The sequence below is a fragment of the Mobula hypostoma genome, chromosome 2, assembly GCF_963921235.1.
Source record: "Mobula hypostoma chromosome 2, sMobHyp1.1, whole genome shotgun sequence".
Lineage (NCBI taxonomy): Eukaryota > Metazoa > Chordata > Chondrichthyes > Myliobatiformes > Myliobatidae > Mobula > Mobula hypostoma.
In genome coordinates this window covers 11597034-12750466 of record NC_086098.1, presented here as the reverse complement: position 1 = coordinate 12750466, position 1153433 = coordinate 11597034, and the positions used below count along the sequence as shown (strand labels likewise).

Below are 1153433 nucleotides of genomic sequence, written 5' to 3'. Positions count from 1 at the left end.
CTGGGACAGAGGTGAGCTTTCTTGATGCTCTACAGGCAATAAAGACGCTGTTGCGCCTTTTTGATCAGGATGGAGGAGTTCAGGAACCAGGTGAGATCCTCGGAAATGTGGACACCAAGGAATTTGAAGCTTGATATATGCTCCACTACAGTTCCGTTGATGTAGATGGGGACGTGAGTGTGACTCCTGGCATGCCTGAAGTCCACAATGATCTCCTTGGTCTTCTGGGTGTTAAGGGCCAGGTTGTTGTCAGCACACCACGCGGCCAGGTGCTGGACCTCGTCCCTGTAGGTCGTCTCGTCATCCCCTCTGATCAGGCCAACCACCATGGTGTCGTCTGCGAACTTGATTATGGAGCTAAAACCATGTACAGGAACACAGTCATAGGTGAGAAGGGAGTACAGAAGAGGGCTCAGCACACAGCCTTGAGGCACGCCGGTGTACAGGGTGAGAGTGGAGGAGGAGAGGTTGTCTAACTTAACTGATTGGAGTCTGTTAGTCAGAAAGTTCCAAGGTCCAATTGCAGAGGGATGAGCTAATACCAAGCTGGCGAAGTTTGGCAATGAGCTTGGAGGGGATCACAGTATTGAATGCTGAACTAAAGTCAATGAACAGCATTCTGACGTAAGAGTTGGGGCTGTCCAGGTGGGTCAGGGCAGAGTAAAATGCTGTGGAGATGGCGTCCTCTGTTGACCTGTTGGTGCAATTGGCAAATTGATGGGGGTCCAGGGTACTGGGCAGACAGGATTTCAGATGTGATAGAACCAGTCTCTCAAAGCACTTTGCAATGATGGGGGTGAGTGCAACTGGGTGGAAGTCATTCAGGCCCGTGGCAGTGGAATTCTTCAGCACTGGCACGATGGTGGCGATCTTGAAGCTTGTGGAGACAACTGCCTGGGTCAGGGACAGATTAAAAATGTCCGTGAAGACCCCGGCCAACTGCCCTGCACAGACTCTGAGCACACGGCCAGGTATTCCATCCAGACCAGCTGCCTTCCGTACAGTCATCCTGCTCAGGGTGGCGTAAACACCGGAGGTGGGAAGTGAGAGAGGCGGTTCACCAGGTGGGAAATCCGCTTTAAGGATGACCTCCTTGTTCTCTTGGTCAAAGCGAGCGTAGAAGTAATTGAGCTCATCAGGGAGGGAAGCAGAGCTGGAAGGGGGCACACTACTAGGTGGTTTGAAGTCTGTAATGACCTGTATGCCATGCCACATGTGCCGGGGGTCTGAGGAGTGAAATGCTCCTCGATTCTCTGTTTGTATATGTGTTTAACCTGAGAGATTCTCCTCCTCAGGTTGGCCCTGGCTGAGCTGTAAGCCTCCTGGTCTCCAGACCTGAAGGCTGAATCTCTGGCTTTGAGCAGGAGGCGAACCTCTCTGTTCATCCATGGTTTCTGATTGGGGAAAAGTTTTATTTGTTTTTGTGATGTCACTCTATTTACACACTTGTTGATGTGCTCAAGGACAGAGTTGGTGTATAAATCAATGTTAATCTGAGAGTCTGTGGTGGTATGGGCAGCAAACGCACTCCAGTCTGTGTGTTGGAATTGGTGCTGAAGAGCAGAGTCAGCACCCTCCGGCCAGATCTTAATAGTCTTCATTGTGGGTTTCACATGTTTAATGACCGGGCTATACTTGGGAATCAGAAACAGTGAAAGGTGGTCGGACTGTCCCAGGTGGGCGAGGGTAGTGGCTTTGTAAGCGTCGGCCACATTTGTGTAGACATGATCTAAGGTTTTATTACCTCTGGTGGTGCATGATACATTTTGGTAAAATCTTGGAAGCACGGTATGTAGGTTACAATGATTAAAGTCCCCAATAACAATAAAGGCTCCGTCTGGATGCAATGTCTGCAGCTTGCTAATAGCGGCACTGAGGTCTTTCATGGCTACTTTAGCATTAGCATCCACTGGTACGTAAACTGCGACAGCAATAATGCATGTAAACTCTCATGGTTGATAAAAAGGTTTGCACTTAATAATCAGGTATTCCAGATCAGCAGAGCAATAAGTGTCATTAATGGTAGAGTTAGTGCACCATGATTGATTCACGTAGATGCATAAACCACCTCCTCTACTTTTACCTGTCGCTGTTGCAGCTCTGACAGCCCTGAAGACCGTGCACCCTTCCAGTTCCACCACGCTGTTTGGGACATCACTGTTTAGCCACGTCTCCATAAAAAACATGACATTGCAATCCATAAGCCTTCTTTGTGTGAGGGTCCAAGTCCTTAGTTCATCCAGCTTGTTCGTCAGAGACCGAACATTGGCGAGGAAGATGCTAGGTAGCGCTGGCCGGTGTGGATTTAGCCTTAGCCTAGCACGCAGACCTCCATGCTTCCCCCGTCTTTGTTTACAGTCTTGTTGCCAGCGCCGGGCCCTTCAGTTGGAGTGAGTTGAATGCAGGTCCGCAGTGTCCTTACTAACTCCAGAGGCAGTTGGTCGAAGTTGAATGGATAGTCCAAAACTGTGTTGGTACATCGATAGTTAATGTCCAAAAGTCTCGGCCTGAAACGTCGACTGCGCCTCTTCCTATAGATGCTGCTTGGCCTGCTGCGTTCACCAGCAACTTTGATGTATGTTGCTTGAATTTCCAGCATCTGCAGAATTCCTGTTGTTTGCTGTAAGTGTAGTTCGCATAGCCAAATCGAGCGAACACGCAGGAAAATGGAGTGACGGAAGCCTTCAATAAATAGTGCAGAAGTGGAATCATGGGGTAGTGTTCTGAAATCTGATAGCAGAGGGGATGAAGCTATTCCTAAAATGCTGAGAGTCCTACCCCATCCCCAACTGTCACACCAGTTGATGCTCCTTCAGCAGGGTTCTCTTTGAACCTCTTGCTGTTCATTAAGCTCTCATCTGTATTATTTAATTAGTGATACAGCATGGTAATCAGTCCATCCTGCCCAATGAACTCATGCTGTCCAAATATATCGATGTGACCAATTAACTTGTTAAACTTGAGAGAGGAGTTGGCCAGAATTGATTGGAAAAGAACACTGGCAGGGATGATAGCAGGGCAACAATGCTTGGAATTCCTGGAAGCAATTCACAAGGCACGGGATATATACATCCCAAAGGGGAAGAAGTATTCTTAAGGAAAAGTAACACAACTGTGGCTAACAAGAGAAGTCCAAGCCAAGATAAAAGCCAAAGAGAGTGCATATAATAGAGCAAAAATTAGTGGGAAGTTAGAGGATTGGGAAGCTTTTAAAAACCTACAGAAGGCAATTCAAAAGTCATTAAGAAGGTAAAGATGGAATATGAAAGTAAGCTAGCCAATAGTATTAAAGAGGATACCAAAGGCAAGAGTGACTATCGGACCACTGGACACAATACTGGAGAGATAGTAATGGGGGACAATGAAATGGTGGACAAACTGAGTAAGTATTCTGCATCAATCTTCACTGTGGAAGACACTGGCAGTATGGTGGAAGTTCCAGGTGTCAGGGGTCATGAAGTTTGTGAAGTTACCATAAATAGAACGTTCATGGGAAACAGAAAGGTCTGAAGGTACATAAGTCACTTGGACCAGATAGTGTACTCAGTTCTGAACGACGTGGCTGAAGGTATCATGGAGGCATTAGTAATGATCACTAGATTCTGGAAGACTAGAAAATTGCAAATGACTCTCCACTCTTCAAGAGGGAGAGAGGCAGAAGAAAGGAAACTCAATGGTTGGGAAGATGTTAGTCGATTATTAAGGATGAGATTTCAGGGTCCTTGGAGGCACATGATAAAATAGGTCGTAGTCAGCATGGTTTCCTCATGGGAAAATCTTGTCTGGCAAATCTGTTGGAATTCGCAGTACCAAGCAATATAGACAAAGGAGCATCACTTGATGTTGTTTACCTGGATTTTCAGAAGGCCTTTGACAAGGTGCCACATATGAGACTACTTAACAAGCTAGGAGCCCATGGTATTACAGGAAAGATTCTAGCATGGATAACGCAGTGGCTGGTTGGCAGGAGACAAAGAGTGGTGAATAAAGGTAGCCTTTTCTGGCTGGCTGCCGGTGACTTGTGGTGTTCCACAGGGATCTGTGTTGGGACCAATTCTTTTTGCGTTATATGTCAATGATTTGGATGATGGAATTGATGGCTTTGTTGAAAAGTTTGCAGATGATATGAAGATAGGTGGAGGGGCAGGTAGTTTTGAGGAAGTAGAGAGGCTACAGAAGGACGTAGACAAGTTAGGAGAATCGGCAAAGAAATGGCAGATGGAATACAGTGTTGGGAAGTGTATGGTCATGCACTTTGGTAGAAGTAATGAAAGGATAGACTTTTTTCTAAATGGAGAGAAAATACAAAAAAAACTGAGGTACAAAGGTGCAGGATTTTCTAAAGGTTAAGTCCGTGGTGAGGATAGCAAATGCAATGTTAACATTCATTTCAAGAGGACTAGAATATAAAAGCAAGGATATGGTGTTGAGACTTTATAAAGCATTAGTAAGGCCTTGCTTGGAGTGTTGTGAACAGTTTTGTGCCCTTATCTTAGAAAGGATGTGCTGAAACTGGATTGGGTTCAAAGGTGGTTCACGAAAATGATTCCAGGATTGAATGGCATGTCATAGGAAGAATGTTTGATGGCTCTCGGTCTCTATTCACCTGAATTCAGGTGAATGAGAGGTGATCCCATTGAAACCTATCTAATGGTGAAAGGCCTTGATGTAGATCCACTGTGGACAGGATGTTTCTAAGACCAGAGGACACAGCCTCAGAATAGAGGGGCATCCTTTTAAAATGGAGATGAGAAGGAATTTCTTTAGCCAGAGAGTGGGGAGTCTGTGGAATTCATTGCCACAGGCAGCAGTGGAGGCCAAGTTTTTATGTAAATTTAAGGCAGAGGTTGATAGATTCTCAACTGGTCAGGGCATGAAGGGATACAGGGAGAAGGCAGGAGATTGGGACTGAGAGAAAAATTGGATCAGCCATGTACAAATTCCGTACAGATATCATTTTCACTGGAGGGCTGCGCACGCGCGCGGTGTACTGTCTCTCTCCTCCCGCCTTACTAGGGCCTCTACTCTGAGGTAACTGCACTTTCTGTCATTTCTGTCTCTTTAAAGATATTAAAGATTAGCTTTGTTTCTCACATGTACATTGGAACACTGGGAAATGCATCATTTTATGTGAATAACCAACACAGGCCGGGGATGTGCTGGGGACAGCCCACAAGTGTCACCGTGCTTCTGAGGCCAACATAGCATGCTCACAACTTACTAACCCTAACCCATATGTCTTTGGAATGAGAGCGGAAACCCATGCGATCACAGGGAGAAATGTCCAGTAAGTGTTAGTGAGTTTGCTGATGATACAAAGGCTGAGGGTGCTGTGGATAGTCTGGAGGGTTGTCAGAGGTTACAGCGGGACATCAATAGGATGCAGAATTGGGCTGAGAAGTGGCAGATGGACTTCAACCCAGATAAGTGTGAAGTGGTTCATTTTGGTATTTCAAATTTGAAGACAGAGTATGATATTAACAGTAAGACTCTTGGTAGTGTGGAGGATCGGAGAGATCTTGGGGTCCATGCCTACGGGACACTCAAAGCTGCTGCGCAGGTTGACAGTGTTGTTAACAAGGCGTATGGTGTGATGGCCTTCATCAACCGTGGGATTGAGTTCAAGAGGTGTGAGGTAATGTTACAGCTATATAAGACCTTATTTAGACCCCACTTGGAGTACTGTGTTCAGTTCTAGTTGCCTCACCACAGGAAGGATGTGGATACTATAGAGAGAGTGCAGAGATTTACAAGGATGTTGCCTGGATTGGATGCCTTATAAGAATAGGTTGAGTGAACTTGGCCTTTTCTCCTTTGAGCGATGGAGGATGAAAGGTAACCTAATATAAGAGTATAAGATGATGAGAGGCATTGATCGTGTGGATAACCAAAGGCTTTTTCCCAGGGCTGAAACGTCTAACATGAGAGGGCATAGTTTTAAGGTGCTTGGAAGGAGGTACAAAGGTAAGTTTTCACACAGAGAGTGGTGGGTGCGTGGAATGCACTGTAGAGGTGGATACAATAAAGTGTTTTAAGAGACTCTTGGAAAGGTACATGGAGATTAGAAAAATAGAGGGCTATGCGGTAGGGAAATTCCAGGTAGTTTCTAGAGTAGGTTACATGGTCGGCACAACATTGTGGGCCTGTAATGTGCTACAGATTTCTATGTACTATTTTCTACGTAGAAGCTCCTTACTGGCAGTTTTGGAATCGAACCTGGGTTGCTGCCGCTTTAGTAGTGCTACGTTAACCACTATGCAATTGTGCCACCCCGCACCTTGTCAAGCTCTCTCAGAACCTTGCATGTTTCAGTAAGACCGCCCACCTTCCTTCACAACTTCGATGAGTACAGGTTCAAACTTTCCCCCTATACAAGTCCATTCACTTCATTGTACAATCTGCAATACAGGGATATTCTTCCTTAAGGGGTGTGGTGGTTAGCACGCTTTATAGTACAGATGACCTGGGTTCAATTCCCAGCGCTGTCTGTAAGGAGCTTGTACATTCTTCCCCACAACCGCTTGGGTTTCCTCTGGGTGCTCCGGTTTCCTCCCATGTTCCTAAAAGATGGAACCGATTGGTTGGTTAATTGGTTGTTGTAAATTGTCCTGTCATTAGGCCAGGGTAAAATCAGGAGGTTGCTGAAGAGTGCCAGAATTGCCTATTCTGTGCTGTATCTTAACAAATAAATAGACAAGCAAAAACTGTACACAGTCTTCCAGATGTGATCTTAGCAGCAACCCAAACAGCTTTCAGTTTTAGAATGCCAATCACATTAAAATTATATTTAAAGATACAGTACGGTAACAGACCCTTCTGGCCCAATGAACTCTTTGCTACCCAATTACAGCCATGTGACCTATTAACCTACTAACCCATACATCTTTGGAATGTGGGAGGAAACCAGAGTACCTGGCGGAAACCCACATGGTCATGGGGAGAATTACAGACTGTAACGGGAATTGAAGCTTGGTCGTTAGCACTGTAATTGTGTTACGCTAACATACCACCACAGTTTTCACTGGGACTTCAGCAGGCCTCACACCAAAGAACTTTGATCCCACTGCACAGCATACCACTTTCCCAGCTCAGAATCTATGGCCGGGCTCCTGAAGCTTGCTGGTGCAGAGTTACCGATTATTTTATCAGGCCTGTGGTTACAGAAACAGAAATTTTAGCATGGTAGCAGTAGGAGATGCATTTAAGCACATTATTTTTCTGTGATATATTTTCTGTATAAGGTTGCTCCTGAGCTTTGAATTGGGTTCAAAATGTTATGTGACTCACAGGACTGAGACATAATATACATTGACTTCTTGAAATGTCTGCTCTCAATTGTTACAGTTGCCATACAACACTGACCCCTGTGGTCACCTCCTGATGAATAAAATATATCAGTATACTCCAAGCAGACAACTCCAAAAGACCAAGAATGTAGGAGGAACCATTGCGGTACTGATAATATTTACAGTTCCTGGCTGTTTTGTAACTCCAATAATCAGATACGAATTTTATTAAAACTAAGGGTCATGTACAGACTTCAATTAAAAAGTAATTGGCGAATAGCCAGGATTAAGCGAGGTATTATGGAGCAGAGGAGGTGTCACAAGACACAGCAAGAGAGCTTCAGTGGGCCATGTACATAATTGAAAGCCATAGGCAATATTACCGTCTCAAACACATTCTTTTACTGCCCATATTATGTACAATGGATTGTACAGCATTATTTCTTCCTTACAATTTCATTCTGTGGGTTGTGATCAGCAGTTAATAGTTCTGAAATTCACCCTGCAACACTTTAAGTTTGCAATATAGCCATTGTTAGTGTCTTGACTGATGATTTCAAGTGACTACTGGGGAGAAAAATATGCTCTATAAATATTGCATAGCAATTTAATGAAGCATTTCTATATAGTTAAAGTAGTTAATTGCTTAACATAGAGCAAATCTCAAGAAGCTCTAACAATCAGTGGCCACTTTATTAGGTACACCTCGTTAATACAAATATCTAATCAGCCAATCATGTGACAGCAACTCAATGCATAAAAGCATGTAGACATGGTCAAGAGGTTCAGACCAAATACCAGAATGGGGAAGAAATATGATCTAAGTGTCTTTGACCATGGAATGATTGTTGGTGTCAGACGGGGTGGTTTGAGTATCTCAGAAACTGCTGATGATCTGGGGTTTTCATGCACAACAGTCTCTAGAGTTCACAGAGAATGGTGTGAAAAACATATAAGCTCTCAGTGAGTGGCAGTTCTGTGAATGAAAACCCTTTGTTAATGGGAGAAGTCAGAGGAGAATGGCCAGACTGGTTCAAGCTGACAGTAACTCAAATAACTACAATGGTGTGCAAAAGAGCATTTCTGAACGCACAGCATGTTGAACCTTGAAGTGGATGGGCTACAGCAGCAGAAGATCATGAACATACACTCAGTGACCACTTTATTATTAGGTGCAAAGGGTATCTAATGAAGTGGCCACTGAGTGTATATGGACAGAAATTTGGTAAAAGCAATTTAAGTTAGATAAATCTACGAAATCCATGTACAGTCTAGTAGAGCAATATAAAATTATTCATGAGATAAATATTTCTGTTTGGATGGTAAGAATAGATAATTGTTCCCTTCACATATCTCAAGTCAGGATATTAAAAATTATATTGATTTATGAAATAATGCAACTGGTAAGACGCTGGAGCAGGGATCCAATCACAGACCCACTACTGTGCACACAGTGATATTAATTGAGTAACAAATCCCAAGGTGCAAACAAAGTCAGCTTCAAAGTTCAGGCAGAGATCAAAACATCCAGAGAAATCCAAAGACCAGAAAAACAGGCGGAGTCGGGAAACAGGCGGAGTCGGTATTCAAACAGACAGATTACAGATACAAATGCTGGAAAGGCTCAGGAAAATTCATTGGCACAATCTGGCAACAAACAAGTGAAAACACAGGACTGAAATACACTGAGCAATAAACAGAGAGGCAGATGATAGGTGGATCACAGTGAGACACAGGTGGCAGCAATACAGGTAATAATGAGAAACAGGTGAGAGATGGAGTACTCAGTAATACAGGGGCTGCTCTGGTCGAGTTGGCTGGCAGAGAAATCAGGCTGTTGCGAAGCGAACGAGGAGCTGAGTTGTGACTGGAAAACGGCGGAGAGAGAGAACATCAAGGAAAGAGCCAAGCTGTTGAAGGAAGTTTTTGGCGAGAGTGGAAGTGAACTAGAGATGGAGGTCGGCGGGAAAGAGGAATGAAATGGAAAGAGGAAGAAAAGAAAGCAGAGGTACAGGATATCAAACTCTGAGGAATCGGCAGATGATCAAAACAGGACAGCAAAACAATGGAAAGAAGATGAGATTAAAGCAATTATAAAACTAAGTGAAGACGGGGCATCTTTTGGTGAATGGAACCCAATTCGTTTGACGAAGATGCTCAACCAAATTATAGGCGAGATTAAAGGACCAAAGATTTTATGAAATGGATCGCTATTAGTGATTTGTCAGGATAGTGCTCAGCAAGGCAAAGTGATAAGATTATGTAAGATAGATGGCAAAGAAGTACAATGCTCAATACCCAACAATAGAAAGTGGACTAGAGGAGTTATTTCGGGGATACCAATAAAAGTTACTATGGATGAGATTAAACAGAACATAAAAGGAGCAAAAGTTATTGAGGCCAAACGATTGAAAGTTACAAGAAACAGGAAAACGTGTGATAGTTTACCGGTAATGATTAACTTTGATGAAGAGAAATTGCCAACTAACATTTACTTAGGGTATATGTGTTATGCGGTTAGAACATATATACCACCGCCTTTAAGATGCTATAAATGTCAGAAATTCGGGCACATTGCGGCGGTCTGCAGAGGAAAACAAAGATGTGGGAGATGCCCTGGAGAACGTGAATATGGGAAATGTGAAGCAGGCGCTAGGCTGAAATGCTGCAATTGTGGCCAGGAACACAACGCAGCTTATCGAGGGTGCATTTATAGCAAGAAGGCGGCTGAGATTCAATATGTAAAAGTAACTCAAGGAATCAGTTATGCAGAGGCAGTGAAAGAATTTGATGAAAAAAAGGCTGTCAAGCAAACAAATACAGAAAATAATAAACTGGTGAATTGTGAAAGCTGTAATATGAAAAATAAGGATACACTATTAATGAGTAGAAAGGATTTTGTGCTTTTTGTGGTAAACAAGCAAAAGAACTAAGAGAATTAAAATTATCGTCAAGTCTGCAGAAAAATATCTTGGTATTAAAGGGATTAGGTGGGAAGAAGTCAAAGAAACGCTGAATGGACAGTTCACAGGCAGGGGAGATGGAATCTTAATGGCAGTATATTTATCGCAAATGGTCAAGAATTTAAGAAATGTTTCAGAACTTAAGGAAAATCTTCAGATTTTATGGTTGAAGCCCAGGGTAAATGTGCAGAATTCCATCAACAAATAGAAGTACCTGAGTTGGAAAGAGATTGGAAAATAGAGGAAATTATTACAAGGATACAAAAGGAAAAGGAATTTGTTGCAAAGTGAATTATCTACATTCAGATTATAAAATGAAAACATGGAAGCAAATGAAGAAGAACTCCGAGGTCTCAGTAAACAAATGCAGGCTACGATCCAAGAAAAGGAAAACCTGAAAAAGCAGATAGATTTGGAAAAGCAGCAATTTTAAAAGTATAACGTGCGATAATTACTATTCTTTAACAAGATGATTTTAGTCTTACAAGTGATGTGGATGAAATCAATGCAATTGAGGTAATGCAACTACACAAAAACATGTGACGAAGTTAGGGAAGAATAGCAGTTTGCGGCATTATCTAATGAGCGCATTAAACATTCACGAAGAATTGCAACTACAGAGTGATGCTAATAGAGAACTGCAGGCTGAACTAGATTGTCTAAAGTAGAGAACTCCAGGACATATTTGGTTGGAACACTACAAGTCTAGCAGGTGGTGGTGATGCACTGAAAACTGGTTGCCAACCACCATTAAACAAAAAAGGAGAAGAAGAATACAGGGGCCAGCATAGAGCAGGAGGGGGACAGGAGCACACGGCAATACAAAACCACAGACTGACGGCTCGGGGGAAACACACAAAAAGACAGAGTTCAACTGGGGGTACTGACAGCAGCAAATATGATGTTTTTTAGGTAAACAGCAGTGATTAACCTTTAGGCAGTTAAAGTAATTCAGTATTGCCTTCAAAATTAAGTACAGAAATATAGCTAGCTGCAGAAGTTAATATTCTTCACTATTGTAAAGGGTCCTTCAAACAGTCAGTGTACGTGAGCCTTTAAAACAAGCATATTACCTCATGAAGAAGAAATTAGTTCCTGAAAAAGTAATACGCAAATTGCTATAGAACTTTACCACCAAGGCAATACGCGAAATGCTGGATGAACTCAGCATCTATGGAGGGGAATAAACTGTCGACATTTTGGGCTGACACCCTTCAGTCTGCTGTTTGTGATGTATATAAATGACCTGGATGAAAATGTAGATGGGTGGGTTAGTAAGTTTGCGTATGATACCAAGATTGGTGGAGTTGTGGGTAGTGTAGATGACTGGCAAAGAATACAGCACAATATAGTTCAGTTGCCGATATGGGCAGAGAAATGGCAGATGGAGTTTAACCCAGATAAATATGAGATATTGTACTTCAACAGGGCAAATGCAAGGAGACAGTACACTGTTAAGGGCAAGATCCTTATACAGTATTGCTGAGCAGAGAGATTCATAGTCCAAGTTCATAGCTCCATGAAAGTACCTACACTGGTCAATAGGGTGGTTAAGAAGGCTTATGGAATGCTTGCTTTTATTAGAACATAGAACATAGAAAACCTACAGCACAATATAGGCTCTCGACCCATAAAGCTGTGCTGAACATGTCCACACCTTAGAACTACCTAGGATTTAGCCATAGCCCTCTACTTTTCTAAGCTCGATGTAGTCTCTTAAAAGACCCTATCGTTTCCGCCTCCACCACTGCTGCCAGCAGCCCATTCCACACACTCACCAATCCCTGCATAAAAACTTACCCCTGACATCCTTCTGTACTTACTTCCAAGCACCTTAAAACTATGCCCACTCGTGCTAGCCATTTCAGCCCTGGAGAAAAGCCTCTGACTATCCACACAATCAATGCCTCTCATTATCTTGTACACCTTTATTAGGTCACCTCTCATCCTCCTTCGCTCCAAGGAGAAAAGGCCAAGTTAACTAAACCTATTCTCATAAGGCATGCTCCCCAAACCAGGCAACAACCTTGTAAATCTCCTCTGCACCCTTTCTATGGTTTCCACATCCTTCCTATAGTGAGGCGACCAGAACTAAGCACAGTACTCCAAGTGGGGTCTGACCAGGGTCCTATATAGCTGCAACATTACCTCTCGGCTCTTAAACTCAGTCCCATGGTTGATGAAGGCCAATGGACTGTATGCCTTCTTAACTACAGAGTCAACCTGCGCAGCAGCTTTGAGTGTCCTATGGAATGAAAATGAACCACCTCACACTTATCTGGGTTGAACTACATCTGCCACGTCTCAGCCCAGTTTTGCATCCTATCAATGTCCCGTTGTAACCTCTGACTGCCCTCCACGCTATCCACAGCACCTCCAACGTTTGTGTCTTCATCAAATTTACTAACCCATCCCTCCACTTCCTCATCCAGGTCATTTATAAAAATCATAAAGAGTAGGGGACCCAGAACAGATTCCTAAGGCACCCCACTGGTGACCAACCTCCATGCAGAATATGACCAATTTATGCTCCCAAGTTCCTACCTAATAGCATCATATTTCCCCCTACCCCAATTAAATGTTTTCCCAAATTATCTGTTCCTATCACTCTCCAGCACCATGGTAAAGGAGACAGAGTTGTGATCACTACATCCAAAATGCTCTCCCACCAAGAGATCTGACACCCGACCAGGTTCATTTCCCAATAACAGATCAAGTGCAGCCTTTCTCCTAGTTGGCTTATCTATATATTGCGTCAGGAAACCTTCCTGAACACACCTAACAAACTCCACCCCATCTAAACCCCTTGCTTTAAGGAGATACCAGTCAATATTAAGAAAATTAAATTCTCCCATCACACTAACCCTATTATTATTGCACCATTCCAGAATCTGCCTCCCTATCTGCTCGATATCCCTGTTACTATTGGGGGGCCTATAAAAACACCCAGTAGAGTTATTGCCCCTTTCCTCAGTAGGCAATCTCTCCATGACTTTCTCCTTTTCTGCATCTGCGATACTATCCCCGATTAGCAGTGCCACTCACCCACTTTTGCCTCCCTCCCTGTTCTTTTTGAAACATCTAAAGCCCGGCACACCCAGCAGCCATTCCTGAGTTATCCAAGTCTCTGTAATGGCCACAACATCATAGTTCCACGTATTGATCCACATCTTAAGTTTATCCGCCTTACTCATGATACTCCTTGCATTAAAATATACACATCGCAAACCATCTGGCTGAGTGCTTCTTTGCTCTATCATCTGCCTACCCTTCCTCATAAACTCCCTACGAGCTGTCACAACTTATCCGCCAACTGCCCCCATCCTTTGCTTCTTCACTTCAGTTCTCAAACCCCTGCAAATCTCTTTTAAACCCTCTCTCATAGCATTAGCAAACCTCCCTTCCAGGATATTGGTTCCCCTCCAGTTCAGGTGCAACCCTTCCCATTGGTACAAGTCACCCCTTCCCCAGAAAAGGTTCCGATGATCCAAGAACTTGAAACCCTGCCCCCTGCACCATCTCCTCAGCCACTCATTCATCTGCACTATCTTCCTGTTCTGACCTTCACTAGCTCGTGGCACTGGGAGTAATCGAGAGGTTACCACCTTGGAGATCCAGCTCTTCAGCCTCTTTCCTAACTCCCTAAACTTACTGTTCAGGACATCTACCCCTCTCCTGCGTATGTCATTGGTACCAACATGTACCACGACCTCCGGCTGTTCAAGCTCCCCTTTAAGAATATTCTGCAACAGCTCAGAGACATCCTGGACCCTAGCGCCCAGCAGACAACACACCACCCGGGTGTCCCTTTTGCTGTCGCAGAATCTCCTATCTGTTCCCCTAACTACTGAGTCCCCTATGACTATTGCTCCATCTGATTTCACTCTACCCTTCTGAGGCTCAGAGCTGACCACAGTGATATTGGTTTGGCTGCTGCTTCTTTGCCCAGATAGATCATCCCCCACAGCAATATCTAAAGGGGTATATCTGTTGCCGAGGGGAATGGCCACAGGGGGACCCTACACTGACTTCCTTCTCCCTTTACCTCTCTCGGTGTTCACCCATCTACCCCCTCCCCCCGAATTCTGCACTCTGGGTGTAACCACCTGCTCAAAAGTCTTATCTATCAATTGTTCTGCCTCCCGGATGATCCTTAGTTCATCCAACTCCATCTCCAGCTCCTTAATGAGACCTTTCATGATCTGGAGATGGCTGCACTTCCTGCAGATGTCGTCATCAAGGAGACCATCAGGTTCCATGAATTCCCACATCCTACAGGAGGAACATTCCACTGCCATCTCTGCCATCCTGTCTGCACTGTACAACGGGCAACCAAACCTCTAACCTGTTTCTTGCGCCTCAACCTCTTTTCATCGAAGGCTCCTGAGTCAAAGCCTGACGCTCCTACTCTCACCGCTCGGCTACTCCCAACAATGGCCGCCCCAATTGCCCCATCTGTACTTTTACTTAATTCGTTGTGCTCTGCTCCCAACACTGACTGGTCCTCTGGAATGTCCGAACGCCCGTGAAACTCTCCTTTTATACCAGCTTCGTTGACCTGCGAGCAAACTCTTCAAGGTACTCTGCTCCCAATGCTGATTGGACCTCTGGTTCAGAGAAGGTTCATGAGAATGATTCCAATGAGGAGTCTTTAATCAGTGGAATTTAGAAGAATGAGGGGGATCTCATTAAAAGTTATCAAATGTTGAAAGGCCAAGATAGAGTGGACATGGAGAGAATGTTTCCTTTAGTGGGAGAGTATAGACCAGAGGGCACAGCCTCAGAATAGAGGGTCATCTATTTAGAACTGAGATGAGGAGGGATTTCTTTGCCCAGAGGGTGGTATATCAGTAGAATTCATTGCCACAGGCAATTGTGGGGGTATGTAAGGCAGAGGTTAATATGTTCTTGACGAGTCAAGAGGTGAAAGATTACATGGAGGTAAAGGAAAGGACTAGATAAGGTGGATGTGGAGAGGATGTTTCCTCTGGAGGGAGTATCCAGAACGAGAGGGCACAGGCTCAAAATTGAGGGATGACCTTTTAGAACAGAAGTAAGGAGAAACTTTTTTAGCCATAGAGTTGTGAATCTGTGGAAAGCTTGGACACAGACTGCGGTGGAGATCAAGTCGTGGGTATATTCAAAGCGGAAGTTGATAGATTCCTGATTGGTCAGTGCTTCCAAGGGAAATTGTGAGAGGGCAGGTATATGGGGTTGAATGGGATTTGGGAACAGCCATGATGAAATGATGGAGCAGATTCAATTGGCTGAATGGCCTAATTCTGCTTCTATGTCTTATGGTCTTACGGAGAAGGCAGGAGAATGGGGATGAAAGGGAAATGGATCAGCCATGATGAAATGACAGAGCAGACTCAATGGGCCAAATGGCCTAATTCTGCTCCTATATCATATGGTATTATGATCTTATAGTCTATATCAATGGTGTTCAGATGGACATAGCTGAAAGCTTCATGTTCTGAAGTATACTATAAATATCACCAACAATTTGTCCTGGTCTAGCCATATGGATAAGTCACCTGGACTAGATGAACTACATCTTAAGAGTCCTGAGAGAGGTTGCTGAAGAGATAACAGATGCATTGGTTATGATCTTTCAAGAATCACTTGATTCTGCCATGGTCCCGGAGGACTGGAAGATTACAAATGTCACTCTATTCTTTAAGAAGGGAGGAAGATTAAAGAAAGGAAATTATTGGTCAGTTAGCCTAACCTCAGTGTTTGGGAAAGTGTTGGAGTATATTATTAAGAATGAGGTTTCAGGGTACTTGGAGATTAATGATAAAATAAGTGAAAGTAAGCACGGTTTCTGTAAAGGCAAATCTTGCTTGACAAATCTGTCAGAGTTCTTTGAGGAAGTTCTTCAGGGAGGTGGAGCAAAGTTAAGATAGTGCTATACGGCGACTGTTTTGCTTGCATCTTCGGAAACAGCTCTACTTCCATCTTTAATATCTTTATTTTTCCCTTTCAGGGTTCTTTTGAAGACCCTGACCTGGAGTTTCACACTGACTTTGATTCTTTGCGGGAATGGGATCCAATCTCAGGATATAGGGGCTGGCTGTTGTTCGGCACGCCAAGGGTTTAGCCTGAGTGCCTGGCTCGAATTTGGAAGCCTAAGATCTCGGGGGTCTGGAGATGAGTAGACCGAGGGTCAATGTCACGGCAGAAGACCCGTGTGTCATCGGGGGAGTCAGGATATCTGCTGAGGGCCCGAAGACCCAGGATCTTTGCGATCTTCGGGCACAGAGCTCAAAAAAAGCAACTTAACGGACTTTTTACATTGTAAACCAGTGAGTTGTCTGTTACGTCTCCTCGCTTGCTGGGAAAATGGAGACATCTCTTTCTCCCTTATTAGGGAGAGAGAGAATCTGCAATATGTCGAATGCGAGGTGAAACTTGAAGTCTTTGGGGTAACTGCAAGTCTCTGTCTTTGCTATTGCTTTGCTCACGCTTGAGTGATCGTTGGTGGGGCCGATGCTTGTTTCTATTTTTGCCAGTGGTGAGAGGGGGGGTTGTTGCTCGTGGTCACTTATGCACAGGAGGGAGGGGAGCTGGGGGGGGCACTTTGGGGTTCTTATGTTTATCTGTCGTTCATTCTTTGGGGCACTCCTCTGTTTTCGTGGATGCTTGCCAAAGAAAAGCATTTCAGGATGTATATTTTATACATTTCTCTGACATTATATTGAACCTTTGAAGTAACCAGGTGGACAAAGGAGAGGCAGTGGGTGTCATTTACTTGGATTTCAGAAGTCATTTGATAAAGTGCCACACACGAGGCTGCTTAACAAGATAAAATCCTATGGCGTTACAGGAAAGATATTGGCAGGCAGGAGGCAGCGAGTGGCAATAAAAGGGGTCTTTTCTGGTTGGCTGCCAGTGACTAGTGGTGTTCCTCGGGGGTCAGTATTGGGACCTCTACTTTTCCCATTGTTTGTCAATGATTTGGATAGTGGAATTGATGGCTTTGTGGCAAATTTTGCAGATGATACAAAGATAGGTGGAGGGGTAGGCAGTGCTGAGGAAGCAATGTGATTGCAGCAGAACTTAACATAATCGAAGGATGGTCAAAAAAAGTGGCAGATGGAATACAGTGTTGGGAAATGTATGATAATGCACTTTGATAAAAGGAAAAATAGTACAGACTGCTATCTAAATGGGGAGACGATTCAAACATCAGAGGTATAGAAGACTTAGGAGTTCTTGTTCAAGACTCCCAGAAGGTTAGTTTACAGGTTGAGTCTGTGGTAAAGAAGGCAAATGCAAAGTTGGCATTTATTTCAAGGGGAATAGAACATAAAAGCAAGAAATAATGCTGAGGCTTTATAAGACTCTAGACAGGCTGCACTTGGAGTGCCGTCAACAGTTTTAGGCCCAATTTCTCAGAAAAGAGAGTCCAGAGGAGGTTCACAAGGATGATTCCTGAAATGAAGAGGTTAACATCTGAAGACCGTTTGGCAGCTTTGGGCCTGTACTCACTGGAATTTAGAAGAATGTTGAGGGATCTCATTGAAACCTATCGAATGTTGAAAGGACGAGATAGCGTGGATGTGGAGAGGACATTTCTTATGGTGGGGATATCCAGAACTTGAGGGCACAGCCTCAAAATTGAGGGGCTGTAGCGATGTGCTACACACAGCACTAGAATAACCACACGGAGTCGGTGAGTTGGAGTTGGGATAAAGAGATTTATTCAAACTTCGCGGCCTGCTTTAAAGCCTTCCCGTTCCCGCCCTCCCTGGGGCGGGACTACTGTGGGGAATGCATATTCCCAGACCCTTTCCGCGCGCGGGATTTTCCCCCTGCTGGTGAAGATGGCCTGGCGCCCTTTTTGCTGCTGGCCTTCTGCCTGTGCGCGCTGTTTCGTGAGCCGGTTCGTGGGTGCCAGAAAGTGGGTCGCCACATAACCCCCCCCCCAGAACCGGCGATACCTCCCCCAATGTCCACAGTCTGGATTGGCCTCTGTTTGGGAGGTCTGCCCCTGCGCCGCGGTGCCTGAGCCTGGACCGGTTGCGCCAAGTTCACATGGGCCGGTTTGAGTCGGTCCACCGTGAAAACCTCCTCTCTCCCCCCAATGTCCAGCATGAACGTGGACCCGTTGTTCCTGATCACTTTAAACGGCCCCTCGTAGGGCCGCTGTAGCGGTGCCCGGTATCCGCCCCGTCATACAAAAAGAAACTTACAGTTCTGCAGGTCTTTGGGTACGCAGGTCGGGCTCTGTCCGTGCTGTGAAGTGGGTATGGGGGCCAGGTTACCGAGCCTCTCCCGTAGTCTGTCCAGGACTGCTGTGGGTTCTACCTCTTGCCCCCTTGGGGCTGGTATGAACTCTCCTGGGACGACCAGGGGCGCGCCGTACACCAACTCGGCCGACGAGGTGTGCAGATCCTCCTTGGGCACCGTGCGGATTCCGAGCAGGACCCAGGGAAGTTCGTCCACCCAGTTAGGCCCCTCCAGGCGGGCCATGAGAGCCGATTTCAGGTGACGGTGGAAGCGCTCCACTAGTCCGTTCGACTGTGGGTGGTAGGCAATTGTGTGGCGTAGCTGCGATCCTAAAAGGTTGGCCATAGCTGACCACAGGCTGGAGGTGAACTGGGCGCCCCTGTCGGAGGTAATGTGGGCCGGTACCCCAAAGCGTGCTACCCAGGTTGCGATCAGTGCTCGGGCGCAGGATTCGGAGGTGGTGTCGGTGAGCGGGACTGCCTCTGGCCATCTGGTGAACCGGTCTATCATAGTTAGGAGGTACCGCGCTCCTCGTGACACTGGCAGGGGCCCCACGATATCCTCATGAATGTGGTCGAACCTCCGGCAGGTGGGTTCGAACCGCTGCGGCGGAACCTTGGTGTGCCGCTGCACCTTGGCCGTTTGGCACTGCGTGCACGTTTTGGCCCATTCACTGACCTGTTTACGAAGGCCATGCCACACGAATCTGTTGGAGACCAGCCGGACGGTTGTCCTGATGGAGGGGTGCACTAAGTTGTGAATGGATTCGAAAACCCGCCGGCGCCAGGCTGCTGGGACAACGGGGCGGGGTTGGCCAGTAGCTACGTCACATAGTAGGGTCCTCTCACCTGGGCCTACGGGGAGGTCTTGGAGCTGCAAACCGGAGACTGCAGTCCTGTAACTGGGGATCTCAGCGTCTGCCTGCTGTGCGTCTGCCAGCGCTGCATAGTCCACCCCCTGGGACAGGGCCTGTATGGTAGGTCTGGAAAGTGCGTCTGCCACGACATTGTTCTTTCCAGAGACATGCCGGATGTCCGTCGTGTACTCGGAGATGTAGGACAGATGTCGCTGCTGGCGGGACGACCAGGGGTCGGACACCTTAGTGAACGCAAAGGTAAGCGGTTTGTGGTCTGTGAACGCGGTGAAGGGCCTACCTTCTAAGAAGTACCTGAAATGCCGGATTGCCAGGTATAGTGCCAATAGCTCCCGGTCGAAAGCACTGTATTTGAGTTCGGGTGGTCGTAGGTGTTTGCTGAAGAACGCCAGGGGTTGCCAGCGACCCTCGATGAGTTGTTCCAGCACTCCACCGACCGCTGTGTTAGATGCGTCCACCGTGAGGGCAGTAGGAACGTCCGTTCTGGGGTGCACTAGCATCGCGGCGTTTGCCAAGGCTTCTTTGGTTTTAACGAAAGCGGTTGCGGCCTCTTCGTCCCAGGTAATGTCCTTGCCCTTACCCGACATCAGGGTGAACAAGGGGCGCATGGTTCGGGCTGCTGAGGGGAGGAAACGGTGGTAGAAATTCACCATACCCACGAATTCCTGCAAGCCTTTGATTGTTTTGGGTCGGGGGAAGTGGTGGACCGCGTCTACCTTGGCGGGCAGCGGGGTTGCCCCGTCTTTAGTAATCCTGTGGCCCAGGAAGTCGATGGTGTCGAGTCCGAACTGGCATTTGGCTGGATTGATTGTAAGGCCGAATTCACTCAGGCGGGAGTAGAGCTGGCGGAGGTGGGACAGATGCTCCTGCCGACTACTGCTGGCTATGAGGATGTCGTCCAAATAGATGAATGCAAAGTCCAGGTCGCGTCCCACCGCGTCCATTAGCCGCTGGAAAGTCTGTGCGGCATTCTTTAGACCAAACGGCATTCGGAGGAATTCGAAAAGTCCGAACGGGGTGATAAGTGCTGTTTTGGGGATGTCGTCCGGATGTACGGGGATTTGATGGTATCTCCGGACGAGGTCTACCTTGGAAAAGATCCTTGCGCCGTGTAGGTTTGCTGCGAAGTCTTGAATGTGCGGCACAGGGTAGCCGTCTGGCGTTGTAGCCTCGTTCAGTCTGCGGTAGTCACCGCATGGTCTCCAGCCCCCCGTTGCCTTGGGCACCATGTGAAGGGGGGAGGCCTATGGGCTGTCGGACCGTCGTATGATCCCTAATTCCTCCATCTTCTTGAACTCCTCCTTCGCCAGTCGGAGCTTGTCCGGGGGAAGCCTTCGAGCACGGGCGTGGAGGGGTGGTCCCTGGGTCGGGATGTGGTGCTGTACTCCGTGTCTGGGCATGGCTGCCGTGAACTGCGGTGTCAGTACTGATGGGAAATCCGCCAGGACCCTGGTGAATTCATCGTCGGACAGCGTGATGGAGTCCAGGTGTGGGGTTGGCAACTGTGCTTCACCCAGGGAGAACGTTTGAAAAGTCTTGGCGTGGACTAGCCGCTTCCCTTGCAAGTCGACCAACAGGCTGTGGGCTCGTAGAAAATCTGCCCCCAGCAGTGGTTGGGCCACGGCGGCCAGTGTGAAGTCCCGCGTGAACCGGCTGGAGCTGAACTGTAGCCGCACCGTGCGGGTGCCGTAGGTTCGTATTGTGCTGCCATTAGCGGCCCTCAGGGTGGGTCCCGGTTCTCTGTCGCAGGTGTCGTAACTCGTTGGAGGTAAGACGCTGATCTCCACTCCGGTGTCGACCATAAAGTGGCGTCCCGACTGCTTGTCCCAGACGTACAGGAGGCTGTCCTGATGGCCAGCGCTGTAGCCATCAGCGGCGGCTGGCCCTGGCGTTTCCCGGGAATTTGCAGGGCGGTCTGCAGCGGCGGGCCTCTGTGCCCCACCGCTGGTGGTAGAAACACCATTGTTCGTTGGGCTCCTCACTCCCGTCGCCGGGTTTTGTAGGCTCTGCTGCCGGGCCTGGTCTGGTCTGTCGTTGGGCACCCGGCTTGGTGATCTGTGCGACGGACGCCCCTCTCTCTTTCCTGGCATTCCACAGCACATCTGCCCGGGCCGCCACCTCCCGGGGGTTGCTGAAATCTGCGTCGGACAGCAGCAGGCATATGTCTTCGGGCAGTTGCTCTAGGAACGCCTGCTCAAACATGAGGCAGGGTTTGTGTTCCCTCAGCCAGGGCCAGCATCTCGTTCATTAATGCTGACGGCGGCCTGTCTCCCAAACCATCCAGGTGCATTAAGCGGTGTGCTCGTTCGCGCCGTGAGAGTCCGAAAGTCCTTATGAGCAGGGCTTTGAATGCTGTGTATTTGCCGTCCTCCGGGGGCGACTGTATAAACTCCTCAACTTGTGCAGCAGTCTCCTGGTCAAGGGAGCTCAGCACGTAGTAGTAGCGAGTGGACTCCGAGGTTATCTGCCGAATGTGGAATTGTGCTTCTGCTTGTTCGAACCATAAATGGGATCGCAGCGTCCAGAAGCTTGGCAGTTTTAACGAAACTGCGTGAACAGATGCAGCGTCGGTCATCTCTGGTCCAAATATCGTTTGGGCCGTTGGGGTCACCAATTGTAGCGGTGTGCTACACACAGCGCTAGAATAACCACACGGAGTCGGTGAGTTAGAGTTGCGATGAAAGAGATTTATTCAAACTTCACGGCCCGCTTTAAAGCCTTCCCATTCCCGCCCTCCTTGGGCGGGATTGCTGTGGGGAATGCATATTCCCAGACCCTTTCTGCGTGTGGGATTTTCCCCTTGCTGGTGAAGATGGCCTGGTGCCCTTTTTACTGCTGGCCCCCTGCCTGCGCGCGCTGTTGTGAGCCGGTTCGTGTGTGCCAGAAAGTGGGTCGCCACAGGGCAACCTTTTAGAACAGAAGTAAGGAGAATTTTTTTTTAGCCAGAGAGTGGTGAATCTGTAGAATGCTCTACCACAGACTGTGGTGGAGGCCAAGTCCATGGGTATACTTGAGGCAGAAGTTGATAGTTTCCTGATTAGGGCATCAAAGGATATGGCAAGAAGGCAGGTGTATGGGGTTGAATGGGATCTGGGATGAGCCATTTGGGAATGGTGGAGCCTAATTCTGCTCCGATGTCTTATGGTCTTACGGATGCTTTTACCAAGAACCCACTCTAACACTGCTATTTTCACAGAAGGCTAAGAAAATGTGGCATGTTCACGATGGTTTTCATCAATTTTTTACAGATTCATCGTACAAAGTATCTCATCTGGATGGCTTTCTCCCAGCACTCTAGATACAGCGGTCAAACTGGAGGGCTTCTCGAGTTAACGAATGGACCGAACTGCTGATTCGGAAAAGGCGAAAGGTGTGAGTTTCACGATAAACTCTCGGTGCTCTGATGTTTTGTTGAACTCAAGTACCCCCAACTTTGTACACATAATAGTCAACTGCTGTCCATTCTATTTACTAGGGTGTTCTCATCTGTGATCTTGACCGCAGTTTACATACCACAAGTGGCCGACGAGAATCAAACCCTTGAGGTACTGCAACCACTTACTTACTGTCAGTAAGACCAAGGAGATGATTATTGACTCTACTTCCTCAGGAGTTTACAGAGATTCCGCATGACATCCAAAACTCTGGCAAACTTCTATAGATGTGTTGTGGAGAATATATTGAGTGACTGCATCACAGCCTGATATGGAACCAGCAATACCCTTGAACGGAAAGTCCTACAAAAAAGTAGTGGGTACAGCCCAGTCTATTGCGGGTAATCTTCTCCCCACCATTGAGCACATCTGCATGAAATGCTGCCATAGAATCAGGGACCCCTACCACCAATGTCATGCTCTCTTACTGCTGCCATCAGGAAGAAGGTACAGGAGCCTCAGGACTCACACCACCAGGTTCAGGAACAGTTATTACCCCTCAACCATCAGGCTCTTGAACCAGAGGGGGAAAACTTCACTTGCCCATCATTGAAATGTGCCCACAACCAATGACCTCACTTTCAAGGACTCTTCAACTCATATTTATTGCTTATTTATTTATTATTATTATTTTGTTCTTTTTATATTTGCACAGTTTGGTGTCTTCTGTACTCCGGTTGAACGCCCAAGTTGGTGCAGTCTTTCATTGATTCTATTATGGTTACTATTCGATAGATTTATTGAGTATGCCTGAAAGAAAATAAATCTCGGGGTTGCATATGGTGACATACATGTTTATAATAAATTTCCTTTGAACTTTGCACTTTCTGGTCCTTTGGGAAAGTAGCAGACCAAATCAATGATACCACCAACTCAATTATTCTCCGTTCTCCCCCTCCCATCAAGCAGAAGATACAAAAGTTTGAGGACATGTACAACCAGAATCAAAGACAACTTCATTCTGCTGTTATAAGACTGCTGAATGGACCTCTCATACAATGAAGGTGAACCCTTGATCTCTCAATCTACCACACCACAGTCATTGCACATTATTTTCCAGCTACACGGCACTTTCTCTGTAACTGTAACACCAATTATATCTGGATGGCACGCAAGCAAAAATAAATTTCACTGTACCATTGTACAGGTGACAAAAATAAACCAATTACCTTTAACAAGCATCACTGAGGAATGGAAAAAAAAAACATGTCTTGTTTTGGTGTGAAATAATTGGGCTTGATGTTGGATGACAAGTGAACTATTTAACAACGTGATGCCCCAAAGTTGCTGAAATAGCAAGAGAAACAAAAACTTGAAATGTGTGCACTAGAGAAGTCACTAATCTGAAACTATTTAGCATAATTGTTGTAATTTAAGTAACTTCTGTGGTAAATTCAATATCTTCAGACATACCCACCATTTTCAGACCTTTCAGCCAGAGGCATCGGACCTAATTCCCAAATTTCAGCCTGGAGTTCAGGGTCCCATCGAAGCTCAAAGGTCGATCATTAGTCCAGAAGTCAAAACCCAATAAGAGCAGACTAGAAACTGAAGGCCTGGAGACTGTAGTCTAAGTCTGGAAACTGGAAGACTGGAGACTAGAGTCCGAAGACTGGAGATTGGAGATTGTTAACCTTGGGGAACCGCTTCGCCAAGCACTATGCTCTGTCTTGTTGAACAAGTGCCGTGTCTGCCCCTGCATCTCCTCTCTCATGACCATTCAGGGCCCAAAACAATCCTTCCAGGTGAGGCAACACTTCAGCTGTGAGTCTGTTGAGGTTTTCTACTGTATCCAGTGCTCCCGGTGTGGCCTCCTGTATATCGCTGAGACCTGACATAGATTGCAAGACTGCTTCACCACGCACCTATGCTGCATCCTCCAGAAAAAGCAGGATCACCCGGCCGCCACCCATTTCAATTCTACTTCCCATTCCATGTCAGTCCATGGCCTCCTCTCCTGTCACTATGAGGCCACATTCAGGGTGGAGGAGCAACATCCAATATTCCATCCAACCTGATGGCCTGAACATCGATTTCTTGAACTTCCAGTGTATATCTCCTCCCCCGTCTCCTTTACCATTCCCCATTCCCGTTTCACTCTCTCATCTTACCTGCCCAGCACCTTCCTTGGGTGCTTTTCTCCCTTCCCTTTCTCCCATGGTCTTCCAGCCAACCCTATCAGATTCCCCCTTCTTCAACTTCACAGTTCTTTACTTCTCCCCTTCCCCCTCCCAGTTTTACCTATCACCTGCCACCTTGTACTTCCTCCCCTCCCCCCCACTTTCTTACTCTGACTTTTTATCTTTTTTTCCAGTCCTGATGAAGGGTCTTGGCTTGAAATGTTGACTGTTTAATCTTTTCCATAGATGCTGCCTGGCCTGCTGAGTTCCTCCAGCACTTTGTATGTGCTGCTCGGATTTCAAGCATCTGCAGATACTCTCTTGCTTGTGATTGGACATCCTTATGAGTGTTAGTTCTTGGCGCAAACAACACATTTCCCTGCATGTGATAGATACATCTGAATCAGAATTTGAACTTACATCCTCCAATACTGCCAGAAACAAACTCCCCCCCTTTCACTGCTGCTATGTTTAATTCGGTGAATTATTAGTTCCAGTAGACAGCTAAAGATCAGAATTTGTTCTTTTTTTTCACGTTTTATATTTGATGTTTCCTTTAACAGGTTCCACGGTGTTTCTTTGTTTCATGGCTGCTGTGTGAGGATCAATCTCAGAGTTGTATCTGTGTACGTACTTGGATAGAATATGTACTTGATTTTAGCTTTCACAATATTTCTAAACTTCAGACGCTTGGTGAAAACACCTCGCATTGATTTTTTGAGGGGGGCTCTCTTTGACCTGTTTGCTGTCAAAAAAGAATGTCAGATGCATTTACAAATTTAGAATGAGAAGCACTGAGCTGGCCTGACAATGATGACAGGTTGAAGTAAGAATGCAATGCCTCTGTCTTTTAGTTTGTCTTTATCCTTAACATGCATATTTCAAACATTACTAATAGTGCACACATCTTGTCAGCGTTGGACTGACTCACTGCTGCATCATCTACATTGCAATTTCTATGTCACATTTTGCTATTATTATTTGATAAAGGGAGCATTGCTTCAAAATTCATCCTCAGTACCAATAAATATGCATTATTATAATGTCATCATATTAATTCTGACTAGAAAATTTATACCATCTGGAATGAATGAAAGACACTCCATGGCCGGTTTATTAGGTACAGGAATGGGACCTGGTGTAGTCTTCTGTTGCTGTAGCCTATTCATTTCAAGACTCGACATGTTGTACACTCAGAGATATTCTTCTATCCACCACTGTTGTAATGCGCAGTTATTTGAGTTACTATCGCCATCCTGCCAACTTGAGCTATCTGACCATTCTCCTCTGACCTCTTACATTAACAAGGTGTTTTCACCCACAGAAATGCTGCTCACTGGATGTGTTTTGTTTATCGCACCATTCTCTGTAAACTCTAGATACTGTTCTGCGTGAAAATCCTAGGAGATCAGCAGTTTCTGAGATACTCAAACCACCTCATCTGGCACCAACAATCATTCCACAGTCAAAGTCAATTAGATCACATTTCTTCCCCATTCTGATATTTGGTCTGAACAACAATTGAACCTCCTGACCATGTCTGCAAGTTTTTACATGTTGAGTTGCTGCCATATGATTGGCTGATCAGATATTTAACAAGCAAAGCTGTACCTAATAAGACCATAAGACAAAGACAAAGGAGCAGAAGTAGGCCATTCGGCCCATCGAGTCTGCTCTGCCATTTTATCATGAGCTGATCCATTTTATCCTATTTAGTCCCACTGCCCCGCCTTCTCACCATAACCTTTGATGCCCTGGCTACTCAGATACCTATCAATCTCTGCCTTAAAGACACCCAATGACTTGGCTTCCACTGCTGCCCGTGGCAACAAATTCCATAGATTCACCACCCTCTGACTAAAAAAATTTTTTCGCATTTCTGTTCTGAAAGGGCGCCCTTCAATCCTGAAGTCATGCCCTCTCGTACTAGACTCCCCCATCATGGGAAACAACTTTGCCACATCCACTCTGTCCATGCCTTTTAACATTCAAAATGTTTCTATGAGGTCTCCCCTCATTCTTCTAAACTCCAAGGAATACAGTCCAAGAGCGGACAAACGTTCCTCATATGTTAACCCTCTCATTCCCGGAATCATTCTAGTGAATCTTCTCTGTACCCTCTCCAACGTCAGCACATCCTTTCTTAAATAAGGAGACCAAAACTGCCCACAGTACTCCAAGTGAGGTCTCACCAGCGCCTTATAGAGCCTCAACATCACATCCCTGCTCCTATACTCTATTCCTCTAGAAATGAATGCCAACATTGCATTCACCTTCTTCACTACCGACTCAACCTGGAGGTTAACTTTAAGAGAATCCTGTACGAGGACTCCCAAGTCCTGTTGCATCTCAGAACTTTGAATTCTTTCCCCATTTAAATAATAGTCTGCCCGTTTATTTTTTCTGCCAAAGTGCATAACCATACACTTTCCAACATTGTACTTCATTTGCCACTTCTCTGCCCATTCTTCCAATCTATCCAAGTCTCTCTGCAGACTCTCCGTTTCCTCAGCACTACCGGCCCCTCCACCTATCTTCGTATCGTCAGCAAACTTAGCCACAAAGCCATCTATTCCATAATCCAAATCGTTGATGTACAATGTAAAGAGAAGCGGCCCCAACACTGATCCCTGTGGAAAACCACTGGTAACCGGCAGCCAACCAGAATAGGATCCCTTTATTCCCACTCTCTGTTTCCTGCCAATCAGCCAACGCTCTATCCACGTATGTAACTTTCCTGTAATTCTATGGGCTCTTATCTTGTTAAGCAGCCTCACTGTGGCACCTTGTCAAAGGCCTTCTGAAAATCCAAATATACAACATCCACTGCATCTCCCTTGTCTAGCCTACTGGTAATTTCCTCAAAAAATTGTAATAGGTTTGTAAGGCAGGATTTTCCTTTAAGGAATCCATGCTGAGTTCTGCCTATCTTGTCATATGCTTCCAGGTACTTTGTAACCTCATCCTTGACAATCGACTCCAACAACTTCCCAACCACCGACGTCAAGCTAACAGGTCTATAATTTCCTTTTTGCTTCCTTGCCCCCTTCTTAAGTAGCGGAGTGACATTTGCAATCTTCCAGTCCTCCGGAACCATGCCAGAATCTATCAACTTTTGAAAGATCATCGCTAATGCCTCCGCAATCTCCACAGCTACTTCCTTCAGAACACGAGGGTGCATTCCATCTGGTCCAGGAGATTTATCGACCTTTAGCCTATTCAGCTTCCTGAGTACTTTCTCTGTCATAATTGTGACTGCGCACCCTTCTCTTCCCTGCCACCCTTGAGTGTCCGGTATCCTGCTGTCTTCCTCAGTGAAGACTGATGCAAAATACTTGTTCAGTTCCTCTGCCAGCTCCTTATCTCCCATTACAAATTCTCCAGCATCATTTTCTATCAGTCCTATATCTACTCTCACCTGTCTTTAACTCTTTATATACTTGAAAGAGCTTTTAGTATCCTCTTCGATTATTATTTGCTAGTTTCCTTTCATAGTTAGTCTTTTCTCTCTTAATGACCTTCTTGGTTTCCTTTTGTAAGGTTTTAAAGTTCCCAATCCTATGTCTTCCCACGAATTTTTGCTTCCTTGTATGCCCTCTCCTTAGCTTTAACTTTGGCTTTGACTTCTCTTGTCAACCACGGTTGCATCCTTTTTCCACTCGAAAATTTCTTCTTTTTTGGAATATACCTGTCTTGCACATTCCTCATTTCTCGCATAAACTCCAGCCACTGCTGCTCTGCCATCTTTCCCGCCAGTGTCCCTTTCCAGTCAACTTTGGCCAGTTCCTCTCTCATGCCACTGTAGTTTCCTTTACTCCACTGAAACACCGACACATCAGATTTTGGCTTCTCTTTTTCTAATTTCACAGTGAACTCAATCATGTTATGATCACGGCCTCCTAAGGGTTCCTTCACCTCAATCTCTCCAATCACCTCCGGTTCATTACACAATACCCAATCCAGTACAGCCGATCCCCTAGTGGGCTCAACAACAAGCTGTTCTAAAAAGCCATCTCGCAGACATTCTACAAATTCTCTCTCTTGAGATCCAGTGCCAACCTGATTTTTCCAATCTACTCGCATGTTAAAATCCTCCACAATTATCATAACACTGCCCTTCTGACAAGCCTTTTCTATTTCCAGTGGTAATTTGTAGTCCACATCCCTGCAGCTGTTTGGAGGCCTATAAATAACTGCCATCAGCGTCCTTTTACCCCTGCTATTCCTTAGCTCAACCCATAAAGATTCTGCACCTTCTGATCTTATATCACCTCTTTCTAATGATTTAATATCATTTCTTACCAATAAAGCCACGCCTCCCCCTCTGCCTACCTTCCTATCCTTCCGATACATCGTGTATCCTTGGACATTCAGCTCCCAGAGACATGCATCCTTTAGCCAGGTCTCAGTGATGGCCACAATATCATACCTGCCAATCTGTAGCTGTACAACAAGATCATCCACCTTATTTCTTATGCTGCGTGCATTTAAGTACAACACCTTAAAACCAGTATTTGATACTTTTTGCTTTGATTTCACTGCAACTTTATTGCACTGCAACTCATCCCAATGGCTACACATTTGCCCCATCATCTGCCTGTCTTTCCTGACATCCTTACTGCTCACTATCTTAGATTTAATTCTGTTTTCCCTTTCCTCCGCTCTATCATTCCGGTTCCCATCCCCCTGCCAAATTAGTTTAAACCCTCCCTAACAGCTCTATTAACTTTCCCGCCAGGATATTGGTCCCCTTCGGGTTCAGGTGTAACCTGTTCATTTTGAACAGGTCATACTTCCCCCAGAAGAGATCCCAATTATCCAAGAATCTGAAGCCCTGCCCCCTACACCAGTCTCTCAGCCAGGCATTCATCTGCCTAATCCGACGACTCTTGCCCTCCACTGAGTGTACATTTCGAAGACTGGCACAATCTCGTAAAGTGTTAATTGCCACTAAATAGGGACAAAGTTCTGGCTATTTAATCTTTGGTTAACTTGAACAAACATAGGAAGCCTGCTAGCTCATTTACATAAATATCAAATATTATCAAAAATGCCCACCATCCGCGCACTCTATTCTCACTACTACGATTGGGCAGAAGGTACAGAAGCTTCAGGTCACACACCAGATTCAGGAACAGTTATTACCCCTCAACCATCTGGTTCATGAATTGGCATGAATAACTTCAATCACCACAACTCTGAACTGATTCTACAACCTTTGGACTCACTTTAAAAAATGTTCTTTACAACTCATGTTCTTAGTATTTTATTGTTATTTGCACGGTTTGTCTTTCACTACAGATTGGCTGTTTTTCAGTCATTGTTTTTGTATAGCTTTTCATAGATTCTATTGCATTTCTTTATTTTTCCTGAAAATGATGGCAAGAAAATGAATCTCAAGGTAGGATGTGGTAACATGTAAGTGCTTTGATAATAAATTTACTTTGAACTTTGATACTGTTATATTTTTCATCTCCCTGCATTAACAATATTTAAAATACATTTGGATATACACATGGATGGGAAAGGATTTGAGAACTTGAATTGGAATTGCAATCAAAATGTGCTTATTGTTGTCACGTGTACCAATATACAATGCAGAATAAAGTGTAATAGCTACAGAGAAAGTACAGTGCACATACACAATAAAATTCAAAGTAAATTTATTATCAAAGTGCATATATGTCACCAAACACCACCCTGAGATTCATTTTTTGTGGGCATTCACAATAAATACAAAGAAGCACAATAGAGTCAATGAAAGCACATGCAACAAATGCAAACAACCAATGAGCAAAAGAATACCAACTGCAAATACAAAAAGGAAAAAAGTAGCAATAAATGTACTAAATAAATAAGCAATAAATTTCAAGAACATGAGATGTAGAATTCCTAAAACTGAATTCATACTTTAAGCTCCCGTACCTCCTTTCTGATGGCAGCAAAGAGAAGAGAGCATGATGTGGATGGTGGTGCAGGGTGCAAGGTCATAACGAAGTAGATTGTGAATTCAAGAATCTGTCTGATACTTCAGAACCAGAATCAGAATTTAAAATCAGGTTTATTATCACTTTCATACGTCATGAAATTTGATAATTTGACCATTCAGTCGGCTTGTAACAGTGACCAAATAAGGTTCAAATAGGATTGGCTTATATAGCAACTTGTATAGCATAGATAAGATGGGCCAAAGGGTCTGCTCCCATTCTGTATTACTCTATGACACTATAACTTTCTTGATGGAGCATTTAAGCCACTACAAAGTTCAAAATTCAAAGTAAATTTATTAGCAAAGTAGATATATGTCATCATAACAAGCTTGAGATTTATTTTTTATGGGCAGGCTCAATAAATCCATAATAGAATAATAACCCAACAGAATCAGTGACAGATCACACCAACTGGCCGTTCAACGAGTGTGCAACAGACAATGTGTAAATACAAAGAAAGAGATAATAATAATAAATAAAGCAGTAATAAATATCAAGAACATGAGGTGAAGAGACCTTGAAATTGAGTTCATAGGTTCATTGACTAATGCAAAGCAAATACATTTCTTCCTATTTTGGACAATGGCCATTGGGTCTCTGGCACTGAGCCTGGTTCCGTGGTGCAGAAGGGAAAGAGGAAGATGAGGAATGTGGTAGTCATAGGGGATTCCATAGCGAGGGGAACAGACAGGAGGTTCTGTCAGCCTGATAGAGATACCTGCATGGTGTGTTTCCTCCCAGGTGCCAGGGTACAGGATGTCTCAGATCGGGTGCAGAGTATTCTGGAGGGAGAGGGTGAACAGCCAGAAGTCTTGGTACATGTTGGTGCCAATGACATAGGTAGAAAAAGGGAGGAGGTCCTGAAGAGAGAGTACAGGGAGTTGAGTAGGAAGCTGAAAAGCAGGACCTCCAGGGTAGTAACTCAGGATTGCTGCCTGTGCCACGTGCTAACGAGCGCAAGAATAGCATGATCAGGTATATTAATGCGTGGCTGAGAGACTGGCACAGGGGGCAGAGCTTCAGATTCCTGGATCATTGAGGTGTCTTTTGGGGGAGGTACCACCTGTACAAAAAGAATGGGTTACACCTGAACCCAAAGGGGTCCAATATCCTGGCAGGCAGGTTTGATAGAGCTGTAAGGGAGGGTTTAAACTAATTTGGCAGGGGGATGGGAACCAGAGTGATAGGACTGGGGAACGGGGAAACAGAAATAAATCAAAGATAGCGTGCTACAGAGATGATAGAAAGGACGGGCAGGAGATGAGGCATAATCACAGCCAGTGGGATGAGTTACGGAACAATATACTCGTGGTGCAGTTAAAACAGAAAGCAACAAATACTGGACTGAAAGTGTTATATTTGAATGCACGCAGCATAAGAAATAAAATGCAAGATCTTGAAATTCAGCTACAGAATGGCAAGTATGATGTTGTGGCCATCTCTGAAACTTGGCTAAAGAATGGCTGCCATTGGGAGCTGAACGTCCAAGGATATATGGTGTATCAGAAAGATAGGTTAGTAGGCAGAGAGGGTGGTGTGTCTCTGTGTATAAGAAATAATACTAAATTATTAGAAAGGGATGACGTGGGATTGGAAAGTGTAGAGTCTCTATGGGTTGAGTTAAGAAATGGCAATGGTAAAAGGACCCGAATGGCAGTTGTATCCAGGCCTCCAAACAGCAGCCAGGATGTGGATTACAAATTACAGCAGGAGATAGAAAAGGCGTGTCAGAAGGGCAATGTCATGATAATCATTGGGGATTTTAACATGAAAGTGGATTGGGAAAACCAGGCCAGTACTGGACCTTAAGAGAGAGAATTTGTAGAATTACTAAAAGATGCCTTTTTAGAACTGCTTGTTGTTAAGCCCACTAGGGAATCAGCTATGCTGGATTGGGTATTGTGCAATGATCCGGAGGTGATAAGAGAGCTTAAGTTTAAGAAACCCTTCGGGATCAGAGATCACAACATGATCGAGTTCACTTTGAAATTTGAGAAAAAGAAACATAATTCCAATGTGTCGGTATTTCAGTGGAATAAAGGAAATTACAATGGCATGAGAGGGAAACTGGCCAAAGTTGACTGGAAAGGGACACTAGCAGGAAGGACAGCACAGATTCAGCCTCCAGGTCTGGAGACCGGGAGGCTTACAGCTCAGCCAGGGCCAACCTGAGGAGGGGAATCTCTCAGGCTAAACACATATATAAACAGAGAATCGAGGAGCATTTCACTCCTCAGACCCCCGGCACATGTGGCATGGCATACAGGTCATTATAGACTTCAAACCACCTAGTACTGTGCCCCCTTCCAGCTCTGCTTCCCTCCCTGATGAGCTCAATTACTTCTACACTCACTTTGACCGAGAGTACAAGGAGGTCACCCTCAAAGTGGATCTCCCACCTGGTGAATTGCCTCTCTCACTTTCCACCTCCGATGTTTGTGCCACCCTGAGCAGGGTGAATGTACGGAAGGCAGCTGGTCCAGATGGAATACCTGGTCGTGTGCTCAGAGTCTGTGCAGGGCAGTTGGCCGGGGTCTTCACGGACATTTTTAATCTGTCCCTGACCCAGGCAGTTGTCCCCACAAGCTTCAAGATCGCCACCATCGTGCCAGTGCAGAAGCATTCCACTGCCACAGGCCTGAATGACTTCTGTCCAGTTGCACTCACTCCCATCATTGCAAAGTGCTTTGAGAGCCTGGTTCTATCACATCTGAAATCCCGTCTGCCCATGACTCTGGACCCCCATCAATTTGCCTATCACACCAACAGGTCAACAGAGGATACCATCTCCACGACACTTCACTCTGTCCTGACCCACCTGGACAGCCCCAACTCTTGCGTCAGAATGCTGTTCATTGACTTTAGTTCAGCATTCAATACTGTGATCCCCTCCAAGCTGATCGCCAAACTTCGTTTGCTTGGTATCAGCTCATCCTTCTGCAATTGGACCTTGGACTTTCTGACTAGCAGACCCCAATCAGTTAAATTAGACAACCTCTTCTCCTCCACTCTCACCCTGAACACCGGTGTGCCTCAAGGCTGTGTGCTGAGCCCTCTTCTGTACTCCCTTTTCACCCCTGACTGCATTCCTGTGCATGGTTCTAACTCCATAATCAAGTTCGCAGACGACACTACAGTGGTTGGCCTGATCAGAGGGGATGACAAGACGACCTACAGGGATGAGGTCCAGCACCTGGCCGCGTGGTATGCCGACAACAATCTGGCCCTTAACACCCAGAAGGCGAAGAAGATAATTGTGGACTTCAGGCATGCCAGGAGTCACACTCACGTCCCCATCTACATCAACAGAGCTGTTGTGGAGCGTGTATCAAGCTTCAAATTCCTTGGTGTCCACATATCCGAGGATCTCACCTTGTCCCTGACCTCCTCCATCCTGATCAAAAAGGTGCAAAAGCGCCTTTATTTCTTGCGGACCATCAAGAAGGCACACCTCTGTCCCAGGATACTGACGGACTTTTACCGCTATACCATTGAGAGCATACTCACCAACTGCATCTCAGTGTGGTATGGTAATTGTCCCGTATTGGACCGCAAAGCATTCCAGTGTGTGGTGAAAACTACCCAGCAGATTATTGGCGCCCAATTGCCCACCATTGAGAACTTCTACCATAAACGCTGCCTGGGCAGGGCGAAAAGCATTATCAGGGATGCATCTCACCCTAACCATGGACTTTTTACTCTCCTCCCATCCGGTAGGTGCTACAGGAGCCTCCGCTCCCGCACCAGCAGGCACAGGAAGAGATTCTTCCCTGAGGCTATGACACTGCTGAACCTCACATCACAGCACTAAGCAGTATTGAACCCATATTGTACTGTCTCAGTACTTTTATATTTGTGTGCTGTAGCACTTCTTTTATTCGCAGTTATTTTGTAAATAACACTATTCTTTGCATTTCTGGTCAGGTGCTAAATACATTTCATTGGCTTTGTATCTGTACTCGGCACAATGACAATAAAGTTGATAAAGAGCAGCAATGGCTGGAGTTTCTGTGAAAAATGAGGTGTGAAAAGACAGATATATTCCAAATAAGAAGACATGTTTGAATGGAGGAAGGACGCTACAGTGGCTGATAAGTGAAGTCAGAGCCAAAGTAAAAGCAAAAGAGAGGGCATACAAGGAAGCCAAAGCTAATGGGAAGATAGAGGATTGGGAAGCTTTTAAAAACTTCCAGAAGGAAACTAAGGTCATTAGGAAGGAAAAGATGAATTATGAAAGGAAGCTGGCAACAAATATCAAAGATACTAAAAGCTTTTTAAGTATATAAGGGGTAAAAGAGAGTCGAGGGTAGAAATAGGACCAATAGAAAATGACGCTGGAGATATTGTAATGAGAGACCCAGAGATAGCAGAGGAACTGAATGCGTATTTTGCATCAGTCTTCACAGTGGAAGACATCTGCAGTATACTAGACATTCAAAAGTGTCAGGGAAGTGAATTATGTGCAGTGAAAATTACGACTGAGAAGGTGCTCAGGAAGCTTAATGGTCTGAGGGTGGATAATCTCCTGGACCTGATAGAATGCACCCTTGAGTTCTGAAGGAAGTAGCTGGAGAGATTGCAGAGGCATTAACAGTAATCTTTCAAGAATTGATAGATTCTGGCATTGTACCGGATGACTGGAAAATTGCAAATGTTACTTTGTTATTTAAGAAGGGTGGGAGGCAGCAGAAAGGAAACTATAGACCTGTTAGCCTGACATCAGTGGTTGGGAAGTTGTTGGAATCGATTGTTAGGGATGAGATTACGGAGTACCTGGAGGCACATGACAAGATAGGCCAAAGCCAACATGGTTTCCTGAAAGGAAAATCCTGCCTGACAAACCTACTGCAATTCTTTGAGGAAATTACAAGCAGAGTAGACAAAGGAGATGCAGTGGATGTGGTGTACTTGGATTCTCAGAAGGCCTTTGACAAGGTGCCACACATGAGGCTGCTTAGCAAGATAAGAGCCCATGGAATTACAGGGGAGTTACTAGCATGGGTGGAGCATTGGCTGGTCGGCAGAAAACAGAGAGTGGGAATAAAGGGATCCTATTCTGACTGGCTGCCGGTTACCAGTGGAGTTCCACAGGGTCAGTGTTGGGACCGCTGCTTTTTACAATGTATGTCAATGATTTGGACTGTGGGATTAATGGATTTGTGGCTAAGTGTGCCGCTGATACAAAGACAGGTGGAGGAGCAGGTAGTGTTGAGGAAACAGAGAGCCTGCAGAGAGACTTAGATCATTTAGGGGAATGGGCAAAGAAGTGGCAAATGAAATACATTGTTGGAAAGTGTGTGGTCATGCACTTTGGTGGAGAATTAAACGGGCAGACTATTATTTAGATGGGGAGAGCATTCAAAAAGTAGAGATGCAAAGGGACTTGGGAGTCCTTGTTCAGGATAACCTAAAGGTTAACCTTCAGGTTGAGTTGGTGGTAAAGAAGGCGAATACAATGTTGGCATTCATTTCCAGAGGTATAGAATATAAGAGCAGGGATGTCATGTTGAGGCTCTATAAAACACTCATGAGATCACACTTGGAGTATTGTGTGCAGTTTTGGGCTCCTTATTTCTGAAAGGATATACTGACATTGGAGAGGGTACAGAGAAGATTCACTAGAATGAAAGGGTTACTGTATGAGGAACGTCTGGCAGCTCTTGGGCTGTAAGGGTAAGACGAAGGTACACATACCAATCCTCAAAGAGGGATCAGAAGTGGAGAGAGTGAGCAGTTTCAAGTTCCTGGGTGTCAAGATCTCTGAGGACGTCACCTGGTCCCAACATATTGATGTAGTCATAAAGAAGGCAAGACAGCAGCTATACTTTATTAGGAGTTTGAAGAGATTTGGCATGTCAACAAATACACTCAAAAACTTCTATAGTTTTACCGTGGAGAGCATTCTGACAGACTGCATCACTGTCTGGTATGGAGGGGCTACTGCACAAGACCGAAAGAAGCTGCAGAATGTTGTAAATCTAGTCAGCTCCATCTTGGGTACTAGCCTACAAAGTACCCAGGACATCTTCAGGGAGTGGTGTCTCAGAAAGGCAGCGTCCATTATCAAGGACCTCCAGCACCCAGGGTATGCCCTTTTCTCACCGTTACCATCAGGTAGGAGATACAGAAGCCTGAAGGCACACACTCAGCGATTCAGGAACAGCTTCTTCCCCTCTGTCATCTGATTCCTCAATGGACTTTGAAGCTTTGGACACTACCTCACTTTTTTTAATATACAGTATTTCTGTTTTTGCACATTTTTAAAAAATCTATTCAATATATGTAGTTGATTTACTTGTTTATTTATTATGTTTTATTTTATTTATTATTATTATTCTTTTCTCTCTCTGTTAGATTATGTATTGCATTGAACTGCTGCTGCTAAGTTAACAAATTTCACGTCGCATGCTGGTGATAATAAACCTGATTCTGATTCTGATTCTCTGGAGTTCAGGAGAATGAGGGGCGATTTAATAGAAACATTCCAAATGTTAAAAGGCCTCAACAGATTCGATATGGCAAAGTTATTTCCCATGGTAGGGGAGTCTAAGACAAGATGGCACAACTTCAGGATTGAAGGACTTCCATTTAGAACAGAGATGTGGAGAAATTACTTTAGTCAGAGGGTGGTAAATCTGTGGAATTTTGTTGCCCCGAGTGGCTGTGGAGGGCAAGTCATTGAGTGTATTTAAGACAGAGATAGATAGGTTCTTGATTAGCCAGGGCATCAAAGGGTATGGGAAGAAGGCAGGGCAGTGGGGATGACTGGAAGAATTGGATCAGCCCATGATTGAATGGCGGAGCAGACTCGATGGGCCGAATGGCCTGCTTCTGCTCCTATATCTTATGATCTTAAGAAAGAAATAAGCTTGCTGCTGGGTGTTTTTCACAACCTTAATAATCCTATCAGAAGGAAGATTGGAACTTGAAGGGGGTGAATACTTATGCAATCAATTATTTTGTGTTTTATATTTAGAGCACTTTGTAGAGATCTGTTTTCACTTTGATACAAAGGAGTATTTTTCTGTTGATTAGTGTCAAAAAGGCCAAATTAAATACACTATGATTCAATGTTGTAAAACAATAAAACATGAAAACTTCCAAGGGGGGGTGATTACTTTTTATAAGCACTGTATATCAGGTTCCCATTGCTCAGAGACAGGAGGTGATTAAAGTATAAGTCTCACCTTCAGAGTTAATCAGGACCAGGACCCTTCGTCAGAACATTCAGCATCTGACCTGCAACCTCTCTCTTGGATCTGAAATGTCAACTCTACAGAGTGCATCTGACCTTCTGAGTGTGTCCAACGTTCTCTGTGTCTGCAGGATCCCTTGCCTGTTCAGGCAATGACTTGTGGGATCTCACATGGGGAAATTTGATGGCTCTGTTTCTGTACTTGCTGAAGCTTAGAAGAATAAGGGGGGATCTCATTGAAACCTACTAGACATTGAAAAGTCAAGATGGAGTGGATGTGGAGAGGATGTGCGACCATTGCTAAGGATGCAAAGGAGGTTTCGGAGAACAATCCCAGAAATGAAGGGGTTAATGTATGAGGATGTTTGATAGTCCTGGGCCTATACTTGCTGGAGTTTATATGAATAAGGAAGGAATCTCATTGAAACATATTGAATATTGAAAGGTCTACAGAGAGTGGACATGGAGAGGATGTTTCCAGTAGTAGGGGAGTTTAGGACCAGATAGCACACCTCAGAAAAGAAAGACATCCCTTTAGAACAGAGGTGAGATATCCTTAACCAGTAGATGATGAATCTGGAACTTACTGCCACAGACGACCATGAAAGCAGTCATTGTGTATATTTAAGGTAGAGGTTGATTAGTAAAGGAATCAAAGATTATGGGAAGAAGGCAATGAGAATGGGGTTGGGCGGGATAATAAATCAGCCATGATAGAATGGTGGCGCAGACTCGATGGGCCGAATGGCCTAATCTGCCTCTATGTCTTACGACATGGAATCAGAGTTCTTTGCAGAACTGCAGCTGTTTTGGAGTCACAAAATGGGATAAAATCCAATACTGTTTAAAATGAGGTAAACAGGTGAAAAAAATCTACTCCATTTGAGCCCCATTCAAATGGCGAGGGAGGAATAACTTTTACAAGTAGGTTCAAATATAAATTTTTTAAAAAAACAAAATGAAGCTCATTACACCACCTCAGGCTATCATGTTCAAATTTAAAGATTATATCAGCCAGAGTTCTACTCGTGAGGAGCATCAATTCACAAAAGTTTGGATGGGAATTGGAAAGACAAAGTGGGCAAAAATTGGTCCCATTGTAAAATTGTCTCTACTTGCAACATGGAGGGAAATATTATGCGGTTAGCAGTCAATCACTGACCCTCTTGATTTGACACCAAATAAGTAATGTAGTTTTTATTCTGCTTTCAAAGGATAGGCTTACAGCTCAGCCAGGGCCAACCTGAAGAGGGGAATCTCTCAGGCTAAACACATATATAAACAGAGAATCGAGGAGCATTTCAACTCCTCAGACCCCCGGCACATGTGGCATGGCATACAGGTCATTACAGACTTCAAACCACCTAGTACTGTGCCCCCTTCCAGCTCTGCTTCCCTCCCTGATGAGCTCAATTACTTCTACGTTCACTTTGACCGAGAGAACAAGGAGGTCACCCTCAAAGTGGATCTCCCACCTGGTGAACCGCCTCTTTCACTTCCACCTCCGATGTTTGTGCCACCCTGAGCAGGGTGAATGTACGGAAGGCAGCTGGTCCAGATGGAATACTTTGCCGTGTGCTCAGAGTCTGTGCAGGGCAGTTGGCCGGGGTCTTCACGGACATTTTTAATCTGTCCCTGGCCCAGGCAGTTGTCCCCACAAGCTTCAAGATCGCCGCCATCGTGCCAGTGCAGAAGCATTCCACTGCCACAGGCCTGAATGACTTCTGTCCAGTTGCACTCACTCCCATCATTGCAAAGTGCTTTGAGAGACTGGTTCTATCACATCTGAAATCCTGTTTGCCCACTACCCTGGACCCCCATCAATTTGCCTATCGCACCAACAGGTCAACAGAGGACGCCATCTCCACGGCACTTCACTCTGCCCCGACCAACCTGGACAGCCCCAACTCTTACGTCAGAATACTGTTCATTGACTTTAGTTCAGCATTCAATACTGTGATCCCCTCCAAGATGATCGCCAAACTTCGTCAGCTTGGTATCAGCTCATCCCTCTGCAATTGGACCTTGGACTTTCTGACTAACAGACCCCAATCAGTTAAGTTAGACAACCTCTCCTCCTCCACTCTCACCCTGAACACCAGCGTGCCTCAAGACTGTGTGCTGAGCCCTCTTCTGTACTCCACTTTCACCTATGACTGCGTTCCTGTACATGGTTCTAACTCCATAATCAAGTTCGTAGATGACACCACGATGGTTGGCCTGATCAGAGGGGATGACGAGACGGCCTACAGGGATGAGGTCCAGCACCTGGCCGCATGGTGTGCCGACAACAACCTGGCCCTTAACACCCAGAAGACCAAGGAGATCATTGTGGACTTCAGGCATGCTAGGAGCCACACTCACGTCCCCATCTACATCAACGGAACTGTTGTGGAGCATGTATCAAGCTTCAAGTTCCTTGATGTCCACATTTCTGAGGATCTCACCTGGTCCCTGAACTCCTCCATCCTGATCAAAAAGGTGTAACAGCACCTTTATTTCCTGCGGAGCATGTAGAAAGCTCACCTTTGTCCCAGGATACTGATGGACTTTTACCGCTATACCACTGAGAGCATACTCACCAACTGCATCTCAGTGTGGTATGGCAATTGTCCCGTATCAGACCGCAAATCACTCCAGCGTGTGGTGAAAACTGCCCAGTGGATTATTGGCACCCAATTGCCCACCACTGAGAACATCTACCATAAATGCTGCCTGGGCAGGGCGAAAAGCATTATCAGGGATGCATTTCACTCTAACCATGGACTTTTTACTCTCCTCCCATCCAGTAGGCGCTACAGGAGCCTCCACTCCCACACCAGCAGGCACAGGAAAAGCTTCTTCCCTGAGGGGGTGACACTGCTGAACCTCACATCACAGTGCTAAGCAGTATTGCATCTGTATTGTACTGTCTCAGTACTTCTATATTTGTGTGCTGTAGCACTTTTTTTTATTTGCAGTTATTTTGTAAATAACACTATTCTTTGCATTTCTGGTCAGATGCTAACTGCATTTCATTGGCTTTGTATCTGTACTCAGCACAATGACAATAAAATTGAATCTAATCTGATCTAATCTAATTATTATTTCAAAAAGCTCTAAGGAGATTGGAATTTGTACCTAAATGTTACTTTTTTAAAATTGGTGTTTAATAAGACCATAAGATATAAGATCAGAAGTAGGCCATTTGGCCCATCGAGTCTGCTCCACCCATCCAAACATGGGCTGATCCAAGTCTTCCAGTCATCCCCACTCCCCTGCCTTCTCCCCATACCCTTTGATGCCTTGGCTAATCAAGAACCTATCTATCTCTGCCTTAATGACTTGGCCTCCACAGCCGCTCGTGGCAACAAATTCCACAGGTTTACCACCTTCTGACTAATTTCTCTGCATCTCCCTTCTATATGGATGTCCTTCAATCCTGAAGTCATGCCCTCTTGTCCTAGAATCCCTTACCACGGGAAATAACTTTGCCATATCTAATCTGTTCAGGCCTTCTAACATTCAGAATGTTTCTATGAGATTCCCCTCACTCTCCTGAACTCCAGGGAATACAGCCCAAGAGCTGCCAGACATTCCTCATACAGTAATCCTTTCATTACTGGAATCATTCTCATGAATCTTCTCTGAACCCTCTCCAATGTCAGTATATCCTTTCTAAAATAAGGAGCCCAAAACTGCACACAATACTCCAAGTGTGGTCTCACGAGTGCCTTATAGAGCCTCAACATTGCACCCCTGCTCTTATATTCTACACCTCTAGAAATGAATGCCAACATTGCATTCACCTTCTGCACCACTGCTGCAACCTGGAGGTTAACCTTTAGGGTATCCTGCACAAGGACTCCCAAGTCTCTTTGCATCTCCACATTTTGAATTCTCTCCCCATCTAAATAATAGTCTGCCTGTTTATTTCTTCCACCAAAGTGCATGACCACACACTTTCCAACAGTGTATTTGCCTATTCCCTTGAACTACCTAAGTGAACGGCAGTTCTGTGGGCGAAAATGCTTTGTTAATGCGAGAGATCAGAGGACACTGGCCAAACAGGTTTAAGCTGACAGGAAGGTGACAGTAACTCAAATAGCCACACATTGCAACAGTGGTGTGCAGAAAAGCATCTCTGACTGCAGAATATGTCGAACCTTGAAGTGGGTGGGCTGCAGCAGCAGAATTCAACTCAAATTAAATCAAGTTTGATTATTATCCAAACCATACATAGACACAGCTGAACAAGACTGTTCCCCCGGGGCCAAGGTGCAAAACATTCAAAATAGCAAGTAACATTCAAAATAGTGAATAGCATACTTCAAAATAGTAAGCAAAGAAGCACGTTCACTCAAGAAAAAACATATATGTCCAAGAGCCTGAGCGGCAATGTCTGGCAATCTATTGCCTAGTCTCCCGGCAGTGTGCGGATGGACATAATCCAAAGTCTCTCACCTGCAGCAGCAGCCAAGCCCAAGGCTTGAGGCCTAGTCCAACTTCAATGCTTCTGAGTAGCGGGCAGCGCAGTCTGCACCAATGTCAGCTCCTCTGAATCCACGTTTCGTAAGGAACAAATTTTACAAAGAGAAAAAAAGCACCTTTGGTTGGCCTGCGAGAGGCTGCTGCGTTCACATACACCACCATCTTAAGACCATGAACTTATGCTCAGTGGCACTGAGTGTAGGTTCTTGCTTGTAAATCAGTTGAGAATGTAAGATAGAGTCTGAGGAAGATTGGGTACGTTGATAGATTCATCTACATTCCCTGGCCACAACCTCGCTAGAGAGCAGACTATAAAGTATCACTCAGAACGCGCTGGAGGAACTCAGCAGGTCGGGCAGCATCCGTGGAAAAGATCAGTCGACGTTTCGGACCGGAACCCTTCATCAGGACTGTAGGGGGAAGGAGCAGAGGCCCTATAAAGAAGGTGGGGGGAGGGTGGGAAGGAGAAGGCTGGTAGGTTCCAGGTGAAAAACCAGTAAGGGGAAAGATAAAGGGGTGGGGGAGGGGAAGCAGGGAGGTGATAGGCAGGAAAGGTGAAGAAGGAATAGGGGAAAACACAATGGGTAGTAGAAGGAGGCAGAACCATGAGGGAGGTGATAGGCAGCTGGGGGAGGGGGCAGAGTGACATAAGGATAGGGGAAGGAGGGAAAGGGAATTACTGGATGTTGGAGAATTCTATGTTCATACCAAGAGGCTGGAGACTACCTAGACGGTATTTGAGGTGTTAATCCTCCAGCCTGAGTTTAGCCTCATCATGGCAGTAGAGGAGGCCATGTATGGACATATCTGAATGGGAGTGGGAAGCAGAGTTGAAGTGGGTGGCAACCGGGAGATCCTGTCTGTTGTGGCAGACAGAGCAGAGGTGCTCGACGAAGCGGTCCCCCACTCTGCGTCGGGTTTCACCGATATAGAGGAGGCCACACCGGGAGCACTGGATGCAATAGATGACCCCAACAGACTCACAAGTGAAGTGTTGCCTCACCTGGAAGGACTGTTTGGGGCCCTGAATGGTGGCAAGAGAAGAGATGTAGGGACAGGTGTAGCACTTGTACTTACAGGGATAAGTGCCAGGTGGGAGATCCATGGGGAGGGACATGTGGACCAGGGAGTCGCGGAGGGACTGATCCCTGCGGAAAGCGGAGAGGGGTGGAGAGGGAAAGATGTGCTTGGTGGTGGGGTCCTGTTGAAGGTGGCGGAAGTTGCGGAGGATAATGTGCTGGATCCAGAGGCTGGTGGGGTGGAAGGTGAGGACAAGGGGAACTCTGTCCCTGTTGTGGTGGCGGGAGGACGGGGTGAGAGCCGAATTGTGGGAAATGGAGGAGATGCAGGTGAGGGCATCACTGATGACAGCAGAAGGGAAACCACGATCTTTAAAGAAAAAGGACATTTGAGATGTCCTGGAACGGAAAACCTCATCCTCGGAGCAGATGCGGCGGAGACGAAGGAACTGGGAATAGGAAATGGCATTTTTGTATGTGGTGGGGTGGGAAGAGGTATAGTTGAGGTAGTTATGAGAGTCAGTGGGCTTGTAGAAGATGTCAGTGGACAGTCTGTCTCCAGAGATAGAGACCGAGAGATCGAAAAAGGGGTGAAAAGTGTCCGGGATAGACCAAGTGAATTTGAGGGCTGAGTGGAAGTTAGAAGTAAAGTCGATGAAATTGACGAGCTCAGCATGGGTGCAGGAAGCAGCGCCAATGTAGTCGTCAATATACCGAAGGAAAAGTTGGGGAGCAGTACCAGAATAGGTTTGGAGCACAGACTGTTCCACATAACCAATAAAGAGGCAGGCATAGCTAGGGCCCATGCGAGTTCCCATAGCTATACCCTTGGTCTGAAGAAAGTGGGAAGAGCCAAAAGAGAAGTTATTGAGTGTGAGAACCAGTTCCGTCAACCGGAGGAGGGTAGTGGTGGTGGGGAACTGGTGAGGTCTATTATCCAGAAAGTAGCGGAGGGCTTTGAGGCCTTCTTGATGGGGAATGTATAAGGATTGGACATCCATAGCGAAAATGAAGCAATTGGGACCAGGGAACTGGAAGTTATTGAAGAGGTGGAGGGCATGGGATGTATCCCAGATGTCGGTGGGGAGGGACTATAAAGTATATTAAAGGGGCAAAGATTATTGGGAGTGGTGAGGGTGGAGTGCCATGGGAGGGGTGTGGGATAGGTAGCTGATAAAGAGTACCAGGGGAGGGAAGTGACAGGAATGCAGACATGCCTAGCCCTTAGACACCAGGCAAGGTCATTTGATTACAGACAATTGGTTTATTGATCATTTCAGAATGTCTCTGGCATTTCCCATTCCCTCCCCTCTCCCTTCCCCTTTCCCCAACTACGATTCCTCTCTCCCTGCAGCCTTCCCACTCTCAGTCCACAATACAGACCCATATCAGAATCAGGTTTATCATCACTCACATGTCATGAAATTTGTTTATTGTTTCGCGGCAGCAGTGCAGAGCAATATATAAAATTACTACAGTACTGTGCAAAAGTCTTAGGCACCCTAGCTATATACATGTACCAAAGACTTTTGCTCAGTACTGTACAGTAATGCCACCACACATACATTACAGGCTCTCTTTCAGTGCAGTCATAAAGGCATTACCCCAATGCATAACTATAGGTAGAAGTGAATGACTCACAAAACACAAGATGGGAGCAGAAGTAGGTCACTCAGCCCCCTCAAGCCCATCTCGCCATTCAGTATGATCTTCCCCCAAACTAAAACTTCTCTTTGTTCCTTATAGCCCCAGTCTCTAAGATTTTTGAAACACTTCTCATTTGATTATAGTGAGTGTCCAATGCCATTATTTCATTTTAACGCCCTTCAAAGAGGATTTTGAAAGTCTAGTGTCCTAAAAGTACCTAATTATGTATAGTCAAAATACCCTTTTCTCTTTTTACAAAAAAACATTTTATTATTGACAGAAAATAGAAATACTACAAGATTTCATTTGAAGCATATGTTCATTATTAGCATATGTTATTGTCAGATTTTAAAAATATATTATTAAAAAATAAATCTCCAAAAGCACATGTCATAATACAAAATTCATCGGGACTTCAATTCCAAACAAAAAAATTGAACCTATCATTGCCAAAGATTTTTTAATAAATTGTGAAGCATGATTAAATTGTATCAACATAATTGATCTACACAGCCTATGAATGCTAAACAATGTGTCAGCTAATTGGTTAAAGTGAAAGAAACAGTAAAATTATTAAATAACCGTACCATGAGCTGCTGATCAACATTAATATTCTGAATGTGTTAAAAAGATCTTTCCATTAATCTTGACTCTGTTGTTAAAATGTGGCATATGCTTTTTCAAATTATCTCTGCTATTTATTGGACCGCATTAACCCATTTAAATTACACAACTCCTCTGAAATAGCTGATAAAGGAATTTCAAACTAAGTTTTCATACACTGCAATCCTATACGGTAATCTTGGGGCCTGATAAATTTATGGAGCAGTTCCTTACTTATAATTTGACATGACTAAATTTTGCCATAAGCATTCTGTAGTACAATCAGTGTGCAATATTACTATTTGAATATTCAATCTTACCTGCAAAGAAATATAATTTACTGTTCAATGGATCAAATAGCTAATTTAGCAATTTTCCTCTTACCAAAACTGACAGTATATGAAAAAAGAGACTAATGTATTATTCAAGTAATATTGGACACATGAGAGTACAGTCTTGCTAAACTAATTAGAAGTGGGATATCTGAAGGATAAGTCCGAAGGTCACGGCTATCAATCACCCATCAGATCTTCATGTTGGCAAGTGTATACATATAGAGTTCATTACTGCTACCGTGCCTTAAGGAAGATTATTTTTCAGTTCATATTGCCAAAAGTAATCAAATAAATTTTCACTCAATTCCATAATGTGTATGTATGAATCCACAGCACAGCACATTACAATCTCCATTCCATTCTACTTGTCCTGGGACAATAATTTGGGATTGCACTCAATCGAATTTGAAGTTCAGATGCCAGGAACCTGGAGCCTAAGTATCCTGCTTCAGCAGCTGAGTTTTGACCATAAGACCACAGGACATTAAGAGCAGAGTTAGGCTATTTGGCCCATCGAGTCTGCTCTATCATTTCATCATAGTTCCATGGTCTATTATTTGGCACTCTTACCACTAGAAAGCAGCTAAAGCTGTGAATTAATCAAAATACAAAACAGAAAATCATGACAGCTACATCTTTCCTTTATCATAAAAAATCTAAATTTAAATTAGCATTAACACGCACAAAATGCTGCAGGAACTCAGCAGGTCAGGCAGCACCTATGAGAGGAATAAGGAGCTGACTCTTCGGGCCAAGTCTCTTCATTTGGACTGATGAGTCAAAGAAAGCTAAAGAATTAAAGCATTAAGTTTTATAAGGTGTTCATCAAACCACATTTAAAATATTCTGAGTGGTTTGGGGCCCCATATCTAGGAAAGGATGTGCTGGAATTGGACAGGGTCCAGAGGATGTTCACAAGAATGATCTCAGATATGAAAGGGTTAACGTATGAAAGTGTTTGATGGTCTGGGCCTGTACTCACTGAAGTTTGGAAGAATGAAGAAAGATCTCGTTGAAATTATCCAAATATTAAAAGGCCTAGATAGAGTAGTAGGTGGGCATGTGGCCAAGTGGTTAAGGCATTGGACTAGCGACCGTGAGTTCGAGCCCCAGCCAAGGGAACGTGTTGTGTCCTCGAGCAAGGCCCTTAATCACACATAGCTCTGCAACGACACTGGTGCCAAGCTGCATGGGTCCTAATGCCCTTCCCTTGGACAACATTGGTGTTGTGGAGAGGGGAGACTTGCAGCATGGGCAACTGCCAGTCTTCCATACAACCTTGCCCAGGCCTGCGCCCTGGAGAGTGAAGATTTTCCAGGCGCAGATCCATGGTCTCGCAAGACTAACGGATGCCTTTTAGTTAGAGTAGAAGCAGAGAGGATGTTTCCATTAGTGGGAGAATCTAAGACCATAGAACGCAGTCTCAGAATACAAGGACATTCATGAGGAGGAACTTCTTTAGCCAGTGGGTGGGTTAATCTGCCTAATTCATTGCCACAAAGGGTGTGGAGGCCAAATCAATGTCTATATTTAAACTGTATACATTCTCTGATATTAAATGGAACTATTGAACAATTGAACCATTTTCTTCATCAAGCAATAAACCAGAAATTTTGAATCAGGGGTTGGAGTAGATTTTGATACTAACCCAGAGATTTTAAAATGCAACCTGAAAAAGAGAGGAAGTTTAAATAATTTTCTCATTTAAAACTTATAAGGGATATGATTGCTAGTATCTCAATTTTCATCATATGTTTACCGATATATACATTGCAAATCACACAATAAAAATACACTCATCTGCAAACAATTCTATTATGTAAAATTATATACATTCTTTGGAGGCATTTTAAATACTACACCAATTGTAATAGAATTGGATTCTGTAATTACCTGATCTTGATGTTTTAGTTAAATGACCAGTATTACCAAATGTTTCTGTATTTACATATAGCAAAAAAGAGCACTAATCATTGAAGGAGATATGAATCAAAATCCATTGACAGATAAGCAATGAAGGACGAATCATTATTTTCTCTTCTTCTGATAACTATATATCTAGTTATGATACTCACTAAAATTATGTATGTCATGTTTTCCCCGCAGAAGGTAAAATTTGAGATCATTCAGAGAGAGCCTAATAAAATTTGGCAAAAATTATAGGAATGAAATTGAGCAAGACTGAATAATCGCACCTTAAATATGCATTATATCATAGTAAATGCAAATTGTTTTCATTTTCGCAATAATCTGGTGGGGCAGCAAAAAAAACATTTGTGTATCCGTTATTTGCCCGACCTGATTTTCTTTTCCAATGCAGTCCACGGTGGCATTCCATCGTGTCCAACGATGACAGGATACCTGTGCGGGAGAGTTTTTAAAGTGGAAAACCCGTTGCACTGGGACACTTCCACTCTCACAACTTCAGAGGTCCCGGAGTTATCAGAAGAAGAGAAAATAATGATTCGTCCTTCATTGCTTATCTGTCAATGGATTTTGATTCATATCTCCTTCAATGATTAGTGCTCTTTTTTTTAGTGGTACAAACAAGTGTCACAAACTGGGGGCTTCCTTGGATGCAGTGGATGAGCATGTCATCTTCTGTGCCTTGTCGTGCCCTGAACTGCCTTCCTGGCTGTTGCATCTCACTGTAGGTCTCATCTGCCCTGCCCACTGGAGCCGACTTCACATTTTAGGACTGGTATGAAGAAAATTTATATTCTTCCAGTTCAGATGTTGGTGTCAGAACAGGATTTTTTAAGAATATCTCCAGAAATAACACAGCTAATAACCAATTTGTCTATTATTCCTTCCATATCATTCTGAAACACTGCCCCTCACCCCACTCTCATGGCTAGGGGTTCACTTTCTGGAAAGTGGCCCACAAAATCATTGTCATGTTGAAGAATAGATGGGCTCTTGGAGAAAACACTGCAGCTGGTTCTCACCAAACATCTGAGCATATGCTTTATCTCAGCATGTTTCAAACTGAAATATTTTCCTTCCCAATCCACGGAGTACTGATTGGCCTCTTCATCCATACAGTCCACTTCAGTGACATCAGTCCGGCTACTTATGAAAGCAACAAGGTTTGATATGCTTCCTTCAAAAAAATGACACGGTAGCGTAGTGGTCAGCACAATCACTTTACACTGTCAGCCATAAGGCTGGGGTTCAGTTCCTACCACTGTCTGTAAGGAGTTTGTACGTTCTTCCCGTGACCATGTGGGTTTCCTCTGGGTGCTCTGGTTTCCTCTCACATTCCAAAAGATGGACAGGTTAGTAGTTTAATTGGTCTTTTGAGTGTAATTGGACAATGCGGGCTTTTTGGGCCAGAAGGGCCTGTTAACATGCTGTATCTCTCCCTCTCTTCATAAAACAATGTGCAAATTAAGTTCAATGAGATAGAATTCATTATAGCCTAAAGGCTAGAGCATGTATGACATGTGGTATGACATACACACATACCGGCCTAAATCTAAGCCAATAAACTATATTACAGATGTCAAGATGTGAATGTTAAAAACAATTCGATTCATTGTAAGAAAAGTTACCAGAAAAATTGCCAACACTAACTAACAAAAACATTGGCATCTGTGTACGCTGAAAGATCGGTCTCAAAGAAGTCCTCCAGCTTCCACTGGAGGGTCTCAAACGTTGGTCGTTCATAATCATTCTCTTTCCAGCATTCCAACATGATTTCATATAGTGGTAAAGGGCATTCTGCAGGGCATGGCATTCTGTATCCTTTCCCCAACTCCTGGACAACTTGAAGGTTTGTCATTCCTGCCGGGGGGGGGGGGGAAGCCAACATATAGATATTACAAAATTGTAAAGATAAACATAAATGATAAGCTGGAAATCTCAAAAAGTATTTTCCTTTACAGAAAATTCTTCAAAGGACCACTTGATAGTTCTATCAGATGGATTTATTAAATTCCAAATTAAATCAGACAAGGAATGTTCTTTCCACATCCACTCTACCTTGGCCTATCGACTATTGAAAACCTTAGCCAGAATGGATATGGGAGAGTCTAGGTCCAGAGGGCACAACCTCCGAAAAAAGGGATGTCCCTTTAGAATAGAGATGAGGAGAAATTTCATTAACTAGAAGCTTGTGAATCTGAGGAACTCATTGCCACAAATGGCTGTGGAGATCAAGTCAATGAGTGTATAAAAAGCAGAGGTTTTTGTAGGTACATGTCAAAGGTTATGGGGAGAGGACAAGAGAATGGAGTTGAGTGGGATAATAAATCAGCCGTGATCAAAAGGTGGAACAGACCCAATGGGCCAAATGGCCTACTTCTGCCCCTCCCCCCATGTGTTATGGTCATAGACTTATAAAACACTATGGCACAGGCCTTTCAGCCCATCTAGTACTGTATGTGCTGAACTATTATTCTGCTTATTCCCATCGATCTGCAACCAGATCCTTGACCTTCACCGGGACCAAGGCCATCTATATCCCTCCCACTGATGAACATATACAAATATCTCTGTAAGATTGGTTAAACATGACCTACCACGCACACAGCTATGTTGACTATCCTTAATCAGTCCATGTCTTTCCAAATACTCACATGCCCTGTCCCTTAGAACAGGAATCCCCAACCATTTTTGCAGCGCGGACCGGTTTAATATTGACAATATTCTTGTGAACCAGTTGACCGGGGGTGGGGGGGTGTTCAAGTAGGGTTAAACTCACCACAACATGTCTTTTACAGTTAAGGTTGCCAACTTTCTCACTCCCAAATATGGGACAAAAGTAGCAGTCAAATCCCGGGACACTTTACCCCAGGAAAGACTACCACGACCATGAAGCCTTGTGTGGGCACATGTGTGCGCATGCGTGACGTGCGCATGTGATCTGCGCATGCGTGACGTGCGCATGTGATCTGCACATGCGTGACGTGCGCATGCACGTACGTGCCGATTTTCTTTTCCCCACAAATCAGTTTTGCCTTCATCTTCCCGACTATACTGTACATACATTATTTCTACTTTATATAGGACTGTGTATTTATCATATCATTCCTGCTTTGACTATATGTTAGTGTTATTTATTTTCAGTTTTATGTGTTATTTGGTATGATTTGTTATGTTATTGTTTTAGGTCTGGGAACACTCAAAATTTTTTCCCATCTTAATTAATGGTAATTGCTTCTTCGCTTCATGCCATTTCGGCACGAAAGGTTTCATAGGAATGCTCTACCTTAGCGGGAGAACTACGAGACAAACCAATTTAGCCCAATATACAGGATGTGCCAGCAAATACGGGACAGTTGGCAACCCTATGTTCAAGTTCAACAGTGCACGACAGGGAATGAGGAAAGGTGCAGCTGACTCATATCATTTCCTCACGGCCCGGTACCAGTCCGCGGCCCGGTGGTTGGGGACCGCTGCCTTATAATACCTTCCAATAACTTTCCCACTACTGATATCAGGGTCACCAGCTTATAATTTCCCAACTTATTCTTAGAGTTATTCTTAAACAACAGAACAAGGTTAGCTGTCCTCCAATCCGACAGCATCTCACACGTGGCTAAGGCCATTTGGTTTATGGCCTTATGTTCTGACAAATGAATTTAGTATCCTGAGCAATTTTTGGATTTTTGATGTTGTTCACTTGAGCTACAATAATCCATGCGTACAAACTCTTCCTTATGTGGATTGAGATTTACTCAAACCATTATAGACAGTTTCAGTAAAATTTCAGTGACATACAGTACTGTACAAAAGTCTTAGGCACATACACATCGCTAGAGAGCCTAAGTCTATTGCTAGAGAGTCTTAAGTCTTTAGAGAGACATTCTGTAATGATCAATACATCAGTTGTTTGGTATCAAATGACCTTTGGTATCTCAGGGCTGGCTGTGTATGCATCCGTGCCACCCCGCCATCCCAGCACTCCTTCTCTGCCACCTGTCCTACTGCACTCCACCATCGACTCTCTGTATACACATGACTGTGTGGCTAGGCATAGCTCAAATACCATCTCTAAATTTGCTGACGATACAACCATTGTTGGTAGAACCTCAGGTGGCGACGAGAGGGCATACAGGAGTGAGATATGCCAACTAGTGGAGTGGTGCCACAGCAACAACCTGGCACTCAGTGTCAGTAAGACGAAAGAGCTGATTGTGGACTTCAGGAAAGGTAAGACGAAGGAACACATACCAATCCTCATAGAGGGATCAGAAGTGGAGAGAGTGAGCAGCTTCAAGTTCCTGGGTGTCAAGATCTCTGAGGATCTAACCTGGTCCCAACATATCGATGTAGTTATAAAGAAGGCAAGATAGCGGCTATATTTTATTAGGAGTTTGAAGAGATTTGTCATGTCAACAAATACACTCAAAAACTTCTATAGTTGCACCGTGGAGAGGATTCTGACAGGCTGCATCACTGTCTGGTATGGAGGGGCTACTGCACAGGACCGAAAGAAGCTGCAGAATGTTGTAAATCTAGTCAGTTTCATCTTGGGCACTAGCCTACAAAGTACCCAGGACATCTTCAGGGAGCAGTGTCTCAGTAAGGCAGCGTCCATTATTAAGGACCTCCAGCACCCAGCGCATGCCCTTTTCTAGCAACACACGTCAAAGTTGCTGGTGAACGCAGCAGGCCAGGCAGTATCTGTAGGAAGAGGTGCAGTCGACGTCGACAGTCGACTGCTTGAATTTCCAGCATCTGCAGAATTCCTGTTGTTTGCATGCCCTTTTGTCACTGTTACCATCAGGTAGGAGGTACAGAAGCCTGAAGGCACACACTCAGCGATTCAGGAACAGCTTCTTCCTCTCTGCCATCCGATTCCTAAATGGACATTGAATCTTTGGACACAACCTCACTTTTTTTTAATATTCAGTATTTCTGTTTTTGCATGTTTTTTAAATCTATTCAATATACATAATTGATTTACTTGTTTATTTATTATTATTTTTATTAATTTTCTTTCTCTGCTAGATTATGTATTGCACTGAGCTGCTGCTGCTAAGTTAACAAATTTCCCGTCACATGCTGGTGATAATAAACCTGATTCTGATTCTGATCCTTTGCTCCACACAGATTTTCAAACTCACTCTCTGCTCCATGTTGACAAATACCGTTCTGTGCAAATGTCTTAAACACCCTAGCTATATGTATATACCTTAGACTCATGCACAGTACCGTAGTAACTCTAATTGTGTTCTGAAAAGAAGAGCTAACCTGGGTAAGGTATCTTTCCATAAGTGATAATTTCATACAGCAGTATTCCAAAGGACCAGACATCCGATTTGATGCTGAATTTATTTGAGTGGAGGGCTTCCGGTGCAGTCCACTTTACAGGAAATTTTGCTCCTTCTCTTGCTTCATAAACATTTTCATCATCTCCCTGATAATGTCAAAAAAATGGTCTTAGCAATAATGTATCCAGCAGTTTAAATAATGCACTCAAGATTACACTGGGAAGATAGCAAGATACTCACCTTGTTTTATTCTATTCTTTTATTTAGAGATACAGTAACTGGCCCTTCTTGCTCAACGAGCCCTCACTGCTCAATTACATCCATCACCATTATGTGGCACAGGCAGACATGGTCTTTCCACGGCCATCACACATCAAAGTTGCTGGGGAACGCAGCAGGCCAGGCAGCATCTCTAGGAAGAGGTACAGTCGACGTTTCAGGCCAAGAACCTCCCCCATTTTATTTTTTAATAAAAATGCCATCCCCTTCTTGCAATTCCTCGGTCTCTGCCGCATCTGCTTTCAGGATGAGGCTTTTCATTCCAGGACGAGGGAGATGTCCTTTTTTTAAAGAAAGGGGCTTCCCTTCCTCCACTATCAACTCTGCTCTCAAACGCATCTCCCCCATTTTATTTTTCAATAAAAAGTCCTGACGAAGGGTCCCGGCCCGAAACGTCGACTGCACCTCTTCCTAGAGATGCTGCCTGGCCTGCTGCGTTCACCAGCAACTTTGACGTGTGTTGCTTGAATTCCCAGCATCTGCAGAATTCCTCGTGTTTACCTTTCCACGACCATGATTGTTCTTGGCAATTTTTTCCACAGAAGTGATTTGCCATTGTCTCCTTCTGGGCAGAGTCTTTACAAGACGGGTGACCGTTGCCATTATCAATACCCTTCAGGGATTGTCTGCCTGGCGTCAGTGGTTGTGATATGCACCGACTGCTCAAACAACCATCCACCACCGCCCCCATGGCTTCATGTGACCCCTGACTGGCGGTGGGCAGGGGGAGGGGGGGGTCAAGTAAGCAGGTGCGACTCCTTGCCCAGGGGTGGCCTGCAGGCTAGCGGAGAGAAGGAGCACCTTGCACCTCCTTTAGTAGAGCTGTATCTATATATAGTTATATATTTGCCTTATTTTATTTTAATCTTTTATTCAGAGACACTGCACAGTAGCAGGCCCTTTCAGTCCAATGAGCTCTCACTACCCAGTTTCACCCATGTGACTCATTAATCTACTGACCCGTATGTCCTTGGAATTTGGGAGGAATGCAGAGCAAACCCATGCTGTTCCAAGGAGAACATGTAAGCTCCTTATAGTCCGCTGTAGAACTGAATCTGGGTCGCTGATGCTGTAATAATGTTACTCTAGCTGCGACATTCTATGCTACTGTGCCATTATGTTAGTACCCACTACCCACGCTCAGGGCTCAGAGTCCCCATCGTCCCACACTTAACAGGTAATTCAGTCGATCAATCCACCTTATCCTTCAATGAGCAATGAAATGAAAGGGAAATAATTGTCATCTTACCATAAAAACTCGGGCAAGTCCAAAATCAGCTACCTTGCAGATGTTGTTCTCCCCAACCAGAACATTCCTGGCAGCTAAATCCCGATGGATATAACTTTTAAGTTCCAGATATGCCATTCCTGCAGCTACCTGTGCAGACATTTCCAGTAGGTCAGTTACGGTCAAGCTTGACTTCTGGTTCTCTGTCGAAATTAATACATGGTGAATGTTAGAATTCAGAAAATATTTTCAATTCTCCTTAAAATGTCTTATCTGCTAAAAAGCATGATCTGCTCTGGATGACGGTATTGGTTCTGTGGCCAAATGTGTGGATGATAGGTGATGGGGCGGGTAGTGTTGAGGAAGCAGGGAATCTGCAGGTCATGGACAGAATAGGCAATAAATGGCAGATTGACTTCTGTGCTGGGAAGTGTGTGATTATGCAACTTGATATATAAAAGATAAAGGCACAGACTACTTTAAAAATGGGGAGAAAATTTAGAAACCGGATGTCCAAAGGGACTTGGGACCCTTTCTTAACTTGCAGGTTGAGTCCGTAGTAAGAAAGGCAGATGCAATGTTAACATTCATTTAGAGAGGGCTAGAATATAAAAGCAAGGATGTAATGCTGAGACTTTAAAAGGCATTGTCCAGACTGCATTTGGAGTATTGAGAACAGATTGGGCATTACCATTGGAGAGGATCCAGAGGAGATTTCCGAGAATGGTCCCGGAAATGAAAGGGTTAATGCATGAGGATGTTTTATGGCTCTGAGCCTGTACTTGCTGAGGTTTATAAGAATGAGGGGAGATCTCGTTGAAACCTATGAATATTGATAGGCCTAGATAGAGTGGATGTGCAGAGGATGTTTCCAGTTGAAAGAGAGTCTAGAACCAGAAGACATAGCCTCAGAATAGAAGCATGTCTCTATAGGACAAAGATGAGGGGAATTTCTTTAGCCAGAGGGTGGTGAATCTGTGGAATTGTTTGCTACAGACAGCTCATTGCTACCATTAAGGAGGAGATACAGAATCCTGAAGGCACACAGTCAACAATTCAGGAATTGCTTCCTCAGATTTCTGAATAGACATTGAACCCATGAACACTACCTCACTGCTTTTTTTCCTCTCTTTTTACACGACTTATTTAATTTAATTTTCTTACTATATATATTTCTTACCGTAATTTACAGTTTTTATTTTGTGCTGCAATATACTGCTGTCACATAACAACAAATTTCACAACATATGCCAGTGACATTAAACCTGATTCTAGTTCCCTGGAGGCCTGAAGTTATTGGGTATATTTAAAACAGGGGTTGATAGGTTCTTGATTAGTAATGGCATTGTGAAGGGGAGAAGGCAGGTTGAGAGGGAAAATAAATCAACTCTGATCGAATGGCAAAGCAGACTCGATTTGCCAAACGACATAGTTCTACTCAAATGTCTTAGGGAAATCGAAAGTGAAGCAACCTGAAACCCTGCAGATGCTGAAAATCTAACAGAAAAGTTGCATGCTGGAAACATTCAGCAGGTAAGGCAGCATCCATGGAGAGTGAAACATGGATGCTTCACTAATAAATCAAGCCAATGACCTTTCCACCCGATGAAAAGTCTGGAAAAGATAACCCTGTTTTTTTTTATCTCTAAGCAGGAAAACTTTTTCTTTCCTTTTTAGATACCATCATCTTTATGTGCCATGTCATATGACATAAGCAATCATGGACATTTATCTGTACCCGACCATGACTGTACTTGGCAAATTTTTCCACAGAAGTGCTTTGCCATTACCTTCTTCTGGGCAGTGTCTTTATCAGGCAGGTGACCCCAGCCATTATCAATTGTTCCTTTCCACGCACGCCTTGTGGCACATCAGAAGACTACCATTTCTTTAGCCTGTGTCTGTTTTTTTTTACAATGCTGTGTTGCTAGCATGACTCTCAACCCAGCTCGGATGGAAAGCGTTCAAGGAGTCAGTCAGATTCTAACCCGGGACCACCCACTTTGCAGCCCGGTGCGGATGCCACTACACCTCCAGCCAGCTAGCCATGATCAGTACCCTTCAGAGATTGTCTGCCTGGCGTGAGTGATCGTGTAACCAGGACTTGTGATATGCACCGTCTATGAATGGGTTGGCTGAAAGGTTTATCCAAATCTTCAAGAAGTCCATCAAAGCGATGGACAAGGAGAACATTTCTGTACAGCACAAGCTGGACAACTTTCTTCTTGTATATCAGAACTCTGTCTATGCAATGACAAATCAAACACCTGCAATGTTGTTCATGAACAGGAATCTGAGATCTCGCAAAGACCTCCTGAAACCAGACCTCCGGAGGGAAGTGAAGACTAAACAGTTAAGCCAGTTGCCAAGTGAAGCAGCAAGGAGCTTTGTGATTGGACAGAAATTCCTATCACGTGATTACCAAGAAGACAAGTGGACACCCGGTAGGATAGCTACAAGAACTGGACCACTGCTAATACACAGTGGATGTTGGAGATTGGACATGTGGATCAGAAACTGGATGCTCAACTGAAGAACATACCCTAGTCGATTATACCCAACAAGACGAACACATTACAGTCACTGGACTTATCTCTCAGTGATGATCATGTCACTGACAGCAACATGACATCGGAAACCGAGAACATTATCTTAGACAGGACACCAACCAAACCTGATACCACTTCACAGGTCCAGAGCCGCCATCCTGAAATCTATTTCTTTTAAAGCAAAGACCCTCCCCTCAGCATTATGTATTGATCTGTTGTCTACACATATGCATTATTCTCTCTCTCTCTCTCGCTGCAATATGAATACACGAGTTAAATCCATCTCCCGCGTGCGTGCTTTTATTTAATTGATATGTAGTTGCAAAGACACACTTTTCAGCAAATAGCTTCTAATGAGGCAAAATGCTTTAAATTAATTCTTGCTGAATGATGTTTCAATGTGACTAAGCAGTCCCATCAGGAAGCAGTGGTGTCTGGGACCATTACGTTACCTGTCGTTTTGGAGTGCTGTTTTGCTCTGTAAATATCAGTGCACATTGCTTAATGACCATCCTTGTACATTCAAAAATAAAGTGGTTCCCAGGTGGCCCAGCAGTTAATTGCATCGTGCAGCATCGTATTGCTGGGTACAGACTGGGAAAACACAGGTCCAGTGTTTTACCCTTCTCTATCCCTGTAATCTTCTCACCTGCTCCAAATTTCTGCAAAGTTGGTGTTCCTTTAACCCCATCTCTTCATCCCGCCTTTCATAACTATGCTGTCAAAAGTTGAGGTTGGAAGCTTCCAAATTCTAACCCCACTCATTCTCTGTCTCTTGCCCTCTCTCTCTCTCTCTCACACACACACACACACACACACACACACTCACTCTATCACTCACACGCCCACTCAGTCACAGACCAACTTAGTCATACACTCACTCCCACATTCACTCACTCACACGCTCAACACATGAACTCACATGCACGCAAGCGTGGCAACACACACACACACACACACACACACACAGGATGCACATATGAGGTAAAAAAATGGCTCCTTAATGTCATATATGTTTTCACTATAAAAATATGCAGCGAAGAACCAATGGATCGGATTCCTTTTCTCCCGCCCTTTACCTTTCCCACCCACCTGGTTTCACTTATCACCTTCTAGATTGTGCTCATTCCTCTCCCCACCCCCCCAAACTTATTTGATTCTGGTATCTTCCCCCTTGGTTCCATGAGGTTGTTATAGCCAGAGGTGGAAGTGGGCACAAGCTTCTACTACCTATTAAATGCTCCCAATGATATGCGTCGCAAATAGCCTCCGACAACCAAGTCCAGCTCCTGCCCTTCACATGTGGTTTAGTTACTAAGCCTGGCAGAACCATTTCTACTGGCAGGATAAGGGGTAAGGGTGCTGTACTGGCACCTTAAAACCAGTTAGTTTGGGCAGATGGGGCTCGTCAGCCATGGTTGGCAGCTCTTTTAGGAGAAGGGAAACTCTGACCTCAAACCTCCGGTGCCTTGCGGCAATACTTACTCATGAGGAAGGCTTTGGGAGTAAATCCTGGGGGAAAAATCTGGAGCTGGAAGTCCCTAAGGCAGTCCTATGTTGAGTTCAACGTTGACTGGCAACTCCTGCGAGACCGCTGGTGCCAAGCTGTATCAGTTTCTTCTGTTCCTTTGAATTCATCAGCTGCATGGAGAGGGTGAGCTTGCTACATGGGCAACAGCTTGTTCTCCATATTGGACTGCCGTGGTTTGTGTACTGGCATGCGTATCACATAGGCAGCTGGGGCACAACATTCATGGTCAACACAGGGCCACTGCCCCCTTTCTTTCCAGTCCTGAAGAAGGGTCTTGGCCCTAAATGTCGACTATTTATTCCTCTCCATACTCTCAGTGCCTGACCCACTGAGTTCCTCCAGCATTTTGTGTGTGTTATAATGAATCTGATGTCATCTGAGAGAAATGGAATGAAATGAATATTTTCTTACAGTGGCTCTGAGCAATACCTAGCAATCGGTTTTTCTATCGAGTTCATGAACTGGTTTCTATTAACTTTTGTAATGCATTTTATATCATGTTAGCTTCTGCATGCTTTATGTTTAATATATGTATGTCCATGGCATCTACTTGTTTGAAAATTATTTTAGTCGAGCAAGAAGATCTCTGCATCTTAACTTGCTTCTCAAACTATTTTCTCCATTGTGGATCAGTAGCACCTAATATTGCTGACTGCTAAGCGTTGGTGTCAGTATTGAATCTTACCAAGATTGTCGGCATCTATAATTTTACTGCTATAAGCTGTAAACAAGGAGGTTCAGTGACACGTATTGTTGGGTGTGAGCTGTAGAGCTGCTAATGTTGACCTCATTACAAAGGGTATCATATTTAGTGCAAAGGAAAAGGAAAGGATACCTCAAGGCTCAGTGCTGGGACCCCAGTTGTTTACAATATATATTAATGACTTAGATGAGGGAATTAAATGCAGCATCTCCAAGTTTGCGGATGACACGAAGCTGGGTGGCAGTGTTAGCTGTGAGGAGGATGCTAAGAGGATGCAGGATGACTTGGATAGGTTAGGTGAGTGGGCAAATTCATGGCAGATGCAATTTAATGTGGATAAATGTGAGGTTATCCACTTTGGTGGCAAAAACAGGTGAACAGATTATTATTTGAAAGGTGGCCGATTAGGAAAAGGGGAGGTGCAATGAGACCTGGGTGTCATTGTACACCAGTCATTGAAAGTGGGCATGCAGGTACAGCAGGCGGTGAAAAAGGCGAATGGTATGCTGGCATTCATAGCAAGAGGATTCGAGTACAGGAGCAGGGAGGTGCTACTGCAGTTGTACAAGGCCTTGGTGAGAATACACCTGGAGTATTGTGTGCAGTTTTGGTCCCCTAAACTGAGGAAAGACATTCTTGCGATAGAGGGAGTACAAAGAAGGTTCACCAGATTGATTCCTGGGATGGCAGGACTTTCATATGATGAAAGCCTGGATCGACTAGGCTTATACTCGTTGGAATTTAGAAGATTGAGGGGGGATCTTATTGAAACGTATAAAATCCTAAAGGGATTGGACAGGCTAGATGCAGGAAGATTGTTCCCGATGTTGGGGAAGTCCAGAACGAGGGGTCACAGTTTGAGGATAAAGAGGAAGCATTTTAGGACCGAGATTAGGAAAAACTTCTTCACACAGAGAGTGGTGAATCTGTGGAATTCTCTGCCACAGGAAACAGTTGAGGCCAGTTCATTGGCTATATTTAAGAGGGAGTTAGATATGGCCCTTGTGGCTAAAGGGATCAGGGGGTATGGAGGGAAGGCTGGTACAGGGTTCTGAGTTGGATGATCAGCCATGATCATACTGAATGGCAGTGCAGGCTCAAAGGGCCGAATGGCCTACTCCTGCACCTATTTTCTATGTTTCTATGAAAGGGGAACGTTTTGATAAGGACCACAAAAGCACAAGTAGCAGGCATCACTGGAAATCCCTTTCTGGGATTGAAAATGAACACAAGGGGCTGGTGATCTGTTACCAGCGTAAACCTCTGTCCGCAGAGGTAGTAGTGGAACTTCTTTGTTCCCCATTCTAGACCAAGGGCCTCTTGGTCGATCTATGCATAGTTGCATTCTGCTTTCGTGAGTGATCTTGAAGCAAATGGAATCAGGTCCTCAGATCCATCTTTCATAATGTGTGACAAAACAGCTTCAATGCCATAAGTGGACACATCGCATGCCAGTCTGATAGGCAGGGATGGGTCATAATGAGTGAGCAGTTCATCAGATGCTATTTGTCTCTGTTTCCTTGAATGCTCTTTCACATCTTTCTGACCATTCCCACTTTGCTCCTGTCTGTAACAGTGTGTTCAATGCGTGCAGCACTGTAGCAGGGTTTGGGAGAAACCAATGGCCGTAGTTTACAGGCACAAGTATGAACTGAGTTGTGACACAGTTTCCGGTTTGGCTGCCTGTAGCAATGTTTCCATCTTCTCTGGTGACTTGTGTAAGCCATGCTTGTCAAAGACGTGTCCACAATATGAGAGTTCATTCTTCAAAATCTCACATTTCTCCCTCTTTGCATGCAGACATTACTCACTCCGCCTGGTAAGCACCTTACCAAGGATCTGGAAGTTGTTCTTCATCATTTTTGCCAGTCACAATAATGTCCATAAGACTATAAAACATAGGAGCAAAATTAGGCAATTTGGCCCATCGAGTCTGCTTCGCCATACAATCATGGCTGATCCTTTTTCTTTTCTCCTCAACACCATTTACCAGCCTTCTCCCCGTTACCTTTGATGCCATGTCCAATTAAGAATCTATCAATCTCTGCCTTAAATACACCCAACGACCTGGCCTCCACAGCTGCATGTGGCAACAAATTCCACAAATTCACCACCCTTTGGCTAAAGAAATTTCTCCGCATCTCTGTTTTATACAATTATACTGGGACAGCCCCTTGTGAGTGTTGATTGTGAGGAACTTCCTGCTTGACTTGTCAATCTCCAACTGCGGATAGGCTTGTGACAAGTCAATTTTTGAAAACCTCTCCCTACCCGCCAAAGATGCAAAAATGTCTTCTATTCTTGGCAGGGGATACTGCACAGTACACAGCACCAGGGTGATGCTCACCTTGAAATCCCCAGGCGAATGGCCCCAGTCTTCCCTTTCTTGATTCTGGGACAATGGACATGGCCCAATCGCTCCCCTCAATCTTGGAGAGAATTCCAGACACCTCCAAGCTTTGCAGTTCAGCATCCACTTTAGGACATTCTGCATAAGGCACTGGATGCACTTTATGGAATTTTTGTGTTGCTTTTTCATCTGGTTCAATTCTGGCCTTCATGTCTTTGAGTTTACCAATCCTTTCTCAAACACTTTCTCGTTAGCATTAAGTAGCTGTGCCAGTCTCTGGTTAGTGCTACCATTTGGGCTGCTGTTGCCTGTTTATGTCACACTGAGAGCTTTGACTGAGTGCAATCTAGTCAAATTTTTCACAACCATTCACATCTGAAAAGAGCTGGTCCTTCACTTTTCAATACATAAAGCTCTAACTGTTGTGTTTGGCCTCTATACGTCACATTTATTTTCAGTTTGCCTTTGGGAGACACTTTTTCATCCGTGTAAGCTTCAGCATCACTGAGGTCTTTCCTAATGGAATCTTAGAAAACAGTCTGTCGTAGTCAGCCTCTGGAATGATGGACAAAGCTGGCCCTGTATCCAGCTCCGTTTTCAGTTTTACACCAGACACGTCTATTGTGATCCAGATTGTCTTGTGATCTGCTTCATTTATACTATGCAATTCTAGGCATGACAGTTCACCTTTGTCAGACCCTGTTATCTGATTTTGTTTTACATTTCGTAACTTTATGCATTTGTTTGGTTTTGCGTTTCAGACTTTTCACTCAGCTGCGCTTTTTGTTTGCCTTGCACATTCTCTCTCTGTGACTTTGTCTGTGACACTTTTTACAAACTTTTGCTTTGAACCAACACAGATCTACAGTATGGGAGGATTTACCACATTAATAACATCTTTGGCTCTTTGCACCATTCAGGGACATTTTGTGCATTTCACATTCTAAACTCCATTTTCTCTAGTTCTGCTGCACCCTTTGCTGCAGTCTCTGACAATATTGCAATGATCAATGTCCGTTCTAAGGTTGGGGCTCTTTTGACCATAAGACTGTAAGATCTAGGAGCAGAATTAGGCAATTTGGCCCATCGAGTCTGCTCCACTATTCAATCATGGCTGATCCTTTTCTCCCCCTCCTTAGCCCCACTCCCTGGCCTTCTACAAGTAACCTCTGATGCCGTGGCCAATCAAGAACCTATCAATCTCTGCCTTAAATACACCCAAGGACTTGGACTCCACAGCTGCCATTGGTAACAAATTCCACAAATTCACCACCCTCCAGCTAAAGAAATTTCTCTGTATCTCTGCTTTAAATAGACGCCCCTCTATCCTGAGGCTGTGCCCTCTTGTCCAAGACTTCTCCCGCCATGGGAAATTCCACATCTACTCTGACTAGGCATTTCAACGTTTAAAGGGTTTCAATGAGATTCCCCCCTTATCCTTCTAAATTCCAGCGAGAACAGACCCACAGCCATCAAATGTTCCTCATATGGTAACCCTTTCATTCCTGGAATCAGCCTTGTGAACCTCCTCTGAACCCTCTCCAATGCCAGCATACTTTTTTCTTAGATAAGGAGCCCAAAACTGGTCAGAATACTCACCAGTGCCTCAGCATCTCATCCCTGCTCTTATATTCTAGACCTCTTGAAATGAATGCTAACATTGCATTTGCCTTCCTCACCACCGACTCAACCTGCAAGTTAGCCTTTAAGGTATTCTGCACAAGGACTCCCAAGGCCCTTTGCATCTCAGATTTTTGGATTTTCTCCCCATTTAGAATATAATCTACACATTTATTTCTTCTAGCAAAGTGCATGTCCATGCATTTTCCAACATAGTGTTTTATTTGTCTCTTTCTTGGTCATTTTCCTAATCTGTCTAAGTCCTTCTGCAGCCTTCCTGTTTCCTCAGCAATACCTGCCCCTCCACCAATCTTCGGATTATCTGCAAATTTGGCAAAAAAGCCATTTATCTTCTGGACAGTAGCCTCTTTTGAGTGCTTTGACTATACATGCCACATACAAGCCTGTATATGTTAATGCACCAGAAAGTCCATCTCTAAAGTCACAGTACTGGGAAAGTTTGCACAGTTCTGCAGTGTATACAGAAATGCTTTTATCCTTTGACTGGTTCTTTTTATAACATCTAAGTTTCTCAGTTATTACCAGTAGATTAGGGCTCAAGTAATTTTGTAAAATTATAACAACTTCATCAAACATCTTGCTTACTGGCTTTGCAGGGGTTACTAGGTTGCGTAAGAGACTGCATGTTCTTGCACACATTAAGCTAAGAAGTGTAGGGACTTTATTTTGCTCTTCCACGTTGTTCTTGTTACAATACAATTCCAACCTCTCGATAATGACTCCCAGCCTTCATTAGCGCTATCAAATTTGTCAACTTTCCCGACTGAAGCTATCACCACATTATTTTCACTTTAAATTCAGTGTGTCTTTCACTGTGTATTATGCACTGTACTCACACCTTTGTTAGTATCTGTGCCTCCTAGGGGTTCCTTCACCTCATTCTCTCTAATCACCTCCGGTTCAGTACACAATACCCAATCCAGTACAGCCGATCCCCTAGTGGGCCCAACAACAAACTGTTCTAAAAAGACACCTCACAGACATTCTACAAATTCTCTCTCTTGAGATCCAGTGCTGACCTGATTTTCCAAATCCACTTGCATTTAAGTATAACACCTTAAGACCAGTATTTTAATTTCACTGCAACTTTATTGCACTGCAACTCATCCCAATGGCTACAAATAGTCATAGTCATAGTTATAGTCATAGTCATAGTCATAGTCATACTTTATTGCTCCCAGGGAAAATTGGTTTTCGTTACAGTTGCACCATAAATAATTAAATAGTAATAAAACCATAAATATTTAAATAGTGATATGTAAATTATGCCAGGAAATAAGTCCAGGACCAGCCTATTGGCTCAGGGTGTCTGACCCTCCAAGGGAGGAGTTGTAAAGTTTGATGGCCACAGGCAGGAATGACTTCCTATGATGCTTTGTGTTACATCTCGGTGGAATGATTCTCTGGCTGAATGTACTCCTGTGCCCAACCAGTACATTATGTAGTGGATGGGAGACATTGTCCAAGATGGCATGCAACTTGGACAGCATCCTCTTTTCAGACACCACCATCAGAGAGTCCAGTTCCATCCCCACAACATCACTGGCCTTATGAATGAGTTTGTTGATTCTGTTGGTGTCTGCCACCCTCAGCCTGCTGTTCCAGCACACAACAGCAAACATGATCGCACTGGCCACCACAGACTCGTAGAACATCCTCAGCATCATCCAGCAGATGTTTAAGGACCTCAGTCTCCCCAGGAAATAGAGACAGCTCTGACCCTTCTTGTAGACAGCCTCAGTGTTCTTTGACCAGTCCAGTTTATTGTCAATTCGTATCCCCAGGTATTTGTAATCCTCCACCATGTCCACACTGACCCCCTGGATGGAAACAGGGGTCACCGGTGCCTTAGCTCTCCTCAGGTCTACCACCAGCTCCTTAGTCTTTTTCACATTAAGCTGCAGATAATTCTGCTCACACCATGTGACAAAGTTTCCTACCATAGCCCTGTACTCAGCCTCATCTCCCTTGCTGATGCATTCAACTATGGCAGAGTCATTAGAAAACTTCTGAAGATGACAAGACTCTGTGCAGTAGTTGAAGTCCGAGGTGTAAATGGTGAAGAGAAAGGGAGACAAGACAGTTCCCTGTGGAGCCCCAGTGCTGCTGATCACTCTGTCGGACACACAGTGTTGCAAGCACACGTACTGTGGTCTGCCAGTCAGGTAATCAAGAATCCATGACACCGGGAAAGCATCCACCTGCATCGCTGTCAGCCTCTCCCCCAGCAGAGCAGGGCAGATGGTGTTGAACGCACTGGAGAAGTCAAAAAACATGACCCTCACAGTGCTCGCTGGCTTGTCCAGGTGGGCGTAGACACGGTTTGCCCCATCACCCACCTGTCTTTCCTGACATCTTTACTGCTCACTATCTTAGATATATTTCTGTTTTCCCCTTCCTCCGCTCTATCATTCTGGTTCCCAACCTCCTGCCAAATTAGTTTAAACCCTCCCTAACAGCTCTATTAAACCTTCCCGCCAGGATATTGGTGTCCTTCGGGTTCAGGTGTAACCTGTTCATTTTGAACAGGTCATACTTGCCCCAGAAGAGATCCCAATTATCCAAGTATCTGAAGCCCTGCCCCCTACACCAGTCTCTCAGCCACGCATTCATCTGCCTGATCCTACTATTCTTGCCCTCGCTCGCATGTGGCACAGGTAACAATCACAAGATTACTACCCTAGAGGTCCTGCTTCTCAGCTTCCTTCCTAACTCCTGGAAAACTCTCTTCAGGACCTCCTCTCTTCTCCTATCTATGTCATTGGTACCAACATGTACCAAGACAACTGTCTGCTCGCCCTCTCCCTTCAGAATATTCTGGAGCCGATCCGAGACATCCCGTACCCTGGCACCTGGGAGGCAACACACTAGGCCGGTATCTCTATCAGGCTCACAGAATCTCCTGTCTGCTCCCCTGACTATGGAATCCCCTATGGCTACTGCATTCCTCTTCTCCCTCCTCCCCTCCTGCACAACAGCGCCAGGCTCAGTGCCAGAGACCCGGTCACCATGGGTGTCCCCTGTCAGGTCATCCCCCTCAACAGCATCCAGAACAAGATACTTGTTGCTGAGGGGGACAGCCACAGGGGTGCTCTCCACTATCTGGGCATTTTCCTTCCCTCTCCTAACACTCACCCAGTTTTCCGACCCCTGTAGCCTAGGAATGACTACCCCTCTGTAGCTCCTGTCTATCACCTCTTCACTTTCCCTAATAAACAGTAGGTCATCAAGCTGTAGCTTCAGATCCCTAACACGGTCTCTGAGGAGCTGCATCTCAGTGGCCATCAGGGAGGCTGGAGGTCTCCCAGGATTCCCACATCTGACACCCTGAACAAAGCACTAACCCTGCAGGCATGCTATCTAATTCTACAGGAATGAAACAGGAAAAATAAGTCTACTCACCCACTTACCTCAACAAACAGATGAACTTTTTAAACCTTTAGCTCGTACTGTTAGCTATGAGAGCCCTGCTGTTCCTGTCTGTCCGGGCCGATTCGCCAAGGGGAGAAAAAAAGGAGTTGGCGCTTCGCTCTCGCCTCTTCCCATTTACAGCCGAAGCCCGTTGAAGCCAAAGCCCTACACTCTGCTGCCACTCACTCCGCTGCCCGCTCTGACTGCTGCCCGCTGTATAGGGTGGTCTCCTTTTTAAACTCTCTGCGCTGTCCTGTCTACGTCACGCGCCTGCGCAGTCTCGTCCTTCTTGTACTCGAAGAAGTTTTTTTAAAAGCTGCCTTCCTTCAGAATTCAGCTCCCACGCCACTCTGCTTTTCCCAATCCAGAAGACTATCCACCACTTGCACTGTCGGTTCGTTCCACACTCGCACCACCCTCTGCTCCCTGTAAACATTTCGTCTTTCACCCTTAACCCATGACCTCTAGTTCTAGTCTCACCCAACCTCAGTGGAAAATGCCTACTTGCATTTACCCTATCTATACCCCCATAATTTTGTATACCTCTATCAAATCTCCTCTCATTCTACTATCTCTAGGACTGGTAATACAGTCCTAACCTATTCAACCTTTCTCTATAACACAGGTCTGGCAACATCCTTGTAAATTTCTCTGCATTCATTCAAGCATCTTTCCTGTAGGTAGGTGATGAAAACATAGGAATGTTATGCATATTTTATATATGTCATCATCATCATCATCATCTGCCATGTCGCATCCATTGCCTTCTTCTGGGCAGTGTCCTTACAAAATGGGTGACCCCAACCATTATCAATTCTCTTTAGAGATTGTCTGCCTGGTGTCAGTGGTCGCATAACCAGGACTTGTGATATGCACCAGCTGCTCATACAACCATCCACCACCTGCTCCCATGACTTTATGTGACCCTGATTGGTGGCTAAGTAGGTGCTACACCTTGCCCAAGGGTGACCTGCAGGCTAGCGGAGGGAAGAAGCACCTTTAGTACAAACATATCTCAACCCCGCCACCTAATTGATAGGCATCCATTAGTCTCGTGAGACCATGGATTTGCGCCTTGGAAGATTTCCAGGGTGCAGGCCTGGGCAAGGTTGTATGGAAGACTGGCCATTGCCCATGCTGCAAGTCTCCCCTCTCCTCGCCACTGATGTTGTCCAAGGGAAGGGCACTAGGGCCGATACAGCTTGGCACCAGCTTCGTCGCAGAGCAATGTGTAGTTAAGTGCCTTTCTCAAGGACATAGAACTAGCGACCTTCAGATCACTAGACGAACGCCTTAACCACTTGGCCATGTGCCAACACACATGCCACCTAATTAATATGTATACATATGTATAAAATACACAAAGATACAAAATATACATACAAATTATGTATATGTACATACCTTGATAATAAATTTGACTTTAAACCCTCTTAAAAGGTACAAAAAGTATCAGCCTTTCAGTCACTATAAGTTTAAATGCCTTAGATTACTTTCACAAGCATCAAAAATATAGTTACATTTGCATTACATCTCAATGCGTAAAAGCTTTGTCATCTTTATGATAAGATCTAAATCACCCAGGGATAGGCTCACCATAAAATCAAACAGAAGCCGATTCCTCTTCAGAGGTAACCATCTGGATGAGCACAATCTCAGATTAATTTCACAGGGATCCTTAGCAAATGCTCACTTCCTACATTTCCTTCCCCTTTGGAGTTAATAGCAAAGTATATAACATCGTTTCAGATTGTACCAGCACCTGGTAGGTTCTAAAAAGACACCATACTTACTGTGTAAATGATCAAGCAAGCTCCCATTTTTCATTAATTCAGTGATAATGTAAATTGGCTCTTCGACGGTGCACACAGCATACAGCTGAATTAGCTTGGGATGTCTCAGTGACTTCATTATTTGTGCCTCCCTTAGGAAGTCCTCTTTGGCCATCATTCCTAAAAATGGACACAGCAAACAAATTCTGTTCACTCACTCTTACCCAGCAGGATCCACAATAAAATCTAACAGGGAGATTATCATCCGTACCTAAGTAATTAGTGACATTACTTGGTCAGCCAAAGATTTTCAGTCCCTGTGCATTGATAGTAGGTTCAATCACAGTACTCATCACTATTCCAGGCCGATCATGTTATATTGAACATTGATTCAGGACCATGCTTTCTGGTGGTGTCCTGTTATAAAAACTGAATATTCTGGGATAGAAATTCTGCTTGCAACAAGCAAAATGCTGAACACAAACATCCCACCGAGCCCCTGAACTTCCAGATCATTAATTTCCAATTCTGATCTCTGCTCCTTCTAAAACGATTAAGTCAAGTGGAGATGAAAAGGGATCTCCATGGAAGGAAGGAATAGGTTTGCTTGTGCGTGACGATTTCTAATGACTTACACTATACTGCATGTCTGCTCATCAAGATCCTAATAAATCAGTAAAGTCTCTCCACCTAAGATTGGCTTCCTTTACCGAGTAAACAGTCAATGCTTCGGGCTCTTTATCTTTCCCACCCACCTGACTTCGCCTACACTGTAAAACGGGATATAAATCAAGAAATAATGGGTGTTGGTGAGAAAGTTATTGCAATAGTAATAGGTAATTTTAATTCTCAAATTTACAGAGTTATTTCTTAGAGCCCAAGAACAGATAGGCCTACAAAAAGTGGTGGATACAGCCCGATCTATCACAGGAAAAACCCTCCCCACCATTGAGCACATCTACAGAGAGCGCTGCCACAAGAAAGCAGCATCCATCATTAAAGCCTCCCACATTCCAGGCCGTGCTCTCTTCTTGCTGCTGCCATTGGGCAGGAGGTGGAGGAGCCTTAGGTCCCACACTACCAGGTTCAGGAACAGTTATTACCCTTCAACCATCAGTGTAGATAACTTCACTCACCTCAACTCTGAACTGATCCCACGACCTACTGACTCACTTTCAAGGACTCTACAATTCATGTTCTCTGTATTTACTATCTATTTATTTATGGGTTTTTTTATTTCCGCAGATTGTCTTTTTTGTCATATTGGTTGCTTGTGTAGTCTTTTTGTGCAGTTTTTCATTGATTCTATTGTATTTCTTTATAAATCAAGAAATAATGGGGATTTTTAAGAAAGTTACTCAATAATAGTGTGTGATTATAATTATCCTATTCACAGAGTCTATTCAGAATAATTTCTTAGAGTAAAATGATAGGGAACCACCCAGGGAGCAAGCTATTTTAGATTTGGTAGAATAAGTGAAGACAAGATTAATTAATGCACCTCATATTCTGTCCAAGTAACCTCTAACATGATGGGAAGCATATTATTTTCTCCTTCTGAAATATTTTTGTTCTTTTTCTTTTTTTCTTTTCCCCCTCCCCTTCCCTCTTCTTCTATTCCACACTCTGGCCTCTCACCTATTCTCCACGTCTGCCTACCATCTCCCCCTGGTACCCCTCCTTCTTCCCCTTCTCCCATTGTCCACTCTCCTCTCTTATTAGCATCCTTTGCCAGCCCTTTGCCTTTCCCACCCACCTGGCTTCACCTATCACCTTCTAGCTTGTCCTCCATCCCTCCTCCCCACATTTTAAATCTGGCATCTTCCCCCTTCCTTTTCAGTTCCGATTAAGAGCCTTGGCCTGAAATGTCTACAGTTTATTCATTTCCATAGATGCTGTCTGACCTGCTGAGTTCCTCCAGTGCTTTGTGTGTGTTGTCTGGATTTCCAGATTCTGAAGAACCTCTTGTGTTTATGATTAATGAATGCAAGGTACAAAGTACTTTGCACAAAAGTACAGCTAGGGTGCCTAAGACTTTTTGCACAGTACTGTATTTGTCAACATGGAGTGGAGAGCCTGTTTGTAAACCTGGCGGGAGCAAAGGATGTTGGGAACGGCGAGGTTGGAGCGCCATCAGAGGGGTGTGCGAAAGGTGGCAGAGAAGGAGTGCCAGGGCGGGGGCAGGGGATGGTGCAGGTGCAGGCACACCCAGTCCGGAGATACCAGGCAAGATCATTTGAACCCAAACAATTGGTTTATTGACCATTACAGAATGTCCCTCTGGTGCTTCCCGCTCCCTTCTCTCTCCGTTCCCCTTTCCCAACTATAATTCCCCTCTCCCTGCCCCCTTCCCACTCTCAGTCTACAATAGAGACCTTTATCAGAATCAGGTTTATCATCACTCACATATGTTATGAATTTTTTTGTGGTTGAAGTACAGTGCAATGTATAAAATTACTACAGTACTGTACAAAATTCTCTCTCTCTCTCTCTATCACCATATACACCTATGAAATTTGCACATTGTACTGTATACACTTAGTTCAAAGGTTCAAAGGGTCATTTATTATCATACAACTCTGAAATTCTTCAATTCTCTAGGTAGCTATGAGACCAAGAAAGAAAAGGGAAAAAAAAGGCAGTACAATCATGAATCCCCAAATCCCACCTCCCTGAAAATAAACAAACAATTACAGAGCAGGTACATCAACCACCAAATCCCTCCTCATGCACAAAAACCAAACCAACACAGAATAGGCACACTTTGGAGGTCACTTTATTAAGTACACCTGCTCGTTAATGCAAATATCTAATTAGCCAATCATGTGGCAGCAACTCAATGCCTAAAAACATGTAGACATGGCCAAGAGGCTCAGTCATTGTTCAGACCAACATCAGAATGGGGAAGAAATGTGATCTGAGTGACTTTAATCATGGAATGATTGTTGGTGCCAGATGGGGTGGTTTGAGTATCTCAGAAACTGCTGATCTCCTGGGATTTTCATGCATGACAGGAGTTTACAGAGAATGATGAGAAAGACAGAAGGCATCCAGTGAGTGGCAGTTCTGCAGGCGAGAACGCCTTGCTAATCAGAGAGGTCAGGGAAGGATGGCCAGACTGATTCAAGCTGACAAGAAAGTGACAGTCACTCAAAGAACCACGCGTTACAACACAATGTGCAGAAGAGCATCTCTGAATGCACAACACATCGAACCTTGAAGTGGACGGGCTACAGCAGCAACAGGTTCCATTCCTGTAACTAATTAAGGTGACCTCTGAGTGTGTACTAGTGGAACACACTGAGCATGCACTCCAACTTTATAAATTCAATAGAACATTGATTCAAGGTGCAATTTTGGCATTAATCAAAGGACCACCCTTACCTAATTCACTGTTGAGGATGTTATCCTCAACTTACACCCCCTTCTTAAAGACTTTAATCGTTAATAAACCCCCTCATTCCTCCTTACATTTACTGCCATGTCTACCTCCCTCCACAAGTCTTCTTTTCTCAGCCTGGCTCCTGGTTGATTTCCTCACTGTGCCTTGGGACTCGATTTGATATTTTACGCAAATTTCTCCCCAAAAGTCATCCCCTCAACCTCCTACTATGTCACTTGCATAGCTCCCTCTCAATTCCCCCACCCCACCCTTAAAAAAATCCCCCTTGCAACCATTTGCAAGTGCAAAGCCCATAGGGATGTGGCGTAATGGGAGACAGAACCATACAGCACAGGAACAGCCCCTTCAGCTCACAATGCCAATTTAAACTAAATCTCTTCATCCATATACCCCCATTCCTTGCATATTCTTGCGTCTATCAAATGGCTTCTTAAATGGCTTCCACCACTGCCCCTGACGGTCTATTCAAGGCACCTCGTCTATGTTGAAAAACTCACCCTGCACGTCTCCTTTAAGCTTTTCCCCTCTCCCCTTAAAAGCATGTCCTCTGGTGTTCAATATTTCTAACCTGGGGAAAAGATCCCGACTGTCTACCCTGCTTAATAGACTCTCATCCTTTTTTAAAAGCTCTGTTGGGTCTCCCCTCAACCTGCAATCCTCCAGAAAAAAAAACAAACCATGCTTCTCTGACCTCTCCTGATAGCTCATACCCTCTAATCCAGGCAGCATGTTGCTAAACCACTCCTGTACCCTTCCCAAAGTTTCCATGTCCTTCCGGTAGTGGAATGACCAGAACTGAACACAATATATCAAAAATATCAAAGCCTCTAGAACCCTACCCAGTGCTTTCACATGGAAGCATTTCTAAGCCAATATCTGCTTTAGTAATAATTAGTTTCTGATCAGCCCGCCTTTAAAAACATCACTGACTTACTCTTTACAGACAGCAGCGGGAATGAGTTATCAAATGAGTGATCATACCGGTCTTTAGTGTTTTTATGGCAACTGGGGTTCTGTCATTCCAAACTCCTTGCCACACTTCTCCAAATGTTCCAGCACCCAATTTCTTTACCAGTTTCAGAGAGCTACGAGGGATTTCCCATTGATCCACAGTATCGTAAGACAATCCAACCGTATCTGGTGTTTCTGCCTGATGGTTTAAAAAGAGACATATTTTGAACTTTCAACAGCATACAAGGAGCCAGTGAATAGAATCCTTTAATTTATGAGGATTGTAAATGACACCCACAAGGCTTCATTGTATGAAATCTATGAGAGCAACCTGTCATTAATTTTATTCTTTTTATTTAAAGATACAGCACAGTAACAAGCCCTTCAGGCCCAGTGAACCTGTGCCACCCAATAACACCAATTAACCTACTAAACTGCCGCTGCTACTGTGTGGTAACCAGAATCTCCGGAGCAGAAGGCCCCGAATCCTCGGCTTTGCTTGTTTCAATGGCCGGGGCGAGGTCAAAGGCGCTCGGCAGAGGATGGCGCTCGGAAGGCTGTATCGGAGGGGCTGGTCGGAGGCTCGAAGTTTTCGGACGGACGGACTCAGTGTCGGCTGTGGTCGGCTGCTTCCAAGGCATCGGCAAGTTGACGGTGCCTGGAGGTTTATGGCAGGGAGCTTCTCCCCTTTTGCCGCCTGCTATCGGGGACTCGGGAGTCAATCGACTCGGGGACTTTTGAGACTTTTTTTACCGTGCCCATGGTTTGTTCTTCATCAAATTATGGTATTGCTTTGCACTGCTGTAACTATATGTTATAATTATGTGGTTCTGTCAGTGTTAGTCTTTGGTTTGTCCTATTTTCTGTGATATCACTCCGGAGAAACATTGTATCATTTCTTAATGCATGTATGCATTTCTAAATGACAATAAAAGAGGACTGAGTGTTCTCATAATCTAAAAAAAACTGCATGTTTTGGAATGTGGGAGGAAACTGGAGATCATGGGTTAAGGGTAAAAGGTGAAAAGTTTAAGAGGAACAAGAGGGGAAACTTCTGCACTCTTGGGGTCGTCAGAGTGAGGAATGAGCTACCAGTGCAAGTGGTGCATTCGAGCTCGATTTCAATGTATAGGTACATCAATGGTAGGGTTATGGAGGGCTACGGTCCCAGTGGGAGTAGGCAGTTTAAATGGTTTTGGCATGGACTAGATGGGTTGAAGGGACTGTTTCTCTATGACTCTATGATTCTCTGACACCCAGAGAAAACTCACTCAGTCACGGGGAGAACATAAAAACTCCTTAGAGACAGTGGTGGCAGGACAGCGTAATGCTACTTCAGTGCAGCTGTCACATCAGCTTGTCTCTGCCATGAGCAAACAAAAGCCACATCCTCGAGCTCAGCTCCCGTGATCCCATGCGGTGCGAAGCAACGTTTCATAGGCGCTGGATTCTGTACCATACCACCCAAAGCAGCATGAGCATAATTCATCATTTTCTGAGAAAAACCACACGCCTGGCTGCTGTGCTGAGCAACATGCAGCTGCAATGCAGCGATTCCTGTTCCTGGTTCTTTGCATGCATGTCTCTTAGTCCACATCCTCAGGAATTAACATTACCCACAGGTAGTCAAGGTCATCACATCAAAAGGAGAAATGGAAAATATTTGCATATACATTCATTATTCATAATGCCTGCTACGACTTCACCATTGGAGCACTTTTGGCATCTAGTCAGTATTTTCTGTTGCGAGTTCACAGAAGACTATTGGTGAGGTAGACAGTAATCTATTTCTTTCAGGTGATGCCACCTGGGAGGCAAGAATAGACCAGGTCACTGGGTGAAAGCTGGCAATCATCGTTGAGTGGTGTCACACAAGGCGGTGCTGCCTTTGTTGAACATTCTATACCTCAAAGAAGTCAGCGCCGGAATTGTAGCCTCTCTTTAGCGTGAACTTCATTGTCAGCCTGGATCACAAGTACAAGCCCGAGGAATTCTGCAGATGCTGGAAATTCAAGCAACACACGTCAAAGTTGCTGGTGAGCGCAGCAGGCCAGGCAGCATCTCTAGGAAGAGGTACAGTTGACGTTTCGGGCAGAGACCCTTCGTCAGGACTAACTGAAGGAAGAGCTAGTAAGAGATTTGAAAGTGGGAGGGGGAGGGGGACATCCAAAATGATAGGGGAAGGCAGGAGGGGGAGGGATGGAGCCAAGAGCTGGACAGGTGATTGGCAAAAGGGTTATGAGAGAATCATGGGACAGGAGGCCCAGGGAGAAGGAAAAGGGGGAAGTTACGGAGAATAATATGTTGGACCCGGAGGCTGGTGGGGTGGTAGCTGAGGACCAGGGGAACCCTATTCCTAGTGGGGTGGCGGGAGGATGGAGTGAGAGCAGATGTGCGTGAAATGGGGGAGATGCGTTTGCGAGCAGAGTTGATGGTGAAGGAAGGGAAGCCCCTTTCTTTAAAAAAGGAGGACATCTCCCTCATCCTGGAATGAAAAGCATTATCCTGAGAGCAGATGCGGCGGAGACAGAAGAATTGCGAGAAGGGGATGGCATTTTTGCAAGAGACAGGGTGAGAAGAGGAATAGTCCAGATAGCTGTGAGAGTCTTTTCCTTCTGCCTGGGCCTCCTGCCCCATGATCCTCTCATATCCCTTTTGCCAATCACCTGTCCAGCTCTTGGCTCCATCCCTCCCCCTCCTGTCTTCTCCTATCATTTTGGATCTCCCCCTCCCCCTCCCATTTTCAAATCTCTTACTATCTCTTCTTTCAGTTAGTCCTGATGAAGGGTCTTGGCCCGAAATGTTGACTGTACCTCTTTCTAGAGATGCTGCCTGGCCTGCTGCGTTCACCAGCAACTTTGATGTGTGTTGCACAAGTCCAAGCCCCTGGTTTCCTGGTGGGCTCTTCTCTCTTCCCATATATTGCAGTGGAAAGGATAGTGAGGGCTAGTAACTAATAAATCAGGATGTGGATCGTGCTAATGTGGTCACAGGGAAACGCAGACAAAGCCTCAAAGCAGAGAGATGGAATGCAGCGGCAACGACACCCAAGTTTCAAGAACTTCATTAATAATGCTATAATGTGCGTCATCAATCTTTCTTTGTGTGTAGTTGTTCTTTGATGCTGTTGTACAGTATTTCTTTGGTTTTTTAATTTGTTTTTATTTATTGAGATACAGCACAGAATAGGCCCTTCCAGTTCTTTGAGCCACTTGGCAATCCCCCGATTTAAATCTAGCCCAATCACAGGGCAACTAACCTGCCAACCAGTACATCTTTGGACTGTGGGAGGGAACTGGAGTAACCGGAGGAAACCCAGACGGTCACGGGGAGAACATACAAACTCCTTACAGGCAGTGGCGGGAATTGAACCCTTGTTGCTGGTACTGTAAGGTGCTGTGCTAACCACTACACTATCATGCCATGCCATTTTACTGTCAATGCCTGCAGGAAAATAAATCTCAAGGTAGTACATGGTAACATATACATAGTTTGATAATAATTTTACTTTGAACTTTGCATTGTTGTAATTGAAAATACTGATTTGCTGTTAGAACTGTTGAAATTATTTTATCCTGTAACCAAAGACCTAGTCTGCTTAAGTCTTCCTGTCACCATCATTCTGTTATCAAAAATGTAATTTTATTGGCAATCTCGTCAAATGAAAATGTTAAAGCTGTGCCCAATTTGTGCTCAGGTAGATCAACATTGACTGCTCTGGTGAGTGTCAGATTTGTTTAATAAATCACCCATTATTTCAAACACCGACTCCATGTGGCCTTTTGATTTGCTCCGACACATTTTACAAAGGTGGATGAGTCAAAGATTCAAAGTACACTTCTCATCAAAGTATGTATAAGACCATAAGACCAGAAGATCTAGGAGCAGAATTAGGCCATTTGGCCCATTGAGTCTGCTCTGTCATTTCATCATGGCTGATCCAATTTTCCTCTCAGCCCCAATCGCCTGCTTTCTCCCCATAACCCTTTGTGACCTGATTAATCAAGAAACTATCAACCTCTTCCTTAAATATACATTAAGACTTGGCCTCCACAGCTGCCTATGGCAATGAATTCCACAGATTCACCACTCTCTGGCTAAAGAAACTCCCCGAACTTGGAGGACCACTCTTAGTCTGGCCTCTATCTTTGGCCTGTTTGGCATGGATATCCCTACCAAAAGTCAAAGTACAAGGACCTGACTCCAGTCATAGAGGCACGCAAGCCTCCAAATCCTACAGCAAATTTGTGGTCCTCTTGGAGGTCATTACTATTGAGTTTTGATCATTAAAAATGAATAAATGATTCAATACTTCATTTAGTAAATTTAAACATTTATCTCACCTTCCTGCATGGAGCCTTAAGTTTGGTACACAAGCCGTCTTGGTTCATCATGTAGTTGTTGACCAGCTCAGCCAGCGTTTGAAATGTTGCTCTTCGTGCAATAAAAAAACCTCCCTCGTCCAACTTCCTGATTTTATAATGTTTCACTATGTCCCCATCACGAACTGCAAATTACATATGAAATTGGAAATAAATAAAGCAAAATGCACAATATACTTTATTCATAAACAACAGGAATTCTGCAGATGCTGGAAATTCAAGCAACATACATCAAAGTTGCTGGTGAACGCAGCAGGCCAAGCAGCATCTATAGGAAGAGGCGCAGTCGACGTTTCAGGCCGAGACCCTTCGTCAGGACTAACTGAAGGAAGAGTGAGTAAGGGATTTGAAAGCTGGAGGGGGAGGGGGAGATGCAAAATGATAGGAGAAGACAGGAGGGGGAGGGATGGAGCCGAGAGCTGGACAGGTGATAGGCAGAAGGGGATACGAGAGGATCATGGGACAGGAGGTCCGGGAAGAAAGATGGGGGAGGGTGACCCAGAGGATGGGCAAGAGGTATATTCAGAGGGACAGAGGGAGAAAAAGGAGAGTGAGAGAAAGAATGTGTGCATAAAAATGAGTAACAGATGGGGTACGAGGGGGAGGTGGGGCCTAGCGGAAGTTAGAGAAGTCAATGTTCATGCCATCAGGTTGGAGGCTACCCAGACGGAATATAAGGTGTTGTTCCTCCAACCTGAGTGTGGCTTCATCTTTCTCCCTGGGCCCTCCTGTCCCATGATCCTCTCGTATCCTCTTTTGCCTATCACCTGTCCAGCTCTCGGCTCTATCCCTCCCCCTCCTGTCTTCTCCTATCATTTTGCATCTCCCCCTCCCCCTCCAGCTTTCAAATCCCTTACTCACTCTTCCTTCAGTTAGTCCTGACGAAGGGTCTCGGCCTGAAACGTCGACTGCGCCTCTTCCTATAGATGCTGCTTGGCCTGCTGCGTTCACCAGCAACTTTGATGTATGTTGCATATACTTTATTCAAACGGTTTCCGCAGGCAGATAGTTTGAACAACAACAAAATGAAAGAGATGGAACTACAGCAGATCTAAACTTTCACAGATGAGAAGGTCAACTGCACTCTGCCCGCAATGACCATCACCAGCTTCTAGTTCCTCATCATTCCCAACCCATCACCTTATGGTGAGGTTGAGTGGGTTGAGACCTTCAAGTTCCTGGAAGTGACCATCACCATCAGCCTGTCCTGGTCAAACCACAGAGATGTCACAGCCAAGAAAGCTCACCAATGCCTCCTCTTCCTTCCTGAGGCTAAAGAAATTTGGCACGTCCCCACCAGTCCTTACAATTTTTATTTATGCACCACAGAAAACATCTGGATGCTTAATGGCTTGGTGTGTGTGGCAGCTGCTCTGCCTGTGTTCACAAGAAACTGGAGAGAGTTGTGGACACAGCTCGGCACATCACAGGAACCAGCCTCCCCTCCACGGACTCTGTTTATACTTCTCCCTGCCTCAGTAAAGCAGCCAGCATAATCAAAGACCCTACACACCTCAGGCATTCTTCATTCTCCCTTCTTTCATTGGGCAGAAGATACAAAAGCCTGAAAGAGCATGCCACCAGGTTTAAGGACAACTTCTAACCTGCTGTTATGAGACTATTCAATGATTCTCTAATACAATATGCTGGATTCTTGACCCTGTTATGCTCTCACACTTTTGTTTATCTGCAATCCCTGTAGCTGTTAAACTTTATTCTGCATTATTAATGTATTATAATTAAATATAAATATAAAGGCACCCTTTAGTCTTGCGAGACCATGGATCTGTGCCTGGAAAGTCTTCACTCTCCAGGGCGCAGGCCTGGGCAAAGTTGTTTGGAAGACCAGCAGTTGCCCATGCTGCAAGTCTCCCCTCTCCACGACACCAATGTTGTCCAAGGGAAGGGCATTAGGACCCATACAGCTTGACACCAGTGTCATCGCAGAGCAATGTGTGGTTAAGTGCCTTGCTCAAGGACACAGCACATTGCCTCGGCTGGGGCTCGAACTCACAACCTTCAGGTCGCTAGTCCAATGCCTTAACCACTTGGCCACATGCCCACATGTTGTAATTAGATTACCTTTAATTGTCACACGTACATCAAAGCATGCAGTGAAATATGTCATTTGCGTCAAATCAAATCAGCAAAGGTTGTGCTGGGCAGCTTGTAAGTATCACCACGTTTCCGGCATTAACATAGCATGCTGATAACTTACTAACCCTAACCATGAGAGCTTATTGTGAGAGGAAACCAGAGCACACAGAAGATATCCACATGGGGAGAACATACAAACTGCTTACAGACAGCTGCAGGAATCAAACCCTGATCTTACAGCCAGAGCTGTAAAGCCTTGCATCAACAGCACGTGGCCTTGTTCTACCTCAGGGCACAGTATGCAAGACAAGCTTTTCACTCATTCTTGGTACATTGGACCACTGCAATTCTAATTCTAATTCCAGTCCTCAGCATTCTCCAACCACTGGGTGAAGCCCAACATAAACATAGAACATAGAACATAGCAATATACATCACATTACAGGCCCTTTGGACTACAATGTTGTGCCGACCAAGTAACCCACTCCAGAAACTGCCTAGAATTTCCCTCACCCATAGCCGTCTATTTTTCTAAGCTCTATGTACTTATCTTTGTGGCATCCGTTAGTCTCGCGAGACCACGGATCTGCGCCTGGAAAGTCTTGCTTCAGTCTGTGTTAGAGCAGCATCTGTTGTGGCTGTAGAGGCCCACACGAGAGTGACAGTCTTGGCTGCAGCAGCTGCACTTGAAGGCGCTGTCCTCCAGTGTTGTCTTGGTGCTGTTTTTCCGACGAGTGCGCTTTTCTTCAGCAGCGAACTTCAGCTTCTCTTCTCCTCTCTTGAGACCTCATGTACTTATCAAAGAGCCTCTTAAAAGACCCTATTGTATCCGCCTCTATCACCTTCACTGGCAGTGCCTTCCATACACCTACCACTCTCTGTGTGAAAAACTTACCTCTGACATTCCCCTTGGACCTCCTTCCAATCGCCATAAAACTGTGCCTCCTCATGTTAGCCATTTCAGCCCTGGGAAAAAACCTCTGGCTATCCACACGATCAATGCCTCTCATCATCTTATACACCTCTATCAGGCCACCTCTCGTCCTCTGTCGCTCCAAGGAGAAAAGGCCAAGTTCACTCTCAACTTATTTTCATAAGGCATGCTCTCCAATCCAGGCAACATCCTTGTAAATCTCCTCTGCACTCTTTCTATAGTATCCACATCCTTCCTGTAAGTGGTGTAGAAGGAGTTCAGGGTCTCACCGCTACCATTCAGAAGGAGGTACAGGAGCTTTAGGTCCCATACCACCAGGTTCAGGAACAATTATTATCCTTTGACCACCAGGCTCCTGAACCAAAAGGGTTAACTTCACTCAGCTCAACAATAAACTGGTTCCACAACCAATGAGCTAACTTTCAAGGACTCTACAACTCATGTTCTCAATATTAATTAACTGATTTTTAATTAATTAATTAATATTTGCAAAATTTAATTTCTTTTACATATTCGTTACTTGTCATTCTTTGCTTGTATGTAGTTTTTTGTTGATTATGTTGTATTCCTTTGCTCTACTGTGAATGCCCATAAGATAATGAATCTCAGGGTAGTGTATGGTGATATATACATACTTTGAACTTTTAATGGGTTAAAGCACAATGACCTAGTGAATGAGAACTTGGGCAAAAGGATTATGATTGAGGGGCCAGCCACAGTTCCTGCAGTTCGCTACGATGCCGCACATCAGAGAAAGTACCTCACAAGATAAAGAGTCTAGAGGCCGTGATGCATTTCAGAAAAAGAAATGGGAAGAGATGATTTGAACTAAACGGTTCATTTTCGAAGGGGATGCAGGAACACAGAGACTAGAGAGCGAGCAGACGAAAGTCTTTTGACAATGACAGAAATTGAAAAAGCAGACAGAATCTTTGGCTTTATAAAGAAGAGGGAAAAATAGAAAAGCAAGGAAGATTGCTAACCTTCATACTCCACAAGTTAGAGACTAGTTGGAGAACTGGAGTCAGTTTTGGCCATCGTATTATATTGAAGCAGATCAAGACTCTGCATGGATGTAGAAAAGGTTTACCAGAGTAATCCTGCAGCAAGAGACCTCCAGAAGGTAGAAGGAAGAAAATTAGGTTGTGCCCTGTAGAGCAGAGAAGGTTTTGACTGAGCAATTTAGTCCTGTGAAAGATTCTGAGAGAAAAACTAAAAAAAAGTAAGGAAAAATTGTCTTCAGAGACCATAGATTTACAGCAATTGATAAAATGCAACATAACAGAAGTGTGAACTAGCTTGTAATTATTATCCACAGACTCACTTTCAAGGATTCTGCAATTCATGCTCTCAATATTATTTGCTTTATATTTCCACAGTTAGTCTTCTTTGGCACATCGGTTGTTTGTCAGTCGTTTATCTATAGTTTTTTTTGTAAATTCTATTGTATTTTCTGTAAATGCTTGCAAGAAAATGAATCTCAAGGTTCCCATGATTACCAAAATTCTATTAATCTCTGCTCTGGATGAGCAAAGATTCAAAGTACATTTGTTATCAAAATATGTATGCAGAACACAACCCTGCGATTTGTCTTCCTCACATACAGCCACAAAACATGGAACCTATTCAAAGAGAAACCACAAACTCCCCTTCTTCTTAGTAATGAGAGCCCTCATCTCAGTACTACCATCGGGGGGTGGGGGGAGGTACTGGAGCCTGAAGACCCACATTCAATGCTGTAGGAACAGCTTCTTCCCCTCTACCATCAGATTTCTGAATGGTCCATGAACGCTACCTCACCATTCCTCCTTTGCACTTCTCATTTATTTATCTGAAGAAATTTTTTTTTTTGTGTCTTGCAATGTCCTGCTGTCACAAAACGACCAAGTTCACAACATGCATCAACAATAATAAACCTGATTCTGATTCTGATTCATATTGACAGCCTTCCAGGGTAAAGGAATACAAAGGTTCATCATCCTCTGAGTGAAGATATTTCTTCTTACTTTGGTCTTAAATTGTCTATCCCCTATTATTAAACTGAGCTCCTGGTTCTAGACTCCTCATACTTCTTCCTGGCATACTCCTGACATCTATTTATTTATTCATTGATGTATAGCCACACCAGCCCTTCAAACTGCATCACAGAGCAATCCCCCGATTTAATCCTAGCCTAATCACCGGACAATTTACAATGACCAATTAACCTACCAACCAGTATGTCTTTGGAGCATCTGGAGGAAACCCACACAGTCACAGGGAGAAGGTACGAACTTCTTACAGGCAGTGGTGAGAATTGAATCCGAGTTGTTGGTACTGTAAATCGTTGTGCCACACCAACTAGCCTGTCAAATTTTTTATGTAGGTTTCGATAAGATTTCCCCTTATCTTTCTAAAGTCCACTCAATCTCTCCTCAAAGAGCAAACCTACCAGCATTGAAGCTAGTCTAGTTAATCTTTCCTGCTTTCCTTCTATGCTAAATACACCCTTTCCTAGGCAAAGAGACCGAAACTGAATCTAGTATTCCAGATACAGTCTCACTAAGGCCCTATACAATTTAGGTTCTCCAGTAATTCCTCCTGGGAGGGGGGAGAAGATGGCGGCACAACGGCAGCACGCGCGGCCACTTCGGTGATGCTGTCTGTTATCTGTCAAGTAGGGGACCGTGCACAATTCTGATTTGATGGAGACAGACGTGAGAGTGTGGAGGAACATCTGGAAAACTTCTGAAATGCCTGATGTACTGATTTCTCCTTTGAAATGCATAGTGTATGTGCTTTAACAGACCTGCAATTTGTCCCAAAACTGATTTTGGGTTGCAGCAGACTCCAGCAACAAATAGGAGAACTGCTGTTAGGGAATGCTTCATTACAAATTGAAATCATCAAGGCAAACAACTTCATTCCAGACACCACATGCTGCAGAACATCACTCCATAATGCTCACACCATCCTATACAACCGTAGCTTAGATGTAAATAAGATTTGCTTTACTTGTCATATGTACACCGAAACATCGAAATAATAAATGGCACAGTTTGCACCAGTAACAACACAGACCAAGGTTGTTCCAGAGGCAGCCTGAAGTGTTGCCCTACTTCCGGTGCCAACATAGCATGCTCTCAATTTACTGACCCGCACGTCTTCAGAATGTGGGAGGAAACCCACACAGTCTGAAGATGTACGGGTTACAGTTAGTAAGTTGTGGGCATGCTATAACAGTGAGGTGCCCAGCACTTTTGCACAGGCCTGTATTTGTCAATGTGGAGTGAAGAAAGAGTCTGTAAATCTGGCAGGAGCAAAGGATGTTGGGACTGGCGAGGGTGGAGTGCCACAAGAGGGGTATTGGACAGGTGGCAGAGAAGAAGCAGGGGGTGTGGCACAGGTGCAGACGCACCCAGCCCTGAGACAACAGGCAAGATCATTTGATTCCAAACAATTGGCTTCCCTTCTCCCTTCCCCTTTTGCCAACAAAGATTCCCCTCTCCCTGCACCCTTCCCACTCTCCATCCACAATAGACCATATCAGAATCAGGTTTATCATCGTTCATAGGCCATGAAAACTTGCTGCTTGCAGCAGCAGTACAGTTTAATACCCAAAACCACTACAGTACCATGCAAAAGTCTTAGGCACCCTAGCTATACTATATATATGTGTGTGTGTGTGTGTGTGTGTCTGAGACTTTTGCACAGTACTGTATTTGTCAGTGGAGTGGAGTGGAGATTAGGTTTGTAAATCTGGAGGGATAAAAGGATGTTGGGAATGGTGAGGGGGGAGTGGCGTGGAAAGAGTGTGGGACAGGTGGCAGAGAAGGAGTGCCAGAAGAGGGGGGGGGGGTGGTGTGGGTACAGACACACCTAGCCATGAAACAACAGGCAAGGTTTTATTTCCAAACAATTGGACTTCTACTGCCTATATACAAAAATAGTCCAAGTGAACTGAAGCAACACACATCAAAGGTGCTGGTGAACGCAGCAGGCCAGGCAGCATCTCTAGGAAGAGGTACAGTCGACGTTTCAGGCCGAGACCCTTCGTCAGGACTAACTGAAGGAAGAGTGAGTAAGGGATTTGAAAGTGGGAGGCGGAGGGGGAGATCCAAAATGATAGGAGAAGACAGGAGGGGGAGGGATGGAGCCAAGAGCTGGACAGGTGATTGGCAAAAGGGAAATGAGAGGATCATGGGACAGGAGGTCCGGGAAGAAAGACAAGGTGGGGGGGAGGGAACCCAGAGGATGGGCAAGGGGTATAATCAGAGGGACACAGGGAGAAAAAGGAGAGTGAGAGAAAGAATGTGTGTATATAAATAAATAACGGATGGGGTACGAGGGGGAGGTGGGGCATTAGCGGAAGTTAGAGAAGTCAGTGTTCATGCCACCAGGTTGGAGGCTACCCAGACGGAATATAAGGTGTTGTTCCTCCAACCTGAGTGTGGCTTCATCTTCACAGTAGAGGAGGCCGTGGATAGACATGTCAGAATGGGATGTGGAATTAAAATGTGTAGCCACAGGGAGATTCTGCTTTCTCTGGCGGACAGAGCGTAGGTGTTCAGCAAAGCGGTCTCCCAGTCTGCATTGGGTCTCGCCAATATATAGAAGGCCACATCAGGAGCACCGGACGCAGTATATCACCCCAGTCGACTCACAGGTGAAGTGTTGCCTCACCTGGAAGGACTGTCTGGGGCCCTGAATGGTGGTAAGGGAGGAAGTGTAAGGGCATGTGTAGCACTTGTTCTGCTTACAAGGATAAGTGCCAGGAGGGAGATCAGTGGGGAGGGATGGGGGGGACGAATGGACAAGGGAGTCGCGTAGGAAGCGATCCCTGCGGAAAGCGGAGGGGCGGGGGAGGGAAAGATGTGCTTAGTGGTGGGATCCCGTTGGAGGTGGTGGAAGTTACGGAGAATAATATGTTGGACCCGGAGGCTGGTGGGGTGGTAGGTGAGGACCAGGGGAACCCTATTCCTAGTGGGGTGGCGGGAGGATGGAGTGAGAGCAGATGTGCATGAAATGGGGGAGATGCGTTTGAGAGCAGAGTTGATGGTGGAGGAAGGGAAGCCCCTTTCTTTAAAAAAGGAGGACATCTCCCTCGTCCTAGAATGAAAAGCCTCATCCTGAGAGCAGATGCGGCGGAGACGGAGGAATTGCGAGAAGGGGATGGCATTTTTGCAAGAGACAGGGTGAGAAGAGGAATAGTCCAGATAGCTGTGGAAGTCAGTAGACTTATAGTAGACATCAGTAGATAAGCTGTCTCCAGAGACAGAGACAGAAAGATCTAGAAAGGGGAGGGAGGTGTTGGAAATGGACCAGGTAAACTTGAGGGCAGGGTGAAAGTTGGAGGCAAAGTTAATAAAGTCAACGAGCTCAGCATGCGTGCAGGAAGCAGTGCCAATGCAGTTGTCGATGTAGCGAAGGAAAAGTGGGGGACAGATACCAGAACAGGCACGGAACATAGATTGTCCAAGTGAACTGAAGTCTGGTTACCCTCCAATATGATGGTCGACTGGGTAACCTCCAACTCAATGGCATGAAAATCGATTTCTTCTTCTGGTAAACAAATTCCTCCCCCTTCCTCTGTTCTCCACTCTAACCTCTTACTTCCCACCTGCCTACTATTTCCCCCTTGATCCCCTCCTCATTCCCTTTCTCCTATAGTCCACTCTCCTGTCCTATCAGATTCTTTCTTCTCTAGCCCTTAACCTTTCCCACCCACCTGGCTTCACCTATCACCTTCTAGATAGCTTCTTTCCCCTCCCCCCTCCTTTTTATTCTAGCATCTTCCTCCTTCCTTCTCAATCTTGAAGAAGGGTTTGGCCCAAAATATCGACTGTTTATTCTTTTCCACAGGTGCTGCCTGATCTACTGAGCTCTTCCAGCATTTTGTTTGTGTCAACTGAAGTCGAGTTCATCGTCATGTAGACATGTATGGCGAGGTACAGATACAGGGAAAAACTTGATTCAGCAACATCACAGGTACATAGATACAGACTGCACACAACATAAAATTTTATAGACAGTGAAGAGTGAGAGAAAAATGACCGCACAAGAAACAAGAGTTTACTGTGAACAGACACAATCTGAAACAGGTCCATGATCTTGCAAAAGGTAGTCTGTATTGTTCTGTTACTGAGGTACAGTTAGGGTTGTGGATATACATTCAAAACTTTGAGATTTTTTATCTATTTAACCTTGTAATGTAACAAAATGGAATCTGTATAATCCCAGAGTTCTGTGCTATATGCTGAGAGTGTATGTGACAGAAGGCATGTAATGTTCTGATCATTGTTCATTGTATAACTAAGGGAAGGTTGGTACATTGCGTGGCCTTGAATACTGCAGCTGCTAGGTGGAGGAGCTGACTCCCAGAACAGATAACAACCAAGAAAAGTTGTATTTAAAAAAACTTTGTAAGCTGTAAAACAGCAGTGCCTGCCATCCATTGAGGAATGGAGATGTTTCTCCTTGCAAGTAATAAACATGCTTTTGAACAGATCGATTCTGTGTTTTTTTTGGTTCTTTGTTATGAGACCTAGCGAAAGGTACACGATAGGATCTCGACAAGAACCTGATGGTTGTAGAAAGTAGCTGTTCCTGAACCTGGTGTTCTAGGACTTCAGGCTTCTGTAACCCCTGCCAGCAAACATTAGCATGTCTAAAATGCATGGGAAATACAAACAAAATGCTGGAGGAGCTCAGCAGGTCAGGCAGCATCTATTGAGGGGAATAAACAGTCAATGTTTCAGGCCAAGACCCTTCATCGGGACAGATGATGACTCTCATACCGAAACATCAACTGTTTATTCCCCTTCATAGATGCAGAGTTCCTCCAGCATTTTGTGTGTGCTGCTCTGGATTTCCAGCATCTATGCTGCTGTGCTCTATAACTCTATCACAAGACTCGTTTAGATCCACAAAGGACAAAAATATTTTATAAAGGATAACAATGATACCTGAGAGAGAGTAGTCACCAAGTTTGCTTTCACTCTCTCGGACAAGGAAGGAGCCAGGACTGTTTCCCACCATCATCAGCTGTTTCTCTGCATCAGCACGCTTTATCCCTCCGAAGAACCATCTGTAATGAAATGATAAGAATGCTTAAGTAGGAACTCTGGACTGGTAAGCAACATGACATTGCCAATTTTCTCTTCCTTGTGCTGTCCAGAAAATCAGCTGAGTGACAAACCGCACAGAAAAAGGAGCTTTTACTTCAGTAAAGTTTTCGTCCCAACATTCCTGCCTTCCCTCATTATATTATCAACCAATGAATTATTGTCCCACCTTCTGAGAGGCTAACTGTGAAGTCCTTACTCATCAACTGACAAACGGCCTTTCAATATATCTATTAACCTGGCTTCCACAGATTTACTAACCTCTGGCTCAAGAAATTCCTCTTCATCGCTGTCCAAAAGGGACGTCTTTTCATTCTGATGATGTGCCCTCTAGTCCTAGACTCGCCCGTTATAGAAAACATCCTCTTCACATCCACTCTATCTCGGCCTTTCAACATTCAATAGGTTTCAACGAGATCCACCTTCATTCTCCTAAACTCCAACAAGTACAGGCCCAAAACCATACATTAGCCCTTTCATTCAACGATCATTGTCGTTAACCTCCTCTGGACCCTTTCCAGTGCTGGCACATCCTTTCTTAGATGTGGGGCCTGGAACTGCTGACAATAGTCCAAATGTGGTTTGACCAATTCCTCATTAAATTCTTGCTTTTTATAGGCATATAGCAGCTCATAGGCATAAAGTCGACTTTCATATGCATTCTGTACAACACCATCTCTGTGACCATTCACTACCGAGCTGATATTCTTCTATCTGAGCAAAGTCTTCTTTTCAGTTTAACATAGGCTGCACCAAATCCATTCTGCATTAATTATTGTTTGTATATGTCAGCCCTTCGGGACAATTCTGCCTCCCAGCAAAGCAAATCTATGAGCCCCATTCCCCTTGCTGCTACTTTAATCTTACACAGGCCAAGTAATTCCCCTTGGATCCATTTGCCCCTCACTTACACTATAGGGGATCACCATCACCAATTAATTTCCCAGCATGTCTTTGTGACGTATGGAATGACACAGTTATGTAGCAGTTAGCACAACACTTTGCAGTGCTAACAGTCAGCAATCAGGGCAGAATTCCTGCCACTGTCTATAAGGGCTCACACCACCAGGTTCAGGAACAGTTACTACCCATCAACCATCAGGCTGTTTAATCAAAGGGGATAACTTTACTTGCCCCATCACTGAAATCTTCCCACAAACAAATGACTCACTTTCAAGAACTCTCCATCTCATATTCTCAATATTTGTTGCTTATATATTTTTTATATATAAGCACGTGGCCAAGTGGTTAAGGCATTGGACTAGCGACCTGAAGGTCGTGAGTTCGAGCCCCAGCCGAGGCAGCGTGTTGTGCCCTTGAGCAAGGCACTTAATCGCACATTGCTCTGCGACGACACTGGTGCCAAGCTGTATGGGTCCTAACGCCCTTCCCTTGGACAACATTGGTGTCGTGGAGAGGAGAGACTTGCAGCATGGGCAACTGCTGGTCTTCCATACAACCTTGCCCAGGCCTGCGCCTTGGAAACCTTCCAAGGCGCAAATCCATGGTCTCATGAGACTAATGGATGCCTAAAAAAAAATTCTTCTTTTGTATTTGCACAGTCTGTTGTCTTTTGCACTCTGGTTGCCTAGTTGGGTGGTCTTTCATTGATTCTATTATGATATTGTAAGACTCTTCATCAAGACTGGAAAAAAAGATGAGGTCAGGGAAAGAAGGTTGGGTTAAGAGTGGAGAAATACAGGGTGGTGGGTGAGAGGTGAAACTAGGTGAGGGGGAAGGAGTGAAGTAAAGAGCTGGGAAGTTGATTGGTGAAAGCGATAAAAGGCTGGAGGAGGGGGAATCTGATAGGAAAGGGTAGAAGATCATGGAAGAAAGGATAGGAGAAAGAGCTCCAGAGGGAAGTGTTGGGCAGATAAGGAGATAGGAAAAAGAGATAAACAAGTGTAATGCCCTGGAAAGGTTTCACTGCTAATGTAATGGTTTCTCTGCCGCAGTGGTGTTTGGGTTATGACTAGAGATAACGGGGGCTTTGGAATGTGCGGCGTCCAATGAGGGGAGTGTTTTTTTCTTTCTTGTGTGCCCGAGAGGAGGTAGTCATGATCTTTTCGTCAGCTAGAGATGAAGAGAGAAGACATAAGAAGCGAAAGCTCGTAAACCACAAGACGGAGTGGACTTGAAGTGAGGGTCCAGGAGTCGACGACGCTCAGAGGAAATCGATGGGCAGAAAATAGTGCACATCAGACTGTTTCATTAAAATGGGCCCTTTTTGTTTTCTTTACTAACCCTATAGTCAAATTAAAAATTATAAAGCTCAATCATTTAATTTCATATGGTGTACTGTCTGATATTTTGTGGTGCGGATTTGTAACAGGGTAACACATCATGCAGCATCCACACAAACGAGATTTCACAAGTTTGGTGGGGTTGGAGACTGTCTTCCCCCTAGACTAAAGCCACTGGAATGGGAAGTGGTGAAATGGAGTGGGGCAATTACCAGAAGTTCGAGAAATCGAAGTTCATGCAATCCGATTAGTGGCTACCCAGACGAAATATAAGGTGTTGCTCCTCCAACCTGAGTGTGGCCTCATCGCACAGTGAAGTCAAAGTAAATTTATTATCAAAATACGTATATGTCACCATATATCACCCTGAGATTAATTTCCTTGCAGGTATTTACAGGAAAAAATTTTAAAAACAATAGAATGTATGAAATTATACATAAATTGAACATCGAATTCTCGAAATTCTGGTAATTGCGCTCTCCTTCACCATTCCCCCATTGCCATTTCCCTCTCTCAATTTATCTCCTTACCTGCCCCTCACCTCCCACCTGTACTCCTCCACCCTGCCTTTCTTCCATGATCTTCTACCCTCTATTAGATTCCCCTTCTCCCACCCTTTATTGAAATCAGAATCAGGTTATTATCTCCAGCATGTGCTGAGAAATTTGTTAACTTAGCAGCAGCAGTTCAATGCAATACATGATAATATTCTTCTCTTTCACCAATCAACATTCCAGCTCTTTACTTCACCCTTCCCCCTCCCAGTTTCACCTATCACCTACCGCCTTGTACTTCTTCCCCTCCTCCCCCACCCACCTTCTTAATCTGATTTATCTCTTTTTCCAGTTCTGGTGAAGGGTCTCGGCCCGAAACGTGAACTGTTTACTCTTTTCCATTGATGCTGCCTGGCAGGCTGAGATCCCCCAGCATTTTGTATTTATACATCAATAAAAACTGACCACCAACCAATGTGCAAAAGAAAACAAGATCACAAGACAAAGGAGCAGAAGTAGGCCATTCGGCCCATCGAGTCTGCTCTGCAGCTCCCCCATGAGCTAAACTGTTCACCCATCTAGTTCCAATTTCCGGCTTTTTCCCCATATCCCTTGATACCCTGACTAATTAGATAACTGTCAGTCTCCTCCTTAAACACCCTCAATGATCGGGCCTCCACAGCCATATGTGGCAACGAATTCCACAAATCCATGACCCGCTGGCTAAAAAAATTTCTCCTCATCTCTGTTTTAACTGGGTACCCTCTAATTCTAAGACTATGGCCTCTTGTCCTGGACTCACCCACCAAGGGAAACAATCTTTCCACATCTACTCTGTCCAACCCTTTCAACATTCGAAACGTTTCTATGAGATCCCCTCTCATTCTTCTGTACTCTAATGAATACAATCCAAGAGCCGACAGACGCTCCTCATATGTTAGCCCCTGCATTCCAGGAATCATCCTCGTAAATTGTGCAAATTAAAATAAATAAATAAATAATGCTGAGGTCATGTTATAGAGTTTATGAAATTGAGTCAGTAGGTCATGGAATCAGTTCAGCATTGAGGTGAGTAAAGTTACCCATGCTGATTCAGGAGCCTGATGGTTGAGGGGTAATAACTGTTCTTGATACTGGTGGCGTGAAACTTAAGACTCCTGCCCAACAGCAGCAGCAAGAAGACAGCATGCTCTGGATGGTGGGCATCATCCTTGTGGATAAATGCTTCTTTCTTGTGGCATCGATCCTTGTAGAGGTGCTCTCAGGTGGGGAGGGTTTTGCCTGTGATGGACTGGGCTATGTACACCACCTTCTAGAAGCATTGCCTTTCCTGGCCTTTGGTATTTCCATACCAGGCCACGATGCAACCAGTCAGGATACGCCCCGCTGTGGGTCAATAGAAGTTTGTCAAAGTTTCAGGTGTCCATTGTGGAAACCACATTATTGCCTTTGAAAGGGTAGCAAGTCACACAATAAAACTAATTTCTAATATTAAAATATCAGAAGTTTTCTGATGACTCTGCCATAGTTGGATGCATCAGCAAGGGAGATGAGGCTGAGTACAGGGCTACGGTAGGAAACTTTGTCACATGGTGTGAGCAGAATTATCTACAGCTTAATGTGAAAAAGACTAAGGAGCTGGTAGTAGACCTGAGGAGAGCTAAGGCACCGGTGACCCCTGTTTCCATCCAGGAGGTCAGTGTGGACATGATGGAGGATTACAAATACCTGGGAATACGAATTGACAATAAACTGGACTGGTCAAAGAACACTGAGGCTGTCTACAAGGGTCAGAGCCGACTCTATTTCCTGAAGAGACTGAGGTCCTTTAACATCTGCCGGATGATGCTGAAGATGTTCTACGAGTCTGTGGTGACCAGTGCAATCATGTTTGCTGTTGTGTGCTGGGGCAGCAGGTTGAGGGTAGCAGACACCAACAGAATCAACAAACTCATTCATAAGGCCAGTGATGTTGTGGGGATGGAACTGGACTCTCTCACTGTGGTGTCTGAAAAGGGGAAGCTGTCCAAGTTGCATGCCATCTTGGACAATGTCTCCCATCCACTACATAATGTACTGGTTGGGCACAGGAGTACATTCAGCCAGAGACTCATTCCACCGAGATGCAACACAGAGCGTCATAGAAGTCATTCCTGCCTGTGGCCATCAAACTTTACAACTCCTCCCTTGGAGGGTCAGACACCCTGAGCCAATAGGCTGGTCCTGGACTTATTTCCTGGCATAATTTACATATTACTATTTAACTATTTATGGTTTTATTACTATTTAATTATTTATGGTGCAACTGTAACGAAAACCAGTTTCGCCCGGGATCAATAAAGTATGACTATGACTGTGACTATGACTATTAAAATTTAACATTAAGGGAAAATGTTAAGGAAATACAGTGTTCCTTATGAAATGGAGAGATCTGAATATTTATATGAAATAAGGACACAGCGAATATTTTCACCCTTGTGATCCTGCTGTGGTTTGAATTGTTCAAGCCCACAGCAAAAGCTGATTTAGGAACAAAAACAATTTGTACACGGGTCACCTGTGCAACCTATCTGTGAGAAAGACACAATGTAGATGCCAATATTACTACAGTCAATACAGGAAAACCTGATCTGTACTCTGAGCGAAATGGAGGGGTGTGGACAGTGTGCAGATTGAAGGGGCAACACGCACACAAAATGCTGGAGGAACTGCCTGAGGAAGAATCTCGACCTGAAACGTTGACTGCTCATTTTCCTCCATGAGAAGTGACCTGAACTCCTCCAGCAACTTGTATGCGTTGCCCCATCATGAGAAGCACGACACTATTACAGCTCGGGACATTCCAGCGTTTGGAGTTCAACTCCCACCGCTGCCTGTAAGGAGTTTGTACGCTGTTCCCGTGACCGTGTGGGTTTCCTCCGGGTGCTCCCGCTTCCTCCCACAGTCCAAAGACATACCGCCCAGTAGCTTAACTGGTCACTGTAAACTGTCCTGTGATTAGGCTGGGGTTAAATAGGTGACCCAGCTGGTGGCATAGTGGCATCAGCATCGGACTTCGGGACGAAAGGTCCCCAGTTCGAATCCAGCCGGCTTTCCATCTGTGCTGGGTTACGAGCTGGTGCTTTCTCTTTGGAAACTCACCAAGCAGAAGGCAATGGCAAACGACTGCTGCAACTTGCCTTGTTTGCAGTTCCCCACTACGTCAGAGAGGCGTGGAGGGAAATCAGCCGCTAACCGGAGAAACTCCGGATGTGGCGTACCTTTCCTTAAATAGGTGGGTTGCTGGGTAGAATAACCTGTTCCATGCTGAATCAGTAAATAAATAAATGGAATTTCCAGCATCTGGAGAATCTCTTCTGCAGGTAGAAGGGATTAGTTTAATTAGATGCCATAAGCTTAATTAGTTCAGTGCAGCACTGCAGGCCAGAGGGCCTGTTCCTATGCTGCACTGTTCGATGTTCTACGATCTCAGCAGAGTTGAAGTGACGGTAATTGCAGAACGTTGCTAGGTACTGCAATCCTTCCCCTCATTATGGGAAAACTTCATCATTCATCAGCAACGATGCTATTCTTCACTGAGACTGGTCCCTCTCACAGCTTGACAGTGTTTGAGCCATCCTGGACTGATGGCTGCTCAAAGCAGTCTTGTGGGATTAACAAGATAGCTTCATGTTTGCCAAAACACAATTACATTTTGCTTCCACACCAATCAATCTGCTATTTGGTGGGGCGGGGGGCACTGCAGATTCTCCCAGTCGGATATAAATACAGAAACTGCACAACACACACAATGCTGGAGGAACCAGGCAAGTCGGGCTATGGAGGGGAATGAACAGAAGACAATTCAAGCCGAGACCCTTCACTATATTGGAAAGAAATGGGGAAGAAGCGAGAGTACGAAGGTGGTTGGGGAGGGGAAGGAGTACAAGGAAGGGAAGGATAGGTGAGGTCAGGTGAAGGGGTAGATAGAGTGGTAATGGGCGGAAGAAGAAGGAATCTGATGAGAGATGCGAGTGAACCATGGGAGAAAGGAGAAGAGGAGGGGAACCCGGGGAAGATGATGGGGCAGGTGGGGGGAAGAGAAGGGGTGGGAGGGTAAACTGAATGAGGAATGGAAAATCAGAGAAGGATGAAGTTGGAATCAGTCCTGCTGAAAGATCATCAACCAGAAACATTTAACTTTTTTTCTGACTCACTCTACAGAGACTGCCTGACCCAGTGAGTTTTCGTTTTTACACTCAGTGGCCACTTTATTAGGTACACCCGTACACCTGCTCATTAATACAATTACCTAATCAGCCAATCATGTCGCAGCAAATCAATGCATAAAAGCATGTAGACACAGTCAAGAGGTTCAGTTGTTGTTCAGACCAAACACTTACGTCACTAATGTGACACAAGTGACTTGGGCAATGTTGTTGGTGTCAGCCGGGATGATTTGTGTAGCTCAGAAACTGCTGATCTCCTGGGACTTTCACACACAACAGTCTCCAGAGTTTACAGAGAACGGTGTGAAAAACATCCAGTGAGTGGCAGTTCTGTGGGCAAAAAAGACCCTGGTAACGAGGGAGGTCAGAGGAGAACGGCCAGATTAGTTCAAGTTGACAAGAAGGTGACAGTAACTCAAGTAACCACACATTAGAACAGCGGTGTGCAGTAGAGTATCTCTTAACGCACAACACATCGAACCTTGAAGTGGATGGGCTACAGCAGCAGAAGACCACGAACATACACTCAGTAGCCACTTTATTAGATAAAGGAGATGCATAATAAAATGGCCACTGTGTGTGTTTTAGCACACTATTTAGCTTTGCCAGAAAGATCTTTCGGTAAGATGGCAGCGTGCTCAGATGCAGAGGCTTCTACAGGTCCAATCTAAGGTGTAATTTTCTCCTTTTTATGATCACAAGACACTGTCGGTCATTAAGAACTTGAAGTACTACAGGTCTACCCATTATCGAGTTGCTCATTGGCCGAGGAGCTAAACCTGGTGTGCATGGTGTTGTTGCCTGCTACAGAGTTGGTGCATTAAGGTGGTGAGCACTGTAACAGCGAGTGATTGCCTTATCATTTTTCTAGGACATTGATAATGTGGAACGCTGCGAGTCCTGCTCACTGGTTCATTGGCAGGACTGACGGCGGAGCAACCACTTGGCATTGGCTGTAGCACAGACTAGGCCTCATGCTGCAGTGCCCCCTATTGTAGCCACCCTGTAGAGGTGTCACTGTGGTGTGGCACCATGCTGGTGTTGGTGCTGCCCTCTAGTGTTCACTTGGTGGAAAACAAGCTGGATTGCATTCATCCGCAGACTGCATTAATCTTGCTGACAACATCCAAGGGCTCAGGGACTTGGGCTGTATTATGAATTTTTTTTTCTGTGACTGTTTACTGCAATCCTATCTGTGTTATACGTATCTTGTGCTGGGTATGATTGTTGGGAGTGGGTTTTGTACCTTGGCTCTGGATTAATGCTGTTTCATTTGGCTGTAGTCATGGATATTCATGTATGGCTGAATGACAACTAAACTTGAACTTGAAAGAAAATGCTGATCTGTTGCTCCTTTCGCTTCTAGTTTCCCTGATACAGTATTGGAAGGAAGTGCCGCAGGAAAGACGGGCTCCATGTTACGAGACAGCTGCTTTCAGCATTGTTTTCTGCCATGTTTGAAATATTATTTCAGTTCTTAACGATCAATGAGAATTTTCAAAGCTGATCTGTGCAACCACTTGTACAATGGAACAGACTTTCTATTTTCATTTCTCAAGGGCAGGTTATCTTGCTGATTGCTGCTCAGAATTTGCTTAAAAACTTCACAGCGGGTTGATAGGGTGTCAAGGGCTTTGCAGCATCTGAAGCTATAATCAGAAGGAAGCAAGCTACCTACTGTAAATCTGAGATAAAAGCTGAAAGTTCCAAAAATACTCCAGAGGTCAGGTGATAACTGTGGCAAAGTTTGGATAGCATTTCAGGTCGATGATTCCCCTTTATCGATGCTATCTGACCTGCGGATGGTTTCCAGCACCTTCGGAATGTGTTTCAGAATTTGGGTGGCAAGGTAGAGTAACTAGCATAACACTATTACAGTGCTAGGTTCCATTTGTACTCTCTCTCTGTGATTGTGTGGGCTTTATCAAAGTGCTCCAGTTTCCTCCCACATTCTGCAAACGTACAGATCAGTAGGATAATTGGTCACAATGGTGTAACTGGGTAGCTCTGGGTCTGTTACCATGCTGTGTCTCTCAACAAAATTTTATTTCAATCCATAGATGCTGTCCCCAGCTTTCAGCCTGGTTTGCTCAAAATTTCCAGCATCTGTAGAATTTCTTGTGCTTCAAAGTTTTCCAAAGTGTACAGAAGGTTAAAAAGTGAACAAACAAGAGGAAAACTGCAGATGCTGGAAACCCGAGCAACACACACAAGATGCTGGGGGAGGTCAGCGGGCCGGGCAGCATCGAGAAAAACAGTACAGTCGACATTTCGGGGCAAAACGTTGACTGTGCTCTCTCCCTAGAGGCTGCCTGGCCCGCTGAGTTCCCCCAGCATTTTGTGTGTGTTGCTAGGTTAAGAGTGAATCTGACTCTTTAAGCCTTCTCTGCCATTCACTATTATCCCAGCTGATTGCCCAAAATCAGGTCCCTGTTACAGACTTTCTTCTCATATTTTTTGATCTCCTGCCCCAGAGCAAAAGAAAGTGTCCGACAAATGAAAATGTACAGTTCTGTGCAAACGTCTTAAGCACATATATACAATATATAGCTTGGATGATGAAGACTTCTGCACAGTACCGCATTTGTCAATGTGACACATGAAAACCTATTTACAGACATCCTACCTCTCCCGGAAGTTCCGGGAGTCTCCCACATATTAATAGTGGCTCCTGATGCCTGCAAATTATATACAATATCACGGAAATCAATTTTTTTGAGAGCGAGCGAGCGAGAGAAAGCAAGACAGAGCGCGAGAGCGACCACGAGAGAGCGAGAGCGCGAGAGACAAAGCAAGTGAGAGCGAGAGAGAGAGAGAGAGAGAGAGAGAGGGAGAGAGAGAGCGCGCCATGGCAGAGTGTTCCAAAAAAATATAAAACGTACGTCACCCCCGACTACACTAAAGTGTACCCCTGCCTAATAGGGGTCAAAAATAATGACAGTGTTGCTCGCTGCACTGTTTGCAACAGCGACTTTTCTATTGCCCATGGTGGGTTAAGACTGTAAAAGACATGTTGAGGTGAGTTTAACAGATGTCATTCATTCATTAGCATAGCTAATGTTATTTAAACTAGCCGGCCAGCTGCTAAGGAGCTACTCTATTGCAAATATCCCACCTCTCCCGGGAGTGTCCCGCAAATTGATGGTGCTACCTCCCTGAAATCAGTTTTTGAAGGGTGGGATGTCTGTATTTACAAAGACAAATGTTACAAATGACATGAACATTGACACAAAAGATAGTTTTCTAACTAATTAATAATTTGTTGATTATCTTGTGGAAACTTGAATAAATTCAGAAAGACACAGAATAATTATTTATTTACTGAAATACCGCGTGGAATAGGCCCTTCCACCCCTTCAATCCGTGCTGCCCTGCAATCTTCGATTTAATCCGAGCCTAATCACGGGACAATTTACAATGGCCGACAATTGGTACGTCTTTGAACTGCGCACCCCAGACGAAACCCAAGCAGTTACAGGGAGAACATACAAACTTCTTACAGGCAGCAGCGGGAATTGAACCCGGGTCGTTAGTGCTGCAAAGCGTTGCACTAACCACTACGCTACCGTGCCTTGTTGGTAGTTCAGGTTTTAGTTAATTGTATCTGTGTAGATCAAGGAAGGACCAAGATTTGGGAATTCCCATAAATTGCCCTTTCATTGCCTGGGGAAGCTATATTAAAATTCATTTGACCAGTAACATTAAATAGCCTCAGTATTTCCCACTTGACAAAAAAAAATACTGATCTGTCAGAATGTTTGACTCAGCTCTTTCCACCTTTGATCTGTACTTAACAAAAAAGGGGCAAATTAAAAACAAACAATGGAATCCACTGGCTCGCACTGAATGAATGATTTATGCCTGGTTTAATATAGCTGTATTTCAGGGACACTGTAATAAAGATTAGTTTTATTGTTACATGTACATCAACACATGCAGTGAAATGATTGCACTGGGCGGCCTGCAAGTGTTGCTATGCTTCCAGTGCCAACATAGCATGCTCATAACTCACTGTATGTCTTTGGAATGTGGGAGGAAACACATCCAGAGGAAATTTACACAGTCACAGGGAGAACATACAAACTCCTTAATCTTCAGAGTCTTCAGATGCTGGAAATCCAGAGTAACACACACAAAATACGAGGGGTGATTGATAAGTCTATGGCCAGAGACAGAAGGAGTCAATTTTAGAAAACCTAGCACATTCATTTTTCAACATAGTCCCCTCCTACAAGTACACACTTAGTCCAGCGGTCGTGGAGCATACGGATCCCTTCTTTGTAGAAGTTGTCCACTGCAGGGGTAATTGATAAGTTCGTGGCCTAAGGTGGAAGGAGATGAGTTATACTGCTCTCGTTACATGCACATGCAGTTCAACTCTTTGAGTGAAAATGCAGAAAATTTAAAGTTATTCACTCATCTCCATCTACCTTGGGCCACGAACTTATCAATCACCCCTGCTGTGGACCACTTCTGGAGGCCCAAGACGCTGACTTCTACAAAGAAGGGATCCGTATGCTCCACGACCGCTGGACTAAGTGACCATAAGACAAAGGAGCAGAAGTCGGCCATTCGGCCCATCAAGTCTGCTCTGCCATTTTATCATGAGCTGATCCATTCCCCCATTTAGTCCCACTCCCCCGCCTTCTCACCATAACCTTTGATATCCTGGCTACTCAGATACCTATCACTCTCTGCGTTAAATACACCCAGTGACTTAGCCTCCACTGCTGCCCGTGGCAACAAATTCCATAGATTCACCACCCTCTGACTAAAAAATGTCTTCGCATTTCTATTCTGAATGGGCGCCCTTCAAACCTTAAGTCATGCCCTCTCATACTAGACTCCCCCATCATAGGAAACAACTTTGCCACATCCACTCTGTCCATGCCTTTCAACATTCGAAATGTTTCTATGAGGTCTCCCCTCATTCTTCTAAACTCCAAGGAATACAGTCCAAGAGCAGACAAACGTTCCTCATATGTTAACCCTCTCATTCCCAGAATCATTCTAGTGAATCTTCTCTGTACCCTCTCCGATCTCAGCACATCCTTTCTTAAATAAGGAGACCAAAACTGCCCACAGTACTCCAAGTGAGGTCTCACCAGCACCTTACAGAGCCTCAGCATCACATCCCTGCTCCTATACTCTATTCCTCTGGAAATGAATGCCAACATTGCATTCGCCTTCTTCACTACTGACTCAACCTGGAGGTTAACCTTAAGGGTTTCCTGTACAAGGACTCCCCAGTCCCGTTGCATCTCAGAAATTTGAATTCTTTCCCCATTTAAATAATAGTCTGCCCGTTTATTTCTTCTGCCAAAGTGCATAACCACAAACTTTCCAACATTGTATTTCATTTGCCACTTCTTTGCCCATTCTTCCAATCTATCCAAGTCTCTCTGCAGACTCTCCATTTCCTCAGTACTACCGGCCCCTCCACCTATCTTCGTATCGTCAGTAAACTTAGCCACAAAGCCATCTATTCCATAATCCAAATCGTTGATGTACAATGTGAAAAGATTGGGTACTCTGTAACCTCATCCTTGACAATTAACTCCAACAACTTCCCAACCACCGATGTCAAGCTAACAGGTCTATAATTTCCTTTTTGCTTCCTTGCCCCCTTCTTAAACAGCGGAGTGACATTTGCAATCTTCCAGTCATCTGGAACCATGCCAGAATCTATCGACTTTTGAAAGATCATCGCTAATGCCTCCGCAACCTCCACAGCTACTTCCTTCAGAACACGCGGGTGCATTCCATCTGGTCCGGGAGATTTATCTACCCTTAGACTATTCAGCTTCCTGAGTACTTTCTCTGTCGTAATTGTGACTGCGCACACTTCTCTTCCCTGCCACCCTTGAGTGTCCGGTATACTGCTGATGTCTTCCTTAGTGAAGACTGATTCAAAATACTCATTCAGTTCCTCTGCCATCTCCTTATCTCCCATTACAATTTCTCCAGCATCATTTTCTATCGGTCCTATATCTACTCTCACCTGTCTTTTACTTTTTATATACTTGAAAAAGCTTTTAGTATCCTCTTTGATATTATTTGCTAGCTTCCTTTCATAGTTAATCTTTTCCCTCTTAATGACCTTCTTAGTTTCCTTTTATAAGGTTTTAAAAACTTCCCAATCCTCTGTCTTCCCACTAATTTTTGCTTCCTTGTATGCACCCTCCTTTGCTTTAACTTTGGCTTTGACTTCTCTTGTCAGCCACGGTTGCATCCTTTTTTCATTCGAAAATTTCTTCTTTTTTGGACTATACCTGTCTTGCACCTTCCTCACTTCTCGCATAAACTCCAGCCACTGCTGCTCTGCCGTCTTTCCCACCAGTGTCCCTTTCCAGTCAACTTTGGCCAGTTCCTCTCTCATGCCACTGTAATTTACTTTACTCCGCTGAAATACCGATACATCAGATTTCAGCTTCTCTTTTTCAAATTTCACAGTGAACTCAATCATGTTAAGGGTTCCTTCACCACAATCTCTCTAATCACCTCCGGTTCATTACACAATACCCAATCCAGTACAGCCGATCCCCTAGTGGGCTCAACAATAAGTTGTTCTAAAAAGCCATCTCGCAGACATTCTACAAATTCTCTCTCTTGAGATCCAGTGCTGACCTGATTTTCCCAATCTACTAGCATGTTAAAATCCCCCACAATTATCATAACACTGCCCTTCTGACAGGTGTGTAAATGTAAGGAAAAATAAATGTTCTAGGTTTTCTAAAATTGACTCCTTCTACCTTTGGCCACAAACTTATCAGTCACCCCTCGTACTGGAGGAATTCAGCAGGTCAGGCAGCATCAATGGAAATGAATAAACAGGCGGTCTTTTGGGCTGAGATCCTTTATCAGGGTAATTCCACTGTTTGAAGTAAAGAGAATACAGGGAGCTAATAACTATTGCCTGACGATAATAATTGAAAAGTTGTTGGAATGTATAGAAGATGCGATAGCAAATATTTTGAAGAATTTGGTGCAGAGTCAGTGTGGCTTTACCAGTGTGAAATCATACTTGTCTACTAATGGAGTTCTTCCGAGATCTACACGGAAGTAGATGTGGCGGACTTGGATCATGAAAGGTCTCGGCCCAAAACATGGCTGTTAATTCCTTTCTACAAATGCTGCCTGACCTGCTGAGTTCTGGCATTTTGTGCGTATAACCCTTTATAGACAGCAGTACCAAATCATACCCCAATCTGACTATGGCTGCAGTAAAGCTCTGTGCTAACTGCTACACCAACATGCCACTCTCATATGAGTCTTTCAATGTCACATGCACAGTTAAGTCCATTTTGCTGTGATGATTGTTGCTTATATTCCATTTGGAAAACAGCTGCAGTGGAAGAGCAATGGAGTGCATCACTGCCAAGATGCAAGTCATTGTCTATCAGAATGACAATCTGGTGATAAATATTCCCTTCTCTTCTCATGTTTGCTAAGCTTGTTTTCCAACAGTTTGTTTAGTTTCTGGTTGTAAAGTCTTCAGTTCTTAAAATGTAAATTGAAAGCAGTAATCCGTTTGAAGTTAAAACAAAGTATTGTCTATACAGCAGCTTTGCAAACAAGCTCTGTCGATAGTGTGACGAAAGAGTGGTACAAAAGTACACATAGACTAAGATGTTAACTGTCCTGTGCTAGCACCAGTGGGATCAACAGTTGATCTGCCACCTGTCTTCAAGAGAGAGAGATAAGTAAGACAATGGAGCAGCATTTGGAAATGTTAATGAAGAGATGAGAGAGTTTAACGGAAGGAGACACCGGTCTGAATATTGTCAAGATCGGCTCCTTTTGAACCCTGGGATGAACAGTTGATCTGTGACCTGTCTTCAGGAGAGAGAGATAAGTAAGACAATGGAGCAGCATTTGGAAATGTTAATGAAGAGACAAGAGAGTTTAACGGAAGGAGACACCTGTCTGAGTATTGTCAAGACCGGCTCCTTTTGAACCCTGAACTGTTTGAAGTGTGATGGACAGGCGAAACCCCAGCAGGGGGATAAAAAGGGGCAGGTTCGCTAAGACACCACACACGACACCATGAGGTAACGAGACCCTGGAAGCGGTGCGTCCCCACAAGTCGGTGAGAGTTTTGGAGGTCTGGTCGCAGGACCAGCCATAGACGCACAGGGTGTAAAGATATGGTCGGCGGGAACCTGGTGTGAGTCCGCCCTTGCCTAGGTGCCGGGTTCACCGCTGAAGAACGATTGTGTCTGGAATGGAGGGGTCACAGTCGGTGACCTCAGAAGACATTACAAAGGGCTCGCCCGAAAGCTAACTGCGAGGAATATCGAAGGTCTGTTTGGAATCCAATTTACATATTCATTCCTTCTCTCTCTCTCTCCAACGGCACGACGGCGATTACTGCGAACTGAACTAAACTGAACTCTGTCACTTGTGATTGATCATCTTATCCCTAGACTGCGATAGAGCTTGATTGACCCTATTATCCTAGTTCTGTGTACGTGTGTTTATTCATTGCTAACCTGTTGCATTTATATCCTTACTATTAGGTACTGTGTTGCTTATTTCTTTAATAAAACTTGCTTAGTTCCAGTATTCCAGACTCCAACTGAGTGGTCCATTTCTACTGGTTTGGCAACCCAGTTACGGGGTACGTAACATAAGTGGGGGTTCGTCCGGGAATTTGAACGCTAAATTTGGGACGGGGTAAATTGATTGGGTTAAAATTCCCGAAAGAAAGAAAAGGCAAACAGCAGAAATGGAGATTGAGGAATTTCTAAAGGCGCCGACCTTGGAGGATGCCAGGAAAGCGGAATTGGCAGCTGTGGTTGAACGGTTGAATCTTGTTAAGGAGAAGTCGACAATGAGGAGAGAGGAGGTACACAGAGCTATCGTAGAGCACTATGTATTTAAAGATGTGTTTCCCCAAGGGGAGCTGGAGATGATATCTATTGGAAAACCTGGTGGAAACGCAGTACAGGTGCAGCTTGAAAAACTGAGACTCGAGCACAAGTTCCGGGTACAGCAGCTAGAACACGAAGAGAAGCAGTTAGAACGGCAAGAGAAAGAGAGACAGTTAGAAAGGCGAGAGAGAGAGGGGGACAAACAGTTGGAGCGAGAAGAGAAACAGAGGGAAAGGGAATTCGAGCTGGAGAGGTTAAAGATAAGGGCAGAGCAGGGGCCCATGCCGAACCAAGGTGGAGGGTTCAGGGCGACCCAGGAGGTTAGGCTGGTTCCCCCATTTGACGATACCGATGTGGATCAGTACTTTCTCCATTTCTAAAAAGTTGCTGCAAGTCAGGACTGGCCGAGGGATAAGTGGGCTGTTTTGCTTCAGAGTGTACTAAAAGGGAAAGCCCAACAAGCTTACTCGGCTTTGTCTGCGGAAGATGCCCAGAGGTATGAGGTGGTGAAAGAGGCCATCCTCAGGATTTATGAGTTGGTCCCGGAGGCATACCAGCAGAGGTTCCGGAATGCGAGGAAGCAGTGGGACCGCACGTATTTAGAGTTTGCCCGTTGGATGCAGACATATTGTGAGCGTTGGTGCGCCCTGAAAGGGGTAGATAGGGATTATGACAGACTGCTACAGCTGATCCTGAGTGAGCAGTTTAAAGGTTGTGTCCCTGACGGTATGAGACCCTACCTAGATGAGAAAGAGGCAGCCACGTTAGCCGCAACTGCTAAGTTAGCGGATGAGTACGCGTTGATGCATAAAACGAAGTTTGCCCCGAGTAAAGGCTACCAGAAGGGTAGTCAGGACGGCGGGGAGAGTCCGCCAGAAAAGTGAGAAAATAAGCCAGGGACTAGTGAGAAGGATAAGGTAGACCGGGAGCAGTCTGGTAGGAAGTCCCCTGGGGTCGTATGTTATAATTGTGGGAAAGTCGGACACTTTGCGTCCAGGTGCTTTGCCCCAAAGAAGGAGACGGGAAAAGGAAAGGCGGCATTTCCCACTGGCTGTATTGAGTTGGTAAACAAACCGCTAGGAGAGGAGAGGGCTAGCAAAGTTCAGGAAGGGCGCGAGAGGTTTATCTCGGCCGGATTGGTGTCGGAGAAGGAGGGGTTAAACCCAGTTCCAGTGCAGATCTGGAGAGACACGGGAGCGTGTCAGTCATTGATATTGAAGAGTGTGTTAAGAGTTTAGTTCAGAGACCCAGACTGGGGAGATCAGGGTCAAAGGTATTGGGGAAGGGACAGAAGCAGTACCCTTGCTTGCTCCAGATACACCTAAAAAGCGACTTGGTCTCTGGACAGGTCACGATCGGGGTGAGGCTCGAATTACCAATGAAAGGCATGGAAATCTTACTCGTAATGACCTCGCTGGCGGGGAAGTGTACCCAGCAGTGAGATTGACAGGTCAGCCTGCCAGCATTGAGGCCCCGCCCATGGACTCACAGGTTCATCCTGTTTGTGCAGTGACTCGCTGTATGTCCAGAGAGACTGCTGAGACGTTTCTACCAGCCTTGTACGAGGAGGGGGTAGAAAGTGAAAAGAAGGAGCATAATGAAACAGGAGGAAGTGGGGAAATTAAGGTAGATTTATCATTAGAAAAGAAGGACTTTATACAGGCACAGGACCAAGACAAGGAAACAGCTCTCTGTGAAACAGAATTAGGAAGGGAGCCAGTGAATTATGGTGTGAAGGGGGAGGTGCTAAGGAAGGAAGGGAGACCAAGTACCGCAGATAAGGAATGGGGGGTGGTGCAAAAGAGTTATGGGGCTGAGATTTTTAACCTGGCCCACAAGGTACCCCTTGGTGGACATTTTGAGGTGCTGAAGGAAACAGTCGGCGGAGCCATGAGAGAGTTTTTCTGGCTGCACAGGAGGAAGGACGTTATTGATTATTGCAGACGCGAACTGAGACTGTCACAGGCTTTTGATATGCTAACAAACCTAGTCGGTGTTAGCGCAGAAATCAGTGAAGCTAGGGTGCCACCTGATAAGGGGAAAACCCATTTTGAAAAGATGAGTATGGTACCGACCAGATGGGAAAAGGCTATTGTTTCGGCCAGCTCTGCTGATAAGGTCTCTCCCTTAATCCCCGAACAAAGCGACCCTTTAGGAGAGCTAATTAAACAGCTCGCACACGTGTATTTGATTGTCCCGAGGCGATGCAAAGAACTGAGACGTTGGGTGGTGTTTGTTACGCTAGGTCAGCCTAGTGAGCAACATCCCTATAGAATGAGTAATTCAGTGACGAAAGGGCTAAAGAACACAGAAGTGTATATTGGCGATGTAATACGGCTGTCTGAAGCCAGCTTGATAGTGAACCTTGAAAAAAATGAGTTCGGCCACGCAAAGGTCACTTATCTGGGAATTGTGGTAACACAGGGGCAGCTGGCAGCGATGCAAGCTAAGGTGCGGGCTATCTCTGACATCCCGACAGACAAGAGGGCCCTCAGAAGGCTCTTGGAGATGGTGGGGTACTGTAGGAAGTTTTGCAATAACTTTGCAGTACTACTCCTCCCCCTCCTACTAAGCCCTTGCGAAAGAAAACTAAGTCGGGATGAGATGACCCTTGTTATCGTGGTCCAGGACGAAACCCAATGAGAGGTTACATTGATCACAATTCATCAGTGTTTTCGGCCACTATGAAGTTTGTTAAGTTGGAGCCTGGTTTAGAGGATTATTAAAATAACACGTATAAAAGGGACAGAAAATGTGATTGCTGACTGTCTGTCAAGGTGTTGACAACTTAAAATTCTCTGTAATAGCCAAATAACTGATGAAGATGTATATTTGTGTGTATCTAATAATGTATTCATGCTTATAATTTTTACCCCGGTAAAAATCCTTAAAGGGGAGGGGTGGGACGAAAGAGGGTTACAAAAGTACACATAGACTAAGATGTTAACTGTCCTGTGCTAGCACCAGTGGGATCAACAGTTGATCTGCCACCTGTCTTCAGGAGAGAGAGATAAGTAAGACAATGGAGCAGCATTTGGAAATGTTAATGAAGAGACGAGAGAGTTTAACGGAAGGAGACACCGGTCTGAGTATTGTCAAGACCGGCTCCTTTTGAACCCTGAACTGTTTGAAGTGTGATGGACAGGCGAAACCCCAGCAGGGGGATAAAAAGGGGCAGGTTCGCTAAGACACCACACACGACACCATGAGGTAACGAGACCCTGGAAGCGGTGCGCCCCCACAAGTCGGTGAGAGTTTTGGAGGTCTGGTCGCAGGACCAGCCATAGATGCACAGGGTGTAAAGATATGGTCGGCGGGAACCTGGTGTGAGTCCGCCCTTGCCTGGGTGCCGGGTTCACCGCTGAAGAACGATTGTGTCTGGAATGGAGGGGTCACAGTCGGTGACCTCAGAAGACATTACAAAGGGCTCGCCCGAAAGCTAACTGCGAGGAATATCGAAGGTCTGTTTGGAATCCGATTTACATATTCATTCCTTCTCTCTCTCTCTCCAACGGCACGACGGCGATTACTGCGAACTGAACTAAACTGAACTCTGTCACTTGTGATTGGTCATCTTATCCCTAGACTGCGATAGAGCTTGATTGACCCTATTATCCTAGTTCTGTGTACGTGTGTTTATTCATTGCTAACCTGTTGCATTTATATCCTTACTATTAGAGTACTGTGTTGCTTATTTCTTTAATAAAACTTGCTTAGTTCCAGTAATCCAGACTCCAACTGAGTGGTCCATTTCTGCTGGTTTGGCAACCCAGTTACCGGGTACGTAACACTAGAAGAAGCTCTGTTTATGTAAGGTAACTACACCTGCTCTATTGCTGCTCAGGGATGCGGTATAAGATGATAGTTTGATTAATTTGGATTGTTTTAAACCGACAAGCTGACTCTAAGTTGCTTAGTTCAAGGAAGCTTGCAGATCAGATGGATAACATCATTTAGCATATCAAATAACCTACTGTATGAGTTTATATTTCTTATAATGTATAGCATATTATATGTATTGGACTGTACTGCTGCAAAATATAATATAAATTATAAGAAATATATAGGTAAATCAAATAAGTAGCGCAAACAAAATAGTGGAGTAATGTTCATTGTCCATTCAGAAATCTGTTGGCTAAGGGGAGAAGTGTGTGTCTTCAGGCTCCTGTACTTCCTCTGTGATGGTGCCATGGTTCCGACTGAACAGTGGCAGACATCCGAGTTTCGGCTCTCCAATTCCCTGGAGTATGGTTAGCTGCAGCTGTCCCTTTAAGACTCGGACTGCCAAGTATTGCCTGCTATATTCCTTCACGGAAAGTCTGTACTTAAAGGCCTTGTGCTGAGCACTCAGTGCTCAATCGTAAGAGTTCCGTTTTCGAGTACTACTGCTTGCGATCTTGCCTTTGGATCATCTTGTTTATTTCAAGTATGAATCTGAGTCTGAAGTAATGCTAGACTTTACTCTGCACTTGGTTTAACTAACCACCATCTCATTACAGATGGTAGCAATGAGGAGAGGGCATGTCCTGGGTGATGGTGGCGGGGGGGTGTCTTTCATGATGGATGCCACCTTTTTTGAGGCATGACCTTTTCAAGGTGTCCAGGATGTTGGAGAGGCTAGAACCCATGATGGAGCCGGCTGAGTTTACAACCCTCTGCAGATTTTTCCGATCTGTGCCCCTCCATACCAGACGGTGACGCAACAAATTAGAATGCTCTGCGCAGTAAATCTGTGGAAATTTGCCCTGATTGAGTATTAAGGGCTCAGTAGAGGCTGCGATTCACTGCTCAGAAGTAGAATGGCAATGACATCGACATCAGGGAAATTTGTTTTCCACATTCACACATCCCCAGAGTGCAGCTTGTCTCTTACACTATAAGAGACAAACTCAAAGACAGAAAACAGACATCCATTAGAAACTCATGTAGAAATAATTGGGTGAAATTAACAGCCATTTATTAAAGAGCTTTAACCAAGAGCTGGATTTCTTTCAGTAGCCCATCCTGTGAAGGAGAAAGGCACTCAGCAACATTTAAACCAAGGCCCAGAGCAGGCTTTAGCTTTTGGAATACTTTTGATTTCTAAAGCAACACACACAAAATGCTGGAGGAACTCTGCAAGTCAAACAGCATCTTTGGAAATGAATAGGCGACGTTTCAGGCCAAGACTCTTCTTGATTTCTAAAGTAGCCAGACTGAATCTCTGCAGATTTTGTTTCTCTCTGATGGGGCCATTTTTTAAATAAACCCTCTTCGAAAAGACTGGACAGTTTTTGGATGGGGCTCAGATTAACATGAGGTGATTGCATAAAAACGGATTTGCGGGAGCTAAATTTTCTGAAGCAGACAATGGTTATGATCACATTGGAACTAGCAGTGGTCAAAAAGAAATAAATCAGTATCTTCAGATAGGATTTGGATAAACATTTTAGAGCGCATAATTTACAGGGCTGTGGAGGGAAAAGAGGAAAATGTGACTCACAAGACTGTTTGCCTTAGATCTGACACACACCTGATTAAAGACTGACTTTCTTATGTGCCTTAATTCCATGTTTTTTAAATGTGCTGTACAGAACAGATGGGTGGACAATAGATCCCCAGATTTTTATGCATTACTGAATTTCATAGAACAGGTAATTACGTATCACCAGCTATTTTAAGAACTCCATTTATGCTTTACTTAACATGTTGCAATTGAAAAACAGATCAGTCTTACTAGTTCTACAATAAGAGGCTCCAAATAAAACTAAACTGGTGTTTAATCTGTTGAGGCTTGACAGCAGAACAGGCTAAACAACCTTCTTCAGTTACAGAGTGACTAACTGGGGCAACCTGTTGGAATTTACAAGAAGTCAAAGTGTTCCCCTTGCCTGTGCCAATGCTATGATCAGATTAATTGCATTCCCTTCTTCTTTGCTCACTACCTGGCCAATTATTTTTCTCTTCAATCATTAATCTAGTTATATTTTGAGATTTACGAATGAATCAAGTTCCGGTCACGGTTTCAAGAAGTGCCTTCCAGTTAGTGCTGAATCATGAAGTAAAATTTTATCCCCATGGTCAATTAGTTTCTTTCACCAGTCATTAAAATTTATGATGGCTGGTCACTGATTCCTCCAACAGCAGGATTGGCTCCGTCCACTTCAGAACACAAAGCTGACACCCAGCTATGCTTAAAAAATGTAAGGCGGAACGTGGAGGCGGGGTCCAGGCAATGCGACAATCCCGGGTCTCAGAGCAAGTAACGACCCAATACCAGGCCGGATGGATTGAAAAGGCAGGGTGTGGAGACCAGAGCCGAGGGTCAGGCGGTTTCTGCTCACTGCTCTGTGACGTTTCCTGCACTCTCCGCTGCACTGAGCCTGAGGCTGTGGGGCTTGTGAGCTCCACCACGTTTTGTTCTGCTGTGTGATGAACTGAGGCTGAGGCTGTGGGCCTAGTCTGGCTGCTCCGGGCTTCATGTCTACGGACTCGCCTTTCGTTCTTACTTTTACTTTACTTTATTACTTTATCGTCGCCAAACAATTGATACTAAAGCGTACAATCATCACAGCGATATTTGATTCTGCGCTTCGCACTCTCTGGAGTACAAATCGATAGTAAATATAATGAAAATTTAAATTATAAATCATAAATAGAAAGTAGAAAAGGGAAAGTAAAGAAGTGCAAAAAAAACCGAGAGGCAAGTCCGGATATTTGGAGGGTGTGGCCCAGATCCGGGTCAAGATCCACTCAGCAGTCTTATCACAGTTGGAAAGAAGCTCACGGACTTCTTCATCGAGTTATGGGATTGTTACACTGTTTGTAATTACATGTTATAATTATGTGGTTTTGTCAGTTTTTCAGTCTTGGTTTGTCCTGTGTTTTGTAATATATATATACTTTTTTTGTAATTTATTTTTATTAAAGTTCATCATTAAACAAACATTTCCATAAGATGTATTTCAGATACTGTACATATATATCATATAATCATATTTGTCACAAATCTTCACATAATATCTATCTGAGGTATACACTTATAGAAAGGAGAGGAAAGAAAGAACAATCGAAAGAAGAAAACTATGGGAGTGATCTAATATATATATATATAGTGTAATATATAGTATATTTTATATATATATATATCCATCACATCAAATGACCTTGACTGGTGTCTCAGGTATGGATGTGTCTGCACCCATAACACCCCCGGCACCCAGCACTCCTTCTCTGCCACCAGTCCCATCCTCCCATGGTGCTCCACCCTCACCATTCCGAGCATCATTTGCTCTCAAAGACAGAATGAGGAGGAGGAATCTTCGACTCAGGCCTAAGAGGCCAGCGTCGGGCATTTTCATGCCTTACAAGGCACAGAACGAAAGACTGTGTGATGCGCCACTCCTCACACAGACATAGAGCAATGTGTGGTTAGGTGCCTTGCTCAAGGACACAATACATTGCCTTAGCTAAGGCTCGAACTGGCGACCTCCAGATTACTAGACGAACGCCTTAACCACTTGGCCATGTGCCCACAACAAAGACAGAAGGGACCTCTCAAAGGCAGATGAGTCAAAGATTCAGTTCAAAGATTAAAAATACATTTCTTACTAAAGTATTTATAAGACCATAAGATATAGGAGCAGAATTCGGCCAAATGGCCCATCAAGTCTGCTCTGCTATTTCGTCATGGCTGATTCAGCCCCAGTCTCCTGCCTTCCCCACCCCCACCCCCATATTTCTTCATGCCCTGACCAATCAGGAATCTGTCAACCTCTGACTTAAATGTACTCGATGACTTGGCCTCCACAACTGCCTGTGGCAATGAATTCCACAGGTTCACTACTCTCTAGCTAAAGAAATTCCTCCTCATCTCCGTTCTAAAAGGATGGTCCTCTATCCTGAGGCTGTGTCCACTGGTCTTAGACTCTCCCACCATAGGAAACATGCTCTTCACATCCACTCTGTCAAGGACTTTCAGTAGGTTTGGATGAGATCTCTCCTCATTCTTCTGAATTCCAGTGGGTAGAAGCCCAGAGCCATCAAATGCTCCTCATGTGAGAAGCCTTTCAATCCTGGAATCACTTTTGTAAACCTCCTTTGAACTCTCTCCAATGTCAGCATATCATTTCTTAGATAAGAGGCCCAAAACTGCTCACAATATTCCAAGTGAGGCTGCACCAGTACATTAAAAAGCCAAAGTATTATGTCCCTGCTGTTCATACAGATCATTACACTGTGCAATGAGGTAGAGCAATGTAAAACAATAACAGATGCAGAATAAAGTGTAACAACTACAGAGGAAGTTCAGTGCAGGTAAACAATAAGGTGCAAGATCATAACCTCCAGTCGTGTTTCATAATCTCCTACTTAACCTTCATGGCGATGTTTTTCTCTCTGTCTAACTAAATGTAAAATCACATTTAAAAAAATTCTCCCAATGTTTAATCTTTTTCCTCACTGATCCTGAACCTGACATGCAAATAGTCTCCTGACATGCAAATAGTCTCCTGACGTGTTGGTTGCGAGAAGTTTATCTAGTTATCTGCCAAAACCCACATGAAGTTGAGCCACAACTCATTTGTTTCCCTTCAGCAGTTCGATCAAGCATAAAAAGATTAGCAAAGGAAAGTTCTTCTGACAAGCAAATTCCCTGAGGGATTAAATAGCGTAAGGAAATCCTATTATTTTCAACATTCTACCTCAGCACATGTTGCTATTTGAAAAACCACAAGGGTTATTGAAGTTTTGAGACTTGGAGGATAGTGATAGTGAGTGCTAACCAGATCTTGGAAGTCACAGAGCAATACAGCACAGATACAGACTATTTGGCCCAAGGCCAATGCCAACCTACCCAGCTGGTCCCAATTTCCTACATTTGGTGCAAACCTATGCCCCCCAGTCTTAAACTCCTCTACGCTGGGGGAAAGACTGTTACTGTCTACTTTACCTAGTAAACATTTCTATAAGCTTGCCCTTCATTCTCCTACGAGTCGTTGGTGATGCCGTAGTTGGAGTACTGCATAAGGAATAAAGACCTACCCTGTAACTCAGCTCCTCTAGTCCTGGCAACACCGTTGGAAACCCTTTCTGCACACATTCCGGTTCAGTCCCATAAAAGGCTGACCAAAACTGAATGCAGTACTCTAACTATGGCATCACCAACGACTTGTACAACTCATCACAGTTTCCTGACTCCTTTACACAATGCCCTGGCTGATGAAGGCCAGCATGCTAAATTCCTCTTTCACCCCTTGCCTACCTGCGACTATTCGAAAGCACAGGAATGTGAGAAGCTGCTGAGAGCAGTGGACTGTGCCCAATTCATCACAGCCACTTCCTTCCCCACCACTGGTAGAATCTATAGGATGCACCATCGCAGGAGGGCAAAATGTGTCATCATCTATCCAGTGCTGATGAAGGGTCCTGGCTCACAACATCAACTGTTTATTCATTTCCACAGATGCTGCCTGGTCTGCTGAGTTCATCCAGCATTTTGTGCGTGTTGCTTTGGATTTCCAGCATCTGCAGAATCTCTCGTGTTTACGAGTCCCTCTGTTCCATTACACTCCCTAGTGCCCTAGCTCAGATAGTTAACATTTCAGACAAGCTCAGAGCACACTGGGTGTATAACGATGTATAACACAGGGGTTCCCAACCACTTTATGCCATGGACTGAGGTGTCTGAGCGCCCCAGGTTGGGAACGCCAGGTATAACACAACCCGCTCTGGTTACCACTGATCTGCTGTTTATTTTGTGATTTAATTAAGTGAGCATGCGGTATCCATAGGCAAATGTTTTATGAACCTGAAGTGGGTAATTGACCATATGCAAAATTCCTCACTATATTATGTTACAACCTCAATCGCTTCCATTTGATTTGTAACATCTCCTCACCAGCCACCAATACAGGTGCACCTCAAGGCTGCGCACGTAGCCCTCACTCTAACTTCTAATCATCTGACTGTGTGGCTAAGCACAGCTCCAACAGATTCTTCAAATTTGCCAATCACACTGCTGTTATTCTGGGGAATAACACTGTTGGGAATAGTTACTCTGGTCAAGATGGTGCCAGTGAACAAAGATTTCTCAGGCGACATCTTCCAGATAGTTGATTATTTCACCTTTTCTACGCCTTTCACTTACTCTTTTTATCTTAATTGTGTTTTGGAAACTGTTGGAGCCTGTGACTTCAGTTTGGCATACAACTGAGAGATCTAGCGCTCTGCTGTTGACAAGAAAATTCCAGGAGAGGACCACGAGCTTGAGCTGTCTCAAACAGGATGGGGCACGGGTCCATGGTCGACCCCCTTTCTTGTCGATTGAAGCATCAAGGAAGATTGAGGTGAATGTGGAAGAGGTCTGTGGAGTTTCAATAATCATCGCCTCCACATTGCAAGTAACATAGGCTCATCCATATTACAACTTCTTGCTGCTGAATTGTCATTTAAGACAACTTTTGGTGAGTAACAACCAGGTCTTCATGTTGTATTCATTAATTTAATAAGGCCACTGTTACTGTAGTGTGAGTGTGTAGAGGCGGTCGCTCTGGAGTCAGGCTGGAGTTTGCCCCTCACAGGAAGCCGCTTCTTAGCAGATGAGGGCTCCATGGAAGGACTGAGTTTGAACTGTTGCTCTCATCAGTGCTGATGGAAGATACTTTTGAAATTCCAAGACGTGTGATTATTGGTGTGGACTGCAGTTTATATTGGTCTCCTTCAGGATTTCCATGCGTCAACTGTACCTTTTTTTCCATTATGCTGCTTGGCCTGCTGAGTTCCTCCAGCATTTTGAACATAGAACATAGAATAGTACAGCTCATTACAGGCCCTTCAACCCACAATGTTGTGCCGACCCTCAAACCCTGCCTCCCATATAACCCCCCACCTTAAATTCCTCCATATACCTGTCTAGTAGTATCTTAAACTTCACTAGTGTATCTGCCTCCACCACTGACTCAGGCAGTGCATTCCACGCACCAACCACTGTCTAAAAAACCCTTCCTCTAATATCCCCCTTGAACTTCCCACCCCTTACCTTAAAGCCATGTCCTCTTGTATTGAGCAGTGGTGCCCTGGGGAAGAGGCGCTGGCTATCCACTTTATCTATTCCTCTTATTATCTTGTACACCTCTATCATGTCTCCTCTCATCCTCCTTCTCTCCAGAGAGTAAAGCCCTAGCTCCCTTAATCTCTGATCATAATGCATACTTTCTAAACCAGGCAGCATCCTGGTAAATCTCCTCTGTACCCTTTCCAATGCTTCCACATCCTTCCTATAGTGAGGCGACCAGAACTGGACACATTACTCCAAGTGTGGCCTAACCAGAGTTTTAAAGAGCTTTGTCTGTGTTGCTCGGATTTCCAGCATCTGCATATTTTCTCTTGTTTTCATTTTTTCTGTATTTTCTTTCTTGTTGCCGATTGGCGGGTGGGCGATATGCTACTTTTTTGGGTGAGGGAGGGCGTGGGTGTTTGATGGTATTGTCACTGTTTATGTGTGCGGGAGGAGTTGAGGGTTTGCGGTTTGATGTTTTAGCTGCTGTGTCCGGGAGGACGATCAGTTAGTTTTTGTGCGAGGGAGAGGTTGGGGAGTTTAGGGTTTGTGAGCTTTGTTTCTTTTCCTTTCTCGAGCTACAGTTTAGCAACACTATGATCACTTTGGCCATTTTGCACTAAAATGGACTATTCTTTTGTTTGAGCTCTGTTTTCTTGTAAAAATCGTGCATAAATTAAGTCGAGCACATCACACCAGGTGGCAAAACATTTTAATTCCGATCCCCATTCCGGTTCTGACATATTGGCCCTTGGCCTCTTCTTGTGCCAAGCTAGGGCCACCCTCAGGGTGGAGGAGCAACACCTTATATTCTATCTGGGTAACCTCTATTCTGATGGAATTAATATTGATTTCTACTTCTTGTAATTCCCTCACCCTCCCCTCTTCTTCTAACCCCCACTCTGGCCTTTTACCTCCTCTGACCTGCCTTATCACCTCCCCCTGGGCCCCTTCCTCCTTTCCTTTCTCCCATAGTCCACTCTCTTCTCCTATCAGGTTCCTTTTTCTCCAGCCCTTGACCTTTCCCACCCACCTGGGTTCACCTATCACCTTCCAGCTATCCTCTCCACCGCCCCCCTCCCAACCTTTTTATCCTGGCGTCTTCCCGTTCCACGTCAACTCTAAGGAAGGGTCTTGGCCTGAAACGTTGACTGTTTATTCATTTCCATAGATGCCGCCCGACCTGCTGAGTTCCTCCAGCGTTTTGTGTGTGTTACTTATAATTTATGTTTGTGTTTTCCGTGTGAACGCTGCCTATGCGATGCTATTTGCCTGAGATGCTGCTGCAGCAAGGTCTACATCACACCTGTGCATGCACGTACTTGTACGCATGACAATAAAAACTTGACTTTGACTATTTAGACCAGGAAATGATAAGAAATTGCAGAGGAATGTTAACAGATTCCACGTCATAACAATGTATCATAGAGTAAACACGTGCAATCATTTATTTGCAGATCATTTCTGGGTTTTGAAAATCTTGATCAGCATGAATAAAATGAAAAGGAATTACTACATAGCAGGAAGTCACCTAAAGCTGCAAATAAACACAAATGTCGAGCTGCCTAGGGCACATTCTCGGGACTAAATTCAACAGCCCCATGTTGGGATCTTCCTGCTCATGAAACATGGACTCATAGAACACTACAGCACAGAAATAGACCATTCGGCTCATCTAGTCCATGCTAAACTATTAATCTGCCTGTCCCATCAACCTACACCACAAACCCTCTCATCCTTGTACCGGTCTCTTAAATGTTGAAACCAAACCAATATTCACTACTTCCACTGGCAGCTCATTCCACACTCTCACCTCCTTCTGAGTAAAGAAGCTTCCCCTCATGTTCCCCTTCCACATTTCACTTTTCACCTTTAACCCATGACCTCTAATTCTAGTCTTACCTTAAGTCACCCAGACCAGAGGAACTGAACCCTAGGGTTCTGAAAGAGGTAGAGACTGTGGTGACATTAGAAATGATCTTTCAAAAATCATTGAACTCTGGCATGGTGCCAGAGGATAAGAAAACTGCAAATGTTACTCCACTCTTTAAGAAAGGAGGAAGGCAGCAGAAAGGAAATTATAGACCAGTTAGCCTGTCCTCAGTGGTTGGGAAGATATTGGAGTCAATTGTTAAGAATGAGGTGATGAAGTACTTGGTGACACAGGGCAAGATACTGTAGTGCAAATTCAGCATGGTTTCCTTCAGGGAAAATCCTGCCTGATGAACCTGTTGGAACTCTTTGAGGAGATTACAAGTAGGATAGATAAAGGGGATGCAGTGGATGTTGTATATTTGGACTTTCAGAAGGCCTTTGACAAGGTGCCGCATATGATGCTGCTTACCAAGTTAGGAGCCCATGGTATTACAGGAAAGTTACTAACATGGCTAGAGCATTAGCTGATTGGTAGGAGGCAGTGAGTGGGAGTAAAAGGATCCTTTTCTGGTTGGCTGCCAGTGACTAGTGGTGTTCCACAGGGGTCGGTGTTAGGACCACTTCTTTTTATGTTGTATATCAATGACTTAGGTGATAGAATAGATGGCTTTGTTGCCAAGTTTGCAGATGATACAAAGATTGCTGGAGGGGCAGGTAGTGTTGAGGAAACAGGTAGGATGCAGAAGGACTTAGACAGATTAGGAGAATGGACAAGAAAGTGGCAAATGAAATACAATGTTGGAAAATGCCTGGTCATGCAATTTGGGAGTAGAAATAAATGTGCAGATTATTTTTCAAACAGGAAGAAAATCCAGGAATCTGAGATGCAAAGGGACTTGGGAGTCATTGTGCAGAACACCCTGAAGATTAACTTGCATGTTGAGTCGCAATGCCACGTTAGCATTCATTTCAAGAGATCTAGAATACAAGAGCAAGGATGTGATACTGAGGCTTTATAAGGCACTGGTGAGGCCTCACCTTGAATATTGTGAAGAGTTTTGGGCTCCTCATTTTAGAAACAATGTGCTGGCATTGGAGAGGGTCCAGAGAAGGTTCACAAGGATGATTCCAGAAATGAAAGAGTTATCATACAAGGAATGTTTGATGGTTCTGAGTCTGTACTCACTGGAATTTAAAAGGATGAGGGGGGGACCTCATTGAAATCTTTTGAATGTTGAAAGGCCTAGACAGAGTAGATGTGGAGAGGATGTTTCCTATGGTGGGAGAGTCGAAGACTAGAGGACATAGTCTCAGAATAGAGGGGCACCCTTTCAGAACAGAGATGTGAAGAAATTTCTTTAGCCAAAGGGTGGTGAACTTGTGGAATTTGTTGCTACATGCAGCTGTGGAGGCCAGGTCACTGGGTGTATTTAAGGCAGAGATTGATAGGTTCTTGATTGGACATGGCATCAAAAGTTACGGGGAGAAGGCTGGGAACTGGGGTTGAGGAGGAGATAAAAAAAGGATCAGCCATGATTGAATGGTGGAGCAGACTCGATAGACCAGATTACCTAATTCTGCTTGTATGTCTTATGGTCTTATGGTCTTATAATCTGGAAATGCACTGCCCGTGCGTAAAGCGCTGGATGAAAAAAATCAATAATTCCTACTGTACAAAATATTAAAATAAATATGAGATAATATATGATACAAAGATTGGAGGTGTAGTAGACAGTGAGGAAGGTTTTCAGAGACTGCAGAGGGACTTGGACGAGCTGGAAAAATGGGCTGAAAAATGGCAGATGGAGTTTAATACAGACAAGTGTGAGGTATTACACATTGGAAGGACAAACGAAGGTAGAACATACAAGGTTAATGGTAATGCACTGAGGAGTGCAGTGGAACAGAGGGATCTGGGAATACAGATACAAAATTCCCTAAAAGTAGCGTCACAGGTAGATAGGGTCGTAAAGAGAGCTTTTGGTACATTGGCCTTTATTAATCAAAGTATTGAGTATAAGAGCTGGAATGTTATGATGAGGTTGTATAAGGCATTGGTGAGGCCGAATCTGGAGTATTGTGTTCAGTTTTGGTCACCAAATTACAGGAAGGATATAAATAAGGTTGAAAGAGTGCAGAGAAGGTTTACAAGGATGTTGCCGGGATTTGAGAAACTCAGTTACAGAGAAAGGTTGAATAGGTTAGGACTTTATTCCCTGGAGCATAGAAGAATGAGGGGAGATTTGATAGAGGTATATAAAATTATGATGGGTATAGATAGAGTGAATGCAAGCAGGCTTTTTCCACTGAGGCAAGGGGAGAAAAAAACCAGAGGACATGGGTTAAGGGTGAGGGGGGAAAAGTTTAAAGGGAACATTAGTGGGGGCTTCTTCACACAGAGAGTGGTGGGAGTATGGAATGAGCTGCCAGACGAGGTGGTAAATGCGGGTTCTTTTTTAACATTTAAGAATAAATTGGACAGATACATGGATAGGAGGTGTATGGAGGGATATGGTCCGTGTGCAGGTCAGTGGGACTAGGCAGAAAATGGTTCGGCACAGCCAAGAAGGGCCAAAAGGCCTGGTTCTGTGCTGTAGTTTCTATGGTTTCTATGGTTTCTATTTTGAGTCTATCCTTAACCAAGATGAGTATGAGGATGAATACATAGATGGGACTCTCCCACTTTGACAGAGGAAAGCTCCTAAGTCAATAAATTAGTCATACGTCTCAAAGAACAAACACTGAAACCACACCAAACTAAATATTATCAATATCTGCAAATCTGTAACAAATTCTGAAGCTGATTTTCATACTGTCAATGTGGAAATAAATTTTTAAAATTGAGCTATGTTAATTTAAAATTTTATATTTTGCAAGCCAACTTGTATTCTTATAAGCTGAGTCAAATTGAGTTTATTGTCTTTTAAAATGACAATCAAGTACAATAAAATCTGCACATAGAGTAGATTCAGACAACTAACAAAACTGTGTGTAAATTAAGTTATACAAGACAGTGAAAAAAAACAAGAATAACAAGTTTGAGAGAGACATCAGGCATATAAGGATATGGTAGACACAAGAGATACTATGGAGACTGCAACAAGAACTACATTGTCCAGACAGGACGTGAACTCTCAACTCTTTTATGGGAACACAAACTGGTGGTACGGAGACATGATCCATTGTCACTGATCTCGGTACATGACAAACGAGAAGGACACCACTTTAACTGGGACACCACCAAGGCAAACTTGAAGCAGGCATGAGAATTTTTAGAAGCGTGGTTCTCTTCTGAGGCTCGGTAAACAAACATATCAAAATCAATGCCATCTACGAACCTCCAAGAGCCAAAGAAATGCAAGCCAATACAATTCAAAGGTCAACTGAAGGGGTAGCCAATCAGGACCGAGGCAGGTGAACAGCGGGGGAGGGGGGGCTATGTAAACGGGAGCTCTCCCAGAGAGAAACGCCAACTTCTGCGCACTGAGGATGTCACCTTGATTGGTAATGAAACGTCTACAAGTTAACTGTCAAGCTCAGGGAACACCACTACTTCAAACAAGAGATTCTGCAGATGCTGGAAATCCAGAGCAACACACATAAAATGCTGGAGGAACACAGCAGGTGAGGCAGCATCTGCTGAGAGGAATAAACTGTCGATGTTTCAGGCTGAGACACTTCATCAAGATATAGAACATAGAACATAGAATAGTACAGCACAGTACAGGCCCTTCGGCCCACAATTGTGCCGACCCTCAAACCCTGCCTCTCATATAAGCCCCCACCTTAAATTCCTCCAGATACCTGTCTAATAGTCTCTTAAACTTCACTAGTGTATCTGCCTCCACCACTGACTCAGGCAGTGCATTCCACGCACCAACCACTCTCTGAGTGAAAAACCTTCCTCTAGTATCCCCCTTGAACTTCCCACCCCTTACCTTAAAGCCATGTCCTCTTGTATTGAGCAGTGGTGCCCTGGGGAAGAGGCACTGGCTATCCACTCTATCTATTCCTCTTATTATCTTGTACACCTCTATCATGTCTCCTCTCATCCTCCTTCTCTCCAAAGAGTAAAGCCCTAGCTCCCTTAATCTCTGATCATAACGCACACTTTCTAAACCAGGCAGCATCCTGGTAAATCTCCTCTGTACCCTTTCCAATGCTTCCACATCCTTCCTATACTGAGGTGACCAGAAATGGACACAGTACTCCAAGTGTGGCCTAACCAGAGTTTTATAGAGCTGCATCATTACATCGCGACTCTTAAACTCTATCCCTCGACTTATGAAAGCTAACACCCCATAAGTTTTCTTAACTACCCTATCCACCTGTGAGGCAACTTTCAGGGATCTGTGGACATGTACCCCGAGATCTCTCTGCTCCTCCACACTACCAAGTATCCTGCCATTTACTTTGTACTCTGCCTTGGAGTTTGTCCTTCCAAAGTGTATCACCTCACACTTCTCCGGGTTGAACTCCATCTGCCACTTCTCAACCCACTTCTGCATCCTATCAATGTCTCTCTGCAATCTTTGATAATCCTCTACACTATCTACAACACCACCAACCTTTGTGTCTTCTGCAAACTTGCCAACCCACCCTTCTACCCCCACATACAGGTCGTTAATAAAAATCACGAAAAGTAGAGGTCCCAGAACAGATCCTTGTGGGACACGACTAGTCACAATCCTCCAATCTGAATGTACTCCTCCACCACCACCCTCTGCCTTCTGCAGGCAAGCCAATTCTGAATCCACCTGGCCAAACTTCCCTGGATCCCATGCCTTCTAACTTTCTGAATAAGCCTACCGTGTCGAACCTTGTCAAATGCCTAATGAAAACCCATACAGATCACATCCACTACACCACCCTCATTTATATGCCTGGTCACCTCCTCAAAGAACTCTATCAGGCTTCTTAGACACGATCTGCCCTTCACAAAGCCATGCTGACTGTCCTTGATCAGACCATGATTCTCTAAATGCCTATAGATCCTATCTCTAAGAATCTTTTCCAACAGCTTTCCCACCACGGACGTAAGGCTCACTGGTCTATAATTACCCAGACTATCCCTACTACCTTTTTTTGAACAAGGGGACAACATTCGCCTCCTTCCAATCCTCCGGTACCATTCCCGTGGACAACGAGGACATGAAGATCCTAGCCAGAGGCTCAGCAATCTCTTCTCTCGCCTCGTGGACCAGCCTGGGGAATATTCCGTCAGGCCCCAGGGACTTATCTGTCCTAATGTATTTTAACAACTCCAACACCTCCTCTCCCTTAATATCAACATGCTCCAGAACATCAACCTCACTCATATTGTCCTCACCATCATCAAGTTCCCTCTCACTGGTGAATACCGAAGAGAAGTATTCGTTGAGGACCTCGCTCACTTCCACAGCCTCCAGGCAAATCTTCCCACCTTTATCTCTCATTGGTCCTACTTTCACTCCTGTCATCCTTTTTTTCTTCACATAATTGAAGAATGCCTTGGGGTTTTCCTTACCCTACTCACCAAGGCCTTCTCATGCCCCCTTCTTGCTCTCCTCAGCCCCTGCTTAAGCTCCTTTCTTGCTTCCCTATATTCCTCAATAGACCCATCTGATTCTTGCTTCCTAAACCTCATGTATGCTGCCTTCTTCCACCTGACTAGATTTTCCACCTCACTTGTCACCCATGGTTCCTTCACCCTACCATTCTTTATCTTCCTCACCGGGACAAATTTATTCCTTACATCCCGCAAGAGATCTCTAAACATCGACCACATGTCCATAGTACATTTCCCTGCAAATTCTGCTTTCTACACATCAAGGACAGAGAAACTATTATAGTTTAACTTTTTAGTTCATAGTTCAATAAGGAAAATGTAAAGACAAGAGATTGGGGCTGAGACGGAAATGGGTCGGCTATGATGAAATGATAGAGCAGGCTTGATGGGCCAAATGGCCTAATTCTGCTCCTATATTTTATGGTCTTAGTAAATACAGCTATTGCTACATTTTTCTATAAGCTAGGAAACAGCATTAAATCTACGGGTGAAATTATTAAAAGTGTAAAGTATATTTTATCCTTGTATACCAGATTGCAAAATTTAGTCAAGGCAGTCATGTTCACTTGATAATCAAAAATCACTGCAAATGTTGGAAACTGGATTTATCCATTCACAGAAAGAAGATTTGATAGAGGTACACAAAATTAAGAAGGGTATAGATAGAGTAAATGCAAGCAGGCTTTTCCCATTGAGGTTGGGTGGGACTACCACCAAGGGTCATGGGTTAAGGGTGAAAGGAGAGAAATTTAAGGAGAACTTGAAGGGAAACTTCTTCACTCAGAGAGCTGTGAGAGTGTGAAATGAACTGCTAGCACAAGTGGTGCAGGCAAGCTCAATGTCAACATTTAAGCAAATTTTGGATAGGTATATGGATGGCAGGTCGATGGGAGTAGGCAGTTTAAATGGTTTTGGCAAGGTCTAGATGGGCTGAAGGGCCTGTTTCTGTGCTGTACTTTGCTACGACTCTACAACTCTAGAACCTTGATATTTTGGTACCATTTTGCTGTTTGGGACGACTATAATTTTGCCTTCTTAGTTCTTAGCTAAGAATGAACACCACGAAAATTAAATTTCCCCACGTTTATATTTTGTTGTAAGCCTGGTAGTGTGGGCATGTGGCCAAGTGGTTAAGGCATTGGGCTAGCGACCTGAAGGTTGTGAGTTCGAGTCCCAGCTGAGGGAACGTGTTGTGTCCTTGAGCAAGGAACTTAATCACACATTGCTCTGCGACGACACTGGTGCCAAGCTGTATGGGTCCTAATGCCCTTCCCTTGGACAACATCGGTGTCGTGGAGAGGGGAGACTTGCAGCATGGGCAACTGCTGGTCTTCCATACAACCTTGCCCAGGCCTGCGCCCTGGAGAGTGAAGACTTTCCAGGTGCAGATCCATGGTCTTGCAAGACAAACGGATGCCTTTTTTTTAAGCCTGGTAATAATATTAGATAAGGTAAAAAGAATCTTTTCCCCATGGTAAGGACATCAAAAGCAGGAAGTCACAGTTTTCAGGTGAGAGGCAGGAGACTGAACGGGGATCTTAGGGACTTTTTTTTACATAGAAAATGGCTGATATCTGAAGCCCACTACTGGTGGAGAGTCGAACTGGATATAATCAGTAAGTTTAAGTCCATGGATGGAATTCATTGCCACATTTGGCTATGGAGGCCAAGTCATTGGATATACTGTATTTGAAGCTGAGGTTGATAGATTGTTGATAAGTAAAGGCGTCAAAGATTATGGGGAGAAGACAGGAGAATGGGGGTGAAAGAAAAAAAATCAAAGTTCAAATTTCAAAGTAAATTTATTATCCGAGTACATATATGTCACCATATATAATCCTGAGATTCATTTTCTTGCTGACATTCAGAGTAAGAGTAGAACAAAAAAATACAATAGAATCAATGAAAAACCACACAGGATAACTGGCAAACAACCAATGTGCAAAAGAAGACAAAACGTGAAAATACAAAATTATCAAATATTTGTGGTGTCATCCGTTAGTCTCGCGAGACCATGGACCTGCGTATGGAAAGTCTAGCTTCAGTCTGTGTTAGAGCAGCATCTGTTGTGGCTGTAGAGGCCCACACGAGAGTGACAGTCTCGGCTGCAGCGACTGCACTTGAAGGCGCTGTCCTCCAGTGTTGTCTTGGTGCTGTTTTTCCGATGAGTGCGCTTTTCTTCAGCAGTGAGCCTCAGCTTCTCTTCTTCTCGTTTTAGACCTCTGCGTAGTTCCAGCCTCCAGTGAGAGCGATCGCTTGTGATGTCCTCCCACCTCTCGACGTTCATGTTCAGTGACTTCATGTCTCTCTTGCAGACGTCTTTGAAACAAAGATGGGGCCGCCCTTGTGCTCTCTTGCCGGAGGCCAGTTCCCTGTACAGCAGGTCTTTCGGGATCCTCCCGTCTGACATGCGGTGTATGTGGCCCAGTCAGCGGAGACAGCATTGTTGGAGCAGGGTGAAGAGGCTGGGTATCTGGGCGCGGGCCAGGACCTCATTGTTGGTGACTCGGTCAGTCCACGTGATATCCAGGATGCGTCTCAGGCTGCGAAGGTGGAAGACATTGAGATGCCTCTCTTGTCTGGAGTAGAGGCTCCAGGTCTCGCTGCCATAAAGCAGTGTGCTGAGGATGCAGGCCCTGTAGACTGCAACTTTGGTGTGCGTCGTCAGCTTTCTGTTCTTTCCGACTCTTCAGCCTGGCGAATGTTGAGGCTGCTCGTCCGATCCGTCTGCTGATCTCGGGGTCTAGGGAGAGGCTGTCCGTGATGGTGGAGCCAAGGTATGTAAACTCATGAACTACCTCCAGCTCGTAGTTGTTGATGGTAATGGCAGGGGGGTGCTCAATGCCTTGGCCCAACACGTTGGTCTTCTTCAGGCTGAAGTCCTGGCAGGCTCTTGAGAAGCTGTCCATGAGGCGTTGCAGTTGTTCTTCAGAGTGTGTTGCCAGTGCTGCATCGTCTGCAAACAACATGTCCCTGGTGAGTACTTCACGAACCTTGGTTTTCGCCCTCAGCCGGGACAAATTGAACAGCCTCCTGTCCAATCTGGTGTGGAGGTAGACACCGTAAGTTGATGTTCCAAAGGCCTGCTTCAGCATGACTGCGAAGAAGATGCTGAACAGGGTGGAGGCAAGCACACAGTCCTGCTTCACACCGCTGCCGATATTGAAGGCCTCCGAAAAAGAGCCGTCGAAAATATCAAATGTTAGTAATAATAAATTAATATGAATTATTATTTGATCAGCTCAGATCAAATAGAAGAGCAGACCTGATGGGCCAAATAATCAAATTCTGCTCCTATGTCATACCGTCTTTTGGTCATTTAGTTGGCTGAGACACTGGAGATTCATTCGTTATGTGCCATATCCTAAGACATAGGTGATCATGGTCTTTCCATGATTACAGTTGTTCTTGGCAAATTTTTCTACAGAAGTGTTTTGCCTTTGTCTTCTTCTGGGCAGTGTTTTTACAAGACGGGTGACCCCATTATTAATACTCTTTAGAGATTGTCTGCCTGGCATCAGTGGTCACATAATCAGGACTTGTGATATGCACCAGCTGCTCATACGACCATCCACCACCTGCTCTCCAAAATAAACTTCATAGGCTGTAAATCTAAATTAAAAATGGAAAATGCCAGAAATTTTTGGTGGACAACGCTGCATCTCTTCCCACAGCCGCAGTTGATTTGCTGTCTATTTCCAGTATTGTCTGTTTTCCATTTGGTATAGTTACCGCTCTCTTCGTATGAACAGCCAAACCTCAATGATAGCATTTCCCACAATCTATCAATGCCTATAATTTTGGGATAAAGGTAATGATGAGGTTTATTTGTCACTTGTACATTGAAACACGAAACATACCGTTTGCATCAAATCAAATCAGCGAGGACTTTGTTGGGCAGCTGGCAAGTGTCGTCACAATTCTCACGCCAATATAGCATGCCCGTGACTCACTCACCCTACCCTTATATCTTTGAAATGCAGAAGGAAACCAGAGCACCTGGAGGAAATCCACACGGTCATGGAAAGAACATACAAACTCCTTACAGACAGCAGCAGGAATTGAACCCCAATCTTACAGCCAGTGCTCTAAAGCATTGCACTAATCGCTATGTTACAGTACAGCCCCCACTCTGCTGAGTCAATTTAAAAAGCCTAAATTATTATTTTAATGTATCTAAATTAAAAGTACAGAATGCCTTGGACGTTGCGTAACCAGAGAACAAAATTAAAACTGCACTTTCCTGGTAGGAGCAACTTTAGACAAGTTGAAGAGATTGAGATTTCTGTGAAAATAGGATTCGGTTGCAAATTTGGTGCTGACATGGTTGTCCGGGAGCATTCCTTTATACAACCACTTGACCGGGGTTCACAACCTAGCGTCCAAGGACCCCTTGAGTAGTGATATTTGTCCACGGCATAAAAAAGTTTGGGAGCCCCAGACATAGACTAAATTATGAATTACAGGAAAAGTTTTTTGAGCCATGTTGTACAATTAAGAAGATTGAGTAAGAATAGTTCGATGATGTGATTTTTGCTGAGAGAAAGGTTCTGTTATACTGGAGAATGACAGGCCACTTCAACAGAAATCAGAAGATACCCTCCCTAATCTCAGTAAAATGTAACTTTTCATAAGTCTGTCCAATTTTTACATTTCTTATTGCAATTTATAGTAATTTTGTGCATTTACTCCATAAGTTATAGGTCACATTCTACTTGTGCACCCATCAAACTTGTTCATCAAACAGGTGATATACAATACTGTGCAAAACTCTTTGGCATATATATATTTAGCTAGGGTGCCTAAGACTTTTGTACAGTTCTGTATTTGTCAACATGGAGTAAAGAGCGAGTTTGCAAATCTGGTGGGAGCAAAGAATGTTGGAAAAGGTGAGGATGGAACGCTGTGGGAGGGGTGTGGGGCAGGTGGCAGAGAAGGAGTGCCAACGACAGGGGTGGCACAGGTGCAGACACATCTAGCCCTGAGGCGTTTAATTCCAAACAATTGGTTTATTGATCATTATAGAATGTCTCTCTGATGCTTCTTGCTTCCTGCCCTTTTCCTTCCTCTTTTCCTAACCATGATTCCCCTCTCCCTGCCTCCTTCGCACTCTCAGTCCACGATACAGAGCCATATCAGAATCAGTTTTATCATCACTCACATATCTCATGAAATTTGCTATTTTTGTAACAGCAGTACAGTGAAATACATGAAATTACTACAGTACTGTGCAAAAGTCTCTGGAACCCTTGCTAGCTAGATATATAAGAGTTTTGCACAGTACTCTACCTAGAACATAGAAGAGTACAACACAGGTACAGGCCCTTCGGCCCACAACGTTGTGCTGATCCAATTAAATTAGTAATTAAATGGACAACCTCTGCCTACACAATGTCCATATTGTTCCATTTTGCTCACATTCCTGTGTCTATCTAAATGTCTCTTAAAAGTCTATAATGCATCTAAATTATATTAGCTATAAAACATGGAATGGAATGTACCAAAACAAATGAAAGTTGTGATAACAACATTGCCATCACCACTGGTTACACCATCATCAAATCGAGTACAGAGAGCAGAGAGAGAAGTTCCAATGAAAGAACAAATTGAATGCATTTCATAGACCTGTTTCATGCATAGTCATAAAATATTGCTATGTTCAATTTTGCTTCCATCGTAAACGCATTTCATACACTTGGAAATACCATAGAAACACGAGAAAGTCTGCCGGTACTGGAAATCCAGAGCAACACATACAAAATGCAAACACGAGAAAACTTGCAGATGCTGGAAATTCAAGCAACACACACAAAATGCACGAGAGAATGCACGGTCCTGACGAAGGGTCTCGATCCGAAACGTTGACTGTACTTCTTCCTTTCAATGCTGCCTGGCCTGCTGTGTTCCACCAGCATTTTGTGTGTGTTACATGCAAAATGGCAAAGGAACTCAGCAGGTCAGGCAGCATCTGTGGAAATGAATAAGCAGTCGATGCACCTTAGTTCATAAGGAACGTTGTTTCATTCAGTTATACACATGTGTATTATTTTATGTGCTGAATATGTGCAGTGTTTTGCACCTTGGTCCCCGAGGAACATTGTTTCATTTAGCTGTACGATTGAATGACAGTAAACTTGAACTTGTACTGCTTTTAAAATTGTATCAGTATACAATGATCTTAAATTACGGGTCAAAAGCTAATGGAGAAGAAAACCTGATGCCTCAGGCTGTGTGCTAACTGCAGTCTATTGCAGTCTCTGTCACTCTATTGTCAACATATACAACCCAGAAAATGAATCTCAGGGCTGTATATGGTGACCTATATGTACTTCGCTAGGAAATTTACTTCGAACTTTGTCACTGCACCAGTCCCTCCATCACCCCTGAATCAGCTTCACTATTTGAGCAGTACATCAAGGATTGTTTCTCAATCATGTTATTTGCCTTCTGACCTGATCTCCTTTGCATTACCACTTAATAAACTGCTGACAAATGGGGCATTAGGATTCACAGAAGAGAGAAGAAAGCTGACAAATCAATAAACAATTTTCTGATATACAAGTATTGGAATAAAGTGTAATGGACATTGACGATCGGAGCCACTGCTGCACATTGTCAACAAGTAGTCAAGTGGAATCAATAAACTGCAACAAAAAACTGGAATACAAAAATGCAAGGTAGTTTTGCCCTGAACCCAGCAACCCAAAATCCTTGATCTCAATGTTACATCAGAATCACAATCTGGTTTGACATCACCAACATGTGTCGTGAAATTAGTTGTTTTGCAGCAGCAGAACATTGCAATACATAGTAATTTAAAAACTACAAATTACATTAAGAATGATATTTAAAAAAAGAAAAAATATACATTAAATAAGTCGTGTAAAAAGTGAGGGGAAAAGTAGTGAAGCTGTATACATGGGTCCATTGTCCATTCATAAATCTGAAGGCAAACAGGAGGACGCTATTCCTGAAGTATTGAATGTGTACCTTCAGAATCAGATTTAATATTATTAGCATATGTTATAAAATTATGTTGAAAGGCCTAGAGAGAGTAGACATGGAAAGGATGTTTCCCATGGTGGAAGAGTCTAGGACAAGAGGGCACAGCCTCAGGATAGAGGGGCACCCTTTCAAAACAGAGGTGCAGAGAAATTTCTTCAGCCAAGGTGTGGTGAATTTATGGAATTTGGTGCCACGTGCAGCTGTGAAGGTCAGGTTGTTGGGTGTATTTAAGGCAGAGATTGATAGCTTCTTGATTGGACATGGCATCAAAGGTTACGGGGAGAAGGCCGGGAACTGGGGTTGAGGAGGAGATAGAGAAAAGGATCAGCCATGATTGAATGGCGGAGCAGACTCGATGGGTGAGATGGCCTAATTCTGCTCCTATGTCTTATGGTCTAAGAGGGCACATCCTAGATGAACGGGGTCCTTAAAGATGGATGCGACCATTTATTTCCTGCTGATCCCTTGAGAATCAGCCACCCATTAGTGTTTTCAATCACGGTTTCACAATCATCAAGCTGAATAAGGAAAGATATGCAAGTATACTTTAGTTTGGAGGGTTCCTTTTATTTGCCTTAATTTAGAGAAAAATTTGGAGGAGATTATCTTTATTTCCCACACGTACAATGAAATATTGAAACATAACAGGCTTCATTTGCATTAATGACCAACACAGTCTGAATATAGTGCCCACTCTATTAGGTAATCTATACATTTGCTCATTAATGCAAATATCTAATCAGCCAGTCATGTGACAGCAACTCAATGCATCAACAGCAGACATGGTTAAGAGGTTCAGTTGTTGTTCAGACCAAACATCAGAATGGTTAAGAAGTGTGATCCTAGATTGAGTAAACCTTCATTACAGAAATTAAAAAAGGATGGTGGTATGGCTTTGCCAAATTTTAGAATGTATTTTTGGGCAATTAACATTCGATATATTACTTTTTGGATTCATTACTCAGACATACATGAATGTCCTTCATGGTTGGATTTAGAGGAAAACTCAGTGAAAGGGTTCTCTTTGTCCTCTTTACTGGGAGCTCCTCTTCCATTTTTGTTTTCTAAGATTAGTAGGCAAGACTTCAATCCTATCATTAAACATACTTTAAGAATTTGGTTTCAGTTTCGTAGATTTTTTGAGTTAAATAATTTTGTTCTTTTTAGTAATATCCGTTTTAATTATTTTTTAAACCATCGATCTTGGATCAGACCTTTTTAATTTGGAAAACCAAGGGAATAACAAATTTTTCAGATTTGTTTTTATGGGACTTTTTAATGTCTTTTTCTCAGTTAGTGGATAAATATGGTTTATCTAATGTACATTTCTTCAGGTATTGACAAATTAGGAACTTTTTATGTGGTTTGCTGCCAAATTACCCTTCTGCTTATCCACCTAATATGACAGATGCTTTTTTTCGGCTTAAACCACTTCAAAAGGGGTTGATAGCTGTAAGTTATAAACGGATATTGAATTTACGTATGATATCTAACGATAAAATTAAGCGTGCTTGGGAGTTGGAAGTTTAAGAGTCATTTTCAGATAATCAATGGAGTAAAATTCTTCATTTGGTTAATAACTCATCTATTTGTGCCCATCATTCCTTGATACAGTTCAAGGTAGTGCATTGAGCCATATGTCAAAGGATAAACTAGCACGTATTTTTTCTAACATCAATCCTATTTGTGATAGACGTAATAGTGAGCTGGCCACTTTAACTCATATGTTTTGGTCTTGTATAAAGCTAGACAACTTTTGGAGAGATGTTTTTAAAACATTATCAAAAGTCTTGGATCTGGACCTACAACCTAATTTACTGACGGCAATATTTGGGATTACCGCATCGAAACCAGGAAATATTCCTGTTTCTGCTCAATGTATGATAGCCTTTTCAACTTTATTGGCTAGGAGAGCCATTTTACTGAAGTGGAAGGATTCTAATCCACCTACAGTCTTTTATTGGCTCTCCTCCATTATGTCCTGTTTAAGTTTAGAGAAAATAAGAAGTCAGACATTTGATACATCCTTTAAATTTAAGCAAATCTGGCGACCTTTTATTCAATATTTTCATTTGATTTGATTTATTACTCTTCCTACTTTTTTTCAAAGTTTTAGATTTATCAGAAAGTCTTTCTTTTTCTTTTCTGGTCGTATCTTCAGAACGTACTGTCCAGTCCCTTTTTTTTGTATAGCGTAGTGGGTTTTTTATTCCTTCATTTAAAATTCAAAGCTTTTTCTTTCCTCTTCCATACAACCTGGTATGGAAGTTGTCCTGTCCAAGACCGGAAGAAGCTGCAGAAGATCATGAACACAGCGCAGCACATCACACAAACCAATCTTCCGTTTCGTGGACTCACTTTACACCACACGCTGTCGGAGCAGTGCTGCCAGGATAATCAAGGACACGACCCACCCAGCCAACACACTTTTCGTCCCATTTCCCTCCAGGAGAAGGCTCAGGAGCTTGAAGACTCGTACGGCCAGATTCGGGAACAGCTTCTTTCCAACTGTGATAAGACTGCTGAACGGATCCTGACCCGGATCTGGGCCGTACCCTCCAAATGTCCGGACCTGCCTCTCGGTTTTTTTTTGCACTACCTTACTTTCCATTTTTCTATTTTCTATTTATGATTTATAATTTAAATTTTTAATATTTACTAATTTTAACTATTTTTAATATTTAATATTTGTAATCCAAGGAGTGGAAAGCGCAGAATCAAATATCGCTGTGATGATTGGATGTTCTAGCACCAATTGTTTGGCAACAATAAAGTATAAGGTATAAGTAAAGTATAAGTATGAACTGATAAGAGGAGAATTGCTGTTTTCTTTTTTATTATATATTATATACTAGCTTAATACTATGTATGTTTTGATAATGTCTATTTTAATCTCTGTATGGTTATTGATATTTTTTTGAGATAATTCTCCTCTTGTTTGTATTTATGTTCCTTTTAAATCAAAAAAAAAGATTAATAAAGAAAGAAAGAAGATGAAGTGTGATCTGAGTGACTTTGACTATAAAATGATTGTTGGTACCAGATGGGGTACTTTGGGTATCTAGAGCTTAGTAAACCCAGTCTCTAGAGTCTACAGACAATGGTGCAAAAATACAAATCACATCCAGTGAGCAGCAGTTCTGTGGTCAAAAATGCCTTGTTACTGAGATAGTTCAAGCTGAATGGACAGACTGATTCAACTTGAATAACACTAGACAACAAAGGTATTGCTTCCTGAATACTTTTGGGTATGTCTTACGGATTTTGAGCTGCTGATCATGGAAATTACCAGAAAAATTTCACTATCATGCACCATTTTTTTGAAATTGCCTATTTTTTTTACCTCAATTCATAATTAAAATAAGAATAACTGATGCCATAAATCAACTTGAAGAACTCTAGTGGGACCAGAGAAAATCTCATGGAAGGCGTTCAAGAATTTTGTTGAAAATTTTCTTGGCACCTACAATGCAGCAAATTACATGCAGCTGGTTGACAATGTACCTCAAAACTATAAAACCAGCTTACAGTGGTCTATCATAAACAAAAGAAATTCTGAGGAAACAACACTTCCGAAAAAATGTGCTGTGCAGTACATCGCTGTTGTGTGTGTTGCTTGGATTTCCAGCGGCTGCAGACTTTCTCATGTTTGCAGAAATAAGTTTGCTAAATGTCCAGATGGCTCAATGCAAGGAAAACAAGAGAAGTTAAACATTTTATCTTTAAAACCTTCCCAGATTTTCATGCACAACAGACCCTAGAGTTTACAGAGAATGATGCGAAAAGCAAAAAGACATCCAGTGAGCGAGCAGCAGTTCTGTGGGTGAAAATGCCTTGTTAATGAGAGTGGTCAGGTGAGAATGGCCAGACTGGTTCAAACTGACAGGAAGGCGACCGTAATTCAAATAAGTATAAGACATAGGAATAGAATTAGGCCATTCAGCCCATCAAGTCTGCTCCACCATTCCATCATGGCTGATCCCAGATCCCACTCAATCCTATAAACCTGCCTTCTCGCCATATCCTTTGATGCCCTAACTGATCAGGAAACAATCAACTTCCGTCTTAAATATACACACGAACTTGGCCTCCCCCGCAGTCTGTGGCAGAGCACTCCACAAATTCACTACTCTCTGGCTAAAAAAATTGCTCCTTACCTCTGTTCTAAAGGGTTGCCCCTTAATCTTGAGGCTGTGCCCTCTAGTTCTGAATACCCCCATCATAAGAAACATCTTCCCCACATCTACCTTATCTAGTCCTTTCAACATTCGGTAGGTTTCAATGAAATCTCCTCACATTCTTCTAAATTCCAGTGAGTACAGGCCCTATAACCATGCATTATTTGAGATTCTGTTCTATAGGCATATTCTATAGATGTATTGCGTGTGACCACAAAAAATGAATCTCAGGGTTGTATTCAGTGACATATATGAACTTTGATAATAAAATTTACTTTGAACTTTGTTACAACAGTAGTGTGCAGAAGAGTATCTCTGAATGCAAAGCATGTGGAACCTTGAAGTGGGTTGGCTACAGCTGCAGAGGATAGTGCACATAAACTCATGGCCACTTTATTAGGTACAGTCAATACATAATAAAGTTAAAGTCTGTCCCGAGCCTTGTGGCCCATCAGGCCGGTGTTTATGCCTGTTTCTGTGGCGAGAAGCGACTGAGAATACGAGACTCCCCGCTGGACAGGACACCAGTCTATCACGAGGTTAACCCCCAGCATTTGCCGGGACCCATTTTCAGCTGGGTGGACTGGAGCAGTGTGTGGTTAAGTGCCTTGCTCAAAGACACAACACACTGCCTTGGCCGAGACTCGAACCCATGACCTTCAGACCGTGAGCCCAACGCCCTAACCACTTGGCCATGTGCCAATACATAATGAAGTGGCCATGGAATAGATAAATAACAAAAACTGAAAAACAATTGATGTGTACAGAAACACGCACAAAGTGCTGGAGGAACTCAGCAGGTCAGGCAGCATCTATGGAAAAGAGTAAACAGTCAACGTTTCGGGCCAAGATCCTTCATCAGGACTAATGTGTAAAAGAAGACAGACCATGCAAATAATAATCAAGAAGTAAATCAATAATACTGAGAATATGAGTTGTGGAGTCCTTGAAAGTGAGTCCATAGGTTGTGGAGTCAGCTCAGTGTTGAGTGAAGTTATCCACGCTGCTTTAAAAAACTTGGCCTAGTCCTGATGTCAAGGTCCACATTCCCAGCTGGGAAATGGCCAACATTCCAAGAGGGTAGTTAACAATCACCTGAAATATTCTTCATATAGGCCAAAAGATATCTTCAATATTAATGAAATGAGTTTACTTAATGGATCTGTAGCCATGCAGAACATTGTTAACAAAGAAATTGCTCAGCTGGGGGCGACTGAAGGCAAGCTTAATTATAGTTTGTGCCAGCATAGCTGAGCGCCAGGAAAGAAGAAAATTGCCGATGATTACATTTTTTAGAATGGCCAGTATTATTATCAATTTGAAACCTGCAGAAAAAATTTGAGACTAAAGATCAGCTTTGTACATCAAAGCATCTGGTGAAATGCGATGTTTGCGTCAGCGAACAACACCATCTGAATATGCGCCGGGGGCAGCCCGCAAGCATCAGCACACTTCTGGCATCAACATAGCCCGTCCATAACCTGCTAACACTAACCCTGCCCGTATGCCTTTGGAAACTGGAGCACCCAGAGAAAACCAACACAGTCCAGGGTAGATTGTACAAACACCATACTGACAATGGTGGCAATTGAAACCCAATCGCGAGTTGCTGGTGCTGTAACAATGTTACACTAATCACTACTCTACCCTACCATACAGAAGCAAAATACAGTATCACTGACTGAGGCTCTTTTCTCTTATTTTGAACTCATCATGATTGGCAGAGTTTCTGAAGTGACTGAAGTTTAATGTAACGGAGACCTTATTTTTATCATGTTCACAACCAGGCTAATTCTGCAACCAAAATGAAAGAATAAGAGATGAGTCTCAGGAATTTTGCAGGATCTTAGTGTTCAGGCTTTCCAGTGTGAGTAACAGAAACTACTTTTGGCATGGTACATGTTCTTTCTTCTTCTTCATTTGTCCATTACACTGCTGACGTTTAGGGGAGCAATGGAGGTCCTCCATCTCTGGTGGCATTCACGGTTTCCTCCATCGTGTCAGTAGCTTCCTCTTGATTTACCGTCAGTCACTCAAGTTGCAGGTGAAGACGCAGGAATACCGTCGCACTCAGATGTAGAAGGAATCTTCATTACTGTTTTCATAACAGTTCAGTTTTACCAGTCAGGGTTGTACCCCTTTGCTGAACGCCCCACTGAACCTGGAGGACCAGTGGACCACCCTTAGTCTGACCTCTGCCCTTTGACCTGTTTGGCATGGATGACCCCACCAAGAGCCAAAGCATAAAGCCTGACTCCTGCCAACATTGAGGCATGCAAGCCTCCAAACCATGACAAGACTGTGGTCCTCTTAGGGGATGGTACATATACCCCCAATAAATGTACACATCCCAGCTGAACACACACTAATTTAGCACAACCTTCTCTTTGCAGTTGCCAGCAGACATCTGGTATGAAAACATGACGCACCTAAAACCCAAGTACTGACCTGTCCTCATAGGACAGCATTCCTATTTCAAAGCGAGACATGCATTTTCATGGAGGAACTCAGCAGGTCTGCCATCATCTATAGAGAGGCCCTTCTTCAGGACTGGAAAGGAAAGGGGAAGAAGCCAGAACAAGAAGGTGAGGGGAGGGGAAGGAGTACAAGCTAGCAAGTGATGGTGAGACCAGGTGGATGGGAGTGGGGGAGGGATGGTGAGAAGCTGTGAGGTGATTGGTGGAAATGGGAAAAGACTGAAGAAGAAGGAATCTGAGTGGGCCAAGGAAAGGAGGAGGTACACCAGCAAAGGTGATGGCCAAATAAGGAGAGAAGAGGTAAGAAGTGAGCCAGAGTGGGGAATGGAAGAAGGAGGAGAGGTAGGTGGGGAGAAGTTACCGGAAGTTAGAATAATCGATTTTCATGCCATCAGGTTGGAGGCTACCCAAATGGAAAATGAGGTGTTGCCTCCCAACCTGAAAGTGGTCTCATTGTAGCAGAGGAGGAGGCCATGAAGCGACCTGTTGGAATGGGAGTGGGGATTGGAATTTAAATGGTTGGCCCCCGGGAAATCCTGCTTGTTGTGGATGAATCAAAGGTGCTTGACAAAGGAGTCCCCCGATCTACATCAGATCTCTGTCACCTGCAAATCTGTTGGGGGTCATCAAAAACTTACCCTATATGAACATACTTTTAGCTTTTAAATACCTTTTATAATTTCCACACTCATGCCCAGATCTCTTACACTACACTCTGCTTACCAAATCTATTTCCACTCACTTATCTCATCTATAGTGCATGGTACCTCCATTATGTTTACAGCTTACTTTGTGTCATCCGCAGATTTAGCCACTACATGGTCAATGCTTCCATCTGTCATTTACAGAAATCTGGGTTAGGGTTCAAGCCCTGTCCTCCGTGGTTTACCACTCATTTCCGAGAACCAGCTAGTTAAAGGGCCATTAATGCCGACTGACTCTTTGAACTTCTTCAAGACTTTTCCAAGCAAAAATACCTTCACCGTAATCCATTGTATCTCAATTACTTTAAAAGCCTTGACTTGATCACCACACAAACCTTTAAACACAAGATTAGGAAACAATTTGCAATTATCCTTCCAGTACTCAGTCAGAATTTAATCCTTTAAACCTTGACATCATTACGGATGCGTTTCAACGAAATGCCTCCAGCATTGCTGGAGAAGTACAGTCAGTGGCCACTTTATTAGGTATACCAGTCCATTAATTCCAAATATCTAATCAGTCAATCATGTGGCAGCAACCCTAGGCATAAAAACATGCAGATATGGTCAAGTTGTTCAGCGGTTGTTCTGACCAAACATCAAAACAGGGAAGAAATGTGATCTAAGTGACTTTGACTGCAGGAAAATCGTTGGTGCCAGATGGGGTGGTTAGCCTATCTCAGAAACTGCTGATCTGTTATGATTTTCACATGCACAATCTCTAGAGTTTACAGAGAATGGTGCAAAAAATAAAAAAAAATTCAGTGGGTGGTAGTTCTGTGGATCAAAAGGCCTTCTTAATGAAAGAGGTCAGGGGAGACTGACCAGACTGGTTCAAGCTGATGAGAAGGTGGCAGTAACTTTAACAACCACACATTACAGCAGTGCTGTGCAGAAGAGCATCTCTGAATGCATAACATGTTGAACCTTGAAGTGGATAAGCCACAGAAGCAGAAGACCACGAACACACACTCAGTGGCCATTTTATTAGATACAAGCAAAACCCAATAAAGTAGATTTCTGGTCAACAAGCAGTTATCAAAACAAGAGGAACAATAAAACATATGGGAAAATGTTGCAGAACAGTTTGAGCAACTTTTATGTGTGTTGCTTGAATTTCCAGCATCTGCAGAATTCCTGTTGTTTGCAGAACAGTTTGAATGTTTTTATTATGCATTATACAGCTTCAATATCCCAACCATTCTGCAACTTCAAAATTACATCTTTAAGAATACATTGCTAGTCCTAACATAGAAACATAGAAAATCTACAGCACATTACAAGCCATTTGGCTCACAATGTTGTGCCAACCACATAACCTACTCTAGAAGCTGCCTAGAATTACTCTACTGCATAGCTCTCTATTTTTCTAAGCTCCGTGTACCTATCTGAGAGTCTCTTAAAAGACCCTATCGTAATCATACAAAAGAAGATACAATTTTTTTCCATTCCAACTAAACTTGCAATGGAAGTTCGGAATCAGAGTCAGAATCAGGTTAAGTCACAGACATACATCATGAAATTTACTGTCTTGTGGCAGCAGTACATTGCAATGCCTGATAACACAGAAAAAACAGAATTACAGTAAATAAATATAAATATTAAATAGTTAAATTTAAAATAGTGCAAAAACAGAAATAATATTAAAAACTGAGTTCATGTTCATGGGTTCAATGTCCATTCAGAAATCGGATGGCAGAGCTGTTCCTGAATCATCGAGTGTGTACCTTCAGGCTCCTGTTCCTCCTTTTGATGGCAGAAGAGAGAGGAGGGTACGTTCTGTGTGATCATTCATTCATTCAGGTGCCTTGCCATTCGGCGTGGGCAATCATGTCTCTCCATCCATCACGGTCCCTGACCCTCCCAATTGTAGTTGTTGCCTCCCCTGTTTCTAACCATGATGTTATTCCATCTATCATTTTCATTCTCTGTCTATCTCTGCTTCTTTTTCCTTCCAGCTTTCCAGTTGTAACCAAATGTTCTAATGTCTCTCTTCGCATGATGTGTCCAAAGCGTTTTGATTGCCGTTTTCTGATTTTTTTAAGTAAAGTACGTTTTGTTTTCGTTCTCTGTAGAACTTCTTTGTTGGTTATCCTGTCCGTATATGATATGCGTAGCATTCTTCTGAGGAACCACATCTCTGCTGCATTGATTCTTTTTTCCATTGCATTTGTGATGGTCCGTGACTCGCAGCCGTACATCAATATAGGAAGAACGTAGCAGCTGAGAGTTCTAAGGCGGACGTCAATTGCTATTTTCTTGTTTGTTAGGATGTTTCTCATTTCTGTAAATGCTGTTCTTGCCATTGCTATTCTTGCTTTTATGTCTGTTTCGCATTTGCCGTCAGATGCCCATGATCCAAGGTACTTGAACTTGTGAACTTGTTTCAGGATTTCATTTCCCAATACGATCCTACAGTTTGGGATATCAGGTTTTTTTGATAGGGGTCCTTAATGATGGCTGTCACCTTTTTCAGGCATCACTCCTTGAGGATGTCCTGGATACTATGGAGGCTAGTACCCATGATAGAGCCGACTAATTTTACAACTTTCTACAGCTTACTTTGATCCTATGCAGTAGCCCCCCCCCACCCCCCATACAAGACAGTGATGCTGTTCCTGAGATGTTGAGTGTGTGTCTTCAGGTTCCTGTAACAACTTCCCTATGGTAGCAATGAGAAGAGGACATGTCTTTGTTGGAGAGGCAACCAATCAAAGGTTCAAAGGTCCAATTTAATGTCAGAGAAATGTATACAATATACATCCTGAAATGCTTCTTCTTCGCAAGGGGTGAATTCAGTGCAAGGTGGCAAATTCAAAATGCCACCGAGGTTTAAGTGGTGAATGTTAGCAATATGCCATAATTGAGTTACCATTTGATTCCTGTCATTCATGCAAATAGAGATGGAATTCAGAGACTGCACAGAGAACAACACAGGAGGTTGAGCTTTACCGAGCTCACTGCCTGGGTTGGCCTCCCGTGCTTTTCCCATAGTCACAGCTGATTCGCAGCTCTGCAAAGCCAAGCCTTCCTGCCTAGGCCGTCCCGTGAGGGAGAGGTTGCCACAAGTGGTGATGAGGCATCAGGTGATGAATTGTGAGGCCCTGCTCACAGACCCTTCTGACTGCCATTCTACCGTTCACTACTGTTTCCCGAAGGCTCATATTAAAATACCTCAAGCAGATTTAATGGCATTTAATACCTCAGTAATATTTAAATAACATTGCAAATATATTGTTTGAATAAGCATTCTTTATTTAAATAATTCATTACAGGTTATACATATGTAACACGCTGTAAGGTTCTACAGCTAATGTAATGGCCGCTCTGTAATGTTTCACTGCTAAGGTAATGGCTTCTGTGTAGCAGCAATGTTTGGGTTATGACTAGAGATAACGGGGGCTTTGGAATGTGCGCTATCCAATGAGAGGCAAGTTGTTCTTTCTTGTGGGGCTGGGAGCAGGGATTTCGCGGTCTTTTGTCCGAAGAGCAAAGACATGAATGGAGAGAGTTGGTAGACCGCCAGATGGAGTGGACTTGGAGCGAGGGTCCGAGGGTCGGCTACGCTCGGAGGTCGACGCGGAACAAATGGACGGAACCGTGAGCTCCAATGTTGCACACTAGACTTTTTCATGAGAATGGGCCCTTTTCTTTTTTTGTTTCTTTACTAACCATATAGTCAAATTAAGAATTATAAAGCTCAATCAATTAATCAGATATTGTGTACTTTGTTATTTCGTGGTACTGATTCGTAACAGGGAAACACATCATGCAGCATCCACCCAAACAAGATTTCTTAAGTTTGGCCGGGCCAGGAGCTGTCTTCCCCTGGACTAAGCTGCTAGCTGAACCAAGGATTGCATGTAAAAGTACATAAATGGTATGCATCATGACGTTACCACATCATATACCAACCCCTCACTTAAAGTAAAAGCTAACTAAACACACTATGTCTGGATTCCCATCTTTTTCTTGCAATTAGTTTTTAAGTTTTGGAGTTACAAGACCTGCTGAAAATCCACAGCAACGCACACAAAATGCTGGAGGAACTCAGCAGGTCAGGCAGCATCCATGGGTCTCGGCCTAAAACGTCAATTCTGTATTACAGACATAGATTATATTGTCAATTACATTACAAATGTTGACTATAAACATTGATTCTCCTTCATAGGTGCTGACTGACATGCTGAGTTTCTCTAGTGTTTTGTGTGTGTTGCTCAGGAAGGTTTAATTTGTTTTAAAGAAATACTTAAAGATCATATAAACCAGAAAATTAATTTTAAAAATAAATACGTTCGAGAAGTCAGGCATTGGAGTTTCTGTTTTGGTCCTCATGTTGCAATCCAAATGCATGCAAATCAAAGACAAAGGACAAGGAGAAGGTGATTGACAGTTCTCTTTCCAGTTGAGGTGAGTAGTTTGAAACCATTGTTTTTAAGAAGTCTCCCATATTTGCATGAAGCCTTACTCATCCTTAAGACCTCAGAAGTTTTACAATTATTGTAGCCACTCAGAAATTCCCACTCTCTGGCCAGATCAAAGTGTTATTTTAAAGATTTTCAGAGTGATAAGGGTCTGCCTGCTTCTATGGCATTTTGTTCTACAAGCAGTACATTATACAATTCCAAGTTGTATTTATTTTGAGATAACAAGCCCTTCCAACCTAACCAGTCTATTTAACCACAGACCGATTTACAACCAATATTCCCTCTAAGGCGTGCATGCACACACATCTTTTGCTCCTAGTGCACAACGGAACTTAAACTGCGCACAAAAGGTTGTCGCTTTCTACCTCATTGGAACGTCAAGTATATTTCACGATCATACACGATCACATTTCCTTTTCTGGCTTCTGATGCGGATGGCGCTGACAGCGTGGAGTTTGCGATGTTTTGTCTGAAGATTCTAGAACTGGTTTACCTATACTGCTTTTATTGAAGAAGTTATTCAGTACGCACTTCTGTTGTTGCTGGGCAAAAATGACATGGCACAAGATTTCTGCTACACTGGTCATTACAAATTAGGCAGAACATTGGTTACAATGACCGATTAACGTACTAACTGGTAGATTTTGGAATGTGGGAGGAAACTACAGCACCCAGAGGAAAGCCACATGCTCACGGAGAGAACACACAAACTCCTTGCAAACGGCATTGAAATTGAACTCTGAACTCCCTATGCCCCAGTTGTAACAGTCCCACGCTAACCACTACGCTAAATTGTTGAAATTACCGCTATCGTTTTCCAAAATTAAAGTATATTTGCAGCAGGAAAGTTATGCACATAGAGAATGATTCAAAATTCTGCAATAACAAGTACATCAGTCACTGAAAGCAAGCATGCAAGTACAGCAGGCAGTGAAGAAAGCTAATGGCATGCTTGCCTTCATAACAAGGGGAATTGAGTATAAGAGCAAAGAGGTCCTTCTGCAGCTGTACAGGACCCTGGTGAGACCACAGCTGGAGTACTCTGTGCAGTTTTGGTCTCCAAATTTGAGGAAGGACATTCTTGCTATTGAGGGAGTGCAGTGTAGGTTCACAAGGTTAATTCCCGGGATGGCGGGACTGTCATATGTCGAAAGATTGGAGCGACTGGGCTTGTATACTCTGGAATTTAGAAGGCTGAGAGGGGATCTTATTGAAACATATAAGATTATTAAGGGATTGGACACGCTGGAGGCAGGAAGCATGTTCCCACTGATGGGTGAGTCCAGAACCAGAGGCCACAGTTTAAGAATCAGGGGTAGGCCATTTAGAATGGAGTTGAGGAAAAACTTTTTCACCCAGAGAGTGGTGGATATATGGAATGCTGTGCCCCAGAAGGCTGTGGAGGCCAAGTCTCTGGATGCTTTCAAGAAAAAGATGGATAGAGCTCTTAAAGATAGCGAAATCAAAGGTTATGGGGATCAAAGGCAGGAACTGGATACTGATATTGGATGATCAGCCATGATCACAGTGAATGGCGGTGCTGGCTCGAAGGGCCCAATGGCCTACTCCTGCACCTATTGACTATTGTCTATAACGTCCTGTTATACAAAAGTCACAGAAATTAATACTGAAGAATTTTCCTAAAAAAAAGTGCAACCTTGCAAAAATAATTCACTGCTTAATTTGGGGACTGATTCAAACTTCCACTTGACAGAAATGACACATCACTGAGCACAATATATATCCAGACTAGGTGCTGAAATTCACTTCATTAAAATAAACCAGAAAATGTCATTCCAACCTTCAGTTTATCATCTTCACAGCTGAACTAACAAAATTAGCTGGAATGTGCACTTTACAGAAGATGAGGTTTCATTAAGTATAGTGCCCACTTTCGCTGTGAACGATGCTGCCAAGCCTGATTTGAGCATGGAAGAATATTTGCCAGATAGGTTACCTACAAAGTATTTGAAGATTCAATTATTTTTTAATTTATCAATATTGAATTATCAAAATTCAGCATGCAGTGCTGAAATTATTTAATGAAACTACTTTAGAGAATGGTTTATAGATTTTAATATGAACTGGCATGTAGAAATTTAGTGTCTATTGAACTGTAACCAGTAAAATTGAAGTGCGTTATATTAACTTCAACTCAAATGTAAATTAGATGATCCCTCGGTGGGGTGCTGTGGTTTAGCTGAAAACAAATAAAAATACCTTGAAGCTAGAGTGGATGTGGCAAAGTTGTTTCCCATGATGGGGGAGTCTAGTACGGGAGGGCATGACTTAAGGATTGAAGGGCACCCATTCAGAACAGAAATGCGAAGAAATTTTTTTAGCCAGAGGGTGGTGAATCTATGGAATTTGTTGCCACGGGCGGCAGTGGAGGCCAAGTCATTGGGTGTATTTAAGGCAGAGCTTGTTAGGTATCTGAGTAGACAGGACATCAAAGGTTATGGTGAGAAGGTGGGGGAGTGGGACTAAATGGGAGAATGGATCAGCTCATGATAAAATGGCGGAGCAGACTTGATGGGCCAAATGGCCGTCTTCTGCTCCTTTGCCTTATGATCTTATAATTCTATGGCTGATTTCGGCAACAATTCAAGTAAAAAGCAGTCAGATAATAGCAGGGTAAAGTAAACCCCACTACCCAACTGTCAACTCAACTCCCCACCCCACTGCCCATGCCATGTCCAATATGAATCAGAATCAGGTTTAATATTGCCGGCATATGTCGTGAAATTTGTTGACTTTGCAGCGGTTGTACAATGCAACACGTAAAAACCTGTGAATTACGGTAAGTGTATATACAGTAAATAGTTGAATTTAATAAGTGCAGAAATAAAAAAAAAATAGAATGCAGTGAGGTAGTGCTCATGTGTTCAATGTCCATTCAGAAATCTGCTGGCCGAGAGGAAGAAGCTATTACTGAATTGCTGAGTGTGTGGCTTTAGGCTTCTCTACCTCCTTCCTGATGGTAGCAATGAGAATAAGGAATGACCTGGGTGATGGGGGTACTTAATGATGGATGCCGCCTTTATGGTGGAATCACTCCCTGAAGATGTCCTGGATGCTACGGAAGCTAGTACTCACAAAGGAGCTGACTAAGATTACAACGCTCTGCAACTTACCTCAACGCTAGATATTCCAGGCACACAGGCACTAGGAATTTAATCTCCTTGCTTCCTTGCCACGTCCAATAAGAAATGACTTTAGATATTCCAGCCACATGGGCACAGGGAATTTAATCTCTTTGGTTCAACATAGACTTGTTCACACTTTATATTCAGGAGATCTAGAGAACTAATCGTTTTGTGCTAACAGCAAAGGGGTTTCTACATCGCAGTTAGCACATCTTACAGCGCCAACGACCATCGACCCAGGGCTTCAGATCCTGCCGCTGTCTGTAAGAAGTTTGTATGTTCTCCCTCTGACTGTGTGTAGGTTTCCTCCCTCATTCCAAAGATATATGAGCTAATGTTAGTAAGTTGTGAGCATGCCATCTTTACACAAAAGCATGAAAACCCTTGCAGGCTGCCCCCAGCACTTCCTTGGTTATTGATGACAATGAGGTATTTCACTGTAGGTTTTGAAGTATGTGTAACAAGTAAAGCTAATCTTCAACTTTATCTTCACATCCTCATTCCTTCCAAAGCCGAGCCTCATTTATGCTAATAAAGACTTGTGCTTATACATTATTATCCCTGAACTCAGGATATCCGATTGCGTTTTACAGACAATCAGCGTCTTTCTTTGAAAGGTCACCATTCTTGTAAAGTAGGTAATATAGCAGATAATTCATGAGTCAGAGGTGTGATAATTATGTTTTGTTATATTGTTTATGCGCTACATCTTGGTTGAGACATCTACTTAAAAAAACTGTGGAATCTTTTATGTCAACCTGAAAGAGCCTCAGCTGAACGACAATCTCTGAAAGTGGGTAGACTTCCAGTATTGAAACAGAAGAGATTCTGCAGGAAATCTTGAGTAACACGCACAAAATGTCGGTGTTCAGTACCTTAGGCACAGTCCTGTATTTGTCAACGTGAAGCGGAAAGTGAATTCATAAATCTGGCAGAAGCAAAGGATGTTCGGAACGGCGAGGGTGGAGTGCCGGGTGTTGGGGGGGAGGTGTGGGGCAGGTGGTAGAGAAGGAACACCAGGGACGGGGTTGGCGTGGATGCAGACACACCCAGTCCTGAAACACCAGGCAAGGTCATTTGAATCCAAACAATTTGTTTATTGATCTTTACAGAATGTCTTTCTGATGCTTCCTGCTTTCCCCCCCCCGCCCCATTCTCCTTTTCCCAACCATGATTCCTCTCTCCCTGCCCCCTTCCTACTCTCATCCACAATAGAGACCCATATCAGAATCAGGTTTACCAGCACTCACATGTCATGAATGGATGCTTCCCTGGTGTTATGGATTCTTGATTACCTGACTGGCAGACCACAGTACGTGTGCTTGCAACACTGTGTGTCCGACAGAGTGATCAGCAGCACTGGGGCTCCACAGGGGACTATCTTGTCTCCCTTTCTCTTCACCATTTACACCTGGACTTCAACTACTGCACGGAGTCTTGTCATCTTCAGAAGTTTTTGGATGACTCTGCCATCATTGGATGCATCAGTAAGGGAGATGAGGCTGAGTACAGGGCTATAGTAGGAAACTTTGTCACATGGTGTGAGCAGAATTATCTGCAGCTTAATGTGAAAAAGACTAAGGAGCTGGTGGTAGACCTGAGGAGAGCTAAGGTACCGGTGACCCCTGTTCCCATCCAGGGGGTCAGTGTAGACATGGTGGAGGATTACAAATACCTGGGGATACAAATTGACAATAAACTGGACTGATCAAAGTACACTGAGACTGTCTACAAGGGTCAGAGCCGTCTCTATTTCCTGGGGAGACTGAGGTCCTTTAACATCTGCTGGACGATGCTGAGGATGTTCTGCGAGTCTGTGGTGGCCAGTGCTATCATGTTTGCTGTTGTGTGCTGGGGCAGCAGGCTGAGGGTGGCAGACACCAACAGAATCAACAAACTCATTCGTAAGGCCAGTGATGTTGTGGGGATGGAACTGGACTCTCTGATGGTGGTGTCTGAAAGGAGGATGCTGTCCAAGTTGCATGCCATCTTGGTCAATGTCTCCCATCCACTACATAATGTACTGAGTGGCATAGGAGTACATTCAGCCAGAGACTCATTCCACCGAGATGCAGCACTGAGCGTCATAGGAAGTCATTCCTGCCTGTGGCCATCAAACTTTACAACTCCTCCCTTGGAAGGTCAGACACTCGGAGCCAATAGGCTGGTCCTGGACTTATTTCATAATTTACTGGCATAATTTACATATTACTATTTAACTATTTATGGTTTTATTACTATTTATTTTTATGGAGCAACTGTAAGAAAAACCAATTTTCCCCGGGATTAGTAAAGTATGACTATGACTATGACTATGACTATGAAATCTGTTTTTTTTTACAGCAACAGTACAGTGCTATACATAAAACTACCAGAATACTGCGTAAAAGTCTTAGACAACCTAGCTATATATATATATATATATATATACACAGTATGTGCCTAAGATTATTGCAAAGAATAGTAATTCAGCAGGTCAGGAGAGAAATAAATAGTTGATGTTTCGGGCTGAGAGCTTTCATCAGGACAATAGATCGCCAACATTAGGAACGACAGGATTAATGACTAAGCATCCTGATATTATCACTCAATGACATGGGTGCTACTGAATGAGTCATCAGTGTATGTGCAGTATAAGCAAACCTCCACCCAAAATATGAGGAAATATGATCATTCCTAGGAGCGTAAGACTGGTGCATAAGTATTGGTTGAGCAGACAGAGCATCTGTTATTTCTTTTTAAGTTGCCATGGTGTGCGTAGTATTTTTTGTAACTGAAGTTTTAGGTATTGCCAATATTTATTAGATTATTAGATTAGATTAAATTATTAGATTATGAGGACACGCAGTCCTCTTTTATTGTCATTGAGTAATGCATGCATTAGGAAATGATACAATATTCCTCCGGTGTGATATTACAGAAACACAGGACAGACCAAGACTGAAAAACTAACAAAACCACATAATTATAACATATGGTTACAACAGTGCAACAATACCATAACTTGATGAAGAACAGGCCATGAGCACACTAACAAAGTTCAAGGTCCCTCGAAAGTCCCACATCTCACACAGACGGGGGAAGGAAGAAAACTCTCCCTGCCATGCCCGACCACAGTCCGACTCTGAGTCGTCTGAAAACTTCGAGCTCTGATCAGCCCTCCGACACCGAGTACCGAGCACCATCTCTATCCGAACGCTTCGACCTCAGCCTCGGTCGCCAGCAGCAGGCAAAGCCGGGGATTTTGGGGCCTTTCCTCCGGAGATTCTCGATCACGCAGTAACAACGGCAGCGAACCAGGCATTTCAGAAATTTCTCCAGATGTTCCTCTGCTTCTCACGTCTGTCTTCATCAAGTCAGAATTGTCCAGGGCCCCTATTTAACAGATACGATATAATTTCACCGGAGAGCTGCGCGCGCTGCGTCACGCTGCCATCTTCTCCTCCCTATTTATTTCAACAGATTCAAATTACATTTATGATCAAAGGATATGTGCAGTATGCAACCCTGAAATTCATCTTATTGCAGACAGACTCGTAACCTGTTCAAAGAAAACATCAAACACCCAACGCACAAAAAAAAGAACAAATCGTGCTAACGGCAAAGAACAAGAAAAAAACACACACTATATTAAACATCAAACCGCAGAGTTTTGGAAACAGTCTAGGAATGTTCAGCTTAGTTCAGTTCAGTTCAATTTAGCGCTGTGTCGTTCGTTGACTGCAGGCCGCAGTCAGTCCGCCCCGATTAAAATCACACAAAATTGCAATAAAAAGAGTAACCAGAAACCAGAAACACATATAACATGAGCTGCAGAGTCTAATCTAATCACTATTGTAATAAAATCAACATCCTGTAAGACTTATGCAGTCCTGAAGAAAATTCACCTCTTGTACTTCCTTCTAGTTGCGGGTCAGATATTCAAGAAACAGTCAACAGCAAACTGAAAATCTTTTAAGAACTTTGTGTAATTTTGTAACCAGCACAACAGGTATTCTGGCCTTCAGCCCTGATATCAACTGCTACTCCCAATTGCTCACTGGCTGCCAGGTTTCCTGAGGGTTATTCAGTCGCCTTCAGCGGATTGTTCTTGGTTTGGTTCCTAGTTTCTCTCCCCTGCCAAGATTAGCCTACAGCTGATCACCCCTCCTCACCTTCAGATTGCTGGCTCATGAAACATTCCATCTAAAAATGAAAAATCAGCCTTACAAAGGGCGGAGGCAAGTACAGTTTGTGCCTGTGATGCAAGTTTGAAGCTTATGTTTGGCCGTTGTCACAAATTACTGTTCTAAGACTATAAAACCATAAGACAAAGGCGCAGAATTAAGGAATCTGACTCACTGAGTCTGCTCTGTCATTCATCATGGCTGTTATTATCCTTCTCAATCCCATTCTCCTAATAACCTCTGATGCCCTGCCTAATCAAGACCCTATCTAAGCTTTTATATCCCTACATTTACATTCTGCCCTTCAATAAATTGACAATAAACTGGACTGGTCAAAGTACACTGAGACTGTCTACAAGAAGGGTCAGAGCCGTCTCTATTTCCTGAGGAGACTGAGGTCCTTTATCATCTGTCGGATGATGCTGAAGATGTTCTGCGAGTCTGTGGTGGCCAGTGCGATCATGTTTGCTGTTGTGTGCTGGGGCAGCAGGCTGAGGGTAGCAGACACCAACAGAATCAACAAACTCATTCATAAGCCCAGTGATGTTGTGGGGATGGAACTGGACTCTCTCACAGTGGTGTCTGAAAAGAGGATGCTGTCTAAGTTGCATGCCATCTTGGTCAATGTCTCCCATCCACTACATAATGTACTGGGTGGGCACAGGAGTACATTCAGCCAGAGGCTCATTCCACCGAGATGCAGCACAGAGCGTCATATGAAGTCATTCCTGCCTGTGGCCGTCAAACTTTACAACTCCTCCCTTGGCGGGTCAGACACCCTGAGCCGATAGGCTGGTCCTAGACATTTCATAATTTACTGGCATAATTTACATAATACTATTTAACTATTTATGGTTTTATTACTACTTATTATTTATGGTGCAACTGTAATGAAAACCAATTTCCCCGGGGATCAATAAAGTATGGCTATCACTATGACTATGACAACCTCTGCTTTAAATATACCCAATCACGTGGCCTCCACAACCGTCTGTGACAATGAATTTCACAGATATACCACCAACTGGCTAAAGAAATTCCTCCTCACCTGTGTTCTGGCAGGACGTCCTTCTGTTCTGAGACTGAGCTCTCTGGTCCTAGACTCTCCCACTATATGAATCATACTCTCCACATCCACTCTGTCTAGCCCTTTCAATATTCGACAGGTATCAATGAGATCATAGAAACATAGAAACATAGAAAATAGGTGCAGGAATAGGCCATTCGGCCCTTCGAGCCTGCACCGCCATTTATTATGATCATGGCTGATCATCCAACTCAGAACCCCGCCCCAGACTTCCCTCCATACCCCCTGACCCCCGTAGCCACAAGGGCCATATCTAACTCCCTCTTAAATATAGCCAATGAACTGGCCTCAACTGTTTCCTGTGGCAGAGAATTCCACAGATTCACCACTCTCTGTGTGAAGAAGTTTTTCCTAATCTCGGTCCTAAAAGGCTTCCCCTCTATCCTCAAACTGTGGCCCCTCGTTCTGGACTTCCCCAACATCGGGAACAATCTTCCTGCATCTAGCCTGTCCAATCCCTTTAGGATAGGATCTTATACGTTTCAATCAGATCCCCCCTCAATCTTCTAAATTCCAACGAGTACAAGCCCAGTTCATCCAGTCTTTCTTCATATGAAAGTCCTGCCATCCCAGGAATCAATCTGGTGAACCTTCTTTGTACTCCCTCTAAGGCAAGGATGTCTTTCCTCAGATTAGGGGACCAAAACTGCACACAATACTCCAGGTATGGTCTCACCAAGGCCTTGTACAACTGCAGTAGTACCTCCCTGCTCCTGTACTCAAATCCTCTCGCTATAAATGCCAGCATACCATTCGCCTTTTTCACCGCCTGCTGTACCTGCATGCCCACTTTCAATGACTGGTGTATAATGACACCCAGGTCTCGTTGCACCTCCCCTTTTCCTAATCGGCCACCATTCAGATAATAATCTGTTTTCATATTTTTGCCACCAAAGTGGATAACTTCACATTTATCCACATTAAATTGCATCTGCCATGAATTTGCCCACTCACCCAACCTATCCAAGTCACCCTGCATCCTCTTAGCATCCTCCTCACAGCTGACACTGCCACCCAGCTTCGTGTCATCCGCAAACTTGGAGATGCTGCATTTAATTCCCTCATCCAAGTCATTAATATATATTGTAAACAACTGGGGTCCCAGCACTGAGCCTTGCGGTACCCCACTAGTCACCGCCTGCCATTCTGAAAAGGTCCCGTTTATTCCCACTCTTTGCTTCCTGTCTGCTAACCAATTCTCCACCCACACCAATACCTTACCCCCAATACCGTGTGCTTTAAGTTTGCACACTAATCTCCTGTGTGGGACCTTGTCAAAAGCCTTTTGAAAATCCAAATATACCACATCCACTGGTTCTCCCCTATCTACTCTACTAGTTACATCCTCAAAAAATTCTATGAGATTCGTCAGACATGATTTTCCTTTCACAAATCCATGCTGACTTTGTCCGATCATTTCACCGCTTTCCAAATGTGCTGTTATCACATCCTTGATAACTGACTCCAGATAAATGATCCCCCCTCATTCTTCCATACTCTAGTGAGTACAGACCCAGAGCCGTCAAATGCTCCTCATATATAAACCTTTCATTCCTGGGATCATTCCCATCAACCTCCTTTGGACCCCCTTCAATCCCTGCACTTTCTTTATTAGATAAGGGGCCCAAAACTGCTCACAATACTCCAAGTGCAGTCTGAGAAATGTCTTATAAAGATACAGGATGACATCCTTACTTTTATATTCTAATCCTCTCAAAATGACTAACATTGCATTTGCCTTCCTTACCACCAACTCAACCTGCAATCTAACTTTTAGGGAATCCTACACCAGGACTCCCAAGTTCCTTTGCTCCTCCGGTGTCTGAATTTCTGAGAGTGCATTCCGGTTAATTGAACTATCGGTTAACTGGGGCAACTGCTAATTTTGGACAATCTTAAAGTTCAAAAACTAATCAAGAAAATTGCCGGGATTCACCGCATTTATTTGGGACTCTATGCATTTAATTGGGGCAGCAGAGTATTGCCATATAGGTTCCAACTAGCGGTAGTCACGTGCACTTGTGATGTTTCAGTGTACTTGGAACGATCATCTTTTAAATCGTATCAGTTGCATGTTTTTGTATTAAAGTCATAGAGAAATACAGCACAGAAACAGGCCTTTTGGCCCATCTAGTCCACGACAAAAACATTTAACCCTAATGACCTGCACCAGGACCATTGCCCTCCATATCCCTACCATCTATGTACCTATCCAAACTTCTCTTAAATTTGAAATCAAGCTCCCATGAGCCACTTCTGCTGGCAGCCAGCTGCACACTCTCACGACCTTCTGAGTGAAGAAGTTTCCCCTCATGTTCCCTTTAAACTTCTCTCCTTTCATCCTTAACCTATGACCTCTGGTTGTAGTCTCACCCAACCTCATATCTGTAGCCCTCATAATTTTGTATACCTCTATCAAATCTTCCCTCAGTCTTCTACATTCTAAAGAATATAGTCTTAACCTTTTCAATCCTTACTGATAACTCAGGTCCTCCTGTAAATTTTCTTTGCATTCTTTCAACCTTGTTTACATCTTTCCTGTCGGTAGGTGACCAAAATGCACACAATACTCCAAATTAGGCCATACAATTTCAACAAAACATTCCTTCTTCTGTACTCAATACATTGATTTATGAAGGCCATTGTGCCCAAAGCTATGCCCTACCTACCATGACGCCACTTTCAACAAAATATAGACCCTCATTCCTAGACCCACTTGTTCTACCACACTCCTCAGTGCTTTATCGTTCACTGCGTAAGTCCTACCCTGGTTAGTCCTACCAACGTGCAAAACCTCACACTTGTTTGCATTAAATTCCATCTGCAATTTTTCAGCCCATTTTTCCAGCTGATCCAAATCCCTCTGCAAGCCATGATGGCCTTCCTCACTATCCACTACAACCCCAATCTTGGTGGCATCTGTAAATCTGCTGATCCAGTAAACCATATTATCATCCAGATCATTGATATAGATGACAAACAATAAAAGACCCAGCACTGATCCCTGTGGGACAGCAGTAGGCACAGACCTCCAGCCAGAGAGGCAACCATCTACAATCACTCTCTGGCTTCTCCCACAAAGCCAATGTCTAATCTAATTTATTACCTCATCCAGAACACTGAGCTTTTAAACAAAAAGCAATGATTTTTTTTGTCACTGATAGTTGAGGAGAAATTAGCGGTAAAATAATTCAGGACTGTTTTGCTCACTGTGGATTTAAGCATTCAGGCTTGGCGATACCAGAAAAGCCTGGGAGTGAAAATGAAACAATTTCACCATTTCAGTAAGTTAGGAACTACGAACAATTTGAAGGTATTGACCATCATATTGAATGTTACAATGAAAGTGAAGATTTGGAGGATGCAATTGTCAATAGTATTATAGGAAGGCAGCTCCTGATCTGCACTAGTGTCTGCACTGATTTTGTTCATTTATAGTCAATCAAAACAATGTGGCAGTGGACACTCTGTCGATAACTATTAGGAACTAGTAAATAAATTTCTAGTACTGTAGTACCATTGGTAATGTTCTAATTTGTTCTGTATTTCATTTAAATACGTAATTTGTTACTCACTTTATCTTCTTTATACCTTTTTATCTATTTCCATTGAAACTTCTGCTAATTGGGACAGCCGCTTAATTGGGCCAAAATGTACTGGCCCTGCTGTGTCCCAGTTAACTGGAATCCACTGTACACACAACCTCTAAATTAAGCCGCATGACGTTTTGATTACTGCTTTCTTGCAATTACAAATGAACTGGCAGATCGGATTTGGAGAGTTATGTCCTGCTTTCAGCTGTAAACCCCACGGATAATATGAGAAACCGGCACGTCATTTTTCCATTTCATTCAGTGACAGAGCTGTATCTTGGATTTCCTAATCTTCACTGGAATTCTGTAGGATCATTGTGCGACATGATGATCAAAGAATCACATCTGGGGAGCAGAACCAAAACCTTTATACTGTATCTCGGTCTATGTAACAGCAGTAAACCAATTACGAATCAGACTATGAATGAGACATGTGTTTCCAGCTCATCAAATATGGGACAAATGCCAAGAGCAATATTTGCCTGACAGAAGGGTTATGCTGCAGTCAGCAGGGAAACTTTTAAAAGATAAAGTCAATATTCAATCATTATGGTTTGGCAGCATGGTATGAAGGGCAGTGAGTTACTGGAACCATTCCCAGCTATCAGTGAAGCTAAACAGAAAACTCTTTTTAATATGTTGTTCTCCATCACATAGACAGATGTTCTTTAAGACTTCATATACCAAGCTCTATAAGTTAAGGAGATCAGAATCATGTAGATTATCACTGACATACGTCGTGAAATTTATTGTCCTGCAGCAGCAGTACAGTGCAAGACATAAAGAATAAATGGGCAGACTATTATTTAAATGGGGAAAGAATTCAAAGTTCTGAGATGCAACGGGACTTGGGAGTCCTCGTACAGGATACCCTTAAGGTTAACCTCCAGGTTGAGTCGGTAGTGAAGAAGGTGAATGCAATGTTGGCATTCATTTCTAGAGGAACAGAGTAAAGGAGCAGGGATGTGATGTTGAGGCTCTATAAGGCGCTGGTGAGACCTCACTTGGAGTACTGTGGGCAGTTTTGGTCTCCTTATTTAAGAAAGGATGTGCTGACGTTGGAGAGGGTACAGAGAAGATTCACTAGAATGATTCCGGGAATGAGAGGGTTAACATATGAGGAACGTTTGTCCGCTCTTGGACTGTATTCCTTGGAGTTTAGAAGAATGAGGGGAAACCTCATAGAAACATTTCGAATGTTGAAAGGCATGGACAGAGTGGATGTGGCAAAGTTGGTTCCCATAATGGGGGAGTCTAGTACGAGAGGGCATGACTTAATGATTGAAGGGCGCCCATTCAGAACAGAGATGCGAAGAAATTTTTTTAGTCAGAGGGTGGTGAATCTATGGAATTTGTTGCCACGGGCAGCAGTGGAGGCCAAGTCATTGGGTGTATTTAAGGCAGAGATTGATAGGTATCTGAGTAGCCAGGGCATCAAAGGTTATGGTGAGAAGGCAGGGGAGTGGGACTAAATGGGAGAATGGATCAGCTCATGATAAAATGGCGGAGCAGACTCGATGGGCCGAATGGCCGACTTCTGCTCCTTTCTCTTACGGTCTAATTACGATAAGTCACAATAAGCAATATTTTTCAAATAATGCAAAATGAGAGCAAAAGGTAAGATTCTGTTCACAGGTTCATGAACGTTCAGAAATCTGATGGTGAAGAAGAAGAAGCTGTTTCTGAATCGTTGAGTGTGGGCTCTCAGTCTCCTGTAACCCCTCCTGTTGTGAAGAGGGCATGTCCTGGATGGTGAAGGGCCTAAGTGATGGACGCCACTTTCTTGAGTCATTGCCTATTGAGAATGTTCTCGATGGCGGGGAAGCTGGTGCCCACGATGGAACTGGCTGAGTTTACAACCCTCTGCAGCTTTTTCCAATCCTGTGCATTGGCACCTCTGTACCAAATAGTGATGCAAAGACTAAATTAGAGAAAGCAATGAATAGATTTTCTGTTTCCTGATGACTGTGTCTTAAATGCGGTCATCTACAATAATGTTCAGACGATTTAGCAAGGTTGAATCGATCTAAACGCCAGGTCAGTATTGGGAAATGTATCATAATGCAGTATGGTAAAAGGAACAATAGGGCAGACTATTATCTAAATGAGGAGAAGGTTCAAATATCAGCGATATAGAGGGACCTAGGAGTCCGCAAACACGAGGAAATCTGCAGATGCTGGAATTTCAAGCAACACACATAAAAGTTGCTGGTGAACGCAGCAGGCCAGGCAGCATCTCTAGGAAGAGCTACAGTCGACGTTTCGGGCCGAGACCCTTCTTCAGGACTTAGGAGTCCTTGTGCAAGACTCCCAGGTTGAGTCTGTGGTAAAGAAGGCAAATGTAATGTTGTCATTTATTTCAGGAGGAATAGAATATTAAAGCAAGGAGAGAATGCTGAGACTTTATAAGACACTAGTCAGGCCACACTTGGAGTATTGTCAACAGTTTTGACCCCCATATCTCAGAAAGGATGTGTTCTCATTGGAGAAAGCCCAAAGGAGGTTCACGAGGATGATTCTGGGAATGAAGGGGTTAATATATGAGGAGTGTGTGGCCTATAGTCACTGGGATTTAGAAAATGCAGGGGGATCTCATTGAAACCTACCGAGTGTTGAAAGGACTAGATAAGGTGCATGTGGAGTGGATGTTTCCTGTGGTGAGGGTATCCAGAACTACAGGGCACAGTCACAAAACTGAGGGACAACCTTTTAGAACAGAGGTAAGGAGTAATTTTTTTAGCCAGAGAGTGATGAATCTGTGGAATGCTCTGCCACAGACTGCAGTGGAGGCCAAGACCATGCGTATATTTAAGGCAGAAGATGATTATTTCCTGATCGGTCAGGGTGTCAAAAGATACAGCGAGAAGCAGGTGTATAAGTTGAATGGGATCCAGGATCAGCCATAGTGGAACGGTGGAGCAGACTTGATGGGCCAAATGGCCTAATTCTGCTCCTATGTCTTATGGTCAACTTGGAAAGGTGTGGTATGGGCCAGAACATAGCGGCAGGGTCCAGGCCCAGAGCATATTGATGCAGCAGGGGACGACCTGGTCTTTGGACAAATTAATCACCAAGCCAGATGGACTGAAAAGGTAGGGTGTTGAGACCGGAAGCGAGGATTGGGCCTGTTCTGCTCACTGCTTTGCAATGTTTACTCCGCTCTCCTTGGAGCTGAAGCCTGTGCCCTGTTCCGGCTGCTCTGGGCTTCGCGTCTGCGAGCTTTCAATGGTTTGCCCCATGTGTGATGAATTGAGGCTGAGGCTTCGGGCCTACTCCGGCTGCTCCAGGCTTCGGGCCTATGGACTCAATTTGGTTTTCAATGCTGTTGCTTCTTTTTATTGTTTGCAGGATTTGTTGTTTTGTTCTCTCTCTGCACAATGGCTGTTGGTTTTTTTAATTGGGTTCTTTCAGTTGTTTTGTCATGTGGTTGTCAAGGTTGTGTAATTTATACACATTTTGATAATAAACATAATTTGAACTTCAAAAATTTAGATTCAATGGCTGATAACTACACTTTCCAATCCACATTGAAAAGATGTAGTGATGCATCCAGGAAACAGCCTGCTCCTTGAAACACTTAATTTGATCCAACCATGCTTTAGGGAATGGACAAGTTCTCTTAGGCTGTTTTGTGTGTGTTGCTCCAGATTTCCAGCATCTTTAGAATTTCTCATGTTTTGACATTAAAATTATGCCCACTCGTATTAGCCATTCCTACCCTGAGGAAAAATCTCAGGCTTCCCACTCTCATCATATACAGTAACCGCTCATTCTCCTTTGCTCCAAAGAGAAAAGCCGTACCTCGCTCAAACTCTCCTCATAATTTATTTATATTGTGGAAGTTTAGTTGATTGCCAAGCTTGGCAAAATGTTTGCAGATGTTTTGGCCCTATTGCAGACATCCCACCCTGCAAAAACTCGTTTCAGGGAGGTACCACCCGCCTCCCGGTCGACCTCCGAGGGTGTATGTAATACTTTGTTTAGTGATTTTGTCTAATCTGTAAACCAAGTTGGGTATATACAGAAAATGTGACATTAAAATATGTACTTATATTATACTATATTATCATATTTATTCTATTACAACTTTAAGCAAGTCTACAGAGAGTTTGGCCTCATCACGTAGGACATCAATAGCGTAGCTCCTTAGCAGCTGGCCAGCTAGTTTAAATAGCGTTAGCTATGCTAATGAATGAATGACACCTGTTAAACTCACCTCAACATGTCTTTTACATTTTAACCCACCATGGGCAATAGAAAAGTCACTGTTGCAAACAGTGCAGCGAGCAACACTGTCATTATTTTTGAGGTCGACTGTAAAGCCCGCCCACAGAGAAAACTGATAGGTCTATTTAGCACGAAGAGAGACCAATCAGGATGCTCCCTCTCAAAAAAATGGATTTCCGGGATATTGTATATAATTTCCGGGCATCATGGAGCCGCTATCAATATGCGGGAGACTCCCAGAACTTCCGGGAGAGGTGGGATTGGGAAGCCATCATCTGTGCGCATTTGAGGGATTGTCTCCTCAGAATGCCAGTTTATATACTACTCCAGGGTCCGAATGGGAATTGTTTAAACATCATGATCCGGTTGGCTGGTTCAAACACTGTGAACAGTTTAGCAGTAGAAGATTGTAACTGGCTAGATTCAAGGGAGGCCCACTGGAAATACTTGCTTCACTGTCAGATCCCGATGTTACTGGCGATTCATTGATTGCTGACATGGCTGTTTTTCTTTTCTCGATGGGTTTGTTGATAGATCCCTCTGCAGAGAACCACACTTCGAGAAATTCCCGTTCAGTTCTTGTTCATGCTTGATCAAGACCCTGGCTGTCGTCCAGTTGAAATGGTGACCCCCTTCGTCTTCATGATAGTTTTCTTCCTGTTTGACCAATGTGGTACTTATAAACGACAGCAAGACTGCTTCGGCAACACAACATCACAGTTAACAAAGAACATAGTAATCTACATCATATTACAGGCCCTTCAGCCCACAATGTTGGGCTGACCTTGTAAACTACTCTAGAAACTGCCTAGAATTTTCCTACTGCATAGCCCTCTATTTTTCTAAGCTCCATGTACCTATCTAAGAGCCTCTTAAAAGACCTTATTGTATCCGCCTTCACCACCGTCGCTGGCAGTGCATTCCACGCACCCACCACTCTCCATGTAAAAACTTCCCCTGGCGTCCTCCTGACATCCCCCAACTTCCAAGCACCTTAAAACTGTGCCACCTTGTGTTAGTCATTTCAGCCCTGGGAAAAAGCCTCATACTATGCACATGATCAATGCCTCTCATTATCTTGTACACCTCTATCAGGTCACCTCTCATCCTCTGTCGCTCCAAGGAGAAAAGGCCAAGTTTACTCAACCTATTCTCATAAGGCATGCTCTCTAATCCAAGCAACATCTTTGTAAATCTCCTCTGCACCTTTTCCATGGTTTCCACGTCCTTCCTGTGGTGAGGTGACCAGAACTGAACACAGTACTCAAAGTGGGGACTAACTAAGGTCTTATATAGCTTTAACTTTGCCTCATTAATCCCATGGTTGATGAAGGCCAACACAACATTGTCAACCTGCACAGCAGCTTTGAGTGTCCTATGGACACGGACCCCAAGATCTCTATGATCTTCTACACTGCCAAGAGTCTTACTATTAATATTATATTCCATCTTCAAAATTGACCTACCGAAATAAACCACTTCACACTTAACTGTGTTGAATTCCACCTGCCACTTCTCAGTCCAGTTCTACATCCTATCGATGTCCCACTGTAACCTCTCACAACCCTCCAGACTGTCCGCAACACCCCTAACTTTTGGGTCATCAGCAAACTTACTAACCCACCCTTCTACTTCCTCATCCAGGTCATTTATAAAAATCACAAAGAGGAGGAGTGTGCTGCAGAACACCACTGGTCACCATCCTCCATGCAGAATACGAACCATCTACAACCACCCTTTGCCTTCTGTGGGCAAGCCAATTCTGGATCAACAAAGCAAGGTTTCCTTGGATCCCATGCCTCCTTACTTCCTGAATGAGCCTTGCATGGGGAACCTTATCAAATGCCTTACTGAAATCCATATACGCTAAATCTACTGCTCTATCTTCATCAATGTGTTTTGTTACATCCTCAAAGAATTCAGTCAGGCTCATAAGGCATGACCTGCCCTTGACAAAGCCATGCTGACTATCCCTAATCAGATTATGTCTCTCCAAATGCTCATAAATCCTATCATAAATCGAGTCAGCTCCGCCATTCAATCATGGCTGATCCTTTATTTTTTTCTCCTCCTCAACCCCAGTTCCCGGCCTTCTCCCCGTAACCTCTGATGTCATATCCAATCAAGAACCTATCAATCTCTGCTTTAAATACACCCAACAACCTGGCCTCCACAGCTGCAGGTGGCAATAAATTCCACAAATTCACCACCCTCTGGCTAAAGAAATTTCTCCGCATCTCTGTTCTGAGAGGGTGCCCCTCTATCTTGAGGCTGTGCCCTCTTATCCTAGACTTTCCCACCATGGGAAACATCCTTTCCAACAACTGCTCTGTCCAGGCCTTTCAACATTTGAAAGGTTTCAATGAGATCCCCCCTCATCCTTCTGAATTCCACTGAGTACAGACCCAGAGCCATCAAAAGTTACTTGTATGATAACCCTTTCGTTCCTGGAATCATCCTTGTGAACCTCCTCTAGACCCTGTCCAATCCCAGCACATCTTTTCTAAGATGAGGGGCCCAAAACTGTTCACAATACTCAAGGTGCCTTATGAAGCCTCAGCCTCACATCCTTGCTCTTGATTTCCTGGATTATCTCTACTCCTTTTCTTGAACAAAGAAACAACATCTGAAACCTTCCAATCCTCTGGTACTTCTCCCATCCCTATTGATGACGCAAAGATCATCACCAGAGGCTCAGCAATCTCCTCCCTTGCTTCCCACAGTACCCTGGAATATATCTCGTCCAGTTCTGGTGAATTATCTAACTTAATATCTTTCAAAAGTTCAAACACATCCTCTTTCTTAATGTTTATACGTTCAAGCGATTCAGTCCGCTGTAAGCCATCCCCACAATTGCCAAGGTCCTTTTCCGTAGTGAATGCTGAAGTACAGTATTCATTAAGTAACTCGGCTACCTTCCGACTCTATGCACACATTTCCACTATCACTCCTGATTAGTCCTATTCTCACACGTCTCATCCTCTTGCTCTTCACATACTTGTAGAATGCCTTGGGGTCTTCCTTAAACCTGCTCACCAAGGCCTTCTCATGGCCCTTTCTAGCTCTCCTACTTTCATTCTTGAGCTCCCTCCTGGCAGCATTGTAATTTTCTAGAGCTTTCACAGTACTTAGTTTCTTGAATCTTTCATAAGCTTTTCTTTCTTCTTAACTAGATTTTCTACATCCTTTGTACACCATGGTTCATTTATCCTCCCATCCTTTCCCTGCGTCAATGGAACATACCAATGCAGAATTCCATGCAAATATTCCCTGAACATTTGCCACATTTCTGCTGTGCATTTCCCTGAAAACTATCGACCAGGCTGCACAAGCATCAGCCAGTGTGCAGAACGCACGACCCACTCTTGCTAGTATCAACTCATGAAGATGAACAAGGACACCATTTCAACTAGAGAGAAGGTTCTTGGGAAACTGAAAGGTCTGAAGGTAGATAAGTCACCTGGTGTACACCCCAGAGTACTGAAAGAGGTGGCTGAAGAGATCGTGGCGGCTTTAGTAATGATCTTTCAAGAATCACTAGATTCCGGAATGGTCCTAGAAGACTGGAAACTTGCAAACATCACTCCATCTTTAGAAGAGAGACAGGCAGAAGAAAGGACCCTAAAGGTCAGTTGGTCTGACCTCAGTGGTTGGGAAGATGGTGGAGTCAATTATTAAGGAGTGATGTTAGCATTCATTTCAAGAGGACTAGAATACAAAAGCAAGGATGTACTAGTGAGGCCTTACTTGGAGTATTGTGAACAGTTTTTGGCACCTTACCTTAGAAAGGATGTGGTGAAATTGGACAGGATTCAAAGGAAATTCACAAAAATTATTCCAGGAATGAATGGCTTGTCATATGAAAAGCATTTGATGGCTCTGGGCCTGTATTCACTAGAGTTCGAAAGAATGAGGGGTGGCCTCGTTGAGACCTATCGAATGGTGAGTGGCTTTGATAGAGTCAACGTGAAGAGGAAGTTTCCTACGATGAGAGAGTCTCAGACCAGAGGACACAGAGGGGTGTCTTTTTAGAACCGAGGTGAGAAAGAATTTCTTTAGCCAGAGAATGGTGAATCTGTGGAATTCTTTGCCACAGGCAGCTGTGGAGGCCTAGCCTTTATGTAAATTTAAGGAAGAGGTTGATAGATTCTTGACTGGTCAGGGTCTGAAGAGATAAGGGGAGATAGAAGCTGAGAGGAAAATTGGATCAGCCATGATGAAATGGCAGAGCAGACCTAATGGGGCTAATGGCCTAATGGCCTTTTAACATTCGGAATGTTTCTCTGAGATCACCCCTCATTCTCCTGAACTCCAGGGAATACAGCCCAAGAGCTGCCAGATGTTCCTCATACAGTAACCCTTTCATTCCTGAAATCATTCTTATGAATCTTCTCTGAACCCTCTCCAATGTCAGTATATCCTTTCTAAAATAAGGAGCCCAAAACTACACACAATACTCCAAGTGTGGTCTCACGAGTGCCTCAGAGCCTCAACATCACATCCCTGCTCTTATATTCTATATCTCTAGAAATGAATACCAACATTGCATTCACCTTCTTCACAACCAACTCAACCTAGAGGTTAACCTTTAGGGTATCTTGCACAAGGACTTCCAAGTCCCTTTGCACCTCTGCATTTTGAATTCTCTCCCCGTCTAAATAATAGTTTGCCCATTTATTTCTTCCACCAAAGTGCATGATCATACACTTTCCAACATTGTATTTCATTTGCCACTTCTTTGCCCATTCCCCCGAACTATTTAAGTCTCTCTGCAGGCTCTCAGTTTCCTCAACACTACCCGCTCCTCCACCTATCTCTGTATCGTCGGCAAATTCAGCAACAAATCTTAAACTCTGCCCCTTTGGACTCCTTACTTGGGAAAAAGACTATTACCACCTACCTTATCCATGCCTTTCATAACTTAGTTTCTATACGGTCACCCCTCAGTCTCCTGCATATAAGGAACAAGCTTGGCCAACTCTCCCTGTGACTCAGCCCCTCTAGTCATGATAACATCCTCATAAATCTCATTAATATTTCAGCTGGCAAAGAATTATTACCATAGTGAAGCTACAGGTTATGAGTGGAGATCTGCAGAGACAAAATCAAAATATTCTTGTGTGACAAGAATACACATGGATGTTAGCTGTCCTGTGTGATCAGCAGTTGGTCTGCCACCTGTCTTCGGGAGAGAGAGAGATAAGGAAGACAATGGAACAGCATTTGGAGATGTGTAATGAAGGGACGGGAGAGAGGGAGCTGTCCAGAGCGGCTCCCCCTTTGAACCCTGAACTGTTTGAAGTGATGGACAGGCGATACCCCAGCAGGGGGATAAAAAGGGACAGGTTCGCTAAGGCAGGACACACACGACACCACGAATTAACGAGACCCTGGAAGCGGTGCCACCTCCACCCCCCCCCCGCAAGTCGGCAGGAGTCGTTTTGGAAGGCTGGTTGCAGAACCAAGCTATAGACGCACAGGGTGGAAAGGTACGATCAGCGGGAACCCGGTGTGTGTCCACCCTTGCTTGGGTGCTGGGTTCACTACAGAGGATCGACCGCATCTGGAGGAGGGGTCACAGTCGGTGACCTCAGGTGACATCACAAAGGACCTGCCCAAAAGCTGCTTGTGAGCAATATCGCCGGTCTGTGTGTGGAAGCCGTTTTGAATGATCATTCGTTCTTGTTCTCTCTCTCCTTTCCCCCCACATTGTCCATCGCCATGGCAACGATTACTGCGAACTGAACTAAATTGAACTGGACTTTGTGTCACTTTGAAATTGGTCATTTACCCCTAGACAACGATAGAGCTTGATTGATCCTGTTATCTTAATTCTGTGCACATGTGTGTTTATCATTGCTGAACTGTTGCATTTATTATCCTTTCGATTACTGTGTTGCTTGTTTCTTTAATAAAACTTTCTTAGTTCTAGTAATCCAGACTCCAACTAAGTGATCCATTTCTGCTGGTTTGGCAACCCAGTTACGGGGTACGTAACACTTGCAACATCAGTAGATTGGCTGTTATTATGCAACCCAGAGCAATATGCCTTACACAGCATGGCACAGAGAGTTCAAGGGACAAAGTGCCCGATTTGCCAGTCAGACTTTCTCAGAAACCAAAGCATCAGTGATTTCCCATAACCTTCCGACATATACGCTCAGTGGCCACTGAATACACCTGCTCATTAATGCAAATATCTGATCAGCCAATCATGTGGCAGCAACTCAATACATAAAAGCATGCAGGCTTGGTCAAAAGGTTCAGCTCTTGTTCACACCAAACACCAGAACAAAGAAGAAACGTGGTCAGAGTGGCTTTGACCGTGGAATGATTGTTGGCGCCAGAAGGGGTGGTTTGAGTATCTCAGAAACTGCTGATCTCCTGGAATTTTCACACACAAACCTCTACTGCAGGGATTCCTAACCTGGGGTCTACAGGCCTGTTGATTAATGGCAGTGGTGCATGGCATGAAAATGTTTGGGAACCCCTGCTCCAGAGCTTACAGAGAACGGTATGACAAACAGAAATCATCCAGCGAGCAGCAGCTGTGTGGACAAAAATGCCCTGTTAATGACAGAGGTCCGAGGAGAATGGACCGTAACTCAAATAACTACATGTTATAACAGTGCATACCTGAAGGCATGATTCATCGAACCTTAAAGTGGATGACCTACAGCAACAGAAGATGATGAACATACTCTCAGTGGCCACTTTATTAGGTATGGGAAGCAGAACACCAAATTTCACCACATTTGCCAGTGATTTTAAACCTTATTCTGATTCAATATATTCAATATACACACATTCTTTCTCTCTCTCCTTTTTCTCACTCTGTCCCTCTCACTATACCACTTGCCCATCCTCTGGGTTTTCCCCCCCTCCCCCTTTTCCTTCTCCCTGGGCCTCCTGTCCCATGATCCTCTCGTATCCCTTTTGCCAATCAACTGTCCAGCTCTTGGCTCCATCCCTCCCCCTGCTGTCTTCTCCTATCATTTTGGATCTCCCCCTCCCCCTCCCACTTTTAAATCTAGCTCTTCCTTCAGTTAGTCCAGACGAAGGGTCTCGGCCTGAAATGTCGACTGTACCTCTTCCTAGAGATGCTGCCTGGCCTGCTGTGTTCACCAGCAACTTTGATGTGTGTTGCTCAATATATTCGTAATATTTTCAGAATAAATTCAATATTTAAAATAATCAGAATCACTAAACATATTTTTTTCAATTTAACTTGATTGAACAGACTTTCTCCTGCTGCCTGATTGTCATGTAGTGGTAGGAGTCCATCGTGTCCAACGATGACAGGAAACCTGTGCGGGAGAGTTTTTAAAGTGGAAAAGCCCTTTTCCACTGGGACAGTTCCACTCTCTTGACCTCAGAAATTCGGATCCAGTGGTACAAACAAGCATCACAAACTGGGGGCTTCCTTGGTTGCAGTGGATGACCATGGCATCTTCTGTGCCTTGTCGTGCCCTGCGCTCTCCACGGAGCGTTGCAGAACCGCCTTCCAGGCTCTTGGATCTCACTGTAAATCTCATCCAAGCCCTCCGGAGATGACTTCGCATGCTAGGACAGGCATGCCCTTATCTGACCAGGATGTGAGGCCACTGGCTACCCTCACCTGTCAGGATGTAGCCGCTGTCACACTCAAACAGCTACTTGAAGCCACAGGCGAGAGCTGAGTGTTCAGTGGGGACCAAAGGTGAGTGAGCTGCCCCAGAATGGACATGACAAGCCCCTTCACCAGAGGTACTACCCCGCCCTGGACATCCCATACACCGTTGTACAGTAATGCTGTACAATATCCCTCAAAGCATTTGCCAGCTGTACAGAAGAAGCTCGTTAATGGGAACATTCAGTGTTAGGCAAGATGTTCTCTTTACATGAAACAATCCTTTCAGCAAACAGTGCCTGTGCCATTGTTTGCTTTTACGGGATATTAATCAAACAGTATGCTCTCTGTTCACGCTGAGAGTCCATGGCATTCCATTAATTAGTCATTTTAACACATAGGCTGATAAATCAGAATGAGAAATTTAGCAAAATGGTTATTTTATATTCTTCTAGAAAACTGTTACTAAGCACAGAAAGAACGCAGGAGTCCCGCCGAAGGGTTTCAGCCTGAAACATAGACTGAACTCTTTTCCTAGATGCTGCCTGGCCTGCTGAGTTCCTCCAGCATTTTGTGTGTGTTGCTCGGATTTCCAGCATCTTCAGGTTTTCTCTTGTTTGCAAGTTAAATAGCCACCCTTTGATCTGTCAGCGTCACTGCTCATAAAGGCACAGTATTAAATTATATGAAGACAGACAGAGTCATAGAAAAGTACAGTTACAGAAGCAGGCCCTTTGGCCCATCTAGTCCATGCTGAGCCACTTAAACTACCTACTCCTATAGACATGCACCAGGACCATAGCCCTCCATACCCCTACCATCTATGTACCTGCCCAAACTCCTCTTAAACGTTGAAATCGAGCTCGCATGATCTCTCACGATGGGAAAGATTAAAAGGAAAAGATACTTCTTATCGCAATTGTTCCTCAATAATTCCAACTTGGTGAAGCAAAATGAAGGGGAGGTAAGAAGACTTCATGTGGGCCAGCCGGTGGGTTTCTCTGTACTCCAAGTCACCCGGCTGCAGGATAATTCTGCATAGACTTAGCAGAGCCAAGGGCCTCTTTCTGTTTTGCATGACTCAATGATGAGGGGTTCTTCACTTTGTTCTGTGAGACTTAACCTCAGGCCTGCATATGTGCTTCATCAACTTCACTATATCTCCCACTGAGTGAAGCAACTTCCATTTATGAAGATGGCAAATGCTAATATTTGACCAGTGACAATCATTGCAGCGAGAAGAGAATCCCTACTTGAAACATTTTATCTAGAGACACAGTTACAGGCTCTTCCAGCCCAACCCTTGTGACCAATTACCCAAATAACCCGCACATCTTTAGGTGGTGGGATAAAACCAGAAAACCCAGAGGAAACCTACGCAGTCACAAAGAGAATCCTTACAGACAGCAGAGGAGTTGAACCTGGGTCTCTGGCACTCTCATAGTGTTAGGCTAAACCACTATGCTACTATGCAGCCTGAAAGCTCGCAGGCCTGACTTTAATCGCTGGAAATTCTGAAATAAAACAGAAAATGCTGACAATACTTGGGCAGCAGTTGAGAAGAGCTAACATAATCTCCCTGAAAGGTCTTTGTTTGGGTGTCACTGCCAGTAACCTGGAAACACAGTGTGAGCAGTCCATAGTTCACTTCTACCTTTGCTGCGAATTGTTTGTTGAGGAGGGAGAGAATGCATTCAATTCAAAGGAGAGGAACATACTCAATTACAAAATAAATCAAGTTTTTTAAAATTATTTTTGTTCACTTAAACATTTCAAGTGTTTAAGCAGTACTTTAATAATTTGACAATTGCTACAATCAAGGAGGAAGTACAGCAAGTCTGAAGACACACAGTTTAGGAACAGCTTCTTCCCCTCCACCAACAGCCTCTTGAACAACAGGGGATAACCACACTCATTCTATTTCTGGTGTTTCCACAACCAACGGTCTCACTTTAAGGACTTATTATCTTATTATTTCACGTTATTAATTGCTATTTATTTATATTTGCATTTGCAAAGTTTGTTGTACATTGATCTTGTTTACAGTTACTTTCTATTGATTTGCTAAGTACGCTTGCAGAAAAAGAATCTCGGGTTTGCATGTGGTGACATGTCCGTACTCTGATAATAAATTTTATTTTGAACTTTGAACCATCAGCTTTCTGAATGGTCCATAAACCCATGAACTCTCCTCTCCTATCAGATTCTTTCTTCTCCAGCCCTTTCCCACCCACCCGGTTTCACCCATCACCTTCCTGCTAGCCTCTTTCCCCTCCCCCACCATTTTACTGTGGCATCCTCTTCCCTTCTGCTCAGCCCAGAAGGAGGGTCTCGGCCCAAAACATCACGTGTTTATTCATTTCCATAGACGCTGCCTGACCTGCTGAGTTCCTCCAAAATCAGATCAAATCAAGTTTAATTAGCATTCAAACCATACATAGATACAGCTGAACAAGACAGCATTCCTCTAAGGCCAAGGCACAAAACATTCAAAATAGCAAGCAAACATTCAAAAATAGCAAGTAATGTAATTCAAGATATTGAGCAAAGGAACATGTACTTTTGATTTTATTTATTAATTGAAGGGTATAATGAAATACAGCACAACAAAGAAAATCTTTCACGTTTCATAAACTTTTTCTAGCTGCATCCAATTTCAGCAGTGTGGCATCAAAGTTTATGTGCGTGGGAGCGTGCACCCGCACAGCTCAGAGGAAACAATGCTGAGGACCCACCAATAGACAACCCCTTAGGAGAACATCATGGTCAACTCAAGTGATCACACTATTGCTGTTTTTAAAGTAGATCATGAAACTGCTGCCTCAGTAATTTTGTATAATTAAACTGCAAAAGCACCGATAAATGACCTGCAATTTTCCAAATAGAGTGATTTGCTTTGAGGTAAAATGATTTGTTTATTTTGGGAAAAATACCCAACATGTTCCATACAAATGATCTTCTAGAAGCAGGATTATTACCACTAACTTACATTTTGAACTTTTTTTTGCAGCAGTGCAGTACAAATTAGAATAACCTAATCTGTCAATTCATAGTTCATAGTTTAATTGTTATTTAGCTGTACAACAAAACAGTGCTACTCTGGGGCCAAGGTGCAAATTAAGTACCAATAATCACAGATAGCACATAGCAGGTAGCAAGCACATGTAAGATATCAGTAAAATACAGTCACACAAAAATATACATAGTCCAAGACCCTGAGTCCATGGATATGGCAGAGAGTGCAATCGACCACAACTCGGCTCGTCTTCTGCTGACTTATCTGTGATAACAATATTACTTGGTTTGCGTGACAGAACGCTATTTCATCAGACAGGCATTAGGAGCCTTTGTCTAATATTTCACCTGAAGGACAGCAAAATTTTTGTCAGGATAGTGGCAATTCCTTTGTTTGAATTCCAACTGTGTAATGGGATATCTCTTACATCCACCTGAATCAACAGATTTTACACTTAAGCTTTTGAAATGCATTGTTCATGTTCCAAGAGTTCAAGAGTGAACTTTACCTGAATGCCCAGCTCAAGAGATGGTAATATTCAATCAGGGAAAACATTGTAAAAGTGAAGTATTGTGATATATTACCATGAACTACAGTATCTCATTTCAAAAGATTCAAAGATTCAAAATATTCAGAAAAACTTTATTGTCATTCTAACCATACATCAGCTCTGCAGGGCAGAATGAGACAGCGTTTCCCAGGAACAGTGCAATCATAACATAACAAATGCAACACTAAATAATAAACATAATAATAAATAGTAAAACACAACAGCCATATGTCAGTTAAAATCAAGTTATAAGTGTCCAGTGCAAGTTAAAAGTGTCCAAAGCAGAGTCAGGTGGAGCAGCTATTTAGCAGTCTGACTGCCTGTGGGAGGAAGCTGTTTAGTAGTCTTGTGGTTTTAGTTTTGATGCTCCTGTAATGTTTGCCTGATGGCAGAAGAACAAACTTTCATGGAGAGGGTGTGAGGGGTCTTTAATGATGTACCGTGTCTCCTGGAGGCATCGACTCTGAAAGAGGTCTTGGACAGAAGGTAGAGAGACACCAATAACCTTCTCTGCTCCCCTAACCACCCTCTGCAAGGCTTTTTTGTGGACAGCACTGCAGCTGGAGTACCAGATTGTGATGCAAAAGGTCAGCACACTCTCAACCACGCCTCTGTAGAATGTAGTTAAGATGTTGGTGGGGAGTGATTCTTGTTTAAGCTTCCTCAAAAAGTGCAATCTCTGCTGGGCCCGTTTCACAATCCCAGTGGTGTTCCTGGACCAGGTGAGATTGTCCAAGATCTGCACCCCAAGGAACTTGATGTTTTCCACTCTCCACTCTTCCACTCTTTGACCCTAAGTTGAAGTTTTCTGGTAAAAAATGTAAAATTGCTGAAATCTGAGCAAGCATCTCAGCTGATCTCTCCTAGGCCCACCATATTAATGTAATCGTGGTGAAGGCACACCAGTGGTCATACTACCTTAGGAGTTTGAGGAGATTTGGTACGTCACCAAGGAGTCCAGCATATTTCGACAGATGCACTGTGGAGAGCACCCTGACTGGTTACACCACAGCCTGGTATGGAGTCACCAATGCACAGGTTCGTCCAAGGGTTCAGCATCATCGACTCAGCCAGCTCCATGATGGGCATAATCCTCCCCATTGTTGAGGATATCTTCTGAAGGCGGTGCCTCGGGAGGTGGCACCCACCATTATACTTATACTTTATACTGTATTGTCACCAAACAATTGATACTAGAACGTACAATCATCACAGCAATATTTGATTCTGTGTTTTCCGCTCCCTGGATTACAAATATTAAATATTAAAAATTAGTAAATATTAAAAATTTAAATTCTAAATCATAAATAGAAAATAGAAAAATGGAAAGTAAGGTAGTGCAAAGAAACCGAGAGGCAGGTCCAGATATTTGGAGATTAAAGACAGGTCCGGACATTAAAGACCCACATCATCCAGGACATGCCCTCTTCTCATTAGTACCATCAGGGATGAAGTACAGGAGCCCGAAAAACCATACTCAGCATTTAAGAACATTTTCTTTCCCTTTGTCATCAGATTTCTGAAGACACAATGAATCCATGAACACCACTTCTGTTTCACTACATCTATCTACTGTATCTATCTATTTTTATTGTAACCTGCAGTTGCTTATTACGCCTACCCCGTGCTTCTACCACTAAACAAAAATTCACAACTTTGATTTGAAAAAGTCCATGCTTGTTTAATCTGATTGAATTCTTTTGAAAAAGTAACAGAAAGATGGGAGAAGATGACTAAAGTGGGTGTGATATTTGCCGTGCCATATGATGTAAGTGACTGTGGTCTTTCCATGACCATGATTGTTCTTGGCAAATTTTTCTACAGAAGTGGTTTGCCATTACCTTCTTCTGGGCAGTGTCTTTACAAGACAGGTGACCCCAGCCATTATCAATACTCTTCAGAAATTATCTGGCTGGCATCTGTGGTCACATAACCTTGACTTGTGATATGCATCAACTGCTCATACGACCGTCCACCACCTGCTCCCATGGCTTCGCGCGTCCCTGATCGGGGACTAAGCAAGTGCGATACCTTGCCCAAGGGTGACCTGCAGGCAGTGGGGGAAAGAAGTGCCTTACATGTTTCATAATTTCCATAAAGTAGTTCAGACTCAGGAATTGGAAGTGGCATAATAATATCAATAATATGGATGCTGCCATTTTTGCAGTACAGGTCATCCTGAAGGAACATGAAATAAAATTAATAAATTTAAATGAGACACAGGCACAAAGTGATCTAGGGATACAGGCAGACCAATGAAGGTACAGACATAATGAATGAAAGGATACGCTAAGAAGATTAGAGGCTATTGAATTTTCAAATACTGTATATTAAAGATTAAACATTAGCTTTATTTATGATATGTACATTGAAACATAGAGTGAAATGCATCATTTGTGGCAAATCAATTCAGTGAGGATTGTGCTGGGCAGCCCATAGGCGTTGCCACCCTTTCAGTGCCAACATAGCCTACTCACAACTCACTAATCCTAACCATAGGATTTGGAATGTGGGTGGAATCAGCTTGGCGCCTAGATCGATTGAACATTGCTCCTAGTTTAGGTGGACAGGGTCCAAAACTCCTCCGCATGGGAGAAAGGTCACAAAAATGTAATAGCGGGGTGGGAGGAGATAAGAAGATCACAATCGATTCAATGAACCAAATGTGGCCTCCTGTCCCGTAGCGTAACGCTTTACAGAGCCACTGACCCAGGTTCCATTCTGCCTCAGTCTGTAAGGAGTTGGTACATTCTCCCCGCGACCACTCAGGTTTCCTCCAAGTGCTCCGGTTCTCTCAAATCAAAGATGTACCAGATAGTCGGCTGTGGGTCTGCTACGTTGGCGTTGCAAATATGACCACACTTGAGGGCTGCCCCCAGCTCAATCTTTGGACTTTGTTGGTCATTGACGCAAACAGTGCATTTCCCTGTATGTTTCAATGTACATGTGACAAATAAAGCTAATCCTTCGGCTTCACAACTCTGCCATCACAGTCATGTATCAGTCCACACTAGCGTTGAAGCAGGTTCATTGATTTCTGAAACATGCTGTCTTATACTGGCGGCTTTTAATTTTAGATTCCAAAAAAGCACCAGTCTCCCCTCCATGGACTCTGTCTATATTTCCTGCTGCCTCAGTAAGGCAGCCAGCTTCACCCAAACCAAACATTCTCTCTTCTCCCCTCTCCCATTTGGCAGAGGAAACACTTGACCTCACAGTCTACCTCGTTCTGACTCTGCACCTTATTCTCTACCTATATTGCACCTTCTCTGTAGCTATTTCATTTCTGATATTGTGTTACACTGCACTATCTCAAACAGGTGGCAGGGTGGAGATACGTCTCTACCAAAGGAGGTGTAAGGCACTCCTTCCCTCCACTAGCCTGCAGGTATCCCTTGGACAAGGTGTAGCACCTGCTTAACCCCCCGATCATATGAGCGGATGGTACATATCACAAGTCCTGGTTATGTGATCACTGATGCCAAGCAGACAATCTCTGAAAAGTATTGATAATGGCTGGGGTCACCTGTCTTGTAAAGACACTGCCCAGGGGAAGGCAATGACAAACCACTTCTGTAGAAAAATTTGACAAGAACTATCATGGTCAAGACCACAATCGACCAGGCACATAATGAATGAATGAACCTCAATCATTTGTGTAATGATTTGATCTAGAACATAAAACATACTGTAGGGCATTACAGCACAGTACAGGCTCGTCACCTATGATATTGTGCTGACTCCATGATTGATCCAAGCCTTCCCTCCTCCATATTTCTATCATCAATGTGCCTATCTATGAGTTTCTTACATGAACCTTGGCAGTGTGGAGGATCAGAAGGATCTCGAGGTCCGAGTCCATAGGACACTCAAAGCTGCTGCGCAGGTTGACTCTGTGGTTAAGACGGCATACGGTGCATTGGCCTTCATCAATCATGGGATTGAGTTTAGGAGCTGAGAGGTAATGTTGCAGCTATATAGGACCCTGGTCAGACCATACTTGGAGTACTGTGCTCAGTTCTGGTTGCCTCACTACAGGAAGAACGTGGAAACCATAGAAATGGTGCAGAGGAGATTTACAAGGATGTTGCCTGGATTGGGGAGCATGCCTTCTGAGAATAGGTTGAGTGAACTCGGCCTTTTTACCTTGGAGTGATAGAGGATGAGATGTGACCTGATAGAGGTGTATAAGATAATGAGAGGCATTGATCGTGTGGATAGTCAGAGGCTTTTTCCCAGTGCTGAAACGGCTAGCGTGAGAGGGCATAGTTTTAAGGTGCTTGGAAGCAGGTACAGAGGAGATGTCAGGGGTAAGTTTTTTTATGCAGTGAGTCCTGAGTGCATGGAATGGGCTGCCTGCGATGGTGGTGGAGGCGGATATGATAGGGTCTTTTAAGAGATTCCTGGACAGGTACCTAGAGCTCAGAAAAATAGAGGGCTATGGGTAACCCTAGGTAATTTCTAAGGTAAGGACATATTCGGAACAGCATTGTGGGCCGAAGGGCCTGTATTATGCTGTAGATTTTCTATGTTCTATGATCTATGAACCTAATATATCTACATGAACAGTGGCAATACAAAGTTTCCACTGTTCCTCGGTACATATGACGACAATAAAATAATATTCATTTCAAAAATCTGCATTTTTAAATCAGGTTTGGAAGTAGATTCTAAATGGAAAATTTCTATTTCATAAAACCTGTTTCAATTTTGGCTCATTTTGAAGTTTAACTTTGGCATTGAATTTGTATGTCCAAGTGTTGCTCCCCGAAATCATTTGGGCTTTGCGAAGACAAGAACCTACTCATTGTATAGCTACACACACAAAATGATGAAGGAACTCAGCAGGTCAGGCAGCATCTCTGAGAATGAAAGAACAGTCGACGTTTTGGGCTGAGACCCTTCATCAGGATTGGAAAGGAAGTGGGGAAGAAGCCAGAAAATCAGTACATGGCTTCCCCATGTCACCACCACTGCCTTCAGGAATTTGAACCCACCTTTTGCAAATAAATATTGTCCATGAACAAGAGAATATTTCGTCTCTTTCCATGTTATCATTATCATATAGTCATAGAGAAAAAAAACGGAAACAAGCACTTCAGCCCACTGAGTGTGTGCTGACCATTAACCACCCATTTACACTAACCTTCCACTAGCCTTTTATCCCTTTTCTTTATCCTTTGCACATTCCCATCAATACCAGCTTACACACAGTGGGTAATTTACCCAACTACCTGCAGGATGTAGAGGAAAATGGAACACTCACAACATGCTGGAGGAACTCAGCAGGTTGGGCAGCATCAGTGGAAACGATCAGTCGACGTTTCGGACCGGAACCCTTCATCAGGACTGTAGAGGGAAGGGGCAGAGGCCCTATAAAGAAGGTGGGGGGAGGGTGGGAAGGAGAAGGCTGGTAGGTTCCAGGTGAAAAACCAGTAAGAGGAAAGATAAAGGGGTGGGGGAGGGGAAGCAGGGAGGGGTTAGGCAGGAAAGGTGAAGAAGGAATAGGGGAAAACACAATGGGTAGTAGAAGGAGGCGGAACCATGAGGGAGGTGATAGACAGCTAGGGGAGGGGGCAGAGTGAAATAGGGATAGAGGAAGGGAGGGGGAGGGAATTACTGGAAGTTGGAGAATTCTATGTTCGTACCGAGGGGTTATAAGAGGTATATGAGGTGTTGCTCCTCCAACCTGAGTTTAGCCTCATTATGGCAGTAGACCAGCCTTCCAGCCTACCAACCTACCAGCCTTCTCCTTCCCACCCTTCCCCACCTTCTTTATAGGGCGTCTGCCCCTTCCCTCTACAGTCCTGTCGAAGGGTTCCGGCCCGAAACATCGACTGATCGTTTCCACGGATGCTGCCCGACCTGCTGAGTTCCTCCAGCTTGTTGTGAGTGTTGCTTTGATCCCAGCATCTGCAGATTATTTTGTGTGCAGAGGAAAAAGGGAACAGCCAGAGGAAATCCACACAGCATAGAACAGGAGCTCCTAACCTGGGGTCCACAGACCGCTCGTGAGTCCATGGAATTGGATGGGAAAAAAATTACATCTTCACTTTCAGTAACCTCTAAACGAAATTCAGCATTCTTTCAATTATGAATGCATTACTATATCACAAACGTGTTTTTAACATTTTGATAACTGTATTTCAATATAATTGGTTTCTTTTGTAATCCTATGTACTTTGTTTTATATATTTCAATAGATTATTCTGATTATTCCTTATTTTAAGGTCCCCTTAAACTTATTCTGAGAAGAAGTCCATAGTACTGCCAAAGAGGTCCATGGCATAAAAAGGTTAAGACGCCCTGGGATAGAGCATGCAAACTCCAAACAGGTAACATGTAGTATTAAACTAAAGCAGATCAGCAAATGGTCCATGATGTGTATTTAATATTTCAGTAATATTTGAGTAATATTGTAAATATATTGTTTGATTAAGCATTCCTGTTCATTTAAATAATTAATTATGGGTTATATATAAAAGTATGTGAACGCCATACATCATCACAACACCATGTCATACATGCACGTCTCGCTTAAAGTAAAAACAAAAATAGGGTGTGCATCTCTCGGGCTCCCTTCTTTTTATGTCGATTAATTTACATTTTGGAGTTTAAAAACATAACAGTTCTTAATCCCCCATTCTCTCTTAGAATCACAGAGTCATCGCAAAGTACAACACAGAAACAGATCCTTCAGCCCATCTAGTCCATGGCGAACCATTTAAACTGCCTACTCTCATCGACCTGCACCGGGAACATAGACCTCCATGCCCCTTCTATCCATGTACCTATCCAAACCTCTCTTAAATGTTGAAATCAAGCTCACATGTACCACTTGTGCTGGCAGCTCATTCCACACTGTCATGACCCTCTGAATGAAGAAGCTTCCCCTCGTGGCCCCTTAAACTTTCCACCTTTCACCCTTAACCCATGACCTCTAGTTGTCGTCCCACCCTACCTCACTGGAAAAAGCCTGCTTGCATTTGCTCTATTTATACCCCTCATAATTTTGTATTTCTCCTCTCAATTCTCTACTTTCCAAGGAATAAAATCCTAACTTACTCAATCTTTCCTTATAACTCAGTTCCTCCAGTCCAGCAACAACCTTGTAAATTTTCTCTGTGGTCTTTCAACCTTGTTTACATTTTTCCTTATCAAATTAAATCTGTTGACCATTGCAATAATTTCAATGACCTTTCAACAATAGCTTCTCAGAAAATTAGTTCCAGATTTTCTACTACGGTTCATGACAGAAGCTGCTCCCTAGTTTCATTGCCAAATGGCTTACTCTAACTTTGAAATTTTTACCCATTTGTTCCACATCCCCAGATCAAAGGAAACAGTTTCTCATATTTACTCTATCAAATACCTTTATAATTTAAAGACTTTAATCCTGATAACTTACTCAAAGAAGGAAGAAATACAAGCTGAATTTATGCAACATGACTTCATTGCGCCTTTTAAAACCCATAAGAATTCGATGAATTTCTACTATGTTCCTTAGAAACCTGTTTTCCTTGCCTAAATTAAAACACAAAACAGGTGTAGATCAAATTCTGGTCAACAGATGCATTCAAATTCCAGCTGCTGCTTACGCGTGGGAGAGGGGAGCTGTGGGGTGGGGGGGGGCTTTGGGGTTCTAACATTCAACTGTCATTCATTCTTTAGAGCACTCCTCTGTTTTCATGGATAGTTGTGAAGGAAAGGAATTTCAGGATGTATATTGTACACCTTTCTCTAACATTAAATGTACCTTTGAAACCTTAGAATTAACCCATTAGATGGCTTTTCCTTCCTATGTGTTAACTACCAGAAATGTGTACAGCTGCAGAAAAATCTTTTGCTCCTCCACTTTCACCATTCTTTTTGTCATTAAGAATCTTACTCACCTTTCTTAGATCTAATATGGATCACCTGAAGGCACACACTCAATGTTTGAGGACTAGCTTCTTCCCCTCTGCCTTCAGATTTCTGAATGGACAATGAACCCATGAATGCTACCTCACTATTCCTCTATTTTGCAATACTTATTTATTTATATTTATATATACTTCCTATTGTAATTTATAGTTTTTATTACATGTATTCAATGTCTGTGAGCTCTCCACTGGTTGGGGGTCAACCATGGATATTACGAACCAGCTCTCTGCATGATATGAAAGCCTGGGCAGTACGATATGGAGAGCAAGCTGTTGCCCATGTAGCAAGCTCCCCCTCTCCACGCAGCTGATAAACCCAAAGGAACGACAGAGTCTGATACAGTTTGGCACCAGCGGTGTCCCAGGAGTTGCCAGTCAGTGTTGAACTCAGCCTAGGACTGCCTTAGGGACTCCAGCTCCAGATTTTTCCACGGAGTTTACTCCCAAAGTCTTCCCATCATGGGCATACTGTGTGCCAGTGATATTAAACTTGATTCTGATTCTTGCTCACAATGAATTTCATCTGTCACAGAACTGTCTATTCGTTGATACATTTTCATCACTTTCTGTCCAATTGTGTTACTACTGCAAAGAATCAAGTTTAAGGATTGGGAAGATTTCATATCGTTACCCCCAAAAAAAATGTTTTCTTCATCATTTGATACAGATAATTATCATGCAAGTGTTCTCCACCAAAATAAAATCAACTGGTTTAGATAGGTATTAGGTACTTCTCACAAAACCTGGAAAGGGCGCCACGGTAGCGTAGCAGTTGACATGACGCTATTCCAGCTCAGGGTTCAATTCTGACCTTATCTGAGGGAGTTTGTTTGTTCTCCCAGGAATGTGTGGGTTTCCTCCAGGTGCCCTGGTTTCCTCCCACACTCCAAAGATGTACTGGTTAGCAGGTTAACTGGTCGTTGTAAATTGTCCGGTGATTAGGCTGGAGTTAAGTAGGTGAGCGACTGGACAGCTTGGCTTGTTGGGCCAGAAAGACTTGTTCCACGCTGTTTCTTAGGTCAGGGTCAAATCGGGGTTGTCGGGGACTGCGAGGCCATCCAGCTTGAAGGGCTGTACCTCAAAATAAAATAAAATTAAAACATTTGAATCTGTCTGTCTAGAAGCTGAGTGGAGGTCATAAAATATAGAACAGTATAGCACAAAAACAGGCCCTTTGGCCCACATTGTTGTGCTGAACCAGCTAACATTTAAATCAAAAACACCCAAACACTAATCCCTCTTACCTACACAATGTCCATATCCCTCCATCTTCCTTATATCCATGTGCCTATCCAAACAACTCTTAAAAGCTTCTAATGTCTTTGCCTCCACCACCATACCAGGGAGCGCACTCCAGGCACCCACCCCTCACACCTGGTTTGAACCTACCCCTTCTCACTTTCAATGCATGTCCTCTGGTATTAGACATTTCTACCCTTGGAGAAAGATATTCCCTATCTACTCTATCTACTCATCTCATAATCTTATAAACCGACATCCAATCTGCCCTCAGCCTCCGACACTCCACAGAAAACAACCCAAGTTTGTCCAACCACTTGTTGTAACTCATGTCCACTAAACCAGACAGTATCCCGCTAAGCATCTTCTGCACGCTCTCCAAAAGCCTCAACATCCTTGCTATAGTGGGGTGACCAGAACTGTATGCAACGGTCCAGATGTAGCCTAACCAGAGTTCTATAAATCTGCAACATAACCACTTGACTTCTTAACGCAGATAACCTCTTGAATTTTGAACTAATATCAAAACACTAAAGTTTAGTTGTAGAACTGCTGTTGCTAGGTGATTTTACTTTGGGTCATGACTGGTAGAAACTTTCAGAAAGTAAACTGCCTTTTATTCAAAGTCAAAGGGATTCAGAAATCTTTTATAACTCAGAAATACTCTGCAAGTTTTAAATGTGTGTTAAGAACTATTTCTCTAAATTTAAACGTATCACTAAAAATAAAATAAACTGCCCTTCATTAACTAGAGGTATCTCCACCTTGGTAGGGAGGGGGAGCCCAGCACTCCAGTGGTGGGTATTGGCATCTAGACCTTGCCACAGGCACTGAGCATGGCAGTAAGTTAGTCTGAAAAGAGTAAGTGGATTCAGTATCACCTTCCTATAGCGAGGGTACACGTAGGTACCTATACTGGATAGGGATTAAAACCTTTTGAGTTTTCAGCCTTTGCGGACAGTGAACCCAATACCATCACAGGCACCATGGTAGTGTATCAGTTAGCAGACACTATCACAGCTCGGGACATCGGAAATTGGAGCTTAGTTCCAATGTCATCTGTAAGGAGGTTGTACATCCTCCCATGAAACTGTGGGTTTCCTCCAGGTGCTCCGGTTTCCTCCCACAGTCCAAAGAGGTACCGGTTGCCAGGTTAACTACTCATTGTAAACTGTCCCGTGATTGGGCTAGGATTAAATCGGTGGGTTGCTCTTGGCTTGGCTGAAAGGGATTAATCAGCACTGTATCTCTAAATAAGTAAGCATCTGATTCACCAAATGATTTCTATATTATAATACCTTTAATGTAAATTAAGTCAAGTCAAGTCGTCACTTTTTATTGCCATTTCAACCGTAACTGCTGGTATAGTACACAGTAAAAATGAGACAACGTTTTTCAGGACCCCTAATATTCAATCTCACATTCTTCCCAATGGTTCCTTCATTAATTTCCCAAGAGCTGTACTTACTGTATCTTTGATATTTTACTTTATAGAATGTATCTTATTGCTAGTAATACACCACAATCAAAGTCTGAATCCTTGCCCATGATAACTCAAATGACAAAGTTGTGCAGTTCATCTTGTGACATGGCGTTTCACTGATTAGGAACAACATTCCCTCTTTTCTTTTATGGCTGCATATTTTTACTTGGCCTGAAAAGTGCACGGCGCTTTAATAAAATATTATAAAAAAAGAAAATTCCAACGGCACGGCAACGAGGGCTACGTGCGTGGGAGCAGTTCCGTTGCTGCGTGGCCACATAGAGGGGGCAGTGATTAACAGCACAGTTCCTTCAATCTGAAATAGAAGTCAGCATAACTGCTGTAATTTGTTTCACAATCATTTCCTGGCCAGCTTCAGGACCAAAATGTTCAGTCAAATAAATCACAACTGAACTAACGAGCACAGTAACAAACAAAACAAACTTGCAGATGCAGCCAATGTGCTAATGGCATTTTCAACTGCTCGGGCATTCTTTGATGTGGTCTCCCTACCTTGTTTACTTTATCATAATTAAATCAAAAGGAAAAGGCAAGCACTATTTCTCACAGGTGTAGCCTCATATGGCAATAACTCCACAGAGAGACTATTAGTATTTTGCGACCAGCTGGTGCATGCAGCATATAGAATTGGGAACACATTAATCATTTTTAACAGGCTTGCGCTGAAATCAAAACTGAAGCTATTAGCATTTTCAAATGAAGTTATCTAGGGAAATTGTCTGAAGCATATCATAAACTTAATTTATCAACATTTCATATATATTGCTGTAACTCTTGAAAAATGTATCAGAATCAGGAACCAAAAGCAAATGAAAACTTACAACACAATATTTGATAACTTACAAACATGAGAAAGTCTGCAGATGCAGGAAATCCAAAGCAATACACACAAAATGCTCACACGAGGAAATCTGCAGGTGCTGGAATTTCAAGCAACACACATAAAAGTTGCTGGTGGATGCAGCAGGCCAGGCAGCATCTCTAGGAAGAGGTACAGTCCACGTTTCGGGCCAACACCCTTCGTCAGGACTAACTGAAAGAAGAGATAGTAAGAGATTTGAAAGTGGGAGGGGGAGGGGGAGATCCAAAATGATAGGAGAAGACAGGAGGGGGAGGGATGGAGCCAAGAGCTGGACAGGTGATTGGCAAAGGGGATATGAGAGGATCATGGGACAGGAGGCCCAGGGAGAAAGAAAGGGAGAGGGGAGAAGCCCAGAGGATGGGCAAGGAGTTATAGTGAGAGGGACAGAGGGAGAACAAGGAGAGAGAGAGAGAAAAAAAAATTTAATAAATAAATAAATAAATAAATAAATAATGGGTGGGGTACAAAAGGGGAGGTGGGGCATTAACTTAAGTTTGAGAAGTCAATATTCATGCCATCAGGTTGGAGGCTACCCAGGCGGAATATAAGGAGTTGTTCCTCCAACCTGAGTGTGGCTTCACCTTTACAGCAGGTCAGGCAGCAACTATGGTCATGAATAAATAGTCGACATTTTGGGCCAAGACCCTCCTTCAGGACTGGAAAGGAAGGGGGAAGATGTTAAAAAAATGTGGGGGGGAGGGAAAGAAGCTGGCTGGAAGGTGAGTGGAAAAGGTCAAGGACTGGAGAAGGAGAAATCTGATATAAGAGGAGAGTGGACCACAGGAGAAGGGAAGGAGGAGGGGATCCAGGGGATAGTAATGGGCAGGTGAGCAAAGGCAATAGGGCAGTTTGGGGAACAGCAGAACAGGGGAAGGGGAGAAATTGTTTACTGGAAATTGTTTACCATCAGGTTGGAGGCCATCCAGACGGAATACAAGGTGTTGCTTCTCCAGCCATGAGTCAACACATCGGAACGGGAATGGGGATTGGAATTAAAATGATTGGCCACCAGGAAGTCCCGCATGTGGCGGTTGGTGCAGAGGGGCTCGACAAAGCAGCCTCCCAATTTACAACATTTCTCACCAAAGTAGAGGAGATAACTTAGTTCAATTACTTGATAACTTGGTCTACTTTGAACTCCTAAATCAAGCACCATTTTTTCTTGCATTCCTTCACATCCATAGGTCTGAACACATTGCTAATCACTTTGCTACTCAGTCTCTGCCATTCCTTCGGGTTTATCAGATGCATGGAGAGGGAGAGTTTGCGACAGGGGTAATAGCTTGCTCTGCATATCATATTGTCCAGGCTTGCACACCTTGACAGCTGGAACGCAACGTCCACGGTTGACCATGACTGACGGAGGCCTCACTAAACACATTGCTAATATTTCCCATCTGGCAAATTAAATATATTAACTTTGAGCATTTTCTCTATCACAGTCATATATACTTTTGCCTTCATCTGTCCCAAGTCTCCTCCGTAATTATATCACGAATGTAGGGTCTCCTTTCTGAATAAAACTGTCCCTTACTTTTGGCAGTTTGTATATTGGGACTGTGCAACTACAAATGTAGAATGGTTAGACACTCTGTCTGATTATTCTTATCATGTCATGTCCTACTATATTGAGAAATTGTGCCAATAAAATTCATTAAAATTATTTGTAAAAGGTACGCATGGGGTGGCAGGGTGGAGATACAGCTGTACCAAGACAGGTATGAGGTGATCCTTCCCTCCCCTAGCCTGCAGGTCACCCTTCAGCAAGGTGTAGCATCTGTTCAGTATCCTGATGAGGGTCACGTGAAGCCAATGGATGCAGGTGGTGGGTGGTCGTATGAGCAGCTGGTGCATATCACAAATCCTGGTGATGCAACCACTGACACCAGGTAGGCAACCTCCGAAGAGTATTGATAATGGCTGGGATCACCCATCTTGTAAAGACACTGCCCAGAGGAAGGCAATGGCAAATCACTTCTGCAGAAGAGATTGCTAAAAACAATCATAGTCATTGAAAGACCATGATCGCCCACGTCATACAACATGGCACATCATGATGATGATGATGACACGTTAAATAATTCTGAAGTTCTTGTGTGAAGCTGGTGAGAAGAGGGTGAGGCACTTATCCAGGGTTTCATCAAAGGGAAAATAGAGCCTAGAATTGGAGATGTAATAATTCTATTGTTTAGATAGATAGATATACCTTATTGATCCTGAGGGAAATTGGGTTTCGTTACAGCCACACCAATCAAGAATAGAGCATAAATATAGCAATACAAAAACCACAAACAATCAAACAACAAAATGCAAACTATCCCAGATGGAAAAAAGTCCAGAACCAGTCTATTGGCTCAGGGTGTCTGACCCTCCACGGGAGGAGCTGCAAGTTCGATGGCCACAGGCAGGAACGACCTCCCATGATTGTTGAATCTCGGTGGAGTGTGGCCGAAGTCCAACAGCAAAAAGTTCAATATCTGGTCTACAAACACGTTCCTCGATCGTAATATGACCCAGATTGCACCAACTGTTGTTAGCCAGAACAATAAGCACCCACCTCCTTTACGCTTACCGCTCTCAGTGCACTTCCAGTCAGCCGGAACGGTCTGGAAGCCATCCATGGAGGAGTTTTGATCAGGTATGTCCTTGTGCAGCCCCGTTCTAGTGAAACACATCACACTGCACTCCCGAAATGTTCTCTGACGCCTGGCTAGAGAGGTGAGCTCGTCCATTTTATTACCCACCATTTTAGAAGGAATTGGCAAGATGGAAGAGTGAGTTGTAAATCAAACGTCAGTAAATTATTGGTTTTGTGATAGCATGGGGTGAAATTAATAAGCATTAGAAAAAATGAAAGTTTATCCGACTCATGAAGTGTGTACTTCTGTAAGACATGTTACTGAAGACATGATAGATAGAACAATGTGGTAGTTTTGGTCTGCAATCACCATAAGAACCATTAGACATAGGAGCAAAATTAAGCCATTCGGCTCATTGATTCGTCTTTGCCATTCCATCATGGCTGATTTATTATCCCTCTCAACCCCATTCTCCTGCCTTCTCCCTGTAACATTTGATACCCTTACTAATCAGGAAACTATCAATATAAAAGTTGCTGGTGAATGCGTTCACCGGCTACTTTTATGTGTGTTGCTTGGAATTCCAGCATCTGCAGATTTCCTCGTGTTTGCGAGGAAACTATTAATCTCCACTTTAAATATACCCCATGACTTGGCCTCCACAGCTGTCTGTGGTAATGAATTCGACAGATTCACCACCCTCTGACTAAAAACATTCTTCCTCATCTCTGTTATAAGTGGACATTCCTCTATTTCAGGGGTTCCGAACTTTTTATGCCATGGAACAATACCACTAAGGAAGGGGTCCATGAACTCCAGGTAGGGAACCCTTGCTCTATTCCAAGGCTGTGCCCTCTGATCCTAGACTCTCCAATTCCATCCTCTCCATGTTTACTGAATCCAGTCCTTTCAATATTCAATAGGTTTCAATAAGATCCTCAGAGAACCATAGAATTATCAGCAATGATTTCTCTTCCATGTCCAAGTTCTGATAGCCTCATAGAATTATCTTTGCCCTTCCTATGTCATATTTACATACTTCCCCTCGTTGACAGCATCCAGAATTATTGAGCTATTTTACACAAGTGGATACTATCTGTAGCTCCAAAACATCACCCCTCCCAACCACCCACTGCCTCCTGTGAATGTACATTGTTGGTTTGGTTATCCAGCATTCAAATAAGCAGAAATTTCTCCAAATAGAGACTGGGAAGAGAGAGGTCAGTCTCCTTTACAAACTCTATCTTTCCCTCCTGGCTAAATCCTAGCGTCACAATTTTAATGTCATATTTAATCACAGGAGGAGCTTTGGGTCATGTGTCAATGCCATCAGAATTGTTTCTACCTCAGTAGTATCATCCAACTGCCTTCTTTCATCTCAGGTTAAGATTCACATTCATTTATTTATCTCACGTACATTAAAACATACAGCAAACATACACCACTGAAGGATGTGCTGGGGGCAGGCAGCAAAAGTGTCAGCACACGTTCCAGTGCCAGAGATAGCATGCACATCATCCTCAGCAGAACAATGACAAAGCAAGCCCCTTTCTACCCACCCATTCACACACACAGACACTTCTCCAACTCCAGGACAGGCCAGCCTCCACTGGGCTCATAGACATCACCATCCAACCCAAATATCTGTTGCTGAAACTTTCATCCAATTCCACAGTATTCTGGTTGACCTTCCTTGTTCCATTGAACATCACCTTGAGGTCGTCCATAACCCTAACGTCTGTCTCCTAACTCACACCCAGCCTTATTCACATAGTGCTGTGTGCTTGTGACCATATATCATAAGTAGACCAAACAAGGCTTTGAGTCATAAAAAACGTCAGAATAAAAACAGGGCCTTCGGCCCATCTAGCCCATACTGAACCATTTAAAATGCCTACTCCCATCGACCAGCACCGGGACCAAAGCCCTCCATGCCCCTACCATCCATGTACCTATCCAAACTTCTCTTAAACGTTGAAATCAAACTCGCATGCACCACCTGTGCTGGCAGCTCATTCCACACTCTCACAACCTTCTGAGTGACGAAATTTCCCCTCACGTCTTCCCCAAATTTTTCACTTTTCGTCCTTAACCCATGACCTCTAGTTGTAGTCCCTCTCAAACTCAGTGGAAAAAGCCTGCTTGCATTTACCCTAACTATACCCCTCACAATTTTCTATACCTCGATCAAATCTCCTCTCAGTCTTCTATGTTTTCCCCTTATTTTTCAATCTCTCATAGTTCTACCCCATCTTCTGTAACCTCTTGAGGCTTTAAAGCCCTTGCTGACTTTTGCTGTTAAACTCCATTCTCTTTCACATCCCTGATTTTAAATGCAACCCCACATTTGCCAAACCCACATTTAGCTGCAAAGAACTTACGTTCCTGGATGCATCCCACAATCCTTCTGCCTCACTTTTTCCATTTCTGGTTTAAATATTTCCTGGCGGTCGCCACCCTCATTCCCTTACCCCAGCAAAACCTGGAATGGTCAGACTTTCAGCTGATACCTCCCTTGTGTGGCTTGTGTCCCTTGGTAATGGAGCATCTGTGAATACGTAACAATGTTGAAGGCTCTGCATTGCTATAAATTGCTGTTTCTATTATATGCATCCCCTAATCATTTTACAGTATTTATTTATTGAGATAAAGCATGGAAAAAGCCCTTCCAGCCCTTTGAGCCGTGGTGCCCAGCAACCTCCAGTTTAACAGTCGCCTAATCACAGAATTAGTGTTGGCGCGTGGCCAAGTGGTTAAGGCATTGATCTAGTGATCTGAAGGTCGCTAGTTCGAGCTTCAGCTGAGGCCGCGTGTTGTGTCCTTGAGCAAGGCACTTAACCACACATTGCTCTGCGACGACACTGGTGCCAAGCTGTAAGGGTCCTAATGCCCTTCCCTTGGACAACATCAGTGGCGTGGAGAGGGGAGACTTGCAGCATGGGCAACTGCCGGTCTTCCATACAACCTTGCCCAGGCCTCAGTCAACTTTGAAAGTGATGGACAGCCGAAGAAGAAGAAGAGTCACAGAATAAGTTATAATGACTAATTAACCTACCAACCGGTATGTCTTTGGGAGGCAACTGGAGCACCTGGAAGAAACCCTTTGATAGTAAAGTTAATAGTACATGGTTTCATATTGAGTGTGGCCTTCTAGATAAGGAGATGGCTGGAGGGTAAACAGCAAAGAGGAGAGGTAAAGACATGCCTCTTTTACTGTACAGCTATGATGTTACACCATGATTTGTGTTGTTTCTATTAATAGTTAATGCGAACAATGGTTTCCAGTTTAAGTTGGTGCTGGTGAATCTCAGTGACTTCTGGCTGGTGGCCGATAAAACAAAGAAAACAACTAAGTACTTTGTTAATCACTACTTTTCTGGCAAATGATAATTGCAAGCAATGGCCTGTGACTTCCCTTTGGACTTGGGGCAATTCGATGTGGCAGAACCGAGGTAAGGCGAGGCAGCAAGCCCGGCGCCGAGAGCGAGGAAGACCCGAGGTTTCAAGGTTCAAAGTACATTTATTATCAAAAATCAATAAATTATACAACCTTGAAATTTGTTTACTTACAGGCAGCCACAAAGCAAGAAACCCAAAAGAACCCAACTAAAGAAAAAAGAAACACTAATACCTGAGAAAGCTTTGATCGATTTAAGCACCATGCCAAATCGAGGTAGCGGGGTCCAAGCCCTGAAGCATATCGACGCGGCTGAACCCGTTGGGCCAGATTGAAAAGGACAGGGCGTTGGGGCCTGAGGTGAGGGACAGGCCAGTTCAGTCACTACTCCACTTTGTGCTGAACTAAGGGTCTGGGGGTAGACTCTCTTTGTGGACTTCAGTTCAGAACACTATTTACTGGCGTTTATTGTTTGCTTTCTTCTCTGCACATTGGGTGCTTGATGATCTTTTTTTAATAGGTTCAGTTGGGTTTCTTTGTTTCATGGCTGTCTGCTAGGAGACGAATCTCAAAGTTGCGTAATGTACTCATGAACATTTTTTAAAATCTATTTTGGGGTCCTCTTCATGTATCACATCTACAGTATGATGAGTCCAGAAAGACTGCAGGGATATGATAAACAGGTCTGTGAATAAGGAACAGATAGCAGCAAGTGATATCGAATATCATTTGTTTTCAAGCAATACGAAAGAAAACCTATTGAAAGGTGAAGCATGATTGCAAGAATCAGTCTGATATGAAACACAAATTGTTAGAGATGTCGGCCACAGCATGTGCCAGAGGAGCTAGCTAAAGATGTCCCAATTTGATATAAATATTTGGAGAGCTTTCTAACTGGCTGCATTGCTGTCTGGAATGGGGAATTGGGGAGAATCAAAATAAGCTGCAGAGAGTTGTAAACTTATGAGGGGTGATTGATATGTCCGTGGCCTAAGGTAGAAGGAGTCAATTTTAGGAAACCTAGCACATTTATTTTTCAGCATACTCCCCTCCTACATTTACACACTTAGTCCAGCGGTCATGGAGCATACGGATCCCTTCTTTGCAGAAGTCGGCGTCTTGGACCGCCAGAAAGTGGTCCACAGCAGGGGTGATTGATAAGTTTGTGGCCTGAGGTAGAAGGAGATGAGTTATACAGCTCTCGTTACATGCATGTGCAGTTCAACTCTTTGAGTGATTATGCAGAAAGTTTGAAGTTAACAACTCATCACCTTCTACCTTATAGGAATAGGGTTCCCCTTGTCCTCACCTACCACCACACCAGCCTCCGGGTCCAACATATAATTCTCCGTAACTTCTGCCACCTCCAATGGATCCCACCACTAAGCACATCTTTCCCTCCCCCCCCTTTCTGCTTTCTGCAGGGATCGCTCCCTACGCGACCTCCTTGTCCATTCGTCCCCCCATCCCTTCCCACTGATCCCCCTCCCGGCCCTTATCCTTGTAAGCCGAACAAGTGCTACACATGCCCTTACACTTCCTCCCTTACCACCATTCCGGGCCCCAGACAGTCCTTCCAGGAGAGGCGACACTTCACCTGTGAGTCGGCTGGGGTGATATACTGCGTCCGGTGCTCCCGATGTGGGCTTTTATATATTGGCGAGACCCGACGCAGACTGGGAGACCGCTTTGCTGAACACCTACGCTCTGTCCGCCAGAGAAAGCAGGATCTCCCAGTGGCCACACATTTTAATTCCACGTCCCATTCCCATTCTGATATGTCTATCCACGGCCTCCTCTACTGTCAAGGTGAAGCCACACTCAGGTTGGAGGAACAACACCTTATATTCCGTCTGGATAGCCTCCAACCTGATGGCATGAATATGGACTTCTCTAACTTCCGTTAATGCCCCACCTCCCCTTCGTACCCCATCCGTTATTTATTACTATATTTTTTTCTCTCTCTCTTTTTTCCTCCCTCTGTCCCTCTCACTATACCCCTTGCCCATCCTCTGGGCTCCTCTCCCCCTTTCTTTCTCCCTAGGCCTCCTGTCCCATGATCCTCTCATATCCCTTTTGCCAATCACCTGTCCAGCTCTTGGCTCCATCCCTCCCCCTCCTGTCTTCTCCTATCATTTTGGATCTCCGCCTCCCCCTCCCACTTTCAAATCTCTTACTCACTCTTCCTTCAGTTAGTCCTGACAAAGGGTCTCGGCCTGAAACATCAACTGTACCTCTTCCCATAGATGCTGCCTGGCCTGCTGCATTCACCAGCATTTTTTGGTGTGAAATTGTATTTGTTTTTTTTTAATTTTCCATTAGAACATAATCCTTAATTCATATCCTCTGTGTTACAAACATCTGACTTATGGACTCCTCAAAAGTATGAACAAGTACCTAGGGACCACGATGTTATTAAGCTGATTGCAAAAGGTTATGGAATCAGGTAGTACATCAAGCACAGGACCTGATGTGTCTGTACTTGCCCTTCCCCCTGCCCCAGCACCCCTTCTCTGCCACCTGTCCCAGACCCCTCTCACCATGCTCTACCCTCGCCATTCCCAGCACCCTTTGCTCCCGCCAGATTTACAAACTCGTTCTCTGCTCCACGTTGGTAAATAGAGCGCTGTACAAATGTCTCAGGCACCTAGTTACATATATTCCAGCCAAAGACTGTTGCATGTTACTGTATTTAGAGATACAGAATGGAACAGGCCCTTCCGGCCCGACGAGCCACACCGCCCGGGCCTTGCCTATGTAACACTAGCCTCATCACAGGACAATTTACAATAACTAATTAACCTACTAACTGCACATCTTTGGAATGTGGGAGGAAACCTGGGGAAAACTCAGGCATTCACGAGGAGTACACACAAACCCGTCACAGTGTCGGAGCTGAGCTCCAAACTCTGATGCACTGAGCTCGAACAGCTTTCTCTTCTCTGAGGAAGAGATGTGAGATGATTCCTGGCAATTTTATCAACACATTCTAATTTGCTTTCTGAAGTCATGGAAGTACTTCAAATAGTTTTATAAGCCACTTATGAAAAGGGTTCCAAGCTGCAATAAAGTGAAGACTTTATCCCTCATAGGACATATCTAACGTGAGAGACAAATGACAGGATAAAACAGGACATATTAAAACAGTCCCACTTATATTCATCGCTGGCTGGTGGTGTAGTGGCGTCTGCACCAGACTTCAAGGTGAATTGTCCTGGGTTCGAATACGGTTGGCTTCTTGCCAGACGTACTGGGCTGAGCATCGATCCAGCAACTCAGCCGTGTAAAAAAGGGGGGAAAAATGCTGAAGAAATGGCAAAGTTGCCACCTAACACTCTTAAGGCATGAAGAATTTACACCGCCCTCGTAAAGTGACTACTTTGATTATAGAAATGAAGGGGAGAATAAAGATTTCAGAAGTCATATTCGAGGGTCTATTGCATCATTTTAAACCACAGATAAACAGAAAATCTATCATTACCTGTGCCATCCGCGTATACCAGGCAGAAAATTCAAAACTACTTTCAATCTAGGGAACTCAGATGCCACCAAGGTTCCTCGAAGTTTGTTTTACAACTGTGCAGACCATAAGACCATAAATAAATAAAGGCATCCGTTAGTCTTGCGAGACCATGGATCTGCGCCTGGAAAGTCTTCACTCTCCAGGGCGCAAGCCTGGACAAGGTTGTATGGAAGACCAGCAGTTGCCCATACTGCAAGTCTCCCCTCTCCACGACACTGATGTTGTCCAAGGGAAGGGCATTAGAACCCATACAGCTTGGCACCAGTGTCGTCGCAGAGCAATGTGTGATTAAATGCCTTGCTCAAAGACACAACACACTACCTCGGCTGGGGCTCAAACTCACGACCTTCAGGTCGCTAGTCCAATGCCTTAATCACTTGGCCATGTGCCCAGACATAAGACCATAAGATCATAATATAGAGGAGCAGAATTATGCCATTTGGCCCATTGAGTCTGCTCTGCTATTTCATCATGGCTGATACAATTTTCCTCTCACCCCAATCTCCTGCCTTCTCCTCGTATCCCTTCATGCCCTGACCAATCAAGAATCTATCAACCTCTGCCTTAAATATACATAAAGACTTGGCCTTCACAGATGCCTGTGGAAAGGAATTCCACAGATTCACCACTCTCTGGCTAAAGAAATTCCTCCTTATCTCTGTTCTAAAAGGCCACCCCTCTATTCTAAGGCTGTGTCCTCTGGTCTGAGACTCTCCCACCATAGGAAACATGCTCTCTACATCCACTCTATCAAGACCATTCACCATTCGATGGGTTTCAATGAGGTCACCCCTCATTCTTCTGAATTCAGGTGGATAGAGACCCAGAGTTGTCAAATGCTGTTCACATAACAAGCTTTTCAATCCTGGAATCATTTTCGTGAATCTCCTTTGAACTCTCTCCCGTTTCAGCACATCCTTTCTAAGATAAGGGACCCAAAACTACTCACAATACTCCCAAGTGAGGCCTCACAATTGCTTTATAAAGCCTCAACATTACATCCTAGCTTTAATATTCTAGTTCTCCTAAAACGAACGCTAACATTGCATTTGCCTTCCTCACCACCAACTCAACCTGCAAGTTACCCTTTAGGGAACCCTCCACAAGGACTTCCGAGTAGTCCCTTTGCACCTCAGATTTTTGGATTTTCTTTCCATTTAGAAAATAGTGTACCCCAGTGAAACCTTTCACCATGCTTGTCACTGACGGTGCTAAGGTTTGCAGGGAAGAAGTCTAAACGGGAATGCAAAAAATAAATTTTCAGTGACATGTTGCACTTCATGGTTTTGTATGGCTGAAACATGTTGTCAACCAGCTGCACACAGATTAGTGCTCTGCAGTTAACCTATCATTATTCTGAGCAGGAAATTTTTTTTCTACACGACCTGAAAACTGCACGGCACTTTAGATGTTTTTAAATGTGAGCATACTTTTCCGATTGAATTTAGGTGGGACTACAACTAGAGGTCATGAGTTAAGAGCGAAAAGGCGAAACATTTCTGAGGAACATGGGAAACTTCTTCACTAAGAGGGTTATGAGAGCGTGGAGCGAGCTGCCGACCAAGTGGTGCATGCGAGCTCGATTTCACTGCTTAAGGGAAATTTAGATAGATACATGAATGGCAAGGATATGGAGATCTATGGTCCAGGTGCAGATCGATGGAACTAGGCAGCTTAAATGGTTCGGCAAGGACTAGATGGGCCAAAGGGCCTGTTTCTGTGCTGTATTTTTCTATGACTCTGCGACTCTAGTTTTTGTAATAAGCTTACAATGAATATTTAGAATGGAAACTGAAAAATCACATACTTTGAATTTTATTTACAGATTAAATGGTATATCAAATAAAATCATTTATAAACATTTTCTAGCTATAACCAATTCCAGCTGATCAGCAACAAAGGCTATGTGTGTGGGAGCATTTCAGCTACTGTGCGGCCACACACACGTGCAGCTCAGTGGCTGCTGCATATGATGATTTAGTTTACCGGCAGTTTTGAACCTTGTCAGCAAGGTTGGCATTTGTCACCAATACTAACTATCCTGGGAAAGCTGTTACCTTTCGCTACTGAGGTCCTCCCGATGTTGTTGGGTATGGAGGTCCAAGATTTACACACGATACTCAGTATTATTTTAATGTTGGGCAGCAGAGTAGCATAGTCGTTAGCACAACGCTTTACACTGCAGGTGATCCAGGTTCACTTCCCACCACTACCTGAAAGCAGTTTGTACATTCCCCCTGTGACCATGTGGGTATCCTCCCACAGTCCAAAGTCGTACTGATTGTAGGTTAACTGATTGATGTAAATTGTCCCGGGATTAGGCTTGGACAAAAATCGGGGGATTGCTGGGAGGCGATGCTCATAGGGCCGGAAAGGTCTATTCCACACTATATGGCAATAAAATAAAAATCGTACAGAAGTGTGAATTTTTCTATTTTTAGATTCGGTGACTTAATTAACGCTAGAATTATTTCACAGCTCTGAGCATATAGTCCAAACTTCCTCCTGCTGACAGATTTAAAGTCCATCCTTAGACTGGCTTTGACCTTTGTTCCAGCCTGTTGGTCTCCTCTCACTATGTCATAAAATTACCTAAATGTCATAGACTTCTATGTTTACTTTCCATAGTTATTCTGGGCATTTAAAAAAGAACTATGGTAAACACAAGTGATTGTGCAGGAACACACATTAAAGTTGCTGGTGAATGCAGCAGGCCAGGCAGCATCTCTAGGAAGAGATACAGTCGACGTTTCCTGCCGAGACCCTTCGTCAGGACTAACTGAAGGAAGAGCTAGTAAGAGATTTGAAAGTGGGAGGGGGAGGGGGAGATCCAAAATGATAGGAGAAGACAGGAGGGAGGGGATGGAGCCAAGAGCTGGACAGTTGCCAATCCCTTTTGCCAATAAACTGTCCAGCTCTTGGCTCCATCCCTCCCCCTCCTGTCTTCTCCTATCATTTTGGATCTCCCCCTCCCCCTCCCACTTTCAAATCTCTTACTCACTCTTCCTTCAGTTAGTCCTGACGAAGGGTCTCGGCCCAAAACGTCGACTGTACCTCCTCCTATAGATGTTGCCAGGCCTGCTGCGCTCACCAGCAACTTTTATGTGTGTTGCTTGAAATTCCAGCATCTGCAGATTTCCTCGAGATTGCGCAGGAGCTGGAGATGCAGAACAACACAGTTTATATAGAACACTACAAACCAAAAGCTAAATTTCAATCACATACACTCAGTGGCCAGTTCATTGGGCACATCTGTACACCTGTACATCTGCTCATTAATGCAAATATATGATCCACCAATCATGTGGCAGCACCTCAGGGCATAAAAGCATGCAGACATGGCCAAGAGGTTCAGCTGCTGTTCAGACCAAACATCGGAATGGGGAAGAAATGTGATACAAGTTATTTTGACCGTGGAATGTTTGCTGGTGCCAGACGGGGAGGTTTGAGTATCTCAGAAACGGCTGATCTCCTGGGATTTTCATGCACACAAGTCTCCAGGGTTTACAGTAAATAGTGTGAAAAGCAAAAAAAAAAAATCATCTAGTGAGTGGCAGTTTGGTGGGCAAAAACACCTTGTTAACAAGAGGTCAGAGGAGAATGGCCAGACTGGTTCAAGCTGACAGGAAGGTGACAGTAACTCAGATAATCATGCTTTACAACAGTGGTGTGCAGAAGAGCATCTCTGAACGTACAACATGTCGACCGGTGAAGTGGATGGGATATGGCAGCAGAAGACCATGAACATAAACTCAGTAGTCACTGTATCAGGTACAGGAGGTACCTAATAAAATGGCCACTGAATGTATACCATCTTAATGAGATTACCAGTAAGTGCTTTTATTAAATTAATGTCACCACATTTTTCAAGTGGATATTCTGTAAATCACTTAACATCAGGCTAAGACGACAAAAACAGTAAACAAATCCTCAGCAAACATTAATATATTTGTATATCATTGTTAATTTGAATTTCCCACAAAATATCAGTGGCCTGAAACAATAGTATACAATCCATAAGACCATAAAACATATCAGGAGAATTAGGCCATTCGGCTCTTTGAGTCTGCTCCACCATTCCAACATGGCTGATTTATTACCCGTTCTCCTCCCTTCTCCCAGTAACCTCTGATTCCCTGACTAATCAAGAGCCAAAACTTTGATATGTTTTATCTCCATACAGTGTGTACCTGTTTCCTGGTCTGCAGCATACGGAAACTATTGGTGAAAGATTATCATTTTAATAACTAATGTGTTATTCCAGTATGTGAACCGGTGCATTCAAACTGTACCCGTCATTTCGAAGTCCTTTCCAAAAGCGTCACTCCTTGAAGTGCAAATCAAAAAGCAAAGATACAAACTATGAGAAAAGTGTACAGGTCAAAGCTCTCTGAGGGCATCCCATCGCTTATTCCATGTATGCCTTGCTTTTGATTAGGACAAGGGAGTGAATTTCAACCCCAGGGAGCGCTATAAACTAACACAAGTGAATCAAGTGGGGGCGCCTGGAGCATCCTCAGAATAGCAGGACGTCCCTTTAGGGCAGAGATGAGGAGGGGTTTTGGCGGTGAATCTGCGAAACTCATTGCCACAGACAGTTATGGAGGCCAAGTCACCGAGTATATTTAAAGCGGAGGCTGATAGGTTCTTGATTAGTCAGGGCGTCAAAGGTCACGAGGAGTAGGCAGGAGGATGGGGTAGAGAGGGATAATAAATAAGCCATGATGGAATGGCAGAGATGGGCCGAATGGCCTAATTCTGTTCCTATGTTTTATGGTCACTGATCGGGGTTCAGAAGTCGTCTGGAGTTATCCTATTTCACCCTTTCCAACTGATCACCATTGGTACCGACGACATGGTAGTTTTTACCAGTGTGACAAAGGTCCATTTTACTTTGGTTGGACGGCAGCGAAAAACCGCGGTCTCCGGAAGACTGCCCTCTGAGGCAAACACAGACACCTGTCTAGGGCTGAACATAATAACTCGGTACTCACGGCTCTGCCTCGATGCTGCGGTCGGGCGCCACGTAGTTGCTGGGGATATATCCCTGCCTGCCTCCCCCTCGCTTCAGCGAGCGGGCCAGCCACCAGTTGTCCAGCGACTGATCGATCACCTCCAGCCTTTCGCCCGCCTCGAAGCTCAGGTCCTCGGACGTGCGAGCCGAGTAGTCGTACAGAGCCACGTAGATATTGCGCTTGTTGCCGATCGTCGACGTCTTCTGAGCCGGTTCCATGGGCAGCGGAGAGGGGAGTGTGGCATTGCCGCTGGCCGCCGTTACCGCCAACTCCGACTCGTTGGGCTTGGATTTCTTGAAAACACACGGGCAAATGCACTTCAGCCAAACACAGTGAGTCCGAATGAAATTCCCCATGGTATCGCTGCTTATTTAACCTCCGCGCCAAAAACACATTGGAGAGCAGGCAACTTGCAACAAATCGTCTTTTAAAAAATATATATACATATAAAGTAAAAGTTTTTACAATGTAAAAGAAATAAAGCAAAGAAAGCGGACTCCCTGTGCGCCTTCCATTGCCGTTCTACCGACAACGCTCCCTGCACTTGGATCTCGAACCAGGAAGTGTTTTCGGCAGGAAAAAAAGGTGGTAGGAATCTGCACTGAAACTTTGGCATCAAGTAGACACACCTTACCCGTACCGAACAGCCTGAGTCAGGTAGCGTCCCTCCGCACGATGAAAATCTCTTCACTTCCTGGTCCGGTAAGTGCTGATTTGCCAGTGGAATATTTAAAAGAAAGGGGTGTCCTTCACAATGGAGACATGCCAATGCACTCAAGATTCTAGATCGTTTAATGACATTCCCAGTATACAAGAATGAAATAATTGTTACTCTGGGTCCGATGTAGCACAAAAAAAAACATAATATGATAAAAACACAATAATAAAAAACATAATAAATATAAAAGCATAGAATGTTCGGCAGATGCGAGATGGGCCGAAGGTCCTGTTTCTGTGCTGTACTTTTCTATGTTACTATGTCTCTAAGATACCTCATGTATATAGATTCATTGTATGTCCAAAGGTGACGTTGGGTACTGGAGTGCCTGAACATGAGGTGACTCTGACAGGAGGTGATAAACTCTTGGTGGTGGGTTCGTGACTGGAGGTGTTGATCTTCCGCCAATCTTGACAGCCTGAGGAATTCGGACTAAATTGAGGAGAGATACAAGTGTCAGCCGCAAGAAATGAACTCGAGTTTATGAACTTTAGACAGCCTGCTATATATACCATCTCAAATAAAAAGAGTCTGCCTGTTCTGACGCGCTCCTGCCGAATACATGGCGCAGCTTCCAGCACCCGCCGAGTCTCCAGAAGAGAACTACTCCTCCGCCGTGTGAACTCGGCGTGTCCTTCTTGATTTCAATGCCCGCAGCTGTGGATCGATTATACCCCTTAGGACAATGAATGGGAATCCAAACTTGTAAGGTGTATTGCGTTCTGATCCGAAGCAGAGGTGTTGCTAGGTATGATGATGAGGGAGATGCTGAATGAATCGAGAAGTGCCTAAATCTTGCGGGGTGAAACCATGCAGACAGACCCAGATATTAAATTCCACATGATCGGTGACATACTCGGTTCACCGTGGTTATGACTCTCTGAGCCTCGATTTTTCATGAAACAGATTATTTGTCCAGACTTTTGATCATCGATGTCGAGGAGTCTGGGGAAATATTTATTTATCGACTGGTTGATTGAGATACAGCGCAGAATTGGCCTTTCTGGCCCACCGAGCCACGCCACCCAGTGATCTGTGGAAAAGAGTACAGATGATGTTTGCGTCTCTGCCCGAAATGTTGACTCTACTCTTTTTCACAGATGCTGCCAGACCTGCCGAGTTCCTCCACCATTTTGTGTGTGTGTTGCTCGGACCTCCAGTATATGCGGATTTTCTCTTGTTTGTGATTGGATCACCCAGTAATACCCCGATTTATTCTTAGCCTAATCACAGGACACTGACGAGAATTAAACCCGGGTCGCTGGTACTGTAACGCGCTGTGCTAGCCACTACACTACTGCGCCGTGATAACTTGTTTATTATTGTCACATGTACCCAAGGTGCAATGAGAAACGTTGTCTTGTCTGCCATCCATACAGATCATTTCACCGCATCAGTACATTGAGGTAGTACAAAGAGGGATGCGGAACAGAATGCAGAATAAAGCGTTACAATTACAGAGAAAGTACAGTGCGGGCAGATAAAGTTCAAGGTAAGTTGTGAAATCTAATACTGTATAATGGTCTTATAACAGTGGGATAGAAGATGTCCTTGCAGCTGATGGTAGGTGCTTTTGTATCTTCTGCCCAGTGAGAGAGGGCAAAAGAGGGAATTTTCAGGGTGGGCAGTGTCTTTGTTTATGCTGGCTGCTTTACTGAGACATTGGGAGGTATCTAGTGATTCTTAAAAGATCACTACTAATGCCTTCGTGATCTCTCCAGCCACCTCTTTCAGAACTCTGGGGTGTACACCATCTGGTCCAGGTGACTTGTCTACCTTCAGATCTTTCAGTTTCCCAAGAACCTTCTCCCTTGTTATAGTAACTTCACACACCTCATGATTCTTCACACCTGGAGCTTCCAACATATTGCTAGCGCCTTCCACACTGAAGACTGGTGCAAAATACATATTCAGTTCATCCACCAGTTCATTGTCCCGCAAAACTACCTCCCCAGCATAGTTTTCCAGCAGTCCAATGTCCACTCTTGCCTCTCTTTTACTCTTAGAAACTTCTAGTATCCTCTTTAATATTTTTGGTGAGCTTTCATATTCCATCTTTACCTTCTGAATGACTTTTTCATTGCCTTCTGTTGTTTTTTAAAAGTTTCCCAATCCTCTAACTTCCCACCAATCTTTGCCGTATACATGCCCTCTCTTTGGCTTTTATGTTGGCTTTGACTTCTTTTGCTAGCCACGCTTGTGTCATCTTTCCTTTGGAAAACTTCTTCCTCTCTGGGATGTGCCTTCCAAATAATTTCCAGAAATTCCAGAAATGCTGTGCTGTCATCCCTGCCAGTGTTCTTTTCCAATCTGCTCTGGTCAGCTCCTCTCTCATGCGTCTGTAATTGCCTTCACTCCCCTATAATACTGACTTTAAATCTGACTTTAGCTTCTCAAATTTCAGGATGACTTTTATCATATGATGATCGTTTTCCCATAAGGGTTCTTTTACCTTAAGCTCTCTAATCAATTCTGGTTCATTGCCAAACACCCAATCCCGAACAGCTGATCCCCAAGTGGGCTGAAGCACGAGCTGCTCTAAAAAGCCATTTCATTGGCACTCTAGAAATGCCTCCTCCTGTAATCCAGCACCAACCTGATTTTCCCAATCTACCTGCATATTGAAGTCCCCCATGACTATTGTAACATTGCCCTGTTGGCATGTATTTTCTATCTCCGGTTGTAATTTTTAGGCCACATTCTTACTACTGTTTGGGGATCTGTATACAACTCCCATCAGGATCTTTTTACCCTTGTAGTTCCTTAGCTCTATCCACAATGATTCAACACCTTCTGACCCTATGTCACTTCTTTCCAATGATTTGATTTTCATTTTTTACCAACAGAGCAATGCCCCCCTCTCTGCTTTCTTGCCGATCCTTTCGATACAATGTGTATCCTTAGGCATGAAGTTCCCAGCTGTAATCTTTACATCATACCTACCAATCTGCAACTGTGCTGCAAGTTCATCTACCTTATTCCATGCAATGTGCACATTCAGATACAACATCTTCACTCCTGTATTCACCCTTTTCGATTTTTTCTGCTTTTTACATTGCAACTCATTCTGTTGACTGAAATTTTGCCCTATCAACAGCCTCTCCTCACTACAAAATTGCCTCTGTAAATCAGCTACCTCACCCTTAATACTATCATCCGCCTTTCCTACGATACTTCTTGCATTGAAATATAGGCAGCTCAGGATACTGGTCACACCATACTCAACCTTTAGATTCCTAACTTTGAAGTCTTACCAACATCTGTCTCCTCAACTTCTCCACCAACTGTTCTGGCATTCGGGTTCCCATGCCCCTGCAGCTCTAGTTTAATCCCCACCGTGCAGCATTAACAAACCTTCCCGCCAGGGTATTAGTCCCTCTCCAGTTCAGATGCAAACTGCCCCTTCTGTACAGGTTCCACCTTCCCTGGAAGAGAGCCCAATGATCCAGAAATCTTATGCCCTCCCTCCTACACCAACTCGTTAGCCACGTATTAATCTGTATAAACTTCCTCATTCTGGCCTCACCAGCACCTGCCACAGGTAGCAATCCTCAAGGTCCTGCCCTTCTATTTGCCACCTAACTCCCTGAAATCCCCATGCAAAACCTCATCACTCGCCCTACCCATGTCATTGGTACCTACATGGACCATGACTTTTGGCTGTTCACCCTACCACTTAGAAATGCTTAGATTTGATTATGAGGACACTCAGTCCTCGGTTATTGTCATTTAGAAATGCATGCATGCATTAAGAAATGATACAATTTTCCTCCGGAGTGATATCACAAAAAAACAGGACAAACCAAAGACTAACACTGACAAAACCACATAATTATAACATATAGTTACAGCAGTGCAAAACAATACCATAATTTGATAAAGAGCAGACCATGGGAACGGTAAAAAAAAGTCTCAAAGTTCCGATCGACTCCCGATAGTCCCCGATAGCAAGTGGCAGAAGGGAGAAACTCTCTTTCCCATAAACCTCCAGGTGCCAACAACTGTCGATGCATTGGAAGCACCCGACCACAGCCGACACTGAGTCTGTCCGAAAACTTCGAGCCTCCGGCCAGCCCTTCGACACCGAGCACCGAGCACCATCTCTGCCGAGCGCTTCGACCCCGTCCCAGCCACCGAGCAACAAGCAAAGCCAAGGACTTGGGGTCTTCCCCTCCGGAGATTCAGGATCACACAGTAACAATGGCAGCGAAGCAGGCATTTTGGAAGTTTCTCCAAATGTTCCTCCATTCTCTCACGTCTGCCTCCATCACATCAGGATTGTGCACGGCACCCTACTTGACAGATTACAGATATCATTCACCGGAGTGGCCGTGCAAGCTGCGTCGTGCCGCCATCTTCTCCTCCTGCTGAGGGCTCGATTAGAGATATCCTGTACCCTGGCACCCTGGAGACAACATACTCATCTCATTTTCACCCACAGAACCTCCTGTCAGTTCCCCTAACTAACGATCCCCTGTCACCACAGTGTGCTTCTTCTGCCCCTTCCCTTCTGAGACACAGAGGCAGACTCAGTGCCAGAGACCCAGCCACTGTGATTTCCCTCTGCTGGATTATCCCCCCTGACAGTATCCAAAGTGACATATCTGTTGTTGAGAGGTTGGCTACAGAGTACTCTGCACTCTAGTCCTTTCCCTTCCTGTCACCCAGTTTCCTGCATACTGCACCTTGGGTGTAACTACCTCTCTGTATGTCCTGTCTATTACCCTTACAGCCTCCCAAATGACCTGGAGTTCACCCAGCTCCAGCTCCAACTCTTTAACGCGGTTGGAAGCTGTACCTGGACGCACTTCTCACAACTGTAGTCGTCAGGGACACTGGAGGTCTCCCTGCCTTCCCACAAGAGGACCATTTCACTATCCTTACCTGGCATTTCTGCTGCCCTGGCTGAGCAGATATAAAGAATTGGCGAGACCCAACACAGGCTAGGAGACCGTCTCGCTGAACACCTACGCTCTGTCACCCAGAGAAAGCAGGATCTCCCAGTGGCCACACATTTTAATTCCATGTCCCATTCCCATTCTAATATGTCTATCCACGACCTCCTCTACTGTAAAGATGAAACCACACTCAGGTTGGAGGAACAACACCTTATTTTCTGTTTGGGTAGCCTCCAACCTGATGGCATGAACATTGACTTCTCAAACTTCCGTTAATACCCCTCCTCCCCTTCGTACCCCATCCCTTATTCATTTATTTATTCCTTTCCCTTTTTTTCTCTCTTTTTTCTCCCTCTGTCCTTTTCACTATACTCCTTGCCCATCCTCTGGGTTCCCCCTCTCCCATTTCTTTCTCCCTAGGCCTCCCGTCCTATGATCCTCTCCCTTCTCCAGCCTCGTATCCCTTTTGCCAATCACCTGTCCAGCTCTTAGCTCCATCCCTCCCCCTCCTGTCTTCTCCTATCATTTCAGATCTCCCCCTCCCCCTCCCACTTTCAAATCTCTTACTATCTCTTCTTTCAGTTAGTCCTGACGAAGGGTCTCGGCCCGAAACGTCGACTGTACCTCTTCCTGTAGGTGCTGCCTGGCCTGCTGCGTTCACCAGCATTTTTTGTGTGTGTTGCTTGAGTTTTACTTTCCTTTGCTGTCTCTGAATGAAGCCTCAAAGAGCTAAAGCCTTAAGATCACCACTCTATGTCTACTCAGGCGACAGCCATTGTGCTTGCCCCTGGCTTCCTTCAATTTGCTCTTACTAATTAATCCCAAACACTGACTGGCCACTGGTCAAAACTCTATTACGCTGCCGCCTCCTGCCCCTGCCTTTTATCCTTGGACAGTGGACCTGATTGAAGTCCTCTCCTCTCCACACTTCCAATGTCTGGATTGACCGCTGGTCAAAGCAAAGGTTTTGACTCTTTGCAGAGGGTAGCCCAAGTATGTAGAGATGAACAGAAAGTAATATCAATGCATTTCACGCCTTTGTATATTATGAACAATTTACAAATAATCAATGTTTGATTTCATGGTGGCAAACTAATTTTCTGGGGTTTAGGTGAACATTCTGGCTTATGAAGTGACTGCATGGTCTAATATTGGGCACAGCCAAATCACCAACTAGCCAGGCAAAGCAGAGTTTGAAAATGTAAGCCAGATGTCCAGGGGTGCACCTAGCTTCTGGGTTTTGTGAAGGAGAGGCTGAGAGGTAAGGGAATGTCATTAACTGTACGTAAGTCAGATCATGTCTATGTGCAGATAGACCGTAAAACCAGAAGACAAAGGAGCGGAATTAGTCATATTGGCCCTTCGAGTCTGCTCGGCCTTTTGATCAACTTAATTTCCCTCCCCATCTCATCTTCCTGCCTTTTACCTCTGACTTTTGACCCACTTACTAATCAGGAACCTTTCAACCTCTGCTTTAAAAGGTGCTGGGCAAAGGCCGGCAATGACATAAAGGATCCCACTCACCCTGCTTCTGGGCTGCTTGTCCCACTTCCATCAGGGAAGAGGCAATGAAGCATCCTCGCCAGGACCATTGGGCTCAAAGTCAGTTCCCTGAAGCTGTCAGGCTAATCAACACCTCCGTTCATTAAACCAGCTTATCAGCAACCACACCCCCCGCCCCCCACCATGACATCCACATCCTTTCCACAACCCTTCAGCAGCCACTTTACACTAACAAGTAATGCTACTCCCCCACCTTTCATTCCTCTGCCTCGATCACATCTGAAACATCGGAACCCTGGAATATTAAGCTGCCAGTCCTGCCCCTCCTGTAGCCAAGTTTCACTAATTGCTATAACATCATAATTCCACATGTCAATCCACGCCCTCAACTCATCCACCTTCCCCGCAATACTCCTAGCAATACTAGCAATACTCATCTGCAAACTTGACGACGAAGTCATCTATTCCATCATCTAAATCATTTATATACAGCATAAACAGAAGTGGTCCCCTGTAGAAAACCACTACTCACTGGCAGCCAACCAGAAAAGGATCCTTTTTTTCCCACTCACTGCCTCCTACCAATCAGCCAATTCTCTAACTATTCCCTTGGTGTATGTAATCAGGTGTGTAAGCCTTTCAGCTTATATGTATATAAAATGAGACAAGAACTAGAGGTCAAGATGATATATTTATTTAAGGGAACCCTGATGGGAAAATCAATCAATCAATCAATATCTTTCTCTCTCTCTCTCCCCCCCCCCCCCCAGGATGCTACCTGGTTGGCAGGATACTTGGTAGTGTGGAGGAGCAGAGGGATCTAGGGGTACATGTCTACAGATCCCTGGAAGTTGCCTTACAGGTGAATTGGGTAGTTAAGAAAACTTATGGGGTGTTAGCTTTCATAAGTCGAGGGATAGAGTTTAAGAGTCGTGAGGTAATGATGCAGCTGTATAAAACTCTGGTTAGGCCGCACTTGGAGTACTGTGTCCAGTTCTGGTCGCCTCACTATAGGAAGAATGTGGAAGCATTAGAAAGGGTACAGAGGAGATTTACCAGGATGCTAACAACAGGAATTCTGCAGATGCTGGAAATTCAAGCAACACACATCAAAGTTGCTGGTGAACGCAGCAGGCCAGGCAGCATCTCTAGGAAGAGGTACAGTCGACGTTTCAGGCCGAGACCCTTCGTCAGGACTAACGAAGGGTCTCGGCCTGAAACGTCAACTGTACCTCTTCCTAGAGATGCTGCTTGGCCTGCTGCATTCACCAGCAACTTTGATGTGTGTTTACCAGGATGCTGCCTGGTCTAGAGAGTATGGATTATGATCAGAGATTAAGGGAGCTAGGGCTTTACTCTTTGGAGAGAAGGAAGATGAGAGGAGACATGATTGAGGTATACAAGATATTAAGAGGAATAGATAGAATGGATAGCCAGCGCCTCTTCCCCAGGGCACCACTGCTCAATACAAGAGGACATGGCTTTAAGGTAAGGGGTGGGAAGTTCAAGGGAGATATTAGAGGAAGGTTTTTTACTCAGAGTGTGTGGAATGCACTGCCTGAGTCAGTGGTGGAGGCAGATACACTAGTGAAATTTAAGATACTACTAGACAGGTATATGGAGGAATTTAAGGTGGGGGGGTTATATGGGAGGCAGGGTTTGAGGATCAGCACAACATTGTGGGCTGAAGGGCCTGTACTGTGCTGTACTATTCTATGTTCTATGTTCCATGTTTAGGGGGCATGTGCTATAACAAGACGCTGGCTAAACTTGGGTTGTTTTCTCTGGAAAGCCAGAAGCCGAGAGGAGATCTGATAGAGGTTTATATGATTAGAGAGACGTAGGTAGAGTGGACAGAGAGTATCTGTTTCCCAGGGTTGAAATATTTAATTCCAGAGGGCATGCACTGAAGGTGAGAGGAGGTAGGTTCAAGGGGTAAGTTTTTTCACTCTGAGTTGTGGATGCCTGGAATGCACTGCCTGGTATGGTGGAAGAGGCAAATACATTATAGGCTTTGAAGAGACATTTGGATAAGCACTTAGATGTAAGGAAGATGGAGGGATTTCGACAGGGTGTAGCTAGGAGGGATCAATGTTTGGGTGGTTTTGTTTTGCTTTTTAGCTGATTCAGTACAACATTGTGGGCTGAGTCACCTGTTTCTGGGCTGTACTGTTCTATGTTCTAGGTGTACCCAACAAAGTGAGTGTATGTATAACAAATACCCTTCAATATTTTTAATTGGCTTGCAAACTTTTAAAGTTTAAACTGAAACTTTATGTGAAATATATTACATAGATTCATTCACTGTTTCAGATGTAAAATATTTGTGAGAAATGCACCTAAAAATTGTGCATGCCAAAGAAAAATTTGTATGTTTAATTCACAATGAGCAAAATGATAGTGCACAATTGAAATACAGGTACGCGTCGCTTAACGTCCACGATACGTTCTGTGAAATCGGACGTTATGTGATTTGGACCTTGTGTGAACATCATATTATATATTTAGCAAACCTATATGGAGTACTGCAGTGTACCTGTATTGACTAAATAGCCAAGAGCTTACACTAAAACTGTGTACTGTACACTATAATACATACATATATACACTATAGTTTTTTATTTCATTTTAAACTTTTTAATTTTCTTCACTTTTTAAACTTTTATGTAAACACTTTCTTAGCCTATATTACACACAATTTACCGATATCGTAGTCTAGTCCCGCTTTTTCTTTAAGCATTTCAAACAAGCTCCTTGCCTTAGCAGTGATCGTCAACGTGCTGTGAGGGATTCTCTTTTGTGTTGGGTCCTCAATCCATCTCATTAGCAATTTCTCTATATCCGATATAGTTCCCCCTCGCAGTTTCCTGAGCCTTGCAGTTTTCTGTGAGGCCAATCCTTTAACAGCTTCAAGAATTTTTTCTTTTTTTTTCAGGATCGTCGTGATTGTTGAGTGTGACATGCCTAAATCCCAAGCAATAGCATTCACTGGTTTTCCACTTTCATATTGTTTAATAACCCAAACACGAGGAATTCTGCAGATGTTGGAAATTCAAGCAACACACATCAAAGTTGCTGGTGAACGCAGCAGGCCAGGCAGCATCTCTAGGAAGAGGTACAGTCGACGTTTCGGGCCGAGACCCTTCGTCAGGACTAACTGAAAGAAGAGCTAGTAAGAGATTTGAAAGTGGGAGGGGGAGGGGGAGATCCAAAATGATAGGAGAAGACGGGAGGGGGAGGGATGGAGCCAAGAGCTGGACAGGTGATTGGCAAAAGAGGATCATGGGACAGGAGGCCCAGGGAGAAGGAAAAGGGGGAGGGGGGAAATAAACCCAGAGGATGGGCAAGGGGTATAGTCAGAGGGACAGAGGGAGAAAAAGGAGAGAGAGAGAGAAAGTCTGTGTGTATATAAATAAATAACGATGGGGTACGAGGGGGAGGTGGGTCATTAGCCTTGTCTCCCCCCCCTCTCTGCTTTCCGCAGGGATCGCTCCCTACGCAACTCCCTTGTCCATTCGTCCCCCCCATCCCTCCCCACCAATCTCCGTCCTGGCATTTATCCTTGTAAGCAGAACAAGTGCTACACATGCCCTTACACTTCCTCCCTCACCACCATTCAGGGCCCCAAACAGTCCTTCCAGGTGAGGCGACACTTCACCTGTGAGTCGGCTGGGGTGATATACTGTGTCCGGTGCTCCCAATGTGCCCTTCTATATATTGGCGAGACCCGACGCAGACTGGGAGATCGTTTTGCTGAACACCTACGCTCTGTCCGCCAGAGAAAGCAGGATCTCCCAGTGGCCACACATTTTAATTCCACGTCCCATTCCCATTCTGATATGTCTATCCACGGCCTCCTCTACTGTCAAGATGAAGCCACACTCAGATTGGAGGAACAACACCTTATATTCCGTCTGGGTAGCCTCCAACCTGATGGCATGAACATTGACTTCTCAAACTTCCACTAATGCCCCACCTCCCTCTCATACCCCATCTGTTATTTATTTATATACACACATTCTTTTTCTCTCTCTCCTTTTTCTCCCTCTGTCCCTCTGACTATACCCCTTGCCCATCCTCTGGGTTTTCCCCCCTTCCCCCTTTTCCTTCTCCCTGGGCCTCCTGTCCCATGATCCTCTCATATCCCTTTTGCCTATCACCTGTCCAGCTCTTGGCTCCATCCCTCCCCCTCCTGTCTTCTCCTATCATTTTGGATCTCCCCCTCCCCCTCCCACTTTCAAATCTCTTACTCACTGTTCCTTCAGTTAGTCCTGACGAAGGGTCTCGGCCCGAAACGTCGACTGTACCTCTTCCTAGAGGTGCTGCCTGGCCTGCTGTGTTCACCAGCAACTTTGATGTGTGTTGCTTATTTAATAACCTTTTGTTTCACTTCCAAATCAATACTTTTCCTTTGCCTCTTGCTGCTGCTATCACTAAGAGTGGTTTTGCTGCATTTGGAAGCCATGATGCACTTTACGGTAATATTTTTGAAAGAAAATTAAACAGGGAGATAACGCTACTACACTCAAGAGACACGCGATACACGAGGTTGGTTATCTCCGCTACGTCACGTTCTCCGATCGGGACTATGGACGTATATGCGATTGGATGTTGTCCGAATGGACGTTAAGCAAGAATGAAGGTGCAAGAGACATAATGACATAATGACAATTTATTCATATAACATACGATCTTCAAAATGAATAAAAATCTAAATCTAATTCATGGTGACAACTTTAGATCTTGTGACATAAATCGCAACTGGATACAATAGAGTCTTGCGGATACAAAAGGGTCTTTTGAGAGAATCTTATGTACATGAAGCTTAGAAAGATAGAGGGCTATGCACTAGGGAAATCCTAGGCAGCTCCCAGGGTAGGTTACATGGTCAGCACAACATTGCGGACTGAAGGGCCTGTAACGTGCTGTAGATTTCCTATGTTTCCATGTTTCTATATTATCGGGTCAATATACCACCTAACCCCAAAAAAATAGCAAAAAAAAAAGTTTTATGATCATTTATTGTCTATTCGATGTGGAGAACAACACATCAAAAGTTGGACAATTTTGACACACATTTAAGTCTCCAAAAATGACATCAAAAAACAAGATGGCCGCCGGCAGAAAAACGTCAAAAGTCTGAATGATAACGATCAAATTGCAAGGTTTTTAAACCTAGTGTTTTAATGAATGCTCTTTTCACCAATGTTTTTCAAATAACGTAGTTTTTGGAATGAAAGTTGCATTTGTACTGATGTCATGATGTCATCAATGACGTAATCAAGGGACAACTATGGTATTAAGTACTGACGTCATGACACATAATATGCTACCTTATGGCTTCTCAGATGCAGTCTTGTTCATCATCCTCTTCTATCACTGGCTCATTTGTCATATTGTCATAGCTGCCATCTTTGCAATGCCCACATGCACTGGTGCAATCCAGCCCATGCTTTCTGCAGGTAAACTTTAGCGTATTGCAGCCTCCCGAACAGTTGCAGTGAATCATCTGAATGAGTACCTCTGGAGCTGCCTTTTGTCTGTCATCACTGGAACGAGTTTTTCCCCCTTCTACCCTCCATCCCCACTCAGATGGCTCCATTTCATCACTACAGCCCATCCACTCCATAACCTGGTAGTAAGTCCATGGGGAGTGAAATTTACAGGCTGAGGTGGCTCATGGCAAGACGTGATGAAAGTCTTAGCTCTCACAACTTTCTTGCAGAGCATATTGTATCTGATAGGTGCCAGGGAGTCATTCTGATTTCCATTGAACAATGCCACCATTGCCCTACAGCCATTGGTTTCCACAGCATCCTGACTTTGCTTTGGTGAACAGAACGCTTTCGAACAGTCTCTGATTCCCTTTTCTTTCATGATGATTCTTTGGAACCCCGACTTCTTTCCGATCCCAAATACTCTGGACGTTGAGTCGCATCTGGTAAAGGCGTGGAGAAACAATCGATCATCACAAGTTGCTTCTCCGAGTATCTGCTTAAGGACCTTGATATTATAGGCATTTGATTTTGCCTTGTCCGAGCGGAAATAGAGTTCAATGCAGTTTGTTACCACTACATGATAGAGCAAGAGTCCGAGGAGATCTGTATCTTCTCCAGCGAGGGTGGTAGATTTGAAAGCAGACATTGCGACGGCTGCTTTTGCGATCTCAACGTCGGCATTTCCTTCAGCTTGAATCACTTCGCAGCCTCTCTGTCGCAAACGTTCCATGATGAGCTGGATAATTATCTGCTTGTTTGCCTCATTCAACAAGAAGTCCTCCTTTTTTCCAACAAATTTTGTCGGCATTGTAATGTTCACCTTGTTCGCATTCAAATTTCTACTTCGACGCTGATGAGTATGGTCCTTTATGCTTGGCCCAACCCCATAACCATCAAACACTACAGTGGCTCTGGCGTAGTGTTTGATAGTGAATGAGGTGTAGTCATCTGCACTTGAACTGTAGGTGTACCTCTCCATCCATTTTAAACGGTGCAGAAGTGATCCCCATCTCGAACATAGTGATCTGTCACTGGGACAGTCTGTGTGACAACATTGTCTGATTTGGAGGTGACATAGTTCTTTATCGCTTCTGCTAGTTGTGGCTTATCCGGCTGGCGCAAGATGTTCTATCTTCAAACATAGTCATCGGATATGGACATAGTTCATCACTTCATCTAGCCGGAGATCACCTGTCTGTGACACAACTAGGAACCTCTGGAATAACAATGCTGGATCTGTGGTATGGTCTTCAGCAACTTCGACTGCCCTGCTGGATGCTAGTGTCTTGACCTTTGAACTCCTTTTGTGCGAATATGAGAAAACAGTGTCCATCCATCCTCCTAACTGTGTCATTTCCTATTGCAAACAGGTCATGTACGTTGACATTCTCATTTGCATAAACCCCTGTGATGATGTTGTGCAATGAGTTATCATCTGAAAATGGCATGAAACAGTCCAGTTTTGCTGCGACTTTTTCAAGGTCAGCCTCATTTCTACTCACTCTGGAGGTGGACAACTCCTTATGTTGTTCACCTGTTGTGTAACTATTCGCGGTCAGTTCTTGCATGGCGAGGTTGTCAGAGGATGAGACAGTGGAAGACATAGTCCAGACTGCTCTCTGGTGCTTGACATCCCATTTCCTCGCGTTCGGCCCCCTTGGCTTTTTAGTGAGCTCATTAGTGTCTGTTCTATCACAAGATCAGAGCCAAGGCCAGCCCAGTATTGGCTGCTGTGTATGATTACATGGAACCCAGACTGGAACTTCTGATGAACCTCAGGGTTGTCGTCCTCCAATGCATGTATCTTCTGGAGATAGAGACGAGCCGACTTCAGATAATTTGGATGGCCAGCGGCCGCGAATATCGGCAAGCAAGCTGAGATGGCGCTGAGATGCATCACCCATGACCCCATTTGATTAGCAGCAACAAGTGCCCTAGCAATCCCTACCGTGGGCTGGTAGTTGACCCACAGTGTGCTGCTTTTGGGGGTCCCTGCCAGTTCATCCTTTCTGAGAGTTACAGTTTTGTCAATCCTGCGAATGCAATCTGATTTCAACAACGACTCTAAGTCACTTGCGCCAGTCTCCATCAGCGTGTACAGTCTCTCAATTTCCTCCGCTTGGTCTTGAAAACCAGGGTCGCCCTCCACGATCCTCCATTTTATACCACAATTATGGCACTGCCATTGTTAGAAACAGTGAAATATAGCAAAATAAGACAGATATGGGTCCGATTCTTATCACTGGCAGCCATTTTTTTTAACGTCAGCTTTTTTTTAACTTTCCCATGCTCCGTTTCTGTCGAACTTTTGATATGTTGTTCAGTATGTCTGAAAGTACAAGAAATGACCATAAAACTTTTTTTTTACAATTTTTTTGGGGTAGGGATATTTTGGCACTATATTGACAGCATCAATAAATCAGATGATTAATAGGTGTCCACGCACATTTAAGATTTCAAAGAGAATCCGTTGATTATTCTGTGCTCTTGCTCTAAAGATTTGGATCACTAGATTTATTTTCTGACACATTTGACTTATTAAAGCACGTTGGATGCAGGTATGTGATTGAACTATCATCTGGAACCAAATTCTCAAAACTGACTCAATCAATGTTACAAAGTTGTAATTTACTTTCTTTTTATAATTCTAAATAGTAATAATATTCTTATTGAACTACTGTATATATAAACATTTAATATACATTCAGTGACAACTTAATTACATGCATCTACATACCTGCTCATTAATGCAAAAATCTTATCAGCCAATCATGTGGCAGCAACTTAATGCATAAAAGCATGCAGACGTGGTCAAGAGGTTCAGTTGTTGTCCAGACCAAACATCAGAATGAGGAAGAAATAAGTGACTCTCACTGTGGAATGATTGTTGGTGTCAAATGGTTTGAGTAGCCGAGAACCTGCTGATCCCCTGGGATTTTCATGCATAACAGTCTCCAGCGTTTACAGTGAATGGTGCAAGAAACAAAATGCATCCAGCAAGAGGTATTTCCGTGGCCAAAAACGCCTTGGTAATGAGAGAGGTCAGAGGGGAATGGCAAAACTGGTTCAAGCTGACAGGAAGGTGATAGCAACTCAAATGATGCGTTACAAACAGTGGTGTGCAAAGGAACATCTCTGAATGCTTAACACGTTGAATCAAGATGGAGTACAGCAGCAGAAGACCACAAACATACACTCAGTGACCATTTTATTAGGTACCTCCTTATAATATGTGGTAGAAATGATAAATTGGAAAAGAGCTGAAAATACAATTGAAATACTATTAAGCACTGAAACTGAGGTCTAACTAACAGAAGATATATTTTTATTGTTGGAAATACGTCCAAAGATAAATCAAAATTTATGCATTTTTTTAGGCTTGTTAAAACTTAACTATGTTGAGTCCCACAGACCAGCGGTCCCCAACCACCGGGCCGTGGACCGGTACCGGGCTGCAAAGCATGTGCTACCAGACCGCAAGGAAACGATATGATTTGGCGATATGAGTCAGCTGCACCTTTCCTCATTCCCTGTCACGCCCACTGTTGAGCTTGAACGCACGCGAGGTCATTACGCACGCGTCATCCATGTCAGCACGGGAAGGAGATCAACTCCTCGAGCTTGCAAATGACGGCGGGCTAAAAAGTATGTTTGACATAACATCTCTGCCGGCATTCGATTGCCACAAAAGCACTGAAAACGTTGCTTCCATTTCCAACATATCTCTGCAATGAATGCAACAATAACTAAATTGCGGAATAGACTGGACATAAGGAACTCCCTTCGAGTATCGCTGTCTCCCTTCACCCCTCGATAGGACTGTCTTGTTGCAGGGAAACAAGCCCAGGGCTCCCACTGATTCAGCGATATTGGTGTGTTGCAATGATTTTATATGTTCATACGGGGAAAATATGTGCTGTGTGTTTAATATCCAAACGTTACTTAAAATGTTATGATGCTATTGACTTATAAGTGACTTATAATTGACTTATCACTATATTCATGCAAGGAAAATATGCGCTGTGTGTCTACTATTAAATTCATTAGATAAACCCTTTTAGAAACAATATTTTAGATTATGAAGACATGCAGTCCTCTTTTATTGTCATTTAGTAATGCATGCATTAAGAAATGATACAATATTTCCTCCAGTGTGATATCACAAAACACAGGACAGAGCAAGACTGAAAAAACTGACAAAACCACATAATTATAACATACAGTTACAACAGTGCAACAATACCATAACTTGATGAAGAAGTCCATGAGCACAGTGTATTAGCCACAAATTGAGTGTATTAGCCACTTATCACCTATATTCTGGTCATGATTAACACCCCCCCACCGAACAGAATCGCCAAAAACAATTTGTAGGAAAAAAATTGGCACGTTCGCGCATGTGCACTGGTGCCCGCGTGAGGCTTCATGGTCACTGTAGTCTTTCTTGGGGTAAACACAACATATTTGACTGCTACTCTTGTCTGTTGGCAACCCTACCCCCCCACAACCCTGGTTGGCCGGTCCACAAGAATATTGTCAATATTAAACCGGTCCGCAGTGCCAAAAAGGTTGGGGACCGCTGAACAAGACAATTCATGATAACTCTGCCATGGACGGTCGCAGGCACATCTGTGAAAGGAGGCGGTTTGGACATGGGGCTATGATGATTATGATTATGAGGACACGCACTCCTCTTTTATTGTCATTTAGTAATGCATGCATGAAGAAATGCTAAAACGTTTTTCCAGAATGATATCACGAAAACACATGACAAACCGACTTAAAAACTAACAAAAACCACATAATTATAACATATAGTTACAACAGTGCAAAGCAATACCGTAATTTGATAAGAACAGACCATGGCACAGTAAAAGTCTCAAAATCTCTCTAAAGTCCCATCATCTCACGCAGACGGTGAACCTCCAGCGCCGCCAACTTGCCGATGCAGCATCCTGGAAGCATCCAACCACAGTCCGACTCCGAGTCCGTCCGAAAAAATTTGAGCCTCCAACCACCTCTCCGACACCGAGTACCGGGCACCATCTCTGCCGAGCGCTTCAACCCCAGCCCCAGGCAACAGGCAATAGGCAAAGCCGAGGATTTGGGGCCTTCGTCTCCGGAGATTCTCGATCGCACAGTAGCAGCGGCAGCGAAGCAGGCATTTCAGAACTTACTCCAGATGTTCCTCTGCACTTTCTCACGGCTGTCTCCATCAAATCCGGATTGTGCACGGCCCCTAGTTACACATAATTGATATTCCCATCCCACACTAACCCAGAGCTACAGAATCGCCAACAAAAGCAACAAAGTCCTCATCCCTGGGAGAGGAAGGATGTTCAAAGACGGGTTACTCCTAGGGACAACTTGAAAGTCTGGCGCAGGACAGAGGACCTTGACAAACTGCTGCCAGCGGCCTGTGCCCCATTCGGGTGATGGGCTTAAGAAGAACAACAGCAACAATTCAGGACAAAAGCAGCTTCACATGATGGTGTTAGAAATAGTAAAAGCCTTTTCCATATTTATAATGAAAGAGAATGCAATTCCTTTGTTAAGATTGCAATACAGCTGTGATTATCAACACACAACTCACAAAATGCTGGAGGAACTCAGCAGGCCAGGCAGCATCTCTGGAAAAGAGTAAACAGTCGATGCTTTTGGCTGAGACGCTTCATCAGGGCTAGAAAGAAAGAGAAGTCAGAGAAAGAAGATGGGGGTAGGGGATTGATGAGACAGGAGGTGGGGTGAAGTAAAGAGATGTAGTTGATTGGTGAAGGAGATGAAGGGCTCGAAAAGGGGGATTCTGATAGGAGAGGATGAAAGACCATGGAAGAAAGGGAAGGGGGAGGAACATCAGAGGGAGGTGATGAGCAGGTAAGGGGAGAAGATGAGAGAGGGAAACAGGGATGGGGAATGGTGAAGGGGGGGGCAATTACCAGAAGTTCAAAAAAATCAATGTTCATAGCATCAGGCTGGAGGCTACTCAGACAGAATATAAGGAATATAACTCTGCCTATTACATTGGGTTGGTTCGGTGAATCAGAAATCCTGAGAAGGACGACTGCATTAAACTGGAAGAATACAAACCATCAAACTTTTCTAAAGGCAATTGTAAATATATTTTATCGACTTCTTGAAGCTCGAGTACCACACTCCCTGAGGCATGGTCAATCTTTCTGCCTTTGTAATCATCATACGTGTACAGGATTGGTTTGCCATTCTTATATAATCCAATTTGAACACTTCTGTCTCTGACATGGATGTGATAGGAGAAATAGTAGATGCCAGGTATTTGACATGTAAAAATTCCTGTCTCTGGATCATAGGTATTGGCTTCGTTGTATTGTATTCCGTCAAAAGCTATGGGTGATCCTGCTCTTGGGTACGGGGTAGACAGAGTGGCTTTAAAGCCTTGACCAGTATTACACGCTCCTGAGATCCGCTGCAAATTAGGGTCAGTGTTGGACAATGTATTTGTTTCTCCAGCTGGCCCTGGTGGACCCGGTGGTCCTGGTGGGCCAGAGGGGCCCTGAGGGCCTTGAGGTCCTGGTGATCCCCATATTTCCACACTACCATTTGCTTCCTCCAGCAGAATTCCAAACTGAGAAAGGTTGGGTTGGCCTGAAAGCCCAGGTGGTCCTGCGTCCCCTCGCAATCCTTTTAGCCCTGGAAGACCTCCAGGCCCAAATACACCCCGATCACCAATATTTCCACGAGGTCCCTCCGATCCTCGAGCACCTTGTTGACCTTTAGGCCCTCGAAAACCAGGAAGGCCTTTTATTCCTAACTCGCCAAGAATACCACTGGATCCTTTATCGCCTTGTGGACCAGGTGGTCCTCGTTGTCCCTGTGGGCCTCGGGTACCTTCTTCTCCTCGACTTCCTGCTATCCCAGGATATCCTGATGGTCCTTCCTCACCCGGTAACCCAGGGAGTCCCTGCAGCCCGATTTCCCCAGGATCTCCCGAAAGCCCAGGATAGCCAGTTGGGCCTGGAAGTCCCTGCTCTCCCACTGGACCTATGAGCCCTGGAGCTCCTCTGGGCCCCGCAAAACCAAATAGTCCATCTACTCCTGGATCCCCTTTCTCGCCAGGATTACCGTTCAAGCCCCAAGGGCCAGGATCACCCTTGATACCCAGTAACCCTGGTCCTCCAAGTGCTGGTGACCCAGGTTTACCCCTGACACCCTTTGGACCAGGAGGACCTTTTATCCCAGGAAGCCCAGCAAATGCTTGTCTTCCATTTACTCCTGCTATTGATACTGAGATCCCTGGAGGACCTCGTACTCCTCTTTCACCAGGCAGCCCAGGGATACCGGGTTCACCAGAGTTTCCCACATCACCTTTCTCTCCCACAGTCCCAACAGTGCCAGGGACACCTGGCATCCCTTCAACTCCTTCTCCACGAGGTCCTGAAATCCCCTGTGGCCCCGGGTAACCCTTCTCTCCCTTTCTTCCTGGAAGGCCAATCCCGATGTTCCCTTTTTCTCCACGAGAACCCGGCTGCCCTGGTTCTCCGCTGACTCCGCTTTTTCCTTTGGGTCCTGGAGATCCTGGTGGCCCTTGGGAACCTGATCTGCCACCTTGTGGGAGCGCATTCACACCGGGAGCGCCGAGCGGTCCCTGTTCACCTTCTTCTCCTTGTAATCCCAGAGGACCTACGTCACCCATTTCTCCACAGAGTCCTCCTTCACCTTTTGCTCCTGGACTTCCTGGTATTCCTGGCCTTCCCACATAGGACACCCCCGGTAGTCCCGGGTGACCACCTGATCCAGGCAAACCTGGGGTACCTCTACTCATTGTACCTCTTGGCCCTGGTGGACCTCTTAGTCCAGGCAAGCCCGGCCGACCTCTGATTCCTGTGAAAAGAAATAAGGACGAGTTACAATATGCCAATGAGAATGTGAATCCAGTATCATTTTCCAACAATCCAACACTCCTAAAAAAAGTTTCAAATCTTGATGAAGGATTAGCTGTATTTGTCACATGTACATTGACACATCGAGTGAAATCTGTTGTTTACATCAAATCAAATCAGTGCGGATTGTGCTGGGCTGGGCGGCTCGCAAGTGTCTCCACGCTTCTGGGAACACGATAACACGCCCATAACACGAATCCGTTCGCCTTCGGAATGTGGGAGGGAGCTGTAGCTCCCGAAGGAAACCCTCGTGATCACAGGGAGAGCATACAAACTCCTCAGTGGTGGGAACTGAGCCCCGGTCAGTGATCTCTGGTGCTGTAAATCTGCTACACTAACTACACACAGGGAAGTCCTGAGGCTGATGAAATGTAGTTGCAGTGCCAGGAGTAGTTTGAATATAGAACACACAGTGCTACAGCATGGTACAGGCCCTTCAGCCCGCAATACTGTGCTGACCTTTTAATCTACGACCAATCTAGCCCTTCCCTCCTACATTGCCGTCCATTTTTCTATCTCTGTGCATTCTGAGTTATATTTGTTTAACTTACTTATGGTAATATTTTGTTTTTATGTGCTGCTTTTGATGTATGTTGCGTGGGTGCAATGTGGACTAGAGGAAAGTTGTTTCGTTCGTATGTGCAGTCAGCTGAAAATAAACTGGAACGTGAATTTGAACTTGAACTATCCAAGAGCTTCTTAAGTGTCCCCAGTGTAACTACCACCATCCCTGGTAGTGCAGTCCATGCACTCCCCACTCTCTATGTAAAATATCTCTACGCCCTATACTTTCTTCCAATCACAGTAAAATTATGCCCCCTCATATTAGCCACTTCTACCCTGTGGAAACGTCTTTAGCTGTCCACTCAATCTATACCTTTTATCATATTGTACTCCCTTATCAAGAGTCCTCTCATCCTCCTTTGCACCAATGTATAAAGCTCGAATTCATTCAACCTGTCCTCAAAAGTCATGGTCTCTAATTAGATTAGATTAGATTAGATTCAACTTTATTGTCATAGTGCCGAGTACAGATACAAAGCCAATGAAATGCAGTTAGCATCTAACCAGAAATGCAAAGAATAGTGTTACTTACAAAATAACTGCAAATAAAAAGCAAGTGCTACAGCACACAAATATAAAAGTACTGAGACAGTACAATAAGGATGCAATACTGCTTAGCACTGTGATGTGAGCTGCAGCAGGGTCACAGCCTCAGGGAAGAAGCTCTTCTTGTACCTGCTGGTGCGGGAGCGGAGGCTCCTGTAGCGCCTACCGGATGGGAGGAGACTAAAAAGTCCATGGTTAGGGTGAGATGCATCCTTGATAATGCTTTTCGCCCTGCCCAGGCAGCGTTTATGGTAGATGTTCTCAATGGTGGGCAATTGGGTGCTGATAATCAGCTGGGCAGTCTTCACCACACGTTGGAGTGCTTTGCGGTCCGATACAGGACAATTGCCATACCACACTGAGATGCAGTTGGTGAGTATGCTCTCAATGCTACAGCGGTAAAAGTCCGTCAGTATCCTGGGACAGAGGTGAGCTTTCTTCATGCTCCGCAGGAAATAAAGGCACCGTTGAGCCTTTTTGATCAGGATGGAGGAGTTCAGGGACCAGGTGAGATCCTCGGAAATGTGGACACCAAGGAATTTGAAGCTTGATATACGCCCCACAACAGCTCCGTTGATGTAGATGAGGACGTGAGTGTGGCTCCTAGCATGTCTAGGGCGAGGTTATTGTCTAGACAGCCATGGTAAATTGTTAACAGAAGCTTGCGAAATATGAGAAAGAAGGATGACAAGCTCCTGCCGACAAGATTTTATAACAAACTATAGGAGTGGGTTTCTACGCGGCACAAGTACCACTGTTGTCTGAGTGAACTCTCTGTGGTTTTATGTTGTATGTTGTAACTTTTATGTTGGAACATCTCATAAATGTGAATAATGATTTGTAATGGACAATGCTTCAGCAGCTGAAGCCTTTCACTGGATTTCATGTATCACTAAATCCGAGTTACGCATGGACCTAGGATTTGAGCAAAGTCAAGCTTACAATTTGGTCAGTGGAACATGAACTTACGTGGGAGATAAAAGACGCAGCTAGTTCAATCAAAGCAGTTTTCCCCGATTCACATTCATTTATTTATGGGGCTAAGCCTTCTGTACCAACTGCCTGATGGCCGTAGCAGGAAGTGAGTATGGCCTGCATATTGAGGGTCTTTGATAATGAATGCTGCTTTCCCGCCCTGAATCTAGCCCTGAACACCCATTTCCACCACTCTACCCTTAATCCGTGAGCCACTGTTCAGAGACCTAATCTTCAGATCCCCAGGATTAAGAACAGCAAAAACTCATGACTTTTTAGGAGAAAAAAGTGCCTTCAGAAAATTGAAATATTCATCCATTGTTTCCCTATATCCATTCTACAAGCTCAAAGAGCTTAAGCAAATGACTCCCAAACAACTTTCCATTCATAAAAACCACTGACTGTGTGGTTGTCTTGTAAATTCAGACTCAGATTCTTATCATGTGTACATCAAAACAGACCATTGTAATGTATGGATCTATTTTTTTTAGAGCGACGACCTCCGACCCCCCCCGCCCGCTTGCACTATGTATTGATCTGTAGTCTGCAAATGCACTGTTATCTACACATGTGCATTGTTCTCTCTCTCTCTCTCTCGCTGCAATGTGAATACACCAGTTAAAGCCATCTCTCGCATGCGTGCTTTTATTTAGTCGATATGTAGTTGGGCACAGACACAGCAAATTGGCAACAAGTATGGGATGCACTTAGTCAATCTTTGAAAACCTCTCCCTGCCTGCCAAAGATGCAAAAATGTCTTATACTCATGGCAGGGGGCTCGCAGTACGCAGCACCAGGTTGATGCTCACTTTGTAATCCCCACATGTGCGAACTTATCCCCACGTATGCAGCCTTCCCTTTCTCGATCCCAGGACAATGGACATGGTCCAATCACTCCATTCAACCTTGGAAAGAACTCCAGACACCTCCAAGCTCTGAAGTTCAGCATCCACTTTAGGACGTAATGCGTAAGGCACTGGATACGTTTGGTGTTGCTTTTTCATCCGGTTCAATTCTGACCTTGTAAACTACGACCACTGGTTTCTCTGAAACATTGCTACAGTGCTGCATCTATTGAACACACTGTTACATCTATTGAACACACTGTTACAGACAGGAGCAAAGTGGGAACGGCCAGCAAGATGTGAAAAAGCACTCAAGGAAACAAAGAGACTAACAACGTCTGATGAACTGCTCATGCATGATGACACATCCCTGCCCGTCAGACCGGTGTGTGATGCACCCTGCTATGGCATTGGGGCCATTTTGTCACACACTGTGAAAGATGGATCTGAGTGTCCGATGGTGTTTGCTTCAAGATCACCGACAAGCGCAGAACACAACTACGCACAGATCAACTGAGTTGGTGAATTGGTCAGGTACGTTAATTGGTCATTGCAGATTATCCTGTGATTAGTCTAGGGTTAAATCAGAGGATTTCTGGTGGTGTGGCTCAAAGGGCTCGAAGGGCCTATTCTGCGCTGTGTCTCAATAAATAAATAAATAAATGTGTAATTCTTCAGAGCTCCTCCTGATTTTTACTGATTTTGCCAGTTTATTATATAACTGGGCCTGGTGTAGAGAAATAAGCAATGAACAATTGTTCTTTTTATTTCAAAAAGCACTGAAAAATGAAAAAATTTTTACCCAAGACCAGTTCTGTTCTCCAGAGTGGTATGGTACCCAGAATGTTTCATCCAGTCAATCGATTAAAACCAAGAAATTATCAATCCCTTTCTCTTAATAACAGGCACTCTTTGGAATTGGCTTATTATTTTTCCTTCTAACGCAAGTTGCCATAGAGCACTGTAGCACAAAAAATAGGCCCTACAGCCTATCTAGTCAGTGTCAAATTATTATTCTCCATAATCCCATTGACTCACTGATAATGTTTTTGCTCGTTTTTGCTACCTTGACAGATAGTCACCTGTCTACTAGGTTCAGCTTCATAACTTGAAGCATAGCATTATGTCTACATGATAACAACACTTCCCAAACATATATGCACACATACATACCCACTGATATTGTATACATATTTTTCTGCTGTTCTTTGCTGTAATTCAATTCCTAATCCTAGATCAACAAATGATGTAATTTAACTGTGCTGTTTGCCACCTCCGTAAAAGTTACAACCTCGTGAAATCAATGAATTCAGCTCAATTCACTCGTTGACTATTTTTCACACAGCACATCAAAGTTCAGCTATTCTTCATAATAAACTCACTGAAAGTTTTGCCTGACTTTTGATTTCCCAGTTTTCACAACTTCTGACTCTTCATAGAACATAGAACATAGAATAGTACAGCACAGTACAGGCCCTTCAGCCCACAATGTTGTGCCAACCCTCAAACCCTGCCTCCCATATAAGCCCCCACCTTAAATTCCTCCATATACCTGTCTAGTAGTCTCTTAAACTTCACAGGTGTATCTGCCTCCACCACTGACTCAGGCAGTGCATTCCACGTACCAACCACTCTCTGAGTAAAAAACCTTCCTCTAATATCCCCCTTGAACTTCCCACCCCTTACCTCTTGTATTGAGCAGTGGTGCCCTGGGGAAGAGGCGCTGGCTATCCACTCTATCTATTCCTCTTAATATCTTGCACACCTCTATCATGTCTTCTCTCATCCTCCTTCTCTCCAAAGAGTAAAGCCCTAGCTCCCTTAATCTCTGATCATAATGCACACTCTCTAAACCAGGCAGCATCCTGGTAAATCTCCTCTGTACCCTTTCCAAGACTTCATAGAGTCACAGAAAAGTACAGTACACAAGCAGGTCCTTCGGCCTCTCTAGTCCGTGCTGGACTATTTAAACTGCCTTGTCCCATTGACCTACACCCGGACCATGGTACTCCAGACCCCTACCATCCAGGTACCTATCCAAAATTCTCTTAGAAGTTGAAATCAAAATTGCATCCTCCACTTGCACTGGCAGCTAATTCCCCACACTCACCACCCTTCGAGTGAAAATGTTTCTCCTCATGTTCCCCTTCCTTAAACGTGATCCTCAAGTCCCGGCAACTTCCTTGTAAATTTTCTTTGTATCTTTCAAACTTATTTATATCATTCCTGTTAGGTAGGTGACCAAAGCTGCAGACAATACTCCAAATTAGGCCTCATTAACATCTTATACAACTTCAACATAACGTCCCAACTCCTGTACTCAATACATTGATCTATGACGGCCAATGTGTCAGAAGTTTTCTACCTGTGACACCACTTCAATGAATTTTGAACCTGTATCCCCAGATCCCATTGTCCTACCAAACTACTCAATGCCCCACTGTTGGAGGAGGTGTTGGAGTTGCTAAAATACATTAGGACAGATAAGTCCCCGGGTCCTGACGGAATATTCCCCAGGCTGCTCCACGAGGCGAGAGAAGAGATTGCTGAGCCTCTGGCTAGGATCTTTATGTCTTCGTTGTCCACGGGAATGGTACCGGCGGATTGGAGGGAGGCGAATGTTGTTCCCTTGTTCAAAAAAGGTAGTAGGGATAGTCTGGGTAATTATAGACCAGTGAGCCTTACGTCTGTGGTGGGAAAGCTGTCGGAAAAGATTCTTAGAGATAGGATCTATAGGCATTTAGAGAATCATGGTCTGATCAGGGACAGTCAGCATGGCTTTGTGAAGGGTAGATCGTGTCTAACAAGCCTGATAGAGTTCTTTGAGGAGGTGACCAGGCATATAGATGAGGGTAGTGCAGTGGATGTGATCTATATGGATTTTAGTAAGACATTTGACAAGGTTCCACACGGTAGGCTAATTCAGAAAGTTAGAAGGCATGGGATCCAGGGGAGTTTGGCCAGGAGGATTCAGAATTGGCTTGCCTGCAGAAGGCAGAGGGTGGTGGTGGAGGGAGTACATTCAGATTGGAGGATTGTGACTAGTGGTGTCCCACAAGGATCTGTTCTGGGACCTCTACTTTTCGTGATTTTTATTAACGACCTGCATGTGGGGGTAGAAGGGTGGGTTGGCAAATTTGCAGATGACACAAAGGTTAGTGGTATTGTAGATAGTGTAGAGGATTGTCAAAGATTGCAGAGAGACATTGATAGGATGCAGAAGTGGGCTGAGAAGTGGCAGATGGAGTTCAACCCAGAGAAATGTGAGGTGGTACACTTTGGAAGGACAATCTCCAAGGCAGAGTACAAAGTAAATAGCAGGATACTTGGTAGTGTGGAGGAGCAGAGGGATCTCGGGGTACATGTCCACAGATCCCTGAAAGTTGCCTCACAGGTGGATAGGGTAGTTAAGAAAGCTTATGGGGTGTTAGCTTTCATAAGTCGAGGGATAGAGTTTAAGAGTCGCGATGTAATGATGCAGCTCTATAAAACTCTGGTTAGGCCACACTTGGAGTATTGTGTCCAGTTCTGGTCACCTCACTATAGGAAGGATGTGGAAGCATTGGAAAGGGTACAGAGGAGATTTACCAGGATGCTGTCTGGTTTAGAGAGTATGGATTATGATCAGAGATTAAGGGAGCTAGGGCTTTACTCTTTGGAGAGAAGGAGGATGAGAGGAGACATGATAGAGGTGTACAAGATAATAAGAAGAATAGATAGAGTGGATAGCCAGTGCCTCTTCCCCAGGGCACCACTGCTCAATACAAGAGGACACGGCTTTAAGGTAAGGGGTGGGAAGTTCAAGGGAGTTATTAGAGGAAGGGTTTTTACTCAGAGAGTGGTTGGTGCGTGGAATACACTGCCTGAGTCAGTGGTGGAGGCAGATACACTAGTGAAGTTTAAGAGACTACTAGACAGGTATATGGAGGAATCTAAGGTGGGGGCTTAAATGGGAGGCAGGGTTTGAGGGTCGGCACAACATTGTGGCTATGTTCTATGTTCTATGTTTGTCCACTGAAAGTGCAACATCTCACACTAGATTCCACTTGCCATTTTTCCAGCTGGTCCAGATCTCACTGGAAGCTCTGATAGTCTTCCTCACTGTCCACTACACCCCCAATCTTTCAAAGGTTTCAAAGGTACATTTAATGTCAGAGAAATGTATACAATATACATCCTGAAATGCTTTTTCTTCACAACCATCCACAAAAACAGAGGAGTTCCCCAAAGAAATGAACCGCAGTTAAATGTTAGAACCCAACAGCCCCCCCAGCTCCCCCCACCCACTCATAAGCAGCAGCAAACCAACGACCCCCCCTTCCCCACCAGCAGCAAAAAGCATCGGCACCCCCCACCAAGCGACCCCGCGTGCAGCAAAGACGCAGACTTGCAGTCGCCCAAAGGCTACTCGTTCACCCGGTAATTCAACACACCATACATTCTTTCTCTCCCTAATCAGGGAAAAAGAGATGTTTTGGTTTCACAGAGTCCTGGTCTTATCAGCCAGTTGACCACATTATCATCCAGATATTTGATATAGATGACTATTTGGGATTGAAATGATTATGTAATGGTTGTACAATTTACTAAGCAATTTGCTTTCTACAATTTACTAAGTAATCTAGCATTTACAAGCATAGTCAAGAAAGTTCATCAGTACTTTTTGTAGGATATTCCGTTCAAGGGCATTAGTGTTTCCATACCAGGCTGTGATGCAGACAGCCAAGGTACTCTCCACTACACTTCTATAGAAGTTTGTCAAAGTTTTAGATCTCATGCCAAATTTGTGAACTCCTGTGGAAATAGAGGTGCTGCTGTGTTTTTTTTTTGGAATTGCACTTACGTGCTGGGTCCAGGATATGTCCTCCAAAATAATAACACGGGGGAATTTAAAGTTCCTGACTCTCTCCACCCCAGATCCTTCAATAGATCTGGCTCGTGGATCTCTGCTTTCCTCCTCCTGAAGTCAACAATCAGTCAAAGAAAACATCAAAGCCTGCTTGAAAAAAAACACCATGGTAGGCATTTGGAAACTTTCCCTGTCCCAAGTCTACTCAAATGTATGAGCCAGGAATATCGAGGAACATATTGAGCACCTCAAGTCTCTATAATAAAAAAATCCCAAACAATTTACGGGCCGAGATTCTTTGTCCTGACGAAGGGTCTCGGCCCGAAACGTCGACTGTACCTCTTCCTATAGATGCTGCCTGACCTGCTGCGTTCACCAGCATTTTTTGTGTGTGTTGTTTGAACTTCCAGCATCTGCAGATTTCCTCCTGTTATCCCAAATAATTTGTCCACCAGCCCAACCAAGCAAGCACCTCTTATCCCACGTGTTTCAGAGTCTACTCATATAGTGAACGCCGCACCTTTATGTCACAGAAATGGAACTGATGCAAGTTATTCTCAATCCCAAGACTACTTAGGAGAGAGAAGAAAAGCACAGACAATTAGGCGGAACGGGGAACAGGAACGCCGTCGAAAAGCTGATACGGGAACATCGAATTCCTGTTGTTTACGGGAACATCGAATAGTTTGCGATATCAGCTACTGGCCAGCAGATGGTGCTGTTGTACTGTACAAAAATCTATCGACACTTGCTTTTCACTCACGGTGCAACTGAACTCTTTGAATAAAAATATAGCGATTACTTTTTTTTCTGAAGCTTCCTGCTGCAAAAATAATTAAACCTGTAAAATACTTCGAGCCCAACTCTGTTAGCTGCAGTGATACAGAACCCCTGCTGTTCAAATTAAAGCAAATGCCGGTGTAAATCCGGAAGCCCTTGTCTGAATGTCCCAATGCTGAGATTTCACCCGCTGAAATAGGCTCAGGGCGTCCAACAGCAGCCTTACCCTTCGCTAACAACCCCCAGTATAACGTCGGGGCATCGCCACTCAAATACCATGGCAGGCCAGCCATGAAGCGATTAAAATTACCGAAAGCCCGTTGATTTTAGGGGGATTTGTAGATAATGATTTAGAGAACAACAAGGAAGGTCAATTAATATCTGTGATTTTAGTTAACTCTTATTATTAAGAAAGGGTCATTTTACTTTTTGTTAATTATTTACATCATTGTTAAAAGATTGTTATATGTCTTGAATGTCGAAAATAATTAAAATTAACAAAATTAGTGATAATTTTGACAGAGGAAACATCTTTATCTCCAAAAGTTGCTTTTCATCAAGAATCCTTGAATCTTTGAATTATTTAGTGACTTTATCAAGCTGGCCTGGTGATGGGGAAGGCATCAGGATGTGCTGTTTCATACCTATTGATTATGTCACTCAGTTCATCGGGAACCTGAGGTGGAATGTACATCACTACTAAAAAGATCCCTGAAATCTCCTGTGTCAGGCTAAAATGAAAATATTCGATGTTTTGCATTAGGAAAGACTTCTTCACACAGAGAGTGGTGAATCTGTGGAACTCTCTGCCACAGGAAACAGTTGAGGCCAGTTCATTGGCTATATTTAAGAGGGAGTTAGATATGGCCCTTGTGGCTACGGGGGTCAGGTGGTATGGAGGGAAGGCTGGGGCGGGGTTCTGAGTTGGATGATCAGCCATGATCATAATAAATGGCGGTGCAGGCTCGAAGGGCCGAATGGCCTACTCCTGCACCTATTTTCTATGTTTCTATGTTTCTATTTTCAGTGTTGAGGCTGTCCGTGGTGTGGGCAGCCCGGAGATGATTATATGAAACCTGGTGTGGGCAGCCCAGAGGTGGATTATATGAACTATCAGAGCCTGAAGACACACACATCAATGTTTTAGGAACAGCTGCTTCCCTTTAGCCAACAGATCACCGATTTTAGATATTTCTTATTATAACTTAAAGGAATTTTTTATGCATTATACTGTACTGTCGCTGCAAATCAAATTTCACGACATGTCAGTGATAACAAAGCTGATTCTAATTCTGATTGTGAAGAGAGTCTGAGTGAAGTCAATCGTGAGCTGGAATATTGTCTGATACTGTGGCATACTCCCGATGGTGTAACGTACGGTTCCACCTGGGCTTCCAGTTGCTGATCCAGTTCCCTCTCTCTATAACCGGAGGCTCCAAAGGCATTCATGGAATTCATATGCACAGCTACAGTATCTGAGTAACATACATTTACCGCAACAGAAACTAAATGAGTCACAATCACAACACAGTGCAAAGGTTTGAACCATAGATTCAGAGAAAGTACAGCATAGAAACAGGCCCTTCAGCCCATCTGGTCCATGCCAAACCATTGAAATTGCCTAATCCCATTGAACTGCACCCTGGCCACAGCCCTCCATATCCCTATCATCCATGTACCTATCTTAAATGCTGGAATTGAACTCACATGCACCACCTGCACTGGCAACTCATTCCATACGTTCACTACCCTCTAAGTAAAGAAGGTTCCCCTTAAACTTTTCACCTTTCACGCTTAAGCCCATGACCTCTCATTGTAGCCCCACCCAACCAGAATACCTGAAGAGAGCTTCCAGCCTCTTCTTATGTGTTGCATTCCCAGCTGGATCAATTGTTCTCTTAAAAAAAATCAGAAAATTTCCCATGTCAAATCTGTCACAAAATCATTGTAATTTCCAGGCTATTTTTGTTTTATGAAGGATAAGTAAAAATGTCTGCTTCTCTTCACCACTGTCCCCTCTAAACAGAGTGGGTGTGTGGCTGCACAGTAACTGAAATGCTCCCATGCACATAGCCTTTGTTGCCACGCAGCTTGAATTTTCTTTTATATAATGTTTTATTAAAGTGCCGTTGATGGAGGGGCAGGTAGTGTTGAGGAAACAGGGAGGATGCAGAAGGACTTAGATTAGGGGAATGGGCAAGAGAATGGCAAATGAAATACAATGCTGGAAAATGCATGGTCATGCAACTTTGGTAGTAGAAATTAATGTGCAGACTATTTTCTAAATGGGGAGAAATCCAAAAACCTGTGGGTCCTAAGACTTTTGCATAGTACGGTATTTGTCAACGTGAACTTAGAACATAGAACATAGACATAGAATAGTACAGCACAGTACAGGCCCTTCGGCCCTCAAACCCTGCCTCCCATTTAAGCCCCCACCTTAAATTCCTCCATAAACCTGTCTAGTAGTCTCTTAAACTTCACTAGTGTATCTGCCTCCACCACTGACTCAGGCAGTTCATTCCACGCACCAACCACTCTCTGAGTAAAAAACCTTCCTCTAATATCCCCCTTGAACTTCCCACCCCTAACCTTAAAGCCATGTCCTCTTGTATTGAGCAGTGGTGCCTTGGGGAAGAGGCGCTGGCTATCCACTCTATCTATTCCTCTTATTATCTTGTACACCTCTATCATGTCTCCTCTCATCCTCCTTCTCTCCAAAGAGTAAAGCCCTAGCTCCCTTAATCTCTGATCATAATGCATACTTTCTAAACCAGGCAGCATCCTGGTAAATCTCCTCTGTACCCTTTCCAATGCTTCCACATCCTTCCTATAGTGAGGTGACCAGAACTGGACGAAGTGGAGAGTGTGTTTGTAAATATGCCGGAAGAAAAGGATGTTGAGAATAGAAGGGTGGAGTGCCATGGGAGGGGTCTGGGACAGGTGGCGGAGAAGGAGCGCCAGGGCTGGGGCGTGATACTGGTGCAGACACACCCAAATCCTGAAAACCAGTTAAGATCGCCTGATTCCAAACAACTGGTTTATTGATCATTACAGAATGTCTCTCTGGTACTTCCTGCTCCCTCCCCTCTATATATATGTGCCTAAGACTTGTGCATAGTACGTAGCACAACAGAGATCCATCTCAGAATCAGGTTTATCAACACTCACATATGTCATGAAATCTGTTTTTTTTTTGCAGCAACAGCAGCAGTACAGCACGATACATAAAATTACTACAGTTCTGTGCAAAAGTCTTAGGCACACTAACTATATACTGTACATGTGCCTAACACTTTTTCATAATACTGTAATTCTATAGTCCATAAGACCATAAGATACAAGAACAGAATTAGGCTATTCAGCCCCTCAACTCTGAATCCCCATTTGACCCAGGCTGGTTTATTATCCCTCTCAATGCCATTCGACTGCTCTCTCCCTGTAACCTGTAATCTGAAGATCTACCCTGAGCCCAACATATCGATGCAATTACAAGCAAGACATGGCTGTAGCTATATTTCATTAGCAGTTTGAGGAAACTTGGTATGACACTAAAGACTCTCACAAATTTCCACAGTTGTACCATGGAGAGCATTCTAACTGGCTGCATCACTGTCTGGTATGGAAGGGTGACAGCAGAGGATTGGAAAGAGCTGCAGAAGGTTGTTAACTCAGCCAGCTCCATCATGGGACTACCCTCCCCAGCATCCAGGACACCTTCAAAAGGCAGCATCCATCATTAAGGACCCCCATCACCCAGGACATGCCCTCTATAACGGGCGCACCAATCGTGAGTTGGAGAGCTCGAGAGAGGAGGTGGCGCACAGGTCTGGGAGTGAAGTTTTGGTGGGGAGAGCTTCGTGGGAACTCGGCTACAACTGGAGCACCAGTCGTGAGTTGGAGAGTAGGGAAGGTTCAGGCATTGCCTAGCGGGGCGGTCATCAAAGAAGGGTCATCGATAGAGTGGTCTGAGGCAGGGTGGTAGGACTTTGGCTCATTCGGGCTTCGGCGAGGTAAGTGGGTAAGCGGATTTCGTTTTTTCCTTGCATTTTTTAAAGAATAGAGAGCATGTCTGCAGGGTTAGTACTTTGCTCTGGGTGTCAGATGTGGGAATCCTGGGAATCTTCCAGTCTCCCAGGTGGCCACATCTGTGCCAGATGCACTGAGATGCAACTCCTGAGAGAGCGTGTTAGGGATCTGCAGCTGTGGGTTAATGACTGATAGCTTATTAGGGAAAGTAAGCAGGAGATAGAAAGGAGATACAGGGAGTTAGTCACCTCAAGGCTGCAGGAGTGAGACAAGTAGTTGACTGTCAAGGAAAGGAAAGGAAGAGCTCAGATAGCAGAGAGCATTCCTGTGGCCATTCCCCTCAGTAATCGTTATCTCATTTTGCATGCTGTTGAGGGGGGTGACCTGACAGAGGACGATCACGGTGATTGGGTCTCTGGCACTAAGCCTGGTTCCGTGGTGCAGAAGAGAAAGAGGAAGATGAGGAATGTGGTAGTCATAGGGGATTCCATAGCGAGGGGAACAGACAGGAGGTTTTGTTAGCCTGATGGCGATACCCGCCTGGTGTGTTGCCTCCCAGGTGTCAGGGTACAGAATGTCTCGTATTGGGTGCAGAGTATTCTGAAGGAAGAGGGTGAACAGCCAGAAATCTTGGTACATGTTGGTACCAATGACATAGGTAGAAAAAGAAAGGAGGTCCTGAAGAGAGAATTCAGGGAGTTGGGTAGGAAGCTGAAAAGCAGGACCTCCAGGGTAGTAATCTCAGGATTGCTGCCTGTGCCACGTGCTAACGAGTAGAAGAGTACCATGATCAGGCATATTAATGCGTGGCTGAGAGACTGGTGTAGGGGGCAGGGCTTCGGGTTTCTGGATCATTGGGGTGTCTTCTGGGGGAGGTACGACCTGTACAAAAAGGATGGGTTACACCTGAACCCAAAGGGGTCCAATATCCTAGCAGGCAAGTTTAATACAGCTGTTAGTGAGGGTTTAAACTAATTTGGCAGGGGAATGGGAACTGGAATGAAAGGGCTGAGGAAGGGGAAAACAGAAATAAATCAAAGATAGCTTACAACAGAGATGATAGAAAGGACGGGCAGGAGATGAGGCATAATCACAGCCAGTGGGATGATTTACGGAACAATATACTCGTGGTGCAGTTAAAACAGAAAGCAACAAATACTGGACAGAAAGTGTTATATTTGAATGCACGCAGCATAAGAAATAAAATGGATGATCTTGAAATTCAGCTACAGATTGGCAAGTATGACATTGTGGCCATCTCTGAAACTTGGCTAAAGGATGGCTGCCATTGGGAGCTGAACATCTAAGGATATACGGTATATCAGAAAGATAGGTTAGTACGCAGAGGGGGTGGTGTGCCTCTGTGTATAAGAAATAATATTAAATCATTAGAAAAGGATAACATAGGATCGGAAGGTGTAATGTCTCTATGGGTTGAGTTAAGAAAAGGCAAGGGTAAAAGGACCCTAATGGCAGTTGTATACAGGCCTCCAAACAGCAGCCGGGACGTGGATTACAAATTACAGCAGGAGACAGAAAAGGCATGTCAGAAGGGCAATGTCATGATAATCGTTGGGGATTTTAACATGAAAGTGGATTGGGAAAACCAGCCCAGTACTGGACCTCAAGAGAGCAAATATGTTGACTGCCTAAGGGATGGCTTTTTGAGCCCACTAGGGGATCGGCTGTGCTGGATTGGGTGTTGTGCGGTGATCCGGAGGTGATAAGAGAGCTTAAGGTTAAGGAACCCTTAGGGAACAGTGATCACAATATGATCAAGTTCACCTTTAAAATTTGAGAAGGAGAAGCTAAATTCCAATGTGTTGGTATTTCAGTGGAATAAAGGAAATTACAATGGCATGAGAGGGGAACTGGCCAAAGTTGACTGGAAAGGGACATTAGCAGGAAGGACAGCGGAGCAGCAATGGCTGGAGTTTCTGTGAAAAATAAGGGAAGAGCAAGACAGATATATTCCAAATAAGAAGACATTTTTGAATGGAAAAGGGACACTACCGTGGCTGACAAGTGAAGTCAGATCCAAAGTAAAAGCAAAAGAGAGGGCATACAGGAAACCAAAGCTAGCGGGAAGATAAAGGATTGGGAAGCTTTTTAGAACTTACAGAAGGAAACTAAAAAGCTCATTAGGAAGGAAAAGATGAATTATGAAAGGAAGCTGGCAACTAATATCAAAGAAGATACTAAAAGCTTTTTTAAGTAGCTAAGTATTTTTGTCTAACCTGAAGATATTGCAGGAAGTGTGTATGAGAGAGAGAATATTTGCTAATTAACTCTTCAAAAGTCATCAATCGACCATCACAAAATAAATCTGCAAAAAAAACAGATCTCCTTATTTCTCCATAAGAGAAAAATGGGATCGGTTATTGAAGGTTTAAATAGAAAATTTTGATGTAAAGAGCTAGACAATTTAAAAAGTTGCTTAAATTTGGAATTTTAGCAAGTTGTAAAGGTAATGAAGCTCCTAATAATGAGGTTAAATGAAATTGTTTGATAACTTTTAATTCGAAATCAATCCAAGTTGGATTTTGGCTCTTGTCGAGCCAATATAGCCAAAAGCATAATTGTCGAATATTAACAGCCCAATAATACAATCTTAAATTAGGTGGTGCAAGTCCACCATCTTTTGTAGATTCTGATTTGTTGGATACTCTTTTGAATATGAATCCTTTAGTGAGAGGTTCCATTGGTAGAATTTATAATTTATTTTTACTACAAAAAGATAACCTCTCACGAAAGATGAAACAAGATTGGGAGAGAGAACTTAATATGACCTTTGTTAATGAAGATTGCTTGCGAGTTCTGAAAATGGTCAATTCTTCTTCAATATGTGCCAATCACTGTTTAATTCAATTTAAAATTGTTCACCGTTATTATTTAACAAAGGAGAGGCTATCCAAAATATTTCCTAACATAGATATCTATTGTGATAAGTGTAAAACTGAAGTAGCCACCTTGTCATATATGTTCTGGTCATGTTCTTCGTTAAAATCTTTTTGGAAATCTTTATTTTCTATAATTTCTAAAGCGCTGAAAATTAATTTACAACCTAATACATTGACTGCTCTATTTGGAATAGTTCCGCATTATATTCAGGGTATTTCATCTTCAGACCAACATGTAATTGCATTTGTTACATTGTTGGCAAGAAGGGCTATTTTATTGAAATGGAAAGATACCTCTGTCCCTACATTAATTCAATAGTTTTCCCAAGTAATATTGTGTCTTAGTTTGGAAAAAATTAGAAGTAGAACTTTTGATCCTCGATTCAATTTTGAGAGAAGATGGGGCTTTTTTGCCAAAGATTATCATTTAATTGGAATTAATTTATATAGGTTCCTTCCAATCTTATTTTATATAAACGTGAATTGACGGTTGATGATTTTTCTTCTTTATATATGTAGATGATTGTAAGACGTATTGCTCTGGGAGTTGGTTTCGAATGGGTTTTTCTCTTTTTTTTCTTTTTTCTTTTTCTTTCTCTTGTAGTTAGTGTTTTTTTTCTTTTAGTTAGTTAGGGTTCTCTTTTTTCCTTCTTTTTATAAAAAGTATCTTTTTTTCATTATCATATATTATTCTTTTTTGATAAGTTTTTTTCTTCAGCATTATTAACTGTATATATATCAATTTGTTGAAGTCTTATATCATTTTATAGCTGTAGAAGATTATGTATCAATAAAAAGATTTTTAAAATGAAATTAAAAGCTTTTTTTAAGTATATAGTCAGTAAAAGAGAGTCGAGGGTAGATAAAAGACCAATAGAAAATGATGCTGGAGATATTGTAATGAGAGATGCAGAGATGGCAGAGGAACTGAATGCATATTTTGCATCAGTCTTCACAGTGGAAGACATCCGCAGTATATCGGACATTCAAGTGTGTCAAGGAAGTGAAGTTTGTGCAGTGAAAATTACGACTGAGAAGGTGCTCAGGAAGCTTAATGGTCTGAGGGTGGATAAATCTCCTGGATCTGATGGAATGCACCTTCGGGTTCTGAAGGAAGTAGCTGGAAAGATTGTGGAGGCTTTAACAATGATCTTTCAAGAATCGATAGATTCTGGCATTGTACCGGATGACTGGAAAATTGCAAATGTTACTCCACTATTTAAGAAGGGTGGGAGGCAGCAGAAAGGAAACTATAGACCTGTTAGCCTGACATCAGTGGTTGGGAAGTTGTTGGAATCGATTGTTAAGGATGAGATTACCAAGTACCTGGAGGCACATAAAAAGATAGGCCAAAGCCAGCATGGTTTCCTGAAAGGAAAATCCTGCCTGAGAAACCTACTGTAATTCTTTGACAAAATTACAAGTAGGGTAGACAAAGGAGATGCTGTAGACGTGGTGCACTTGGATTTTCAGAAGACCTTTGACAAGATGATGTGCATGAGGTTGTCTAGCAAGAGAAGAGCCCATGGAATTACAGGGGAGTTACTAGCATGGGTGGAGCATTGGCTGGTTAGCAGAAAACAGAGAGTGGGAATAAAGGGATCCTACTCTAACTGGCTGCCAGTTCCACTGGGTTCGCTGTTGGGACCGCTGCTTTTTACGATGTATGCCAATTATTTGGACAATGGGATTTGTGGCTAAATTTGCCGACAATACAAAGATAGGTGGAAGAGCGGGTAGTGTTGGGGAAACAGAGAGCATGCAGAGAGAGTTAGATAGTTCAGGGGAATGGGCAAAGAGTGGCAAATGTAACACAGTGTTGGAAAGTGTATGGTCATGCACTTTGGTGGAAGAAATAAACGAGCAGACAATTATTTAGATGGGGAGATAATTCAAAATGCAGAGATACAAAGAGACTTGGGAGTCCTTGTGCAAGATACCCTAAAGGTTAACCTCCAGGTTGAGTCGGTGGTGAAGAAGGCAAACACAATTTCTAGAGGTATAGAATATAAGAGCAGGGATGTGATGTTGAGGCTCTATAAGGCACTCGTGAAACCACACTTGGAGTATTGTGTGCAGTTACTGATGTTGGAGAGGGTTCAGAGAAGATTCACAAGAATGATTCCAGGAATCAGAATCAGAATCAGGTTTATTATCACCGGCATGTGACGTGAAATTTGTTATCTTAGCAGCAGCAGTTCAATGCAACATATAATCTAACAGAGAAGAAAAAAATTATAATAATAAATAAAATAAAAATAGTAATAATAATAAACAGGTAAATCAATTACATATATTGAATAGATTTTAAAAACGTGCAAAAACAGAAATATTGTATATTTTAAAAAAGTGAGGTAGTGTCCAAAGATTCAATGTCCATTTAGGAATCGGATGGCAGAGAGGAAGAAGCTGTTCCTGAATCACTGAGTGTGTGCCTTCAGGCTTCTGTACCTCCTACCTGATGGTAACAGTGAGAAAAGGGCATGTCCTGGGTGCTGGAGGTCCTTAATAATGGATGCTGCCTTTCTGAGACACCGCTCCCTGAAGATGTCCTGGGTACTTTGTCGGCTGGTACTCAAGATGGAGCTGACTAGATTTACAACCTTCTGCAGCTCCTTTCGGTCCTGTGCGGTAGCCCCTCAATACCCATCAGTGATGCAGCCTGTCAGAATGCTCTCCACCATACAACTATAGAAGTTTTTGAGTGCATTTCTTGACATGCCAAATCTCTTCAAACTCCTAATAAAGTATAGCCGTTGTCTTGCCTTCTTTATAACCACATCGATATGTTGGGACCAAGTTAGATCCTCAAAGATCTCGACACCCAGGAACTTGAAACTGCTCACTCTCTCCACTTCTGATCCCTCTATGAGGATTGGTATGTGTTCCTTCGTCTGACCCTTCCAGAAGTCCACAATCAGCTCTTTCGTCTTACTGACGTTGAGTGCCAGGTTGTTGCTGCAGCACCACTCCACTAGTTGACATACACACATCAAAGTCGCTGGTGAACGCAGCAGGCCAGGCAGCATCTCTAGAAAGAGGTACAGTCGACGTTTCAGGCCAAGACCCTTCATCAGGACCCTTCGTCTAGTCTTGATGAAGGGTCTCAGCCCGAAATGTCGACTGTACCTCTTCCTAGAGATGCTGCCTGGCCTGCTGCGTTCACCAGCATCTTTGATGTGTGTTGCTTGAATTTCCAGCATCTGCAGAATTCCTCGTGTTTGCGACTAGTTGGCATATCTCACTCCTGTACGCCCTCTCGTCACCATCTGAGATTCTATCAACAATGGTTGTATCGTCAGCAAATTTATAGATGGCATTTGAGCTATGCCTAGCCCATGTTTGAATGGCGGAGCAGACTCAATGGGCCAAATGGCCTACTTCTCCTCCTATATCTTATGGTCTTATGGTCTCTTCTCATTGCTACCATCAGCTGGGAGGTACAGAAGCCTAAAGGCACACACTCAGTGTTTCAAGAATAGCTTCAGATTTCTGAACTGACAATGAACATTACATCACTATTTTTCTGTCATTTTGCTTCATTTATTTACTTTTTTATATGTTTCTTATTGTTATTTACAGGTTTTATTATGTATTGTACTGAACTGCTGCCACAAGACAACAAATTTCACAACATACACCAGTGATATGAAACCAGATTCTGATTCTGATTCTCAGGATTGGTGCTGCTGAGCTGAATCAGTTTGAACAGCAATCCTGAGGCATCATTGTCATCGTTACTCAAGCTAATGTTTGTGCTAGAAGATCAAAGGGCACGGGAAATACACAGCAGGCCCAGCAGCATCCGTGAGGGGAAAATCAGAGGTCCCAGTTCAGGCTTTCATCACAGCTTGGAAAAGTGAGAAAACAAATACATTTTAGGTTGTGGAGACAATATAGGGAATGTCAGTGATTGGATGGAGACCAAGATTGTCTTTAGTGCTGTCTGGGTGAGTAGTTATTAATCACAGCTGATCTGTCTGGAGGAGGAGAAGAAAAAAAATGAGAGACAAATGAGAACAGAGAGGAGAGAGAAGGGGGATTAAAAAACAGAGATGGGCAGAGGTGCAGCACATAACAGTTGCTGGAAATCTGAAGTAAAAGACAATGCTTAGTTCTCAGCAAGATGGTAGCCTCTGAGGGTTGACAAAGAATGAGCTAATACTGGAGGTTAATATTAGGCGTTTGAGGAGATTTGGTATGTCACGTAAAACACTCTTAAATTTCTACAGATGTACTGTGGAGAGCATTCTGACTGGCTGCATCACCGACTAATATTGGGGGTGGCGGGGTGTCTACAGCACAGGATCAAAGTAAGCTGCAGTGAGTTGTAAATTAGTCAGGTCCATCATGGGCACTAGCCTATATAGTAATCAGGACATTTTCAAGGAGAGATATCTCAAAAAGGCGCCTCCATCATTAGGGACCACCATCGCCCAAGACATGCTCTCTTCTCGTTGCTACCATTAGGAAGGAGATACAGAAGCCTGAAGGCACATCATCAACGATTCAGGAACAGCTTCTTCCCCTCTGCCATCTGATCCCTGAATGGACATTGAACCCAAAAACATTACCTCACAATTTTTTAATTTCTATTTTTGTATTATTCATTTATGTGGAGAGGGAGGAGGAGGAGAAGATGGCGGTGCGACCACTCCGGTGGATGATATCTGTAATCTGTCAAGTAGGGGCTGGGCACAATCCTGATTTGATGGAGACAGACGTGAGAGAACGGAGGAACATCTGGAGAAACTTCTGAAATGCCTTTTTCGCTGCCACTATTACTGTGTGATCCAGAATCTCCAGAGGGGAAGGCCCCGAATCTTCGGCTTTAGTCATAGTAGTCATAGTCATAGTCATACTTTATTGATCCCGGGGAAAATTGGTTTTTGTTACAGTTGCACCATAAATAATAAATAGTAATAGAACCATAAATAGTTAAATAGTAATATGTAAATTATGCCAGTAAATTATGAAATAAGTCCAGGACCAGCCTATTGGCTCAGGGTGTCTGACCCTCCAAGGGAGGAGTTGTAAAGTTTGATGGCCACAGGCAGGAATGACTTCCTATGACGCTCTGTGTTGCATCTCGGTGGAATGAGTCTCTGGCTGAATGTACTCCTGTGCCCACCCAGTACTTTATGTAGTGGATGGGAGACATTGACCAAGATGGCATGCAACTTGGAAAGCATCCTCTTTTCAGACACCACCGTCAGAGAGTCCAGTTTTGCTTGTTGCTCGGCGGCTGGGACGGGGTCAAGGTGCTCGGCAGAGATGGTGCTCGGTGTCGGAGGGCTGGTCGGAGGCTCTCAGTTTTTGGATGGACTCAGAGTCAGCTGTGGTCGGGTGCTTCCAATGCATCTGCAGTTGTTGGTGCCTGGAGATTTATGGCAGAGGGAGTTTCTCCCTTCTGCCGCCTGCTATTGGGACTACCGGGAGTCGATTGGAACTTTGAGACTTTTTTTTTACTGTTCCCATGGTCTGCTCCTCATCAAATTATGGTATTGCTTTGCACTGCTGTAACTATATGTTATAATTATGTGGTTCTGTCAGTGTTAGTCTTTGGTTTGTCCTTTTTTTTGTGATATCACTCTGGAGGAACATTGTATCATTTCTTAATGCATGCATTTCTAAATGACAATAAATGAGGACTGAGTTTCTTCATAATCTAACCTAATTTAACTATTTTATATATATTTACTGTAATACACAGATCTATTGTATTGTACTGCTGCCGCATAGCTAACAAATTCCTTGACATACGCCGGCTGTATTAAACCTGTTTCTGATTGTGATTCTGAGTTATATCAGACTGGCTTTGTAAGTTTGAACACAAGATGACGATTATCAGAAACTGTTGAAGTCACTTTGGAGTCCTGAGAGCTGCAAGGTTCTTTGATAGAAAACGAGATTATTCTGGGTTTCTCTAGAATACGTCAAAGATAGAAAGGCAGAGGGAGAGTGAGATGGAAACTCCACTTGAGGCTCAGTATACCTTTGCAGAAGTGATCTGTAAGTCTGTCACTGACTGCAATTTCTTTCTTTACTCAGTTTTGATGAAAATTCAGTAACCTGGCACATTGACTGTATCTCTCTCTCCAGAGAAATATTTTCTGATCTGCCTCCTTCCGGCTTTCCCTGCTTTTATTTCAGATTTCTCATGTCTGTGGTATGTGAGAGTATTTCTTGCCAAGTTATTCACTGAAGATAGTGATAAAATTAGATTTGAATTCCCATGGCTGGTTTATTAACTCAGATCTCCTGACCAGTAACTTTACCGCACCTTATTGTGCGAAATGTTTTATTTCTGGTCTGTGAATGCCTGGTAATAATTTCATTCCACAGTCAACTTGCTAGGTTCAGGTTCACTGAAACGTACCGTGAGCATTAACAACCAACACAACCGAACGATGTGCTGGGAGCAGCCTGCAAGTGTCGTTGCATATTCTGGTGCCAACATAGCGTACCCACAATGCTCGGCAGAACAACACAGACACCACAAAACAGAATTGTCTCATTGAGAAAACTAACTCTGTTCATAGTTCAAAGTAAATTTATTATCAAAGTACATATATGTCACCATATTCAACACTGACATTCATTTTCTTGCGGGCAAACACAGTAAATCCAAAAATTACAACAGAATCAATGAAGAACCAAACCCAACAGGATGGACAAACAACCAATGTGCAAATACAAAAGTGAAAATAAACAAACAAACAAACAAATAAACAAATAGATAAATAATTAAATACATAGATAAATAGATAAGCATGTTCTGACGTCGGCCTCCAAGACAGAGATCACAGGGTCACTAGACGGTGCAGGGATTTGCACAGGTGTAATTTTATTCCCCTTTTCAACGCCTGCATTTTTTTTTACTTTTTATTCTCCTTTTCAAAGCTTCTACAGTAAAGAAGCACCACAGGCCCAGACCTCACATTGGATACACACACCCTCCATCCCAGGAATCCATCTACTGAACCTGTGTTGCATTGCTATTGCCCGATACCCTTCCTTGAGTATGGAGACCAGATATGAGCGTATATAATATAGGACTTCAGTTCCCAGGGTGCAATGCATGCGGTTCACCCCGGAACTGGAAGTGACATTGGTGTGCCAGTTGCAAGCGTTCAGGTTGAACTGAATTCACGAGCTGGTTGCACGTGCTCATGCGGAGCTGAAGCCATTATTGGAGTGTCCTGTGAATAAAATATGCTAGTGTTTTTACTAATGCAAGTTTGCCTTTATTAAGAACAAACATAACAACATATACACGTTATTCCTGGTGAATTTTCACCAGGACCCTTGCAGTAATAGCAAGCCATTTTTAGAAAATCACTTAATTACATTGGAAAACCAACACAGACATCCCACCCTGCAAAAACTCATTTCAGGGAGGTAGCACCACCTCCCCTGCCCCCCCACTACCCCATTTCCCCCTCCCAGTCGACCTCCAAGGGTGTATGTATACAGGACATTTGATTATGGAAGAACACAACAATTTATTTGATCACGTATTGAAACTATTTACACACACACACACATATTGGCAGATTTGAGCATTTTGCTGGAAGTCGCAACCTCATAGCGGTCTGTGTCAATGAATTTGTTAATTTTGCAAGATATCAGATTCACAAGTGTTTTGTGAGATAGCTGACTTCTGAATTCTGTCTTAATGTGATGCACCATGCTGAATCCCCTTTCTACATCACAATTAGAATTTGGCAGCACCAAAAGCAACTTCATCAACTGGCAGAACTCTTTGAATCTCAACTGCCCTGTGCTCACAGATTTTACTTTGGACAGCTTCCCCCAGAACTCATCAACTGGCAAACACATGTAGTTTGGCACCAGTCCTTCAAGGTTAGTTGAGACATAATCCAGGACTTCCAAGTTGAGCTGTTCTCTTGCATCTACCTTGATCACATTTGGAAATCTCCCTGCCAAAGTCAAAATCTGCTTTGGATTCACCTCATCTTGGCTCTCTGTATTGACCACTGACAGAGTTTTCAAGATTTGGTCTCTCGTTGGGAACTTCTCCAAGATTTTTTGAAAGCACCTGACATAGAATGCTCTGGCATCTTTGAAGAACTACTTTGTCTTGTAAGGGGGTTATCGTCACATAGGACATCAATAGAGTATCTCCTGAGCAGCTAGCCAGCTAGTTTAAATAACGTTAGCGATGCTAATGAATGAACGACACCTGTTAAACTCACAACGCGCTGGAGGAACTCAGCAGGTCGGGCAGCACCCGTGGAAATGATCAGTCAACATTTCGGGCCGGAACCCTTCGTCAGGACTGTAGAGGGAAGGGGCAGAGGCCCTATAAAGAAGGTGGGAGGAGGGTGGGAAGGAGAAGGCTGGTAGGTATCAGGTGAAAAACCAGTAAGGGGAAAGATAAAGGGGTGGGGGAGGGGAAGCAGGGAGGTGATAGGCAGGAAAGGTGATGAAGGAATAGGGGAAAACACAATGGGTAGTAGAAGGAGGTGGAACCATGAGGGAGGTGATAGGCAGCTGGGGGAGGGGGCAGAGTGACATAGGGATAGGGGAAGGGAGGGGGAGGGAATTACCGGAAGTTAGAGAATTCAGTGTTCCTACCAAGGGGCTGGAGATGACCTAGACGGTATACCTGAGTGACCGGCTACCTGAGTGTTGCTTTGACCTCAGCATCTGCAGAGTATTTTGTGTTTATGACACCTGTTAAACTCATCTCAACATGTCTTTTACAGTCATTTAACCTATCGTGGGCAATAGAAAAGTCACTGTTGCAAACAGTGCAGCGAGCAACACTGTCATTATTTTTGACCCCTATTAGGCAGGGGTACACTTTAGTGTTGTCTGGGTGAAGTTCATTTTATATTTTCTTTTTTGGAACACTCTGCCATGGCTGCAAGACACTAAACTGAACTGATGGACAATGAAAGAGAGAGAGAGAGAGGTCAAATGTAAAACCCACCCACAGGGAAAACTGATAGGTCTACTTAGCACAAAGGGAAACCAATCAGGATGCTCTCTCTGTCACTCTCTCGCTACGTCTGTCATTCGCTCTCTCTCTCGCTCTCAAAAAAATCAATTTCCAGGATATCGTATAAAATTTACAGGCATCAGGGAGCCGCTATCAATATGCGGGAGACTCCCGGAACTTCCAGGAGAGGTGGGATGTCTGCCAACATGTTACAGCACTGTTTATTACTGAAATTGCAATGGCATTTTGCTGACTACATCTGCATTGTACCAACCAACTCCTGTCAATTACATCATCGGATCCACCCTGCTAAGTCTAATTAGCAACACCTGGCTGACTCCCAACGTTCCTTGTGAAACTGGAAAGGGAATAGCAACATTTTAAAAAATCTTAAAGGGATTTGGAGTAACAACACTGTGGGTCTCCAGGAGGGTGTGGTCGACACCCCACCCCAGCATGCCTAGTAGCAGAGTGCTATTTATTGTTCTTGTTTTAAAATGCTTTCATGGGATTATGGTGGGATGTTTGAAATTCATTTATTGCTACATTTTAGCTCGGATTTTACAGTTATTGGCTTGTGTGTTTGTGGGTCACCCTGACTGTAACCGGAGTGTGTAATAATCACCTCCCTCGTCTGTATGTGACCAAGTGGGTTCCCTGCCCCAGTCATAGTGCCCGGTCTGTTTGTGTGTTTATCACAATAGAACCAACAGTTGAGCTAAATGAGCTTCTCTTGTCTATCATCATGGACCGAATGCTCACCTCATCGGTGTCAGGAGTGGGATTAGAAATTAACAGTAAGATTGAAGATTTACGATGTTAGAAAATGCATAGCCATACACTTTGGTGGTAGAAATAAATGTGCAGACTATTTTCTAAACAGGGAGAAAATCCAGGAATCTGAGATGTAGAGGGACTTGGGAGTCCTTGTGCAGAACACCCTGAAGGTTAACTTGCAGGTTGAGTTGGTGGTGAGGAAGGCAAATGCCATGTTAGCATTCATTTCAATAGGACTAGAATACAAGAGCAAGGATGTGATGCTGAGGGTTTATAAGGCACTGGTGAGGGTTCACCTTGAGTATTGTGAACAGTTTTGGGCCCCTCATCTTAGAAAAGATGTGCTGGCAATGGAGAAGGTCCAGAGGAGGTTCACAAGGATGATTCCAAAAATGAAAGGGTTACCATATGAGGAACATTTGATGGCTCTGGGTCTGTACTCGCTGGAATTTAGAAGGATGAGGGGATCCTATTTAAACCTTTCGAATGTTGAAAGGCCTAGACAGTAGATGTGGAAAGTATGTTTCCCATGGTGGGAGAGTCTAGGACAAGAGGGCACAGCCTCAGGATAGAGGGGCGCCCTTTCAAAACAGAGATGTGGGGAAATTTCTTTAGCCAAAGGGTGGTAAATTTGTGGAATTTGTTACCACATGCAGCTGTGGAGGCCAGCTGTTGGGTGTTTTTAAGGCAGAGATTGATAGGTTCTTGATTGGACATGGCATCAAAGTTTATGGGGAGAAGACCAGGAACTGGGGTTGAGGAGGAGATAGAAAAAAAGGATCAGCCATTATTGAATGGCGGAGCAGACTCGATGGGCCAGATGGCCTAATTCTGCTCCTATGTCTTATGGTCTTATGGTTACAATGTTGGATGGAGAGCCTTAAGGCCCGGGGAATAAGTCAAGCAGTGTGCCTTCCCCACACCCTTGGGCCAGGCTCCCAAACATGGGGCACTGACCCAGAGGGAGGACCTGGGACCGACCATTGCGCCTTCCCAGGGAGCCCCAGTGGGGTGCACTTACCCAGACTCCCCAACCCGGGGGACATGGCAGAGCGCATCACTCGCCTTCATCGTGGCCCGCACCAGGGGACTCAAGATACCACAGCCATGGGAGGACGGGCAACATGGCAGGCTCCACCAACGCCACTAGAACAAGAAGAAATCGAACGGCCTCAGCTGTTCGCGCCGCAAGGGCCAACCGGAAGCTCCCCAGATACAATGGAGCCAGCCACCTGGAGCCTTAGCTGGTGGTGTACCTGGCCCTGGTGCAGGAGGGAGATGCCCTGCGGGCCCTCCTCAGCCTAATGCTGGCTGAACAGCATGACTACAGGGCCCTGGAGCCGCATTTTGAGCAGAGGCCATTAGAGCAAGCAATGAGGGAAGAACTGGGCACCACTGTGTGGGAGAAAGCCTGGGTGTGTTCACAGCAGTTCTCCGCCATTGTGCTCAGCATGGCTACCCCCAGTTCCCTCCCGCGGCCCAGGAAGAGCTGGCCCTCCACGCCTTTGTAAAGGCTCTGATGCCAGAGTGCCTTCGGCAGCGTTCGCCTGACATCGCCATCATCGCTGGCCAAGGCAGAGAGGGCAGAAGCAATTTTAGCCCCCCAAGGTGTTCCAGTTGCCTAGCACACCGTGAGCCCGGGCTTGTGTCACTGAGGCGGAGGAGGAAACTGATGAGGATGAGCCTGTGAGACAGGTCCGACCACCGCTGCACCAGCCCCACCGTGGGCCATAGAGCAACCAGTGTGGCAAAGCAGGCCATCTGCCTCAGGACTACCCCATACCAGCGCCACAGCCCAGCCATCAGGAAATGCCAAGTGGGCAGCACCACCCGAGACCTCCAGCAGAGTCCCTCCAGTGTTGCCCCTTCGGTTGGGCCATTTGGGTGAAGAGCAAGGCTTATACGTGGACTGCGTGGTAGAGGGCATCAGATGCCGTGCGTTGATGGACATGGGGGCAACCATCACTATCATCCATCTGAGTGTCCTCCCCAACACGGACCAGCCATCTTCGCCTGGGTGGACAACGATGGCGTTCCAGCTGGCTACGGTCACCGGTGACTGTGCGTCAATGAGAGAGAAGAGGTGGCTGGGCATCGCAGCAGGGAGAAGCACAGTGGAGCACAAGGTGTGGCTTGCTGACACCTGAGAGTGCTGTATCATTGGCCTGGACCTACACGCTGTCCTGCTGGGCTCCCACATGGATGTGCCGGGGGCGACACTCTACCTCGGCACTGCGGCCGCGGATCTCCGGGAGGGCAGCTCCAGGAAGCGAACACAGCAGGCGCAACAATAACCACCTTCGGTCTGACGGCAGCCCACCGCAGTGCAAGCACAACCCACATTACGGGGTGTGTAACAATCACCTCCCGTCTGCATGTGCCTGATTGGTTTCTCTCCCCGGGTCTTAGTGTTTCTGTGCTTTTGTCTCAATAAAACCGGCAGCTGAGCTAAACGAGCTTCTCTCATCCGTCATCACGGACCAAATGCTCACCACAATACTGTTAGAAATCGCTCAAGGGAACCGCTGATAAATTTTGAGCACAAAAGATTCTGCCGATGCTGAATCTTGAGCAACAAACACAAAATGAAGGAGGAACTCGGCGACTCAGGCAACATCTATGGGGAGGAATAAACTGTTGGCATTTTGGGCTGAGACCCTTCTTCAGGACTGGAAAGGAAGGAGGAAGATGCCAGAACAAGGTGAGAGGGGAAGGGAAGGAGTACAAGCTGGCAGGTGGTAGGTGAGACGAGGTGGGTGGTTTGGGGAGGGGGGTGAAGTGAGGAGCTGGGAGATGATAGGTGGAAGAGGTGAAGAGCTGAAGAAGGAGGGGAGGGCCATGAAAGAAGGGAAAGGAGGAGGTGCACCAGAGGGAGGTGATGGGCAAGTGAGGAGAAGGGAAGGTATGAGATGAGATCCGGAATGGGAAGTAGAAGAAGAGAGAAGGAAAGGAGGGAAGAAAAAGTACAGGAATGTTCATGCATCTGGTTGGAGGCTAATCAGATGGAATATGAAGTCTTGCTCCTCCCAACATGTCAAAATGGGAATGTGAAGCTGAATTGAAATGGATGACCACCCAGAGATCCTACCTCTAAAGGTGGACTAAATTTTGAACTTATGTCTAGATCTATGAAAGACTAACCTACTTTACAGGGTCAAAACCTATCAAAGGAAAACACCCTATCCATGACATCACCACTCCTGTAGAAGTTGACGTCATCGCTCCCAGGATCAATTTGCTTCCATACTCTGAAGACACACTGTCAATTTTAGTTTGCTGCAATGTAAACATACTGTTCACGGGCAGAATTGGCAAATGGTTTTAAAATAATAAATAAAATGGAAGATAGAATTTTCTTCTCTCGGGTAGAATAGAGACTTGAACAAATAGCATATTAAATAGTAACCGGAAACAAGGAAGAAATACAGATGTCAGGGATGAGATTAATTTTCTACATCCATGCTACAGCTAGACCACAACTAAAGGTCATGGGTTAAGGGTGAGAGGTGAAAGGTTTAAGGGGAACATGAAGGGAAACTTCTTCACTCAGAGGTCGATGAGATGGCGACGAGAGAGGACCAGTGGAGTGAGTTCGAGATGGAGGATGGCGGTAAAGAGGAATGGAGTGGAAAGAGTAAGAAAAGAAAACAGAGGTATGAGATATCGAACTGTGAGGAGTCAGAGGATGATCGAAATAGGATAGCAAAACAATGGAAAGAAGATGAGATTAAAGCAATTATAAAACTGAACGAAGACAATTTCGGTGACTGGAACCCAATTCTTTTGACGAAGACAATCAACAAACTTATAGGCGAGGTTAACAGAACAAAAATTTTACGAAATGGATCGCTATTTGCCGGGATAGTGCTCAGCAAGGCAAAGTGATAAGATTAAATAAAATAGACGGCAAGAAAGTACAATGCTCCATACCCCACAACAGAAAGTGGCCTAGAGGAGTTATTTCGGGAATACCAACAGAAGTTACTATGGACAAGATTAAACAGAACATAAAAGGAGCAAAAATTATTGAGGCCAAACGTTTAAAAGCTACAAGAAATGGAAAAAAGTGTGATAGTTTGTCAGTTACGATTAACTTCGATGAAGAGAGATTGCCGACTGAAGTTTATTTAGGACATATGTGTTATGAAGTCAGAATATATATACCACCTCCTTTAAGATGCTTTAAATTCCAGAAATTCGGGCATATGGCAGCGGTCTGCAGAGGGAAACAATGATGTGGGAGATGCGCTGGAGAACATGAATATGGGAAATGTGAAGCGGGAGCTAGGCTGAAATGCTGTAATTGTGGCGAGGAACACAGCGCAGCTTACCGAGGGTGCGTTGATAGTAAGAAAGAAGCTGAGATACAATATGTGAAAGTAACTCAAGGAATCAGTTACGCGGAGGCAGTGAAAGCATTTGCTGGAAAGAAGGCTATCAAGCAAACAAGTACAAGGAATAATAAACCGGTGAACTTTGGGGGCTGTAATAAGATAAATAAGGATACACTAACAATGAGTAGAAAGGATTTCATACTGTTTATGGTAGATGCCATTAACTGTTCAGCGCAAACAGACAAAAGAACTGAAAAAATTAAAATTATAGTCAAGTCTGCAGAAAAATATCTTGGGATTACAGGGTTTAGGTGGGAAGCAGTCAAAGAAACGCTGAATGGAGGATCAAACAGTTGACAGGCAGGAGAGGCGGGATATTAATGGCAGTATATATATTACAAGGGGATGCAAGGAGTCTTATTGCAAATGGTCAAGAATTTACAAAATGTGTATCAGAACTTAAAGGAAAACTTCAGATTTTATGTATACAAGAAACATGGTTGAAACCCAAGGTAAAGGTGCAGAACTCCAACAACAAATAGAAGTACTCAAAAAGAACAACTGAGAGTTGGAAAAGAGATTGGATGAAACAGTACTGCATTTAAAGGAGACGGTTTCTGAAAAGGATGCTTGTTGTCAAAAATTCAGTGACTTGGAAAACAGATTAAGAATGGAGGAAATTAGTCAAAGTTATAAAAGGAAAAAGGAATTGTTGCAAAGTGAATTACTTACATCCGGATTATTAAACGAAAACATGGGAACAAATTTAAAAGTTAAGCATGCAATAAATAATAAGAAGATTTTAGTCTTACAAATGATGCAGATGAAATCAATGTAATTGAGGTGATGCAATTACTTGAAAACCATGTGATAAAAATTAGGGAGAACAGCAGTTTGCAACACTGCTCTCTAACGGGTGCATACAGCATTTGCAAGAGGAATTGCAATTACAGAGTGAAACAAATAGAAATGCAGGTGAAACTAGGTTGTCTAAAGTGGGTTGGAAAGAGATTGAAAATGGAGGAACTTATTACAAAATTACAAAAGGAAAAGGTATTGTGGTAAAGTGAAGTATCTACATTCAGGTTATAAATGAAAACATGGAAGCAAATGAAGAAAAACTGCAAGATCACAGTAAACAACAAGAGATTATGATTCAGGAGAAGGGAAACTTGGAAAAAGCAGATAGACTTGAAAAACAGCAATTTTAAATGTTAAGCATGTGAAAATTAATATTCTTAAACAAGAAGCTTTTAGCTTTACAAATAATGCAGTTGAAATCAATAATGCAATTACTTGAAAACCATGTGACAAAAATGAGGGAAGAAAAGCAGTCTGCGGCACTGCTACTTACTGAGTGCATACAGCACTTGCAAAATTAATTGCAATTACAGAGTGATGTAAATAGAGATCTGCAGGCTGAACTAGATTGTTTAAAGCTGAGGACTCCAGGATGAATTTGGTTGAAGACGGAAGCCTAGTAGGTGGTGGTGATGCACCTTAAAGAAGGTTTGCCAACCGTCATTAAACAAGAAGAAGAAGACGTCTTCACTCAGAGGGTTGAGAGAGTGTGTTGTGAGCTGCTGGATAGATACATGGGTGGTAGGGGTATGGAGGGTTACGGTCACAGTGCAAGTCGATGGGAGTAGGCAGTTTAAACGGTTCAGCACAGACTACATAGGTTGAATGACCTATTTCTGTGCTGTACTTTTCTATAACTCTATGATTCTATGCTGGGTCCCCCAGGAACAGCAAATAGCAGCTAACTGTGCATTTCATAGTGTGTGTTTTGACAGAACTGGTGTGTCAGGCTACTACGATCTCCCACGAAACTGAAAGTGATGTGAATACTTAACAGCTCAGTCAGAATTTTGGCATGAAACACTGTTGGGTCTCCTGAGTATTTTCTGCATTTTCCCTTTTATTTCAGATTTCCACCATCTGTCGTATTTTGCTTTAGGGTAACAGCCTGTAACTATTCTAAACAAGTTATTAATTTGACAGAAAACAATCAAGGGACTTAATTTGTCAGGAAATATGAAGAATAATAAAAAAGTATATGATGTTTATTTTATACTTAACATGAGGATTTATTATGTGACAGTTTGACTTTGCTTCCAGTTTTCAAATTTGCTCTGTCTTTTTTACAATCTGCCTTTTACATTTTATTATTTGCCTTTTGAACCCTATCTTTTACACCATCATTTGTGAAATAGCAGTGTATTTATGTTAAAGGTGTTAGAATTGCATTATAATTATGGAGTGGTCAAGGGATTTTAAAGGTGGGAGAAATCTGACAACATACCATTTTGCAAAAACCACTCCTCTAAGCAGTACACGCCCATATTAGAAGGTCCTTTATAATGACATTATAAATAAAATATTCATTTTTTGTATATAATATTATAAACATGTACTATATTTTTATTTATATTATCAGTTTATAATTAATTAAATGAAACATGTCCAAATAATTTCTTCCCATTCCATGTCATAGAGTCAAACAGCAAAGAAATAGTCTTTCATTCTCCCAAATCTTGAGGCCCTGCATTGGTCAAGGTTGACCATGGATATTGTGTGCTAGCTGTCTCTGCGATGCTCAAGCCAGGGCAGTACGATATGGAGAGCAAGCTGTTGCTCATGCAACAGATGTCATCTCTCCACGCAGCTGATGAATCCAAAGGGACGGCAGAGAACAATACAGTTTTGTCATGTATTTTAAAATTCCAGTAATATTGTAAATATATAGTCTGAGCATTCTTTGTTGTTTACATAATGCATTGCGGGTTATGTGTAAAAGTACATAAATGGCATACGTCATCATGCCACCAAGTGATAAATGCACCCTTTGCTTAAAGTAAGACTCCCATTCCTGATTCCTTTGTTTTCCTTTTGATCAATTTTATGTTTTGGAGTTTCGAAACATAACACCTTTGGCACCAGCAGCATTGCAGGAGTTGCCAGTCAGTATTAAACTCAACGTAGGTCTGCCTTAGGGAGTCTGACCAAATCTATACTGACCTTTTTACACTAACATTATTCTCTCCACATTTCCATCAACTCCTACAGGTTCCAGCACTTGCCTGTATCTTCAGAACAATTCACAGTGACTAATTAATCACCTAACACACGTCTTTGCCATGTGAGAGGAAACTCCACAGAGACAGACAGACTCAACTGTTTTACTGGCTGAATCATTGTGCCATTTAATTTTTTCACTTTGGTTAAGCCTGTACTGCATACCTTTCCTTTGCTTCCAGAGCAGAGGCAGCAAAGAAATAAAATATTTACTTTCAGTTTCCATATCATTTTAAAGTACTTTCTAAAAAAGAAAAAAATCATCAAAAGATCACACATTTTGCAATGTGATTTTATAACAATTAAACCTACCACAATAATTCGTTCCCGAGACGATGATCACAGAAGCCAGCAGTAGAAATGCAACTATTTCTCCTCCTTCCATGTTTACAGACCTAGCTCTCTGAATGATTAAAAAGACACTGTCAGAATACACCTAAAAAAAATCATTTGGATGAAAGGAACACTGCAAACTACACTGAAATTTTAGATAAAGTTAAATAAGTCCCAGGACATTACCTCTGTCAGTGTGAGGTGTCTGCTTTCCAGTTCTGGTAGACAGAGATCAAGCACTATGTTGTATTTATATGAGGCTTATTCATTGAGTAATTTAGCAAAGTAAATCATGAAGAATCCCGACTATATAATTATGTCTGTGCTGAATATGTCACTTTTTTATGAACAAGTCATGGCAGGTAGGAATACATCAAACAAAGTTTATTTACCTTCTCGGTAGTAATTTCCAGGTTATGCAAACTCCAATTTGCGATGTCTGTCTTGATAACAACCATGTCTGGCCGCGCCCTGTCCTGGAGTGAGCAATTGTGTATTGCTCAAGATTACATTAATTCATGGGTGACTTGATAGAGGTATACAACGGCCTAGATCAAGTGACTGGCCAGATGCTTTATCCCAGTGCAGAAATAATTAATGTTAGACGGTATAATTTTAAGGAGACTGTTAGAAGTGTAACTCCTGCTTCAGCTAGTGGCTTAATATAGGGGGTGATAGCCCCCGGCCCGGCCAAACTTAAGAAAATTCATTTGGGTGGATGTGGCATGATCAGCACCCTGAAATAACAAACAGTACACAATATGCGATTAACGATTAAGCTTTATAATTCTTACTTTAACTATATCGTTAGTAAAGAAAACAAAAGAGAAAAAGGGCCCGTTCTCATGAAACAGTCTATTGCACAATGTTGGAGTTCACTGACAAGGCCGCTCGTCCACCATCGACCTCCTCTTATCGTCGCTGACCTTCAGACCCTCGCCCCAAGTCCAGTCCGTCCAGTGGTCTAGCAACTCTCTCTATTCGCGTCTTCTCTCCTCATCTCTCCCCGGCAAAAGACCCACAAATTCCCGGCTCCCAGACACACGAGAAAGAACAACAACCTGCTCATTGGCTAGCATGCCCCGTTATCTCTAGTCTTAACCGAAACATTGCTGCTACAGAGAAACCATTACCTCAGCAGTGGAACATTACAGAGAAGCCATTACATTAGCAGTGAAACCTTACAGCGTGTTACAAAAGGTATTGAAAGAATGTGAGAGGTAGGTTCTTTACACAGAGAGTGGTGAGTGCATGTGATGGTGGTAGACATAGATACATTCGGAACATTTTAAAAACTCGTAGGTAGGTACATGGAGTATCTATCTCTCAAAAAGTGGTGGATACGGCCCAGTCCGTCACAGGTGAAGTGGTGGACACGGCCCAGTCCATCACAGGTGAAGTGGTGGACACGGCCCAGTCCGTCACAGGTAAAGCCCTCCCAGTTGAGCACATCAACATGAAACGCTGTCTCAGGAAAGCAACATCCATCATCAGGGACCTCCACCACCCAGGACATGCTCCCTTCTCATCTCTGCCATCAGAAAAAAGGTACAAAAACTTCAGGACTCACATAACCTAGTTCAGGAACAGTTACTATCCCTCACCCATCAGGCTTTTGAACCAAAAGGGGTAATTTCACTTGCCGCATCATTGAAATGTTCCCACAATCAATGGACTCACTTTCAAAGATTCTTTGTCTCATGTTCTCAATAAATATTGTTTATACTTTATACTTTATTGTCACCAAATAGTTGATACTAGAATGTACAATCATCACAGCAATATTTGATTCTGTGCTTTCTGCTCCCTGGATTACAAATATTAAATATTAAAAATATTAAAAATAGTAAAAATTAAAAATTTAAATTATAAGCCATAAATAGAAATAAGAAAACGGAAAGTAAGGTAGTGCAAAAGAATCGAGAGGCAGGTCCGGATATTTGGAGGGTACGGCCCAGATCCGGGTCAGGATCCGTTCAGCAGTCTTATCACAGTTGGAAAAAAGCTGTTCCCAAATCTGGCTGTACGAGTCTTCAAGCTCCTGAGCCTTCTCCCGGAGGGAAGAGGGACGAAAAGTGTGTTGTCTGGGTGGGTCGTGTCCTTGATTATCCTGGCAGCACTGCTCCGACAGCGTGCGGTGTAAAATGAGTCCAAGGACGGAAGATTGGTTTGTGTTATGTGCTGCGCCGTGTTCACGATCTTCTGCAGCTTCTTTCGGTCTTGAACAGGACAACTTCCATACCAGGTTGTGATGCACCCTAGAAGAATGCTTTCTACGGGCATCTATAAAAATTAGTGAGGGTTTTAGGGAAATTTCTTTAGTTTTCTCAGGAGGTAAAGGCGCTGGTGGGCCTTCTTGGCAGTGAACTCTACTTATTTATTTATTATCATTATTTCTTCTTTTTCTATTTCTGGTGTAGTGGTCAGTGATGACTAAGACATTCACCGTGTTGCTGGCATCAAGTTCTATGGACAGGAAATCCATACACACCAGGTCCAGAGGCCCCGCAATCTGCAAGTGGGACAAGGGAGCTGCCCGCATAGACAGTGTCTTCCGCCGTATGCATCAAATGCATGACTTGCAGTATTCTTCGACCTCCAACTTCATCTGGGGCTGGTAAAACCAGTTTCTGAGCAATCCATAGGTCTTTTCCACCCAGAATCATCATGAAGTGACTTCAACGCAATCCTCCAATACTTCTCGGGCAGAACCAGCTGCAACGCTGAGGTTGGTTTGGGGGTGACATGACCCGGTATAAGATCTGGTTTTTCAACTCTAACCTAGGCCATTCTCACAACAGTAATGGAGGCACCGACGAATGTTTTGTCTTCTCCGCCTCAGCCATGTCTCCCTTTTCGACTGCTGACCAAATGGAACCGATGCCCGGATTATCTCGCTGAGCAGCTGCAACTTCCCCAGAACTCAATTCCGGCAGCTGATTTGTCTTCAGAGCAGTCAGGTTACTGTAAACTTGGGGTATGGCGTCATCAAAAGCACCCAATTGATCCATCACTCGATCCTGCCCCTCCTTTCCCTCTGCCTTCATGGTGATGGCAAACTGACACATGGCCTTCACCCCCGGGGTCCTCACCTCAAACTTGGCCCCATAGAAGTAGTCACTCAGCTTATCCACCACCGCCCATTTCAATGCCAGGAATTCCAACTTGTGCGTGGGATAGTTTTTCTTGGAGGGCAACAGACTCTGGCTGACAAATGCAACAGGCCTCAACCCAGTGCCCTGATCTGATACAGGATGCACCCTAAACCCTCTCGGCTGGCATCCGTGTGCAGTACAGATGGCAATCGGGGGTCCGCAAAAGCCAGCACTGGCGCCTGAGTCAGCAGCTTCTTCAGGACTGAAAGGCCTCCTCACATTTTACATCCCACTTCTGTCCAAAGGGCTCCGATGGGTTAAGATACTCTCCACCCTCCTGTCCTTTTATCCCCCTCCATTTTTTCCCCAAGGGAGGGTAACCATACAGAAGCTGATTCAACGGGTGACTCACTTTCGCGTTGCACTTCATGAACCTCTGATAGTAACCACAGAACCCAAGGAACAAGCGCAGAGCACTCACAGTCTGGGGTCTTGGCCAAGTGGTCACTGCCTCGATCTTAGCTGGGTCTGTACCTACCCCATCCCATGAGACTATGTGCCCACCATAGCTAACAGACATTTGGCAGAACTGGCACTTCTGGACGTTTTAACCCTTCAGCTTTCAGGCAGCCCAGCACCTTCAGCAGCCTCGCTTCATGTTCTTCCAAGGTGGATCCAAATACTATGAGGTCATCCAAATATACCAATACCTCAAGCAAGTTCATATCCCCCACTGTCTTCTACATGACCCGCCGGAAGGTTGCAGGAGCTCCCGAGATGCCCTGGGGCATCCTTTCGAACTGGAAAAATCCCAGAGGACATAAAATGCCGTTTTCTCTTTGTCTGCCTCACTTATGGGGATCTGGTAATAGCTACTCCTCAAGTCCAGCACACTGAACCACTTCGCACCACTCAGGCAGGCCAGCGCATCTTCAATCCTCGGTACAGTAGGTCAGGGACGGTGCGCCTGTTCAGAGTCCAATAGTCCACACATATCCGTACCATACCATTCTTCTTTCGCTCCACTACTATTGGGGACGCATAGTGGATTTGGGACTCAGTGAAGATCCCAGCTTCTTTCAACTTACACAAATGCTGTAAAACGTCCTCCAGCGCTGCAGGGACCAGACAACGCGACTTCTCTCTGAACGGATATTGTGACACGTGCTCTTGGAACAAACCACATAAAACTTGTCAGTGGAAAAGACACTTCCCAGCTTCAACATCTTCCATACCAACCTCCTCTTCTAACCCGCAGGAACTGGACAGTCCCTGAAGTTGAATGACTCAGCGGTCAACTTTCCCCACCTTTCCAACATTATCATTATTTCTTCTTTTTCTATTTTCACACATTGTTGTCTTCTGAACTCTGGTTGAACACTCTAGTTGGGCAGTCCTTCATTGATTTTGTTTTGGTATTATTCTATTATGAATTTATTGAGTAACCCCACAAGAAAATGAATCTGGTCACCTCACTATAGGAAGGATGTGGAAGCATTGGAAAGGGTACAGAGGAGATTTACCAGGATGCTGCCTGGTTTAGAGAGTATGCATTATGATCAGGGATTAAGGGAGCTAGGGCTTTACTCTTTGGAGAGAAGGAGGATGAAAGGAGACATGATAGAGGTGTACAAGATAATAAGAGGAATAGATAGAGTGGATAGCCAGCACCTCTTCCCCAGGGCACCACTGCTCAATACAAGAGGACGTGGCTTTAAGGTAAGGGGTGGGAAGTTCAAGGGGGATATTAAAGGAAGGTTTTTCACTCAGAGAGTGGTTGGTGCGTGGAATGCACTGCCTGAGTCAGTGGTGGAGACAGATACACTCGTGAAATTTAAGAGACTACTAGACAGGTATATGGAGAAATTTAAGGTTGGGGGTGGGTATATGGGAGGCAAGGTTTAAGGGTCGGCACAACATTGTGGGCCGAAGGGCCTGTACTGTGCTGTATGTTCTATGTTCTATGTTTTATGAATATGTACATTGATAATAAATTTTACTTTTGAACTTTTGGATGATAGAAAAATTGAGGCTCTACACCAAAGGAGGGAAGGGTTAGATTGATCTTGGAGCAGGTTTCAAGGTCAGTACAACATTGTGGGCCGAAGGGCCTATACTGTGCTGTTTTATGTTCGATGTTCAATGCAACTTCGGAGCAATGAACATCATGTCACACTTGTCCACCTTAATTGTCTGACGTTCTGGATACTTAGTCCTTTCTGGATATTTGCATTCTTTGAATTTTTGTTTCTTAAAGATTTCTACTCTTCAATTTTGCAAATCAGGCATGGAAAGGCCAGTTCTCATTATGCTATATAATTTGTGAATGATCATGTAGATTTGTTAGTCATTGAGTCATCAAACACTACAGCACAGGAACAATCTGTACTGTACCGTTAATCTGTCTAGTCTCATCGAACTGCACCCGGACCACAGCTCTCCATATCCCTCCCATCCATGTATCTATCCAAATTTCTCTTCAATATTGAAACCGACACTGCATCCATCTTTTCACTGGCAGCTCATTCCACATTCTCACAACACTCCGTGAAGAATTTACCAATCATGTTCCCCTTAAACATTTCACCTTTCACCCTTAACCCATGACTGTTGTGTATTTAATATTTTAGTAATATTTGAGTAATCTTGTATATATATTGTTTGATTAATCATTCTTGTTTGTTTAAGTCATGTATAAATACATTCATTGCGTACATCATCATGCTACTAAGTGATACGTGTACACCTCGCTTAAAGTAAACTTGAAGTCAGGCCTGCAATTCGGACTCTTGTGTCTTCCTTTGAATTAGTTTAATGTTCTGAAGTTATAAAACATAACATACTTTACTTTACACTTTATTGTCGCCAAACAATTGATACTAGAGCGTACAATCATCACAGCGATATTTGATTCTGCTCTTCGTGCTCCCTGGAGTACAAATTGATAGTAAATATTAAAAATTTGAATTATAAATCATAAATAGAAAATAGAAAAGGGAAAGTAAAATAGTGCAAAAAAACCGAGATGCAGGTCCGGATATTTGGAGGGTACGGCCCAGATCCGGGTCAGGATCCGTTCAGCAGTCTTATCACAGTTGGAAAGAAGCTGTTCCCAAATCCGGCCGTATGAGTCTTCAAGCTCCCTAGCCTTCACCCAGAGGGAAGAGGGACAAAAAGTGTGTTGGCTGGGTGGGTCGTGTCCTTGATTATTCTGGCAGCGGCAACAAGGTATTTCTAAAATGAAACCAAGACAGCTGTCAACCTGCTAAAGTACTGCAAGCAACAGTCAATTTCATTAAAACAGTCCAGTTTCAGGAACGGTTGTTACTCCTTAACCAACAGGCTCTTAAACTAGAGGGGATAACATCACTCATCCCAACACTGAACTGAACACAACCTATGGACTCACTTTCAAAGGTTCTTCATTTCATGTTCTTGATATTTATTGCTTATTTTTTATTATTATTATTTTGTATTTGCACAGTTTGTTGTGTTTTGCACAGTGGCTGTTTGACCATCTGTGTGCTGTTTTTCATTGATTCCATTGTGGTTCTTTCTATTTACTGTGAGTGCCACAAGATATGAATATCACAATTGTATATGGTGAGATATATGTACTTTGATAATAAATTTACTTTTTAAACTTTGATTTTTTATTCTACAACCTTTCTGAGCTCATCATCCAGTTTCTCACCTCATGATCGTACTCTTTGTTAATGGCTGACACCATTCTGGTTGAGGTGACTCGACCACTCTTAGTATTTCTATAGGTATCTATCTTTTCTTACTTCTTGTAAGTGTTTTTGGATGGTCCTCACCTGTTCTTTATTAGGGGCACTTATTCAATGGCCTGGATTATGTCATCAGGGCAAAATAACAGCAATTATTGCAGACATCAAAGAAAGATGAGCACAAAGATCCAGCAAATCCTCTGCTGTGGGGCTAATATTTCCTGAGGATGGCTACTGTTCGGTTTCAGATCTTCATCCAGGTGTTGAACAGCCAAGGTGGCCCACCAGCAAATCTGAGAAGAGTTCTGAAATAGCAAAAAAAAATGTACTTTAAAAACTGCAGTCTCTGGTGAATAAAATCGATGATCTCAGAACCAGGGTTCTGAATCAGAGGGACAGTAGGACTGCGTGTATCCTTTGTTTCACCGAATCCTGGTTAACCCTTTCCGCACTGGATGCAGATTGATGGGTTTACTATACACCATCAGGATAGATCTACAGAGTCTCTCAAAAGCAGAGGTGGAGGAGAATGCCTCATGGTCAACTCTTCTTGGTGCACAAATATATCAGTGCTGCCCCAATTCTGTTCGGGACCTGGAATATCTAGCAGTAAAATGCCGTCCCTTTTACTTACCATGGGAGTTCTCTGGGGAAAGACAAAAGAGCTGATTGTGGACTTCCGGAAGGGTAAGACAAAGGAACACACACCAATCATCATGGAGGGATCAGAAGTGGAGAGCTTCAAGTTCCTGGGTGTCAAGATCTCTGAGAATCTAACCTTGTCCTAACATATTGATGTAGTTATAAAGAAGGCAAGACAGCAGCTGTACTTTATTAGGAGTTTGAAGAGATTTGGCATGTCAACAAATACACTCAAAAACTTCTATAGTTGTACCATGGAGAGCATTCTGACAGGCTGCAATAATGTCTGGAATGGAGGGGCTACTGCACAGGACTGAAAGAAGTTGCAGACGGTTATAAATCTAGTCAGCTCCATCTTGGGCACTAGTCTACGAAGTACCCAGAACATCTTTAGGAGGCGGTGTCTCAGAAAGGCAGCATCCATTACTAAGGACCTCCAGCACCCAGGGCATGCCCTTTTCTCACTGTTACCATCAGGTAGGAGGTACAGAAGCCTGAAGGCACACACTCAGTGATTCAGGAACAGCTTCTTCCCCTCTGCCATCTGATTACTAAATGGACATTGAATCTTTGGACATTACCTTGCTTTTTTAAAAATATACAATATTTCTGTTTTTGCATGTTTTTTAAATCAATGCAAAATACGTCATTGATTTACTTGTTTATTATTTTTTTTTCTTCTCTCTGCTAAGATTATGTTTTGCATTGAACTGCTGCTGCTAAGTTAACAAATTTCACGTCACATGCCGGTGATAATAAACATGATTCTGATTCTAATTTTGAAAAGTTTAAAATAAAGAATTTAATATATCCATGTAGTTAATGTGAATTTGAAATATCTGAAAGAAACATCTTTCTTTCATTACAAAGGCAAAATCCAAAAAAGGTATTTATACTTCCTCTTAATCCCCAAGGCAAGGGACAGTCAATACCCAGGTTGAAACAAGCTGTGGAAAGACTTTGGGAAAGTTATCATAAGAAAGTTGATTTTTTAAAATCAGATGGATGAGTATTAAGCCACATAGGACCAAGGGGGTAGAGTATGGGTGTATAAATTCATGAATAAATCACTGAAGGTAAGTTGCTGCGTGAATAATCATTGAAGATGTTGTTGGAACACTAGGGTCTGAGTACATATTTCAAATGGAAACTGGGTAACATTTTAAGCAGTATGCATGATAGAGTCTGGAAGTATACATTGGATAGATTGTTGTGGATTGTTATTCAAAAGATGGTACATGACAGGCTATCGACCCCTTCACTCTATTCTCGGTCAGATTGGATCATACTTACTTGGAGCTCTCACAATATGATCTCAGGAATAAGATCGCTAATGGAATCAGCACTAAAGGTTTTTGAGGAATTACACATGTAGAGATTCTTTACTAACAACATTGACAAGAGTTGTGGACTCAGCTACAAGAAACTGCAGAGTTGTGGATCACAGGAACCAGCCTCCCCTCAGAGGACGCTCTCCACTTTTCTCACTGCCTCAGTAAAGCAGAAAGAGTAAGGCTCCCTTCTCTATACGGCCATAGAAGCAGAATTAGGCTATTCAGCCCATCAAATCTTCTCCGCCTTTGCATCATGGCTAATTTATTATCCCCTCAACCCCATTCTCATGCCTTCTCTCCGTAACTTTTAACACCCTTACTAACCAAGAATTTACCCAATGACTTGGCCTTCTCAGCCATCTGTGGCAATGAATTCCACAGAGTCACCACCCTCTGCCCAAAGAAACTCATCCTTATCTTTGTGAGATCCTTGTATTCTGAGGCTGTATCTGTAGTAGTAGTTAATAGGTTACTCTTGTGCACTCCGTTAGCCACTCCCTCATGGGAGGAGTTCACATATTGTACAAGCAACGTTATCAATAAAGTTCAATTAAAGTTCGATTGCAGGGTATCCTCAAGAGAGAAGGTGATCAGCCAGAGGTGGTGGTGCATGTCAGCACAAATGAGGTCAGGAAGAAGATGAGAGACATTTTGCAGCATGACTTCAGAGAACTCGGAAGAAGGCTGAAAAGCAGGACCTCCAGGGTGGTTATCTCGGGTTTGCTTCAGTTCCCTGTGCTGGAGAGGACATGAACAGGGAGATAGCGAGTATAAGCCTAGTCGATCCAGTCTTTCTTCATATGAAAGTCCTGCCATCCCAGGAATCAATCTGGTGAACCATCTTTGTACCCCCTCTATGGCAAGAATGTCTTTCCTCAGATTAGGGGACCAAATACTCCAGGTGTGATCTCGCCAAGACCTTGTACAACTGCAGTAGTACCTCCCTGCTCCTGTACTCGAATCCTCTTGCTATGAATGCCAGCATACCATTCACCTTTTTCACCACCTGCTGTACCTGCATGCCCACTTTCAATGACTGGTGTATAATGACACCCAGGTCTCGTTGCACCTCCCCTTTTCCTAATCGGCCACCATTCAGATAATAATCTGTTTTCCTGTTCTTGCCACCAAAGTGGATAACCCCACATTTATCCACATTAAATTGCATGGGCCATGAATTTGCCCACTCACCCAACCTATCCAAGTCACCCTGCATCCTCTTAGCATCCTCCTCACTGCCAACACTGCTGCCCAGCTTCGTGTCATCCGCAAACTTGGAGATGCTGCATCTAATTCCCTTGTCTAAGTCATTAATATATATTGTAAACAACTGGGGTCCCAGCACTGAGCCTTGCGGTACCCCACTAGTCACTGCCTGCCATTCTGAAAAGGTCCCGTTTATTCCCACTCTTTGCTTCCTGTCTGCCAACCAATTCTCTATCCACATCAATACCACACCCCCAATACCGTGTGCTTTAAGTTTGCACACTAATCTCCTGTGTGGGACCTTGTCAAAAGCCTTTTGAAAATCCAAATATAGCACATCCACTGGTTCTCCCCTATCCACTCTGCTAGTTACGTCCTCAAAAATTTCTATGAGATTTGTCAGACATGATTTTCCTTTCACAAATCCATGCTGACTTTGTCCAATGATTTCACCGCTTTCCAAATGTGCTGTTATCACATCTTTGATAACTGACTCTAGCATTTTCCCCACCAACGATGTCAGGCTAACCAGTCTATAACTCCCCGGTTTCTCTCTCCCTCCTTTTTTAAAAAGTGGGGTTACATTAGCCACCCTCCAATCCTCAGGAACTAATCCAGAATCTAAAGGGTTTTGAAAAATTATCACTAATGCATCCACTATTTCTTGGGCTACTTCCTTAAGCACTCTGGGATACAGACCATCTGGCCCTGGGGATTTATCTGCCTTTAATCCCTTCAATTTACCTAACACCACTTCCCTACTAACATGTACTTCCCTCAGTTCCTCCATCTCACTAGACCCTCTTTCCCCTACTATTTCTGTTCTTGTTCACATAAATCTATGAAAACTATCCAGAGAGTTATCAGCCTAGTTGCTAAATGCATGCACCATAAGGCCGAGGCTGAGCTGAGAAAATGCCAGGGTTGTCTTCTAGCTAGACCCAAAAGTCTGTACATTGTAGTAATCTGCGGGCCACTAGCCTGGGGAAGTGCACATGAAGACAGACACAGCAGAGAAGTCAGACAAACTCTCAGTGAAAGCAAAGAAGACTTTTGTACTTCAAATAAATAAAATAATAAACAATCAGGAAAATTGAGCAAATGCCCACATCTACTGACCTAATAAACCCCACCCCCCAACCACAAGATATTTGATTTCTCTAAACCAGGTGACTTTGACAGATGGCTCAGATGGTTTGAGAGATTTAGGGTTGAAAACAATCTCACTCAGGCTTCAGAAGAGCATCAAGTATTATACACTGATATACCGTATGGGTGACAAAGCAGATGACATCATGGGTGGATTAGGATTGACAGATGCTCAGAAAAAGGAGTACAAAAGAGAGCAGGACAAATTCAAAGAATACTTCATAGGAAAGCGTATATGAGATGACAAAGTTCAAGTCCAGAAAACAGGAGTCAGCTGAAAGAGTAAATGACTTCATCACAGCATTGTATGCCCTGTCAGACAATAGTGCATATGGAAATCTGAGGGATGAGTTCATTGGAGACAGGAGTGTTGTCGGGCTACTAGACACCAAATTGTCAGAGTGACCTCAGTTGCAGGCAAATCTCACACGAGAGAAACCTATTACTACTGTCAGGCTAAGTGAGAACATTCGTCAGTAACAGACAGAACTCAGGCACAAAAATGATGCTGAGGTAATGCTAGAAGCCGTACAAAAAGAAGGGTACAAACAAGGTGCCCTCAGAAAGACCACAGAAACAGGTGACAGTAGAAATCAGCTCAAACAAAACAGGCAAGTGAAACCAACAGTAGGTAAAATGTCCAACTGCAGGAGATGCAGCAAGTCCCCATTCCACGTCAAAGAGCTCTGTCCAGCAAAAGAAGGGAAATACCACCAATGCAATAGACTTAGCTATTATAAAAGCCAGTGTCACTCAAAAACAGTTCTTTAGGAGGTCAAAGAAGATTTAACTATCCTTCATGTAATCTCCTCCAAAAATTCCAACAGGTTCATCAGGCAAGATTTTCCCTTAAGGAAACCATTCTGACTTCGTCCTATCTTGTCCTGTGTCACCAAATACTCCATAACCTCATCCTTAACAATTGACTCCAACATCTTACCAGCCACTGAGGTCCAGCTAACTGATCCGTAATTTCCTTTCTGCTGCCTTCCCAGTCTCTTAAAGAGGGGAGTGACATTTCCGGCTGAAACCCTTCAGAAGGATCTCTTTTCCATAGATGCTGCCCAGTCGGCTGAGTTCTTCCAGCATGTTCTGTGTGTTGCTTGGATTTCCAGCATCTGCAGAGTTTCTTTTGTTTGTGATTAAATATCTTCTCACTGTGGATTACTACTAATAGAATTTTGAAGTTTCCAAGCTGTCTTCTACATCCTCAGCTGCAGTTATACAGCACCTGAAGGCTGTGTTTAGTCACCATGAAATAACAGGCACTTGTTTCAGACAACAGTCCACAATTCAGCTGCTCAGAATTCAGAGCCTTTGGTAGGGACGATGAGTTCAAAGACCAGACAAGCAGTTCACGGGATCTACAGGCAAATGGAGAAGCGGAAGGAGCAAGGCAAACTGTTAAGCATCTCTGACTGAAGGCAAGACACTTCTACAAAGCACTGTTAGCTTATTGATCCACACCTCTTGGGAATGGCTACTGTCCATCAGAGCTGTCAATGGGCCGGAGACTGAGAACAGGCCTTCCCTTTCTTCCTTCCCTTCTCCAACCTCACTTACAAACTTAGACAAAGTGAGGATTTTTGAGACAACTGCATGTGAAAATGAAGAGTATGCATAGAAACAGAAACATAGAAAAACCTACAACACAATACAGGCCCTTCGGCCCACAAAGCTGTGCCAAACATGTCCTTACCTGAAAAATGACCTAGGGTTACCCCTAGCCCTCTATTTTTCTGAGCTCCATATACCTGTCCAGGAGTCTCTTAAAAGACCCTATCGTATGTATCTGTCTCCACCACCATAGCCGGCAGCCCATTCCACGCGGAGTGAAGCAACCAGAATTGAGCACAGTACTCCAAGTGGGGTCTGACCAGGATCCTATATAGCTGCAACATTACTTCTTGGCTCTTAAACTCAATCCCATGGTTGATGAAAGCCAATGCACCATATGCCTTCTTAACCACAGAGTCAACTTGTGTAGCAGCTTTGAGTGTCCTATGGACTCGGACCCCAAGATCTCTCTGATCCTCCACATTGCCAAGAGTCTTACCATTAATACTATATTCTGCCATCATATTTGACCTACCAAAATAAACCACTTCATACTTATTAGGGTTGAATTCCATCAGCCACTTCTCAGCCCAGTTTTGCATCCTATCAATGTCCCGTTGTAACCTCTGACAGCCCTCCACACTATCTACAACACCCCCAACCTTTGTGTCATCAGCAAATTCACTAACCAATCCCTCCACTTCTTCATCCAGGTCATTTATAAAAATCACGAAGAGTAGGGGGTCACAGAACAGATCCCTGAGGCACACCACTGGTCACCGACCTCCATGCAGAATATGACCCATCTACAACCATTCTTTGCCTTCTGTGGGGAAGCCAGTTCTGGATCCACAAAGCAATGTCCCCTTGGATCCCATGCCTCCTTACTTTCTCAATAAGCCTGGCATGGGGTACCTTATCAAATGCCTTGCTGAAATCCATATACACTACATCTACTGCACTTCCTTCATCAATGTGTTTAGTCACATCCTCAAAAAATTCAATCAGGCTCGTAAGACACGACCTGCCTTTGACAAAGCCATGCTGACTATTCCTAATCATATTATGCCTCTCCAAATGTTCATAAATCCTGCCTCTCAGGATCTTCTCCATCAACTTACCAACCACTGAAGTAAGACTCACTGGTCTATAATTTTCTGGGCTATTTCTACTCCCTTTCTTGAATAAGGGAACAACATCTGCAACCCTCCAATCCTCCAGAACCTCTCCCGTCCTCATTGATGATGCAAAGATCTTTGCCAGAGGCACAGCAATCTCCTCCCTTGCTTCCCACAGTAGCCTGGGGAAAATTCCGTCCGGTCCCGGTGACTTATCCAACTTGATGCTTTCCAAAAGCCCCAGCATATTCTCTTCTTTAATATCCACAAGCTTTTCAGTCCACTGCATGTCATCCCTACAATCACCAAGATCCTTTTCCATAGAGAATACTGAAGTAAAGTATTCACTAAGTATCTCAGCTATCTCATCCGGTTCCATACATACTTTTCCACTGCCACACGATTCTCTCATGTCTTATCCTCTTGCTCTTCACATACTTGTAGAATGCTTTGGGGTTTTCCTTAGTTCTGCCCACCAAAGCCTTCTCATGGCCCCTTCTGTCCCTCCTAATTTCATTTTTAAGCTCCTTCTTGCTAGCCTTGTAATCTTCTAGATCTCTATCATTACCTAGTTTTTTGAACCTTTTGTAAGCTCTTCTTTTCTTCTTGACTGGATTTACAACAGCCTTTTGTACACCACGGTTACTGTACCCTACCATCCTTTCCTTGTCTCATTGGAACGTACCTATGCAGAACCCCACGCAAATATCCCCTGAACATTTGCCACATTTCTTCCATTGTTGCTGTTCCTGCAGCACTGCCTGTGCCCGGCACAAGAGAGAACCTTAGCACTGGGTACGTTGTCTCCCCAGGAGATGCCCAAGATGTGATGATGGCATCTTAAATGGAAGGTGTTCTCTCTTGCTAGGTGTATGTTGTCCAGGTCTTGCTGCTGTACAGCGGTGTGCTAGCGACACAAGTATTGTACACTGCCGTCTTTGTTTTGACGAGAGCTCTCCTGGACTCGTGGTGAGGCGGGCAAGAGTTGTTGCAGCCTTCCTGATGCACACCCTTGGTCCATTTCTGCATCAAAGGAGGGGTTGTCTCTGATAATGAACCTGATGAACAACATCCAGTTTGTAGTTATTAATGGTAATAACTGGAGGTGCCTCTATGTCTCGCCTTTGTTTTTGTAGAGGGTAATAATTGTGGTATCCCTCATATCCTGCGGTACAGCTTCTTCCTGCCAGCACTGACAGAGGACTTCATGCAGTGGGTGCAGTAGGGGAGTCATGCAGTGCTTGATCAGGTCTGGGAGAATCCCGTCATTGCCTGGTGTCAAGTTGCCGATGTCTTTCCTGAGCTCCTTCAGGATCTGCTCTGTATCCCGTTCTTTGCTGGCGGGCACTTGACCGTGTCCAGGGCTGAGGCGATGACAAGTGTTCACCCTGGAGTAGAGGTCAGACTAATACTCTACCCACCTCTCCATCTGTTTGACCCTGTCTGTGATTACTTCCCTATTGACAAGGATCCACAATGAAAAACTTCAGAATTTATACGATTTTGGAAGGTTTTAAACATCGTCTCCACTATCTTGAAAGGCAACTCTTTCAAAAATCAGGCTCTTGGGATGTATCAATTTTTAAGCTTACCACTTTCTCTTGACTAATCTATTACTCTTGCTAGAGTCTAAATTACCCCACTTGGAGAACTTTTCTCAGTTCTGGTCGCCTCACTACAGGAAGGGATTTGGAAACCATAGAAAAGATGCAGAGGAGATTTACAAGGATATCGCCTGGATTGGAGAGCATGCCTTATGAGAATAGGTTGAGTGAACTCGGCCTTTTCTCCTTGGAGCGACGGAGGATGAGAGGTGACCTGATAGAGGTGTATAAGATGATGAGAGGCATTGATCGTGTGGATAGTCAGAGGCTTTTCCCCCAGGGCTGAAATGGCTAGAACGAGAGGGCATAGTTTTAAGGTGCTTGGAAGCAGGTACAGAGGAGATGTCAGGGGTAAGTTTTTTACGCAGAGAGTGGTGAGTGCGTGGAATGGGCTGCTGGCGATGGTGGTGGAAGCAGATATGATAGGGTCTTTTAAAAGACTCCTGAACAGGTACACAGCTCAGAAAAATAGAGGGCTATGGCTAACCTTGGGTAATTTCTAAGGTAAGGACGTGTTCGGCACAGCTTTGTGGGCCAAAAGACCTGTATTGTGCAGTAGGTTTTCTCTGTTTCCATGTTTCTATACTTTCCTGCTGAAGGGTTTCGGCCTGAAATATCAACTGTACTTTTTTCCATAGATGTTGCCTGGCCTATTGAGCTCCTCCAGCATTTTGTGTGTACTGGTTGTGAAAGCTCCCGGTTTCCTTGGCTGTGTAAGTCTCGGGAAGACAACCTCTGGCTCCACTAAACTCGCGAGATTGAGGTGCACTCCCACCCCAAACCCCGGTTTGAGTGGATGCTACCCTGTTACAAATTAGTGCCACGAAATAACAGAGAGCACGCAGAATACAATTAAAAGATTACCTTTATGATTATTAATTTGACTAAAGGGTTAGTAAAGAAAAGAACCCCATTTTAATGAAGCAGTCTAAAATGCACAAGTTGGAGCTCACAGTTTCTCCAAATCACCGATCCTCAATCAATCACACCCCGGGCTTCACTGAATCACGGTCCCGCTCAGGGTCAAATCCTTTGACCTATCTCTCTCACTATTTTGATCTTTTTTTGTCCAACTTACTTAATTTAATATTGTTATAATTTATAGTATTTTTATGTATTACATTGTACTGCTGCAGCAAAGCAACAGATTTCATAATATATTAAACCTGATACTGATCGTCCTTGTCAGTCTTTGATGCACTCTTTCCAGTTTAAAACCATCTTTCCCATAGCAGGGTGACCAAAGCTGAACCAACAGCTCAACTTGATCCAAATTGATTCTAATTCTAATACCAAGATCACTCGCTGCATATGAATTGACCTCAAAGTACACACCTTGCAATTCTCCTGAGTTGCAATGCTTGATAGATCTTTCAGCTTAACAATTTACCCACTTCTATTTTCTAATTAGGTGTGCCAAATTTAGCTCTCAGCCATGTCAAACTGCTGTTAGTTAAAACACTTTGTACTTTTTCTGCATGAGGCATGTCTTTAGCTTTCTGTGGAAATATTAAACTAGTGACCAATTTACCTTGGAGCATATTTCTGTGAGGAAAATCACTTTCTTCGATTCCCTCACTTCAGCCCACTCATCCACAGTATATTTTTTCCCCCACATAAGCATTACCATTGGCCACGAATTTCATCTGCATCCTCAGCACGTGGAATGTGAATAACATGCAAGCCTTGTTACAGGCTGAAAACACTGCTTGTGTTTGAGCCAACTCTCTTTTCCTATAAAAACGGTGCAACAATTTCGAACGAGGTTGGAGGCAACATTGGATGCATTATAATTCTGGCAGGGTTAATGTTCTACAAGGCGAAACCCAATAGCACGAATAGCAGCAATGCTTCACAGATAAACTCAATGCCTTCTACATCCGCTTTGAAAGGGCGAATATAACTACAACTGTGAAAATCTCTGCTGCACCCAGAGACCCTGCGATCTCTGTCTCAGAGGCCGACGTTAGGCTGTCTTTAAAGAAGGTGAACCCTCGGAAGGTGGAAGGCTCCAACAGAGCACCTGGTAAGGCTCTGAAAACTTGTGTCAACCAACTGGCAGGAATATTTAAGAACATTTTCAACCTCTCACTGCTATGGACAGAAGTTCCCACTTGCTTCAAAAAGGCAACAACTATACCAGTGCCTAAGAAGAATAATGTGAGCAACACACATCAAAGTTGCTGGTGAATGCAGCAGGCCAGGCAGCATCTCTAGGAAGAGGTGCAGTCGACGTTTCAGGCCGAGACCCTTCGTCAGGACTAACTGAAGGAAGAGTGAGTAAGAAGAATAATGTGAGTTGCTTTAATGACTATTGTCCAGTAGCAATCAAATCGACAGTGATAAAATGCTTTGAGAGGTTGGTCACGACTAGACTGAACTCTTGGCTCAGCAAGGACCTGGACCCATTGCAATTTGCCTGTCGCCACAATAGATCAATGGCAGACACAATCTCAATGGCTCTTCACACAGCTTTAGACCACCTAGAGGACACAATCACCTACATCAGGATGCTGTTCATCGACTATAGCTCAGCATTTAATACCATCATTCCCACAGTCCTGATTGAGAAGTTGCAGAACCTGGGCCTCTGTACCTCCCTCTGTAATTGGATCCTCAACTTTCTAACCAGAAGACCACAATCTGTGCGGATTGGTGATAACATATCCTCCTCGCTGACAATCAACACTGGCACACCTGAGGGGTGTGTGCTTAACCCACTGCTCTACTCTCTGTATACACATGACTGTGTGGCTAGGCATAGCTCAAATACCATCTATAAATTTGCTGATGATACAACCATTGTTGGTAGAAACTCAGATGGAGATAAGAGGACTTACAGGAGTGAGATATGCCAACTAGTTGAGTGGTATCGCAGCAACAACCTTGCACTCAACATCAGTAAGACCAAAGAACTGATTGTGGACTACAGGCAGAGTAAGATGAAGGAACACATACCAATCCTCATAGAGGGATCCGAAGTGGAAAGAATGAGCAGTTTCAAGTTCCTGGGTGTCAAGATCTCTGAGGACCTAACCTGGTCCCAACATATCAATACAGATATAAAGAAGGCAAGACAGTGACTATACTTTATTAGTAGTTTGAAGAGATTTGGTATATCAACAAAAATGCTCAAAAGGATCTGGAGAGCATTCTGACAGGCTGCATCTCTGTCTGGTATGGGGTGGCTACTGCACAGACGGAAAGAAGCTGCAGAGGGTCATAAATTTAGTTGGCTCCATCTTGGGTAGCCTACAAAGTACCCAGGACACCTTCAAGGAGCGGTGTCTCAGAAAGGCAGTGTCCATTATTAAGGACCCCCAGCACCCAGGACATGCCCTTTTCTCACTGTTACCATCAGGTAGGAGGTACAGAAACCTGAAGGCACACACTCAGCAATTCAGGAACAACTTCTTCCTTTCTGCCATCTGATTACTAAATGGATATTGAACCCATGAACACAAGCTCACTTTTTAATATATATTATTTCTCTTTATGCATGATTTTTAATCTATTCAATATACATATACTGTAAATGATCTACTTATTTATTTATTTTTACCTTTTTTCCCTATATTATGCATTGTATTGAACTGCTGCTGGTAAGTTAACAAATTTCATGACACATGCTGGTGATAACAACCCTGATTCTGATTCAATACATCAGAGTCCTGAGACAAACATGGTCTAAAGTGATGTGTTTCGTGTTCTAACAATATTTTTGAGACTTTTTTCTCCAGCCAGTCCAGACCTGTGTTTAAACTGAACCCTATATCCCCAATGTCTGTGAGTCCGCGGGAGGCCTGGAGGCGGCCTGCCCTGGGGTTGGAGGGGTGTGAGTGGGTGGGTGGGAGGTGCAGAGGTGGGGTAGCTTGTTCTGAAGATAATAATCATATTAACAACTTTATTTATAGAACACTTTTCATACAATGTAGTTCAACATGGTTTACAATGGCTTAAAAGTGTAAACATGAAAATAAAAGACAAAAGGATGTTAGTTAAAAGCAAGGCTAAATAAATAGGTTTTGAAATGACGTTTAAAAGTGTCAACTGATTCTGCATCCCCGTTCCACGGGCTCTGGACAATACTTCTAAATATACCTCTTTCGAATTACTCTCACAGCAATCTGCAGCATGTAATTTCCCTTTAAACGATGTACTTTTAAATCTTGTAATTTACTATTTTTAAATTTATTTTTATTTATTTATTTTCTGTGACGCTGCACAGTCTTTTGTCTTTTGCACACTGCTTGTCTGTCCTTTTGGTGCACTCTTTTATTGATTCTCTTATGGTTATTATTCTATGGGTTTATTGAGTATGCCTGTAAGAAAACGTGATACCTGTAAGAAAATGAATCTCGGAGTTGTATATGGTGACATACAGTATATGTACTTTGATAATAATTTTACTTTGAACCTTATAGCTTTAGGTACAGAATTCCACAGTTTAGGAGCATAGTTCAAAGAAGATAACCTGCTAATTTTATTTTGAGGGAGATTGCTTATTTAAGAAATTGGTGGAAGAAGCAGAATTATAAAATGAAAACTATTTTGTGATATACTCTGGTCCCACACCAGTATGAGCTTTAGAAACAAATAATAGAACTTTAAAATCAATTCTAAAAGATACAGGAAGCCAATGCAGAATAGCTAGGATGGGAGTGGTATTTTCCCTCATCCCAATTTTATGTAAATATCTAGCAGTGTTGTTCTGAATGAGTTGATTTTTGTCAATAGATTGCATTGGAAGGCCAGTAAATTGCAGTAATATAGTCTATTTGATTTAAAGGCATGAATTAGTTTTTCAGCATCATTACATGACAGAAACAGATATTCCTTTGTAATATCTCTTAAGTATAGAAATGCTGCTCTGGTCACTTTCTTCATGTGAGATTTAAAATTCAAATATGAATCAAGAATAACACCCAGGCCCGTTACTTCTGATTTTACAAGGGGAGCCAAGTTCCCAAGTTTATCTCATTTGGCTTTGGGACCAACCAGAAGTATTTCAATTTTATCTTCATTTAGTTTTAGGAATTTATTGCTCATCACTAATCACTAATGGATTACAATCTGTTTTCATGCAAGATAAAATCAAGATAAATATTGCTTTGATTTGGTTCCTTCTGGGATGGAATCACCATTATTCTAGATTTTGCCAACTTAGAATGGTGCTAGCACCAACTTCATAAGAACATCGATTTTCAACAAACATGCAACAGGAAAGACTTCATCAATGTAACAATAGTTTAACTAATTTGTTCTATAGCATCTGTGTTCTAAAATGTTTAGTAAAAGTATATATGATCATGGACACCAGATGAATGGTCGAACACCTTCGCTCCATCCACCACAAATGGTGGTTTTCCCAGTGGCCACCCATTTTAATTCATCTTCCAATTCCCATCCCGGTATGTGATTCCATGGCCTCCTCTACTGTAATGATGAGGCCACTCTTAGGTTAGAGGAGCAACACCTCCTATTCCATCTTGGAAGCCTCTAAGCTGACAGCATGAACATCAATTTCTGTAACTTCCAGTCATTTCTGCCCCTTGCCCTACTCTGTTTTTCCATTCCCTTTTCTAGCCCCCTTCTTACCCTTTCTCTTCGCCTCATCTCCCCATTCTCTTTCTCCTGTGGTCCATTCTCCTCTCCTGTCAAATTCTTTCTTCTTCAGCCCTTTATCTCTTCCACCTATCATCTCCCAGCTTCTCACATCATCCCACCCCTCCCCCTCACCTGGTTTCTCCTATCACCTGCTAGCTGTACTCCCTCTTCTCACCCCACCTTCTTATTTTGGTTTCTTCCCCCTTCCTTTTGAATCCTGATGAACGGTCTCGGCCTGAAACGGCAACTGCTTAATTCCTTTCCTTAGGTACTACCTGACCTGCTGCAATCCTCCAGCATTTCGTGCGTGGCTCTGGATTTCCAGAATCTCAAAGTTCAAGAGTAAAAGTAAAATTTATTATCAGAGTACATACATGTCACCACAAACAGCCCTGATATTCGTTTTCCTGCGGGCATACTTAACAAATCTATGGAACAGTGACGGTAAACAAAATCAATGAATCAGAATGAGAATCGGGTTTATTATCATCGGCATGTGTCGTGAAATTTTTTAACTTAGAGGCAGCAGTTCAATGCAGTACATAATACAGAAGAAAAAATAATAATCATAAATAAATAATCTGCCAATGGAGGCTTACAATCAAACAGCAATGGAAAGATCGCATAGTCATCAGACCAAGGGACACTGAGTTGTTGCCCCAGGTGTTTTCATAAAATATATTTTATACAAAAAACATGCAAAACATTCCAATATCATCAACATGAAGGTGACAAGACCAAAAGACATAGGAGCTTTGACTTACTGAGTCTGTTCCACCGTCTCAGCATGGCTGCCTTTTTATCCCCCTCAACCCCATTTTATCTTTCTTCTCCCTGCCTTCTGCCCTCTCCCTGTGGCATTTGATGTCAGAATCAGGTTTATTATCTCCGGCATGTGACGTGAAATTTGTTAACGTAGTAGCAGCAGTTCAATGCAGTACATAATACAGAAGAAAAAAATAAATAAATCTTATTCAGTGTACTTTGTACAGTATATGTATATTGAATAGATTAAAAATCATGCAAAAAAAGATATAATATACTGTATATTAACAAAAAGTTGGGTACTGTCCAAGAGTCCGTTTAGGAATCAGATGGCAGAAGGGAAGAAGCTGTTCCTGAATCACTGAGTGCGTGCCTTCAGGCTTCTGTACCTCCTACCCGATACTAACAGTGAGAAAAGGACATGCCCTGGGTGCAGTAGGTCCTTAATAATGGAAGCTGCCTTTCTGAGACGCTGCCTTTCTGAGACACTTCTCCCTGAAGATGTCCTGGGTACTTTGTAGGCTAGTACCCAAGATGGTGGAGCTGACTAGATTTACAACCTTCTGCAGCTTCTTTTGGTCCTGTTCAGTAGCCCCGCACACCCGCCCCCCCCCCCCATACCAGACAGTGCTGCAGCCTGTCAGAATGCTCTCACAGTACATCTATAGAAGTTTTTGAGTGTATTTGTTGACATACCAAATCTCTTCAAACTCCTAATAAAGTATAGCCGCTGTCTTGCCTTCTTTATAACTGCATCAATACGTTGCGACCAGGGTTAGATCCTCAGAGATCTTGACACCCAGGAACTTGAAACTGCTCACTCTCTCCACTTCTGATCCCTCTATGAGGATTGGTATGTGTTCCTTCGTCTTACCCTTCCTGAGGTCCACAATCAGCTCTTTCATCTTACTGACGTTGAGTGCCAGGTTGTGTCTGTGGCACCATTCCACTAGTTGGCATATCTCACTCCTGTACGCCCTCTCATCACCACTTGAGATTCTACCAACAATGGTTGTATCATCAGCAAATTTATAAATGGTATTTGAGCTATGCCTAGCCACACAGTCATGGTTATATAGAGAGTAGAGCAGTGGGCTAAGCACACACCCCTGAGGTGCACCAGTGTTGATCGTCAGTGAAGAGGATATATTATCACCAATCCACACAGATTGTGGTCTTCCAACTAGGAAGTCGAGGATCCAATTGCAGAGGGAGGTACAGAGGCCCAGGTTCTGCAACTTCTCAATCAGGATTATGGGAATGATGGTATTAAATGCTGAGCTATAGTCAATGAACAGCATCCTGACATAGGTGTTTGTGTTGTCTAGGTGGTCTAAAACAGCGTGGAGAGCCATTCAGATTGCATCTGCCTGTTGTCCAGGTCCTTGCTGAGGTGGGAGTTCAGTCTAGTCATGACCAACCTCTCTAAGCATTTCATTACTGTTGATGTGAGTGTTACTGGGCGACAGTCATTAAGGCAGCTCACGTTATTCTTCTTAGGCACTGGTATAATTGTCGACTTTTTGAAGCAAGTGGGAGCTTCCGCCCGTAGCAGTAAGAGGTTGAAAATGTCTTTGAATACTCCTGCCAGTTGGTTGGCACAGGTTTTCAGAGCCTTACCAGGTACTCCATTGGGACCTTCCACCTTGAGCGGGTTCACTCTCTTTAAAGGCAGCCTAACATTGGCCTCTGAGACAGAGATCACAAGGTCATCGGGTGCAGCAGGGATCTTCATGGCTGTAGTTGTATTCTCTCTTTCAAAGTGGACATAGAAGGCATTGAATTCATCTGGTAGTGAAGCATCGCTGCCATTCATGATATTGGGGTTTCGCTTTCTAGGAAGTAATGTTTTGCAAGCCCTGCTAGGGTTGCTGTGCATCCGATGTCACCTCCAACCTCATTCAAAGTTGTCTCTTTGCCCTTGAAATAGCCCTCCGCAAATTATACCTAGTTTTCTGGATCACCAGACTTGAATGCCACAGATCTGGCCTTTAGCAGATGATGTACCTCCTGGTTCATCCACGGCTTTTGGTCTGGGAATGTACAGTAAGTCTTTGCAGGCACACACTCATCCGCACAGGTTTTAATGAAGTTGGTAACAACTGCAGCATACACAGTCCTTACTGATCAAGAACCTATCAACTTCCAGTTAAATATTCCCAATAACTTGGTCTCTCAGCCATTTTTGGCAATGATTTCCATAGATACACTGCCCTCTGGCTGAGGAAATTCATCCTCCTCTCTGTTCTAAAGGAATATCCTTGTATTCTTAGGCTGTGCCCTCTGGTCCTAGACTTCGCCACGATTAGAAACAACCTTTCAACGTCCTCTTTATCTGCGTCTTTCAATATTCCAAAGGTGTCATTGAGTTCCCTCCTCATTCTTCGAAATTCCAGCAAGTACACGCCCACTCAGAGCCATCAACTGCTCCTCATTTGTTAACCCTTTCATTCCTGGGATAATTCTTGTGAACCCCTTCTGGACCTTCTTCAATGCCAGCACATCCTTCCTTAGATAAGGGAGCCAAAGCTGCTCACAATAATCCAGATGTAGTCTGACCAATTCCTCATAAAGCCTCATCATTACGTCCCAGGAGCTTTTAGGTCAAATACTGCTGAGAATTTTGAAGAAGTGGCATCAGATTGCCTTAATGGAGACTAATAGTTCACAAGACATCACTATAACCATGGCTGGTTTAGACACTCCAAGGACTGCATGTCAAAACAAAATTCCTTGTTCTCCTTGATGTGAACTGCAAATGTATTGGGTACTGATATGTAAGTACTTACACAACATTGGAATATATCAGTAAAATAATGAGATGAACACGACTAAGCCTGGCTGTGAAAGGAGGGTGGTTGGGTATGGGGTAGCAACCCCATTCTTAAAAACTCACGGCTACAGAAACAACAGCAGAAGCTCCAAAGACCTCATCCCTGGGTGAGGAAGGATCCTAGAAGATGGGCTACACCTGGAGACAACTCGAAAGCCTGGCCCAGGACAGAGGGCTCTGGGTGAGCTGCAGTCAGTGGCCTATGCCTCAATAGGGGTAATGGACTTAAGAGAGAATGCGATGAACCCTTGCTGTACTGGAATGCCAGAAGAATTTAAGACCAACAATGGACCATATTCAGACTTGTTTGAGAATTTTATGCAATTTCATAGTATCAAATATTCATTGTAATTTTCTTTTCATCCTACTTCCAATGTAGGCATTAAAGTAGCCTTCAAGAAGCAAGTGTCCCTATGTTACTTCATAACAAATCATGGATTTTATGACTTTTCCTTCAATTGCCATACAACACGAAATTTTATCACCATTTTTATTTCAAATGTTTCCTTGTCATATTGTCAGGTGAACAGCAGATTTTGTTAGACTGCAGATCATGGTCTCTCTCTCTGGGGCTCTGTTATTGCTTGTTTGCTGGGTGGTGGGCCCTGATGCTTCCTGCTGGAACAAGTGGGGGGTGTAGTGAGGGGGAAAGCTGATGCGTTGCTACTGCTTGTGTGTTGGGGGCGGTGAGTGGGCTTTGGGGTTTTAACGTTTTTCTGTCATTCATTCTTTGGGGCTTTCTTCTGATTCCATGAATGTCTGTGAAGAATAAGAATTTCAGGTTGTATACTGTACACATTCTCTTATTTTAAGTGGAACCATTGAAAGAAACTATTGAACCATTGTCTTTGGACACTAATGAACTTGGTACAGCTCAGTATGAAGGGAAGAGTGGAAGAGCAACAACTGAGGTAAAGCTAATGATTCAAGACAAGTGAAACAATTATGACTAATGCCTCTTTCACCTCATTGGGTGCAATTAAGGCAGAGAGTGATAGGTTCTTGATTGGACATGGCATCAAAGGTTACGGGGAGAGGGCCGAGAACTAGGTTTGAGGAGAACACAGAAAAACAATATCAGCCATGATTGAATGGCGGAGCAGACTCGATGGGTCAGATGGCCTAATTCTGCTCCTGTGTCTTACGAACTAAATGAACAAGTCAGGGTGGATAAATCTGAGACTCAGCAATGGAATTTCGGTGAAGTAGTGAAAGATTGTAATCCAAAACAGCATTTGGTATGAAATGAAAAAATTACCCAAAGCATCTACTTTGTCAAAGACAGGTATTAATGTACATTAATACATCATTGCATATTGAAGTACATGAATATGATATATTTGTGTACATCATACAAGTGTGAAGACAATGAATTGATTCCTGATACAGTGCCTATAAAAAGTATTCACACCCCTTGTAAGTTTTCATGTTTTATTGTTTTATAACATTGAATCACAGTGGATTTAATTTGGCTTGTTTGACACTGACAACAGAAAAAGACTCTTTCGTATCAAAATGAAAACAGATCTCTACAATATGATCTAAATTAACTACAAATATAAAACACAAAATAATTGATTGCTTAAGTACTCACCCCCTTCCAGTCAGTATTTAGTAGATGCACCTGTGGCAGCAGTTACAGCCTTGGGTCTGTGTAGATAGGTCTCGATCAGCTTTGTACATCTGGACACTGCAATCTTTCCCCATTCTCCTTTACAAAACTGATCAAGCCCTGTCAAATTGCGCAGAGATCATGAGTGAACAGCCCTTATCAAGTGGAACTTGGCCACTCCAAGACATTTATTGTTTTAAAGTGTAGCCCCCTGGTAAGCCTCAGGCTCACTCAACTTGCTTTCGTCTAGAGGGAGCAGCCTTCAGCCCTGCCAAACTGGGTAAACAAGTTTGTGTGGATGCTGTGTGATGTACCCCACCCCGCCAAATAACAGACAATACACCATATGCGATTAAATAATTACACTTTATAGATCTTACTGGAACTATGTAATTAATAGAGATAAAATATAAAAGGAAAATAAAAGGTGCCAAACTTATCAAAGTTCAACCACTTCGTGCACAACACTTGGAGCTCAATTAACGGAGTCCTCTTTCCACCATTCAATCCCCTCTGACCCCCTCGACCCGCCACCGGGACCAACCACGGTGGTCGACCAGATGCTCTACACGAGTCTGTCTTTGTCTCCTCTCCTCGCCGAAGACTCTAGGCCTCAGACTCCCGCTCGGGGTCCGTGCTGCCACCCAGCTTACAGCATCACGCCTCCTCTCTCATCACGGCCACTGGGAGATCCTTTCTCTGGCGTTTAGATTGTTTTGCTGAACACCTACGCTCTGTCCGTCAGAGAAAGCAGGATCTCCCAGTGGCCACACATTTCAATTCCACATCCCATTCCCATTCTGACATGTCTATCCACGGCCTCCTCTACTGTAAAGATGAAGCCACACTCAGGTTGGAGGAACAACACCTTCTTATATTCTGTCTGGGTAGCCTCCAACCTGATGGCATGAACATCGACTTCGCTAACTTCGGCTAATGCCCCACCTCCCCCTCGTTCCCCATCCGTTATTCATTTTTATACACACATTCTTTCTCTCACTCTCCTTTTTCTCCCTCTGTCCCTCTTACCATACCCCTTGCCCATCCTCTGGGTTCCCCCCACCCCTTGTCTTTCTCCCCGGACCTCCTGTCCCACGATCCTCTCATATCCCCTTTGCCAATCACCTGTCCAGCTCTTGGCTCCATCCCTCCCCCTCCTGTCTTCTCCTATCATTTTGGATCTCCCCCTCCCCCTCCCACTTTCAAATCTCTTACTAGCTCTTCCTTCAGTTAGTCCTGACAAAGGGTCTCGGCCTGAAACGTCGACTGTACCCCTTCCTAGAGATGCTACCTGGCCTGCTGCGTTCACCAGCAACTTTGATGTGTGTTGCATGTATCCCAATTGGTTCGTTTTCTCTCTTATCAATAATATAACCCAATCAAGCTGCGAAAGAGAAGCACTTTCTCAGCAGCTAACATAACAAAGAAGCCATTTTATTCTAACGTAACAAAGAAGCCATTTTCATTAGCCTTAGCAGTAACAAAAGAAGAAACCCCTTACATAAGCCATTCCTGTGTAGCTTTGGCTTTATGCCTGGGGTCATTGTCTTGCTGGAAAACAAATTTTCTCCCAAGTCACAGTTCTCTTGCAGACTGCATCAGGTCTTCCTTCAGGATTTCCATGTAATTTGCTGAATTTATTTCACCCTCTACCTTCACAAGTCTTCCTTGGCCTGCTGCATTGAAACAACCCCACAGCATGATGCAGTCACCACCATGCTTCACGGTAGGGATGGTGTGTTTTTGATGACATGCAGTGTTTGATCTTTGCCAACATAGCGTTTAGACTGATGGCCAAAAAGATCACTTTTGCTTTCATCAGAGCATAGAACCTTCTTCCAGCTGACTTCAAAGTTTTCCACATGCCTTCTTGCAAACTCTAGCAAAAATTTCATGTGAGTTTTTTTCAACAGTGACTTTCTCTTTCCCACTCTCCCATAAAGCTGTGACTGGTGAAGCACCCGGGTAACAATTGTCGGATGCGCATTCCGTCCCATCTCAACCACTGAAGCTTGTAACTCCTCCAGAGTTGTCACAGGTCTCTTGGTAGCCTCCCTCACTAGTCCCCTTCTTGCACGGTCACTCAGTTTTTGAGGTCGGCCTGCTCTAGGCAGATTTACAGCTGTGCCATATTCTTTCTATTTCTTGTTGATCGACTTAACAGTACTCCAAGGGATGTTCAGTGACTTGGAAATTTTCTTGTATCCATCTCCTGACTTGTGCTTTTTAATAACATTTTTGTGGAGTTGCTTAGAGTGTTTTTTTTGTCTTCATGGTGTAGTTTTTGTCAGGATATTGACTCACCAGCAGTTAGAGCTCCCAGATACAGGTGTATTTTTACTACAGTCAATTGAAACACCTTGACTGCACACAGGTCTCTATTTAAATAACCATGTGACTTCTAAAACCAATTGGCTGGACAAGTGATGATTTGGTGTGTTATATTAAATGAATACTTACGCAATCAATTATTTAGTGTTTTATATTTGTAATTAAATTAGATCACTTTGTAGAGACCTGTTTTCACTTTGACACGAAAGGCAGTTTTTCTGTTGATCAAAAAAGCCAAATTAAATGCACTGTGATTCAATGTCGTAAAACAATAATAAATGAAAACTTCCAATGGGGATGAACACTTTTTGTAGGCACTGTATTTTCTCAGAATCAACCACTGTTGAAAATTCACAGGTTAGTAATAAGCTTGGCTGAGGGGTGCCAGCTCTTCAGTTCAGTGAACAAATATAGGTACGTCGAGTCATAGAGAAGGAGAGCACAGAAACAGGCCCTTCGGCCCATCTACTCTGTGCTGAACCATTTAAACTGCATACTCCCATGAACCTGCACCGAGATCATAGCTTTCCATATCCCTATCATCCATGTATCTATCCAAAACTTCTCTTAAACATTGAAATCGAGCTTACATGCACCACTTGCACATTCTTACCACCCACTGAGTGAAGGGATTTGCCCTCATGTTCTCCTTAAACATTTCACCTTTCACCTTTAACCCATGACCACTGGTTTCCCCTTTATCCTCAAACTGTGACCCCTCGTTCTGGACTTCCCCAACATCAGGAACAGTCTTCCTGCATCTAGCCTGTCCAATCCCTTTAGGATTTTATACGTTTCAATCAGATCACCCCTCAATCTTCTAAATTCCAACGAGTATAAGCCTAGTTCATCCAGTCTTTCATCATATGAAAGTCCTGCCATCCCAGGAATCAATCTGGTGAACCTTCTTTGTACTCCCTCTATGGCAAGGATGTCTTTCCTCAGATTAGGGGACCAAAACTGCACACAATACTCCAGGTGTGGTCTCACCAAGGCCTTTTACAACTGCAGTAGTACCTCCCTGCTCCTGTACTCGAATCCTCTCGCTATAAATGCCAGCATACCATTTGCCTTTTTCACCGCCTGCTGTACCTGCATGCCCACTTTCAATGACTGGTGTATAATGACACCCAGATCTCGTTGCACCTCCCCTTTTCCTAATCGGCCACCATTCAGATAATAATCTGTTTTCCTGTTTTTGCCACCAAAAGTGGATAACTTCACATTTATCCACATTAAATTGCATCTGCCATGAATTTGCCCACTTAACTAACCTATCCAAGTCACCCTGCATCCTCTTAGCATCCTCCTCACAGCTAACACCGCCGCCCAGCTTCGTGTCATCCGCAAACTTGGAGATGCTGCATTTAATTCCCTCATCCAAGTCATTAATATATATTGTAAACAACTGGGGTCCCAGCACTGAGCCTTGTGGTACCCCACTAGTCACTGCCTGCCATTCTGAAAAGGTCCCGTTTATTCCCACTCTTTGCTTCCTGTCTGCCAACCAATTCTCTATCCACATCAAGAAAAGACTTCTAAGTACTACATGTTTTGACTTCAATTGTTTGGAGTCCAACTTTAATCAGAAATGTCTTTAATCTTAGGTGTATAAGATGATGAGAGGCATTGATCGTGTGGATAGTCAGAGGCTTTTTCCCAGGGCTGAAATGGCTTACACGAGAGAGGACAGTTTAAAGGTGCTTGGAATTAGGTACAGAGGGGATGTCAGGGGTAAGCTTTTTACGCAGAGAGTGGTGAGTGCGTGGAATGGGCTGCCGGTGACGGTGGTGGAGGCAGCTACAATAGGGTCTTTTAAGAGACTCCTGGGTAGGTACATGGAGCTTAGAAAAATAGAGGGCTCTGGGTAACCCTAGGTAATTTCTAAAGTAAGTACGCATTCGGTACAGCATTGTGGGCCAAAGAGCCTGTATTGTCCTTTAGGTTTTCTATGTTTCTAGAACAAGGAAACTTTTTTTTGTTACTTTTATTCTTCATCCCACTCAAATTCCAGTCTGTGAGTCTTTGGCCTGCTGTGCTATTTCAATGAATCTTGGTGTAAGATACAGCACCATTATTAAGCATTTTAGAGCATTTTGGAATTAATACTGAAGTCAAAAATTTCAGATAACTAGCACTTCCTGTTTGTGTCATTATGAGTTAGTTCTGTTCTAACGTCATCTACCTTAAACATTAATTTGTTATTTTTCCCTCCAAAAATACTGCTGTGTATTACTACAGCATTGTTTCAGATTTCTGGCAAATTCGATGTTCTGTTTCTGACAACTGCAGCATGTTCTTTGCTTTTTTTCTTTCTTTGCAGGTCAATGGGAGCGAGCAGTTTAAATGATTTTGGCATGGACTAGATGGGTCGAAGGGCCTGTTTCTGTGCTGACTCGTCTACATATTAATTTGAGAATGCTCTTAAAGCATTGGACAATTGGTTACCATCCTTACACTGACATTCACTTTGTTCTTGCCATTTCTTCACCTCTTTGCAACTTAGAACTTTTTCTTTCCATTTTCCATTTCTGATGCAAATAATTGATCTGCAATTTTAATTGTACTTTAATTAAATTTCATAAAGGATGTTGCTGGGACTGGAGGACCTGAGTTTAAGGAAAGATTGATTAGCTTAGAACTTTATTCCCTAGAAATTAGAAGATTGAGGGAAGATTTGATAGAGGTATACAAAATTATGAGGCGTATAGATAGGGTACATTCAAGCAGGTTTTCTCCCCCCCGCCCCACTTCACCATTCCTCATCCCCTTTTCCCTTTCTCAGTTTATCTCCTTGCCTGCCCATCACCTCTCTCAGGTGCTCCTCCTCTTTTTCTTTCTTCCATTGTTCTGTCCTCTCCTATCAGACTCTCGCTTCTCCAGCCCTGTATCTCTTTACCAATTAACTTCCCATCTCTTTACTTCATACCACCCCTCCAGGTTTCACCTATCACCTGGTGGTTCTCTCTCCTCTCCCCCACCTTTATAACCTACTCCTCATCTTTTTTCTCTCACCTCCTGCCGAAGGGTCTCTGCCCGAAACATCAACGGAACTTTTTTTTCCATAGATGCTGCCTGGCCTGCTAAGTTCTTCTAGCATTTTGCGCGTGTTTTTTGTTTACAACTAGAGGTCATGGGTTAAGGGTGAAAGGTGAAAAGTTTAAGGGGAACATGATGGGAAACTTCTTCATTCAAGAGGGCGGTGAGAGTGTGAAATGAGCTACCAGCACAAGTGGTGGATGTGATTTGATTTCAAAGTTTAAAAGAAGTTTTCGATAAGCACATGGATGGGTGGGGTATAGAGGATTATGGTCCAGGTACAGATTGATGGGAGTAGGCAGTTTAAATTGTTTGGCATGGACTAGATGGACTGAAGGGCCTGCTTCTGTGCTGTAGTTCTCTATGACTGTAACAGGGTGTTGTGGTAGTAATAAGTAAAACAAAAACGGAGTGCAGAGTAAAGTGTTAAAGTTACAGATAAACTGCAGTGCGTGGAAACAATAAGGTGTAAGCTCATAACGAGGTAGATTGTGAGGTCCAAGAATCCAGCTATGTTATACTATCCAACAGCCTTATAACAGAGGGATAGCTGTTCTTGAGCCTGTTGGTTCGGGCTTTTGTATCTTCTTTCTGATGGGAGGGAGGAGGAGAGAATGCTCAAAGTGGGTGGGGTCTTTGATTATGCTGGATGCTTTTCCAGGGCAGTGAGAAGTGTGGACAGAATCCACTAAGGGGAAGTTGTTTTCTGTCACCTACAGTGTCAACAATTTTCTGCTGTTTCTCGTGATTGTCATACAAAACCATGATACATCCAGATAGGTCAGGGGTTCCCAGATCTGAGAGAGATCTTTCTTATCACTAAAAATTGGTGGGTGTCTAATTCCTTTAGTTTTCTGAGGAAGTAGAGGAGCTGGTGAGCTTTCTTGGCCATGACAAGCTGTTGCAGATGTTCACTCTGAGGAACTTGAAGCTCACAAACTTTTCAAGCTGAGCACCATTGTTGTAAACAGAAGCATGGGACCAGCCAACTTCCTAAAACTTCTACATGAGGAATTCTGCAGATGCTGGAAATTTAAGCAACGCACATCAAAGTTGCTGGTGAACGCAGCAGACCAAGCAGCATCTCTAGGAAGAGGTACAGTCGACGTTTCAGGCCGAGACCCTTCGTCCTAAAACTTTTGCTGACATTGGGGAAAGGCTGTTGTCAGGACACCATGTCAGTAGGCTCTCAATCTGCATCTCGTACTGTGAATCATCATTATTTGAGATACAGCCCGCTGTGGTGGGGTCATTTGCAAATGGAGCTGGAGGAGAATCTGGCTGCACAGTCATGAGTAGTTAGGGAGTAGAAAGGGCTGAGGACTACTGTTCCCTCTAAGCTACACAGGCACGTGCCCACACAGTAACTGAAATGCTTCCATGCATATAGTCTTTGTTGCTGCACTGCTGGAGTTTTCTTTTGTATATGTTTTATTAAAATGCCGCGCAGTTTTCAGGCCGTGTAAAAATTTCCTGCTCAGAGCAATGGTTGGTCCATGCAGCTGTGAAAAAAAAGGGGGTAGGTTGCTGAGGAGACAGCCTAATGGGGCTGCAGTGCTGAGAATAGTAATGATGGAAGTGTGCTGCCTAACCTTTCTGAATGTGATCTGTTGTGTTTCTCTAAAGCTGCTTTCTGACCTGTTGTGTATTTCCAACAACTTCTATTTTAAGTGGATAGTATTGTGTTTAGAACTTAGGAGCACTCTCATATATACTTTCTTTCTAATGGCATTTACGTGCTGGGCCCAGGTACAAATCCTCTGAAATGGTAATACCAAGAAACTTAATGTTGCTGACCCTCTCCACCTCTGATCCCTGATGAGTACCAGCTTATTGACCTCCAGTTTTCTCCTCTTAAGGTCAATAATCTTCATCTTGCTGATATTTAGTAAGTTGTTGTTGTTGTTGTGGCACCACTCAGCTGGATTTTCAATCTCCCTCCTATTTGCTGTTCTAACGCCACCATGTTCTAACTAAAAACACAGTAAACATCTTTCTGCTTTTGACACTGTCCTACAGGAACTAATTGTCTGAAAAGTGAAAAGCTTGTAAAATTGAAATCTGAAGATTTAACAAAAGAATGTTTTTTGTATCAATGTTTCCATGAAACAGAAAACATTTGAGGTGCTTTTGACTATGTTGGTTTATTTTTGTGCAGTCATTCTGAGCAGTTGTGTTGGTGCTGCTGGTAACCATGGTTATAGTTGATTACAAAACCCACGTTTTATCGCACTGTCCCGTCTTCTCAATCTTTTAATCGGAAAAAAGTGACCCTGTTGGGAAGTTTCATAGAGACAAAAGAAGAGAGAAGCAGCCACATACAAAATGTTGGAACTCAGTAGGTCAGGCAGCATCCATAGAGGGAAATAAATGGTCAACATTTTGGGCTGTAATGCTTCATCAGGACCTGCACTCTGTAATTGTCCTGATGAAGGGCCTTGGCCTAAAATGTCAACCGCTTATCCCCCTAAAATAGATGCTGCCTGACTTGCTGAGTTCCTTCAGCATTTTGTGTATGTTCACTTAGATTTCCATCAACTGCAGAATCTCCTGTGGTGTGAGAAGCAGGTGCTTGCCTTTCAGCTCATCAAACCCATTTTCTCATTCAATATTCTTCTTGTTGGCCATTCTAGTAGAGGCAAGTTGTCTTGATGTTGTCCTTCACTCTGGATGACACTGACAGTATGCCTGATGTTGTAGTGTGTGAAGGAAGAGAAGCGGATGCAGTTACTGTTACAAGAGAGAAGGTGCTCAAAAAGCTGAAAGACCTAAAGGTACACAAGTCACCTGGGCCAGAGGAACTGCACCCAGGGTTCTGAAAGAGGTAGTGTTAGAGATTGTGGTGGCATTAGAAATGATCTTTCAAAAATCTTGGTACCAGAGGACTGGAAAATTGCACATGTTACTCCACTCTTTAAGAAAGGAGAAAGCAGCAGAAAAGAAATTATAGACCATTTAGCCTGACCTGGCCGGCTGGTGGTGCAATTGCATAAGCGCCAGACTCCGGAGCGAAAGTTCCCGAATCCAAGTCGGGCCACCCCTCGAGCACGCTTTCCATCCGTTGTCGGGTTGAGCGTCCAGCTAGCCACTCGGCCTCGTAAAAAAAAATGGGTCGAGTCAGGAATGTTCATATCGTGACCCAGTTAATCCGAAAGGAGACCAATCCTGACACTATGAGCCAGACAAGAATGGCTGACTGTCTGGTGCGACACGATTTTAAAAAAGCCTGACCTCAGTGGTTGGGAAGATATTAGAGTCAATTGTGAAGGATGAGGTAATGGAGTACTTGATGACACAGGACAAGATAGTACAAAGTCAGCATGGTTTCCTTCAGGGAAAATCCAGCCTGACAAACCTGCTGGAATTCTTTGAGGAGATTACAAGTAGGATAGATAAAGGGGATGCAGTGATGTCGTATATTTGGACTTCTATATCCTACCTGTTTCCTCCACTAATCTTCGTATCATCTGCAAACTTGGCAACAAAACCATCTATTCCATCATCTAAATCATTTATATACAGCATAAAAAGAAGTGGTCCCAACACCTGTGGCTGTACATCAAGTTGCTACACATGAGGCTGCATATCAAGATAAGAGCCCATGGTATTACAGGAAAGTTACTAACATGGTTAGAGCATTGGCTGATTGTAGGAGGAGGTAGTGCATGGGAGTAAAAGGATCCTTTTCTGGTTGGCTGTCAGCGACTAGTGGTGTTCCACAGGTGTCGGTGTTGGGATCACTTCTTTTTATGCTGTATATAAATGATTTAGATGATGGAATAGATGGTTTTGTTGCCAAGTTTGCAGATGATACGAAGATTGGTGGAGGAAACAGGTAGGATATAGAAGGGCTTAGACAGATTAGGAGAATGGGCAAGAAAGTGGCAAATGAAATACAATGTTGGGAAATGCACGGTCATGCACTTTGGTAGTAGAAATAAATGTGCAGACTGTTTTCTAAACGGGAAGAAAATCCAGGAATCTGAGATGCAGAGCGACTTGGGAGTCCTTGTGCAGAACACCCTGAAGGTTAACTTGCAGGCAGAGTCAGTGGTGAGGAAGGCAAATGCCATGTTAGCATTCATTTTAAGAGGACAAGAGCATCAGCATTGGTGAGGCCTCACCTTGAGTATTGTCAACAGTTTTGGGCCCGTCATCTTAGAAAAGATGTGCTGGCATTGGAGAGGGTCCAGTGGAGGTTCACAAGGATGATTCCAGGAATGAAAGGGTTATCATATGAGGAACGTTTGATAGTTCTAGGTCTGTACTCGCTGCAATTCAGGAGGAATCTCATTGAAGCCTTTCAAATATTTAAAGGCCTAGACAGTAGATATGGGAAGGATGTTTCCCATGGTGGAAGAATCTAGGACAAGAAGGAAAGTCTCAGGATAGAGGGGCGCCCTTTCAAAACAGAGATGTGGAGAAATTTCTTTAGCCAAAGGATGTGGAATTTGTTGCCACATGCAGCTGTGGAGGCCAGGTTGTTGGGATTATTTAAGGCAGAGATTGATAGTTTCTTGATTGGACATAGCATCAAAGGTTAGCCATGATATAATGATGGAGCAAACTCAATGGGCCAGATGGCCTTTTTCTGCTCCTATGTAAAGGATCTAAAGGGTCAACTTATAGCATCAAGATGTGCATATTGTCAACCATAAGCTTCCACGGGGCAGAATTTCTAACCTACCTTCAACCTCATAAAGTCTGTAGCTGCTGGAAATCCATAGCAACACAAAAAAAAAATAATGGAGGAACTCAGCAGGTCAAGCAGAACCTATGGAAGTTAATAAACAGTCAATGTTTCAGGCCCAGATCCTTCCTTAGGAGGGAGAATTCAGAATAAAAAGGCGGGCGGAGGGCAAGGAGGCTAGCTTGAAGGTGATAGGTGAAGCCAAGTGGGTGGGAAAGGTAAAGGGCTGGAGGGGAAGGAATCTGCATATTTCCTGGAAGGATATGTGGCTGTGGTAGTGGGTCGGATGAGTAAGAGGTCAGCAGAGTTCACAGATGGGAAACAGTGAGAGAGGCAAGTACAACTTCCATATTTATTATCCTTCATTGTTGCTGCCTGAACTGGTAAGTGCCTTATACATTTTGTGTATATGGACATTCTAGCAGTGTTAGAAATGCCTTTGCACGAGAAGACCATAAGGCATAGGAGCAGAATTAGGCCATTTGACCCATTGATTCTGCACATCATTCAATTGTAGTTGATTTATTTTCCCTTTTAATCCCATTCTCCTGCCTTCTCTCTACAACACTTGAAACCCTTAATAATAAAGAACCCTTCAACCTGTACGTAAAGCCTCAATACCACCACCATTTTGTATCATTTGCAGACTCACTAACACCTCCAACATTCATATCCACTGTTCAGGTGTTGTAATTTATGATTCGGAGGCAATGAATCAGAATCAGAATCGTGTTTATTATCACCGGCATGTGACGTGAAATTTGTTAGCTTAGCAGAAGCAGTTCAATGCAAAACATAGTATAAAAATAATAATAATAAATAAATTGCAGTATACATATATTGAATAGATTAAAAACATGCAAAAAACAGAAATAATGTATACTAAAAAAGTGAGGTAATGTTCATGGGTTCAATGTCGATTTAGGAATTAGATGGCAGAGGGGAAGAAACTGTTCCTGAATTGCTGAGTGTGTGCCTTCAGGCTTCTGTACCTCCTACCAGATTGTAACAGTAAGAAAAGGGCATGCCCTGTGTGCTAGAGGTCCTTAGTAATGGACACTACCTTTCTGGGACACTGCTCCCTGAAGATGTCCTGGGTACTTTGTAGGCTAGTACCCAAGATGGTGGAGCTGACTAGATTTACAATCCTCTGCAGCTTCTTTCAGTCCTGTGCAGTAGCCCCCCCCCCCCCCGAATACCAGACAGTGATGCAGCCTATCAGAATGCTATCCATGGTACATCTATAGAAGTTTTTGAGTGTATGTCAACATGCCAAATCTCTTCAAACTCCCAATGAAGTACAGCCGCTGTCCCACCTTCTTTATAACTACATTGATATGTTGGGACCAGGTTAGATCCTCAGATCTTGACACCCAGGAACTTGAAACTGCTCACCCTCTCCACTTCTGATCCCTTTATGAGGACTTGTACAATGTACCTGTGCTTGTTCTTTCATTTGTTCATTCACTCTCTTATTAATGGTAGTAATGTTTTTTCTCACAATGGCATTGAGCTGCGACCTCTGAGTCTTGGCTCAGATTTCAGTCGTTCGTTATGACGTAGGTGATCATTGTCTTTCAGTGATGATTGTTCTTGGCAAATTTTTCTACCCAAGTGGTTTGCCATTGCCTTCTTCTGAGCAGTGTCTTTACAAGATGGGTGACACCAGCCATGATCAATACTCTTCAGAGATTGTCTGCCTGGTGTCAGTGGTCACATAACCAGGACTTGTGATCTGCACCACCTGCTCCCATGACTTCATGATTTTGGGTAGATGGGGATGGGGGGTGCTATAAGCAGCTGCTACACCTTGCCCAAGGGTGACCTGCAGACAAGCGGAGGGAGGGAGCACCTTCCTTTGGTAAAGACGTAACTCTAGCTCACCAAACAACAGGAATTCTGCAGATGCTGGAAATTCAAGCAACATACATCAAAGTTGCTGGTGAATGCAGCAGGCCAAGCAGCATCTATAAGAAGAGACGCAGTCGACGTTTCAGGCCGAGACCCTTCGTCAGGACTAACTGAAGGAAGAGTGAGTAAGGGATTTGAAAGCTGGAGGGGGAGGGATAGAGCCGAGAGCTGGACAGGTGATAGGCAAAAGGGGATACGAGAGGATCATGGGACAGGAGGTCCGGGAAGAAAGACAAGGGGGGGGGTGACCCAGAGGATGGGCAAGAGGTATATTCAGAGGGACAGAGGGAGAAAAAGGAGAGTGAAAGAATGTGTGCATAAAAATGAGTAACAGATGGGGTACGAGGGGGAGGTGGGGCCTTAGCGGAAGTTAGAGAAGTCGATGTTCATGCCATCAGGTTGGAGGCTACCCAGATGGAATATAAGGTGTTGTTCCTCCAACCTGAGTGTGGCTTCATCTTTACAGTAGAGGAGGCTCTAGCTCACCACCCAGGTTTAGTTGTTTTATAATTATATATTTTTTATGTTTGTAGCATCTCATGACGTAATTTTAAAGAGAAGGAGAGGTGTCAGGCCAGATCCTGAAGTCAGGTAGCTCCTCAGGAATGGTCTTTAGTAGATGCAGTGGGCACTTCCCATTTGAACGTACCCTCAGATGCAAAGTACACTTATCCTGGAGGACCTACTCAGTTGTTCATCCAGTACCAAAACACCAAATCCTGTACCCACCAATCTCATAATTTGCTTCCAGACTATCAGATGCAGAGTCCTCAGCCTACAGTATTCAGGCGCTACACTGGATTGTCAGTTAAGACCTTCCCATGGGGGTAAAGACCTTTCCCAAATGAGGATGACACATCAGGTAATGATACTCCCTCTAGTATACCCCTCTCTCATGTTTCTCAGCTGGGTAGCCTTTGATGCAGAGCCCCCTCCACAAGATGCCCTGTCAACACTTTTGTACCCAGAGACACCAGCTATGTGTTGTAATCCCATGCCCATTCACAAATCTTCTGGGCCCTTCTCACTGGAGTCCTTGATCCCAGAAGCAGAGAACTCCTCACTGTACTTGTGCAGTGTGGCAGTAATCTCAACAAGGGTGTGCAAGGGACCACATTTCTGGCGTCCTGTCCTCCCTTCCCCTCGTTGTTCCCCCAGAGCACTCGGGCCTCACCTGCTGTTATGGGTAGAGAGGATCATGTCGGACCCCCGCCTCAGGTGTGAGTGTACAGATCACATCCCCACCCCTCCCGCGGTACTCGGGCCCCTCCCCCCTCTCCTCCTCCCCACGGTGGCGTTGACGCGCGTGCTGCGGCAGTCAAGTCAGTGCGGAGGGCGGGCGGGAAAGAAGGAAGGAGGGAGTTTGCTGTAGGCCGCCGTCGCCATGGCCGAATACTTCTCGCTGGCCGACTGTGATGTGATCGGCTTCGACCTGGACCATACCCTGTGCCGGTACAACGTGACCAGCACCTTTGCGGTGAGTCTGTTGGCGGCGGGGGCGCTGCTCCCCACCTCCGGCCCGGCCTACACTGCGGGTAGCGCATGATGCCGCGGCTGAGGCGCCAAGCCCGGCGGGCTGAGGAAGCGGCAGCGCGGCCCTGCTCGGTACCGCGGGCGGCAGACGGGGGAGATCCAGGCAGCTGCCGCCTGTATCAGCAGCGCGGCAACATGAAGCCGGCTGAACACCTTCGGCGAGGGTCGGCTTGTTTATGTTTTGCAGTCGTTTCCCCCTCGAGATTCCTTCTGATATCAGACCGGAGCATTTACTGAAAGTAACTGAATTTTATTTATAAACGTGACACCCTTCACCACGCCCCCTCCATCTCCCACCCACCCATAGCAATACTGGAATTTTAGCACCGAATCCAACTTTACATCTTGTTACTCGTACGCGGCAGGCCATTCGACTGATTACTCGTCATGTTTTAGATCTCTAACGGCGGGGATGGGGTTGTGGGAGGGGGTAGTAATAAATTTCTAAAAAGCCTTTGAACTATTTCTCTTGTAGTTGCTTTGCCTGCACCTGCACCTGCCCCTGCCCCTGCCCCTGCCCCTGCTGCACGATCTTTTCGCCGAAAGTGGGACGCAAGAATGAATGGTTGTTGGGGCTTAGTTGATCAATCCGGTTCACGTCTCGGAGTAACCACTTATGCAGTAAATTGATTTGTCTTGAAATCCACTCCCGATACAGTAGAAAAGTTACACACTACAAGGTCACACAAACGGTGGTAGGGATTAAAGGTGCATTTTAAACATTTCTTCACGTGGGCAAGTCATTGAGTCCAGAAGAAGAACTGCGGTCCGAAACGTCGACTGTTATTCATTTCCAGGATGCTGCCTGACTTGCTGAGATTCCCCCAGCATTTTGTGTGTGTCGCTTGGATTTCCAGCAACTGTAGAATTTCTCCTGTCATTGATTAGATGTAGAGCTGGAAGCTTCTCCGTTTGCTGATAGTCAACTGTTAAGTCAGTAACTGATAAGATTGGATTTGTCCAGCTTTTTGTGTACAGAATCTTTCTGGTAGTGTTTTATTTTGCTGTGGTACAGTTGCATTTCATTTAGAAGGTTCCAGTGGATGCATTTGGAACAGCCTTTACTTTGTAGTTAGAAGTATGGCTAGTTCTGGTGGATACTGTCCTGTGCTTGGGATATTTCTTATTCTATCAGAATCAGGTTTAATATAATTGGCAAATGTTGTGAAATTTGTTGTTAGGTGGCAGTACATTACCATACATAATAAAAAGCTGATTTACAGTAAATATATAATGTTAAGTAGTGCAAAAGGAGAAAAAAATAAGAAGTAGAGGTGGGTTCAATGTCCATTGAGATGTTGGTTTTCTGTGGGCATACTCAGCAAATCTATAGAATAGCAACAATAACAGGATCAATGAAAGATCAACCGGAGTGCAGACGACAATGAACTGTGCAAATTCAAATATAAATAAATAGCAATGAATAATGAGAACATGAGATAGAGTCCTTAAAGTGAGATCATTGGTTGTGGGAACATCTCAATGGATGAGCAAGTGAGTGTAGTTACCCTCTTTTGTTCAAGAGCCTGATAGTTGAGGGGTAGTAATTGTTCTTGAACCTGTTGGTGCGAGCCCTGAGGCTCTTGTACCTTTTACCTGGTGGCAGCAGCAAGAAAAGAGTATAGCCTGGGTGGTGAGATTCTCCGATTTTGGATGCTGCCTTCCTATGACAGCATTTCATGTAGAACTGCTCAGTCGTTGGGAAGGCTTTTCCTGTGGTGTACTGGGCTGGAAAAAAACCTTTTGTAAGATTTTTCCGTTCAAAGGCATTCGTGTTTCCATACCAGGTAGTGATGCAGCTTGTCAATACACTCTCCACTGCACATAGAAGTTTTCAAAGTTTTTGATGTCACGTTGAATCTCTGCAGCGTCCTAAGGAAGTAGAGGTGCTGCCATGCTTTCTTTGCAATTGCATTTACATGCTGGGTCCAGGAGAGGTCCTCTGAAATAGTAACACCCCGGAATTTAAATTTACTACCCCTTTTCTGCTCTGATCCTCTGATGAGTACTGGCTTATGGACCTCTGGTTTCCCTTTCCTAAAGTCTAGAACCAGTTCCTTGGTCTTGCTGACTTTGAATGAGAAGTTGTTGTTATGGCACCGCTCAGCCACATTTTCAATCTCCCTCCTGTATGCTGATTTATCATCACCTTTGGAGAAGAAGCTGTATGTGATGTGAATGTTGCAGGCAAGGCCAGTGTGTAATGCTCATTCCTCAATATTCTTGAGAAGATGTTGATGAGGCTTTGTAACTTTTCCAGTGAAGGTAACTCCCACATTACATTCAGATGGAAGTTCAAAGATTTAGACCTGGAGATGATGAATGGTTGGCAATACATTCCTAGGTCAAGATGGTCTATGAGTTAGAAAGGAACTAGGCAGGTATTTCATGTGCCTGGTCTCCTTGCTGGTACGGGTCATTGGTCTGGGAGATGATGTTGTGTAAATTTTGATTAATAACTGCAGTTTATGGGGCAAGGGGTTAACCACAATCTGCAACACATGGGTTGCTTTGTCTTGGATCATGTTGGAGCAGCACTTGTTCAGGCAAGTGAAGAGTATTTCCTCATGCATGTGACATGAATTGTAGCTGGTGGAAATGTGGGATCTTTTCATTAAAAAGTCATTTAGCTTCAGATCAGCTTTTACAACTGCTGTATTTATCTAACTGGCCAGTTGAGTTTCATGATAATTCCTCAAATATTGATGTCAATGGATGTGGAAGTGTGTACATGACAGTCTCTGAAGAAAATTCTATTAAAAGTGGTTAGATTCACTCTTCAAGAGGTGGTCAATATATGGAGTTCCAGTGGCATAAATGTTACTTTCCACTCATTAGCCATGCCTGAGCATTTTCTGGGTTTTGTTGCATATCTGGAGTCCAGCAATCTGCAAATGTATAATTTTGATTTCAAGATGGAATAAAAATCATTGATGGTTGGGCTGAGGATATTACCCTGAGGAATTTTTGAAGGCATTTCCTGGGGCTGAGATGATTGAAATCCAAAACAATGGTATGATTCCAACTGTTAGAAGATTTTTCTCCTGATGTCCTTTAGTTTAACTAGAACATCTGATACCACATGGTATCAAATGCCATCTTCAAGAAATAGGCAATGACTTGACACATCATCTCTGGAACACATTGGGACCAAGGCTTTGTCGACCTAAAGAGCCAAGTGGTCTAGGTACTGAGCTATAGAAATGCAGTTAAATTCCATGAAGTGTGATGGGAAAAGAAGCCAATTTTACTGTGATACTGTGATACTGTAATTTCATTTGGGATCAATAAAGTATACTAGACTTAAGTTGACATCCTAAAGAGGCACGCCATTTTATAAAAATCGCTTGTATTTGTTATTTCAATTCATAATTCAAGTCAGAATAACCAATGTCAAGATAAAAGGAGGCATTTTTGTTGGTCCACAAATCAAACAGTTCATCACTGACGGGCAATTCAAAGAACTTCTTGTGGGACCAGAGAAAAGTGCATGGAAGGTATTCAAGGATGATAGAACATAGAAATCTGCAGCACATTACAGGCCCTTCAGCCCACAATGTTGTGCCGACCATGTAACCTACTCTAGAAACTGCCTCAAATTTCCCTACTGCATGTACCTATCTAAGAGTCTCTTAGAAGACCCTGTTGTATCTACCTCTACCATCTTTGCTGACAGTGCATTCCACACACCCACTTCTCTCTGTCTGAAAAACTTACCTATGTAATTACCCTTATACTTACTTCCAAGCACCTTAAAACTATGCCCCCTTGTGTTAGCCATTTCAGCCCTGGTGCTCTCATCCTCTGTCGCTCTAAGGAGAAAAGGCCAAGTTCACTTAACCTATTTTCATAATGTATGCTCTCTAATCCAGGCAACATCTTGTAAATCTCTTCTACACTCTCTCTCTATATAGCCACATCCTTCCTTTAGTGAGGTGACCAGAATTGAACACAGTACGTGTGGGGTGTAACTAAGGTCTTATCTAGTTTTAACATTACCTCACGGCTCTTGAACTTAATCCCACGGTTGGTGAAGGCCATCACACTACATGCCTTCTTAACCACACTGTCAAACTGCCCAGCAGCTTTGAGTATCCTATGGACATGGACCCCAAGATCTTGCTGATTCCTCCACACTGCCTTCCCATTAATATATTCAGTCTTCAAATTTGACCTACCGAAATGAACCACTTCACACTTATCTGGGTTGAACTCCATCTGCCATTTCTCAGTCCAGTTCTGCATCCTATCGACGTCCTGCTGTAACCTCTGACAACCCTCAAGACTATCCACAACATCCCCAACTTCTGTGTCCTCAGCAAACTTACTAGTCCACTCTTTTACTTCCTTATCCAGGTCATTTATAAAAATCATATAGAGGAGGGGTCCCAGAACCCCTGCAGAACACCACTGGTCACCATCCTCCATACAGAGTATGAACCATCTACAACCATCCTTTGCCTTCTGTGGGCAAGCCAATTCTGGATCCACAAAGCAAGGTCTCCTTGAATCTCATGCCTCCTTACTTTCTGAAGGAGTCTTCCATGGGGAACCTTATCAAATGCCTTACTGAAATCCATGTACACTACATCCACTGTTCTACCTTCATCAATGTGTTTTGTTGCACCCTCAAAGAATTCATTCAGGCCCAACCTGCCCTTGATAAAGCCATACTGACTATCCCTAACTAGATCATGTTTCTCCAAATGCTCATAAATCCTGCCTCTCAGGATTTTCTCCAACAACTTGCCACCACTGAGGTAAGACTTACTAGTTTATAATTTCCTGGGTTATCTCTATTCCCTTTCTTGAACAAGGGATCAACATTTGCAACTCTCCAATCCTCCAATACTTCTGTCACTATTGATGATGCAAAGAGGCTCAGCAACCTCCTCCCTTGCTTCCCACGGTAGCCTGAAATACTTCTCATCTGGTCCCAGCAACTTATCTAACTTAATGCCTTTCAAAAGCTCCAGCACATTCTCTCAATGCCTATATGCTCAAGCAAAAAAATTGTTGTCCAATGTTTTCATCTATGCCTGTTGATTTTTCTGGCATCATCTTGTCCACTCATCGACCTGAGATTGGTCCCCTGCCTTTATGATAATATTGGAGTGTATATTTTGTACCATTAGGTCATGCGTTGAATTCCGGCTTTCATAATTTCATATCAGTGAAGCTTGTTTCCAGGCAACAGAGCTTGCACTAATTAACAAGGAGAATGTGAAACTCCTCCAGTTGCTTGCAGTAATTATGAACTGGTGTACTTGAACATATAATTGAAATTTCATAAGTTTCAAGCAAGATGTAAGTGACTAGTCATCCATATTTGAAAATCATTAAGTAGTCAAGTACTCTTATGTACCTGCAGCTCTTTCAATCATAATTTTCAATATCTTCTCAGGGTAATACTTGTTAAGACTGTCACTCAGTAGTGATTTGTCTTGTAAAAGATTTTTATTTAAGATTGTTTGCAGGAAGGCCTTCCCAGAAGACACCGCCACGGGAAAAGTAGAAATTAATTAGTCAGGTTTTTTTTTGTCGAATGCTTATTTCTTGCAAAACTCAACTAATATGTTGAAGTGGGAAAATTTGTTTTAAGGTGGAATTGATCCTTAAGAGCAGGGGTTCCCAAACATGGACCCCTACTATTACCGAGGAGTCTGTGAACCTCAGTTTGGGAACCCCTGCTTTAGAGTTACGCACCAGTAGCATAATTGATAATTGTATCAGCCATTCAGCAAGAATTGTTATGTGGCATCTGAATGGTTTAGTAACTTAGTTTGTTATTGTCATGTGTAGTGAGTTGTAGTGAAAGACTTCTGTTGTGTATGCTATCCGTACAGATAATTTCATTACAACAGTGCGTTGAGGTTGTACCAATATCAGAAAGCAGCATAAAGTGCTACAGTTACAGAGAAAGTGCAGTGCAGGCAGTCAATAAGTTGCAAGACCATAATGAGCTTAAGTGTTCATCTAATCATAAAAAGGACTATTCAATAGTCTTATAAGAGCAGGGCAGAAGCTGTTCTTGAACCCAGTGGTATGTGTTTTCAGGCTTCACCTGATGGGAGGTGAGAAGAGAGATTGTCTGGGGTAGGTACGTTTGTTGCAGACTCTTGTATTGTCCAAACAATTTAAAAGTGGAATTGTAATAGAAGGTGCATGCCTCATATGTGTTGGATACTGACATCATTGTGGCGTATTCATACAATGATACCACAATCGTTCGGCTGTTCTAACTTTCTTGAGTGGGTGCCTTTTAATTAAAAATGAAGGAGATTCATTTTTAAAATGATATAAATAGAAATAAGTATTCTAGATGTAATTATTCAGGTTTTTATATGTAAGATTTTTCTTTTTTAAACTCTTAATCTGTTTATAGCAGAGGGATGCCAATTCTTCCTCCCAAATCATTATCTGAGAGTTGAATGTTTTGCAGTGTAGAGCATGATCCTGTTGTAGTAGTACCATAATAATTAAACCCTCGGAAATATCCTGAATGCAATTAAAATTATCAATTTTATTTTCCTATCTGAATTATTTCAATAATGGTTTAGCACAGACGTTCATTTCAAGCCACTGCAGAGAGGCCAAATTTCATCCAAATGATTTGGACTGATAAATGCAGTTTATAGACGAAACACAAAGAACTTCATAGTGTACAGTTCTATATTTATTTAAAATTCTGAAGCCCTATACAGTATTGGCACAGCTTTAAGGGATGTGGATGCTCTTGTGGAGTAGATTTTTCTGTTGCATCTTGGCTTTGCTAGGGAAAATGTGGATTTGAACTTCAGCATGTTTAGCCATTTGGATGTGCAGTGGTGCTAGAACGTTTGTGAACCCTGCAGGATTTTCTGTATTTCTGCTTAAATAAGACCTAAAATGGGATCAGCTCTTCACACACGTCCTAAAACTAGATAAAGAGAACCCAATTAAATAAATAACACAAAAACATTATACCTGTTTATTTATTTATTGAGAAAAAATGATCTAATAATACATGTATTTGTTGGAAAACATATGTGAACTTCTGGGGTATTGTCTTCTACAAAAGCTATTTGAACGCAGCAGGCCAGGCAGCATCTCTAGGAAGAGGTACAGTCGATGTTTTGGGCTGAGAGCCTTCGTCAGGACCCAATTCCAGCCCCTATTCCAGCATCTGCAGATTTCCTCATGTAAAGCTATTTGAAGACAGGTGTTCCAGTCAATAAGATGAGATTGGAGGTGTGGGTTGTAGAGGTGCCCTGCCCTATCAAAAAGACACACAAAGTCAGGTTACTGACAGAGCTTGCTCTGTTTATGTGCACCATGCCTTGACCAAAATAACTTTCAGAGGACCTTAAAAAAAGAATTGTAGAGATGTATGAAGCTGGATAAGGCTACAAAAGCATTTTTACAGACCTGAGTGTTCAGCAGTCCACAGTAAAAGAAATTGTGTACAAATGGAGGAAACTGTACTGTTGCTGTTCTCCCTAGGAGTGGGCATCCTGCAAGGATCACAGCAAGAGCACAATGTGCAATGCTGAAGGAAGTGAAAAAGTACCTAAGGATAAGAGCAAAAGATCTGCAGAAATCCCTAAAACTTGCTAAAGTCTCTGTTCATGTGTCCACTATAAGAAAAACACTGAACAAGAATGGTCTCTGTGGAAGTACACTGCAGAGGAAACCACTGTTCTCTTAAAATTGCATGTCTCAACTTTGCAAAAGACACCTGGATGTTCTACAATGCTTATGGGACAATGTTTTGTGGACAGATGAGACAAGAATTTAACTTTTTGGCAGAAATGCACATTGCTATGTTTGGAGGTAAAAGGGTACTGCACACCAACACCAAAACCTCATCCCAATTGTGAAGCATGGTAGAAAGAGCATCCTGGTTTGGGGCTGCTTTGCTGCCTCAGGGCCTAGACAGCTTGCAATCGTTGAGGGATCAATTAATTCAAATTTTATCAATACATTTTACAGGAGAATGTCAAAGTAGCAGTCTGTTACCTGAAGCTTCATAGAACTTGGATAATGCAACAAGACAATGATCTGAAAGACAAGAGTAAATTAACAACATAATGGTTTAGACAGAAGAAAATTTGTGTTTGAAAAGGCCGAGTCAAAGTACTGACCTTAATCAATAGAAGATGTTGTGGAAGAACCTGAAGCAAGTAGTTCATGCAAGGGAACCTCCAACATCCCAGAGTTGAAGCAGTTTTGTAAGGAGTAATGGCCTAAAATTCCTCCAAGCTGATGTGCAGGACCGATCAACAGTTTGGCTGAAGTTATTGCTGTACAAGGGGGTCAGACCAGTTAATGAAAACAAAGGTTCATATGCTTTTTCCAACAAATACATGGAATATTGGATAGTTTTTCTCAATAAATAAATGAACAAGTATAATGTTTTTTGTGTCATTTATTTAATTGGATTCTCTTTATCTAGTTTTAGGATGAGTGAAAATCTGATCACATTTTAGGTGATATTTATGCAGAAATAGAGAAAATTCTACCACGTTCACAAACTTTCTAGTACAGTAGTATCTAATTTGTGAGACTGTAAATGTTTTTAAATTTCAAATATTTCAGTGGAGAGGCTCAATTACAATTACAAAACAAACTCTTAAGGTTTGTTGTAAAATGTAAGTATGTTCCTCTTGTTTTAGTTATATATTCCTTATTGATAAGAAATAAAAGAATAATTATTTATATTATTTACTACAAATTGTTACCAAATAGGTGTCTGTTTGCTGTATGAGGTGTGAAATAGCAGTTATTATGTTAAGATTATTCTCAAAATTCCAAACAGCTAAACAAAAACTTCTGAGATCTGAGTCTTGTCTCTGAAAAGTTATCATATATACAAAGTGACAGTATTTCCTGAGGACACAAGTTTGTGATTCCTCTAATTTCTAGTTAGCTCTCTGTTACATCATTGAAGACACATGATATTGCCAGTATTTATTGTAAACTTTGTTTTTATTCCAGCTAATTTATGACAGCTTTGCTCAGTACTTAGTTGAACAGAAAGGCTATGACCAGAAACTTATGACAGTGACTCCAGACTCTTGGGATTTTTGGTAAGTCTTTTTGTTTTCACTATTTATAGGTGCTAAAAAAAGACTACTTGCCTTTACCCTGTATGAAATTACCAAAATTTTGGGTAAGACCAAAATAAGAACAAATTCCAAGTTAAATATTTTCATTTTGATCGTTAGAGTAAAGATTGTTGTGTGAAAGCAATAATATTTAGTTGGGGCAGGAAAGGTGGTAGGGGGAGACAAAGCATTTAACATTATGGCTGCTGAGTGTGCCGGGCTTTAGATGTTTCAAAAACAGAGAGGGAAGCAAAAGAGGTGGGGGCATGGCATTGCAAATTAGGATAGTGTCACCGCTGCAGAAAAGGAGGAAGTCATGGATGGATGGTCTACTGAGTGAGTGTGGGTAGAAGTCAGAAACAGGAAAGGGGCAATAACTCTACTGGGTGTTTTTTTATAGACTCCCAATAGTAACAAAGATATCAAGGAGCAGATAGGGAGGCAGGTTCAGGAACGGTGAAATAATGAAAGGGTTGTTGTGATGGGAGATTTTAACTTCCCTAATATTGATTATCTCCTTAGCGCAAGGGGTTTAGATGGGGTGGAGTTTGTTAGGTGTGTTCAGGAAGGTTTGATAGATAGCTAGATAGATAGATACTTTATTAATACTTTATTAATCCCGAGGGGAAATTTGGTTTCTGATGCAGTATGTAGATAAGCCAACTAGAGGAGAGGCTGTACTTGATCTGGTATTGGGAAATGTACCTGGTCAGGTGTCAGATCTCCTGGGAGGAAAGCATTTTGGAGTTAGTGACCACTAAGGGAGGATGAACCCTGGGTGGCCTCCCAAGACTATGGTCAACGCACTCCTAGAAGACAGCGGCGTGGCTAATGTAGATGAAGTGAACACACTGATGAGGGAGAGGGAGAAGTGGAGAGTCCGTCATCGTGCCTGATGCCGGCCCCCTAGGCCTCAGTAGTAGTAGCAGCAGCAGCAGCTTCTCCACCACAGGGCTGGTGAGGGATAGGAGCAGATAATTTGGGAAACATTTAATTGGGATGGGGGAAATATGATGCTATTAGGCGGAATCTTAGGAGCAGATGTTCTCAGGGAAATGCACAGCAGAAATGTGGCAAATGTTCAGGGCACATTTGCATGGTGTCCTGCAGAGGTACGTTCCATTGAGGCAGGGAAAGGATGGTAGAGTTAAAGAACCATGGTGTACAAAGTATGTAGAAAATCTAGTTAAGAAGAAAAGCAAAGCTTACGAAAGGTTCAGGAAACTAGGTACTGTTAGAGCTCTGGAAAATTACAAGGGTGCCAGGAAGGAGCTTCAGAATGGAATTACGAGAGCCAGAAGGGACTATGAGAAGGCCTTGGTGAGCAGGATTAAGGAAAACCCCAAGGCATTCTATAAGTATTTGAGGAGCAAGAGGATGAGCCATGTGAGAATAGGACCAATCAGGTGTGATAGAGGAAACGTGTGCGTGGAGTCAGAGGAGGTAGCGAAGCTACTTAATGAATACTTTGCTTCAGTATTCACCAGGGAAAAAGACCTTGGCAATTGTGGGGATGACTTGCAGTGGACTGAAATGCTTGAGCACATAGACATTAAGAAAGAGGACGTGCTGGAGCTTTGGAAAAGCATTAAGTTGGATCAGTCACCGGGACCGGATGAGATATACAGGCTACTGTAGGAAGCGAGGGAGGAGATTATTGAACCTCTTGCGATGATCTTTGCATCATCAATAGGGATGGGATAAGTACCGGAAGATTGGAGGGTTGCAAATAAGACCATAAGACAAAGGTGCAGAAGTCGGCCATTCGGCCCATTGAGTCTGCTCCGCCATTTTATCATGAGCTGATCCGTTCTCCCATTTAGTCCCACTCCCCCACCTTCTCACCATAACCTTTGATGCCCTGGCTGCTCAGATACCTATCAATATCTGCCTTAAGTACACCGAATGACTTGGCCTCCACTGCTGCCCATGGCAACAAATTCCATAGATTCACCACCCTCTGACTAAAAAAATTTCTTCACATCTCTGTTCTGAATGGGCGCCCTTCAATCCTTAAGTCATGCCCTCTCATACTAGACTCCCCCATCATGGGAAACAACTTTGCCGCATCCACTCTGTCCATGCCTTTCAACATTCAAAATGTTTCTATGAGGTCACCCCTCATTCTTCAGTCTTCAGTCTTTGAGATGATTCAGTCTTTGAGATGATTCAGTCTTTGGCATGAAGTTAAGAATGTAAGATGTCAATGCAGGATTGTCTAATGTGTCACCTCGAGCCACTTCTGTCATTCAGTAAGACCTTTGCTGATCCTGTATCTTGCGTACTTCATTGTCTAATCTCCATTTTCTGATTCATATATACTCACTGAGCATTTGAAATCATCTGAGGATTTCAAAAACTTATAAATTTTGATGTCAAGACGGTCTTCATTTCCCATTTCTAGGGGGCCAACCTCTATAGAGGGGCACCACAGTAGCATAGCAGTTAGCACGACACTATAGAAGCTCGGGGCACTGGAGTTCAGAGTTCAACTCGACTGTTGTCTTTAAGAAGTTTGTATGTCCTTCCCATGAGCATGTGGGTTTCCTCCCTCAGTTCAAAGACGTATCAGTTAGTAGGTTAATTGTTCATTGTAAATTGTCCTGTGATTAGGCAGATTGCTGGGTGATATACTCGTTGGGCTGGAAGGGCCTGTCCAATACTGTATCTCTAAATAAATAAATAAAATCTTACCCTGAGATTGCTTGCTGATATTTTTTTTTACTCCAACTAGCTGGTTTTTGCACTGTACCTTATCAATTCCAAAGAAACCTATCACAATCAGATCACTTTTCTTTCTTTATGATCTCCAGTGAGCATTGGCAATCTTAATCATTCTCCTTTTGTGGGACATTCCTTTTATTTGAGGAATTAATCTTGTGATCTATGCCATACTAATTCTAAAACTTGCAAAACTGCATGATGTCATCTGCAGGCAAGGTACAGCCCATCCCAATGCATTTCAAATTATAGTTAGTGACTTTAACCAGGCCTCTGCCCAATTATCAGCGGCACGTAATCTATTGCAACAGAGGTCCCAACACTAGACCACTACTACACTACGATGAGGAATGCCTATCATTCCTTTTCTAGAACACATTTTGGCACATCAGATCATTTGGCTGTACTCCTGCTATCTGCATACAGACAGCATAAAAGGCAAGGCTTCAGAGGTCAACACAGCTAAGAGGTGGTCATGGAAGGCAGAGGAACAGTTACAAGATTGCCTTGAGTCAGTGGACTGGGTTGTGTTCAAGCACTTGTCTGAATATCTGAATTACTTCACCAGCATTGTAACAGACTTTATTAGAACAGCGTTCAGCCCAATCAGAAGCCCTGGATGAACCATGAAATCCAGAATTTGTTGAGGACCAGCTTAGAGGCATTCAAGTATGGAAATCAAGAATGCTACAAGAGGTGTAGATATGACCTCCGGAAAGCCATCTCATGGGTGAAGTGGAGATTCCGGACTAGACTGGAATCAATGAGGATGCTTGACAGCTGTGGCAGGGTTTGAATGCCATAACCTCCTACAAAATTAAATCTAGCAACATGGAGGACAGCAGAGCTTCGCTTCCAGATGAGCTCAATGCCTTCTATGTTTGCTTTGACCACCAGAACAGGGAGGGACCACTGTGCATCCCAGTGTCTCCCAGTGATCCTTTGATCTCAGTATCTGATGATGACATGCTTTCAAGAGAGTGAATCCAAGGAAAGCATCTGGTCCGGACAGAGTCCCTGGTCGAGCACTGAAAACCTGTGCTGACCAACTGGCTGGTGTGTTCACAGATATCTTCATCCTCTCACTCCAGCAGTGTGTGGTACCCACTTGCTTCCAGCAGGTTTCGGTTATACTGGTGCCCAAGAAGAGCATGGTAACCTGCCTCAATGACTGTCGCCCAGTGGCACTTGTATCCACACTGATGAAGTGTTTTGAGAGGCTGGTGTTGAAACATATCAGCTCCTGTCTGAGCGGTGACTTGGATCTCTTCCAATTTGCCTACCGAAGCAACAAGTCCATAGCAGATGCCATCTCATTGGCTTCACAGAACCCTGGAACATCTGGACACCAAAGATGCATATATCATGATGCTCCTTATAAATTACAGTTCAGAATGTAATACCATCATCCCTCAAAACTAATCAATAAACTTGAAGACCTGGACCTCAATACCTCCTTGTGCAGTTAGATCCTGGATTTCCTCTCTTGTAGACCCCAGTCAGTTTGAATTTGCAAAACATCTCCACATTCTCCATCAGCACAGGTGTACCACAGGGCTGTGTTCTTAGCCCCTGCTCTATTTGCTTTACACCTATGAATATGTGGCTAAGTACAGCTCCAACATCATATACAAGTTTGCTGATGACATCACTGTTGTGGGCTGTATCAAAGGTGGTGATGAAACAGCAGATAGGAGGGAGACAGAAAATTTGGCTGACAACAACGACCGCTTAGTCAATGTCAACAAGACCAAGGAACTGATTGTTTACTTTAGAAGAGGGAAACCAGAGGTCCATGAGCTAGTACTCATTGGAGAATCAGAGGTGGAGAGGTAGATTCAGAAATAGGAGACAGGATAGTGGTCGAAGGGAGTTCCGCAGGCATCTGTGCCGGGACCACTACTGTTTGTAACATATGTAAGTGACCTGGATGAATATGTAGATGTGGGTTAGTAAATTTGCAAGTGACACTAAGATTGGTGGAGTTGTGGATAGTGTAGAATACTGGCAAAGAATACAACACAGTATAGTCCAGTTGCAGGTATGGGCTGAGAAATGGCAGATGAAATTTAACCCAGATAAATGGGAGGTGCTACTCCTCAGAAGGGCAAACTCAAAGAGAAAATACACTATTAAGGGCAAGGTACTTTAAGAGTGTTGAGCAGAGAGAACTTGGGATCGACATTCATAGCTCCCTGAAAGTGGCTACACAGGTGGATGAAATGGTTAAGAAGAACTATGGAATGCTTGCTTTTCTTAGTCAAGGCACTGAGTTCAGAAGTCAGGAGGTGATGTTGTAATTTCATAAAACTCTGGTTAGACCACATCTGGATTACTGCTACAGTTCTGGTTGCCCCACTATAGGAAGGCTGTTGAGGCTTTGGAGAGGGTGCAGAAGAGGTTCACCAGGATGTTGCCTGGTTTTGAGGTCATGTGCTATCACATGAGACTGGACAGTGGAGGCTGAGGGGAGTTCTGATAGAGGTTTGCAAGATTATGAGAGGCACAGATAGAGTAAATGAGGAGTATCTGTTTCCCAGGGTTGAAATGTCAAATACTAGAGGACGTGCATTGAAGGTGAGAAGGGATAGGTCCAAGGGTGGTGTGAGGGCTAAGTTTGTTTTACTCGGAGAGTGGTGGATGCCTGGGATGTACTGCCTGGTATGCTGCTAGAGGCAAATACATTAGCGGCTTTTAAGAGAAGTTTGGATAGGCACATGGATGTAAGGAAGATGGAGAGGTTATGGATGTGGTGTAGGTAGGAGGGAGTAGTGTTTGGGTGTTTATGATTTGCTTTATAGCTGGTTTGGCACAACATTGTGGTTTGAATGGCCTGTACTGTTCTGTACACTTGTATGTTCTGTGTCCTACTCCTTTTTTATGCTTCTGTGTTAAAGATTGCCTCAAGAATCAGGGGAGAAGATTTAGGATGGAGATGAGGAGAAACTGTTTGTCCCAGAGAGTGGTGAATCTGTGGAATTCTCTGCCCAGAGAATCAGTTGAGGCTTCTTCACTAAATATATTTTAAGAAACAGTTAGAAAGGTTTTTACATAGTAAGGGAATTAAGGGTTATGGGGAAAAGGCGGGTAGATGGAGCTGAGTTTACGGACTGATCTGCCATGATCTGATTGAATGGCGGGGCAGGCTCAATGGGCCGGATGGCCTACTCCTGCTCCTATTTCTTATGTTCTTATTAAAATAATTGAGGTGGGGTATAATTGGAGGTTTCAGTGCAAAGTGCAATTACATGTCTCTGAGGGATCAATTTTGTTGAGAGTTGTGGCTGTGGTTGGGGAGAAGTCAAGTGGACATACAATACCGAAACGAGACATGTTGGCCTAGCACGTTGATCATCAAGTATCTATCTAGATTAATCCAATTTACCGGCACTTGATCTATCAAGTGCTCACCCTGGTGGTTCTTAACTGTTGCAAGAGCACTTGTTTTCACTACCCACTTATGCAGGATAGATCTTTGGATGACTCCAGATTCGTGCTACAAGTGTGGGAAAATAATTCATTGCTGAGATTTTTTAATTACATTATAGAAGAAAATGAAACCAGTTACATGAAATTTTATGCAAGTGTTTATTATTTCTGTGATAAAGTATTGGATGAGGGCAAATGTGTTCAACCAGGGCTGAAAATTTCATATACCTGTGCTGAATCCTGGTGCTTTTGTGATCCAAAGATTCTTTGCAAATTAAGAATGAGGCATGAAACTTGTTGCTTCTGATCATTTTATTAAATGTTACAAGGACAAAGACGACAAAGGGAGAAGCATGGTGAGAGACAGAGGAAAGAGAAGAGCAAGGAGAGAGCAGACGAAGAGAGCCAACGGAGGAGAAAAAAGAGAATGAACAAAGATGGTTTTGTCTTCTTATACCAGACCACTAAGTTCCAACAGATAACAAATAACCAATTAAGTAGCCAGATTCAAGTAATTGACTCCTGCCACTGAAACTAAGAAGCTTCCAGAAAAATAGAGAGACAACCATAACCACTGAGAAACATCCTGAACAATCACATGTATATAGGTGATTATATAAAAACACAAACAAATGTAGGAATGTTCGATAGTAAGTCTAGAGACAAATCCAACACCTGTTTGTACCCACTGTTTGCCTCACTGCTTTGATCTCTTCTTATTTGGTTTGGGTGCCCTGGCTCAAATCACTGCAAAGAAACCTTTTCTACTCTGAGCTGATGTCAGATCCGGTTTAACAAAATCTTGTTGATAGAAAACCTGTGAAAGATTATTAAGCCACTATCTGTGCTACTAACATTTATCAAATAACTTAATGTTTGTGACATGTGTAAACAACTATTTCTTACACATCAAAGATTCAAAGTTTATTTATTACCAAAGGATCTATAAATTATACACCTTGAGATTTCCCTGCTTTCGGGCAGCTACAAAAGCAAGAAACCTGAAAAACCTAATTGAAAATAAAAAGAAAGACCAAAACCACTGCACAGAAAAAGAGAAAAAAAAAATCATGTGTAACCTTCAGGTTTGGCCAGTGGCGTTAGTCAAGGGAAGATGGTCTCCGGCCCTGCCAAGCTTGTGAAGTCTCGTTTGTGTGGATGCTGCATGATGTGTTACCCTGTTACAAATCAGTACCATGAAATATCAGACAGTACACACCATATGCAATTAAATGATTGAGCTTTATAATTCTTAAATTGACTAGGGGCTAGTAAAGAAAACGAAACGAAAAAGGGCCCATTTTAATGAAACAGTCTAATGTGCACGTTGCAGCTCACGGTTTTCATGTCCGTTAGTTCTCCATCAATTTCCCCTGGGCGTCGTCAACTCCCGGCCCCATTCCGAGTCCACTCTGTCCTGCAGTCTATGACCTCTCTGTTCCGGCATCTTCTCTCTCCATCTTCCGGTGAACAAAAGAACATGAATACCTCACTCTCGGGCACACAAGAAAGAAAACATTCCCCTCATTGGACAGCGCACATTCCAAAGCCCCCGTTATCTCTAGTCATAACCCAAACACTGCTGCTGCAGAGAAACCATTGCAACTAGCAGTGAAACCTTTTCCAGGGTGTTACACATGCAAACAGTAGAACCAAGGAACAGCATCCGATCCATATTGAGTCTTTAGGTCCGTTCCTTGGAGCAGCCGGAGTAGGCCTAAGCCTCAGTCTCAGTAGCACAGCAACAGAAACAGTTGTCACGTACCTTGTGACGGGTTAAAGAACCAGCAGAAATGAATAACACTTTGGAGTCCAGTATTGCTGTTAACTAATAGTATTTATTAGTAACTACGCATTACTGTAATATTAATACTGTAATATTAATGGAGACTATGGAGCCATGAGGGAGGAGCTGGCCAAAGTTGACTGGTTGGTATCCTAGCAGAAAAGACAATGGAACAGCAATGGCAGGTATTCTTGGGAATAATGCACAAGGTGCAAAATCAGTTCATCCCCCGGAGAAGGAAGGATTCAAAGGGGGGAAAGTGGCCACAGTGGTTGACGAAGTCAGAGATAGCATAGCATTAAAAAAGAAGTATAACAGAGCTAAGGTGAGTGGGAAGACGGATGATTGGGAAATTTTTAAGGAGCAACAGAACTTAACTAAAAAGGCAATACAAGGAGAAAAAATGAGGTATGAATGCAAGCTAGCTAGGAATATAAAGGAGGATAGCAAGAGTTTTTTTAGGTATGTGAAGAGAAGGAAGATAGTTAAGAAAAATGTTGGGCCCTTGAAGAATGAATTGGGAGAAATTGTTATGGGAAACAGAGAAATGGCAGATGAATTTAACTTTGGATCTGTCTTCACTAGGGAAGACACAAGCAATCTCCCAGATGTATGCATGGGCTAGGGACATAGAGTAACAGAGGAACTGAAACAGATTGACATTAGGAAGGAAACAGTGATGAGTAGACTGATGGAACTGAAGGCTAACAAATCCCCAGGTCCAGATGGTCTGCATCCTAGGGTACTAAAGGAGGTGGCTCTGGAAATTGCGGATGCATTGGTGATCATTTTCCATTGTTCCTTAGATTCAGGATCAGTTACTGAGGATTGGCGAATGGCTAATGTTATCCCACTTTTTAAGAAAGGAGGGAGGGAGAAAACAGAGAACTATCGCCCTGTTAGCCTAACATCAGTAGTGGGGAAGATGCTGGAGTCCATTATTAAAGATGAAATAGTGGCATACTTTGATAGCAGTGATAGGATTGGGCCGAGCCAGCATGGATTTACCAAGGGCGAATCATGCTTGACTAATCTATTGGAGTTTTTCGAGGATGTAACCAGGAAGATAGATGCGGGAGATCCAGTGGATGTGGTGTACCTTGACTTTCAGAAGGCATTTGATAAGGTACCACATAGGAGATTGGTGGGTAAAATCAGAGCTCATAGCATTGGGGGGAGGATATTGACATGGATAGAAAACTGGTTGGCAGATAGAAAGCAAAGGGTAGCGGTGAATGGGTGTTTCTCGGAATGGCAGGTGGTGATTAGTGGGGTGCCACAAGGCTCGGTATTGGGACCACAGCTGTTTACGATTTATGTCAGTGATTTAGAGGAAGGCATTGTGAATAACATCAGCAAGTTTACTGATGATACTAAGCTGGGTGGCAGTGTGACATGTGATGAGGATGTTAGGAGAATTCAAGGTGACTTGGATAGGCTGGGTGAGTGGGCAGAAACTTGGCAGATGGCGTTTAATGTGAATAAGTGTGAGGTTATTCACTTTGGGAGCAAGAACAGGAAGGCAGATTATTATCTGAATGGTGTGGAGTTAGGTAAGGGAGAAATACAAAGAGATCTAGGAGTACCTGTTCATCAGTCTCTGAAGGTGAATGAGCAAGTGCAGCAGGCAGTGAAGAAGGCTAATGGAATGTTGGCCTTTACTACAAAGGGAATTGAGTACAAGAGCAAGGAAATCCTTTTGCATTTGCAGGGCCCTGGTGAGACCACACCTGGAGTATTGTGTGCAGTTTTGGTCTCCAGGGTTAAGGAAGGACATCCTGGCTGTGGAGGAGGTGCAGCGTAGGTTCACTAGGTTAATTCCTGGGATGTCCGGACTGTCTTACGCAGAGAGGTTAGAGAGACTGGGCTTGTACACGCTGGAATTAAGGAGATTAGGGGGGATCTGATTGAGACATGTAAGATTATTAAGGGATTGGACAAGATAGAGGCAGGAAATATGTTCCAGATGCTGGGAGAGTCCAGTACCACAGGACATGGTTTAAGAATAAGGGGTAGGTCATTTAGGACAGAGTTGAGGAGGAACTTCTCCCAGAGAGTTGTGGAGGTGTGGAACGCGCTGCCTCAGAAGGCAGTGGAGGCCAATTCTCTGGATGCTTTCAAGAAGGAGCTAGATAGGTATCTTATGGATAGGGGAATTGAGGGTTATGGGGACAAGGCAGGAACCGGGTATTGATAGTAGATGATCAGCCATGATCTCAGAATGGCGGTGCAGGCTTGAAGGGCCGAATGGTCTACTTCTGCACCTATTGTCTATTGTCTATTGAATACAGATATATCAACAGGTTAGCAATGAATATATATATATGTGTGTGTGGTGTGACGAAAGACCAAGTTATCAGAAGATTGATGCTAATGAGAGAGATGTGAGACAATGGAGTAGCATTCGGAAATGTTAATGAGAGACAAGAGAGATTAACGAAAAGAGACACAGTTCCGAGTATTGTCAGACCAGTTGTTTTGAACCTGAACTGTTTGAAGTTTGATCGACAGGCGATACCCCAGCAGGGGGATAAAAGGCACAGGTTCGCTAAGGCAAGAGACACCACGAGATAACGAGACCCTGGAAGTGCAGTGTGCCCCCACAAGTTGGTGGGAGATTTGCAGGTCTGGTCGCGGGACCGACTATAGACGCACAGGGTGAAAAGGTACGATCGGCGGGAACCTGGTGTGTGTGTCCGCCCTTGCCTGGGTGCCGGGTTTACCGCGGAAGGACGATCGTATCCGGAACGGAGTGGTCACAGTCGGTGACCTCAGAAGACAGTAAAAGGGGTCGCCCGAAAGCTAACTGCGAGGAACATCAAAGGTCTGTTTTGAATCAGGAAATTTGCATATTCACTCTCTCTCTCTCCAATGGCACAACAGCGATTACTGCGAACTGTACTAAGCTGAACTGAACTCTGCGTCACTTGAGACTGATCATTTTACCCCTAGACTGCGATAGAGCTTGATTGATTCCTATTATCCTAGTTCTGTGTACATGTGTGTTTTACCATTGCTAACCCGTTGCATTTATATCCTTACGTTTAGAGTACTGTGTTACTTATTTCTTTAATAAAACTTACTTAGTTCCAGTAATCCAGACTCCAACTAAGTGGTCCATTTCTGCTGGTTTGGCAACCCAGTTACCGGGTACGCAACAGTGGAGATATATGAAAATCAAGTTTCTTTAAGTCTAGGAGTAATTAGATAGTCTTATGATGATGAGTACAGTTCAGATCAGTTTGTGGTATTGAGTTGAGTAGTGATGGAGAGAGAGAGAAAGAGTTGAGTCTTCAGGTGAGCTAATGCCGTTGATCTTCCCGTTGTCCTCCGAAATCCTTTAGAAGTCACCGACTAACCACAACAAAGGGGACCATTCTTCTGTGGTGGAATTATCAACCCAGGCGAGGGTTGGACACACGAATAACTCCCCACCGGTCACACCCTTTTTACACTGCAAGAGCTACTGATCGATCTGCCTGATCGATCCTCCAAAACCCACCTTTTCTGTGGGCACAACAAAGCTCATTCAGTGTCCAAAACCATGTGTCTGTAGGTCTAGCATCTGACCTTCTATTTATTTCACCGTGCTGAGTACCAATTGTATCTCAAGTAGCTCCTCCCTTCTCTCTCTGTAAGGACTTACAAGCAGGCAGCATCCTTGTAGAAAGTATAAACAAACTGTGAGCAGTCTTCGCCTCTCTCTTCTTTCTCTTTTAACAAGGTGTCTGTGTTTGGCACCTCTCTCTCTCCCTTTTCCAAATGCACAGTTCATAGGGGTAATTCAGGACCCCGTCACACAGTTCACCACCAAGAGTTGAATGAACAACATGGGAGAGCGAGTGGAATCAGCCTGACCCTCACCTCCGGTCCCAACCCTCAGGCTTTCCAATCTACCCTGACCAGTGTTTAAATTGCCCAAGCACAGGGAGTGCCTTGCTGTAGGGCTTGGACCCAGGCACTGTGAAACGCCTGGGTCGCCCAGCTGGAAGCCATATTCAATCTTACTACATTAGTTCGGTGCTTGGAGCGACCCTCCCTCTCACTTGGGTTAGGTGGATGGGCATTGAAACTCTTCCGCAACGATTCCTCTCCTACTGCATCTCTGACAGCGTGGACAACTCCATCTGCAACCCTGTCTTAAACATGTTGCGCTTCAGCTTTGTGGAGCACTAGCATGGCTCATCCTTTGAATCAGCTTATCAATGGTAAATACAGAGTATTGTTGATGTCGGACTTGTTAATGATAAAGTCACTAAACGACAGGGAAAGTAGTTCAAATATGTTTGTAAGAGGTGGCCATTGTCTGGAGTTGTGCAATATGAATATTACCCATCTTAATATTCATCATAGGTAAAGCCTCCCCATTATATAGGACATCTGCACAAAGTGTCACAGGAAAGCAGTGTCTATCATCAGTGACCCCCACCACCCTGTAGGCAGGTCAATATACCACCTAACCCCAAAAAATGGGGTTGGGACCATTCGTATGACAGCATTGTCTGATTTGGAGGTGACATAGTTCTTTATCGCTTCTGGCAGTTGTGGCTTATCTGGCTGGCGCAAGATGTTCTTTGCTTTGAAAATGGCATGAAACAGTCCAGTGTTGCTGCGACTTTTTCAAGGTCAGCCTCATCTCTACTCACTCTGGAGGTGGACAACTCCTTATGTTGTTCACCTGTTGTGTAACTATTCGCGGTCAGTTCTTGCATGGCGAGGTTGTCAGAGGATGACACAGTGGAAGGCATAGTCCAGACTGCTCTCTGGTGCTCTGACATCCCATTTCTTCGCGTTAGGCCCCCTTGGCTTTTTAGTGAGCACATTAGTGTCTGTTCTATCACAAGATCAGAGCCAAGGCCAGCCCAGTATTGGCTGCTGTGTATGATTACATGGAACCCAGACTGGAACTTCTGATGAATATAAAAGAAACATGTCATTACTCCCACCCCTAAAAATTTGGGATTATCATGATTGAGATTTTTCTTTTGTTTTAACTTTCGAATATGCATGAAGATGGCAGCACTGTACTTTTTGGAGCGCTAAAACCTCAAATATGGAGTCAAAGTCAGCGAGAACGATGGTAGGGAAACCTAAATTGATTGAAACAATAAGACATTTGGATTAACAGTGACAATAACCATTAAAATACTATGACTACGTCATGAAAGGACGTCATATGATGTCATGAAATAATAGTTCATAGTTCTGGCGATAAAACACACTGCGGGTATTCCCATTCACATTTTGCACCACAATTATGGCACTACCATTGTTAGAAACAGTGAAATACAGCAAAATAAGACAGATATGGGTCCAATTCTTTTCATTGGTGGCCACTTTTTTAATGTCAATTTTTAAAAAATTTCCCATGCTCCGTTTCTGTCCAACTTTTGATATGTTGTTCAGTATGTCTGAAAGTACAAGAAATGACCATAAAACTTTTTTTTGTACTTTTTTTGGGGTAGAGGTATCTTGGCGCTATATTGACAGCATTACTGGTTGTGCTTGATTCTTGCTGCTGGTACCAGGAGGAAGGCACAGGAGCCTTGGGTATCACACAACCAGGTTCAGGAACAGTTATTACCCCTCAACCATCAAGCTCTTGAACAAAAGGGGATAACTTCACCCAACTTCACTTGTCCCATTATTGAAATGTTTTCACAACCAGTGGACTCACTCTTCATCTCATGTTCTTGATATTTATTGCTTATTTATTTATATTATTATTACTTATTTGTATTTGCAGTTTGTTGTCTTTTGCACACTAATTGAACGTTGGTGCAGTCTTTCATTGATTCTATAATGGTTATTATTCTGTTGTGGACTTCTTGTGGGCATACTCAATAAAATGAATCTTAGGATTTTGAACTTTGAATTTGCTCTTTGTGGCGTCAGGGCAAGGATTGGTTCAGTATGTAATGTATTAGCAAAGAAACAAAATGTTGTGCACTCCCCACAATTGACAGTATGAAGGAGGAAAGATCACTTGGTTGATAATCCTGCACTTTTGCCAGATTTTTGAGGATTATGTTCCATTCTCTTTTTCTTATTAAAAAATTATGCATTTCATCCATTCTGTGATGGCAATGCCACATATTGTTTCCGAAAATATTGGTAGTTTCGAAAGTATTAAGTAAGCTATTATATCTACAGATAAACTGTAAACCCAAACAAGCAATTACAGGGGTAATGATGATAATTTCAAGCATTAGGCAAAAATTATAGTGGCTAGAACCAAAGAAATTTTCTATTTAAAAGGTGGAATTAATCTCTCAGCTTCTTTGTCAACTCCTCTCACTAAATATACAGCAAGATAATTAGGCTCTGTGTCTTTGATGTTGCCAGAAGGTTTGAAACAACTGAATAAGCTAGGAAACTGTCCTGAGGAACTCGAGGCATTGTCCTAGAGTTAGATTGCTGTATCAATGTGGTATTTTAATAATTTTACAACTGTTCCTTTCACATTTACTGGTACTGCTCTGATTTAAAATGAACAGTGGTTATGCATGACTTCCATATGTCTTTCTTTTTCGAGCAGAACTTGGGTTGAGTTGCTGTCTGATTTTGGCAATTTACTTGCAAACCTTTCATCACCATGCAAGAAGACATCATCAGTGTGCTGTTGATTGTGGTGTGTCCTCCGAATGTTTGGCCTTTATATACTTTTCAATCAGCTGATTGGATGTCATTTTGGAAACTGAGTTGTGATGTGGGGAGGAAATCTTGTTACTGATTGGCTGTGTGGCAAACAGGGTTTGCCAACCTGGGGTCCACGGACCCCTTGCTTAATGGCATAAAAAAATGGTTGGGAGCCCCTGGTTCAGAGGTTTTCAATATTTGTTTGGTAACTGAAATGTGAAGAAAGCTACAGGTGAGGGGTAATATTGAAGATGGTGAGGAGTGGCCATCAGAATATTTTGCATGGACATTCAAGGCTGTAGAATGGACAGGTAAAGTGATAGGGGTAATGTCTGTGGTGGGGTGGTGGGATAAATCACTGGTTGTGGTGAGAGCTGAAATCCAGTTAAAGGGTGGATTGTGTAGAGCTGAAGATAGGAAAAGGTGTTCTAGAAGTTGGAATGCTACTTAAATTTGGGCTGCTGCTTTTTTTTATCCATTATCTCTGATTTGCTGCTTTTTACAACCCTAGTTCTTTTTTCCATTAGGAGTACATTTCGTAGTTAGCTGTAAGTGGGGACAAATGTGGAAAATTAACTCTGTCTTGAGTTAGAGGGCTTATCTGAGTTAGAGGGCTTAGTGATAAATTTTGCCTTCCCAGAGAGGAAAATGATGGTTTGCTACCACAAATTTTGCCTGGTACTTGTGATATCAGCAAGCATCTGTCATCGGTCAGACCATTTAATGAGCCAGTCTTATTTACATTGCTAGCCGCAGGTACAAAAATATTTATTTTTGAAGCCATTTAGCATCTTTAATATCTAATTAATGGTTTTTCCATCACTGAAGAGCTGGAAGCTATTCATGGTGAAAGAACAGATAAGTCAAACCCACAATACTTATTGTAAAACTATTGAGGTATCATTTGGTAAACATAGAATTTAGCTTATTGTGGTGATGTAGTCACTTTGAAAATGTTTCTTTTAAATTTATTCAGCAAATGTGGGTATTGGAATTATGTAGTCATGCATGCCAGGTTAAGAGTGATATTTGGTCTCAAAACATAATGTGTTAACTACAACAACATGCAAAATACTAGAGGGAGTCAGATTATGGTAAACGATCACTGCAAACAATGATGAGACTGGGTTGAGAGTTGAAGCGTACGTGTACGAGGTGGAGTTAGAGGTCGAGGTGTGCTCGAGAAGTTGGAATAGGTCGAGGCATACTTGAGATGGAGTCAGATGGAGAAAAGTTGGAGTGGAGGAGATTCGGGGTCTATCCATCCAAATGGAGAGCGATGTTTGGTCGATCTAAGCAGCAGATTGATTTGGCAAAGTTGTGTACGGGCCTAATGTGGTGGTGGGGTCTAGGCCCTGAGCGTACTGAAGTGACAGGGCCCTGATCCTTGAGCAAGGAATGACCTAATGTTCGGATGATTTACTGGTGCAAGAAAAAGTTCGTGAACCCTGGGTTTTTATATTAGTTACTCATAAAATGTGGTCTGATCTCCATTTGTCAAAATAATAGACAAACACAATCTGCCTAAACTAATAACACACGAACAATTGTACTTCTCTTGTCAGTACTGAGTACACCATTTAAACAATCACAGTCTAGGTTCAAAGTAGTATGTGAACTCTGGGGTAATGCCTTCTGCAAAAGTGATTTGGAGTCAGGTGTTCCAATCAACAAGATAAGATTGGAGGTGTGGCTTATAAAGGTGCCCTACCCTATCACAAAAACACACATTAGACCATCAGGAAATATCCTGTACTTTGTTCCAAATCTCAGAGTTGACAGAACCTGCTCTTCTCAAGAAAGATCTGTTTATGTGCATCGTGTGTCAATCTAAACAACTTTCAGAGGAACTTAGAAGAAGAATTGTAGAGATGCGTGTAGCTTGAAAAGGCTACAAAAGCATTTCTAAAGACCTGAGTATTCATCAGTTCTCTGTAAGAGAAATTGTCTATGCAAGGAGGAAATTCAGTACTGTTTCTACTCTCCCTAGGAATGTGCATCCTGCAAAGACTGCACCAACAGCACAACGTGCAAAAGGAAGTGGAAAAACAAAGGAGATGAAAAAGAACACAGGAGCAACAGCAAAGGTTTACAAGAATCTCTATATTTTGCTAAAGTCTCTGTTCACGTGTCCACTATCGGAGAAACACTGAATAAGAATGTTGTTCATGGAAGGACACCACAGAGGAAACCACTGCTCTCAAAAAAAAACTTTGCTGCACGTCTCAAGTTTGCAAAATACCATCTGGATGTTCCAGAATGCTTCTGGGACAATGTTCAGTGGACAGATGAGACAAAAGATGAACTTTTTGTAAGAAATGCACACCTATTTATTTGGAGAGAAAAGGACACTGCACACCAACACCAAAACCTCACCCCAGCTGTGAAGCATGATGGAAGGAGCATCAGGGTTTGGGGCTGCTTTTGTGCCTCAGGACCTGGACAGCTTACAGTCGTTGAGGGACCAATGAATTCAAAATTGTATCAATTAATTTTACAGGACAATATCAGTGTAGCGGTCCATCACCTGAAGCTTAATAGAAGTTGAATGATGCTACAAGACAATAATCAGGAAGACAAGAGTAAATCAACAATACAGGGGTTAACATCCTTTTTCCAGCCTGGACTTTGAATGATTAAACAATGTGTTCAATAAAGACATGAAAAGTACAATTGTTTTTGTGTGCTTTTAGCTTAGGTAGATTGTTTTTGTCTAATATTGTGACTTAGATGAAGATCAGACCACATTTTATGAGTAATTAATGCAGAAAATTGCGTAATTCTTCTTGCGACTGTAAACGCCGGGCTAGAGGATTGAAAGGCCAGATGTCAGGACCAGAGGCAAGGGTCAGGCTGGTTCTGCAAGCTGCTCTGTGACAACTCTACTGAGGCTGTGGCCTGTTCCTGCTGCTCCAGATTCCCTGTCAGCGGGCTCCGCAATATTTACTCCACTGTGTGCTGAACTGAACGTGAGGCTGTGGGCCTGCTTCAGGCTCCATGTCTGAGGATTCACTTGCGTACCAAATGCAATTTTCTAACTTTTATTGTTTGCACGGTTTTTTTCTCTCTTTCTTGAGAGAAACCAGAACTGAACTGAAGAGATGGAGGAAGGGGCGGTTGGCTCACAAATAGAGAAAGCTTGGAGACAGTACGAGAGGGAGGGTAGGCAGGTGATAGAGAAGGGATATACTCAGACCTATGGTTTGAGATATGTCTATTTTAAATCAAGAAGCAACATGAACAAAACATATGAGCTTAGAGCGTGGATCAGTACTTGGAGCTATGGTGTTGTGGCCATTACAGAGGCTCAGATGGCTCAGGGGCAGGAAGGGTTACTTAGAGTGCCAGGCTTTCGATGTTTTAGAAAGGACAGGGAGTGAGGCAAAAGAGGTGGGAGTGTGGCACTACTGATCAGATATAGTGTCATGGCAGCAGAAAACAAAGAAGTCATGGAGGGATTGTCTACTGAGTCTCTGTGGGTGGAACAGGAAGGGGTCAATAACTCTACTGAGTGTTTTTTATAGACCACCCAGTGGTAATAGGGACATCAAGGAGCAGGGGTGTAGTTTGTTAGGTATATTAAGGAAGGTTTCCTGACACAATATGTAGATGAGCCTACAAGAGGAGAGGCTGTACTTGATCTGGTATTGAGAAATGAACCTGGTCAGGTGTCAGCTCTCTCAGTGGGAGAGCATTTTGGAGATAGTGATCACAATCCTATCCCCTTTACCATTAGAGAGGGATAGGAACAGACTTTAGGAAAGCATTTAATTGGAGTAAGGGGTAATATGAAGCTATCACGCAGGAACTTGAAAACATAAATTGGGAAGAGATGTTCTCAGGGAAATGTATGACAGAAATGTGGCAAACGTTCAGGGGATATTTGCGTGACGTTCTGCATAGGTACGTTCCAATGAGACGGAAAGGATGGTAGGGTACAGGAACCGTGGTGTACAATGACTGTTGAAAATCTAGTCAAGTAGAAGAGAAAAGCTTACGAAGGGTTCAAAAAACTAGTTAATGATAGAGATCTTGAAGATTATAAGGCTAGCAGGAAGGAGCTTAAGAATGAAATTAGGAGAGCCAGAAGGGGCCATGAGAAGGCCTTGGCGGACAGGATTAAAGAAAACCCCAAGGCATTCTACAAGTATGTGAAGAGCAAGAGGATAAGACGTGAGAGAATAGGACCAATCAAGTGTGACAGTGGAAAAATGTGTGTGGAACTGGAAGAGATAGCAGAGGTACTTAATGGGTACTTTGCTTCAGTATTCACTACGGAAAAGGATCTTGGCGATTGTAGGGATGACTTACAGCGGATTGAAAAGCTTGAGCATATAGACATTAAGAAAGAGGATGTGCTGGAGCTTTTGGAAAGCATCAAGTTGGATAAGTCACCGGGACTGGATGAGATGTACCCCAGGCTACTGTGGGAGGCGGGGGAGGAGATTGCTGAGCCTCTGGCAATGTTCTTTGCATCACCAATGGGGATGGGAGAGGTTCCGGAGGAATGGACGGTTGCGGATGTTGTTCCCTTATTCAAGAAAGGGAGTAGGGATCGCCTAGGAAATTATAGACCAGTGAGTCTTACTTCAGTGATTGGTAAGTTGATGGAGAAGATCCTGAGAGGCAGGATTTATGAACATTTGGAGAGGCATAGTATGATTAGGAATAGTCAGCGTGGCTTTGTCAAAGGTAGTACGAGCCTGGTTGAATTTGTTGAGGATGTGACTAAACACATTGATGGAGGAAGAGCAGTAGATGCAGTGTATATGGATTTCAGCAAGGCATTTGATAGGTACCCCATGCAAGGCTTATTGAGAAGTTAAGGAGGCATAGGACCCAAGGGGACCTTGCTTTGTGCGTCCAGAACTGGCTTGCCCACAGAAGGCAAAGACAAGTCATATTCTGCATAGAGGTTGGTGACCAGTGGTTTGCCTCAGGGATCTGTTCTGGGTCCCCTTGTCTTTGTGATTTTTATAAATGACCTGGATGAGGAAGTGGAGGGATGGGCTAGTAAATTTGCTGATGACACAAAGGTTGTAGGTGTTGTGGATAGTGTGGAGGGCTGTCAGAGGTTACAGTGATCTGATGGATACGAAACTGGGCTGAGAAGTGGCAGATGGAGTTCAACCCAGATAGGTGTGTGGTGGTTCATTTTGGTAGGTCAAATATGATGGTAGAATATAGTATTAATGGTCAGACTCTTGGCAGAGTGGAGGATCAGAGGAATCTTGGAGTCAGAGTCCATAGGACACTCAAAGCTGCTGCGCAGGTTGACTCTGTGGTTAAGAAGGCATACGGTTCTTTGGCCTTCATCAACCATGGAATTGAATTTAAGAGCCGAGAGATAATGTTACAGCTATACGGGACCCTGGTCAGACCCCACTTGGAGTACTGTCCTCTGTTCTGGTCACGTCACTACAGGAAGGATGTGGAAACTATAGAAAGGGTGCAGAGGAGTTTTACAAGGATGTTGCCTGGTTTGTGGAGCATGCCTTATGGGAATAGGTTGAGTGAACTTGGTCTTTACTGCTTGAAGCAGCAGAGGATGAGAGGTGTAGAAGATGATGAGAGGCATTGATCATGTGGGTAATCAGATGCTTTTTCCCCAGGGCTGAAATGGCTAACACAAGAGGCACAGTTTTAAGGTGCTTGGAAGTAGGTACAGAGGGGATGTCAGAGGTAATTTTTTTAATACAGAGAGTGGTGAGTGCGTGGAATGAGCTGCTGGTGATAGTGGTGGAGGCAGATACAATAGGGGCTTTTAAGAGAGTCCTGGGTAGGTATATGGAGCGTAGAAAAACAGAGGGCTATGGGTAACCCTAGGTAATTTCTAAAGTAAGCACATGTTTGGCATAGCATTGTGGGCTGAAGGGCCTGTATTGTGCTGTAGGGTTTCTGTGTTTCTATGTTTAAACACCAAAACATTGAGTGTTTGTATTTTTTTTAATGGGTTCTTCTGGGTTTCTTGTTCTGTGGCTGCCTGTAAAGAGACGGATCTCAAGGTTGTATAATATATACATACTTTGATAATAAATGTACTTTGCACTTTGATGGAGAGGAGTACAGACTAGTTGGTGATAGTTGAGTCCAGGTTGGAGTGCAGGGAAGGGAGAGTGAAATGAAATGCTAGGAGGTGATAGTTGAAAGAGGTAAAGGGCTGAAGAGATGGAATCTAATTGGAGAAGAGAATGGACCATGGAATAAAGGGAAGGAGGAAGGAAACCAGGGGGAGGTGAGAGGAGAAAGGGTGAGGGTAACCAAAACAGGAAATGGAAAAAGCAAGAAAGGAGGAAAGATTCAAGATGTTTGATGTCATTTCCTGTACACAGTGTAAACAGAACAAAATAGTTGCTACTCTTGGATCCAATGCAGAACAAAAAAGCATACATAATAAATAATAATACATACATTGATTGTATGTACATAAAGTGACGTTGGGTTTGACAGAAAATAATAAAGTCATGGTGGAGGTGGTGAGTGGAGGTGTTGGTTGGCCTTGCTGCTTGGGGAAAGTTACTGTTTTTACAAACGTTTGTAGTTTGGTCCTGTGTGGATGCTACGTAGCCTCCTCCTTAATGGAGGTGGGACATGAGCAGAGTGTGCACGAACTTTCATGATGGTACTGGCCCTTTTCCAGCACCTTTCTGTGTATATGTCTGATGGGTGGGTAGGCTGGTGCCAGTGCTGTGTTGGGCAGTTTGACTACCTGTTGTATAGTCTTTCTGTCGGCCGCAATGCATTTTCCATACCAAGCAGTGATATAGCTTAGAGGATGCTCTCTACTGCGCCTCTGTAGAATGATGTGAGAATGGATGTTCAATGGTTGCACTTTTCAGCCGCCAACGTGCTGGATGTGTTCTGAGGCCATGAGATGTTGTGTGTAAAGGGGGAGAAATTACCAGAAGTTAGAGGAATTGATCTTCATGCCATCAGGTTGGAGGCTACTGAGACAGAATACATGTTGCATCTCCAACGTAAATTTGGCCTTATGGCAGCAGAGGAGGCTAATAATGGATGTGTCTCAATAGGAATATAAAGTCAAATTAAAATGGGTAACCCACTGAGATCCTGCCTTATGTGGCAGACAGAATGAAGGTGGTTGACAAAGTGGTCCTCCAATCTGTGTTATTTCTCACCAATGTAGAGGAGACCACACTGCTTACAGTAGATGACCCAATGGGTGCAGGTGAAGGGAAGAAGTGTAAAGGAAGGTCTAGCTCTTGTCGCTCTTGTCACACTTGCAGGGATGTGTCTGGGTAGATCAGTGGGAAATGCTAACCGGATAGAATTTGGCAAGTACTTGAGTGGTTTTATGGACACTAATGCTGATTTTAAATTCTGAAGCGGCTGTGATAGAATTTGAACACATGTTTTAGCTGATTAGTCAAAGATTATAATTACTGTACAATGTAATCACAATGCCACTGTTACTCAGTAATGTACTTGTAAATAGGATACTCTGTGATTTGGAACAATGTACAGTATATTTCCTCATGGTCCAATGTATGTGTGTTGTATTCAAATTTGTGTTGTATTTCAAATGTTAAGGAAAGATTATAGAAATGGTGGATATTTGGTAGGGAATAGACTGCCTGTAGTCAGAGTGATCATATTAATCTTTGGTTCATCTCTAATTTCAGTTGGACAACAATTGTTGTGAAAATTGATTGAATTGAATTGACTTTATTTCTTACATCCTTCACATACGTGAGGAGTAAAAATCTTTGTCTCTGTCTGAATGTGCAATGTGCAAATTATAGTAATTTGTAATAAATTGTATGTATATTAAGATGTACAACAGAACAGTCAATATGACATAGAAATACAACAGTGTCAGGATGAATTAATCAGTCTGATGGCCTGATGAAAGAAGCTGTCCCGGAGCCTGTTGGTCCAGGCTTTAACGCTGCAGTACAGTTTCCTGGATGGGAGCAGTTGGAACAGTTTGTGGTTGGGATGACTCAAGTCCCCAATGATCCTTCGGGCCCTCTTTATGCAACTGTCGCTGTCAACGTCCTGATTAGTAGGAAGTTCACAACCACAGATGCGCTGGGCTGTCCGCACCACTCTCTGCAGTCCTGCGATTGAGGGAAGTACAGTTCCCATACCAGGCAGTGATATAGCCAGTCAGGATGCTCTCAATTGTACCCCTGTAGAAAGTCAATAGGATTTGGGGACTCATGCCAAGCTTCAACTGTCTGAAGTGAAAGAGGCACTGTTGTGCTTTTTTCACCACACAGCCGGTATGTACAGACCAAGTGAGGTCCTTGGTGATGTGTATACTGAGGAACTTGAAGCTGTTCACTCTCTCAACCCCAGATCCATTGATGTCAATTGGGGTGAGCCTGTCTCCGATCCTCCAAACTTCATTAACAGATTGGAGCTGTGGGTGGCGACACAGTCATGGGTGTACAGAGAGTAAAGGAGGGGGGCTTAGGACACAGCCCTGTTGGCTGTTTCCACCTCTCACGATGGGGATGTAGGGTTTTGACTTTGTGAGGCCCAACTCAAAATCCAAATTCAATTATTTTATATAAATTGTAGTTGATAAAGCCAAGTATTCAAAATTTAAAATCATTTTTGTATTGAAATTGTGAAACAAATCAGAGTGATATTCCCAAAGCCAGGGACCCTCCATTTGGAAGAAAATTGGGTCCTGATTATGATTTGAACAGTGCTGCCAAAAAAACCCCCGCAAAGTATTGTAGCAATTGTACAAATGTAGCTTTCGTGTTTCTGAACTATTTATAGAATGTTTCCCATTGACTTTGTATTGGATGCATCATCTAACTCTGAAGTGATGAAGTCAAGACTAGAGAAAACTAAATGGACTGAAGCCATCAAATCTCTTGATAAAAATTTTAAACTTCCACTTTGTCACCCTTTAATGTGATTTATTCTCATGGCAGTTTCAAAGGCTTGCTTTTGGACTTGGAAGATGGAAATTTACTGAAACTAGGTGAAGATGGAACCGTTCTGAGGTAATTATTATTTGATTGTCTTATTCATAATGAGCAAGGAATTTCATGAAATTCTGATTTTATATTTTCACTCTTGTGTTACTAGCACGTAACCTTTAGCTTCATTAAAATGTAATTGGGCTTAAGACTAAAGTGGTGCCCACAACACTATGCTAAATTGTACTAACTCCTATTTTTTTCTCCAAATGTGATACTTTCTTTCTCCTGAACTGCTGCAGTTTTCTGTAGAAGGTAGGAAAGGTTAGGAAATTCCAAAATCTTGATCTGTGTTGCCAGAGGAATAACAGTACATATCCAGATCATGAGTCACGCTTCTGTAAATCCATAAGATGTATGAGCAGAAAGACGCCATTCAGCCTGTCGAGTCGGCTGCACCATTCAATCATGATCAACGTTTCATTTCTCAACCCAGTTCTCCCACCTTCTCCCCATTACCCTTAATCCCCATACCAATCAAGAATCCAGCAATCTCTGATTTAAATGCACCTAGTGACTTAACCTTAACAGCCCTCTGAGGCAATGAATTCCAAAGTCACTACTCTAGCTAAAGTCAGGTTATTCATAACCCCAGGAAATTCTGTTTCTCCTTACCTAGTGAAGTGCAATATTCTGACCATACAATTAATTCCAATAAAGACTTAACACAAATTTTCTCATACATTTTAAAGCACTTTTTCAAGCTAGTGGGACTATAACCAGTGGTCATAGGTTAAGGGCAAAAGGTGAAATGGTTAAAGGGAGCATGAGGGGAAACATCTTCACCCAGATGGTCGTGAATGTGTGGAACAAGCTGCCGCACATCTGGTGTATGTATGCTCGATTTCAGTGTTTAAGAGAAGTTAGGATTGCTACATGGATAGTAGGGTTATGGAGAGTTGTGCTCAATGGGACTAGCTAGTTTAAATGGTTTGGCATAGACTAGAGGGGCTGAAGGGCCCGTTTCTGTGCTGTATTTTTCTGTGACTCTATGTCTATAACTCTAGTGATGATAATTGGATTTTGCTCCCTGGTACCAGTTAATGACTGAATTCAGGATAAATTCCATTACTTTCATTACGGGTGTCTAAGCGTGATTATTCATTGAAATGAAAGAATTGTACCAAGCGTATACAATATGGGTCAGTATGGAAAAGGATGTTTTTGATTTACAGAGAAATTGGCTTACAGACAGAACTATATAAAATTATGTTGCCTTTCTTCATCCCTATTACCAAAATGCACCTTCTTAAATTCATCTTTATTCAATTTGAAGCGCTAATTCTCTGACCATTTTGCTGTAGTTTTGTTACAATTTATTTGTATGTTCTTAACTGTTTGCCGCACTTTAAAGGTATTGCTTTCTGATGCAATTCAATGTTACTTTGATTTTGGTTTCTCTAATGATGTAGTCCTGAAATGCCAGGGGAGAACATCCAATTTTGTAAGGAAGCTTGGATATGCCTTGAGCCTGTTTTATACGATGCCTATGAAAGGATTTACACCCCTCCCCCTCCCCGGGAGGTTTTCATATTTTATCGTTTTACAACATTGAATCATAGTGAATTTAATTTGGCCGTCTTTGACACTGATTAACAGAAAAAAACTCTTTCATGTCAAAGTGAAAACCGATCTCTACAAAGAGATCTAAATTAATTACAAGTATATAACACAAATTAATTGATTGCATAAATATTTATCCTCTTTAACAGGACACACCAAATCATCACTGGTGCAACCAGTTGGTTTTAGAAGTCACATAATTAGTCATATGGAGATCTGTTTTTGGAGACCTGTGTGCAGTCAAGGTGCTTCAATTGATTGTAGTAAAAATACACCTGTATCTGGAAGGTTCAACTGCTGGTGAGTCAGTATCCTGGCAAAAACTACACTATGAAGGCAAAAGAACACTGAAAGCAACTCTGCGAAAAGGTTATTGAAAACCATAAGGCCACCAAGAGACCTGTGACAACTCTAGAGGAGTTATAAACTGAGATGGGAGAGACTGCACACACAACTGTTGCCCAGGTGCTTCACCTTTATGGCAGCTTTATGGGAGAGTGGCAAAGCAAAAGCCACTGTTGAAAAAAACTCACGTAAAATCTCAGCTAGAAACATGTGGGTGACTTTGAAGTCAGCTGGAAGAAGGTTCTATGGTCTGATGAAACCAAAATTGAGCTTTTTGGCCATCAGACTGAACACTATATTTGGTGTAAGCCAAACGCTGCACATCATCAAAAACACACCATTCCTATTGTGAAGCATGGTGGTGGCTGCATCATACTGTGGTGATTCATCACTGCATCAGGTCTTGGAAGGCTTGTGAAGGTAGAGGGTAAAATGAATGCAGCAAAACAGAGGGAAATCCTGGAGGAAAACATGATGCAGTCTTCAAGAGAACTGCGACTTGGGAGAAGATTTGTTTTCCAGCAAGACAATGACCCAACCCTTAGAACCAAAGTTACACAGGAATGGCTTAAAAACAAGAAAGTTAATGTCTTGGAGTGGCCAAGTCAGAATCCAGACCTCAATCCAATTGAGAAATTGTGGCTGGACTTGAAAAGGGCTGTTCAGTCATGAACTCCATGCAATCTGACAGAGCTTGTGCAGTTTTGTAAGAATGGGGAAATATTGCAGTATCCAGATGTGCAACTCTAGCTGCCAAAGGTGCATCTACTAAATACTGACTTGAAGGGGGTGAATCCTTAAGTAATTAATTATTTTGTTTATTATGTTTGTAATTAATCTAGATCATATTGTAGAGATCTGCTTTCACTTTGACAGAGCTTGATCAGTTTTGTAAAGAAGAATGGGGAAAAATTGGGCCTGTGTGGATAGATCTCTATCAGCTTTGCACATCTGGACACTGCAATTTTTCCCCATTCTTACAAAAGGCTGTAATTAGAAACATAGAAAACCTACAGCACAATAAAGGGCCCTTCGGCCCACAAAGTTGTGCCAAACATGTCCCTACCTTAGAAATTACTAGGCTTACCCATAGCCCTCTATTTTTCTAAGCTCTATGTACCTATTCAAAAGTCTCTTAAAAGACCCTATCGTATCCGCCTCCACCACCGTTGCCGGCAGCCCATTCCACGCATTCACCACTCTCTGAGTAAAAAAACTTACCCCTGACATCTCCTCTGTACCTACTCCCAAGCACCTTAACCCTGTGTCCTCTTGTGGCAACCATTTCAGCCCTGGGAAAAAGCCTCTGACTATCCACACGATCAATGCCTCTCATCATCTTATATACCTCTATCAGGTCACCTCTCATCCTTTATTGCTCCAAGGAGAAAAGGCTACGTTCACTCAACCTATTCTCATAAGGCATGCTCCCCAATCCAGGCAACGTCCTGGTAAATCTCCTCTGCACCCTTTCTATGGTTTCCACATCCTTCCTGTAGTGAGGCGACCAGGACTGAGCACAGTACTCCAAGTGGGGTCTGACCAGGGTTCTATGTAACTGCAACATTACCTCTTGGCTCCTAAATTCAATTCCACGATTGATGAAGGCCAATACACTGTATGCCTTCTTAACCACAAAGTCAACCTGCACAGCTGCTTTGAGCGGCCTATGGACTCAGACCCCAAGATTCTCCTGATCCTCCACACTGCCAAGAGTCTTACCATTAGTACTATATTCTGCCATCATATTTGACCTACCAAAATGAACCACTTCACACTTATCTGGGTTGAATTGCTGCCAAAGGTGCATCTACTAAATACTGACTTGCAGGAGGTGAATGCTTGTGCAATCAATTATTTTGTATTTTATATTTGTAATAAATTTAGATCACATTGTAGAGATCACGAAAAAGTATTTTTCTGTTGATCAGTGTAAACAAAACCTACTTAGATTCACTGTGATTCAATGCCGTAAAACAATATAACATAAAATCTTCCAAGGTGGGGTAAGTACTTCTTTGAGTATGAGACCATTTTTTTATATATGAAACGAAGGCAGCCAAATGTGATTGATTTTTTGTGTTTCATGTTAAATTATACATGTCCCTACTTTTTTTAATGTTGAAATGTCAAGTTAGGGCTGAACTACTTTCTTGATTTGAGTTCGACAATTTTTTTTCATGCTGCTGAATTAGAAAATTTGCTTTCTGAGGAAGGTGGAATATGTGTTCAATACTATTACATTGGTTCCTGTGTGTCGGTATAATTATAATTTGTAAATTAGAAAGCCTGGAAGTTATCTGTTCTATTTATGAGCAAGACTGTATTGAATTTAGTAAATAAGCAGTATGCTATATGCTTTTTGTATAAATGAAATCTGGAACTATAGGATCTCACTTGTTCTAAATAGGGCTAGTCATGGCACAAGAATTTTAACAGCAGAAGAGATATTGGAAACATATGGAAAGAAGAGAAAATGGAAACACTTCAAAACAATCAATGGTGTTTTTGCACGTTCAGGTACGAAGCAAGATGATTAAAAGGATGCATTTAATTGATTTCACTTTTTAAAGTACAGTGGATTCTGGTTAACACACACAAAATGCTGGAGGAACTCAGCAGGCCAGGCGGCATCTGTGGAAAAGAGTACAGTGGATGTTTCGGGCTGAGTCCCTTCAACAGGACTGGAGAAAAAAAAAAGAGCAGTTTCTGGTTAATTAACCCAATTAAGTGGCTGCCCCAATTAGTCGAAATTTCATGGAAATAATTAAAGCGTATTTTTTTAAAAAAAGACAAACTACTGTTTAACTGAGTAACAAATTACGTATTTTCATGAAATACAGAACAAATTGGAACCCAACCAATACCACAACAGTACTATAAAACTGTGCATTAATTCCTAATAGTTATCCATGCAGAAATTCATCTGCCATGTTCTTTTGATTGACTAAATAAACAATTTGCACAGTCACCTATTGTAGATAATGGACTGCCATAACACAATAATTAAGACGATTGCATCTTCCAAATAGTCATTTTCATTGTAGCAATCAAGATGATTGTTGATACCTTTGTAAATCCTAACTTGTTGAACTAGTGAAATTGTTTCATTTTCACTCCCAGCCATTTCTGTCATCTCCAAGTCTGAATGCTTGAAACCGTAGTGTGTAGAACAGTTTCATATTGTTTTACTGCTTATTTCTTGCCTACTATCAGTGACAAAAATCACCACTTTTTGAACACAAACACAAGCTATTTAAAAACTGATTGCCTAAGCACAGTGTAGAGTCTAATAGCCGTTTAAGTGGATGCGACTTACGCTAGTTAGAAACTGTTCTGCAACGGTGTCCTGCCCTAAATAAGTGGTCTAGTGTCCCACATAAACAAACGAATCCTGGCTATTTTTTCAATTTAGGTTTTGTTTTTCAAGACTTGTTCCAAATAAACGGCTCAGTTGACTGGAATCCACTCTATTTACCTTTGTGAAGGTCTTTAAATATTTAATTTAAATGTTAACAGAAGGAAATAAATTTCCTCTAAAAGAGTACAATTCTGAGTTAATGTAATTATTTATTTCTACAGATAAGAATTAATTGTGGAGATAGTTAATTTGACAAGTTTGCAATGCATTACTTATATTTCATAATAAAGTAGAATATATAAAAGAGAGATTTTGATTGACCTTTTTTCTCCTTTTTCTCAGGCAAATATCATTTCTATGACAATTATTTTGACCTGCCAGGAGCTTTGCTGTGTGCACGCGTAGTAGATCTATTAGATCAGGTAAGGAAGGCTTTAAGTTCTTTTACTTTTTCCTCCCTGAGTCATGGAAGGCACAGTAGACTAAAGGCTATCCATACCGTTATCTCATACTGGTTACTTACTGTAAATTAAATTATTTATTCTGATTTTGATCCTAGAAAAACAGCATGTTTTGTATAAATATGAAGAAGTATTATATACTGTAATGGAATCAGAAATTCGAGCAGCCGTAAATAAAACAAAACATAACAGAGCAACTGGTCCAGACAACATCACTGTTGAAATGATACTGGCCTTAGAAGATTTTGGAATAGAGAAAATAACAGAAATAGCAAATGAAATCTATGATCATGGGGAGATACCCGATGATTTAAGTAAATCAGTGTTCATCACACTTCCAAAGAAAAAGGGAGCAACAGAATGTGAGTTACATCGTACAATAAGCCTGATGAGCCACATGGCAAAAATTATTCTCAGAGTAATCATGATGAGAGCAAGATACTGTATAAAACCAGAAATCAGTAAAGAACAATGTAGCTTTGTGGAAAACACTGGAACCAGAAATGCAATTTTCATGCTACGGATGATCTGTGAACGAGCCATCCAGGTACAAAAAGACATCTACCTATGTTTCATTGACTATACAAAAGCTTTTGACACTGTCAGACAGCAAGATCTTCTGGAAATGCTTCAAGATCTTGACATAGATGGGAAAGATATACATTTCTTAAGAAACTTATACTGGGACCAGACAGCATCCATCAGAATAGAAGGAGAAGTGAGTGAGTATGTGAATATCATGAGAGGAGTCAGGCAAGGTTGTGTCTTTTTGCCAGACTTATTCAACCTGTATAGTGAAAATATCTTGAGAAGTTTCAAAGACATCAAAGGATTCACAATTGGAGGCCATAATATAAATAACATCAGATATGCTGATGGCATTGTACTAATAGCTGACTCAGAAACAAAACTTCAAGAGTTACTCACTATAATGGCAGCAGAAAGTAATTGCAGAGGCCTCTCAATCAACACCAAGAAGACAGAAAGCATGGTCATCTCCAAAAAGACAAACATCCCACAATGTGTGATCAAGATCAGAAATACAAACATCAAACAAGTCAACAAATTCAGATATCTTGGCAGCCTAATAACAAGTAATGGCAGGTGCGACACAGATATCAAATACAGAATAGCAATGGCAAAAGAAGCTTTCCAAAAAATGAAGCCCGTATTAACAGACAGAAAGATGAGCACGTACACTAAAAACAGAATACTGCAGTGCTACATTTATTCTATCCTGATTTATGGAAGTGAATGCTGGACCATTTCTCCAGCAATGGAAAAGAGACTAGAAGCAGCTGAATTATGGTTCTACAGGAGAATATTAAAAATATCATGGACCACACACACATCAAATAAAGAGGTTCTCAGAAGAGCCCAGGCAGTTGGATCACTCATACCAACAATAAAAGACAACTCAGATTCCTAGGACTCATCATGCGGAAAGATGAACTAGAAAAACACATACTATCTGGAAAGATTGAGGGGAGCAAACCTAGAGGACGACCTCGGCTTATGTACATCAAAAGCATGGCCAGGTGGCTACACATTGAGGAAATGGAAGTCATCCAAAAAACAAAGGATAGACCTATATGGAAAACCATGGTCACCAAAGTCTGCATCGGATATGGTACCTAGACAGACAGACAGTGGTTTGTTCAATTTCTACTGTCGCGTCCTTTTCAAGGCGGTTAGTCCACCTTTGGTCCCCACCTGGCACTCAGCTCTCACTTGTGGCTTCCCGTAGCTGTTTGCATGCAACAGCGACCACACCCCAGGCAACGGCTTCGACAAGACAGCTAAACCAGGTGAGGGTAGCCAACTGGTCTCAAACCCTCGGTGAGATAGGGAGTTGTCTATCCCAGCATGTGAAGACAGACTCCAGCAGATTGAGCGGACGAGACCAATGGAAGGTCCAATGGTCAAGAAGGTGGTGCCTGCAAGCATCGTGGAACGTGTAGAGCACGACTAGACACAGAAGACGTCCTGATCTGCCACAGCACCTAGTCCCATCTCCAGCCGTCTTGACTCTGTCTTGCCACTGGATCCAGATGGGAATTGGAAAGAGAGGGTGAGGCTGACGCTGCGCAACTCTCCCTCACTTAAATCCAAAACAAGCGTTAGTCTCGACACCATTGGTGTCGAGGTCTTCATGAATGATGACGATGGACGAACACGCTGCAGCTGTAAAGAAAGCACAACTTCAGAAATCTTTAACCATTTATATTCTTTTTCCTATAATTTTAAAATTTGGGATGTAAACACTAGGCATAAATACTGAAAATCAGCAAAATTATACTTAACTAGTCAAGACAATTAGTGTTATGCACCTTCAGATTTTGTTGTTAAAGAGTTAATGTTCACAGATAACTTTGAAATGAGAATTGAGATTGCACATATCCTGTCCAAGTTTTCAGAAATTAAAACTGGAAGGTCTAACTTGTCATTCTAATCTTTATTTTGATGGCTGAAAATTACTTTGCACAACTCTTGATTAAATTAAAATGGCCTATTTGAAGAGCAAAAATATTGTATGCTTTTCTGAGTGCCTGGGTACCCATTGGGAATTTCAAGCCTTAACTATTTGACAAAGCTTTTCACTGGGGAGCAACTTTATTTTCTATTTTAAGCTTCATCAAATGATGCAACACTCACAACATTTTGTGTTATTTTTAACTTTGCTACCTGAAGAATGGTACTTCCTCTTTAGTTGCAAAGCTACTGGCTTTTGTTAACTCTTTTTCCTTTCTTTCTATCTTATATACGGACCAGTGTTGTAATTGACTAAACTGAGCCTCATAGAAGCTGTATATAAGACCAGAAGATACTGGAGCAGAATTAAATCATTTGGCCCATCGAGGCTGCTCCACCGTTTCATCATGGCTGATCCAATTTTCGTCTCCGCTGCAATCCCCTGCTCTCTCCCTGTATCCCTTCATATCTTGACCAGTCAAGAATCTATCAATATCTACCTTAAATATACATAAAGATTTGGCCTCTACAGCTGCATGTAGCAAAGAATTCCACAGATTCACCACTCTCTGGCTAAAGAAATTCCTTCTCATCTTCATTCTAAAAGGACACCCCTCTATTCCTCTGGTCTTAGACTCTCTCATCATAGAAAACATCCTGTCCACCTCCACCCTATCAAGGCCTTTAACCATTCATTAGTTTTTAATGAGGTCACCCCTCATTCTTCTAAATTCTAGTGAATACAGACTTAACGTCATCAAACACTCTTTATATGACAAGCCATTCAATCCTGGAATCATTTTCATGAGTCTTCTTTGAAACCTGGCCAGTTTCAGCACATCCTTTCTAAAATAAGGGGCCCAAACTTGCTTACAGTACTCCAAGTGAGGCATCACCGGTGATTTATAAAGCTTCAAAATTACATACTTGCTTTTATATTCTAGTCCTCTTGCAATGAATACTAAAATTGCATTTACTTTCTTCACCAGACTCAACCTGCAAATGAATCTTTTTAGAATCTTGCACAAGGACCCAAGTCTCTTTTTGCACCTTGGTTTTTTGTATTTTCTCTCCATTTAGAAAATAGTAAATCCTTTCATTTCTTCTGCCAAAGTGCATGACCATACAATCCTGAGACTGTATTCCATCTACAATTTTCTTGCCCATTCTCCTAATCTGTCTAAGTCCATCTAAAGCCTCTCTACTTCCTCAAAACTATCTGTCCCTCCACCTATCTTCATGTCATCTGCCAACTTTGCAACAAAGCCATCTATTCCATTATCCTTTATTCCCAATCTTTGCCTCCTGTAAATCAGCCACTGCTTTATCCATGCTAGAATCTTTCCTGTAATACCATGGGCTCAAGGTTTGTCAAGCAGCCTCATGGGTGGCACTTTGTCAAAAGCCTTTTGGAAATCTAAGTACATAACATCATCCGATTCTCCTTTGTTTATTTTGTTTGTTACTTCTTTCAAGGTATTCAAACAGATTTGTCAGACAAGATTTTTCCTTGCGGAAACCATGCGGACTACAGACTATTTTATCATGTGCCTCCAAGTGCCCTGAAACCTCATCCTTAATAATCGACTCTAACATCTTCCCCACTACTGAGGTCAGACTAACTGGCCTATAGTTTCCTGTCTTCTGCCTCTCTCCCTTCTTGAAGAATGGAGTGACAGTTGCAATTTTCCATTCATCTGGAATCATTCCAAAATCTAGTGATTCTTGAAAGATCATTACTAATGCCACCACAATCTCTTCAGCCACCTCCTTCAGAACCCTAGGGTGTACACTATCTGGGCCAGGAGATTTATCTACTTTCAGATCTTTTAGTTTCCCAAGGAACTTCTCTCTAATTATGGTAATTTCACACATTTAATGAACCTTGACACCTGGAACTTCCATTATACTGCTAGTGTCTTCCACAGTGAAGACTGATGCAAAATACTTAGCAGTTCGTACGTCATTTCATTGCCCCCTATTATTACTTCTCTCACATTGTTTTCTAGTGGTGTAATGTCCACTGTCGCCTCTCTCCTACACTTTATGTATCTGAAGAAACTTTTGGTATCCTCTTTAATATTATTTGCTAGCATTTTTGTATTCCATCTTTACCTTTATGACTTTTTTAGTTGCCTTCTGTTTTTTAAAAGTTTCCCAATCCTCTAACTTACCAGGAATTTTTCCTCTATTATATGTCTTCTGTTTGGCTTTTATGTTGGCTTTGACCTCTCTTGTTAGCTATGGTTGAGTCATCTTTTCTTTTGAGTATGTTTTCCTCTTTGCGATATATATATATATATATATATATATATATATATATATCCTGTGCTTCTGAATTGCTTCCAGAAATTCCAGCCATTGCTGCTCTGCCGTATTCCCTGCTAGTGTTCTTTTCCAATCAATTCTGGCCAACTACTCTCTCACGCTTCTGTAATTCCCTTTACTCCACCGTAATACTGATACATCTGACTTTAACTTCTCCTTCTCAAATTTCAGGGTGCATTCTATCATATGATGATCACTTGTCCTTTTATTTTAAGCTCTCTAATCAATTCTGGTTCATTGCACAACACCCAATCCAAAATGGTTGATCCTTTAGAGGCCTCAACCATGAGCTGCTTGAAAAAAATCCCCCCCCACCCCAGTAATCCAGCACCAACTTGATTTTCCTAATCTAACTGCATATTGAAGTCCCCCATGACTATTTTAACACGTTGGTAGCAATGACATAGGAAGGAAAAGTGATGAGGTCCTGAAGAGAGAACTTAGAGAGCTAGGCGGAAAGATGAGTTGCAGGACCTCCAGTGTAGTAATTTCTGGATTGCTACCTGTGCCACGAGCCAGTGAAAGTAGAAACGGAGAAACAGGATGTTTTGGCAGATAAAATGTGTGGCTGAAAAGCTGGTGTAGGGGGAAGGGATTCAGGTTCGTGGATCATTGGGATCGCTTCTGGGGGACCAATATTCTCACAGGCAGGTTTGTTAGAGCTATTGGAGATGGTTTAAACTAATCAGGCAGGGGGATGGGAACTGGAGTGAAGGGTTTCAAGATAGGATGGATGGTAAGAATACAAAGATAGTGTGCAATCTGTCAGGAAGGGAAGGCTGATTCTGGGACAAAATTGCAGCTGGCAGGCTGAGTATCTGTGTATTAGGGATGAAGAATCAAAAAGGTTAGCAAATAGCAGTACTCAAAGTGTTATATTTCAAGCACAGAGTATAAAAAATAAGGTGGATGATTTTGTTGCACTTTTACAGTTTGTTGGGTTTGATGTTGTGGCAATCATTGATTCGTGGCTAAAGGATGGCTGTAGTTGGGAGCTGAATGTGCAAGGTTACACATTGTATTGGAGGATTAGGAAGACAGGCAGAGGGGTTGATGTGGCTCTGCCAATAAAGAATGGCATCAAATCATTAGAAAGATATGACATAGGATCAGAAGATGTTGAATCTTTGTGGGTAAGAAACTGCAAAAGTAAATGGACCCTGATGGCAGTTGTATACAGGCATCCAAACAGTAGATGAGATGTGAACCACAGATTACAATGGGAAATAGAAAAGCATGTCAAAAAAGCAATGTTATGATAGTCTTGGGAGATTTTAATGTGCAGGTAGATTGGGAAAATCAATTGGCAATGGATCCCAAGACAGTGTATTTGTTAAGTGCTTATGAGATGGCTTTTTAGAGCAGTTTGACATTGAGCCTACTGGATTGGGTGTTATGTAATGAACCAGAGGCAATTAGGAACCCTTAGGAGGCAGTGATCACAATATGATTGAGTTCAACTTGAAATTTGATAGGGAGAAAGTAAAGTCTGACAGTGGAGTAAAGGACATTACAGTGGTATGAGAGAGGAGTTGGCCAAAGTAAGTTGGAAGGAGATGCTGGCAGGGATGACAGCAGAGCAGCAATGGCATGAGCTTCTGAGAAAAATGAGGAAGGTGTAAGATAGATGTATTCCAAAAAGAAAGAAATGCTTAATGGCAGATAGTACGACTGTGGCTGTCAAGGGAAGTCAAAGCTAAAAGCAAAAGAGAGAGCATACAACAAAGCAAAAATTATTGGGAAGATAGAAGATTGGGAAACATTTCAAAACCTACAGAGAGCAACAAAAAGAATCACTGCGAGGGAAAAGATGAAGCATGAAACCAAGCTAGCAAACAATATCAAGGTGGATAGAAAAGGCTTTTTCAAGTATATAAAAAATGAAAGAGAGATGAGAGTGGATATAAGACTGCTATAAAATGAGGCTGGAGAAATAATAGTGAGGGGGGGCATGGTAATAAGATGGCAGGTGAACTAAATGAATATTTTGCATCAGTCTTTACTGTGGAATTCACTAGTAGTGTGCCAGGTGTTGAAGGGGGTGAGGGAAGAGAAGTGAGTTCAGTTACTATTACAAAAAAGCTGAAAGACTTGAAGGTACATAAGTGACCAGACCAGATGAACTCCATCCTAGGGTTCTGAAAGAGGTAGTGGTAGAGTTTGGAAGCATTAGAAACGATCTTTCAAGAATCATTGGACTCTGGCATAGTTTTGGAGTACTGGAAAATTGCAAATATCACCCCACTCTTTAAGAAAAGAGGAAGACAGGAGAAAGGCAATTATAGACCAGTTAACCTGACCTCAGTGATTGGGAAGATAATGGTGTCAATTGTTAAAGTTGAGGTTAGGGAGTACTTGGTGACACAGGACAAGATAGGACAAAGTTAGCATGGTTTCCTTGAGGGAAAATCTTGCCTGATGAACCTGTGGGAATTCTTTGAGGAAATTACAAGTAGGATAAATGAAGGGAATGCAGTGGATGTTGTATGTTTGGATTTTCAGAAGGCCTTTCACAAGATGTCACACATGAGGCTGCTTACCAAGTTAATTGCCCAAGTTAAAATCCCTAGCTGGCCGGCTCTCCCATCCATTCTGCTCTCCAATGTCTACTCCTTGTCAATAAATTGGACTACATCCGACTCCAGCGGACTACTCAATGTAAGTTTAGAGTCTGCTGCGTTTTTTACGAAAACGTGGCTCACTGACAAGAGTTCCAGATCCCGCTTTTCGGCTAGATGGGCTCGCTTTGTTTCGGGCCGACAGATGCAGCTCTGTGTGGTAGGGCTCGCAGTGGTGGCTTGTGTGTATACATCAACACGGAATGGTGCAAGAACACTGTGCTAGACTCTAGATACTGCTCATCGCTAGTGGAGTTTGTGACTGTTAGATGCAGACCATTTTATTTACCACAGGAATTCACCACTGCCCTTATAGTCAGTGTGTACATTCCCCCCAGTGCTAATGCTAAGGAGGCGCTCTGTGAACTGTATGGGTCTGTTAGTGAACTGCAGAACACACACCCTGATGGACTGTTTATTGTCGCTGGAGATTTCAACCATATGAATCTCAAGTCAGTGCTCCCCAAGTTCCATCAGCATGTGGACTTTGAAGCGAGTGGGAAGAACGCGTTGGACCTTGTTTATACAAACATTCCCGACGTGTACCGGGCGGAGCCCCACCTCCCACCTCGGTTACTCAGACCTCATCTCTGTTATGCTAATCCCAACATACGGACCGCTCGTTAGATGCTCCGGACCAGTTCTGAAGTAGGTGAAAATCTGGCCAGCAGGAGCCATCTCTGCTCTTCAAGACAGCTTTGAGCACACTGACTGGCACATGTTCAGGGAGGCTGCAACCGATGGCGACTCCACCACCTTAGAGGAGTACATGGCATCAGTGACTGGCTACATCAGCAAGTGCATTGATGACGTCACTGTGTCCAAGACCATCACTATACGCTCCAACCAGAAGCCATGGATGACCGCAGAGGTGCGTGTGCTGCTGAGGACCTGAGACTCCGCCTTCAGAACAGGTGACAATGCATCAGAGAGGCAAAGCATGCACACGCCCAGCGAGTCCACAGCCATTTCCAGGACAATGGCGACACACGGCGCATGTGGAAGGGCCACCCCTCCTCCCAATGACCAAGTGCTGTGTCTTATCGTGGCCAATGTGAGGAAAATTCTATGCAGGGTCAACCCATGGAAGGCTGCTGGACCAGACAATATTCCTGGCAGGGTGCTCAGAGGATGTGCAGACCAGCTGGCAAATGTTCTCACTGACATCCTCAGCATGTCTCTGAGCAGCGTTGTCGTTCAAGGCCACCACCATCGTCCCCGTGCCGAAGAAGTCTTCAGTGTCCTGCCTCAATGACTACCGTCCCATTGCTCTCACATCCATCATCATGAAATTTTTCGAGAGGCTCGTCATGCAGCACATCAAGACCCTGCTGCCCCCCTCACTGGACCCCCTGCAGTTTGCGTATTGTCCCACCTGCTCAACAGACAACGCCGTTGCCATCACCCTCCACCTGGCCCTAACCCACCTGGTCAAAAAAGACACGTACGTTTGAATGCTGTTCATAGATTTCAGTTCAGCATTCAACACAATCATTCCTCAGCACCTGCTTGGAAAGCTGAGCCTGCTGGGCCTGAACACCTCCCTCTGCAACTGGATTCTAGACTTCCTGACTGGGAGACCTCAGTCAGTCCGGATTGGAAGCAGCATCTCCAACACCACCACACTGAGCACGGGGGCCCCCCAGGGCTGTGTGCTCAGTCCACTGCTGTTCACTCAGCTGACCCACGACTGTGCAGCAATGCACAGCTCTAACTACATCATCAAGTTCGCCAATGACACAATCGTGGTGGGTCCCATCTGCAAGAGCGATGAGTCAGCATACAGAGAGGAGGTGCAGTGGCTAACGGACTGGTACAGAGCCAACAACCTGTATTTGAATGTGGACAAAACAAAAGAGATGGTTGTTGACTTCAGGAGAGCACAGAGCGACCACTCTCCGCTGAACATCGACGGCTCCTCCGTTGAGATCGTTAAGAGCACCAAATTTCTTGGTGTTCACCTGGCGGAGAATCTCACCTGGTCCCTCAACACCAGCTCCATAGCCAAGAAAGCCCAGCAGCGTCTCTACTTTCTGCGAAGGCTGAGAAAAGTCCATCTTCCACCTCCCATCCTCACCACATTCTACAGAGGAGGTATCGAAGGTATCCTGAGCAGCTACATTACTGCCTGGTTTGGAAATTGCACCGTTTCGGATCGCAAGACCCTGCAGCGGATAGTGAGGTCAGCTGAAGGGATCATCGGGGTCTCTCTTCCCGCCATTACAGACGTTTACACCACACGCTGCATCCGCAAAGCAAACAGCATTATGAAGGACTGCGCGCACCCCTCATACGAACTCTTCTCCCTCCTGCCATCTGGCAAAAGGTACTGAAGCATTCGGGCTCTCACGACCAGACTGTGTAACAGTTTCTGCCCCCAAGCCATTAGACTCCTCAATTCCCAGAGTCTAGTCTGACACCAACTACACGCACACGCACACACACACACACACACACACACACACACACTCCCTTTGCAATTTTTGCTCATTTCTTTCTCAATTTCTGCTAAAACATGGTTTACATTTACATTTATATCATTTATTATTATACTGTAATTTATCCTTTACTGTGCCTATTGTCTTGTTTATTAATTACTGTACTGTCTTACACTGTTTTGTGCACTTTATGTAGTCCCGTGTAGGTCTGAAGTCTAATGTAGTTTTGTATTGTTTCATGTAGCACCATGGGCCTGGAGGAGCGTTGTTTCGTTTTTTACTGTGTACCGTACCAGCAGTTATGCTTGAACTGACAATAAGAGTGACTTGACTTGACTTTTATTCATATAGATGATGGAATAGATGGCTTTGTTAGTAAATTTGCAGATGATATGAACATTAGTGGAAGGGCAAGTAGTGTTGAGGAAACAGGAAAGCTGTAGAAAGGCTTAGACAGATTAGGAGAATGGGCAAGAAAGTGGCAAGTGAAATACAATGTTGGAAAATGTATGGTCATGCACTTTGATAGGAGAAATAAATGTGCAGTCTATTTTCTAATTGGGGAGAAAATCTGAAAATCTTAAGATACAAAGGGACTTGGGAGTCCTTGTGCAGAACACCCTCAAGGTTAACTTGCGGGTTTAGTCAGTGGTGAGGAAGACAAATGCATTCATTTCAAGAGGTCTAGAACTTAAGAGCAGGGATGTAATGCTGAGGCTTTATAAGGCCCTGGTGAGGTCCCACTTTGAGTATTGTGAACAGTTTTGGGCTCCTTATTTAATAAAAGATGTGCTGGCATTGGAGAGGGTGCAGAAGAGGTTCACAAGGATGATTCTGGAAATGAAATATGAGGAATGTTTGATGGCTGTAGGTTTGTACTTGCGGCAATTTAGAAGGATGAGGGGGGATCCCATTGAAACCTTTCGAATGTTGGAAGGCTTTTACAGAGTAGATGTGGAAAGGAAGTTTCCCATGGTGGGGAAGTCTAGGACAAGAGGGCACAGCCTCTGGATAGAGGGGCATCCATTTAAAGCAGAGATGCCAATAAATTTCTCTAGCCAGAGGGTAGAGAATTTGTGGCATTTATTACTACAGGCAGCTCTGGAGGCCAGGTCATTGGAGAGCTTGATAAATTCTTGAATGGCCATGGCATCAAAGATTATGAGGTGAAGGTCAGGGAGTGGGGCTGAGGAGGGATAAAAAAAGATCAGCCATGATTGAATGGTGGAGCAGACTTGATGGGCCAAATGGCCTGATTCTGCTCCTAAGTCTTATGGTCTTATGGAGCAGAATAATGAAATGGCAGAGCAGACGCAATGCGCCAAACAGCCTAATTCTGTTCCAATCTAATGTCTCTGGTCTTATGGCTATTCCCCTTCAACCATTAGGCTCCTGAACCAGTATAGATAGCTCTTCACCTCAACTCTGAACTGATTTCATGACCTATGGACTTAACATTCAAGGACTCTGCAACTTATGTTCTCAGCTTTATTCACTCGTTCATATATCCATCTATCTATTCATTTATTTTTATTTGTTTTTAATTGCATTTGCACAAATTGTCTTCTTTTGCACATTGGTTGTTCATCAGTCTTTGTGTGTAGTTTTTCATTGATTTTTTTTGTATAAAAAGAAGATTGTGCCAATGAACAATGTGACCAAGTGCAACATCCTACAGTTCACAAAGCTACTTCTTTTACTTCTTATTCATTCAAGTATGTTTCTGCTACTATTGGAACCTGTGGTTTACTTTTTGATGGTGTGCTTTTGGGCTAATTGAGCGATCTGGTGCTTTGCTGTGTCTCCAAGGGGGTTCGGTGAGGTTTTGTGTAGAGTGTGCAGCCTGGAGACTGGGCACAAGCCCATGATTGACTCCATTTCTTGCTGATCTCTCTGATTAAAACATTGAGTAAGATTGAAATCATCAAGTCCAAGAACTGAAGGTGAACAGGTGTTCAGCGCCATCAGCCTGTGTTTTACAGGTCTCTTTCTCTCCCTCTCGTTCAATGCTGCTGGAGGATGGTGCCCGAGTCTTGGGTCTTGGGCAAGTTTTGACCAATATGGTTTGTGGGTTGAATGCTGTAGTTCATGGTGTGATTATGTTTCTGGTTACTCCTTTTTGCATTGCTATATTTTGATTGGGGCAGAGAGGATCTGTAGCCTGCAGTCAACAAGCAGTAAATTGAACTGAACTGAACATTCTTAGACTGTTTCCAAAACTCTGTGGTTTGATGTTTTATATTTTGTGTTTTCCGCTTTTTTCATGCCATTTGCATGACTTGTTCTTTTTTTTTGCCATTGGGTGTTCGTTGTTTTCTTTGAATAGATTCCATGGTGTTTCTTTGTTTCATGGCTGTCCCTGGGAAGATGAGTCTCAGGGTTGTATACTGTATACAAACTCAGATAATAAATGCACTTTGAACCTTTGAATATTTGTATTTCTTTGTTGTACTATGAATGTCTCCAAGACAATGAACTCAGGGTAGTATATAGTGATGTATAAGTATTTTGATAATAAATTTACTTTGATCTTTGGTTAAGAACTATATCAGAGCCTCGAGAGCTCAGAGCACTGGTGTGAAACTACAGCATTAATTGAATAGCCTCATCCCCTTCCTCACTCCCCTTTCACAGGACAGGTCATGGAGTTGATTGCAGAACTTCTGACATCTGACGTGTCCTTCTTTCCCTGTGAAATCGTATATGCTAGGTACTGTGCCAATTTTTCCGCTATCTGAGCCTTGTGGGCTGGTTTTAAACCCCTGCTCCTGCAGTATATCTGAAACGCTGCCTATGACCGCAAGTGACCTGCTTTATTCTCTAAGGTAATAAGTACACCATCTACATTATTGTAAAATGGCTGTGTAGTTTGGTATCAGATTAACTGTTCCTGAAGGTCTGTGTCATGGCCTTGTGACATATAGCTGGGCTATTTTGGAACCTTTGGGGGATGTATACTACTGCCCACCCAGGGTGAAGGCAAATTTGTCTTGGGACTCGGGGTTCTTCACTGCAGCTCTGTAGCCTGCAGTCAATGAACAACCTTACAACCTTTTTTAACCTCTTCTCTGGTCTATCTCCTTAGCCCATACTATTGTGGAGCAGGTTAATCCCACAATGATCCTCAAGACTAAAACTTCCTCATGGGCTGAGCTCAGCCTTCCTTCAGCACTTTCAAGAAGACTGGATCATCTCTCCCTGGATTGCCCAGCCCTGAGCGTTTCTCATACTGTACGCCTGTTAGAATAGAATAGAACTTTATTGTCATTGCTCAAGGCATGAGATGGTGGTGCTACTCCAGTCCGTGCAAAACAGGTACTTACAATATGTAAGATATTATATAAGATGGCACCGGTAACTGGTGACTCTGCGCGTGGTCTCCCGAGCAAACTGCCCTCTACACTATCCTATACCCAAGAAACCCTTCTAAACCTCCAATCTGTTACCTCTAGCAAGATCAACAACACCCTGGCGAAGCTACTGACCAACTGGAGAGCACAGCGCCAGAATTGCTTCTTAAACTCCGGACCACACCTGGACCCGACCAGCGACCCGACCACGTTCCCGGAGACCCGCGGTCTGCTACCGTGCCAGAGCGCTTGGAGATGCGGCCCATTCCGACCAGCACCTCTCCGGAGCAGACGACCACACAGAACTGACGGCGGAGACCTCAAGGTTCCCCGGAGCGACCACCGTAAAGCCCCGTTGGTGGACATCCACAGCTGCCGGAAGTGAGGCCTCTGCCGCTGACCTTGGAAATTGAGCCCGAGGCTCGGCTGGAGCGGAGGCCTCCGCAACCGTGACTCAGCTTACGGACTTGTTTCAGCCAGGAGCCCGGCCCTCCGGGATTAAGTGTCAGCTTCGGGGCCCGACCCAATCGACAGCCTGGGCCCCCGGCAGCTGGAAGTGGCAGTGGAGCCTCCCCCGTCACTTGGCCTGACCCGGAGTGCCCGATGACGCGACCTGCCGATCAATCCCTGGGGGACACGTCCACCAACCTCAGAGAGCTGACAACAACTCACTGCATCGATGGAAACCTGGAAAGATGCACTATTTACCAAGGAAGCATGGGAAAAGAGCTGGGCTGCTGATCAGATTGAAGCTGAGGGGCTTCAGGGTCCCTATGCCCACCATCCTACTAGCTAATGTGCAAGAACAAGGTGGATGATCTTAAAGGGAGACTGCATCATGCAGGGAGATGCAGAACTGATGTGTATTCTGTTTCACCGAGACCTGCCTCTCCCCTGCCACCCCCGACTGTGCCATCCGACCGGAGGGATTTTCGATCCATCAGATGGACCGCATGGCGTCTTCGGGCAAGACGAGGGGAGGTGGTGTCTGCCTACTGATCAACACTGCATGGTGCTTGGACACAGTGGCACTGACAAGCTCCTGCAGCCCAGACCTGGAATGCCTGTCAGTGAAGTGTCGTCCCTACTATCTGCCACAGGAATTCACCTTGGTCATACTGTCAGCGGTCTACATTCGCCCCCTGGCGGACGTGGAGTGTGCTCTGAACATACTGTATGCCAACATCAATGAACTTGAGACCAAGTATCTGGAGGCTTTGCTCATTACAGCCAGGGACTTTAACCAGGCCAATCTCAGAAAGGCGCTGCCAAAGTTATACCAACATGTCTCCTGCCCACTAGAAGCCCGAGTATACTTGACCACTGCTACACAGCAGTCAAGGATGCCTACCATTCCGTCCCATGATCTCACTTCGGAAAATCAGACCATCAGGCCGTACTCCTTCTCCCGGCTTACAGACAGAAACTGAAGCGGGAGGTCACGGTATCAAAAGTAGTGTCACGTTGGACGGAGGAAACGGATGAGGTCCTCCGTGACTGCTTTGAATCGGTGGACTGGTTAGTATTCAAGGACTCAGCAGCTAACCTCGATGATAATGCCTCAGCTGTCACGGACTTTATTTGGAAATGCACGGAGGACTGTGTGTCTCGCAAGACGATCCAGGTATTCCCTAACCGGAAACCTTGGATGAATTATGAGGTCAAGTCCCTCTTGAAGGCTAGAGCTGCGGCTTTTATGTCTAGGGATACCAGTCGCTTCACGGAATCCAGACGTGAACTCTGGAAAGCCATTAAGGGCGCCAAGAGGCAATATGGAGCCAAGTTGGAAGCCCAGGCTAACCAGAGGGATGCAGGGTGTAAATGAGATCACTGGGCGCAAAGAAAAGGCTGGGAATATCAATAACTATGGCGCTTCTTTTCCTGACGAATTTAACGTATTCTACGCAAGATTCGAACAGAAGAGGAGCGTCCCGCTCCCTCCGGAAGAACCAGACCTGGTGGCATTGAGATTCATCGTCACCGAGGAGGACGTTAGAAGGGCCTTCCTGAAGATAAATCCAAGGAAGGGAACGGGCCCAGATGGCATCCCGGGATGGGTTCTCTGGGCCTGTGCAAGCGAGCTAGCTGGAGTGTTTGGTGACATCTTCAACTGCTCTTTGCTTCAGTCTAAGATCCCCTTGTGTTTTAAGAAGGCAATGATAATCCCAGTGCCGAAGAAGAGCAAGGTGGCATTCCTGAATGACTATTGACCTGTGGCTCTGACAGCAATTGCTATGATGTGTTTCGAGTGATTGGTTATGGCACACATCAACCACAGCCTACCGGTCAACCTTGACGCTTTGCAATTCACCTACCAGAGCAACAGGTCAATGGCAGATGCCATGTCTCTGGCCCTATATTCCTCCTTAGAACACCTGGAGAATAAAGACGCATACGTAATGCTCCTTTTCATTGACTACAGCTCTGCCTTTAATATCATCATTCCAAATAAACTGATTCCTAAGCTCCGGAACCTGGGCCTTAGCACTCAGATCTGCAGCTGGATCTTCAACTTCCTCACAGACAGGACCCAGGCCATAAAAATAAGGGACAAGCTCTCCTCTACAATCACTCTGAGCACCGGTGCCCCACAAGGCTGTGTACTCAGCCCCCCTGCTGTACTCACTGTACACCCATGATTGTGTAGCCAAGTTTCCATCAAACTCAATATATAAGTTTGCTGATGACACAATAATTGTAGGCCATATCTCGGGTAATGATGAGTTTGAGTACAGAGAGGAAATTAAGAACCTGGTGGCATGGTGTGAAGACAATAACCTCTCCCTCAACGTCAGTAAGACGAAGGAATTGGTTGTTGTCTTCAGAAGGAGTAGCTGACCGCACGACCCAATTTACATCAGTGGTGCGCAAGTGGAACAGGTCAAAAGCTTTAAGTTCCTCGGGGTCAATATCACAAGTGACCTGACTTGGTCCAACCAAGCAGAGTCCACTGCCAAGAAGGCCCACCAGCACCTTTACTTCCTGAGAAAACTAAAGAAATTTGGCCTATCCCCTAAAATCCTCACTAATTTTTATAGATGCACCGTAGAAAGCATTCTTCTAGAGTGCATCACAACCTGGTATGGAAGTTGTCCTGTCCAAGACCGAAAGAAGCTGCAGAAGATCGTGAACACGGCGCAGCACATCACACAAACCAATCTTCTGCCCTTGGACTCACTTTACACCGCACGCTGTCGGAGCAGTGCTGCCAGGATAATCAAGGACATAACCCATCCACCAACACACTTTTCATCCCTCTTCCCTCCAGGAGAAGGCTCAGGAGCTTGAAGGCTTGTACGGCCAGATTTGGGAACAGCTTCTTTCCAACTGTGATAAGACTGTTGAACGGATCCTGACCTGGACCTGGGCTGTACCCTCCAAATATCCAGACCTGCCTCTCGGTTTTTTTGCACTACCTTACTTTCCATTTTTCTATTCTATTTTTAATTTATGATTTATAATTTAAATTTTTAATATTTGCTATCGATTTGTAATCCAGGGAGCGGGAAACGCAGAATCAAATATCGCTGTGATGATTGCACGTTCTGGTATCAATTGTTTGTCGACAATAAAGTATAAAGTACAATGTAAGTGGTATGGCTTAATTTAAAAAAAAATCCATGTTTGGGTGCAACAAATGACTCTGATAGTCCATAACATTCAAAGTCCATTGGTGAGCCAACATGTTCTGCATTGTCCATAGAGGGATCATCATCTTTCTGAACGATTGACACTGTTATTCCTCAATTACTCCCACCTTCCTCCAGTTATTGCATTACTGTCCTTTCAAAGTAGTGGGATCTGTTCTCATTGCTGGCATCGACTTGTTGGCCACGCACCATTACCCCCACCTTCACTCCCTCTCCCAACCCCTCTCCCAAGCCCCTCCCTCTCTCTTTCCCCCATCTCCCCTCCCCCTCCCTCCTCTCCCCCTCTCTCCCCAACTCTCCCTCCTCTTCCCCTCTCTCCCCAACTCTCCCAACCCCCACCTACACCCCCTCTACCCACCTACCCCCCTTTACCCACCTACCCCCTCTCTCCCCTCAGTCCCTCTCCCTCACCCCCTCCCCCTCACCGCTTCCCCTCATCCCCTCCCCATCCCCTCCCGCTCATCCGCTCCCCGTCACCCTCTCCCCCTCACCCCCTCCCCTTCTTCCTCTCCCCCTCCCCTCTCCACCCCTCTCCTTCCCCTCTCCTCTTCCTCCACCACTCTCCCACCCCACTCTACCCCCTCTCTACCCCTTCTCTCCCACTCTACCCCTCTCTCCCTCACCCCCCTCTCTCTCTCCCCCTCTCCTCACATCCTCTCCCACCCTCCTCTCTATCTCTCTCTCCCACACTCCCTCCCTGTCCTCCACACTATCACTCACCTCTCACACTCTCCCCCTCACACTCTCCCTCACTCTCCCTCACACTATCTCTCCCTCCCTCACACTCTCTCTCTCCCTCACACTCTCTCTCCCTCCCTCACACTCTCTCTCCCCCTCACACTCACTCTCTCTCCCTCACACTCTCTCTCTCCCTCACTCTCTCTTTCTCTCCCTCACTCTCTCTTTCTCTCCCTCACTCTCTCTTTCTCTCCCTCACTCTCTCTTTCTCTCCCTCACTCTCTCTCTTTCTCTCCCTCACACTCTCTCTCATTCACACTTTCTCTGTCCCTCACTCTCTCGTCCTTTACTCTCTCTCTTCCCTCACTCTCTCTCCTCTCTTCCCCCACACTCTGTCCTCTCTCCCCCACACTCTGTCCTCTTTCCCCCACACTCTCTCTGTCTCCGCTACACTATCGCTCTCCCTCGCACTCTTCCTCACACTCTCCCTCATACTCTCCTTCACACTCTCTCACACTCCCCCTCACACATACAGCTATACAAGAGTGCTGGGCTGGAGATACGTCTCTACCAAAGGAGATGTGAAGCGTTCCTTCCCTCTGCTGGCCTGCAGGTCACCCTCAGACAAGGTGTAACCTCTGCTTAGCCCCCCATCCCCCATGCAGGATCAGCGTCATGTGAACCCATTGGAGCAGGTGGTGGCTGGTCCTTTAGCAAGTAAATCACATATGGACAATGTGCAAAACATGTGGCTAAGAAAATCTTTAACTACACGCTACAGGCCTGGGAAAGTACAGATGAATGAGAGAAAACGATCAAACCGAGATAGATCAAAGTCCTTATCGATGGTGTTTTGGTAGCTGTTAATATCAATACCTCTATATATACAATTCAGTGTGCACATGTTGTTGTCACTGGACAAAAAATTGCACAGCATAAGGAACCAACTAGAGAGCAGGCTATTCTGGACTGGGTATTGAGCAATGAGGAAGGATTAATTAGCGATCTTGTCGTGAGAGGCCCCTTGGGTAAGAGTGACCATAATATGGTGGAATTCTTCATTAATATGGAGAGTGACATAGTTAATTCAGAAACAAAGGTTCTGAACTTAAAGAGGGGTGACTTTGAAGGTATGAGACGTGAATTAGCTAAGATAGACTGGCAAATGACAATTTAAAGGATTGACGGTGGATGTGCAATGGCAAGCATTTAAAGATTGCATGGATGAACTACAACAATTGTTCATCCCAGTTTGGAAAAAGAATAAATCAAGGAAGGTAGTGCACCCGTGGCTGACAAGAGAAATTAGGGATAGTATCAATTCCAAAGAAGAAGCATACAAATTAGCCAGAGAAAGTGGCTCACCTGAGGACTGGGAGAAATTCAGAGTTCAGCAGAGGAGGACAAAGGGCTTAATTAGGAAGGGGAAAAAAGATTATGAGAGAAAACTGGCAGGGAACATAAAAACGGACTTAAAGCTTTTATAGATATGTAAAAAGGAAAAGACTGGTAAAGACAAATGTAGGTCCCCTGCAGACAGAAACAGGTGAATTGATTATGGGGAGCAAGGACATGGCAGACCAATTGAATAATTACTTTGGTTCTGTCTTCACTAAGGAGGACATAAATAATCTTCCAGAAATAGTAGGGGACAGAGGGTCCAGTGAGATGGAGGAACTGAGCGAAATACATGTTAGTAGGGAAGTGGTGTTAGGTAAATTGAAGGGATTGAAGGCAGATAAATCCCCAGGGCCAGATGGTCTGCATCCCAGAGTGCTTAAGGAAGTAGCCCAAGAAATAGTGGATGCATTAGTGATAATTTTTCAAAACTCGTTAGATTCTGGACTAGTTCCTGAGGATTGGAGGGTGGCTAATGTAACCCCACTTTTTAAAAAAGGAGGGAGAGAGAAACCGGGGAATTATAGACCGGTTAGCCTAATGTCGGTGTTGGGGAAACCGCTGGAGTCAGTTATCAAGGATGTGATAACAGCACATTTGGAAAGCGGTGAGATCATCGGACAAAGTCAGCATGGATTTGTGAAAGGAAAATCATGTCTGACGAATCTCATAGAATTTTTTGAGGATGCAACTAGTAGAGTGGATAGGGGAGAACCAGTGGATGTGGTATATTTGGATTTTCAAAAGGCTTTTGACAAGGTCCCACACAGGAGATTAGTGTGTAAACTTAAAGCACACGGTATTGGGGGTAAGGTATTGATGTGGATGGAGAATTGGTTAGCAGACGGGAAGCAAAGAGTGGGAATAAACGGGACCTTTTCAGAATGGCAGGCAGTGACTAGTGGGGTACCTCAAGGCTCAGTGCTGAGACCCCAGTTGTTTACAATATATATTAATGACTTGGATGAGGGAATTAAATGCAGCATCTCCAAGTTTGTGGATGACACGAAGCTGGGTGGCAGTGTTAGCTGTGAGGAGGATGCTAAGCGGATGCAGGGTGACTTAGATAGGTTGGGTGAGTGGGCAAATTCATGGCAGATGCAATTTAATGTGGATAAATGTGAAGTTATCCACTTTGGTGGCAAAAATAGGAAAACAGATTATTATCTGAATGGTAACATACATCAAAGTTGCTGGTGAACGCAGCAGGCCAAGCAGCATCTGTAGGAAGAGGTGCAGTCGACGTTTCAGGCCGAGACCCTTCATCAGGACCAACTGAAGGAAGAGTGAGTAAGGGATTTGAAAGTTGGAGGGGGAGGGGGAGATCCAAAATGATAGGAGAAGACAGGAGGGGGAGGGATAGAGCCGAGAGCTGGACAGGTGATAGGCAAAAGGGGATACAAGAGGATCATGGGACAGGAGGTCTGGGAAGAAAGACAAGGGGGGGGTGACCCAGAGGCTGGGCAAGAGGTATATTCAGAGGGACAGAGGGAGAAAAAGGAGAGTGAGAGAAAGAATGTGTGCATAAAAATGAGTAACAGATGGGGTACGAGGGGGAGGTGGGGCCTTAGCGGAAGTTAGAGAAGTCAATGTTCATGCCATCAGGTTGGAGGCTACCCAGACGGAATATAAGGTGTTGTTCCTCCAACCTGAGTGTGGCTTCATCTTTACAGTAGAGGAGGCCGTGGATAGACATATCAGAATGGGAATGGGATGTGGAATTAAAATGTGTGGCCACTGGGAGATCCTGCTTTCTCTGGCGGACAGAGCGTAGATGTTCAGCAAAGCGGTCTCCCAGTCTGCGTCGGGTCTCGCCAATATATAAAAGGCCACATCGGGAGCACCGGACGCAGTATATCACCCCAGTCGACTCACAGGTGAAGTGATGCCTCACCTGGAAGGACTGTTTGGGGCCCTGAATGGTGGTAAGGGAGGAAGTTTAAGGGCATGTGTCGCACTTGTTCCGCTTACACGGATAAGTGCCAGGAGGGAGATCAGTGGGGAGGGATGGGGGGGACGAATGGACAAGGGAGTTGTGTAGGGAGCGATCCCTGCGGAATGCAGAGAGAGGGGGGGAGGGAAAGATGTGCTTAGTGGTGGGATCCCGTTGGAGGTGGCGGAAGTTACGGAGAATAATATGTTGGACCCGGAGGCTGGTGGGGTGGTAGGTGAGGACCAGGGGAACCCTATTCCTAGTGGGGTGGCGGGAGGATGGAGTGAGAGCAGATGTACGTGAAGTCCTTCCAGGTGAGGCATCACTTCACCTGTGAGTCGACTGGGGTGATATACTGCGTCCGGTGCTCCCGATGTGGCCTTTTATATATTGGCGAGACCTGACGCAGACTGGGAGACCGCTTTGCTGAACACCTACGCTCTGTCCGCCAGAGAAAGCAGGATCTCCCAGTGGCCACACATTTTAATTCCACATCCCATTCGCATTCTGACATGTCTATCCACGGCCTCCTCTACTGTAAAGATGAAGCCACACTCAGGTTGGAGGAACAACACCTTATATTCTGTCTGGGTAGCCTCCAACCTGATGGCATGAACATCGACTTCTCTAACTTCCGCTAATGCCCCACCTCCCCCTCGTACCCCATCTGTTACTCATTTTTATGCACACATTCTTTCTCTCACTCTCCTTTTTCTCCCTCTGTCCCTCTGAATATACCTCTTGCCCATCCTCTGGGTCACCCCCCCCCGCTTGTCTTTCTTCCTGGACCTCCTGTCCCATGATCCTCTCGTATCCCCTTTTGCCTATCACCTGTCCAGCTCTCGGCTCTATCCCTTCCCCTCCTGTCTTCTCCTATCATTTTGGATCTCCCCCTCCCCCTCCAACTTTCAAATCCCTTACTCACTCTTCCTTCAGTTAGTCCTGACGAAGGGTCTCGGCCTGAAACGTCGATTGCACCTCTTCCTACAGATGCTGCTTGGCCTGCTGCGTTCACCAGCAACTTTTATGTATGTTGCTTGAATTTTCAGCATCTGCAGAATTCCTGTTGTTTGCGTTTAAATTATCTGAATGGTGGCCGATTAGGAAAAGGGAAGGTGCAACGAGACCTGGGTGTCATTATACACCAGTCATTGAAAGTGGGCATGCAGGTACAGCAGGCAGTGAAAAAGGCGAATGGTATGCTGGCATTTATAGCGAGAGGATTCGAGTACAGGAGCAGGGAGGTACTACTGCAGTTGTACAAGGCCTTGGTGAGACCGCACCTGGAGTATTGTGTGCAGTTTTGGTCCCCTAATCTGAGGAAAGACATCCTTGCCATAGAGGGAGTACAAAGAAGGTTCACCAGATTGATTCCTGGGATGGCAGGACTTTCATATGAAGAAAGACTGGATGAACTGGGCTTGTACTCGTTGGAATTTCGAAGATTGAGGGGGGATCTGATTGAAACATATAAAATCCTAAAGGGATTGGACAGGCTAGATGCAGGAAGATTGTTCCCGATGTTGGGGAAGTCCAGAATGAGGGGCCACAGTTTGAGGACAGAGGCGAAGCCTTTTAGGACCGAGATTAGGAAAAACTTCTTCACACAGAGTGTGGTGAATCTGTGGAATTCTCTGCCACAGGAAACAGTTGAGGCCAGTTCATTGGCTATATTTAAGAGGGAGTTAGATATGGCCCTTGTGGCTATGGGGATCGGGGGTATGGAGGGAAGGCTGGGGTGGGGTTCTGAGTTGGATGATCAGCCATGATCAAAATAAATGGCGGTGCAGGCTCGAAGGGCCGAATGGCCTACTCCTGCACCTATTTTCTATGTTTCTATAAGATTTTTACGCACACTGGTAATTACAAATTGAAGGGAACATTGGTCATGGATTGCTCATTATATACAACATGGCACATAATGTTTGAACTAACTACTATACAATTTTCTGAACATGTGTACACACACAACCTTCTGACATGCTGAATGGTCAGTAACAACCTTTTGCAACTCATTGCCCTGTCTCACCAAACTACTAGATAGTGTCTGATATTTGATTGTGTGTGTGTGTACACTCAGAAACACACGTTTATATCTGCCAGTTCAACACTGCTATCTGCTAATACTTAATGCCCTATAGTAGTTGGCCTGAGTAGATCTAAGAATGTATTAAAAATATGCAGTCCCTCAGACTGCTGAAGTCGCTGTCCACATAGCGAGTCACAGATATATCTTGGACAAACTGCTAAATGTTTTTGTGAACCACACAGAAGCTGTAATTGGCAAATATAAGAGTCTTTAATCACACAGCAGGACTTCTGGGGAGAAAGTCTTAAGAACATTTCACTGTCATAACACAATATTTTATTCCTTTTAAACACAAAGATAACAATGAACAATTAACTGCAGTTACAGTGTATTTAATCACCTATTTAATCTCAAGATTTTAAATATAGTCAGGTAACTTTGCAAAATTACAAATGTACAATGGTAGCACATCCCAATTAGTAGAACATCTTTGAATATTTGAGTACTTGTAACTAGTCAAAGAGCTTCTAAGCACAAATCCCAGGGACTGAAAATAGTATAACACTCTTCTTCCTTTCAGAATCAGAATCAGAACCACTTTATTGCCAGTACGTGAAACATACCAGAATTGATTGTGGTTCAGTGCCAAGCATAAATCACAGGACAATACCATAACAGAGAACACATGAGCAACCAACAATTTACAAGACAATAGTGCAAATGACCATGAGCAATCAACAATTAGCACAAATGTCAATAATCAAACTTAAATAAACATGAACATATGAATGGAGAAATTAATTATCAACAGAACAAGGAGAGCAGGAAAGACCATTTCACGGATGTTGTGCAGGGACTGTTAGGGTATTACACCTGGGTGAATTTTGTTGAGAAGCTGGATAGCTGCAGGAAAGCTTTGGAGATGATGTGTCATATTGCTAATGATGGGAGGGAGGGAGGAGAAAATGGCGGCGCAACACAGCGCACCCAGCCTCTCCGGTGAAATGATATCGTATTTGTTAAATAGGGGCCATGCACAATCCTGATTTTATGGAGATGGACGTGAGAAGCACAGAGGAACATCTGGAGAAACTTCTGAAATGCCCGGTTCGCTGCCGCTGCTACAGTACGATCGAGAATCTCCGGAGGGAAGGCCTCAAATCCTCGGCTTTGCCTGTTGCTGGCGGCCGGGGCTGGGGTCGAAGCGCTCAGCAGAGATGGTGCTCGGTGCTTGGTGTTGGAAGGCTGGTCGGAGGTTCGAAGTTTTCGGACGGACTGAGAGTTGGACTGTGGTCGGGTGCTTCCAGGATGCTGCATCAGCAAGTTTGCGGCACTGGAAGCTCATGGCAGGGAGAGTTTTTCTTCCTTCTACCGTCTGCGTGAGATGTTGGGACTTTCAAGAGACTTTGAGACTTTTTTTTACCGTGCCCATGGTCTGTTCTTCTATCAAATTACGGTATTGCTTGCACTGTTATAATTATATGTTATAATTATGTGGTTTTTGTCAGTTTTTCAGTCTTGGTCTGTCTTGTGTTTCTGTGATATCACACTGGAGGGACATTGTATCATTTCTTAATACATGCATTACTAAATGACAATAAAAGAGGACTGCATGTCCTCATAATCTAATCTAATCTAATGAATTTGTAGCGTTTCGCTGATGGCAATTTGGAGAATAGGTGATTGCTACAGTGGGTGAAGTTCAAAGGGAGATAAACACCTTGCCAGAAGAAACCACTTCAGCATTACCGGACTGTTCCGAAAACACAAACTAGAGCGTATTCAGGGAGGTGGCTATCTACCCATTGATGACTATACGGGATCTGTAACTGGCTATATAGAGAAGTGCACTGTTACTAAACACATCTATCTCTGTGAGCGCAAATCAGAAGCCATGGTTGACAGCAGAGGTCCAGGCACTGCTGAGAGATCATGATGCTGCCTTCAGATCAGGGAATAAGGTAACTCTTATAAGATAGTCAAGTTAGAAATGATAAGAATTTGAAGATATTGACAATCATCTTGAATGTTACAGAGAAAATGAAGTTTTGGATGATGCAATTGTCAATATCATTGTAAGAAGGCAGTCCATTATTTGCACTAGGTATCTGTGCTGATTTTGATTCCAGTCAATCAACAAAATGTGGCATATACTGCATGAATTCCTCCGTCGATAACAATTAGGAACTAATACACAGTTTATAGTACTGTAGTAATATTGATAGTGTTCTAATTTGTTCTAGATTCCTTTTAAATACATAATTTGTTACTCAGTTAAACATTAGTTTATCTTTTTTTAATACCTTTTTACCTAGTTCCATGAAACTTCAGCTAATTGTGGCAGCTGTAACTGAGCCATGAAGTACTGGTTCCGATGTCTTCCTGTAAGGCAATGTGAATTGATTTGCTTTGATCTCATTCATCCTGTTGTGCTCCACAACTGAAAGTTCTGATTATGAGGAGTAGGTTTTTGCGAATATTGTGGATGGGGTACGTTTGTCAATTGTTACAGGAGGTACTTGCTGTATAAAAGATTTAATTTGATCTTTCATATTGAATGCTCACAGAACACCTATATATACTACTAAAACTTTCATGCTCTGTCTGTCTGTCTGTTTGTGACCTCCAAGTAGTTTAAACAGTGTATTACGATGGCACTTTTTTTGGCTAAATGGAATTAAAATGCGCTAACTTACAGAATGCAGGCAAAGTTCAGGGTTATATATTCATAAAAAATTGCTCATTCGCCAAAATTAATTGGCTCGCTTTGACCTGAGAGCCGATCCGCCATCATGGAAATCGGGACGCGACAGCTCGATGCATGTGCACAGCCAGCCTCAGCAGCGACGCCTACCGGAGCAAAAGGGCAGGGCAGCTCTATTTCGAGGGGTCACATTCTGCTGATCACCATCAGCAAGTGCAGGATTGGGACAGATCCTGCCACCCATCAATAAGAGATAATTAAATCTTATTATAATGACGTACTTCGAGACACCCATAAAACCCTTTGCTGCAGTCAAAGGACAACGGTGACTATATCACGTCCATTTAGGAGAGCGCCAACCACATCATCAAGAATAATCAGCATCCTTTAATGTTAGTGCTTCGTATCTTTTCTCCAGCATTAGGGTTAAAAAAAAATGGTCAGCCTAATTCTGCCGCGTGGAAAGGGAAGGGGGACATTATGGCCAAGAGATGATGCCAAACGTTGTCGGGAAGTGGCAAGGAGAGGGAGAGAACAAGAATCGGATGAGGCCAGGGCCACACAACTCCAGGATCAAACAGTCAGAACAAAAAAAGATGACAGAAGAAGAGACAGAGGAGGAGAGGCATGCACGTCTCCAGGATCAGAGACAAACAACAAACAGCAGAAGAGATGAAGAGACGGTGGATGAAAGGGGTGCACGTTTCCAGAATAGCAACGACAGGCACGAGGGTGGTAGATAAGCCAGAAATGATGCCATCAAAGTGTCCTTCGTTAAATGAGGAGCAGCAATATTTGCTTTGCTATGTGTCATTCTTCTTTAATAAACTGAGGTTTTCTACTTCAGTTTCCAAAGCAAAGCGATACCAATAGCATTCAGGAAAATTTAATGTTCATCCTGGTCACATCAGACTGTACTACCCTTCTCTCAAAGGGTGCCCCAACGGGTCACCCCGTTGTCTAGTATATACTACAGTGAAGGTTGGAACCATTTAATAGAGTGATTTCTACCTTTGTATCTTTCAGATCGTATATCCACTTTTTAAATACAGTTAACTTGACCCAGCTGGTGGCGTAGTGGCATCAGCGTCGGACTTCGGGACAAAAGGTCCAGAGTTCAAATCCAGCCAGCTCCCCTGCACACTTTCCATCCGTGTTGGGGTTATGAGCTGGTGATTTCTTTGGAAACTCACCCGGCAGAAGGCAATGGCAAACCACTCTTGTAACTTGCCTCGTACGCGGTTCCCCATTACTTCAGAGAGGCGTGGAGGGAAATCTAACTGGAGAAACTCCGGATGCAACGTACCTTAACTTGATCTATGAGTACACTAATAATTGAACCATTGAGCAGGTTGTTAAAACTTTAAATCATTGCTTTTTCACAGAACAGAAATGTGAAGAAATATGAATTCTGGAAGGATGTTATTGCTTCCATTGAATACAATTACAAAGCTTCTGCCTTCAAAGGTAAGGCATTATTTCCTCTTAATAATACACATTTACTTACAAATTTTGTGGCAAATAGATCTTGGCAATATTTTGGATGAATATTGTATCAGTAATTTTATTTGGTGATTTGAAGGCTATTTGAGCTTGGCTATTCTCACTGTTCTACATAGTTTTATGATTGGATCTTCTTTCAGGACCAGTTTTGATAGTACATTTGATATACCTTGTGAATAAGGACCTTCGCATCAGATGTCAAATGCATTAAATCATGTGCTATTGTATGGATATCTCCACTGTACAGGTCAATTAAGTTATAAGTCATGTGGAAAAGTACTGATTTAAGTAATTTTGACATTTATGAAGGAATAGTTTGCATTTTTGGTCTATTCTAGTAATACAATAAAACACGATGGTAGAATTCTTGTTAATTTTTATCTGAGAATGATTTAATTGTATGCACTGTTGACTTTTCACTCGATAGATTGAAGAAGTGTGTGCGCAATTGATTAACTCCCTGGCATTATATCTGATTTTTGTCTAAATTCTATGTCCCCATGTTTGATTATATTTTGGCTCATTATAATTGAATTTTAGATAAGTAATAAATATTAATTTTCTGTTGTTAACTTGTTAAGTGCATTTTAAAAAAAAACATTGCATGTTCTTTGGCTAGTTGTTGTTTGGCTTCTATAAACTTGATACTTTGATGTGATTGCAAATGCTTAAGGATATAATATCTTGTGCATGAATGATTGTCGAAAACTTTGAATCTTAAATTTCATCTTTGTATGAGTTCTTTCATTTCCTTTGGCTCAGTTTTGTTCGCTTTGATCTATTTTTGTACAAAATTATTTGATTGTGAAGAGAATGGGTGGACCTTCATGATTACAACCTCCTAGGGATATTCCACCTCTAAGTGCCCATATTTGCTGATAAAGCATATTGAGTTTGGTTTTTGGTTTGATTCAGTGAACTTTATTTGTAACTATGGTTAAAACATTATTATGTCATAATATATCAAATCAGATAAAAAGCTTGCTGTTATCCATGAGACTGACTGTTCAGGCAATAACGGTCGAACACTGTTAGGGTTATAGTAGGAAATTGGTGAGCTTTGTTGTGAATGGTCAAATAATTAATACGTTATACGAAATCTGATCCTTAGTTGTTCTCTCCACACTGAAGGAGGAAATTCTGATGAAGAGACAAGCATATATGAAAATTAGCACTTTTGATTCCCTTTTAAATGTCAAATATTTATACTTGTTGGGCCCTACCATATTGCTCTAGTTCTCGATGGACTGGGACTTGCTAGGGGATGCTGGCAAGTTGCAGTTCCGTGGATTCTACGTGAATGCTAATGTCCTGAACTTGTTGGCTGTACTTTGCAGTGGTGTTATCCATGGAGCCCAGTGAAGAGACAGAGAGTGAATGTTGCAGTTTCCCAGGGTGTACCAGATTAGACCTGGCACAGGAACACTGACTCCATTTGTTCCAATAGAAAGTCAAATTAAGTAACCATTAATTAATGTTATGTTTTGAATTATTTGTGAATATTCGAATGGTTATTCTAGTTAAAACTTCAAAGTTTAAGATGTAATTGTCAACCAGCTTGGCCTCAGGTAGTGGTTAAAAGGGATGTTTGTTTTATTCAGCTGCTTTATAGGCAGGGCTTGTCTTGTCTGTAGGTGATTATATTGTATAACATCTCATGATTATGTCCTTCCACCATTAAGAACCTCACATTTTACGATCTGGACATCTCTCCAGCAAGTTAACACTGGCAAATCTGTATTGACTTTACAACACACACAAAATGCTGGGGTTTTGTGTGTTAAAACTATGAAGTTATAGGCATAATTGGCAACCAGCTTGGCGTCAGGTAGTGGTGTAAAGAGATGTTTGTTTTATTCAGTTGTTTTATAGGCAGGGCCCGTCTTGTTAGATAACATCTTGTGGTTATGTCCTGCCGCTATTCTTTTCAATAGATGCTGCCTGGCTTGCTGAGTTCCTCTAGCATTTTCTGTGTGTTACTTTGGATTTCCAGTATCTGCAGATTTTCTCGTGTTTGTGTATTTATTTTACATTCAGGTTAATAAACTGTATAATCCTAGGTATGCCTACAAGCACAAGGAATTTATAAGCTGCTAGGAGTAGTGACTATGGTTCAAGGCAGGTTTTGCTTCACCGCTCTGTAAGTCAGTGGGGAACTAGCCTTGGACCTTTATGCAAGGAATTAGCACTTTTGCAAATAATGGAGATACAAATGAACTAGTTAGTAATATACTTTATTAGGATGAGGCACATTACATCTAGTATTAAGTTGATCCAAATTTATTTCTGTTGGAGAATGTGTTTAATCTCTGATGTGATTATGTTGTCACTGCTCTTTGCTGCTAGTGAGGGTGTTGGGGATTTGCTGCTGTTGTTGCTTTTTTTCTGAGGAGGAGGGGGCTGGGGATTTGATGTTATTGTCCTCTGCAAGGGAGGGGGGTTCGAGGTTTGTGAGTTTTGTTTCTTTTTCATTTTTGTGCGGGGGGGGTGGGGGGAGGAGTTGATGCCTTTTCTTTCAGTAAGCCCATTTTTTTCCTGTATTTCACGGCTATCTGGAGTTGTATTGTACATGCATACCTTGAAAATAAAATGAACCTTTGAATATTTGGAGTCAAATGTAATTTACAGGGTGGAATTGATGTAAGATTAATTTTTAAATTTTTGGATAATGTATTTACAAATTAATTATCAGGTTTATTAAAGTAACAATTAAATGGGGGAAGGCACACCACAAGGTGGGTGCTTAACAGACTGTTGTACTCTCATGAGTGTGTGGCTAAACAAAACTCTGTAAGTTCACTGATGCCATCACCGTTGCTGGTGGAATCTCAGATGGTGATGAGGAGGCATATAGGAGCGACTTAGTGACTGGTACCACAACAACATATCAACTTCCACTCAACATCAGCAAGACCAAGGAGTTGATTATGGAGTTCAAGAAGGGAGAGCTGGAGAAAACATGTTGAGGGGTCATTAGTGGAAAGCTTCAGGTTCCAGGCATCATCATCTTGGAGGATCAATCCTGAGCCCAACATGTTGGTGCAATTTCAAAGGAAGCACGCTAGTGGCTCTACTTCATTAGAATGGAGTTTGAGGAATTCAGTATGCCACCAAAGACTCTGTGGTGAGCCTTCTGACTGGCTGCCTCACAATGGGGGCCTCAATGCACAGGATTGTAAGATATTGCAGTGGGTAGCTCAATTAATTGAGGGCATAAACCGCCTCCCCCCCATGAAGATATCTTCAAGAGTCAGTGATTCAAGAACATAGAACATAGAATAGTACAGCACAGTACAGGCCCTTCGGCCCACAATGTTGTGCCGACCCTCAAACCCTGCCTCCCATATAAGCCCCCACCTTAAATTCCTCCATATACCTGTCTAGTAGTCTCTTAATCTTCACTAGTGTATCTGCCTCCACCACTGACTCAGGCAGTGCATTCCACGCACCAACCACTTTCTGAGTAAAAAACCTTCCTCTAATATCCCCCTTGAACTTCCCACCCCTTACCTTAAAGTCATGTCCTCTTGTATTGAGCAGTGGTGCACTGGGGAAGAGGCGCTGGCTATCCACTCTACCTATTCCTCTTATTATCTTGTACACCTCTATCATGTCTCCTCTCATCCTTCTTCTCTCCAAAGAGTAAAGCCCTAGCTCCCTTAATCTCTGATCATAATGCATACTTTCTAAACCAGGCAGCATCCTGGTAAATCTCCTCTGTACTTTTTCCAATGCTTCCACATCCTTCCTATAGTGAGATGACCAGAACTGGACACAGTACTCCAAGTGTGGCCTAACCAGAGTTTTATAGAGCTGCATCATTGCATCGCGACTCTTAAACTCTATCCCTCGACTTATGAAAGCTAACACCCCATAAGCTTTCTTAACTACCCTATCCTCCTGTGAGGCAACTTTCAGGGATCTGTGGACATGTACCCCCAGATCCCTCTGCTCCTCCACACTACCGAGTATCCTGCCATTTACTTTGTACTCTGCCTTGGAGTTTGTCCTTCCAAAGTGTATCACCTCACACTTCTCCGGGTTGAACTCCATCTGCCACTTCTCAGCCCGCTTCTGCATCCTATCAATGTCTCTCTGCAATCTTTGACAATCCTCTACACTATCTACAACACCACCAACCTTTGTGTCGTCTGCAAACTTGCCAACCCACCCTTCTACCCCCACATCCAGGTTGTTAATAAAAATCACAATAAGTAGAGGTCCCAGAACAGATCCTTGTGGGACACCACTAGTCACAATCCTCCAATTTGAATGTACTCCCTCCACCACCACCCTCTGCCTTCTGCAGGCAAGCCAATTCTGAATCCACCTGGCCAAACTTCCCTGAATCCCATGCCTTCTAACTTTCTGAATAAGCCTACCGTGTGGAACCTTGTCAAATGCCTTACTAAAATCCATATAGATCACATCCACTGCACTACCCTCATCTATATGCCTGGTCACCTCCTCAAAGAACTCTATCAGGCTTGTTAGACATGATCTGCCCTTCAGAAAGCCATGCTGACTGTCCCTGATCAGACCGTGATTCTCTAAATGCCTATAGATCCTATCTCTAAGAATCTTTTCCAACAGCCTTCCCACCACAGACGTAAGGCTCACTGGTCTATAATTACCCGGACTATCCCTACTACCTTTTTTGAACAAGGGGACGACATTCGCCTCCCTCCAATCTGCCGGTACCATTCCCGTGGACAACGAGGACATAAAGATCCTAGCCAGAGGCTCAGCAATCTCTTCTCTCGCCTCGTGGAGCAGCCTGGGGAATATTCCGTCAGGACCCGGGGACTTATCTGTCCTAATGTATTTTAACAACTCCAACACCTCCTCTCCCTTAATATCAACATGCTCTAGAAGGCGGCATCCATCATCAAGGTTCCTCACCAACAGGACATGCCCTCTTCATATTACTACCATTGGGAATCAGGTACAGGGGCCTGAAAACCCACACCAATGATTCAGAAACAGCTTCCTCCCCTCTGCCATCAGATTTCTGAATGGTCCATGAATGCCAGTTTGTTTTTATGTTCTTTGAACTATTTATTTATTCTTGACATTTATGTAAATTTTTGTCTTTGCACTATACTGTTGCCATTAAAAAAATAAATTTCCCATTGAAGTAAGTGGTAATAAATCTGATTTTGAGCTTGATTGTTTCTTGATTATTTCATTGCAAAACTTTTAAAGTACAAAACAAAATCAATAATAACTGCTGTACTTTTCACAAATCTTACTGAGTCTGAAGTAGCATGTGCGACATAAATGTATATGAAACCTTGAAGTGTTTGTCTTGCTTAAATAAGCATAAAATAATTGAAAACTGCAGATTTGGAGAAAAAAATACAAATGCTTCCATTGATGTTGAAACTGATGCATGACAAATTAGGAAGACCTATTTTATAATTTAAAAAGTTTATCGGATTTTAACTTGCTAAACTTTGCTTGTTTTCCACCCTTAATTGTCAACGTCCTTCACTGTACACCAGAAGGATTTACAGAATTAATTATTCACAATTCCAATCTGGACAAAGCAGGTCTAGAAAAGTAAGTACCTGATGCTCTCATTTTGCTTTGCCCATATTAATAAATTTTGACAGGTAGCAATGAAAATATTTTATTAGTTGTCTGTAAGGACGAAGTGGAATCAATATTTGTTAATATTTATTAATGGGCTGACTTCTGCCAAGTTATCCAAGGCACAAATTGCTTGTGGGTGCCTACATGCAACTGTGCTTCGAATTGTTTATTTTGTAGACAAAGCAACCAGTCTATTTGTCATGCAGCTCCACCTGCCTTGTAATTACACCACATCTACTTAGTATTGATGTTGCATGATCATCACTTAATAGTCCTTTTGGCTGTTGCTTGGTGAAGCTTAGGTATTTTAGTGGCAACCACAGTAAAAAGAGTAATTCAAGTGTTGAATAACATGACATTCTTTAGGATATGTAAGTAGACTTTTGGTTCATGCTTTGTTCTCATTGTCACCATCCGGAAGGAGGTACAGAAGCCTGAAGGGACACACTTAACGATTCAGGAACAGTTTCTTCCCCTCTGCCATCTGATTTCTGAATCGACATTGAACCCATGAACACTACCTCACTGTGTATTTTGCTGTATTTATTTAACTATTAATATGTACATATATATATTTACTGTAATTCTGTTTTTTTTCTATTATTATGTATTGCATTGTACTGTTGCCGCAAAGACAGCAAATTTCATGACATGCCAGTGATATTAAACCTAATTCTGAAATTGGATCCAGAGGTCTTGGGATAACCTACTAGCCTACTAGGCAGACAGGAGACAGACATCAAGGAGCTTTCTAAATTAGTAACATTATTTTCAGTATAAAAATAAATAAAATAAAAACCTATCTGACTGTCTCTACAAAGACCCTATTGTATCCACTTCTACCACTGTAGCTGGCAGTGCATTCCACACACCCACCACTCTGTGTGAAAAAACTTACCTCCAACGTCCCCCTTGTATGTACTTCGAAGCACCTCAAAACGATGCCTCCTGGGAAAATGCTTAAACAGCAAGGTTACCACCAATTCACCACAAGGCACAGAGAAGGAACCAAAAAAAAGTTTATTAAAGCCAAATGGTCAGAAAATATCTTACTGTTTAAGAACCTGCAAATATTGCCTTCTAAAATTAAACTCCTATAACAGGTAACCAATCAGCATATATGACTCCAGCTCAAGCAGAAAGCTGTGTAGTAGTGAGGATGCAGCAGCTACTAATAGAAATGGTTAGAACTGAATCATTCTTATTTTGTTTCCATAGAGAATTCTTAAGCTTTGTTCTGTAATGTCTTCTGATACTTCTTATACTCATAGTCCCTGGAGATAATACTTTCTAGTGTATTATTTTTTTCAGATTTTATTGCGAAAGAAATATGACATAAGCTGGAAAAATAATTTTATCTTTACATGCACCGTTTTGTTACTATTTTCTCTTTCCTCAAACTGTGTTTAACGAAATGAATCTTGTTACATTCTTTTCTCTGATTCTTTTGCTATCAGATTTATTTGAATAAATGTAATCAGGAAAGAATGATTCATTTCTAACCATTTCTATTAGTAGCTGCTGCATCCTCACTAATATACAGCTTTCTTAGGGAAATGACCTTTACTGCGACTTAAAACTACTTGAGCTGGAGTCATATATGGCTGATTGGTTACCTGTTACTGTATAGGAGTTTAATTTTAGTAGACAATATTTAACAACTTTAAACAGTAAGGTATTTTCTGACCATTTGGCTTCAATAAACTTTTTTTTGGGTTCCTTCTCCGTACCTTGTGGTGAATTGGTGGTAACCTTGCTGTTTAAGCATTTTCCCAGGAGGCATCGTTTTAAGGTGCTTCGAAGTACATACAAGGGGGATGTTGGAGGTAAGTTTCTTCACACAGAGTGGTGGGTGTGTGGAATGCACTGCCAGCGACAGTGGTAGAAGTGGATACAATAGGGTCTTTGAAGAGACTGTCAGATAGGTACATGGAGCTTAGAAAAATAGAGGGCTATGTGGTAGGGAAATTCTAGGCAGTTTCTTGAATAGGTTACGTGGTCGGCACAACATTGTGAGCTGAAGGGCCTCTAATGTGCTGTAGATTTCTATGATTCTATAATGCTATGATTTGTCTGTTTTATATGAAGCTGAGTTGCTAGATTGATGTTCAACCCAGCATGCATGGAAAACATGGAAGGAGTCGGCCGGATTCAAACCTGGGACCACTCACTTCGAAGTCCAGTATGGATGCCACTACACCACCGGCTGGCTGATTTAATAAACTTTGAAATAATTAAACTTTTATAGGTTTTCAAGACATTGAATACTTAAGTAACTGCACTGAATATAATCTGTATTTGTGGCATTCCTATTTCATTTGACCTAAATATAAACACAATCAAAGAGTGCAATTATAGAAGAGCAGAGCCCTTTTCTATACTTCTTGGACCATAAACACTTCAGAATACTAAATGCAATGGGTCATATTGAGAAATAGTAATTGTTATAAAGATGAAAGTGGTAGTCATTTTGTGCAAATTTCCAACTGTAAATGAATTGAGACATTTGTCAAAAATTGGAGTCATTTCATTTATCTTGTTGGTAATAATAGTGGCAGAAAAATGCCATTGAAATTAGCCTTTCCCTAGTTGAGGATTTTAACTTGAGGACCGGTGCTAGCTTTTCCCATGAAACTAATAGAAGTATGGTCACTTGTCCCAAGGTCTGAGGACATAGTTTTTAAAGAATGATTAATATTCTGCAAAAAAAAACAGCAAAAGAAATATAACATGAACCTGTTAAATCAAATCAATGATATGCCACTTTCTTTATGTTTTGTACTTAAATAATGGGCAGGTTTTACGATGAAAATATTGAGAAGACTAATGATACTATTATTTATCAATTATTAAAGTTTACACTGACTTGAAGAAGGTTGTGATGGCAGAGTGAGATGTACCATTGCAGTTAGCTTTAAAGGATATGCTGTTGCTACATTTGCATGCTAGGCAACAACTGTAGTCAGTTATGGTATAGTTTTGACATTACTAGTCTAAGCAACATCTTTCTTGTCTGTCTTTCTTTCTACCATCTGTCACGTGGCCACAGTTTCACTATTTCACTCTCTATTTCTTCCTGTGTCTAGGTCAATACTTGTTTGTCCTCTATTTCTCATTCAGTGACCGGATTGAGATTTTTTTGGTCAGAGTAGACCCAACTATTTTAAGCTGTTTTATCAATCAATGTTCCATTCAAGACACAGTTCCTCAGATGACACCTACTTGAGCATGTGGGGCAGAGCTCTATCCATCTCTTTCTTGAACGCATCCAGAAACTTGGCCTCCACTGCCTTCTGGGGCAGAGCATTCCACATATCCACCACTCTCTGGGTGAAAAAGTTTTTCCTTAACTCCATTCTAAATGGCCTACCCCTTATTCTTAAACTGTGGCCTCTGGTTCTGGACTCACCCATCAACGGGGACATGCTTCCTGCCTCCAGCGTGTCCAATCCCTTAATAATTTTATATGTTTCAATCAGATCCTCTCTCCCATCCTTCTAATGAGCAATAAGTATGGGCATTAGGGTGGAAGGCGAGGAATATTTGCCCCAAAACATTGCCTGCCAATGACTACCTCCAACAAGAGCCAAGTCTATCTAAACACTCCTGATGTTCAACACTCTTGTACTTTTGCTGGTGTGCCTGCCATCAACATCCCTTGACCAGAAGCTCAAATGGGGCACAATGGTAGCATAGTGGTTAACGAGACACCATTACAGCATGGGGCATCAAGTTTGGAGTTCAATTCTGACATTGTCTGTAAGAAGTTTGTACATCCTTCTAGTGAGTGTGTGGGTTTCCTCCAGGTGCTCTCGTTCCTTCCCACATTCCAAATGCATACTAGTTAGAGGGTTAATTTTAGTCATTGTAAATTGTCCTCTGATTAGACTAGATGGTTTGCTCGGCAGTGCAGCTCGTCGTGCTGGAAGGACCTGTTCCGCGCCATATATCTAAGTAAATAAATAGTCTACCTATATGAATAATGTGGTTATGAGAAGAGATCAGATGCCAGCTATATGTAGTGGGTGACATTCCTGAAACCCTAAAACCTTCCAGGGGAGTGCTATGATGCTTAATACATGTCTGGATTGATATATCTCCAAAAGTGCTCAAGAAATTTAACACCAAGCCTAAGTAGGATGCTTGATTGGCACCCTATCCATCATCCTGAACATTCATTCCCTCCATCATTAGTCCATCATCTACAAACCTGCTGGACAGCATTTTCCAAACCAGCACCTTCTGTTATGAAAAAGGACAAGGGCAGCTGATGTATGAGAAGACACCATACCAAACAACATTCTTGAGCAAGTTCACCAGAACATTTGAATTGCAATGGCTCAAGAAGGTGGCTTACTACCTCCTTAAGGACAATTAAGCATGGCAAATATCTACTGGCCATGTCATTTGTTGAAAAGTGAATACACTTATAGCAGTAATTACTAAAAAGTGTCCAGTTGTATGCTCTGTTTGCTCAAGTTCATAATGGGACTTCCCAAGCCCCATTGTAATTAGTGTATATGTTCAGGGAGTGTAAGAATGAAAGTGTGAGCTGAGGTGCATAGGCAATGTCTAATTGTTGACCTGCTGCATATATTTCTCTCAATATATGTGTTCAGTAAGATGCAAGCTAAAATTATTTTTTGTTCTAATGCATTATTATTTGTAGTAAAATGAATGAAGTGTTAAAAACTACTGCACCTCATCGTCTTTAAAAAGCACTTGTTAAACTGTATTAATTGATACTGCTGGAATAGAAAAGCTACCAATAGGAGGGTGCTGAACATAACTTGCATTGTGCCCTTCTGGAAATTGATTTATTTTTATCTGTGTAATTAAGCACACTCAGCTTTTATTTTGAAATGAAAAGATTCAGATCTGCATTGGGTCACTTCCTGTGCAGTCAGGAAGAGGTAAGTAGGAAAGCACATTGCCAGGCAGAAGGCCAGAGATTTATGTTAGGAGCTAAAGAAGTGTCTATCTAAATCTATCCTGTTGTTTCTCTAGCAGAAGCATTGTTTGTAAGTTGATGTTATATTGTTTAGAAGTTGATACATTTTATTAAATGTATCAATAAAATTTTTCTGAAATAGAATGTTAAATTTGAGTTTATTAGATGCTCACCTAGATGCTAATGGTTTACACATTCTATTTTCCTGTAGTATTTACTTGTTGGAATATTATGATATTTACCTGCAGGACTAAGTTTTTACTTGTTTGTGTATATTTTCTTGTGTGAATGGAACAATATGATAATTGCACTGTCTTTTGTCGCTTTTCAATTTCACTCCTTATTCATTATGTCATGCCATTGAGTCTGCAATAAACCCAAGGAGCTAGGATGCTATATCCTTATTCTCAGGTTATTTTTGTCTAGCTGATGTTGCGACACCTCAGCGAGGGCAGTACAACTAGCATTCAGTATTTGTAAAAGAACTGAAAAGTTCATCATGATATTTTGAGGATTTTGTTTTAAGAAACATTTTATTAACAGAAATAATAATAGCAGAACAAACTTTTGCTCTGTGCAAAAGCACATTGTTAATATGATCTTTCCCACTGCTATTCATCTGAATTTCATCTCTAATCAGGATTCTGTTCTTCTGATCAAAATAGAGTCACAATATTAGTCATTTACATCACCCATTTCTGTTAATGTACATCATGATTGAGCAATTAGACACCCTGAAAAGGAAGAAGTTTTATCATCTGATGAATACAACCCATTGGAATCTTTTGAAGGTAATTGAATATAAACTTGATCATTTTTGTGCAGACGTAATATAGCACTCCCTGAAGCCTGATCAATGTAACCTTTTTTATAGTCATCGTATGTGTACATTACAGCTTTACCATTTTTGTATAATCCAACCCAAACATTTGTTCCTAGGACTTGTATGTGATAAGAAAATTGATAGATGCCGGGTACATCACATGTAAAGATTCCAGTTGATGGATCATAATTATCATTAGAATTAATTAATATTCTATCAAATTTCACTGGTTTGCCTGCTGATGAATATGAATGAGACAGCATGGCTGTAAATGCTGGAAAAGAACTAGCTTCCTCTGACATGCTGGAGGAGTCATCATCACCACTATCATCATATTTTCCTGATCGTACAATCATTCTTCCCGGTGGGCCTGGTGGACCAGGACGTCCTGGGGGGCCTGGGGGGCCTTGTTGTCCAGGTGAACCAGGTAGCCCAGCAGGTATTTTTCCATAATATTCACCTGGTTTCCCAGGTGGCCCAGGAGGACCTGGATCTCCCTTTTCTCCAGGGTATCCAGGGGCCCCTTGTGATCCAGATGGCCCTCGTGGACCAGATGGTCCAGGGGCCCCTCTCATTCCTTCTTTACCTGGAAATCCAGGTGGCCCAGAAGATCCTGGAGAACCTGGCATACCTGATTTACCACGTGATCCAGCTGCACCTGTGTCACCCTTTTGACCAGCTGGGCCTCGTTGCCCCTGTGAGCCTGGCCTTCCAGGTTGACCTGGAGACCCTGGTGTTCCTGGTGTGCCACTTGGCCCTGGTAGGCCTTTTGATCCTGGATACCCTTGTGGACCTGATGGTCCTGGCTGACCACTTGATCCTGGTGCCCCAGCAGGTCCTGGTAACCCTCTTGGACCTTGTTCTCCTGGTGAACCAGATTTTCCAGCAGCCCCTGGAGCTCCAGGCTGTCCTCTTTCTCCTTTTTTCCCTTGTTCTCCAGGGTAACCATTTGCACCTGCAGGACCACGCTCTCCTTTTGGACCTTGACTTCCGGGTTTTCCAATGCCTGGCAATCCAGGTGCTCCTCTCAAACCTTCTTTACCCCTTGAGCCCTTTGGTCCTGGAGCTCCTGTTGCTCCAGGCTTTCCATTTGCTCCAGGCTTTCCATGTCCTGGCTGTCCAGATGGTCCTGGTGGTCCTCTCTGGCCTTGTGCTCCTGGCATTCCCTGTGAACCTGGGGCACCTTTTTCACCCTTTGCACCTGTTTTACCAGGGAGACCAGCAGATCCAGGACGTCCAATTCCATTTGATCCGGGTACACCCGGAGGCCCTCTTGGTCCTGTAGCACCTTTATCTCCTGGGCGCCCTGGAGCTCCTGAGCCCCTTTCTCCCTTTGGCCCTGGATGACCCGGACTCCCTGGTTTTCCTTTTTCTCCAGGTGACCCTGGTGCTCCTGGATGACCTCTTGCTCCTTGGGGACCTGGTTTACCTGGAATTGACAATCCAGGAGGCCCAGAAGGTCCCCTTGGCCCTGGACTGCCTCTTTCTCCTTGTTTCCCAGGAGATCCCCTGTCACCTTTTTCTCCAGGGGATCTACTTGCACCTGGTTTTCCTGGGGCTCCTGGACTGCCTGGTCTGCCTGGAGATGATTTTCCCTCTGGTCCTTGTGGTCCAGGTTTACCAGGAGGTCCTGGCATTCCGATACCTGGCCTTCCAGCCTGTCCTGGTGACCCTGCTGGACCTGGGGGCCCACGTGGCCCAGGCAGTCCACGTGGTCCACATTTTATTCCTTTTGCAGAAAGAAAGAAAATATACTTTAGATTTCCTCATAAAATAATAATTTTTATTTGTTATTTTAAAAAAATTTCCTGATCCAAGTCACAGTTATTGTTAATTGTTTTACCCATAAAATACCAGTGCTCTGCTTTTTAAATTCATCTCAAGCCTGAAATGAAGCTTCTTATGTTCCTCCCTAAAAATTTGTCATCAGTGGAAATTCAACTCAGCACTGGTCTGATGATTGTTCCTCTTGGTGTGGTGTATTTCAGCCATCATTCCATTATTAGTTATTGTCCCTTTAGCTGCTTTTGTCTTGGGCATCAGAATTCTGACTCTCAAATCTCTACCCCCTCGCCCCATGAGCTTTATGTCACTGGTTTGACCAAATTCCTGGTCATAATTCTTGTTTTGGATATTAAACCCAGGAACACTACCTCACAACAAACAACAGGAATTCTGCAGATGCTGGAAATTCAAGCAACACACATAAAAGTTGCTGGTGAACGCAGCAGGCCAGGCAACATCTGTAGGAAGAGGTGCAGTCGACGTTACAGGCTGAGACCCTTCATCAGGATTAACTGAAGGAAGAGTGAGTAAGGGATTTGAAAGTTGGAGGGGGAGGGGGAGATCCAAAATGATAGGAGAAGACAGGAGGGGGAGGGATGGAGCCAAGAGCTAGACAGGTGATAGGCAAAAGGGATACGAGAGGATCATGGGACAGGAGGTCCGGGAAGAAAGACAGGGGGGGGGGATCCAGAGGATGGGCAAGAGGTATATTCAGAGGGACAGAGGGAGAAAAAGGAGAGTGAGAGAAAGAATGTGTGTATAAAAATAAGTAACAGATGGGGTACGAGGTGGAGGTGGGGCATTAGCGTAAGTTAGAGAAGTCGATGTTCATGCCATCAGGTTGGAGGCTACCCAGACGGAATATAAGGTGTTGTTCCTCCAACCTGAGTGTGGCTTCATCTTTACAGTAGAGGAGGCCGTGGATAGACATGTCAGAATGGGAATGGGATGTGGAATTAAAATGTGTGGCCACTGGGAGATCCTGCTTTCTCTGGTGGACAGAGCGTAGGTGTTCAGCAAAGCGGTCTCCCAGTCTGCGTCGGGTCTCCCAGAGAAAGCAGGATCTCCCAGTGGCCACACATTTTAATTCCACATCCCATTCCCATTCTGACATGTCTATCCACGGCCTCCTCTACTGTAAAGATGAAGCCACACTCAGGTTGGAGGAACAACACCTTATATTCCGTCTGGGTAGCCTCCAACCTGATGGCATGAACATCGACTTCTCTAACTTCCGCTAATGCCCCACCTCCCCCTCGTACCCCATCTGTTACTTATTTTTATACACACATTCTTTCTCTCACTCTCCTTTTTCTCCCTCTGCCCTTCTGAATATACCCCTTGCCCATCCTCTGGGTCCCCCCCCCCCCCGTCTTTCTTCCCGGACCTCCTGTCCCATGATCCTCTCGTATCCCTTTTGCCTATCACCTGTCCAGCTCTTGGCTCCATCCCTCCCCTTTCTGTCTTCTATCATTTTGGATCTCCCCCTCCCCCTCCCCCTCCAACTTTCAAATCCCTTACTCACTCTTCCTTCAGTTAGTCCTGATGAAGGGTCTCGGCCTGAAACGTCGACTGCACCTCTTCCTAGGAACACTATCTCACTCCTTTTTTATTTCTGTTTTTACACTACTTATTTAAGTTAATGATTTAATGTACATAGATATACTTACTGTAATTCACAATTTTTTTCCTATATGAATCATATATTGCATTGTATTGCTGCTGCAAAGTTAACAAATTTCACAATATATGCTTGTGATTTTAAACCCGATTCTTATTCTGAACAATGATGTGGTAGTTACTATTAAAATATGAACAGGAAACAGAATTATTTCTTAATCCTGTTACAGTATGCGGATTGGCTCATGAGGCTAGAACATATTGCCTGTGCTTATTGGCTAACCCTTTCCTTCCGTTGTAAATAGTATGTTCCTTTCAGGAACTATTTATTCATTTGTTTTAAAACCACCATCACTCCCTTATAAATAAACATACTTGTACACCGAATATTGCTGCTCCAATTCCAATCTACAGTTCCTCTTTAATCTTGTTGATTACGTCACTTCCCCATCCCCATGCTTTTCTTTAGTTTAGCTCCATATTTAAGTCTCTTTACTATACTGTCTGCACATTCCAAAGCTCTAAAGAGATTTTAGCCAGGATCATTCTTCTGAACCTGTCTGCAGTTTTTCACACACCTATCCATAGCATTCCTCAGCAAAGCTTGTTCTCCTGATGATGCTCTCTTCCATTGGCTTCAGTATAGCTGAGTAAATTCTTCTAACAAAAACCATGCCCAGCAATAAATTCTCACCTTTTTGTTATGGGTGTCAACTAATTTAATCTAGATTCTACTTTTGCTACCTCACCCATTTAGCTCATGAAATTTAATTTCAGGCTGTTTATATTGAATGTTGTTTGCCATCCAGTGCATTAAAGAATATTTTGCTGTCAATCAAAATGATTGATTAAAAAAACTACAGGTCTGCATGCAATTGTAAACTGGATATCAAGCAGATTATGAAAAGTACTTAGCGATATTGTTAAAAGTCAGGGTTAGTGAAGGCTTGCATTTTATTCAAATTTTGTAAGTGGTGTAGCAAATTAATTTTATTACCTGATGAAAGTTCACTCCCAAATTAATTTGCCTCATAAAGCCTCAATTTTTTTCATTAATTAGACATAATGTTTGCAAAAATATTCTTTCAATGTTTTTGTCAAGCATTGCGTATAATTTTCTCCAATTTTTCTCTCGATTTATTTTTAGGAAGTGTTTACTTTTATTTTACCTCATTTGGTGATTTTGCCTTCTATTTATAAAGCTGCTTTTAAATAATCAAATGCAGATCGTATCAGTTACTTAGAAGTTTAATTTAAAAATCATGCTATATTTTGTCCTTACAGTAGTTCAGTTGTTTTTTTCTGCTCACAATCGTGTTCCGATTTTTGTGATTCTTTCCCTTGCAGTGTAACAGGACTACAACTTTCTTTTTTCTTATATAGCCTTTCATTCCAATCTTTTGGTCTATTTTTGCCTCCACTGGTGCCTACAGTTACAGCTGAAGTTCAATTACCTTTTCTCTAGTCCAAGGATATGAAAGGAAGATTGCTATTAATTCTCCATGTGGAGTGAGATTGTTGAATAGTATTTAATATTTTACAGAAATTAATATATTTTCTTGAATATCCATGGTTAAGTCTTTATTCGTAATTCTATGCAAAACTAAACATGATTTTGAGAAAGCTCAAAGTTACCATTGAAGATTTAGTCATAATTTAATTTTTCTTTGTCATCCTACTTCTGATTTCCCACATTAAATGAAGATTCACATAACTTTAGAGAATATGAAGGCCATCTTTTTCTTCAGTGGAGGAGTAAGTTTTTGAGAAATATGTTGTTTAAATATTTTGAATAAATATGATTTATCTTTCCTTCTGAGCAGCTTAAATTTTACAGATTTTAATTAAAAATAAATTTATTTGTGCAGTCATTCCAGACATGAGGGGGTTAGACTATGAGGAGAGATTGAATTGCCTGGGACTGTACTTGTTGGAATTCAGAAGAATGAGGAGTTCTTGTAGAAGCATATAAAATTATGAAGGGGATAGATAAGATAGAGGGAGGAAAGTTGTTTCAAACTAGAACTAGGGGACATACCCTCAAGGTTTGGGGGAGTAAATTTAGGATGGAGATGAGGAGGAACTGCTTTTCCCAAAGCCAAAGAGTGGTGAATCTTACGTTATGTATATAAAAGGAGAATTAATATGCATTGTGATTTAAATTGCTGGGTGTTTCAATTATGGTTGTGTGGAATTGATTAAAGAGTAAGAATAATATATTATAATTAAAGAATTGGTGTTACTTTCCACGTAGATGATAATAGGTTTATCCTCTATTGTTGTTCATCCTGTGGGAGCAGCTTAACCTGATAAGTAACCAAATCTCCCTGTGACTACGTCAGAGTAAGAACCCTGTTTACCATTTGGAAGTCTGAAGAAATCATTGAGTAATCAAATAATATATAATATTTTCTGTTTGCAGTTACCATTAGTAGAGTTTTTAAGGGCACTGGCATTGTACAAGATTTTGCTGAGGCTGCACCTGGAATTGTGTACAGTCTTTGTTGCCCTGTTTCAGGTAAGATACCACTAAGGTGGAAAGAGTGCAAAGAATCTAGCCAGGATTCCAGGGTCTTAATTATAGGGAGTAGTTGGGTATGGTAGGACTTTATTCTTTGGAGCATAGGAGCCTGAGAGATGATGATCTTCTCGATATCTATAATATTATGATAGGCATGGATAAGAAAATGTACACAGATTTAACCTCAGGAAAAGGGAATCAAATATGAAAAGATATACACAAAAGTTGCTGGTGAAAGCAGCAGGCCAGGCAGCATCTCTAGGAAGAGGTACAGTCAACGTTTTGGGCCGAGACCTGACAAAGGGTGTCAGCCCGAAACATTGTACCTCTTCCTAGAGATGCTGCCTGGCCTGCTGCGTTCACCAGCAACTTTTGTGTGTGTTGCTTGAAATTCCAGCATCTGCAGATTTCCTCGTGTTTGTGATGAAAAGATATACAGGTGTCCCCTGCTTTTCGAACGTTTGCTTTACGAAACCTCACTGTTACAACAGACCTACATTAGTACCGTTTTCGCTTTCAGAAGGTGTTTTCACTGTTACGAAGAAAAAGCAGCGCGCGATAAAAGGCAGCGCGTGCCCTGAGCAGCCGCTCTCCCCCGGATTTGGAACGGCATTGCTTTAACAAGTGCCTGTGAGCAGCCGTTTGCAAGATGAGTTCTAAGGTATTGGAAAAGCCTAAAAGAGCTCATAAGGGTGATACACTTAGCGTAAAACTAGACATAATTAAGCGTTTCGATCGTGGTGAACGAAGTAAGGACTAAGAGAGTTTGGCTTGTGGAAGCTGACGAACATGATGTTGAAGAGGTTTTGGCATCCCATGACCAAAAACTGATAGATGAAGAGCTGATGCAATTGGAAGAGGAAAGGATAACAATTGAAACTGAATGCAGTAGCGAATGGACTGAAAGTGAAGTCGTCCAGGAACTGAACGTGAAGCAACTGTATGAGATTTTCGCTGCAACGATAAAGTACGACTTTAATTTTGAAAGGATACTTAGGTTTAGGGGATATTTGCAGGATGGTTTGAGTCCTTACAAAGAACTGTATGATAGAAAAATGCGCGAGGCTTAGCAGCCAAGCAAGCCTTCCGCATCAGCCACAGCAGACGATGAACCTTGACCTTCGACATCGAGGCAGACAGTCATAGGAGAAGATGAGCTGCCTGCTCTAATGGAAACAGACCGACGAGATGACACCCCAGTGTCCCACCACCCCAATACCCAGGCCACGGACAGATACCAATTCGCGGAGAATGCAGCGGTAGCCAGGAGGCACACAGCACATCTTTAAGAACACAAAATACTCTGCAGATGCTGGGGTCAAAGCAACACTCACAACATGCTGGAGGAACTCAGCAGGTCGGGCAGCATCCATGGAAACGATCAGTCAACGTTTCGGGCTGGAACCCTTTGTCAGGACAAGCTGACAAGTTAATTAATTAGGTGCTGCCCGATACGTAAATGTCGGCCCAGATCAGAGACGACGCAATCGGAAATCGGCACTGATCTGGGCCGACAATTACGTGCCGGGTGGTACCTAATTAATTAGCATGTTTATTTCGGCTTTTTTCTTAAAGATGTGCTGTGTGCCTCCCGGCTACCGCTGCACCCCTGCATGCTCCGCGGCAATGTATCGCTCGGCGGCCTGGAGGGTGGGGGCCACTGCACCACCCAACCTGCAACGACTCAGTCTAACACACCATCATCAGTGTGCTGGGCGCTGAACCAATTCCGGTAAATGATACTACACTGTACATACATTATTTCTACTTTACATAGGCTGTGTATTTTTACGTGTTATTTGGTATGATTTGGCAGCTTCATAGCTTAAAGGTTACTGGAGAGCGCTTGCACCGTGTTTTTGCCAACAGCGCTTGCATGAGATTTTCTGCCGACGGCGCTTGCGTGAGATTTTCGCTACGGAGAACAGTACAGTAATGATTGTGGAAAAGTATTTCTACTTTATATAGGCTGTGTATTTATCATATCATTCCTGCTTTTACTATATGTTACTGTTATTTTAGGTTTTATGTGTTATTTGGCATGATTGGGTAGGTTATTTTTGGGTCTGCAAACACTCACAAAATTTTCCCATATAAATAAATGGTAATTGCTTCTTCGCTTTATGACATTTCGACTTATGAACCGTTTCATAGGAACGCTGTACCTTTGGATGGCGGGGGAAACCTATAGTTCTAAGGTATGGAGGGAACCCGAGGGGTCACTTCACACAAAAGAGTGGTGCATGTGTATATAGAAACATAGAAAACCTACAGCACAATACAAGCCCTTCAGCCCACAAAGCTGTGCCGAACATGCCCTTATCTAGGGTTACCCATAGCCCTCTATTTTTCTGAGCTTGATGTACCTGTCCAGGAGTTTCTTAAAAGACCCTATTGTATGCGCCTCCACCATTGTCGCCAGCAGCCCATTCCACGCACTCACCACTCTCTGCATAAAAAGCTTACCCCTGACATCTCCTCTGTACCTATGGAATGGAATGCTAGAGAAAGTGGCTGAGCCAGGTACGATAACTACATATTAAGTACATTTAGACATGTACGTGGATAGGAAGTATTTAGAGCAGGACTTTTGGGTTAATGGTGGGGGTCTGTGGCATAAAAAGTTTGTGAATCCCTGGTTTCGAGGGATGTGGGCCAAATGCAGGCATACAGGACTAGCTTAGATGGGCATCTTGATCAGTAGGGACAAATTGGTCTGCAGGGCCTGTTTCCATACTCTTTGACTGTGGCATCATGCTGGTGTCTAGCAACAAAATAATTGTACATCTACTGCTTTATTTTGCTCACACTTTCATTAGTTTTTCTACCTGATCAGCATTAATATGAAATCAGTATGTTTAGGCTACATATGCAAAATTGCATCGGAATTTCTTTTTTTGTTGTAAAAGAAAACTTCCGCGCCAATTATTGCCGTATCAGTTTTTTTGAATTTTGAATTGAATTGAATTTATTTCTGATATACTTCACGTACATGAGGAGTAAAAATCTTTACGTTATGTCTCCGTCTAAATGTGCAATGTGTAATCATAGTAATTTATAATAATTTATAATAAATAGAACAGTCAATGTAACATAGAAATACACTCAAATCAGCGTGAGTTAAGCAGTCTTATGGCCTGGTGGAAGAAGTTGTCCCGGAGCCTGTTGGTCCTGGCTTTTATGCTGCAGTACTGTTTTCCGAATGGTAGCAGCTGGAATAGATTGTGCTTGGGTGACTCAGGTCCCCAATGATCCTTCGGGCCCTTTTTATACACCTGTCTTTGTAAATGTCCTGAATGATGGGAAATTCACAACAATAGATACGCTGAACTGTCCGCACCACTCTCTGCAGAGTCCTGCAATTAAGGAGGTATAGTTCCCATACCAGGCAGTCAGCATGCTCTCAGCTGTGACCCTGTAGAAAGTTCTAAGGATTTAGGGGCCCGTACCAAACTTCCTCAACCGTCCGAGGTGAAAGAGGCGCTGTTGTGCCTTTTTCACCACACAGCTGGTGTGTACAGACCACATGAGGTCCTCGGTGATGTGGATGCCGAGGAACTTAAAGCTGTTTATCCTCTCAACCCCAAATCATTGATGTCACTAGGGGTTAGCCTGTCTCCATTCCTCCTGTAATCTACAATCAGCTGCTTTGTTTTTGCGACGTTGAGGGAGAGATTGTTTTCTTGACACCACTGTGTCAGGGTGATGACTGCTTCCCTTTAGACCACCTCATTATTGTTTGAGATTAGGCCAATCAGTGTAGTGTCGCCGGCAAATTGAATTAGCAGATTAGAGCTATGGGTGGTGACACAGTCATAATTATACAGGGAGTAAAGGAGGGGACTTAGTACACAGCCCTGAGGGCTGAAATGTTCATTTATTGGCCACAATGAACATCTGGTTTTGTTTTCTATCTGTAATTATTTTACTGTTTGAGGATAGAAAGGAATTAAACTGTAATAGGCGAGGCAGTGCTGACTTCCTAATGTCAATCTTTGCGTTTTCGACTTCTGCGTTTCCCATGTCTTTTAGGTGTCTATTCAAACTGTTTCATGTGTTCAACAGGGATGATGTCGTCAAACTGCCTGATCAACCAAGGAAATAGAAAATGGGGAATTGTGTTCTATGTGCATAATATTAGTTTTGGGGATAAAAAAATGACCAAGATGTTTCAGATTCTGGTTTAATATCACTGGAAAATGCTTACTTTCACATTAAACTAGTATCCCACGTAATAGCATAACATTTTTGTTTTTTTGGAGAAAGGTGCAAAACTATGCGGACAATGGAGGGACATTAACTATCTGAAGCAGCTTTGGGATTCTACAAATACAAACTCAGAAACTCTTAAGTTGATGTTAGTTTAATAGTTTAACATTGATAGTTTTGATTTTGTTGCAGTTGCAAAATCCACACTGTGGTTTATAATAGTGAAGTATTTTATACATTTAAAGATAATACAGCATTTGTATGAAGATTGAAAGAACGCAAGTCAAACTTACCTGCTTCGTTGCTGTTTGAATTATCTCCATCCCAGTCATTTCCATTCGTTTCATTTTCACCCGAGTCACTTTCTCCCGAGTCATTTCCCCCTGAGTCGTTTCCACCCAAGTCACTTCCACCGGAGTCATTACCACCGGAGTCATTTCCACCCGAGTCACTTCCACCTGAATCATTTCCATCTGAATCACCCCATTTTAGAAAATAAATAAAATATTAAAATTAATCAAAAATTTGTTATTTGGTATGTTTGAAAAATTTTTAAAGCTAAAATCTTATACAGCACCTTCATAAATATTTAATTAGAATATAATATTAACTCCTAGTTTTCTTGTAGTTTTGCTAGAGCAAAGAAAGGCATCATACTGTATAATAATTGTGGGAACCATCTTAGTATCCAGTTCAAGCATCATAGATTTATAATAAAATAAGACTTGCTCACTCTCACATTTCTGGTGGTGGGGTTTGTGGAGGATGGCAAGCATTGAAAACATTAACTGCAAAATGTAAAAGCTAGGCTTTGGAAAATGCGAGTGAGATGTAGCCAAATTCAGTGATGTATAACTCTTCTGTGTAACTAGAATGCAAGCATAATGCTGGCTTCTTAAGTATTTAGGAGGATAAATCCAATTGGAGTTCCCAACTTGGGGTCCATGGGCCCCTCAGTTAATGGTAAAGGGTCCATGGCATTAAAAAAGGCTGGGAACCCCTGTTATAAGTGCTTCCTGATTTCTTGCACATGTGATCTTTGTCTCGTACTCTTACATGTGCATTTGCTTTATGAAAGTTACCATAAGTTAAGTGGGTAAAGGATCCCAGGATAATTGATATTTACCAATAACGTAGAATCTTTGATCCTGGCTATCTAATGCCAAAGAATGCTGAGTGCCTGTACAAACATGGGAACATAAGAAATAGGACTAAAAGTAGGGCATTTGGCCATGTGAGTCTCACTGCCATTCATGCGATCATGGCTAATCAATCTTCTGCCCATTACCATTTTCTTTTGTTCCATTACTATCTGTTAATAAGGAATGCATCAACCTCAGTTTTTTGAATACCACCAATAACTGAGACTCCATGACATTTTTTGGTAAGGAGGTTTAAGATCGTGACCCCTGGTTCTAATTTGAGTCAAGGTATCCTCCCAGTATCTGCCCTACTGAGACGTCATTGTATTTTTATGTTTCTATAAGATCACCTCCTCTCCTTTATTTTAAATAGAGACTCAGACTACTTAATCTGATCTTTTATGATACATTTACAATTCCAGGAGCTAGTCTGATGTACCTTTGCTATACTCTTGGCTAGAAGGCAAATCCATTTTTAAGGTAAGGAGATCAAAATTGTTGGCAGTATTTCAGGTGTGATCTCATCAAAGTCGAACATAATTTTAGAAAGATAAATTTGAGAATAAATTACTTTTGTACTCAAATCCTACTGCAATAAAGACCTGAGTTAAAAGGAAAGACTGAATAGTTTAGGACTTTATTCCTTGGAAGGTAGAAAATTGAGAGGAGATTTGATTCAGCTAAACAAAATTATGAGGGGTAGAGATACAAGCATGCTTTTTCCACTGTGATTTGATGTGAATACAATTAGAGGTCATGGGTTAAAGGTGAAATGTGAAAAGTTTAAGGGGAATATGAGGGGAAACTTCTCACTCAAGCGTGTGGTATGAGCTGCCAGTGCAAGTAGTGCGTGCGAGATTGATTTCAATGTTTAAGCAAGTTTGGATAGATTATATGGATAGTAAGGATATGGAGGGCAATGACCCTGGTGCAGGTCAATGGGAGTAGGCAGTTTGAATGGCTCGGCGTGGACTGGATGGACTGAACGGCCTGTTTCTGTGCTGTACTTTTCCATGATTCTAAATCATTTGCTTCCGAATTGCCTGACTCCCTGGCAAGTTAGCTTTCAGTAACTTATGTAGAAAGATGATCAGTTCTTGATCGTTAGCCATTCCCAATCTCAGGTTCAAATGTTTTAAATATTTCTGTTTATTACTACTGTAATGGATAACTTTACATTCTGCACATTGTACTTTGGCTGCCATATTGTTTTTCAGGCACTGAATTTGATCTTTTTTTGCATCCTTAGCACTGCTCATATTTCCACTTCTGTTTCACATGTGTGTGGTGAACATAGAATAGTACAGCACAGTACAGGCCCTTCGGCCCACATTGTTGTGCCGACCCTCAAACCCTGCCTCCCATATACCTCCTCGCCTTAAATTCCTCCATATACCTGTCTAGTAGTCTCTTAAATTTCACTAGTGTATCTGTTAGTATGAAACAAAAGTTACATTCAGTCTTCCCAGGCAAATAATCTGTATGTGTTCATAGTAAAGTGGTGGAAAATTGTTGCCTTATGTATATAATAATGTATTTACAGGATAGCATGTATATAAATGAAGTACATATAACTCTGCATATCAAAAAATTGGTTGAATAATGTATGCTTGGAGAACAAAATGCATGTACATACTGCCCATGGTAAAAGAAAAGCAAAATACTACAGAAGCTGAAAGTCTAAAGTCATTATATAATGCTGAAAATTGTCACCAGGTCAAGTACCACCTGTAAAGAATGAAAAAGATTAAAGTTTAAAAAAATAATTACCTGTTTTCAGAAATCCAGTATATGGAGTTATTTATTATTAGCTCTGATAAAAGTTCATTAAATCAAGACATTAACTTTATTTTCTTTGTCTACATGTCCCTCTTGATTTGTTAACTATTTCAAGAATACTTTATCTTCATTGCACATGTAAGGAAAGGCAAATGGTGATAGTGATTTAAGAAAAGTAGCAGGAGAATATCTGCAAGGGATGTACTGTACAAAGGAACTTTTGAATTGAGTAGAGAACCTGTTGTAGTGGAACAGTTTTGTTTTTTTGTTAACTAAATTTTAGTTTTGAATGTTTAAGATGTGTCATTGACAAAATAATAATGTCCAGCTTGTTCAGCTTTGACTTTTATGAACTAGTGTAACTATCATTTGTCTTAAGTTCAAGCTTACCCTGGTTGGTTTTCCATTGGCGAGTCTTGTGGCCCTTTCCGTAGGCCAAGGTCAGGGTGAGAAGTAATAAAAGCACAATAATTTGTTTTGATACCATGGTTGTAGATCAGATCTGTAGTTGATAAATGTTTTTGCAAATATTAATAAAACAAGGTCCAGAGTAATTTAAATATATTCAGTAGAATTGCAGGAGTTGAGCTTGAATAGAATTGATTAGATCTTTCAGCCTAAAATCTATGGTGAAGTGCTTTGAGAGATTGGCTATGGCTAGAAACAACTCCTGCGTAAGCAAGGATATAGACGCACCACAATTTGCCTATTGCCACAATAGGTCTACAGCGGATGTGATCTCATTGACTCTTCACATGGCCTTGGATCACCTGGACAATAGTAATAGTTACATCAGGCTGCTGTTAATTGACTACAGCTCAGCTTATAACTCAGTTATTCCTACAGTTCTGATCAAAATCTTCCAAAACCTGGGCCTCTTTACCTCCCTCTGCAACTAGATCCTTAACTTCCTCATCATAGTCTGCCAAGGTAAATAAAATCTCCACCTCTTGGATAATCAACACTGGTGCACCTCAAGGATGTGTGCTTAGCCCACTGCTCAACTCTCTCTACACATATGACTGTGTGGCTAGGAACAGCTCAAATACCATCCATAAATTTGCTGACAACGCAACTATTATTGGCAAAATTTCAGATGGTGATGAGAAGGCGTACAGGAGCAACATGCATCAGCTTGTTGAGTGGTGTCGCAGTAACAACCTTGCAGTCAATGTCAGTAAGACCAAAGAATTGATTGTGGACTTGAGAAAGGGTAAGATAAGGGAGTCCACCCACCAGTCCTCATCAAGGGAGCAGAAATGGAAAGGTGAGCAATTTCAAGTTACTGGATGTCAACATCTCTGAGAACCTATCCTGGCTCTGACATATTGATGCAATTACAAAGAAGGCATGACAGCAGCTATATTTCATTTGGAGTTTGAGGAGATTTCGTAAGTCACCAAAGACACTCGCAAATTTCTGCAGATGTAGCATGGAGAGCATTCTAACTGGCTGCATCACCATCTGGTATTGGGGTGGGGGCCGCACAAGATCGAAATAAGCTGCAGAAAATTGAGGACTCAACCCCATCATGTGCCTCCCCAGCATCCAGAACATCTTTAAGGAGCGATGCCTCAAAAAGGCGGCATCCTTTATAAAGGACCTCCATCACCCAGGACGTGCCCTCTTCTCATTGCTACCATCAGAGAAGAGGTACAGGAGCCTGAAAGCACAATGATTCAGGAAGAGCTCCTTCCCCTCTGCTGTTTGATTTCTGAATAGACATCGAACCCATGAACACTACTTCACTTTTTTCTCTTTATGCATAACTTGTTTGATTTAACTTTTTAATATATATATTTACTGTAATAATTTATTATTATATATTGCATTATACTGCTGCCGCATAATAAAACATTTCACAACATCTGGTAATATTAAATCTGATTCTGAATACTTTACCAATTTAAGAAAACACTTATTTCTTTACATTTTGCTGTAAAGCTTTTAAGATATTCTGAAAGGTCTCACTTGCACTCAGATAATATGTAAATGCTGGAAATGTTACTTTACCAATATACTTCTGCACCCTACAGCTGAGCTGTATGACCACGTGCAACCCGCACTGATGCACTTGATGCGGTGTGCTAGCAACCAGACTAATTCGTATGTTAATCTCAACATATGCACACAGAAATTGATCTTTTTGCATCCTGGTACTCCAAGTAAACAGTAGCATAAAATGAAGTTCGAACGTACCAGCATAATTTAGATTTCAGAACCTTGCTTCAGTCCAGTTTTCCCTGGTGATTGATCTCTGCAATGGGTGATGAAGATGTGACTTTTAAGCAGAATGTCATGTATTTATATATGGGAGACCTTAGTTTTGGACAACTGAAATCTTTTAACTCCTCCTTTTCAAAACATAAGTGCTAATTATGAATTTTATGTTTACATGTATTTCTTGAAGGTGAGGTCAGCCTTGTGGTTGCTTGTGGTTAGAGCTTCCTTGCCATCTTAAGGATTAGTATCTCTCTCGTGCAGTTAGTTTATCATCCAAATAGGGGGCAGATCATTTTTAACTATTTTGGGAAGCAGTAAAAATATTGATTTTAAACCTGGATTAGTGAGGCTTTTTTCACACAGAAATAAAGTACTATTCTAATTTTGTCATTCATTCTTTAGTGGCATGATTCCATCAGTTATTAACTTTGCATTGTAACTCTGCTTCTGCTAGTTAAACAAAGGTATCAGGAAAGGTAACTGCAGAGAAGAGGAAAAAGTATTTGAAACCAAAGTCTAATATATCAATTTCTGCCCGTTTCTCAGTTTGCTCTAAAGATAATGTAACTGCAAAATAATTGATAATCAGAAAGTTGAGGGCTAAAGCATATTATCTGGATGACTTTAAAAAAGAATATAAAAGATATGCTACCTTTCTTCAAAGTAAGACAGGATGTGCTTAGAGATGATATATATTCATTTCATTTGGAATGGACTGTATTGTTGGTGTACTGGAGTAATGAGATGTTATTATCGTGTTGTAGTCTTCCGTTTCCCGTGTTTTTCAGTTGGCTGCTTTTCTTTTTTTGTAATGCTGCTATTTGTGTTACATAATGATGCTTTACAATACAGGAAGATCTTTTCTGTTATAATTCCCAAGTTTTCAAAATTGCTTAATTACACTGTAAGTGTTATTTTTTCCTTTTGGCAAAGGGAGGTTGATTATAATGTTTGTGTATGTGTAACCTGTAGCGTGCACACAAAAGGTTGCTATTGCCTTTTCTCATTTCTGTTCACGACTTTTCAACTCTAACTTCTGGCATGCAGCTTTTGGCAAATTATACTGCTATTATAATGTGAGAGATTTGACATGGACTGCATTCAACAGTGAACGACAGCACTCGCTTCTAACCTTGATGAAAACTGCAACGAAAGGTTTATCAGGGAGATTGGTATGATTTCATATTCCCAGGTAACAGTGGTAATTGGGTACCAGTTCCGAAGAAACACTAGTCATCAATTTACAATGTTGACATCAAACAGCCTGTGCACCCAATCACATTCAATATTCTGATTGCAAACAGCAAAGTTAAAAAGCTCCATTTAACTCGTTAAATATTTTGCAATTTATTTAAATATTATATGTACTACACTTCATGAAATTAAGATGCAGAGGAAGTTTCACATACATTTTAAAAATACTTCTTAAATTTAATGCTTGTGAAATTTTGTGCTATTTGAAAGAATAACTGTATTTATAAATAATGTCTTTTAAGAGCTTGTAGGTTGTTTCAACAACCATTTTTCTACAGTGCAATAGCAGCCACTTGTAGCTCATGCAGCAAGTCATAATTTCTTTCCTCCTTTTATAACGGTGAGAACTTCTGTAAATCATTTAATTGGCTCATTATTTTAATTATGATTGACTAGAAATCTGACTGAAATTCCCCGTACAGGTGCAAAGGTACACTGCCATTCCTTTTTTATTAGTTTTTTTATGTTTAAAGATGTTATATTTAATTTATTTCATCTTCTCCTTTAGTTCTATCAAGTTTTAGCCCACTGTAGAAATGTGTTTGGGTTAGTATCAGAATCAGTTTTAATATCACTGGCATATGTAATGAAATTTGTTGACTTTGTAGCCGCAGTACATTGCAATACATAAAGCTGTGCCGAACATGTCCTTACCTTAGAAGTTACCTAGGCTTACCCATAGCCCTCTATTTTTCGAAGCTCCATGTACCTATCCAGGAGTCTCTTAAAAGACCCTATCGTATCCGCCTCCACCACCGTCACTGGCAGTCTATTCCATGCACTCACCACTCTCTACATAAAAAAACTTACCCCTGACATCTCCTCTGTACCTACTTCTAAGCACCTTAAAACTATGCCCTCTTGTGCTAGCCATTTCAGTCCGGAGAAAAAGCCTCTGACTACATGCCTCAAGTATTAAATATATAATACTTAAAAAATGTAATGATGTAGTGTTCATGAGTTTAATGTTCATTCAGAAATGGATGGCAGAGGGGAAAGAACTGTTCCTGAATCATTGTGTGTGTGCATCCATGCTACTGTACTTCCTTCCAGATGGTAGGAATGAGAACAGGGCAGGGAGTCCTTAATAATGGATGCTGCCTTTTTTTGAGGCATCACTCCTTGAAGATGTCCTGGAAAGTATGGAGGCTAGTGATTATGATGTAATTCATTGCTTAAGGTTTGAAGGATCAGAATGCTTTGCAGACCATCATTTTAAGTGTTGTGGTCAATGTTGCAATAAAGGAGATACAGCAACAAATTTGTACACAGCACAATCTCTCAGAGAGCATTGTGGCAGCAATTATAAACTTGGTTTTAGTAATCTGCTGGATAGTCTAATATCTGGCTTTATTATTTTAGAATTTTTCTAAGAGATCTCTGCACACATTGGATTCAGTATTTGTAACTGGTTTGTTGACATGCATCATGATGTGCTTTTCTCTGAATATGTCTTTATCTTCATCTTTGCCTTTCAACTTGATACATTTTAATAGCTTAATGGAAAGAAAATGTTTAATTGAAAAGTTGTAAGGATTGTCCAGTAATTTTTTTTTTTGCAAAGACTCAAATTTTATTTTATCAAAACTTTGACTTTGACACAAATATAATCTGCAGCAAGTACATGTTGAAGGGATGCTTTGTCTGCCCACTCATTTATCCCCTCAATAAGGTCATTTTGATTTTGGAATAGTGGAAAGTGGGTGGTACCAGGTTTGCTGCCTGGTTTTCTATTCCATTACCTAAAGTCAAAATGACCCACAAGCTTACACACAAATAACATTTATATAATAGAGAAGATAACAGCATCTATTAATCATAAGTTGGAACAATTTTATTCATACTGGAAAAATAGTTTAACTGCATAACACCTCATAGGCCTGATTTTATTCTCACAAGTCGATGAATATGTTGTTAAAAAAAAACACACCCTGCTCTGTACTTAGTTTTCTTCTTTCGATTGTCTGTTCTTTCTTCTTTCTACAAATGTATACCTCAGATAAATATTGTGTGGAGATTTGTGACAAATACGATTATATGATATATATGTACAGTATCTGAAATACATTTTATGGAAATGTTTGTTTGATGATGAAATTCAATAAAAAAATAATAAAAATAAATTACAAAAAGAAAGAAATTTAAGAACATAGAACATAAACACCAGTAGAGTATGGGCTTTTGGCCCACAATGTTGTGTGGACCTTTAATGATCAATCTATCCTTTCCCTCCTACATAGTCCATAACACTCTTGTGTTCTTTCGTCTATATATCTACTATATCTAAGAGTCTCCTAAATGTCCCTGTGGTACCAGCCTTTACCATCACCCCCAGCAGTGCAGTCCAGGTGCTTAACAATCTCTGTGTGTGTAATCTCCTCTAAACTTTTCCATCATTCACTATGCCCTCTGATATTAACCACCCTGGAAAAGAGGCTCTGACTGTTCACTCTATCTATGCTTCTTCTAATCTTATATATCTCTATCAAATTGCCTCTCATTTTCCTTTGCTCTGAAGATCACTCAGCCTCAAACATGTTCTCTAATTGGGGCACCATCCTGACAAATCTTTCTGCATTTTTGATGTAAAATATCAAGAAAACTAATAACATAATAAATCAATTAATGCACTTGTATTACCTCTGTTATTTTATTGATAGGTTTACACTTCATTATTCTTTTAAAAATTGTTAGTGGATGCTCACTGGTAATTTTCTGGTTCCTCTCATCATTAATGATTTATATGGTTCACATTTCCAACTCTGGTTTGTTTTTTTCCTACTACAATATAACTTAAATGAATGTGAGAGGTGCATTAAAGTTTGCTTGGCCAATCCATCTGGATAGATTGTGTTGACCTGGAACATAGAAACATAGAAAAACCTACAGCACAATACAGGCTTTTTAGCCCGCAAAGCTGTGCCGAACATGTCCTTACCATAGAAATTACCTAGGGTAACCCATATTTTTCTAAACCCTATTTTTCTAAGCTCCATGTACCTATCCAGGAGTCTCTTAAAAGATCCTACTGTATCCACCTCCACCACTGTCGCCAGCAGCCCATACCATCACTCCTGACATCTCCTCTGTACCTGCTTCCAAGCACCTTAAAACTGTTCCCTCTTGTGCTAGCCACTTCAGCCCTGAGAAGAAGCCTCTGACTATCCATGTGATCAATGCCTTTCATCATCTTGTACACCTCTTTCAGGTCACCTCTCATCCTCTGTCATTTCAAGGAGAAAAGGAGTTCCAAGGAGTTCACTCAACGTATTCCCAATCCAGGCATCGTTCTTGTAAATCTCCTCTGCACCCTTTCTATGGTTTCCACATCCTTCCTGTAGTGAGGCGACCAGAACTGAGAACAGTACTCCAAATAGGGTCTGATCAGGGTCCTGTATAGCTGCAACATTTCCTCTTGGCTCCTAAACTCGATTCCACGATTGATGAAGGCCAATGCACCATATGCCTTCTTAACCACAGAGTCAATCTGTGCAGCAGCTTTGAGTGCCCAATGGACTCGGACCCCAAGATCCCTCTGATCCTCCAACTGCCAAGAGTCTTACCAATAATACTATATTCTGCCATAATATTTGCCCTACCAAAATGAACCACCTCACACATTTCTGGGTTGAACTCCACCTGCCACTTCTCAGCCCAGTTTTGCATCCTATCAATCTCCCGCTGTAACCTCTGACAGCCCTCCACACTATCCACAGCACCCCCAATCTTTGTGTCACCAGCAAATTTACTAACCCATCCCTCCACTTCCTCACCCAGGTCATTTATAAAAATCACGAAGAGTAGGGGTCCCAGAACAGATCATTGAGGCACACCACTGGTCACCGACCTCCATGCAGAATATGACCTGTCTACAACCACTCTTTGCCTTTTGTGGGCAAGCCAGTTCTGGATCCATAAAGCAATGTCACCTTTGATCGCATGCCTCCTTACTTTCTCAATAAGCTTGCATGGGGTACCTTAGCAAATGCCTTGCTGAAATCCATATACACTACATGTACGGCTCTACCTTTATGAATGTGTTTAGTCACACCCTCAAAACATTCATCCAGCTCGTAAGCCATGACGTGCTTTTGACAAAGCCATGCTGACTATTCCTAATCATATTATGCCTCTCCAAATGTTCATAAATCCTTCCTGTCAGGATCTTCTCCATCAACTTACCAACCACTGAAGTAAGACTCACTGGTCTATAATTTCCTGGGCTGTCTCTACTCCCTTTATTGAATAATGGAACAACGTCCGCAACCCTCCAATCCTCCAGAACCTCTCCCATCCCCACTGATGAGGCAAAGATCTTCGCCAGAGGCTCAGTAATCTCCTCCCTTACCTCCCACAGTAGCCTGGGGTACATCCTGTCCGGTCCCGATGACTTATCCAACTTGATGCTTTCCAGAAGCTCTAGCACATCCTCTTCCTTAATATCTACATGCTCAGGCCTTTTAGTCCGCTGTAAGTCATCCCTACAATTGCCAAGGTCCTTTTCTGTAGTGAATACTGAAGCAAAGTATTCATTAAGTATCTCTGCTATCTCCTCCACACACACTTTACCACACTTGATTGGTCCTATTCTCTCACATCTTATCCTCTTGCTCTTCACATACTTCTAGAATGCCTTGGGGTTTTCTTTAATCCTGTCCGCCAAGGCCTTCTCATGGCCCCTTTGGCTCTCCTAATTTCATTCTTAAGATCCTTCCTGCCAGTCTTAAAACCTTCTAGATGATCTTTTAGTTTTTTGAACCTTTTGTAAGCTCTTCTTTTCTCCTTGAATAGATTTACAACAGCCTTTGTACACCACGGTTCCTGTACCCTACCATCCTTTCCCTACCTCATTGGAACGTACTTATGCCCCGATCTGATGCTGGTTAATTTCTCCATTGGCAATCTCCAATGGATTAGTGGGCCAAGTCCATAATCGAGGCCATTGGATGATGGGTCTGTTATTTAATGAGCAATACATGTACCATGTTAATTAGATCTAAGTGAGAGAAGATAAAACACATTAAACTAGAAAAAAGAATGGTGGAGCAGGGGTTCCCAACCATTTTAATGGCCGGACCCCTACCATTAACTGAGAGGTCTGTGGACTGCAGGTTGGGAACCCCTGCCTTTTTGGGACCTGGTCACCATAAGGTTGGAAATGGGAACTGAAAATATTCTGGTGGCAGCAGAAGTTCGGAAAGAAATCATTAAAAGGTGGAAGTCAGACCAGAGGAAAATTAATTCACGAGTTAACCAAAGCCAATATTGGCTTGAAAGGGGCAAATTTAGTGTGGAATAGGTTTTCCTTATAGGTATGCAAAAGGCGTTTTTGTGGAAGTGGCATTTAAATCTGAAGGCAGATAAGAACAGTGATCTGGATTGTTCTTATATTGCCTAACACTGGAATGTTATCTGACTTTGGCCAAGCAGTAAAAGGGAATTTGTGTGGGCACGTGGCCAAGTGGTTAAGGCATTGGACTAGTGACCTGAAGGTCGTGAGTTCGAGCCCCAGCTGAGGGAACGTGTTGGCACTTAATCCCACAGTGCTCTGCGACGACACTGGTGCCAAGCTGTATGGATCCTAATGCCCTTCCCTTGGACAACATTGGTGTGGTGGAGAGGGGAGAAACATAGAAACATAGAAAATAGGTGCAGGAGTAGGCCATTCGGCCTTTCGAGCCTGCACCGCCATTCAGTATGATCATGGCTGATCATCCAACTCAGAACCCTGTACCAGCCTTCCCTCCATACCCCCTGATCCCTTTAGCCACAAGGGCCATATCTAACTCCCTCTTAAATATAGCCAATGAACTGGCCTCAACTGTTTCCTGTGGCAGAGAATTCCACAGATCCACCACACTCTGTGTGAAGAAGTTTTTCCTCATCTCGGTCCTAAAAGGCTTCCCCTTTATCCTCAAACTGTGACTTGCAGCATGGGCAACTGCTGGTCTTCCATACAACCTTGCCCAGGCCTGCGCCCTGGAGAGTGAAGACTTTCCAGGCGCAGATCCATGGTCTCACAAGACTAATGGATGCCTTTAGTTTAGTTAGTTTAAAAGGGAATTAGTACTGTTTGGAGAGGTTAAGCTAGATTTGGTGAACTGAAATCTAATTTTTTCTGAAGTGTCATTCTATTTAAAAATATATTGTGTTCTTTGAGTGTGCATTACTTGTAGTCTGATCACATTACTCTGTAACTTAACATTTCATTTCCTCTCAAATTTCCAGACTTGAATTTGCCTCAAAATAAACTAAACAAGGTACTTAGCAGTTAATTTTCATAAAAGTTGCTGGTGAACGCAGCAGGCCAGGCAGCATCCGTAGGAAGAGGTGCAGTCGACGTTTCAGGCCGAAACCCTTCATCAGGAGTCCTGACGAAGGGTCTCGGCCTGAAACGTCGACTGCACCTCTTCCTACGGATGCTGCCTGGCCTGCTGTGTTCACCAGCAACTTTTATGTGTGTTGTTTGAATTTCCAGCATCTGCAGAATTCCTGTTGTTAGCAGTTAATTTTATTTAGTTTCTGGAGAGTATTTGAATAATTAAATAATTTAAGATAATGCATAATTGACTGACTATTATTTAATAGAATGTAAAAAAGGTATGTATCACTGTGTAACCTTTTAATTATGATTTTCATCACAGAGTAGCAAGTAGTACACAAAATAATTAAATGCCTAGGCATCTTCATTATCATGTGAAAGTCAAATCAAAAGCACAAATTAAGTTCATGGTCACCAGCGCAACAGCCAAAACTCCATCATGAACCTAGAACATCATTTGGAGAGAAACAAATCAGTCAGGAGGAATGTGAGAAGCTCCAGATGTACATAATTAGTACACAGATTTAGGTAGTTTAAATCTAACACTATTGAGTGTGAAACCAAAATAAATCGGTTAATTTATGGACTATAGCAAAAAACACATTATCAAAATTTTAAATTGGTCTGTAGAAGACCGACATGATTTCAGTCTTGCATTAACTGTTTGATATATCCAGGCCTTTGAAGTGGTAGTGATACTGATCTTAAAACCAAAGGTAGAATCGTTGAAAAATAGTACCTTTATGTCAAGTACAGAAAATCCTACTTTAATAAAGAAAAAACTACAGAGAGTGATAAATCTTGTGCTTGGTCATGAAGGACTGATTTGAATGTTTACAAATAGTGCAAATTAACTTGTCTCTTGCAGAGAAGTACAAAGCATATAATAAACCAAAATTTAAAAAAAACTGATAAAACAGCAGAAAATATGTTTGTACACAGCAAGGATGTGAGAGTTTGTAAAAAGATTAGGCAAAGATTGGGTTCATAAATTTGCTGATGACACAAAGATTGGAGGTGTTGTGGATAGTGTAGAGGGCTGTCAGAGGTTACAGCAGGACATTGATAGGATGCAAAACTGGGCTGAGAAGTGGCAGATGGAGTTCAACCCAGATAAGTGTGGGTGGTTCATTTTGGTAGGTCAAATATGACAGAATATAGTATTAATGGTAAGACTCTTGGCAATGTGGAGGATCAGAGGGATCTTGGAGTCCGAGTCCAGTGGGTACTCAAAGTTGCTGTGCAGGTTGACTCTGTGGTTAAGGAAGCATATGATGCATTGGCCTTCATCATTTGCGGGATTGAGTTTAGGAGCCAAGATGTAATGTTGCAGCTATATAGGACCCTGATCAGACCCCACTTGGAGTACCGTGCTCAGTTCTGGTCGCCTCACCATAGGAAGGATGTGGAAACCAATGAAAGGGTGCAGAGGAGATTTACAAGGATGTTGCCTGGATTGGGGAGCATGCATTATGAGAATAGGTTGAATGAACTTGGCCTTTTCTCCTTGGAGCAATGGAGGATAAGAGGTGACCTGACAGAAGTGTACAAGATAATGAGAGACATTGAACTTTTGGATAGTCAGAGGCTTTTTCCCAGGGCTGAAATGGCTAGCACGAGAGGGCACAGTTTTAAGGTGCTTGGAAGTAGGTACAGAGGAGATGTCGGGTAAGTTTTTTACACAGAGAATGGTGAGTGCATGGAATGGGCTGCCAGTGACGGTGGTGGAGGTGGATACGATAGGGACTCCTGGATTGATACATGGAGCTCAGAAAAATAGAGGGCTATGGGTAACCCTAGGTAATTTCTCAGGTAAGGACATGTTCGGCACAGCTTTGTGGGCCAAAGTGCCTGTATTGTGCTGTAGGTTTTCTATGTTCTACGTTTCTATCTCTTAATTGCCATCCCAAAATGTTCCACTTTCCCTACAATGTCAAAGGTATGAATTATCTATATCTTCTGTTTCTATGTTGCACAAGTTGATGTTTAGAATGTAGTGAACGTCTCTGAGAGAATGGTTAGACAACATGAATAACAGAGGAAGGAGGTATGGTTACAAACATAGTGAATAACCTGATTTCTCCAGAATAATGCAATGGAGGCAGCCCAGAGACCACCCAATATCATCCATCTTTCAACAAAAGGGACTCCTGTAAGACCAAAAAAAAAGGAAAGGTTGATTTTGGAAGACCAGTTCAGAAGCAGAATCAGATATAATATCACTGGCATATGTTGTAGCAGCAGTACATTGCAATATATAACATCATATCCTGTTTCATTTGGAGTGATTTGTTTTTTGTCCCATTACTCTGTGGTTCTAATTGAGTTGCTAGAAAGCTAATGATCAAAAAACTTCAGTAGCGGTTCAATGTGATCTTCTTCTGTGAACATCATTTCAAATCTATTGGGATTTCACATTTACTGAACAATGTATGATCTATGTAAGGTGGGATATTAAGGAGGGTACTTAACACAATGGATTTTTCTTTTACTTCTCATTTTTTCCATATGTTCTCATGAAAATAAAATTATCTTTCACTTGCACATGCATTCCACCCCTTGGTGATTAGCATCTAGTAATCCAGTCTTGTGTGTCCTCCTTACATTGATGTCCTGTTCTTTCATTTTCATTCAATCTTGTTCACTTGGTCATCTTTGGATGTGTTCTCTGTTTCAATCATTGTGGAAGTGCTGGTTGTGGAAATTGGGTGTCAGTATCAGGGCAATAATTATTGATAAATTAAACATGCATTAGAAATGTATTACAAAATAATTGCTTAGCTGTAAAGTGTAGCATGTAGCAAAAGTTGGAATGGGACCCAACAAGATGGCAGTTCACCCATTCAGAAACAATTTATCTTTCTTGAAATTGCATTTAAATTACTTTATGTAATCAAGCATAAGATAATAATTCATATGATCTCCATTAGCTTGAATTTTATATTGGGCTAGTTTGAATGTGTACAGCTTCAAAACTCTTAATGATTGTTTTTATTAGAACTTTATATGGTGCGTGAAAGTTGGACAAAGAAATGTGTTAAATATCGTACCAGAACCAGAACAGAATCAGGTTTAATATCACCAGCATATGTCGTGAAATCTGTTGCCTTTGTGGCAGCGGTGCATTGCAATACATAATGATAGACAGAAAAATGGGTAAAAGTAGGCAAGTATTACTTTTCTCATCTTTTATGGAATGTTTTTGCCTATTTCATTTTTTATTTCTGTTGTAGCTGACTGTGGAACTCTGTTGCTTTAACATAATTTTCGGCTTTCCATTTATTTATTTCATTATTTAAAGCATTTAAGTGCTGTCAATGGGCAAATAATCTGGCTAAAAATTGTTGCAAATGGAGGCTAATTTCATCTGGGCTCAAATTTTCTTAAAAGCTGCTCTCTGTGAATTTGACATTGCAGGAGATTGTCCAATAATTTTATACATGCAGCATGTTAACTGCAAAGCGGAGCAATAGACTATTAAAAATTGAAATACCCATGGTAACAGCAAAGTATTATCCATGAAACTGCTGGACACATGGCTTTGTTGCTTATAATGAATATGCATAATAAGTTACATTCATTAGAAAGACATGCAGAAATGATTGAAGTATTTTGTTTATTTTATTTTTTTAATTAATTTGATTGGGAGCTGTATTAAAGTCTATTACTTAAGGTTCAGTATTCCAATAAAGATTCTTAAATACATCATCATGTGATATTCAATGTTTTCACCAATTTGTGCATGGAAAAGATGTTTCAGATCTATGTGGTGTCTTTGATTATTTTTGTGGATATAGGCTAGTTATTTATACTATTTAGTATGAACAAATTGCCCAAGATAAGCAACTTGCCCAGGATTTGTAAATTTAAAAGTTTGTAAAATCAAGAAATCATGTAGTTCAAAAACAATACCAAACTTCCTGGGGTCACTTCAGTCTGGTAGCATAGGCAGTATCCAGGTTATGTAAGGGTTCCCTGCCAAAGAACTGTCTGCAAGTCAGAAATGTATGTTTACCCAAGCATATTGTATCACTTTAGGTACACTTGCTTTAATTCTTTGATCCATCACTTATTTGGACTAACACTACTCCTAGTTCAACTCATGGAATATATATTCTATTCAGTCAGTTATAAGCACTATGAAATATGGAAATAACATGGAAAATGTGTAGCTCAGGTGGTTGATGGTTAGGTTGAGTTGTTCTCTGATCTTGGCAATCCATTCGTAAACATTTCGTCACCAAATGAAGAAACGTCATCAGTGTGCTGCTCACTTGTGATATGTCCTTCGAATGCTTGGCTTTTATATACTTATCAAGCAGTTGATTGGTTGTCATTACGGGAACTCAGTTGTGACGTACGGAGGGGATCTGGTCGCTGATTGCATGGCGAACTCTTGTGTGTCATCTGGAAATGTTTTTATACGCCTTGGCTTATCTGGGATCGAGGTCTACATGTCTGTTTATAAAATTAATTGTGGATAACGATGCTTCTAGGAATTCTTTTGCATGCTGTGTGTTTGCTTACGCCATGACTTTAAAAAATGCTTATTGAAGGTGTTAGCAATATTGTGTAAAAATCTTTTGTTTATTCTTTTAGGAGCATTATTACAATTTTACTATGAAGAATTGTCACTGTTTTCTTTTCGTGTTTGCTTTAATGTTGAACAGAAAAGATATAAATGGAACAATTGAATCATAGTATTGTTCAGGTTGTTTATTGTTTTGCAGAAATAATAGTAATACACTAAAATGTGAAAATTGTACAACATAATTTAATCCCCAAAGTTCTAAGAATTTCAAGCATTAAATTACAAATAATAAATATTGCAAACTATTTTAGGTGGATTACAATGAGAGAAACTTTGAGACATTTTATAAGGCTGTAGTGTCGTAACAGTTGTACAGAAGAGTTGAGTCACTGAAATGGAAATTCAGAACCTTAGGCTTATCCTGATGGTGTCCTGAAAGCTGATGTTAAACTTCCAGATTTACAGAACTTAATTTCGCCAATGTTGCAGTTGAAATGTAAATGCAATACAAAGGCTAGTATTACGTACCTAGAAAAAGTGTTTTTTGTATTGATGTCATTTGCAAAGATATTAACAAAATTATCCTGTTCTTAAACAGTCATGTTGAATTATGCCATAAACATGATCAGTGTTAGAACATTAAATTTAAAAAAATGAAAGTTCATGAAGGCATATAACTTTTGATACTATATTTCTCAAATGATCATATTTTTTCTTCATAACTTGTGCACACAAATTAGAAATAAATTGTCATGCTGTCAGCGAATATATTATTTTGATCTTTATAGGGATGATTGGTTCCCTGGAATGCATGCCTGTCCTTTAAAAATACTGCAATGATTTCTTGGTTTGACATTCTTTGGGTATTTATGTCGCTTTCATAAATTTACCCTACAATGTCATCTGACTGTGTCAGATATAGACTCACAGCTTTGCCTCTTAAGACTGACATGCATCATGATGGTGTAATTAACAATCCAGTAAAAGATGAATACATATACTCAGAAGAATATAAGCCATTAGACTTCTTTGTTGGTAGTTTTACATACACTTTGTCACCATCATTTAAATGTAAAATGGCAGTTCCTGAGGCATGATCAACATATTGTGGTGAATATTCATCATATGTATACATTACAGGTTCATTGTTTTTATATAATCCAACCCAAACGTTTGCCTCCTTGACATGTACGTGATAAAAAAATTGGTAGATGCCTGTTATTTCACATGTAAAAATTCCATTTGATGGATTATAGTTGTTATTTGAATTGATCAATATTTTGTCAAAGACTATTGGTTCACCTGTTGAATGAAATGGATGAGAAAGAATGGCAGTAAATGCTGGAACAGGATTCACTACATCACCTGAGTTGATATAGCCATGATAGCCTAAATATTTTCCAGTGTGCATAATAATTTCACCAGGTGGGCCTGCTGGACCAGGAAGTCCTGGACTGCCTGGTGGCCCACTTGCTCCTTTTGGTCCAGGTGGACCTTGTGGCCCTTCAGTGACTTTTCCATTAAATTTACCTGGGGGCCCTGGAGAACCTTGTGTTCCTGGAACCCCTGGATCTCCTTTTACTCCTGGATGCCCTGGAGAGCCTGGAAGCCCAATTAAGCCTTTTGGGCCGGGTGTTCCTGTAAGTCCTTTCTTTCCAGGTTCACCAGGATGACCTTGAGGTCCTTGAGGCCCTATTCTACCTGCACTGCCTGGCTTTCCACGTGGTCCAATAAGTCCTTTATCACCCTTTTTACCCTCTGGACCTGGTAGTCCTTTATCACCTTTTGATCCTGGTTTTCCGGGGGGCCCTGGAGGTCCTCGCTCACCAGTTGATCCTGGCTCACCTTTTGAGCCTGCCTGCCCTTTTGGACCCATCATTCCTGGATGACCCTTTTCTCCTGGTGCACCAACTGCACCAGATGGACCTTTTGGGCCTTTTAGTCCTGGTGGCCCTGATGGTCCTATCAAACCTCGTGGTCCAGGTTTTCCAGGTGAGCCATGCTGTCCTTTCTCTCCTGGTTTTCCAGCTTCACCAGGTAAACCTGGATGTCCTTTTAGTCCTGGCAGTCCTGGTTTTCCTAAGCCTGGCACTCCAGGTGTACCTGGCAAGCCTTGTAGACCAGGGTGGCCTTTCTTCCCAGGAATTCCTGGAGGTCCTCTTGCTCCAGGTTTTCCAATCTCTTGTTTTCCAGGTGGTCCGGGTGGACCATTTTGGCCTGGTTTTCCTGGCCTTCCTGACTCTCCTGGTGATCCTTTTTCACCCTTGTGACCTGGTTCACCTTTAGGACCAGGCAGTCCTGGGTGTCCTTTACCTTGTGGTCCAGGTAGACCTGGTGGACCTCGTGGTCCAGGAGGACCCTTATCACCAGGTTGCCCTGGACTTCCAATACCCTTGTCCCCTTTTGGCCCAGGTTGACCTGGATATCCTGGGTTCCCTTTTCTTCCAGGAAATCCAAGTGTTCCTGGTTGACCTGGTTCTCCTTTAGCACCTGGTTTACCAATGACAGATAACCCAGCTGGTCCAGGAGGTCCACTCGGTCCTGGAGGCCCTCTTGGTCCTTGCTTCCCTGGGGATCCCTTTTCCCCTTTTCGTCCAGGAGTTCCTGGCACACCTGGCCTTCCTGCTTCTCCTGGATGGCCTGGTTTTCCAACAGCTGATAATCCTTGTGGCCCTGGTGGCCCAGGTTTACCAGGATGCCCTGGTAGCCCAAATCCTGGCTTTCCTGGGTATCCTGGTGGACCAGGTGGCCCAGGTGGGCCAGGTGGTCCTGGCTCTCCATCTTGTTCTTCTGTTAAAAAGAAATAAAGTCCACTTAGATTAACGTGTTGGAACACTGTTACTAAATTGTGCGTGTTTTTCTGTACTTGCCTCTGTGTGCCATATAAAGTATTTTTAATGAAAATGTCTGTGTTTGCTGCTGAAGTGAATTCAATTTAGTAAGGATGAGTAGGACATGATGCAAGTAAGTATAGATGCAAGTAGTCTAACAAACTTTTTAGTGTTGAAGTACTTAATAAGAAACCATCTTTGGTTGGCGTCTTACAAGTTAACCATACATTTTGGTGTGTTTGTTGGTTTTTAAATTTACTTTAACCAAGTGGGAAAGGGGGTTAGGTTTTACCTTCACAGTTATGTAACAAGTATTAATAAAGTTAAAATAGAATGTGTTTTGAGCTGCATCCCCTATATAGAGACTGAGGAGTGAGATGCCTTGCTGATAATCCCCATTAACGCCATTTCCAAGACTCTGTGGGTTTGTAAGCTATTCTATTACATTCATCTGGTATAAAATTATTTGATGTACTTGGTTTCTGACCAAATTTATGGTCTTTATTCTCCTAGGAGCATACCTCAATTAGGAATTAAAATCATGTACTCCCTTTTCACCTATGACTGCGTTCCTGTACATGGTTCTACTTCCATAATCAAGTTCGCAGACAACACCACGGTGTTGACCTGATCAGAGGAGATGACGAGACGGCCTGCAGGGATGGGATCCAGCACCTGGCTGCCTGGTGTGCCGACAGCAACCTGGCCCTTAACACCCAGAAGACCAAGGAGGTCATTGTGGACTTCAGGCATGCTAGGAGCCACACTCACGTCCCCTTCTACGTTAACAGAGCTGTAGTGGAGCGTGTATCAAGCTTCAAATTCCTTGGTGTCTACATTTCTGAGGATCTCACCTGGTCCCTGAACTCCTCCATCCTGATCAAAAAGGCGCAACAGCGCCTTTATTTGCTGTGGAGCATCAAGAAAGCTCACCTCTGTCCCAGGATACTGATGGATTTTTACCGCTGTACCATTGAGAGCATATTCACCAATTGCATCTCAGTGTGGTATGGCAATTGTCCCGTATCGGACTGCAAAACACTCCAGCGTGTGGTGAAAACTGCCCAGCGGACTATCGGCACCCAGTTGCTCACCATTGAGAAAATCTACTGTTAATGCTGCCTGGGCAGTGCGAAAAGCATTATCAAGGATGCATCTCACCCTGACCATGGACTTTTTACTCTCCTCCCATCTGGTAGGCGCTACAGGAGCCTCCGCTCCCGCACCAGCAGGCACAGGAAGAGCTTCTTCCCTGAGGCTGTAACCCTGCTGAACAGCGCTAAGCAGTATTGCACCCATATTGTACTGTCTCAGTACTTTTATATTTGTGTGCTGTAGCACTTACTTTTTATTCACAGTTATTTTGTAAATAACACTGTTCTTTGCTTTGTATCTGTAATTGGCACAATGACAATAAAGTTGAATCTAATCTAATGTACATAGAAGTATGTACTTCCATCCTTTTGATGACTTGCAAGGCTACTCTGAGCACATCCTCATGGCCTCCTCCAACTGTACTATTCATTTGCATTTTCTACCCTTGGGTGATGGGGTGGTGGGGAAAATATCTCCCCATGTCATTAGCCTCAACTTCCCAGCTGGACATTGATCCCTTGGACACTACCACACTCAAAAAAAAAAATTTATTATTATCATTTTTATTTTATTTATTTTTTTTCTCTTCTAGATTATGTATTGCATTGAACTGCTGTTGCTAAGTTAACAGATTTCATGTCACATGCTGGTGATAATAAACCTGATTCTGATTCTGATTTTTATTCTTTCAGCTGCTAGCACCTTTCCACTTGGTAGCTTTGAATACAATTAATGTTAAAAACATATTAGCCTATACTATGTAAAGTGTTTGACAGACAATGATTTATTTGGCTCTGCTTAGATTTTCCACTACTTCTATTTTCTATTTGTTTTTCTAAGTTTATATTGTATTTAATTGTGCTCTTAAATATTTATCACATTTTTATTTCCCCATTCCCATTTTTGGGGTAAGGCTAATGCTTGGAAAAAAAAATCTTGAAAATTTTACTCCAAACTCAAAGGAACTCTGAAATGGTTGAATGTTGATTTCAATCCATAATGAAAAAGATAAGTGAAATCCTTCTTAAATTTTCAGAGAAGTGAATGCTTGATCACTTAACCAAGTTAGTGAAAAGAGAATATGCAATGGATTCTTAATATATGATCTTAATATTGTTTATAAAAAAAACTCTTCTGTTCTGCATGCAATTTTGTATCTTATTACCTGAGGAAGACGAGGAAGAGGAATCAGAATTGTTATTAGTTTCATTGTCTTCTGAATCTTGTTCATTAGATTCATCACCTATTTGAGAAAGAAGCAAGCATTTTGTACTTAAAGTTTGTCAACTAAAATGCAAGTATTGACGTTAGTTATTTACTTCTTCTTGGAGCATTAATTTTGAGAAGAAAATTTTGGATTTGGTTGCTAAAGCATAATATAACCAGACTGGTTAACTCAAAAAACAGTTGCAATGTTTTAAGAGATGGTTGAACAGGCTTTGTTCTTGATTGTATCAGTGTTAGGCATCACTTCACCTGTGTATCTGTTGGGGTTGTCTACTGTATCTGGTGCTCTTGATACAACCTCTTCTACATTGGTGAGGCCCAATGTAAATTGGAGGTCTACTTTTGTTGAGCACCTGCACTCCATCCGTCAAAAGCAGAATTTGCTGGTGTTGATGTCCAACCATTTTAATTCCTATCCCCATTCCCATTCTGACATGTCAGTCCATGGCCTCTTCTTCTGCCATAATGAGGCCACTCTCAGGGTGGAGGAACAACTTACTTCTGTCTCAGTAGCCTCTGACCTCATAGGATGAACATTGATTTCTCTTTCCAGTAATACTGCTTTTTCCTCCTCCTTCCCTCATCTTCTATTCCCCACTTTGACCTCTTACCTTTTCTCTTCACCTAATTATCACCTGGCCCTGGTGCTGCTCCTCCTTGTCCCTTTCTCCCATCATCCAGTCTCTTCTGATTCCTTCTTCACTCCTTTGACTTTTCCACCAAACACTTCCCAACTTCTTACTACTTACTTCAATCACCCCCACCCCACACCAGGCTGGCTTCACCTATCACCTTCTAGCTTGTCCTTCCTCCCCTTCTCCACCTTTTTCTTCTGGCATCCCCCCCCCTCCCTTTCTGGTCCTGATGAAGGGCCTCGACCCAAAACGTTGACGTTTATTCATTTCCATTGATGCTGCCTGACCTGCTGGTTTGCTCCAGCATTTTGTGTGTATTGCTCCGACTTTCCAGCATCTGCAGAATCTCTTGTGTTCTTGTATATCAGTGATAAATTTGATTCAAAGTGAGAAGCACAAGGCCTTTAACACAAACATCTACAAGGCCTTTAACACTGGAAGTATAACTAAGAGGTATATGTTCTCCTTGAGGGAGAATTAAGAAGTTATTATTTAGCACACCAGAATTTAAGGTGGCACAAAAGTTCATTTATCTCACAGTTTCTCGGCTCATTCAATATCATCTTAGTTTTTTACTCTATGCTATTGTAATTGATTCAGAGGACTCTGGGAGTTATCAACAGTGAGAAAGGTTTAGGGAAGTTGCAACATAGAGCAGATTGTTAATCCATTGTCAGGTGTGCCCTGGGAATCTTGAGAGAGTATTAAACATAATGTGACGTCACTAATTGCACCTCCTACTGATCCTACCACAACCTAAGCAAATGTTTGATTATTAAACAAAATTGGAGAGCACATTACTGCAGGATAACATTGATATGCATTGCATATTGGTAACAAGGGAATAAAAATTGGTAAAATGTGACCAGTGGGATGCTCCTGGGATTCATACTGAAGTTTGGTGTTTGCATTCTATATCAGTGTTTTGGATGAGGATCATCTGTTATTTCCATCTTTACTATGACATAAAGAAAGCGAAGTTGGGGAGTGCAGGTGTTCTTCAGGGGATAAAATTAACGGGCAACGATGTGTGATTTGAAATATATAGTGAAAAATATGTGAAGTCATCTTAAATAGAGAACATTTGCAAACTATGATAGGTTAAAAGGTGTTGGTGCTCATTGAGAGCTGGATGTCTTTGTGTGGGAATCACTGAAGGTGAGCACACATGTATGGCAAGCAATTCAGGAGGGAGATGGTATGATTGCCTTGACTGCAAGGGGATTTGAGTACAAGAGTGGAGTCATCTTATTTGGATTATACAGATTACATGTGAAAATGGAACTGGAATACAGTTGGAACTCTTGTCTCTGATTGATATATTTATCAGAGGAAAAAGGTGCAGCGAAATGTTCAGTAGATTGATGCTTTGGACACCGAGTTTGTTGTATAAAAAGAGATAGTGTAGACCAAGTCTGTGCCTTGAATTGTATGTAAGACAATTGAAATCTGAAAGAACATGTCAGTTATCCTGTAGAAGGATAGCATAGTATTTTGATTTGCATTTTAATTTCAGATTTCCACATTTTATTTTGTCGAAAAAAAGCTTACTTGTTGAGTTAGCATCTGCACCCTGATTGTTTTCTTCAGAAGACGATCTCCTTGAATAGTGGCCCTTTTCCAGATGTGCTGTTTTTGGAGAGTAGAATAAATTCAAATTTGAAGAAGCCTCTGATTCTAGTTTGAACATTTGTCAATATATACTACATAAGGTAAGATTCTTAAGATAAAACAAAATGTTGTTTCATGACCAATCACTTTAGTAACAAAATCTGAAATATGAAACATCAGTGCCCTTGAATGGAAAATCCTACAAAAGGTAGTGGATACGGTCCAGTCCATCATGGGTAAAGCCCTCCCCACCGTTGACTACATCCACACGGAGTGTTTTTGCAGGTAAGCAGCCTCCATCATCAGGGAACCCCACCACACAGGTCATGTTTTCTTCTCGCTACTTCCATCAGGAAGAAGGTACAGGAGCCTCAGGAATCACATCAACAGGTTCAGGAACAGATATTACCCCTCAAGCATTAGGACCTGAACCTGAGGGGATAACTTCACTTGCCCCATCATTGAACTGTTCCCAAAACCTATGGACTCACTTTCAAAAACTCTTCATCTCATGTTCTGGGTATTTACTGTTCGTAGGTACAATTGCATTAGTAATGCTAATCATGTGTTAGCCAAACTATGTATGTAGTTCTCCTTCCATAAAACATATAGGTAAATCAGATTGATTTTTAATGTGGTGTGAAGTTTCATGATCATCAGTTCTGATATGGATCTTTGTGTCAAATTTTATTTTTAGATTTGACTGGATTAGTGTATTGTAATATAAACCAGAGTGCAATGAAAATCATTGCTTGCATGATGCTCACAGTAAACAGTTTACATGGTAATTAAATACAACAGTAAATACAATAAGAGCACAGAACAGCAAAGCGATACAAAGTTCCTCGGGCAATCTGATGGACTGCAATACAAAGGTACCAAAAGTGTCAATAACAGAACTACCAAGAGAGGTAGAGTAAAGTGAATGAGAATGTGGCAGTGTCACCAGGAAAGGAGTGTGACAGAGTTGATGGGTTTGAGAGTCTGACAGCAGTGGCGAAGAAGCTGATCTTAAGTGTGGATGTCTGATCTTTCAACCTCCTGTATCTTTTGCCAGAAAGTAGAGGAGAGAAAAGGTAATAGCCAGAATGGCAGGAATTCTTGATGATTATACTGGCCTTCCTGAAGCAACACACCATGAAGACAGATTGGATGGAAGGAAGTGATGAACAGTGATAGACTGGTCTTTATTTGAGCTATCCAGTTAGTGTGGTGGGTTTGCAGTCATATCTCCAGATCAGTGGTTCACTTTTCTGGTTACCATTCCAGTAATATGGCCACCTTATCTTGCAATATCTATAAATTACTGGCCTGTTTGGTTATTTTGGGTTAATCACCTAGTGTCAACCTGGATTGGTTTACGTTTAATGGAGTGAGATGACAGTTTCCTTCTCTGATAGCTTTCACAATAATTTGAGTTGAATTCAGCTTTGCTGCAATAGGGTTTGCAAACAGCAGGTGGTTTACGAGCATTGTGCTATGATACTGGGTTGCTATGCAGCACTTACCTTAATCATCCCATACCTGTGTACTATTCTTGAATGATGAATTCTTGTTTGCTGTGGTATTAATCCAAAACCATGCAGCATCTGATAAAACTAACATTTATGAGACTAACACACGCAAAATGCTGGAGGAACTCAGCAGGCTGGCAGCATCTATGGAAAAAAGTACGGTTGACGTTTTGGGCCAAGATCCTTTGGCAGGACTGGAGAAAAAAAACTGCAGAGTAGATTTGAAGGTAGAGGGAGGGGAGAGAGAAACGCCAGGCGATAGGTGAAACTAGAAGGGGGAGGGATGAAGCAAAGAGCAAGGAAGTTGATAGGTGAAAGAGGCAGAAGGCTATGGAAGAAAGAAAAAATGGAGGGGGGGGAGCATCAGAGGGAGGCGAGTTTCACCTATTGCCTGATGTTTGTCTGTCTTCTCTCCACCTTTCAAATCTACTCCTCAGCATTTTTTCTCCAGTCCTGCCGAAGGGGTTTAGCCCGAAACGTTGACTGTACTTTTTTACATAGATGCTGCCCCTGCTGAGTTCCTCCAGCATTTTGTGTGTGTTGCTCAGTTTTTCCAGCATCTGCAGATTTTCTCTTGTTTGTGATTTATGAGATTAAAATTGAAATAAAGTGGTTTGACAACAACCTTTCCTACAATGTCAGCACAACGAAAGAGTTGGTCATTGACTTCAGGAAGTTTGTGGCAGTGCAGTGTACACACTCCTATTTACATCAGTGGTGTCGAGGTTGAGAGCTTCAAGTTCCTAGGAGTGAACATTGTTGTTGTCCACACAAATACTATTGCCAAGAAAGCTCACAAGCACCTCAGCTTCCTCAGTAGGCTTAAGAAATTTAGCATGTTCCTTTGACCCTTACTAATTTTTTGTTGATACACCATAGAAAGCTTTCTATCTGGATGCATCATGGCTTGGTCTGGCATCTGCTCTGCCCATGACCATGAAAAGCTGCAAAATGTTGTGGACGTGGCCTAGTACATAGCAGAAACCAGTGTCTCTTTCAGGGTCTCCTTGCTGCCTTGGCAAAGCAGCCAGCATAATTAATGACCCCACCCACCATGGCTATTCTCTCCATCCCTCCCTCTCACCCCACTCTCATTGGGCAGAAAAACAAAACTTAAAGCTTATACCACCAGGCTAGAGGACAGGTGTTGTCCCACTGTAGGAGCCTTGTATCTTTATTATCAGTCTGTATTGTATTTGTGTTGCACATCCTCGCTCTAGATTAAGGTAATTTGTCACGTGGGTTTGGGTGGTGTTAGAAATAAATGAATATAGTCACCTGTTTACCTTCATAGTGGCACAGAGAGAGGATGAGTAGGGAGCACATTTTTATTGTTAACCACTTTTGTATTTGTTTGAATTTGATTCAATTACGTTCATCTCACTCATTTTGTTTCACTGGACTTATGAAAGAATCAAATGATTTTATTGATGGTTTGCAATAAAGGATTAAATGTACTTTTTTGAGTTGGAATTCAGTTTGTTGGAAACGTGCCATACAGTGCAATATTCCCTCAGCCTCTCAGTGACTTGTGTTTTCAGTTTGTTGTTACACCCACTGTATGGAAAGATGGAATTGTTTACTGCACTGCATTTTCTCTGTAATTGTACCACTGTATGTGCATTCTGTTATTATTTTTACTGTGAATGACCTGTAAGACAGTTTTTTTTCACTGTACCTTGGTAATATATATGACAATTATAAACCAATTTGCTAAATGTTGTTACTTACTCCCAGAACTGAAATAACCATACTGGGTGTATTCTTCAGAGGATCTCCTTGAGTACTGACCCTTGACCTGGTAACCTGAAAGTGTAATACATTGAAAGCTGCTGAATTTCCCTCTTTTGATTTGAGCATTATTATTTATTCACCTATTTCACCTATTTGTTCATTTTACCAACAAAACTGTTTGCTCAATGGATTTTAAGTGAAAAATGTTAGTATAAGTAGAAACATAGAAAACCTACAGCACAATACAGGCCCTTCAGCCCACAAAGCTGTGCCAAACATGTCCTTACCTTAGAACTACCTAGGCTTACTCATAGCCCTCTATTTTTCTAAGCTCCATGTATCAATCCGGGAGTCTCTTAAAAGACCCTATCATTTCCGTCTCCACCATTGCCTCCGGCAGCCCATTCCACACACTCACCACTCTCTGTGTAAAAAAACTTACCCTTGACATCTCCTCTGTACCTACTTCCAAGCATCTTAAAACTCTGCCCTCTCATGCTAGCCATTTCAGCCCTGGGAAAAAGCCTCTGACTACTCACATGGTCAATGCCTCTCATTATCTTGTACACCTCTATCAGGTCACCTCTCATCCTCCATCACTCCAAGGAGAAAAGGCCGAGTTCACTCTACCTATTCTCCTAAGGCATGTTCCCCATTCCAGGCAACATCCTTGTAAATCTCCTCTGCACCCTTTCTATGGTTTCCACATCCTTCCTGCAGTGAGGCGACCAGAATTGAGCACAGTACTCCAAGTGGGGTCTGATCAGGGTCCTATATAGCTGTAACATTACCTCTCGGCTCTTAAACTCAGTAGTAATTGTTTTGACAAACTTCCATTGATACTGGCATCTTCCCCTTTCCTTCTCTGTTCTGAAGAAGGGTTCTGGCCCAAAACGTCAACTGTTTATTCATTTCCATAGATGCTACCTCACCTGCTGAGTTCCTCCAGCATTTTGTGTGTGTTGCTTTCCATTGGCAAGAGTGGGTTTTAATACACAAATCTGTAGGCAGTTCTGTTGTGATCAGATAGCCAATTTTTGTCAGTTTGACAGAGATGGGATTGATTTTGTATGGAGCAGATACCCTGAAGATCATTGGGTTTTATTCCTGCACAATGACATATAATCACCTCAACCATTTTGGAGATAATTTGACTCACTTGCATTACTGGACTGGGAAGAAGGTTCCAGGTTGTCTTCCCTGAAGGAACGGGGATATAGGTTTGTGTCATAAATCCACACTAATTGAGGAAAATCCCAGTTTGATTTTGCAACTATTCATCTAGGGTGGGTTACTCATGTAGTGTCATTGCCACTGGATTTTTTTCTGCAGTCTTTAAAATTCACTTTAATTTAGCACAAAGTTACCTCACGTACACAGTAAATACTTGTTTCAGCTAGTGCAAACATCCAATATGTAGATTCTTTTAAAGCATAATCATATCGGAACTGACTAAATCAACATGTTACTTACTTCCAGAATCAAAGTGACCATTCTGGGTGTCTTCTTCAGAAGATCTCCTCGAATACTGGCCCTTGGTCTGGTGACCTTAATGTGTAATAAATTGACAATTGGTGAACTTCTCTTTTAATTTGAGCATTTGTTAATTTTTTATCTTTTTATCACCAACAACTATTTGCTGAATGAATTTTATAGCAGATAATGTTAGTATTTATTCTGACAAGCTTCCATTGGATAGAGTGGCTTTTAATGTTCAAATCTGTAGGTAGTTCTGTTGTGAACATAGAAACAGAGAAAACTTACGGCACAATACAGGCCCTTCGGCCCACAATGCTGTGCCGAACATGTCCTTACCTTAGAACTACCTAGGCTTACCCATAGTCCTCTATTTTTCTAAGTTCCATGTAGCCATCCAGGAGTCTAAGAGACCCTATTGTGTCCGCCTCCACCACCACCGCCGGCAGCCCATTCCACGCACTCACCACTTTCTGTGTAAAAAAAAAACTTACCCCTGTCATCTCCTTTGTACCTTAAAACTATGCCCTCTTTGACCATTAATGCTATATTCTGCCAGCATATCTGACCTACCAGAATGAACCACCTCACACTTACCTGGGTTGAACTCCATCTGCCACTTCTCAGCCCAGTTTTGCATCCTATCATTGTCCCACTGTAACCTCTGACAGCCCTCCACACTATCCACAGCACCCCCAACCTTTGTGTCATCAGCAAATTTACTAACCCATCCCTCCACTTCCTCATCCAGGTCATTTATAAAAATCACAAGGAGTAGGAGTCCCAGAACAGATCCCTGAGGCACACCACTGGTGACCGACCTCCATGCAGAATATGATCCGTCTACAACCACTCTTTGCCTTCTGTGGGCAAGCCAGTTCTGGATCCACAAGGCAATGCCCCCTTGGATCCCATGCCTCCTTACTTTCTCAATAAGCTTTGCATGGGGTACCATATCAACTGCCTTGCAGAAATCCATATACACTACATCTACGGCTCTACCTTCATCAACGTATTTAGTCACATCCTCAAAATATTCAATCAGGCTTGTAAGGCACATCCTGCCTTTGACAAAGCCATGGTGACTATTCCTAATTATATTATGCCTCTCCAAACATTCATAAATCCTGCCTCTCAGTCTCTTCTCCATCAACTTACCGACCCACTGGCCTATAATTTCCTGGGCTATCCCTATTCCTTTTCTTGAATAAGGGAACAACATCCGCAGCCCACCAATCCTCCGGAACCTCTCCTATCCTCATTGATAATGGAAAGATCATCGCCAGAGGCTCAGCAACCTCCTCCCTCGCTTCCCATATTACCCTGGGGTACATCCCTTCCGGTCCTGGTGACTTATCCAACTTGATGCTTTCCAAAAGCTCCAGCACATCCTCTTCCTTAATATCTACATGCTCAAGCTTTTCAGTCTGCTACAAGTCATCCCTACAATCACCAAGATCCTTTTCCATAGTGAATACTGAAGCAAGGTATTCATTAAGTACCTCTGCTATCTCCTCCGGTTCCATACACACTTTTCCACTGTCACACTTGATTGGTCCTATTCTCTCAATTTTATCCTCTTGCTCTTCACATACTTGTAGAATGCCTTGGGGTTTTCCTTAATCCTGTCTGCCAAGGCTTTCTCATGGTCCCTTTTGGCGATCCTAATTTCATTCTTAAGCTCCTTCCTGCTAACCTTATAATCTTCTAGATCTCTATCATCACCTAGTTTTTTGAACCTTCCATAAGCTCTTCTTTTCTTCTTGACGAGATTTACAACAGCCTTTGTACACCTCAATTCCTGTACCCTACCATCCTTTCCCTGTCTTATTAGAATGTACCTATGCAGAACCGCACGCAAATATCCCCTGAACATTTGCCACATTTCCGTATGTTTCCCTGAGAACATCTGTTTCCAATTTATGCTATCAAATTCCTGGCTGATAGCCTCATATTTCCCCTTATTTCAATTAAACCTTTCCCTAACTTGTCTGTTCCTATCTCTCTCCCATGCTATAGTAATGGAGATAGAATTGTGATCACTATCTCCAAAATGCTCTCCCACTGAGAGACCTGATACCTTACCAGGTTCATTTCCCAATACCAGATCAAATACAGCCTCTCCTCTTGTAGGCTTATCTACATATTGTGTCAAGAAACCTTCCTGAACACAACAAACTCCACCCCATCTAAACCCCTCACTCTAGGGAGAGGCAACTTAAAATCTCCCATCACAACAACCCTGTTATTACTACACCTTTCTAGAATCTGTCTCCCTATCTGCTCCTCGATGTCCCTGTTACTATAGTATGGCCTATAAAAAACACCCAGTAAAATTATTGACCCCTTCCTATTCTTAACTTCCACCCACAGAGACTCCATAAACAACCCCTCTATCACTTCCTCCTTTTCTGCAGCCGTGACACAATCCCTAATCAACAGTTCCACATCACTTCACCTGTGAGTCGACTGGGGTGATATACTGCGTCCGGTGCTCCCGATGTGGCCTTTTATATATTGGTGAGACCCGACGCAGACTGGGAGACCGCTTTGCTGAACATCTACGCTCTGTCCGCCAGAGAAAGCAGGATCTCCCAGTGGCCACACATTTTAATTCCACATCCCATTCCCATTCTGACATGTCTATCCACGGCCTCCTCTACTGTAAAGATGAAGCCACACTCAGGTTGGAGGAACAACACCTTATATTCCGTCTGGCTAGCCTCCAACCTGATGGCATGAACATTGACTTCTCTAACTTCCGCTAGGCCCCACCTCCCCCTCGTACCCCATCTGTTACTCATTTTTATGCACACATTCTTTCTCTCACTCTCCTTTTTCTCCCTCTGTCCCTCTGAATATACCTCTTGCCCAGCCTCTGGGTCACCCCCCCCTTGTCTTTCTTCCCAGACCTCCTGTCCCATGATCCTCTTGTATCCCCTTTTGCCTATCACCTGTCCAGCTCTCGGCTCTATCCCTCCCCCTCCTGTCTTCTCCTATCATTTTGCATCTCCCCCTCCCCCTCCAGCTTTCAAATCCCTTACTCACTCTTCCTTCAGTTAGTCCTGACGAAGGGTCTCGGCCTGAAACGTCGACTGCGCCTCTTCCTATAGATGCTGCTTGGCCTGCTGCGTTCACCAGCAACTTTGATGTATGTTGCTTGAATTTCCAGCATCTGCAGAATTCCTGTTGTTTGCGTTTAAGTTCCACACACCCACCTTTTTTGCCTCCCTCCCTGTCCTTTCTGAACAGTAACCCAATTATTTTCATTTTATCTGGAATGGGACTGATTTTGCATTTTCATAGAGCAGATACCCTTAAGATCATTAGGTGTCATTCCTGCACAATGAGTTATAACTGTGTAGTTACTTATTGGAGATACTGTAATTTGAATCACTGACATTGCCAGACAGCGAAGGAGGATTAGCTGTTTCCCCTGAAGGATCTGTATTTGGTTTCTCATTAGTCTAAATTAATTGAGGAGAATCACTATTCAGTTTTTCAACTATTTGTGGTAGGGTTTGAACTTGCATATTGTCTGTTGCTTATGTCGTACTATTGCCACTGGATTATTCTGCAGTCTCTAAGTTCACATTAATTTAACATAGTTACATCACTTACCTTGTGTCAACTGGTGCTAAGCATTCAATGTGTAATCTCTTGTAAAGGATATTCATATCCTGTCAAATTATCCTGACTAATTTGAAGTATTACTTACTTCCAGAATCGAAGTGACTATCCTGGGTGTCTTCTTCAGAGGATCTCCTTGAATAATGACCCTTAACCTGGTGACCTGAATGCGTAATAAGTTGACATTTGTTTTTTTCCACCAGTAACCATTTGCTCAATGTAATTTACAGCAGAAAATGTTAGTATTTGGTTTAACAAGCTTATTTTAGAAAGGGCTGTTAATGTACAAATCTGTAGGCAACTCTATAATTGTGAATAGATAGTATAGTTCTTGACAGTTTGACTGGGATGGAATTACTTCGTGTTTTCATTGTGTTGATACATTTTCATTGTGTTCTTTAGGTTTTATTCCTCACAGTGACTTATATTTGGATGATCTTCTCGGTTATTTCAAAGATGATTTGGAATCACTGATATTGCTGTTCTGGAAAGGAAGATATAAGCTTTCTTTCCTGAAGGGGCTGAGATATTTTCTCGTAATAGTCCAAATGAATTGATGAAAATCCCAGTTCAGTTTTGAAATTTCTCATGGTGGGGTTTGAATTTGCAACATATAGGTATAGTGCTTTTACCTACTAGGCTACTCTGCAGTCACATTCATTTCACAAAAATTTACCTCACTTATGCAGTTAACATTTGTGCTGATGCAGAACATCCAATGTGTGGACTCCTGTAAGGAAACAGTCTTGACCTAGCTGACATAATAATATGTTACTTACTGCCAGAATTGGAGTGACCATTCTGCCTGTTTTCTTCAGAGGATCTCCTTGAATACTGACCCTTTACTTGGTGACCTGGAAGTGAAATTGGTGAATTTCTCTTTTGGATTGAATACTTGTTATTTTTTCATTAATTAACTAATTTTGCCAACAATTATTTGCTCAGGTATATACAGGTAAAAAATAGTATATGTAGTAATTGTTCTTACAAAGATCCACTAGAACAGGAGTTCCCAACTTGGGGTCCATAGACCCCTCAGTTAATAGTAGGAGTCCATGACATAAAAATGTTTAGGAACTCCTTCACTAGAAAGAGTTGCATTAATGCACATATCCATAAGCAGCTCTCCTAAAGTGAATATAAAGCCCAGTTCTTTTTAGTTTGATTGCAATGTGATTGATGTTATGTTTCCATGATCCTGATGCCTTTAAATTCTTTGGGTTTTATTCCCATGCAGTGACATATAACCACAGTTCAACAGTCATTTCAGAACTGATTAGAGTCACTATATTGCTGGCCTAAGAATGAGGAAGCCTGCTGTCTTCTTGAAGGAATTGATGTATTGGTTTCTCAAATTTGTCCAAATTAATTGATGGAAATCCCGTTCAGATTTGCAACTTCTTTTGGTAGTAACCACTAGGCTACCCTGTGGTCTAAGTTCACTCTGATTTAACACAAATTTATCTCACTTATACAGTGAATATTTGTTTGTACTGGTGCTGAACATCCAACGTGAAGACTTCTGTAAAGGATAATCATGTCCAAACTGACATAAAAACCATAAGACATCGGAGCAGAATTATGCCATTTGGCCCATCGAGTCTGCTCCATCATTCAATCATGGCTGATCCTCTTTGGCCCCACTCCCCGGCCTTCTCCCTGCAACCTTTGGTGCTGTGTCCAATCAAGAGCCTATCAAGCTCTGCCGTAAATTCACCCAATGACCTGGCCTTCATAAATTCACCACCCTCTAGCTAAAGAAATTTCTCTGCATTTCTGTTGTAAATGGACAGCCCTCTATCCTGAGGCTGAGCCCTCTTGTCCTAGACTCTCTCATCATGAGAAACATCCTATAACATGCTACTTACTGTCAGAATTGGAGTGACCATTCTGCCTATTTTCTTCAGAGGATCTCCTTGAATATTGGCCCTTCACCTGGTGACCTGGAAGTGAAATAAATTGACAATTGGTGCATTTCTCTTTAGGTTTGAGCATTTGCAAACTTTTTTGCTAATTAACTAACTTCCCTTGAGGTGCTCTGCAGGGATCTGTTCTGAGACCCCTCCTCTTTGTGATTTTTATAAATGATATGAGGAAGGAGAAGGATGGGTTAAGTAAGTTTGCTGATGACACAAAAGTTGGGGGTGTTGTGGCTAGTCTGGGGGGTTGTCAGCGGTTACAGTGGGACATCAATAGGATGCAGAACTGGGCTGAGAAGTGGCAGATGGAGTTCAACCCAGATAAGTGTGAAGTGGCTCATTTTGGCAGGTCAATTTTGAAGACAGATTATAATATTAATGGTAAGGCTCTTGGTAGTGTGTGGAGTATCAGCGAGATCTTGGGGTCTGTGTCCAAAGGACATTCAAAGCTGCTGTGCAGGTTGACTGTTGTTAAGAAGGTGTATGGTGTGATGGACTTAATCATCTGTGGGATTGAGTTCAAGAGCAATGAGGTAATGTTAAAGCTAAATAAGACCATACTCCCACTTGGAGTACTGTGTTCAGTTCTGGTCCCCTCATTACGGGAAGGATGTGGATACTATCGAGAGAGTGCAGTAGAGATTTACACGGGTGTTGCCTGGATTGGAGAGCATGCCTTATGGGAATCGGTTGAACGAACTTGACCTTTTCTCCTTGGAGTGACGGAGGATGGGAGGTAACTTGATAGAGGTATATAAGATGATGAGAGGCATAGGTCATGTGGATAGCCAGAGACCTTTACTCAGGGCTGAAATGGCTAACACGAGGTGCTGGGAAGTAGATACAGAGCAGATGCCAGGGGTAAGTTTTACACACAGCCAGTGACAGTGGTGGAGGCGGATACAACAGGGTCTTTTAAGAGACTCTTAGATCAGGGGTCCCCAACCGTTTTTTGCACTGCGGACCGGTTTATTATTGACAATATTCTTGCCGACCGGGGTCGGGGGGGGGAGGGGAGGGTTGCCAACGGAGAAGAGTAGCTGTCAAATACGTTGTGTTTACCCAAAGAAAGACTACCATGATCATGAAGCCTTGCGCGGGCACCAGTGCGCATGCGTGTACGTGCCGATTTTTTTCTACAAATCGTTTTTGGCCATTCTGTTTGGGGAGGTGTTAATCACGACTGGAATATAGGTGATAAGTGGCTAATACATTCAATTTCATTTCTAAAAGGGTTTATCTAACGAATTTAATATTAAACACACAGCGTATATTTTCCTCACATGAATATAGTGATAAGTCAATTATCAGGGGAGGACAGGGGAGCTTGAAATAAGTGTTGAACGAACTTCCAGCAGAAGTGGTAGAGGCAGGTTCGATATTATCATTTAAAGAAAAATAGGATAAGTATATGGACAGGAAAGGAATGGAGGGTTATGGGCTGAGTGCAGGTCGGTGGGACTAGGTGAGAGTAGCGTTCGGCACGGACTAGAAAGGCAGAGATGGCCTGTTTCCGTGCTGTAATTGTTATATGGTTATATAAGTCACTTATAAGGCAATAGCATCATAACATTTTAAGTAACGTTTGGATATTAAACACACAGCACATATTTTCCCCGTATGAACATATAAAATCATTGCAACACACCAATATCGCTGAATCAGTGGGAGCCCTGGGCTTGTTTCCCTGCAACAAGACGGTGCCATCGAGGGGTGATGGGAGACAGTGATACTCGAAGGGGGTTCCTTATGTCCAGTCTATTCCGCAATTTAGTTTTCGTTGCATTCATTGCAGAGATATGTTGGAAATGGAAGCAACGTTTTCCGTGCTTTCGTGGCAATCTCAGGATATTTAGCCTTGATTTTGATCCAGAATGCCGGCAGAGATGTTAAGTCAAACATACTTTTCAGCGGCCATCATTTGCAAACTCGAGGAGTTGATCTCCTTCCCGCGCTGACATGGATGACGCCTGCGTAATGACCTCGCGCGCGTTCAAGCTCAACGGTGGGTGTGACAGGGAAAGGTGCAGCTGACTCATATCGCAAAATCATATTGTTTCCTCGCGGCCCGGTGGTTGGGGACCACTGTCTTAGATAGGTACGTGGAATTTAGAAAAATAGAGGGCTATGCAGTAAGGAAATTCTAGGCATTTTCTCGAGTAGGTTACATGGTTGGCAGAACATTGTGGGCCGAAGGGCCTGTAATGTGCTGTAGACTTCTATGTTCTAACAGCTATGTGCTCAATGATTTTTACAGTATAAAATCTTAGATAAATACTATAGACTTTCATGGTTCCTTCTTTTCTCGGTGTGTCAAGGCCAGATGCATGACAGATGCTTTGGCATCTATCGTAGAGAGGTTCTGTCAGTAAGCATAGTAGTCAGTGTCCAGTGTGGCAGGAATGGATATGTGCCTTTCTCAGCCATTCAAAGCACTTCATGATGATTGGCGTCAGTGCTCCTGAATACTGAAGGGAAGATCAACCTTTTTATCAACATACCTTAAGAACAATTATACATAATAAATTGATAGGGAAACATTCATGGTTATGGTGCTGTATAATGGAATCATAAGTTACTAATCATGTTATCTGTTAGGTTAGTAAGATAGTATAGATTATGCAGTATATTGAGCAAGCAGAGATGGTTAAGGTTCATTGTGAGATACTGACATCTGCTGGAAGGAGTGTATATTTGTAGGCGCTATGAATTCAGTGATAAGTCAGTGATAAGTCCTGTTCCTGAGAACTTGTTGTTGAACAGCTTGTTTATAATCATTGTTCATATCTACACTTAGAAGTTGTTTATTGAAACTAATCTGTGCTTGCCCAATAGTGCTATGAGTAGCAGAAAAATTCTGTTGAACTTTTAAGATTTTAAGGAGTGAATTGAGCTTATAACTGAGCATGGATTTTACTTGGATCTTTGAAATCAAGGTTAGTTCCAGGGAATGGGATTGATACTACTCTAACTTGATAGTAAACTTTACATCTGAGAACTCAAGAATTTACAAGCTGGAGGAGGCTACATGGTCTCTTAAGCCTAATCAACCATTCTGTAAAATCATGGCTGATCAGGTACCTGAAGTCTATTTTGCTGCTCTGTGCTATGTTCTTTGACTCCTTTTGTGCCCTCTGTAGTAGTGAAGACTAAACTTTTATAACTGTTGACTAGAAAAAGTTCTTATTTCATTGGTAATTGGTCAACTCATGGTCCTGAGCCTCTGCTTTGTAGTTCTAGTCTGTCTAACTGAAGGGAGCAGCTTTTGAGATCCACTTTGTCAGTTGCTCCCAGTGTTGTAGCTCTCAGTGACATCATGTGCTCCTAAGTTCCATGAATATAGACCCTGATTTGTCATTCTGTATTCATAAGACAATATCCTCATCCCAAGGGTCAATCTAATGAGTGTCCTCCAGGATCACTGTATTTCTATAGGTAGAGAACTAAAGTGCGCACAAATATACCAAATTTCTCACACAAAAAAGTCTCTAAATTATAAGCTAGACTTCCTTTCTTTAATATTGCAGCAGCCTTCAGTAATAGCTAACATCTGTTGTCTGCTGCAATTTGGTCTGGCACGTAAAACAGCCAAACAGCGGTTCATCATCACTCTCGGATCCGGGCCCTACCACGTTGATATGCCCTCAGGCCTGGAGCCCACCAACTCGATTCAGCTCATACCTGGCCTTTCCAATTCACTTAAATTGGTCAAACCTCTGCTTGTTTCTCACTCTTGGGCCTGGGCTCTGCTGCCTCATCTCTATTATGCTGCTTGGAATTGCCTCCAAGTCCACTTCAGCAGACAAACATTGGTTTGTTTCCCAGTCTCAGGCCCAGGCCCCGCCACCTTGATTTGGTGTGTATACACCATGCTGTAATCACCCTGCCCTGCACCTTCGAAATTTCAGTTTACATTGCAAAAAATGCCAAGGTTCTACAGCTGATTCAAAAGCTCAACTCCAAAAGGAAGGTTACAGGCTTTTGATTGCAGTGTTCATTTTTGAGAAAAAGTGTACAGTAATTAATAGTTGTTTTGCTGTCAGCAAGTCATCTCTGTGCTTTACCAATGCCATCTTAAACCAGATTCTCTATAGCATTACAGCTAACTTTGCTACTTTGATTTGTATATCAGCAAACTTGAGGGTTCGGTACTGATTCTTGTGGTGTCTCCCTAAAAAACAGTCTGCCCAACCCCTATATGTTCCTGCTTCATCTTAGACCATAAGCTATAGGAGCAGGATCAGGCTATTTGGCCCATTGAGTCTGTTTCGCCATTCAATTGTAGCTGATCCTGTTTTCCTCTCCTCAGTTCCACTCCCCGGCCTTCTCGTCGTAACCTTTGATGCCATGTCCAATCAAGAAGCCATTAAGCTCTGTCTTAAATACACCCAACAACCTGGCCTCCATAGCTGTCTGTGGTAACAAATTCCACAAATTCACCACCTTCCGGCTAAAGAAATTTCTCTGTATCTCTGTTTTAAATAGACGCCCCTCTATCCTGAGGCTGTGCCCTCTTGTCCTAGACTGTCCCATCATGGGAAACAACCTTTCCACATCTACTCCGTCTAGGCCAGGGGTCCCCAACCTTTTTTGCACCGTGGACCGGTTTAGTATTGACAATATTCTTGCTGACCGGCCGACCGGGTGAGGGGGTGAGGGGGGGGAGGGTTGCCAACTTTTTCACTGTGTTTACCCCGGGAAAGACTACCACGACCATGAAGCCTTGCGCGGGCACCTGTGTGCGCATACATTATGTACGTATGCGTGTATGTGCCAATTTTTTTCTACAAATTGTTTTTGACGATTCTGCTCAGTGAAACTACACTATATATACTTCCACTTTATATAGGTTGTGTATTTATCATATCATTCCTGCTTTTACTACATGTTAGTGTTATTTTAGGTTTTATGTGTTACTTGGTATGATTTGGTAGGTTATTTTTTTGGGTCTGGGAATGCTCAAAAATTTTTCCCATATGAATTAATGGTAATTACTTTTTCCCTTTACGCCATTTCGGCATGAAAGGAACGCTCTACCTTAGTGGGGGAAATACGGGACAAGGACAAGGGCGGTCCCGTATGGGACAAACCAATTTAGCCCAATATACGGGATGTCCCGACTAATATGGGACAGTTGGCAACCCCGGGGGTGGCGGGGGGGGGGTGCTGTTAATCACAACTGGTATATAGGTGATAAGTCAACTATGTCACTTATAAGTGGCTAATACACTCAATTTTGTTTCTAAAAGGGTTTATCTAATGAATTTAATATTAAGCAGCGCATATTTTCCTCGCATGAATATAGCGATGAGTCAATTATATGTCACTTATAAGTCAATAGCATCATAACATTTTAAGTAACGTTTGGATATTAAACACAGAGCGCATATTTTCCTCGTGTGAACATATAAAACCATTTCAACACACCAATATCACTGAATCAGTGGGAGCCCTGGGCTTGTTTCCCTGCAACAAGACGGTCCTATCGAGGGATGATGGGAGACAGTGATACTCGAAGGGGGTTCCTTTTGTCCAGTCTATTCCACAATTTAGTTCTCGTTGCATTCATTGCAGAAAACCCCGCTTCGCAGAGATATGTTGGAAATGGAAGCAACGTTTTCAGTGCTTTCGTGGCTATCTCAGGATATTTAGCCTTGACTTTGATCCAGAATGCCGGCAGAGATGTTATGTCAAACATACTTTTCAGCCCGCCGTCATTTGCAAGCTCGAGGAGTTGATCATCTTACAGTGCTGACATGGATGACGCGTGGGTCATGACCTCACGTGTGTTCTAGTTCAACAGTGGGCGTGACAGAGAATGAGGAAAGGTGCAGCTGACTCCTATCATTTCATATCACCAAATCATATCGTTTCCTCGCAGCCCGGTAGCACATGCTTTGCGGCCCGGGACCAGTCCGTGGCCCGGTGGTTGGGGACCACTGGTTTAGGCCTTTCAACATTAAAAAGATTTAAATGAGATCCCGCCTCATCCTTCAAAATTCCAACGAGTACAGACCCAGAGGTGTCAAATGTTCCTCATGTGATAACCCATTTTTCCTGGAATCATGGTTCGGAATTTGCACCGTCTCAGATCACAAGTCCCTGCAGCAGATAGTGAGGTCAGCTGAAGGGATCATCGGGGTCTCTCTTCCCGCTATTACAGACATTTACACCACATGCTGCATCTGCAAAGCTAACAGCATTGTGAAGGACCCCATGCACCCCTCATACAAACTCCTCTCCCTCCTGCCATCTGGCAAAAGGTACCGAAGCATTCGGGCTCTCACGACCAGACTGTGTAACAGTTTGTTCCTTCCCCCAAGCCATTAGACTCCTCAATCCTCAGAGTCTAGTCTGACACCAACCTACACACACACACACACACACACACACACACACACACACACACACACACACACACACACACCACTCCACTCCACTCCCTTTGCAATGTTTGCTCATTTCTTAATTCCTGCTAAAACATTGTTTACATTTACATTTACATCATTTATTATTATATTGTAATTTGTCCTTTACTGTGCCTATTGTCTTGTTTATTAATTATTGTACTGTCTCGCACTGTTTTGTGTACTTTATGTAGCCCCGTGTAGGCCTGAAGTCTAATGTAGTTTTGTGTTGTTTCAGGTAGTCTAGTGTAGTTTTGTGATTGTTTCATTTTTACTGTGTACTGTACCAGCAGTTATGGTTGAAATGACAATAAAAGCAACTTGACTTGACTTGACTTGTGAATCTCCCCTGAACCCCTTCCAATGCCAGCGCATCTTTTCTTAGATGAGGAGCCCAAAACTGTTCACAATACTCAAGGTGAGGCCTTGCTTCTGCCTTACAAAGCCTCAGCATCACATCCCTGCTCTTGTATCCTAGACTTCTGGAAATGAATGCTAACATTGCATTTGCCATCCTCACCACCAACTCTACCTTTAGGGTGTTCTGCACAAGGACTTCCAAGTCCCTTTGCATCTCAGATTTTTGGATTTTCTCCCTATTTAGAAAATAGCCTGCACATTTATTTCTACTACCAAAGTACATGACCATGCATTTTCTAATGTTGAATTTCATTTGCCATTCTCTTGCCCATTCCCCTAATCTGTCTAAATCCTTCTGCACATACCTGTTTCCTCAACACTAACCTGGCCCTCCAGCACTCTTTGTATCATCAGCAAACTTGGCAACAAAGCCATCTGTTCCATCACCTAAATCATTGATATACAGCATAAAAAGAAGTGGCTCCAACACTGAACCCTGCAGAACACTACTAGTCACTGGCAGCCAATCAGAAAGGGATCATTTCATTCCCACTCACTGCATCCTACCAATCAGCCGATGCTCTAACCATGCCAGTAACTTTCCTGTAATACCATGGGTTCCTAACTTGGTAAGCAGCCTCATGTGCAGCACCTTGTCAAAGGCCTTCTGACAGTCCACATCTACAACATCCACTGCATCCCCTTTATCTATCCTACTTGTAATCTCCTCAAAGAATTCTAACAGGTTCGTCAGGCAAGATTTTCCCTTAAGGAAACCATGCTGCCTTTGTCCTATCATGTCCTGTGTCACCAAGTATTCCATAACCTCATCCTTAACAATTAACTCCAACATCATCCCAACCACTGAGGTTAGACCAACTGGTCTATAATTTCCTTTCTGCTGCTTTCCTCCTTTCTTAAAGAGTGGAGTGACAGTTGCAATTTTCCAGTCCTCTGGCATCATGTCAGAGTCCAATGATTTTTGAAAGATCATTACTAATGCCTCCACAATCTCTACTGCTGCCTCTTTTAGAACCTTAGGGTGCAGTTCATCTGGTCTGGGTGACTTATGAACCCTTAGGTCTTTCAGCTTTTTAAGCTCCTTCTCCCTTGTAATAGTAACTGCACCCACTTCTCTTCCCTCACACCCTTCAACATCTGGCACACTGCTAGTGTCTTCCACAGTGAAGGCTGATGCAAAATATTCATTTAGTTCATCTGCCATCTCCTTGTCCCCTGTTATTATTTCTCCGGTCTCATTTTCTAGTGGCTCTATATCCACTCTCAACTCTCTTTATTTTCACATTCCTCAAGAAGTTTTTACTATCCACTTTGCTATTGTTTACTAACTTGGTTTCATATTTCACCCTTTCCCTCTTTTAATTGCTCTCTTTTGGTTTTAAAAAGTTTCTCAATCCTCTATCTTCCTGCTAATTTTTGCTTTTTTGTGTGCCATCTCCTTTGCCTTTACATTAACTTTGACACGGCATTGATCGTGTAGATATCCAGAGGGTTTTTCCCAGGGCTGAAATGGCTAACATGAGGAGGCATAGTTTTAAGGTGCTTGGAAGTAGGTAATAGAGGGGATGTCAGGGGTAAGTTTTTCACACAGAGTGTTGAGTGTGTGGAATGCACTGCTCGTGACAGTGGTGAGGCGGATACGATAGGGTCTTTTAAGAGATTCTTAGATAGGTACATGGAACTTTGAAAAATAGAGGGCTATGCAGTAGGGTAATTCTAGGAGTTTCTGGAGTAGGTTACAACATTGTGGGTCAAAGGGCTTGTAGTGTGCTGTAGATTTCTATGTTCTATGTTCCCATGTCAGCCATGGTTGTACTATTTTCCCACTTGATTATTTCTTTGTTTTGCAGTACATCTATCCTGTACCTTCCTCACTTTTCCCAGAAACTCACACCAGGATAGTATTTGGTGACATATATGTACTTGGGTAATAAATTTACTTTGCACATTGAAATTTACTTTGGACTTTGAGCTTAGTGTGACAATTCCTGCTTTCAAAGTGTGACTCCCTGCAGTTTTCCCCTCCAAAGATCTTAGAATACAAAACATTAAATATATACAAGGTTGAAATATATTTTTGATGACTTGGCCTGAAAGAAACATAGAAACATAGAAACATAGAAAATAGGTGCAGGAGTAGGCCATTCGGCCCTTCGAGCCTGCACCGCCATTTATTATGATCATGGCTGATCATCCAACTCAGAACCCAGCCTTCCCTCCATACCCCGTGACCCCTGTAGCCACAAGGGCCATATCTAACTTCCTTTTAAACATAGCTAATGAACTGGCCTCAACAGTTTGCTGTGGCAGAGAATTCCACAGATTCACCACTCTCTGTGTGAAGAAGTTTTTCCTAACGTCGGTCCTAAAAGGCTTCCCCTCTATCCTCAAACTGTGACCCCTCGTTCTAGACCTCCCCAACATCGGGAACAATCTTCCCGCATCTAGCCTGTCCAATCCCTTTAGGATCTTATACGTTTCAATCAGATCCCCCCTCAATCTTCTAAATTCCAACGAGTACAAGCCCAGTTCATCCAGTCTTTCTTCATATGAAAGACCTGCCATCCCAGGAATCAATCTGGTGAACCTTCTTTGTACTCCCTCTATGGCAAGGATGTCTTTCCTCAGATTAGGGGACCAAAACTGCACACAATACTCCAGGTGTGGTCTCACCAAGGCCTTGTACAACTGCAGTAGTACCTCCCTGCTCCTGTACTCGAATCCTCTCGCTATAAATGCCAGCATACCGTTCGCCTTTTTCACCGCCTGCTGTACCTGCATGCCCACTTTCAATGACTGGTGTATAATGACACCCAGGTCTCGTTGCACCTCCCCTTTTCCTAATCGGCCACCATTCAGATAATAATCTGTTTTCCTATTTTTGCCACCAAAGTGGATAACTTTAAGAAGAGTTGAAGCCAAAGGTCAAGAGCTGTGATCTAATTAAAAGGCAAGGCTGGGTGGAAGGTCTGAGTGTCCTAGGCCTGAACCAATTCTCAGTGTTATAAACCACTTTTCAAAAAGAGTTTATTGTCGATAAATGTTCTGACAAATACGGCATATGTATGCAGTTTTTTCCCTCATTGGATAGTACATAAAGAGGATTGAAAGATGCCTCAAATGCAATTGGTAGATAAAGAAGATTGCCTTTACAGAGCATATCAATCAGCAGTTCAGTTAAAGAGTTCAACTAGAAAATTTAGGAGATAATGGATTTAAATATGAGAGGTTATCATGAGCTGGAAAGTGGTGCTGGGGGTCAAGGCATTAATTTGGGAGCATGGCAGAGTAAAACCAACTTTACTGCTGATAGAAGTTTTCAGTGTATGTTCAGTAACTGAGTGAGTTTGGGTGCTTGAAACACTGACATCATATATTGGATGTGCTACAGCAATTTATTTTGTGATAGTTATAACTTCCTTCTTGGTGGGTGTTCCATTTACAAAAGTACCTTTGAATTTAAGTTGCCTTTTACGCTTGCAGAATTAGTAACCAGATAGATTGAAACTGGCAAGAGGTAGTGAAGGTGAATCATACTTAAGCACTCAAGTCCAAGGACTGGAATAGAACTCAGGTCATGAGCCAGCGCTTTATGCAAAACTGAATAACCTGTTTCAAAAAGTTCAGGGAAGGAAAAGTCCATTTGTAAATCACCAACCCACGCACTAATCCTGGTGTATATTTGGTTCTGGAAACCAGTAATATTTTGATGTGGTTATTTATATTTATCATGAATACAAAATGTAACATTTTTTAAAATAAATGGAATGATCTGTTGCCACATTGTGCAAAGTAAAATTAGAATTCTTTATCTGCTTATTTTCTGTATGGTTTTTGTTATTGGACTTTGCTATCAATATGTTATATGTAATTATTAATAATATTTTATTTAAAATTTCATGATAGGTTTGATGTTTTTACATATGAAAAATTACGTAATGTGAACAGTTACTAATAGTAACTCAAACCTTTATGCATTTAGTATTGTGTGTGGATTACTTATTAACCAGTTCTGTGACCACTGATTAATCTTCAACGGGAAACAGAACTTATTTGAGAAGGTTTCAGCCCGAAACGCCGATGGTCCATTCATTTCCATAGATGCTGCCTGATCTGCTGAGTTCCTCCAGCATTTTGTGTGTGTTGTGATTGTTACCTGAGCATCTCTTTTAGAAAATGTGTTTATTTTTGTTCATTCTATTGTTTTTCAGTGCTGTAGAAAAAACCCTCTATTTTCCAAAACGCTCTTATTTACTTACTCTAACTTATTTATTTATTTATTTATTATTTTTATTTTATTTTTTTCTTCTGTGTTAAGCACGGCATTGAACTGCTGCTGCTAAGTTAACAAATGTCATGTCACATGCCGGTTTATAATAAACCTGATTCTGATGATGAAGTGATAGGAAATGATGGAAATTAGTAATGCACTTTGTTCAGAAAGTTCAGTACTATGATTTCTATGTTCCTATTCAATGTAAATTAATCAACTGCTCCACAGAAAATGAATCTTAGGGTTGTAGGTGATGACATGTATGCACTCTGATAATAAATTTTACTTTGAATTTTGAACTTCGAACTTTAAGATTAATTATCAAATATAAAGTACTAACTTCAAAGTCCTTGGGTTGATCTTATGAACAGTGTCCTTACAGGGAAATTTAGGAAGGAACCTTTCAAGCTGAACCTTTGATCATTTTTGCTTTCACAGCTGCTGGCTCCTTGCTGTTAAGAGAGCATTGTCTTTCTCAGGTTTATAATAAACAAACTCATGCTTGCTCATGTTGTATTCCTTTTGTCATGGTTAGCCTAATTAGTATATCTATGCATTTGTTAAATTCCTTTCCCACCAATATAACACTCTTTTATGAATTGTGTATTGTTTGCAAATTTAATGAGTTTCTGATATCTTGGTACAGATCCTTGGTTAAGAACTTTTGGTCCATCCTGCAACCTGGTGTCAAGTTTTTTTTCCCTCTACTTCCCAATCAATAACAAATTTATATCACAAGGTTAATCCTAATTTCAAGTATTCCTCTAGTTTTCATTATACTCTTCTGAGACAGTACTTGAACTTTCAAGAGGAGCCTTCCCTTTCTTCCATGGTCTTCTGTCCTCTCCCATCAGATTCCCCCTTTTCCAGCCCTTTATCTATTTCACCAATCAACTTCCCAACTCTTTACTTCACCCCTCCCCCTCTCCCACATTCCCCCTTTGTACTACTTCCTCCCATCCCCCACATTCTTAGTCTGATATCCCTTTCCTTTCCAGTCCTGATGATGGGTCTTGGCCTGAAATGTCAACTGTTTACTTTTCCGTAGATGCTGCCTGGCTTTCTGAGTTCCTCCAGCATCTTCTGTGTGTTACCTGAGCAATCAAGATATTTTTGCACGTAAACAACAGGAATTCTGCTGATGCTGGAAATTCAAGCAACACACATCAAAGTTGCTGGTGAACACAGCAGGCCAGTCAGCATCTCTAGGAAGAGGTACAGTCGACATTTCAGACCGAGACCCTTCATTAGTTCAGTTAGTCCTGATGAAGGGTCTCGGCCTGAAACGTCGACTGTACCTCTTCCTAGAGATGCTGACTGGCCTGCTGCGTTCACCAGCAACTTTGATGTGTGTTGCAAGATATTTTTGCATTTGGTATTGTAGGAATTGTTGAGAAAATCCAGGCTGAAGATGTGGTGCCTACCAGCATATATTGCCAAAGAGTGTTCACTGACTAAATTCAACGCAAGTTCCATGTGCGGATGCCAGCCAACTTTAGTGCTCTTGCTTGGCTTGGAATGCATACATGCAAAATAATTATTATTGATAGTTTTTGGTAACTTATCAAATACTTTCTGGAAATCAGTATCGACAACATCCTGAGCACACTAGTGCCCACCATGCCAGTGACTTTTTCAAAATATTCAACTAAGTTTGTCAAACCATGAATGCATGCTAGTTCTTTTTAGCAATTGATTCTTGATAAAATTGATTGCCTGAAAGTTTGTCATCATCGATATCCAACTAATTTTCTTTCCCTTTGTTAAATAATATTGATTTTTTTAAATCCTAACACAATATTCCTGAACCCAGAAGGTTTTCTCAAAGGCATCTTTCCTCTAGTGTGATACTTGGGGTTAACAGGAGTTCAAAGTGATCAGTAATTGAAAGATGAGGTCTGGTAAAATTATGATGGCCAGTCACCTAAGCTGGTGCTGACTGTAATTGCTCAAAAGGTACAGTATATTTTTTTTACCTCCTATCGTTCAGAGAATCAGGACAAGAACCTAAGCATGGATTTGAGATACAGTATCATATCTGTCAAAGTAGATAAAAAATGCAAATTCTGGCAATCAGGATTGTTAAATAAATGCAAAATATGAAAAGATATTCCTGATTTGCAATTTTATTCTTCATCACATTTCAAATTTCAATATTAGGAAAATGTTTGAGCAGATTAAGATTGCACCTTAAACAAATCCTACTGGAAATGGACAGGTAAAAAAAACACAAAACCTGACTAATATTTAAAATTTCTGATGTTATTTCTTCTGATGTTTTGTATCTAAAATTGGTAATCAACGCTTTTGCTATAGGAGAATAAAATGAGTCTTCATCAATGATTAAATTTATGGTACAGGCAAAATTAAAGCTTACTTACTTTCAGAATTGTCATCAATCTTGAATGCATACTTTCCCTTTACTTCATGACCTATTTTATGAAAGAAACAAAGCAATAACCAAAAGCATGAGTTCTTTTAATTACAGTTGATATAAATATTAAGAGGAATGTGCTTTAATTGATCTTTGTGAGTGAAGAAGGGTAATAAAATATTTTTATTTGCATAGCTCATAATATGATTAATGAATGGATCTTACTTGCAGAATTAGAGTGGCCATTGTTTCCATATCCTTTTACTTCATTACCTATTTTGAGGAAGAAAAACAAAATAAGGTTGTTGTTATTTTTAACTTCTTCCCTTCTCTAAATACAAGATCACATAACATTGAAGAGAGCAGCACAGGAACAGGCACTTCAGTCTCTGATGTCTGCACTGGTCGTAATGCCAAACTAAACTAATCCCATCTGCCTTCAAATGATCCATATCCCTTCATTCCCCACATGTTCATGTGCTGTCTAAATGCTCCTTAAACCCCATTATGTGTTGCTTTCCACACTCATGTGCTGTCAGGTACCTACACTCTGAATGTGTGTAAAAAAAAATCCCCTTCACACCTTAAAGCTTTTCCTCTAGTATCTGCTATTTCTGTCCTGGGGGAAAATGCTCAGACTATCTCTGCCTCTCATAAATTTATAACTCGGAATTAGTTTATTATTGTCACATGTACTGAGATACAATGAAAGGCTTGTCTTGCATATTGTTCATACAGATCAAATCATTACACAGTGCATTGAGGTAGAACAAGGTTTAAAAAAGAGAACAGGATGCGGAATAAAGTGTAGAGCTCCAGAGAAGGTGCACTACAGGTAAACTTCTAACAGGCCTCCCCTCAACCTTTGTCACTCCAGAGGAAACAATCTAAGTTTGTTTAGGCTCTCCTGCTTAGCTGATAATTTCTAGCCCAGGCAGCATTCTGGTGAACCTCTTATGTACACTTTCCAAAGCCTCCACATCCTTCCTGTAGCGGGGCGTCCAAACTGTGCGAGGGTCAGTTGAGGAAAGATTTGTAAGGTTTAATTCTCACAAATATTTGTACATTTTAGTTCTTTTGAAGACGTTAGATTTGGCAGGACAGGAAGAGATTATAACCTTAATGATAAGATATTTTTAATTCTGCACAGCTTCAGGTAAAGTTAGGAAGTTAAGGTGATTTTGGAGATCCAACCAAGAAAAAGAGATAGGTAAAACATGTATGTTAGACTGAGTTTACTTCTAGGCTGTAACACAGACATTAAATCCAGTGTTGCACCAAAGTAACTTTACAGTTTTATTAACAAGAGAATTATAACTCAAGTCAAGTCACTTTTTATTGTCATTTCGACCATAACTGCTGGTACAGTACACAGTAAAAATGAGACAACATTTTTTCAAGACCATGGTGCTACATGAAACAATACAAAAACTACACTGAACTATGTAAAACAACACAAAAACTATACTAGACTACAGACCTAACCAGGACTGCATAAAGTGCACAGAACAGTGCAGGCATTATAATAAATAATAAACAAGACAATAGGCACAGTAGAGGGCAGTAGGTTGGTGTCAGTCCAGGCTGTGGGTATTGAGGAGTCTGATGGCTTGGGGGAAGAAACTGTTACATAGTCTATACTAGATAGACTATAATACTAGAATGACAAGATAATGAGGCATATGGCATGCTTGGCTTTTTTGGGAGGGGCACTGAGTATAAGAGTAAGGAAGTCATACTGCAACTATATAAAACTTTAGTCAGACCTCATTTGGAGTATTGTGTACAGTTCTAGTTACTGCATTAGGATGGATGAAGAGAAAGTGGAGATAATGCAGAAGGGGTTACCAGGGTGCTGTCTGGTGTACAGGGTATGAGATATAAGGAGTGGTTTGACAAACTTAGGTTGTTCTCCCTAAGTGTGTTCAAAGTTCAAAATACATTTAGTATCAATGTATGTATTCCATATACTGTACAACTTTGAGATCCATCTTCTTGCAGACCAAGGTCAAACTTGATAGAGGTCTTTAGAATGATGAGAGGCATAGATAGAGTAGTCTGTTAGAATCTTTTCAGCAGGGTAGAATTGTCAAATACCAGAGCAAATGCATTTAAGACTGGGAGTTTTTTTTTATCCAGAGCATGGAAAGAAACAGTTTGGTGGAATTAGATAGGGACAATGATGAAAGGAATAGAGGGATTTGGACAATGTAGGCTATTTATTTATTTAGAGATATAGCACAGAATAGGCATTTCTGACCCTTTGGGCTACACTGCCCTACCAACTCCTGACAACCCTGACAATCTACAATGACCAGTTAATCTACCCAAGTACGCCTTTGGACTCTGGAGGAAACCGGGGCCCAGGGAAAACCCACACATTCCATGAGGAGGACACACAGAAACTCCTTACAGCAACTCTGATGCCCTGAGCTGTAATAGTGTCTTGCAAATCTTTATTCTACTGTGGGGCCCATCTTTGCTAGGACCTCTCTTGTTGTAATGAATGTGGCATCAAGATCAATAAAACAACATGGGCCTAATGGCCTGTCCAGTACTGTACTGTTGTGTGTTCTATAAGTGGGCAGCAATCTTGATCTGAAGCCTGAAAGGGCACTGTACTCGCATTTAAATATTTCCTTTTGTGAGTCTTAAATTATGATTGGCGATAATTGCGCACAAGAGAACTCCAAGCTAAATTGCATATATTTTAATACAAAAAGTATTGATGAACTCAAAGCTTTAAGTAAACAGGGTTCCATCAGTGAGATATGGTCGAAGGAACAACAGAGGGGTGGATAAAAGGGAAGGAGGTATGGCACTGTTAGTCAAAGAAGCACTATTGATGGGGGATATCATAAAATGCTTCTCAAGTGAGACCATGTAGGTTGACATTAGGAAAACGAAGTGTGTTGTTGTTTTGCAGGGGCTATGTTACAGACCTCCTAATAGTTAACAGAACGTACAGGATTGGATATGGAAACATAGAAAACTTAGAGCACAGTACAGGACCTGCAGCCCACAATGCTATGCCGAACGTGTACTTACTTTAGAAATTACCTAGGGTTACCCATGGCCCTCTATTTTTCTAAGCTCCATGTACCTATTCAAGAATCTCTTAAAAGACCCTATTGTATCCACCTCCACCACCGTCACTGGCAGCCCATTCCACGCACTCAGCACTTTCTGCGTAAAAGAAAAACATACCCCTGACATCTCCTCTGTACCTACTTCCAAGCATCTTAAAACTATGCCTTCTCGTGTTAGCCGCTTCAGCTCTGGGAAAAAGCCCCTGACAATCCACACGATCAATGGCAGTCATCATCTTAAACACCGCTATCAGGTCACCTCTCATCCTCTCTAATATAGGCAAGTATCAGAGAGATTCAATAAAATAAACTAATATACTATGGGATTCTAATTACCCAAGTATTAACTGCAATTGCATAAGCTTCAAATGCTCAGAAGGGATTGAATTTTTGAAGTGTCTGGGAGAACATTTTCATGCAGTATGTAGATAGAACAGTGAGTGAAGGAGTATTACTTGACCTTATCTTGCGGTCAAGTGGGGGGGGGGTGTCTGCAAGGGATCATTTTGAAGATGGTGACCATATTCTGTATATCTTCAAGTAGGTGTGGAAAAAGATGGAGATGGACCAGCATCGTTCGTTCGTTATGTGCCATGCCGTATGATATGGGCGAACATTGGCAAATTTTCTACAGAAGTGGTGTGCCATTGCCTTCTTCTGGGCCGTGTCTTTACAAGACCAGTCTTTTAAGAGACTTTTGGATAGGTACATGGAGCTTAGAAAAATAGAGGGCTATGGGAAAACCTAATAATTTCTAAGGTAGGGACATGTTTGGCACAACTTTGTGGGCCGAAGGGCCTGTATTGTACTGTAGGTTTTCTATGTTTCTATTTCAGCCATTATCAATATTCTTCAGAGATTGTCTGCCTGGCATCAGTGGTTGCACAACCAGGGCTTGTGATATGCACCAGCTGCTCATACGACCATCCACCACCTGCTCCCATGGCTACATGTGACCCTGGTGGGGGAGCTAAGCAGGTGCTACACTTGCCCAAGGGTAACTTGCAGGCTAGAGGAGGAAAGGAGCACCTTACACCTCTTTTGGTAGAGACATATCTGCAGCCTACCCTGGAACAGTATTAAGGTATTAAACTGAGGAAAGATCAATTTCATTAATATGAGAGAACCTGGCAAAGATGGATTGGGTGCATCTACCTGCAGATTTGATTCATCTGCTCATTGATCAGCTTGTAAAGAAGGAATAGCAAAATTTCAAGGCCAAGATTTTCCATTATGGGTAAAAGCTAGTGTGGAGGAAGTGACAAGTAAGAATAGGGATCCTGAATATTTAGGGATGGGTAAAGAAGGTTGTACTTACACTTGGATAATAAATGTACTTTGAACTTTGAAGTAATAAAAGTGCAGGAAAATGCTTTAAAAGGAAACTAGGAAGAGTATGATGGACAAAAGAAATCATAGGTAGTCAGAATTAAGGTGAATTTAAAGGTGCTGAAGAAGAATAACCAGGGCGAAAAAGTAGGACACAATTAGACAACTTGAGCAATCTGTGTGTAAAGCCAAAAAGCATAGGAGTGATCATCTATACATCGTTCACAAAGGAAGTAGACTTTGGAGAATTCAGTGATGAATGTTCAGTGCAGGTCTCCAGGAATAAAGAAGAAGATACATGAAGATGGATGAATTAATGGCCACACACACACAAAATGTTGGATGAGCTCAGCAGGCCAGCCAGCATCTATGGAGGGAAATAAACAGTCAGTATTTCGGGCTGAGAACCCTCATGCGGACGTGAGGAAGCTAGGTCAGGTGTGAATAGAACTCAAGGACATACATTTTCGGTAAGGGGAAAGAATTTAGGGGGACCTTTAAATACTCAGAGTGTGTCTGAAATGCAATGCCAGAGAGAGGGGTAGAAGCAGAGTTGCTGATGGCAATTAAGTGTCCAGATAAGCATTTGAAGTTCTTAAGACAAAGAAGGTCACAGACCAGGTGCTGGGAGATAGGATCAATAAGGGATGGGTTCCCACAGTAGACAATGAGCCAAAAGATCTCTTTCCATGCTGTATGACTCCACATTTTTTGTATTAAAGATCAAAAATTAAAGAACAAAATTTTCATTCTGAGTGTTGCTTGCTTTTATTGTTTGCACAATTTGGTTTTTCTCTCTGCTCATTGGGTGTTTGTTGGTCTTTTTTTCATGGGTTCTTTTGGGTTTCTTGTTTTGTGGCTGCCTGTAAGGAGATGAATCTCAGGGTTGCTTAATTTATACATTGATAAATGTACTTTGAACTTTGGTATGTGAGCATTAGCTGTTCTTATTATTGCCTTTTACCATCCAGAATTACATGTTAATAATAATGCATTAGACATGAACTGAATAAGTTATTGCTCTTTTGAAAAGTAAGAAGTACGCGTGAAAATATTACAACAACTATGCGATAGTTTTACACAATTTATTGGATGTAATAGACTTGCAGTCTGTAATCATGAAATTGAATAGCTAGATCTGACTTGAACCAAATCGATTATCAAAACAACACACATACAATGCTGGAGGAACTGAGCAAGCCAGGCAGCATCTATGGAAAAGAGTAAAGTACAGTCAACGTTTGCATTGTGTGTGTGTGTGTGTGTGTGTTGCTTGGATTTCCAGCACTTGCAGATTTTCTCTTGTTTGTGATTATCAAAGCAGTTTCTATTTACACAAGTCTACAAACATAGATACGCAGATGTCTATAATGTTAGGAAGCATCTTTACATGATGGTTTGTCAACTATTTTTGTTTGTAAATTGCGGTGGATTGGGTTCCTGATTCATTTGGCACAGATGGTATGGATTACGTTTGATACCTTGAGCCTCCAGTAGTTCATCATTGGGATGACTTTTTTTCACAAAATGACAGCATTATTTCTTTCTTAAATTACAAGTACCTGGCATGCTTCAATGTGTGGATTGTTATTTTTGAAAAAAAAAACACATTCTAAAAGCATTTCTGACTTTTTTGTGCGCTTTAATATTGATTTTAAGGTACTTTTGATGGAAAAAAACTTTGTAGATTATGTATTTATAGTGTCTAAAAATGGAATTTTCTTCATACCAAAACCTGATGTGGTAACAGAAGACAAATTGGGAAGTGACAGCTGGTGCCTATCCTTAGGCCAATGTAACTAATGTCTGCGGTGGAAATGTACGTAACCACTGCCATTCACTATTTCCTTTTGGAAATTGCTGAGAGTTTTACACGTCCTACAAGTGTCATAGAATATGAACTCAAGACATTAACTTCTTCACAGGATTTTCTAATTTCATTAAAGCTAATGTAAGATAGTAGGGAAAACTGGGAAGCAATACACTATAGTGTATTTTGTTGTTAAAAGTCACGGGGTATGGAGGGAAGGCTGGGTTCTGAGTTGGATGATCAGCCATGATCATAATAAATGGCGGTGCAGGCTCGAAGGGCCGAATGGCCTACTCCTGCACCTATTTTCTATGTTTCTATGTTTCTATGAATCAGTACTGCAGTGGAATAAAGGGAATTACAGAGGCATGAGAGAGGTGCTTGCCCAGATGCATTGGAGGAGGATACTGGTAGGGATGAGGACAGAACAGAGGTGCTCAAGTTTCTGGGAATAGTTCACAAGGCGCAGGATGGATATTTCCCACAGAAGAAATTCTCAAATGGCAGGGTTAGCCAACCATGGCTGATAAGGGAAATTAAGGACTGCATAAAAGCCAACGAAAGGGCATATGATGTAGCAAAAGTGAGTGGGAAGTCGGATGATTGGGAAGCTTTTAAAATCCAACAAAAAGCAACTAAAAAAACTCTAAGAAGGGAAAAGATGAAATATGAGGGCAAACTAGCCGATATATAAAGCTGGATACTAGAAGATTTTTTCAGTTATATAAAGAATAAAAGAGAGGTGGTGTTGATATTGGAGCACTGGAAAATGATGCTGGTGAGGAAGTAATAGGGGACAAAGAAATGGCATATAAGGGGGAGGGGGAACGTCGACTCAGACAATGAGAGGCCTGCGTCGGGCATTTTCATGCCGAACAAGGCGCAGATTAGAAGCCTGTGGGACGTCACTCCTCGCACAGACTAGAGCAATGTGTGATTAAGCGCCTTGCTCAAGGGCACAAACACGCCGCCACAGCTGAGGCTCGAACTAGCGAGCTTGAGATCACTAGACAAATGCCTTAACCACTTGGCCACGTGCCCAACACAATGAACTTAATAAATACTTTGCTTCGGTCTGTACTGTGGAAGACACTAGCTGTATGCCAGGTCTGTGAGTGTCAGGGAACAGGAGTGAGTGGCATTGCTACTACAAAAGAAAAAAATTTAGGAAAACTGAAAGGTCTTAAAGTGGATAAGTTACTTGAAGAGATAATGGATGCATTGGTCATGATCTTTCAAGAATCACTTGATTCTGGCATTGTCCCGGAGGACTGGAAAATTGCAAATGTCACACCACTCTTTAAGAAGGAGGGAAGACAAAAGTGAAGAAATTATAGGCCAGTTAGCCTAATCTCATTGGTTGGGAAAGTAATGGACTCCGTTATTAAGGATGAGGTTTCGGAAAACTTGGAGACTAATGATAAAATAAGTCAAAGTCAGCATGGCTTCTGTAAAGGGAAATCTTGCCTGACAATCTGTTAGAATTCTTCGAGGAAGTAACAAGCAGGAAGACAAAAGAGAGGTAGTGGATGTCATCCACTTAGATCTTCAGAAGGCATTTGATAAGATGCTTCACATGAGGCTGCTTAACAAGATAAAATCCTATGGTGTTACAGGAAATATACTGGCATGGATAGAGGAATGGCTGACAGGCAGGAGGCAGCGAATGAGAATATAAGGGGCCTTTTCTGGTTGGCTGCCAGAGACTAGTGGTGTTCCTCAAGGGTCAGTATTGGGACCACTACTTTTCCAATGTTTGTCAATGATTTAGATAATGGAATTGACATTTTGTGGCAAAATTTGCAGATGATCTGAAGATAGGTGGAGGGGTAGTTAGTGCTGAGGAAGCAATGCAATGGCAACAGGTCTTGGGCAAATTGGAATAATGGGCAAAAAAGTGGCAGATGGAATACAGTGTTGGGAAATGTACGATAATGCATTTTGGAACAATAGTGCAGACTATTATCTAAATGAGAAGCTACAAACATCAGAGGTGCAGAGGGACTTAGGAGTCCTCGTGCAAGACTCCCAGAAGGTTAATTTACAGGTTGAGTCTGTGCTAACGAAGGGAAATGCAATGTTGACATTTTTTCAAGGGGAATAGAATATAAAGACAATGAGATAATGCTGAAACTTCTTAAGACACTAGTCAGCAGCACTTGGGATATTGCTAACAGTTTTGAGCCCCTTATCTCAGAAAGGATGTACTTTCATTGGAGAGAGTCCAATGGGAATGAAGGGGTTAACATATGAAGAGCGTTTGGTTGCTTTGGGCCTGTACTTATTGGAATTTAGAAGAATGTGTGGGGATCTCATTGTAACCTACTGAATGTTGAAGGCCCGAGATAAGGTGGATGTGAAGAGGATGTTTTCTCTGATGGGGGTATACGGAACTAGAGGACGCAGCCTCAAAATTGGGGTGACCTTTTAGAACAGAGGTAAAGAGGTAAGAGTGGTGAATCTGTGGAATACTCTGCCACAGACTGCAGTGGAGGCCAAGTCCGTGGGTATATTTAAAGCGGAAGTTTCTTGATTGGTCAGGGCATTGAGGGATATGGTACTGAGAGGGCAGGTATATGGGGTTGAATGGGATCCAGGACAACCCATGATGAAATGGCGGTGCGGACTCAATGAGCTGAATGGCTTAGGATGGCCCGAAGGATCATTGCTGACCAGAGTCACCCCAACCACAGTCTATTCCAGCTGCTACCATACGCGAAACAGTACCGCAGCATAAAAGCCAGGACCAACAGCTTCCAGTACAGCTTCTTCCACCAGGCCATCAGACTGATTAACTCATGCTGAATTGAGTGATTTGATGTTACATTGACTGTTCTATTTATTATAAATTACTATGATTGCACTTTGCGCATTTAGTTGGAGAAAAAATGTAAAGAATTTTACACCTCATGTATGTGAAGGATGTAAGAAATAAAGTCAATTCAATTCAATTTTAGTTTTAACTACCTCTGATATGTTGAAAGGCTTTCCTGTAGTCAACCTATGTCTCTTGTAATTTTATATACCCTAATCATGTTCCCTTCTTGGCCTCCTCTGCTGCTGGAAGAACAGACATAAACTCTCCAGTGATGTACCGGTTGGTAGGTTAATTGGTCATTGTAAATTGTCCCATGATTGAGCTGAGCCAGGGGTTCCCAACATAGGTCCTTAACTCCTCAGTTAATGGTAAGGTTCTATGGAATTCAAAAAAAAGTTGACCCCTGGGCAAGAGTTAAATTGGCAGCTGCTGTGTAGTACAGCTCAGAATGCTGGAAGGGCCTATTCTGTGCTGTATCTCAATAAATAAATAAATAAATAAATAAATACATAAGTTTCCAGGATATATGGAGAAGTTGAATGCAGACCCTGCTGTTGGTGAAGCAATGGAACACAGATACTAGATTGAGTTGGAGCCGTAGATGTTGCAACCAGAGACCAAGTGTGGAAGAGACCATAAGACCAGAAGACCATAAGACAAAGGAGCAGGAGTCGGCCATTCGGCCCATCGAGTCTGCTCCGCCCTTTTATCATGAGCTGATCCATTCTCCCATTTAGTCCCACTCCCCTGCCTTCTCACCATAACCTTTGATGACCTGGCTACTCAGATACCCATCTGCTCTGCTGTCATCCCTGCCAGTATTCTCCCCAATTCACCCTGGCAAGCTCTTCTATCATGCCTCTGTAATTCCCTTTATTCCATTGCAATACAGATACATGCGAGTTATGCTTCTCCCTCTGTAATTGCAGTATAAATTCAATCATATTATGATCACTGTCTTCGAAAGGGTTTCTTTACATTAAGCTCTCGAGAAAGATCTGGGTTATTACACAACACCCAATCTAAGATAGCCTTTCCCCGAGAAGGCTCAAGCACAAGCTGCTCTAAAAGGCCATCTCCATAAGACAAAGGAGCAGAAGTCGGTCATTCGGCCCATCGTGTCTGCTCCGCCATTTTATCATGAGCGGATCCATTCTCCCATTTAGTCCCACTCCCCTGCCTTTTCACCATAATCTTTGAGGCCTTGGCTACTCAGATACCCATCAATCTCAGCCTGAAACACCCCCAATGACTTAGCCTTCACTGCTGCCTGTGGCCACAAATTCCATAGATTCACCACCCTCTGGCAAAAAAAATTTCTTCGCATCTCTGTTCTGAATGGGTGCCCTTCAATCCTTAAGTCATGCCCTCTCGTACTAGACTCCCCCACCATGGGAAACAATTTTGCCACATCCACTCTGTCAATGCCTTTCAACATTTGAAATGTTTCTATGAGGTCCCCCCCTCATTCTTCTAAATACAGTCCAAGAGCGGACAAACGTTCCTCATATGTTAACCCTCTCATTCCCGGAATCATTCTAGTGAATCTTCTCTGAACCCCCTCCAACGTCAGCACATCCTTTCTTAAATAAGGAGCCCAAAACTGCCCACAGTACTCCAAGTGAGGTCTTACTTATAGAGCCTTATAGAGCCTCAATGTCACATCCCTACTCCTATACTCTATTCCTCTAGAAATGAATGCCAACATTGCATTCGCCTTCTTCACCACTGACTCAACCTGGAGGTTAACCTTAAGGGTATCCTACACGAGGACTCCCAAGTCCCGTTGCATCTGAGAACTTTGAATTCTGTCCCCATTTAAATAATAGTCTGCCTGTTTATTTCTTCTGCCAAAGTGCATAGCCATATACTTTCCAACATTGTATTTCATTTGCCACTTCTTTGCCCATTCTCCCAATCTATCCAGGTCTCTCTGCAGACTCTCTGTTTCCTCAGCACTACCGGCCCCTCCACTTATCTTTGTATCATCAGCAAACTTGGCCACAAAGCCATCTATTTCATAATCCAAATCGTTGATGTACAACATAAAAAGGAGCGGCCCCAACACGGACTCCTGTGGAACACCTCTGGTAATCGGCAGCCAACCAGAATAGGATCCCTTTATTCCCACTCTCTGTTTCCTGCCAATCAGCCAACGCTCTATCCATGTATGTAACTTTCCTGTAATTCCATGGGCTCTTATCTTGTTAAGTAGCCTCATGTGTGGCACCTTGTCAAAGGCCTTCTGAAAATCCAAATATACAACATCCACTGCATCTCCCTTGTCTAGCCTACTGGTAATTTCCTCAAAAAATTGTAATAGGTTTGTCAGGCAGGATTTTCCTTTAAGGAATCCATGCTGAGTTCTGCCTATCTTGTCATATGCCTCCAGGTACTCTGTAACCTCATCCTTGACAATCGACTCCAACAACTTCCCAACCACTGATGTCAAGCTAACAGGTCTATAATTTCCTTTTTGCTTCCTTGCCTCCTTCTTAAATAGCGGAGTGACATTTGCAATCTTCCAGTCCTCTGGAACCATGCCAGAATCTATTGACTTTTGAAATAATTTCTAATGCCTCCGCAATCTCCACAGCTACTTCCTTCAGAACACGAGGGTGCGCTCCATCTGGTCCGGGAGATTATCTACCCTTAGACTATTCAGCTTCCTGAGTACTTTCTCTGTCGTAATTGTGACTGCGCACACTTCTCTTCCCTGCCACCCTTGAGTGTCCGGTATACTACTGATATCTTCCTCAGTGAAAACTGATGCAAAATACTCGTTCAGTTCCTCTGCCATCTCCTTATCTCCCATTAAAATTTCTCCAGCGTCATTTTCTATCAGTCCTATATCTACTCTAACCTGTCTTTTACTCTTTATATACTTGAAAAAGCTTTTAGTATCCTCTTTGATAAGAGAGAGATGTCACACTGAAGAGGGACCACAGAAAAATGTGAATGTGGGTCAGAATTTTAAAATCACTACGTAGAGGTGAAAAATGAGAAGAACCTTCTTGCATTCTCTAATACTGTAAAGCTTTGCACCAAAAAAAAACTTGAGTTCAGAATCCTGTGTTATTTGGATGGAATTTGGGAGAAAGCAGGCCACTAGAACAGTCAAATTTGCCTCACTCCATCCTCCTACCCACCCCACCAGGGATAAGATTCCTCTTGTCCCTACCTACCACCCCACCAGCCTTCGTGTCCAGCACATAATTTTCTGTAACTTTCACTATCTCCAACGGGAACATTGATCTCTCGAACTTCCAATAATGCCCCCTCCTTCTCTGTTCCCCATCCCATTTTCCCTCTCCCACTTCATCTTCATGCCTGCCAATCACCCCTCTCTGGTGCTGTCCCACTTTTTCTTTCCTCTATGCCCTTTTTTCTTCTCCTCTTAGATTTCCCATTCTCCAGCCCTGTATCTCTTTCACCAATCAACTTATCAACTCTTTACTTTACCCCTCACCCCTCACCCCCCACCCCAGTTTGACCTAACACCTTGTGTTTCTCCCCCTGCCTCCCACCCTCTGACTCTTGACTCCTCATCTTTTCTTTCTCCAGTCCTGCTGAAGGGTCTCAGCCCAAAATGTCAACTGTACTCTTTCCTATAGATGCTGCCGGGCCTGCTGAGTTCCTCAGGCACTTTGTGCGTGTTACTTGGATTTCCAGCATCTGCAGATTTTCTCGTGTTTGTGATTGGATGGCCCCTTGAATATTTGCCTCTTAGGAAACATCCTACTAGCATGTAGTTGGTATGGGAATCTTGTATGTTTCAATAAAATCATAAATTAATCTTCAAACCAAGAAGTTATGCCAATTTAAGTTGCTGTCTCTGTATTGGACAGCTCTGTCATCCTAGGAATTAATTCAATGAATTATTACACAGGTAAATGATCTACCACAATTTTAGCCTTGATGGGTCTGTTTTGTTGATGTGGTCTGCAATCCATAGTTCGTATTATTCCTGCTTTTACATTTTTTTCAAAATATGAAGCAATCCACATTAATACGGCCTCCTAAAAACTCTTCCCTGTCTAATCTAGATATCTTACCTTGAAGTAGAGAAGCTCAATTTTCAATTATAAGCCCTGCTAATAAATATTGAATATAGCTTACTTGCAGATTTTGAGTTGCTGTTATGCCCACTGTCTTCTTTGCTTGCTGAATGGTGCAAATTTACTTCATTATCTGTTTTTGAAAACAAGACAAGTTACTATTTTATTTTTAAAATTTTGCTCCATGTTATACAACTTGGAAGGACTTTTAACACTCCTGATGAATAACAAAAATTTTTTCAGATTTAACTTTCAGAATATCGATATGAAGTAGCTCATTTAGTTGAAAAAGTGGTTATTTTGTTCAGTATAAACAAGTTCTTATGTTCCCAAAATACACACACAAAATGCTGGAACTCAGCAGGCCTGGCAGCATCTATGGAAAAGAGTACAGTCGATGCTTTGGGCTGAGACCCTTCGGCAGGACTGGAGAAAAAAAGATGAGCAGTAGATTTAAATGGTGGGGGAGGGGAGAGATGAATACAAAGCTATAGGTGAAACCGGGAGGGTGAGGGATGAAGTAAAGAGCTGGAAAGTTTATTGGTAAAAGTGATACAGGGCTGGAGAAGGGGGAGTCTGATAGGAGAGGAGAGAAGGCCATGGAAAAAAGAAAGTGGGGGAAGAGTGCCAGAGAGAGGCAATGGGCAGTCAAGGAGATAAGCTGAGAGAGGGAAAAAGGGATGGGAAATGGTGAACGAGTGGGGTGGGGGCAATACTGGAAGTTCGAGAAATCAAAGTTCATGCCATCAGGTTGGAGGCTACCCAGATGGAATATAAGGTGTTGTTCCTCCAACCTGAGTCTGGCCTCGTTGTGACAGTAGAGGAGGCCACAGATTCCTCCAACTTGAGTGTGGCCTCATCGCAACAGTAGAGGAAGCCATGGATTCCTTGAATCTGAGTGTGGCCTCATTGTGACAGTCGAGGCAATAGATTTATGTTCCCATTTTTGTTGAGATTTATCAGTAAACTACAGGAAGAAATTTTGACAAATATTAAATCTAAGGATCACACCCTCTCTAATCAAAAGCTCCAGTGTACCAAGAATAAGATAAAGTTGAGATTCTGAGCAGCGTACTCCTGTAATTTTCTGAGTGGTCACCAGGTGGTCTATTTGGTAAAAACACTTAAACCTACTTAGATCATTGCCCATCATCCTTTCCTGTTAAGGGTTGATAGTTCATGGGAGAGTTCAATTGTTCCAGCATCTGCTATTAGCACCAACTTCTACAACTTGCTTCCATGAAAAACCCTTAAGGACAAATAAATGCTTTTTTCCTTTGCATTACCTCCTGCAGTCAAACAATGAATCCAAATTGCAACTTCTGCTCTTTTTACCAACACCTTTTCCTTGAATCCGGACAGAGACCTCTTCATGTAGCCTGTGGGTACATTTCATACTGAACCCCTCCACTCACTCAGAGCATAAGACACACCAACATGTTGCCCTTTCTATAGAATGCTACCTGACTTGCAGTGTTTTCGTATTTTCCATTTTTATTTCAGATTTCCAACACCTGAAACTTACTGATATTCAAGAATTTGGATATCTCTTTAGCATATTAATTTATAAATATTGTGCACTGAACCTGATCCAGAGCAGGAAGGTTTTTTCCTCCTAAGTCTTGTCTGCCAAATTTGACATGCATCGTTGGATCTTTTCAGGTTTGGGTCAGATACCTGTGCCTATGTGCTCTTATTGATTTGAACTTGATAGCCACATGTAAGCAAGTGTCTATTTTCATTGACAATGTACTTGAGTTTATTTAGTAGAAGTCAAGATAAGGCAAGAAGCTTTTGATCAAGTGTACACTTGAATTGACTTTATTTCCTACATCCTTCACATACATGAGGAGTAAAAATCTTTACGTTACATCTCCATCTAAATGTGCAATGCGCAATTTATAGTAATTTGTAATAATTAGTATGTACAACAGGACAGTCAATATAGCATAGAAATACAATGTATAAGTGTGAACTAATTGGTCTGATGGCCTGGTGGAAGAAGCTGTCCTGAAGTCTGTTGGACCTGGCTTTAATACTGCGGTACCATTTCCTAGATGGGAGCTGCCGGAACAGTTTGTGGTTGGAGTGACTCGGGTCCCCAGGGATCCTTCGGGCCCTTTTTATACACCTTTCTTTGTAAATGTCCTGAATCATGGGAAATTCACATCTACAGAGGTGTTGGGCTGTCCGTACCACTCTGCAGAGCCCTGCGATTGAGGGGATTACAGTTCCCATACCAGGCAGTGATGCAGCCAGTCAGGATGTTCTCAATTGTGTAATTGTTTGCTCTTAGACATCAGTTCAAGAGGTTCCCCAGCAATAACAGTTATACCATCAAACAAACTGAACAGCTTATCAATAAAATATTTTCACAGACAGCAAAGCAAAATATAAAAAAACATGATTTTTAATTTTTAAACACATTGCAGGGTACAAAAATAACATGCCTGATGTATGTAGATGTAGAAAACAATGATCAAAGCAGCACACACAAACTGCTGAAGGAACTCAGTAGGTCAGGCAGCATCTATGAATGATTTGGGTTGCGACCCTTCAGGACTGGTAAATACTCACCGAGTTTTGTATTTTTATGGGGCAGGAAGTTACAAAAAGTACAAGGCAATGACAACTCAGTTATCCATGCCACTGATTGCTTTTCTTAAAATTGTTAATAATAGCATTAACAAAAGTTGTGAATCTGCTATAATATTCTCAGAGAATTGAGGCCCGGTATAAACAGCTATGCTTTACTTTGACGTTATGCGGAATATCGGTAGCTCGGGTTGGCTATTTGGAAATTTGGTTAATTGCCTAGCTTGGCAAAATGCTTGCAGATGTTTTGGCTGCAATCGAGAAGCCATCATCAGTGCACAGTTTAGGGTGTTGTCTGTTCAGAATGTGGGTTTATATACTCCTCTGGGGTCTGAATGGATATTGATCAGACATTGTGATCTGGTTGGCTGGTTCAAAACACTGTGAACTGTTTAGCAGTAGAAGATTCTGATTGGCTAGCTTCGAGGGAGGTCCGTTGACTGTCCAGATTCCAAATGGACCTCCCTCAAAGCTAGCCAATCAAAATCTTCTACTGCTCAACATTTCACAGGGTTTTGAACCAGCCAACTAGATCACAACATTAAATCAATATCCATTTGGACTCCAGAGGAGTATATAAGCTAGCATTGTAAGGAGGCAATACTCTCAACTGTGCACTGATGATGGCTTCTTGTGTGGAGCCAAAACATCTGTAAACGTTTTGCCAAGCTCGACAATCAAATAAACTTCTAAGTGTTTTAATTAGTTTTATTACTGATTATTTGTGTAAATTACCTTTCCCATTGATGCCAACTTAAAATTCCTAAACCTGGCCATGTTTTCCGTAATTAGACTTATTTGCAAAGAACATAATTTAGCTACTTATTTCAAATAGCACTTCAGTAATATTAATCTTTATTAATAAGGACTTTGATTTAGGATTCATTTTGCAAAAAGTGGTTAGTTAGGAAAGTAAATCTATAAATTTGCTGAAGATACAGCTATTGCTTGTAGAATCTCAGATGGTGACGAGAAGGCATACATGAGCGAGATATGCTAACTAGTGGAGTGGTGTCACAGCAACAGCCTGGCACCCAACGTCAGTAAGACGAAAGAGCTGATTGTGGACTTCAGGAAGGGTAAGACGAAGGAACACATACCAATCCTCATAGAGGGATCAGAAGTAGAGAGAGTGAGCAGTTTCAAGTTCCTGGGTGTCAAGATCTCTGAGGATCTAACCTGGTCCCAACATATTGATGCATTTATAAAGAAGGCAAGACAGCGACTATACTTCATTAAGAGTTTGAAGAAATTTGGCATGTCAACAAATGCACTCAAAAACTTCTACAAATGTACTGTGGAGAGCATTCTGACAGGCTGCATCACTGTCTGGTATGGGGCGGGGGCTGCCACATGGCAGTTTTTGAGATACGGCCATCTTCTTGTCAAAGGAAAACGTTTGTTCTGGATAAGATAAGGTATGAATACTGCATTTTGTGTCTAGTCACCCTTTCCTACAAGAATACTATAGTAGTACATGCAAAATGTAGTGTTTCTAAGTCTGGGAAAACTGAGTCTTTAAATCATTAAAAATTAGATGCTACACGCCTCAAATTGAAATGAAATAATAATTCTGGCAGGGCCTTATGAGTTCTTTCATCTTTCACCAAGACATATAATGGCATTTGAGCAGTGTAATGGAGCCTGAACTTTGATTAATTGATACCTTAGGCCAGAGATAAAATTAATGATATAAAATTACATAACTAGATAAGTTAATTATAATCTTTTGGTGGTTTGGTTTTTAACAGAGGACCACTAGAAGTTCAGTATTAAGCATTACTGAGGAAAACTATTTTTGTATATCCTGGTGTTAAGCTGCAATAATTCAGGAGCTTTACTGCACTTTGCTGTGATTTAAATAGTTTATCCCTTTGATTTTTGTCAATTTGTTATTCCAGAATTGAATAAACATTTTTAATAATCTGTTCAAACTTTTTCCTCAAAAATAAATGTCATACAAATTTGTCACCAGTCAATTATCATTAACACTTTATTGTGTTCTGGATAATCTCATTTGTGTAAGGCTGTAAATAATGTCTATAAAAAAAATTGATCAAATAGCTACAATAAGACTACATTGCAACATGGTTATTCAGCATGATTATTCTTATTGATTCGTCAGGGCATGAGGGCCGGAGATTGGGGCTGAGAGGGAAGATGAATCAGCCGTGATGAAATGTCGGAGCAGACTCGATGAGCCAAATCATGGCCTAATTCTACTGCTTTTCCTTATGGTCTTAAGGTCTTAATTAACAGATCTCTGTGAGATTTAGTATCTTGTCCCTTGCATTAAAGTGTTACCATGCCATTCTGTTCACACTGTATTACAGTTAAGTTTTCACCACGGTATACCACCTTTGTGATTCATTTATATCCAGATGGAACTGATAGAAAAGGAATTTGCTCTGATTGCTTTAGAAATACCTATGTGATATATGTTTGATCATTGTTACTTTTTCTGTGTCACATTAAACAGAATCTTTTGCAAAGTATTGACAGTTCTGTTCAGATCTATACTTTATACTTTATTGTTGCCAAACAATTGATACTAGAATGTACAGTCATCACAGCAATATTTGATTCTATGCTTCATGTTCCCTGGAGTACAAATCGTTAGTAAATATTAAAAATTCAAATTATAAATCATAAATAGAAAATAGAGAAGGGAAAGTAAGGTAGTGCGAAAAAAAACAGAGAGGCAGGTCCGGATATTTGGAGTGTACGGCCTAGATCCGGGTCAGGATCCGTTCAGCAGTCTTATCACAGTTGGAAAGAAGCTGGTCCCAAATCTGGCCGTACGAGTCTTCAAGCTCCTGAGCCTTCTCCCGGAGGGAAGAGGGACAAAAAATGTGTTGGCTTGGGTGGGTTGTGTCCTTGATTATCCTGGCAGAACTGCTCCGACAACGTGCGGTGTAAAGTGAGTCCAAGGACGGAAGATTGGTTATTTTGGGGTGAGTGCCACTAAAAACGGGATTTCTCTTTGATTGAAGAAGCCCCAAGTATGTGAATGAGAATTGCTGGTGTTTCTTGAGATTCACTGTGACATCATACTTTTTGAGTCTAGTGGTAGAGCAGTTTCCCCATACTTAAACTGAGGAATTTTATTGGCTCCTCTGAGCCATTTTTGGAACTATGACAGAAAACAAGTGATTGCATTAAATTAAGTGACGTGGAATGGCTGTGAGTGACGAGGATAATATAAACTTCTTTTCTAACTGAATTTACTTTAATGTTTTAACTTTTCAGTGCTTTAAGGTGTTTTGTGATCTAATTTTTTTATTTTCAATAATATTTTTATTTAATTGATTTAAAATTTGGATAGCGTCTGGTATGCGATAGTTTTAATAGCAAACTGTTAAAGGCATTTTAGCCCTTCTGTAACAACTATTTTAAACCCACTTTGCTGCTACTGTTGCTCTGGGCCTCACCTCTGTGGATCAGGACCAGCAAGTCAGTATTTTCTGATTCACAAAAAGTAAACCGCCTTTTTATATAGTTCTGGACCATTAAATGGACATTGTTTTTCTATGAAATTATGCTAGTAATGGAAAATATCACTCAGTTTTAGTAGGCAGAGCCCTAAAGTGGATCAGGTTAAAATCAAACAAAAATCAAAATAAAAACTTTAAATGGCAATATGAAATGAAAATGGAAAATTCTGGGATAGAGTCAGCAGATTAGGCAGCACCCATGGATAAAGGGATAACTAGTGTTACAAATCCAGGACCTTCATCACTCTTCTTTTACACAGAACTCTGTAAGCACCAAGTGAGCCAGGTGGAACCCTACGGCATACATATTTTGTGTTCAAGTTGGCAACGTGTATGTTGAAATGTTTAGGTTTGATTTGGTTTGAGACAGACTCTGCTATGTCAGCCAGGCTCAGTACTTTATCTATGGTTACTTTCTGTGAATGACCAGATTTGTCGCTATCATTCCAAACAGATTAATAGCATGATTGATGGTCAGGTTAGATATAGAAATGATCCCAGTTCTCGGGTCAAAGTTAATTTTGGGTTAGCTGTATTTGGGTCCAGTTTTAATTTTATTCTGGGTCCAGTTTTAACTTTATTCTTCTAAATTGGAGTCTGACTTAAAAATTTGATACAAGAAGTAGCACCTCTGACAATGTAGCATTTCCTCTGTACTGCAGTGGAGTACCTGACTTTGTAATGTGCTTAAGAATGAGGATAGAACCCACAAGCACCCAACCAAGTGGTATATTTCTATAAGACCATAAGATATAGGAGCAGAATTAGGCCATTTGGTCCATCAAGTCTGCTCCTCCATGGCTGATCTAATTTCCCTCTCAGCCCCAATCTCTTGCCTTCTCTGCATATCCCTTCATGCCATGACTAATCAAGAATCTATCAACCTCTGCCTTCAATATACCCAATGACTTGGTCTCCATAGGTGTCATACCATGACCATGTTAATTTTTGTGATCAGAAGGTTACCTGTTTAAGTAAGTGCATAGTGTAGATTTAGCATTTTTAGAGCAGTATTATAGTGTCATGAGACCATGTGCTGAATGGCTCTTTGGACCTGGATCAAATGCTATTACTTTATCTGTAGTTGGTGGGAATTAGTTTCAACTGATCTTATCTTGTAAGTCAATTTATCAGAAGGGAATGCATGCTGCAAATCTACACAAATGACCAGTACTACGCACAAAATGCTGAGTTCCTCCAGCATTTTGCATGTGTTGCTTGGATTTCCAGCATCTGCAGATATTCTCTTGTAAATGACTAGTGCTTATGCCTTGGTGGTTGATCAGTTTATAGTGACCTTTTAGTTATTTTTCTCTCTTTTTCCCAAGAGCATTCTACTTGTGGAACACAAAATAAGGCATAAAGCTTAAAATCAAACTACAGTTAAAACGAAGAACAGTGATCAGCTTGCATTGAGATGACAGCTAATTTTGTCATCTTTATCTGCCTATCAGAATAGTTAAACTGTAACCATTCCAAAGAAATATTTAACTATGAGGTATAGACTTACTCCCATAGCTTTTTATATTATAAGCTGGATATACATATCTGATAAGATCAGTTCCATAAACCAGGTTCAGTGGCAGCAACAGCAGAAGTGCACTAATTTCTTTTGAAACCATGTTGCACCTGTAATGTAAAGAAAAAAGCAATATTGAGAAGTGTTAAAGGAAAGCATGATTCAAGGATATTGGATTAACAAATTAGTTGAATGGAATGTATTTCTCTCCAGTTTTTATGCAAGCAAAAATGACTCTGATAAACAGTTGCCTTTTTCAAAATTTGCCTAGTATTTCAGTCACATCAATGGAAAGAGGAAAAGTTCAAGAGATTTAGTGATCTAAATCTTTTGATTTGAAAGCCCTTACAAATTGTTTTATTTTGTGTCTCTTATGTGGTGCCCTTCGAAATAATTAATAGTATTTATAATCATATCTGAAAGGTGTTATGTGCCAGGTATGATTTTACAACCTAAGTGTCCCAGAACATTTCTATCTAAGCAAAACGTTGGCAGTCAATAGTTTGGCTGCAGGATTTTGACACATGATCATATTGAGAGTGTTTAAAGGACACACAATGTAATGCTGATGAAGTTAGTGAACTAAATCCCAGATTTCCATATTCTTCTGCATGTTAACAAAACTCTGAACAAAATTCTAAACAAACATACCAGTGTTTGTGGTCTTCGTGGACTTGCTTCTGTAAAAGTTTCCCAAAAGATTGACCTGGATGAAGAGTAACTTAAGTATACTTTAAAAAGATGAATCCTGTTGTATTTATATAGAGGTGGTTCTACAGCTAATTTCATGGCTCCTCCTGTTAAAATGGAAGCATTAATTAGGAAGTCTGTACTTTTTTTTAAAATATCAAAATGTTGCATCAAGTTAGGGAGTTCCTTGTGGTCAGTGTTGCTTTGCATTCTGTAGGTGTAGTCTTTGGCAATAGCAAATTATTTAATAATCATGCATTTCCATCCTTCTAAAGTCTTGACAACATTAAAGGAAATTGTATTTTTTGATAATTGTGTCTGTTGATTTTTAATATGAACATAAGACCTGAAGACATAGCAGCAGAATTAGGTCATTCAGCCCATGGTCATACTACACTGCAAAGTCTCCTCCAGGAAGCCTACCCTGAAGAAGTTAAAATTTTCCATTCAACGGGAGTTCAGTAAAACCCTCTCTCGCTGCTCCTCTTCTGTGATCCCTGTGGCCTTTCGACTCTTCTACCACATGCACCAATCAACTTCCTAACTCTTTGCTTCATCCCTCTCCCTCCAAATTTTATCTGTCACCTTGTGTTTTTCTCTCCCCTTCCCCCACCTTTTAAATCTACTCCTCAGCTCTTTTTCTCCAGTCCTGCTGAAAGGTCTTGGCCCAAAACGTCACCTATACTTTTTCATTGATGCTGCCTGGCCTGCTGAGTTCCTTCAGCATTTTGTGTGTGTTGCTTCGATTTTCAGCCTATGCAGATTTTCCCTTGTTTGAGGTCATTAAGTTCATTGGGTCTGATTCACCATTTGATCATGGCTGATTTAGTTTCCCTCAAACCCTTTCTCCTGCCTTCTCACTGTAATCTTTGACCCCCTTACTAATCAAGAAACTCCTAAGGTTCTTGACAAAGAACCCATTAACTACCCCTTTAAATATACCCAGTGACTTGGCCTCCACAGTTATCTATTACAGTGAATTTCAGAGATTTATCACCATCTGCCCAAAAAAATTCCTCCTCATCTCTATTTTAAAGGGACCTCCCTCTATTCCGAGGCCGTGCCCTCTGGTCCTAGACTCTCCTGCTATAGAAAACATCCTTTCCATGTCCACTCTATCTAAGACTTTCATTAGTGAGTAGCTTTCAATCTGATCCACCCCTGTCCCCCTCCATTCTTGAATACAGGCCCAGAGCCATCAAACACGCCTCATATGTTAACCTTTTCATTCCTGGATTCATTCTCATCATCCTCCTCTGGGCCCTCTCGAATGCCAGCACACCCTTTCTTAGATAAGGGGTCCAGTAGTGACATCAAACCTTAGGTCGTCTTAGTTGTTAACGTAAATACTGCACTTCACTGTTTGCTTCGGTGTACATGTGATAAATAAATCATTCTGAATCTGAATCTGTATCTCATCTTCTCTCTAGTGTGCTTGCACCACTGACTGGTAATGATTTTTGAAAATCTGTATCTTGGGGATATCAGAATTTAGTTCTAGAATGAAAAGTAATTATTGATTCTACATGGATGAAGGAACAACAACAGCATTTTAAGGTAGTAAGAGTTGGAGTTAGAGTCATCATGCTGTACTCTGTGACCTATAATGGTGAAATCACCCATAAATAGAGTGGAATAAGTTACTTGTGCCATGTTAATTTACAGAAATATTTAAATTCTGTTCAAAGTTCAAAGTTTAATCTAAATTCTGAATGATTGCAAAGTCTCAGGTATAGACATTAGTTTAATTCTAAAATGGATGGAGTTTGGTGATTACTTTGGATTCATATTAAAGAGTCCATTTTTGAAATTTTGAAATTCTTATAATATTACAAATCATGTGATGAAATGCATAATAGCAATGGGTCTCCTTTATTGGAGAAAACATGGCATGGTGAGATGTTATGAATTCATATTTCTCTGTAGCTTGGTTAATATACTGAATGTCTTTTTGGAATCTAATTACAGAGATAAATATACTTGATGCATTTCTGAACTGAATCTCCAGGTTCTGTGGGATATACTGAGTACCCATTCTAGAGCATGGCGATATGCATTTAGAATTTAAATTTATGTAGTTGCTCCTTTCCCAATTTTGTTTTTTGTATTTTGTCCCACAGGCTATATTATGAAACAAAACACATCCTATTCGTGAGTATCTGGTTAAATTCTGTGCTGGGATGTGTTACTATATACATACCATTGCAGCTTGTTTTTACCTCCTGAACAAATTAAAGACAAGTACATAAAAATGTTGAAAACCAAATGACAGATGAACTGGTACTATTTTACACAAAGTACAGTCTTCATAAAGACTATGCTTCATCCTATTTAGAGCTTAATTTCTCAAGTCTCATGTTCTAGTTTGTGATTTAAAGTTGCAAATTAATGCAAAAACAAATCCAGTTTAATTTAGTGCTCTTAAAAAAATCTGCACCCTAATTACCATTTAAATTATGTTCTTCTTGTCCCATAATTTAAAATTACATACATAAACTGAAGGTCATAAATGAGAGAGACTTTAAAACACTTTTTATAATGCTGTTTACATTATAAATACATGCTGGTACTTATGTATTTATGACCGTTTTATTCCATATCCGTCCTTTAACCTATTACTTTATTTTTGTATAATTCTTTATTCTTTATAATTGCTGAATGTTTTTTTCTGTTGCATGCCCTGGCCTATACACCACAGCAAATTTCTAATACATGCCCTTGTGTTGTGTGAAGTAAAGTAAATTTATTATCAGAGTAAATACATACATAGCTTCATGTACAACCCTAAGATTTATTTTCTTGTGGATATACTCAGCAAACTTATAGAATAGTAACTATAACAGCATCAATGAAAGATCAAGTAGAGTGCAGAAGACAACAAACTGTGCAAATGCAAATATAAATAAATAACAGTAAATAACGAGATCATGAGATAATGAGATAAAGAGTCCTTAAAGTGAGATCGCTGTTGTGGTAACTTCGCAATGATGGGGGAAGTGAGAGTAGTTATTCCCTTTATTCAGGAGCCTGATAGTTGAGGGGTAGAAACTATTCTTGAACTTGGTGGTGCAGGTCCTGAGGCAATTGTACCTTCTACCTGACAAAAGCAGTGAGAAGGGAGCATGACCTGGGTGGTGGGGATCTCTGATGATGGATGATGCTTTCACATGACAAATGTGCTCAATGGTTGGGAGGGCTTTACCTGTGATGTACTGGCCCAAATCCACTACCTTTTGTAGAATTTTCTATTCAAAGGCATTGGTATTTCCTTACCAGGTTATGATGCAGCCAGTCAATATATTCGCCACTATGCATCTATAGAAATTTCTCAATGTTTTAGATGTCATGCCGAATCTCCACAGACTCCTGAGGAATAGGGGTGCTGCCATGCTTTCTTCCAGGACAGGTCCTCTGAAATAGTAACACAGAGGAATTTCAAGTTGCTGACCCTCTCTAGCTTTGATCTACCGATGAGGACTAGCTCATGGACTTCTGATTTCCCTCTCCTGAAGTCTATAATCAGCTCCTTGGTCTTGCTGGATTGAGTGAGAGGTTTTGTTATCATACCACTCAGTGAAGTTTTCATTCTCCCTCCTGTATGCTGATTCATCACTACTTTTGATTCAACCCGCAATAGTGGTGTCATCTGCAAACTTAAATATGACATTGGAGCTGTGCTTAGCCTCACAGTGTAAAGTGAATAGAGTAGAGGGCTAAGCACACAACCCTATGGTGCACCTGTGCTGATGAAGATTGCGGAAGAGATGTTGTTACCAATCCAAACTGACTCGGGTCTACAAGTGAGAAAATCCAGGATCCAAGTGCACAAGGAAGTATTGAGACCAAGGTCTTGGAGCTTATTGATTAGTTTTGAGGGGATGATAATATTGAATGCTGAGCTACAAAGAGCATCCAGATATATGCATCTTTGTGTGAAGAACCAATGAGATATATCAGTAATATCTGAGTAATATAGTGAATATATTGTTTGATTAAGCATTCTTTGCCATTTAAATGATTCATTATGGGTTATATATTAAACTATGTGAACAGCATATGTCATCATGCCACCACATCATAGACAAATGCCTTGCTAAAAGTAAAGCAAGATGAACGGATAGGAGTTATCCTGCCTCTGTGTTTTTCTTTCAATTAGTTTAATGTTTTAGAGTTACAAGAGATAATTATATATGAAGCATAAAGTTGATCCTTAAAATACATTAGGATGGTGATACTTAGGTACAGTATTTAGGAAAAAATTGTGTTTATTAATAATAATATAGTTTTTTCAAGAAATAATTGGAACTAAATATTACGGCCTAACTTGGAACAGAATCTTAAAGAAAAGTTCCCATGAGAATCCTGGGTTGTCAGCAAACTACTTCTCCATTGTTGAAGTCTCGCAGCAGACCATAGTTATTGGAACTCTGGCAGAAAATTTGTCTTTGTGGGAGTCCCAAAATATATTTGCACTTGTGTTGAGGTATGCTGATAGTATTGTGCTGAATTGCTGCTGTACCCCAGCGTAATGCAGACCTAAGATTCAACATTGTTTAATGTCATTTCCAGTACACAAATGTAAAGGAAAACAATATAGTTGTTATTCCAGATCTGAACCAGCACGTAAAAGCAATAAGATTAAAAAAAACCCACAAAAATAAAAAAAACAATAAATATAAGTATATAAGGTACTTTATATACATAGATTAATTGTACATCCATAAAGTGAAGCTAGGTACAAGACTGCCTGTACATATAGTGACTGTGTCAGGAAATGATATAGTAGTGGTTGTTGGGCTGTGTAGAGGGATGGGTTGGTAGTTGGAGGTATTGATCAGCTTTACTGCTTGGGGAAAGTAACTGTTTTTGAGTCTGGTGGTCCTGGTGTGGATGCTACGTAGCCTTCTCCCTGATGAGAGTGGGACGAACAGTCCATGAGCAGGATGGGTGGAATCCTTCATGGTGTTGGGATTTTCCAGAGCTTTTCTGTGTATGTATGTCCTTGAATGTGGGTTGGCTAGTGCTGGTGATGCATTGGGCAGTTCTGACTACCCATTGTAGAGATTTCCTGTCTACTGCAGTACAGCTTCCATACCTTGCAATGATGCTGCATGTTAGGATGCTCTCTATTGTGCATCTGTAGAAGGATGGGAGTATTGATATGCATAGTCCAGCTCTCTTTAGCCTCCTCAGAAAGTGGACGTATTGGTGAACTCACTTGATTGTGGCTGTCTTATCATTGTTGGTGATGAGCCTTGCCACTGCTGTGTCATTGGTGAATTTGACAATGTGATTACTTGGGTGTGAGCAGTGCACAGCAATGGGCTCAGCTTACAGCCCTGGAAGGGCACCCATGTTGAGGAGTTGTTGTGCATCCTGATTATCTGAGGTCTGTTGGTTAGGAAGTCTGAGACATATTAGGACATCTAACTCTCTACACTTATAATAATATGAACATCACTGCATTGCCGATCGACAGATGACGCATTAGCCACAGCTCTAAACACTGTCCTTGCACATCTAGAGAAGAGGGATGCTTATGTGAGAATACTGTTCCTGGACTACAGTTCATCTTTCAACACCATAATTCCCTCCAGGCTCGACAAGAAGCTGAGAGACCTCAGCCTTCACCCTGCCTTGCGTAGCTGGAGCCTGGACTTCTTGTCAGATCGCCGGCAGGTGGTAAGAGTGGGCTCTCTCACCTCTGTCCCTCTGACCCTCAACACAGGTGCCCCTCAGGGCTGTGTACTAAGCCCCCTCCTCTACTGTCTGTATACGCATGACTGTGTCGCCACCCACAGCTCCAGTCTACTAATTAAATTTGCTGATGACTCTACACTGATTGGCCTAATCTCAAATAATAATGAGGCAGCCTACAGAGAAGAAGTCATCACCCTAACACAGTGGTGTCAAGAAAACAACCTCTCCCTCAATGTCGCAAAAACGAAGGAGCTGGTTGTGGACTACACAAGGAATGGAGAAAGGATAGCCGGAATTGACATCAATGGATCTAGGATTGAGAAGGTGAACAGCTTTAAGTTCCTTGGCATAAAGATCACCAAGGATCTCACATAGTCTGAACATACTGGCTGTGTGGTGAAAAAGACACAACAGTGCCTCTTTTACCTCAGATAGTTGAAGAAGTTTGGTGTGGGCCTCCAAATCTCAAGAACTTTCCGTAGGAGCACAACTGAGAGCATCCTGACTGACTGCATCACTGCCTGGTATGGGAACTGTACTTCCCTCAATCGCAGGACTCTGCAGAGAGTGGTGTGGACAGCCCAGTGCATCTGTAGATGTGAACTTCCCACTGTTCAGGACATTTACATTGACAGGTGTTTAAAAAGAGCCCAAAGGATAATTGGGTACCAGAGTCACCCCCAACCACAAACTGTTTCAGCTGCTACCATCCGGGAAACAGTAGCGCAGCTTAAAAGCCGGGACCAGCAGGCTCCAGGACAGCTTCTTCCACCAGGCCATCAGACTGTTGAATTCATGCTGACACAACTCTATTTCTAAGTTATGATGACTGTCCTGTTGTACATACTATTTATTATAAATTACTATAAATTGCACATTGCACATTTAGATGGAGACGTAAGGTAAAGGTTTTTACTCATGTACTGTATATGAAGGATGTAAGTAATAATGTCAATTCAATTTAATTCAGTTCAATTGTTCTGCATTTGAACTACTGTAATATAAGGTAGATACTGGTAGATGGCTTCCAGTTTTAAAATATTAGGCAATCTAATTGTATGAATTAAAGCATTAAGAAGCTATTATTGCATTTAGTCACGGTTGTGAAGAGAGGTCTCAGCCCTCGGCTCTTTATTCCTCTCCACAGATCCTGTTTGCCCTGTTGAGTTCTTCCAGCACTCTGGATTTCCAGCATCTGCAGAATCTCTTGTGTTTGTAGTTTTCAAGCTAAAATCTCTCTAATAGCACTCAAAATTTTAATCACTAGCTGTTCCGATTTACTAGTTCTAATTGGGTGCACCATCTTTCATTCCTGCTAGGGCACCAGTTGAGCTATCTAGTATGTGGGATTGTGAGGGGTTTTTGTTTTCTTTAAAACACATGGAGTAATCTTTGGTGCAGGAACGGAATTTGAATAAGCAATGAAATCACATCAAGAATGTAGAATTACGCTTACATCATCAGTTCAAGCAAAAATTAGTGGACCTTATTTAGTTGTGCTAATGTTATTATTTAGTCACCTTTAAATATGTAGTACAACTGTAAGTTGTCCCATATCTTATAATTCTAAAAATAAATTAGAAATCACTTAAAATATGTATAAAGGCATCCATTAGTCTTGCAAGACCATGGATCTGCGCCTGAAAAGTCTTCACTCTTCAGGGCGCAGGCCTGGGCAAGGTTGTATGGAAGACCGGCAGTTGCCCATGCTGCAAGTCTCCCCTCTCCACGACACCGATGTTGTCCAAGGGAAGGGCGAGGGCCAATACAGCTTGGCACTGGTGTCGTCGCAGAGCACTGTGTGGTTAAGTGCCTTGCTCAAGGAACAACACGCTACCTTGGCTGGGGCTCGAACTCACAACCTTCAGGTTGCTACTCAAATGCCTTAACCACTTGGCCACGTGCCCACACTAAATATATAATGAATGTTGAAATGCATAACTGTATGCCCTAAATAATCAGCTATCTAACGGTAGCGAAAAGTTCAGGTTTGCTAGACACCGAACAGAAAGAAGAAGAGAACAAGGTAGTGTGCATGGGTTTGTGGACCATTCAGAAATCAGAAATCTGATGGTGGATGACAAGAAGCTGTTCTTAAATAATAGAGTGTGGATCTTCAGGCTGCCTTACCTCCTTCCATGGATGGACATGTCCTGGACAGTGAAAGTCGTTAGTAATGGATGCTGCTTCCTTGAGATGCCACTTCTATGGGAGGGGGAAATTGTGCCTCTGATGAAGCCACAACCCTCTAGAGTCCTGTCCGTTGAAGCTTTCTTACCACGTTGTGATGCAACCATTGAAAATGCTCTAGACCTGTACATTTATAGAAATTTGCAGTGCGTCTGGATTGCCATGTATCTTCTCAAAAATCTGTATTGTACAGTTCCAACAATGCATTGTAGGAATATGAGTTGTAATATGATTGGAATGTTAAATCCTTAATGACATTGCATTAGCTGTACAGTGGGTTTTCCTTAGTAACTACAGCTGTCAATTAATACTAGTGTAAATTAATGCATTAATTGTATGTGTTAATGGAGAAATGGCATTGCAGTTTCCAAAAGAAGGGTTTATCAATATCTGCCTTTTTGAGGCATCACCTTTTGAAGGTATCCTCAATGATGGGAAGACTAGTCCCCATGATGGAGCTGGTTGAGTTTGCAACTCTTTTCAGCTTTTTCTAATCCTGTGCAGTGGCTCCTCCATACCAGATAGTGTTGCAACCAGTTAGAATGCTCCCCACAGTACGCCTATAGAAACTTGTTAGTCGTTGATGACATACCAAACATCCTCACTATGTTGGGCCTGGGATAGATCTTCAGAGATGTTGACATCCAGGAACCTGAAACTCCTCATCCTTTCCACTGCTGATCCCTTAATGAGGACTGATGTGTGTTCCCTCGACTTCCCTTTCCTGAAGTCCACAATCAATTCTTTAGTCTTATAAACAGCAACCTGACCTAGTTGATTCAAATCTGAGTGGAGAGTCAGTGAAATTGCATCTGCTGTAGACCTGTTGCAGTGAGTCCAGATCCTTGCTCAGCAGTGAGTTGGTTCTGGCCATGACCATCCTCTCAAAGGCTTCATCACAGTGACGTGAGTGCAACTGGGAGATAATTGTTGGAGAAGCTAACTTCACCACATCCCTGGAACCCCAGCTTGTTATGGTCATTGAACCATTAATAAGAAGGTAAAGCAATTGACATATGCACACACACTTAGCTGTAGTTATTCAATTTGTCAGAACACTGATCACAACTCAATTCAAATGAAGCTTGTCTTTATGGGACTTCACCAATACCACTACTGTGTCCTTAAATCAAAAGCACTTTCTACCATACCATTCTTTGAATCATTTAATTGATTCCTCTAATTTGTTTTATTTTGTGTTAATTTGAATACAGTTCAGTTAGTAATCCAAATCATATAGCATTTGTAGCTTTGGTAATTTACACCTTTATTCCTCGCGCAATGGGCGAATTTTCTCGTTAGTATGTTATTAGCTCCTATGAGGACAAATTATCTATAGTAATTAGTTAGGTGTCAATTAAAATAAAAGTTAAAATATCAATTCCTTCCTGTCCCAAGGAAATGTGCTAATGCTGGCATCATTTCTCCTACTAATTGCCAATCCTGCATTGACAGTTCAGGATTTCTTTTCAATCCCCTATACTGAATTGATTTCTCTACTATGGTGGCGTATTTTAATTGTCTATTCCTGTAATAGTCTTGTTCACATTTTCAGTGGCAGCCAGTACTCTTGTATCCTGGGACATAAAGCATAACTATGTAACAAATTTGCCTTTGAGGACTTGCATTTCTCACACATTGGGGACGCCTCTGGGAATATTTTATGAATCCTTACTTTTGAGTAATGTAGTCTCTGTAGGATTTTATATTGTATTAAACAATGCCTGGCATTGATGGAACAGGAGTTAACATACTCCAAAGCCTCATTCCATATAACCTCCTCTATCTCTGTACCCAATTCCTTTTCCCACTCTTTTTTAATATTATCCAATGTTATATGACACTTGTTTTGTATGGCATCATACAGATAGGCGATGATGTGTTCTGTCCCTAAACATGATCTTAAATGATTATCTAATTTATCAGGTTCTGCCGTCTCAAAACCAGAAAGATGTGATCTTATATAGTGTCTTAGTTGGAGATACCTGTAAAAATGACTCTTTTGCAATCCGAATTTGTCCTGGAGCTGCCAAAATGATGCAAAAATCCCTTGTATGTATAAGTCTCCAACTCTGCGTATCCCTAATTCTTGCCATGCATCAAAGGCCCCATCTATACATGAGGGGCTAAAGAGGGGTTCGCTGATATAGGTACAAGAAAAGATAATGTTCTGAGTTTCAAATGGTTCCCCATTTGTCTCCACATCTGTATGGTGCTATGGATAATGGGATTGCCTCTATAACAGGCTTTATTTAACTGAATAGGGGACATAATGATTGCCCGTATGGAATATGGTAGGCAATCCTCACGCTCCATCTCCAGCCATCCAGGAAGTACAACAGTATCATCTATCCAGTATGCTATATGGCTAATGTTAGCAGCCCAGTAATAAAAAATAAAGTTGGGTGGTGCCAGCCTCCCACTGGTCTTATTTTTGCAGAGATGTTCTTTCCTAATTCGATGGGCTTTATAATTCCATATAAAAGGTAGAATTAGCGAATCTAATCCTTTAAAAAAGGTTTTGGTAAGATAGAGGGACAGGTTCTGAAATAGATAGGGCAGTTGGGGAAGAAAGATCATCTTGACTGCATTTGCTCTATCCACTAAAGAAATTAGGAGTGTCTTCCAAAGTTCTATTTTCTTTTTAATCTTTTCAATTAGAGGGATAAAATTTGCTTCAAACAGAGAACTATACTTTTTGGTTATTACAATTCCAAGGTAAGTAAACTTCTCAAGGGTTATTTTGAATAGAAGTTGTTTAAGCCCCTCCTGTTCTTCTACTCGGACTGGGAATAAATCACTTTTCCCCCAATAAATCTTAAACCCAGAGAAAGTGCCAAATAAATTGACTATTTCCAGCAAAACTGGAATAGTAATATATGATTTCGTTACAAACAACAAAACATCGCCCACATAAAGGGAAATTTTGATGATAGTATATTCTGTATTGTACTCATAAATTTCTGGGTGAGGACATATAGTCTCCACCAGTGGTTCCAGGGCCAATGCAAACGATAAGGGACTTAATGCACAGCCCTGTCTTGTGCCCCTGTGCAACCTGAATGCTTCTGAGAGGGTCTGATTAGTTAGTATTTTAGCACTAGGTTTACTATACAGTAGCTTAATCCAAGTTATAAATTTGCCTCCCATTCCAAATGTTTTCAAAACCTTGTAGAGGTATTGCCATTCCACTTGGTCGAATGCTTTCTCAGCATCTAAACTTAATATTATAAGGTCTTCCTTAGGATTTCTTGGGGAATATGTACATTATATTAAGAAGGCGCCTGATGTTATGGAAAAAATTACTTTTAGGGATAAACCCTGTATGATCAGTATGAGCGTACCAATTTATTTATCTGCTGACTGAGTCTCCTAGCCAGCTTTTTAGCAAAAATTTTCTGATCTGAATTTAGCAGTGAAATCGGCCTATAAGATCCTACCTCCTCTCGGTCTTTGTCTTCTTCAGAATAAGCGTGATAATGGCCTCGTTCAGGGTTTAGTGTAACCTGCCAGTTTCAAACTGCCATTTTTGAGGGATCTTATTGTCCTTACTATTTTGTCATTTGTATTCTCTGTTTCCAAAGCCTGACACTCTGTCAGATTGAGTGAAGGTAGCCTACAAGTATCCAGAAATATGTGCACGCTCCCTGTCGGTACATTAGATTGAGATGCATATAATTTTTCATAATACTGACGGAATCTTTGATTAATGTTTTTGTGTCTTATCAGCGGAGCACCTGAGTCTGATTTAATTTTATGAATGGACCGGTCACTTTACAATTTGTGCAGCTGTCTTGCCAGCAATTTGTGTGGACTATCGCGAAATTCAGAGAAATTTGGTTTTGTAAACCTAAGGCTCTGAACTTCCTTTCTGAGAGTATTTGGTTAAGTTTGTATTTTAATGCTGAAATTCTGTTGTATTTTTCTGCAGCTTTCTCTCTATTTGTGAGCCAACCTCCTCTTCCCCAGTGTCTTCAGTTCGGTTCCCACCCCCTAACGATTCTAGTTTAAACTCTTCCTAGTAGCCTTAGCAAACCTCCCCACCAGGATATTGGTGCCCCTGGGATTCAAGTGCAACCCGTCCTTTTTGTACAGGTCACACCTGACCCAAAAGAGGTCCTAGTGATCCAGAAATATGAATCCCTGCCCTCTGCTCCAATCCCTCAGCCACGCATTTATCCTCCACCTCATTCTATTCCTATATTCACTGTCGCGTGGCACGGGCAGTAATCTGGAGATTGCTAGTCTTTTTTTTAGGACCTCTTCCCTTTTCATACCTATGTCATTGGTACCAATATGTATGATGACCTCTGGCTGTTCTCCCTCCCACTGCAGGATATCTTGGACGTGAGCTGAAACATTCTGGACTCTGGCACCTGGGAGGAAAACTACCATCCCAGCCCTCCTGAATTCTTTCTTAAGTGTTCTCTTGCATTTCTTATGCTCCATAAGCACCTCATTTGTTCCTACCTGTGTATACCTGCTGTGTACCTCCTTGTTTTTCTTAACAGGGCTTCAGTACCTCTTGAAAACCAAGGTTCCCTACACCTGTTATCTTTACCTTTTATGCTGACAGGCACATATAAGCTTTGTACTCTCAAAATTTCACTTTTGAAGGCCTCCCACTTAGCAAGTACACCTTTGCCTGAAAACAGCTTGTCCCAATCCACACTTGCCAGTTTATTTCTGATGCCATCAAAATTGGCCTGTTCAAAATTCTGTCCCTTTCTTTCTTTTTCATTTCCTTAGCTTTCAGTGTGGTATGGCAATTGTCCCGTATCGGACCGCAAAGCACTCCAGCATGTGGTGAAAACTGCCCAGTGGACGATCAGCACCCAATTGCCCACCATTGAGAACATCTACCATAAATGCTGCCTGGGCAAGGCGAAAAGCATTATCAAGGATGCATCTCACCCTAACTGTGGACTTTTTACTCTCCTCCCATCCAGTAGGCGCTACAGGAGCCTCCGCTCCCGCACCAGCAGGCACAGGAAGAGCTTCTTCCCTGAGGCTGTGACACTGCTGAACCTCACATCACAACGCCAAGCAGTATTGCACCCATATTGTACTGTCTCAGTACTTTTACATTTGTGTGCTGTAGCACTTACTTTTTATTCGCAGTTATTTTGTAATTAACACTATTCTTTGCATTTCTGGTTAGATGCTAGCTGCATTTCATTGACTTTGTATCTGTACTTGGCACAATGACAATAAAGTTGAATCTAATCTAATCTCTTCCCCACTCTGATTTCTCACAACTTTTCTGGGTACACTTGAATGTCATGGAAAAGTTGTAATTATCTAGAAAGCGAGATCAACAAAAAAGCGAGTATGGAAGACTAACTCCAACAGTGTGGTCCTTCTGAAAAGATAAGACCTCATGGCAACATATTAACTCCTGGTGCTGGCAGTTGTTGGCATTATGTTGTCATCTATATGAGGCATAACAAGTATTAAGATCTTTTGGAGTGCCTCATTTTCTAGTGACCCCTCATCCATGCTTGTTTTTCCAGGAATCAGTTTTCAATGTTCACCATGGTGGGATCCCATCTTCTACCTTCTGCAAAATTCAAGTTCATCTAAACCCTGCCTGTACCTAGACTCACACATCAAAGTTGCTGGTGAACGCAGCAGGCCAGGCAGCATCTCTAGGAAGAGGTACAGAGGACGTTTCGGGCTGAGACCCTTCGTCAGGACCTCTTTCTAGAGATGCTGCTTGGCCTGCTGCGTTCACCAGCAACTTTGATGTGTGTTGCTTGAATTTCCAGCATCTGCAGAATTTCTCGTGTTTACTGTACCTAGTCTCATTGTTATTATTCTGTGTTTGTTGATGCACATTGACTCCCTGCTGGACATTACCTAAGTTATAAAATTTTCAGGCTCCTTTTAAAATCCTTCCATGGCTTAATCCTACGTAATCTTGCCACTTCTACCTTGATGCATTTCTTTGTGGCTCAGTGACAAATTGTGTATAGTTATACAACTGTGAAACAATTGGGAACAGTTCTGTTTGTTGAATGTGTTACATGAATGCATGTTACTCAAATATATGAGCATAATTGGGGGCCTGCTAGGATTAGCATTGTAGTTTCTATTAGTGACTTATTTTCAAATGAAGGTCAATGTTTTGATTCCGGTCTCATTTCCAACACGGAATGCCGAAGGAGGAACAGAAACTGAGATTTTCATTCCTACCTTGTTGATAAATTTTATTTTTATTTTGTATTTGGCCCTGGAATGATGAGAAAGACCAGAAAGTTGTGCTTTCTAGATTCATGTTTGCCTATTCTGCAATACTGATTTAGAGGAAAATGATGTGTCTCTATTAACTTATCATTTTAGATTTTCTAAGTGAAATACAACAGCTAATATTTATCATAAAACATCATTCATGTAATTTATGTTCTAGAACAGGGGTTCCCAGCCTTTTTTATGCCATGGACCAATACTATTAAGCAAGGGATCCGTGAATCCCAGGTTGGGAACTTCTGTTCTAGAATCTAAGTCGGTTTTGTCAGGGCATGTACGTGATGAAAAATATAATCGTAATGACCATCCAGGGTTTACAGTTATTCAACTTAATATTGGCATGATATATCCTCCTGAACTGGGGCCAACTTATGAATGTAATTATTGATGTGCTTCTGAGACTCTCCAATGAAGTCATAAAATTTGTAACAATCATCATTTATTTAAGTGCATGGTAACAAAAATGCATTTGTAATTTTGCCAGATTTGAGAAATCCACTTTTTAACTGGTCAATTACAGAACAAAATATTTTATTATCTGCTACAGTAAAATTTACATGTTTGTGTTTCAAATGTATATATATTTTTGGAGAATGCATATATTATCAATGTCTTAGATTTATCTGGAACTTATAATATGCTTTTTACAGTTTGAATTGCGTAATAAGTAATTTGCTATTGAAATACATAAAGTAATGGTGGTAGACAGTTCTTGACACAGTTAAAAGACAAACACTGAAATGTTTGAATGTGTGTAATAGCATTGAAAATAACAGAAATTTCCAGATTATTTTTAGCTGAATCGGACTGAGGTGGTTAGTTGTTAAGGGTGATCAAATAAATTTCAAGCACCAAAATACATTTTTATACAAACATTTTCTGCAAAAATGGGCAATCAAAGTGTTTAACTCAAAGGAATAATTAAATTTTGAAGTACCAAGACCCTTTTAGTAAAAGAATTTAATGCATATATTCAGAATTTTTTTGGAAAATTATTTTATCAGAAGAACAATATACTTTTGTTTCCAAGGTGCATATCCTAAACCTGAAGGCTTTGTTTCAGACAGATGACATTTGGTAAATAAAAACAACACAACTGTTTACTGGTCAGAACAGGATGTTTCTTAATATAACAATGATTACGTTTGATCCTTTATGAATTTGTTCTGTTAACTACATTGTGTTGTTCCTCACTCAGAATAGAATATTCAGCACACCACTGGATATTTCCAAGCTGATGCACATCATGAGTGAACAATTAGAAACCCTGAGAATGCTGAGTGCATGAGGTCTGAAGAATATAAACCATTAGACTCTTCTGTAGGTAACTGAACATGGACTTGATCATTTTCATGTAGATATAAGACCACACTTCCTGAGACCTGATCAATATAACCTTCTGTGTAGTCATCATATGAATACATCACAGGCTGATCATTTTTGTATAATCCAACCCAAACATTTGCTCCCTTGACTTGCACCTGATAATTAAACTGATAGAGACCAGATACTTCACATGTGAAAATTCCAGATGATGGATCATAGTTCTGATTTGAATTGGTCACTAATTTGTCAAACACGATTGGTTCCCCGGTACGGTAATATGAGTGGGAAAGAATAGCAGTAAAGGCAGGATATGGACTGAGCATCCCACCTGCCGGCTCTCCTGATTTAATATACCCATTATAATTATACTTGCCTGGGGACATAATCATTTCAGCTGGTGGACCTGGTGGGCCAGGAGGACCTGGTTGACCTGGAGCACCTGGTGGTCCTTCTGGTCCAGGTGCACCACTTCTCATCTTCCCATAAAATTGTCCAGGAGGACCAGGTAGACCAGGACGTCCTGGATCTCCTTTCTCTCCAGGAAACCCTGGAGCACCAGCTGGACCAGCTGGACCTTTTGGACCAGCTGGGCCTGCACTTCCTCTTGCCCCTGCTTCACCAGGGTACCCAACTGGTCCTTGGCTACCAGGACGGCCAGGGCTTCCTGGTTTACCAGGTGCACCAGCTGGTCCCATGCTGCCTTTGGCGCCAGTTGGTCCCCGTTGCCCTTCTTGGCCAGGTCCACCTGGCATTCCGGGCATTCCTGATTTTCCAGGGGCACCAGCAGGACCCATCTCACCCTTGACTCCTGGATATCCAGACCGCCCAATGGGCCCCATAGGACCTTTCTCTCCAGGTGCACCTGTCACACCTGGTGTGCCTCTTGGGCCCTGTGGTCCGGTTGGTCCTGGTAAACCTCTAGCTCCGGGAGCTCCAGTTGGCCCACCTAAGCCCATCTCTCCTTTCTCACCAGGATAACCAGGAACACCTGCAACACCAGCTTCTCCTTTGGGCCCTGGTAACCCTGGTTTTCCATAACCAGGTAGTCCAGGTGCACCGGGCAGGCCCTGTGGACCAGCGGAACCCTTGTGTCCAGGAGCTCCAGGCATTCCTGGTGCACCTGATTTTCCAGGTTTTCCCAATCCGGGTAATCCGGGACTTCCTGCTGGTCCTTTAGGGCCTGGTGCACCTGTATATCCTGTTGGACCAGGTAAACCCCTGGCCCCTTTTTCACCCATTGGACCTGGGTGACCAGGTGCGCCAGCTACACCTCTTCCTGCTGGTCCAGGTTGGCCTGGTGGCCCCTGAGGACCTGTTGCTCCTCTGCCGCCGGGAAACCCAGGCATTCCCACTCCCCTATCCCCCTTTGCACCTGGGAGACCCATGGGTCCTGTCATTCCCCTTTCCCCTTGTCGTCCAGGTGCTCCTGTAGGCCCTTGAGGCCCTTGAGCTCCTGGTTTCCCGGCAACAGATAATCCTGTTGGCCCAGGATATCCCATGGGCCCTGCTTTGCCAATTGGCCCCGGAATCCCCTGGGATCCTCTGTCGCCTTTTGCTCCTGGGGCTCCTGGTGCACCTGGTCTTCCTGGTGCACCTGGGATTCCTGGCTTTCCCGCAGCTGAAATTCCCGGTGGCCCTGGTCTTCCAGGTTTGCCAGGGGCTCCAGGTGCCCCAATGCCACTTATTCCAGGAGGACCCGGTGGTCCGTGAGGGCCTGGTGGTCCTCGTGGGCCCTGTGGCCCTTGTATGCCATGTACTCCTTGATGAGCTTCAAAATCTGTAATTAAAAAATTAAAGCGGTTATATTTTATCATGTCTACCATTAAAAGCGGTCTAATAAAATCATGCAATTTTTGAGTTGGGAATGTACATTACAGATAGAACTGTTAACTTAGAATAATTTATTCAGAAATTATGAAGAGTGCTCAGTTTGCAAACAGTTTGATTTCTGGATGCAAGTTTAAAATTCTATTCCAAGTATCTCAATGAGAAAATTAATTTTGTCTGAGTTTTGCATAGCAAGTTAATTAAGGGGTATGGGGAAATGGCAGGTGGGGTGAGCTGCGTCTGTGGCCAGATCAGTCATGATCTTATTGAATGGTGGAGCAGGCTCAATGAACTGGAGGGCGGACTCCCGCTCCTACTTCTTATGTTTTTTATGTAAGTCTTCCTTGTGGTTTTTGGTGGATCATTTATGCGAAACATATATAGTGTTGCCCACCTCTGCTATCTTCACTGTCTTCTCGTTCTCTTTCTTCTTCCTCTTCAGAATATTGAGCATCATATCCTTTTACATGATAATCTAATTTGGAAAAGACAGGAAAAAGGTTTGTACCACAAAAGAGAACAATAGAGAACTGCAACCTTTTTATAAAGCTATTGTTTCTGTAAGAATGTAAAGATCTTGTATCTGTATAGCACATTTCCCATACAAGGATGTTATAAAATGCTTAGCTGTAATGAAATCCAGTTGCCAAATTGCAGACAGCAATCTTTGAATTGAATGATTAACTTATTCTTAATATTGTTTGAGAACAACTGCTGGCCAAGTTTAAAGAAAACACTCTCCTCTTCACAAAGTTCAACATATAGAATAGGCAGAGGCCCTAGTTTTTATTGGCTAGACAGTGCTACTTGCTAGTGAGTGGTTTTGTGAAGAACTGCTAACCAGATACTGTTTGTAAACCATCTTGTTCTTGGCCTCCATGTGGAAGTTAGATGTTGTGTGTTGGAGGAGCTGACTGGCATGTGTCGAATGACGAACTGGGTTAAAAATAGCAAGTGCTGGCTTCTTTACTTGTTTTTATATAGTCTTAATGTTTTAAATTAATTTCCATCATTTAAACCCAATTTTCAGTAAATTGATTTTTAAAATACATCCTCATCATTTGAATGTATTTCATCTGTTTTTAAATATCAGAAATATTTCAAAACAGTTAGATAAAGCCTTTGAAGGAAGTGCACCATCATCAGACCATCAATGTAGTCCACTCGCAGGTAGTCAGGATCTGTCATCTGTGGCTTAACAGTTGCAGGTGTCCCGCTCTACTTGATTGGACCGATGAGGATGTGGACAAATACTAAAAGTAGTGAGGTATCAGGAATAGCTTAAGGCATGTGAGAGAAGTGAGCCCTTCTGAGCTGTGATGCCTTGTTTGAAAGCAAGTGTCTTTTGACATGTAATCATTGTCTCTGCAGGTAGATCTTGCAGTCTCACCCAACACTGTAAGAGAAAAATCTTCATCAGCCACCCACTCCCTATGGCAATTAAGGATAAACAATGAATGGTGGCATTACCAGTGACAATCAGATTACAGAAAATTACTAAAATAAAGCTCCGGTATTACATTGAGTCATGAGACTATTTGTTTGCAAGTACTGCAGAGAATTGAGCCAACATTTTTAATGTCTGTAAAATAATCAAGAAAATAATGGTTCAAATTTTGCAAGAGAATGATAGTGAGAAAAAGAAGGTATGAACAAATTGCTGATAGACGTCTAGGGTGGAGATTGAATTTATGCCAGACAATTAAATTGTGAATTTCCTAGAGACTAAAGTAACAGATGTAAGAAACAATAATAGAAAGAGAATGTGCATGAACCTCTGATTTTATTTTTAAAATTGATTCTAAAATGCTTTCTGATGAATTGTTAAATTGTACGTACTTAAAACTGTCCAGGAAGCATTTCAAAACTCTCAAAGTTACTTGAGCGTTTTAGGATATTTTGAATATTTTAACAAGAATTAATTTGCACATCTTGGGGTGGTTTTGAATGTTCAAGGACCAGAGTGTGCAGAGCTGCATGTATTTTCTGTTGTGCGTGTAAGCAAGTTCAGGACCTTGCCATGAGCACAGAAGCCTCAAACTTGCTGGCAGGGTTCTTGTGCAGTTTTCCCAGCTGTGTACCTGACTGAAGGGGGGCATTTGACTGATTGAAACCATTTAGGCTATCAGTAGACCAATCCCATTTCTCTCATTCCTCTGCACTTGATTTCCCTGTTTTCCAAAACTTTTCTCATTTTCTCTGATATCCAACAACTCTGCTTACACAAAGCAATTAAACTCCCAGTGTATCTTTAAGAATTGTGAGGAAACTGGAGCACCATGGAGAGAATAGGCAGACTTAATGCAGTTGTCATCTGAGGTAGCACTAACACGGTGCTACTAACACCGGTTCCTTGTGGAGTCTAGCAGCAGCAGAATATGAATTTCCCAAATTTCACAGTAAATTTTCCACTGAGGAATTTGCCTGCTGAACCCTCAGCATTTTGACACCGATTGCGGATGAAGTAACTCATTCAGTTGACTGAATGGGAATGCCTGAAGGACAAGTATAGGCATGAATTAATTTGCAAATTTTAGTTTGTAATGTTTTTAACCATTGAAACTGTTCTAAACATTTTTTATTGTTTAAGTGAATTTTGATAGCCTTTTACATGTTGGTTCAAAAACATTTAGGCTTCTCAACTGTTAAGATTGCTGAGAATCCTAGGGGCATGGCCTAGAGAGCTGTCAGGGATTTTTCAGCCGTTCCCTGAACAGGACTTGTTCTGGCTTCTCCACCATTTGACATTAATTCACACAAAGATAATCCGTAAGAGCATAAGACTTTGGAGTAGAATTGGGCCATTCAGCCCATCGAGTCTGCTCTGAAGTTCCATCATGGCTGATTCCAGATCCCACTCAAACCCATGTACCTGCCTTCTCACCACATCCTTTGATGCCCTGACTGATCAGGAAATTATCAGCTTCCGCCTTAAATATAAACATAGACTTGGCCTCCACTGCAGTTTGTAGCAGAGCATTCCACAGATTCACCACCCTCTGACTAAAAAAAAATTCCTCCTTATCTCTGTTATAAAAGGTCGCCCCTCAGTTTTGAGGCTGTACCCTTTAGTTCTATCTTCTCCTCAACCCCATTTCCTGGCCTTCTCCCCGTAACCTTTGATGCCATGTCCAGTCAAGAACCTATCAATCTCTGCCTTAAGTACATCCAATGACCTGGCCTCCACAGCTGAACGAGGCAACAAATGCCACAAATTCACCACCCTTTAAGCTGAAGAAATTTCTCCGTATCTCTGTTCTGAAAGGGTGTCCCTCTATCCTGAGGCTGTGCCCTCTTGTCCTAGACTCTCACACCATGGGAAACATCCTTTCCACATCTACTTTGTCTAGACCTTTCAACATTGGAAAGGTTTCAATGAGATTCCCCCCTTATCCTTCTGAATTCCAGCAAGTCCAGAGCCATCAAACATTCCTCATATGATAACCCTTTCATTCCTGGAATCATCCTTGTAAACTTCCTTTCCAATGCCAAAGAGGGGCCCAAAACTGTTCACAATACTCAAGGTGAGGCCTCACTAGTGCCTTATAAAGCCTCAGCATCACATCCTTGCTTTTGTTGACACCTGCTGCATCCTGCCTATCAGCCATTTCTCTGTCTATGCCAGCATCTTTTCTGTAACACCATAGGATTTTATCTTGTAACACTTTATCAAATACTTTCTGATACTCCAAGTAAATGACATCCATTGCCTCTCCTTTGTCCACCCTGCTTGTTACATTATTGAAGAATTCTAACATCAGTCAGGCAAGATTTCCCTTTACAGAAACCATCCTAACTTTGACTTATTTTATTATAGAAACATAGAAAACATACAGCACAATACAGGCCCTTCAGCTCACAAAGCTGTGCCGAACATGTCCCTGCCTTAGAACTACCTAGGCTTTACCCATAGCCCTCTATTTTTTCTAAGCTCCATGTAGCCCTCCAGGAGTCTCTTAAAAGGCCCCATCATTTCTGCCTCCACCACTGCCGCTGGCAGCCCATTCCACGCACTCACCACTCTCTGCGTAAAAAAACTTACCCCTGACATCTCCTCTGTACCTGCTTCCTAGCACCTTAAACCCTGGGGAGAACCTCTGACTATCCATACGATCAATGCCTCTCATTATCTTGTACACCTCTGTCAGGTCACCTCTCATCCTCCGTCGCTCCAAGGAGAAAAGGCTGAGTTCACTCAACCTATCCTCATAAAGCATGCTCCCCAAGCCAGGCAACATCCTTGTAAATCTCCTCTGCACCCTTTCCATGGTCTCCACGTCATTCCTGTAGTGAGGCGACCAGAACCGAGCACAGTACTCCAAGTGGGGTCTGACCAGGGTCCTATATAGCTGCAACATTACCTCTCGGCTCTTAAACTCAATCCAACGATTGGTGAAAGCCAATGCACCGTGTGCCTTCTTAACCACAGAGTCAACCTGTGTAGCAGCTTTGAGTATTCCTATGGACTCAGACCCTAAGATCCCTCTGATCCTCCACACTGCCAAGAGTCTTACCATTAATGCTGTATTCTGCTATCATATTTGACCTACCAAAATGAACCACCTCAGACATCTGGGTTGAACTCCATCTGCCACTTCTCAGCCCAGTTTTGCATCCTATCGATGTCCCATTGTAACCTCTGGCAGCCCTCCACACTATCTATAACACCCCCAACCTTTGTGTCATCAGCAAATTTACTAACCCATCCCTCCACTTCCTCATCCAGGTTATTCATAAAAATCACGAAGAGTAGGGGTCCCAGAACAGATCCCTGAGGCACAGCATTATTAGTCTTCAAGTACCCTGAAACTTCATCCTTAATAGTAGATTCCAACACTTTCCCAACCACTGGGGTGAGGCTAACTGGCCTATAATTTCCTTTCTTTTGCTTTCCTCCCTTCTTAATGAGTGGTGTGACATTTGCAATCTTCCAGTCCTCCGGGACCATGCCAGAATCAAGTGATTCTTGAAAGATCATGACCAATACATCCTCGCTATTTTAGAACAAGTTGGGTCTTCCCATTAAATCGTCACAGGAAAGACCTGTAAAAATATCAAATTCATATTTCTTTTTTTCATCAGTTGTGAGTTGGCATTGTTTGTTTTTTGTTTTACTTTGTTCTACCTCAATGCACTGTGTAATGATCTGATCTGCATTAAGAATATACAAGACAAACTTTTCAAAGTAGCTCGGTATTTGTGACGATACTAAACCAGTTTGAATTCCACGCATTGTCAGCTCACATCTGGAAGAAGGTTCTGATGCATTAATTGCATTGGGATGTGACTAACTGAATATCATTTTTGTTCTGACTTTGTTGTGTTGGTCACCCCATATGAAACTCCTTATGAAACAGAAGGCTGTTGATAATGTCAGGCCAAATTCTCATAGTAGTTTCCGCAGGTTCATGCTGTGAGATAATCCATTGTTCTGCATTTTTAAATCAAAGTCAGCTGCTGCCAATAATGTTTATTGTTGTCTGTAATATATCTCCAGTATGTGTCAAACTTAGTTTAAATTTAGTAAGTGAAATAACTGATATAGTGATGCCAGAAATTATTCGGTGTAAGATTGCTTTGTTATACATTGTGAACAGGTTTGTTATACCAATTCTCTCCCATTTCACGCGCATCTGCTCTCACCCCATCCTCCAGCCACCCCACTAGGAATAGGGTTCCCCTTGTCCTCACCTACCACCCCACCAGCCGCCGGGTCCAACATATAATTCTCCGTAACTTCTGCCACCTCCAACAGGATCCCACCACCAAGCACATCTTTCCCACGCACCCTCATCTGCTTTCCACAGGGATCGCTCCCTACACGACTCCCTTGTCCATTCGTTCCCCCCATCCCTCCCCACCGATCTCCCTCCTGGCACTTATCCTTGTAAGCGGAACAAGTGCTACACATGCCCTTACACTTCCTCCCTTACCACCATTTAGGGCCCCAGACAGTCCTTCCAGGTGAGGCGACACTTCACCTGTGAGTTGGCTGGGGTGATATGCTGCCTCCAGTGCTCCCGATGCGGCCTTCTATATATTGGCGAGACCTGACGCAGGCTGGGAGACCGTTTCGTTGAACACCTACGCTCTGTCCGCCAGAGAAAGCAGGATCTCCCAGTGGCTACACATTTTAATTCCACGTCCCATTCCCATTCTGACATGTCTATCCACGGCCTCCTCTACTGTCAAGATGAAGCCACATTCAGGTTGGAGGAACAACAGCTTATATTCTGTCTGGGTAGCCTCCAACCTGATGGCATGAACATTGACTTCTCTAACTTCTGTTAATGCCCCACCTCCCCTTCGTATCCCATCCCTTATTTATCTGTTTGTTTATTTATTTATTTATCCCCCCCCCCCACCCTTTTCCTCTCTTTTTCTCCCTCTGTCCCTCTCACTATAACTCCTTGCCCATCCTTTGGGTTTCCCCCCTCCCCCTTTCTTTCTCCCTAGGCCTCCCGTCCCATAATCCTCTCCCTTCTCCAGCCTCGTATCCCTTTTGCCAATCAACTTTCCAGCTCTTAGCTCCATCCCGCCCCCTCCTGTCTTCTCCTATCATTTCAGATCTCCCCCTCCTCCTCCCACTTTCAAATCCCTTACTCACTCTTCCTTCAGTTAGTCCTGACGAAGGGTCTCGGCCCGAAACATGGACTGTACCTCTTCCTATAGATGCTGCCTGGCCTGCTGCGTTCACCAGCATTTCTTGTGTGTGTTGCTGTTATACCAATTATTTAGCTCTTAGAAAGTAGAACATGGAATAGTACAATAATAGGACAGGCCCATTGGCCTGTGATATTGTGCCAAACTAATTAAACTAATGACTGTAACAAATGCAAAATGTTGGAGGATCTCAGTCGGCCAGGCAGCATCTGTGGAAATGTCAACTGTACTTTTTTCCATAGATGCTGCCTTGCTTGCTGAGTGCCTCCAGCATTTTGTGTGTGTTACTTGGATTTCCAGCATCTGCAGATTTTCTCTTGTTTGTGATTTGATAAACTAATGACTTCTGATTAATATAATCAAATCCCCTTTCCCTGCACATTGATCATATTCCTCCCTTCTCTGCATGTTCGTGTGCCTATCTAACAGTCTCTTAAATGCTGGTATTCTCTCTACCTTTATCACTATCCATGACAATGCACTCCTGGTCCGCAGCACTCTCTGTAACAAAAAAAACTTGCCTTGCATCTCTGCTTTGTACTCTTCTCCCTCTCACCTTAAATACATACCTTCTTGTGCTAGACATTTCTATACTTTGAAAGAGATACTAGCTATCTAACTATGCCACACATAATTTTATAAACTTATATGAAATCTTATCTCATCACATGTCTGTCTAGAATAAACAGCCCTAATTTGTCCTCCCCTCACAGCACGTGTCCTCTAAACCAGGTGGCATCCTAATAGATTTTCTCTGCACCTTCCTTCCTCTCCAAAGCTGTCTCATCCTTTCTTTAATGAGCTGACCATAATTGAACACAATTCCCTAAACTTGGCCTTATCGGAGCTTCATATAACTATAATGTCACTTCATGGCTCTTGAACTAAGTGCTCAACTAACGAAGGCAATCATGCCCTACCCTTTCTTTACTATCCGATCAACCTGTGCAGTCACTTTTTGGGAATCTCTCAAAATCTGCACCTCACTCCTCACAATCCTGTATTCAAAACACTGCTCTGAAGGATGCTTTATCTTTTTTAAAGAAGATTTTTGAACAAGGCTATCTGGTCAGTGAGTGAATAGAACAGTTGGAGGGTGCGAGCATAGTCAAAAGAAGTTGTGAAATGCAGAGCAAGAGGACGCCCGTCAAGTCGGGCTAGGCATCTCCTTCAATCCCAGAGAGTTCCTAATACTACACATGGATGACTCATACAGACTGAGAAATCAAGTTAGCTGAAATTCCCCCAAGTGATGATCTGGTCTGAGTTTGCTTTCTCCAGTGTAGAGGAGACTACATCGTGTACACCGAAAGCAGTACACATGATTGGGAAGATGTGGATATGAATCACTTGGAAAGACTGTTTAGATTTTTGGATGGTGGAAGGGAAGAAATGAACGGACAGATGTTGCATCCCCTGCGCTGCAAGGGAAAGTACCATAAAAAGGTGTTTGATCGGAATGGAAGAGTGAACCATGAAGTCCTGGGGAGGGTCCTTGCAAAATGTTGAATGGGGAAAAGGGGAAGGTGTGTCTGATGGTTGAATCTGTTTGACTTGTTGGAAGTCATGGAGAATGATCTGTTATATGTTATGTATTGGTAGCAAGGAAGGTGAGGACCAAGGGGAACTCTGTTCTTGTTCTGTCTTGGAGGAGATGTGCTGATCAAAGAGGTGTGGTCAGAGGTTTTGTTAATACCAGTAGGGGGAATTCACGGTTCAGAAAGAAGACATGTCAGAGGCACCTGTATGGAAACTCTCATCGATGGAGCAACTACACCAGGTGGCCACTTTATTACACCAGTACATGTGCTCATTAATGTATATGTCTAATCAGCCAATCATGTGGCAGCAACTCAGTGCATAAAGTCATGCAGACATGGTCAAGAGGTTAGGTTGCATTTAGAACAAACATGAAAAATGGGGAAAATATGTGATCAAACTGACCTTGACGGTGAATTTGGTGCCAGGTGGGATGGTTTGACTATCTCTGAAACTGCTGGATTGCTGATCTCCTGGGTTTTTCATGCATAGCAATCTCTAGAGTTTACAGAGAATGGTGTGAACAACAAAAAAACATCTAGTCAGTGGCAGTTCTGTGGGTGAAAATAGTTGTTAATGAGAGAGGTTCGAGAATGGCCAGAGTGGTTAAGGCTGAAAGGAAGGCAGCAGTCACCCAAATGTGTTACAACAGAGGTGTGCAGAAGACTATCTCTGAATGCACAACACATCAAACTCTGACGTGGCTGAGCTACAGTAGTAGAAGACCATGAACATACCTCAGAATCCTCTTTATTAGGTACCTCCTGTACCTGAGTGTATGTCAGAAGGAGAGGATCTAGGAGAACGGATTAGGGTCCTTACAGGAGGCAGGGTGGCACAAAAGGTAATTCAGATAGCTGTGGGTGTCAGTAGGCTTGTAATAGATGTTAATAGCTGGCCTACCTCCAGAAAAAAAGAAAAGTAGAGTCAGAAATTGACTATGTGAAGGTGAGGGTATGGTGGAGGGGAGGGAGGGAACGTCGACTCAGACCATGAGAGGCCTGTGTCGGGCATTTTCATGCCTTACAAGGCGCAGATTGGAAGTCTGTGTGGAGCGCCACTCCTCGCACAGACTAGAGCAATGTGTGATTAGGAGACTTGCTCAAGGGCACAAACGCGCTGCCACAGCTGAGGCTCAAACTAGCGACCTTGAGATCACTGGACGAATGCCTTAACCACTTGGCCACGTGCCCAGCACAATGGTGAAAGTTGTATGGTGGAAATTGGCAGCAAAAGTAATGAAGATGTTGGATTCTGCTTGAATGCAGGAGACAGCTGTGCTGCAGTCATCACTGAGCCTGAAAAAGAGCTGAAAGACTGAAATAAAGACCATTCAATATGTCCCACAAAAAGACAGGCAGAACTTGGGACCTTGTAAGTACTCATAGCTACATCTGGAGGAAATGAGTAGAGATGAGTGAAAAGTTGTTTAAAATGAGAACCAGATGAAAGAGTGTAGGTGGAGGGGAACAGTTTGGCTCACAGACCATCCCAATGTGGGATGGAAGATTGTATGCCCATAACGAGGACAAATTTGTTGGGACCAGGGAATTGGATATGGTGAAAATGGTGGAGGACATTGGAGGTGCCATGGGTATAAGTGGGAAGTGGCCAAACTAGAGGAGAAAAGATAAGAGTCAAGGTAGGAAGAACTAATTTCAAAAACAATGTGCTGTTCTTGTGGATTTTGGGCAGAAAATAGAATCAGGCTTTGATTGGTTAAGATTGGAAGCTGTGGAGGGAAGGTCTGTTAAGGAAATGAGATCCATGACTGTTTAGATGACATTGGCCTGGTGTTCTCTGGTGGGGTTGTGATCTATATTGCTTATGTGATGCCTGAAGGTTTCTGTTTGCTGGAGGTGAGTTCACTACTAAAAGATTCCTGTTGAAATGCAGAAGTATTTCTCTCAAAATCTGTTTCAACAAGATGAAATTGGAGATAGGAATTTACAATTTTTACAGTATTTTTAAATGATGCTTTGAGCTTTTAAATGGTCGCCATGACTAGAAAACAAAACATTATAAACCCAGCAGAAACACCTATTTTAACTCTTTGTCCTTTACCCTAATACATATTTACGTCTTTAGTTTGGAGAAAGGATAGTTATAATGTTTTTCTGTCTCATAGGCTATTTCCATATTTTTTTCTTGTTTTAGTGTTAATTTATCATGCAAACATTAGTGAGAGTGGTGTTTCCACCTGGGCATTTACAGATTGTGAGAATATGCTTAGTAATTTAGAAACAAATGCACAATGTAAAGGTAGCTGGTATTGACTGTTGAATTCAGCAAGAAGCTCAATTTATTTTCACTTTGGACTTCAATAACTAGCTTCATGAATTGACAAAACAGATATTGACTTAAGGAGGCAGAAGGGAAAGGGGCAGTGTGTTTGTGGTTGCTTGCTCACTGGAATGAATGTTTGGGGCCTTGAAGTGTCGTCTCCAGGTGAGTCTTTCGGAGTCATCCACTGTATCCAGTTCTCTTGATGCAGCTTCCTCTACATTGGTGAGAACTGACGTAGAAGAGGGAATCACTTCATCAAGCACTTTCTGCCCGTCTGCCATAAAAGGCAGCAATTCCACTTCAGTTTTGACTTCCCATTCCCATGCTGACGTGTCAGTTCATGGCCTCCTCTACTGCCATGATGTGGCCACTCTTAGGTTGGAGGGGCAGCACTCATATTTCGTCTGGGTAGCCTCGAAGCTGACAGAATGCACATTGATTCTCTAAGTCTGGTAATTTGTCCCCTTTTCCATTTCTCTCTTTTTCCCCATTCCTCTTATTGGGTCACTTCTGACCCCTTCTCCTTACCTTCTCATCACCTCCCTCTGGTGCCCTGACTCCTTTCATTCCATGGTCCACTGTCCTATCAGATTCCTCCTTCTTCAGCCCTTTACCTCTTCTACCTACCACCTCACAGCCTTTTGCTTCATTCTCCTTCCTTCACCCAGCCACTTCTCCCCCATGCCTTGTGTCACCTATCACCTGCCAGCTTGTACTCCTTCCCCTCCCCCCACCACCTTAATCTGCCATCTGCCACCTGCCTTCCCAGTCCTGATGAAGGGTCTTGGCCCAAAACGACAACTGTTTATATTCCCCTCCACTGATGCTGAATGACCTGCTGAGTTTCCAGCATCTACAGAATCTTTAGTGTTTGTAGGTATTTTTATTTAATTTGATCCATTTTATTTAAATATCTTTAATTTTGCAGGAATATTTCAAGACTTTAATGTTTGACATTTTAATACTTAATTTTTTAAATAAAATTTCAATAAAACTCCTTTAAAGTTGAATATTAAAGTATTTGAGACAAATGGGATTAGTTTAGCAAAGTGGTTTGCAATAAAAGACTAGCTTTGATTTTATTGAATGACAAAAGGATATGGTTTGCATCTGCTTCTGTTTCTATTGTTCTTATAATTGCCAAAGACACTTATAAACATTCAGTTTAAATGACAGCTTTAACAGCTGGTAAACTCTGGAGGTGGAGCCATTATTTGTACTTGGCCAAATGCTGCAGCTCACTGAACTTGTTTGATCAACTGGGAATCAGCTTTCCAGTTAATGAGTGTATATGCGGCCTACTGCGAGGGACAGCTCCAAGAGAGGGTGAACAACAAACTCAAATGGTCACTAGTCAGTGCAAGGTCGCCGATCCACCCCTGCTCCATCACCACCACCCCACAATGATTTTACTATTTACCCAAGAAGTAAAGCACAGATTAATTTGGAACATAGAACAGTACAGCACAGCACTTTGGCCCATGATGCTGTGCTGACCTTTTAACCTACTCCAAGGTCAATCTGACTCTTCAGAAACACAAGAAAATCTTAGATGCTGGAAATCCAAGCAACACACACAAAATGCTGGAGGAAGCATTTATGGAAAAGAGTAAACAGTTGACATTTTGGGCTGAGACCCCTTATCAGGACTGGAAAGGAAGAAGTCAGAGTAAGTTCATGGGGGGAGGGGAGGAAGAAGTACAAGGTGGCAAAGAAGGGGGTGGGGGTGAAGTAAAGAGCTGGAGGTTGATTGGTGAAGGAGATAAAGGACTGGAGAAGGGGGGGTCAATCTAACTCTTTCTTCCCACACAGCCCTCTATTTTTCTTTCATCAATTTGCCATGTGCCATCGTTGTAGTAGACATCATGCTTTCATCAGATTCCAGCTTTAGTACTAAAGGAATGGATCCTGTAGTGTTTTAAAGAAAGATTGAACATTATCTTTAGGCATTATGGGACTTCCATCATATTTAGGATGGCACTGGAGCTTTATAGTACCAGTGATCCAGGTTAACTTCGTGTTGCTGTCTGTAAGGAGTTTGCATGTTCTCCTTGTGGTCATATGGGTTTCCTCTGAGTACTCTGGATTTCTACCATGGTTCAAAGATGTACCAGTTCGTAGGTTAATTCATTTTTGTAAATTGCCTCATGATTACTTACTGCCTGTTACTTTACTGGCATTTAGGGCAGCAATGAAGGTCTTGCATTTGTCTATCCATGCCATTGCACACAGATGCAGAAGAATTCTTCATTGCTATTATCGTAACAATTTTTATGATCAGTCAGGGGTGTTGGCCATAAGCTAAACCCCTGAACGTGGAGGACAGGTGGACCACTCCTACTTTGGCTTTTACCCTTTGACCTGTTTGGCATAAGTGACCCTACCAAGAGCCAAAGCTCTAGCCCCTGACTCCAGTCAACATAGTTCTCTGGGTCACTGAGGCATGCAAGCCTCCAAACTCTGTGACAAGGTTGTGGTCCTCTTGGAGGTGTCTCATGATTAGCCTAGGGTTAAATTGGGGTTTGCTGGGCAGCGCGGCTCGAGGGGCCAGAAGGGCCTATTCTGCACTGTATCTCAATAAGTAAATAATAATGATAATAAATTTCTCATCTGGATTGCTTTCGTCAGGAAGATTTTTCTTTATACTAGTAAATCTTCCTTAAGTAGTAGTAAATCCAAATATTGACATATTAGTATGAACATCATATCCACCCTAAATCAGGAGTTCTTGGTCCAAATCTCTATATACCATAGAAACAAGGCTTTTTGGTCAACCCTGATACTGAAGAATGCTGCTACAGAGGTGCCCAAAATGCTTCCTTAAATATGCCAAATTGTACAGAGAATATATATAAACTTCATCATGACACATTGTGTATAGATCTGCATTCAAGTAAAGATCAGAGCACAAAGAAAAGTACATATGTATGAATTTCATCTCGGGGTAATACGTTTCCTACTTGCATTGTTTACAGTCATAATTGATTATTACATATTTTATAAAATGCTAATTTATTTTGGCTAATTATACTCGTTATAGTAATAATGGGGACCAAAAGAAAAAAATCTTGTATTTATACTTATACTTTTCTTAGCACTGCATAAATGCCTCTAGGCAAGTTTTGCTTCAGCTGATAGTAATTTGATGTGACTCCAATTTAGACCAACTTATGACAACATTCAATTTAGTTACCCAGGCTTAATTCTTTTAATTGAAACTTAAACATTTAATTGTAGATTCCATTCACCATTAAGCAGAAAATGAAATTGATACCAGTTGGACTTTTATTTTATGCAGTTGTTGTATAAGAATAACAGTAAGCTAACTAAAGTCAACAAGTGAGTCCATTCCTTGATGTGCTATAAAATCCACCCCCTGCTGTTGGACTCCATGTGGAGTTTATCACTAAAAAGAATAAAGAGTAAAGTGCTATTTGAATAATATATTTTATGACAATGGTGCATTTTAAAAATTCTTCAGAGACATTAAATTATATCCAGTGTCCAATATTCACAAACTGCCGTGTACACCAACAGGACAAACTTGAGATAATTTTATTTTAAGGCTGCTGCTTAAAAGACAAATATTAACCAGAACACCTCAAGTCTTTAAAAAGTAGCACCAAGTAAGATTTTCTATTAAACTGCTCATCCAGTTTTTGAGAATTCATCCCTCCTTGAAATGTGGGTCTGGGTTGTAAACTCAGGGCCTAAACCCATGACCATATGATTCAGGAGCTAAGTTATTGATCCAAAGCTGACTGCAAAATGTTTGATATTCACTTGTGCGAGAGGCTGTTTACAAGTTTTTATTACTAATTGCTTCTGGCCTATATATTGGAAAATGAGCTGATTGTGCTTATTCTAAAACTGGAAACTAACTCATACTTCTGCATATTTTACTTTCTTATTTCTACTGTGCATATTAGTGGAAAGATGAAGACAATCAATTAATGAATTGGATAAACTTTTCACTATGGACATCTTTAGAAATAGTGGATTGAATTATGTTGGTTGTGACTGGCAGTTCTGAAATGATCTGCCAGAATTCAGGCCTTCCAGGGTAAATACACCTGGAGAGTGTTGAGTGAAAAGGTGGTAGAACGTCTGTCATTCCGTTGATAAACTCCACATGGAGTCCAACAGCACAGGGAGTGAAATTCTCCAACATTAAACTGAGATTCTGCCTGCTGTAGTTATGACAATACTATTTACTTGAATGGTGGGCAATAGAATTTATTTAGCATTTCAAAATATATTCTCCAGTAATTTTAATAGTTTATTTGACTCTGAATATGATAGACTAAGTTTTTATACTTTCTTCATTGACTGACAGGAAATTGAGACTCTGCCTTCCAACCTTTATATATTTATTTATTGAGGTACAGTGTGGAGTAGGCCCCTTTTGGCCCTTCAAGTCACACCGCAAAGCAAGCTATTAATTTAACCCTAGCCTAATTATGGGACAATTTACAATGGCCAATTAACCTGTTTGGATTGTGGGAGAAAACTGGAGTGCCTGGAGAAACCCCCCACAGTCACAGGGAGACCCTACAAGCTCCTTACAGGCAGCATCAGGGATTGAACACAGGTTGCCAAAACTGTAAAGCGTTGTGCTAACCACTACGCTACCATGCTGCCCCATGTTACCTTGCCTCCTATTAAAATGTCTTGGGGAGTTCCTGGGTGGGGAGTTAACTGTGCACTGCCCAAGGCTTACTAGCCACCAAGTCCTTGTTAAATATTTCCCAATGTAGAGCTAATTTTATCCCATCACCCGCATCTGGGCCAAAAGAATTGTGCAGACAGATGGAGTGTGAGAGCTGAATTCAACTCAATGCAGACCATACTTTATCAAAAAATGTTTCAGAGCACCTTGCTTGTGATTCCTCAGCATTTTATTGAAGGATACTCGTTTGTCATTTTCAATACAAAAGGCAGCTGGGGCCCCAGATTTGATAAATATGAAAATTACAGCATTTTCAATTAGTTCCTACTAATTGAAATCTAATTGAAATTACTTACTAATTCATCAATGAAGGTCAATAATTATTATTTTTTATGTATTTTATATAGCTTGGATTAATTTTGCATACCATATAGACTATTTTGCATATGTTCATTTAAATACTATGCCCCATACACAATAGAAAATTGATAATTTAACAAGTTATATTTCTATAATATTGGAGATATATTTGCTAACATTTAAATAGCAAAATAAATTTAATTATGCAGTTTCTAAATTAGTTAAACACTTGTGTTTCTAATATGTTAAGATCCAAGCTTATATATTATTTTCTTAATTTGTCTAAGCCCTTTAGTGTGTTTGCATGGATGTGTTTATACTGCTGCACTCACCATGTGCTGCACCTTGCAATATGTCATGAATGTTTACTGAGGAACATAAAGTAAACACAGCCACAAGCCACATTGACTTTTGAATAAGTTATGGTCTAGTCATGGACAAGTGCAGGAGTTCTTGCTCTCAGTGCTACAAAACAACTATGCAAAATCTCGTCTACTGGAAATTCTATAGTGGAGGACAATATAAGACTGAGGAGCTGAACAGAACAGAAACTAAATATCTTTGTCTCACAACTTTGTCAGAGAAGTAATTTGAGGAACCTCCAAATATCCTGACCTGCCTCTCGGTTATTTTGCACTACCTTACTTTCCATTTTTCTATTTTCTATTTATGATTTATAATTTAAATTTTTAATATTTACTATCGATTTGTAATCCAGGGAGTGGGAAGCGCAGAATCAAATATCGCTGTGATGATTGTACATTCTAGTATCAATTGTTTGGTGACAATAAAGTATAAAGTATAAATCTGGATATATGAAGCAAAATTTTAAATAAGAAACATTTAAATTTAAACTTACTAACTTTGTCTTACTTAAGTTAGCAAAATGTAAAATAAAATATAGCAAAAACTTAAAAGGTGAAATCTTTAAACTCACCCCCTTGGCTTTTTAAATTTTTGCGTAAATAAGCATATCTATTATATCCTGTTCCGTAGACCAGAGTCACCGATACCAACAACAAAAGAGCACAGATCTGTTTTGAATCCATGTTTGAAGCTTAAATCTGTAGAACATTAACAGAAAATATTAGAAAATAGGGTGGTTTTATTTTTAATCAATCAAATTTTTTGTTAATGATGACCAAAATTATTGCAAAGTTCAAAGTATTTTTATACTGCATGCTGTAATTCTAATTAGCAACGATTTTGAAGCAATTCTGAGAGGCCTTAGTAATTTACGACCAATTTTAATATGTTTTGCATAATAATTCTGTGATAAATTGATTCAGAAAGTTTGCAAGCTAAACTGAAAACCCAAGTTTTGACAGAATCGCATCACAGATTAGTTAATCATGAGTAGACAGTGTTACCCTTACTCATAAATGCTTTTTTTGTATGCTTACAGAATTGACTACAAATGAAAGTTCAAACATACCAGCATAATTTGGTTCCACAGGCAATGTAGTATCCCAAATGGATTATCTTCTGAAATTGTGGAATGTCAGTTGGAGCAGTGCTTCCAAAACGATGCCCACTGCTCTATTTATATAGGAGAGAGTTCTTGACATGTCGTTAAATTTGTCAGCTCCTCCTTTTGAAGAGTGTAAGTGCTAATTATGGAATACATTTTTTTAACATGGAAAAGTTAAATCAGGTTAGTGGATTTCTTGTGGTTTGAGCTTCCCTGCCTCCTTTGGCATTGGGTTGCATCTTATGCAAATCCAAATGAGGAACAGTGGTTTCAAAGCAACCCCTGATTGTTTTTTTAATAAAAATACCTTTTTATTCAAAGCTACCATTGAGTAAAATTGTGAAAATTGATCTGTCAAATCACAGTTGATGTGTTATTCAGATTTCCGAACTGAATTTGTTTTTCGCTGATTAATGCAAAACTCTTTCTTAAGCAATTTAAGTATTTTAAATGATGACACAAATCAAACAGCAGAAAATTGATAAACTATTTTCAGAATAAATTAATGTGAGATGATGAATTAAGTAAAAAGAATAGATAAACTGCTTTCTTTTATTCTGTAGCGATATGCAGGTCACTTGAAGTAGAGAAAATGGTTTATAAAGTGATAAAAGACAAAGCTTTACTGTTCATTTCTGGAGACATAGAACTGGAAAACAAGCCGTTTCCTTAATTATAAATAACTAACCACATTTGGATCACTGTACATATAGCCTCAACAATAATCAAAGGTGCAAAATAGATTGGTAGTACTGAGAACATTTTAAACAAAATACAACTGAGGGAGTTCCTTGATGCAAATCTTTAATATTGAGAAAGGTTTTGAAATAGTAAACAAAAACTGTTTCTGCTTGATTTCGAAAGCTGAGGATAATTATATATATCAATATTAATCCCTGACATAACATTCTGGATAAGCTAAAGTGTGTTTAGAGTATGGAACTTATACCAGGTATATTAGAGGGAAAGAATATAAATGTAGTTAAAGGAATATTACACTACAAAATAAGGTAGAAAGGGATAAAATGTCGTGATTTACAGAATAAGATGAAGAAGGTAAAAGAGGATTCACGTAGAACATAGACATGGGTGAGGACAAATTTGGGTTTTATGTTTTCTATACTTCCTGGAGGAACATAGGCATGAAAGGGTAGAATATGCACTTTATGCTTCATGAAAATAATTTTCTCCAAAACAAGTTTTGAACAGTGGTAGATATTGCTGAATGATCCATCTCTGCTCTCAACCTGAAACACTTTTCCACCATTCCCTTTCTTTCAAAGTGTTAATGTTGAAATGGGATATAGTCTCACCAGTACAGAATACCTCAAGTTTCTTGTCTATGGTCTTGAAAATGAAAGATGAAATTTTAAGTATCACGAGAGATTTCATGGTATTCAACAAAGTGTTTAATAAGCATTCTTTACATGTAATCCATTGCCTAACCTGACCTACTGAAAATCAATCTACACTTGAAGAGGTTGCTAAAGTTTTAATTACAGTAAGAACTTAGAAGAATTATCTCCTCTGTCTTTGCAATCCTGAAACTAAATATGACACTTTTCAAGCCTGTCTTTAATTTCTTTGTATTTAACTGGCCTAACAAAAGCATGGCATTGAGGAACAACCCTCTTTAATTCCAAAGCACAGATGCATACTGAGTAAACCTGTCCAATAGTGTCGCTTCAGCATTTTAAGTAGTTTTGCGAGAACATCATTGATGAAATAAACTGCAAGGGCTATGAAGTAGTTTTTTTTAATTGTATTTCAGAATTGCTGATGTTCTTCAGCACATATGAAGTTATTCCAGAAGATGTATACAGTAAATGACAAAATACCCTTTCTTTGAACCTTAAGTATATGAATGTTGTTGAAGATTTGCATGGAGGTTACCCTCTGGAATACGTACCTGTTACCGAGAAAAAACTTGACAGAATGATGTTCAAGCATTGTTAACTTTGATGGACTGAATGCATGTAACACAGTATTAATATAAGGTTTATAGTGCTATTGAAAGACAATAACTTCCTACAGTCTTGTATTGATCAGGAAGTTAATTCTCCAATCTAGTTTACTTATCATTGATTATGAATTTTGCATTACATGTGTGTCTTATACTCTATTTAGTTTTTTTTACCAAAGGACATTAATCTTGGATGGCAGCATATCAGGCATTGACACTTGTGTTATTATTACATTGTTGAATGTATTATTTCTTTTTACTAACCCCGGTCAGAAGAATGAAATTACTATTTTGTTGGAAGTAATTCAAACAGCAGTACCACGTCTTCAAGAAATAAGTATAAGAAAATATTGAGACATTATTAGGATTTTCAGTATAAAAGGCAGACTGTGACTTTAATAAAGTGCAAATATTATGAGAAAACACATACAGTTAAAATAAAACTATGTTAGGGTGACTAGAATACCATAATGGATGAAAGGAAACAGTGTAAACTATTATACAAAGATTTAGGACAGCAGAATTTAATGTAATTCACAATGGTACAAGACTATATTGTACTGTTAAATCTATAGATGTTGGAGATATTTTATAAGAAATGCTTATTTTTTTCTCTATTTCTTTTGCTGTTGCTTTGTTGTTGAGTTAATTTCATGATATCTGATATCAAAAATGCATTGATACTGTAATTATACTGTTGCACAATTTATGACTGAATATTCCAAAAAGGACAAATGCTGAATTTAACTCTAGCAGTTTAAGAAAGACAACACTTGGTGGTGCCCTTGACTTAAAATAAATTGGAAGTTCTACGTCAACCTTTACAATGTGCTGTACAAACTTTTCTACCAATAAAGACCATGGGAGCTTAGGAGCATTTTCATTGATAGATATAATCTTTAATATATTTATATTTTAGTTTTAGTTAGGTGAGAGTGTTGAGTATTACAGTGTCTCAAATACCTTTATGTCCAACAGTTTAAATTAAGTCAACATATATCTCACACAAGCAACAATAGTTCAGTATATGGTGACATTCTCTTGAACGATTAATTACTCAAGTATATCATGACTATTGTGCTCCCAAACTTTGTCAGTCGTTAGTCCATACCCTTGAATACTAAGCCAATCTTTAGAAGTTCAATTAACTATGTGTGTGTATCTATACACACACACACACACACACACACACACACACACACACACACACACACACAGTGCTATATAAGTATTTATCCCCCTTGGAAGTTTTCATGTTATGTTGTTGTACAGCATTGTATCACAGTGGATTTAATTTGGCTTTTTCGACACTGATCAACAGAAAATCTCTTTTCTGTCAAAGTGAAAACAGATCTCTACAAAGTGATCTAAATTAATTACAAATATAAAACAAAAAATAATTGATTGCATAAATATTCATCCCCCCTCCTTAATTATAACACACCAAATTATCACTGGTGGAGCCAATTAGTTTTAGAAGTTGAACGGTGAACTGTTTTTGGAGACCTGTGTGTAGTAATGCTGTTTCAATTGAATGTAGTAAAATTACACCTGTATCTTGAAGGTCAAACTGCTGGTGAATCAGTATCCTGGAAAAGCCTACACAATGAAGATAAAAGAACACTCGAAGCAACTCTGCGAAAAACTTATTAAAAAGCACAAGTCAGGAGGTTGATACAAGAAAAATTTCAAGCCCCTTGGAGTTCAGTTACATTAATCATCAAGAAATGGTAAGAATATGGCACAGCTGTAAATCTGCCTAGAGCAGGTGTCCTCAAAAATTGAATGACTGTGCAAGAAGGGGACTAGTGAGGGAGAGCATCAACAGATCTATAATAAATCTGAAGGAGATACACTCTTCAGCGGCTGAGATGGGAGACTGCACATACAATGACTGTTGCCTGGGTGATTCACCAGCTGCAGCTCTACGGGAGAGTGGCAAAGAGAAAGCCATTGTGGAAAAAACTCACGTGAAATCTTGGCTAGTACATGTCAGAAGTCATGTGGGAGACTCTGAAGTCAGCTGGAAGAAGGTTCTATGGTCTGATGAAACCAAAATTGAACTCTTTGGCCATCAAACTAAATGCTATGTTTGGCAAAAGCCCACCACACATCATCAAAAATACACCATCCCTACCGTGAAGCATGGTGGTGGCTGCATCATGCTGTGGGGATGCTTCACTGCAGTAGGCCTTGTAAAAGTAGAGGGTAAAATGAATGCAGCAAAATACATGGAAATCCTGGAGGAAAACCTGATGCAGCCTGCAAGAGAGCTATGACCTGGGAGAAGATTTGTCTTCCAGCAAGCAATGACCCCAAGCATAAAGCCAAAGCTATACAGGAATGGCTTATAAACAACAAAGTTAATGTCCAGGAGTGGAAAGTCAGAGTCCACACCTCAATCCATTTGGGAATTTGTGGCTGAACATGATAAGGGCCATTCACTCACAATCCCCATACAATCCGACAGAACTTGAGAAGTTTTGTAAAGAAGAATGAAGAAAAATTGCAGTGTTCAGATGTGCAAAGCTGATAGAAACCTATCCACAGAGACCCAAGCTGTAATTGCAGCTAAAGGTGCATCTACTAAATACTGGCTTGAAGGGGGTGAATACTTATGCAATCAATTATTTTGTGCTTTATATTTGTAATTAATTTAGATCACTCTGTGGAGATCTGTTTTCACTTTGACATGAAAGAGTCTTTTTCTGTTGATCTCTGTGAAAAAAGCCAAATTAAACCCACCGGTCCATAGGTTGTGGGAGCATTTCAGTGATGAGACGAGTGAAGTTGTCCCCTTTGGTTCAAGAGCCTGATGGTTGACGGGTAGTAACCGTTCCTGAACCTGGTGATGTGAGTACAGAGGCTCCTATGCCTTCTTCCTGATGGCAGCAGCGGGAAGAGAGCATATCCTGGGTGATGTGGGTCCCTGATGATGGATGCTGCTTTCCTGTGGCAACTTTTCATGTCAATGTGCTCAATGGTGGGGAGTGCTTTTGGACTGGCTCATATAAACTACTTCTTGTAGGATTTTCTGTTCAAGGACATTAGTGTTTCCATTCTAGGCTGTGATGCAGCCAGTCTATCTTTAGAGTTCATCAACATGTTAGATGCCAGGCTGATTTATGCAAACTCCTCGTGCAGTAGAGACATTGCCCTTCTTTCTTCCTAATTGCACTTAAGAGCTGGGCCCAGGGCAGGTCCACTGAAATAATAACACCAAGAAATTTAAAGTTGCTGACCCTCTCCACCCCTGATCCTTTGATAAGTACTGATCATGGACCTCGAGTCTTGCAGCATCTGTTGATGTTATAGTGAGAGGTTGTCAGAGTCCAATCTGCACTCAGGGCAATAATTCTATTTCACTTATGGTGCTTTATAGCCTGTTGTGTCATTATTGTTGTGGGTAATCATTATTTATGTAAACCTTAAACCTTGCGATTAATAGAAACTTAGAAAACCTACAGCATAATACAGGCCCTTCAGCCCACAATGCTGTTCAGAATGTGTACTTACTTTAGAAATTATCTTAGTTTACCCATAGCCCTCTATATTCCTAATCTCCATGTACCTATCCTGGAGTCTCGTAAAAGACCCTATCGCATCCGCCTCCACCACCATTGCCGGCAGCCCATTCCACGCACTCACCACTAAAAAAACCTACCCCTGACATCTTCTCTGTACCTACTTCTAAGCACCTTAAAACTGTGCCCTCTCATGTTAGCCATTTCAGCCCTGGGAAGAAGCCTCTGACTATCCACAGGATCAATGCCTCTCATCATCTTATACACCTCTATCAGGTCTCCTCTCATCCCCCGCTGCTCCGAAGAGAAAAGGCTGAGTTCTCTCAACCTTTTCTCATAAGGCATGCTCCCCAATCCAGGCAACAATATATTTTTGCTATTTTTAGTTAGATGTGTCAATGAGGAAGCAGAAATAACTTATTTTGTGAATAGTCAGATAGCAACCTTACTTAACATATCACTCAAAACATATTTCTAGATTATTACTGCATTAATTTTCCCATATATTACAACTCATACCTGCAACCTAGTGGCTCTAAAGGGAGAATACAGAATACTGATCCAACATTTAACATCTGAGATTTAAAATCAGTCGAAATGAATGGGAAATCCACTTGTTTGAGATGTTAATTGGTAAAGAACTATTGAAGTTGCACTGGCTGTTTAAAAACAAATTTTTAAAAAGTTTGGTCACTGCATTTTTAACTTTTTACAGATGTTACCTATTTTTACTCCAATTTGTTTGAGTTAGTGGTTAGAACATGGCAATGTTAGGAGCAAGAAAAGCACATTGGACCTCAATGGCACACCCTAATTAGTGAATATTGGCTCAGTCTTCGTGCCTCCTATCCTTTCTTTCGAACTCTTTCCCCGGAGCATATCCAATTGTTAATTAAACCCTGAATTACTTTCCCAATAATAAATGTACTCATGAGGCTGCTCTGTTGTCCATTACCTCTGCAGTTTGGAGTATTTTAAAATATTCCTTTAAAGTTATCATTTCTCATGTTTCATTCTGTCCTTTGTCTTTAGGTTATCGGAAGCCCTCCTGATAATTTTGAAGTCTGAATGTTGATTTTCTTGGGTGATTGAGAGCTGCAGCAAACTGATGTTTATACTAGGATGTGCTGAAGGACAGTTAACTTTTCCTAGTCTGGGCTGATCTAGGTATCTGATGCAGTGAGAAGGAAAATCAACCTTTTCTCTCCCAATTCTGTCATGTCTTGTTCACTCACCTACCCTGTGCTCCTGGACCTGACTAGTTCCCAACATTTAACACTTTAAATCTGAAATCAGTGTATTTAAATCCCTATAGAGGTACAGCCATTTGCAGCCTCATGCAACCACCTCATCCCATACCCATACTAATTTTCCTTCCTTTGCCAGTATCATCTTTCTTCATCTTGTGTCATGTCCTGTCTGCATTTGTGATCTTGGGTTGGGTTCAAAGCAGTAGAATTCCCTTTGTACACTTCTATGTCTTTGCTTCTAGCTTTCTTTAGGTAACTATAGTGTAGACAAACTTCTAGATATGTGATGGAGAGTATATTCACTTGTTGCATCCCAGCCTGGTATGGAAATACCAATGCCCTTGAATGGAAAATCCTACAAAAAGTAGTGGATATGGTCCAGTCCATCATGGTTAAAGCCCTCCCCATCGTTGAGCCCATCTACATCGAGTGCTGTCACAGGTACCACCAGTAGCCAGGTCATGTTCTTTCTCGCTGCTGATTTTAAAAAGAAGGTACAGGAGCCTCAGAAACTTCACCACCAGGTTCAGGAGCAGTTAATCCCTTTTAACCATCAGGCTTCTGAACCAAAGGGAATAACTTTACTCAACTTCACTCGCCCCATCACTGAAATGTTCCCACAACCGCAGGGATCGCTCCCCACGCAACTCCCTTGTCCATTCGTCCCCCCCATCCCTCCCCACCGATCTCCTTCCTGGCACTTATCCTTGTAAGCGGAACAAGTGCTACACCTGCCCTTACACTTCCTCCCTCACCACCATTCAGGGCCCCAGACAGTCCTTCCAGGTGAGGCGACACTTCACCTGTGAGTCGGCTGGGATGATATACTGCGTCCGGTGCTCCCGATGTGGCCTTCTATACATTGGCGAGACCCGACGCAGACTGGGAGATCATTTCACTGAACACCTACGCTCTGTCCACCAGAGAAAGCAGGATCTCCCAGTGGCTACACATTTTAATTCCACGTCCCATTCCCATTCTGATATGTCTATCCACAGCCTCCTCTACTGTGAAGATGAAACCACACTCAGGTTGGAGGAACAGCACCTTATATGACGTCTGGGTAGCCTCCAACCTGATGGCATGAACATTGACTTCTTAAACTTCTGCTAATGCCCCACCTCCCCCTCGTACCCCATCCGTTATTTATTTATATACACACATTCTTTCTCTCACTCTCCTTTTTCTCCCTCTGTCCCTCTGACTATACCCCTTGCCCATCCTCTGGGTTTTTCCCCCCTCCCCCTTTTCCTTTTCCCTGGGCCTCCTGTCCCATGATCCCCTCATATCCCTTTTGCCAATCACCTGTCCAGCTCTTGGCTCCATCCCTTCCCCTCCTGTCTTCTCCTATCATTTTGGATCTCCCCCTCCCCCTCCCACTTACAAATCTCTTACTAGCTCTTATTTCAGTTATTCCTGACGAAGGGTCTCGGCCCAAAACGAAGACTGTACCTCTTCCTAGAGATGCTGCCTGGTCTTATTTCAGTTATTCCTGACGAAGGGTCTCGGCCCAAAACGAAGACTGTACCTCTTCCTAGAGATGCTGCCTGGTCTGCTGCGTTCACCAGCAACTTTTATGTGTGTTGCTTGAAATTCCAGCATCTGCAGATTTCCTCGTGTTTGCACCACAACCAATGGATTCGTTTTCAAGGACTCCATCTCATGTTCTCAATATTTATTTTTTATTTATTAGTATATTTCTTTCTTTTATATTTGCACAGTTTGTTGCTTTTGCATATTAGTTGTTTGTCCATTGTGTTGGGGCAGTCTTTCATTTACTTTTGTGTGCTTCTTAGATTTACTGTGTATGCGCACAAGAAAATAAATCTCAGGGTTGTATATGGTAATATTTATGTTTTTTGATAATGAATTTACTTAATTAATTCCACATAACCCATGCTTTTAGCCAAATATTGGCTCCCCAATACCCCCCCAGTAACTATTCTTCAAGTTAGCATGAAAAGTTTCCATCGTTCACTGGTTAAAGTGACAAGGGAGATTGAAATATTGGCTGCCTGCCTTTCTATCGCTGGGGGATCGCTCTGCTATGGAGATGAAAGACTGCTTTTTTATCGCTGGTGAGATTGCTCTGATACGGAGAGGGGAGACTGCCTTTATTGCCGGTGAGGTTGCTCTGCTACAGAGAGGGAGAATGTTGCCCAGGTTTTCTGTGTTTTGAATGTGAACTTGGACTGTGGACTTTTTTCAGTCTTAAGTTTTTTTTGTATTCTGTGTTTGTCGCGTTTTTTTTGTATTCTGTGTTTAGTGTGCGGAGGAAGGAATTTGGATTTCCATTTTTGCTTCTTTTTTTTTGTGCTGGGAAGAGGGACTTGAGGGTTTGATGATCATGCTGCCTTTCTTTTCTTTATTGGTTTCATGGCTACCTCAGAATCAGGATCAGAACCAGGTTTATTATCACTGGCATGTAACGTGAAATTTGTAGAAGAAGAACTTAAGAGTTGTATACATTGATAATAAATGAACCTTTGAAGATATCTTGTAAAATATTCGAACGTTAACCATAGAACAGTAGGATCTTCAGCCTACGATCCAAGTTCCTAGGAATGATCACCAACGCCTTTCTTGGTCCAACCGTGTAGTCGCCACAGCCAAGAAAGTTCATAAGTTCCTGTACTTCCTCAGGAAGCTAAAGAAATTTGGTGTGTTCCCTTATGCTAATGTCAGCCTTTTGGAATATCCTTATGCTAACATCATATTTTCTAGAACGTATTTTATTATTTACTAATTCATTTGTGGTAATATTATTTTTTGTGTTGTGTGTGAGTTATATGTACTGTGTTGTGCACCGTGGTCTGGAGGAACATTGTTCCATTTGGCTTTCTCCAAAGCCAGCACATTTTTTTTAGATAACGGGCTCAAAACTGCTCACACTACCCACTACCCCAAGTGGTCTGGCCAATGCCTTATAAAACTTCAGCATTACATTCTTCCTCTTGAAATGAATACTAACATTGCATTTGCCTTCCCTACTAGTAACTCAAACTGCAAATTAACCTGTTGGGAATCCTGCACCTTGGATTTTTGAAGTCCCCCCTGCCCCATCCCCAAATAGAAAGTAGTTCACGCCTTTATTTCTTCTGCCAAAGTGGATGGCCATGCACTTCCCTACATTGCAATCCATCTCCCCCCAATCTCTATCTTTGTTCTTCTGCAGACACCTTGCTTCCTCAACATTACCTGCCTCTTCATTTGTCTTGTTATCATCTACAAACTTGGCCACAGATCCATGAACTCCTTCATCCAATCATTGATCTATTACATGAAATGAAGCAGTCCCTACACTGACCCCTGCGGAACACCACTAGTCACCAACAATCAACCAGAAAAGGTTCCCTTTATTCCCATTCTCTGCCTCCATGCTAGTACCTTTCCTATACTGTAATTCCATGGGCTGTATTTTGTTAAACAGCCTCATGTCAAAAGCCTTCTGAAAATCCAAATGAACAAGGTTCACTGATTCTCCTTTGTCTATCCTGCCTGTTATTTCCATAAAAAGGCTGAAAAGATGTTCCACCAGGCTCAAGGACAGCTTCTACCCCACTGTTACAAGGAAATTGAATTGTTTCCTAGTATAATAAGGGATGATCTCATTGAACCCTATGAAATGTTGACCGGCCTTGATAGAGTGGATGTGAAGAGGGTGTTTCCTATGGTGGGGGGAATCTAAGACCAGAGGATGCAGCTTCAGAATAGAGGGATGCCATTTAGAATGGAGATAAGGAGGAATTTCTTTAGCCAGAGAGTGGTGAATCTGTGAAATTCTTTGCCACATAAGGCTGTGGAGGCTACGTCATTGGGTTTATTTAAGGCAGAGGTTCATAGATACTTGATTAGTCAGGGCATGAAGGGATACAGGGAGACAGCAGGAGATTGGGGTTGAGAGGGAAAATGGATCAGCAAATCTCACTCCACTGTTTAAGAAGAGAGGAAGGCAAAAGAAAAGAAATTATAGGCCAGTTAGCCTAACCTCAATGGTTGGGAAAGTGTTGGAGTCTATTATTATGGATGAGGTTTCGTGTACTTGGAAACTAATGATAAAATAAGTCAAAGTCAGCATGGTTTCTTTAAAGAAAATCTTGCTTGATAAACCTGTTCTTTGAGGAAGTAACAAAGGAGAGGCAGTGGATGTCATTTACTTGGATTATCAGAAGGCATTTGATAAGGTGTGTCACATGAGGCTGCTTAACAAGATAAAATCCAATGCTGTTACAGGAAAGATAGTGGCATGGATAGAGGAATGACTGACAGGCAGGAGGCAGCAAGTGGGAATAAAGGGGACTTTTTCAGGTTGGCTGCCAGTGACTTGTGGTGTTCCTCAGGGTATTGGGACAATTACTCTTCACATTGTTTATCAATGATTTGGATAATGGAATTAATGGCTTTGTAGTAAAGCTTACAGATGATACGAAGTTAGGTAAAGGGTTGTTAGTGCTGAGGAAGCAGTGCAATTGTAGCAGGGCTTATTCAAATTGGAAGAATGGATAAAACAAAGTGGCAGCATTGGGAAATATACCATAATGCATTTTGGTAAAAGGAACAATAGTGCAGACTGTTATCTAAATGGGGAGAAGGTTCAAACATCAGAGGTGCAGAGGGACCTAGGAGTTCTTGTGCAAGACTCCCAGAAGGTCAACTTACATGTTGAGTGTGTGATAGTGAAGGCAAATGCAATGTTGGCATTTATTTAAAGGGGAATAGAATATAAAAGCAAGTAGATAATGCTGAGACTTTATAAGACACTGGTGAGTCCACACATGGAATATTGCCCACAGTTTTGGGCCCCATATCTCAAGAAAAGATGTGTTGTCAATGGAGAGAGTCCAGAGAGGCTCATGAGGATGATTCCAGGAATGAAGGGGTTAATATATGAGTGCCTGTACTCACTGGAATTTAGAAGACTGCGTGGGGATCTCATTGAAACCTACTGAATGTTGAAAGGACTGGATAGGGTGGGTGTGGAGAGGATGTTTCCTATGGTGGGGGTATCCAGAACTAGAGGGCACAGCCTCAAACCTAAGGTGACCTTTTAGAACAGAGGTGCAGAGGAATTTTTTTAGCCAGAAGGTAGTAAATCTGTGGAATACTCTGCCGCAAACTGCAGTGGAGGACAAGTCCGTGGCTATATTTAAGGTGGAAGTTGATAGTTTCCTGATTAGTCAAAACATCAAAAGATATGGTGAGAAGGCATGTGTATGCGGTTGAATGGGATCAGCCATGATGGAATAGCAGAGCAGACTCGATGGGCTGAATGGCCTAATCCTGCTTCTATGTCTTATGGTCAGCCATGATTAAATGGCGGAGTAGACTCGATGGGCCTAATTCTGCTCCGATATCTTATGGTTTTATGGTCTTACAGTAAGGTGAACTTATGAACTCACAATTTACCTCTACCTCACTGTGACCTTTTTCTTTATTATGTACCTGCACTGCACTTTTTCTGTAACTGTAACACTTTATTCTCCACTCAATTTTTAATTTACCCTGTACCACCCTAATGAACCAGTGTGTCTGAGCAGCTTGCAAGGCAAGTTTTTCGCTGTATCTGAAAATTAAAAAAAACTCAATGTACCAATTTACTCTCCTCAGGCAGCCCATTCTCATTTCTACCTGGTTTCTGTGCAGTTTTACTCTTTGAAATCATTCTGTTGTTCAAAACTTGGAGAGGGTATTTATTTGAATTTCTAAGATTTGCACAACCAATTAAATGATTTCCTCTGCCTGTGCTATTAAAGGCATTAAATCGTTATGAACTGAACAATTATACATACTGTACGTACTGAAGTGACCATTCTATATGAACCTAGGTAATGCTTGCTTTAGATTTGTTCTTAGATAACTATTGTTCTAAACACTTATGTTTCATTTTTGTTGCTTTTGTGCAAATAAAGTATAACTTATATGAACGTGGTTCCTTTAAATGTCGGTCCGAAATACTGTCATGTGTTGGAGGAGCTCAGCAGGTCAGGCAGCATCTATGGATGGGAATAAACAGTTGATGCTTCAGGCTGAGATCCTTGATCAGTCTTGAAATGTTGACTGTTTACTCTTATCCATAGATGCTGCCCGTGTTGCTGAGCTCCAGCACATTGTGTGCATTGCTCTAGATCTCCAGCATCCGCAGAAAGTCTTGTGTTTGTGGATCTGAAATTTGATTGTTCCATTGAATTTCTACATTTACAATAGGAAGCAGAGAAATTTTATGATTTCAAGGTGACAATCTTAATTATGAATAAACTAGTGAATTCATAATTTTAAAATAGTTGTTTGTAAAGAATGGATGAATAGAGAGCTGATTAGGTCTTGTTTTAAAAATTTATTTGACATCACATAATAAATATATAAGTATGGTAATACAAAACAATATGCTGGATGTTGTTAAATGTATACGAGCTTTCCATGTGCACTTCTTTTCTATGTCTGATTCATCTGAAATATTGTTTCATGGATGCTAGCAGCTTTTCTGCAGTTTGAATCAGCTGGTCTTTCTTTTGTGTCTCCAGATGTTATTGAAAGCAGTCTAACAACTGCTACGCTGCCTTCTTCTGCAAGGTGCAAGGCGCACACACTTCCCCACAATGTTCACTCAAATTCTGATCTAGAATACTGAGACTATTACATTTACTCATCCTCTCACTTTCTGCTGTACAACTTATGACCTCAGTATTATCTTTTTTAATTTGTCCAATTCCTTTGCACAAAGGCTGTTTGTCAGTCTTCATTTATGTATAGTTTTTCATAAATTGCATTGTATTTCTTTATTTTCTTGTACGTGCCTGCAAAAAATCTATCTCAAGGAAGTGTATGGTAACATACACATTCAAAGGTCAAAGTACTGTACATATGTATCACCATATGCATTCTATAATTATACGCTTACTTTGAATTTGCCTTTGGAGGATGAGGGATGTTCACTGTCAAGTTGGCTGATGAATAACCAGCGAACGAATTCACACAAGTAAAAGAATTTCAGGATGTATAAATTTCTCAGACATTAAATGTACCTATTGAACATTACATGAATGGCAATGACAAAAAAGAACAAAGAAAATGTCTTTACATTAAAAAAGCTACTCATGAAAAAATTGCATTTTCTTTGGAATAAACACATTTAAAGTATTTTAAATGAAAAAAAAACAGCTTTTGGTTGTAAACCAAATAACTAAAATTGATGAAATCTGAACTAGTGTACAAAAAGAGAAAATCTGGAAATAAAATAATTAGTGTAATTCTGTCAGCAACACGAACACTGAAAAAGATTACAATCTTGTTTAGGGTACGAAATACTTAATATCGTACGATCAAACACACATCTTACTTTAATGTAATTTCCTCAAAGATTCTGATTTGGAAGAGGAAAATAAAAATATCATACTGACTGAACACCTTTTTAGTTTTTAGAAACAACAGGTTTTTTCTTCATGAAGGTAACAAGCTATAAAAATGCATACAATTTTTCTGGTTCATTTTGTGTATCTTGTACATCAGTGCATATATAAACTATATCATATTTAGTAAACTTAGATTTAGAGCATATATGCAGTATAAGAAGTGTTATACAGATATACTTCATATTAAAATAACAGAGGTGGTTTTAGTTTGATTGTTGTTATAAGTAATTGTCCCTTTTTGGCTTCTGTTGTTTCCTTAATGAGGTTGCATTGTTTATCGAGTGGTGTTTGTTGTCTCAAACCTGATCAGATGTATTATCATGATGCAAATTATGAAGGGCTAATTAAAAACCCCGAGAAAGTTGACTGTTTCTTATCAGATGAGTATAAACCATTGGCTTCCTCTGAAGGTAGTAATACATAGACTTGGTCATTTTCATGTAGGTGTACTATAGCATTACCCGAGGCCTGATCAATATACCCTGCGGTGTAATCATCATATGTCTGTAGAATGGGTTTTCCATTTTTATATAATGCAACCCAGACATTTGCTCCCTTGATTTGTACATGGTAGCTAAATTGGTAAAGCCCTGGTATTTCACACACAAATACACCAGATGATGGATTGTAGTTGTTATTTGAATTGGTCACTAATATGTCAAACATAATTGGTTGACCTACTGGTGGATATGGCTGAGATAGAATGGCTGTAAAAGCTGGAATAGGGCTTAATAATCCAGATGGTGGCTGTACAGATTTTTCTGGTTGGATAAAAATTTCACCAGGTAAACCTGGTGGGCCGGGAGGTCCTGGTGGACCTGGAGGACCTACTTTTCCATTTTCACCCGGTGTTCCTGGTGGCCCCGTGATTAACTGTCTGCTGACAATGCCTGGAGGTCCTGGGAGGCCAGGAGTTCCTGGATCACCTTTATTTCCGGAAAGCCCTTGTGCACCTTGCAGACCAGGCAAGCCTTTGTGACCAGGTGCTCCCACAGGTCCCCTCAGACCTATTGGACCTGGAAAGCCCAATGGACCTTGAGGACCAGGAGCACCAGGGCTTCCTGGTTTACCAGATGGGCCAGGAAGTCCAGGATCACCTTTTGGCCCTTCAGATCCAATTGTTCCTGGTAGACCTGGTGGACCGGGTTTCCCTGGAAATCCTGATGTACCTGGACTACCAGTTGGACCTCTCTCACCCTTTGCCCCTTGGTACCCTTGTATACCCATATGCCCTTGTGCCCCTTTCATTCCTGGTGAACCAGGGATCCCTTGTAACCCTCTGGGGCCTTCTGATCCTGGTAGACCAGCTGGTCCCATTAATCCCGGCAGACCTGGTTTGCCAATTGGTCCCATTTCTCCTTTCTTTCCAGGGTATCCAGTATAACCAACTGGACCAGGTTCTCCTTTGGATCCTGGTTTACCTGGCGTTCCAATGCCTGGCAAGCCTGGTGCCCCTGGCAAACCTTGTAAGCCAGGATGACCTTTGTGACCAGGGGTCCCTGGTAATCCTGGTGAACCATTTACTCCAGGCTTTCCAATTCCAGGTAGTCCAGGTGGTCCTGGTGGCCCCTTTTGACCTGGTGCACCTGTGAAACCAGATGGACCTGGGGGTCCCATCTCACCCTTTTTTCCTGGTTCCCCAGGATGACCAGGTGCTCCAGGTGCACTCAATCCCACTGGTCCTGGGATTCCTGGTGACCCTGGGGAACCTGGAGGTCCTTTCTCACCTGCAGGTCCTGGGATACCAATTCCTCTTTCCCCTTTTTGCCCAGCAGGGCCAGGATAACCCGGATGTCCCTTTGCTCCAGGTAGCCCAGGGGCACCTGGAGATCCCCCTGCACCTGGTGGACCTGGTTTACCAACTACTGACAGCCCAGCTGGCCCAGGATTTCCTGGAGGCCCCGGGCTGCCTCTATGCCCCTGTATCCCTTGAATTCCTGGATCACCTTTCAGTCCAGGATACCCTATTCTCCCTGGCTGTCCTGGTGGACCTGGAGTACCTGGAATTCCCTTAAAATTGAGTCCTTGTGGTCCTGGTGGTCCTGGATCGCCAGGAGCTCCTTTCTGCCCAACACCTGGCTCGCCTGGATATCCCACTTGGCCTGGGGGTCCCGGTGGTCCTGGAGGTCCAGGGGGTCCAGGTAACCCTGGATCTCCCCTCACTGTTGAAGTTAGAAAGATGCATCTCAGTATAGCCTGTTTTTATGGTTAATTTTGATTGCTGTTTAAACTAGAATTATGAGCAAAACTAAAACAAGTTATGTTTCATAAACACATGATATTCTGCAGTTGCTGGAAACTCACAGCAACACACGCAAAATGCTGGAGGAAATCAGCAGATCAGGCAGCATCTGTGGAAAAGAATAAACACTGATATTTTGGGCTAAGGCCCTTCTTCTGGAATGGAAAGGAAGGGAACGGAAGCCAGAATAAGAAGTTGGGAGAAGGGAAGAAACTGGCAGGTGATAGACGAGACCAGGTGAGACACAAATTGAGGGGGGTGGGGAATGAAGTAAGAAGCTGGGAGGTGATAGGTGGCAGAAATAAAGGGCTGAAGTAGAAGGAATCTAATAGGAGAGGAGAGTGGACCAGGGGAGAAGGAGAAGGAGGAGGGGATCCAGGGAGATCATGGGCAGGTGAGGAGAATACCTATTTGATTACCTTACACTGGCTTGAGAAGTGTAAAACTTAAATCACAATTTGAACAATGTTAGAACTAAGGTGTAAGATTTTCTGCTAGTTTGTATTGATTTTTTGTACCATTTTATTCCAAGCTGCCTGTTGTCTAAAGGTTATGGAATGACAGTTTTAAATGTCCGTAAGTGCTGGCTGAATTTCTCTAGCCTTCTGCATTATTTAAAAATTATAGCATGAGGAACCAGTCCTGCCCACAAAATCTGCCATGCCATATGGTCAACTAAATTCCATTTTATGGACTTTTGAGGAGCAACTTCATTCAGCTCCAAGATTCTGATGGACATATTTTGAAAGCTTTTATTATTTGTTATCAAACTACTGCAACTGATAAATGGGGCTTTTACATAGTTATTCTACAGGAAATTTCAATTATTTAAAATAGACATCTTGATTTTGCATGATAACTCATTCTAACCCTTAATAAAGCTCAAATTTAAAAGCAGCAAATACTACTGTCCTTTAAAAATAAATTACGTTGTCAAAAAACAGGCTACTTTCACTTGACCAGGGAGAATTTTATGTTTAGTAGTGTACAAATCAACTGAATTTAAATCTTAGATATGGAAGCCAATTTCCCAAAACAAGCTAATTCTATGCAAAGTGGGAAAATATAGGCAATAAATAAAAATTGTGTACTCAATTAGTTAAAGCTTGTTGTTGAAATGTAGCTTTTAAAAATTGTTTAACAAAAGTTTAATGGAGTAAGTGCTTAAACAGCATACAGTGCTATAAAGTTGAGAAAGCTTGAGTACTATAAATTACTTCTGCTAAAGTAATTTTTGAATGTGTTTTGATATTACTGTACTTTGCAAAAGTCTTAGGGGTGTGTACATATATCTAGAATGCCTAAGAATTTTGCACAGTGCTATATTTGTCAACGTGGAGCAGAGAGCGAGTTTGTAAATCTGGCTGGAGCAAAGGATGCTGGGATTGGCGAGGGTGGTGCATTGAGGGAGGGGTGACAGAGAAGGTGTGCTGGGGCGGACAGTGGCGCAGATGCAGATAAACCAGCCCTGAGTCAAAAGGCAAGGTCATTTGATACCAAACAATTGGTTTATTGATCATTACAGAGTGTCTCTCTGGTGCTTCCCCTCTCTCTTCCCCTTTTCCCAGCCATGATTTTCTTCTCCATGCCCCCTTTCCAATCTCAGTCCACAATAGGGACCCATATCAGAACCAGGTGTTTCATCATCACTTACGTACAGTAGGTTATGATTTTTGCAGCAACAATACAATGCAATACATAAAATTACTGGGGTACTGTGCAAATGTACCTAAGACTTTTGCACACTACTGTATATGCGCCTAAGATTTTTGCAGAGTAATGTATTTTCTTGCTAGATTGTTATTTGTCGTCCATTTTGTTAATGTTGCATTTTTCATCTTATTAATTGTGAAGATGGTTCCATTAGAACAGGAATGACATGGACATTATAGATTTAAGTGGGAAGAAAGGGAATGAAAAAGGTATGGCTAGGTCTGGGATTAGATGGAAGTAAGGCAATGTTAAATTAATAAAAAACAACCTGCATAGTTCTGGTAAAAGTCAGCAACCCTGAAATGTTACTTTGTCTTTCTCTTTCTGGATGCTGCCTAAGTATTTACTGTTCTTTTCTGTGTCACATTTCTGCAATGTGCTAATTGACTTTTACACATTTGTATTATGTTCTCTCTTAGACACTTTATATTGCATTGTTTATGATGTTTCAATTAATCACCTGAATTTCTGTGAAAAGTATCAGTTTTAACATTGTCTTGCTCTGTTTACTTAAAGGATCTAAGTGATTATATTAACTTTTGACTTGTGGAAGTATATAATTTAAAACATAACAGTAGCTAGTAGTTAAGTTTACTATGGTCATTTATTAGAAGTTGAATACAGAAATATACTTCCAAGGTCTCTTCATCTCTTGTTCTCAATATTTATTGCTTATTTATTAATTAGAGTCATAGAGCTATTATTATTTTTTCCCTTCGTTTTGTATTTGCTTAGTTTGTACACTGGTTGTCAGCCCTGTTGATGCGGTCTTTCAATTATTTTATCATGTTTATTGGATTTACTGAATATCCCCACGAGGAAATGAATCTCTGGTTGTATATAGTGACATGTATGAACCTTGATAATAAATTTACTTTGAGCTTTGAAAAATGCATCACTAATTTGCTTTATGTTCAATTTACCATATCACAAATGAAAAATAATGTTGAGTTTGGAAAGTGTATTTTCTCAGAGAATCACAATCCATTCAAATTGGGTGTAGGCCACTTCACCTTTGGCCGTGCTTTGCCAATTAATGAACTCAAGCTTGATTCAAAGACTCTTGACTTTTTTTTAGATTATGAGAACACTCAGTCCTCTTTTATTGTCATTTAGAAATGCATACATGCATTAAGAAATGATACAATGTTTCTCCGGAGTGATATCACAGAAAACAGGACAGACCAAAGACTAACACTGACAGAACCACATAATTACAACATATAGTTACAGCAGTGCAAAACAATACCACAATTTGATGAAGAGCAGACCATGGGCACGGTAAAAAAAAGTCTCAAAGTCCCGAGTCGATCGACTCCCGTGTCCCCGATAGCAGGCGGCAAAAGGGAAAAACTCCCTGCCATAAACCTCCAGGCACAGTCAACTTGCCAATACCTTGGAAGCAGCCGACCCCAGCCAACACTGAGTCTATCCGTCCGAAAAACTTAGAGCTTCTGACCAGCCTCTCCGATACAGCCTCCCGACTTGGACTATATGTATATTTTTGTGTGTGACCGTATTTTACTACTGTTTTACATGTGTTATGTTTGTCTTGTGCTGTGAATGACTGTTTGTACAGTGTTTTGCACCTTGGCCCTGGAGTAACGCTGTTTCCTTTGGATGTACAGTATTCACAGGTAGTTATGAATGGTTGAATGACGAATGAACTTGACCGATTGTAGCTTCAACTTTCCATCTATCTACAAGAGCCTTTTATCCTCTTCCTCATCAAGAACCTATCTACCTTTCACTTTAAAAATATTTAAGATATTTTCTTCCAGCATTCTTTGCGACTTCCAAAACTCTTGATCTTCTGAGATAAAATTGTCTCAACTCTCTTAAATGGCTGACCTTTAATTTTTTAACAGTGACATCTAGTTCTGATTTTTCCAGGGCAGGCAAATTCCTCTCCATGTGCACTCTATCAAGACCACAGAGGATCTTGTATATTTCACCCTCTCCATGTCTACTCTATCAAGATCAGAGAAAATCTTGTGAATTTCAGTTGTCACTTGCTACTGTTCTAAACTCCTGTCCTGTCTAATCTGCCCTCAGAATCCAACTCACATATTCCTGTTATTAGTCTAGTAAGCCTTTTTGTAATCTGTCCCCATCCTCATTCTTTGAAGAAACGGACGGTAATCCAGAAATTTTCTCGTCAATACATTGTATCACACACAAAATGCTGGAGGAACTCAGCAGGTCAGGCTGCACATATGGAAAAGAATAAACAGCTGATGTTTTGAGATGAGACGCATCGTCAGGATTGAGAAGGGAGAAGATGCCAGAATAAAAAGTTTTGTGGGGGGGGTGGGTAGGGGAAAGAGGCTAGCCGGAAGATGTTAGGTGGAACCAGATGGGTGGGTACTGTCAAGGGCTGGAGAAGGAGAAATCTAATTGGTGAGGAGAGTGGACGATAGGAAAAAGGGAAGGAGTAGGGGACCCAGGGAAAATAATAGGCAGGTGAGAAGAAGTGAAAGGTCAGATTGTGGAAAGAAGAAGGTGGGGGGAGAGATATATTCACCAGAAGGAGAAATTGGTGTTCATGCCATTAGGTTGGAGGGTATCAAGATGCTGCTCCTCCACCCTGAAGAAGGCTATGGATCAACATGTCGGAACTGGAATGGGAATTAAAATGTTAGACCACAGGAAAGTCCCACTTGTGGTGGATAGTGTGGACCGCTCGACCAAGTGGTCCCCCAATTTATGATGGGTCTCACTAATGTAAAGGAGGTCACATCGGGTGCACCAGACACAAAGACGACCCCAGCAGATTTGCAGGTCAAGTGCACAGAATGCACTATGGTACTGAACATGACCTGCCTAATTTTGTATTCAATTCCCAAAAAATATATGTTGTTAATACTTTGCTAATCTACTTTTATGGAAAACTCTTCATTGAAACTTCCAAAAACTACACAATGCAAGCAGATTACTTGTCCAGCCAACTGTCCATCCTCCAAGAGGAACATAATCTTGTCATAGGCTTTGGAGACTTGCATGCCTCAATGACCCAAAGAGCTATGTCGGCTGGAGCCGGAGCCTTGTGCTTTGACCCTTGGTCAAAGGGTAGAGGTGAGACTAAGAGTTGTCCACTGATCTTCCTGGTTTAGGATTCAGCTCTGGGCTAACAACCCTGACTGGTCAAAAAAATTGTTATGGAAACAGCAATGAAGAAAACATATGGTGCATTGGCCTTCATCAATCGTGGGATTGAGTTTAGGAGCCAAAAGGTAATGTTGCAGCTATATAGGACCCTGATCAGACCCCACTTGGAGTACTGTGCTCAGTTCTGGTTGCCTCACTACAGGAAGGATGTGGAAACCATAGAAAGGGTGCAGAGGAGATTTACAAGGATGTTGTCTGGACTGGGGAGCATGCCTTATGAGAATAGGTTGAGTGAACTCGGCCTTTTCTCCTTGGAGCAATGGAGGATGAGAGGTGACCTGCTAGGGGTGTATAAAATGATGAGAGGCATTGATCATTTGGATAGTCAGAGGCTTTTCCCCAGGGCTGAAATGGCTAGCACAAGAGGGCACAGTAGGTACAGAGGAGATGTCAGGGGTAAGTTTTTTATGCAAGGAGTGGTGAGTGCGTGGAATGGGCTGTCAGTGACGATTTTGGAGGGGGATTCGATAGGGTCTTTTAAGAGACTCCTGGACAGATATATGGAGCTCAAAAAAATAGAGGGCTATGAGTAACCTGGGTAATTTCTCAGGTAATGATATATTTGGCATAGCTTTGTGGGCCGAAGGGCCTGTATTGTGCTGTGTGTTTTCTATGTTCTAAGAACCCTATAACTGTGTGACAGTATCCCCAAGTCTCCACTCAGGGTTAGTATGACTGACAGTAGCCAAAAATTGTGAGGAAGCTACTTGTACAATGAATGAAGCCTGGAAACCCTGAACCACACCTGGGGCACAATAGAGAAGATGGCCAAGGACAGACAGAGATGGATGACCTTCATTGCTTCCCTAAATGCCAGCAGCGTACCAGGCAGTAACTAAGAACTGTCTGTGAATGTGCTTAGCATCATTGGTTTCAGCGTCATTGCATAAAGCATGTAAGGTTCAAATGTGAAAAAAGAGTGCAATATGGAGCTTGACTTATGGCAGTTTCTGGGTAAAATGTAGTGGTTTGGAAAGCAACATCATTGTTTAAGAATTTTTGTACTGATCCTTCAAGAGGACAGAGAGCATCCTGTTACACGCACAAAAAATGCTGGTGGAAGGCCAGGCAACGTCTAGAGGAAGAGGTACAGTCGACGTTTCGGGCCGGGACCCTTCGTCAGGACTAACTGAAAGAAGAGATAGTAAGGGATTTGAAAGTAAGAGGGGGAGGGGAAGATCTGAAATGATAGGAGAAGACAGGAGGGGAGGGGTGGATCTAAGAGCTGGAAAGTTGATTGGCAAAAGGGATACCAGACTGGAGAAGAGAGAGGGTCATAGACAATAGACAATAGGTGCAGGAGTAGGCCATTTGGCCCTTCGAGCCAGCACCGCCATTCACTGTGATCATGGCTGATCATCCTCAATCAGTATCCAGTTCCTGCCTTATCCCCATAACCTTTAATTCCGCTATCTTTAAGAGCTCTATCCATCCCTTTCTTGAAAGCAGTCAGAGACTTGGCCTCCACAGCCTTCTGGGGCAGAGCATTCCATATATCCAGCACTCTCTGGGTGAAAAAGTTTTTCCTCATGGGACAGGAAGCCTGGGGAGAGAGAGAAGGGGGGAGCGGAGCATGGCGGGTGGCGAGCAGGTAAGGAGTTATAGTGAGAGGGACAGAGGGAGAAAGAGAGAGAAAAAAGGGGGGTAATATATTAAATAGATTAATAAGCGATGGGGTGTGAAGGGGAGGAGGGGCATTAACAGAAGTTTGAGAGGTCGATGTTCATGCCATCAGGTTGGAGGCTACCCAGACGGAATATAAGGTGTTGTTCCTCCAACCTGAGTGTGGCTTCATCTTGACAGTTAGGAGGCCGTGGATAGACATATCAGAATGGGAATGGGACGTGGAATTAAAATGTGTGGCCACTAGCATCCTGTTTCTTCTTTTGGTTAGGATGTTTGACAGAAGAAGTGAGACACTGGAGGACTTTGTTCTGGGATGTTTACTGAAAACCCTGTAGGGAAGTTGGAAAATAAAACTAACAGGAGATACCAACCTCCATTACAAAGTACCACAGATCTGGAGGAAATGCATGAACACTCAGTGACTTTGCAAGGTCAGCCAAAGGAAAAGAACTAATTAATTTCATGCACGAAGCATCCTTGGCAATTATAACTTTCTTTTCCTTATGCTACCTTAAGTTGTATTTAATATGTGCTGAGTATCTCTGTTAAGTATAGGATGCTGTTAACACCATCACTTCTATGAAGAAACTTTTCTTAAATCATAGAATGCATTTAAGTTAGAGTACTCCTTTAACATTTATTTGGCCTACTTTCTTATTTACTGTCTGTTATGCTGCTGACATTTGGGACAGCAATGAGGGTCCTTCATCTCTGGCAGCTTCATCATGTCAGTAGCTTCCTTTCAGTTTTCACTACAGTCAGTCTTACAAGTCCAAGCTGGAGACTCAGGAATACCATCACACTCAGACGTAGAAGGATTCTTCATTGCTGTTTCTGTAACAATTTTGTTTTACCAGGAAGGGTTGTTAGCCTTCAGCTGAACTCCCGAACCCGAGGACCAGTGGACCACTCTTAGTCTGGCCCTCACCTGTTTGGCATGGGTGATGCTACCAAGAGCAAAGCAAAAAGCCCTGACTCAAATCAACATAGCTCTCTGGGTGATTGCCTCCAAACCCTACAACAGGGATTAATTTATTCCTGAGATTTAGGGATCAGCGGGAAGACTGTTTGTATTACCTTTCCCCATTGGGTTAGCTTTGTGAGGTAATGCAACTTGTGTAGTCCTTTGATGTTTTGGAGGCTTAGTGAGCTTTGCAGGGAGAAGTGGAGTTGTTATTTCCCCATGAGAGTCCCAGGGAAACAGAAAATGTAGAAAACTACGCATGTTTGCTGAAGCTGCAGTGCTCCTATGATGAGCACCACAGTGAGTGGCGTCAGTCTGGTCAATCCAGTAAATAGGTTCAATGTGAAGAACATTGAGCACCTTGAAGACATCTTAAAACTTCTGGCTTGTGCGTTAGCATAGTGGTTAGTGTAATATTTTACAGTGCCAGTGACTGGTGTTCAATTCCACTGCTGTCAGGAGTTTGCATGTTCTCTACCTGACTGGGTGGGTTTCCTTCAGGTCCTTTGGCTTCTTACAACAAATGTATGGTTATGCTGTGTTGCTGCCGGAAGCATGGCGACACTTGCAGGCTTCCCGTCACCACATTCTCGGACGGTGTTGGTCATTTACGCAAACGATGCTTTTCACTGTATGTTTTAATGTAGTAGTAGGCAGCCGTCGATCCCAGGGGGTCATGGGTTTGCGCCTCTGGTAGACTGTGCCCTCTCCAGGTGCAAGCCTGGTCAGGAAGATTTGAAGAACCGGCTGTTGCCCATGCAGCGGGTTCCCCCTCTCCACGTCACTGATGTAGTCCAAGGGCAGAGCAGGTGCTGATACAACTTGGCACCAGTGTCATTGCAGAGGTTGCCAGAGTGAAGTTGTTAACAACACTAAATTGCCTTAGGGACCCTGGCTCCGGATTTCTTCTTCAGGGTTTACTCCCGAAGCCTTTCCCATGGATGGGTATGGCTGCAAGGCAGCAGAGGTTTAAAATCAGAGTTTTCCTTCTCCGAGGCAGGCTGCTGTCCTAGGCTGACGAGCCCCACCTGTACAAAGCAACTGGTTTTGAGGCGCCATTGGTCTGCATTTGCTTCTTCTCTTGTCGGTAGAAACAGTTCCGCCGGGCCTAGTAGCTAAGCCACACGTGAAGGCCAAGAGTTGGACTTGGTTGTCAGAGGCTGTTAGAGTCACATGCCATTTGGAGCACTTCATAGGTAGTCAGAGCTTATCCCCAACACCACTCCGTCTATGACAACCTTAGGAACCAATGTATGTGTGGCAGCTGAGGCTAATCTTCATCTTTTTAACTTGTGGATGGTGGCGTCTTTAAGAGTCTCATTTTAGTGCATTTTGCCTGTCCTCTGTCAGTATGATATTAAAGTGGCTGATCAAGATAATGTTCCAAGCAGCTTAATGTGGAGAATTGATAGATATAAGACCATAAAACCATAAGACGTTGGAGCAGAATTAGGCCACTTGCCCATCGAGTCTGCTCTGCCATTCAATCATGGCTCATCAATCTCTTCCTTAAATACACCCAAAGACCCGGCCCCCACAGCTGCCTGTAGTAACAAATTCCACAAATTCACTAGCATCTGGAAAAAGATGTTTTTCCGCATCTCTGTTTTAATTGGATGCCTCCCTATCCTGAATCTGTGTCCTTTTGTCCTAGACTCCCCCACATGAGAGGCATCCTTTCCACACCTATTCTGTCTAGGCCTTCCAACATTCAAAAGTTTTCAATGAGATCCCCCCTCATCCTTCTAAATTCCAGTGAGTACAGGCCCAAAGCCATTAAATGTTCCTCAAATGATAACCCATACATTTGCTTTGGTAGCAGAAATAAATGTGCAGACTATTTTCTAAATGGAGAAAATCCAAAAATCTGAGATGCAAAGGGCCTTGGGAGTCCTTGTGCAGAACACGTTAAAGGTTAACTTGCAGGTCAAGTCAGTGTTGAGGAAGGCAAATGCCATGTTAGCATTCATTTCAAGAGGTCAAGAGTACAAGAGCAAGGATATGATGCTGAGGCTTTATGAGGCACTGGAAAGGCCTCACCTAACAGTTTTGGGCCCCTCATCTTAGAAAAGATGTGCTGGCATTGGCGAGAGTCCAGAGGAGGTTCACAAGGATGATTCCAGGAATGAAAGGGTTATGATATGAGAAGGCTTTGGGCCTGTATTCACTGGAATTCTGAAGGGTGAAGGGGGGATCTTATTGAAATCTTTTGAATGTTGAAAGGTTTAGACGGAGTAGATATGGAAAGGATTTTTCCCATTGTAGGAGAGTTGAGGACAAAAGGGAACAGCCTCAGGATAGAGGGGTGCCCTTTCAAAACAGAGATGCGGATAAATTTCTTAAGCCAAAGGAATTTGTGGAATTTGTTGCCACGTGGAGTTGTGAACGCCAAGTTGTTGGGTATATTTAAGGCAGAGATTGATAGGTTCTTGATTAGCCATGGCATTAAAGGTTATGGGGAGAAGTCCAGGAACTGGGTTGAGGAGGAGATAAAAAAAAGATCAGCCATCATTGAATGGCGGAGCAGGCTCGATGGGTCGGATGGCCTAATTCTGCTCCTATGTCTTATGGTCTTATGGAATCATTCTTGTGAACCTCCCTCTGAACCCTCTCCAATGCCAGCCCTTCTTTTCTTAGATGAGGAACCCAAAACTGTTCACAATACTCAAGGTGAGGCCTCATCACTGCCTTATAAAACCTCAGCATCACATCCCTTTTCTTGTATTCTTGAAATGAATTCTAAGATTGCATTTGCCTTTCTCAGCACCGACTCAACCTGCAAGTTAACCTTTATGTTGTTCTACACAAGGGCTCCCAAGTCCCTTTTCATCTTAGATTTTTGGATTTTCTCCCCATTTAGCAAATAGCTTATACATTTATTTCTACTACTATAGGTCATGACCATGTATTTTCCCACATTGTATTTCATTTGCCACTTTCTTGCCGATTCTCTTAATCTATCTAAAGAACTTCTGTAGCCTTCCTGTTTCCTCAACACCTCTGCCCCTCCACCAATCTTCATATCAATCTACTTTCCTCCTTTCTTAAAGAGTGGAGTGCCATTTGCAATTTTCCAGTCCTCTGGAACCATGCCAGAGTCCAGTGATTTTTGAAAGATCATTATTAATGCCTTTCCAATGTCGACTGCTACCTCTTAAAGAACCCTAGGGCACCGTTCATCTGGACCAGGTGACTTATCTACAGTGCCTATTAAAAGTATTCACCTCTTTTGGAAGTTTTCATGTTTTATTGTTTTACAACATTGAATCACAATGGATTTAATTTAGCTTTTTTTGACACTGATCCACCCAGAAAAAGGCTCTTTTGTGTCAAAATGAAAACAGATCTTTAGAAAGTGATCTAAATTAATTACAAATATAAAACACAAGATACTTGAGTGTTCGCCACCTTCAAGTCATTATTTAGTAGTTGCACCTTTGGCAGCATTTACAGCCTTGAGTCTGTATTGATAGGTCTCTATCAGCTTTGCACATCTGGACTCTGCAATTTTTCCCCATGCTTCTTTACAAAACTGCTTAAGCTCTTTCAGATTGCATAAAGATCATGAGTGAACAGCCCTTTAAAAGTCCAGCTGCAAATTCTCAATTGGATTGAGGTGTGGACTCTGATTTACCACTCCTGGACATTAACTTTGTTGTTTTAAGCCATTCTTGTGTAGCTTTGGCTTTATGCTTGGTGTGAATGTCTTGCTGGAAAACAAATCTTCTCCCAAGTTACAGTTCTGTTGCAAACTGCACTAGGTTTTCCTCCAGGATTTCCCTGTATTTTGCTGCATTACTTTTATCCTCTACCTTCATAAGCCTTCCAGCACCTGCTATAGTGAAACATCCCCACAGCATGATTTAGCCACCACCATGCTTCACTGTGAGGATGGTGTGTTCTTTTTTGATGATATGCAATGTTCGGTCTAATGGTGAAAAAGTTCAATTTTGGTTTTAACAGTCCATAGGACCTTCTACCAACTGACTTCAGAGTCTCCCACACGCCTTCTGGCAAACTCTAGCCAAGATTTCATGTGAGTTTGGAGGGCAGAGCTTAGTCAAGATGGCGCTAAACAGCAACTCCTTTGCTTGTATCTTCGGAAACAGCTCTATTTCCATCTTTAATATCTCTATTTTTCCCTTTCAGGGTTCTTTTGAAGACCCTGTACTGGAGTTACATGTTGATGTCGGTTCTTTACGTGGAATGGAACCCGCTCTCGGGATTTCATGACTGGCCATTGTCCGACATGCCAATGGCACAGCTTAAGAGTTCGGCTCACCTTTGGAAGCCTAGGATCTCGGGGCTCTGGAGACAGGCGGATCAAAGGTTGGTGTCCTGACAGACCGGTGAGTCGTGGGAGCCAGAAGATCCTTGGCTGTGTGGCCAGAGACCCGAGATCTTTGGGCACAGAGTTCGGAAAAGGCGGCGCAATGGACTTTTAACATAGTAAACTAGCAAGTTGTTTGTTATGTCTCCCCTCTCGCTCTGAAATGGAGACATCTCTTTCTCCCTTATTAGGGAGAGAGAGAAAACTGTGGTATGTCGAATACCAGTGAATATGTAATCTTTGGAGTTCTGCAAGTCTGTGTCTTTGCAGTTGATTTTGCTCACGCTTGAGTGCTCGGAGATGGGTGCCGATGCTTTAGTTTTGCCTTTGGAGGAGAGAGGATCATGTCTGTTGCCACGGTTCTAACATTTAATTGTCATTCATTCTTTGGGGGCATTCCTCTGTTTTCATGGATGGTTGTAAAGAAAAAGCATTTCAGGATGTATATAACGACAGGAATTCTGCAGATGCTGGAAATTCAAGCAACACACATCAAAGTTGCTGGTGAACGCAGCAGGCCAAGCAGCATCTATAGGAAGAGGCGCAGTCGACGTTTCAGGCCGAGACCCTTCCTGACGAAGGGTCTCGGCCTGAAACGTCGACTGCGCCTCTTCCTATAGATGCTGCTTGGCCTGCTGCGTTCACCAGCAACTTTGATGCAGGCCAAGCAGCATCTATAGGAAGAGGCGCAGTCGACGTTTCAGGCCGAGACCCTTCCTGACGAAGGGTCTCGGCCTGAAACGTCGACTGCGCCTCTTCCTATAGATGCTGCTTGGCCTGCTGCGTTCACCAGCAACTTTGATGCAGGCCAAGCAGCATCTATAGGAAGAGGCGCAGTCGACGTTTCAGGCCGAGACCCTTCCTGACGAAGGGTCTCGGCCTGAAACGTCGACTGCGCCTCTTCCTATAGATGCTGCTTGGCCTGCTGCGTTCACCAGCAACTTTGATGTGTGTCAGGATGTATATTGTATACATTCCTCTGACATTGAATGTGCCTTTGAAACCTTTGAGTTATTTCAATAGTGGCTTTTTTTTTACCACTCTCCCATAAAGCTGCGACTGGTGAAGCACACGGGCAACAGTTGTATGCACAGTCTCTCCCATCTCAGCCGCTGAAGCGTGTAACTCCCCCAAAGTTGTCATACGTCTTGCTTGGTGGTCTCCCTCACTTGTCCCCTTTTTGCAGGGTCACCCAGTTTTTGATGATGGCCTGCTCTTTGCAGATTTACAGCTGTGCCATATTCTTTCCATTTCTTGATGGTTAAATTAACTGTACTCTGAGAAATGTTCAGTGACTTGGAAATTTTCTTGTATCCATCTCCTGACTTGTTTGATCTTCCACAGACCGGTGAATTTTTACTACATTCAATTGAAACACCTTGACTGCATGCAGATCTCGAAAAACAGATCCAATTTAACTAATTATGTGACTCCTAAAACCAATTGGCTGCACCAGTGATGATTTAGTGTGTCTTATTAGAGGGGTTGATTTCTTATGCAATCAATTATTTTGTGTTTTATATTTGTAAATTAATTTCCATCACTTTGTAGAGATCTGTTTTCCCTTTGACACCGAAGAGTCGTCTTCCATTGATCAGTGTCATAAAGCCAAATTAAATCCATTGTGATTCAATGTCATAAAACAATAAAACATGAAAATTACCAAGGGGCGGTGAATACTTTTTATAGGCACTGTACCTTTAGGTGCTCCAGCTGTGACATAACATGTATGATATGGCATTATGCAGGTCAGGGGCACATTATATGGCATTCATATTGGGTATGGTTAACGTTGGCACATAGGAACAGATAAAATTCACCTCATCTGTTGACCCAGCTTGGGGTTAGTTAATCGTCGTCGCCGTCGTGGCTATCCCTCGAGGTCGAGGATGATGGTCTTCGTTCTGTTGATCTACTTATGGGCTCTCAAGTGGCTTATGAGTTCAATCTTGGCTTTGAAAGTTCTTCCGCATTCAGGACAGGTAGTTCCAGATGGCAGATTGGGCTTTGGTTGTTGCTGCCTCTCTTTCCATTTTCTTCTCTTTTCTTCTAATTCTGCACATCTGTTGGCTTTGAAAGTTGCTGTTCCTTCTTGGATGATGGCTTGCCAGAGATTCCTGTCCTTGGCATTGGTTTCCCAATTGTTGATGTCGATGTTACATTTCTTCATGTTGGCTTTTAAGATGTCTTTGAATCTCTGCTGTTGTCCACCTCTTTTACGTTTGCCTTCTTTAAGCTGGGAGTAGAAGATTTGTTTTGGCAGACGTTTGTCTTTCATCCAAAGAACAAGAAAAATGTCGTGAACAACTTCAACCTTTGTACATGACATTCATTGACCTCACCTAAGCCTTTGACTGGGTATCAAGGGAACTCCTATGGGATGTCCTAGCCACCTGTGGATGCCCTGAAAAGTACATTCGAATCCTGAGACTCCTCCACGATGGCATGCTTGCCACAGTCATGGTCAGCAACAGTAACTGTGAGTCTTTTCACGTTAGATCAGGAGTAAAACAGGGATGAGTGATTGCCCCGAATTTGTTCACCATCTTCATTGCGACAGTCATCCACATTATCAAGGACAACCTACCCCCAGGAATCAAAATTGTCTACAGAACAGATGGCAGACTTTTCAATCTTGCCCATCTCAAATCCAAAACGAAGACATTCATGAGTTCCCTCGTCGAGTTCCAATATGCAGATGACAACAGTGTCACAGCTCTTTCAGAAAACCACCTACAACAGATTCTGGTTAGTTAATATCCTGTTGTTTATTGGTGAATGCTGCTTCATTACTAGAATTGGTTATTGAAAAGATGAATACAATAGTATTGAAAGCTAACAGTCAGATGTTCCCAACCATTTTGATGTCATGGACCAATGTCATTTAGCAAGGTGTTTGTGCCTCCCATGTTGGGAGTCCCTGACAGACTCCTATCAGATGGGCAGCCATTCATGAAGCAGCTGATGGTGATTGGCCCAAGGACCCTCTGGTGAAAAATTTCTGAAGCGATATGTCACAGTGGTGGTAATTGGCTTTGCCAACTGCTACCTTTTTTTGTGAAATGTCTAAAATTCCAGTCACTGAAGGATTTTTTAAACAACACTCATTCACTAGTTTGCACTGTACTCAGCCAATTGTTGCCTTGATACTTAGGTCAGTTAGGCCTGATTTATACTTCTATATCAACGCAACGCCGTAAGTACTGCATCACCGCAAACCTTACGCAGAGCCAACGCGAATTACTATGCCAGAGCCTGATGCGCACCTCTCCCAAAATGTAACTACGCGTCGCAGCAACGCAGAACGCAACAGCTGTGATTGGTCCGCTTGGTAGCATCGCATTTCATCCTATGCTGCAATAGCTTCCCATTGGGTGACTGAAGGGCAGGGAAGGAACTCTGGCTGCAATGCTTTCCATAAAGCTCCGAAATTATGGAGGACGCATTTCGCTATTATGAAAAAAAACGCTTGCTTCTCGTTTACCCCGAGAAAGACTACCATGACCATGAAGCCTTGCAAGGGCAGGTGTGTGCGCATGCGTGACGTGCGTGAATTGCAGAGCGACGCAGACACACCAACGCACAAGTATAAATGTTCACAACGCGCATCGGCCACTTGTGTAGGTTACGGCGTCGAGTTGATGCAGAAGTATAAATCAGGCTTTATTCTCATGCTTCTGATAATGTCTGTATATGGATTAAGATTATGATAAAGTCTTGACTCCAGTGGGGTTGGCAGAAGCTGAACGGTGTTGGTGAGCAGATTACTGATGAGTCAGCTAGCCATAAGTACACAGCCTTGCAGGATGTTTACGTACAGTTTATCCTTGACCATGGTATGCGTGAATTCACCATGCCCCAAGTTTGAAGGGCAGTCTGCATTTCTCTTACCTGTGTTTTAAGTATCTTCATGGTGAATTTAGAAGGAATACATTTAGAAAGGTTTGAGCAACAGGAGAGGTGACATTTGGAGTCAGCAGCAGGGCACAGGGTCTTGATAAATATGGTATGCGGTTTGCAACTCAGCCTGGGTAAAACAGGATGCCAAGATTATAAAACTGTCTGATTCAACCTCAGCGTCTGGCCAGCGGGAGCAATGGAATCTTTGGCAACAGAGAACACCCTTCAGTGGATTCAGCATTCAGTTAGAAGAGAAACTGATTTTTCCGCAAATTGATGTCAGACACTTTAACACCATGGTAATAATCATGTGGTGTAGACAAGTTCTGGGCAGTTAGCTATGCGTGTTATCAGCATACACAGAGGCTGATGATATCCATTCCTGTGGATGATGTCAGGAGGTGCATAATGGGATGGCAGCCAGGATGACATCCTTGGGGAAATCCATGGTCGACGATGATGGTAGAAGAAAGTCCATTGAAAACGTGATGAGTGCATTTAAGGATGAGTGAACCAATCTAATGGAGTTGGCTAAGAGGGAAGGCAGTGAGGGAGGATGGCATATTTTATCTGTCAGATAACCTGGAAAGATCAGGGGTATGAGGACAAGTGATGCAGTGCACTCAACATGAATTTCTTCTGATTTTAGATAGGGTAAACTGTAGTTTCAGGGAAGATCATGGAGGTATTATGAGTCATAGCTCCAGAGGGTGTCTTTGTGGCCCTGGAAACAATTGGACACTAGTATTTTTTTCACTAAGATTATGAATAATGCTTCGGATTATTTTAATGAATACATTGTGGTAGCTGTATGAAACAAAATTTGTTAATCTTACAAAAATAAATTGGACATTCTGAGGTGCACTACTTTTCTGACTTACTGATTTATTAGAGGACTTAGGATCTTCTGTGATCCCGAGCCCTTTGGGCTTTGGAGATACATCCTCACCACTTGCTAATTTACTTATATTTATACCTTCAGCAAAGTTGGCCACATTACTTTTGGTCCCTTCATCTAAGTCATTAATATCGATAGGGCATTGTAGAGGCCTCAGTGCTAGGCCATGTGGCACCCACTGGTTTCTGATTGCGAATCTGAAAATGACCCCCTTATATCTGACTACTGTCAATTGGTTAAATTGCAATCCCAGTAAATTTATAACACACAACTTTCTTACCCTCTGCATAACCATTTTTGAGGCACATTATCAAATGCCTTATGGAGATTCAAATATACTTGAACCACTCATTACCTTTACCTGCTCGATTTATTACATCCTCCACATACTGCAGTCAACTTGTTAAACACCATGTCTTTTCAAGAAACCACGTTTTACTGCTTGATTGTTATACACTGAACAAAAACATCCACAACTTCACAAAACATATTACAAGGAAAAGTTTACATTTGTCCTCCTTTAAACATTGATGTTTCTTACCCATGATTCCCTTTTCATTTTCTTCTGGAGTCTGGTATTGATTGCCTTTTACTTCATAACCTGCATGGTAAACATATTTTGTTAATTGAAAACCAGCACAATATGATTAAATTTCTGAATAAAGAACTGACACGTGACATCAATATTTTTGTGAGTTTTTAAGATTGCATGCATTTCAGCTTATTACCACTTTATTTCCTTTCTGAATGTACATATTGGTTAATATTTATCTATTTCAGGTTAATATGAAACATTTTTAAAAAGGTAGACTACAGATAAATTTTTTCCCTCAAAAAAGATTTTGCAACTACAATACATTTGGCTTTTTCATTCTGATTTTTAAACAGACTCCTTCTTTGAAATTTTTAATATTGTCCAGTAACCAGCTCATACATTGGAATCTTACAAATACCTCATCCTGCTGTATAGAATATACAGATTTTCAGAGACTTGAAGATCTTTTGTGTGACTGACTCAAGAGTAAAACACCTGAGGACTGAAGAACTGAGTGGGAGAAGGAATATCTCTGAATCAGCGATAAGCCAAAGTAGGCGCATTTCTTGCTAGGTTACCTGGGTTAATCATGAGGCTAAAATTTCAAGTTCAAGTTTATTGCCATTCAACTGTATATATGTATACCGCCAAAGCAAACAACGCTCCTCCGGACCAAAGAACACAACGGAGTACATATAACAAACACACAGCAAATAAAGTAATAGTACCACAAACAAATTAATGAATAGTACAATATATTCCAGAAGATTGACATTTAGCATCAGGTACATCTACAACACAAGTCGAAAAGTAAATAGTGTAATACTTACTACTGGCACTTCATAAGTGATGAGACCTGCGTGGCAGGGAGATCAGTAGTCTGATGGCCTGACGGAAGAAGCTGTTTTACATCCTAACAGTTATTGTCCTAATGCTCTGCTACCTCCTGCCTGGTGGTAGGGGATCAAAGAGATTGTGGGATGGATGGGAGGGATCCTTGACAATGCTAAGAGTCCTGAGTACATAGCGCTCCTGAAAAAGATCTTAGATGTGTTCAAGAGAGACACCAATGACGTCAAGTTTATTGACCATAGCTCAACATTAACACAAGTATTCCTACATTTCTGATCAAAATCTCCAAAACCTGAGCCTCTGTACAAATGGCCTAATTTTGCTCCTATATATTATGGTCTTAAACTCCAAGGCAGGGCACAAAGTAAATGGCAGGATACTTGGTAGTGTGGAGGAGCAGAGGGATCTCGGGGTACATGTCCACAGATCCCTGAAAGTTGCCTCACAGGTGGATAGGGTAGTTAAGAAAGTTTATGGGGTGTTAGCTTTCATAAGTTGAGGGATAGAGTTTAAGAGTCGCAATGTAATGATGCAGCTCTATAAAACTCTGGTTAGGCCACACTTGGAGTACTGTGCCCAGTTCTGGTCACCTCAATATAGGAAGGATGTGGAAGCATTGGAAAGGGTACAGAGGGGATTTACCAGGATGCTGCCTGGTTTCGAGAGCATGCCTTATGATCAGAGATGAAGCGAGCTAGGGCTTTACTCTTTGGAGAGAAGGAGGATGAGAGGAGACATGATAGAGGTGTACAAGATAATAAGAGAAATAGATAGAGTGGATAGCCAGCGCCTCTTCCCCAGGGCACCACTGCTCAATACAAGAGGACATGGCTTTAAGGTAAGGGGTGGGAAGTTCAAGGGGGATATTAGAGAAAGGGTTTTTACTCAGAGAGTGGTTGGTGCGTGGAATGCACTGCCTGAATCAGTGGTGGAGGCAGATACACTAGTAAAATTTAAGAGACTACTAGACAGGTATATGGAGGAATTTAAGGTGGGGGCTTATATGGGAGGCAGGGTTTGAGGGTCGGCACAACATTGTGGGCCGAAGGGCCTGTACTATGCTGTACTGTTCTATGTTCTATGTTGTATACTTCTACTGTAATTTACAGTTTTTATGATGTACTACTGCTGCATAACATGAAATTTCATGACTTATGGCAGTAATATTAAACCTGATTATGATAATCCCCTCAGCGGTCCTCACAATTGACTAGGGTTTTGTGGTCGGATGCCTTGCAATTCCCATACCAGATAGAATCAGAATCAGAATCAAGTTTATTATCACTGGCACGTGATGTGAAATTTGTTAACATAGCAGCAGCAGTTCAATGCAATGCGTAATCTAGCGGAGAGAAAAAAATAATAAATAAAATAAATAATAATAATAAATCAATCAATCAATTACGGTGTATGTATATTGAATAGATTTTAAAAAGTTGAAAAACAGAAATATTGTATATTTTAAAAAAAAGTGAGGTAGTGTCCAAAGATTCAATGTCCATTTGGGAATCAGATGGCAGAGGGGAAGAAGCTGTTCCTGAATCTCTGAGTGTATGCCTTCAGGCTTCTGTATCTCCTACCTGATGGTAACAGTGAGAAAAGGGCATCTCCTGGGTGCTGGAGGTCCTTAATAAGGGAAGCTGCCTTTCTGTGACTGAAATGGTCTCAGGTTCTTTCTGAGACTGAACTGGTCAGAGCACTCTCAATGGTACTTCTGTAAAAATTGTTTAGAATGGTGTGAGGCATGAGGCTGAGATGCCTCAGTGCTTTCTTGACTAATGCAGTGGGTTGAGGTACCAGGTGAAACCTGGTGCTCTTAACTCTGCAGCGAGCAGCCATTCATTTACAGTGAGGAGTTATCAGTCTGCAATCACCTCTTTAGTCTTGACGACATTGAGAACATTGAGATTCAAGTTGTTGTGCTCACATCTTTCTACAATGCTTTACCTCCTGTTTAAAATTATTACACCTTACTACCAGTAACATTTCTAGAAAAAAATAAACTTCAGGGTGTGCATTGCTCTTTTCAGGCTTTCTGCATATCTTAGGTGACTTTTGAGATATTATCTCCTCTTCATGTTACTGATTTGCTGATCACAAATGAACATAAATTCTGTTTATAGAGCCTTCACAGATTACTTTCCAAATCTGAATGAAGAGTGCAAAGCCATTTGTTCAGGGAAATGCTACTTTCTGAAAGAAAGACTTCACGAGATGAAACAAGCCTCCACAATGTTGTTAGCCTGAGGCATGAGTCAGTTAAATGCCTCTTGGTTCTCATTAACATTTTAAGATTTTCTTAGGAAAGGGAGCTGTTGATGATCTGCTAATCCAGATAAAGATTAGTTTTATTTGTCGCATGTACACTGAAGCATCCAAACATACTGTAAAATGTGGTATTTCACAGTTCAAGGACGTGGGATCAGCCCACAAGTGTCGTCATGCTTCTGGCACCAACGTTGCATACCCACAATTTATTAATCCTAACTTTGGATGTGGGAAGAAACCAGAGCACCTTAAGGAAACCTACATGGTCACGGAAAGAATGTACAAATTTCTTAAAGACAGCGGCAGGAATTGATCCCCAATCTTACGGCTGGCGCTGTAGAGTGTTATGATAACCATTATGCTACTGTGATTGGTAGGACAAGTTGTCTTACTAATCACGTGAAGAATAGTCATAGTCATACTTTATTGATCCCGGGGGAAATTGGTGAAATTTGTTAAAGAATTGAACAGTCTCCTAATTTCCTGCCTATACATAAGGTGAGGTTGGAATTTGCACTACAAAAGTACATAACTGAGCAATCCATGTGAAGATACAGTATACTATCAGGTTACACACTCTTCCAGGTGTCGGATCAGGTATCATCACATTCTTGGAAAAGAGTAAACAGTCAAAGTTTCGGGCTGAGACCTTTCATGAGGACTGGAACAAGGATATTAAAAGCCTTCTAATCTTTTTTCTAGTTCTAAAATAAGATCTTGGCCCAAAATGTAAACACGAGGAAATCTGCAGATGCTGGAAATTCAAGCAACACATACAAAAAGTGCTGGTGAACGCAGCAGGCCAGGCAGCATCTACAGGAAGAGGTACAGTCTACGTTTCGGGCCGAGACCCTTTGTTAGTCCTGACGAAGGGTCTTGGCCTGAAACGTCAACTGTACCTCTTCCTATAGATGCTGCCTGGCCTGCTGCGTTCCACCAGCATTTTTTGTGTGTGTTGGCTCAAAATGTCAACTCTTTACTCTTTTCCATAGATGCTGACTGGCCTGCTGAGTTCCTGTAGCATTTTGTGAGTATTAGTTTGATTTCCAGCATCTGCAGATTTTCTCTTGTTTGTGATCAGCACATCCTTGGGAACTTGGTATGTTCCAAAACGTGTCGAGCAGCTCATGCTAGTAGCCAGCAGAAAATGCAAGTTCCAGGTACAAACTCCATTGGTGAGTGTGCGATTCTCTGTGTTTTCTTATGGAATGCACAAATGAAGTCTCTGAGAGCTCAGGATAAGAATAGGAAGATCCAGAGGGTTCAGAAAAATAGTGGTAAAAGATGCCGAAGGACAGGCTAAGGAGGTTTTACCACATCAAGCCTCTATGATATTGCTTTGGTGCCTCAGATGTTCACTGAGGTATGAAATGCCTGAAAAATCCTAAATAAGATGTTTTTCTTATTTGCCTATTTGGATCCAGTGATATCATAAAAGATATTAGGCAACATTGCCATGAATAGATGATGATGGAGAAAGTGTACAGGCAGACTAGTACAAGGCTTCATTTTAGGTTGTAAACAAGAGTTGTACTCAAAGTTCAAGTTCAATGTAAATTTATGATCGACATATGGATATGTCACCCTGTGATTCATTTTTTGTTGGTATGAAAAAACACAGTAGAGTCAATGAAAAACTACACACAAACACAGACAGACAAACAATCGATATGCAAAAGAAGTCAAATTGTATAAATACAAAAAAAAACAATAAATAAGTAATAAATAATATTGAGAACAACTTGCAAGTTGCTCAGCATTGCTGGTCATTAAATGGTTGCCATGGCTTAAGAGTTATGGAGCTTTGAAGAAGGTTGAACACATCTATCAGGCAGACATGATCTCTATCAGCAAAGAAGCAACAGGGGTGCGGTGGATGTAATCCTGCCAGTATGTAAGGCCTTTGCACATCTGTACTTCATCTTGCAAAATCGATATTTGCCATTGTCGCAGTAAAACATTTAAGCCAGATGCCTCCTCACCAGGTGCATGCAGAAACATGCGAAGAGGCTCTCATGAGCTTGAATGTTCAAGAGTAACAAAAAATTGTCCCACATTAGCAGCAGCAACTGTTTGTATGGCAAATAAGTATGCACCTCGTAGAATTAGGAAACCTTTAAAGAAAAATACTTTGGGTTGATCACCTGCTGTGAAATGAAACGAAAGTATTGATTGTGTTTGATATTATTCTCTGAACTCACACCAACTAGACAGCAAAAGTGAAGTTATTTATATAATTCAAGTCATTTTTTTTTAGGAGATCAGAGGATGCCTTTCCTGGGAATACGTAGATTAGAATTTGAGTGAGGTGAAATTGTAAGTACCTTACCTATTAGTTCATTTGAGCAAGGGTGGAGTGAAGAACCATTTTCACTAAAGTTTATCATACGTAAAATTAAAAAGAAAAATATCATCCAGATTGACTGTAAACTAGTAACTTCAGATGGGGCTATACTACACAGTAGCTGAAATTGGTTCATCTTTTAATTAGTGTAAATGACAGCAGTCTCATATAGTTGTTTCCTTAAGAGGTGAAAACTTACCAAGACTTTTTGTATTATAGGGTGATTGATTGTAGGTTTTATATCCAACTCCATAAACCACGGTAACAGATATAGACATCAGAAGTGCAACAATTTCCTTTGAGATCATACTTGAAGGCTTAGTCTGTAAAGGTTTTAATAGAAATTTATTTATAATCACTTACATATGGAGTAATTAATATTTAATGGCATAATGAAGTTTACTATCAAAATGAAAATTGGAAGTAACAATAAAACATATATATGGCCAACTACACTATTCTCTTCTGCCCACACAATGTCCAAATCCTTCCATTTTTCTTCACATTCATCTAAGCATCTCTTAAAAGTCGTAAATGTATCTGCCTCTACCACCACCCCAGGCAGTGCACCACTACTCCAGACATCCTCCATAAGATAAAATTTTTGAAAAGTCTTGATTAGGCCAAATAACAGACAAATTAAACCATCATCTCACTGGATATCTCTCTTAGTGTCCATGATTCCAATCATCACTTCAAAATAAATTTGTAGAGAACTATAAAGGGGGAAATATGGATATAAAGTAATCCAACCCATTTGAAACTAATTGAAATCTGTGACATGATGTCTTGCTCCTTTGCATGCTAACGTAATTAAAAATTGAAATGCAACATACCGGCATGTTTTCTCCTCTGAACCGTGTTTCAGTTTTGCATCCCTATTGAATTATTCCCTGATATCTTGGAACATCTGAAGCAGAAATGCTTTCAAAATTATAAATGCTGGTACTTATATATGAGAGACTCCGACATACACAACTGTGAATTTTAAAACTCCTCCCTTTAAATGGAAGTAATAACTATGCAGTTTTCTTTTAACTTTAAAAATGCATCAGGTTGGTGGTTTTGTTCTGGTATGTTGTCTCCTTTCAGACTGGTGTCCAACATGACCATGCAGACAGTTTTCTGCATCTGTGATAAGTCTTCAATTTTTTTTTCCAGTATTTCAAATTCTGAGTCCTGAGGGACCATATTGCAATATTTCAGTACTTTCTCACAAAGACATTACTGAAAACATTCTTCAGTTTTTAATGATCTAATCCATGTAAGTTTTTCTTTTAACATTTAATTACATTATAGCTAATCAGAAAACATTGTCCCATTTTAGCCCTGGCCTAATCGCGGGACAATTTACAATGACCAATTATCCTACCAACCGGCGCGTCTTTGGGAGGAAACCGGAGTGCCTGGAGGAACCGGTGTGGTCACAGGGAGAACGTACAAACTCCTAACAGACATCAGTGAACCTGGGTCACTGGTACTCTAAAGTGTTGTGCTGACCACTACCCTGCCGTGCCACCCAATAAGATTAGAAGTCTTTTATTCACACAGTTTGATAAGTATCTTTGCTGTTGTGTGGCACTTTATCAACTGCCTTCTGAAAATCCAAGTAAATGACATCCACTGCCTCTCCTTTATCCAGCCTGCTTGTTACTTTCTCGAAGAACTCTTAACAGATTTGTCAGGCAAGATTTCCCTTTACAGAAACCATGCAGACTTTGAATTTTTTTTATCATTAATGCCCCAAGTACCACGAAACCTCATTGTTAATAATGGTATCCTGCTTTATATTATTGGCTAGTTTGCCCTCATATTGCATATTTTCCCTTCTTATAGCTTTTTAGTTGCCTTTTGTTGGATTTTAAGAGCTTTTCAATCATCCAACATCCCACTCACGTTTGCTATCTTAAATGCCCTTTCCTTGGCTTTTGTGCTGTCCTTAACTTCTTATGTCAGCCATGGTTGCCTACCCCTGCCATTTGAGAACTTCTTCCTCTGTGGAATATACCTATCCTGCACCTTGTGAACTATTTCCAGAAACTTCACCCACCTCTGCTCTGCTGTCATCCCTGCCAGTATTCTCCCCAATTCACCCTGGCAAGCTCTTCTATCATGCCTCTATAATTCCCTTTATTCCATTGCAATACAGATACATGCGAGTTATGCTTCTCCCTCTGTAATTGCAGTATAAATTCAATCATATTATGATCACTGTCTTCGAAAGGGTTTCTTTACATTAAGCTCTCGAGAAAGATCTGGGTTATTACACAACACCCAATCTAAGATAGCCTTTCCCCGAGAAGGCTCAAGCACAAGTTGCTCTAAAAGGCCATCTCCATAAGACAAAGGAGCAGAAGTCGGTCATTCGGCCCATCGTGTCTGCTCCGCCATTTTATCATGAGCGGATCCATTCTCCCATTTAGTCCCACTCCCCTGCCTTTTCACCATAATCTTTGAGGCCTTGGATACTCAGATACCCATCAATCCCTGCCTTAAACACACCCAATGACTTGGCCTCCACTGCCGCCCGTGGCAACAAATTCCATAGATTCACCACCTTCTGGCTAAAAAAATTTCTTCGCATCTCTGTTCTGAATGGGTGCCCTTCAATCCTTAAGTCATGCCCTCTTGTACTAGACTCCCCCAACATGGGAAACAATTTTGCCACATCCACTCTGTCCATGCCTTTCAACATTTGAAATGTTTCTGTGAAGTCCCCCCTCATTCTTCTAAACTCCAAGGAATACAGTCCCAAGAGCGGACAAATGCTCCTCATATGTTAACCCTCTCATTCCCGGAATCATTCTAGTGAATTTTCTCTGAACCCTCTCCAATGTCAGCACATCCTTTCTTAAATAAGGAGCCCAAAACTGCCCACAGTACTCCAAGTGAGGTCTCACCAGCGCCTTATAGAGCCTCAACATCACATCCCTGCTCCTATACTCTATTCCTCCAGAAATGAATGCCAACATTGCATTCGCCTTCTTCATCACCGACTCAACCTGGAGGTTAACCTTAAGGGTATCCTGTACGAGGACTCCCAAGTCCCGTTGCATCTCAGAACTTTGAATTCTCTCCCCATCTAAATAATAGTCTGCCCGTTTATTTCTTCTGCCAAAGTGCATAACCATACACTTTCCAACATTGTATTTCATTTGCCACTTCTTTGCCCATTCTCCCAATCTATCCAAGTCTCTCTGCAGACTCTCCGTTTCCTCAGCACTACCGGCCCCTCCACCTATCCTTGTATCACAGACTGTTCCCCAAGGGTTCCTTAACCTTAAGCTGTCTTTATCACCTTAGAATGGTTGCACAACACCCAATCCAGAAGCTGGATTCCCTAGTGGGCTCAACAGCAAGCTGTTCTAAAAAGCCATCCCTTAGTCATTCTACAAATTTTCTCTCTTGAGGTCCAGTACAGGCCTGATTTTCCCAATCCGTGTTAAAATCCCCGATGATTATCATGACATTGCCCTTCTGACACTCCTTTTCTCTCTACTGCTGTAATTTGTAATCCACATCCCGGCTTCTGTTTGGAGGCCTGTATGCAACTGCCATTAGGATCCTTTTACCCTTGCCTTTTCTTAACTCAACCCATAGGGATACTACACATTCTGATCCTATGTCATCCCTTTCTAATGATTTAATATTATTTCTTATACACAGGGCCACACCACCCCCTCTGCCTACTAACCTATCTTTCCGATCCTTGGAAATTCAGCTCCCAATGGCAGTCATCCTTTTGCCAAGTTTCAGAGATGGCCACAACATCATACTTGCCAATCTGAGGCTGAATTTCAAGATTGTCCATTTCTCATGCTGTGTGCATTCAAATATAACTCTTTTAGTCCAGCATTTGTTTCTTTCTGTTTTAACTGCACCATGCCTCTATTGCCCTGTAACTCATTCCACTGGCTGTGATTATGCCTTATCTCCTGCCTGTCCTTTCTATCATCTCTGTTGCATGCTATCTTTGATTTATTTCTGTTTTCCCCTTCCTCAGCCGTATCACTCCCGTTCCCATTCCCCTGCCAAATTAGGTTATACCCTCCCTAACAGCTGTATTGGACCTGCCTGCTAGGATTTTGGACTCCTTTGGGTTCAGGTGTAACCCGTCCTTTTTGTATATGTTGTACCTCCCCCAGAAGAGGCCCTAATGATCTAGGAACCCAAAGCCCTGCCCCCTACACCAGTCTCTCAGCCATGCATTAATATGCCTGATCATGCTATTCTTGGGCACAGGCACAATCCTGAGATTACTACCCTGGAGGGTCTGCTTCCTACCCAAATCCTTGAATTCTCTCTTCAGGATCTCCTTCCTTTTTTTTTACCTATGTCAGTATCAACACGTTCACCCTCTCCCTTCAGGATACTTTGCACCCATCTGAGACATCCTGTACCCTGGCACCTAGGAGGCAACAGACCTTGCGGTTAGCTCTATCAGGCTGACAGAACTTCCTGTCTGTTCCCCTCACTATGGAATCCCCTATGGCTACCATATTCCTCATCATCTTCTCTCCCTTTTGTAGCACAGAACCTGGCTCAGTGCCAGAGACCCAATCGCCGTGGTCGTCCTCTGTCAGGTCACCCCCCTCAACAGCATCCAAAACGAGATTATGATTAGTGAGGTGGATGGCCACAGGGATGCTCTCTGCTGTCTGAGCTCCTCCCATACTTCCTTGACAGTTACCCACTTATCTAACTCCTGCAGCCTCGGGGTTACTAACTTCTTGTAGTTCCTATCTCTCTCCTGCTCACTTTCCCAAATAAGCTGTAGGTCATTAAGCCACAGCTCCAGATCCCTAACACGGTCTCTCAGAAGCTGCACCTCGGTGCATCTGGCGCAGATGTGGCCATCTGGGAGACTGAAAGATTCCCAGGATTCCTACATCTGACACCCAGAGCAAAGTACTAACTGGACAGACTTGGTCTCTATTCCTCAAAAAGTGCAAGGAAAAAACAAAGTCCACTTACCCACTTACCTTGCTAAAGTGTCAAAAAGGTTCATTTTCAACATTCTCACTTAGACCTCTTCCCTGCAAATCTTGGCGCTGTCAGTGACAAGCATGGTGATAGGTTTCACCAGGACATTGCGGTCATGAAGAAACAGTATCAGGGCAACTGGAATCCATCAATGCTGGCTGATTATTGTAGGACACTTAAGTGAGAAGCCTCAGACACTGAGTACAAATGCAAATCATCAACAAAACATTTTAAATTTAGTTTAGCTATTGAAAAGCGTCAGCAGCATAATGCAATTAAATGCATTACGTTCAATTTTTTTTCTTCTTTCTCCAAATTCTTACATGATACAAGTCGGCTGAAATTATATTTGCATTCAGCTTCAAGTGATCTATCATAAACAAAAAAAATTATGAGGAAGCAATACTTATAAAAAATGTGTTGCCCAATGTTATTCATTTCCACCCTGGGGAAAGGCAATCAATACCTCTTATCATCTTGTACACCTCTATGAAGTCACCTCTTATCCTCCTTCACTCAAAGAGTAAAGCCCTAGCTCACTCAACCCATCCTCATGAGGCATGCTGTCTAATCCAGGCAGCTTCCTTTTAAGTCTCCTCTGTACCACCTTTAAAGCTTCCATATCCTTCATTTTATGAGGCAACCAGAACTGAACACAGGCTTATGATCTGTGCATAGAATCATTAAATGCTGATCAGGGAATGGTAGGAAATGAGCTTTTGTGCGTAAATAGCATGCAGTTTCCACAGTTCCACAACTCATGAGATGCTTCAGTTAATGGTGATATTTGACAGGGAAATTAATTAGAGTATTATTGGTGCGTTTCACTCTCTTAGTACTTATCCAAATACTCATCTGGTTTACATAACTGTGGTAATCCTTTTATCTTAAGGAAGACTGCTGATGTTTGTAAATAGAGCAATATCAGATTTGAAAAATTTTGTATCGCGTAATAACTCTTAATGAGTAAAATCTCTTATGAGGATAGGTTGAGCAAGGTAAGGCTTTTCTCTTTGGAGCAAAGGTGGATGAGAGGTGACTTGATAGAAGTGCATAATATGATAGAGGGGACAACCAATAACTTCCCAGAGCAGACATGGCTAAAATGAGAGGGCAAAATTTTAAAGCTGATTGAAGAAAAATATAGAGGGGATGTCAGAGGTGGCTTTTTTACACAGAAAGGTGAGTGTGTAGAACACCCTGGCAGGGGCAGTTGTAGAAGCAGATACATCAGGGACATTTAAGAAACAATTAAATAGGGACATAGATAAAAGAGGGTAAAGTTAGTTGATCTTCTAGGTTAAAAGGTCAGCATGGTGATCAAGGGGCTTGAAGAAGTGATGCAACAGATTGTAACAGCAAAACCAGCAAGAACAATATCTATCTCTCCCCCTATAGTGAGAGAGAGCCTGTCTGAGATGTCAAAGTGTTGGGATAGACAGTAATTCTTTTGATGAACTCCAGATCATGATCTCTTTGGAGGCTTTGCTGTTGCTTGCATGGTAGGGTGGTGGGGGTTGATGATTTTGCTTTAGCAAGTGGGGGGAGGGGTTGAAACATTTGCTGCTGCTTGTATGTGTGAGGGTGAAGGGGGTCTTTGGGAATGATGTCTTTCTGTCATTCAATCTTTGGGTTTTTTTTCCTGTTTCCTGGATGTCTGCAAAGACTAAGAATTTCAGGATGTATACTGTATACTTTCTGATATGAAAATGAACCATTGAACAACATGAATCAAAGGGCCTTTAATGTGCTGTAATTTTCCTTGTTCTGTGTTCTGATCTTGCAAACAGTATTTTCTGTTTCATTGCAGGAGCAACTTGCAATAGCTGCTTTGATTTTCACTGCAGTTTTATAGAGCAAGAACTCTCATAAGATTATATTTTGGACCCTGGGGTACAAAGCAGCATGTTTACAGGAACATGTTTATGGCTGGTAATTCCACAAATAGGTTAAATGGGTGGTCTAAATAATTGCTTAATTGTGAAAGAAATGTAACTAAGTAATAAGCTTTCACAACCCACACATCATTATGTTTGTATTCTCCAGCAGTATGAAGCATAACAATATTTATCTAGAGCAGTAGCTGGTCTAATATACTACATTTTGTTTTCAAGTTTTTAATTTTCTGTAAATGAGCCAAGGCTGAAGAAAGGGAAATGTGAATTCAACGAAGAAATAATGCAAAATTGGAATTTGAAAATCTGAATACTGTGTAGTGTAAAAAGGAATGATTGAGAATTCTGAACTCCAGTAAAAGATACCAAAAGAAGAGAAAATCTTGATTTCAATGGAGTGATGATGCAATATGTAGGTTGGGGGAAGAAGAGGAATTGATAGAATGGAGTATTCTCATTAAGGGCAACAAAAAAATTTTGATATTAATGACCAAATTAATTTACATGTTGTTGATCAAATTGATTCACTAACCTTTGCTGAAGTAATTATGAGTGCCATCACAAGAATTTTTTTTAGATTAGATTATGAGGATACTCAGTCCTCGTTTATTGTAATTTAGAAATGCATGCATTAAAAAATGATACAATGTTCTTCCAGAAAGATATCACAGAAATACAGACAAACCAAGACTAAAACTGACAAAACCACATAATTATAACATATAGTTACAACAGTGCAAAACAATGCCATAATTTGATAAAGAGCAGACCATGGGCACAGTAAAACAAAAAGTCTCAAAGTCCCGATCGACTCATCATCTCACACAGACGGTAGAAGGGAGAAACTCTCCCTGCCATGAACCTCCAAGTGCTGCAAACTTGCCGATGCATTGGAAGCACCCGACCGCAGCGGAACGAGTCCATCCGAAAACTTCGAGCCTCCGACACCGAGCACTGAGCGCCATCCTCTGCCGAGCTCTTTCGACCTCGCCCCGGCCGCCGAGCAACAAGCAAAGCCGAGGACTCGGGGCCTTCCGCTCTGGAGATTCTGGATCACACAGTAGCAGTAGCAGTGAAGCAGGCATTTCAGAAGTTTCACCAGATGTTCCTCCGTGCTCTCACGTCTGTCTCCATCAAATCAGGATTGTTCCCGGCACCCTACTTGACAAATAACAGGTTATCTCCACTGGAGTGGCCGCTGCGAGCTGCGTCGCGCCGCCATCTTCTCCTCCCGTATACACAAGAATGAAGCTTGTGTAGCGAATCATCTTAAATGTGCAGTGTTAAGTTCAAGAATACAAAATTATAAAGGTGTATTCTATTGAATCATAAAATGCACAACATAGAAGGATGCCTTTTGACCACCGCCAGTCAAGTAGGATAGTCTAGCCTGGTCCCAGCTTTCCGCACCTGATTTGTATTCCATCTAGGTCGCAGGTCTTAAGTGGCCATTGGTCAAATTTATTCTGATAGTTTAAGCTTTCCTCATTTTGCTTTGAATTCCTCTAATTACTTTAAATCTAATTTCTTTGGTTTATGACACATCTGCATGGAGAAATAGAATCTTCTGATTTCCTCTAGTTGGCCTCTCAAAATTTAATATGCTTCATCTAAATACCTTTTAGCCTCCTCACCAAAGAAAACAACCATAGCTTATTCAGGCTTCCCTCATGGCCACACAGCAAAGTCTTTGACCAATGCAATGGCATCCTTCCTGTTATGTGGTGACCAAAATGGAGCACAGCGGTCCAGCTGTGCCCTAACAAATGCTGTATAGAGTTCTAGAATAACTTCCCATTTTTTGCATTACCAAGATATAAAACATCCCTTGTTCCTTTTTAGCCATATTTTTAGCCAGTCCTGCTGCCCTTGGGATCCGTGGGCCCGCACTTCAAAGTCTCTCTGTTCTGCTACATTAAGCAAAATCCTCCATTTTATTGTATTACCCTCCTTGCTGTACTCCCCTGACGTGCATTGCCCAATACCATTTATCAAGAACTGTTCTCCTCACTGATGACCACACAACCATATTTTGTATCTTCAGCCTACTGTTTGTTGTGCTTGTCTGCACTTAAGTCATAATCAATAATATACAGGCCACTTTATTAGGTACCTTCACTACCTGATGTATGATACCATTAAGAAAGTCTTTGACTATAGTTATCTAGGGTCAAGAATGATGAGTTCGGAGAAGGACATAAAGATATGGAAGGCGCTGGCGTGGAGGGCTATGAACGACATGAAGGAAATCTGGAAGTCGAACCTGACCAGAGGGCTTAAAAAGAGGATTTTCATAGCTGTCATAGAGTCCATTCTCACTTACGGATGCGAGACTTGAACACTCACCAAGACGATGCGGAGGTCTCTAGATGGTTGCTATACACTAATGCTCCGGATGGCTCTTGACGTGAGTTGGCAACGGCACATGATGAACGTCGAGTTCTATAACAACCTACCGATGCTCACCACTAAAATCGAGGCAAGAAGACTGCAACTAGCGGGGCACTGTCTACGCCACCCTGAGCTACCTGCCAGCCTAGTCATCATATGGGAGCCCAAGCACAGGAGGATGAACCCTGGGCACCCTCCCAAGACTATGGTCAACACAGCAGCATTGCTAATGTAGATGAACTGAACACACTGATGAGGGAGAGGGAGAAGTGGAGAGTCGGTCATCGTGCCCGATGCCGGCCCCCTAGGCCTGAGTCGGCGTAGTAGTAGCAGTCACTACCTAATAAAGTGGCCATTTTATAAGTTTATGGACTTCTGCTGCTGTAGCCCATCCACTTCAAGGTTCAACGTGTTTGGTGTTCAGAGATGCTCTTCTGCACATTGCTATTGTCATGCATGGTTATTTGAGTTACTGTCGCATTCCTGTCAGCTTGAACCAGTCTGGCCATTCTCCTCTGACCTTACTTGTTAACAAGACATTTTCACCCACAGAACAGCCACTCAATTGATGTTGTTTTGTTCTTTGCACCATTCTTTGCAAACTCTAGACAGTGTTAAGTGTGAAAATCCCAGGACAGCAGAGTACTCAAAACCATCCCGTCTGGCATGAACAATCAAGTCTCTTAGATCACACTTTTTCCCCATTCTGATGTTTGGTCTGAACAAAAGCTGAACTTCTTAGTTATGTTTTAATGTTTTTAATGGATTGATTTGCTGCCATAAGTTTGGCTGATTAGATATCTGCATTAATATGTACATAATAAAGTAGTCACTCTTAGTATGTCATTAAGTTTGCTGTTTTGAGGCAGCAGTACAGTGCAATGGCAATCCATAAAATACTATGTTACAATAAGAAATATACATTAAAAATAAGTACTGCAAAAGAAGAGCAGAATAGTGAGATACTGTTCATGGGTTCATGGACCATTCAGAGATCTATGGGCGGAGGGGAAGAAGATGTTCCTAAAATATTGAGTGCGTGCCTTCAGCCTCTTCTGCCTCCGCCCTGGTGTTAATGAGAAAAGGACACGTGTTGGATGTTAGACCATAAGATATAGGAGCCATTTGGCCCATTGGGTCTGCTCCACCATTCCATCATGGTTTATCCAATCCTTCCAGTCATCCCACCTCCCCTGCCTTCTCCTTTGATGCCCTGGCTAATCAAGAACCTATCTTTCTCTGCCTTAAATGCACCCAATGACTTGGCCTCCAAGTCAATCATGGCAACAAATTCCACAGATTTACCATCCTATGACTGAAGTAATTTCTCCGCATCTCTGTTCTAAATGGACGTCCTTCAATCCTGAAGCCGTGCCCTCTTGTTCTAGACTCCCCTACCTTGGGAAATAACTTTGTCATATCTAATCTGTTCAGGGCTTTTAACATTCATGTTGAAGGTTCTTAATGATGGATACTGGTCCTTAATAGGTGAGGAGGCTAGTGTCCATGATAGAGATTGCTGAGTTTACAACCCTCTGCAGCTTTTTCCAACCCTGTGCAGTGGCTCCTCCGTACCAGTTGGTGAGGTATAACTAGTTAGAATGCTCTCCATGGTACAACTGTAGAAATTTGCTGGAGCCTTTGGTGACGTATTAAATCTTCTCAGACTCCTGATGAAATACAGTCACTGGCATGCTTTCTTTGTAACTTTGAAAATATGTTGGGCCCAGGATCAGTCTTCAGAGATGTTGACACCCAGAAGCTGCGCATGCTTGCCACTGTTGACCTCCAGATAAGGACTGTCCCTTCCTGAAGTCCATGATCAATTTTTTGGTCTTTACTGATGAAAGGTTGTTGTTGCAGCACCACTCAACCAGCCAGCCTATTTCACTTCTTTGCACCTCCTAGCCACTATCTGAGATTCTGCCAATTTTGTAATCGGCAAATTTATAGATTGCATTTGAGCTGTGCCTAGCCACACAGTCATGAGTGTAGAGAGAGTAGTAATTACTTGGTTTATTCCTTTTTCCCTTTTTAAACAACATTAGTAATCCACCAATGCTCTGTACTTAGAGGATTTGAAAATGTGTACTCAGAGCCTCCGCAGTTTCATCCAGACCTACAAATTATTCATTGTCAAAGATATCAAGCTCCTTCATACATCCTTTTTGTTAACTATGCTTATCTAATCCAACATTTCACAATAGGTCCACTTCACAAATAGCATTGATATCATCCCCCTCCTTTATTGAGACAATTATGAAATATTTCACGTGAGCCTTTCACTTATCCCCACTTTCACGCACAAGTTATTTTTAAGAATCATGGAAAACTGCAGCACAGAAACAGGCTCTTCAGCCCATCTACTCCATGTCAAACCATTTAAACTGCCTACTCCTATTCACCTGCACCCATACGATAGTCCTCCATAGCCCTCCCATCCATGTACCTATCCAAACTTCTCTCAAACGTTCAATTCAAAATTGCATCCACCACTTGTGCTGGCAACTTGCTTCACACTCTCACCACCAACGAATGAATGAAGTTCCCCTTCAGGTTCCAAACATAGAACATAGAATAGTACAGCACAGTACAGTACAGTCCCTTCGGCCCACAATGTTGTGCCGACCCTCAAACCCTGCCTCCTATATAACGCCCCACCTTAAATTCCTCCATATACCTGTCTAGTAGTGTCTTAAACTTCACTAGTATATCTGCCTCTACCACTGACTCAGGCAGTGCATTCCACGCACCAACCACTCTCTGAGTAAAAAACCTTCCTCTAATATCCCCCTTGAACTTCCCACCCCTTACCTTAAAGCCATGTCCTCTTGTATTGAGCAGTGGTGCCCTGGGGAAGAGGCGCTGGCTATCCACTCTATCTATTCCTCTTAATATCTTGTACACCTCTGTCATGTCTCCTGTCATCCTCCTTCTCTCCAAAGAGTAAAGCCCTAGCTCCCTTAATCTCTGATCATAATCCATTATCTCTAAACCAGGCAGCATCCTGGTAAATCTCCTCTGTATCCTTTCCAATGCTGCCACATCCTTACTATAGTGAGGTGACCAGAACTGGACACAGTATTCTAAGTGTGGCCTAACCAGAGTTTTATAGAGCTGCATCATTACGTCGCGACTCTTAAACTCTATCCCTCGACTTACGAAAGCTAACACCCCATAAGCTTTCTTAACTACCCTATCCACCTGTGAGGCAACTTTCAGGGATCTGTGGACATATACCCCCAGATCCCTCTGCTCCTCCACACTACCAAGTATCCTGCCATTTACTTTGTACTCTGCCTTGGAGTTTGTCCTTTCAAAGTGTACCACCTCACACTTCTCTGGGTTGAACTCCATCTGCCACTTCTCAGCCCACTTCTGCATCCTATCAATGTCTCTCTGCAATCTCCTTAAACATTTCACCTTTCACCCTTAACCCATGACCTCTAGTTGTAGTCTCACCTAACCTCAGTAGAAAAAACCTGCTTGCATTTACCCTATCTACACCTTTCATGATTTTGTATAATTCTATCAAATCTCTCCTCAATCTTCTACATGGTAGAGAATAAAGTTCTAACCTATTCAATCTTTCTTCATAACTCAATTCCTCTACTCCCGGCAAAATACTTGTAAATTTTCTCTGTATTTTTATAACCTTATTTACATCATTCCCGTAGGTACATGAGCAAAACTGCACACACTACTCCAAATTAGGCCTCACCAACATTTTAAACAATTTCAACTTAATATCCCTTTTGTACTTTTTGTACCCTAACTATAGAAAAAAATTATTATTTATAAACATGAAAAGCCTGCAGATGCTTAAATCCAAAGCAACACACAAAAAATGCTAGAGGAAATCAGCAGATCCCGCAGCATCTATGGAAATGAATAAATAATTGATGTTTGAGGTCGAGACCCTTCTTCTTCTTGTTATTTTCTGGCTTTTTTATGTATCTGCATACCTGTCCTCGGTACATTTTGTAATCCAAGGGACTTCAGATTGACAATACAAACCTTTTTCTGTGAGGGAACATGTTCATCCTGACTTTCTTGAATCATTTCTTAAATGTCTTCTGTTCTGTTACCTTAAAGTTCACATTTCTTGACCATAAACCAAGTAATATCAGTGTTTTTTGCAAAACTGGATTAGAAATTGCATCTCACACTCCCCCACACCCACCAGGCTGTGATGCAGCCAATCAAAATACTCTCCACCAAACATCTATAGAAGTTTGTCAAAGTTTTAAATGTAATGCCGAATAGAATTTAGAATTTATTTAAATCTTACGTCCATCCTACAACATGAGGGAGTAAAAATCTTTGCGTTATGACTCTGTTGTAATGTACAGACATGTGAATTTAAAAGATAAATGGCTTGCAGAAAGAAGCTGTCCTGTAATCTGTTGGTCCTGGCTTTAATGCTGTGATAGGATTTGCCAGATGGAAGCAGCTGAAACAGTTTATGGTTGGGGTGACCAGTGTGCCTGATTATCTTCCAGGCCTTCTTTCTGCACCTGTTGCTATAAGTATACTCAGTGGAGAGAAGTTCACATCTACAGATGCGGCTGGGCTGTCCGTACCACTCTCGGCAATGCCCAGTGATCAAGGTTGGTGCAGTTCCCGTACCAGGGTGTGATACGGCCAGTCAATATGCTTTCAATGGTGCCCCTGTAGAAGGAATTGAGGATTTGGGGGCCTATGCCAAACTTCTTCAGTCGCTTGAGGTGGAAGAGATGCTGTTGTGCTTTTTTTTGCCGCAAAACCGCTGTGATCATCGGTGATGTGGATACCAAGTAACTTCCAGCTACTCACCTTCTCAACTGCAGACCCATTGATGTTGATTGGGCCAAGCCTGTCTCCATTCCTCCTGTAATCCACAATCAACTCTTTTGTTTTTTGGACATTGAGGGAGAGGTTGTTATTCCGGCACCACTGTGTCAGGTTGTCATCCTCTCCTCTGTAGGCTGCCTCATCACCACCAGAAATAAGACAGATCAAAGTCTTCTCATCTGCGAATTTGATCGGCAGATTGGAGCTGTGTGTGGCAGTACAGTGTGGGTGTAAGGGAGCAGAGGAGGGGACTCAGAACACAATCCTGGGGGGTGGGTACCTTTGTTGAGGGGCAGAGGTGAGGGAGCCCATCCTTACCACCTGTCAGCGATCGGATAGGAAGTTTAGGATCCAGCTGCACAAGGTGGGGTGCAGGCTGAGGTCTCTGAGCTTCCTGTCAAGTCTGGAAGGAATTATGGTGTTAAATGCTGAATTGTAGTCCAGGAACAGCATTCTAATGTATACATCCCTCTTCTCCAGGTGAGTGAGGATGGTGTGTAGTGCTGTGGCTATGGCGTCATTGGTAGACAGGTTCCATTAGATGAATTGTAGGGGTCCAATGTGAATGGTAGCATGCTGCAGATGTAGTCTTTACCAGCCTGTCAGAGCATTTGCTTATAATTGAGATGAGTGTAACAGGGCAACCATCGTTCAAGCAAGCTACTTTGGTTTTCTTAGGTACAGGGACAGTGATGAACGATTTGAAACAGGAGGGCACTACACACTGGAAAAAGGTGAGATTAAAAATGACCATAAACACACCAGCCAGGTTTTTAGGAAGTACAGTTCGACTTTCACTAATCCGACTACCTGTAATCTAGTTCCTTCGATAATCCAGCACTGATTATACTTAATGTGATCCTTCTGTAATTCGGCATTTTCATTAATCCGGCACTCCTCAGGTCCCAATGGTGCTGGATTAGTGAAGGTCGACCTGTAATCCTGAAATAGTAAGAAAATAATAAGGCAGTAGAGGCACTGCTGTGCTTTCTTTGTAATTGCACTTGTGTGCTGGCCCAGGACAGGTTCTTTGACTGCTAAGAGTGGAAGTTCTCACTTGCTTCAAGAAGGCAGCAGTTAGGATGTTGCCTGGATTGGAGAGCATGCCATATGAGAATAAGTTGAGTTAACTAAGCCTTTTCTCCTTGGAGCGACGGAGGATGAGAGGTGACCTGATAGAGTTGTATAAGATGATGAAAGGCATTGATTATGTGGATAGTCAGAGGCTTTTTCCCAGGGCTGAAATGGTTGCTACAAGAGAACACAGGTTGAAGGTGCTGGGAGTAGGTACAGAGGGGATGTCGGGGGTACGTTTTTTACTCAGAGTGGTGAGTGCGTGGAATGGGCTGCTGGCAATGGTGGTGGAGGCGGATATGATAGGGTCTTTTAAGAGACTTTTGGATAGGTACGTGGAGCTTTGAAAAATAGAGGGCTATAGATAAGTTTAGTAATTTCTAAGGTAGGGACATGGCCGGCACAAATTTGTGGGGCGAATGGCCTGTATTGTGTTGTAGGTTTTCTAAGTTTCTGTGTTTCTATACCAGTGCCTAAGAAGAATAATGTGAGCTGCCTTAATGATTATTGCCCAGTAGCACTCACATCGACAGTGATGAAATGCTTTGAGAGGTTGGTCATGACTAGACTGAATTCCTGCCTCAGCAAGGACCTGGACCCTCTGCAATTTGCCTATCGCCACAATAGGTCAACGGCAGGCACAATCTCGATGGCTCTCCACACAGCCTAAGACCACCTGGACAATCAAACGCTAAGACCACCTGGACAACACAAACACCTATGTTAGGATGCTGTTCATTGACTGTAGCTCAGCATTTATGACCATCATTCCCACAATCCTGATTGAGAAGTTGCAGAAACTGGGCCTCTGTACCTCCCTCTGCAATTGGATCCTCGATTTCCTAACCGAAAGATCACAATCTGTGCAGATTGGTGATAATTTCTCCTCCTCACTGACAATCAAAACTGGTGCACCTCAGTAGTGTGTGCTTAGCCCACTGTTCTACTCTCTCTATACCCATGACTGTGTGGCTATGCATACCATCTATAAATTTGCTGATGATATAATCATTGTTGGTAGAATCTCAGATGGAGACGAGAGGGTGCACAGGAGTGAGATATACCAACTAGTTGAGTGGTGTCGCAGCAACAACCTTGCACTCAACGTCAATAAGATGACAGAGCTGATTGTGGACTTCAGGAAGGGTAAGACGAAGGAACACATACCAATCCTCACAGAGGGATCAGAAGTGGAGAGAGTGAGCAGTTTCAAGTTCCTGGGTGTCAAGATCTCTGAGCACCTAACCTGATCCCAACATATCGATGAATCTATAAAGAAGACAAGACAGTGACTATACTTCATAAGGAGTTTGAAGAGATTTGGTATGTCAACAAAAACACTTAAAAACTTTTATAGATGTACATGAAGAGCATTCTGACAGGCTCTGTCACTATCTGGTATGGTGGGGGTGGGGAGGGACTACTGTACAGGACCAAAAGAAGCTACAGAGGTCGTAAATTTAGTCGGCTCCATCTTGGGTACCAGCCTACAAAATACCCAGGACATCTTCAAGGAGCAGTGTCTCAGAAAGACTCACAACACACTGGAGGAACTCAGCAGGTCGGGCAGCATCCGTGGAAACGATGAGTCGACGTTTCAGGCCAGAACCCTTCGTCAGGACTGTAGAGGGAAGGGGCAGAGGCCCTATCTAAAAGAAATGTCGACTCATTGTTTCCACGGATGCTGCCCGACCTGCTGAGTTCCTCCAGCGTGTTGTGAGTGTTGCTTTGACCCCAGCATCTGCAGATTATTTTGTGTTTACGTGTCTCAGAAAGGCAGTGTTCATGATTAAGGACCCCTTTTCTTATTGAGCATGCCCCTTTCTTTTTGTTACCATCAGATAGGAGATACAGAAGCTTGAAGGCACACACTCAGTGATTCTGGAAGAGCTTCTTCTCCTCTGCCATCCGATTCCTAAATGAACATTGAACCCATGAACAGTACCTCACTTTTTAAATCTCTATTATTTCTGTTTTTGCATGATTTTTATCTATTCAATATACAAACGTTTGTACATATACTGGAATTGATTTACTTATTTATTTATTTTTCCTTCTCTATTATGTATTGCATTGGATTGCTGCTGCTAAGTTAACAAATTTCACGACAAATACCGGTGGTAATGAACCTGATTCTGATTCTGACTCTGAATTGATAACACTCAGCAATTTAACATTGCTGACCCTTTCCATTTTTGATCCTCTGATGAGGACTGACTGGTGGATCTCTGGTTTCCTCTTCCTGAAGTCAGTATTCAGCTCCATGGTCTTGCTGACATTGAGTGAGAAATTGTTGTTGTGGCAGCACTCAACCAGATTTTCAATCTTCCTCCTGTATGCTGAATCTTAATGCCAGGAGCATTCGTAACAAGGTGGATGAATTGAAAGTGCAGATTGTTATTAATGATTATGATATAGTTGGGATCACAGAGACATGGCTCCAGGGTGACCAAAGATGGGAGCTCAACGTTCAGGGATATTCAATATTCAGGAGGGATAGACATGAAAGAAAAGGAGGTGGGGTGGCGTTGCTGGTTAAAGAGGAGATTAACGCAATAGAAAGGAAGGACATAAGCCGGGAAGATGTGGAATCGATATGGGTAGAGCTGCATAACACTAAGGGGCAGAAAACGCTGGTGGGAGTTGTGTACAGGCCACCTAACAGTAGTAGTGAGGTCGGGGGTGGTATTAAACAGGAAATTAGAAATGTGTGCAATAAAGGAACAGCAGTTATAATGGGTGACTTCAATCTACATGTAGATTGGGTGAACCAAATTGGTAAAGGTGCTGAGGAAGAGGATTTCTTGGAATGTATGCGGGATGGTTTTTTGAACCAACATGTCGAGGAACCAACTAGAGAGCAGGCTATTCTGGACTGGGTTTTGAGCAATGAGGAAGGGTTAATTAGCAATCTTGTCGTGAGAGGCCCCTTGGGTAAGAGTGACCATAATATGGTGGAATTCTTCATTAAGATGGAGAGTGACATAGTTAATTCAGAAACAAAGGTTCTGAGCTTAAAGAGGGGTAACTTTGAAGGTATGAGACGTGAATTAGCTAAGATAGACTGGCAAATGACACTTAAAGGATTGACGGTGGATATGCAATGGCAAGCATTTAAAGATTGCATGGATGAACTACAACAATTGTTCATCCCAGTTTGGCAAAAGAATAAATCAAGGAAGGTAGTGCACCCGTGGCTGACAAGAGAAATTAGGGATAGTATCAATTCCAAAGAAGAAGCATACAAATTAGCCAGAAAAAGTGGCTCACCTGAGGACTGGGAGAAATTCAGAGTTCAGCAGAGGAGGACAAAGGGCTTAATTAGGAAGGAGAAAAAAGATTATGCGAGAAAACTGGCAGGGAACATAAAAACTGACTGTAAAAGCTTTTATAGATATGTAAAAAGGAAAAGACTGGTAAAGACAAATGTAGGTCCCCTACAGACAGAAACAGGTGAATTGATTATGGGGAGCAAGGACATGGCAGACCAATTGAATAATTACTTTGGTTCTGTCTTCACTAAGGAGGACATAAATAATCTTCCAGAAATAGTAGGGGACACGGGATCCAGTGAGATGGAGGAACTGAGGGAAATACATGTTAGTAGGGAAGTGGTGTTAGGTAAATTGAAGGGATTAAAGGCAGATAAATCCCCAGGACCAGATGGTCTGCATCCCAGAGTGCTTAAGGATGTAGCCCAAGAAATAGTGGATGCATTAGTGATAATTTTTCAAAACTCGTTAGATTCTGGACTAGTTCCTGAGGATCGGAGGTGGCTAATGTAACCCCACTTTTTAAAAAAGGAGGGAGAGAGAAACCAGGGAACTATAGACCGGTTAGCCTAACGTTGGTGGTGGGGAAACTGCCGGAGTCAGTTATCAAAGATGTGATAACAGCACATTTGGAAAGCGGTGAAATCATTGGATAAAGTCAGCATGGAATTGTGAAAGGAAAATCATGTCTGATGAAACTCATAGAATTTTTTGAGGATGTAACTAGTAGAGTGGATAGGGGAGAACCAGTGGATGTGGTATATTTAGATTTTCAAAAGGCTTTTGACAAGGTCCCACACAGAAGATTAGTGTGCAAACTTAAAGCACACGGTATTGGGGTATTGATATGGATAGAGAATTGGTTAGCAGACAGGAAGCAAAGAGTGGGAATAAACGGGACCTTTTCAGAATGGCAGGCAGTGACTAGTGGGGTACCGCAAGGCTCGGTACTGGGACCCCAGTTGTTTACAATATATATTAATGACTTGGATGAGGGAATTAAATGCAGCATCTCCAAGTTTGCGGATGACACGAAGCTGGGCGGCAGTGTTAGCTGTGAGGAGGATGCTAAGAGGATGCAGGGTGACTTGGATAGGTTGGGTGAGTGGGCAAATTCATGGCAGATGCAATTTAATGTGGATAAATGTGACGTTATCCACTTTGGTGGCAAAAATAGGAAAACAGATTATTATCTGAATGGTGGCCGATTAGGAAAAGGGGAGGTGCAACGAGACCTGGGTGTCATTATACACCAGTCTTTGAAAGTGGGCATGCAGGTACAGCAGGCGGTGAAAAAGGCGAATGGTATGCTGGCATTTATAGCGAGAGGATTCGAGTACAGGAGCAGGGAGGTATTACTGCAGTTGTACAAGGCCTTGGTGAGATCACACCTGGAGTATTGTGTGCAGTTTTGGTCCCCTAATCTGAGGAAAGACATCCTTGCCATAGAGGGAGTACAAAGAAGGTTCACCAGATTGATTCCTGGGATGGCAGGACTTTCATATGAAGAAAGACTGGATGAACTAGGCTTGTACTCGTTGGAATTTAGAAGATTGAGGGGGGAATCTGATTGAAATGTATAAAATCCTAAAGGGATTGGACAGGCTAGATGCAGGAAGATTGTTCCCGATGTTGGGGAAGTCCAGAACGAGGGGTCACGGTTTGAGGATAAAGGCGAAGCCTTTTAGGACCGAGATTAGGAAAAACTTCATCACACAGAGAGTGGTGAATCTGTGGAATTCTCTGCCACAGGAAAGAGTTGAGGCCAGTTCATTGGCTATATTTAAGAGGGAGTTAGATATGGCCCTTGTGGCTACGGGGGTCAGGGGGTATGGAGGGAAGGCTGCTGCAGGGTTCGGAGTTGGATGATCAGCCATGATCATAATAAATGGCAGTGCAGGCTCGAAGGGCTGAATGGCCTACCCCTGCACCTATTTTCTATGTTTCTATGTTTCTATGTTAACCACTTTTGATCTGGCCTGCAACAGTGGTGTCATCAGCAAACTTGAATATGGCATTGGATTTGTGCTTAGTTACACAGTCGTAAATATAAAGTCAATGATGGCTACCAAATGTTGACTTTTTAAAGTTCAAGTTCAGGTTAAATTGTCATTAAACTATATACATGTGAATAGCTAAACGAAACAGTGTTCCTCTGGGGCTAAGGTGAATAACACAGTACACACAGCACCTATAGCACATATAATTACAGTAGCAGTAAAATATAACAGTCACCAAAACATGTTATACAGCCCAAGTCCCTGAATGTCCTGGACTGTAGATTATTAGTTCATGGAACATTGTCCTGGAGTCACGTCTCTGTAAGAATGAGCATGCCGCAGTCCTCATCATGTACTACTGCAGCCACAGATGATTGCAATCCATATGTCTTCCACTGAACTAACACTGGGGGGCAGCATAGACGGGAGGAGTCCAGCATCGATTCTCGCTGAAACACACTGACTCCAGTATCACCGTCACCTCCCCTGGGCGGCTGCAACAAAACACCAAAGAGTCCAAAATCCCTGAGGCCACGCAGCTCCCCACCTTCCATCTTACCAATGATCAAGCGAACAGGACTGGCAGTATTCTATGAAAACAATTTGCAGAGGGATCAGTTAAATATATTCCACACCTGGAATCTGGTTCTAAATAACCTCAAATGAGTAGGATGAAAATAACTTCCCTGTAATGATGTAAAAGATCAAATTAAAATGGATTTGGCTGCACTCAGCCAAAATGTGCATGAAGGAGAAAGAAAATTACTGATAATTTTGTCCTGAATTAGCCTTATTACACAGAGACACCACAAATATGTCTGCTAAGGCAAATGAAATTGCCACATTGATGTAGCTGCTGATACAGATTTCAATTATTTAATGTTATATCACGATGGAAGGGCCAAGCAGAAAATGCTGGAAGAACTCGGCAGGTCAGGCAGCATCCCTGGAGAGTAATAAATGGTCAACATTTCGGGCCGAGACTCTTCATCAGGACTGGAATGGAAGGGTAAAGAAGCCAGAATAATAAGGTGAGGGAGGGGAAGGAGTACAAGCTGCTGTGTGAGAGGAGGGGGTTTGAAGTAAGAAGCCGGGAAGTGATAGGTGGAAGAGGTAAAGAGCTGAAGAAGGAATCTGATAGGAGAGAAGAGTGGACCATGGGAGAGAGGGAAGGAGGAGAGGCAGCAGAGTGAGAGAGAGAGATAGCGTGATTGTTTATTTATTTATTTAGAGATACAGCGTGGAATAGGCCCTTTGAGCCATGCTGCCCAGCAATCCCCCGCCCCCCCCCCCGATATTTTTAATCCTAGTGTGATCACGGGACAATTTACAAGCACCTGGAGAACGTACAGACTTCTTTCAGACAGGTATGGGAATTGAATGAATGTCACCTGTAATGTAAAGCCTATGCTACTGTGCCTTAAATAAATAATAAATTTACTTTGAAGAGAAGTGGTAAGAGGGGAGCCAGAAAGGGAAACGGAAAATGAGAGAAAGCATAAATTCTGATAACAAAGGAATCTGTGAATACAGATCCATAATTCCTCGGAAGATATATAGGTAGATAAGGTGGCAAGAGAGCTTTTGGCACATTGGCCTTTATAAATCAGCGTATTGAGTACAGGAGTAACGGTTTTATGTTTAAGTTGTGTATGACATTGGTGAGGCCAAATGTGGATCCTTGTGTGCAGTTCTGGTCATTAACCTACAGGAAAGTTCTCAGTAAGATTGAAAGAGTTCAGAAAAAAATGACAAGGATGTTGCTGGGACTTGACCTGAGTTATAGGGAAAGGCTGAATAGGTTCGGACTTCATTCCCTGGGGTGCAGGAGAATGAGGGGAATGAGGAGAATGTAGAAGAATAAGGGAAGATTTGATAGAGGTATACAGAATTATGATGGATATGGACAGGGTAAATACATGCAAGCTTTTTCCACTGAGGTTGGGTGAATCTAGAACTAAAGGTTAAGGGTGAGAAGTTAAAGGGAATTTCTTCACTCAGAGGCTGATGAGAGACGAACTGTCAGTGGAAGTGGTTGATGCGGATTTGACTGCAACATTTGAGAGATGTTTGGATAAGTATATGGATGGAAGAAATATGGTGGCCATGGTCAGCAGAATAACATTTATGCACAAACTACATGGGCCGAAGGGCCTCTATGATTCTATGAAGTGACAACGGGAATGAGAAAATATAGCAAAAGTACTTCTTTGATCTAAAACATAAATTCTCCTAGAAAGATTAAAAGCAGCATTCTGAGTCAGTGGGGAAAGGCTGAATGTGATACTGTGGAATATAGCTCTAAACTTGGCAAGGCACAAGCAAAATCACACCAGGTTTCATCATATAAGTTTGTGCCACATAATGTATAATTAGCTGATAAAATTCAGAGTAAATTTATTATCAAAGTGTTTTTATGTCACCATATACAACCTTGAGATTTATTTCCTTACGAGCATTCACAATAGAAGAAAGGAACAAAATAGAATCAATGAAAAGCTACTCACCGGGGCTTGTACACCAACTTGGCTCGTTAGCTAACTCTCCTAACAGCCATATGACTCAGCGGTGAGAAGGCTGCCTTTCATAAGCAATATACTCCTCAGGTCGGTATGATTTAGTGTTCAACCAAACAGGAATGTCAGGCTGTTCTAATTGAAGGAACCTCGATTTGAGTAAATGCTGAGTAAATAGTGCCCATACACATTTATCAGTAACCCAGAAATGACAGATGTACACCAGCTTAAAAATATAAAGGAAGTATGTTTACCAAATTTCAACTTTATCAAACACTTAAGAGAGAAATAAAAAGCAAGATAAAAGGACCCATTACAGTTAAACCAGTCCAATGTGCCCATAAACATTGGAGCTCTTTTTTGGAGTAGTCAGTTGTCTTGTTTTACATATGTGCTGAACCCACATTCTTTGTGAAGGTATCCAGCCATAGTTCAAACTTCCCTCGAAGATGATTTTGAATGAAATGGCTCACTTGGGAGTATTGGCACTTCCTTCTTGGAGCCATTCATCTGCACAAGTAACTTCTTAAAAGCGGAAGTGCTCCTTCGAACTGCATTCTGCGGTATCTTCACTTGTGCCGCACTCAGCAGCTCCTGTCAATTACCCAAACCAAATCACTATCCTTAAGAAATCTGATCCTGCACACCTCTCCGAAATCTTCCATTAGGCAGAAACTTATAATTGGCCAACACAACGTTATAAAGTTGGACAACATGGCTCCTTATCTTTAGCTGAAGCCAAAATACTCTTATCCACAGGACATGCTGCTTTTACAGAAAACTGCTAAAATAAAATACCTCACAGCATAACAGTAGAAATTTTAACCAGGGTATTACGGTACACAGAAACAAAGACTGTCAAACAATCTGTGCAAAAGAAGACAAACTGTGGGGAGACATAAAATGAACAAGTAACAATAATAAGTAGATAGTAAATTGTAAATAAATAAAGCTGAGTATTAAGACCATAGACATAGGAGCTGAATTAGGCCATTCAGTCCATTGAACCTGTTCCACCACACCATCGTCATTGACCCATTCTCCTGCCTATTTCCCGTAATCTTTGACACACTAACTAATCTAAAACTTATCAACCTCTGCTTTAAATATACTCAATGACTTGGCCTGCACAGTCATATGTGGCAATAAATTCCACAGATTCACTGCCCTGTGGTTGATGAAGTTCCTCCTCATCTCTGTTCTAAATGAATATCGCTCTATTCCAGGGATTCCAAACTTTTTTATGCCGCAGGCCAATACCATTAAGCAAGGGGGTCCATGGTCCCCAGGTTGGGTACCCCTGCTCTATTGTGGGGCTGCATCCTCTGGTCCTGGACTCATCCACTATCAGAAACATCCTCTCCACGCCCATTCTATCTAGGCCTTTCCATATTTGATAGCTTTCAATGAGATCTCCCCCGATTCTTTGAAATGCCAATGAGTACATGCCCAGAGCCATCAAACGGTCCTCATACATTAACCTTTTCATTCCTAGATTCATTCTTGTGAACCTTCTCTGGACTTTACAATGCCAGCACATCTTTTCTCAGATAACATGCCTAAAACTACTCACAGTACTCCAAATGCAGTCTCAATATTACATCCTTGCTCTTATTTTCTAGTCTAAAAATGAATGCTAACATTCCTTACTGTCAGCTCAACCTGCAAGTTAATCCTGCACAAGAGCTCCCAAGTCCCTTTGCACTTCTGTTTTTTTTTTAAAATTTCCTCTGCATTTAGAAAATAGTCTATACCTTTATTCCTTCTACCAAAAGTCCGTGGCTATACACTTCCTTACTCTATATTCTATTTGCCACTTCTTTGCCCATTCTCCCAATCTGTCTTAAATACTTTTGCAGACTCTCTGTTTCCTCAACACAACCTGCCTCTCCACCTGCTTTATAACATCTGCAAACTTAGCCACAAAGCCATCAATTCCATCATTCAAATCATTGACATATAATGTGAAAAAAAAATGGTCCCAACACCAGTCTGGGAGGAATACCATCGGTGATCGGCAGCCAACCAGAAAAGGTTTGCTTTATTCTCTCTCTTTGCTTCTTGCCAGTCTGCCATTTGTATCCATGCCAGTATGTTTTCTTGTAATTCTATGGCCTCTTATCTTGTTAAGCAACCTTATGTGTAGTACCTTGTCAAAGGCCTTCTGAAAATACAAGTAAACAACATCCACTGATTCTCCTTTGTCTATCCTGCCTGTTATTTCCTCAAAGAATTCCAACAGATTAGTCAGGCAAGATTTTCTCTAATTTGGCGGACTTTGGCCTATTTTGTCATGTGCCTCCAAGTTTCCCAAAACCACATCCTTTAATGATAGACTCCAACATCTTCCTAACCACTGAACTCAAGTTATCTGGCCTATAATTTCCTTTCTTCCACCTCCCTTCTTAATGAGTAGAGTGCTATTTGCAATATTCCAGTTCTCCCGAGCTATTCCTGAATCTAGTAATTCTTGGAAGATCATTAATAAAGCCTCCACAATTTCTTCAGCCGTGTCTTTTAGAACCCTGGGGTGCAGACCATCTGGTCCAGGTGACTTATCTATCTTCAGACCTTCAGCTTCCCAAACACCTTCTCCTTAGTCATAGTAACTACACTTGATACTCCTCAATTTCTGGCGTACCGCTAGTGTCTTCCACAGTGAAGACTGACACGAAATACTTATTGAGTGTGTCTGCCATCTCTTTTTCCCACATTACTACTTCTCCAGCGTAATTTTCCAGTGGTTTGATATCCACTTTCGCCCTCTTTTTATATAGCTGATAAAACTTTTGATATTTTCTTTTATATTGTTGGATAGCATCACTCTGTATTTCATTTTTTTTCTTTCCTTTTGGCTCTTTTAGTTGCCTTTGGTTGGTTTTTAAAAGCTTCCCACAAATATATTTTATGTCCTCCCCTTGGCTCTTATGCTGCCTTTGACTGCTCTTAGCAGCTAGGGTCGAGTGATCCTCCCTTTAGAATACTTATTCATCTTTGGGATGTATCTGTCCTCTGCCTTCTGAATTGCTCCCAGAAATTCCAGCTGTTACTGTTTAGTCATCAACCCTGCTAGTGTCCCCTTCCAATCATCTTTGGCTAGCTCCTCTTTATGTTTCTGTAATTTCCTTTACTCCAGTGTAATACCGATACACTTGACTTTAGCTTTTCGCTCTCAAATTGCAGAATGAGTTCTATCATATCATGATCACTGCCTCCTGGGTTCATTTACCTTAAGCTCCGGAATCAAATCTGCTTCATTACACACACCTAATGCAGAATTACCTTTCCCCTAGTGGGCTCAAGTACAAGCTGCCCTAAAAAGCCATCTCAAAAGCATTCTACAAATTCCCTCTCTTGGGATCCAGTATTGACATAATTTTCGCAATTTACCTGCATATTGAAATCAGAATCAGGTTTAATATCACTGGCATATGTTGTGAAATTTGCTAACTTTACAGCAGCAGTACAATGCAATACAGAGTTAAAAAATACACGTGGACTAAGATGTTAACTGTCCTGTGCTATCACCAGTGGAATCATCAGTTGATCTGCCACCTGTCTTCAGGAGTTTCGGCCCGCTTATGATCAAGACCCCCTTGAGGTGGTGGGCCAGCAGTGCTAAAGCACCACCTCCCACTGGTGAGCTTAAAAACTTGGCATCTGCCTCTATCAGAATTGTTGGTTACTTCCATCCAACAGACAGTCTGCTCTTCAGGTGTCTATGCAACTACTGAAGGCTTTGCAAGATATGTATACTCTGTCTGACTGTCTGCCCCTCTGGACATACTTGGTCCACACCCATGCTGATCCTTTCTCTGCTGCCTCAGCTACAACCCTGCTGGTTGACTTGATCTCTCTTCTAGTGAAGCCAAGGTCATGCAGCTACTTCTGGAAAGTGAACGCAATAAACCCACGGCAGCCTGCTTCGAATGGATAGCATGAGACCTTCCATCCTCTGTCTCTGCACTCTGATCTTAATTCTGCATACTTGGTTAACTTGCGCTCATGGGCTTCATTGATGTTGTCTTCCCAGGGGACTGTGAGTTCACCAATAACCACTTCTCCACTGGTGTCAGACCATACGATTATATCTGGACGCAATGTGGTGAAAGCTATTTGCTCCGGGAAACTACCTTTCCCGTCCAGGTCAGCCTTGACACACCAATCATTGGCTGAAGAAAGTATGCTTGATCGTGAGCCTGCACTGTACACCCTTGACTTGGAGCCTTCTTTCACAAATGATATGCGATGTTCTGTGCAACATGGGACATGAGATAAGTTGTGCTGCAGTACTCTCTGCTCAACCGCTTCTGTTACAACTTTGAGAACGTTGTTATGTCTCCACGTGTACATGCCGCTGGAAAGATTGACTCTGCATGCACTCAAAATAATAGAGAAAATAATAATAGAGAAAAAAAACTGAATTACTGTGTGTGTGTGTGTGTGTGTGTGTGTGTGTGTGTGTGTGTGTGTAAAATAGTTAAATAAGTAGTGCAAAAACAGAAGTAGTGAGGTAGTGTTCATAGATTGAACATCCATTCAGCAATCTGATGGCAGAGGGGAAGAAGCTGTTCCTGAATCGTTGAGTGTGTGCCTTCAGGCTTCTGTACCTCCTTCTTGATGGTCGCAATGAGAAGAGGGTGAAGGAGGTCCTTAATGATGGACGTCACCTTTTTGGAGCACCGCTCCATGAAGATCTCCTGGAAGTACCCCATTACTATTGTAAAATTGCCCTTTGTACATGCTTTTTCTAACTCTTGTTGTAATTTATATCCCACATCCTGGATACTGTTCAGAGACATGTATACGAATCCCATCTGGATCTTTTTACCCTTAGAGTTTCTAACTCTACCCACAAGGATTCTAACTCTTAAACATGAGAAGTTCTGCAGGTGCTGGAAGTCCCGAAGAAGGGTCTTGGTCCGAAATATCGACTGTTTATTCATTTCCATGGATGCTGCTTGACCTGCTGAATACCTCCAGTACTTTGTGGGTGTTGTTTAGGATTCTACGTCCGATGTAATAATATATGTAGTGCACTGATTGACATCTTTACTGTTATGCTTGTAGGTATTTCATTTAGCAGCTCTATAAGAGCTGTTTGTTCTGTTTTCAGCCTGTTTGGATTATTATTGAAGATAAAGGATGATGTGGAATGTGTGGCATCCAATTAGCGGGAGGTTTCTCTTGGTGAGGGACAGTAAGGTTGGTCTTGGGCTTTTGTTCGAGAGGAGACGCTGGGGAGAACTGGTCGTAGCCATTGACCGAGGGCCTAGCACATGAGTGACAGAGAAGTTCAAGATGAGCTCCAACTTGTGCACATTTAACTGTTTAATTAGAATGGGGCCTTTTCTTTTTGTTGTTCTTTACTAATCCTTTCGTTAAGATTCATAAATATAATTCTTTTAATTGTATGTAGTGTATTGTCTGTAATTTTGTGGCATTAATGTGTAACAGGGTAGTGAATTACACAGCATCCACACAAGCGGGGGGTTGGCGGGGGGCTCACACCTCAATCTCACACCTTTGGCGGGTCCCTCGACTTACGCAGCCGAGGAAACCAGAGTGTTTCAAATATATAATTTATATTATTTAGAAGGGCCGAGATGGCCTGTTTCCGTGCTGTAATTGTTATATGGTTTATATGGTTATAAGTATTAAGTTATGTTTCTTCTCTTATCTATTCACTCTTGCTTTCCTTCTAAATTTCTCAGCAAAGATTTTGCAAATTTTATCTCATTTTGCTGAAAGGAGCTTGCTTCAGTGATCACATTTGCTGGCATTTCTATTACCCAATCTCAACTTTTTTTGATTCCATAAGCATTCTTCAGTTCTGTTACATGTGTACCATAAAGTAGTTATGACTGGAAAAGACAATTTAATCCAAAAGATTATCTCCCTTTATCTTTGTGTTCATAACTGGATATTAGTCTAACTCTGTTGTTTATTGTGAAATAAAATTGTTGTGCTTTCACATGTTGTGAGGGTATTACTGTTGGAAAGTGAAACTCTTCCCATTTCCACTGCATCGGCCATGCCATAACCAGATCTAGGTTAAAGTATCTCTCCAGGGCACGGAGACTTTCACTGATCTGTTGTTGGGTCAGTTCTAATGCTGTCCCATATAGACTGGAAAGAAGGGGTTGGTTGGGATCAGAGCCGATTTTGCTTCCTCTCCATGATGGTCATTTCTCTCTTCATAACTGTGTTCTTTCAGGTTTGTTGCTTTGTGGCTACCTGTGAGGAAGCAAATCTCATGGTTGTATAATATATACATTATTTGATAATAAGTGAGTCTTGATTCTTTTCTTTATGTTCTGTCTGTATCCAGCTATGCCAGTGTAACATAGGGTTCCATTTCCCTTATTGGGTGGCCTCTTCCTGTGTTATTGCCAAATAGTTTGGAATTAGCTTTAATTTATTGTTGAAATTGGATTGAGGCGATCTCAGCTCATTGCACAATGGGCCAACAGTGTTAGTGGACAGAAGGAACTTTCATACCATCAGTCTGACCAGTGTTTAACCTAAACCTCAAACCTTGCTTTAATGATAAACAGGCCGATTGAAACAAAATTTAAATAAAATGCACTGGTAATGAGAATTAAAATGTCAGGTATAGGGGCATAAAGTGTACAAAGCCACAGAAATGCTCTGCTGTCCGATTACTGAGGATTTTCTCCATCAGTTGTCACACTGTATAACTTTACCAACTGTAGTGGCTCTACCTGCTCACCATCACAGATCAACATCGTCTTTGAACGGCTTCTATTTGCTCAATATACAACTTATTTGTGATCACAACCAGCAAGTCATGGAAATCCAAACCCAATTTGTTGGCAGTAGTAATGGCGCTTTCAGAGAGTGCCAATTCTCAAATAACTTCCACTGCACTCACACCATGGCAAACTCACTGCTAGGATGTACCTCAGTTTAATAAGGCAAAGGTCTCTTCCTTCACTTCCTTATATGGTATCTGGCCACCTTTCACTAAGAAATTTCTCTGGGCTTTATCCTTTTTCTTGTCAATAACAATTTAAAGTTGATGTCCCTTTTCAGGGGAGCATAATGGTTAGAGTAACACTTTATAACGGCAGCGATTGGAGTTCAATTCCCATCATGGTGTGTTAGGAGTTCATAATTCTCCTTGTGACCACGTGCTTTTCCTCTGTGTGCTTTGGTTCCCTTCCAAAGACATATAGTTTGGGGTTACACACATAAAAATTGCTGGGGGACGCAGCAGGCCAGGCAGCATCTATAGGAAGAGGTACAGTTGACGTTTCGGGCTGAGACCCTTCGAAGGGTCCTGACGAAGGGTCTCGGCCTGAAACGTCGACTGTACCTCTTCCTATAGATGCTGCCTGGCCTGCTGCGTTCCCCAGCAATTTTTATGTGTGTTGCTTGAAATTCCAGCATCTGCAGATTTCCTCGTGTTTGCGTAGTTTGGGGTTAATAAGTTGAGGATATATAATGTTGGTGACAGAAGCATGGTGACACTTGCAGGCTGCCCCCAGCACATCCTTAGACTGTGTTGGTTGTTGACACAAACAACATTTTTTTTGTATGCTTTGATGTTTTGAGGTACATGCTTTGTGCAGAATTATCATTAATCTTTATGGATTTGTTTATAGAACCAAACATACTTTTAATTCTTTTATACTCAGAATTTTAAGTTTTATTAATTAGCAAGGAAAAGATGAGTTATGAAAGGAAGCTGGTGACTAATATCAAATAAGCTTTTTGAAGTATATAAAGGGTAAAGGAGAGTCGAGGGTAGCTATAGAACCAATAGAAAATGACACTGGAGATATCGTAATGAGAGACACAGAGATAGCAGAGGAACTGAATGCGTATTTTGCATCAGTCTTCACAGTGGAAGACATCTGCAGTATACTGGACATTCAAGAGTGTCAGGGTTATGTGCAGTGAAAATTACGACTAAGAAGATGCTCAGGAAGCTTAATGGTCTGAGGGTAGATAAATCTCCTGGACCTGATGGAATGCACCCTCGGGTTCTGCAGGAAGTAGCTGGAGAGAATGCGGAGGCATTAACAATGATCTTTCAAGAATCAATAGCTTCTTTTGTTGTACCGGATGACTGGAAAATTGCAAATGTTACTCTGCTATTTAAGAAAGGTGGGAGGCAGCAGAAAGGAAACTGTAGACCTGTTAGTCTGACATCAATGGTTGGGAAGTTGTTGGAATCAATTGTTAGGGATGAGATTATGGAGTACCTGGAGGCACATGACAAGTTAGGCCAAAGCCAGCATGGTTTCCTGAAAGGAAGATCTTGCCTGCCAAACCTACTGTAATTTTTAAAGCAAATAACAAGCAGGGTAGACAAAGGAGATGCAGTGGACGTGGTGTACCTGGATCTTCAGAAGGCTTTTGACAAGGTGCCGCACATGAGGCTGCTGAGCAAGATAAGAGCCCATAGAATTACAGGGAAGTTACTGGCATGGGTGGAGCATTGGCTGATTGGCAGAAAACAGAGAGCAGGAATAAAGGGATCCTATTCTGGCTGGCTGCCGGTTACCAGTGGAATTCCACAGGGGTCGGTGTTGGGACCGCTGCTTTTTACAATGTATGTCAATGATTTGGACTTTGGGGTTAATAGATTTGTGGCTAAATTTGCCGATGATACAAAGATAGGTGGAAGAGCGGATAGTGTTGAGGAAACAGAGAGACTTAGGTAGTTTTGGGGAATGGACAAAGAAGTGGCAAATGAAATAAAATGTTGGAAATTGTATGGTCATGTACTTTGGTGGAAGGCAAAAACAGGCAGACTATTATTTAGATGGGGAGAGAATTCAAAATGCAGAGATGCAAAGGGACTTGGGAGTCCTTGTGCAGGATACCTTAAAGGTTAACCTCCAGGTTGAGTCGGTGGTAAGGAAGGCGATTGCAATGTTGGCATTCATTTCTAGAGGTATGGAATATAAAAACAGGGATGTGATATTGAGGCTCTATAAGGCACTTGTGAGACCACACTTGGAGTATTGTGTGCAGTTTTGGGCTCCTTATTTTAGCAAGGATATACTGACATTGGAGAGAGTTCAGAGAAGATTCACAAGAATGTTTCCAGGAATGAAAGGGTTACTGTATGAGGAATGTCTGGCAGCTCTTGGGCTGTATTCCCTGGAGCTCAGGAGAATGAGGGGTGATTTCATAGAAACATTCCGAATGTTAAAAGAGCTGAATAAATTTGATATGGCAAAGTTACTTCTCATGGTAGGGGTGTCTAGGACAAGAGGGCACAACTCCAGGACTGAAAGATGTCCATTTTCAACAGATATGCGGAAACACTACTTTTGTCAAAGGGTGGTAAATCTGTGGAATTTGTTGCCATGAGTGGTGTGGAGGCCAAGTCATTGGGTGTATTTAAGGCAGAGATAGATAGGTTCTTGATTAGCCAGGGAATCAAAGGGTATGAGGAGAAGGCAGGGGAGTGGAGATGACTGGAAGAATTGGATCAGTCCATGATTGAGTGGCGGAGCAGACTCGATGGGCTGAATGGCCTACTTCTGCTCCTATATTTTATGATCTTATGGTCTTATTCATTTGAAGTTTTTTAGATGTTCCAGCTGATTTACAGCCTGTAGCATTTTTTCTATTGAGCGTCTTCCGTATCACTGGCTTAGCTCCAAAATTTATGATCTCCCACCTGTTGACATTAGAATGCAACATTAACCTTTCATCTTAATCCACTAAACTAACTGACTGGCTCTTTAAACACACTCTAATATCTCCCAAGGTAATTTAGCATTTTTAAAATCTATATATGTTGTGGTTTCAGATTTAAATTCTTCTTAACTTTGATGAGTCACAAGCCATTCATGCATACCAACAGATTTAGCATTGAGTTGTGGTAAACCATATTCATCCCTTTTTCAATTGAAGTCAAACATGTTTTCCAATATTCTGTTTCTGATATAATTTTATTTCATTTTCTTTAAAGATACAATGTGGAACAGACCCTTCCGGTCCAATGAGCCAAGAACCCCAAATTTTTAACACTCGCCTAATCACTGGACAATTTACAGTGACCAGTAAGCCTACACACTGGTGCGTCTTTGGAATGTGGGAGGAAACGGAGCACCTGGAGGAAACCCATGGGTAGGAGAGATGAATTTCAGAATTGAGCTCTGAACTCCGATGCACTGAGCTGTAACAGCATCACACTAACTGGTACACTTGGGCCGCCCGGTGGTGTAGTAGCATCAGGACTTTGAGGCAGATGGGCCTGAGTTCGAATCCGGGTGGGTCCTAAACTGGACAGCAGCAGTGTCTCTGTGGAAGAAAGGCCTGGCCCTTTACTTCCATACTTGCCACAAAAACCCTCTGGATAACTACACTATCCATGGGGTTGTCGTAAGGTTGATGGCATTCAACAACAACTGCTACACTACTGTGGCACCCTCCTATGATATCGTGGGTTAAGTCATATCCTGGCTATGTTTTTAATTCATTTTATTGAGAAGATTGATTGCAGCAAGGCCAATGTTCTTTGCCCAATGCAAAATAGCCTTTGACTTTTGTGTCTGTCTTGGACATTTCAAAGGGCCTTTAAAAATCAACCACACCAGTGTGGATCTGGTGTCACACGGAGAGCAGCAGATTTTTTTCCCTGTAGGAAACCAATGGGTGTTATGATTATTTTTGTCACCATTAAAAGAACCAACTTTTCATTCAATACTTACATTGTTACTTGAATTTGAATCCCCTATTTCTTTTGGTGGGTTTCGAACTTGATTTATATTAATATTCCAAGTCACTAAAAAACAGTTCATTAATCTAACCACAGTGTTCTTGTACCAGTGATTTTGATTTTGTACTGTCATTTTAACCTTATAACTTTTACAGCATTCAGATTTCCATTACCACTACCTGTACGTGAAATGAAGAGATATAGGAACAGAATTAGGCCATTTTGTCCATCAAATCTGTTCTGCCATTTCATCATGGCTGATCCATTTCCCTATTGATACAGAAAACGAGGGACCCAGAAAAAGGAATGTAGTGCACTAGAGTGAAGTGAGCAAGTTTAAAAGAGTTCTCAAAGCCTGTATTAAAAGTTTTCATAGATATATGAGGGGAGCTAGCCCCTGTTCTAAAGATTGACAGCAGGTGAGCTCCACCAGCAGGCTCATCCATTCCTATCTACTCAGTACAAGCCATTGAAATGTTAATCTCTGCCCTCCACCTCTACTTAACTTCCCCCATACTTTCCCAGAAGCGATATACCCATCTTGCCAATCTGTGGCTCAGCATGGCCAAACTTGTAATGATCAAGCACCTCTATAATACTGGATGAATAGAAGCAAGCGGGATTCAGAGTAACATCATAAACAATTTTATTTTTTATGCACATTTTGAAATAAAATGTTTTGTAACTATTAATGCATTTCAATACAGTTTTAATTTATTTTTTAGTAGTAAGCCCTTGGGTTTATAAAAAAAAAGGTTCAACATACTTGTTTTCTGAACAATATTGCCAGTTGAGTCCTGTTATAGTTATAAATGGGTTTCTATTATCCATAGCACCTCCTTGTGAATTAATTCTGGAATAATTCATTTGTAAGTTAAGAATTTGACAAATCTTTAAATAATAATTGGTTTACAATAGATTGGTTTTGAATAGTTCTATGTGGAAAACACTAAAGTACTAGCTTTTTTAAAAAATGTGTTTCTATTGTGATATTTCAGTTTAACATAGCATAGTCAAACTTTTCTGTCAGCTTATTTCACAACACATGCACTTGCTGCTTGAAGCCTAATTCTTTGTAACACTTTGGGTCCTCTTGCTGCCAGGAGGAATAGTTGCATGTTGTAAATATTTGGAAAGCCCCTGTTGGTTCTATCTGAAGGGATATGGATGAAAATAATCATTGAGCAGTTGGTCAAGTGAGCCATTATGTGATTGATCGTTATAAAATCTGTAAGAAACATTTTTAACTAAGACATTTGAAATAACATCAATTCTCTACTGTCTTTCTTTGCTAGGGTGGAGTTGACTGATTGGCACTAATTCTCCTTTGAAACAATGGGCAATAGATATGAATTTAATGATATATTTTCCCTGAACTTTATAGAACATAGTGAAAAGGCTAATTGCCATTTAGCCGGAGACAGTAATGGAGCAGTTTGATAAAGTGCTGTGGAAAGGAGTTTCAACATTAACCCACCTTGGACAGAAGAGGAGTGGGAAATGTTCACGCACAGGCTCCATCCAGCAAGCCACCCAAAACGTTTTAGTTGTGAAGCTTTTTTGAAAAGTATTCTGTTTGAATTGGCAGCACCCCACAAACATGTAGAAACTACTCGTTGCTGCGGTGGGGGTTGGGATATTTGTAGGTGATGTGGGCGACCAGGAGAATTGCCAATATAATTGACATGCATCAAATAGTTTGACTAATTAAAAATCCCGAGAAGGATGAATGCATATAATCAGAAGAATATAAGCCATTGGACTCAACTGAAGGTAACTCAACATAAACTTGGTCATTTTCACGTAAATGTATTATAGAACTCCCTGAGGCTTGATCAACGTAACCCTCTGTATAGTCATCATATGTGTACATTATGGGTTCGTGATTTTTGAACAGTCCAACCCAAACATTTCCTCCTTTGACTTGTAAATGGTAAGTGAAGTGATAGATACCTGGTGTTTTACATGTAAATATTCCAGTTGTTGGATCATAGTCATTGTTTTGATTGGCTAATATTTTGTCAAATACGATTGGTTGTCGTGTTGCTGGGTAGGATTCTGAAAGGATGGCTGTAAAAGCCGGATATGAATTTGCCACACCTCCTTCTATGAAGCCATTGTAACCCCCATACTTTCCTGTCTGTGCACTTTCCCCCGGAGGCCCTGGTGGACCAGGTGGGCCAGGTGGACCTGGAGGACCTTCTGGACCTGGAGGACCAGGTGCTCCTTCAGGTAACTTTTCAAGAAAGCCAGCAGAAAGACCTGGTAGTCCTGGTGGCCCTGGAGGTCCTGGATCTCCTTTTTCACCAGGGAATCCTGGAGGTCCTTGGTAACCAGGAGGGCCTCTTGAACCAGGAGGTCCAGTGGGCCCATCCATTCCAACCTCACCGGCAAACCCTGGTGGCCCTGGAAGACCTTGAGCACCAGGTTCACCTGTTTTTCCAGGTGGGCCAATGGGTCCAATGGCTCCTTTTTGGCCAGGTGGTCCCATTGGACCTTCAGGTCCTGGCACACCAGGTTCTCCTGGAATTCCTGATTTGCCTGGGGTACCCCCTGGACCCATCTCACCCTTTGGTCCCTGATAACCTTGAGCGCCTGCTGAGCCCTGTGCCCCTTTAGCCCCTGGTGCTCCAGGTGGACCAGGCGCACCTTGTAGACCTTCAGGCCCAGATGGACCAGGTGGTCCTAAAAGTCCAGAGGCTCCAGGATTGCCTGTGGCACCTTTCTCGCCTTTCTCTCCAGGATATCCGGCAGGGCCTGGAGCACCTGGGTCCCCCTTAGGTCCTGGTGGGCCCTGTCTCCCAAAACCAGGAAGTCCAGGTTCACCGGGTATGCCTTGGGCACCAGGTGGACCATCGGGTCCAGGAGGTCCTGGTAACCCTGGTGTGCCATCTTCTCCAGGCTTTCCAATACCTGGTGGTCCAGGTAACCCAGGTGGCCCTTTTTGGCCTGGTGCACCAGAAAATCCAGGTGAACCTGGTGAGCCCTTTTCACCTTTCTCTCCTGGTTTTCCAGGAAGGCCTGTCACTCCTGGTTTTCCATATCCTGTTTCACCACGAATTCCTTGTGGTCCTGGTGGCCCAGGAGGACCCCTTTCACCTGCACGGCCCGGTATTCCAACTCCTCTTTCTCCCTTTTCACCAATTGGACCAGGGTCCCCTGGTTCTCCTTTCTCGCCAGGTGGACCTATTGGTCCTGTAGCACCTGGTGACCCTGGTGCACCTGGTTTACCAGGAATGGACAATCCATTTGGCCCTGGAAATCCTCTTGGACCTGGTGAACCTTTCTGTCCTTGCATGCCAGGAGATCCCATGTTGCCTTTTGGTCCCTGGTCGCCTCTTTCACCTGTCTTTCCCGGTGGTCCTGGAGCACCCTGCTTCCCTACTCCTGGCAGCCCCTGTGGGCCTGGCTGCCCTGGTGGGCCTGGTGGTCCTTGAATTCCAGCACCTGGTTTTCCTGGGTATCCTGGTGGACCCGGCGGACCGGGGTATCCTCGTGGACCTTGTGGTCCTCGATGCCATCTCACTGTTAATACGAGATGAAGAGATCTAGTTTAGATTATGGTATTGACTAAATTTATATTGCTACATTATAAGGGTTTTACTGATTTCAATATTACCCTTTTTAAGGATGTATATTTTGAGAGGATTAGATAGATTTTCTGAGTATGCCTGCAGGAAAAAGAATCTCAGGGTTGGATGTGGTGATATTATTGTCCTATGATAATAAAATTTACTTTGAACTTTGAACCTTTGAGAATATAAAAGCAAGGATGTAATGTTAAGGCTTTATAAGATGCTGGTGAGGCCTCATTTGAAGTATTGTGAGCAGTTTTGGGCCCCTTATCTAAGAAAGGATGTGCTGACATTGAAGAGGGTTTAAAGGAGGTTCACAAAAATTATCAGTGGAATCCACAAGAATGAAGGGGGTCTTATTGAAACCTATTGAATGTTGAAACTCCTCACAGAGTAGATTTGGAGAGGATGGTTCCTATGGTGGGGGAGTCTAAGACCAGAGGACACAGCCTCAAAATAGAGGGATGACCATTTATAATGGAGATGAAGAGGAACTCCTTTAGCCAGAGAGTGGTGAATTGGTGGGGTTCTTTGCCACAGTCAGCTGTGGAGGCCAGGTCGTTGGATATATTTAAGGCAGAGGTTGATAGATTCTTGATTAGTCAAGCCATGAAGGGTTATGGGGAGAAGGCTGGAGATTAGGGCTGAGAGGGAAATGGATCTGCCATGATGAAATGGCAGAGCAGACGTGATGGGCCAAATGACCTAATTCTGCTCCTATATCTTATGTTCGTAAGGCCTATTTCAAGAGATGAATAGAAATGCCCAGTAATGTGAAGCTTATGATGATTTTTCTTTTTTATTTATTTACAAAAGTTAGTAACTTATTAGCATGAGTTATACCGGTAAAGAAGCAGATATTTAGAAGGTTTATAAAAAATAATGGATTGTGAGTAAGTGTATTGCAAGAACTTGAGACAATTATTCAGCTGTTACACAAATCCTTGTAACAGATTTGATTTTAATAATTTAAAAGTTCTATGTTCCCAGGTTTATATACGTAGAAGGAATTGTATATTAATGCCAGGCTTGTATCCCTTCCCCTTATGAGGCCAACTTCCAGTCCAGATAATTGGGCGTGGATATATAGGCTGACACTTCACTGTGGTGCTGGGGGATTACCAGGATGTCAGAGGTGGCTTCATTTAACCATGATATTAAGCAGAGATCCGGTTTATCTTTAGCAGCAAGTACAAAGAGCCAGGGGAACGCAACAGGTCAGGCAGTGTCTATGGGGAAGAAAGGATTCATTGTTCTTTTTCAGAATGAGCCAGGGGATATCCTGGGCAATAATTATACCTCAAATTTTCATGTATCTCATCACTACAACATGGCTGTTTTTAGAAACTTGGCTCTGCACAAATTGCCTTCATTATTACCTGTATAACACCTGTGACAATGTCTAAATAGATACTTCATTGATTGAAAATTTACAGCAGTCCATAGAGGTAAGTTTCTGCCCCATGCTAGAATAGAATCCTGATGAATGATGCTGGCCCGAAATGTTGACTGTTTATACCCTTCCACGGATGCTGCCTGACTTGCTGAGTTCCTCCAGCATTTATTGCTCAATATTTCCACCATCTGCAGAATCTCTTGTGTTTAGAAATTTTTATTCCCTTTTATTGTTCATCATTGTGATCACTTTCCCCACCTCTGCCCATGATATAGTGCCAGTACCTTAGTTAAGTTGTTGTAGCAGCACAGAAAAAGGCCACAGCATGATGCATAACTACTTGTTTAGCTCTCCCCGATTAGTAGTCTATGCAACTGGCCAGAAGTCCAGGAACTGATGGCTGCAACTATTGGCAAACTTCAAGTTTACCCAGTTAAACCCTTTCATTATGTTATGGATCTCCACCTGGTTGGTTTTACCTCTTGTCTTCTGCAGAGAAGTGTGCCTCAGTCTGCTTGGTTTTCTTGACAGTGGAAAATCTTCAAGTTGTGTTATCATCCTGGTAAATTACTTTGCACCCCCTTCAAAGCTTTCATATTCTTGTTGTGATATTGAGACCAGAAATCTTCCTTTTGCTCTGAGTGCAGTCCAAATGAGAAAATTTCAACTCTGATTTTTGACGTCAAAATGAGCTCCAGTTGCTTGTTTTGCTTTTTAGATGAAGCTGTTAGTACATTTGAGTTTCTGTGTCCTGTTATTTCTCTGTCCCGTTCAGACTGTCACTAGGCTAAAGCTACATGACGCAACAGAAATTGCTGGAGATTTATGGCAGGTATCTCTAGAATCTTGTGTTTTTACTTCAGATTTCATGTTTCATCATGCTTTTTAATTGCTCTGGGTTTCAAATGATCTATAAGCACATAGAGTATTGATCTTAAGAAGCAGAATTAGGCCATTTGGCCCATCGAGTCTGCTCTGCCATTCCATCATGGCTGACTTATTATTACTCTCAACCCCCTTCTCCCCATAACCTTTGCCCTAACTAATCAAGAACCTATGAACCGTTGCCTTAAATATAATCCATCGTCTTGGCCTCCACAGCCATCTATGGCAATGAATTCCACAGATTCATTACCCTCTGGCTCAAGAGATGCCTCCTCATTTCTGTTCTAAATGGATGCCCCTCTATGCTGACTGGTTAGAGTGTAATGAGGAATAAAAGTCTAGTAGTAGTGAAACAAATTGAAACAAAATTCCTCCCATTGAGAAAGCACAGGATCCAAGCATACCTTAACAGTCTAACAGTTTCAGAGCAAAACAAAGCATAACTCAGCAGCAACATACCATCCACTTTAAGGCTCCCCCTAACACTTTGTCACTACGAACAATGTAGCATCGATTTATTATCTTAGTTGTATAGTTTGCCTTCTTTTACACCTTGGTTGATTGTTAGACTTTGTCTATTTCTGTACAGGTGTTTGTACAATTCTATTGTATTTCCATATTTACTTTGAACTTTGAATATTTTAGCTGATTTTAATAGTTGGAGCAAATCACAGTTTCTTTGACACTCCAAGAACTCAGTGATAGTGTTTTATAGTTAGCGGTCTAATGGTAAAAAGAGGAACTGGTGATTGTGGAAAAATGTGTTTGCAGAGAGGAGAGATGATGACAGAAAACTGATTGTAATGGAAATCTGGGAAGTTGGAGTTTGAAGTCATTTACCTAACATTACAATAAGTGGCACACCACATTCGTTTAGTAAGTTGGTCTGAGAAAGTCATTAAGAAGTGAGTAAAATTGATAGGGAAGGGCATAATTGGAGAGTTGATGTGACAAAAACACATCACATAAATAAACTAGATTTCTTATTCCCCTGCAATAATCTTGCTTCTATTAAGAATTATTAATGGACAATTCAATTCTCTGTGTAATACAAGCCTACTTCTCACCTCCGGGGATAGACACGCGGTTTTCTTCCGAACTTTCAGAACTTCGATCTATGCTTCGTTGACCTGTTTTGGAAAAGTCAACAAAGCACTATGGAACTTGGTGAATATTTTCATTTTTTACTTTGGGTTCACATACAAGCACAGAAGTAATATCTGGAATTGGATTGCCACAAATGATCTTTTGGCAGTTCTGCAATAATTTATGTTTATTCGTGTTCCTAGTGAAGAAGAAATATAAATGTCATGGTTAATATTCTCTCAGCTCCTTGCATGTAACTAATGTTGTATTAAAAGTTTGTATTTAGTACCTCATTAAAAAAAGAGTACATCTTTTGATCACCAAGCCAACTTTTGATTTGTGTTCAAACTTCAACTCCCTGATGAGCTTTAATTTCTGACGGGAGTTACATATGGGCCTCCGAACAGTACCCAGGATATGGGCTACAAATAACAACATGAGATAGAAAATGTATGTCAAAAGGGAAATGTTGCCATACACATGGGGGATTTCAATATGCAGGTAGATTGTAGAAAATCAGGTTGGTGCTGGATCCCAAGAGGGAGAATTTGTAGAATGCTTGTAAGATGGCATGTTAGAGCAGCTTGTGGTTGGGCCCACTAGGGAAAAGGCTATTCTGGATTAGGTGTTGTGAAATGAACTGGATTTTATTAGGGAACTTAAGGTAAAGGTACCCTTAGGTGACAGGGAGTATAATATGATAGACTTCACCTTGCAATTTAAGAAGGAGAAACTAAAGTCGGGTGTATCAGTATTACAGTGGAGTAAAAGGAATTACAGAGGCATGAGAGAGGAGCTGACCAAAGTTGATTGGTGGGGGCCACTAGCAGCGATAACAACAGAGCAGCAATGGCTGAAGTTTGTATCAGTTCTGTAGTAAAACATTTTTGACACAATTAAAAAATGTAATTACTTGAACCATTTCCCTGCCTTGCTAAATTATTTTAGTGCTGATTTTAATCAAGTTGTATATGAATAAAAAGTAAACAGAAAATCAAAAAATGAACCCATATTTTACATACAAGTCTTTTAAAACCTGCAATGAAGAACTAACATTAACTTCTATTTTTTTCTCTGTTTATGGTTAAAGTTAGATACTAAGAAAGTCTATATTGTTAGATGTAAAGTACAATAGACTATTATGTATATAATAAGAACTGTGTTTTTAGTTAATTAAAACAAGGTTGCCATTGACATTTTTTATATTTTGATGATACTTATGCAACCTGTTTTACATTTTTTTAGTTCTTATTTTATCTCCTTAATAAACTCAATGTCCTTGGGTTGAATTGAGTTCACAGGCCCGGATATCTTAATTGCTGGCAATGCCACATTCGTTACACTGGACTGCCTGGATTGACCATGAACACTGCACCACACCCTTCTGACTAAGCCATGTCAGGACCATGTGGGTGAATATTTAACCAATTACGAGCAGAGGAAAGACTTACCATTCATGAATCTATTATGGTGAACTAATAGAATATTCTTTCTTAGCAATAATTAGATTCTCTAATCTAAAAATAACTGCAAAGCACTCTGGTTAATGTTAATTTTTTGCAAAACAAATTAAATAGTATTATAATAGTAAGTTTGATTTTATTTATTCTTAATAGGAGCACATTACTTTTGTTTGGAAAGAACTCATTTGATAAACTCAGCTGAAAGGCCAAGGTCTGTTACTCAAGCTGTTGAAAATAAACCAAGACTTTGCAGCTGGATGATGCCATAAGATTCAGCCAGAATAATTACTACTAGAAATATTGCAAAATAATAAAAAATAAAGGCCTTGATAGAGAGGATGTGGAGATGTTTCTTGTGGTGGGGGGAGTCTAACACCAGAGGACATCACCTCAGAATTAAGAGATACCCATTTTGAAAAGAGATGAGGAAATATTTATTTAACCAGAGAGCAGCGAATCTCTGGAATTTGTTGCAACAGGCGATGTGGAGGGCAAATCCTTAGATATACTTAAGACAGAGTTTGTTAGATTCTTGCTTAGTCAGGGCATGATGGGATATGGGGAGAAAGCAGGTGATTGGGGCTGAGAGGGAAAGTTGATCAACCATGATGAAATGGCACAACTGACTTGATGGGTCAAGTGGCCTAATTCTGCTCCTCTATCTTATGGTCTTATCATCTAAATTAAGAAGAATAGACGTCTTAACTTTAAGCACAATTATTTGTTTCATTATTGCCATGGTAGTTTATTTTCCGCCTGGTTATTGGTTTTAACAATAACTGATTATTAGCAACTGATACCTCATTGTAGGTTTTAATATCTGTATGGTACCTATTATTTTGTAAACTTCTTGTCTCTCTAATTTACCTGTATTGCTTTCGTTTCAGGTCTGCATAGTATTTGGCTCTTCCTTGCCAAGGTTGGGTGTCCATAAGGAAACACCTGAGTTAATTGACTCAGATGGAAATCCTGACCTTATGTGGACCTGATGTTAACCTGGGACTAATTGAGGGACAGATTTTACAACAGTTACTGAAGGTACTGGGCACTAAACCAGAAATTGACTATCATGGCCAGTATCAGCTGACGTAGGGTTGATGACCTCATTCATTTCCGTAGCGATTATTGGCCACCTTTTTTTAAAAAAAGTTACGTTCCTTTAATGTTTTAATGGTTTGCAATTACAATAACATTTAATTAATTAACTATGTACAAAATACTGCTTGAATCTTAATGGCTTCTAAACATATTTCTTAAAACTTTTCAAAGCTTTAACAGGAAACAAAGGCCACTTTCAGCTTTGCCTTCTGATAAAACATATCAGGGCAATACAGGGATCGGCCTTTGGCCTAGCCATTGCTGCCCATTATCAAGATGCAGAGGGAAAACAAGATGTATCCTCTATGTCTGTCCCTGATGAACATGTCCAGCATGGACACAGCTTGGTATTGTTATCAGTTTGTGGCACATCCACTTCTTCAGAAGATTAAAAAAATTTACCATGTACTGGATGACTGTTACCAATTTTTACAGACTCACCTTAGAAAAACCACTATATGGATGCCTTCCAGCTTTTTAGCATCAGGAAGCACTACCTCAATAGGGATGAAGCTAAGAGCTGGAAAGTTGATTGGCAAAAGGGATATGAGAGGATCTAAGATCTGGAAAGTTCATCCTTCCCCCTCCTGTCTTCTCCTATCATTTCGGATCTCCCCCTCCCCCTCCCACTTTCAAATCTCTTACTATCTCTATCTTCAGTTAGTCCTGACGAGGGTTTCGGCCTGAAACGTCAACTGTACCTCTTCCTATAGATGCTGCCTGGCCTGCTGCGTTCACCAGCAATTTTTATGTGTGTTGCTTGAAATTTCAGCATCTGCATATTTTCTCGTGTTTGCAGTATCAAATCTAACACCATTTAATACTTAACCTGCTATTTTCATTATTCAACACCAATGAGCTGAACTTTTTCTGACATGTGTATGCCAGTTTTGTAGCACAGAATTTGAACTAATATAATTCAAATTGGAATTTACATTAAAAATAGATACGACTCTCGATTTGTGCAGACACCGATTTTCCTTTACTTTATCATGATTATATTGTGACCTCTGACCTTTCATCTTATTTAGTATCAGCCATTCATCAGTTTATTGGCAATGACTTTTGCCATTTCAAAAATAAAGCGTTGTTGAAGATCTTCGAGACTTTTGAAGTTTAAATAAGCCGTATGATGACAAAGCATCTGAAGAAAATCTATTTTTTTATATCACTTTCTTAGTTATTTATCACAAGAATTGCACAGCATTAACCTAGTCCATTTAAGAAAGCTGCTCCTAGGAGCTTTGATCTGCAAGGATAATACCCCGTTGCTTGTTATTTGCCAATTGTGGTGGTCGACTATTTCATTCTGTCTATGTTGACAAAGACAATTGGAATTATAATATGGATGGATGAAGCAGAACGCATGCCTGTTATACCAGTAATTACTTGGCTGCAAGTTTGTGCAGGAGTGACCCAGGCTCACCCTAGTTGTCTGAGGAGTTGGTGAAGTATTTGGTTTTGGGAGGGACAGAATATGCCATTCTGAGCCCTTTTATATTCCATGTTGTCTGGAAAAGTGCATCAGCGGATAGATGCTTGAAAGGTTTCTTCGCTCAATTTAGTGATGCACAATATGCGGGCCTTGCATCGAGGATATAGAAAAATAAGGTTCGTGAGAAGAAAATAAAAATTAAAAATTAGTTGCCCAAACTATCATTCAGAGACAAGAAACAAAGACCTGAAGATTCAACGGAGCTGCACAGAGCTGTCATTTTGAATGATTTAGTTTATTAAAACTCAGAATAACTACAACATAAACACTTACCATTAGTATATCTATGATATCCAAGTCCATTGACCAAGGTAACAGTTAATAGCAACAGATATGTACCAGCCTCTTTTGGAGCCATCTTTTTGTTCAAATCTGTAAAGGATTTATAGATTTTTTGACTATTGATAGAAAGGAATTTGTGAACCAATATAGTTATCTTTAAATCCAGAGTAGCACTGTGTTCAAGATAAAACTATTACAGGACATAAATTATCTATAAGAAAATAATACATTGTAAAAATTGTGAATTGTTGCATTCTTCTTCAATATTTGAGAAGTTAATATCATTTATAGTTTTAAAACTGCTAACAATTACAACATTTAAGTTCTTACACCAGCACACACAAAATGCTGGAGGAACTCAACAGGTCAGGTGGCAGCTGTGGAAAGGAATAAACAGTCAACGTTTTGGGCTGAGACCCTTCATCACGACTCAGTTAATAAGTGTAGAACTTTATCAGTTCTGAAGAAGGGTCTGGTGTGAAATGCTGACTGGTTATTCCTTTCTGTAGATGCTGCCTGACCTCTTGAATTCCTCCAGCATTTAGTGTGTGCTACTCTGGATTTTCAGCATCTGCAAGACTCTCTTGTGTTTAAATTATTATATTATCTATTGCTTAACAGTGGTCTGCCACTGTATTTAGTATATAGAGTACTTTAAATTCCAGAAATCTAATATTCTGTTAATAAGTAATGTAGTACCATAGAACTAGAATGACAATTAAAGTTTAATAAACATACCGACATTTTTAATCTTCAAAATCTTGATTCAGTGCAGTCTCCCAATAATCTACCCTTTGAAATAGTGGGGTGTCCAATGAAGAAGTCTTTTCTGAAACAATATATGTTGCTTTTTATAAGAGAATGCTTACTCACACAACAGTACTTCAGAAGCTCCTCCCTTCAAATGGAAATACCAATTATACTGCTTCACTCTTCCCAGTGACAAGTTTTATCAGGTCTGTGGTTTCCTCGGTTTTGAGTTGCCTTGCCTTCATTGGCGTTGCTCTCCTCACTGCAGACACAAATGTGGAACAGCTTTCTGGATTGAGTTGTGAATGACTTGCATACTTTGATTGGATTTAGACATCAACTGTACTTGTAAAGAATAGAGGGCACTGCCACAGGTCTATTAAGCTTGTCTCAGACATTGTAATCTAAATATATATAAGTTATGCATGTGGAAGTTCCAATCAGATTGATCAAAACTAGCTGGTCATTTTCTCTGCCATTCAACGGTTGCCGTAATAAAATTGTAATTATGTGAGAACAAGGGGTGTAACAAGAAACAGAAAGAGATAGTCAATAATAAGTCACAAAAGAGTATTGACCAGCAGGTTTCTTATTTCTGTAATTAATTTCCATTAACATCCATGGAACTAAATACCTGAGACAGCCTTCCAGATGCTGTGGTTGGAAACATCTGTGACGATGGGGTCCAAGCCTTCAAGAGTCGAGTGCACAAACACCTATCATCTCTGGGAGGGAAGTCACATGCTTCTTCATAAGCTATCATGAGGGGGACCAGGATAGCAATGCTTGGTTGTTGGTAGGTAGGGTTAATACCTGACTTTCAAGAGCACTTGTGAGTTGTGTTCCGGCTGGACTTAGTCCTTAGACTACTGGAGAACAATGCAGAAAGAACGGGTGCTGTTTTCTCCCAGTAGGGATTAGTTTTGAGTTCCAAGTGATCCTGCTACGTTTTGTCACCCTGCAACCTTATCCTTTAATCTCTTTGAATTACGGAGGACAGCATGTGTATAAATGTCTCTCTCCAGCGGACTTCATCATGATCATCATGACTCCAGTATTTCTACTATTTTTTAATGTTTCTTAATTGTACATATGATTTTTTTGTGTTTCTATTGCTGAGCAGCAGTGAACCATCTGATTGACCTATCAGAGTTCTCTTTGGGAACTAGTTGACTTGATCAGCATTTCTGATTTGGCTGTTGTTCATGATTGCACTTAAAAAAAGACATAACATAGAAACATAGAAAATAGAAACATAGAAACATAGAAAATAGGTGCAGGAGTAGGCCATTCGGCCCTTCGCACCTGCACCGCCATTTATTATGATCATGGCTGATCATCCAACTCAGAACCCTGCACCAGCTTTCCCTCCATACCCTCTGATCCCTCTAGCCACAAGGGCCATATCTAACTCCCTCTTAAATATAGCCAATGAACTGGCCTCAACTCTTTCCTGCGGCAGAGAATTCCACAGATTCACCACTCTCTGTGTGAAGAAGTTTTTCCTAATCTCAGTCCTAAAGGGCTTCGCCTTTATCCTCAAACCGTGACCCCTTGTTCTGGACTTCCTCAACATCGGGAACAATCTTCCTGCATCTAGCCTGTCCAATCCCTTTAGGATTTTATACGTTTCAATCAGATCCCCCCTCAATCTTCTAAATTCCAACGAGTACAAGCCTAGTTCATCTAGTCTTTCTTCATATGAAAGTCCTGCCATCCAAGGAATCAATCTGGTGAACCTTCTTTGTACTCCCTCTATGGCAAGGATATCTTTCCTCAGATTAGGGGACCAAAACTGCACACAATACTCCAGGTGTGGTCTCACCAAGGCTTTGTACAACTGCAGTAGTACCTCCCTGCTCCTGCACTTGAATCCTCTTGCAATGAATGCCAGCATACCATTTGCCTTTTTCACCGCCTGCTGTACCTGCATGCCCACTTTCAATGACTGGTGTATAATGACACCCAGGTCTTGTTGCACCTCCCCTTTTCCTAATTGGCCACCATTCAAATAATAATCTGTTTTCCTGTTTTTGCCACCAAAGTGGATAACCTCACACTTATCCACATTAAATTGCATCTGCCATGAATTTGCCCACTCTCCTAACCTATCCAAGTCACCCTGCATCCTCTTAGCATCCTCCTCACAGCTAACACTGCCGCCCAGCTTCGTGTCATCCGCAAACTTGGAGATGCTGCATTTAATTCCCTCATCTAAATCATTAATATATGTTGTAAACAACTGGGGTCCCAGCACTGAGCCTTGCGGTACCCCATTAGTCACTGCCAGCCATTCTGAAAAGGTCCCGTTTATTCCCACTCTTTGCTTCCTGTCTGCCAACCAATTCTCTATCCACATCAATACCACACCCCCAATACCGTGTGCTTTAAGTTTGCACACTAATCTCCTGTGTGGGACCTTGTCAAAAGCCTTTTGAAAATCCAAATATACCACATCCACTGGTTCTCCCCTATCCACTCTACTAGTTACATCCTCAAAAAATTCTATGAGATTCGTCAGACATAATTTTCCTTTCACAAATCCATGCTGACTTTGTCCAATGATTTCACCGCTTTCCAAATGTGCTGCTATCACATCTTCGATAACTGACTCTAGCATTTTCCCCACCACCCATGTTAGGCTAACCGGTCTATAATTCCCTGGTTTCTCTCTCCCTCCTTTTTTAAAAAGTGGGGTTACGTTAGCCACCCTCCAATCCTCAGGAACTAGTCCAGAATCTAAAGAGTTTTGAAAAATTATCACTAATGCATCCACTATTTCTTGGGCTACTTCCTTAAGCACTCTGGGATGCAGACCATCTGGCCCTGGGAATTTATCTGCCTTTAATCCCTTCAATTTACCTAACACCACTTCCCTACTAACATGTATTTCCCTCAGTTTCTCCATCTCACTGGACCCTCTGTCCCCTACTATTTATGTCCTCCTTAGTGAAGACAGAACCAAAGTAGTTATTCAATTGGTCTGCCATGTCCTTGCTCCCCATAATCAATTCACCGGTTTCTGTCTGTAGGGGACCTACATTTGTCTTAACCAACCTTTTTCTTTTCACAGATCTGTAAAAGCTTTTACAGCCAGTTTTTATGTTCCCTGCCAGTTTTCTCTCATAATCTTTTTTCCCCTTCCTAATTAAGCCCTTTGTCCTCCTCTGCTGAACTCTGAATTTCTCCCAGTCCTCAGCTGAGCCACTTTTTCTGGCTAATTTGTATGCTTCTTCTTTGGAATTGATACTATCCCTAATTTCCCTTGTCAGCCATGGGGTGCACTACCTTCCTTGATTTATTCTTTTGCCAAACTGGGATGAACAATTGTTGTAGTTCTATTGGCTGATACCTCCACATTGTAGCATCTGCTCAGTATTACTGTGTGATGACAGCCAAGATTGTTGTGTGCACAAGTCTCAAGACTGGCGTTCAAGCCTGCAATCTTTTGACTTGAGTAAATGATGAATGCTACTCACTTGGTGATGATTGAACCCCTCCACATTTCTCATGTGTTGATCAAATTTTTCTGATTTGTCTTCCTTAGAATGGATGTACTTTTGTATTATCACCTAATGATTTTCTTTTATTGGATCTCACGTGCCTAAGAGTATGTTCACTCTTGGTTATGACAGATATGATTAACACACTCTTTAGAACCACGTGTTAAAGAACATATGGTAGGCCTGCTCTGTTGCCGCCGGAATGTGTGGTGACACTTGCGGGTGGCCCCCAGCACTTCCTTGGATTGGTTGGTTGTCAAAGCAAACAATGCATTTCACTCTAGGCTTTGAAGTACATGTTGTAGGAGCTGTGTATTGACTTATTGTTCGTCTCTATTGTATTCATGTTGCGTATCCTCACTCTGGGTTAAGGTGTGATTTGTTACGTGGGCTTGGGCGGCATACAATGCTTGGCAATGGGTGACGGTTCAAATAATACGAATATAGAGACTCGGGTGAGAAGGAAGTACATATTTTTCATTGACTGCTCATCGTTCATCTCCGTTTGAATTTTTTTCAATTGTGCTCGTCTTTGATCCAATTATTTTTGCATGAAAAATCAAATGATTTTATTGTTGTTTTTCAAGTAGTCACTACACGTGATAAAGCTGAAACTAAATCTGAATCTGAATATGCATATATACTTAGAACCACTTGTTTCTTATTTTGTCATGTTCCATTACATTTGCACCTGCTTTTTCTTATCAGTTGTTAAATCTCACATCATATTTTGATTGTGATACAGCATGTGTCGATTTGCTTTTAAGGTGCAGTATATGTGTTTTGTCATTTACCAAGAACTTTAATTAATACTGACCATTATTCTTATATTAATAATGAACTTAGTTTACTCAACATTTATTTTGTTATCCTTTGAACTTCATTTAACATTTTAGTCTGTGAATCTACTCTTCCACTCTCAACCCTAATGTCATATTCAGGCATGATATACCTGCTATATCTGCTCTCCTTTACTGTCATATTGCAAACTAAATTTATTTATTTGCATCACGGAATTGACCTTTCTGGCCTTACGAACTGACTGCTCAGCAATCCCCCGTTTTAACCCTAGTTTAATCATGGAACAATTTACAATGAGTAATTAATCTACCAACCAGTACATCTTTGAACTGTGGGAGGAAACCAGAGCACCTGGAGGAAACCCATGTAGTCTCGTGGAGAACGTACAAACTCCTTACAGGCAGCGGTGGGAAATGAACCCGTGTCACCTGTACTGTAAAGTCTCATTTATTCATGCCTTTTCTGAGGAAACCCATTAGGCTTATAATTTGGAGGTGTTGTGGAGATAACCACAGGTTAGAGAGGCCACAATGCACTCAGGACTTTGAAAACAGACCCAGCAAACTTCAGCTGTAGCAGTGCTGAGCCTGGACTTTGTAAAGCACATTGGGGCTGGTAGATTTGAACTTGCATAATGAAGATGACTGTACCCGAAAATATCACCAGGAAAGAAAATTAGTTGGGAAAAGATCAGCTGAAATGAGATAAATCAGGCAATTTTTTTTGTTCCTTGCAAGAAAATGTTATTGGCTGCAGTCTACAATCACCACAGTCTTTCCACGTGTCCAGGATAAAAAAGCGGGTAGGAAAAATCATTGCGAACTCTGCCCTGCCAGCAAAATGCCTTTTGTGATAACTCCCTTCTTGGAAGGCACTATAGTGCTATTAAAACAAAACTTCACATTATCTTAGAAATTTCTGTCATCAGGCATTTGATCAACCATTCTAGTTAATCCCCACCACTGCCCTCTCTATCTTCTTCCTCAGTCACTGCATTGCACTGCAGACATATCAAGCATCTATTGGAATAATCAATAGCATCATCTCTGTTGCACATGGTTTCATTAAACAAAAGGCCTTAGGACAGGTAGTGATGTGTGAAGCCAAACTTACATATATTGGACTTCTTTAGAGATAAAAGACTGGAGATTAACCAGGGACATGAGAGCCAACATTTACTGAAATTAGGGGAAGAATGATGGAGCAGATCGTTAGTTCAGAGATGACAAATTTGGAATGCAATTATAAGTAATCCAAGCAGGATTAGTGAAAAATAATCCTCAAGGGAGAGGAGATGTGGGCGAATCATAGAATGGGGAAAGCTGTATGAGTAGTTGCTTGTACAAGAGCTGAAGGAAGGTATCTTGGAAAAAGACCCCCACCATCCAGGCCTTGCTCTCTTCTCACTACTATCTTTGAGGAGGAGGTGCCACACCACCAGGTTTAAGAACAGTTATTTTCCGACAACGATCAGGCTCCTGAACTGGTATGAATGACTTTCCTCATTACAGCTCCAAGTTGATTCTACAAGCTACAAACTCATTTTCATGACTCTTTACAACTCATGTTCTCAGTATTATTTATTTTATTTGCATGTTTGGTTAAGTGTAATTTTTGGTTAAAATTCTGTTGTATTCTTTATTTTTTCCCTATAAATGCCTGCAAGAAAATGAATCTCTATATAATTTATAGTAACGTACAGGTATAATGTACTTTGGCAATAAACTTACTCTGAACTTTGAACTTCCATCAAGTCCTGATTCACGGCATGACTATTAGTCACGGGCAGATGCGGTAAGTAATTAAATCATTTTAACGCAAAACAAGAGATAATAATCAACCTATTCAGACAGACAGCATATGCCTCAGACTTGCATGTCTAGGTTTCTTTCTCAGTTCCAATGCCTTACAGGTGATACAATATTGGTTATGCATTGTACTCATCAGAAATTTAGGCTCTGTGACGTCAATGGCATTGTGGATTTCAGGAATGAGAATGCAATGTAGAACTGTTTTTAATTTGTTAGTGTGTGTGTGGTTTGCAAACGAGGACGCATTCCTTCTTTGCTTTATCGCACTGCATGTTCATAAGTTACAAGGCATAATGTTCACTTCCAGCTTTCTACGCTATTGGAAAAGATAATCTGTTCAAAAGGTGAGCGGCTCATTGTAACCAATTTATTCAAAGTTCAAAATACATGTATTGTTAAATTATGTATGCAGTATACAACCCTGAGATTTGCTTTCCCATGGACAGCCACGAAGCAAAGAAAAACCATGGAACTCATTCAGAGAAAAACATCAGACTGCCACCCCGCCCCCGTACAAAGGGTAAAAAAACACAGAATTTAAAACATCACCCACAAAAGTTATTGAAAGAGTCCAGACATATTCAATTTCAACTCACTTCTAGTTCAACTTAGCACTCTTGCACCATTCTTCAACAGCACTGAGGGGGAGGGAGGCCATTCGAATGCAGAGACCTTCCTCCGAGAGCAGCAAATGAGACCATCACACACAGACACCTTCCTCTAGCAGCAGCGAATAACACCTGGTAGATGGTGCTGAACACACATTCGCGTTCCGCTCATGCCTTGATGATTTCAGTCTTCCTTGTTGTTTTAATCAGTGAAAAATAAAGTGGATTATTGGCTCACTCCCCATTTCCAGGCTTCTTGCTCTCAAAGCCATTTGCCACCCGTGGAGACAGTAAACGCTAGATTGCTCAATCAGCCTGAAAGCGCACCACCAAAATGTAGATCACAGGCTCCAATAGTAGTGGAACCACTTTTGTAAAAAAACAGATGTAAAAAATTGATTCTTCCTAAAATTAAAGCCGCACCCACAGGGTCAGGAGCGGCCACAAAAGTCACAGATCTTCATATTCTAAGGCATTCCTCAGACTTTCATTAACTTGCATGGAGGAACGGTTACAATTTGTGTTTCTTTATATGGATGGATGGACAATGGCATGATCAGCTGAGAAATCAGTGGACTGTCAGATGGTAATTAGGCGGAGAGTAATCAGTATGCAGGAGAAGGGCGTTGGTGAATGAAGACAAGTAAGAGGAAAGAGGACAGAGGTTTGGATGGTAATGGGGACTATTGAGGAATAGCTTTTTATATTTATTTTATTTATTTAATTACTTAGAGGCGCAAATGCAGATCCAGCCTTAATGGCCCAATCAGCCGTGCTGCCCATTAACCCATTTATTTAACTCTAGCCTCATCACAGGACAATTTACAATGACCAGTTCTCCTACTAACTGGTATGTCTTTGGACTCTGAGAGGAAATCAGAGCACACAGAGGAAACCCACTTGGTCACAGGGACAGCATACAAATTCCTTACAAATGCTGCCAGAATTGACCTCCAAACTCCAAACCCCTGAGGTGCAATAGCATCACGCTAACCTCTATGCAACCATACCGTATACTTCTGATGTCTGGACTAACTTCAGCAAGAACCTTGGGGTGCTGGATAAATATTTTTAATGTTGTATTTGCAAAGATCATCAGTTTTCTGAAAGGATAAGCAAACCAGCATTGCGGTCCTTTCACAGGCCAACCTCTGATGCTCTGTTCTGAGCTTTGTTTCAGGAAAAGATTACTACTGGGTAGAGAAAGATCCAAGGACATGTTGAGTGTCCTTGAGAAATGTGAGATTCAAATAGATTCCTGGGAATCAGCCATGATCAAAAGGTGGAGCAGACTTGATTGGTTGAATGGCCTAATTCTGCTTCCATATCTTATAGTCTTTTGATAAGAGACGGAAATATAAAGAGATGGGGGAATGGGAGAGAAACCAAAAGAACAAGGAAGAGAAGTACTACACATGAAGTACTGTAGGTAGAAAAGGCACATCAGCAGGGATAAGGGATTGAGGGATGGACAGTTCACCAACTAAGGCAAAGTGCAAAGCTCTGTTATTGGGGGTTGTGCCAATGGATGGAAATACTTTCCAGAATGTTTAATTGTGAAAGGAAAAATGGCTTTTAATGGGTTATGAAAGCCACCTGGATCCACCATAGCTTTCCACGAAGGTTGAGGAAAGGAGGGCAGAAGCAGTGTGTGGGTTAAAAAGGAAAATACAGCAATTATAGGGAGAGAGTCCCATCAGTGCTCTTTGGGAATTCTGTGGCCTGAGCAATTGTACTTTATGGATGAGAAAATGGAAGATTAACTCATTTTTAATACGAATTTTAGTAAAAATAATTTGCCGATGTACGGGATTAATAAATGCAGGAGCTACAGTTTGGCCCACAGATTCACTACCAAAGAGGATGATTTTCTTTGGCCAATATTTTTAATGATGGGTAACCCATGGGCAGCCTACCTCTTAGTCTTGATCTGTGCAGCAGTTTCCGGGACTTACAGCAAACTGGTAAAATTATGTTTTTTTTATTCCCAGATTACTGCACTTCTGGCCAAAATCTTCACCTAGCTGTTTATTTATTATAAAATATTACTTTTTCTTTTATGAATTCCACTTTGAATTTGCAAGCTTTTGTGAGGACTCAGATTTTTACATTACTAGAATGCCAATGTATGAAGTATTTATTTAAGGTCCGGGTCTCCTCAGCTCAACTCTGTTTTCTGTATTAGTTAATCAGTAAGTGAAGAAGATATCAGATTAGATTTTGATTTTTGATTGCCCAAAGCCAACCACCAAACGTGAATGAGCAGTCAACATGTAGCATAGAATTATTTGTATTATTGTTTAATAGGAATTGCAGGTGATATAAGGAAGGAAAACTATAGAAAGGACTAGCTGGAGGCTATTTTGAAGTATCACAACCATAGACTCTCTTTCAAGGACTCTACAACTTAGTATGATGTATGTACTATTTTAATGTTCCCACAACCAATGGACTCAGTTTCAATGTCTCTTCATCTCATGTTCTTGATATTTATTGCTTATTTATTATTATCCTTTCTGTATTTCTGGTTTGTTGTCTTCTGTACTCTGCTTGAATGCCCAAGTTGGGTGGTTTGTCATTGATTCTGTTATGGTTATTACTCTATAGATTTATTATGTCCACAAGAAAATAAATCTCAGGGTGGTATATGGTTTGTTTATATATATATATACTTCGATAATGGATTTACTTTGAACTTTATTATTTGCTTGATTTGTCTTCTTTTGCACATTGTTATTCATCAGTCACTTATAGATTTTCATAAATTCTGCTGCATTTCTTTATTTTCCTGTAAATGCCTGCAAGAAAACAAATCTCAAACTATTATACAAGTATAGTGATATGTATGTACCTTGATCATAAATTTATTTTGAACTTTAAACTTTGAGCTTAGGCTTGTGAATTAACTAGACAAGACAGCAAATGCTGAATGTATTACCAACATCTGATTGACGTTGCATTGGTCCTTCACTTCTTATGATACTCCTGAATTGTGACAGCTTCCATTGGTTTACTGATTATGAGTGTTGGTAACCAGTGCACAGTAGGGAACTGTTTTAATGCACATATAATTTTACTTAAATATCATTTGTTTTATCATCTCACTCCGATAATGTTTATTGTCACCATCGGCCACAAGAGGAGCTTCCCGGTGGCCAAATATTGTAATTTCGATTCTCATTCCCATTCCGATGTGTTGATCCATGGCCTCCTTTTGTGCCAAGATGAGGCAGCAACACCTTATATTGCGTCTGGGTACCCTTCAACCTGATGGTATGAATATCAATTTCTCCTTCGGATGAACAAAATTCCCTCTTCTTCCTCTATTCCCTATTTTGTCCTTTTACCTCTTTTCACCTGCCTTTTACTTTTCTCTGGGTCCCCTCCTCCCTTCCTTTCTCCTATTGTCCACACTCCTCTCCTATCAGATTCTTTCTTCTCCAGCTCTTGACCTTTCCCACCCACCTGGCTTCAGCTATCACCTTTCAGCTAGCCTCCAATCCCTCTCCCCTACCTTTTTATTCTGGCATTTTCCCCCTTCCTTCTCAGTCCAGATGAACAGTCTTGACCTGAAGCATTGACTGTTTAGTAATTGTCATAGATGCTGCCTGACCTGCTGAGTTGCTCTGGTGTTTTGCGTGTGCTGTTTTATTGTTTTCATGTCATTTTTATATTCCCAATTTGTCATGTTGAATGAGTTTTCTTTCTGTGAATGTGACTTGTTGCTGCTATTACAACTCTTTTGAAACATTCTGACACATTATGTATTTCCAGGTGTAAGAGTGGGATCCCGTACAGTAGGTTTTCACTGATAGGAGGGAACGGGGCTCATTGATTTGTTAAGTATGTGCAGGTGCTCAAAGCAATCCCCTCACCTCAGTCCTCCAGTATTTTTCCTATGTAACTCATTCCTTGCACACGCCCATCTGGTTTTCCCTTCCTTCCCACCACTCTTCCCCCCCATCCGAACAGGATGTGAAAATCTGAGCATCTTGAGAAAACCGATGTGAGAAGATCAAGGAGAATTTCTTAAGAAGTATGTTGAACTGGACGCAAATTACAAACCAAAATGTCTATGGGTTCGGGGCTGAGGAGTGAGCCATTGACATCTGAGGAACCATGCTCATAACGACTGATAACCAGGGATCCAGGCCAGTGGAGGTCATTCAGCTATCCAGTTGGCCAGGACCTAGAAGGGGCTAGCAGCCAGCAAGACGGTCAACCAATCAGAACAATGAGTCAGGCCAATACAAACGTGAACACTCAGCAGAAATAACACTTAATTGAACACTGATGATGTCACCTCGACTGGTGATGGAATGTTTGTGACCTCCAGGCTTGGCGAACAAACAAGCAGCCAACCTGAAATACCAATCTTCTCTTTTGTTTCAACCAAGGAGAATGTGCAAATTCCACTCAGCAATATGGCTCAGGATTGTACCTGGGCCACTGGATTGCTTAGGGCACAGCAGCTCTTATTCATGTTCTATAAATGTTAGACTACCTGGCAAAGACTAATAATTTTCCCATTAAGCAGAGCAGATGAGAAATTTGGTAGGTCGTCAAATCAAAGGTTCATTTTATTGTCAAAGAATGCATGCGCAATACAATTCTGATATTCGTCTTCTCCAGATAGCCATGAAATACAGAAAACCATGAGAATCACTAACAGATAAGACATCAACCCCTTCCCCCACAGGAGAAGGAAAAAGAAACAAAACCCACAAACCCCAAACCCCCACCCCCTCCCTTGCACTAAAAATCTAACAGATCCTCCATACAGAAAACAGCAGCTGGAACACAAAAGCAACTGTACAGGGACCTGGTGAGACCACACCTGGAGTACTGTGTGCAGTTTTGGTCTCCAAATTTGAGGAAGGACATTCTTGCTATTGACTGAGTGCAGCGTAGGGTCACAAGGTTAATTCCTGGGATGGCGGGACTGTCATATGTCAAAAGATTGGAGCGACTGGGCTTGTATACTCTGGAATTTAGAAGGCTGAGGGGGGATCTTATTGAAAGATTATTAAGGGATTGGACATGCTGCAGGCAGGAAGCATGTTCCTGCTGATGGGTGAGTCTAGAACCAGAGGCCACAGTTTTTAAGAATTAGGGGTGGGCCATTTAGAACAGAGTTGAGGAAAAACTTTTTCACCCAGAGAGTGGTGGATATATGGAATGCTCTGCACCAGAAGGCTGTGGAGGCCAAGTCTCTGGATGCTTTCAAAAAAGAGATGGATAGAATTCTTAAAGATAGTGGAATCAAAGGTTATGGGGATAAGGCAGGAACTGGATACTGATAATGGATGATCAGCCATGATCACGGTGAATGGTGGTGCTGGCTTGAAGGGCTAAATGGCCTTCTCCTGCACCTATTGTCTATTGTCTAAAACCCCAACCCACTCCCCTGCAAAAAAGAACAGCGCCAACAGCACCAAATCCCAATCTCCTCTCCCACACACAAAAACCAACAGATCACCCACTCAGAAAAACATATGCTACACCATATTGATTATCATCTGGAATATGACCAAGGATGTTCAGAAAATGACTTATGACATTCATATGTTGTAAAATGTTAGTCATCACTCAATTTAAAATACGTTGTTGCTTCATGCTGTGTTCAACCAACATTTCCATCCCAGTCCTCATCAACAGAAAAACAGATGAGTGGAGTTTATCCTAACAGCCACTGCGTGTGCTCACTTCCACAACGGCAGTTATTTAGCTTATAATCAATGTATGTGAAGCACATCGTGATAACTCTCAAAGTTCAAAGTAAATTCTATTATCAAACTACATATACAGTATACAAGCCTGAGATACATTTTCCTGTGGGCATACTCAGCAAATCTCTAGAATAGTAGCTGTAACAGGATCAGTCAAAGATCGACCAGAGTGCAGAAGAAAACAAATTCGCAAATGCCAGTAAATAATGAGAACAAGAGATAACCTGATAAAAAGTCCTTAAAGTGAGAACATTGGTTGTGGGAACATCTCAATGGACGGGGCAAGTGACTGTAGTTATCCCCTTTTGTTCAAGGATCTGATGGTTGCGGGTTAGTAACTGTTTCTGAACCTGGTGGTGCGAGAACTACTGCTGCTAAGTTAACCAATTTAACGACACATGCCGGTGATAATAAACCTGATTCTCATTCTGATTTTGAGTCCTGAGGCTCTTGTACCTTCTACCTGATGGCAGTAGCAAAAAAAAGGGCATGACTTGGACGGTGGGGATCTCTGATGAACTCTGATGACTAAAGATTTATTATGTGAATTTTTATCATTCACATAAGAAGATAGATTTCCAAATTTTCATCTGACTATATTTTGTGAAATAATTCAATAGGTTTTATTACTGTCAAAGCATTAGATTAGATTAGACTTACAGTACTAAATGTTGAGGTCCAACCATCTGAGGATTGTTACCTTGTCATGGTGGAGGGGCATGTGAGTTCCTGAGATTCCGACAGCGATGCCATCTGGAGTTTAGCCATCTGACGCTCAGCTCCTTGGTCATCGTTGGCAATTAGGTCGAGGGGAAAGTTCCTGGCAATATGCGATCCAACAAAAACTTCAGCAGTGGAGCTTGTGGAAGATGATGACATAGCACACCGGCAGTGAAGGTGGAAGAAGGCTGCATTCCAAGCCACTGAACCCTGACCCTGATCTACCAAGGACCATGTATTATCTCCTGATACACAGGTGTTCTCCATTTAGTGAATTAACCCGAACATCCCAGATTAAGTTCCACGGCAATCAGCAAGTGACTGCAGCTTGGAATTCAATGCTATCATCCCCTCAAAGCTAATCAATAAACTTAAAGTCCTAGACCTCAATATCCCTTTATGCAAATGGATGCTCGATTTCTTCACTTGCAGGCCCCAGTCAGTTTGGATTGGCAACAAAATCTCCTCCACAATCACCATCAGCACAGATGCATGACAAAGGTGTGTGCTTAGCCCCTGCTCTACTTGATTTACACTTATGACTATGAGACAAAGCACAGCTCCAATGCCATATTTAAGTTTGCTGACAACATCGATGGTTGGGTGAATCAAAGGTAGTGATGAATCAGCATACAGGAGGGTGATTGAAAATCTGGGGCTGAGTGGTGCCAGAACAACCTCACGCTCAGTCTCAGCAAGACCAATGACATGATTATTGACTCCAAGAGGAGGAAGCTGGAGGTCCATGAGCTAGTTCTTATTGGGGGATCAGAGGTGGAGAAGGTCAACAACTTTAAATTCCTCAGTATTTTTATTTCAGATGATCTGTCCTGGGCCCAACACGTAAGTGCCAATACAAAGAAAGCTCGGCAGTACCTCTACTTTCTTTGTATTGGCACGTTGACAAACTTCTATAGATATGTGGTGCAGAGTATATTGATTGGTTGCATCACAGCTTGGCATGGAAACACCAATGCCTTTGAATGAAAAATCCTACAAAATGTAATGGATATGGCCCAGTTTATCACAGTTAAAGTCCAACCCATCTACATGGAGCGTTGTCACAGGAAAATAGCATCCTTACCACCCAGCCCATTCTCTCTTCTCACTGCTGCCATCAGAAAGAAGGTACTGGAGCCCCAGGACATGCACCACCAGATTCAGGAACAGTGGTTACCCCTCAATCATCAGGCATTTGATTCAGAGGAGATTTCTCACCTCACAATCCTTCCCCCTTCAAAGTTTGAAGTTAAAAGTAAATTTTTTTATCACTTTCCCCATCACTGAATTGTTCCTGCAACCTATGGACTCACTTTCGAGGACCTTTCATCTCATGTTATTGATAATTATTGCTTATTAGTCTTCCTCCTCCTTCTCCCCCTCCCTCCTCCCTCTTCCGCCCCTCCCCTCCTCATCCCTCCTCCTCCCTAATCATCCTTTCTTCCTCCTCCTCCTTCATTCTTCCTCCTTCCTTCTTCCTTTTTCCTTCCTCCTCACTGGTTATTAGTCAATCTTGTTAGGTGTGGTCTTTCATTGATTGTATTGTGTTTCCTGTATTTACTCTGATTGCCCGCAAGAAAATTAATCTGAGGGTTCTTTATGGTGACATATATGTAATTTGATAATAAATTTACTTTTAACTTAAAACTTTGAAGGGGGAAGGATTGTGGGGTTTGAAAGCCCCAGTCACCAATATGTGTGGATCTCAAATTGGCCTCTACAGGCACCTGAAGATCCACCAATAGACAATCCATAAGACATAGCAGCAAAATTAGGTCAATCAGCCCACTGAGTCTGTTTCACCATTTGATCATGACTGATTTATTTTCCCTTTCAAAACCATTCTTCTGCCTTCTCCTTGTAACCTCTGGTGCACTGATTAATCAAGAACCTACCTCCTTAAATATATCCAATGACTTTGCCTGCACAGCCATCTTTGCAGTGGTTGTCATAGATTCACCACCTTCTGGCTAAAGAAATTTTTCCTTAGGTGAGAAAAATATTGAAAAGGAACTCCTTAGGAGAACATCAAACTCAACTTGAGTGATCGCATTACTATCTATAAAACTTTTCAGATTTATTGTCTTAAATATTAAAAGGCAAAATTGCTCTAATTGAACCAAAGTCCACATTCTAACAATTTTGATTCTGGATTCAAACAACTGTTACCTTTTTAAGTCCTGTTATATTTATTGGGTAACTGCATAGTCTTTGACTGTATATTCCTGCTTCATTTCACAAACATGTCTTCTCATATATTATGTAGACAGTCCAGAATTCATCTAATTTGCCACCCTGACAACATACTAAAATGTTGTTAATTTTACGAATGCCTCTTTGCTATTTGGTGTTTTGATTTATTCTGAAAATATGAATCAGCCAACAGTGTTCTTCCTGAGATCCTCCAGAGCTTCCATCTTTATGATTGAAAAGAAGGTCATTTTGAGCCAACAAGTCTATGCTGACACATTAGCTCACTGTTTTTCCATTGTAACCTCTTTACCCTGCATTCTCATCAGCTATTTCCAGTCCACCCATCCCTCCCCAGATGCTAACACTTACTAACGTACTAGGGACGTGAGTAACCTTTAGGGTGTGGGTAGTCAGGGGTGAACCCATGTCACTAAAGCAGTGGGGCAGCAGCTCTACTTGCTACACCAATCTGCCGTTACAGACATGACAGATTAGAAAAATATTAGTATGTCGATATATTGAAAACTGAAAATGCCAGAAGTACTTAGCGGGTAATAGACATCCGTTAGTCTCGTGAGACCATGGATTTGCGCCTTGTAAGGTTTCCAGGGCGCAAGCCTGGGCAAGGTTGTATGGAAGACCGGCAGTTGCCCATGCTGCAAGTCCCCCCTCTCCACGCCACCGATGTTGTCCAAGGGAAGGGCACCAGGACCCATACAGCTTGGCACCAGTGTCGTTGCAGAGCAATGTGTAGTTAAGTGCCTTGCTCAAGGACACAACACGCTGCCTCGGCTGAGGCTCGAACTAGCGACCATCAGGTTAATAGACCGACGCCTTAACCACTTGGCCACATGTCAACACACTTAGGAGGTCAGGTAGTATAAAACCATAAGATATAGGAGTTTAATTAGGCCATTTGGCCCATCGAGTCTGCTTTAAGTATGTGTAGAAAGGATGCCACGTGAGAAAAAGATCAAGGATCAGCTTGATTTGGCTTATACATTTACATGTATTGGGAATGTGATTTGATGTCAAGCTAACATACCACAGCAAATTTATAATGCATGTTGGTGACAAATAAAGTTGATTCTTGATCTTGGATTCCGTATTTTTGATTCATGCTTCTGGTCCAATACTCTGACAGGAATTTATCTTTATTTTAATCAATGGGGGCTCTAGACTAAGACAAAGCAATTGAAAATATATTCTGAACAATGAATTCTTTTTTAGAGTTCGTTGTTTGTATTTTTCAACCAGTGCACCATACTTCATCACAGTTGCAATGTTTTTATTTGGATTTATAGATACAGCACAGTGACAGGATCTTCCAGCCCAAAAACTTGCACTGCTCAGTTAACTTATCCCATGTGACCAAGTAAAGATGAATTTGTATGCATTCTTTAGGAAATAGGAGGAAACTGGAGCAGATGGAGGAAACCCACAAGCTCACAAGGAGAACAACAGGAATTCTGCAGATGCTGGAAATTCAAGCAACACACATCAAAGTTGCTGGTGAACGCAGCAGGCCAAGCAGCATCTGTAGGAAGAGGTGCAGTCGACGTTTCAGGCTGAGACCCTTCATCAGGACTAACTGAAGGAAGAGTGAGTAAGGGATTTGAAAGTTGGAGGGGGAGGGGGAGATCCAAAATGATAGGAGAAGACAGGAGGGGGAGGGATAGAGCCAAGAGCTGGACAGGTGATAGGCAAAAGGGGATACGAGAGGATCGTGGGACAGGAGGTCCGGGAAGAAAGACAAGGTGGGGGGGGACCCAGAGGATGGGCAAGAGGTATATTCAGAGGGACAGAGGGAGAAAAAGGAGAGTGAGAGAAAGAATGTGTGCATAAAAATAAGTAACAGATGGGGTACGAGGGGGAGGTGGGGCCTAGCGGAAGTTAGAGAAGTCGATGTTCATGCCATCAGATTGGAGGCTACCCAGACGGAATATAAGGTGTTGTTCCTCCAACCTGAGTGTGGCTTCATCTTTACAGTAGAGGAGGCCGTGGATAGACATGTCAGAATGGGAATGGGACGTGGAATTAAAATGTGTGGCCACTGGGAGATCCTGCTTTCTCTGGCGGACAGAGCGTAGATGTTCAGCAAAGCGGTCTCCCAGTCTGCGTCGGGTCTCGCCAATATATAAAAGGCCACATCGGGAGCACCGGACGCAGTATATCACCCCAGTCGACTCACAGGTGAAGTGTTGCCTCACCTGGAAGGACTGTTTGGGGTCCTGAATGGTGGTAAGGGAGGAAGTGTAAGGGCATGTGTAGCACTTGTTCCGCTTACACAGATAAGTGCCGGGGGGAGATCAGTAGGGAGGGATTGGGGGGACGAATGGACAAAGGAGTTGTGTAGGGAGCGATCCCTGCGGAATGCAGAGAGAGGGGGGAAGGGAAAGATGTGCTTAGTGGTGGGATCCCGTTGGAGGTGGCGGAAGTTACGGAGAATAATATGTTGGACCCGGAGGCTGGTGGGGTGGTAGGTGAGGACCAGGGGAACCCTATTCCTAGTGGGGTGACGGGAGGATGGAGTGAGAGCAGATGTACGTGAAATGGGGGAGATGCATTTAAGAGCAGAGTTGATAGTGGAGGAAGGGAAGCCCCTTTCTTTAAAAAAGGAAGACATCTCCCTCGTCCTAGAATGAAAAGCCTCATCCTGAGAGCAGATGCAGTGGAGACGGAGGAATTGCGAGAAGGGGATGGCGTTTTTGCAAGAGACAGGGTGAGAAGAGGAATAGTGCAAGAGACAGGGTGAGAAGAGGAATAGTGCAAGAGACAGGGTGAGAAGAGGAATAGTGCAAGAAACAGGGTGAGAAGAGGAATTCCACATCCCATTCCCATTCTGACATGTCTATCCACGGCCTCCTCTACTGTAAAGATGAAGCCACACTCAGGTTGGAGGAACAACACCTTATATTCCGTCTGGGTAGCCTCCAATCTGATGGCATGAACATCGACTTCTCTAACTTCCGCTAGGCCCCACCTCCCCCTCGTACCCCATCTGTTACTTATTTTTATGCACACATTCTTTCTCTCACTCTCCTTTTTCTCCCTCTGTCCCTCTGAATATACCTCTTGCCCATCCTCTGGGTCCCCCCCCCGCCTTGTCTTTCTCCCCAGACCTCCTGTCCCATGATCCTCTCGTATCCCCTTTTGCCTATCACCTGTCCAGCTCTTGGCTCTATCCCTCCCCCTCCTGTCTTCTCCTATCATTTTGGATCTCCCCCTCCCCCTCCAACTTTCAAATCCCTTACTCACTCTTCCTTCAGTTAGTCCTGACGAAGGGTCTCGGCCTGAAACGTCGACTGCACCTCTTCCTACAGATGCTGCTGTGTGCAGCTCACAAGGAGAACTCCACAGTACACAATACATGTGCTTGCAACACTGTGTGTCCAACAGAGTGATCAGCAGCACTGGGGCTCCACAGGGGACTGTCTTGTCTCCCTTTCTCTTCACCACTTACACCTCGGGCTTCAACTACTGCACAGAGTCTTGTCATCTTCTGAAGTTTTCGGATGACTCTGCTATAGTTGGATGCATCAGCAAGGGAGATGAGGCTGAGTACAGGGCTACGGTAGGAAACTTTGTCACATGGTGTGAGCAGAATTATCTGCAGCTTAATGTGAAAAAGACTAAGGAGCTGGTGGTAGACCTGAGGAGAGTTAAGGTACTGATGACCCCTGTTTCCATCCAGGGGGTCAGTGTGGAAATGGTGGAGGATTACAAATACCTGGGGATACGAATTGACAATAAACTGGACTGGTCAAAGAACACTGAGGCTGTCTACAAGAAGGGTCAGAGCCGTCTCTATTTCCTGAGGAGGCTGAGGTCCTCTAACATCTGCTGGACGATGCTGAGGATGTTCTACGAGTCTGTGGTGGCCAGTGCTAACATGTTTGCTGTTGTGTGCTGGGGCAGCAGGCTGAGGGTAGCAGACACCAACAGAATCAACAAATTCATTCGTAAGGCCGGTGATGTTGTGGGGATGGAACTGGACTCTCTGACGGTGGTGTCTGAAAAGAGGATGCTGTCTAAGTTGCATGCCATCTTGTTCAATGTCTCCCATCCACTACATAATGTACTGGTTAGGCACAGGAGTATATTCAGCCAGAGACTCATTCCACCAAGATGCAGCACTGAGCGTCATAGGAAGTCATTCCTGCCTGTGGCCATCAAACTTTACAACTCCTCCCTTGGAGGGTCAGACATCCTGAGCCAATAGGCTGGTCCTGGACTTATTTCATAATTTACTGGCATAATTTACATATTACTATTTAACTATTTGTGGTTCTATTACTATTTATTATTTATGGAGCAACTGTAACGAAAACCAATTTCCCCCAGGATTAATAAAGTATGACTATGACTATGACTATGACTAACTTATCAATCTTATGAACAGCGGCAGAACTGAACCTGGGTACAGGCGTTGTAGTAGAGTTACACCAGCCATTATACTTTATACTTTATTGTCACCAAACAATTGATACTAGGATGTACAACCATCATAGCGATATTTGATTCTGCGCTTCCTGCTCCCTGGATTACAAATCGATAGTAAATATTAAAAATTTAAATTATAAATCATAAATAGAAAATATAAAAATGGAAAGTAAGGTAGTGCAAAAAAACCGAGAGGCAGGTCCGGATATTTGGAGGGTATGGCCCAGATCCGGGTCAGGATCAGTTCAACAGTCTTATCACAGTTTTAAAGAAGCTGTTCCCAAATCTGACTGTACAAGTCTTCAAGCTCCCGAGCCTTCTCCCTGAGGGAAGAGGGACGAAAAGTGTGTTGGCTGGGTGGGTCGTGTCCTTGATTATCCTGGCAGCACTGCTCCGACAGCGTGCGGTGTAAAGTGAGTCCAAGGACGGAACGCAAACACGAGGAACTCTGCAGATGCTGGAAGTTCAAGCAACACACATCGAAGTTGCTGGTGAACCCAAGGACGGAAGATTGGTTTGTGTGATGTGCTGCGGCGTGTTCACGATCTTCTGCAGCTTCTTCCGGTCTTGGACAGGACAATTTCCATACCAGGTTGTGATGCACCCTAGAAGAATGCTTTCTACGGTGCATCTATAAAAATTAGTGAGGGTTTTAGGGGACAGGCCAAATTTCTGTAGTTTTCTCAGGAAGTAAAAGCGCTGGTGGGCCTTCTTGGCAGTGAACTCTGCTTGGTTGGACCAAGTCAGGTCATTTGTGATATTGACCCTGAGGAACTTAAAGCTTTTGACCTGTTCCACTTGCGCACTGCTGATGTAAATTCGATCGTGCGGTCCGCTACTCCTTCTGAAGTCAACAACCAATTCCATCGTCTTGCTGACATTGAGGGATAGGTTATTGTCTTTGCACCATGCCACCAGGTTCTTAATTTCCTCTCTGTACTCAAACTCATCATTACCCAAGATACGGCCTACAATTATTGTGTCATCAGCAAACTTATATATTGAGTTTGATGGAAACTTGGCTACACAATCATGGGTGTACAGTGAGTACAGCAGGGGGCTGTGTACACAGCCTTGTGGGGCACCGGTGCTCAGAGTGATTGTAGAGGAGAGCTGGTCCCCTATTTTTACACTGAAGTTTTCAACTCTTTGTTTTCAAATCTCTGCAGGACTTCACTCCTCCCTATCTCAACTTTCTTCAGTGCTGCAATTTGTTTTTCCATTAATTGTCACTTGGTCATTTCCAGATTACTTTCAAATCCGGAAATCTACCAGCCTATTACACATTTCTGTCCCTATATCCCTTATTATTTCTTGAAGATGTAAAGTCATATTTGTAACAAAGTTCTTCCTTATTTACCCTACTGAGGCAAAGTGGATGCAAAAGAATGAAGGAGAGACACATGGCTGCTTACAGAAATACAATATCTCCATGCAAGTCTGTGCTATCGGATGTCACATGGTAAATTGATCTATGTGCAGTGTCTTGAATCTATATTTTCTCAACAACTGAATTAGAAATAATCATTATTAAGGGGTATCTTGTTGCATGGTAACTGATCGCATGTTTGAATTTGATTAAAAGCTATTATGTTTTAGTGTATTACCAACTTAAGCTTGGAAATTACGGTGCTGTGTCTGAAGCACATGTATATGCTAGGGTGCCTAAGACTTTTGCACGGCCATGTTGTAATCTTATGTATTGCATTCTGCTGCTGCCGTGAAAAGAAAAATAACCTACTGTATGTGAGTGATGATAAACCTGATTCTAATATGGGCCTCCATTGTGGACTGAGAGAGGAGAATCATGGATGGGAAAAGAAGAAGGGAGAGGGGAGGGAGTGGGAAGCACTAGAGGGACATTCTGTAATGCTTGGAATGAAATCATCTGGCCTAGTGTCTGAGGGCTGGGTGTGTGTGCACCCACGCTACCCCCCATTACTAGTACTCCTTCTCTGCTAACTGTCCCATACCCTTCATTATGTGGAAAGCAGTAGCTTTTTAAAAATGTTGTCATTTGTAACTGATGGGGTAAAGCATGTGCTTACCTTATATACAAACACAATCAATTACCTTTATTTACGGTCATTGGTCGGGCTGCTGTGCTGTGAGTGAGAAAGGGAAAAGAGTGGTAAGCTTTGCACGAGGAAGGACAGAGACAGAGGTGGGAGGAAGAAAGTGTGGGAAAGAACTTAATGTCACTGTGGACACTGGATGGATTGGTGTCTATTTGTATGTAAACCCACAAGGCAAAGACAGGTTTTCAGTTGTTTTAAATTGGCTTGTCATTGGTTCAGGATGCCGCTCTGTCATTTTTGTGCAGGGGTGTGTATGGTTGATATTTTTTTCTTCCAGCGATGCTGTGGATTTTCTGTATTTAATGGCCATCTGGAGAAAACAAATCTCAGAGTTGTTTTCTGCTTACATACTTTGAGAATGCAATGAACCTTTACAAAGCCCATTCATCACCTAAGAGAAATCCTACACAGGCCTGTTTCTTTTAAAATTAGAACCGGAATAGAAGATGTCATTCACAAGTCCAGGATTGCTTAGAAAGGTGACTGAGGCCTCCGTTGGTCAGAGTTGACCGCGGATGTTGTGTTCGAGCCATCTTGATATGCACGCCAGGTCAGTACAATATAGAGAGCAAGCTGTTGTCCATGTAGAAAACTCCCCTTCTTCATGTATCTGATGAACCCAAAAGAATGACAGAGACCAATACAGTTTGGCATCAGAGGCATCACAGGAGTTGCTAGTTAGTGTTGGACCCAATGTAGCACTGCCTCCAGATTTTTCCCACAGAGTTTATTCCTGAACCCTTCTCCATGAGCGGATATGGCTGCAAGGCAGGGGAAGTTTGAGATCAGAGTTTTCCTCCTTCTAGATGAGCTGTCAACCACGACTGACAAGCCTCATCTGCCCGAAGTGACTGGTTTTAAGACGCTAGTAACCCACCTTTCCCCTTCTCCTATGAATAGAAACAGTTCCGCTGGGCTTAGAAGATAAAAAGTCCAGAAGCTGGACTTCATGTCAGAGGCGATTTGAGACATCCGTCACTGGTAGCATTTAATAGGTAGTGGGAGATTATCCCCCCTAACACCCTCTATACCACCCCACCCCCCAGCTATGACAATTAATGAAGCTGGAATTCGTTGTCAGAGGCGATTTGAGACATCCGTCACTGGTAGCATTTAATAGGTAGTGGGAGCTTATCCCCACTAACACCCTCCACACCCCCTCCAGCTATGACAGTTACTGAAGCTGGGCTTTGTTGTCAGGTTATTTGAGAAATACGTCATTGGTAGTATTTAATAGGTAATGGGAGCTTATCCCCACTCACACCCTCCACACCCCCTCCAGCTATGACAGTTACTGTATGTTTTATGCTTTAAGTTAATTCTCAATTGCAGAAAACATATCTGAACTTCACTTTAGAATAGTTGCATTTCATATCTTTTTTTCAAATGTTTCTACATTTATTTAAACAAAACTGAAATTCTAATTTATACATAAAATTAAGCTTAATTTAAATATATTGTCCAGTTGTAGTACCTGGACAATATGTTTCAATAATTTTTCTATGAAATGTAATGAATGGCTACTGCTCAGAAGTTCCCTTCTTGATTTCCCTAGTTTTTTGATGTTTAGGGAAAATAAATGTAACTGTCAGAAATTGCTAAATTGCTAAAATAGATTAAATGGTTCAGATACCAAGCAATTAAACTTGAATTGAGTTTTTTGTCCTTATCTCAGTGTTACTTATTTACTTATTTTATTCCTTTTATTTAAATAAAATGTGAATAGTTCTGTTGTGTTGACTGGCAGATTGTGTTCAATTTAATGCCCTTAGCAAATGATTAGTTTTGGCATTGACATCAGAATCAGCTTTAATATCACCTGCATATGTTGTGAAATTTGTTATCTTTGCGGCAATATGTAATAATAGAAAAACTGTAAATAAATAAAATAGTTAAATTAAACAAGTTGTGCAAAAATAGAAATAAAAACACATAGAGAAGTAGTGTTCATGGGTTCAATGTCTATTCAGAAATCTGATGTCAAAGGGGAAGAAGCTGTTCCTGAATTGTTGAGTGTGTGCCTCCAGGCTTCTGTACCTCTTTCCTGATGATAGCAATGAGAACAAGGCATGACCTGGGTGGTGGGGGTCCTTAATGATGGACACCACCCTTTTGAGGCATCACTCCTTGAAGATGACCTGAATACTACGCAGGCTAGTGCCCATGATGGAGCTGACTGAGTTTACAACTCTTTGCAGCTTATTTCAATCCGAGAGGTTTGTTGAAACATTTTATAATTCAGCGTTTCTTACTTTAACATTTTGCTGCATTATATGTGAATGAATCAAACTGTACGAAGCTGTGAAAATATCATGCATTTATAAATAAACACTGACTACATTAGCCCCATCGGTTAAATGCTTAGTTTGTAACATCTCAATTCCTCTTCTGCTTTTCTTAACAATTTTAGCTTTATTTTTTATAAATGCTAAACATATGTGACAGTGGTCAAAAGAACAATTAACCATGCAAGATCCATAAGAAATGTTTCACCATTTGCTACTTGTTCATGGTTTTACTTAAAGGACTTTTGTTTCTCTGAATCTATTGACCATGGCAGTAAATAACCTAAGTCCAGTATCAAAAGCAAAAAGTCCTTTAACTTAAACAAAATTAAAATCATTCCCGTTCTGATGAAAGGTTGTAGACTCAAAACCTTGGCATTTTCCACAGATGTTGTGTGACCAGCTGAGTTTTTTTCCTGCATTTTTTGTTTTTGTTACAAAAATAAAACAGGATTGTTCCTTTGACAATTCGTTGAATGGAGTGGAACAATTGTTGCACAATCCGGGTATTTCAGTGAAATTCTCCACCCCACAGACAGCTGTGGAGACCAGCTCAGTTCAGCTGTGATTATTTCAAATAGGCACTTCATACAAAGAGCTGCTGTTCTCTGACGCCTTTGTGTTAAAGTGGCATCCATCTTCAAGAACCGTCACTATCCAGGACATGACCTCTTTTCATCACTACTATCAGAGGCCTGAAGATGCACACTGAACATTTTAGGAACCGCTTCTTCCCTTCTGCCGTCAGATTTCAGAATTATGAACACTACCTCATTGTTTAGTCCTCTTTTAAGAATTAGAATCAGATTTATTATCACTGACATATGTCATGAAATGTGTTGTTTTGTGGCAATGTATAAAATTCACTATAAGTTACAATAAGAAATATACAGTGTAAAAAATAAGTAAGTGGTATGAAATAGACATGCCCAGACATCATCTCTGATGAAGCTGGCAGAGTCTGTCATCGAAACTTTGGTTAAAATTGATATCTGTACCCAAATGGAGACCTGGGAAGAATTTACTCATCATATATGCTAGGAAAGCAATAGATTCTTGATCACTTACCTCTACGGGGAGGAAGTTCATTGCAATACAGTCGGCCCTCCATGTCCGCAGGGATTTGGTTCCAGGACTCCCCGCGGATACCAAATTCTGCGGATGCTCAAGTCCCGTATATAAAATGGGGTAGTATTTGCATGTAAAAAACAATTTCCCTCAGGATCAATAAAGTATGACTACTACTACTACTAACCTACGCACATCCTCCCGTATACTTTAAATCATCTCTAGATTATAATACCTAATACAATGTAAATGCTATGTAAATAGTTGTTATACTGTAATGTTTAGGGAATAATGACAAGAAAACAAGTCTGTACATGTTCAGTACAGACACAACCATCGTAGCTCTTCTGGGAACGCTGGTGCCGATTCTCCCGTGATCTTTAAGTTCTTGAGGCTGTAGCACTTTACATAGCCAGCCAGCCATCCCTTACTAGCCTGAAACTCCTTCCTCTCACTCACAACACAAGTAGTGATCGAACGAGATGCGAGGCAAACAATGCTGAAACGAGTAATACTTTTAATCCTCTCTAGATGACAGTACTTATAATACCTGATACAATGGAATTGCTGTGTAAATAGTTGTTACACTACTGTTTAGGGAATAAGGACACTTTGGAGGAGGCTCATTAATACTAATGTCGGGATCTGTGCTCAAACAACGAGCGCTGGAGAGAGAACTTTAGTTTTTCTTCCGATCCCGATCCGCAGTTGGTTGAACCCGCGGATATGGCGGGCCGACTGTATTCATCACTTTGAATCATTACATAAAGAGAAGGCAAGGCTTCTTTGTTCTTTAGCTTTCCTTTTGAGATGTCAGGACAACAACATCACGCTGAGTTTGTGAGGTGCATTCCGTGGTGGTTTCTCTGGTGGCTAAATGCATTCTACAGTGAGCTAGCCAAGTATTGATTTGAGAGCATCATTCCGCTCTGGACATCAACGCCAACAGACAACTGTCTCTTCACCTGGAATAGTCAGCCCCCTTGTCTCCTAGTGCTCGCCCTAAGTAAGAACTGGAATCCGATTGTAAACAAGATCGGACAATGGAAATCTGACTGGCTGAGGACCAAACAACTAGGAAGGACGAGCGACGGAGTTATAGACTAACCAATCAGGAAGGGCTGACGACGAGGTATAGATACCACCGGACTAGACAGACCTAGGCATCATCTCTGATGGAGATTGCAGAGTTTGTCATCAAAACATTGGTTAAAATTAATACCTGTACCTGGCTGGAGGCCTGAGAACTTCTTCAGGAGAACACCATATTCTAAACCACCAGTGTTACTTTTGTGGCAAAACCCTGCAATACTGCTCTGCAAACTTCTCAATTAGAGATTTATTCCTTTTTGGAAGTTTGGCAGGGTTCTTAGGATCACTTACAATACTATTGTAGTGCTTTTGAAACAGAGTAATGAAAAGTTCAAGCCATTAGCTAAGAGCATAAATATTTGGATGTTCCAGAATGGAATCTGCCACGTCGTTCTTTTGTAACAGAGAAAGAAATGTTTTCATAGTGTGTAGTCCCAAACTGCAAGGCAAATCCAGCTTAGTCCACGACACATTACTCTTTAAAGAAACAAATAACAAGGTGATGTTAAGCAACACACACAAAATGCTGGAGGAACTCAACAGGTCAGGCAGCATCTATGGAAAACAGTACAGTTGACATTTCGGGCCGAGACCCTTCATCAGATCTCGGCACAAAATGTCGACTGTACTCTTTTCTGTAGATGCTGCTGGCGTGAGTTCCTCCAGCATTTTGTATATGTTGCTTGGATTTCCAGCATCTGCAGATTTTTTTCTTGTAGGTGATGTCAAGCTTTGTTACCTAACTAGCATTTTTAAGATCTGTTTTTCAAGCATATTTAGGCTATTTTTTTAGCTAGTTCTTACAGTTTTGCAATATTATCTCCAACACCAATCTTGTGGTTTTTCTAATTTTATTTACTCTCATCCTCCCTCTTCCAACTCCTGATGGTCTTTTGTAAATTCTACCTTGAATGTTCAACAACATTTTCATCTGATGTAAGTGGAGTAACCACTATCTGCCACAGCAGCAAAACTGACTGACTCAGTCACAGCAAATGAATGGTAAATCAGGTCAACCCACAGAAGGTTGACCTTTTTGCTCTTTGCTTCAACTTCTATTACAACATGGCCCAGATTAAATCAGGTTATGAGTTTCTGCTGTGTTTTGTCATTTGCTCCGAGTGTTAGAATGAGTGATCTTTCAGACCCAGCTGTTGCGGTACTGTCAAAGTCAATTTATTGTCAAAGTATGTTTGTGTCACCTTAGACGATGTTGCAATTCATTTTCTTGTAGGCATTCACAAGAAAATAAAGGAATACAATGGACTTTATGAAAAAATATATATAAATAGAGACTGACAAAAAACTGATGTGCAAAAGAAAGCAAATTTTGCAAATATAAATAAATATTTACGTGAATTGTAGATTTGTGTTGTATAATGCTTGAAAGTGAGTCTGTAATCATTTCAGAGTTGAGGTGAGTGAAGTTACCCGTACTGGTTTAGAAGCTTGATAGTTGTAGAGTAATAACTATTCTTGAACCTAGTGTGGGACATAGGGCTCGAGTACCTCCTTCTCAATGGTAGTAGCGAGAAGAGAGCATGGTGGGAGGGGGGTCCCTTATGATGGATGTTGCTTTCTTGTGACAGCTCAGGGGCACTTCCTGTGATGGACTAGGCTGTATCCACCACTCTCTGTAGACTTTTCCGTTCCTGGGCATTGCTGTTTCCATACCAGGTCATTTTCAAAACGGACTAGGTCTATTAAAAGTAAATTTGTATTGATGTGTTGATTTGCCTGATGCCAGGCATAGGCAACTGGATGACTCTGTTGGACATGCTAGAATATTGCATCAGCAATGAGTGGATTCCGTATCTTAGCACTACAGGTAAGCTTCCTGCTTATCTGTCCTTCAGACAGCATTGATTGTTTCTAGGATATAGCAAGCCTATCACCATTTTGCACAGGACTTTTCTTATTAAATCTATGGTGGAAGATTTTCATGAATGTATCAACTTAGAATCTATTTGTGTAATGATCAGTATGTGAATAAATTGGCCTTTGATCTATCTAAGTATGCGAAGAGTATAAAATCTCCAGAAATTCTTGCTCCTAGATTATATCCTAGATTCTCTCAGAGGATTGGGAGTCTTTGGAACTCTACTCCTCATAGGACAGTGGGACCAGTGATTTTGAGTATTTTTAAGCCAGAATCTTGATTAGTGAATAGTTTCTGGGAAAAACAGGAATGTAATGACAAGGGTGCAATCAAATTACAAGTTACCTTTTTATTTTTTAAATTTTATTTAGAGATACAGCATTCAATAGGCCCTTGCTGCCCTTCGAGCCATGCTGCCCAACATTTCACCGATTTAACCTTAGCCAAATCACAGGGCAATTTACAATGACAAATTAACCTACTAACCAGTACATTTTTGGACTGTGTGAGGAAATTGGAGCACCTGGAGGAAACCCATGCACACATGGGAAGGAATGTACAAGCTTTCTTACAGAGGACTCTGGAATGGGACTCCAAACTCCGACGCCTCGAGATATAATAGCATCACGCTAACCATGTCGTGAAGCTGACTGGGTCACATAGTCCTACTCCTAAATTGTATATTGTACGTAAGTATTTGATAACATTGAATATTGAGCTTTGAGAAGACATCTTTATACTTTATACTTTATTGTCGCCAAACAATTGACACTAGAGCGTACAATTGTCACAGCGATATTTGATTCTGCTCTTTGTGCTCCCTGGAGTACAAATCGATAGTAAATATTAAAAATTTAAATTATAAATCATAATAGAAAATAGAAAAGGGAAAGTAAGGTAGTGCAAAAAAACCGAGAGGCAAGTCCAGATATCTGGAGGGTATGGCCCAGATCCGGGTCAGGATCCGTTCAGCAGTCTTAACACAGTTGGAAAGAAGATCTCAATATTAGAATCTCTTTTAATACCATTAGATGCTGTGAATATAAATGTTTAGAAACTTGAATCTGAAAGGAAACACAAGTCTCCATGATAGCGTTAGCAAAAGATATTTAACTTGGACATGAATGAATTGTTGATACTTGGTTGTATAAAGTGTTAGGAGGTACCAGAACACTGCCAGTGAGCATTGAATCATAACACAGGGATGTGGGATTGGCACGAGGACTGAGGGTGAGTGTCAGGAGCGGGCTGAAAAGCATCTGTTTTTCCTTTTACCGTTTGACTGATTTTACCAATGTTGCCTTTAGCGGTATTAAAAATCTAAGACTTTTGCCTCACATTGAACACCAAACCATCTGAAGTTTTTATTTACATTCTAGAGTACAAATAAAAGTTGTGCTTTCTCCCCATGACCACATGGGATTCCTCTGGGTGCTCCGGTTTCTTCACACATTTAAATGATCTACCACATTCCAAAGACATACGGGTGAGGGTTAGTCAGTTGTGGCCATGCTATGTGGGCGCCGGAAGCATGGCGACACTTGCGGGCTGCCCCCAGCACAGCATTGGACTGTGGTGATCGTTGACACAAACGGCACATTCCACAGTATGTTTCAATTTTTCAATGTACATGTGACAAGTAAAGTTAATCTTTATCTTTAGAATGAAGAAAATATAAAATTTTGCTCGAATGTTCCAAAACCCAAATGGAAAACCTTCAGCACAGCTTTTTAATAACACATATGCCTATCTCATTCATATTCAAATATTACTGGAAATGTGTTTTCTAATTGTTCAGGCTTATTCTGTGGTATTATTTACTCTTCCTCTATTACAATGTGAATGGAGTAAGCCACTACTTGGATTTCGTCTTAGGATAATGCTAGCAAATGTTGCTTTTAAGACCTTAGGATATAGGAGCAGAATTAGGCCATTTGGCCTATTGTCTGCTCTGCCATTTTATCATGGCTGAGCCATGCATTACCCTCTCAGCCCCAGTCTCCTGCCTTCTCTCCATATCCCTTCCTGCCCTGATTAATCAAGAATCTGTCAACCTCTCCTTAAATATACAGTACCCAATGACTTGGCCTCCACAGCTACCTGTGGCAATGAATTCCACAGATTTTGTGGCATTTGAGAGGATTGTCTGGAAGCAAAAAAGCTAAGGATCTAAGAGAATGAAGTGTGAATTATTTCATGCTAAAATTGTAAGATCTCAATTATGTTTCTTTAATATTGACTGTGATTGGCACTTCCACAAAACTGGAACGAAATCTCCTGTTTCCAAGTTTCTGTCTTGCTTTTTTTCTGTTTAAGAAAAAACAAATTATTTAAAGAAATATTTAGTTTCCTGAGGTTTCCTTCAACTATAGTTGTTTTTACATATACAGGAATTTAATATTGTGTTTTCCTCTTATCTGTCTTGCCTTCTGTCTTTTGCCTCTGTGCGCGCGCGCACGCGCTCTCCTCTCTCTCTCTCTCTCACACACACACACACACACACACACACGGACCGGAGGACACTGTTTTTATGCTGTAGTTCCGTGGATTCTGGGATGGTTGATGACATTGCTGGACTGTTCATATGACCAGAAGAGAAGGTGGGTAGATGGCATAGGAGTTGGTGCACTTGTCCTTTTTTTTTTGGGCTGGCTTTCTGTATTTTCCTATCCAGGAGTGTTTGGGGTTTTCAGTTCCGTTGCAGATACTCCACCATCATCTTGAGAAGTCAGGAGCCAGGGATTTACATGAGTCAGTGCCATTCGCCAAGGAGGGTTTGAGGACATCTTTCAAATGTTCCTTTTGTATTCCTGGCAATCTATAGCCATGACACAGCTCTGAGTAGAGTGCCTGAGTAGAGAGTCTGGTGCTGGCCAGGGGAGCACACTCTCTGTTCATCAGAGGGTACGGACATCAGGTCATCTGTCCCCCAGTAGAGTTGATAGATTCTGTATGAGACTACATTCATGGTATCTTTCCAGTGCTTTAAGGTGTCTGTGAGCGGTCATCCAAGTCTCAGAAAGGATTCTTGCTGCCCAGTAGAACATGAACTTTATGCTGATTTTGAGGGCTCGATCTTCCAATACTCTTCTTCAAACTTCCAAAGACTGTTCTGGACCATTGGAAGTGATAATAAGCTTCACTGTATGCTTTCACTGAGTGGTGGCTGCCAAGATCTAGGAATTGGTGCCGTTGTTTGCTTTTTTTGTTTTAGGGCTGTGTTGTGCTGTGGCAACAGTCTGGCACAAGAAGCTTTTGATGTTTAATATGAGACTAATCTCTTTTATACCTCAGTGTATTAGTCATTGGTGACTTGGAGTTTGGACTAAGATTGAAGTTCATACTGGAATGGAAGCCATGTAGGTTGAACAGAGCAACACATATAAAACGCTGGAGGAACTCAGCAGGTCAGGCAGCATCTATGGAAATGTATAAACAGTCAACAGTTTATAAGCAGTTTGGGGTCAAGACCTCTTCCACCCACCTGGCTTCACCAGTTTGTACTCCTTCCCCTCCCCCACCTTCTTACTTTGACTTTTTCCCCTTAACCTTCCAGTCCTGAAGGAGGGCCTCAGCCTGAAACATCGACTGTTTGTTCTTCTCCACAGATGCTACCTGACCTGTTGAGTTCCTCCAGCATTTTGTGTGTGTTGCTTTGGGTTTCCAGTACCTGTAGAACCTCTTGTGTTGTAGTTTGAGCAGTTTCCCCTGTAGATTAGCTTCACTGCAGCGTTAATCTAGTGGAGGTGAGGTACAGTATTTTTGTGAGAAAGACTGAGAAAAGGTTTGGAGTGTATACAGCACATTGTTTCTTGAGTAGAAAAGCTGACTGAGCTATTTCAGAGGGCAGGCAAGTTGAGCTGCATGAAGGCCAGACCAGAGAATAATGGCATATGGTAATTTCTTCCCGGAAGGATATTTCTAAAGCAGATTGCAGTGCAGGAACGTTCACTGGATTGGTTCCAGGGAGAGAGCAATTATCTTGTGAAGAAAGGTTCTCTCTGGAGTATAGAAATAGTGAGAAAAAGTATTGAAGCCAATGAAGTATTGGAGTAGGATTGGATGAGATAGGGTGATAGGTTTGACAAGGTAGACACAGTGACAATGTTTTTCTTGGAAATGGAAGATTAAACACGATTGGGAAAAGGAGCTCAATTTGACTTTTATGATGGAAGATTGGACGCGGATTCTGAAGCTGGTTAACTCTTCTTCAATCTGTGCTAGTCATTCACTGATTCAATTTAAAATTGTACATCGTTACCATTTGACGAAGGAAAGACTGTCTAAAATATTTCCTGATGTTGATAATTATTGTGATAGATGTAAAACTGAGACAGCTACACTGACACACATGTTTTGGTCTTGTTCTATACTGGAACAGTTCTGGAAGTCAGTTTTCTCGACAATTTCTAAAGCACTTAAAATTAATTTACAACCTAACAAATTAACTGTGCTTTTTGGAATAATTCCTCAAAATATTCATGGTATCTCTGTGTCTGACCAACATGTTATTGCATTTGTTACATTGATAGCTAGGAGGGCCATTTTGTTGAAGTGGAAGGACACATCAGCTCCCACTTTGTCACAATGGTTCTCTCAAGTGATGCTATGTCTTAGTTTGGAGAAAATTAGAAGTCGAACCTTTGAAACTTTATTTGATTTTGAGAAAAGATGGGGCTCATTTGATCGTTATTATCATTTGAGTTAATTGGTAGATTTCCTCCACTATCTAATTGTAAATTTTTCGTATTTTTTTTTCTTGCTGGCAGTTTGATGTCTATCTTTAGAAGCTGTTTGTATGACGCATGGCTCCGGGGTTGTACACCTAATGGGGTTTTTTCCCACTTTTTCTGCTTAGTGGGGTATTTTTATTATCTCCAAAATTTTTCAATCCTTAAAATAATGTTTTTTTTCCTTGAGACATTGTAAGTGTTGTTTACTTCGATGTACTCGTGTTATTTTTGAATAATAGATAATAATAAAAAGATTTAAAAAGAAAAGAAAGGAAAGGCCTATTCCGCACTTTAGCTCTAAATAAATAAATGAACTTTTTGAACATCTTCACCGTCCTCTAACCTCATTGTAAATGCAGTTAGAAAACCTTGCTGCAAATAACATTGGAACACCTACAACATACTTTTGAAGTCTGTCACTGTCAGCAGCTCACAGTCTGTCATCTGTCTCTAAGCAACAGATTCCGTATTTTGGTTTCACGTTGCACTTACTCATGGGTCTTCATGCTTTTCTTCCCTTGACTTGCCTTACGGCAGGGTGTGCTGCAAACTTACTTCAGATCTGAATGCCATCCAAAAGGTTTTTACATATTGTTAATATTATTGCCTAATAATCCACAACCAATGGACTCATTTTCAAGGACTCTTCATCTTGTGTTGTCGATATTTCAAGTCAAGTCAAGTTACTTTTTGTTGTCATTTCGACCATAACTGCTGGTACAGTACACAGTAAAAACGAGACAGCGTTTTTCAGGACCATGGTGCTACATGAAACAATGCAAAAACTTCACTGAACTATGTGAAACAACACAAAAACTACACCAGACTACAGATCTACCCAGGACTGCATAAAGTGCACAAAACAGTGCAGGCATTACAATAAATAATAAGCAAGACAATAGGCACTGTAGGGGGCAGAAGGTTGGTGTCAGTCCAGGCTCTGGGTATTTAATGCTTATTTATTGATTATCGATTGATTATTATTTCTTTCTTTTTGTATCTGTGCGGTTTGTTGTCATTTGGATACTGGTTGTTTGTCCTGTTGGTGTGGTCTTCCATTGATTCCATTATGTTTATTATTCTATCATGGATTTCCTGAGTATGCCCACAAGAAAATGAATCACAAGGTTGCATATGGTAACATATATGTACTTTGGTAATAAATTTACTTTGAATGTTGAATTTTAATGATTTCTGGTTTTAATTCATATGCTTTCAACATTTTCGACTGGTTTTGCACTCTTACTAAACAATGCTATAATAACTTGGTTTAGAGGAAATAGGCTTTATATGTCACATGTACATTAAAACATCAGAACATGCAGTGAAATGTGTTACTTGCGTCAATGACCCACACGATGCAAGGGTGTGCTGGGTGCAGCCCTCACAAGTGTCGCTGTGCCTCTGGTGACATGTGCGAAGAACCTGGAGCACCCGGAGGAAACGCACACAGGCCTGTGGAGAAGTTACAGACTCTTCACAGACAGCAGCAGAAATTGCACCTTGGTGTTTCTTAGCTGGAGTTGTAATGCATTACGCTAACCACTGCGTTACTGCGCCACCCCTTTATATAATCAGTTCACTACAGCATTGAGCAGATTGTGTCTTCAGTTTAAAGCTAATCTGTAATTACTACCCAACTATGTCTAATATTCTGCCAACAGTAAAGCAATTTAAATGTTAAATTCCAATACCTTGCACTGTCCTAATTTGAAACTTAGTTTAATAGGCTTTCAGATTTAACAGAGAATTATTTTGTTATAGTATTTCTTAAGCTTTATCTCTTTCATCTGAAAAAAAATACAGTACTGTGCAAAAGTCTTAGGCACACATATATAGCTTGGGTAACTAAGCCTTTTGCACAGTACGTGGAGTGGAGAACGAGAGTAAATTTGGCTTGAGCAAGGACGTTGGGAATGACGAGTGTGGAGCGCTGCAGAATGGGTGTGGGACAAGTGGCAAGGAGTGCCAGGGGTGCTGGGTGGCATTGATGCAGACACACCCAGCCTTGAGACACCAGGCAAGGTCATTTGATTCCAAGCACTTGGTTTATTGATCATTATGGAATGTCTCTGGTGCTTCCCGCTCCCTCCCCTTTTCCCAACCATGATTCCTCTCTCCCTGTCCCCTGTCCCACTGTCAGTCCACAATAGAGACCCATATCATCACTCACATATGTGATGAAATGTGTTTTTTTTTGTGGCAGCAGTACAGTGTAATACATGAAATTACTACAGTTCTGTGAAAAGTCTTAGGCACCCAAGTTTTACATATATGATTAAGACTTTTGCGCAGTACTGTACCATCATGTGATATACATCTTTTTAAAATTATCTTTCTCCTTCAACTACTAAAAATCTGGAGTTTTTTTAGTTGGAATATTAAGGCTGAGTAGAGATTATGCTTCTGCTGTAAAATAAAATTGATAAAAGGTTGCATTAACATCCTACAGTATCATGAGTAGTTCAAATGATAGCTCGAATTGATTCAGCTCCTAATCCATACCCATTTGGTATAGTGTCAGTGTACACGATGCTTAGAAGAAAACACATGCCCTTATTTTTCAAGATTTAGTGTTCAACAAATGTGTGACATTGTCTTTGTGGAGTTGTTGGGATTTTTATTTGTCTTAAATCTTTTTGGCCCAAATTCCAGAGACTTGTGGATCTCTTCCATGGACTGAAGGACTGCAGCAACAAGAAAATTAACAGACAAAAGAATCATACCACTTCTCTCTGATTACAAATAGTATTGTGAATACTATTACTATACTATAGTATTATTAATATTTATATATTATTAATATACTATAGTATTATAGTATCGTAAGGGGCAAAGGTGGGTTACCGGCTCCGTAAAACCAGTTGCTCTGGGCAGATGGGGTTCACCAGCCATGGTTGGCAGCTCATTTAGGAGAAGAAAAACTCTGATTTCAAACCTCCGCGGCCTTGCAGATATACCCACTCATGGGGAAGTCTTCGGTAGTGAACACCTGAAGGAAATATCTGATGCTGGTATCCCTGACTTTTAGTGGTGAAAGTTTAAATCCTAGGTTCAGATTAAGTTTAAAGTTCAAATTGTATTTATTACCAAAGTATGTATACCAAATACAACCTTGAGATTCAAGGCAGCCGCAAAACAAACACAATAGAATCAATGAAAAGCCCTACACCACAAAGACCATCAAACATCCAATGTGCAAAAAAGACATATCATGCAAACAATAGAAACAGTAAACAAATACTACACAGAATGTTAACCACTGAGTTCCCGAAAATGAGTTCACAGCCACGCGTGTGCCGATGGCTGCAGCTGCGGAGTCAGTTCAGTGCTGAGGTGAGTGAAGCCTCATGGAATAGTGAGCTGAATGTCAGTTCATCCTTTGCTCTTGGCCTCAACACCTTGATCTTTGAAATCAGCTAAACATCATTTTCACTCTTGGTCCGGGCCCCGCCACCGTATTCTTCAGAGTCCAGTTCACCGAATCTTTCAGAATACCGAAAAAATGCCAGGTCCTACAGACGGTTCAAATGCACAGATCCGAAGGGGAAATTATAGGCTGCAATTGCAGTGATCATCATCCAGAAAAAGTGTATTTATTAGAACAGTTAATACTTTTGTTAGTTGCTTGCAAATCGTCGCTGTGTCTCACCAGCAAGTTCTAGATATTTAAATCTGGACATTTTTTAAAAGTGGGTATCAATAATAGTGACCATACTTGGATTGCCATTTCATCTCCTATCACATATATTTCCTTTGTTCTACCCAGTTCCTTCTCTGTTACCAGCTTGTTTTCTTTTGCCCAGTTCTTCTGAACATCCTCTGACCTGAAACTCAAAGGAAAACATCAAAAACAGTAACTAACAGAGCTGTCAGTTATAAAAATGGAAAATACTGGTAACACTCAGCAAGACTGGGAACATCTGTGGAAAAAGAAATGAAATCAATATATCATCTTCACAATGAAATATCATTGACCTGAAACATTAACTGTGGGGGTGCCATGGTAGTGTGGCAGTCACCCTGACGCTATGATATCTTGGGGTATTGGTATTCAGAATTCAATTCTGGCACCATCTGTAAGGAGTTTGTATGTTCTCCCCTCTAGAAACTCCCCCTCCTGGAATCCAGCACCAACCTGATTTTCCCAGTGTACTTGGGTATAGAAGTCCCTCATGACTCTATTGTAACATTGCCCTGTGGGCAGGCATTTTCTCTCTCCTATTGCCACTTCCTTACTACTGTTTGGGGGTCTGTATACAATTCACATCAGGATCTTTTTACCCTTGAAGTTCCTGAGTTCTATCCACAATGACTCCACACCTTCCGACGCTATGTCACCTCTTTCTGATGATTTGATTTCATTTTTTGCCAGTTAACCAATAACTCTGAGATAATGACATTTGTCAGTCATACCTTTCTGCATCTCTAAAGTGCCAAGCAAACTGTTTTGTTCAGGGCAATTTGGAATCAATGGGCTCCTATGTTTTATGGTCTGACCTAATGGAATGGACAATAATCTGTGAACATGTAAGTTATTCAGCCTATTGATAGAGCTGGCATTTAATTACCATAAATGCAAGAGATTCTGCAGATTCTAGAAATCTAGAGCAACAAACACAAAATGCTAGAGGAACTTAGCAGGACAGGCAGCATCTATAGAGAGGAATAAACAGTCAACATTGTGGGCCAAGACCATTCATCAGGACTGGAAAGAAAAGGAAGAGAAGACAGAATAAGGTAGAGGGAAGGGGAGGAGTGCAATCTGGCAGGTGAAGCTGGGTCAGGGGGAAGGTGGGTAGGTGGGTTGTGAGGCAATGAAGTGAAAAGCTGGGAGTTAATAGATGGAAGAGTTAAAGAGCTGAAGAAGAAGGAATCTGATATGAGAGGGCAGTGGACTGTGAGAGAAAGCGAAGGAAGAGGGGCACCAGAGGGAAATGATGGGAGGTGAGGAGAAGGGGTAAGGGGGGAGCCAGAATGGGTGATGGAAAATGAGAGAAGGGGGAAGGGGATGAAATTGCTCAGTTAGAGAAATTGAAGTTCATGCTATCGGGTGGGATGTTACCAACTACCATTCCTGTTTTGGGATCCACCTACCATTGTTCAAAGTGTACCTTCCGTTTGATACAACTCAGTTGTGAATGCACCAGAATCTGAACCAAGATGCATTCAAATAAAACTTCTGCTTTTTAAACCCCTCATCCCTTACTACCAGAAATAAAACAAAAATATTAGTGCATTTTAATGATAAATGCCAGGAACAGAAGGTCAATAGGTGCCAAGGTAAAGATCATTAGGCCACAAGATTCCAGTAAGTTGGTCTTCAACCACACCAGAATTAGAAGCCAACCTAAGTTGCAATTATGTTTATTTTTATAAATATTTGTAAACTAACTTTGAAACAGAACATTTAACCAAGTGAAGATTGCTGATGAGAGCTTCCATATTTCAAATAGGACCTCACTGTGGTGAATTTTTGCCTAACTCTAAAATAGTGTTTTGAAACTTAATAATTATACATTTGACGCTGAGCATGTTATTTGTCTCTGGTGTACGGTCCAGTTGTTTGGTATTATTGAATGATTTCAGTAAAACGGCTCTAAAAATATCTGCTGTCCTGCTAAATATTTATTCACACATAAGGAAATCCACTAAGTCATGGAGATGAAAGTTTTTTTTAATAATCTGCATTTGTGTAAGGTAAAAAAAGGACGTAATAATAAGATACCTTCTTTGTATGTCTAATTTAGTGGCAATTTTTAAAAAAGATACACAGAAACTAAATACTTTTTAAAATCAGTTTTCATATATAATGTTAGAATGGTTTGAAACAAGGTTGAGAAATTGAACATCAATGTGAAGAAGCTATTGGAATTATTCCTCACTCATGCAGAAACCAGAATCTAGAATCTGAAAAAAAAATTAAAATAAAAAGAAAGTAGTTCAAAGTAAATTTATCATCAAAGTAAATATACACTATATGTCACCATATACAACCCAGAGATTCATTTTTTGCAGACATGCTGAATAAGTCTAAAGAATAATAACTATAACAGAATCAATGAAAGACTGTGCCAAATTGGGTGTTCAACCAGTGTGCAGACACAACAAACTGTGCGAATACAAAAAGAAAGAAATAACAATAATAATAAATAAGCAATTAGTATCAAGGATATGAGATGAAGAGTCCTTGAAAGATGAGTCCTTGGTTGTGGGAACATTTCAATGATGGGAGGAGTGAAGTTATCCCCATTGGTTCAAGAGCCTGATGGTTGAGGGGTAATAACTGTTCCTGAACTTGATGGTGTGAGTCCTGAGGCTCCTATACCTTCTTCCTGATGGCAACAGTGTCAAATAATACTGCCAGGTCTCATCTCTATTAGAAGCATAGAGACAGAGATAAAATGAAGAATGTTTGCATTTACCTCTTGCTGGCTCTGTTGCTTTGGGAGAAAATGAAATGATTTTTATGTTCAAAATATATTTTTCTCATTTCATTTTTGACTGTTTCCGAGAACCAAAACTAAATTGGTATGTGGTTGTGCTTTAAACATTAAAAACATCAAAGGGTAGTGCCTGAACCACATGTAAAGTTACAGTTTATTCTTTAAATGAATACCATCTTAATGCTTGCTTTACAGTAATACGTTACAATGTTACCATATCTTTATAAAAGCCTGGGCTTTGATTCCTGGATTTTCTAAATTAGCAGTCACTACAGTACTCAAGTTGTGGACAAACGTCAATTCAGCGATAGGAACCTAAAAATAAAAGCATAATGTGGGAAACTGTGAAAATACATATTCATCATGCATTTGTATAGTTGGGAATTACAATTAAAGTCTGCGTATACATTGATTTATTTAAATATGGCATTACTTGTCAATATTTTTTGTAGCAGAGAAGAAATGTGCTTTCCTAACATTATAATTATGTTTAATATTCCTTCAGTAAACTATTGCACTAAATAGAATAATTATTTGACTTCAGATCTGTTTATAGGGATATGGGTAGAAGGCAGGAGACTGGACTCGGAGGAAAATGGATCAGCCATGATGAAATGGTGGAGCATACTTGATGGTTTAATTCTGCTCCTATATTTTATGGTCTTATAAATTTTTGACATCTTTTGATATCTGTTTTCGAGTTGGACCATTAATGCGGAGTTTGTTGGTCATAATTCTGATAAAAGGAGTTCTGGGTGATTTGTTCAATAGGTCAGGGCTATTGATTTGCACTTTTTGCTTCCACAGATACAGCTTGACCCAGTGAGTTCTTTCAGTATTCTGTTTTTCATTCCCCAGTCTTCTCTTTTCCTTGGAGAAATCCCCAGGAATTCATTTATTCCCCTTTGGTCTAATTTTCAGTGGTGGTATACTGATAATTTTGAGCTGGAAGAAAATTAATGTTTGGACTTGCTTTGAAGAGAATCATTGAACGGTTACAGCAGAGAAAGAGGCCTTTTGGCACGTCAATTTGACTCTGGTTCAGAGGAGTTCCCCTGGGTGGCTTGCTCCAAACATATTTGGTCATTAAGGAAAGATTTTGCCTTTTACCTTCAGAGCTTGCTGTCAATGCATGGGCTGCTTTATTTCCTGAAACAATGAATACACTTCAAAACCACTTCAGAGGTTGTACAGTATTTTGGAAAAATAAAAAATGCACTTTATGAAAACAAGTCTTTCCATAATTTGTATAACTGATCAATATCTACTTTTGTTCATGTAAAAAGTACCAAACCATTCTTATCCCAACAAAACTGTGCCAGTTTCAATTGCTATAATTATAATTGCTATAACTTTAACACTTGGAGTATAGTCTGGTAAAGTTACACATTTACATATTTAAAATGGTAGCATGTCTCAACTAGCAGAACCACTTTGAATATTCAATACCGGTCTCTGTTCCAAAAGTCAGGCACCCAAAATATACAACCAAGAGAAAATCTACAGCCAAAGTTTCAGACTGAAGCCCTAAATATTGATCCTGCCAAAGGATTTCGGCCCGAAACATCAACTGTACTCTTTTCCATAGATCTGCCAGGCCTGCTGATTTTCTTCAGCATTTTGTGTTCGTCACACCCAAAATATACCCCTTTTGTTACAGAATTGAAGAATGACACCATGGATGTTGGGCTAACCAGAAGATTAAGTTAGAAATTCCGTGGAATTCGTTGCCACAGGCAGCGCGAACACTTACGGCAGAGGTTGATAGATTCTTGATTCTTGATTAGCATGAAGGGTTATGGGGAGAAGGCAGGAAACTGGGACTGAGATGGAAAATAGATCAGCCTTGATGAAATGGTGGAGAAGCCTCGATGAGCCAAATGGCCTAATTCGGCTGTTGTATTTTATGGTCTTATGGTATGAAAACAGATTGGTCCTAAACTGTAGATGAAGTGGCCAGGGTACCTTTAACAATATGCTAACAGCCAAATTCTGCTGAAACGTCTCAGCCTGAAACATCAATTGTTTTATTCATTCCCATAGATGTTACCTAAACTGCTGAGTTCCTCTAGCATTTTGAGCATATTGCTCTGAATTTCCAGCATCTGCAGAATCTCTTGTTTTTGGAATATTCATCTATTGCAGAAGTTCCCAACCTGGGGTCCATGGATCCCTTGGTTAATGGTGGGGGTCCATGGCATAAAAAAGGTTTGGAAGCCCTGATCTATTGTCTTTCCCTGACAAGTTTCAGTGGGATAGAATCAGAATGTCCCACACCCACTGTTTGGTTTCACTAGCCACAAAATATCAGTTGGAAGTTAAATTGTGGACAGCTTTTATTTCCTGAAGACTGGTTCTCATTCCATTTAAATTTTACTTATGCTATCCATAATGTCATAACTTCAGAATAATCCCCAACACTCCCAAGGTCAAACCCAAAGAGTACAAAGTACAATTACAAGCATATGGAGCTATTAGCATCCGTAAGATGGAGCATTTTGAAAATCTCATCAACTACAACCCTATCCTTAGTGGCCTTGATCCATCCCACAACAATCCATCAAGTTTAGGTTTGCTGCCACCCTGACCTACAGGTCCAAAACAGGTCAAGTGCCAACTGAGAAACAACAAAGCCTCATGAGCAGACAGTATCTCTGTGTAGTTTCGGGACAGACTGGTGAGAAGCTTCAGTCACAAATCTGCAGCTTCATTTTCTTTCTCTTCCCAGGTGTGGGCTTGCAGGAGATGTTCGAGATACCATAATGATGGATCCTCAGGAAACCAATCAGTATAGAAAGGAAAGTCATTGTCACAGTCTTCCTCACCCACACACTCCCAGTGGTCAAAAAGGTCCTCCTGAAATTGCAGGGTGGGTACTCTCCATCCAGAAGCATAGTAGACATGCTCATCAGGCATGCTAGCTCCAATAGATTACTAGGTGCAGCACCATGGTCATCTTCAATCTCACTAAACTATTTAGCACTGTCAAATTTAAGTAGTTCCAGCAATTATTTATGATGTACTCTTAGTCATAGTCTTTACCAGTGGGTGTGTAATAGATCCAGTTTCAATGTAGTCTGGTGTCAAACAAGGCTATGTTATTATTTCAACATATTTATCAATTTTCTTTGCCACAATTCTTTAGGTAATTTCCATCAAACATCCTGTTTGATTTTAAATATGTAGGACTACTGGAAAATTTGTTAGCCTAAAGTACCACTCCAGAATCAACATTATTACTCCACAGCATCAGGCTCCTGAAATGGTGTGGATAACTTCACTCACCACAACACTGAACTGATTCCACAACCCATGGACTCACTTTCAAAAGATCCTACACCTCATGTTCTCAGCATTATTTATTTATTTGTTACTTCTATTTGTACATTTTGTCTTCTTTTGCACATTGGTTGTTTGTCAGTCTTGGTGTGTAGTTTTTCACTGACCCAATTGTATTTCTTTGTTCTACTGTAAATGCCTGTAAAAAAAAAAGTGAATCTGAGGGTAGTACGTATATGGCGACAAATATGTACTTGGATAATAAATTCACTTTGAACTTTAAAAGTCACCATAACCCTGCAGGCAACCTTGCAGGATGTGTCAGACTCTTGTGCATGTGTACATTTGGAGGTTTAGCACCAAGTCAATGACACCTCTGATTAAAGCATTGGATAGGGTGAGCATTAATCTTCACACCTGCAAAGCATGTCTTTTACCAGTTGACCCTACTGTACAGTACCACTCTCCAACAACAATGGTCCTTAAAAAGAACATGGAAAACATGGGCGCTTCTTATATCTCAAGAACCACCTCTAGATGAGGCCAGACGTTGAAAATGAAATTCACCATTTCATCCAACACAATATTTGGGTGTATGAGAAAAATGATGCTTGAATATTGAGACCTGAACCTCAGCACAAAACTCATGATCCATTGAAGGACACGGCAGCTATGGCTCCCGGTGCAACCTCCTCCACATAGGTGAGATTCAACGATGATTGAGTGACAACTTTGAGTGACACTCCTTCCCCCCAGAAAAGGCAGGATTTCCCAGTGCCCACCCACTTCAATTCAAGTTCCCATTCCCATTCCAACATGTTGATCCATGGCCTCCTCGATTGTCAATGATACCACCGTCAGGTTGGAGGAGCAGCACCTCAAATTCCGTCTGGGTGCCACCTCATATCCCATCTGGGCAGCCTCCAACCTGATGGCATGAGCATTGATCTCTCTGATTTCCAGTAAATTTTCTCTCCTCTCCCCTTTCTCTGTTTTTCCTTTCTCCATTCTGGCTCTTCCCTTATTTCTTCTCTTTACCTCCCTCTGAATTCCTTCCTCCTTTCCTTTCTCACATGGTCCACCCTCCTCTCCTATCAGATTTGTTCTTTTTTAACCCTTTTCCATTTCCAGCTTCTTACTTCATGCTCCCTCCTTCACCCACCCACCTTCCCCCTCACCTGGTTTCACCTATCACCTGCCATGTCTCCTTTCCTTTCCCCCAACTTCTGATGCTGGTTTCTTCCCCTCTCCTTTCCCAAAATATCAGCTCTTTATTCCTCTCCATAGATACTGCCTGACCTGCTGAGTTCCTCCAGCACTTTTGTGTGTGTTTCTGGAACTTACAGCAGGAATTTCTAACAAATGTCATCAGAACCATCCCCACAAATCTTCCTGATCTGGTAACTGGAATAAGAGAATGAACAACATTGTCTTCTCCAAGGCCAACACCACAACCTTGGGACCCTAATTACAGTTAGTTGGCTCATTCTCCAGAATGTGTTATTCTTATGAAGTCTTATCATGGCAAGTAACCAACCCAGTTACCTGCTATGAAATTTGCCATTCAATGTGGTAAAGCTTGGCCTGGCTGAAATTCCCTAATTTTACCTCAATAATTGGAGTAATACGCACAAAATTATGGAGGAACTCAGCAGGTCAGGCAACATTTATAAAAAGAATAAACAGTCAACGTCTTGGGCCAAGACCCTTCATCAGGACTGGAAAGGAAGGAGGAGAGAAGCCAGAATAAAGAAGATGGCAGCAGGGTAAGGAGTACAAGCTGGTAGGTAATAGGTAAAGCCAGGTGAGGGGGAAGTCGGTGAGTGGGGAGGGGTAAAGAAGTGAGAAGCTGGGTGGTGATAGGTTGGAAAGGTTAAGAGCTGAAGAAATGGGAATCTGACAGAAGAGAGTGGACCATAAGAGAAATTGGAAATGCTAAGGCTGAAGTTTAGAGCTTATGTTAAGTATAAAGTGTAGTATCCTTGTTAAGGTTATCATTTTAATTAATTTAATAATTTTCACTCGTCATGGCAGAAACACCCCCATTATAATTGTGACCCGCTCCTCCACCTTTGTACCTTTGTATCAAACACAAATTTAGCCACAAATCCGTTAATACCGTAGTCCAAAACATTGATTTACATCGTAAAAAGCAGTGGTCCTAACACCGACCCCTGTGGAACTCCACTGGTAAATGACAGCCAGCCAGAATAGGATCCCTTTATTCCCACTCTCTGTTTTCTGCCGACCAGCCAATGCTCCACCCACACTAGTAACTTCCTTCAGAACTTCCATCGTTAATGCCTCCGCAGTCTCTCCAGCTACTTCCTTCAGAACCCGAGGGTGCACTCCATCAGAAATAAGTTCTGTTCACCTACCTACAGGAAAGATGTCAATAAGATTGAAGAGTACTGAGAAAATTTACAAGCATGTTGCTGGGACTTGAGGACCTGAGTTATAAGGAACGATTGGATGGGTTGGGACACTATTCCCTGGAGCACAGAAGAATGACTGGAGTTTTGAGAGGAGTGTATAAAATTATGATGGGTATAGAATGGGTAAGTACAATCGGGCTTTCTCCAGTGAGGTTGGATGAGACTTGAACTAGAGGTCATAGGTTAAGGGTGAAAGGTGAAATATTTAAAGGGCACCTGAAGGGAACTACTTCACTCAGAGGATGGTGAGAGTGTGGAACGAGCTGCCAGCGGAAGTGGTGAATGTGGGGTCATTTACAACATTCAAGAGAAGTTTGGATAAGTACATGGATAAGAGGGGGTTGGAGAGCTATGGTCAGGATGCAGGTTGGTGGGACTAGGCAGAATAACAGTTTGGTGACCTGATGGCCTGTTTCTGTGCTGTTGCACTCTATTGACATTACAGACTATCTGTAGAAACAGGGCTTGAAAACCAACACCAATTATCAGAATCAGGTTTAATGTCACTGGCATACATAGATCATGAAATTTATTAACTTTGCGGCAGCAGTACAATGCAATACAATAATAATGGAGAATAAACTGAGAATTACAGTAAGTATATATATGAGAAGAGGGCTTGTTTCTACAGATATCCTTTTCTAACACGTTTTTTCTCCCCTCATTTCCTATCAACTCTCCTTTGTCCTAAGATTCTATCATTCACCTACACATGAAGCGCAAGCTATTGCAGCCAGTCATAACTGATCAACCTACACAATTTTTGGCACGTGGGAGGAAACTGGAGCATCCGGAGGAAGCCCACATGATCACAAGGAGAATGTGCAAAGTCCACACAGACAGCACTTGAGGTCAGGATTAAACCCTGGCCCCTGGAGTTGTGAGGCAGCAGCCCTACAAGCTGTGCCAACTGTGGCCTCAGGGGAAGGAAAAATGAAATAGATCTGTATATTATGAGCAAGTTCTGTAAAGTGAAAGGAAATTATATTTCTTTACTTGCGATGTTTGTGAAGCATCTACTTTATATTATCATTACAAAGTGTAGTACTTTTCCCATATTTCTTTTGCATTGCTTCAGTAACTTTATTATGGAGAGCAATGGCTGATTTGCTGTCTCAGTTAAATTGTGACAGGACTGTGGTAAATACCAGAGGCCACACTCCACATCCTAGACTGCCTGTGAACATTACCACAGGAGATCTACCAGTTTATATAAATTTGATTGCTGCCAAAGATTTTAGCGCTATATTTAACTTTGCCTCTGGCTGTTTTCTGGCAAGTGAAAGGGTATCATCAATGTTCCATTCTGTGTAAGATTTGTGGGCTGACCTGCAACTTGTTTTTCCCTTCCGTTCGTTGTCTGTCAACAAATATCGGACTAAAAATGTTTAAGTTGCTTTATGACTTATGCATAACTTTATGGTGCTACTCATAGAATGCAAAAATGTACCTGTATTTTACCCAATACAGTACATTGTTATTTTCAAATTTACTGAATATGAAGTAAGATAAACTAAGTATTGTATAGATTCACATGTGAGTACATTTACTTAGGATTTTATGTATCTCATGTTGAACAATACTTCTTTATATTTTGTTTAGTCCGGGTTAAAAAATTAAATAAGTTGAGAATTAGAAGCACAAATGTGCCTTTCTGCAGATGCTGAAATATGAGCTATAAGTTGTGTTCCCCTCCTAAGAAAAATTGTGCAGGCAATAATGGAATTGAATGTCTGAGGGAAAATCCTGATAAATCCAATGGGTGGTTATTGGAACTGAATAGACTTCAAACAATGGAACCCGTCAGGGTGACTAATGCGACGCGAGTACTACTGGTAAGACTCGCGTTTATTGCTTGTTCTGAATGATGATGAGACGGACTACAGAGAGGTCGTGGAGTGTCTGCTGGACTGGTGTGAAAAGAACAACCAAATTTCAAGTGTAGAGGAGACAAAGAAAATCATTATGGACTTCGGGAAGGTTGATATGAACCAGCCCCTCTGCGAATACATGACTCCTGTAGAGAGAGTTACGTGCACCAAGTGCCTGGGAGTCCACACCATGGATGACCTCACCAGTCCCTTAATATCACCTCCACTTAGCAAGCAAGGCTCCCCCCCCCACACGCACGCACACACACACACACACACACACACACACACACACGCACGCACACGCACACGCACACGCACACACACACACACCCCTTAACTGCATTTTATAGGGCGCCATTGAGAGTGTCCAGATAAGCTGCATCTTCATCTGATATGGGAGCAGCCAAGCATCGGACCTGAAGTCCCTACAAAGGACTGTGAGAACAGTTGAAAGGATCATAAGGGTCTCCCTACCATCCTTCGGGGACATTTATCAGGACTGTTGTGTACGCAGGGCTCCCATCCATCCATACAGCATCCTCAGGAAGAAGACTCCAATGCAAGAATTGTTAGGATGGGGAACAGTTTCTTCCCTCAGGCCATTAGGCTTCTGAGCTCCCTGCTGCATCATATTCAGAGCGTCACCAGTTAATCTGTTCTGGACCTCACAACATTTACTTAATGAACTCTACTTCATTTATTTATGTGTAATTTCACTGTAGATTTTATCCTTACTTTCATAAATTATTGTGTGTTATATGTGAGTTATGTGTACTACTCTCAAAATTGATGGGCAACTCTTTAGAACAGGGGTACGGAGGAATTTTTTTAGCCAGAGAGTAGTGAATTTGTGTAATGCTCTGCCACAGACTTCTGCCAAGCCTGTGGGTACATTTAAGTGGAAGTTGATAGTTTCCTGATCGGTCAGGCATCAAAGGATATGGCGAGAAGGCAGGTGTATGGGGTTGAGTGGGATCTGGGATCAGCCAAGATGCAATGGCGGAGAAGACTCGAGGGGCTGAATGGCCTAATTCTGCTCTATGCCTTATGGTCTTATGGTGTTTTACACCCTGGTTCAGAGAAACGTCTTGTTTGATGGTATACATGAATATGGTTTAATGGCAATAAACTTGACTTGATTGACTCTTCAGAGCATGATGCAGAGCCACCTTCTTGAACCTTGCAGGTTTACTGGGAAATATTTTATTGGATGAGAAGGTCCCATGAGTAGACCTGGAGACGATGAAGGATCTTACAACTCAGGAGAGCGTAGATATCAAGTCAAGAACTACAAATAATCTTCCCAAGAACCACTGCCACTGTTCTAACTACAAGAGATTCTGCAGATGATGGAACTCCAGAGTAACACACACAAAATACTGCAGGATCTCAGCTGATCAGGCAGCATCTATGGAGAGTTCAAACTACATTTATGTCACCATGTACAACCCTGACATTCATTTTCCTGCAATCATACTCAGCAAATCTATAGAATAGTAACTATAACAGGATCAATGAACAATCAACTAGAGTGCAGAAGAGAGCAAACTGTGCAAATGCAAATATAATAGCAATAAATAACAATAACATGAGATAATGCGATGTCCTTAAAGTGAGATCATTGGTTGTGAGAACATCACAATGGATGGGCAAGAGACTGTAATTAGTCCCTTTGTTCAGGAGCCTGATGGTTGTGGGGTGTAAACATTTGGCATTCTGTGTCAAGATGCTTCATCAAGACTGGAAAGGAGAGGGGCAGAATAAGGTGGGGGGAGGGAAGGGAAAAGAGTACAAGCTGGAAGGTGATCGGTGAAATCATGTGAGGAGAAAGGTAGGGGTGTAAGTGAAGGGGATGAGGAGAGAAGCTGCCAAGTGATCGGCGAAAGAGGTAAAGGGCCAAAGAAGAAGGAATATGATGGGAGAAGACAGTGGAGCACGGAATGAAGGGAAGGAGTAGAGGTGGTGAACTGGAGGGAGGTGATGGGCAGGTCATGATAGCAGAGGAGGTGAAGAGAAAGGTTGGAGCGCCACCAGGATTGGAAGGTGGACAATGGGAGAACATGAACGAAGAGGGGCACCAGAGGGAGGTAATAGGCAGGTGAAAAGAGAGGGTTAAAGGGGAGCCAAGTTGGGAAAGGAAAAAGAGAAAAGTGTGTGTGGGGGGGAGAAACTGCTAGATGTTAGAGAAATTACTCTACTTGATGGTTGAGGTGAAGGATTCAGGCATTACTTTCAGATAAGTTTAGGTGAACAGATGCATTGCATTTTTTGCAGATGATGCGCATGCCTGTAGTTTATTGTTGGTGATCAGAATTAATACTCAAGGGTTCTCATTCAAGTGGACTGCTTTGTCCTGGACTGTGTTGGAGCTGCATTCACCTAAGCAGATGGAGAGTATTCCCTACATTCCTGATTTGTGCTATGTAGACAGTGTAAGGGTTTTGTGGTGTGAGAAGGTGAGTCAGTCACCACAGGTTGCACACCCTCTGACCCGTTCTTGTAGCCACAATATTTATGTGACTGGTCCATTCGAGTTTCTAGTCAATATTAAACCCCTGGGTTTTAATGGTGGGGGTTTCCGTGAAGGTAGTGCCATTGAATTTCAAGCATTGGTGGTTAGACTCTGTTATTAGAGAGAATCGTTGCCTAACATTTTTGTGGCACCAATATTACTTGCCACATATTAGCCCTGTCTGGCTGCAGTCAGACGTGGACTGTTTCATTTACTGTGGAGTTGTGAGTGGAGTTGAACATTGTACATCATCAGTGACCATCCTTAAGCCCCATCCTCTGGCTGAAGTCGGTAGGTCAAGATGGCTGAGCAAGTGTTGCTTGATAGCACCTTACGTCACTCAATTAATGACTGAGAGGGTCTGATATTCACTTCCCAGATATTGATGACACATTTCTTCTCTGAACTATCTTCAAAGCAGGGGCACCACTGTAGTATAGAGGTTAGTGCAGCACTATTACAGTTTAGAGTTCAGAGTTCAATTCTATCACCATCTTTAAAGAGGTGGTAAGTTCTCCCTGTGACCGCATGGGTTTCCACTGGGTGTTCCAGTTTACTCCTGCAATTCAAAGATGTACTGGCTAGTAGTTTAAAATTGTCCTGTGATTAGGTGAGTATTAAATAGGTTGGCTGCTGTGCGGCGCAGCTCTTAAGTCCAAAATGGGCCTGTTTCGCGCTGTATTTGTAAATAAATAAATAGATACGATATCAACTAAATATTAAATCAGTTGCACACTGAATATCGATTTAGGCCGGTACTGTTACTTAATTTGTGTGATTACAATATATAATATAATAAGGACATTTAGGTTGATGTAGCTGGAAGTGGTACTGGGAATAAGCTCCCACTACCTATTAAATGCTCCCAATGGAATGTATCTCAAATAGCCTCTGACATCCGTCCTTCACGTGTAGCTTAGCCCTGTGGAACTGTTTTTATTGACAGGAGAAGGGGCAAAGGCAGGTTACTAGCGCCTTAAAACCAGTCGCTTTGGGCAGATCAGGCTCGTCAGCTGAGGTTGGCAAGTCATCTTGGAGAATGAAAAATCTGATCTCAAATCTCCGCTGCCTTGTGTCTATACCCACTCCTGGGGAAGGTTTCGGGAGTAAATCCAGAGCTGGAGTCCCTAAGACAGTCCAATTTTGAGTTTACCACTGATTGGCAACTCCTGCTACACCGCTGGTGCCAGACTGTGTCAGTCTCTGCCATTCCTTTGGCTTCATCAGCTGTGCAGAGAGAGGGAGCCTGCTGCATGGGGTTCTCCATTTCATACTGCCCTGACATGTGTATTATGTAGACAGCTGGGGCACAATATCCATGGGTGATCCCAATCAATGGAGGAGCTCAAGAACATTTAAGAGAGGATACCATGGTTGTTTTTTTATGGGTTAGGTTTCAATAGGTACATTTAATGTCCAAGAAATGTATGCAGTATACATCCTGAAATTCTTCTTCTTCACAAACATTCACAAAAACAGAGTGCCCCAAAGACAGTTAAATGTTAGAATCCTGAAGTCCTCCCCAGCTTCCCCCTCCTATGCATAAACAGCAGCAAAGCGACGACCACTCCTCCCCCACCAGCAAAAAAGCATCGACCCCCCCCCCCCCACCAAACACTCAAATGTGCAGCAAAGCATCAATAACGACACAGACTTGCAGTACCCCAAAAGCTACTTGGGGTACAGGTGTCCACGTTCGACAGCGAAGGGGGAGAGACATAACAAAACAACTCGCTGATTTATGGTGTTAAAAGTCTGTTGCGTCACTTTTTCTGAGCTCTATTCAGAGATTAAGGGAGCTAAGGCTTTACTTCAGAGATTAAGGCAGCTAGGGCTTTACTCTTTGGAGAGAAGGAGGATGAGAGGAGACATGATAGAGGTGTACAAAATAATAAGAGGAATAGATAGAGTGGATAGCCAGCGCCTCTTCCCCAGGGCACCACTGCTCAATACAAGAGGACATGGCTTTAAGGTTAGGGGTGGGAAGTTCAAGGGGGATATTAGAGGAAGGTTTTTTACTCAGAGAGTGGATGGTGCGTGGAATGCACTGCCTGAGTCAGTGGTGGAGGCAGATACACTAGTGAAGTTTAAGAGACTACTAGACAGGTATATGGAGGAATTTAAGGTGGGGACTTATATGGGAGGCAGGGTTTGAGGGTCGGCACAACATTGTGGGCTGAAGGGCCTTTACTGTGCTGTACTATTCTATGTTCTATGTTCTATGTGCAAAGATCTTTGGTTTCTGGGCACACAGACAGCAGCCAGCTCGCTGCTTTCGATCTATGTGGTTCCATGACGCATCAGTTTTCTGCAGCGGCACCAACCTCGAATCTGTCCGCCTCCAGAGCCATGAAAATCTGGCGCCCTGAAGGCACACTAGTCTTCTAGGCCACATCCTTGGCATAACGAAACGTGGCCGGTCGTGTGGCCCTGAAAGCAGGTCCCATTCCCGCAAAGAACCAAAGTCAGCGTGTAACTCCAGGACAGGGTCTTAAAAAGAACCTTGAAAAAAAAATAGATGTTGAAGATAGAAATAGAGCTGTTTCTGAAGATGCAAGCAAAGGAGGCGCCATTTAGCGCCATCATCCTAAGCTCCACTCTCCTATAATTGATTAGATTAAATTTCACATATGTTAAGGTTCCAAGTTGTAGCTTGTGTAATTTTTAAGAACCTGCTTCAATTTGATAAAATAAACATTTCTTCTACTCAGCGGGCTTTGAGTGCCTGCAAACATTGCAATCAAATATTCTATTCTGTTGGGGAAAAAAGAAACCTAAATATTTTTAAATTAAAATTTGAGGGAGTTAAATGTGTCATTAAATCTTCTTTTCAAAGAAAATTTCAAACATCACAGCAAGATTGGGGATACTCTTCACATGACATATGTGTAGTTTTAATTAAGATGTGCTAAAACCCGAAATTATAGTCTGGTAAAAATTGCATGCTTTACCGTCTGTGTCTGAGAAGGCATTTCGCAACTAGGATATGAAATAAAGGAGTACAAAATAATCTTTGCTAACAACACTCCCTGCGTACATAAAAAGTAAGTCTAGACTGTGTTACCCATCTGTTCTATTGCTTTTTTTCCTGTTGGCACCACCTAATGGTCAATATAAGTGGAATATCATAAATGATTTCTTTAATGTGGCCTGATTCTATTACAGAGAGCTTCCATCAAATGCCATTTATGTGCATGTCATCAAAATCAGTTTTTCTGATCTTTGTAGTAATATTCCTAATGTTTCAATAAAATTTCTAAAATGAATACTCAATCAGTACACTCATAAGTCAATGTTATTTTATGTATTTTGGTCCACCTTGACCCTGTGTGGCTGTCGAGAACGTTACTCAAATGAAAAGATAAAAACTTGCTCAAATCTTTTCATAACAAACTTTATTTCATTCAACCTACATGGGATTTAAAAAGCTCGGGGGGTTACTCAGTAGACTGACACAGTTAGTAGCAAGTTTCTGCAGATATCCAATTAAGATTAATAACTTGACTAAGGACTTTTGGCCTAAAACATTCTTTCTATTTCTAGCTTGGCCAGAGCTATGCAAGAATTAACTGTGAATTGACTAAGTAAGGGCATCGTCTGACTATCAATGACAATGAGGTTAATGATAACCGGTAAATGGAGCAAAATCAATGGGCTGAATTGCCTAATTCTGCTCCTATGTCAGATGGCCTAAAATGTAGCAGCATTTAATGTTTTTGATTCAGATCTCCACCAACTGCAGTTTTTAAAAATATTTTCAATATGAACCTCAGTATTGTTAACTTAGATCTTGGATTTCCCTAATATGACTTGCCTTTTTTGATTTTCACTATTCATTTTTCTAATATTTTCTAACTGCAATCAGAGCTACTATTAATTTCAGTAGAATTGGCTTAGTGAAGGTTCTTCACACATGAGAACATCTGCAGATGTTGCAAAATGATGAGGCCACATTCAGGTTGGAGGAGCAACACCTTATATTCTGTCTAGTTAACTTCCAACCTGATGACATGAACATTGATTTTCTAACTTATAGTAATTGCCCATTCTCCATTCCTGTTTCCCTCTCAGCTTATCTCCTTTCCTGCCCATCACCTCCCTCTGGTGCTCCTTGCCCTTCCCTTTCTCCCATGGTCTTCTGTCCTCTCCAATCAGATTCCCCCTTCCCCAGCCCTTTATCTCTGTCACCAATCAACCTCCCAGTTATTTACTTCACCCCCTCCCCTTCTTCCAGTCTCATCTATTACCTACCATCTTGTACTTCTTTCTCCCCTTCCCCACCTTCTTATTCTGACTTCTTCTCCCTTTCTTTCCAGTCCTGAAGAGGGGTCTCAGTCTGAAACATCAACTGTGTACTCTTTTCCATAGATGCTGCCTGACCTGCTGAGTCCCTCCAGCATTTTGTGTGTGTTGCTATTGAAGGTTCTTCCCCAATGTGTACTCACAAGAAAATCTAGCTCATTATTCCTGCAGCAGAGAACATCCAGGATTTCAAATGCTCAGTTTGCAGCTTAGAGGTACTGTGGAGAACTCTTTATCAAATGTGCTTGTTCCAGGAAATTTACTGCCACTTTGCCAGTGCCACAAAAATGATGTGCCAGCCATGGTTCCAATGACCATGTCGCAAAGTCCAAAGGTCAGTGCAGTCTTGGGTCAAGAAAGAATTTGTTATCAGATAAATCTACTTAATCTTTCGAGCCTCAGTATTGTTCTTCACACCCAACAAACTTCCTGCTGGAGCTGAACTAATTGGAAGCTGTACAATCTTTGTTGCCTGCACCTCAGACTTTCCAAAAATCCACTTATTGAACTTCAGGACACAGATGATGAAGAGTCTTGGCCCAAAATGTTGACTTTTTATTCCACTTCATAGATGCTGCTTAATCTGCTGAGTTTCTCTGGCATTAGTGTTTGTTACTCTGGATTTCCAACATCTGCAGAATCTCCTGTGTTTAGCACACAGGTGATGCTTGTATTTGTGCATGCTCAAAGGCCAAGCTGTAACTTACCATTTATAAACACAAAAGATTCTGCAGATGCTGGTATTATCTATGAAGAGGAATAAAGAGCCGACATTTCAGACTGAGACCCTTCTCAAGTTGTCATTGACTTCTTGTGTAGATGAGAGATCGCTGAATATCTGTAAAACAAGAGATCTCTTCTAACCTGTCCGGGCTGTAGAACAGTACCTCCCAAATTAAAGGTGCACAGGGTGACATTGGAAAGTGTGGACCACTTTCAGCATTTTGGAAGCCACTTCTCAGTAAATGCAGACACTGATGATAAAATTCACCACTGTCTCCACTGAACCAACACAGTTCTTGGCTGTCTGAGGAAAAGTGTTTAAAGAACAAAACCTCAAACTCAACATGGTTTACCAGGCAGTTGTGATTGCTTCCCCATCTGTATGCTTTTAAGACATAGGCTACCTACAGCAGACAGGTCAGAGCACTGGAGAGGTATCTTTGTGTTGAATCTACAAAGTCATCCAACATGCATTGGCTGAATATGTGAACAAAAATCAGTGCTCCCTCCCAGAGCCACATCCTCAGCACTGAGCTCCTAACTGCACTTTGTCAGCATATATGGCCAGCCCATTTTACTCCAGGGCCCATAAGGCATTCATTTGTTCATTATGTGCTGTGTCGTATGACTGTGGTCCTTGACTGTGATTGTCTTTGGAAAACTGGCCATTGTCTCCTTCTGGGCAGTGTCTTCACAAGACAGGTAACCCCAGCCATTATCAGTCCTCTTCAGAGATTGTCTGCCTGGCATCAGTAGTCACATAACCAGGACTTGTGATTTGCACTGGCTGCTCCCATGACTCTGATCGGAGGGCTAAGCAGTTATTACATCTTGCCCAAGGATGACCTGCAGGCTAGCAGTAGGAAGGAGTGCAGTGCATTACACCTCGTTTGGTAGAGACATATCTCCACACCACCACCCTGAACATAAGGCATAGGAGAAGATTAGGCCACCTGGTCCGTCAAGTCGGTTCTGCCATTCAATCATTGCTGATTTACTTTCTATTTCAACCCTATTCTCCAGCCTTCTCCCTATAACCTTGACACCTTTGCTAATCAAGAACAGTGCCAGGCTCCTGAAGAAAAATCTTGACTCTGAACTCTTATCAAGGCAAGAGAAGGCTCAGTGGATAGAGGAAATTGTTCAAGGATGTTCTCACACTTTGTTTGAAAGAAAATGTCATGTGCTCACATAACTGTCAGTAAGTCTGGTCCAAAGCCAATCAGTAGGGAGAAGGAGTCTACAGAAAGACAGCAAGCATCTTAAGACACTTTTGGTGCTCATGGATACATATCAAAGATGATTGGAAGTGTGCACCACGTCCCTTTCTGCACAGCTACCTGCCCTGTCTAGTATCTGCTGCATAGGTCCCAAATTCATCGCAGGATCCATAGACTGTTGTAGAAGCTAGTCATTTTCATCTGTGGATCTATCAATAAGAACATCCATCCATCCAAAGGCCATCTCAGGAAAACGTATGTGTAAACTAAGGAATTTATTAGACATACAAACAATAGCTTCAGCAAAGGTCAGGTTGTACGTGATGATTTCTATGTAGGTAACACTCCAAGGTAGTGGGGGGTAGGGATACCTCTCTTCCAAAGAAGGTGTAAGGCACTCCTTCCCTCCACTAGTCTGCAGGTCACCATTGGGCAAGGTGTAGCACCTGCTTAGCACCTCTTTACCCCACCTCCCCCGTGATCAGGGTCACGTGAAGCCATGGAAGCAGGTGATGGATGGTCATATGAGCAGCTGGTGCACATGACAAGTCCTAATTATTCAACCACTGACACCAGGCAGACAATCTCCGAAGAGTATTGATAATGGTTGTAAAGACACTGTCCAGAAGAAGGCAGTGGCAAACCACTTCTATAGAAAAATTTGCCAAGAACAACCATGGTCCTGGAAAGACCATGATCGTCTACATGGTATGACATAGCACATAACGAATGAGTAAACACCCGCAAGATATTTCACACAGGCTTAACCAGATGAAACACCAGTGGGGCAAAGACCGGGTTATTGGGTGCGGTGATCAATCCTGTTCTATTTTCTCCCTGTCATATATTCAGGAGTTTCTGGAGATACTGGAAATGTTGAGCATCACACACAAAATGTTGGAAGAACTCAGCAAGTCAGGCAACATCTATAAGTGGAATAAACAGTTGATGTTTTGAGCTGAAACCCTTCATCAGTGCTAGAAAGGAAGGTGCAGAACCCGGTATAAGAAAGAGGAGAGAGGGAATGTGAATGCTTGGATTTCCTTTACGTTCTGGGTTTCCTCCCAAATGCCATAGTCATGCTGATTTGTAGGTTAATTAGTGATTCTGAATATTCACAGTGTATCATGCAGATAGGAAGATCAGAATGGAATAGATGGTATATAAGGAAGATTGTGTGGCAGGTAAATAAGAGGAGGTGGGTATTTGAGGTGGAATTGATCGCATTGCTTATCGAGCCGGCAAAAGCTTGATGGGCTGAATATTAGGAAATTTGGGAACAGTTGGTTCACAATGTGAAAAGTGAAATTGTCATGGTCCGGTCCATGAACTGCAGACTCCGGGTCTTCCAGCTGTCCCTTGTTTCAGTTGGGCTTAATCATAGGCAACTGATGCTTATCTTGGGGCTGGGAATATAAGTGGCCCTGGGTTTGAGTGTGGTTGCTGGTTTGTCTTGTCAGTATCCTGTCCTCAATTCCGTGGGGTAAATCAGGCTGTCTCTGCCGTTACCCTGCGGTTGGATCTGTCCCTTCCTGTCCTTGCCTCCGTTGGGTAAGCCAGGCCATCTTTGCCATTACCCTGAGGCTGGACTGTTCCCTTCCCTGCCCCTTCCTTCTGAAGCCTTGCCCGCAACCTGTGTCTGGAGCCTTGCCCGCAACCTTGTCAAGTTCAACCACCAGAGCGAGACCGGAGCCTTGCTGTGTCAAGATAAGGAACTGTCTATTGTTGAGTTGGAACTGTCTGTGTGTCCACGCCTTCGCTGGGTAGGTCTGGCTGTTTGCTGCTACCTAGTGTTGGGAACTGTCTCTGTGTCCATGCCTTCGCTAGGTAGGTCTGGCTGTTTGCCGCTACCTAGTGTTGGGAATCATCTCTGAGTCCACACCTGCACTAGGTACGTCCAGCTGTTTGCCGCTACCTAGTGTTGGGAACCGTCTCGTCATGTTCAGCATTCTATGTAGAGCCCCAGCCCCAAGTCCTGTTCCTAAGGAGGGATCCTGTCTCTGTGTTCCTGTCGCTCAAGTCCAAGGCTCCGTGTTCCCGTGCTTTAGAGCTAGGCTCTGTGTTCCTGTCCTCCCCAAGACCAAGGCTCTGTGTTCTGCGTTCCTGTTGTCCCAAGTCCAAGGCTCGGTTGTTCCTGAGTACCAAGTCAAGGCTTCGTGGTCTCGTCCTGTCCATGTGCCTCGTCCTGTCAATATGCTTCGTCCTGTGCTGGCGTTCCCTTGTCTTGCCCAGGAATCTCTTGTTCTGTCCTGTAGCCTCACCTAGTCCTGTCTCCCAAGACCATCTCATGTCTTCGCGTAGTTCCGGAGTCTGAGCCCGAGTCAAGACCCAGGTTCTGGGTCCTTGTCCAGTCTCTGGCTTGGATTCCAAACCCAAGCTTCGTCCTGTCCTCGCCATGAAGTACCCAAGCCTCAAGGAACCCAAGACTCGAGGAACCCAAGCCACGAGGAACCCAAGCCATGTCCAGTCCTGTAGCCTTGTCAGGACCTCGCCTAGTTCCGGGGTCCAAGCCTGAGTCAAGATCCAGGTTCTGGGTCCTTGTCTAGTGTCTGGCTCGGAGTCCAAGCCCAGGCTCCTAGTTCCCAGTTCCTAGTCCTGGTCCCGCTTGCCTAGCCAATGTCCTAGCCCAAGTCTCTGTTCTTGTCCCAGCTCCTAGTTTGTATGCAGTCACGTCCCTAACTCTAGTCCTGTCCTGTTCCTAGTACTTCAGTGTCTGTGTCTTGCATTTGGGTTCGCTCCCAGTGCCCCCGTTATGACAGAAATGGAGGGGTTTGGAGGGAGAGTTCTAGTCTTTGATGTGTGGATGTTTGAGAGAATGGCTGTCAGTAATGAGGTAAAGGGAGTAAGGCCCTTATTTTTGAGTTACAGAATTATGGCAGAAATAGGGAAGGGTGAGACTATGAAGAGGGTGATGCAAGAACCAGTGCAATTTGTCGAGGATGGGTGGGAGGTGCGATGTGCGAGATGGGTAATATGGATGGTGGAAAACCTCAGGACAGAGAATCATGCTGATGAGCAATGGAATAAGCCTGGGAACATGAAATGCAAACGTGAGAGTTTCAACAGCGGGAGGTATGTCATCAGAGATCCTAATGAAGAAGAATCTTTGATGTTGGAATGTTAATTAAGGACAGGAACCAAGGTTGTGAATGTCATGGTTCAAGCTGAGTGAAGGATAAATTACTCAGGAAGGCTGGGGACCTCTACTCACTGGAGTTTAGAAGATTGGTGGGCGGCGTGGGGGAGCTTATTGAATCCTATCGAATTTTGAAAGTGTGGATGTGAAGGGGATGTTTCCTTTGGTGGGGGAGTTTAGGACCTGAGAGCACAGCCTCAAAATAGAGGGACATGCATTTAGAACAGAGATCAAGAAGAAAGATATTCATCTTTAGCTAGGTGGTGGTGAATCTGTGGAGTCTGTTGCCACAGGCAGCTGTGGAGGCCAGGTCATTGGGTGCATTTAAGGTGGAGGTTGATAGGTTCTTGATTAGTCAGGGCATGAACGGTTATGGGTAGAAGGCAGGAGAATGGGGTTGAGAGGGAACTGGATCAGCCATGATGAAATAGCCGAGAGACTCAATGGGTTGAATAGTCTAATTCTGCTCCTATGTCTTATGGTCTAAAGAAGAAATCCTTCATGACCACACAAAGTTGATGTTTCTCGTTAATGAAGAGTTTTCAACCTGAAACATTGACCCTGTTTCTTTCTGTACAGATTCTGCCTCACCTCTGAGTTTTTCCAATTTTATTTCAGATTTTCAGCCTCTGCAATCTTTTTAACTTTTCTGTCAGTGACAAAATTATATAACTACAATTAACTAAGTAGAAGAGAGTAAACATAGTGAGTTAGTGTTCCTGGGTTCATTGTCTCTTCAAAACTCCGATGGCGGATGGGATGCAGCTTTTCCTAATTCATTGAGTGTGTGTCTTCCTCTCAAAGTTCAATGTCCAAAGTAAAGTTTATTATCAAAAGTACGTATGTCACCATATACAACCCTGAGATTTATTTTTTTATGGGCATACTCAACAAATCTATAGAACAATAAATATAACAGAATCAATGAAAGACCGTCCAACTAGGCTGTTCAGCCAGAGTGCAGAAGACAACAAACTGTGCAAATACAAAAATAAGAAACAATAATAATAAATAAATGAGCAATAAATATCGAGAACATGAGATGAAAAGTCCTTGAAAGTGAGTCCATTGGTTGTGCGGACATTTCAATGATGGGACAGGTGAAGTTGAGTGATAACAAAAGGGCATGTAGTGGGTGGAGCGTGTCCTTAATGATGGATGCTGACTTCTTACGGATGTCCTCGATGCTGGGGAAGCTAATGCTCATGATGGAGCTGACTAAGTTTACAACCCTCTGCAGCTCTTTCTGATCCCGTGCTGTGCTCTGTCCATGTCAGGTGATGCAACCTGCCAGAGTGCTCTCTGCAGTACATCTGTTGAAATTTGCTTGAGTCTTTGGTGACGTACCAAATCTCCTAAAACCTATGTGGAAATATCACAGCAACATTATCAATTGGGTGTAGGCAGCCAGTTGATGTAACTACTGTGTATACATCACCTAGTAACATATGGAGGACCACACTACTGTTTACTTAGGTGTGCTGTACATGTACACAAGAGAGCTGGTTTTCAGATAAAATCTGTTGTGTGGCCCATAACATAGTTGTGCTACTCAGGAGAATTTCTTGCCTGTGGTTTCTTCCATCTAATCTGCCAAACAAAATCATAACTAGCTAACAAAGATCCTGTTTCATATCTTGATTACGTTTGCACCCAGAGGAATTTCATGTCTCAAAGATTAAAACCTGTGGAATGTATAGGACAAGTGATCCCTTCTCCACCAACCATAACTGTCTTCTGTGTTCATGAGTGAGGTAGAAGAGGCCTTTAGGAAGATTGTAACCGTAGTGAACTGCAAAACTAAATGGCCGTCTTCACTAGTTATATCCATGACTTACGGTCATCTGCAATGGATGGCAGATTGTCCTAGAGGTGGTGCAACCAAAAAGGAAAAGCTATAATTTGGTAAACATGGGCAATACTGTGTCTCCATTAATTCCAGAAGCTCCATCCTAATTCTCACATCTGGTTAGTCAGACTACTGTTTGTTTTCCTGTCTTATCCACCATTGGTTTCTGAGGTCCACTTGGTTTGGAAGAATTCCAGAGAGGTATCCAAACCAGCCCAATTATGTTACACTTTTGACTTTTAATTGACTGTGCTGTGACACTGGGATCTGCAGAAGGATGTACTTAAGACATGGGAACCAGAGGGTCTGGTGAAGAACATTTTGTAGTGTAACCCTTATCATGGACGTTTCAATTTTTTTTACTGTTATTGTCCAAACCAGTAGTATTTTACCATTATTGTACCGTCTTTGTTTAATTCTAACCATTTATATAACTGGTAGATAGAAGGAGTTAAAAGTTCAAAGTAAATTTATTCCCAAAGTACATACTGTGTATGTCACCTTATACAACCCTGAGATTAATATTTTTGCAAACGTTCACAGTAAATAGAAAGAAACACAGTAGAATAAATGAAAAGTACACACAAAAGATGGACAAACATCCAATGTGCAAAAGATAACAAATTGTGCAAATACAAAAAGAAAATCAAAATAATAATATAATAAAATTATATTTTATTAACATATTGTGGTAATACTTCATTTTATGTTTTGTGGGTGCATTGTAGTCTAGAGGATCATCATTTTACAATGAGAAAACCGGCGGATACTGGAAATCCAAGCTATACGCCCAAAATGCTGGAGGAACTCAGCAGGCCAGACAGCATCTATGGAAAAGAGCACATTCAAAGTTTTGGGCCGAAATCCTTCATCAGGAACATTGTTTCATTTGGTTATACGTATGCATTGTCAAGTGACAATAAAACTTGTACTTGAACTTGAAATCAATAAGTAATAAATAAAATTGAGAACAAGAGTGGTAGAGCCCTTGAAAATGACTCCATAGGTTGTGGAATCAGATCAGCGTTGGGGTGAGTGAACACACCGGTTCAAGAATCTAATGGTTGAGGGATAATAACTGTTCCTGAACCTGTTCAGAAGGGTCACAAGAGCAGACTTCTCCCCATTCATTGACCCATTATTCTGATGAAGAGCCCCAGACGTGAGATGGTAACTGTTTCACTTTCCACAGATGCTGCCTGACCTGACTGTTTCCAGCATTTTCTGTTTTTGTTTCAAATTCCTAGCATCATATTCCTTTTTAATTTTCTCTAAATCTGATTTTCTTTGTGACCATTATCATTCTGTTGAAATTGTTTCCAGCTGACATAGGTACCTTCCCTAATTGTGACTCCTATTTAACCTTGACATTAGCTAAAACAAGGAAAATCCTAATTTATAACAGTTGATTACCTAGCATAGTAATCAATAGATCCTTGTCATGTAAAGCTACTGAAGAATTTGACCAGAGGTGGATAAGCTGGGTAAGCAGTCAAGGCTGTTGAAGCTATTCTTTTTAGCCTTATTTGCCACATGTACATCAAAACATACAGTGGTCAGGGCATGAAGGGATATGGGGATTCAGTACTGCGTAGGTCCTTCAGGCCTTTCGAACTATGCTGCCCCAATAACCCCACAATCCCAATTAACCCTAACCAAATCAAAGGGCAAGTTACAATAAGACCATAAAATATAGGAGCAGAATTAGACTATTTGGTCCGTTGAGTCTGCTTTGCCATTTTTCATGGCTGATCCATTTCCCTCTCAGCTCCAGTCTCCTGCCTTTTCCCTTATCCCTTCATGCCCTGACTAATCAAGAATCTATTCACCTCTGCCTTAAATATACCCATTGACTTGGCCGCTACAGCTAACCGTGGCAACGAATTCCACAGATTCACCTCCCTCTAGCTAAAGAAATTCTGCCTTGTGACTAATTAACATAACCCGGTACATCTTTGGACTGTGAAAGGAAGCTGGAGTATGCAGGGAAAGCCCTTGTGGTCACTGGGATGATGTACAGAGGCTCTTTAGAGAACCATGTGGGAATTGAACTCTGATCTCTTGACGTCACAAGCTGTATTAGCTTTGTGCTTACCACTACACTACTGTTGTGCCCACTGTGGCACTGGACTCAATGAGAAGATCATGAGGACAATTGCTGTTGCTGCTGAAATAGATCTATGCCTGCATGGTATGTATAGACTTGTGGAAGATTGTCCAACTAAGTCCTCATACAGAGATGAGGTGGAAGGTCTGCATTTTTCGCTTCTTGATGTCATGAATCAGTGAGATCGTGAATCAGTGAGATCGACCTATTGGTCTATTTCAGCACAAGTGATGTTAGTCAAATTAGAAGCATACTCTTAATAATTTAGGGTTCCAGATCCCATATGTAAAATCTGTAATGTAAATTTATTGTAATTTCATGATGTGCTGCATTAAAAACGGTGTAAGAGTGTAATGGTTGATCATATTAGATTTTCTCTCATTAGTGATAGGAAATGCCGAGCCCCAATTTGTATCTTGCCAATTGACAAACTGAAACAATGCATGGCAATTACCACATGCCAACAGAACTTGTAAGTTTTTCTCGAACTTCCAGTTATTGTCCCCCCACCCCCTTCACCATTCCCCATTCTTGTTTCCCTCTCACATCTTCTCGTCTTACCTCATAACCAATAGTCTGGAGCTCCTCCCTTTCCCTTTCTTCTATGGTCTTGTGTCCTCTCCTATCAGATTTCACCTTCTACAGCCCTTTATCTTTTTCACCAATTAACTTCCCAGCTCTTTACTTCAACCCCTCCCCTCTCCGATCTCACATATCACCTACCACCTTGTAATTCTTCCTCACCCCCCCCCCACCTTCTTATTCTGACTTCTCCCTTCCTTTCCAGTCTTCATGAAGGGTCTCAGCCCAAAACATCAACTGTTTATTCTTTTCCATAGATACTGCCTGACCTGCTGAGTTCCTCCAGCATTTCGTGTGTGTTGTAAAATTTTATTTGCTATTAAAGTTAATCGTCCTTTCTTAAGGAAAAAAGTTGAGTCAATGCCAATTGGTCAGACTATCAGCTCTAATTTACTGTGTAATCTAACTGTAGACTTCACTCAGGTTACATTAAGTTTGAGTGCTTTGAATAATCAGGGAGATTTTAAATATAGAAGCTTAAAGATTTGGGTATAAAAAATAATGCTGAAAATATTTAGTAACACGAGAAATCTTGAGCAACACACACATACACACAACGCTGAAGGAACTCAACAAAGTGAGACAGCATCAGTGGAGAGGAATCAAATCCTGATGAAGGGTCCTGGCCCAAAACGTTGACAGTTTATTCCCCTTTATGGTTCCTGAATCCCCAAGCAGCAACTATATGGTGAGCTTTTGCTGGGCAAGAGGAATCAAGGAAGATTTAAGAGGTTTAAAGGTTGTGTGAAAGCTAACACTGGGGTTGTACCAAAACAGCTGGAACAGACTGGAATGGCTAGCGAGCCTTGTTTAGAACCACTCACAACAAGCTGGAGGCGAGACACCAAGCAGTACTAATCGCTGCCCGACAAAGAAGGAAAGTAGTAGCAGTGGCTTCACTTCCAGATCCACACAGTTTTCATGTCCTTATTGTGGACATCTAAGTCGTTTACAACTTGGACTCAGCAGCCACCTATGAACACACAGCAGAGATGCACAAATTTAACTATCATAAGGACAAGAGTAGACCATCTGAACATGGAATCTCCACCTACCTGCTTTTTCCTGATAACCCTTAATTCCCCTACTGTGCAAAAATCTATCCAACCTTATCTTAAGTATATTTACTAGGGTAGCCTCCTGCTTCATTGGGCAGAGAATTCCACAGATTCAGCACTCTTTGGGAAAAACAGTTCCTCCTCATCTCTGTCCTAAATTTACTCCCCTGAATCTTGAGGCCATGTCCCCTAGTTCTAGTCTCACCTACCAGTGGAAACAACCTTCCTGCTTCTATCTTATCTATCCCTTTCATAATTTTATATTCTTCAGTCCTGAAGAAGGATCTCGGCTGTTCACGCTTTTCTATAGATGCTGTCTGACCTGCTGTGCTCCTCCTGCATTTTGTGTGCATTACTAAAATTATTCAAGTAAGGCAGCACCTGTGGAGAGAGAAAATGAAGTTTAGGTCACTAATCTTTACTCTTTAAAGAGAATGGATATGCCAGTGTGTTAAACTAAAGCAACCCGAAAGAAAAAAACAAACGCATCTCCCCCATTTCACGCACATCTGCTCTCACTCCATCCTCCCGCCGCCCCACTAACAATAGGGTTCCCCTGGTCCTCACCTACCACCCCACCAGCCTCCGGGTCCAACATATTATTCTCCACAACTTCCGCCACCTCCAACGGGATCCCACCACTAAGCACATCTTTCCCTCCCCCCCCCCCCGCATTCTGCAGGGATCGCTCCCTACGCGACTCCCTTGTCCATTTGTCCCTCTCCCCATCCCTCCCCACTGATCTCCCTCCTGGCACTTATCCTTGGAGGCGGAACAAGTGCTACACATGCCCTTACACTTCCTCCCTTACCACCATTCAGGGCCCCAGACAGTCCTTCCAGGTGAGGCGACACTTCACCTGTGAGTTGGCTGGGGTGATATACTGCGTCCTGTGCTCCCGATGTGGCCTTCAGTATATTGGCGAGACCCGACGCAGACTGGGAGACCGCTTTGCTGAACACCTACGCTCTGTCTGCCAGAGAAAGCAGGATCTCCCAGTGGCCACACATTTTAATTCCACATCCCATTCCCATTCTGACATGTCCATCCATGACCTCCTCTACTGTAAAGATGAAGCCACACTCAGGTTGGAGGAACAACATCTTGTATTCCGTCTGGGTAGCCTCCAACCTGATGGCATGAACATCGACTTCTCTAACTTCCGCTTGTGCCCCACCTCCCCCTAGTACCCCATCCATTATTTATTTTTATACATACATTCTTTCTCTCTCTCTCCTTTTTCTCCCTCTGTCCCTCTGACTATACCCCTTGCCCATCCTCTGTTTCCCCCCACCCGTCTTTCTTCCCGGATCTCCTGTCCCATGATCCTCTCATGTCCCCTTTGCCAATCACCTGTCCAGCTCTTGGCTCCATCCCTCCCCCTCCTGTCTTCTCCTATTATTTTTGATCTCCCCCTTCCCCTCCCACTTTCAAATCTCTTACTAACTCTTCCTTCAATTAGTCCTGACAAAGGGTCTCGGCCTGAAACGTTGACTGAAAGTCTTCCAATAGATGCTGCCTGGCCTGCTGCGTTTACCAGCAACTTTGATGTGTGTTGCTGAAAGAAAAAAATATGTCCACTCTTTAAGAAAGGAGGGAAGCAGCAGAAAGAAAATTATAGACCAGTTAGCCTGACCTCAGTGGTTGGGAAGATGTTGGAGTTAATTGTTAAGGATGAAGTTATGGAGTACTTGTTGACACAAGAGAAGATAGGACAAAGTCAGCATAGTTTCCTTAAGGGAAAATCTTTTCTGACAAACGTATTGGAATTCTTTGAGGAGATTACAAGTAGGATATATAAAGGGAATGCAGTGGATTTTGCATATTTGGACTTTCAGAAGGCCTTTGATAAGATGCTACACATGAGGCTGCATATCAAGTTAAGAGCACATGGTATTACTGGAAAGTTACCAACATGGTTAGAGCATTGGCTGATTGTAGGAGATAGTGCATGGGAGTAAAAGGATCCTTTTCTGGTTGGCTGTCAGCGACTAGTGGTGTTCCCCAGGGGTCGGTGTTAGAACCACTTCTTTTTATGCTGTATATTAATGATTTAGATGATGGAATAGATGGCTTTGTTGCCAAGTTTTCAGATGATAGGAAGATTGGTGGAGGAGCAGGTAGTGTTGAGGAAACAGGTAGGATGCAGAAGAGCTTAGACTGATTATGAGAATGTGCAAGAAAGTAGCAAATGAAGGACAATGTTGGAAAATGCATGGTCATGCACTTTGGTAGTGGATATAAATGTGCAGACTATTTTCTAAATAGGAGAAAATCCAAAAATTTTGAGATGCAAAGGGACTTGAGGGTCCTTGTGCAGAACAACCTAAATGTTAACTTGCAGGTAGAGTCAGTGGTGAGAAAGGCAAATGCAATGTTGGCATTCATTTTAAGAGGACTAGAATACAAGAGCAGGGATCTGATACTGAGGCTTTAAAAGGCAGTGGTGAGGCCTCACCTTGAGTACTGTGAACAGTTTTTGGCTTCCCATCTAAGAAAAGAGAGGGTGGGGGGGGGGGGTTTAGGACAAGAGGGCACAGCCTCAGGATAGAGGGGTATCCACTTAAAACAGAAACGTGGAGAGATTTCTTTAGCCAGAGGGTGGTGAATTTGTGGAATTTGTTACCACAGGCAGCTGTGGAGGCCAGGTTGTTGGACATGTTTAAGGCAGAGCTTGATAGGTTCTTGATTGAATATAAGATCAAACATGAGAGAAGGCCGGGGAGTGTGGCTGAGCAGGGGGAAAAGAGATCAGCCATGATTGAATAGCGGAACAGACTTGATCGGCTAAATAGACTATTTCTGTTCTTTCATCTTATGGCCTTATAAAGATGGTAGAAATTATGCAGTCCAAACTGTAACTTGTTCATGGCATGGAAAATTGCAATTGTCCATATGAGTGTCCATCTCAGCATACTACCACTGTTATTTCATGTCTTATCAGCTGGTAGTTTCCTCTTTTGATTTTAGGAGCTTCTAAATTTTCATTATAAATGTTTACTATGATCTTTACTCAAATGACGATTTAACTCTGTGTTTTGGTCAATGGAAATCACTCAGAATTAAGTGGTCACAATTGTGTGCACAACTAAAAATCATGAACTATTTTAGGTACAAAAAAATTAAAGAAGTCTGCAATGGTGATTGAAAGCTCAGAAAACCAAAGGCATCTGTTTATTTCTAACCAATAATTGCATACTGTTCTTGGCAAAATTAAATTTTGTGTTTCCCACCCAGCTCTTTTTGAAAAGCACTTTTGCAGGATGGATTTGAAGTAGGTTTGTATACCGTGTTACTTATTTATTTTTGCACAAAGTTGGCCAAAACCATGAAACTATGACCTGTAGCTGTAAGAATGTGAAGAAAGAAACTCTAGAGATTTAGCAGATGCTGGAAAACTTGAGCAACACATCCAAAATGCTGGAGGAACTCCACAGGTCAGGTGGCGTCTATGGAAATGAATAAACAGTCAACTTTTTGGGCCGACACTCGGACTGAAAGGGAAAGGGGGCTGATGCCAGAATGAGAAGGTGCGGGCAGGTGATAGGTGAAACCGGGCATGAGGGGAAGGTAGGTGGGTGGAAGAGGGTAGATAAAGTGAGGAGATGGGAGGGGATAGGTGAAAGAGGTAAAGGGGTCTGATAGGAGAGGACAATGGACCACAGAATAAAGGGAAGGAGGTGCTGAATTAAAGGGAGGTGATGGGCTGGTCATAAGGGTGGTGGGGGGGTGGGGCGGTCAAATCCATTATCTCTGATGCTCTGTCCATTGGTCTGAGCAGGAAATTTTTACAAAACCTGAAAACTGCATGACACTTTAAATTTTTCTTGTAATATGCACATTAAATAAACACAAACCACAACTCATAACACAAGTAAACAATTTCAAGTAATCAAAACAACTGACAGGGACAATGGCAAATGTAAAATGTTTTGACTAGATGATGTCGGTAATCAGTGGAAGGGCAGTTTATCAACAATGAGCTACCGACTTCTATTCTGTGTTTATTGTCACAGTTTGTAACTTGAAACACTGAAACTGTAAGTACGTTGAAGCTCTAAAATGTTTCAGAGCAAAGATTGTGGTACATTTATTATTTAGAAAATTTATGGATTATATTTATTAACATAATTAATTACAGAGTTTTTCACAATTACATTAACATAGATTTCAAAATTATATAAGAAGACATTTTGAGCTGCGCAGTAACAAAGGCTGTGTGCGTGGGGGCATTTCAGTTACAGAGTGGCTGTGCACCAGCACCGCTTAGAGGGAACAGTGATCATCTCTACCACTAAGAAGGATTAGGGCAGCAGATACATGACACCATCATCACGTGCACATTGAACACAATCTGACAGCACTCTCATTGCTCCCTATTTGCTGTCACTCAAACTTCTGTAGTTGACTCTCCAAAAGCACTGTCGAAGTACTTCGTTAGAGGACTTTGATGTTTATGAGTGTGATTCAGCACAACTTTTGCAGGGGTAATTAGAAATGAAAAATATATATTGGCCTTGTAGTTTTAAAGATAAAACTGCAAGGCCAAACTGCAGTTTTAAAGATAAATTAAATCAAAGCGACTGTGCAGATCTTATCTTTGCCTTATGTTAATGGTTGTGTTTTGAATCTGTAGGCTAAGGACAGCAGGAAATTAAAGCAGTATGGTTTTTTCTGAAGGGCTGACGAGATTGGAATTAGAAATAATTTGTATGTACTGTGCTCCCATGGCAGGCTAAAATAAATGGAATATTGACACAGTTAAATATGCCTCTGTAAATATATGAGGTGATATTGCTGACTTTGACAGCTCATTTAAATTTAAAACAGGGAGGAAATGGTAGGGAAGTTAGTAGGCGTACAGGCAGAAGAGCCATTAAAAGCACCACAGATTTTCCAGACTACTGTTTAATGCCATTTAAGGGCTCTGTATGTATTTTTGTTTTCTTTTTCTCCCAACCTTGGAATTATAATATTTATTTATTTTTTTTTTGCCCCACGCTTCCTTTACTGGCACTGGAGAATTGGTCTATAGGGACCTGGAGGCCAGTGTGTTCAGAAGACGAGGGTGGGCTGTGGAGGGATGCCAGGTTGCTTCAGAAGTAGGGGCTCGTGCAGTCCTGATGGTGTATATTGACAATGTTTGCACAGAGATATGCACTTGGTGGCCAGTTTATTAGGTACACCTGCACACCTGCTGCTTAATGCCAATATCTAATCAACCAGTCATGTGGCAGCAATTCAATGCATAAAAGCATGCAGACATGGTCAAGAGGTTCAGTTGTTCTTCAGACCAAACATCAGGATGGGGAAGAACTGTGATCTAAGTGACTTTGACCACGGAATGATTGTTGCTGCCAGACAGGTTGGTTGATTATCTCAGAAACTGCTGATCTCCTGGGATTTTCACACTTAGCCATCTCTAGAGTTCACAGAGAATAGTACAAAAAACAGAAAATGTCCAGTGAGCAGCAGTTATGTGGGTGAAAACACTTTCTTAATGAGAGAGGTCAGAGGAGAATGACCAGATTGGTTCAAGCTGACAGGAAAGTAACAATAACTACGCATTACAACAATAGTGTACAGAAGAGCATCCCTGAATGCACAACATGTCAAAACTTGAAGTGGATGGGCTACAGCAGCAGAAGACCTCAAACATACGCTCGGTGGCAACTTTATTAGGTTCAGGAAGTACCCAATAAAGTGGCCAGTCAGTGTACATAGGTCTCCTTATCTGTTGATAGACCTTTGATGCCATTACAGTGTCATATTAATGCCGGGTTAACATCACTGTTTGATTTTTCAGAGGCAGGCAATCTTTGGAATGCATTTTGTTCATTCAAGTCATTTCAGCATTCAGGACAACTACATCACAAATATATTTGCCCGATTTCTATGTGACAATACCAAACAATGACATATAATAAAGGAATGCTCTGTTATGGCAGAGACATTACTTAAATGAACAACCAATTCAAAGTTCAAAAAACTCATTGCAACTCTATTATCGAATATATATATGTCACCATAAACTACCCTGAGATTCATTTTCTTACAGCCATTCACAGTTGAGCAAAGAAATACAATAGAATTAATGACAAACTGCACACAAAGACTGAGCAAACAACTAATGTGCAAAAGAAGATAAACTGTGCAAATATGAATAATAATAATATATAGTGGTAATAAATACAGGATGAAAAACTTACTTTATAGATATAGCCATTCCAAGACTCTCACAACATACAAAAATCAATAAATGAACAACACCACAAATATACTGAATTAAAAGAGAAAATTGCAAGACTTTGGAATACATTGTCCCAATAGTAATAACTACAGCTAGTATCATCCCAAAGTCACTACACAATAGCATTAAATAATTAGACCTACGCGGCAATATTTATTTAATTCTCCCAAAAGCCACAATACTAAACTCCACTAAAATAATCCGAAGGTTCCAAGCAATTGAGAAATAAGTGTGCTTGGCACGCCGATTCCTCAGGCGTTACCAGCTTCAGCTGAGAAAAAATAACAAATTTCACGACATATGCTGGTGATATTAAACATGATTCTGATTCTGATTAGGTTAAAGGGTCAGCTCAAAATTGTTGGCCCTGTACTGTTCTATGTTCTATATCACGACTGATCTTGCAGAATAACATAGACCACTTCTATAGAAACATCATTTAATTTGAAGATTTTTCTTATGTGTCCAGTATAGAGTTTGATGTTTAACATTTTGAGTGTTATTTGTTCACTTTTTGCTGCTTGCGTGATTTGTTCCTCTTTTTTGCATGTCTGATGGTCTTGTTGTGTGGGTGTTTTCTTTAAACGGCTTCTATGGTGTTTCTTTGTTTTGTGGCTGTCTGCAAGAAGATGAATCTCAAGGTTGTATACATACTTTGGTAATAAATATATTTGAACTTTGCATAGGTGGGAACCTTATAGCAACATTTGGATTTTTTGAAGGGATTTTAAGGCAGGAACTAAGCCTTCAGATATATTTGGCCAGTGTTAAATTTGTGTTTAATTCTGGAAAACATTGTTTTTTAAAAAAAACTGTTTTAAAAAAGAATTCCCAACACACCCATTCCCATTGGATCATACAAAAACAATTGTAAAACCACAATGCCATTGAAACAAAAGGGCATGGCGAAGTCTGGTTTGTGCAACTAATCTGGAGATAATTACAAAATTCCCAACCCCTCCTTTAACAAGACCAGGGTTTCTTGAGGAATTCACTGCTTCAAGTCCACTACCTATCACTGTCAACGTTCCTTTACAGATGCTCATCATCAAGCCTCAACTCTCCACACAATTTATGATTCCAAATACATAATATCTGTAAGCTCCTCATCAGCCAGGACATCTTCAAGGAGCAAAGCCTCAAAAAAGTGGCATTCATCATTAAAGAGCTCTATCACCCAGGACATGTCCCCTTCTCATTACTGCCATCAGGGAAGGAGGTACAAGAACCTGAAAACACACACTCAATGATTCAGGAACAGCTTCTTCCCCTCTGCCATCAGATTTCTGAAGGGATATTGAACCTATAAACTCTACCTCACTACTTTTTTTTCTCTTTTTGCATTACTTAGTTTCGAGATACAGCATGGTATAGGCCTTTCTGGCCCTTCGAGCCACACTGCCCAGCAATTCCCCGAGTTAATCCTAACCTAGTCACAAGATAACTTACAATGACCAATTGGCCTTCTAACTAGTATGTTTTTAGACTGTGGGAGGAAACCAGAGCACTTAAAGGAAGCCTACAAGGTCACGGGGAAACAGGCAGTGGCAGGAATTGAATCCACGTCACCTGTACTGTAAAATGTTGTGCTAACCACTACACTGTCGTTCTGTCCTCAGAGCACCCAGAAAAAAATGACATGCTCACCGCAAGAATGTACAAACTTATTGTAGACAGCGACAGGAACTGTACCCCCAATGATTGATCAGTGATCAATAGCACTGTAAAGCCTTGTGCAAACTGCTGTACTGCCACGTTAGTTCGTTGCAAAAAATCACCAAGGACTTACCGGATAGAATAATCAAAGGTGTGCTGCACTAATTGACCTCTGTCCGTGTTGTTACGTCTGCATTCAGATTTTATTTCGTCATTGTGTCAAATGCATGGTGATACCCTTTTCCACGATGGACTGATCAAATCCTTCAACATCACAACACTGCTAATTAACAAGTAACTAGTTACATGATTGTGGGTGTGGTAAAAGCCAAGGGAATAAGTTCATGCTTTGTTAGTTGCATTTTGTAGGTAGCTGGGGACTGGCAGATGTCATATTTTTTGCTGACCAGTCAATAATGCTCAATTATGTTTAGATTACACTTGGGTACACTTCATTTTCACGCTTCAAGATCGTATGCTTGCTAATTGCTAATAAAGGATTGAATGCACACCTTTGACTTTGGAACACAGGCAGTGGCAATTGTTTTGGTTTGGCCACTACAGTGGGAAAAGGAATTAATGCAAAAATTGTACTAAAAAACCTGCAATGAAAACAGAAAATCTTGGAATAGCTCAGAGGATCAGATGGTATCTGTAAAATAAAATTAATTATTAATCTGTTTAGAATTTCTCACTGTTCTTGTTATAATTTCGATCAGAAGTACTGCCTTTTCATTGATTGAGCAGAAGAGCCATATGGGAAATTAATCACCCATCTGACTCATGATCTGGACCAACTGGGAAAATAGGCTGAAAATGGCAGATGGAACTTAATGCAGACAAGTGTGAGGTGTCGCCATTTGACAGGACACACCAGGGTAAGACTTACTCAGTGAATGGTAGGGTACTAAGGAGTGCAGTAAAACAAAAGGATCTGGGAACCAGATCAATAATTCCTTGAAAATGGCATCTATGTTATATAGGCTTGTAAAGAGAGCTTTTGGCACATTGCCGTTTATATATCAGAATGTTTAGTACAGGAGTCGGGATACAGTATTAAGTTGAAGTTGTATAAGACATTGGAGAGGCCAAATTTGGAGTATTTTGTGTAGTCCTGGTTACTTACCTACAGGAACAATATCAATAATCACAGGACAATTTACAATAACCAGGTAACCTCCCCAGTATGTCTTTGGACTGTGGGAAGAAAGCTGGGCACCCGGGGAAAACCTACACATTCCACTGGAAGAAAACCCAAATTCCTTACGGAGGGTACCAGGATGGCACTTCATATTTTGACGCCCAAGCTGTAATAACGTTGCGCTTACCTTGTGGCCTGGACTTGACCCTCCTTTGATGATAAGGTTCCTTCAGTAAAGACTGATCATTTTTACTAGGGGCAGTATGGTACCACAGTGGTTAGCACAATGCTTTACAGTACAGGCTACCTGGGTTCAATTCCCGCTGCTGCCTGTAAGGAGCGTGTACGTCCTTCCCGGGACTGCTTGGGTTTCCGGGGATCGCTGGGCGGTGTAGCTTGAAGGGCCTATTCTGTGCTGCATCACAATAAACAAAAACAAACATTAAATAAAATATACCCTGGGGGAATATCCCAAATGGTATCAGTCATCCAACACCCAGGCTCATTCCCCATTCATGATACCTTGTTGTCCACTGCCTATTCTAATGGAGTCGGCTCAAGAGACAATTTTCTAATCAGCAGTAGAGTCCTGGTGCATCAGTTAGCTGCTTACGTTTGGGGACATAAGAATAAAAATAAAGTTGGAGTAGGCCACTTGGTCCTCGTGCCTGCTCTGCTATTCAGCAACATCATGGATGATTTTTTTGCTCTGGGCATGTCTAAATTAACAAGGTGGGTTCTGGAGGACACCTATGAGAGCTGGGAAAGGATTTACAAGATTGTTCAATAAAGTAGATTGAAAAATGTCTAAAGCTTAGTGTCTCGAAATCAGAAAATATATATAATCACTAGCCACTTTATTAGGTACAGCTGTGGAACCCAGTGTGTCGCCTTCTGCTGTAGCCCATCCATGTATGTTTGCCGTGTTTCTGAGTTACTGGTACCAATAATCATTCCGTGGTCAAAGTCACTTAGATCACACTTCTTCCCCATTCTGATGTTTGGTCTTAGTCTGAACAACAACAGAACCTCTTGACCATGTCTGCATGCTTTTTTGTATTGAGTTGCTGTTTCATGATTGGCTGATGAGATGTTTGCATTAATGAGTCAGTGTACAGGTGGACCTAATAAGGTGGCCACTGAGTGTATTAAATATGATCCATGTTCAGGTGGCTATATAGTGAGGTATAAAGGTAAATGGTATTTAGAAAAGAGATAGAGACAAATAAAATATTCATTTTTATTAAAGAAAGACACCAAAGAAGCGAGACTCCATAATTGTGAAATTAAATTTTTATGGCCAGAAAGGCTATTGGCAATCATCACAGACTTATCACAGCCTAAAAAAAGTTCACTAACTTTATTGTTCTTGGTTCTGATTAGTGTGGAACTACAGTGCAATGTGGAGTCAGTGGTTCTGAGGTATTGCATGGGAATGGAAATTTTAGATTCTGCACCAAACTGCCCAATATGAGCTAAGGGCCTCACTATTATTCTCCTAGTATCTAAGACATTGATATAAATCCTTGAATATTTTGTATATCACCATCTTCTTGAATTATCGCTGTCTTCCTCCTATTCATTTTATTTAGGAAAAAGTCAAAATGTGACCAACTGCATTTAACTAAAACTCAGTTGTCTTTTAGTTTCAATTCTTGACAGTCAAGTCCTAGTTACTACAACTTGGGAGCCTTCTTTGAAATATACGCTTTCCAATCATATTCCTTTTCCCTTATTGCTATAGTTAGGTTATAGCTGAATTAAGATCACAAGTTTTGAAAGAGATTTTTTCTAAGTTCTTTTTCTACTTTACCACTTATACTTGAACCATTTGTAGGCAGCGAATAACATATAAAACCACAAGACATAGGAACAGAATTAGGCTATTCAGCCCACCAACTCTAAACATACGAACATAAGAAATAGGAGCAGGAGTAGGCTATTCGAGCCTGCTCCGCCATTCAATAAGATTATGGCTGATCTGGCCAGGGACTCATCTCTACCTACTTGCCTTTTCCCCATAACCCTTAATTCCCCTACTATGCAAAAATCTATCCAACCTTGTCTTAAATATATTTACTGGGCTAGCCTCCACTGCTTCATTGGGCAGAGAATTCCACAGATCCACCACTCTCTGGGAAAAGCATCCTCCTTGTCTCTGTCCTAAATCTACCCCCCAAATTTTGAGGTTAGGTCTAGTCTAATTATAGCCAGTTACATTGAGCACATCTACAAGGAGCACTGTCTCAAGAAAGCAGCATCCGTCACCAAGGACCTCAAAATCCAATTATGCTAGAGATACACACGGTCACAGGTGAAGATACATATGGCTAAGAGGTGGAAAACATGGGTGGTGGAAAACATGGGTGGTAGTTGTATATGGGCCTCCAAACAATACTTGTAATGTAGGTTTGATATCAAACAAGAAATTAAAGGTGCAAAAAGATTTGCCGTGATGAAATGCTGGTACAGACTTGATGGGCCAAATGGCCTAATTCTCCTATATTTGTCACTTGAACATCGAAACATGCAGTGAAATGCATTGCTTGCATCAAATCAAATTGCCAAGGAATGTTCTGAGCAGCCTGCAAATGTTGCCATGCTTCTGGTGCCAATGTAGCATGCCCACAGCTTAGCAACCCTAATGTATACATCTTTAGGAATTGTAGGAAAGTGGAGCACCTGGAGGAAACCCACATGGTCTCAAGGAGAACATACAAACTCCTCACAGACAGTGTCTGTGACAGCTTTAAACCAAAAGACCTTGGGAAATGTTGCCTCTAATAATAAAATTCATCAAGGCATGATATGATTAAGAATAGTCAGCATGGCTTTGTCAAAGGCAGGTCATGCCTTATGAGCCTGATTGAATTTTTTGAGGAAGTGACTAAACGCATTGATGAAGATAGAGCTGTAGATGTAGAGTATATGGATTTCAGCAAGGCATTTGATAAGGTACCCCATGCAAGGATTATTGAGAAAGTAAGGAGGCATGGGATCCAAGGGGACATTGCTCTGTGGATCCAGAACTGGCTTGCACACAGACGGCTGTAGGTGGGTCATATTCTGCGTGGAGGCCGGTGACAAGTGGTGTGCCTCGGGGATCTGTTCTGGGAACCCCAACTCTTCGTGATTTTTATAAATGACCTGGATGAGGAAGTGGAGGGATGGGTTAGTAAATTTGCTGATGACACAAAGGTTGGGGGTGTTGTGGATAGTGTGGAGGGCTATCAGAGGTTACAGCGGGACATCAATAGGATGCAAAATTGGCTGAGAAGTGGCAGATGGAGTTCAACCCAGATAGATGTGAGATGGTTCAAGTTGGTAGGTCAAATAAGATGGCAGAATATAGTATTAATGGTAAGACTCTTGGCAATATGGAGGATCAGAGGGATCTTGGGGTCTGAGTCCGTAGGACACTTAAAGCTGCTGCGCAGGTTGACTGTGTGGTTAAGAAGGCGCATTGGCCTTCATCAACCGTGGGATTGAGTTTAAGAGCTGAGAGGTAATGTTACAGCTATATAGGACCCTGGTCAGACCCCACTTGGAGTACTGTGCTCAGTTCTGATCATGTTACTGCATGAAGGATGTGGAAACTATAGAAAGGGTGCAGAGGGGATTTACAAGGATGTTGCCTGGATTGGGGAGCATGACTTATGAGAATAGGTTGAGTGAACTTGGCCTTTTCTCCTTGGAGCGACTTAGGATGGGAGGTGACCTGATAGAGGTGTATAAAATGATGAGAGACATTGATCGTGTAGATAGTCATAGGTTTTTCCCCAGGGCTGAAGTGGCTAACACGAGAGGACACAGTTTTAAGGTGCTTGGAAGTAGGTACAGGGGGGATGTCAGGGGTAAGCTTCTTTTTACACAAAGAGCAGAGAGTGATGAGTGCTTGGAATGGGCTGCCGGACACAGTGGTGGAGGCAGATACAATAAGGTCTTTTAAGAGGCTCCTGGATAGGTACATGGAGATTAGAAAAATAGAGGACTCTGGGTAATACAAGGTAATTTCTAAAGTAAGTACATTTTCGGCACAGCATTGTGAGTCGAAGGGCCTGTATTGTGCTGTAGGTTTTCTCTGTTTCTATGTTCTATGTTCTAAGTTGATATTTCATTAAAACGAGAAGAGTTCACTATGGGCAAGGAGCTCTCTGCTTTGTCAGCTTATTTCCCATGTGGTGAAGTCAAAACTACATTGCCTGGATTTGCTTCTGTTTTCTCCTTGATTTTACGACATAAATGTTTGCCTTTCATTTGAATTGAAAAATAGAATACATAATGGTCACAGCCCAAATTCAAATGTATTCTTCAGTTAGCCATATGAACTATGATGATTGTTTGGTTTAAAGCTCCAAATTCAACCACAAACATCCGAGGGAGGGTTTTTTTTCCCCAGTAAAGAGACCACTTTGGTCAGATCAAAGCTAAACACAAAACTCAATAAGTACAGTGGATGTTGTTTGTAATTGCTTTGTGTCAAGAGAGGACAGAATATAGAAAAAAAAAGGTGCATTAACAAATTAAATTCAGGCAAGAAATAGTTGCAATGGGACAAATAGATCCAGAGTACAAAATAGAAATGTTAAGATGTCTAAAAAGTTAAGGAAACTGATAAGGTGCTCTATCTAAATATGTGAATCATTCATCATGAGGTGGATATTGCCAATGAATGTGAAGTGATTAACATGACAGAGCCATGACTAAGAGTGACTAAGGATATTTGTATCTAGTAAGCACAAGCCTAAGTTTATGGGGTGATGTTAGTAAGGAATGAAATGCAACTGCGAGAAAGGATATTATGTAGGAAAACTAAAGTATGGATTTAGTCCAGGTGAAGTTAAGAGGCAGAAGACATTGATGGGAGTTGGGTTAAGTTGTTCACCAATTTTGGCAATTTACCTGCAAACGTATTGTCACCATGTGAGGAGACATCATCAGTGCGCTCATACTATTAGTCTTCCTGAACAGTTAGGAGACAATTTGCAGGCACAATAGTATAGTGGTTAACACAACGCCTTACAGTACATGCGACTTGCGTTCAATTCCCGCCGCTGCTTTTAAGGAGTTTGTACATTCTCCCCGTGACCACATGGTTTTCCGCCATGTGCTCTGGATTCCTTCCACAGTCCAAAGATGTACCACTTGGAAGGTTAATTAGTCATTGTAAATTGTCCTGTGATTCAGCTAGGATTAAATTGGGGGATTGCTGGACGGTGTGGCTTAAAGGGTCAGAAGTGCCTTTTCTGCACTGTATCTCGGTAAATAAATAAAATAAAATGAAAAATATCATTGGTGCGCTGTCAATTGTGGTGTGTCCTCGGAATGTTTGGCTTTTATATACTTATCAGTCAACTGATTGGACGTCATTTCTGTTAACTGAATGGACACTGAACCCATGAAAACTACTTCACTGCATCTGCAGATTTCCTCGTGTTTGAGTTTTTAAATTCACTACTTCTGTATTTTATTTTATTTAACTATTTTTATATATACTTACTGTAATTCAGTTTTTTTCTCTATTATTATGTATTGCATTTTATTTTGGCTGCGAAGTCAATACATTTCATGACACATGCCAGTAATGTTAAACATAATTCTGATTTGGATGTGGGAGAGGAATTAAGTTTCAAAAGTCACATCCCATTAGTTGATTGAGAAGTATATAAAGGCCAAGCATTCGGATGACACACTACAGTCAACTGCGCACTGACTATGTCCCCTTGTGTGATGACAAAAGGTTTGCAAGTAAATTGCCAAGATCAGAGAACAACTCAGCCGCCCAAGCTACACATTCCATTGGAAGGAGTTGAATCTGGGCCTCGAAACCGTATTGGTAATGTACATCTGACAGTAAACAAGCAAATGAAGGTGCATATAGCAAGAATTCTTGTGTAATTGTGAGTAGTATAATCTCCATACGCTGTCATCATCACCATTATGTGCCATGTCATTAAACATGGCTGATCATAGTCTATCCATGACCATGATTGTCCTTGGCAAATTTTTCTACAGAAGTGGTTTGCTATTGTCTTCTTCAGGGCAGTGTCTTTACAAGTCAGGTGACTCCAGCCATTATCAATACTCTTCAGAGATTGTTTGCCTGGCATCTGTGTTTGCATAACCAGGACTTGTGATATGTACCATCTGCTCATATGACCATCCACTGCCTGCAGTGTCATGTGGCTTCATATGACACTGATCAGGGAACTAAGCAGGTGCAACACCTTGCCCAAGGGTGACCTGCAGGCTAGCGGAGGGAAGGAATGCCTTACACCTCCTTTGGTAGAGTTGTATCTTCCCCCTGCCACCTGGTCAGACCCCACTTGGAGTACACACAAAATACTCTGCAGATGCTGGGGTCAAAGCAACACGCACAACATGCTGGAGGAACTCAGCAGGTTGGGCAGCATCCGTGGAAATGAACAGTCAATGTTTCAGGCTGAGACCCTTCATCTGTGCTCAATTCTGGTGGCCTCACTATAGGAAGGACGTGGAAATCATAGAAATGGTGCAGAAGGGATTTACAAGGATGTTGCCTGGATTGGGGAGCATGCCTTATGAGAATAGGTTGAGTGAACTCGGCCTTTTCTGCTTGGAGCGACGGAGGATGAGAGGTGACCTGATAGAGGTGTACAAGATAATGAGATGCATTGATTGTGTGGATAGTCAGAGGCTTTTCCCCAGGGCTGAAATGGTTAGCACGAGAGGGCACAGTTCTAAGGTGCTTGGAAGCAGGTACAGAGGAGATGTCAGGGGTAAGTTTTTTATGCAGCGGGTGGTTGAGTGCGTGGAATGGGCTGCCGGCGGCGGCGGTGGAGGCGGAAATGATAGGGTCTTTTAAGAGACTCCTGGTTGGCTACATGGAGCTTAGAGAAATAGAGGGCTATGGGTAAAACCTAGGTAGTTCTAAGGTAGGGACATGTTCAGCACAGCTTTGTTGGCCGAAGGGCCTGTATTGTGCTGTATGTTTTCTATGTTTCTATATTTCTATTTTCGACCACATATATTTGAAATATCTGTAGGCTGTGAATAAATTTAATCATGGCCATCTACATTGCGGATGGAAGGAGCACCTTACACTTTCTGTGGTATGAATGATTCTCCACCACCAACAACCATATGCTCTAGCCAAAAACAACCTTCAAAAATATGAAAGAAGAATTTCAGAAGTGTGTACAGGATAGGCTTTTGGATGTTGAGTAGACACCTACAGTGTAAGCTACCTAAATCTGGTTATTGTGCAGCAGCAAAAAGTTAGATGACAGTCTTTTTGTACGGAAGAGTGGCCATAACTTGATAGTATTCTTCATTAACATGGACCATGAAGTAATTAAATCCAAAACTCGGTCCTACGTCAAAGTAAAGGAAAACATGAAGGTCCAAGGAGTGAGATGTCAAAGATGAATCTGGGGTGGGGGTTTTGTTGAAAGGCATGGCAGTGAATTTAGTTGGCTGATGGTTTAGTGACATCTGCACTGCACTTCGAGGTGAGTGGTCCAAGGTTCGAATCCAGCCAGCTCCTTGTATGCTTTCCATCTGTGCTGGGTTGAGCATCGAGCTAGCAACTTGGCTTTGTAAAAAAGAGACAAAAGCTAAGGAACTGGCAAGGTTGCCACAAGGTGCGGAGAGGAACATCTATGGCAGTGAATTGGCAAAGGCTAACATTTGAACCATTAATTGAGTACAGGAGACGGGATATTATGTTGAAGTTGTATAGTTGGCCCTCCGTATCCGCGGATTCAACCAACTGCGGATTGAAAATATTCAAAAACAATTCCAGAAAGTTCCAAAAAGCGAAACTTGAATTTGCCGCGCGCCAAGCACTACGCTGAATCCACATGAATGAAGTGATGTGTAGGCATACCCTGCTGTAGCCTCCCGCCATTGCACAGATCCTCAGTCTCTCTCCAGCACTCGTTGTTTGAGCACTGTTCGCCTCGCGTCTTGTTCGTTCGCTACTTGTGTTGTGAGTGAGAGGAAGGAGTTTCAGGCTAGTAAGGGATGGCTGGCTATGTAAAGTGCTTCAGCCTCAAGAACTTAAAGATCACGGGAGAATCGGCAGCGGCTGGCGCCGAGGCAGCATCAGCGTTCCCGGAAGAGCTACGATGGTTGTGTCTGTACTGAACATGTACAGGCTTGTTTTCTTGTCATTACAGTGTAACAACTATTTACATAGCATTTACATTGTATTAGGTATTACTTTATACTTACGCTTTATACTTTATTGTCGCCAAACAATATACTAGAACGTACAATCATCACAGCGATATTTGATTCTGCGCTTCCCGCTCCCTGGATTACAAATATTATATATTAAAAATAGTAAAATTAGTAAATATTAAAAATTTAAATCATAAATCATAAATAGAAAATAGAAAAATGGAATGTGAGGTAGTGCAAAAAAACCGAGAGGCAGGTCTGGATATTTGGAGGGTACGGCCCAGATCTGGGTCAGGATCCGTTCAGCAGTCTTATCGCAGTTGGAAAGAAGCAGTTCCCAAATCTGGCTGTACGAGTCTTCAAGCTCCTGAGCCTTCTCCCGGAGGGAAGAGGGACGAAAAGTGTGCTGGCTGGGTGGGTTGTGTCCTTGATTATCCTGGCAGCACTGCTCCGACAGCGTGCGGTGTAAAGTGAGTCCAAGGACGGAAGATTGGTTTGTGTGATGTGCTGCGCCGTGTTCACGATCTTCTGCAGCTTCTTTCGGTCTTGGATAGGACAACTTCGTACCAGGTCGTGATGCACCCTAGAAGAATGCTTTCTATGGTGCATCTATAAAAATTACTGAGGGTTTTAGAGGACAGGCCAAATTTCTTTAGTCTTGGCAGTGAACTCTGCTTGGTTGGACCAAGTCAAGTCATTTGTGATATTGACCCCGAGGAACTTAAAGCTTTTGACCTGTTCCACTTGCGCACCACTGATGTAAATTGGGTCGTGCAGTCCGCTACTCCTTCTGAAGTCAACAACCAATTCCTTTGTCTTGCTGACGTTGAGGGATAGGTTATTGTCTTCGCATCATGCCACCAGGTTCTTAATTTCCTCTCTACTCAAACTCATCATTACCCGAGATACGGCTTACAATTGTTGTGTCATCAGCAAACGTATATTGAGTTTGATGGAAACTTGGCTACACAATCATGGGTGTACAGTGAGTACAGCAGGGGGCTGAGTACACAGCCTTGTGGGGCCTTGTGGGCATACGGGAGAATGTGCGTAGGTTATATGCAAATACTACGCCTTTTTATATAAGGGACTTGAGCATCCGTGGATTTTGGTATCCGCAGTGGGTCCTGGAACCAATCCCCCGCGGATACCAAGGGACGACTGTATAAAACATTGCTGAGGCCTAATTTGGAGTATTGTGTGCAATTTTTGTCAAGTACCTACAGGAAAGCTGTCAATAAGGTTGAAAGAGTACAGAGAAAATTGACAAGGATGTTGCCTGGTGTAGAGGACTTGAGTCATAAGGAAAGGTTGAATAGATTAGGACTTTATTCCTTGGAATGTAGATGTTTGAGAGGAGATTTGATAGAGGTATACCAAATTAAGAGGGCTATAGGCAGGGTAGATGCAAGCAGGCTATTTCCACTGAGGTTGGGTGGGACTACAAATAGAAGTCATGGATTAAGGGTGAAAGGTGAAAAGTTTAAGGGGAACATGAGGGGAAACGTCTTCACTCAGAGGGTCATGAGAGTGTGGAATGAGCTGCCAGCACAAATAGTGCATGTGAGCTTGAGTTCAATGTTTAAGAGAAGTTTGGATAGATACAGTATATGGTTGGTAGTAGTATGGAGAGATGTGACCCTGGTACAGGTTGATGGGTATAGGCAATTTAAATTGTTTGGTATGGACTAGATGGGCTGAAGGGCCTGTTTGTGTGCTGTACTTCTCTAAGACTCTATGACTATATCTGGGAACAACAATGGTTATCAGCCATGATCAAATGGTGGAACAGACTTAACGAGCCGAATGGAAAGACTATAAGAAATTTACCTGTAAATTTATAAAATTATGGGAAATTTACCTGTAAATTTTCTGTTAAACCATGAAGGGGAAATAGTGAAAACAGATCCAAAACCTGAACATGTAAATCAAAAATATTACTGTAAAATTCTGTGTCCGTTCCAGTTCTATCACATTTGAGTGTTTATGGCAGTATTGTTAACAAGCATGAAAGACAATTTAGTTCCCAAGTTATTCCTTCGTCATTACACTCTGTATGATTTACAGTGAATGCTTCATCCAGCTCTTGCAGCTTTACAAAGGCTGGGACGGTTACCTGATGGAGGGAAAGTTTTTGAAAACAGCAGTGTTTGATCTGTAGGATCCTCCTCAAGCATCAGATGTTTCCTGCAAAGTCTCTGATTGAAATACAGAAATACTGTACTGTGCATGTATGAATAGCCAGGGTGCCTAAGCTTTTGCACTGTACTGTGTTGCAGAACTCCAACGTGCCCATACAAAAATATCCTAAATGAGAACGTTAAATGAGAGGAAACTTAAATTCCTGGGCCATGTCATCAGAAAGGGAGAAATAGAATGCCTTACGCCTACCCCACCCAGTCACCTCCCCCTTTGCTGGTATTCCCTATTGCCTTCCAAATTCTACTCTTCCCCTCCCACAACCTTCTTATTCTGGAGTTTTCCCTCTTCTTTTCCATTCCCAATGAAGGGCCTCAGCCTAAAATGTGGAGAGACTCTTGTTCCTCTCCACTGATGCTGCCTGACTGGCATTTTGTGTGTGTTACTAAGAGTGGACTAATTTTACCTGTAGAGAAGCAGGGAGGGTATGTGATAGCTAGAATTTGGGAAAGGGGTGAAATATTGAAGATGTTGAGGAGTTGAAATGTTATTTGGCAGGGGTGAATACAATCATCATTGAAAAGAAATTAGGTGAATAAGGGTGGAGTCTCTATTTAGTGGGTTTGGAGAGGGAACAGATGCATGATGAATTGGATCACTGAAGCAATTGTGCAAAGTCAGAGTCTGGTTGGTCTACTACAATCCTAAATGACAATTGGATTTTAATCTTGATTAAACAAAACTCTGAGGGTGACCACATAAGATGACTAATTCCAAGCTTCCAGTTAACGCGCCACATTTACATTTTTGAGCATTCCTGAGTTTGGAATTCAATTCAATCGCTGTCTGTAAGGAGTGTGCGTGGGTTTCCTCCGGGTCCACTGGTTTCCACTCACAGTACAAAGATATACCAGCCAGTAGGTTAATTGGTTATTAAATTGTCCTGTCATTAGATTACTGTTAAATCAGTGGGTTATTGGATGGTGCAGCTCATTGAGCTGCAGGGGCCTGTTCCGTGCTGTATCTCTAAAAAAGAAATAGATAAATTTTAAAAAATAAATATGACTGGAAAAGAATAAATAGATAAATGAATAAACTATTTACTAAAGTGGCAAATTAATTAATTAATTAGATAGTTCGATAAAGCTTTAACTTCCAATACCAATAACGCAAGGTCCTAGATGTTGACTGCTCAAGTTATGAATCAGAACTTATATAAGATAGAAATCTCTGATTGCTAATTTTAAATCTTTTTCCAGTTGTTTTGGTCTACATGTGCAATTTACTTGTTTAATGGTTGGCTTAACATGGAGTTTCATAGTTAAGCAATAAACTTCTATTTCTTATTGTCAGTCAAATGCTTGTTTAAACATTTCCAACCTGGTCACACATTCCATTGCATCAGGACATGAGTAATAATGTGGAGGAGGCCTTTCCGGTGGTCTGAATACAGTGATTCTGATCCAAGTTAAATTCACAATTTCTTATTTAATGGGATGTGGGTGATGCTCGCAAGACCAGGATTTATTGTCCATCACTAATTGCTCTTGAGAAGGTGGTGGTCATCTTCTTGAACCAGTGCAGTCTGCATGGGAAGGGTCATGGGACGTTCCAGGATTTCACGAAGCAACAGCAGAAGAGCAAAAGTATATTTCCAAAGTAACACGCACAAAATGCTGGAGGAACTCAGCAGGTCAGGCAGCATCTATGGAAATGAATGAACAATTGATGTTTTGGGTTGAGACCCTTTGTGAGGAATGGACTGAAAAGGAGAAGAAGCCAGCATGAGAATGGGGGAGAAGGAATAGGAATAGAAGCTAGATGGTGATAGGTGAAGCCAGGTGGGTGGAAGAAGGATATGAAGGAAGAAGTTGGGAGGTGATAGGTAGAAAGGGAAAGGGCTGAAAAAGTAGGAATCTGGTAGGAGAGGAGAGAGAACCATGAGAGAAGGGAAAGGAGGAGGGATACCGAGGGAGGTGATAGGTAGGTGAGGAGAAGAGAAGAGGTAAGAGGGGAGCCAGAAACAAGAGAAAATCTGCAGATGCTGGAAATCCGAGCTACACCCACAAAGTGCTGGAGGAACTCAGCAGGCCAGGCAGCATCTATGGAAAAAAGTACAATGGACGTTTCGGGCCAAAAGCATGGGGAATAGAAGAAGAAGGAAGGTGGGGTGGGGGGCGGTGTGGATGACAGACAGTTAGAGAAATCAATGTTCATGCCATCGTGTTGGAGTCTACCCAGACCAAATATGAGGTGTTGCTCCTCCAGCCTGAGAATGGCCTCATCTTGGAAATAAAGGAGACCATGGACTATTTATTGTATCTTCATCAAGCAATTCATATTCGCTATCTTTAGTCCACTTTTGTCCCTCATTAATGAATGTGTAACTACCAAAGTCTGCAGAAAATGGCATAGCAATTCACACAAGTCACTGCTTCATAACATCTTGCATTTAATCTTGGTCTTGGGTAACAGCCTGCTGCATCATGGACACTAACATCCAGGACACCTTCAAAAGGTGATGCCTCGAAACGGCGGCATCTATTATAAAGGACCCCCAACACATAGCACATGCCCTCGTCTCATTGCTACTGTCAAAGAGGAGGTACAGGAACCTAAAGACACTCAACGTCTTGGGAACAACTTCTTTTCCTCCGCCTTTGGGAGCAGTTATAGTCTGTGTGGATAGGTCTCTATCAGCTTTGCACATCACTGCAACTTTTCCCCATTCTTCTTTACTTAATCACACGTTGCTCTAGTGTCTGTGCGAGGAGCGGAGCCCCACACAGACTTCCAATCTGCACCTTGTAAGGCATGAAAATGCCCGACGCAAGCCTCTCATGGTCTGAGTCAATGTTCCCTCCCTCCTTCTTTACAAAGCTGCTCAAATTCTGTCAGATTGCATAGGGATTGTGAGTGAACAGCCCTTTTCAAGTTCAGCCACAAATTGTCAATTGGATTGAGGTCTTGGTCACTTTATTTGTTTTTAAGCCATTCCCGTGAGGCTTTGGCTTTATGCTGGGGTGATTGTCTTGCTGGAAAACAAATCTTCTCCCAAGTCACAGTTCTTTAGCAGACTGTATCAGGTTTTCCTCCAGAATTTCCCTGTATTTTGCTGCATTCATTTTATCCTCTACCCTAACAAGCCTTCCAGGGTTGGCAGCACTGAAGCATCCCCATAGCACGATGCATTACACCATGCTGTAGGGATGGTGTGTTTTTGATGATGTGTGGCATTTAGTCTAATGGTCAAAAGCTTAATGTCGGTTTCATAGAACCTTCTTCTAGCTGACTTCAGTCTCCCACATACCTTCTGGCAAACTCTAGCTGAGATTTCATGTGAGTTTTTTTTTGAACAGTGGCTTTCTCTTTGCCACTCTCCCATAAAGCTGTGACTGGTGAAACACCTGGGCAACAGTTGTTGTCTGCGCAGTCTCTCCCATCTTAGCCACTGAAGCTTGTAACTCCTCCAGGGTTGTCATAGATCTTTTGGTGGCCTCCCTCACTAGTTCCCTTCTTGCACCATCACACAGTTTTTGAGGATGGCCTGCTGTAGGCAGATTTACATCTGTGCCATATTCTTTCCATTTCTCGATGATTAACTTAACTGTACTCCAATTCAGTGACTTGGAAATGTTCTTGTGTCCATCTTCTGACTTGTGCTTTTCAATAACCTTTTTGTGGAGTTGCATGGAGTGTTCTTTTGTCTTCATGGTGTAGTTTTTGCCAGGAAATCGACTCTTCAGCAGTTGGACCTTCCAGATACAGGTGTACTTTTACTACAATCAGTTGAAACACCTTGACTGCACACAGGTCTTCAAAAACAGATCTCCATTTAATTCATCACAGTACGTGACTTCTAAACCCCATTGGCTGCACCAGGGGTGATTTGGTGGGGGTGAATACTTATGCAATCAATTAATTTGTGTTTTATATTTGTAATTAATTTAGATCACTTTGTAGAGATCTATTTTCACTTTGACAGGAAAGAGTTTCTTTGTTGCTAAGTGTAAAAAAAGCCAAATTAAGTCAATAAACAATAAAACATGAAAACTTCCAAGGAGGGTGAGTACTTTTTATAGGCACTATATATTTCTTGTTGTAATTTATAGTTTTTCTATTATGTATTGCACTGCTCTAATGACACAAAACAACAAATTTCATGGCCTGTGCCACTGATATTAAACCTGATTCTGGTTCTGCCTGCGTGTAGTTTTCACATTCTACGTACGACCATGTGGGTTTTCTCTGAATGTTCTGGGTTCCTCCCAGATCCCAAAACCATGCTGGTTGATAGGTTACATAGCTACTGTAGGTTGCTGCAAGTCTGCACGGCTTCAGATGTTTTGAGGAGTTGGGTTGCTGCAGGATTTGATGGACACGTGGAAAATAGATTACAGAGGTGTCATTGGAGGAATAGGTCTTGTGGGATTGCTCTGAAATCTGGCATGGATTTAATGGCCTTCCATATATGAGAAATGTAATACATTTGAAAACTATAGAAACTGCTACCAGATTTCCTCTGTGATAATACTGGGTGCCAACACATAAATTAAGGCCTAATTTTAAGAGATAGGCCTAAATAATTTTAGTGCAATTTGATTTGGACTCTAGTCAAAGATGAACAGAGGATTCCTAATTTTTAGAGCATCTTTACCTTAAATTAACTTTCATTGAACTAAGTGTAGATAAATGATTTATTTTCTGAATTTGTACTCCCCTTGTAGGCTAAATTGCTTATCAAAAATTCAGTCTGATTATCCAACCATTTAACTTGGATGGAACATCTTTGTACTGGAAGGAGGTTTGAGGCTACCCAGACAGAATATAAGGTGCTACTCCTCCACCCTGAGGGTGCCCCCTCATTTTGGTCCAAGAGGAGGCCATGGACCGACATGTTGGAATAAGAATAGGAATTGAAATGCTTGGCCACTGAAAACTTCTGCTCATGGCAGATGGAGCAGAGGTGCTTGATAATTTCTGATAGGTCTTACCAATGCGGAGGGGGCCTGTTTGGAGAATTGCATTTTACAAGGCAATCATTCTGAAAAACTCTCCCGCACAAATTTCCTTTCATGGTTGGATAGGATGAACAACCAGCAGCTATTAATAAGTATATGTACTACCACGACTACAAAATGTGTGCTCTTTGTTCTGCTCTCCACAGTGAATCTGAATCACTCAGGAGGCCTGTTTGGAGAATTACATTTTACAAGGCACAGGTGTGAACTTCATTTATTGACTCAAGAGGCAGCAGCTTTTGTGGGGCCCAAAATGAAAGGAATTGATCTCACACAAAAAGAATTATATCAGACAAGTGTCTTGGACCGAAACATTGAGTGTTATTTGTTAGCGCAATGTTATTACAGCTCAGGGCATTCTGTTGTTTGGAGCCGTCTGTAAAGAGGTTGTATGTTCTCCCCGTGGGTTTCCCACCCTTTTTGGGTGCCACAGTAGTGAGGTGGTTAGCAAAGCACTTTACAGTACAGGTGAACTGGCTTCATTTCCCAGCGCTGTCTACTAGCAGTTTGTATATTCTCCCTGTGACTGCCTGGGTTTCCTCTGGGTGCTCTGGTTTCCTTCCATGGTCCAAAGACGTACTGGTTCGTGGGTTAACTGGTCACTGTAAATTGCCCCACGATTAGGTTAGGGTTAAATCAGGGGATTTCTTGGTAGCGAAACTTGAGGGCCAGAAGGGCCTACTCCATGCTGCATCACAATAAATAAATTCCTCGCCACTGATGCTTCCTGACTTGCTGAGTTCCTCCAGCATTTCATGTATGTTGCTCTAGATTTCCGGCATCTTGTATTTAGGAATTATCTTGGTAATTTAAAACATAACTGATGTAATCTGGTATTTTAGTTTGTTTTCTGAAAAGGCTAATCCAGCATCAGATGGTAGCAGGTATCAGGAATTGGGGACGTGAAGGTCAGTAGGCTAAATTCTTCTTATGTTCTCACTCTGCCTAAACCATCCACCCACGGCTCCTTTGATGGCTAATGAATCCATTCCCTCTCCACAACTGTCTCCAAGTCCCGACACTGGTTTGTGGTGACTCTGTGCGATCTATAAAATGGTTTAGTATTGCCACAGAACTTCAGACATTGACTGCAGATTCTTTAGTGCTTCCTGCTTTCTGACCTCTGTTTGTAACTTGGACCAGCCTCTAATTTCTCCCATAGTTATACGTTCTGGGGGACCTTTCTCTATCCATTCATCTACACGTGCGTTGGTCCACGTGTCTCCAAGGCCTTTTTATTTTTATCCTTTTGTTTCTTCGTCACCATTCGATGCCTCCCCTGACCTAATTTCAATCAGTCGTCTTTCTAATCTTCTGTTACTATCTCTCACATACACTCGCAGTAAGGAGTTGTACATTCTCTGTGTAACTGCATGAGTTTCCTCCCACATTGCTAAAACATACCGGTTGGTAGGTTACCTGGTCATTGGAAATTGTCATGTGATTAATTTAGGGGTAGATCTGGGAATTGCTGGGTGGTGTGACTCGAAGAGCCGGAAGGACCTATTCCACGCTGTAGGTCAGTCAATTAATAGATAGATACACACATAAATAAATAAATAAATAAATAACACAACAGTCATGGACAAAGGAGAGTTGAGATTAACAGAGAACAGGAGGAAATCGAATTGCTGCCATCAAACCAACTTGAAAGAAGAAACAGGCTCAAGCAGCTACTGTATATGCTCCATGTTTGCTGATATTTCTTATGTTCTGAAGAGCTAATCAAATCTTTAAGCATACAGCTCTCTCCATGACAATCACTTGCAGCATGCCTATAGGACACACTCTCACCATCGCCCATTCCATATCATTCAAGCCACCATAAACTGGGAACAACCGTCTCAATCAGATTTTCCATAAAAATCCAAACAATCATTTTTCAAAATTGGAATTAGAAACATATTGAATGTCATGAAATTTACAAATTTGTTGTTTTGTGGTAGCAGTACAATGCAATATGTACAAAATATTAATACTGTATAAGTTAACGTGTGTAGTGCAAAAAGAGAGGTATTGTTCATGGACCATTCAGAAATCTGATGGCAGAAGGGAAGAAGCTGTTCCTGAAAGGTTGTGTCTTCAGGCTCCTGTACTTCCTCCCTGATGGTAGCAATGAGAAGAAGGCATGACCTGAATGGAGAGGTCCTTAAAGAGGAGCAATGTGTCATGTTCCAACTTGATGGCATGAACATTAATTTCTCCTTCTGGTAGAAAATAGATTCCCTTTCCCCCACCCCACTTCCATTCCCTACTCTGGCCTCTTAGCTCTTCCCATTACCTGCCAGTCACCTTCCCCTGTGCCCCTCCTGTTCATTTCCATAGCTGCTGCCTGACCTGCTGAGTTCCCCCAGCATTTTGTGTGTGTTGAACCAGTCAGAATGTTCTTCTTGGAATATCTGTTGAAATCTGCTAAGGTCGTTCATGACATAACAAATCTCCTCACCTTAGTTTTTAAAGGCACTTTTCTTTATTCTGAGGCTGTACCCCCAAATCCTAGACATTCCTACTAATGGAAATATCCTCTGTGCGACCACTCTATCTGGGCCTCTCAGTATTTGGTAGGTTTCAAAGAGATTCTCCCTTCTCCTTTTAAACTCCATCGAGTAAAGGCCTAGAGATGACAACTAGCCTCATACTTTGTCTTTCATTCCCAGGGGAATCATTCTTGTAAAAAAAATAGAGATGGTGCAGACATAAAAATGTTGTTATATAGATGCAGAACAAATATACAGTGGAATTGCTTGCTGGTTTTATGATGCAGGAAGCAGAAAATTGCAACTTTAACTTGGCAACTCTCAATCATGTCCGAATGTGCTTGTCCTCACCACAGAGGAAGACACAGGCCATTAATCATTCCCACTGTTTCTTCCAAAAATCATTCTTGGGTGTTGCAATCAAAACTTTCGGTGTTATTTATTGTGAACCTTATAATAATTAGGTCTATCTCTCCCTCTTGTAAACAGGAGGAATAGCTAATTCCAGCTTAAATTTATGACTGAAAATGTAATTTAAATTAAGTGTTGGTATGGTCCAGTGTGCTACTTTAATAGAATGTAGAACAGTACACCACAGGAACAGGCCTTCAGCCACAGTGTCATGCTGAACTAAATAAATCGGTTATTAAATGGCCAACTAAACTAATCCCTTCTGCCAATACAATATCTATATCCTTTCCTTTTCCTCACATTCATGTGCCTGTTTTCAAAGTTCCTCATGTATCTGCCTCCAAACTTACCACAGGCAGCGCATTCCAAACACCCACCTTCCTCTGTATAAAAAGCTGTCCCTCAGATCTCCTTTGGAATTACCCCCATCTCACCCTCCTTTTCATTAATGTTGGCCAGTTTTCTGTAAGCAGTGGAGTAATAATTTGGTATCTACATGCTACAGTATGTCAGGGTGAAAAAATGCAGGTGTAGTCCAAGCATTTTGTTTTGATGAAAACACAAACCCAGAAATGAGTAACAGTTTGGTGAAGAACTTGGATGGAGTGGCCAGGGCAAGATATTGGGGTGGAATTCATTTGTGATTAGGTCTTAGCAGCAATGGGGGTGTGGGGTTTAAAAAGACATTGGGTAGATTTAAGGCAGAGGTTGATGGGTTCTTGATTAATCAAGGTGTCAAAGGTTACATAGAAACATAGAAAACCTACAGCACAATACAGGCCCTTCAGCCCACAAAGCTGTACTGAACATGTCCTTACCTTAGAAATTACCTAGGGTTACCCATAGCCCTCTAATTTTCTAAGCTCCATGTACCTATCTGGGAGTCTCTTTAAAGACCCTATCGTATCTGCCTCCACCACCGTCACCAGCAGCCCATTCCACGCACTCAGCACTCTCCGTGTAAAAAACTTACCCTTGACATCTCCTCTGTACCTACTTCTAAGCAGCTTAAAACTGTGCCCTCTTGTGTTAGCCATTTCAGCCCTGGGGAAAAGCCCCTGACTATCCACACGATCAATGTCTCTCATCAACTTATACACCTCTATCAGGTCACCTCCCATCCTATGTCGCTCCAAGGAGAAAAGGCTGAGTTCATTCAACCTATTCTCATAAGGCATGCTCCCCAATCCAGGCATCATGGAGAAGGTAGGAGAAGGTAGGAGAATAGGGTTGAGGGGATTGATAAATCAGCCATGATGGAATGGCAGAGCAGGCTTGGGGGGGCCAAATGATCTAATTCTGCATCTAGGTTGTGTGTCCTATGGTCCGAAAAGAAAAAAACTGTGCAGGACAGATGTATTCATTGAACTGGTGAATAAGGCGAAATTCCCTGGAGTAAGGAGAGTGTTGAACTTGTTACCTCCTTATCCAGGCCAGATGATAACTTGGAGCAGTATAGTAGTGTAATACTTTACAGCACCAGTAATCTCTGACTGGGGTTCAATTTCCACTGTTGTTTGTAAAGAATCTGTACATTCTCTCTGGTTACCACCTGGGTTTCTTCCAGACACTCTGACTTCCTCCCACATTCCAAAGACATGCAGGTTCGGATTAGTAAGTTATGGGCATGCTATGTTAGCACCGCGAATATGGCTACACTTGATGGCTGCCCCCACCACAATCCTCAGACTGTGTTGGGCATTGGTGCAAATGACATATTCTACTGTATGTCTTGATGTTTCAATGTACATGTGACAATTAAAGTAAATCTTCTTCACCAGTCTGACTCAATTCCTGGTGAAGTTCCTTGAATTTTCCTTGCACTGTGAAAATCCTCATCACTTTCCAGAGCAAAGTAGAATGTATGACCAGCAATTCTTGTACCATTCTGTGTCTGGTTCACTTCCTCTGTGGGGTAGCTGATAGCCCATGAATTACTTTTGCAATCATGGTTATAGTTCAGCTTTTTCACCAGTGTGGATAACTTCACTCTCCCAGCGCTGAACTGATCTCACAATCTATGGGCTCGCTATCAAGGACTCTATAACTCATGCTATTCCTCTTTTGTGCTATTTATTTAGTGTAGCTCAGTAATTTTAGTCCCTTAAGGTTGTCACAGCCGGGGGTGGTAATGGGAGCAAGCTTCCAGTACCTATTAAATGCTTTTAATAGCGTGTGTCTCAAATAGTCTCTGACAACCAAGTCCAGCTCCTGGCCTTCATGTGTGGCTTAGCTACTAATTGCAGCAAAACTGTTTTTGCTGACAGGGGAAGGAGTAAAGGTGGGTTACTGGTGCCTTAAAACCAGTCGCTCCGGGCAGATGGTGTTTGTCAGCCATGGATGGCAGCTCATCTAGGGGACGAAAATTCTGATCTCAAACCTCTGCTGCCTTGGGGAAGGCTTTGGGAGTAAACCCTGTGATCAAACCCCAGTGCCACTGGTGCCAAAATGTATTGGTCTGCCATTGCTTTGTACTTATTAGCTAAAAGGAGAGGGGGAGTCTGCTACATGCGGACAGCTTCTTCTCCATATTGTACCGTCCTGGCTTACGTGTCATGTGGACAGCTAGGACGCAGCAGTCATGATCGACCTCGACCATTGGAGAGCCTCAGTCATACAAAACAATACATTTCGTGACATTTGTCAGGAATTATAAACCTGATCTTGATTCTGATTCTGATTTTTTTTAATTTTCTGTTGCATCCATCTTTGCTGTTCCAATCCCTTTTGTACTGTATCTTTGTAATATACTGTGGGGCAATACAGTAGGGCATAGGTTTCTGACAGGGGCTTCGGTTTCAAGTTCAAGTTCAGTTTATTTTCATTCAACCATACACGTGTATACCACCAAGCAAAGCAACGTCCCTCCAGACCAAGGTGCACAACACAGTACATATAACTCACATACATAATCCATAATATTACCGCTAGTCAATTAACAAATAATAATGTGCATTTACATTACAAGTTAAAAGTAAACAGTATTATGATACTGACCATGTTCCATATAGCCATATATATCCCATATTCCAAAGCCATACAGGTTTGCATGTTAATTGGTTACGTGAGTGTAATTGGGTGGCGCAGGCTCACTGGGCAGGTAGGGCCTGTTATTGTGCTGTATATCCAAACAAAAAAAAGTTAAAACTCATCAGCTTCAACTTTGCCTGACAAACACCTTCTGGTATTTTGACAAATTCCTTCTGAACATCAGGAAGGAGGTACTTGCAGCGTTTGTGTGTGTAGCCGGGAGGTGCAGGAGCCTGAAGGCACACACTCAACAATTCAGGAGCAGCTCTCAGATTTCTGAAGGGACATTGAACCCATCAACACTACCTCACTGCTTTGTTTTGTTTTTATCCTTGCACCACTTACGTAATTTAACTATTTTATATATACCATATACTTACTGCAATTAATATTTTTTCTAGAAACATAGAAAATAGGTGCAGGAGTAGGCCATTTGGCCCTTCGAGCCTGCACCGCCATTTATTATGATCATGGCTGATCATCCAACTCAGAACCCTGCACCTGCCTACTCTCCATACACCCTGATCCCTTTAGCCACAAGGGCCATATCTAACTCCCTCTTAAACATAACCAATGAACTGGCCTCAACAGTTTCCTGTGGCAGAGAATTCCACAGATTCACCACTCTCTGTGTGAAGAAGTTTTTCCTCATCTCGGACCTAAAAGGCTTCCCCTTTATCCTCAAACTGTGACCCCTTGTTCTGGACTTCCCCAACATCGGGAACAATCTTCCTGTATCTAGCCTGTCCAATCCCTTTAGGATTTTATACGTTTCAATCAGATCCCCCCTCAATCTTCTAAATTCCAACGAGTACAAGCCTAGTTCATCCAGTCTTTCTTCATATGAAAGTCCTGCCATCCCAGGAATCAATCTGGTGAACCTTCTTTGTACTCCCTCTATGGCAAGGAAGTCTTTCCTCAGATTAGGGGACGAAAACTGCACACAATACTCCAGGTGTGGTCTCAGCAAGGCCTTGTACAACTGCAGTAGTACCTCCCTGCTCCTGTACTCGAATCCTCTTGCAATGAATGCCAGCATACCATTCGTCTTTTTCACTGCCTGCTGTACCTGCATGCCCACTTTCAATGACTGGTGTATAATGACACCCAGGTCTCGTTGCACCTCCCCTTTTCCTAATCGGCCACCGTTCAGATAATAATCTGTTTTCCTATTTTTGCCCCCAAAGTGGATAACTTCACATTTATCCACATTAAATTGCATCTGCCATGAATTTGCCCACTCACCCAACCTATCCAAGTCACCCTGCATCCTCTTAGCATCCTCCTCACAGCTAACACTGCCGCCCAGCTTCGTGTCATCTGCAAACTTGGAGATGCTGCATTTAATTCCATCATCCAAGTCATTAATATATATTGTAAACAACTGGGGTCCCAGCACTGAGCCTTGCGGTACCCCACTAGTCACTGCCTACCATTCTGAAAAGGTCCCGTTTATTCCCACTCTTTGCTTCCTGTCTGCCAACCAATTCTCTATCCACATCAATACCATACCCCCAATACGTGTGCTTTAAGTTTGCACACTAATCTCCTGTGTGGGACCTTGTCAAAAGCCTTTTGAAAATCCAAATATACCACATCCACTGGTTCTCCCCTATCCACTCTACTAGTTACATCCTCAAAAAATTCTATGAGATTCGTCAGACATGATTTTCCTTTCACAAATCCATGCTGACTTTGTCCGATGATTTCACCGCTTTCCAAATGTGCACATCTTTGATAACTGACTCCAGCAGTTTCCCCACCACCGACGTTAGGCTAACCGGTCTATAATTCCCCGGTTTCTCTCTCCCTCCTTTTTTAAAAAGTGGGGTTACATTAGCCACTGTATTATATATTGCATTGTATGACTGCCACAAAGACAACAAATTTCACGACACATGCCGGTGATATTAAACCTGATCCTGATTCTGATTTGAGCATTCCATATCTTGGGCCTTGGTGTTACTGAATTTCCAAGCAGTGCACTCAAAACCAAAACGATCATCAGCATGATGCACAGTGTGGCTCTGTAAGAGATGAGAAAATACTGACCACACCATTTTACTGGTGGAGACTAATGAGACTAATTGCTTGCTAATTGCCTTACAACTTAAATGACTTCTTTAAAGAGAATTTGTTTGTTGTGCTTTGAGCGACTTTTTCCAGTTGTGCGAAGCTGCTTTATGAATTCAGCAATTTCTGTTCATGTACCCTGTTTACTGACTTGTTGCTTCCTCATCTGCCTGAGGTAGGAATCAGAATTTGCTTTTCACATGCCATAAAATTACCTTAATTTTCACTTGCGCCACCAATTACTTAAAATTACTACACTGTATACAGTGTGCACGTTCTGAATTGTGAGATGTCCCAAGTGTTTGTGTTGCTGTTCCTCACAGTGTTAGCTATTCCCCCGAACTTCCAGTTGGGTGGTTTTGTAACGAATATATAGAAATTGAAAAAATCTATCGAGAAAAGGTGATGATAACAGGGTGTTTTATTCTTTTTGTCCTCTTTAAATTAAATTGAATGGCATTAAGGTGAATGCATTATCTGATTGTTTAAGGTGGTACAGCAGCATAACGTAAATGATTAAGGCTTCACAAATTGTTACAGAGAGAAAAAGATCTTTGTACCTTATTCTTAACTTTGTAGATAATATTTCAAAAATTTAAACTTCAAAGTAAACTTATCATCAAAGTACATATATGTCAGCTGAGATTCATTTTCTTGTGGGTATACTCAATAAATGTAATAACCATAATATAATCAATGAAAGACTGCACCAACAGGGCAGACCACCATTGTGCAAAACAACAAACTGCAAATACGAAAAAAAAGCAGAAATAATAACAATAATAAATAAATAAACAATAAAGATTGAGAGCATAAGAGGAAGAGTCCATGAAAGTGAGTCCATGGGTTGTGGGAATAGTTCAGTAATGGGGCGATATTTAAAAAGAACTAATCGACCTGGTACAGCAAAGATGACTTCATTATAATCATCACTCACTTAAATATATTTTTGGTAGCCTGATTGCAGAATTTAATGTATTCATTGATTACTTTGGTCAGAATGTTCAATATATATATATGAATAATATATGCCAGTAATACTAGGACTTGTTATTCAGCTGCAGATCCGTCACAATTAAAGTTGCAGTAAGGATATTACAACAATTATTTATTTAGTACTGACAAATATCAAGGATCAACTTTATTCACCATCTACATTTACATGTATTAGGAATGTGTTGGCATGATGTGCAACAAAAGGCAACATTCAGCAACTACAGTATAAAGAATAAAAATAAGTTAAGAGTCTGAAATACAGATATCAATCAGAATAACTATTTGGGGGAAAGAAACTTTCAAGATGGTGTAAAGTTTTTGTTTTAAAAGCCTTATAGCGTTGTTTGTTTATATATTTATTTTATTTAGAGATACCGTGCAGAGCAGGTTCTTCTGGCCCTTTGAACCGTGCCACCCAGCAACCCACTGATTTAACCCTGGCCTAACCAAGGGCCAATTTACAATGACCAACTAACCTACTAACTTGTATGTTTTTAGACTGTGGGATGAGACCGGAGCACCTGGAGGAAACCCACAGAGACACGGGATGTAAAAACTCCTTACAGACAGCAGCAGCTATTGAACCCTTGTCACTGGCTATGTTACCTCGCCGTTCCAGAATGGAGTTTTTGGAAAAGGCTGTTTATGGGATGGGTAGTCTCTGTAATGAGTTTTGCTGACCACTCCTTTGTTATGGACCCATACAAATTCTGAACTGATGGTAGACTGCAGCCAATGACTTTTCCTGTTGGCCTGACAGTTCGCACCCATGGGGAGCTTGTTGACTTCATCAACTTTGCCTTCAACGTCCATCCTGCCTTCAAATTTACCTGGTCCATTTCCAACACCTCCCTCCCCTTTCTCAGTCACTATGCCTCTATCTCTGGAGGCAGCTTATCTACTTTTGTCTATGAGGCAGCTTATCTACTGGTGTTTATGATAAACCCACTGACTTTCACAGTTACCTGGACTATACCTCTTCCCACCCTATTACTTGTAAAAATGTCATCCCCTTCTCTCAATTCCTCTGTCTCTGCCATATCTGCTCTCAGAATGAGGCTTTTCATTCCAGAACTAAGGGGGTGTCTTCCTTCTTTAAGGAAAGGGGCTTCCCTTTCTCCACCATCAACACTACCCTCAACCACATCTCTTCCATTTCACGCACGTCTGTCCTCTCGCCACTCCACCTCAGAGAGGGTTCCACTTGTCCTCATCTAACACCCCACCAGCCTCAATAACTTCCGCCATCTCTAATAGGATCCCACCACCAAGCACACGTTTCATTCCCACCCCCACTTTTTGCTTTCCGCAGAGATCACTCCCTACACAACTCCCTTGTCCATTTGTCCCTCCTCACTGTTCTCCCTCCTGGCACTTATCCTTGCAAGTGGAACAAGTGCTATACTTGCCCCTACACCTCCTCCATCATTACCATTCAGGGCCCCAAACAGTCCTTCCAGGTGAGGCGACACTTCACCCGTGAGTTTGTTGGGGTCATCTACTGTATATGGTGCTTGCAGCGTGCCTCCTATATTTCGGTGAGACCCAATGTACAAACTGAGAGACATATTTGTCAAGCACCTACACTCCGTCAATCAGAAAAAGCAGGTTGTCCCGTTGGCCACTCATTTTCATTCCACTTGCCATTCCCATTCCAACATGTCAGTCCATGGCATGCTCTACTGTTATGACGAGGTCACACTCAGGTTGGAGGAGCAACATCATATACTCCATCCTGGTAACCAACAACTTGATAGCATGTACATCGATTTCTCGAACTCCAGTCTTCACCATTCACCATTGCCCATTCCCATTTAGTGGGGATGACTAGAAGAATAGGATCAGTCCATGATTGAATGGCAAAGCAGACTCGATGGGCCAAATGGCCTACTTCTGCTCCTATGCCTTATGGTCTTATCTCTTTACCTGCCCATCACCCCCCTCTGGTGCTCCTCCCCCTTTTCTTTCTTCCATGGCCTTCCATCATCTCCTATCAGATTCCACCTTCTTCAGCCCTGTATCTCTTTCATCAATCAACTTCCCAGCTCTTTTCTTTGCCCCTCCTCCCCTCCCGGTTTCACCCATCACCTTGTGGTTCTTCCTCCCCTTCCCCCACTTTCTTACTCTGACTCCTCATCTTTTTTTTTCCCAGTCCTGATGAAGAGTCTCAGCCCAAAATGTCAACTGTACTATTTCCATAGATGCTACCCGGCCTGCTGAGTTTCTCCAGCATTGTGTGTGTGTTGCTTGGATTTCCAGCATCTGCAGATTTTCTCTTGTTTCTGACAGTTGACTGTAGTTTTCATATATTGTGAGAGGATGCTGTGTCAAACCAGATAGTAATGGCTGATAAGAGGACGCTTTCTATGACGGTGTAGAATTGTACCTGTATGTTCTGGGGAAGATGAAATTTACCAACTACTGTAAGAAGTACATCGTTTGCTGAGCCATAATTGTCACAATACTTTGAATTTAAATAGTGAATTTTCTGCAGATTAACATCTCAAAATAGCAGAATGGAAAATGTGTTGCAGTATTAACATTATTCTCATCATGTTGTATAATATTTAACAGTCATAGTTTATTGATCCTGAGGGAAATTGGGTTTCATTACAGTCGCACCAACCAAGAATAGACTATAAATATAGCAATATAAAATCATAAAAAATTAAATAATAATATGTTAATTATGCCAGGAAATAAGTCCAGGACCAGCCTATTGGCTCAGGGTGTCCGACCCTCCAAGGGAGGAGTTGTAAAGTTTGATGGCCACAGGCAGGAACAACTTCCTATGACGCTCTGTGTTGCATCTCGGTGGAATGAGTCTCTGGCTGAATGTACTCCTGTGCCCAACCAGAACATTATGTAGTGGATGGGAGACATTGTCCAAGATAGCATGCAACTTGGACAGCATCCTCTTTTCAGACACCACCGTCAGAGAGTCCAGTTCCATCCCCACAACATCACTGGCCTTACGACTGAGTTTGTTGATTCTGTTGGTGTCTGCTACCCTCAGCCTGCTGCCCCAGCACACAACAGCAAACATGATCGCACTGGCCACCTCAGACTCGTAGAACATCCTCAGCATCGTCTGACAGATGTTAGAGGATCTCAGTCTCCTCAGTAAATAGAGATGGCTCTGACCCTTCTTGTAGACAGCCTCAGTGATCTTTGACCAGTCCAGTTTATTGTCAATTCGTATCCCCAGGTATTTGTAATCCTCCACCATGTCCACACTGACCCCCTGGATGGAAACAGGGGTCACCAGTGTCTTAGCCCTCTTCAGGTCCACCACCAGCTCCTTAGTCTTTTTTACATTAAGCTGCAGATAATTCTGCTCACACCATGTGACAAAGTTTCCTACCGTAGCCCTGTACTCAGCCTCATCTCCCTTGCTGATGCATCCAACTATGGCAGAGTCATCAGAAAACCTTTGAAGATGACAAGACTCTGTGCAGTAGTTGAAGTCCGAGGTGTAAATGGTGAAGAGAAAGGGAGACAAGACAGTCCCCTGTGGAGCCTCAGTGCTGCTGATCACTCTTGTCTGACACACAGTGTTGCAAGCACACATACTGTGGTCTGCCAGTCAGGTAATCAAGAATCCATGACACCAGGAAAGCATCCACCTGCATCGCTGTCAGCTTCTCCCCCAGCAGAGCAGGGCGGATGGTGTTGAACGCACTGGAGAAGTCAAAAAACATGACCCTCACAGTGCTCGCTGACTTGTCCAGGTGGGCGTAGACATGGTTCAGCAGGTAGACGATGGCATCCTCAACTCCTAGTCGGGGCTGGGAGGCGAATTGGAGGGGATCTAAGTGTGGCCTAACCATAGACTGGAGCAGCTCCAGAACAAGTCTCTCCAGGGTCTTCATGATGTGGGAGGTCAATGCCACCAGTCTGTAGTCATTGAGGCCGCTGGGGCGTGGCGTCTTCGGCACAGGGACGAGGCAGGAATTATGGTCAAGATTTCTGTTATGAAATTACAGTACTGGCACACACTGCAGGTCGGTGACAGAAATGTGTGATATTTTTCGGACTATATATTTGACCTGTTCCATGGCCAATTTTCCAGTAAAATTTTGCTTAATTAAAATGTTGTGTTCAACATTGTTTAGCTTTTCGATCTTTATGTTGCTGAGAACCAATGCTGAGTCACATTCAGAATATTCATATCCTGTTCTGATAAATTATTGACTTTACTGAGTCAGACCCCACTGTGATTCAGTAGTATACTTGACAGATGTGAGTGAAACAATACGATTATTGAATCTTTTACCAGTTAGCCACTACTCTTCACTACTTCCTTGGGTGACTAAGGAATTTTGGCATGTCACTGTTGAACCTTAACAATTTTTATAGATGCATGCTTTGTCTGCATTACGGCTTGGTACAGCAACTGATCTGTACGTGACCACAAAAAACTGTGGAGGTGTGGACACAGCTCCACCCATCATGGAAACCAGCCTCCCCTCCATGGACTCTGTCTTCACTTTTCATGGCCTCAGTAAAGCAGCCAGCATAATCAAAGACCCCACGCACCCCAAACATTCTCTCTTCTCACCTCTTCCATCAGCTAGAAGGTACAAAAGCCTGAAACTACATACCACCAGGCTCAAAGACAGTTTCTACCCCACTGTTATATTACTATTAAATTGTTCCCTCGTATAACAAAATGGACTGTTGACCTCACAATCTACCTCGTAATGATCTTGTGCTTTGTTGTTTACCTCCACTGCCCTCTCTCTGTAGCTTTTACACTTTATTCTGCATTGGTATTGTATTACCTTGTTCTACCTCAATGCACTCTACTGTATAATGAATTGATCTGAATGAACAGTATGCAAGCCAAGCTTTTCACTGTAGCTTTGTACATATGACATTAATGATTGGTTGTCCATCGTATCCAATGTTGACAGTTAGATTTGTGCAGTTCTCTTTTGTGTTCTTGGTGGGTTGATGAGTCCAAGTTCTGAGCAATGTATATGTCCACAATAAGGACATGAAAACTGTGCCGGATCTGAAAGTGGAGCCACTGCGACTGCTTTCCTTCTTTGTCAGGCAGCGACTAGTACAGCCCAGCATCTCTCCTCCAGGTTGTTGTGAGGTGCATGGAGCTGCAGCTTGATGATCTTTGGCTTGTTAGGGAAAGGGAGGAGGTGATCGATAGGTGCTATAGGCACACTGGGGCCACAGGAGGCAGATAAGTGGGTGACTGTCAGGAGAGGGAAGGGAGAGCATCAGGTGGTGGAGAACACCCCTGTGACTGTCTCCCCTAACAATAAGTACTCTATTTTGAGTACTGTTTGGGGTGGGGAGCTACCTGGGGGAAGCAACAATGGTTGTGCCTCTGGCACTGAGTCTGGCCCTATGGCTGAGAAGGGTAAGGAAGAAGGTGGTAGCATTAATAGGGGTCCATAGTTAGGGGGACAGATAGGTGGTTCTGTGGGTGCGAAAAAGAAACATGGATAATAGTTTCCCAGGTGCCAGGGTTCGTGATGTTTCTGAATGTATCCACAATCTCCTGAAATGGGAGGGTGAGCAGCCAGAGGTCATAGTACATATTGGTACCAACGACATAGGTAGAAAAAGGGGGGAGGTCCTGAAAGCCGAATACAGGGAGTTCAGAAGGAAGTTGAGAAGCAGGACCTCAAGTGTAGTAATCTCGGGTTTGCTGCCTGTGCCACGCAATAGTGAGTATAGGAATAGAGTGAGGTGGCGGGTAAATGCATGACTGAAGGATGGGAACAGGGGGCAGGGATTCAGATTTCTGGATCATTGGGACCTCTTCTGGGGCAGGTGTGACCTGTACAAAAAGGCTGGGTTGCACTTGAATCTGAGGGGGACTAATATCCTGGTGGGGAGGTTTGCTAAGGCTGTTGGGGAGAGTTTAAACTAAGTTTTGCAGGGAAGTGGGAGCCGAAGTAACGAGGCAAAGGATGGAGTGGTTGGTGCACAAGTACAGACAGCTTGTAGGGGGTTTGTGAGGAAGGATAGACAGATGATAGAGCAAAGGTGCACTCAGCCTGATGGTTTGAGAGGTGTCTATTTCAATGCAAGGAGTATCATACAAGGTGGATGAACTTGGATCAATACGTGAAACTATGACGTTGTGGCCGTTTCAGACACTTGGGTGTCTCAGGAGCAGGAATAGTTGTTGAGTATGTCGGGCTTAAGATGTTTCAAGAAGGACAGGGAGAGAGGCAAAAGAGGTGAAGGCATGGCATTGCGGATTAGGGATAGTATTACAACTGCAGAAAAGGAGGAAGTCATGGAGGGATTATCTACTGAGTCAGTTTGGGTGGAAGTGAGAAACGGGAAAGGAGCAATAACTCTACTGCATGTTTTTTATAGACCCCCCCAATAGTAACAGGGTCATCAAGGAGAAGATAGGGAGGCAGATTCTGGAACGGTGCAAAAGTAATAGGGTTGTTGCGATGGGTGATTTTAACTTTCTGGACATTGACTGGCATCTCCTTCTCGGGGTTTAGGTGGGGTGAAGCTTGTTAGGTGTGTTCAGGAAGGTTTCCTGACACAATATGTATATGTAGGTAAGCTAACTAGAGGAGAGGCTGTTCTTGATCTGGTATTAGGAAATGCCCCTACCCTCTTCAGTCCCGACGAAGGGTTCTGGCCCGAAACATTGACTGATCATTTCCACGGATGCTGCCCGACCTGCTGAGTTCCTCCAGCATGTTGTGAGTGTTGCTTTGACCCCAGCATCTGCAGAGTATTTTGTGTAGACAATTTGGAGAAACATTTAATTCGGGTAGGGGGAAGTATGATGCTGTCAGGCAGGAAACAACAGGAATTCTGCAGATGCTGGAAATTCAAGCAACACACATCAAAGTTGCTGGTGAACACAGCAGGCCAGGCAGCATCTGTAGGAAGAGGTTCAGTCGACGTTTCAGGCCGAGACCCTTCGTCAGGACTAACTGAAGGAAGAGTGAGTAAGGGATTTGAAAGTTGGAGGGGGAGGGGGAGATCCAAAATGATAGGAGAAGACAAGAGGGGGAGGGATAGAGCCAAGAGCTGGACAGGTGATAGGCAAAAGGGGATACGAGAGGATCATGGGACAGGAGGTCCGGGAAGAAAGACAAGGGGGGGGGGCCCAGAGGATGGGCAAGAGGTATATTCAGAGGGACAGAGGGAGAAAAAGGAGAGTGAGAGAAAGAATGTGTGCATAAAAATAAGTAACAGATGGGGTATGAGGGGGAGGTGGGGCCTTAGTGGAAGTTAGAGAAGTCTATGTTCATGCCATCAGGTTGGAGGCTAGCCAGACGGAATATAAGGTGTTGTTCCTCCAACCTGAGTGTGGCTTCATCTTTACAGTAGAGGAGGCCGTGGATAGACATGTCAGAATGGGAATGGGATGTGGAATTAAAATGTGTGGCCACTGGGAGATCCTGCTTTCTCTGGCGGACAGAGCGTAGATGTTCAGCAAAGCGGTCTCGCAGTCTGCGTTGGGTCTCGCCAATATATAAAAGGCCACATTGGGAGCACCGGACGCAGTATATCACCCTAGTTGACTCACAGGTGAAGTGTTGCCTCACCTGGAAGGACTGTTTGGGGCCTTTAATGGTGGTAAGGGAGGAAGTGTAAGGGCATGTGTAGCACTTGTTCCGCTTACACGGATAAGTGCCAGGAGGGAGATCAGTGGGGAGGGATGGGGGGGAACGAATGGACAAGGGAGTTGCACAGGGAGCAATCCCTGCAGAATGCAGGGGTGGGGGAGGGAAATATGTGCTTAGTGGTGGGATCCCGTTGGAGGTGGCGGAAGTTACGGAGAATAATATGTTGGACTCGGAGGCTGGTGGGGTGGTAGGTGAGGACCAGGGGAACCCTATTCCTAGTGGTGGGAGGATGGAGTGAGAGCAGATGTACGTGAAATGGGGGAGATGCGTTTAAGAGCAGAGTTGATAGTGGAGGAAGGGAAGCCCCTTTCTTTAAAAAAGGAAGACATCTCCCTCGTCCTAGAATGAAAAGCCTCATCCTGAGAGCAGATGCGGCGGAGATGGAGGAATTGCGAGAAGGGGATGGCGTTTTTGCAAGAGACAGGGTGAGAAGAGGAATAGTCCAGATAGCTGTGAGAGTCAGTAGGCTTATAGTAGACATCAGTGGATAAGCTGTCTCCAGAGACAGAGACAGAAAGATCTAGAAAGGGGAGGGAGGTGTTGGAAATGGACCAGGTAAACTTGAGGGCAGGGTGAAAGTTGGAGGCAAAGTTAATAAAGTCAACGAGTTCTGCATGCGTGCAGGAAGCAGCGCCAATGCAGTCGTCGATGTAGCGAAGGAAAAGTGGGGGACAGATACCAGAAGAAGCACGGAACATAGATTGTTCCACAAACCCAACAAAAAGGCAGGCATAGCTAGGACCCATATGGGTGCCCATAGCTACACCTTTCGTTTGGAGGAAGTGGGAGGAGCCAAAGGAGAAATTATTAAGAGTAAGGACTAATTCCGCTAGACGGAGCAGAGTGGTGTAGAGGGGAACTGATTAGGTCTGGAATCCAAAAAGAAGCGTAGAGCTTTGAGACCTTCCTGATGGGGGATGGAAGTATATAAGGGCTGGACATCCATGGTGAAAATAAAGCGGTGGGGGCCAGGGAACTTAAAATCATTGAAAAGTTTAAGAGCGTGAGAAGTGTCACGAACATAGATAGGAAGGGATTGAACAAGGGGGGATAAAACCGTGTCGAGGTATACAGAAACGAGTTCGGTGGGGCAGGAACAAGCTGAGACAATAGGTCGGCCAGGACAGGCAGGTTTGTGGATCTTGGGTAGGAGGTAGAAACGGGAAGTGCGGGGTGTGGGAACTACTCTGTTAGGCAGGAACCTGGGGCATACATTGGAAGCAGATGTTCTCAGGGAAGTGCATGGCAGAAATGTGGCAAATGTTCAGGGAACATTTGCATGGCATTCTGCATAAGTATATTCCATTGAGGCAAGAAAGGATGGTAGGGTAAAAGAACCATGGTGTACAAAGAATGTGGAAAATCTATTTGAGAAGAAAAGAAAAACTTACGAAAGTTTCAAGAAACGACGTATTGGTAGAGTTCTAGAAAATTACTAAGTTGCCGGGAAGGAGCTTAAGAATGAAATTAGGAGAGCTGGAAGGGGCCATGAGAAGTTTTTGGTGAGTAGGATTAAAGAAAACCTCAAGACATTCTACAACTATGAGAAGAGCAAAAGGATGAGCTGTGTGAGAATAGGACCAATCAGCTGTGACAGTGGAAACGTGTGTGGAATCAAAGGAAGTAGTGAAGGTACTTAACGAATACCTTGCTTCAGTATTCACCGGGGAAAGGACCTTGGCAATTGTGGGGATGACTTATAATGACTGAAATGCTTAAGCATATAGACATTAAGGAAGAGGTGTGCTGGAGCTTTTGAAAAGCATTAAGTTAGATAGTCGCCAGGATCGGACAAGATATACCCCAGGCTACTGTGGGAAAGTGAGGGAGGAGCTATCTGAGCCTCTGGCTATGATCTTTTCATCATCGATAGTGATGGGAGAAGTACTGGAAGATTGGAGGGTTGAAAAGCAGTAGACATAACCCAGGAAATTATATAGACCAGTGAATCTTACTTTAGTGATAGGCAAGTTTTTGGAGAAGATCCTGAGAGGCAGGATTTATGAGCATTTGGAGAGACATAATCTGATTAGGGATAGTCAGCATGGCTTTGTCAAGGGCAGGTTGTGCCTTATGAGCCTGATTGAATTCTTTGAGGATGTGACTAAACACATTGATGAAGGTAGAGCAGGATTTCAGTAGGCATTTGATAAGATTCTCCATGCAAGGTTCATTCCGTAGGGATCGGTTCTGGGACTCCTCCTGTTTGTGATTTTTGTAAATGACCTGGATGAAGAAGTAGAAGGGTGGGCTAGTAAGTTTGCTGATGAAACAAAGGTTGGCGATGTTGTGGATCGTCTGGAGGGCTGTCAGATGTTACACTGGGGCATTGATAGTATGCAGAAGTGGTCTAAAAAGTGGCAGATGGAGTTGAACCCAGATAAATGTGAACTGGTTCATTTTGGTAAGTCAAATTTGAAGACAATATAGTATTACTGTTAAGACTCTTGGCAATGTGGAGGATCAGAGCGATATTGGGATCCGTGTCCATAGGACACTCAAAGCTGCTGTGCAGGTTGACAGTGTCATTAAGAAGGCGTTTGGTGTGTTGGCATTCATCGGCCGTGGGATTGAGTTCCGAGAACCGTGAGGTAATGTTACAGCTATATAAAACCTTGGTCAGACCCCACTTGGAGTACTGTGTTCTGTTCTAGTCACCTCACTACAGGAAGATTGTGGATGCTATAGAAAGAGTACAGAGGAGATTTTTTACAAGGATGTTGCTTCAATTGGAGAACGTGGCTTATGAAAATAGGTTGAGTGAACTTGGCCTTTTGTCCTTGGAGCAGTGGAGGATGAGAGGTGACCTGATAGAGGTGTATAAGATGATGAGAGGCATTGATTGTGCAGATAGTCAGAGGCTTTCTCCCAGGTCTGAAATGGCTAACACGAGGGGACACAGTTTTAAGGTGCTTGGAAGTAGGTACAGAGGGGATGTCAGGGGTAAGTTTTTCACACAGAGAGTGGTGGGTGCATGGATTGCACTGCTGGCAATGGTGGTGGAGACAGATACAATAGGGTCTTTTAAGAGACTCTTAGATAGGTACATGGAACTTAGAAAAACAGTGAGCTATGCGGTAGGGTAATTTTTGACAGTTTCTAGAGTAGGTTACATGGTCGGTACAACATTGTGGGCCAAGGGGCTTGTAATGCGCTGTAAATTGCCATGTTCTAGGTTCTGTGATTCCCATTGCTATCTATAAGGACTTTGTATGTTCTCCTCTTGACTGCGTGAGATTCCTCCAGTAGTTCCGGATTGCTTCCACATTCCAAAGATGTACGGTTAGAGTTAGAAAGTTGTGGGCATACTATGTGGTTTCGGAAGCGTGGTGACACATACAGGCTGTCCCCAGCTCAAATCTTGCTGACACAAACAACACATGTTCAATGTACATGTAACAAAGTTAATCTCTTTAAAATCTTTGAGGAAAGAAAGAAGGGCAAGAAAAAAAAACTGATCCAAAAGTGGATTTGCAAGATTTAATAAGTGGCAAAATTGTACTCAATTTTTATGGGAAACATAATTCATATTTGACTTTTTTGCAGTCTTTTGTGGTGTTGCACTGTTTGCTATGTTAGTTGTGCAGTTTCTCTAAATTACGAGGTGTTTATATAAATCTGCAATGAGACAAAGATTTACCATTGTTTACCTATCTAGCTCCTAGAAAATTCATAATCACCTGAGAGGAATTTGACCTATATTAATGCTTGTGGTGAGTGAGAAATCCACATTAAAGTGTAATACTTATTGTTCAAAGTTCGAAGCAATAACAGAGTTTGGATTCTAAATCGCTGCACACCACTGGTTTCAGTGGTAGAGTGATATAGACACGATAGCGTCGTGGTTAGCACAATGCTTTACAAAATCAGTGACCTATGTTCAATTCCTACATCAGGCAGTCCTGATGAAGGGTCTCGGCCTGAAACATCAACTGTTTTCTCTTTTCCGTAGATGCTGCCTGACTTGCTGAGTTCCTCCAGCATTTTGTGTGGGTTGCTTGGATTTCCAGCATCTGCAGATTTTCTCTTGTTCAGGTTCAATTCCTGCAATGCTTAGTAAGAGGTTTGTACGTTCTCCCCGTGACCACGTGGTTTTCATCTGGGTGACCATAGGACATAGGAGCAGAATTAGGTCATTCAGCCTATCGAGTCTGCTCGGCCATTCCATCACAGCTGATTCCGGATTCCACTCAACCCCATACACCTGCCTTCTCCCCATATCCTTTGATGCCCTAACCAATTGGGTAGCTATCAACTTTCACCTTAAATATACCCATAGACTTGGCCTCCACTGCAGTCTGTAGCAGAGCATTCCACAGATTCACTACTCTCTGGCTAAAAATTCCTCCTTACCTCTGCTCTAAAAGGTCACTCTGCAATTTTGAGACTGTGCCTTCTGATTCTGGATATCACACCATAGGAAACATCCTCTCCACATCCAATTTATCTAGTCCTTTCACCATTCAATAGGTTTCAATGAGATCTCCCCGCATTCTTCTAAAATATGTGCTCTGGGTGCTCCGGTTTCCTCCCACAGTCCGCAGATGTATCGGATGGTTGGTTCATTGGTCATTGTAAGTTGTCCTGCATTAGGTTAGGATTAAATCAGGGGATTGCTGGGCGATGTGGCTTGAAGGGCCAGAAGAGCTTATTCCACACTGTATCTCAATAAAATTAAAAATAAATATATGGATTAATCTTTTCTGATGTGCATTTTTATATGCTGCTCTTCATCTCATGTTCTTGATACTTACTGATTATCTATTATTATTATTTTAACTTTTTCTCAGCTCAAACTTGTAAAACATGAGGTATGGGTATAGCCAAGCACATTCGTTTCTCAATTATTAGGAACTTTCAGACTACTCTAGCGGTGTTTTGTCTTGTGGCTTTCTGGAGATTTACATAAATATTGCTGTGTAGGCCTAATTGTTTAATGCTATTGTGTAGTGCCCTTGGGAAGATACCAGTTATAGATATTACTATTGAGACAACCCTGTTTGTGTTCCATCGTCTTTCTATTTCCACTTATCATTCAGCATATCTTTGGTGTTTTTCACTTACTGATTTCTGTGTTATGTATGTTTGGAATAACTATATCCATTAAGTAAGTTGTACTTGCTTGTTTATCCTGTATTATTATATCCAGACAGTTATTATGTATTGCTCTATCTGTAAGAATGGATGGGTTGTAATATAATTTGTAGGACTCTGAATCTAAAACTTGACCAGGCTTGCATTTATAGTAAGGTACGTTGCCTGTTATGAGTCTGCATTTTAAAGCAAGATTTTGGTGAATGATGTTTGCCATTTAATTGTGCATGAGTAAATAATCAGATTGAGTTAAACTACTGTAGGATCCTGTAATGTCTTGGATTGTTTCTGGTTTCTCTTGGATTTTTTTTGCATTTATCATCTTGAATTTGTTGGTCTTTTATAAGACAGATAGATACTTTATTGATCCCAAAGGAAATTACAGTGTCACAGTAGCATTACAAGAGCACAGATATAAATATTAGAAGAGTAGTAGAAAGAATAAAGAATAAGTTACCATAAACAGTCTAACAGGAAGGGATTATCACTCCCCTGGCTAAAGGTTGACTCATAATAGAGCCTAATGGCCGAGGGTAAGAATGACCTCATATCGCGCTTTTTGAAGCAACGTAGTTGTCCTAATCTATCACTAAAAGCGCTTCTCTGTTCAGCCAAGGTGGCATGCTGAGAGTGAGAAACATTGTCCAGAATTGCCAGGATTTTCCAGAGGGTCCTTTGTTCTACCACAGCCTCCAGTGTGTCCAGTTTGAGTCCTATAACAAAGCTAGCCTTTCTAAACAGTTTATTGAGTCTGTTGGCATTACCCATGTTGATACCATTGCCCCAGCACACCACAGCATAGAAGATTGTACTGGTGACAACAGACTGGTAGAACATGGAAAGGAGAGGCCTGCATATTCTAAAGAACCTCAGTCTCCTCAGGAAGTAGAGGAGACTCTGGCCCTTCTTGTACACAGCCTCTGTGTTAGTGCTTCACTCAAGTCTGTCATCCAGGTGCACCCCCAGGTAATTGTAGGTCCTCATCACATCCACGTCCTCACCATCGATAGTACCAGGGAGCAGTGCTGGCTTAGTCTTCCTGAAGTCTATCACCATCTCCTTTATTTTACTAACGTTGAGCTGCAGATGATTCAGCTTGCACCATTTTGACAAAGTCCTCCAACAGGGCCCTGTATTCATCCTCCTGTCCTCCCTTTATACACCCAGCTATTGCTGAGACATCAGGGAATTTCTGCAGATGACATGACTCAGTGTTGTATCCAAAGTCTGCGGTACTGTATACAGTGTAAACAGGAAGGGGGCCAATAAAGTCCCCTGTGGAGCCACCATGCTGGTTACTGCCGTGTCTGACACACAGCTTTGAAGTCACAAATACTGTGGTCTGCCATTCAGGTAGTCCATTATCCAGGATACAATGGAGGTGCCAATGTGCATTGAATGGAGCTTTTGAATTGAATTGACTTTATTACTTACATCCTTCACGTACATGAGGAGTAAAAATCTTTATGTTACATCTCTGTCTAAATGTGCAATGTGCAATTTATAGTAATTTGTGATAAATAGTATGTACAACAGGACAGTCAATATAGCCTAGAAATACAATTTTATCAGAGTGAATTAATCAGTCTGATGGCCTGGTGGAAGAAGCTGTCCTGGAGCCTGTTGGTTCTGGCTTTTATGCTGCGGTACCGTTTCCTGGATGTTAACAGCTGGAACAGTTTGTGGTTGGGGTGACTTGGGTCAACAATGATCCTTTGGGCTCCTTTTATACACCCCTCTCTGTAAATGTCCTGAATAGTGGGAAGTTCACATCTACAGATGCACTGGGCTGTCCGCACCACTCTCTGCAGAATCCTGCGATTAAGGGAGATACAGTTCCCATACCAGGTAGTGGTACAGCCAATCAGGATGCTCTCAATAGTGCCCCTGGAGTAAGTCCTTAGCATTTGGAAACCCATACCAAACTTCTTCAAGAGTCTGAGATGAAAGAGGCACTGTTGTGCTTTTTTCACCTCACGGCCAGTATGTACAGACCATGTGAGATCGTCAGTGATGTGAATGCCGAGGAACTTAAAGCTGTTCACTCTCTCAACCCCAGGTCCATTGATGTCAATAGGGATTCACCTGTCTCCATTCCTCCTGTAGTCCACAACCAGCTTCTTTGTTTTTGTGAAGTTGAGGGAGAGGTTGTTTTCCCCCAGTAGTGAGGACTGTATTGTATTGAAGGCACTTGAGAAATCAAAAAATATGATCCTCACAGTGCTGTCCTGCTTATCCAAATGGGAGTAGGCTCTGTTCAGCAGGTAGACGATAGCATCGTCGATTCCAGTGTGATCCTGGTAGGCAAACTGTAGGAGGTCAAGGGCTGATCTGACTAGGGGTTGGAGGTGAGCCAGGACCAGCCTCTCGAGGGTCTTTATTATGTGTGAGGCCAGGGCCACTGGACAGTAGTCATTCAGGACTTTTGGTTGGCCCTTCTTGGGTACTAGGACCTCACATGATGCTTTCTACACAGTCAGGAACCTTCCCAGGCTGAGACTTAGACCGAAAATGCGCTGGAGAGCTCAGCACACTCCTTCAGAACCTTGGAGTTCACACCATCCGATCCCAATTCCCGGGATGGCGGGACTGTCATATGTCGAAAGATTGGAGCAACTGGGCTTGTATACTCTGGAAATTAGAAGGCTGAGAGGGGATCTTATTGAAGCATATAAGATTATTAAGGGATTGGACACGCTGGAGGCAGGAAGCATGTTCCCGCTGATGGGTGAGTCCAGAACCGGAGGCCACAGTTTAAGAATTAGGGGTAGGCCATTTAGAACGGAGTTGAGGAAAAACTTTTTCACCCAGAGAGTGGTGGATATATGGAATGCTCTGCCCCAGAAGGCTGTGGAGGCCAAGTCTCTGGATGCTTTCAAAAAAGAGATGGATAGACCTCTTAAAGATAGTGGAATCAAAGGTTATGGGGATAAGGCAGGAACTGGATACTGATTGTGGATGATCAGCCATGATCACAGTGAATGGCGGTGCTGGCTCGAAGGGCCGAATGGCCTACTCCTGCAACTATTGTCTATTATCAATGCTTTGCCGCAACTGAGTTTCCCCAGAGCCCTTCTCACCTGCTCAGTAGTGAAGGTGAGTCCATGATGACAGAGAAATTGGTGGAAGGTGGGGGCTGGGGAGGTGAAGATCGAGGCAGTAACAGTTGGCATGTGGAGGTGTGGATGGTAGGTGCAGAGCAAGGAGGGGACATAGACAGAGGTAGCCTTGGTTGTTCATCCACGTGTTAAACTGGAGGGGTGAGGAGGGAGGAGGGGAGGCGTTGGTGTTGAGGGAGCATTGGGTGTCTCTGCACCTGGATTGATGTGCTGATGTGGGTGTGAACAGGAGGGCGATTGAAGAATTGTGTCAACCACCTGGTCCTGTATTGCCACAAAGTACCTCACTGCTTCAGGGAAAGAAGTCTCCAACTCTAACCCAGGTGTTCAACTCTTCCTTTTATTATTATTTTTTTTTCTCTTTCTTTCTTATATTTGCACAGTTTATTGTTTTTTTACACATTGTGGTTGTTGTCCGTTTGTCGGGTGCAGTCCTTCTTTGATTCTATTGTGTTTCTTGAATTTACTATGATTGCAAGCAAGAAAATGTATCTCAGGGTTGTATAAATTTACTTTGAACTTTGAACTTTGATATCATTGGCTGAAGCTGTGCAATGTGGTCCCACGCCAGATTAATGCTTTGATCTATATTTAATTCCAAACAACAAATTGTACCTTGTTAGATCTAATTGACTTGAAAGTTCCAGCAGAGTTCCCACTTTTGGATTAACAACCATTATAGGTGGTGGTTGTTCATTGTGTCTGACAACGACAGGAAACCTGTGCCGGAGAAGTTTTTTAAAGTGGAAATGCCCTTGAACTGCGGCAGTTCCACTCTCTCAACCTCAGACGTCCAAGTCCAGTGGTATGAACAAGCATCACAAACTGGAGGCCTTCCTTGGTTGCAGTCGATGACCATGACATCTTCTGTGCCTTGTCATGCCCTTCGCTCTCAACAGAGCATTGCAGAACTGCCTTCCCTGCTGTTGGATCTCACTGTAGATCTCATCTGCCCAGTCCACCAGAGCTGTCTTCACTTTCTAGGACAGGCATGTCCCTGTCTCTTTGGGGTATGAAGCCACCGACTACCCTCACCCAGTTTAGCTGCCGGTCGAAGTGGTACCGACCTGTGGCCGCTGTCGCATACAACTGCTTTGAGACGCAGGTGAGAATTGAGTGTTTGGTGCGGACCAAAGGTGAGTGAGCTTCCCCAGGATGGACACAACAAACCCCTTCACCAGAGGTGCTACCCTTCCCTGGAATCCCTCTGACCATCAAAATAATTTTAATATCATTGAACACAGAGGTTGATGCAGCTTTAAACGTCTCTTGGAATGGAACAGGTTCAAAGACATGGATGAGTGTCCAGAGATACTAATTCAACCTGACTGGTGTGGTGTATACTTATTTGCATAATGCTGCATACCTCGTTAGTAAACTAAATTAATGGTTGACCAAACCAAATGAATTAGTGATCAAATGATTAACTAAACTAATGTTTTCTGCCTACATAATGTCCATATCCTTCTAACTTCCTCACATTCATGTGCCTTTCTAAACATCTCTTAGAAGTCTCATGTATCTACAGTTGAAGACAGATGTTTACATACACCTGAGCCAAATACATTTAAACTCAGTTTTTCACAATTCCTGACATTTAATCCTAGAAAACATTCCCTGTCTTAGGTCAGTTAGGATCACTACTTTATTTTAAGAATGTGAAATGTCAGAATAATAGTAGAGAAAATGATTTATTTCAGCTTTTATTTCTTTCATCACTTTCCCAGTGGGTCAGAAGTTTACATACACTTTGTTAGTATTTGTTAGCATTGCCTTTACATTGTTTAACCTGGGTCAAACGTTTTGGGTAGCCTTCCACAAGCTTCTCACAATAAGTTGCTGGAATTTTGTTCCATTCCTCCAGACAGAACTGGTGTAACTGAGTCAGGTTTGTAGGCCTCCTTGCTTGCACATGCTTTTTCAGTTCTGCCCACAAATTTTCTAATGGATTGAGGTCAGAATATAATGTTAAGTCTGGTTCATCCTTGGGAGCAATTTCCGAACGCCTGAAGGTACCACGTTCATCTGTACAAACAATAGTACACAAGTATAAACACCGTGGGACCACGCAGCCGTCATACCGCTCAGGAAGGAAATGCATTCTGTCTCCTAGAGATGAACGTACTTTGGCACGAAAAGTGCAAATCAATCCCAGAGCAACAGCAAAGGACCTTCCTTGTGAAGACGCTGGAGGAAACAGGTAGACAAGTATCTATATCCACAGTAAAACGAGTCCTATATCAACATAACCTGAAAGGCTACTCAGCAAGGAAGAAGCCACTGCTCCAAAACTGCCATAAAAAGCCAGACTACAGTTTGCAAGTGCACATGGGGACAAAGATCTTACTTTTTGGAGAAATGTCCTATGGTCTGATGAAACAGAAATTGAACTGTTTGGCCATAATGACCATCGTTATGTTTGGGGGAAAAAGGGTGAGGCTTGCAAGCCGAAGAACACCATCCCAACTGTGAAGCATGGGGGTGACAGCATCATGTTGTGGGGGTGCTTTGCTGCAGGAGGGACTGGTGCACTTCACAAAATAGATGGCATCATGAGGAAGGAAAATTATGTGGATATATTGAAGCAACATCTCATGACATCAGCCAGGAAGTTAAAGCTCTGTCGCAAATGGGTCTTCCAAATGGACAATGACCCCAAGCATACCTCCAAAGTTGTGGCAAAATTGCTCAAGGATAACAAAGTCAAGGTATTGGAGTTACAATCACAAAGTCCTGACCTCAATCTGATAGAAAATTTGTGGGCAGAACTGTAAAAGCGTGTGTAAGCAAGGAGGCCTACAAACCTGACTCAGTTACACCAGTTCTGTCTGGAGGAATGGAACAAAATTCCAGCAATCTATTGTGAGAAGCTTGTGGAAGGCTACCCAAAACGTTTGACCCAAGTTAAACAATGTAAAGGTAACGCTAACAAATACTAACAAAGTGTATGTAAACTTCTGACCCACTGGGAAAGTGATAAAAGAAATAAAAGCTGAAATAAATCATTCTCCCTACTATTATTCTGACATTTCACATTCTTAAAATAAAGTAGTGATCCTTACTGACTTAAGACAGGGAATGTTTTCTAGGATTAAATGTCAGGAATTGTGAAAAACTGAGTTTAAATGTATTTGGCTAAGGTGCATGTAAACTTATGACTTCAACTGAACCTCTACCACCACCCCAGGCAACTCATTCCGCAACTGTGTAAACAGCTTTGCCCCTCACATCTCCTATGAAATTACCCCCTCTCACCTCACATGCACCTTAGACATGTCAACTCTGAGAAAAAAGATTTTGTTTGTCAACACTATCTATGCCTCTCAATTTGTTTCAAAATTGTTTAAATGTAATTTACTTAAAAAGGAAAAGGATTGTTATTTTACAAGAATTTACTGTGTTCATCAGTCAGCTTATTTTGGCGAAGTCTCACTCAGAAACTTGCAGCCTCTCAACATCTTTAGTGATGTGCAACATTGCGGAGGTGCCAATCGATTTGTATTGTAATTGTCAGTACCGGTAGTGATGGATATCTAAGCTCAGATTTTCAGCTTTCAACATTGACATTATGCATTTTTGCATTCAGTTTTGGGCATGTTACAGGCTGTATTTGTAATTAAATGTCTTTAGTTTTAGGTGGAGCAAAATATGATTAGACTGGGCATGTTCCCATTCAGCATCTGCTACCTATAACAGGAATTGTTGCATTACTAGGTTGTCCGACATCAACCTAGGAATGTTGTCCTGCAATTATCTTTTATTTTTAAACCTTTTACAAATTAGAAATCATTCTCTAGTTAGTTTGTACAGGAGCACTTTTTTCCCTAATGTTTGGTTCTTATAAATAAAACTTTAAGAGCAGTGCTTTTGAAGTTGTTTCACTGTGCGGAGAAGTCGAAAATGATGTTGCTTGAAATCTACAGACTGTTTCACCCTGGCACGTATTACAACCACATGTTTTTGCCACTTATTTATCATACCATGCAGACACTGAGACATGCGCCTTAAGTATTCATTATTGAGTCTAGGATGCAGTTCCTTTTTTTGCAATCTAGTTAATTAATATGTCTGAATATTTTGTCATGCTCACTCTCAACCATACTGCAATCCATTACTTCACTCCACCCTTCTATAAAAATGGTTATGTACTCTGCTTTTTTGGGAATAGGGTGGTGATATTTTTTGAAATACATATACGTTGTCATTGGATATCAAAGACAACAGACTGTGTAATATAGTTTTGTTGTTAAAATAAATGTATTTCTCCTATGATGCATCGTTTTTCCTCTCCTAGTTTCCTCTTGTTCTTTCAAGCCTAGACTCAATGGTTCAGTACAGGAGTGGAACCTGGTGCGGTCTTCTGCTGTTGTAGCCCACCCACTTCAAAGTTCGATGTGTTGTGCATTCACAGATGCTCTTCTGCACACCACTGTTGTAACACGTAGTTATTTGATTTACTGTTGCCTTTCTGTCAGCTTGAACTGATGTGGCCATTCTCTTCTGACCTCTCTCGTTCAGACATTTTCACCCACAGAACTGCCACTCACTGGATTTTTTTTTTGTTTTTTTGCACCATTCTCTGTACCTTTCTAGAGACCGTTGTGTGTGAAAATCTTAGGAGATCAGCAATTTCTGAGATACTTGAACCATCCTGTCTGCTACCAGCAATCATTCCACATTCAAAGTCACATTTGACCATGGAATGATCACATTTCGAAAGGTCAGATTTGTTCCTCATTCTGATGTTTGCCCTGAGCAACAACTGAACCGCTTAACCATGTCTGCATTTTTTAATACATTGAGTTGCCACCACCTGTTCGGCTATTTAGATATTTGCATTAATGAGCAACGGTACCGGTGTACCTTATTAAGTGGCCATTTAGTGTATTTTGTTAGATCAGGGCAACATGTTGAATATAGACATTCGCAAATGTCTACAGATGTACTGTGGAGAGTATTCTAGCTGGCTGCATCACTGTCTGGTGTGGGGGGTGGGGTTGCTACTGCACAGCATTGAAATAAGCCGCAGAAAGTTGTAAAATTTCAGGTAATTTCTTCCCCATCCTCTCTTTTTCCTATCTCCTTTAACTTTCTTACCTACCAGGCTTTACCTGTCACCTTCTATTTATTCTGTCATCTTTTGCCATCCTTCTCAGTCCTGAAGGTCTAAGCCCAAAACGTTGACTGTTTATTCTTTTCCATTGATGCTACCTGACCTGCTGAGTTCCTCCAGCATTTTGCGTGTGTTATGTGTCATTTTACTGCTTGTTCAGGATGAACCATTCACACTTGGAGTCTGATGGTGGACATCACTCAGATTCTCAGCATAGATCCAAGGGCAATAGCGGGACCAACTAGCAATACGAATTTGCTTCTGGTCACCAATTAAAGGGAGGTATAATTTGGGGGGTAGTTGAATCCCAAGTTTTCAGTGATGATTTAACTTTTTTGTATTTGACTGGGCATTGATCCCCTTCAGGTGATTTGGACCCAACGATCTAGTTCACAATGGTCAAGGCTTAATCATACAATCTTCTGATCCCTGAGGAGAAGGGTTTTTTGTTCACCCAATTACAGAATCAGAAATTAAGCTGTGTTGTCAGTATTCCTTCATTGTATTATTTGTGTCCAGGGGTTATGACAATGATGGAGATCAATATTGAGTGGAAAGGTATGTACAAATTTCTGAGGTCTCTATTGGGCAGGGTCAACCGTGGATGTTGTGTCCTAGCTGTCTAGATGCACAAGCCAGAGCAGTACAATATGGAAAGCAAGCTGTTGTCCATGTAGCAAACTTTCCCTCTCCACACAGCTGATGAACCCAAAGGTACAGCAGAGACCGATACAGTTTGGCACCAGCAGCATTGCAGGAGTTGCCATTCAGCTTTGAACTCAAAGTAGTACTGCCTTCGGGACTTCAGCTTCAGATATTTCCCTCAGGTTTACTGCTGAAGACTTCCCCATAAGAGGGTATAACCACAAGCCAGTGGAGGTTTGAGATGCCAACTATGGCTGATGAGCCCCAAATGCCCCAAGCGACTGGTTTTAAGGCACCAGTAACCCAACTTTACCCTTTTTTCCCTTCAGTAGAAAAGGTTCAGTCAGAGTTAGTAGCTAAGCCACGCGTGAAGTCCACAAGCTGGACTTGGTTGTCAGAGGCTATTTGAGGTGCATGCCATTGGGAGCATTTAATAGGTAGTGGGAGCTTGTCTTCACTGCCTCCCTCCACACTCAGCAGTGACAACCTGAAGGAACCACGTACAAGTGTAGCACATTCATTACTAATCTACTCTGAAGGTCTGAAGGCATGTTCCCAGAATGTATTAATTTTTGACATACGGTATATTACTTCCAGTCTTTTAGATATTTTATTTTACTTTAAAATGGTCAATTATAACATTTTATTGAAAATTATGAAAGTCAGTTAAGAATTAAATAGTCCTCACACTTCAAGAAAGTGGAGGAGTTTAATTACTCACCACAAGGCAGAGCAATAAATTTAAGGTTATATATCTTTTAAGTGTGCTTTACTGTGTTTCTGTGGTGCATTTCTAGGCCCTGCTGAAAAAGGAGACACACAAATATGATCCCTGAACTGTTGCCCATCCCTAATGCATGGATGAAGCTTAAATAGATTTGTAAATGGCTAATTTTGTAGAGAAATGCACACACACAATGGGGGAGGAACTCAGCAGGTTAGGCAACACCTATAAGAGGGGAATCAACAGTCGATGTTCAGGCCAAGTCCCTTCATCAGTACTGGGAAGGAAGGGGAAGAAGCCAGAATAAGTGGGGGCAGTGGTAGCAGTAGAAGCGGCAGGTGATAGGTGAAACCAGGTAAGAGGGAAGATAGGTGAGTGGGCGAGGGGGAATGAAATAAGAAGCTGGAAAGTGATAGGTGGAAAAGGTAAAGGGTTGAAGAAAAAGGAATTTGATAGGAGAGGAGAAAACACCATTAGGGAAAAAGGATAGGAGGAAGTGCACCAGAAGAAAGTGATGTGCAGGTTAGAAGAGAAGGGGTAACAGTGGAGTCAGAATGGGCAATCGAGAAATAGAGAAGGGGGAGGGTAGAAATTAACAGAAGTTAGAAAAAAGATGTTATCAGGCTGGAGGCAATCCAGACAGAATATGAGGTGTTGCAGAGTCAATTGCCGGAAGGAATTAAACCAAGAATGCCACCACTGACCTAGTGAGAGATTATAGAATTAATATTTCAGGACAATGACTTTTCATCAAAAACAGTCAATAGAAATATTGCAATGTGTTTAAAATTTAATGATTAAGAATTTTATTAATTTTGTCAGTAGCAATTTCAATTTGTAATTTTACATTACTTCAAAACTGAAATGAGTACCTGAAGTAAAAATTTATTTCTGGAAGCTTTAACTTACCACCTTTGTTCATATAAATAATCGGTATGGAATGATTGAAGATGACTATAATTCTATAGCACAGTTCTAATGGTTGTTGTCAATTTGCATAAAGTAATAATGAAAAGAATCAAATGTATGGATTCATTTTTTTTGGGTATTGTTAAACACCCAGAACACACTGCACCGGAAGCAAAAGAACTTAGGTTATTGGCCCTGATGAACGGTCTCAACCCAAAACATCAGCCATTTATTCCCTTCCATAAATGGTATCTGACCTGCTGAGTTCTTCCAGCATTTTGAGTGTGTGTTGCTTTGAATTTCCAGCATCTGCAGAATCTCCTATGTTTAGGTTATTGATTTCTGTGGTTTGGGATGGGTCCATTCAGTCGTATTGTTGACCACCAATGGTATCATGATTGTAGGCACCCACATGTGGAAGACTTGTTGGCTCATAGTTAATTACAGGACATGGACTGCAATTATTGGGACCCTTGAATAGATAGCCACAATGCCAAGCAAACATAGTTAACATTTAATGTAACTTTGGTTGTCTCACTCCAGGAGCAGACACTTCATGGACAATGTGCACAATTAAGTAGTAATCTGGGATTAGTTTGATGGTGAAAAAAGGACTTTTTTTTCTTTGATTTGTTCACTCTATGTGATGAGGTTGTACTTACGCTTGGAGACACAGGTTAGGATGATTAGGAAGAGGAGAGCTTAGATGAACCAAAATAACCAGGAATAACCCATGAAATGAGTACGATTGCAAATCTGTAACACCTCAGAGTTTGATGAAAGGACTAATCATGACACAACTGAGCTATGCATTGACATTCAATAAAAATAAATTCTTACCTTGCAGTGGGTCCCTTTTTAAAAAACATATAGAATTCTGCTTTGAACCCATTTTTTATTGCAAGTTGTACCTCACCAGATTAGAATGACTACTGAATTGAACTGAATTCTAAACATTAATATCAATAACTAAGAAGGAAAATACACATAATTATCTTCAAATATTTTCCCTACAAGGCAATTGCCTTATACTGTGCTGAATTGAGTGTCGAGCTAGCAACTCGGCCTTGTAAAAAGCAGTTAAATGCTACGGAACGGCAAAAATGTCGCCACATGTACCAGAAGGCAAGAAAGGGAACAACAACAACCATAATTACTGTCGGATGTCAAATGAGGTGGATAATACATTGTAGGAACAGAATGCTTCAATCCATGAAATCTGTTCCATGAGGATATTACTTTCCCTGTACCCATTCAGATATTTAGATTTCTTATGATTGCTGAATGAATCCCAGGAATCCATTTCAATTACATCACATAGCCTTAAAGAAAGAGGTCATCTCTAATCAGTTTTGTGTGGTCATGCCTTTACAAAATTGAGTATCATGTGTTTTGCCATGAAAAGCAACACAAAAGTCAGGAACAAAAATATCCTCCTTAATATTTTTCGCAAATAACATTCAATGTTGTGACATTGTTGTATTTCAAATAGATGGTGGTCTTTGTGTGTAGTTTTTCATTAATTCTATTATATTTCTTTGTTCTGCTGTGAATACCTGAAAGAAAATGAATCTCAGGATTGTATATGGTGATATGTACATACTTTGATAATAAATTTGCTTTGAACTTGCATCACATGATTTGCTTATGCAATTTACTGTCAAACTAATGCAGGAAATACCATATTAATGTATTTTAATACTCTCCCTATTCAAGAGATTGTAATGATTTCTGAACATTTGTGTCATTATTACAGTGATGTAACCTTGTTTAATAATGAATGTTGTTGTGTTTCATGATATTTAAGGCAGAGGTTGATAGATTCCTGATTGGTCAGGACATAAAGGGATATGGGGAGAAGGCAGGAGATTGGGACTGAGAGGGAAGTGGATCAGCCATGATGAAATGGCGGAGCAGACTTGATGGGCCAAATGGCCTAATTCTGCTCCTTTGTTTTAAGCTCTTGTTTATTGATTTCTTAATGACACTATTTCCTGATTTTTGCTTCAGTACTGAAATTTTGACATTTGGTTTTCTCTCTTCCACTCATACCATGAAATAGAACATAGTTAGTTTAATTAGTTGAGCTTTATTGTCATTTCTGAGGACAAGGAGATTGCAGTGCCTCTCCAATCCATGCAAAACAGCACACTGGCAGTTCATTTACTGAAAACACAATGACTACACTTAAAATATTTAGAGTGAGATCTAAATTACAACTGCTTTAAAAACATCGGCTCTAAAATGAAAAGAAACAGTGGCTGCCTCGTGTTGCACAAGGCCATTTTATAAAGTCCTGACGAAGGGTCTCGGCCTGAAACGTCGACTGTACCTCTTTCTAGAGATGCTGCCTGGCCTGCTGCGTTCACCAGCAACTTTTATTTGTGTTGCATTTTATAAAGTATAATGTTTAAATATAAACAGCATCAAGAATGAAAGCTGAGATTTTTTTAAAAAGAGCTCTGAAATCAAAGGAACTTAACTGTCCCATTTAAACCCAAATACTTCACATGCCCATGTATTACACTTAAGGGTTTGTCCATAGTGCCAATGGACTTTGGGTGGGTGGGTGGTTGTGCGGGCATTGTTCAGTTACTGGACAGCTCAGGGGAAGAAGTTGTTTTTCAGTCTGGATATCCTTGCAGAGATGTCTCAGGAGCTCCTGCCAGATGGTAGGAGATTGAAAAGGTGATTGCAAGGTGGGATGAGTCCGTTATGATGCTGGGAGCCTGCTGTAGACAGTGTGAGTTGTAGATGGTTTCCATATCTGGTAGTTGTGTCCTAAGGTGTTCTGTGCAGTCTTGATCACGCACTGAAGTGATGTTTGGTCAATCTTGTTGCAGCTAGTTTACCATACTGTCATGCAGTAGGTCTGTGTGCCCTCTATTACACATCGATAAAGGTTTATCAGCAGCTTTTGTGGTAGATCTGCTCTCTTTAAATCCCTAAGATAGCATAGAAAATAGATCAGAGAACTGTACAGCACAGGAATAGGCCCTAAGTTAGTAATCAAATGGCTAACTAAACTCATCACTTCTGCCTACACGATATCTACGGCCTTTGATTTTCTTCAGATTCCTATGTCTAACTAAATGTTTCTTAAACGTTTCTAATGTATCTGCCCAGGCACCCACCACTCTCTGCGTTAAAAAAAACTTGTCTCTCATATCTCCTTTGAATTTACTCCCCCCTCTCACTTTTTAATCCATGCACTCTGGTATTAGACATTTCAACCCTGGGAAAAAGATACTGTCTGTCTACCTATGCCTCTCCTAATTTTATAAACTTCTATCAGATCTCTCCTCAGCCTCTGCCGCTCCAGAGGAAACAATCCAAGTTTGTCCAAGCACTCATTATAGGACATGCCTTCTAATCCACTCAGCATCCTGGTAATTGTCTTCTGTACGCTCTCCAAAGCCTCAACATCCTTCCTATAACGGGGCAACCAGAACTGTGTGCGGCCGAACTAGAGTTTTATAAAGCTGAAACAAAACAAGAATGTCAACGTATTTTCTTTCATTTGGTATTTCTGCCCTTTGGTACATTCATTGTTTTTACATATTGCCACATTTCCCAAAACCAGTTTTGCCTTTTGGTTTGTATCTTTGGTTTCTATATAATGCTGTTTGGCTTGTGATGAAAGCTGTTCTTGATGGTGGGTAGAACAGTAATCCCAGCAGGGAACAACCCATGTCTTCAATCAGAATACTCTCCAAAACTTTTAGAAAAATAGTCCACATCTTGTTCACATTATTTTGCACTTGTAATCTCGTTACATGATATGTTAAAGAATACATTCCATACTTAAATAGCTGCTTATATAATTGCTCATTCATTCAGTAACTAAAGTGGTACACATTATTCTTTCAAAAGCAAGTTATTTTCATGGGAACTTTGACCACTAATGTGTCCCAGAGTGTTGCACGGTCAATATAAGGTTCACATCTGAGTACTTTTTCAGTATGATGATGGTTTTTACTTCCACCATCCTTTCAGAGTTTAAGACTCTGTTTTTCTCTGGGTGAAAAGAAATCCCTCCTTTTCCCTTTAATTATTTTAGTCTTTTAATACAGTTTAAATTAAATCATAGAACCACAGAACACTACAGCACAGAAAACAGGCCATTCGGCCCTTCTAGTCTGTGCCGAAACTTTATTCCGCTAGTCCCATTGACCTGCTCCCAGTCCATAACCCTCCAGACCTTTCCCATCCATGTACGTATCCAATTTATTCTTAGAACTTAAGAGTAAGCCTGCATTTACCATGTCAGATGGCAGCTCGTTCCACACTCTCACCACATCTCTGAGTGAAGAAGTTCCTCCTAATGTTCCCCTAAACCTTTCCCCTTTCACCCTAAAGCCATGTCCTCTCGTATTTATCTAATCTAAGTGGAAAGAGCCTATTTGCATTTACTCTGTCTATAATTTTGTAAACCTCTAACAAATCCCCTCTCATTCTTCTACGCTCCAAGGAATAAAGTCCTAACCTGTTCAATCTTTCCCTGTAACTCAACTCCTGAAGACCCGGCAACATCCTAGTGAATCTTCTCTGCAGTCTTTCAATCTTACTGATATCCTTCCTATAATTAGGTGACCAGAACTGCACACAATACTCCAAATTTGGCCTCACCAATGTTTTATACAACCTCACCATAACATTCCAACTCCTGTAGTCAGTACTTTGATTTATGAATGCCAGGATGCCAAAAGCCTTCTTTACAACTCTGTCTACCTGTGACACCACTTTCAGGGAAATATGTATCTGAACTCAGAGATCCCTTTGTTCCTCCACACTCCTCAGTGCCCTACCATTTACTGTGTATGTACTACCTTGATTTGTCCTTCCAAGATGCACTTGCCTGCATTAAATTCCGTCTACCATTTTCTGGCCCATTTTTCCAGTTGGTCCAGATCCCTCAGCAAGCTTTGAAAGCCTTCCTCGCTGTCCACAACGCCTCCAATCTTAGTGTCATCAGCAAACTTGCTGATCTAATTTACCACATTATCATCTGGATCATTGATATAGACAACAAACAACGATGGTCCCAGCACAGATCCTTGAGGCACACCACTAGACACAGGCCTCCAGTCTGAGAAGCAATCATCCACTACCACTCTGTCTTCTCCCACACAGCCAATTTCAAATCCATTTTACAACCTCTCCATGGATACCTAGTGTCTGAACCTTCTCAACTAACCTCCCATGGGGGACCTTGTCAAAGGCCTTACTAAAGTCCATGTAGACAACATCCACAGCCTTTCCTTCATCTACTTTCTTGGTAACCTCCTTGAAAAACTCTACAAGATTCGTTAAACACAATCTACCACGCACAAAGCCATGCTGACTATCCTTAATCAGCCCTTGGCTGTCCAAATACTTGTATATCCAATCTCTCAGAACACGTTCCAATAATTTACCTACTATTGATGTCAGGCTCACCGGCCTGTAATTACTTGGTTTACTTTGGGAGCCTTTTTTAAATAAAGGAACAACATGAGCTACCCTCCAATCCTTGGCACCGCACCCGTGGCTAAGGACATTTTAAATATTTCTGCCAAGGCCCCTGCAATGTCTACACTAGTCTCTCTCAAAGTCCGAGGAAATATCATGTCAGGCCCGGGGGATTTATCTACCTTTATTCGCTGTAAGGCAGCAAGCACCTCCTCCTCTTTAATCTCTATATGTTCCATGACACTACTGCTTGTTTCCCTTCCTTCCGTATACGCTATGCCAGTTTCCTGAGTAAATACTGATCCAAAAAAACTGTTTAAGATTTCCCCCATCTCGTGAGGCTCCATATATAGACGACTGCTCTGATCTTCTAGGGGACCAATTTTGTCCCTTACTATCCTTTTACTCTTAATATACTTGTGGGCACGTGGCCAAGTGGTTAAGGCATTGGAATAGTGACCTGAAGCTCGTGAGTTCGAACCCCAGCAGAGGCAACATGCTGTGTCCTTGAGCAAGGCACTTAATCACACATTGCTCTGCGACGACACTGGTGCCAAGCTGTATGGGTCCTAATGCCCTTCCCTTGGACAACGTTGGTGTCGTGGAGAGGGGAGAGTTGCAGCATGGGCAACTGCTGGTCTCCCATATAACTTTGCCCAGGCCTGCACCCTGGAGAGTGAAGACTTTCCAGGCGCAGATCCATGGTCTTGCAAGACTTTTTTGCCTTCCTGGTTTCCATCTTTAGTATTTTCTTACATTTTCTATACTCTTCAAGTACCTCATTTTCTTTGTTGCCTATACCTGTTATACACCTCTCTCTTTTTCTTAACCAGATCGCCAATATCCCCTATGCCTGTTAACTTTGCCTTTAATCCTGGCAGGAACACGCAAACTCTGCACTCTCAAAATTTTGCCTTTGAAGACTTTCCACTTACTGAACACATCCTTGCCAGAAAGCAACTTATTCCAATCCACTCTTCCTAGATCCTTTCTCATTTCCACAACATTGGCCCTTCCCCAATTTAGAACCTGAACTCAAGGACCAGACCTATCCTTATCCATAATTAACTTGAAACTAATGACATTATGGTCACTGGACCCAAAATGTTCGCCTACACATACTTCTGTCACCTGACCTGTCTGGTTCCCTAACAGGAGATCAAGTATTGCATCCTCTCTCGTAGGTACCTCTATATATTGATTTAGAAAACTTTCCTGAACACATTTGACAATCTCCAAGCCATCCAGCCCTTTCACAGTGTGGGAGTCCCAGTCAATATGTGGAAAGTTAAAATCCCCTACTATTATAACTTTCTGTTTCTTACATTGGTCTGCTATCTCTCTACAGATTTGCTCTTCCAATTCCCTCTGACTATTGAGCGGTCTATAATACAACCCTATTAGTGTGGTCACACCTTTACCATTCCTTAGCTCCACCCATATGGCCTCTGTAGACAAGCCCTCCGGGCTGTCCTGTCTACGCACAGCTGTGATATTCTCCCTGACTAGTAATGCCACTCCTCCGCCTTTCATCCCTCCCCCTCTATCACATCTGAAACAGAACCCCGGAACATTAAGCTGCCAGTCCTGCCCCTCTTGCAACCAAGTTATTGTAACTAATAGCAATAATATCATAATTCGACGTGCCAATCCACACCCTAAGCTCATCTGCCTTATCTACAATACTCCTTGCTTTGAAATAGATGCACATGAGAACATTTCTATCACGTACAAACCTTTGATTTCTGTCTATGCATGCAGTCCTCACATGACCTTTATCCTCCTCCACCTCACTATCTGCTCTAACACTCTGGTTCCCCTCCCCCTGCAAATCTAGTTTAAACCCCCTGGAGCAGCACTAGCAAATCTATCCCCAACGATGTCAGTCCCCCTCCAGTTCAGGTGCAAACTGTCCCATTGGAACAGGTCCCACCTTCCCTGGAACAAAGCCCAATTGTCCAGAAACATGAAGCCTTCCCTCCTGCACCATCTCCTTAGCCACGTATTTAGCTGAATTATCTTCCTATTTCTAGCCTCACTAGCACGTGGCACGGGTAGCAATCTTGAGATTGCAACCCTGGAGGTCCTGTCCTTCAACTTTGCACCTAACTCCCTAAACTCTCTTTTCAGGACCTCCTCCTCCTTCCTATCCACGTCATTGGTCCCTACATGGACCACGACATCTGGCTGCTCACCCTCCTTCCTGAGAATACCGAGAACTCGATCCGAGATATTGCGGACCCTGGCACCAGAGAGACAACAGACCATCCAGGATTCTCGATCTCTCCCACAGAACCTCTTATCTGTCCCCCTATCAAATCCCCTATCACTACTGCTCTCCTCTTTTCCTTCCTTTCCTTCTGAGCTGAGGGTCCAGTCTCGGTGCCAGAGACGCAACCACTACAACTTGTCCGTGGTAGGTTGTCCCCACCAACAGTATCCAAAACAGTATACTTATTGTTGATGGGAACGGCCACAGGGGTGCTCTGCTCTTTCTGTCTATTCCCCTTCCCTCTCCTCATAGTCACCTAGCTATCTGCCTCCTGACTCTTAGGGGTGACTGTCTCCCTGTAACTCCTGTCTATTTCTGTCTCTGCCTCGCAAATGATCCAAAGTTCATCCAGCTCCAGCTCCAGCTCCAGTTCCCTAACTCGGTTTGTCAGGAGCTGCAGCTGGATGCATCTTTTACAGGTGTAGTCATCAGGGACAATTGTGCTGTCCCTTACTTCCCACATACTGCATACAGACCACTCAACTGCCCTAACTGCTGCCTCTGTTACCTACTCCTAAGTTAATTAAATTAGTTAAAGGAACTTACCCGGCCTTACCTCACTGGGAGCAGGCTCGTCCTCAGCCTCTGCTCGCCGAAGCCTCTCGAGCCAAAGCCTCAAAGCTCCACTCCTACCCTGAGCCACTCACACACTGGCCGCTCCTCTTCAGTTACCCCTCCTTTTATTTGTCCTTGCCAATTATCTCAAGTACTCACTCCCTCTAATCAACTAATCAACACTCTGTTTAACCCTTCTGTTGCCCTCCGCGCTCCTTTTAGAGCACACTCACCTCAGCTGCTTCCCAGCACTCAGCGCTCTCCCGAGCCCCTCGCTCCTCCTCCTGCTGCGACGGTCCTGCGATCACACTGCGATCGCTGATATTATGGAAGCAAATATAGAATGTGCATTATGTCTTCTTGGAGGCAGCCGTCGATCCCAGGGGATCATGGGTTTGCGCCTCTGGTGGACTGTGTCCTCTCCAGGGCGCAAGCCTGGGCGGGAAGATTTGAAGAACCAGTTGTTGCCCGTGCAACGGGTTCCTGCTCTCCATGTCACTGATGTAGTCCAAAGGAAGGGCAAGCGCCGATACAGCTTGACACCGGTGTTGTTGCAGAGTTGCCAGGGTGAAGTTGCATTAAACTGCCTAAGGGACCCCTGCTCCATATTTACTCCTGAAGCCTTTCCCATGGGTGGGTATGGCCGCAAGGCAGTGGAGGTTTAAATTCAGAGTTTTCCTTCTCCTAGGCGGGCTGCCGTCCAAGGCTGACGAGCCCCACCTGCCTGAAGCAACTGGTTTTGAGGTGCCAGTGTCTGCCTTTGCCCCTTCTCTTGTCAGGAGAAACAGTTCCACGAGGCCTAGTAGTGAAGCCAAACATGAAGGCCAAGAGGGGGACTTGGTTGTCAGAGGCTGTTAGAGTCACATGCCATTTGGAGCACTTTATAGGTAGTGTCCACCCTGTCTATGATAACTTTAGGAACCATTATGTCTTATAAGATCCCATTATAAATGATACAATTAAGGTGTTGTTTGAAAGGTGTACACATTAATTATTTCAGCATGAGCCCATTCCATGGCCTTCGGTGTTACGACTATGTAAAGATTAAGATTATAAATGTAAGAGATTCTGCCAATGCTAGAGATCCAGAGTAACACACACAAAATGCCAGAGGAACTCAGCAGGTCAGGCAGCACCTATGGAAATGAATAAACAGTCAACATTTTGGGCCAAGGCTCTTTATTCCTCTGCATAGATGCTGCCTGACCTGCTGGGTTCCTCCAGCGTTTGTGTGTGAATGTGTGTATATTGTACTTAAGGTAGATACTTCTGATCATTTTGTAATGTGATTGTAACTACATCGTGGGATGCATCATATTCTAATTCATGTGTAGTCTTATGTTAAACTTTGTGAGTAATTAAAGATGACATGTCCTGATACCTAAAGTAAACGGGTGCATGGCTCTCAATAGGGGAGCAAGAGGTCAGGGAGTTCATACTGGACCAAGTATGTGGCTATAATTGTGTTGTTTAGTAAACATAGAAACATAGAAAACCTACAACACAATACTGTGCCGAATATGTACTTACTTTAGAAATTACCTGGGGTTATCTATAGCCCTCTATTTTTCTAAGGTAGATTTTAAAAGGTAGATAACTTTTGTAAATATTAGCAGTTTTTGTTTTGCTATTTTCGCTAATTTTTGTAAGTTTGATTTTTGATGCACCTATTATACACCCTTGCACAAAGGTGCTCAGCGACTCCAACCATTTTCTTTCTTCTAACACGTGATCAACCTGTTCCAGGCTGTAATTCCACTGAGCTATCTCTAACAGACAGGCAAACCTGTTCATTTACCTCACATCTGGATTTGTCAATCTGACCTGTTACTCCAAACTAGTTGCAGCAATTGTTTTAAAATGGGCAGAGGAAAGGTTTCAACTATGTTTTCAAATCTTGTTGAAGGCATTCCCCAGCTCTGGAGAATCTCATGGAAGATGGAGAAGTTGTGTTTGGAATGAGATTGATTCTGGTCATCAGGAAGCAGATGCCACAGAACCTAAGTAGACATAAGTGGCCAGCTGGCTTCCTTCGATTGCTATTTATTATTAACCTATTATTATCTTTAGGCTCTTTCTCAAATGGAACAGGCAGTGGCTTCTTTTTGTGTTTTGATTCTATGGTTGAGCTCATGAGCCAAGGATTTCCATGAATTGGTGAGGATATTTTTGACGACGATATTGTGAACATGCTCAAAGTCTATTCTGTGTCCTCCTGGAACTTTCTTGCCATATGGTGCTTACTCTAGGAAACTGGTGTCAGGCAAACAGGTGATGTGCCTTCCAACTTAAAGTTGGGATATTGGCTTTTAGAATATTAACTTTTAACTTTGTCTGCCAATGGAATTCGAGGATTTCTCAATTCCTTCCCTGCTAAACAAGCCATCTCAGTAACTTAAAATACATTTGTATTTCTTACTTCCTTAAGTTTGGATGAAACGTTAATGCTATTTCATTTATCACAGAAGCTGCTTGACTTCCTGAGTATTTCCAGCTCTTTTTGTTTGAATTTTTAAACCCCTTCAGAGGCCCATGTACCTTTGGTTTCTGTGAAGGAGGATCAATTGTCTTTGTTTTGGACAGGAGGCAGGATCAGGGCATAATGTCTTTTTGGCCTCATCAGGGGCTGGGCCATTTGTGGTGATGAGCTCAGAGTGCAAATTTAACACTAGAGCATTTTGCATCTTTCACTTATGGCCTGGATGGTAGGAAGACACCCCCCCAACCACCACCCGGGCCATGCGCTCTTCTAGCTGCTGCCATCAGGAAGTGGGTACAAGAACCTTAGGTTCCACACCGCCAGGTTCAGGAACAGTTATTACCTTTCAAGCATCAGGCTTCTGAACCAGCTTGGAGAACTTCACTCACCTCAACATTGAACTGATTCCATAACCTATGGACTCATTTTCAAGGACTCTGCAATTCATGTTCTTAGTGTTATTTATTTACAATTTGCAGTATTTATTATTATTAAGGTATTGGTTTTTTGTACATATATGCATAGTTTGTCTTCTTTCACACATTGGTTGTCAGTAAGTCTTTGCATGTAGTTTTTCATATATTCTATTGTACTCCTATTCTACTGTGAATGCCCACAAGAAAATGAATCTCAGGATTGTATGTGGTGACATATTGTGTACTTTGACAATAAATTAGCTTTAAATGTGAACTTTAAGGAAGAAACACTCAGATGCCAGGCAAGGTAATTCACGACACCAAAGCCCATTCTACTGAAGCTGGTATTCCTCAGTGTCCAGGAGAAGATGTATGTTTGATATCACAGACCTGATTGACCAGAGAGCACAGCCTCATGGTTACCCTGCAACCATCACATTCCTGAACCAGCATGGATAACTTCACTCAATCCAACTCTGAACTGATTCCACAACCTATGGACGCATTTTCGAAGATTCTACAACTGAGTTCTCAGTATTATTTATTTCTTATTTCCAGAATTTGTCTTTTTTTGCAAATTGATCATTTTCAGTCTTTTTTATGTAAAGTTTTTCATAAATTTTAGTGTATTGTTTTATTTTCCTGTAAAATGCCTGCAGGAAGATGAATCTCATGTCTGTATGGTGACACATACATACATAAATTTCACTTTGACTTTGATTTAAAGGGACGTCCCATTAGAATAGAGATGAGGAGAAATTTCTTTAGCCAGAGGGTGATGACTCTGTGGAATTCATTGCCAGACGGCTGTGGAAGCCAAGTGTTTAGGTAGATTTAAAGTGGAGATTGATAGGTTCTTGATGAGTAAGGGTGTCAAAGGTTATGGGGAGAAGGCTGGAGAATGGGATTAAGAGGGAAAATAGCTCGGCCATGAAGGGATGGTGGAGCAGAGTGATGCGTGAATGGTCTAATTCTGCTCCTGTGGACAGATAGCAAGCAGGGATGCCCAAATCAGTAATAAAACACTGTGTTATAATGGTCATACAAGCTTCATTCAGTTTTCCTGATAACCATTTGTGTGCGAATTACAGGATATTTGACAGCAATCAGACCTTTATCAAACCTTGTACCCCCACCCAACAAATACATCATTGTCATAAACACAAGAGGTTCTGGAGATGCTGGAAACCCAGAGTGACACACACAAAATGCTGGGGAGGAACTCGCAGGTTAGGTAGCATTTATGGAAACAAATAAAGGGTTGACATTTCAGGCCGACACTTCTCACTGTCATAAAAAGCCTTAAATTTACTGAAAGAGGACTGTTATATCCAGTCAGTAACTTCCAGTTTTATGGTTTCAAATGTTTCAGCTGTGTCCTAGCTGCAAATGACCTTTCCTGTGGGGAGCTGCAAATTCCTTTGGCAAATTGTCCTGTCAGCACACCTGCTTACAGGTACTTTAGAATGAGGATTTCAGAACCGCAATCAGAATCAGATTTACCATCACTGACGTTTGTTGTTTTGTGGCAGAGGCACTGTTAATACATAAAAACTACGATGAGTTACAATATGAATTATAAAAGAGCAGAATAGTGAGGTGGTGTTCATGGGTTTATGGGCCATTCAGAAATCTGATGGCGGGGGGTTGGAAGCTGTTTCTAAAATGTGGCGTGTGGATTTCAGGCTTCTGTCCCTCCTCCCTGATAGTAGTAATGAGAAGAGGCCATGCCTCAGATGGTGAGAGTCCTTCATGACAGATGCTGCCATTTTGATGCATCACTTCTTGAAGATGTCCTCAGTGGTGGGGAGGCTTGGGTCCATGATGAAGCTGTCTGAGTTTACAACCCTCGGCAGCTCGGTCCTGGGCACTGTTACTGCCATTTAGCCATTCTTCCGGCTTCACAGAAATGTTTCCGAACGTGATGGTGTTAGTGTTCATTGTAGAAGAATCACAGTTGATGCAAACCTGGCACCAGAGTGAAAATTCAACCTGTTTGTGCAGTTTGAGTTTTTTATTTTATATGGCTATCACAGCCAATTTCCCTTATTGGTTTCAGCTATGTAAGACTTGGAATGCAGCATTTTATCCTGTTCCCAACATGCAACAATGACTGCATTTCCAAAATGCTTCATTGGCTCCAACACTGGTTTGAGGCTTTGAACAGGGAGAACACCTTGTACTGGAATGGTACTTGTGGTTGACTATAGTTACTCACATGGAAACAAACATGGAACTTTTTTTATTTAGAAAGTTTCAGGATTCAGGACAGTAACAGGCACTTCTGGCCCAATAAACCTATGCCGCCCAGTTACACCTGTGTGACCAACTAACCTACTAACCCGTACACCTTTGGATTGTGGGAGGAAACTGGAGCACCTGGAGGAAACCCACGCGGTCACAGGGAGAACGTACAAACTTCTTACAGACAGTGGCTGGAACTGAACGTGGTTTGCTAGTGCTGTAACAGCTCTGCGCTAACTGCTACACTACCGTGCATCCCAACGTTTAGCTGCTGTGTTTTTATTACTAGGCACAACACAATGAAGCAGGAAAATAATTTATTCTCATTCTCCTTTTAATTTTGAGTTGTGGAATAATGAGAGGCTGGATGGTAAATGCTTCCCCAAATTTCTCATCAAGATGATCTGACCGAGTGGTGACTGAGTGAATAGTTTGGAACAGTAGGACTTGATTTCAGGCCCTTGAGTCATCAATGTGCATGCTGGAATTTCTCCTTTTAGAAGACCATAAGACTGTGAGGTGTAGGAGCAGGATTAGTCCATCTGCTTCATCCACCGTTCCAGCAGAGCTGATTATATTTTCCCTCTCAAGAAGGTGCTGAATCCCCAGCATTTACTACTGCAGAGGCTATTGGAGGCTGGATCAATAGGGGTATTTGAAGCTGGAGTAGGTAATTTTATTTTTGAGACATAATAAAATCAAGGGCAATGGCAACTGGCAATGAAGAGAAGATGAGACAGACAAGACACGACCTAGTTTCAAGATGGTTCAAGGTGGCCCCAGCAAACAAAACAACCAGTGGTGACCTCCTGCAGACAACTTACAAAACTACTTAGAACATAGAACATAGAATAGTACAGCACAGTACAGGCACTTCGGCCCACAATGTTGTGCCGACCCTCAAAACCTGCCTCCCATATAAGCCCCCATCTTAAATTCCTCCATATACCTGTCTAGTAGTCTCTTAAACTTCACGAGTGTATCTGCCTCCACCACTGACTCAGGCAGTGCATTCCACACACCAACCACTCTCTGAGTAAAAAACCTTCCTCTAATATCCCCCTTGAACTTCCCACCCCTTACCTTAAAGGCATGTCCTCTTGTATTGAGCAGTGGTGCCCTGGGGAAGAGGCGCTGGCTATCCACTCTATCTATTCCTCTTATTATCTTGTACACCTCTATCATGTCTCCTCTCATCCTCCTTCTCTCTAAAGAGTAAAGCCCTAGCTCCCTTAATCTCTGATCATAATGCATACTTTCTAAACCAGGCAGCATCCTGGTAAATCTCCTCTGTACCCTTTCCAATGCTTCCACATCCTTCCTATAGTGAGGTGACCAGAACCAGACACAGTACTCCAAATGTGGCCTAACCAGAGTTTTATAGAGCTGCATCATTACATCGCAACTCTTAAACTCTATCCTCGACTTATGAAAGCTAATACCCCATAAGCTTTCTTAACTACCCTATCCACCTGTGAGGCAACTTTCAGGGATCTGTGGACAAGTACCCCGAGATCCCTCTGCTCCTCCACACTACCAAGTATCCTGCCATTTACTTTGTAGTCTGCCTTGGAGTTTGTCCTTCCAAAGTGTACCACCTCACACTTCTCCGGGTTGAACTCCATCTGCCACTTCTCAGCCCACTTCTGCATCCTATCAATGTCTCTCTGCAATCTTTGACAATCCTCTACACTATCTAAAACACCACCAACCTTTGTGTCGTCTGCAAACTTGCCAACCCATCCTTCTACTCCCACATCCAGGTCGTTAATAAAAATCATGAAAAGTAGAGGTCCCAGAACAGATCCTTGTGGGACACGACTAGTCACAATCCTCCAATCTGAATGTACTCCCTCCACCACCACCCTCTGCCTTCTGCAGGCAAGCCAATTCTGAATCCACCTGGCCAAACTTCCCTGGATCCCATGCCTTCTAACTTTCTGAATAAGCCTACCGTGTGGAACCTTGTCAAATGTCTTACTAAAATCCATATAGATCACATCCACTGCACTACCCTCATCTATATGCCTGGTCACCTCCTTTTACTTCTTTTACTTCTTATTTCAAATATTATTCTACTACTAAGATGTGTGTGATTGGAACCTGTAATTTACACTTTGATGGTATGTTTTTGGCCTGATTGAGCAATCTGGTGCTTTGCTGTCTCCAAGAGAGTTCACTGAGGTTTGCTGCAGAGCATGCAGCCTGGAGGCCCGCATGCCTGGAAACGAGGCATGAGCCCATGATTGACTCCACTGCTTCTTTCTGATTGAGGCGTGAGCAAGGTTGAAGTCAACGAGGATGAGAGAACCTTGTGGGCAGGTGTTCGGGGCCGTCTGCCTGCGTTTGACGGGTCTTCCTCTCCCCCTCGCTAGCTGTTGTCAGAGGAAAGTGCAGGAGTCATGTTGCAAAGATTGACTTGAAAAGCTGTGGACCGGTTTTGGGGTACTTTGGGGTTCAAGTTGCATGTGTTCCTGGATTCTGTTTACTATTTTATTTGCTGTTGTTGATTGAAGCGATCTATGTGGACTGGGGCACTTCAGTGAGCGATGCTGCCTGCAGTGGGCTAGCGGCACGACGCTGAACTGAACTGAACTGGACACTACTGGACTCCTGGTTTGACATTTGATATTCTTTGTCTTGCCGGCTTGCTTTTTGCTGTTAGCGCAATTGGTTCTTTGTTTGCCTGTTGGGTGTTTGATATTTTGTTGAGCGGGTTCCATGGTCTTTGTTTTGTGGCTGCCTGTGGAAGGATGGATCTCAGCGTTGTATTCTGTGTACGTACTTTTGATGATAAATCTACCTTGAATCTTTGAATCTTGGTGAATGACAGGCCAGGCTCGAGAGGCCGAGTGGCCTCCTCCTGCGCCTTGCTGGTGATTCAGTTTGCAGCTTAGAGACTTTACTGTGTAGAGTGTATTGGCTAATGATTTTACCATAACTGGAAGAATAAAAGTTAACATTTTCTAAACCACTCAGCCTTGGAATTGTGCTATGCATTTAGACACAAGAGTGAAAATATTTTCAAGGTACCTGGCAGTTGTGCGCCTTTGGAAGGAATAGAAGTTCAATTAAAAAGACGTCATTCAGAAACAGTAGAAACAAAAATAAACTGAGTCCTGGCTGTATGTGACCTTTCCTGTGGGGAAGCTGCTAGGGGCAAGTCGTTCTGACAGCACATCTGTTTACAAGTCCTTTGGAATGAGGATTTTGTCCATTCTTCCGGATCCACAGAAATGTTTCCAAATGTGATGGCAATGGTGCCAGCCGCAGAAGAATCACGGTTGTGGCAAACCTGGCATCAGGATTGATCTCTATCCTCATGTCCCTCTATTCTGAGGCTGTGCCCTCTGGTCCTAGACTTCCCTACGATAGGATACATTCTCGCCACATCCACTCAATCTAGACCTTTCAATATTCGGTAGGTTTTAATGAGATTTCCCCCCCTCCCCACCACCTCCATTCTTCTAATCTGCAGTGAATACATGCCCAGAGCCATCAAACATGCCTCATACATTAACCCTTTCATTCCTGGGATCATTTTTGTGAACCTCGGGGCCCTCTCCAGTGTCAACACAACCTTTCTTAGATGAGGGACCCAAGACTGCTCACAAATCTCCAAGTGAGGCCTCACCAGTGCCTTATGAAGCCTCAACACTACACCCCCGCCTTTGTTTTCCAGTCCTCTTGCAATGAACACCAACACTGTATTTGCCTTCCCATCACCAATTCAACTTGCAAATTAACCTTTAGAGAATCCTGCACTAGACCCATATGCACCACACATTTTTGAATTTTCTCTCCATTTAGAAAATTGTCTACACGTTTATTTCTTCTACCAAAGTGCATGAAGAAGAAGAAAGCCCTTAACTCCGAGTGGAGTCATCGGGACGTCGTCATGACGGCAGTTTTTTAGCAGGCTTTCTTACTTTTACGAAGCCGAGTTGCTAGCTCGACGCTCAACCCAGCACGGATGGAAAGCATGCAAGGGAGCCGGCTGGATTCGAACTCGGAAGCCTTCACTCCGAAGTCCAGCGCTGATGCCACTACACCACCAGCTGGCTAAAAGTGCATGACCATATGCCATTTCTTTGCCCATTCTCCTAATCTAAGTCCTTTGTAGCCTGTCTAGAGCAATTAACATATTTTTGCATATAACCCGTAATTAATTATGTAAGTGAACAGGAATGCCTGAACAGTAATCTTGTATATGTACAAGATTACTCAGATATTATTGAAGTATAAAATACACAACAACCATGGAAGAAAGGAGAGAGGGGAGAGAAATCACCAGTAGTTCGGGAAATTGATGTTCACGTCATCAGGTTGGTGGCTACCCAGACGGAATATGAGGTGTTGCTCCCTGAACCTAAGTTTGGCCTCATTGTGGCAGTAGAGGAGGTTGTGGACCGACATGTCAGAACGAGTTGAAATGGGCAGCCACCAGGAGATCCTGCCTTTTGCAGCAGACAGAACAAAGCTTGTTCTAGGACCATAATCGTTTTCAAAATGGTTGCTCATTTAGAGGAACCAGTAAAGTTGTGTTAAAAATCCTCAGGTTTAGGCATTTCTTATCCAAACAACTATTAAAAACATCATGATGACGCAGAAATGTTTACCATTCAGCAAGAAGTGGCTCATTCTAAATAGGGTAAAAATGTCCACAACATTGTGTGGTTAATTTTTATTTTTGTAGATCCAAATCTAGCTTTTGCATCACTAACATAGTTATAATCTGCAGGGAAAAAAACTGAATTCTTTAGTCTTTTGAATAGTGTGGGTAGTGCCACAAAGTTTTACTGAATGTTAGTTGGGAGTTTAAATGACAAAACAAGAAGATTGTTTCTTCAAATATGCCAAGGGACAGCTTTTTGTCAATAAACTAGTCAAGATTCCGAATCCAAAATCACAAGAGGAGTCAATGGATCACCATGTCTGAATGGGAATGGGAATTGGAATTAAATTGTTTGCCCATGAGTAGTTCTGCGTTTGGCAGATGGAACAGAGGTGTTTGATGAAGTGGCCCCCTCTCTACCAATTTAGATATAATAAATTACCCCAGCAGATTTGCCTCACCGGACAGAGCTCTTTGGAGCCCTGAATGTAGACGAGAGGTGAATGGGCAGGTGTAGCATTTAGGCAGTTTGCCGGGATAAGTGCCGGGGGTGAGATCAGTGGCGAGTGACGATTTGATAAGGGAATCATGGAAAGTGGAGAAAGGGGAAGAGGTAAAGATATGTTTGGTTGTATGATCCCTTTGGAGATGGCAAGAGTTTTGGGGAATAAATGTGTTGGATGTGGAATCTCATGGGGTGGTAGGTATGTACAAGGTAAACTCTATCACTGTTAAGGCAATGGGAAGATGGGGCGAGTGCAGATGTTCGGGGAAAGGAGGAGATGCGGGTAAGGGCAGCATCATTAATGACTTGGTGAGGCCAAGTCACTGGGTGCATTTAAGGCAGATAGGTTCTTGATTAGCCAGGGCATCAAAAGATATGGGGAGAAGGCAGGGGAGTGGGGATGACTGGAAGAATTGGATCAGCCCATGACTGAATGGCAGAGCAGACTCAATGGGCCGAATGGCCTACTCTGCTCCTATATCTTATGGTCTTATGGTCAATAGTGGCGGATGGGAAAGCCTGTTTTTTGAACAAGGAGAACATTTCTGATGTCCTGGAATGGAAAGTCACATCCTGGGAACAGATGCGGCAGAGCTGAAGGAACTGAGAAAAGGGAACAGCATTTTTACAGGGGACAGTAGGAATTGGTAGGTTTATAAAAGACGTCTGTTGACTGCTTGTCTCAGAGATGAAGACAGAGAGGTCAAAAAAGTGGAGGGAGGTGACAGAAATGGACCAAGTGAATTTAGAGGCAAGGTGGAGGTTAGAGGCAAAGCTGATGAAATTAATGAACTCATCATGGATGCATGAAGCAGTACCAATACAGTCGTCAATGTAGCAGAGGAAGAGTTGGGGAGCATTACTGCAGAAGGCTCAGAATATGGATTGTTCTACGTAGCCAGAGAAGAGGCAGGCATAACTGGGCCCCACGAGTGCCCATGACTACCCCTCAAGCCTGGAGAAAGTGAGAGGATTGATCAAAATGTCACATGGTTTACAACTGTGTGTGGCCACTATCTAGATTTAGCTTAGTGAATTGTCAACCTGTCAACCTGTTCAGTTTTTATTTCTACTTATAAAGCTTCAAGTTATAAGACATCGGAGCAGAATTAGCCCGTACAACCCGTCAAATCTGCTCAGCTATTTCACCATGGCTGATATATTTGATGATCAAGAGCCTATTAACCTCTGCCTTAAATATACTCATTAACTTGGCCTCCGCAGCCGTCTGTGGCAACGATTTTCACTCTCTGTTGAAAGAAATACCTCTTCATCTCTGTTTTAAACAGCCACCCCTCTATTCTGAGGCTATGCCCTCTGGTCCTGGACTACGATATACTGCAGATACTGAACAAATAAAAGAATAAATCTGACAACATAACAAGCACAGGTCATTGTACATTGCCTCCGCATCATAAATTACAGCACCTGAACAGTGAATATGAATGCTGGAGGTATCATTAGTAAGTCTGCAGATGATTTGAAATTGGTGGTGGTATTGAGGCTAAGTCATATTTAAACCTGATGTTGCTAGGTCTTTGATTAGTAATGGTGTCAAAGGATATAGGGAAAAGGCAGGGGAAAGATATTGATAGGAAAATAAATCAGTAACGATCAGACTTGATGGACTGAATGGCCTAATTCTGTTCCAATGTCTTATGGTCTTATGGCAGTGAGGAGAGTAAGCTGCTGTGACAGAACTATATTGGTGAGTTGTCAGGTTGGACAGGGAAAAATATGAAGTGTTGAATTTTCGAGAAATTTGCCCAGAATATACAAAATAAATGATAAATCTCTAGGATGTACTGAGGAACAGAGAGACCTTGAGACGCACGTCCAAGGATCCCTGAAAGTAATAACATAGGTGAGTAGGAAGGCATACAGGATATTTGCCTTCATTTGAATGTTAGAGCAAGGATGTTATGGTATAATTTTATTCTGTAGCTGAACTATTCTGTGCAGTTCTGATCACTACAGTATAGGAACTGTGTGAATGTACTGGAGAGGGTGCAGATGTTGCCTGGGGTGGAGCATTTCAGTTGTGTAGGGAGACTGGATTGATTGGAATTGATTCCCTTGGTGAAGAGAAGGCTGAGGTGTTACCTCACTGAGGTACACAAAATTATAGGGCAGGGAAAGAGAAAAGAGGAGGAAAAATTATTTTCTTAGCCGAGGTGTACTGGTTAAAGGTTAGGGGTAGGGGATTAGAGAGGAGTAAATCTTTTAAGACCATAAGACATGGGAGCAGAAGTACAGCATTCAACACATCGAGTCTGTTCTGCCATTCCACTATGACTGATGTATTACCCTTCTCAACCCCGCTCTTTTTCCCCTTCCCCATAACCTTTGATGCCCTGATTAATTGAGAATCTATCAACCCTTGGTTAAATATACCCATTCAGACAATTGTAATCACAGGGTGGTTTAAACCTGGAATGCATTTCAAGATTCAGGATTGTTTATTGCCATTCTGCAGTACACGGATGCAGAGGAGAACAAAATGATTGTTACTCAGATCAAATGCAACATAAAAAACACACTGGACAGCGCATTTCGAAGGATAGGAGGGCACTGTATCTCAATCAATCAGTCAATCAATAACATTATAAAAAAACAATAAATGTAATAGCAATCCTATAAAACACAATGTACCTAGACTGATTTAATGTACATAAAGTGACGCTAGGTGATGTGTACAGTATGTAGTGGTGGGGGGTGGTAATCTTGAGGGAATGGTGGAGCCAGGTAATCTTTCAATATTTAAGAAATATTTAGATGAGCAGTTGAAATGCATTGGCATAAACACACTGTAAGTGCTGGGAAGTGGAATTAGTTACCTGATGGCTAACAGAGAGTCAGTGGCTAAAGGTCCTGTAAGTATGCTGTTTGTCCTGATGTCTCTGTCATTGCTGCTTATGTTTCTTTCTGACTAACTGAGAGAATTAGCCACCATTACTTAGGAAATTACAATTTAGACCATGAGAGATGGGAGCAGAATTAGGTTATTGGCCGATCGAGTCTGCTCCACCATTGCATTATGGCTGATCCGATATTCCTCTCGGCCCCAATCTCCTGACTTCCCCTAGTTATCAGCCATCATGGAATGACGGAGCTAATTGTCAGGTCATCCACTTCGGAAGGAAAAATGGAAGATCAGATTATTATTTAAATGGTAAAATCTGTGATATGCGAAGAAGATTTCAGTTTCTAATTTGTAATTGAGTTGCATTGCAACTCAAAATTCTGCATAGAGCCCATCTGACTCCAGATCATCTTTTGAAATTTAAGACGGGGGTTTCTCCAATGTGTTCTAAATGTAGAGTAACTACTGGAACTTTCACCCACTGTTTTTGGATGTCCCAAACTTTAGGCATACTGGAGTGATATTTTGGGTGAAATGGAAAAGATTCTGAAGATGGAGCTTGAACTGGACCCAGTGTCTTTTCTCTTTGGCTTACCCAGCAGTCGTATTATTAATGCACATCAGAAAAATCTTTTTAATGTCCTGACTTTCTGTGCAAGGAAGAACATTTTACTTTGTTGGATATCTGATAAGGCCTCTGGACTTTTGGGTTGGCGTAAATTAATCATGGAATACATTCTTTTGGACTTTTTGACATGTATGGTACACTCAAAAACAAATAGTTTTCATAAAACATGGCAACCTTTTCCACAGTATGTAGATGTAAACCTGTCTGCTATACTAATAAGGGCTTTTGTATAGGATGTTGTGGCGATGTCTGTTTTTTGATGGAAGTGTTCTGATACCTGATAAGACATGTAAATGTAAGTGTATCTGGAAATTGAAAGTTTTGTTATGCTGAGCATAACTAAAAATAAAAAAAAATTGCAGCATGCTGCTGTACAGAGGGACTTGGGAGTGTTTGCACATGAATCACAAAAGGTTGGTTTGCAGGTGCAGCAGGCTATCAAGAAGGCAAATGCAATGTTGGCCTTCATTGCTAGAGGGACTGAATTTAAGAGCAGGGAGCTTATGCTGCAACTGTATAGGGTTTTGGTGAGGCTACACCTGGAGTACCGCGTGCAGTTCTGGTCTCCTTACTTGAGAAAGGATATACTGGTGTAAGAGGCAGAGGAGGTTCACCAGTTTGATCCCAGAGAGGAGGGGGTTAGACTATGAGGAGATTGAGTCGCCTGGGACTGTACTCGCTGGAATTCAGAAGAATGAGAGAAGATGTTATAGAAATATATAAAATTATGAAAGGGATAGACAAGATAGAGGCAGGAAAGTTGTTTCCACTGGTAGGTGAGACTAAAACTAGGGACATAACCTCAAGATTCGGGGGAGTAGATTTAGGACAGAGGTGAGGAGGAACTGCTTTTCCCAGAGAATGGTAAATCTGTGGAATTCTCTGCCCAATGAAGCAGTGGAGGCTAGCCCAGTAAACATATTTAAGACAAGGTTGGATAGATTTTTGCATAGTAGGGGAATTAAGGATTATGGGGAAAAGGCAAGTAGGTGGAGATGAGTCCATGGCCAGAATCAGCCATGATCTTATTGAATGGCGGAGCAGGCTCGAATAGCCTACTCCTGCTCCTATTTCTTATGTTCGTATGTTTAGAGTTGGTGGGCTGAATAGCCTAATTCTGTTCCTATGTCTTGTGGTTTTATATGTTAAAGAAATGAAATATTTTAAAGACAATGAAAGTATAATGATATACTTTAATTTTTAATGTTAAATAAAGTAGTATTTGATTATATAATTAAATAGCAGTTAATTAAATAAAAGGTTTTAGTTATATATCTAAAATAGTTTATGTAATTATAGAGACCATAAGACCATATACCGTGAAAAGAATCCTTGGGGAATAAGCAGATAGTAACATTCTTATTTTGTGCCTTCCTGTTATGTTCTAACTTCCGTCTGCAAATTCCTGTAAAGATTATTTGTCATTGTAGCAATTTTAAATCAAATGAAATGAAGACACAGATCATGCATTGAGCAGTTAAAACTATACACAATTCCTGTGTCAGAATCTGAATGAGTGATTTTAATATGTTTAAAATAAAGCAGTTTGTTGACTGCTTGGTATCCCAGGTTTATTAAGATGAGTTTTTTTAATCATTCCCTACCCTGCATGGTTCAAATATTTACTTATTGCCAGGATCTAACAGGGGCTTTCAGCATTCCTTCAGGAGGCGACAAATGGGTGACTTGTTCTCTAGCAAATGGCACCATGCCAGTCAATACCCTCGTGGTCGCAGGTGGATCTCCTGAGGGAAGCTGTGTGCATTCTGCCAATACTTTTCCACCATGACCAGGAACTTGGTGAAATTGAAATTCAGCATTTCAATGATGGAATAGAAATATTGTACTTCACAAACTCCTATCTCCATTTTGCCTGTAGGTAAAAAACATTTTAATGTCAGGTAAACAGAAAATAGATGGGAACCAGAACTATGGAGGTTAGTTACAAGTGGTGTGCCTCAGGGATCGGTTCTGGGACCCCCTACTCTTCGTGATTTTTATAAATGACCTGGATGAGGAAGTGGAGGGATGGGTTAGTAAGTTTGCTGATGACACAAAGGTTGGGGGTGTTGTGGATAGTGTGGAGGGCTGTCAGAGGTTGCAGCGGGGCATCAATAGGATGCAAAACTGGGCTGAGAAGTGGCAGATGGAGTTAAACCAGGATAAGTGTGAACTGGTTCATTTTGGTAGGTCAAATATGATGGCAGAATATAATGTTAATGGTAAGACTTTTGGCAATGTGGAGGATTAGAGGGATCTTGGGTTCCGAGTCCATAGGACGCTCATAACTGCTGGCCAGGTTGACTCTGTGGTTAAGAAGGCATACAGTTCATTGCCCTTCATCAATTGTGGGTTTGAGTTTAGGAGCTGAGAGATAATGTTGCAGCTATATAGGACCCTGGTCAGACCCCACTTGGAGTACTGTGCTCAGTTCTGGTCACCTCACTACAGGAAGGATATGGAAACTATAGAAAGGGTGCAGAGGAGATTTACAAGGATATTCCCTGAATTGGGGAGCATGCCTTATGATCATAGGTTGAGAGAATTTGGTCTTTTCTCCTTGGAGCAATGGAGGATGCAAGGTTTCCTGATAGAGATGTACAAGATGTTGAGAGGCATTGATCGTGTGGATAGTCAGAGGCTTTTTCCCAGTGCTGACATGGCTAGCACGAGAGGGCACAGTTTTAAGGTACAGGGGAGATGTCAGGGGTAAGTGTTTTACACAGAGAGTGGTGAGTGCGTAGAATGGGCTGCCGGCGACGGTGGTGGAGGCGGGAACGATAGGGTCTCTGACTCCTGGACAGGTACATGGAGCTTAGAAAAATAGAGGGCTTTGGGTAACCCTAGGTAATTTCTAAGGTAAGGACATGTTTGGCACATCTTTGTGGGCTGAAGGGCCTGTATTATGCCGTACGTTTTCTATGTTCTATGTTCACTTACCCCGACTCTGAACTGATTCCACAACCTATCGACTAACTTTCAAGGATTCTACAACTCGTTCTCAATATTATTCATTACTTATTTATTATTATGACTTTGTTTCTCTTTTCTGTATTTGCACAATTTGTTTTTTTTTGCACATTGGTTGGTTGTCTTTGTGTACAGTTTTTCATTGATTCTATTTGTTTCTTTGTATCTACTCTGGATACATGCAAGAAATTGAATCTCCATGATATGCAGTGACATATATTACTTTGATAATAAATATACTTTGGAATGCGCTGGATGAATTGATATTAAAATTCATGAGATCCATCTTTCACTTTCCTCAGTCTGAAACATCAACTATTTATTCCTCTCCATGGATGCTCTCTGAGCAGCTGAGTTCCTCCAGCATTTTGTGTGTGTTCCTCTGGATTCCCAACATCTGCAGAATCCCTTGTGTTTATATATTCACCTTTACCTTCCATATTACTCTGTGGTGTAATTGTAAGGCGTCACATCCATGTCAAGTCCCTGCAGATTGAGAGCTTGTTATTGATGTTCAAGCCTCCGTCTGTACAGAGGTGCCAGTGACACACAGCAGATGGCGCTATTGTGCTATGGTATGATATCCCATTGTCAAATCTGCTGTACCACTGTGAACTGAAGTAGAATGTGTAATAGCTCTTGCTCTATCTAGGTCTTTCGAATATTGAAAGGCCTAGATAGAGTGGATGTGGAGGGGATGTTTCCTATAGTGAGGGAGTCTAGGACTAGAGGACACAGCCTAAGAATAGATTTAGAACAGGGATGAGGAGGAATTTCTTTAGCCAGAGGGTGGTGAATCTGTGGAATACATTGCCACAGACAGTTGTGGAGGTCATGTCATAGTGTATATTTAAAGCAGAGTCAGATGTCAAAATTTATGGGGAGAACGCTGGAGAATGGGGTTGAGAAGAATAATAAAGCAGCCAGGATGAAAGGCGGAGCAGACTCAATGGGCCAAATGGCCTAATTCTGCACCTATGTCTTATCTTCTTATAGTCTAAATTATAAAGAAGAAAGTACGGTAGATTAGGTGATATAAAAATGAAAAATATTGAGTTGAACAGCAAAATCTGTTGATTCTACTTCAGTTCCCAATGGTATAGCAATTTTAACAATGAAATATGATACCACAGCACAACAGCACCATCTGCTGTCTGTCACTGGCATTGAGGCTTGTAGCTCAAAACCTGCATGGACTTAGACAAGGATGTGGTGCCATCTTGTGGCAATGGCTGAGCTGCTGATGGTTTTGTACAATACAAATTCCTGGTGCATCTTTGTACTACAGTATACCGGAAGTTCGAGAGCATCGGGGACAGAAGTGAATATAATTGCTTTTACCAGGGAGAAGGTGCTTGGGAAACTGAAAGGTGCAAAGGTAGATAAGTCACCTGGACCAGATGGTGTGCACTCCAGAGTTCTAAAAGAGGTGACTGAAGAGATTTTGAAGGCAATAGTAATGATCTTTTAAGAATCACCAGATTCTGGAATGGTTCTGGAGGACTGGAAAACTGCACATGCCATATGAAGGGAGAAAGGCAGAAGAAAAGAAATTATAGGCCAATTAGTCTGACCTCAGTGGTTGGGATGATGTTGGAATCAATGGTTAAGGATGGAGTTTTGGGGTACTTGGAGGAACATGATAAGATAGGCCATAGTCAGGACGGTTTCCTCAAGGGAAAATCTTGCCTGACAAATCTGTTGGAATGCTTTGAGGAAATAGAAAGCAGGAGAGACAAAGGTGAGTCGGTGGATCTTGTGTACTTGGATTTTCAGAAGGCCTTTGATAAGGTGCCATACATGAGGCTGCTAAACAAGATAAGAATCCATGATATTACAGAAAGGATACTAGCATTAGCTGATTGGCAGGAGGCAAAGAGTGGGAATACTGGGAGCCTTTTCTGATTGGGTGCCGGTGACTAGTAGTGATCCACAGGGGTCGGTGTTGGAACCACTTCATTTTACATTGTATGTCAATGATTTTCGATGACAGAATTGATGGCTTTGTGGCCAAGTTTGTGGACAATATGAAGATAAGTGGAGGGGCAGGTAAAGTTGAAGCAGGGAGGCAGTGTTGAAGAAGGACTTGGACAGATTAGCAGAATGGGCAAAGAAATGGAAGATGAACTACAGTGTCAGGAAGTGTATGGTCGCGCAATTTGGTAGAAGGTATAAAAGAATAGACTATTTTCTAATCGGGAGAAAATTCGAAAGTCTGAGGTGCAAAGGGATTTGGGAGTCTGGAGGATTCCCTGAAGGTTAATTTGCAGGTTGAGGCAGTAATGAGGAAAGCAAATGCAATGTTAGCATTCATTTTGAGAGCAGTAGAATATAAAAGCAAGGACGTAATGCTGAGGCTGTATAAGGCACTAGTGATGCCTCATGGTGTATTGTGAATAGTTTTGGGTCCCTTATTTAAGAAGATAAGTGCTGACATTGGAGAGGGTTCAGAGGAAGTTCACAAGAATGATTCTGGAAGCGAAAGGCTTTTCATATGAGGAATGACTGATAGCTCTAGGTTTTTACTCACTGGAATTTGGAAGAATGAGGGGGGGTGGTGATCTCATTGAAATCTATCAAATACTGAAAGGCCTAGATAGAGTAGATGTGGAGAGGATGTTTCCTATGGTGGGGGAGTCTATGGCAAAGAGGCACAGTCTCAGAATAGAGGGATGTCCATTTAGAACAGAGATGAGGAGGAATTTCTTTAGCCAGGGGGTGGTGAATCTGGAATTTATTGCCACAGCTGCTCTGGAGGCCAAGTCATTTGTTATATTTAAAGCAGAGGTTGATGGTTTCTTCTTTAGTTAGGGCATGAAGGGTAGTGGAGAGAAGGCAGGAGAACGGGTTTAAGATGGATAATAAATCAGCCATGATGAAATGGCAGAGCACTTGAAGGGACATATGACCTTATTCTGCTCATGTGTCTTACGGTTTTATAGTCACTGCAGAGAATGCACAGGGAGAATCTCTTCGGAGAATTCTCCCACTCGTCAACGTCTACCGTAACCACCATGGAAGTCCTGGTGAGGATGGAAAATAATTGTGGAGATACACGATACTGTACACGCTAGGAACTGGAGAAAAAGCAAACAAACTGTTGGAAGGACTTAGTGGGTGAAGAAGCAATTTGAATTGGCTGGAAGCTGAGGCCAGATTGGAAGTCCTGGAGTCAAGGGCTGATGGCCAGAGCCTGAGTCAATGAATCTCTGTGAGTCCACTGAGGAAATCAAAGGCCCAATATTTACAAATCCACAAGTTTACTGGGGAAGCCCAAGGCCCAATGTCTGTGAATCTCTGTGAGTCTACTTGTGAAGCTGAAGTTCCAATGTCTGCAAACGCATGAGTCTACTGGAGATGCCCAAAGCCCAGTCAGTATCTGTGAATCCAGGATTCTGCTGGAGGGTGAAGACGGGCTTTCCTGGGGTTAGAGGACAGTGCATATGCATGCGTAGGTGAGAGGGTGAGAGGGATAAACGGGTATTGTTGTTGTTGCTTTGTCACTTAGTATGTTCTGTTTTGCTGTGTTCTGTGATGTTCTACAAGACATGGTGGATATACTATTTTGGTGCCAGAAGGTGTGTTGACACTTATAGACTGCCCCTTAGTACATCACTGGGTACATAGGATGTTAACACAGATGACACATTTCACTGTACATTTCAAAGTACTTGTGATAAATAAATCTAATTCTGAATCTGAAGATCTGTGGAGACAAAGGGACAGTCAGTGTTTTGGTTTGAGACCCTACGTTAGGGCTTATTAAAATATTTTTGGAGATTCACTCCCAATTTGCGTTACATCTCTCAATCTTTACATAAGAGATTCAATTTATGATTGGATAATTACTTCCAAATTTTAGAACCAGCATTTCTCTGCAAAATATAAGTTCAAAGTAGATTTATTATCAAGGTACGCATATATCACCATATATGTCCAACCCTGAAATTCATCTTCTTACAGACATTCACATAGAACAAAGAAATACAACAGAATCATGATAAAACTACACGCAAACGAAGACTGACAATGTGCAAAGGAAAGAAATATAGGAGTTAAATTCAAACTCAGCGAGGGTACAAAGCTTGTAACAACAAAATTAGCCACACATTGCATGCCTCTGCTGATCTGTGAGTATAACTTTTGCCTCTCCTAAGATTGAATTTCAAACCGAAAGGTTCTCTGTTTCCCTTTATGGTTCTCAAGTGAGTGGTTCAGTATGCTGGTGCCGTTCTACAGTTTTAATGCATTAGATGTGGAAGGAGGGTGATTGAGTGATTTTAAGACAGAGGTAGGTAAGGCAGAAAGAGGATTTTGTGAAGCTAGGATTACAATCAGATCTATCACGAACTTATTCTGTCATGCATTGGGCTTGAGGACCAAAGTGGCCTACTGGTACTCCCTAACTGCTATGCTGGCATGCATGTTTGCATGTAGTAGTCCAATCACTCAACTTTCTCCTAAGAAGTTGCCAGTGAATTCCGTTAATGGAGAACCCCTGTGGTTGGCTTTGTGTAACATGGGGAGGCTGATGCACAGGCAGTCATCAGGCAGTTCTTCACGGGGGGGGGGGCGGGGGTCAGGGTCCGGAGGCATGGAACACAAGATGATCAGTGACTCCTCACTGCTGCAGCCTTCCTCTGCCTTCACTGCCGTTGTGATGTGTCATCATCTTCCACCAGCTCCATGGCCGCATCGCTCCTTGTCTGGACCTCACCGCCATGGGTGATGCTACCAGGATCTACACTCCCGACGGCATTGCTCTTGGGATCTTAGGAACTCACAAGCCTCTCCACCACAAGACAATGATCCTCAGATAAACTGTGTACAGCAACTCTGTCATGATATGTTTCTTCCCTACAGAGATTATAAAGCACCATTCAAGTGCAAGATATGGGTTAAAGGGAGATTGATTGCAATTGTAAACCCCTACCTAGATATACCTCCCCCTCTCCCTGCACACCCAGCTCTCACTGGCTGTGATGACAACAGTAAAAGTACTGAGCGTGCTTTTTGCAGGCAGAGCTGCCATCTTTCATTAACACAAGGTCTAATCAGTCCACTTGAGTGCACAAGAGATCATTGCATTATTCCTCTTGCATAAATAAGTTTGCTTTCTACTGTTTTATCTAATATGTATTCCTATTCAAAAAGAGGTTAATGGATTATTAGCACAAGAAATTCTGCAGATGCTGGAAATCTGAAGCAACACACACACAATTGCTGGAGGAACTCAGCAGGTCAGGCAGCATCTATGGAAATGAATAAACAGCTGACGTTTCAGGCTGAGATGTCATTGTGGCACAAGAGGAGGCCATATCATGCAACATATCCCAGCTATGTGTGCCTTTGGAATGTGGGAAGATATCTGAGCACGGACGAAACCCATGCAGAATGTCCAAATTCCTTACAGACAGCAGCAGGAATCAAAACCCAATCACTGTAAAACTATTGTGCTAACCACTATGCTACTGGGCACCCTTTCATTCAAGCTGCAGTCTTACCAGAGCTTGATGACTGGAGGATTAGAGTATAAATCATGTAATTGAGCAAGATCCTCTACTCTTGTACTCAAACTCTCTTGCAATTAAAGGCCATTTGCTTTCCTAATTGCTTGCTGAACCTGCAGATTAACTTACAGGAGACACCCAGGTATCTCCGAACACCTCCACTTTTCAATCTCTTGTTATTTCAAATATATTCCTCATTTCTCTTTTCTCTTTTAGCAGACGCCTTTCAAACATTGACACAGAAAAGCAACTATTCACTATTATTTTTTCACTATTATAAGAATAAACATGGAAATTGCAAAATAATTGACTATGTTTCCTAATCTCTGTGTTCACCACAGAAATAAATTCTTTCATCTTTCCTTGTCTTTAGCCCTTTGGACTACTCATTTGAGTCTGAGTTATTTTTTGTAATTTATAATTTTATATTGACATGTTCACCACCCTGTCTGAAGACTATTTTCATCATGGTATAAATACAGGAGATTATATCATGTTATGATTCAGTCCTCACCGACAGGAATGGACCTCGCCACCAGCGTAAAGAGTAACTCATGACGTTCAGCTTGTTGAGTGAAATACACTCAGTGACCACTTTATTAACTGCCTCCTGTACCTAACAACGTGGCCACTGAGTGATGTTCATGGTCTTCTGCTGCTGTAGCCCATCCACTTCAAGGTTTGACGTGCTGTGCACTCAGAGATGCTCTTCTGCACATCACTGTTGTAACTTGTGATTATTTGAGTTACTATTGTCAGCTTGAACCAGTCTGGCCATTCTCCTCTGATTCCTCTGGCCATTCTGCAGTTAACAAGGTGTTTTCGCCCACAGAACTGCCACTCACTGGATTTTTTTTTTTTTGTTTTTCACACCATTCTTTGTAAACTGTAGAGACTGTTGTCAGTGAAAATTCCAGTAGATCGACAGTTTCTGAGATACTCAAACTACCCCATCTGGCACCAACAATCATTCCATGGTCAAACTCACTCATGAAAACAATCTTAATTTTGAATTTCAAATAACAGAGGGAGGCATGAACTTTTCCGGTACCAGTCCAGTTTTTAAGACTTGTACACAGATGCTGAATTATCCAGTTTGGTGAGCAGGGCATGGAAGCAGACTCCATGCCAGAAATGTGCCACTTGGAATGTTAATAAAGGGTGAAACTTGGACCTGTTGGAGGGAAGGGTATGGTTCACAAAGATGGTTGTTGGTGCAAGCATTGGTTTACCCAGTTGGGTTCCCCTGGGCATTTAACCAGCTTTATGACAGTTAAATTCCTTTTATGTTATATGTCAATGATTTGAATGATGGAATTGATGGCTTTGTTGCAAACTTTGCAGACAATACGAAGATGGGGGGGCAGGTAATTTTAAGAAAGTAGAGAGACAGATTAGGAGATTGGGCAAAGAAATGACAGATGGAATGCAGTGTCAGGAAGTATATGTTTGTGCACTTGAGTAGAAGAAATGAAAGGGTTGACTACTTTGTACATGAAGAGAAAATATAAAAATCTGAGGCACAAGCGGAGTTGGGAGTCCTTGTGCAGGATTCCCAAAAGTTTAATTTGCAGGTTGAGTCTGTGATGAGGAAGGCAGATGTGATGTTAGCATTCATTTCAAGAGGACTAGAACTTAAAAGCAAGGATGTAAGTTTGAGACTTTATAAAGAACTGGTGAGGCTTCACTTGGAGTATTGGGAGCAGATTTTGGCCTCTTATCTTAGAAATGATGTGCTGGAACTGGAGAGGATTCAAAGGAGATTTACAAAAATGTTTCCAGGATTGAACAGCTTGTCATATGAAGAGCGTTTGATAGCTCTGGGCCTGTATTCACTGGAATTCAGAAGAATAAGGAGTGACCTAACTGAAACCTATCGAATGTGGAAAGGTCTCGATAGAGTGCACGTGGAGAGGCTGTTTCCTCTGGTGGGAGAGTCTACGATCAGAGGACACTATCTCAGAACAGTTGGTGTAGTTTTAGAATGGAGATGAGGTGGAGTTTCTTGATGCAGACAGTGGTGATTCTGTGGATTCCAAACAATTCGTTTATTGATCATTACAGAATATCTCTCTGGTACTTTGTGCTTCCCCACCACCCCCTTTCCCATTTTCCCAACCATGATTCCCCTCCTCCTGCTCCCTTCCGACTGTCAGCCCACAATGGAGACCCATATCAGAATCAGGTTTATCATTACTCACGTATGTCATGAAATTGGTCTTATTTTCTTCGGCTGCAGTACATTGCAGTGCGCTAAATTACTACAGTACTGTGCAGAAGTTGTAGGCATCCCAGGTATATATATGTGCCTAAAATTTTACACACTATTGTATCTTAAAAGGTACTTAGCTGAGTATGGAGTGAGGAGACACCGTAAGCTTCTTCTACGTCTGTTCCTGTACCAAAAATTGATGCCAAATCCTAATCTGCCTCCTTCCTTCTCACCAAATCAATTCCCTCAACTTACTCTCAGTCGCTGTTTTCTTCTCTTACCTGGCGTCCTAATCCATCTATCAGACCCTTGCCTTAACCCCACTCTGAGTCATAGAGTCCCAGAGCATGGGAACAGTCCCTCTGCTCATGACAACCATCAAAGTTAGTCCCATTCGACTGTGTTTGGGCCATATCCTTCTAAACCAGAAGTTCCCAGCCTGGGGTCCATGGACCCCTTGATTAATAGTATTAGGCCATGGCATAAAAAGGGTTGGGAACCCCTGCTTTACACCTGCCTGGGAATGCAGGCAGGATAGAAGAGGGAGTGTTATCCTAATGTTCCTCTTAACTCACCCAGAACTTCTTCCTCTCCACCATCAGATTTCTGAATATTTAACCAACTCATGAACACTACTTCACTATTTTTGCTCTCTTTTAGCATTATTTATTTAATTTCTTCACACACACACACACACACACACACACACACACACACACACACACATCTTGTTTTAATTTATAGTTCTTTTATGTAATGCCCTTCACCGCGGTTGCAAAACAACAGATGTCACAACATATGTTAGTGATATTAAACCCAATCCTGATTTTGATAACTCAGGCAAAAAAAAATTGTAAGTGGTTAAAGGTAATACACAATGTTACCCCCCTCTCATCTCCTAGCGATTATAAATAGAAGGCCCTGATTCATCAACAAGTTAGATGACATGACATAGAGTTTAATATTAGAGTGGAATTTGACTGACAATTTACACCACATAGAATGAATGATTTCTCACCAAAAAAAAGACACCCGGGGGAGTCATTGTTGTTAATGAGTTCAATTTGTGTTCTACCGCCACCTTGTGGCTCGGAGTGAATCAAACTTAAACAGGACAAATGAAATGGAACTGTTGTGCAGAATTAAAAGCGCTGACTAATATTTTTGAATTACTGAAATATTATTAAAATTATTAAACATTAATAAAGAAGCTCAAAGGTGTGATGCTTACTACGATAAATAGCTTACCTTCTTTCACCTTCTGGTAAAAAAATTTCCCTCTGCCCCTCCCCTCTTCTTCTATTCCCCACTGTGGCCTTTTACCTCTTCTCACCTTCCTATCGTCTCTCCCTGGGTTCCCTTTCTCTTACGTCCACTCTCCTCTCTCCTATCAGGTTCTTTCCTCTCCAGCCCTTTATCTTTCCTACCCACCTGGCTTCACCTGTCACCTTCCAGCTGCCCTGACGAAGGATCTCGGCCCGAAACGTTGACTGTTCGTTTCCACGGATGCTGCCCACCTGCTGAGTTCCTCCAGCGTGTTGTAAATATACTTTTGAATTACCTGAATGCTTTGCAGTGCCAGCAATCACTGATCAGGGTTCAATTCCCACCGCTATGTGTCAGGTGTTTGTATATTCTCCCTGTGACCCTGTGGGTTCCCTCCAAGTGCACAATCCTCACTGATCTGATTTGATGCGAATGGCGTATTTTACTGTATGTTTTGATATACATGACAAATAAAGTTCATCTCTATCTTTATTCTTAATCCTACTTTCAAGTCGATGGGTCAAAGCTCCACAAGGCAAATGTTAGCATTCATTTCAAGAGGACTAGAATATAAAAGCAAGGATGTAATGTTGAGACTTTATAAAGCACTGAGGCCTCATTTGGAGTATTGTGAGCAGTTTTGGGCCCCTTATCTAAGAAAGCATGTGTTGATCTTGGAGAGAGTACAAAGGAGGTTCACGAAATCATTCCAGGACTGAAAGGCTGTTAATATGAGGAGACTTTGATGGCTCTTGGCCTCTACTCACTGGAATTCAAAAGAATGCGGGATGACCTCATTGAAACCTACCAAATGTTGAAAGGTGAAAGGCCTTGATAGAGTGGATGTGGAGAGGATATTTCCTATGGTAGGGGAGTCTAAAACCAGAAGACACAGCCTCAAAATAGAGGTGCGTCCTTTCCGAACAGAGATTAAGCAGGATTTATTTAGCCAGAGAGTGGTGAGTCTATGGAATTTGTTGCCACAGGCAGCTGTGGAATCATTGGTTATATTTTAAACAGAGTTTGATAGGTTCTTGATTAGTCTGGACATAAAGGGATATGGGGAGAAGGCAGGAGATTGGGGCTGAGAGGGAAAATTGGATCAGTCATGATGAAATGGCAGAGCAGACTTGATGGGCCAAATGGCCTAATTCTGCTCCTATATATTATGTTCTTGTGTCATGTGTCTTGAAGTGTTCGGTCGAGTGTAGTAAGGGATTTTACTTCCACTCTCTTTTTGGGTGGTGAGTTCCACATCCCCACCACTTGTAAATATTTTCTGGAGTGTCTTCATTTTTATCTAGCGCTGAAATCTACGTTCCCTTCCCTAGCTACTGACATCTCTACTTCCCAGTGTCCACTTTTAAAAATAATGTCTTAAAATATGTCAGGAGCCTTTTTCCACTAATGAAGGAAAAATATAATGTTTGAACAGAGCTGAGGAAGAACTTCTTTAACAGAGGGTTGTGAATCATTGCAATGCCAGCTATGGAGGCCCAATCATTGGGTATATTTAAAGTGGAGATTGGTAGGTGCATAATTAGTAAGGGTATCAAAGGTTAAGAGAACAGACCAGAGAAGGGGGTTAGTATCAGAGAGTGTATACAGGATACAACCTGAAATTGAACCATTCAGTATGGTGCTGAGAGGGGTAATAAATTAGGTATGATGGAATGGCAGAGCAACATTCGGAGCAAGGGGGCTGTGAGTAAATGACTGATTTTCGGAGCCGAGGCAGTTTTTACCAGTCGAGGTAAAAGAGAGGCAAGACTGTGCAGGCGCATGACATCAGCCAGTAGAGCGCAAAAGGTTTAAAAAGAAGTCCGCCATATCCAGCAGGTAGTATTCGGAGCGGGCAGCGGAGTGAGAGGCAAAAGAGTGATAGGGCATTGGCTCAACGGACTTAGGCGGTAACGAGGTGAGGCGAGGTAGGTTTACCGGTGTTATTTGCAGAAAGGAGGAAGTATGTGTGTGAGGCCAGTTTTCTGTGCTCGGTGTCAGATGTGGGAGGTCCTGGAGTCTCCCAGCCTCCCAGACAGCCATATCTGCACCAGGTGTGTCGAGCTGCAGCTCCTAAGGGACCAGGTTAGGGAACTGGTGATGCAGCTCAATGACCTTCGCCTGGCCAGGGAGAGCGAGGAGGTGATAGGAAGGAGTTATAGGCAGGTGGTCACACCGGGGCCATGGGAGACAGACAAGTGAGTCACAGTCAGGAGGGGGAAGGGGAAGAGTCAGGTACTAGAGAGTACCCCTGTGACTGTACCCCTTGACAATAAGTACTCCTGTTTGAGTACTGTTAGGAGGGGACAGCCTACCTGGGGAAGCGACAGTGGCCGTGCCTCTGGCACAGAGTCTGGCCCTGTGGCTCAGAAGGGTAGGGAAAGGAAGAGGAGCGCAGTAGTGATAGGCGACTCTATAGTTAGGGGTTCAGACAGGCGATTCTGTGGATACAGGTAAGAAACTCGGATAGTAGTTTGTCTCCCAGGTGCCAGGGTCTGGGATGTTACTGATCGCATCCAAGGTATCCTGCAGTGGGAGGGAGAACAGCCAGAGGTCGTGGTACATATTGGTACCAATGACATAGGTAGGAAAAGGGAAGAGATCCTGAAAAAAGAGTACAGGGAGTTAGGAAGGAAGTTGAGAAGCAGGACCGCAAAGGTAGTAATCTTGGGATTACTGCCTGTGCCACGCGACAGTGAGAATAGGAATAAAATGAGGTGGAGGATAACTGCGTGGCTTAGGGATTGGAGCAGGGGGCAGGGTTTCATATTTAAACCATAGAAAACCATAGAAACTACAGCACAGAAACAGGCCTTTTGGCCCTTCTTGGCTGTGCCGAACCATTTTCTGCCTAGTCCCACTGACCTGCACACGGATCATATCCCTCCATACACCTCCCATCCATGTATCTGTCCAATTTATTCTTAAATGTTAATAAAGAACCCACATTTACCACCTCATCTGGCAGCTCATTCCATACTCCCACCACTCTCTGTGTGAAGAAGCCCCCACTAATGTTCCCTTTAAACTTTTCCCCCCTCACCCTTAACCCTTGTCCTCTGGTTTTTTTCTCCCCTTGCCTCAGTGGAAAAAGTCTGCTTGCATTCACTCTATCTATACCCATCATAATTTTATATACCTCTATCAAATCTCCCCTCATTCTTCTACGCTCCAGGGAATGAAGCCCTAACCTATTCAACCTTTCTCTGTAACTGAGTTTCTCAAGTCCCGGCAACATCCTTGTAAATCTTCTCTGCACTCTTTCAACCTTATTTATATCCTTCCTGTAATTTGGTGACCAAAACTGAACACAATACTCCAGATTCGGCCTCACCAATGCCTTATACAACCTCATCATAACATTCCAGCTCTTATACTCAATACTTTGATCAATAAAGGCCAATGTACCAAAAGCTCTCTTTACGACCCTATCTACTTGTGACGCCACTTTTAGGGAATTTTGTATCCGTATTCCCAGATCCCTCTGTTCCACTGCACTCCTCAGTGCCTTACCATTTACCCTGTATGTTCTACCTTGGTTTGTCCTTCCAACGTGCAATACCTCACACTTGTCTGTATTAAACTCCATCTGCCATTTTTCAGCCCATTTTTCCAGCTGGTCCAAGTCCCTCTACAGGCTCTGAAAACCTTCCTCACTGTCTACTACACCTCCAATCTTTGTATCATCAGCAAATTTGCTGATGCAATTTACCACATTATCATCCAGATCATTGATATAGATGACAAATAACAATGGACCCAACACTGATCCCTGTGGCACACCACTAGTCACAGGCCTCCACTCGGAGATGCAATTCTCTACCACCACTCTTTGGTTTCTTCCATTGAGCCAATGTCTAATCCAATTTACCACCTCTCCATGTATACCTAGTGACTGAATTTTCCTAACTAACCTCCCATGCGGGACCTTGTCAAAGGCCTTACTGAAATCCATGTTGACAATATCCACTGTCTTCCCTTCATCCACTTTCCTGGTAACCTCCTCGAAAAACTCCAATAGATTGGTCAAACATGACCTACCACGCACAAAGCCATGTTGACTCTCCCTAATAAGTCCCTGTCTATCCAAATGCTTGTAGATTCTATCTCTTAGTACTCCCTCCAATAACTTACCCACTACCGACATCAAATTTACTGGCCTATAATTTCCCAGATTACTTTTCGATCCTTTTTTAAACAACGGAACAACATGAGCCACTCTCCAATCCTCCGGCACCTCACCCGTAGACACCGACATTTTAAATATATCTGCAAGGGCCCCTGCAATTTCAACACTAGTCTCCTTCAAGGTCCAAGGGAACACCCTGTCAGGTCCTGGGGATTTATTCACTTTAATTTGCCTCAAGATAGCAAGCACCTCCTCCTTTTCAATCTGTACAGTTTCCATGATCTCACTACTTGTTTCCCTTAATTCCATAGCCTTCATGCCAGTAAATACAGACGCAAAAAACCTATTTAAGATCTCCCCCATTTCCTTTGGTTCCGCACATAGCCGACCACTCTGATCTTCAAGAGGACCAATTTTATCCCTTACAATCCTTTTGCTCTTAATATACCTGTAAAAGCTCTTTGGATTATCCTTCACTTTGACTGCCAAGGCAACCTCATGTCTTCTTTTAGCCCTCCTGATTAGTTTCTTAAGTATTTTCTTGCACTTCTTATACTCCTCAAGCACCTGATTTACTCCCTGTTCCCTATACATTTCATACAACTCCCTGTTCTTCTTTATCAGAGTTGCAATATCCCTTGAGAACCAAGGTTCCTTATTCCTATTCAATTTGCCTGTAATCCTGACAGGAACATACAAACTCTGCACTCTCAAAATTTCCTCTTTGAAGGCTTCCCACCTACCAATCACATCTTTGCCAGAGAACAACCTGTCCCAATCCACGCTTTTTAGATCCTTTCTCATTTCTTCAAATTTGGCCTTCTTCCAGTTCAGAACCTCAACCCTAGGACCATATCTATCCTTGTCCATGATCAAATTGAAAATAATGGTGTTATGATCACTGGAACCAAAGTGCTCCCCTACACAGACTTCCGTCACTTGTCCTAACTTGTTTCCTAACAGGAGATCCAATATTGCATCCCCTCTAGTTGGTCCCTCTATATATTGATTTAGAAAACTTTCCTGAACACATTTTACAAACTCTAAACCATCTAGACCCCTAAAAGTATGGGAGTCCCAATCAATGTATGGAAGATTAAAATCCCCTACCACCAGAACTTTATGTTTCCTGCAGTTGCCTGCTATCTCTCTGCAGATTTGCTCTTCCAAGTCTCGTTGACTATTGGGTGGTCTGTAATACAATCCCACTAATGTGGCCATACCTTTCCTGTTTCTCAGCTCCACCCATAAGGACTCAGTAGACAAGCCCTCTAATCTGTCCTGCCTGGGCACTGCTGTAATATTTTCCCTAACAAGCAATGCTACTCCCCTACCTTTCATTCCTCTGCCTCGATCACATCTGAAACATCGGAACCCTGGAATATTAAGCTGCCAGTCCTGCCCCTCCTGTAGCCAAGTTTCACTGATTGCTATAACGTCATAATTCCACGTGTCAATCCACGCCTTCAACTCATCCGCCCTCCCTGCAATACTCCTAGCATTGAAATATATACACCTCAGAAGATTTTTACCACCACTCACAACCTTTCTATCAGCGGATTTGCTTGAACTTTTAACATCATTTATTTTCACCCCAGCCACACTGTCGGCTCTGGCACTCTGGTTCCCATCCCCCTGCAAATCTAGTTTAAAGCCTCCCCAATAGCATTAACAAACCTCCCTGAAAGGATATTGGTCCCCCTGTAGTTCAAGTGTAACCCGTCTCTTTTATACAGGTCCCACCTGCCCCAGAAGAGGTCCCAATGATCCTGAAATCTGAAACCCTGCCCCCTACACCAGTTCCTCAGCCACTTGTTTATCCTCCACAGCATCCTATTCCTACCCTCACTGGCATGTAGCACAGGTAGCAATCCTGAGATTACCACCCTTGAGGTCCTGCTTTTCAACTTCCTACCAAGCTCTCTATACTCACTCTCCAGGACCTCCTCACTCTTCCTTGCTATGTCATTGGTACCGATGTGCACCACGACATCTGTCTGGTCACCCTCCCACTTCAGAATGTCATGCAAGCGATCAGAGACATCCTTGACCCTGGCACCCAGGAGGCAACAAACCATACTGGATTCTCTGTCACAAGCACAGAACCTCCTATCTGCACCTCTAACTATTGAGTCCCCTATCACTACCGCTCTCCTCTTTTTCCACCCTCCCTTCTGAACTGCAGAACCAGACTCAGTGCCAGAGATCCGGCTACTGCAGCTTTGCCCAGGTAAGTCATCCCCCCCAACAGTATCCAATGCGGTATACTTGTTGTTGAGGGGAATGGCCACAGGGGAACCCTGCTCTGCCTGCCCTTTCCTCTTCCCTCGCCTGACAGTAACCCAATTTCCTGTCCTCTGCTCCTTTGGTGTAACTACCTCCCTGTAGCTACTATCTATAATCTCCTCATTCTCCCGAATGATCCACAGGTCATCCAGCTCCTGCTCCAGTTCCCTAATGCGGTTTGTCAGGAGCTGCAGCTGGAGGCACTTCTTGCAGGTGTCGTTGTCAGGGACATTGGAGGGCTCCCTAACTTCCCACATCCTGCAAGAGGAGCATTCCAACATCCTGCCTGGCATTCTCACCACACTAAACAATCTGAACAAAGAACTTACCGGAACGTACCCTGGCCTCTGGATCATTGGGACCTCTTTTGGGGCAGGTGTGACCTGTACAAAAAGGACTTGAATCCCGCGGGACCAATATCCTGGTGGGGAGGTTTGCTAAGGCTACTGGGGAGAGTTTAAACTAGAATTATTGGGGGGTGGGAACCAAACTGAAGAGACTGGAGAAGAGGAGGTTGGCTCACAAATAGAGAAAGCTTGGAGACAGTGCGAGAGGGAGGATAGGCAGGTGATAGAGAAGGGACGTGCTCAGACCGAAGGTTTGAGATGTGTCTATTTTAACACAAGGAGTGTTGTGAACAAAGCGGATGAGCTTAGTACTTGGAGATATGATGAAGTGGCCATTACAGAGGCTTGGATGGCTCAGGGACAGGAATGGTTACTTCAGGTGCTGGGTTTTAGATGTTTCAGAAAGGACAGGGAGGAGGGTAAAAGAAGTGGGGGTGTGGCACTGTTGATCAGAGATAGTGTCACGGCTGCAGAAAAGGTGGACGCCATGGAGGGATTGTCTACAGAGTCTCTGTGGGTGGAGGTTAGGAACAGGAAAGGGGTCAATAACTTTACTGGGTGTTTTTTATAGGCCACCCAATAGTAACAGGGATATCAAGGAGCAGATAGGGAAACAGGTCCTGGAAAGTTGTAATAATAACAGAGTTGTTGTGAGAGAGATTCTAATTTCCCAAATATTGATTGGCATCTCCCTAGAGCAAGGGGTTTAGATGGGGTGGAGTTTGTTAGGTGTGTTTAGGAAGGTTTCTTGACACAATATGTAGATAAGCCTACAAGAGGAGAGGCTTACCTTGATTTGGTATTGGGTATGAACCTGGTCAGGTGTCAGATCTGTCAGTGGGAGAGCATTTTGGAGATAGTGATCATAATTCTATGTCCTTTACAATAGCATTGGAGAGAGATTGGAACAGACAAGTTAGGAAATCGTTTAATTGGAGTAAGGGGAATTATGAGGCTATCAGGCAGGAAATTGGAAGCTTAAATTGGAAACAGATGTTCTCAGGGAAAAGTACGAAAGAAATGTAGCAAATGTTCAGGGGATATTTGTGTGGAGTTCTGCATAGGTACGTTCCAATGAGACAGGGAAGTTATGGTAGGGTACAGGAACCGTGGTGTACAAAGGCTGTAATAAATCTCGTCAAGAAGAAAAGAAAAGCTTACAAAAGGTTCAGAGAGCTAGGTAATGTTAGAGATCTAGAAGATTATAAGGCTAATAGGAAGGAGCTTAAGAAGGAAGTTAGGAGAGCCAGAAGGGGCCATGAGAAGGCCTTGGCAGGCAGGATTATGGAAAACTTCAAAACATTCTACAAGTATGTGAAGAGCAAGAGGATAAGACGTGAAAGAATAGGACCAATCAAGTGTGACAGTGGGAAAGTGTGTATGGAACCAGAGAAAATAGCAGAGGTACTTAATGAATACTGTACTTTACTTCAGTATTCACTATGGAAAAGGATCTTGGTGATTGTAGTGATGACTTGCAGCAGACTGAAAAGCTTGAGCATGTGGATATTAAGAAAGAGGATGTGCTGGAGCTTTTGGAAAGCATCAAGTTGGATAAGTCACCGGGACCGGATGAGATGTACCCTAGGCTACTGTGGGAGTCGAGGGAGGAGATTGCTGAGCCTCTGGCGATGATCTTTGCATTATCAATGAGGATGGGAGAGGTTCCGGAGGATTGGAGGGTTGCGATGTTGTTCCTTTATTCAAGAAAGGGAGTAGAGATACCCCAGGAAATTATAGACCAGTGAGTCGTACCTCAGTAGTTGGTAAGTTGATGGAGAAGATCCTGAGAGGCAGGATTTATGAACATTTGGAGAGGTATAATATGATTAGGAATAGTCAGCATGGCTTTGTCAAGGGCAGGTCATGTCTTACAAGCCTGATTGAATTTTTTGACGATGTGACTAAACTCATTGATGAAGGAAGAGTAGTAGATGTAGTGTATATGGATTTTAGCAAGGCATTTGATAAGGTACCCCATGCAAGGCTTATTGCCCACAGAAGGCAAAGAGTGGTTGTAATATAATAGGCATGCGTTAGTCTCGTGAGACCATATATTTGTGCCTTGGAAGCTTTCCAGGGCGCAGGCCTGGGCAAGGTTGTATGGAAGACCGGCAGTTGCCCATGCTGCAAGTTTCCCCTCTCCACGCCACCGATGTAGTCCAAGGGAAGGGCACTGTGGCCAATACAGCTTGGCACTGGTGTCATCGCAACGCAATGTGTGGTTAAGTGCCTTGCTCAAGGACACAACACGCTGCCTCAGCTGAGGCTCAAACTAGCAACCTTCAGATCACTAGACCGATGCCTTAACCACTTGGCCACGTGCCAACACAAGTGGTTGTAGACGGGTCATATTCTGCATGGAGGTCGGTCACCAGTGGAGTGCCTCAGGTTTCTGTTCTGGGATCCTTACTCTTGATGAGTTTTATAAATGACTTGGATGAGGAAGTGGAGGGATGGGTTAGTAAGTTTGCTGATGACACAAAGGTTGGGGGTATTGTGGATATTGTGGAGGGCTGTCAGAAGTGACAGCGGGACATTGATAGGATGCAAAACTGCGCTGAGAAGTGGCAGATGGAGTTCAACCCAGATAAGTGTGAAGTGGTTCATTTTGGTAGGTCAAATATGATGGCAGAATATAGTATTAATGGTAAGACTCTTGGCAGTGTGGGAGATCAGAGGGATCTTGGGGTCCAAGTCCATAGGACGCTCGAAGCAGCTGCGCAGGTTGGCTTTGTGGTTAAGAAGGTATACGGTGTATTGGCCTTCATCAATCGTGGAATTGAATTTAGGAGCCAAGAGGTAATGTTGCAGCTGTATAGGACCCTGGTCAGATCCCACTTAGAGTACTGTGCTCAGTTCTGGTCGTCTCACTACAGGAAGGATGTGGAAGCAATAGAAAGGGTGCAGAGGAGACTTACGAGGATGTTGCCTGGATTGGGGAGCATCCCTTATGAAAATAAGTTGAGTGAACTCGGCTTTTTCTCTTTGGAGCGATGGAGGACGAGAGGTGACCTGATAGAGGTGTATAAGATGATGAGAGGCATTGATTGTGTAGATAGACAGAGGCTTTTTCCCAGGGCTGAAATGGTTGCCACAAGAGGGCACAGGTTTAAGGTGCTGGGGAGCAGGTACAGAGGAGATGTCAGGGGTAAGTTTTTTACTCAGAGAGTGGTGAGTGTGTGGAATGGGCTGCCGGCGACGGTGGTGGAGGTGGATACGATAGGGTCCACCTCCAGCACCATTACTAGGGGTAAGCCTAGTAATTTCTAAGGTAGGGACATGTTCGGCAGAACTTTGTGGGCCGAAGGGCCTGTATTGTGCTGTATGTTTTCTATGTTTCACACCCCATGAGCCAAATGACCTCATTCTGTTCCCATGTCTTGTGGTTGTTATTGTATGTGGCTGCTTTTCTGAAATGCCCATCTTAACAAACTGAATGGCTGTTACGCTCGTACTTCCCCGTGTTAATTTTTTTTTCAAAAAGTAACATCTGAAAATACATTAGGAGCCTTTTTCCTCTTTTAAAGGAACATTCAGTTGTTTTTATTGTACAGGTCTGGTTTTCCTTAATGTCTGTCTAAACAAAGCGGAAGGGCCTCAGCTTGCTGTGTCTCTGGATGTGATAACAATGTGCAGCCTCCCCTGACTGAGAGGCAAGGCGAGCTAACAGTGCCACACTGTCACCTTGTGACAGAAAACAAACCAGTTTTAAAACAACGCAAGTGTTGAAGAGGTTAAACATGTTAATAGACCATATGTCATTCCTGAAATCAAAGTGGAGTGATGTCGGAATGCCAGTTCAAACACCATTACCTGGAAACATTTCTTCTGTTGTTTTCCCAGGATTCAATTTCCTTTCTCCTCCAAATGCTTTAATCACACATCTGGTAACCATTTGTTGGGGGGAAAAGGAAGCCAGTTGTTCCTCTCAGATGAGTGTTATTTAACACTTTTTCGAAGTGATTTTGACATGTTGGTTGTGAAGTTTGCTTTCAATATTTGGACGTTAGATGTCAGCTGATGTTTGAGCCAATGTTTGTGTCCCTTTCCATATGTTGTGTTGCTTGTCTTGAACTGGCAGTTTTGGGGGAAGAGTTGTGACTAGGCCTAGTTGGGAGTTGTTCAAAGTTCAAAGTAAAGTTTATTCATCACAGAACATACATGTCACCACATACAACCCTGAGGTTCATTTTCCTGCGGGCATACTCAGCAAACCTATAGAATAGTAAGTATAACAGGATCAATGAAAGATCAAGTAGAGCATAGAAGACAACAAACTGTGCAAATATGAATACAAATAAATAGCAATAAATAACAAGAACATGAGATAACAAGATTAAAGAGTCCTTAAAGTGAGATCATTGGTTGTGGGAACACCTCAGTGAAAGGGTATTAACACAAGAGAATTTGCAGATACTGGAAATCCAGTCCCAATGAAGGGTCACAGTCTGAACTGTCAACTGTTTACTCTTTTCTATAGATGCTGCCTGGTCTGCTAAGTTCTGCCAGCATTTTGCGTGTGTTTCAATGAATGGGCAAGTCAGTGTTGTTATCCACTTTTGTTTAAGAGCCTGATGGTTAAGGGATAGTAGTTGTTCTTGAACCTGATAGTGCGAGTCCTGAGGCTCTTGTCCCTTTTACCTGACGGCAACAGCGAGAAAAGTGCATGGATTGGGTGGTGAAGATCTCTTATGATGAATACTGCATTCCTATGACAACATTTCTTGTAGATATGCTCAATGGTCGGGAGGGCTTTACCTGTGATGTACTGGGCCGAATCCACTACATTTTGTTGGATTTCCCGTTCAAGGGCATTGGTGTTTCCATACCAGGCCGTGATGCAGCCAGTCAGTAAACTCTCTACTACACATCTATACAAGTTTGTCAAAGTTTCTGATGTCATGCTGAATCTCTACAGACTCCTAAGAAAGTAGAGGCACTGCTGTGCTTCCTTTCTAATTGCATTTACATGTTGTGACTCTCGATCAAGGTGGGGAGGGGGGCAAGTAGGTGACAAGTGAATAGTAGGGGTTTGTTGTAAAAATTGGTCCTCCAGTGTCTGACATTGTCATTAAATTTCTTTTAACTTTTTTAGTTCCTTTTTGAGTGAGTTTCCCCTGACACTTGTATGAAGAGTCCTTTACGACCCTAGATTGCTCATTCTGCATGTGGATTAACAAATGGACTGTAAAGGCACTGTTTCAGCTATTTATTTGTATTTACATTTGCACAGTTTGTTGTCTTCTATGCTCTATTTGGTCTTTCATTGATCCTGTTATAGTTACTATTGATCCTGTTATAGACGATGTCCTGGATACTACAGAGGCTGGTGCCCATTATAAAGCTGACTAAGTTTACAACTCAAAGTCGCTTCATTTGATTCTGTGCGGTAGCCCCCTCCCCATACCAGGCAGTGACACAGTCAGTTAGAATGCTGTCCAGTGTATATCTGTAGAAATTTGTTTTTGTTTACAAACCAAATCTCCTCAAACTCCTGATGAAATATAGCCGTTGTTGTGCCTTCTTTGTAGCTGCATCAACATATTTCTGTTTCTATATAATCAGCAGTATACATGTGATTGTTCTGGGAGTTTTTCAGTGATTACAGCTGCCCATGTATTTTTCTGGAAACATCAAGTTGCAGTGGCGGGTATCATATGACTTGAATCTGGCTATTAATGGAATTTACTGTAAAACCAGACCACCTTTGTTCATGTTCTACTTCCCCTGATCTTTCCCCCACACCTACCTCCCTACCTCCCCCCCTCTCTCTCTCTCTTGCTCTCTCTCTTTCATTTTCTCTCTCTCTCACTCTGTCTTTCATTCTCTCTGTCTCATTCACTCTTTCATTTTCTCTCTGTCTCACTCTGTCTTTCATTCTCTCTGTCTCATTCACTCTTTCATTCTCACTCATTCTCTCTCTTTCATTCTCTCCCTCTTTCATTTTCTGTCTCTCTCTTTCATTCTTTCTCTCTCTCTCTCATTCTTTCTCTCTTATTCTCTCTCATTCTCTCTTTCATTTTCTCTCTCTCTTTCATTTCTTTCATGCTCTCTCTTCATTTTCTCTTTCATTCTCTGCCTATCTCTCTCCCTCCCTTCACTCTCTCTGAGCATTTGATGCCTCCAGGCCAGTACTCACTGGAGTTGAGGAGGGATCTCATTGAAACCTATTGAATGTTGCAAGGCCTCAGTAGAGTGGATGTGAAGGGGATGTTTCCTCTGCTGGGAAGTCTAAGACCAGAGGACACAGCCTCAGAATAGAGGGCTGTCCTTTTAGCACTGAGGTGAAGTGGAATTTCTTTAGCCAGGGAGTGGTGAATATGTGGAATTCGTTGCCACAGGCTGTTGTGGAGGGCAAGTCATTGGTTATATTTAAGGCAGAGCTTAATAGGTTCTTGGTTAGTCAGGGCAGGAAGGGTTATGGGGAGAAGGCAGGAGATTACGGCTGAGATGGAAATGCATCAGTCATGATGAAATGGCAGAGCAGATTCAATAGGTCAAATGGCATAATTCTGTTCTTATATCTTGTGCTCTCTCTTTGTGCTTCTTCTCCCTTTGCCTGTGTTCTTGTAACGATTAAATGATCGGATGCAACAAGTTTCATGTCTCATTCTTAACTTCTGAAGAACCTTTGGATCACAGAAGCATCAGGATCCAACAGGGTGCTGAATTTCTTTAAAAAACACCTGACCTTAAACTTGCTGCAGTAGGTGATAGTAAACTCTATATCTCTACTACATCCTCATCCAATTATCTCTCTGTGCCAAGAATTCACTATTCCTGACCATGAGGTTACTATTTCCTGTTTACACTCACTCTGTGGTTCTTAAGTAATTGGAACCCTTAGAATGTCTCATTTGGTTGAAGTGGAATCAGTGGGTCCCTGAGCTTGCTACGTTGTTCCATTCACTGAATGCATCTCCAGTTTGTATGGATGAGGTTTTAACTTTGCCAGTGCAGCAACAATGTTACAATAAGTATCATCACCCAAGGAAAGGAAAGGCAGATACAGTATTGGTAGAATACAATATTCAAAGTTCAAAGTAAATGTATTATTAATGTCAGTCTTCTTCAACAAACAATACCCTGGTTGACTTTAGACCATATAGGTCAGGATATAGGAGCAGAATTAGGCCATTTGACCCATCGAGTCTCTTCTGCCATTTCATCATGGCTGATCCATTTCCCTTAGCCCCAGTTTCCTACCTTCTCCCAGCATCCCTTAATGCCCTGACCAATTAAGAATCTATCAACCTCTGCCTTGAATATACCCGTTCGACATCTACAGCCAAGTGTGGCAATGAATTCCACAGATTTTCTTGTAGGCATTCACAGTGGATCAAAGAAATACAACAGAATCATTGAAAAACTACACCACAGACTAGCAACCAACCAATGTGCAAAGGAAGACAATCTGTGCCAATACAAAATAAAATAATAATAAATAACTAAATAAATAAATAAGAAAATAAAAATATTGAGAACTTGAAAGTGAGTTCATTGGGTGTGGAATCAGTTCAGAGTAAAATTATCCATACCAGTTCAGGAGCATGATCCTTCATGTCTGTGGTCATGACTACTACTTTCTTCCGTAAAATGAATGTGCAGAACTTTGAATATATACATCACTGCAAAAGTCTAAGGTTCATATATATATATATATAGCCAGGTTGTCTGAGACTTTTTCTCAGTACTGTACTGTATTTGCCAATGTGGAGCAGAGAACAAGTTTGTAAATCTAATGGGAGCAAAGGATGTTGGGAATGGTGATGGCAAATGAAGAAGAATGCCAGAAACCAGGCAAGGTCATTTAACACCAAAGAATTGATTTATTGATCATTACAGAATGTCTCTCTGGTGCTTCCTGCTCCCTTCCCCTTTTCCCAACCATGATTCCCCTCTCCCTGCCCCCTTCCCACTCTCAGTCCACAATAGAGACCCATATCAGAATCGAGTTTATCATCATTCACACGTCATGAAATTTGTTTCTTTTTGCAGCAGCAGTACAGTGCAATACATAAAATTACTACAGTACTGTGCAAAAGTCTTAGACTCCCCAGCTATATATATGTGCCTAAGAATTTTGCACAGTACTGTATTTATTTTGGTTTTGTTGCAGATGCAATGCATAAAACTGGAATTTTTGTCGGGATTTATATCCACAAAAATATTGTAGGCATTGGATATTTATTTATAGAAGCGTTATACATTTTGAAGGAGTTCAGACGATGAAGTTGAGGGTTGCTTTGTGTACTCAGATGTGCGTCTTGGCAATCCCCTTTGAAGTTTGAGAGAAGGCAATTACATTCAACACGTGTTGTCCAAAAAGGCCAGATTTCAGTGAAAGAAATGCACATAGCTGGCGTGGGTGTGGAATTTGGGTACATGTCTGCAGCCCAGGGAAGGTGCAGAAAGTATTTATTGAGAGATCAGTTTTATAAGCAGGCACATTCAGACAGAGTTGAAGCAGGTTGCTAATATTTAGCTGGGATCATTAGTGAACTCAGTGTTGTAGGGCAGTGAGTGAAAATCTCAACAGAAACAAAGAAGTTCATATTCATACAATAACTTTGTTATGAAAAGTCCACATTCAAAATGTCAGTATTTCTCTATATATCACTAAAGCGGCTTATCCTGCTTTGATGTTCCAGACATAAACTCCAGATTCTGTAAGTGCAAAAAATCTAAAGTGACAATTACAACAGCTCGGCCTGGAATGTCGACTGGTTATTCCTTTCCGTAGATTTTGCCTGACCTGCTGAGTCCCTCCAGCATTTTGAGTGTGTTACTCTGGATAGTCCAGTAGTCCGTTGTTTCAGATCTTTTGTTTTTATTTGTTTTGGACTTTGAAAAAGACACCTCTCACTGTGGTATTTAAAACCCTACACACTAGCATCCGTCTTATGGTTGAAAGAATACAGAAAAAATTTACAACGATGTTGCTGGGTCTGGAGGACCTGAGTTTTAAGGAAAGATTGAGTAGGTTAGGACTTTATTCCTTGGAATGTAGAAGATTGAGAGGAGATTTGATAGAGGTATACAAAATTATGAGAGGTATAGATAGGGTAAATGCACGCAGCCTTTTTCCACTGAAGTTGGGTGGGACTACAACCAAAGGTTATGAGTTAAAGGTGAAAAATTTAAAGAGGACATGAGGGGAAACTTCTTTATTCAGAGGGTCGTGAGAGTGTGGAGCGAGCTGCCAGCACATATGGTACAAGTGAGCTTGATTTTAATGTTTAAGAGAAGTTTGAATAGATACGTGGATGGTAGGGATATGGAGAGCTAAGGTCCTGGTGCAGGTCGATGGGAGTAGGCAGTTCAAATAGTTCGGTTCGAAATAAATAGACCGCAGCGGCTGTTTCTATGCTGTACTTTTCTATGACTATGATTTTTCGAAGGTAATGGCTTTTAAAAACAGAATGATAGCTGAACAAAGAAAGCAGTCGGCCTTTGAAAGTCACCTGCTGCTCAAGTAGACAAACTGTGAAAGACAATAGGAAGGGATGCAGACTGGGTAAAGAGAAATTATATAGGTGACCCACCAAAATAAACGTAGGCTGATTTGGGAGTGAGGCCCAGCTCCGTGGAATAGTAGATTGTTTCACATGGTGCACTATACCGCATTGAGAATGCATTAGATGTCTGAGTAACAGGCAGATATGGATTTGGAATCGGTCACTTTCTGCTTCCAAGCTAAGCTCTTACTGTAAAGCTGCTGTTAAGTCACATTGTGTGATAATCTTGGAAACAGAAACAAGAATACGATATATTTTTAATTTAAATCTTTGTCCTGATGTCAGAAACTGTGTGGAGTTTACACTAAATATTAAATCCTAAAAATTGGCTTGGACAGCAGGTTCCACTAGAAACACATACAAAATGCTGGGGGAACTCAGCAGGCATCTATGAAAGAGAGCACAGTCGATGTTTCAGGCCGAGATCCTTGAGTAGGGCTTGAGAAAAAAAGATAAGTAGAGTTAAAAGGTGGAGGGAGGGGAGGGAGGAACACAAGGTGATAGGTGAATCCAGGAGGGGGAACTCTACTATTCATCTTTTTTTCTCCAGTCCTGACAGAGACTGTTCTCTTTTCCATAGATGCTGCCTGGCCTGCTGAGTTCCTCCAGCATTGTGTGTGTTGCTTGGATTTCCAGCATCTGCAGATTTTCTCTTGGTTTTGATTAGGTTCCATTAGGATGTTTTTTTATCGCAAAATGCAGGTATTACTGACAAATCCTGCATGTAATACCCACTTCTCTTGAGAAAATATAAGTAGGCAAGTACAGTGTAGATTCCCAAGAATGTGGACAAGATCAAGAGCCTCTAATTTGCTGCTGTTATATCTCCAGGTTTTAGTAACCCTACACTCAAGAGTGTAGGTATCTATTTCAAATGTGTTGGTCACCTGTTAGCCTGAACAGTTTTGGATCCAACATACTCCCGATTATTCTCCAGTCTTATTTCAATGTCTCCCTTCATTAGACAGTTCCAAAAGCCATTGGTGCAACACAATAGTTCAGTGCTGTCAAAGTCAAGGGTGGGACGGTGGAAACCTGATTGGTTGAGGAATAACCAATCAGGAGGGACAGATGATGGGAGTTGAGTACATAGTTGATATCTTTTTGTAAATGTTGGCACTATTAGATTATGAAGACACGCAGTCCTGTTTTATTGTCATTTAGTAATGCATGCATTAAGAAATGATACAATATTTCCTTTGGTGTGATATCACAAAACACCGGACAGACCAAGACTGAAAAAACTGACAAAACCACATAATTATAACATATAGTTACAACAGTGCAACAATACCATAACTTGATGAAGAAGTCCATGAGCACAGTAAAGTTCAAAGTCTCTCAAATGTCCCACATCTCACGCAGACAGGAGAAGGAAGAAAAACTCTCCCTGTCATAATGACCACAATCCGACTTTGAGTCATCCGAAAACTTCAAGCTCTGATCAGCTCTCCGACACTGAGTACTGAGCGCCATCTCTGTCCGAATGATTCAACCTCCTTCTCGGTCGCCAAAAGCAGGCAAGGCCAGGGATTTTGAGGCCTACCCTCCGAAAGATTCCCAACCACGCATTAACGACAGCAGCGAACGAGCGTTTCAGAAATTTCACTATTTTCGCTATTTTTTGTAAGTTTGATTTTTGATATACCTAATAAATATCCTTGCATTAAAGTACGAAGCAACTCCAGCCATTTTTTTCCTTTGGTCGTACCCATGTATCTGTCAGGCAGCAAGAGGCATAGTGGTCAGTGTAACACTATTACAGCGCCAGTGACACAAAAACCTACGTCAGGATGCTGTTCATCAACTATAGCTCAGCATCTAATACCATGATTCCCACAATCCTGATTGAAAAGTTGCAGAACCTGGGCCTCTGTACCTCCTTCGACAACTGGATCCTCGACTTCCTAACGGGAAGACCACAGTCTGTGCAGCTTGGTGATAACATATCCTCCTCACTGACGATCAACACTGTCGCACCTCAGGGGTGTGTGCTTAGCCCACTGATCTACTCTCTGTATACACATGACTGTGTAGCTAGGCATAGCTCAAATACCATCTATAAATTTGCTGACAATACAACCATTGTTGGTAGAATCTCAGATGGTGACCAGGGGGCGTACAGGAGTGAGATATGCCAACTAGTGGAGTGGTGCTGTAGCAACAACCTGGCACTCAACGTCAGTAAGACAAAGGGGAGCTGATTGTGGACCTCAGGAAGGGTAAGACAAAGGAACACATACCAATCCTCATAGAGGGATCAGAAGTGGAGAGAGTGAGCAGTTTCAAGTTCCTGGGTGTCAACACAAAATATTCTGCAGATGCTGGGGTCAAAACAACACACACAACACGCTGGAGGACCTCAGCAGGTCAGGCAGCATCTGTGGAAATGAACAGTCAACTTTTCAGGCCGAGACGTTGACTGTTCATTTCCACGGATGCTGCCTGACCTGCTGAGGTCCTCCAGCGTGTTGTGTGTGTTCCTGGGTGTCAAGATCTCTGAGGATCTCACCTGGGCCCAACATATCGATGTAGTTATAAAGAAGGCAAGACAGTGGCTATACCTTATTAGGAGTTTGAAGAGATTTAGCCTGTCAACAAATACACTCAAAAACTTCTATAGTTGCACTGTGGAGAGCATTCTGACAGGCTGCATCACTGTCTGGTATGGAGGGGCTACTGCACAGGACTGAAAGAAGCTCCAGAAGGTTATAAATCTAGTCAGGTCCATCTTGGGTACTAACCTACAAAGTACCCAGGACATCTTTAGGAGGCGGTGTCTCAGAAAGGCAGCGTCCATTATTAAGGACCTCCAGCACCCAGGGCATGCCCTTTTCTCACTGTTACCATCAGGTAGGAGGTACAGAAGCCTGAAGGCACACACTCAGCAATTCAGGAACAGCTTCTTCCCCTCCACCATCCAATTCCTAAATGCACATTGAATCTTTGGACATTTCCTCACTTTTTTTTAAATATACAGTATTTTCTGTTTTGGCACTTTTTTAATCTATTCAATATACATCACTGATTTACTTGTTTATTTATTATTATTTTTATTTTATTTATTATTATTTTGTTTTCTCTGCTAGATTATGTATTGCATTGAACTGCTGCTGCTAATTTAACAAATTTCACGGCACATGCCGGTGATAATAAACCTGATTCTGATTCTGACCTGGGTTCAATTCTCTCCGCTACATGTAAGGAGTTTGTACATTCTCCCTGTGACCACATAGGTTTCCTCTGGGTGCTCTGGTTTCCTTCCACATTCTAAAGACATAGGGGGTAGTTGGTTAATTGATCACATGGATATAATTGGGTAGTGAGTGCTTGTTAGGCTGGAAGAGCCTGTTACTATGCTGTATGTGTAAATAAAAATAAATAAAAGTGTTAATTTTATTTGTATTATGGGTTTACACTTCCCATCTCCTCTCCCCAATTCCACCCCCCTGGCAACATGCTACAATTCCATGATATTGATTTTCTCATGATAGCCCATAAACAAGAGCTTTAATGTTGTTCATACTGTTTGTTGAATCACTTAGAGAAACACAAAATAAAATTAACGTTTCCCTGGAGTGGCAGTAAGTATGTAGGCTGATGAATAGCACTTTAATGATTGTGTGGGGCATTGGATGAATGGAGTGTGAGTTGTTCAGTTCAAATTTTCTTCTTCAATGATCACAGTTCCACACATTCTGTGCATGTGCACCTGAAGTTTACATTCATACCACTGAGGGGAGCTATTGTACATAGTAAACACACAAAATGCTGGAGGAACTCAACAGTCAGGCAGCATCTATGGAAATAAACAAACTGTCGGTGTTTTCACAGACTGGAAAGAAAGGGAGAACTCTGTCAAACCTTTGGCGTTTGACTGGTTACTTTAGGAAGTTTGTGCAGTGCGCTAGCAACACAACTCATTGTAGTATTTGTCATGTAAACTTGGTCCAGTTGGAGGGGCATTAGGAATTTAATTTACACACAAAATGCTAGAAGAACACAGCAGGCCGGGCAGCATCTATGGAGGAGGGGGATAAACCGTCGATGTTTTGGGTCAAGTCCCTTCATCAAGACTGTCTTCATATTCTTATCCATGTCCTCCTCTACTTCCATGATGAAGCCACTCTTAGATTGGAGGAACAACGCCTCATATTCTGTCTTGATAGCCTTTAAACTGATGACATGTACATCAGTTTTCCTTACTTTGGTAATCTCTCCCACCATCATTCTTTCTTTCTTCTATTCCCTATTCTGGTTACCCTTTTGCCCTTTTCTTCTCATCTTCTTCCGGTTCTTCTCCTTCCCTTTCATTGAAGGACCACTCTCCTCTCTTATCAGACTGCATCTTCTACAGCCCTTTACCTTTTGCACATATCCCCTCCTAGCTTCTCACTTCATTCCTCTCCCCTAACCACTGGAGTCAGTCATCACCAGCCAGCATGTACCCTTCCCCCCCTTACCAACTTCTTTATTCTGACTTCCGGCCCATTCCTTTCCAGTCCTGATGAAGGGTCTTGACCCAAAACTTTGACTGTTTATTCCCCTCCTCCATAGATGCTGCCTGACCTGCTGAGTTCCCGCAGCATTTTGTGTGTGTTGCTCGAGATTTCCAGCATCTGCAGAATCTCTCGTGTTTGGAATTTAATTTAAACAATTTACAACTGCAGCTGTTAGCAGCACCTGGCCAGTCTTTGCATTTTAGAAAGTCCCACAGACAACATTATTGTGGTAACCAAGAAAGTTTTCATTGTTAATTGTCTTGAAAGGCCTGACAGAGCTTTCTTTTTCTCCTTCACATGGATGTGAGCTTCCCCAACAAAGCCTGCATTTAGTGTGATTAGCTAATTCCTCTTAAGAAGTGTTCTTTTTTTAATTCTCCACCATACAAGTGATGAATTTTAATCCAAATGCTGAAGTATAGAGTCATAAGAGAAGTACAGCACTGAAAGGCCCTTTGGCCCATCTAGTACATGCCTAAACCATTTAAACTGCCTGATCCCATTGACCTGCAGTAGGACCATAACCTTCCATACTCTGACCATCCTTTATCCAAACTTCTCTTAAACATTGAAATCGAGCTCACATCCACCACTTCTGCTGACAACTCGTTCCACACCCTCACCAACCTCTGAGTGAAGAAGTTTCCCCTCATGTTCCCCTTAAACTTTTCACCTTTCACCCTTAACCCATGACCTCTGGTTGTAGTTCTACCCAACCTCAGTGGAAAAAGCCTCCTTGCATTAACTCTATCTATACCCTTTATAATTGTGTATACCTAATAAACATAAACAGAAAATGCTGCTAACATACAGCAGGTTGGGAAGATCCGTGAAAGGAAAAGCAAAGTTAACGTGTCAGGTTGAAGACCCTTTGTTGGAACTGCATTTTGACCCATCAGCAATCAAAAGCACGGATATATTTCTTGTCAGGGAATATCACAGAACAGAGACACGAGAGACTGCAGAAGCTAGAGCAACAATCATCGGGTCGAGCAGCATCTGTGGGAGGAAAGTAATTGTCGGCGTTTTGGGAGTATTGCTACTTGGAGAAGAGACGAAGATTAAGATTAGCTTTATTTGTCAGATGTACATTGAAATGGGCACGTAGGCATGTGGCCAAATGGCTAAGGCACTCGACTAGCAACCTGAAGGTCATGAGTTCGAGACCCAGCCGCGGCAGTGTGTAGTGTCCTTGAGCTTAACCACACGGTGCTCTGCGATGTCACTGGTGCCAAGCCGTATCGGCCCTTGCCCTTCTCATGGACAACATTGGTGTTGTAGAGAGGGGAGATATGCAGCATGGGCAACTGCTGGTCTTCCATACAACCTTGCCCAGGCCTGTGCCCTGAAGAGTGAAGTCTTTCCAGGCGCAGATCCATGGTCTCACAAGACTAACGGATGCCTTAAACATTGAAATACAATGAAATATGTTTTTGTGTCATATAAAATCAGTGAGGGCTGTGCTGGCCAGCCCACAAGAGTTGCCATGCTTCTGGCATCATCATGGCATACCACAACTCATGAACTCAACCCATACGTCTTTCAAGATTCCAGATTGTTTATTGTCATTCTTCAGTACACAAGTGTAAAAGAGAAAGAAATGATTGTTACTCTTAATTTGATCCAGCGTAAAAACACAAGGAAAACAAAACAAAATAAACACGCAATAAATAAAAATCTAAAAGCATTCCTATAAAGCATCTTTGGTGGGAGGAAACCAGAGCACAGCCATGGGGAGAACATAAATAGCTCTTTATAGGCAGCTGCGGGAATTGAACCCCTGCAGCGATCACAGACACTGTAAAGTGCTGAGGTAACCGCTATGCTATGTGCCGCCCCAGGAAATGATATTGCTGTGGCCATATTACCCATACCTTTACAACTGAGGTTACAGATCTGAAGGGTGGCATTGAAAAAGCTTTGTTGGGGTGCATTTTGTAGAGGCTCCACCTGACCCTCTCCAAGAAAAACTTCTGGGACTCAGGAGATAAATCATTCCCCACATTATACTCAGATTTAGACATGGTCTTGAGCTCAAGCTGTACAGTTAAGTTTCTGGGGAAAGTTGATCACCCAAGATGTGGAAAGTGGATGCTTTGACAATGGTAATTCCATTATGGGTAAAGGGGAGGTGGATGCACTGTATTCAGAATGGATAAGACATCAGAAAGGGTATGACAAGGGAACACATACCAGTCCTCATAGAGAGATCAGATGTGGAAAGTGTGAGCAGTTTCAGGTTCCTGGGTGTCAGTATCTCTGAGGATCTGTCCTGAGCCAACATATTGATGCAGCTACAAAGAAGGCACGACAGCAGCTATATTTCATTAGGAGTCTGAGGAGATTTGTTATGTCACCAAAGACACTTGCAATTCCTACAGATGTACCATGGAGAGCATCCTAACTGGCTGCATCAAGGTCTGGTCTGGTGGTGGGGTTGCTACTGCACAGGATCGAAATAAGCTACAGTGAGCTGTAAGCTCAGTCAGCTCTATCATGGGTACTAGCCTCCGTAGCATCCAGGACATCTCTAAGGAACAATGCCTTAAAAAGGCGACTTCCATCATTAAGGACCCCATCACCCAGGTCATGCTTTGTTCTCATTGTTACCGTCAAGGAGGAGGTACAGGAGCTGGAAGACACACTCAGTGATTCAAGAAGAGCTTCTTCCCCTGTCATCTGAATGGACAATGAACCCATGAACACTACCTCACTACATTTTTATTTCTACTTTTGCACTACTTTTAAATTAATTTACCTATCTAATACAGATGTACTTACTGAAATTCATGTTTTTTTCTATTATTATGAATTGCATTGTACTGCTGCCACAAAGACAACAAATTTCACAACATATGCCAGTGATTTTTAACCCGATTCCGATTCTGAATCAGGCTCATTATCACTAGCATGTTTCGTGAAATTTGTTGCTTTTGTGGCATCATAAAGAATTATTGTAAGTTACAGTTAAATAAGTAAGTAAATAAATAAATAAATAGAACAAAAGAGGAAAGATGAGGTAGCGTGGTTCATTGACCATTCAGGGATCTAAAAGCAGAAGGGAAGAAGCTGTTTCTAAAACATTGAGTTTGGGGCTTCAGGCCCCTGTACCTCCTCCCTGATGGTAGTGGAAGAAGAAGTCATGTCCGGGTTGGTGAAGTTCCCCCATGATGGATCTGACCTTGCCTGCAACCCTCTGCAGCTCTTTCAATCTTGAAATGCTCTTTCGCATTGGAAGCTTCATACCAGGTGATGATGCAACCATTCGGAATGCCTTCCACAGTACATCGATAGAGTCTTTGGTGACATACCAAATCTCCTCAAACTCCAAATGGAGTATAGCCCCTGGCATGCCTTCATGACTGCAGCAATAGATTGGGCCCAGGATATATCTTCTGAGTTGTTGATGCCTAAGTTCAATTCTACACTGCCATCATAGAGAGCATCCTCACATCAGCCATTAGTGACTGGTTTGGTGCAGCATCTTCTTACAGTACATGAAAATTACAGTGAACTGGCAGGTCAGCAGAAAAGGTCATTGGCTGCAGTCTACCAGCACTGCAAGACTTCTTTCAAGATGGCTCCAGCGAACGACACGACCAACGCAATGTCCTGCTAACAGTTCATGAAACTTCTTCTCTTACTTCTTCTTCCAAATATGATTCTACTACTAAGCTGTGTGCAATTGGAACCTATAATTTACACTTTGATGTCGTGGCTTTGGGTTGATTGAGTCACCTAGTGCTTTGCTGTTTCCGAGGGAGTTCAGCGAGGTCTGAAGCGCAGCATGTGACTGGGAGGCCTGGTAGCCTGGAGACTGAGATTGACTCCATGCTTCTCTCTGACTGAGGCATCCAGCAAGGTTGCAGTTGACAAAGATGAGAACGGAGGATGGGCGGGTGTTCGTCAGCATCTGCCTGTGTTTGACCAGTCTTCCTCTCTCTCTCACTAGCTGCCGTCAGAGGAAAGTGTAGCATTACCGAGATCCACATTTGCAAGGATTGATCAGCAAGGCTGTGGCCTCATTTTAGGGGATTTTGGGGTTCATGTTGCATGTGTTTCTTGATTCCATTTACTCTTTTTTTGTTGTTTTTGAACTATTTAATCAGGTTGATTGATGCGTACTTGGGCGCTTCAGCTAAGTATGGCCCTGAAGTCTGCAGTGGCTAGTGGCATGGCACTGAACTGAATTGAACTGAACTAAGCTGAATACTATTGAACTCCTTGTTTGATGTTTGATATTCTATGTGTTTGTTCGTTCGCTTTTTGCCATTTGCGCTATTTGTTCTTTTCTCATGCATTGGGTGTTTGATGTTTCCTTGAATAGGTTCCATGGTATTTCTTTGTTTCGTGGCTGCCTATAGGAGGATGACTCTCAGAGTGATATTGAACCTGATTTACATTGCAGACACTACCCACCCTGTGACCCACCTTTTCGGAAAGCTCCTGTCTCGAAAGCACTCATCACCATCGTTATGTGCCATGTCGTGTGTCGGGCGATTATAGCCTTCCATCTGTCTTTAACCTGAGAAGTTCTAATAAACTGTTCTAAACTCTTACCTGTCCATCCCTTGTTGTCGACTGCTCATCAATTTTTCCCATCGCTGAAAGATGTTCGAGCTTCTCTGTCCTCAGTATGTGTCTCAGCAATTCTAGCTGCTGTTTCCTGATTGATGATATCAGCTCTCTTCTCATTCCAGCTTTTCACAACACCTCCTCACTTGTTACTCTGTTCTTCCATGATATTTTCATCGTTCTTCTCGAAAACCACATTTCCGTAGCTTCGAGTCTTCCCTCATTTTGCTTTGATATTGAAAGCACAATAGTGCTTTTAAAATAAAAACTTAAAACTATATTAAAAGTTGTTCCCCCCACAGGCAGTTAATCTAGTTAGCCAACCTCCACCCTCCTCTATTTATTACCTCAGTCACTGCACTGCAGTGTCAACACTTTAAACCACTTTTTATAATGTTCCCTGCAATTTATTTATGCATTTTTACACATTTAATTCCATATCCATACTTCTAAATTTATTTTATATAATTCCTTATTCTTTATAATTATTGAACGTTTTTGGTGCATGTTGCACCAACACACCACAGCAAATTCCTAATACATGTAAATCTATATTGCGAATAAAGTTGATCTTTGATAATGATCCTAAATCTGCTCTCCCTTTCCACTGCCGACACTGTGACACATAGTGTGAAAGTGTGCTACAAGGCCAAGCCTGGACGCTGTCCAGGTCATGCTGCATTACTGTACACAGTTGTTATACTTGCTGAAATTGATTTTTGGCTCTGACACTAATAAGGTACGACCAGCAGACATGTCAGACTACTTAAGCACTTCCACATGACCTGTCTGTGCAGAATACTTAACATCTATTCAGAAACCAAACTAAGAGATTAACATTTGTAACTGACTACAAAATTACCAGAGTTGTAATCTTACTTTTGATGAGGGTGTTAAATTAAACTTTTTTTTAATATTACCAACACAGGCTAGTGGAAATAGTTTTTCCAAATGGTCAAATCTCCCCCAGATTTTTAATCCCCATTAGATTTCCTCTGTGAACATTCCACTAATAAAAAGAAAAGATTCCAGACACACCATACAAACAAACCTCCCAACATTGCTGGAAGAATCACTGATCAGGTGGGGCAGATGTCTGATGATAGAATACCAAAGTAGAAGAATGTCTGATGATAGAATACCAAAGCAGCTACATGGCAAGCTGACTGATGGATAGAAAAGATACTCTTCAGATATCCATGAAAAATTCAACATTGACACCACTGTTCTCTCTAAACTGTGCAGGTGTGTGGCTGCACAGTAACTGAATGCTCCTATGCACATAGCCTTTGTTGCCGTGCAGCTGGATATTTCTTTTATATAATGTTAATATATTTAGAGAATATGCTAATATAATTTTGAAATCTTAAGTTAATATAATTTTAAAATACCCTATAGTTACTTTTGTGTTAATGAACATAATCCACAAATTTTATAAATAATACATGTACCACAACCTTTACTTTGAAATCTTTTATAGCTTCAACATACTTACATTGTCAGTGTTTTAAATTACAACACTGTTACAAATTGTAACAATAAACACAGAATAGAAGTCAGTAGATTATTGCTAATAAGCTGCCAGCCCGCTGAATCCCAATACCGTCCACAAAAAAAATCATTTACGTTTTAAAGCCATGTAAAATTTCCCTGCACAGTGCAACAGTTGGTCCGTACAGCTGGAAAAAAGAAATTTAAACAGCATTTTGAAATTCCCCTTCTTCCTTTGGTGATGGTTTCAAATTATAGCTTTTCATGTTAGCAACATAAGCTAGTGGAAATATTTTTTCCAAATTCACATGATCAAATCTCTCCAAAATTTTGAATTCCCATTAGATCTCCTCTATGAATTTTACACTAATTAAAACTGCTCTAGTTTCCCTAGTATATTCTCGCAACTAAAACTTTACTTGGTAAATATCCAAATTGCCTTATCTAAATGCCCCTCACCTCCTTCATTTTAAAGAAAACACCACAAGACACCAACCATCTGCAGAATGCAGTATCAAAACTATTATATCTCCAGGTACCTCAATTCTGAACTGATTTCACCACTGACAGACTCACTTTCAACAACTCTCACAAGGACTCTTCATTTCATGTTCTCGATATTTATTGTTTATTTATTATTACCTTTTTTCTCTATGTATTTGCATAGTTTGTTTTCTGTTGCACATTGGTAGGGGGCGGTCATTCTTGAATTCTTTGTGTTTCTTGTATTTACTGTGGTTTCCCACAAGAAAATGAATCTCGGTTGTATATGGTGATATGTATGTACTTTGATAACTAAATTACTTTGAACATTGAACTTAAATAAAGCTTTCACTTAGTTTTGTTTAGGGGAAATTGTGAATAATCATGGCCATTCCTCATTGTTGTGCATCAATCATTCTCAAGTAAGACCATATCATCAGGTCTATAGTGTCACAATGTGTACAGATGGCTGATTAGACCATTCTGGGTTTCAAAGTTCCTTCCATACTGGTAGGGATACTGTAACGTCAGTGGTTCCTGATCTGAAAGATTCTCCTTTCCTCTCTGCTTGCTCTGTTCCAGTAAGCTCAACCGCTGTTAGACTGCACACCACCTTCGTGCACCTTCCTCCATCGCCTGTCTGTGCAGGCAGCAGCACCATCTGCACCAGGTCCAGCTCCTTCAGTTCCACCATCAACGACCAGCCTGCTGATGGGGTAGATCTGCAGGACTTTTTAAGTTGTTAACGTCCAGGAGGGTCTTGCATTCATAGAAAATACATTAGAAAAGGACAGTAACACCTTAGGTTGACCCCCAAGAAGCTGCTGCAACCAAGTGTGCCGCCATTTTAGCAGAAATCTATTGCCTCAAAATAAATCCATTGACTTTTCAGTTGTTCAAAAGTTTCTGTCAAAGGTTGAATCTCGTTATGTATTAATTCAAATTTAAGGTTATCATTGGGACTACCTGGGAGCTGCACAAAGTTGAGCTGTAAGTAAACCTGCGCCAATGAGAAAAAACGTATTTTTAAATCTTCTAGAGAGGGAAGTTGATGCGCAGTTGCTCACAGCATTTAAGGAGTGTCAAGATGAACACGAATCCCTTAGGCAAAGGGGGTTATGGATCAAATGCTGTGTGCTGGCTTTGATACCAAATGGTGCCCACTGTTCAGATTCAGATTAATTTATTTATCACACGTACATCAAAACATACTGTGAAATGTGCCTATTGAGTTAACAACTGATACGACCTAATGATGTGCTGGGGATGCCCCACAGGTTGTCAGTACACATACTGACACCAACATAACATGTCCACTATGCTCAGCAGAACAACACAGAACACAACAAGCAACAAAGCAACAACAGCAAAACAAGTCACATTGTTGGAGAGGGTACAGACAATCCATCAAACACAGGACAGACTGTCTCTGGTCCCCAGCCTCCAATGAACTTGTGGGTTTGCAGATTTGCAGTCAAGGAGTCTTTGACTTCCCCAGTGGACTCATAAACTCATGATCTTGGCTGCCGGGCCTCGACTTCCAGACTTCTGATCAACCCTCAGGGCTTCGGTCTTCGGTATCGACCTCAGGACTCGCTGATGGTGACGAATGAGGACCTCAAACTCCCAAACTCCAGGCCTCGAGCACTAGACTTGCCGACGATGAGGCTCGAATTCTAGGCCTCAAACTCTGGTGTCGCTGACTTGCATTCTCAGGGGGTCACCATCAATCTTGCATTCTGCCTGTACAGAACTATGATCCCCGAAACTCGCTGACAACTTGTTGCCCTGTGGGGTTGTGGGGGGAGGATGAGTACTTTTCCTTGTCCTTATCCTCACTCTCCTTCTAGTGGAGTGTCGCAGGAAGCGGTGCTGGATCCATTGTTGTTTGTCACCTATAATCAACGATCTGGATGATAATCTGGTTAACTGGATCAGCAAATTTGCAGATGACACAAAGATTGGTGGTGTAGTGGACAGCGAGAAAAACTATCATGGCTTGCAGCGGTATTTGAAACAACTGTTAAAATGGTGGCAGACTCACCATGGTAGGTCCTACACAGTGAACAGTTGGGTGCTGCAGACTGTGGGAGAACAAAGGGATCTGAGCATACAGGTCCATAATTCATTGAAAGTGAATTCATCACAGGTGGACAGGTCATAAAGAAAGCTTTTGGCACATTGACCTTCATAAAATTAATGTATTGAGTACAAGAAATGTGACGTTATCTTCAATTTGTATAAGACATTGGTGAGACCTGATTTAGAGTATTGTGTGCAGTTTTGGTCAGCTACTTACAGGAAAAATGTAAATAAAGTTGAAAAAATACAGGGAAAATTTACAAGGATGTTGCCATGTATGGAGGACCTGAGTTATGAGGAAAGATTGAATAGATTAGGACTTTATTCCTTGCAACATGGAAAATTGAAAGGGTATTTTACAGGTGTACAAAATAATGAGGAGTATAGAAAGGGGAAATACAAGCTGGATTTTTCCACTGAGATTGGGTGGGACTACAACCAGAGGTCATGGGTTAAGGGTGAAAAGTGAAAGGGTTTAAGGGGTACATTAGGAGAAACTTCTTCTCTCAGAGGGTCATGAGAGTGTGAACGAGCTGTCAGCGGAAGTGGTGCACGCAAGCTCAATTTCAATGTTTAAGAGAAGTTTGGATAGGTACATGGTTGGGAGGTATGGAGGGCTATGGTCCCAGTGCAGGTTGATGGGAGTAGGCAGTTTAAGTGGGTCAGCATGGGCTAGAGAAACTGAAGAACCTATTTGCGTGCTGTCCTTTTCTATGATTCTATGACTAGCCCATCACGCAACAACAAATGTTCTTCGACACATGTCCCTGTGACCAGCCTTCGAACACGGTTGCAGTTCAGAGGCCTAGACACTGGCCTGAGCTCTAACTCCCCCAAATTCCTGTCCCTAAACCCCAACCTGACTCCAAACTCCCCTCTCTGTTCCCATGACAGCATGGATTTGTTGGGTCGAGTGGCCTGTTCTATGTTTCCTGGCAACAAATCAGTGTATAGTACTCAGCTCCAGAGGTACTCTGGTGAGATAGTATAAACCTGGTCTAGTGCATTGTCAGTGTTTGGTTAGTTGATCTTTCAATAGGTTTTCAGTGCTGGGCAGTAAATGGCTGAAATTCCATTGACTCTGAGGGAAACAATAACTGCCAACAACTCACATCTGTGATTGCTAACCAGTGCTTCCTGCTGGAAAATATTTGTATGTCCAAGTGCACGGTTGTTAAAATAATCTCTTGAGAGAGGGCCAACTCCCAGCATCAAAAACCTTTAAGAATGGTAGGAAGAATCGGATGTGATTTCTAAAGGACATGCTCTGTTCTTCTATACCCCTTCGCTTCTGAACAATGTTGGAGAGGTTCAGAATCAGCATCAGATTTATTACCACTGACATATGTCGTGAGATTTGTTGTTCTGCAGCAACAGTACAGTGCAATTCATTAAAAAAACTAAAAATTACAATAAGAGATATATTTTTAAAAAATTAAGTAGTGCAGAAAGAGAGCAAAGCTGGTGATGTAGTGTTCATGGTTTAATATCGTCGCCAGGAGAGGTTGATATATAGATAGGTAGACAGATACTTTATCGATCCCAAAGGAAATTGCTGTGTCACGGTAGCGAGGAGTGGCGATAAGCTCCCGTTATCTATTAAATACTCCCAATGGTGTGTGTCTCAACCTCTGACAATCAAGTCTAGCTCCTGGACTTCACATGCGGTTTAGCTGTAAAGCCTCGCAGAACTGTTTCTACTGACAGGAGAGGGTGCAAAGGTGGGTTACTGGAGCCTTAAAACCAGTCGCTTTAGGCTGATGGGGCTCGTCAGCTGTGGTTGGCAGCTCATCGAAGAGAAGGAAGACCCTGATCGTAAACATCCACTGCCTCGCAGCTATACCCACTCATGAGAAAGGTTTTCAGGAGTGAACGCCGAGGAAAACTCCAGAGCGGGAGTATCTACGGCAGTTCTATGTTCATTTCAACACTGACTGGCAACTCCGCTGGTGCTAAACTGTATCGGTCTCTGACGCAGTTTTGAACTCATCAGCTGCATGGAGAGGGGCTGCTTGCTGCATGGGCAACAGCTTGGACACCACATTGTATTGCCCTGGCTTGTGTACCATGCAGACAGCTAGGAGGCAACATCCACGGTCAACCCCGACCAGTGGAGGGAGGGCCGTAGTGTTCACGGATGGCTTTATTGTCCGTTTAGAAATCTGATGATGGAGGGGAGGAAGCTGTTCCTAAAGTATTGAGTGTGGCTCTTCCATCTCCTGTATCTCCTCCCTGATGGTGGTAATGAGAACAGAGCACATCGTGGGTTAACCACTTAGCCACTTAACTGGGGAGGTGCTTCAGCTTCTCTTAGAAGAAGAAGAAAATAACATGGAGATTTGTGATTTCATTGAGGAAAAACGCTGAAGAAAAATAGATATAATATGAAGCTCTATTTGTGCTGACTATCTGTTTTAAAAATGTTTGTTAAACCTCATTATCAGAACCATATTAAGTGATTATTTTGGAAAACAGTTTGAATACAAGCCAGATGAGTCACTTCAATGTTTTAGAAGAAATGAAAAAGCCACAGCCTGTGACAGGTTGTGAGCCGAAATCACAACCAAATGTAGTCAGTTATCTACAGAATTTAAAACTGTATTCACAACCAAAACGTAGATCAGGAATCTCTTGTTTCTATTAGTTTGTGGTGGGTTGTCCTGCCCAGGAATGTGTATGAGTCCAGCCCCTATATACAGTCGGGGCAGCACGGTAGCATAGTCGTTAGCACAATGATTCACAGTATCGGCGATCGAGGTTCAATTCCCACCGCTGTCTATAAACAACTTGTAAGCTCTTCCCATTTCCTCCAGATTCCTCCCACAATCCAAAGACGTACTTATTGGTAGGTTAATTGATCATTGTAAATTATCCCATGATTAGGCTAGGATTGAAATTGGGGGATTGCTGAAAGTCGCAGCTCGAATGGCTAGAAGGGCCTGTTCTGAATTGTGTCTCAATAAATAAATAAATAATAGATATTCACCAAGACTGCCTGGTTGCACCAACCAGTCTGTTTCAGTATAGTTATTTCTCTCTAATTGCATACAAGGTTTGTTGCTGTATGATATACATGGTTTTTGTTTTTGCTGTGCAGCTGTAGAAACTATTTTGTATGTTGTCTTATGTCCCGATGAAGGTCTCGGCCCGAAACAGCAACTATTTATTCCTCACTATGTCTTCCTCCAGCATTTTGTGGGTGTTACTGTGGATTTCCAGCATCTGTAGAATCTTCTGTGTTTATGTCTTATCTTTATGGTATACTTTCCTAAATTTGATCAAAGTAATGAAAATATTAGGTATTAACTTTTCAATGCAGGGGTAGTGGTAGAGACATTCAGTGACATTTAAGAGACTCTTAGACACATAGATGAAAGAAAAGAAGAGGGCTGTGTGGAACAGGAGTAGATTTATCTTGAGGCCCTAGTTTGGCACTGACTAGATGGGCCAAAGGGCCTGTTTCCGTACTGTATTTTTCTATGACTCTAAAAGGTACATGGAGGCATTTGGCTCTCCATAACCACTGAGATAGGAGCACACGTTCTCAAGCCAAGCCAGTGCAAACACTTGACAGGTTAGTAGGCAGAGGCGGTGGTGTTGCCCTGTGTATAAGAAATAATATTACATCATTATAAAGGGATGATATAGGATCGGAAGGTGTAGAGCCTCTATGGGTTGAGTTCAGAAATTGCAAGTGTAAAAGGACCCTAATGGCAGTTGTATCCAGGCCTCCAAACAGCAGCCGGGATGTGGATTACAAATTACAGCAGGAGATGGAAAAGGCATGTCAGAAGGGCAATGTCATGATAATTGTTGGGGATTTTAACATAAAAGTGGATTGGGGTAACCAGGCCAGTACTGGACCTCAAGAGAGAGAATTTGTAGAATGTCTAAGGGATGGCTTTTTAGAACAGCTAGTTGTTGAGCCCACTGGGCTGTGCTGGATTGGGTGTTCAACAATGATCCGGAGGTGATAAGAGAACTTAAGGTTAAGGAACCCTTAGGGAACAGTGATTACAATATGATCGAGTTCACTTTGAAATTTGAGAAGGAGAAACTAAATTCCAGTGTTTCGGTATTTCAGTGGTATAAAGGAAATTACAATGGCATGAGAGGGGAACTGGCAAAGGTTGACTGGAAAGGGACACTAGCAGGAAGGACAGCAGATCAGCAGTGGCTGGAGTGTCTGCGAAAAATGAGGGAAGTACAAGACAGATATATTCCAAATAAGAAGAAATTTTCGAATGGAAGAGGGACACTACCGTGGCTGACAGGTGAAGTCAGAGCCAAAGTAAAAGCAAAAGAGAGGGCATACAAGGAAGCCAAAGCTAGTCGGAAGACAGAGGATTGGGAAGCTTTTAAAAACTTGCAGAAGGAAACTAAGAAAGTCATTAGGAAGGAAAAGATGAACTATGAAAGGAAGCTGGTGACGAATATCAAAGAAGATACTAAAAGCTTTTTTAAGTATATATGATGCTGGAGATATTGTAATGAGAGACACAGAGATGGTAGAGGAACTGATTGCATATCTTGCATCAGCCTTCACAGTGGAAGACATCTGCAGTGTACCAGACATTCAAGAGTGTCAGGAAAGTGCAGTGAAAATTACGACTGAGGAGGTGCTCAGGGAGCTTAATGGTCTGAAGGTGGATAAATCTGCTGGACCTGCTGGAATGCACCCTTAGGTTCTGAAGGAAGTAGCTGGAGAGATTGCGGAGGCATTAACAATGATCTTTCAAGAATCGATAGATTCTGGCAGTGTACCGGATGACTGGAAAATTGCAAATGTTATTCTGCTATTTAGGAAGGGTGGGAGGCAGCAGAAAGGAAACTATGGACCTGTTAGCCTGACATCAATGGTTGGGAAATTGTTGGAATCGATTATTTGGGATGAGATTACAGAATACCTGGAGGCACATGGCAAGATAGACCAAAGCCAGCAATGGTTCCCTGAAAGGAAAATCCTGCCTGACTAACCTACTGCAATTTTTTGAGGAAATTACAAGCAGGATAGACAAAGGAAATGCAGTAGATGTGGTGTACTTGGATTTTCAGAAGGCCTTTGACAAGGTGCCGCACTGAAGCTGCTCAGCCAGATAAGAGCCCATGGAATTACAGGGGAGTTACTAGCATGGGTGGTCCATTGGCTGCTTGGCAGAAAACAGAGAGTGGGAATAACGGGATCCTATTCTGGCTGGCTGCCAGTTACCAGTGGAGTTCCACAGGGGTCTGTGTTGGGACCGCTGCTTTTTACGATGTATTTCAATGATTTGGACTATGGGATTAATGGATTTGTGGCTAAATTTGCCGATGATACAAAGATAGGTGGAGGAGCGGGTAGTGTTGAGGAAACAGAGAGCCTGCAGAGAGACTTAGACAGTTTAGGGGAATGGGCAAAGAAGTGGCAAATGAAACACAATGTTGGAAAGTGTATGGTCATGCACTTTGGGGGAAGAAATAAATGGGCAGACTATTATTTAGATGGGGAGAGAATTCAAAATGCAGAGATTCAAAGGGACTTGGGAGTCCTTGTGCAAAATACCCCAAACATTAACCTCCAGGTTGAGTCGGTGGTGAAGAAGACAAATGTAATGTTGGCATTAATTTCTAGAGGTATTGAATATAAGAGCAGGGATGTGATGTTGAGGCTCTAAAAGGCACTTGTGAGACCACACTCGGAGTATTGTGTGCATTTTTGGGCTCCTTATTTTAGAAAGGAGAGGGTTCAGAGAAGATTCACAAGAATGATTCCAGGGATGAAAGTGTTACCGTATAAGGAACGCCTGGCAGCTGTTAGGCTGTATTCCCTGGAGTTCAGGAGAATGAAGGGGAATTGCATAGAAATATTCCAAGTGTTAAAAAGCCTGAAGAGATTAGATATGGTAAAGTTATTTCCCATGGTAGGGGAGTGTAGGACAAGAAGGCGTGTCTTCAGGATTGAAGGATGTCCATTCAGAACAGAGCTGTGGAGAAATTACTTTAGCCAGAGGGTGGTAAATCTGTGGAATTTGTTGCCATGAGCAGCTGTGGAGGCCAAATCATTGGGTGCATTTAAGACAGAGATAGATAGGTTCTTGATTAGCCAGGGCATCAAAGGGTATGGGGAGAAGGCAGGGCAGTGGGGATGACTGGAAGAATTGGATCAACCCATGATTGAATGATGGAGCAGACTCGATGGGTCGACTGGCCTACTTCTGCTCCTATATCTTATGGTCTTATGGTCTAAACTCTACATCACCTGACTAGAAATGGTTTGTAAAGGAGCACATATTTGATGATCATGAGTAGGAATGTTTAATTTTCAGATGTGAATGTGAGCTGTGAAAATTGATCCTTTCTTTCTGTACAGTTGCTTGGTAATAAACAACAGCGCCTCTTTCACCTCAGACGGTTAAAGAAGGTTGGTATGGGTCCACCAAGTCCTAAGAACTTTCTATAGGGACACAGATGAGAACATCCTGACTGACTGCATCACTACCTCGTATGGGATCCTACTTCCCTCAATCGCAGGACTCTGCAGAGAGTGGTGTGGACAGCCCACCGCATCTGTAGTTGTGAACTTCCCACTATTCAGGACATTTACAAAGACGTGTGTAAAAAGGGCCCGAAGGATCATTGGTGACCCGAGTCACCCCAACCACAAACTATTCCAGTTGCTACCATCTAGAAAACAGTACCACAGCATACAAGCCAGGACCAGCAGGCTCCAGGACAGCTTCTTCCACCAGGCCACTAGACTGCTTAATTCATGCTGGCAGAACTGTATTTCTATGTTATATTGACTGTTCATATTTAAACATCTTGTTACTGTCCTGTTGTACATACTATTTATTATAAATTACTATAAATTGCACATTGTACATTTAAATGGAGATGTAACGTAAAGATTTTTACTCCTCGTGTATATGAAGGAAGTAGGTAATAAAGTCGATTCAGTTCAATTCAGATCAGTAACAAGCCCCTTTCCGTAAGACCGTAGGAGCAGAATTAGACCATTCAGCCCAAGCTCGTTGTTCTTGCTCCACCATTCCATCATGGCTGATTTATTTTCCCTCTCAAACCCATTCTCCTGCCTTCCCTCCGTAACCTTTGTCGCTCTGACTAATCAAGAACCAATCAACCTCTGCTTTAAATATACCCAGTGGCTTGGCCTGCACAGCTGCCTGTGGCAATTACCACTCTCTAGCTAAAGTAGCAGACCCAACACCGACCCCAGCAGGACACCTACTAGTCCCCAACAATCAACCAGAAAAGCCCCCCTTTATTCCCACTTGTTGCTTCTACCAATCAGCCAATCTTCCATCCACGCTAGTATCTTTCCTGTAACACCATAGGCCTCTACTAGCCTCATGTGCAGCATCTTGTCAAAGGACTTCTGAAAATCCAAGAAAATAACATCCACTGCTTGTCCTTTGTTTCAAAGTATTCCAACAGATTTGTCAGGCAAGATTATTCCTTCAGGAAACCATGCTGACTTCTTCATGGTCTCCTGTGACATTAAAGTTCAGAGTTCGAAGGTAAATGTGTTATCAAAGTACATCGATGTCACCATATGCTATCCTGAGATTCACTCTTTTGCCAGCAATTACAGTAGAACAAAGAAATACGATAGAATCAATGAAAAACTGGACACGTCAAAGACAGACAATCAATATGTAAAAAAACAAGGAGTGTCAATGCAAAAAGAAAAAAAATAAAATAATAATAATAAAGAAATAAGCAACAAATATTGAGAGCATCAATTCCTTGAAAGTGAGTCCATAGGCTGTTGAATCTGTTCCACGTTGGGTTCAGTGGAGTTATGCCCTGTGGTTGAACAGCTTGATAGCTGAGGGGTAATAACTATTGCTGAACCTGGGGGTGAGGTCCTGAGGCTCCTGTAATGGCAGCAGTTAGAGAGTGCATGGCCTGGATTGTGGGGGTTCTTGATGGTGGGAGGCTGCTTGTAGATGTGCTTGATGATGGAGAGGGTTTTACCTGTGATTGGGCTATATCCACTATATTTTGTTGAATTTTCCATTCAAGGGCATTGGTGTTTCCACATCAGGCCGTGATGGAACCAGTCAATATACTCTCCACTGCGCATCTATAGAAGTTTGTTGAAGTTTTGGATGCCATACTGAATCTTCTCAAACTTCTGAGGAAGTAGATGTCTTATACCCATAACCCCGATGAGCATGATTGCTTGTGAATATCCTCAGCTGCATATTGTAGATGTTGACGGCGCACTAACAATGAAATATTACAGTCACACTGTAAGATAAGAAAACTTCCAGTGTTAATTTTGTGACTCTGGGTAGAAAGTATATTTGACATGCCAGATATCAAATATGTTTAGAGAATTCAGTGTGCCAGTTAAGATAGTAATTTGAACATCATTGCAATGGATCATTTAATAATGGCTGTAATTTGTCTTTTCTATTAAAACAGAAGATTCTGGAATATATTTTCCATCGGTGAAAAAGAATCCAGAAAAGTATTTACTCCGTTGCTCAGAATCAGTGAAAGATTGGCTGAGGAGACTGAAAAATGCTGGAAAAGTGTTGCTGCTGATCACCAGCTCGCACAGTGACTACTGCAGACTGCTCTGTGAGCACATTCTAGGGTGAGTACAGAAACCCAACGTAGCCTAATGGCAAAGGACAACCTATTAGTTCAAAGTACATTTATTGTCAAAGTGTGTGTACCAGATACAAGCCTGAGATTCATCTCCTTACAGGCAGCCACAAAACAAAGAAACACATTAGAATCTACGAAGAACCTCACATAGCAAAGACCGTGAAACATCCAATGTGCGCAAAAAACAAATTGTGCGAACAATTAAAAAATAAATACTGCACAGAACATGAAACCGTAGAGTCCCTGAAAATGGTCCACAGCCACTGAGACACGTGCTGATAGCTACAGGCCACAGCTGCAGAGTCAGTTTAATGCTGGGCTGCGTAAAGCCTCATCGAGTAGTGGGCTGAACACTGATTTGTACTTAAGCCTCAGCCTTGGTTAACCTTTTTAATCGAGCTCCATGTTTAAATCTGTTACTTGATTTACTTTTCCTTGTAGATCACTAAGCACTCCCTTCTTCATTCTTTTTTGTTGATGTTATTATTAAATACTTCACATGTTTGCTTCTGCAGAGATCTCCAGATTTGAGTCTCCTCTCTCCTGCTTATAACTTTGGTACAGGATTGTGACCCAGTCACCTTACAATGCTGTAAACATAAAGAAGAGTGGGTAGTGGAGCATATTAAACGGATGTGCTGAATTTTGTTGGGATTGTGTCTTCTTTATCATCCACCAGTGATCCATTGAACTCATCCCACTGTTCAAGATGAGTCTAATTCAGTATGTGCTATGGCTAAAATTTGCAGGGCAATTAAGATTCAGATTCATTTATTTATTACGGGGAAGCATACAGTGAAATGTGTCGCTTGTGTTAACAAGCAGGATAGCCTAAAGATATGAACATTACAAGCAACTAAACAGCAACAGCAAAACAAGCCTCTTTCCTCCCTCTCACACACCATCCACACAGACACTTTTCCCTCCCTCTCTCACACACACACACACACACACACACCCATCCACACAGACACTCATCCCTCCCTCCCTCCCTCCCACCCTCCCACACATCCATCCACACAGACACTCTTCCCTCACTCCGTCACTCCCTCACTCCCACACACCCATCCACACACTCTTCCCTCACTCTTTCCCTCCCACACACCCATCCACACAGACACTCTTCCCTCACTCTCTCCCTTCCACACACCCATCCACACAGACACTCTTCCCTCACTCCCTCCCATATACCCATCCACACACTCTTCCCTCACTCCCTCACTCCCACACACCCATCCACACACTCTTCCCTCACTCCCTCACTCCCACACACCCATCCACACACTCTTCCCTCACTCCCTCCCACACACCCATCCACACACTCTTCCCTCACTCCCTCACTCCCACACACTCATCCACACAGACACTCTTCCCTCACTCTCTCCCTCCCACACACCCATCCACACAGACACTCTTCCCTCACTCTCTCCCTCCCACACACCCATCCACACAGACACTCTTCCCTCACTCCCTCCCATATACCCATCCACACACTCTTCCCTCACTCTCTCCCTTCCACACACCCATCCACATAGACACTCTTCCTTCACTCTCTCCCTCCCACACATCCATCCACACACTCTTCCCTCACTCCCTCCCATATACCCATCCACACACTCTTCCCTCACTCTCTCCCTTCCACACACCCATCCACATAGACACTTTTCCCTCACTCCCACACACCCATCCACACAGACACTCTTCCCTCACTCTCTCCCTCCCACACACCCAACCACATAGACACTTCCCTCACTCTCTCCTTCCATCCCACACATCCATGCACACAGACAGTCTTCCAAACCCAGGACACTCCTTTGGGCCTCCAACACTGACTAATTGTCTTTGTACTTAACTATCACCAATACAGTATAGTCAATAATGGAATTTTCATTACAATTTCTTTATTTCTGTTCCTTTCACATTAAAAAAGACTTTTAAATTATGAAATATAATGCCATGCTTTGAGTAGAACTTTGCAACCTACGTTTTTGCCAGCCAATGTTGAGAACAGTATCTCCACTTCCCCACTTAAAGTCATCTTGTTATCTCCAACTATTCCATATGGCATTCATCAAGAGAATAACTAAGAAAAGCAATAAGACAATTTTAAAATCGGAATTATTCAGAGGTTAATATAATTTTCCTGTTTCAGATCAGACTCTCACTCAATGTTGCCCAGACACCAAATTTGATTCCTTCAGGCAAGTAGTTGGTTCACGTCACATCAGTGTAGCTGATGTTGTTGAAAAATAAAAAACCTTTGACTTCAATCACTTTCCCAGATGACATGGGCTATTAACCAGTTATTAGCCAGTTTTTAGGAAGTAGTTCCTCACAGGTCTATGCTTAATTGTCAGTCAGAGAAGTTGCAAGAATTCTTAATGTAGGAACAATCGTTATCACGCAAGCACCACTGTAGTGTAGCGGTTTGCACGGTGCTGTTACAACTTGGGGTGTCAGAGTTTCAAGTTTAATCCTTGCAACGTCTGCAAGAGGTTTGTATGGGCTTCCTGTGAGTGTGTGTGTTTTCTCCAGGGTGTTCCAATTTCCTCCCACAGTACAAAGACAAAGGTTATATGTTAATTGGTCATTGGAAATTGTCCTGTGATTCGGCTCGGGCTTAATAGGTGGGTTTCTGAGCAGTGTGACTCATTGGGCCAGAAAGGCTTGTTCCGTATTGTATGTCTCAATAAATAAATCTTTAGAGTGAAACCGGAGCACCCAGAGGAAAGCACGTGGTCACAGGGAGAACATACAAACTCCTTGCATACAGCAGTGGGAATGAACCCAAAAACACACACTAAGTCCTTCTATTCCCCAGTGTGCCCTCTTACATCTTCTCACTTGCCTATCACCTCCCCCTGGGTCCCTTCCTTCCCTTTCTCCAATGGTCCACTCTCTTCCCATATCACATTCCTTCCTCTCCAATCCTTTACCTTTCCCACCTACCTGTCTTCACTTATGACTTTCTAGTTATCCTCCCTCCCCTTCCCCCACCTTTTTATTCAGGTGCCTTTCCCCTTTCCATTTGTGAAAAAGGGTCTCAGCTGATAGAGGTGTATAAGATGATGAGAGGCATTGATCGTGTAGATAGTCAGAGGCTTTTTCCCAGGGCTGAAATGGTTGCCACAAGAGGACACAGATTTAAGGTGCTGGGAGTAGGTACAGAGGATATGTCAGGAGTAAGTTTTTTACGCAGAATAGTGAGTGCATGGAATGGGCTGCCGGCAACAGTGGTGGAGGCGGATACAATAGCATCTTTTAAGAGACTTTTAGATAGGTACATGGAGCTTAGAAAAATAGAGGGCTATGGGTAAGCCTGGTAATTTCTAAGGTAGAGAATGTTCGACACAACTTTGTGGGCTGAAGGGCCTGTATTGTGCTGTAAGTTTTCTATGTTTCTATGAAACGTCAACTGTTTGCTCTTTTCCACAGATGCTGCCTGACCTGTGGTGTTTCTTCAGCATTTTGTGTGTGTTGTTAAATGTTGGCGGTCAGGTCAGAAGTATGGAGAGTAATAAACAGTCGACATTTCGGGCTGGGAGCCCTCTTCAGGGTCCTGATACAGTATATTCCCTTACACAATAGTAATTTCTGCCATGTTCTTCCCCAATGTCCTGTCATAAATTTGCTGGATGATTGGCAGAGTCCCAGGAGAAATGATGTAAATGACGAACCATACCATTTTTCGAACGCTTTCCTGTTCTGCACCTGTGGTACCATGGAAATTTATTCTGATATTTGTAATGTAGTTGGACAGATTACAGCATTTCCCCAGGGTTTCTGCCAGTCTTCCACAAAATTGTACTGAGAGAGCAAATGAATCATTAAGGTATTTCTGTTTATGAAAGAATGCTTAGTAAAGTTTTGTTTCTTGGAAAGGGAAAAACCTTGAAATCATCTTTTGTTTCAGGATTATACTTTTCATTGCAATACTTGTCTTTATTCTTTGTGACCCACTAAACAAACCAATTTGCAAAGCATTTGTTTAAAGGTTCGGCTCCTTTCAGTTCACTAATTTCCATCCTTGAGCTGTATGCCTCCCTAATCCATCAGATGCATGTCCAGTGAAACCTGTCAGTTTCTGTTTCTGCTGTGTGCCTCCTGAAGGGGGGATATCGCATTGTATTGCAATGAGTAATGTATGGAACAGGAGTGATTTCAGAGAAATGTCGATGATGTGAAGTGCAGATGTTTCACAGCCATCGCAGTTATTACAGCCAAAGTTGAATAATCTGCTTTTATTGGTAAAAATTTTGGATACTCAGCCAGCGATTGCATTTGTGAACAATGCATACTGTATAGGAGGATGTGGCACATTAATCCATCCCGCCTGTTTTTAACATAGTTGCACCATTCTAGTATTACAGTACATCTAGTCATTATTGATGTGCAATCTAATTGTAACGTGAACAAAGACACTGAAGCTAGTGGATACAGAAGTGTCTTATTCAACAATGAGCAGCAGGCATCATATTGAGACACTCTTGGAGGAAGAGGCCTCATGACCCAATATTGCATAACATTTTATATGCTAAAGATCAAAAGTAACAGTAGGACAATTCTATAGTTACAATGTATCTACAATAATTTTTTTGAATTAGAGATTGTTTTCAAACACCTCATCTTTGCACCCACACTCCAGACTCCCAAAGTGAATGTTAATCCCCATTGACACTGGGCCACATTCATGCATATACAGACATCTGAGGTCTAAGTGGAGTGTTTCTTTGTTTGCGATTGACCCTCAACCTGCAGCTCCAGGAGGCTCATTGTTCTGAGCTACGTTTTAAATTCAATCTGCTTCCACATTCAAATCTGAGGACTGGCTGCTGTTAAATTTAACATTTGTTATATACCCTAGCTAATGAATATGGCCTAATACTAGTCAATATTCATTGTTCCATTTTCAAGAAGAGCCAAATAACACGTGAAAACCCAACGTATCAGCTCACATTGGCTTCACACAGCTGGAGCTATGCAGGTATGTGTGATAAATACTAGTTTTGCCAAAAATGTCCATGCGCCAAAATTGAATTCAAAAAGGAGCATTACATACAAGCTTTTGAATGTAGGCACAAGAGACCGTGGATACTGAAATTCTGAGTAACAAGCAATTTGCTGAAGGAACTCAGTAGGTTGAGCAGCATCTGTGAGCACAAAGGAATTGTCAAGATCTGCCCCTTCCCAACCAGTCTCAGTCCTGATATAGAGTTTCAAAGTTCAAAGTAAATTTATTATTGAAGTATGTATCTGTCACCATTCATTTTCTTGCAGACATTCACAGCAGGGAATGGTGGCAGGGTGGAGATACATCTCTACCAAAGGAGGTGTAAATGGCACCTCTTTCCTCTGCTAGCCTCGGGCAAGGTGTAGCACCTGCTTAGCCCACCCGATCAGGGTCACGTGAAAGGAATATGAGAGGATCATAGGACAGGAGGCCCAGGGAGAAAGAAAAGGGGGAGGGGGGAAACCCAGAGGATGGGCAAGGGGTATAGTCAGAGGGACAGAGGGAGAAAAATGAGAGAGAGAAAAAGAATGTGTGTATAAAAATAAATAACGGATGGGGTACGAGGGGGAGGTGGGGCATTAGCGGAAGTTTGAGAAGTCAACGTTCATGCCATCAGGTTGGAGGCTACCCAGACGGAATATAAGGTGTCGTTCCTCCAACCTGAGTGTGGCTTCATCTTTACAGTAGAGGAGGCCGTGGATAGACATGTCAGAATGGGAATGGGACGTGGAATTAAAATGTGTGGCCACTGGGAGATCATGCTTTCTCTGGCGGACAGAGCGCAGGTGTTCAGCAAAACGATCTCCCAGTCTGCGTCGGGTCTCGCCAATATATAGAAGGCCGCATCGGGAGCACCAGACACAGTATATCACCCCAGCCGACTCACAGGTGAAGTGTCACCTGGAAGGACTGTTTGGGGCCCTGAATGGTAGTGAGGGAGGAGGTGTAAGAGCATGTGTAGCACTTGTTCTGCTTACAAGGATAAGTGTCAGGAGGGAGATCGGTGGGGAGGGATGGGGGGAACGAATGGACAAGAGAGTCACGTAGGGAGCGATCCCTGCGGAAAGCAGAGGGGGTGGGGAGGGAAAGATGTGCTTTGTGGTAGGATCCCGTTGGAGGTGGCGGAAGTTACGGAGAATTATATGTTGGACCCGGAGGCTGGAGGTGATAGGTGAGGACAAGAGGAACCCTATTCCTAGTGGGGTAGCGGGAGGATGGAGTGAGAGCAGATGTACGTGAAATGGGGGAGATGCGTTTGAGAGCAGAGTTGATGGTGGAGGAAGGGAAGCCCCTTTCTTTAAAAAGGGAAGACATCTCCTTCGTCCTGGAATGACAAGCCTCATCCTGAGAGCAGATGGGGCGGAGACAGAGGAATTGCGAGAAGGGGAAGGCATTTTTACAAGAGACAGGGTGAGAAGAGGAATAGTCCAGATGGCTGTGAGAGTCAGTAGGCTTGTAGTAGACATCAGTAGATAAACTGTCTCCAGAGATAGAGACAGAAAGATCTAGAAAGGGGAGGGAGGTGTCGGAAATGGACCAGGTAAACTTGAGGGCAGGGTGAAAGTTAGAGGCAAAGTTAATGAAGTCAATGAGCTCAGCATGTGTGAAGGAAGCAGCGCCAATGCAGTCGCCGATGTAGTGAAGGAAAAGTTGGGGACAGATACCAGAATAGGTTTGGAACATAGATTGTTCTACAAAGCCAACAGAGATTATTAAGAGTAACATTAACTACAGTCCAAACCATAAACTGTGTCCATTAAACCTTGCCCAAAACCCAAGACTTCAGCACCAGGTTCCGACAGCATTGAGTGAGTGGGAGAGAGAGAGAGATCAAATGCAGGGACCTTGCTCCTGGAGCAGCTGATGAGAGCAAAATAGAGACTGGTCACTCGCAGATAGATGGTTCTGAACACCCACTTGCCTTCTGCTTTCACTCTTGTTAATTTCAATCTTCCGCAGTGCTTTAATCAGCGAGATCGGTGAGAAGTGGAGTCGATCATGGGCATTTAGTGACACATGTGACATAAATCTGCAAGCAGATAAATCTACCTGTTTAAGTAGAGAAGAAGCATATTAGTACAGTTGCTGAACTACATGGATGAATTGGTTTGGAAAATAATGGATATAGTAATCTGGAACTTTAAGAGCCAAACAGAGCAGCTCCCATGCTGAGGTCTTCAGTGCCACAGTAATGAGATTACTGTGGCATAAATGCTGCGTGATGTGATTTGCTGGAATTTATTGTCCTTGTGAGTAGAATTTTCAATACTTCCCAGAAAAGGTATTTTCATATAAAATGAAGCGTTTCAGTAAATAGGAAACCCATTATCGGTCAACCTTGTTATTGGCGAGTCCAGGGTGTTAGGTTCGAAGGTCCAACTCATGACCCTGAGGTGAAGTCTGAGGTTGGAAGCCTGATGTCTGTGAGTCCGGGGCCAAGGACTGGAGGCCCAGAGGTGGCCTGTTCTAGCTTGGAGACCTGTCTTTGTGTGTGTGAATTGGCAGCTGGGTGGATGGGAAAAGGGATTGTTTTGCTGTTGTTTTGTTTTTTGATTTGTTGTTTGTGTTGTTCGCTCAATATTGTGGGCAGGCTATGCTGGCAGTGGAATGTGTAGCAACACGTGTGAGCTACCCACAGCACATCCTTGGTTGTATTATTGTTAATACAAATGATGCATTTCACTGTATGTTTCGATATACATGTGATAAATACATTTGAATCTGATTCCGAACCTGAAACAAGAACAGCCAACAAAGGTGTCCGACTCAGTAATTATGAATCAGAATATCATTAGCATGTCTTGTGAAATTGTTGTTATATGGAGCAGTACATTGCAATACATAATAATAAAAGCTGTCAATTACAGTACGAGTAAAGTCACTAAATAATTACCATCGGCAAATCACTTGTAGTAACTAAGGAAACAACATATTGTTACACTAAGTTCAAGAGTGCCTACCGTGCTTTCCCACACCCACACTTCAGAAAGTCTGATCACCTGGCTGTTCTTCTACTCCCTGAAGACTACAGCACCATGAGTGTGGACCAAGAAGTATGGACAAGGGAAACACAGGTATGCTTACAGGACTGGTTTGAATCGATGGACTGGACTGTATTCAGAGATTTCTCTTCAAATCTGGATGAGTATGCCCCAGTTGTTGCTGACTTCATTAAAACCTGTAGCGATGAATGTGTGCCTACGAAAACTTGCACCAAGTAGTTCTTCCCATATTTAACCTAGTACTGAATGTCCATTAAGAATGTTAAAAAAAAAATCAAAAGTACTGTTCGCCCACTTGAAAACCTCTCCTGAGCTTCATCAAGAAGATTTAATTGTGCAGAGCAGTGGTGCTAGATGGTGGGTAGTTGGAGAGAGGATGTGATGGAAAAGTGTGAGAGGAAGAGAAATGCAGCATGTCCTGTGAACAGTGAAGATAGCCAGGAAGATTGTGGTGTTCCCTTTCTGACTTCTGCTTCCCTGTGTTTTACCCACCCAATATTTGAAGGCCTAGACAGAGTAGACATGGGGATGATGTTTCCAATAGTGGGGGAGTCTCGGATCAGAAGGCAAAGCCTCAGAATAGAAAGATGCCCCTTTTGAACAGAGATGAGGAGGAATTTCTTTAGCCAGAGGGTGGTGAATCTGTGCAATTCATTGCCATGGACACTTGTGGAGGCCAAGTCATTGGATATATTTAAAGTGGAGGATGATAGGTTCTTGATTAGGCATCAGAGGTTACAAGGAGAAGGCAGGAAAATGGGGTTAAGAGGGAAGATTAATGGAATGACAGAGCAGACTCATAATACCATAAACTATAGGAGCAGAAGTAGGCAATTCAGCCTATTGAGTCTGGGCTGATTCAATTCTTCCAGTCATCCCCATTCCCCTGCCTTCTCCCCATACCCTTTGATGCCCTGGCTAATCAAGAACCTATCTATCTCTGCCTTAAATGCACCCAAATGACTTGGCCTCCACAGCCACTAGTGGCAACAAACTCCACAGGTTTACCACCCTCTGACTAAAGTAATTTCTCCACATCTCTGTTCTAAATGGATGTCCTTCAATCCTGAAGTCATACCCTCTTGTCCTAGACTCCTCTACCATGGGAAATAATGTTGCCATATCTAATCTGTTCAGGTGTTTTAACATTCAGCATGTTTCTATGAGATCCCCCATCATTCTCCTGAACTCCAGGGAATACAGCCCAAGATCTGTCAGACGTTCCTCATATGGTAACCCTTTCATTCCGGGAATCATTCTCGTGAATCTTCTCTCATTCGACTCGAGAGACCAAATGGCGAAATTCTACTCCTATGTCTTGTGGTCTTATTGCCTTACCAGAGTACAACAGATAGAGCCCAGCAGGCTTTGTGAAGCCGTTGCACATGATGCCATTGATGATATTTGCACTGCTTTGCAGTCACTGTGTATCAATGTTCACCTACAGAGGAACATCCACGGATTCTACTCCCAATAGATCTAACACCACCCAGTGATGCCTCCAGATTCACCAGAGCAATTGAAAAACTAGGCAAAGCTTGACTGAAGTTCTTGCTAATGACTACAGTGAATAACATATTGGAACAGTCCTGACGAAGGGTCTCGGCCTGGAACGTCGACTGCGCCTCTTCCTATAGATGCTGCCTGGCCTGCTGCGTTCACCAGCAACTTTGATGTGTGTTGCTTGAATTTCAGGCATCTGCAGAATTCCTGTTGTTATATTGGAACAGCATTAGGTCCCATGATAGGAAACACCCTCTCCACATCCATGCTATCTAGACCTTGAATGTGCGTGCAGTGTTTACTGCTACATGTTACTGCACAGAAACACAGAACGTTTTGTGGAAGCTAGAAATCTTGAGTAATATGTACAAAGTATTGGAGAAACTCAGCAACTGAGGCAGCATCTATGGTGAGGAATAAAGAGTCAACGTTTTGGGCCAAGACCCTTCATCAATACTCAAGAGGAGGAGGGCAGAAGCTAGAATAATAAGATGTGCGAGAGGGATGAGTACCAGTTGGCAGGCAGTAGGTGAGACCAGGTGAGGAGGAAGGTGGAGGGTGGGGAAGAGGGGAATGAAGTGAGAATCTGAGAGGGCCTAGGTCAGGGATTCCTAACCTGGGATCCATAGATCCCTTGGTTAATGATATGGGTCCATGACATACAAAGGTTGGGAACCCCTGGCCTAGATGCAAAAGGTTGAAGGAGGAATCTAGTGGTAGAGGACAACGGACTATAGAATAAAGTGAAGGATGTGGGGAATCAGAAGGAGATAATGGGCAGGTTGTGAGGGTGGGAGAAGAGAAAGTGTGAGAAGGCCACCAGAGTGGTGAAAAATAGAAAAAAAGTTGGGAGGGGTCAGAAATAGAGTGGAGTGGTAACCAAAGATTAGAGCGATCAATATTTATTCCATCAGATTGCTGACTACACAAGAGAATATGTAATAGAACACTGGTGTGCTGGAGCCAGTCTGATGCTGAGGTAACTGAGGTCTGTGTGGTCGTCAGCAGAGCTGCTGATTAGACCTGTTGTGCTGTGCTGAATAACGATATGAGTTCTGGAATTGGTTCATAAATTCATGTGTACCAAGATACAGTGAAAAGTTTGTCTTGCATACTGTTCATGCAAATCAGGTACTGTCGAGTCCCTGCATTAAGGTTGAACAATGTAAAACAATAACAATGCAGAATGAAGTGTAAAAGACAAGGTGCAGTGCAGCTAAATAATGAAGCACAAGTTAGACTGTGAGGTCAAGAGTCCATTTTATCATCCAAGAGATTGAAAATCTTGTTGAATGGTACCACAACAACCTCTCACACAACATTGGCAAAGACAAACCACGGGAGGAAAATAAACAGAGGTACGTGAGACAGTCCTTATTAGGGGAACAGACGTGGAGAGGATCAGTAACTTCAAATTCCTTGGCGTTTTAAAATCAGGGAGTCTGCCCTGGCACCAGCATGGAAGTGCCATTACACAGAAGATACAGCAGTGCCTCTATACTTTCTGGATGTTTGCGTAGATTTAGCATGTCATCTAAACCTTTGACAAACTTATATGGATGCTCGGTGGAGAGTATATTGATTGGTTGCATCATGGCCTGGTATGGAAATAGCCACATCCAAGAATGGAAGAGTCTTCACAATGTGATGAATACAGCCCAATTCATCACAAGCGAGGCCCTCCTCCCCACTGAGCACATCTACAAAGAGTGTTTCCACAAGAAAGCAGCATCCGTCATTAAGGACCGACCATCCAAGCCATACATTCTTCTTGCTGCTACCATTGGGAAGGAGGTACAGGAGTCTTAGGTCCAACACCACCAGATTCAGGAGCAGTTAATGTCCTTCAACAATCAGGCTCTCTTACCAATGTGGGCAGCTTCACACATCTCAACCCCGAACTGATTCCACAACCAATGAACTAATATACTAATTGACTAAACTTCTACAGTCATTTTGAGAAAAGACTTTCAAACATTCTGTATCCTCTGAGGGATAGACATTTGCTTTATCATTTCTTCCCTAAAAGGCTAAACTTTTATTTTGAGACTCTGGACTTGGGTGCTAGACGTGCCAGTCTATGGAAACATCACCTCTGCATTTGCTCTATAAATCCCTGTAAAAACATTGCATGTTCATTCTTCTAAACTGAGTAGAGTGTAGGTCCAGTCTGTATAGTCTCTCATCTTAGAGAAATTCTTTATCCCAGGATCAAGTTGGTGAACCTGGCATTAAATTATTCACTTTACTGGAAGATGTCAACTGACAGGAGGAAGGTAAATAGCATTCATTATTCAGGTAGTTTAAATATTTTTGTTTGATTTTTAGAGTGTTGATGTACTTTAAATGTAAGCATATTTTAACACTTCATTTTAGCTTGGTCCATGTGTAAGGGGGTTTCGTCTTTTATGTTACTGCGCAGGCTAATTAAAATGGCTTCTTTGTTTTGTTATACTTGGGAATGCTTCTTTGTTATGTTAAATGCTGAAAAAGTTCTTGCGCTAGCAGCTTGTTTTGGGTTAGGCTGTGATAAAAAGATATTACGAACCAATTGGGATAGTTGTTATGCTTTTGATGTATCTGGAAGATTTGTATGCGCGGGGTTTTGGAGGGAGAAAGCAGGAGAGAGAGGCAGAGGATGGACCAGGTGCTGTGATGTCCGCTAACAGGGTCGGACTCCGAGGAGGGCGTTTGGCGAGGAGACGGAGACGGACTTGTGTGGAGCGTCTGGTCGACCACCGTTGTTGGTCCCAGGCGGCCAGTCGAGGTGGTCCGAGGGGTCGCAGGGTGAAGATAAGAGTCCTGAGCTCCAACTGTTTGTGCACGAAGAGGTTGAACTTTGATAAGTGTGGCGCCTTTTATTTTCCTTTTATATTTTATTCTCTATTAATTATATAGTTCCAGTAATATCTATAAACTGTAAATCATTTGATCGTATCTGGTGTATTGTCTGTTATCTGGGCAGGGTGGGGTACATCACACAGCATCCACACAAACTAGTTACCCAGTTTGGCGGGGCCGAGGGCTGTTTCCCTGGATGACAGCGAGCCAAGCGACCCTGAGGTTGGCCAGGGGGGCTACACATGTATTACCGACTGTTTCGGAAGGCCATCAACACTCGGTAGTCACAGACACACTAACAACTTACTGACTCTGAGAGAGGATGAAGATTCATCAATGGTCAAAGTGGCTCTGGGTGTGCAGCAGACTATCTTTGCTGAGACAACCCTTTGCTTTCCTCTACCATGCTGAAATGCTGGGGGCAGATGACAGATGCAGACAGCTGATGATTTGGGTCAATCACTTATTGAGCACTTCTTGCAGATGGGGCTCGTCAGCTCATCCAGGAGAAACAAAACTGATCTCAAACCTATGTTGCCTTGCGGCTAAACCCACTCATGGGGAAGGAGTCCGGACTGAGTTCTACACTGACTGGCAACTCCTGTGATGTGGCTGGTGCCAAACTGTATTGGTCTGTGCTGTTCCTTTAGATACATTAGCTCCATGGAGAGGGGGAGCCTGCTGCATTGGCAACAGCTGGCTCTCCATATTGTATACTGCCCCGTGTTGTGTATTGACTGACGGCACCGCAACATCTAGGATGCAACATCCATGGTTGACCTTGACCTTATTATTAAGCAACCAACATTGCAGTCGAAAGTTGGGTTAATCCCAAATTAAGAGCAGGTACATAGCTCTGTGGACTATCAAATATAGTTCCCCATACTATTGTGCAGCTGTAGATTTAAGCTGCATTTTTCACCCTTCACAGATTATCAACGTAGGACTCTTCAAACTACTGAGCGATATTAATTGCAGTAATTGGGCCGATCTGTGATTTTACATCACCTGTCTTAAGTTCCTTGAAGATCAAGTTCATTCCACCATTGTTCATGCAATTTGACAGTATCAAAAGTGCAGAAGTTTAGCCACTAATCAAGTTAGAATAACATCAGCTGTGAATCTTACCTTGCTTTGACTGGAGTTGTTAACATATGGAATGTTACAATGAACTTTGATATAAGATAAGATTATAATATTAGGTTTATTTCTACATCAAAACATTGTAACATGCAGTGAAATGTATTGTTTCCTTCAAATCAAATTAGCAAGGATTTTGCTTTACAGCCCGCAACTGCCACCATGCTTCCAGCACCAACATAGCATGCCCACAACTCACTAACCATATCTGTAAATTTTTTGGAATGTGGGAGGAAACTGGAGCACCCAGTGGAAACCCATGTAATTAGAGGGAGAACGTACAAACTCCTTACAGACAGTGGCAGGAATTGAACCCAGATCAGGGATCGTTGGCACTGAATGCATTAAAGCATGCAGATGTGATCAAGAGGTTCATTTGTTGTTCAAACCAGATATCAGAATGGGGGAAGAAATGTGATCTAAATGACTTTGACTGTAGAATGATTGTTGATGCCAGATGGGGTGGTTTGAGTATCTCAGAAACTGCTGATCTCCTGGGATTTTTACTGTCAGGTCTCCAGAGCTTACAGAGAATGGTGCAAAACACACAAAAAAATTAGTGAGCGGCAGTTCTTTGGTCGAAAATGCCGTGTTATTGAGAGAGGTCAGAGGAGTATGGCCATGTTGGTTCAAGCTGACAGGAAGGTGAAGTAACTCAAAAAACTACGTGTTACAACAGTGGCGTGCATAAGAGCGTCACCGAATGCACAACATGTCGAATGTTGAAGTGAATGGGCTACCATGAAGTCCATACAGATCAATGCATTACACAGTGCATTGAAGTAGTACAAGGTGAAACAATCACAGAGTGCAGAATAAAATGTTACAGTATAGCCAAAGTGCAGTGCAAGTAGACAGTATGGCGCAAGATAGATTGTGTGCCCATCTTATTGTGCTAGGTGACCCTTCAATACTCTTATAGTAGTGGGATAGAATCTGTCCTTGAGCCTGGTGGTATGTGCTTTCAGAATTTTATATCTTTTGTTCAGTGGGAAGAGGAAAAGAAAGAATGCCTGGAGTGGGTTGGGTTTTTGATTATGCTGGCAGTTTTACTTGTCACGTGTCCAGCAACAATGGATATGAAATTAGAAACCATAGAAAAACTACAGCACAGAAAGAGGCCCTTTGGCCCTTCTTGGCTGTGCCGAACCATTTTCTGCCTAGTCCTACTGACCTACACACGGACCATATCCCTCCATACACCTCCCATCCATGTATCTGTCCAATTTATTCTTAAATGTTAAAAAAGAACCCACATTTACCACCTCGTCTGGCAGCTCATTCCACACTCCCACCACTCTCTGTGTGAAGAAGCCCCCCCGATGTTCCCTTTAAACTTTTCCCCCTTCACCCTTAACCCATGTCAATCATGGGCTGATCCAATTCTTCCAGTCATCCCCCACTCCCCTGCCTTCTCCCCATACCCTTTGATGCCCTGGCTAATCAAGAATCTATCTACCTCTGCCTTAAATGCACCCAATGACTTGGACTACACAGCTGCTCATGGCAACAAATTCCACAGATTTACCACCCTCTGACTGAAGTAATTTCTCCGCATCTCTGTTCTAAATAAATGTCCTTCAATCCTGAAGTTGTGCCCTCTTGTCCTAGATGTTAGGGATAGGTTTGATATGTTATAGGGTTATAGAATCATAGAAAAATACACACCGAAACGGGTCCTTCAGCTCACCTGGTTCATGCCGAACCATTTAAGCTAACTACTCTCATCAACCTGCTCCAGGACCATAGCCTTCCATATCTCTACCATCCATGTACCTATCCAAATTTCTCTTAAACATTGAAGTCAAACGTGCATGCACCAATTGCGCTGGCAGCTTGTTCCACACTCTGATGACTCTCTGAGTGAAGAAGTTTCTCCTCATGTTCCTGTTAAACTTTTCACCTTTCACCCTTAACCCATGACCTCTGGTTGTAGTCCCACCCAAATTCAGTGGAAAAAGCCTGCTTGCCCTAGCTTTACCCCATCTTTAGCCCTCATAACTTTGTATACTTATACAGTATCAGATCTCCCCTCAATCTTCTACATTCCAAGGAATAAAGTAATAACTTATTCAATCTTTCCTTATAACTCACAGTCACTATATTATTGAAGGTTCTGTCTAGCACATGCTCAGTGAGTCAGTCTTTGTCCTCCAACTTTTTTATCCTAGACATTGTATGAAACAGGTTCAGAGGGGTCATAAATTATCCATGTTGGAATGGCAGAGCAGACTCAATTGGCCAAATGACCTAATTCTGCTCCTGTGTCTTATGGTCTTATGGTCTAAATGATACTAACTCAGTGATTTAAAAAAAAATATGATATGGGACCTGCCTACCATCCATTAAGTTTTTTACGCAGAAAGTGGTGAGTGCGTGGAATGGGCTGCCAGCAACGGTGGTGGAGGTGGATACGACAGGGTCTTTTAAAAGACTCCTGGACAGGTACATGGAGCTCAAAAAATAGAGAGCTATGGGTAACCCTAGGTAATTTCTAAGGTGAGGACATGTTCAGCACAGCTTTGTGGGCTGAATGGCCTGTATTGTGCTGTAGGTTTTCTAGGTTTCTATTTTCTATGTTTTTTTTTACTGAAATTGACCCTTTAACTTCTGTAAGGGAACATACTAGGTATTTTGGAAAACTTGCATGAATGGTAGAAGAGAGAGAAGTGGGAATGTGTCTGTGAAGGACCAATAGAAGATAGTGCCAGTAGAGATTTTTACAATTCTTGCTAATTTCCCTTTGTTTCTATTTCTTCTGCTTCACTTACCATCCCTTCAATTACTCCCTGCATCTCCTATGTGTCTTTAATGGTTCGTTTTTCACCATGGTGTTTGATACGTCACATTTATCCATTCAGCATTTCTTATTCAAACTTCTTTTTCCATTTAAGTACCGTATGGACGTATGTGAGTGTGTGTGTTTTCTTCTGTTCCTTTCATTTCGTTCCTGTTGAAGTGCTGTTCATCTTCCTCAGAAGAACGTCCTCAGTCCCAGCATCCTTGGCTGCTTTATTGATGCCTTTCTCCCTGTCATGCCCTTCATGACGTCTGTGTTCAACACCAAGTACAACTCAGTCACAAAGTGCCAGTGCATCCGCCTTCAGCAGGGTCACAACAACGGTCAAGGTTGGATTGATGAGTGAATACATGCCGCAGATGAAAATCAAACAGATGATTCAGTCATTTCCCCTTGACCTTGAATCGACCCACTACTGAATATTTCATCAGCAATGCTTTGAGATCAGCAGCATAATTTTTATCAGATAATTATTTCAAAATCTTGTGCTTTTTAAAATAGCAAAAAAATCACTATCCTTTAAACATTACTGGTATTTCAGCTCTTATTTGGTTTCATGTTATTCCACAATTTCTAAAAATATTAAAATGTTATGCTTTCTTCCTGCTTTGTAGCCTAAGAATTGGCTGCTATAATAAGCTATTGCTGTGGAAATCTTAGGAGGCACTTCTTCACTGTGAGGGAGGTGCGTGTGTGGAACGAACTGCCAGTGAAGTGCTAGATGGAGGTTGAATTGACTTTATTATTTACATCCTTCATATACACGAGGAATAAAAATCTTTATGTTATGTCTTTGTCTAAATGTGCAATGGGCAATTTATAGTCATTTGTAATAAATAGTATGTGCAAAAGGACTGTCAGTATAACATAGAAATACAATTGTATCAGCGTGAATTAATCAGTCTGATGGTCTGGTGGAAGAAGCTGTCCCGGAGCCTGTTAGTTCTGGCTTTTATGCTGAGGTACTGTTTCCTGGATGGTAGCAGCTGGAACAGTTTGTGTTTGGGGTGACTCGGATCCCCAATGATCCTTTGGGCTCTTGTTATGAACCACAATGTAGTTACAATCATATTACAAAAGAAACAGAGGTACCTATCTGAAATACAGTATGCAAACAATATATACACATTCACACATACTCCTTACTCTGCCATGTATGGCGGGAAAGGCACCATAAAGGACCCATTATTAGAATATACGGGTGAAGACAGAGAAGTGTGTACTCTCAGCACAGCAACAGTAGAATGACAAGGCAATGTTTGTTTGTTGTGTGTGTGTGTGTGTGTGTGTGTGTGTGTGTAAGAGGTGTGTTTACCACATGTTCTGCATAGCACAGTTCCTTTCTTCTACACCCATTATGAATGCATGTATCCACATTTGTAATGGAAAATGCCTGTGCAAAGCATGCCAGACTGCACTTACACTCTTCTCATTGAGTTTATGCGCTGCAGGGCTGTCATTCTCAGGATGATTGAACAACATTGTGACAGGGGGACATGGGCTATAAATGTTTATCTAATAAAAGTGCAAAAATAAAACCAGAATGTGTAATTTTAGAATAAAGCCTGAATCACAGCTGCACTTTGTCAAAATCATAAAGTCGACCTGGTACGTTAGCAAAGATTCTTGCTAATTTCTGTAGATATAACGTGGAGAGCATTTTGACTGGTTGCATCACCACCTCCTATGGAGGCTTCATTGCACAGGATCAGAAATTTGTTCTATGATTCCCTTGGATGTCAGAAAGAGTTTCAGGAACAGTAAGAGGTTCTCTCAATCTGTATAACAAACAGGAACATTGGATTAAAAACAATTGTGACTAATGAAGAACAGTGTCTGCCTGAAAGCCGCTGATCCACAGACATTTGCGCAACTAACTCAAATGGAAATATCCAGCAAGCCAGCTAATATCTGTGGAAAGAAACACAGAGTTACAGGGAATCAATTTACAGGGAACTTCCAGCAATTCTGTAGCAAGCTGTTGGCAATTACCCCTCACTTAAGCCAGCTGGACTGAAAGCAACATTTCCAAAGATCCTAACCAAGCCTGGCTTGTGATTTTCCAGCCGCAGTCCACAGCTGACCACCACATGGAATCCAACAGGTCAGCCTGAACTACTGGGTTAAAAAATACACGTGGACTAAGATGTTAACAGTCCTGTGCTATCACCAGTGGGATCATCAGTTGATCTGCCACCTGTCTTCAGGAGTTTTGGCCCGCTTATGATCAAGACTCCCTCGACTACTGTAATTGCTTACCCCAGCACCTGGAAACCTACCTGCTGAACCTGTGCCACAGAACACCTGGAAACACATATATCTGAGTGAAGATACCGCAGCAGCAAGAAGAGAGGGTAGATTGATTGATTGACTGATTTATTGAGCTACAACGCAGAATAGACCCTTCTGGCCCTTTGTATCACGGCCTCCAGCAACCCCAATTTAACCCTAGCCTAACCACGGGACAACTTACAATGACCAATTATCCTACCGACCAGTAGGTCATGGTACTGTGGGAAAAAACCCATGCAGTCATGGGGACAACATTCAAACACCTTACAGACGTCAGCAGGAACTGAACCTGGGTGGCTGGTACTGGAAGGCGTTGTGTTAACCACAATGCTACTGTGCCTTCGCCAATAAGATAGATTAGCTTTATTTGTCACATGAACATTAAAACATCAAAACAACGCGAAGTGCATCATTTGCCTCAACGACCAACAGCATCCAAGAATGTGCTAGAATGAGCCCGCCAGTGTCACCACGCTTCCTGTGCCAACATAGCACACCCACAACTTACTAACCCTAACCCGAACCTAATCATCTTTGGAATGTAGGAGGAAACCAGAGAACCTGGAGGAAACCCACACAGTCACGGGGAGAGTGTACAAACTCCTTACATATAGTTGAATCTCAATCAATCATCACTGGCACTATAAAGCAGTGCACCAACCACAATCATAAGACGTAGAGCAGAATTACGCTATTCAGATCATTGAGTCTGCTCTGCTATTTCATCATGGCTGATTTATTATCCCTCTCAACCCCATTCTCCTGCCTTCTCCCCGTAAACTTCGATGCCCTTACTAATTAAGAACCTCTCAATGTTTATTTTCAATATATCCAATGACTTGGCCTCTACAGCCGTCTGTGGCAATGAATACACAGATTCTCCATCCTCTGCTGAAGAAATTCTTCTTTATTTCTGTTGTAAAAGGAAATCCTTGTATTCTGAGCCTGTGCCCTCTGGGTCCAGATTCCCCCAATATTGGAAACATCCAATATCTAGGCATTTCAATATTCACAAGATTTCAATGAGATCTGCTATGTTACCGCACCACCCTGTATGTTTTCAATTATTCCTGCCAGCATTCACCACTCAGGTTCCATGTGCTTGCCAGGTCTGGTTCTTGCTGGTGTAAGTCCTGTGTGGTGTATGGAGAGGTGTCTCAAGAGAAGAAATGGGCTGATGTGGCCCATTTAAATGAACTAATAGTACAAAGATAGGTGGAGGAGAAGGTAGTGTTGAGGAAACAGAGATCCTGCAGAAAGACTTAGATCGTTTAGGGGAATGGACAAAGAAGTGGCAAATGAAATACAATTTTATCTGTGCTCAACTCTGGTCGCCTCACTATAGGAAGGACGTGGAAACCATAGAAAGGGTGCAGGGGAGATTTGCAAGGGTGTTGCCTGGATTAGGGAGCATGCCTTATGAGAATGGGTTGAGTGCACTCAGCCTTTTCTCTTTGGAGTGACAGAGGATGAGAGGTGACGTGATAGAGGTGTACAAGATAATGAGAGGCATTGATCATGTCGATAGTCAGAGGCTTTTCCCCAGGGCTGAATTGGCTAGCACGAGAGGGCATCGTTTTAAGGTGCTTGGAAGTAGGTACAGAGGAGGTGTCAGGGGTAAGTTTTTTTTTACGCAGACTGGTGAGTACGTGGAATGGGCTGCCGGCGGCGGTGGTGGAAGCGGAAACGATAGGGTCTTTTAAGAGACTCCTGGATGGCTACATGGAGCTTAGAAAAATAGAGGGCTGTGGGTCAAGCCTAGGTAGTTCTAAGGTAGGGACATGTTCAGCTCAGCTTTGTGGGCTGAAGGGCCTGTATTATGCTGTATGTTTTCAATGCTTCTATGTTTCTACAATGTTGGAAAATGTATGGTCATGCACTTTAGTGGAAGAAATAAATGGGCAGACTATTATTTAGATGGGGAGAGAATTCAAAATGCAGAGATGCAAAGGGACTTGGGAGACCTTGTGCAGGATACCCTAAAGGTTAACCCCCTAGGTTGAGTCGGTGGTGAAGAAGGTGAATGGAATGTTGGCATTCATTTCTGGAGGTATAGAATACAAGAGCAAGGATGTGATGTTGAGGCTCTATAAGGCACTCGTGAGGCCACATGGAGTATTGTGTGTAGTTTGGGTTCCTTATTTTAGAAAGGATATACTAACTTTGGAGAGGGTTCAGAGAAGATTCAGAAGAATGATTCCAGGAATGAAATGGTTACCGTATGAGGAACTGCTGGAGCTCTTGGGTTGTATTCCCTGGAGTTCAGGAGAATGAGGGGGGGGATCTCATAGAAACGTTCCAAATGTTGAAAGGCCTGACTAGATAAGATATGGCAAAGTTAATTCCCATGGCAGGGGTTTCTAGGACAAGAAGGTACGACTTCAGGGTTGAAGGACGTCCATTTAGAACAGAGATGCGGAGAAATTACTTTAGTCAGAGGGTGGTAACTCTGTGGAATTTGTTGCCACGAGTGGCTGTGGAGGCCAAGTCATTGGGTGTATTTAAGGCAGAGATAGATAGGTTCTTGATTAGCCAGAGCATCAAAAGGTATGGGGAGAAGGCAGGGGAGTGGGGATGACCAGAAGAATTGGATCAGTTATGATTGAATGGCAGAGAAGATTCGATGGGTCAAATAGCCTACTTCTGCTCCTATATCTTACGGTCTTATGGTCGTATGGCAAGCTGGTGCTGTGGCTTTGCTATCTGTAAGGCTTTTTATCCAGCTTTTACAGGCACAGGGATTGTTTGATAATAAATCTATGATCAAAGTATGTATGTCACCATGTACTTCCCTGAGATTTATTTTCTTGCAGACATTCACAGGAGAACAAAGAAATACAATAGAATCAATGAAAAACTACACATTGACGAACAAACTATGTGAAAAAGAAGGTGAAATGTGTAAATAAAGATGAGATATAGTAGATAGGTGTTTAATACTGAGAACATAAGTTGTAGAGTCTTTAAAAGTGAGTCTGTAGGTTGTGGGATCAGTTCAGTATTGAGGTGAGTGAAGTTATCCATCTCGGCCCGAAACCCTAACCCTACACCTTTGCCATAAATGCTGCCTGGCCTGCTGAGTTCCTCCAGCATTTTGTGTGTGTTGCTTGGATTTCCAGCATCTGCAGATTTTCTCATGGAAGTTATCCATGCTGGTTCGGGAGCATGATCATTCAAGGATAGTAACTGTTCCTGAAGCTGGTGGGGTGGAACTTATGGTTCATGCACTTCCTGCCAGATGACAGCAACAAGTAGAGAGCACAGCCTGGATGGTGAAGGACCTTTCGGCTGGCAAGTTCAAAATCCCAGATTACCAAAGCAATGAGGTTCTTTTAGCAACTTTTGGTCCCATGTTGCAAGATGCATGAAGCCTCTGACACTGTGGGAGTGAAATTATTTATACCATAGCTAATTAATAAATTGCCTATCTGATCAGTTCTGCTCTTGGTTTCCAGAGAGATTACTTACATTCTGTCTACTAAATTTGACCACACATCCAAACATATATCTTGGAAATGTACTGTGTTGATGAAAGTTTGCCATTAATCCTTTTTTCAATCTGTCAATATTAACTTTCAGAGTATTGAATTTCATTTTGTAGCTGTCTTAATATCACAAGTTATTTATGGAAATTCTACTTTCATAAACAAAATCCGTTATATATTGCAGAATAGAAATAAGGAAGTAGTGTCAAATGGAAACTCAGACAAGTGGATATATGCTGATACACTAGAAAAGGGGAAAGAGAAGGAGTTTTGTGGTTTTGATGCAGTTAAATTGTTTGTTCCCATGACAAGAGACACCTTGGATTTGAAATTTTATCGCTGCACCATAGAAAGCATTCTACCTGGATGCAGAACAGCTTTTATTCTCACTTGCTGTCTTCTGCCTGTCATCCATTCCGCTATCCATGCCAATATCTTTCCTGTAACGCTACAGAGTTTTGTCTTGTTAAGCAGCATCATGTGTGGCACCTTTATCAAACGCCTTCTGGAAATCCAAGTAAATTACATCCATGCCTCTCCTTTGTCTACCCTGCTTCTTACCTCCTCGAAGAATTCTTAATAGATTCATCAGGCAAGATTTCCCTTTACAGAAACCATCCTGACTTTGACTTATTTTATTATTAGTCTCCAAGTACCCTGAAACCTCATCTTTAATAATAGATTCCAACACTTTCCCAACCAATGAGGTTAGGCTAACTGGCCCTTAATTTCCTTCCTTTTGCCTTCCTGCCTTCTTAAAGAGTAGAGTGACATCTGCAATTTCCGGGACCATGACAGAATCAAGTGGTTCTTGAAAGATCATGACCAATGCATCCGTTATCTCTTCAGGAACCTCTCTCAGGACTCGGAGATGTGGTCCATCTGGCCCAGGTGATTTACGAACATTAAGACCTTTCAGTTTGCCTAGCACTTTTTCCTCAGTAATAGCAATGGCATTCACTTCTGCTCCCTGACATTCATGGACCTCTGGCACACTGCTAGTGTTTTCCACAGTGATGACAGATGCAAAGTTTATCTGCCTTTTCTTTGTCCCCCATTACTACCTCACCAGCATTATTTTCCAGTGGTCTAATATCAACTCTCACCTCCCTTTTACTCTTTATATAACTGAAAAAACTTTTAGTATCTTGCTTTATATTATTGGTCGGTTTGCCCTCATATTTCATCTTCTCTCCTTATAGCTTTTTTTAGTTACTTTTGCTACCTTATATGCCCTTTCTTTGGCTTTTATGCAGTCCTTAACTTCCTTTGTCAGCCACAGTTGCCTACCCCTGCCATTTGAGAACTTTTTACTCTGTGGAGCATATCTATCTTGTGCCTGCCTTGTGAACTATTCCCAGAAACTTCAGCCATCTCTGCTCTGCTGTCATCCCTGCCAGTATCCTCCTCCAATCCACCTAGGCAAGCTCATGTCTCTATCATTCCCTTTATTCCATTGTGATACTGATACATGTGACTTATGCTTTTACCTCTCAAATTGCAGTATGAATTCAATCATATTATGATCACTGCCTCCTGAGGGTTCCTTTATGTTAAGCCCCCTTAATAAGATCTGGGTATACAACATCCAATCTAAGGTAGACTGTCCCTGAGTAGACTCAAGCACAAGCTACTCTAAAAAGCCATCACGAAGACATTCAACAAATTCCCTCTATTGCAATCCAACACCAACCTGATTTTCCCAATCCCCTTGCATATTGAAGCCCTCCATTACAATTGTGTCATTACCCTTATTACATGCCCTTTCCAGCTCTCTTTGTAATCTCAATCCCACATCTTGGCTACTATTTGGAGTTCTATATATGTGATTCCCATGTTTTTTTTTAACCTTTGCAATTCCTTAATTCCACCCACAAAGATTGAACATTCTCTGACCCTATGTCACCTTTCTAAAAATATAATTTCATCTCTTGCCAATAGAACCACACCACTCCCTATGCCTTCCTGCCGGTCCTTTCAATACAAAGGATATCCTTTAATGTTAAGCTCCCCCAACTATGACTTCTTTCAGCCACAACTCATTGATGCCCACAACATCATACCAACCAATCTTTAACTGTGCCATGAGTTCATCTACCTTATTCCAAATGCTTTTATATAGGCATCCGTTAGTCTTGTGAGACCATGGATTTGCGCCTTGGAAGGTTTTCAGGGCGCAGGCCTGGGCAAGGTTGTGTGGAAGACCGGCAGTCGCCCATGCTGCAAGTCTCCCCTCTCCACGCCACCGATGTTGTCCAAGGGAAGGGCATTAGGGCCGATACAGCTTGGCACTGGTGTCGTCGCAGAGCAATGTGTGGTTAAGTGCCTTGCTCAAGGTCACAACAAGCTGCCTCAGCCAAGGCTTGAACTAGCGACCTTCAGATCACTAGACGAACACCTTAGCCCCCAACTTGGCCACACGCCAACACTCCAAATGCTACATGCATTTAAATACAGCACTTTCAGTCCTGCATTCTTCACCCTTTTGAATTTTGCCTCTGTGGTACAATTTAACTCTTTGCTCTTTCTGCATTTGCACCCAGTCATTGGCTTGTCCTTCCTTACATTTATGTTACACCCATCATGTACTTGTAAACCTGCTGGCTCATCCTCAGCTTGATCATTCTGGTTCCCATCTCCCTGCCATACTAGCTTAAACCACGCCCAACAGCTGTAGTAAATCTGCCTGCAAGAATAATTGATCCCCCTCAGATTCAATCCCTTTCAGTCCCTTTTGTGGAGGTCACACCTGCCCAGAGGAGGTCCCAATTATCCAGAAATCTGAATCCCTGCCTCCTGCTCCAATTCTTCACCCACACATTTATCAGCGACATCATTCTATTCCTGTTCTCATTGTTCGTGAAAAGAAACACAAGAGAACCCTAATAGAACCCTATTAAATACAAAAGAAGAACACCATATACTCAATGTGCAGAGAGAAAAAAAAAACAAATTGTGCAAACAGTAAAAGCAAGGAAACAGCATTCAGGACTGAAGGCCACAAAGCCAGGCATCACTGCAGCCAATACAGCAGTCCACAGAAGATGATTCAGAATGCCTCAGTTCAGCACAGAGATAAAGAAACTTTGCAGAGCAGGGACTGGCCTGACTCTTGCCTCTGACCCCAAAAGCCCAACCATTTCAATCTTGCCCTTTTGCTTAAATCGTCCAGGCCTCAGGTATTTGCTCATCCTTGAGCTCGTGCTCCATTGCCTCCTTAAGGGTAGGACCCAACCTTTCCAATTCAGCTTGGCTCTTAAATCAGTCAAGTTCTGGTATTTCAAGAGTTCAGGCACATCTCTGGGCAGTGTCGCCTGGAAAGAGTAAACAAACTTGGAAATTGACCAGATGAAGTCGTCACCTCAGTAGTCACCTCAGGATCAAAAAGTGATGATGAGCTGAACTTTCCTGTACCGGTCTAAGAATGTTATTAGAATAATCTAAAACTTTCACTGTGGTGGGACTTTTCTATTCACCAAGATGAACAAGCAAAATCTACAGATGCTGGAAACCACCAAGATGCAGCACAGAGTGTCATAGGAAGTCATTCCTGCCTGTGGCCATCAAACTTTACAACTCCTCCCTTGAAGGGTCAGACACCCTGAGCCAATAGGCTGGCCCTGGAGTTATTTCATAATTTACTGGCATAATTTACATATTACTATTTAACTATTTATGGTTCTATTACTATTTATTATTTATGGTGCAACTGTAACGAAAACCAATTTCCCCTGGGATCAATAAAGTATGACTATGACTAAACCAGAACTAAAAACAAAAAATGCGAGAAGTACCCATGAGGTCAAGTTCCAATCATTGTGAGCTATTGATAACTTCTCATAAGATACATAAGATCTGATTAGGAACAGTCAACATGGATTTGTGCATGGAAGGTCATGTTTGACAAATCTTATTGAATTTTTTGATGAGGTTACTAAGAAAGTTGACGAGGGTAAAGCAGTGGATGTTGTCTATATGGACTTCAGTAAGGCCTTTGACAAGGTTCCACATGGAAGGTTAGTTAGGAAGGTTCAATCATTAAGCATTAATATTGAAGTAGTAAAATGGATTCAGCAGTGGCTGGATGGGAGACGCCAGAGAGTAGTGGTGGATAAGTGTGTGTCAGATTGGAGGCCGGTGACTAGTGGTGTGCCTCAGGAATCTGTAATGGGTCCAATGTTGTTTGCCATATATATTAATGATCTGGATGATGGGGTGGTAAATTGGATTAGTAAGTATGCAGATGATACTAAGATAGGTGGAGTTGTGGGTAATGAAGTAGGTTTTCAAAGCTTGCAGAGAGATTTAGGCCAGTTAGAAGAGTGGGCTGAAAGATGGCAGAGGGAATTTAATGCTGAAAAATGTGAAGTGCTACATTTTGGTAGGACTAATCAAAATAGGACATACATGGTAAATGGTAGGGCATTGAAGAATGCTGTAGAACAGAGGGATCTAGGAATAATGGTGCATAGTTCCCTGAAGGTGGAATCTCATGTGGATAGGGTCGTGAAGAAAGCTTTTGGTATGCTGGCCTTTATTAATCAGAGCATTGCGTATAGGAGTTAGGATGTAATGTTGAAATTGTACAAGGCATTGGTAAGGCCAAATTTGGAGTATTGTGTACAGTTCTGGTCACCGAATTATAGGAAAGATGTCAATAAAATTGAGAGAGTACAGATGAGGTTTACTAAAATGTTGCCTGGGTTTCATCTCCTAAGTTACAGAGAAAGGTTGAACAAGTTAGGTCTTTATTCTTTGGAGCGGAGAAAGTTGAGGGGGGACTTGATAGAGGTGTTTAAGATTATGAGGGGGATTGATAGAGTTGATGTGGGTAGGCTTTTTCCATTGAGAATGGGGCAGATTCAAACAAGAGGACATGAATTGAGAGTTAAAGGGCAAAAGTTTAGGGGTAACATGAGGGGGAACTTCTTTACTCAGAGAGTGGTAGCTGTGTGGAACAAGCTTCCAGCAGAAGTGGTTGAAGCAGGTTCGATGTTGTCATTTAAAGTTAAGTTGGATAGCTATATGGACAGGAAAGGAATGGGGGTTATGGGCTGAGTGCAGGTCGATGGGACTAGGTGAGATTAAGAGTTCAGCACAGACTAGAAGGGCCGAGATGGCCTGTTTCCGTGCTGTAATTGTTATATGGTTATATAGAAAAGCTTTCACTTTCAACTTTTTATAATGCTCTTTACATTGTAGTATTTGGTATGTGTTTATGTACATTTTATTCCCTATCTGTACTTTAACCTCTGACTTTATTTTTTTATATAATTCTGTATTCTTTATAGTTGTGAATAATTTCTGTTACATGTCGCACCAACAGCAAATTCCTGTTGCATGTAAATATATAGAGTGAGTAAGGTCAATCATTGATCCTTGAAGGGGTGGGAGACTGGGGGGAACAAAGGGAAGTCTGTGGGATAGTGGGGATCAAGAGAGATTGAATGATACATAGATGATGGTGTGTGCTGAGAGGATCTGGTAAACAGATGTTCACTACAGATGATGTAACTGGAAGAGATGTAAATTGAAGAAAATGTAGGAGATTGGAGGAGAAAGGAACTCTGGGAGATGGAACACAGCAACTTCTGATTATCTAAAATAAAGGAGAACATGAAAATACCTAACAGGTCAAAGAGATAACATTACAGGTTGTTGACCTATCATCTAGAGTCATAGACCTACAGAGTCTTAGAGAACAACATCACAGAAACAGGCCATTCGGCCTATCTAGTGCACGCCAAACTATTAATCTGCCTAGTTCTATCGACCTGCATCCGGACCATAGCCCTCCACACCACTTCCATCCATGAACCTATCCAAATTTTTCTCTAATGTTGAAATCGAACCTACATCCACTGGCAGCTCATTCCACACTCTCACGACCCTCTGAGTTAAGAAGTTACCCCTCATGTTCCCCTTAACCATTTCACTTAACCCATGACTTCTAGTCCTAGTCTCAGTCAACCTCAGTAGAAAAGATCTGCTAGCATTTACCCTATCTATACCCCTCATAATTTTGCATACCACTATCAAATCTTCCTTCATTTTCCTGCACGCAAAGGAATGTTCCCTGGTCTTGAGGACCTGAGATATAGGGAATGGTTAAATATGTAAGGGCTTTATTCCCACGAATGTAAAAGATTGAGGGTAGATTTGACTGAGATATTCAAAATTATTATGAGGAGTATAGATAGGGTAAATGCAAGCAGGCCTTTTCCACTGAAATTGGTGGGACTACAGCTAGAGGTCATGGGCTAAGGGTGAAAGGTTCAGTGTTTAAGGAGAACATAAGGGGCAACTTCTTCACTCAGAGGGTCATGTGAATGTGAAATGGCCTGCCAGTGGAAGTGGTGAATCCAGGCTCAAGTTAACTATTTAAGAGAATTTCAGATAGGTACATGGATGGGAGAGTATGGGAGGCTTTGGACCAGGTGCAGATCGATGCAACTGGGCAGATTAATGGTTTAGTATCGACTGGATGGGCCAAAGGGCCTGTTTCTGCTCTGCAGTACTCTATGACTCTATGATTCTATGACATGTAAGCTATCCAAGCTTTATAACGTTTTGAAAAGGAAACTGTGAATTATCAAAAGTGCATCAACATTTAAGCTTTATACCTCTGACTGTGAGGTGAAGCACAGCTCCAAGTCCATATTTAATTTTGCCACTGTCATTGACCAAATCAGAGGTGGTGATAAATCAGCCTATAGGAGGGAGACTGGACATCTGGCTGAGTGGTGCCACCTCTTACTCAATGTCAGCAAGACTAGTGAGCAGATTATTGACTTCATGAGAAGGAAACCAGAAGTCCATGAGCCAGTCCTCAGTGGGAGATCGGTCCTCATGGAGAGGGTCAGCAAATTTAAATTCCTCTGAGTTATCATTTTAGTGTGGGCACGCGGCCAAGTGGTTAAGGCATTCGACTAGCGACCTGAAGGTTGTGAGTTTGAGCCCCAGCTGAGCAGCGTGTTGTGTCCTTGAGCAAGGCACTTAATCATACATTGCTCTGCGGCGACACTGGTGCCAAGCTGTATCGGCCCTTGCCCTTCCCTTGGACAACGTTGGTGTGGTGGAGAGGGGAGACTTGCAGCATGGGCAACTGCCGGTCTTCCATACAACCTTGCCCAGGCCTGCGCCCTGGAGAGTGAAGACTTTCCAGGTGCAGATCCATGGTCTCGCAAAACTAACGGATGCCTTAATCATTTCAGAGACTCTGTCCTGGGTCCAGCACAGCACGAAAGTACCATTACGAACAATGCACAGCAACACCTCTACTTTCTTTGCAGCTCGGGAAGATTTGGCATGTCATCTAAACTGTTGACAGGCTTCTAAAGACGTGTGGTGGAGAGTATATTGACTAGTTGCATCAAAGCCTGGTATGGAAACATACAGGAAATCTGACAATAAAAGTAGTGTATGTGGTCCTGTCCATCTTGGGTAAAGTGCTCCCCACCTTTAAACATATCTGCACAGAGAGTTGTTGCAGAAAAGCAGCACCATCATCAATGACCCCCAGCGACCTGATCATGCTCTCTTCTCACTGTTGCTGTCAGGAAGAAGGTACAGGAGTCTCAGGACCCACACCACCAGGTTCAGGAATAGTTATTATCCCTTGAAATGGAGGGGATAACTTCACTCCACTTCACTTGTCCCATCACTGAACTGTTCCCGCAATCTTTGCACTTTCAGTACTCTTCATCTCATGTTCTTGATATTTATTAGTTTTTTATATTACTATTATCATTCTTTCCCTTTCTTTTTGCATTTGTTCAGCTTGTTTGTTGGCTTTTTCTTTGCACATTGTTTGTTTGTCCCCCTGCTGGGTGTGGTCTTCCATTAATTCTATTGTGTTTCTTGTATTTATTGTGATAGCCCGCAAGAAAATGAATCTCAGGGTTCTATATGGTAACATATAGGTACTTTGATAATAAATTTACTTTGAACTTTGAATGTCCACCCTGCTGACTTTTTCTGCCACATTCAGATTTTTATTTTGAATGTTAATATAAAATTGGTGTATTTAATATACAAACAGTATAGACAACAGAAGCGTTAATTTGGCCATATGTTCGTCAATCTATCATTAATAATGTATTTCAGATTATGTGGATTTATAATTTTTATAATTTGATTGGATTGAAATACTTACTAATGATTAAGTATTTTGCTTCCTTTTTCAGAGAAGACTTTGAAGAAATATTTGATATCATAATTACAAATGCTTTGAAACCAGGATTCTTTACACAATTACCGCAGCAAAGACCTTTTCGAACTCTTGGTAAGTTGTAAGATTCTCAGAAATTAATGCAATATCTTTAATCATACCAAGGAACTGACCTTATTGGTGTCCTGCTAATTCAAATGTAATGCTGAGGCTGTGGAATTATAGAGTCATAGAAGAGTCGTTGAACACTTTAATGCAGAAACAGGCCTTTTGGTCCATCTGATGCCAAACCACTAATTTGCCTAGTCCCATAATGGCTGCATATGTCTGTGAATTCTAACAGTTCTCTCTGGCTCTTTCACTCTTGTATGAAAATAAAACTAGTTTAGGCCTTCTTAAAATGTATGAATCAAACCTAGCCTCATCAATCAAAAATAGATAAATCACATTCAACTTGTCAGCCCTTAAATGATGCACATAAACTGACGAGAATCACAAAATATGAATACAGGCCAACCCCTGCCAGTCAATTGCCAATAAGCCTCTGCCCAATTGTGGGTCGGATCTTGTTTCTAAAGTAGCACAACCATCCAACACCACCCGAACAGATTTCCTCCAAAGGCAGAGCTAGAAAAGGAAAGATCTCTGTATAGAGATATTCTCTGTCATAATGACCCTTATACACTGGAGACCTCTGCTGTCAAGAGCTTTGGAGGGATTCAATGTGGAATACTTTCCTAGCAATGCTTTAACAAGCCTTTGCAAGTACCTTAGAGTTTCTAGTCTTGTTAACCAGAAAAGGTTTTATCTCAGTTATAAAACTACAATATATACTCAGTGGCCACTTTATTAGGTACACCTGTACACCTGCTCATTAATACAAATACCTAATCAGCCAATCATGTGGCAGCAACTCTGCATTAAAACATGCAGACATGGTCAGGAGATTCAGTTGTTGGTCAGACCAAATATCAACATGGGGAAGAAATGTATTCTAAGTGACTTTGACTGTAGAATGATTGTTGGTGCCAGATGGGGGTGGTTTGAGTATGTCAGAAACTGCTGATCTTTACTCATAACAGTCTCCAGAGCTTCCAGAGAATGGTGCGAGAAACAAAAAAACATCTGAGCGGCAATCCCGTGGGCAAAAAAAATGTATTGTTAATGAGAAAGGTCAGAGGAGAATGTCCAGACTGATTCAAGCTGACAGGAATGCAACAGTACTTCAAATAACCATGTGTTACAACAGTCATGTGCAGAACAGCATCTCTGAGCGTACAACATGTTGAACCTCGAAGTGGTTGAGCTACGGCAGCAGAAGACCATGAATGTACATGTACACTCAGTGGCTGCTTCATTCCAATAAAGTGGCCACTGAGTGTATTTTGTGTTTTGGAAAGATTTCCTTCAATTCTCTTGAAAATTAAGGATACAACAGCCTGTCAACATTGCAACAAATATTTGGGACTTCTTAGACTTTATATTCCATTAATTTCGGATGCTGGTCACCTTTGTAAGGAGACCTATGTTCCATAAGGTCTAGAGTATAGCTTTTGCTGTCCAGTATGTTTTTAATTGATGGCACAAATGAAGGATCATTTTATATCTTACTATTTTTAAAGATTAGCTGATTCAATCATCTAATACATTGGCAGCTGCTTTCTGGTGTTGTAGAAACAGATTATGCTGTGCAAGAGGTTCTCCAAATAGTATGCACCTATGAGATTCTGCAGATGCTGGGGTCCAGTGTAACACATACAAAATGCTGGAGGAACTCAGCAGGTCAGGCAGCATCTATGGAGAGAAATGAACAACAGCATTTTAGGTGGAGACCCCTCATCAGGACTGATGAAAGGTCTCGGTCTGAATCATTGGCTGTTTATTTCTTAACATAGATCCTGCCTGGCGTGCTTACAGAATGCCTGTGTCTGTGCTAATGCTAGTTCTTCAATTTTTTTTTCTCTTGTATCCGCCCCCACCACCATTGTTTTCGATTTAAATCTGATTTTCCTAGCTTTCCCTGAATCTTTTGTCCTACATGTTCAGTTCCTTTTGTCCAGTAATATGTTTAAGGGGCACTTATGATGTTGTAATGTAAAACTTTCTGAAAGGCAAGTTTAAAAAAATGTCCTTGCTAGGCAGTAGTTTCGTTTGAAGATGACTGGTCTGAGTTTCAGTTCTGTGAGCCCTGCGGAACTCACATCCTCTATCACAGGTGCGACAGGAGGTCCCAAATGGGTGAACGTGCAGACAGGCGGCTTTTGCAACAATGCCAACCCAGATAGTCCTTTACTCAATGATAAATGATTGGAATATCCTATCGAACAAGGTAATGGAATCAAAAGTATTGGGATATTGAAAAGTGTTTCAAAAACATACAGGAAAGATAGTAATAAGATTGAAAGAGGACAAAAGAAAATTTACAAGGATGATGCTGGCACTTGACGACCTGAGTTATTGGTAAGGGTTGAATAGATTCAAAGTTCAAAGTAAATTTATTATCAAAATACATATATTTCACTACATACTACAATGAAATTCATTTTCTTACGGGCATTCACAGTACAACAAAGAAATGCAATAGATTCAATGAAAAAACTACACACAAAGAATGGCAAACAACAAATATGCAAAAGAAGAGAACATATGCAAAAGCAAAAAAATAAGTAAATAAATGAGTAAAATAAATAATGCTGAAAACTTGGGTTGTAGGTCCTTGAAAGGGGGTCCATTGATTTTGGAATTAGCGCAGTGTTAAATTGAGCAAAGTTATCCATGTTACTTTATTCCCCGGAGAGTAGTAACATAGAAAACCTACAGCACAATACAGGCCCTTTGGCCCACAATGCTGTGCTGAACATGTACTTACTTTAGAAATTACCTCGGGTAAACCAAAGCCCTCTGTTTTTCTAAGCTCCACATGTTTATCCAGGAGACTCTTAAAAGACTCTTTTGTATCCGCCTTCACCACTGTTGCTGGCAGCCATTCCATGCACTCACCACTCTCTGCGTAAAAAACTTACCCCTGACATCTCCTCTGTACCTACTTCCAAGCACCTTAAAACTGTGCCCTCTTGTGTTAGCCATTTCAGCCCTGGGAAAAAGCCTCTGACTATCCACACGATCAATGCCTCTCATCATCTTATACTCCTCTATCAGGTCGCCTTTCATCCTCTGTCGCTCCAAGGAGAAAAGGCCAAGTTCACTCAACCTGCTCTCCAAAATCATGCTCCCCAATCCAGGCAACATCCTTATAAAGCTCCTCTGCACCCTTTCTATAGTTTCCACATCCTTCCTGTAGTGAGTTGACCAGAACTGAGCACAGTACTCCAAGTGGGGTCCTATATAGCTGCAACATTACCTCTCGGCTCTTAAACTCAATCCCACGGTTGATGAAGGCCAATGCACCCTATGCCTTCTTAACCAGTAGGGAATGAGGAGGTATACAAAATTATAAGGAGTATTGATAGGGTAAATGCAAATAGGCTTTTTCCACTGAGGTTGAGTGAGACTGGAACTAGAGGTGCTAGGTTAAGGGTGAAAGGTGAAGTACTTATGGGGATTTTTCACTCAGAGGGTGGTGCAAATGAGGGAATGAGCTGCCATTGGAAGTGGTGAATACGGGTTTGATTGCAACATTGAAGAGAGTTTGGATAAATATGTGGATAGGAAGGGAATGGGGAGCTATGGTCCAGGTATGGGTCAATGGGACTGGGCAGGATGACAGTTTAGCCCAGACTAGATGGGCTGAAGGGTCTGCGCTGTACTGTTCTATGACATGATGGGCCTATATTTGATACATTAAAAAAGTGAACTTTGATGGGGTGACTTGCTTCAGTGTCTTCTTTTAATTCTCATGTGAATGATTTAATTGTCTCTTTCAGTCTTTTAATGTTTATGAACGCAACTACTTCAGGAAAAGATTATTATAAATGTTTCTGCAAAGAACAAAAGCACAGCAGCAAAATGGATCAGTATTGCTTACTGAGTATCTTGAAGCAGCACGCTGTTTCCAACAAAATACTAACTTGCATTCAAAGTGAACTGATCCCTGAAAGGTTATCAAGGAAAGCTGACAGTAGGATGAATCAGTGTCAAAACAAGATTTTTTTTTTCGTTTGGCTGAAAGTAAAAGTAATTTTTCAGCTATAATCAGTGTGATTTCCCAATGGAGTAACTTCTGTGATTTTTGTAGGAACATTGAAGGCGAGTTTTTATTTTTATTCTGCTCCTGTCAAAAAGATAAAGCAATTGGTGCAGACCAGTATCAGAATAAGTACAAATCTGTACAGATAGTAGTCACTTGTTTTTCTAAGCAATAGGTCAGAGTTCTCATGAGTTCCACAGACCCTTCGGTTTATGGCAGGAGTCCATGGCAGAAAAATAGGTTGAAAGCTCCTACATTAAATATTGCAGTGAACTAGAAATTCTGCAGATGCTGGAAATCCGGAGCAAGATACGCAAAATGCTGGAGGAACTCAGCGGATCAGGCAGCATCTATGAAGGGAATAAACAGTTGATGTTTCGGGCTGAGAGCCTTCGTTAGGACCCATGGCCTGAGGTGTCATCTGTTTATTTTCCTCCAGAGATGCTGCCTGACCTGCTGCATTCTTCCAGCATTTTGTGTGTGTTGTAGGCAATTGGGACAAGCTAGGTGGGCACCACGGTCAGCCCGAACTGTGGGGCTGAAGGGTCTCGGCCCAAAATGTTGACTGTTTATTCCCCTCTGTAGACGCTGATTTCTTCCAGCATTTTATTATTGCACCCATTAAATTGATCTTGTTGAGCATAGCATCTCCTGCCTCTTGGTTATCTGAGCACTGTTTGACTGTTTTGTACCAATGAATATTCTTTCTGCATTTACTTGAGGTTGGGGCTTCCCTGGCAAAGGAAATGATTTAAATTCCTGACCTGGGCTGCATGTACAAGACCCAGCAGGCAGCTGGCTGCAGTACGTGAAAAAAAACAGCCCTTATGTTTTGTAGAGAATGGTTTGAAGCTTTTACTTTCTGAAAAAACGAAGCTTAGGAATTTGCGTGAACTGGCACACATTGTAAATCACAGCACATATAGTACTTTGCTAGAAGGTAACATATCAGCAATAGACTTCTGTGAGGTTTTCATAAGTGGTGGTCCAACAGTAAAACATAGTTATTAGCTTTATGGCTATGAAAACATTTTAACGTATAAGAAGTGTTAAATGTTGAGTCTTTCTAAAATATCATGATGGGCTGCTTGGGGGCATTTCCAAGACTTGCTTCTCTGCAGTTTTTATAAGTTAACCTTGTTTAACAAATTATCTTATTATTTCCAAAATAATCCCAATGCAATGAAGAAATGGGGGGAATTTGTTCTGTCTCCTCTAAGTTCATTGCAAGAAATCCTTTTTGGTAAAATAAGGTGCTTAATCAGCCTGAACTCCAAGCATATTTCAGGCTTTTCTCCACTGGGGTTGGGCAGGACTACAACCAGAGGTCATGGGTTAAGGGTGAAGGGTGAAAAGTTTAAGGGGGACATAAGTGGAACCTTCTTCACTCTGAGGGTTGTGAGAGTGTGGAAGGAGCTGTCAGTGCAAGTGGTGCATGCAAGTTCAGTTTCACCATTTAAGAAAAGTTTGGATGGTAGGGGTATGGAGGGCTATGGAGGTCGATTGGAGCAGGCAGTTTAAATGGCTTGGCATGGACTCGATGGGCCAAAGGGCCTGTTTCTGTGCTGTACTTTTCTATGACTCTATGACTACATTAAAAAAAATGTTAGGGAGGGTTTTTCAGGTTAATGTTAATTTCGGTTTGAAACTTGTACTGAAAAATTCTCATCTTGGTTCTGAATTGCAATGATTAAGTTCCATCCAGTTTACCAGCCCTACCTACTGAAACACTGAAAACAGTTTTCTTTAAAATCTATATTGTCATTCAAAGCCAACGTGTATAACAACAGACAAAACAAACGCTGGAAGAACTCAGCAGGTCAAGCAGCATCTGTGGAGATTCAAGCCATGACCCATCATCAGAATTAGAAAAGAAGTTCAAAAGTTCAAAGTAAAATTTATTATCAGAGTACATGTCTCCAAATACAACCCTGAGATTCTTTTTCTGTGGGCAGAAACATCTACTTTTCACACTTTTTCTGTAAAGGATGCTGTAAGCAATGGCCTGCGACTTCCCTTTTGGAGTTGAGATGAAGTGTCTGAAGAATCTGGCATTTTTGTGGTGTGGCTGGATTCTCGCTGGGGCAGGACAATTGCAGCATGTCCGGGCTGGAGTTGCTAGAGTGTACCTGGAGGAAATTCGATGCAGTGGAGATGAAGTGAGGCGAGGAAACATGCGAGGTTTGATCGATTTAAGAGCTAAGCCAAATTCAAGAAATCCAGGCAACACACATCAAAGTTGCTGGTGAACACAGCAGGCCAGACAGCATCTCTAGGAAGAGGTACAGTCAACGTTTCAGGCCGAGACCCTTCGTCAGGGCGAACTGAACTTATGAAGGGTCTCGGCCTGAAATGTCGACTGTACCTCTTCCTAGAGATGCTGCCTGGCCTGCTGCGTTCACCAGCAACTTTGATGTGTGTTGCTTGAATTTCCAGCATCTGCAGAATTCCTATTGTTTGTGGTTCAAGAAATCAGGTACTGATTGTATGGAAACGGTGGAGCCCAAACTTGTGGGTGAGAAATGACCTGAGGTTTGAATGATTTAAGCGCTGGGCCAGATTGAAATGGTTGGGTGTAATGGTTGGAGGCAAGAAACAGGCCAGTTCAGCTCGCTGCTCGGTAGGATTTGCTCGACTCTGTGCTGATCTGAGACTGCGACCTGCAACCAGTGGACCCCTGACATGGCTGTGTTAATGCCTGGTGTTGTGAACTTCAGTTCTGAATACTGTTTGCTTGCTTTTATTGTTTGCACAATTTGTTTATTTTCTCTCTCTCTTCACACTTGGTGTTTGGACAGACTCTTGGTTTTAATGGATTCTATTTTGTTTTGTGCCTACCTGTAAGGAGACGACTCCCAAGGTTGAAAAAAATATACATAGTTTGATAATGAAATATACTTTAAACTTTGAACTTCTGAACTATGTATTTCCTTCCATGGATGCTGCCTGACCTGCTGAGTTCCTCCAGCATTTTGTGTTGTTGCTCAAGACTTCCAGCATCTACAGAATCTCTTGTGTCTCCAATATATATGAATAGGACCATATTTAGATATTTGAAATGCAAATTAGCCAAAAATAGTTCACTGAAGCATTATGCATCAAATTTGATTTTTTCTTGTGAATTTGGTTTTTCAAGGTCTTTACATTTTGAGTGAATTATTTATATAAGAATTGTTACTGATTTCTTTAACATCCAGAGTTCTGCTTCAAAATCAAAATATTGCTTTCAGAATCTTTCCTCTACTCTAGATTCCTCTTAGGCAAGTTCATAGAACATAGAAAACATAGAAACATAGAAAACCTACAGCACAATACAGGCCCTTCGGCCCACAATGCTGTGCCAAACATGTACTTACTTTAGAAATTACCTAGGGTTACCAATAGCCCTCTATTTCTCTAAGCTCCATGTATCTATCCAAGAGTCTCTTAAAAGACCCTATTGTATCCGCCTCCTCCACAGTCGCCGGCAGCCCATTCCACACACTCACCACTCTCTGCACAAAAAATCTCACCCCAGACATCTGCTTGCAATCGATAGAAATGATCTTCTGATAGCTTATTCATTGATCACCTTCCTTTCTCGGAGCTGGAATTGGAATTGGAATTAGTTCATGAGTGATACTTGTAAAAAGATACAAGTATCATGACTTGTGAAAAACTTGTCTTGCATTCTGTTCATACACCTCAAATCATGAAACAGTGCATTGAGGTAGAACAAGGTTAAAGAATGACAGAATACAGAATAAAGTGAAAGTGCAGAGCACGTAAACAATGTGCAAGATCACAATCAGGTAGATTGTGAGGTCAACAATCCAACTTGTACTAAAGAACTATTTGATGGCCTTTTAACAGTGGTGTGGAAGCTGGTGGTACTTGCAGACTTGATTTTGTATCTTCTAAAATGGCACTACTCAAGATGTGCGACCGCTTACTGGTAGTTCGAAGGCAAGAAGTAGGACTAAAACATCATTAATAACGCTTTTTATGAGGTAAATTGTGATGCACAATCACCGTAAACAATGAAGAGGCGAGCAGAGGCGAAGCTGACTCAAGGGATGAACCATACTGGTACGTTGCAAAGTCAGAGCGCAACATGTTCGAGGCGGTTTCAGATATGGAGAAGGTCTTGGAGTGAGTGGTTTGAAAAGGAACTGAGGTGGAGAAATTTTGGTGCCCGTCCACCTAAAGCAGATACAAGGTTGGATCATTCTTTTGGAGAAGTCAAGAATGGTTTTGGGCTGAGCAGCGAAGGCTACACCCTGCGCCAGGGCCACCTGGGACATGACCTGGTGTTCGGACGATTCAAGTGCCAGCCCAGATAGACAGGGAAAGGCAGGGTGCCAGAACCTGAGGTGAGGGTTTGGCCAATTTTGCTCGCCGTCCTGCGATGTTTACTCCTCTCTCTGTGGCATTGAGGCTGTGAGTCTGCTGCCGCTGCTACACGCTTCGTGTCTGCAAGCTCCACGGGATCTTGCCCCACTATATGATGCTGAGACTAAGGCTTTTGGGCCTACTCTGGCTGGCCCAAGGATTCGGGTCCATGGACGGAATTTGGTTTGGAATGCTCTTGCTTTTTCCTTCTGTTTGCATGATTAGTATTTTTGTTTCTCTTTCTCTGCACATTGGGCGTCGGCCTTTCTTTTTTTTGATTGTTTTCTTTTGGGTTTCTTGCTTTGTGGCTTCCTATAAACAGACAAGTCTCAAGACTGTTATACATACTTTGATAATAAATATACTTTTAATTTTTGAATCTTCGTATGTCCAGGGCAGTGTGGGTGAGGTGTTTGATTATGCTGGCTGCTTTACTCAGCCAGCAAAAAATATAGACAGAGTCCATGGTAGGGAGGTCTTTTTTGGAGGTGTTGAGCTGTGTCCACAACTCTCTGCAGTCTCTTGTAGTCCTGGGCAGAGCAGTTGCCATACCAAACTGTTCTGCATCCAAATAGGATGTTTTCAGTGATGCATCAATAAAATTGGTATCATCTTGCCTCCTTATGAAGCCTAAGAGCAAAGGACGTAGGAGCAGTATTAGGCTATTTGGCCCATCGATTTTGCTGTGCCATTTCAACCTGGCATATTAATTATCACTCTCAACTTCATTCTCCTGCCTTTTCCCTGTAACTCTTGATGTGCTTACTAATCAAGAACCTTTCAAACTCTGCCTTAAATATATCCAGTGATTTGACCTGCACAGCCATCTGTGGCAATGAATTCCACATGTTCACCACCCTCTGGTGTCAATATCTCTGAGGACCTAACCTGGTCCCAACACATTAATGCAGCTATAAAGAAGGCAAGTCAGCAGTTATATTCCATTTGGTGTTTGAAGAGATTTGGTTTGTCACCTAAGACACTTGAAAACTTCTATAGATGTACCGTGGAGAGCATTCTGACAGGTTACATTACTGTCTGGTAATGAGTTGGAGAGGTTGCTAATGAACAGGATCAAAAGGAGCTACAGAAAGTTGTAAAATTAGTCAGCTCCATCTTGTGTACTAGCCTCCATCGTATCCACAACATTTTCAAGGAGCCTCATCACCCAGGACATGCCTTCTTCTCATTGTTACTGTTAGGAAGGAAGTACAGAAGTCTGAAGGTGTGCACTCAGTGATTTAGGAAGAGCTTCTTCCCCACAGCCAGCTGATTCCTAAACGCACATTGAATCCATGAACACTACCTCACTGCTTTATTATTATTATTTCTGTTTTCTACATTGAATGTCAGAGAAATGTATACAAAATACATCGTGAAATTCTTTTTCTTCTCAAACATCCACAAAAACAGAGGAGTGCCCCAAAGAATGGAAGACAGTTAAAACATTAGAATCCTCAAAGCTCCCCAGCTCCCCCTTCCCACGTACAAGCAGTAGTAAGGCAATGACCCCCTCCCACCCCCCACCAGCAAAAAAGCATCACCACCCTCCACCGAGCACTTAAGCGTGCAGCAAAGCATCAATAAGGAAACAGGCTTCCAGCACCCCAAGAACTATTCATTCACCCTGTAATTCGACATACCACAGTGCGTGTGTGTCTGTCTGTCTGTCTCTCTCTCTCTCTCTCTCTCACCTCCCCCCCAATAAGGGAAAAAGAGGTTTTCCCATTTCACAGCGAGAGGGGAGACATAACAAAGAACTCGCTGATTTACGATGTTAAACATCTGTTGTGTCGCTTTTTCTGAGCTCTGCACCCGGAGAGTCGGCACCAAAAAGGCGCAGCTCTATGGACACACAACCCCTAGCAGCTAACCCGCTGCTCCGATATTCCATGTTCTCCTGCAAAACTTCAGTCAGGAGCACCGGCCTAGAGTCAGCGCATCTCCAGAGCCACAAAAATCCAGAAACTTGAAGGCGTGCTCGCCTTCCAGGCCTTGTCCTTGGGGTATCAAAAAGTGGCCAGTCATGAGGCCCTGCGAGCAGGTCCCATTCCCACAAAGAACCAAAGTCAGAGTGTACCTCCAGGTCAGGGTCTTCAAAAGAACCTTACAAAGGGAAAAAGGAGATATCAAAGATAGAAATAGAGCTGTTTCCGAAGAAACAAGCAAAGGAGTCGCCATTTAGCACCATCTTGACTTCACCCCGCCTTCCAGATTTTTGCACTGTTATTAATTTATATACAGTACTTACTGTAATTGATTGATTGATTGATTTTTCTCTATAATCATGTCTTGCATTGTATTGCTGCCGCAAAGTTAACAAATTTCACAACATATGCCAGTGATATTAAACCTGATTCTGATTCTGGTCCAGACTCCCCCAACCATGGGTGACATCATCTCACCATCCACTCTATCCAGACCTTTCAATTGGTTGAATTGAGATGCCCCCCTACTTAGTTTTCTAAACGGTAATGAGTACAGGCCTAGAGCCATCAAATGCTCCTCATATGTTAACCCTTTCATTCCTAGGATTATATTTTGAGGTAGTTGAAAATTAAATTGTCACTTGAGAAAATTTGCAAACTAAGAACTGTCAATTCTTTCCTTTTGCTGCCTCAGAGAAATTAGAACAAAAATAGCAGTATTTCTTTAACTTTAGTATGTCATTTTGTCATTAATATGCAGTGCAAAAAGAGAGCAAAAATAGTGAAGTTGTGTTCATAGATTTATGGTCTGATGGTGGGGAAGAAGCTGTTCAAAACATGTGAGTGTGTATCTTCAGGCTTCTGTACCTCCTTCCTGATGGTAGTAATGAAAAGAAGGCAGATCCTGGGTGATGCAGGTCTTTAATGGAGGAAAAAGCTATTAATAATTATGGGAACACACATCAAAGTTGCTGGTGAATGCAGCAGGCCCGGCAGCATCTGTAGGAAGAGGTACAGTCGACGTTTCAGGCCGAGACCCTTCGTCAGGACATAATTATGGGGCATTGTGGAGTTAATGAAATGCAACAATCCAATGGGCGGCAGGATGATATAGTGATTAGCTCAACACTTTACAGTACCAGTGACCCAAGTTCAAATTCCGCCCCCCCCCCCATTGCCTGTAAGGAGTTTGTACATTCTCCCCATGAACGCATGTGTTTTCTCCGGGTGCTCCGGTTTCCTCCCACAGTCCAAAGGCATACCAGTTGATAGTTTAATTGGTCATTGTAAATTGTGCTATGACAAGGCTAGGTTTAAATCGAGGGATTGCTGGGCAGTGCGGCTCGAAGGGCTGGAAGAGCCTGTTCTGTGCTGTATCTCAATAAATCAATGAAGGTGTTGCAGACTTTTCCTTAACATTATTCCTAGAGGTGCTTGAAGCACATTTACTTCACTATTCAGGAAATGTATGAAGGAAGCAGAGGAAAACAAGAAAATAAACGTGAAAAAATGCAATTACAGGATGTTTATAGTAAAGGGGTGATATTTACTCTGAAATAAGTAAATTGTTACAAATACCACAGGAAGAGAATTAGTCTATAGGTAGAGCAATTTTAAAAATAAATTGCTTAAACTGTTTATAAAAGTACTTCCATTATTTATTTGATCTCTGTTCACTATTGGAACAATTTTTCTCATAAAGCAGCAAACTAGGTTTCATTTCAAGAAATGCTTACATGTAGAACAGGAAGTTTTTTAAAAGAAACAAACTGCTTGAGAATTTCCTATTCCTTTCAATAAAAATTAAGGAAGTACTCTGATCGCTGTAATGATATCTATATAATGCAGTTATGTCTAAAGATTGATAATTTAACAAGCTTTCCCCATTTAACGGTGCAATCATTTATTGATACTTATACCATGGAAACATTGAGAGGGTTAGAAATTTTTTTTTGCTACACGTCAGCATATTTCTGATATCCACACCTGCATACTGGAGTGGGGTGGTTATCCATCAAGTCCAACGATGACACCTGTACCGGAGGTTCTTTAAAATGGATGAGCTTAGTACAGGGACAATTCCGTACTCTCAACCTCAGAACTCCAGGTCCAGTAGTTCTGTAGTCTGAACAAGCATCACAAATTGGGGTCTTCCTTGGTTTCAGTGGATGGCTATGACGTCTTCTCTGCCTCGTCATGCCTTTCGCTCTCCTAGGAGCGCAATACCCCTCCTGACCATTGGATCTCACTGTAGATCTCATCCACCCAGTCTGCTGGAGCTTTCTTTGCACGCTAGGATAGGCATTTCCCTATCTCACCGGGGTATGAGGCCACCAGCTACCCTCATCCGGTTTAGCCCGCCTGTCAAAGCAGTGTACCAGGGTGCGGCCACTGTCGCAGGTAAACAGCTACTTGGAGCCACAGCTGAGTGTCTGGTGGAAACCACACTTTTTCTTCTAAACCATCACTGCAATCAATAGCCTGTAACTTTCCTTTCACAGTTGAGGTTATGAACCGCCAGTATGACCTGGCATTTTTGCAGTGTGAACTGGAGTCTTGAAGGTGCAGGCCGATTGCGGTGTGACATTGCAAATCAAGGCAGTGGGGCCTGGGCCCAAAAGTGGGGAATGAGGCAATGTTTGGCTATTGCTGGAGTAGGCTTGGAGCTGATTTGAAGTGGCAGTTTCAAGGCAAGGCAGAGTCTAGGCGGAGAGGGACAAACTGATGTTCAGCTCACTGCCTGCATGATTTACTCGTCTCTGTGCTAAACTGAGGCTGAGGTCTACAATTAACAGGCTTCTGGACCAGCTGAGATGAGATTTGTGGCTGTGAACTCACTCTCATAAGCTTCAGTTCTGAATGTTATTTGCTTACTTTTGTTGTTTCCATGATTCTTTTTCTTTCTACACATTGGGTGTTTGACAGTCTTGTTAATGGATTCTATTGGGTTTCTTTGTAATGTGGCTGCCTGTAATCTCATGGTTTTATATAATGTACATACCCTGATAATAAATGTACTTTGAACACTGAATTTTTTGAAGTCAAAGACTGCTTACCAGTAGCACATAGATTCAGAGTCAGAAATGATGGCAATCCCAAGCTATCTCATTCTGTATTCAAAAACCTGAAAGCCAAAACACTTCCAACCCCAAGCATTTTGGATAATGTGTACTCAACCTGTAGTATGTTTATACGATTTCTGAGTATGCATAAGGGTATTTTGGGAATTTGACGGTGGTCTTGCCTGATTTGTGTCTCACAATTAAAAGACTTCATGTCCAATTACCAGGGCAAGAACTGGCCAGAAGTGCTGAAAATCTATGTTACAATTTGTATCGGAGGGACAGGAAAGTAGGTAGAGGGGGTGGCATAGCTTCCGGCCGGGATGAGAGCAGAGCAGTAGTGGTGTGAGTTTCTGGGAAAATGAGGAAGTTGCAGGATAGATGTAGTGCAAGAGCAGATACTCAATAGCAAAATAGTACAACTGTGACTGACAAGGTAAGTCAAAACTAATGTAAAAGCCAAAGAGAGGGTATACAACAACACTAAAATTGTTGGTAAGACAGAGGATTGGGATGCTTAAAAACCTACAGGGAGCAAGCAAAGGAATCATTAGGAGAGAATCATTATGAAAGCAAGCTAGCAAACAATATCAAAGTGAATAGTAAAAGCTTTTAAAAAGGTAAAAAAAATAAAAGAGAGTTGAGAATGGATATAGGGCCACTAGAAAATGAAGCTGAAGACATAATAACAGGGTCTAAGGAGATGGCAGATGAACTAAATTAATATTTTGCATTAGTCTTCACTATGGAAGACACTAGCAGTGTGAGGGAAGAAAAGTGAGTGCAGTTACCATTACAAGGGAGAAGGTGCTCAGAAATCTGAAAGACCTAAGGGTACATAAGTCACCCGAACCAGATGAACTGCATCCTACGGTTCTGAAAGAGGTAGCGTTAGAGATTGTGGAGGCATTAGTATTGCTTTTTTAAAAATCATTGGACTCTAACATGGTGTCAAAGGACTGGAAAATTACAAACTCCTCTCTTTAAGAAAGGAGAAAGGCAGTAGAAAGGAATTTATAGACCAGTTAGCCTGACCTCAGTAGTTGGGAAGATGTTGGAGACAATTGTTAAGGATGATGTTATGGAGTATTTGGTGACACAGGACAAGATAGGACAAAGTCAGCATGGTTTCCTTAAAGGAAACTCTTATCTGACGAACCTGTTGGAATTCTTTGAGGAGATTACAAGTAGGATAGGTAAAGGGGATGCAGTGGATGTTGTATATTTGGACTTTCAGAAGGCCTTTGACAAGATGGCACACATGAGGCTGCTTACCAAGTTAAGAGCCTGTGGTATTGCAGGAAAATTATTAGCATGGTTAGAGCATTGGCTGATTGGTAGGAGGCAGCGAGTGGGAATAAAAGGATCCTTTTCTGGTTGGCTGCCAGTGACGAGTTGGGTTCTGCATTCTGTAAAAGGGCTAGATGGTTTGGAGTTTGTAAAATGTGTGCAGGATAGTTTTTTGCAGCAATACATAGAGGTACCAACTAGAGAAGGGGCAGTGTTGGATCTCCTGTTAGGGAATGAGATAGGTCAGGTAACAGAGGTATGTGTTGGGGAGCACTTAGGGTCCAGTGATCATAATGTCATTAGTTTCAAAATAGTTATGCAGAAGAATAGGACTGGACCAAGGGTTGAGAATTTTGATTGGAGAAAGGCTAACTTTGAGGAGATGCAAAAGGATTTAGAAGGAGTGGATTGGGACAATTTGTTTTATGGGAAGGATGTAATAGAGAAATGGAGGTCATTTAAAAGTGAAATTTTGAGGGTACAGAATCTTTATGTTTCTGTTAGGTTGAAAGGAAAGGTTAAAAGTTTGAGAGAGCCATGGTTTTCGAAGGATATTGGAAACTTGGTTCGGAAAAAGAGAGAGATCTACAATAAATATAGGCAGCTTGGAGTAAATGAGGTGCTCAAGAAATATAAAGAATGTAAAAAGAATCTTAAGAAAGAAATTAGAAAAGCTAAAAGAAGATATGAGGTTACTTTGGCAAGTAAGGTGAAAATAAATCCAAAGGGTTTTTACAGTTATATTAATAGCAAAAGGATAGTGAGGGATAAAATTGGTCCCCTAGAGAATCAGAGTGGACGGCTATGTGCGGAGCCAAAGGAGATGGGGGAGATTTTGAACAATTTTGAACAATTTCTTTTCTTCAGTATTCATTAAGGAGAAGGATATTGAATTGTGTATGGTAAGGGAAACAAGTAGGATAGTTATGGAAGCTATGATGATTAAAGAAGAGGAAGTACTGGTGCTTTTAAGGAATATAAAAGTGGACAAGTCTCCGGGTCCTGACAGGATATTCCCTAGGACCTTGAGGGAAGTTAGTGTGGAAATAGCAGGGGCTCTGACAGAAATATTTCAAATGTAATTAGAAACGGGGATGGTGCCGGAGGATTAGCATATTGTTCATGTTGTTCCATTGTTTAAAAAGGGTTCTAAGAGTAAACCTAGCGATTATCGGCCTGTGAGTTTGACATCAGTGTGGGTAAATTGATGGAAAGTATTCTTAGAGATGGTATCTATAATTATCTGGATAGATAGGGTCTGATTAAGAACAGTCAACGTGGATTTGTGTGTGGAAAGTCATGTTTGACAAACCGTATTGAATTTTTTGAAGCGGTTACTAGGAAAGTTGACGAGGGTAAAGTGGTGGGTATTGCCTATATGGACTTCAGTAAGGCCTTTGACAAGGTTCCACACGGAAGGTTAGTTAGGAAGGTTCAATCGTTAGGTATTAATATTGAAGTAGTAAAATGGATTCAGCAGTGGCTGGATGGGAGACGCCAGAGAGTAGTGGTGGATAACTGTTTGTCAGATTGGAGGTCAGTGACTAGTGGTATGTCTCAGGGATCTGTACTGGGTCCAGTGTTGTTTGTCATATATATTAATGATCTGGATGATGGGGTGGTAAATTGGATTAGTAAGTATGCAGATGATACTAAGATAGGTGGAGTTGTGGATAATGAAGTAGGTTTTCAAAGCTTGCAGAGAGATTTAGGCCAGTTAGAAGAGTGGGCTGAAAGATGGCAGATGGAGTTTAATGCTGATAAATGTGAGGTGCTACATTTTGGTAGGACTAGTCAAAATAGGATATACATGGTAAATGGTAGGGCATTGAGGAATGCAGCAGGACAGAGGGATCTAGGAATAATGGTGCATAGCTCCCTGAAGGTGGAAGCTCATGTGGATAGGGTGGTGAAGAAAACTTTTGGTATGCTGGCCTTTATAAATCAGAGCACTGAGTATAGGAGTTGGGATGTAATGTTGAAATTATACAAGGCATTGGTAAGGCCAAATTTGGAGTATTGTGTACAGTTCTGGTCACTGAATTATAGGAAAGATGTCAATAAAATTGAGAGAGTACAGAGAAGATTTACTAGAATGTTACCTGGGTTTCAGCACCTAAGTTACAGAGAAAGGTTGAACAAGTTGGGTTTTTATTCTATACAAGGGGGGGACTTGATAGAGGTATTTAAAATTATGAAGGGGATAGATAGAGTTGATGTGGATAGGCTTTTTCCATTGAGAGTGGGGGAGATTCAAACAAGAGGTCATGAGTTGAGAGTTAAAGGGCAAAAGTTTAGGGGTAATATGAGGGGGAACTTCTTTACTCAGAGAGTGGTAGCTGTGTGGAACGAGCTTCCAGCAGAAGTGGTTGAGGCAGGTTTGATGTTGTCATTTGAAGTTAAATTGGATAGATATATGGATAGGAAAGGAATGGAGGGTTATGGGCTGAGTGCAGGTCGGTGGGAATACGATAGGGTAAGAGTTCGGCACGGACTAGAAGGGCCGAGATGGCCTGTTTCCGTGCTGTAATTGTTATATGATTACATGGTTACATGGTTATATGGGTTGGTTTTGGGGCCACTTCTTTTTATGCTGCATATCAATGATTCAGATGATGGAATAGATGGCTTTGTGGCCAGATTTGCAGATAATACGAAGATTGGTGGAGGGGCAGATAGTGTTGAGGAAACAGGTAGGCTACAGAAGGATTTAGACTAATGGAAAAAAAGTGGCAAATGAAATACAATACATGGTCATGTACTTTGGTAGAAGAAATAAATGTGCAGACTATTTTCTAATTGGGGAGAAAATCCAAAAAGTTGAAATGCAAAGGGACTTGGGAGACTTGTGCAGAACAACCTAAGGTTAACTTGCAGGTAGAGTTGGTGGTGTGGAAGGCAAATGCAAAGTTAGTATTCATTTAAAGAGGTCTAGAACACAAGAGCAGGGATGTGATGCTGAGGCTTTACAAGGAACTGGTGAGGTCTCACCTTGAGTTTTATGAACAGTTTTGGGCCCCTCATCTTCGAAAAGATGTTCTGGCATTGGAGACGGTTCAGAGGAGGTTCACAAGGATGATTCTGGGAATGAAAGAATTATCATGCAAGGAACGTTTGTTAACTCGGGTCTGTACTCACTGGAATTTAGAAATATGTGGGGGTATCTCATTGAAACCTTTCGAATGTTGAAAGGCCTAGACATAGCAGATGTGGAAACGATGTTTCCCATGGTGGGGAAGTTTAGGATAAGAGAGCAGAGCTTCAGGATAGAGGCCATCCATTCAAAATAGAGGTGCATAGAGATTTCTTTTGCCAAACGGTGGTGAATTTGTGGAATTTATAACATAAGACCATAAGGTATAGGAGCAGAAGTAGGCTATTTGGCCCACCGTGTCTACTCTGCCATTCAATCATGGGCGGATCAAATTCTTCCAGTCATCCTCACTCCCTTGCCTGCTCCCACAGGCAGCTGTGGCGGGCAGGTCATTAGGTGTATTTAAGGCAGAGCTTGATAGGTTCTTGATTGGACACAATATCAAAGGTTACGGGGAGAAGGCCAGGCAGTGGGGCTGAGGAGGGGAAAAAAAGGATCAGCCATGATTGATTGGTGGAGCAGACATGATGGGCCAAATGGCCTAACTCTGCTGCTATGTCATATGGTCTTACAGTCTAAAATCTAAAATAAAACTAGAGATACTCAGCAAGTCAGGCAGCATCTGTGGAGAGAGAAACAATTATGGTTTCAAGTTAGTCTCCTTCCATTAGAAATGGTGAAACTTAAATTAAAAATTGTTTTACTTTTGGGAAAAGGGGAGAGGAGTAACACAAGATGATGATTTTAGTCTCTTGGAAGATAAGATGGAGGGAAAGGAGACAATGAAAAAAAAACAAAACTAAAGATATATCTGTGGTTTTTCTTATTGAGAAGCAGAAAACGAAATATGCTAGAAACCTGAAACAGAGAAAATGATGGAAATATTCACAGTGCAAAGCTGCAAAGAGGGATCAACGCTAATTGTATGCTAATTTACAGAACTTTTTTTTGCCATTTATTTTTATTCTCACCTCATCGCTTTCCCTATCGGTTTTCAAATTCTTGCTCTTCCTTTGCTGAAATGTATCCAATTTTAGACTTGCTGTTATTTTTGGCAGTGTTCTAAGCCTTTTTATGTGATTGATTTTAACTTCTCTTTGTAATCATTTTTGAGAGCAATTTTTCTTGGTTTTTGTTTGACTCTGCTGCTACTACTGCTACCCGTTACACTGTTGGTGTTTAGGGCAGCAGTGAAGATCTTCCATATGTCTCCTGCCCCAGTAGAGGCCGAAATATACTTGACCACTGCTACACAGCAGTCAAGGATGCCTACCGTTCCGTCCCACAACCTCACTTCGGAAAATCGGACCATCAGGCCGTACTTCTCCTCCCGGCTTACAGACAGAAACTGAAGTGGGAGATCACGGTGTCAAAAGTCGTGTCACATTGGATGGAGGAAACGGATGAGGTCCTCCGTGACTGCTTTGAATTGGTGGCCTGGTTAGTATTCAAGGACTCAGCAGTTAACCTCGATGAGTATGCCTCAGCTGTCACAGAGTTTATTTGGAAATGCATGGAGAACTGTGTGTCTCGCAGGACGATCCGGGTATTCTCTAACCGGAAACCTTGGATGAAATATGAGGTCAAGTCCCTTTTAAAGGCTAGAGCTGCGGCTTTTAGGTCCAGGGATACCAGTCGCTACCCGGAATCTAGGCATGAACTCCGGAAAGCCATTAAAGGTGCCAAGAGGCAATATCGAGCCAAGTTGGAAGCCCAGGCTAACCAGAGGGATGCCAGTAGACTCTGGCAGGGTCTAAATGAGATCACTGCGCTCAAAGAAAAGGCTGGGAATATCAATAACTGTGGCGCTTCTCTTCCTGACGAACTTAACGTATTCTACACAAGGTTCGAACAGAAGAGGAGCGTCCCGCTCCCTCCGGATGAACCAGACCTGGTGGCATCGAGATTCATCGTCACCGAGGAGGATGTTAGAAGGGCTTTCCTGAAGATAAATCCAAGGAAGGCGACGGGCCCAGATGGTGTCCGGGACGGGTTCTCCGGGGCTGTGCAAGCGAGCTAGCTGGAGTGTTTGCTGACATCTTCAAACTGCTCCTTGCTTCAGTCTAAGATCCCTTCGTGTTTTAAGAAGGCAACAATAATCCCAGTGCCGAAGAAGAGCAAGGTGGCATGCCTGAATGACTATCGACCTGTGGCTCTGACATCAATTGCTATGAAGTGCTTCGAGAGATTGGTTATGGCACACATCAATCACAGCCTACCGGTCAACCTCGACGCTTTGCAATTCGCCTACCGGAGCAACAGGTCAACAGCAGATACCATCTCTGTGGCCCTACGTTCCTCCTTAGAACACCTGGAGAATAAAGACGCATACGTAAGGCTCATTTTCATTGACTACCGCTCTGCCTTTAATACCATCATTCCAAATAAACTGATTCCTAAGCTCTGGAACCTGGGCCTTAGCACTCAGATCTGCAGCTGGATCTTCAACTTCCTCACAGACAAGAGCCAGGCTGTAAAAATAGGGGACATGCTTTCCTCTACAATCACTCTGAGCACTGGTGCCCCACAAGGCTGTGTACTCAGCCCCCTGCTGTACTCACTGTACACCCATGATTGTGTAGCCAAGTTTCCATCGAACTCAATATATAAATTTGCTGATGACACAACAATTGTAGGTCGTATCTCGGGTAATGATGAGTTTGAGTACAGAGAGGAAATTAAGAACCTGGTGGCATGGTGCGAAGACAATAACCTATCCCTCAACGTCAGCAAGACGAAGGAATTGGTTGTTGATTTCAGAAGGAGTAGCGGACTGCACGACCCAATTTACATCGGTGGTGCGCAAGTGGAACAGGTCAAAAGCTTTAAGTTCCTCGGGGTCAATATCACAAATGACCTGACTTGGTCCAACCAAGCAGAGTTCACTGCCAAGAAGGCCCACCAGCGCCTTTACTTCCTGAGAAAACTAAAGAAATTTAGCCTGTCCCCTAAAACCTTCACTAATTTTTATAGATGCACCGTAGAAAGCATTCTTCGAGGGTGCATCACAACCTGGTATGGAAGTTGTCCTGTCCAAGACCGGAAGAAGCTGCAGAAGATTGTAAACTCGGCGCAGCACATCACACAAACCAATCTTCCGTCCTTGGACTCACTTTACACCGCACGCTGTCGGGGCAGTGCTGCCAGGATAATCAAGGACACGACGCACCCAGCCAACACACTATTCGTCCCTCTTCCCTCAGGGAGAAGGCTCAGGAGCTTGAAGACTCGTACGGCCAGATTTGGGAACAGCTCCTTTCCAACTGTGATGAGACTGCTGAACGGATCCTGACCCAGATCTGGGCCATACCCTCCAAATATCTGGACCTGCCTCTCCGTTTTTTTTTGCACTACCTTACTTTCCATTTTCCTATTTTCTATTTATGATTTATAATTTAAATTTTTAATATTTACCATTGATTTGTAATCCGGGGAGCAGAAAGCGCAGAGTCAAATATCGCTGTGATGATTGTACGTTCTAGTATCAATTGTTTGGCGACAATAAAGTATAAAGTATAAAGTATCTGGTGGTGTTCAGGACTTCCTTCATCATATCAGTAGCTCAGTTTTCGCTACTGTCAGTTATGCCTATTCCAGGTGGAGACTCAGGAATATTCCCACACTCAGATGCAGAAGGATTCTTCATTGGTGTTTCTGTAACAATTTTGTTTTACCGGTCAGGGTTGTTAGCCCTGAGCTGAACCCCTGAACTTGGAGGCCCTGTATCTTCGTCTGCCCTCCACTCTTTGAACTGCTTGACATGGATGATCCTACCAAGAGCCAAAGCATTAAGCTCCGACTCCAGCCAACATAGCTCTCTGAGTTATTGAGACACGCAATCCTCCAACCCCTACGACAAGCTTGTGGTCCTCTTGGAGATCTGTTTGACTCTGAGAAACATATATTACTAATAACAAACAGAGGTAGACATGTTTTATTTCTTCTGAGGACCATTAATAAGGTGCCACACAAGTGGTTATTTAATAAAATTGGAGTCCGTGGGATCAGTAGGTACTGTAAATGGATCAAGAAATGCTTAATGGATGGAATAATGGTATGGGACTAAACGGGTCGTTGACAGGTTGGAAGAATGCGATGAGTCAATTTTTACAAGAACCACAGCTGTGAGTGTAATATATCTAATGATTTATTACTGTTACAGAGTTGAAGAGCTTTGAGAGTTGTGAAAAGAACGCAGAGAGAATTCAAATGAATATTGGCAATTTGCTGACGACCTAGCAAATGAAATATAGTATGGACAAATGTGAGGTCATCTGCTTCGGTAGAAAAATAAGAGGAAGGCAAAGCATATTTTAAATGGTGAAAGGTTGTTGATTGGAAAGTGTGGGGATCTTGTACACAAACAATGGGAAAAGATTAACTGAATACTGGAATAAAGGCAAGTTATAGCTTGGTCAGCCTGCAGCAGGAATTACGTATACAGATATGTTCACCTCCCAAAGGTCGGATATAGTTACAGTAGAGATTAGTTACAATCATGATTCACCAGATTGATTCCTGGCATGGGAAGCTTGTCCTTGGAGGAAAGTTAAGCAGGAGGTTTTTAGTCTTTTGACTATATAAAAGAGTAAAAGGTGATTTCACTCTACACATAAAATTTCTATGGGGCTTTGAAGAGGAGATGTTTCTCCTTGCAGCGATGTCTAGAAGCAAGCGACAGAGTCTCAAAACAGGGGCTGGACATTCAGGCTGTGATTCAAAGATTCAAAGTGCATTTATTATTAAAGTATGTATGCAGTATACAGCCCTGAGATTTGTCTTCACACAGACAGCCACGAAACAAAGAAAACCATGGAACCTATTCAAAAAAAAGCATCAAACCCCTAATGCGCACAAAAAAATCGTGCAAACAGCAAAGGAAATGAGAGGGAAAAAACAGAATATAACACACGAAAGCACAACGTCATCAAAAGAGTCGAAGCGTATTGAGTTTAGTTCAATCTTGCTCTGTGTCATTTGTTATCTGCAGGCCGCACAGCCAGTCTGGTCTACTCAAAATCACACAGAATGACAGCAAAGGAAGGAGGGACTAGAAGCCAGGAACACATCATAACGTGAACTACAGAGCCCAAAAGAAAATATACTAAACTTTCAGTTCAAGTTCATTGTTGTTCAGCCATACACACAACACAACACTGAAGTAATATTACGACAAATAAATGATCAAATAATTAAATATATTCCAGAAGGTTGACATTTAGCATACAATCCATTTATAACACAAGCTGAAAAGTAAACAGTATGACACTACTGGCACTTCAAAAGTGGTGAGACCTGGGTGATGGCAGGGAGTTCAGTAGTCTTACGAAAAACGTGTTTTCCATCCTAACAGTCCTTGCCTTAATGCTACGGTACCTCTTGACTGTTGGTGGGGGTGGGGGTCAAAGAGATTGTGGGACAGATGGAAGGGATCCTTAACAATGCGAAGGGCCCTACATACACAGCACTCCTGATAAATATCTCGGATGGGTGGAAGAGAGATCTCGATGATCCTCTCCAAGACACTGTATCTTTGTATTCTCAGTCCAAAAGGGCCGTGCAGGGTCAGTAGCTGAGAGTGTTCAACAGAGATCAATAATCTCTTAGATATTAAGAGAATGAAAGGATGTGGAATTAGTAGACGAAAGTGGTGCTGAGGTAAAAGATCAGTGATTTTATTGAACGGTGATACAGGGAAAAGAAGCTGCCTGCCCTCGATCTGCTTCTGTTTCTTACCTACTTATCAAAAATCCTGCCATAACCGACGATCATTATTTTAAAAGAATACAAAAAAACATGCATGCAGGCTTTTCCCACTGAGGTTGGGTGAGACTAGAATAAGAAGTCATAGGTTGAGCATGAAAGGTAAAATATTTGAGGGGAGCCTGAGGGTGAGCTTCTTCTCTCAGAGGATGATGAGAGTGTAGAAGTGATGGGTGCAGGTTGGCTGTAATATTTAAGAGAAGTTTGGATAAGCACATGGATGGGAGGGCATGATGGGCCTTGGTCCAGCTGTCAGTCGATGGAACGAGTCAGATTAACAGTTCAACATGGACTAGAAGGGCTGAATGGCCTGTTTCTGCACTCTGAATCTATGACTCATACAGAATGCACAGCAGAACATCCAGTGTCAGCAGGCAAGAGTCCCACAGGGAATGCATAGTCAGAAATTTACCCTTCATGTAAAATCAGCTCTAACCTCAGTTTACTATTGCTGCTTCAGAAATCTGTAATAGTCACTATCTAATGGGTCATTAAAAATGTAATTGCAATACAGTACTGTGCAAACGTCTTAGGCACATTTATGTACCTAGGGTGCCTAAGACTTTTGCACAGTGCGGTATTCATCGATGTGGAGCAGAGAGCGGGTTTGTAAATCTGGCAGGAGCAAAGCATATTGGGAGTGGCGGGAGGGGTGTGGGACAGGTGGCAGAGAAGGAGTGCCGGGGTGGGGCACGGCAAGGATGCAGACACACCCAGCCCTGAGACTCCAGGCAAGGGCATCTGATTCCAAACAACTGGTTTATTGATCATTACAGAATGTCTCTCTGGTGCTTCCTGCTCTCTCCCCTCTCCCTTTCCTCTCCCTTCGCCTTTTCTCAGCCATCATTCCCCTCTCCCTACTGCTTCCCACTCTCACTCCACAATAGAGACCCTAATCACAATCAGGTTTGTTGTCACTCACATATGTCATGAATTTTCTTTTACAGCAGCAGTACAGTGCAACACATAAAATTACTACAGTACTGGGCATGTATATAAATGTGCCTAAGATTTTTGCGCAGTACTGTAGACTGTCGTCAAGCCATCAAGGCACCTAGAGAGTGGCGAGCATGAAGTATAGTCAGTGTGGCCAAAAAATATCACTTAGAGGGCATATTTCCTGCATGGGATAATGGCTGACTGCATTCCTGCTCTAAATATGGCCTCACCACAGGTTTTCTGTTGCTATTTATATCATGCATTTGTCTATCATCTGTGTGGGTTTGCCATTCTGCAGCTGTTCCCCTTTTAACTTTCTGACATCATACGTACAGAAAAATTATCAAAAAGCTTGAATGAATACAGGGAAAATTTACAAGGATGTTGACGGGACTTGGGGACCTGAGTCATAGGGATGGGTTGAATAGCTTAATTTATTCCCTGGGTTGTAGGAGAATAAGGGAAGATCTTACAGAGGGATACAAAAATTGCATGAGTATAGATAGGGTCAATACATGCAGGTTTTTTCTCTTGAAGTTGGGGTTGTGTACAGCTAGAGTTTATGGCAGCATAGTGACATTACAGAGCCAACAACTGGGTTTAATTCTGACATTGTATGTTCTCCCTGTGACCTCGTGAGTTTCCTCCGATACTCTGGCTTCCTCCCGCATTCCAAAGGGTTCGTAGTTCAATTGGTCACATGGTTGCAATTGAGGCGGAAGGGCCTGTCCTTGCTGACGATCAAAACTGGTGCACCTCAGGGGTGTGTGCTTAGCCCATTGCTCTACTCTCTATATAGCCATGACTGTGTGGCTAGGCATAGCTCAAATATCATCTATAAATTTGCTGATGATACAACCATTGTTGGTAGAATCTCAGAGGGTGACGAGACGGCATACAGGAGCGAGATATGCTAACTAGTGGAGTGGTGTCGCAGCAACAACCTGGCACTCAACGTCAGTTAGACGAAAGAGCTGATTGTGGACTTTAGGAAGGGTTAGACGAAGGAACGCATATCAATCCTCATAGAAAGATCAGAAGTGGAAAGAGTGAGCAGTGTCAAGTTCCTAGCTGTCAAGATCTCTGAGGACCCAACCTGCTTCCAACATATCAGGATTCGAGTACAGGAGCAGGGAGGTACTACTGCAGTTGTACAAGGCCTTGGTGAGACCACACCTGGAGTATTGTGTGCAGTTTTGGTCCCCTAATCTGAGGAAAGACATCTTTGCCATAGAGGGAGTACAAAGAAGGTTCACCAGATTGATTCCTGGGATGGCAGGTCTTTCATATGAAGAAAGACTGGATGAACTGGGCTTGTACTCGTTGGAATTTCGAAGATTGAGGGGGGATCTGATTGAAACGTATAAGATCCTAAAGGGATTGGACAGGCTAGATGCGGGAAGATTGTTCCCGATGTTGGGGAGGTCCAGAACGAGGGGTCACAGTTTGAGGATAGAGGGGAAGCCTTTTAGGACCGAGATTAGGAAAAACTTCTTCACACAGAGAGTGGTGAATCTGTGGAATTCTCTGCCACAGCAAACTGTTGAGGCCGGTTCATTGGCTGTGTTTAAGAGGAAGTTAGATATGGCCCTTGTGGCTACAGGGGTCAGGGGGTATGGAGAGAAGGCTGGGTTCTGAGTTGGATGATCAGCCATGATCATAATAAATGGCGGTGCAGGCTCGAAGGGCCGAATGGCCTACTCCTGCACCTATTTTCTATGTTTCTATGTTTCTATATCGATGCAGCTATAGAAACATAGGAACACAGAAAACCTACAGCGCAATACAGGCCCTTCGGCCCACAAAGCTGTGCCGAATATGTCCTTACCTTAAAAATTGCCGAGGGTTATCCATAGCCCTCTATTTTTCTGAGCGCCATGTACCTGCCCAGGAGTCTCTTAAAAGACCCTATTGTATCCGCCCCCACCATCGTCGCCGGCAGCCCATTCCACGTACTCACCAATCTCCGCATAAAAAACTTACCCCTGACATCTCCTCTGTCCCGATTTCCAAGCACCTTAGGACTATGCCCTCTCATGCTTGCCATTCCAGTCCTGGGAAAAAGCTTCTGACTATCCACACGATCAATTCCTGTCATCATCTTATACACCTCTATCAGGTCACCTCTCATTCTCCGTTGCTCCAAGGAAAAAAGGCCGAGTTTACTCAATCTGTTCTCATAAGGGCATGCACCCCAATCCAGGCAACATCCTTATAAATCTCCTCTGCACCCTTTCTATGGTTTCCACGTCCTTCCGAAAGTGAGGCGACCAGAACTGACCACAGTACTCCAAGTGGGATCCGACCAGGGTCCTGTATAGCTGCAATTACCTCTCGGCTCCTAAACTCAATCTCATGATTGATGAAGGCCAATGCACCGTATGCCTTCTTAACCACAGAGTCAACCTGCACAGCAGCTTTGACTGTCCTATGGACTCAGACACCAAGATCCCTCTGATCCTCCACACTGCCAAGAGTCTTACCATTAATACTTTATTCTGCCATCATATTTGACCTACCAAGATGAGCCACCTTATACTTATCTGGGTTGAACTCCATGTGCCACTTCTCAGCCCAGTTTTGCATCCTATCAATGTCCCGCTGTAATCTCTGACAGCCCTCCACACTACCCACAATACCCCCAACCTTTGTGTCATCAGCAAATTTACTAACCCATCCCTCTACTTCTTCATCCAGGTCATTTATAAAAATCACGAAGAGTAGGAGTCCTGGAACAGATCCCTGAGGCACCCCACTAGTGACTGACCTCCATGCAGAATATGACCCATCTACAACCGCTCTTTGCCTTCTGTGGGCAAGCCAGTTCTAGATCCACAAAGCAATGTCCCCTTGGATCCCATGCCTCCTTACTTTCTCAATAAGCCTTGCATGGGGTACCTTGTCAAATGCCTTGCTAAGATCCATATACACTACATCTACTGCTCCTCCTTCATAAATGTGTTTAGTCACATCCTCAAAAAATTCAGTCAGGCTCTTAAGGCATGACCTGCCTTTGACAAAGCCATACTGACTATTTCTAATCATATTATAGCTCTCCAAATGTTCATAAATCTCTTGCCCTCAGGAGCTTTTCCATCAACTTATCAACCACCGAAGTTAGACTCACTGGTCTATAATTTTCTACTCCCTTTCTTGAATAATGGAACAACACCCGTAACCCTCCAATCCTCTGGAACTTCTGTCTTTCCCATTAATGGTGCAAAGATCATTGCCAGAGGCTCAGCAATCTCCTCCCTCGCCTCCCACAGTAGCCTGGGGTACATCTCATCCGGTCCTTGTGACTTAAGCACATTCGCTTTCTTAATACTGTATTTACATGCTCAAGCTTTTCAGTCCACTGTAAGTCATCCCTACAATCGCCAAGATCCTTTTCCGTAGTGAATACTGAAGCAAAGTACTCATTAAGTACGTATACTGTCTCCTCCGGTTCCATACACACTTTTCCACTGTCACACTTGATTGGTCCTATTCTCTCACATTTTATCCTCTTGCTGTTCACATAATTGTAGAATGCCTTGGGGTTTTCCTTAATCCTGTCCGCCAAGGCCTTCTCATGACCCTTTCTGGCTCTCCTAATTTCATTCTTAAGCTCCTTCCTGCTCACCTTATAATCTTCTAGATCTCTATCATTACCTAGTTTTTTGAACCTTTCGTAAGCTCTTCTTTTCTTCTTTGTACTAGCTTTACAGCAGACTTTGTACACCACGGTTCCTGTACCCTACCATCCTTTCCCTGTCTCATTGGAACGTATAAAGATGGCAAGAAAGTGTCTATACTTCATTAGGAGTTTAAAGAGATTTGGTATGTGAACATAAACGCTCAAAACTTCTATAGATGTACCCTCGAGAGCATTCTGACAAGCTTCATCGCTGTCTGGTATGGGGGCGGGGGGTAGTACTGCACGGGACCACAAAAAGCTGCAGAGGGTTGTAAATTTAGTCGGCTCCATCTTGAGTTCTAGGCTACAAAGTACCCAGGACATCCTTAGGGAGCGGTGTCTCAGAAAGGCAGCGTCCATTATTATGGACCTCCAGCACCCAGGGCATGCCCTTTTCTCACTGTTACCGTCAGGTAGGAGGTACAGAAGCCTGAAGGCACACACTCAGCGATTCAGGAACAGCTTCTTCCCCTCTGCCATCCAATTCCTAAATGGACATTGAACCCTTGGACACTACCTCACTTTTTAATATATATTATTTCTATTTTTGCATGATCTTTAGTCAATTCATTAGATGTATACTATAATTGATTGATTGATTTTTCTTCATCTATATTATGTATTGTATTGAACTGCTGTTACTAAGTTAACAAATTTCACAACATATGCCGGTGATAATAAACCTGATTCTGATTCTGAAAGGAAGGTGGAAGATGCCTGATGCCTAAACACACTGATTTCTAGCATCTGCAGAGTCTCATATTTAAAAAATTTGCCACTGGTATTTTGATCAATTCTTAGAAAATAGCTCCTTTCCACTATATTGTTTTAATATTGTTGGACTTACAGCAGGGGTTCCAAACCTTTTTTATGCCAGGGACCCCTATGATTAACGAAGGTAGGGAACCACCAGCTTAGAGAAAGAAATTAGATTTATGAACACGTTATTTGGAATGACCGTTGAAGTAAATTGTATGAATGGATTGAAGAGAATGTCATGTATGTTATTTGTGTGTCACAAGGATTCTGAGTGGGTTGATTGACGTAACTAAGCATAGACAGTGCCTTTAACCCCTGTCTATGAACTCCCTGAAACTGGAGAACTTCTTGTTTCCTTCATCCCAGTGTAAGTGTCACAGACTGCAAGCATTATGTCATAGACCTGGAACTGTACCTTGTGTTAGTGTTGTGTGGAGGTGACAGAAGTCTATTCAGATAATTTTTTAAAAGTTGGATTAGATTCATGAGATGAAGCTTTACCAAATTTACAATGTCACCAAAGTGTAAGCACCATCAGCTGCTGTTGGCTGCTCTACATTGGAGTACAACAATATTCCTGTCTGACTCCAAGGTATTGAAAAGGGAATGCAAGATCAAAAGAGGAGGGAATAGATAGTAGTAAATGGAGGGAATGATTGAATTCTCTTATTTAATGTTTTCTTGCAAGTAAAGGATTGTTGCATACACACTCTGCTTAAATGACAGCCCTGCATATCAGTGTACTTTCATTTGCCAAGATATTCTTGACTTGTTAGCTTCACGGATATATGCTTTCTTTTTGTAAGATTCTGTTCAGCTGTTGAATCTCTTGGTTGATATATATTGAATGCAACCTATGGACTCAATTTCAAGAACTCTACAACTCATTCTCAGTATTATACAGAATATATGTAATTTATTATTATTATTTTTATTTTTTCTCAGCTCAAGCTGGTAAAACCTGAGGTACATTCGTAGCCAAGCACACTCATTTCTCAATAGCCAGGAACTTTCAGACTATTCTAGTGGTGTTTAATATCGTACCTTTCCGGAGATTTACATCAATATTGCTGTGTAGGTCTAATTGTAGACGTTACTATTGGGGCAATGTATTCTATGTTCACATCCCATGCTCTTTCAATTTCCTCTTTTAATTCAGCATATTTCAGGTGTTTTTCACTTACTGATTTCTGTACGGTGTGTGTATTTGGAATGGCTATATCTATTAGGTAGGTTGTTCTTGTTTCTTTATCCTGTAATATTACATACAGATGGCTATTATGGATTGTCCTGTCTGTAATAACAGATAAGTCATCATTCTTCATTATTTGGTGTAGTTTTTCAATGATTCTACATGCTATTTTGTCACATTGTAAATCTCAGCAAGAAAATGAATCTCAGGGTGACAGATACATACTTTGATAATAAATTTACTTTGAACTTTGAAGCTTCACTATATGACAGGTAACCATCCTTCTGGAGTGAGGTGTGTAATCAAATAAGACTCACATCTCAGACCACATAAGGACATCAGCAAGAGTCACTTTCCAGTCCGAGTAATTCTCTCAACCTAATACTAAGTTGTATCACAACTGCCACACATAATGCCTCAAATGCAGCATAAAGTGGTTTTACTTTGCAATGACGTTGAAAGCAAAGGAGCATTATGCCTTTCTCGTGTTTGTTTGTCAACGTAAAAGTAAGTGACAGCAAAGTACTGTATTCCTTCTATAATAAAAAGTCTTATTTAATTCTGTCAGTGTTGTTACTATGGGGACAGAACAAACAGACTCTCACAAGGAACAGGAATTCTGCAGATGCTGGAAATTCAAGCAACACACATCAAAGTTGCTGGTGAACGCAGCAGGCCAGGCAGCATCTCTAGGAAGAGGTACAGTCGACGTTTCAGGCCGAGACCCTTCGTCAGGACTAACCTAAGGAAGAGTGAGTAAGGATCTCCCTCTCCTCCTCCAACTTTCAAATCTCTTACTCACTCTTCCTTCAGTTAGTCCTGACGAAGGGTCTCGGCCTGAAATGTCGACTGTACCTCTTCCTAGAGATGCTGCCTGGTCTGCTGCGTTCACCAGCAACTTTGATGTGTGTTGCTAGACTCTCACAAGGACATGATACTAACATGTGAATTGGTTTTGACGGTGACGGAAAGTGCTGAGTGGGGTGCCTGTGTTTAAAGTAGGGGCTAGTTGAAGAGGTTGAGTTTTAAACCTCTGGATCTGGAAGTGAATGGCATCGAAGCCACATATGTAAAGAGATTAAAGATTAGCTTTATTTGTCACATGTACATCGGCACATACTGTTAAAAGTGTGATTTGAGTCAACTACCAACACAGTCTGAGATGTGCAGAGGGCAGCCTGCAAGTGTTGACATGCTTCCTGCGCCAACATAGCATGCCCACAGCTTATTAATCCGTAAGTCCTTGGAATGTGAGAAGAAACCAGAACACCTAAGGGGGACCTTTGTGGTCATGGCGGGAATGTACAAACTCCTTACAGGCTGCAGTGGGAATATATCTTATAGTCTTAATGTAGTGCATCAGTAAAAATGCCTCACAGACAAAGAGTGTGGCAGAGCTGCACTCTGGGACATCTGTTGACATGTCCATTGACTGGAAAGTGTGCGGCAATGGAGGGATTTGGCTGTGGCTACCAACTCGGTCAGGAAGGTGGTGTTATATCCAAATCTTACTTCCATCACAGTATTTAGTGAAAATTGTTGTTTCTATCATATTCTGTCAATTTATTATTGACATCAATTCCATAGGAAAAAAATTTAATCCCGATCTCGTATTGTTGGATAGGAATTTGTGAATTATGTAAGGACAAATTCCTATAACCCTCATGGGGTTCAGCTCTACTGCCTGACCTGTTGGCTATTTCCCACAAGTTTTCATTTCAGATTTCCAGCTTCAGTATTTTTGCATTTTGAAACTTCTCAGCAGGTCCATCATTATGTTTCTTTTCTAGAATCTCAAATTGTGGTTAAAATCTAAAACAAAAAGAATGCATACTCTTAGAAGTAAATTTCAGTGTCAAAGAAGGTATGTGGCAAAGTATTTCAGCAAATTTCCATTAAGAACTAAGAGATAATGAGTGGTTTACATCAATAATGAACAAGAACATCTATGGGACGTGTATACATAACAGTGAAATTGCTTTAACATTAGCCACAAATATTTAAATTTAAACATAGGTGTTAAACATACACATTTAAGTACCCTTCCCTGTTCTTCAACAGCAAGTCCCTTGAGCAGATGCCATTACAGTAAACATTCCTGCTTCAACCTCTATTCCTCACTCTAAGACCATAAGACACAGGAGTAGAATTAGGCCATTTATTTGGTCCATTGAGGCTGCATCTCCATTCCATCATGACGGATTCATTATCCCTCCCAACTCAATTCTCCTGCCTTCTCCCCGTAACCTTTGACACCCTGACTAATCAAGAATCCATCAACCTTTGCTTTAATTGTACTCAGTGACTTGGCTTCGTCAGCAATTGTGGCAATGAATTACACAGATTCATCACCCTCTGCCAAAAGAAATTCCTCCTCATTTCTGTTCTAAATGGACGTCCCTCTATTCTGAGGCAATGCCACTCTATCTAGGCCTTTCAATATTCAGCAGGTTAACCATAACTGTTCTTCATGCCTTCTATATGCCACCATCAATTGCTTAAAACAAGAAAGGAAAATTCACATGAAATCCCATTGCTATTACCTAGAGCTATTCGTGTACATCAAAGAATTGTTTCAGGTTCAAGTGTATTGTCATTCAACCATATACATATATACCGCCAAACAAAGCAATGTTCCTCCAGACCAAGATGCACAACACAGTACATATAACTCACACAAAACACAAAAGTAATACTGTATTACCACAGATAAGTGAACAAATAATAGGGTGCATTTACAATACAAGTCAAAAAGTAACAGTACTAAATGCTTATAAAAGTTGCTGGTGAACGCAGCAGGCCAGGCAGCATCTCTAGGAAGAGGTGCAGTCGACGTTTCAGGCCGAGACCCTCTGTCAGGACTAACTGAAGGACTAACTCACTCTTCCTTCAGTTAGTCCTGATGAAGGGTCTCGGCCTGAAACGTTGACTGCACCTCTTCCTGGAGATGCTGCCTGGCCTGCTGCGTTCACCAGCAACTTTGATGTGTGTAAATTGAATAAGTATTTTGCATCAGTCTTCACTGTGGAAAAACCTAACAGCATGGTGGAAGTTCCAGGTGTCAGGGGGCATGAAGTGTGTGAAGTTACCATAACTAGAGAGAAGGTTCTTGGGAAACTGATAGGTCTGAAAGTGGATAAGTCACCTGGACCAGATGGTGTACACCCAGAGCTCTGAAGGAGCTGGCTGAAGAGACTGTGGAGACATTAGTAATGATGTTTCAAGAATCACTAGACTCTGGAATGGTTCAGGAAGACTGGAAAATTGCAAATGTCACCCCACTCTTCAAGAAGGGAAAGAGGCAAAAGAAATGAAACTATAGGCCAATTAGTCTAACTTCAGTGGTTGGGAAGATGTTGGAGTCAATTATGAGGTCTCAGGGTACTTGTAGGCACATGATAAAATAGGCCGTAGAAAGCATGGTTTCCTCAAGGGAAAATCTTGCTTCACAAATCTGTTGGAATGCTCTGAAGAAGTACTGAGCAGGATAGACAAAGAAGGATCGATTGATATTGTGTATTTGGATTTTCAGAAGGCCTTTTACAAGGTGTCACACATGAGGCTGCTAAACAAGCCACAAACCCATGGCATTACAGGAAAGATTCTAGCATGGATAAAGGGGTCTGTGTTGGGAGCGATTCTTTATATGTTATACGTCAGTGATTTAGATGATGGAATTGATGGCTTTGTTGCAAAGTTTGCAGATATGAAGATGGATGGGGAGTGGGTAGTTTTGAGGAAGTAGAGAAGCTACAGAAGGACTTAAACAGATTAGGAGAATGGGTAAAGAAATGGCAGATGTAATACAGTGTCAGGAAATGTATCGTTACGCACTCTAGTAGAAGAAACGAAAGGGTTGACTATTTTCTAAATAGAGAGAAAATACAAAAAAACTGAGGTGCAAAGGGTCTTGGGAGTCCTTGTGCAGGATTTTTGCTGATGAGGGGAGGGGGATTGTTGCTTGCTGCCGCTTACACGTGGAAGGGAGGGGAGCTGGGGGGGAATTTAGGGGTTCTAACATTTAACTGCAGTTCATTTCTTTGGGGCACTCCTCTGTTTTCATGGATGGTTGCGAAGAAAAAGCATTTCAGGATGTGTATTGTATACATTTCGCTGACATTAAATGTACCTTTGAAACCTTTGGAAGGTTAATTTGCAGGTTGAGTGTGATGAGGAAGGCAAATGCAATGTTCACATTCATTTCAAGAGGGCAAGGATGTAATGTTGAGACTTTATAAAGCACTGGTGAGGCCTCAGTTGGAGTATTCTGAGCAATTTGGGGCCCCTTTTCTCAGAAAGGATGTGCTGAAACTGGAGAGGGTTTAAAGGAAGTTCACAAAAATGATTCTAAGATTGATTGGTTTGTCACATGAAGAGTACTTGTTGGTTCTGGGTCTATGTTCGTTGGAATTCATAAGAATGAAGGGTGACTTCATTGAAACCTATCGAATGGTGAAAGGCCTTGATAGGTTGGATGTGGAGATGATGTTTTCTATGGTGGGAGAGTCTACGACCAGAGGATACAGCCTTAGAATTGAGGGTTGTCCGTTTAGAACGGCGATGAGGAGGAACTACTTCAGGCAGAGAGTGGTGAATCTGTGGAATTCTTTGCCACAGGCAGCTGTGGAGACCAAATTATTATGTATATTGATAGATATTTGATTGGTCACGGCATGAAGGGATACGGGGAGAAGACAGAAGATTAGAGCTGAGAAGAAAATTGGATCAGCCATGTTAGAGCAGACTTGATAGGCCAAATGGCCGAATTCTGCTCCTGTGGCTTATGTTCTAATTCCCATAACAGATGGTGATACGGCCAATCAGGATATTCCCAATCTTCCTTTAAAAATTAGTTAGAATGGGTTTGCTCAATCTCCTCAGGAAGTAAATGGCATTTCCTCTAATTAGTGTTTACTGTTTCTGTATTTCATTTGCACTTTTTATCTGCTCTATTTCAGCCCTCTTACTTCCCGATGTAAAGTAAATATAAATTTATTGCTTGAGTGGTTCTGGAGTACAACCTTATCAGCCAGTTTATGGATTGCAAAACTCTTTTGGACCACTTTTGCCTATTAATAGTGCTGCTAAAATGTGGTGTGAGATCTCCATATTCAGAATGCATAATCTAGTAATTTTCTTTCCATCATCTGTAAATCATAGTCAAGCTGAGAAAAAAAAATAAAGTGCAAATTGCAAAATGGTCACAGCATGGAATGCAACCAGTTAAGTCCAAACAAGATCTATACAAGAGCAATTATCTGATCTCGCATAACCCTTCCACTTCTCTCTTTTCAGATACTTATTCATTTTGTAAGACTATAAGATCATAAGACATAGGAGCAGAATTAGGCCTTTTGGCTCATCGAGTCTGCTGCGTCGTTCAGTCATGGCTTATCCTTTTTTCCCCTCCTCAGCCCCACTCTCCGGCCTTCTCCCTGTAACCTTTGATGCTGTGTCCTATCAAGCTCTGCCTTAAATACATCTAATGACCTGCCCGCCACAGCTGCCTGTGGGAGCAGGCAGGGGAGTGCGGATGACTGGAAGAATTGGATCAGCCCATGATTGTGACTGTGTAACAGTTTCTTCCCCCAAGCCATTAGATTACTCAATTCCCAGAGTCTAGTCTGACACCAACCTACACACACACACACACACTCAACTGAACACCACTCCACTCCCTTTGCAATTTTTGCTCATTTCTTTCTCAATTCCTGCTAAAACATTGTTTACATTTACATCATTTATTATTATATTGTAATTTGTCCTTTACTGTGCCTATTGTCTTGTTTATTAATTATTGTACTGTCTTGCACTGTTTTGGTGCATTTTATGTAGTCCCATGTAGGCCTGATGTCTAGTGTAGTTTTGTGTTGTTTCATGTAGCACCATGGTCCTGGAGGATTGTTGTTTCGTTTTTACTGTGTACTGTACCAGCAGTTATGGGTGAAATGACAATAAAAGCGACTTGACTTGACTTGATTGAATGGCGGAGCAGACTCGATGAGCCAAATGGCCTACTTCTGCTCCTATATCTTATGGTCTTATGATCTTATGTAATAAATTCCACAAATTCATCACCCTCTGATTGAAAAAATCTCTGTGCATCTCTGTTTTAAATGGACGCCCCTCTATCCTAAGGCTCTGCTCTCATATCCTAGATTCCACCACCACGGGAAATATCATTTCTATATCTACTTTGTCTGGGTCTTTCAACTTTCAAAAGGTTTCAATGAAATCCTCCATCAGCCTTCTGAATTCCAACGAGTACAGACCCAGAGCCATCAAACGTTCTTCATATGGTAACCCTTTCATTCCCAGAATCATCTTTGTGAATCTTATCTGAACCCTCTCCAATACCAGCACATCTTTTCTTTGTTAAGGAGCCCAAAACTGTTCACAATACTCAAGGTGAGGCCTCACCAGTGCCTTGTAAAGCCTCAGCATCATATCTTTGCTCTTGTATTCCAGACCTCTTGAAATAAATGCTAATACTGCATTTATTCTACCTGCAAGTTAACTTTCAGGGTGTTCTGCACAAGGACTCCCACATCCTTTGCATCTCAGATTTTTGGACTTCCTCCCCATTTAGAAAAAGTCTGCTCTTCTATTTCTTCTACCAGAGTGCATGACCATGCATTTTCCAACATTGTGTTTAATTTGCCACATTCTTGCCCATGCTCCTAATCTAAGTCCTTCTGTAGCCTTGCTGTTTCTCAACACTACCTGCTCTAAACTTTGTATCATCTGCAAACTTGACAAAAAAGCCATCTATTCCATCATCTTAATCTCTGATATACAGCATAAAAAGAAGCGGCCCCAACACCGACCCCTGCGGAACACCACTAGTCACTGGCAGCCAACCAGAAAAGAATCCTTTTATTCCCACTTGCTGCCTCCTACCAATCAGCCAATGCTCTAACCATGCTAGTAACTTGTCTTTAATACCATGGGCCTTAACTTGGTAAGCAGCCTCATGTGTAGCACTTTGTCAAAGTCCTTCTGAAAATCCAAATATACAACATCCACGGCAAAATCCTTTGTGAAACTTCATTACTACATCTGGCCGGGCATTATTGGTCCTAAGATTCAAGGATAAACTTTATTCGTCATATACATTTACATGTATTAGGAATTTGCTGTGTTGGTGCAACATGCAACAAAAATACAACAACATTCAACATTTATACAGGTTAAAGAGTTATGTAAAATTAAGTTAGAAGTAGATGTAGAATAAAATGTGCATAAATAGATAAATGCCAGCATGCACGTATTTACAATGTAAACAGAATTATAAAAAGTGGTTTAAAATTGGTATTAAAAATTCCAATTTAAAGCTGGGTTTAAAGTGGTTAAGAATGCTGCCTGGCTCACTGAGTAACTCCAGCATTTTGTGTGTGTTGAAGTGGCTTAAACTGTTTGCACTGCAGCAGAGTAACTGGGTAATAGATAGAGGCGGGTGGGTGCGGCTAACTAGAATGGTCAATCAAATTAACCGCCTGGGTAGAAAGTGGTTTGAAGTGCTTACAATGCATCACAGTGACAGGGGAAATAGATAGAGGCACTTGCATAGGGCTAACTAGAATGGTCGATCAGATTAACCTCCTGGGTTTAAAGTGCTTTGAAGTGTTAACAATACATCACAGTGACAGGGGAGATAGATAGAGGGGAGTGTGTAGGGCTAACTAGAATGGTCGATCAGATTAACTGCCTGGGTTTTAAATGGTTTGAAGTGCTTACAATGTAGCACAGTAACTGAGGGAATAGATAGAGGGGTCAGGGGGAAGAGGCTTATGAGAATGTTGATCAGATTAACTGCCTGTTGGAAGAAACTTTTAAGATAGTGTGATGTTTTTGCTTAAATGGTCTTATAGTACTTTCCAGAAGGGAGCTGTTGGAAAAGGCAGTTTTCCAGTGGGGTGGTTTGCAAGTATTGCAGTATGTAAATATATTTTCCTCATCTTACTTTTGTTTTTATTACTATTCAGATGTATTCCCTGTCCCTTGATTCTTAACACTTATGGCAATACAAGCAGTTTATATCCACACTACCCTGACCATAATGCTTCATGATTTTAAATGCCTTTATCAGGTCTCCACACAGCCTCCTCTTTCCAAGGAAACCAAGGCCAGATTCTCTAGACAACTCACATTGAGCTGAAGGTTCCCATCCCTGAAATAGTTTTGGTAAATGTCTTCTGCACAATCTGTAAAGTTTTCACTTCTTTCCTAAAATCCAGTGCACAGAATTGGATGAAGAACTCAGTTGTGTCTTGGCTCGAAACCTCGACTGTTTATTCATTTCCAATAATGCTGCCGGACTTGCTGAGTTCTTCCAGCATTTTGTGTGTGTTTGAACCAGTTTTTTAAAATTATAATGATTTTATTATGATTTTCTTACTCATGTGCCTTTACTTATAAAGCTCAGAGTTCCTCAACTTGTCCTGCCATTTTCAAAGAACTATGCAATATATTCCCAAACTTCTATCTTGTAACCCTCTTAGAATTGGACACTTGAGTTTATAATGCCTGCTCCACTTCTTCCACCAACTTCACATTTTTAAACATAACATTTTGTCTGCCTACTCATCAGTCTTTCTCTTCATTCCACCGTCTTGTTTATACTTGAAGTTGATTGATTTCCATAAGACATAGAAACAGAATAAGGCTGACCATGATGACTGATTTATTATCCCTCTCAACCCCATTCTTCCGCCTTCTCCCTGTAATCTTTGATGCCCTTACTAATGCTTTAAATTTACCCAGTGACTTGCCTTCCACAATCATCAGTGGGAATGAATTCCACAGATTCACCCCCTTCTGGCTAAAGAAATTCCTCCTCATCTTTGCTGTAAAGAGACATCCTTTTACTTTAAAACTGTGCCTCAAATTACATTCCACACAGATAGCCATGCCTCCACATTTGTGAGGTCAATAGATTTAAAAATTATATCCTATACACCCAACTCCAAGATATATTATGGATTAAGATAAGTACTGGCCCTAGGATACCCCTGGGGATCTTTACCGTACACTTCCCAGCAGTCTAAAAGACAGGGCAAATTAAAATTTACTTCACTTGCTGAGAATAGCAATGAAAAGAAATGAATGCAGACAAAACATGAGATATATGATCTGATATGTTACTATAAGCAAGATGTTGGTTTTTAAAACATATTTTAGTGCCCTTGATCCTAATATTCTAATATTTTGTAACCCCCGTGAGGAATATGTACTGCATGTAGTCATTCTGATATTATGTCTATTACTGCAATAAGCCAAACAATATAGTCCTTAAAGAAAATTTTCTGAAAACTGAACCTGTTCACTAAGCAACACATACAAAATGCTGGAGCAATTCAGCAGATCAAGCAGCATCTATGGAAATTAATAAATAGTCGACAATTCGGACCGAGAGCCTTCTTTAGGACTGGAAAGGAAGGGGGAGGAATCCAGAATAAAAAGGCGGAGGGAGGGAAAGGGGGATAGCTAGAAGGTGACTGGTGAAGCCAGGTGAGTGGGAATGGGCTGAGAAAAGAAGGAGATGAGAAGGGGAAGAAGGGGGGACAACAAGAGGAGATGATAGGAGAGGAAAAGAGATAAGAAGTCAGAGTGAGAAATAGAAAAAGAGGGAAAGGATAGAAAATATTTTTCCCGGAAAGAGAAATCGATGTTCAGTAATCTGTCCTGAAGAAGGGTCTTGGCCCAAAACGTCGACTGTTTACTATTTCCATGGATGCTGCCTGACCTGCTGAGTTCCCCCGGCATTTTATGTGTGTTGCTTTGGCTTTTCAGCACCTGCAGATTTCCTCTCATCACTAATCTGTAATTTTATCTCCAAAGTTTATTAGGAATTCATAAACACAAGGAAATCTGCAGATGCTGGAAATTCAAGCAATGCACATAAAAGTTGCTGGTGAACGCAGCAGGCCGGACAACATCTATAGGAAGAGGTACAGTCGACGTTTCAGGCTGAGACCCTTCATCAGGACTAACTGCAAGAAGAGATAAGAAGAGATTTGAAAGTGGGAGGGGAAGGGGGAGATCCAAAATGATAGGAGAAGACAGGAGGGGGGAGGGATGGAGCTAAGAGCTGGAAAGATCTCCCAGTCTGTGCCCGGGTCTCGCCAAAATATAGAAGGCCACATCGGGAGCACCGGATGGCCCACTTTCAAATCTCTTACTATCCCTTCTTTCAGTTAGTCCTGACGGAGGGTCTCAGCCTGAAATGTCGACTGTACCTCTTCCTATAGATGCTGCCTGGCCTGCTGCGTTCACCAGCACTTTTTATGTGTGTTGTTAGGAATTCATAGATGCCATCCGTTGTAAAAACATCAAAGGCTTCTTCAGATCAATTTTAGTATCACTGATGTCATGAAATTGTTGTTTTATCTCAGCTATAGCGTACAAGACATAAAAATTTCTATAAGTTACAAAAATAAATAATGCAAAAGAAGAATAATGAGATAGTCTTTAGGGGTTGATGAAGAAGAAGGAATCTGATAGTAGAGGAGAGTGGACCATGAGAGAAAGGGAAGAAGGAGGGGCATCGGGGGTGATAAGCAGGTGAGCAGAAGAGAAGAGGTAAGAGGGAAGCCAGAATGGGGGAACAGAGGAAGTGGGAGGGGGAAAATTATTGTAAGTTATTGTTCAAAGTTAAATTTTATAAGTTACAGAAGTTATATTGCCGTAAGTGGATTGAAGTATCCGTTTAGATTTTATGCTCACTTCTGGAGTGAGACTTAAAACTAAGCATCTAACTCAAAGGCAAGTGTGCTCATATCTTGTTTAACCATAGCTGGTAACAAAAGCACATTTCTTTAAACTGTTGCAGTTGGAAGTCCTACATCTGGAATTCGGACCTTAAGAGACAGGATTTTCAAGCATAACGAGTCAACAGTGAAATAAGCAATTAGATAAATTTCCCATGAACAATAAAAATATTTATTCTATCCCCAAAGTAAAATTAGATCCAAGCTAAAAAAACATCTTGGGCAATCAGCAATCTATTGTTTAATAGATGCACTGCTTTTAACATTTAATAGTTTTTTAAAAAAATTACCAGGGCTTTCAGAATTTTGAAGTTAGCAGCTTGATGAATAATTTTTAAATACCATCACTGAAGCCTCTCCTCCTCGCTGATTACTGGAATTCCAGGCACTGTGTCATGAACAAACTCTGATATTATGTTGCCTCTGCTGGAGCCCTCATTATTTGTATAAACCAAAGAGATGTGGTTCTCATTTTAATTCCTGTGGGATACTACTGCAAACTTCCTATCAGTCTGATAAACAAAACGAAAAAATTATATTGCGTTCTTGTATGTTCCTTTCAGCATGTCACCATGAGCTTCACAACCAGTGAAGTACTTTGGAGATGTTGAGATGTACTTACTGTTGCAATGCAGGAAATGTTGCAGCTAATTTATTCAATGCAAGCTGCAGTATGATAAAGAGCAGATAATCTGTTTTTAATGATATTTGCTGATGAATAATTGTCGTCTGCCTGCTTCTCCTTCACTTGTATCATTGCTTCTTTTAATCCCATGAATTTCAATTTTATTTATTTACTTAATTGAGATACAGGGTGGAGAAGGCCCTTCAAACTGCGCCACCCAGCAATCCCCCGACTAATCACGGGGCAATTTACAATGGGCAAAACGAGGGAATATACACCAAACCTCACAGAGGGATCAGGAGTGGAAAGAATGAGCAATTCCAGGTTCCTGGGTGTCAATATCTCTGAGGCTTTAACCTGGTCAAAACATATCAATGCAGTTATAAAGAAGGCAAGACAGTGGCTATATTTCATCAAGACTGGTCCAATGCAGTCAGCAGTGAGCTGAGCACACAACCCTGTGGAGCACCTGTGCTCAACATGTTGGAGCTAGAGATTATAGTCTTATGGCCTAAAAAGAATAGAAGTTATTCAAACGTTCAAAGTCATAGAGAAGTACAGCACAGAAACAAGCTCTTTGGGCCACCTAGTCCATGCCAACATTTTTTAAAACTGCCTACCACCATCGATCTGCACTGGGACCATAGCCCTCCATATCCCTACTATCCATGTACCTATCTAAATTTCTCTTAACGGTTGAAATCAAGCTCACGTGCACCACTTGTGCTGGCAGCTCATTCCACACTCTCACGACCCTCGGAGTGAAGAAGTTTCCCTTCATGTTCCCCTTAAACTTCTCACCTCACCCTTAATCCAAGATTTCTCGTTGTAGTCCCACCCAACCTTAGTGGAAAAAGCAACACACATCAAAGTTGCTGGTGAACGCAGCAGGTCAGGCAGCATCTCTAGGAAGAGGTACAGTCGACGTTTCGGGCCGAGACCCTTCCTTCAGTTAGTCCTGACGAAGGGTCTCGGCCTGAAACGTCGACTGTACCTCTTCCTAGAGATGCTGCCTGACCTGCTGCGTTCACCAGCAACTTTGATGTGTGTTGCTTGAATTTCCAGCATCTGCAGAGTTCCTCGTGTTTGCTAAGTGGAAAAAGCCTGCTTGCATTTACCCTATCTATACCTCTCAGAATTTTGCATTGAATCTTCTCTCAATCTTCTACATTCTAAAGAATACAGTCATAACCTATTCAATCTTTCCTTATAACTCAGGTCCCCCAATCCTGGCAACATCCTTGTAAACTTTCTCTGCCCTCTTTCAACTTTGTTTACATCTTTCCTATAAGTAGGTAGGTAGGTGACCATAACTGCACACAATACTCCAAATTAGGCCTCACCAATGTCTTACACGACTTCAACATAACATCCAATCTTCTGTACTCAGTACATTGATATATGAAGGCCAGTGTGCCAAAAGCTTTCTTTATGACCCTATCTACCTGTGACACCACTTTCAATGAATTATGTACCTAAATTCCCAGATCCCTTTGTTGTACCACACTTCTCAGTGCCCTACCACTCACTGTGTAAGACCTACCCCGGTTGTTCCTACGGAAGTGTAACACCTCTCAATTGTCTGCATTAAATTCCATCTATTGTTTTTCCAGCTGGTGCAGATCCCTCTGCAATTCATGACAGATTTCCTCACTCTCCACTAAACCCCCAGTCTTGGTGTCATCCACAAATTTGCTGATCCAGTTAACCACATTAAGAAATTGTAAAATAAACATTTGAAAATAAACTTAAAACACATAATTGAAAACATCACACCAAAGCAAAATAATATGAAGCAATACACACAATGTGCTGGAGGAGCTCAGCAGGCCAGGCAGCACCTATAGATGGGAATAAATAGTTGACTTTTTGGGTTGAAACCCTTCATCAGAGCTAGAAAGGATTAGATTAGATTATGAGGACACTCGGTCCTCGTTTATTGTCATTTAGAAATGCGTGCATTAAGAAATGATACAATGTTCCTCCAGAGTGATATCACAAAAAAACAGGACAAACTAAAGACTAACACTGACAAGACCACATAATTACAATATAACAAATAATTACAACAGTGCAAAGCAATACCATAATTTGATAAAGAGCAGACCATGGGCACAGTAAAAAAAAAGTCTCAAAGTTCCGATTGACTCCCAATAGTCCCGATAGCAAGTGGCAAAAGAGAGAAACTCTCCTTGCCATAAACCTCCAGGCGCCAACAACCGTCGATGCATTGGAAGCACCCGACCACAGCCAACTCTGAGTCTGTCCGAAAACTTCAAGCCTCCGACCAGCCCTCCAACACCGAGCACCATCTCTGCTGAGCGCTTCGACCCCGCCCTGGCCGCCGAGCAACAAGCAAAGCCGAGGACTTGGGTCCTTACCCTCCGGAGATTCTGGATCACACAGTAGCAGCGGCAGTGAAGCAGGCATTTCAGAAGTTTCTCCAGATGTTCCTCCATGCTCTCATGTCTGCCTCCATCAAGTCAGGATTGTGCACGGCCCCCTACTTGACAGATAACAGATATCGTTCACCGGAGTGGCTGCTGCGCGCTGCGTCGTGCCGCTATCTTCTCCTCCTCCTTCCCATTCCCATGGGCGGAGAAGTCAGAATAAGAAGGTGGCGGGGGAGAGAAGGAAGAAGTACAAGGTTGCAGGTAATAGGTGAAACTGCGAGAGGGGTAGGGGGTGTCGTAGAGAACTGGGAAGTTGCTTGGTAGAATGATTAGGGTAGGTGTGGAATTTAATGCAGACAATTGCGAGTAGTGGAGAAAGGGGAATCTGGAGAGGGCAAAAAGACCGTGGAAGAAAAGGAAGGGGAGGGGCACCAGAGGAAGGTGATGAGCAAGTAAAAAGAGAAGGTGGTGAGAGGAAAACACAATGAGGAATGATGAAGGGAAGTTCAAGACAACAATGTTCATGCTATTAGGCTGGACAGAATATAAGGTGTTGCTTCTCCACGGGTGTGGCATAGAAGAGGCCATGGACTGACTTGTCAGAATGGGAAATGGGAAGTAGAATTGAAATGGGTGGCCACTGGGAAATCTTGATTTTTGTGGCGGATGGAGCAAAGGTGCTTGACGAATCAGTCTCCCAATCTATATTGATTCTCACCGATGTACAGGAGGCCTCACCGGAAGCACCTGGTACAGTAGATGACCCCAACAGACTCGCAGGTGAAGTGTCACCTCACCAGGCAGGCCCCTGGAAGTAAGCAATTTACCTGTTTCTTTGGCTCATTATCCATAGCTCTGCAATCTGCATTAAAAGCAATATCCTCTTCCATCCCACTACAATCTTAACTTGTCACAGGAACTAAGAGCGAATTCTAGCAATGCACCAAAGTAATAGATACAGCTTTTCAAATACATCAGTGAAGCTAGAACTATAATATTCGACAGAACTCCTGGACTTGGGGTTATTCCAAAGACTACCTGCTGGTGGTTCTATGAACCCCCAGAAAAATTAGTATGTATGGACCTTGTACACGATCCTAAAGCTACTGAACATCGTGCCGAGCCTAGAAGTGGAGAGGATGTTTCCAATAGTGCAAGAGTCTCAGACCTAAGAGACAGACTCAGATTAAGGGTCCTTTTAGAATAGAGATGAGCAGAAATTTCTTTAGTCAGAGGGCGGTGAATCTGTGGAATCTTTTGCCACAGAAGGCTGTGGAGGCCAACTCATTAGGTACATTTAAAGTGGAAGTTGATAGAAACTGAATTAGTAAGGGTAACAAAGGTTATGGGAAGAAGGCAAGAGAATAGGGTTGAGAAGGAAAATAAATCAGCCATGATGGAGTGGCAGAGCAGACTTGATGGGCTGAATGGCCTAATTCTGCTCCTATGTCTGACGGTTTTCCTTTGTCCCTTACTGTCCCTGCTAAACTCCCAAGAAAGTTAAGCAGTTTGCCTGTTGAATCCAATAATGTACAGGCATTTTTATTATCTGCTAAAGACCACATATGTCACTAATGTCAGTCTGAAAATCACACCCCTGATGCTATCTAAATGTGCTAACAACAGCAACGAAAAACAAGTTTAAATCTCAGAAATGAGCCATCAAAAACCTTCTCATCACATGTAAAATTTTCTTACAATACAAATTTTAAGAGCACTCAGCGCTCTCATCAGAGCTGAGGCTGTGTTGTTCTCCAGCTGCTCTGTGCTTTGTGTCTGCGAGCCTCTTGGCGATTTGCCCTTCTGTGTGATGAACTGCCACTGAGACTATGGGCCTACTCTGGCTGCTCTCGGCTTCAGGCTTATGGACTCAATTTTGTTCTGAATGCCAATGCTTGCTTTATTGTTTGCATGATTTGTTTTCTTTTTCTCTTGTTCTGCACATTGGGTATTGGTCTTTTTATTAAAATTGGGTTCTTTCAGATTTCTTGTTCCGTGGCTGCCTGTAAGCAGACAAATCTCAAGGTTGTATAATTTATACATACTTTTGATAATAAATGTACTTTGAACTTTGAACTGTTTTTGCATCTATAAATGGTCCCTATAGTGGTCCCTCCACATGCAGCTGTGGAGGCCAGGTCATTGGGTGTATTTATGGCAGAGATTGATAGGTTCTTGACTGGACACGGCATGAAAGGTTACGGAGGGAAGGCCGGGAACTAGGGTTGAGGAGGAAAAAAAGATCAGCCATGATTGAATGGCGGAGCAGACTCGATGGGCCAGATGGCCTAATTCTGCTTTTATGTCTTATGGTCTTATTTCCTTATGAGTGGTAAATGTGAAGATTGAAGATTATATTTTGTTTAGAAGGACAGGATATTCTGCAAATGCTGGAAATCTTGACAACCACACACAAGATATTGGAGGTCACTCAGCAAGGCAGGCTGCATCTATGGCGGAGCATTTTGGGCTGAGAACCTTCATTAGGACTATATGAGGAATCTCAATCTGAAACATCGACTGTTTATTCCTGTCCATAGATGCTGCCTGCTTGCCGAGTTACTCCAACATTTTTTAAAAAATTTTGTTTGTTTAGACAACTTTCAATGCTGCCATTTCTGTGGTTTCTCCACAGCTTTAATGTTAATTTGCTTTCGATGACTTATTTATTCAAAATTTAGGATGAGTGGGAGTGAACTTCCAAGTAAAGCTCTCACCCTTCCCTGGCATCAAGGACCTTGGCTGTGGCTTCCTCTATAGACTCTCCATCTTGCAAACTAAATAGACAAGGCTGTCTGTCCTACTGGCTGGCTGTCAAACCAAAGACGGAGAGGAATGTGTTTTTGTAGTTTTGCCATTAGGTTTAGGAGGTTCTCAGTATGATTAACTTTGTCAGATAGTCCATTTTGTTGTTTTTGATCTTCTCTGTCCTAATTCCACTAAAATATTTGTTATCTAAGAATGCAGACTATTTAACCCAATACAGCCTCAGTATCAGTATGTATATTAAACCCACCATGGAGATAATTTTGAAGAAAGCACTCTATATGTTTGTGAAACTTGGTGAAGTTCAAATTAAATTTATTATCAAAGTACATATATACAACCCTGAGATTAATTTTCTTGCAGGCATACTCAATAAATCAAATAACCATAATAGAATCAATGAAAAACCATGCCAACAGGGCAGATAACTAGTGTGCATACGACAACAGGTTACGCAAGCACAAACAGAAAGAAAGAAAGGAAATAATAATAATAATTAATTAATAAACCATGAATATCGAGAACATGAGATGATGAGTCCTTGAAAGGGAGTCCAGAGCATATGGGAATAGTTCAATGATGAGGCAAGTGAAGTTGAGTGAAGTTATTCCCTCTGGTTCAAGAGTGTGATGCTTGAGGGGTAATAACTGTTCCTGAACCTGGTGATGGGAGTCCTGAGGCTCCTGTACCTTCTTCCTGATGGCAGCAGTGAGAAGAGAGCATGGCCTAGATTGTGGGAGTCCTAGATGATGAATGCTGCTTTCCTACGACATTATTTCATGTAGACGTGCTCAATGCGAGAGGGGGCTTTACCCATGATGGACTGAGGTGTATCTACTACTTTTTGTAGGATTTTTCATTCAAGGGCATTGATGTTTCCATCCCAGGCTGTGATGTCAATATACTCTGCACCATACATCAATAGAAGTTTGTCAATATTTTTCTCTTTTATCACTACTTATTTAACTTTTTAAATATATATGTACACTACTTTCTGTAATTTAAAGTTTTTATTATTATGCGTTGCAATGAACTGCTGCCGCATAACATCAGAAGTGGAGAGAGTGAGCAGCTTCAAGTTCCTGGGTGTCATGATTGCTGAGGATCTAACCTGGTCCCAATATATCGATGTAGTTATAAAGAAGGCAAGACAGCGGCTATACTTCATTAGGAGTTTGAAGAAATTTGGCATGTCAACAAATACACTCAAAAACTTCTATAGTTGTACTGTGGAGAGCATTCTGACAGGCTGCATCACTGTCTGGTATGGAGGGGCTTCTGCACAGGACCAAAAGAAACTGTAGAAGGTTGTAAATCTAGTCAGCTTCAGGAACAGCTTCTTCCCCTCCACCATCCGATTCGTAAATGGACATTGAATCTTTGAACATTACCTCACTTTTTTTTAATATACAGTATTTCTGTTTTTGCATTTTTTTAATCTATTCAATATACGTAATTGATTTACTTGTTTATTTATTATTATTATTTTTATTTTATTTTTTTTCTTCTCTGCTAGATTATGTATTGCATTGAACTGCTGCTGCTAGGTTAACAAATTTCACATCACACGCCGGTGATAATAAACCTGATTCTGATTCTGATCCTCCGATTCACGCTCTTAAGAAAGTACAGGCATTGCTGTGCTTTCTTCGTAATTGCACTTATGTGCTGGGCCCAACACAGATCCTCTGAAATGAGAACATCGATGAGTTAAAAGTTGCTGACCATTTCCACCTCTGATTCCACAACGAGCACTGGCTCACAGACCTCTGGTTTTCTCCTCCTGAGGTCAATAATCAATTTCTTAGTCTTGCTGACATTGAGTAAGAAGTTGTTATGACACTCAGATTTTCATTCTCCCTCCTGTATGCTGATTCGTCACCACCTTTGATTCAGGCAACAACAGTGGTGTTGTCAGCAAACTTGAAAATGGCACTAAAGCCGTGCTTAGCCACACAATCATAGGTATAGAGCAGGGGGCTAAGCACACAGCCTTGTGGTACACCTGTGCTGGTCGTGATCATAGTCATAGTCATACCTTATCGATCCCGGGGGAAATTGGTTTTCGTTATAGTTGCACCATAAATAATTAAATAGTAATAAAACCATAAATAGTTAAATAGTAATATGTAAATTATGCCAGTAAATTATGAAATAAATCCAGGACTAGCCTACTGGCTCAGGGTGTCTGACCCTCCAAGGGAGGAGTTGTAAAGTTTGATGGCCACAGGCAGGAATGACTTCCTATGACGCTCTGTGTTACATCTCGGTGGAATGAGACTCTGGCTGAATGTACTCCTGCGCCCAACCAGTACATTATGTAGTGGATGGGAGACATTGTCCAAGATGGCATGCAACTTGGACAGCATCCTCTTCTCAGACACCACCGTCAGAGAGTTCAGTAGCATCCCCACAACATCACTGGCCTTACGAATGAGTTTGTTGATTCTGTTGGTGTCTGCTACCCTCAGCCTGCTGCCCCAGCACACAACAGCAAACATGATAGCACTGGCCACCACAGACTCGCAGAACATCCTCAACATCATCCGGCAGATGTTAAAGGACCTCAGTCTCCTCAGGAAATAGAGACGACTCTGACCCTTCTTGTAGACAGCCTCAGTGTTCTTTGACCAGTCCAGTTTATTGTCAATTCGTATCCCCAGGTATTTGTAATCCTCCACCATGTCCACACTGACCCCCTGGATGGAAACAGGGGTCGCCGGTACCTTAGCTCTCCTCAGGCCTACCACCAGCTCCTTAGTCTTTTTCACATTAAGCTGCAGATAATTCTGCTCACACCATGTGACAAAGTTTCCTACCGTAGCCCTGTACTTAGCCTCATCTCCCTTGCTGATGCATCCAACTATGGCAGAGTCATTAGAAAACTTCTGAGGATGACAAGGCTCTGTGTAGTAGTTGAAGTCCGAGGTATAAACGGTGAAGAGAAAGGGAGACAAGGCAGTCCCCTGTGGAGCCCCAGTGCTGCTGATCACTCTGTTGGACACACAGTGTTACAAGACACATGCTGTGGTCTGCCAGTCAGGTAATCAAGAATCCATGACACCAGGGAAGCATCCACCTGCATCATGGAGGAGATGTTGTTGCCAATCCGAAGTGACTGAGGTTTGCAAGTAAGGAAATCAACGATCCAATTACACAAGGAGGTATTGATGCCAAGGTTGTGAAACTTATTGATTAGTTTTGAGAGGGTGACAGTATTGAATGCCGAACTGTAGTCAACAAAGTGCATCAGATCAGATTGTTCAGGGTTGAGTGAAGAGCTAATGAAGCAGCATCTGCCGTGGACCTCTTGTGCCGGTAGGCAAATTGGAGCAGATCCAAGTCTCTTCTCAGGCAGGAGTTATTTCCCTGATAGAAAAATTAAGGGGCGGCACTTTAGCTTAGTGTTTAGCACAGTGCTTTACAGTACAGGCGACCCAGGTTCAATTCCCGTCGCTGCCTCTAAGGAGTTTGTACATTCTCCCCATTCTCCGTATGGGTTACTTCTGGGTGCTCCAGCTTCCTCCTGCAATTCAAAGACGTACTGGTTTGTAGGTTAGTTAGTCAAAATCAGAATCTATTTTAACGGGCAAGTGACCTGTTCCAGCTGTTTATACAGAACAGAAATCAGGACAAACTCACCCCACATTACTAAATGAATAGGAAAGCAGACAAAGCCAAAATAACACACCACAAATCTCTCTTCTTGAGGTAATTATGCAGAATACAGGGACCGAAGTACATGATTGCTTATATTAAAATATTTGAAGCTTCAGCTAACTATCATTCATTCAGGAAGCATAACCAAATCCAGATTACCAGTGTGTCTGATTCATCTGGAATTTCCAGAGATCAACAGAATTCGATATGCCCCAAGCAGTCAAGTGCTTGAATGTGTTACGACTCATGTTTTTATACATTGTTTTCTGTCTGTGTTCCCACCCATTCACACAGTTTGAATTCACAAATTATCCTTCAACCTGATTCAGTTCCTGCTTTGCACAAATAATCCTACCGTATTTTGTATCATCAGCAAACTTGGAAACATGATGCATGATCCCCCTCAGGCAAGACATTGCTGTGGATTGTGAATAACTATACCCAATCACCAATCCCTATGGTAGACATCTAGCTGCAGCCTACCAATCTGAGTAAGCCATGTTTATTCCCACTCTCTTGGTTTCTGTCTCAATCACCAATTCCCAATCCATGTTGCTGTATAATCCCTGATTCCGTAAACTCTATGCTTTTTGACAAATGTCCTCTTCTTAAAAGTCTAGTACAAAATCCAATCATACCACATCTTCACCTTCTTCAATAGTTTAATTTGATGCAAATGGCACATTTCCCTGTATGTTTCTAAGTAGGTGTGATAAATAAAGCGAATCTTTTCTCTTGGAATTTGAGAAATTGAGCATCTTTTCACATATTTCATGACCAGAATCCAATTCTAAGCTATTTATATCATCATTATTATGTGCTGTGTCATGTAATGAAGATGATATATGGGTAGGGTGAGTGACAAGGTTCTGGTTAGGGAATTTTGGGAGTTAGCTGCTAAGTTAAAGGGCAGGATCTCCAGGGTTTTGATTTCAGGATTGCTACCTGTGCCATGTATTAGTGAAGTCAGAACTGTATAGTAGTTCTATACAGAACTAGGAAGATTATACAGTTTAATTTGTGGCTAAGGAGTTGGTGTAGGAGGTAGGGCATAAGATTTCTGAATCATTGGGCTCTCTTCCAAGGAAGATAGGACCTGTCAGAAGGGACGGTTTGCACATGAACTTGAGGGGAACTATCCTAGCGGGAAAGTTTGTTAATGCTGCACAGTGGGGTTTAAAATAGAATTGCAGGAGGATGGGAACCAGAATGCCAGAACAGTTGATGACGAGGTTGTGGAGGTAGATGTTGGTAAGAGTTCAGACAAGATTAGGAATCAAAAGGTTGAGCATGGTGCAACTCGTGTCCTGAACTGCTGATATTGCAGTGCAAGGAGTATTATAGGAAAGATGGATAAAAGTGCTGAAGGTGATGTAGCTGATTTCCAAACAGAGGCCATGTGTAGTGAGGAGAGGCTGTTGACAGGAAAAATTGCAGTCAACAGGATGAGTTGCAACGTAAAAGGCAGACAAAATCGAAAAGGGTGAATACAGGACTGAAGATGTTGTATCTGAATATGTACAGTATATAGAATAAGGGGGATGAACTTGCAGCACAGTTGCAGATTGGCAGGTATGATTTTGTAGGCATCACTGAATCATGGTTGAAAGATTATAGCTGGGAGCTTAATGTCTAAGGACACACATTGTAATGAAAGGATAGTCAGGAAGGCAGAGGGGACGGCATTGCTATGTTGGTAAAAAAATGAAATCGAATCATTAGAGAAAGGTGACAGGGTTGGAAGATGTTGAATCATTATGGATAGAGCTAAGAAACTGCAAGGGTTAAAAGACCCTGATGGGAGTTGTATACAGACCTCCAAACAGTAGTAAGGATGTTGCCTGCAAATTACAACCAGAGATAGAAAATGCATGGCAAAAGGAAATGTACAATAGTCATGGGGGCTTTCAATATGTAGGTAGATTGGGAAAATCAGCTTGGTGCTGGATCCCAGGAGGGGAAATTTCTAGAGTGCCTACGAGATGGCTTTTTAGAGCAGCTCGTGGTTGAGCCCACTGGAGGATCAGCTATTGTGGATTGGGTGTTGTGCAATGAACCAGCATTGGTTAGAAATCTTAAGGTAAAAGAATCCTTAGTGGCAAGTGAACATAATTTGATCAAATGCACCCAGAAATTTGAGTAGGAGAAGCTAAAGTCAGATGTGTCAGTATTATAATGGAATAAAGGGAATTACAGAGGCATGGGAGAGGAGTTGGCCAGAACTGATTGGAAAAGAACACTGGCAGGGATGATGGCAGAGTAGCAATGGCTGGAATTTCTGGAAGCAATTCAGAAGGCACAGGATATATATATCCTAATGAGGAAGAAGTATTGTAAAGGGAATATGACAGAACCGTAGCTAACAAGAGAAGTCAAAGCTAACATACGAGGAGTGAATGATAAGTTTGTGGCGCAAGATAGAAGGAGTCAATTTTAGAAAACCTAGCACACTTATTTTTCAACATAGTCCCCTCCTACATGTACACATTTAGTTCAGCAGTCGTGGAGCATACGGATCCCTTCTTTGTAGAAGTGGTCCACAGCAGGGATGATTGATAACATAGAACATAGAATAGTACAGCACAGTACAGGCCTTTCGGCCCATAATGTAGTTCATGGCCTAAGGTAGAAGGAGGTGAGCTATTAACTTCAAACTTTCTGCAGTATCACTCAAAGAGTTGAACTGCACGCGCATGTAACGAGAGCGTCTTGGACCTCCAGGTGGTCCACAGCAGGGGGGTGATTGATGTTTGTGGCCTAAGGTAGAAGGAGATGAATTATACAGCTCTCGTTAAATGCACATGCAGTTCAACTCTTTGAGTGGAAATGCAGAAAGTTTGAAGTTAATAACTCATCTCCTTCTACCTTAGGCCACGAACTTATCAATCACCCCTCGTAAAAGCCAGAGAGGGCATATAATAGAGCAAACAGTAGTAGGAAGTTAGAGGACTGGGAAGCGATTAAAACCAACAGAAGGCAACTAAAAAGTCATTAAGAAGGGAAATATGGAATACGAGTAAAAGAGATGCAAGAGCAGATATTGGACCACTGGAAAAGGATGCTGGAGAGATAGTAATGGGGGACAACAAAATTGCAGACGAACTAAATAAGAATTTTACATCAGTCTTCACTGTTGAAGACACTAGCAGCATAGTGGAAGTTCCAGGTGTCAGGGGTCATGAAGTGTGTGAAATTACCATAACTAGAGAGAAGGTTCTTGGGAAGCTGAAAGGTATGAAGGTAGATAAGTCACCTGGTCCAAATGGTGTACACCACAGGATTGTGAAAGAGGAGGCTGAAGTGATCGTGGAGGCATTAGTAATGACTTTCAAAGATCACTAGGTTCTGGAATGGTTCCAGAAGACTAGAAAATTGCAAATGTCACTCCACTCTTCAAGAAGGGAGATACAGAAGGAAGGAAATGATGGGCCAGTCAGTCTGGAAGATATTGGAGTCGATTATTAAGGATGAGGTCTCAGGGTACTTGGAAGCACATGATAAAATAGGCTCTTGTCAGCATAGTTTCCTCATGGGAAAATTTCGCCTGACAAATCTGTTGGAATCATTTGAATAAGTAACAAACAGGATAAACAAAGGGGAATCGGTTGATACTGTGTACTTGGATTTTCAGAAGGCCTTTGATGAGATGCCAGACAAGCCTTAGTGTTGCAGGGAAGATTCTAGCATGCATAAAGCAGTGGCTGATTGGCAGGAGGCAAAGTGTCCGAATAAAGGGAGCCTTTCCTGACTGGCTGACTGCCAGTGACAAGGGGTGTTCCACAGGGATCTGGGAGGGGATAGATGGAAAAGTTAAAAGACCGAGGAAGAAGGTATTTGAGAGGAGATGCGAGTGGACCATAGTAGGAAGGAAAGGAGGAGGATTTGATAGACAGGTGAGAAGAGAAGGAATGAGAGAACCTGAATGAGGAATGAAGAAAGAGAGAGGAGAGTAGGGAGAGAAGTTACTGGAAGTTGGAAAAATTGATGTTCGTGCCACCAGGTTGGAAGGCACAATAAGAGGTGTCACTCTTCAAACTGAGAGTGACCTCACTGTAGCTGTGGAGGTGGCCACAGACCCACATGTCAGAATGGGAATGGTCTTTTAAAGGTGCTTTGTTACATTTTCATGCGGTTTTCTTTCTCTAACATTAAGAAGATTGGACATTCCTGGAGACCCAGGAGTGGTACATATGGAGAAGGTATGGTAATTGGTGCGCTGGTGATGTGTATATCACAATGCTGCTTCATGTCATTGGTAATGTGCAGCAGTTTATTCTGTAGATTCTGTGTGTGTGATAGAGACACCCGTATAGAATATTGCCTCCCAGGTGCCTGGGTCAGGAATATCTCGGATAAGGTCCACGGCATTCCTTTGTGGGAGGGTAATCAGCCAGAAAACTTGGTATATATTGTCAGCAATGACATAGGTAGGAAAGGTGAGGAGGTCCTGAAGAGAGATTTTAGGTAACAATGTAGAAAGCTGAAAAACAGGACCTCTGGGGTAGTAATATCTGGATTGTTGCCCCTGCTAGTGAGGGTAAGAATAGGATAATTTGGCAGATGAATACATGGCTGAGGAACTGGTGCAAGGGGGAGAGATTCAGATTTATGGATCATTGGAATCTCCTCTGGGGAAGGTCTGACCTGTACAAAAGGGATGGGATATACCTGAGTGGGACCAATACCCTTGAGGGCAAGTTTGCTAGAGCTGTTCAGGAGGGTTTAAGCTAATTTGGCAGGGGGATGGGAACCAGACTGATAGTGCTGAGGATTAGGTAGTGAGACTGCTAGCAAGGTACAGCTAAGAGACTGCAAAAGTAAAAAGACCTTGATGGGAGTTATATACAGACCCCCAATAGTAGTAAAGACATGGTCTCCAAATTACAATGGGAGATACAAAACACATGCCAAAACAGTAATATTATGGGAGATTTCGATATGCAGATAGATTGGGAAAATCAAGTTGGTGCTGGATCACAAGAGGGCAAATTTCTAGAATGCCTATGAGATGGCTTTTTAGAGTAGCTCATGGTTGAGCCAACTCGGGGGTGGGGGGATCAGCTATTCCGTTCTGTGTGTTGTGCAATGAACTGGAATTGACTAGGAAGCTTAAGGTAAAGTAATGGTAAAGTAAAGTAACAGGTATATGGAGGAATTTAAGGTGGGGGGTTATATGGGAGGCAGGGTTTGAGGGTTGGCACAACATTGTGGGCCAAAGGGCCTGTAATGTGCTGTATTATTCTATGTAACCCTTAGGGGAAGTGATCATAATATGATAGTCTTCTGCAATTTGAAAAGGAGAAGCAAAGTTCAAATGTATCAGTATTACAGTGGAGTAAAGGGAGTTACAGAGGCATGAGAGAGGAGCTAATCAAAATTGATTGGAAAAGAACATTGGCAGGGATAATGGCAGAGCAGCTATGGCTAGAATTTTTGGGAGCAATTCGCAAGGTGCAGGATATGTACATCGCGAAAAGAAGGAAGTACTCTAAAGGCAGGATGGCTATTTATTTTTTGTACTCTATATTCTTATATGTAAAATTAATAATAAAAATATTGGAAAAGAAAGGGCAGGATGACACAGCCGTGGTTGACAAGAAAAGTCAAGGCCAACATAAAAGTCAAAGATAGGGCATTTAACAGAGGAAAACTTAGTGGGAAGTTAGAGGATTGGGAAGCTTCTTAAAAACCAACAGAAGGCAACTAAAAAAAGTCAAAAAGAAGCAAAAGATAGAATATGAAGGTAAGCTAGTCAATAATATTAAAGGAGATACCAAATGTTTCTTCAGATACATAAAGTGTGAAAGACAGGTGAGAGTAGATATTAGACCACAGGAGAATGATGCTGGAGAGGTAATAATGGGGACAAAGAAATGGCGAACAAACTGAATTGGCAGGAGGCAAAGAGTGGGAATAAAGGGAGCCTTTTCTGGTTGGCTGCTGCAGAATAGTGGTGTTCCACAGGAGCTTGTGTTGATCCACTTCTTTTTACGTCATATGGCAATGACTTGGATGATGGAATTGAGGGCTTTTTGGCCAAGTTTGTGGATGATACAAAGATAGGTGGAGTGGCAGGTTGCTTTGAGGAAGTAGAGAGGCTACAGAAGGACTTGGACAGATTAGGAGAATAGACAAGCAAGTGGCAGATGAAATGCAGTGTCAGAAAATGAAATAACCAGGATATAAATTCCACTCTCTAAAACATCTGTATATTACCAAGCAGTTGATACTTTCAACAGCTGAAATGAAACAGGTATAATTTATGTGAGAATAATCAAGCAGTGCATTAGAAATCACATGAGAATCCAAGCAACACTCACAACACGCTGGAGGAACTCAGTAGGTCGGGCAGCATCTGTGGAAATGATCAGTTTCGGGCCGGAACCCTTCGTCAGGACTGTAGGGGGAAGGGGCAGAGGCCCTGTAAAGAAGGTGGGGGGAGGGTGGGAAGGAGAAGGCTGATAGGTTCCAGGTGAAAAACCAGTAAGGGAAAAGATAGAGGGGTGGTGGAGGGGAAGCAGGGAGGTGATAGGCAGGAAAGGTGAAGAAGGAATAGGGGAAAACACAATGGGTAGTAGTCCATACATGGCCTTCTCTACTGCCATGATGAGGCTAAACTCAGGTTGGAGGAGCAACACCTCATATACCGTCTAGGTAGTCTCCAGACCCTTGGTATGAACATTGAATTCTCCAACTTCCGGTAATTCACTCCCCGCCCTCCTTTCCTCTATCCCTATTTCACTCTACCCCCTCCACCAGCTCCCTATCACCTCCCTCATGGTTCTGCCTCCTTCTACTACCAGACTCGATGGGCCAAATGGCCTGCTTCTGCTCCAATATCTTAGGGTCTTATGGTCTTCAACCAAAATACAACAGAAATTATTCAATCTGGCTGAAAACACACCTCCCTTCAATGCAAAATACATCGATAGCAGCAAGAAAACATTTAATGCCTGATCTTTCTAACTATAAGAAAGGAATGCATAGTTTACCAAAAAAATGAGCAATTTTAAAAATAAACTTCAAAAACATATATTTCATGTACAGATCAAGAATTGTTCTCAGAATGTGCCTTGAAATCCAAGTGCTATTTTTGGTTTCCATTTAATGTGTACGTACTGTAAACTATTTTCATTCATTCAGCATCTTTGGATTTTTAGAGCAAACTTATTCTTAGCTGTGGGGTGGAACATAAGTGTGAGGCGCCTAGCTTTGAGTTAAAATTCAATGGCACCAAGTTGACATGACTTAAAGTTTTCAAAATGAAATGCAGACACAAAAGAGCATCTGTTTTAAATCTTTAACACTTGTTTTTCAGATGTTATTCAAATATAGTGTTCCTTGGAAAAGTGAAAATGTGGTTTCACATATCTTAGAAATCTGTCTTCTGCTTCTACAACTATCTCATTATTTTTTGTACCACAGGTTTTACTAAGTAGTACTTATTCAAAGAATCAGGAGAGCTTAATAATATGAAGGTATTATATTTGAATGCGTGCAGTGTATGGTATAAGGTCGATGATTTTGTAGCACAATTAGAAATTGGCAGGTTATGATGTTGTGGGTATCGTTGATTAGTGGCTGAAAGGAGATCATACTTGGGAACTTAACATCCAAGGATATACAAGGACAGGCAGGTAGGCAGTGAGGGGTGGGGTGGCACTCTTAGTAAAAAAATTAGATCAAATCCTATGGCATAAGGCATAAGGCATTACAGCACAGAAACAGATGGGCCTTTGGCCCATCTGGTCCTTGCCAAACTGTTATTTTGCCTAGTCCCATCAGCTTGCGCCTGGACCATAACCCTTCATGTCCCTCCCATCCATGTACTTATCCAAAACTTTTCTTAAATGTTGATATCAAACCCACATCCACCATTTCCATTGGCAGCTCATTCCACATTCTCACCACCCTCTGAGTGAAGAAGTTCCCCCTCAGGTTCCCTTAAAGAGTCATAGAGAACTATAGCATAGAAACAGGCCCTTCGGCCTATCTTCTCTGTGCTGAACCATTAACCTGCCTAGTCCCATTGGCCTGCACCTGGCCCCTAGTCCTCCATACCCCTCCTATCCATGTACTTATCCAAACTTCACTTAAACATTGAAATCAAACCGGCATCCACCACTCCTCTGGCAGCTTGTTCCACATTCACATCACTCTTTGAGTAAAGAAATTCCCTCTCGGGTCCCCCTTCAACACTTCACCTTTCACTCTTAACCCATGACGTTTAGTTGTAGTCTCAGCCAACCTCAGTGGAAAAAAATCCTGCTTGCATTAACCCTGTCTATACCCTCATAATTTAATGTCCCTCTATCAAATCTCCCCTCATTCTCCTACACTCCAGGGAATTAGAATTCTTAAACACTCCGCAATTCCTGGGATCCTAAAAATATCAAAATAGTTAGTCAGGATGACATTTCGCAAATTGTTTTGCTGAGATTGCTGGATATGTGCTCTATGTGACAGAAACTAAGGCGCTAAGCAGCTGTGAGCATCTGCTTGTTTTGGCCTCGACCCCCTGCCAATATTTATGGTGTGCTTGACCTTCAGTTCAACCTCACAGAATGAGGAATGTAGACATTTACTTGTAAATGGTCATTTTTTCCCATCGGGTTTTAACACTAATTGCCTTCTGCATTACACTCAAATGTTTGGTATGTTAATTGTTTTAATGTATCCTACATGCCAGATTTATTGCAATTTTCAATGAAACAGTAAAGCAAGCTTCTACTTAAAAATCAGTTCATTGTACAATTTGTTGTCATTCCAGAACTTGCATCAAACACGAAACAAAGAGCAAGTTATTGTTTGTGTATAATATTTTGGTTAGGGCTCATCTGGAACACTGCTCTTTCTACTGAGCTCCAGATACTTCTGGCTTCATCCACGTTACTCTCTCCCTGAATGTGGCTCTTAAATTGCTATCGTCAAGGATCAAGGATCTGTTACGACACACACCCGACCGCGCCAGCCTAAAGGATCTGTCTGTAATATGGATTGCGGGTGTGACCCCTTTAAAGATTCAGGCCTGCCCCGCTAACTGGCGACCATGTTTTGGTGCCAGGATTTTAATATTTAAAGAGCACATGAACTGACGTGCGGTGTTCAGTCGTCAGCTCAACTTTAGATCCTCGTCTAGCGTCTAGTTTAGAACCCTGTCTTCATTTTAGTCTTGGATATTCTAGCACTTGGGTCCTAACCATCCTCACACTAGGTCTCTTGTCACAGGATCAACTCTATTCACCATATATATTTACATGTATTAAGAATTTGCTGGTGTGTTGGTCAGGGGGCGACATCCATCAAATACAACATTCAACAATCGTAAAGGATAAAGAATTATACACTGTGGGCAGCATGGTAACATAGTGGTTAGAACAACTCTTTACAATATCAGCAACCCGGGCTCAATTCCCACCACTGCCTGTAAGGAGTTTATACATTTTCCGCGAGACTGCATGAGTTTCTTCCCGCAGTCTGAAAATGTAACGATTGGAAGGTTAATTGGTCATTGTAAATTGTCCCATGATTAGGCTAGAATTAATTAGCAGTTGCTGGGTGGTGCAGCTCGAAGAGCCAGAAAGGCCCACTCCATGCTGTATTCCAATAAACGAACAAATAAATAAATAAATAAAATGTGCATAAACACATTAATACCAACATGTCTCTACAATGCAGCATCAGAATCAAGGTTAATATCACCGGCATACGTCGTGAAATTTGTTGTATATGTGGCAGAAGTATAATGCAATACATGGTAATAGAAAAAATCTGTGAATGACATTAAGAGTGTATATGTGTATATGTATATATATGTATATACACACACTAAATGATTAAATTAAATAGGTAGTACTGTTTACTGTTAAACAGTAAACATCCAAGGATATACAAGGACAGCTGCCGCTGCTGCTGTGTAATCCGAAATCTCCGGAGGGGAAGGCCCCGAATCCTCGGCTTTGCCTGTTGCTTGGTGGCCGGGGCCGGGGTCAAAGCACTCGGCCGAGATGGTACTCAGTGCTTAGTGTCGGAGGGCTTGTCGGAAGCTCAAAGTTTTTGGAAGGACTCAGAGTCGGACTGTGGTCAGGTGCTTCCAGGATGCTGCATTTTTAATGTATGCATTTCTAAATGACAATAAACAAGGACTGAGTGTCCTCATAATCTAATCTAATCTAAATAATTAGTAGAAATAAAACGTAGTGAGGTAGTGTTCATGGGTTCAATGTGCATTCAGAAATCTGATAGCAGAGGGGAAGAAGCTATTCCTGAATCGTTGAGTGTGTATCTTCAGGTTTCTGTTCATCATTCCTGATGGTAGCAATGAGAACAAGGCATGTCCTGGGTGATGGATGCTGCCTTTTTGAGGCATTTATTGTTTACTAGTATTTCTAAAACCTGCATAAGATATGCTGTACTATATACAAGATTTGGGCGACATGGCAAAGTGGTTGCATATTGCTGTCACTGTCCCAGCAGCCTGGGTTCAATTGCACCACTGTCTGTACATTCTACCAGTGACCCTGTCAGTTTCCTCTGGGTGCTCCAGTTTCCTCACACGTTCCAAAGAATACAAGGTCAAAGGTTCTAAGGTTGATTTAGTATTGAAGTATACAGTTCTGAAATTCTGAAATTCTCCAGGTAACCATGAAACCAAGAAAGAAGAGAAAAGCAACGTGATCATCAACCCCCAAACCCCGCCTCCCTGCAAAAAAAGAACAAAATGGATCAGGCACATTGACCCCCCCCAAATCCCTCCTCCCATACAAAAAAAAAGCAAACAAAACAGATCAGGCGAAAAAGATCAGGTGATAAAACACAGAACAGAAAAACTATAAGACTGATAAAAAAAAAGTCTATAGTGCAAAGTCCAAATGCAAAATACACAAAAAGCTTGGACAACACTCTCAGGGTGCTGCAGCAGTCTCTTCCCTCTCTGGTACAGAGCAACCGGTCAAAAGCCAAGCAGCCAGCACTCATCCTCTGCACTCGCTTCGATGCTTCAATGTCTCTCATTGCTCAGTGAGCAATGGAAGCTATGATTGGCAAAATGGAGCCAAACATCGGCTTGCACCCATCCTGGAGCCTGCCCACAATAAAGTTTGCGCACGCGGCCTCTGCCACCCAGACTCTCTTGGAGACTGCAGAGTGCTGGAACACCCAAACTTTAGAAGAGAGATGAGGAGGAACTTCTTTATGCAGAAGATGGTGAATCTGTGGAATTTTATCACCAGAGACAGCTGTGGAGGCCATTTCATTACATATATATAAAGCGGAGGTTGATAGATTCTTGATTAATAAGGGCATCAAAGGTTACGGGGAGAAGGCAGGAGAATGAGGTTGAAAGGGATAATGGAATGGCGAAGCAGACCCGATGGGCTAAATGGTCTAATTGTGCTCCTGTGCCTTATGGTGTTCTGGTCAAAGACATACAAATTGGTAGATTAATGGGTCGCATGAGTTCAGAGGTGCAGCACAGCTTTGATGGGCCGGAACGTCCTGTTATCATGCTGTATTTCTAAGTAAATAAGTAAAAATAATACATAGTTCTCTTATACTCTGGAATATTTGTGAATAAATAATAACAGCATATTAAATAATATTTAGCAGGGAAGCTCTTTAGGTTGATATAATTGCATTTGGACTATATTCACACGAACTATGGTTTGATCTACTCCAGATGTGTGACTGAGGTCTGGATCATCTACACTGCTTCTGACCTCAAGTTTCAAAACCTTTTTGTGCAACAGGCCAAATGGTTTCCCATACAGACCGACCACATCATGTACGCCTGTGCCTGAAAATCTTTCCAATGCATCAAAAGCTCAGCTGCTGTCTCCGAGCGGCATATGGCTTTTGTAACAATATGAAACCCACAAGCAAAGAGAAGGGTGTCTTTAATACCAGTATGACGTCAGTTATTTGAGCTAACTGTGTCAAAGTTTACAAAAGAAAACTTCATACTTTTTACATTTCCTGCAGTTCAAGCTTGTATAAAGACCTTAAGACATAGGAGCAGAATGAGCCATTTGGCCCATCGAGTCTCCTCCACCATTCAATTATGGCTGATATATTATCTCTTTCAGTCTCATTCTCCTGCCTTCTCCCCATAACCTTTGATGCCCTTACTAATCAAGAACCCATCAATCTCTGCTTTAAATATATTCAATGACTTGGCCTCCATGGCTGTCTGTGGTGATCATTTCCACAGATTCATCACCCTCTGGCTAAAGGAATTCCTCCTCATCTCTGTTCGAAAGGGACGTCCTTCTATTTTGAGGCTGTGCCCTCTAGTGCAAGAGTCATAGAAAAGAACAGCACAGAAATAAGCCCTTTGGCCCATCCAGTCCGTGCTGAACCATTTAAACCCTACTCCCATCGACCTGCACCCAGACCATAGCCCGCCATACCCCTACCATCCATGTACTTCTCTGAAATGTTGAAATTGAGCTGCATGCACCCCTTGTGCTGGCAGTTCATTCCACACTCTCACCATCCTCTGAGTGAAGAAGTTTCCTCTCATGTTCCCCTTAACTTTTCACCTTTCACCGTTAACCCATAGCCTCTGGTTGTCGTCCCACACAAACTCTGTGGAAAAAGCTTGCTTGCATTTACCCTATCTATACCCCTCACAATTTTGTAAATTGTGTCCCCCACTATAGGAAACATTCTTTCCACGTCCAAACTATCCAGTATTTCAATATTCCATAGCTTTCAATGTGATTCTCCCGTCATTCTTCTAAATACCAGTGAGGACAGGCCCAGAACTATCAAACTCTCCTCATATGTTAACTCTTTCATTCCTGGGATCATTCTTCTGAACCTCCTCAGGACCTGGACCCTCTCCAATGCCAGTTCTCAGATAAAGTGGCTCTTACAGTCTCTGCTACATGGTGTTCAAATGAAAAGCGGTCTAGCTATATTAAATGGGAAGGAAAGACATTTTGTCTTTATTTAAATGCCTCTGTGAAAACAGTGACTTGAATATTTTGGATAAATTTTTGAAATAATTTGAATGGCCTTGAAGGTAAGTCCGGCTTCCCTTCCTTTATTCCGCACTCTGACCTTTTACTTTTTCTCACCTGCCTATTACTTCCCCTGGGTTCCCTCTTACTTCCCTTTCTCCTATGGTCCACCCTCCTCTCCTATCAGATTCCTTCCTCTCCAGCTCTTTAGCTTTTGAACCCACTTGGCTCCACCTGTTACCTACTAGCTATCCTCCATCCCCCCCCCCCCACCTTATGATTCTGACAGCTTCTCCCTTCCTCCTCAGTCCTGATGAAGGGTCTCGACCCGAAGTGTTGGCTCTTTACTCTTTTCCATAGACGCTGCCTGACCTGCTGAGTTCCTTCAGCATTTTAGAAACATAGAAACATAGAAAATAGGTGCAGGAGTAGGCCATTCGGCCCTTCGAGCCTGCACCGCCCTTTATTATGATCATGGCTGATAATCCAACTCAGAATCCCGCCCCAGCCTTCCCTCCATACCCCCTGACCCCTGTAGCCACAAGGGCCATATCTAACTCCCTCTTAAACATAGCCAATGAACTGGCCTCAACAGTTTCCTGTGGCAGAGAATTCCACAGATTCACCACTCTCTGTGTGAAGAAGTTTTTCCTAATCTCGGTCCTAAATGGCTTCCCCTCTATCCTCAAACTGTGACCCCTTGTTCTGGACTTCCCCAACATCGGGAACAATCTTCCTGCATCTAGCCTGTCCAATCCCTTTAGGATCTTATACGTTTCAATCAGATCCCCCCTCAATCTTCTAAATTCCAACGAGTACAAGCCCAGTTCATCCAGTCTTTCTTCATATGAAAGTCCTGCCATCCCAGGAATCAATCTGGTGAACCTTCTTTGTACTCCCTCTATGGCAAAGATGTCTTTCCTCAGATTAGGGGACCAAAACTGCACACAATACTCCAGGTGTGGTCTCACCAAGGCCTTGTACAACTGCAGTAGTACCTCCCTGCTCCTGTACTCGAATCCTCTCGCTATAAATGCCAGCATACCATTCGCCTTTTTCACTGCCTGCTGTACCTGCATGCCCACTTTCAATGACTGGTGTATAATGACACCCAGGTCTCGTTGCACCTCCCCTTTTCCTAATTGGCCACCATTCAGATAATAATCTGTTTTCCTATTTTTGCCACCAAAGTGGATAACTTCACATTTATCCACATTAAATTGCATCTGCCATGAGTTTGCCCACTCACCCAACCTATCCAAGTCACCCTGCATCCTCTTAGCATCCTCCTCACTGCTAACACTGCCACCCAGCTTTGTGTCATCCGCAAACTTGGAGATGCTACATTTAATTCCCTCATCCAAGTCATTAATATATATTGTAAACAACTGGGGTCCCAGCACTGAGCCTTGCGGTACCCCACTAGTCACCGCCTGCCATTCTGAAAAGGTCCCGTTTATTCCCACTCTTTGCTTCCTGTCTGCTAACCAATTCTCCACCCACACCAATACCTTACCCCCAATACCGTGTGCTTTAAGTTTGCACACTAATCACTAATTTTGTGTGTGTTGTTTTTGGATCTGCAGACTTTTTTATGTTTATAAAAATAGGTTCGCTGTCAAATATTCCCACAGACCAAGAAAAATTAGAATCTATTCAGAACGATAACGTGTTATCTTGCTCCCGTGGTAAGATGGCATTTTGTGTTATTGTTATTGATTTACCTCACTCTAGCTCAATGCACTCTGTAGTGATTTGATCTGTATGAACAGTATGTGAAACAAACTTTTCACTGTATCGTGGTGCAAGTGACAATAATAACCAATACCAAAACCAATACCATGTTGGCACTGGCAAGTGTGGCAACATTTGCAGGCTGCCCCCAATGTGTTACTTCACTGTATGTTTCGATATACAGTACATGTGATTATTAAGTAAATTAGGCTGTATCTGATGAAGAGTCCTGGAATCATCCAATTACATACACAGATACACACACACACACACACACACACACACACACACATACTGTATGTACTTACTTTAATTCATGGTTTTTTCTAATATTATGTATTGCATTGTACTGCTGCTGTAAAGACTACACATTTCATGATATGTGCTGGTGATATTAAACCTGATTCTGATTTTGAAGGGTTGGCCCAAAACATTGGCTGTTTATTCCTCTACATCGCTGCTGCCTGACCTGTTGGGTTCCTCCAGCACTTGTGTGTGTTGCTCTGAATCTCTTTGGTTTCTGAATCTGAATCTGTTGATAGGCAAATCTACACTGTGATGGAATGATCAGCTCTTGGCTACTGAGAGGAGGAGGATGACCCAGGTGATGAGTGTCCATGGCAATCCCTATATACTTACAGTATTTCAGTTGTATTTGGCTCCTTTCCTGAAGATGGTCACAATGCCAACATGTCTAAACTCACCTGGCATATTAAACACAAGAGAGTCTACAGGTGCTGGCAATCCAGAGCAACACACACAAAATGCTGGAGCAGCTCAGCAGGTCAGGCAGCATCTATGAAAATGAATAAACAGTCGACATTTTGGGCCGACACCCTTCTTCAGGACTGGAAAGTTTATGGAAGATGCCAGAATAAAAATGTGGGGAGAGGGGAAGGAGGATAACTAGAAGGCAGGTGGGTTGCAGAGGAAGGAATCTGATAGAAAAGGCAAATAGACCATTAGAGAAAGGGAAGAAGGAGGTGATAGGCAGGCACTCTTACATAGATGTAGGAAACACACAGCAGCCAGGCAACAATTCAGGTTGAAAGCCCTTGTTCAAACTGTGAAAGTGAGAAACAAATTAGTTTTAAGTTATAGAGAGGGGGAGTGAAGAATGGATGGGACAGTGGGAAAACATCTGATAGGGCAAGGCTTGTGTTGCCAAGGTGATCTTGCTAAAGTATTTCTTGGTAAGAGGACAAGAACTGTGTATGTTGCTGTAGGTGTAGCCTCTCCAATCCCCTATATAACTGTTATAAAATTTATGTATTTTTAATCTCCAACCCATTTGCAATAATGCCCAATGTGCCATTTGCCTTCGTAACTGCTTGATGCAGCAGCCTCTAACATATACAAAAACACCTGATCCCTCTGTACTCCATTACTTGCTGCCTCTTTCCATAAAGGTAGTGATTTGCCTTTTGATTTATTTAAGTACATCATCTCATACATTCCCAAAATGAACCATATTTACAAACTGTTCACCCACTCACTTAACCTCCCTATATCCCTTTGTGGAATTGCAAGGTCTTCATTACAACTAACTCTTCCAACAGTTTTTGAGTCACTGGCAAACTTGGTTACCTTACATTCTGATTCCTCATCCAGCCTCTTAGCTTAAATCAATCATAATTGAGGGCTAAGAACTACTCCCTGGGTACTCCACTCATTACATCCTTCCAACCTGGAAAGGAACCATTCATTTCATGTGCTAACGAGCACAGGAATTTTGCTTCAGTCTTCACAGTGGAAGACATCTGCAGGATACTGGACATTCAAGAGTGTCAAGGAAATGAAGTATGTGTAGTGAAATTTACAACTGAGAAGGTGCTCAGGAAGCTTAATGGTTTGAGGGTGGTTAAATCTCCTGGACCTGGTGGAATGCACCCTTGGGTTCTGAAGGAAGTAGCTGGAGAGATTAACAATGATCTTTCAAGAATCGATAGGTTCTGGCATTGTACCAGCTGACTGGAAAGTTGTAAATGTTACTCTGCTATTTAAGAAGGCTAGGAGGCAACAGAAAGGAAACTATAGACTTGTTAGCTTGACATCAGTGGTTGGGAAGTTGTTGGAATCGATTGCTAGGGATGAGATTACGAAGTACCTGGAGGCACATGACAAGATATGCCAAAGCCAACATAGTTTCCTGAAAGGGAAATCCTGTCTGGCTAACCTACTGGAATTTTTTGAAGAAATTACGAGCAGGGTAGACAAAGGAGATGCAGTAGATGTGGTGTACTTGGATTTTCAGAAGGCCTTTGACATGGTGCCACACATGAGGTTGCTTAGCAAGATAAGATCCCATGGAATTATAGGGGAGTTACTAGCATGGGCGCAGCATCGGCTGATCGGCAGAAAACAGAGAGTGGGAATAAAGAGATCCTATTCTGGCTGGCTGCTGGTTACCAGTAGAGTTTCACAGGGGTCGGTCTTGGGACTGCTGCTTTTTACGATGTTTGTCAATGATTTGGACTATGGGATTAATGGGTTTGTGGATAAATTTGCCAATGATAGGTGGAGGAGCGGGTAGTGTTGAGGAAACAGAGAGCCTGCAGAGAGACTTAGACAGTTTAGGGGAATGGGCAAAGAAGTGGCAAATGAAATACAATGTTGAAAAGTGTATGGTCATGTACTTTGGGTGAAATAAATAAATGGGCAGACTACTATTTGTATGGCGAGAGAAATCAAAATGCAGAGGTGCAAAGGGACTTGGGAGTCCTTGTTCAAGATACCCTAAATGTTAACTTCCAGGTTGAGTTGGTAGTAAAGAAGGCAAATGCAATGTTGGCATTCATTTCTAGAGATATCGAATATAAGAGCAGGGATGTGATGTTGAGGCTCTGTAAGGCACTCGTGAGACCACACTTGGAGTATTGTGTGCAGTTATGGGCTCCTTATTTTTGAAAGTCTATACTGACATTAGAGAGGGTTCAGAGAAGATTGACGTCAATGATTCCAGGAATGAAAGGGTTACCATATGAGAAACTTCTGGCCTCTCCTGAGCTGTATTCCCTGGAGCTCAGGAGAATGGGGGGGGGGGGCGGGCGGGATCTCAGAAACATTCCGGATGTTAAAAGGCCTGAACAGATTAGATATAGCAAAGTTATTTCCCATGGTAGAGGAGTCTAGGACAAGAGGGCACAACTTCAGGATTGAAGGATATCCATTTAGAACAGAGATGTGGAGAAATTACTTTAGTCAGAGGGTGGTAAATCTGTAGAATTTGTTGCCACGAGTGGCTGTGGAGGCCAAGTCACTGGGTGCATTTAAAGCAGAGATACAAAGGTTCTTGATTAGCCAGGGCATCAAAGAGAATGGGGAGAAGGCAGGGGAGTGTGGTTGACTGGAAGAATTGGATCAAATGGCGGAGCAGACTCAAAGGGCCGAATGACCTACTTCGGCTCCAATATCTTATGATCTTATGGTCTTATTCCAGTTTTGTTTGAAAGTCAGGAGAACAAGGTTTAGAGGATTAATGCATTAGTTATTAATACATGAGCTATGGAGTACACTAAATGGGCTGAATGGCCTAATTCTGCCCCTGCAGTATGTCTCACGTTTTCAATGTGATAAGTAATTTCAATCCATGCCAAGACAATTCCCCCAATACTGTGAGCTCTTAACTTATGCACCATCCATTTATATGATACCTTGTCCACACTTTTGGAGTTTCAAATACATCTCATCTACAGACTCTCCTCCATCTGCTTTGACAATGGCATCCTCACGGAACTCAAGCAGATTTATCTAACGTGATATGTCCTTTATGGAACCATGTTGACTTGGTTTATTTCTGCTGAAAGTCAATCAGGTTTAATATCACTGGCATATGTCATGAAATTTGTTGTTTTGTGGCAGCATTACAGTGCAATACATAATAAAAAATACTATAAATTACAATAAGAAATATATAATATATAAATTAAATAAGAGCAAAAAGAGAAAAAGAATAGTGAGGTATTGTACGTGGATTCATTGTTGGGCATGTGGCCAAGTGGTTAAGGCGTTCATCTAGTGATCTGAAGGTCGCTAGTTCAAGCCTCAGCTGTGGCAGCGTGTTTGTGTCCTTGAGCAAGGCACTTAATCACACATTGCTCTAGTGTCCATGCGAGGAGTGGCGCCCCACACAGACTTCCAACCTGCGCCTTGTAAGGCATGAAAATGCCTGACGCAGTCCTCTCATGGTCAGAGTCAACGTTCCCTCCCTCCCCATTGTCCATTCAGAAATCTGACGACGGAGGGGAAGATGCTGTTCCTAAAATGTTGAATGTGTGTCTTCAGGCTCCTGTACCTCCTCCTTGATGGTGGCAATGAGTAGCAATGTTCTGGGTGATGAGTGTCCTTAATGGTGGATGCTGGTTTTTTGAGGCCATTGCCTTTTGAAGATGTCCTCAGTGCTGGGACGCAGGTGCCCAAGATAGAGGTTACAACTTCCTACAACTTTTTCCAAACCTGTGCAGTGCCCCCCGCCCATACCAGACTTTCCTAAATGATTAGCTATTTCTTCTATGATTATTGACTCTAACGCTAACTCATGCTGTGAAATTCAGAAAAGAGCTATTTCTCAAATGAATAATGCTGGAAATGGCCAGGAACCATGGACAACTTCAATAGGCGATGCCTCAGGAAGACGACATCCATCATTAAGGACCTCCATCATCCAGGACATGCCTTCTAATTATTTCTGCCAACAGGGAGGAGGTAGGAGCCTGAAGATACACATTCAACATTTTAGGAACAGCTTCTTCCCCCCGCATCAGATTTCTGAATGGGCAGTGAATGCTATCTCACTTTTTGCTCTCTTTGCACTGCTTTTTTCTCATATTTCTTATCGTAACTTACACTCAGTTTATGTATTGCACTGTAATGCTTCCACAAGACAAAATTTTCACAACTCACATCAGTGAGAATAAAACTGATTCTAATTCTGAGATCAGACAGTGCTATTTTGATAGAAGAAAAACCTAAATAGATATTACAGGTGAACTTACAGCAAAAGTGGCCCATCCTAATACAACATTTCCAGTTTTCTCAGTATCAAATTTACAGTATCTGCAGTTTTTTTTTAAATTTTCATCTAATCGTGGAGAGAGGTGGGTGTTCTGTAGCAAGTGACTCACTGATGCAATTCTCTGAAGCGTTTCCACCATCCACAAGGCACTAGTCAGGAGAGTGGTGGAATATTAATGGTCATTTATGTGACTTTTCAGGTGTTTGGCATAGCTTCAGATAAAATATTGGTCAGCTTGTGGAATAAAAGGTACAGTGATGATACAGATAAAAATCTGGCTAAAGGAGCAAAAGCGGTGATTTTCGATGAACAGATATTTTCCTACTGATTGTGGCATTCTTCAGACGACTGCTTGGAATACTCTTAATTCGATCTATCTGCACAAAAACAGGCCCTTTGATCCATCCAGTCTGTGAGGAACTGTTGCTCTGCCTCGTCCCATTGACCTACATACTTTTTCCATCCATGATCCAAACTTCTCTAACATCCACCACTTGCGCTGGAGGCTCATTCCATGCTCACACCACACTCTGAGAGAAGTGCCCCAACACGTTCCCCGTAAATATTTCACCTTTCACCATAAATTTACGACTTTTAGTTCCAGTCTCTCCCAAGCTCAGTGGAAAATGCCTGCTAGCATCACATCTTCACTTACTCTTCTGTGGATACAGGAATGCAGAGTATAATTTCAAAATCAGTTGAACTGTACCCCAAAATCTCACCTGTCTTCTTTGATGGTATCTTCCAAATCCACTACACCTAAATGGAGGGTCTCAACCCAGAGCACCAACTGTCCTTTTCCCTCCTTAGATGCTGCCTGACCTGCTGAGTTTCTCCAGCACTTTATGTGTTGCTCCACAACATCTATGATGAACAAGAACAGCAGAGGCACCTGCAAATTCCTGTGCAAATCATTCCCCATTCTCTCTTGGAACAATATCATTATGGGGTCAAAATCTTGTACAACTAGCTCTCTTCCTATCTTCACCATACAGACTGCTCCTGGGAATGAAAGGGTTACTATATGAGGCGTGTTTGATGGCTCTGGGCCTCTGCTCGCTGGAGTTCAGAAGAATGGGGGAGGGGGGAATAACATTGAAGTCTAAAAAAAATTGGAAGGACGAGATAGAGTGGACATGAAGGGGATGTTTCCAATAGTTGGTGGTGAATCTGTGGAATTCATTACCACAGACAGCTGTGGAGGCCAAATCATTGGGTATATTTAAACTAGAGGTTGAGCAGTAAGGCATTAGAGGTTATGGGGAGAAGGAGGGAGAATGGTGTTGAGCAGTATATTAAATCAACCATGATCCAGAGCAAACTCAAATGGCCAACTAGCCTATGTTTGCTCCTGTATCTTATGTTCATGGTAACATTCCATTGGCATTCTGATTAAAAATAGAATATCTGATATACTTAAAGACAGAAAAAAAACACAAAATCCCTTGATGGCCTAGTACTTGAGTTAAAGCCTCTTGGAGCACAGAAATGAACAAACCAGGAGGATTTCAACTTTAAATCAAAGATAAGATCAATCAACTTAGCTCGGATTAAGTGTTTCTTACTTACATCATTCTATTGCCAATGGATGGACAACTATGAATTTAGTATGCTGGCACTCATAGCAAGAGGAGTCGAGTACAGGAGCAGGGAGGCACTACTGCAGTTGTACAAGGCCTTGGTGAGACCAAGCCTGGAGTATTGTGTGCAGTTTTGGTCCCCTAATCAGAGGAAAGACATCCTTGCCATAGAGGGAGTACAAAGAAGGTTCACCAGATTGATTCCTGGGATGGCAGGACTTTCATATGAAGAAAGACTGGATCGACTAGGCGTATACTCATTGGAATTTAGAAGATTGATGGGGGGATCTTATTGAAACATATAAAACCCTAAAGGGATTGGACAGGCTAGATGCAGGAAGATTGTTCTCGATGTTGGGGAAGTCCAGAACAAGGGGTCACAGTTTGAGGATAAAGGGGAAGCCTTTTAGGACCAAGATTAGGAAAAACATCTTCACACAGAGAGTGGTGAATCTGTGGAATTCTCTGCCACAGGAAACAGTTGAGGCCAGTTCATTGGCTATATTTAAGAGGGAGTTAGATATGGCCCTTGTGGCTAAAGGAATCAGGGGGTATAGAGAGAAGGCTGGAACAGGGTTCTGAGTTGGATGATCAGCCATGATCATAATAAATGGCGGTGCAGGCTCAAAGGGCCGAATGGCCTACTCCTGCACCTATTTTCTAAGTTTCTATCTTTCTAGTATGCTTAGGAAGATGCAGTTTGAGTACTGTGAAAGAACCCATTCCTGTAGTTTTCAGACAGCACTAACACAATCAGGAGTGGAAATATGGCCTTTGGAAGTGTAACAGTTATGTACCAGTCCCGCCGAACTATTAATATGCCTTAAAACATGAGATTTCCTACAGATACTGGAAATGCTGAGCAACATGCTGGAAATCCAAAACAACACACACAAAATGTGTGCAAGATATTAAGAGGAATAGATAGAGTGGATAGCCAGCGCCTCTTCCCCAGGGCACCACTGCTCAATACAAGAGGACATGGTTTTAAGGTAAGGGGTGTGAAGTTCAAGGGGGATATTAGAGGAAGGTTTTTTACTCAGAGAGTGGTTGGTGTGTGGAATGCACTGCCTGAGTCAGTGGTGGAAGCAGATACACTAGTGAAATTTAAGAGACTACTAGACAGGTATATGGAGGAATTTAAGGTGGGGGGTTATATGGGAGGCAGGGTTTGAGGGTGGCACAACATTTTGGGCCGAAGGGCCTGTACTGTGCTGTACTGGCTATGTTCTATGTTATGCTGACAGTCTTCTGGCTCCAACACACACAGTTCAGGCAGCATCTATGGAAAAGAATAAACAGTTGACGTTCTGGGCCAAGACCCTTCTTCAGGACTGAAAAGAAAGAGGAGAGTCAGAATAAGAAGGTGGGGGAAGGAAGGAAGGAAGAACTACAAGGTGGCAGATGATAGGTGAACTCAGGAGAGGGGGATGGGGTGAAGGAAAGAGATGGGAAGCTGTGAAATTTATATTCCTTCTTGCAGGCAGACATGAGTTTCATAATACAATACCTAAGCAAGGGAGATTGATTGCTATTTGGAAAATACCAGACCAATGTGAGACAAAGAGTTAACCAGTATTTTGTACACACACCACTCAGCCAGATTTTTGACTGCCCAAAAGAATGTTAAACTGCTTCAGAGTTCTTTTGGGTCTGTGGAATGTGCTGAGAGCATGATATGGTTTAGTTGCATTTTTCCCCAGAAAAATAACTAAAACACATCACAAAATATGTTTTATAATCAGTGTCCTATTACACGTTGATCTTTTTGACTGTATTACCACATAAGAAACTTGATATAATTTATATTCACTCAGTAAATAGAATAGAGCATGTGTGTTGAAGTCAAATAGATCACTCTGTGGAATTGGCTTATCGAGATTCAAATTCAGTATTGTTTAACGTCATTTCCGGTAGACAAGTGTAAAAATGAAAAAAATAATTCTTACTCCGGATCTGGTGCAGCACAATATTAATAACAAATCATAATAAATATAAATATGTAAGATAGCTTATACATAGACTGATTATATGCCCATAAAGTAACACCAGGTACAGAAGTAGGGGATGTGAAGGGGTGGGATAGTAGGCGTGGAGGGGTGGGTTAGTGAGTGTGGAGGGGTGGGTTAGTGAGCGTGGAGGGGTATGTTAGTGAGTGTGGAGGGGTAGGTTAGTGAGTGTGGAGGCGTGGGTTAGGGAGTGTGGAGGGGTGGGTTAGTGAGTGTGGAGGGATAGATTAGTGAGTGTGGAGGGGTGGGCTAGTGAGTGTGGAGGCGTGGGTTAGTGAGTGTGGAGGGGTAGGTTAGTGAGTGTGGAGGGGTGGGTTAGTGAGCGTGGAGGGATGGGTTAGTGAGTGTGGAGGGGTGGGTTAGTGAGTGTGGAGGGGTGGGTTAGTGAGCGTGGAGGGGTGGGTTAGTGAGCGTGGAGGGGTGGGTTAGTGAGCGTGGAGGGGTGGGTTAGTGAGCGTGGAGGGGTGGGTTGGTGAGCGTGGAGGGGTGGGTTGGTGAGCGTGGAGGGGTGGGTTGGCGAGCGTGGAGGGGTGGGTTGGCGAGTGTGGAGGGGTAGGTTAGTGAGCGTGGAGGGGTGGGTTAGTGAGTGTGGAGGGGTGGGTTAGTGAGTGTGGAGGGGTGGGTTAGTGAGCGTGGAGGGGTGGGTTAGTGAGCGTGGAGGGGTGGGTTAGTAAGCGTAGAGGGGTAGGTTAGTGAATGTGGAGGGGTAGGTTAGTGAATGTGGAGGGGTGGGTTAGTGAGTGGAGGGGTGGGTTAGTGAACGTAGAGGGGTGGGTTAGTGAATGTAGAGGGGTGGGTTAGTGATTGTGGAGGGGTGGGTTACTGAGCGTGGAGGGGTGGGTTAGTGAGTGTGGAGGGGTGGGTTAGTGAGTGTGGAGGGTAGGTTAGTGAGTGTGGGGGGTAGGTTAGTGAGTGTGGAGGTGTGGGTTAGTGAGCGTGGAGGGATGGGTTAGTGAGTGTGGAGGGGTAGGTTAGTGAGTGTGGAGGGGTGGGTTAGTGAGCGTGGAGGGGTAGGTTAATGAGCGTGGAGGGGTGGGTTAGTGAGTGTGGAGGGGTGGGTTAGTGAGTGTGGAGGGGTAGGTTAGTGAGTGTGGAGGGGTAGGTTAGTGAGTATGGAGGTGTGGGTTAGTGAACGTGGAGGGGTGGGTTAGTGAAAGTGGAGGTATGGGTTAGTGAGCGTGGAGGGGTGGGTTAGTGAGCGTGGAGGGGTGGGTTAGTGAGAGTGGAGGGGTGGGTTAGTGAGTGTGGAGGGGTGGGTTGGCGAGTGTGGAGGGGTAGGTTAGTGAGTGTGGAGGGGTGGGTTAGTGAGTGTGGAGGGATGGGTTAGTGAACGTGGAGGGCTGGGTTAGTGAGTGTGGAGGGGTAGGTTAGTGAGTGTGGAGGGGTGGGTTAGTGAGCGTGGAGGGGTAGGTTCGTGAATGTGGAGGGGTGGGTTAGTGAGTTTGGAGGGGTGGGTTAGTGAGTGTGGAGGGGTAGGTTAGTGAGTGTGGAGGGGTAGGTTAGTGAACGTAGAGGGGTGGGTTAGTGAGTGTGGAGGGGAATGTTAGTGAGTGTGGAGGGGAATGTTAGTGAGTGTGGAGGGGTGGGTTAGTGAGCGTGGAGGGGTAGGTTAGTGAGTGTGGAGGGGTGGGTTAGTGAGCGTGGAGGGGTGGGTTAGTGAGCGTGGAGGCGTGGGTTAGTGAGCGTGGAGGGGTAGGTTAGTGAGTGTGGAGGGGTGGGTTAGTGAACGTGGAGGGGTGGGTTAGTGAGCGTGGAGGGGTGGGTTAGTGAGTGTGGAGGGGTCGGTTAGTGAATGTGGAGGGGTGGGTTAGTGAGTGTGGAGGGGTGGGTTAGTGAATGTAGAGGGGTGGGTTAGTGAGTGTGGAGGGGTGGGTTAGTGAGCGTGGAGGGGTGGGTTAGTGAGCGTAGAGGGGTAGGTTAGTGAATGTGGAGGGGTGGGTTAGTGAACGTAGAGGAGTGGGTTAGTGAATGTAGAGGGGTGGGTTAGTGACTGTGGAGGGGTGGGTTACTGAGCGTGGAGGGGTGGGTTAGTGAGTGTGGAGGGGTGGGTTAGTGAGTGTGGAGGGTAGGTTAGTGAGTGTGGGGGGTAGGTTAGTGAGCGTGGCGGTGTGGGTTAGTGAGCGTGGAGGGGTAGGTTAATGAGCGTGGAGGGGTGGGTTAGTGAGTGTGGAGGGGTGGGTTAGTGAGTGTGGAGGGGTAGGTTAGTGAGTATGGAGGTGTGGGTTAGTGAACGTGGAGGGGTGGGTTAGTGAACGTGGAGGGGTGGGTTAGTGAGTGTGGAGGGGTGGGTTAGTGAGCGTGGAGGGGTAGGTTAGTGAGTGTGGAGGGGTGGGTTAGTGAGTGTGGAGGGGTGGGTTAGTGAGTGTGGAGGGATGGGTTAGTGAACGTGGAGGGGTGGGTTAGTGAGTGTGGAGGGGTGGGTTGGTGAGTGTGGAGGGGTAGGTTAGTGAGTGTGGAGGGGTGGGTTAGTGAGTGTGGAGGGGTAGGTTAGTGAGTGTGGAGGCATGGGTTAGTGAGCGTGGAGGGGTGGGTTAGTGAGCGTGGAGGGGTGGGTTAGTGAGCGTGGAGGGGTAGGTTCGTGAATGTGGAGGGGTGGGTTAGTGAGTTTGGAGGGGTGGGTTAGTGAGTGTGGAGGGGTAGGTTAGTGAGTGTGGAGGGGTAGGTTAGTGAACGTAGAGGGGTGGGTTAGTGAGCGTGGAGGGGTAGGTTAGTGAGTGTGGAGGGGTAGGTTAGTGAGTGTGGAGGGGTAGGTTAGTGAGTGTGGAGGTGTGGGTTAGTGAGTGTGGAGGTGTGGGTTAGTGAGCGTGGAGGTGTGGGTTAGTGAGTGTGGAGGGGTGGGTTTGTGAGCGTGGAGGTGTGGGTTAGTGAGCGTGGAGGGGTGGGTTAGTGAGTGTGGAGGTGTGGGTTAGTGAACGTGGAGGGGTGGGTTAGTGAGTGTGGAGGGGTGGGTTAGTGAGTATGGAGGCGTAGGTTAGTGAGCGTGGAGGGGTGGGTTAGTGAGTGTGGAGGCGTAGGTTAGTGAGCGTGGAGGGGTAGGTTAGTGAGCGTGGAGGGGTGGGTTACTGAGTGTGGAGGGGTGGGTTAGTGGGCGTGGAGGGGTGGGTTAGTGGGCGTGGAGGGGTGGGTTAGTGGGCGTGGAGGGGTAGGTTAGTGAGTGTGGAGGGATGGGTTAGTGAGCGTGGAGGGGTAGGTTAGTGAGTGTGGAGGGGTAGGTTAATGAGTGTGGAGGGCTGGGTTAGTGAGTGTGGAGGGGTAGGTTAGTGAGTGTGGAGGGGTGGGTTAGTGAGTGTGGAGGGGTAGGTTAATGAGTGTGGAGGTGTGGGTTAGTGAGTGTGGAGGGGTAGGTTAGTGAGTGTGGAGGGGTGGGTTAGTGAGCGTGGAGGGGTAGGTTAGTGAGTGTGGAGGAGTGGGTTAGTGAGTGTGGAGGTGTGGGTTAGTGAGTGTGGAGGGGTAGGTTAGTGAATGTGGAGGGGTAGGTTAATGAGTGTGGAGGGCTGGGTTAGTGAGTGTGGAGGGGTAGGTTACTGAGTGTGGAGGCATGGGTTAGTGAGCATGGAGGGGTGGGTTAGTGAGCATGGAGGGGTAGGTTAGTGAGTGTGGAGGGGTGGGTTAGTGAGTGTGGAGGGGTAGGTTAATGAGTGTGGAGGGCTGGGTTAGTGAGTGTGGAGGGGTAGGTTAGTGAGTGTGGAGGGGTGGGTTAGTGAGTGTGGAGGGGTAGGTTAATGAGTGTGGAGGTGTGGGTTAGTGAGTGTGGAGGGGTAGGTTAGTGAGTGTGGAGGGGTGGGTTTGTGAGTGTGGAGGCGTGGGTTAGTGAGTGTGGAGGGATGGGTTATTGAGCGTGGAGGGGTGGGTTAGTGAGTGTGGAGGGGTGGGTTAGTGAGTGTGGAGGCGTAGGTTAGTGAGCGTGGAGGGGTGGGTTAGTGAGTGTGGAGGCGTAGGTTAGTGAGCGTGGAGGGGTAGGTTAGTGAGCGTGGAGGGGTGGGTTACTGAGTGTGGAGGGGTGGGTTAGTGGGCGTGGAGGGGTGGGTTAGTGGGCGTGGAGGGGTAGGTTAGTGAGTGTGGAGGGGTGGGTTAGTGAGTGTGGAGGGGTAGGTTAATGAGTGTGGAGGTGTGGGTTAGTGAGTGTGGAGGGGTAGGTTAGTGAGCGTGGAGGGGTGGGTTAGTGAGCGTGGAGGGGTAGGTTAGTGAGTGTGGAGGTGTGGGTTAGTGAGTGTGGAGGTGTGGGTTAGTGAGTGTGGAGGGGTAGGTTAGTGAATGTGGAGGGGTAGGTTAATGAGTGTGGAGGGCTGGGTTAGTGAGTGTGGAGGGGTAGGTTACTGAGTGTGGAGGCATGGGTTAGTGAGCATGGAGGGGTGGGTTAGTGAGCGTGGAGGGGTAGGTTAGTGAGTGTGGAGGGGTGGGTTAGTGAGTGTGGAGGGGTAGGTTAATGAGTGTGGAGGGCTGGGTTAGTGAGTGTGGAGGGGTAGGTTAGTGAGTGTGGAGGGGTGGGTTAGTGAGTGTGGAGGGGTAGGTTAATGAGTGTGGAGGTGTGGGTTAGTGAGTGTGGAGGGGTGGGTTTGTGAGTGTGGAGGCGTGGGTTAGTGAGTGTGGAGGGATGGGTTATTGAGCGTGGAGGGGTGGGTTAGTGAGTGTGGAGGCGTAGGTTAGTGAGCGTGGAGGGGTGGGTTAGTGAGTGTGGAGGCGTAGGTTAGTGAGCGTGGAGGGGTAGGTTAGTGAGCGTGGAGGGGTGGGTTACTGAGTGTGGAGGGGTGGGTTAGTGGGCCTGGAGGGGTAGGTTAGTGAGTGTGGAGGGATGGGTTAGTGAGCGTGGAGGGGTAGGTTAGTGAGTGTGGAGGGGTAGGTTAGTGAGTGTGGAGGGGTAGGTTAGTGAGTGTGGAGGTGTGGGTTAGTGAGTGTGGAGGTGTGGGTTAGTGAGCGTGGAGGTGTGGGTTAGTGAGTGTGGAGGGGTGGGTTTGTGAGCGTGGAGGTGTGGGTTAGTGAGCGTGGAGGGGTGGGTTAGTGAGTGTGGAGGTGTGGGTTAGTGAACGTGGAGGGGTGGGTTAGTGAGTGTGGAGGGGTGGGTTAGTGAGTATGGAGGCGTAGGTTAGTGAGCGTGGAGGGGTGGGTTAGTGAGTGTGGAGGCGTAGGTTAGTGAGCGTGGAGGGGTAGGTTAGTGAGCGTGGAGGGGTGGGTTACTGAGTGTGGAGGGGTGGGTTAGTGGGCGTGGAGGGGTGGGTTAGTGGGCGTGGAGGGGTGGGTTAGTGGGCGTGGAGGGGTAGGTTAGTGAGTGTGGAGGGATGGGTTAGTGAGCGTGGAGGGGTAGGTTAGTGAGTGTGGAGGGGTAGGTTAATGAGTGTGGAGGGCTGGGTTAGTGAGTGTGGAGGGGTAGGTTAGTGAGTGTGGAGGGGTGGGTTAGTGAGTGTGGAGGGGTAGGTTAATGAGTGTGGAGGTGTGGGTTAGTGAGTGTGGAGGGGTAGGTTAGTGAGTGTGGAGGGGTGGGTTAGTGAGCGTGGAGGGGTAGGTTAGTGAGTGTGGAGGAGTGGGTTAGTGAGTGTGGAGGTGTGGGTTAGTGAGTGTGGAGGGGTAGGTTAGTGAATGTGGAGGGGTAGGTTAATGAGTGTGGAGGGCTGGGTTAGTGAGTGTGGAGGGGTAGGTTACTGAGTGTGGAGGCATGGGTTAGTGAGCATGGAGGGGTGGGTTAGTGAGCATGGAGGGGTAGGTTAGTGAGTGTGGAGGGGTGGGTTAGTGAGTGTGGAGGGGTAGGTTAATGAGTGTGGAGGGCTGGGTTAGTGAGTGTGGAGGGGTAGGTTAGTGAGTGTGGAGGGGTGGGTTAGTGAGTGTGGAGGGGTAGGTTAATGAGTGTGGAGGTGTGGGTTAGTGAGTGTGGAGGGGTAGGTTAGTGAGTGTGGAGGGGTGGGTTTGTGAGTGTGGAGGCGTGGGTTAGTGAGTGTGGAGGGATGGGTTATTGAGCGTGGAGGGGTGGGTTAGTGAGTGTGGAGGGGTGGGTTAGTGAGTGTGGAGGCGTAGGTTAGTGAGCGTGGAGGGGTGGGTTAGTGAGTGTGGAGGCGTAGGTTAGTGAGCGTGGAGGGGTAGGTTAGTGAGCGTGGAGGGGTGGGTTACTGAGTGTGGAGGGGTGGGTTAGTGGGCGTGGAGGGGTGGGTTAGTGGGCGTGGAGGGGTAGGTTAGTGAGTGTGGAGGGGTGGGTTAGTGAGTGTGGAGGGGTAGGTTAATGAGTGTGGAGGTGTGGGTTAGTGAGTGTGGAGGGGTAGGTTAGTGAGCGTGGAGGGGTGGGTTAGTGAGCGTGGAGGGGTAGGTTAGTGAGTGTGGAGGTGTGGGTTAGTGAGTGTGGAGGTGTGGGTTAGTGAGTGTGGAGGGGTAGGTTAGTGAATGTGGAGGGGTAGGTTAATGAGTGTGGAGGGCTGGGTTAGTGAGTGTGGAGGGGTAGGTTACTGAGTGTGGAGGCATGGGTTAGTGAGCATGGAGGGGTGGGTTAGTGAGCGTGGAGGGGTAGGTTAGTGAGTGTGGAGGGGTGGGTTAGTGAGTGTGGAGGGGTAGGTTAATGAGTGTGGAGGGCTGGGTTAGTGAGTGTGGAGGGGTAGGTTAGTGAGTGTGGAGGGGTGGGTTAGTGAGTGTGGAGGGGTAGGTTAATGAGTGTGGAGGTGTGGGTTAGTGAGTGTGGAGGGGTGGGTTTGTGAGTGTGGAGGCGTGGGTTAGTGAGTGTGGAGGGATGGGTTATTGAGCGTGGAGGGGTGGGTTAGTGAGTGTGGAGGGGTAGGTTAGTGAGAGTGGAGGGGTGGGTTAGTGAGTGTGGAGGCGTAGGTTAGTGAGCGTGGAGGGGTAGGTTAGTGAGCGTGGAGGGGTGGGTTACTGAGTGTGGAGGGGTGGGTTAGTGGGCCTGGAGGGGTAGGTTAGTGAGTGTGGAGGGATGGGTTAGTGAGCGTGGAGGGGTAGGTTAGTGAGTGTGGAGGGGTAGGTTAATGAGTGTGGAGGGCTGTGTTAGTGAGTGTGGAGGGGTAGGTTAGTGAGTGTGGAGGGGTGGGTTAGTGAGTGTGGAGGGGTAGGTTAATGAGTGTGGAGGTGTGGGTTAGTGAGTGTGGAGGGGTAGGTTAGTGAGTGTGGAGGGGTGGGTTAGTGAGCGTGGAGGGGTAGGTTAGTGAGTGTGGAGGTGTGGGTTAGTGAGTGTGGAGGTGTGGGTTAGTGAGTGTGGAGGGGTAAGTTAGTGAATGTGGAGGGGTAGGTTAATGAGTGTGGAGGGCTGGGTTAGTGAGTGTGGAGGGGTAGGTTAGTGAGTGTGGAGGGGTAGGTTACTGAGTGTGGAGGCATGGGTTAGTGAGCGTGGAGGGGTGGGTTAGTGAGCATGGAGGGGTAGGTTAGTGAGTGTGGAGGGGTGGGTTAGTGAGTGTGGAGGTGTGAGTTCGTGATTGTGGAGAGGTAGGTTAGTGAGTGTGGAGGGGTAGGTTAATGAGTGTGGAGGGGTGGGTTAGTGAGCGTGGAGGGGTAGGTTAGTGAGTGTGGAGGTGTGGGTTAGTGAGTGTGGAGGTGTGGGTTAGTGAGTGTGGAGGGGTAGGTTAGTGAATGTGGAGGGGTAGGTTAATGAGTGTGGAGGGCTGGGTTAGTGAGTGTGGAGGGGTAGGTTAGTGAGTGTGGAGGGGTAGGTTACTGATTATGGAGGCATGGGTTAGTGAGCGTGGAGGGCTGGGTTAGTGAGCGTGGAGGGGTAGGTTAGTGAGTGTGGAGGGGTAGGTTAGTGAGTGTGGAGGGGTAGGTTAGTGAGTGTGGAGGGCTGGGTTAGTGAGCATGGAGGGGTGGGTTAGTGAGCATGGAGGGGTAGGTTAGTGAGCGTGGAGGGGTGGGTTAGTGAGTGTGGAGGGGTAGGTTAGTGAGTGTGGAGGGCTGGGTTAGTGAGCGTGGAGGGGTGGGTTAGTGAGCATGGAGGGGTGGGTTAGTGAGCGTGGAGGGGTAGGTTAGTGAGCGTGGAGGGGTGGGTTAGTGAGCGTGGAGGGGTAGGTTAGTGAGTGTGGAGGTGTGGGTTAGTGAGTGTGGAGGGGTAGGTTAGTGAATGTGGAGGGGTAGGTTAATGAGTGTGGAGGGCTGGGTTAGTGAGTGTGGAGGGGTAGGTTAATGAGTGTGGAGGGGTGGGTTAGTGAGCGTGGAGGGGTAGGTTAGTGAGTGTGGAGGTGTGGGTTAGTGAGTGTGGAGGTGTGGGTTAGTGAGTGTGGAGGGGTAGGTTAGTGAATGTGGAGGTGTAGGTTAATGAGTGTGGAGGGCTGGGTTAGTGAGTGTGGAGGGGTAGGTTAGTGAGTGTGGAGGGGTAGGTTACTGATTATGGAGGCATGGGTTAGTGAGCATGGAGGGGTAGGTTAGTGAACATGGAGGGGTGGGTTAGTGAGTGTGGAGGGGTAGGTTAGTGAGTGTGGAGGGCTGGGTTAGTGAGCGTGGAGGGGTAGGTTAGTGAGCGTGGAGGGGTGGGTTAGTGAGCATGGAGGGGTAGGTTAGTGAGCGTGGAGGGGTAGGTTAGTGAGTGTGGAGGGGTGGGTTAGTGAGCATGGAGGGGTAGGTTAGTGAGTGTGGAGGGGTGGGTTAGTGAGTGGAGAGTTTAATCAGCCTTATTACTTGGGGAAAGTAAATGTTTTTGGGTCTGGGTCCTGGCATGGATGCGATGTAGCCTCCTCCCTAATGGGAGTGGGACAAATTATTTTACTGGCCATTTTCCAACACATTATTGCAACGCAAGCCAGACAGTCATCTGTGTATTACTAAGTAAGATTCAGAATTATCAGCCTGAACATTAGCTGGCAGTAAGTTTGGTATGGGTTAGGATGGAATTGGGTCAGTTTCCAGGCTTAAATCCTGACAGGATACCCAAGGATCACCTCCAGTGTGAACTGGAGACTGGAATCCCACAGGACCGCAGAGCTCCTGTTATTTAAGTAAACAGTCAAAAATTTTTAATTGAAATACTGGGTTAGACACTTTATACATTATCATCATTAGAGTTAATTCAATAGATTTATTGATCCACTTGTTTAAACACACAAACAAATAGCAGCAAACAAAATTCCAAATTTTGGATTAATAAAGAGGTGGATACAGCCCAGTTCATCACAAACAAAGCCCTCCCCACCATAGAGCATATATACATGGAGAATTCCCACAGGAAAGCAATATCCATCATCAGAGATGCATCATCCAGGCCACGCTACAAGATGATGCCAACAAACAACGTGACCAGTGGCGACATCCTGCAGACAGTTCACGAAACTACTTCTTTTACTTGTTCTTCTTTCAGATATGATTCTACTACAAAGCTGCGTGTGTAATTGAAGCTTGTGAGTTACATTTTGATTTTGATGGTGTGCCTTTGGGGCCGGTTGACCGATCTGATGTTTTGCTATCTCTGAGGGAGTTTGGTGAGGTTTGCAGTGGAATGTGTGGCCAGGAGGCCTGGAGATGGGACACGAGCACATGATTGGACTACATTGCTTCTCTCTAATGAGGTGTTGAGCAAGGTTGAAGTTGGCGACAGTGGAAGATGGGCGGGTGCTTGGCGCCATCTGCGTGTGTTTAGCTGGTCTTCCTCTCTGTCTTGCTGGCTGCTGTCGGAGGAGAATGCAGGAGTTTTGGGATGCAGGGATTGATCTGCGAGTCTGTGGACTCATTTTGGGGGACTTTAAGGTTTCTGAATTCTAGTTGCTCTTTTTTTTGCTGTTTTTGAGCGGTTTGATCAAAGTGATTAATGCACACTGGGAGCTTCGTTGAAGAATGGCTCTGCGGTCTGCATTGGCTAACGGTGCAGCACTGAACTGAACTAAACTTAATACTACATCACTCCTGGTTTGATGCTTGATATACTTGCTTTATGCTGTTTGCACAATTTGTTCTTTTTTCATGCGTTGTGTGTTTGATGTTTTCTGGAATGGATTCCATGGTGTTTGTTTTGTGGCTGCTTGTGGGAAGATGAATCTCAGGGTTGTATTCCATATACATACTTAGATAATAAATGTACTTTAACTTTAACCTTGATGCTCTGTTCGTGTTACAATCATCAGGCAGGAGGTACAAAAGCCTTAGGTTCCACACCATCAGGTTCAGGAATAGTTATTATCCCCAACCATAAGGCTTTTAAACCAGTGAAAATAACTTCACTCACAACTCGGACTGATTCCAATACCTACAAACTCATATTCAAGGGCTTTTAAAACTTACGTTTTTTATTTGCACAATATGTCATCTTTTCAACATTGGTTATTCATCAAACTTTGTTTATGTATTGTATTTCTTTATTTTCCTGTAAATGGCTGCAAGTAAATGAATCTCAGGATAGCATATGGTAATACTTGATAATAAATTTTACTTTGAACTTGCTGTCAAAATAAATGACACTCCAGACTGTAACATCAAGTTGTTGGTCTCCCCTCTTGCTGTCGCAGAAGTGATAATGAGAGAGAGGGAGGGAGGGAGAGAGGGAGAGAGGTGTGGTTTTTGATGGACTCTAAGTCATGATCTCTTTGAGGGCTTTGCTTTTGCTATCGTGCTTGGGGGTGGGGGGGGGCTGATGCTTTTGCTGAGGGAGGTGGAAGGAGGGGGAGGAGGGAGGGTTTATGCTTTTGCTGTGGTTTGTACATAGGAGGAGGGAAGGGAGCTTTGGAGTTCTAATATTTTCCTGTAATTCATCCTTTGAGTTTTTTTCTGTTTCATGGATGTCTGTGAAAATTAACAATTTCAGGTTGTATGCTGTATATATTCTCTGATATTAAGTGGAACCTTTGAACAATTGAACCATTACAGACCCTTTGGGCTTCAGTTTCTCTCTGTGTCAAAGCCTGAAGATCAGTGTGTTGTAATTTTCTCATAATGCCTCGATCTTAAAAGGTAAGAAGTATAGATTAAGGTACTCAGCAAGCGAAAGACATCTTAAATAGTCAGAATATTGCTCTGGTGCAAATGTGGAATTCACAAGTGTCAAAATGCTTGGAATGATTGATCTTTGCAGCATTCAAATGAGAGTATGTCACGAACTGTGAAGGATGAATCAATCTGATCTTCTTAAACAACTTGATGATTCCCGCATCAGTGTTATGTGAACAAATCAAGGAAGTACTTCATCAGCTGTAATTAAATAGGAGTCTAATGAGATTTGGCATGTCACCAAAGACTCCAGTAAACTTCTACAGATGTACCATGGAGAGCATTCTAACTGGTTGCAACACCCCCTGGTATGCAGGCTCCAATGCACAGGGTTGAAAGAGGCTGCAAAGGGTTGTAGACTAGGTCAGTTCCATCATGTGTACAACTCTCCCCATTGTCGAGGACATCTCCAAAAGGTGGTGCCTCAGGAATGCGGCTTCTATCATTAAAGCCACCAACTCTCTGGGACATGCCCTCTTCTCATTACTGCCATTGAGGAAGAGGAACAGGAACCTGAAGATGCACACTCAACAGCTTCTTCCGCTCTGCTATCAGATTTCTGAATGGTCCATGAACCATCCTCTTTTGCACTATTTATTTAATTTCTATTTCATTGTAAGTTACAGTAATATTTATGTCTTATTTTCATCTTGCAATGTACTGCTGTCCCACAATAACAAATTTCATGACATACTGTATGTCACTGATTCTGATATGTAATATTTTTTGACGTAACTTTTGATTCATTCACAGTTAATGATGAGGAACGAGAGCCTCTTCCCTCTCTCGAGCAACCTGGCTGGTACTCACAAGGCAACTGGAGTCACCTTAATGAACTACTGAAGAAGATAACTGGAAAGGCTGAGCCAAAGGTAATGCTGAGAATTTATTGCAGATAAATGACACAAGAAAGTAGAATATTCCTCTTTTTCTCTTTTGTTCCAGGGCATCACTTATCATTTCTTAGAGCAGGGTTTCCCAACCTTTTCTATGCCATGGACCAATACCATTAAGCAAGGAGTCTGTGGACCCTGGGCTGGGAACCCCTATTAGTGTGACAGATCCCCAGCTCTCCCATCCTCCTCACCCATGCTGCTGAAACTGCAGTGAAATTCAGGGCTGTACTGTCCAACTTGAAAAGCGTGCAGAAGAAACTGTTTATTACTAGTAAATGCTCCTTAGTAGTCACTGGAAAATCTAGCACAATGTGGAAGTTAATTAGTTGGAAGTTAGAGGATTGGAAAGATTTTAAAAACCAACAGAAGGCAGCTAAAAATTCATTGAGAAGGTAAATATGGAATACGAAAGTAAGCTAAAGAATAATACTAAACAGGATACCAAAAGTTTCTTCAGATACATAAAGGATAAAAGAGAGCCGAGAGTGGATATCAGACCGGTGGAAAACGATGCTGGAGAGGTAGCAGACATCCCACCACTCCCGGAAGTTCTGGGAGTCTTCCGCATATTGATAGTGGCTCCCTGATGTCTGCAAATTATATACAATATCTCGGAAATCGATTTTTTTTTAAAGACAGAGAGAGCGCGAGAGAGCCCCATGGCAGAGTGTTCCAAAAAAAATATAAAACGTACATCACTCCAGACTACACTAAAGTGTACACCTGCCTAATAGGGGTCAAAAATAATGACACTGTTTGCAACAGTGACTTTTCTATTGCCCATGGTGGGTAAAGACTGTAAAACACATGTTGAGGTGAGTTTAACAGATGTCATTCGTTCATTAGCATAGCTAACGTGATTTAAACTAGTTGGCTAGCTGCTAAGGAGCTACTCTATCGCAGACATCCACCTCTCCCGGAAGTTCCTGGAGTCTCCTGCAAATTGATGGTGCTACCTCCCTGAAATAAGTTTTTGCAGGGTGGGATGGCTGAGGTAGTAATGGGGGACAATGAAATGGCAGATGAACTGAATAAGTATTTTGCATCAGTCTTCACTGTGGAAGACGCTAGCAGTGTGGCGGAAGTTACAGGTGTCAGCGGGCATGAAGCTACCATAACGAGAGAGAAGGTTTTAGGGAAACTGAAAGGTCTGAAGGTAGACAAGTCACCTGGACCAAATGGTGTACACCCCAGAGTTCAGAAAGAGCTGGCTGAAGAGATCATGGAGGCATGAGTAATGATCTTTAAAGAATCATTAGATTCTGACATTTGAAGTTTTCCAGTCTTCTGGAACCATTCCAGAATCACTAGATTCTGGAATGGTTCCGGAAGACTGGAAGATTGCAAGTGTCACTCTACTCTTCAAGAAGGGAGAGTGGCAGAAGAAGTGAAAGTGTAGACCAGTTAGTCAGACCTCGCTGGCTGGGAAGATGTTGGAGTCGATTATTTAGGCTTAGGTCTCAGGGTACTTGGAGCCACATGATAAAATAGACCATAGTCAGCTTGGTTTCCTCAAGGGAAAATCTTGCCTGACAAATTTGTTGGAAGTCTTTGAAGAAATAACCAGCAGGATCGACAATAGAGAATCGTTTGCTGTTGTAAACTTGGATTTTCAGAAGGCCGTTGACAAAGTGCCACATGTGAGGCTGCTTAAAAAGCTATGAGCCCATGGTATTACAGGAAAGATTCTAGCATGGATAAAGCAGTGGCTGATTGGCAGCTGGCCCCAAAGAGTGGGAATAAAGGGAGCCTTTTCTGACTGGCAGACTGCGGCTAATGGTGTTCCACAGGGGACCGATTCTTTTTATGTTATCTCAATGATTTGGATGATGGAATTGATGGCTTTGTTGCAAAGTTTACAGATGATATGAAGATCAGTGGAGGGGTAGGCAGTTTTGAGGAAGTAGAGAGGCTACAGAAACATAGAAAATAGGTGCAGGAGTAGGCCATTCGGCCCTTCGAGCCTGCACCGCCATTTATTATGATCATGGCTGATCATCCAACTCAGAACCCAGCCTTCCCTCCATACCCCCTGACCCCTGTAGCCACAAGGGCCATATCTAACTTCCTTTTAAACATAGCTAATGAACTGGCCTCAACAGTTTGCTGTGGCAGAGAATTCCACAGATTCACCACTCTCTGTGTGAAGAAGTTTTTCCTAACCTCGGTCCTAAAAGGCTTCCCCTCTATCCTCAAACTGTGACCCCTCGTTCTAGACCTCCCCAACATCGGGAACAATCTTCCCGCATCTAGCCTGTCCAATCCCTTTAGGATCTTATACGTTTCAATCAGATCCCCCCTCAATCTTCTAAATTCCAACGAGTACAAGCCCAGTTCATCCAGTCTTTCTTCATATGAAAGACCTGCCATCCCAGGAATCAATCTGGTGAACCTTCTTTGTACTCCCTCTATGGCAAAGATGTCTTTCCTCAGATTAGGGGACCAAAACTGCACACAATACTCCAGGTGTGGTCTCACCAAGGCCTTGTACAACTGCAGTAGTACCTCCCTGCTCCTGTACTCGAATCCTCTCGCTATAAATGCCAGCATACCATTCGCCTTTTTCACCGCCTGCTGTACCTGCATGCCCACTTTCAATGACTGGTGTATAATGACACCCAGGTCTCGTTGCACCTCCCCTTTTCCTAATCGGCCACCATTCAGATAATAATCTGTTTTCCTATTTTTGCCACCAAAGTGGATAACTTCACATTTATCCACATTAAATTGCATCTGCCATTAGATGGATTAGGAGAATGGGCAAAGAAATGGCAGATGGAATACAGTGTTGAGAAATGTATGGTGATGCGCTTTGGTAGAAGAAATGAAAGGCCTTGATAGAGTGGATGTGGAGAAGATGTTTCTATAGTGGGAGAGTCTAAGACCAGAGGATACAGCCTCAGAATAGAGGGGTGTTTGTTTAGAATGGATATGTGGAGGAACTACTTCAGGCAGAGAGCAGTGAATCTGTGGAATTCGTTGCCACAGAGCAGCTATGGAGGCCAAGTCTTTATGTATATTTTAAGGTAGAGTTTGATAGATATTTGATTGGTCAGGACATGGAAGGATAGGGGGAGAAGGGAGGTGACTGGGGCTGAGAGGAAAATTGGATCAGCCATGACAAAATGGTGGAGCAGGCTCAATGGACCAAGTGACCTAATTCTGCTCCTATATCTTATGCTCATGGTATGTGAATATCTATGCCATTCAAAAACAAATTTAAAATACTGTTAAAAATAAATAAACAGTAAAATACAAGAAAACTTTTGAAAACATAAATGCTGGAAAACAACAAAAACAAATCTATTTAAGTCAACACTGTTAGATCATATATAAATTAAGTTGATACAACACTTAACAGAACCAGCGATCCTAGTTCAATGCCTGCCACTGCCTATAAGGAGTTTATACGTTCTCCCCATGACCGCTCTGGTTTCCTCTGGGTGCGCTGGTACAGTAGTGTAGTAGTTAGCACACTGCTTTATGGTACCAGTGAACCAGGTTCAATTCCAGCTGCTGCCTGCGAGGAGTTTTTACATTCTTCCCGTGACTCTGCGTGTTTCCTCCAGGTTCTTCAGCTCCCTCCCACAGTCCAAAGACGTACTGGTAAGTAGGTTAATTGTTCATTGTAAATTGATAATTGTCCTATGATTAGGCCAAGATTAAATCGGGCAGCACAGCTTGAAGGCCTTGAAGAGTTTGAAGGACTTGAAGAGTTTGAAGGACCACAAGGGCCTATACGGTGCAGTATTTCAATAAATAAACAACAACTAAACATCGGACCACTGCCTTTCCCTCCTGCTTAATTAAAGGACCAGATGAACCAGTGTAGCAGGCAAACCCCAGTTTAAGTGCTGGGTAATCTGTGAAAGTTTGTGAACTTTCTTGGAATGCATGTGTGGAAAATCAAGACGTCTGCCTCCTCTTGGGAATATTAAATTTCCACCTAGTACATTAGGAAGGAGCCATCAAAGCACAATCTCCAGCCCATTAACTGTTTCATGCGCAGGCCTGCTGAGTCATCATCATAATTATGTGCCACAACAAATAACACAGGCGATAATGGTTTTGTAGGGGCATTGTCCAGAAGGCGGCAATGGCAAGCCATTTCCGTAAAAAAAGTTGTCAAGAACAATCATGGCCATGAGCGTCTTTACAAGATGGGTGAGCCCAGCCATTATCAATACTCTTCAGAGATTGCCTGGCGTCAGTGTTCGTATAACCAGGACTTGTAATATTCACCAGCTGCTCGTACGGCCATCCACCATGTGCTCCCATGGCTTTGGAGTGACCGGGGGGGGGGGGGTGAGGAGAGTAGGTGCTACACCTGGCTAGTTGAAGGAAGGAGTGTCTTATAACTCTTTTGCTAGAGAAGTATCTCAACCTCATCACCCAGAGTGTTTAGATTGGTATAGTGTTAAAGTGTTTTTCATGATCAGAGTATAGTCAATGGGCTGAGGTTATGCTTCCCATGCTGTATGACATCTCGAAAAGTCTCTACTTTCTTTGAAGTTTGTGTGGGTTCAGCATGTCATCTGAAACTCTGACAAACTTCTATGGATGCATAGTGTCGAGTATCCTGACTGGTTGCATCACAACCTAGTATAGAAGCATCCATGCCCAAAAATGGAGAAGCCTGTAAAAAGTAATGGTTACAGCTTAGTCCGTCATAGGCAAAGCCCTCCCTACTATTGAGCACATCTACAAGGAGCACTGCCACAAGAAAACAGCCTACATCATCAAGGACCTCATCATCCAGGACATGCTCTCTTTGCACCACTACCATCCGGAAGGAAGTACAGAAGCCTTGGGTCCCACACTGTCAGGTTCAGGGACAGTTATTACCCCTCAAATATTAGGATCCTGATTCAGTGTAGATAACTTCACTCACCTCAACACTTAACTCATTCTGCCATGCATAGACTCAGTTTCAAGGACACTACAACTCATGTTTACAGTATTATTTATTCTTATTTGTAATTCTTTGTATTTGCACAGTTCGCCTTCTTTTGCACGATTTTTTTTTGTGTAGTTTTACATTAATTCTGCTGTATTTCTTTGTATCTATTGAGAATTCCTGCAAGAAAATGAATTTTAGAGTTGTATGGAGTCTCAGGGAGGGGTAGCACCTCTGGTGGGGGAACATGTTGCGTCCTTTTCAAGGTGGTTAGTCTACCTTTGGTCCCCACCTGGCACTCAGCTCTCACCTGTGGCTCCCCGTAGCTGTTTGCATGCGACAGCGGCCACACCCCGGGCAATGGCTTCGACAAGCCTGCTAAACCAGGTGAGGGTAGCCGATGGGTCTCAAACCCTCGGTGAGATAGGGAGTTGTCTATCCCAGCATGTGAAGACAGACTCTGGCGGAATGAGCGGATGAGACCAATGGAAGGTCCAACAGTCAAGGAGGCAGTCTCTGCAAGCGTCGTGGAACGTGTAGAACAGGACAAGACACAGAAGACGTCCTGGTCATCCACTGCGCCTAGTCCCATCTCCAGCCATCTCGACTCTGTCTTGCCACTGGATCCAGATGGGAATTGGGAAGAGGGAATGAGGCTGACACTGCGCAACTTTCCCTCACTGAAATCCAAATCACGCGCTAGTCTCAACACCATCATAATGGTGTCAAGGTCCTCATCGACGTTGATGATAGACGAACACGCACATACTTAGATAATAAATTTACCATAAGCCCATAAGATATAGAAGCAGAATTAGTCTGCTCCACCATTTCATCATGGCTGATCCATTTTCTCTCGCAGCCCTAATATCTCCTCATGCCCTGACAAATCAAGTATCTATCCACCTCTGCCAATTCTCATAGAAGGATTAGAAGTGGAGAGAGTGAGCAGCTTCAAGTTCCTGGGTGTCAAGATCTCTGAGGATCTAACTTGGTCCCAACACACTGATGTAGTCAAAAAGAAGGCAAGACAGCAGCTATACTTTATTAGGAGTTTGGAGAGATTTGGCATATCAACAAATACACTCAAAAACTTAGTTGTACCATGTCTGGTATGGAGGGGCTACTGCACAGGACCAAAAGAAGCTGCAGAAGGTTGTAAATCCAGTCAGCTCCATCTTGGGCACTAGCCTACAAAGTACCCAAGACATCTTTCAAGGAGCAGTGTCTCAGAAAGGCAGGGTCCATTATTAAGGACCTCCAGCACCCAGAGCATGCCCTTTTCTCACTGTTACCGTCAGGTAGGAGGTACAGAAGCCTGAAGGCACACACTCAGCGATTCAGGAACAGCTTCTTCTCCTCTGCTATCCAATTCCTGAATGGACTTTGAAACATTGGACACTACCTCACTTTTTAAATATAATTTCTGTTTTGCACATTTTTAATAATCTATTCAATATGCATAATTGATTTACTTATTTATTATTGTTTTATTTTATTTATTATTATTATTTTTCTCTGCTAGATTATGTATTGCATTGAACTACTGCTGCTGTTAACAAATTTCACATCACATGCCAGTGATAATAAACTGATTCTGAAATATACGTAAAAACCTGGCCTCCACAGCTGCCTGTGGCAACAAATTCCACAGATTCACCACTCATTAGCTAAAGAAATTCCTCTTCATCCCCTCTATTCTGAGGCTGTATCCTCTAGTCCTATACTCTCCCACCATAGGAAACATCCTCTCCACATCCAATCCATTGAGGCCTCATAGCATTCGATTAGGTCACCCCTCATTCTTCTGAATTCCAGTGAATACAGGCTTAGAACCATCAAATGCTATTCATATGACAAACCGTTCAATCCTGGAATCATTTTTGTGAATCACCTTTGAACCGACTACAGTGTTAGCACATCCTTTCGAAGATAAAGGGCCCAAAACTGCTCACAATGCTCCAAGTCAGGCCTCACCAGTAAAGCCTCAACAGTATGTCCTTGCTTTTATACCTCAACAGTACGTCCTTGCTTTTATATTCTAGTCCTCTTGAAATTAATGCTAACATTATACGTGCCTTCCTCACAAACGACTCAACCTGCAAATGAATTTTTAAGAAATCCTGCACAAGCACACCCCAGGTTCCTTGGCACCACAGATTTTTTCATTTTCTCTGCATTTAAAAAATAGTCAACCTTTTTAGTTATTCTACCAAAGTGCATGACCGTACACTTCTCAATACTGTATTCCATCTGCCATTTCTTCACCCATTCTCCTAATCTGTCCAAGTCCTTCTGTACCCTCTCTACTTCCCCAAAACTACTTGCCCCTCCACCTATCTTCGTATCATCCGCAAAATTTGTAACAAAGCCATCAATTCCATCAACCCAGTCATTGACATACAACTTAAAAAGAAGCACTCCCAACACAGCCCCTGTGGAACACCACCAGTCATTGGCAGCCAACCCGAAGAACAAGAGGAGATGTTATAGAAACATAAAATTATGAAAGGGATCAATAAGCTAGAGGCAGGAAAGTTGTTTTCACTGCTCGGTAAGACTAGAACCTGGAGGCATAGCCTCAAGATTCGGGGGAGTGGATTTAGGACAGAGCTGAGGAGAAACTACTTTTCCCCAAGAGGGTTGAATCTATGGAATTCTCTGCCCAGTGAAGCTGTGGAGGCTACCTCAGTAAATATACTTAAGACAACGTTGGATAGATTTTTGCATAGTAGGGGAATTAAGGGTGATGGGGAAAAAGGCAGGTAGGTGGAGACGAGTCCATGGCCAGATCAGTGATGATTTTATTGAATGGCAGAACAGGCTCAACAGGCCAGATGGCCTACTCCTGCTCCTATTTCTTATGTTCTTATGTTAACCAGGTAAAGCTCCCTTTATTCCCACTCTTTACCTCCTACCAACCAGCCTCTGCTTTATCCGTGCTAGTAGACTGAGGTCCTTTAACATCTGTCAGACGATGCTGAGGATGTTCTACGAGTCTGTGGTGGCCAGTGCTATCATGTTTGCTGTTGTGTGCTGGGGCAGCAGGGTGAGGGTAGCAGACATCAACAGAACCAACAAACTCATTCGTAAGGCCAGTGATGTTGGGGGGATGGAACTGGACTCTCACGGTGGTGTCTGAAAAGAGGATGCTGTCTAAGTTGCATGCCATCTTGGTCAATATCTCCCATCCACTACATAATGTACTGGTTGGACACAGGAGTACATTCAGCCAGAGACTCATTCCACTGAGATGCAACACAGAGCATCATAGGAAGTCATTCCTGCCTGTGGCCATCAAACTTTACAACTCTTCCCTTGGAGGGTCAGACACCCTGAGCCAATAGGCTGGTCCTAGACTTATTACCTGGCATTTACATATTACTAATTATTTATGGTTTTATATTGCTTTATTTATACTCTATTTTTGGTTGGTGCAACTGTAACAAAAACCAATTTCCCTCAGTATCAATAAAGTATGACTATGACTATTTCTTCTAATACCATGGGCTCTTGACTTAAGCAGCCTCACGTGTGGCACTTTGTCAAAAGCCGTCTGAAAATCCAAGTACACAACATCCACTGATTCTTTGTCTATCCTGCTTGTTATTTCTTCAAAGATCTCCAACAGATTAGTCAGGCAAGATTTTCCCTTCATGAAACTATGGTGACTGACTATGCATCCAAGTACCCCAAAACCACATCCTTAACAATCAACTTGAACTTTGACATCCAGTCTGAATCTGATGGGAGACTGGGATTACTCAGTTGATGACTTGCATTGCCGTGGTTGAAGCATTCATTAATTGGTTGCTTGTCAAGGTAGTTGGAATGGAAAGAAATAGTCATATAATTTATCCCTCAGTGTGCTCTTAATAAAGTGAATATTTTCAACAATTGGAATTCATCCAAGTTGCTGAACTAATCAATGCAATGATGTATGAAGAACAATGCTAAATATATTAGTTTTCTTTGCGATGAAGTGGATCATTTTAGTGGAAAGGTTTTCAGTGCAATGCCTACTGAGAGCAAGTTTGACTCGTATTCTGTCAATAAGTGTTTAAGAGCATAATAGCTCTGTAAATTGAAGTTCATTGCCAGAACTGTGTGTGTTGAAGCCAGAAGACTGTTAGCATAACATAGAATAGTACAGCATACAGTGTTGGCCCTTCAGCCCACAATGTTGTTGTGACCCTCAAACCCTGCCTCACAGAAAACCCCCCACCTGAAATTCCTCCATATACCTGTCTGGTAGTCTCTTAAACTTCACTAGTGTATCTGCCTCCACTACTGACTCAGGCAGTGCATTCCACACACCAACCAGAGTGAAAAACCTTCCTCTAATATCCCCCTTGAACTTCCCACCCCTTACTTTAAAGCCATGTCCTCTTGTATTGAGCAGTGGTGCCCTGGGGAAGAGGCGCTGGCTATCCACTCCATCTATTCCTCTTATTATCTTGTACACCTCTATCATGTCTCCTCTCATCCTCCTTCTCTTCAAAGAGTAAAGCCCTAGCTCCCTTAATCTCTGATCATAATGCATACTTTCTAAACCAGGCAGCATCCTGGTAAATCTCTGTACCCTTTCCAATGCTTCCACATTCTTCCTATAGTGAGGCGACCAGAACTGGACACAGTTTTATAGAGCTGCATCATTACATTGCGACTCTTAAACTCTATGCCTCCACTTATGAAAGCTAACACCCCCTAAGCTTTCTTAACTACCCTATCCACCTGTGAGGCAACTTTCAGGGATCTGTGGACATATACTCCGAGATCCCTCTGCTCCTCCACACTACCAAGTATCCTGCCATTTACTTTGTACTCTGCCTTTGAGTTTGTCCTTCCAAAGTGTACCACCTCACACTTCTCTGGGTTGAACTCCATCTGCCACTTCTCAGCCCACTTCTGCATCCTATCAATGTCTCTCTGCAATCTTCGACAATCCTCTACACTATCTACAACACCACCAACCTTTGTGTCATCTGCAAACTTGCCAACCCACCCTTCCACCCCCACATCCAGGTAGTTAATAAAAATCATGAAAAGTAGAGGTCCCAGAACAGATCCTTGTGGGACACCACTAGTCACAACCCTCCAATCTGAATGTACTCTCTCTACCACCACCCTCTGCTTTCTGCAGGCAAGCCAATTCTGAATCCACCTGACCAAACTTCCCTGGATCCCAGGCCTTCTGCCTTTCTGAATAAGCCTACCGTGTGGAACCTTGTCAAATGCCTTACTAAAATCCATATAGATCACATCCACTGCACTACCCTCATCTATATGCCTGGTCACCTCCTCAAAGAACTCTATCAGGCTTGTTGGACATGATCTGCCCTTCACAAAGCCATGCTGACTGTCCCTGATCAGACCATGATTCCCTAAATGCCCATAGATCCTATCTCTAAGAATCTTTTCCCAACAGCTTTCCCACCACAGACGCAAGGCTCACTGGTCTTATAATTACCCAGACTATCCCTACTACCTTTTTTGAACAAGGGGACAACATTCACCTCCCTCCAATCCTCCAGTACCATTCCCGTGGACAACGAGGACATATAGATCCTAGCCAGAGGCTCAGCAATCTCTTCCCTCGCCCTGAGGACTTAACCATCCCATTTTAACAGCTCCAACACCTCCACTCCCTTAATATCAACATGCTCCAGAACATCAACCTCACTCATATTGTCCTCACCATCATCAAGTTCCCTCTCATTGGTGAATACCGAAGAGAAGTATTCATTGAGGACCTCACTCACTTCCACAGCCTCTAGGCTCATCTTCCCACCTTTATCTCTAATTGGTCCTACCTTCACTCCTGTCATCCTTTTGTTCTTCACATAATTGAAGAATGCCTTGGGGTTTTCCTTACCCTACTCACTAAAGCCTTCTCATGCCCCCTTCTTGCTCTCCTCAGCCCCTTCTTAAGCTCCTTTCTTGCCACCCTATATTCCTCAATAGATCCATCTGATCCTTGCTTCCTAAACCTCATGTATGCTGCCTCCTTCCACCCGACTAGATTTTCCACCTCACTTGTCGCCCATGGTTCCTTCACCCTACCATTCTTTATCTTCCTCACCAGGACAAATTTATCCTTAACATCCTGCAAGAGATCCCTAAACATCAACCACCTGTCCATGGTACATTTCCGTACAAAAACATCATCCCAATTCACACCCGCAAATTCTAGCCTTATAGCCTCAATTCGTCCTTCCCCAATTAAAAATTTTCCTGTCCTCTCTGATTGTCTTTTTCCATGATAGTGCTAAAGGCCAGGGAGCGGTGGTCACTGTCCCCCAGATGCTCACCCACCGAGAGATCTGTGACCTGACCCAGTTCATTACCTAATACCAGATCTAGTATAGCATTCCCCCAGTAGGCCTGTCAAACTGCTGTGACAGGAATCCGTCCTGGACACACTTAAACTCTAGTTCCAATGGTTTAGATGGAGCAATCAGGTGCCAATCAATATTAGGGAAGTTAAAGTCACCCATGATAACAACACTTATTTTTGCACCTTTCCAAAATCTGCCTCCCAATCTGCTCCTCAGTATCTCTGCTGCTACCAGGGGGCCTATAGAATACTCCCAATAGAGTAACTACTCCCTTCCTGTTCCTGACTTCCACCCATACTGACTCAAAAGAGGATCCTGCTACATTACCCACCCTTTCTGTAGCTGTAATAGTATCCCTGACCAATAATACCACCCCTCCTCCCTTCCTCCCCCCCATCCCTTTTAAAGCACTGAAATCCAGGAATATTGAGAATCCATTCCTGCCCTGGTGCCAGCCAAGTCTCTGTAATGGCCACTACAGCATAATTCCATGTATGTATCCAAGCTCTCAGTTCATCACCTTTGTTCCTGATGCTTCTTGCATTGAAGTACATGCACTTTAGCCCTTCTACCTTACTGTCTTTACACTGTTTATTCTGCTTCTCTTTCCTCAAAGCCTCTTTATATATCAGATCTGGCTTTACTCCAGGCACTTCTTTCACTGCTCTATCACTCCAGGTCTCATCCCCTTTGCAAATTAGTTTAAACCCTCCTGAACCATGCTAGCAAACCTATCTGCAAGGATATTGCTTCCCCTCAAGTTCAGGTGCAACTCATCCAATCTGTACAGGGCCCACCTTCCCCAGAAGAGATCCCAGTGATCCAAAAATCAAAAACCCTGCCCCCTGCACCAACTCCTCAGCCATGCATTCAACTGCCATCTCCTCCAATTCTTACCATCACTATCACGTAGCACTGGCAGTAATCATTAAAACACCCCCCCCCCCCCCCCGAGGTACTGTTCTTCATCCTTCTGCCTAGTTCCCGAAACTCACACTCCAGGACGTCGTCCCACTTCCTGCCTATGTTGTTGAATCTCACAACAGTAAAGCTGTATAATAAGACAGCTGTCACATTGAGACAATAGCAGACACTGAGAATTGATTTATCTATATACAGTGGTCATTTTACAAGGTACATCTGAACATCTGCTCATTAATGCAAATATCTAATCATGTGGCAGCAACTCAATGCATAAAAGCATGCAGACATGGTCAAGAAGTTCAGTTGTTGCCCTTCAGATCAAACATCGGAATGGGAGAGAAATGTGATGTAAGTGACTGACTGTGGAATGATTGTTGGTGCCAAATGGGGTGGTTTGAGTATCTCAGAAACTGCTGATCTCCTGGGATTTTCATGCACAGCTGTCTCTAGAATTTACAGAGAATGGTGCAAAAAAACATCCTCTGAGCTGCAGTTCTGAAATTTTTTTTTTTTTTTTTTATTATTATATAAATGAGAGAGGTCAGAAGAGAATGGCCAGACTGGTTCAAGTTGACAGGAAGGTGATAATAACTCAAATAACCATGTGTTACAACAGTGGTGTGCAGACGAGCATCTCTAAATGCACAACTCATTGAAACAGATGGGCTACAACAGCAGAAGACCATGAACGTACACTCAGTGGCCACTTTATTAGGTATAGGAGGTGCCTAATAAAGTGCCCACTGAGTTACTTCAGTTCAGACAGTCAGTCTATCAGTTTTCAGTGTCGGCTGGGGCGGCAAGGAAGAGTAGCAGTTTGCGTAATACTACCACAGCACCAGACCGTGTTGAATTCTTCCACTGTCTGTAAGAAGTTTGTGCTGTGTAATAAGAGTAATCGTGTGTGCATGTGTCTGTGTGTGTATAGTTGATTAAGCAATCTTGTTTGTTTAAATAATTCATTACAGGTTATATGTAAAAATAAGTAAATGGCATACATCACACTATCACATGATATATGCACGCTTTGTTTAAAGTAAATACGACATTAGACTCGCGTGCCTGGACTCCCTTGTCTTCCTTTGAATTAGTTTAATGTTTTGAAGTTACAAAATATCAGTTCGTACATTCTCCTTGCAACTGCGAGGGTGTCCTCCTTGTGGTCCGGTTTCCTCCCTCGTTCCAAAGATACAGGTTACTGGGTCAATTGGTCACATGGGTTTCATTGGACAGTGAAGTCTTGTTGGTCTGGAAGGACCTATTATAGTACTGTATCTTCAAATGAATAAGTACTTTTTCTTCAGATATCGGTGCCAATGAAAGTTTCCCTATGAAGATAGGTCTTCCCATGGTATTTGTGCTGAGGTTAGTCCTTCAGTAATAACAGGGAGGGAATTTTAGGACTGCATGTAACTTGACGGGGCACATACAGATAATGGTGGCTCCACTATCTCACTGATTCTTTATGGTGGAAGGCATGGGGGATGGGGGTGCGGGAAGTCTAGCTGAAGGAAATTTGCTGCACTGAATCATTCAGACTGTCACATTTTGAACTGAGGATATATAACCTTGTAGAAACACCAATCTGCTCAGCTCAGGAGCTGTGTTCACCCATGGTTAGTTTTGTTTGTTGTTGTTGCTTGCATTGTTCTGTAGAACATTGTAGCCATGTTATTTTGGCACTGGAATGTATGGTGACTCATGCACCATATCCTTGGGTGAGCAGAGCACAAAAGTAGGACTTTTTGACCATCTAGTCCTTGCAAACCATTAATCTGTCTGGTCCCATTAACCTGTTCCGGAACCATAGCCCTCCCATCCATGTACCTATCCAAATTTCTCTTAAGTGTTGAAATTGACTCCACAGCCACCACTTTGTGCTGGCAGCGCATTCCACACTCTCATCACCCTCTGAGTGAAGATTCCGCTCATGTTCCCCTTTGGAAATGAATAAAACATCAAGTAGACTCAATGGGCCAAAAGGCCTAATTCTGCTCCTATGGTCTTAAACATGTCACCTTTCACCCTAAGTCCATGACTTCTGTTCAAGTCTCACCCAACCTCAGTGGAAAGAGCTTACTTGCATTTCCCCTATCTGTACACCTCAATTTTGTATACCCCTATCCAGATTCCCCCTCAATCTATGTTCTAGGGAATAAACTCAAACTATTCAGCCTTCCCCTGTAACTCAGGTGCTCATAGAACGCAAAGGAGGAGGGACATCAGAGGAGGTGATGGTCCACTCTCCTCTCCTATCAGATTCCATCCTCCCTGGCTGATTACCTTTCCCACCTACCTGGCTTCACCTATCTCCTTCCAGCTGTCCTCCTACCCCTCCCCCCCCCCCCCCATCTTTTTATTCTGCCATCTTCTGCCACAAGGTGCTGATCCTCAGAGAAGAGGTGATGATCCTTGGGCAAATATAATAAACTGAAATCCATCCAAAGAACAGCTTCAGCCCCATCAGATACAGACACTGGTTTTCTGCAGCTATTCAGACACCATACCAGTAGACATCCCTTAGATCAAGAAAATACTCCAAGCAATTCATCACAAATATCGGAAGGTTTGCCAAAATCAAATCATATGGACCCTGAGGCATGACAAATCACGAGCCTAAAAATGAATAATAGGAGGAATGATCGGAGCAACACAAAATACAGGAGGAACTCAGGAGATCAGGCAGCATCTATAAGACCACAAGATATAGCAGCAGAATTGGGTCATTCAGCCCATCGAGGTTGCTTGCCATTTCATCTTGGCTGATCCATTTCCCTCTCAGCCCTAATCTCATGCCTTCTCCCCACATCACTTCATGCCCTGACTAATCAAGAATCTGTCAGCCTCAGCCTTAAATATACATAGGGACTTGGCCTCCACAGCTGCCTGTGGCAATGAATTCCACAGATTCACCACTGTCTAGAAATTCCTCCTTACCTCGATTCTAAATGGGCTTCCCTCTATTCTAAGGCTATTTCCTCTGGCCTTAGACTCACTCACTATAGGAAACATCTTCTCCACATCTACTTGTTAAGGCCTTTCAACATTCAATAGATTTCAAGACCCCACCCCCATTCTTCTGCATTCCAATGCTCCTCACAATAATCTTTCAACCCCAGAATCATTTTCACCACCGATGTAGATGAATAAACAGCTGATGTGGCAGGCTGAAAGGAAGGGAGCAGAAGCTAGAATAAGAAGGTGGGGGGGGGGAGGGAGAGGGAAGGAGTACAAACTGGCAGGTGATAGATGAGTCCAGGTGAGGGGGAAGGAAGGTGGGTGGACGAGGGGGGATGAAGTGAGAAGTGAAGTGGTGAGGTGATAGTAGAAGAGATGAAGGGCTGAAGGAATCTGAAAGGGCAGGACAGTGGACCATAGAAGAAAGGGAAAGGGAGTCATCAGCACAGCTTTCAAGCCACTAAAAGAATTGCAGTGATTAGCTGTTTTTTTTTATTACTAATGGAATCAGGTTGTACCTCTAGCCACCCAATCTTGCCTTCATTGAACTTCCAGATGCAAGAATAGAAAGGATACAGCTAGTGGAAATTCATTATGCTCTGCAGTTGGAATTAGGTGCCATGCAGTTCACAAGATCAGCAAATGCCATTTGTCACCTACCTGGTAATATGTTACATCTGCCACTTTCATCCATTTGGTGGTGGTTTTCCTGGAGAAACTGCTTTCATTCAATTAGTTTTCCTCTGGTATCTTTATTGTGCCAAGAGAAATAGCTGGTTTCTGCTTAAAAAGCTCACGAAATAAAAAAAAAGTTCAGTAATAATCATTCAGCACTGATTCAGTCTGCAATATAAAAAAATCTTTTGGATTCAGATTGGTAAATTGTGTTTTCTTTATGTCTTTCTGTACATCACAATCTCAACTGAAACTTGTGGCATGATATATCTGGTGTTAAACATTGCAGGAGTTTATCCATACAGGGCAGACTGGTTGAGGACTTTGTTTTGTGAATGTAAAACCCAATGTCTTCAAAGTCTGAGTGACATTCTTTAAATTCATTTATGGAATGTGGACGTCGCCAGCTAAGCCAGCATTTGTTGCCCATGCCTACTTGCCCTTGAGAAGGTGGTGATGAGCTGTCTTCTTGAACTGCTGCAATCCCAGAGGTGTAGGTATACCTCTGTTAGCGAGGGAATTCCATGATTTTGACCCAGCGACAATGAAGGAATGGCGAGAGGACATGGCTTTACAACATTGCGTGGCTCAAATGTTAACTTGCCGCTTGTCAGCCCAAGCCTGGATATTGTCCAGGTCCTGCTGTATTTGGGTATGAACTGCTTCACTATCTGAAGAGTCACGAATGGTGCAGAACATTGAGCAGTCATTTAAAAACATCCCACTCTAACCTTATGACAAAAAGACAGGTTATTGATGAAGCAGCTGAAGATGGTTGGTCCAAGGACACTTCCCTGAGGAACTCCTCTGGTGATGTCCTGAGGATGAGATGATTGACCTCCAACCACTACAACCATCTTCCTTTGGATCAGGTATGATTCCAACCAGCAGAGGATTCCCCCCCCCCCCCCCAATCACCATTGACTCCATTTTGGTTAGGGCATCTTGATGCCATACTGGGTCAGATGCTGCCTTGATGTCGAAGGCTATCACTCTCACGTCACCTCTGGTATTTAGCTCTTTTGTCCATGTTTGGACCAAGGAGGTGATGATGTCAGGAGTTGAGTGGTCTTGACGGAACCCAAACTGGGCATCCAGAAGCAGGTTATTGCCAAGTAGGTGCTGTATGTTAGCACTGTTGATGATCTTTTGCATTACTTTGCTGATGATTGAGAGTAGGCTGCTAGGGCAGTAATTGGCTAGGTTGGACGTCCTGTTTCTTGTGTACAAGACATACCTGGGCAATTTTCCACATTGCTGGGTGAATGGCAGTGTTGTAGCTGTACTGGCATGACAAGTTCCAGAGCACAAGTCTTCAGGACTATTGCCGGGATTTTGTCTGGGCCCATAGCCTTTGCAGTACCCAGTCAACAATAACTTGAAACAGGGTGGAACTGTAATGTAGTGGTTAGCACAATGCTTTATAATACCAGCGACCCAGGTTCAATTCCCACCACTGCCTATACGTTCTCCCCGTGACCTCGTGGGTTTCCTCACAGTCTAAAGATGTACCCCACCCCACCAATGTTCATGTTTATAGTTCTACAATATTGAATCACAGCAGATTTAATTTGACTTTTTCCAACATTGATCAACAGAAAAAACTTGTCAAAATGAAAACAAACTTCTATAAATTGTTCTAAATTTATAAACAAAATAGATTACATAATTACTCACCCCCTTTCAAGTCAGTATTTAGTAGATGCACCTTTGACAGCAATTACAGCCTTGAGTCTGTGTGGATAGGTCTCTTTCAGCTTTGCACATTTGGAAACTGCATTTTTCCCCCCCACTCTTCTTTACAAAAGTGCTTAAGCTCCATCAGATTGCATGGGGATCGTGAGTGAGCAGCCTTTTTCAAGTCCAGCCACAAATTCTCAATTGGATGGAGGGCTGGGCTCTGACTTGGCTACTCCAGGACATTAACCTTCTTGTTTTTAAGCCATTCCTATGTAGCTTTGGCTTTATGCTTGGGGTCATTGACTTGCTGGCAAACATTAGCTGAGATTTCATGAGTTTTTTTTCCCCCAACTCTTTGCCACTCTCCCATAAAGCTGCAAGTGAAGCTCCCAAGCAGCAGTTGTATGTGCAGTCTCTCCCATCTCAGCCACTGATGCTTCTAACTCCTCCAGAGTTGTCATAGGTCTCTCGGTGGCCTTCCTCACTAGTCCCCTTAGAAAACCTACAACACAATACAGGCCCTTCGGCCCACAAAGCTTGCCGAACATGTCCTTACCTTAGAAATTCCCTAGGGTTACCTATAGCTCTCTATTTTTCTGAGCTCCATGTACCTGTCCAGGAGTCTCTTAAAAGACCCTAAAACCACCATCATCGTCGCCAGCAGAACATTCCACGCTCTCGGTGTAAAAAATTTACCCCTGATGTCTCCTCTGTACCAACTTTCAAGCACCTTAAAACTGTGTCCTCTCATGCTAGCCATTTCAGCCCTGGGGAAAAAGCCTCTGACTATCCACACGATCAATGCTTCTCATCATCTTATACACCTTTATCAGGTCACCTCTCATCCTCTGCCGCTCCAAGGAGAAAAGGCCGAGTTCACTTAATGTTTTCATAAGGCATGCTCCCCAATCCAGGCAACATCCTTGTAAATCTCCTCTGCACCCTTTCTATGGTTTCCACGTCCTTCCTGCAGTAAGGCGACCAGAATTGAGCACAGTACTCCAAGTGGGGTCTGACCAGGGTCCTATATAGCTGCAACATTACCTCTCGGCTCCTAAACTCAATCCCACGATTGATGAAGGCCAATGCACTGTATGCCTTCTTAACCACAGAGTCAACCTGCGCAGCAGCTCATATAGATGTACCGTAAGTTGGAGAATTCTATGTTCATACCACCCTATATACATGTACCAAAGACTTTTGTGCAGTACTGTAATTACCCACAAGAGTTTAGAATGAGGAGCATTCTCATTGAAACCTACTAGGTATTGAGAGGCTTGAATAGAGTGTGTATGGAGAGGATGTTTCAAATAGAGGGAAAGTCTAGGACAGAGGTTCCCAATCTTTTTATGCCATGGAGCCTTACCAGTAACAGAGGCCTCCATGAACCCCAGGTTGGGAACCTCTGCAGGACCAAAGAATACAGCCTCAGAATTGAAGGGCATTCCTTTGGAAAGGAGATGAGGGGAACCTCTTTAGCCAGAGGGTGGTGAATTTGTGGAATTCACTCTCAGATGCCTATGGAGGCCAAGTCATGTACGGGTATATTTAAAGAGGAGGTTGATGGGTTCTTGATTACTAAAGGTTATGCAGAAGGTAAGAGAATGGGATTGAGGGGAAAAATAAATAATCTGTGATCAATGGACCAACTGGCCCAATTTTTTTCCTAGGTCTTATAGTCCTATATGTTGTGATTTTGCAGCAGCAGTACGTTGCTTTACATAAAAAACTAAACTACAATACGTAGATATTTTAAAATAAATTAAATTCAATTAATTCAAAAACCTTTCAACCTCTGCTTTAAGTATGCCCAATAACCTAGCCTCCACAGCCATTTGTGGTAATGAATTCCACAGATTCACCACTCTCTGCCGAAAGAAATTCCTCCTCATTGCAGTTCTAAAGAGCTGGCATACTATTCTAAGGTTGTGGCCACTGGCTCTGTAGACTGTCCCACAACTGGAAACATCCTCTCTATGTCCACTCTGTCTAGACCAATCAGTGCAGGTGACTATTTTGACTGACCAAATTTTATAGCTGGCTTCCCACAACATTATTAAGATTCAAAGTGCATTTATTATCAAAGAATTTCCAACTTATACAGCCTTAAGATTTGTTTGCTCACAGGTAGCCACAAAGCAAGAAACCCGAAAGAGCCCAATTAAAGAGAATAAAAATAAAAAAAAGACCAACACCCAATGCATAAGAGAAAGAAAAAAAATCATGCAAGCAATTGAAGCAAACAACAAGATGTGACATTGGTGTCTCTCACTAATTTCATGTGTGTGTGTGTTTCCTGCACCATTATCCCCAGCAAATCAAGAAGTGAAAGGCCCTGTGTCAGGAATTCATAGTTGCTGACGCACAGACAGCAGTTCCAGCTTGACTCCAAATAAAACAGAACTGATCCAGGGATTTAGAAAGGACAGTAAATCCCAACTCACAGATGATGATAAATAATTCCTATATTGAGACAGAACTCCAGCACCATTGGTAGAGTGAGACAGTGCTCATATGGAGATCGAAGGAGATCAGTAACTTTAAATTGTTGGACGTGATCATTTCAGAGGATCTGCCCTGAGACCAGCAAGTAAATGCCATTACAAGGAATGCACAGCAGCATCTCTACTTCCTTCAAAGTTTGTACATATTCAGCATGTCATCTAAAAGTTTTATAAACTTCTCTAGCTGCGTAGTGGAAAATATCCTGACTGCATCCTGTCCTGGTATAGAAACACCAATGCCCAAGAAAGGAAAAGCCAACAAAACGTGGTCTATACAGCCCAGTTCATCTCAAGAAAAGCCCTCCCCACAAGAAGAACATAAGACATAGGAGCAGAATTTGGCCATTCAGCCTATCAAGTCTGCTCCACCATTCCATCATGGCTGATCCCAAATCCTACTCAATCCCACACAACTGCCTTTTCACCGTATCCTTTGATGCCCTGACCGATCAGGAAACGATCAACTTCCGTTTTAAATATACCCACAGACCTGACCTCCTCCGCAGTCTGTGGCAGAGCATGCCACAGATTCATACTCTCTGGCTAAAAAAATCCTCCTTACCCCTGTTCTAGAGGGTCACCCCTCAATTTTGAGGCTGTGCCCTCTAGTTCTGGATACCTCCTCCATAGGAAACATCCTCTCTACATCCACCCTGTTTAGTCCTTTCAACATTTGGTTGGTTTCAATGAAATCCCCATGCATTCTTCTAAATTCCAGTGAACACCGGCCCAAAGCTGCCAAGTGCTCATGTTAACCCCTTCATTCCTGAAATCATCCTCATGCACTTATTCTGGACTCTCTCCAATGACAACACAACCTTTGAGATATGGGGCCCAAACGGTTGGCAATACTCCAAGTGCAGCCTGACTAGTGTTTATAAAGGTTCAGCAATATCTCCTTGTTTTTATATTCTATTCCCCTCGAAATAAATGACAACATAGCATTTGCCTTGACTCAACCTGTAAATTAACCTTCTGGGAGTCTTGCACAAGGACTCCCAAGTCCCTCTGTACCTCTGATGTTTGAATCTTCTCCCCATTTAAATAATGGTCCACACTATTGTTCCTTTTACTAAAATGTATTATCATACATTTCCCAACACTGTATTCCATCTGCCACTTTTTTGCCCATTCTTCCAATTTGTCTAGGTCCTGTTGCAATTACATTGCTTCCTCAGCACTACCTACCCCTCCACCTATCTTCATAAGCATCTGCAAACTTCACCACAAAGCCATCAATGCCATTATCCAAATCATTGACAAACACTGAAAAGTAACAGTCCCAAAACTGACCCCCTAATGAACATCACTAGTCACCGGCAGCCGACAGAAAAGGCCCCCTTTATTCCCACTTGCTGCCTCCTGCCTGTTAGCCATTTCTCTGTCCATACAAGTATCTTTCCTGTAACACCATAGGATTTTATCTTGTTAAGCAGCCTCATGTGTGGTACTTCATTAAATGCGTTCTAAAAATCCAAGTAAATGACATTCACTACCTCTCTTTTGTCCACCTTTGCTTGTAACTTCCTTGAAGAACTCTTAACACATTTGTCAGGCAAGAATTCCCTTTATAGAAACCATACTGACTTTGACTTATCATTAGACTTCAAGCAACTCAAAACCTCATCCTTAATAATAGACTCCAACACTTTGCCAACCACTCAGGTTAGGCTAACTGGCCTATAATTTCCCTTCTAAAAGAGTGGAGTGACATTTGCAATCTTCCAGTCTTCCAGGACCATGCCAGAATCAAGTGATTCTTGAAAGATCATGACCCATGTCTGTGTGTGGGGGAGGGTGGGAAGGAGAAAGGGGGCTTGTCTTGTTGTTTGTTGTGTTCTGTGTTGTTTTGCCAAGCATCGTGGGCGTGTTATGTTGGTGCTGGAACATGTGGTGACACTTGCAGGCTTCCCTAGCTTGAGTTAGTTGTTAATGCAAATGGTGCATTTCACAGCAAGTTTCGAAGCACATCTGAAGGTGACTCCTTTGCTAATTTGATTAGTATTTCAGTTCTGTGCTGCATTTTGGATATTCCAGTGTGACATCAACATGTATTTATGTCATTTTAGGAGCACATTGAATACAGTATTAAGAGACATGCAGCATATGGAATAAACAGTCAACCAAATCCTAGCAACAGATCTCAGCCTGAAATGTCAACTGTTGATCCACTCCAGAGCTGCTTTCTGACTTTTAGGGTGTCTCCAGCATTTTGTGTGTTGTTCAAAATTTCTCACATGTGCAGAATCCCTTGTGTCCATTATATGGAATACTTTACTAGATCGAGTGGCCTTCCATTGGTTGGGTCATCTGTGGATATATGTGATCCACAAGCCAGTACAATATGGAGAGCAAGCTGTTGCCCTATGCAGCAGGCTGTCCCTCTCCATGCAGCCGATGAACCCAAAGGAACAGCAGAGACCAATACGGTTTAGCACCAGCAGTGTCGCAGGAGTTGCCAGCCAGTGTTAGACTCATCATTGTACCGCCTTAGGGACTCCAGGTCTGGATTTATTCTCAGGGTTTACTCCTGAAACCTTCCTCATGAGTGGCTATAGCCCCAAGGCAGTGGAGGTTTCAGATCAGAGTTTTCCTTCACCTAGCTGAGCCACCAAACATGGCTGATGATCCCCATCTGCCCAAAGCATCTAGTATTAAGGCACCAGAAACCAGCCTTTGCCCCTTCTCCTGTCAGTAGGAGTTCGGCCAGGCTTAGTAGCTAAGCTACACATGAAGGCCAGCAACTGGATTTGGTTGTCAGAGGCTATTTGAGACACACTGTCAGGTTTCAGCGGGACTCAAGTGCTGACCAATGAATACTATTTCACCAGGATTATTAGGGAGCACAAAGGCAACCGTCTTTCAAAAACAGAAGGCAGGCACAAATCCAAAATGGCAGGCAGAAGTCTTAACAGGAAAGGCAGTCAGGCAAGGGCAGACGATCTGGAGCGCACAGACAAAAATTGGGTCCAAGAGCAGGCAAAGTCCAAAACACAGAATCAGGCAAAATTGGTTGGCAGAAGTCACTGACAGACTGGAACGACAGGTCAGAACTGGCACAAACTGGCAGAGAATCTGTCTGTATCTTGTTTTACGGCAGTTGGCATCCAGCTTAATGGTGCATTACCGCCACCCTCTGCTCCAGAATGTGCACTAGACATATATTCTAAATCCCTTCACCCAATCGCGTAATATAAATATATACATATATATACACACACACATACACACACTTCACCCTCCCATCTTTGACCATCCTAGTATCCTATAGTATCCTATTCCTGTTTATTCATCATATTCTACAAAAAACCCCTGTAATCCCCTGTACCCCTTAAAAACGCTAAAAATACCCGGACTTGTGCTCTCTCACCCATGCCCAGCAACCCTTTTAATGTGAATTCCTGCATCCCCAATTCCCTTAATTTATTTCTCATCATCTCTCTCTGTATCCCATACTTCCTGCAACACAAAACTACATGTTCTACTGACTCCTCTTCCTGACATTCCTCACACAATCCTGTCTGGTGTTTCCCTATCATTTTCAATGTTTTGTTTAATGCACAATGCCCCAGCCTTAACCTAGTCCACACAATTTCCTCTCTTCTGTTTCCATTACCTACCCTAGTAACTGCAACACACTTTTGTATTTGATATAAATGCCTCCCTTTCCCCTCCCTGTCCCATCTTTCTTACCACATTCGGTTGACTTTTTCCCAGATTACACACTTAACCTCTGCTTTACTGATACTAATGTGCATTTCCACATTTTCTTTCTTTAACACCCTCTTTGCCAACTCATCCACCCTCTCATTCCCCTTCACCCCTACATGTGCTGGAACCCATGGAAATTTTACCTGACCTCCCTGATTTGCAATTCTTGTAACTAACTGAAGGACTTCATAACGTACATCTTGCCGACTGTTTGTGTGAAAAGACCTTAAACTTGCTAGAACTGAGGATGAATCTGAACATATCAATGCTTTGGCTTGTCTGGCTTTCTGCACCCACTGCAACGCAACCAACAGTGCCAGCATCTCCACTGTAAACACCCCTAACTTATTAGATGTTCTTCTGCTGATTCCAATTTCTTTTGCTGGTATTACCACCCCAAACCCTGTCACTCCTGTTTCAGGTTCCTTCGCACCATCCGTACAAGTGTGAGTATAATCACTATACTTTTCCATCACATGACAGTTAAATGCATTTACCAAATCTGTTTTATATCTTTCTTTCCTTTTTACCTCTAACAAATGCCAGTCTATGTCAGGCCATACAAGCTTCCATGGAGCTACAACCGGATAAACTACTGAAGGATTTATCCTCAGATCAAATACTCCACATTCTTTCGCGATATCATTCCCTACCCGACTAAAGGTATCCCTCTGAAACCTCCCATTTTCCCAGCACTCCTGCAACACTCCTTTAGTAGGGTGAGAATCATTGTGCCCCTGCAAATTAGCCCAGTAGTTTGCCATCAGTTGCATCCTTCTTAGTTCCAAAGGCATTATTCCCATTTCTACCTGTAGGGCTGACACTGGTGACGTTTTAAAAGCCCCACTACACTCTCAAGGTCTGAGCCTGAATCACATTCAGTTTCCTTATAAGAGACCTAGCTGCTGATCCATATACTATATTTCCATAATCCAATACAGATCTTACTAAAGCCACATACATTCTCTTCAAAGCTGAAGAACTTGCTCCCCATTCCCTACCAGTCAAACATCTCATCACATTTATTACTTTTTACATTTCTCTTCAACTTTCCTGATATGGTCTGCCCATGTTAATCGTGATATGGTCTGCCCATGTTAATCGTGAATCAAATATAACTCCCAGAAATTTAAATGATGCAACTCTTTCTAATTCAACCCCATACATCCTCAACTTCTTCCCTACCTCAACCCTTTTCCTGGTAAAAAATACAGTTTGATTTTATCTACTGAAAAATCTACATCCCCAATCATAACCCCACTCCACCACTTCATCAATTGCTTCTTGTAGTTTCCTGATTATATGGTCCATGTTCCTGCCTTTTTTCCACAAGGCCCCATCATCCTCAAACAGTGACCTACCTATATCCACTAGTACCTTTGTGAAGACATCATTGATCATAATGATGAAAAGTAACAGGCTAATCACACTACCTTGAGGTGTGCCATTTTCCACTAAGTACTGTTTTGATAATTCTGATCCAATCTGAACTTGAATTTTTCTACCAAACAAAAAAATCTTTAATCCAATTAAAAACTCTCCCACCAACCCCCATCTTGTGCAGTTTAATTAATAACCCTTCCTTCCACATCATATCATATGCTTTTTCAATGTCAAAGAACACTGCCACTACTGACTCTCTGTTTGCCTGGGCCTTCCTTATTTCAGTCTCTAATATAATCAGAGTCCATGGAATTCCTTCCCTTTCTAAAACCACTCTGATAACTTGCCAGCATTCCCCTTTTCTCAAGCTCATATGATAACCTTTCTGTTATCATCCTTTCCATTATCTTACATATACTGGATGTTAATGCAATTGGTCTGTAGCTAGTGGGTTTTGACAGATCCTTGCCAGGCTTCCTTATTGGAATTACTACTGCTTCTTTCCATGCACTTGGTAATCTTCCCTCCTCCCACACTCTGTTATAAAAATGCAGCAACTTCAAGAGCGCTCCTTCTCCTAGATTTTTTAGGATCAGAGCATATCAGATCTTTCCCTGGGGAGGTTGGTCTCAATCTCTTTATTGCTCTCACCATTTCTGCTAATGTAAATAGATCATCAATTATATCTGTTCCTTCCCTCCTGCTTAACACACCTGGGTGTTGGCTCATTATTCTTTCCCTCCTTCAGACAAATTTTCTGAACTGTGCATCAGTACAAATGACTTGGCCATGACTTCAGCCTTATCCCTACTGGAGACTGCAGTTTCCTCCTCAGATATTATTACTGGATATTCCCATTCCCTTCTATTTCCTCCCATCCTCTTAATCATTCCCCATATCTCTCCCACAGGTGTTGTTCTTCCTACCTTGTCATAAAAACTCCTCCAACTTGCACTTTTAGCTTGACATATAGTTCTTCTCACCACTGCCTGTGCTTTCTTATATTGAACCAAATGCTGCATATTATGGGTTCTTTTAACTAGCCTGAATGCTCTATTTCTGTTTTTTACAGCCTGACAACATTCCTCTGTCCACCATGGTACCAGTTTTCTATTCATCCTATTTTTACTCCTAGGTATAGATCTTTCTACTGCCATGATAATTGCTGAAGTCACCTGACTGTTTAATTCATCTACATTTCCAGAAATATCAATCTTTGTCAACCCTTCTTCACTCAACTTCTGGAACTTACCCCAATCAGCTTTTTCAAACACCCACTTTGGGGTCTGGCAGAGAATGCTAGTCAAGGCAGGGTTTAAGTGGACAGGGTAATGAGTGAAAATTAGAAACAAGTGGGTGCAAATGAGGAGACAAGCAGGTAATTGGAAGAAGTCCAAAAAAGGAAAGGGGCTGGGCCAGAACCCACATGGCCAGGTGAAAGAAAACAGAAATTAAAGACTGTCGTGATCCAGAGCTACCAGCAGAGGCCCTTCGACCCTGAGTTCAGGCTGGATCCTTAACACACACACTGTTGGGAGCATTTAATAGGTCGTGGGAGATTGTCCCCTCTACCTCCCCCACCTACAACAACCTTGAAGAAAGTATACTTAGGGAATCCGCACTACAGTGCTGCTGCAGTGCTGAGTAAGTATTCAAGAGATTACGACTGTGTGGAAAGGGACAGCTGAAATGCTGTTTATAATTACTGTTGTTGGCAGAATTTCAGGTGGTGATGAAGAAGTGTACAGGAACTGGTTGAGTGGTGTCACCAACAACCTTGCACTCAACATCAGCAAGATTAAGGAATTGCTGTGGTCTTCAGAAAGGGGAAGTAGAGGGAGCACACACCAGTACTCAATGCCTATTCAATCTTTCCCTATAACTCAGGTCCTCAAGTCCTGGCAACATCCTTGTAAATTTTCCCTGGACTCCCTCAATCTTATTGACATCTTTTCTGTAAGGAAGACACTAGAATTGGACACAATACAACAAATTTGGCCTCACCAACATATGGATAAATTTGTAATCTGAAAATAAACCTCTTGGTTTTCTGGTCTCCTTTTTCAATCTACAAGTTATAAACATCATTAATATTCATCGTTGGTCTGGTCTTATTCTCATGAGATGTCAAAGTGATATCTGGTGTTCAATCCACAGGTCGTTTACTTTGGTGACAGTATGCGCTCAGATATTTTTCCAGCACACAGCTACAACAACTGTGAAACAGTTCTGGTCCTGGAGGAGCTGGAAGTTGAAGCCAGTCAACAAGTTACAATGGAAAGGCAAGACTCTCAGCCACAAGAGAAGAAAGGAAAATATGAAGTAAGTATCCAAAATAATGTAATTATAATTGGTTTGGACAAACAAAGCAAGAAGAGCTGTAGTTTACATTTGATGATTATGGTTTGGATTTTCCAGTCTGCATCAGAGTAATGGCACTCCCAATGAGCTCAAAGGGATGTATGCCAAAAGAATTAAGCTCTGCTCCCATACAGATGTATGACATCTAAAACAAGCCATGTCAACCAACTGCTTTAGTAGATAATCAAATTGAAACTTCTCAGAAAAGGCAAATCAAGAAGTAAAAGTCAATTTCTTTGAACATTTTTAAAATTTGTTTTATGGGAAGGATGTAATAGAGAAATGGAGGTCATTTAAACGTGAAATTTTGAGGGTACAGGATCTTTATGTTCCTGTTAGGTTGAAAGGAAAGGTTAAAAGTTTGAGACAGCCATGGTTTTCAAGGGATATTGGAAACTTGTTTCAGAAAAAGAGAGGGATCTACAATAAATATAGGCAGCTTGGAGTTAATGAGGTGGTCCAGGAATATAAAGAATGTAAAAAGAATCTTAAGAAAGAAATTAGAAAGGCTAAAGGAAGATACGAGGCTGCTTTGGCAAGTAAGGTGAAAATAAATTCAAAGGGTTTCTACAGTTATATTAATAGCAAAAGGATAGTGAGGGATAAAGTTGGTCCCTTAGAGAATCAGAGTGGACGGCTATGTGCAGAGCCAAAAGAGATGGGGGAGATTTTTTAAAAACGCAATCAACAGGAATTCTGCAGATGCTGGAAATTCAAGCAACACACATCAAAATTGCTGGTGAACGCAGCAGGCCAGGCAGCATCTCTAGGAAGAGGTACAGTCGACGTTTCGGGCTGAGACCCTTCGTCAGGACTAACTGGAGGAAGAGTTAGTAAGAGATTTGAAAGTGGGAGGGGGAGGGGGAGATCCAAAAGGAGTCTGCTCTGCCATTCAATCATGGGCTGATCCAATTCTTCCAGTCATCCCCACTCCCCTGCCTTCTCCCCATACCCTTTGATGCCCTGGCGAATCAAGAACCTATCTATCTCTGCCAGAACTGCACCCAATGACTTGGCCTCCACAGCCACTCGCGGCAACAAATTCCACAGATTTACCACCCTCTGACTAAAGTAATTTCTCTGCATCGCTGTTCTAAATGGACGTCCTTCAATCATGAAGTCGTGCCCTCTTGTCCTAGACTCCCCTCCCATGGGAAATAAATTCGCCATATCTAATCTTTTAACATTCGAAATGTTTCAATGAGATCTCCCCTAATTCTCCTGAACTACGGGGAATACAGCCCAGGAGCTGCCAGAGATTCCTCATATGGTAACCCTTTCATTCGTGGAATCATTCTCGTGCAACTTCTCTGAACCTTCTCCAATGTCAGTATATCCTTTCTAAAATGACGAGTCCAAAGCTGCACACAATACTCTGTGTGGTCTCATGTTTGGCTTACAGAGCCTCAACATCACATCCCTGCTCTTATAGTCTATACCTCTAGAAATGAATGCCAACATTGCATTTGCCTTCTACACTACTGATTCAATCTGGAGGTTAGCCTTTAGGGTATCTTGCACAAGGACTCCCAAGTCCCTTTGCACCTCTGCATTTTGAATTCTTTCGCCATACAAATAATAGTCTGCCCATTTATTTCTTCCACGCAAAATGCATGACCATACACTTTCCAACATTGTATTTCATTTGCCACTTCTTTGCCTATTCCCCTAAACTATCTAAATCTCTCTGCAGGCTCTCTGTTTCCTCAACACTACCTGCTCCCCCATCTTTGTAATATCAGGAATTTTAGCCACAAATCCATTAATCCCCATTGTCCAAATCATTGACATACATCGTAAAAAGCAGCGGTCCCAACACTGACCCCTGTGGAACTCCACTGGTAACCGGCAGCTAGCCAGAATAGGATCCTTTTATTCCCACTCTCTGTTTTCTGCTGACCAGCCAATGCTCCACCCATGCTAGTAACTCCCCTGTAATTTCATGGGCTCTTATCATGCTAAGCAGCCTCGTGTGCGGCGCCTTGTCAAAGGCCTTCTGAAAATCCAAGTACATCACATCTCCTTTGTCTATCCTGCTTGTAATTTCCTCAAAAAATTGCAGCAGGTTAATCAAGCGGAATTTTCCTTTTAGGAAACCATGCTGGCTTTGGCCTATCTTGTCATGTGCTTCCAGGTATTCTGTAATCTCATCCCTAACAATCGATTCCAACAACTTCCCAACCACTGATGTCAGGCTAACAGGTCTATATTTTCCTTTCTGCTGCCTCCCACCCTTCTTAAATAGCAGAGTAACATTTGCAATTTTCCAGTCATCCGGTACAATGCCAGAATCTATCGATTCTTGAAAGATTATTGTTAATGCCTCCGCAGTCTCTCCAGCTACTTCCTTCCGAACCTTAGGGTGCATTCCATCAGGTCCAGGAGATTATCCACCCTCAGACCATTAAGCTTCCTGAGCACCTTCTCAGTCGTAATTTTCACTACACGTGCTTCACTTCCCTGACACCTTGAATGTCTGGTATACTGCAGATGTATTTCACTGTGAAGACTGATGCAAAATATGCATTCAGCTTCTCTGCTATCTCTGTGTCTCTCATTACAATATCTCCAGCGTCATTTTCTATTGGTCCTATATCTACCCTCAACCCTTTATATACTTTAAAAAGCTTTTTTGATATTAGTCAACATCTTCCTTTCATAGTTCATCTTTTCCTTCCTGATGATGTTCTGTAAGTTTTTAAAAGCTTCCCAATCCTCTATCTTCCTACTGGCTTTGGCTTCCTTATATGCCCTCTCTTTTGCTTTTACTTTGGCTCTGACTTCACCTGTCAGCCATGGTAGTGTCCTTCTTCCATTCGAAAATTTCTTCTTATTTGGAATATATCTGTCTTGCACTTCCCTCATTTTTCTCAAGAACTCCAGCCACTGCTGATCTGCTGTCCTTCCTGCTAGTGTCCCTTTCCAGTCAACCTTTGCCAGTACCCCTTTCATACCATTGTAATTTCCTTTATTCCACTGAAATACTGACACATTGGAATTTAGTTTCTCCTTCTCAAATTTCAAAGTGAACTTGATCATATTGTGATCACTGTTCCCTAAGGGTTCCTTAACCTGAAGCTCTCTTATCACCTCCCAGTCATTGCACAACAACTAATCCAGCACAACCGATCCCCTAGTGGGCTCAACAACAAGCTGTTCTAAAAACCCATCCTTTAGACATTCTACAATTTCTCTCTCTTGAGGTCCAGTACTAGCCTGGTTTTCCCAATCCACTGTCATGTTAAAATCCCCAACGATTATCATGACATTGCTCTTCTGACAGGCCTTTTCTATCTGCTGCTGTAATTTGTAATCCATATCCTGGCTGCTGTTTGGAGGCTTGTTTACAACTGCCATTAGTGTCCTTTTACCCTTGCCATTTCTTAACTCAACACCTAGAGACTCTACACCTTCCGATCCTATGTCATCCCTTTCTAATGATTTAATATTATTACTTATACACAGGGCTACACCACCCCCTCTGCCTACTAACCTATCATTCAAATATATGGTATATCCTTGGACATCTATCTCCTAATGGTAGCCATCCGTTAGCCAAGTTTCAGAGATGGCCACAACGTCATATTTGCCAATTTGCAGCTGAATTTCAAGATCATCCTTTTTATTTCTTATGCTACGTGCATTCTGTTACGTACCCCGTAACTGGGTTGCCAAACCAGCAGAAATGGATCACTCAGTTGGAGTCTGGAGTACTAGAACTAAGAAAGTTTTATTAAAGAAACAAGCAACACAGTAATTGAAAGGATAATAAATGCAACAGTTCAGCGATTATAAACACACATGTGCACAGAATTAAGATAACAGCATCAATCAAGCTCTATCGTTGTCTAGGGGTAAATGACCAAATTTCAAAGTGACTCAAAGTTCAGTCCAGTTTAGTAGTTCAGTTCGCAGTAATCGTTTCCATGGCGATGGACAACGTGGGGGGGAGAGAGAGAGAGAACAGGAACAACTGATCATTCAGACACGGCTTCACTCACAGACCGGCGATTTTGGGCAGGTCCTTGGTGATGTCACCTGAGGTCACCGACTGTGACCCCTCCTCCAGATGCGGTCGATCCTCTGCAGTGAACCCGGCACCCAGGCAAGGGCGGACACACACCGGGTTCCCGCTGATCGTACCTTTCCACCCTGGCCGTTGTCTGGTACTTCCCACCGACTCGTGAAAAGTGTACCGCTTCCAGGGTCTCGTTACCTCGGGTGTCGTGTGTGTCCTGCCTTAGCGAACCTGTCCCTTTTTATCCCCCTGCTGGGGTATCGCCTGTCCATCACTTCAAACAGTTCAAGGTTCAAAGGGGGGGAGCCGCTCCAGACAGCTCTCTCTCCCCCGTCCCTTCATTACACATCCCCAGACGCTGCTCCATTGTTCCTTATCTCTCCTTCCCCTGAGGGCAGGTGGCAGACCACTTGCTGATGTCACTGATGCTAACCTAGGCCAGCAAACATCTTAATTTTATGTGTATTCTCGTCACAATTCAAATACAACACTTTCAGTCCAGTTATTTGTTGCTTTCTGTTTTAACTGCACCGCGCCTCTATTGCTCTGTAACTCATCCTACTAGCTGCGATTATGCCTCATCTCCTGCCTGTCCTTTCTATCATCTCTGTTGCACGCTATCTTTGATTTATTTCTGTTTTCCCCTTCCTCAGCTCTATCACTCCGGTTCCCATCCCCCTGCCAATTTAACCCTCCCTAACAGCTCTATTAAACCTGCCTGCTAAGATATTGGGACCCCATTGGGTTCAGGTGTAACCCATCCTTTTTGTAAAGGTCGTACCTCCCCCAGAAGATGTTTCAATGATCCAGCAACCCGAAGCCCTGCCCCCTACACCAGTCTCTCAGCCGCGCATTAATATGCCAAATCATACTATTCTTCTACTCTTTAGCACGTGGCACAGGCAGCAATCCTGAGATTACTACCCTGGAGGTCCTGCTTTTCAGCTTCCTACCCAACTCCCTGAATTCTCTCTTCAGGACCTCCTCCTTTTTCTACCTATATGATTGGTACCAACGTATACCAAGACTTCTGGCTGTTCACCCTCTCCCTTCAGAATACTCTGCACCCAATCCAAGACATCCCGTACCCTGACACCTGGGAGGCAACACACCATTCGGGTATCTCTATCAGGCTGACAGAACCTCCTGTCTGTTGCCTCACTATGGAATCCCCATGACTACCTCATTCCTCATCTTCTTCTCTGCCTTCTGCACCACAGAACCAGCCTCAGTGCCAGAGACCTGATCACCGTGGTGGTCCTCTGTCAGGGCTTCCCCCCTCAACAGCATCCAAAATGAGATAACGATTACTGAGGGGAATGGCCACAGGAGTGCTCTCTGCTATCTGAGTTTTTCCCTTCCCTCCCCTTTCAGTCACCCACTTATCTAACTCCTGTAGCCTCGGAGTGACTAACTCCCAGTAGCTCCTATCTATCTCCTGCTCACTTTCCCTAATAAGCTGTAGGTCATCAAGGTGGTTTGAGTATCTCAGGAATTGCTGATCTCCCAGGATTTTCATGCACAACAATCTCTAGAGTTTATAGAGAACGGTGTGAAAAATTTAAAAAATAGTGAGCTGCAGTTCTAAAAATGCTTCATTAATGAGAGAGGTCAGAGGAGAATGGCCAGACAGGTTCAAGCTGACAGGAAAGTGACAGTACCTCAAATAACCATGTGTTACAATAGTGGTGTGCAGAAGAGCATCTCTGAATGCACAACATGTCGAACCTAGAAGAGGATGGGATACACCACAAACATACTCAGTGGCCACTTTATGAGGTAATTCCTGCGCCCAATAAAAAGGTCACTGTGTGTGTATTATGTTAAAACAAAATGCAAATTCTTTTCTGAAGAAATGGCCATCCACACATAAAAAAGTAGATTTTCAAGATCAGCAGGCTGTAGCCTTATCTAAGTAAGTTGTTACAAACTCTTACACTTAATTCAACGGGGTTGAAATATCTTGTGTTTGTTGCAGTGAAACTACCGCTAAAAATTTAATTTTTTGATACTTAACTCATTTTTATTGACTGTGTCTGAAGAGATATGACTTCTGAAGAGGCACAATATCACTGAATGTCCATTGGATACTATTTTTTTTAATGATAGCGGAGGAGGCCATTCTGCCCATCGAGTTTTCACTGGATCTCAGAATACTCTCAATCCCCCACTTACTTGTCCGTAGGCTGTTTTTTCTCACATATCCAACAACCCATATCCAAAGCCTCTGTACTCAAGAAATACTCGCACTCTCTCTTTCTGTCATTTGATGGTGAGTGGGAGCTTGTCAATCCTCAACGCAGCAATGCAGCTGATTGCAACATCGAAAGCTGGTCTCCTGCTCTCATTCGTTGCAGGAATGACCTCTCTCTCCCTCACTACAGAGACAGAGCTTTTTTGAGATACCAAAGTGTTGGGATGGACGGTAGTTTTTTGATGGACTCTAGATCATGGTCACTTTGGGGCCTTTGTTGTTTGCATGATGGGAGGGGAGTTGATAGTTTTGTTGCTGCTTCCATGTGGGAGGAGGGAAGTCGGGCTTTGGGGTTCTGACATTTCTGTTATTCATTCTGTGGGGTTTTTTTCTGTTTCATAGCTGTCTGTGAAGAGTAAGAATTTCATGTTGTTTACTGTACACATTCTCTGATATTATATTTAGCTATATAACCCTTCTTTCATTCTCATCTTAGATTCCTAGATCATCAAACAGCATAAAAACAGGCCCCTCAGCCCAACATTTCCATGGGTGACTGAGATGCCCCATCCAAGCTAGTCCCATTCACCAGTGTTTGACCCATAAACCGTTTCTGAGTAACACCACACAAAATGCTGGAGGAACTCAGCAGTTCAGGCAGTATCTGTGGAGAAGAATAAAGAGCAGATGTTTCATGCTGAGATCCTTCATCAGAACACCCTACCCATCCATGTTCCTGTCCAACTGTTGCTATTGCCTCAACCGCATCCTCTGGCAACTCACACCAAATATATACTGCACTGTGCACTGAATATATACTGTGTCATTTGTATTGTGCACAAACAAAGATAGCAGCGGTGGCTAAGACTTTTGTGTAGTAATTTTATGTATTGCACTGTGCTGCTGACGCAAGAAAAAATATTTCACGACATATGTGAACGACAACAAACTTGATTCTGATATAGGTCTCTATTGTGGACTGAGAGTGGGAAGGGGGCAGGAAGAAGGGAATCATGGTTGGGGAAAGGGGAAGGGAGAGGAGAGGAAGTGTGAAGCACCAGAAACCTATTCTGCAGTGATCAATAAACCAATTTTTGGAATTAAGTGACCTTGCGTGGTGTCTCAGAGTTGGGTGTGTATCTGCACCCATGCCACCCCCTCCCCGTCCCCTGGCACTCCTTCTCTTCCACCTGTTCCACACCCCTCCCGTGGTGCTTCACCTTTGCCATTCCCAACATCCTTTGCTCATGCCAGATATACAAACTCACTCTCCTCACCATGTTAGCAAATGCAGTGTATGTATAAATATATGCCTAAGACTTTTGCATAGTACTGTATCATCATTTGTTTAAAAAGATTTCCCCCCAAGTTCGTAGTGAATCATTCCCCTTCCACTTTAAATGTATGCCTTGTAGTGCTTAATTCCCAAACCTGGTAAAAAAAATAGACTGAGTGTATTCATCCTATCTATACCCCTCATGAATTTATACACCTTGATAAGAGGTGGCAGGGGTAGTAGGATGGAGAGACGTCTCTACCAAGGAAGGTGTAAGGTACTCCTTCCCTTTGCTAGCTTGCAGGTCACCCTTGGTCAAGGTGTAACACCTGCTTAGCCCCCTGATCAGGGTCTCTTGAAGCTATGGGACCAAGTAGAGGATGGTCGTATCAGCAGCTGGTGCATATCACAAGTCCTGGTTATGTGACCACTGGCACCAGGCAGACAGTCTCTGAAGAGTATTGATAATGACTGGCGTCACCTGTCTTGTAAAGTAGAAGGCAATGGCAAACCACTTACCTAGAAAGATTTGCCAAGAATAATCATGGTCACCTTGGTCACCATGGTCATATGACGCAGCACATAATGATGATGATACCGTTACCGTGCTGTGTCTCTAAATAAAATAAATAAAAATTAAAGATAAAAACTCGATCAAGTTTGTTAAGCGTAAACTCCCACCTACAGAGCCATAATGACTACCCCCTGTTTTTGCAGATACGCATTTATCTTATTGCCCACAATTCTCTTTGGTGTCTTACCCAATGCAGATTTACTAGCCTCTGCTTTCCAGGTTTTTCTTTCTGGTTTTCTTACATAAAGGCACAACTCTCACTAAACTCCAGTCCACTGGCAGCTCACCTGTGGTTAGCGAAGGTGCCAATACCCTCAGTGGCCACTTTATTAATTTCCTCCTGTAACTAATAAGTGCCGACTGAGTGTATGCTTGTGGTCTTCTGCTGCTGTAGCCCATCCACTTCAAGGTTTGATGTGTTGTGCATCCAGAGATGCTTTTTTGCACATCACTGTTGTAATGTGTGGTTAATTTGAGTTACTGTCACTTTCCTGTCAGCTTGAACCAGTCTGGCCAATCTCCTTTGACCTCACTCCTTTTTGCCCTTTTTCCCACAGAATTTCCACTCACTGGATTTTGATTTTTTGCTTTTTAAACATAGAAAATAGGTGCAGGAGTAGGCCATTCGGCCCTTTGAGCCTGCACCGCCATTTATTATGATCATGGCTGCTCATCCAACTCAGAACCCTGCCCCAGCCTTCCCTCCATACCCCCTGATCCCCGTAGCCACAAGGGCCATATCTAACTCTTAAATATAGCCAATGAACCGACCTCAACTGTTTCCTGTGGCAGAGAATTCCACAGATTCACCACTCTCTGTGTGAAGAAGTTTTTCCTAATCTCAGTCCTATAAGGCTTCCCCTTTATCCTCAAACTGTGACCCCTCGTTCTGGACTTCCCCAACATCGGGAACAATCTTCCTGCATCTAGCCTGTCCAATCCCTTTAGGATTTTATACGTTTCAATCAGATCCCCCCTCAATCTTCTAAATTCCAACAAGTACAAGCCTAGTTCATCCAGTCTTTCTTCATATGAAAGTCCTGCCATCCCAGGAATCAATCTGGTGAACCTTCTTTGTAGTCCCTCTATGGCAAGGATGTCTTTCCTCAGATTAGGGGACCAAAACTGCACACAATACTCCAGGCTTGGTCTCACCAAGGCCTTGTACAACGGCAGTAGTACCTCCCTGCTCCTGTACTCGAATCCTCTCGCTATAAATGCCAGCATACCATTCGCCTTTTTCACCGCCTGTTGTACCTGCATGCCCACTTTCAATGACTGGTGTATAATGACACCCAGGTCTCGTTGCACCTCCCCTTTTTCTAATCGGCCACCATTCAGATAATAATCTGTTTTCCTATTTTTGCCACCAAAGTGGATAACTTCACATTTATCCACATTAAATTGCATCTGCCATGAAGTTGCCCACTCACCCAAGCTATCCAAGTCACCCTGCATCCTCTTAGCATCCTCCTCACAGCTAACACTGCCGCCCAGCTTCGTGTCATCCGCAAACTTGGAGATGCTGCATTTAATTCCCTCATCCAAGTCATTAACATATATTGTAAACAACTGGGGTCCCAGCACTGAGCCTTGCGGTACTCCACTAGTCACTGCCTGCCATTCTGAAAAGGTCCCGTTTATTCCCACTCTTTGTTTCCTGTCTGCTAACCAATTATCTATCCACGTCAATACCTTACCCCCAATACCGTGTGCTTTAAGTTTGCACACTAATCTCCTGTGTGGGACTTTGTCAAAAGTCTTTTGAAAATCCAAATATACCACATCCACTGGTTCTCCCCTATCCACTCTACTAGTTACATCCTCAAAAAATTCTATGAGACTCGTCAGACATGATTTTCCTTTCACAAATCCATGCTGACTTTGTCCGATGATTTCACCGCTTTCCAAATGTGCTGTTATCACATCTTTGATAACTGACTCCAGCAGTTTCCCCACCACCGACGTTAGGCTAACCGGTCACTAATGCATCCACTATTTCTTGGGCTACTTCCTTAAGCACTCTGGGATGCAGACCATCTGGCCCTGGGGATTTATCTGCCTTTAATCCCTTCAATTTACCTAACAGCACTTCCCTACTAACATGTATTTGGCTCAGTTCCTCCATCTCACTGGACCCTCTGTCCCCTACTATTTCTGGAAGATTATTTATGTCCTCCTTAGTGAAGACAGAACCAAAGTAATTATTCAATTGGTCTGCCATGTCCTTGCTCCCCATAATCAATTCACCTGTTTCTGTCTGTAGGGGACCTACATTTGTCTTTACGAGTCTTTTCCTTTTTATATATCTATAAAAGCTTTTACAGTCAGTTTTTATGTTCCCTGCCAGTTTTCTTTCATAATCTTTTTTCCCCTTCCTAATTAAGCCCTTTGCCCTCCTCTGCTGAACTCTGAATTTCTCCCAGTCCTCAGGTAAGCCACTTTTTCTGGCTAATTTGTATGCTTCTTCTTTGGAATTGATACTATCCCTAATTTCTCTTGTCAGCCACCGGTGCACTACCTTCCTTGATTTATTCTTTTGCCAAACTGGGATGAACAATTGTTGTCGTTCATCCATGCAATCTTTAAATGCTTGCCATTGCATATCCACCGTCAATCCTTTAAGTGTCATTTGCCAGTCTATCTTAGCTAATTCATGACTCATACCTTCAAAGTTACCCCTCTAGTTTAAAGTCACCTCAGTAGCCCTCGCTAATCTCCCTGTCAGGATATTGGTCCCCCTGGGATTCAAGTATAACCCGTCCTTTTTGTACAGGTCACGCCTGCGCCAAAAGAGGTCCCAATGATCCAAAAACTTGAATCCCTGCCTCCTGCTCCAATCCCTCAGCCACGCATTTATCCTCCACCTCATCGCATTCCTACTCTCACTGTTGCGTGGCACAGGCAGTAATCCCGAGATTACTACCTTTGCAGTCCTTTTTTGTACAATTCTCTATAAACTCTAGAGACTGTTGTGTGTGAAAATCCCAGGAATTCAGTTTCTGAGATATTCAAACCACCCTGTCTGGCACCAGCAATCATTTCAATGCCAAAGTCACTTAGATCACGTGATCACATTTCTTCCCTGTAATGACTTTTGGTCTGAACAAGAACTGAGCCTCTTGACCATGTCTGCATGCTTTTATGCATTGAGTTGCTGCCACATGATTGGCTGATTAGATAGTTGTATTAATGAACAGGTGTACCAAATAAAGTGGCTACACGATTTTTTCTCTAATCTCCCTTCACCTACACTGGAGATAATTTGCAGTAGTCATTTAAACTATCAACCAGCACATCTTTGGGATTTGGGAGAAAACAAGCCCCAAACGGAAATCTACACTGTCACAGAAATAACTTGCAAACTCCACTAGTCAGCACTGGAAGCTTGGATCTAACCTCGGTTGCTGGGGCTGTGAGTTTGTAGCACTAGCTCCAACACCACCACATCACCCTTTATTTTCCTTATTTAAAGATTACTTGTCACATGTACTTCGAGACTTCTAAACATACAGTGAAATGCAACATTTTGTGCCAATGACCAACACAGTCCAAGGATGTGCTGGCGACAGCTTGCGAATGTCGCCATGCTTCTAGCACTAACATAGCATCCCCACAGCTCACTGACCCTAACCTGTACAACTTTGGAATGTGGGAGAAAATCATTGTTGTCAATAGAATATTTATTTATTGATTTGGAAATACAGTACGGTAATAGGCCCTTCTGGCCCAATCAGCCTGTGCCGCACTTTCACACTCATGACCAATTAACCTACTAATCGTCTTTTGGAATGTGGGAGGAAATCGGAGCACCCAGGGGAAACGCACACAATCACAAGGAGAATGTACAAACTCCTTACAGATAAACCTCCATCAGTGATTGCTAGCACTGTGAAGCAATTGGGCTAATTGTAACACTACTGTGCCATTTAATATCTTACTTGCAAATATTGGAATCTGCTGTCAGGATACAGGCTACAGATAAAGAGTGCTAACAGCTTCAATGTCAGTTATCTGCAAAATCAAGGCTAGTAACAGTGACTCTATTTATTCTCAATGCAGCAGATGTGCATTAACTTTGCTGCAAGCCAAGTATATTATTTTGGCCATGTTATACAAGGTATAATTCTGGTAAAATAACCCTTCCAAAGCTAACATACTTTATTTAGAAGAATTTTGTATGTTGACATTAGCCTAAACTATCCAAGTTTAATTTTCAACCGCATGTGAATTAATGTTGCCTTTCTTATAAACAAATTCCCTCTACGTCACTGAAGCTTTACTTTATCCCTGAAGTGTAGTCTGCACGTTGAGGAGGAAAAAAGTTTGTTTGTGAAAGAATCAACTGAATTTGACCAATATATTCAGCATCTAGTAGCAAAATCTGACATAACACATTCATAAAAGTATTTTTTTTAAATCTCAAGTAACACACACAATACTCAGCAGGTCAGGCAACATTTATAGAAATTAATACACACTCAACGTTTTGGGCCTACACTCTTCATCAGCCTAAAATGTCAACTGATTATTCCTTTCCATAGGCATTGCCTGAACTGCTGAGTTCCTCCAGCATATTGTGTGTGTGTGTTTGTTATTTGAATTTGCAGCATCTGCAGACTCTTATGTTTAAAGTGTTGTTTGATATGATATTTTTGAGTATAGATATCTGGTTCTGAGGAAGCACAGTATTTTTGGGCCTTTTTTTCTCTGATCTTGCAGTTTATGTAAACATTAGCAACCCCATATTAACATGTGAAGTGTAAGAATGAGTACTTTCTAACATTTCTTCCCATACTAATATCAGGTAAAGTGGAATTGCTGGCCATTCATTTAATTGAAGTCTGTGACGCCTTCCTCTACATTCCATTTAACTGCACAAAAACACCAAGTATACTTCTAACCATGACTTTGAAAAAGATGTGCATGTTCCTTTAAAAGCAGCACGTTTGTACGTTCGCCCTGTGCCACATGGATTTCCTTTGGGTGCTCCGGTTACCTCCCATTTCCCAAAGATGTCAAGTCAAGTCAAATTTATTGTCATTTAATTATGTACATGTAGGCTGTCAAATGAGACAATGTTTCTCCAGACCAGGATGCAAAGCACAGTTGTACCCATAACACACAATAACCCGTGAAAGCAAGGATAAAATCTACAGATGAATTATGCATAAATAAACAAAGCAAAGTGCATAAATTAGATACTGTAATGTACAGAACAGATTAACCAGTGACACTTCGAATGTGATGCGGCCGGGAGTTCAGAAACCTAATGCCCTGAGGGAAGAAACTGTTTCCCATCCTGACCGTTCTTGTTTTTATGCATCAGAGTCTCCTTCTTGATGGTAGAAAGTCAAAGAGGATGCTGGTTAGGTTTAATAAATCTTGGTCATGCTACACTTGCGACAGACGCATGAGAACACTTGTGGGCTGCCCCCCAGCACATCGTAAAGTCCTTTACACATGACAATATATTTCACTGTATGTTTCAATGAAGCTAGTCTAATATATAATCTATATGGCATGATCAAAACCCTTGGCCTGGCAGAGAAATGTGATTTATTTAAACTGCCTTCGTTCTTAATAAGGTGCAATTGATTATTCCCAGCTGTGGGAAGATTACATTTTCAGAAAATGACACAAACATTATGGCAACAGAAGCAGCTGCTAACTGAAATAATTGAGCTAGTATAATGATAAAACAACTTCAGAAAGCACGCTACAGGAAGAAATTGTTTTCGACCCAATCCTTTCGGAGACCTTCTGCAATATGCCCTTGTTTCTAGCCTGTTATAATGTTAGATAAGCATTATATACAGTGGCATGCAAAAGTTTGGGCACCCCTGGTCAAAATTTCTGTTGCTGTGAATAGTTAAAGTGAGTAGAAGATGAACTGATCTCCAAAAGTCATAAAGTTAAAGGTGAAACATTCTTTTCAACATTTTAAGCAAGATTAGTATATTATTTTTGTTTTGTACAATTTTAGAGTGAAAAAAAGAAAGGAGCACCGTGCAAAAGTTTGGGTAATCCAAGAGATTTGAGCTCTCAGATAACTTTTACCAAGGTCTCAGACCTTAATTAGCTTGTTAGGGCTATGGCTTGTTCACAGTCATTGTTAGGAAAGGCCAGGTGATGCAAATTTCAAAGCTTTATAAATACCCTGACTCATCAAACCTCATTCCAACAATCAGCAGCCATGGGCTCCTCTAAGCAGCTACCTAGCACTCTGATAATTAAAATAAATGACGCCCACAAAGCAGGAGAAGGCTATAAGAAGATAGCAAAGCGTTTTCAGGTAGCCATTTCCTCAGTTCGTAATGTAATTAAGAAATGGCAGTTAACAGGAACGGTGGAGGTCAAGTTGAGGTCTGGAAGACCAAGAAAATCTTTCAAGAGAACTGCTCATAGGATTGCTAGAAAGGCAAATCAAAAACCCCCGCATGACTGCAAAAGACCTTCAGGAAGATTTAGCATACTCTGGAGTGGTGGTGCACTGTTCTACTGTGCAGCGACATCTGCACAAATATGACCTTCATGGAAGAGTCATCAGAAGAAAACCTTTCCTGCATCCTCACCACAAAATTCAGTGTCAGAAGTTTGCAAAGGAACATCTAAACAAGCCTGATGCATTTTGGAAACACGTCCTGTGAACTGATGAAGTTAAAGTAGAACTTTTTTGGCTGCAATGAGCAAAGGTATATTTGGATAAAAAAGGGTGTAGAATTTCATGAAAAAAGACCTCTCCAACTGTTAAGCACAGGGGTGGATCGATCATGCTTTGGGCTTGTGTTGCAGCCAGTGGCACGGGGAACGTTTCACTGGTAGAGGGAAGAATTAAGTACCAGCAAATTCTGGAAGCAAACATCACACCATCTGTAAAAAAAGCTGAAGATGAAAAGAGGATGGCTTCTACAACAGGATAATGATCCTAAACACACCTCAAAATCCACAATGGACTACCTCAAGAGGCGCAAGCTGACGGTTTTGCCACGGCCCTCACAGTCCCCTGACCTAAACATCATCGAAAATCTGTGCATAGACCTCAAAAGAGCAGTGCTTGCAAGACGGCCCAAGAATCTCACAGAACTAGAAGCCTCTTGCAAGGGAGAATGGGTGAAATTCCCCTAAACAAAAATCGAAAGACTCTTAGCTGGCATTAGAAAGCATTTACAAGCTGTGATACTTGCCAAAGGGGGTGTTACTAAGTACTGACCATGCAGGGTGCCCAAATTTTTGCTTCAGGCCCTTTCCCTTTTTTGTTATTTTGAAACTGTTAAAGATGGAAATAAAAAATTAACTGCTTTTTGGAAATCAGGTCATCTTTTTCTTGCTTAGCTATTCACAGTAACAGAAATTTTGACCAGGGGTGCCCAAACTTTTGCTTGCCCCTGTACCTTCCTATTTTCCCATGCTTCAGAGTGATGGGGAACATAGAAATAATAATCAGGTGCCAATACATTTTTGTATGATTGTATTGAATTCCATAGGGAGTGTGTAAGTGGTTTTGCTTAATTCAGTCCTTGAGGTGTCTTTCAGCGGTCCCCAACCACCGGGCCACGGAGCATGCACTACCGGGCCGCGAGGAAACGATATGATTTGGCAATATAAGTCAGCTGCACCTTTCCTCATTCCCTGTCACGCACTATTGAGCTTGAACGCACGGAGGTCATTACCCGCGCGTCATCCATGTCAGCGCGGGAAGGAGAGCAAATCCTCGAGCTTGAAAATGACGGTGGGCTGAAAAGTATGTTTGACATAACATCTCTGCCGGCATTCTGGATCAAAGTCAAGGCTAAATATCCTGAGATAGCCACGAAAGCACTGAAAACATTGCTTCCATTTCCAACATATCTCTGCAATGAATACAACTAAAACTAAATGGTGGAATAGACTGGACATAAGGAACCCCCTTTGAGTATTGCTGTCTCCCATCATCCCTCGATAGGACCATGTTGTTGCAGGAAAACAAGCCCAGGGCTCGCACTGATTCAGCGATATTAGTGTGTTGCAATGATTTTATATGTCCATACGGGGAAAATATGTGCTGTGTGTTTAATATCCAAACGTTACTTAAAATGTTATGATGCTATTGACTTATATAACCATATATCAATTACAGCACGGAAACGGGCCATCTCTGCCCTTCTAGTCCGTGCCGAACGCTACTCTCACCTAGTCCCACTGACCTGCACTCAGCCCATAACCCTCCATTCGCTTCCTGTCCATATACCTATCCAATTTTTTTTTTAAATGACGATATCAAACCTGCCTCTACCACTTCTACTGGCAGTTCGTTCAACACTTACTTCAAGCTCCCCTGTCCTCCCCTGATAATTGACTTATCGCTATATTCATGCGAGGAAAATATGCGCTGTGTGTTTAATATTAAATTTGTTAGATAAACTCTTTTAGAAACGAAATTGAGTTTATTAGCCACTTATCACCTATATTCTGGTCGTGATTAACACCCCCCCTCCCGAACAGAATCACTAAAAACGGTTTGTAGAAAAAAATCAACAAGTACACGCATGTGCAAGTCACGCATGCTCACTGGTAAACCCAACGTATTTGACTGCTACTCTTGTCTGTGGGCAACCCTACCCCCCCCCCCGCCTGGTCGGCTGGTCTGCAGTGCGAGAAAGGTTGGGGGCCCCTGCTTTATAGCAATACTTTATCACTTTTATAACATCCAGAACTATAAACCAGGAAGTGGAATTTATTTTTACTTTTGCAGTGAACGTATTATTTAACTGCCATATAAAATATTTCTTAAGTCTACCACTTGTAATGTCTTTTACCATATCTGAGTACAGTTCTGAATTATGTAACTCCAAAGAAAAGACTGTCAAATGTCAAACTTAAAGTAAATTTCTTATCCAAGTATGTACCATATACAGCATACACATATGTGTATCAAAGGAGGTGTGGGCCCCTCCTTCCCTCCACTAGCCTGCAAGTCATCCTTGGGCAAAGTGTAGTATGTGCTTAGCAACCCCTCCCCCCCGCCCGATCAATGTCACATGAAGCCATGGGAGCAGCTTGTGCATATCACAAATCCTGGTTATGTAACCACTGATGCCAGGCAGACAATCTCTGAAGAGTATCAATAATGGCTGGGGTCACCCGTCTTGTAAAGACACTGCCCAGAAGAAGGCAATGGTAAACCACTGCTATAGGAAAATTTGCCAAGAGCAATTGTGGTCATCGACCATGATCATCCACATCATACGACACAGCACATAATGATGATGGCAAACAGTTTACTCACAAATACAATTCTTAAAGTAATCCAATATTTTGGCGAGGGAGAAAGGTCAAAATGTGGCAACCATCCTTCAAAGATCAAAGTAAATTTATTACTGAAGTATGTGTATGTCACCATACCCTGTGCTGAGATTTATTTTCATGCATGCGTTCACAGTAGAACAAGGAAACACAATAGAATCAATGAAAACTCCACACAAAGGCTGACAAACAACCAACATGCAAAAGATAAGCTATGCAATTACAAAAAAAATAATAATTGTAACACTTGCAAAATGCTGGAGGAACTCAGCAGGTCAGGCAGCATCTATGGAAATAAGTAAACAGTCAATGTTTTGGGCTGAGACCTTTCATTATGAAAGGTCTTCTCCTGACCTCCAAACCGTCTTCTCCTGAGCTCCTCGAGCATCTTGTGGGTGTTGCTTGGATTTCCGGCATCTGCAGATTTTCTTGTATTTCACAATCAGGTTTAATATCATTAACGTATGTTACTAAGAAAATGAATCTCAGGGTAGTACAGTGCATATAAAAAATGTTCAGCCCTCTTGGAAGTTTTCATGTTTTATGTTTTACTACATTGAATCACAGTGGATTTAATTTGGCTTTTTTTGGCACTGATAAACAGAAAAGCACTCTTTTGTGTCAAAGTGGAAACAGATCCCTACAAAGTGATCTCAATTAATTACAAATATAAAACACAAAATAATTGATTGCATAAGTATTCACCTCCTTCAAGTCAGTATTTATTAAATGCACCTTTGACAGCTATTATAGCCTTGAGTCTTTGTGGATAGGTCTCAAGTTTGCACATCTGGTCACTGCAATTTTTCCCCATTCTTATTTACAAAACTGCTCAAAGCTCTATCAGATTGCATGGGGATCATGAGTGAACAGCCCTTTTCAAGTCCAGCCACAAATTTTCAATACAATTGAGATCTGGGCTCTGAATTGGCCATTCCAGGACATTAACTTTATAGTTTTTAAGCCATTCCTGTATAGTTTTGGCTTGATACTTGGTGTCATTGTCTTGCTGGAAAACAAATCTTCTCCCAAGTCACATTTCTTTTGCAGACTGCATCAGGTTTTCCTCCTGGATTTCTCTTTATTTTGCTGCATTCATTTTACCCTCTCCTGCACAAACCTTCCAGGGCCTGCTGCAGTGAAGCATCCCCACAGCATGATGCAGCCAACACCGTGCTTAATGGACGGTGTGTTTTTGATTATGTGCAGTGTTTAGTCTGATGGTCAAAAAGCCCAATTTTGGTTTCATCAGACCATAGAACCTTCTTCCAGCTGACTTCAGAGTGTCCCACATGCCTTCTGGCAAACTCTAGCTGAGATTTCTTATGAGCTTTTTTCAATAGTGGCTTTCTCTTTGTCACTCTCCCATAAAGCTGTAACTGGTGAAGCACATGGGCAACAGTTGCTGTTGTGTGTGCAGTCTCTCCCATCTCAGCCACTGAAGCTTGGAACACCTCCAGAATTGTCATAGGTCTCTGGTGGCCTCTCTCACTAGTCTGCTTCTTACATGGTCATTCAATTTTGGGGGACGGCCTGCTCTAGGCAGATTTACACCTGTGCCATATTCTTTCCATTTCTTAATGATTGACTTAACTGTACTCCAAGGGATATTCAGTGACTTGGAAGTTTTCTTGTATCCTTTTCCTGACTTGTACTTTTCAATAACCTTTTCGCAGAGTTGCTTGGAGTGTTCTTTTGTCTTCATGATGTAGTTTTTGCCAGGAAACTGACCCACCAGCAGTTGGACCTTCCAGATACAGGTGTATTTTTACTACAATCAATTGAAACACCTTGAATGCACACAAGTCTCCAAAAACAGATCTCCATTAAACTAATTAGGTGACTTCCAAAACCAATTGGCTGCACCAGTGATGATTTTGTGTATTATATTAAAGGGGGTGAATGCTTCTGTATACAATTAGAGCATAGAATATATAAATCTACAGCATGTTACAGGCCCTTCGGCCCACAATGTTGTGCCGACCATGTAACCTACTCTAGAAACTGCCTAGAATTTCCCTACCACATAGCCCTCTATTTTCCTAAGCTCCATGTACCTATCGAAGAGTCTCTTAAAAGACCTTATTGTATCCGCCTCTACCACCATCGCTGACAGTGCATCCATACGGCCACCGCTCGCTGTGTGAAAAACTTACCTCTGACATTTCCCTTGTACCTACTTCCAAGCACCTCAAAACTATGCCCCCTCACATTAGCCATTTCAGCCCTGGGAAAAAACCCTCTGGCACAGAGTCTGGCCCTGTGGCTCAAAAGGGTAGGGAAAGGAAGAGAATGGCAGCAGTGATAGGGGACTCTATAGTTAGAGGGTCAGACAGGTGATTCTGTGGATGCAGGAAAGAAACACAGATGATAGTTTGCCTCCCAGATGCCAGGGTCCGGGATGTTTCTGATCGCGTCCACGATATCTTGAAGTGTGAATGAGAACAGGCAGAGGTCGTGGTACATATTGGTACCAATGACATAGGTAGGAAAAGGGAGGAGGTCCTGAAAACAGACTACTGAGTTAGGAAGGAAGTTGAGAAGCAGGACCATAAAGGTAGTAATCTCGGGATTACTGCCTATGCCATGTGACAGTGAGTATAGGAATAGAATGGGGTAGGTGATAAATGTATAGCTGAGGGATTGGAGCAGGGGGCGGGGATTCAGATTTCTTGATCACTGGGACCTCTTCTGGGGCAGATGTGATCTATAGAAAAAGGATGGGTTGCACTTGAATCTGAGGGGGACCAATATCCTGTCTGGGAGGTTCGCAAAGGGGAGAGTTTAAACTAGAATTGCTGGAGGTTGGGAACCGAACTGAAGTGACTGAGGAAAGGGAGGTTGGCTCACAAATAGAGAAAGCTTGGAGACAGTGCGAAAGGGAGGATAGGCAGGTGATAGAGAAGAGACGCACTCAGACCGATGGTTTGAGATGTGTCTATTTTAACACGAGGAGTATTATGAATAAAGCGGATGAGCTTCGAGCGTGGATCAGCACTTGGAGCTATGATGTTGTGCCACTACAGAGGCTTGGATGGCGCAGGGGCAGGAATGGTTACTTAGAGAGCCAGGCTTTAGGTGTTTCAGAAAGAACAGGGAGGGAGGCAAAAGAGGTGGGGGCATGGCACTGTTGATCAGAGATAGTGTCACGGCTGCAGAAAAGGAGGAAGTCATGGAGGGGATGTCTACCGAGTCTCTGTGGGTGGACGTTAAGAGTAGGAAGGGGTCAATAACTCTACTGGGTGTTTTTTATAGACCACCCAATAGTAACAGGGACATCGAGGAGCAGATAGGGAGACAGATTCTGGAAAGGAGTAATAATAACAGGGTTATTGTGGAGGGAGTTTTAATTTCCCAAATATTGTTTGGCATCTCCCAAGAGTGAGGGGTTTGGATGGGCTGGAGTTTGTTAGGTGTGTTCAGGAAGGTTTCTTAAGTCAATATGTAGATAAGTCTACAAGAGGAGAGGCTGTACTTGATCTGGTATTGGGAAATGAACCTGGTCAGGTATCAGGTCTCTGAGTGAGAGAGCATTTTGGAGATAGTGATCACAATTCTATCTCCTTTACCATAGCATTGGCAAGGGATAAGAACAGAATAGTTAGGGAAATGTTTAATTGGAGTAAGGGGAAATATGAGGCTATCAGGCAGGTACTTGGAAGCATAAATTAGAAACATGTTCTCAGGGAAACGTATGGAAAAAATGTGACAAATGTTCAGGGGATATTTGTGTGGGGTTCTGCATAGATACATTCCAATGAGACAGGGAAAAGATGGTAGGGTACAAGAACTGTGGTGTACAAAGGCTGTTGTAAATTTAGTCAAGAAGGAAAGAAGAAGAGCTTACGAAAGCTTCAAAAAACTAGGTAATGATAGATATCTAGAAGATTATAAGACGAGCAGGAAGGATCTTAAGAATGAAATTAGGAGAGCCAGGAGGGGCCATGAGAAGGCCTTGGCGGACAGGATTAAGGAAAACCCCAAGATATTCTACAAGTATATGAAGAGCAAGAGGATAAGATGTGAGAGAATAGGACCAATCAAATATGACAGTGGAAAAGTGTGTATGGAACTGGAGGAGATGGCAGAGGTACTTAATGAATACTTTGCTTCAATGTTCACTACGGAAAAGATCTTGGCGATTGTAGGGATGATTTGCAGCAGACTGAAAAGCTTGAGCTTGTAGATATTAAGGAAGAGGATGTGCTGGACTTTTTGGAAAGCATCAAGTTGGATAAGTCACCAGGACTGGACAGGATGTACCCCAGGCTACTGTGGGAAACGAGGGAGGAGATTGCTGAGCCTCTGGCGATGATCTTTGCATCATCAATGAGGACGGGAGCGGTTCCAGAGGATTGGAGGGTTGCAGATGTTGTTCCCTTATTCAAGAAAGGGAGTAGGGATAGCCCAGGGAATTATAGACCAGTGAGGCTTACTTCAGTAAGTTGATGGAGAAGATCCTGAGAGGCAGGATTTGTGAATATTTGGAGAGGCATAATATGATTAGGAATAGTCAGCATGGCTTGGTCAAAGGCAGATCTTGCCTTATGAGCCTGATTGAATATTTGGAGGATGTGACTAAACACGTTGATGAAGGTAGAGCCGTAGATTTAGTGCATATGAATTTCAGCAAGGCATTTGATAAGGTACCCCATGTAAGGCTTATTGAGAAAGTAAGGAGGCATGGGATCCAAGGGAACATAGCTTTGTGGATCCAGAACTGGCTTACCCACAGAAGGCAAAGAGTGGTTGTAGACGGGTTATGTTCTGCATGGAGGCCGGTGACCAGTAGTGTGCCTCAGAGATCTGTTCTGGGACCCCTACTCTTTGTGATTTTTATAAATGACCTGGATGAGGAAGTGGAGGGATGGATTAGTAAATTTGCTGATGACACAAAGGTTGGGGATGTTGTCAATAGTGTGGAGGGCTGTCAGAGGTTACAGCGGGATATTGATGGGATGCAAAACTGAGAAATGACGGATGGAATTCAACCCAGATAAGTGTGAGGTGGTTCATATTGGTCGGTCAAATATGATGGCAGAATATAGCATTAGTGGCAAGACTCTTGGCAGTGTGGAGGATCACAGGGATCTTGGAGTCCGAGTCCATAGGACACTCAAAGCAGCTGTGCAGGTTGACTCTGTGGTTAAGAAGGCATACAGTGCATTGGCCTTCATCAATCATGGGATTCAATTTGAGCCAAGAGGTAATGTTGCAGTTATTAAGGACCCTGGTCAGATCCCATTTGGAGTACTGTGCTCAATTCTGGTCACCTCACTACAGGAGGGACGTGGAAACCATAGAAAGGGTGCAGAGGAGATTTACAAGGATATTGCTTGGATTAGGGAGCATGCCTTATGAGAATAGGTTGAGTGAACTTGGCCTTTTCTCCTTGGAGCAACGGAGTTTGAGAGGTGACCTGACAGAGGTGTACAAGATAATGAGAGGCATTGATCATGTGGATAATCAGAGGCTTTTTCCTGGGGCTGAAATGGCTAGCACAAGAGGGGATAGTTTTAAGGTGGTTGAAGTAAGTACAGAGGAGATGTCAGGGGTAAGTTTTTTTACATAGAGAGTGGTGAGTGCATGGAATGGGCTGCCAGCGGCAGTAGTGGAGGTGGAAACGATAGGGTCTTTAAGAGACTCCTGGACAGATACATGTCGCTTAGAAAAATCGAGGGCTATGGGTAAGCCTCAGTAGTTCTTAGGTAAGGACATGTTCGGCACAGCTTTGTGGGCTGAAGGCCCTGTATTGTGTTGTAGGTTTTCTATGTTATCCACACAATCAATGCCTCTCATCATCTTATGCACCTCTATCAGGTGAACTCTCATCCTCTGTTGCTCCAAGGAGTAAAGGCCTAGTTCTCTCAACCTATTCTCATAAGGCATGCTCCCCAATCCAGGCGACATCCTTGTAAATCTCCTCTGCACTCTTTCTATAGTATCCACATCCTTCCTGTGGTGAGGTGACCAGAAATGAACACAGTACTCCAAGTGGGGTCCAACTACGGTCTTATATAGCTGTAACATTATTTTGTGTTTTATTTTTGTAATTAATTTAGATCACGTAGAGACCTGTTTTCACTTTGACACAAAAGAGTCTTTCTCTGTTGATCGGTGTCAAAAAAAGCCAAACTAAATCCACTGTAATTCAATGTTGTAAAACAATAAAACATGAAAAGTTACAGGGGGGTGGTGAGTAAGTAATTCAAATAGCAAAGCATGAGAATATTTGATGATTCCCTTTGGAGCTGTATGCAAATAGTCACCATTTTTCAGTGCCATCTTTATAATTAAACGATTGATTTATTTGTTGCTGATAGGTAGATAAATAACTAAAGCATACTGTGAATAGCTTTATAAAACTGTCAGTCATTCACTCTGTTATCTTGTTTGCAGGGCACGAGACAGAGTACGTGGCCAGTGGTGTCTGAGCAGTGGGGCTCCTACTTTGTGGATGGTGTCACAGGGCTCGAGGGTGAAGGTGAAACCCAGGTTCACACATGGTGCAGCAACAATGTTAACACTTACAGCACCATCGCCATTCCCAGCCTGCAGGCCATTGCAGGTAAGAAACAATATGACAGAAAATAGAAATAGGAGCTGCTACACACACTGGAGGAACTCGCCCATTTATTTAGATTAACAACACAGTAACTGGCTACACCACCCAACTGCACCCATGTGATCAGTTAACCTACTAACCTGCACATTTTTGGACTGTGGGGCCCCCAGAGGAAACCCACACGTACAAGCCCCTTATGGACAGCGGTGGGAATTGAACCCTGATTGCTGGTGCTGTAATAGTTACCACTACATTACTCTGCCACCCCAGTGTACTAAGATAGATGTATAAAAATTAATTTAAGGCATCCGTTAGTCTTGTGAGACCATGGATCTGTGCCTGGAAAGTCTTCACTCTCCAGGGCGCAGGCCTGGGCAAAGTTGTATGGAAGACTTGCCCATGTTACAAGTCTCCCCTCTCCACGCCACCGATGTTGTCCAAGGGAAAGGCAAGGGCCGATACAGCTTGGCACCGGTGTCGTCGCAGAGCAATGTGTGGTTAAGTGCCTTGCTCAAGGACACAACACGTTCCCTCGGCTGGGGCTCGAAATCGTGAGCTTCAGGTCGCTAGTCGAATGCCTTAACCCTTTGGCCACATGCCCACACTGTGTGTATATATAATTGAACCTGGGTCACTGGCATTGTAATAGCAAGCATCTGTGGAAATGAATAAACAATCACTGTTTCGTGCCACAACATCGACAATTCCTTCCCCCACCCCTCCCCCACGTAACCCACCGAGTTCCTCCAGCAGACTGTTGAACTGAAAATTCTTCCACTTCAGGCTTCAGTCCATCAAAAGACTTGCTTCAAGATGTCTCCACACTAATGAAATTCATGTTCTTTCAGTGCATTGACATTGTGTTAATTGTGATGAATGACAGGAAACCCTTTGAAATGTAACCTGTTAATGTGGAACAGAGCATTTAATTCATTATCTGAAGTACAAACGAGCTCCGCCTTGCATTTATTAGGGAATCTGGAGTAACTGCATGCAAAATATACAGAACCAGACTGAAAGATTATCTCACTGTTAAAAGACCGTTAAGGGAGAATGTGCCCATTCACCTCCTCCATCACCTGCATTCAGGGCCCCAAACAGGTGAATCTGCGTATCTGCTGGATTGCCTGTTGTGTCCAGTGCTCCCAATGCACTGGCCTCCTCTACACTGGTGAGGCCTGTGGTAAATTGGGGGATCACTTTGTGGAGCACCTCCACTCCATCCGCCACAAGTGGGACTTTCCGATAGCCAAACAGCTCAATTCCATTCCCACTCCCATTCCGACGTGTCAGACCATGGCCTCCTTTTGTCCCAAGATGAGGCCACTCTCAGGGAGGAGGAGCAACACCTTATATTCCATCGGAGTCACTACAAACCTGATGACATGAATATCGATTTCTCCCTCTGGTGAACAAATCCCCTCCCCCTTCCTCTATTCTCCACTCTGAACTTTTACTTCTTCTCACCTGTCTATTACTACGCCCGGGTTCCCCTTCTCCCCTTTCTCCTATGCTTAGTGAGATTAGTGTGCAAACTTAAAGCACACGGTATTGGGGGTATGGTATTGATGTGGATAGAGAATTGGTTGGCAGACAGGAAGCAAAGAGTGGGATTAAACAGGACCTTTTCAGAATGGCAGGCAGTGACTAGTGGGGTACGGCAAGGCTCAGTGCTGGGACCCCAGTTGTTTACAATATATATTAATGACTTAGACGAGGGAATTAAATGCAGCATCTCCAAGTTTGCGGATGACACGAAGCTGGGTGGCAGCGTTAGCTGTGAGGAGGATGCTAAGAGGATGCAGGGTGACTTGGATAGGTTAGGAGAGTGGGCAAATTCATGGCATATGCAATTTAATGTGGATAATTGTGAGGTTATCCACTTTGGTGGCAAGAACAGGAAAACAGATTATTATCTGAATGGTGGCCAATTAGGGAAAGGGGAGGTACAATGAGACCGGGGTGTCATTATACACCAGTCATTGAAAGTTGGCATGCAGGTACAGCAGGTGGTGAAAAAGGCGAATGGTATGCTGGCATTCATAGCAAGAGGATTCGAGTACAGGAGCAGGGAGGTACTACTGTAGTTGCATAAGGCCTTGGTGAGATCACACCTGGAGTACTGTGTGCAGTTTTGGTCCCCTAATCAGAGGAAAGACATGAGGGAGTACAAAGGAGGTTCACCAAATTGATTCCTGGGATGGCAGGACTTTCATATGATGAAAGACTGGATCGACTAGGCTTATACTCGCTGGAATTTAGAAGATTGAGGGGGGATCTTATTGAAACGTATAAAATTCTAAAGGGATTGGACAGGCTAGATGCAGGAAGATTGTTCCCGATGTTGGGGAAGTCCAGAATGAGGGGTCACAGTTTAAGGATAAAGGGGAAGCCTTTTAGGACCGAGATGAGGAAAAACATCTTCACACAGAGAGTGGTGAATCTGTGGAATTCTCTGCCACAGGAAACAGTTGAGGCCAGTTCATTGGCTATATTTAAGAGGGAGTTAGGTATGGCTCTTGTGGCTAAAGGGATCAAGGGGTATGGAGAGAAGGCAGGTACAGGGTTCTGAGTTGGATGATCAGCCATGATCATACTGAATGGCGGTGCAGGCTCGAAGGGCCGAATGGCCTACTCCTGCACCTATTTACGATGTTTCTATGTTTCTATATTTCACGCTCCTCCCCAACAGATTCCTTCCTTTCCAGCCCTATACCTTTCCCACCCACCCACCCACCTGGCTTCATCTGTCAACTTGCAGCTAACCTCTTTCCCCTCCCCCCCGCAACATTTTTACTCTGGCATCTTCCCCTTCCTCCTCAGTCCTGAAAAGGGGGCTCTGCCCAAAACACTGACTGTTTATTTCCATAGATGCTGCCTGACTTGCTAAGTTTTTCCAGCATTTTGTATGTGTTGCTTTGGATTTCCAGCATCTCCAGACTTTCTTGAGTTTATGATTGACTATTGTATGGACCTTGTGTTGATTAAGGGTGAATTCTTGACCTCAGCATCTACCTCATCATGGGCCCTTGGACCTTACTGTATACCCCTCGCTGCACTTCCTCTGTAACTGTAACATTTTACATTCTGTTATTGCTTTTCCTTTTTCAACGTTTGAAATAAATTTATTATCGAATTACATATATGTCACCATATACAATCCTGAGATTCATTCATGCAGGCATTCTCTATAGATCCATAATAGACATAATACCATAATAGTATCAATGAAAGACCGAACAAATTTGAGTGACCAGCCAGTGTGCAGAAGACAACAAACTGCAAATACAAAAGGAAAGCAGCATCCATCATCAGAGATCCCCACCACCCAGGCCATTCTCTTTTCTCACGGCAACCATCAGGTAGCAGGTACTGGAGCCTCAGGACTGACACCCTCACCCATCAGGTGGGAACAAAAGGGGATAGCTACTCTCACTTTGAGATGTTCCCACAAGTACAGTCAATGATCTCACTCTAAGGGCTCTTTACCTTCTTATTTCATGTTCTTGTTATCTATTACTGTATATTTATATTTGCACTTGCACAATTTGTTGTCTTCTGCAGTCTTGTTGCCCGTTCATTGATTCTGTTTCAGTTACTATTCTGTGGATTTGCTGAGTATGCCTGTAAGAAAATGGATCTCAGCATTGTATATGGCGACATGTATGTACTTTGACAATAAAAGAATAAAAATAAATAAATATACAATAATTAGTGAAATTTACTAATGTGATGAAATGTAATGTATGGGGTGGGCACAAAAATCTAAACTTCTCATTGTGCCTTGGTACTTATAACAATAGTGAACTGATTCCAATTCCAACAAGGAGCCCGCTTGTTTTTCAGACTCACAACCTTCACTTCATCATCACTCTCCTTTCGGTAAACCTGGGGATAGACAATTGTCAGGCTTGGGAAAGTGGGCTGGAGATGTTGATGGGGATGGAGGGGCTTTGGTATTTCTGCTTGCCTAGGCAAGAATTACATTCCTTGGACATACAAAGGTAAGCCGAGAATTTGATCACCACAGGCAGCGCATAAACTTAACAGTTTAATCATTAGTATTCTTCAGTATTTTATGTTACAGGAGAGGATTCTGTTGTAGATTAATTCTACAAAATATCAAATTCCGCTGCTTCAGGCAAGCCCTATAGGCAGGGTTTTGCTTTTCTTCCCACTTCTATAAAATGAAAAATGTCTGTGCGGCTTTCATAATCCACCGTGCGTGTTTAGACATCTTCCCTGCATTTCTTAAGAATCCCCTCATCTGATCAGTCTTCAGACATGTCACTGTGACTTCTCTTTTCTGTCAAGATTTCTAAAGATGAACTACTGCAGCTGCCAGATGTAAGAGAGAGAGAGAGAGGTGAGATTTATGGACATGGCCCACGTCACCTCTTCAACTCCAAACCAGTTTCAGAATAATAAATCTTAAATTAGTTTGAAAGTTGTCAACTATTCATGTTTAGCTGCTCTTGCTCGTTTCTTGCCCCTCCCCTCCTACCTTTGTGCTATCCACTTGTCCACCCACAGATCTCTAACTCTTGTAGGTAGGCAATATTTCACATGCGAGGTTGGATCACCACATACAGTATTTGAAGCGAATTCCCCAGCTGCTACCAATAGCTGGCAGCTTTGATTCAAGCCAGAACTGTTTATACTTTTCGGGAGTTTTGGGTGAAGATATGTTGTTGGTTGGCAGCAGTAATGTGCAATTCGTCATGGCTACTCATTACACTGCATTGACAAAATCATACACAGTTTCCCATTGATGGATGAGAAAAGTGCAACCCTAACTGACTTCAGAATCAGAATCAGATTTTATATCACTGGCATATGTCATGACATTTGTTGTCTTTGCAGCAGCAGTACAATGCAATACATAATGTGTGTGTGTGTATATAAAATAGTTAAATTAAATACGTAGTGCAAAAATAGATATAAGAAATAGTGAGGTGTTTTAATGAGTTCAATGTCCTTTCAGAAATCGGATGGCAGAGGGAAGAAGCTGTTCCTGAATCAATGAGTACATGCCTTCAGGCTCCTGCACCTCCTTCCTGATGGTAGCAATAAGAACAAGGCATGATCTGGGTGATAATAGTCCTTAATGATGGATGTTGCCTTTTTGAGGCATCGTTCCTTGAAGATGTCCCAGATACTGTGGAGGCTAGTGCCCATGATGGAGCTGACTAAGTTTACAACTCTCAGCAGCTTATTTTGATCTTGTGCAGTAGCTCCCCGCCCCCCCCAACTCCATACCAGATGGTGATGCAGCCAGTTAAAGTGCTCTCCACAGTACATCTGTAGAAACTTGTGAGGGTCTTTGATGACAGACTAAATCTCCTCAAACTCCCAATGAAATATAACACTGTCATGTCTTCTTGGTAGCTGCATTGATATGTTGGGTCCAGCATAACTCCTTAGAGATATTGACACCCAGGAACTTGAAATTGTTCACTCTTTCCACTTCTGATCCCTCACTGAGGACTGGTGTGTGTTCTCTCATCTTACCCTTTCTGAAGTCCATACCAGTTACATTCTGTTGACTTCAATAATAACAAATTTGCGGATGACACGAAGCTGGGTGGCAGTGTTAGCACTGAGGAGGATGCTAAGAGGATGCAGGGTGACTTGGATAGGTTGGGTGAGTGGGCAAATTCATGGCAGATGCAATTTAATGTGGATAAATGTGAAGTTATCCACTTCGGTGGCAAAAATAGGAAAACAGATTATTATCTGAATGGTGGCCGATTAGGAAAAGGGGAGGTGCAACGAGACCTGGGTGTCATTATACACCAGTTATTGAAAGTGGGCATGCAGGTACAGCAGGCGGTGAAAAAGGCGAATGGTATGCTGGCATTTATAGCGAGAGGATTCGAGTACAGGGGCAGGGAGGTACTACTGCAGTTGTACAAGGCCTTGGTGAGACCACACCTGGAGTATTCTGTGCAGTTTTGGTCCCCTAATCTGAGGAAAGACATCCTTGCCATAGAGGGAGTACAAAGAAGGTTCACCAGATTGATTCCTGGGATGGCAGGACTTTCATATGAAGAAAGACTGGATGAACTGGGCTTGTACTCATTGGAATTTAGAAGATTGAGGGGGGATCTGATTGAAACGTATAAAATCCTAAAGGGATTGGATAGGCTAGATGCAGGAAGATTTTTCCCGATGTTGGGGAAGTCCAGAACGAGGGGTCACAGTTTGAGGATAAAGGGGAAGCGTTTTAGGACCAAGATTAGGAAAAACTTCTTCACACAGAGAGTGGTGAATCTGTGGAATTCTCTGCCACAGGAAACAGTTGAGGCCAGTTCATTGGCTATATTTAAGAGGGAGTTAGATATGGCCCTTGTGGCTACGGGGATCGGGGGTATAGAGGGAAGGCTGGTACAGGGTTCTGAGTTGGATGATCAGCCATGATCATAATAAATGGCGGTGCAGGCTCGAAGGGCCGAATGGCCTACTCCTGCACCTATTTTCTATGTTTCTATAATGTGCATTTCATATTGGCGAAGAGGAATGAACTTCGACATAGCAGAGTCCAAAAATGGCAAAGGCGTCAATTATTTGGATGATTAATTTTGTGGTTATTTTCACAGCACTGCTAATTTGGTAGAACTAATAGCACACTCACTACTGCAATCCATGCAAAAAAAAATAGCAATAACAGTCTTTATTTTCACCCTCAGTGTTTAAGGTAAAAATAGAATTTAATCCAAACAAATGGAAAGTCAAATATTAGAAGGAATTAATCGAGTAAATTTCAGGGATCTTAGGAGTGTTGTGATACAGAGACGGACATTGGAGTCCAATGCAGAGCTCCCAGTAAATGGAGACACGGGTAGATAGGGTGGTGAAGAAGATATTTGATACACTTGTCTTGAGGCCATGGCTTTGAGCATCAGAGGGGAGAAGTCCCATTGCAGTTGTAAAAACCATTGGTTCGAACACATTTGTGTGCACTATTGTGTATAGTTCTTGTCGCCACACTACTGGAAGAATGTGGTAGCAACCGAGAGAGAGTGCAGAAGAGATTCACCAGGATGTTGCCTTGAATGGAGGACTACTTCTGGGGGAAAATTGCATAGACTTTTGCACAGTAGTGTGTTTATCAATGTGGAGCAGAGAGTGAGTTTGTAGATCTGGCAGGAGCAAAGGATGTTGGGAATAATGAAGGTGGAGCACCTTGGGAAGGGTGTGGGCACGTGGCAGTGAAGGAGAGCTGGTACTGACAATTTGTGCGGGTGCAGATACACCAAGAGTCACCAGGCAAAGTTATTTGATTCGAAAAAATCGGTTTATTGATCACTGCAGAATGCCTCTCTGGTGCTTCCTGTTCCCTCCCCTCTCCCTTCCCCTTTTCTCAACCATGATTCCCCTCCCCTGCCCCCTTCCTCAGTCCACAATAGAAACCCATATCAGAACCAGGTTTATCATCACTCACATATGTCATGAAATTCGTTTTTTTTTTTTTGCAGCATCAGTACAGTCCACAGGTGTAATCATGTTTCCAGTACTAATATACTGTAGCATCCTGCAACTTACTACCCCTAACCTGCACAGTGGTGCTAGAAAGTTTGCGTACGCTGTAGTATTTTCTCTATTTCTGCATAAAACTAGATAAAGAGAACTCAATAAATAAATAACACAAAGATTATGCTTGTTTATTTGTTTATTGAGAAAAATTGTCCAGTGTTGCATGTATTTATTGGAAAAAGTATGTAAACCTTTACTTTCAGTAGCTGTTTGACTCCCTTGTACAGCAACAACTTCAGCCAAACATTTCCAGTAACTGAATCAGTCCTGCACATCGGCTTGGAGAAATTCCTCCTTACAAAACTACTTCAACTCTGGGATGTTGGTGAATTGGTTGCCACAATCTTCTATAGGATTAAGATCAGGACTTTGACTCGGCCATTCCAAAACACAAATTTTCTTCTTTTTAAACCGTTTTGTTGATTATTTACTCTTGTCTTTCAGATCATTGTCTTGTTGCGTTATCCGACTTCTATTAAGCTTCTCTCCTGTGAAATGTCTTGACACAATTTTGAATTCATTGTTCCCTCTATGATCGCAAGCTGTCCAGGCCCTGAGGCAGCAAAGCAGCCCCAAGCCATGATGCTCCTTCCACCATGGTCCACCGTTGGGATGAGGCTTTGGTGTTGACGTCCAGTGCCCTTTTTCCTCCAAACATAGCAATGTGCATTTTTGTCAAAAAGTTCAACTTTTGTCTCATCTGTCTACAGAACAATGTCCCAGAAGCATTGTAGAACATCCAGGTGGTCTTTTGCAAACTTGAGACAATACAGCAATGTGTTTTTTTTTGGAGAGCAGTGGTTTCCTCCATGTTGTCCTTCCATGAACACTCTTGTTCAGTTTTTTTCGTATTGTGGACACATGAACAGAGACTTTAGTAAGTTTTAGAGATTTCTGCAGGTCTTGCTGTTACCTTTGGGTTGTTTTTCACCTCCTTCAGCATTGCATGTCATGCTCTTGGTGTTACCTTTGCAGGATGCCCACTCTTAGGGACAATAGCAAACCACCTCTGTAGAAAAAATTACCAAGAATAATCATGGTCATGGAATGACCATGATCATCTATGTTTTAAGACATGACACATAACGAACAAACAATAATTGAATTAGTTTTAACTGTGGGTGGAAAATTCTGAGACTAGTTAGGTTTCCTTGTAAAAGCTATTTTTCTGCGATCAATACATCATGTTAACGAGTTGTTATAGAATATTACAACCTTAGCTTTTAGTAGCAGTGGATTTCAGGGTCTGAACTGCAGGTACCATTTTAGTGACTACACTGAAATCATGGGGGCACGATAGCGTAGTGGTTAGAAATAGTTTCTTCTATTTGTAGACAATTTCTCTTACTGTGGACTGATGAACACTCAGGTCTTCAGAAATGGCTTTGTAGCCCTCTCCTACTTCAGGCATCTCTACAATTCTTCTTTTAGGATCCTTTAAAAGTTGGTTTGATCATGGCATGGTCCACAAAAACAGATCCTTCTTGTGTAACCTGACTTTATATGTCTTTTTTATAGAGCAGGGCACCTCCAATCTCATCCTATTGAATGAAACACCTAACTCCAAATAACTTTTGTAGAAGGCATTACCTCAGAGTTTCACATACTTTACTTTTTCCAACAAATGCATGGAATATCGGTTCATTTTTCTCAATAAATAAATGAATAAGTATAATTTTTTGTGTTATTCATTTAATTGGGTCGTCTTTATCTAGCTTTAGGAATTACATGAAGATCCGATCACATTTTAGGTGGTACCTATGCAGAAACAGAGAAAATTCTACAAGGTTCACAAACTTTCTAGCACCACTGCGCCTTTTTTGGAATGTTGGAGGAAACCGGAGCACCCAGAGGAAGCCTGTGTGGGGGGAACATACAAACTCCTTACACAGAGCAGCAGGCATTGAACCCTGATCTCACAGCTGGCACTGTAAATGTTGCACTAACCACTACGCTATCGTGCCCCCATGATTTCAGTGAAGTCACTAAAATGGTACCTGCAGTTCAGACCCTGAAACCCACTGCTACTAAAAGCTAAGGTTGTAATATTCTATAATAACTCGTTAACATGATGTATTGATCGCAAAAAAATAGCTTTTACAAGGAAACCTAACTAGTCTCAGAATTTTCCACCCACAGTTAAAATTAATTCAATTATTGTTTCAACCAACACACATCAAAGTTGCTGGTAAACGCAACAGGCCAAGCAGCATCTCTAGGAACGCCTGGCCTGCTGCGTTCACCAGCAATTTTGATATGTGTTGCTTGAATTTCCAGCATCTGTAGAATTCCTTGTGTTTGCGTCAATTATTGTTTGTTCATTATATGTCATGTCTTAAAACATAGATGATTATGGTCATTCCATGACCATGATTATTCTTGGTAACTTTTTCTACAGAAGTGGTTTGCCAGTGCATTCTTCTGGGCGGTGTCTTTACAAGAGGGATGATCCCCAGCCATTATCAATACTCTTCAGAGATTGTCTGCCTGGTGTCAGTGATCACATCACCAGAACTTGTGATATGCACCAACTGCTCAATCAACCATCCAACACCTGCTCCCATGGCTCGAAGTGACCCTGATCGGGGTTGAGGTGGGGTGCTAATCAAATGCTACACCTTACCAAAATGTGACCTGCAGGCTAGTGGAGGGAACGAGCACCTCACACCTCCTTTACTATAGATGTATCTCCACCCCACCATCCTAATTCAATGATAAGAAGCGTGAATATAGACATGTGCTGGGATGCACTTGGGGTAGAATCAGAACTGCCGATGGTATGAATTTCAAACGTCTGATAATGAAACACATTCGTAGTTGGTCAGCTTAACTGTGGCAATCAGATTTGTATGACATTTTTAACACCTTGTACCAAACTCATCAGATCTTACTCTGAGAACCTTTCTTCTTACTTCAGTATCCAACTGCAGTTGTAATAGAGTCAGAGTCCTAGAGAAGTACAGCACAGAAACAGGTCCTTCAACCCATCTAGTCCATGCCAAATCATTTAAGCTGCCTACTCCCATTGACTCAAGCCAGTGGTTTAGTGGCATCTGCAGCAGACTTTGAGGGGTATGGTCCCAGGTTTGAATGCAGCCAGCTCCTTGCATGTTTTCTATACATGCAGAATTGAATGTTGAGTTAGCAGCTCAGCCTCATTAAAGAAAACAGACAAATGCTGAAGAAACAGCAAGTTTGCCACCCGATGTGCCACAAGGCATGGAGAGGAACAACAAAACAAGTCCCCTCGACCTGCAGCCAGACCTTCACCCTCCATATCCCTCCCATTCATGTATCTATCCAAACGTTGAAATCGAGGTCGCCTACACCACCTGTGTTGGCAACTCATTCCACACTCTCACTGCCCTCTGAGTGAAGAAGTTTCCCTTCATGTTAAACTTCAATATTTCACCTTTCACCCTTCACCCATGGCTTCTAGTTGTAGTCCTGCCCAACCTCAGTGAAAAAGCCTGCTTGCATTTACTGTATCTGTACCCCTCTTAATTTTGTATACCTCTGTCAAATTTCCTCTCAGTCTTCTACATTCCAAGGAAAAAAGTCCTAACCTATTCAATCTTTCCCCATAACTCAGGCCCTCCAATCTTGGTAACTTCCTTGTAAATTTTCTCTGCACTCTTTCAACCTTATTTACATCTTCCCTGCAGGTAGGTGACCAAAACTGCACACAGTACTTACTCCAAATTAGACCACATGAATGTCTAATGCAATTTCAACACAACACCTATACCCATCTCCTATACTCTATATTTGATTTATGAGGGCCAATGTGCCAAAAGCTTTCTGTGTGACCCTATCTACCCGTTCCATTACGTAGCGATCACAGAAGTACAGCTTGTGTTCTCTAAGCTCATCTTCAGCTCAACAGACCATGTCCAATTTCGCCAATGTGGTTTTCACTTCTCAATTAAACTGTGTCGGAAATGTTGTACAGATTGAAGAGATAGAATTAAGGCTTTCACATAATATGTATACAAAACACAACTGTTTGCAATTTCTAGTATACAGTATGGCCTCAGGAATGTGACCCACATTAGTAAGATTAGTGAGAGTTTAATGATGATTTATGATAAGAGTTTGCACTGTGCTGAGTGGAGGAACCTCCCAAAGGAAGGTAAGTAACCTCCACCATGCTCATGTTTACAGAAGCCTACTGCCAGGAGCCTGGAAGGAACCTTATCATCTCTATCAGTAGCAGAGGGGCAACAGAAAATGGAAACTGGAGTCAGCAGGTCATTCAAGCCCAAGGGGAATAAAACTAAACCTAATCCAGATGAAGAAATCTCAGTGAAAGAACATAAAGAAAAAATTAGTTCTTTATATTAGGAGTGGTTGCACATTGGTTGTTTGTCCATCTTTGTGTGTAGCTTTTATTATGTTTCCTCATATCTACTGTGAATGCCCACAAGAAAATGAATCTCAGGGTAGTATATAGTGACATATACACCATCATTGTCATTATGAAGTGTCACATGACGTGACTGATCATGGTCTTTCCATCACCATGCTTGTTCTTGGCAAATTTTTCTACAGAAATGGTCTGCCTTCTTCTGGGCAGCATTTTTACAAGATGAGTGACCTCACCCATTATCAGTACTGTACAGAGACTGCCTGCCTGGCATCACTGGTCGCATAACCAGGTCTTCTGATATGCAGCAGCTGCTCGTAAGACCGTCGGCCAGCTGCTCCCATACTTCACGTGACCCTGATCGGGGGCTAAGCAGGTGATACACCTTTTGCCCTGCAGGCTGGCAGAGGGAAGGAGTATCTTACATCACCTTTGGTAGAGACATATCTCCACCCTGCCACCCTGCTATGAAAAGCTAAGGTTGAAGTATTCTGTAATAGCTCATTATAGTTGTGGCAGACATATGTGTATTTTGATAATGAATTTACCTTGAACTTTGAACCTTGGATAAAGAAGGGAACTCTTTACATGGAACAGCATCGGAATCAGGTTTAATATCACTGGTATATGTCAATAGAAATTTGTTGTTTTTGTGGCAGAAGTTCAATGTAATACATAATATTAAAAATTGAGAATTACAGTAGGTATAAATATATATATATTAAATTAGTGCAAAAGAAGGATGAGGTTCACTGTCCATTCAAAAAACTAATGGCAGAGGGGAAGAAGCTGTTCCTGAAGTGCTGAGTGTGTGCCTTCAGGCTTCTGTATCTCCTTCCTGATGGTAGCAATGAGATTGGTGGGACAGTGGTGGGGTAAGGATAGTTGGTGGTTATCTGTAGTGTTGACAAATGCATTTATTTGTTTCTGCTGAAGTCTGTTGAGTGTTCAATGAGTGGAAAATTGGCTCTTATAGGGTAAAGTCCTACTTTACGTCATGTTCTCCAGGTCTGTTACTCAGACTTGGGTGTCATTGCAAAATCACCCTTCATAAAGACATGTTTCGAGCAAGATTTCCCTTCAGTTTACATACTTACCCATAGTTTGTGCCTGTATAAGTATAATTTAGAGTTAGTATTAAATTTAGGGTGAATAAATTTGCTTTAAGGTGACATCTTTGGGGAAGAAAATGAATCAAACACCTGATTGCCAATAGAGAGGTGAAAATCTTCCCTCTTCTCCCACCAGTACAATAAAATGTCCCCCTTGAGTACCTCCATCAAAAAGATTTCCAAGTGAGGCATCGAGCCTCAGTGAACTATCTTTTCCAAGCTGTTCAAGACTACTTTGTCGGATTGAATCCTGACACTATCTTGTTTGCCTCATGTAAAGTTTGTACTGTGGCATTTTCTGTGCTGGTACTGAGCTGCAGACATCAAACATGATGTCAGGTCTGTCCTGCCTTGTCTGACCTATCTTCGACCTAAGTTGCTCATCTTCCTGACGGAGGGTCTCGGCCTGAAACGTCGACTGGAGATGCTGCCTGGCCTGCTGTGTTCACCAGCAACTTTTATGTGTGTTGCTTGAATTTCCAGCATCTGCAGATTTCCTCGTGTTTGCGTTGCTCATCTGCAGCTTCACTGAGGGCTGCATCCCGCTGTGTGGCACATGATTTCTTGTACACACTGTCTTTTGGCCAATGTCTCTAGCTTCCTCAAACACTCAATTATTTCTCCAGCTTCTGATTCCAAACTGCTTTGCTGATTCAAACGACACCTCTTTAGTTACTAGGACATCTTCATCTTGATATTTCTCAGATGGTCCAGCCTGCTCTATACTTGATTCTATATGAAGAATGTGTACACGTGACATGTCGACTGACCCTGCAGTGCCTGCGACCGTGACTGGTTCTAGGTAATTCAAGTTGTACCAATTTTTATTTCTCCAGATATCTTTGAAATACTAGTGTTTTGGTTTACAAATCTCATACTTTGTCCTATCATAAGACTGAAACTTCCATGTTGTCCTTGCACTTTGAACTCTACTGAGTTCCCAACTGCACTGTCTTCAGCAATGTCTGTGCCACTGTTAAGCAACTCTGTTGGGTCCTCAGCTGCACTCTCCTCATCCCTCTCTGTGCTATGTGACCGTGTGCCAGGTAAGTGCTTTTCATTTCTTGTGTCATTCTCCACAGAGTTCTAATCGTCTTCAGTTTGTGTTTACGTAGTCTGGAATGATGCACTCTCACTATGTACCCCCATGTCTCACCAATACCACAACTCTATCCTGACCGATGACAACTCCAGGACCTTTCCATTCTGTACAGTCTGCTCTTTTGTAATACACTTTGTCCCCTGTGTCGTATTTGTCATTTGTAAGAGGGTCCTGTGTCCTCTGTGCTCTTCAAATTCTGTCTGAATACTCTGCTTCAGTGAAAGCTTTCCTTGATCCATGCAGTGCTGAAGTATGTTTCCGAACCCATTCACTCCTTGCAGGGCCTTCTAGAGCAAGTGATCTGTCAACCAGTACAGAGGGAAGGTTTGGATTCTGGCCGAACACCAATTGATACGGGCTACGGCCATGTACATTGTGCATGGTATTCTTCAACATAAGGGCCCAGTACAGGGCTGTGTTCCAATCACAGCTATTGCTTTTCTTTACCTTCATTATTTCAGTAGGTGTTTGATTGTGTCACTCCAGAAGTCTATTATCCCAAGGACTATATCCCACTGTTGTCTTTGTTTCGATGTTAAAGTTCTCTGCCATATCCAGGAATGGATTTAGTTTTTCACTATCTCTGAGGGTCTCTTTGTATTCACAATGCTACCAGCACTGAAATGTGTGAACTCATCAGTGATGTGGAGATATCGCACTCCTTGCTCCAGTTCATGTAGGTCTACGGCTACTGTTTCATTGTATCCAGATGCTAGTGCAGACCAGCCACAGATGAGACTTTCAGCATGTCTCACAGCTGTCAATTATCTGTTTTAGAAAGGAAATATTATCTGCGTCTTTGTTCCCTGAACTCCTGAGCGGTTTCTGAAGTCTGTCATTGAAGTGTGTCCAAACTGCTTGTGAAGTCTGAGCAATACTTTGCGTTTCTCATCTGTGGCCATGTTTAGTGTGGCAGTTAGTACTTCATTCTCACATTGGTTCTCAGTAATGTCTTTATCTAGAATGTTCACACAGTAATGTCCAGGGCTGGTGAGCTCAGGAGACACAGGCTGTTGAAACATCGTTGCTTGGTCATTCTCCATATCCTGTACTGCTCTTGCTTTCTTTAGGGAAGATTTACTCAGGGTTAATGGAATGTTCACTGGTGCCATCTCCATTTCAATATAACATTTTGTCTGCCCTATTTTTGCGGGAATTTTCATTCTTTTGGTGGAATGTACAATCTTTCCATCTCCAAATTGGAATGCGTTGTTACTAGGTGTATCTGTGATCACCAATTTCTGCACTTCATTCTGGTTTAGTTCACTTACATAGCTTTCGAGCCGTTTTTCTCCACACACTCTGGGTGTGCATGCTGTGTCAATAACAGCAGATCCTAGGGATTCTATCATCAAAATCTCTGCCTCAGATGTCTCTGCATTAGTAAGTGACTCCTCCGCGAACGATGTAATATGGCACTCTTCTACTTCTTCAAATTTATTATCAGCAGTAGGCCTAACTTGTTAGTTGCTGTGCAGACAACAGGAATTCTGCAGATACTGGAATTTCAAACAACACACATCAAAGTTGCTGGTGAACGCAGCAGGCCAGGCAGCATCTCTAGGAAGAGGTACAGTTAACGTTTCAGGCCGAGACCCTTCGTCAGGACTAATTGAAGGAAGAGCTAGTAAGAGATTTGAAAGTTGGAGGGGGAGGGGGAGATCCAGAATGATAGGAGAAGACAGGAGGGGGAGGGATGGAGCCAAGAGCTGGACAAGTGATTGGCAAAAGGGATACGAGAGGATCATGGGACAGGAGGTCCGGGAAGAAAGACAGATGGGGTACGAGGGGGAGGTGGGGCATTAGCGGAAGTTAGAGAAGTCGATGTTCATGCCATCAGGTTGGAGGCTACCCAGACGGAATATAAGGTGTTGTTCCTCCAACCTAAGTGTGGCTTCATCTTTACAGTAGAGGAGGCCATGGATAGACACTCAGGTTGGAGGAACAACACCTTATATTCTGTCTGGGTAGCCCCAACCTGATGGCATGAACATCGACTTCTCTAACTTCCGCTAATGCCCCACCTCCCCCTCGTACCCCATCTGTTATTTATTTTTATACACACATTCTTTCTCTCACTCTCCTTTTTCTACCTCTGTCCCTCTGAATATACTCCTTGCCCATCCTCTGGGTTCCCCCCCCCTTGTCTTTCTTCCAGGACCTCCTGTCCCATGATCCTCTCGTATCCCTTTTGCCTATCACTTGTCCAGCTCTTGGCTCCATCCCTCCCCTTCCTGTCTTCCCCTATCATTTTGGATCTCCCCCTCCCCCTCCCACTTTCAAATCTCTTACTCACTCTTCCTTCAGTTAGTCCTGACGGAGGGTCTTGGCCTGAAACTGTAGCTCTTCCTAGAGATGCTGCCTGGCCTGCTGCATTCAGCAGCAACTTTGATGTGTGTTGCTCGATGCTGTGCAGACAGTTTCTTGCTCAGTAGTAAGCACTTTGACAAACCGCACATTTCGATCTCCTGCCATACTTGTTTAATAGAGTTGTGCCGGGTAATGGTCCCCTTGTCTGGTCACTCTGGGATCTATGCTTGCTATACTCTTGTGTCTGCTCAGTGAAGTATGCCATTTCCCGACTCAAGTTAATTCTGACTGTTGTCTTAGTGGCCTTTTCTCCAAAAGTCCTCTTCACTGCTGATTTCATTGATGTTAATGTAAGTTCTATACATGCAGTTAATTCCAGCTATCTGTCTTTTCTGTCTAGACACACAGTATCCAACAATTTAAGAGCTAATACAGCATCAGGAAGTTCTATTCTGTATTTACACATGCAACTGCATTTTTGTTCAAAATCAATAATCAGCCATATTTTTAGAATTGTCTCTATAAATTTTGTCAAAGTCTGAATATGCCTCATTGTTCCGATCCTTTACTTCCTTCAAAAACACAGTCAAGTGTATTTATTAGCATATTCATGCTATCATCTTCATTCAAGTCTTCTACCAAAATTCCCAGCACGGTCTCTCTCACTCTTCCCAAAAACGACAACGCAACAGCCAAGGCTGGCTTTGACTTCGCCAGTTCTATAACACGAGTCCATATTCCAATTTCATTATTCCAGCTTTTATAGGGCTTGCTGTCATCAAATACTTGTGGGATCCTATAATTGGAAGCCATCCTCTGCTACCACTGTTAATGCTCAAACAACAAGGACACCTTTTTTTCCTTTTCAAATAGCTTTACTTTTACATCTCTGTTCAATACCTGAGGGCAGCCACCTTTACATCCCAGAATTCCCTGGCTAGGGTGCCTAAGACTTTTGCACAGTACTGTCATAATTTTATGGATTGCACTGCACCGATGCCGCAAAAAAAAAACAAATTTCATGACATATGTGAGTGATGATAAACCTGATTCTGATATAGGTCTCTGTTGTGGACTGAGAGTGGGAAGGAGGCAGGGAGAGGGGAATCATGGTTGGGAGAAGAGGAAGGGAGGGAGGGGAAGGGAGCAGGAAGCACAAGAGAGATATTCCGTAATGATCAATAGACCAATTGTTTGGAATCAAATTACTTGCCTGGTGTCTCAGGGCTCGTTGTATCTGTACCTGTGCAGTCTCCTTCTCTGCCACATCCCTCCCACGGTGCTCCACCTCACCATTCCCAACATTCCCACCATTCGCAACACACACAAAATGCTGGAGGAACTTAGTGGTCCAGCTAGCATCTATGGAAAAAAGTACATTTGACTTTTTGGGCCAAGACCCTTCAGCAGGACTGGAGAAAAAAGGATGAGGAGTAGATTTAAAAGGTGGGGGAAGTGAGAGAGAAACACAAGGTGATGGGTGACAGGGAGGGGGAGGGATGAAATAAAGAGCTGGAAAGTTTTGCCCCACAAACTCGCTCTCTGCTCCACGTTGACAAATACAGTACTATGCAAAATTCTTGGGCATCTGGCTATATACATATATGTGCCTAAGATTTCTGCACAGCACTGTATAGTGGTTTTTTTGTGCTGCATTGGATCTGGAGCAACAATCATTTCATTCTCCTTTACACTTGAGTACTGGCAATGACATTAAACAATCTTGAATCATGAAATCAGATTAAATGTCACCACTTCCATGTATTTTGTATTAATTCCTTCTCAGAGCTGGAAATGACCTTTAAAAGTGTTTATAGCTAATAAACTGATAAAGTCTAAATAAACTGTGGTAGGAAGATGTCTACAATATTGGAAAACAATGTTGCATTCATCATGAGGCTTATCATCTTTTTATTGTGGATGTAATTAGCACCAAATCACCTAATAACCTTGCATAATAAAAATGTTCCAATGCCTTTGGGATTTAATCTTGGATCTGAAAGCATTCTGTGTTTCAACTTGTGTGACCTCCCTGCATTTACATTAGCCACGGTCTACACAACTAAGCCTGATAATTGAGGTTGCTGAACACTTTATTTAATGTTTCATATTAAGTTTTATTCATAATAGACAAGTGCTGACTACCAAGGCTGAAACTGTGAGATTCCCACAACAATTTTACAACCGATAGCACTTCACTAGAATTGTAGTTAACTCAATCCAGACTGTGACGGTATTTTAAGCCTCTAATATAGTCTATGATGCATCATGGCATTTACAAGGTAAAGTTAATTTTAACAAATTATGAGATGAATGGAAAAGATAAAAGCAGGATTTCCTGCAGTTCTTAATATAATAAATCTTTGACTACCTTCCTGCTTTCAGCATCCACAGCTATTACTTATAACAAGCAATGACAAAACTAAAATGCATGGCTCGTACAGTGTGGATGGTACTGCAGTAAATTTCTGTTAAACAAATAGCATCTGTATGTTCGAAACTGAGACCATACAATGAAATGCAGAGCAACACTCACAAAATGCTGGGGGGTCTCAGCAGGTCAGGTAGCGTCTATGGAGAGGAATTAACAGTTGGCGTTTTGGGCCAAGACCCTTCAACAAGACTGCTGATGAAGTGTCTTGGCCCAAAACATCGGTCACTTGCTCCTCTCCATGGATGCTGCCTGGCCTGCTAAGCTCCTCCAGTATTTTGTATGTGTTACTCTGGATTTCCAGCATCTGCAGAATCTCTTGTGTTAATGAGATACTATCATTTCTTTATATCTGCACAGTACTGCACTTGTCAATGTGGAGCGGAGAGCGAGTTTGTATATCTGGCAGGAGCAAAGGATGTTGGGAATGGCATGGGTGGAGCTTCATGGGAGGGTTGTGGGACAGGTGGCAGAGAAGGAGTGCCAGGGACAGGTACAGACACACCCAGCCTTGAGACACCAGGCAAGTCATTTGATTCCAAACAATTGGTCTACTGATCATTACAGAATGTCCCTCTGGTGCTTTCCACTCCCTCTCCAATCCCTCACCCTTTTCCCAACCATGATTTCCTTCTCCCTGCCCCTTTCCCCTCAGTCCACAGTAGTCCATATCAGAATCAGGTTTATCATCACTCACATATGCCTTGAAGTTTGTTTTTTATTTGCACCAGCAGTACAATGCAATACATAAAATTACTACAGTACTGTGCAAAAGTCTTAGGCACCCTAGATATATATATGTACCTCAGAGTTTTACACAGTAATGCGGTACTGATTGAATTGTCCATATTTCATATTTTACAGCTAATAGAATTGTGCATATTTTATGTTATCTTAATGCATTGCTTTTTGTTTATTGAACTTTTAAAAGTCAGTGGCTCTAGAAATGGAAAATGCTGGAATACTCAGCAGGTCAGGCAGCGTCTGTGGAGATTGTAACTGTTAACATTTTGGTAAATAAAAACAGCTGCAGGAGGGAATCAACGGTTCAGGCAGCTCTGCAGATAGAAGTGGGCATTTGATATTTCAGATTAGACCTTTCATCTAGACTTGGTTTTATTAAAACTGGACAAATTTGTTTATCTAATTTTTTTTCCATTTCTGAAGATTTTGAAGTGACATCTTGTACACCTGCACACCTGCTCATTAATACAAATATCCAATGAGCCAATCATGTGGCAGCAAATCAATGCATAAAAATATGCAGGCATGGTCAAGAGGTGCAGTGATCTAAGTGACTTTGATTGTGGAATGATTGTCATTGCTAGACAGAATGGTTTGGAGTGTCTCAGAAACTGCTGATCTCCTGGGACTTTTCCACACCACGGTCTCCAGAGTTCACAGAGAATGGTGTGAGAAACAGAAACCATCCAGCAAGTGGAAGTTCTGTGCATGAAAATACCTTGTTAATGAGAGACACACATAAAAATTGCTGGTGAACACAGCAGGCCAGGCAGCATCTATAGGAAGAGGTACCGTCAATGTTTCGGGTCTTGGCCCGAAACGTCGACTGTACCTCTTCCTATAGATGCTGCCTGGCCTGCTGTGTTCACCAGCAATTTTTATGTGTGTTGCTTGAAATTCCAGCATCTGCAGATTTCCTTGTGTTTGCGTTGTTAATGAGAGAGGTCAGTGGAGGATGGCCAGACTGGTTTAAGCTGACAGTAACCCACATAAGCGTGCGTTACAACAGTGGTGTGCAGAAGAGCATCACTGAATGCACAACACGTTGAACCTTGAAATGGATGGGTTACAGCAGCATCCATCATCAAGGAGTCCCACCATCCAGGCCATGCTCCCTTCTCACTGCTACCATCGGGCAGGAGGTGTATAAGACTTAAGTCAGACACCACCAGGTTTGGGAACAGTTATTACCCTTCAAACATCAGACTCCTGAACCAGTGTGGATAACTTCATTTGCCACAGCTCTAAACTGATTCCACAAACTACAGACTCATTTTCAAGGACTCTACAACTCATCTTCTCAGTATTTACTTACTGAAACCCTCTGTTGGCCAGGATTGACAATGGATGTTATGTTCCAGCTGTCTACATGATACACAAACCAGGGCAGTAGGATACGGAGAACAAGCTGTTGCCCAGACAGCAGGCTCCCCCTCTCAATGTAGCTGATGAATCCAAAGGAATGGCAGAGACTGATACAGTTTAGGACCAGCAGCGTTGCTGGAGTTGCCAATCAGCATTGAACTCAAAGAAGGACGCCAGCTCCATATTTTTCCCCAGGGTTTACTCCGGAAGCCTCCCTCATGAGTGAGTATAGCTGCAAGGCAGCGGAGGTTTGAGATCAGAGTTTTCCTTCTCCCCAATGAGCTGCCAACTATGGCTGACGAGCTCCATCTGCCCAAAGTGACTGGTTTTAAGGTCCCAGTAACCCATCTTTGCCCCTTCTTCTGTCAGTAGAAACAGTTCCACTGGGCTTAGTAGCTACGACACATGAGAAGGCTAGAAGCTGGAGTTGGTTGTCAGAGGCTATTTGAGATGCACACCATTGGGAGCATTTAGTAGGTAGTGGGAGCTTGTCCCCATTAATACTCCCAGCTATGACAACTTTAAGGAACCCTGTATTTATTTATTTATTTGTTTGTTTGCATGATTTGTCTTCTTTCGCACACTGGTTGTCTGTAAGTCTTTGTGCGTAGTTTTTCATAAATTCTACTGTACTTCTTTATTTTCCTATATATGCCTACAAGAAATTGAATCTCAGAGAAGTGTATAGTAACATCTGGTGTATGCTACTTCGATAATAAATTTCCTTTGACTTTGAAAATTCATATTTGCATTTGTGTTCTTCGATATACTTAAGGATTTTGCTCCTGTACTAAAAACCATGTTAAGACAGTTCCTGCAATCCGAAATAATATGAAGGGTTTTAACTTAATTACTTGCCTTAAAGAGTACTCTTTACCTCTGATCTCCTTTTCAGTTGTATTTTTATTAGTACTTTATTTCTGGAACTAGGCCAGATTTTGAATCTTACCAGTAAACGAGAATGAAAAGCAACTGCAGATCCTAAAAGTGTTCTGAGGAAGATTTTTCCTCCTAAAATGTTACCTGTGTTTCCCTGCACACAAATACGGCCAGACCTGCCGGGTGTATCCTTTTTCTGTTTTTAGTTGACATTTTACCAGTTCTTGGGTATTAACATCTGAATTTTATATTGGAGTTATATCTACCTTTGTATCTGTGCCTTAAGTAATCCACAGATCAGAAGCAATCTAATCGTTAACAAGATAATCACAAGGATATAACAATTACACAGTTATGTATGGTAAGGCAGCTTAACTCAGTACAGCAAGACCATTTCAGCTGGTTTCAATTTAACACAATAGTCTAGAGCACGTTGGCAAAAATGGAGCCAAACTTCCAATTTCAAATCAGAATCAGGTTTATTATCACTGAAATTCATTGCAGCAGTACCTAAAATATACTATGAATTACAGTACGAAATACATAGAAAATGTTAAGTAGTATATACTGTATACAGTATATATGTAGAGCAGAAATATTGATGTAGTGTTCATGGGTTCATGGACCATTCAGAAATTTGATGGCGGATAGCAAAAGCTGGTCCTAAAACGTTGAAAATGTTGAGTGTGTGTCTTCAGGCTCCTGTATCTCTTCCTTGATGGTAGTGTTTCTATCATCAGGGATGAGATACAGAAATATCACACAGATTTAGTGTTTGAAATAACAGGGGATTTATTTTAAAGTGGTGCACACCAGGAGACCAGACAAATCTGATATACCTGAGCAGGAATTTAATACACCTTTCACATTCTCAGTTGATGATATTACCAGTAAAACTACATTTTGATAACAGAATGGTGGCAGCAGGAAGACTTAATTAAGTAACATACTAAAAAAATCACAGTTCAAAGTAAATGTACTATCAAAGAACCTTAAACAACCATGAGATTTGTTTTTGTGGGCAATCACAGTAAATCCAAGAATCACAATGGAATCAATGAAAAACTGCACCCATCAGGATGGACAAACAACCAATGTGCAAAAGACAACAAACTACAAATACAAAAAAAAATAAATAAACAATAAATATCGATAAAGTGAGAGAACAGGTTGTGAGAACAGTTCAGTGACAGGGTGAGTGAAGTTATCCCCTCTGGTTCAAGACCTTATGGTTGAGGGGTAACAACTGTTCCTGAACATGGTGGTGTGGGTCCTGAGGCTCTTGTACCTTCTTCCTGATGGCAGCAGTGAGAAGAGAGCGTGGGTGGTGGGAAACCTGATGATAGATGCTGCTTTCCTGCTTCAGCACTCCATGTAGATGTGCTCAATGGTGGGGAGAGCTGGGTCCTGATTCCAGAGTAAAGTGATTGTCCACAGGCCTAACAATAAATCCAGCTTTCTATTACAACAATGGATGCACGCTATAACATAATTATTTAACCTCACGAAGCTTGGACTTCATCCAAGGGCATTCAAAGAAATACAACAGGATCAATGAACAACTCCACACAAACAAAGACTGGCAAGCAACCAATGTGTAAAAGGAGAAAAGCTGTGCAAATACAAAAAAATTATAATAATATTAAATAATTCCCAAAACAGGGGTACAATTTAAGACAGGATATCTCAAAGGTTTAGGAATCAAACAACACACAAATAACATCTAAAATTTAATAACAACCTATTAAAGAGAATGGCTGATGTCTTCTGGTTATTGCTATCTAGTTCGGCTGTATCCATGAATGGTTTGAATGAAAATTAAATTTGATTTGATTTGATTTTATTGATTGAATAACTTTATCAGTATATTGTAAACTTGTTAAGCGACTGCACTCTGCTATCGGGAACGCTCAAGAAAACCCCTTGCCAAGCAACACACATCAAAGTTGCTGGTGAACGCAGCAGGCCAGGCAGCATCTCTAGGAAGAGGTACAGTTGACGTTTCGGGCCGAGACCCTTCGTCAGGACTAACTGAAGGAAGAGTTAGTAAGAGATTTGAAAGTGGGAGGGGGAGGGGGAGATCCAAAATGATAGGAGAAGACAGGAGGGGGAGGGATGGAGCCAAGAGCTGGACAGGTGATAGGCAAAAGGGGATATGAGAGGATCATGGGACAGGAGGCCCAGTGAGAAGGAAAAGGGGGGGGGGGAAAGCCCAGAGGATGGGCAAGGGGTATAGTGAGAGGGACAGAGGGAGAAAAAGGAGAGTGAGAGAAAGAATGTGTGTATATAAATAACGGATGGGGTACGAGGGGGAGGTGGAGCATTAGCGGAAGTTAGAGAAGTCAATGTTCATACCATCAGGTTGGAGGCTACCCAGACGGAATATAACGTGTTGTTCTTCCAACCTGAGTGTGGCTTCATCTTGACAGTAGAGGAGGCCATGGATAGACATATCAGAATGGGAATGGGATGTGGAATTAAAATGTGTGGCCACTGGGAGATCCTGCTTTCTCTGGCAGACAGAGCGTAGGTGTTCAGCAAAACGACTGCGTCGGGTCTCGCCAATATATAGAAGGCCACATCAGGAGCACCGGACACAGTATATCACCCCAGCCGACTCACAGGTGAAGTGTCGCCTCACCTGGAAGGACTGTCTGGGGCCCTGAATGGTGATAAGGGAGGAAGTGTAAGGGCATGTGTAGCACTTGTTCTGCTTACAAGGATAAGTGCCAGGAGGGAGATCAGTGGAGAGGAATGGAGGGGATGAATGGACAAGGGAATCGCGCAGGAAGCGACCCTTGCCAATTTCTTTTTCAAATTTCACCTTCACAAACTGAGTGCAAAGTTGCCACGCACTGAGAACATAAGTACCAAAGAACACACACAAAATGCTCAGCAGGTCAGGCAGCTTCTATGGAGAGGAATATACAGTCGATGTTTTGGGCTGTGACCCTTCATCAGGCCCTTCATCCTCATTCTGAGAAAGGGTCTTGGCCCGAAATCTCGACTGTTTATTCCCATCCATAGAAATGCCTGACCTGCTGAGGCCCCCCAACATTTTGTTCTGGATTTCCAGCATCAGCAGGACCTCTTGCATTTATTACTTCAATACAAATCTTGACCCGTCAATTTACTAGGATTTTACCAATATCCTTGCAAAGAATTTAAAGTATCACAGCCCATTCTAAATACTTGCTGCGCCCAACTCTGACATCTTCATTTCAAATGTTTCAGAAAGAATACTGGAATAAAGCAAACATTTGAAAGAAATATCTTGACACAGCTCCAACAATTTCAGCCCCCTGATTTCAGTCTGAACTGAAACTGTCAAATCTGAACAGGATGAGAAAGGTTGGCTATGTCATACTTAAGTGGAAAGTTGAAAAGATTACACTTATTATGCATGACAAAGTTCAAATGATCTCATATCTGAATCCCACAAGTTCTACTTCAAAAGCAATGTATCTGAACTCCATCAAACTTCTAAGAGTAGTCACTTATCTACATAATTCAAGGCAGTTGCTTTAATTTTAGAGTTTAGCTTTTGAGCATATTTTTGCTTTAATTCTATGCCAAACAAAAAAGAAATCCTGTCACACAATGAAAAGGATTATCAATGGATACTATTACAAACCAATCAAAAATTCAACTCTTCCCCTTATCCTCTCCTACTTTTCATTGTCCCTGTACCTTCTTAAGAAGCTGTTAAATGTAAAACATCTTTCAGGTCCGTCCGTAAACTATTTACCCCTTCAATAATGCTGCGTGTCTTCCAGAGTATTTCCTCTCAAGATCTACAGCGGTGCTAGAAAGTTTGTCCACCCTGTAGAATTGTTTCTATTTCTGCATAAATATGAACTAAAATATGATCAAATCTTCATGTATGTCCTAAAACTAGTTAAAAAGAACCCAATTAAATAAATAACACAAAAACATTATACTTGTTCATTTATTTATAAGAAAAATTATCCAATAATACATGTATTTGTTGGAAAAGGTATGTCAACCTTTGGGGTAATGCCTTCTACAAAAGCTATTTGGAGTCAAGTGTTCCAACCAATGAGATAAGAGTGGAGGTGTGGGTTGTAGAGGTGCCCTGCCCTATAAAAAGGACACAAAGTCAGGTTACCGACAGAGCCTGCACTTCTCAATAAAAATCTGTTTATGTGCACCGTGTCGCGATCAAAACAACTTTCAGAGGACCTTAGGAAAAGAATTGTAGAGATGCATGAAGCTGTAAAAGGTTACAAAAGCATTCTTAAAGACCTGAGTGTTCATCAGTCCACAGTAAGAGAAATTGCCTACAAACGGAGGAAACTCAGTACTGTTGCTGCTCTCCTTAAGAGTGGGCATCCTGCAAAGATCATACTAAGAGCACAACTTGCAATGCTGAAGGAGGTGAAAAAGAACCCAAAGGTAACAGCAAAAGACCTGCAGAAATCTCTAGAACTTGTTAAAGTTTCTGTTCATGTGCTCACTAAAAGAAGAACACTGAACAATAATGGTGTGCATAGAAGGACATCACGGAGGAAACCACTGCTCTCCAAAACAAAATATTGCTGCATGTCTCAAGTTTGCAAAGGACCACCTGGATGTTCTACGACACTTCTGGACAATGTTCTATGGACAGATAAGACAAAAGTTGAACATTCTGGCAGAAATGCACCCTGCTATGTTTGGATGAAAAAGGACACTGCACTCCAACACCAAAGCCTCATGCCAACTGTGAAGCATGGTGGAAGAAGCATCATGATTTGGGCTGTTTTGCTGCCTCACAGCCTGCATAGCTTGCAATCGTTGAAGGAACAATGAATTCAAAATTGTATCAAGACATTTTGCAGGAGAATGCCAGGGTAGCTATTCATCACCTGAAGCTTACTAGAAGTTGGATAATGCAACAAGACAATGATTTGAAAGAGAAGAATAAGCCAACAACGGAATGGTATAAAAAGAAAATTTGTGTATTAGAATGGCTGAGTCAAAGTCCTGACCTTAATCCTATAGAAATGGTGTGGAAGGACCTAAAGCAAGTAGTTCATGCAAAGAAGCCCACCAACATCCCAGAGTTAAAGCAGTTTTATAAAGAGGAATGGCCTTAAATTCCTCGAAGCCAATGTGCACGACTGATCAACAATTACCGGAAACCTTTGGTTGAAGTTACTGCAGTACAAGGGGGTCGCACCAGTTACAGAAAGCAAAGGTTCACATACGTTTTCCAACAAATACATGTAATATTGGGTCATTTTTCTCAATAAATAAATGAACAAGCATAATGTTTTTTTGCATTATTTATTTAATTGGGTTCTCTTAATCTAGTGTTAGGACTTGCATGAAGATCTGATCACATTTTAGGTCATATTTATGCAGAAATAGAGAAAATCCGACAGGGTTCACAAACCTTTTAGCACCACTATATTCAAAGTAAATTTATTATTGAAGTACATATATACTCAGTGGCCACTTTATTCGGTACAAGATTGGAACCCAGTGTGGTCTTCTGTTGCTGTAGCCCAACCACTTCAATGTTCAAAGTGTTGTGCTTTCAGAGGTGCTCTTCTTCACATCACTGTTGTAATGTGTGGAGGGTTACTGTCACCGTCCTGTCAGCTTGAACCAGTCTGGTCATTCTCCTCAGACCTCTCTCAGTAATAAGGCGTTTTCACCCACAGAACTGCCAATTACTGGAGTTTCTGTTTGTTTTTCATACCATTCCCAGTAAATGCTAGAGACTGTTGTGTGTGAAAATCCCAGGAGATCAGCAGCTTCTGAGATACTCAAACTGCCCCGTCTGGCACTAACAATCATCCCATAGTCAAAGTCACTTAAATCACATTTCTTCCCAATTCTGATGTTTGGTCTGAACAACAAATGAACCTCTTGACCATGTCTGCATGCTTTTATGCATTGAGTTGTTGCTACATAATTGGCTGATCTTCCTGCAACAAGCATTGTCACAAGAAAGCATCAACCATCAGGGACCCCCACCACCCAAGCCATGCTCTCTTCTCACTGCTGCCATCTGGTAGAAGACACAGAAGCCTCAGGACTCACACCACAAGGTTCAGGAATAGTTACTAACCGTCAACCATCAGGCTCTTGAACCAAAGCGGGTAACTTCACCCAATTTCACTTGCCCCATTACTAGGATGTTCCCACAACTATGGACGTACTTTCAAGGACACTTCATCGTGTGTTCTCGATATTTATTGCTTCTTTATTTATGATTATTATTTCTTTTTATTTGCTCAGTTTGTTGTCTTTTGCACATTGGGTCTTTCATTGATTCTATTATTGTTTTTGGATTTATTGAGTATGCCCACAAGTAAAAGAATCTCATATATGGTGACATATATGTGATTAAATATTTGCATTAACAAGCAGAGGTACTTAAAATGTAAGTATAATATTTCAAGTTTTAACTTTTGGCTCTGTGTGACTTGGAAATATACTGTTGCTGTTCTCACTTTCTGTCTCTAACTGCAAAAACTAAGTCTGCTTGGCATAAGTTATCCAACTGCGCCAATGAACTCCTTTGTTTCCTTGCAGATTTGTCACTTGATCACAAGTTTCCCAGGTTTTGTCCAGGTAAGCCGAGATCCGCTGGATACTATCCAAGGCCTCCAGTGCCCCTCGTTCCAAGATCCAGTGAACCCATCACACAAGAATAAGCATGCGAGAGCTGTTATCTCGGCTTGTGAAGAAAAGCAGACCCTCTCCAAAGCAACACGTTTTGTCCCTAGTGTGGCTACTGTGCATTACCTCCATGAGAGACGTTTCTGTACTGTTAAGTGCATTTAGAATCAGCTAAACTGATGGTTTTATTTTTTAAAAAAAAGCTGTTATATCTTTATTTTTTTTAATTCCTCTTTCAGTGTTAATGGTTGTAAGAGTAGCATAAATCAGTCTAACTATAGTATAAGCCTGGTGATTGTGACACTGGTGGAAGTAACGTAACTCCATTTAAACAGGGGCACTATATTAATGAGAATATTTGGCAAACCTTTTTTGATTTACAAGGAAGAGAAGTTGGAAGAACTGTGGTGACATTTTGGTCACAATAAACTCACACAGCAGTAATGCAATGATGTGTTTTGATGTGATTGATTTGATCATGTTGTAAGCTTGTTAATTCTTTCAAAGTGTTTACCATGTACTTTTTTCAAGTAAAGTGCGATGGTCGACTGGTAGTTAATTATATTGGAATCAAACTGAAATGTTTCCCTGTGAACCATGTTCCAATCAAATGGCATCAATTGCATTGCCACATGGATACTGACCGAGCTGTCTATTTAGAAATCTATTACACTGTCAAATATTTTATGGATGTAAAATGTAAAATACAGTGTAAAATAAACATCTCTCTATAGACACTGCTGTAATGTTGGGGACAGGATAATCATTTTGCTAATTCTTTAACATAGATCATGAAACTCTATATTTGGACCAAATGTCATTTCAGCGTTCATTTTTGCTGTGTTCAGCACAAGGACAAAACAACTGTATTGTGCTACATAAGAAGGTTTGCAAGTATTGACTTTTCACATTGATAGAAGTATTTTTCAATATTTAGTGAATAGATCTGACAAATTATTGATTAAACTTTAGTATTTGTAGAAAAATAATGACCTTGCAATTGTTGGATGCACATATTGTACTCTGCTTCAAGTCTCAGTAACTGCGTTAAGTCTGAACATGGTCAACAAGGCATTGTAACACCTACTCTGTTTCCGATGTAATTTGTTAAAGTGATGTGAGCTGTGTCAATCAACATGTAAACATCAGCTTCATCTTTGGTTTTCTATCTTAAAATAAAAAGGCTAAAAAATGTGTTCCAAATTAAATCTTCAAGAGAAATCTTTTCACCTCTGGTGTGTAACTTTATAGAATCAGAAACAGGTTTAATATCACCGGCATATATCGTGAAGTTTGTTAACTTTGCGGCAGCAATACCATGCAATACTGGACACCATAATATAGAAAAAACAGCAAATGACAATAAGTTGAGTTAAATAAGTAGTGCAAAAATAAAAATAAAAAAGTAGTGAGGTAATGCTCGTGAGTTCAACATCTATTCAGAAATCAGATGATGGAGAGGAAGAAGCTGTTCCTGAATTGTTGTGTGTGTGTGCCTTCAGGCTTCTGAACCTCCTTCCTGATGGTAGCGATGAGTAGAGGGCACATCCTGGGTGCTGGGGGTCCTTAGTGATGGATGCTGCCTTTCTGAGGCACTGTTCCTTGAAGATGTCGTGGATAACACGGAGACTAGTACCCATGATGGAGCTGACTAATTTTACAACTCTCTGCAGCTCACTTCAATCCTGTGCGGTAGCTCCCCCATACGAGACAGTGATGCAGCCAGTTTGAATGTTCTCCTCAAACTCCTAATGAAATAGAGCTGCTGTCTTGCTTTCTTTATATCTGCATCGGCATCTTAGGACCAGGTTCGGTCCACAGAGATATTAACACCCAGGGACTTGAAATAGCTCTCTCTCTCCACGTCTGATGCCTCTGAGGACTGGTCTGTGTTCCCTCATCTTACCCTTTCTTAAGTCCACAGTCAGCTCTTTGGTCTCACAGACATTGAGTGCAAGGTTGTTACTGCGACACCACTCCAGTAGTTGGTATATCTCGCTCCTGTACACCTTCTGGTCGCCATCTTTTATTTGGTTTCAACACAGATCGTCAGAACGTAATACAAGTTCATCATATAATTCACCCCAGCAAACTGTCATTCAGTTAGACCATGAGGGATCCAGAGTGCACTTTTAGTTTGTGTCTTTTTGCCAAGGTATATGGGATGGGGGTGGAAGTCCCGCATGGGAGGTTAGTTAGGAAAATTCAGTCGCTAGGTACACATGGAGAGGTGGTAAATTGGATTAGACATTGGCTCAATGGAAGAAGCCAAAGAGTGGTAGTAGAGAATTGCTTCTCAGAGTGGAGGCCTGTGACTAATGGTGTGCCACAGGGATCAGTGGTGGGTCCATTGTTATTTGTCATCTATATCAATGATCTGGATGATAATGTGGTAAATTGTATCAGCAAATTTGCTGATGATACAAAGATTGGAGGTGTAGTAGACAGTGAGGAAGGTTTTCAGAGCCTGCAGAGGGACTTGGACCAGCTGGAAAAATGGCAGATGGAGTTTAATACAGACAAGTGTGAGGTTTTGCACGTTAGAAGGACAAACCAAGGTAGAATATACAGGGTTAATGGTAAGGCACTGTATACTGGTAAGACACTGAGTGCAGTGGAACAGAGGGATCTGGGAATACAGATACAAAATTCCCTAAAAGTGGCATCACAGGTAGATAGGGTCGTAAAGAGAGCTTTTGGTACATTGGCCTTTATTAACCAAAGTATTGAGTATAAGAGCTGGAATGTTATGATGAGGTTGTATAAGGCATTAGTGAGACCGAATCTGGAGTATTGTGTTCAGTTTTGGTCACCAAATTACAGGAAGGATATAAATAAGGTTGAAAGAGTGCAGAGAAGGTTTACAAGGATGTTGCTGGGACTTGAGAAACTCAGTTACAGAGAAAGGTTGAATAGGTTAGGACTTTATTCCCTGGAAGAATGAGGGGAGATTTGATAGAGGTATATAAAATTATGATGGGTATAGATAGAGTGAATGCAAGCAGGCTTTTTCCACTGAGGCAAGGGGAGAAAAAAACCAGAGGACATGGGTTAAGGGTGAGGGGGGAAAAGTTTAAAGGAAACATTAGTGGGGGCTTCTTCACACAGAGAGTGGTGGGAGTATGGAATGAGCTGCCAGACGAGATGGTAACTTCGGGTTCTTTTTTAACATTTAAGAATAAATTGGACAGATACATGGATGGGAGGTGTATGGAGGGATATGGTCTGTGTGCAGGTCAGTGGGACTAGGCAGAAAATGGTTCGGCACAGCCAAGAAGGGCCAAAAGGCCTGTTTCTGTGCTGTAGTTTTTATGGTTTCTATGGTTTTTCCATGTCTTACTAAATATTGAAAAGTCTGGATAGAGTGAACGAGGAGATGATTATTTCCAAGAGTCTAGGTCTAGAGGGTACAGCTTCAGAATAGAAGGATAAGCCTTTAGAACAGAGATGAGGAGGAATGTTTTATACAGAAGGTAGTAAATCTGTAGAATTCATTGCCATAATAGCTGTAGAAGCCAAGTCATAGGGTATATTTAAACCGAAGGTTGATAAATTCTTAATCAGTAAGGGCATCAAATGTTATGGGGAGAAGGCAGAAGAATGGGGTTGAAAGGGAAAATAAATCAGCCATGATTAAAAGGCAGAACAAACTTGATGGGCTGAATGGCCTAATTCAGCTCCTCTGGTCTTACAGGCTTGCACTAACATTTGATCCAATTTGCTTCTCTTTTGAAATATTACTGAAATCTGAAAAGATCCACAATTAGAAGGTAATCCTGGTGATTGTGGTTGCCTTGCGTGTCCTTACACTGTTTGGAGTCATCAGAACTGCCGGTGGCAAATAATTCCACAGAGTCACCACCCTCCGCCTGAAGAAATTCCTCCTTATCTCCATTCTAAAAGGATGCCCCTCTATTCTGAGGCTGTGTCCTCTGGTCTTAGACTCTCCCACCATGGGAAACTTCCACTCTATCAAGGCCTTTCACCATTCAATAGGTTTCAGTGAGGTCACCCATTATTCTTCTGAATTCTAGTGAATACAGGCCCAGAGCCAACAGACACTCTTTATATGACAAGCCATTCAATGGTGGAATCATTTGAACCTCCTTTGAACCCCTCTACAGTTTCAGCACATCCTTTCTGTACTCTGTTATTAGTTAAGTCTACACACTGTTATGTGTGTTTTTAAATGCTGTTGTAATTAAAGAATTTCGCACTCGGGATCAATAAAGTACTTAATATTGTTATTATAAGGGGCCCAGACCCACTCACAATACTCCAATTGAGGCCTCACCAGTGCTTTTTAAAGTTTCAACATTACATTCTTGTTTTTATATTCTATTCCTCTTGAAATGAATGCTGGCACCACATTTGCCTTCCTCACCATAGACTCAACCTGTCATTTAACCCTTAGGGAATTATGCACAAGAACTCCCAAGTCCCCTTGCACCTCAGTTTGTTCTGTTTTCTCTCCATTTAGACAATTGTCAATCCTTTCATTTCTTCTACCAAAGTGCATGACCGTACACTTCCCAACACTGTATTCCATCTGCCACTTCTTTGCCCTTTCTCCTAAGTCCTTCTGTAGCCTCTCTGCTTTCTCAAATCTACGTACTCCTCCATTGATCTTCATATCATCTGCAACCCCCTTGCAACCCTTGCAACAAAACAAGAAAGACTGGATGAACTGGGCTTGTACTCGTTGGAATTTAGAAGATTGAGGGGGGAATCTGATTGAAACGTATAAGATCCTAAAGGGATTGGACAGGCTAGATGCAGGAAGATTGTTCCCGATGTTGGGGAAGTCCAGAACGAGGGGTCACAGTTTGAGGATAGAGGGGAAGCCTTTTAGGACCGAGATTAGGAAAAACTTCTTCACACAGAGAGTGGTGAATCTGTGGAATTCTCTGCCACAGGAAACAGTTGAGGCCAGTTCATTGGCTATGTTTAAGAGGGAGTTAGATATGGCCCTTGTGGCTACAGGGGTCAGGGGGTATGGAGGGAAGGCTGGGGCGGGGTTCTGAGTTGGATGATCAGCCATGATCATAATAAATGGCGGTGCAGGCTCGAAGGTCCGAATGGCCTACTCCTGCACCTATTTTCTATGTTTCTATGTTTCTATCATCCAAATCAATCAACTCCATCATCCAAATCATTGTCATATAGAATAAAAAGTATCGGTCCCAACACAGACTCCTGTGGAACACCACTAGTCAGCGGCAGCCAGTCAAAAAGGCTCCCATTATTCCCACTCTTTGCCTCCTGTCAATCAGCCACTGCTTTATCCATGCTAGAATCTCATAGCTCATAGCTTGTTAAGCAACCTCATGTGTGGCACCTTGTCAAAGGCATTCTGAAAATCCAAGTACACAACATCAACCGATTCTCCTTTGTCTATTCTGCTGGTTACTACTTCAAAGAATTCCAACGGATTTATCAGGCAAGATTTTACTTTGAGGAAACCATGCTGACTATGGCCTATTTTACTGTGTGCCTCCAACTGCCCTGAGACTTCATCCTTGATAGTCGACTCCAACAGCTTCCTAACCACTGAGGTCAGGCTAACGAGCCTATAGTTTCTTTTCTGGTGCCTCTCTCCCTTTTTGAAGAGTGGAGTGACATTTGCAATTTTCTAGTCATATGGAATCATTCCTGAATCTAGTGATTCTTGAAATATCACTACTAATACCTCCACAACCTCTTCAGCCACCTTGTTCAGAATTCAGATGTGTACACCATCTGGTCCAGGTGACTTATCTGCCTTCAGACTTTCAGTTTCCCAAGAACCTTTTTTCTAATTGTGGTAACTTCACACACATCATGCCCCTGGACAACTGGGACTTCCACCATACTTTTGCAAAATACTTCATTCTTTCCCCATTACTACCTTTCCAGCATCATTTTCCAGTGGTCCAATATCCACTGCAGGGTGTTGGGAATCAGAGTGCAGAAGAAACTTTTAGTATTCTCTTTAATATTATTTGCTAGCTTACTTTCATATTCCATCTTTACCTTCTTAATAACTTTTAGAGTTGTCTTCTATTGGGTTTTAAAAACTTGTTAATCCTCTAACTTCCCACTAATTTTTGCTCTATTAAATGCCCTCCCTGACTTTTATGTTGGCTTTGACTTCTCTTGCCATGGTTGTGTCATCTTCCCTTGCAAATACTTCTTCCTCTTTGGAATGTATATATCATGTGCCTTCCGAATTGCTTCCAGAAAATCCAGCTGTTGCTGCTCTGTTGTCATCCCTGCCAGTGTTCTTTTCCAATCAATTCTGGCCAACTTCTCTCTCGTGTCTGTGTAATTTTCTTCACTCCACTGTAATACTGATACATCTGACTTTAGCTTCTTCTCAAATTTCAGGATGAATTCAATCATATTCCTATCACTTGCTCCTAAGGGTTCTTTTACCTTAAGTTCTAATCAGCTCTGGTTCATTGCACAACACCCAATCCAGAATAGCCAATCCTCCAGTGGGCTCAACCATGAGCTGCTCTGAAAAGCCATCTTGTAGACACTCAAGAAATTCCCCTTCCTGGAATCCTGCATCAACCAGATTTTCCCAATCTACCTGGATATTGAAGTCCCCCATATAGTAACATTGTCCTTTTGCCATGCATTTTCTATCTCTGTTGTAATTTGTAGGCAACGTCCTTGCTACTGTTTGGGGGGGTCTGTATACAACTCTCAAGAGGGTCTTTTTACCTTTGCAGTTCCTTAGCTCTATCCACAATGTATCAGCAGCTTCCGATATCTATGTTTTGATTTCCATTTTTAGCAACAGAGCAACTCCGCCCCCTCTGCTTTCCTGCCTGTCCTTTCAATACAACGTGTATCCTTGGACATTACGCTTCCCGCTATAATCTTCCAGCCATGATTCTGTGATGCCTACAACATCATACCTGCCAATCTGCAACTGTGCTGCACATTCATCTACCTTATTCCATATACTGCACGCATTTAGATAAAACACCTTCAGTCCTGGGTGCACCCTTTTTGATTTTGTCTCACCATGCTCAACCTTCTGATTCCTAACTTTATCTGAGGTCTTACCAGCATCTGCCTCCACAACCATGCCACTAACCGTCCTGGCACTCTGATTCCCATCCCCCTGCAACTCGAGTTTAAACCCCACCATGCAACATTAACAAACCTTCCAGATAGGATATTAGTCCCACTCCAGTTAAGATACAAACCATCCCTTCTGTGTGGGTCCCACATTTCCTGGAAGAGACCTATAACCCAAGAATCTCATGTCCTACCTCCTACAGCAACTCCTTAAACTGTCTAATCTTTCTAGTTCTAGCTTCACTAGCACTGGTAGCAATCTTGAGATCACAACCCTGGAGGTCCTGCCCTTTAACTTAGCACCTAACTCCCTATGCAGAACCTTGTCACTAGCCCTACTCATGTCATTGGTACCTACATGGACCATGACTTCTGGTTGTTCACCCTCCCACTTAAGAATGCTGAGGACTCAATCTGATTTATCCCAGACTCTGGCACCCTGGAGGCCAGATACCATCTGGGAATTTCATTCTTGCACCACAGAACCTCCTGTCTGCTCCCCAAACTAACAATCCCCTATCACCACACCGAGCCTCTTTTCCCCACTTCTGATCTGAGTCACAGAGGCAGACTCAGTGTCAGACACCCAACCACTGTGACTTTCCTCTTTTAGGTCAACCCCTCAACAGTATCCAAAGTGACATACATGTTGTTGAGGGGGCTGGCCACAGGGTTACTCTGCACTGGCTCCTTAACCCCTTTCCCCTAACTGACTGTCACCCAGTTTCCTGTGTCCTGCACCTTGGGTGTAACTACCTCTCTATATATCACATCTATCACCTCCTCAGCCTCTCGAATGATCTGGAGTTCATCCAGTTCCAGCTCCAACTCCTTAACACTGTTTGTTAGAAGCTACAGCTGGATGCTCCTCTCCCAGTTGTAGTCGTCAGGGACACTGGAGGTCTCCGTGCCTTCCCACATCCCACAAGAGGAGCATTCCACTATCCTGCCTGGCATCTCTGCTGTCCTAGCTAAGCAGGTGTAAAGAAGAGAGGGGAAAGACCTTGAGCCTTGCTTTCTCTGAGTGAAGCCTCTCTTCTCAAAACTCCGAAGAGCTAAAGCCTTAATATCACCACTCTGACTATGTCCACTCAGACGACGGCCGCTAGACTTGCCGTTTCCTTCCTTTAATTTGCTCATACTAATTAATCCAAACGCCAATTGGCCACTGGTCAAAGCTCTATCAAGTTGTCATGAACTGCTCCTGTCTTTTATCCTCGGGAGTTGGACCTGATTGAAGTCCCCTCCTCTCCAAACTTCTGATGTCTGGAAATAAAAACAAAAACAAGTCATAATGCTACAAAGATTTCAGACCATTTGCAGTCTGTCGCCAGAATGCTTTATTGCCGAACAGGTATTGCAATATATCCCACAATCACATTTTAAGAAGTGGCCATAAATGATTCAAGGTCTTGATTGTTGAGATAAAGGGAAAGACTGCTGTCATTTAAGTTTAGTCAGCAGTATAGCTGCAAAAATTATCTGAAATAACGGGCCTCCTGACTAGTTTTCACTAGGAATCTGTAAAAAATTCAATGATGTCTAATTGTCTGCTGAAACGTAACCCGTTAATACAACACTCTGGTGTTTGAGGCTGTTCTCCAAGCTGGGAAATGTATCATTTAAGGATGACAAACTTATACCGAAATGATACATTAACCTTCACGTGCATTTATATCCGCTCAATTAGGAAGACCCAACTTCACCAAAGTAAAATAAAGGGAACAATTCCTAGATATGGCAGCTCAGTAGCGTAGTGGTTAGCACAAGGCTTTACAGTACAGGTGACCTGGTTCAATACCCGTCACTGTCTGTAAGGATTTTGCAAGTTCTCACCGAGACAGCTTATGTTTCCTGCAGGTGCTCTGGTTTCCTCTCACAGTTCCAGGGCGTACTGGTTGGTAGGTTCATTAGTCCCATGACAAGGCTAGGATTAAATCAGGGGATTGCCAGGCAGCGGCTCTAAGGACTGGAAAAGCCCCCTCCCCGCTGTATCTCAATAAATAAATAAATAAAATCTACTTTACAGAAAGTAAATTGCACATTCAGCAGAAAATACCCACAAATACAGTACTTTGTGGTTAGAATGCCACACTTGAATGAGTTGTAATTTCTTGCTCTCTGTGATTTCATACACTGTGTGGCAATGTGTGAATAAGAGCTTTGTAAGCTTTATTTTACTTCCAGTGTTTGCCAAGCTTAATCAATCATAGAATTTCCAATGCAGTTTACATTAAATGTCGAAGAATGAGGAAATTATATTCAGCATTTTCTGTTTCACAAACATAATATACTTTGAGGCATCTTTCTGACCAAGCACCAGATTTTGCTTTAGAAAGGCATTTAGCAGAGTTAACTTTTATTTAGGCTGAGGCCACAAGACGTAGCAGCAAAATTAGACTTTTCAGCCTATCGGAGTAACAATCATTTTGTACTCCTTTGCACCTATGCACTGAAGACCATAAGATATAGGAGCAGGATTAGGCCATTTGGCCCATCGAATTTTCTCTGCCATTTCATCATGGCTGATACAATTTTCCTCTCACCCCCAAATCTCCAACCTTCTCCCTGTATCCCTTCATGCCCTGACTAATCAAGAATCTGTCAACCGCTGCCTTAAATATACCCAATGACAATGTTAAACAATCTTGAATCTTGAAATGTCAAATAAGTTAAGGGAAAAAGGGGGATGTTTGGATTTATAAAAGAAATGTAAGTTAAATTTGCGATATATACAGTAATTATGGTGAAAGGATGGAGATACGGTACGTCTCTACCAAAGGAGGAGTAAGATGCTCCTTCCCTTCACTTGTTCACGGGCCATGGGAGGCAGACCAGTGGGTCACGGTTAGGAGGGGGAAGGGGAAGAGTCAGGTAATAGAGAGTACCCCGGTGGCTGTGCCCCTTGACAATAGGTACTCCTGTTTGAGTACTGTTGGGGGGGACAGCTTACCCGGGGGAAGCGACAGTGGCCGTGCCTCCGGCACAGAGTCTGGCCCTGTAGCTCAGAAGGGTAGGGCAAGGAAGAGGAGGGCAGTTGTGATAGGGGACTCGATAGTAAGGGGGTCAGATAGGCGATTCTGTGGACGCAGTCCAGAGACCCGGATGGTAGTTTGCCTCCCTGGTGCCAGGGTCCGGGATATTTCTGATCATGTCCAAGATATCCTGAAGTGGGAGGGTGAGGAGCCAGAGGTCGTGGTACATATAGGTACCAATGACATAGGTAGGAAAAGGGATGAGGTCCTGAAAGGAGAATATAGGGAGCTAGGAAAGGAGTTGAGAAAAAGGACCGCAAATGTAGTAATCTCGGGATTACTGCCTGTGCCACGCGACAGTGAGAGTAGGAATGCGATGAGGTGGAGGATAAATGCGTGGCTGAGGGATTGGAGCAGGGGGCAGGGATTCAAGCTTTTGGATCATTGGGACCTCTTTTGGCGCAGGCGTGACCTGTACAAAAAGGACGGGTTACACTTGAATCCTAGGGGGACCAATATCCTGGCAGGGAGATTAGCGGGGGCTACTGAGGTGACTTTAAACTAGAATGGTTGGGGGTTGGGAATCAAATTAAAGAGGCTAGGCGTGAGGAGGTTAGTTCACAACAGAGGGATGGGAACCAGTGCAGAGAGACAGAGGGGTGTAAAGTGTGCGTAGAAGCAAAAAGTACAAAGGAGAAAAGTAAAAGTGGCAGGCCGACAAATCCAGGGCAAGCATCAAAAAGGGCCACTTTTTAACATAATTGTATAAGGGCTAAGAGAGTTGTAAAAGAGCGCCTGAAGGCTTTATGTGTCAATGCAAGGAGCATTCGTAATAAGGTGGATGAATTGAAAGTGCAGATTGTTATTAATGATTATGATATAGTTGGGATCACAGAGACATGGCTCCAGGGTGATCAGGGATGGGAGCTCAACGTTCAGGGATATTCAATATTCAGGAGGGATAGACATGAAGGAAGGGGAGGTGGGGTGGCATTGCTGGTTAAAGAAGAGATTAACGCAATAGAAAGGAAGGACATGAGCCGGGAAGATGTGGAATCGATATGGGTAGAGCTGCGTAACACTAAGGGGCAGAAGACGCTGGTGGGAGTTGTGTACAGGCCACCTAACAGTAGTAGTGAGGTCGGAGATGGTATTAAACAGGAAATTAGAAATGTGTGCAATAAAGGAACAGCAGTCATAATGGGTGACTTCAATCTACGTGTAGACTGGGTGAACCAAATTGGTAAAGGTGCTGAGGAAGAGGATTTCTTGGAATGTATGCGGGATGGTTTTTTGAACCAACATGTCAAGGAACCAACTAGAGAGCAGGCTATTCTGGACTGGGTTTTGAGCAATGAGGAAGGGTTAATTAGCGATCTTGTCGTGAGAGGCCCCTTGAGTAAGAGTGACCATAATATGGTGGAATTCTTCATTAATATGGAGAGTGACATAGTTAATTCAGAAACAAAGGTCCTGAACTTAAAGAGGGGTAACTTTGAAGGTATGAGACGTGAATTAGCTAAGATAGACTGGCAAATGACACTTAAAGGATTGACGGTGGATATGCAATGGCAAGCATTTAAAGGTTGCATGGATGAACTACAACAATTGTTCATCCCAGTTTGGCAAAAGAATAAATCAAGGAAGGTAGTGCACCCGTGGCTGACAACAGAAATTAGGGATAGTATCAATTCCAAAGAAGTAGCATACAAATTAGCCAGAGAAAGTGGCTCACCTGAGGACTGGGAGAAATTCAGAGTTCAGCAGAGGAGGACAAAGGGCTTAATTAGGAAGGGGAAAAAAGATTATGAGAGAAAACTGGCGGGGAACATAAAAACGGACTGTAAAAGCTTTTATAGATATGTAAAAAGGAAAAGACTGGTAAAGACAAATGTAGGTCCCCTGCAGACAGAAACAGGTGAATTGATTATGGGGAGCAAGGACATGGCAGACCAATTGAATAATTACTTTGGTTCTGTCTTCACTAAGGAGGACATAAATAATCTTCCAGAAATAGTAAGGGACAGAGGGTCCAGTGAGATGGAGGAACTGAGTGAAATACATGTTAGTAGGGAAGTGGTGTTAGGTAAATTGAAGGGATTGAAGGCAGATAAATCCCCAGGGCCAGATGGTCTGCATCCTAGAGTGCTTAAGGAAGTAGCCCAAGAAATAGTGGATGCATTAGTGATAATTTTTCAAAACTCGTTAGATTCTGGACTAGTTTCTGAGGATTGGAGGGTGGCTAATGTAACCCCACTTTTTAAAAAAGGAGGGACATAGAAACCGGGGAATTATAGACCGGTTAGCCTAACGTCGGTGGTGGGGAAACTGCTGGAGTCAGTTATCAAGGATGTGATAACAGCACATTTGGAAAGCGGTGAAATGATCGGACAAAGTCAGCATGGATTTGTGAAAGGAAAATCATGTCTGACGAATCTCATAGAATTTTTTGAGGATGTAACTAGTAGAGTGGATAGGGGAGAACCAGTGGATGTGGTATATTTGGATTTTCAAAAGGCTTTTGACAAGGTCCCACACAGGAGATTAGTGTGGAAACTTAAAGCACACGGTATTGGGGGTAAGGTATTGGTGTGGGTGGAGAATTGGTTAGCAGACAGGAAGCAAAGAGTGGGAATAAACGGGACCTTTTCAGAATGGCAGGCGTTGACCGCAAGGCTCAGTGCTGGGACCCCAGTTGTTTACAATATATATTAATGACTTGGATGAGGGAATTAAATGCAGCATCTCCAAGTTTGCGGATGACACGAAGCTGGGTGGCAGTGTTAGCAGTGAGGAGGATGCTAAGAGGATGCAGGGTGACTTGGATAGGTTGGGTGAGTGGGCAAACTCATGGCAGATGCAATTTAATGTGGATAAATGTGAAGTTATCCACTTTGGTGGCAAAAATAGGAAAACAGATTATTATCTGAATGGTGGCCGATTAGGAAAAGGGGAGGTGCAACGAGACCTGGGTGTCATTATACACCAGTCATTGAAAGTGGGCATGCAGGTACAGCAGGCGGTGAAAAAGGTGAATGGTATGCTGGCATTTATAGCGAGAGGATTCGAGTACAGGAGCAGGGAGGTACTACTGCAGTTGTACAAGGCCTTGGTGAGACCATACCTGGAGTATTGTGTGCAGTTTTGGTCCCCTGATCTGAGGAAAGACATCTTTGCCATAGAGGGAGTACAAAGAAGGTTCACCAGATTGATTCCTGGGATGGCAGGACTTTCATATGAAGAAAGACTGGATGAACTGGGCTTGTACTCGTTGGAATTTAGAAGATTGAGGGGGGATCTGATTGAAATGTATAAGATCCTAAAGGGATTGGACAGGCTAGATGCAGGAAGATTGTTCCCGATGTTGGGGAAGTCCAGAACGAGGGGTCACAGTTTGAGGATAGAGGGGAAGCCTTTTAGGACTGAGATTAGGAAAAACTTCTTCACACAGAGAGTGGTGAATCTGTGGAATTCTCTGCCACAGGAAACTGTTGAGGCCAGTTCATTGGCTATGTTTAAGAGGGAGTTAGATATGGCCCTTGTGGCTAAAGGGATCAGGGGGTATGGAGGGAAGGCTGGGGCGGGGTTCTGAGTTGGATGATCAGCCCTGATCATAATAAATGGCGGTGCAGGCTCGAAGGGCTGAATGGCCTACTCCTGCACCTATTTTCTATGTTTCTATGTTTCTATGTCTGTAGGTCACCTTTGGGCAAGGTGTAGCACCTGTTTAGCCCCCCGGTTGTGATCATGTAAACCCACGGGAGCAGGTGGTGGATAGTCGTATAAGCAGCCGGTGCATATCGTAAGCCCTGGTTATGTGACCATGATGCCAGACAGACAATCTCTGAAGAGTATTAATAATGGCTGGGCTCTCCCATCTTGTAAAGACACTGCCCAGAAGGCAGCAATGGCAAACCACTTCGGCAGAACAATTTTCCAAGAACAATTATGGTCATAGAAAGGCCATGATAGCCAACATCATACGACACAGCACAAAACGAATGAATGAACAGTAACTTAGTTCTAATAAAGTCTATGATAAAATTCTGAAGGACAAACTTCCACATATGAGTTAGTATTTTTAGGTCTCAGAGAGATTGATCAGCAACAGTTAATACTTCAGTTCATTGAAAGGTACTGCCTGAACTGACAGAAAAATAAAACAAAAATCTAAGTTGCTGAAATGAAATAAAAACGGCAGGTCAAAAAAGAATACAGAGTTGATATTTCAGAACAAAACGCAAAATGCTCCCAATGGATAGATTCAAGTGTTGTCAATGCCATTCCAAATATTCTTCCTCCATTTTGAATCCTCTTGGTCTAGGGATCCCTATTGCCATGGGGTAGGTCATGTCCTTCAAGGAAGCTTTCGATGCACACTTGAACCTTTGCCTCTGTCAACACACACAAAATGCTGAAGAAACTCAGCAGGTCAGGAAATGAATTAACTGTCGTTTCGGGCCGTGACCCTGAAAGGTTCAAAGTTCAAAGGTTCATTTACTATCAAAGTATACACCACTGAAATTCTTCGCCGCCAGACAGCCACGAACCCAAGAAGGAAAAGAATGGCAGCGTGATCATCAACCCCCAAACCCCTCCCCTGCAAACAAAGAAAACGAGAAAATCAGGTGATAAACACAGAACATAAAAAACTATAAGACTGAAAAAAAATCTATGGTTCAAGTCCATATCCAAAATGCAGAAACCTGGGTAACATTCTCCAGACACAGTGGCAGCCCCTTCCTTCTCCAGCAGTAGAACAATCCCACCAGTGATCAAAAGGCAGTCTCCCCTGTCCGGTAGCAGAGCGATCCCACTAGTGATCAAGAGGCGGCAGTGGATATTGGACCGCTGGAAAATGCTGCTGGAGAGGTAGTAATGGTGTTACCATTAATATGGTGCTATAGTCCATCATTCCATTATACCATCATTCCCACAATCCTGATTGAGAGGTTGCAGAACCTGGGCACATCTTCCACATTCGCCTAAATGTTTCAACCTCCCTCATTACTTTAGTCGGTGAAATGGAGTCGAAAACTGGCTTGCACACAGTCTTCTTGCCATGAGGGTCACGCATACTGCTCTGTCTCCTGGAATCCTTTTGGAGACTGCAGAGTGCTGAGACACCTAAACATGCTCCAAACTGCAAATCAAAGGCTCCCAACAGTTCAGGAATCACATTCAACGAAAATCAAACATAAAGGACATTAAAGAAGTGAAATATATGATTCGTGATCTATACAGTAGACGTCGACCATCTTGACCGGAAGCCAGTACTGGAAAGGAAGGGAGACGACAATGGAATAAAAAGGCAGGGAGAGGGAAAGGAAGGTATCTAGAAGGTGATAAGCGAAGCAACACACACAACATGCTGGAGGAACTCAGCAGGTCAGACAGCATCTGTGGAAGTTAATAAACAGTAGACGTTTTGGGCCATGACACTTCTTCAGGACATGAAAGGAAGGGGGAATATGACCGAATAAGAAGGTGGTGGGGTGGGGAGGCTGGGAAGGAAGGAATCTGATAGGAGAGGAGAGTGGACCATGAGAGAAAGGAAAGGAGGAGAGGACCTGGGAGGTGAGAAGAGGTAGGGGGCTAGAGTGGGGAATAGAAGAAGAGGGGAGGAAGAGGAGATTTTTTTACCGGAAGGAGAAATCAATATTCATGACGTCAGGTCGGAGACTACCCAGACAGAACATAAGGTGTTGCTTCCCAAACCTGAGGTTGGCCTCATTGTTGCACAAGAGGAGGCACTCTGCCAGTTATTTGCTATAACAAGCCTCGGAATGGACTGTCTGCTTCAGTGGGATGTCTTCAGTAAGTGGCTTGTCCAGTAAAATGGATGAAACATAAGCTCTTTGAAAGACGTTAAACTTTATTTATTCGGGGCAGGAATAGAAGATCGGTGTTTCTCCCAGGTCTGCCTTTACTAGTCAGAATCAGAATCAGGTTTATTATCACCGGCATGTGACGTGAAATTTGTTAACTTAGTAGCAGTAGTTCAATGCAAAACATAATAAAGAAAAAAATAGTAATAATAATAAATAAATCTTATTCAGTATACTTTATACAGTATACATATAGTGAATAGATAAAAAAAAATCATGCAAAAAACAGAAATACTAAATATTTTTTTAAAAAGTGAGGTAGTGTCCAAGCGTCCAATGTCCATTTAGGAATTGGATGGCAGAGGGGAAGAAGCTGTTCCTGAATCACTGAGTGTGTGCCTTCAGGCTTCTGTACCTCCTACCTGATTGTAACTGTGAGAAAAGGGCGTGCCCTGGGTGCTGGAGGTCCTTAATAATGGACGCTGCCTTTCTGAGACACCACTCCTTGAAGATGTCCTGGGTACTTTGTAGGTTAGTACCCAAGATGGAGCTGACTAGATTTACAACCCTCTGCAACTTCTTTTGGTCCTGTTCAGTAGCCCTGCACACTACCCCGCCCCCCCATACCAGACAGTGATGCAGCCTGTCAGAATGTTCTCCACAGTACATCTGTAGAAGTTTTCGAGTGTATTTGTTGACATACAAAATCTCTTCAAACTCCTAATAAAGTATAGCCACTATCTTGTCCTCTTTATAAATGCATCAATATATTGGGACCAGGTTAGATCCTCAGAGATCTTGACACCCAGGAACTTGAAGCTGCTCACTCTCTCCAGTTCTGATCCCTCTATGAGGATTGGTATGTGTTCCTTCGTCTTACCCTTCCTGAAGTCCACAATCAGCTCTTTCGTCTTATTGATGTTGAGTGCCAGGTTTTTGTTGTGGCACCACTCCACTAGTTGGCATATCTTGTTCCTGTACGCCCTCTCATCACCACCTGAGATTCTACCAACAGCAAATTTATAGATGGTGTTTGAACTACGCCTAGCCACACAGTCATGTGTATATAGAGAGTAGAGCAGTGGGTTAAGCACACACCCCTGAGGTGCGCCAGTGTTGATTGTCAGTGAGGAGGAGATGTTATCACCAATCCGCACAGTTTGTGGTCTTCCAGTTAGAAAGTTGAGGATCCAATTGCAGAGAGAGGTACAGAGGCCCAGGTTCTGCAACCTCTCAATCAGGATTGTGGGAATGATGGTATTAAATACTGAGCTATAGTCGATGAACAGCATCCTGACATAGGTGTTTGTATTGTCCAGGTGGTCTAAAGCTGTGTGGAGAGCCACTGAGATTGAGTCTGCTGTTGACCTATTGTGGCGATAGGCAAATTGCAATGGGTCCAGGTCCTTGCTGAGGCAGGAGTTCAGTCTAGTCATGACCAACCTCTCAAAGCATTTCATCACTGTAGATGTGAGTGCTACCAGGCGATAGTTATTAAGACAGCTCACGCTATTCTTCTTAGGCACTGGTCTAATTGTTGCCTTTTTGAAGCAAGTGGGAACTTCTGCCCGTACCAGCAGAGGTTGAAGATGTCCAGTTGATTGGCGCAGGTTTTCAGAGCCTTACCAGGACTCCATTGGGACCTTCCACCTTGCGAGGGTTCACTCTCTTTAAAGACAGTCTGACATCGGCCTCTGAGACAGAGATCACAGGGTCATCAGGTGCAGCAGGGATCTTCACAGCTGTAGATGTGTTCTCCCAGTCAAAGTGGGCATAGAAGGCATTGAGTTCATCTGGTAGTGAAGCATCACTGCCATTCACGCTATGGGGTTTCGTTTTGTAGGAAATAATGTCTTGCAAGCCCTGCCAGAGTTGCTATGCATCTAATCTTACCTCCAACCTCATTCGAAATTGTCTCTTCGCCCTTGAAATAGCCCTTCGCAAATCATACCTGGTTTTCTGGCACAGACCTGGGTCGCCAGAATTGACTTGCCACAGATCTGGCCTTCAGCAGACAATGTACCTCCTGGTTCATCTGTGGCTGTTGGTTTGGGAATGTGCAGTAAGTCTCTGTGAGCACACACTCACCCACACAGCTCTTCCCCCACCTCACAAACAATTATAACTAGCTTTTCTCAAGCAAAGGATTTGCTGCTAAAATAACTTTTGCCCTGGATGAGTTACTACAATGCATCTTGTAAAGTTGCACATTGGAACCACCAGATAATTTTGTCCTCCCGTTTGCCTTTTTGACTATACTCCTGCATCCCTTAAATTCCCTCAGGGATCCACTTGATGTCAACTGATTTTACCTGACTGATAATTCCTTCTTTTTCATTACCAGATCCTGAGATCCATTTTCTTGTGGGCATACTCAATAAATGCATAATAGTATAATAACAATGGGAGAATCAATGAAAGACCGTACCAACTTCAGTGTTGAACCGGAGTGCAAAAAACAACAAACTGTGAATAATTATGATAATGAATGAATAAGCAATAAATATCGAGATGAATGGTCCTGGAAAATGGTTCTATAGGTTGTGGGATCATTTCAATGATGGGGCAAGTGAATCTGGGTGCAGTTATCCCCTTTGGTTCGAGAGCCTGATGGTTGAGAGGTAATAACTGTTCCTGAGAGTGGTGGTGTGGGTCCTGAAGCACGAGCACCTTCTGTTTGAAGGCAGCAGTGAGAAAAGAGCATGTCCTGGGTGATGGGGGATAGTGCTATAGTCGTAGTCATAGTCATAGTCATACTTTATTGATCCTGGGGGAAATTGGTTTTCATTACAGTTGCACCATAAATAATAAATAGTAATAGAACCATAAATAGTTAAATAGTAATATGTAAATTATGCCAGGAAATAAGTCCAGGACCAGCCTATTGGCTCAGGGTGTCTGACCCTCCAAGGGAGGAGTTGTAAAGTTTGATGACCACAGGCAGGAATGACTTCCTATGACGCTCTGTGTTGCATCTCGGTGGAATGAGTCTCTGGCGGAATGTACTCCTGTGTCCAACCAGTCCATTATGTAGTGGATGGGAGACATTGTCCAAGATAGCATACAACTTGGACAGCGACAATACTTTGCTTAGGTGTGCCCAATGGTGGGGACGACGTTACTCATGATGGACTGGGCCATATCCACTACATTTTGTAGGACTTTCCGTTCAAGGGCATTGGTGTTTCCATACCAGGCTAGGACGCAGCCAGTCAATATACTCTCCACCACACGTCTGTAGAAGTTTATCAGTTTTAGATGTCATGCTGAATCTTCGCAGATTCCTAACGAAGTAGAGACACAGCCGTGCTTTCTTCGACATTGCATATGGGTGCTGCCGGGCCCAGGACCAATGGTCCAAAATAATAACATTAAGGACTTTAAAACTGCTGACCCTCTCCACCTCTCAAAACATCTCATCATTGTGGATATACTGTAAGTGCTACTCAACCGTAGTTATTTTCTCATGTCATCCAGATCTCAACTGGAACATGCAGACTTCAACTACTGCTAAATCACTTTTAAAAGCCAAAGGTCCCTTTTACCAATCGGCTTTAAAAACTCCTGTCAAATACTGCAAAATTTTAAACACGAGATTCTGCAGATGCTGGAAATCCAGAGCAACAGATAGAAAACACTGGAGGAACTCAGCAAGTCAGGCAGCATCTACGGAAGTGATTAAACAGTTGATGCTAAGACATTGGAGCAGAATTAGGCCATTTGGCCCATCGCTTCTGCTAGATGAGATGGTTCTTCAGGACTGGAAAGGAAGGGGGAAGAGGCCAGAATAAAAAGGTGGGGAGAGGGGATGGAGGATAAGCTAGAAAATGGCGGGTGAAACCAGGTGGGTAGGAAAGGTAAAGGGCTGGAGAAGAAGGAATCTGATAGGATAGGAGAGTGGACCATGGGAGAAACAAAAGGAGGGGCACCAGGTGGAGATGATAGGCAAGTGAGGAGAAGAGGTAAGAGGCGTCATCTTGACAAAAGCAGAGGCCATGGAGCGACATGTTGGAATGGGAATGGGATTTGGAATTAAAATATTTGGTCACTGGGTAATCCCAATTTTGGCAGATGGATGGAGGTGCTTAACAATTCTGGAAAACTCCCATCCACTGCCACCAAACTCATAGTTCCCTTACCCAACACTTCTCCTTTCTACATCCTACCCAAGATCCACAAATCTGACTGTCCGGGTAGGCCTATTTTTTTCCTGCCCCACTGAACTCATGTCCCCCACACCTCAATTCCATTCTATCCCCCTTGGTTATCCTCATACCTTGAGTCCATTCTATTCCCCTCGGCTCAGTCCTGTCCCACCCACATCCACGACATTGGACATGCTGTTGCTCTCAACAATTTTCAATTCCTCGGCTCTGACAGCCTCATTTTCACCATGGATGTCCAGTCCCTATAGAATTCTATCCCCCATCAAGAAGACCATAAAGCTAGCCCCTTTTTTTCTCAACTAAAGATCCAGCCAGTTCCCCTACATCAGCAGCCACATCCATCTGGCAGAACTAGTCTTCAGCCTCAACAAGTTCTCTTTCTGCTCTTTCCACTTTCTCCAAACTCAAGGGGTAGTCATGGGCAGCTGCATGGACCCCAGTTACAATTGCCTTTTTGCTAGTTACTTAGAACAGTCCATTGCTTCAAGTCTTCCCCGGTGACGCTCCCCAACTCTTCCTCTGTTATATTGCATTGGTGCCGTTTCATACACTCACGCTGAGCTTGTCAATTTCACCAGCTTTGCCTCCAACTTCCACCCTGCCCTTAAATTCACTTGGTCCATTTTTGACATCTCTTTCCTTTTACTTGATCTCTCTGTCTCCATCTCTGGAGACAAACTGTCTACCAACATCTTTTATAAACCTATCAATACCCATGGCTATCTTGACTATTCCTCTTCCCACCCTGTCTCCTGTCAAAAAGCTATTCCCTTGTCATCACCACTGCATCTGTTCCCTACATGTGGCTTTCCATTCCAGGACATCACAGATGTCCTCCTTCTTCAAAGGTTGGTGTTTACCTTCCTCTACCACTGCTACTGCCCTCACCCCCATCTCCTCCATTTCCCGGACATCCGTGCTCAACCCATCTCCCTGCTACCTTAACAGGAATAGAGTTCCTTTTATCCTCACCTACCACCCCATGACCCTCTGCATCCAACACATCATCCTCTGCAACTTCCACTATCTTCAATGGGATCCGATCACAAAACACTTCCTGCAGGGATCGCTCCCTCTGTGATTCCTTCGTCCATTCATCCCTCCCCACTAATCTCTCTTCTGGCAGATATCCCTGGAGGCACAGAGGTCAAGAGGGCACAGCCTCCGAATAGAGGGGCATCCATTTAAAACAGAGATGCAGAGAAATGTCTTTAGCCAGAGGGTGGTGAATTTGTGGAATTTATAACCACAGGCAGCTGTGGAGGCCAGGTCGTTGGGTGTATTTAAGGCAGAGCTTGACAAGTTCCTGATTGGACACAGCATCAAAGGTTACCGGGAGAATGCCAGGGAGTGGGGCTGAGGAGGGGAACAAAGGGTCAGCCATGATTGAATGACGGGGCAGACTTGATGGGTCAAATGGCCTAATTCTGCTCCTATGCCCTATGGTTTTATGAAACCAATTTACTCATAAGTGTTAAGAACAGTAAAACAACAAAAATATTTCCTATGTTTAGCACGTCTAATAAAAGAAACTTATAAGAAACAGTGATGAAAATAATTCTATTTTACTATAATAAACAGATAGAAAGAGAGATCAGCCTCTCAGTTCCATTTCTGGAGAAGTCAGCTTCAGGAAAATATTGTTTATAAGGACTGATCTTTTTAAAAAAGATTGGTTTTGTTTGGCATAACACAGGTTTGAGCAGATTATTTTCAGGATAATGTGCTCTGTTGCCAGTATACCAGATGAAGAGAATATGAGCAGTGATCAAAATACCACCGAAGCCAGAAATCTGAAATAGAAAGAGAAAAATACACATCTAGCCACTTGGTACCAGTGAAGGCAGAAGCCAAGTTAATATTTTCACTGTGAATCCTTTCTCAGAGCTCCGAAAATCTTGTTTGTACATGAATGTGTGATGAGGAGTTAAAGGATGCTAATTTTAATTTTTATTAAATCTGGACTTGATTTAAAGAAAGTAGTTTCATGACCCGTCATAGAACTCGCTGAAGATTTTTGTTAACCATTATTTTTATATATAGTATTAATCTCTACAGGAAGATTTATGTACAAAATAGATAGTTTTTTTCTGTTTATAAGAGTAGAACTACAATTTGGATACTGCCTCACAGGATTAATACCTGACTTTCAAGAGCACTTGTGAGTTATGTTCCGGCTGGACTTAGTCCTTAAACTGCTGGAGAACAGTGTGGAAAGAACAGGTGCTGTTTTCTCCCGGTAGGGATTAGTTTTTAGTTCCAAGTGCTCCTGCCACGTTTTGTCACCCTGCAACCTTATCCTTCAATCTCTTTGAATTATGGAGGACAGCATTTGTATAAATGTCTCTCTCCAGCAGACTTCATCATGATCATCATGACTCCAGTATTTCTACTATTTTTTAATTGTACATATGATTTTTTTTGTGTTCTATCGCTGAGCAGCAGTGAACCATCTGATTGGCTTATCAGAGTTCTCTTTGGGAACTAGTTGACTTGATCAGCATTTCTGATCTGGCTATTGTTCAAGATTGCATTTAATAAAAAAAAAGTTACTGGACACTTCTCTACGCACATATCTGATTTCTTCTATTGATGTCAACATGAGGAAAAAGGATTAAAGTTTGTAGGTTTGGCCGATCTCTGTTAGGACTAAAGAAGCGTAAAACTCCCTTTATTCCATCTCCACACAAGGACGGCCTCCAACTGCAGCAGAAATGAAAAAGACTTATGAAGTGAGAAGAGCAAATGATAAAAAAACATAGAGACTGGACAATATACTTTTATTGCAGTTGTTTCATAAGATTGAGCTGACACTTCCAAGGGCTCACTCAAAGTTCAAGGTATGCATACAGTATGTCACCATATATTACCTAGAGATTCATTTTCTCACAGGCATTCTCCGTAGAACAAGGAAAAACAATGGAATCATTGAAAAGCTACACACCAAAGACTGATAACTAATCGACGTGCAAAAGAAGACAAGCTGTGCAAATACTAAATAAATAGATAGATAGATAGATAAATATATAGATAAATAAATAAATAACACCAAGAGTGTGAGTTGTAGAGACCTTGAAAGTGAGTCCATAGGTTGTGGAATCAGTTCAGTGTTGAGATGAGTGAAGTTATTTCACTGGTTCAGGAGCCTGGTGTTAGTGGGGCAATAACTGTTCTCGAACCTGGTGGTGTGGGTCCTAAGGCTCCCGTACCTCCTCCCCGGTGACAGGAGAGCATGGCTTGGACGGAGGCCTCCTTGATGATGGATGCTGCTTTCCTGTAGCAGTGCTCCTTGTAGACGTGCTCTGTGGTGGTGATGTCCTTTTCTGTGGCTCTGTGAATGATGATCCGAGGATAAACCATCGGGAGGTCTCCCTGTGCCAATATGTTTGCTTCTAATAGTGAAATGAGATTACAACAATGGTCTCAGCTATGTCCCCAACAGCACTGAAGCAGGGTGACCCTGTTGCTGATCCTACATTCATGTTACTATCCTATTGAGGTCTGTGTCCAATCAGCCAGAACAACAACAATTGGTATCTTACCATCAATGTGGGTGGTGAGGTGGAGGTACACCTCTACCAAAGGAGGTGTGAGGCACTCCCTCCCTCCGCTAACCTGCTGGTCACCCTTGGGCAAGGTGTAGCACCTGCTTAGCCCCCGATCAGGGTCACGTGAAGCCATGGGAGCAGGTGGTGGATGGTCGTAGGAGCAGCCGGTGCAGATCACAAGTCCTGGTTATGCGACCACTGACACCAGGCAGACAATCTCTGAAGAGTATTGATCATGGCTGGGGTCACCCGTTTTGTATAGACACTGTCCAGAAGAAGGCAATGCCAAACCACTTTTGCAGAAAAATTTATGAAGAACAATCATGATCATGGAAAGATTATGATCGCCCACATCATACAGCACAGTGCATAACATCATTGTTTCGGTTTCAAGAAAGTAAAAGATTTCAGAGCCTTTCTCAACAAAGCAGTGGTAGAAATTGAATCTCACCTAGAAAACTGAGCATCTTGTTAAAGTGGCAAATATTCTGCCAGAATATACATTCCGAGAAACAGCTGGAATAAACCACATACCAGGAATCAAAACAGACCTGGCCAAATGCGTATGGGAATTACACCCAAATGTACAAAACTGATCTTTTTGTGGAAGAGAGTCTCTGGAAATTGAAGAGCCTGCAAGAAAAGCACAGCAAATTATTGCCGAAAACACCAATATGACACACAATAGCAAGAATGCTTGATGTAAGTTTTAGAAAATGAGGACCAGCCAAAGAAAACAGGACACTAAAAATGTAATCTGCCTTGAGCGGTCAGTAGTGTAAAGGGAAAGTAGCTTCAAATTCCGGGCGTCAATATCTCAGGAGATCTGTCGTTGGTCCAATATGTCAATGCAATTGCGAAGAAGGCACCCACGCAGTTCTGTTCGTTGTCAGTTAAGGAGATTAAGCATGTCGCCAAAGGCTCCAGCAAATTTCTATAAGTGTACAGTGGAGAGCTAACTCCACCACGGATCGTCCCAAACCCAGTTATGAAAGGAAGAGGGCTGGGCATGGGGCTAGCAACCCCATCCTGTAAAAACCCAGAGTTGCAGAAATGCCAACTACAAAAGGTGGAGGCTTCAGTCCAATACGTCACAGGTAAAGTCCTCCCATCCACTGAGAACATCTACATGAAAGCAGCATCCATCATCAGAGATCCTCACCGCCGTGCCCTTTTCTTGCTGCTGCCGTCAGGTAGAAGGTACAAGACCCTCAGGACTCACACCACTGGGTTCAAGAACAGTCACTACCCCACAACCATCAGGCTCTTGAACAAAAGGGGATAACTACACTCACTTGCCCATCCATCGAGGTCTTCCCACAACCAACGATCTCACTTTAAGGACTCTTTATCTCATTATCTCATGTTCTTACTGTTCATTGCTATTTATTTCTATTTGCATTTGCACAGTTTGATGTCTTCTGCACTCTGGTTGATCTTTCATTGATCCTGTTGTAGTTACTATTCTATAGATTTGCTGAGTATGCCCGCAGGGAAATGAGTCTCAGGGTTATATGTGGTGATATATTTGTACTCTGATAATAAATTTACTTTGGTCTTTGAACAGAAGCTCCAAAGGCTTCATCCATGGGAGAGGAAGGATCTTCAAAGATAGGGTACACTTGGGGACAACTTGAAAGACTGGCCCAGGCTTTGGTGAGCTTCCGTTGGTGGCCTATGCCCCAGTAGGGGTGATAGGCTTAAGTAAGTACAGCTAATTGGTTACCATCACAAAATTCACTCAGCTGTGTATCTATACAGGCTAAAATTTAGGCATCATGTTGAGACTCTTTCGGAGGAAGAGGCCTGCTCAAACCCAATATTACATGACATTTTAGATGCTAAAAGATCAATTGTATATTTACAATATATCTACAATGCTTTCCTTTGAATTATGTACTGGATAACTTTCACACCTCCTTCTTCACACCCACACCACAGACACCCAAATGAATTTTAAGTCAGCATTGTTTTAAACTATGATTCATAGCTCTTAGGAAGCCATTGTCCAGGGCTACAGTGTGTGTCCAGCTGAAAGTTAATCTACGGTCCATATTCAGATCTGAAGATTGGTGGCTGACGTTAGTTGCCAAATTTTTTTTATATACCCTACGTCTAGAATATGTTCCAATAGTTATTATTAAAAAATTCACTCAACTGCGTATCTATACAGGCTGAATTTTACAAACTGTAGGCATTATTTTTTGCTGTGCTTTGGCTGGGGGGCAGAGACGGATAGAGAGAGAAGGCCTTTGACAACTTTGTGTGCTCGCTGTTTCAATGTTTCGATCTCCAGTGACACCTCAGTTGGTGACATTGGCAAGGAATCGGGTCATCTACAGGGCACCATCCCATGTCTTTCAAGCTGTTCCTGGAGATCCTGAATATATGATCTATTTTATTTATTCAAAGACTTTTAAGATATTCCATTGCCAAAACACCTGAATTTCCTCAATGCATTGCTTTCTTTTTTCACGCAGATAAAATCTATCTAATTGACTAAGCTTAGCGTCTTCTGGATTCTCCTTACGTAGCTTAGTCATGATTTGCTTGTTAATGCCTGTCTGAAGTGCCTCGGGATATTTCATTTCATTAAAGGATTTATAGAAATACTGATTGTTGATTCTGCTTTCATCACCAGACTTACCATTCACCTCTCACCTTCCCAGTCGTGCCTGCATTTCAGATCACTGATTAAGCAGGGAGACAGGTTGCTTGATTGGTCCTATAGACTCAGGCAACTTTGCGTGTTTCAGACTGATACATAAAGTAGTCTTGGTTGGGTTAGAAGATTGGATATGATCTTCATGAATGTAGAACAGGCTTGAAAGGCAAAATAGTCTATGCCTGCTTCCTATTTCTTCTAGACTGAGAGGAAAATTGCCTTGTGTTGGCCTTCAATAGTGAGTTCAATAGCTGTGAGGTAATGTTGCATCTCTTTAAAACTCTGGCATAATGAACAAATGAATGATGGGGAACTGATTTTCACAGGAATACATTACAGTCTCGCAGCTTAGGATAACCTACCGATAAAATTAATTGAGGTATAAGGCACAGGCTGTGTGCCAAGTATGTCTTTCAATTTCCTCCCCACTGGAAGCATGGAGTAAATTTTTAGAAGAAAATAGGATATTATCAAAGATCTGTGGTAAACTGGATCAGCAAACTTATGAACAACACCAAGATTGGGGGTGTATCGGACAGTGATGAAGACTACCAAATCTTGAAGTGGGATCTGGACCAGCTGAAAAATGGCAAATAGAAAAGTGTGAGGTGTTACACTTTGGGAGGACAAACCGGACAGGACTTTCACAGTGAACAGTGGGGCACTGAGTAGTGCAGTGGAACAGAAGAATACAGATTCTTCGTTCCCTCAAAGTGGCATCACGGATTGAGTACATAGTTCTTCATAATTCAAAATATTAAGTACAAGAGTTGGGATGTTGTATTGAAGTTGTATAACTAAGGCCTAATTTAAAGGATTGTGTGCAGTTCTGGTCACCTACAACAAGAAAGATATTAATAACTTTGAAAGAATGCAGAGAAAATTTACAAGGGTATTGCTGAAACATGAGGACCAGAGTATCGGGAAAGGGTGAATAGTTTAGGACTTTATTCGCTGGAGTTTAGGAGAATGAGGGGAGATATGATAGAGGTATCCAAAATTATGAGGGGGACAGATAGGGTAAATGCACAAAAGCTTTTCCCACCAAGATTGAGTGAGACTAGAACTAGACGTCATGGGTTAACGGTGAAAGGTGAAATATATGAGGGGGAACTTCACACAGAGAGTGATGAGAGTATGGAATGAGCTGCCAGTGGAAGTGATGGATGCAGGTTCAATTTCACCAGTTAAGAGAAGTTTGGATAAGTACATGGATTGAATGGGTCTGGAGAGGGCAGACGGCATTAGGAAGAATAATGGAAACATGGACTAGATGGGCTGAAGGGCCTATTTCTCTGCTGTAGTACACTATAACTCTATGAGATCCCATCAGAAGTGAGGAAGTAGAAGGACATGAAAATGGAGTTTTCCAATTCTGTGACTCGTTCTCCTGGATATCCTGCATTCAACTGATTTTGTAAACAAGTTGTTTTGGAAGCAAGTCAAGTCAAGTCAAGTCACTTTTTATTGTCATTTCAACCATAACTGCTGGTACAGTACACAGTAAAAATGAGACAACGTTTTCCAGGACCATGGTGCTACATGAAACAATACAAAGACTACACTGAACTACGTAAGAGAAAAACACAAAAACTACACGAGACTACAGACCTATCCAGGACTGCATAAAGTGCACAAAACAGTGCAGGCATTACAATAAATAATAAACAAGACAATAGGCACAGTAGAGGGCAGTAGGTTGGTGTCAGTCCAGGCTCTGTGTATTGAGGAGTCTGATGGCCTGGGGGAAGAAACTGTTACATAGTCTGGTCGTGAGAGTCTGAACGCTTCGGTGCCGAACAAATAAAGTTGACAATTTTTCTAATGCCAGATTTCTTTCAAGTAGTGAACTCAGCGTTGCCTACCTTTTGCACTCATTTGGGAAAACACTGCCCTGATAGAAGAAGAAATGTACAAATACTTTAAATAGTGATAGACTTCCATCATGAAAACTGGAGAATTCATGGGGAAAAGCCACCAGGGTGTGAGATGCAGTATTTCTGAGATGGAGGTAAGAAATACTGCAACATTGTGAAGGGGAAAATGGCAGCCTTAGTGGTACAAGTTCGTCAGGAAAACAGCCGTAGCAAAACAATCTAAAATCCCCCCACAGCACACACACAATACTGGATGAACTCTGCTGGTCAAGTGGAGATCCTCCAGCACTTTGTGTGTGTCGCTCTGGATATTTAGCATTTGCAGAATCTCGTATCTTTAACTCTTTTTCTCCCCCAATAATAAGACCACAAAATATAGGAGAAGAAATTGGCTATTTGGCCCATCGAGTCTTCTCCACCATTTCACCATGCCAGATTCATTTTCCCTCTCAGACCATATTTCCTGCCTTTTCCCCATATCCGTTCATTCCCTGACTAATCAAGAGTCTATCAATCCCTACCTTAAAAATACCCAATGACTTGGCTTCCACAGCTGCTTGTGGCAACGAATTCCACAGGTTCCAGGATACAAAGGTTCACTTTATTATCTAAGTGCATATGCGGAATACGACTGAAACTTGTCTTCTCCAGATATTCACAGAATGCAGAAAACCACGTAAGTTGTTGAAAGAACAGCATCAATCCTTCCCCTGTGTGAAAGGGAAAGGGAACAAAAGCTCACAAACCCCGAACACCCCCAGCCCTCCTCACACAAAAAACTAACAGATCACCCAAACTCCCAGCCCACCAATCCGCAACAAGAAAGAATGGGTGAGACACCCAAATATCCATAGAACTGAAAGGGGCCAATATGAACTACAAGCAGCACACATCAAAGTTGCTGGTGAACGCAGCAGGCCAGGCAGCATCTCTAGGAAGAGGTACAGTCAACGTTTTGGGCCGAGACCCTTCGTCAGGACTAACTGAAGGAAGAGCTAGTAAGAGATTTGGAAGTGGGAGGGGGAGGGGGAGATCCAAAATGATAGGAGAAGACAGGAGGGGGAGGGATGGAGCCAAGAGCTGGACAGGTGATTGGCAAAAGGGATATGAGAGGATCATGGGACAGAAGGTCCAGGGAGAAGGAAAAGGGGGAGGGGGGAAAAACCCAGAGGATGGGCAAGGGGTATATTCAGAGGGACAGAGGGAGAAAAAGGAGAGAGAGAGAAAGAATGTGTGTATATAAATAAATAACGGATGGGGTACGAGGGGGAGGTGGGGCATTAGCGGAAGTTAGAGAAGTCAATGTTCATGCCATCAGATTGGAGGCTACCGAGACGGAATATAAGATGTTGTTCCTCCAACCTGAGTGTGGCTTCATCTTTACAGTAGAGGAGGCCGTGGATAGACATATCAGAATGGGAATGGAATGTGGAATTAAAATGTGTGACCACTGGGAGATCCTGCTTTCTCTGGTGGACAGAGCGTAGGTGTTCAGCAAAACGATCTCCCAGTCTGCCTCGGGTCTCGCCAATATATAGAAGGCCACATCGGGAGCACCGGACGCAGTATATCACCCCAGCCGACTCAGAGGTGAAGTGTCACCTCACCTGGAAGGACTGTCTGGGGCCCTGAATGATGAAGGGAGGAAGTGTAAGGGCATGTGTAGCACTTGTTCTGCTTACAAGGATAAGTGCCAGGAGGGAGATCAGTGGGGAGGGATGGGGGGACGAATGGACTAGGAAGTCGCGTAGTCTGCGGAAAGCAGAGGGGGCGGGGAGGGAAAGATGTGCTTAGTGGTGGGAGGTGGCGGAAGTTAAAGAGAATAATATATTGGACCCGGAGGCTGGTGGGGTGGTAGGTGAGGACCAGGGGAACCCTATTCCTCGTGGGGTGGCGGGAGGATGGAGTGAGAGCATATGTGCGTGAAATGGAGCAGATGCGTTTGAGAGCAGAGTTGATGGTGGAGGAAGGGAAGCCCGTTTCTTTAAAAAAGGAGGACATCTCCCTCGTCCTGGAATGAAAAGCCTCATCCTGAGAGCAGATGCGGCGGAGACAGAGGAATTGCGAGAAGGGGATGGCGTTTTTGCAAGAGACAGGGTGAGAAGAGAAATAGTCCAGATAGCTGTGAGAGTCAGTAGGCTTAGAGTAGACATCAGTAGATAAGCTGTCTCCAGAGATAGAGACAGAAAGATCTAGAAAGGGGAGGGAGGTGTCAGAAATAGACCAGGTAAACTTGAGGGCAGGGTGAAAGTTGGAGGCAAAGTTAATAAAGTCAACGAGCTCTGCATGCGTGCAGGAAGCAGCGCCAATGCAGTCGTCGATGTAGCGAAGGAAAAGTGGGGGACAGATACCAGAATAGGTTTGGAACATAGATTGTTCCACAAAGCCAACAAAAAGGCAGGCATAGCTAGGACCCATACGGGTGCCTATGGCTACACCTTTAGTTTGGAGGAAGTGGGAGGAGCCAAATGAGAAATTATTAAGAATAAGGACTAATTCCACTAGACAGAGCAGAGTGGTGGTAGAGGGGAACTGATTAGGTCTGGAATCCAAAAAGAAGCAGAGGGCTTTGAGACCTTCCTGATGGGGGATGGAAGTATATAGGGACTGGACATCCATGGTGAAAATAAAGTGGTGGGGGCCAGGGAACTTAAAATCATCGAAAAGTTTAAGAGCGTGAGAAGTGTCACGAACATAGGAAGGAAGGGATTGAACAAGGGGGGGATAAAACCATGTTGAGGTATGCAGAAATGAGTTTGGTGGGGCAGGAGCAAGCTGAGACAATAGGTCTGCCAGGACAGGCAGGTTTGTGGATCTTGGGTAGGAGGTAGAAACGGGAAGTGCGAGGTGTGGGAACTATAAGGTTGGTAGCAGTGGATGGGAGATCCCCTGAGTTCCCACATCTCGCACTTCCCGTTTCTACCTCCTACCCAAGATCTAACTTCCGCTAATGCTCCACCTCCCCCCGTACCCCATCTGTTATTTATTTGTATACACACATTCTTTCTCTCTCTCCTTTTTCTCCCTCTGTCCCTCTCACTATATGCCTTGCCCATCCTCTGGGTTTTTCCCCCCCTCCCCCTTTTCCTTCTCCCTGGACCTCCTGTCCCATGATCCTCTCATATCCCTTTTGCCAATCACCTGTCCAGCTCTTGGCTCCATCCCTCCCCCTCCTGTCTTCTCCTATCATTTTGGATTTCCCCCTCCCCCTCCCACTTTCAAATCTCTTACTAGCTCTTCCTTCAGTTAGTCCTGACGAAGGGTCTTTGCCTGAAACGTCGACTGTACCTCTTCCTAGAGATGCTGCCTGGTCTGCTGCATTCACCAGCAACTTTTATGTGTGTTGCTTGAATTTCCAGCAACTGCAGAATTCCTGTTGTTTGGGCAGAGGTTCAAGTTGATTAGGGAGCAATTTCAAGAACACCTGAGGTACAACTTATCTGATAAGACCATGAGTCACAGAGGCAGAATTAAGCCTTTCAGCCCATTGAGTCTGCTCCATCATTCCAACATAGTTGATTTATTACCCCTTTCACCCCATTCTCCTGCCTTCTCCCTGTAGCCTTTGATGCCCTTACTAATCAGGGACCTATTAACCTCCATTATAAATATACCCAATGACTTGGCCTCCACAGCCATCTGTGGCAATGAATTCCACAGATTCACTACCCTATGACTAAAGACATTCCTCCTCATCTCTGTTGTAAAGGGACTTGCTTGTATTCTGAGGTTATGCCCTCTAGTCCTAGACTCTCCCACCAATGGAAACATCCACTCTATCTAGACCTTTCAATATTCGATAGGTTTCAAGGGAGATAATAGATAGGTTTTCAAGGGAACTTCTTCACACAGAAGCTGGTGTGTATTGCCAGTGCAAATGATTGAGGCAGGAACAATAATAACATTTAAAGGATATCTGGACAAGTACAAGGATAGGAATGGTTTAGAGGGATATTGACAAATAACTAAACCCAGGTACAGAGGAGAAAAACACCGACGCCATCGACACAGAAGCTCTCCTCGGGGCCAAGCAGGCGAACAGCCGTCACATTCCTGCTACTGGTAACCATGTAATCCAGTACAACGTGTTCATGGTCGAGTGGTCGGCGACTAAACCGGCTCCCCCACCGGACCCAGTCTGGTCAGGAGGGTGTGAGGACACCCAGCAGGACTGAAAAACAAGACCTGACAAAGGGCGGATGAGCTCCTTGTGAGCCAACGGCCATCTTCCGTGGAAGAGATTAAAGCCTCACCACGTATCTACGAATCGTATGCTATGCCTTAGTTAGAAGAGACATGCGTTGTGCAGATGAACCTGGGCCGCTTGCGAGTGATTCTGCTGTACGTAGCCACAAGGAAGAAGATAACGACCTTGGGAATTGTAGGTCTGGTGGGAATGAAGGTGGCACACCAAATCCGAAAGGATGTATGGCACTGGCTAATGATAGACTTAAAACTAGGGGAAGTATCTTACGGATAGGGACGTGGAATGTTCGAACAATGTATCAAGCGGGGAAGCTTGATAATGCAATTCTTGAGATATCTCAAATGAAGCTGGATATTATGAGAGTAAGTGAAGTCCGTTGGACAGAGGCTGGAACAGTTGACAAGAATGATTTTGCGATGATATACTCTGGAGGAGAGAGCCATGCCAATGGCGTTGGAATTATTATGAAGAAGAAAATCTGCAATGCAATGGATGGGTTTTGGCCCATATCTGACAGAGTCATAATGGTAAAATTAAAAGGACTTTCAATGTTACGATAGTCCATGTGTATGCACCAACAGGTGAACATGAGATGGAATGGTTTTATGAGGACGTAGAATCTGCTTTAAAAAAGGCAAAGAGCTCTGATGTACTTTTCGTTATGGGAGATCTGAATGCTAGAGTAGGCAATGTGAAATACAAGGATATCATTGGTCAGTATGGCTGAGATGAAAGAAATGAAAGGGGGGAAGATTTATACAATTTTGTGAACAGTAGGAGCTGATGGTAGTAAACACATGGTTCAAATTACCCAAGTGAGAATTATACACTTGGAAGAAGCCTAGGGATACTGGAAGGAGACAAATTGACTATATTGCAGTGAGGAAATGCTTCAGGAGAAGTATTAGTACGGCCAAGACTTATCCAGGTGCCGATATAGGCTCGGATCACAACCCAGTGGTTGTTAGGGTGAAAATTGCACTAAAGACAAAGATTAAGGCTGCAACCAAGAAAGCCAGGCTGGAAATGGACTTACTGAAGAAGAGTGAGTGTAGTGAAAGATTTTCTGCAGCGGTACAAAATAGGTTTAAAGGACTGAGAGTAGAAGACATGGAGCAGACACCAGATAACATGTAGTCAAACCTGAAGGACTGTATGCAAATGGCAGCTGAAGAATGTCTCCCCAAAAGAAGGCGTGTAGCTAAACAAGCCTGGATGATGGATCACATTCTGAAGCTCATGGAAGAGAGAAGGAAGCACAAGAAGGACACGTCTAAGTACAAGGAATTGGACCAACAAATAGGAGCAGAATGTGCAAAAGCTAAAGAACAATGGTTTATCAAACGGTGTGAAAAGGTAGAGACCATGGACATGTTGCATCATTCAAGGGATATGCACAGGGAGATTGCAGAGATGACCAACAGGGACATAAACGATCAAGGACGGGCATTATTCAAGACAAGGACGGGAGCATACTCTTTGAGAATGACAAGGTGGAAAGTAGATGGATGGAATACATTAGGGAATTGTCCTACGATGCTAGAAGTGATCAAGTGAGTGAGAAGAACACGGAAAGTCCAGAAATTTTGGTGGCGGAAACAAGAGCAGCCATTGAGAAGTTAAAAACTGGTAAAGCTTGTGGTGTAGATGGTATTACAGCCAAAATGCTGAAATGCCTTGGCGATTCGGAGGTTGAGGAGATCACGAGGCTTTGCAATACAATCTACTCAACAGGAAATTGGCCAACAGATTTTGTGGTGTCAGAATTTGTCATGATCCCAAGGAAAAGTAAGAGCACAAAATGCTCAGACTTTAGAACTATAAGTCTTATAAGTCATGCCTCCAAGATCTTGTGATTAATACTTCTAAGCAGAATAAAAACCACAGTTCTTAATGAAATTATTGAGTGCCAGAGCGGATTTATACCGGGCAAGGGTACACGTGAAGGAATTTTCAATTTGCGAATGATTGTGGAATGAGGTCCAGAAAAAAGAAAGACATTTACATGTGCTTCCTGGATTACGAAAAAGCTTTTGACTGAGTCAATCATGAACAGCTGGTCAATTGCCTGAACTCATTGGGGCTGGGTGGGAAAGATGTTCGACTGATTGCGAGTCTGTACTGGCATCAGAAGGCAGTAATAAGAACTAGTGGTGGGAATTCACTGAAAGTTGAGATCCAAAAAGGGGTTCACCAGGGCTGCATTATCTCCCCTTTATTATTTAACATTTACTCAGAGGTAATCTTTAGGGTGTTGAATGATGAAGCTAGTGTCTAAATTGGTGGAGTGATATGAACAACTTGAGCTATGCAGATGATTCAGTGTTGTTAGCCGAGACTAAGTTACTCAGAATAGTAGATAAGATAAATGCTAAAGGAGAACGATTTGGAATGAAAATAAATGCCGCAAAGACGAAGATGATGGTAGTATTACGGAAGAAAGAAGTCCCCAAAATCAGTATCAAAATTAACGGCGTAGGCATAGAGCAAGTCAAGAAGTTTGTGTACTTGGGACAGATGGTCACAGAGGATGGGAAATGTGATACAGAAATTAGACGAAGAATTGAGATTGCAAGATCAGCGTTCTGGAGCCTGAGTGACGTGCTGTGTGGCAAGAGGTTGGACTCTGGGCTGCGTTGTAGAATTTGGAAATGCTACATCTGGAGCAGTATGGAGTCGAATCGTGGACCTTTTGCAAGGAAGCACAGTGACGACTGAAGGCATTTGAAATGTGGTGTTTAAGGAGAATGCAGAAAATTAGATGGGTGATGAAGGTCAGTAATATGGAAGTGTTGAAGAGAGTGAGGAGAGAAAAGGAGTTGCTGAAGAATGTGCAGAAAAGGAAGCTGGAATATGCCGGGCACTTGTTAAGAGGTGGTGGACTGCAGGAATTGTTATTGGATGGGACGATAGAAGGAAAGAGGGAAAGAGGAAGGCAGCGAACCACTTGGTACGATAATGTGAGGCAATGGACTGGGTTGAGTTATGCTGAGGCCAGAGAAAGAGCTCAGGATTGAAGAAGATGGAGGTGCATAGCCGCCAACCCCGGTTTTGGGACGGCACCTACTGACTGACTGACAGAGGAGTGACAGATTCCCAGGTAGAGACAAAGACATGAGTTTACTCACAAGAATTCCATTGATGGCTTAGCCAAGCAAAACCGCGAAATAAATCATTCTTGAAACACCAGGACCCCATGATAAGTGCAAATTGGGAGTCCACTTTAAAGAATCACAGTACACTGAAAACCCGTGCCAGTCAAAATAAACTTAATCAGAAAGCGCAAAGGCTTAATGACTCTAGATAACAATTAACAAACAGGCCCACAGGGCTCATAACTGACATGGGTCAAACACGGGCAAATGGGACTAGCTTGATGGTCACCTTGGTCCATGTGAACAGGTTGGGTCAACAGGTCTGTCCCATGCTTTAAGAAACTGCATGTGCTGAAAAATAGTTCAGGAACAGTGGAACTCAGCAAATTAAGTGATGCAAAGGAATGAATCAAAATCGGAATCGAGTTTAATATCACCAGCATGAGTCATGAAATCTGTCGACTTTGCGGCAGCTGTACAATGCAATGCAAATTATAGAAAAAAGTGTGGATTACAGTAAGTATATATATTAAATAGTTAAATTAAATAAGTAGTGCAAAAATAGGAATGACCAATACATGAGATTGGTGTTCATGGGTTCAATGTCCAATACAGAGGGGAAGAAGCTGTTCCTGAATCATTGAGTGTGTGCCTTCAGGCTTCTGTACCTCATTTCTGATGAGACGAGGCCATGAGCTGGGTGATGGGGCTTCTCAATGATAGATGCTGCCTTTTTGAGGCATCACTCCTTGAAGATATCCTGATGGAGTGACTAAGTTTACAACCCTCTGCAGCTTATTCCAATCCTATGCAGTAGCCCCTGCCCCCCGCCCCCCATACCAGAAAGTGACGCAGCCAGTTAGAATGCTCTCCACGGTACATCTGTAGAAATTTGCGAGTGTCTTTGGTGACATACCAAATCTCCTCAAACTCCCAATGAAATATAGCTGCTGTCGGGGGTGGGGAGGGCTTTACCCATGAAGGACTTGGCCGTATCCACCACTTTTGGAAGGATTTTCCATTCGAGGACATTGGTGCTTCCATACCAGCTGTGATGCAGTGAGTCAATATATTCACAGCACACATCTATAGAGGTCTCTCAAAGTTTTAGATGTCATGTCGAATATTTGCAAGCTTCTCAGGAAGAAGAGGAGCTGCTGTGCTTTCATTGTAATTGCATTTATGTGTAGGGCCCAGGACAGATTCTCAGAAATGATAACACCCAGGAATTTAAAGTTGCTGACCCTCTCTACCTTTGACCCCTGATGAGGACCCCTTTTCCTAAAGGGTTTTCTATTACTGCGTCCTCAGGTGGCCAATCTAGGATGCACATATGTTGGTGCAGTGTGGGCAAGAGTGAGTGGTGGCTGTGGTTAGTAGATATTGCTGAATATCTTGTCTCCATATTCCGTTTCTCTTTCCACAGATGCTGCCTGATCCGCTGATTTTTTTTAAATTTCAAATTTCCAGCATCTGCAGTTTCCTTGTTGAAATCCCTAAAATATCAGCTTTTCCATCTCCCCAGGTACTAACAACCACATAGTTTGTTTTTAGTTCCGAGTTTCCACCATCCACCATATTTTCTTCTTGTAATGGACAAATCTATCTACCTCACAAATTATTTCCTTGCAGACATTTTTTCTCAGTTAGAATCAGGTTTGATATCACAGCCCATGTCATGAAATTTGTTGCTTTGCCACAGCAGTACATTGCAATTTATAATAAAAGCATTTTAAATCACAATAAGAAATATATATAAATGAAGTAGTGCAGAAAGAGCGGGAAAATATTGAGGTAGTGAACATGGTTCATTGTCCATTCAGAAGGAGGAAAAGAAGCTGTTCCTAAAACGCTGAACGTGAGCGTTCAGACTCCTGTACCTCCTCCTAGATGGTAGTAATGAGAAGAGGGCATATCTTGGGCGATGGGGGTCCTCAATGACAGATGCCGCCTTCTTTGATCTCCATTGCCTCCTTCTGTTTTGTTGTTTTTTTTACATATTAGTGTGTTGCTTTTGAAATTCGATCAGGTCCTTCTCCCGACCATATGTGCTCACGTTGGCCCTTTCCTGCCTCCTTCTCCCTCCCCCAGCCAAACTCTCTTCTTAACACTGATGGTCACCTACCCCTCTGTTTTTGGCTCCTAACATCCCACCCTGCGGAATCGCTGACCCCAGATCTGTTCGCACCTTTGCCCATCCGCACCTGCCCTTTCTTGCTAAACCAGCACCTTCCTCTCACCTCCCGGAGTTCTGAGCGGAGGGAAAAGTTTCGGACTGTGTAACTCCAGCCGTTCTCTCCGCCTTGGCACCGGTTCCCGATCGAAGTTCGATGTAAGGGGAGATCTTCCCCACCACCCGCCCTCCGTCCCTCCCACCTTCCCTCTAGTCACCAATCACCGGAGGGTGACGTCGCCTCCCTCTTCCTCCTCCTCAGCCCCTCACTCCTCCTCGAAAGCTCCCGCTCTCACCATCAGCTGGAAAAATGTCCCGTCCTCGGGAATGGCAGCGACCGACGACCTTTCTCCTCGCCCCGTAAGTCCCGCTCTTGGCGGCAGCGGGGACGACGCCACTTGCCAGGCAAACCTCAGCTCGCATCCCCGCGGCGGAAAGTGAAAAAGAAAAAAAGGTAACAAGAATTTCCAGTGATGTGTGATTTGTGGGGCGGGCGGGAGGGGGGGGGGCCGAGGGGTTGGCGTCCACGTTTCATCCCCCTCCCGGATTGGGTCTGTGTGCGCGCGTTTCACGGTGTGGAACCGTCAGGGTGTGAGAGCAGTGATGGTGCCCCGGGGTCTTGGCGGACCCTCAACCCGGAGCGGGCAGAGGCCACCCTATCCACCATCTCCTCCTCCCGGGCTTCCCCGCCAGCTGGACCAAACTTTCGCCGTAAGCCTTTTAAATCCGCGACTGGTGGTGTACAACGGGTTAACGCGGGCTCGACCCAGCCTGATTTGGAGGTCCCGGGTTGGGAACTGGGTTTCGGCAAGAGAGAGAGAGGGGATTGTGGTGGATGCTGCTGTTTAGGGCGGGGAGACGCGGACTGGTAGTTGTCACCCGCCGGTTGCCTACGGTGGGGAGCTTTCGCCACGGCCACGGGTGGACTACTTCGGGAGGGTAGCCTTGCAAAGGGAGGGGGGTGTGGGAGGGATTCCGTGCAGACGTACAGACACCGGAGTTCTGATTTTGACCGTGGGTTGAGAAATAAACAGATGGACCTCTCCAGTCTGGTGCGGAGAATATGTGGCAGGGCAGGAGGGGGTTACACCCCCACCCCCCGTGGGTAGTTTACCCATTATCGGGAAACAGGATACGAAGAGAGGCGATTATTGTGGAAGTTTGGAGCCCAAATGTTTCTTCTTAAAGTGCACGATTCTGCAGTGTGCTCGACGTTTGGATTTATCCCCTTAGTTTACACTTTCCATCCTGTTAGGGAGATGAAATTGTACCGTGGAAATAAATACAGCAAACGAGAAAACGTATGCCAGCATCTGCTCCGTATTAATAACGTCTTCAGCATGTGGAGCTACTGAAGTCTGCGTTTCACCGAGGGGGACTTTCGGTCTTCTGTGTTCGTCGCTCCCGGGTAAACCGCAAGGGTTTTCTTATCGAGGACGGTATTTAAAACGAAACTTCTACCTATCCCTTGAACAGTATAAAGGACATCTTAAACTTGCCGCAGCCGTAGAATAGCCTTTATTTCTCCAGCCTCTAATCTGAATGATCCCACCCACCCTACTCATGGACTGTTTGTCCCACTCCCATCAAGGAAAAGGTTCCGTAGCCTGCACGGCAGGACCACCAGAGTCACTTTCGCCAAGCAGTTAAGACTTTTCAACACCTCCGCCCACTAACCCACCCCTCCACCGTACTTAATTATTTCCTGTCAGAGTCACCTTATGTGCAGACCCTCCTGTAGCCAGATACACTTTATGGACTATCTATGTAAATCAGCTGTCTTACATATAGTTGGTGTTTCTTCTGTGCTGCGTCAGATCCCGAGAAACAACTGTTTTCTTGTGTACTGGAAATGCTATTAAACAATCTTAAATCTCGGGAAGAAAAAGAAAGTTTTGATTTACCGTAATACAGGCAAAGCTGAAGGTACTCTGCAGGTCAGATAGCATCTATGGAGGGGAATAAACAGTCCACGTTTCGGGCCAGTCCAAAATCCTCTCCAGATGCTGGGTGATCTGCCGAGTTCCTCCAGTGCCTGTGTGTTGTTCTGGATTTCCAGCATCTGTGGAATCTCTTGTGTTTATAATTTACAGCGATGGCCTAAGGCATTCATACAGACAGAACATTCAAAACCACAAGGAAAGTGCTTGATTGCAATAGTAAATGAGAATGGGCTACACCAGAGTATTTCAGTGGTAAATTCAGGCTAAGATAAGATTCTCAAAATTCAACAGGAACGTACAGTAGGTGCTGGAAATATGGAGGTATTTGGTATTTGAAATATGGAGGCAGGTATATGGAGGAATTTAAGGTGGGGGCTTATATGGGAGGCAGGGTTTGAGGGTCGGCACAACATTGTGGGCCGAAGGACCTGTACTGTGCTGTACTATTCTATGTTCTATGAAATAAACGCAGGAGATATTGGAAATAGTGGGTCAGGCCACATCAGCAGAGAGAATCAGAATTAACACAGTGAGTGAGGCCACTGTCGGTCAGGCTTGACCATGGGTTCTGCATCGTAGCTATCTAGAAACGCATGTGGGCACGTGGCCAAGTGCTTAAGGCATTGGACTAGCGATTTGAAGGTCGTGAATTCAAGCCCCAGCCGAGGCAGTGTGTTGTGTCCTTGAGCAAGGCACTTAATCACAGTGCTCTGCAACGACACCGGACCCTTGGACAACATTGGTGTGGTGGAGAGGGGAGACTTGCAGCATGGGCAACTGCTGGTCTTCCATACAACCTTGCCCAGGCCTGCACCCTGGAGAGTGAAGACTTTCCAGGCGCAGATCCATGGTCTTGCAAGACTAATGGATACTTTAATCTAGAAACGTGAGCCTGGGCGGTACAATGTGGAGAGTAAGCTGTTGCCCATTTTGCAGGCTTCACCTCTCCACCCAGCTGACGATTCCAACGGAATGATAGAGACCGATACAGTTTGGCACCAGCAACATCGCAGGACTTGCCCGTCAGCCTAGAACTGTAAGTAGGACTGCCGTAGGGACACTAACTTCAGACATTTTCCTCGGGGTTTACTCCCGGAGCCATACTCATGACCAAGTATAGCCGGAAGACAGTGGAGGTTTGAAATCAAAGTTTTCCTTCTCCTAGATGAGCTGCCAGCTATGGCTGACAAGCCTCATCTGCCTGAACGGACTGGTTTAAAGGCACCAGTAACCTGCCTTTGCCCCACCTCCTGTCAGAAACAGTTCTGCTGGGCTTGGTAGCTAAGCCATACTTGAAGACCAGGGGCTGGACTTGGTTGTCAGAGGCTATTTGAGGCACACACCATTGGGAGCATTTAATAGGTCGTGGGAGCTTGTCCTCACTGCATCCCCCGGCTCTGACAACCTTCGGGAACCAATTTAACATTGTAAATCAAAATCAAGAAAAGGTGGAACTGAAGCGGCTTGCAGAGAAAATGGGATGGGCAGAGAGAACAAAAGCCAATGACCCAGAGAGATTGAAAAGATGCTGAGTAAACGAGGCAGGTTGTGGCATGTCCAGAGGAGATATCAGTAAGAGGAGACTGAAATCCAAGGTGCCAGAGACTGAGACAGGAACAATCTGCCTGCTTTCCTATAAAGCCCAATCTTATCACTTCTGTACTCATTTGTCTCTTCACATGCCTTATTTTGCTGTTTTGTTTATATTTCCATGGATAGATTAAAACTGTCTGTCCATACAAGTCGAAAAATACCAAAAATAGCTTTGGGATACTTTTATCTTCTTTCAATTTTGATTTTTATCTCCACTCTCTTTCTTCAATTTGTCCCAAGCACACTTAGTAACTTGCTTGTTGAACATCTAATTTAATGTACGGTACTTGGAAAGACCATAAGATGTAGGTGCAGAATTAGGCCATTTGGCCCATCAGGTCTGCTCTACCAATTCATCATGGCTGATCTGATTTTTCCTCTCAGCTCCAACCTCCTCCCTTCTCCACGTAACCCTTCATACCCTGAACAATCAAGAATCTATCAGCCTTTGCCTTAAAAAATCTTAAAGACTTGGCCTCCTTGGCTGCCTGTGACAAAAAATTCCATAGGTTTACTACTGTCTGGCAAAAGAAATTCCTCCTCGTCTCTGTTCTAAGGCTCTATTCTGAAGCTATGTCCTCTGGTCTTAGACTCTTCCCACCATAAGAAATACCCTCTCCACATCCACTACATCGAGGCCTTTCACCATTTGATAGCTTTCAATTAGGTCACCCCTCATTCCCTCATTCTTCTGAATTCTAGTGAATACAGGCCCAGAGACATCAAATGCTCTTCATATGACAAGCCATTCAATTTTGGAATCAATTTCATGAACTTCCTTTGAACCCTCTCCAGTTTCAGCACGTCCTTTCTAAAATTAGGGGTCCAAAACTGCTCACAATACTCCAAGTGAGGCCTCACCTGTTCTTCATAAAGTCTCAACATTACATCCCTACTTTTATATTCTAGTCATCTTGAAATGAATACTAACATCATTTGCTTTCCTCACCTGCAAATTAACCTTTTAAGGAATCCTACCCAAGGACACCCTAGTACCTTTCTGCCTCAGATTTTTGTATTTTCTCTCCATGTGGAAAATAGTCAGCCCTTTCATTTCTTCTACCAAAGTGCATGACCGTACACTTCCCAACACTATATTCCACCTGCCACTTCCTTGCCCATTCTCCTAATCTGTCGGTCTTCCTGTAGCCCCTCTACTTCCTCAAATTACCTGCTTCTCCACCTATCTTTATATCGTCTGCAAACTTTGCAACAACGCCTTCCAAATCAATGACATATAACATAAAAAGAATCAGTCGCAACACAGACCCGTCTAGAACACCACTAGTCACTAGTAGCCAAGCAGAAAAGGCTCCCTTTATTTCCACTTTTTGCTTCCTGCCCATCAGCCACTGCTTTATCTATGCTAGAATCTTTCTTATGATACCATGGGCTCGTAACTTGTTAAGCAGCCTCATTTGTGCCACCTTGTCAGAGGGCTTCTGAAATTCCAAGTACACAAAATCAACCAATTCTCCCTTGTCTATCCCGCATGTTATTTATTCAAAGAATTGGAAACTGATTTATCAGGCAAGATTTTCCCTTGAGGAAACCATGCTGACTACGGCCTATTTTATCATGTGCCTCCAAGTACCCTGAGACCTCATCATTAATCAACAGCTTCCCAATCACTGGGGTCTGACTAACTGGCTTATAGATTCCTTTCTGCCTCTCTCCCTTCTTGAAGAGTGGAGTGACATTTGCAATTTTTCATTCTTCCAGAACCATTCTTGAAAGATCATTACTAATGCCTCCACAATATCTTCAGCCACCTCTTTCAGAGTCCTGGGGTATACACCATCTGTTCCAGGTGATTTGACTAGCCTCAGACCTTTCAGTTTCCCAAGAACCTTTTTTCTAGCAATGGTAACTTCACACAGTTCATGACCCCTGACACCTGGAACTTCCACAAACTGCTAGTGTCTTCCATAGTGAAGACTGATACAAAATACTTCCTCCGTTCATCCAGTATTTCCTTCTCTCCCACTACTACCTCTCCAGCATCGTTTTCCAGCAGTCCAATATCCACTCTCACTTCTCTTCTACGCTTTATGTATCTGAAGAATCTTTTGGTGTTCTCTTTAATATTATCAACTTGCTTACTTTCATATTCCATTGTTTCCTTCTTAGTGACTTCTTTAGTTACCTTTTGTTGGTTTTCAATAGCCTACCAATCCTTTAACTTCTGACTAATTTTTGCTCTATTATATACCCTGTCTTTGGTTTTTTCTTGTCTTTGATTTCTGTTGTTCACCACGATTGTGTCATCTTGCTTTTAGAATATTTCTTCCTTTTTGGGATGCACATACCCATGCCTTCCGAATTGCTTCCAGAAATTCCAGCCATTTCTGCTCTGTCATCATCCCTGCCAGTGTTCTTTTCCAATCAATTCTGGCCAACTCCTCTCTCATGCTTCTGTAATTCCCTTTACTCTGCTGTATTGATGATGCATCTGGCTTTAGCTTGTCCTTCCCAGATTTCAGGGTGAATTCGATCATGTTATGATCTCTTGTCCCTAAGGGTTATTTTACCTGAGGCTGTCTAGACAGTTCCAGTTCATTGCACAACACCCAACCCTGAATAGCTGATCCCCTAGTGGGCTCAACCACAAGTTGCTTTAAAAAGCTATCTCGTAGGCATTCTAGAAATTCCTCCTCTTGGAATCCAGCACCAACCTGATTTTCTCAATCTTCCTGCAGATTGAAATCCCCATGACTATTGTAACATTGTCCTTTTGGCGTGCATTTTCTATCTCCCTACTCCTTTTTGGGGGTCTGTATACAATTCCCATCAGGTTTTCTTTGGGTTTACCCTTACAGCTCCTTAGCTCTATCCACAATGTTCAACACCTTCCGACCATATGTCACCTGTTTTGATTTCATTTTTACCAGCAGAGCAATGCCGCCCACTCTGCCTTCCTGCCTGTCCTTTCGATTTAATGAGTATCTTTGGACATTAAGCTCCCAGCTATAATCTTCTTTCAACCATGATACAACATCATACCTGCCAATCTGTAAGTTCATCTACTTTATGCTGTATACTGCGTGCATTCAAATACAACACCTTCAATCCTGTACTCACCCTCTTTGACTTTGGCGGCCTTTTACGTTGCAACTCATCCTGCTGACTGTATTTTTGCCCAATCAACAGCCTCTCCTCACTACACATTGCCTCTGCTTGTAAACCAACTACCACATCTTCAGCATGATCATTCTGGTTCCTATCCCCCTGACAAATGAGTTTAAACCCTTCCGAACAACCCTAGCCACCCTGCATGCAAAGGCATTGGACCCTCACTGGTTCAGGTGTAACCCATCCTTTTTTTTGTAGAGTTCGTACCTTCACCAGAAGAGAACCCAATGATCCATAAATCCAAGCACCTGCCCCCTGCACCAGTTCCTCAACCACGCATTCACTTGCCATATCATCCTATTCCTACCATCGCTGGCATGTGGCACAGGCAGCAATCAAGAGATTACTACCCTGTATGTCCTGTTTCTCCTCTTTCTACCTAGCTCTCTAAAATCTCTCTTCAGGACATCCTCACCTTGTCTACCTATGTCATCGGTGCCAATATGTACCAAGACTTCTGGCTGCTTGTACTTCCCCTTGAGAATGCCATGGACTCGATCTGGGACATCCCTGATCCAGGAACCAGGGAATCAACATACCATCTGGTTTTCTCCATTGCGCACACAGAACCTCATCTCTGTTCCTATGACTATGGAATCTCCTAACAACACTGCAGTCCCCTTCACCTCTCTGCTCTTCTGAGCCACAGCACCAGACTCTGTGCCAGAGACCCGGTCTCTGTGGCTCCCACTGGTAGTTCATCCCCTCAATAGTAACTAAAGTTGAAACACAGGATAGATTATTTACTGCTTTCCACAACACCTGTATATGTTGCACAAAATGACCATGAATTTCTGGATGCCTGTCATGTTAATTGTTACGCCCCTGGCGTTTCGGGCAGCAATGAATGTCCTTCTTCTCTGGTGGTGTTAAATCCAAGGATGGGTTTCTTTCTCTTGCCTTTAATTTAAATGCGTATCCATGAAATGCATGTTCCTCCAGCTTTTTGTGTGTCTTGCTCAAGATTCACAGCTCTTTCGTCATGAAATCCAGAGGGCGGTTATTCAAGTATAAGATAGGATTCTTGCTTGCTGCCTGTTACGCCGCTGGCATTTAGGACAGCAATGGAGGTCCTCCATCTCCAGTGGTGTTCAGCTGTTCTCCATCCTGCCAGTAGCTTCATCTTGTTACTCAGGTCAGTCATGCAAGTCCCAGGTGGAGACGCAGGAATACTGCAGCGCTCAGCTGTAGAAGGATCTTCATTACTTTTTCTGTAACAGTTTTGTTTTACCAGTCAGTGTTGTTAGCCCTGAGCTGAACCCCCAAACTTGGAGGTCTGGTGGAACTCTCCTAGTCTGGCCTCTACCTTTTGATCTGTTTGGCGTGATTGAACCTGCCAGGAGCCAAAGCATAAGGCCCTGACTCTAGCCAATATGCAACACTGAGGCACGTAAGCCTTCAAACCACACCAGGGTTGTGGCCCTGTTGGAGAAGCCCCAGGAAATTAATACCAAATTTAGCACTTTCAGATAATCAAGCAGTCTAATCTAAAGTCACATTTCTGAATTTCAGATTTTGTTTTCTGCCACCTGATCTGGTACTTGACTTTTTTTGGGTCTCTATGATTCAGTCTGGAGTTGCAGAGTCCATGTCGTTATACGGCACAGAAGCAGGCCCTTCAGCCCACTGGCCCATGCCAGCCACAGCAGCCATCCTGCCTGTTCCAGCTGTCCTCCTTCGGCCCATAATCTTCCAAGACCCTCCCCTCCTTGTAGCTGTTCTAATACCTCTTAAATTGTACCTACCTTGCCCACTTCCTCTGGCAGCTCATTCCGGGTACCCCCTGCCTTCAGTGCAGAGTAGTTACCTCTCAGGTCTACTTCAGGTGAACATATTTTACACTACGAAAAGCCAGCACTGCCACAGATTGATAATTTTCACATTTCTGATAAAACATCTCCAACCCTAAATAACATAACTTGCCTCAATATTTCTCAATACTTGCAGATCTTCATTGTTTGCCACTTTATAAACACTCAGATTAATAAGAGTTCAACGTTGTATGAAAACTTACAATAGTCTCCCCCTCCCCCACACACTCTATTCTTCACTAATCCAACAGCTACTAGATTAACCATCTAGAAGAAGGCAGTGGCAGACCATTCCTGTAGGAAAATTTGCCAAGAACAGTCATGGTCATGGAAACACCATGATCGCCCACGTCAAACAACACAGTATAACAAACAGATGAACTAGATTATTTCCTACTTTGGCTTCAAATATATTCCCAATTTTAATTACTGTGCCTTCAGCATCTCTGCATCTGGCTCCCAAAGTTTCTATTTCTTCATTTAGTGGTTTGAGGCTTCTGAGAAACCCAGTATTTATTTTCCATCACTAATTACACTATTGAAAACATTGGAGCTCTGCTGGAAGTATTACAATAGTCTTGCATAAATGGTAAATTGCTTTATTGTTGTCGCTTGTATTGAGCAGTTTTGGAACTCTTATCTAAGAAAGAATGCGCATTGGAGAGGGTTCAAAGGAGGTTCAAGAAAATGATATTGGGATCAGTAGGCTTATCATATGAAGAGTATTTGATGGCTCTGGGCCTCTCCTCACTAGAATTCTGAAAAATGAGGGGTGACCTCATTGAAACCTATCCAATGTTGAAAAGCCTTAATAGAGTGGATGTGGAAAGGATGTTTCTTGTGGTTGGGGAATCCAAGACTAGAGGACACGGCCTCAGAATAGAAGGGTGTCCTTTTAGAAAGGAGATGAGGAACTTTTTAGCCAGAGAGCGGTGAATCTGTGGAATTCGATGCCAAAGGTGGGTGGGGGCTAAGTCATTGGGTACATTTAAGGCAGAGATTGGTGGATTCTTGATTAGTCAACCCACGAAGGGATACGGCGAGAAGGCTGGAGACTGGGGCTGAGAGAGAAAATCGATCAGCCATGATGAAATGCCGGAGAAGACTCGATGGGCCAAATGGCCTAATTCTGCTCTTATGGTTACCGAGAAGGTGCAAGGCCCTAACAGGTTAGGTTGTGAGAACAAGAGTGAATCTCATCATCACAGGAAACTATTCAATAGTCTTATGAAAGTGGGATAAAAGTCTCCCTGAGGATGTGGCACATGCTTTGAGGCTTTTTGTGTTTTCTGCCCAATGGGAGAGGTTTCAATAGGTTCATTTAATGTCAGAGAAATGTATACAATATACATCCTGAAATTCTTTTTCTTCGCCAACATCCACGAAAACAGAGGAGTGCCGCAAGGAATGAGTGATAGTTAAAACGTTAGAACCCCAAAGTCCGCCTCAGCTCCCCCCTCCCACGCACAAGCATCGGTAAGGCAACGACCCCCACCCCCACCCCTACCAGCAGAAATCATCAGCGCCCTCCACCGAGCACTCAAGCATCAATGAAGACACAGACCCCAAAGACTACTTGTTCACCCGGTAATTTGACATGCTACAGGCTCTCTCTTTCCCTCCCTAATAAGGGAAAAAGAGGTGTTCCCATTTCACAGGGAGAGTGGAGACATAACATCATAAATCAATGAGTTGTTTGTTAAAAGTCTGTTGCGTCGCTTTTTCTGAGCGCCCCAGAAAGGTGCAGCTCTCCAGTCACACAACCCCGGCAGCTAACCCGCTGCACCCGATGTTCCGTGTTCTCCCGCAGCGCTTCAGTCAGGGGCACCAGCCTAGAATCAGCACGTCTCCCGAGCCATGAAAATCCGGAACCCAGAAGGCGCACTCGCCTTCCAGGCTGCGTCCTTGGGATATCAAAAAGTGGCCGGTCATGAGGCCCTGAGAGTGGGTTCATTCCCGTGAAGAACAGAAGTTAGCGTATAACTCCAGGTCAGGGTCTTCAAAAGAACCTAGAAAAGGAAAAAAAAAAGAGATATCAAAGATAGAAATAGAGCTGTTTCCAAAGATGCAAGCAAAGGAGTGGCTGTTGAGTGCCATCTTGACTTCGCTCTGCCTATGAAGGAGGGAAGAGTATGGAGGGAAGGCAGGCCAATGGGGTTGTGAGGAATATTAAATCAATCATGATTAAATGGTGGAGAAGACTGAATGGGCCGAGTAACTTAATTCTGCTCCCCTGTCTTATGGAGAAGGGAGAATGTCTGGATCAGTCACATCTTTAATTATGCCAGCTGCTTAATCACGGTAGCAAGAAGTGTAGGCACACACCATGGAGGTGAAACCAGTTTCTGTAGTTGCTGTACCAAGTTGTGATAAGTCTGATTGGGTGGTGGGGTGGAGCTATGTCTCAACCTAAGGAGGTGTAAGGTGCTCCTTCCCTCCGCCAGCCTGCAGGTCACCCTTGGTCAAGGTGTAGCACCTGCTTAGCCCCCCCCGATCAGCGAGTAGGTGACGGATGGTGATATGAGCAGCTGGTGCATATCACAGGTCCTGGTTATGGAAACAATGACACCAGGCAGACAATCTCTGATGGGTATTGATAATGGCTGTGGTCACCTGTCTTGTAAAGACACTGCCCAGAAGAAGGCAATGGCAAACCACTTCTGTAGAAAAATTTGCCAAGAACAATCATGGTTATAGATTATGACTGCCCGTGTCTTACGGCACGGCATGATGATGATGATATGTCTGATAGAATGTTTTATTTTATAGTGCATTGTTAAATATTGTCAAATTTTCTATAGCTCCTGAGGAAGTAGAGGCGTTAGTGAGCTTTCTTGTCCCTGGCATTAACGCAGTAGGACCAGGAGAGGCTATAAATGATGTTTGCTCCAAGGAACTTGAAACTCTGAACACTAGATCTCAGCACTATTGATGTAAACAGCAGTATGTGCACCTCTCCACCTCCTCAAGTCAATGACCAGCTCTTTTGGCTGACATTGAGAAGAAGGTTGTTGTCATGACATCATGTCACCCGGCTCTCTAACTCTGTATTCTGACTCATTGTTATTTGAGACACAAGAGCAGTATCCGGCCATGCAGTCATGAGTGTACAGGGAGCAGAGTGGGATGCTGGGGATCCAGTACTGAGGATAATCATGGCAAAGCTGCTGATCCTTTCTGACTGCCGTCTGTTGGTCAGGAGGTCAAGGATCCAGTTGCAAAGGGAGGTGCTGAATCCTTGAGGTCAAGGATTTTGGAGATGAGTTTACTTGGAATGAGCTGCACTCAATAACCAATAGTTTAACATTGGTGTCTTTCCTGTCCAGATGGCCCAGAGATGAGTACAGGGAGGGCCGGGAGCTGGCATCTTGCCGTGGTTGATGTTCTGTGGGAGGCTGGATTTAATGAGAGCCTCTCAGCCCTTCTTGTTGCCGGTTACAATGAAAGCACCAGGTGACAATGAAGGTATAACAGTATATTACGAACACGATGTGATGTGTTCATCATCAGGGGCTCCACCACCCAGGACATGCTCTCTTCTCACTGCTGCCATCAGGAAGAAGGTACAGGAGCCTCAGGACCTATGCCACCTGGTTCAGGAACAGTTATTACCCTCAACTGTCAGGCTCTTGAACAAAAGGGTTTAACTTCACTTTCCCCATCACTGAAGTGTTCCCACAGCCAATGGACTCACTTTCAAGGACTCCTCATCTCCTGTTCTCTATTTATTGCTTATTTATTTATATTATTATTTCTTCTTTTTGTATTTGCACAGTGTGTTGTCTTCTGCACACTTGCTGAACACCCTAGTTGGGTGATCTTTCATTGATTATGTTATAGTTATTATTCTATGGAGTATGCCCACAAGAAAATGAATCTCAGGGTTGTATATGGTGACATATATATACCTTGAGAATAAAGTTAACTTTGAACTTTGTAGGGAAGCCTCAGGTCAAATTAGACTAGTCAAAGAACACTGAGGCTGTCTACAAGAAGGGTCAGAGCCGTCTCTATTTCTTGAGGAGACTGAGGTCCTTTAACATCTGTTGGACGATGCTGAGGATGTTCTACGAGTCTGTGGTGGCCAGTGCTATCGTGTTTGCTGTTGTGTGCTGGGGCGGCAAGCTGAGGGTAGCAGACACCAACAGAATCAACAAACTCATTCGCAAGGCCAGTGATGTTGTGGGGATGGAACTGGACTCTCTGACGGTGGTGTCTGAAAAGATGCATGCATCTTGGACAATGTCTCGCATCCGCTGCATAATGTACTGATTGGGCACAGGAGTACATTCAGCCAGAGACTCATTCCACCGAGATGCAACACAGAGAGTCATAGGAAGTCATTCTTGCCTGCTGCCATCAAACTTTACAACTCCTCCCTTGGAGGGTCAGACACCCTGAGCCAATAGGCTGGTCCTGGACTTATTTCCTGGCATAATTTACATATTTACATATTACTATTTAACTATTTATGGTTTTATTACTATTTAATTATTTATGGTGCAATTGTAACGAAAACCAATTTCCCCCGGGATCAATAACGTATGTCTATGACTATGACTAGGTCCTGGTGTTCCCATGTGCCTGCCATCCTTGGTGCTGGTAGTTAGTGGTGCAAATCTGCTGAATTAGCTTTTCCCAAGTTTCAAAATGTTATGCTCCTGAATGGATTACTGCATCCAAATGAAAATGGTCAGTAGGTTGTGACGTATTCTAAATCTGCCAGGTGTTTGTAGCTTAATCTATCTTAATTCCTCAATAAAACAAAATTTCAACATCAAAAAGTTTTCTTCCATGTTGTAGCAATAAGTTGTAAAGAAGCCAAAAAATCACTTTTATTCCATTTTGAGACTGTCAGAGCTGCTGTCCTCATCCAGTAATAATTGCCTTTAATGTATCTATGTCGGGGAATACTGAGGCTTTCGGCATAATGTGTATCACCCTGTGGTACCCAAAATACGTCGTACCACAGTCACAAATATGTACTGGATGATCTCAGCCGGACCAGCAGCATCCCCTGGGAGGCAGGCACTGTCGAGGTTTGGTGTCACAACACTGCAGCAGGAAATAACTGCAGTCAGTCTGGGTATGGTTTATTTTCAATAAGAAAATAGCAAAGAAAATGAAATTATGAAAAATATGAAAAAATAATTTTAAATGGAGGAAATTCGGAAGGTTCAGGAAAGATTCATCCCAGAGATGAAGAAATATTCTAAAAGGAGCATGGCTGATGAGGAAAGTCAAAGACAACATAATAGCAAAAGAGAGGGCATAAAACATAGCAAATATTAGTGAGAAGGGAGAGTATTGGGAGGTTTTTTAAAAAACAACAGAAAAAAAGTTTGAAAGTCATTAAGAGAGAAAAGATGAAATATGAAGATGAGCTAGCCAATAATATAAAGGAGGATACAAAAAGTTCCTGATATATAAAGAGTGAATATTGGACCACAGGAAATTGATGCTGGAAAGGTAATAATGGGGGGGGGGGATGCAAAGAAATAGCGGACAAACTGAAGAAGTATTTTGTGTCAGTCTTCACTGTGGAAGATCAGTAAAATGCCAGACATGTGAGAGAGTCAAGTGCTAAAAGTGAGTATTGTGGCTAACACTAAGGGAAGCTGAAAAGTCTGAACGTAGATGAATCACCTGGACTAGATGTACTACAGCCCAGGATTCTGACAGAAGTAGCTGAAAAGATTGTGAAGGAATTAGTAGTGATCTTTCAAGAATCACTAGATTCTGGAATGGCTCCTGGGGACTGGAAAATTGTAAATGTCCCTCCACTCTTCAAGTAGTTTGTAGTGTATATGGATTTCAGCAAGGCATTTGATAAGGTGCCCCATGCAAGGCTTATTGAGAAAGTAAGGAGGCATGGGATCCAAGGGAACATTGCTTTGTGGATCCAGAGCTGGCTTGCCTACAGAAGGCAAAGAGTGGTTGTAGATGGGTCATATTCTGCATGGAGGTCGGTGACCAGTGGTGTGTCTCAGGGATCTGTTCTGGGACCCCTATTCTTTGTGATTTTTATAAATGACCTGAATGAGGAAGTGGAGGGATTGTCGTACTCGATCGGACCCGATGCAATAGCAATAGTACCACAAATACACTAACACACGTAATTCTTTTCAAAGCTTTATTCTCTACTCATAGCATGCTATGGGGGAAGTTACAGACTGATCTCCCAAAAGAGCCAGTCCAGAAAATGCTCCCGAATTACACAATTCTCCACAATTTATAACATTGATCAGGTAGCAGGAAATCTTACGATTACAAGTTTAAACAATATTAGAATCATTTCAATCACATGCTAAGATACAATTAGATGTAAGATAATCATTGGTCAGTTAATTATAATTATTTTAAGCCAAAGCTAGCCCATTAGTTCCCCATTCGGACCCTTCCCCTTTTCTCCCGAACATTCTAGTCCCTACACTATACTTCCTATATTTAGCTATACCTTGAGCTGCTTCTGCAAAATCAGATAGTTCCTTATTTCAGCCTTTGCCTATCTTTAGACAACAATGACTAGTACGTCACCGGCTGCTGGGTAAATCTTCTTTCTAACGTCCAAAGCAGTTAGCTAAGGCAAGGTGATTGATCATTAATTAATCATTGTCCTCTGTTTTTCCCCCTATTTACCTATCCCTTCATTCTATCAGGATGGGTTAGTAAATTTGCTGATGACACAAGGGTTGGGGGTGTTGTGGATAGTGTGGAGGGCTATCAGAGGTTACAGCGGGACATTAATAGGATGCAAAACTGGGCTGAGAAGTGGCAAATGGAGTTCAACCCAGATAAGTGTGAGGTGGTTCATTTTGGGAGGTCAAGTATGATGGCAGAATATAGTATGAATGGTAAGACTCTTGGCAGTGTGAAGGATCAGAGGGATGTTGGGGTCTGAGTCCATAGGACGCTCAAAGCTGCTACACAGGTAGACTCTGTGGTTAAGAAAGCATATGGTGCATTGGCCTTCATCAATCGTGGGATTGAGTTTAAGAGCCAAAAGGAAATGTTGCAGCTATATAGGACCCTGGTCAGACCCCGCTTGGAGTACTTTGCTCAATTTTGGTCGCTTCTCTGCAGGAAGTACGTGGAAACCATAGGCAGGGTGCAGAGGAGATTTAAAGGGCGTGCTTTAGGAGAATAGGTGAATCGGCCTTTTCTCCTTGGAGTGATTGAGAATGAGAGGTGACCTGATAGAGGTGTACAAGATAGTCATAGGCTTTTTCCCAGGGCTGAAATGGCTAGCACAAGAAGGCAGATTTTTGAGGTGCTTGGGGACAGAGGAGATGTCAGGGGTAAGTTTTTTACGCAGAGAGTGGTGAGTGCGTGGAATGGGCTGCCGGCGGCAGTGGTGGTGGCAGAAACAATAGGGTCTTTTAAGAGACTCCTGGATGGTTACATGGAGCTTAGAAAAATAGAGGGCTATGGGTAAGCCTAGGTAGTTCTAAGGTAAGGACATGTTCGGCACAGCTTTGTGGGCCGAAGGGCCTGTATTGTGCTGTGGGTTTTCTGTGTTTCTGTAGAAGCAAAAGAAAGGAAATTGTAGGCCATTTACCCTGATTTCAGTGGTTGGAAAGATATTGAAGTATATTATTAAGGATGAGGTTTCAGAGTACTTGGAGTCACATGCAGAAGACAACCACCATGCAGTCACTTTGCATTCAGCTGAGTTTAGACTCCATCTCCAGGCATGTTGCCTGTGTCTACATATGCTACAGTTGACAGTGAATATCCATGTTCAGTGGTAATATAGTAAATTATAAAGTTTGGATTGTGTAAACCTTGAAGATAAACTGAAGGGGTCTGATGTCAGGGTACTTGAAAATTACAGTGTTCATCTTTTCATGCACTAACATAAAAATTTATATAGTTCATTATAGTTCTGGTTGTGAGGAGGCTACAGAGCATTCACACCAGGACCGCCAGACTCAGTATTAGTTATTTCCCCTAAGCTGTCTGGCTGATTAACACTCCACCCGCTAACCACCTGCACGACCTAGCATTTTTGCAGTGTGAGTTGACGTATTGAAGGCGTAGGATCGCTGCGCCATGGCATGTACGGGCTGAATCAAGCTGGTAGGGTCCGGGCCCGAGAATGAGGACGAGCCAGTGTATGGCCATTGCCGAAGTAGACTTGGAGTAGTGGATCCAAGGCAAGCTGAGGTGGGGCAGCAGGGCCCATGCCCAAGAGCAAGGGACGCGCCAATGTTTGACCAGCTGGAAAGGTTGGGTATGGGCCAAAGTGCTGGGCTAGATTGAAGAGGTTAGGGTGTTGGGCCAGAGGCGAAGGACAGACTAGCTGCTCAGTGAGGATTTCTCATCTCTGCACTGAACTGAGGCTGTGAACTTAAGTTCTGAATAATAAACTCCTTACTTCTGACATTATTTTTGTATAATTCTTTATCCGTGGACTCACTTTACACCGCACGCTGTCTGAGCAGTGCTCCCAGGATAATCAAGGACACGACCCACCCAGCCAACACACTTTTCGTTCCTCTTCCCTCCGGGAGAAAGTTCAGGAGCTTGAAGACTTGTACGGCCAGATTTGGGAACAGCTTCTTTTCGACTGTGATAAGACTGCGGAACGGATCCTGACCCGGATCTGGGCCATACCCTCCAAATATTCGGACCTGCCTCCCGGTGTTTTTGCACTACCTTACTTCCCATTTTTCTATTTTCTATTTATGGTTTATAATTTAAATTTTTAATATTTAATGTTTGTAATCCAGGGAGTGGGAAGGGCAGAATCAAATATCGCTGTGATGATTGTACGTTCTAGTACCAATTGTTTGGCGACAATAAAGCATAAAGTATCTCTTTTGGCAGTCTGAGGTACCCACCTGCTTCAAGCAGCCTTGAATTCTACTGGTGTCTAAGAACCATGTGGTAAGTTGCCTCAATGACTATCGTACAGTAACACCTGCATCCACTGTGATGAAGTGTTTTGAGAGGTTGGTGATGAAGCACATCATTTCCTGCCTGAGAAGCAACTTGGATCCGTTCCAATTGGCCTATCATTACCACAGGTCAACAGCAGATGCCATTTCATTGACTCTTCACTCAACCTTGGAACATCTGGACAACAAAGATGCATACATGAGGATGCACTTTATTGACTACAGCTCAGCACTCAATCATATCATTACCACAAAACGAACATTCAAGGCCTTGGCCTCAAAATCTCCTTGTGCAATCGGATCCTTGATTTCCTCACTTGCAGACCCCAGTCAGTTCGAATTGGGAACAACATCTCGTCTACGATCTCCATCAGCACAGATGCACCACGTGCCTGTGTGCTTAGCCCCCTGCTCTACTCACTTTATACTTATGCTATTACTACTACGTCGACTCAGGTCTAGGGGGCCGGCACAATGACGGACTCCCCACTTCTCCCTCTTCCTGATCAGCGTGTTCAGTTCATCTACATTAGCCGCGCCGCTGTCTTATAGGAGCGTGTTGACCATAGTCTTGGGAGGGCGCCCAGGGTTCATCCTCCCATGCTTGGGCTCTCTTATGATGACTAAGCTGGTAGCTCGCGGTGGCGTAGACAGTGCCCCACTAATTGTAGTCTTCTCGCCTCGATTTTACAACACCACTGTCATTGGGCAAATCAAAGGTAGTGACAAATCAGCATATAGAAGGTGGAATGAAAATCTCTGAGTGGTGGCATAACAACAGCCTCTCACTCAATGTGAGTAAGACCAAGGAGCTGACTATTGACTTCAGGAAGACACCGGAGGTCCATGAGCCAGTCCTCATTGGGGGATCAGAGGTGGAGAGGGTTAGCATCTTTAAATTCCTCAGTGTTATCATTTCAGAAGATCTGTTCTGGTCAATTATGAAGACAGCACTGCAGCACCTCTGCTTCCTTAGAAGTTTGAGAAGTTTTGGCATGACATCTAAAATTTTGAAAAACTTCTATAGATGCATAGCAGAGAGTATATTGACTGGTTGAATCACAGCCTGGCATGGAAGCATCAATGGCCTTGAATGGAAAATCCTAGAAAATGTAGTGGATACACGTCAGTCTCTCATGGGTAAAACCATTCCTACTATTAGTACATCTATACTACGCACAGTCACAGGAAAGCAACATCCATCATCAGGTATCCCCACCACCCAGGACATGTACACTTCTTGCTGCTGCCATCAGGAAGGAGGTACAGGAGCCTCAGGACTCACACCACCAGGTTCAGGAACAGTTCCCACCCCTCAACCATCTCCTGAACTAAAGGGAATAACTTGACTCAAATTCACTTGCCCCATCTCTGCACTGTTTATCACAATCTCTTCAAGAATTCTTCTTTGCGTGTTCTCGATATTTATTGCTTGTTTATTTATTATTATTTCTTTTTGTTTCTTTAGTATTTCAGTTTGTTGGCTTGTGCATCTCAGTTGTTTCTCTGACCTGTTGGGTGTGGTTTTTCAATGATTCCATTACTGTATCTTACTTGGATTTACTGAATATGCCCACAAGGAAATGAATTTCAGGGTTGTACATGGTGACATGTATGCACCTTGATAGTAAACTTACTTTGAACTTTATTCTTAATTGTTGAATCTTGTTTTTTTTTAATTACATGGCACGCAAATGATGCAAATTCTTGATCAATAAATTTGTTCCCTGAAATACCTGTTTGAGCTGATTTGGCCAAATGCCTTCCTCTCTTCACCTCCAAACCACAACAACTTTAACCTGCTCTCAATCATTTATCGTGTCATGTCCTTACTGCTTGGTGCCTGATCAATTAATTGTAAGCTCAAGTTGATCAAACTTCGCATGATATCTTAGTAAATGTGATCCAATTGTGGCATCTTCAACTTGCTAGCCGAATGGGAACTAACACAGCTATCCTGTTAAGACAGTCGATTGCTTAAGTGTTAGATGTGACAAAAATCAGAATATGATTACTGAGTCTTGGGAAGTTAATCCAAATATTGCAGAGGAATTACAGTGGAATGGGCAGCAGGGTAACATTGTAGCTAGCGTAACACTTTACAGCCCCATCTATAACATCCGGGTTCAATTCCCACTGGTGTGGATGAGAGGAGTTTGTATGTTCTTCCTAGGACTGCGGGTTTTCTCCGGGTGCTTCCACGTGTGAAAGATGTATGAGTTAGATACCAGATGTGGGCGTGGGCGTGCGATGCTGGCACTGGAAGTGTGTCGACACTTGCCGGCTGCCCCCAGCACATCTTCAGACTGTTGCTGTTTGATGCAAATGACACCCTTCACTGCCTGTTTCGATGTGCGTGTGATAAATAGGGGTGAAGGGACTCGGGATAGTACGGATGGTGATAAAGCATGCAGTCAGATTGTCAGGAACTGTTGGCAGATGATAGGACAAAATCGCAGCCAGCAGGGTGAGTATCAGTGCATTGGGGATTCAGAATCAAAAGGAGGAGCATATACTCAATGCATGGTGGGTGAGAAATAAGGTGGGTGATCTTTTTGCACTGTTACAGATTATCAGGTATGATATTGTGGCCATGATTGAATCGTGGCTGAAGGATGGTTGTAGTTGGGAGCTGAATGACCAAGGTTACACGTATCAGAGGGACAGGAAGGTAGGCAGAGGGGGTGGTGTGGCTGTACTGGTAAAGAATGGCATCAAATCAATAGAAAGATGTGGTATAGGATCGGAAGATTTTGAATCCTTGTGGATTGAGTTAAGAAGCTGCAAGGAACGCTAATGGCAATTATATACAGGCCTCCAAACAATGGCTGGTATGTGGACTGCAGATTACAACGGGAAATAGAAAAGGCATGTCAAAAGGGCAATGTTCTGATAGTCATGGGTGATTTTGACTTGCAGGTCGATTGGGGAAAATTGGGTTGGTAATGGTTCTCGATAATGAGTTTTTAGAATGCCTACAAGATGGCATTTTAGAGCATTTTGTTATTCAGTCTACTAGGGGATAAGCTGTACTGGTTTGGGTATTGTGCAATGGACCAGAGAAGATTAGGGGGCTTAAGGTCTTAGGAGGCAGTGATCATAATATGATTGAGTCCCATTTGAATTTTGATGGGGAGAAAGTAAAGGACATTACAGTGGTATGAGAGAGGAGTTGGCCAAAGTAAACTGGAAGGAGCCGCTGGCAGGGATGACAGCAGAGCAGCAATGGTGTGAGTTTCTGGGAAAAATGAGGAAGGTGCAGGATAGATGTATTCCAAAAATGAAGAAATACTCAAATGTTAAAATAGTACAACGGTGGCTGACAAGGGAAATCATAGCTAATGTAAAAATAAAAGAGAGGGCATACAACAAAGCAAAAACTAGTGGGAAGATAGAGGATTGGGAAGCTTTTAAAAACCTAAAGAGAGCAACTAAAAGAATCACTAGGAGGAAAAAGAGGAAATATGAAAGCAAGCTAGCAAACAATGTCAAAGTGGATAGTAAAAGCTTTTTCAAGTACGTGAAAATTAAAAGAGTGATGAAAGTGGATATAGGAACGCAAGACAATGAGGCCAGAGAAATAATTTTCCTTCAGGGAAAATCTTGCCTGACAAACCTGTTGGAATTTTTTGAGGAGATTACATGTAAGATATATAAAGGGGATGCCGTGTATGTTGTATATTTGGACTTTCAGAAGGCATTTGACGAGGTGCCACATGTGAGGCTGCTTACCAAGTTAAGAGCCCGTGATATTACTGGAAATTTACTGGCGTGGTTAGAGTATTAGCTGATTGGTTGAAGGCAATGGGTGGGAATAAAAGGATCCTTTTCTGGTTGGCTGCTGGTGACTAGTGGTGTTCGGCCGTGGTGATATGATGGGATAGATGGCTTTGTTGCCCAGTTTGCAGATGATACAAAGATTGGTGGAGGGGCAGGTAGTGTTGAGGAAACAGGAAGGCTGCAGAAGGATTCAGACAGATTAGGAGGATGGGCAAGAAAGTGGCAAATGAAATACAATGTTGGAAAACGCATGGTCCTTTGGTAGTAGAAATGCACTTTGGCAGTAGAAATAAATGCATGGACTATTTTATAAACAGGGAGAAAAGTTCAAAAATATGAGATGCAAAGGGAATTGGGAGTCCTTGTGCAGAGCACCTTAATGGTTAACTTGCAGGTTGAGTCAGTGGTGAGGAAGGCAAATGCAATGTTAGCATTCATTTCAAGAGGTCTGGAATACAAGAGCAGGGATGTGATGCTGAGGCTTTATAAGGCACTGGTGAGGCCTCACCTTGAGTGTTGTGAACAGGTTTGGGCTCTTCTTTGAAGAAAAGATGTGCTGGCTTTGGAGAGGGTTCAGAGCAGGTTCACAAGGATAATTCCAGGAAAGAAAGGGTTATCATACGAGGAACGTTTGATAGCTCTGGGTCTGTACTCGCTGAAATTTAGAAGGACGAGGAGGGATCTCATTGAAACCTTTCAAATGTTGAAAGGCCTAGACAGAGTAGATGTGGAAAAGATGTTTCCCATGGTGGGGGTTCTAGGACAAGACAGCACAGCCTCAGGATAGAGGGGCATTCATTTAACACAGAGATGCGGAGAAATGTTTAGCCAGAGGGTGGTGAATTTGTGGAATTTGTTACCGCAGGCTGCTGTGGAGGCCAGGTATTTAAGGCAGAGCTTGATAGGTTCTTGATTGAACACTAGTTACGGGGAGAAGGCTGGGGAGTAGGATCTAGGAGGGGGGGAAAAGGATCAGCCAGGATTGAATGGTGGAGCAGACTCAATGTATCAAATGGCCTAATTCTGCTCTCTTGTCTCATTAAAATAATAGATGTAATTTTTAATCTTTTAATTCAAGCAAGGTTCATGAAAGTACAAGAGCATAATTGTGCTGCAAGATTTAAAGGACTTTTCTAAGCATAGTTAGATGTGCCTGCCTCTAAGGTAACCATTATGAGGAAACGAGGGTTGTAGTATTAATTCTATAGATGCTAATTACTGTCAGCGAGTTGTTTTATGTCTCCCCTCTTGCTGTGAAAGGGGACACCTCTTTTTCCCCTTATTAGGAAGAGGGAGAGCTTGTGGTTTGTCAAATTGTCGGGTGAATGATTGGGTTTTGTTGTACTGCAGATTGAGGTCTTTACTGGGGGGCATTGCCTGGGTGGGTGGAGGGTGCTGTTGCCTTTTTTGCAGAAGGGGGTGGGGAGAGTGTTGTATGTGGGATGGGGAGAGTTTGGTGGGGGGTTTGGGGTTCTAACATTTTAACTCATCCATTCTTTGGGGCAGTCTTCTGTTTTCAAGGATTTCTGCAAAGAAAAAAAGAATTTCAGGAGTATATTGTGTTCATTTCCCTGATATGAAATGGAACAATTGAACTATTGTGTCATAGATATGGTTTGCAATGACCAGTCACAATGAGTACGCAGAAAAGGTAGGGAATTTATCCCATTGTAAACACACTTTTTAAAAAGAAGTATTCACAGTCCTGTTGCCTGTTTTCATCCATAAAAGCCTTTAAGTAAAAAAAAATTAAAATCAGGTGAAAAGCAATCTTCTGCCAAATGTTTCTTTAGAATAATCTGAAAAACCTGTAAGGGGCAAAGCTATATTATTAATTCACCTGTGTGTCATATTCTATGGATGATGGGAAGCAACACCTCATATTCCGTCTGGGTAGCCTCCAACCTGACAACATGAGCATTGATTTCTCCTTCTGGTAAAAAAGATTTTTCCCTCCCCTCTTCTTCTGTTCCTCACTCTGCCCTCTTATCTCTTCTCACTTGCCTATCCACGCGCCCCCCCCACCCGCCCCAGATCCACTCCTCCTTCCCTTTCTCTGATGGTGCGCTGTCCTTTCCTATCAGATTCCTTCCTCACCAGCCCTTTACCTTTCCTACCCACCTGGCTTTACCTATCACCTTCTAGCTATCCCCCTTCTCCACCCCCCCCCACCAACTTTTTAGTATGGCATCTTCCCCCTTCATTTCCTGTCCTGAAGAAGGGTTTCAATAGGAAACGTCGACAGTTTATTCATTTCCGTAGATGTTCTCTGACCTCCTGAGTTCCTCAACCATTGTGTGTGTGTGTGTGTGCTGCTTTGGATTTCCAGCATCTGCAGACTTCTTCGTGTTTAAGCTTTATGTTAATATGCTACCTTGCTAGACATTTCTTCAGTTCTACTGAATGCATGCAGCTAGACATTGGAGCCCAGATGGCGTTTTAAAGATTAGCGTTATTGAAACATCAAGGCAGGCAGTGAAGTGTGTCATTTGCCTCAGCAACCAGCTCAGTGCGGTGATCTGCTACGGGCAACCCCCAAGCATTGCATTGTTTCTGGCGTGAACATCGCATGCCCACAACTCACTCACCCTAACCCATGTGCCTTTGTTATGTGTGAAGACACCGGAGCACCAGGAGGAAGCCCAAGTGGTCACAGTCAGAACGTACAGACTCCTTTCAGAATTGAACCGAGGTCGCTGGTGCTGTAAAGGTTATGTCAACCACTGTGATACCATGCTGTCCCTACTGGTTTTAATGAAGTAGAGCATCTTAAGCTATGCTGTTGCTGGTTTCTCTAAGTAAGGTTGAGTACTTTTGTTGTAGAACAGCTATTTACAGAGGGTGGCATCAGTCACATCAACATGGCTGTGATTTTCAAACACAATTTATCTGTTGGTAACACACATCAAAGTTGCTGGTGAACGCAGCAGGCCAGGCAGCATCTCTAGGAAGCGGTACAGTCGACGTTTCAGGCCGAGACCCTTCGTCAGGACTAACTGAAAGAAGAGCAAGTAAGAGATTTGAGAGGGAGAGGGGGAGGGGGAGATCCAAAATGATAGGAGAAGACAAATCTCTTACTAGCTCTTCTTGGTACATTTGTTGGTGTTACGTTGTTGGGACTGCCAGCACTTCTCCATGTGCTAATATGTTTGGACTCTTCACCCTTGCATTTGTGAAAATGGAAGTTCAAAACTTGATTGCTGTTCCCCCAGCATTCTGTGTTGGACTGTCTGTGGAGGTTTCAGAAATGGCCTTGCACTTGAGCTTGGGAATCTGCCCAAATCATTTGCTTCTGTACAGAGAAGCTGCGACAAGGAACAAGGCAAGTCTTAACTGGCTTGTCCTAAAACTGTTATGGTTTGTTTCAGCTTTCAATCATTTTTGTAATGACATGCTTTGATTATTCTCTTTTAAATGGTTCTGAATATTTAAAAACTTGTAGCATTCAAGTCAAGTTCAAGTTTAAAGATAAGGAAAATCCGCAGATGCTGGCAATCTAAGCACACACAAAGTGCTGGAGGAACTCAGCAGGCCAGGCATCATTCTGACCAAGACCCTTCATCAGAACAAGTTCAAGTTTAATTGTCATTCAGCCATACATGAATACAGCCGATTGGAACAACATTACTCCAGGGCCAAGGTGCAAAGCACGTATGAGATATCAGTAAAATACAGAGACTCAAGAGTCCACGAATCTGCAGTCGACCACAATACAGCTTGTCTGCTGCCAAGCGAACACTCGTATCTGCACCGATTCCAGCTTGGATGCCACCCCATACTGTCACTGGAAGCAGTGGAGTGCACCGACTCTGACGCCTCTCTGCTAGGCGGTTGTAGACAGGCGAGACTGCGGCTCGAAGCCTGGTCCTCGCTACGAGCGAGGCCAGTCAGCTCCCCCACCGTCCGCCAGTGAATCAGTGAGTCGGACGCAGCATTCCACATTGACAGTGTTGCGATCACACGAAAAGCGACCAAGATGATCACCCAGACACGAGGAAATCTGCAGATGCTGGAAATTCAAGCAAAACACACAAAGAATGCTGGTGAACGCAGCAGGCCAGGCAGCATCTCTAGGAAGAGGTACAGTTGACGTTTCGGGCCATGACCCTTCGTCAGGACTAACTGAAAGAAGAGCTAGTAAGAGATTTGAGAGGGAGAGGGGGAGGGGGAGATCCGAAATGATAGGAGAAGACAAATCTCTTACTAGCTCTTCTTTCAGTTAGTCCTGACGAAGGGTCCCAGTCCGAAACTTCAACTGTACTTCTTCCTATAGATGCTGCCTGGCCTGCTGTGTTCACCAGCATGTTTTGTGGGTGTTGTAAGATGATCACCTGCTGTAACACTGACTCCTCTGACCCAGGGAGCAGCACAGCCCACACCACGTCCGGCTCCTTCAATTTTTTATGGCAACGAGTGACTCACTAATGGGGCAGACCGGCAGTCATTTATGATGTTAATGCCTAGCAGGGTCTTGCGATTGTAAAAAATATGTTTGAAGTGAACAATAACGCCTTTGGTTGACCCTGTAAAAGCCGCTGCAATTGAACGTGCCGCCATCTTACCGGACAGCTCATTGCTTTCTGGTAATTCTAGGCCTCTAGTCCTTTCGGCTCACTAATGCTGCACTGTGTATTGAGTATCGATTTTAAATTAGCACCAATTTATTCTTCACACTTTCCTGTAAACCCCTGAATTCTACCACTTACCATACATACCAAGGACCATTTGCAGTGGCCATAATAGGGATAGTCATTGTTACAGCACCAGGTGGTAAGATCCGAGTTCAATTCCTGCCACTGCCTGAATGGAATTCATACGTCCTCCATGTGGGTTTCCTTCGGGTGCTCTGGTTTCCTCCCACAGTCCAAAGATGTACCAGTTGGTAGTTTGGCTGGTCCTTGAAAATTGCCCTGTGATTAGGCTCAGATTAAACTGGGGGATTGCTGGGCGGTGCTAGAAGGACCTATTCCATGCTGTATCTCAATAAGTAACTTAATTCAGTTTTGACAAACAAGGTTCATTTGCAATATGGTTTTTGGTGCTGGATGTAAGATATTTGAAGAAACCTAAAAATAGAATGAATATAATGATTTAGTGCACTGTGTCATAATATTTTCTGTCAAATGAACTTGGCAGTGTGGGTTGGACTCTATACTTCATGTTATGAAGCGTTTCTGGTTGTTCGTCTTTTTTTGCTGCTATTTTGTATGATTTTGGTGGGAACGATCAGGCTCTGCGGCTTGCGGTCATTGAAGTGACGCAGCACTAGATTGGACTGGACTGAAATGAACTGGACATTCCTGGACTTTTGTCCAGGAACTGACGACTTTTCTGGTTTGATGTTTTGTATTCTGTGTTTTTGCTCGCTTTTTGCTTTTTGCTGTTTGCGCAATTGGTTCTTTTTGTTTGCACTTTGGGGGTTTGATGCTTTTTCTTTGAACAGGTTTCATGGTATCTTTTAATTCATGGCTGTCTGTGGGAAGGTGAACCTCGGGGTTGTGTACTGCCTACTTTGAAACTTGAATCTTTCCTTTCATCAAAAAGCTTTTTTTTTGTCAACGGTTTTTTTTTCCTATTTTCTTGAATCCCATGAAAACTCAATGATGTGTCAGTGCTGATTTCAACAGCAAAAGAGAGAATTTTGCTGGAATGTTGAACATTTTGCTAGCATTATATGTCAGAAGGATTTTCTTTTGCGTGCAGACATCGTGAAATGTTGAATGCCAGCCTTAATCCTTTAAAACAAGTTTCTACCTGTGCTTATCGCCTGCAAAGCAGCACTTCTCCTTGGTAATGATATACATACATTTTTGTTTTCTCAAGAATTTTACTAATCTTTTTAAGTACTTTCCACCAGGACGCTGTAATTGAAGTATGTGGATTAATGGTTTTTGGGCTGGTTTTAATGTGAGTGATGATGTCACAGATCCACAATGTTTTGGTGCTAATGACTGATCAAACAGATGTGGTTGAAGTGCAGGAGAAGACAATAGGAGTCTTGTAATATTGTTAGGGGGTTTGAAAGAGAAGAAATTCATTGCTAATAAGGGAAAAGTATGTTGGCAGTTTGCTCTTCATCCCCCTAGGGAGATTAATGTCGATGCGTTTCACTTTATGGGGCAGTGCAGTAATATAGTGGTTGGCGTAATGTTACTACCATGACAGCAACGATCTGTGTTCAGTTCTGCAGGTGTCCGTGAAGTGTTTTCTCCCTGTGACGGCTGGGATTGCCTCCAGGTGCTTCTGTTCCCTCCCACATTCCAAAGATGTATGGGTTGGCAGGTTAACTGATCACATGGGTGTAATTGGGTGGTGTGGGCTCATTGGCCCAAGAGAGCTTGATTCTGTGCTGCAATACTAAATTTAAAAAAGTGATTAGTCTAATTACACGCGTCACATTAACTGTAAACTCCTTTTGCTATTCTTTGTACATCAGGCTGTTGTGCCTCATCATATTGTGCTACATTGTGTGTCTGCAGTGGGATGTATGAGGGGGCGAGCTAGAAAGCTCCCAGCCCTGAACCTGGGAACTTTATCCTCCATTTCCTGTAAGTTCAACTTCAGTTCGTTCTCATTCAGTTGTGCCCATGTATATCAACAAATGAAACAATATTCCTCCAAGAATCAGAATCAGGTTTATTATCACCGGCATGTGACGTGAAATTTGTCAACTTAGCAACAGCTGTTCAATGCAAAACATAGTATAGAAGAGGAAAAAAATAAGTAAATCAATTACATATATTGAATAGATTACAAAACGTGCAAAAACAGAAATACTGTATATTAAAAAAAGTGAGGTAGTGTCCAAGGGTTCAATGTCCATTTAGGAATCGGATGACAGAGGGGAAGAAGCTGTTCCTGAATCACTGAGTGTGTGCCTTCAGGCTTCTGTACCTCCTACCTGATAGTAACAGTGAGAAAAAGGCATGTCCTGGATGCTGCCTTTCTGAGACACTGCTCCCTGAAGATGTCCTGGGTACTTTGTAAACTAGTACCCAAGATGGAGCTGACTAGATTTACAACCCTCTGCAGCTTCTTTCGGTCCTGTGCAGTAGCCCCTCCATACCAGACAGTGATGCAACCTGTCAGAATGCTCTCCATGGTACATCTTTAGAAGTTTTAGAGTGTATTTGTTGACACGACAAATCTCTTCAAACTCCTAATCAAGTATAGTCGCTGTCTTGCCTTCTTTATAACTGCTTCAATATGTTGGGACCAGGTTAGGTCCTCAGAGATCTTGACACCCAGAAACTTGAACCTGTTCACTGTCTCCACTTCTGATCCCTCTATGAGGATTGGTATGTGTTCCTTTGTCTTACCCTTCCTGAAGTCCACAATCAGCTCTTTTGTCTTACTGACGTTGAGTGCCAGGTTGTATCTGTGGCACCACTCCACTAGTTGGCATATCTCACTCCTGTACGCCCTCTCATCACCACTTGAGATTCTACCAACAATGGTTGTATTGTCAGCAAATTTGTAAATGGTATTTGAGCTATGCCTAGCCACACAATCATTGGTATATAAAGAGTAGAGCAGTGGCTAAGCACACACCCCTGAGGTGCGACAGTGTTGATCGTCAGCGAGGAGGATATGTTATTACCAATCCGCACAGATTGTGGTCTTCTGGTCAGGAAGTCGAGGATCCAATTGCAGAGGGAGGTACAGAGGCCCAGGTTCTGCAACTTCTCAATCAAGATTGTGGGAATAATAGTATTAAATGCTGAGCTGTAGTCAATGAACAGTATCCTGACGTAGGTGTTTGTGTTGTCCAGGTGGTTTCAAGCCGTGTGCAGAGCCATTGAGATTGCGTCTGCCGTTGACCTATTGTGGCGATAGGTAAACTGCAATGGGTCCAGGTCCTTGCTGAGGCAGGAGTTCAGTCTAGTCATGACCAACCTCTCAAAGCATTTCATCACTGTAGATGTGAGCGCTACTGGGCGATAGTCATTAAGGCAGCTCACAATATTCTTCTTGGGTACTGGTATAATTGTTGCCTTTTTGAAGCAAGTGGGAACTTCTGCCCATAGCAGTGAGTAGTTGAAAGTGTCCTTGAATACTCCTGCCAGTTGGTTTGCACAGGTTTTCAGAGCCTTACCAGGTACTCCATCGGGACCTTCTGCCTTGCGAGGGTTCATTCTCTTAAAGACAACCTCACATCGGGCTTTGAGACGGATATCACAGGGTCATCGGGTGCAGCAGGAATCTTCACAATTGTAGTTGTGTTCTCCCTTTTAAAGCGTGCATAGGAGGCATTGAGTTCATCTGGTAATGAACCATCGCTGCTGTTCTTATTATTGGGTTTCACTTTGTAGAAAGTAATGTCTGGCAAACCCTGCCAGAGTTGCCGTACATCTGATGTCACCTCCAACCTCATTCAAAATTGTTTCCTCGCCCTTGAAAAGGCCTTCCGCAAAACATACCTGTTTTTCTGGTACAGGCCTGGGTCGTTAGACTTGAATGCCACAGATCTAGCCTTCAGCAGGCTATGTACCTCCTGGTTCATCCATGGCTTTTGGTTTGGGAATGTACAGTAAATCTTTGTAGGCACACACTCATCCACACAGGTTTTAGTGAAGTCAGTAACAACTGCAGCATACTCATCTAGGATTGAAGATGAATCCCTGAATACAGTCCAGTCCACTGATTCAAAGCAGTCCTGTTGGCACTCCTGTGCTTCCCTTGTCCAAACCTTCTTGGTCCTCACTGCTGGTGCTCCAGTTTTCAGTCTCTGCTTATACTCAGGGAGTAGAAGTACAGCCAGGTGATCAGACTTCCCGAAGTGAGAGTGTGGAATAGCACAATAGCTGATCTTGGTGGTGATGTAGCAATGGTCCAGTGTGTTGTTTCCTCTGATATTGCAAGTGACCAGTTGATGGTAATTGCTTAGTGATTTTTTTGAGACTGGCCTGGTTAAAATCTCCCAAGACGATGGTGAGGGCGTTAGGGTGCTCTGTTTTATGCTCTGTTTTATCCCATTGCTCAGATCATCTAAAGCCTGCTTGATATTGGCCTGAGGTGGCATGTAAACTGCTACCAAAATGGCCCTGAAGAACTCCTGTGGCTGGTAAAAAGGATGGCACTTAATTGCTAGATATTCCTGGTCTGGTGAGCAGAATTGGGGGACGGCAATTCATTGGGACAGCACTGATATATTTGAGCACCAAGAAGAGTTGATCATGAGGCATACTCCTCCACCTCTGCTTTTGAGAGCCTCTATAGATATATCCTGACGGTGTATAGTAAACCCATTGACCTGTACATATAACTCACACACAATGCATTACCACAATTAAGTTAACAAGTAATTACACAAGTTAAAAAGTAAACAGTATAACCCTACTGGCGCTTCATGTGTGATGAGACCTGGGTGGTGGCAGGGAGTTCAGTCGTCTTACAGCCTGGCGGAAAAAGCTGCTTCCCATCCTAATAGTTTTTGTTTTAATGCATTGGGACTTCCTGCCTGATGGTAGTGGGTCAAAAAGATTGTTGGATGGGTAGGAGGGATCATTGACAAAACTAAAGGCCTTGCATATGTAGTGCTCCTGATAAATATCTCTGGATGGAGAGAGACACTCATGGTCCTCTCAACAGTACTCGCAATCCTTCGTAGGGTCTTGCGATTGCTGTACCACATGGTGAAGCAGCTGGTCAGGCCACTCTTGATGTTGCTGCTGTGAATATTGGTTAGAGTGTCAGGGGGGGTGAGGGGTTTGAGCCTCACTCACCTCTATCTGCTCAAGAACTGAAGATGGTGCAGTGCTTTCTCTACCAAAGAAGTGACGTTGAGGGACCAGTGAGGTTGTCCATTATGTGCACTCCAAACCTGGTGCTCCTAAATCTCACTACGGAGAAGCCATGTATGTGCATTGTGGAGTGGTCAGCCTTCACCTTCCTGAAGTCCGCAATCATCCCTTTCGTCTTGTCCACGTTGAGACTCAAGTTATTGTGCTCGCACCATTCTACCAGTCACTCTATCCCCTCTCTGTATGTTGTCTCGTTGTCATTGGTGAGGCCAACCACTGGATGATTCCAGCGAACAGGATGATTCAGTGTGAACAGGAATCTGACTGCACAGCCATGCATCAGTAACGTGAACAGCAGTGGGCTGGCTGTGCTCACAGGCTTGGTGAGCGCCGGTGCTCAATGTGATGGATCTAGAGATGTTACTGCCAACACAGTCTGACTGTTGTCTTTCAGTTACAGAGAGAGGTGTTGAGACCATATGGGGACAGTATACCTACCAGTTTCTGAGGGGTGGTCATGTTAAATGCCGAGCTGAAGCTGATAAACAGCATCCTGGTGTATGAGGCACCATTTTCCAGGTGGGAAATGGCGGCGAGGAATGTAGAGGCTATGGCATCATCAGTGGACTGATGATCAGTACTGAACTCTTTATTTAAAGGGGTCAGATTCATTGTTTGAAGTTGTATCTCAATTCCGATCTGCACATTCAAGATGTTGCGCTGGAAAAATAATGTTGACATTTTCAAGCCATAAATGAGCATATGAAAATGCATCATGTGCTGAGGTTTGTTTGTGAAAATGATCTGTTGCATGACGTACTTTTAAGATCTTAGTTGCTGAGTTTCAGCTAAGCTCCAGCCCATATTTCTGGCTTTCATCAGAATGGGAATGTGGGACACGCATTCCAAGTTTGCATTGTGGTCTGAATGATTTTCCTTTTGACAAAACTTGATGTTCAGTGGAATTAAAGTAATAGATTTGTGGAGTTTTGTTTTTGCCCAGCAACCAAATTATGATGAGTGGTGTTTGCTTGTTTGAAAGTAAAGTTTTAATTTGCCAGCACACATATGAAACTAACTTATAGATTGCATCGGTTTGTTCTGCCAGCTCCAGACAGCTGCCACATGAGGAATGAGAAGTAGAACAATTTCCAGTGATATCTCCCTGTAACAGGAAAATGTCTTCGTGCTTTTCAGTAACACTACTCCTTAAAAATAAACTAAGTTAAAGTTCAAAGTACATTTTATTATCAACCTATACACTGTGGAAATACAAAAAGAAAGAAATAATTATAATAAAAATAGGTAAGCAATTGAGAACATAAGATCAGGGGAATGTCGACTCAGACGATGAGAGGCCTGTGTCGGGCATTTTCATGCCTTACAAGGCGCAGATTGGAAGTCTGTGTGGGGCGCCACTCCTCGCACAGACCAGAGTAATGTGTGGTTAAATGCCTTGCTCAAGGGCACAAACGTGTTGCCACAGCTGAGGCTCGAACTAGGGACCATGAGATCACTGGATGAACGCCTTAACCACTTGGCCACGTGAGATCAAGAGACCATAAAAGTGTCTCCATTGGTTGTGGGAACATTTCGATGATTGGGCAAGTGAAGTTGAGTGAAGTTATCTCCTTTGGTTCAGGAGTCTGATAGTTGAGGGGTAATATCTGTTCCTCAACCTGGTGGTGTGGGCTCTGAGGCTGTTGTATCACCTTCCTGATGACAGAAGTAAGAAGAGAGCATGACCTAGGTGGTGGGGGTCCCTGATGATGGATGCTGCCTTCCTGCGACAGTTTTTCATGTAGATGAGCTCAATGCTTGGGAGAGCTTTACCCGTGATGGACTGGGCTGTATTCACTACTTTTTGTAGGATTTCCCGTTCAAGGCCATTGGTGTTTTCCTACCAGGCAGTGATGCAGCCAGTCAATATACTCTCCACTCCACATCTGCCTCAGGCTAATTTGTGATATGTAACTGAAACCACAGAATGCTGGAGGTACTCGGCAGGATAGGGAGGATCTAAAGAGAGGACTTCACAGTTGATATTTCATGCTGAGACCCTTCATCAGGACTTGGCCGGAAATGTCAGCTGTTTATTCATCCCCTTGGATGCTGCCTGACCTGCTGAGTTCCTCCAGCAGTGAGTATTGCTCTGGATTTCCAGTAGCTGCAGAATGTTTTATGTATGTAATATACTGTGAATGTGATATACAGTGAAATATATCGTTTGTGTTAACAGCCAACAGTATGGATATGTGCTGGGAGCAATGGGTGAGTGTCACCATGCTCCTGGTACCAAACGTAGCACTGAGGTACCTTTGTATATCGAGGCAAGTGACCCATGGTCAGATTTCAGGAGCATTTCAAAGGAAGAGGCAGAAGGTTCGGGGTTGATGTAGGGAATTCCAGACATTGTGATGTTGGTAGCTAAAGGCATAGTTGATTGCAATGAACAATTAGAATCAGGGATACTCACAAAGCTTGGGTGGGAGAAGAGCAGAGATTTTGTCTGTTTGGAGAAGTTTGAGAGGATGTTTCCAATAGTGGGAGAGGGGAGAGTCTAGGACCAGAGGACACAACCTCACGATACAAGGATGTCCCTTTAGAACAGAGATGGGAGCAATTTCTTTCGCCAGAGTGTGGTGAATCTGTGGAATTCATTGTGGATGATAGGGTATATTTAAAGTGGAGTTTGATCGGTTTTTAATTAGTGTAACCTTCAGGTTTGGCCAGTGACGTTAGTCTAGGGAAGACAGTCTCTGGTTCTGCCAAACGTGTGAAATCTGAGGTGCAAAACCTCTTGTTTGTGTGGATGCTGTGTGATCTGTTCCCCCGTTACAAATCAGTACCATGAAATAACAGAAAGTACACCATATGCAATTAGACGAGTTAGCTCTTTAATTCTTAATTTGACTAGTAAGTAAAGTAAAACAAAAAGAAAAGGGCCCATTTTAATGAAACGGTCTAATGTGCACGTTGGAGCTCACGGATTCCCTTCTGCTGGTTCTCCATCGATTTCCCCAGGTTTCGTCAACTCCAAGTCCACTCCGTCCTGCTGTCTACAACCTCTCCTTTCTGATGTCTTCTCTCTTTCTCTCTCGCCGAACAAAAAACCCAGATCACCTCATTCTTAGGCACACAACAAGAAAAAAACACTCTCTTCATAGCCCCCATTATCTCTAGCCATAACCCAAACACTGCTGCTACAGAAAAACCATTACATTAGCAGTGAAACCTTTCCCAGGGTGTTACATTAGCCTGGCACCGGGGGTGTCAGGATTGGTAGTCCAGGCACCAGCTCAGAAAAGCACCCACCTCTTGAAGCTTCTAGTTTACATGGAGAAACATACCCTCGGGGTCCTCCGAGTGGGAGGGAGAATGATGGACCCAATTGGACTGATACAGGTAATTACAGGGAACGACTACGACCAAGAGCTAGGATAAGAGGCTCTGAGTGTCCAGTGTGTTGGTGTGGGAGAGCGTTTTCCAGCATTAAAGGTTTATGAGTCCACCAAGCAAAGTTGAAGTGCTATTCCATCCCAGTGGATGAAGATGAGATTTCTTCACTAAGCACAGATGCTGTGGTCTTTTCAACCACTGATTCACAAGCCACAGCCATTCGCTCTGGAGAGAGTCATCATACTCCAGGTCAGACGAGAGATAACCCAGGTCAGGTTTCAGACCACAGTACCCAGGTAGATTCTTCGCATGATGGCGGTGGTGAGGAGGTAGAGAAGAAGAGGAAGGTCAAGTGGCCAGCAATGGCAGATGAGAAGGCTTGGCGTGTATTTGATGAGGATATCGGTATGATGTTGGAGAACACTCACAGGGGAACATCAAAGAGAAAGTTGGAAGTGATGTGTGATATGATTTACGATGTTGGAAAGTACAGGTTTGGTTTGGTTGAGTTGAAGAAAGCAAAGCCTACACAGCAACTAAGCAGGCACCAGAAGGAGACTAGTAGGTTGAGGAGCGAGCTTAGATCATTGAGACAGAGGTGGAAGGTAGCAAGTGAGGGTGACAAGCCAGGGCTTGCTGATCTCTGAGAGCATTTTCAATTAAAGTTAGCATCACTCCGTCGTGCAGGGTCACAACGTAAAAAGAGAAAGAAGAGAGAAAAGGCAAGAAAGTCATTCTTTGAGAACCCTCACCAGTTCACAAAGAAACTGTTTGAACAAAGTAAGAGCGGGCAGCTTAACATCTCTCAACAAGAACTTGAGGATCACCTAGCAAGCACTTACTCTAACGAACAGCGGGAGGCCCCTTTGCTTGACATTTCAGGGCTTGTGAAGCCTACCAGGCCAGGAGTGAAGTTCGATCTGTCAGAACCCAAACTGGCAGAAGTCGAACGGTTCATCAGAAAGGCAAGGTCAGGCTCAGTGCCAGGACCTAATGGAGTGCCGTATAAGGTGTTCAAGAAGTGTGAACAGCTGAGGAAATACTTGTGGAGATTGTTGAAGGTGGTGTGGAGACAAGGTGTTGTTCCTTTGTCATGGACTGAGGCTGAAGGAGTATACATCCCGAAGGAAGAGAATTCTTCTACATTGAATCAGTTCCCACCAATTTCACTCCTGAATGTAGAGGGGAAGATTATGCTTGGCATTCTGGCAGAAAGAATATCTTCATTTGTGATTGAAAATGGATTAGTAAATACATCTGTGCAGAAGGCAGGAATACCAGGCTTCCCGGGATGCCTTGAACATTCTAGTATGATATGGCATACCATCCAGGAATCAGTGGGACCAGGTGTCGCACTTGATGGCGGAGGGGAGATACCACCAATACGAGCGTTCATGGATGATCTTACCCTTTTGGGTCCCAGCACGGAGGGAGTGGAAAATGTACTATCTAGACTCGAGGAGAAGATTGGGGAAGAATGAAGTTCAAGACCAAGAAGTCAAGGAGCCTTGTTCTTAGGAGAGGAAAGCTGGTTGACTTTCATTTCACCCTTTGTGGAGAGGAGATTCCATCCATTCAGGACCAACCAGTTAAGAGCCTCGGGCAATGGTACACAGAGGAGCTGAGAGACACCAAGAGGGTTCAAGAGACAGCAGAACAGATCAGCAGAGGTCTGATGTCTGTTGACAAGTGTGGCTTGCCTGGCAAGTTGAAGTTGTGGTACTTGCAGTACAGACTGATGCCACGGATAATGTGGCTGCTAACTGTCTATGAAGTGGCAATGTCCCACGTAGAGGCAATGGAACGGAAGATCAACAAGTATGTGAAGAAGTGGCTTGGAGTACCGAGCAGCCTCACCAATGTTGCAATCCACAGTAGCCAGACAAATCTTACCATCCCAGTGCAATCCCTTGTTGAGGAAGTCAAGGTAGCCAAGGTAAGATCATTCTTGATGCTTCGAGACTCAAAAGACCCTGTCATCAAGAACACCCAGCTGGATGTGAGATCAGGCAGGAACTGGTCAGCCCAAGTAGCAGTTGATGAGGCAGAGTCTAGATTGAAGCACAAGGAGACGGTTGGGGCTACCCAGCTAGGCCGCCAGGGACTTGGATGGACAACCCACAAGTGGTGGTCATCCTCTACAGGTAAGGAGCGCCGTGAGCTTGTAACACAAGAAATACGAGCGGTAGAAGAGGAGAAGAGGTTAACTAAAGCAGCTGGCCTGGCCAAACAAGGGGCTTGGACCCGGTGGGAAAGTGTTGAACAGCGACACCTATCTTGGAATGTTCTGTGGCAGATGGAACCGCTCCGCATTTCTTTTTTATGCAGAGCAGCGTACGACCTGCTCCCAACACCTCCCAACCTCAGCACCTGGTATGAAGATAAGACAGACAGATGTGCTGCTTGTGGCGAGAAGGGAACAGTTCAACATATCTTGAGTGCATGCAGAGTCAATCTTTCCAGCGGCATGAACACTTGGAGACATAACAACGTTCTCAAAGTTGTAACAGAAGCGGTTGAGCAGAGAGTACTGCAGCACAACTTATCTCATGCCCCATGCTGCACAGAACATCGCATATCATTTGTGAAAGAAGGCTCCAAGTCAAGGGTGTACAGTGCAGGCTCACGATCAAGCATACTTTCTTCAGCCAATGATTGGTGTGTCAAGGCTGACCTGGACGGGAAAGGCAGTTTCCTGGAGCAAATAGCTTTCACAACATTGCGTCCAGTATAATCGTATGGTCTGATAGCAGTAGAGAAGCGGTTATTGGTGAACTCACAGTCCCCTGGGAAGACAACATCGATGAAGCCCATGAGCATAAGTTAACCAAGTATGCAGAATTAAGATCAGAGTGCAGAGACAGAGGGTGGAAGGTCTCATGCTATCCATTCGAAGTAGGCTGCCGTGGGTTTATTGCGTTCACTCTCCAGAAGTGGCTGCGTGACCTTGGCTTCACTAGAAGAGAGATCAAGTCAACCAGCAGGGTTGTAGCTGAGGCAGCAGAGAAAGGATCAGTATGGATGTGGACCAAGTATGTCCAGAGGGGCAGATAGTCAGACAGTGTATACATATCTTGCAAACCCTTCAGTAGTTGCATAGACACCTGAAGAGTAGACCGTCTGTTGGATGGAAGTGACCAACAACTCTGATAGAGGCAGATGCCAAGTTTTTAAGCTCACCAGTGGGAGGTGGTGCTTTAGCACTGCTGGCCCACCACCTCGAGGGAGTCTTGATCATAAGCGGCCCGAAACTCCTGAAGACAGGTGGCAGATCAACTGATGATCCCACTGGTGATAGCACAGGACAGTTAACATCTTAGTCCACGTGTATTTTGTAACTCTAGTGAGAGCATCAAAGGTTGCAAGAAGTCAGGAGAATGGGGTTGAGAAGAATAATAAATCAGTTCTGAATGAATACCGGAGCAGACTCTCGGAGCTGAATGGCCTAATTCTGCTCCAATGTCTGACGGTCTTTTCTATTTCCAGTATGCCTGACGTTCTTTGAGAGGATCATTTACAGCCTTAGGGAGGGACCAGACCATGGAGAGATTTGAAAGTAAATTTTTAAACTGAACCCTTGTTGAATTGTGAGTCAGAAATCGGAGGAGTGTTGGGTGAAAAGTTCTGTGTGAATTAGAACCTGGCCGCAAAGTTATGGAAAATCTGTAGGTTAGAGAGAATAGGAACAGATAGGCTATCCAGGATTGTTGCAGTAGTTATATTTGAATGGTACCATGGAATATATGCAGTTTCAGGAGCAGCTGAGCTATGGCAAGAAAATGATATGGAATGGGGATGGGTGGTTTTGGAGAGTAATCTGCAAATTCATATAGTCGTCAGTTCCACACTGCACAGTGTCTGGCTTAAGTTCAAGTTTATTGTCATTCAACGTACACATGAATAAGCTAAATGAAGCAATGTTCCTCTGGGACCAAGGTGCTAAACACAGTATATCTATGGAAATGAGTAAACGGTTGATGTTTTGGGCCGAGACCCCCCCTTCAGGACTGGAAAGGAAGGGGAAGACACCAGAATAAAAAGGTGGGGGGAGGCGAAGGTGATAGGTGAAGCCAGGTGGGTGGGAAAGGTAAAGGGCTGGAGAGGAGAGAAAAGAGAGGGGGAGATGATGGGCAGGTGACAAAAGGTAAGAAGTCAGAGTGGATAATAGAAGAAGAGAAGACGGGGAGGGTTTTTTTTAACTGGAAGGAGATATTCATGCCATGAGGTTGGAGGCTTCTCTTCTTCTATTATCCACTCTGACTTCTTACCTTTTGTCACCTGCCCATCATCTCCCCTCCCCCCACCTTTGTTGCTGTTCCATCCCTGAGGGTGGCCTTATCATGGCACAAGAGGAGGCAAATATGTTGCAATGGGAATGGGAAGTGGAATTAAACTCCTGGCAGATTGAGCGGAGGTGCTCGATAAAGCAATCCCCTAATTTACGACGGGTCTCACCAAAGTAGAGGGGGCCACATTGGGAGTGCTGGACAGAATAGTCCCAGCAGATCACTGGTGAAGTGTTGCCTCATCTGAAAGGACTGTTTGGGGTCTGAATGGAGGTGGTTTATTGAAAGCAAAAATACTGATCGAAAAGTTTATTTAATTATACAGCGTACAAGCCATGGGAAAACATTTAATGTATTATCCAACGATTGCAATTGCATAGCCTTTGTAAAATTGATCTGCTGGGGTATATAAACCGGAAGTAGTGACCTTGACAATGTAATTGTTCCCATGTTTCGCTGTCTGCTCATACATCAAGTGGGTGGAAATCAAGATGCACGCCATTGCATTCAGACAAGCCCTGCTTATTAACACAACAGTGTTGGAGGGGACATATTAAGCTGATTTTAAAAACATTCAAACACCCATGATTGCTTTACATGAACTGTTAACAAGGTATTTCTGTGTTCATTTAAAATTTCTGTTGTAACAAATGATTAGCACTGTTCCTTTCTTTAAAATGCTTGTGAAACAGCGTGTAGCAATTTTAGAGTACAGCTCTGTTCCACTCTTGCTGTCCTGACATCTTAGTTTTCACGGAGGCTCCGACCTCCTAATATAGATGAGAGTTCTACTAAAATATACAAATGAGGCTTCAACCATAGTGTTAAGACCCTGAATATAATTTTGTGGTGCAGGCATTGGTTCATGCATTACAATTCTTTGGCATTTATATGCTTAACTTTTAATTCCTCTTGAGGTGTTTTGCAGCTCTTTAAACTTCTTTGAATAGTATAATTTATCATCAGTAAGAAATTTTAATGTTCGTTAACTTGCTAGGTTGTAAATCTTGTCCTGTACCTAATATCAGCCAGCTTTCTGTTGGTAAGTTAATGACTTGATTTTTAATAGGTCTTCCATTTTCAGATAGAAAATAGTTGCATTTATTTAAACCTCAGAATCAAAATCACTTTATCGCCAGTATGTGAAACATATCATCTTGAGGCCCAACTATTCCAATGCTGTACACACCTTGAAAACAGTGGAAATGTAATCTCATCCAGAACTCAGCTGCCTGTGCCCAAACTGGTATCAAATCCCAATGGCAAGGTGTTAGTTCTTTGACCTGCTCACTAGGTGGTCACTAACTGGTCCTGTTGTGATTGTATTGGGTTCCCTGTCCTCAAAACCCTAAACATCAAAGAAAATTTTAAGCCTTATCCCAATTTGTAACCATGTTTGATATGCTAAGTGACATAACCCCACTTTAATGCACACAAAATGCTGGATGAACTCAGCAGGCCAGGCAACATCTATGGAAAAGAGTACAATTGATGTTTCGGGCTGCGACCCTTCTCCAGTCCTGCTGAAGGGTCTCAGCCTAAAACGTCGACTGTACTTTTTTCCACAGATGTTGCCTAGCCAGCTGAGTTCCTCTAGTGTTTTGTGTGTGTTGCTTCGATTTCCAGCCTCTTCAGATTTTTCTCTTGTTTGTAACCCCACTGTATTGCGTTTGGCCAATGGAGACGAGTCTCCTGGTCTCTTTACTTTGCAAAGCTCTGACTTCAACATCAAACTGATTGCTGATTACAACTTGCATTGAGAATTAGGGACTAGTTCTTGTTTATAACAATCAAAATCACTTTATTGCCAACATGTGAAATATACCAGCATTGATTGTTGTTCGGTGCCAAGCATAAAACATAGTACAGTACCATAGCAGACAACACAATAGCAACCAACAGTTTACAATAGTGCAAACAACCATGAGCAATCAACATATAGCAGAACGGTCATATGTGCAAAGGTCAATAATCAAACGTAAATACATGTGAACATATGGACAGACTTAATAATTATCAACAGAACAAGGAGAGCAGGAAAGACTCTAACAGATGTCAACAGGTCTTCCTTTGAATTAGTTTAATTTTTGAAGTTATAAAGCAATGCACACTGTTTGGCATTTATCATCTGCTAGATCAGTAATTGATTTACAGTAACAGTGCCTCACTAACAGCCAAGATTAATGATCTGTTCATACCTCTAAAGGTGTTTGAGAAATACTGTTGACCTGTGCACCTGATATCTCTTCACACTGTACGAGGCTGGAATTTGGAATATACAGTTTGAAGCGATATTGGAAGGAGACAAAGCAGGAGTGTAGTTGTTAGAACAATGCTATTATAGTACTAGTGACTTATAATTTTTACTAATAGAATGCTACCATAATTCATCCCTTGATTAGTAAGGATAGTTAGCTTTGCTGATCAGTTATGATCTCCCAGCATCTAATTATAGTTTGCCAGCTTTAAAATGGCCCAGTTATCCTAACTTTCAGTTTTATGCTGGTTAGCCAATCAATTCTGTAATGCTTGCCGATACTGTCCTCAAGGCATTTGTACATTCTCCCCGTCGATGTGTAGGTTTCCTACGGGTGTTCTGGTTTCCTCCCAGACAGGGTAGTTGGTTAATCAGTTACGTGGGTGTGATTGGTGGCATGGGCTCACTTGGCCGGAAGGTCCTGTTACTGTGCAAAATTAAAGTAATGCAAAAGGGGAGATTGCAAGGAAGTTTAATAGAGGTGTGCAAAGTGATGAGGGTATAGATAGGGTAAATGCATGCAGACGTTTTCCACAGAGACGAGAAAATCTGCAGATGCTGGAAGTCCAAGGCAACACACACAAAATGCTGGAGGAACTGACTGAGACCCTTCATCCGGACTGGAAGGGAAGAGGAAAAGTCGGGGGGAGGGGAGGAAGTTTCCATTGAGATAGAGTGGGACTACGACTTGAGGTCATAGGTTAAGGGTAAAGGGTAAAAAGTTTAAGAGGAACATGAGGGGAAACTTCTTCACTCTGAGGGTAATGAGAGTGTGGAATGAGCTGCCGGCACAGCTGGTGGATGTCAATTTCAATATTTAAGAGAAATTTTTGGTAGGTACATGGACAGGAGGGGCAGAGAGGGCTACGCTCCAGGTGCAAGTTGATGGGACCAGATAGATTAATGTTTCAACATGGACTAGATGGGATGAAGAGCTTGTTTCTGTTACCCAATAAAAGAGATTCCCAATCGAAGTAATAATTCAAAGTGTTCTTTATTTGTCATATTCATGTTTTTCTTGAAATGACAGAAATCATTATATCATCAAAGGCTGTCTATTTTGGTTTGTTACTGGCCTAGAACATGAGGCTAGTTTACAGGGTGTATTCCTCATGGATTTAATGTGGAGTTTTCGAGTAAGACTCCAGGCAACTACCAAAGGAGCTGAGCTGTAGCCTGGGAAAATAGGCTGCAATTCCTGTTATGGAAATTTCAAACTACCCTCCCATGAGATGGCAGGAAAGTATTTATTCTGCCTCTTCAATTCCTTTGATTGGCATGCATTCGAGAATTGGCAAACTTACAGAAAACTAGGATCATTGGGCCATTTTGAAGTTGGCAAACTGTAATTAATGGGATGCCGGGGGATCATAACTATTCTGCAAATGTTTGCTATCTTAATTAATCGAGAGACTGTCTATAGTAGCACTCTATTAGTAAAAATAATGAGCACCAAGGTTTGTAAGTCCAGCTACAACAGTTTAAGGTTTTGGTAGTACTGTACCTGGAGGACTGCTTATAGTTTTGGTCTTCTTATTTCCGGAGGGTTCTACTTGCATGGAAGGCAGAATCTCAAGCACGAGAAAATCTGCAGATGCTGGAAATCCAAAGCAACACACACAAAATGCTGGAGGAACTCAGCAGGCCAGGCAGAATCTGTGGAAAAGGGCAAACAGTCAATGTTTCAGCCGAGAACCTTCATCAGGACTTCTGCAGAATCTCTTGTGTTTGTGTGTGTGTGACTGGGATCTAGTGATTCTCTTATGTGGAACCTTTGAATAGCCTGGAGCTGGACTATAACAGGCTGGGTGCATGGTAGTGTAGCACTTAGAGCAACATTTTATAGCACCAGTGATTACTGATCGAGGTTCATTTCCAGCCGCTGTTTGTAAAGAGTTTCTACGTTCTCCCCATGACCTGTGGATTTCCTCCCACAGTCCAAAGATGTTAGGTTAAGGTTAAGGTTAGGTGGTGGGAATGTCATATTTTGAAAGCTTGGAGTGACTGGGCTTGTATACACTGGAATTTAGAAGGCTGAGAGGGGATCTGATTGAAACATATAAGATTATTAAGGGATTGGACATGCTGGAGGCAGGAAGCATGTCCCTGCTGATGGGTGAGTCCAGAACCAGAGGCCACAGTTTAAGATTAAGGGGTAGGCCATTTAGAACGGAGTTGAGGAAAAACTTTTTCACTCAGAGGGTTGTGGTTCTGTGGAATGCTCTGCCTCAGAAAGCAGTGGAGGCCAGTTCTCTGGATTCTTTCAAGAAAGAGTTAGATAGAGCTCTTAAAGATAGTGGAGTCAATGGATATGGGGAGAAGGCAGGAACAGGGTACTGATTGTGGATGATCAGCCATGATCACTGTGATTGGTGGTGCTGGCTCGAAGGGCTGAATGGCCTACTCCTGCACCTATTGTCTATTGTTAACATGTTGGTGCTGGAGGCATGGCGACACTTGCAGGTAGTTGACACAAGCAACACGTTAAATGCGATGTTTCAATGTACAATGTGACAAATGAAGCTGCTCTTTAAACTCCCTTTATATTCATTGAAGTTCAGATAATAGGGGGTAATCTTATTGATTCAGAGTAAGTCCATGGAGAGAGCAGCCAGTTGAAGGAAATAGGACATAGAACTTGAAACGGTACAGCACAGTTTCGGCCTTTCTGCCACGAGGTCTCACTGATTTATATAGCTACAAGCCTCCGTTTTTCTTGCGTTGTGTACCTATCTATTTGCTTACTGCCCATTATGCCGCTGGTGTTTAGGGCAGCCATGGAGGTCCTCCATCTCTGTGTATCCATACTGTCACACTCAGATGTACAAGGATTCTCCATCGCTGTTTCCATAACAATTTTGTTTTATTAGTTAGGGTTGTTGGCCCTGAGCTGAACCCCTGAACCTGGAGGACCAGTGGACCACTCTTAGTCTGGCCTCTATCCTTTGTCCTGGGTCACCAATCAGGAGCCAAAGAACAAGCCAACGTAGCCCTCCAGGACATTGACACAAGCCTCCAAACCCCATGACAAGGTTGTGGTCCTCTTGGTGAAGTGCGTCATTTTGTTTTAACTTCCAAGTCTCCTGTGCCAGAAATACTTTTTGGGAAGTCAGGTGCAGAGGGCGGTGAGCATGACACAATTCACCACCTTCTTCAATGTTAATAGATGAAAAATTCCAGTGGTTTGGCTAAATTCCTGACTTGCTTCTTGGCTGGCTGTTAAATGCCGGCATTGCAAATTCACAAAACTACTCAGTATTAGCACTTATTATGAAAAATTAGCGAGTACACGGTCTGGTTATTTTTGAAGTGAGCACCATAGAAAATGAACAACAAAAATCTGTAAATGAAAAAATGGAAAAGTTATTCATCAAATATGATGGCAGATTGGAGTTGAAAAGTTCATTGGAGCAGTTCCTTAAAGTATGTACATAAACTCCATTTGACTTAAGTTGGAAATTTGCACTCAGTGCCCACTTTATTAGGTACAGGAATGAAATGAAACCCAGTGTGATCTTCTTCCGCTGTATCCCATCCACTTCAAGGTTTGACATGTTGTGCGTTCAGAGATACTCTTCTGCACATCACTGTTATAACATCTGGTTACTTGAGTTACTGTCACCTTCCAAGCACCTTAAAATTGTGCCCTCTCGTGTTAGTCATTTCAGCCCTGGGAAAAAGCCTCTGACTATCCACACAATCAATTCCTCGTATCATCTTGAACAAGTCTGGTCAGTTGCCTCCAACCTCTCTCATTAACGAAGTGTTTTCAGAAGGGCTGCTTTTTTTTGTTTGCAATTTTTCAGTCATCTGGTACAATGCCAGAATCTGTCGATTCTTGAAAGATCATCGTTAATGCCTCCGTAATCTTTCTAGCTACTTCTTTCAGAACCCGAGGGCGCATTCCGTCAGGTCCAGGAGATTTATCCACCCTCAGACCATTAAGCTTCCTGAGCACCTCCTCAATCGTAATTTTCACTGCACATACTTCACTTCCCTGACACTCTTGAATGTCCGGTATACTGTGAAGACTAATGCAAAATACGCATTCAGTTCCTCTGCCATCTCTGTTTTTCTCATTACATCCAGCATCATTTTCTATTGGTTCTATATCTACCCTCAACTCATTTATCCTTTATATACTTAAAAAAGCTTTTAGTGTCTTCTTTGATATTAGTCGCTAGATCCCTTTCATAATCCATCATTTCATTCCTAATGACCTTCTTAGTTTCCTTCTAAGTTTTTAAAAGCTTTCCAATCCTCTAACTTCCCACTGGCTTTGGCTTCCTTGTGTGCCCTCTCTTTTGCTTTTACTTGGCTCTGACTTCACTTGTCACCCACCATAGTGTCCTTCTTCTATTTGAAAATTTCTTCTTATTTGGAATATATCTGTTTTGCACTTCCCTCATTTTTTATGGAAACTCCAGCCATTACTGCTCTGCCGTCCTTCCTGCTAGTGTCCCTTTCCAGTCAACCTTGGCCAGTTCCCCTGTCATACCATTGTAATTTCCTTTAGTCCACTGAAATACTGACACATTGGAATTTAGTTTCTCCTTCTCTAATTTCAAAGTGAACTGGATCACATTGTGGTCACTGTTCCCTCAGGGTTCCTTAACCTTAAGCGCTCTTATCACCTCCGGATCATTGCACAACACCCAATCCAGCACAGCTGATCCCCCCTGTGGGCCCAACAACAAGCTGTTCTAAAGTCATCCCTTAGACATTCTACAAATTCTCTCTCTTGAGGTTCATTACTGGCCTGGTTTTTCCTAATCCACTTTCATGTTATAATCCCCAACGATTATCATGACGTTGCCCTTCTATTTGGGGTTGTAGTTTGTAATGCACATCCTGGCTGCTGTTTGGAGGTCTGTATACATCTGCCATTCGGGTTGCTGCCACATAATTGGCTGATCAGATACTTGCAGAAACAGGTACAGGTGCACGGAATAAAGTGACCACTGGGTGTATGTTGAGAGTATCCTAACTACTTGGATCATGGCCTCGTATAGAAATACCAATGCAGAAATGGAAAAGGCTACACTTTATCACTAAGTTAGTTGATTGCTTGATTATGACCCCTGTCGCAATACATGCCAGTTAAGGTTTTGGAATCCAGGATCAGCTGTATTTGCCAAATACATTTACCTGTATTAAGAACTTGCGGTGTTGTGCTGGAGGGACATGGAAACAACATTTAACAATTATACAGAATTTTATTTAAAAAAAGATGGAAGTATGGATATTAGATAAAATGTGCACAAATACATAAATACTACCATGTAGTTATAATGTAAGCAGTATTATTAAAAGTTGTTTGAAGAGCTTCCAGTACAATGCAGTGACTGAGATAATCAATAGAGGGTGTGGGGTGGTGTTCACTAGAATGATTGATCAGATTACCTGTAAGGTCTTAAAAAAGATGTTATTCTGGCAGAACAGATTATCGTACTAGTTCGATTAAATCTTCCATATCATATTATTGGAACCTCAGAAATCGTAAGACACAAGAGGTACTGCAGATGCTGGAGATCTAGAGCAATACCCACAATGTGCTGGAGGAGTTCGGCAGGTCGGGCAGCATCTATGGATGGGAATATACAGTTGACATTTCAGGCCAAGACCCTGCACCAGAACTCCTGATGCTCTGACGAAAGGACTCGGTCTGTAATGTCAACTGTTTATGCCCATGCATAGATGCTGCCTGACCAGCTGAGCTCCTTTAGCGCATCATATGTCTTACTCAAATCTTTCTTGGCTGTGAGTAATGATCTTACACAGATCTCTCACTAATTCTTCTACCTCTTCCTCATGCTATTAGGACAGTTTAACTTGACTTAATTGAGGCTGTACGTAAATAAAATAATGTTACTTCAAGCAGTAAATTTCAGTGTGAGCCCACTTTCTAGTTTGTTCTGCCCCATTAAAAACACTGCGCTTTCTGACTTCTATTTATGGCTGGTCTATTTCTTAAACCCTCACCACATTCCAACTTTACACCTTTGCACCATGAAACAGCTGACTTCTGACTAACTTGACATAAAAACCACTGGTAGTACAATGTCTAATCTCTTCATCAGTCCAGATGAAAGAACTCAGCCCGAAATACAGGCTCTTTATTTCTCTGCATGGATGATGTTGCCTGACCTGTTGGGTTCCTCCAGTGTTTTGTGTCTATTTCTCTGGATTTCCAGCATCTGCAGAATCTCGTGTTTATGAAATACTGGAGAAACTCAGCAGGTCAAGCAGCATCTACGGAGAGGAAGGAAGAGTCAACATTTTGAGCCAAGACCTTTCATCAGGAAGGGTCTCAGCCCAAAACATTGAATATTCCTCTCCATAGGTGCTGCCTGACTTGCTGAGTTCTTACAGCATTTTGTATGTATTATTCTTGAGTTCCAACATCTGCAAAATCATTGGTGTTTATGAAATGCTGAGGGACGGCATCTGTGGAGAGGAATGATGACCCTTCATCAGGAACATAGAACAGTACAGCACAGTACAGGCCCTTCGGCCCACAATGTTGTGCCGACCCTTAAACCCTGCATCCCATATAACCCCCCACCTTAAATCCCTCCATATACTTGTCTAGTAGTCTCTTAAATTTCACGAGTGTATCTGCCTCCACCACTGACTCAGGCAGTGCATTCCACGCACCAACCACTCGCTGAGTAAAAAACCTTCCTCTAATATCCCCCTTGAACTTCCCACCCCTTACCTTAAAGCCATGCCCTCTTGTATTGAGCAGTGGTGCCCTGGGGAAGAGGTGCTGGCTATCCACTCTATCTATTCCTCTTATTATCTTGTACACCTCTATCATGTCTCCTCTCATCCGGAGAGTAAAGCCCTAGCTCCCTTAATCTCTGCTCATAATGCATACTTGCTAAACCAGGCAGCATCCTGGTAAATCTCCTCTGTACCCTTTCCAATGCTTCCACATCCTTCCTATAGTGAAGCGACCAGAACTGGACACAGTACTCCAAGTGTGGCCGAACCGAAGGGTCTCGGCTTGAAACATTAATACTACATGGAATGGTAGTATTGCTTTGTGATGTGCTTTTTTTTTTTCCCCCTTCTTTTCCAGGGTTGCTGAAGATGATTCGGTTGGAAGTGGGATTTGGGGAGCTGCTGCCACAATGAAGACTTACACACATGGAGTACCAGTGATAATTTTGATAAATCTCTTCTCCCTTTTGACACATACAATTGGTGGCAGCATCCACTTTATGAATGGGAATTACGATGGTCACCCGATGCTGTACTTCAGTAAAGGTGATGTGGAAGGGCTGCGACTCAAGGCAAAAACTACTCACCGGCACATTGCGAACAGTATCTGGGACGCCGTGCAGGTCATGCTATCAAACCCAAAGGAATACCTGCCTCCCTGGGACCCCAAACAATTCAGCGCTCGATGGAATGAAATCTATGGCAACAACCTGGGTGTCTTGTCTATGTTCTGTGTCTTGTTTCCGGAACGAACAGATGCTGTGGAGTTTGCCATGGACTACATGGCGAGGATGGCATCTCAGCCTAGTTGGTAGATTCTTGTTTTAATTTTTTTTGAAGCATGTGTTTAATGGAGTGGCTCAATTTTGCTACATGCGCAAATGGGTCTTTCACCACAAGATATAGGAGCAGAATTAAGCCATTTGGCCCATTGAATCTGCTCCACCATTTCATCATGGGTGGTACATTTCCTTCTCAGCCCCAGTCTCCCACTACAGGAAACATCCTCTCCACATCCACTCTATCAAAGCCTTTCACCATTCCATAGCTTTCAATGAGGTCACCCCTCATTCTTCTGAATTCCAGTGCATACAGGCCCAAAGCCACCAAACAGTCCTCATACGGTGGAACTTTCAAACCCAGAATCAGTTTCGTGAACCTCCTTTGAACCCTCTTCAATGCCACCACATTGTACGCTTCTCAATTAATGTATTTATTGTGACACAGCACGGAATAGGTATTTCTGGCCCTTTCAACCGCACCGCCCAGCAACCCTTGATTTAACCCTAGCCTAATCACTGGACAATTTACAACGACCAATTAACCTACTAACCGGTGCGTCATAGGGATGAAACCAGAGTGCCCAGGGAAAGCCCCAGTGGCCATGGCGAGATAGTACAAACTGCTTACAGGCAGCGGTGGTAATTGAAAACGGGTCGCCTGTATGGTAACGTGTTATGCTAACCACTACGCTACCGTACCAGTCTGCATTTATTTGAAAGGAATTCAGAATGACCAAAGCAGGAGGAAGTTTTGAATTGACATCAGCTTGTTTCTTATTTACATTGTAAATGATTTTCTGTTCTTTATCCAGAAGGTTAGCCTGTACATTATCTTGTTTGCCTTGTGTGAGTTTGCGAAATTACAACTTAAAGCTTAATTTTCTTATCACTGCTGCAGACAACCAGAGAAAGTTCTTAGATGTATTTTAAAAACTAGTAATTTACCCATTACTTCTACATATTGGTTCATGTAGAAATTGGAGTGATTTGAAGTGGACTCAATAAATAATAAAAGCATCCATTAGTCTTGCGAGACCATGGATCTGCGCCTGGAAAGTCTTCACTCTCCAGGGCGCAGGCCTGGGCAAGGTTGTATGGAAGACCGGCAGTTGCCCATGCTGCAAGTCTCCCCTCTCCACGACATCAATGTTGTCCAAGGGAGGGGCAAGGGCCGATACAGTTTGGCACCAGTGTCGTCACAGAGCACTGGGTGGACAAATACACCCTTAAAGTAGCTAATGAGTTGCAGGAAATCTTGATATCAGAAACGGAGACATATTAAATAACTGCCAAAGGTGGGAAGTCATTTAATGAAACCTCTCAGGAACATATCCAATTTGATCTGGAGAACACGTCAGGACAATAAGTTAACATGCCATGTTTGGTATTCATCTGGACAGGCACGCAGGACTATCCTCCAGTACTGCCACAGTGAGTCTGCGACAGTGACAGTGTAGAACTTACCCAGAACTTCATGTGAAATTTTATGGATTACTGGCTCGCATGTATCAGCCTGACTCTTAGTTTTATTATTGCTATCATTCATTAATTTTGACGTTTTGTCAGCGAGGATTATTCTTGGTGCACGAGAATTCACTTGGGAAGAAGAGAAAGTCTTGAGGTACCACAGTTGCTGGCTATCGTCTCAAAGCTTTCTTGACTCTGTCTTTTCCATTAAAATGCAGTGAAAGCAAGGTTAAAGGCTCAGCCTGCCTCCGTTTGAAAGCTTGTTTGATTTTGATGCATGTTTATATGAGAGAAAATATAGAACATAGCACAGTACAGGCCCTTTGGCCTATGATGTGCTAACCTTTTAATCTACTCCAAGGCCAATCTAAACTTTCCCACCCACATAGACTCCATTTTTCTATTATCTATGTTCTTATCTGGGAGTCTCCTGAGCATTCTGACAGGCTGCACCACTGTCTGGTATGGGGGGTGGGGTGCTACTGCACAGGACCGAAGGAAGCTGCAGAGGGTTGTAGATTTAGTCGGCTCCATCTTGAGTACCATCGAGGAGTGGTGTCTCAGAAAGGCAGTGTCCATTATTAAGGACCCCCAACACTCAGGGCATGCCCTTTTCTCACAGTTATCATCAGGTAGGAGATACAGAAGCCTGAAGGCACACAGTCAGCGTTTTAGAAACAGCTTCTTCCCCTCTGCCATCCAATTCCAAAATGGACATTGAATCCTTGGACACTACCTCACTTTTTTAATATATAGTATTTCTGTTTTTACATGATTTTTAATCTATTCGTTATACGCATACTATAATTTATTTATTATTATCTTATTTTTTTCTCCTGTGTTATGTATTGCATTGAACTGCTGCTGCTAAGTTAACAAATTTCACGACACATGCCGGTGAAACTAAACCTGATTCTGATTATTTATTTATTCAGAGATACTGCACGGAGTAAGCCCTTCCGACCCTTTAAGCCATGTTGCCCAGTAATCCCTCGATTTAACCCTAGCCTAATCTTGGGACAATTTACAATGACCAATTAACCTACCAACTGGTATGTCGTTGGACTGTGGGAGGAGGCCAGAGCACCCGGAGGAAACCCATGCGGTCACGAGGAGAATGTACAAACTCCTTACAGGCAGCGGTGGGAATTGAACCCGGGTCACTGGCACTGTAAAGCGTTGTGCTAATCCTAATGTATTCTGATGCATCTGTCTCTACCACTACCCTTTGGCAGTCCATTCCACTCTATGTAAATAAAAATCATACCTTTGACATCCCCCCACCCCCCGCATGCATTACTCCAATCACCTTCACGTTATGTTCTCTTGTATTAGCCATTGCTGCTCTGGGGAGAAGGTGCTGGCTGTCCATCTTGTACAACTCTCATCTTCCTTTGTCCCAAAGAGAAAAGCTCCAGCTCCAGCCAAATCAACTTTTCCTCAAGACATGCTCTTTAATCTAGGCAACCTCCTGCTAAGCAATAAGCATGAGAAAGTCTGCATATGCTGGAAATCCAAAGCAACACAAACAAAATGCTGGAGGAACTCAGCAGGTCAGGTAGCATCTGTGGAAACGAATAAACAGTCAACGTTTCGGGCCGAGGCCCTTCAGGACTGAGAAGGAAGGGGGAAGATGCCAGAATAAAAAAAGGTCGGGGAAGGGGAAGGAGGGTAAATAAAAGGTGATAGGTGAAGCCAGATGGGTAGGAAAGTTAAAGGGTTGGAGAGGAAGGAGTCTGATAGGAGAGGAGAGTGGACCATACGAGAATGGAAGGGAGGAGGGGAACCAGAGGAAAGAGTTAGGCTGATGAGAAGAGCTAAAAGAGTGGGGAAAAGAAAAAGGAGGGGAAGGGAAGGGAAAACATTTTTTTGCCGGAAGGAGAAATCGATGTTCATGCCATCAGGTTGGAGAGTACCCAGACGGAATATAGGGTGTTGCTCCTCCACCCTGAGGGTGGCCTTATCTTTGTACAAGAGGAAGCCACCTCTTAAATATCTTGTTAAATCTCCTTTGCACTCTTTAATACTTCCATGACTTTCCTATAATGAAGCAACCAGAACTGATTTGATTTGGATTTAATTGGTTACTATAAATGAGGTATCAAAAAGCTATTGCTGTGGCCTGCAGCCATCAGGCACCTGGCTGTTTGGCTGTGGGCTCACTTTCGGGGACTCTGCAGGTCATGTTCTGTGTGTTGTGTGATTATTTACCGTTTGCACAATTCTTTTTTTCACACATTGGGTGCTTTGTTGTCTGGGGTTTCTCGTAGATTTTGTTGTGTTGCTTTGCTGTGGTGGCTTTCTGCAAGAAGATGAATCTCAAGGTTGCATTGATTAAAAAAAATTGCTTTGACCTTTGAACTTTTGAATTGAAGTTGGGTAAATCCTGCAGGGCACTAGCTTTGAAATATAAGCTCAAGTTATCAAGGCACGAAGACACTGAATGAGGGGGCAATATTAATTTAGAAAGTTCTTGGCGGCACTGCAGCGTAGTGGTTAGCACAACGCTTCACAGTATCAGCAACCCAGGTTCAATTTCCACTACTGCTGCCCATAAGGAGTCTGCATGTTCTCCCTGTGACCGTGTGGGTTTTCTCCTGGTGCTCTGGTTTCCTCCCACAGTCCAAAGATGTACTGGTTGACAGGGTAATTGGTCATTGTAAATTGTCCGGTGGTTAGGCTAGGGTTAATTCAGGGTTGTTAGGGCGACATTGCTCGAAGGGCTGGAAGGGCCTACTCCAGGCTGTATCACTAAATAAATAAACTAATCATTAAACTCCTGAAGGAAGGTGTTGCTCCAAAACAGCAACAGTTCATTTCCCTCTACATATGCTGTCTGAACTGCTGAGGTCCTCCAGCACATTTTGCTCCAGATTCCAGCATTGGAGAAAGGAGCTGAATTAGGCCATTGCGTCTATCATTCGATTTATTATCCCTCTCAAACACATTCTCCTGCTTTCCACCTGTAATCTTTGACACCCTTCCTAAACGAGAACCTGTCAGCCTTCATCTTAAGTATACCCAATGACTTGCCCTGTGCTGATGAATTCCACAGATTCACCACCCTCTGGCTAAAGAAATTCCTCCTTGTCTTGGTTCTAAGAGGTCGTCTTTGTAATCTGAGGTTGTGAACACTGGTCCTAGACTCTCCCAGATGAACTAGCTCAAGGGTTCTGAAAGAGATTGAGGAGGCATTAGTGATGATACTTCAGGAATAATTAGATTCTGAAATGTGTCCTGAGAACTGGAAAGTTGCAAATATTGCTCCACTCTTTAAGAAGGAAGGAAGTTATAGGACAGTTCGTCTGGCCTTGGTGGTTGGAAAGATGTTGGAGTCAATTGTTGAGGATGAGGTCTCAAGGTACTTGGAGGCACTTGATAAAATAGGCCAAAGTCAGCATGGTTTCCTTAAGGGGGAATCTTGCCTGACAAATCTGTTGGAATTCTTTGAGGAAATAATAAGCTCGAAGGATAATCCAAAGAGCTTTCACAGGTATATTAAGAGCAGAAGGATTGTAAGGGATAAAATTGGTCCTCTTGAAGATTAGATTGGACGGCTATGTGTGGAACCAAAGGAAATAGGGGAGATCTTAAATAGGATTTTTGCGTCTGTATTTACTAAGGAAACTGGCATGAAGTCTATGGAATTAAGGGAAACAAGTAGTGAGATCATGGAAACTGTACAGATCGAGGAGGAGGAGGTTCTTGCTGTCTTGAGGAAAATTAAAGTGGATAAATCCCCAGGACCTGACAGGGTGTTCCCTCGGACCTTGAAGGAGACTAGTGTTGAAATTGCGGGGGCCCTGGCAGAAATATTTAAAATGTCGCTGTCTACAGGTGAGGTGCCGGAGGATTGGAGCGTGGCTCATGTTGTTCCGTTGTTTAAAAAAGGATCGAAAAGTAATCCGGGAAATTATAGGCCAGTAAATTTAACATCGGTAGTAGGTAAGTTATTGGAGGGAGTACTAAGAGACAGAATCTACAAGCATTTGGATAGACAGGGACTTATTAGGGAGAGTCAACATGGCTTTGTGTGTGGTAGGTCATGTTTGACCAATCTATTGGAGTTTTTCGAGGAGGTTACCAGGAAAGTGGATGAAGGGAAGGCAGTGGATATTGTCTACATGGACTTCAGTAAGGCCTTTGACAAGGTCCCGCATGGGAGGTTAGTTAGGAAAATTCAGTCACTAGGTATACATGGAGAGGTGGTAAATTGGATTAGACATTGGCTCAATGGAAGAAGCCAAAGAGTGGTGGTAGAGAATTGCTTCTCTGAGTGGAGGCCTGTGACTAGTGGTGTGCCACAGGGATCACTGCTGGGTCCATTGTTATTTGTCATCTATATCAATGATCTGGATGATAATGTGGTAAATTGGATCAGCAAATTTGCTGATGATACAAAGATTGGAGGTGTAGTAGACGGTGAGGAAGGTTTTCAGAGCCTGCAGAGGGACTTGGACCAGCTGGAAAAATGGGCTGAAAAATGGCAGACGGAGTTTAATACAGACAAGTGTGAGGTATTGCACGTTGGAAGGACAAACCAAGGTAGAACATACAGGTTAATGGTCAGGCACTGAGGAGTGCAGTGGAACAGAGGGATCTGGGAATACAGATACAAAATTCCCTAAAAGTGGCGTCACAGGTAGATAGGGTCGTAAAGAGAGCTTTTGGTACATTGGCCTTTATTAATCAAAATATTGAGTATAAGCGCTGGAATGTTATGATGAGGTTGTATAAGGCATTGGTGAGGCCAAATCTGGAGTATTGTGTTCAGTTTTGGTCACCAAATTACAGGAAGAATATAAATAAGGTTGAAAGAGTGCAGAGAAGGTTTACAAGGATGTTGCCAGGACTTGAGAAACTCAGTTACAGAGAAAGGTTGAATAGGTTAAGACTTTATTCCCTGGAGCGTAGAAGAATGAGGGGAGATTTGATGGAGGTATATAAAATTATGATGGGTATAGATAGAGTGAATGCAAGCAGGCTTTTTCCACTGAGGCAAGGGGAGAAAAAAAACAGAGGACATGGGTTAAGGGTGAGGGGGGAAATGTTTAAAGGGAACATTGGGGGGGGCGCTTCTTCACACAGAGAGTGGTGGGAGTATGGAATGAGCTGCCAGACGAGGTGGTAAATGCGGGTTCTTTTTTAACATTTAAGAATAAATTGGACAGATACATGCAGGTCAGTGGGACTAGGCAGAAAATGGTTCGGCACAGCCAAGAAGGGCCAAAAGGCCTGTTTCTGTGCTGTGGTTTCTATGGTTAGATAGACAAAGGAGAATTAGTGGATGTTGTATACTTGGATTTTCATAAGGGTTTTTATGAAACATGTCACACATGAGACTGCTTAACAAGATAAAATCCTGTGGTATTTCAGGAAAGATACCAGCGTGGATTGAAGATTATCTGACTGGCCGGAAGCAAAGAGTAGGAATAAAGGGAGCCTTTGCTGGTTGGGGGCCGCTAAAAACAACCTGGCCCATAGAAAGGAACGTTGTATCTCCGGTAGAGCTGAGAACCCTTGTAGATGTGACTTTTACAACAGAGACTGCCAGTCTTGCTTTGGTCTCGTCAGCCTCTGATGGTGCTATACCAACAACCGTAGATAGCTAGGATGCATCATCCTTGGTCGACCTCGAGTAGGGGAGGGCCTCACAAATAACTTCATGGTTCAGTGATAGCTAAGTACACTTAATTCAGTTATACGTCAAAGCAGATACTCATGTTTCTTCTTGGAATTCATAACGGAATTCTAAAAATGTAAACTAATACTAATGTAAAGGCGGACTAGAATTTCGTCTGGTTTGAAGCTTTTATCAGAGTGTCTCAATAGCAAAATCAATTAAAATTCTGGCTGTGTAATATCATACGGACACATTTCAGGAGATACTGTTAAAGGAGAAAGTGACAATGCCCTTGATTGTACGGTCACTGGATCCTTTTGCAGTTACCTACCCAGTGTCTTTGTGGTGGCTGGAAGGACACGGAACATTTGTGGGGAGGTGGGATCTGTGGAACAGCTCGGATACGGACTAGGAAGGGAAACACTTAATTTCTTGCTGTTAGTTCCAGGAGTTAGGGAGGGGATTGGAGTTGAAATTTATCAGGATAACTTGGGATTGGCGAGTGTGGAGCGCTGCGGGAGGATTGAGGGACTGGTGGAGAGAAGGAGTCCTGGGGGGTGGGGGTGGTGTGGGCGCACATACACCCAGCCCTGAGTCACCAGGCAAAGCCACTTGATTCCAAACAATTGGTTTATTGATCAGTACAGAATGTCTCTCTGGTGCTTCCCACTTCCTCCCCTCTCCCTTCCCCTTTTGTCCACCATGATTCCCCTCTCCCTGCCCCCTTCCCACTCTCTGTCCACATTAGAGACCCATATCAGAATCAGGTTTATCATCACTCACTGTCATGAAATTTGTTTTCATGTGTCTGTACAGTGCAATACATAAAATTAGTTAAAATATATGACCTTTGCACAGTCCTGTAAAATAAAGTTAGGGGACAATAGAATAAAATGTGCAAAAATACCAGGATGTATTTACAATGTAAACAGCATTGTAACAAGGGATTTAAAGTGTTTACAGGACAGAGCAGAGACTGGGATAATACATTGGGGCGGGGGGGAGAGTGCTTTAACCAGAATGGTTGAACAGATTAACTGCCTGGGGGAAGAAACTTTTAAGAGGCGGTTTCCCACTCTCACTTTATCTCCTTACCTGCCCATCACCTCCCTCTGGTGCCTCCCCCTTCCCTTTCTTCCGTGGCCTTCTGTCCTCTCCTATCACATTCCCCCTCTCCAGCCCTTTACCTCTTCCACCAATCAAACACTCACAGCACCTCTTCCTCCCCCCCACCCCCCCACCGCATCTCGGTTTCACCTATACCTACTACCTTGTATTTCTTCCTTTCCTCCCTCACCCCCACCTTCTTACCCAGATGTTTCATCTCTTTTTCCAGTTCGGATGAAGGATCTCGGCCCGAAACATCGACTGACCATAGATGCTACCTGACCTTCTGTGTTCTTCTAGCATTTTGTATGAGCAGCCGGTGCATACCACAAGTCCTGGTTATGCGACCACTGATACCAGGCAGACAATGTCTGAAGAGCATTTTATATTTGTCACAAAATACTCCCAGCGTTCCCTCTTTTTTTTAACAGTTTCAATGACCAACCATTGCTCTGAGCAGGAAATGCTTACATGGCCTGAAAACAGTGCAGCACTTTAACAAAACATTATATTAAAAAAAAACTTCCAGCTGTGCAGCAACAAAGGCTTTGTGCACAGGAGCATTTCAGTTACTGTGTGGCTGTGCACCCGCTCATTTCAGAGGGAACAGTGTATACTGCCCTGAGGTTCATCTTCTTCCCTCCACTAGCCTGCAGGGCACCCTTGGGCAAGGTGTAGCACCTGCTTAACCCCCTGATCAGGGTCACGTGAAGCCATGGGAACTGGTGATGGATGGTCGTATGAGCAGCCGGTGCAGATCACAAGTCCTGGTTATGCCACCACTGATACCAGGCAGGCGATCTCTGAAGAGTATTGATAATGGCCATCTTGCAAAGGCACTGCCCAGAAGTAGGCAATGGCAAACTTCTTCTGGAGAAAAATTTACCAAAAACAATCGTGGTTATGAGACCATGATGCTCCACCCACATCAGAAGACACTGCACGTAATGATGGGATGATGAATTGTTTTCAATGAATCAGATGTCAAAAAACATATTGATATTCTCAGAATGGCTGAAGTAAGTAACAGTTCCCTCCATCAAAGACCCCACATAAGTACGATTTGCTAAATAACTTTCTTTTCTGAATCATTCTATGATTCTGTTAAATTTATTTTGATGTAGTATTTTAAATTACTCAGCTAGGCAGCTTTAGGCTTGCCGTAATTTAATACAGCTCTTTGCCAAATGCGTTCCCTGGTGGTACGGCAAATACCTTATAGTATTGTCCTTCCCAGTTGTTAAGGAGCTAATCTGCTGTGACAGTATTAGTTTAGAACATTCCAATTGTGTGCATTTGGCTATTCCAGAGGAAACTTTACAGATACTCAAAAACAAACCCATGGAAAATGCAGGGAATACTCGACAAGTCGGGTAATATCTGTGGGAGAAGAAAAGAGAGCAAACATTTCAGGATCAGGATCCAAGTTTCATCAGAACCGTGAAAGTGGAAGAACACACTCAGTAGCCACTTTATCATGTTCGTCCTGTACCTAATAACGTGGCCTCTGAGTGTGTGTTCATGGCCTTCTGCTGTAGCCTGTCCACTTCAAGAAATTCTCTTCTGCACTCCACTGTTGTAATGTGTGGTTATCTGAGTTACTATCACATTCCTGTCCACCTCAGCCAGTCTGGCCATTCTCATCTGACTTCACTCATTAACAAGGGGTTTTCACCTATAGAGCTGCCACTCACTGGATGTGTGTGTTTTTTTTTTGTTTTTCACATCATTCTCTGTAAACTCTAGAGCAGGGGTTTCCAACCTGGGATCCACAGTCTCCTTGCCTATTGGACCATGCCATGAACAAAGGTTGGGGACCCCTGCTCTAGAGACTGCTGTGCATTTAAAATCCCAGGAGATCAACAGTTTCTGAGATAGGCAGACACCCTGTCTGGCACCAGCGATCATTCCACAGTCAAAGTCACCTGGTTCACATTTCTTCCCCATTCTGACGTTTGGTCTGAACAACAACTGAACGTCTTGACCGTATCTGCATGCTTCTTATGCAGGAAGTTGCTGCCACATGATGGGTTGATTAGATATTGGTATTAACAAACCTAATTGTTTGGTGGTGAATCTATGGAATTTGTTGCCACGGGCAGCAGTGGAGGCCAAGTCATTGGGTGTATTTAAGGCAGAGATTGATAGGTATCTGAGTAGCCAGGGCATCAAAGGTTATGGTGAGAAGGCGGGGGAGTGGGACTAGATGGGAGAATGGATCAGCTCATGACTCGATGGGCCGAATGGCCAACTTCTGCTCCTTTGTCTTATGGTCTTATGGTCTCTAATAACATGGCTACTTAATGTAAGTGTGCTTAACATTGCACAGAGGGTGGCTGAAGTCAACATGGGGAATAAAAATCAGATTTATTAACAATAATGTATGACAAGAACTTTGTTGTAATACTGCAGCAAAATGGCAAAGATCTTTAAATTACAACAATATATAAACAGTGCAAAGACAAGGAATAACAAAGTGTTCAAGATTCAAAATTGTTTATTGTATTTCTTCAGTACACGAGTGTAAAGGAGAATGAAATGATTGTTACTCTAGATCTGATGCAGCATCAAAAGAACAAACATAAAAATGCAATAAATGTAAAAGTAATCCTATAAAACACAATGTACAAGGAACTGAGCAGGTCAGGCAGCATCTATGGAAAGTAATAAACAGTTGACACACTTCGTCAGGACTGAATATTTTAGAGTTTGGGTTATTTTGGAGCTCTGTTGGACTGCAACCTTGTCGTGGTTTTGCTGGCTTGCGAGCTTCAGTGACCTGGAGGGCTCTGCTGGCTGGAGTCAGGGCTTTATACTTTGATTCTTGGTGGTCAATGTGTTGGGCTGAGACCCTTCTTCAGGCCTGTCATCCTCATTCTGGTGAGGGGTCACGGCCCAAAATGTTGACTGTTTATTCATTTCCATAGATGCCGGGTTCCTCCAGCATCTGCGGGCTTTCTTGTGTTTGTGATGCACAAGGAACTGTTTGAGTGTGGCCGTATATGGATAAGATCAGCTTATCTACATAGACTGATTGTATATTAAGTGATGCTAGGTGCAGGAGTGTCTGTACATGAGGTGACTCTAACGGGAAATGATAAAGTGGACCGTTCAGAAATCTGCTGGCGGAGGGGAAGAAGCTGTCCCTAAGTTACTGAGCGTGGGTTTTCTTGCTCCTGTGCCTCCTCCCTGATGGCGGTAAATATCGTGTACTGAAATGGTAAGGTTAGTTAATGCAGTTTGACACTTGTCAAGTACAGTGATGACATCATCAGTCTGGGACGGAGCAACACATGATGTGAGGGAGCATGGAAGTGAGAATGAGAAATAAAGACACGTTCGGAGCATGAAGCATCAAGTCACGATATATGCACTGTCTATTTCAGTACTAACTACTACTACGTCGACTGAGGCCTAGGGGGCCGGTGTCGGGCACGATGCCGCACTCTCCACTTCTCCCTCATAGTCATAGTCGTAGTCATACTTTATTGATCCCGGGGGAAATTGGTTTTCATTACAGTTGCATCATAAATAATAAATAGTAATAGAACCATAACTAGTTAAATAGTAATATGTAAATTATGCCAGTAAATTATGAAATAAGTCCAGGACCAGCCTATTGGCTCAGGGTGTCTGACCCTCCAAGGGAGGAGTTGTAAAGTTTGATGGCCACAGGTAGGAATGACTTCCTATGACGCTCTGTGTTGCATCTCGGTGGAATGAGCCTCTGGCTGAATGTACTCCTGTGCCCAACCAGTACATTATGTAGTGGATGGGAGACATTGTCCAAGATGGCATGCAACTTAGACAGCATCCTCTTTTCAGACACCACCGTCAGAGAGTCCAGTTCCATCCCCACAACATCACTGGCCTTACGAATGAGTTTGTTGATTCTGTTGGTGTCTGCTACCCTCAGCCTGCTGCCCCAGCACACAACAGCAAACATGATTGCACTGGCCACCACAGACTCGTAGAACATCCTCAGCATCATTCATAGCCCTTCACGCCAGCACCTTCCGTATCTTTATGTCCTTCAGTACTAAGACAGGTTGCAAACACACAACAGTACAGTAATGAGAAGATTGCATATCCCGGATGGTGAGGATCCTTAATGTCTTTTGGAGATGTCCTCAATGATGGGTGGGGTGGGGGCAGTTGTACCTGGGATGGTGCTGGCTGAATGTACCACCCTCATGCAATCCCTGTGATAGACTCGGGATCAGTGACCACAAGCGCTGATAATGCTGTTTAAGAGAGGGTAATGGATGCTTGTTGATCACGGGCGATCTGTTTGGACATCTGTAAGCAGAAAGAGATGAATAATGATGGTGAAAAATATGCTGGGAGTGTGTAATGCCGAACATGGTGGTTACCGGAAATCCAGAGCAAAAAAGAGCGTGAGAAACAGGCGGCATCTGAAGAGAGAGAAAAAAAACTGCTCGGTGGGTTTTCGTCAAAACTGACTGTTTCTGACAAAAAAAACAGGAAATGTCGGTTACTGGATCTTAATGCTGAATTCTGAGGACTATAATTCTCCATGGAAGATTAACTTTCTCAGATTTAAATTAGGTTTTGTTTCTTCTCTGCGACTTTAAATATTTTTCCCTAAAATTTTATATTCTGACGGATGGTTTATTAAATTTAGATTTCGCAATGGATGTAAAGAAAATATGCTTCAAATATGGGAAATCTGAAACTAAACCAGGAAATGTTGAAAACACTAAATAAGTCTGACAGCATCTGTAGGAGGAACAAAGTTAACATTCCAAGTTGGTTCCAAATACAAGTAGACTCATTGCGAAATCTAAATTTAATAAACCATCCGTCAGTCCGGTCCGTTATTGGTCTGTGTGTGGGATTCCTCAGCAGTGCACTGGGGGGAATGGCCACTGAGGTCTTAGCGCTGCACGGTAGCTAATTACAGCACCACCGATCACCAATTGGGGTTTGATTCCTTGCCGGTGTCTATAAGGAATCTGTTCTCCCCATGACCATGTAGGTTTCCACTGAGTGCTCTGGTTACCTCCCACATTCCAAAGACATATGGTTAGGGGGTAGTAAGTTGAGGGCATGCTATGTTGCACCAGAACACTGCACTTCTACAGATGGCTGGCTGCATCAGAGCCTGGTATGGAAACCCAATGTCTTTGAATGGAAGATCCTACAAAAGGTAGTGGATGTGGCCCAGTCCATCTCGGGTAAAGCCCTGCCCACCATCGAGCACATCTACTCTGAGTGCTGTCATGGGGAAGCAGCATTCATCTTCAAGGAGCCCCCAATTACTCAGGGCATGTTCTCTTCTCACTGCTGCCATCAGGAAGAATGTACAGGAGCCTCAGGACTCACATCACCAGGTTCAGGAGCAGTTATTACCCCTCAATCATCAGGTCCTTGAACAGGTATGTTAGTTCAAATGACGAATCTTTTAGAGTTCTTGGAGAAGGTAACAAGCAGGGTGGACAAAAGGTGGGCAGTGGATGTCATTTACTTGGATTTTTGGAAGCCATTTGATAAGGTGCCACACATGAGGCTGCTTAAGATAAAATCCTATGGTGTGACAGGAAAGGTACTGGCATGGATAGAGGAATGGCTGACGGGCAGGAGGCAGCGAATGGGAATAAAGGGGACCTTTGCTGGGTGGCTGCCAGAGACTAGTGGTGTTCCTCAGGGGTCAGTATTGGCACCACTACTTTCACTTTATTTGTCATTGATTTAGATAATGGAATAGATGGCTTTGTGGCAAAGTTTATGGATGATAGGTGGAGGGGTAGGTAGTGTTGAGGAAGCAATGCAATTGTAGCAGGACTTAGACAAAATGGAAGAATGGGCAAAAAAGTGTCAGATGGAATACAGTGTTGGGAATTGTACGATAATGCATTTTGGTAAAAGGAACAATAGCGCAGACCATTATCTAAATGGGGAGAAGATTCAAACATCAGAGGTGCAGAGGGACTTAGGAGTCCTTGTGCAAGACTCCCAGAAGGTTAATTTACAGGTTGAGTCTGTGGTAAAGAAACTGCCAAACACAATGTTGCCATTTATTTCAAGGGGAATAGAATACAGGTATAACAGCAAGGCGATAATGCTGAGCCTTTATAAGACACTAGTCTGGTCGCCCTTGGAGTATCATCAACAGTTTTGGGCCCCATATCTCAGAAAGGACATGTTGTCATTGGACAGAGTCCAGAGGAGGTTCATGAGGACGATTCTGGGAATGCAGGGGCTAACATATGGGGAGCATTTGGCAGCTTTGGGCCTGTATTCACTGGAATTTAGAATATGCGTGGGAAGATCTCATTGAAGCCCACTGAACGTTGAAAGGACTAGATAAGGCGGATGTGGAGAGGATTTTTCCTGTGGTGGGGGTATCCAGAACTAGAGGACACAGACTCAAAATTGAGGGTTGACCTTTTAGAATAGGGGTAAGGGGGATCATTTTCAGCCGGAGAGTAATGAATCTGTGGAATGCTCTGCCGCAGACTGCAGTGGAGGTCAAGTCTGTGCATACATTTAAGGCAGAAGTTGATAGTTTCCTGATCGGTCAGGACATCGAAGGATATGGCGAGAAGGCTGGTGTAGGGGTTTCAGTGGGATCCAGGATCAGCCATGATGGAATGGTGAAGTAGACTTAATGGGCTGAATGGCCTAATTCTGCTCCAATACAGTGGCACGCAAAAGTTTAGGCACCCCGGTCAAAATTTCTGTTACTGTGAATAGTTAAGTGAGTAGAAGATGAACTGATCGCCAAAAGTCATAAAGTTAAAGATGAAACATTCTTTTCAAGATCTTAAGCAAGATTAGTGTATTATTTTTGTACAATTTTAAAATGGGAAAAAAAGGAAAGGAGCACCATACAAAAGTTTGGACACCCGAAGAGATTTGAGCTTGCAGATAACTCTTTCCAAGGTGTCAGATCTTAATTAGCTTGTTAGGGCTATGGCTTGTTCACAGTCATCGTTAGGAAAGGCCAGGTGATGCAAATTTCAAAGCTTTATAAATACCCTGACTCCTCAAACCTTGTCCCAACAATCAGCAGCCTTGGGCTCCTCTAAGCAGCTGCCTAGCACTCTGAAAAATTAAAATAAATGACGCCCACAAAGCAGGAGAAGGCCATAAGAAGATAGCAAAGCGTTTTCAGGTAGCTGTTTCCTCAGTTTGTAATGTAATTAAGAAATGGCAGTTAACAGGAACGGTGGAGGTCAAGTTGAGGTCTGGAAGACCAAGAAAACTTTCCGAGAGAACTGCTCATAGGATTGGTAGAAAGGCAAATCAAAACCCCCGTTTGACTGCAAAAGACCTTCAGGAAGATTTAGCAGGCTCTGGAGTGGTGGTGCACTGTTCTATTGTGCAGCGACATCTGCACAAATATGACCTTCATGGAAGAGTCATCAGAAGAAAACCTTTCCTGTGTCCTCACCACAAAATTCAGTGTCAGAAGTTTGCAAAGGAACATCTAAACAAACCTGATGCATTTTGGAAACAAGTTCTGTGGACTGATGAAGTTAAAATAGAACTTTTTGGCCGTGATGACCAAAGGTATGTTTGAAGAAAAAATGGTGCAGAATTTAATGAAAAGAACGCCTCTCCAACTGTTAAGCATGGGGGTGGATCGATCATGCTTTGGGCTTGTGTTGCAGCCAGTGGCACGGGGAACATTTCACTGGTAGAGAGAAGAATGAATTCAATTAAATACCAGCAAATTCTGGAAGCAAACATCACACTGTCTGTAAAAAAGCTAAAGATGAAAAGAGGATGGCTTCTACAACAGGATAATGATCCTAAACACACCTCAAAATCCACAATGGACTACCTCAAGAGGCTCAAGCTGAAGGTTTTGCCATGGCCCTCACAGTCCCCTGACATAAACATCATCGAGAATCTGTGGATAGACCTCAAGAGCATTGCAAGCAAGACGGCCTAAGAATTTCACAGATCTAGAAGCCTTTTGCAAGAAAGAATGGGTGAAAATCCCCCAGACAAGAATTGAAAGACTCTTAGCTGGCTATAGAAAGTGTTTACAAGCTATGATACTTGCCAAAGGGGGTGTTACTAAGTACTGACCATGGAGGGTGCCCAAACTTTTGCTTGCTACTGTATCTCATGGTCTTCACTCTGATGCATTATTTTAAGCTCAATGGAGGAAAAGTTAGGGGAAATGACAGAGGTGGGTAGTTTTTTTTTGAGTGGTAGGTGCCTAGAATGTACTGGTGGTAGAGGCAGATATAACAGGGATACTTAAGAGACTCTTAGGTACATGAATGAAGAAAAACTGTGGGGGGGTGGTTAAGGCCTGTATAGGGGGGAACAGTTTGGATCAAGGGTCAGCTTTATTTGTCATATACACTTATATGTATTAAGAATTTGCTGTGGTGTGTTGGTGTGACATTCAACACCAAAACAACATTCAACAATTATAAAAACTTTTATAAAAATTAAAGTTGAGGTTAAAATATGGATATAGAATAATAAATCACAAACACAAGAAAGTATGCAGATACTGGAAATCCAGAGCACTACGCACAAAAAGCTGGAAGAACTCAGCAGGTCAGGCAGCATCGAAGGAAATGAGTGAACAGTCAATGTTTGGAGCCGAGACGCTTCATCATGATATAGAATAAAATGTGTTTAGACACAAATATACGCACACACATAAATACCAGCATAGATTGACAAAGGAATAAGTTAAAAGAACAGCACAACATTCTGGGCCAAAGAGCTTGTACTGTACTGACACGTTCTAGGATCTATGTCAGTAGTTAGTTATTAGATTTATCTGAGAATGGTAGGGTGGGGCAGATTACAAGGGAGGTGGGGAGAGACAATGTTATAAAGGAATTTGAGACCAGCAGTAGGAACCTTTAAATTGCTTAATCTTGAGTCAATGAGCAAGGGACCAAACCAAGAAAGTTCATTCCTCTTTGTGATTGATAACACCTCATTCTCTTTGTTTGCAAGCCAAGTTAGCATACTAAGGTGGATGGCTCCAGTACTGCATAACTTTTGCAATCACAGAGGATACTTAATCTTCCTGAAGGTGTTTGCAGTTTCAAAATAGAAGGGGTGGCACAATAGCATGCTGGTTAGCACAGCAGTTTACAGTACCAGTGACCTGGGTTCAATTCCCGCTGCTGTCTGTAAGGAGTTTGCACGGTCTCTCCATGACCACGTGGGTTTCCTCCGGGTGCTCCAGTTTCCTCCCACAGTCCAAAGATGTACCAGTTGCTGGGTTAATTGTTCATTATAAATTGTCCCATGATTAGGCTCGGGTTAAGTCGGTGAATTGCTGGGGGAGGGGTCAGTGGTTCGGAAGGGCCTGTTCTGTACTGTACTTCAATAACCAAATAAATAAAAATAAGAAAGTTGGGGAAGTAAAGTTAAAACAGTGAGACACTGGATGCAAAATTAGCCACAAGATGTTCTGAATATTTTCCCTTGAATTATGGATGCGGCTCAGGCAGGTGGGGCTCTTTAGCCTTGGACGGCAGCCCGCCTAGGGGAAGGAAAACTCTGAATTTAAACCTCCACTGCCTTGCAGCCATACCCACCCATGGGAAAGGCTTCAGGAGTAAACCCCGAGGAAGAGATCTGGAGCTGGGGTCCCTAAGGCAGTTCACTCTGGCAACCTCTGCCACAACACTGGTTCTTCAAACCTTCCCACCCAGGTTTGTGCCCTGGAGAGGACACAGTCCACCTGGGATCGATGGCTGCCTACTATGGATGTGGTTGTCGTTACTGACGTACAGTATGTTGTGAAATTTGTTGTTTTGTAGCAGCAGTATAAAGTTCAAAGTTTGAAGTAAATTTTGTTATCAGAGTACATTTATATTGTCATATATAACGCTGAGATTAATTTTCCTGTGGGCATTCTCAGCAATCTATGGAATAATAGCTATAACAGGATGAATGAAAGATCATCCAGAGTGCAGACGACAATGAACTGTGCAAATGCAAACATAAATAAAAGATGATAACATGACTGTGATACAGCCAGACAATATACTCCCCAATACAACTCTATAAAAGTTTGTCAAAGTTGTTGATGTCATACCGGATCTCCGCAGTCTCCTAAGGAAGTAGAGGTGCTGTGGGGTTTTCTTCACCGTTACTTTTACGTGCTGGGTCCAGGACAGATCGTCTGAAGTAGTAACACCCAGGAGTTTGAAGTTACTAACCCTCTCCACTTCTGATCCTCTGATGATTACTGGCTCATTGATCTCTGGTTTCCCTCTCCTGATGTCTACAATCGGTTCCTTGGTCTTGCCGACATTGAGTGAGGGGTTGTTGTTATCACACCTTCAGCTAAAATTTGCATCACCACCTTTGATTTGGCCCACAACAGTGGTGTCACGAGTAAATTTGAATATGGCATTGGAGCTGTACTTAGCATCAAAGTGTAAAGCGAGTAAGGCAATACTGTGCTCAGCACACAGCAATACTTAAAAAGTGACTATAAGTTTATTTTTATTTTCTATTTAGAGATGCTGCATGATAACCAGCCTTTTTTTGGCCCAACAAGCCTGAGCCACCCAGATGCACCCACTTGACCAATCAACCTACGAACATCTTTGGAGTGCAGGAGGAAACTGGAGCACCCAAAGGAAACCCACACGGTCGTGGGGAGAGCGTACACACTCCTTGCAGGCAGTGGCGGAGATCGAACCTCTGGTGCTGTGATAGCCTTACGCTAACCACTACACTACCGAGCCTCCCTAGTTACAATAAGAAATATAAAAAATAAGCAATCAATAAATACTGCAAACAGCAAAGTAGTGTTCATGGGTTCATTGTCCATTCAGAAATTTGATAGCGGAGGGGAAGAAGTTCCTCAGATGTTGGGTGTGTGTCTGTCCTGTACATCCTCCCTGATGGTAGTAATGAGAAGAGGGCTTGCCCTGGAGGATGGTGAGGGTCCTTCATGGTGTATGTCGCCCTCTTGAGGCATTGCCTTTTGAAGATATCCTTGATGCTGGGGAGGCTCGTGATTCAGCTCGCTGAGTTTACAAACCTCTGCAATGTTTTCTAATCCTGTGCAGTGGTGCCCCAATGCCGAACAGTGATACAACCAGTAAGAACGCTCTCCACTTTACATCTGTAGAAACTTGCGAGAGTCTTCGGTGACATACCTAATCTCCTCAAACTCCGAACGAAATATAGCCTTTGGTGTGCCTTCTCCATAACTGCATCAATATATTGGGCCGAAGGATAGATCTTCAGAGGCGTTGACATCTAGGAACTTGAAACTGCTCACCCTTTCCACTGCTGACCCGTAGATAAGGACTGGCGAACGTTCTCCCCACTTCCCCTTCCTGAAGTTCACGGTCAATTCCTTGGGGTTACTGACATTTAAAGCATTATTCCCGATCAGCATGATTGCATGATCCTACTGTCAGGGACTGAACCCAGGTGTGGAGGAACGATATATCATGACAGTAGGACCCAGTGATCACACTAACCCGGAATAGCTTTAAATAATCACAGTATGTGGAAAACCCGCACCAGTCAAAATAAACTTAACAAGATTAAACAGAAAGCACAAAGGCCTTACTGACTGCATGATACACCAGTCAACAAATTCAGGTGCACAGGCCTGCAGGGTTAAGACGCGTACTGCCAGTTTTATTACACAGAGATTGGTAGGTGCGTGGAGCAGACTGTCAGGGGACTGGCGGAAGCAGACACGATTACTGTACGTTGTTTAAGAGGCTGTTAGACACATGAATATACATGGCAGGTAGGGATATGCGTCATGACTAGGCAGCAAAGAATTGGTTGAATTCAGCATTTTGAGCCGAGGTGCCTCTTTCTGTGCTGTAGAATTTTCTAGGGATAGGGTTCCTCTGATCCTCACCTACCACCCCATGAGCCTCCACATCCGACTCAGCATTCTCCCCACCTTCCGCCACCTTCAACGGAATTCTATCACCAAACACATCTTTACCTCCCCCCTCAACTCCATTTTCTACAGAGATCGCTCCTCTGCAATTCTTGTCCATTCACCCCTCCCCTCTAATCTCTGTATCCCTACAATCCATGCAGATGACAGAAATGCTACACCTGCCCATTTACCTCCTCTCTTACCTCCATTCAGGGCCCCAAAAAGTCCTTGCAAAAGTGAGGCAACATTTAACTTGCAGATCTGTTGGGTTGTCTACTGTATCCTGCGTGCCTCTTCTACATCGATGAGATCCAAAGTAAATTAGGTCGAGCACCTCTGCTCCATCCACATAAAGCATGATTTCCCAGTGACCAACCAGTTTAATTCCGATCCCCATTCCCATTCTGACATGTTGGTTTATGGCCTCTTCTGTGACAATCAGGCCACTCTCAGGGTGGAACATCATAGTGGTAGTAGTAGTAGTCATACTTTATTGATCCTGGGGGAAATTGGTTTTTCATTACAGTTGCACCATAAATAATAAACAGTAATAAAACCATAAATAGTTTAATAGCAATATGTAAATTATGCCAGGAAATAAGTCCAGGACCAGCCCATTGGCTCAGGGTGTCTGACCCTCCAAGGGAGGAGTTGTAAAGTTTGATGGCCACAGGCAGGAATGACTTCCTATGACGCTCTGTGTTGCATCTCGGTGGAATGAGTCTCTGGCTGAATGTACTCCTGTGCCCAACCAGTACATTATGTAGTGGATGGCAGACATTGTCCAAGATGGCATGCAACTTGGACAGCATCCTCTTTTCAGACACCACCGTCAGAGAGTCCAGTTCCACCCCCACAACCTCACTGGCCTTGCGAATGAGTTTGTTGATTCTGTTGGTGTCTGCTACCCTCAGCCTGCTGCCCCAACACACAACAGCAAACATGATCGCACTGGCCACCACAGACTCGTAGAACATCCTCAGCATCGTCCGGCAGATGTTAAAGGACCTCAGTCTCCTCAGGAAATAGAGATGGGTCTGACCCTTCTTGTAGACAGCCTCAGTGTTCTCAACACCTCATATTCTATCTGGGTAGACGAAAGAACACATACCAATCCTCATGGAGGGATCAGAAATGGAGAGAGTGAGCATTTTCAAGTTCCTGGGTGTCAAGATCTCTGAGGATCAAACATGGACCCAATATATCGATGTAGTTATAAAGAAGGCAAGACAGTGGCTATACTTTATTAGGAGTTTGAAGAGAATTGGCATGTCAACAAATAACACTCAAAAACCTCTACAGATGTACTGTAGACAGCATTCTGACAGGCTGCATCACTGTCTGGTATGGGAGGGCTACTGCACAGGACCGAAAGAAGCTGCAGAAGATTGTAAGTCTAGTTAGCTCCATCTTGGGTACTAGCCTACAAAGTACCCAGGACATCTTCGGGGAATGGTGTCTCAGAAAGGCAGCGTCCATTATTAAGGACCTCCAGCACCCAGGGCATGCCCTTTTCTCACTATTACCATCAGGTAGGAGGTACAGAAGCCTGAAGGCACACACTCAGCGATTCAGGAACAGCTTCTTCCCCTCTGCCATCCAATTCCTAAATGCACATTGAACCCTTGGACACTACCTCACTTTTTTTTTAATATATAGTATTTCTGTTTCTTGCACATTTTTTAATCTATTCAATATACATATACTGTAATTTATTTATTTATTCATTTATTATTTTTTTCTCCTCTATATTATGTATTGCATTGAATTGCTGCTGCTAAGTTAACAAATTTCACGTCACATGCCGGTGATAATAAACTTGATTCTAATCTTTGCGTTCACCAGCAACTTTGATGTGTGTTGCTTGAATTTCCAGCATCTGCAGAATTCCTGTTGTTTACTGATTCTAATCTGATGCTGATTCTGATTCTGGTCGAGTTTCCAGCACTGAGTCTGGCCTGGTGTATCTGTGGAATCCTTTGCCATAGCCAGCCATAGAGGGCAAGTCTTTGGGTATATTTAAGGTAGAGTTTGCAAGATTCATGATTGGTCAGGGCATGAAGGGATTCAGGGTGATTTGGGACTGAGAGGAAAACTAGATTAGCCGTGATAAAATGGCAGAGCAGACTCGATGGGCCAAATGGCCTTATTCTCCTCTATCTTATGATCTTATGACAAGCCGGCATAATTTTAAGGTGTTTGGAGGAAAGTATATGGGCAATGTCAGAGGTACCATTTCTATACAGAGTGGTGAGTGCGTGGAACACCCTGCTAGGGGTGGTGTAGAGGCAGGATGCATTAAGGCCATTTCATCAACTCTTAGATGGGCACGTGGATGAAAGAAAAATAGAGGGCTATGTTGGAGGGAAGGATTGATTGATCAGACTAGGTTTAAAGTTTGGCACAACACAGTAGGCCACATGGTCTGTACTGTTCTGTAATTTTTGACTATCACTAATGTTCAGAAATACTGTAAAACATCAAGATTAATGTAATTAATTAAATGATTTTAAATAATAATAAATAAAAACCCTAACACTAATGTGTGGTTTGTGTCAAAACAAATCAGCAAGGGTCTGCTAGGGCTTTGATCAGGCCTACATCAGTGGTGTTGCCAGCAAATTTGCTTATGGCGTTAGAGCTGTTCTTAGCCGCACAGCCCGGGTGTAAGGCAGACAGCCTTGCGGTGCACCCGTGCTGATAGAGATTATGGAGGAGATATTTTCAATCCGAACTGACTGGGGTCTGTAAGTGAGGAAATCAAGGATCCAATTGCACAAGCAGATACTGAGACCAAGGTCCTGAAGCTTACTGATTAGTTTTGAGGGGATGATGGTGTTGAATACCAAGCTGTAGTCAAGATAGAGCATCCTGGTATACGTATCTTTGCTGTCCAGATGTTCTAGGGTTGAGTGGAGTGCCAATGAGGTTTCTTCTGCTATGGACCTGTTGTTCTGGTAGGGAAATAGAAGCAGATCTACGTCACTTCTCAGCAGGTATCGGAAGGATAGGAAGGTAGGCAGAGGGGGAGGCGTGGCTTTATTGGTAAGAAATGATATTAAATCATTAGAAAGAGGTGATATAGGATTGGAAGGTGCAGAATCTTTATGGGTTGAGCTAAGGAATAGCAGGAGTAAAAGGACCCTGATGGCAGTTATTTATAGGCCTCCAAACAGCTGCAGTGATGTGGACTACAAATTACAACTGGAAATAGAAAAGGCTTGTCAGAAGGGCAGTGTTATGATAATTGTGGGGGATTTTAACATGCGAGTAGATTGGAAAAATCAGGTCGGCACTGGATCTCAAGAGAGAGAATTTGTGGAATATCTGCGAGATGGCTTTTTAGAACAGCTTGTTGTTGAGCCCACTAGGGGATTGGCTGTACTGGATTGGGTATTGTGTAATGAACCGGAGGTGATTGGAGAGATTGAGGTGAAGGAACCCTTAGGAGGCAGTGATCATAACATGATTGAGTTCACTGTGAAATTAGAAAAAGAGAAGCCGAAATCTGATGTGTCGGTGTTTCAGTGGAGTAAAGGAAATTACAGTGGCATGAGAGAGGAACTGGCCAAAGTTGACTGGAAAGAGACACTGGCGGGAAAGACGGCAGAGCAGCAGTGGCTGGAGTTTATGTGAAAAATGAGGAATGTGCAAGACAGGTATATTCCAAAAAAAGAAGAAATTTTGGAGTGGAAAAAGGATGCAACCGAGGTTGACAAGAGAAGTCAAAGCCAAAGTTAAAGCAAAGGAGAGAGCATACAAGGAAGCAAAAATTCGTGGGAAGACAGAGGATTGGGAAGTTTTTAAAACCTTACAAAAGGAAACCAAGAAGGTCATTAAGAGAGAAAAGATTAACTATGAAAGGAAACTAGCAAATAATATCAAAGAGGATACTAAAAGCTTTTTCAAGTATATAAAGAGTAAAAGACAGGTGAGAGTAGATATAGGACTGATAGAAAATGATACTGGAGAAATTGTAATGGGAGATGAGGAGATGGCAGAGGAACTGAACAAGTATTTTGCATCAGTCTTCACTGAGGAAGACAGCAGGATACCGGACACTCAAGGGTGGCAGGGAAGAGAAGTGTGCACAGTCACAATTACGACAGAGAAAGTACTCAGGAAGCTGAATAGGCTAAAGGTCGATAAATCTCCTGGACCAGATGGAATGCACCCTCGTGTTCTGAAGGAAGTAGTTGTGGAGATTGTGGAGGGTGATCTTTCAAAAGTCGATAGATTCTGGCATGGTTCCAGAAGACTGGAAGATTGCAAATATCACTCCGCTATTTAAGAAGGGGGCAAGGAAGCAAAAAGGAAATCATAGACCTGTTAGCTTGACGTTGGTGGTTGGGAAGTTGTTGGAGTTAATTGTCAAGGATGAGGTTACAGAGTACCAGGAGGCATATGACAAGATAGGCAGAACTCAGCATGGATTCCTTAAAGGAAAATCCTGCCTGACAAACCTATTACAATTTTTTGAGGAAATTACCAGTAGGCTAGACAAGGGAGATGCAGTGGATGTTGTATATTTGGATTTTCAGAAGGCCTTTGACAAGGTGCCACACATGAGGCTACTTAACAAGATAAGAGCCCATGGAATTACAGGAAAGTTACATACATGGATAGAGCGTTGGCTGATTGGCAGGAAACAGAGAGTGGGAATAAAGGGATCCTATTCTGGTTGGCTGCCGGTTACCAGTGGTGTTCCACAGGGATCAGTGTTGGGGCCGCTTCTTTTTACATTGTACATCAACGATCTGGATTATGGAATCGATGGCTTTGTGGCTAAGTTTGCTGACGATACGAAGATAGGTGGAGGGGCCGGTAGTGCTGAGGAAACGGAGAGTCTGCAGAGGGACTTGGATAGATTGGAAGAATGGGCAGAGAAGTGGCAAATGAAGTACAATGTTGGAAAGTGTATGGTTATGCACTTTGGCAGAAAAAATAAACAGGCAGACTATTATTTAAATGGGGAAAGAATTCAAAGTTCTGAGATGCAACGGGACTTGGGAGTCCTCGTACAGGATTCCCTTAAAGTTAACCTCCAGGTTGAGTTAGTAGTGAAGAAGGCGAATGCAATGTTGGCATTCATTTCTAGAGGAATAGAGTATAGGAGCAGGGATGTGATGTTGAGGCTGTATAAGGCGCTGGTGAGACCTCACTTGGAGTACTGTGGGCAGTTTTGGTCTCCTTATTTAAGAAAGGATGTGCTGACGTTGGAGAGGGTACAGATAAGATTCACGAGAATGATTCTGGGAATGAGAGGGTTAACATATGAGGAACATTTGTCCGCTCTTGGACTGTATTCCTTGGAGTTTAGAAGAATGAGGGGAGACCCCATAGAAACATTTCGAATGTTAAAAGGCATGGACAGAGTGGATGTGGCAAAGTTGTTTCCCATGATGGGGGAGTCTAGTACGAGAGGGCATGACTTCAGGATTGAAGGGCGCTCTTTCAGAACAGAAATGCGAAGAAATTTTTTTAGTCAGAGGGTGGTGAATCTATGGAATTTGTTGCCACGGGCAGCAGTGGAGGCCAAGTCATTGGGTGTATTTAAGGCAGAGGTTGATAGGTATCTGAGTAGCCAGGGCATCAAAGGTTATGGTGAGAAGGCGGGGGAGTGGGACTAAATAGGATAAAATGGATCAGCTCATGATAAAATGGCGGAGCAGACTCGATGGGCCAAATGGCCTACTTCTGCTCCTTTGTCTTATGGTTTTATGATATGTTTCATTACCAGACTCTATCCACTTCACCCCTGTGGATGATAGTCATTCTTAGGCACCGGTATAGCTGAAGCCTGATTGAAGCAGGTGGTACGTCATGCTGCTGAAGTGAGAGCTTAAAGATATCAGTGAACTGATTAGCACAAGTCTTTAGTACCTTGTCTGGGCTGGATGTTTTTCATGGATCCAACCTCCTGAAGGATGCTGGCATATTGAGGAAAGCTGCCATAGTACAGCAGCGTCCATCATTAGAGATCCCCACCTCTCAGACCATGCTCTCTTCTCGCTGCTGCCATCAGGTAGAAGGTACAAGAGCCTCAAGACTCGCACCAACTGGATCAAGAACAGTTGCTACCCCTCAACCATCAGGATCTTGAACAAAATGGGATAACTACGCTCACTTGCTCATCCATTAAGATGTTCCCACAAGTACAACGAATGATCTCACTTTAAGGATTCTTTATCTTGTTTTCTCATGTTCTCATAATTTGTGTTTGTATAGCTTGTTGTCTTCTACACTCTGGTTGATCTTTCATTGATCCTGTTATCGTTATTCTATAGAACTGATGAGTATGCCTGCAGAAAAATGAATGTCAGGGTTGTATATGGTGACATATATGTACTTTGATTATCAAATTTACTTTGAATGTCGGCCTCAGAGACAGAAATCACGGGATCATTGGGGGTTGTGTGAGTTTGTGATGGTTCCTCCAGGTTTTGATAGTCAAAGCGAGCATAGAAGGCATCGAGCTCATCTGGAAGTGAAACAGTTGAGATATGTTTAGGAAAGGTGTTACGTAAATGCATTTTTGCCCCTTAATCCAAGTCAGATGTCTTTCACCACCAACGTAGCCCTCTGAATTATTTATTATTTTTAGTTATAAACAGGAAACTGAGCACTCTATTTTGAGATTCTCTGGAAAGATGTGCTCCAGGAGTAGGAAGGAATAGACAGTGTTATATAAATCTTCCATTCTCAACATGTGTGAAGTGATCTTTCTGGGCTAATGAAACCCATTATGTAAGTCAATGGTCCTGCATTATTCATATGTTTCTTGCAAACATAGTGCATTCACTATATTCATTGCCAGACTTTGTGGGCAAGAAAGAAAAGACAAATCTAATTTGATGTAACTGGGACAGACACACTTACACTCATGCTCACTATCACTCTCTCACACTCACACTCTCACTCACATACTCTCACTCACACTCTCACAAACTCACTCTCATTCTCACACACACACTCTCTCACTCACACACTCTGACACTCACACACACAGTCTCACTCACACTCTCATTCACAAACTCACATTCTCATTCTCTCTTTCTCACACACACACACTCTCTCACTCACACACTCTCGCTCACATACTCTCACTCACACTCTCACAAACTCACTCTCATTCTCTCTCACTCACACACTCACACTCTCTCACTCACACACTCTCACACTCACACACACACAGTCTCACTCACACTCACTCACAAACTCACATTCTCATTCTCTCTTTCTCACACACACGCACACACACTCTCTCACTCACACACTCTCACTCACATACTCTCACTCACACTCTCATTCTCTCTTTCTCACTCACTTTCTCACACACACTCGCACACTCTCACTCTTTCTCACTCACTCTCACTCTTTCATTCTCTCATTCTCTCTCATTCTCACTCTCTCACACAGCCACAACACACAATGCCGGAGGGACTCAGTAAGTGAGACGAGTTTTTTTTGCAAACAGTGAAATGGGCTGACATTGATGGCAATGCACAGAGCTGTAGCCTTGCATTTGAACTCTGTTTGACTGAGATATTAATGTTTTTGGGTAACTATTTGCCCAGAAGGTTTGTGACTATATTCTGTGTACCCTTCGATTTACACTCAATGGCCACTTTATTAGGTACACCCTTAATGTAAATATCTAGGCAGCCAATCATGTGGCAGCATGTCAATGTATAAAAGCATACAGACATGGTTGAGAACAATGTTCCCTCTAATTTGTAACGACCAGTGTGTGCAAAAATCTTGTCCTGTGCAATTTTTTGTCCAGTGACAACAATGTGTGCACGGAATAATTTCTTCAATAAAAACAGTATAAATAAGCCAATTCTAAAATCTGCGGGCAAATTATTGCAAACTCCACGTTGTCAAAGCCATCTGTGTCAGAAACCAGAAAAGGAAATGTGATTGTGTACGATTGTGAAATATACTTAACATGCCAATGAGGTAGAGGGTGACAACCTTTCGTGTGCAGTTTAAATTCTTTGTGCGCTAGGAGCAAAAGATGTGTGCACGCGCACGCCCTAGAAGGAACTTTGGTCGAGAGATTCAGTTGTTGTTCAGACCATCAGGATCTCAAAACAAAGTGGGTAACTTCATTTGCCCCATCATAGAAATGTTCTCACAAGCTATGGACTCACTTTCAAGGACTCTTCATTTCACGTTCTCAATATTTATTGATTATTTATTTATTTGTTTATTTATTATTTCTTCTTTTTGTGTTTGCACTGCTTATTATCTTCTGCACCCTGGTGAACACCCTAATTGAGCAATGTTTCATTGATGCTATCATGGTTATTATTCTTTCGATTTATTGAGTATTCCCACAAGAAAATGAATCTCAGAGCTGTATATGGTGACATATATGTACTTTGATAATAAAATTTACTTTGAACTTTGAACATCAGAATAGGGAACAAATGTGACCTAAATGACTTTGACCTTGGAATGACGTGCCGGACAATGTAGTTTGAGAATTTCAGAAACTGCTGATCTCCTGGATTTTCACACACAATGTGTGTCTGTGTGAGTGAGAGTTTGGGTGTTTGGGTGGGTGGGTGCGTGAGAGAGAATTTCCAGCATCTGCAGAATTCCTTGTGCTTGCGGGAAGAAAGGGACTTGTTTTGCCGTTGTTGTTTTGGTGCTATTGTGTTGTCGTTCGTGTTGTTCTGCTGAACATTGTGGGTGTTTTATTTTGTAACTTCAAAATATTAAACTAATTCAAAGGAAGACACAGGAGACCAAAACGTGAGTCTAACTTTGGCTTTTACTTTAATTGAGACTTGTGCAGATCATGTGGTTCTGTGATGACGTATGCACATATTTATACATATAACCCAAAATTAATAATTTAAACAAACAAGAATGCTTAATCAACCGCTGTGTACATACACCTATTGTTGCCTCTGGACACATCTTCAGTGATGTTCCTGGAATCACTGGGTGTTTCGGGTCTTTCAACATCATACAGCCTCCTCCAGGTGATCCAGCCGGGGCTGATCAGACCCCAGCTTGTGTCCAGATGGCTAGCTACTTATGACTCCATGGCTCCCCTCTTTTGAGCCACAGCCATCTTGAGGCCCTCTCTGCCGCATCGGTGGTACTGCGGATGGCTCTCCTCTTCCTCTCTCCCTCGATGCCCAAAATGCTGAAGGCTCTAACTAAAGAATGGGCTACAAATCCCCTACAACCAACCTCCACTGGGAGACACCTCGCTCTCCATCCAGCCTGCTGACAGTTGCTGACCAGTCCTGCGTACTTGGAGAGCTTCCTTTCAAAGGCCTCCTCCACGCTATCTTCCCATGGGGCTGTCAGCTCCAGCAGACTCAGACTGCTTAGTAGACTCAGACACTAGGACAATCAAGCTGGGGTCTGATTAGCCCTGGCTGGGTCACTTGGAGGTTGTATGATGTTGAAAGACCCGAAACACCCGATGATTCCAGGAACATCACTGAGGATGTGTCCAGAAGCATCAATAGATGTATGTACACAGCGGTTGATTAAGCATTCTTGTTTGTTTAAATTATTAATTTTGGGTTATATGTATAAATATGTGAATTGCATACGTCATCACACAACCACAACCAATATATATATACAAGATTATTCAAATATTATTGAAATAATAAATACACAACAGTGGGCATGCTATGTTGATGCTGGAATATGTAGCAAATTTTGTAGGCTGCTTCCCACCCTCCGGACGTCCTTTGTTACTTGTTAACGCAAACAACACATTTCACTGTGATTTTCAATGTCCATGTGATAAATAACTGAACCTGACTCTGAAGCAGTGAAGTTAGAATGCTGAATGCAAATGTTGGAGGAACGCTAGTTTCCGGAGAGTTGTTCACATTAATTGTGAATGAAATTGTGAATAAAACTATGCAAAGAAATTAGGTGAATTTGACATTATGACTTTTAGATCTTAAGACCGTAAGATATAGAAACATAGAGACATAGAAAACCTACAGCACAATACAGGCCCTTCGGCCCACAGATTTGTGCCGAACATGTCTCTACCTTAGAAATTACTAGGCTTACCTACAGCCCTCTATTTTAATAAGCTCCATGTACCTATCCAAAAGTCTCTTAAAAGACCCTATCGTATCCGCCTCCACCACCGTTGCCGGCAGCCCATTCCATGCACTCACCACTCTGCGTAAAAAACTTACCCCTGATATCTCCTCTGTACCTACTCCCCAGCACCTTAAACTTGTGTCCTCTTGTGGCAAACTTTTCAGCCCTGGGAAAAAGCCTCTGACTATCCACACAATCAATGCCTCTCATCATCCTATACACCTCTATCAGGTCACCTCTCATCCTCCATCACTTCAAGGAGAAAAGGCAGAGTTTACTCAACCTATTCTCATAAGGCATGCTCCCCAATCCAGGCAACATCCTTGTAAATCTCCTCTGCACCCTTTCTATGGCTTCCACATCCTTCCTGTAGTGAGGTGACCAGAACTGAGCACAGTACTCCAAGTCGGGTCTGACCAGGGTCCTATATAGCTGCAACGTTAACTCTCGGCTCCTAAACTCAATCCCATGATTGATGAAGGCCAATGCTCCGTATGCTTTCTTAACCACAAAGTCAACCTGCGCAGCTGCTTTGAGCGTCCTATAGACTCGGACCCCAAGATCCCTTAATCCTCCACAATGCCAAGAGTCTTACCTTAATACTATATTCTGCCATCATACTTGACCTACCAAAATGAACCACCTCACACTTATGTGGGTTGAACTCCATCTGCCACTTCTCAGCCCAGTTTTGCATCCCATCAATGTCCCGCTGTAACTTCTGACAGCCCTCCTCACTATCCACAACACCTCCAACATTTGTGTCATCAGCAAATTTACTAACCCATCCCTCCACTTCCTCATCCAGGTCATTTATAAAAATCACGAAGAGTAGGGGTCCCAGAACAGATCCCTGAGGCACACCACTGGTGACCGACCTCCATGCAGAATATAGGAACAGAATTAGGCCATTTGGGCCATCGAGTCTGCTCTGCCATTTCATCAAGGCTCATCCTTTTCCCTCTCAGCTCCAATTTCCTGCCTTCTCCCCGAATCCCTTCATGCCCTGACCAATTAAGGATCTATCAATCTTTGCCTTAAATATACATAAACACTCGGCCTCCACAGCTGCCTGTGGCAATGAATTCTACAGATTCTCTTAAACAATTCCTCCTTATCTGTTCTAAAAGGATACCCTTCTATTCTGAGGTTGTGTCTTCTGGTCCTAGACTCTCCCACCACAGGAAACATCCTCTCTACATCCACTCTATCAAAGCCTTTCATTATTCGATAGGTTTCAATGAGGTCACCCTTCATTCTTCTGAATTTTTGTGAAAACAGGCCCAGAGCAATCAAACGTTCCTCATATGGCAAGCCATTCAAACTTGGAATCATTTTCGTGAACCTCCTTTGAACCCTGTCCAGTTTCAGCACATCCTTCCTAAGATAAGGGGCCCAAACCTGCTGACAATACTCCCAAGTGAGGCCTCGCCAGTGCTCTATAAAGTCTCAGCATTATATCCTTGCTTTTATATTCAAAATGTTGTATTCCTTTGGTTTCTGTGCATCTTGATTTACAGCATCTCATTTGCCACAGCACTGCTCCTGATAAACTGTACACTAGTCATGTTTCCACTGTACACCAGTCATGTTTCCTTCATTAGTGGAGAAATCAAATAATGATCTGTCTAGCATTTTGTACGCCCACCAAGGACACCCCTCTGCAATGATATTCTGCTAAAATAAATCACAATAGCCGTGTCCTGCAGGTTGAAGGGTATTTTCCACCTAAACACTAATTTCATGTGTTATCAACCACAACAGATTCACACTGATAAACGCATGTATTAATTTATCTCTCGATTGTAAGACAAAGGAGCAGAATTAGGCCATTCAGCCCATCAAGGTTCTCCTGCATTCCATCATGGCTGATTCATTATTCCTCTCAACCCTATTCTCCAGCCTTCTCCCCTTAACCTATGGCACGCTTACTAATCAAGAAACGATTAACCTACTATTTAAATATATCCAATGACTTGGCCTGCACAGCCATCTGTGGCAATGATTCCACATATTCAGCACCCTGTCACTAAAGAAATTCCTCCTCATCTCAATTTTAAAGGGACGTCCCTTAATTCTGAGGCTGTGCCCTCTGGTCTTGGATTTTCCCACTATAGGGAACATCCTTTCTACATCCACTCGATCTAGGTCTTTCAACATTTGATAGAGTTCCAGATTTGGGTGAATAATGTTTTCTACTCTAATTCACTGATGTTAAAGAAAAAAAAATCAGTTAAGTCTTCCTATTTTTATTCCAATTTCTTTCTGGAGAAAAACTAAAAAGTCCAAAAAAGACTACTACGTTTTCTCCTCCTTTCAATTTTCCCTCCTAATTCATTGCTTTGGTGATGACTTATCTTTTACCGTCAGGTCACTGGTCTGAGTGCTACTGGTACCATGTAACCCAGTACTACCTGTCGCATGGTCGGGTGGTCGCCGACTAAACTGGCTTCCCCCACCAGGCTTGCCTGGTGAGGAGGGTGGCTAGACACCATGCAGGACGAAACACAAGACCTGTCAAAGGACGGATGAACCCTCTCATAGGGTCAACAGCCATCTAGCAAACACGTGCCGTGAAGCGTGGAAAGGGCATTCCTTGCACCGAAGCTTGGTCTGGCCATTCGCTGGAACAGAACTTCTTCCAGCCGTCCTGGACCCCACCGTGCCGCTGGATCCGGGAGGGGATATCAAGAGGGCGGATCTAGACCTGTGCAACCCCCTACTCACCTAAAATCCACTCACACACATGCTGTTCCTTTCTGAAGAGTGGGGTATAAACCCCACTAGCTGACTGAAAGGAACCATCATCATCATCCTATGGGAAGGATAGCCAGAGAGAGAGAGAGAGAGAGATATTAGAATAAATTCATTTCTGGGCAGTGATTAAGACAAACCAAAAGATTTGGAGTGCCTAACATTGTTAGTCATTCTTGCTATGAATTGTGAGTTTACAGTGATCCTCAATTAGCACATTACTGATGGAGCAATTCATGCCTATTTTTGATTCAGCAAATAAAAAGCTGAATGTTGGATTAGACTGGATAATTTTTATTTTCTTTGCAGTTTAACAATTTATACCTGCTTGTATTTTATATAACGACCTAAATACATGTAATTGTTCAGTATGTTTCCCAGGGGTCAGAGTATGTATATGCAATTGTTCCTAGTGGTTACATGTACTTGTATTATTCTGGAAGTTTCTTTGGTGTCACATTATTTGAATAAGGACTATCTGATTGGTTAATTCTTATCTACAAATTTGAATGGAATGCCTCTTATCTGTGGTATAAGAAGGGCTGAGCATGTTGGCCCACCATCTTTCACCTTAGCTTCTTCTTTCCCTTCCCCTATTTGCCTCTCACTATTCCCCATTTTCAACTCTCTTCCCTTTTTTAGCGCTTAGTGAAATGATCATGAAGTTTTATGCCTCGTGACTTCTGAAAGAATGTCAGATCAGAACTGTCAGACTCCAACACAATAAAGTCAAGCAATCTGATGATTTTTACACTGCATTATGCTCACGATATTTTTCTCCTTCAAAGGCTCGTCAAGGATGCCGCATGGGATGAGGTTCCACTCGCTCACTCACTCGTGGGTTTTGCCACTGCTTATGACTTTCTGTATGACCATCTGAACAAAACTCAGCAGGAAAGATATTTAGAAGTCATCAGTGACGCCTCGCAGTACATGTACGAGAAGTCTTTCAGTCGTGGATGGGGATTTCAGTATCTACACAATCATCAACCCACCAACTGTGTGGCCTTGTTGACAGGAAGCCTGGTCCTCTTGAATCAAGGTACGTTGTGCTGGTTATCAGAAGTAAAGTTGGGTTAATATTGTCACATCTTGAGGTATAGTGAAAAGCATTCTCCTGTCTTCTCTGTCCCCACCCCGCCCGTAACTTTTGACATCTTTACTAATCAAGAACCTATCAACCTCCGCTTAAAATAGGCCCAATGACTTGACCTTCACAGCTGTCTGTGGTAATGAATTCCACTGATCCACCATCCTCTGGATTAAAGAAGCCTTGATGTAAAGAATAACAGATCACTTGGCTTCCTGCTTGCCTGCCGCATCTCCACATGGGCCTTAAGATACTTGTGTACAAGTGCTCCCAGCTCATTTTGAACGTCAAGACAAATCTCTCACCATTAGACAAACATTTCACTTTCCTTTCATGAGAACCAAAGCAGATGAGTGCTTATTATTTTTCCTTCCTTCTGCCATGCTGCCACCCAGTCACCCAGCCTAAACATCTTCCCTAAAAGCCTCTTCCACCTCCACATTCACAATTCTCACTTTTGGGGACTCGGCAGTTCATGTTCTAAGTGTTAATTCTTTACTTTTTTATTATTTGTTCTTTTTCCACATTGGACGATGTTAGTCTTTGTGGTTTTTCATGGATTCTATTGTCTTTCTTTGTTTTGTGGGAGTCTGCAGGATGATGAATTTCAAAGTTGAATATGGAATTCATTCTTTGATAACAAACTTACTTTGAACTCCATTTAGTGTCAGTCTGGGCCTGGCAATTGATTGGAAACGCAGTGATTCTTGTTTACTTCTGATTTAACTTTTTACTCAGTTTTTAATTCAGATTTTCAAAGTGAATTTGTGCATATCAGTCAATTCCAACATTTAAATAAAATCCAAATGACATCAGTTCATGATATCATGATAACAGTTTTGATGTCTGCGCACAAGTTCTTGGCATTTGCGCTTAGTAATAACTGTATCATCATAAATTATTTCAAGTGGCAAGACAGTGCTTTCTCTGATTTCATTTCAAGATGCTTAAAAATAGCATTTTTAAACTATTAAAAATGCTGATGGAGTCTTGATGAAGCATCTCAGCCTGAAACATTGACTGTTTATTCCAGTCCATAGATGCTGCCTGACTTGCTCAGTTCCTCTAGTGTTTAGTGTGTGTTGCTCAGGATTTCCAGCTTCTGCTGAATCTCTTGTGTTTATTTTTAAACTGTTTTCTGTTTTATTTCTCCCTGTTTCTGTGCTCGTGCAATCATTTTGGAGATATGATGAGCAGGGATTTCTGCAAGAATATGTGACGACTATGCACTGGAGACTCTGACCTAACATGTGGCGTGCTGTGTAGTGATACAGCATGGAGTCGGCCCTTCCCGTCCTTTGAGCAAGCCTCGACAAACCCGACCAACCTAATTACGGGACAATTTACAATGACCATTTAACCTACGTGTTACATCTTTGGACTGTGGGAGGAAACCAGATCACCCAGGGGGAAGCCCACACATTCCACGAGGAGGACGTACAGAGACTCCTTACAGAATGGTGCTGGAATTGAATTCCGAGCTCTGGAACACCCCAAGGTGTAATGGGTGTCACAATAACCTCGAGCGCTAACACCAGGGATGCACTGCGACAGCTGTACAGTATCGTCACTTCTCCACAAAACAAGCATCCGAATTGCAGGAGTCTTCAATCAATTTATTTGTTGTAGTTTTTGGTTCTTTTTTTATTGTGTTCTTTTTATAGTTAGTTATTATGTTTTTTAATGCTGCATCAGAGCCAAAGTAACAATCATTTTGTTCTCCTTTGTTCTCATCTACTGAAGAATGATGATAAATGATCTTGAATCTTGAAATTAAGCTATACCATAATTAAATAGCATTTTCTTTTTAGAAACAGTATGTATCTAAGGTTTTATAAGTCAGAGGTCAGACCACACTTTGAGTATTGTGAGCAGTTTTGGGCCCCTTATCTAAGAAAGGATGTGCTGACATTGGAGAGGCTTCAGAGAAAATTAACATCAGGAATGAAAGAGTTAATGTTTATGAAGTGTTTGGCTCTGGGCCTGTACTCGCTGGAGCTTAGAAGAATGAGGGGTCATCTCATTGAAACCTATTGAATATTAAAAGACCTAGATGGAGTGGATATGGAGAGGATATGAAAACTTACTGATTTAATCAACGACATTTTTGAGACTGGAATAATACCAGAAGAGATGAAAAAATCAGTATCTATCACTCTTCCTAAGAAACCTGGAGCAATAGAATGTGAATTACATAGGACTATAAGTTTAATCAGTCATATCACCAAGATACTTTTAAGAATTTTGATGACAAGAGCTAAAAGTAAGATACAAGCTGCAATAGGCAAAGAACAAAGTGGTTTTGTGAAAGACAAAGGTACAAGAAATGCAATATTGATGTTAAGCACACTATCAGAACGAGCTATTCAAGTGCAAAAAGATTTGTTTGTTTGTTTTATCGACTACACAAAAGCATTTGATAAAGTGAAGCACAATAAGCTATTTGAAATGTTACAGAAACCTCTAGATCTAGATTCAAAAGACCTCCGCCTAATCAGAAATCTGTACTGGGAACAAACTGCTGCTGTAAGAATAGATGGAGAAGTGAGTCAGTTTACGAAAATCAAGAGAAGCGTTAGACAAGGGTGTGTTTTCTCCCCTGATTTATTTAATGTGTACAGTGAAACAATATTACAAAAAATAAGAGACATCTTGGGAATCAAAGTTGGCGGTGAAAACGTCAATAATTTCAGATATGTCGATGACACTGTGTTGATTGCAAGTACGGAGGAAGAACTACAAAATTGTTGAAGAAAGTGCAAAAATGGGTCTATCTATCAATTACAAAAAGACAGATTGTATGGCGATATCCAAAAAGAAATCCGATCTGCAGGCTGAGAATAAATGGGGAAGACATAAAACAAGTACAGAACTTTTGCTACTTAGGAAGCTGGGTGACATCAGATGGCAGGTGCGACTTGGACATCAAAAGAAGAATAGGGATGGCAAAAGACACCTTTACGAGAATGAAGAGTGTACTGACCAATACTAAACTAGGCATGACAACCCACCTCAGAGTACTGAAACGTTACGTTTATCCAGTTATGTTATATGGCTCAGAATGCTGGACAATATCTAGTAATATGAGGAAATGAATTGTAGCAGCAGAGATGTGGTTTTTGAGGAGGATGCAAAGAATATCATGGACGAAACGAATATCTAATGAGAATGTCATGAACAGAGCAAACACAAAAAGAGAAATAATGTATGAGATCATGAAAAGGCAACGTAACTTCATTGGACATGTGATTAGGAAAGAGGAGTTAGAATGCATGGTAATTATGGGAAAAATTGAAGGGAAGAAAGCAAGAGGAAGACAAAGACAAGTGATGATGGAGACAGCAGCCAGAGAACTGGAAATAAATACTAATGAATTGATCCACTTGACCCGATACAGGAGTGTGTGGGCCATGGCAGTCAAAGCTCAAACTGGGCATGGCACCTGATGATGATGATGATGGAGAGGATGTTTCCTGTAGTGGGAGAGTCTAAGACCAGAGGGCACTGTTGTAATGTGAGCATTATTAAAAGTAAGTTAATACTAATTGGGATAATGGGGGGGTTTTACTTCTGTTCCTTTTTTACTTCCGGTGGGCTTTGTTTATAGTGTGCCTGCCATGCCGGACGGGTTGTGAACGCCTCTGTATATACATAACGGTTTTGATTCGAGATAAAGTTGTTTCTTTGGCATGAAGTTGTTGAGTGTGCCTTTTTCAAGGTAGAAGTTACTACATGTTTTTGGCGATGAGGTGAACTGGTTTTGTGAACGTATCAGCACGTTTTTCGAATGGGAGCTTCGCGTTTCAGATGGCTACGTTTGGAACTATCGGGGAATTTCTGGAAGGAAACGAGGACTGGCCGGAGTATGAGGAAAGGTTGGGACACTTTTTCTGTGCTAATGGAATTACTGAGGAGGCTAAGAAGCGCTCTATTCTCCTGAGTGTGTGTGAGGCGAAGACTTAGAAGCTAGTAAGGAATTTAGCCACGCCGCGGAAACCAGGGGGACATTCCATATGACGAACTGGTTAAGCTCGTGGGGAACCACTACAATCCGAAAACTTCTGTGATAGTCCAGCGGTGTAAGTTTCACAGCCGTTTCAGGAAGCCAGGTCAGTCTGTGGCCAATTTTGTGGCCGAGCTTTGGCAGCTGTCAGAGCATTGTGATTTCAGAGCGGTGTTGAATGTCATGCTCCATGATAGATTGGTATGCGGCATTAATAATGACGACATACAACGCCGCCTGTTAGGGGAAACCCCACCGCTCACTTTCAAGAAAGCCTTAGAGATTGCCCAAGGCATGGAGATGGCTGCTAATAATGTCAAGGATATCCAGAAAGGACGTGGGGGGTCGCAGTCGGTGGCAGTGCACCAAGTCAGGAGGGAGACTGGTAAACAGGCAAAGCGGGTGGAATGTTTCCGGTGTGGAGGGACGCACTATGCAAATGATTGCAAATTCAAAGACACTGTCTGCCATGCTTGTAGCAAAAAGGGACATTTAGCTAAAAAGTGCACAAGTTCAAAGGGTAAGATTAAGCCTGGGCGGGGGAAAGCTCAACAGGCTCAGGCAGCCACACACCATCTAGAAGATGCAGATGAAGAGGCAGCGTGTGCCTACTACATGTTTGCAGTGGAAACAGATGAGGAACCACCTGAACCACATTATGCCACAGTCACTGTCAGGGGAAAGGGCATTAAGTTTGAGATTGATTCAGGGGCTACTGCATCGGTCATTAGTGAGGAGACCTATATGAAGACATGGGGGTCCAACCTGCCTCCCATTAGACTGTCAAAGCTCAAAATCAGGACCTATACGGGGCAGCCCATACCTCATTTAGGGCTGTTATATGTGGACATTTCAGCCGGGGGTCAGAAGGCTGAAGCCAGGCTAGTCATAGCTAAGGGCAGGAGGCCCAGTCTTTTGGGTTTCAATTGGCTTTGCAAAATCCGGCTAAGCTGGCATGAAATTAAGTATGCACACACGATGGAGGACATTCTGCAGCGGTACAGTGACGTTTTCAGGGACGAGCTGGGAACACTGAAGGGTGTGACAGTGAAACTCCATGTCGACCCTGAGGCTACAGCATGTTTTTTAAAGCCCAGGTCGGTGCCCTATGCCATGAAAGGCAAAGTCGAGGAAGAGCTGGAATGATTACAGAGGCTGGGCATTATTGAGCCCGTCCGGTTTTCAAGGTGGGCAGCTCCCATTGTTACAGTTTTGAAGACAGACAAAACAGTGACTATGGGGGGATTATAAGCTTATGGTGAATCAGGTCTCTAGGCTGGAGGAGTACCCATTGCCATGGGTGGATGACCTGTTTGCGACCCTGCCGGGGGGTAAGCTGTTCACAAAGCTGGACATGAGCCACGCCTACCAACAGCTGCTGGTCGATGAGGATTCAAAGGAGTACGTCACAATTAATATGCACAGGGGATTATTCAAGTACAATCACCTGGTGTTTGGAGTGGCGTCCAGCCCTGCCAATTTCCGAAGGACAATGGACACTTTGCTGCAGGGGATTCCACACGTAGCAGTGTACCTTGATGATATTTTGATCACGGGGGCTACGGAGGTGGAGCATCTGGCTAATTTAGAACGGGTGCTGAAGAGGCTCTCAGACACAGGGCTGTGGTTGAAACGCGGAAAATATGTGTTCCTGACATCGAGTGTGACTTACCTGGGACACAAGATCACAGCTGAGGTGCTTTTTCCTGTGGAGGACAAAGTGAGAGCTATTAAGGAGGCCCCAAGCCCTAAGACACTCACGGAACTCAGATCATTTTTGGGCATGGTGAATTATTATGGCAAGTTTCTTCCTGACAGACTGAATCTCTGACGGGACAGTTCTTTTTTTTGTTGTTGTTAGACTGAATGTTGAATCTGTCACATTTTCCAGATGTTTTGTGTTGATAAACTGTTGCTGAGATACTAGTATTAAGTTTTCAGGGGAACGCAAATTAATAACACCACTGTTTTTATTTCCTAGTTTTCACATTTGGGGGATGTTGGATTTTAAAGGGGAGAAGTGTTGTAATGTGAGCATTATTAAAAGTAAGTTAATACTAATTGGGATAAGGGTGGGGGTGAGTTTACTTCCGTTCCTTTTTTCACTTCTGGTGGGCTTTGTGTATAGTGTCCCTGCCATGCCGTATGGGTTGTGAAAGCCTCTGTGTATACATAACGGTTTTGAAGTGCGAGATGAAGTTGTTTCTTTGGCATGAAGTTGTCGAGTGTGCCTTTTTCAAAGTCGAAGTTACTACAAGCACAACCTCAGAATCTCCTTTTGAATGGAGATGAGGAGGAATTTCTTTAGCCAGAGACTGGTGATTCTGTGGATTAATTGCTACAGGCTGCTGTGGAAGCCACGTCATTGGATATATTTAAAGCAGGGGTTGATAGATTCTTGATTAGTAAGGGCACTAATGTTATGGGAAGAAGGCAGGACAGTGCGGTTGAGGGATAATAAATCAGCCATGGTCAAATGGTGGAGCTGATTCAATGGGCCAGATGGCCTAATTCTGCTCCTATGTCTTATGGTCTTACCTATTTCCAGTGTACATGAAGCTCTTTGAGAGGGTCTTTTACAAATCTATGTACTGTGTGGAGCAGAGTCTCACGTACGAAGATTAAAGGAGCCCACTGGATTACTTGACTATAAAAGGCCTTTGTCCTCTTTGAATAAATACCTGATGTGCTCTTGGAGAAAGTTGACATGTTACGGATAAACATTTTCCTCCTCAATCAATCTCGCGCCATCCGCAAACACATTTTGCCTGTGTCGTGGATGTGGAGGAACAAATTAAGCATTTGGATTTCTGGAAACTTCTGAAACAGATTTCACCGGTATGAGCAATCTTATTTGAAAATTGTGCTACTTTAACAGCACTGATTTCTTTTATTTACAGCGGTGTGAGAAATCATTTGTGTAAAGTGTTTTCTTGGGGAGGTGTCAGTAAAAATGTCCTTTATCTGTACATTGGCAATAAAAAGATAGAACAGTGTCATGGAGATGGAGGGAAGGGGAGAGAGGGAGGGAGGAAGAGAGATTGGGAGGGAGAGAGAGACGGAGGATGGGAGACTGAGGGGGGAAAGAGAGGAAGAGAAGGGGGGGTGGGAGAGGGTGCAAAGGAGAGAGAGTGAGGGAGAGAAAGAGGGTGGAGAAAGGGAGAGAGGGGAAAGGAAGGAGCGAGTATGAGGGAGAGAGAGTGGAGGAAGTAGAGGGAGGAAGAGAGGGAGGGAAAAGTGTATCTTGCGAATTGATGTCTTGGTAAGCTGTGATTTCTCCACCTATTTTGATGTGTTGCATTCCCCTGAGCATATACAATATAAAGCTTTTAATTCCTTTTGAAATCTCTGGCATAAAAGTGCTAATGGTAGTGATTGCTTATGTGAAACAGATGGCATAAACTTGTGCAAAATGGAAATAGGTTTTCCAAATATTTTTGTACAGCATTGAGATTACACTCATAAATCTATGTACATTTTGTATCAAAAGAAAGCTAATGTGTAGGAAATGTTTAGGTGAGGCTATTTGTGGCACCATAACTGTGTAGGCTTCATTTTAATTGCTCACAGACCCGGTGAGAAATTGCACTAGGAACCTAATCTCTGACCTGCCAAGGCAAAGGGAGACATAAATAATTTAAAAGGCTGAGTTCCAGCCAGAGCTACCCCACCCCAACCCTGTTCCAAGCTGAAAGAGATATAGATTCAGGCTATTTGCGGGTCACTCGCCAGAATCCTCCAGAATCCTGAGAGATCCTTGTATTTTCCCATACAACACACAAATAAGTGACACAAGAGATTCTGGAGACTCTGGAAAATCTGTCCCAAATGTCTACTGTTTATTCTCCTCCACCAATTCTGCCTGAATTGCTGAGTTCCTCCAGCATTTTCTGTGTGTTAAAGAAGTTTATGGCTGGTTGCCTGTTCTTTCCTTGTATGTCGTTATTTTTGCCTGCTTCTTGACCTAACCCAGCCGACTTTCTACTGGAATGTTCATCTGTGCCTTTATCACCTCGAGGCCCAGTGCTGTCCACGTCTTGCAAACAGTGGAAATGTGATCTCATCCAGAACTCAGCTGCCTGTGCCTAAACCTGTATCGGATCCCAATGCCAAGGTGTTTGTTCTCTGACCTGCTCACTAACCAGTCCATTGGATTCCCTGTCCACAAACACACACAAAATGTTTGAGGAACTCAGCAGGCCAGGCAGCATCCATGGAAAAGAATAAACCGGCAACGTTTTGGGCCGAGACCCTTCATTAGAACTGGAGAGGAAAAGATGAGGGGTCAGGGTTAGAAGGTGGGAGGACGGGAGAAAGAAACACAAGGTGACAGGTGAAACCTGGAAGCGGGGGGCAGTGTGAAGTACAGAGCTGGAAGTTGATTGGTTACAGGGCTGGAGAAGGGTGAATCTGATAGGAGAGGACAGGAGTGGGAAAGGGGGAGGAGCACCAGAGGGAGGTGATGGGCAGGTAAGGAGATAAAGTGAGAGAGGGAAAAGGGGATGGGAAATGGTGAAGGGTGGGGGGAGGGTATTACCGGAAGTTCGAGAAATCAATGATTATGCCATCAGGTTGGAGGCTACCCAGCTGGAATACAAGGTCCAGCTCCTGCCTGAGTGTGGCCTCATCACGACAGTAGAGGAGGCCATGGACTGACATGTTGGAATGGGAAGTGGAATTAAAATGAGTGGTCACTGGGAGATCCCACTTTTTCTGGCGGACGGAGTGTAGGCACTCATCGAAGGTCTCCCAATCTACATCAGGTCTCACCTATATACAAGAGGCCAGACCAGGAGCACTGGACACAGTAAGTGACCTCAACAAACGCACAGGTGAAGTGCTGTCTCACCTGGAAGGACTGTTTGGGGCCCTGAATGGTAGTGAGGGAGAAGGTGTAGGGACAGGTGTAGCACTTGTTCCACTTGCAAGGATAAGTGCCAGGAGGAAGATTCGTGGGGAGGGAGGAACGGACAAGGGAATCGTGTGGGGAGTGATCACTGTGAAAAGCAGAAAGTGGTTGAGAGGGAAAGATATGCTTGGTAACGCACACAAAATGCAGGAGGAACTCAGGAGGCCAGGCAGCATCTATGGAAAGGAGTCCCTCCGAGGGGTCTCAGCTCGAAACGTCGACTGTACTTTTTTCCATAGATGCTGTCTGGCCTGCTGAGTTCCTCCAGCATTTTGTGTGTGTTGCTTGGATTTCCAGCATCTGCAGATTTTCTCTTGTTTAAGATGTGCTTGGTGGTGGGATCCTGTTGGAGATGGTGGAAGTTCTGGAGAATAATGTGCTGGATGTGGAGGCTTGTTGGGTGGGAGGTGAGGACAAAAGGAACTCTACCCCTGATGGGGCAGCAGGAAGATGGGAGTGAGGGCAGATGTGTGAACTGCCCCACTGAACTCATATCTGCACACCTCAGCTCAGTTTTATTCCTGCCTATCTACATCCGTGACACTTCACACGCTCTTGATCTTATCAATGATTTCAAGTTCCCTGGCCCTGAGCATCTTAATTTCACTATGAATATCCAGTCCCTACACACCTCCATCCCCCACCAGGAAGGCTTCAAAGCTCTCTGTTTCTTTCTGGACACCAGACCTAACCAGTTCCCCTCCACCACCACTCTCCTCCATCTGGTGGAACTTGTCCTCACTCTCAATAATTTCTCCTTTGCTTCCTTCCACTTCCTTGAAACAAAAGGTGTAGCCATGGGTATTCGCGTGGGTCCCAGCTATGCCTGCCTGTTTTTCGGCTGCATAGAACAGTCTATGTTCCAAGCCTACACTGGTATCACTCCCCAACTTTTCCTATATTACATTGACAGCTGCCATGGTGCTGCTTCCTGCACCTAAGCAGAGCTCGGTGTGGAGTTAGGTAAGGGAGAAATACAAAGAGATCTAGGAGTACTTGTTCATCAGTCTCTGAAGGTGAATGAGCAAGTGCAGCAGGCAGTGAAGAAGGCTAATGGAATGTTGGCCTTTATTACAAAGGGAATTGAGTACAAGAGCAAGGAAATCCTTTTGCATTTGTACAGGGCCCTGGTGAGACCACACCTGGAGTATTGTGTCCAGTTTTGGTCTCCAGGGTTAAGGAAGGACATCCTGGCTGTGGAGGAGGTGCTGCGTAGGTTCACTAGGTTAATTCCTGGGATGTCTGGACTGTCTCACGCAGAGAGGTTAGAGAGACTGGGCTTGTACACGCTGGAATTAAGGAGATTGAGGGGGGATCTGATTGAGACATATAAGATTATTAAGGGATTGGACAAGATAGAGGCAGGAAATATGTTCCAGATGCTGGGAGAGTCCAGTACCAGAGGGCATGGTTTAAGAATAAGGGGTAGGTCATTTAGGACAGAGTTGAGGAGGAACTTCTTCTCCCAGAGTGTTGTGGAGGTGTGGAATGCGCTGCCTCAGAAGGCAGTGGAGGCCAATTCTCTGGATGCTTTCAAGAAGGAGCTAGATAGGTATCTTATGGATAGGGGAATCAAGGGTTATGGGGACAAGGCAGGAACCGGGTATTGATAGTAGATGATCAGCCATGATCTCAGAATGGCGGTGCAGGCTCGAAGGGCCGAATGGTCTACTTCTGCACCTATTGCCTATTGTCTATAACTTCATCCACTTTGCCTCCAAATTCCACCCTGCCTCAATTTTACCTGGTCCATTTTCAACACCTCCCTCCCCTTTCTCAATGTCACTGTCTCTATCTCTGGAGACAGCTTATCTACTGATATCTATTATAAACCAATGGACTCTCACAGCTACCTGGACTACCTCCCACCCTGTTACTTGTAACAGTGCCATCCCCTTCTCTCAATCTCTCTGTCCCCATGCATCTGCTCTCAGGATGAGTCTTTTCATTCCAGAACGAAGGAGATGTCCTCCTTCAATGAAAAGGGCTTCTCTTCCTCCACCATCAACACTACCCTCAACCACATCTCTTCCATTTTGTGCACATCTGCCTCCCCACATCCTCACCTACCACCCCACCAGCCTCTATCTAGGCCTTTTGTTAGATAGAGTGGATGTGGAGTGGATGTTTCCTGTAGTGGAATGCCTAGGGCCCAAGGGCACTAGTTCAGAATCAAGGGACGCCATTTACAACTGAGATGAGGAGGAATTTCTTTAGCTAGAGGGTAGTGAACCTGTGGAATTCATTGCCACAGTAGGCTGAGGAGGCCAAGACATTGAATATATTTAAAGTGAAGGTTGATAGGATCTTGATTAGTAAGGCTGTCAAAGGTTAGTTTTGTTTTTAAATTCTTCTATAGCTTTTCCTATTCTTTCTTTGTAACCTTTCCTAATATATGACCCTTTTAACTTTTCGCATTCCTCTAATTCTAGCATTTGTATCACCCAGAATTTCATCACTCCATTATTGAAAGATTAAAGATTAGCTATATAAATGTCACATGTACTTTGAAGTATCGAAACATACAGTGAAATGCGCCATTTGTATCAACGCCAGTCTGAGGATGTGCTGGGGGCAGCCTGTAAGTGTCACCATGCTTCCAGTGCTAACACAGCATGACTCACCCTAATCCGTACGTGGTTGAAACACGGGAGGAAACTGAAGCACCCAGAGGAAACCCACATGGTCACGGGGAAAATGTTCAACAACCTTACAGATAGCAGTGAGAATTGAACCCGGTTCACTGGTGCTGTAAAGCAACATCGTGCCATGTTGGCTGCTGTTATTTCAGACACTTATGGAAATAAATCCCTAACGCTCTCCCATCCTTTCCTCTTTCAAGTTACAACTTACACTCTGTCTCACTTATCAAGCTTTTTGCCATCAATTCAATCACTTTTTTTGGTGGTGTGGTATCACATGTGTTTGCTAACACGTGTGCAAAACCCGTGATGTTTTATGTTGCATTCATTAAGATGCAGAGACACTTTCTACAATAGTTTCAATGGTCCCATTTAATATCAGAGAATGTATACAGAATAAAACCTAAAATTCTTACTCTTCGCAGACATCCACGAAGCAAACCCCAAAGAATGGACGACTGAAAAACGTTAGAACCCCAAAGCCCCCTTTCCCCCCCTCCCATGCACAGGCAGCATCAACCCCCCCCACCTCCCCCTAGCAGAAAGCATCAGCTTCCTCCATCCACCAAGCAAACAATAGCAAAGCCCTCAAGGAGCCCATGATCTGTAGTCCAACAAAAACTACAGTTCATAACCCAGCACTTCAACATCTCACAGCCTCTTTCTCTCTCACTAAAAGGGACAGAGGAGTCACCCTTTCCACAGCAAGAGAGATCAGATCGCTGTTTCAGTGTTAAAATCTGAAGCAATGCTTATTCGGGGAGGGAGGGAGCGAGACAGGGAGAGAACAGCCCTCTCCCTCGATGTTCCTGTCTTCGCGAAGTTCCAGTCGGGGACACCGGCAAGGAATCGATTCTTCCAGGCTACTCCTGGAGGTATTAAACATGCCGGGCTGTTTAGTGAGCTATGGAAGCAGGAAGTCGCTGCTGTTCTGAACCGCAGTTTGAGTGCAGCTATAGATCACAGACAGGACCCCATCAGCCACCTTGAAAAGGGAAAAAGATTCATTAAAGAGAAGAACTTTAGCTGGTTCTCTGATGATTTCGAAGAAGTCGCCCTCTAGTGTCATCTTAACTTCTCCCCCTCAAATCAAAGCTGTAGCCATGGACCTTGCATTGGCCCCAGCTACGCTGGTCTTTTTGTTGTCTGTGTGGAACAGTGATTGTTCCGAACCCCCACTCTCCACCCATTTAGAGTTATAGAGAAGTACAACACAGAAACAGATCCTTCGACCCAACTAGTCCATGCCAAGCCATTTAAACCCTACTCCCATCGACCTGCACCCAGACCACAGCCCTCCACATCCCTACCATCCATGTATCTGTCCAAACTCTTTGTAAACGTTGACTTTGACAACTGCTTTGTCGTTGCTTTTTGTTCTTCTGGGTTATTTGTCAATTGTGTCACTTTTGCTAACAAATTTCAACCTGCTTTCAAATTCACCTAGACCAGGGGTTCTCAACCTGGGGTGTACGGACCCCTTGGTTAAGGGTGTTAGTCCATGGCACAAGAAAGGTTGGGGAGCCCTCGACCATTGCTGACACTGCACTTTCCTTGATTTGGCTGCGCCCATTTCAGGAGACTAGATATACACTGAGAACCAACACACACTCATGACTCCAACAGCTACACCTCCTCCCACCCTTTTAACCAGTGTTTTACTTACCCGAGCTATAACACTGTGCTCTTGTATTCCATGCCTCAGCTAATGAAGGCAAATACCTTCACTGCCTTAGCTGCTTATGCTGCCAGCTTCAGAGATTCTGGAACTTGTTTACCAGGGATAATTCTCCTGCTTTTCTTCAGATAGTTCAACGTGACTTTCACGTGCATCGGGGAAAGCAGACGGGGCATCAGGTTACTGTGCTAATCAATAAACAGCACCCACAAGCATACAGATTAGCTTTATTTGTTAAGTGCAGTGAAATGCATCATTTTGCATCGAGTCAAATCAGCAAGGATTGCACCGGGCACCCACGAGTGTTGCCAAGCTTCCAGCACCAACATAGGATGCCCACAATTTGCTGACCATAAACCGCACATCTTTGGAACGTGTGAGGGAATTGGAGCTCCCGGGGGAAGCCCATGTGGTCATACAGTGAGTGTGCAAGCTCTGTACAGACAGTGGCAGAATCTTACAGCTGAGCACTGTAATCATATTACATAGAAACGTAGAAAACCTACAGCAAAATACAGGTCCTTAGGCCCACAAAGTTGTGCCGAACATGTCCCTATCTTAGAAATTACTAAATGCCCTCTACTTTTCTAAGCTCCATGTACCTATCCAAAAGTCTCTTCAAAGACCCTATCATATCCGCCTCCACCACCGTTGCCGGCAGCCCATTCCACGCACTCACCACTCTCTGAGTAAAAAACTTACCCCTGACTTCCTCTGTACCTACTCCCCAGCAGCTTAAACCTGTATCCTCTTGTGGCAGCCATTTCAGCCCTGGGAAAAAGCCTCTGACTATCCACACAATCAATGCCTCTCATCATCTTATACACCTCTATCAGGTCACCTCTCATCTTCACAACACGCTGGAGGAACTCAGCAGGTCAGGCAGCATCCGTGGAAACAATAAGTCAACGTTTCGGGCCGGAACCCTTCATCAGGACTGAAGAGGGAAGGGGCAGAGGCCCTATAAAGAAGGTGGGGGGAGGTGGGAAGGAGAAGGCTGGTAGGTTCCAGGTGAAAAACCAGTAAGGGGAAAGAGAAAGGGGTGCGGGAGGGGAAGCAGGGAGGTGATAGGCAGGAAAGGTGAGATAGGGGAATAGGAGAAAACACAATGGGTAGTAAAAGGAGGTGGAACCATGAAGGAGGTGATAGGCAGCTGGGGGAGGGGACAAAGTGAAACTGGGAAGGGGGAAGGGAGGAGGAGGGAATTACCGGAAGTTGGAGGATTCGTTGTTCATACCAAGGGGCTGGAGACTACCCAGACAGTATATGGTTTCTTACCTGGCACCTCCCAGCCTTCTCCTTCCCACCCTCCCCCCACCGTCTTTATAGGGCCTCTGCCCCTTCCCTCTTCAGTCCTGACGAAGGGTTCCGGCCCGAAACGTTGACTGATCATTTCTACGGATGCTGCCCGACCTGCTGAGTTCCTCCAACGTGTTGTGAGTGTTGCTTTGACCCCAGCATCTGCAGAGTATTTTGTGTTTACCTCTCATCTTCCATCGCTCCAAGGAGAAAAGGTCGAGTTCACTCAACGTATTCTCATAAGGCATGCTCCCCAATCCAGGCAACATCCTTGTAAATCTCCTCTGCTAACCTCTATACTACCATGCCACCCCATACAGGGTGAGCGTGCAAGCTCTGTACAGACAGCGGCAGAACCTTACAGCTGATCACTGTAATCACATTACGCTAACCTCTACACTACCGTGCCACCCCGAACAGCAATCCCGAGCACCCGGAGGAAACCCACGCGGTCACAGGGGGAACGTGCAAACTCCTTACTGACAGTGGAGGGGTCTTAGAGCTAACTGCCACACTGCCATACCATCCTGTATAGCATTCCTTTCAGTCTTGCAATGAAGTTTCTCTCAGATATTTTCACGGTCAAGGTTTAAAATGGCTCACTGGAAGGAAAAGGAACTGAAAACAAAGGGAAACTAATGGAATCAGTTTTTCTTTTAATCATTCAAAGGTGACTGCAGAATGGATTTCCAAATCATTGTTCAATGTTCAGAAATTAGAGTGTTTTTAAAACAAATTAGAATTTCTAGGACTGAAAGTAAAGGAGCTCTTCCTAATTTTCCATCCCTTCTGATAGCTGGTTTCCCCTGTTCTTTAAGAGAATTACCACCTTCGAGCTGACAGGAGCCCTGAAGAGACACACTCAGCGTTTTAGGAACAGCTTTGACCATAAGACATGGGAGTAGAATTAGGCCACTTGGCCCATGGAGTCTGCTGCTCCATTCCACCTTGACTGATCTATTATCCCTCTCAACCCCGTTCTCCTGCCTTCTCTTCGTAAACCTTTCAACCCTTGACTAATCAAGAACTTTTCAGGCTCTTTAAATGTACCCAAATAACTTGGCTTCCACAGCCATCTGTAGCAATGAATTCCACAGGCTAAAAAAATTCTTCCCCATCTCAGCTCTAAAAGGACGTCCTTCTACTCTGAGGCTGTGCCCTCTGGTCCTAGTGCCCCCCAGTATAAGAGACATCTCCATAACCACTCTTTTCTTTTCTTTTTAAATCTTTTTATTAATTTTCAAAATTATAAGCAAAATAACAATGTTGATACAAAGAGATTGGAATAATCTTATTATTAATAAACAGATACAAAAAAGATTTCAAATAACACAGATATAATAGACTTCCAAACTTATGATGTAATTAATCATAAAGAAAAAAAGAAAAAAAATGCACAAAGAAACCCCCCCCCCCCAAAGAGGGGAAAAAAGAACTAAATACTAAACCCAAAAAAAGCAAACGGAACAAAACAAGGCTAGACCAATATTTTAAATCGAACATGTCAGTAATGTCGTCAACTCCGCTCCTCTATTCATATATTTTAAGTTAATAAGGAAGATTCGGAAAGGTCAAATTACATCATATGAAAATGTTGAATAAATAGTTTCCAAGTTTCTTCAAATTTAACAGAAGGATCAAAAAATATCACTTCTAATTTTTTCTAAATTTGAACATAATATAGTTTGGGAAAACCATTGGAATGTAGTAGGAGGATTGGTCTCCTTCCAGTTCAATAAAATAGATCTTCTGGCCATTAAAGTAACAAATGCAATAATCCGACAGGCTGAAGAAGTCAAAGATCTATGTTCTACCATTGGCAATCCAAAAATTGCCGTAATAGGATGGGGTTGTAAATCAAGACATAGAACTGTTGAGATAATATCAAAAATATCTTTCCAGTATTTTTCCAAGAGAGGACAGGACCAAAATATATGAGTTAAAGAAGCCACCTCAGAGTGACATAACCACTCTATCTAGGCCAGGCTTTCTGAACTTTGTTATGCCATGGATCCCTACGATTAACCAAAGGGTCCATGGACCTCAGGTTGGGAATCCCTGATCTGGGCCTTTCAGTATTTGATACTGAACCCTCCCCCTCCCCCACCATTCTTCTAAACCCCACTTTCTCCCCCCCCACCATCAGATTCCTGAATGGTGCTTGAACACTACTACACTTTTTGCTTTTTTTTTACTGTCACTTATGGTCATTTCTTACGTCTTGCACTGTAACTGCCACAAAGCAACAAATTCACAACACACAGTGTGTCAATGCGAAAATAAGGTGCAAGACCTTGAGGTAGATAATGAGTCAAGAGTTTATGTTCTTCCTTGATTGGTCAGGGCATCAAAGGTTATGAGGAGAAGGCAGGAGAACGGGTTTGAGAGGGATAATAAATCAGCCATGATGGAATGGCAGAGCAGACTCAATGGGATGTATGGCTTTAAAATAAGTTTGATCCAGATTCTGACAAAGTAGAAATAGAATTAAGTGAGTGTGAACAGAATTAAGATGTGGAGAGGTTGTTTCCTACGGTGGGAGAGTCTAGGGCCAGAGGTCACAGCCTCAGAACTGAGGGATGTCCATTTAGGACAGAGATTGGGAATTTCTTTAGCCAGCGTGTTGTGAATCTGTGGAATTCAGGTGGCTGTGGAGGCCAGGTCATTGGGTATATTTAAGGCAGAGACAGATAGATTCTTAATTAGTCAGGGTATGAAGAGTTACAGGGAGAGGGCAGGAGAATGAGGCTGAGAGGGATAATAAATCAGCCATGATGGAATGGCAGAGCAGACTTGATGGGCCTTATGGTCTTATAATAAATGTGATTCAGATTCTGACCAAGTAGATACAGAATTAAGTGAGTTAAGTAAGACAAAACTGTAATAACACCACAGCACTTTGCAGTTCCTCCACAGGTCATCGCCAACGTTGCATAGAGAGTTAGTCCTGACGAAGGGGCTCGGCCTGAAACGTCGACTGCACCTCTTCCTAGAGATGCTGCCTGGCCTGCTGCGTTCACCAGCAACTTTGATGTGTGTTGCTTGAATTTCCAGCATCTGCAGAATTCCTGTTGTTTGCATAGAGAAGTGGGAGGAGAATTTAGGTGGAGTTGCATGAAATTTCAAAGTATTGTATTGGGAAAAAAAAACTACTATGGGCAAATCTGGGCAGAAAAAATGCTTGATGCAGCAGCTTATGGAGTTCATGAAGTGAACAAATATGATCACGAGTGAAAATATTTCATTATCTGCGGCAAAAGATCTACCAAAACGGAAGTGGGAAATCTTTGTCTGGGAACAAGTGAGTCTGGTATCTTCTAATTGCTGTGAAAATAATAATGATTTCTTTATAGGCTACAAGCAAGTGTGAGTGATGTAACAGCCCTAATTGTCTTTTAGAAACTCCTTCCATTGAAAACGCTCACTCAGTACTCATAGAGTCAAAAGGACATTATGTCCTACAGCATCAAAAAAGGCCCTTTTTGGCTCACCGTATTCATGTCACTCATCAAGTACATATTGTATCTGGGCATATTCAACAGCTCCACGGATCTGTAGCTTTCTAAGTTATTGTTATGATTCGTGGGTTTTGACCGAAGAAAAATGGCCAGAGTCACTTGGCACATTCCTGCAAGGGTGTTTATTAGGTTTGTCAAAAATCAACCTTACAATAATTAGTGACAGTAGCAAAAAGAAAACTGCCAATATTTACTAAAAGGTATCTACCAGAAAACACCATTATAGATATGTACTATTTTGTCCAGTGTGAACTCCTGGCACCTTTCCTTCCTCCCCCCCTCCCTCCCTCCCTCCCCCCCTTCCCCTCTCCCTCTCTCTTTCCCCCTCACCCTCAACCCCTCTCTCTCCCCTTCATCCTCACCCCTCTCTCTCCCCTTCATCCTCACCCCTCTCTCTCCCCCTCATCCTCATCCCTCTCTCTCCCCCTCATCCTCAAACCCTCTCTCTCTCCCTCATCCTCACCACCTCTCTCTCCCCCTCTTTCCCTTCCTATAGAGAGCAATCCACCCCATTTTTTTGGATGCCAGGACATGCCAGCTTTAACTACCTGCCAAGTTAACAAGACTACACAAAAATTGGAATCTGATGCACCCCACAATGTAGTTACAATCATATTACAAAATGAACAGAAGCATCTCCCTTAAATACAGTATGCTTGTGATACAAACAGTATATTCATATTGACATATGCCCATGGAATATTCCAAGATGCATGGCAGAAAATGCACCGTAAAGCGAAGCCCTTTATGAGAATATACTGGGGAAAAGACAGTGAACTGCACACACTCAGCACAATGACAAAATGGTGTGTGTGTGTGTGTGTGTGTGTGTGTACACACAGAGTGCATTTACTAAGTGCTCTCTGTCACAGTTATGGTGATTCAAATGATGGTCTGGCTTTTTCCTCAAAATAACTGAACATAAAGCAATAATGGTCATTGTTAAATAGAATATAGAACATACCTGCATAGTATGGCCCTTCAGCCCATGATGCTGTGCTGACCTGTTAACACATTCCAAGTTCAGTCTTTTGCCGGCCGGTGGTGTTGTGGCATCTGCACCAGACTTCAAGGTGAGTGGTCCTGGGTTCGAATTGGACTGGCTCCGTGCACGCTTTTCATCTGTGCTGCCCCAAGCAAAGCTTATTGAGAAAGTAAGGAGGCATGGAATCCAAGGGGACCTTGCTTTGTGGATCCAGAACTGGCTTGCCCACAGAAGGCAAAGAGTGGATGTAGACGGGTCATATTCTGCATGGAGGCCGGTGACCAGTGGTGTGCCTCAGGGATCTATTCTGGAACCCTTACTCTTTGTGATTTTTATAAATGACCTGGATGACAGGAAGTGGAGGGATGAGTTAGTAAATTTGCTGATAACACAAAGGTAGGGGGTGTTGTGGATAGTGTGGAGGGCTGTCAGAGGTTACAATGGGACATTGATAGGATGCAAAACTGGGCTGAGAAGTGGCAGATGGAGTTCAACACAGATAAGTGTGAGGTAGTTCATTTTGGTAGGTCAAATATGATGGCAGAATATAGCATTAAATGGTAAGACTCTTGGCAGTGTGGAGGATCAGAGGGATCTTGGAGTCCATAGGGCCCTCAAAGCTGCTACGCAGGTTGACTCTGTGGTTAAGAAGGCACACGGTGCACTGGCCTGCATCGATTGTGGGATTGAGTTTAAGAGCCGAGAGGTAATGTTGCAGCTATATAGGACCCCGGTCAGACTCCACTTGGAGTACTGTGCTCAGTTCTGGTCGCCTCACTATAGGAAAGACGTGGAAACCATAGAAAGGGTGCAGAGGAGATTTACAAGGATGTTGCCTGGATTGAGGAGCATGCCTTATGAGAATAGATTCAGTGAACTCGGCCTTTTCTCCTTGGAGCAACAGAGGATGAGAGGTGACTTGATAAAGTACACAAGATAATGAGAGGCATTGATCGTGTGGATAGTCAGAGGCTTTTCCCCAGGGCGGAAGTGGCTATCACGAGAGGGCTTAGTTTTAAGGTGCTTGGAAGTAAGTACAGAGGAGATGTCAGGGGTAAGTTTTTTTACGCAGAGAGTGGTGAGTGCGTGGAATGGGTTGTCGGCGGTGGTGGAAGTGGAAACGATAGGGTCTTTTAAGAGGCTCCTGGGATGGGTACATGGAGCTTAGAAATATAAAGGGCTATGGGTAAAGCCTAGGTAGTTCTAAGGGAGGGACATGTTCTGCACAGCTTTGTGGGCTGAAGGGCCTGTATTGTGCTGTATGTTTTCTATGTTTCTATGCTGAGAAGGCACTGTTAATATCAGCAGTGTTCTACCCTTCCACTGAGCGAAAAATTTCTTGCTTGGATCCTATCTAAATAAATTACCCTTTACCCTAAGTAACCTATGCCTTGGGATTAAATTTCCCACTCTGTACCATATCTTGACACCTCATAATTTCATTTCTCCCTCAACCTCCTCAGCTCCAAGGAGAACAAATCTAGTCTCCTCTTCATGGAAATGCTCCAGTCCAGGCAACGTGTAAGTGAATCTCCTCTGCTTCCTCTACAATGTAATCGCATCCTTCCTATAGTGTGGTAACCAACACTGTATGTACGGCACTGTGAAAAAGTCTGCCGCACATGTATATAGCTAGGGTGCCTAAGACTTTTGCATAATACTGTAGTAATTTTATGTATTTTCTGACACAATAGAGCACAAATTTCATGACTTTATGGGCTGAATGACCTAATTCTTCTCCTGTTTCCTATAGTCTTATGGGAAATGTGTTTTCCCCAATCTCAACATTTTAGGAACAATTCTTCCCCTCCACCAGCAGATTTCTGAATGGTCCATGAACACTGTTCCTCTTTTGCACTATTGGTTTCTATTGTAACTGACAGTATGTTTTTATGTTGTGCGCTGTACTGCCATGAAACAAAAACAGATTTCATGACATATGTGAGTGATGATAAACCTGATTCTGATTTGGGCCTCTATTGTGGACTGAGAGTGAGGAAGGGGAATCCTGGTTGAGAAAATGGGAAGGGAGAGGGAAGCACTAGAAAGGCATTCGATAGAAAGCCAATTGCTTGGAATCAAATGGCCTTGCCTGGTGTCTCCGAGCTAGGTGTGCCTGCACTTGTGACACTCCCACATCCCTAGCAGTCTTTCTCTGGCATCTATCCCACATCTCTCCCACGACACTCCACCCTCGCCATTACTCATGTCCTTTGCTCCTGCAAGATTAACAAACTTGCTCGCTGCTCTATGTTGTGCAAAAGGCTTAGTTAGTCTAGCTACATATATTTTATGTGTCTAAGACTTCTGTGCTGTACATATATTCCAGCTGTGGCCTAACCAGTGTTTTAAGTAGTTGCATTGTAACTCTGTGCTCGTATATTCTGTGCCTCAGCTAGCATCTTCTATCAAGTCTCCTCTCATCCTCCTTTACTCCAAAGAGGATAGCCCCGGCTTGCTCAGCCTTTTCCCGTAAGACATGTAAGCCTGTAAACATTGTAATTGTTTCTGCCTCTGCCAGTCCCTCTGGCAATTTGTCCCATTTTGGGATGATTGGTCAGGGCATGAAGTGATACGGGGAGAAGGCAGGAGACTGGAACTGAGAGGGAAATGGTTCAGCCATGATGAAATGGTGGAGCAGACCTGATGGGCCAAATGGCCTAATTCTGATCCTATATCTTACGATCTTATAACCATCATCTTTCGTGTGAAGAAAATTGCACTTCAGGTGCCTTTTAAATTTCCTCCCTCACAGCTTTAACCTATTCCTTTTAGTTTTGGTCTGCTCTGCCCCAGGAAAACACTGTATCTACCCTATCTATGCACATCATAATTTTATAAACCACCATACGATCACTTTGAAGGCCCTGTGTTCCAGTGAGAATAAATTCAGTCCATCTACCACCAAAAACTCATTGCTTGTAAAAAAGGCACAACAAAGACTCTTCTTCCTCAGAAAGCTGAAACAGGCCAAACTTCCACAAAAGCTGTTGCCTAACTTCTACGGAAACACAATTGAAACCATCCTGACCAACAGCGCCACCGTGTGGTATGCCAGCTGCACAGCCGCTGGGCGACAAGACCTGCATCGCGAATTGTCAGGATGGAGCTCCCAGGACTGGACACCATCTACTCCAGCAGACTCAGGAGGAAAGCAATCAGCATAACCAGAGACACCGCACACCCTGGCCACTCCCTGTGTGACCCGCTGCCGTCCAGCAAAAGGTTCAGGACACTAAAAGCCGGAAAAAATAGACTGAGGAACAGCTTCTGTCCCAGAGCTGTGGCCTCCATCACACCACTCCCACAGAACAATGACTGAAACTGAAACTGTGAGCACACACATGTACACACAAGCACTCAAATACTTGCACTAACGGCACTTTGTGCATTACTGTGATATTCTGGTGCTGCTGAAACTTATTTTCTGCTACTTATCTATTTAATACTGTCTTTCTATTACTGTCTTGTTTTTATCTACTGCTTTATTTAATTGCCTGAGAGGAAGCCAAACAGAGTTTCATTGTACCCATGTATAATGACAATTCAATTCAATTCTAATCCCTCCTTATGAATCGAATGCTCCATTCCAGGCAATCTCCTATGCAAGATCACAGGAGGCTACAGAGGATTATCAACTCCAATATGGTCACTAGCTCTCCCACCATCGCAGACATCTTCAAAAGGCAGTGCCTCAAGAAGGTGGCATCCATTATAAAGGACCCTCATCGTCCAGGACATGCCCTCTGTTTATTTCTGCTGTTGTGGTGACCCACTTTCTAGCACACACGAATCGGCTCACGAAACAGCGTGCGCAGGCAGAGGGCCGGCCCCAAAAAGGGCGCCAGGCCATCTTACCAGCAGGGGGAAAATCCCGCGCGGAAAGGGTCTGGGAATATGCATTCCCCACAGTAGTCCCGCCCCAGGGAGGGCGGGAACGGGGAGGCCTTAAAGCAGGCCGCGAAGTTTGAATAAATCTCTTTCATCGCAACTCTAACTCACCGACTCCGTGTGGTTATTCTAGTGCTGTGTGTAGCACACCACTACATTTGGTGACCCCGACGGCCCAAACAATGTTTGGGCCAGAGATGACCGACACCGCATCTGTTCACGCAGTTTCGTTACAACTGCCAAGCTTTTGGCCGCTGAGACTCCGTCTGTGGTTCGAACAAGCAGAAGCTCAATTCCACATTCGGCGGATAACCTCGGAGTCCACTCGCTACTACTACGTGCTGAGCTCCCTCGACCAGGAGACTGCTGCACAAGTTGAGGAGTTTATACAGTCGCCCCCGGAGGACGGCAAATACACAGCATTCAAAGCCCTGCTCATAAGGACTTTCGGACTCTCACGGCGCGAACGAGCACACCGCTTAATGCACCTGGATGGTTTGGGAGACAGGCCGCCGTCAGCATTAATGAACGAGATGCTGGCCCTGGCTGAAGGACACAAACCCTGCCTCATGTTTGAGAAGGCGTTCCTAGAGCAACTGCCCGAGGACATATGCCTGCTGCTGTCCAACGCAGATTTCAGCAAACCCCGGGAGGTGGCGGCCCGAGCAGATGTGCTGTGGAATGCCAGGAAAGAGAGAGGGGCGTCCGTCGCACAGATCACCAAGCCGGGTGCCCAACGACAGACCAGACCAGGCCCGGCAGCAGAGCCTACAAAACCCGGCGACGGGAGTGAGGAGCCCAACGAACAATGGTGTTTCTACCACCAGCGGTGGGGCACAGAGGCCCGCCGCTGCAGACCGCCCTGCAAATTCCCGGGAAACGCCAGGGCCAGCCGCCGCTGATGGCTACAGCGCTGGCCATCAGGACAGCCTCCTGTACGTCTGGGACAAGCAGTCGGGACGCCGCTTTTTGGTCGACACCGGAGCGGAGATCAGCGTCTTACCTCCAACGAGTTACGACACCTGCGACAGAGAACCGGGACCCACCCTGAGGGCCGCTAATGGCAGCACAATACGAACCTACGGCACCCGCACGGTGCGGCTACAGTTCAGCTCCAGCCGGTTCACGTGGGACTTCACACTGGCCGCTGTGGCCCAACCACTGCTGGGGGCAGATTTTCTACGAGCCCACAGCCTGTTGGTCGACTTGCAAGGGAAGCGGCTAGTCCACGCCAAGACTTTTCAAACGTTCTCCCTGGGTGAAGCACAGTTGCCAACCCCACACCTGGACTCCATCACGCTGTCCGACGATGAATTCACCAGGGTCCTGGCGGATTTCCCATCAGTACTGACACCGCAGTTCACGGCAGCCATGCCCAGACACGGAGTACAGCACCACATCCCGACCCAGGGACCACCCCTCCACGCCCGTGCTCGAAGGCTTCCCCCGGACAAGCTCCGACTGGCGAAGGAGGTTTCAAGAAGATGGAGGAATTAGGGATCATACGACGGTCCGACAGCCCATGGGCCTCCCCCCTTCACATGGTGCCCAAGGCAACGGGGGGCTGGAGACCATGCGGTGACTACCGCAGACTGAACGAGGCTACAACGCCAGACCGCTACCCTGTGCCGCACATTCAAGACTTCGCAGCAAACCTACACGGCGCAAGGATCTTTTCCAAGGTAGACCACGTCCGGGGATACCATCAAATCCCTGTACATCCGGACGACATCCCCAAAACAGCACTTATCACCCCGTTCGGACTTTTCGAATTCCTCCGAATGCCGTTTGGTCTAAAGAATGCCGCACAGACTTTCCAGCGGCTAATGGACGCGGTGGGACGCGACCTGGACTTTGCATTCATCTATTTGGACGACATCCTCATAGCCAGCAGTAGTCGGCAGGAGCATCTGTCCCACCTCCGCCAGCTCTACTCCCGCCTGAGTGAATTCGGCCTTACAATCAATCCAGCCAAATGCCAGTTCGGACTCGACACCATCGACTTCCTGGGCCACAGAATTACTAAAGATGGGGCAACCCCGCTGCCCACCAAGGTAGACGCGGTCCGCAACTTCCCCCGACCCAACACAATCAAAGGCTTGCAGGAATTCGTGGGTATGGTGAATTTCTACCACCGTTTCCTCCCCTCAGCAGCCCGAACCATGCGCCCCCTGTTCACCCTGATGTCAGGTAAGGGCAAGGACATTACCTGGGACGAAGAGGCCGCAGCCGCTTTTGTTAAAACCAAAGAAGCCTTGGCAAACGCCACGATGCTAGTGCACCCCAGAACGGACGTTCCTACTGCCCTCACGGTGGACGCATCCAACACAGCGGTTGGTGGAATGCTGGAACAACTCATCGAGGGTTGCTGGCAACCCCTGGCGTTCTTCAGCAAACACCTATGACCACCTGAACTCAAATACAGTTCTTTCCACCGGGAGCTATTGGCACTATACCTGGCAATCCGGCATTTCAGGTACTTCTTAGAAGGTAGGCCCTTCACCGTGTTCACAGACCACAAACCGCTCACCTTTGCGTTCACTAAGGTGTCCGACCCCTGGTCATCCCGCCAGCAGCGACATCTGCCCTACATCTCCGAGTACACGACGGACATCCGGCATGTCTCTGGAAAGAACAACGTCGTGGCGGACGCACTTTCCAGACCTACCATACAGGCCCTGTCCCAGGGGGTGGACTATGCAGTGCTGGCAGAGGCACAGCAGGCAGACGCTGAGATCCCTAGTTACAGGACTGCAGTCTCAGGTTTACAGCTCCAAGACCTCCCCGTAGGCCCAGGTGAGAGGACCCTACTATGTGACGTAGCTACTGGCCAACCCCGCCCCGTCGTCCCAGCAGCCTGGCGCCGGTGGGTGTTCGAATCCATTCACAACTTAGCGCACCCCTCCATCAGGACAACCGTCCGGCTGGTCTCCAACAGGTTCGTGTGACATGGCCTTCGTAAACAGGTCAGTGAATGGGCCAAAACGTGCACGCAGTGCCAAACGGCCAAGGTGCAGTGGCACACCAAGGCTCCACCGCAGCAGTTCGAACCCACCCGCCGGAGGTTCGACCACATCCATGTGGATATCGTGGGGCCCCTGCCAGTGTCACGAGGAGTGTGGTACCTCCTAACTATGATAGACCGGTTCACCAGATGGCCAGAGGCAGTCCCGCTCACTGACACCACCTCCGAATCCTGTGCCCGAGCACTGATCGCAACCTGGGTAGCACGCTTTGGGGTACCGGCCCACATTACCTCCGACAGGAGCGCCCAGTTCACCTCCAGCCTGTGGTCAGCTATGGCCAACCTTTTAGGATCGCAGCTACGCCACACAACTGCCTACCACCCACAGTCGAACGGACTAGTGGAGCATTTCCACCGTCACCTGAAATCGGCTCTCATGGCCCGCCTGGAGGGGCCTAACTGGATGGACGAGCTTCCCTGGGTCCTGCTCGGAATCCGCACGGCACCCAAAGAGGATCTGCTTACCTCGTCGGCCGAGTTGGTGTACGGCGCACCCCTGCTGGTCCCAGGAGAGTTCATACCAGCCCCAAGGGGGCAAGAGGAAGAACCCACAGCAGTCCTGGACAGACTACGGGAGAGGCTCGGTAACCTGGCCCCCATACCCACTTCACAGCACGGACAGAGCCCGACCTGCGTACCCAAAGACCTGCAGAACTGTAAGTTTCTTTTTGTAGGATGGGGCGGACACCGGGCACCGCTACAACGGCCCTACGAGGGGCCGTTTAAGGTGATCAGGAACAACGGGTCCACGTTCGTGCTGGACATTGGGGGGAGAGAGGAGGTTTTCATGGTGGACCGACTCAAACCGGCCCATGTGGACTTGGCGCAGCCGGTCCAGGCTCAGGCACCGCGGCGCAGGGGCAGACCTCCCAAACAGAGGCCAATCCAGACTGTGGACATTGGGGGAGGTATCGCCGGTTCTGGGGGGGGTGGGGTTATGTGGCGACCCACTTTCTAGCACACACGAACCGGCTCACGAAATAGCGCGCGCAGGCAGAGGGCCGGCCCCAAAAAGGGCACCAGGCCATCTTCACCAGCAGGGGAAAATCCCGCGCGCGGAAAGGTTCTGGGAATATGCATTCCCTACGGTAGTCTGGCCCAGGGAGGACAGGAACGGGAAGGCTTTAAAGCAGGCCGCGAAGTTTGAATAAATCTTTTTCATCGCAACTCTAACTCATCGACTCCGTGTGGTTATTTTAGCGCTGTGTGTAGCACACCGCTACACTATCATGGAGCAGGTACAGGAGATGGAAGACCAACAATCAAAAGTTTAGGAACAACTTCTTCTCCTCTGCTATCAGCTTTCTGAATGGTCCATGAACCCATGAACTCTACCTCATCATTTTGCTTTCCTTTTGCACTACTTAATTATTTTTTATATTTCTTATTCTAAATTTTTTTTAGATTATGAAGACACACAGTCCTCTTTTATTGTCATTTAGTAATGCATGCATTAAGAAATGATACAATATTTCCTCCGGTGTGATATCACAAAACACAAGACGGACCAAGGCTGAAAAAACTAACAAAACCATATAGTTACAACAGTGCAACAATACCATAACTTGATGTAGAAGTCCATGAGCACAGTAAAAAGTTCAAAGTCTCTCAAGTGTCCCACATCTCACGCAGATGGGAGAAGGAAGAAAAACTCTCCCTGCCATACCCTCCTATGGTTTTCGTATGTACTGCATAAAAGAAAAAAACTTTTTCACCCAGAGAGTCAAGAACCAGAGGCCACAGTTTAAGAATAAGGGGTAGGCCATTTAGAACGGAGTTGAGGAAAAACTTTTTCACCCAGAGAGTGGTGAATATATAGAATGCTCTGCCCCAGAAGGCTGTGGAGGCCAAGTCTCTGGATGCTTTCAAGAAAGAGATGGATAGAGCTCTTAAAGATAGCGGAATCAAAGGTTATGAGGATAAGGCAGGAACTGGATACTGATTGTGAATGATCAGCCATGATCACAGTGAATGGCGGTGCTGGCTCGAAGGGTCGAATGGCCTACTCCTGCACCTATTGTCTATTGTCTATTGTCTACTTGTTGCCACAAAATAACAGAGTACATAACATATGCTAGTGATAGAAACATAGAAACATAGAAAATAGGTGCAGGAGTAGGCCATTCGGCCCTTCGAGCCTGCACGGCCATTTATTATGATCATGGCTGATCATCCAACTCAGAACCCTGTACCAGCCTTCCCTCCATACCCCCTGATCCCTGTAGCCACAAGGGCCATATCTAACTCCCTCTTAAATATAGCCAATGAACTGGCCTCAACTGTTTCCTGTGGCAGAGAATTCCACAGATTCACCACTCTCTGTGTGAAGAAGTTTTTCCTAATCTTGGTCCTAAAAGGCTTCCCCCTTATCCTCAAACTGTGACCCCTCATTCTGGACTTCCCCAACATCGGGAACAATCTTCCTGCATCTAGCCTGTCCAATCCCTTTAGGATTTTATATGTTTCAATCAGATCCCCCCTCAATCTTCTAAATTCCAACGAGTACAAGCCCAGTTCATCCAGTCTTTCTTCATATGAAAGTCCTGCCATCCCAGGAATCAATCTGGTGAACCTTCTTTGTACTCCCTGTATGGCAAGGATGTCTTTCCTCAGATTAGGGGACCAAAACCTTTATTAAACCTTATTTTGATTTTGATTCTGGCTCATGAAGCCATGCATTTTGCACCATTAAATTATTTTGTGTAACTTATAGTTATTTTTGTATGTAATGCACTGTACTGCTCCCACAAAATGTTTCTCCGTGGGAAGCAATCAGTGTGAGAGGTGGTTCGCTGGTGACACAGAATGAGGTTTAAAAAGAGCTTGGGTGCTTTTCGGCTTCTTTCTTGATGGGCTGAAGTCAGCGTGAGGCCCAATAATAGGGAATGTGTAAGTGGAGCAGCCATTGTGTGAGTGGGCCATTGTTAGAGTGGTCCGGCTTTGGCTCCAAAGCCTTAGGCAAGAACAGGCAGAGGTTCTAAGTAAGTAAGAAAGTTTCTAGTAAGTTTTTTTTTCTGTTAGTGCATAGCTGGTGTGCTGAGAATAGATCTGGAGGTGGTGGTATGTTCATTGCATGAGATGTGGGAAATCTGGGAGACCTCTGGTCTCCCTGATAACTACATCTGCACAAAGTGCACCGAGCTGCAGCTTCTCAGAGACTGTGTTAAGGAACTGGAGCTGCAGCTCAATAACCTTTGGCTCACAGGGAGATTGAGGAGGAGATGGATAGGAGCTACAGGGAGATAGTCACCCCTAAATTGCAGGAGGCAGGTCGCAGGGTGACTGTCATGAGAGGGAAAGGGAATAGGCAGCCAGTGCAGAGTACCCCTGTGGCTGTTCCCCTCATACCACTTTGGGTACTGTTGGGGAGGGCAATGACCTACCAGGGGGAGCCTCCACAATTAGGCCTCTGGCATATGCCATTTATATACTTCTACATATAACCCACAATGTATTAAGTAAACAATGAAGAATGCTTAATTAAACAATATATTTACAATATTACTACATTAACGGAGACATAGTGGAGAGAGTGTACAGTTTCAGGTTTCTGGGAATACATATCTCAGAAGACCTTACATGATCCACTAACACCACAACAATAGTTAAGAAAGAACAGCAATGCTTGTTTTTCCTCAGGACGCTGAAGAAAGCTGGTCTACCTGAACAGATAATGGTGACCTTTTACCGCTGCACCATAGAGAGCATCTTAACATACTGCATCTCTGTGTGGTATCTCAGTTGTACAGCAGCTGATAGGAAAAGCACTTCAGCAGGTTGTCTCTAGCACACAGAAGATCATTGGGACACAGCTCCCAGCCCTGGAGGACACCTACAGCTCTCGCTGCCTAAGGAAAGCTACAAGCATCTGTAAGGACAATACACACCCATGCAATCATCTGTTTGAACTTCTTCCATCTGGCAGATGTTATAAGATTTTCTATGCCCTCACTTCCAGACTGAAAAATAGTTTTTTCCCCAGAGCTATAATTGCTCTGAACCAATCGATGAAGCATCATCCATAATTTGTTATATTGCTACTTTAATACTGGTTTTATGGTTGTCATGCATCTGAGTTGTGCTTTTGTACTGCTGGACATGGTTTGTACTGGCTGGTTACTTGATTTTATTTATTGTTTATTTATTTTATTTGTTGTTTTATAGCATTGCGTATGAGAGTTGCAAACTCATTTTCGCTGTATTGGTGCATGACAAATTGTACTATGCAGTGACAGTAAAGATATTCCATTCATTCATTCTAAAATATTAAATACACAACAGATGGAAACTGGAGTGATAGGGCTGAGGATGGTGCAGTTGGTATACAACTAGAAACGTTTGTAGACGCAGTGTACAGTGAGACTGTGAGGAAGGACAGGCAGATTATAGGGAAGATGCAGTCAGTGGAATGAGCTGCAGTGTCATGGGTACAAAATTGACAATGATGACAGATATAGGACTGAAGGTGTTACAATATATTTGAATGTACATAGTATAAGGAATATGATAGATGATATTGTAGTTCAGTTGGAGATTGCCAGGAATCTCAGAGCTGTGGCTGAAAGAAGATTAGGTTAGGAGTTTAACATCCAAGTATGCACGTTGTATCAAAAGGACAGGGAGGTAGCCAGAGGGAGTAGGTGCCTCTATTGGTAAAAAATGAAATCACGTCCTTACAAAGAGGTGACATAGGATCATAAGATATTGAATCCTTGAGTTGAGGAACAGCAAGGGTAAAAAGACCCTGATGGGAGCCATGTACAGGCTGTAGCCAGGATGTGGGCTACAAATTACAATGGGAGATAGAAAATGTATGTCAAAAAGGCAATGTTATAGTCATGGGGAATTTCAATTTGCAGGAAGATTGGGAAAATCCGGTTGGTGCTGGATCCCGAGAGAGAGAATTTGTAGAATGCTTACAAGATGGTTTTTCAGAGCAACTTGTGGTTGAGGCCGCTTGGAGAGCGACAGTACTGGATTGGGCGTTATCTCACTCTTCATCAGGAGAGGGCATATAATACAGCAAAGGAAATTAGAGGATTGGGAAGCTTTCAAAAGCATCAGAAGGCAACTAAAAAAAGCTATAAAGAGAGAAAAGATGAACTGTGAAGGTATGCTAACTAATAATATAAAAGAAGATACAAAAAGTTTTTTTGGATATACAAGGAGTGAAAGAGATATGAGAGTGGATATAAGACAGTTGGAAAATGAAGCCAGAGAGGTAGTGATGGGGGAAAAAGATGTGGCCAAGGAACTTAATAAGTATATTTTGCATCAGTCTTCGCCGTGGATGCCAGAATGCCAGAAGTGCAAGATTTCGGGGGCAGAAGTGAATGCTGTTGCTACTACTAAGGAGAAGGTGTTTGAGAAGCTGAGAAGTCTAAAGATGGATAAGTCATCGTCGTGCAAGATACCCAAAAGATTAACTTGCAGGTTGAGTCAGTGGTAAGGAAGGAAAATGCAATGTTCGCATTTATTTTGAGAGGACTAGAATACAAAAGCAAGGAAATAATGCTGAAGCTGTGGACAGACTGAACTTGAAGTATTGTGAGCAGTTTTGGTCCCCTTATCTAAGAAATGGTGCACTGGCATTGGAGCGGGTCTAGAGGAGATTCACCAGAATGACGCCAGGCATGAAAAAGTTAACATCTGAGGACCATTTAGCACTGGGCCTGTACTTGCTGGAGTTTAGAAGAAAGTGAGGGATCTCATTAAAACATATCAAATATTGAATGGTCTGGATAGATTGGATGTGAAGTGCCTGTTTCCTATAGTGGGGGAAGTCTAAGACCAGAGGGCACAGCCTCAGAAGAGAGGAACGTCCATTTAAAACAGAAATGAGGACAATTTTCTTCAGCCAGAGGGTAGTGAATTTGTTGAATTCTTTGCCATAGATGGCTGTGGAGGCAAGTGATTGGGTATATTTAAGGTGGGGGTTGATAGTTTCTTGATTAATCAAGGGGTCAAAGGTTACGGAGAGAAGGCAGGGGATTGGGGTAAGGGATCATAAATCAGCCACAATGGAATGGCTGAGCAGATTGAATGGACCGAATGGCCTTATTCTGCTCCTGTGTGTTCTGATCTAAAACAGCTAATTTTGTAACATATTTCAACGAGACCAGACTCTGATTCCGAGTTAAGAGGGTTAGAGATGGAAGAATTAGGAATAAGCACAATCGTAGGAAAGGCGTGGATGAAGTCACGGGTTGTTGGGGATTGAAGTCATGCCCCAGGTCTCTGGGAGCTCAGGGCAAGCTTTAATCGTCAACAAATGGCTCTCTTCTGGTTTCCTGTGGAGTAACTGTTACAACAGCTTACGCCTGTGGTCATCCCTGTCATGTGAGGAGTCAACAAAGCTCCCACATGCACTGCTCTGGCTGCCCTGTGCATTCCGCTCCATCCCCCGGTTTAGTTCTGGCAACTGACCAACAGAAAGACTGATGGGGAGCATTTGTTGAAGTGCTGGATGTGTAATTAATTCCTAAGAACCTTATTATCTCTCTTAGCTTCTGCCAGTTATGCTTCAAACGGAAATACCATGTAAAACACTTTACTAAAGTTCCAAAATCTTCGCCAAAATAAATGCAAGAGACTGCCATCTAATGTCGGTTTATTGTAAACTAAACCAAGAACTTTAACCGCCTCTCTATAACTTTTTTACTGCACCCACTTGATTACATTTTATTTACTTAGAGATAAAAACAGAACAGTTACAATCCCTTTCACCCAATGAGCCCATTCTGGCTCATATATATACACATATATGATCAATTAACCTACTAACCTGTAAACATAGGGAATTCTGCGGATGCTGGAAATTCAAGCAACACACATCAAATTTGCTGGTGAACACAGCAGGCCAGGCAGCATCTCTAGGAAGAAGTACAGTTGACGTTTCAGGCCGAGACCCTTCGTCAGGACTAACTGAAGGAAGACCTAGTAAGGGATTTGGAAGTGGCAGGGGGAGGGGGAGATCCAAAATGATAGGAGAAGACAGGAGGGGAAGGGATGGAGCCAAGAGCTGGACAGGTGATTGGCAAAAGGGATATGAGAGGATCATGGGACAGAAGGGGAGGGGGGGGAAACCCGGAGGATGGGCATGGGGTATAGTCAGAGGGACAGAGGGAGAAAAAGGAGAGAGAGAAAAAGAACGTGTGTATATAAATAAATAATGGATGGGGTACGAGGGGGAGGTGGGGCATTAGCGGAAGTTTGAGAAGTCAATGTTCATGCCATCAGGTTGGCTACCCAGACAGAATATAAGGTGTTGTTCCTCCAACCTGAGTGTGGCTTCATCTTTACAGTAGAGGAGGCCGTGGATAGATGTCAGAATGGGAATGGGAATTAAAATGTGTGGCCGCTGGGAGATCCTGGAATTAAAATGTGTGGCCACTGGGTGATCCGTCTTTAGAATATGTGAAGAAACCAGAGCACCTGGAGGAAGCCCATGTGGTCCTGGGGAGAACGTACAAACTTATTACAGAGGGTCCAGAGGAAATGTTCATGAGAGTGATCCAGGGAGTGAAAGTATTAATGTACAAGAAGTGTTTGATGCCTCTGGCCCTGTACTCATTGGAGTTTAGAAGAATGAGAGGGAATGTCGTTAAAAGCTACCAAATATTGAACGGCCTGGATACAGTAGACATGGAGGGGATGCTTCCAATAGTGGGAGAGTGTAGAACCAGATACAACGTCCTCAGAATAGAAGGGATTCCCTTTGGAACTGAAGTGAGGAGGAATTTCTTTTGCCAGAGGGTGGTGAATCTGTGGAATCTATTGGCACAGGCAGCTGTTGGGGTAAGTCACTGGAGATATTTAAAGTGGAGCTTGATTGCTCCTCGATCAGCAACAGTGTCAAGGGCTTTGGGGAGAAGGCTGGAGAGCAGGGGTGAGAGGGAAAATAAATCGGCCATGATTAAATGACGGAGCAGACTTGATGGGCCGAATGCCTTATGGTCTTCTGGCTTTGTGGATCCCAGGTTGGGAACTCCTGGTCTAAAAGGAATACTTACTTGTAGATATTGGCAGGAAATAGTTGACTGTGGCAGATTCTGACAATTCAAATGGTAGTAAATAATGTAAGATAGAAATTTCTGGATGGACTGGGTGGTACAGTTGGTGGACCCACCACCTCACAGTGCCAGAGAACAGCATTCAATCCTGACGCTGGTTGAGTCAGTATGGAGTCTGCACATTCTCTCTATGACCTATGGATTTCCTCCAGGTTCTCCAGTTCCTTCCCACATTCCAAAGAAATGCTGGTTGGTGGGCCATCACAAATTATCCCTCGTGTGTAAGTGAGTGTAAAACCTTCGGTAAGTTGATTTGGAAATGGGGAGAATAAAAGAAAATGGGATTATTATAAGATTCTTAAATGAGTACTTAGAGCTGCTGGATTTTAGGATTGAAAATTCTAGTTACCCTTGAAATGAAAATATTTTTGCTGATTGAATTACTTCACTTTGCATAGTTTTCTGAAACATAGTCTGCAAATGTGTTGTTATTGTACAGTGTCCAAAAGCTCATTTAGAAAACCAGTGAGAATATTGGAATAGGTGGAATTTAATAAACCTCTTAACCAAGTGTTTCTAATGATAGGGGAGTTAACACAAAGCACAATGAGACAAAAAAACTATTGATAATTTAAGGAGCCAGATTATGCTAAACCTATCCTGTTGCCCTGATTCCTCACCTGTTATAGGCAAAGAAAAATCTGGGAACTACAGACTGTAACATCTGTGGTAGAGAAGTTATTGGAGAGGATTCTGAGGGATAGATCTGTAAAGACCGTTGTTGATTAGATGTAGAATGCCTTTATGTATATAAGATCATGTCTTCCAAACTTGACTGAGTTTCTTGTTGACTGACTTACTGCCTGTTACACTGCCGGCAGTTGGGGCAGCGATGAAGGTCCTCCATCGCTGTCTGTATAGAAGGATTCTTCATTGCTGTTTCCGTAGCAATTGTTTTTTGACCAGTCAGGGTTGTTAGCCCTGAGAGGAACCCCTGAACCTGAGGACTGGTGGACCACGGTTAAGCTGGCCTCTATCCTTTGACCTGTTTGGTATGGGTGACCCCACAAAGAGTCAAAGCACAAGGCGCTGACTCTGGCCGAAATAGCTCTCCAGGTCATTGTGGCACGCAAGCCTCCAAACACTGCGACAAGGTGGTGGTCCTCTTGGAGATTTCTTGAGGTGACCAAGAAAGCTGATGAGGGTGGGTTGGTAGACATGGTTGATATGGACTTCAGTAAGGTTTTTGATAAGATTCCATGTGGTAGGCTGCTCTGGAAGGTTACATCACCCATGGAGTCTGAGCTAAATGGGTACAGAATTAGCTCAATGGTAGAGGGGAGAGGGGGTGATGGTGGAAGGTTGTTTCTCATAGCGGAGGCCAGTCGGTAGTGGTGTGCCTCAGGGATCAGTGCTGGACCCATTGTTATTTGTCAATGATTTGGATAGGAAGGTAAGTTTGGTTAGTACATTTGAAGACAACATTAGAATAGTTGGTATAGTAGAGAACGAAGGTTATAAAAATTACAGGAGAATTTTGATCAGCTGAATAAGTGGGCCAAGGAATGGCAAATAAAGTTTAATTTGGTTAAGTGAGATGTATTTCATTTTGGAAAGTCAGATCTAGGTAGGACTTTCACAGTGAACATCATGGCCCTGCAGAATGTTGTAGGCCTGAGGACCTTGGAGTACAAGGTTGCTAGGAAGTGATGTCACAGGTGGACAATATGGTGAAGAAGGCCTTGCCTTGTGAATAGAAGATCATGATGTGGATGTACAGAACACTGGTGAGGCTGCGCTTGAAATATTGTGTTCAGTTTTGGTTGCCTGCTGTAGGAAAGATGTTTCTAAACTGGAAAGAGTGCAGAAAAAAATTCCAAGGATTATTCCAGGATTTGAGGGATTGAGTTATAGGAAGAGTTTGGGCATGCAAGGCATTAGAATGTAGGAATCAGGGGAGATATTCTTTAAGTGTATAAATTCACGAGGGGCCCAGACAGGGTGAATGCACTCTAGTTCTTCATTCCCCAAACCTGGGGAAAAAAGCTGAGGGCATTGGTTTAACACAAAATTGAGTGCCAACTTTTATTTTAACACAAAGAGTGACATCTATGTGGAACGAGGTACCAGAGGAAGTGATTGCGGGAGGTAGATTAACAACTTTTAAAAGACAGGTTGGACAGGTACATGGTTGGAATAGCTAAGAAGTTCATGGTCCAAGTGCTGGGAAACATGACTGCCTTGGATGGGACACCTTGGTTGGCTTGGACCATTGGGCCAAAGGGCCTGTTTCTGTGCTGCATAAGTTCATGACCTGCAGCAACCACCTGCCCAGATTTTCTTTCTTCTTGACCACACCTAAGAGGTAACCCACAATGCAACTCGAGCATTATGGCTGAGCCACTGCCCCAGACCAGTCTGATGGTCTTAGACAACTTGGCAGAAAGATTGGAGGTTTTATAATAGTTTCTAATAGTCAGCCACATTTAAAGACTAGTCACCTTTAAATAATTATAGTGAAGTCTAGAATTCTAAGAAATAACAAAAATAATTAAAATGAAGTAAAATCATTCAAACATTTTAAGAGCATAAGACAATAAGATACAGGAGCAGAATCAGGCCATTTGGCCCATCGAGTCTGCTAAAAGTTGTTTTAAGTCTTATGACAAGCTGAGTTCATTGTCATGGGAGAGTGTGATCAGAATCTTGGCTAAATGATTTGAGTCTGACGTCACTTCAGAATCAGGTTTAATACCACTGACATACTGTACTGTCAGAAGTCTTATATAAAGCTCGGGTGCTTAAGACTTTTGCACAGTACTGTATTTGTCAGCGGACAGCGAGTTTGTAAATCTGGTGAGAGCAAAGGATGTTGGAAATGGTGAGACTGGAGCACTGTGGGAGGGATGTGCGGCAGGTGGCAGAGAACAAGTGCCAGGGACAGGGGGCTGGCATGTGTGTAGATTCACCCAGCCCTGAGACACTAGGCACGGTCATTTGATTCCAAACAATTGGTTTATTGATCATTACTGAATGCCTCTCTGGTGCTTCCTGCTCCCTTCCCCTTTTCCCAACCATGATACCCCTCTCCTTGCCCCCTTCCCACTCTCAGTCCACAAGAGAGACCCATATCAGAATCAGGTTTAGCATCACTCACATATGTCATGAAGTTTGTTTTTTTTTTGCGACAGCAGTACAGAGCGATACATAGAATTACTACAGTACTGTGCAAAAGTCTTAGGCACCCTTGTTATACTGTCTATATATAACTAGGTCTTAGGCACCCTAGTTGTAAGACTTTTGGACAGTACTGTATGTCATGACATTTGCTGTTTTCATAGTCATAGTCATACTTTATTGATCCCGGGGGAAATTGGTTTTCATTACAGTTGCACCATAAATAATAAATAGTCATAGAACCATAAATAGTTAAATAGTAATATGTAAATTATGCCAGTAAATTATGAAATAAGTCCAGGACCAGCCTATTGGTTCAGGGTGTCTGACCCTCCAAGGGAGGAGTTGTAAAAGTTTGATGGCCACAGGCAGGAATGACTTCCTATGACGCTCTGTGTTGCATCTCGGTGGAATAAGTCTCTGGCTGAATGTACTCCTGTGCCCAACCAGTACATTATGTAGTGGATGGGAGACATTGTCCAAGATGGCATGCAACTTAGACAGCATCCTCTTTTCAGACACCACCGTGAGAGAGTCCAGTTCCATCCTCACAACATCACTGGCCTTACGAATGAGTCTGTTGATTCTGTTGGTGTCTGCTACCCTCAGCCTGCTGCCCCAGCACACAACAGCAAACATGACAGCAGTGTAGTGCACAATGTAGAAACCTACTGTCAGTTACAATAAAAAAATAATGCGGAAGAGGAATAGTGAGGTCGTGTTCATGGACCATTTAGAAATCTGATGCTGGAGGGCAAGAAGCAGTTCCTAAAATGCTGAGAGTAGTGAAAACACCTTTCCCATAAGACCACAGGATATTGAATTGACTTTATTCCTTACATCCTTCATATACATGAGGAGTAAAAATCTTTATGTTACATCTGCATCTAAATGTGCAATGTGCAATTTATAATAAATAGTATGTACAACAGGACAATTACTATAACATAGAAGTACAATGTTATGTGCATGAATTAATCAGTCTAATGGCCTGATGGAAGAAGCTGTCCTGGAGCCTGTTGGTCCTGGCTTTTATGCTGCGGTACCGTTAGAGGTAGAATTAGGCAATTTTGCTCATTGAATCTGTTCCACTGCTCAATCATGGCTGATTTATTATTCCTCTCAACCCCATTCTCCTGCCTTCTCCACATAACCTTCAATATCCTTACTCATCAAGAACCTATTAACCTCTGCTTTAAAAACATATACCCAATGGCTTGGCCGCCACAGTTGTCTGTGGTAATGAATTTCATAGGTTCATCACCCCCGGCTCATCTTTGTTCTAAAGGGACATCCTTGTATTCTGAGCCTGTATCCTGTGGTTCTAGAGCCCCCTCCTCCCCAAGATAGGAAACATCCCTTCCACATCCACTCTATCTGGGCCTTTCAATAGGTTTCAATGAGATCCATCCCCTCATTCTTCTAAACTCCAGTGAATACAGGTCCAGAGCCATCAAATGCTCCTCATATGATTACCCTTAATGCATTTCTCCCATTTAATCAGTTCACTTTTTAAAATCTTTGCAGAAGTTGTAATTCATGTGAAAAGATAAAAAGGAGAGATACCACTAGGGGGTGCTGCTGTTACATTGGGAACACAGTACCATGCCATTCAGTTCAAAGGTGTTTTAAGTTTGTTTCAAGGTAAGGAATCCACTTACAGAAACTGGCCAGGAAACTATCCCTGAAATATGCATATCTTTTTAATCACTGCTATTTTCACATCATGTGCCACCTCACAACGATCAACTCCCCTCCCCCTCCCACTTTCAAACCTCTTACTAGCTCTTTCTTCAGTTAGTCCTGACGAAGGGTCTCGGCCTGAAACGTCGACTGTACCTCTTCCTAGAGATACTGCCTGGCCTGCTGCGTTCACCAGCAACTTTTACGTGTGTTGATCAACAAAGAATATATTTTACCAAAAATGTATCAATTACACCTTTTAAAATATTTCAAAGTTCAAAGTTAAATTTACTATCAAAGGACATATGTCACCCTGAGATTCAGTGTCTTGCGGGCATACTCAATAAATTCATAATAGAATAATAACCTTAGCAGAATCAATGACAGACCCCACCAACTTGAGCACTCAACTAGTGTGCAAATACCAAAAAAAGTACTAAATAAATAAGCAATAAATACTGAGAATGAGATGAAGAGTACTTGGAAGTGACTCGATATTTATCCCAAAATGTGCTATTCTAAAACATGTTCCCATATTTGAAAAATTATTGGGCCAACCATTATTTAACGCATAACTGCTGGAATTGACAGGTGTTTCTCGTTCAAAAAATTAGGTTGTGAGGCAAAGAGAAATTTCATAATGAAATTTCTCCATCATCCGAGAGGAGCTCAAGCTTTGTTTGAGTCCAATGTATCCAATGTCTAAGTATTATATTATCAAGTACGTATACAGTATGTTACCATATCCTACCGTCAGATTCATTTTCTTGCAGACATTTACAGGAAAATAAAAAAACAATAGAATTTTTAAAAAACAATACATGAACAAAGAATGACAAACAACCAATGTGCAGAAGATGGCAAATTGTGCAAATAGAAAAATAATACTGAAAACTTGAGTTGTAAAGAGTCTTTGAAAGTGAGCCTGTAGGTGGTAGAATCATTCAGAGTAGTGATGAGTACAGTTACCCATGTCAGTTCAGGACCTTAATGGTCATGGGGTAATAACTGTTCCTGAGTCTGGTGGTGTGGGGCCTAACGCTTCTGTGCCCATCTCCAGCCTGATGGTGGTAGCGAGAATAGATACATAGTGCACAGTGGTGGGTATTTGACTCAACAACTCCACAGTGGCTTCAGCACTGATTCTCATTCGGACATTTTCGTCTGCATTCTCTTCTGTAGCTAAACTGCTGCAGTTCTTCTGATTCCAGACTGCAATCACTTGTTTAGACCTCGGTCATAGAGAACTGCAATCATATTGACATTACAACATGATACTTATCAAAGATATGCTGAAACCACAAACAGAATATACACACACAGTGGCCATTTTATTAGGTACACCTGTATCCCTGCTTGTTAAACAAATACCTAATCATCCAATCATGTGACAATAACTCAATGCATAAATGCATGCAGACATGGTCAAGAGGTTCAGACCAAATATCAGAATGGGGTAGAAATGTCATCTAAATGACTTTGACCACGGAAATGATTGTTGGTGCCAGACTGGGTCGTTTGAGTATCTCAGAAACTGCTGATCTCCTGGGATTTTCTCTATGATTTACAGAGAATGGTGCGAAAAGCAAAAAGCATCCAGTGAGCGGCAGTTCTGTGCATGAAAACGCCTTGTTAATGAGAGAGGTGAAAGGAGAATAGCCAGACTGGTTCACGCTGACAGGAAGGTGGCAGTAACTCAAATAACCATGTGTTAAAAAAGGGGTAGATGGAGCTCCTCAGCCTGGGAAGGCAGTCCATCTAAGAGAGGGAAAACTCTGATTTCAAATCTCTGCTGCCTTGCGGCCATACCCACTCATGGGAAAGGCTTCGGGAGTAAACCCTGAGGACAAATCCGGAGCTGGAGTCCCTAAGGCAGTCCGACGTTGCCTTCAACCTCGTTCTGGCAACTCCTGCGACGACACTGGTGCCAAGCTGTATCGGCCCTTGCCCTTCCCTTGGACAACATCGGTGGCGTGGAGAGGGGAGTCTTGCTGCATGGGCAACTGCCAGTCTTCCATAAAACCTTGCCCAGGCCTGCGCCCTGGAAACCATTCCAGGCACAGATCCATGCTCTCACGAGACTAACGGATGCCACAGAAGTGGTGGATAGAAGAGCATTTATGAAAGCACAAGATTCAAAACTTGAAGTAGATGGGCTACAGTAGCAGACAGCCACAGAGGTACACTCGGTGGCCACTCTGTTAGCTACAGGAGGTACCCAATAAAGTGGACACTGAGTGAACGTCACATTACCCTCGAATAAACTTACTTTTTCTTTAAAAGAAATCAACGAGATGGTCAAATATGTCATGTTTTTAGTTCATGGCTATTTTTTTCTATTACATCTTTGAGTGAGGATTATTTTTCCCCAGTATAAACACACGTGATTCTGTGAATGCTAGAATCTAGAGCAACGCACACAAAGTCCAGGACAAGATGGGACAAAGTCAGCATGGTTTCCTTAAGGGAAAATCCTGCCTGACGAAACGATTGGAATTTTTTGAGGAGATTGCATGTAGGATAGATAAAGGGGATGCAGTGAATGTTGTATATTTGGACTTTCAGAAAGCCTTTGACAAGGTGCCACACATGAGGCTGCTTACCAAGTTAAGAGCAGGAAAGTTACTGGCATGATTAGGAAGTTACTGGCATGGTTGAATCCTGACGAGGGGTCTTGGCCTGAAACGTCGACTGTGCTTCTTCCTATGGATGCTGTCTGGCCTGTTGCATTCCACCAGTATCTTGTGTGTGTTGCTTGAATTTCCAGCGTCTGCAGATTTCCTCGTGGCATGGTTAGATTGTTTCTTTTTCATGTTAAGCAGTAGCATAACAAGAGTAATCTAGAGTTCTCAGGCTAGTTCATTCTTCCCTTCTGAAGACAGGAATGAAATTACCTACCTCCCAGTTCTTTGGCACTCCTGTTTCTAATTAATGTTATTGAACAAAAAATTTGGCAACTGCTCACTAGCAGTATTGGATATGCTTTGAAAGTGCCAAATTGAGCAAGTTATTATGTTGTCTTACTCAAATGTCTTCTCTCTCATTTTAACCCCTTCAGGTTTCCTCCAAGAAGCTTATTTATGGGCAAAACAGGTTATCGTTATTCTGGAGCGGTCACTGGTTTTGCTAAAGGACATTAAGGACGGATCCTTGAACGAAGGTGTGGCTTATGGCAGTTACACCACAAGATCTCTGTTCCAGTACATGTTTCTGGTGAAAAGGCATTTCAACATCAGCCACTTCAGTCATCCCTGGGTTAAGCAGCATTTTGCATTCTATTATAGGACCGTGCTTCCAGGTAAGAGTCATCATGTCATTGCTATTGGGCTATCTAACATGAGACAGGGCCTTCAGCCCACTCTGATAATGTTGGTCATCAAGTCTCTGTCTACACTCATTCCATTTTCCAGTCCTCTAGGCCGAGTATTCATCTAAATGATATAAAAAGAGCTTCTGGCACATTGGCATTCATAAATCAAAGTACTGAGTACACGGAAGATTGAATAATCTAGGAGTTTATTCCCTGGAATGTAGAAGATTTAAACCACAAGACTTCTCTTGTTAGTCACGGTTGTGTCATCTTACCTTAAGAATACTTCTTCCTCTTTGTAATGTATATATCCTGTCCCTTCCAAACTGCTTCCAGAAATTCCAGCCGTTGCTGCTCTGCCGTCATCCCTGCCAGTGTTCTTTTCCAATCAATTCTGGCCAACTCTCATGCCTCTGTAATTCCCTTTACTCCACTGTAATACTGATACATCTGACTTTCTCCTTCTCAAACTTCAGGGTGAATTAAGGAGAGATTTGATAATGCAAATTATGAGGGGTATAGATAGAGTAAATGCAAGCAGGCTTTTTCCACTGAGGTTGGGTGGAACTACTACTAGATGTCATGTGTGAAGGTTGAATCTGACATCAGTAGTGGGAAAGTTATTGGAAGGTATTCTAAGGGACCAGGTATGTAAATATTTGGCTAGGCACGGAATGATTTAGGATAGTCAACATGACTTTGTGCGTGATCTTATGGAGTCATTGGAAGAAGTTACCAGGAAAGCTGATGAAGGCAAAACAGTGGATGTTAACAACATGGCATTTGATAATGTCCCCTGTAGGAGGTTGGTCAAGAAGGCTTAGTTGCTCAGCATTCAAGATGAGACAGTATATTGGATTAGACATTGGCTTTGTGGGAGAAGCCAGAGAGTAGTCGTGGATGGTTGCCTCTCTGACTGGAGTTCTGTGACTAATGGAGTGCTGGGTGCTGGATATTGTTGTTTGTCATCCATATCAATGATCTGGTTGATAATGTGATTAACTGGATCAGCAAACTTGCAGATGACACCAGAATTGGAGGTGCAGTGGACAATGAGGAAGACTATCACGGCTTGCAGCTGGAGTGGGACCAGCTGGAAACATGGGCTGAAAAATGGCAGGTAGAATTTAATGCAGGCAAGTGTGGGGTTTTGCACTCTGGTAGGACCAACCAGGGTAGTTCTTGTTTAAGAGAAGTTTGGACAGATAAGGGTATGGAGAGCTATGGTACTGGTGCAGGTCAACAGGACTAGACAGATTAAATGTTTTGGCATGGACTAGATGGGCTGAAGGGCCTGTTGTACTTTTCTATGACTCTAAGTACCTAAGTTACATGAGAGTAGCTGTCTCTACTGCCTCTTGGAGCAGTTTGATCCCAATTGCAATTCACCAACAAACACTCCACAGTCAAAGTCACTGAGATCACATTTCTTCCCTATTCTGATGTTTGGTCTGAGCAACATCTGAACCTCTTGACCATGTCTGCATTTTTTTTAACGTATTGAGTTGCTGCCACATGATTGGCCATGTTGATAACATCCACTGCTTTGCCTTCATCAGTTTTCCTGGTAACTTTTTCCAATGACTCCATAAGATCAGGGTCACATGAAGCCCTGGGAGCAGGTGTTGGGTATCAACAAGTACTGGTTGTGCGATCACTGACGCCAAGCAGACAATCTCTGAAGAGTACTGGTAATGGCTGGGATCACCTGGCTTGTAAGGACACTGTTCAGAAGAAGACAATGGCAAACCAGTTCTGTAGAAAAAATTGCCGAGGACAATCATGGTCATGGGACCATGATTGGCTAAGTCATACAACATGGCACCTAATGATGATGAAGATGTCACCTCTATCAAGTCACGTCTCATCTTGCTTCAATACAAAGAGAAAATCCCTCGCACTCTCAACTCATCCTCATAAGACATGCTGTCCAATTTGGTAAATCTCTACACCCTCTTAAAGCATTGACATCCTTCCAATGATGAGGTGACCAGATCTGAATACAATATTCCAAGCATGATCTAACCAGTGTGTAATAGAGCTGCAATGTTATCTCATGCGTTTTGAACTCAGCCCTGACTAAAGAAGAGCAACACCATATACCTTCTTAACAGTCTTATCAGCTTTTGTGGAATTAATGAGTGTGGACCCTATGATCACTCTTTCCTGCACATTGCTAAGAATTCTGCCATTGACCCTTCAAATCCAAAATTCCAAAGTGAATTGCTTCACGCTTTTCTGAGTTGAACACCATCTGCCACTTCTCAGCCGATCTCTGTCAATGCCCTATTATAATCCTGGACAACCTTCTAGCACCACCAGCGTTTGTGTCATCTGCAAACTTACCAGCCCACCCTTCCACTTCTAATGGAGTGACCTTAGTCACTGTTTGCAGAGTGCCCACCCTGTGGGGTGGTCTGGGGCAGCCAGGTATCCAGGTAGTGAATAGTGAACATGGTCATGAGAGGAAAGTGAGACTGTGGCCATCCCATAGGAGGAGAACTCGAGGCTTGGGTTGCCGGAATTCAATTATTGTTTCTAGACAAGCGATGATCATTTTACACTCTGTGTCTGAGGCCTCCATCGGTCAGTGTCGACCATGGATATTGCATCCGAGCTATGAAGCTATATATAGGCAAGGCTGGCAGTACAATATGGAGAGCAAGCTGTTGCCCTTATAACAAGCTGCCCCTCTCCATGCAACTGATGAACCCAAAGGAACAGCAGTTTCCAATACAGTTTGGCACCAACAGCGTTGTATGAGTTGCCGGTCAGCATTAAACTCAATGACGGACTGCCTTAGGGACTCCAGCTCTGGATTTTACCCTTGGGGCTTGTCCCCGAAGCCTTCCCCATGAGTGGGTGTAGCTGCAAGGCAGCGGAGCTTCGAGATCAGAGTTTTACACTCAGTGGCCACTTTATTCGGTACACCTGTACACTCACTCGTTCATGCAAATATCTAATCGGCCAATCATGTGGCTGCAACTCAATACGTTAAAAAAAATGCAGACATGTTCAAGAGGTTCAGATGTTGCTCAGGCCAAACATTAGAATGGGGAAGAAATGTGATCTCAGTGACTTTGACCGTGGAATGATTGTTGGTGCCAGATGGGGTGGTTTGAGTATCTCAGAAACTACTGATCTCCTGGGACTTTCACAAACAGTCTCTAAAGTTTACAGAGAATGGTGTGAAAAGCATCCAGAGAGTGGCAGTTCTGTGGGTGAAGATGTCCTGGTAGTGAGAGAGGTCAGAGAAGAATAGCTGGACTGATTCAAGCTGACAGAAAGGTGACAGTAACTCTAACGAAGGCGACAGTAACTCTTACTACAGTGGTGAACAGCAGAGCATCTCTGAATGCACAACAAGTTGAAGCTTGAACTGAAGACCATGAATGTGCACTCGGTAGCCACTTTGTTAAGTACAGGAAATACATAATGTGGTGGTCACTTAGTGTAGCTTCACTTTTCATTGGAGCCATGTGTTTTAATTTCTGGAATCTCTTCCAGGTTTTCAAAGAACCGTGGGCATAGCTGATTCAAACTACAACTGGTTTTACGGGCCAGAGAGCCAACTGGTGTTTCTGGATACCTACGTCATGCGCAATGGCAGCGGTAACTGGTTGGCGGAGCAGGTCAGGAAGAATCGGATTCAGCGGGGAACAGGGTCGCCTGCCAAAGCACAGCGATGGTGCACGCTCCACACAGAGTTCTTGTGGTAAGTTAATGATCCAAGAAAGGGAATTAAAATCGGGGGATCAGAGGGTTACGTTTTGACAGACAGCTGTTGATATCTGGAATACGCTTGCCAGAGGAGTTGGTGGAATCAGATATAGTCACTCAGTTTAAGATTTAGTCAGACACCGAGAAGCATGCAGGTACAGCAGGCAGTGAAGAAAGCTAATGGCATGTTGGCCTTCATAACAAGGGGAATTGAGTATACGATAAAAAGAGGTCCTTCTGCAGCTGTACAGGGCCCTGGTGAGACCACACCTGGAGTATTGTGTGCAGTTTTAGTCTCCAAATTTGAGGAAGGACATTCTTGCTATTGAGGGAGTGCAACGTAGGTTCACAAGGTTAATTCTCGGGATGGCGGGACTGTCATATGTTGGAATGACTGGGCTTGTATACACTGGAATTTAGAAGGATGAGAGGGGATCTGATTGGAACATGTAAGATTATTAAGGGATTGGACACGCTGGAGGCAAGAAGCATGTTCCGGCTGATGGGTGAGTCCAGAACCAGAGGCCACAGTTTAAGAATAAGGGGTAGGCCATTTAGAACGGAGTTGAGGAAAAACTTTTTCACCCAGAGTGTGGTGGATATATGGAATGCTGTGCCCCAGAAGGCAGTGGAGGTCAAGTCTCTGGATGTTTTCAAGAAAGAGACGGATAGAGCTCTTAAGGATAGCGGAATCAAAGGTTTTGGGGATAAGGCAGGAACTGGGTACTGATTGTGGATGATCAGCCATGATCACAGTGAATGGTGGTGCTGGCTCGAAGGGCCAAATGGCCTACTCCTGCACCTATTGTCTATTGTCTATTGATAAAGTATTAATGTAGCGAAGTTCAAAATACATTTATTATCAAAGTATGTGTAAATTATGCAATCTTGAGATTCATTTGCTTGCAAGCACCCACAAAGTAGGAAACCTGAGAGAACCCAATTAAAAAAAAGGACCAACACGCAATAGGCAGAGAAAGGGAAATAAAACAAATCATGCCAACAGTCAGCAAGCGTTGGCATTGAGGGCAAAATTGAGTCCACAAACCTGAAGCCGGCAGCAGCCGGAATAGATACACAGCCTCAGTCTCAGTTCATCACGGGGGGCAAAGAAAGAACCTCACGGTGGAGCAGAGGGTGTGTTCCTGCACCGTACGAGTCCAGACTTTATCTGGAGTATGATGATAAAGACAGACTCATGACTGGTCGAATGTTCGTTAATTGACATATGGTAAGGTGTTGGTGCGTTCAATCGCAGCAGCTTCTATGGGGTCAAAAAAAGGTGTTATTGTCTCTTTTAAACTTATTTTTTTCACGATCGCAAGATCCTGCTGCACATGAAGATCTTACAGTACTGCAGGTCTGCCCCATCAGTGAGTTTCTCATTGGCAGAGGAACTGAGGGAGCTGGACTTGGTATGGATCGTACTGCTGTCCGTGTCAGGAAGTCGGTGTACAGTCCAACGGCAAGTGATCGTCTCAGTCGCTTTTCATGTGATCACAAGACCCTGCTGGATATTGTTAATGTGGAAAGCTGTGAGCTTGGTTCACTGGTTTATGGTGGACGGGGCGGGAGCTGCATGGCCCCCATCATAGCAAGGGCTGGGCCTCAAGCCGCAGTGTTGCCTGTGTACAGCTGCCCAGGAGAGAGGAGTCAGGCTGGGTGTGCTCTATTGGAGGTGGTACGGTGCCCCCCCCCCCCCCAGGTGTTTACTCGGCAAAAGCCAAGCTGTATTGTGGTTGACTGCAATTTTCTGCAGCATTCATGGACTCACCATTTTGGACTATACTTTTTAGTGTGAATGTATTTTACTGATAAAATAGTAAAATTGTTTGGGCACGTGGCCAAGTGACTAGCGATCTGAAGGTCGTGAGTTCGAGCCCCAACCGAAAGAACGTGTTGTGTCCTTGAGCAAGGCACTTAATCACACATTGCTCTGCGACGACACTGGTGCCAAGCTGTATGGGTCCTAATGCCCTTCCCTTGGACAACATTGGTGTCATGGAGAGGGGAGACTTGCAGCATGGGCAACTGCCGGTCTTCCATACAACCTTGCCCAGGCCTGCGCCCTGGAGAGTGAAGACTTTCCAGGTGCAGATCCATTGTCTCGCAACTAACGGATGCCTTTATTATTATTTTACTGATAACTTATATGTGTTTGCTATCTTATGTGGCCCTTGTTCTGTGTCTAACTATAGGTACTGTGTTTTGCACCTTGGCCCCAGAGTAACACTGTTTTGTTTGGCTGTATTCATGTATGGTTGAATGCCAATTAAATTTGATCTTCAAACTTGAATTTTGAGCTTCGAACTTTGAACTTCAACTACCTATGGACTCACTTTCAAGAACCCTACAACTCATGTTCTCAGTTTTATTTATTTATTTTTACAATATGCCTTCTTTTGCACTTTGGTTGTTAATCAGTCTTTATTTGTGTTTCTACTGTGAATGCCTGCAAGAAAATTAACCCCAGGGTGGCACATGGTGACATACACGTACTTTGATAATAAATTTACTTTGAACTTTATTTTTAAATCCCATCACAGGAGATGAGATGGGATGAAATCTTGAGCAAGTCGCACAAAATACTGGAGGAACTCAGCAGGCCGGGCAGCATCTATGGAGACTATCCTAGCAGTATTTATGTTTTGTCGACTATTTATTCCCCTCCATAGATGCTACCTGACCTGCTGAGTTCCTCCTACATTTTGGGAGTGTGTTGCTTTAAATTCTAAAGTTCCTAAGCTGTGGGTTTCCAGCAGTAGCTGACCGCTTCCCCAGCACCACCAGGTCCTGTCTATCTTAGCATGTGTCTGTTCTTGCCAAGGTTTGGGCCTCTCTTTTGGTACATGCAATACCCGTTTTCAGGATGGCAGAAGGAGGGAGATAGGTTATTTCCAACAGAGAGATACATCGATGTTTGTGATGCTCACATATAGTACTGTGCAGCAGATCCTGTCGTCACACAGCCCAGGTCCTTATGTGAAGATCTCCAGTAAAGTGATATGCCTGAAGTGAGGTGGATGACATTGCTGGGAATTTCAATGACAGCACAGTCAAAACTGAAATCCTTACTGGCAGACATTACTTTTACATTTGGCTGCAGTCCAACCTCCTAATTTGGTCCTCAAATTCTTAAAGGATTAGGGGGAGAAAAGTATCTTTGGGAAAGGTAGTTGGCGGGGGGAGTGGAAGTTGAGTCATCATCATTATGTGTTGTGTTGTATGATGTAGGTGATCATGGTCTTTCCATGACCATGATTGTTCTTGGCAAAGTTTTCTACAGAAGTGGTTTGCCATTGCCGCCTTCTGGGCAGTGTCTTTACAAGACGGGTGACCCCAGCCATTATCAATACTCTTCAGAGATTGTCTGCTGGGCGTCAGTGGTCACATAACCAGACATCCCACCCTGCAAAAACTCATTTCAGGGAGGTAGCACCATCAATTTGCGGGAGACTCCCAGAACTTCCGGGAGAGGTGGGATGTCTGTAATAGAGTAGCTCCTTAGCAGCTAGCCAGCTAGTTTAAATAACGTTGGCTATGCTAATGAACGAATGACATCTGTTAAACTCATCTCAACATGTCTTTTACAGTCTTAACCCACCATGGGCAATAGAAAAGTCACTGTTGTAAACAGTGTCATTATTTTTGACCCCTATTAGGCAGGGGTACACTTTAGGGTAGTCTGGGGTGACGTATGTTTTATATTTTCTTTTTATAGAGCACTGCCATGGCGTGCTCTCTCGCTCTCGCGCTCTCTCTGTCGCTCTCTTGCTTTCCGTCTCTCGCTCTCTCTTGCTTTCTCTCTCTTGCTCACTCGCTCTCAAAAAATTGATTTCCGGGATATTGTATATAATTTGCGGGCATCAGGGAGCCACTACTAATATGCGGGAGACTCCCGAAACTTCTGGGAGAGGTGGGATGTCTGCATAACCAGGACTTGGACCATCCACAACCTGTACCCATGGCTTCATGTAACCCTGACTGGGGGCTAAGCAGTTGCCACACCTCGCCCAAGGGTAACCTGCAGGCTAGCAGAGGTAATGAGCACCTTACACCTCCTTTGTTAAAGACATATCTCTACCCCGCCACCCGCAACAATACAGTACCTCCCGAATATTGAAAGGCCTAGATAGAATACACGTGCAGAGGATGTTTCCAATAGTGGGAGAGTCTAGAACCAGAGAGCACAGCCTCAGAATAGAAGGATGTTTCTTCAGAACAGAGATGAAGAGGAATTTATTTATCCAGAGGGTGGTGAGTCTATGGAATACATTGCCGCAGATAGCTGTGGAGGCCAGGTCACTGAGTACATTTAAACTGGAGGTTGATAGGGTCTTGATTAATCAGGGCATCAAAGGTTACAGGGAGAAGCTAGGAGAATGGGGTTGAGAGGAAAAATAAATCAGCTATGATCAAATGGCAGAGCAGACTCAGTAGGCGAAATGGCCTAATTCTGCTCCTATGTCTTAAGGTCTGTATAACCACACGTTACAGCAATAGTGTGGACAACATGTCGAACTGAACTCTGGTCCTCAGGTCTCAGCACCATCTTTCAATACTGTGCTTCAGTACTCACCACGGAAAGGGACCTTGGCGATTGTAGGGATGACTTACCACGGACTGAAACGCTTGAGCATATAGACATTAAGAAGGAGGATGTGCTGGAGCTTTTGGAAAGCATTAAGTTGGATAAGTCACTGGGACCAGAAGAGATATATCGCAGGCTACCGTGGGAGGTGAGGGAGGGGATTGATGAGCCTCTGGCGATGATCTTTGCATCATCAATGGGGACGGGAGAGGTTCTGGAGGATTGGAGGGTTGCAGATGTTGTTCCCTTATTCAAGAAAGGGAGTAGGGATAGCCCAGGAAATTATAGACCAGTGAGTCTGACTTGTGGTTGGTAAGTTGATGGAGAAGATCCTGAGAGGCAGGATTTATGAACTTTTGGAGAGGCATAATATGATTAGGAAAAGTCAGCATGGCTTTGTCAAAGACAGGTCATGCCTTACGAGCCCGATTGAATTTTTTGAGGATGTGACTAAACACATTGATGAAGGTAGAGCAGTAGGTGTAGTGTATATAGATTTCAGCAAGGCATTTGATAAGGTACCCCATGCAAGGCTTATTGAGAAAGTAAGGAGGCACGGGATCTAAGGGACCTTGCTTTGTGGATCCAGAATTGGCTTGCCCACAGAAGGCAAAGGGTGGTTGCAGACAGGTCATATTCTGCATGGAGGTCAGTGACCAGTGGAGTGCCTCAGGGATCTGTTCTGGGACCCCTTCTCTTCGTAATTTTTATAAATGACTTGGATGAGGAAATGGAGGGATGGGTTAGTAAATTTGCTGATGACACAGAGGTTGGGAGTGTTGTGGATAGTGTTTTGGCTGTCAAAAGTTACAGTGGGACATCAATAGGATGCAAAACTGGGCTGAGAAGTGGCAGATGGAGTTCAACCCAGATAAGTGTGAGGTGGTTCATTTTGGACAGTCAAATATGATGGCAGGATATAGCATTAATGACAAGACTCTTGGCAGTGTGGAGGATCAGAGGGATCTTGGGGTCCGAGTCCATAGGACTCTCAAAGCTGCTGCGCAGGTTGACTGTGTGGTTAAGAAGGCATACGGTGCATTGGCCTTCTTCAACCATGGGATTGAGTTTAAGAGCCGAGAGGTAATGTTATAGCTATATAGGACCCTGTTCAGACCCCACTTGGAGTACTGTGCTCAGTTCTGGTCACCTCACTACAGGAAGGATGTGGAAACTATAGAAAGGATGCAGAGGAGATTTACAAGGACGTTGCCTGGATTGGAGAGCATGCCTTATGAGAATAGGTTGAGTGAACTTGGCCTTTTTTCCTTGGAGCGATGGAGGATGAGAGGTGACCTGATGAGGTGTACGAGATGATGAGAGGTATTGATTGTGTGGATAGTCAGTGCCTTTTTCCCAGGGCTGAACTGGCTAGCACGAGAGGGCACAGTTTTAAGGTGCTTGGAAGTAGCTACAGCGGGGATGTCAGGTAAATTTTTTACGCAGAGAGTGGTGAGTGCATGGAATGGGCTGCCTGCGACGATGATGGAGGTGGATATGATAGGATCTTTTAAGAGACTCCTGGATAGGTACAGGGAGCTTAGTAAAATAGAGGGCTATGGGTAACCCTAGGTAATTTCTAAAGTAATTACATGTTTGTCACAGCATTATGAGCCGAAGGGCCTGTATTGTGCTGTAGGTTTCTGTGTTTCTATGTTTCTAAAATTCTCTCTCTACTCTTTCAACCTCATTGATCTTAATATACTCCTGTGCCAGAACTTAAGGGACTGAGTTTGGACAGGGTAGGGCTTTATTTCTTCAGCAGTAGAGGTGATTTTAGTCAGGTGCATAAATTTTCTTTGTATTATTTCAAGCTCGTTGATATTTTTCCTGTAGGTTGGTGACCAGAATTGCACACAATACTCCAAGTTGGGCCTCATCAACATCTCATTCAACTTCAACATAACATCCCAACTCCAGTACTGAGTGCTACTATTGTTAAGGACAATGTGACAAAAGCTCTCTTTAGCTGCAATGCCATTTTCAAGGAATTTTGGCTCTGTATTCCGAGGTTCCTCTGCCCTACTGTGCTCTGCAGTGCCCCACCATTCACTGTGTAAGTCTTACCCGGGTTTGTCCTCCTCACACCGCATACTTGTCTGTATTAGATGCCATCTGCCATTTCTCAGCCCATTTTCATAGCTGGTTTAACTCTTCAATAAATGTAAACAAAAAACAAATGGCTATAATCTAGAAAAGGATGAGTTTATCTTCTGCTTGTCTGTCTTCTCAACTGCCCTTTAAGCTCCATCAAATCAATCCAGGACATGCCCTCTTCTCACTGTTACCATCAAGGAGGAGGTACAGGAGCCTGAAGACACACACTCGATGTTTTAAGAACAGCTTCTTCATTGTTCATAGTTCGTTTAATTGTCATCCAACTAGATTAGATTAGATTAGATTATGAGGACACTCAGTCCTCATTTATTGTCATTTAGAAATGCATATATTAAAAAAATGATACAATGTTCCTCCGGTATGATATCACAGAAACACAAGACAGACCAAGACTAAAACTGACAAAAACCACATAATTATAACATATAGTTACAACAGTGCAAAACAGTACCGTAATTTGATAAGAGTAGACCATGGACACGGTAAAAAAAGTCTCAAAGTCCCGATAGCCCCAACATCTCACGCAGACGGTGGAAGGAAGAAACTCTCCCTGCCGTGAGCTTCCAGCGCCGCAAACTTGCCGATGCAGCATCCTGGAAGCACCCGACCACAGTCCGACTCTGAGTCATCCGAAAACTTCGAGCCTCCGACCAGCCCTCCGACACCGAGCACCGAGCACCATCTCTGCCGAACGCTTCGACCCCGGCTCCAGCCGCCAAGCAACAGGCAAAGCCGAGGATTTAGCGCCTTCTGTTTGGAAATTTCAGATGACACAGTAGCGGCGGCAGCGAAACAGGCATTTCTGAAGTTTCACCAGATGTTCCTCCGTGCTCTCACGTCTGCCTCCATCAAATCAGAATTGTGCACGGCCTCCTACTTGACAGATAACAGATATTCATCACCGGAGAGGCTGCGCGTGCTGTGTCGCACCGCCATCTTCTCCTCCTCCCGACAAGAGGAGTATTCATGAATACCCGTGAATACAACCAAACGAAACAACGCTACTCCAGGGCCAAGGTGCAGAACACAGTACCAAATATAGCACATATAAGATAGCAAGTACATAAAAGATATCAGTAAAATGCAATCACGCAAAAAAAATGGTCCAAGACCCCGAGTTCCTGAATGTTACAAAAATCTGCAGTCAAACTCAGTACGTGTGCCTTCTGCCAAGTGAACACAAGGGGGCAGCACCCACCCCAGCTTGGACACCTCCCTCCTATGTGACTGTAAACAGACAACACTGCAGCTTGAGGCCTGGTCCTCGCCAGAACCAAGACTGTGCAGCTTTCCCTCAGTCCACCATCAGTGGATCGGACTTACAGCATTCCGCATTAACAATGTTCAACAGGGTCTTGCAATCACAAGAAAAATTCCTCTCCACCACCTGATTTCTGAATGGACAGTGAATTCATGAACACTATTTTTGTGCTCTTTTTGCACTAAAATTAGTTTATATATTTTTATTGTGATTTGTAGTTTATTATTATATATTGCAATGTCCTGCTGCCACAAAACAACAAATTTCATGCCAATGATATTAAACCTGGTTCTGATTCTGATGTGGTTAGGTGTCTTGTGGTAGCATGCACTCTGAGCTCCAAAAGGTGGTGAGCACAGCTGGGGGTACGGCCAGTGGAGATCATCAAGTAGGCTAGCGTTAGCAAGAAGTACCGGCAATTTCCATTAATCTTGCAAGATTGTGGGAAGTGGATATGGTTCACACCAGGCAATAGGATGATGTGTTGCTGGGGCTGGGGCAGCTTTTAGAGCGGCAAGTTTACTAGTCTATGCCACACTTCCTGCTAAAATGGATGACCAAGATACTAGGCTACGGACCTGAAATAAAGCATTTAATTCCAAGTTCAAGATCAGTTAAATGAACAAAGAATATTTCTAGAGTAAATCTGTTTGAAGTAGAGTGGATCTAATTCATCATCATCATTATGTGTTCTGTTGTTTGATGTAAACCATCATGGTCTTTCAATTTGACCATGATTGTTCTTGGCAAATTTTTGTATATTGCCTTCTTGTGGGCAGTGTCTTTACTGTACTCTTCAGAGATTGTCTGCCTAGCGTCAACTAGGATTTGTTATATGCTCCACCTGCTACCATGGCTTCACGTGACCCTGATCGAGGACTATACAGGTGCTACACCTTGTCTAAGGATGACCTGCAGGCTAGTGGAGAGAAGGAGTGCCTTACACCTCTTTTAGTAGAGATGTGTCTTCATCCCACCACCCAATTCTGTTTATACTGATTAAAAATCACCGTTCAGAAGTTGTCTGTTATTTAAAGCTTTTAAAAATCTAGATTTTTTAATCTTTGTTTTGAAAAAGAGTTTGTTGACTGCACCTAGTGTTTAAGGATAACTTTTTTAAAAATCTAGATTTCTTTTGTCCATGTTTTGAAAAATATTTTTGTTAACCATACTTGTATGCTATTTAAAGATAACTTTATAAAATTCCAGATTTTTTATCCACGTTTTGTAATATAATTTTGTTGACTGTACTTATTTATCTGTCGTTCTAACTCCCTATTGATTGAGATACAGTGTTTCAACCCTTGAGCTGCATGGCCCAACAACCCCTGATTTATCCCTCACCTAATCACAATGACCAGTTAACTTATGAACTGGTCCATCTTCAGACCGGAGCGAACCCACGCATTTCACACTGAGAATGCACAGACTCCTTACAGATGGTGTCAGAACTGAACTCTGACGCCCTGTACCTACATGTTATTAAATGACACTGATAAAAAAATCCTACATTTTTTTATTCACGTTTTGAAAAGTAGTTTTGTTGACCACACCTATGTATTACTTAAAGATGTCTTTGAAAAATCCTGGATTTTTAAAAATTCACATTTTGAAAACAGTTTCGTTGATTGTACCTACAAATTGTTTAAGGATAACTTTTAAAAATCTAGATTATTTTGTCTGTGCTTTGAAAAATAGTTTTGTTTAATAACTTGCTAATGTTCTGGTGCTTCTCTATTTCTTGTCAGGTACGACAGCGCCTTGCCTCCAGTCCCACCTGCAGATTATGGGTCACCGAAATTACATTACTTCGAAGATTGGGGGGTCGTGACCTACGGAGGTGCTTTACCAGCAGGACTTAATCGGCCCTTCCTGTCCTTCAAGTCCGGCAAACTGGGAGGCCATGCGATTTACGACATTGTTCACGAAAAGAAGTACTCGCAGTGGATTCGCGGATGGACGAATTTCAACGCCGGGCATGAACATCCCGATCAGAACTCTTTCACGTTCGTGCCTAATGGCGTGCCTTTTATCACAGAGGCCTTATACGGCCCAAAGTACACCTTCCTCAACAACGTTGTGATGTTCTCTCCAACCACGTCGGACACTTGTTTCAAGCATTGGGAGGGGCAGGTGACAGAGGCATGCAACTCAAAGTGGTTGAAGTACAAAAGTGGCATCTCTGCGGATTGCCAGGGCCAGGTCATCGCGGCTCTGGAGCAGAATGGTGTGGTCTTTATCCGAGGAGAGGCAGTGGGCGCTTACAGCCCTAGCCTGAAGCTGAAAAGTTCTCAGAGGAACCTTCTCCTCCTAGAACCACAGCTGTTACTGTTAGTGGATCAAATCCACTTGGAAGAAGGTAGCTCGCTTGAGAAAATGAGCGCTTTTTTCCACAACACAGACGTGGCCTTCGAGGAAATCTCAAGAGATGGAGTAAACGGGGCATTTGTTCAGCAAAGGGATGGCCCGTATAGAATGTTCTGGATGGATGATAAAGGCAGAAGTGAAAAGGCCACACTGGCATTCAAGTCCTACCCTCGCGGGTACTCATACAATGGAACGCATTACGTGAATGTTACAACCACATTGAGGTACCCAGTAACTAGGATGGCCTATATCTTCTTTGGACCTTCAGTGGAGATTCAGAGCTTTAGCATTCGAGGGGATTTGGATCGAGTGGATATATTTTTAGCAACAAATGAGAAAACATATACAGTATACCTCCTGACAGGGCAGACTGCCGTGAAACCACTTTTTGCTATGGTATTAGCCGATCATCAGAAAATTGTTTTTGACAGGGCTTCTGCAATCAGGGATGTTTCAGTGCAGGAAGCGCAAGATTACGCGAACGTCGTTGAGGGAAACCTTCAGCGCGCAAGGCCAGTTTTTCAGCAACTGGAGAAGCAGATCTTGGCCCGAGTCTTGAACACCGATAACTTCCGAAAGACCGCTGAGCGTCTTTTAAAACAATCGGACAAAAGGAAGACGGAAGAAGCCATTGAAAAGTTTTTCTCCGTCTCATTTGAACAAAGCAAGACAAAAAAAATTAAAAAGGGGAAAGGCAACGGAGTCAAACTTTCCAACGGCCTTCCAAATATATTTGCACAGATCGAAATGACTGAGAAAAGAGAGCGACAGAAATTATTGCAGCAAATGCGGGAAGAAACCTCTGATGAGAGAAATGACAATATGAGAGAGATTTTTGATTTTGTGGATGATAGTTATGTAAAACAGGAACAAGGCACAAACAAAAATATAAGACATGGTTATGTCAAACCAGGAGCCACTGTTCGAAGTACTGCACAATCCCTTTCAGCTTCCTACACAAGAGTGTTCTTAATTTTAAATATAGCAACTTTCTTTTTCCTATTAGCTTTACAGCTAATTCGGTTCCAGAAAGCTCCAAGCTTGCACGCCCAAAGATTTCTCTACGCCGTGCTTCTTTTGGATAGCTTTGTGCTTCTCTGTTTGTATTCCTCTTGTTCCCAAGCACAGTGCTAGACCGTGGAAGGCACCCTTTGAGAGACCAACTAGATGCAGAAATATTAACTAAATGATGTACTTATGCAAGTACAAGATTTGCACATGAAGATTTTTGTTTAAAAAATTGGTATTTAACAGGGAAGCCAAAGATTCAACAGATCAGCGTTACGAATGGAAACTTTGTTATTCTACACTCTTGAAAAACTACCAGTATTTCCCAGAAGGAAGATTTGGATGAAATCATCTCATTGTGTGGCTATTTTTCAATCTGAGCTTTATCTGTTTTCATTTGGTGGATTGATTCACAATGTTTCTTAAGTTCTTTTAACTCATATTTGTTTTCATTGCCATTTCCTCACACACTGAAGTGTAAGTTTAGAATATTGGGAAGGTTTGGTAACCTGCTTGCCTTAATAATCAACAGGAAGCTTCCTTCATTTGATTGTTTCAAGGCATTCTATCAGACTAAAATGAACAGTGTGCTGAACAAGATATTGTTCTATGGTTTTGATTTTGACTTTTCTCGCTGTGTATTTTTGAGATACATATATGTACTTGTGTGTGAATATCATTCAGGTGGAACTGTATCTTCTCTTTAACTTGAAGGGTTCTGTGTTCCTTCATCATGATTCTGCTGGTTATTGTTGAGATCTTTGTGAAGAGAGTTTGCCTTTGTCTTCTGTTTCCTGCTGGGTCAATCAGTTTGTCATTTTTTCCATGGTCATTCATTAAAGCACTAATGCAATTAAGTATTTCTTAAACTTAAAAAAAAGTCAAGTTTGTTTTCAATAAGCCATTGGAGTGATGGTTTATTGTTTTTGTTCTGTTTTGTAGCTCCAAAACATAAAAACTAATTGAAAGGATAACACAGTGAGTCGATAATGTGTGTCTAACTTTGTTTTTTACTTTAACGGAGGCGCACGCATATCATGTGGTAGCAATTCATGTACTTTTACGTATAACCCATAATGAATTATTTAAATAACAAGGAATGTTCAGTCAAACAACATATTTACAAACAAGAGAAAATCTGCAGATGCTGTAAGTCTCCAATGGGATCTCACCACCAAATACATTTTTCACTCCTCCCCCCACCTTCTGCTTTCTGCAGGGATCATTCCCTACACGACTTTCTCGTCCATTCGTCCCTCCCCACTGATCTCCCTCCTGGCACTTATCCTTGCAAACGGAACGAGTGCTACACCTGCCTCTACACCTCCTCCCTCACTACCATTCAGGGCCGCAAACAGTCCTTCCAGGTGAGGTGACACTTCACCTGCGAGTCTGTTAGGGTCATATACTGTGTCTGGTGCTCCTGTTGTGGCCTCCTGTATATCGATGAGACCCGACGTATATTGGGAGACCATTTTGCCGAGCACCTATGCTCCATCTGCCAGAGAAAGCAGGATCTCTCAGTGGCCACTCATTTTAATTCCACTTCCCATTCCCATTCTGATATGTCAATCCATGGCCTCCTCTACTGTCACGATGAGGCCACACATGGGTTGGAGGAACAACACCTTAAATTCCATCTGGGTAGCCTTCAAACTGATGGCATGAACATTGATTTCTCGAACTTCTGGTAATGTCCCCTGCCCTCTCCTTCACCATTCCCCATCTCCTCTTCCCTCTGTCACCTTATCTCCTTGCCTGTCCATCGCCTCCCTTTGGTGCTCCTCCCCCCTTCTCTTTCTTCCATGGTTTCTGTTCTCTCCTGTTGGACTCCCCCTCTCCAGCCCTGTATCTGTTTCATGAATCAACTTCCCAGCTCGTTACTTCACCCCTCCCCCTCCCGGTTTCACTTTTCACCTCGTGTTTCTCCCTCCCCCCCCCCCACCTTTTCAATCTACTCCTCATCTTTTTACTCCAGTCCTGCCGAAGGATCTCGGCCTGAAACGTTGACTGTTCTTTTTTTTCCATAGATGCTGCCTGGCCTGCTGAGTTCCTCCAGCGTTTTGTGTATACTGCTTGAATATACTTACAATATTGCTCAAGTATTACTGAAATATTAAATATGGGTGTGTTGAGTCATTTTCCAATCTTGGCAATCTATTGCAAATGCTTCATTCCCATATGAGGAGACAAGTAAATTGCCAAGCTCAGAGAACAACAAAACCTAATCATCAACCAGCCAAGCTACACATTTTCCAACTAAATTCTGAAATATTAAATGCACAATACTCCTCATTGTTTAGCGATAAACTCCAACTCAATATAGAATGCATCTCAATTTGTATCCAGTACAGTATAAAGGTCTTTGGCTCATGTATATAGCTAGGGTGCCTAAGACTTTTGCAATGTACTGTACTTGTCAACATGGTGCGGAGAGCGAGTTTGTAGTTCTGGCAGGAGCAAAGGATTTTAGGAATGGTGAGTGTAGAGCACTGTGGGAGGGCTGTGAGACAGGTGGCAGAGAAGGCGTGCCAGGGGCAAGGGGCTGGCACAGGTGCAGACTCACCTAGCCCTGAGACACATAGAAACATAGAAAACCTACAGCACAATACAGGCCCTTCGGCCCACAAAGTTGTGTCGAACATGTCCCTACCTTAGAAATTACTAGCCTTACCTATAGCCCTCTATTTTTCTAAGCTCCATGTACCTATCCAAAAGTCTCTTAAAAGACCCTATCGTATCCGCCTCCACCACCATTGCTGGCCACTCACCACTCTCTGAGTAAAAAACTTACCCCTGACATCTCCTCTGTACCTCAGCACCTTAAACCTGTGTCCTCTTGTGGCAACCATTTCAGCTCTGGGGAAAAGCCTCTGACTATCCACATGATCAATGCCTCTCATCATTTTATACACCTCTATCAGGTCACCTCTCATCCTCCGTCGCTCCAAGGAGAAAAGGCCGAGTTCACTCAACCTATTCTCCCCAATCCAGGCAAGGTCATTTGATTCCAAACAATTGGTTTATTGACAAACAAGAGAAAATCTGCAGATGCTGGAAATCCAAACTACGCACACAAAATGCTGGAGGAACTCAGCAGGCCAGGCAGCATCTATGGAAAGAAAGTACAGTTGACGTTTTGGGCCGAAACCCTTCGGCAGGTTTATTGATCCTTTCAGAATGTCTCACTGGTGCTTCCTGCTCCCCCCTTTTCCCTTCCCCTTTTCCCAACCATGATTCACCTCTTCCTGTCCCCTTCCCACTCCCAGTTCACAGTAGAGACCCATATCAGAATCAGGTTTGTTATCACTCACATATATCAGGATTTTTTTTTGCAACAGCAGTACAGTGCAATACATAAAATTACTATGGTATTGCAAAAGTCTTCGGCACCCTAGCGTTCTATCGTTCTCGTTCTCTCTCTCTCTCTCTCTATATATATATATATATATATATATATATAAAATCTTAAAACACACAGGGCTAGTGAAGGCTCTTGTCCTGGAACATTGGCTCTTTATTCTCCAGCACCCCCTCACCGTAGATGCCACTTGACATGCACAGACTTGATGGGCCAAATGGGCCCTCCCCCTCCTAGTTTCACCTACCACTTTGTGCTTCTCCCTCCTCCCCCCCCACCTTTTAACTCTACTCCTCATCTTTGTTTCCCCAGTCCTGCTGAAGAGTCTCGACCCAAACTGTCGACTGTACTTCCCCCTCTCCCCCCCCCATAGGTGCTGCCTGGCCTGCTGAGTTCCTCCAGGATTTTGTGTGTGTTGCTTAGTTTTCCAGCATCTGCACACTTTCTCTTGTTTGCGATTCTGCTCCAACATCTTACAATCTATGGCCTTACAGTCTTATACACTGCTCCATGGTATTTCACCACTTATTGGCCTGATTTTGTGTTGCAAACTTTGTTGTGAACTTTAAGTTAATGACCAAAGGCAAGAATATGTTTTTAAGGCTGGCAAAGCATGAGTAGTTAATAGGGTTAAAGGTACTTTGGAATGCTGGACATTCCAATTATAGAGTTTATGGGAAATACTCACGGCCGAAGGTGATCTAGATTCAAAATGGCACTGTCAATTTCCTTCCACAGATGCTGCCTGACTGGCTGCGTTCTTCCAGCGATTTGTGTGTTGCTCCAGATTCCAGCATCTGCAGTCTCTTTGTCTTTGTAATGAAAATATCAAAGTTCATATTTCAAAGTAATTTTATTATCAAAGTACATATATGTCACTATATTCTACCTTAAAATTCATTTTCTTGCAGACATTTGCAAGAAAATAAAGAAATGCAATATAATTTATGAAAAGTTGTAATAAACACAAAAAGATTCTGCAGCTGCTAGAAATCTGTTACATAAAGAACGGCTGCCAAACACCCAATATGTAAAAGAGTTCAATGTTCAAAGTAAATTTATTATCAAAGTACGTACAGTATATGTCACCATATACAACCCTGAGGCTCACTTTCTCAGGGGCGTACTAAGTAAATCCACGAACCATAATAGAATCAATGAAAGATTGCACCCAACAGGTAGACAAATAACCAATGTGGAAAGACAGCAAATTGTGCAAAGACAAAAGAAGAAAAAAAATTATGATAATAATTAAACAATAACTATTGAGAACATGAGATTAAGTCCTTGAAAGTGAGTCCATAGGATGTGGGAATGGTTCAGTGATGGGCAGGTGAAGTTACCCCCTTTGGTTCAAAAGCCTGGTGGTTGAGGGGTAATAACTGTTCCTGAACCTGGTGGTGTGAGTCCTGAGGCTCCCGTACCACCCTCCTGATGGCAGCAGCGAGAAGAGAGCATGGCCTGGGTGGTGGGGTCCCTGATGATGGATGCTGGTTTCCTGTGACAGCGCTCTGACAGCGAAGCTAAATCTTGAAAATGCTATAAAATTATTTTATAGAGCTATTTTATAAAACTATTTTATAGTTTTATGCTATAAAATAGTAAATAAAACTCAGAACATGAGTTGTAGAGACCTTGAAAATGATGATCTGGGACAGATGTCTACATTTAACAAGTGGGGCAAATAAGCAAGGGTGCAGGTGGGGAATGGATTACAGTATAAGGGAGTTTTGAAGAATGTACAAGTGAGTGGCCAGACTGCATGAAGGGGATATTATGATATAGTGTAAAGATAGATACAGAATAAACTGGGGGGTGGGGCATGAAAAGGAGAGCATATTTAGCTAAGTTTGACAAATGGAATATTTACACTCACAAAGTACAATTGGTTAACAAGATTGGAGAGGGTAGATCCAAGCTTGTTAATTGGGGCAATGGGAATTTTGTGGCAAATGAATTTAACTTCTGACTTAAAACCAGTGGATTCATTGTTACTCATTTCATTAAAATTAAACATAATAATTGTGAAAATAAAGAGATTAGCTTTGCCTCTATTTGTTACATGTAGATAAGAACAAACTGAAATGTGCCATTTGTGCCAATGATGGACACGGTCTGAGGACTGTGCTGGTGGCCGCCCGCAAGTGTCGCCGCACTTCTGGCGGCCACAGAGCATTCCACAACTCATTGAAACAGGAAACTGGAACACCCGGAGGAAACCTGCACGGTCACAGGGAGAGCGTGCAAACTCCTTGCAGACAGCCGCCGTAAATATAGAAATGCTTGCCGCGAGCCAGGTTGAGCGAGTTTTAATGGAAAGCTGGTCTTCCTTCCCATCACTGTAAATTTGCAGAGATTGGTGCTTGTGATGGGGTGAAGAGTGAGGCATTGATATCGCTCATCTTCCTGTTCATTTTGATAAGGGGCTTGTACATTGACAAAAAAAATCTGCCCTGATGCTGGAAATCCAAAGCAACAGAGGCACACAATGCTGGAGGAACTCAGCGCCAATGGAAGAGAGAAAACAGTCGACCTTTCGGGACAAGACCCTTCATCAGGACTCCTGTTTGAACATTGTGTTCAAGTTCAGCTTACTGTCATCCGTATGTATACTACCAAACAAAAACATTCCTCCAGAACAAAGTGCACAACACGGTACTTACAACTCACACGCATAACACATAAAAGTAAAATCACCACAAGTAACAAACAATAAGATGCATTTCGGACGCAAGTTGAAAATTTAACGCAAACATGAGAAAATCTGCAGATGCTGGTCCTGATGAAGGGTCGGATCTCGACCCTAAACCTCGACTGTTTACTCATTTCCAGAGATGCTGCCTGGCCTGCTGAGTTCCTCCAGCATTTTTGTGTGTGTGTGTGTATTGTTCCAAACAGGATAACTACTGGCGCTTCATACTTGATGAGACCTGGGTGGTAGCAGCGAGTTCAGTAGCATTACGGCTACTGGACAGAAGTAATGTCGGCGTTCCCATGACAACCCGAGTAGTAATATTAAAGCTCTCAGGCAAACCCTAGTTCACTCCGAAGAAAATTGAACCAAAAGATAGCATCCTTCTTGGGGAAAGCAATGAAGAGCCCATAAAGACAATTGGAGACATGAGGGGATTGCCATTATTTACCAGCTGTGCCGGAGCTGAAATGCCTTTTTGATATTGAAACAGACCCACATATGGAGTCGGTTACGAGCAGGATGCATTGGCAGGGACGTTGCATTCCGCGGCGCTTTGCTTCTTAATTAGATTTAGTTTCATTTTCCCAACCTTTTTTTTCCCCCTCTTATCGCCAGCAAAGACTTGATGTAAATTATTTATGAGATGCTCGCAGACGGCCCGAGCGAGCGGCAGAGAGGAAGTTGCATCAACAGTCATTGGGACCAAGCGTGGTGTGAAGATGGAGAAATTTAAGAGCCTGCTGAATTTCGTCCTAAGGCAGCACGCCACGCTGGGATACAGCTTTCTGGCCTTAGCAACAGCTGGAGGGGAACAATTGTTCTCGGTTGTCGTGTTCAGCTGCCCCTGTAACTCATGGAATTTCACCTACAGCGTTGTTTTCCTTCTCGTCCCAGCGCTGGTCTTGTTCGTACTGGGATACTTCATCAGCAACAGAACCTGGAAGCTGTGCACGGGTTGCTGCGTTAGTCAGAGAAAGCAATACTCGAAAACAATCCTCCTTCGAGGCATAAAAATCTTTATTCTAATCACCATGGGGGCTTTAGTAGCCCCGGTTACCTGGGTTTCTGTCGCGCTGCTGAATGGAATGATTTATGAATGTGGCATGTCCGGCTATTACAATGATTACTTCGCAGATAAAATCTGCAACAACGACCCCAAAAACTGTCATCAAAATCTTTACCAAGTGCCTTGTGGTCAATCAGCATTGCCTCCGCCCACCCAAGCAGATATTCTCCGTACACTCCGGGCACACTCCCAGGTAAGAAATATATTCGAGAGCAGATGTTATTTTTTACTGTAGTGGGAGCAGGATTAGACTAATTGGCCCATCGAATCTGCTGCCGTTCTATCATGGCTCAGCTCCCCCCCAACCCCATTCTCATTCACACCCTCATTAATCAAGAACATGTCAACCTCTGCTTTAAATATACCCAATGACTTTGCCTTCACAACCCGACTCAATTACCAGCTCGTACAGATGATTTGGTTTAAGAATTTAGCCAGGTGAAATCATGCATCCCTTTACAATTACTGTACACGAAAAAGGCGTAAGTGTTTGGGTCGTGGGGCAAGGGGCGTGTACAATTATGGGACATGTTGCAACCTGTCATGGACTACAGTTTGAGTAACTCACACAAAATATGGGAGTAACTCAGCAAATCGGGCAGTGTCTATGAAAAGGAATTTAAACAGTCGACGCTTGGGGCGGAGACCCTGCATCAGGACCCTTCAGCTGTTTTGATTGAAGGGTCTCAGCCTGAAACATCGACTCTTTGTTCCTCTCTATAGATACTGTCCGACAAAAGTTCCTCCGGCATTTATGTGAATTTCGGCATCTGCAAAATCTCTTGTGTTCCAGGTTCACTCCGTTTTGTTTGAGTTGTTATAATGGACATACCCTACTCACGTTGAACTGCTGTCATACTATAAGGGGTGGCACGGTAACGTAGTGGTTGGCACAACGCGGCGACCCGGGTTCAATTCCCGCCGCTGCCTGTTCTCCCACGTGACCACGTGCTTCGGTCTCCTCCGGGTGCTCCGGTTTCCTCCCACTGTCCAAATACCTGCAGGATGGTAGGTTAACTGGTCAATTGCAAACTGCTCAGTGATTAGGCAAGGACTAAGTCAGAGGTCGCTGGGCTACGGGGCTCAAAGGAACAGAAGGGCAAATCCGCACTGCATCTCAATAAATAAATAAATAACTATTTGAGAATATTAGACAGTGCCTTTAATTTTTTACCTTGAGATTAGGAAGAGCCTTAATCAAAGACTGCTTAATTTTAATTTTAAAGAGGCAATTTCTTTATGTATACATTATTTTAGCACTTTAGTCACTTGAGAGCTAGATCAGCATTCAATCTTAGGAATTACATTCAACTTTTTTGCTCACTTATTTACAGTTAAAAGTTTTAGCATGCATAAGGCTCAAAAATATATTCTAGCTGATGACAGAACAGACAAGGATGAGCAACACACAAAATGCTGGAGGAACTCAGCAGGTCAGGCAGCATCTATGGGAATGAATAAACAGTCGACATTTCAGGCCAAGACCGTTCTTCAGGACTGGAAAGGAAGGGGGAAGATGCCAGAATAAAAAGGTGGAGGGAGGGGAAGGAGGATGGCTGGAAGGTGATAGGTGAAGCCAGGCGAGTGGGAAGGGTAAAGGGCTGGAGAGGAAGGAAGTTGATAGGAGAGGAGAGTGAACCATAGGAGAAAGGGAAGGAGGAGGGGACCCAGGGGGGAGATGAGAAGACAAAAGAGGCCAGAGTGGGGAATAGAAGAAGAAGGGAGGGGGAGGGATTTTTTTTTAACCAGAAGGAGAAATCAATGTTCGTGCCATCAGTTTGGAGGCTACCCAGATGGAGTATAAGGTGTTGTTTCTCCACCCTGTGAGAGACCTCATCATAGCACAAGAGGAAGTATGGATCGACATGTCAGAATGGGGGTGGGAATGGGAATTAAAAAGTTTGGCCAACGGAACCTGTTAACTGATTCCATTTTGTCACCATAACAACTGAATATAAGATCCCCCCCTCACCCACCAATCAATGCAAGACCATATGTAAATTATTCATAATATTCAATAGTTGAGGCAGGAATAGAAAAACAAGTCCAACGTAGGTAATTTACGTATGAAATTCACTCTAATTTTAGTTATAAAGAAGACCGTGATTGCCAGATGGCTTACATTAAGAAACAATGCCACTTGTTCGTTGGGAAAGCAGATCACATTTGTAATAAAAGCTCACCATAGGCCATCTGGAAATTTAAGGCATGGATTAAAGGGTCTATACAAACAGCACAGAGGAGGAAATAAAGTTTGCTCCTGTCCTGTTGTTAATTGCATACAGTACTTCCAGAATCTGAACCAGGTTTAATATCACAGACACATGTTGTGAAATTTGTTATGTCGTGATGCTGTAGCAGTACATTGCAATACATAATGTTAAAAACTGTAAATTACAGTAAGTGTATATATAATTATTTATATATATATATATTAAAACATTAAACTAATTAAGTAGTACAAAAAGAGAAAAAGTAGGAGTGAGGTAGTGTTCATGGGTTCAATGTCCATTCAGAAATCTAATGGCGGAGGGGAAGAAGCTGTTCCTGAATCACTGAGTGTGTGCCAGAACCTCCTCCCTGATGGTAGCAATGAGAAGAGGGCATGTCCTGGGTGATGGGGTTCCTTAGTGATGGATGCCGCCTTTTTGAGGCATTGCCCCTTGAAGATATCTTGGATGCCGGGAAGGCCAGTGCCCCTGATGGAGCTGACACAGTTTACAACTCCCTGCAGCTTATTTTGATCCCGAGCTGTGCCCCACCCTTATACCAGATGGTGATGCAGCCAGTGGAAATTTGCTACAGACAGTTTTCTTAAAAAAAATCTAAAAACACAGATGCTGGAAATCCAGAGTAACACACACTAAACGACAGAGGTCAGGCAGCACCTATGGAGAGGAGTAGGTCCTTGTAAACCCTGATGAAGGGTCTCACTGTTGACTGTTTATTCCTCTCCACAGATGCCACCTGACCTGAGTTCCTACGGCATTTTCTGTGTGTTACTTTTAGAAACCAATGACTCTGCAGCCACAATTGCATTTGTTCTCCTAATTCATGTGACTGGCTGCTGGTCTCTTCATAAGCATTCTTTCTTCCTGGAAATTGTAAGAGCTGGCACAAGACTTTACTTTGAAACAACGGTGAGGATTTTGTTAGGCAGGATTTGGAAGATTTGCCAGATGTGAACTCATTCCAAGGCAGTACTGGATTGCAGTAGTTTCATAAGTACTACAAATGTCAAAGGAAAATCTTTTCAAAGGCCTGTATTTTGAATAGAATTGCTGCTTAACTGGGCTGTACACTCCGTGTATTAGAAGATTATACAATCTTCGTTACAATTTAAAAGCAGTAACGTGGAAGACAATTTCCACGATTTTGTGAACCCCCAACACACACATATGTTGGAGGAACTCACCAGATCAGGAAGTATCTATGGAGAGGAATAGCCGAGGGTAGGGCTCCAATTTCAAAGTAACTTTGTTATCAAGGCACATACATGTTGCCATATACTACCTTGACATTCAGTTTCTTACAGGCAAAACCAAAACAATAGAATTGACAACAAACTACACGGACACAAAGACTGACAAATGACCGATGTGTAGAAGAAGACAAACTGTGCAAATTAAAAATAATACTGAGAACATGAGTTGTAGAGTCCTTGAAAGTGACTCAGTAGGTTGTGGAGTCAGTTCAGAGTTGAGGTGAGTGAAATTATCCACGCTGCACACATCAAACTTGCTGGTGAACGCAGCAGGCCAGGCAGTATCTCTAGAGATGCTGCCTGGCCTGCTGTGTTCACCAGCAACTTTGATGTGTGTTGCTTGAATTTCCAGCATCTGCAGAATTCCTCCTGTTTGCATTATCTACACTGGTTCAGGAGCCTGATGGTTGCAAGGTAATAACTGTTCCTGAACCTGGTGGTGTGGGACCTAAAGCTCCTGTACCTCCTACCTGACAGTAGTAGTGGCCTTAGTGGTGGAGGTCTTTGATGATGGGTTCACTAAGGTTGTCATAGCTGGGGAGATAGTGGGTTCAAGTTCCTACAAGTTTTTAAATGCCCTCTTTGGCATGCGTCTCAAACAGCCTCTGACAACCAAGTCCAGCTCCTAGAACTTCACATGTGGCTTAGCTACTGAGCCCAGCGGAACCATTTCCACCGACAGGAGAAGGGGCAGAGATGGGTTACTGAGGCCTTAAAACCAGTCGCTTCGGGCAGATGGGGCTCATCAGCCACCGTTGGCAGCTCAGCTCGGAGAAGAAAAACTCTGATCTCAGACCTCCACTGCCCTGGGGCAATGCCCACTCATGGGGAAGGCTTCAGGAGTAAACCCTGAGGGAAAATTCTGGAGCTGAAGTCCCTAAGGCAGTCTTACATTGAGTTCAATGCTGAACGGCAACTCCTGCAGCACCACTGGTACCAAACTGTGTCAGAGAGTGGGATGCCCGGGATGGTGGTAGAGGCAGATATAACAGAGACTGTTTAGTTAGGCACGTGAATGGAAGGATATGGACATTGTGTAGGCAGAGGGCATTAGTTTAATTGGCTATTTGATGACTAATTTAACTGGTTTGGCACAACATTGTGGGTGAAAGGGCCAGTTCCTGTGTGGCACTCTTCTATATTCTGTGTTCTATTACAGGTTATTGGATGGAGCCTGGTTGCGGCCACCATGGTTTTTGCCCTGACCTCTACCTGCCTTGTGCGCTGTTATTCCCCTGTCAGCTTCCTCCAGCTCCAGTTCTGGAAAACCTACAGAGAAAAAGAGAATGAAGTACTGGAGAAGAAATCAGCCGAGCACGCTAAAGAAATGGCCGAGAGAAACGTGAAGAGCTTCTTCGAATCCGTAGCGCCGAAGGAGTTCAAAACGCCGAGCAGAGCAGCGTGGCAGGAGATCTCGACACTGTATTCCTTCAGTGAAACTGAGCAATACTACAGCACGATACACAAGCACGCAGAAATGAAGATTGAGTGTGTCCATAAATCATCGTCCTATGGCAACGTGGACATACCTGCTGTGCTGGACTTTGTTGACGGTAGCAAAAATTCTTTGGACTCCTATATTTGAGCATAGGTCAGATTGAGAACATTCATGCTAAATTTAAGTTGTACTGTCCTCACAAAAGCAGGCGAAGACTTTCTTTGAAGTCTTCCTCTAATTTTACATGTAATGGTAGTTTTATCATGAATTCTTTTTAAACACTTGTGCAGATACTCTCACTGAGAACGTGCATGAAGGAATACTTCTGCCATCAGATGTGGGTTTGCTCTGAACTGAGGCTGCCAGAGTTGAGGAGCAGGACTCTTCAATCTTGTGGTGTAAGGTTACAACTCAAAAAACATGGAGGGAGAACATCATGAATTTTTTTTGGCAAACTCTTTGTGATATGATTTTTTTTATCTTCCACTTTTCATATTTATCATAAGCAAAAATTGAATGTACTTATATAATTTTTAACTGCTTAAAAATATTGCAGACTAAAGCTCTGCCCGCCTTCAATCACATCTTCAATGTCCTGATGAGAGCATTAAAGGGTAAATTAAGATGGGCCTTATTCCCTTAGGCATTCTGATTCGCAAAGTGATTGCAAGCCTCAGATCTAATTGATGCATTACTAAAGAGCAAATTACTAAGATAATGTTCTGAGACTGCACGCTGAAGCAGATTGATAATATCGATGCGTTTCCTGATTCCACTGTGGGACGCAAGTTCATTGGTGTGGCCTTCAATTGGAGTCAGACAAAATGAAAACTGGATGTAATGTCAATTAGGCTGCTGATGTTCTTTATGGCCATGAGTCAACATTTAGTTAATAGTGAATTAACTGAATCTTGACTCATGGACCGTAGAGAGAAGCAACAGTCTAATTAATATCTCAGAGAGCCCCATAGGACATAGGAGCAGAATTTGGCCAGTCAGCCCATCAAATCTACTTCACCATTTCATCATTTATTATTCCTCTCAACCCCATTCTCCTGCCTTCTCCTGTGACTCATCAAGAATCTATCAACCTCTGCTTTAAATCTACCCAATGACTTGGCCTCTACAGCCATCTGTGGCAATGAATTCTACAAATTAACCACCCTCTGTCTAAAGAAGTTCCTCCTCATCTCTGTTTTAAAGGGGCATCCTTCTATTCTGAGATTGTACCCTCCATTCCTGGACTTCCCCATTATAGAAAACATTCTCTCTAAGACCACTCTATCAATATTCATTAGGTTTCAAAGAGATCCCCCCTCATTCTTCTAAGTTCCAGCGAATACAGGCCCAGAGCCATCAAATGCCCCTTATACATTAACCCTTTCCTTCTCACGCTCACTCTGCTAAAAGTCCACTGGACACTCTCCAATGCCAACACATCATCGTTATGTGCTGTGTTGTAAGACATGGGCAATCATGGTCCTATGATCAGGATTGTTCCTGAAAAATTTTTCTACCAAAGTAGTTTGCTATTGCTGCCTTCTCTTTCCTAGATAAGGGGCCCAAAACTGCTCACAATAGTCCAAGCCGGCTGACCAATGCCTTACGATACCTAAGCATTACATCCCTGTTTTTATTTTCTACTCCTCTCAAGATGAATGCTAACCTTGCACTTGCTTTCCTTACCGCCGACTCAACCAGCAAATTACCCTTTAGGGAATCTTGCACAAGGACCCCATGGGCAAACTAAGTGATATATTTAGTTGTGAATCCATTCCTAGGCAGGTTGTTCTTAGAGATATAACGGCTGAAGGTTAAATTTCTGTTGTGTTTACAAACACCATTTCCTTAAATTATGAGAGACCTGTTGTGAATCAAGGTCACTGGTGATCACAGTTACCCAGACCAATGAAAAAGTGTTTTTGCTTTAAAATGATCACCTCTGCATTATAGCTCAGCACATGGCCATTGACAAAATCCAAAACCTGCTGAGGCATCACCTAATTAAATATTACTTGAGGAAAATGCTTGAAAAGGCCAATTCCAGAATAGGAGCTCCTTTATATTTCAACATTCAGCTTGCCCTTGACCATACCAGGCAGGCAGCACAAAAAGATATTTCGATAGAGTCAAATCACTGTCACTAAGGTCCAAAAATATCTTAGCCCAAATGTTAAAAAAAGTTGAAAAACAATCCAGCCAGGATACCACCGAACTGAATTTTACCCTTGGGGTTTTTCTCCAAGGATAAAGAGAAGTTTGGATAGGTACATGGATAGTAGGGGTATAGAGGACAATGGTTCGGCTGCAGGTTGATAGGACCAGGCAGTTTAAATGTTCGACACAGACTAGATGGGCTGAAGACCCTGCTTCTGAGCTGTAGTTTTCTATGACTCTATGATAAAGGTGACCTAAATTTACTTAGTACTTCTCACTGGACAAGATTTCTTTGCACATTGAAATTCTGGAATTGGAGATCCTCTAAATTTCTTTTTTTTTTAAATTTTATTTTTATTCAGATCCTCTAAATTTCAACATTCTGTTTGCAGTTGGAAGGCTGCACAAAAAAATGCATTTCAATGGAGGCAAATTGCCGTCACTAAGGACCAAAGATACCTCAGCCTAAATGTTTAAAAAAGATGAAACCCAAAGCAGCCAGGGCACCACCTAAATGAATTTTAACCATTTGAAATAGTAGATTTTCTCCAAGGATAATGGAGACCTAAATGTACTTAGCACTGTTCACTGAACAAGATTTCCTTGTGTTATGTTTGATAACATCAAAACATTAGACTATTCAAAGGAAGACATGAGAGTCTGAAATGCGGGTCTTAGTTTAAGCAGGGCATGTATGTACCAAGTGGTAGGGTGATGACATATGCCATTCACGTATTTATACCTACAACCTGTAATGAATTATTTAAATGAACATGAATATTTAATCAACCTATATATATATATGTATATTCACACAGGATTATTCAAACATTATTTAAATATTCAATACACAATACTTTGCACCATTTAGTATTATATTCTATTAAATATGAATCTGAATTAAATTTTATTTTATCATATAGATTTACCGAGTGAAAACTGCAGCAATATTTTTACTGATTATAGTGTTAAATTATTACTTTATAATTTCAAGTGTAAACATTATTTTCAATATGTCAGCATAGCTGCTATCATTAGTAAGATTATTCAATGTTATTTCCAGTACTCAAGTGTAAAGGAGAACAAAATAATCGTTACTCTGGATCCCATGCAGAACAAAAAAAACACAATAAGATAAAGAACACAATATAAAGAAAAACACAATAAATATAAATATATAAGGTAGCTTATATATACAGATTGATTATATGTCCATAAACTATACACACTTTGAGTATTGTGTACAGTTTTGGGCTCCTTGTTTTAAAAACGATATACTGACATTGGAGAGGGTTCAGAGAAGATTCACGAGAATGATTCCAGGAATGAAAGGGTTACCGTATGAGGAATGTCTGGCAGCTCTTGGGCTGTATTCCCTGGAGTTCAGGAGAATGATGAGGGACCTCATAGAAACATTCAGAATGTTAAAAGGCCTGAAAAGATTAGATATGACAAGGTTATTTCCCGTGGTAGGGGAGTCTAGGACAAGACAGCATGACTTCAGGATTGAAAGACGTCCATTTAGAGCAGAGATGAGGAGAAATTACTTTAGTCAGAGGGTGGTAAATCTGTGGAATTTGTTGCCATAAGCGGCTGTGGAGGCCAAGTCATTGGGTGTATTTAAGGCAGAGATAGATAAGTTCTTGATTAGCCAGGGCATCAAAGGGCATGGGGAGAAGGCAGGGGAGTGGGGATGACTGGAAGAATTGGATCAGCCCATGATTGAATGATGGAGCAGACTTGATGGGCTGAATGGCCTACTTCTGCTCCTATATCTTATGGTCTGATGGTCTTATAGTGGAAAAGACGGAAACCTGTGAGGAGTAAAAATTTCAAGTTATATACTGTATACATTCTCTGATATTAAGTGAACCTTTGAAATCTATATATTTATAATGCAAAGTAGTTTTTCAGCTGAAAGCTTTAAGCAGGGACTAATGGCTGAGAATTTCCTCACACCAGCATTTACTCTGTTCCTCTGAGTTTACTGAGAGCAGAGAGTTCCCAGTGCACATCCAGTAAATCTGCGGTAGCAGTACCGATGTAACTGTGTGGAAGTTTGCAGTTGCAGTGCTAATATAAACCTGATATTCTAATGTTAATGATAACATCATTGGTTTTCATCCCACTACCCTAAATGGTAACGTTATTCTGTTGGAAAGCAAGGTAAAAATGATTTTGACACAGGAGCATAAAGTAAAATAATAGTTTATTTAAAAATATAATTATTTGATTTATTAATGTGTGACATCTGTGAATGAGGAAATTCATATGTTTATTGAAAGAAGTTATAGTGCTTGGCTGCATCTGTTTATCAAGTTGCTGTATCCTCATTTACAAGAACTATACAGGAATATAAAGACAAAGCATTTAATTTTACATGAACTTGAGTTATTTTTGTTACTTTTTACTGACAATGTTCGCTCATAGTGTTTTAAGTAAATAAATAAAAGTTACGTAAAATTATTTGATCATTGACTGTTCATTATGTATCCCTGTGAACTTGTATTTATGAGCCTATTTGGGAACCCGATGATATCATCAAATAGATATGAACTGGCAAAGTTTGCTTTCTATTCAATTATTTGACCATGTCTTTAAAGGAGGAATCTAATTAAACCCAACTGCTAAGCTTCAGAAGAACATTACATGTTCAGAATCAGGTTTAATATCACTAATCTTTCATCACCATGAAATCTGTTGTTTTGCGGCAGCTCATTGCAATACTTAATAATAGAGGGAGAAGTGTGAATTACAGGAAGTGTGTATATATATATATATTTATTGTGTGCCTTCTGGCTCCTGTAGCTCCCTCCCGATAGTAGCAATGAGAACAGGATACAATTAGCAAATCAGTCATCAAAAGGAGACGATTGAGTCTACACAATGCTTTCAAGATCTAATCACAAGAGATTCTGCAGATGCTGGAAATCCAGAGTAACACACACAAAATGCTGGAGGAACTCAGCAGGGCAGACAGCATCAGCCAGGCTGCATCTTTGGCCTGATGCTGCCCAAATTGACCTCTGCCCTTGGCCTTGACGCCTTGACCTTTCTAATCTGGTTTGGTGCTTAAATTGGCTAAAATATTAGTTTGTTTGTCGATCCAGCCCGAAGTCCGCTCCAGCAAAGGCAATCGCGACGACAACAGTCTCGAGAATCCAGTTCACCGAGTCCTTCAGGAGACCTGAGAAGGTTCACAAGAATAATCTCAGGAATGAGGGGGTTAATGTATGAGGAGGGTTGGGTGGCTCTGGGCCTGTACTCACTGGCATTTAGAAGAATGAGGGGTGATCGTATCAAAACTATCAAATATTGAAAGGCTTAGATGGAATGAACGCGGAGAGGATGCTTCCTATAGTGGGGAAGTCTAGGACTAGAGGGTACAGACTCAGAATACAAGGATGGCTCTTTAGAACAGAGAGAGGAGGAATTTCTTTAGCCAAAGGGCAGAGAATCTCTGGAATTCATTGTGCAGGCCAAGTCATTAGACAGGAGAATGGTATTGAGAAGGATAGTAAATCAGCCAAGATGGAATGGTAGAGCAGACACGTAGCTCCTATGTCTATGTTGCTCCTAAGTGTATCAAAACTTGCAGCCAGATCTGGAGCAGCTAGAAAAATGGGCTGAAAAGTAGCAGAGGAATTGAATACAAACAAGTGTAAGATGTTGCACTTTGGGAGGACAAACCAGGGTAAAATGTGCAGTGAACAGCAGAGATTTGTGGGATGTTGTAGAACAGAGAGATCTGAAAGTGCAGGTAAATAATTCCTTGCGAGTGGCCCCACAGGTAGAAAGGGTCGCAAAGAGAGCTTTTGGCACATTGGCGTCATAAATCAATGCATTGAGCACGGGTGTTCAGATGTTATGCTGAAGTTACATAAGACAGTGAGACCAAAGTGAAGGTGAGAGGGAGTGGGTTCAGGTGGGATATGAGGGGTAGAGAGTTGTGGACGCCTGGAATACGGTGGTAGAGGAAACCTCGAGTAGCAGCAGTACTCTCAATGAATATGATCGAATATTCCCGTTTCAGCCTGATACAGTACAGCTAAAAAGCACAACTGCTTCCAAGGCAGTACAGTCAACAAAGATGTCTTAATGCGTTTAAACGAACTTTCGCTGCTTAAAACCGATGGAAACAACACCGATTGTGGTCGGAAGCGCCCACGGAGGGCGCCTCGGAGGAAGCGCGGGTGTAGATCGGGGTTATAAGTGTGCTTAAGGAAACAGGATATAAACTCCCTATACCGACTATCTTGCTGGCCACCGTGCGGTCTCTGGCGAATGAAATCAATGATCTGAGAGTTAGGGTGCTGAATCAGAGGGACATTGGGACTGCGTGTGTCCTTTGTTTCACGGAATCCTGGTTAACCCCTTCCGTACCGGATGCAGCGATTCATATCGACGGGTTTACGATACACCGTCACGATAGATCTCAAGAGCAGAGTTGGAGGAGTATGCCTCATGATCAAATATATCAGTGCTGTCCCAATTCTGTTCACCAGACCTGGAATATCCAGCAGTAAAGGGCCGTCCTTTTTACCTACCACGAGAGTTCTCCAGGGTCATTTTGGTAGCAGTTTACATTCCACCTCAGGCCAATGTCAAGCAGGCTTTAGATGATCTGAGCACTGGGATCAACATGCATGAAACAGTGCACCCTAACACCTTCACCATTGTTTTGGGAGATTTTAACCAGGCCAGTCTGAAAAAATCACTAAGCAACTACATCAACAGATCACTTGCAATAACAGAGGAAACAACACACTGTACCATTGCTACACCACCATCAAGAATTCCATGTCTGATCACCTGGCTGTACTTCTACTCCCTGAGTATAGGCAGAGACTGAAGACTGCAGCACCAGCAGTGAGGACCAAGATGGTTTGGACAAGGGAAGCACAGGAGTGCCTACAGGACCGCTTTGAATCGGTGGACTGGACTGTATCCAGGGATTCATCTTCAAACCTGGATGAGTATGCTGCAGTTGTTAATGACTTCATTAAAACCTGTGTGGATGAGTTTGTGCCCACACAGACTTGCTGTACATTCCCAAACCAAAAGCCGTGGATGAACCAGTAGGTTCGTCGTCTGCTGAAGGCCAGATCTGTGGCATTCAAGTCTGGCAACCCAAGCCTGTACCAGAAAACCAGGTATGGTTTGCAGAGGGCTATTTCAAGGGCAAAGAGACTATTTTGAATGAGGTTGGAGGCGACAACGGATGCACGGCAACTTTGTCAGGGTCTGCAAGAAATTACTTCCTACAAAGCGAAACCCAATAGTATGAAGGGCAGCGATGCTTCACTACCAGATGAACTCAACGGTTTCTATGCCTGCTTTGAAAGGGAGAACACAACAACAGCTGTGAAGATCCCTGCTGCACCTGATCACCCTGTGATCTCTGTCTCAGAGGCCGATGTTAGGCTGTCTTTAAAGAGAGTGAACCCTCACAAGGCAGAAGGTCCCGATGGAGAACCTGGTAAGGCTCTGAAAACCTGTGCCAACCAACTAGCAGGAGTATTCAAGGACATTTTCAACCTCTCACTGCTATGGACAGAAGTTCCCACTTGCTTCAAAAAGGCAACAATTATACCAATGCCAAAGAAGAATAATGTGAGCTGCCTTAATGACTATCGCCCGGTAGCACTCACATCGACAGTGATGAAATGCTTTGAGAGGTTGGTCATGACTAGACTGAACTCCTGCCTCAGCAAGGACCTGAATACATTGCAACTTGCCTATTGACACAATAGGTCAACGGCAGACGCAATCTCAATGGCTCTCCACACGGCTTTAGACCAGCTGGACAACATAATCACCCACACCTAGATGCTGTTCATCGACTATAGCTCAGTGTTTAATACCATCATTCCCACAATCCTGATTGAGAAATTGCAGAACCTGGGCCTCTGTACCTCCCTCTGCAACTGGATCCTCGACTTCCTAATGGGAAGACCACAGTCTGTGTGGATTGGTGATAATATATCCTCCTCGCTGACGATCAACACTGGTGCACCTCAGGGGTGTGTGCTTAACCCACTGCTCTACTCTCTGTATACACATGACTGTGTGGCTAGGCATAGCTCAGATACCATCTACAAATTTGCTGGCGATACAACCATTGTTGGTAGAATCTCAGGTGGTGACGAGAGGGCATACAGGAGTGAGATATGCCAACTACTGGAATGGTGCCACAGCAACAACTTGGCACTCAACGTCAGTAAGACAAAAGAGCTGATTGTGGACTTCATGAAGGGTAAGACGAAGGAACACATACCAATCCTCATAGAGGGGTCAGAAGTGGAGAGAGTGAGCAGTTTCAAGTTCCTGGGTGTCAAGATCTCCGAGGACCTAACCTGGTCCCATCATATTGATGCAGTTATAAAGAAGGCTATACTTCATTAGGAGTTTGAAGAGATTTAGCATGTCAACAAATACACTCAAAATCTTCTACAGTTGTACCGTGGAGAGCATTCTGACAGGCTACATCACTGTCTGGTATGGAGGAGCTACTGCACAGGACTGAAAGAAGCTGCAGAAGGTTGTAAACCTAGTCAGCTCCATCTTGGGTACAAGCCTACAAAGTACCCAGGACATCTTCAGGGAGCGGTGTCTCAGAAAGGTAGCATCCATTATTAAGGACCTCCAGCACCCAGGGCATGCCCTTTTCTCACTGTTACCATCAGGTAGGAGGTACAGAAGCCTGAAGGCACACACTCAGCAATTCAGGAACAGCTTCCTCCCCTCTGCCATCCGATTCCTAAATGGACATTGAACACTTGGACACTACCTCATTTTTTAAAAATATACAGTATCTCTGTTCTTGCACGTTTTTAAAAAAATCTATTCAATTTATGTAATTGATTCACTTGTTTATTTATTATTATGATTTTTATTTTATTTATTATTATTTCTCTGTTAGATTATGTATTGCATTGAACTGCTGCTGCTCAGTTAACAAATTTCACGTCACATGCCGGTGATAATAATTCGGATTCTGATATTAGAGGCTTTTAAGAGAAGTTTAGATGGGCACATGAATAGGAGGAAGATGGAGAGATATGGACATTGTGTAGGTCGGAGGGATTAGTGTTTGGGTGTTTTAGATTTGCTTCTTAGCTAGTACAGCACAACATTGAGGGCCGAATGGCCTGCTCCCTGTTCTGTACTCTTCTATGTTCTATTCTATTTCCACCTCATTGATGTCAGACCACCTCTTCCCTTGGGCATGGAGAGGAGAGGGGAGAATTGTCCACTTCCTACCCTTACCCCTCACACCCTCCATCACTATTTCGAGAGAGAGAGGGAGGATCACGCAATGCTTGCTCGTGACTGAGAGGCGGCTAAGAGGGGGGAGGGAGTGGGAGGGGCAGTGAGGAGGGAGAGGGCAACACAGGAAGGAATATGGGAGCACAGTGGGAGGGTTGGGGATGAGGGAAAGGTGGGGAAGTTACCAGCCCACTCAACCCTAAGACACAAGGCAAGGCTTTTGTTCCAAACAGTTACTTTGTTGTTCAATATAGATTTCCCTCTCCCCACCACTCTCCTTGTCCTCCCCTCCTGCTCCGTCTCCCCACTCCATCCCACCCTCCCCTACCACTCCCCTTGTCCTCCCCTCCTGCTCCCTCTCCCCACTCCATCCCACCCTCCCCTACCACTCCCCTTCACCCCCCTCCTGCTCTGTCTTCCCATTCCATCCCACCCTTCCTACCACTCCCCTTGTCCTCCCCTCCTGCTCCCTGTCCCCACTCCCACTATATCTTCCCTCCTCATCACCACTACCACCCCTTCTCCCCTCTCCCTCCCACTTCCTGCTCTATCTCCCCTCTCCCTCCCATTTCATATCTCCCTCTGCTTCACCACAAATGCTCCCTCTCCCCTCTGCATCCCCATTTCCAACTCCTACCCATCCACCCCCTTAAAACTTACACAGGGTTACCATGGAGCCATGGAGGAGCCATGGAGGAGCCATGTACTAGGCCACGCCCATGGCCTTAGCAGATTCTAGTCTCAGATGGGGCCTGACACCAATGCTTTGCTCCCCCGTCCCCCATCTGTCCTACATAACTCCTTCGTCCTTCCGTGGAACAGCTCCCTCAAGACCCGACCCCACAGGGTCCTCTGCTCTTGGTGATCTACTGGGGGGGGGGGTGCAGGCTTTCAGCCAGCAGCCCCTCAGCAGTCTCCACACCTCTGGAAAGGTAGCAGGCAGACCAGTATTTTAGATTGGAGCAAGGCACCGCACTGGATGGCTCTCCGGGAGCGTGGAAGGAGGAGAGGCCTGTCCTTTCAGCAGCCATCTCAGAGGCTGCACCTGTCACTCAAATTCTTGGGAGGGCCCTGGCCCAGATCTTCTGTCCCATCTCGTTCGGGGTGCATTAAGCATCCTCCCTCCCTCCGTTCACCCTGGGAGAAGTTTTAGCCTCATAGTCCTTGTCCCAATGCCCGATCAGATGATGAGGAGACCGCTCCTCTTGGTCTGGCTGCCCAGGTGTCCCACAATGTGACAGAACACCCTCCATATCCTGGCTAAGATCCCCATAGGGTCTTTTCCTCAACCAGGCCTGATAATAAGTGCTGTCCTGGGCCAAAATACCAAGCGACAGGACTTGAAGAGACTCATTGCCATGACAACAGTGTACTATTGTAGGCCTGGCATGTATGTGGATATCCCAGGACACTGGAACTCCTCTGAGATGTGGGTGCACAATTATAGGGGATGTTAGTGAGGGTCTTAATGCAGATCCTGGCATATGGAGGGTGGGCTTGTACCACTGGCAATGTTGTCCTCACCATCAAGACCTGGGAGACCATGAGCAGTGTTAGTGTATTGTTAGTGTAGTTTAAATGGCCGTTTTGTGTTAGTCATGCCAGTCTCCTGGGGAACTACATCAGCTTGAAGTGCATCCAGCTGCAGCTTCTTGAAGACCGTGTTAGGGATCTGTGGCAGCAGCTGGATGACCTTCAGCTTGTACAGGAGAGTGAGGAGATCATCGATCAGAGTTACAGGGAAGTAGTCACTCTGAAGTTGCAGGAGATGGATAGCTGGTTGATAGTCAGGAGAAGGAATGAGATGGTGAATGAGCAGTTAGCACCATTCCTCTCAATAATAGAAACATTGAAACATAGAGAACCTACAGCACAATACAGGCCCTTCGGCCCACAATGCTGTGCTGAACATATACTTACTTTAGAAATTACCCAGGGTTACTGGTAGCCCTCTATTTTTCTAAGCTCCATGTACCTGTCCAGGAGTCTCTTAAGACCCTATCATATCCACCTCCACCACCATCACCAGCAGCCCATTCCACACACTCACCACTCTCTGCATAAAAAACTTACACCTGACATCGCCTCTGTACCTACTTCCAAATGCCTTAAAACTGTGCCCTCTTGTGCTAGCCGTTTCAGCCCTGGGAAAAAGCCTCTGGCTATCCACACGATCAATGCCTCTCATCATCTTATACACCTCTGAGTAATTCTGGGCTTCTCATCTAAGAAAGATGTGCTGGCATTGCAGAGAGTCCAGAGGAGGTTCACAAGGATGATTCCAGGAATGAAAGGGTTATCATATGAGGACTGTTTGATGGCTCTGGTCCTGTACTCACTGGAATTCTGAAGGATGAGGTGGGGATTTCATTGGAATTTTTCGAAAGTTGAAAGGCCTAGGCAGAGTAGATGTGGAAAGGATGTTTCCCATGATAGGAGAGTCTAGGACAAGAGAGCAGAGCCTCAGGATAGAGGGAAGTCATTTCAAAACTAAGATGTGGAGAAAATTCTTTAGCCAGAGGGTGGTGAATTTGTGGAATTTGTTACCACAGGCAGTTGTGGAGACCAGGTTGTTGGGTGTATTTAAGGCAGAGATTGATTGGTTTTTGATTGGCCATGGCATCAAAGGTGATGGGGAGAAGGCCAGGGAGTAGGGCTGAGGGGGGAAGAAAAGGATCAGCTATGATTGAAATAGTGGAGCAGGTTTGATGTGCCAAATAGCCTAATTCTGCTCCTATGACTTATAGTCTTATCCTCCTTGCCATCTGGACATGGGACTGCAGGAATATTAAAATCCGACTCAACACCAGGAACTGGATGCACCTTCAAAGAAAATGGCCACCCGTGTCATGGTCTGGATCGGGGTCCCTTTAAATTTACTTTGTTTATGCTATGATCCGGACCGTTGACTCCCTGTTTCCTTTTGGTTCCCTGTTTTCCCGTGTCCCTCGGCCTTGGT

The 1153433-nt window shown here is 42.8% G+C and overlaps 8 protein-coding genes across 17 annotated transcripts; 3 read left to right on the top strand and 5 right to left on the bottom strand.

Annotated features, from left to right (window-relative positions):
- Positions 1-45485: 45485 nt before the first annotated feature.
- Positions 45486-194851, bottom strand: frk (fyn-related Src family tyrosine kinase). The gene is made up of 8 exons (XM_063033634.1): positions 194207-194851; positions 87567-87688; positions 77553-77716; positions 73240-73408; positions 68877-69035; positions 54920-55101; positions 53372-53537; positions 45486-49957 (listed from the first exon to the last, which is right to left on the bottom strand). Exons 1-8 carry the CDS (start codon positions 194581-194583, stop codon positions 49743-49745), a joined length of 1554 nt encoding a protein of 517 aa, XP_062889704.1. The 5' UTR covers positions 194584-194851; the 3' UTR covers positions 45486-49742.
- Positions 194852-212860: 18009 nt separating this feature from the next.
- On the bottom strand, positions 212861-242088 carry LOC134343096 (collagen alpha-1(X) chain-like). Its single transcript, XM_063041986.1, has 3 exons — positions 241777-242088; positions 241015-241139; positions 212861-214781 (listed from the first exon to the last, which is right to left on the bottom strand). Exons 1-3 carry the CDS (start codon positions 242086-242088, stop codon positions 212861-212863), a joined length of 2358 nt encoding a protein of 785 aa, XP_062898056.1.
- Positions 242089-287300: 45212 nt separating this feature from the next.
- On the top strand, positions 287301-953071 carry nt5dc1 (5'-nucleotidase domain containing 1). Its single transcript, XM_063033647.1, has 12 exons — positions 287301-287439; positions 296472-296563; positions 320069-320140; positions 324435-324544; positions 325728-325807; positions 352830-352911; positions 756067-756241; positions 786516-786613; positions 871876-871994; positions 899246-899410; positions 923196-923364; positions 951753-953071. The coding sequence occupies exons 1-12, from the start codon at positions 287347-287349 to the stop codon at positions 951872-951874; spliced, it is 1377 nt and encodes a 458-aa protein (XP_062889717.1). The 5' UTR covers positions 287301-287346; the 3' UTR covers positions 951875-953071.
- On the bottom strand, positions 391641-445853 carry LOC134338043 (collagen alpha-1(X) chain-like). Of its 3 annotated transcripts, XM_063033576.1 has the most exons (12): positions 444173-445853; positions 443513-443631; positions 435975-436046; positions 423035-423082; positions 422817-422867; positions 409324-409398; positions 408235-408309; positions 407544-407618; positions 402347-402421; positions 399042-399119; positions 396794-396871; positions 391641-394492 (listed from the first exon to the last, which is right to left on the bottom strand). In XM_063033576.1, the coding sequence occupies exons 2-12, from the start codon at positions 443622-443624 to the stop codon at positions 392658-392660; spliced, it is 2574 nt and encodes an 857-aa protein (XP_062889646.1). In that variant the 5' UTR covers positions 443625-443631; positions 444173-445853; the 3' UTR covers positions 391641-392657. The 3 variants fall into 3 exon arrangements, with proteins under 3 accessions (XP_062889646.1, XP_062889637.1, XP_062889651.1); XM_063033567.1 differs by having other exon boundaries at positions 443513-445853; XM_063033581.1 differs by lacking the exon at positions 435975-436046 and having other exon boundaries at positions 443513-445853.
- Positions 458049-479399, bottom strand: LOC134338060 (collagen alpha-1(X) chain-like). Of its 2 annotated transcripts, XM_063033598.1 has the most exons (4): positions 478456-479399; positions 477958-478084; positions 461898-461978; positions 458049-461453 (listed from the first exon to the last, which is right to left on the bottom strand). In XM_063033598.1, the coding sequence occupies exons 2-4, from the start codon at positions 478067-478069 to the stop codon at positions 459595-459597; spliced, it is 2052 nt and encodes a 683-aa protein (XP_062889668.1). In that variant the 5' UTR covers positions 478070-478084; positions 478456-479399; the 3' UTR covers positions 458049-459594. The 2 variants fall into 2 exon arrangements, with proteins under 2 accessions (XP_062889668.1, XP_062889662.1); XM_063033592.1 differs by lacking the exons at positions 477958-478084; positions 478456-479399 and having other exon boundaries at positions 461898-462230.
- Positions 551735-564159, bottom strand: LOC134338074 (collagen alpha-1(X) chain-like). 3 transcript variants are annotated; one of them, XM_063033610.1, is made up of 3 exons: positions 563165-564159; positions 562418-562516; positions 551735-554671 (listed from the first exon to the last, which is right to left on the bottom strand). In XM_063033610.1, the coding sequence occupies exons 2-3, from the start codon at positions 562500-562502 to the stop codon at positions 552837-552839; spliced, it is 1920 nt and encodes a 639-aa protein (XP_062889680.1). In that variant the 5' UTR covers positions 562503-562516; positions 563165-564159; the 3' UTR covers positions 551735-552836. The 3 variants fall into 3 exon arrangements, with proteins under 3 accessions (XP_062889680.1, XP_062889687.1, XP_062889693.1); XM_063033617.1 differs by having other exon boundaries at positions 563300-564159; XM_063033623.1 differs by lacking the exon at positions 563165-564159 and adding an exon at positions 558070-558132 and having other exon boundaries at positions 562418-562614.
- A 36638-nt stretch (positions 953072-989709) lies between the features above and the next one.
- dse (dermatan sulfate epimerase) lies at positions 989710-1134388 on the top strand. Of its 5 annotated transcripts, none has more exons than XM_063033535.1 (7): positions 989710-989898; positions 992324-992423; positions 1037373-1037825; positions 1071506-1071759; positions 1113688-1113927; positions 1117447-1117654; positions 1127378-1134388. In XM_063033535.1, exons 3-7 carry the CDS (start codon positions 1037425-1037427, stop codon positions 1129128-1129130), a joined length of 2856 nt encoding a protein of 951 aa, XP_062889605.1. In that variant the 5' UTR covers positions 989710-989898; positions 992324-992423; positions 1037373-1037424; the 3' UTR covers positions 1129131-1134388. The 5 variants fall into 5 exon arrangements, with proteins under 5 accessions (XP_062889605.1, XP_062889602.1, XP_062889593.1 ...); XM_063033532.1 differs by lacking the exon at positions 992324-992423 and adding an exon at positions 990700-990852; XM_063033523.1 differs by lacking the exon at positions 992324-992423.
- A 1213-nt stretch (positions 1134389-1135601) lies between these two features.
- On the top strand, positions 1135602-1145623 carry LOC134358169 (calcium homeostasis modulator protein 6-like). Its single transcript, XM_063070172.1, has 2 exons — positions 1135602-1136319; positions 1140770-1145623. The coding sequence occupies exons 1-2, from the start codon at positions 1135699-1135701 to the stop codon at positions 1141193-1141195; spliced, it is 1047 nt and encodes a 348-aa protein (XP_062926242.1). The 5' UTR covers positions 1135602-1135698; the 3' UTR covers positions 1141196-1145623.
- The last annotated feature ends 7810 nt before the right edge of the window (positions 1145624-1153433 follow it).

Excerpts from the sequence above, each read along its gene's own strand:
- frk (XM_063033634.1), bottom strand. The coding sequence starts at position 194,583 with ATGGGGAATTTCATTCGGACTCACTGTGTTTGGCTGAAGTGCATTTGC. Across the intron at positions 87,689-194,206 it reads CGCAGCATCGAGGCAGAGCC|ATGGTTCTTCGGAGGGATAA; the intron begins GTGAGTACCGAG and ends ATTTCATTACAG. Across the intron at positions 55,102-68,876 it reads CTTGCTTGATCATTTACACA|AGAACCAGAAGTCAAGCTTG; the intron begins GTAAGTATGGTG and ends TAATTTCGACAG.
- LOC134343096 (XM_063041986.1), bottom strand. The coding sequence starts at position 242,088 with ATGCCCAGCCACCTCTTCTCTCTCATTGACGCACAGTCACCGGTGACC. Across the intron at positions 241,140-241,776 it reads ATGGCTGGGCTGTGGCGCTG|TGGCGTTGGTGGAGCCTGCC; the intron begins GTATGGGGTAGT and ends TTCTTGTTCTAG. Across the intron at positions 214,782-241,014 it reads CCCCGGGTTGGGGAGTCTGG|GAGTGTTGGATTGTTGGAAA; the intron begins GTAAGTGCACCC and ends AACTTTTTTTAG.
- nt5dc1 (XM_063033647.1), top strand. The coding sequence starts at position 287,347 with ATGGCCGAATACTTCTCGCTGGCCGACTGTGATGTGATCGGCTTCGAC. Across the intron at positions 287,440-296,471 it reads ACGTGACCAGCACCTTTGCG|CTAATTTATGACAGCTTTGC; the intron begins GTGAGTCTGTTG and ends TTTTTATTCCAG. Across the intron at positions 871,995-899,245 it reads CTGGAAAGGCTGAGCCAAAG|GTCGTTTACTTTGGTGACAG; the intron begins GTAATGCTGAGA and ends TTCAATCCACAG.
- LOC134338043 (XM_063033567.1), bottom strand. The coding sequence starts at position 443,624 with ATGGTTTCAAAAGAAATTAGTGCACTTCTGCTGTTGCTGCCACTGAAC. Across the intron at positions 396,872-399,041 it reads TGCAGATGCTAACTCAACAA|GTGATGAATCTAATGAACAA; the intron begins GTAAGCTTTTTT and ends TTTCTCAAATAG. Across the intron at positions 394,493-396,793 it reads CTCTTCCTCGTCTTCCTCAG|AAGAACAAGATGGAGAGCCA; the intron begins GTAATAAGATAC and ends TCTTTTTAACAG.
- LOC134338060 (XM_063033592.1), bottom strand. The coding sequence starts at position 462,099 with ATGTGCTATACAGATACAAGATCTTTACATTCTTACAGAAACAATAGC. Across the intron at positions 461,454-461,897 it reads AGACAGTGAAGATAGCAGAG|ATTTTGAAGCTCATCAAGGA; the intron begins GTGGGCAACACT and ends TTTTAATTACAG.
- LOC134338074 (XM_063033623.1), bottom strand. The coding sequence starts at position 562,502 with ATGGCTCCAAAAGAGGCTGGTACATATCTGTTGCTATTAACTGTTACC. Across the intron at positions 558,133-562,417 it reads ATATCATAGATATACTAATG|GTCAACGAAGCATAGATCGA; the intron begins GTAAGTGTTTAT and ends TTTCCAAAACAG. Across the intron at positions 554,672-558,069 it reads CCGCGTGTCTATCCCCGGAG|TGAGATGGCATCGAGGACCA; the intron begins GTGAGAAGTAGG and ends TCGTATTAACAG.
- dse (XM_063033523.1), top strand. The coding sequence starts at position 1,037,425 with ATGAAGACTTACACACATGGAGTACCAGTGATAATTTTGATAAATCTC. Across the intron at positions 1,037,826-1,071,505 it reads ATGGCATCTCAGCCTAGTTG|GCTCGTCAAGGATGCCGCAT; the intron begins GTAGATTCTTGT and ends TCTCCTTCAAAG. Across the intron at positions 1,071,760-1,113,687 it reads CCTGGTCCTCTTGAATCAAG|GTTTCCTCCAAGAAGCTTAT; the intron begins GTACGTTGTGCT and ends TAACCCCTTCAG.
- LOC134358169 (XM_063070172.1), top strand. The coding sequence starts at position 1,135,699 with ATGAGATGCTCGCAGACGGCCCGAGCGAGCGGCAGAGAGGAAGTTGCA. Across the intron at positions 1,136,320-1,140,769 it reads CACTCCGGGCACACTCCCAG|GTTATTGGATGGAGCCTGGT; the intron begins GTAAGAAATATA and ends GTTCTATTACAG.